This window comes from Numenius arquata, chromosome 10, assembly GCF_964106895.1.
Source record: "Numenius arquata chromosome 10, bNumArq3.hap1.1, whole genome shotgun sequence".
Taxonomy (NCBI): domain Eukaryota; kingdom Metazoa; phylum Chordata; class Aves; order Charadriiformes; family Scolopacidae; genus Numenius; species Numenius arquata.
In genome coordinates, this window is record NC_133585.1 from 16,686,887 (window position 1) to 17,805,523 (window position 1,118,637).

The window sequence follows — 1,118,637 nt, forward strand, 5'->3', positions numbered from 1 at the left end:
CTTTTCTGGTATAGAACTGCTTCACCAGAGAAAATTGAAGGGGTTATATGATGGCATGGATTGAATCTGTGTTGTAAAAAGATTGGGCATTTTTATGTCCCCAAATGCGTTCTAAAACTGTAGGTTTCAAACTGTATGTTGTGTTATATATTTGTATTGAGGTCAGGGGTAAGAAATTAAGCATCTGTTTGTTCTTTTTAAAGAGAAATCTCAATGAATACTGCAATAATTGAGCTCTTCTTCATATTTGGTAGCATCTCACCCTCCCTACATTTCTGGAAAATGAAGCATATGTGAAATTTGAAAATGCAGAAGGCTCAACAGCATTTTCATATTTTACCTATAATGCCTGTACATCTAATATATGTGTGGAGTATTATATGCTAACAGAAGCCTAATTCATCAGTGCAACAGATTGCACACAAATATCTGGGCACTGCACATATCACATGGATTTTGTTGAGCTGTATCAGCCTTACTTGTGCACTGTGGACCACAAAGATGCATTTAGTGATTTGCCTTCCCTGGATCCCTGTGACAGGTGCTGTGCCACTGTTTTATTTGCTTCTCAGAATATTGCTTGACTAGGTCAGCTGTAAAGAAAAGGCAAAATCCTTGAGCTGGGCAGCCAGGCAGTTTACCGTAATTAGAAGCTCTTACCCCATAGGTATTGAATAATTCTTTAGAGTAAGACAGCTCGAGTGCTGCAGATGTTGAGCCTGTGAGGCTCATGCAGTGTCTCGTGCAGATTTAGCCCAATGGGTTTCTGTGAGAGAATTGCTCATAAATTAGTACATGAGAACTACTGATACTCAAAACTTACACATTTGATTTCAGTAGCGCTCCTCAGTACAAACTGAAGTAATTTGGTGAATTGAGGCTGCAGTGCAGAAAGGCACACTATGTGGTCAGTGGAGCAAGACTCACATCAGCATGGTGGTACCTTTTTGTCCATATGCTTGAACTGTGATTGTAGGAAAATCAAAGCCCTATTTCTGACTTTCAGGTGTACTTACAAAATAGCAAACTTTAGGTACTGACATTCCTGGTCCCCAACTCCCCCTGTTTTGTGTTTTAATTTAAATAAAGCTATCAATATTTTTTCCCTTTACTGTGCATGATCTGATTGAGGATATAGTCTGCATTATGATAAAGTAGACTATCTTTGTGAAGCCTTCAGCTGGCCATATAGTATATATCCTGTCTCTAGGTTTCCCCACAGCTTTTGAGAAAACTTGAATTCATTCCACTTCATTTTAAGTATCACCCAACTTGCCTTCTTAGATATCATGTGTTTGAAAGCTTGCTCATGGGTAGGCTTTGAAAAGTGCTATAGCTGTGTCCCAGTTTGAGGTAAAACAGAACCAACTTTCTGTTCAGTTAATTTTACTTCTTAGCTAGGCCGCTTCTAACTCTCTGAAATTAACAGCATATTGTGCAGAAAACTGTTCATTCTCAGAGTGAGAAGACCAATGTTTGTACTTCATGCCAAGGAACGGTATGCAGAGAGGCTCTTGTTATACTTATTGCTATAACAACCAAGGTCAGCTAATTTTGTTATTTGCCCCATTGGAGGGTCAGAAACAGAAAAGCATAGAGGGGTCCCACCTGTGGAGAAACAGGACAGGTGACCCAAACCTGACCAAGAGGGGTAATTCCATCCCATCTGCTCCATGCTCACTATAAAAGCTGAGGGATCCAACGGTCAGCCTCTTTCTTCAATGGCCAACATCCGAAGAGGACCCTGTCTGTTCATCTGCCTTTGAGACCAATCTGTGCATGCCTGAATCCAGATATGGAATCCAGTTCCCGTTTTTCGCTGAGTCCAGTCTGGGCCTTCCCCAGTGCCTACTGGTGATGTCATCTTGGGAGCTTGATACGGTTTTTTATATCTATTGTATCTATTTCATTATTTCCTTTTAATTTTAATATTAATATTTCATTAAAGTAGTTTAGTTCCTTCTAAGCTCGTAAACCTCTTTATCTCTCCCCCTTCTTCTCCTGGGAGGGGGAAGTAGTGGGAGAGCATCTGTCACCCATAATAGACCAATTCAGCCCAAACCACAACAAGCTAATGTAACACAGATAGACTTATGGCTCACATCATGGGGGTGTGGTCATGGTAGTATGAGAATTTCCCAGCACTTAAAAGAATTCTTTGGGGTAAAGGGTTGGAAGATCTTGTCTTGTGAATGTTCTTTAGTGACTTGCTCTGACAATCTGACTCATGATGATCTTTACATTGACTGTCTGCCCTTGGCATATTATCAGCTACCATAGTCCTCACAGTTTACATTTTCTCTTTAAACTTTTAACGTATTTAAAATGCCAAATAACGGTTCATTCAGGAGCATGTATGTTTTGGGATTGTCACATGTAACGTGAAGGACTACAACCTCTCCGATAACCGATACTTACATGGGAAATGTAAGCATATTATCTTAGTAACGGGTCAAGTCTGCTGTAAAGGATACAGAAATCCTCCCAGATAATGCTTGGAGTTCTTTACAGATGTCAAGGATTTATGTCTACTGTTTAGATTTACAGTAAGGCTGGCTAATAAGATACTGTATCTGAGTTAGCTGTGGGTTGCTGATTAGTTTGGTATTTATATAAAGATGTTTGAAAAGGACCATAGTGCTACAGACAGTATCTAAAAAACATATTTGGAAAAATCAGGTTACTCAACAAAGGCTTTTGACTGTAAACTGTGCTGAGCCTTTTGTGATTCTTTCAGGTTTCCTGAGGCAACTCTTTGGCTCCATTTCCTTGCAGTATTTTCCTGAAGTACGGCACTACTCTATTTCACTTTTACAGTTAATTGAAGTGGTTGGAGATCAGCCAGTTTGACCAGGGAGCTACAACCAGGCCATTTTATAATCCTGAGGTACTTAGCACTGAAGATTCTCTGCAGAGATTATACTATTGAATTGGAATTGCTCTCTATATATCCAAAGTATATTAAACGTTTGTGCTTGAAGGGGCAACTGGTAGGGCAGGAGGTATTTTTTTCTACACTGAATTAACATTGTTCTAATTGCTTACATTGGCAATCGGGGAAAGGATCATGCAGCCTAAGGGAATTGAGAGTGAAGCAAAGGAAGTAAAAATTTAGCAGGAGCGTTGCTTTCAAGAGTTCTAGCCCTTCAGCTAGCCTTACCTTTGAATTAGGGAAGGAAGGGGTGTCCTTCATGGATGTAGGCTGAAGGGAGAAAGGGAAGCCCAGGTACCAACATACCATAGCTGTAGTCAGCTGTATAGTTTTACACTACTATAGAATATTTGAACAAAAGGCTCACAATTACACCTTAGCATTAAATTTGTAAGGAATTTTAGTCCCTAATCGTTGGCCTTTTAGAAAACAAAGCTACTAATTACAACCATTGTTTTTGACTTGGTTTTGTTTTTAGAGAATACTGAAAAAATAAAAGCCTTTGGTTTTTTTCTGTTTTTCTTTTTAAAAAGCCTTTCTGGGTACAGTGTGGTTTAAATCTCCTGAGGCAAATAAAATCATATAATTCTTTTGAGTTTCAAGATGTTCTAAAAGTTAGTTTCATAGTTGTTCTATGACACGTTTTCTCTGGCTCATTTATACCAGCCTCGTAACTTTTTATTGTAATTTTTGTTAGATCAATGTTTAAAAATAGTAATGACTTAGAAATGGCTTTAAAGATAAATCACAGTATCTCTTCTAAATAGGGTTATTCACAGAAATTATGCTATAATCAGACCACTTACTGGTTTTTCTTAAGTTTGAGATGAATAGCAATACACAATTGCAACAACAAAAAAAGACCTTTCTTTTAGTATAAAATAATTTTCTATATAAATGTAATTTTCCAAGTCCTACAACTGCTACCATGATAAAAAAGCCCCACCCAAATTAGCAATTTTCTGCATAAATAGTTGTTATGGTTTTCTCTGAAACTTTGTGTTCTCCCAACAGAGAACTATAAAATGGCACAGTAACGTGAACTGGGTTACCTTCTCGTTAGTGGCAATAAATGGTATTCTAGAAAACCTAGTAAAGTTGATTATCATGGGAATGTAGACAATAAAAATCCCAGTAAAATTTTCTTTTTGTTTAAGGTGTGCTTTTCAGGGGGCAGGGAAAATGGCTAGAGAAGGGGAGTTTATGAACATACAGCAGAGTCTACAAACTGTTGTCATCTGGGGAAAGAAGATAGATGTCAGTTTTCCAGTCCATCAGGCTATTCTTGCTGTCTTAAAGATGTTTCTGCCTATGTAATTCCAAATGGGCATTTCTGGAATAAAACCAGTACCCTCTGGAAGCCAAAAAGAACACCAAAATGGGATTTTTTGAGGTTGCAGCATTCTAGGGTCACTTCTTTTGTTCTCTGGGGTCTCAGCTTGGGCCTCACAGAATCAGGATAATGACTTATCCTAGTTAACTTGAATATCCTGAGTAAGAGAGATCTCCTATTCAACATATACTGCATCAAAATATGGTAGTTATTTGCTTTTGGAAAACCAGTACTCTGTTCAAGAAAAAATTAATCTGCATCTGATCTGTATGAAACTAATGCCTGGAAGCTGAACAAACCCTTTCTTCTGGGTACGTCCAGTCCCTGTTCTGCAATGAGTCAAGACTTCAGCTAATTTTCTTGATCTCCTTTGGGAGACCACTCTCAGATGTATGAGCCCCTTCCTGTTCTCCATATGTGAGTGGTAAGATTGGTAGCTGGCTGTTACTATACCTCAGTTACTTGAGGAGATAACCCACTTTTGAACCATTCAACCAGAAAAATACGGATGAGGTGCATATCAAAGATTCTTAGGATACAGAAAGTGAAGGGAAATGGGGAGAGAAGCAGAAAGCAGTTGCTTGACCAAAGCAGAGGAAAGATTTGCACTATTTGGGTCCTGGTTTGTTGCATAGGCATGGCACATGTCCCATTGGAGGCAAGGTAAACTCCAAATAATAAAAATGTATGTTTTAGAGTATGACCTGTATTTGTTGTATCTATATTTTGTATCTATGTTTCCTGGCTCAGATTTATTTAAATTTAAAATATTTCTTAGGGTTCTTTTTGCTTACATAATGTAAGTAGTGTAGATCAGCATGTCGCACGTGAATTCCTTGTTCAATGGACTTTGCCAACCATATCAGACTCCTGACTGATACGATGGCACGGCTACCGAGGATGGCTGAGTGTGATGACTTTTTGCTTTTGAGTAGGGTCAAGCTCAACATAGTGTTTGAAGTCCTCCATTAAACTTGAGTTCAATTTTATTGTGTGATTTGTTGAAGATGAGTAGATTTTTATTTATTTTTTGCAGGGCTTTGCAGAAGCGTGAAAGTGAGTAGGAGTATTAACTGTATTGTATGCTCCAGCAGTTCTCAGAAATTGCAGCCCAGGATTGATAGCTTTTGGTTTTCAAGGTACCTGTCTTAGCTGGGGAGTTTCTGAAGCTTCCCTAGCCTCATCACCTATGTTAGGAGGACCAAAGTTAGTCTTGTGATGGTGTGTTTGAATTCTGCAGACCTACCCTTTTTTCCCCCCTCACCCTCTTTATGTGTAAGCATTTGATTTTGCAGTCTCTAGTTTGAACCTGATAGACTTCTTTTTTCTTTAATAAGACTGGAAAATTAACAAAGTTCTTTAGAATTATTAATCTACTGGAAAGGTTTTTTAGTGATCTTCTTACTAGAGGTAGTTCAAGCGGTATTCAATGAAGCATAAGGCAACAGTCTCCTGATGTAAATAATGAACTCCATATACCACTTTTGTCAAGCTATTCAGAAAAGAAGGATTCATCTGTGCTTCTCTGGGTAGGCAATGAGAGTCTTCTCTGCTGAAACATTTTTTGTAGGTTAAATCACTATCAAAATATCAAAATCTGATTTTTCTTGGAAGTTTTATGGTTTTTTTTTACAATTCTTATGTTTGTACATAATAAATAGCCTCTAGCATATTTATACTTATTAATGGAAATCCTAAACGTAGTTGTTCAACAGAAGTATAGGTAGTTTTCCCATGTTAAATTCATAGTTAACTCCGAAGGAAGACAACAACACTTAGAATAATAGCACTGCTCTAGTGGGGCGTGCTGAACCTCACAAAGAGAAGGTATGGAAGGAGCAAGTACTGTGTATAAAACATTAACTTCTTATGCTTGACACTTTGTAATTATATGGTCCAGAGAGAGCAAGAAGAGTAGAGGAGTGGAGAGAGTAACAAAGACAAAATAACATAATGAGGTATGTAAGTCTGTGTATAATTTTATTTGCCAGCGAGCGGCACATTGCATGTGTGGAAGGCTTGCGACACTTGCACAGTATTCAGGAGTGACAGCAAAACTGTGTTCTGAGCAGAACAGATCTTAGAGTTGTGAAGTTGAAAAACTGTTTCTAGGTTGTACTACAGAAGAGCAGGAAACTTCCTTTGTGAGGTTTCAGCTGGGACAGCACAAAAGTCTGCATGTATTCACCGTGGTGATATACTCTGTACTTCTAGACAGCGTAATCAACATCGTTATCCATAAGTAGTTTATCTGGACTGTGAATTTTCCATGCTGGCGGTGCAGGATTCGGGTAGCTCCCTGCAGTGCTTAGTTATGTGTGGTGGGTCCTGGTGACTCAGATACACCACCATAGAGACACAGCAATCCTGCTCTCAGCTTGTCTCAGGTTTGAAAGTAATTTACCTTTACATGGATTGTAGCCTGCTCTAGTAAGCCTGACAGAATTAAACAGACGTTCAGCAGAGCTAGCCCGTGTCATTACTATACTCCAGGAACTGGAAACATAAAGAACTATACCATGTTAATTTAACATGTTTACCATATTAGTTGAAGTCCAGATGGGTTTGTTAGGTCTAACTTGGCATTGGCTCCAAATGAAATTAGGCATTTTTGCAGAGCTGTCCACGCCGTAGCACTAGGTCACCTTGTCCTCTGGGTTTTGGAGATGTTCTGTTGTGTGGCTGTGGGGAGATGTGCAAAGTTTGATGGCGAGCCTGAACTAAAGCAGCCCAAAATAGTACAGGGTTTCCAAATATTTGTGCACGAATCGTATAAGACCTTACTGCCAAGAGCACTGCCTACCCAGACATACGGGCGCGTTGTGGTCTGCAAAATGCCCCGTCGTTCTTGTACCTCCTGAGTTCTGCTCTTCAGGCTCTGCCTGAACATAGCACCAAAATAATGGAGCATTGATGGTATATGGGAATCTGGCATCTGTGTACAAGCAGTGCCTCTTTCCCCTAAAGAGTCAGGAGTAACTAGGAGTGAGTAGGGCATAAAACACTGAGTGAAACACTACTTCAGAGTCCTCTCTGGAGCAGACATATGGTCTGAGAACACACTGTATCTCATCCAGCAAGCTTTTGGTATGCAATGCTGCACACCTCCATTGGGCTCCTGACACCTCTCTACATTTGTGTATTGGATGTGTTCCCACACTGTAGTCAGCCATCACAGATGGTTATACCCACTTGTTGTCTCCAAATACATCATGACATTTAATCCCCAAGGTGCTGCCAATTGTCAAATGCATAATCAATTCTGTAATTTACTTTCACCTGTTGAAATTAATCTCCATATGTAGATAGGTCTACCCATTTTAATGACATGCTAACAAACGTGTTCAAACACGGGTCAGGATTAAGCTACGGCTGGGTGTATATTTGACTGATTCCTATGATGACTTTTGAAGAGATGTCTGTTTCATTAAAGGTTGCCCACCTCACCCAAATTAATTTTTGTGGGAAAAGAGAGTATCCAAATAGTCTTCAAGATAAGCTCATGGTTATAGATCCATTATGCTGATTTGTTGTGAAGTTTTGTGTGTGGCATTTTTTGGTGTGGTGTTTTTGTTTTGGGGATTGTTTTGGTTTGGTTGGGGTTGATTTTTTAGGGAATTCAGTACCTGGTGTGTTAAAGTAGAGAAGGAATCGGTGCTTAGGATGAGATGTGCATCTGGAGAGATACAGAGAAATGTGGCAGGGGGCAGGGAGGGACAGGGTAGAATTGCAGCACAAGATTGACCCTGCTTTGCAGCTGTCATTACTGCCTCTCTGCTCCCAGCATACCAGAATTAACTGTCACAGGTAAAAAGTAATCTCTGCCCTCTCAGACCCTCAGTTGAGAATATTTTACTTCTTTTTTTTAAGATTGAGTCCAGCTGCATTAGCCAGCAGAAATTCAACTTTTTCCATAGTTCAAAGTAAGAATTTTATACTATGTCTGTATCTGCTGTAGCTTGATTTCAGGTGATGGAACTTGTTTAAGAATATTTTTTTCATATCATTAATTTTACGGATTTATCTAGATCTTTACCTGCAAGCAAAATAAGCAAGAAGGTCTAAATACCACAAAACAAGGGATATTAAAATCTGCCTGTGGGATTTAGGAGCACAAATCTCATTGAGGGATGGTTCCAAATTATGTGATATTTTTGAAGAATTTCTAGAATACGCATACAATGATACGCCACATACATATGGATTCTCCTGAAAACAGAGTCGCTCATTCTAACCAGGCACTAACACTGTCACCAGGCAGGTTCAAAAAGTTTTTCCAAGTTGAAAAATTCAGGGTAATTGCGGTTGTCTATACTCCATGAATGTGTAAATCTAAATTTGGAGATTTCATAATTTTGATACCATAAAAGGAAACAGGTTAGTATTTGAAAAGCAGTGAATTTAAAACAAACAAAACCAAAACCCAACAACAAACAACAGAATAAGCTGTTAACTTAATAGAAACAAAAAAATAGTAACAAAAAAAAATCTTCGGACAGATTTCAATTATTTCTTCCAATTTCTTTGCTTTTTATGTTGTTCTTTCTCTCCTAACCTTCATGGCAGGCTTTTAGCTGATCTGTAAGATAGAAGAAAAATTCCAACTTCTTCAAATTGTTTGAGATGACAAAATTTTTTTTTAACCGGTCTCTCATTCTCTTTGTTCAATAGTGCAGATTCATTTGAATATTTGATGTTATATCCTGGGATTAGACTTCTGATTTTAGACGGTTTTAACATTTGGTACACAATTTCAAAATCTTGTTTTGAACTTTTCCCTGTCTGCAACCCCTGTTCAGGGCTGCAAATTGTGGTCTTGCTGGTGCATTATGAGAGGGATCAGACCACTTGGTCCTCTGGAGCTGACTTTAGCAGGTCTCTGTGGAGGGGCAGTTGTGTTTATTTCAAATGAACGGGTGTGTTCAAAGAATTAAGGAACAGTTGAAAAATCGGTATGATCCTTTCACTAAATAGCACTAAGGATTACATATGGTATCAGACTTTGAATACTGGTGAGTTGTCCGTGAAGGCACACTGGAAATTTCCTGCTAGAGGCTGGTTTTTTTATGGCTTAGGATGCCCCTGAGAAAAAGACTGGCAACTAAAATACAATTATTTTGAAACTTCTTGTTTGTCTGGGGATTTCACTAACAGTTAATGGAGACTTTGGTAAAGATAAAAAATTAATTTGGTACCTCTTTGTCTGTACAGCAGCCTTCCTTGTTCGGAAGGGAGGCACTTCAGTTCACCAATGTATTTTCAGTTAGTTGGAAACTTTTCTGCTTTTGACAGAACAACCAGAAGGAGAGGAAGGTTTGGCTGGTGTTCGTACTGTCAGGCTGCAGTGTGTCTATGCCAGGCTTGCTGTGTCAGCCAGAACAAATGTTATTTTGTAAATCGCTTTCCTAGGAGTTGGGGTGTTCAGGTCTGTCTCCTTTACCAGCCGTTCTCTGAGTGGACAAAGCTGAATGGGCTATCCCATTGCCTTGTTTTTCACAGAATCTTTGGGGCTGGAAGGGACCTTTCGAGATCTAGTCAAACCACCCTGCTCAAGCAGGGTCAAATAGAGCATGTTACTCAGGGCCATGTCTGTTCAGGTTTTGATTATCTCTAAGGTCAGGGACCCCACCACCATCTCTGGGCAGCCTGTTCTAGTGTTCAATCAACCTTGCAATAAAACAGCTTTTTCATATATTTTAAGTGAAAATTTAAACAGAAACTGCCTCTTTTCCTGTCCTGTGAGAAGAATGTATCTCCATCATCTTTCTTCCCCCTGAGGTGGTGATAAGATCCCCCTGTAGCCTTCTCTTCTCAGGACTGAACAATCCCAGCTCTCTTAGCCTGTTTTCATATGATCAGTGCTCAAAATCCTTAATCATTTTCATAGCCCTTTGCTGGACTGTCTCCACTATGCCTGTGTTTCTACAAAGCTGCTTTCCAGCCATTCAGACTCTGGTCTGTACTGGTGCTTGTGGTTATTCCTCCTCAGGTACAGGGAACTTTGTTGAAGTTCACAATGTTCCTGTTAGCCCATTTCTCCATCCTGGCAGGGTCTCTCTGAATGGCAGCACAACCCTCTGGTGCATCAGCTGTTTCTCCTCCTTCTGTGTCATCTATAGGCTTGCTGAGGGCACACTGTCCCATCATCCAGGGCATTAATGAAGATGTTAAATTGTATTGGTCCCAGTATCAGCCCCTGAGGTACTCTGCTAGTAACTTATCTCCAGCTGGACTTCCTGCTACTGATCAGAACGCTTTAAGCTTGACACTTCAACCAGTCCACCACGCTCAACTCACCTAGTCTGTACTTCTATCAGTGTCAATGAGGATGTTGTGGGAGAAAGTGCTGAAAGCCTTACCAGCATCAAAATAAGCAATATTTGCTGCTTTCCCCTCATCCACTGGGCGACTCTTCTCATCACGGAAGGCCATCAAGTTCAATTTTCCCTTTTGTAAATCCATGAGAATGACTGCCAATTGCTTTCTTGTCCTTCTTGTTTGGAAATGGCTTCCAGGATTATTTGCTGCACCGCCTTCCCTGGGAGTGAGGTGAGGCTGGCCAGTCGGTAGTTCCCAGATCTTCCTTCTTGCCCTTCTTGAGGAAAGGAGTGACATTTATTTTCTTCCAGTAGTCTCCCAGTGACCATGACCTTTCTCAAAGGTAATGGAGAGTAGCCTTGCACTGCTGTCAGCTAGCTCCCTCAGCACTACTGAATAAGAAAAATAGAGGAAACAGTGGTCAAGAGAATGGACTGGGTTTTCGGACAGCAGGATAGCAAATAAATGTTCTATGAGTGAATTTAGTGGATTTTAAACACAATAAGTAGCATTTTCTGCATTAAGGTGTTCAGGGAAATACCTGGTGTCTAACTGGCTGGGTAAGAGTTCTCCCTATCTTTTTAACTGTATGTAGGAAAAAGTTACATTAATTTTGTGTTACAAATCAAGGGCTGAACATATGCAAACTCATTGAGACAGATTATTCTCAAGGTTAATTGAGATATATCAGTTTGCACTGGCTTTGTCTCTCACAATTTTCTGCCTGATTACCAGTACAAAACGGTCAAATACATGCACCTTTATTCAGTGCAGTTTCTCTAAGGTTAGAGAACCCAATAAAGATGGATTTAGGAGGCTTGGTTCAAGGCTGAGATAATTAATAAAACTATAGAACAAATTATTTATAGGTTCTTGGAAAACCTAACTGGGGAGGGACCTATTCAGTATGGCTCCCTGCAGTCCTGGTGCCTCAATTGTCCTTGGTATGCAGGCACTTCTGATGTGGCCTTCTCCATTTGCACAAACTCAGATTTTTCTTTTGGAAGGAATCTACAATTTAGGGGTGGGAAGGCTGTTTGTGATCTGAACCGTAGATTGCTCCCATCATGGTTTGGTCTTAGGAAAAGAAAAGATTACTTTTTCTGAGACTCATTCTGGAACTTCTAGACCTTAAAATGTTAGCTAGAGAAGATTACTCTGCATAAGGGAGCTTCGTCGTCTTTTATATTTACTTGCTGCTATTTAAGTTACCTAAGGAATAAGGGCTTGAACTTGATGAACCAAGCATCTCTTTCTCAACAAATGTGTTTATCTCCTCTTGAAATCAATGGGAATTTCATGTTCACAGCGTCTTCAAACTCAAATTCTAATGTCCATTGTTGCATATTTGGTGCAGACAGGAACACTGGAGATCATTAAAGATCAGTAATTAAGGGCCTTCTCAAAGAAGAGCACAGGTGAAGATGGGGTTTTTAAGAGTAATTATCATGAAATTGGAAAACAGAGTTTCGGCTGGCAGAGTGCTTATTAGCTGCATTGTTTGCATTTGTACAGTTGACTGTGAAGGTTTCTGTGTCTGTCTGTACTGTGATGGGGTTAACAGAATGGAAGTTTCAGGATAATGAGTCGCAGGTAATGACCAGTGTAGTTTTAGTACCAAATTATAATTTATTTGAATATGCAAAATGCTTATAGTTGGTGTGTGTTTCTACCAAGTTGTACTACAAATATTTACAAATAATTATTATTATTAGGATTTTTATATATGACTGTGGACCAAACTTGGCATTTTAGATGTGGAAATGTGAGTGAATTATGGATTGTTGTTTGTTCAACCAGTTCTAACTGAAGCAGAATGACGGAAAAACACACGGTAGCCTGGCACAGGACAGACTCCACTAGCAAATGAATGCTGAATTGAGCAATTAGGCAGGAAATCAAAATGAGGATTCACTCTAAGGCAACACATGGCACATGATACAGAGCAGGTCTAGAAACAACTGCAGAAACTGGCAGAGCATTGTCAGCACCTGGTAGTGTTGTCTATAGCCAGCACTGGGGATTCTAGAATGGCACAGACATTTATCTTGTCTCTCTTGAAACATTTTGAGAGCACCAGCTTGCTCAGAAGTTTAAAAAAAAAAAAAAAGGGAAAAAACTTTGTACCGACTAGAAGGAAGAGAGAGGGGTTTGTTTCTTTTAAGTTCAGTGTATTAAAAGGCATTCCCTTTTGTTTCTGTAAGTCTCTGTTAAGGGAAATAGTTACTGTGTGGTGAATGAAATATCTGAAAATGAAATATTTTAATTTGAAATACTTTTAATAAGTACTGTGTGTTGCTACAGGCCAGGACAGTAGAACTTACCACTGCAATCATGAGCCCAAATGAGTTTATGGATTCAGCAATAATCAAACCTGATATTTGTGACTGCATAAATCTTGTATTTGTTCATGTTGTAAGGAAATGGAACAAATGGATGTATACAACAAATTTCCAACCATTTTTCTGCCTGACCCTGAATTTGGCTTTCTGTACGGACCCTAGTTACTGGTACTTCTATTCTGGGCTCTCTGCACTCTCTCATCCAGATGATCCTTGTTTCAACGTCATGGTAGAAATTCAGTGGCACGAAGAGCCTTGCGCCTTGTCTTCCACACAGAGATTAATTTCCACAGAGTGGTACTGTGTAATGCCATGGCTTAAATAGTTCCTGCTTGCACTCTGTCATTAGTACTCGTCTGCCAAAAGCAGCAACGTTCATCCAGAAAACATACTGAAACTAGGGGGCGAGGGGTGTGTGTGGGGTGTCATTCTCCTGACAGTATAAAGAATAATTTAAATCCTCCTTAAAGAGGTTTTTTTGCATTTTTTTGCAAATATTTTCTATATCAGAATATCCACATAGTAGCTTCAGTCAGATTTTTACTATCTTGAAAATGACTCAGATTACTTTTCCACGTCAAACAACTGAATTTCAATGTTTATAGCACACATTTGGGATATGAACACCAACGTGAGCTGTAGGGATGAGACTGAAGTGGTGTGGTGTTCCAGTGAGAGCTGAGCACATGTTCCCAGCCTAACACAGACTGGCTCTGCTCTCAGGGTGCTCCTGTTCCAGTTGTAGCCCAGACAGTTCCTGGGCTGGAAGGAGGGCAAAGACTGGAAAGTGGATGTGCGTGGAGCACTTCACGTCTTAATGTAAAGAGCAGAATCTCGGCCTCTAGTTGCAGTGTTCCTGGGTATTTCTAGTGATACACGTATCCTGAGAGAGGGTGTTAAAGCTGCCATTTTAGTGAAAAATGTAACTTCTTGCATAATATAATTAAGTGTCACAGAAAAAGAAAACTTCTGGAAAATCCATAGGTCTCCTTTATATCCTTTCATATCATCTGCTTTCATGTGGTTCTCCTGTCTGGTATTTCATTGCTGGGAAAAGCAAACCCCTTCACTTCAGCAGAACCAAATCACAGGCTCATATACATTAACTGTAGTGAGCTCAGTATAGGCTGTGAGTGTCAAGCTTTTTCTCACATTCAGATGTAATTTGCATAATCAAAATGAAAATTCAAAAATATTTTCATTAGAATAGTCTGGCAAGATTATATAGAATAAATCATGGTGAGCTGGGGCAAATTCTCATTTGATAATCAAGCTCAGCTGTGCTGCCTGGTGAACTGCAGTGTGCCTACTAACTCTTGTTCTCGCCCAGTTCTGCTGCAATAGGAAGTGATAGCTAATCCATGTCACTGGAATGTGGTGGGGACCTGCGCCTCGGTGAGAAAGATTGATTCTTTTCACCTGCATGTTAAACAAAGTACTAGAGAGGATTATAAACCACTGAGATCGTCCAACAGATAAGTGAAAACAAATACAGGTCGGAACATCATTCAGTGATTGCTGCTGGCTAATGCTGTCCCAGTCTCCCTATTGTTGGATGTAGCCTTTTCACAGAATGTAAATCAATAAATGTATGAAGTCAGAGGCTGCATCTCAAAATGTGTTGAAAGCATGTGCTTTGATAATAGGGCACTTCAAGGGTAGGTTAATTAGCATTAACTTCATTTGCTCACATGTATTAGGGAACTTTTTATGAAAAGAATGAAGTCCTAATTATTCAGATCAGCAAGAGTAATTAGGAAACATTACCTGCATTAATGGAATGTGGAACAGATCTTAACTACTGCAAGATTGATTCAGGTGTCTAAATGGGAAGAGTTGCCCATAGACTTTTCAGATTGGCCAGAGTCCCTAGTTTTTAAGGGAACAGGTAAGAATCAGAGGTCTCGTCAGCCCAAAATGTTATTAAATGTCTTAAAGCATGCTCTACAGTTCAGCTTTCAACATTGTCTTCAGAAGGGAACAAACCCTTCACAAAAATATGCTGATACATTTACTTAATGCAACCTGTAAGAAGGGTTCCATGCCTCACTGTTTCCTAAATGTAACTGAGAAGACAGTTCTGTGGCCCTCCCATCAGCCTTCTGGTAGGGCTTCGCCTTTGGGTTCATTGCTTACCTCCAAGGATGCTCTGCCTTGTCATGTCAGTGCTATTGCAAGAGAATAAAGTGCTATGTGTCTCCTACTTGCTTACGCACATGCTGCTTAGCTCAGTGTAGCTTTGGAAGCGTTTATGATACAGGATCAGCTTTAATATGTTTTTTTTTATTGATGACAAACCAAATTCCCTTAGGATACAGTTTGCATATGACAATAATAATGACACCCTCCTAAGTAAAGGCAGAGCAACTGAAAACAGATGGAACTGCATTATTGATAGGAACTAAGGATATTCAGAGTAAAGAAACAAAGGATAGAGTACAGAGTACATCTACTTGATTATTTGCTAAGGCAGGAGCTATAGACACTTTCTTAACTAGCACAGCCTAAACCAGTGCAATCAAAACAAAAAGTTACAGGAAGAGATTTTTCAGATAAAAATAACTTCAGCATACTTTCTGCGTGAATGTTCGTTTATGTTGTCCTCTTGGGTGGATTTGGTTTCGTTAAGAGGATCAAGACCCAAGCCAAACATTTTGTTTCCCTACAAGTGGTAGCTTTAAGTTGAAAGCTGAAAACGTGATATCTTGGTATATTCAATTTCTTAATTTCTTCATTTTTAACTCTTTTAACGCTACCACAGGTGGTAATGAAAAGTTAGTAGAGTGAAATTTTATTGACTTGTCTTTTTTTTTTTTATTGGTGCTAGACTTTATTATGTTCTAGGCCCAATTATTCTGCTAATATTAAAAATATTCACTTGATTGTTCTAGACCACCTCACTGACATGGGTTTTCTTTGCCAAAGGAATTTAAAGAACATTTAGGGAAAAATCACCTTTAAATGCCTGTTCGTCTCAGGTAAGGAATAATAAGGGTTCTCTGGCTTTCACCAGATGGTAGGCTCTTCTTAGGTGTCAGTACAAATTTATTTCAGCAAAAGAGGAGAAATGCCTGCAAGCTATTTGTGCAGAATCCTAAATTTGGTAGATAGAAAGCAATTGACTTGAATGACATCTCTTCAGTGGGTAATAGTTGGTTACCTGCAATCACACTACAGCGTGGTTTCAAAGCTACAGCTGGCTAAGCCTGGTTTAGATGTTCCAGTAAAATTGTCCTATCCTTCAGCCTTGTCTTATTTTTGAACATGATATATATATATAGTTTATGAAAAGCTTGATTTAGATTAGAATAAAAAGGAAGGCATTGCCCAATTCATCTAAAAACAATTGTTTCAAGGGCTGATGAAAGTCCACCAAGGTTAACAAGGGTCTTTCCTTTGAGATTAGTGGAATTAGGTCAGTTTCTTATTTCAGTACATCTGGTCTGCAGGCACCAAAACCAGTTGCAGACTCAAACAATTTATTTGCACGCTCCTCATTTGTAGTTAGAGGATAAAAAATTAATTGGAAATAGAATGGATGGAAATCTTTATATTTTCAGTAGTTACAGTCCCTGCTAACCAACCAACCTGAAAGTTGTACTACCTGGGTAGCTTTGAGGTAGATAAAGAAATTAATTAAAATTAAGCTGGAGATCAAAATCTCACAAACCATTCAATCTGCAAACACCGATAAGATGTATTTTGTTCCTGCTCTTCAAACAATAGGTGTAAGTCTTTCAGGGATTTTGTGTTTGCCAACCAGAACAAGCAGTAAAATTTTTCCTTCCCTGACAAATCAGCTCAGTGCCAGCAAAGCTGATGCATCTAAGTTCCCTCACTTTCAGTGAATGGACAAATCAAAGGCAGTTCAATGACACATGGATAATATCTGACTGAAGGGAGATAGTAGTTTTCTAAATTTGTCTGTCTTGGTACATATGTCTCTGCACAAGAACATTGTGCAAAAGTAGCACTGCTCCATCATGCAGCAATGCTTCTGGCAAGTGTTCTTTTGCCTGCTTGACCTCCTCAAGCTCAGTGTAAGTATCAGTATCCTATTTATCATTGACTATACAATATAATTCTGCTCCTTCAGAAAATCCCTAGTAGCAGAATTTTTAAAAGTGCTTCTCACTTTGAAGAAAACAACATAGGAGGGGAATCAAGGTCAGTGTTCACATCCCAGGTGGCCTTGAGGGGTCACAGAAAAAGAGTTTGTCCTTCTGCTTGAAACCTTTTCAAAGAATCATTCCACCTTTCTAGAGGATACAAAAGAAACTGCAAGAGTCCAACTCCAAACTACATCTTAGCTTCGTACAATAAAGTGTGAGGCCATTTGTAACTGTTAAGACTGTTTCTGAATAGATGATAATAAAGGACAATTCAGTGATAAAAGGCAGAGTCTGACCAAAGAGATTTTGATACTTGGCAAGGAGGGGGCACAGGAACAAAGGCAAGCACAGAAGGATAAGGTGTACTGAGAAAGAATTAGTGAAGTTAACTTCAAAATGTTTGTCTTTCTTTTGACTGATTTTTAATTTGTCTTGGTATAAATTAAATCCCGTCCTATTGAGAAGATCATAATCTTTCTCCTATGTTTGTATGAGAAAAGAGTTAAGATTGCAGACTGTGTGAAATACCCCTGTGTTAGCAATAGGGGTGATACAGATGGATACAGAAAAAAGTGCCATTGAGGGAGGGGACTAGAGTAAAGATAGTGGTGACTTCGAGCAAGGTATTGTTTTGGATCACCTGGGGATTTTAAGAGGCACTCAGTTTAGAGCAGTCAGACTGACATTGATGACAGTAACTGGTACTACTCATGACCTGTAAAGCTCAAGAAAAATCAAGAAACAGATGGTAGACATGTTAGTGGAAAAGACTTAAAATTTAGTTTTCCATAACTTGAAGATTCATTTCCCATATACTTGGAGAAAAAGAGCACAAGTTATTTTTTAATGCTGCTTCCATCTTAAACGCTTTGTTTTCTTTTCTCTATTTCTTCAGTTTTGTCCCTGTTTGCATCCAGAGTGATTTGCTACTACTACAGTTCAGGTTACTTTTGCCAGAACCTGAAAGGGCTATGCACAAAGGTGGTGTTTCTTGGAAAATGTACCTAAAACTAGGGAGGAAAGATGTGTTCTGTAATTTTGATGAGACAACCTTGAAGCCAAGGTGACAACAACTGAGCGATCCGTGCTGCTTCTGCAGAGACAGCTGCAGCTTTAGATGGTGAAAACTAGCAGAAGAAATGGAGAAATCAGTGCTGCTACTATGGCTGCTTTCTCTTGCAGTAGTTTTCTGCAGTCTGCCTCAACTATGGGTCCACCATTAGTCCTCAGACCCACTCTGCAAGCTCTGAGGATCAGCAAAGAGCTTAGTCTCAGTAGTGAGCAACAAATAAGACATAAACTTTCATTTGTTGTTGTAACTAGGAAACAAAACCACAAGGTTTATCTGCAGCTCTAGTAGGGTGTGCTGGCTTCCAGTGCCTCCTATTGAGCTGTGCTACTTTTCCCAAGAAGGAAATGTTTATCTGCTCTTGCTGAGTTTTGACAATTTTACTTCAGAAATTAAGGATTCCAAGAAACAAAACGGGAAAGGCATATAGCTTGTTACTGAAACCTGGCCAGACAATGCTGTTTTCCCGTAGTGTGTTGGGTCAGTATTATCAGTGAGAACATAGCCACCTCTGGGTTTTTTCTTCTGTTGTTTAACAGTAGAAGTCCAGAGAAGAGAAGGAAGTGGGCTGTTTCCTTCTGTGGCACAATCACATTAACAACAGAAGCAGAAGCAACTATGAAGTTGTTGTTAGAGTTTGGATAAAATCTCTCTCTTTTTTTTTTTTTTTTTTCTCCTTTGAATAATGAAGTTAACTAGAAATGGATCCAAGCTTGAAAATATACAGTCAAATTCCTGTTCTTATAAAGCCCTTTACTCTTAAGCCTTTACTCTTCCAAGGTGTGAGGAGCAGCTGTGTAGAAGCCTGCCTGTTTCCGGTGCCATCACAAAGATGTAATAGGGATGCAGTGATTTCCTTTCAGAGTGCCTCTGTAATAAAACCTTCATCATCTAACAGCCTCGATGCCTTCTGAGGGTTTCAGATTCACGAAGATATGCATTATAAAAATATTACCTTATTAAACTAGAACATCCCCAGAATATCAACTTATCAAAGCCATAGGATCCTTTTCTCAGACTTTGCCCACAATCAAACCTCCACAAGACAATTATCAGTCTTCTCTAAGAGCAACACTATCTGGTTTGATAGTACTTCTGAACAGGTACTTGTGTGTAATCACTATTTACTGCTTGGGCTAAGAATCAAAACCAAGCCTCCCTCAAAAGACAAGACAATATATCGATGCTAAAAGTCCTCACTATTTCAGAATACTATTTTAGAATGTGTGATTAAAGCAGTTCTTGCCTACTGCACGTTAGCCAAAGAATAGTAAAACAAATCAACAGATTTTAAGGGTGAATGAACATTAGGAAAAAGGCTAGACAATGATGAAATTTGATGTGGGATGAAAAGGACTGGGTCAAAGAACCCACAAGCTGTTTGCCTATCAATAAAGACCAAGATTTCTATTTAATTATTTTTCATTTAGCATTTTGCTTGTTATTAAATGATAGGATATTCACTGTAGTGCAAAAAAAAGCAATTTGTTTGGCAGTTACTTTACATTTTAACAGCTGCTTTTCTTTACTTTGCAGAAACATTTTCGTGTTAGGTCTAAGTGTACAGATGTGTATTTATAGAAGAGCTTTGGTAAATTTCATTTGCTATTGCAGGACTTACTTCTCATAAACTGAATTTCTAAGGAATTTGAAAGTGAATACTCTTCATTTGTTTTGACTGTGACTAGAAAGTAGTTTTCTTCCCTTAGTTTTGCAGGTTGAAAGAGGTTACCTGCAGTAGATTTATGAACGTTGCTGCAGGCAAAAATTAGCTTCGCAGTTTTTGCTAACAACTCCATCCTTTTTCTTCTGAACTCCACTTTCATCTAGCAGAACTGTAAATTGTGTCCCAATAGAGTAGGTAAACTGAAGGTCAAAGAGAAATGTAATGTGCTGAATCACATGGCTTCACTTTCATGAAGGTAGGAAGAACTCTGTAGGAGCAGATCATAAACAAGCTGAAAATTGTGTGGGTCAAAACCCTGTAGAAAAAGTAAATAACTTTTTCCCGGCACCATTTTAATAGTGGTGTGTGTGCTTTTTTGATTTTGGTTTTGGGGTTTTTTTGAAAAGTAAAAAGCAAAAGTAATATACTTAGTCAACCTTGTGCTTTGCTGCATTCAAATAACTACTTATGAAAATTACGAGTAGAGTCACCTAGTGTAGATTTTATCCATGGTGCATAATGCTTGTGAAAAAACACTGGATGTTTTCTTTGCCTTCATAGGTGCTGCTCTGAGGTCAGGTGGAAGAGCATTACAATTTCTGTTGTGCTGCACAAAGCTAGCTGTTGTTAAACTCTACATTGAGGTCTAGTGCAGGAGAAAATCAGTGAGGCTTGGACTTGGAATTAGAGAATCATTGAGGTTGGAAAAGACCTTTAAGATCACATAGTCCAACCATTAACCTAGCACTGCAAGTCCACCACTAAACCATGCCCATAAGTGCTACATCTACATGTCTTTTAAATACCTCCAGGGATGATGACTCAACCGCTTCCTTGGGCAGCCTGTTCCAATGGTTGACAACCCTTTTGGTGAAGAAATTCTGCCTAATGTCCAATCTAAACCTCCTCTGGTTCAACTGGAGGCTGTTTCCTCTTTTATCACTTGTTACTTGGGAGAAGAGACCAACCCCCACCTCGTTACAGCTTCCTTTCAGGAGACATTCAGTAAACTGCACCTTGAATGGCATTACATTTTGGCTTCTGCGGTCCACAGATATCAGGCAAAGGTTGTGATTGCAGTGCAACATGCCCTGGTGCTGGCAAGCAGTAAATAGATTTAACTTTTTAGCTCATCACAAGTATACCTGCAAAGAGTTTGAATACTTGTACTTCAGATGGAGAGTTTGTATTTCAAAGCAAATGTGGAATGATTAAAGACGTAGGATCAGATTTATGTCTCCACCTTTGCCATTTCCTCTGTCAGTGACCAGCAACAAGAACACTCGGTATCTCTCTCATTTGTCACAGACTATCTTTAGTTTTGTATTCAGAGCAATTTTTGAAGTTTATTCTTTCCAAGTCTGTTCTCTCCCATCTGACATGAAAAAAAACTTATCTTTTCTGCTTTAAAAAATTCCTGTTTATAGGACTCATCTTCTGTCATTTCTTATCCAGTGTAGATATGATCCCAACTGCTTATACTGCTCATTATGACATCTTCTGTCCCCTCCCGCTTACCAGTTTTTTGAAATATCTTTGTATTTCTTCAAGTGTGGCCAATGCAAGTGTGACCAGGTAGAGTTCCAAAAAACGTCACTAAAGCTTCCCTCTGTTTTCCCTACAGCTCACGACAATGTTCCTCTACCATAGTGCTTATGTAAAGCTTGAGGGATGTTGTTTGGCTGGTGTAATGAGTTCAGTAGTTTTCAATATGATCCGTAATTTACTCCCTCATCTGTAATTGATAAAATGATAAAATCATTCTTTATCCCCTTTTCAGTAAAGAGCAAAGGTGATTACTTCTTTTTTCTATTTTTATAGCAGTCAGAGTCTGTCACCTCTTTGTGTAGATGCTGAATGACTTGGGGAACCGGTGGCAGTGATAAATCTGTGATGTTCTTTGCAGGTGTTCTATGCTCTTTAGGTTTGACAACGAGAGACTTTAATTCTGTCTCTAGTGCTGATATTTGTGTGTTTCTGTGTCGTCAGAGACTCGCCGTGCATGTGCTGGTCCTACTCTATTTTTACAGCAACAACAGAGGTGCAGGACTAGGACCTTAATATGCTGTGAAAACCCCTCCACCGAATAATAGCTCTTAACATGACATCATTACTGATGGGGGTTACTTCTCTTTGCAATATATGGCTGCGTGCTGTTCTGGGACGTGCAGAACTCTGCCTTGTGCTAGACGTGTGAATGCCTCCCGACAGCTGGGAGGCAGAGGCTGTGCCAAGGCAAGTTGTGCATCGTCAGTGTTTTATGAAGGCACGCTGGGGCACGGTCACCTGCCCGGTGAGACTGGGGCTCTGCCTCCAGCGGTTCTGGATGAATCACTGGTTAACACTAGTGTTTCATCACTGTGTGATTACAGTAATTGTAGGATTTGGGGTAGTTTTCTACCCCAGGCTGGAACATTGTCAATCTCAACCCTGTCAATTTCACATATTTTGGCAAGAAAAGCAAAAGCCATGTTGATTTTCGCTCACCCTGAATCAAACCTTAACCTGGGCGTGAAAAGCTTGGTTGGTCGATGGAAGCCTTCTCTATGTTCCCTTACTGAAGGGAGGGGATCTATTTTGATGTGTTGAATGAGACTGCAAATATTAGCGCTGCTTTTTGACTAAATCTTTTATTTCAGTGCCTCAGTATGTTGGATTTGTTTGCAAATTGAATTTTTAGTTATTATGTCTTTATCTCAGTTGGGCTACTTCATTTGCTGCTTACTCTGAGTGATTTGGAGCTCTTTTGTCAGTGGCAGTCTTTCAGTTGGTATTAGTGGATTTTGAGAAAGGGTGCATTATGTGCAACCTACATTCTGGTGTTGGCTGCCTATGAAACAGCTGATTTACTTAAATAAAACTTTATTGGTTTTAACCCTAATTCCATTGTCTCTGTTATTTAAATCCAGTGTCTTGAACCTTTTTTTTGACTAGTATCTGAACTAAAATACCCAACTCCATCAAAAGCGTCTGTCAAAAAAAAAGCATTTCTCTCTGTAAAAATGCTATTGAAAATGCCTTCTATTTATTTTTAATCTAAGTACTTTGAAAAGACTACTTAAAATATACAACGTATATAAAGTTTATTATTTTAAATTAGAAATTTTCTCCATTTTTTTAAGACAAAACACATTGCACATTTTCTGTCGTTCTGTAATACCTGATAATATTGGTAGAAGAACTTGCTATTTCTTGCAACTTGTTTTGGTTTGCATTTTAAGTAACACTGGGGTATACTGTATTGAAATGCTCAAACTATGTTTCTGTAATATCTCTTCCTTATTTCTGCTGAAATCATTTTATTGAAAGCTTAAGAAGATAATGTAATAGACATTGCATAGTAACATGAATATAATTAGATAGGAAATACAATTTATTCCTGTTAAAATTTATGATTATTAATGGAGTTTTTATTGAAATAAGAGGATGATCATTATTTTGTTTTCCTGCAGATGTTTTATTTAATAGCCTAGAATTCTGAAGACAAAGTACAACCTTATGCATTGTGTAAGTTTCAACCAAGAAAGTTTGCTTTTGTGCATTAAATGAAATATAGCTCAAATTACTGTATGAGTAATCAAACTAAAATAGAATAAAAGGTAAACTATGAATATTCAGAGAAAAAAAAATTCTTAACCACTTCTGTTTCAGTAGTCCCTCTATACTTTTAAAGCGGAGTCATTAAATGTCCACTCATACTGTTTCAAAACAATAAGTTGAAATCTCTCCTGGGCCTACATTTTAGCAGTCGGGTCCATACACTGATTGCTGTCCCTGGGTGCTGCTTCTCCTGAAGACATTAGAGGAAGTTTAGAGATCAGAGGGGACCTTTAGTTCGAGCTGCACATAATGATTCTCAATTAGGTCAGGTAATGGTGGGTATCAGCTTTCTGCAGCAAATGGAGCTTGAAATGTTTTGGGGGTAGAAGATGGGTTGAATTTCTCCATAAGATGCTTTTGCTGACGTTCAGGAAGGACTAGAGAAACATTATTTTATGCTCGTTTATATAATCAGCCCTATAAAGAATATTTTTTTTGGAAAAAAAAAAAAAAACAACAAAACAAACAACAAAAAACCCCATCCCCCCAAAAAACCCACTTTATTTTGCATTGCAAAAATATAAATACAACTATGCAACATGATCACCTCTTTTAATACTTTGGTTCAGTTGTATTGAGATTGTATGTCATGTGCAGCTGCGTTAATGTAGTATAAAATATTTGACTGCGTATTTTACTAAGCGTTTTGCCGCTGTCTCATAATTTTGTGTTTTCTTAAGGATTAATCATTTCTGTGCTATTTATGCACAGCTTAAGGATTATCATAAGTATTCCAAAACTAATTCTATTTTCTACTCACATGATAAATGGATTAAGAATTTTAGTTTTGAAAAATAGTTGTTAGAGTCCAATTATCATTTGGTTGTTAATGTTTTCAAATAATAGGATGCTTTTGTGGTAAAGGAACATGCATTCCATCTGCAGGAGCTGCATCATTTTTCAGACTACTTAAGTGGAGGTTTAGAAGTTTTCCCATGAAAAGATTAATTTCTCATAATAGATTACATTGATGTAGTGCATTTCATCTGAAAGCCTCATTGCTTTTATAAACATCATTATTATTCTGTATCTCTATTACAGTAGCATCTAGAATCCGCTGCTGAGATCAGTTCCCTTCGGTGCTAAGCACTGTGCAAAATTCTGAGTGAAACAAATTCTCCCCAAAGATGCTAATGCCTGAGCACGCATTCTGCGTACGTGCTCTATGCCAAGGCATTACACCGAACATGAAACTCCCTTCTCCCAGCTGGTGGGGCTTGTTGGGCTGAAGAGCTGCAGAGTCCTGTGGGAGAGGCATTCCTCCAGGGAGCCAGAACAGAAGGAAAAAGTGTAAGGGCAATACGTTTGGGAAGTACGGATTTAGAACTTTCTCCACATAATTCCAAGTGAACCATTACAGGCAGACATACTAAACTATTATCCTAAAAATTGAGGTGGTTAGAGATTGAATATTTGTGTTAATTATATTCCCATAAAAAACTATCTGAAATTAATTTATACTTCATGGTACCTCAATATTACATCTATACATACAGTACAACTAAGTATAAGTTCACTTATCCGTTATCATCACCTTTATCCTAGGATAAATCCTTAATATTCTTTCAGTATAACAAAGGAGTATTCTAGTAAGCTGGTAAGCGAAGTAAGTCAGTTTACTAGTGTGGTAAAAGCATTTTCATCAATTTAATAAGAACTAGGAAGCATGCCTCCTCAGGGTTCATGCATTTTCATGATTGCAATGCCTGCCTCCCTGTTGTCATATAGCAGAAGCAAGCCCTGGACTATGTGTGTGTTGGCTGCTTCAATGAGCACTGAAAATTCAAGTTCGCTTTAGTTTGCTCAGGAACCTGATGGTGATTTTTAATGTGAATGTGAGGGGCTCTGTTCTCTACTTTGAAAGCCACTACATGTTGTCACTGGGGCATGCTGAAAGCTTTTTTGAGGCCATTAATCTGTGATGGCAGAGATCAGAGGCTTTTTTTTTTTTTTTTTTTTTAAATGAAAGCATTGTTCACATAATTGTGGAAGTAGTGAGAATGTGATTTTGTCTCTCTGAACAGGCAGAATGGGCATAAGCAGCTCTCAGTAGACCTGAAATAACTGTAAGCTCTCTTTATGTATCTTCATGAGCTACAGCTCTTTGGTCCTGGTGAGCTGGAAAGCTGCAGTCTGCCTGTAGGCTTGTGGTTGCAGGAAAATTTGCATTTTTTAGTATACTGATGCAATTTTCTCTTTGTAACTTCCAGGAGAGCACTATAAACATCTCTTCTTTCCTCTTTAAGTCACTTTGAAAATAACCAAGAGGCTATTTTATTTCAGAATGGAAGCTTTCACATAGCAAGTTCTAATAGTATAATTAGATCAGTATAGATAAGCTGCAGGTTATGCCAGGATCTCTTCTCTGCTATGTGTGGCTGCAAAGGTGCTTGTGATCTCCGCCGAGCTCTGTGCCAGTGCTGCTCCATCCACAGCACAGCTCACTCTCAGGGCCTTGGCCACAAGCTTTCCAAAAGATTTGGAGAAAGATTTTGTACTTTGACTCCCACAGCAGAAAAGGGTTTGGCTCCCACTGATCAGGGGGGAAGTGGTGTCGTATACTCACAGCCTTTGGGTCCACAGCTCTGTGAAGCAGATCCAAAGGCCCAGTGATCTGAGAAAACTGCATATATGTATATATAAGTATGATTTTTTTAATTATATTTTTTCCCTCTGAAATGGGGCAGACTGGCCTATCAATACTTTTTACAGCACTCAAAATGCTAGGTGCTGGTAGGGAGCAGCTAGAACATTTTAGGGTTGAAAACAATGTTTGATCGTCTCATTTCTGAAGCACATTCACTGTTTAGATATTCAAATACTTGAAGACAATGACAGGCAGAGAGAGAGCCATCTGTGGTGTTTTCCTTAAGGTATTCACAGAGCTTTAAACTATTGACTGGAATATTAACGTGATACATTCATGATATGTTGGTTCTCTGCTATACACTGACCAAGTGTCATGACTACTTCCTGCAAGTACCAAATGTTACCAGATTGGAGAGACACCTACTCTGTCCTAAGGAGCTTTATGTTACTTTCTTATACATAGGGCAAAATTAAAGGACAGCTAAGCCAGACTAACACCTCACTCCTATCAAAAAGTGACATCCCACTTCCTATTCCACCCAACGCACACACATCCCTTGGTGGTGCTGGCTGCCCATTCCTCCCTCTGTCCTTTGTGCTGGCTCCAGCCTTACTTGATTCCGTCTCTGAGCCACTTCCACCTGGCAAGAGAAAAAGAAGCAAGTGAATAGTTTTCTGTGAACGTAACAAGCTTCATTGGCTTGGTGCAGGTGAAGTACTAAGAAGCAGGAGGAGATTGTGTTCGTGGAGGCAGGGGCATCTCCCCGTTGCTGACAGCTGGCCTCTAGATCACTGCAAGCTGTAATAGGTGGCTTGGGTGGCCAAACCCGGCGGGTTTTGTGTTGTCCACAGTACAAAGCAGATGAAGGGCTGAAACATGCTTGTGCTGGTACTGCAGAAAACATGCAAAGCACAATGCCTGCAGTGTTGGTGCACCTGTTCTTCTCTTAAAATGGCTTTTGTTTCTCCTTAAAACTTGTCAGTATACAGTTTTTACTCTGCTGAAAAGAGAATACAACAGTGAAAAGGAGAAAACAGGACAACATGTAATTTTAACACCACAAACTGACTTTCAGAATTTCCTGCATGTGCAGATGATTTGGCTGTTAGCAGGGATAAGTGAAAAGATACCTTTTTTCCTTCATTTTTCTGTCAGATGTTTGGATACTAAGTATCTTATTTGATGATAACCCTTAAGATCTTTTATAAGCAATTATGTCCTTGTTTTCTTATTTGCCTTGGATGCCTATATGATCATTATGGCTGGTTAGTCAGAGGGCAGATCTTGAGAAAAGAGGTTTACAAGGAAAATTCCTTTTATGTTTCAGGTTTTTCCCTTGGGGACTAAGCTTTTCCTGGCTTTGTACCTTTATAGTGTGAACCCCGTTACATGGTTCCTGATGTTTTTCAAGTATCGCATTCTGTTTCTTAATTTCCAGCCTTTAGGAAAAAAAGCTTGCTTGATTTATGTAGTTTTGCTTCTCTATGTTGCTGAGGACGTGTGTCTCAGACAATTACAGAACTTGTTAAAATAAAGAATCTCAGTTGTGTTAATCAAAGAGTAGGAGCAGCTTATGTTTGTTGAAAGATTTCCATGATTGTAGCTTAACAATCTTTGTGAAAAAACCTAAAGTTAAAAAGGTTTAAGATGATTGTGAGACTATAGGTTATGGATATGAAATTTCTCTGATTGTTGTTTCTGCTGAGACTCATAGTAAAACAGTATTTTTTGTGATAATTTTTTTTATTTTCAACATAGTATTAACCAAGAAATGTTAACACTTATGGGGAAGCAACCCTTGACACCATGAGAAGTACTTAGAGAAATGAAAGGCTTCATATTTGAGGCCTTTACTTACTCAAGCTTTATTTGATAGCAGTGATTTGGCAACTTGCATCCCCCCTAGTGTGAAGTCCCAAACCTGTAGATAGAAAATTTAACAGCTTTGAGGTATCATTAATGATACATAGGTCTGAGATTGGCCCATGCAGTCTAGAATAGACTACTGTCAAGAAATGTGACGTTCTTGATCTTGACACATCCTGTGGCAAGTGGTTAAAGTTTGGCAAAGACAGGACCTGTGACTCAGTTCCTCGTGTACTAAATGGGGCTCCGATGCTTCCTTCTGCCTGCTCTTTGTGTGCTTTAAGTAAGCTGTCAGAGGCAGAGGGTGCCTTGCGTCTTGTTAGATGCTTATCAAACCTAAAGCACGATGAGACCTTTAATCAGGTAGTTCATGTGGACGTTCCTGTAACAATAATACTGTAATAAATAATAATAAAATCCTGTCTCATCTCCTGAAATCCACTTCTCATATGTGCCTCTAGAAAACGAGAGCCTTAAAAATCATTCACCTAGAGAAATGAGAACACAATGCTAATCACATCAAAACAATCTGAAATCCAGTGTTGCTTTCATTATCCTAAAGTCAGCAATATGCTATCCTCATTGTTCCTTTGTATAATGGAATTTATTGAGGCTATTCATCCTTCACACACACTGCAGAAGTGCACTTTGTAAAGCTGAGAAAGCTGTAGAGTTAATAGTGTAATAATTCAGCAAGAAAAACTGATTTGCAAGTGACCCATGTATCAGGCTGTCAATGGTGCTTAAAGGTAGTTCATAAATTCTTTACAAAGAAAGGTGTGAGCTTTGGGGACCACCCTTTTTTATAAATAAAATGGCCTTGTAAGAGTCGGTCACAGGAGCTTAATGCAGAGTGTTATTCTTGCATGTAATTTACATGCCACCAGAGGAGAGGAGGGAAGGAAAACAACATTTTGTGATCAAGAGCTAACACAAAACCACTACATCTCTAAGGACCAAGCAGTTTTACTTGAACCTAGGCTGTGTTGGAGATGCTGCAATATACCTTCTACCCACTACCGGTCAGTTCCCAGGGGATCTTGAGCAATCAGTTTTTCAGGGTCATTGTTCTTTAGGTCACACTCAGGCATATAACTGCCACCTGGATGTGACATGAGGCCATAATTTTTCTCTTTCTGTTTGTGAGGACCTTGTCAGGTCAGTAGTGCTAAAATAAAGCTGTCTCTCTGCCTGCTAATACCATGTTCAAATAAAAAGTGATCTGGAAACTAGAATTTGCCTGAATGGAAATTATCTGTAAATGCTTATGTTTGCTGTGCAGTCTCTAGACACTTACTATAAAGCAGGTTATGCTCTAGCAGTCAGATTGCTGGATAAGAAATAGAAGAGGATTTTATTTTTATCAGCCAGTCGTTGAACGATCAATATGATTGCTTTGCTGCCTTATCTTTCTTTCTTGGGAAGGGTCTGGCAGCAACTGTTCCTTGCGTTTCCCTGATTGTGGGGGCTTTGCCTGTGAGTGTTGTGTGTTGACTGAGGAGGTCTGAAATGACTGTGCTCTGCTGTCGTGGGGTGGCTCTGCAGGGCCCTGGCCAGTGACCAAGTTACACAGAAATGGACCTGGCTAAAAACCCAAGATCCTCGTTACTCTGCAAGGATGAACAGCATTAATTTTGCACCAGCTGTATATGCGCAACCAGGTGTGGCATATTAAAAGCAGTACTTACTGTTTCTGTAGAAATTAAAGGCAAGGGTAGGTTCAAGTATTTAAGGACTTTGACAAAAACATGTTTCTATGGGTTTATATCCCTCGTATGTATAGAATGGATACAGCAGCTCAATAATTGCTGAAGTTACTGATTACTACAACAGCCCATTAGTCTGGAATGTCCCATCAAGTCAATCAGTACCTCACGTGATTTCAGACAAAACCACCGTGTGGTAGGTTTATACACACTTCAGCAGATTTGGGATGTGTGGATGGAAGCTTTTTTATTCATTTGAAAGCTGATTTCTATATAGTGAAAACATAAATCAGAGGTATGCACTCAAGCAATCTATTCAGATTGATGAACTGAATTTCTGCATGGGACACTGAATTTTTACAATACATTTCATAATGCTTCCTATTAGGCTTGTTATAGAAACAGGAGCTAATGATCAAGGTATATATGTACGAATTAGAGCTTGAAGGCATCCTCAATAAATTTATTGAAGGGTCTAGTGGAAGAAATTATAACTTGTGACACAGTCAAATCACATCAGATGTCAGCAGCAGTCATACAGGAGTCCAAGAAATTGATTTTCTTTAAAAGGATTTTTATAATTACCCTTTAGAAAATGAGTGTAATGACAGGGTACAGAGAATATATGTCTGTTTAAAACAAACAGAAGGCAATAGGAGAAGGGCTTTGTTTTATAACCTGTTTTTATCATCTCCTTATCCTCCACAGTACTGGGAAGTTAAGATTAAAAAAATAATTTCACAAGATGGTCTCTAGCTGAAAGTGTGGTATTAGCCACCCAAACTTCCTTATGGGCACTTTCAAGGATAACAATTAAATGTTTTGCTTTGTTGAAAAGATGACATAAGGTTCTATGACAAACAGCTAAGCTGCTACACTCAGTAGTGTAACTGAAAGTGGCTGTACATGACTGATGTATTTGAGAAGAAACTGAAATTTGTATTAACCCCATTAGAAATGCTAAAATTCTGTTTTACCTTTGTTCCTCACTGGCCATACTACTGTTCCCGGGAAGAAAAGCCTGTGTTCTCACTACTGACCTTCCAAGCTTACTGAAAGAATGATTATGGAGTCAGTGAATATTAAAGTTTATTGTATTAATAGAAAGTCAAAATCATAGGTCTTACTCAAGCAAATTTATTTGAAAGCATGGAATATCTTTTGTCTTCATAAAAAGCTGAGTAAAAATGGAATATAGATCGATTACAGAAGTTACAGAGCAAGGTAGTCATTGGTGAATTTACATTTGTACTCTGAGGTATGGATGCTGTAAGTGTTACTCTTTAGCTGTGCTCATTCAGTTCAGACCTTCAGTAAATCTAGGAACAATTTATTAAGGTAGCTAGTTGGTGGGGGGAAGTTACCATTTTTGACATTTAGAGAAGTCAAATTACAGCACATCAAGTTGTTGCTCAGCATAGTATGGGGAAATTATGCCTGTAAGGGAAAAAAGAATGGGACTTCCTACATTTCGTAAAGGGCATTTTCTACAGGGTCTAGTGCTGTCATGTGGGTGATCATGTATTTCCTAACTGGATACAATCTCCCCTTTTGTGGCAGAGTTATTCTGCTGTACATATATAGAAGAACACACCAGATAACTTCAGTTCTTCAGTTTTCATATTTGGTGATCTCTAGGTCTTCACCCGTTTGTTATTTTCTGGAAGAGTTGTGTAATGCTGAAGGCAATCATTACAATGAGATTGAATTTATTGATTTAACATCATGTTTAGATCCGTGGCTTCCAAACTTTCTGGTTGCACACTTCTATTAGTTAAAAAAAAGTTTGAGCACACACCCTCAATAAATTTATATTTATTTATCTTTAGTACTACTGTACTAATGCATTATATATATTATAAAACATATGCAAAAATAGAAGTTGAAAAAAGATGAAATAATGCTGAAATAAACACTATTAAAAATATTTATTTTATTTATTGATGGTACCAAAAAAAGCTCCTCCCACACCTCAGTGGATCACCTTGCCCATCCCTTGGGGTGTGCGTACCCTATTTTGGAGACAGCTGGTTTAGACCCTTTACAGGAAATCATATTCCCAACTCCCACTGTCTTCCTACCGTTTCCTTAAAAAGCCCCCACATCTTCCTAACTTCTGAATAAACCCCTTGTCTTTCATATTTCATCTAATATCAAAGGAAGGATGTATGCCAAGGCAATATTTAAGAATCTCTTCGTATTAGATGTGCAGGGGCTTTTTCCACGTTCAACTATGAGACTAAAATGCATAGTTGGGCACTTCAAAATATGTATTTGCCATTTAATTTGTGGGAGAGTTTCCTAAAGAAATCTTGTCCAGTTTTAAAGTGTTCATTTTGAATATTATGAAAATCTATTCAAAGCTGTTTAAAAAGGCTTAGTAATTTTCACGTTAAGTGAAACAACTTATTCCAGGCCAATTTATTTATTTTATATGGAAATATTTTCTCAGTCCTTGTGGTTTGCTGAGAAAATTGCAAAGAAATATTTTTCCAGTCAAGATGAAACGCTGTTTGGGTTGTGGAGCAGTTTAACAATTGAGTAGGAAAAACTAATCGTTAATGCAGCCCCACAGAACTAGAATGCTTTTCAGTAGCGACCTTCAAGAAAACCTTTGGTTTTTTCCTTTGGCAAGACAAAACAGCAAGCGAGCGTGGGTTGCCTGACGGGGGGAGGCTGGAAGCCCTGGGCTAAGCCCAGCCCTGCCTGCCTCACTGCTCTGGACTGTGGGCAACAGCACCAAGAGCCAGGAGGTTGTAAGAACAGCGTAGCTCTATTTTCCCCTTTTTTTTTTCAAGAGGAATTTCTCATGTTCTAAGACATGCTCATATAGGAAATATTTTTTACATTTGCACTGATATTTTTTGTGGATTTCTGTGCTGCTTGTGAGACTAAAACCAGCAAAACAAAAAGCCCTAAATCCTGTAGCTTTGATGAAACAGCTTCTGTCCTGCTGTTCCTCCAGGCAGAGGACCACCTCTAATATTTGTGGGTGGGAAAAGGGGCTTATCCCTGCTTTTGCATGGTGGAGAATGTCTTTACCATATTGTTTTGCAAGCACTTTAAAAAAAAAATTATATGCATATGTGTGTGCCTGTGTATGTGCCTATGTGCACATTTGTATTTGTGTGTGAGCCCTGTTCGGCCTTGTGATCTCTTTGGAGTGTTACTCTTGTGCTGGAGTTGAGCTATGTGAGGCTTGCCGGATTTGTTAATGCTTGTCTGAGGATCTCAAGGTTGCTTTCTTCGTTGTTTGGTGGTGTCTGGCTCTTAGGGAGAGGTCAGTGCTCCTTTGGGGGGAACCCCTGGGCAAACAGAGGCAAACAGTCTGTGCTGGGGAGGGAGGCCATCCCAGGAGGCAGACTGGGACTGCTGTGTGCTGGAGAGGGGCAGAGGCAGGGAGAGACTTTTGCCTTCCCTGACATACTGACCTGATGCCAGATCTCAAATGTGACATTGGACTCATCAGACCTGCATGTTACTTTCCTTGTGAAAATGTGGGGGTTTAGATCTTTGATACTAAAAAAAGCTTTAGCAGAGGATTTCTCTTGCTACGTCAATCCTGTGTGCCTGCCATGCTGCACAAGTAGGACTTAGACCACCTGCTCGACAGGGACCTGCTGAGTACCTGGGAGTAAAGGAAGGTGAGAGAGTGCTCTCAGGTCTAAAATGGGACTTAGTGTTGGAGTAAGATAGAAGTTACAGTAGATTGTGAATTGTAGCCTGCTGAGCTAAGGAGTTGTAACCACAGAGAGTCGTACTGAACAAACATAGTAGTATTGTAACCACCAGTAAAAATCGACACCATGGAAGATGCCAAAGGAGGACAGGTACGTATCTTCAAGTTACTACAAGGGTGCAAGACGCAACCCTGAAACTACATCCACTTACACTACTGAAGGCCATAGAGTCTGTCAAGGGAGTTTTCTTGGCAAAAGCAGTATCAAGAATAAAGGCTTTTGTGAATTTGGGGTGGGATTTTTTTGTTTTGTTGTTGTTTAGGGTTTGTGCTTTGCCTTTTTTTTTTTTTTTTTTTTGAGAGAGAGAAAGTGGCACGCTGTAGCACCCATGAATAGACTTAATCGTAGAAACCTCCTTTCTTCATCAAGAAACATTTCCAACAAAAATACATCTAAGAGGCCAAAAAAAGAGCATGTCTACAAAACGAAATTATGTATAATAAACCTGCTTGCTGTTTGGTTGAATGAAACAAAACAGAGTCAGTTTGTGAACTTTGAGATGATTCGTAGTGCTGCCTCAGAGTAAAATCCCCCAAATTAAATTGCGTTTGGCATGCTGGTTGTACTCTTATTTCTTTAAAAATAGAGTTGATTTAAAAAGATTCAATGGAAAAACAATTACTTAAGTGGGATTCTCTCTCTCAGGCTGGCTGAATAATGAGTATTTTGCCTCTTTGGAAAACCTAAAAGCTGGGGTTTGGGGGGAAGGGGTGTCGAAAGTGAGAAGAAAGGGGGGAGTGATTGAGATGAAGCCAACATAGCACAAGATTTGTATTGCTGGACTAGGAGAAAAGAGGAATGTTAATTTGGTGTCAATTTTTTAATAATTTTGCTTTTTCAAATTCTGTTTCTGTTTTCTCTCAACAAACAAGTTAGCGCTTCTGAAAGAAATATTTGGGTTTTGAATAATCAAAATCTTTTCACTATTTCATGGTTTTTTCCTCCTCCTTTTTAGGGGGACTGAAAAATCCACCTGAATTAGCAAGCAAATGTAGGATTTGGAAACTAATTTAAAAAACAAAACAAAACCAAAAAACCTAATTTCATTCAGTCTTTGTGCCCACACCAGCCTCATTGTACTATTCAAAATGCTGGGAGCTCCATGTGGAGGCTCAAAAAGGACCCCATAATCTTTCTGAGGAGGCTTTCCTATGTGTTGGTGCTTTTGCAGGCAATCACAGACCGTTTCCTAAGAGACACTGCGTGTTCCCCAGGCAGGGTGATGTGGGTGCCGAAGCACGGAGGCATGGGGCAGAGCTCTCCTGAGCCTGGACAGGACGGTGGGGAGTAGCCGTACCCTCATCGTATTGCACCTGGCTTTTTGCAGTTTTCATAACTGGCCGTATCAGAGATGGCCCAGAGCTGCCGTTACTCGCATAGCTCCTTAACTGCCTGAGGGTATGAAGTTTTATGTTGTGTGTTTTCAAATTGCAATACAGAAAATCATCCACAGTGTTAGCTACAAACCAATCAGCTGCTGTAATCACAGTTACATTGAAAGGCATCCTTGATGGTATGAAACATATTGAAATATATAAAAGAAAACAGGAATAAGGGAAGTCATATAATACTGTGAAACTTTTGCATAAAAGTTGGTCACAGTAGTGAAATGAAAAATGTTGTTTGCAGCTGTTATTTAATCACTAGCTCAAACCATTTAAAGACGAACATCGTTGCTTGCATCAGGGTCAGCTTTATTATCTAACTGCCTCTAGAGCTGCTAAGGATTTTTCCATTGACTCCATTGGGAGCTGTTGTAAAACCCTGTAATGATGATTCTATGCGAGAAGGAAATGTACAAATTCTTTATAATGTTGCAGTATAAGGAAATGTGTATCACAAACCAGCTACTCACATAAGCTGTGCAATGTATATAGGATGGTATTTTATTTTTTTTTTAAAGTTTGCAAAAGGGTACTGATGATATAGGATTAAGTCCTTATGTGCCACTAAGGCAATTATCGTGAAACGGAAATGTTTATACAGACCTTCATAGGGGCATTGCTACAGCTCCTCGTAGGTATGATATAAACTAACTTAAAAGGTTACAGCTTCTAATAAAAACTAAGCATCAATATCCTGAACTACTAGAAGTTTTCCTTGTACTAGTTTCAAGGATTTATTCCATTTCTCTGTCTAGTGAGGACACCATTCATTGAAACGCAGGGCAAATGCTAAGCTGACCAGAAAATACGGGTGTCCTCCAAGAAAAGAGTTACTTTTTCAATAACAAATTGACTCGAAAATTTATTATAAAGCCAAAAGAAATTACTTAGTTATGAACTTGAGTTAAAGCACATTGCAACGTAGTTTGGCTTTAAATAGGTGGCAATATGTATCCATTACTCTATTCAATATGCTAATGGAAAACGAGGTTAGAATAATAAAGCATCTAATGAACGAAAAACCTTGAGAAACAGTATCTGATCTATGTTTAGCTTTCTTAATTACAGGATAGCAGCAGTGAAATGCAGGCTGTCATCAGATAACATTTCATTTAGCAGAAAGCTGAGAACTGGAAAACCTGTAGCTCTAGAAATTTATGCGAGCGTTGCAGAAGTAAAAAGGCCGTACGAAACAGAACACTGCATATGAGGCCTGAGGTCGCAGGAGTTGTATTATCCACCTGTAACAGTAGTCTGTTGCTGCAAAACTCAATAATCAAGGCCCCATAGATGCCCGTGAAGGTCTACAATGTTGAGTCACTAGATGAATGTGCAGTAATGAAGAATAATGATACTACCATTTTCCAAAGAGAGATCAGATGTAGCATGTGGTGTTCCAACAAGAAAATCACAGGAATGACCGCAGTGGATTGAGACAGGCGATCTCCACGATGTGATGCTGTCAGAATTAGCTCATGTATCATGTGTGTTGTCTCTTGCAGTCAACACGTGGGTGGCTCAGAGCAAATGTCTATCCACAACGAAAAAAGACTTTAGGAAAATCCAAGGAAAGTCCATCCAAGTGTCAGGGTAAATGAGGAAGTTAGAAATACGGCAATAACCTTAAAAAAAATTAAAGTACTAGAAAACAGAGAAAAAGAAAGGATGATAAACTAACCTAATTTAGGTTCTGCTTTGAGAGCAGGTTGAACTAGATGATGTGCAGTGGTCTCTTCCTACCTAGAGTTTTCTTCACCTCTATAAAATGCAAGTACAATGTAGCAGGCCAAAAGCCCAAACAAATAAACAGCAACAACAAAAAAATAAACAAGACCCCCAAACACTTGAAAATTGTGTTAAAAAAGCTGTGTTTTTTTTAAACAACACAACAGGAATATGAAGCCTAATGTAAAGGCATGGGAGAAAAACTTCTTTTACACATCATCTCTACGGAGAAGATTATGGAAATACCCCTGCTGGAAGTGTATTTAAAGGGATCATGTGAGTTGGTAGTCCTCAAAGAGAAATTCTGGTCAATGAGATTGCCACACAAATGCTAGAGTATGTGATAAGAAATTACCAGGAGCAGATGTTATCACCCAGAATTTCTGAAGGATTTCTCCAGTGAAACTGCTGCCTTTGTACCTGACAATGAGGAGGGTTGCGTGTTCAATCACATTTTTAAAAGGATTCCAGAGGAAAGCCAGAGCACTAATGGGATGAGTCTAATGCCTGTTGTGGGGGGAAAAAAGGTAGAAACGGTAATAAGAGATAGAATGAACAGACACACAGATGAATACGGTATTTTGGGAAGAAGTCAGCACAGTTCTGAAGGAAAGTCAACCCTCACAAATCCATTGCAGTTCTCTGAAGGAGTAGCTAAGCAGGTGGATAAGATAAAGCCTGCTGATACATAATCAATTTGGACTTTCAAAAATGCATTTGACAAGGTCCCTTGCCAGTATTTTTAAAGAAACTTAGCCACTGTGTATTTGCTGAAGGAATGAACAACCAGTCAGGGATCAAAATAAATGGTCAGGAGATAAACAGTGTGATGACAAAGTCTACTCATGAGATCAAGTTATTCAAGATAACAATGAGGAGGACATGAATGCAAACATAAGATACCGAGTGACTGGGTGATAAAATATTGAATGAAATTCAATGTAACTAAAATGCAAAATAATACACAGGAGAGAATAATACCTTGGTAGTGCTTGTTTCTGATTTGAACATAAGCACTAATAAATAAGTTTATAATTGATAGTTCAGAGAAAAGGCCAGAATTGTGCTCAGTAATGATTGCAATAAATAGGAATATTAAAGATTATTATGGTGGGAATACAAAACAGAAGAAAAAATGCCATTGTGTCACCACACTTACCCATGATACACATACATTGACTAACATGCACAGTTTTGGTGAAATTACATCAGACTGGAAGTGGTACAGATGGAGGTAGCAAGTGTGATCAAAGATGGAGTATATTCCGTATGGAAAATGACTAAATTTATTCTTCAGCCTAGAGAGGAGTTTTATGTTCTGTAGCTAAGAGGTGGATTGAGACATGGTAGAGAAAACGTGACCCTCAGGTGATTCCTGAACCTATTCAAGATGGTGTACCCACAAAACCAGGCTGAGGGAAAAAGGGGTAGTAGGAAACTTGCACACCCAATTCAGTATTACCTCTGAGTCAGCACTTTGTAAAGTGACGTTATAGGCTGAGGGGATGTGGAGAAGCTCAGAAGTGGGAAGAAGGGAGTAGTAGTGATTGGATGAATGAAAAATTGTCTCCACACTTTCATTGCCAACTTTTTTTGTTGTTTGAAACGATCAGCCGGAGGAGTATGTCACATCTGTATGCCTGGAGCACTTGCAAAGCACGCTCATCTTTAGAAATAAACAAAAAAGGAAATCAGTCCTCTTTGGGTCCTTGGGATCAGTCCTTTGTCTCCTGGTGCTACCCCAGGTGAGCACTGCAGGGTGCTAGGTAGTAGTGTGCATTTAAGAAAGTGTCAGCCTGGGGCAACTGTGAACGTTCTTTTCAAAAGAAACAGAGTTTTAGGAATTATAATTATTTAGAAGGCTCTGAAGATGTGTTAAATTTGATTTGCACAAGCAAAGCCTCATCTGTTTCCCCAAGAGCATCCCTGATTACATACGTTGTAATGCATTACATACATTGTTTTGAAATCCCCATAGTAGGGAAAGGCAGGTTTCCTTTTTGGAGCACGAGCATCACTGTGTCTCTGATTCTGCTGCTTTTTAACTTAGTGGAAAGAAAGGTTCAACCCAGTAACAGCAGAGCTATGTAAGATGGTTTTGTGCTGTACTTTCCTGTGCCTTTCCTTTTCCTTTGCCAATTGCTGCAAATGGAGTTTAGAGAGAAAATGTATTAATTTTCTTTTCTGAGCATGAAGCTTTCTTTTTCTTGCATAATAGTGGTGCAAGCCTGACTTCCCCTGTCATTTAAAACAGGGAATGACCTTTTTGTTCTTTGAGGTGCACGGGTACCTCTTGTATTGTTTGATTTCTCCTTGAAGCAGAATAGTGAAGAACATGGCTGCGGCTGAGACGTACTGAACCTGCGGAACCTGCGAGTTCGTGATTCCACCATGGGAAGGAATCAAAGGTGTCATCTGTTTATGTCACTCTTTTTACATCCTTGAACCAAAGCACAGTCTCAGTGCGTAGAAATGGTAGCTGTGCAGTGTATATAGACACAGAGCTTTCACAGCTGAATTCTGGTGCTGTAAGGGAAAGGATTTCTTAGACTATCTGTAAGGTTTTGTCAAATTTGGGCTTGTGTCTCTAGTGCCCACATAGGTTAGTGCTGCTTAGCTCATTTTTTCTGTCTCAATGCTTTGGTCCAACCACTTCTCTTGGTGTTTTTATTGTGTCAGTATGAGTTATATTTTTTACCTCATTAAAATGATAACATACTCTCGCATACAAAACGATGATTCCTAAGTGGGATAAAACTTTCGTGCCGGCCTCCCCCTACATCTTCCATTTTGAAGATGCACCTTTGTCCCCTCTGCCCTGCTACTCCTCGCTTTCAGGAGGAGCTGCTCTTTATGTGTCCTTGATGGTGGCCATAAAACAATATGACTGTGACGAGGCTGCTTAAGCTCTGGGGGTGTTGTCTGCAGTTCTGGGTATCAGTACAGTGTTGCATTGTACTTCCCTGTTGGTCTATCTGTTGTCTCATACCTTATACCAGTTCTAGATATCAGATTTTAAAGGGAGAGGTCTAGAGATCACAAAGACCAGATTTTAAAGGTTTTTTTAGTCTTTGTTTGTGTAGCATCTGGTGATGATGAGAAGGGTATTGTAATGGTCATAGTACGGCCCAAATCCTGTGGACTTCACTGGGAACGTTGCCTGGGGATTTACCTGTTTAACTGATAGTGCTTTCCTAGCTGTTTTTAATTGTGCTTAGTTAAATGTAACTTCTTAACTGAAGTAATGAGCTAAATGCTTAATGAGATTGAAATGGGTAATAAACTGTCCCCAAAAAGAAACTTGAAAAGGGTTGAGAAAAAACAACCCTCAAGCCAGCATGAAAGACTGCATTGGGCAGTCTGACATAGAGCAAGCTCATCTGATCTGCCCTGAACATGAACATGGGGATGCATCAAAACCATGTAATAGCAAACAGTGAAACCACATGCAACTGAAACACCCTTACACTAGAAGTTTTCTGGATCAGGAACTGTTGTCTCCTGCCATGTAGTATCATTGTATGAAGCAGACATCTGCCACTGGGCAAACTGTAGCTGTGGGGGTTTTGGCTACTGAGATACTATGAAAATGCCATCTGGGAAGCATGAAATTAGATGTCTTTGCCAAGTTATTATTAGAGTAACTCTGTTAAAACAGTATCAGTATCAGTTTTTTGCCTTTTTGGTACTATTTACGTTGAGCTGGCCTTATTATCCCCATAAATCTTGTTATACTTAGAAGAGTACAGAAAATGCCAGGAGGATTAGGTATGACCTGTGCTATTTACCAAGGTGTTTATCTTCAAAATCTGGTACAGTGGAACGATTCAGGATTTATTCTGACAGACTCATGCCCACGTCAGTCTGGACGTACTAACATTTGGAGAAGGGAATGGACAGTAGGAAGCAGAGTATCTGTCATTCTGTGCATAGATGTGATCCTGTTTGCTCTTCTGCGGCATCAGATGGTTTCCTGAGATTTCTGTAGCAGAAATATTTCCAGGGAGGCTGGAAGTTTTGTTGTACTACTGTCTTGAGAATTCAGAGTCATTTCAATGTGCACAGTTGACAACGGTCAATAATCAGCAAATGCTGGTCATTATACTAGTTACTATGTATAAACCACCTGATGGACCGTTGAATGGGATAAAATTATTGTTTCTAGCTAAATCTTAATAATTTTGGAGCAGAGAAAGTAAATGTATGTGTGAAGACTGTGAAGACTGTTTGTAGTAACCAGTGCATGGTTGAGTCTCATTTGAGACACCAGTTGCTGCGTCACTGCAGGCTGTAACCCAGTGAAACAATCCAGCCTGGAGAGAGGGGAATAGCTTTTCCTCTTCACTGTCCAGAAGGTAACCACGTGTAAAATGGCAGTATCTTTTTAAATGTTGGTGGTTAGAAGGTTTTAAAATCTCTGGTGTGGATTTTTCCTAACCTCTTTTGGAATGACTTTCTTGTGAACTATATTAACTATCCGAAGAAGCTCATGACTCGCCTAATAATGAAATTCTGTATTAAGCCATAACTCTTCTGGATGTGCATGGAACATTGGGAGCTTCTCTGCCTGGGTAGGACTTAGGAATTTTCTGAGAGACCACTGAATATGCTGTGGATTCCTCAGTACCAAGCAGCAGTCCCTGGTAGCAGAGGGAACTACCCAATTTTCTCTAGAAGGCCTATAAATTATTTACAACTGCAGGTTTCTTTTTAAACAGTGCATCAACCAAAGTCATTCTTTAGCCTTGGGTGTCTCTGCTTTTGGTGGAATTTACTGGTTGCATTTAAACAGCTGTTTTGGTCACCGTCCCACCCCCCTGAGTTTTTCAGTTGCCCGCTACTGGGTCATTTAGAACAGGGAGGTAGAAGGATTTGTTTTCAAAATTGTTTAAATTGTTTAGTGCCAGGAATAACTAAAAATGTCAAAGCAAAGACAAACCCATTATTAAAATTGTTCATATAAAGGCAACTAGATTTAATTATCTTTCAATTGTTAACTGACTAATCCAGAGAAAGACAAACCTCAAATTTCATTGAATTTTAAAACAAATTAAAAATTCATTTTATATTCAGAAATACAAAGTTACAATAATTCTCTGTAACGATTTATGAAAGTAGTTCATGGTAACATTCTGGCTTTCACCAATGCAAGTTCTGCATGTGTAGGAGGGCTCACCATCAAAATTTTGCAATTGAAATTGATTTTGAAGTAAAGAGAATGTTTAGTAGTTTATCCCATATAAAGGGAAATTAACTAAGCAAGTGATGAAATATGTTAATATTTAAAGAAGATCACACTGGTGAGCTAAGGTTTATAAAATTATAACATGGATAGATTAAATACATTGAAATGACGTATCATGGAAGTTTTTTCACAAGCAATGAAAATTAAGAGCAGCACTTTAAATTCTAAAATGTCAAAGAGTGGCTGTGTTGAACAGAGGTAGATTAATAATCAAGATCATTGGCAACATCTAGTAATCATATTTAGGAAAATATTATTGTATAACAATGCGAATTCAGTGAAAATAATTTTGCTTCCTAACATCACGACTCAACTTTATCTAGAGATTCTAGTCAAAATAATCAGAATAAAAACTGGTAACATTTAGATACTATACTTGAAATTAGTTAACTGCTATTAAGGAGAAAACAAATCCCTCAAAGCCTTCTCTTCATAATACTTATAAAAGCATATGAGACATATGCTTGTCTATAAGCATATGAGACTGTTCCAAGACTAACTGCTAGTTACAGATCAGTACATGTACATCTGCCTTGCTGAGCGTTGTTGCAGTAACCGTATGAATAAAAAAGTTGAGGGTACAGTGAGCACATGATAGTTTTCAAAATACCACTGTGTAATCTCGATAGAACTTTAAGAAGAGAAATTTTTGAGAAGGATTAAAACACTTTGACAGAGTAATGTGTATGATTTTCAGATTGAAAGTACTGGAAAGAAACAACCACACAGTGTCATTAGGATACAGTGAAGTGTTTATACAATTTATTGAGTTAGTCTCTCTTTCCATCTGTATTTCCATTTCTGGTTAAACTGAAGGTTGCCTGAGCTGAACCAGGTGAACTAATTTTAACAACTCTCCTAATTTTATAAAAACATGTAACATACCGAAATTTTCCTTAGAATGTCTTAAGAAACTGAACTCTTACACAGATTGTGCTGTTTACTACTTGACTGTTCTTTTGGGATTGTCTGGTTTTATGGTAGGTAGAAAAAGAAAGAGAGAAATTGAAATTTTACGATTGTCTCTCACAGATCTATTGCAAAAAGAATCTGAGGGTGTAGGGTGAGAGAAGGAAGGTTGAGAAGAGTAGCTTTGGGCTCCTGTCCGTAAACTCAGCAAGTTTCCTGTCTTAGAACAACCTTAGAATCCTGCCCATAAAGGATTTGCAGTGGAGATGGTTGACCTTTTGGTACTTGAGGATGACTTCAAAGTTAACTGTATTTATCACTGTCGATGTAGATGACAAAAAAGGTTGTCAAAGGTAAGTCACATACAGCAATCCAGTGTAAGCCTGGGAAGGAAAAATACACAAAAAAATAAAGTATTCACAGCACAGTATTAGACTAATTCAAATTTTTATCAGTTTACTATGCTAAATTATTACTCCAGAGTAAAAATTAAGGATGGTACTTGAAAGCATGTGTCATTCACTCATAGATGGAATATTTCTGTGTGTAAAAATATACGGCACATTCAAAACTGGTGAGGCAAAGCATTCTGAAGTATATAGGAAACATACTGAATGGGTTGGAACAAATTAAGGCAAGGAATTGCCATCCATTTTAATGCTTGTCCATGATTAGGGAACATTTTAATGAGTCTTAAAGTGTCTTCCCACTTTTCTGAAGTGTATACATAGTACACTATGCTGATGCAGTAGGTATTTGTAGCTTCATTTGCCATGCTCAGGAAGGCAGTTATGATCTCAGTGTTAGTTTATGTGAAGACTAAATGCAACATGAAGTATTTCACTGTTCAACCTTAGGTGTCTTGCTGGATGCCTGAATCAGCTGTCTGTCTGCAAAGCTAACCTGAGTTGAGAGGAGTGAAACATCAAAGTACTCCTCACAGTGCCCTGGAGATGTTGGTTGCTTCAGAGAAGAGCATGGTCCCATTAAAGGGCAGCTCAGGAAAGCATGAGCGGATTTCTAGGTACTGCAGATGTAATTAAACTTTGCTATCTTGTGGATGATGGGCTAGAGCCAGACTGTGATTGCCACGGATGGCACTGAATCAACAGTTAATCTGCCTGGTAAGAATTCCATCCAGTTGTTGATATTAAGAAGAATCTTAAAAAATCTTAAGCCCACTTTGCATAGGTAGCTCCTACATTAATGAACTCTAATATTATTATTAGGAATTGACACCTCAGTGATATTTAAAATAGTTTAGATTTAGCAGTTTGTCTGTTTCTGATGATTAAATGCTGTTGGCACAGAGACATGAATTTATGAGATAAGATCTTAATGTTCTCAATGTTCTAGCAAACCCATAACTTGAAGACCAAATTCTGAATTATATTTTAAACAAGTGGGAAGATTTTTCTGTGGAATCTTTCAACACTAAGTACTCATTTTTCTCCATTTTGCTAGGTGCTTATGGGGGTTTGAATTATATAATCTTTTACAGCAGGTGGTTATGGACACTCCTTTCTTACTTTTGATGATATCTTGCTATCCGAGAGGCACAAATGCTGGTTTATGTTTTCTAAATTATCTTAGAGTGGGAGCTGTCCTGATGGTCTGACATTAAGAATTTCTTTTTGTCTAGAAAAGGCTCTGAATTAGAGTATTTCGCTGACAGATGAAATGTCACTTGTAAGAAGTAAGTAGGCATGTCTGAATCAATGAGGAAAGACAAATGTGTTCATTAGCTGCTAATATTTTGATGAAACCTGAAATCTAGATGTACCACAGATCTGAGCAAGTAGGGAATTTCTTAGTCTTAAACAGTTCAATGGATCCTTAGGCCCAGGCGTTCCTTTTAGTACGTTATTTTTACAGCGAACTGCACCAAGGAGATGTTCCAGTCCCAGATGTAATCAATATCTTTACAGACCTTTTTATTGGACAATCCAGTCTTTGACTGCTCTTGATGACTTTAATAATTGCGTGATTCAGTTGTCTCTGCCCATTTTCTGCCTGTCAGGTAGAACTGCACTCAACTTCGGAGAGGTTTCACTTTTTCCCTGTTGTAATTCTTGTTCTTTATTGAAATTGGTTCAGTAATACAGATATATAAGGTGTCAAAATAGAAACTTTACATAGCAGAAAGGGATTTCTGCTTATATTATAAAATAATTGGAACTTTATAGGGCAAGCTTTTTTTTGGAAAGTAATAAAAATGATTCATATAGTTGATAAAAATCTGTCACTCAGGGTGCAGGAAAAATTACACTAAATTTGGATTATAATATTTAGAGCACATTCCATTTCAGATCATACCTAAATTATAAAAAAGTGTTTGTGATATGATTAGAAATTTTAAAATATCTACTTTAAATTTTCTTTATTCAAATATTCCTGTCTAAGTAAAAGACTTTAAAATATGGTAAGGCTCAAAAGTGAGCTTTTTATAAAGAAGCCATATTTCAAAACAAATCTTACTGTCTTGGAACTAAATAGTTCCAGTTATTCCAATCTCTCTTCATTTACCCTTTTCTAGACAGCCTGTAGCTCCCCATGGCCTTCAGTTTATTGATTTTTTTTTTTTTTTTTTTTTTTTTTTTGGCTGCAGTATTCCAGCAAAGGAATTCCCAGTGAAAAAGAACAAACACTTTGTATAATAGCGTAGGCTGCCCCCCTCTCAGTACTCTGCAGCAGGTGAGTTTTATTTCTGAAAGAAGTATAGCCTTGCTCATTTACCACTAGCTTCCAAGCCTGTTGAACACTTACACCCTGAGATGATCTACTGGCAATTTTAATTTTAACTAATTCGATACTTGCTGTTTTATAAAGTAAAATCAGAGATGCTAATGCTGCACATTTCTAACATTAAGCTCAATATCTGGTGCATCTGGGGATGGTGCTTGAAAGGCTGTCAAAAATTGACATTAAATTTTTCAGGTCAAACTCTTAGGTTGTTGTTTAAATTTGCAGCACCTGATTCAGTAGTAAATTAAGTAGATTTTTTTTTTTTTTAACTCAAAGTTAATTCTATTCTTAAATGCTTTGCTGATATAAAGCAAATGAATCCCTGATGTTATATCACTGGCAGTGTTGTTAACTCTAGTTCAAAAAGATTATCAAATCAGTAAAAACTACAATTCAGATATATTAATGATACTTCAAAATTCTAATTAAAAAATCTTTCCTGTATTTTAAGGACTTGCTAAAGTAGTGCTGAGGCATTGTTAAACATTTCCATCCTTTTATTCAGTCTCTGATTAGGCAGGCCTGAGTGTAATACATAACGAACGAGTGACTGATAGTCAGTAGTTGTTGACTGACCTTCATTAGGCAGAAGAAAGATTCAAATAAGGACCGCAACCTATCCGCATGAACACAAAGCTCTTGCTGCAAGAGACTCCTTTTTTATCATTGGTGCTAAGAGCCAGAATCCCTGAAGCCATAGTCACCCTTCGGCAAGAAACTGCATTACTAACCCTGTAGGAAGCCCTTCAGATGATGATAAAGGAGTAAATTATGGTAGTGGACTCAGAAGACTCCAATTATGGGCAAATATTTTATATATTCAAATCGCTTGCAACTAAGCATAGACTGTTCAGACCAACAGCTTTATTTCTGGCTGGATTTTGGAAATGGAGTAGGAATTTTGAATTATTGGTTGTCTACAATTTGCATAAAATTTTCATGTTGTCCTCATTTTCTCCATTTTATAATTGCTTAATTTTAATTTTGATACTCTCTTCAAACATAAGTGAGCATGGTTTTTAGTAGACAGTTTAAGTTGACTAATTAATTTTTTGTGGGTAGTTATATCACAGATCATAAATCTACAGTTGCTTTTCAGCATTTTTCTGATTTTATCCAAACTATTATTTAAATTTAGAAAAAAAAAAAAGATCAAAAATAAACATTTGCTATTTTTGTGTCTGACCTGATTTTAGTAAAATTGTTTGTTTACTCTTTTGTAACATTTTTTCCCCTGCTCATAAGTGCTAGAAAATAGGTTTAGATATTAGAAAAGATTTTGCAAGTTGATATCAATTTTTCATAATTTACTGGAAAATTATTGAAGTACTTCAGTTATTTTTAGATCATTTTGATTGCCATATACTTAAATTTTCAATGACACTTGTTAGATGTGACTGTCAATTTACTCTCTCCTTTCCCACAAGCAGTACCAAAGATGTTAAAAGCTCTTTTTACTTGTCAGATGAAAAGGCAAGTGTCTGTTCTTTTCAGCACCAAGAAAAACCCCACGTTTGAGGGGTTTTTTCCCCACCACAAGGTGTTAGGGTTTTTCCCCCGAGTCTTATGTAACTGATAAATCCAAAGAGACTTGGACCAAACTTTTAAATACCATTTTGCTGCACAGGAAATGTCAGCGTGGAGAGAGACAGATTCAGAACGTACAGTCATGTGAAAGCTGTGTGACATATGAGTCTGTTGGCACTTTGTACCATTAAAAAAGAGTGGAAAAGAGACTGTCAGGAGTAGGTTTCTTCTCGTACATACAATAAAAGGTTTGAGGAAGGAGAGTGAAGCAGGAGATGGAGTAGAGAGAGAATACTATTAAAGTAGAGGATGATTAGGTAAAAGAAGAATATTACGGTGGACTAAGAGAAGAAAAAAGTATTTACTTTTTCTGTGCTGAAGGTACATTGTGTGACTCAATAGACTCTTTACAATAGATGTGAATTTAAGTCACAAAGTGGTAACTGGTAGACAAAGGACATTTGTACAGGGGCAGGGGGGAAGTTATTTTACTCGTTCCAGTTTAAAAAGATAACATCTTCCAGTTCCATATAGCTCTCATTTAATTAGTGTTTTATTACAGCATAGAGAGGAGTATTGGTGGTGTTCTTTTGACGTGTACAGGGAAATTATTTGCTACTGTATCTAGTGATGTGGTCAACATTAAGCTTCTTGTTGATTTTAAGTTTCTTTGGGTTTTCTTTCCTAAAGCAAATTTTGCCTATTTGAGACTTCTCCAGAGAACAGGCCAGCTCTGCTTGCTCAAAATGTAGCTTGAAGTTTTCTCTCCTCTGTATGTGAAGGCGGCCGAATATGTTTTTGTTCTCATAACCTGTGAGTCAGCTAAGGAAATACTGGTACCATTTCAGTTTGCAAAAGGTTGCAGGCAAGATAGGATCACAGCATAGTTCAGGTTGGAAGAGACCTCAGAATTCTCTAGTCCAGCCTCCTTCTTAAAGCAGTTGGCCCTGGTGTCAGACCAGGTTGCTAAAGGCTTTATTCAGTTACGTCTTGGAAACCTCCAAGGATGGAGATGGCACAATGTTTCTGGGCAATCTGGTGCACTGCTGGGCTTTCCTCATGGTGCGAGGAGAAAAGGCCTGTTCCTCCAGCCTATACAGTTCTTCTTGGTGGCAGCCTTGCCCTCAAGCATATTGACCATTGCCCTCATATTGCATATTGGTGTTATCTGCAAATTTGAGAAGTGTGCAGTCTGCCACCTCTTGCATGGCATTGGTAAAGATGTTAAAGAGAACAGGTGTTGGGATTGATCCTTGCAGTGCTTCACTTGTCTCAGGCACCCGAATAGAGTACAGCCTATTTACCATCACCCTCTGAGCCCGATCATCCAGACGTTTTTTTCAAGCCATCCTTCCAGACTGTAATGACTTAAAAAGAATAATGTGGAAGATGGTGTTGAAAGCCTTGTCAAAGTAAATGATATCTATTGCTCTTTCCTCATCCACAAATGTGGTCATTCTATCATAGAAGACAATCAGGTTGGTTAGGCATGATTTATCCTCAATAAATCTATGCTAACTGTTCCAAATCACCTTGTTCTCCTTTATGTGCCCAAAAATGTGTTCAAAGAAGACTCACTCCACAATTTTTGGGGTGACTTAAGAGAGGTTGTTTGGCCTATAGTTCTCCACATCAACCTTTTGACATGTTTTTTTAAGGTACTTGCTCCAGTTGTTGGGCACCTTTCCTGGTTTCCATTAATTTCAAAAGATGACACAGAATGGCCTTTCAAGGACACGCTCAGTTTTCTCAACACCCTCAGAAGCAGCTTGTTGGATCCCAATGACTTGTAAGGATCTATCTCAAAGTAATTTCTTCGTCATTCCTCATACATTGCTGATAGCTCATCTTCTCTTTGAACCATTTGACTAAGTATAAAAGCCTTTTAGGAGGAAACACTTCATCTGTGTCTGCTGTCCCTAAGTCACCCACTTCATTCACCAGCAGGCCCACATTTGCCTCGTTCAGCCTTTTTCTGCTACTGGAGCAGTAGGACACACGTAGCTTTTTTTTTTTTTTTAGGTGACCAATAAGTAGCTTTGTATCAAAATATATTTTGGGCTTTTCCCTTCCTCTGTAGCCTGAATAGGGTTCTTTTAGAGCATCCTGAGAAATTTCTTATTGCCTGGGTATTCCCTTTGCTCTTCACGTTGTGAATATCAACTCAGAAAAGCCCAGATGTTGTGCAGCCTGGTTTCTGGCCTGCTTCCCAAGGGGCTGCCACTCAGTTTCTGATAAACAATGAGTTTGAACATCTTCAGTGTATGTACTGGATGGAGGTGATGCGCTGGTGTCTCCAGTAGATACTAGATAGAAATAGATCTATACAGAATTAACCCATTTAGTTGGTTGAATCTGGATTTATTAACTGTATCAGACCAACTTTTAACTGTAAAGGCCGACAGTTTCCTGACTTAAGAAAAGTAGTTATATTTATTTTATATACATTAAAATTTGTCATCAATACAAAGAACAGAAAACCTGGGAGTTTTACAAGTATGAAAAATGATGTGACTTCTAATTGTTTGAAAATAATGAGTTATAATTGTGTTGAATAACAATGAACTGTTGCCAAATTAGTTTTTACAAACGATGGGGCCAGTTCAGCATCTATCTGTGTCTAATAAAGTCCTGTCGAATGTTAAGAGTGTGACTGAATGCTGTATGCGTCCAGGCAGTGCTTGTCTTGCCAAACTGAAAGGCATTCCTTTTACAAAACGCGGGAGAACAGAGTATTTGGCCCTGCAGCAGAAGCACTGCTGTATCCCCAAGGCATTTTCCTGTAACAATACATGTTTTTACTAAAGCAAAAATTGTACAAATGAGACAGATGAAGAACAGCTCTGTAGTCTAGGGATAGTGAGGATGCCCTTGTGAGAGACAGAATGTTCTGCTGTGATTGCCATTGCCTTGAGATCCCCTTGCACAGGGGGTACACCAGCACACCCAGCCTGTGCCCCGAGGCAGGGCAAGTGGGAGTCTGAAGGCTTGTGGGTAGTGAAGGGCACTAAGCTCTGTAACCCAGGTCTTGGGTGCGCACCTTGAAATACCAACCACATAATTGCCGCCAGACAAAGTTAGCCCTCTAATTCCAGTCTCTTTTTATTAAAGATGTTGATACGACTCAGGAGGAGTCAATTAGTTTTTGTTTTTCTTGGTAAAACAGATAACAAACCCCTTTATTGTAAACTTTTTACTTTGGGCAAGAAACTAAAGCGTCTATTATTTGTATGGATGTATTATTTGCATAGTTAGTTTGATGTTAGGTTTTGAATTTTTCTTTGTTTCCTGGAACTGATTTATTTAGTTTAATAACATCAACAGTTTATTGATGTAGTTTTGGAGGGGCTTAATAGATTTATGCCAAGCATTGTCAAAGCAGAAGAAAAATTACATTCTTTATGCCAATTACAGTGTTAATAAGGTTAGGTCCATGTTTTAAAATGAATTCTGTATGTAATGAAAATAGTTGTTCAGTTTCTTTTTCACCTGCTTTTCACTTTTTTTTTTTTATAATTCAGTGCGATTATTTTCCTAACATGCTGTAGGAAGTAACAACTACCTGTATGAAAAAATAGTATTTACGGCTGTAATTTCATGGCATTTTTTATTAAAAGAGGGTGAGAAGGGAGAAGTATAGCCTTTTGTATTTAAGGAGGACTAAACCTGCGCACAATGGGTTTGGGAAAATTTCTTAGTTGTTGCGTTTTAAAACCTAGACTTAACTCTAGGAGAAGTGATGGCAGTAATATATTCTCAGTATTGGAAGACTGATTTCCCTCGGTTGTAAATGCATCCCCAAACTGATGTAGTAAAGCACCTTCTTCTGTCACACAAGGACATTGTATTTGAGCCAAGCAAGGGGCAAGAAGAAATTTTTGATGCATAAAATTTTGAAATGAATTATGAGCTATGTGACTGCAAAAGTTGAGTTAAATTATTAAGCAGTTATTCAAAGATAAGCCAGTTACACAAGCAGACGCTTACTGTATACGTGAACCCATCTTTCTAAAGTCAATCTCATGCATAATGAATGTTTTTGAGGGAATAATCATAAAGTGAAATGAGTATCTCTAGGTATCTAAACATAATATGAACGTTGTGAAGTAACATTGCTTTGTGTGGGGAGAGATTTTGCTATTTGGAATTCTTTGTTCTGTAGTTCTGATTCTCATTTGAAATTGGCTTTCCTAAGAGTAAAAAATCTGTCTCTGCTGTTTTTAGAGTATACTTTACCTAGTGTAAAGTTTTGCTTTGGATAATTGGAAATTTAAGAGAGAGAGTGTGTGTATGTGTAAGGAAGTAATGCATACTGGTAGAAAATAAGTATCCTATCTCATGTGCCCATCTAATTTTTCTTAACCATATGTAATTTCAAGTGAAACAGTGCAGTATTAAGTGAATCCAACTGATGAGAAACAGAAATTATGTCTATGTAACATCGAATGCAGGATAGATGAGTAAATAGAAGAAATAATATATGTTCTGTTAAATTCTAAGCATCCCAACAGTGTAAAAAATAGATTCTGCTCTGCAGTATCATTCCATTATAGCTTATTTTTTCTGCCTCTGGTAACATTAAGCATAGAGATACCAATAATTGCTGTGAGTTTGTGCATCTGAGCAAATCAGCCATGGATTATAGAGGTTGCCCTTGGAGGAGGAGGAGAAATCCACGAGGACGCGATTATGAGAAGTTCTTGTAACTAAGATATACACCACCATATTGGTGAGAAGGAATGCTGAATCTTTTGTCTGAACCTGAGACATCAGTCAGACAAAACTGTGGTTATTCTTTTTTTTTTTTTTCCTTAAGATGATCACATATCTTATAATACAGCAATTTCCACACTGAAAGAGTTTTACATGAAGGTTCATGACCACTCTGCTTCCTAGAATGATATGGAGCATCCTGGTTCTGTTTTGTGATCTTTCCGTGATGAGGGAGATATTTTGTCAATATCTTAGATTCACAGAGCACATGCAATTGCCAAAACAATATGATAAAATCAGTGTGAGAGCCATTAGGTACTTCTCAGGGATACCAGTCATCAGCTTGGTTTTCCTCTGTTTTTAATTTAATTTTCCAGAATTGAAATTTTTGTCATGCAATTTCATGCCAAGTAGGGGCATTTTAATAGGGCTGCTGTTATACTTACCTGCCTGTGTATCCTCTGGGTATCAATAAGTACTTTATTAGCCCTGGATGTATATACTGCAGCATATGAGACTTTAGAAAGGGAGTGGGAAAAAAAACAAACAGTAAAGCTTAACACAAAACACAGTCCTGTGAAAAAAGCTGAAGAAAGATTAAGGTGCATTCACAGAATCACAGAATGGCAGGGGTTGGAAGGGACCTCTGGAGATCATCTAGTCCAACCTTCTGCCGAAGCAGGTCCTCCTAGAGCAGGTTGCACAAGAACGTGTCCAGGCAGGTTTTGAATGTCTCCAGAGATGGAGACTCCACCACCTCTCTGGGCAGCCTGTCCCAGGGCCCTGCCACCCTCAAAGTGAAGCTCCTCCTTATGTTTAGATGGAACTTCTTATGTTCAAGTTTGTGCCCGTTACCTCTTGTCCTGTCACTGGGCACCACTGAAAAAAGACTGGCCCCATCCCCTTGACACCCACCCTTTAAGTATTTATAGGCGTTGATCAGATCCCCCCTCAGTCTTCTCTTCTCCAGACTAAAAAGACCCAAGTCCCTCAGCCTTTCCTCTTAAGAGAGATGTTCTAGGCCCCTAATCATCAAATCTTTCCTCCAGACTGAAAGGAGTATGTATTCCTTCCTTTCCCTTTGAAATCAGTCACCCCTGATTCCCAGTCAGTGAAGTATGTGAGTGTATGTGTATTTCTTAAGCATGCTTAAGTTAATCAAAACCACTTGGGGATGTTTAGAGCAGCATACCTGCTTTATTGCCTTTGAGACTGACGCACGCGTTTTAAAAAGTCTCATGCTTTTACATTTGGTTTAAATATACATGTGGATTTGCAAATCCTTTGGTTTTCACAGATATTCTTGTGAATAAAATACAAAAATGATAACATGAAAGTTAGTAAATACTCAACAAGAAATAAGTACCTGAATTTTTGCTTTTTTAGTTATACTGCTGTTTGATAGCATTTTAGTTGTACTTCTACAGCCTGGTTTATTACTATGGTAACCGATATCTGCAATAAAAAATGTACATGGATTATTGTTATTCATAATAAAAGAATTATTAAGAAAACCTACTTGGCTTACATATTATGGATGAATTTGGGTAGATTAGTTTAAGATGAATCCTTAGCACTATCGTTGTACATCTGTTTTATCTATATAGACCATGGATATAATGTCTTTTGCATGTTTTTAGACTTATTTTTTGATGCTTGCTGAGAAAGGTACTACGCTGAGAGACTTTCCCCACATTTCATAAAAATGGAGTTCCTTGGTAATCTTTCCCCTGAATTCTCCATCTTCATGTATCATTTTTCTTTATTTTAAAGAATAGCTATGTCAGATTTCCTCTCTCCTGCACCTTTGTGTAAAGCTTTTTTTTTTTTCTTTTTTTTTTTCTGGTGCTTGATGTGATCGATAGCATACATGGAATTTATGGGATTCTGAAAAAAATATTCTCCAGTAGGTAAAGGGAAGTTTCAGCAACATTTACCTGGTGAGTTTTGGAGTGAGGATTATCACGAATATAAACTTTCAGCTTGGTAACACTCGTCCTTTCTTTGAAAAGATGGGAGTTCAGTTAGGGATTTCAGAGAGCTGCCACAACAGGGTATGACAGTCACTGGTGGTGACAAGCTGTTCCCCTGCTGGCTTGCTCCCCTCAGAAGGGTTCTGCCATGCATACGGAAAACAACTCATGCAGGCCTGATGTGTGCAAGTCCCCATAACATTTCAGTTCGGTGGAAAATAAATCCGAATTGCCAGGACTAGTTAGCCTGCCCAAAGAGGCATGTACCTGAAGACTATGTGCACATTTTTTTTGTGGATTTATTTACCCATGTGCTTTATGGCACCTCAAGTCATCTGAGAGCACTCTCAAAGACGAGAACAGATGGGATCCAGCAAAGCAAAGGGTTACATTGTGTATTACAAAAAGAAGGTAAACCAAGTTCTATTTAGCACGATATTTCTCTTCAGTTAACTCCTCTGTTTTTCAGTGCACTTGGGAACCTGATGATTGTAGTCTTGCCTTTTTCTTCCAGTCTCTCTTCCCACCAGGCTCCTCTGAGTCATATCACATTCCTTAACTCATAATCTTTCTTCTTCCTTAAGTGTTCTTACTTCAAATCGCAATGTTTTCAAGAGTATTTATATCATTTTATGAGTCATATGTTATAAAAATATATTTGTACTTATCTGTTGAAACAGTTGTTCACAGTTTCCCCACTTCATAGTTCTGATAGATAAGAAATTATTAATACAGACAGCAGACTTGATATTAATAGTGATTTTGCAAACAACCCTCTTCTGAATCTAGCATCTGCTATTGCAAATGCTCATGTTGTCCTACAGGTTGCTCTCTAAAATGGATGGGTTGAGATCTGAAACCTGTCTCCTTTGTGTGGTCTCTGTTCCTCATGCCAAATGGCTAGACTTTCAGCAGGTATGTTAAAAGAAGTGTAGTTCAGTTGAAATCAATGGAATTGCAGGCCTCATTAGTTGTAGTTTAAACACATGGGCAGAGCAAGTGCATGCCTGTCTGGTTCAGAAAACATTCAAGCCATTACTGCAAAAGATCTCTAGGTATGTAATATATTTGTATTACCAACGTGTGGGTTTCATCCAGTCAGGAGGAAAGTAATAGAGTTTTGGAAGCCTTATTTAATACTGTATCAGTGTAAACGCAAACTTTTGTTTATCATGTTCAAAATTCTTATAGCAACTCTTGCTTCTTTTTGATGGCCCCAAATAGCTTCAGTCCTGAGACTAAGATCCTTTTTGCAGCACACTCTGCAAGCCTATCGGAAAGACAGGCTTGGCCCCAAAGAGCTTCCAAAGTTAGGAGCTGTCCTATAGCTCACTTCATGCTAACTGTTGTTATTTGTGGCACAGTTTATTTGTGGATTTTATATGTTTCTAATCATGGAAATCTTTGCCTTTTTGCTTTCCCCAAACGTTTCTTGCCACTTTTGTTCCTCCAGGTTGTGTGTGAAAAACTGGCATTGGCAGAGTTTGTGATCCAGGGCTCTAATTAGAGCCATAAACATCAGCTGTCGTGTGCCATGTAGCTTTCTGAGCCCTTTGCACAGATTGTGCTGAGAAGGAAGATACTTGGCAAATTTGTCACTGGCACCTAATCTGCTGGCCTCATTTGTAAATGGCAACTATCTGTAATGCATTTTTCTTTTTTTTACTATCTATTTTTATATACGTAAAACAAGTAAACAAGAAGGAAATTAAGTAAAGAGTAGCATTCATGGAAAACACGAATGGTAACCTTGGAGACGGAAAACCAAAGGTGCAGAGCCATTAATTTATTTTCAAGCCAAAGTGCTACAACAGTCTATTCATACTTTCTGTATAATGCAGACTTCATTTCAGGAACAACAGAAACAGTAAGCATACATCTTACCCATATAGTTTTAAATATGCCTGTAGGAGAGGCTACATGTGATTGTGAAAGATTGGCTGGGTTTCTGTGCTCATTGCACCCATCAGGTCATGACTCAGGCTACTGGTTTTTATTTCCCTTTATATGAGGATTTAACTTGAGGCTGCAGACTGGTACCCCATAGTCAAAGGCATGTTTTCAGTTTTGAATACAGAAGAGGCTGTGTTGCTGTAGGGAAGAGAGATACAGGCTATCTTGATGCTTTCTAAAAAGAAAAAACACCTTCAGATCATTTTTGCATGGTATTACAGATCTATATTTCTGATAGTACTCAGAAGAGAACAATTACGCTTTTTTAATGCTTATTTCATAATTAAACGATAATTGCTTGTAGTTGCTTCTTACAGTGCCTGGGATATTTAGAGCTGGAAGTAGTATTTCTGATATTTCCATGATAAGAAAGGAAGTTTGGACTCTGTACTCCTCTACTAACTATAGCCAGTTGTGAGTTAATGGCAGTAGTATCATAACTAATCTGTAATAAGAGGAATTAAAATTCTTGAAATCTGCAGCAGAACAAATACTGCACAGCTCTACAATTTCAATGAAAGTGTGTGTCTAAGTCTCTAATGTGTTAGTTATGATATGGAAGCATGTCCTTGCTACTTCAGTCCCAGATTTTTTCTTACTACATTCAATATATTTACATTTGCACCTACAGTTTCAGCTTTTGATATGGCACAGATCTTTGTATGTACAATGCATGGACATTGCCAGGAGCAAAGAGAGAGATTTGATAGCTAGATTGGCAGATAATAAATTGTTTCTCATCGTTGTCTGCATGTCTGTTGTCAGAGCTATTGGAAGTATCTAGCAAGTGTAAAGAACTGCCCAAACTGGCAGTCATGATTTAGTCTCACCAGGGCAAAACTATCACTGAAACTGATGGGAGTTTTACCTGATTATCAAGTCTGAGATTCAGTTCATAACTGATAACATCACTCCACAAGGCTGCAGATGTCTCATACATCGTATGTCTACGCCTGTAACCTGATCTGCTTACACCTGAGCAACTTTATGAGTTCCTGTGAATTTATTTGATTTGAGATAAGAACCTGAGCCTAAATTTCTATAAATCTTTCACATGTTCAGAGCAAAGTACATACTTCTTAATTTCTTAGTGCTATGTAATGATCACTGTTTTGTTAGAAACACAGTATTAAAGCTGGACCTCAAGGTATTTGTGCTCTGAAGATGAACTCTCTTCTCGTGGTAATCTTAATGGCAAGACTAACTTTTCTAGTGCTGCCAGAACTAATTACACATCTTTCTGACTTGGCTTTGAGGGTAAAGAAAACACAGGGTCTTGCAGAGAGAAGAGGATCTTTCTTCATTTTTTTTTCTCATGCCGATATTCCATTTAATCATTCCTTCTGTCAGGAAATCTAACTTCCTTGCTGACTTGAATCAGATGTCCTCTTTGTTTGCTTAGGGCTTTCAATATATTATTAACAAAAATTACAAATGAAAAAAAAAGGTTTCTTCAACTCCAACTCAAATATGAAAAGAACACAAATAAAAACCCCAACAAATCAACCGTGTTCCTGATTTTCTCCTTCTGTGATTATGTTATGGAAAACTTGCTAAGTTTGGGTCATCCCTTTTCCATCACATTTCACAATTCCTTGTAGCATTTTTCCTTTGTTGTTCAGCTCCATCTTAACGTAAACTAAAAATAATTTAGTTCCTTTTGATTCATTTAATTCTAGTGCCATCTGGGATTGTAGCAGTTCTGCTGCTTCTCCATCCTTGTAGACAGCAGCATATATTGCTTTTCAGATTTTCAGGCTATGATCTGATTTGCAAACACTTCAATGATTTTCTCCTTACGTATGTTTGAGGATTACAAGGAAGACTGGAGTCAGTTTTTGAAGGGACTTTTTTACCATATAGAGAAACACAACCTGGTGGTTTAATTTTAATTGATGGCCAAATGGGTTGGAAAGTAAACTACCCAAAAGCCTAATGGAGGCAATGTTTCCCTTCCTAAATCCTAACACAGAAATGAAATGGAATTCACTATAAAGAACTAGGCTTGTTTACAGTAGAAAAATCTGCTGTAAAAACAAAGAAGCTTGCTTTTCCCCTGCTTTGTGGTGGGTGTTCTCAGACAGAGATTCTGGAAATATACTCAAGTTGAGGGAGAAAATTACCCAAATGCTGATGAGGGCTCTGACACTCCATCTTCTCTTCTGCATCTGTTTACACAGGTCTTTGTTTGCATTTACCTCCAAGGGCTTTTCTGTGTCATTCCTCTACACTGCACCCCCCTCTGTCAGCCTGGCACTTGAGAATAAGTCATGAAATGAAATGTTTCATCTGTGCACATTTCTTTCTTCATTTGCTAGTCTTGAGTTTTAAAACTGGAAAGTGTAAAAAAGTGTTAATGTTCCAAAAATATGCTTTAGTACATGTTTATAACTTTTTCCTTATCTGTGAAAGATCATTATACCACTATCGCATAAGTGTGAGTTGACATCTCTCTAGAGCAGCAGGTGACCCCAGAGATGAAGTATGGGATGGAGGCTTAGAGGCTTGGGGTCTAGTTGTTCTTGCTTGAAGAGTGAGGTGACCAAGTCTTGGCCCGCAGACCTGATTTTCTAGGAATGCTTGTACAGCAGCTACCTCAATAACAATATCTATCTTTTTAAAATGCACTGAGACCTGCAGTTAAATAATACATCAGACTGCCATCTCAGAATTCAGATGTTTTAAGGTAATTCGGATTGGTTTTGCTTTTGTTTGGGGTGGTTGTTTTTATTTTTTATTTTATCTGCATTTTCTGCATCCTCATTCACCATGATCTTGTGTTAAGCATATGGTAAAAATACTACACGCACTGGGGTAAATATTTTTCCAAAGCTGGGGGTGACCCTGGAATGAAGGTCTTCAGTCTGTAAGAATTCCATTCTTACGAAGGAATGGTTGTAAGGTTGTCTTGAGGCATTGATTCATAGAGGCAGTCAGTTTATCCCAGAAATGAACGCTGAGTTGCAATTCATCTAGAAATTAAAGAGTAAATAATGATCTCAAAAGAGATGACACAGGAGGAGGATAAATAGTATAATATCTATGGGAACTTTGTACCGGCATATAACTTTTGGGAGAAGACACAGGAAAATGCTGTAGAAAGATTTAGACACACAACTGAGGCCAGGATCTGAATATGATGGAATCCAGGATAGGAAGAGAGAGAATGGAATACAGTTCAGCTGTGTTTAGTCATAGTTATTCAGACTGATACAAAAGGGACATCATGGCTTGTTGGCAAAACATGGATACTGCAATGATTTGGCCTTTCTGTTACTCTGTACACAGAAAAACAAGTAAATACTCTCTTTCCTACCGTGGACTGAGAGTGTCTCATAGGCTAGTCTGCAGGAGATGTTTGTGAGGTACGCAAGGGAAGAACAGAAGAATTACGGGTGTAATTTATATTGTATGGTATTGTTAGCATTTTAGTATGTTTTCTCTGTGGTTATTAAAATTTTTGGGTTTTGAGGGAGCTTGGCAAAAGAAAAATAACCATCCAAGGAGAAAGTCAAGACTCATTTCTAGTTGGGATAGAAGTAACATAACTAGCCAACCTTTTTCAGCTTTTATGATGAAAACATACACTCAAGCGGCAGTAAAATGCTTTTAACTGTAAACCTGTAAATGTTGAAAATGGTAATTAAGGAAACTTTTATGCATGCTTTAAAAACACACACTAGAGACAGTAATTGTTACCACGGACATGGATTATGATCAGCCTTTATTCTTCTATATTGAAGAAAAAACAGAGCGATACCTATGTTTTAAAGCACTTATGAGCAGAAATCTTTCTCCCCGGAGCCTCACATCTTCTTGAGTGAAGTCAATAGCAATTCTCTATTTAATTATGGAAGTACAATATCAAAATATAATACTTTTAAATCATAACGTAAAAAGATAGTTAGAAATAATAAAATACTGTATATAACCACTCATCAGCATATATACCTCCAAGTAATGACAATTAGAAAACCCTATTGATAAACATGCAGAATAAACTATGAAATCTGTTCACAGTGTTACAAACGCAGAGTTGTAGCACCAAGATTTACTTCCACTGTATGTCAGTAGCCTATGTCTATGTTTTACTAGTGGATTACTAAGAAGCAACAAAAAAAAGGGTAAGAGTTGCAGAAGGTGTAAAAGTAAGTCTTAGAAGAATGAGCTATGTTGCAGCGTGAGAAGGATGTGTTATATGTAAATATTAATCACATAAAAACATAAAAAAATTCAGAGGTAGAACAAAAGATATTCTATATGAATTGCAAAATGCACAAGTTTTATAGTTTATTGTTTTCAGAGATAATGGAATCATTTAAAACATACAGATATAAGCAATAATCATCAAATAACTATTGAGAGACAAAAGTTTTTTCCCTGAACAAAGCTTCACACATAAAAATATGAGATAATAAAATAACAGACACAGATCATAAAGGATATAAAACTCTGAACCCATGATGAAGCTGAAAAGGGGTGTAACATTTTAATTTGCAGCATTCTGGAAATGTATTTTTCTCAGTGAAAAATACAAGGGGAAGAGCAGAATGTCAGAAGGGGACCATGAGATGGTGTAGAGGTGACCAGGTATAGGTCATTATTGCATGCAGTTGAATGCTAAATGGAATATATTGAAAGGGAATCCTTGCACAATAATAGCAGAGCTATTATAAGTATAAATGGTTTTCCTCAGCAACACGCAGATTGTAATAGGGACTGAGAAGCTGGTTTATAAAACAGTATGTGGTCTGCTAATTTCACTTCATCATGCTGTTCCTGAAGAGCATGAATCCTGAGGCGCTATCTGGATAGCACAGGAAGCAGCTTCCAACTGAGCCTTTTTTCCTGGAATTTTATCCCTGAAAATGAGAAGGGCCAATGTGTACGTATATTCCCAGCTATTTTCATGTGTAGATTTCATGTGTAGATTTTTAAAAAATGGAAAGGTAAAGGGAAGTTTGAGAAATCGAAATTTAGGGAAATCAAGGCAAAGTCTAAAGCCTCATCTTGATAAGAACTGTAAAATGTTCAGGTGTTTAGTTCAAAAACCAAAAGCAGGTTCAGGAATGTTTGTTTAAACAAAACTCTATAAAAAGAAATATTATAGTGCTGGTCAAGATCTATCCTACTATTCATAGTGGGCTTTTCTAGATAAAATTAGAATAACAACAGAGCGTCTAATGAGTAAAAATGAGTAATCCAGATATTTATAAGGAAACACCACCTATTCCCCCCCCAAAAAATTTGTTGTCCTTATTTCCCCAGATAAGCTACACCCAAAAAGAAAAGTATATCATATCCCTGGCTGCCTTCAGCAAATTGCCTTGAAATATGCTTTACTGGTTTAGCAATACTGGGACTTTATCTCTTTTTCATTAACTATTTTTTCTCTCAAATTCTTTTGACACGTTTGTTATGATATGCAGTATGTCACTGCCATGTTAGAAGAGTCACGAAAATCTCTTGGTGGTGGAATTTGTAAGGAATTTTAAATCCCTACAGCTTCTCTGATCAAATAAGGTCACACCAGCAGTTACAGTGCTGATCAAATGCACTTTTTACATCCTCATCCACATCTCAAGTATTGTATTGGAGGCTGTTTCAAAAGAACAGGAGGATGGAAGTTCTTTTGGAAACTTTTGGACTGCATGTCTACAGGGCAAAAAAAATCCTTTTAAAGCAACATCAGAAATAAAAAAGCTAGTCTTCACTATGACTTTTCTATTTTATTATTTTCTTTAGTGAAAACTTTCAACTGATGCTTTCACTGACCTCTTTTAACGTCTTATTTCTGCCTAAGCTGATGTATAAGAAAAAAAATGTAATTGTTGGACAACTATAATTCTTAAGTCAGCATGTTCTGTTCAGTTTCATTAAATGAGAAGAACCTTAAATATGCTCTCCCTTCCGCGCCCTTTTTGATTATAGTATTAGGATGGGCCTGAAATCCAGCCAGCTTTCCTCTCTTTTGAGGTACAAATCAAAATGAAAACCCACTGTGGAATCTTGTCTTGTAGGCAACACTCACGTATTTGATATCAGAAAGTGGATGATGATAGTATTGTTATATTACTGTTTAGGCTACTGATCAAGCTGCTGCTGTAGATGCCATACGGGTTTGAACAAAAAGACTATAAAAGTTCTATGCAAATTACAAAACAGTAGTTTGAAACAGAAGGTGCAATGTGTCCAACAGACTAGGCAAAATTCAAGCCAAACTGCTGCCAGGTAATCACTGTGATTTATAAATATGTATTCTACAGATAGAGGGACCAACTATCTGTGTTGGGCAGTATGACAAGAGCTGCAAGAGGTTGGAAGACTCATAGACAGCTGAAACAATTTTAGATCAACTAAGCAGCATTGTTTTCCTTCTTCACAAGTGCTATGCCTGATACAATACCTTTATTTTTGTGTTTAAGAGTTGGAGTTGCAGCTTGTGGGGACCCTAGGAAAATTCCCCAGTGAACCATCACATGTCTTGTTTACGTTGAGGAATGGCAAAGCTTCTGTAGGAGCCTTGAATCCAGAAACGTTTGACCATTGCTATCAGCATTTCGACACCCTTCACTTTTTCCAGGGTAGAAGATAGTGGTACTTGCTCTCTTCAGTGGAGCCATAAAGAATAAAGGGAAGAGCATTTGTGGGACTTCTTGAATTGATGAACATATTGCCAGTGAGTAGCTTGTCTCTAAACCAGTGGGAAATATCCAGTACAAACAGATGGCCAATCTTCATTCAGCTCTATGCCATATAGCATACAACAGTTATTTCTCTTTTATTTTTACAGCATTCTCATTTCAATCAGATTAGTGATGGGAGATATTCACAGCAGTCTGTGACTGCCCAGGCACTGAGCGACCATCTTCTGCCAGAAGTACCTGGCCTGTTGCTGGGGATGCAGAGAGTAATTCTTTCCCCCTTTGCTGGCTGCACGAGACAGAAGAAGCATCTCCTGCCAATGTTAATGTGGATTCAGCTTGTTAGGGTACTTCTGAGGAATGAAGGATGGAGAATAGACTATTAGGATATAGCTATTTTCATTTTTATTCCTGAGGACCATCCTCAAGGACAGGATTTGCCTTGCAAGAAGATACACATTTCATTGGGTACTTTGCACTGATGTGTAGGGCTTAAACACAGATATGCATTTATGAGAAAGTGTTGAATGCAGCAGTTCATTGTGAATGCAGCCCTGTGCGTTCTGCTAAGATTTTTTTTTTTTTTTTCCTTACTGTAGAGCACTGAATACATTTGATCTTTACTTCTTCCCTTCCCATCTTTCCCTCCCTGGGACCAGCACTGTGACATAATTCGATTCAGGTTTTAGAAGTTCATTCTACTGTATCATACAGTGTTTACTTTATGTAGTAGAGTGGATGAAGTCTGAGTATGTGCAGTTGGAAACCCATACCAGCTGATTCACCTTGGAGACCACAGAGTTCTCTTGGGAAAAGTGGAGGCAAATTCAAGTTTCTGCTAAACTGTTCTCTCAGATGCAGTCTTAGTGCCCTTGCCATGACACCCTACCAGCTAGTTCTACTAGGTATCTCTTTTTCAAAACAATTTTCAGATGTTTCCATTCCAAGAAAAAAAAAAAAAAACAAAACCTCTTGAAAACATGTTTACCAAGATTACCAAATGAAGGAAGATGATTTCAGCTGGATGTAGTCCTTTATTTGTTGTAAACAAATCAGATGTTGGCTATATGAACATATTGTTTCATTTCTGTTATTTACAGCCTAGGCTGACAGTTAACCTTTTAAAAACTTCCAATTAAAACCCAGATGCAGAAGTCTTTGCTTTCACCAGAGTCTGAAAATGTTCAATTTTTATTTTTTTTTCATAATGTATTGTATACCTCCCAGTGGACCTTAAATTACCTGGTCATCAAAAAGGCATTTACGTGCCTGTTAAAGTAAGTGCACTCAGCAGTGCCCACAGAAAGCTATGCATAAGGATGTAGTTTACATATGCAGCTTGCAATCTAATAAAAAATCAGTCACTTCATGTTCCTAGGTTTGTGATATTTATCATCACAAGCAAGTAGCAGATAGCGGCTGGGGTGAGGAAATGAGAGGGTAGCAGAGGATATCATTATAACCAATAGAAGACATATCTCCTAAGTGAAAGCAGATTCTTGCAAAATCCCAGGTAAAAGCTGTTGACAGTTTCCTTTATGTCTCTAAGTGGCACTGACCTAAAACAGCCCCATAAATTAAGCTGCTCAAGAACAGTACATAACAGAACGGACATTCTGCCAGCTCCTTGCTAGTGCCCAACAGGATGCCATCATTTTCTGTGAAGGCAACTGGGTGAGCTAATTGTGTGGCTAAGGAAGCGTCAGCAGGTTGCAAGAAATCATTAGTCACCTCTGCAATATACCTGGTAAATTATTAGGACATTCAAGCAAAGCTGTCTCACAGTACTGTGGTGTAGTCTACAGCCAGGTTCAAGGCTCTGTATGTAATCAACACATGAATGTCTACAATCAGAAAGCAACCATCTCTTCCAGTACCAATTGAATGCAGAAGAGCTGCGAGAGTGGCTGGAAGCAAGCTGTGCTTCCATTATTTTACTAGACATCCACACCGTAACACACTGAGGTGGTGTGGCGTGTAGTACATGATACAGTTCTTTGAAATCACCCACTATGTGGTATATGAGGTCTAAACAGGTTCTAAGTTTTCACATCAACTGTAGAACAGCAAATGATACCAGGTCAAGCATAACGATACAATGGCAAGGTTGGATGAGGCACTATCGGGGAGAAATTCTATGGTACAAAGCTAACTCTTCAGGAAAAAAAAGGTTATCAAATTTGAACCACAGCGTGAATTAATATTGAATCAGTATTTTAACTTATGCAATGCATTCCATATTTTTCACCTGATGTTAGGAGCTCTAAAGCTGGTTCATTTATAGATTTGAGTCATTGCTTGGGTAAGGTAGATTGAAAAAGTGCTGCTATGTCAAGTGGAAAGTCTTCTGAATTAGTCTTGACTATTGTATGCTAGATAAACCTTTATCATTACTCTTTTCAGCTCCATAAACAATCGGATGAATCCCTATTGAGAATAGAAATAACACTTTGGTCACCTTTGCTCACACTAAATAGTGCTTGACTCCATGTGGATTTCCCTGGAAATCTGAACCTGCCCAAAGGACAAGGCAGTGATTTCTGGCAGACTCAATCCAGAGCGAAGAAATCCCCTGCGATTAGCTATGGACAAGGCGGTAAAGGGATGTCTGCACTGTTCTGATACTGATGTTCAGGCTGTGTCCCTGAAGGGCAGCCTCAGTGTATCTCACTGGCATGTTTCATGCTTAAAAAAAAAAGAAAGTGGTTTTGCATCTGTAAACAATGCTTTTTTCTTTGTTGTGAGTTATCAAGATATGACTGAAGCCTGACATCAGAGTTTTAATCTTGTCCTGCAATTGCTTGAAGAAAGAAAAGTGGTTGTGAAATGAGTCATGAGAAGGGACCAGAGTGGATGATGTTAGTTCTGGTTACCTCCTCCCGCCCTGTGCATGGTGTGTTAGGAAAGGAGAATTCATCAGAGATGACACGCTGAGACCAGCAGCACTCACCAACAGTCAGAAAAAGCATGTTGCTTTTTCTGTAGATTCATGCTCTCAGAGACTCTTGTACAACAAGTAATATGTTGTATTAGGTGTTTATGTTGTCAGACAAGCATCCAAGAAGAGCTGTCCATTTTCAGAGCAATTTTAAAGTCTCGTTACATCCTGTGGGATCTGTCTAGTCCATCAGTCAGGCTGTGGGCAAGGGTAGAGTGTTATGGAAAAACAAGCTTATCAGTTGCTGTCTGTCTCAGTCCATCTGGCAAAGCATCAAATGCATCAGAGCACTTGGTCCAGGCAGAGTAGCTGGGGCAATGCACTGATGAAATTTAGAAAATCTGGGTAGTTAGCGTCTACTTGGCTCATTTCACTGCCTGATGAAAACAAATTTTCACCTGTGACCAGACTTTGCGCATGTCCTATTTGTGAGACCTCTTACTATTTTCTGTGCTGGGTGGTCTAACTTCCAGTGTGCCTCTGCACAACCTCCTGTGGCAGCTACTACTTGTCACAACCCAGTAATAGCTCTCAATAACTCCAGGAGCTGTCAGTCCTCTCTAGAAATCCAGTGTCATATATACTGCTCTTAACAGCACTTTTGCCAAAGTTGGAAGGTATCACATCAAACAAGCCTTGAAACTTGGTGGAGGCAGGAATTGGGATTTTCAAAGCTAAGAGGTTGCTAAGAGGACACAGGATAGTACTCAAGGCCATAGGCTGACTGCTTCATGAGCGTGACATGCTGTGGGGAATTGTTTTTAGAGAGTAGTCAGCTGGTGGAGAGCACAGGGCTGAACCCTACCTGTAATCCAGGTCCTGTGTATATAGGAACGTACGCTTTTATTTTGGTACCTTCAGAAGATGTAACTTGTAGAGCCCGCTTGGCTCCCAGTCTTCCTGAAATACCCTGTGCTGTGCAGCCAGCACAGCTCTGAAACAGCCTGCCGGCTGCTTTTGCTGCCTCTGCCTGCTGCATCTAGAGCACAACATCAGTTTGCAATTACGCTCTCTTCTGCTTCTCCCATGTCCTTCATTACAAAGCACAAGCCCCAGCTATAGTAGCATCTGTGTGGGTCTCCAGTATACAAAACCAGAATTAACATTTTCTCTACAGAGCAAGGAGGTTCTTTATAGAAGAATCAGCTTGATTAGCTCACTGGTTTTCATGCGCTTGTTTGTTTGCATGGTATGAAGGCTTTTTCTATGAATGGGAGGAATGTTTAGCATCTGATTTTACTGAACTGAAAAGATTTCCCGTCTGTATAATTAGCCTTATTTATATGATTAGAGTTTACATACTAATTACTTGGGTTTTTTTTTTTCAGTTTGCCTTCCCTGTACGTAGAATATTCATCAGACAGCTCATATCAGAAAGTCAGAGATTGAACACGATTGTTGTTTTTCATGTCTCTACAAGGACTGCATTTGCCACTGAAGCACTGAGTTGTTGAATGTTATCTAAACATTAGTTAACGTCAGCATGTTTTCCTGAGTGACATGATGATGAATTCTGGAGAAAAAAAATTCTTAGTGAAATTTCATCAAATAAATCGTCTAGTGCAAAGAAATCCCATAATGAGCTCAAGACTTAACAACTGCCAGATAAACCACTTAGCACTAGACACTCTTCTTGAGGTATCAAAATAGTATACAATGAATGTTGCAAAAACTTCTTTCTCAAGCATTTAGTTAGTGTATCTTTTCTAAACCTAATTAATTGTGTGCAAATGGCACTGAATTTTATAATAGTAGCATGTATTCATGCTCAACATAGTTGTTGTCTCTCTCTCTAGCATGATAAAGACTGTGGTGCATCCCATACACCTTAGAACTTAATCATTCAATTATCCAGTAAAAATAAAATTGTGTGAACATGCTGGTGGGAGAGAGCAATCAGACTGAGCCACAGAAAAAAGACAATCCAAACCCAAGTATCATCTAGATAATTTACCAGGCTCAAAAGGTGAAGTATTTAATAATGAACAGTGTCGTCTGTATAGGTATTTTAAAGATTGTATAGATTATCTAAGAATAGCAATAGAATTAGGATTAGCAGAGTAGAGTAATTTCTTCTTAATCCATAAGCAGTCCTGTCAAGCAGAAATAATCACAAGGTTATCACAGTGGAATCTATTAAGCCGGTGGTTGTGTTGCCGTCTGCTTTCACAGAAACTAGCGCTCTAAGGATTCAACCGTGTGCTAGCCTTCACCTCTTAGAATGCTTTGTTAGGTACCCTGCAAGACCTGCATTGGAGAGGACTAAATAATTCTGGGAAAAGCAGAGAAGCTGAAAAGGGTGCTGAAAGTGCAGTGCAGCAGTGTGGTATCTGTGTGTCTGATCCTCTGCTTGTCTGCGTGTGGACACGCTCATTTTCTGAACATGCCCTGCCGGGGCAGCAGAAGGGAATACATCATCTACTTGCTATCAAGAAATGGCACATTCCTTTCAAGTTTAGCTCAGCTGCATCCTGACCCAACAGGGCTGTTCCTCAGATGGGTCATGTATTGAACAGTGTTAGGAGGCTGAATTCAGTGTAGTTGGTTCCTGGCTTGTTAGAGAAGTGATTGTTTATTGTTATTTGTTTCTTCTGTCTGTAAAATGGAAATTACAGAGGAGTGTTAAGAACTTTGGGTGAAATTCTGCTCAGTGATGTTATTTGTGATGTTGTAACATAGCAGTGATGGCAGGGCTAATGGTCAAGTAATTTAAAGACTTAGAGAATTTTCCTGAGGAGTGATAGAAATAGTTTAGATGCAATAACTAAAAATCAGTTATTGATACAGCTGTATAGTAATGGTAGTAAATTCTGTTGTTACAGAATGTATATATCACGTTGTTTCTGTGTTGTAGTTTGATTTGCATAGCTATTACTTCCCTCCCTTATTGTTCAAATAAAAGCATACCTACTTTTGTGCACATGCCCCTCTTTTTGTTTAAGATGATGTAACAGAGTTGATCTATTAATTTCCTGATTTGTTTTCTACTTAGGTAAATGGCTCTAGATTTGGGTTTTCCACTAATTTTTGTAGCCTCATGTGACAGAAAGTATTTCCTGATAGTCAGTGTTTTCATTTTGGAAAAGCCCAAGTTGCAGTGCTGTCCCAGCTGTCATTATTTCTTGCTAATGCTTTAGAGAAATTCCTAAGCTTTAGTAAACTCATCCAATAGAATATGGTTGGCAACAGAGCAATATTTGACAAAAATTCTGATATTTCAGACAACCTCATCAAAACTGTCAGAACTGTCATTAAATCCTAGCTCCCTCTGCAGTGTGTCTCTATTTCTTTTAAGGCCTTTGAGATCAGCCTTTCTCTTTCGCTAGACTGAAACTTTTCTTTTACAGCAGACAGCTCCCAGGTGGCATATCTAGCTCCAGTGATGTATTTTTCTTTGCTAACGCCGGTAGCGTTAACAGCATTGGATTGAATTAAGCTTTACGAAGAGTGTAGCAGTTAGGGAGGATCTTCAAATACCTTTCTCCAAAGTAATTCTTCCTCATAAGAGAATGATTTGAAAAATTTAAAAATAAATTTAAAAAAAAAAAAAAAAAAGCAGCCTAATGCTTTCGAACTCACACAAAGAACTTCGTTGCTGTCACTGAATTAACCATCCGCACAGGGGTATGAAATAAGAAGGCATCAGTTTTTCCTTCAAACTCTTTGAAAGCATGGGTGCCTTGAGTAGATGCTCCACATTTGGACAAGTGTACGAAATGTCCTGTGTTTTAAAGTCCTACAATCGGGGCTTAGATTCAAGTGACATTATGAATAGCTTAATTGTAATTACTCTCTCCAGTCAGACTCGATTGTCACATACAATGTTTTAAATCAAACGAAACACAGTATTTCATTGAGAAGTGGTTGTACCATTATCACACTGGGTGTAAGTAGTGCATTGGATAGTATATTGCAAGAAAAGACTTGTTTCCCTGTGATAAAACAGTCTTGGAGGGGATTACAGCAGCCAGGCTTCTGAACAGCTGATATGCAGCTAGAGATGTGTTATTTTAGGTACCTATTGCAAGAATATATTGAAGAAAATGTATTGTGGGGCTGAAGCATAAGCTAATAGAGCAGAAGGAGCTGTTTCCACAGGTGTAGTAACTAGCCGAGTGGTAGTGTTGTCATCCTGTGCTGCTCTAGCTACAGGAGGGCTTTGACACGTTTTGCCCCATCAGAGAATTTACTGTCTCTATAAGTTGCACGTGAATTAAATCTATGGCCAGCTGCGATTTATGCAGAATTTTACCAGACTGTAGAAATCCCACAACAGGGCAGACTCTACTCCAAACTCCAGTTTACAAATGGGATATCAAAGGATAATCAAGGATTATTTGAAACCAAACCAGTTCTGAAATCAGTGATGACTTGAGCACAAATGATGCTGATTTAAAGCTTTTACAAAGGCAGTGATGTAAGTACAGCTTCTGTACAGCATCTCTATATGGCACACACCCAGTTGCCTTAGAGCTGAAATGAGATTCTTATGCTCTTGCCCTGTGCTTCAGGTACCCGGTTGCCGCAGTCAGTTAAGTCAGTGAAATCCTAGTAGGACCTTTCGGTCATGTCCTTTCCAGGGCAGTGTCTGCTGTCTGTACGGTTTCTCATTGCCATTTGCCGAAAATAGAGAATTCTTTGTTTCTTCCTGGGTAGGCATATACTGAAGTGCTTCATCTCCCCCTGCCCATCACACGCGTCGCGTGACTGTTACAAGTGCACTGCTCAGGGTGCCGGTATCGCTTCTTAAAAGAAAGCCACTCTCTCCTCCCATCACCCCAGGGTTCTGGATGCCTTGGATCTGCCGGTTTATGACCAACATACTGCTAGCTTTCCAGTAGTGAAGAGTATTGATTTACATACCCAGTAAATATCTTGTAGGCATTTTTCCTTTTTTAATTATTGTTCAATAAACACAGTTGGACGCAAATAAATTGACATCCTAGTTAAGGGTTCCGAACAGCTCTACTTGCATCTCCTGGGGCCTTTCTGGAACCTCTAGGATTTCTATAAGAATGTTTCCCCTAAAAAAATTACATTATAATCTAATTATTTCATTATAATTATTCTCATAATTAACCATGCTGTGTTTAAAACTTAAATAAGATAGAACATACGGCTGTATTAATCTGAGGAGCGTATCTTATATTTCTTAAAATTACTTCTGATTTTTATTTTATTTTATTAGTCTTGTTGATATGATTAGTAAACATCTCAGCCACTGCCAAATTAAGATAATATTTACTTCATTTTTATTGCACATCAGTAAATACAAAGTTGACAGATGAATAGCAAGAAGGAGCAAACGTGATTTTATGCTATTTTAAATGTGAATGTGTTGCATCTAATTTGCTAATGTGAAACAAATATTCATAGGCCTGAAGTGTTTAGTGGAAAAAATGCATACTGTAAATTCAGTTTCTTTCTTTAGTTTTTAGACTAGATAATTCCTTCTTTGTTTCCCCTTTTTTTTTACCAATGCAGAAGTTTTTGATTTCTTCTTTTTTCTTTTTTTTTTTAATGTCATTCCATACAGATATAGAACTGTTTTGCACTGGCAGAACTGCATGAAAATCTCTTTGGAATACATGTAATTTAATATACTATTCATCAGTATTTTTTGTGTAGTCTTAGAAAGCAAATTCCTCGATAACAGTTTATGAGCACTTCTGTTTGTCTTTCTACAGCTTTGTGTTTGATGAGTGGGATGGGCCATCCAATGGAGTTACACGAGCAAAATTTCAGACAAGCAAACTCCATGAGGTACGTGAAAAATTGACTAAACCACATCTGCTTTAAATTCTCAGAAAGCATATTTTCTTAAAATTAATAACATTTTGAGTATCAAAGAACATGACAAAAATAAATGATCTGAATACTTAGGATACTTCTACAAATAGTAGCAGAGAGATCCCACTGTACTGGTTCTCAGAATGTATGAAAATGGCTTTTTTTGTATTTTGTTCTCACATAGATAGAGTGTTTCAAGGAAAAGCCAGAGGGGAATATGTATCTTTTTGATGTGGGAATGAATGTTCTTTTTGAAAGGGAAGTGAATTCAGTTAATTTCAATATTCCATATTCAGTATTTCAAATCTTTTAATGTTTTTATATAAGCTTGAGGTTTCTGGGATTTTATCCTATTATTTTCATAATAAAAGATCTGTTACTTTAACTGAGGAACCCACCCTATTGTTTCAGATGATTTCTCATGAAATTTTAATGGAAAAAAGCAGCACTCTGTCCCAATTCTTCGTGTTCTTCTCCATTGCGGCTACTGTGCATAGTAGGAACAGTTAAATAACTACTTGAGCTGGGGTAAATACTGATCTGCAGGAAACGGTGGAAGCAGTTACTGGTTTTACAGCAGTAGTACTAGGAAGCACCCTTCTACTTTTAGGGCCCACTACATTTGACCCGATGGCAACCTAAACATTTTTCAGAAGAGGCAGCTTAAGATTTTTCAGCAACAGGGGTTAAATTGAATTTTGTCGGTTCAGGGGTGGTGATGGTGGGAAAATATAACCTTGTTCATTCCCAGTGCTGTTAGCTATGAAGTTCAGTTTTATAGCACCAACCATTCCTCTGCTATCTGCCCCAGCCCGATTGAGCACATGGGTGGCGAAGGCCATCAGATTGGGCAGTGTCCACGTTGTCTCCTGCACCTTCTCAGCTTTTGCACTGAGCACTGCCAGGGGACTGAAGAAAAGTAAGTCTGTGTTGGTCCTGCAGTTGTCAGGGTATCTAAATTCTGGAGATACACAAAGCACAGTATTGATAAAGAAAGGTTAATTGGAGTGGAGAAGGGCTGTGCAGAGGGACTAAGAAGAATCAAAAAGGGTTGGTTTTTCCCATTTAAAGTAACTTCGCTAAAATCTGGTGTGCATATTACCTGTGGAAGAACTGAATGGTTATTCAAGCCTAAATACAGAGCATCTCTTTGTGGACGGAGTGCCTCTCTCTTGATTTTAATAAAAATGCATAGGATAAAATTAAGATCAGGGTTAAACTGAAATATAAACCGACTCTAAACTTAAAAGGTTCCTCAAAACCAACCTTTTAAACAGAAAATATCTGACCAAGCTCCATGGCACAAAAATGTATTTCCGGAGGGTTTTTTTTGGTGACTAGTCATCAGTTATTTAAATCTTTACCTTTCCTTGGAAAAATTATTTGATAAATGCCAGCTGCGTATGCATAGATTCTGCCTTTGGAGATGAAAGGGAGCTATCTGTACGGATGAATCTGTTCCTTCCCAAGAGCATGCCCTGTGCCCGGGGCATTGGACAGCTGAGTACAGAGGTCAGTCTGGCTGGGACCCCGAGGCTAATAAAAGCAAACCATGTCACCTCTGTCTCCATTTCCCTGCTAATCTGTTTTGCCTATTAAATCTCATCTGTCACCTTCATCACCTCCTTCTGCTCTAAAAATTTACTTCTCTCTTCTGCTTTTTAACCACTTTTTTTTATCCATTTGAAGACTTTCTTATTTTATACCAGCTGTTTCTTTAAGGTATTTTGGCTAAGGACTTGTCAAATGCCTTTGAGTATATAAATATAGCTTGAATTTCTGTTGTCAGTATACATACTGATGCCTTTAGAAAATATTTTGATAGATCATGAGGTATGACTTCCTTCACAAAATGTGTTTCTCCCATTGCCAATGAATATATTTGTCTATAAGGCCATTCATTCCATTCTTTAAAACAGTTTCCACCAATTTGCCTGGCTTTACTGGTCTGAGATTACCCAGATCTCCTTTGGTATCAAAGCAAATTTAAGCCAGAGGTTGAATAGCACTGTTGGTAGTTAAATCTTGAGTTCCTTTATGCTTTTGGCACTTAACGCGATTCTGGTGGTTTATTACTGCTCGTTAGCTCATTAGAAAGCCTTTTCCAGCATCTTTTGGCATGAATTTTGATTTGAGATGGGCTCTCTCATAGACCACTGTAGAGAGAGATTCCAACATAGGAGTCTTTCCAATCTCCTCCACCAAAATCACATGCAAGAAATGCATTTATTTTTTTCTGCTATGGCTTTGTCTTCTCTAAGCACTTCTTTTATATCTTCATCATTTTTTGACCCTACAGGTTCTCAGCAGGATTCTTTCTCCTGTGGTTTTTATGCCTTTTTAAAGTTATTCCTCAAACGCTTTTTTTTGGTGTGTCATATATATATTATAACTGCCAGAGTTTATGATCCTGTCTGGTTTCTTCATCTGGACAGGAAGCCTCTTTCTCTGCTGTTCAGCAGCATCAGGCTCTTTTGGTTTCTCTTTTAAGTTTTTAGTAGGCACAATTTATTTGTGAACAAAGTTGTCTTTGAATACTCTTCCTGCTGCCTTTAAGAATTTTACTTGTCATTTAAAAAACAGAAAAGGAAAGAAAAGAAAAATGAAAAAGACCTTGTCTAGGGCAGCACTTCCAACTAAGCCAAGAGTTGCTTCCTCCTCTCCCAGTTTCCGGACTACCCAAGAAAAAACGATTCCTGGCAATGTGTCCTAGTGCATTTACCACTCTCCACTGGGTATAAGTGGAGTTTTCCTGTTGCCATTGTCGTTGCATAGCTGATAATATAATGCTAATAGTACATTTCTCCTCTTTGCCTAGAATATCAGTTCCGTGGGATCACATCTTATTAACTTCGCTATAGAGGGTTTGGCTGATTAGTTGTTTTAAACTACTCTTTAACATATGATGCTACTTGGCACGGCTTTCTCCATTTTTTATATGTGTTCTCACTTTCATATTACAGTGAGATGGTTCTGATTTTTTTTTTCTTTCTACTGGGAGTCCTGTATGCTTATTATGCGCAGATTTGATACTGTCAGTTAAAAGGGTGTAGGCAAGCTAGTCGTGTAGGCAGTCTAGTTCCCCATCTTATTGCTTACATGGCTGCAGAAAAACCATGTATAAGTTGTTTTTATTTTGTTTCTCTGAAGATCTGTTTCTCTAATGTAGAACTGTTGCTATTCTTTGCTGTTTCTTATTTGATTATTTCTAGCTTCCATCCTATCCTTTACATAAATTCTTCCCCCAGTGAACTTTTCTGCACCCGTCAGCTTTCTTCCACTTTTCAGTTTCAGCAACTTCACACAAACCTGGCTGTGTTCTTGGGAGGTGAATTACCTAACACTGTACCCTGCAACTTATTACTAAGGTTCACGATGCAAGCGTGTATTTACCTCTTGTGAGGAGGATTTCTCATGAACACCATTTCCAACGTGGGTTCAGGACCCTCCTTGTACACAGCAGGGGCTGCTGGCCTGTATGTTCACCGCTAGGAAAGGTCTTCATGGTGTTGACATACACCCAGCCCCCCTGAGGAGCTGCTGATTGCTGCATCTGTTAGTGCTGCATATTCTTTGCACCCTTGGATGTCTTAGCTTCCTAGCTAGATGGGCTGCCTTTCTCAATTCATCCCGTCAGTGCTAGATGTTTGGCTGCCCCTTGTTTCCTTATGGTAGTTCAGATTGACCACGACAGCAAACATTTTTTCCATTTCAAGATGTTGTTTTGCTGGCTGAAAACACGTATCTCCTAGATTCAGTTTCCATAAAGCATTGCTAATTCTTGCGGCGGAATCTGGGCTGAAGAATCCCAGGCAGACCTCTCCACAAATACTGGTGTGTTTGGTGTATTCTTGGCATTGATAGTGTCTCTGGTAATCTGCCTTTTAGCTAGCAGGGCACCTCAGCAAGTGGCTCTCCTGTGTTTACTCTTAAGTGTGTTGTGGTGCTAAACCGCTTATTTCTGAAACCCTTCTGATTGTGAAAGCCATGCGGTCCTGGCTATAGCTACCCGATGTGAGGGAACAGCGGCTGGATGTGTTAGTGGTTGGTGCTTGTATTTGAGTACATTTGTATAGAGGGTCACTCTGCTGAAAGCAAACTGAGCATCGATTGCACCATAATAGAAGGTTTGCAGCAAGCAGACAGAAAGTATCAACTTTATATTTTCGGAAGAAGTTCCTTTGGTCTTGATGAGAAATAATAAAATCCTGCAGAACATAATTCATTAATGTATAGTTCAGCCTGGGATCACTGGTCAGGTTTACCACCTGTGTGCCCTCGTTTGTCTAAGTGGATTGTAGCTCATAGAAATATGTTGGGATGTAGCTTACAGGGGCACCTATCTTAATAAGCAAGTTTGAACATCTGCCTCCCTTAATCTGTCACTCTCCCATTATAAAAACATTCCTGACACCCCATCAACCAAAAATATCCTGAGAACAGCCTGGTGGTTAGTTCAGTAGGAGCTTGTGAGTGGAAACAGCCTGGTTTGCACAAAATACCATGAGGTGCTAATGCCTCCACTCTTGTTGGTGGCTGGAACAATTACAGGCATGTTCCACCTTCTCGTGTTTCACGCTTTAATTTGGCATTAATTAGCTCTTACAAACGTGGCCTCTGTGTTTTTAGAGTAATCTTTTTCTCATTTCTACCAATCTGTCAGACACTACATTGGGGTTTTGTGTTTGCTTTTTTTTGGTTGGTTGGTTGGTTGGTTTTTTTGTTAAGCATTGAGCAGCTAGCTAGGGCACATACAGTTGGAAATGCATTTCTGAAAAAATATCTACTAGATGAATGTCTGGAAGTAATACCTTTATTCGTCTCAGATATTTCAAGTCTTACATTTTGGTTGGATATACAAATTGGTCTGGTTTCCTTTTTCTATCCTTTTGAATTTAACTTAGGCTTTCACAGATGTTACCATTTACAAACTAAACTGTGAATGTAGAATTCTTGTCTTATGAGAAATAATGAAAAGTATTGACCATTTTGTACAAAAACGGCTGCAGAGGGACCCTGTAACATGTCCTATGAGTCTGTCTTGGGTTTTAGCTTTGTTTTTGATTGCAGTAATTGCACAGTTGCAAACTGCAATACTTGATCGGTTTTAAACTGTTGTCAAAAATAGCTGCACTTTTCAACATTGCAAATACAGCTTTAAAATTTCAGTGGTTGGATTTTGTTGTCTGTAAACTGATAGTCACGAATCTTCAAACCTTTTAGAGTCAGTTTTCACATATTATTTTTGCAAGCTAACAATGTTGTTTGTTTCAAATAGGCAGATATTTGAGAGAATAAAAAATAAGAATAAAAAAATCCCCCACAAAACAAAAAAAAACCCAAAACGAGTTTGTTTTCTCCCTATTTGATTTTTTTTGTTGTTACTGTTCACAACCTTACAAGCCAGTGATCCCTATTCCGTTACAGGTTAAGGACAGCAGAAACCATAACAGAAAAAATCCTAAATTCTCAGGTCTTGAGATTTGTCTAGTGCTGCTTAATTTACTGTGGCCTAGGTAGCCAGGAGTTCTTACTATATTCAGCAGCACCATATTGGGGAAAATCATCATGTTGTTGCAATGAAAGAAGAACAGATAACGCTTTTGCGTTGCATGGGCTAAGGTAGGCTATTTCTGCTCCATATGTTGGAGAGTATCAGAGAGCTACCCAAGGCAAAAGGAACCCTCAGCTACTCAAACTCCTTAGTTACAGTGGGCAGCTCAGCATGTGTTAATTAGCTAGGATTGTAATTTAACGGACGTTGCTGATTATCAGTGATGAATGCTGGCTAAAATGTATTAGAAAGCTTAAATTGAGCCTTCTGTCCTTTCACAATGAAATATATGTAATCCACCTGTTTAATGAGACCAATTCCCTCAAAATAAGTAAAATGCGGCAATATAAATAAATCCAGCAAACAGCTTAAACAAATAAAGTCCAACTAGATGAGTAGATGGGCAGTGTTCATGCTTTATTTACTTTAATAGATTTGCGAAGCTAAGTCCTGTGCAGCTGTTTGAAAATTTATGGAATTCATTTCTAAAACAAACCACTTGGATGACAGACACAGCTATGATTTCTGTTGTGTCTGTGCCAGGAAAGCCTTTGTTTTTTGTACTGCAAACACTCTTTAATAACAGATCTTGTGTTTAGCCTTTTGGCTTCTGAAAACAAATTACTCCCTCTTTGATATCCAGTTAATTGCGGCGCAACTTTGTGATTTAGCTGTAAGTTCATATTTGTGACTTGATACCCGTTCCTTTTGTAACTATACAGCTAGGACTGGCAATGGTGTTGTGCAGCTGAACCATATATTGTTAATCCAACATAACGCTCACCAACTGCACCTCTGCTGAGTTATCCAATGCGCCTGTATGATAATAATGTTGATTTTGATTGCTTCTTGTACACAGATGTCCTTTTAAAATGTGCTTGAACTCCTGATAGATTTCCAAATATTTCCAATTGACAGCCTCCTTACAAATACCCATTTCAGGGAATGTGAGCCAACATTTCCATAATCATGTTTGGTCATTCATATAACCATCACATTTGAATATAATGAGGAAAACTGATCTCGCTAAAGCACAACCATTAATTGGAAGCAAATGCCAAAAGGTTGTTTTCATAATGAATGCATCGATATTTAAGTAGTTTCCCAGCATTTTAATATCAAAAATGTATTGGGATCTGCCAACTTACTTGGCAATTTTGGCTGATGCCAGGGAAGCTGCACGTATTACGTGGCTTTAAGTAGTGCTGTTACTCAGCACACTTCTTGGGATTCTGTGCATTTCAGAAGCAATTACTTGCTGCCTTTCACAACCTCGGCAACAAGTGTCAGAGTGACTGCAACTTTTGTCAAGAGAAAGTGCTGTCCTGTAATTCTAAGGAACACCTGAGGACACCCCTCATGGTAACAGAATAAGGACCTGCAACATCTTACTGGGCCCTGGCTCTGGACCCATTTACAGCCCAGCTCAAGAAAACCTGCCTGCCCTGTAGGATTGCTGTGTAGAGCAGGATGTGTATTCAGGGTGTTTTCAGCATTTACACAATTAAAAGCCAAATGTGGACTTTATTGCATGGGGTTTTCACTGATTTGTTTGCAATCCCCTAGATACACATTGTGCCGTGCACAGCAGTGCCTAAAACACAAAATAAAGCAAAACAGGGCTGTAAAATGCACTTCCATCTGCACATTATAGTTCTAAAGTGGTTAAAAATAAAACACTAGCTAGTTACAAAGCAGAGCTACTGAGAATCCATTCAAGATTCTGTAAGTAATACAGTTCATATCTCATGGCAAGTGATGTGCAGTTCAATCAATCAGTGTTTCATTTTCCATTTTGCTGTTGGCATGACAAAGCAGGGAAGTGTTGCCAGAGTTAATACTTCAACCCTCTTATCTGCGTTAAGAAACTGGTTCATATTGGCCATGGGAGTGTTTTAGATAGTATTTCCAGCTTATGTTATTGTCCAGTCTTGATTCCTTGGCCGACTGCCATATCTTATATATTTTGCTTCTGCAGGTTTTTTGCTTTTTCCCAAGGCTGTGCACAGTTTGCCTTCCTTGCTTTTTAAGTGGAAAATACTTTGTTTTTCCAGAGAGCTTGAGGATATTTCTTTCTCACATTTTCTGTATTATTGTATAATTTTACTTCCTTGTGAAAGGAGGTATTGCTTGGAGATTTCCGAGAAGCTATGGCTACTATTTAAATTCTGTGTTGTCTTTCCCGTTGTGGGAGGTTTTAAAGGATATGTGTTGGGAGGGAGGGAAAAGAATGAGGGAAAACTGATCTTATTTGGGGGAGGGTTTCTCCGTGATCATTCAAGGAAATAAATTATTCTCAGTTCAAGCATCCCACCAGTTCTCAGTTGACACTTGTAGGTAAATATATGTCATACTAAGGAAGATTAATCATGCGCTTTGAAAAGAGTTTGCAACGCCTAACATTATTAAGGCGCACTACAGATTATTTTTCAATAAAAATAGCTGTATTTTCTCTTAAGGTGACCAAATAAGTAGTTTTTTCCCCTATTTCTATTTACCCTGTGTAGGTGTATCACGATACTATAGTTTTATAGTTGATGAAAATTAGGTATAGTGTTACTTCTTTCTTTAAAATATGTCTACAGTGAGTGTTTTCAACCTCTAGCTTATAGATAAGTCTCGTGTGATTATCTAAGAGAAAATCTGGTGGCTAAACACACAAATAGTTAGAAAATGCCTTAAAGTATAGAATTGTATTTGGATTTCCACAAAGTTCAAATGAGATTTCTCACTGAAAGCTTTTAGAAGAACTAAAAAGTCAAGGGATAAAAAGAAAACATGGCTTGTAGATTAATAAAAAATCATAAAACCAGAAAAAGGAATAAATAGTTAATTTTCACTGAGGAGGGAGTCTCCTAGCATGTCCCAGAGAAATCTCATCACCTATTCATTAAATAGTCTCAGGGAAGAGTAACAGTAGAGAGGAAGCATTTGCTGAATATGACATTATTTGCGATGGTGCAAATTAAAGGGGCTGTGAAGAGGTGTACTGGGATCTCAAAATAACAAGCGATTAAGGGATCCAATGATAAATGAAGACCAATGTTGATAAATGCAAAGCACTGTACACCTAAGAAAATAGTTCTAATCTGTACATGTAACGTGAAGGACGCTGTACTAGTGGTTATTACTTCTGAGCTATTTTGGGTAGTTCTGTGACCATATCAGTCTGGTGCTCAGTGTCAACATCTTGACTGTTAGATACAGTTCTGCCACCTCTCCCCTCTCAGATAGATGAGGAGTCCAGCAAGGCTTATTGCATATTTGAAGCTGTTCCATACAAGAAATGACAAACTAGACAAGAATTCTTCATCTTACAGGAGAGAGAACTGAAGTGGTATGAAATAGGGAATGTATAAAATAATAAGTAGAAAACAGACAGTGATTAGGGAAGGATTTGTAAATGTTTCTCCCGGTGGCAAGAGTATTTGGAAGTGGATTTAAAACCAAAAAGAAATAGTCTCTTTTCCCCAGTCCCATAATTAAACTATGTGACTCACTGCTCAAAAAGGTTGTGGATACCAAAAATTTAGCTGGATTAAATATAGTATTATAAAGGCAGGTTCATGAAAGAAAATCCTGGAAAAGGCTGTAAAACATGAAGACACAACATCTGGCTCGGGTAGTTTGAAGGGTTTGGTATAGGAAAGATGACATAGGCTTGCTGTGATTTTTATATTCTTCCCCTAATTGTCATTGTCAGAGATAATATGCTATGCTGCATGGTCCTGTGGTCTCACCAAGGACAGAAGAGCCATGTCATCAGTAAAACGTCAATACATTATAGCAGTGGTTGAAAAAAACCCAAACTCTACTGCTGTATACAGTTTAAAATAGAAATTGTATGCATACTGTAGCCAGTCGCATAAGAGGAGTATCTGGCTGAGTAGCTGACAAGAGAAGCAGTGTTGTTCTGAATCACCGACTCTTTTACGGCCATATTTATTTATTTATTTATTTAATTTTAAGGTGCAAGATAATTGCATTCCCTTTCTCTGAAGACTAGTGGCCCATGAACCTGGTTACAGTTCAAAATCCTGGGGACCTGGATTTTGAAGGACTTTTGTATAGCATAACCATATTCATTTCTGTCTTGCATCTAGTGAGTATTCTGACTATGGGAAGCTGGATGGCCTGTACTTGGTTTGTATTTAGTGTCCTTGTGTTGTGCCTGTACTGCACAATACGACTAAACAGCTGATGACCTCAGTTAAGATCCTCCACCTCTGTTTGGAACTGTGGTGCTCTAGCAGAGATATTTCTGTCTGTAACGGGAATGGAAAGACTGTCCGTCTCCATAGAGCACATTTTAGTTCTGTGGAAATACTGCAATGAGCTTGCTGCCGTTGCTTACACTCTTTTCTTTCACAAACACTCTAGCAGATTGGAACGCCCTGACTATTAGGACAGAGATACTGATTTCACTGGAAGGCAGTGAGGTATGCAAAAGCGATGAGTTTCCATAGCCCCTGTTAGTGAGCAGATGGGCTGCTGCTTCTCATACTAATTGGACTACTTCAGTCAACTGTGGCTTTGTTCGTAAGTATTAATCCATCAACTTTGAGGCTAGAACTCGCAAAGAGATGGCTTACCATGACCAGGTGGTCTAGGCAAGTGCAGTTATTGAGGTGTTGAGTGGATTTTTTGTTTGTACGTATCTTCCTGTTTGGACATCCAGTAGCCTCAAAGACTCCAGCTGGAGTCCAAAGCTCCAGTTCATCCTAATCCTCTTGCAGGTGTTCTAGACAGATAGAGATGTCATGGAAGCGCTTTTGAAGCACTCCTCCCTGTGTAACTACCATAATTTCTACCATCTCCATGTCCGGATACAGTAGCTGGGCTTCTGCCAGCACAGTCAGCCAGAGAAGCCTTGGGAAAGCCAGGAGAGAGCATAGTCTGTAACGGAGAGGGAACAAACACCCAAGTTTTGAGTGAATGTTGCTTGAAAGTCTGCTTTCATGCTCCTCCCACCCAATAAGGAAACAAATATTCCAACTTTGTAGCAAAATTTCTAAAAGACAAATGATTAAGCTGTTTTCCAGGTATTGCTGCGTATCAAACCATCACTATTAGACACTGATCTGTCTTGGAAGGATGATGAGGAATTCTGTTACACTGTATATGAAATGATCTTAACTCTAATAGAAGAAGAGGTTTGCTGACAGGCAAGGGGGTGCTCTTCTACCTCTGCTTTGAACCACATCATCTGTAAAGCCTTCTATATGTAACACAGTGCTTGTGGTTTGGGTTTGGTTTTTTTTTTTTTCCCCATACCATCAGTATATTAAACTTCAGAAATAACCTGAAGTAGTTTGGGAAATTATTTTTAGCACAAAAAATACCATCCAGTCTGTTGAAACTATTTTTTCCAGGATCAAGTATTTATTCAAGAGGAGGGACAGAGCTTCTGACATGCAGGAGACAAAGCTTCTGACATGGAATTTAAGGGCTCTATGAGAGCTGGATGCAGGTGACCTTTTCCTGCACTCCTTAAGAACAGAGGAGCTAGCTGGTGGGAGATCATCCTCCAAGGGAGCAGAGGATTGAAATATATGATCAGAATAAGGCAGAAGAATGTCCTTAGTCCTCGTGTCCCACATCCCAGCAACTGCCCAGGGTACTGCACCATTGGGTATTGTATATTTATTCTTTGTTGTTGTGGCTTTTGCACAAATTCTGAAATCTTAATGGAAAACAAAGATGATGCAATTGTGTGCTAGTGAAGACACAGGAAAGTGGGAGAGTCTCCTGTTCATACATAACTACTAATAGAATGTAGGACTACACTAGCAGTCGGTGACTGATACCTACTCTGGGCTAACAAGTTAATTCTCTATTAGGGTATCGCACAACTGCAAAATGGAGGACTGGTGATACTGGGACTTGAGCTGGTGCCACCTTCACCATGCAAACTACTCAGCTGTTCATAGTTATGAGACTCCGCTGCATTTATATATATACATCTTCATCTTGTCTTCTGGAGTGAGACTTTTTAAAAACATATTTACTCTTTATAGGACATGAAAAAAGCTCGAGCAATTGTTCTGCCTCACATATTGACTTGCAGTTATACTGAATTCCGACGGAGAAATCAAATCATCAACCTGTGTTTAAAATTCTGGTTCTACCTTGTATTGAGTATGGCTATTACAATATCCTTTCTTCCCTCTCTCACACACGGCAGGAGCTTTTTACAGTCCATTTCACTACAGCATCCTGGATGACTCCTGACCTCCTGACCTTATTTAAACTATGTTGTTCAGTAATATTCTACTCATTTTGCTGTTAGATGAAATGAGTAGCAAGCTGCATGCACAGTCCATACTAATTGGACTAATGGAAGAATTAGGATTGTGCTATATCCGTGCACAGTCACAGCAACTTTAGCTGATAAATGTACAATGACAGGACCATTTTAGGAACCTTTACTTTATACATTCCCGAAAGATATTGCAGCCATAAGAATCTGATGAGGAATCTTAATAGAACTGCCCATGATGTGAATAACTTTGGACAGCATCCTACCTATCAGACCCCTGGTAATGTGCCACCAAAGGAAGTTGTGTAAATGCAACACTACCAGCATTGCTGGAACAATTGCAATAGATCATCTGACAAGAAATCCATTTTTCTTGTTCGTCAATATGAGGAAAAACTTCTTTACTTTGAGGGTAACAGAGCACTGGAAGAGGCTGCGCGGAGAGGTTGTGAAGTCTCCGTCTCTGGAGATATTCAAACCCCAACTGGATGTGTTCCTGTCCAGCCTGCTCTGAGTGAAGCTGCTTTGGCAGTGGGGTTGGACTAGATGATCTCTGAAGGTCCCTCCCAACCTCTACCATTCTGTGATCAGTCATTAAGGTCATTGATGTAAATGTGAGGTCACTTCTCATTACAAATGAATGAAGTACAGAATATTGAATAAAATGCTTAGCAGGCATAGTTTGCAGGGATATAATGAACTTTACTTGTCCTGAAAGAAATTCTTTTTTTCGGTTATGGGAAGAAGGTCTGGATACTCCAGGGGACTGTGTGATTTTGGTCCAAATATACAGGTAGTGATGAACATGAACATGGATGTTGCCTTGTGGTTACAGCAGGATCTGATTTTTCTGTGTTCCAACACTCCAAATATGTTTAGGAAGCTTTTTTATAGATATTTTTCTCCAGACTCAGGGAAAAGTAAACATGCTACCCCTTTTTGCTTTTTTCCTTTTCCCCTCTTTTCCATTTTATAATCTTCACGGAATCACAGAATTGTCAGAGTTGGAAGGGACCTCTAGAGATCATCTAGTCCAACTCCCCTGCTGAAGCAGGATTGCCCAGAGCACATCACTCAGGACGGCATCCAGGCGGGTCTTGAAAATCTCCAGAGAAGGGGACTCCACGACCTCCCTGGGCAGCCTGTTCCAGGGCTCTGTCGCCCTCATCGGAAAGAAGTTTCTCCTCATATTTGAATAGAACTTCCTATGTTCCAGCTTGTGCCCATTGCCCCTCGTCCTATCACTGGAAACCACTGAAAAGAGTCCGGCTCCATCATCCTTCAACCCACCCTTTAGGTACTTGTAAACATAGATAAGGTCTCCCCTCAGCCTTCTCTTCTCCAGGCTAAAGAGCTCCAGCTCTTTGAGCCTTTCCTCATAAGGGATATGCTTCAATCCTTTAATCATCTTAGTTGCCCTACATTGGACTCTCTCCACTGCTATTTGAATTGTTTTTCTGCCCAGACAGAAAAATTAGAGCTTTTGTCTAGACAGTAGATCTTTACTCTTTCTGAAGACAGTCATTTAAAGCAGAGTGTTAGAACAACATTTATCAATGTTACTTGCATTACACACCCAGTCTAGGCACAATCAAAACTTCATTGCTCCTCACCTTTCACTTAGGACCAGAGTAAAATATGGTCCCTATCCATGAGTGCTTACAGTCTGATTTAAAATGTTGTTCACGGTAATGTAAAATGCATCTTTGTCTATGCAGCCTTAGGCTGCTGCCACCATGCATAGACTTGTCTTCAAAGACTCCTGATTTAAATTCTCCCCAGTGTATGTGAGCTGGGAAGTGCTGGCTGGAGGCATGGAAAACCTCACCAATACAGTGAATGCCATGACTCTGAGCACCCTCTCATGGTTAACTTATGCCAATACTTAAAACAGAACCATTGCAAGATACTCTTTAGGGACTGGTTTGTAAAACAAGCCTACCTTTTTGGAACATCCACTGTATATGGATATCTCAAGGAAGCTAAGTGAGATGGATGGATATAGCCAGATGGGTCTCTCAGTTGAATTTTATAGTGTTGAATTTTTCTGTTTACTTGAAAACAAACAAACTACTCTTAATTATTGTTTTCTTAATGAGGGTAATGCAAGCAAAGTGGTTTAGATGTACAGTGTATCAAAGCAGCTGTCAAGAAAGCTCTGATGTGTAATAGGATGAGAAGGCAGGATGGCAAACAAAGCTGTTAGTCTTTCGATAGCATGAGATTGTTGTGGAGATAAGGGGAAAGAACTTGGGAAATAGTGAATTTCAGTATCACTGTAAAGAACAGGTGTATTTTCAGAGGAACAAGTGTGAAGGAGCTAGGAGAGCTGAACATCTGAGGAATATTCTTCAAGAAAAGACAGAGATACTATCAGAGGGAAAGAGCTGCGGAGTTTAGTTAATGGGGAAAAGCCAGCTCTATTGGCATGTAATGAGAAACTTGCTTGTGAGCTACATTGTGTGTTGATTTACATCCTGTGCAACTTACTGAAGTCACAAGGATTTCATGGGATGTAAATCAGACGAAATACTATCTCCTAATGTTACTGAAACAAATTAGTTGGATTAGAGCTTTGAAGACTTTTATTGTACTTGATGAGAACAGCAATAGGAGAAAGGTGTCAGCCTCAAGTGGGGACAGAGATGATTTGAAGGTGCGAAGGGATGTTGAGTTACTAGGACAGAAATACTACAGTACAAAAAGCTCAGTGCTGAGAGCCCTTTCCAGTGGCCAGATGAAGGCAAATGAGGCATTCTTGAAGTCAGGAGTCATTATAGTATGTCCCAGTTTGAGGTAAAATAGGCCAATTTTCTGTTCAGTAATCTTGCATCTTAGCTAGGCCACTTTTAACTCTCTGAAATTAACAGCATATTGTGCAGAAAACTGTTCGTTCTCAGAGTGAGAAGACCAATGTTTGTACTTCATGCCAAGGAACAGTATGCAGAGAGGCTCTTGCTTATACTTATTGCTATAACAACCAAGGTCAGCTAATTTCGTTATTTGCCTGTCAGAAGATCAGAAAGAGAAAAGCGTAGAGGGGTCTCCACCTGCAGGGAGGAGCGGACAGGACAGGTGACCCAAACCTGACCAACTGGGATATTCCATCCCATCTGCCCCATGCTCAGTATAAAAGCTGAGGGATCAAAGAATCGGCCTCTTTCTTCAATGGCCGATGTCTGAAGAGGACCCTGTCTGTTCATCTGCCTTTGATCCCGATCTGGGTGTTCCTGACGCCAGAGCTGGAATCCAATTCCCATCCGTTGCTGAGTCCAGTCTGGGACTTCCCCAGTGCCTGCTGGTGACATCATCCTGGGAGTTTGATATGGTTTGGTATAGCTATTGTATCTATTTCATTATTTCCTTTTTAATTTTAATATTAATATTTATGTATTATTTCTGTATTAAAGTAGTTTAGTTCCTTCTAAGCTCGTAAACCTCTTTCTCTCTCACCCTTTTTCTCCTGGAGCGAGAAAGTTGGGGAAGAGCATCTGTCACCGCCACAGGCCAATTCGGCCTAACCCATGACACAGCAGTAGCCAGAGACATAAGAGGAGATTGTAATTTGCTGCGGGTTATTTGGAGTAATAAAGTGTCTACTGCTAAACTAGAAAATACTAGCTTTTTTTTATAGGTGTGTGCTGAAGGCAAGTCAGAAGGGTTAACACGTTTAGGGCAAACCATCACCTGCTGTAGATCGAATTGAGATCAGCAGAATGTCACTGCTTCTAAGGAAGTTGCGCAGATTTATGCCAGTGCAGGTTTGGGACTCCGCCTTTTCTCTGTATATTTTTCTCAAATAGTACATAGTTAGACAATAGACTTAAAAGGATAGTCAGGAAAACATTCCAGAATACTAATGCCCTTGTGAGAATTATTTGTGTTTTGCCTCTCAGAGAAATTTTGAAGGAAAATGAAGCAAATTTAAAAAGTAAAGTAATTACTATATTAATAAAAAACAAACCACCACCTCAAAACCTGTAGCTGGATGCCTACTAAAGATCCAAAGGAGTTGTGGAGCTGGATCTGAAGCACTGAAAACTATTATGTAAACATAAGTGTAAAAATGCCAGTGTAGGGTGACAGTTTAGTCAATAGCAGGTGAAAAATCAAAGTGAAAGTGCTGTGAACATCACAGTGAGGCAAAATAATATACATTTATCTAGCACTTAACATTTCCAAATTGTATGACCATTAAATAATGCAGAAAGTTGCATTGATCTTAGATGCATAGAAAGAAATAAAGGACATGCCATATTTCTAGAGAGTCTATAGCTATGAGCAAGCTGTTATAAGATTGGAGGGCTGCTTTAGAGAAGCACTGTGACTAAGGAATTTAAAATAAGTAAGAGGCAATGAGTCCTTTCTATCTAGATTTAACAAAAATAACATCTACATAGAAGTTAGATTAAGCAGCCCTTGGAAAACAAAGTAATTGATATTTGAGACTAAAATTGAGTTAACTGAAGTGTTTAAGAGAATTAGTTGGAATACAATAGTTTATGCCTTTCTGAAGGAAAAAAATTAAAATGGTTATTAAAAATTGTTTTATTAAATTGTGTTATTAAATATTGTTTTAAAGACATTTAAGGAAATACACTGGTAAAGAGTGACCATCATTCTAAGATACCCAGTGTGTGTTTGAATGACAGCCCCAGCCCCCTCCTGCTCCATGGGAGGGTGGGAGAGCTGTGTGCCCGGAGCAGCCCTGCCGGCAGGCACCCAACAAGCAGGCATGGGCTGAAAATTAGGCTTATCCTCAGCAGTCATGGAAAAGCAACTCAGAGCCATGGGTCAAAAAGGTCACCTTCTGCAGACCATATTATGTCTCATGTACTCACGTACTGCCTTGATTGTGAGGGGAAAAAAAAAAAATTAACAAAATGGTGATGATCTGTCCAAGTGATTAGAGATGTGACTGATGTCCCTGGGGCTAATCTTTTATATAAAGTTAAGTGTATGTCTAGAGGGTTTCCTGGATACAGCCAGAAAGTTCATTCTCTCTCAAACTTGAGAAATAAATAAGGATAAAATCATAGTAATTGACAGCTCTTAGGTCTGACTGACTTTGTGACATTGCCAGTTGACTTCATTACAGGAGCAAGGGACTAAGGCACGCCCCAAGTTCTCAGAATAGGAACTGTGTTCAGAGTGCTGGGGTTTGTGGTGAAATTGTGTGCTTGTAGCCTTAGACAAATTTATTTTTGAGTTGCCATATGTGAGGGCTTTTCATAATTGCCATCTGTGGAATGAAAGGCAGTTCAGGCAAAAATGTGCACAGTTGCAAATATTAGAAAATATGGTTATTATAAAAAGTCATAATAACTTGATGCAAATATTCCATCTACAATGGAAGGGCCAGATTCTAATATCACGCATGATGCACAGTAACAGATTTTTCTTAGGTATGCCGGGATACCCACGCTGCGTCTGAGATTAGAATCTGTCCCAAAAATGGATTATTGGGATATGAAAGAGCCAATGATGAGGAAAATCAAATTTTACTGAGCTTTTTTTCCTCACCCTTTCTATGTGAGATTTGGCTTTCAGCATAGTTCTTGATCTTTGTAATTTATTAGGAAAATTGATAATAAAAATAATGACAAAATGTAAAAAGAAATTTTCCTCCTTAAAAAATTAGCATCATCAAATTAGGACAAAAAAACCTGATCTCTCTACGACCAGTTGCTCTGAGCAACTAGTAAATTTTGACTACGTGAAGCATTATCTGAAGCAAACGACAGTGGCTCCATTACCAGAGGGATTCCCCTGAGGCGGTGGTATCGGGCATTGGTAGCAGTAGAGTTCTGATGTTGTGGAGGTTGCGTGCGGGTGAATTTACTCTGCAAATTTTGTAATCGACATCAGTATCTTAATTTATTTAAATCCCAAACTTTATTCTCTTTTGTTTCCCCCCATATCCAGATACTGTCTTTTGTTCTTGGCTCTTTGGGGAAGGAGGTAAATGAGATTTGGATAGGAGCCATAATTATTCTGGGAAAATCACCCTGTGGCATTGATTTATATGCAAAATCTTGCCCTGCAGCAGCTTGGCAGTTACACAAGGCTAGGAAGGCAAAGGCTACAGAGCTGCTCTCCTTCTTAAATGGTATATTTATGGCCTTTGTCTCTTGTCTTTAATTCACAGTGACCCAGGTTTAGCAAGAGAAGTTGTTATGGCTATCCCAATCTCATCTCCAGAGTAACCAAGCACCAGCCAGGTAAGAAACTCCCCATGGACAGGGGAGATTTGATTTTCTAACATTACAGGAAGATGGAGGGGTGCATTGAACCCAGCTCCTCTGTGCCGCCCTGGGGCAGAGCTGAAGCAGCCCTGGTGACACTCCACAGTTAGAAAGCCCCTTGTGACTGTAGACTTCAGTATTGAATAGCAGGATTTCCATGATTTTAGCTTATAAGAAGTTTCTTGAAATGCTATTTAGAGTGCAAAGTGATGGCTGATGTTTTGAAGTGTAGAGTGTTCCTACTGACTTCCATGGCAATTGGCTCTGAAAATGAGACCCCTTGTCTAAATGACCAGGTACGAAGGAAAGGACCAAACCCTTTTGAAGAATGAGACTGTTTTGTTGGATAATTATTATAAACCCATTTTGTTGTATCTAAACTGAACAGTTTTTCGTTCAACAAACAGGATTATTATTCTTATATTGCAAAAAAGGGCTAATGCAGACAAATTAACAGAAGATTCAGTGTTTTTAGCAAAGGTTAAAACCACAACAGTGGTCACTGCAAATGTTTTTTTAATCTACAGCTCATCAGTTGTTTCTGAGAGCAATAGCCTTGCATTAGTGATGCTTCTGAGACGAACAGGGGGAAGCTATAAATCTTCATAACTCACAAGTGAAGCAACAAAATTTCAATGGCAAAATGTTTCTGTCTTCTGGAAAAGTGTGAAAAATATGCCACTGTGTAGGGACAGAGAACTTTTGCAGGAGCTATTAAGACTGACTGTGAATATTCAATAAACACCTGAAAATCCACATAGTTTTAAGATGTTATCTTTAATCAAGATTTTACTTTTCAAATATTGTTTTATCTAACCATCTATCTTCAAATATTATGAAAATAGAAGGATTTCATTCATCATTTATAAGCTATATAAATGCTAGCCCGATGCAGTTGAATCAAGTACTTATTTAGGCGTGCACATTAAGGTATTCTTTTTCACAAAAAGAAATCATGCGAGTATAAAAATTACATATTTGCTCATCCTTATATAACAGTATAAATTCCAAAATATCTATTTCTTTTAAAACCGTAGTAGTTTCTATCAGAAATATCATGGAATGTATCTGCAGTTGTAGATTTTTAAGCTGCAGTGTCAACAAACAAATCAAGTTATACAGGATACTCCATCAAATGAAACTCGAATGCATCACCGAAAAGAATGTTTCATGTCTCTCTGCCTCCTTTCCAGTTGCTTTCTAGTTTCACACAGGGGCACTCAGACCCTAAAAACATCTTACGCATGCAGATAATTGATATGCTGCCCTCGTCGGTCTGTTCTGATACTTTGTTTTCATTCTTTTGCAGTTTCAAGTCAGCTGAAAGGTTATTGGTGTCAAGCCTCTAGTTCAAAGTCTTTTATTATCTAGGCAGTTTTAGTAAGGGTTTGAAACTGTATGATATTGTTGCTGATGCAGCAAAGGATTAGGATGAAAGATGTTGTTTGTATGATATTATGAACAATAATTGGACTTTGGTGGACCTGAAGATCCGTGTATCTTCTTTGGTTTTTTGTGACTTCTCTGACCCTTATGTCCTTATGCCCTTATGTCGGGAAAGCTGCCCGGCAGAAAAGGACCTGGGGGTGTTGGTGTTCAGCCGGCTGAACATGAGCCAGCAGTGTGCCCAGGTGGCCAAGACGGCCAACAGCATCCTGGCCTGTCTCAGGAACAGCGTGGTGAGTAGGACCTGAGAGGTGATCGTCCCCCTGTACTCAGCACTGGTGTGGCCCTGCCTCGAGTGCTGTGTCTAGTTTTGGGCCCCTTACCACAAAAAAGACATTGAGGGGCTGGAGTGGGTCCAAAGAAGGGCAACGGAGCTGGAGAGGGGTTTGGAGAATAAGTCTTATGAGGAGCAGCTGAGGGAGCTGGGGGTGTTCAGTCTAGGGAAGAGGAGGCTGAGGGGAGGCCTCGCTCTCTAAAACTACCTGAAAGGAGGTTGTAGAGAGGCAAGGGTAGGTCTCTTCTCCCAAGGAACAGGCGATGGGACAAGAGGAAATGGCCTCAAGTTGTGCCAGGGGAGGTTCAGATTGGATATTAGGAAAAATTTCTTCACTGAAAGGGTTATCAAGCATTGGAATGGGCTGCCCAGGGAAGTGGTTGAGGCACCATCCCTGGAGATATTCAAAAGACAAGTTGACATGGTGCTTGGGAATATGGTTTAGTGTTGGTGGTTTTTTTGTTTTGTTGGGTTTTTTTGGTTGTTTTTTTTTAAGGTTGGACTAGATGATCTTAAAGGTCCCTTCCAACCTAGGCGATTCTGTGATTCTGTCCTCTGCAGTCACACAAATCTCCATGTGTACAGGATAAATGTTGGTGGGGTGTTGGTGGATGAGAAGCTCAACATGAGCCGGCAGTGCGCACTGGCAGCCCAGAAAGCCAACCGCATCCTAGGCTGCATCAAGAGAAATGTGGCCAGCAGGTCTCAGGAGGTGATTCTACCCCTCTACTCTGCTCTCGTGAGACCCCACTTGGAATACTGTGTCCAGCTTTGGAGTCCTCAGCACAGGAAGGACATGGACCTGTTGGAACGGGTCCAGCGGAGGGCCGCGAAGATGATCAGAGGGCTGGAGCACCTCCCCTATGAAGACAGGCTGAGAGAGCTGGGGTTGTTCAGCCTGGAGAAGAGAAGGCTCTGGGGAGACCTCATAGCAGCCTTCCAATATCTGAAGGGAGCCTACAGGAGAGCCAGAGAGGGACTCTTTTTCAGGGAGTGTAGCGATAGGATGAGGGGTAATGGTTTTAAATTGGAAGAGGGGAGATTTAGATTAGATATTGGGAAGAAATTCTTTACTGTGAGGGTGGTGAGGCACTGGAACAGGCTTCCCAGGGAAGCTGTGGCTGCCCCATCCCTGGAGGGGTTCAAGACCAGGCTGGATGGGGCTTTGAGCAACCTGGTCTGGTGGGAGGTGTCCCTGCCCATGGCAGGGGGTTTGGAACTCGATGATCTTTAAGGTCCCTTCCAACTCTAACCATTCTATGATTCTGTGATTCTATGATAAATAAATTTCTTCATTGTCATAAAATAAAGTAAAAACAGGGGATTTGGAAAGTAACGTGTCATTAATTATGATGCCCTGCTTCATCAGGACAACATCATGCAGTCACTTTTATGGAACTTATTCTACAGAACTGTAAATGAAAGTGCATTTCTTGTTCCACCATCTCACTTGAAAACGTGCCCCAGGAATATAATGGTGGAATAGCTAAAAACATTTTTTCTTATATAGCCTTAACGTATGCATGATCAGTTCACACACATTTGTCCTTGGAATTATTTGTTCTCCGGTCTTGAGACAGTAGTGCTTCTCCCTCCCTCATGCTTATCGTAGTGTATTTATGGGCAGCAATATTTTCCTCTCTTAACTTTCTAAGTCTTGTAAAACTGGTAATGCACAGCAGCTAGACTCCTCTGCTGTCACTGGCTTTCTCTTCCCCAGCTATTCTGTCTTCCACTGCACATTAATGCTTACATTTATTTACCTTGAATGTGAGGACCAGAACTCTGCATATTCTCGCAGAATGTAGTTGGCAATCTCAATTTTGGCCCTAGTTTTCTTTTCCCCCCTCCTCCTCCACCCCACACCCTTTTTTTTTTAACCATTGAGTTAGTTTAAGATTGACATGGCTTTGTTTATATTCTATTAATGTGTCATTTTGCTATGTAAATTTTAGTCTAAAATTAGGGCAAACATTTTAAGAAAAACTGATCTTCAGTATTTAGTCTATATTCTTATAGAAAACTGAGTATTCAACATAAATTGAACATAGAACACTTTGATTTTCAGGTTTTCATTAAATCAAATAGTATCACTAATAAATATAATTTCACATCAGTATTAATTTGTCTTACATAGAGGATGTGCAAGCGTTTTCTAAAAATAAAGGCAATACCTGAAAGAAAAAGACATAGCCACTTAAGTTTTGATGAAAGACAACTATGTGGGGGTTTTCCTATTTTCTAATCTTTTCTTCTTTTCTACTTTGTTTTGTGTGTGTTTCACTGGTGTTGATGTGCACATAGCATAGCCTAGCTTTGCATAGAGCATGGTAGTTAGTAGCTGCAATTGCTGTGGAAACCAGTAGAAGATGGTTGAGGTCTTCATGCTAGACTGAAGCGGAGAGAAAACTGAGTCTTAAAGATCTACCCATTGCGGTTGAGAGCTTCACTACACAAGTGGTCTATTGTCCACTTCTGATCAGAAGGTGACTACCTGATGCAGTACTAGCCACCACGTGTGGAAAATTGACTTGAATAAGAGGCAAATTAAGTCTTTCCATTTTCTTTTATTTCTCTAAAAGATGTGTTAAATCATGCAAATGTTATTCTTCTGTCTGAGCTGCTACTTTAAAATGTCACAAGTGCCTGTGGAAGAGATTGTACTTCAGAGCTGCAGAAACTGTTCTGGGACCCTGTTCCAATGCGTACCAATTTCTGCTTTCGTATTGGAGCCACTTCAGAGAAATTTAAATGAAACTAAATCATGAACTTCCTCCTAGGTGAAAACAAAATAAATTTTGTTTTAATGCTGGTCTTGTGCCAAATGCTGCATACCAACTTCGTAACGTAAATCCGGGGGAAATTGGGAGGAAAAAGGTTGATGTTAGATGGTACTTTTCTTAAGTTTATGGGGATATAAAACATTTATATGGGAAAATATTTTCTCTGGGTTTTTGTGTCTGACAGTGAAGCGTGCTCTCATGCGTTTTCTCTCCTGACATCTGCTTGTTGCAATGTTAGGTGTATGTGTAATTTAGTCAGTGGGCTACAACTGGAGTTCTGTCTCTTTCTCACTCATTGCAAAACAGGCAATGGCTTTAGCTGAGTCAGAATTTCATCTTTATTTTCACCTCACTAACCTCACATTTCTACCTGAGTAACTAACGCTCCTTACCCTTATCACTGTGCCTTCAGCTGGGACTTTCGGTGCCTAGAGAGCTTCAAACAGAGTTTCCTATGGCAATATGAAAAAATGTGATGGTTACTGAAGAAACCTAAAGGTGAAGCCTTCCAGCCACTACTAAAGATAGAAAGTGCATTTCCGTGTAGGTAATGTTGCTACATGATTCTCCTGTCAATTTGCAAATGCTTTGCCTTCAGCCTTTCTCTAATTTCCCATGCCATTCAACCCTGGTTTGCTGTGAGAAATGTCTGATACTTCATTTTGCCTGTGCAAGGCTAGAACCACGCTTCCTCGTAGGGCTGACTCGAGCTGAAATCAGCCAAGCTCTGTCTGATAGTAGACTCCTTGAAGCAGCAATTAAATAATCCTCCTGATGATGGCTTTGCCACTGTGAAAGTTTTTGAAGCCAGGGTGGCAAATTCTGTAGTTGATGAGGGAATGAGGACTGGAGCGAAGCAGCAAGCTGTCTCTTTCCTGCAGCAGTCGCTACTTCCCTCCCCCAGTCCAATTGCCAGCAGTAGGATCTTTTCCAGGGCTAAGTTCTTGTTCTGCTCCTTCTGCCCCCTCTCTGTGGCCCTGGTTTGCGTCTTCAGAGTGGCAGAGCCAGGTTTTCTCTGCCCCAGCGGGAAGTGTCCGAGCTGGCTCTGCCTCCTCTCTCTGTACCTGGGCCCCTTCTGCCCCAGCTCAGACAGTCTCAGCCCCTCAGGCCGTGTGTGTGGTGCTGGAGTCAGGAGTCTCCTGATGTGAGGATACATTCCCCATCAGGTCTTGTAGCTTGATGCTGAAGCATGTTCATGGCAGATGGAATCTGTAGGGAGTTTAAATAACAAATTTCTACAAACAAAAAACTTGCAGCTTGATTACAAGCACCAAAAAAAGATTTGCATAACCTGAGTGTCTGGCCTGCTATGTTTTAAGCTTTTCTTCTGGATTACAGGTATTTGAGTGTCACATAATTGCAACAGTTAGATTATTTTTTTAACAAGAAATATTTTGTCTTAATTTTGTACTTCAAACTGAAACTCTTTTTTAAACCTTCCATTAAAGTCAGGTGTGGGATGTACTTGTGGTAATAAACAGCTATATACAAGAGTTTCTAACAGGAAGCATTAGACCAACCTTATTTTGTATAGGAAAAGAAATCCGCTTTTTTCACTTTAAAACTAAAAATAAAAAAATCACAAAATGAATGCTGAGGACCCTAAGTCATTAGTCAGGGGAAAATCCTATTGAAATCAGACTCTTATGGATTGGCCAAACAGCAAAGTGTGTACTCATATCTGTAGAGAAATTATTTCAGGCTAACACAAATTTATTGAAAACATCTGCTCCTCTAATTAGCGTACTTGTAACTTAGCATCTGCACTTGTTCAAAATGCCAGAGTGTTTCATGACGACAGGAGGCATTGTGATGTAGAAAAGTTCAACCAGGAATAAAAAGCAGCTATCACTATTTATTTTTTTAAATAAAATATTAAATAGAAATCTAATTTTTTATGTTTTATTGTAGCAATAAAAAATAGTAGTACTAGTAGATCATGTCATGAACAACCGCTGCCAAACACGAGGTACAAGTCTATGACAAAATTTTCATCTCATTTTCAAACTCTTTCCTACTTGTAAATATCCAAAAAGTATCCCTTAACCCCTCCAATTCTTTTATGAGATATTTTGAAAAGGTTTTGCTTTGTCCTGAAAATGTTTTACCCTGCCTTTAGGATACAAATTCCAGGGCTCAGTCTGTCGATCAGCAGAATCTGTTTACCATTAAATAATACCATGGTAATGCAGGGTGAACTAACGTTTGTGGCAGCCACAACACGAGCATAGCTGACTCAATCCCTCCTACCTTTTCATAGTAGTCTTTGTAATTGTCTTAATTGTCTTAGACCCTAGACTCTGGCTTTTCAGTGTTTCAGCTACTGGCTGTTCTTAAACATTAACAAATATTGGATACCTTCAACTGAAGTTGAAAGCAACAGCAACTTTAAAAACATAGATGTGACATTCTACCATTTAGGGGGGTGCACACCGCTTTATCACTTAGGACAATGAGGAATGAAACAATGGCTACAAACAGAAGAAGAATGTGGCTCTGCTGAACCCAAACCTCTGCCAGCACGCTCACACAAACCCCACCATGGACAAAATGGCCTGAGCCAGGGAGTTGTTGAGATCTGCATTATCTCCACTGATGACTCATTTTACATCTATAGGCAAGTCATTTAACAGTCTCTATTAAATTATCTTTTATTGTAAATCCCTGCCTTTCATTGGATATGTGTCAGCTGAGGAATTTACCCAAATTCTTTCTCTGGAATATGTCAAGCTGGTGAATGGACTCAGCATTACCCTCTAATATTAAAGGTTTGTAACACATTTTGGGCCTTAAAAAAAGTTAGCAGGCCGATAAAAAAATTATTCCTTGACTCCCATGCTGCTGCTTTTAAGAATAACACCGATTTCATTTTGAGTAGGGATTGTCAATCTGACCCTAAATGAGTGCAAATGAAAAAAATTTTTTTACCAGCAAGCACAAAGATATGTTCTGCTGCTGCTTAACAGAAAGACAAGGTTGTGCTATGTTTATGGCTGTTTGCTTTCCCAGCTCTGTCAGTCAGGGATATCATTTCAAAAACTTTCTACATGCTAGATGTTCAGTTGTCTGGTTTTTTTTCTTTCTCTCTAGGCTTGCATAGATTTTAGACTATCCATTCCTTAACATAGAGGGCAACACCTCTGCCCCCTCCTTCCTTGCCTGTCCCTTCTGAACACCTTGTAGCCCTCAATAGCCACACTCCAGTTGTAGGATTCGTCCCACCAGGTTTCACTAATGGCCACTGTATCATAGCTTTCCAGCAGCACGGTAGCTTCCAACTCCACCTGTTTCTTGCCCAATTAGAACTCATAGCCACTGATTCGAACTGGAATTAACGGATAAGGATATGTGAGGAATAGTGTCCTCATATGGGATTCAAATACAGTATTTCAGGTATAGTTTCTGTCAGCAATAGGTCCGGCATTAGCCTCCTCAGATTTTGCATAGAAGTAGAGCAGATGTTCTCTGGAGAATTAACAGTAAAGCATTTGACATGCAGCTGCATGGAAGCTTTAAGGGAATTAACTAAGCAAACTCACCTCTGCTGTAGCTACTTCTGCTGTTGGAGGATATGAAAGTTCAGGGATCATACAGTAGAACTACACAATGGGAAATGAGGGCTTTTGAAAGCAGGGAAGTTTGTCCTTCAGGGAGGATAAGATTAGTAACAGGAGGAGCTCACAGAAAGAAATTCCTGGGTGGTTTGATATGGTTTAGGGGAGATAGCCTGTTTCTTCAGCAGCTCCCAGACCCTTGAACAAAGTTTTAAGGCAATGAAGTCACTGATTCCAGCCTAAAAGAACTGATAGCAGAAGGGCAATATTCAAGCGATACCTCGAATAGGTGCAACTCATAGCAAGATGCAATACCTGGATTTGACTATAATTCTGAGAGGAGGACATTGTGATTCCTAACCTGATGGTAGACAGTTCACTGACAAATTCAGGTGGGAAATAATAACATGCTGTGAGGGAAAAAATAAAGTAAATGAGGCTGTATGCTGCATAAGTCATGGCTAAAGTGCTTCGACTGTAGGGAGAGAAAATGAAAGTGGTAGTTAATCCATTACTAAAATGTATCATTCGTATTTTCATACATTGCTTCCTTTTTCTCAGTATCTCCAAAAATGATAATATTGGCAAGTTTAAAAGATGTCGAAATATTCACATGGTATCTGTATATTCCTAACACTTAAAATATTTACCTGACTGATATACTAGTGACTTCAGCCAAGACAAGGATCAAAGTTTAATGAATGCAGCATTTTTGTGATGTTTGCGACAGTTTAGCTAAAGTTGCCTTGGGAATCAATAATGATACCTCCCCTTTGAGTACCAAAAAGCCAAAGAATTTGCACTGAACATGCTTGTGATGCTCAAAGCAAGACCACAGCCTCACAGGGTTGGAGGATTAGTTGAATGGCAAGAAACATTTATTTCTACTACTATGGCAAAGATTGTGTTAACTGTCCTGTGAGCTACTGCTTGGCCTTGGTGAGGGCTTGTTAAGCAGCAGGCAGGGCTTGGCAGCGCTCCTGCAATTCAGCAAGCAGTGCACCAGGTGGGAGACTGTAACCAGCACAGGGTAACTATCAGCTGAGATAAGCAATCAAGCCCAAAATGCCTCATTTTCAGCAGTGAACTAATCCTAATGATGTCTGTTACAGAAGTGCTGTCTTGTTTTTTTTTTTTTTTCTCTTATTTTGCAGGGGGAAACCCTAGCTTTGTAATCATTCCTAGTGAGGGTTCCAATATGCAGTAAATGCAGCAGTGGGGTGAGCCTAATTCGTTCCGGTTCACATCTGCAGCCCTTCTAGATTGAGAGGGTAACTTTCTTCTCATTTTGAGACCTCTGATTATAACCTTACAACTCCCCTTACTGCTGTCTAAAGGTTTGGGTCAGTGCTTTGCTCGCCGTGTAACGGTATAATCTTTACAAGCTGTGGGGGAGGTTTTCTTCAGTTGCATAGGGGTTTTTTGATGAAAAAGAAAACTGTTTGTACGTTTTATGGAGGCATGCTGCTGCCAGTGCCTTGATGAATATTTGCAAGTACCAGAGAATTGATAGGTTAAATATCGCAGTGCTAAGAGCTTCCCACTGTTACAGTTTAAACTGTTACTTATTAATTAAAGACCCAAAGCTAAAAGTTCTACAACCTAATACTGCTAAAATTGGTGTGCTTGAGTCTGAACTGAAGCTCTGCTGCTTCAGTAACTAAATGAGGATATTTCTTAGACTAAAAATACTGTGTAGAACATCAGGAAGTCAAGTCATATCAGCTTAATATTATATTAATGTTCTTACATATACATCATTATCTCCTACCATAAGCTGTGCAGCTGTTCATGAAATCTGCACCCAGTCTATAGTTTTTGACATATCTTGAACAGATATTTTATCAAAACCCCACCATGTCTAACCTTGTAGTCATCAATTTAGAATTCCTTACATGTGTCTGTGAATAAATTTATACCTTCCTATATATATGTATTCCGGCAGTGTCATGTATATGTTCTAACAATTATCCACACCTAATGCTCCTTCATGATCTTTATGCATGTAAGGAGCAAGAAAAATGCACTTGGGACTTGCACATGTCATGATCGAGTTTAATCTTTCATGATTGAAAGAAGCTGAGCATGTAAGATAGAAAATAGTGCAATAATTGCTTCTTATTCTGGAAAATACTGTTCAGGTTGTATGTGCCGGATATACCTTTCTTTAGTGCTCTACAGAGGACTATCTTCAGCCACATCATTGGAGGTTCTGCCATCACAGGAAGATGACCCCAGTCCTAGAATTAGTAGCAATCCTTGTTTTCCCGTATGCCTCCAGTTTTTCCAACTTATATGTACACCGTTTTTTTAAGTTAAAATGTTGTCCTTTTGGTAGATTATTGAAAGTAGTTCCCTGTTAACGGAATTACTTTTGGCTGAGAACTAAAGAGAAAATGACTGACAAAGATCTGCTAAATTTTCTAAAAAACCCTGCACACATGACTTTAAGCTGCCCCATTGGTTCCATACTGAAAACAGTGTCTTTGAAATCTTAAATGAAGATTAGATATATTCAGGTATGACGTGAATATGAGATAACCCTTTTTTCCTAGGGTGCCAAATCCATCAGGTTTTGAAAATTATACTGTTCTTTGCCTGAAGACTGATCACTCTGAGAAGTATTCTTAGAGGCTATTTGGAATTCTTGCTCACTGAGTGTGAATCATGGCATTTTCTACCAGTAGTCTCATGTTTTCATCTCTCCAAGAGCTCTAGGGAAAAAGAAATGCAACAGTCATTTGGAAAAATTGTTGCTTCCTCCCTCTTTGTGAATTAACTTCACTTAGTTAGAAATGAGTTAATTAGTATCTGAAGCTCCTCATTATTCAAAAGGTTTGTTTCTGTTTGCTTTTGGCTTCATTTTTAACAGAAGAATAGCAGAATCAAAAATTCATTTTTAGGGATTATGCTTCCTTGTTCTCCCTGACGTGTCATGATGGTGAAAGGGTTGAAACAGGTTTTCTTCTTTCTTCTGTTCTTTGAATGGGATCAGCAGCAATATAACTGATAACGAAATGGCATTGACTCTGGCTCTGGAATTAGAAGGACCATTCTTATGGGAAGAAACGGTCATTTATTCAGGGGATGAGCCAGTACCAACTGCAGTAATTTATTTTTCTACATAGACAAATGAACTGTGAAGTAAAGGTTCATTAAGCAAAGAATATCAAGTATGCAGAAAACTGTAAAAGTTACGAAATACAGTGTAGATGAACAGGAACTGAAAGGACCTTAGAAAATTGATGGCATCATAGAACTGATAGCTTTTCAAAAACAAATATTTGTCAGAGCTTTAAAAATATTTTGATTGCATTTCTTAAGTCCCCAAATATTTCTCAGTGTAACCTCTTACCTATTATAATTGCTCAGATACACTGAAGTTGTTGCAAGGTTGGCGAGTTTTAAGTGTAGTATCAGCCTGGTTCCCAGAGCAAGGGAGACACCTTTATATCACTGAGACTTGGGCATTTCGATGGAATCTGCGAAGAAGGGTGAAAGCTCATGGGAATAAGGATGGTGGAATTTGGCTCTAAATTAATGCCTGTTGTAGCCTTGAGGGTTTGTTTATGTTGCCAGCCCAAGCTATTGCTCCTAAGGGCCTGTTTTGTATATTGATTTTACAAAGATTTATTTTAAACAAATCTCCTCTGATAGCGATTGTAAATCACTGCTTTAACTTTTAATTATTGTCTAGGCAGCTGGTTTTCTGAATTATGTTCAATGTTACAGGTATTTTCTTTTCTTCTGAATTCCAAAAGCCACTTTTAAACACAGGGTGTCTCTGGTGTCTCTGGTTCACTTGATCTGAGAAATATGAAATCTGAGAGGATACGATATAATTTCACTGATGTTTTAGTGAGAGGGTCTCAGAGACAAGCTAAAATGAGAGAATGAAATGTAGTAGTAACACTGTAGTGCTGCTACTCTATAATATTAATTTGGTTTAATTAGTATGAATTTTGAGTACATAAATTTGCATAATAGAAAAGTGAAAAGGTTGAGTTATACATGATTTTTCCTTAATAAATACTTTAAATTCTCCTCTAGTTATTACAAACTGACCTTGTAGTTAAGGTTTAAAAGTCAGCTAAAGGCTTTTTTAGAGGGTGGGGCGGGTTTTGTGTCTAACACAGGCATTAATGAAAACACTGATAAATTGTTAAAGGTGCATTTTTACTGATTAGTTTTTTCTTTCTCTTCGCTTTTGGAAAATTAAGCTAGGCTCAGTTAATAGGAACTGTTAAAGTACAGAATCCAACAGAGGATAAACATTCCTTCCTGGGATAAAAATGAGGATTAGGATTTATAGCTTTTAGTATACTAGAATAGTTTCTTGAAACAGTCTGTATTTGGAGAGTTATGTGAGATAACATTACAAGCGTTCTGGAATCACACTCTGTGACAGTCCAGTGAACACAGATGGTCATTGCAGGCAAAACCACAGGCTGAATGGATTGAATCCATTTGTATATTTGTATATTTGTATATTTGATATTCAAAAGCTCTATGCACACTGTTGCATGCAAATTTTGTTATGGGCAAATAGGGAACAAACCTTATATACATAGCAAAGAAGGGTGTTGCATGAGCTGCCTGCAGCCCCTGGGTCCTGTGATATAATATGATATAATATTTGAATCAAATAGTGCAGACTAGTTGCAAAGCTCCGTTATAATTGGTCCTGGGGATTCTCTTTCCTGGAGATTATCTACTTCATACATACAACATGCATGCATGTATCTCCATTGCTACCCTAGGTTCTTGGCAGGTCTGTTTTTCTGTATATCAAGTTAACGGTGTGAGATTCCTTTTATAACAGTTATTTCAGTCCTTTTATCTGTAATTTTCATTCCCAATAATTTATTGAACCAGTGTTTGTATTCAAAACTTTGGATACAATAGAAGCCAACTATTGAGCAGCTCATGTTACCTCCAGTTGAATTCCATGTTTACGCAAAATAACTCAACAGGAACTTAGAGTGGTTGTCAGTAATCAAAGTTGTCTGCAACACAATGAGATAATGTTTAAATAAAATGGAATCTTTCCTTAATTCAAGATAGCAAATCAATTCTTAATGTTTGTTTCTTCTAACCTAGTATGTAAGATTCTGGAGGACAATTTTTAACTGGTAACTTTCTTACACCATGGGGAAAAAGTTACAGAAGAAACATCAAATCTGAGAAAATATTTATAAATTTTCATATATAAAAGGATTTGTCATATATAAAATGCCTTATGTTTTTATAAAATGAATGTTTAAAATGAAGTGTCTACTTGGAAAAGCAATAATTTAAGAAACAAAGTGGAGTATAAGAAACCTCTTAATATTGGGGTAGGGCTTAGAAAACACTTGTGTGCCTGTCACACAGCAGACACTATTACAGAGCTGTGCTGTCAGGATTCTCTGAACTGCAGAAGGAGACACTCATAGTAATTTTAAATCCAGCTTTAAAAAAGCTTACTTCAATAAGATATTGAATTATGTCAAAACTGATGGAACTTTAAAGGTGATATATTGGAATGGTATTATATGGTCTAACCTCAAATCTGTGCCTGTAATTTTTATTTCTTGCATCTATGTGGAGGGGAGAGAATTGTCACGTGAATGGATCCACTTTGCCCCCGCCTGGGTACGTGGTTTTATTTTAAAGGTGTTCCAAGATTTTTCAGTAGCTGTAGTCAAAGTCCCCCATGACTTACACGGAACTTCCAAAATTAATGCCATGGAAGCTTTTACATGTTTTGGCCCTTTTAGTCAGTATATTCTAGTGAGTATTGAAGAGAGATTCATTCGACCAAGATTCATTTGATATGATCAGAGATATATTTTTCCAGATGAAAATGAAATCTGTAATTCTGCATGGCTCAAAAATTAATCATATTATCTCTACTTCTGTAATTATGTCTAGCATAAAAATACTCCTTATGATTAGTAGTAGACAATTATAGTAGTGGTTTTACTAGAAGATAAAAGAACACAACAGGTACAGCAACATTTAGAATATTTATGAGTTGTGTATAAATAAGAACATTTATCCCTCTTTCCAGTAGTATTTTCTGTTAAGAAGCAAATCAAATACTGGAATTCCCCTTTCCAAGCCGCAGTTAACTTTGTGTTTCTTTTGATTGGGTCTCTCTAACTATACAATTTATACAGTGACAGGAAGGCCACTAGGATAGTTGGCTGTTTTCTCATCAATTGGTGATCCTGTTCTTCCTTTTCCTGAAAAGACGCTTTTAAATCCCTACATACTTTTATTCCTCAAATCTGTGTTTCTGGCCTGCTGAATGGGAATCATAGCTAATAGCTCCCTTCAGCAAACCGTGCCTCCCTCTTTGCCTTTGGAACAAATAGTCAATTTAAGTTTGTATTAAATGTGAGTTTTGAATTGGATTGTACAGTACTCTCCTGATGTAAAAGCTATGACTTTATAGCAGTCTTTATAAAGCATACCTCCATAACTCATCACGTGTTCTCATTTCTCTACATTCTAGGTATATGTATTCTATAAATCACTTTACCTTTTATAGTCTCTATACATCTCAAAATAAATTGAAACCTAAAATTGCAGTACAAAAGTAATTTATTCCTGAAAAATCCGATTGGTAGTTATTATGTTAGCCACTTGGCACTTGCCTTTTCTTTCCAGAACTCACTGTTTACACCGCCATCCTCATTTGTCTGTTTTTCCAACTTAAAATTTATGCATCATTATTAAAGAGAACAGTCTTCTAGCAGATGCTTTCAATAGCATCATCTATGCTCAGAATCTGGAGGAAAACTTAAAGGAGTATTGTAGATAGTGTACCTTCTGCTACTTGCAGTATCTTAAGTTCTACATATTAAGAAATTGTTCAGATTTTCTTCATACAATCAAGGTCACCGTAGATACTTTACCTTCCACGTATCCTGGTTGGAGAGATTCTGTTGTGTGTTTTTCCTATTTAGTATCAGATGGAAAGATACTTCATGTTGCTATTTCCACCACTTCCAGGCTGGGTAAGGAGCTTGCCTCCAGTAATTGGGATTTTTCTGTTTAGAAGCCCACTGAAGGAAGGAGCCACACTGCAGCTGTAACCGTGCTCTGTGCTCTGCCTTACTCAGTTACACCCTTCTGGGTGGCAGCTGGCCCTTTTTCTGTGGTCTGCCTCATGCTCCCCTCTATCCAACTGAGAACAACAGTCTGCTGCAAGTGGTTAGTTGTGATCTGACAACCTTGATCAAACAGCTGGATCCTCTCACGAGTCCCAGTCATTTTCACATGGTTACATTTTATGATTATCTCATTCTTAGCATTATGCCAATTTACCACAAGCAGCTTGTTTCCAAGAGTAGCAGATTTTTGCCAAAGGCCGCCTTTTGAGAATCAGGGTTGATGTTACACATACCATGATCAAAACCATGGAAACCGTGCATATCTTGAAAAACCTGAGCATTTTGTGTTCTGTAAGAGTTCGTTCCAGTTTCAGATCGTTCAAACTGATTTGCATACCAGCTGTATTTCTCATGGTCTATTTGGGAGCATTTTGCTGCCCCACAAGATGCAAGCTCTTATTTGTGTTTAGGAGATCAGCGTGTCAGTGAACGTCAGGGGTCCCCCCTGCCCAGGGTGCACTTCATGCAGGACTGTTGGGCCCTCGGACTTCATACTCCACACTCTCAAGATTGATGAGGAGGGTGTTGAGTGACATTGACTGTCCCTCGCTGCTGGTTCGTTAGCTCACTGTTGACTGGGATTTCACCTCTTTGTAATAGCTTTTCGGCTGGGTTAGTTATCTGGAAAGCCCGTAGTGTATCCTAGCCCAGTGCTTTTCAGAAATCAGGCTCATTCTCAGGCGCCAGTTGCAGAAGTCATAAGAAAACCTTTTTGCCAACTTTGGAGTTGTCTGTGGTTAGCCTCAGGCACAGGATTTATTACACTGTCTCTCTGTCTCTTCAGAAAGCAGAATAGAAATTTTCTCTTTCTGCATTTGGAATCTTCCCAAGAAAAACAAAATTTTGGCTCGCGCAAGATATTTCTGAAGTCGTTGTAATACCTCTTGGGATATTATCATCAGAATCAACTTCCTCACTCACTGGTGATCTTTACAGATATCATTGCCTAGCATCTGCATGCATCAGTCAATTCAGATCACTGCTTTCTATAAAAGGCCCTGCTGATGTGCCATCAACTTCCAGACTTAACTTTCTTCAGCATCTGATCAAAGGCACTCTTCCACACCTTTGTTGTTACCCTGTCTAAGCTAGGTTCTAGTTTTCTGGGCTTACATCACTTCCTTTTGGTCCAACCATCCAGCTTTGCCATATTTATTCCTTACTCCACAAGATTCCCCCCTTTTTCTGAAAGTATCAAGATGTGTTTTTCTTTTAGTACAGCACCTTAGATGGTCCTTCTCGGTGATCTCCCCTTTTTAATCTGAATGTGTTTCTCAGTTTTGAGACTCCCAGGAATTTTCTGGTGCTACAGGAGTCTTCTTCACCTACTTCATAGCTGCTGGTCCATCTCCAAGTGACTGGCTGAAAATGTCCTCTTTCCCTTGGCTTTCTGCTTTGCATTAATCAGCAGAATGTCTTCTGCTGTCTGTGCTTCCTAGCTGCCCTCTTGCTCCCTGGTACCTAGTACAACTGAAACAACCCATTTTCAAAGCTCATGTAATCTCCAATTTCAGGAAATCATGCCTACCTTTCTCATCATATTTCTTTTTTACTTCAGGCTATTCCAGGACAGCGGTTCTGGCTGGACTTCTCAGCAGCTCAAGCAGAGCTGCTCAAATGAAGCCTGGATACTGCATGTGACAGGTTTGTGTAAGACGAACTATGTGCTTTGTGAAGGCTCTTGGCACTGAAGTGCTGCAATTGTAGCTAGTCTCACAGGACAACATCTATTGTGTTTTTGTGGATACGATAGAGAATTTGAGGTGTTTCTAGGTCTTTTGATTTGTTCTGAAACTTAATACTGTGTATTTGGAGAATATAGGATCCTGCCAATGGTACCATTCATGTGCACATAGATTTCCAGTGCTGTACCTCAATTTGTCTTACTTGGTTTCATTTTTTTTAGCAACCCTTGGACATTCACCAGCCGCTCACCTTTAACTGGAGATGAAGCAAATCTTTTTTCAGTAATTTTCCCTTAGAGCAATGAATGCTAGTCACTAATAAGTGAGGAGAACTGAAACAGATGCCAGAAAATTAAAATCAATTGATTTTATGCATAACAGTAACAAGGCATTTTATCTCGGTGACAAACAGTGCTATCTTAAGTAAGCATTCATTTGACCTAGTGGCTTTGATATCAGTTGCTATTAATATCCACGTAGCACTCATTAACAAGCCTGCAGCTTTGGGGGATTTAGTTGAATAGTAAGTAAAACTAGATGTGAAAATCAGCTGACCTATAAGCAACAATTTTTTTAAGGAAAAAAAAGAGAGGAAAATATATTGAATATGGTCCAACATAATACAGGAGACAAATAACCGTAGGCGTTTAATGAATACTATCTTATAAATAGAAAATAGTTGTGAATGAGAAAGAGTTTCTAAAATTATAATTTGTCTCAGATGAGATGCTTAGAATAAATTTATGGAAGTCATGTTATGTGGCCATAGGAACAAATATAACAATAAACAAACAACCAGTATAAATGCATAATTAATGCTGTGTGCCAAAATGAACTGTACCAAAGCAGCTTTCATATTCTCAGAAAATTGAAGGAAGCTCTCCAAAAGGAACTAATTTGCAATACAGAGCCAATGAAATAACATTTGCAAATGTTTCTACTGTGTTGGAAGGCTGAAAGGATACTTACCGATTTTCCTGGATTACAAAGTAGGAATTGAAGTTATTTTAATGCTTTCCTCCGTTTCACCAGCTGCGTACCAACCTGACATAAACGCATAAGGTATCTTTTAGCTCTTCCCTCTAAAAGTTACTGCAAACTCATTTGATAGGTCCATATATCAGATTCACAGCTGTATCAGAAGCTTAAGTCAGTATTTATTTACATAAGAAGACAGGTCTTTCTTCTTGCAAAGTCTCTAGTTTAGCCTATAATTTTTTTTTTAAAACTACACTGAACTTCAATAACTTAATCAACACCAGTTTATGTCAGGTAAACCTACAGTTCAACGGGTTTCTTCATTTTCATTCTTTAGCTTACTGTGATGGTACTAGTTGGACAAGGAAAGTTTTAATTATTGATGCTGTGATCAAATCTGATAGTGCCAGGAAAAGCTAAATCTTTATTTCTGTCCTTGGTGGCATTCTATATGCAAGTAACTCAGCTATCAGTTGAGGAATCTGCATTAGAGGTCATTGGAGATCTCCACAAGTAAACAGAAGCATTGATTTTTTGTTTTGCTAGGTTGGCTGTGGGTTGGTTTTTTTTTTTGAGGAAATAGCATATAGAGGTCAAGATCTAACTATCGATTCATAGTTTAATCCTTTTAATGTAGTAACAGTCTATGGAGAACTTGAAATTAAAGAGAGCTGTTCACACTTTATTTAATGAATGGTAAAACAACATTGCATAAAAAGAACTGTGATTAACATGACAGCTATTGATGGAGTGGTCCCTTCAAAGTGAGTGGCTGTTGTGGTTTCAGCTGGGATGGAGTTAACTTTTTTTTGCTAGCAGCTTGTGTAATGTTATGTTTTGGGTTTGGGATGGGAGTAGTGTGATAGTGCACTGGTCGTTTTGATTGGTGCTAAGTAATCAAGGCCTTTTCTGCTCCTCATACCATCCCACCAGAGAGTAGGCTGGAAGGGCACAAGAAGTTGGGAGCTGACCCCAACTGACCAAGGGCTATTCCATATCATGTGGTGTCATGCTCAGTAATAAAAAGCTGGGGGAAGGAGAAAGAAGGGAGGGATGTTTGGAGTGATGGCATTTGTCTTGCCAAGTAACCATTATGTATGATGGAGCCCTGCTTTCCTGGAGGTGGCTGAACACCTGCCTGCCCATGGGAAGCAGTGAATGAATTCCTGTTTTGCTTTGCTTTCATGTGCAGCTTTTGCTCTACCTATTAAACTGTCTTTATCTCAACCCACAAGCTTTCTGACTTCCGGTTTTCTGATTCTCTTCCCCATCCTAACTGGGGGAAGTGAGTGAGCAACTGCACGGTCCAAGTTGCTGAGTGGGGTTAAACCATGACAGTGCCAGACTCCCTTTGGTCTGACCAGGGCAGGATTTTTCTGTTTCAAACAGAAAAAAGATTAAATGTTTTTACAACCAGGTTTGATCCAGCTCCATAAAAAGTCGATGTGTTTGAAATTCTTTTAATCTGATTCCTGTTCTGTAGCCAGTATTACACTGAAATGGCCATTCTAGTGCTGGCTCATATGAGTGGTCATTGACATCTAGTGGACCAAGATTTCTCCTCTGAGGTTTTTCACCAGATAGTAGCTCTCTGAATAACCTCTTTGTTATGATATGAAATATTAAACATCAGAGAGGCAGAATTATTGACAGCACTGTAATATTGAAGACATCTGTCTGATTCGTAAATATATTATATTTGTTTTCACAAAAGCCAGGGAATGTCAGATCATACAAGAATCAATTTTGATTGGAGAAGTTCCGCACAGTTTTAACTCCAGGGCATCATTATTTACATCACTCTGTGACATAAACATGATCTCTGATCACATCTTCGCTTTGAAAAAGTTGGTTCTTTGCAGAGTTCATCTCCAGAGACATACAAACTGAACCCTGCAAGAATTTGCTCGAATTATCAATTCCTCTTTATGTTTAGATTATAATAATGCTCAGAGTATTTCTGTGTTCTCTGCTTAAGTTTCTGTGGCGTTCATGTGTGCACATCAGTTATAGTGGAGGTCTGCCAGTTTCAGACTGTTGAAAAACATCTGTTTCTCCTTTCATACCTTGTTCTGACAGCCTTTCTGGCCTTAATTCCTTTGAAAGAAACAGCAGAAGCATAAGAAAAATTACTGACTGTTTAACTCTTTAATGAGTGTGGTGGGTTTCCTTGAAGAAACAAACGTGTAATAAATCCTTCTTGGTCCTCATCTTTTGTAAGAGCAGCACTATTTTCCTCTTTAATGACTATCATCTCATTGTGTTGCATCTCATCATGCAACTGTCTCAAAACAACAAAGTATTTCTACGGTCTTGCTGACTTGAGGGTAGTTTAAATACTCGTGTGATATTTTATAGACAGGGCTATGTACTTGGAAAGTGATTAATTCTAGGCAAACTTAGGTATGTTTTCATTTTACAGGACATAGAATACTATCGTAGAGCTTATATAGAATAGATAACCAAAGATGATAAAGTGGAGAGTGTAGACATTTTAAAAACAAACAAACAAAAAAAAAAGAATTGAAAAATTACTGGATAATTACAGGTCAGAATATTTGCAGAATATACTTTTTTGACAATGCCGACATTGGAATTGGTCACTTTTTCCAATTTTTCTGTTAACAGTGGGGAAAAGGAAGACAGGAAAGAGGCAAGGGCAATTCCTATATTCTAGTGTAAAGATTTGTGCTCTTAACAGTGCTTTCATGCCAAGCTAACACTTCAACCATGAGGAAAAACATACAGAAACTACTTTTTAACAGAGAAACAGAGGCCTTCAACCTGGGGTTTGTTATCATGTTATCATAGAATTGTTTAGGTTGGAAAAGACCTTTAAAAACCTCAAGTCCAACTGTTAACCTAGCACTTCCACGTCCACCATTAAACCATGTCCCAAAGCACCACATCTGCACGTTTTTTACATGCCTCCAGGAATGGTGATTCAACCAATTCCCTGAGCGGCCTGTTCCAATGTTTGACAACCCTTTCAGTGCAGATATTTTTCCTAATATCTGTCCTAGACCTCCCCTGGCACAACTTGAGGCCATTTCGTCTTGTCCTGTCACTTATTGCTTAGGAGAAGAGACCAATACCCGCCTCACTACAACCTCCTTTCAGGTAGTTGTAGAAAACGATAAGGATAAGTGGCTTTGTGAGCTCATCTGCCAGCTCCCTCGATACCCTTGGGTGGATCCCATCCAGCCCCATAGACTCGTGTGTGTCTAAGTGGTATGGCAGTTCACTAACCGCTTCCCCTTGGATTATGGGGGATTCATTCTGCTCCCTGTCCCTGTTTTCCAGCTTACTGTTAAAGACTGAAGCAAAGAAAGCATTAAGTGTCCTAGCCTTTTCTTCATCCTTTGTCACTATGTTTCCCCCTGCATCCAGTAAAGGATGGAGATTCTCCTTATTCCTCCCTTTGTTGCTAATGTATTTATAGAAACATTTTTAATTGTCTTTTACGGCAGTAGCCAGATTAAGTTCTAGTTTGGCTTTGGCCTTCTCCCTGCATAACCTCATGACCTCCTTGTAGTCCTCCTGAGCTGCTGCCCTTTCTTCCAGGGGTCATAAACACTCTTATTTTCCTGAGTTCCAGCCAAAGCTTTGGTTCAGCCAGGCTGGTCTTCTTCCCTGCTGGCTCATCTTTTAGCACATGGGGATGGCCTGCTCCTGCACCTTTAAGATTTCTTTCTTGAAGAGTGCCTAACATTCCTGGAGACCTTTGGCCTTCAGGACTGCTTCCCAAGGGACTCTCTCAACCCGTCTCCTAAACAGGCCTACGTCTGCCCTCTGGAAATCCAAGGTAGCACTTCTGCTGACCCCACTCCTTACTTCTCCAAGAATCAAAACCTCATCATTTTGTGATTGTTTCAGAGAAATCTTTCTCAAAGCTCTTTCTAGTCAGGATGGAAGAAATTTAAAATAACCATAAAGTGAATCTGTCATCCTTCAATCTACTTTAGGAGTCACTTTGAGAAAGAAAAGTGCTCCAGCGTTACCTTACATTTTAGCAGATATTCTGAGAAAATCCATCTAATAACAGGAGCTGGAAGAAAGCTTGTGCAGCTAATTTGTAGCCAGTGTAAATACCCCCAGGTGAAACAATGCTCTGGTTTAGGAGTAACACTGGTTGAAAATCTCTTCTTAGTAATAATTCACTAGGTGTGTAGCCACATTTCTTTTCAAGGGCTTATTTCTTACATCTGGAAGTAGCTTCTTGTCCTCAGCAGTTTGTTGTTTAATGAGCTATAAATACTTCTCTGAATTGCTTTCCTTGTGATAAAATTATTTTAAGTTGCATGATTTTTCATGATGTTTTACGTTACGTTTGTGTGTCTGTTAGAGCACTGGGCGTGAATCATTGTCATGTGATAAGAAAGGCTGATGTTATCACCACTCCTGACTACATTACTGCAGAATCTGCACATTGAGCAGAAGAGTAATTTCAGGAAGATAGACAGCAACGTTTCATGGTTAAGGCAGTAGAAAGCTCCCCCAGAGAAATGGGCTCTCCCTGTGTACCATATCAGCCTATGACACAGCATTTACAAGTAATCTGAGCCATAATTTTCCAGTTTTCTTGACTGCATGCTGTTGACTTCTCAGGTGGCCATCTCTAAAGTCAGGGTTATACTTTTGGGAAAAACCAAGCAGAGAATGCATCAGATGGACAGTAACCTCAGATACTGGGGCCAGTACTGTAAAATATATTCATTAATGACCTGGATGATGAAAGAGAATGCTCCCTTGGCAATGTGCAGACAGTACAGAACTGGGAGGACTGGGTGTGCTGTCATTCTGGGGCACCACAACAAGGTGGAGAAATGCGTGGGAGAAATGTGGAACGTAAGGTTCCACAAAAGGAAATAGATTTACCAGCAAGTGAAGTCTTACAAAGTTGAGGAAACAAATCAATAAAGGACAGTGTGAAAAATGCTGCCATAGTTGGCAAGCTGCTACCATTTCTTTCATAAGAGAAATTCACCGCAACACTTGTGATTCCTTGACACCAGTCTGAAAGTTGCACTGCAGTATGTATCCTTGCTTTAGATTTCCCAGGTTTTAGATCACACCTTAGCATCCAATAGCTATAGGATACCTTTCAGGTACATGTATAAATAATGGTCTTCATTTGATTTCTTTTTACATTTCATTAGTTGTTATTTTGTCAAGATGGACTGGGAAGTTTTTCTTTTCAGATTTCCAATACCAATGGCAATAATCACTTGTGAAATACCTGAGAAGGGATTGTAGTGATAACAGGAGGCCGTTGCAGTTCCCCTCACTCACAAAACTCTTGAACTCTATAGTAGTGACCTCCAGAAGAGGCAGACCACAGATGAGTTGCAAGAACTTCTTCCACTGAGTAGTTTTAAAGTACTGATCAAAAAGAACTCCTTGGATATGAGCTCTTTCTAGACTGTTTTCATCTAGAAGTAAAATACTGGTGAGTCAGCAAGAAAATAATCTTCTACATAATCTAAAATCTTTACAATATTTTTCAGATCTGCTTCTGGGCAAATAGTCCCACTGTACTGGAGGAAAATTAATAGAAAATGGCCTATTAGTGTCTTTATTTATAGTTCAAGACTCAACAACTCAGTGATTTATATTCTCAATTTAATCACACCAACTGATGTAAGAAATAACTGGAAATGCAGGTATGACCTTGCTCAAGCAGACTATATAAAATTCAATGTAGCAAAGCTTGTATATTGAAAATTGTGCAGTAATAAAATGGTTTTTGCATTGTGCAGCTTGCCAACTATGTCAATACAAGATAATGGTTTAGGCAAATTACACGACTGAAGAATTAGAAAAGTAACTGGAAAAAGGAAACATAATATTGGGTTTGTGGCAAGAACTCATTTTGTATGGTAAAAATAATTCATAATTTGATCTTTAAAGCAGAACACAAAAAGAGTAATGAAGCATTTGAAATACAAGGTCTATTATGGAATAAAGGAAGTGTGAAGACAGAAATAGTCTGACAGCAGACTAGAGAAGGGCAAAGAAACTTTTTGGGCATAGCTAAATATTGTATTCTTAAGAAAATAATTTGGTTGAGCTGAGTTGAAATGAGTTGATGAAGTTCGTGGGAGGAAGAAGAAGAAATAGTTTAGGAATCCGAAGTTCAGGTTTAGAAATTTCATTTAATTGACTGTATTTTTGTCTTCACTTAAATCTTTATTAATATATTCAGGCAAGAGAGGAAAGTTACTGAACTAATGGAAGGAGAGAAATTCAGCTTCAAAAATACAGTTCCTTTTTAAAGAATTTCCCAAGCTTCATGTGCTTATGCTGTAAAGAAAAACAAAGAAATGTGAGCAACTTTGTGCAGTAACACAGGTCAGGGATGCGGGCCCAGAGAATACCCACCCTGGAACAAACTTCATGTCTCATGTGGAACATGTGCATGGTCTTCTGTAGAGAAATGAGGCTTTGTTCTGCCTGTGCCCTCTACCAACTCTGACCTGGAAGTCATGCAAGTAAGTGCCTTAAATACAGCCTTATGATAACCAAGATTCAGAGCAGGCTTACGTCCAACTGGCTTGGAGCACAGGCAGGTTGTTCTTGTTTGCAAAGTACAGCATGGACATACCCCTGCACCGCAGAGATGTTAGGTGTTTCCGTTGCAGTTTCCTTCATGTCTCTTTTTCTATCCATGCTTAGCCTCCAAAATTATTAAGCAGAATAGCTTGGAGTGATGTTGTAGCTCATTCTAGTGATTGTGAAGAGTGATGAAGGAGGAAGGGAGCAGTTTCTGATATACTACTCTAGTGAATTATGTTCTCTGTTGGTGAAAGTGTAGCTGCTTTTCAGACCCAGTTTGTTGGTCCAAGATGTCTGTATGAGGCTTTTGTCTCTTTAATGTTTGTTGAAAGGACTTCTGGTGGGACATTAAGCATTCTCCATTAAGTAGAACCAAGTAAAACCTGGTTATTCCCTGGAACATGTGAGTTGTACAGTCATACCCAAATGACTAACTGAAAAGAAATTCTCTGAGTAATGAAATGTTTCCAGTCATGTTGGGTACTCCATTAGAAAATGACCTCAGGAATCAAAGAAAGGCTGATTGCAATGGTTCGTGTGAATTCTTAACTAGCACAGTGATTTTTTTTTTTTTTTTTTGTCAATCTCCTCATTTACACCTCTGTGTTGGGAAGAAGAGGACCTAAGCAGTCAGTGCAAACATCTTTCATACAAGTTAGATGTAATTTTTTCAAAGAATAATTCCTCTTCTGGTGCAGCTTCTCATAAAAATATAAATTCATTAATTTGTTAAAATACCCTAATGGCCTGACACAAGTGCAGAGGGTGTGATTATTCCCGAGTTATTAAGGGAAGGATCATTTAGATGCAGAAGTTCACATTGCATCACTGCAAGAATGTATAAAGTGGTTTTTGAAATAGGTTTTTGGTCTATTAGGCTCCTCACTAATCTTTTGGGGGAACTCATTAACATGCTTGAATGATAAAAGGCATAAGGATAGCTTTCATCAAGTGAAATTGTTAGTAGTGCATATCATGCATGGAATGCATTATAAGTTGTGTTTATTATGTGAGGAACCTTGTAATAGCATCTGATGCATTGCATAAATCATTGCATTCTTGTGACATGATAAACGCAGAGAAATTTAATTCTGGGACAGTTCTTAAACACAGGAAATCAACGGATTGTGTAAAAATCCTCCTCCCTTTTGGCCTTCTGCTGATAAAGTATGAATGATGTACTCCCTCCCCTTTTCCTATACCACAGCTCTTTAAGTACAGGGCATGAGTGAAGAGTAGCAATGCTGAAATGCTTTGGCCCGTGTCCTTTAAGTCAGGTAGAAATAGTTAATCACATGTCAGAAGCAAGCTTTGGGCTATGATTAATCCCACATGTTGAGAAGGATCTTTCAAGAAATTGTTTAAGAGAGGTCATGAGTCTTTTGAAAAGAAAATGAGACAGCTTGCCAGAGAAGAATATTTTAAACATCCTGTTTGTTGAATAGATACCTGGTGAGAGAACTCGGCTGAATATGTTTGAAAGAATTATTCTTCAGCAAATGAAACCCTTTCAGATGGCTGTTATCTCAGTTTGAAATCCAATAATGTATCTTGGAAAGATGAAGAACACTTGGCAGTGTTAAAAGTGGCAGGGAATACAGGACATCACAAATTTCTGTTCAAGCATATTTTTCTGTATTTACCTTATTTCACTTGTGTTTTTATAATGAGCTGACAATTTTATCGAATTTTTTGCTTGTCAGTATTTATTTGGAATTAAGTTGCTAAGGAGAAACCTCTAATAGCAGAATTCTCAAATTACTTTTTATTTTTTTTTAATGCATGCTAGGTATGTCTACAAACCCAGGCTTACAGCCTTTATTTACAGTTCTTACCAATCTAATGAGTAGTCCATATGTGAGCTCAGCCATGAAATGTCTGTAGAAGAAATGTAGGAACAGATGTACACAAGCTGCAGCAAAATATTTTGAAAGATTTAATGAAATCCGAGAGTTAGATAAAGCAGTGCAATGTGCTGGACTCATCTGCTTGGGCAGAAGTACTCGTGTTTGTTCAAGGACGTGCAATTGCTTAAACCTCTTTCACCTCAAAGATAAAACTGCTAATAAGTTTTATTAGCAGCATCCTCTGCAACTGGATGTTCAACCCATAATTCTTATCTGATCTTGTATGTTCATTGATATAGAGAAATTATGTTATATTGTGGATTTATGTTGCCAAGATTTAGAAAGCAAGAGGCAACATATAAATGGAAATGCTCTGCTGCTGAAGTAAGTAGGGAAGGCATGCTTTCTAGGTTAGATTCTAAAGGGAATTTTTGCCTTAAATATAAATTTATTTATATATTTATATATTTTTGCCTTACATATTTATAGAAATATAAAAGTTTCTTTTTTTCATATGAAGAATGATTTTGGTGGCTATCAATAACACTGTTCTGAAGAATGATCAAATGAAAGCAGGGAGTTAGGTTGTATCTATCATCTATGCAGGGATGATCTTACGAATAGGGACGAAGGTCCTCATTCCTAGTGAAAAAGCCATAAAGCATGTAGGATAGTCCAGGAGAAAAGAAGTTAGGGCAACATGGGCAAAGCTCACAGAGTAGTTTATTTAAATTATTTGTTATTTTAATTTGTTTACATTCCACAAATAGAAAAGAAGCAAGCTGCAGGGAAGTGCAAAATGACCTCCATCTTCAGTGCAGCACAGATGTAATTTAGGGTCTCCTTTACCAACTATTTCAAAAATGGCAGACTACATATGTAATTTATGTCAAAACAAAGCCAAGTAGCCTTGGTTCAGCATCGCACTTTGTAGGTGGAAAAGGACAAGTATTGAAATACCGTATCTGAGAATATGAAACCCTTAAGAGTCTATTTACAGTACCTTATTTTGACAACTCTTACCACTTTTACCCTTGTTTACTGTACATTTGCTGTATCAGTTTACATCTCATTGCTGATTTTCCCTGTATCTTGTTGCTCTAAAAGCTCCCTACCTTTCTATCTCTCAGTAGTTTCACACAGAAGAAGGAAACATGCTAAATTGAGGGACAATTACAGATAACATATTTCAGTTCAGAAATATGAGAATATTGCCCTAATTTCAGGCTCTGTATTCTCTTTTATACTATTAATGTTAACTCTCAGAAATATTTTAATAGCCAAGGGGACCAAGTCTTTTGATCTCAAATTCATAAAGCTCCATTTATTCCAAGAATGGCAAATAGAACAAGGAAGAATGTAAATGGTCATATGACTGTTAGAGAAGGTGAAAATCAAGTTCAAATCCATCAATAAAATAGAGCAGATTGATATGAACATTAAAAGAAATTATAGATATATTACTAACAACAGCTGCACTATTAAAATTAATTTGCAAAACTGTAAAGATTGGTCCCTGCTTCATATTGATCATTGGATGCATTTCATTGCAATGTACAAAACCAGGAGGATTTATACTCACCAGTGTAATAAGGTAAAGCCTTAACATATGAGTGCAGTGAATAAATGCTTTAATTAAAGTGAATAAGAAGCAAGTCTTTCTTTGGTATGTTGCATATTTTATCTTGTCAGGGTTTTAGATGAACTTAAGACACATAGATATTTGTTCAAAGAGAGACGCTCCTTGCCCAAAGAGCATATTTGACTGGGTAGAGGAGAAAAATAATGCTTTTTTTGTGTAATGTCACTGGCGAGAAATATGTCCTAGTTCTGACAGAAGTGGTACATTTGAGAACCCTATAGCATTAGATGCTTTTCTTTAATTTAAAATTTACACTAGGAGCCAGAAGAAAGAAAATATTTTGAAACAACGAACCCAAATGCTCAAGACAAAGCAAAATCTGTGCTACTGAAAATAAAGAAATTGTTTTATTTTTATTAGTCTTGAATTCAATTTAATTTGTATACATTTACACTATTTTGTTTGGCTGGGAAGTGTTACCTCAGAAGAAACTGAGAGCTGGGAGCAAAGCAAGAGCAAGCAGTGGCTGGAAGCAATGACCCCAGTATAGAAAATGCTACATCCTAGAGTAGAACAATGGGGAGGCTACTGGATGGCATTGTCTTTTCTTAGGGCAAGACTCTCATTCCCAGGCAAGAAACAAAGATTCAGAGGTAATACTTTAGAAGTCTGAGTTAAAAAAGGCCACAAGATGTGGAGGTAATTGCTGGCTGTAGCTGAAGAGTTTTTGACAGAGGAGCCTATAGCAAGTTAGTTTGGCTGTCCTGAAGGCTGATCTAAGCAGCTTGAATGGAGCTGGAAGTGGCGAGGAAAGGTTACAATTTAAGTGAGGTGGTTTTGTTTGCAATCATTTTTCTGTGTGCTCTGTATCTTTTAAAGGAATAAATAATGCTATGCTGTTTGCTGGGCTGCAGTGAATCCTGCATTCTGACAGGATTCTGGGGAAAAGCTCTGGTAAAATCAAGTCCCTCAGTGTTCGCCACTGAAATATTAGGGATGCAGAGTCCCTGTTGAAGGGCAGTGACAGTGAATACTTCCAGGTAGAGAGAAGAAAAATCTGTTTCCAAAAGGTTGTATTTAAGAGAAAAAATGTATAGAGCACTGGTAGCGGAACATCAACAAATTAAGCTGTAGGCCTTATGTTCCGTATCGTAACCAGTGCCATCAATGGCATTGTTGCCTGGCTGGGAGATGTGTAGTCAAACCCAGGAAGTTTATAGGTTACTAATGGTTAAGAAAATGCAGAAAACTACAGAATATCTCCTTTAAATTATAAAAGAGCACTTATGTTTTCTGTGGAGTATATGATGATGAAATGTGACTAATGACAGTGTGTTCTGTGAAGGGCCTCTTTCATGTTTTCAGAGCTCTGTGGGATGACAGCCATTTTGTTTTTGGAGTTTCTGAGGTATTAATAAGACAGAAATATTTAGTGCTACATCCCAATGATCTTGCCTTTGTTTTGTTTCCTTTATGCTAAAAGAAATCAGTGTAGACTAAAGATGGTTTCCTATTGCTTATGGCAATCACAGCTTGAAGAGAAACTTCTTAATAATCCTGTTGTTAATATTTCTGTTCACAGTACTGACTGGGGAAAAGAATGTATACATAAAACCAACTATAACCTTGAAAGTGCTGCAAAGATTTTTGTGGGTTTTTTCTTTTGTTTTGGGGTTGTTTTTTATTATTATTCTTGAATGCTTAAGCCAGTATTAGCTGGCTAAGACTTTTTCTGACAAACATGTCATGGAGAACAATCATGTGTCTGCCTGTTTTTCTCTCAGTCTGCGTTTCAGGTGTTAGTCTGGTTGGCTGGAGTAAGGTTCCTTTATCCTGATATTAGCTTTTCTTAACCTGTCAGATTAGGAAGATCAAGCCTTGTTAGAGCCAGACACTTCCACTTGACATGGATGCGTTTCAGCTCAGCTCTGAGAGACGTTTGAAAAAATCCAGGTTCAATTTGAAAAAGCAGCTTCTTCAAACTTTTGTGTAGAGCTCCATCCAACGAGCAGTGTACTGTACATTTCTTACCTTCAAAATCTGTTGGGAACACTATCATTTTGATTTTATATCTGTCCTGACATAGGTATCTCCCAGTTTTGCTAGGGGAAATATGTTTATTTCATGGTTAGTACTGAAGTTTCCTCATGTGTTACCTGCCCGAGGCTGACACGGTAGTATTCTTGAGCAGAGGCCTACATGCTAAGGCCTGTAGGGCTGCTCTCTGGAGTTTCTTGACTTAGGGCCTGAAAATTGATTCACCCTGTGGTATTAGCTGCTTCTCTTGGCATGTCAGCTTTGTCTTAAAAAGCAGAAAAGATGACACCCAGGAGCAGTAGCAGTAATAAAAGCGCTGCCTGTGACTGTTATCAAGGGGCAACAGACAGAGGGTCAAGACAGGGTCCTGTAACTTTCTTACTGTAAGGAACTATTAAAAGAAGCTACTAATAAAGCTTTAGTTAACTTTGCAAACTGAACAATCTAGTCCCAACCTTAAGTGATTCCAGGTAAATCCCTCTTAAAGTCTGTTGGAGCTGTTGAAGATCTTGTTAAGTATCAAATATTTGCTGAAACAGCAAACAAAAAATGCCTGTGAGGTTTGGGCAGTCACACAGGAGCAGGACCCGCGCAGTTCGGGCTGGGCTTTTTGTCAGTATTTGTGCATGTATTCACAGTGAACAGAAGTCAGCCGTTCTCTGGCAGACTGGAGCTGGCAAATGCCTGGCCCATGGCAGCATTCATCTCTTTAAGACCTAACTTAGGTTCCAATGGGACAATTTTCCATATGCTGTTCTTACTATTTTAACAAAGCTGGTCCAGTGGCCTAAGTACTTTCTTAGCTTGTCTCTGAGCACACTGTTACCATCCTGTTAACATGTGTCAGGCAAGCAGCTTTAATTTTTTATGTTTATGTATTCTGACCATTCAAAAAAATATCAATTTTAATTGTTCCCTTTAGTTGTTATTTAGTTGTCATCATTCCCCTTCCTCCTGAAGGAATTAAACTTAAGCCTAACTGCTTCAGATTTGATGTGTCTAAGAGCAATACAGCCAGTTATTATAGCTTGCTTGACACAAGTAACTTTTTGCAGCACAGTATGCTGGCCATTTTAGGGCTTTTTCATTGCTAGTAGGACTGTTCTAGGTCTTACTGGGCAACAAACAGCTCGGAGGAATAAGAAAAATCCCCATTTGGGTTAAGCAGTGACTGACTGCTTCATCAAACACAAGATCACACGTGTTTTTTAACTGTGAATACAATCACTGAAATGTATCATCCATTTTTAATCTCTTAGTCTTCTCCTGCAGTGAATTGTCCTGGTTAATTTTATGTTGGATTAAAATTCCCCATTAATCAGTTTGTAATGTATTTAAATGTTGCGTTGTGATTTCATTAACTGTATCTTCTTCTTTGTATTATGAGAGAGCACTGGATCTGCCCTGCTTATACATTTCATTGTTTTGGGTTCTTCTGGCATATCCTAAATTAGTTACTCGCTAATGTGAACCGTGTCAGTCTTTTTAATTTTTGTTCGCACAGAACTCCCTGTTTCCCTAACAATGCTCAATGTATTCCTCTTAGACTCCTGCTGTTTCTGCTCTCACAGCTTTGAAAAAATACTTCTGGTTTTATAACATCATTATAATTATCTCTGTATTCTGTTCTAGTCTCTAGCATTTGTCTGCATTCTGAATTGCTTTGCACATGCATCATTCTGTAAGATTCTGTTATATTAATACAGCACTGCAAGTAAACTAATTTGCTTCAGTTTTGCAGGGCAGTGGGTGTAGATCCGAATGCTGTCACAACACTGGAGATTGGCTTCTATATTTAGTCTCTGGTTTAATCTCAAGTTTCCATAGTCACTTCATATATTATTTCATTGACTGGAATGGAAGCTGAACTGAGCCTTTCAATGGAATTATTAGTCACAATAAAGTAGTTCATACAAGCAACCTTGTTGAATTTGTATTGTCTTGACTTATCATGAAAAATCTAGTTTCAGTCATTTAGATGGATGTTTAAAAGTATTTGGAGGTATTCACAAAGTTCTGTAAACCAGTTCTTTACACTGATAGAGACTTCTGAAAATAATGCAATAGTAATTGGTTTAAAAATATCATGGTTTTCAAACTATTAAGTAAATAGCTATAAAAGGATCAGTAGAAATTGCAGTAAAATACTCTATTTCTTTTTTTGTCTCTGGAGTATGTGGTAGTTCAGGTCAAAATAGTATTATTATTTCAAAATTCACAGACTGTAAAAACCATTGACCATATGACGTTATTTGATAAATTCAGTCTAAATAATAATAATTCTCAATATATTAGAATTATGATCATTTTATGCCAATCTAATAACAGACATGAAACAAGCACAGTGAAAATTGGTTTTAAAAAACAAGTTAAAAGATGAAAATCTTTCCCACTGTGATGAGAAGAATTGGGAAATGCAGTATTTTGTTACAATATGTAAATAAATATGCAATATGTTAAATATGTACATAATAGTAATTATTTTGCTGCTGGATACTGTTTTTTTTGATTGTTGGCTAAATTAACAATTTTTTGTCGTAAGTCAGTTAATGAACACTTAGAATCAGTTTTTCTCTGCTTAAAGGCTGAGTGACATGGTCATGTGCAAAAGAGATGGTGCCGTGGAGATCGAGGGCATATAATACTGGCATAGCTTTTGCTTGAGCTCTTGACTGCTGAGAAACTCATTGCACTTCAGCCCGGTTGCCCATTATTTTGTACGGAACTGTGGTACCTCACAGAATCACTTGTGAGCCCCAACTGATTGATTTTGAGGAGGACATCCTCACAGAGGAAGAAGCGTTGCGAAGCATCTCTGTGTCACAGCCCACACTACACCGTTGCAGTTGCGCTTGCGTGTCTGCAGTCAGACACTATTCTGCAAATTTTCATCTTTCTTTCACAGTATTTATGGCAGCTACCAGTAGTGTTGGGAAATGGAATGTCCTCTTTATAAACCCCTGGCACACACTGATGAGGATAATGGATTTCTGTACCAGATGCCCACTCAACTTTGGGATCCTGGTTTCATTTGACCCCAGTGGTTTTGTCTGCAGTGGGAAACACTATTAGAAGTTATACTCCACTGTCATTAGAGAAATTGGGCTTTACTTGGAGTTTACTGTTTTCAAAACTCTTTGGCTTTTTTCCCCTTCACGTTACCCGTTTCTGTCTTTCCCTGGCAGCACATATGTAGTGTTTTTCAGGCAACAATTTTTCTTCATTTTCTTCATTAGTGCTAACTCTTGTTTTTCTCTTACAGCTTTTCTGCACTTCACCAGCTGAATCTCTTCGACAAGAGAAAGAATATGTTCCTGTGCCCCCCTGTAACGTGGCCCGGGGCAACAGAAAGGTTCACACATCCCATATGGAGCTTTATGACTTCAGGTGAGAAAGAAGTAATTGAAGCAGATGAATTTTAAAAGAGAACTGTTTATATGCAAATGTATTAGTGGAAGTCTGTGATTCAAATGTCTGTGGGCTAAATTATGGAAAAAGTTTCTCAGTTAAAAATTCATCATAAAGAACATCAAATTAACTTTAAAATACAGTATAAAATAAGAACTGGTAAAATAAATCTCAAACTACTGTAAATCAGTTTGAAATATAACACTACATATTTTTTCCTTACTATTATTGTTTTTAATTTTAATTATTTATTGACTGACAAAATTTTTTTTGGCTTCAGGACAGTTGTTTTTAGTATCCCCCTCTTTAGCTTTTGCACCAGCTCTTCTAAGGTGTTTTTTTAAAATATCCTAAAACTCATAGGGTATTGCCATGTTTAATTACTAGAAGTTTTTGCTGGATTGGCAATGGATGCAGTGTTTTGACTGCTCTGCAGAGAGGTTACTTTTCCAATTCCCTCTTCTGATCAGACGATTCAAACTGCGCGTTATTGATAAGCTGAGGTTAATATATTGCTGTAACAATGTATGAGGCACACTATTGAATAAAGCAAACTTGAACTTATTTTACACAGTGGATGTAATAATAATGAAATATATCTATCTGTTTTTCAAAAAAGAAACTATTCTAAAATAATACAGCCCAGCCAATGTGCTTGTGCACTCATTTTAAAGACTTGCTTCTAAAGGAAAAGTTACTTGGCTAATGAGTTCCAGTAATGATTCCTGGTTTGTTTCACGTTTTTTTGGTTTGGTTTTGGTTTTATTTTTTTAACCATGGAGCTTCATGTCTTGAATATTACAGTGGTGTTTTCCACAGTGTTTTTGAAAATTAGGTTAAATCTTCAGCTGATTATGTTGCAAAGCTTTTTTTTAGATTTATTTTTATCACTGCTGGAGAACAAGCACAAAAAAATTTTAGACAACTTGATATCTTTGTTTTTTCTTTATATACTGTAATACTTGGAAATAGCATTGCACATGGGAAGAGATTAGAATAACAACAAGCACACAGTGTAAAAAATGTTCATGGGTAGCTCTTCTCTTAAGATTTTGGTGAATCAGCTCGTAGTATACAAATTATGTCATTTCCAAAGTAGTTCTGTTCTGAGCAGTCCATGTTGCCCTTCCCCAGAGGTCTTGTCATTGGTTTCAAAAGATGGGAATCTATATCTGCTCCAGTCTCTCTCTCTCTCTGTATGTGTGCATATATATCTGTATGTGTTTACCTGCTTTAGTTAAACCTGTACCATTTTGTCCTCACTATGCTCAAATCTCCTTCCCAGCTTTGCCCAAAGTCATGTCTGTGTAGACTAGCCGTAGAGTTTTCCTCCTCATGTGCCAGTCAGAAGACTCCCCAGTACTGAGGAGCTCCCAGCTGATTAGTGGTTAGCAGATACTTTGCAAAATGCACTGATTTCTTCAGCTTTTGTCTGTAAGCCTTTCTTTGTGGGGACACCATGAAACCATATGCTTTTTGAAGCAAAGACTGCACAAGGGAAGTTCTTGACTAGCTTTCAAGAAGACACTGTGATAACATTGCAATGATAAAAACCTGCAATTTAAGAAAAGAAGCCTAAAATATTTATATTGTATTTGTTGGTATCACAGCAGATTGGTTTTGGTCCATTCTGATTGAGTTCAAATAGAACCTGGAAGACTGGTAGACTGAAAATGCTTACAAGAAAGCTGGGAATTGATAGAAAGAGACAGTAATAACTTTAAAGGATGACACTAATGAATTCTTATTTCAAAGGTAGAACATTTTTGAATACTCTCCTCAATTATAAAGCAGAAAGTATTCAAACTTTTCTGGTTACTTTTCAGTAAAAGTCCAATTGGAACAATGAGGTCACTTGTTTAGTATTTACTGCTGACATTCTACTTTTCCAGGAACTAGGCCCCCAAAGTACAGCTCACTGAAATCAGTGAAAATATATCTATTAGCTTTGAGGTCTCTGAGACAGTTTTAACATGACTTGTCGCATACGCTCTGTCAGTTATTCAAGAGTTACCAACTTCTGCAAGATTTTGTGGTGTGACATCTGCCTCTACTATTCTAGATTCACCCTGTCAGTACAGTAGTGGATGGTGACAACTGTCACAATATTTCTGGATCCTTTTTAGAAAATGATTGATGTAATTTCTTAGAGGAGATAATATACCCCCTTAAGCAGCCACCAGTGTTTCAAAACTTACTAAAGCATTTTCTCTACACTTATCAGAAAAGCAAAAAAAATATAAGGGTGAGTTTAACAGTTGAATCTAACAGAGAATGAGATGTGCACAATCCTAACAGGTGAAGCTCAGTTCTCTGTAGACTTAAAGGTCACTGTCCATATCTGTTCTCATTGTTAAACCAGCTTTTGCTGTTCTAAAGCCCAAATCAACCTGAGCGGTATCCAGTAAACTGAATGCAATTGCTTAGTTGATTTCTCGTGTATACAGTTTGGTTAGCAGGTTCATCTGTTATCTGCTGACTGGTGCTAGTTCCCAGCAAACCAGGAGAGCAGTTGAGACTGACTTACATTAAGTGCATGCCCCTTCTGCGGCACCTAGAGGAATAAACTGTGTGTAAGGAAGTTATTTTAAAAATTGCTCCTGAAGTTACATCATTGCATAAGTCACTGATGGAATCTTAAGATCCAGAGTTGGTATGTCACTGCTGAACTCCTGATAAGAAGGTTGGTAGAAGTGTGACAAGAACTTCACATTTTATCCTGATGGTCATGTGTGCTGAGTAACGGGACTGCAATGCCTTGTTCTGTGTGTTTCAGTTCAATTTAATCCTTTAGCCTGACCACAATTCAGGAGCTTATTTGCTGTGAAGTATCTCATGCTTAAAGCATGTGGTAATACAGGAAAGCCAACTTCAGAAAAGTGTTTTGTAGAGGAGCTGGGCATTTAAAAAATGCCAAAATTCAGTTTCATGGCAGTTTAGGATAAAAACTTTGAAATTCTTCTGTGAAATAGAGTGAGACTTCAGCACAGTCTTTGCTGCAGAAAATGAAACTAAAGATACAAAAAAAGAAGAATGAGAGTGCTGGGAAGAAATCCCGGCAAGGTGGATTGTAGCTGGGAGATGCTGCTTTCCAAAGAATTAGATTTTTAACCCTGTTAAGGTGTGGAGCCCCAGTCCTGAAGGACTCAGTCCTAGGGCTGATAACATCAGTGCTATTCCCGGTGGGATGAGGGGGAAAGGGGTAGGCTGGTAAGAACTTACAAATTCTTCCCTCATGGCACTGGGGTGTGGTGGTGGAGGCGGCTTGTGACCTGTTAGAAGACTCTAGAGGCTAAGAAATTTGGTTTTCTGTTTTGAACATTAGCTACCAGGTCATAGGGTGACTCTTTTAACAATTTGGTAAAGAGAAATCTCTTAAAGAAGTAGCATTTTCTTGATTTGGAAACAGTTTTTTTTATTGTATTTATTCCTTACCCTTACACTTGGGACTCTTTCATAGTTTCATTAAGAAGAATCCATTTTCCCTTGAGAAATAAAACCCAGAGAGGAATACTCTTTTTTGTCTCCCTGAGCAAATCTCTGTTTATGACTAATGTCTCAATTGCTATAAAAAATTTTAAAGATCACCATCTCCAGTCATTTAACATACTTTCTTACTGAACATCTTGTTTTAAGAAAATCACCTTCCTGAAAAACAAAACTCTTATGTGCATAATTCCATCATTAAAAATAATGAGCGAAGCCCCATAAATCGAGGACCTTTCTGAAAATGTAAAAATAATGAATGCTGGGTTCTTTCTTTACACTTTTTTTTTTTTCTGGTCCTGTAACACAAGGCTACAAATTAATTTCTTAACAAGATTTGATAGGTAATTTTAGCAAGATCATTGAGAGCAAATGTGAAAATGTAGTTAGATATTCTGAACAAGGTTTTCAGTTACAAAATTACAGAGAGAAGAGAAAAATATTCAAGCTGGAAATCAATATACCTGGTTTTGCACCTTATTATATATCCTTAGTTCACCTACTACAAAAATTCTTTTTATTGATATCGTTATTCAAAGAAAGATAGGAGTTTAGAACAAAATTTGGCACAAATGTATCTCTTTGCTATAAAGCTTCTCCACTGTCACTGGCATTGCAATGCAATTTCTCCTCTTGGTGGTGGACAGAACAGTGGTTCACACAGTATACGGAAACTTGTGCATCGTTAATGAAACGGTGCCTGAAAGGTAGTGGTCAAACACAGGCACAGTTAATTGATGCATGAACAGCTGCACAGAGCACATAACACTTTCTGTAATCTGTTTGTATCTAAGTTAGTTACTTTTCCCTCCTTCATATAACTCTGACTTTCCTGCAATTTATCTTTGTCATTATAATTTAGATAGTTTATCTCTTGCTATTATGTCTTCCTTAATGAGCATTCTTTCTTTGTCAGCTCCTTTCATTGATACCATCTAGAGCTTTGCTCTACCCCATATGTGCATGTTACACCTGAGCCAATTTCTCTTATTTCCAATCTTCTCTACATTTCACAGAAAAGTGAAAATGAATGAGTTTTTCACTCTTTAAATAAATATCCTGAGATCTTGCTATGCAATATCTGCCTCTTACGGAAGCTCCATTGCTTGCAAATCACTTGGTATGTATGTGCAGCATATATGTGCAGGCTCAGTACAGGGATAACTGCGAACCCCTGTTTGGAGGCAGTAGCTTTCACTCAAAAGGAGATGACCAGCCACGCTTATGGCTCTTGACATTTTATAGAATACTCTGATTACTCTTATGTAACCTCTGCTTCTGCTGTAGGTGTTTATTTTGTAGGATTTTGCTTACGGTCAATTTACAGGCACAGATTTGGTTTGGGATTTCTTACAAATATTTAACTTTTAGCAAAACAAGAGCTCTCTGCTTAGATATCTGACTCCAGCATAAACAGTAGTGCAAGATGAGGTCCAAATACTTCAGAGATTTATTGGTGGTATTATGAACCACAAAAATAAAAATAATGAGTTAAGCCCCATAAATCAAGGACCTTTCTGAAAATGTAAAAATAATGAATGTTGGGTTCCTTATTTATACGTCTTTTTTTCTGGTCTTGTAACACAAGGTTACAAATTAATTTCTTAACAAGATTTGATAGATAGTTTTAGCAAGATCATCTTGGTTGGAAAACATGCATGAAATTCAACCAGGCCAGCCAGGTGACCAGAAGAGCAAGAAATACAGGATTTTCCACAGGAATGTTTGCTAGATCTATAATACACCTAGGAAATACGGACAAAATATATGCTTAGTCTCGAGCCATTTTTGTACATCCACTTCACAGTTTGGTTTGGATAGTGTTTTTTAAGCATCTTATTTCTTCCCTCTTTCTGTTTCTGTATTTTGAAAAATTACGTTCTCACTCTTACCAGAACAGAGTTTCCAACAACTAGATCTCTAAGCAGCAGCACACATATATCATTAAGCTTGTAGCATTGAACAGTGAGATTTTACTATTGCTACCTTAATACATGCATATAGGTATGATCTTTTGAAAGGTCAAGGCTAACAAGCATATTTACATGTTTGTGGATGCTAAAATTTTACATAGATTAAAACCAGCGTATGGATGGCTAAGTTAATGGAAGAAAAACTCACTGAGAGCAGTTTAAAAAAAAAAATATATTAAAAATTACCTTGTCTCTGAAAGCCTCTTACTGAAATCCATAGGAGAAGTCAAAGATTGGTAGGTTTACCAGTGCCAGAGCATCCATCCCGTTGATAGCTCACATCCCCACTGTACTGGCCCAGCAAGCCCCCTAGGCTGGCTTCTGCAAGTAAGAGAGATTGCGTGCAAGTTCTGCCAGTCTCCTGCACCCTGCATGTACTGATCTTTTCTGCCTTGGTTTACTGAATGCTCAGTTACCAGTTCTGTGGTTTAAGCCGGTAACAGGCAGTTAGTCTGCCTACATTGCTTTTGATTTTCACATTGAACTAGGTATTTGCTATGAAGATATTTGGAGGAGAGAGTTCTTTAGTATGAGCCATTAAAAACCTGTCAACTTCAAAAACATATTGTAATTGCTACCATGAAAATAAATACTAAATTGCTTGTAAATCGAAATTTCATGCAACACTATGATCCAAACCCCATCATCAATGAATATCAGAAATTAAATGTAATGCAAATGGTAAACAACTATGTATCTAAATATCAAAATGAAAATGCACAGCTATTATAAATTGCAATGCATGAAGAATGACTCTGAAGATTATTACAGTAGCTCTGTTTCATATTTTGAAATAATAACCTCTTGGGTAGTCCATTACTGCTGCTCATAAAAGAAAGATAAGTCACAAAACTGTTATCAACCCCCTACTCACATTGAAATAAAAAAAACATTCAAAATACATTTCAGAATTAGTACAGTATATCTCTGGTCAAATTCTGTCAGCAAAGTAGCACATGAATTTCTAGGCAGTTTGTGTTCATCATCATCCTGCATAAGCAGGATACAAGTAGCAATCTTAGTGTCCCTGGCTTCCCTGGACTAGTGGTTATGGATGCATTTTCTGGACATGGGACATAGTTCCACCAGCTGTCAGTGTCCTTCTAGATTTCTTCCGTTAAGTATTAAATTGTACACTTAGTGTTTGAGATTGTGAAAAGACATGGGCTGCTTTCCATCCCAAAAGAATAAGTTTGAGAGGAGGGCAAAGGCAACAGGATTGGATGAATAGGGTTTAATGAACAGGATGTTATTATAAATACCACAAACAGATACCTCATGGAAGAAAGAAGGAAAGGAAGGTGAAAGGGAAGGAGCAGAAAACCGAAGTGATCAGGAAAACTGCAAATCCTCAGCCATTGAAATCTAAACAAAACTGGAATAGAATGGTATAAGGTCAGGATTTTTGAATGAATAGAACTGGATGTATGGAAAGTTTTCATAGTAAAATACATTATTTCATTTAAAACAAATAAAATTATTTTAAGTAAAAAGAAAAAAAAAGGGGGGGTTGGGGACATTAAGACCATTTACCTACCAAAAATTTTGGAACTTTTAGAAGGAAAACTGAGCTGGTGCTTTAAAATTATAGTGCCCATAATTTTAGTGTAATAACTCTTTTTGTAACAAAACTGGCTGGTTTGTTCTGTTTCCTGGCAAGGAATTTAGAAGTAATGTTCTATTAGTGTACTAGAATATGGTGGAATACAATGGGCATCAAAACAAAAATAGTGTTACATTAAGACCATATTTAAATGTACTATTTCACTAATACACTCTGTTATTAATATAGCAATATATTAATATAGATATTGAAAAGGGAAATAAAAGGTTGATTATTGAATACAGTCCAGTATTTCATATGATGTTCAAGTCATATGTCTGCTGCTAAGTTATGAAGTTTTGATTCATCATCGTCCTATTTCTGGATGAGAATTGGGGCTTACTGTAGGAAATAATTCATGATTCAGCATTTAGAAAGATACCTCTATTCTTGTTTATTACTTATGTATGCTTTTTCAGGGACAAAAGAAATGAACTGGGAAGCCTGAGCTTAAAAACAACAACAAAAAAAGAAAAAGTGTAAGGATTGATTGATGGGATAGGAGAAGAAAGCTGAGCTATAGTTTGATCATTGAGAGATGGCTGGTGCTGGGTTATGAACATGATTCTGTGTTCTAAACACCTTAAGAAAGTGAATGAGACTTTTCCTCAAACCTAATCACTTTCCCCTCTGCTTCTTTCCTCATCTACATCCTTCCACAAATACAGTATATATTGGCCATTAATAAAAGTTTCCCTTAGTACACCTTAACACTGTGCTGCTGCATTCTCTTGCAAACAAGTTCAAAGCATTCACCTTTCCCCTGGTACTGCTGAAACAGGAACCCAGCTGTTAACCCCTGCATTGTAAAGCAGAGAGTGACCTCGAGGAGCTAAAACCTTTCAGCTTTCCCATTACTCCCTTTTGCAATTGCACACTTGAAAGCTCAGGTCTAAATCTGAATGTGTGGCCTGGATTAAAGTAGTTGCTGAAAGACTTGTTTGATGCAAATCTCTTATGTTCAGGTTTCTTGCTATTAAGAAAAGGCCAACAGAGTCTACAGCTGTGCTGAACTAGAAGGATAGTCAGGCAGCTTCCAGGGATTCTGAGTTGGATGCACTGCAAAAGAAATATCAAGGACTTAAGCTGAGTCAGTGAAATTGCCAACCTTGGACATTGCCAGCACTGAAACCACTGTCCTTGAAGTTGACTAGTTTGCTAATGTAAAATTCAGGCAGTGCTTACCAAACAAACTGTTCGATCTGTAGATGTTTGCAGCCACAAAAGCCTGAGAAAAATTAAAGCATTATGAGTGGGCATGTTTGCATCCCTGTATGGCTATGTCTGTAACGTATGCTTTATTCTGATGGCTCTCAAGTAGAAAAGCAATAAAAATATTAAGCAGCTGCCCTTTCTGATAGCTGCTACCTTGGGGCTCATTCCAATGCTCATTAAAAGTCAATGACAAATATCCCATTACCTTTAATCATGCAGGATCAGGGCCTTGTGTGACATGGTCAATCCTGCTTAGCATTTTTTCAATGAATATTCACTTGAATCAGACCATGATTATGCTTTTGACTGCACTAACTCATTTTGGTATTAGCTCTTTGTAAATATTCTGGCTCAGGCATGTTGGTAACCAGGGTTGTCTGTGGAAACAGAAGAAGTTGAGTAAACGTTAGAACAAAGTCTTGAAAATAGGCTTTTAATTTGTAAGTATGACTGTTCATACGAACAGTGTGCTGCAGAGATACTACCTAGCAAATCAAAACTCAGAAGTGGGTCATGCAATTCATGGGTTCAGTGGTAACCAGAAAAGTCTGAAGTTTAAACCCCAAATACTTCCAAATAATGAACTGCTCGCATGCGGGCCAGAGAAGGGGAATGATCTACCAATATTGTTTAGAACAAAATTAATTCAGTTAGACTATTTGCTTATTTGTACTTACTCTTGCCCTTTACAACAAACAGAAAAAAATATCTAACTTTCTAAAAGATAACATCTTTACTTTCTAACTGCAAACCTGTATTTTTGGGGTACAGCCTTTGTCCATGCAGGTGGCAGGATCATGCTTTGTCTTAGTAGAGCCTACTACTTTTTACTGATTTTGATGTTACCTTTCTTAAAACAGCTAAATTTTTTCAGACCAAAATGCCTCTACAAGAATTCTACATATGTCACACACATTACGTTATTTCAGGAGGGAATAGGAAAGAAAAGAAAATCCTCAGCAGAATTGCTGCAGAAAACAATTTTTGTTCTTGGCTTTGTTGTTTTATCTCTTCTGCTTCATTGTGGCAGTAGAACTGAATGCAAATGAGAAAAACAGACCAATCCCAGACAGCAATTTTGTGGGATTTAATTTAGGAATTGAATCTTGAATCAGCTTGAATTTTTTCTAGGCAATTTGCAAGTCAGATTATTTGAAAAATCCAGACAGTCTAAACTTTTTTCTTGAGTACAGGGGCATTTCAGCTTTATCTCTCTTTATTTTTTGCAGAAGCTGGTGATAAAAGGCCTCTTGTTTTGGGACTGCTTGTGCGGACATGATATTATCTCTCTTTCTGTCTCCTCTGTGCCGCTGTCTCTCTAGGTTCTAGCTAAGCACTGTAGAGGTCCAGGGATGTCTCCTGTCTCCTCTGCTCTTTTGATAACATGGGTTTTCTTGTGTTTTCCTTCTGTACCTTGGTAGAATCTGCCATACAAATATGCTAGATGCACAGATGAAGGGCATCTCTTGAAATCCGTGCCAATATGTGTACCTTTTGTAATTAACTTAAGAAAATAATGCTTTCATTTAGGAGAGCATTTTTGCACTCTGCATTGCTAACATTTTACAGTTTAAGCAAAACCAACAAAACATTTTGTGGGGAATTATTTTATACTGTTACCAGTGTTTGATCATTTCTTCAAGGTGATTCTCTACATGAGTGTGCATATGCAGCTGTTTCATCTGAAAGGCCCATTAAAATCTTTGCTCATTTTTCAGCTCTGGGACTGGATGAATTTTTATGTAGGTCTGCTGAGCTGGGGAAGCTGGGAGGAAGTTGTTTGCATTTTAAGTAACTTTCACTGGTAAAGCTGATATAGCACTCAGCTCTGAAAGTATAAAAAGGAGATTATCTTCATTTCATCTTAAGTCATCTCCATCATGCAAGGTGATAGCCACTTTTCTTTGTAGCTATTTCCATGTCCTGGAAACTAGTTCCTGGGGTGTGAAAAGCCAGGCTTTCTCATCTGCTGTTTGACAGTAGGCCTGTTCCCAATTCCCATAGCCCTGCTCTTAATTCCCCATGCACTCATTTATTTCTCTGTTCTGATGTTAGACCATAACTTTTCCCTCCAGCAATAATACGGGAACTTCTGCTTGATCCACAACCACTAATTTTGCAGTTTTGCAATTTTCTTAGAGCACCCTCCAGCCAATAATCCATGCAAACATAATGTGTATATTAGATTGGTTTTCATAGAAGAAAAAACTATTCTGCTCTCCATTAAGAGTGAGATTAGGATTATTATATGCTTACATGCTAGAAAAAGGTGTGAAGTTTTTCAGCAGGGCTGAACAAGCACTGAAACAATCTGCCTCGAGTTGGGTGGGCTCCGTGGAAGCCTGTAAGAACAGGAGAGACAAACCCTCTCAGGAGCCAAAAAGGCCAACAGCATCCTGGCCTGTATCAAGAACAGTGTAGTGAGTAGGACCCGAGAGGTGATCGTCCCCCTGTACTCGGCACTGGTGAGACCCCACCTCGAGTACTGCATCCAGCTTTGGGCCCCCTACCACAGGAAAGACATTGAGGTGCTGGAGCAGGTCCAGAGAAGGGCAACGAAGCTGGTGAGGGGTCTGGAGCACAAGTCTTACGAGGAGAGGCTGAGGGAGCTGGGGTTGTTCAGTCTGGGGAAGAGGAGACTGAGGGGAGACCTTATCGCTCTCTACAACTACCTGAAAGGAGGCTGTAGAGAGGCGGGGTCGGTCTCTTCTCCCAAGTTACAGATGATAGGACAAGAGGCAATGGCCTCAAGTTACGCCAGGGGAAGTTCAGGTTAGATATTAGGAAATATTTCTTTACTGAAAGGGTTGTCAGGCATTGGAATGGGCTGCCCAGGGAGGTGGTTGAGGCACCATCCCTGGAGGTATTCAAGAGAGGAGTTGACATGGTGCTTGGGAATATGGATTAGTGTTAGGTGGCGTGGTGGTGTGTGTGGTTTGTTTGTGGGTGTTGTGTGTTTTTTGTTTTTTTGTGGGGTTTTTTTTTTTTTTTCATCGGTTGGACTAGGTGATCCTAAAAGGTCCCTTCCAACCTAGGTGATTCTGTGATTCTGTGATTCTGTAAGTGACCTCTGAAACTCTAGACTCTGTTTATTTGATGATGACTGTATTTTCATTCATCAACTTTTGGGTTTGTTTATAGGTAAAAGCAACACACACTGAGGTAACACAAGCCTGAACTTCAGAGCTTCCCTTATGAACCAGAACTAAGAGAGGGTATAAACTTCCTTCCCTCTTACCCTCTCAGGGTAACCCTTCTTTTCTCCCTTCACACCTATCACCTCTATAAGCTATGCTCAGAACAGGACACCCTCTTTCCTAGCTTCTTACACATTTCGTTCTTCATGGGGTCCCTACATATGTGAGCTTGTCCAGTTCTGCCCTAAGAGTAAACAGTTTCCTGCTGCACCTGCCCTGCTCCTTCCAGCCTGCTTTGCAGCTCTCAGCTGCTGAGGCTTTTAATCTACTTCAGAAGAGGTAGTGGGTTTTTTCTGGACATGTGGTTTGTGCACTCCCCTCAGCTGTCTTACGTATAAATCCCATCTGAAAGGTTGCTTATTCCACTCAAAATACCTGCAAAAAACCAACCTAATGTCTTAGTATAAAGACATAGATTGGCAAGTATCCTGAAAGCACAGATACGTTATTTAAACAATGTCTTCTTCAGTCACCAAATGTTGAAATATGTCCTATGCTTTTTTTATTCTTTCTGAACATATTTTAGGGTTAAGCTCTCTGTGATCATCACTTAGACTTTCTTTGCACCTCCCAGACACAGTGTATTAGAATGTTATTAGTATAGTGGTGGTTCACACAAAGTCCAGATATTCTCAGGCTAAAAATAGTGTCTTAGCTACTGTAGCGGTCCCTTTCTGAGCAAAATAAAACTTTGGTTTGCTTGTCTAAATTACACTGTGTGCTTATGGTATAGGCCTAATTGAAAGGAATCTGCACCTATGAAAGAGTCTTATGAAAAACAGTCTTGTCTCTCTTAGGTTCTTCGTGACGTAGTACCCTCATGTTTTAAGGCAATTTAGTGGTGGTACCTTAAATTTTAGTGTTTAAACTAATCCATTGAGGAAAGCCAGAGCCAAATTGTTAATATAATAAATACTGAAAGCAGATTATTTTACTCTTTCAATCTCTTCCTACAGTGCTACACAAAGACTCCTCCTTTGGTTATTAAAGAATTTAGGACATGGATGAATGTCAGCAGGAGTCCATGGAAATAATTCCATTGACTTCAATTGGATTAGTGTCAGCTTCTTATGAAATAATTGTAGGAAATCACTTTGTAGGAACTGCTGCTGAAATGTGTAACTCGTAGAAATATCAGACTGAAAGGAATAAATGTCAAGGCCAGTTCCTTCCTGTCAGAGGCAGAAAAGTTAGATACCTTCCACAAGCTAATCAAGAAATACATCTTTTACAATACATTCATAAAATATTTCACAGATGTAAAGTTAATAAATAATAAAATAATAATAAAAAATAAAGTTAATAAATTATGTTAATTTGGAGCTTAGCTGTACTGAATCAGGACTTGGTAAATTTCTTTGGATCATGCAGTTCTGCTGTCACACAGAAAACCTGTCCATTATTGCACTTGAGGTAGGATTTTATATAATAATTTGCAGAAACTTTATAGCATTATGTGAAACAGGATTTAATGATTTTTTCCACATGCATGAGCAAATATACTCTGTTGAATCTCTCAGAAAATGGTATCCCTTGTATTAATAGTCCATATCTAAGCATCTGTCAAATTACTTAATGGTTAGGTATTCTTTAAAGTTTCCCTTCTTTTCAAAGAAAAAGTGATTGATTCAGATTTAAGTAATACTGTTCCTGAAAAAAAAAAGAAGTTGTTATGTCAGGTATTTGAGAGCTGGTATAATGACTGAATTAAATCTGATTCCATTTTTTGCTTTTCAGTGTTCCATATTTATACGAATTACTTTTATCACCAGAGAATTAAATTACCAATTGTTTGTCTCAACTGACACATCAGCAAATGCTTCTGTCATATAATTCAATATATACTAGATTGATTTCTTTTGTTTTTTGATCTCTGATAGAAATATATATAATATTCCACCACTAAAAGTGCTTCTGCATCATCCTTGTTTCCTCCTTACCCCCACTGAACTTAAAAATAGGCACTGGGCAATCCTCAGCTGAGTATTTTCAACAGAAGAATATAGAGGTAACCATTTCCCAGGGACATTGCTTAACATTTCCATATAATCGAGCTTGAAAAACATTTAAAATATCTCCTGTAATTTTGAAACACTATTGGGAGAAGCAGAAAACTCATCTAGAACTTGTTACGGAAGATGAAAGGAAGACTCGTCTGTAGCTTTCTTAGCAGTATATTAACTATACAATTAGGTGAAAACAGGTATTCATTTTCCTTTCCACTTGTTTCTTGGCAGAAAGGAATCTTCTGAAGTTGATGGTAGCATTATGTGAAAGAATGCATGTCAGAATTCAAACCATTTTAGTTGAATGCACATTTTGAAATACATTTGCATTTTTAATGTATTTTCAAATATTCTTTATGCAGCTTCATTGCTATTTTGAAAGTCATAATGAAGACAATGATCATTCTTCCTTCACAGGAATGACAATGAACAGCTATCAGAAACATTTTGGTATTTGTTTGAGGCAAAGCTGGCCACAGAGAAAAAAATGTGTGTTTTTCAGCCAACTCTTTCTATTTTCTCAATGTAAAAAGGAACTACTATATTGTTAACATAATTTCAGGTAGTGAGGTGGCTTGAGGGAGAGGAAGTCATGAAAAGTCCTGGGGAACAAGTCATCACATTTTTTTTCTCTCTGTCATTCTTCAGTGTCTGCTTCCCTCTGGGCAGGTTCTTTGTCTCCATGTAGAATCTGGTGGAACAAGGCCTTCAAGGAGAGGACTTTCCCCCAGTTTCACAATGCCCTCATCCTACAGTATCTTCACCGGCTCAGAGCAAATAGTGTCTGTATGCTGAAGCATCATCTCAGTTAGAATCTTTCTCTCTTTTAGTCTGCTGAATCAATATAGAATTTTTCAAGAGTTTCTTGTAAAGCCCCTGCTTGGAAATATCCACACTTTTCAGAAGGGTTTGTTTTCTCAGATGTCTCAAAGCACCACCGTGTACACAGGACTTGCTGAACTTTTGCAATGGCCCCCAGTATCAGCTGCCCATGTGGCAAGACTTTACTGATTGCGTAGCTGTTAATGAACCTTGCACTACATTCCCCTATTCGGACTTTAAGCAGAAAATTTCAAGCACAAGTAGAAGCCTGGGGTAGTACAATTTTGTTACAAGGTAAGCAGCAAGCTGCATCCATGTGTGCAATTCCATGCTGGTTTAAAACAATAAAAAAAGGTGAATAAGGTTTTTGTTTTGTTTTGAGGGTTATGGCTAAACTTCATTAGGAGGTCAGGTTTCTTCAGGCCAAATTCTATACTAAAAGCTAGGTTTAATCAATAATACAGCTCTGCACAGGTCTGATTGATTGATTTAGCCTTTCATGTACTCATGAGATGGATAAAAGAAATAAGAAATGTTCCTTGGAATAAGCAGTGGATGGTCCTTTAACATAAATGGCTGTTCTCTCTCCTTGGGGCTAAGCTCCAGGATGCTTACTTATATCACAGTTTATTATTCTACTGCACACTATATTGTCTCATAAGACAGGCTCTCACTTCCCCACATCATCCTAGTAGTCATTCACTTCATCTGTTCCAACCTCAATAACTCTGTATTGAATGGGAGAAATCTGAATGACAGCTTCTATTTTTAAGGGAGATTCCTCTGGGCTGTGGACAATGGCCTGATCTTTACAAACAAAATCTCACCAACAAAGTTTTGCAGTGTTTCTATGCAGCAAAACTCTTGAAACCCAGGCAGGTAAGTGTCAGCCCAGCCCTGGATACTGCTTCCTGTACCAGGTAGAGGTCTTCTAGTACTAATTTGAGTTTTTCTACATGAAACTGAATTTGACTATGCGTATGCACCCAATTTATGCTGAAATATATAAGTAAACACAGTACAGGGAAAATACACTTTTGTAGAGCTTTTGAGGTATGTATAAATTGGTAAGGGTACCCTGAAGATGATACACAGATTATATAATGGCAAACTACCAGTCTCCATAACTTTGTATAAAAAGAAATGTTATTAATGGTTATACAATACTTTATTTATAGTGTATTATACAATGCTGTTTGAATTCTTGTGACAAAGACTTTTGTAAGTCCCATCTGCGCTAAGATGCAACTTCAGTTTGGTTCTTTTAATATTTGCTGGGATTTCAGTTGTATTCTCCTCTGCCAATAGGTAATTAAACACTTTCATAATACTCATCTATAAATAAAATGATGTAGCTCACTGGATAAAAGTTCCAGTTCTACAAAAAGGTGTAATATTTTTATTCAGAATGTTCCCTTTCCTCTTTTTTTTTTCTCCCCATAATATTGGTGACTGTATTTTTATCTCTGTCAGCCTTAAACTTTCTGAATTTTATTTGATATATTGAGAATACTGCAAGATTTAAAAAAAAAAAAAAATCAATGAAAACCCACGGAAGTGTGGCTTGCATGCAGAATTTAAGATTGGCAAATACATTTTTATTCTACCGTTCTGGGTATTTCTGTTCTTATTACTTTTCTGTTCTTTTGAATGACCTCTTTTTTTTAGTTTAATGTCATGATATATTAGGTATGTTCAGCAATGCATGAAGTATTTGAGAGGTTTCAGAATATACTTTGGATTTTAATTAACTGGTTAGTTTTTCTGCCCATGTCAGTATATTTCTGTGTTCTTGGAGGTAGGTAACCATCTCTGGTGACTAATTCACTAAGAAGATTTTGGTTTTAGCTTTAAAATATAGTTATTAGAAAATGCAAAATTCATTGCAAATAGAAATAGGTGTTGGTGAAGTTAATTTTATTTTAGCTAGTCTACATTAACAATGTCAACTATATGAATCAACATATCTGCTTAATTTAGTTTTATTTCAAATAAGAAAGTAATGTTTAAACAAAAAAATCTTTCAGAAGTGCAGATTAATGAGAGAGTATTCTCAGAAACAACCCAAACCAGAAATAAGTTAACCATGAAAATGGTGTATTTCACAAAGCCAAACTGGGACTAATTTGTCTCCTGTTCTGGATTTCCGTCTTGAATGTATAGAGTTCTGCATCCTGGGAAGAGGAGATACAGTTTCTACATTTTGTTCATCTTAACTAGAGAAATACCTGATCTTTTTTTCCTAAAATGTCATAATTGTGCCCATGGTTGGCCTTGTTTGCACAGCAGGTAAAGTTCTCTGATTTGCCAACACTTCTCTGACAATAGGGAAAATCCAGTGCAATTCCCAGATGCCAAGAGACAGTCATTTATTTGCACTGCCTACACCAAAACATATCGCAACTGGTTGGCATGGAGCCTTGGGCAGGCACAGGTTCCTCCTAAAGAGGTTATTAATATCCTTGAAGTAAAATACTTATTTAAATATGTCTTCAGGGGCGTGAGAAAATCAGAGTTTGTCTCAGAAAGGTAAGTTTCTTTTTTAAACATTTGCTGAGTTATCACTGCATACCAAGTATCTCTTGTAAATTGACAAAGCTGCATTTGTATATGTGTAAGAGATACTCCGCTACAGCAGAACCCTGATTTGTATTCATAAGGTCCAAAGGTCTGATCAAGGACGAAAGTTACTTAGTGTTTTAAGGCCAGGGATACTTTCTGTCATTTTATACCTGGCCATACATAGAACCTGCAGATAGTTTTTTCATATGCCAAAGTTATTCTTCAATAATTTCCTCCTCTATGATACTTTTTCACAATCTCAAATGTCAGCTACAGATCATCAGATTCATTTCGAAATTTAATGTCTAACTGTTCCTTCTCTTTCTATTTGTAGTCTGCTATCTCCAGCACAGAGCCCACAGATACAAGGTATTGCACAAGCCTTATTTTTTAATCTATTTGTGTTTATGTTCATAGTGCCCAATAACATTCAAAATCCTACATGAGCTTAAAAATACACTTTACACAATCACGAAATATATTACGTTGTTTCTGGGACATTGTTGAACCTTTACTTTATAGAATTGAATACCATAGCCCCCAAAAAAAGAATAGAGAGAGGTTGATTATTTCAAATTAAGAAATAGCAGGACTGTGTACCATGTATGCATATATATATACACACACATGCACACATTTCCTTTTGTTGGACTGTATTCAGAACCCTTTCAGTTTCTTCTAACTTTCTGCAAATTTACTTGGGGGCTGCAATTTTCTTTGTTGGCTGCTAGATATTTATTTTTCTAAAATATTGCAACCAATATCGCATATTTTTCCTAAGTTAGCTGAAGGAAAAAGAACTCTTTCGAAAAAAGAAATGAAAGCTAAAAATAGGTTCAAGATAATTTACTAAGCTTTAACATTTTCATGTTTTCAAGAAGACATACAAAATTTAAGAAGGTTTTGGTTTGCCATATTCATGAAAATATCTGTCACAATTGGCCAAATTACATTTACCAAAAACAGAGCTTTGCGTGGATGTCAGGGCAGATTGAAGCTCTGAGGACTCTGCCTTTGCTGATCATGCTTCATCCCTGTGGCACTTGCAGTGCTGGCCAGTTTATGTGCGCCTAACCCACTGAGCAGCACAGCAAGCGCCGTCTTCTCGTAACTCCTGGGTCTGACTAGATGGCACATATGCCATCCCCATGGAGTAAATCAAACTTTTCTTGTAATTGCTGTCCCCAGCTGCTCTCAAGTATGTCTTTTATGCTTTCAGCAACACCCATGCTGGTAATCAAGCTGAGTGGGTTTGAAGATAGCATGTCTAATTTGAATATAGAGTGGCCTGGAGCCAGACCAAGGACAAAGAAGGAATATTTTGGAGTAACGTTGGCAAGCAAGTTTGGCAACTTTGAGCTGAGATTACAGGAGTGGCAGGTAAGGAAGCAACTTTAACTTGGTAAGCAATGTGTAAGGGCTAGAGATGAAAATAAAGAGATTAATGCAGACATGAGCTCCAGAGAAAGACTGTGATAAGGAATTACAAGAAAACCAAATTGGGAGGAGGAGCCCGAGTAGAAGGTTGACATTTTTACAGGAGCCAAGAATGGGGAGTGGGGACAAGCAGCCTTCTCCTCTGGTCTTAGCAACTTCTGCAGCTCACCAGTATGGCAGCTGCCTTCGCTTGTCTCTGGGAAGAGGGCAAAGAATAGCCAGCCAGTCTTAATGCTGCTCAATACTGTGGCTTTGAAGTGGGGTTTTTTCCCTTTATCTTTTTTTAAAATATTTTTAAACTCTTGGAGTGCTTGGGTTTACTGTTTTTAATATCACATTCTGAAGAATAAAGTCATAATCAGTCCCCAAAAGAGGTGAATCTGTTGAGTGGAAAACAATGCTAGATATTTAATGTAATAACTTTGATATGTTTGGGTAGTAGAAAAAGATAGCCAGTCAATGCGTAATAATTATTTTCCTGTTTGAGTTAGCACAGCCTTGTACTCTCACAGTTGCAGTTAATGTCAGTATTGAGGTGGAATTGTGAGAAGGCTGTGCCAGCCAATTAAAATGGTAATACGACTTCAGGATCTGTTTGTGATCATATTGATTTCTTTAATGGAAAGCTTCTCTGTAACCTTTTCAAAGCACATACTGTACTTTTTACACTTTTATAGATTAATCTTGTAAAGCATTATTTTAAATTGTCACATGGTAGGCTTGTAGAATTTTATAAATTGCCTAAAAGATGATAAAAAATACTGTGATTTCGTGATAAAGAGCATTAGAGCACTGCCAGCAGATCACAAAAAGTGCCTCAGAGTCTACTGGGAATCCCCTATGGCAGAATGAAAATTGCAGTAGAGCAATTAGGAAAAGGAAGATGTCTTTTATTAAGACACAGGGATTTGTTTTGGTGGGAAACTTGTTTTAAAAATGTAATATAGCTATCGAAGAAAATTTAGAATGTGAACAATTTATACTTCATAAAGCATAAAAGGGTGAGTAACAAGATCTTTCTGAGATTTGGAAGAAAGCAAGCACTACAGATGAGTCTGTTAAATCATCACACATCAGGCATAGACTTCATTCCTGAGGAATTCAGATGTAAGACATGAACCTAAAGCAAAATTCCAAACTGGAGTCCAACTCCTCTCATGCTTTACAAAACTGAACCTTCAGATAGAAACCAATGAGTAAGGTGTAATGGGATTTGAATTTTCTGGAGGGAGAAGAGTACTTGGGGATGGGATTGTGTGAATGGATTTTAATTGTGATGAAAAAAGGCTATTTACATCCCATAAGGGCGGGAAATTAATATGCTGCCAAGTTCACTGAATTGTAAGAATTCCTTGGCACTTAAAAATAGTGGGAAAATGTTAAATTGTACTGGAGAATTGTTGATGATGATTTAGAAATTATGTTTGATTCAGCCCATTTCAACAGATAGTTTCAAACATTTTTGTGTTAGCCTTCATATTCCATGCCAAAATACTTGTGTAGGGTTAGCGTTATGCCAAACCTTGTCAGCTTATTAAAATGAGGAGCAAACAAAAATGAGCATAGGTCTCACCATTCATTGTTTAGGGCAAGCACTGGATCATATAAAATTCCTCAGCTGATTCAGTATGTTTAGACTGCAGATCTTTGTAATCCTTTTGCAATTTACTCAAAATCTGTATTGCTGTTGTTCGGAACTCTGTTTGTATATATGTGCTGTAGTACATAATTTACAAGTGAGGTCAGCAGTTTTGTTGTGGTATGTGCCAGCCACTGAGACCCTTGTCAATGGCTCTGAGAGAGGCAAAAGGAAGCCTAGGAATGGTGCTAATCTCTATAAGAGGGCTAAACATAGATGTAATGCTTTTATTGACTACTTGGGTATTTGAGCCAGCTCTGCCCCTTTTGCAGAAAATAAGAGTAATGTGCACTATTTCCTTAATTCTTTCTTAACAGATGATGGGCTTTGCCTTATGCTACCAGGATGGTATTTTGGTCTCTTGGCGTTTAGACTACCCACACTGCTATGCGTGCTCTTTAACTGTGTGACTCTCAATCAGATACTGGATGTTCCTCAAGACCAAACCAAGGTCACATCTTCTTTTCAGAGCTCCCTTAGCAGCTGTTTCTTGAAGCGGTTTTTGCTAGTACCTAAACACTGAGTCTCTCCTTCCCATCCCAGTGTCATGATCAGTCACCCCATCCTGGATGGCATACAGATAATATAAACCCAAAGCTATGGGTTTTTATGGGTTTTACATTAAGCATTCACTAGGATGTTCCCTAATTTGATTAAATTTAAGCTCTCTTAACCATCACAGCCTGTTCAGTCTTGTCTTTTTATTTTTTCTTTGCATTGCCTTGTGTCTCTGATTTTCTTCTTACCATCACATTTCTTTATGCGAAATACATTGATACTGTATCAATTAGGGCTAGTTCCTCACCTTATTGATTTTTCTTACGCTTTGAGTGTTTCTTTCATGCTGGAAGTGTTGTGTCTGCATGCAGGGAAATAAATGGATACCTCACGGGCCAGTATCTACGGTGAGATTTTTTCACCTTAGTGTTTCTGTTGTAGATGCATGTGGCTCACTCAGTGGATGGCGATACGAGCTGTAAGGTAACTGGTTGTTATTTGGAAACGTACTCTGTGCATTGCTATACCATGAGTTGTAGTGGCTATGGGAGACTGATGGTAACAGAAGTGGCTCTTCCCTCTGCAGCGTAGTTTTCTGTCATGTCTGAGTTGCACAGACACCGGGCATGTTTTCATACACATTTCCTTTGCAGCAAGGGTGACAAAAACCTGACCAGAAGGCCTAAACTTTGTCTTGTTCCCCCTGGTGATTGTGTTTAGGAGAGACCTCATCAGAGGTGACCATTTCCTATACTCTCCTCTTCCCATACCAGGCAGAGGCAGATGAAGAAGCTGTGTAGATGCCAGAATGCTTTACCCACTCTCTCTCCTAAAAGTTACTACACCTATTCGGAACAGCATGGCATTGTGGAAGCACATTTTCTGTGTGCAGTGAATGCCTGAAGGTGCAGTCTTTGAGATCTGTAAATCTCAGCTGGCATTGTCAGGCAGCCTGTGGTGGCCCACAGAGGCCACTACACTTCTGGTCTAGCTCCTAACAGATAGAGATGGGAGTACGCTGGCCTGTGGTCTTGCTCTAAGATCCTATGGGCCTGCACCAGTGCTCTGTGGAAGGTCAGTTTAATTTGCTTTTTGGCGTTGTAGTCCATCATGTGAAATAATGAGCATGCTGCTCTGCATCTGCAAAAGTGGTCTTACAGCTTTGTCAACATATGTTTTACTTGCTGGTTCAGGAAGATGTGTGCGGGTGTACAGAACTGGGGATTATTGGGATAGTGTTGGAGAGCTGTTCAGCATGGCAGACACAGAGGCTTATTCCCACCACCACTGCATAAACTAATTACTCTGTGGGTTTTGTCGCAGAAGGGACTGCATGGATGATGATTGTCGCAGAAGGGACTGCATTGGTGATGATAAGACCAGAGCCTGGGAGCACAGTAAAACTGAATTAAGCTGATATGGTAGACACACCCAAATTTTGAAAAAATTCAGAAATATTGGTTCAGTCCAACGTAAATAAATCCCTTTTAATTGAATATACTGCTGGGCTACATATCTTGCATTTTATTTAGCTTTAAGTCTGAATCTTTGCTGAGTTCAGGATTTCGTGGTTTGATCAGTTTCCCAAGATAAATTGTCTGATTTGTATACAGCTGTGCTAAAATGCTAAGATGCCCTCACATCTACCACCTTCTGCTTCTACTGCTTTCCACCTACTTCTTGATTCCGACTGATTAAACACTTCGGTAACATGCAGCGGCAACAGACAGTACTTCCACACCCTTCCTTTGCATCCACATGGAAAGCCTGGGGAAAGCTAATGAGCTGCATGTCATTCTCTAGCAGCTCTCCACCTGTTTGTATGCCCTCTTTATAGTTCTTTCCACATCATTGGCCATTAATTATGGGCAGTTTACAGCAGGAATGAAGTACTCCAGAGTATCCTGAGTGGACAACTGGTGCCTTTCCTGTGGGAGATGTGCTGTGGGGTCTTTGACTCGGTGACTCATCATTTCCAGAGGCACGCACCAATGCTCACCTCATCAGATCTATTTGAGGCTATCTGAAAGAATCTTTAGGTTCACACTGCTGTTTTCTTGTATATGCAACTCCTCACTGAAATTTTATGGTAACTTTGTGTAATAACCGATGCATAAGTTGGCCAGTCACCAGTCTGGTGAGACACTCTGTCAGTCAAGTAGAACTCCATTAAACTATCAGCTTCTGTTTTGAGTATTTCTATATGAAAACAGATTTTCTCTCCAATATTCACAGGTTTGACAGAGAGCAAAATATTTCCATTTCCCCCAGCAAACAGCTTGTCCTCATGTAATGACAGTTTTCCATCTGCAAGAACTGCCTTTTTGATACCACAAACCACCTGAGGTGAAAATGTAACTGACTTGCTTTTCTGTAAACCTGCCAAAAGTAAAATTATTTTGCCTGTAGCAAGAACTGTTTTCGTGCTAGTGTATTCTCCAACTTTCCTAAAAGTTACATACTTCTGATTTTATCAGAACAGAAGAATAGCTATAGTGTCTCTCTTGGCAAATTTAACCTATTCTATTGTGAATCAAGACAGCAGTCTTATTTGTGAGTTCGGGTTTCATATTCACTGAAGAAAGCTGTGGTGTGTCAAATTATCCCCTGTCAGTACCTAAATTTGAGCTTCTAAATCACAGGTATGTGCCTGACTGAATAGCAGACCCATTTCTGGAAATAAAGGGAACTGCAAATATGCATTTTCAGCTCCCTTTGAAGTCAAGATTTATAGATTTAGATTTATACGTATAGATTTAAGTGCCTAACTTTATGCATTCATTTTGAAAATATTTGACCTAAAGAATCATATATTAATTACAAATGTTCCAGTTAGAGAGAGAGATGTCCAGAAGAGGGAGAGGTGACATGGGAGAAAAAAAATACAAATTAATAAATATTTTGGCTGACATCCTCTTCTGACATACTCTGAGGCCAATCTCAAGTATAATTACTTATTTTAAAATAATAGTTTCATAATGTAGTTAAAATTGTCTTCTAACAGTGACTTATTTTTTCCACTCATTGTGATTTCCCTTATATTGGAAGATATTTAATAAAAAGCATCACTTGCCCTGACCTTGCCAGCATCCCAAAGCATTTGACAAGTTGTATCATGTCTTTAATCTAGTGCAGCAAAATTCTAAATCCTAAAGAAGCATCTGTGCTAACTTTGGGGACTCTCAGACTAGAGTTCAAGTCACAGAAACCTGCAAGCTCCTTCCTACTGTGTGACCTAAACTGCTAGAGAGTTTTCCTTCCCAACAACTTGCAGTTTTTGGAATGCGTTGATGTTAGGCATAGTTTCTCCCTTACTGTGCATCCTATTTATGCAAAAATCCTTCTGCCATGATTCCTTTATGCCAATAACTTTGCCTTTTTCTCCTATTACCCATGACAGCATCTTAAATGCTGCTTCTTAGTTACATTATTCCCCAGGAAGGTTATTTCCCCCTTGGAAGGCAAAGAGAAATGGCTTTATCCTTTCTGCTGCTGTAATCCTATCTGTGCACTTTCTTAAGCACCCTGAATCCAATTGTGTTTAGGATGGGGAAGGCAAGAAGTGCATTCTGTAGTCCTGCCTTTTTGGGTAGTCCCCAGCCTCCTTCATGATCACAGAGGCATTGGTATGAGGAATGGACTTCAAAGAATATTTTATCTAGTTCTGTACTGCTGGAAGGATGGAGATTTCTTTAATGAAGTTTTATGCAGTGTGAAATATGAAGTGAGAAAAAGATGAATACAAGATACCCAAGTATTCATCACAGTTGCTTCCTAGGAGAAAAATGTTTGTCCTAGTGAAATTGATATCAATAGCAGTGTCTGTGTTGATTTTTGCAGAGCTGAGAAAAATTTCAACATTAAATAATAAGCCTTGGCTGCGTATTTTGCTGGTTCTATTTGTATTTCATCAAGTAATGGAGTAACAGCTACAGCAGATTAGAAAAGCCAATCTGTATTCTGACCAGCTATAGACTCAGTAATTTGAAAGCTCTTTAAGTCAACATTATTTTAAAATATTTTTAATCACAACAACATGAAAAATAGCACGGATTATTACTGCACTAGCAAATTAATGTAAGAATGTATAAAAGTGGGAGACAGTTAAAAAAATGCTGCTTGAAGAGACTCTCTAAAAATATGCAATGAAGCTTAACACTTTGACAGTCTAAAAATTGACAGTTGAATCATCTTAAAATAATACAGTAAGAGCTGTCCAAATATAGTCCATCAACAACTGTTTGATACCAAGAGCCCTAGAAAAAGCATTGCAATAACCCAAGTTATAACAGGCATTCAGAATTTCAAGATAAATCAGTGCTGTAGTGTTTACATGATAAACATGTAGACCAACGTTAAATCTTGTCTTGACTTCTACTGAACCAACTAAAATGTTCCCAAAATTAAAATATTAAGAAGAAAATATTGTTTCACAAGAAATTAATTTAAAGAGATATATTCTACATATTGATGTGTATTATATACATAAATCATCTTGAAAGTATTTTGAATGCCACATTGGTTATAAGCAAAGAGACATTACATTTTCTGTGTGACAGAATTATTAGGCTGCAGCTGCAGATTGGGGCTGTGAATTTTTTTATTCTGACAGTAAATCATTTCAATAGACATGGAATACAAAATGTTTCAAGCCAAACCTTTAAGGAACTGTATAGGCAGTGTCATCATACCCTTAAATATTCTAGAAAAAAACAAGAAAATTAAAAAATGAAAAGGTTCATTGTGAAAGGAAGGATAATCTCAGTCTAGAATTTCTGCTGGACATAAAATCACTAAGGTACTAGTATCAAATTATAAAGTTCACAAGTTTTCTTCATTGGAGCTTTAGGTCTAAATGACAGAACAACAATAATGCTGCATTTGCTTTGTAATCCAGCAATATATAGGAGAAGTTAGATGAAATAAACTTCGTATGAGGATCCTTAATAATGTAGTTGTTTTAAACCAAACGAATTGATGCAGTTCACATCTCGGTACACAGAACTTGTCACTTGTAGCAGTTGTTTCTCTGCTTGCTCAGTGTTACCTTGCAAAGGCTATGCTTGTTTCAGAATCAGAATTCAGAGGCAGATCTATGTGAGTCAGTGTCTCTGTGTGTGTGTGTATTTTCATAATAGCCCATGGAGGCAACACAATAAACCTCTGCTGTTTAAAATACAATTTTAGTTTGCGGTAAGGGCAATAGCAAAGTGGCACCTGTTTACCATCACAAAGTCTTGCTCTGTCAAGTTGTAGTACTTGGCACCAACAGAAATTTACTGCATTTATCAGAGTTCCATTCCAGTCAAGTCTTAACAATGAAAATTCTTCACAAATTGTGATAACAAACAGTTCAAGTACATGTAGCCAATCTATTGAGTAGCTTTCCAGCAATACTCAGCTAGTTTGCAAGTGCCTTGTAGAGATCCCCCTTAAAGTGTCAGCACTGTAGTTGTATAGTGAAAGTCCAGTTGTTCAGTCTGTTTTTACTTCAGGCAAAATGACAAACTCATCCCTTGTCTCCCTCCCTCTGGAAGCAGAAAATATATGGTTTAAGTATTCATAAATGCATACCCTTCTGGGGGACAATCTCCAGCCTCTAGGGAGAGCTCTGGACAAAGTTACTGTTTGGAACCATTGATCATGTTCATGTTCACAGACTCACGGCATCTTTTGAAACTCTAAATCCTGTTGCTTTCTCCTTTACTATTCTCTATCCATATACGCTGTTGCAAATCCTTAATTTCTTCCACAGATTACATCAATACAGACTTTGTAACAGAGAGGTTTACTTGCACATGATAGCTGAAAATTACACAGCATTTTTGCTTTCTTATTACTATTCTGCAATTTGCAGGGTAAAGTATCAAGGATCAGAATCGCTGTTCTTTTGTCATTAAGAAATTTCATGTTTCAATCTGTTTTTAACTACAAGTGGCAGTTTAGATGTAATGAGAACTATGTGCTAATACATCTAAACCTAGACTCTACTGCAGGCAGCCTGTGCTCTGATCTCTAGGCTCCACAGATGCAATGTAGGTTGTATCATGCCTTGCAAAAAACAGTTTGATCTTCATAATCTTTTGTTCAGCAGGGCTATCCTGTCAGTGTCAATGACTTGAGAATTGAAGTCTGTTATGGGTACGTAATTTTCTTACAGTCATTTTCAATAAATCAATGCCATGTTAGCTCTAGGGGATCTTTTTTTGATTATTAGCACTTGATCATTTGTTTCATGTGACCTCACTTTTATGGCATATATCACAAACCCAAAGAAATTTTTAGTATTTAGCTTCAGGATTTTTCAGTCCAAAATTGGTATTAATTTTTCTGGCTTATTCTCTCTCTTTCCGCACCCCCCTTCTCCCCTCCTCTAGCCCTCCCTCGGTAATATCTTAAAAGCCTTTTTTATGGTAGCTAAGTAAAAACCAAACTGGAACTGAATGCTTACTCCCAAACTGTCAAAAAACCCCTAGAAAATTGCTGTTAGAAATACCTTCTTCATGTTTTGCAGATCTCATCCTGCATTATAGTTCTGACAGTCACGGTTTACACTTTCATTTGCAGCTGGATTTTAGCATTCATATAAACCATTCCTGTCATTACCAACCATAGCACTAGAAGGTTACATATCCTTGAAGGGATCCTTTCACAGATGGCTTAGTTTTGTGCTTAGTTTTCCTAGTACCTCAAGACCAGGTTTCTTTGATTCAGTTCTTTATTTTCTCAGAACTTTTTATTCAAATATATTTCCTGTATATCCTTACATTGCAAAGTTTTTGGACTTTGCATTTGTAAAGCTTTCCTGGATCTATTCTCCTGAGAATCAGTTAATTTTTCCCCTGTAAATAACAATCACATTAATCTCTTGTGTCGTGGGGATCCATATTTATTTTTTTCAACCTTTTCTCAGTGTCCACATCTTATATTCTATCTCCTCAAAAGCTTGTATTTTCTGGTGACAGATACTCTCTCTGCCAAGACAACCTGACCCGTGGTTCTGGTGCTGAGTCCCTTCTGGTACCTTCCCTTTGCAGCTTCTTCTTTCCCATTTTTCTTAGCTTACTGTGTCTTGCCATAATGACTCTTCTGGCTGTCTCTGGGTGACTTCGGAGGTAATTGCTTTCATCCCTTCTTTGTGCCTCATCTTCTCTCCCCTTTCCCTTCACCTCATACTCCACAATAATGAACTTATTCCTCAGTTCATTTCTCCTGCATTAGCTTGTCTCTTTTTCTGTTGTGTCCTTGTGTGCACATGTACATTCTGGCACGGATCGTGTGCTTTTTCTCAACTTTTTCATGTTTTGTATTTGCGGGTGATGAATCCAGAACTTAAATGAATTCGGGATAAATCCAGGGTCAGTATGTCTTGCAGTGGTCAATATGTCTTGCAGTTTATGGTCTGCAGTTCAATGTTGAAGAGATCATGAGAAGAAAAAAGCATGGTGAAGTCAAAGATGAAGCCTGTTGCTTTCACATCCTTTTGATAGAACCAAACTTGCTCGCTGGGCTCAATAAGGGCAAACTTTTACTGACTTCCACTAGTCAGGACATCATTTAGTTTGAGAGAAGTCAGGAGAATCTGCCTTTCACCCAGAAGGAAAAGCTGTGATACCTCATTCATGCCACTATTAGCTGTTCACGCTAGTTTGCATTTCTTGTGCGAACTATTGCATTTAGCTAACAGCTAGCTTCTAGGCATGACATGCTGCCTTACTGACCAATAATAAGATAGGGATGGTTGTATTGCTAATCACTGAAGGAAATTATTGCAATCAAAGTAATGGATTAGCGTTCACAAGCGAATCTATCTGGCTGGAAGAGTGCTGGGTTTTGCTTGCTTCTTTGTTTTCTGTGATAGAATTAATGTGGACAAATGTTCATTTCAGCAATATTAATAAATTCATTATCATATAATCGGTTTAACAAATTGCGTTTTTAAAAGTTTAGTCTTGACATGCTGCACATAGAAGATAATTAGCTACCTAGGGGTACAGCAATCACTCCTTAGTGGTAATTGATTGAAAAAGTGGTGGGAGTTTTCAGACACAGTTTCAAAATGTTTAAGTGGTTATTATTGTGAAAGCCTATCAGTGGCCTAAGAGGTATATTAAAGGTTATCAGATGGCTTTTACTGTCTCATTCTCATGTCGATTACAATTGGGGTTTTTTTTCAGATACTAGAGAAGTATTTCAGTCTTGCTGTTTTTCTTGTAATTAGCAGATTGGTGTGGGAAGATGTCATCGGGATATAGTGCTGTTTCCTGATGTGCAGGAGGTAGTGTTTCTGAGTGTAATCAGCAGCTTTTTAAAATGGATTTTGTAGTCATGAGGTGACAAGCTATCAAAGTAAAGCACTTCAGTAATTTAATGTAGTTTTCTTCATGTAGCTTTCACATACTACAGAAGGATTATCCATTAACTGCATAGTCATTACAAGGGTTTAAAACAAAACAAAACTCTGTACATACTTAACAAAGTACGTGTTCTTTTTACTTAGCATTAAAGAGTAGGTAAAGATTTTTCTACGTGCAAGTCAGCTTAATATCTTAATAAGTAAATTAATTTTATCTCAGTGAGTACACATCATTTCTGTATTGGACAAACTGCAAATACATGGGGCCATCTTCTCAACTGGTAAAAAAAGTATAATATGCAGGGAATTCCCATTCATGAATTGGTATATCCTAGCTGACTATGTCCATTCTCCCAGAAATCTCAATATTCAGATAAAAAAGACTTTAATTGATATCAGTGCATGTGCATAACAGGAGGCTGTCAAAAATGGAGCAATCATCTGCAAAAAGGCTGCCTAAATGTTTCAGGGCCAGGTTGAAAAATAATAATAGGGAATGTGAGTTCTCAGGGACCTAATAAATATGAAATGTATTATTTCATCCTAATAAAACTGAAGCTCCAGAAGAGGCAATTGGAGAAACCTAATTATTCAATTATGATCTAATAAGGAAGAGCCTTCAAAGAAGGAATGCCACCAGTGAGTGGGATGTCATAACTGTAAGCCTTCAGACATTCTACAAAAGGAGCCAAGCTCTCTCTTAGTTGTGAGGCCTCTTCACCTTGATCCGTATGCACTCAACCCTTGTATAGTAGTTTATCTATCACTGTAATATTCAGACACTTCCCAAGAAATTTCCATTGTATTCACGGGTAAATGAATTTATTCAATATCCAGAACTGAACTGGAAACATAGAGCATACTGGAGCACTCAGTTCTTAAAAAAAAAAAAGAAAAGAGGATAAAAAGATAAAAAGCAGAAAGGGATGAGGGCAGACATACACAGTCTGGGACCTGTACCATCATTCCACAATTTCAGAACTTCCCATCCCACATGCACAAACTGGAAGATGTCTGGAGAATTCAAAACCATATGATGAGCTGCTGAGAAGGACAAAGAAGATGTTTTATGACTCTCCTACTACAAGAAATTGAACAAGAGGTGAATGAATAAAAGCCCCAAGATAGAAAACTGTACCACTACAGCAGGAACAGCAGCTGTCTCAGGCAAGAGAAAAAATGACGTGTAAGGAGCAATGGTGATGGCAATGTGAGCTGGAGATGTCCCCAATTCAAAAACTAATGAGAACCAGGGAGTGTCATCTTGAAGTCGAGCCAAAGCACTGTACCAAAGGAATTCAGTGGAAACAGAAATAGCAGCTGTCATCAGGCAGCAAAGAGAGCTTGATTTGTAGGCTAATGAGAAGTTCAGGGAGCATGTTAATTTGACTCAAAAACTTTAAAAATGCTGACTGAATCGGAACAGGCCCTGTAGTTCTAAAGGTCATGAAGGTGTATTATGGGGACAGGAATCTTGACTTCTGGATTCTGGACAGAATCCAGATAGCTTGCATGGAGTTTAAGCTTAAACTCATGAGTGAAGCATCCACATATAATGGGATGTCCCTTTAAGGGCCAGTCCACTGCATGTGCCAACTGCTGGATTGAAGACAAAGAAGCTGTTTAGGTGCTAGAGAACCTCATCTAGGCTTCAATCCCATGAAAGGTTGGATGATCTTTCCAGGTCCCCTCCAGCCTGGGCTGTTCTATGATTCTAAGGTGTACAGCTAGAGGTCCATATAGGTGGGAAGAGGACGAAGATGGGATATTGTCCCACAACAGGCAGTGTGCCGCAGTAAGAGCTGCCTGCAAATGGGAGCACCTACCAGAGGAGCCAAACCCAAGGGATCACTGGGGACTGTGGCAAGAGGGGATATGGCTCCAAGGCCTTGCCAGGAGAGAAATACGGGAAGCTCTAGGAGAGCTGCCAGACAAGAAGCAGTGGAGGACTAAGAAAAAATGACCTCATGAGCCACAGAGTCAAAATCCCTCATTCCCTTACTAACCTGCAAGAACAATGTTTTAAGAAAGAGACTGGTTGGTGCTACCCTGAAAGTGAAGATGCTGCTAAAAAACCATTTTCTGAGATGGGTTCGGTAACCAAGTTAGCAGACGGGACCTTGAAGGCAGCTGCCAGCTGTTCCCTATGTGTGCCAGTATTCATATTCATTTCCATACGATCCATTTTCTCCTCCATTTAACTCCTCTATACCTTTAATGAACAGTAATACATTAATGGACCTGGTTTTTTAGGGTAGGTAACAAACCCCCAAAACATAAATTGAGTCATGCTTATATCAGTTTAAAAGCAGAAGAATTGAGGTTCTTTGTATGTCCTACATCTTACAGGAATTTCTCCTGAATTTTGGCAGTTTACAAAAACAATCAACCCTTTCAGGATTTTAGCGTGCCTCCATGTATGTGCCCTGCAAAGGAATTGAGGCAATACAGAAAATAGCTGTGCTGCAATTCCCACTGGGTCTCCAGTGTGCTTTCACCCTACTCTTACCGCAGGATTGAAAGGGGCCGCAGGAATATTCAGATTATGATCCCTAATGCTATGAGTTCATTTGCATTTTCTTTGTTAAGTGAAAATGTTTTTCTGTAATTATAGGAGGGATATATTTATGACCACAACAGTTCACATTTCATGGTGAACATATTTGGGGCGATGGCAAGTTCTACTAAATACAGATTTCCTGTAAAAAGGATCAGCCGTGTCTCTAGACTGTTAAAAGAGAAAAAAACATTTTACAGGAACAGATGGTGTTGCTGCTTATTTTTTTCTTGTTGTTCAGTGGAAAGTTCAGAAACTATTTCTTTTTTGAAGAACTGTACTTTTTCGTGGGAGTGCTAGGTAAGCTAGTGCTCTGTGCTTGGTTTTTAATACATGACATGGCATTGAAAATCTGGAGCTATTAGGTAAAACATCAAGTCCTTCGGGAGTCTCTTATCTCTTCTTTTGACTCTTTTTCTTCAAAAAGAATAAGAAACAACTACTTAAGATTGTTTTGCTAAATATTTAACTGTTTCTCTCAAATATACTTAGTATGATTTAATATGAATTTCAACATCCTGGTGTATTTTTAGTATGTGTTGAATTATTGCTTGCTACTTCCATTTTCTGGAAGGTATGATGTCACATTGTGGATTAAATCAGTAATAGGTGCTGTTTATAGGAACTGCAAGAAATCTACAGTACTGAAAATCCATATTATCAGGAGAAATAGTAGTGTCTTCTAGCAGAAAAGAAATTGTGCTTTTAAGATTTAAATATGAAACAAATTAAATGAATCTCTATGCAAAAAAACGGGTGCATGTTTCCATGCAGGAGTCAACTTCAGAGGAAGAGAAGGGGTAACGAGACCTCCATTGGGCTGAAGTCCGCAGTGGGCACAGATACATTCCTGAATTAGCAGATCTGTAGAAATATTTGAATACTGTCGCTGAGTTCCAGGGATGATATTAAGCTATGTTCCTGTGCTATTTAACCTGTTAAATTAACCTATTAACCTGGTTAGACTCAGCATACAGTTTGAATTGCAGTGTGCTCCAGTTCAGGAATGTTTTTTATGCGTGTTTTAAATCAGTCCTTGTTTTTAAATCAGTCCTTGTTTACGAGGTTTAAATCCTGTTCATTTCAGTGAGAATAAGGTGTATGTTTTGGTAGTCTTAAAGCCTACAGTTGTAATTATTGGAAATGGTTATTAAAGGAGGTTGCATTCCTTATGTTAACATTATGATAAAATATAGTCAAGAATTATTAGGAGAAATTATTACACTTTGGTACTACAAGTGAAAGACATGGTAATGAGGAGGTATATTAGCTGAAATTAGAGAAAAATTATATGTGGAAACTGCAAAGTATTTTCATTTTGAAATAGAATTATTCATAGCAAAGTGTGTTTCTCTTACATTTGTAGCTACCTGCATTTTTTTGGGGTATATTTTTTTAAATGGCTTTATAGAGACAGGTAAAGCAACTAATTTTTTTCTTCCAAGATTAGCTAGATAGTTTAGAATTATGCCTTACTGTGAAGCAGTTTCATTTCAACAGAACAATTTGAAAACTGAGATAGAAATCAACTTTTCCTACTAAAAAAACTAAGAAGCAAAAGTTAGTTTTTTAAAATTATTATTAATAACATAAAATATGAGTAAAATGAAATAGATAATATGTGATAATTTGCATAATGCAGTATTCTGTAGTAATTTAGTTTTCTGGAAAACATCTGGATCTAAGAAGTTTGCCATGGGAGAGGGGCAGAGGGGCTATTGTGCCCTTCATTAACTGTGCCGTAAGGTGCATTTAAACACACAAGGAGTGCTATTACTTCTTATGTCTAGATACTAAATCCGGTTGAAAATATGTATGTTTAACAAATGCATGCGTTGGAAAAGTTTTCTCCTATATATGTGCATCCCGCTTTAGGTTCTACTTCTTTCTTTATTGCTTTTAGTAAGTGCATGAAAAGATTTCCAGGTGCATTATAATTAATTTATACATTTTTGGTTTGATTTCATGGCTCCAATGTTTCCATACATAGTATGATAGAAAAGCTGTGCTCTTCTGCCCTAATGACATGTATTCCATGACAGCGAAGCAGTCCTCAGAATGGATGCTGTTACACTGCTATTTCTGTGGAAGAGGCGCTTTATTGGAAACTGGGTATAACGTGGTATTCTTAAATGAAATTTCAGCTAAATGGTGCTTTGATCCCTCTGTGTAAATATCATGTACATACATGCAGTAGAGGTCCAGAATAGAACTAGTGCTTTATTTTTTCTCAACAGTCTTCAGCTTTATATACTAATGGAGTATTTAAATGATGTCCTATAACTATACATACAAAAAAGAGGGGAAACTGTCTTTGTATTTTTAATGGACAAAGAAAGAAACTCAATAGCAGGAATGTTTTTCACAGACCATCCATCTTTTGCACACATCCTGGTAAACATGAAAAGTGACACTCCATATTTGAAAATAAAAATCCTTTCTCACATTACTTCCTATGCATTTTAACAGTTTTTCTGACCATCACCACTGAAGGAACATTCAGCAGCCTTTCATGGCACGTAGTAAGCTAGAACTAGGATTTCACGGAAATCTGTGCATATGCTGGATTTGGGTCCCTCTGTATTTACATATTATGGTGAAGGGTTTCCTCCCATTTTCCCCAGTTAAAGTACAATTCTGAATCAAAGCTTTTCTGCTATAAACAAGGTAAACCAGTCTTTTATAGACTAAAAATTTCAAAGTGGAAAAAAAAGTTAATTAACATTTTTGGACACTTGACCAGTTGTCTTGAAATTTTACAGGAAATCTGTCCTTATTCTTCAAAGAGAAACTAGGGCTTTACAAATACAAATCCAGTTTAAAGGTAATGCAGGGAGAAAAATTGGAAATTAAAATGTCAGATGCATTTAGCAATCTCTCTGTAAGAAGTCCATTCTCTGATTAAATTCTGAGCAAAGCTTTGTGTGTTCAACATGCTTTTAGGCCAGATTTATGACACTATGAAAAAAACGACCTGCTCAAGAGCCAAACCTGGGATAGTTTTGTTAGCTGTATTTTAATTAGCATTTCTTTCTTGAAAGCCCTAAGACACTCTAAAGTGCTTAAATATTCTCAAGCCACTTTGTATCTGTAAAACTGAGGCACTGAAGAGAAAAACTAGAAACCTTTAATGGTCTTTAAAATGCTATCTAAATCACCAAGCTCTTAACTGAGCGTGAAATATATTTAAGACACATGAAGTCTGATGCTGATACTTTAATAACAAAAGTGAGTGGCAATAACTTTGAAGAGAGCTCTGGAGCACTGAGCAATCTGCAGTCACTTTGCTGGTGCATAGGGTTGACTGACCTGCAGTGAAGTCAGGAAGTTCTCATTTTCTCTTGATTGCTCAGTATTTACAACCTGGTTTTGGTTTTCCCAGTGAACTTTAATGGTTGGTCAAGGGATAAGAAATGTGGATTGTGGTGTTAAACTGGCTACATCTGAAGAAAGGCCTCTTTCATGAATGCCAGGTAACATCTCATTCTGCAGCCACTCAATCCTATTCACTACATTGGGGTGAGCAGTTGATATTGCAGCATTGGGAGTTTTTTAACATTGTTAACAGAATGTCATAAAAAAAATCCTAACAAGACTTAAAGTAAAATCAGTAAGATTTTTTTTCCATTTGATTTGTGACAGGAAAAATTACTAGATTACATTCAATTTTTTTTAACATCCATACCATTGAGTTATGGTTTTACTTTTGCTTAGGTTTTCTTGTATATGTACTACAGTTAAATTTTTAGATTTCTAGCTGTGAGAAGAAAGAACAAAACAGGCTTTCTAATGGGTTTTTTTTCCCACCTGTTCTGTAAAAAATTTTCTTTGAATGTATATATCTTTGCTATTTCCACACTGCTGTACTTGTAAATAAGTTATGATAACCAAAATAGTATTTCAATTGCTAATAAGATTAGAAATACCTTTGCTATCAGATATAAATTATTCATTGCTTTTCATGTCATCTGCTCTTGAGCAGAGAAACTTGTGTCTTTTTAATTCTTATAATAGCTAACAAAACTCCCCACATGTGAATTCTTTTTCTTTGAAATGTTTTCACCCACTGTTTAATCTTTTTCTGATTTTTGAACTCCATTTATTTTAGGGGCTGGGGTGTTGGGTTTTGGAGGTTTTTTCTGTTGGGTTTTTTGTTGTCTTTTTTAAAGTAGCTGAACTCAGTATATGGTATTATATGTGATACTCTATAGCATCTGATTTGCTACAATAAATCTGCGTAGTAGACTACCTTTCCCCTATAAGCTTTTGCTGCCCAATGTAACAAGACCCTGAGGCATCGAGAGCTCACAGACATGATGGCAATAAAGCATAATAATACTAACTTACAAGAGAAAAGTGACAGTGGATCAAATTAAAATTTACATATAATAATAACAATAACAATACCTATTCCTCTAAAATACTACTCAAAGCTTTTCTAAACACGCGTTTACTGCATTTACTAAGCATGTAACAATAGAAACCCAGTAATCCACTGAAAACCAGTGATGGAGCTGACAAAGGCAAATGGCAAAGGCCATTTGCCCCAGCCCATAGTGAAATGGGAAGAAGCATGTAATTAGTACTGTACAAAGCATGTAATGTAACATAGTATTAAAAAAGTCACAAAGATAGGGGATCTATTTCCAGCATCAGATGTTTGCCACAGTTCCTTGCCTTTTTTTTTTTTTTTTTTACTGCTCCTCTCTTCCACAAGATACTTTTCCCTTTTTTCTCCTTTTTCAAAGAGCTGATTCTCGGCATTTTCTTGATGACGTACTTTCTGATTTTCTTAGTGGGAATTTTTCTCAGACTTGAGTTGGTTTTAGTTCTATTTTTTTCCCTTGTGTTTCAAATACTTCTGCATGCTGTAAAGTACCCGGGTACCAGTTTCTCAGTACTCTCTGGTTTACGGTCATCAGACAACTGGTGACTGTTTTGGCATACCATTGGGATATTGCAGTTCTTTAAGAATGGACACCACCTGTTCTGCAAATTAATAGCCACCTATTTAAGTGCAACTGTTGGACAAGTATTTGTTGGAATGGTTTAGATTTTGCCTTTTCATTGCTTAAAAAAAAAAAAAAAAAGAAAAAAAAGGAAAAGCTATTGACTGTACAGACCAGGACTAATCGTAAACATCTTAGTAGTCTTGGTAAACTAATATCTGATTTCAGAGTCCTTGATTTGGGTGATGCTAAAACCAAAATGAAACAGAGACTTCCTGGCTTGATCCAAATCTCTTAGAGTAGAGCCTAAATACACTGTACAGCATTCTCCTGTGAATCAGGGTAGAAAAATCTTTTGTGGATTATAATCTAATTCTAAGATGTTAAACACTACTAGTAGGCTGAATTATGTTTGCTTCTCTATGTTGAAATTTATGATTTATTTCAGCTTCAACTTTGTGGAATAACAGAATTTCTCACTGGCATAAATCTTGTGTATAAATATATTTATATTTATAAAAATTGTGTATAAATCTTTACAACCCAAAAGTTGTAATGGATACAGCTAGTGTTCTTTATTTATATTCATTTTTGCAAACAACAGGACGGTATCAGACAGCATGTGCTAAACTGGTACAGAGGAGGGGATTAAGTGATTACTTGGCTTTGGAAAATTGGACATGTATGGTTTAAAGGATCACTAGTATTTAGAGGAATGTGTTTTGACTGCAGAATACTTTGCTTCTAACTCTTCCTGCTGACCCTCCCATAAAATTCAAATATAGGACTAATAAAGCGTATTGTAATAAAAGCACTTCATACTTTCCCCTTTCTGTACAGCGGACATGGTTCACATTGACTGGACAATTGATTGCATTGAATAAAAGCTGACCTGTAAAGCCCACGCAAATAATTCAAAACTGTTATTCAGGCTGTTTAGCAGTTCCATTTTCCATTTCAGTAATATTTCCTATATGCAGCTGCTAATTAATATTCTGAGAATCAAAAGACATAAGCTGCTAGGATGAAGACACCACAGAGAGTCCTCTAAATTACTTTATTTGAATCTTCACAGGAACGAGTGTAGAACATTTTGGTGTGAAATACATATCCTGTTCAAGTAAACATTGGTTAAATCAACCTCCTGTTGTACTATTTGATCACTGCTATTAGAACTGATAGCTATAAAAACCATGCTATTGTAATACATAAGATAGAGATTTTAAAGGCAGCCTTAGTCTTAACAGTTCCTACAGGTTTAAAGTTTTGTGTTGTAACTTCAATAACTTTTTAAACATGTTTAATGGGTTTCTTACGTTTTTTAAGAACAAACTGAAAAAATAACACCATGCCAGAGTCAAACTTTCACACCCTCAGGGTCCCAGCACTGCACCCAGTGGGAACCTATGGCCCTCCCTGACAGGCCTGTGCTGTCTGCATTGCTGAGATGTTGCTGTTAGGGATTACTCTATACCTGCAGCAATTCCAGGACGACTGAGGACACTTCACTCTTAAGTTTCACAGCTAATTGCTGGCACAGAGGGTGGAAGTTGGGTTAAATTACAAACTGTGAGGGGAATTTTTCCAATTAATAAGGAATGCTCTGCCTGTGTCCTTCGAGCTTTAGATTCCTTCTGCACCATCTTTCCATCCTGCCTCACAATGAATCCTTTTTGGCAAACTCCTCATACTAGTCCCTTTTTCCTCATGAGAAGAATGCTAGCCAGCCCTGCTAAGGATTTTTAATGAAACTTCTACTCTTCCTGCCTTTTAAATTGTAGCCTTCAGATAGTCTTCTGAGCTTTTTGTCCAGTCTGTATATTTCCTCTTTGTTCTGTCCTAGTAGAGATATGTTGACACTGTCCTATTCAAGGAGATGGAAAAAAGATGGCTGTGACAGAAAGGACAAGCTTCTTTCAAGTCTTTGTTAAACAAGGTAAGAATAAGAAGGCATTTCACATAAAGTCAGCATTTTTTTAATCTTTGGGTTGTAGGGGTGGAGACAACCATTATTTTCCTTGGCTATGCTATAAATGCCTAAGTAATTTTGCCTGAGTTTTTAAAGTCTGTCTGGGACAGATTTATGACTTAGGAAGGCTTTATGCAAAATCTTTACGTTTTTGAGAAATGTTGAATAGTTATAAATGGACTCTAAAGAATTTTAGCATTAGAGGATGCTGTTATGTGCCCTTGCTTACAATGCTTTTGTAAAAGCTGGAATTCAGTTTGATTGGATACTCGTATTTGCATATTTGTCACCTTTGATATGTCATTTAACATGTTTAGTATTTGTTATGCTAAAATTTGCACTAATTATACAATAGCATTAATGTAAAACTTGTTTCTGTGATGTTACGGAATTTCTTGTGGTGTGCAGTTCTGTCGACAGTCCTTGCCCAGATTAAATGTACCACACTACTGCAGTCCTCAGGTATAGCTTCATTTCCAGTGTGTGAGACGGTCATGGTCTGTCACACGCTGGGAGGTATATATGATGTGTGGAGGTATATATGATGTGTCGAGGCACATAATGGGAAGGAGCTACAGCACTATGCCACAGCTGGGACACGTGCTGCCATGTGCAGTGCATTAGGAAGCAAATGCGCTAGTGGTGACATGTTATCCTGGCTCCCATCTGGCCACATCCAGATGTAACTAGTTAGTCAATCACTGTGGTTATGTCATGAGAAAAACAGATGTCAGATAAAAAACCAGATCATTTGTGGTTAAAATAATAACAAAATAAGTCTTCCTAGCAAAAAACCCTGACCTATGAGCATTTACAGAAAACTAAGCTTTATAGGTATAATTACTAGTATTTTATTTACTCGAAGGGACATAATTACATTATAGCACAATTATTTTAAAAGAATGTCTTACGAGCGTTTTTAGATACGCTTTCAATTCTTCCATACAGAGTTTAATTTGCTAATAACATTTTTGGCTTTAGTCTCATGTTATTTCACTTAAATACATATATCCTTATACAGTGCAAAACCATTTTTTCCTCAATACTTAGGCAGAATTTTCAAATTTGAAGCTGTACATTATCATGTTAAAATCTGCAATGTAAAAAAAAAGTGTTTAGCATTGATAATTACAGGACAAAAAGTCATGACAGAGAAGTGTACCAGAGGTCTGGGATAAATAACCTGTGACATAATTTCATATAATTTAATCTATTTTCGTTGTTCATGATTAACAGGATAAGAAGCAATGAGTTTGAATTTAGGAAAAAAACACTTTAAGTTATTTATTAGAAAGTATTTGTAGCAGAAAGCATGAAAATAGGTTGCCTGGAAAAGCTGTACAATCTCTAGTATCGGAGATATTTAAGAACACATTAGACACAGATGTGTCAGAATGACAAATAAATTTAGGCAGCTGGCAGGGGATAAAATAAATAACCCGTGGTTTTTGTGACTGTAAACCATGAAGGCACTGAAGAAGTAAAATGAAATTACATGTCATATTTTTAGTTTCACATACAGAAATACAGGCAAAGATTTACATAACAGGTAATTGGGAATTCCTGTGCAGTTCCAAGGAGATTTTTACCAAGCTGATTCCTCAATAATACTACAAGTTTGCAGATTAATTTGAAGGGGCTCAGTAATGAACAAGAATCAAGATAAATGGAAAAAACATTAATAAAATGTGGGCTTTTTCTTTCCAAAATCAAAACCTGCTTTTTACTCATTTAACTCTGCTAAACTCCATTGAAAATCTCAGTTCCCGGCACTGTTTCTTAACTGGCTTATGTAACCTGTCTGACCACAGGAAAAGAAAAAACAGTATTACAGAATGGGCTTTCCTTTCTACTGTTCTCCACTTAAAGGGTAATTAATTTGATATGAAGGAGTTAGGGTGCCATGCCGGTTAGATACCGTCTTTGTGGCACCTATCCTATAAGCATCTATCATCTGCTGAAATCACAGTCCTTGACCGCAGAAGTTTGAAAACTGGGGAAAGATAGAAAGGAGCTGAGAACGATTATAGAATAACTTTTTACAACTGAGAATTGTGAAAGTGCCTTAGGGGACATAGGCGTCTGTTTCCTGTTCACATACTGTCTATAGATGCGAGTGCCTAACATCTTTTGGCAGATACACCCCAGAGGTTTAGACTGCTCAGTAGTGAAGTGGAAAAGGAACCTGTCTTCATACAGTTGGTGTAAGTTTAAATATTCCAAAAGCAAGTTCAACTGTAATTTTCTGTGCTGTACAGGGTCACAGTGCAGTTCAGATTCACGGGCTGCCCTCAATCAAACCTCCTCCTCACCACCTTCTCTCTGACAGTGCCTCATAATGCCCTTAAAATGTAAAGCTCCATCCCAACAGTTCTGAGAGATTTAAGTTTATTAAAGGCACATGTTCATAACTCTATATAGGCCTTAGGGACAGAAATGAAAGGGCTGTTAAATGAATGTGAATGTGACTTACTAGGCTCATGACAGCAATCCATTTTCTTACCTCACTGTCTCCCTGGGAAATGTTTGTGGGTTCATCCCCAAAAAGTGTGCTTTTACTAACTCTAAGAATGTTATTTCAGTTTTGAAGTGCTGCTGGTGTTGACCTAAGAAAAGCAGAACATCTAATGCATATTATTTGAAACAGAAGTATTACTGTTTATTGATGCTTGTGCCTCAAGCCAGTTAAAGTGGGGCTTCTGGTACTGGTTTCTTTTAAACAAGCTGATACCAACTGGAAATGATCTCGTAGTAGTATTTCCCCTCTCAGAACTGGAACATTTTCCATACCAAGTAATGGGGTAAAAAAATCTACTCTGTAACTGAAATATATGCTGCTTGGAGACTGCTCATTACATTTCCACTGGCTGCAGCAACCTCAGGGTTGCTATTCTGATGTTCTGCTGAGATTATCATCAGCATTTCAGCTCTTCGAAGATAAATCCTTAGACAATACAGCCACATCCACAGCTTTTTGTTCTTAAATTTGGCAAAGGCCTTTATGACACTAATGAAAGTGCTGTTTATTTATGAAAATGTCTGTCAGGACCGTTATGCTCCTGAGAACTTCAGGGACCTTCTTTACCTGGAAAGGAGCTTTCCTTTCCTGCTCTGTACCCACCTTTCACATAATGTCCCTGAAGGACCTCTGGAGGCAATGCCACCTACTCAAGAGTGTGGTTCTGTGGCAGTTTTGGCCTGTAGATTGATGTTAACATTAAGACACCTTTTCTTTGTGCATTGATGTCGTGGTTTAGCCTCAAAGAACCAGACAGCTGCTCTCTCACCCCCACAGTCATGGGGGGAGAATCAGAAGAAAAAGGCAAAGCTCGTGTGTTGAGACAAAGGCAGTTTAACAGAACAGCAAAGGGAACAGGAAAGCAACACCACCACCACTGACAGAGGAATGTACAAACACAATTATGGTACCATCGCTCACTAACTGGACCCGGGACACACCAGCCTGCTCCCCAGACTGGGCATGGTTTGCATGGGATGGAATACCTGTGTCCCTGCTAGAGCCTGGGGAAAATTAACCCTATCCCCTCCAGAACCAGGACAATTAGTCAAAATTCTTGTCTATCGCAAAGGCAGCAGGAATGACGTGACTATTAAGCAAGGCTAAATGAGCCTGCAATATGCAGTGGCTTTCATTACATGATCACGTAGCTGGCAGTCAGAATTCAGATGTGGAACATTTTGATGGAAAGAAATGTGGTGTTATCCAGAGGACTGTTTTTTCCACTGCCTGTATTTTTATTACAGATGAATGAAAGGCACTTTTTACTTCAATACAAATTAAATTAGTTGTTATCATATTGATTTCAACTGGGCTAGTAGCAACAAGCAATTATAATAAGTGGCAATTTAAAAGATGTTCTACTGGTCATTTTAATTCATAAATGGCCAGGTTAAGAATTTCTTACACAGGAAAAGCTCCTGTTAAGCTTCAGAGGAAACTGTTGCTGAGCACCAGCACTTCATTGTGTAGCCAGAAGTGATGAAGCTTGGCAAACACTGTGTTTTGGAGAAATGACAAATCTAAATGGAGATGTTTTGGGTAGGAGGTCTGCTATATGGCACATCAATGCAATGTCTATTGATATTTTATAAACATCAGCATTGAGCTGACAGGAGAAATTGCAGAAAGTGATTTGAGGAGGTATAATAGTAATGGGAAGAAGTTCACTGAAATATAGTAGACTCTTGAGGAGGGGAAGTTACTTGCATTGGGACTGGGACACAGCAATAGGGTTTTCAACCTGGTGGCTAGCACACTTACTTCATGGTCATAGTGAACATTTGAATTCCTTTAAGCAAAGTCCAAAGCAGAAAAGAAAAAAAAAACACCCATGGGATAAAGGTTCCTATAGAGTTCATACCAGAACTTTTATACATCCTGTCTTCCCCCTGTATTCCAGAGCCCTGACACCTTACTGTTTCTTGCAAGACCCGAATCTCACACTTTCTATTGCCAGCTTACTGAATTGTCAATCAAGGTGATATTTCTGTTGTCAGTCTGGATAAAACAGCAAGAGTTGACTGAGAAAATACTAATAAGGTATGGTTTCTGGCTGTAAAGGAAAAAGCGTGAACTGCCAGCTTAGTGGCAAGGTAGGCACCATGCAGAGTTAGTTGGTATAAATTTTAAAAATGGAACATTTAGTATTTTAAAGAAGGAAAACACTGGAAAAGGGTGAGGAGAGAGTTCTACAACAGTGTCTCAACAGATGTAAATATGTATATAGTTTTGTTGAAGTTAAAAGACATGTTGATTTATTCCAGCTAGGGATCTAACCCTGTCTCTGGAGCTGTTACCTATGTTAGTGTCTGTTTCATTTCAAGGGTGTAAAAATCTGGTTTAGATCTCTAGGACAGATTAAGAACTATAAAGCAATAGTAAAGGATGAGTAAGAAATGACTAATAAGATAATCCATGCATATGAAGGGTTTTCTAAATTATATTTGTGCAAGTTACACTTGTGTAAATGCTTCAGCATGTTGCAGGTTCTGGGTCTCCCTCCTCACGTTGTTAACCAGGAGAACAGCAAAGAAACCCCGCAGCCAGAGCTAGGCTAAAAACCCTGTCTTTCTCCTTCCTGTTCTCTGCACTGGGGTGATTTTCCTGGGGCTGGTACTGAAGGATAATCAAGTTACTTTGCACAGCAACAAAACAGACTCCCTGTATTTGGGGATTTTGCAGAACTGCTTGTTTGCAAGGTTTTCTTTTCAGTGTGTTGAAAATTTAAATCACAATAAGGTTGCATAAGTTACAAATTGTAATGCACCTGTTTAGGTGTATCTTGTGATTGATCTCATGTAATTCGAGATGATGATGCACTGAGCACTTTTAAAATATTCATTCTCACATCCTTTAGAAAGTATCCCAAGAATTCAGGAAGCTATCCTTCCTCAGTTCTGCTGGGAAATAGCACATTGGCAAATGGTTTTTGGCACTTAAGCACATTATTAATGTATGGCTTGGTTGTTTACTTGGTGTTACAAAAATATTTTTCGTTCTAGAGAGGATACTTGGAAATGTTCTTTTCCATCTCCCTGTAAACCACCCAAACACCTAAACTTTGTGAACAGCAGAGGTTGTTCACAAGAGGAGAAAGAGAACGGTACTTGGCATGTGTAAAAGCATTCCGAAGTGATCTTCAACAGTTGGTTATTTTATAAATTTTTAATAATACCCAACAGTTTATTTTGATATAAAATTTCCAGACAGGTGGATTTATTTTTTTAATTACCTCACAATGGTCCTGTAATAGAAACAATAAGCAAGAAATTGCAATTGAAATAAGGTTTACTTGTCTTTTGGATTGATTTTTTCTTACAGGTATAAAATTGTATTATTCCATTGATGTGATTGAATTTGTTCTAAAGAGCACTGTAAATGAGCGTTCAGAAGCCAAAAATTGAATATACATAAAATCACTTAGTCTGAGTCTTCCAAAGTAACTTTCATTAGTGCTTGCATTAATTTCTGCTCTTAAGGAATTTTTCCATGTTTTTGTACCTGTAGTTAGAAAGGAAATTTTGAGATCTGTGGAGTAGATAGTAGTTTTTCCTGAAATGATAAAGCCTCTGAAAAACACATTTGCCTGCTTTAGTACAAGAGTTTTGCATAGGAAGATATGGCAGATAGGAGATTAGTCTTAATTAATCAATACATAGAATAATAAAGGTACCAGTAACAGTCTCGACTGACAAGGAGAAGACACGAAACATTCTCCCTGTTAGTTAGTTAGTTGTTTAGACAGAACATTTCCGTAAGAAATGAAAGGAAAAGGAAAATGGAACTGCATCCTAAAATCAAACTGGGGTACTGCAGTGTCTAAATTTTAGGCTCCTCGTCCTTGGAATATATAACACAGGATCAATACCACACATTTTGATTCCCTGTGACACAGGGTACAATCTGGAATGACTCGGGAGTTGACGGAAAGCTGCGTCAGGTGAGCGGGCTCAACAGGGAGCTGCTTGGGCCTGGCCAGAATGGAGGAGGCTGAGGCTGAGGCGCGGGTTTAGCCCTCCCCTGTTAAACGCCCTAGTTCAGCCCACAAAGATAGATGTGGCTGTGCATCTTTGAGCACAAAGATGTGCAAACAAAATGCCCTTCCCCACACTTTTTAAAGAGTAGAACAATGCAAATGCTGAAGAATTAGTGATTATTGAACCCTGTTGTATATAGTTGTGTAAGTAGTTAGCAAGGCTGAAAACAGATTTGCATTTCCTTTCTGTGTGGGACGGTACATCAAGGTACCTGCTGGGGGAACCCTGAACCATTGAGATAGAAACTGTCTCTACATACTTCGCTGGAGCCAAAGAAAGTATCTATTTATTTAAGTAAATAAACTATCTATTTATTTAAGTAGAGAAAGTATCTATATTTTTATATATATATACTGTATTTAAGTTGTGTTTGGCTAGGGTAAAAGCTTGAGACAGTGCAGGATTCCTCTCGGCTACTTCGATAACAGGGGTCACTTCCTTGCTATTGGCACTGCTAATGAATGCATAAACCCTCTGACCTCTATTAGTCATCCATAAAATCAACGGTGGACTGCTCAGCTCTCATGATGATGAAACTTTTAAGCATGGATGGGCGCAGAACTGTCTGGGGTGCTTTTAATGCACGTGCAAAGCCTTTAAAAGAAGACAGCGACATTTGAACTTAGGCATCCTGAAGTCACGAGGGTGCTCATTTGGATTTGAAGGGGGAGGAGGAGGGAGAGGCAGTTAATGATTTCCCCTTTTAATCAGAAGAACCTTTGTAGCCCTTAAATCCTTTCTGAATCCTTGTAGGGATCTGGCCCACTCTGTTTTAGTTTTATTATATGCTTGATGGCCATGAAATATTGGAAGGAAATTGCATGTGATAATGTCATAAAAGAGTCTATAAATAGTATTACAGTCTTCATTATGATTCCAGTTGTACTGTAATTACCTGTGCTCCATGTTGAGCAGAGCATGAGTGAGATGAATGAGCTGCTGGGAGAGGAGTTCATGTACAGGGATGGTGCAATCAGTGGCTGCCTAGCTACCACGGACTGTGAAACAAGTGTCTGGGGCATCCGTACATCATCACCGCAGGTATTTACAGGTGCATTTCCAGAGGCAGTCACACAACTAAAGCCCCATCGTGTAAAAATGCAGGAGTGGTATTCCTCACCCTGCATTAATATTCCTAATGGCAAACAGGATGAGAGAACTGCCAGCGCTTCGCAGGGGAAACTGCGTCCAGTTGCAAGTCAGCAGATACTTGGCCATTGGTTTGAGCGAGGCCAGAATTTCATTCCTTATCTAGGTTGCGAGGTAATTTAGGTCTTACGTTCTTTGACTCCACTATCCCGTTCGTTCAGGGATTTAGGGATTTTCTTTTTTCCAGCTGGAAGAATGAAATTTCAATCACCTTTCTCAGTCACCTCTGTTCTACGGAGGGTTGTGCTCAAACTATCAGCGACTGAAAATTCCACGTTCTGTTTGTGATGGTATCATCCAACATTTGGCCAAAAACTTTCTTAGTTTACCGTCTGAGTGTAATTAGATGCTCCACACAGTAAGAGAGATCCCGGGATCCCCCTTCTGAGGGGCAGAGAAAGCCCGTGTGGGGAGCTGTATCGCTGGACTGGCCACGTGTTCTGTACGTTACGTATAGCTACACGATAGCCTATAGCTCCAGCAGCAGCCTGGTCCTTTGGGAAGTACATAGAGGGTGAGAAGCACTGAAGAGATCATAAGCTACTTAAATCCCAAATTCTTTGGGAGTTTTTCAGGCTAAAATTTCAAATGGGAAAGGGATAGATTGGGAAAAAAAAGCTACAGCAGCTACAGGCAGCATTTGAATAGCTGGTCGGTTTTATACCAACGCTTAGAGACTGTAAACAACTACAGGTGTATGTATATGTGAACTCTTTTTAGATAGTACCCTCGGTCTTGCAAACTCCATGTATTTTGAATCTGGAAGGTCAGTTAACATATTTAACCCACACAATGGTTTACCTGCGCATTCATTTTATCTCCCTTTGGGTTACATTTTAGCAGCCGATGCGTAGGATGTGCTGTGCTGGATGCGGGTAGCAACGCAGCCAACAGCTGGAAGGGGTTGTACCGCTCCCGTTGCGCGTTGTTAGTCACTCCTGAACAAAGAGAGCCGCTGTTTCTCCGCTGCCTCCTTACCAGCGAGGCCACCGGGGCTGGGGGGGGGGTGACGGGACCGGACACACTCTACTCGGGGCTGCGACCCCCAGGCTATCACGTGACCCGCCTGGCCGCGCCCTCCTGGCGCGAGAGCGGCTCGCGCCCGCTTCCCCGCCCTCGAGGCCAACGGCCGTTACTTGTTCTGAAACGGGCGTTAACGGCTCCCCGGCGCGCGCCGCTGCACGCGCCTCCTCACGGCGAACGGGCGGGCCCCGAGCTGCCCCGCAACAGCCGAGAAACACCAAGGCAGCCCCGCAACTCCCGGTGAGCTTCTTGTATTTTAAAAGTGTGGAGAGACCTTTACTTTCTTATCTTTATTTTCTGGCCGAGTAGAAAGTGGGTCTGTATGCTCCTGGGAGATAGTGGTAAAAGGAGGAAATAAGTCTCATTTAAAGGATATGTATTGTTCTGTTTTCCTTTTTGTTCTAACCTTTCAGAAAAGACAAAACACCATTGGTATTGCAGATGGGGCAACGTCCCTTATTGTTCTTCTGTTTATCACAGTTGTTACTATTTGCACATGAAGGCTAATATTACCTGGTGTAGCTCAGTACGTGAAGGTGTTCTGAAAGTGTTTCAGAAGGATAAGGCGATGTCTGAGGCGGCGTAGTTGTTGAAGGGAGCAATCCTGCTCCTTAGCAGCTCTACTTCATGTGAGGGAAAAATACCTCTAGATGTTTTTGGAGGCAATGGAAATAAATGGGAAGGGATTTAATCAATACACAGAAAAATATCTAACTTCATATTTTCACAAGGACATTATTGATGACCAGGGAAAAAGCATGTAAAACTGTAATAACATTTTCAATGATTGCTACCCCTCTTTCTTGCATAAAATTGTTTCGCATCCTTTGGTATTGCACAGTAGTGCTACAGGTACGTGATTCCCCAAATAATAGAACTCTCTGTCAAATTCCTTACAATTTAGACTTAAAAGAGAAGATACTGGGTATTGTAATTCTAAATTAAGAAAAATTGTGCTTTACATGGATTGTGTCACATGGTACTCCTGAACAGAAGTTGGGAGTTAGTGGTTTAATCGGAATGATACCTTTCCTTTTTTGTGTACTGTTTAAGCACTTCATGTATTTCTCTTGTTTTTCCCTGCCTTAAAAGTTGGCTGCGTTACCAGCTAACAATAATATTGAAAAACCTCTGGAAGGCTTCCCTGTTGCAGGATATGTAAGTTGTTGTGATAAACCAAATAGGATTGGATTGCTTATACGAGCTGTTACGTTATACAATCATTGTATTAGGGTATTTTGAATCGTAAATATGAGGAGAAAGTCTGTTTTAGGGAAACTTACTAATTTTTCAGTTGTTATGCAGAAATGTTTTTGTGTGGTTTTGAGACATTTTTGAATTGGAGAATATAAAGTTTGCATAATCAGGTTTCATTTGTATGCCTGATAGAGTCGATGCGGTTGTCTGTTAGTTTTCACGCCAGGTACATGATTCTTCTGCTAACGACCTAGGGTATAAAAACTCTTCCTTTCATTGCTGTGCTCTCACCAGTCACGTTTAGGTAATGCTTTTTCACTGTTAGCCAGTATCAGAAACTAAGGTAACATGTAAGGAAAAGACTTTTCCAATGTTTTTCAAACTGCAAGGAGTTTTCAAAACTGCATTTCTCTCAAGGAATAGATAATGAGCCTAGGATAATTAGAGTGATGAATAATGATTTGCTCTAGTTTAGGTTATGTGTCTTTAACGTTGTGTGATTTTACAGTGATAAGAATATATTCTCAAACAGAAAAACACTTCAAGACTGGGAGATAAAACAGCTTATTGCATCAATAGCTCTGGTACTAACAGTGTTACACCGCTTTAGCAGTCCTGTTCAAGGTTTACTTAATGGAATTGCTGTTGGAATACTTAAGAAGTAATAGTGATTAGTCTAGTTGTATTCTCTGCTATACTTCCTGGTTGGTTGTTTTTAGTGCAGTATTGGAGTAATCATCCTTTCATGCCACCTTTTCCTGTGTAGGGGTTCATCACTGTCTCAATACTTGGAGTCGTTCTTAAAATCTATGTAAACGCCTTCAACCTTTGAAACAGGAGGTAGGACCTGAGGAAAAATAAATAAATTCCTTAGTTAGAATTTCTGATTAACTACAGTATGCCTATGCCATTGAAATCTGTCGTTGTTTTCAGGGAAGTAGTATGCTACTAATTAGCATACCTCAACTTTGCTTAAACTTATTGTCTGCTTAGTACTCAGTAAGCATAGTGGTTTCCGGTGATAGGATGAGGGGCAACGGGCACAAGCTGGAACATAGGAAGTTCCATTCAAATATGAGGAGAAACTTCTTTCCAGTGAGGGCGACAGAGCCCTGGAACAGGCTGCCCAGGGAGGCTGTGGAATCCCCTTCTCTGGAGATTTTCAAGACCTGCCTGGATGCCGTCCTGAGTGATGTGCTCTGGGCAATCCTGCTTCAGCAGGGGAGTTGGACTAGATGATCTCTAGAGGTCCCTTCCAACTCTGACAATTCCGTGATAGTGATAGTCCCTACCTTGTGTTTTGTTATGTTATACATCACTGCTATATCTGCGGAATCTAGAACTTTATTAAAGATGATTTATACTATCTGTAATAACAATGGAACCTATTTGACAAGTGCTGTGCAAATAATATATCGGTCTGGTTTCATAATATACTCTGAAATTTTGATTTCTATTTAGTAACTTATTTTATCTTAATAGATTAATGTAAGTGCCATTCCTATGTTTGTTTTTTTTTAAACTATTTCTTTTCCAGAAAACTTATTTTAGAAGAAAGAAAATACTTAAATTTATTAATGAGAAAAGCTTTAATTATTTCTGCTTCCTTTTCTTTTTTTCTTTTTCTCTGTCCTAAAGCATTTCAGTTTGCATTTTTATCCCATCTGAAATAGAAGTCAGCTGAATTATTTCTGTGGCTGAATTAAAAAAAAAAAAAGTTATTGATGCTTGGAATGATTTCATGAAGTGGGGTAATTTTGTGTCACACCTGGAGAAAAAAATTAAAATTAAGTAATAGCTACAAGTTCATTGACTATGCATAATAACTGCCCTTTCAATGGTAGTGATTTTGCGTAGTCTAGCTTCTTCATGAGTTCATAGACACTGAAGTAAATATGAAATTAGTGTGAAGTTATCTGAAGTTATTCAGGAGATAGCTGTTTTGAGTACTTTAAGAATAAAGGCAGAGGAATTAAGTTACGTATATTAGAACATATTTAAGCACCTCTGATACCTTTTCCTGTAGATTGCAATCCACTACTGGAAAGCATTCTATGAAGAATTCAGTATTTTACAAACCATCTTGGAGGAACTGTATCAAATGTATTCGAAACGTATTGTCTCATTGAATACTTTTTTCTAGCATCTGCCTCCTGTTGGTTCAAGGTGCTGTGAGTCTTTAGGCTGCTGTTATTAATTCACTGATGTTATTCTGATAGTGGAAATAAATTGTAGCAGCACAAGCATTCCTGGGATTATTTTTTTTATTTGTTTTTTTAAGAGCATTCCATACGGAATGTCATTTATGAAAGATGTGCTTCCACTGCCTCTGGGTACTCCAAAAGTATTACGTTTTTGATATCACAGTTCAAAAAATTCTGCGTAAAGTAAGCCAGGAGGAATGCTTTAATAACCATGTTTTTTGCTTTGGTTTTATAGAATATTAGTCTGCTATCTTCAGCTTCTCTTGGATGTTTCTTAAAGCATTTCATTCGCTACAATTAGTGTGACAACACCACCCAAAATAATAATTTAATGATTATGTTTGTCTTACTAGAATTCTTAGTGCTCCAAAGGATAGGTCTGTCCAGAAATTTTGTAATAGTGGCTTTGTAGAGTGTTCGGATATTTTCGGTATCGGATCATTTGCATTAATTATTGAAAATTCTTTGGCTTCAGTTCTATTGATTATATATATCGCTATGTGCAAAACGGTGATCATGGTTTGCTCAATTTTCTGAAAGAGAAGAAAATTTAAATAAATTCTCTAATGAATGTAACACGGTTTAGAAGCATTAAATTTTCAGAAGTTCATAGGTACTACCACTTTTTTCTTTTTGTTTGTTTGTTTTTGAAGGCCATTCTTTGTAGGACGACTTTTTATTGTTTCAAAAAAGGAATCTATTGCCTATTGCATTTTCCTTCTTGCTTTTTGGAGGATCTGTTTATTGATGATCTGCAGTTTTGCAAATATATCCAGCTTTAATACTTGCAAATAAGATTCTTATGACATCCACTGTCACTTCCAACAAAACTGAGTAGGAATGTGTATGTGGCTTTGTGGTTTAGGCAGACTGGTTGTATGTACTATGGCCTCAAGACTGTTTTGAATTGTGCTCTACAGCCTATTTGGCAGAGTAGAAGCAAACTCTTCTTTTGTGCCTACTGCATAATGAATTACCCCATCACATAAATCAGAGGCAGACGTGACTCAAGATGTCTTATACTTCATCTGTCTGCTCCGTAAGTGTCACACTTAGTTTAAAATGTCAGTGTTGCACAGTGTAGTGTAAGTTACCGCACATCATATCTTCTGCCGGGAGCCCTTAGACTGCCCCAGCAGTTCTGGTAGCATGGATATATTCTGCAAGTGCTAAGTCCTGTGATCATTTCTAAATCAGCATTACTGGAAATGGCAAAGGAACTGAAGACTTTGTGACTGTTTAACTCTCTCCTTCCAGAGGGCTCTTGAAAACAGGAGTGTCTCGAGTTGTGAGGGTCCTTGATAGTCTTTAAAGTGCCACTAACTCTTCCTGTAATTCTTGAACATGAAAAAAATCCCTATTGCCTTAGGAGCTTTAGAAGAGGCTGGCACAGACACAGGCTGGCTGAAAGCAGGTGTGTTATCTGGATTAGAGTTGTTCAAATCTTGTAAACATCATTAACCTATTCTCAGTGATCAGTCTTGGCTGGAGACACCAAGTTCTGACACTTTTAGAAAACCTAAAGCTGGCTATGCTGTCTCAATATCTTTTTCAAAAGGAATCATCTGTAATAAGTACAGGCATATATTAGAATAATTTTAAGATGTTTATCATAATTATGAATAGGAAGATCTCAAAAAATATTGCCAACCATGATTTGCATCCTTACAAATTCAGCAGCCTCAATGAAGCTTCTGTGTCAAGCACTAGAAGAATGCAAGTTCATATTTTGAATTTTAAGGAAATAGAATGCAACTTCCAAGATGTCCTAATAAAGATCTGCCTTAAACTGTAATTTTAGCATTCCTAAATTGTTTTCTTAAAATAAATTCTCCCAATAATGCTGTAGTTAAATGGTACAAATTTGCTGAAATACCTGCACAATTGCCTGCTATGGGTATTCAGCTGTTTTAATTTTTGCGTGGGACAGCTTTGGCGCTGTTTTGGTGCACATACTTACTAAATGAGAACCAGAGAAGAGATGCTTTATACAATTGGCGTTTTTTTTATCTTTGTGAGAAGGCTGTTTCAGGTGGATCAGAGAAACTACATATGCACCTCTTGTTGCAGGCAAGGTTCTGGACACCTAGATGGTCCTAAAGTAGTGGTTTGTATAAGAGTGATGCATACAAGAATTGAAAAGAGAAAATGCAGTCCAATTCCATCCTGCCATAGGGGTGAAGCCAAAATCTAATCTCATTTTGCACTAACAATAAATTGCAAAATATCTTAGCAGAATTTGGCTAGGTAGTTTACAGACCTTCCATGCATTTTGCACAGGATCCAGCAGTAATTCTTGCAGGATGAATGTAATGAAGTGCATGCTTTCCACTCAGTAGCAGCTGAAGAGGCTTAATGTGGAACCTCATTATCTCCTCCAGCTGCGACCAAGCAACCAGTTAGAAACAGCTGCTTTGAGAGACAGTGTGGACAGCAGGTGGAGTAGCTGTGTGATACAGGTGAGAGAAACTTCAAAAAGAGGAAATACCTAGAGGAAAAATAGCCATGCAGCAATGGGTAGGAACACCATGGGCAAATGGCAAAGGAAGAAAAAAATGGTCCTTGGTTATTGAACAAGAATAGACAGGAAAGTCCGGAATTAAAGGTTCATTTCTTCTCTCTTATGGAAGGGTGAGAGCTGCAGAGCTGAGGGTCCAAGGATTACCGTGTCTAAGGTTGCAGAGAGACACTGTGAGTGCGTATGACCCCCTGGTCTTTGGATTATGATTTTAAACACCACTTTTTTTTCTCCCTCTGCTTTCAGGCTCATCCCCTCTGGATGGGAAGACAGGTGATGGAGTGACATCTGCACCAGGTCTAGCATTTCTCATACCAAGGATTCTGTTGTGCTTGATGCTTCATGCTTTCTCAGTGGTGTAAATACCAAGAAGAACTTTATACAGGTCAGTGATTTTGAGAAGGTGGGTCAGCCAGTGAAACTTCGACAAACTTTTCTCTGTGGACAGTTGTATGGGGATTTTACTGAACTAAATAGGCAATTAGTCTGACTCGGATCTCAGCATCTTGGGAGAGATGAGGAGAACCTACAACTTGTGATTTTGCAGACTTACTTTACTTACCCCAGCAAACAGGAAGCATTCAATGCGTACTTCCTACAGTCTCCGTTTTCTTATAACGTTTACTCTTTTGGAAAGCTTTGTTAAGCCATGGTCTTTACACTGTTAAAGGTTCCTCTTTCTTGGAAATTTCTTGGACCTGGTATTTATTCAAAGCAAGATCTTGCTAATTTCCAAGGCTGCAGGTGCAGTATCATAGGGAGCAAGATTGACAGCAAAGCTATGCAGACTATAACATCATTTCGTTGTGACACTTTTGTTAAAGACTGGGGCAAAAAAGAAGGCATTTCCCCTTAATTTTTCCACCCAAACCTGCTGGTGGCTGGGAATGGAATTTGTACTGAGTATGCTTTCTGAAAGGATAGATGTCCTGGATTCATCCTCCACTTTAGAAGAAGCGGTAGCGGTTCCTGTGACTTCAGTAAAGAATATGAGGGGTGGTGGTATCTAACTCACAGGAAAGATGTATAAGGAACTACTATGCTAAAAGATTGTGTTTATGTTTATAGTCTGCTCAGCATTTTGCCACTTTGCTTTATGGCTATATTAAGTGTCTTAGTTTAATGTCATACACACTATTTTTATAATATATGTTTGGATTTTCATGTGTTACCTCATAGGTATGCATAATCATCTAATCATTTCTATGTAAATGATAAGATGAATGGCTTTAACAGTTTGAAAGAAAATGAAAAATATATAAAGGAGTTCGTCTTCTACAGTAGATCACGGAGAGGCATAATACAAAATTAAGAAGTTTTCTTATTTCTGGGTATGATGCTTTTATAGAGCCCATTCTACAATAACTAGATTTTCATGTTCATTCGGAGCACTGTAGTATGCTGGTACCTTACCTGCACTCACATTTTTTCCTCTCTATATCAGCAAGACTGATGGGAGGCATTTTTCAGGAAAATACTTGGGACAAAAGGATCCTAAAGAGCTGACAGGTTTATATATATTACCTTTGCCATCATAGACATGTTCTGTACAGCTCTGAAGTACAACTAGCTGAATGTGAGCAGACTGTTCAGCCTCTGGAGAACGCCATTGCCTTCAGGAGTAATCAGCTTGGGCACAGCAATATGACCCTAAAGTGAACTTCTGAGCACAGGCTTGGAAATACCACCATCTTTATCTTTGATTCTAAGTGACAATTATGAGAATGTTTTAATTTGCTATGGCTTTTCTCAATCTAAACAACCACACCAGCAAAGTTTCCCTTTATTTAACGCACTACTCTTCCACGGTATTTATCAATTCTTTTTTACCCTTCATGTCTTACTAAACCTAAACTGAAAGATCAGAGGGAAAAAAAAAATGGGTAGGAGGGATCAAGTAAGTTGTATGTCACTGAAAGGAATGCTAAAGCTCCCATTGGCTTGAATGGGTGCATCTCCTTTTTTGCTTTACTTTGAATCAGGAATGTGCTTTTGAAGGAAATTTGATCATCACCACTTACTGTGCTTTGTTTTACATCATGAAGTGATTGTAGAGACTCAAACTGAGTTCCTTTTGAATTAGACTGAACTTAAGGACACATTGCAGAAGTACATCTCGTCCGCTTCAACCTCAAGTGAACATTCAGACCATGGAATGAGAGGGGGGCTAATCTGAAATAAAAATGCTATCAAACGGATATAATGTGGATATGAAGTTCTGTGCACCACTGTTTCATTTTGTAAATCCTTTGCTGCTAGGCCACGTTATTTGGAAATATAGACATGACTGGTGAATCCAGGATTGGTCTGTGTATTCTTTGTTTTGAAAGGCACTGTGCTCTTTAGTGCTTTAATAGCTTCCTTAAAAAATGTTGACTGTTGTGATGGCTTACAGAAATGGGGAGCAATTCAGTCAAGATGTAATATGAAATTGAAATTATGAGAAGGAAAGAAATATCTGAAAATAATTTGAGGCTGTGATTAATCTTCTGAGTTTAGAAATACTGTGTATTATAATTTAGAGGGCTCTTGTATGGAAATCTTATTACCAAGTACTGTCAATGTGCTTGACTGGTTTAAAAAAATGTCTTAGAGAAGACGACATTTTCAGGATGCATGTCTGCAGAACCAACTTATCACCATAAATTAAATTCTCTGCTTAGAGTTAAATAGCTAGGCTGTATTTTCATTCTTTCTAGTACTGTAATCATATCTTGTGAAGCTTCATTATTTAGTTTTTGAGGCGTTTTCTAAATGAAAATTTGAAAGGAAAAATTGGGCAGCTCTTGTAATGGAATAGGAATAGTTACATGGTATGCGAGTTTGTGCATTATATTAACTTTGTGCAGTCTTACAGCACATGACTTTTTAATTGAGACCACTTTAAAAATATATTATTAGTGATCTGAATTAATTACAGGTAATGTAAAAATCAAAGGCATAAAAAGACTTGTCACATAGCATGTGTTTGCTCATTAGATATGACAGTAACTCTGCAGGGGAAATTAATATTGATATGTATATTGAAACAGAAATACACTGGACAGGCGGAGAGACTGAGCAGCTAGCATTAATGGGAAAATAGAACAGAAATTAATATTGACTAAAATTTCTCATATGTTAAGCATGTTCTGTGGCTCAGTAGGTTCCTCCCAGTACCATTTGATTTCCCTGAGACAAATTGTGATTCCAGTAATACTGCTTTGCTTCAGGCAAGGAAGATTCCACAACCGAGTCATTTTTCCTAGCTACCATTATCCTACAAAATTTGTGTGAAAATTTGAAGCCTGTGCTACAACCTACACAGACTTTGTGGTGTATACAAAAGCAGGAGCAGTCAGTATACATATTAAGCATTACCCAAATTTCTCCATTCAATTTTCTGGCTCTGTTTGAGGCAAACAGATCTGTGTCACTGTTGCTATTTCTGTGCTATTTGTTCTCTCTGGTAGCAAGCCAGCAGTTGTTGTTTATTGGGAGTAGGGCAGTGGGCTGTTGTGCCAAGTGTATACTTTTTTGTTGTTTACTTATGTCAGTAAATTTAGAGCTGTACCAAGATAAATATTTAAGTTGCATTTCAGAAGTATTTGCAAATGTTATGACAAGCAGAAGTTTGTCTTTTATCACTGTAGTTGGGTAAAGCCTCTGTTTTGGGGTTTTTGTTGAATGTAAAAAAAAAAAAAATGTTCAATAGTTAGTAGTTAAAGAGTTAAAAACCTGAAGCGTATTGTAAATCAGTGATGTGATGCTAATCTTGTCTGGTTACTGCCTATAGGAAGTGCCTCATCTCCATTGGGATTCTCCAGTAGGACAGTTGATGGGACACAATGTGCTGATATGGTTTTCTATCGTTCTCCTCAGTTTCTTTCCTTTATTTCTACTTCTGTCTTTCTGAAACTTGGATCAGATATAAGGAACTCCCACTACAGAAGTTCCCATAGTAACACCACTGAGGAATTGTGAACAAACTGCCTGCCATCAGCAGACTCCTAGTTTGGATGCAGCTGTGCTGACAAGCGCCTTTGCTGGCGTGGCTTATGGTAACTGGGAATTTATGACCTTGTGCTAGCTATACCACAGAAAAGCTCTTATATATGTGGTATTTCCAGCAGAAGGGCCTGTTGCTTTAGCTATGCTACAGTCACTGTTAAGGATTAAAACTTGATCAGTGTGTGAAGTCTTTAGGATTTTAAGTGCCTTGAAGTAAGGAAGATCTTTTTTTTCTTTGTGTTTATATAGCATCCCTTAGTACCATGGGGGATCTGGCTTCTGTGGTTTGCAGTGATATTCCTAACACATGCTGGTTACATGCAAAAAATACTATTTTAGTGCTGAATAGAAAGCTAACCTTCTGACTTTTCTCCCATGTCAGATAATAGCCCATGACCCAAAAAAGTCAGGGCAATCAATCAGAGTCAATACCAGTTTCTGAATATGAGGGTCTAAATAAAAAATTGAAAATATCTTTATTCTCTCAGTGTAGCCCAATATTATTTGCCAACATATGTGTCTTCATGTTTGCCTGTCAGGTTTGTTCTGAAGGATTGTAAAGAAACTTAATGCTTCCTCTAATGTTTATTTTTACATTCTTCTTGTTTGTGATACGTTTTCTTTATTAAAACCGGAAGCTGTATTGTTTGCCAGTCACTAGCAAGCAGAGCCTTATTTATGTTAAGCACAGATAAGTTCATTTGAAAGTTGAAATGAAATCCAATTTATGTTAATCTGCTGTTTGAGCTCTTGAATGTTATGACCAGGATGTTTTTTTCTGCTGTTCAAGACAAGAAAGTGGAAATTAAGTAATCAGCTGAAAATTTTTACAGTGCATATGAGATACTGTAGCAGCGTAACCAACTGTGTCACCTGTGTCCTCTTTCTAGCAAATTTGAAGGGGCATGCCTAGTCTTAATAGCAAAACCTTGTGTCATAGCTACAGTCCAATTCAACAAGTTCCGTATTTATTGTAATTTATGCTGCTGGAATAATAATGGAGCATATCCTTTGTGATCAAAGGGGTGTAGATTGCTGAACTGGCTCAAAATTAGTTTCACAGAAATAACAGGAGTGCTTAGCGTGTGAAAATTTCTATCATTCTTGTGGGGTGAAGTACTGACTCGTTGCAATAGCCAGCTTACTAATAGTAAATTTGAGACCACTCTAATAACAGCGGTTACTTTTGTGGCTTATGGGTAGTCATGTAATGTTACTCAAATTCATGAATGATACGAAATTGCCCCATAAGTTGAGAAAGGTTGGCAGGGTCAAATGAACACTGTTTGAGGACAGTTTGAGGTGCATTTTGTACACTTGGAGAGGGAGAAAATTATTCAGTGTTTCTTCCTGTTCACGTCTCTTTACAAACAGCTCTAATGATCCGACTTAGGTATCTGTCAATATCCTACTGAACTGGAAGAGTTGAAAGTTTGCAAAACAGACTGATATCCTTTTAACAGAATGGAGGGGAATTAAGGTAAATTTTGTTGTTGCTTATCCCAGAGTAGTTTTCTGTTTTGAGGATTGTCATTGCTGGCTCACATCCTCAATGTTTGCAGAAGACAAAACAGGTAGTTTTGTCATTCTCAAAAGAAGCCTGGGAACCCTAGGTCACTGTGGTCATTCTGCTGGCAACCACAGGGGAAGCTATTGCTCAGCTGTAGAGAGCTGGCTCAGGTCTGAATAGAGGGGAAAGGTGTAGAGGCTTTCAGATTTCATAAATTTTTGTATTCTGTCATTCAGCATCTCAATGTGTAGTAGATCTGTAGAAATTTCTCATTGATGATTACTAAAAAGTTTGAAAGCAATTAGAATCAAAGATTTTCATGGCAAAAATGGAGCTCAAATAAGGAAAAAATGTGTTTATGTGTGTACATAGAAGCATATGTACGTGCTCTCAAAACATGCTATGTGTGTAGTCTCTGACAGCTTTGGTATAGCTGCAAAGGCTATTTATTTGTTCTACTGATTGCCAGTATAGAGAGGCTTATGTAGCACTGTCAAAAGTTATTTCAAGTCAAGTAGTATGCACTCTACTTAGATGCTGGTAGTGTTTACTATCTCCAGATAAGCCTGGAATTAACAGAATTGTAGAAAATGGGCTTTTTTTGAGACAAATTGAATTCAAAAGCAAATACTGATACACAGGTACTGATCTGGAAGTCAAGAAAAATACTATTTTATTAGTGGTGAAAACTGGCTGCAATTTCCACCTTTGCTAATGAATGAAATCATAAACATGACTTTCTCCTTCCATGTAGGAGGATGAGGTATAAATCCTAAACCACAACAAAATCATTTTGTATAGTGCTTCTAAAATGAACACAGGAGTCTGCAACATTTTATGGAGGTAGTAAAAATTAAGGAGGCATTATACGTGATGCATATCAATCCATCAGCATCTAGCTGTGATATGATTGTATGCATTTGACAACAATCCTTCCTACTGGGTTACACAGATCAAGAAAATACAATGATTTGGAGTGCCACAGCAGAGGATGTGTTTGTGCTGTATGAACATTGTACCAGTTATCCAGTTTATGCTGAGAATTCAATTGTAAAAATGTGGACTTCCAGAAAACAGCGCATCTACAAATCTTTCTAACAAGGAGGAGAAATTGCATTTACTTGCTGTGCTGAAATTTTCAAATGTTAAAAGTTGGTAAATGCAAATTGAGCTATTTGATTCCAATGAATGCTTATTATTTAATAGGATTTTCTTTATAGGCATGCTGAATATTTTATCACTAGAGAGTGGAAACATATACTGCATTTTGCAGTTAAGTATCATAGACACCGAATTTTAGAATTAGCAAGTAAATCCAGAAGTAAATATGGTCATACTATTTTCGTTGTGTGGTACCTTACCAAACCATTTTTTCTTAACCCTGAAAAATGGTTTATGATTTGATATTGTGGCCGTGGTAACCAGTGCTATTCATGTCAAAGGAAACTACAGCAAATAGAGGGGAAAACATACCAACATGCTGCAGTGCAGTTGCTACCTAATGTGTATTCATAGAGGTATATAGCACTAATGTAGGCAAATAAAAACTGTAAAATTGCTAATGAACAGTAGGTGGACAATAACTTAATGATAAAATTGAGCAAGAAAGAATCATCTGTTCAGGAAAGCAATATGTTCTTCAAAATAGTACAGCAGTCAGATCGGGGTGGGGAAGACATCAGAACAATAACAGACAAGGTCAGGTAGGAATCTTGATGGGAACTGTAATAACGGGGTTATGAAATTTCCTATCTCCATAGAATTTTAGGTTAAGTTCTAAGGACTTCATTCAATTATTTAAGTGCAAAAAATACCTTTTAGCCAAATATCAAAGTCTTTGGATAATTTTACTTCCACTTCTGAGAGTGGAGGAGCTTATGCTTAGATACCAGTCCTTTGTCCTTGCACCCTGAGGCTCTAGCTCTGCATCGTTGATCACTCTGGACCTCAAATGGATAAAAGCATGGTTGGATCCGTCTGGCTGAGTTTTTTCCACTTTCCAGAATTTTATTCATTTCAGTAAAATACAAAATGAAGTAGAGCTAATTACAACAAACAGATATTTTCCTCTAATTTGAAACATCCATTTTAAAAATAGGAAGGTGAGTAGCGAACTGGCTAGCTACAGGGTAAATCCTTCTAGGCACAAGGAAGTGATACTATCATAGGTACGAGACTGGCAGAGGTAAAACTTCAACTGGGAAGTTTTTTGTTGCAGAAGTAAGTAGTCTTGACTGTGTGGAAAGTGTGAAAGTCTGCACAGTAGCAGAATGCTGAAGGAAGGACTATTTTGAGTGTGCTGCCTTCCCTCTGAATTTCCTGCTTCCTGCCTGGAGCCTATTGAATCAAAATGTAGGTCAAAGCAGCCTAAGGTAGCTTTTAGTTCCCATATGACCCAAAGGGGCATTCAGACTGTACTGTAGTATATGGATCCATGATTGCTTTCTGCTTTGTTTCAGTTGAGCACAGCTCTCAAGAAATAAAACACCTGCAACTTGATAACTTCTGATGGCTTTGTGCCTGGGGATTTACCTCAGCTCTCAGTTACTCAGATTGAGAAATGTGTACTGGCTGTATATGTTTATATAACATGCTTTGTAAAAGAAAATCTCTGAAGAGGAATTATCAAAGTATAAGTAGACTGCTACTGTTTTGGAAACAATTTTCTACGTTCTGCTCTATACCAGCGGAGGGCCATCATGAAGTATAAAGCAGAGTGTTTTGTCTCCAAGATGTATATCAAAGCAGAAGCTGCCCATTTGAAAATGTTCTAAAAGTACCCCTTTGAGCTGGATTTTTTAAAACACTTGCCCTCAGCTCAATGCTAATGCTATTTTAAGTTCTCGAGAACAGGACCAGGCCAACAGTTAACTCTTCTGAAGGGTTATTGACCTTCACATCCCTAGTTCCTAGCATTGTGCTACAAAGATAAGTCTTAAAAGGAGGGTTAGGCGGCTGTTAGTTCTGATATATCCTGAGTTCTTTTTAGAACTTTAATAATATTTAACTATAACTCTGCTGTTGTTCACAAACCATTTAAGCTGTGCTGTACCTGTTTATGCCATTTCTGAACTCATATAGGGAATTACAACCTTTCTTCAGTTAGCAAGGTGGCTGGTAGCTAGTCTTTGTAGTCTGTTTCATGGAATTTTATATTTAATAGGGTTTAAACGGATTTTTTTACTAACTGGGGGAATAAAAGCCACCCAAACTTTCAGAAACTTTTATTCTCATTTGAATCTCCTGTAACCACTGTATAAACTTTTTTTCTTTTCCTTCTGTCACATAACTTGAAAGAGGAAATGAAGTACTGTGGTAGCAATAAAAGTGAACAACTGAATACCTTTTCTCCCTTGAAGGCTAACTGGCTCTTGTCTAATCTCTCATGTTTTACATGGTCCTGTAATAGGATCCCTTGTAGGGACATAGGATCTAGCTCTTACTGGGTTTTTTTGACCAACTTCATATATTGTGCCTCTTTTTGTTCCAGCTGCTTTAACTGGTTGGCTACTAGAATGCAAAGTAGTGCTAAGCAAGAAAATCCTTTTGTCACTGTGATCGCTCACTCCACTGCTGAACCTACTTTAGTACCCTATCTATAGGATGACACTTTTTTTAATGTCCTCTCTGGTTTTCTGTGCTAGTACTCACTCACTCACTCTCCGTCATAAACACTCTCACCCTCTCTCTCTTTTTGATTTCACAGTGCTGTGTAAAATCATAAATGCAGCGAGAAGAGTTTCCGTACCTGATTAAGATTCTCTTCCTTTGCACATTCATTTTCTAAGACTCACTGGTTTTCTTTCTCCTTTGGCCCAAGTACCATTTTTAAAACAGTTAACGCTTCCCAGTGAGTTTTACGGAAATTTTTTTGTATAAGGACTGTTTCTTTTCTGTCAGTTTAAATAAATTAGACTTTTAGATTTACAATGTTGCTATTTAGTTTTAATATGTAAGATAGTGTACTTTGGGAAGGAGAAAACTGCAGCTTTTAATTACTTAGTATTTGTTTAATTTCCTAGTAGTCGCTGCAGCAAATTCTGATGGATCATAGCATGTTTACTTTCATTTTTTACCTTATTTCCTTTGTTTGAGTTAGAAATGTATTATTTTGCTTTTTGCACTGTCATTCTGGAGTTCTTAACCATGTGGTGGTCTTGGCAGAATTTTTGAATGAGAGCATTGTCTTTTAAGGAAAATAGACTTGTATTGTGTTCTGAAACATTATCATCACTTCTTAGGAAATATGTGAAATTATGACACGAGATTAAGTTCTTTGGCAGGGCCCTGTTGCACAACTCTTACAAATGTGAACAAATGTGATAAAGTGAATAAATGTGAAATGGGTGCCTGCTATGATCAGAGTATATGCAAACTCGGTGCAAAGGGTGGAGCCTGGGAGCCAGTTTAAAAAAACTCACAGTCACTGAGTGTGTTTAAATTAATTCAAGGCAAAGGCAGAGATAATTTATGCCAAGTTCATATTTGTGAACTATGAGACAGGGAGGTCTGAAAATGGGATCTGTCAATATGCTTTCTAAAAACTCTGTGGAATCAGACCAAAAGTTGTAACTTTTGGTTAGAGGCTGTAATTTTTAAAGAAGGTGTCAAAAGGGAACTGGAGAACCTACCATGGCAGTAGCTGACATTATCAGAGGAACCAGCAATTGTTAGAAATATAAATATGTTAATAAGATTAAGAAAATAAATCAGTATTATGTCTGGCGAATTGACATCCCTTCAAGAAAATTATTTACTACTTTTCCAGTGGTAGGTAGTGACTGTAAACTACAGTGGTATTCTGAGAAGCTGCGCTTCCCAGAATATATTTCCAATATAACCTAGAGAAGGGTAAGTAACATTTAGTCCAAACCATAGGAAGGAACGCAAAGTTGTCCTGAGGATGAGATACTGCCCAGAAAGGTCTTAGGCAATCCGCCATCTTGTAGTATGTGAATCTTGGGCTATATTGGGATAAAGCAAGAAAGTCATAGACCATTAAAATGTGATTTGTTTGGTAATGACTGCTTGGAGAAAGTGAATTATATTTGGAAAGTAGGAAAGACATTATTGTACCTAACTTCTATTTTATGTTATGAAGGTATTTTGAAAATTTACAGTGCTTGGTGTCTGATACTTGTTTGGTTTGGTTTGGAGCTTATTTGGGGATTTGGCTAGGCAGAATCCCAATTTTAAGAAGTTAACTTGTACATCAGCATGGAACTGTTACCATTTTAATATGGGGGTTTTGAGATATTGTAGCAATAGGGAACAGATCTAAAAGTCCCTTCTAATACTGTTAGAAAAACAGATATTAATTCAGATTTCTGGCTAACACAAGAACACTTCAGAAGCCATTACAGATTAGTTAGGAGGAAATGGCTGTGTCTGATTACTTAGGATCAAAAAGGAATTGTGTTAATTTGAAAACACTATTAATGATAATTAAATTGCATTCCAGTTTCTGAAATTAAAGATAATCTGAGTTGGAGAAATTGAAGTGATTATAGAAGCAACCTTAGATGGTCTAAATAATTATAGCTTTCAAAAGCATGAAGTGGAAAGGGGAAAGCTACTTTCTTGTTGGCAAAATGATACTTGCAAATTGAGACTTAAAAATAGCAAACAGGAACAGCTACCTTCTTTGTTATTACCTATCCCTAATAATTCCTATTAGAATCAGGTTGTTTTCAAATGAATATTACACCCTTGGATCTTAATAGCGGCCCCTTTAAAGTTAGCTGAGAGATGCAAGCGTGGCTCAGAAATTACTACACTATTATTTGCTCTTAGTATCTGATCATTTACTGAGAACAGTCTCCTTCAAATCTACGTTTTGTATGCCCTTTTTTAATCTTTTCTTATTTCTGAGGGGACATCTTATTTTCAAAAACGTACAGTTCCATTTCATGTTCTAATCTAGAAAATGTAATCAAGGTACTTTTATGAAATAAAAGATGGTTGTGGTGGCAGGTATGATAAATGAAACAGCAGTTGTTGAAGTAATAAAGCTAGTTAGTCATTTGGAGTCATTAATGCTGTATGTTCCTTAGCCCCTCACATGCAGCTCTAAGGGTAAAGCTATAATACATAGCAAGTGTCATTAAATATTTGAGATATAGAAGACAGTAGCTGTTGTAGTGATAATCCAAATTTCACAACTCGGGGCTTCTGCCATAGACACTAAGGCTGATTTCATAGGAGTGTATGATGATAGGACTGCTAATGTAGCTGTTTCAGTTTGAGATGATTATTACGAAGGTGATTAAAATTACTTGTATTTAAAATGTGATGTATTAAAAATAACTAGTAAATTTGATTATTACAATAATGATTAAAAAAGACTTATGTTGCACTCCATGTGGAGTGAATTTCAGGACATTGAGGTTTACTGGAAGAAAAAAATAAAATGCTCAGTTGAAGGTTTATTTTCTGTGAAGAATGAAATTATTTGGTAGAAACAATGCTTTGGAAATCAAATTTCTGTTCCTTGAGGAAATAGGGCTAAAGCTGGTTTAAACTTTAATTTGCTCTTCCTTGATAGTGAGCTAAAGGGTGTCCAGCACAGCGTATGTGCCAGTTACACCAGCTGCAGTAACTGAAAGGCTCATGCCTTGAGGACAGCTTTGCAGGTTCGTACTTTATACTCAGTATGAAACTTGCAGTATACAATTTGGAGTGGAGTCTGAGCTTGATGTGAATTAAGTGAAACCAAATAAAAGGTTTAAGAACAAAAAACTTAAGCTATAGAATTATTTTTTCTAAGTAGTTTGCAGTAGGTCTTAATTATATAATTTATTATTTATAAGTTACTCTTTCAATCCCTTTTACTTAAAGAGCTGTTTCTTTCATCTTGTTGGAGTGGACTCTGAAATTCATGCACAAAAATACAACTGTGTCTAATCCTCTACTGATTTCTTGGAATTGATGTGATTCTTTGTTCTTGCATTCTTATTTTTATGTTTTGCAAAGAAATAGACTTAAGACAACCTACTGCATTGAGAGAATGAACAATTATGCTACATTTAGGAATTCACAAGTTTCATGTCAGTAAGTGGCAGTTCATTCTCAAAATGCAGTTTCACGTTAACGTTCAAAGAGGGAGAAAGCGTGGTGTTTTTTTTTAATTCCTGCTTTCCCAAAGTCACTTGTTTCTTTTATATTTCTAATCCAGTTGTGATAGTAGATGGCTAGTAATGCAGATGCTTTATTGTCATGCGAAATAGCATATAAGCAATCAGGTCAAAGTGCATGCGGTGTAGAAGTTGTGAACAGAGTATTTACAGGATGCAGCGATGCAGTATGAAAATCTGGAAACATCATACAGGATTAAATTGCTTGTCTTTATTTAAGAATTGCAGATTACTAATTCATGGAATCACGGAATTGTCAGAGTTGGAAGGGACCTCTAGAGATCATCTAGTCCAACTCCCCTGCTAAAGCAGGATTGCCCAGAGCACATGATTCTAAAGCGTGGGTGATAAGAGTAAGTAAGTAATTCCCCTTATTGTGAATAACTCAGTCTCCTTGAACGGCTTATGAGAAGAAACCTCCACGTACTATTTTGAGTGGCTGGATAAAATAAACATTTGATATATGAATTAGCATATTGTTTCCCAGAATTAGAAAATGTCCTATTGTGTAATTTACTTTCCTCTGAATTTCTTAGTGTTTCTGCAGCTTTCCTGTCTACAGTGACAAACCAGATATAATCAGATCAGCTTGTTAAATGCCCTGGGCCTTGAGCCCTGCCCTTTGAAGAAGACTCTCAGTTCCGAATGTTTGTAGCTTCTGGTGTAAAATCCTGCAGTTTTCTGTCACAGTCACAGGAGTGCCATTTGTCCAGTAGCTTTGGTCATTGAATTAAACAATTTTTATAAAATTGTTTATAATTTATATGATGCACGCAAGCAAACAGTAATTAGGTATTTGACCACTTCGTGATGCCCGTAGTTTTGAATCCACCTGAACTACTTAGCCATCTGCAATAAGATCTTCTCTGGCCCTCATCCCACTTACGAGTTTAACAATGTTTGTTATCACGGCCAGTCTGTTTCAATTTGGTCAGAGTATATGAAGATGGTCAAGCTGAGAAAATCACAGATCTTTTAAAAGCAGCAGGCTAAGATGTGTAGGATTTGATATGTGTAACACAGTCCTTCTGAGCCAGTATAGTACACTTGATTTGCATGTACCCAGCCAATTCACAATCTGAGCACATCAAGGATCCTGTATCACTTGTGCTTTCCATCCAGTATATCCAGGCACTTATTGCAGTCACTGCCTTAGTCTTCATCCTGAGTTTTGATTGTTCCATTAAAAAGAAATACTACAAAATGTGAAATTTGGATCCCAGTCAAGTTTTTGATAGCATGGTACAGCTGGAGCTTCTTGTATTTAGAGTTTTTCCTACTGCAAATGTAGGGATTATGCATGTTTCTGACTTTGATTTGGATTCTGAACTCCCCCCAAACCACAAGTCCTTATGTGTCTGTTCTAAAATTCAAAAAATTGCTTTAATTAAAGTGGTCTTTGCTTACAAGGGTGGGATAGTTACTGGGAGGGTTGGGGGGGGGGGGGGGGGGAAGTAAATCACTAGGTACTAGAAACACTCGTGTTCTGTGAAGGTTATGAAACCGTTGCTAATTAAGCTAATAAAATCTTGTAGTCTCTTCCCTCCCTCTGTCCTTCTAGTCTGTGACTGTTCTTCATAATGTGTACTCTGTAAATATCCAAAACATTTATTGATCACCACTGGCAAACTATTCTAATTAACAGTGAAATTCATTAAATAAGTACGTGGGAAACAACTCCATCTGGCTATAGAAAATGAAAGGAGTATATGTTAGTTTGTGGATTTGTGATTGTAGTGTAAAACTCAGATGAACAGAAAGTGTTTTTAGAAGCATTTGAATCTTACTAGCAAAGTGTGATATTTTTACATATTAAGGTTATGAAAATTTATCTTCAGGAAAATGAGTCTTAAAAGTACTTATTTAGTTGGTAGGGAAGGTTAATGTAGAATTACACTGTTCTATAGTCAACAAAGAGCAAATCCAGTAGCTAGTAGATACAGGCCTAGAAAAGTGAAGGGACAGGAAAATGGATTAGGAATTAAAAACCTTACAAATATTCTGATCCTTGCAGAATCACATAATATACAGTGAAGAAATATATACAAAGAACAGGGGAGGCTGATAAGCATAGAGAAGAGGCAAAAGTCTAGGAAGAGGAATGTTCTTAGGGTGGAGGCAGAGGATGGCTGTTGATGAAGAGGAACAAAAACTAGAGCAAATACAATGGTAGAAGAAATTTTGCTTCGAAGTCCTAAAAATACTTCTTTTGATAATGTTATATTTCTAGTAAAAGTATATTACCCTTCAACCGTTAAAACTCTGTTTTTAGGAGGGGTGCTCTATTTCACAGTGTAGACATAACCAGAAATAGGAACTTTGAAGGCAACAGTGTGTCCGTACTTAGCAGAACCTCTGCTAGGTACACAATTAGAATTTTCAAACAGGTATGTAGAACATAACACATCTTGTAGTGCAAATTATTAATTGGAATTATCTCTTGCTTTAATCTGTTTAGGTTTAATTCAAGGGTTCAGTCATACTGGGGAGTGAAAGAAATCTTATATTCTCTGGTTGTGTCATGGACCATTTCATGTTTTACTGCAACTTTAGGAGTTCCAAGAAACAGAAAATTTGTCTAGACAAAATAGAAATACAACAGTTACTAACAGGCACAAAAAGGTTTAAATCCAATGCAGCCAGTAGTTGCCACACAGCTTTTATCTGGTGTAAGGTTGTATAAATTCTCATTTTTCTCTAAGTTGAATTTGGTTAGAAAATGGCGTGCCACAATGTCAATAAAGCAGACTGTCAGTACTTAGTTACTTTAATATTGCAGTTTTAACATACCTCATTTTTGCTCCAGTACAATCTAAATTTAGCAGTGTAAGATTTAGCAGAAGGGAGAAAATTCTGTTAATCTGATAAAATGTTAATGATCTGACAAGGCCTCTAATCAAGTGCAGCATGTTACAAAAATCCTACATAAAGAATGCTAACAAGAGATTAAAACAGGCACTAGTAAAATATTTGTGAGATTTCTTTGGCAAGTTATTTTCTCTTTCTAGAGTCTTCTGATATTTTTGTTTAATGTAAGGGACTTCAGCTACTGGAAAGAGGGTGGTAAAGAAATATAACTGAAATGGAGAGTGCTTCTCCTTAACAACAACAAAGAGGTAACTGAAAAGGAATTTCAGAGTTCTTGAGGAGTGAGCCATGTGCTACATCAGGTTGAGTATATATTTTTTTTGTTCGGATAGATTTTAGATTTCAAAGCTCCATTGACATTAGTTATTGGGTTCAAGCATGGCCTGGCTGAGGCTAATACACTGGAATGCGTTAATGATAATTTTCTTCTTCAAATGATCGAGGAGCCAACAAGGAGAGGAGCCGTGCTGGACCTTGTCCTTACCAGCAAGGAGGGACTGGTGGGGGATGTCAAGTTCAAGGGTAGCCTCGGCTGCAGTGGCGGCAAAATGGTAGAATTCAAGATTCATAGGAAAGCGAGGAGGGTGTGCAGCAAGCTCGCTACCCTGAACTTCAGAAGAGCAGACTTTGGTCTCCTGAGAGATCTGATTGGCAGGGTAGTGTGGGAGAAAGAACTGGAGGGGAAAGGGGCCCAAGAAAGCTGGTTGGCATTCAAGGATTGCCTCCTCCAAGCTCAGGAGAGGTGCATCCAGAAGAAGTCAGGCAAAATAGCCAGCAGGCCTGTGTGGATGAACAAGGAGATGCTGGACAAGCTCAAGACCAAAAGGGAGGCCTATAGAGGGTGGAAGCAGGGACGGGTAGAATGGGCAGAATATAAAGAAACTGTCTGAGTGGCCAGGAACCAGATCAGGCAGAACTAAATCTAGCCAGGGACATAAAAAACAATAAGAAAAACTTCTACAGATATGTCAGGGACAAAGGCAAGACTGGGGAAGTTGTGGGCCCTCTCTGGAAGGAAACGGGAGACCTGGCCTCCCAGGGTATGGATAAGGCTGAGCTACTGAACAGCTTTTTTGCCTCAGTCTTCACTGGCAAGGGCTCTAACCACACTGCCCAAGTCACGGAAGGCAAAAACAAGGGCTCTGCGAATTAAGAACTGCCCACAGTAGAAGAAGATCAAGGAACCTGAACTTCAAGAAGAAGTGTTAAGGAACCTGAAGGTGCATAAGTCCATGGGACCTGATGAAACCCATCCATGGGTCCTGAGGGAGCTGGCGGACAAAGTTGCTAAGCCGCTTTCCATCATATTTGAGAAATTGTGGCAATCTTGGCCGTCTTGGGCTTAGTGACCATGAAATGGTCAAGTTTTCAATTATTAGAGAGGTAAGAAAGGGGGGCTAGCAAAACCTCAACCTTGGACTTCCGGCGGGCGGACTTCAGCCTTTTCAGATCACTGGTTGGAAAAGTCCCATGGGGGGAATCCCTGAAGGGCAAAGGTGTTCAGGAAGGCTGGGTGTTTTTCAAGGAGGAAGTCTTAAAAGCCCAGGCGCGGGCCATCCCTACGCGCTGTAAAGCGAGCCGTCGGGGGAAAAGGCCGGCCTGGCTGAGCAAAGAGATAGGGTCACAGCTTAGAGAAAAAAGGAGAATTTATGACCTTTGGAAAAAGGGGCAGGCCACGCAGGAAGATTACAAAGGTATAGCAAAGTTATGTAGGGAAAAGATTAGGAAGGCCAAAGCCCAACTAGAACTCAACCTGGCTTTGGATGTTAAAAACAATAAAAAGAATTTCTATAAATATATCAATAGCAAGAAGAGATCTCGGGAGAACCTCCATCCTCTACTGGATAAGGGAGGTAACATAGTAACCAAAGATGAGGAGAAGGCTGAAGTCCTAAATGCCTTCTTTGCCTCTGTCTTTAGTAGTAGGATAGGGGGTTCCCTAAATATCCAGACCCCTGAACTAGCAGGCAGGGGCGGGGAGCAGAGTGAAGCCCCTGCAATTCAAAGGGAGGTGGTGAGGGACCTGCTCCAACACCTAGATGCAAACAAGTCTATGGGACCAGATGAGATCCACCCGAGGGTACTGAGGGAACTGGCAGAAGTGCTTGCGGAGCCACTCTCCATCATTTACCAGCAGTCCTGGCAAACTGGGGAGGTCCCGGCCGACTGGCGTCTGGCAAATGTGATGCCCATCCACAAGAAGGGCCGGAAGGATGATCCAGAGAACTACAGGCCTGTCAGTCTGACCTCGGTGCCTGGGAAGATCATGGAGCAGATCATCCTGGGTGCCATCATGCAACGCATGAGGGACACCCATGCGATCTGGCCCAGACAGCACGGGTTCACGAGGGGCAGGTCCTGCTTGACAAACCTGATCTCCTTCTATGACAAAGTGACCCGCTTGCTGGATGAAGGAAAGGCAGTGGACGTTGTTTATCTGGACTGCAGCAAAGCCTTTGATACAGTCTCCCACAGTATCCTCCTGGAGAAACTGGCTGCCCATGGCTTGGATGGGAATACCCTCTGCTGGGTTAAAAACTGGCTGGAGGGCCGGACCCAGAGAGTGGTGGTGAATGGAGTTAAATCCAGCTGGCGTCCAGTCACGAGTGGTGTCCCGCAGGGCTCGGTACTGGGGCCAATTCTCTTCAACATCTTTATCAATGATCTGGACGAGGGGATCGAGTGCACCCTCAGTAAGTTCGCAGACGACACCAAGCTGGGTGGCAGTGTTGATCTGCTGGAGGGTAGAGAGGCTCTGCAGAGAGATCTCGACAGGCTGGATCGATGGGCCGAGACCAACGGGATGAGGTTTAACAAGGCCAAGTGCCAGGTCCTGCACTTCGGTCACAACAACCCCAGGCAGCGCTATAGGCTGGGGGCAGAGTGGCTGGAGAGCTGCCTGGCAGAAAAGGACCTGGGGGTGTTGGTCGACTGTCGGCTGAACATGAGCCGGCAGTGTGCCCAGGTGGCTAAGAAGGCCAACAGCATCCTGGCCTGTATCAAGAACAGTGTGGGAAGTAGGGACCGAGAGGTGATCGTCCCCCTGTACTCGGCACTGGTGAGACCCCACCTCGAGTACTGTGTCCAGTTTTGGGCCCCCTACCACAAGAGGGACATTGAGGTGCTGGAGCAGGTCCAGAGAAGGGCAACGAAGCTGGTGAGGGGTCTGGAGCACAAGTCTTACGAGGAGAGGCTGAGGGAGCTGGGGTTGTTCAGTCTGGGGAAGAGGAGACTGAGGGGAGACCTTATTGTTCTGTACAAGTACCTGAAAGGAGGCTGTAGAGAGACGGGGGTCGGTCTCTTCTCCCAAGTCACAGATGATAGGACAAGGGGTAATGGCTTCAAGTTGCGCCAGGGGAAGTTCAGGTTGGATATTAGGAAACATTTCTTTACTGAAAGGGTTATCAGGCATTGGAATGGGCTGCCCAGGGAGGTGGTGGAGTCACCATCCCTGGAGGTATTTAAGAAACGTGTAGACATGGTTCTTCAGGGCATGCTCTAGTGTCCAAGATTACTGGTTTGTGGTGGGGTGCTGTGTGGGTGGGTGATGGTTTTTGGTTTGGTTGTTGTTGTTGTGTGTTCAGGTGGTGGGTGGTGGTTTTGTTTGTGGTGTTTTTTTTTTTTTTGTTTTTTTTACTGTTGGTTGGACTCGATGATTTCTGAGGTCCCTTCCAACCACTACGATTCTGATTCTGATTCTGATTCTGGCAAAGTTCCTGCTGACTGGAAAAGGGGGAACATAACCCCAATATTCAAAAAAGGAAAAAAGGAAGAGCCAGGGAACTATAGGGCAGTCAGCCTTACCTCTGTGCCTGGCAAGATCATGGAGCAGATCCTCCTGGAATCTCTGCTAAGGCACATGGAAAATAAAGAGGTGATTGGAGACAGCCAGCATGGCTTCACCAAGGGCAAATCGTGCCTGACAAATTTGGTGGCCTTTACGATACTGCCACAGACTTGGTGGACAAGGGCAGAGCAAAAGACATCATCTATCTGGACTTACGCAAAGCGTTTGACACTGTCCTGCACAACATCCTGGTCTCAAAATTGGAAAGACATGGGTTCGATGGATGGACCACTCGGTGGGTCAGGAACTGGCTGAATGGCCGCACTCAAAAGGTTGTGGTCAATGGTTCAATGTCCAATTGGTGGCCAGTGACGAGTGGTGTTCCTCAGGGGTCGGTACTGGGACCAGTGCTATTTAACAGCTTTGTCGGAGACATGGACAGTGGGATAGAGTGCACCCTCAGCAAGTTTGCTGATGACACCAAGCTTGGTGGTGCAGTCGACACGCTGGAGGGAAGGGATGCCATCCAGAGGGACCTAGACAGGCTTGAGAGATGGACTCGTGCAAATTGCATGAAGTTCAGCCAGGCCAAGTGCAGGGTTGTGGGACGTGGCAATCCCAGGCACAAATACAGGTTGGGCGGAGAATGGATTTAGAGCAGCCCTGAGGAGAAGGACTTGGGAGTGTTGGTGGATGAGAAGCTCAACATGAGCTGGCAGGGTGCACTGGCAGCCCAGAAAGCCAACCGCATCCTGGGCTGCATCAAGAGAAATGTGGCCAGCAGGTCTTAGGAGGTGATTCTACGCCTCTACTCTGCGCTCGTGAGACCCCACCTGGAGTACTGTGTCCAGCTTTGGAGACCTCAGCACAGGAAGGACATGGACCTGTTGGAACGGGTCCAGCGGAGGGCCGCGAAGATGATCAGAGGGCTGGAGCACCTCCCCTATGAAGACAGGCTGAGAGAGCTGGGGTTGTTCAGCCTGGAGAAGAGAAGGCTCTGGGGAGACCTCATAGCAGCCTTCCAATATCTGAAGTGAGCCTACAGGAGAGCCGGAGAGGGACTCTTTGTCAGGAGATGTAGCGACAGGACAAGGGGTAATGGTTTTAAATTGGAAGAGGCGAGATTTAGATTAGATATTAGGAGGAAATTCTTTACTGTGAGGGTGGTGAGACACTGGAACAGGTTGCCCAGGGAAGCTGTGGCTGCCCCATCCCTGGAAGTGTTTAAGGCCAGGCTGGATGGGGCTTTGAGCAACCTGCTCTAGTGGGAGGTGTTCCCTGCCCATGGCAGGGGGTTTGGAACTCGATGATCTTTAAGGTCCCTTCCAACTCTAACCATTCTATGATTCTATGATACTGCTTTTAATTTTGTCCTTGGATTAGGTCAGTATCCAGAGGGGTTCCTCATTCTGAAGCAAAGTTTCCATAGAATCAGTTTAATAATTGTTGGGACAGCTCTGTTAATGGACATTAGCATTAGTTTCCTCTGTTCTTTACATGCTTACAAGTTTTGTCCTATTTAGTATTTCTTTCTTCTTTGAGTTCTTAGTTCCAGTATTAGTCTTTTTTTTTTTTTCCCCTAGTGTTGACTCAGTCCTTTGTTTCAGCTTACGATGTTCTTCCAGTGTTTCTTCACTCTGTTACTCATAATCATAACTCATTTTCTGTGAATCCATAAATGGCTCCAAGGGACAGCTATTTCTAATAGAGGACATTTCAGAAGTTCAGATTAATGATTCATGAGAGTGCAGGTGAATGGCAAATTGCCAGGTTACTGCTCCAGCATTTCACTGCTCTGGTGGAATGAAGATTTCAAACACGTGGGCCCAATACTTCCACCAAGATGACTTCATAAGGCCATTTTATTACTTTATCCATTCCTATTTCTGAAAGTGGCAAAAGCAATATTAGTTTTTCAAATTATTTCTGATTTTTTTTTAACTTGGTAATTACTGCTTAATGATTATTAGTTAATTTAGAAGTTGTTTTCAAGAGAGGTCTCGTTGCACAGTATCACTAGTAAATGCTCTAAACATAACGAAATACAAATACTGCTGGATACAAGACGTTATTGGACAAAAGACAACTGTCATGGATTTCAAACAAATGTCTGCTAGCTGAGATTTATAGCTTGGGTGTGTACAGACTCTATGCAGTTTGTTCTGAAAACCATTAGAGGTGTGGTAAATCAGTCTATCTTAGCATTTGCTGATGGTGAGAAAAAACTGAAGAGAGAGGCCTGTCTTTCGGTAACTCAGTGTTAGAGATTCTTATTGAATCTCACCACAGAACAACAGTTCCCATTGCCTCTCCTTTAGAACTTGATATCTTTACTCACGTTGGGAGAAAAAACACAGAGGAATAAACAAAAAGTATCTTTTTGATAAAACCAGCACGCTACATACAGCATGTGCTTAAGCAATATTCAGAAGCAGATATTTAGCATTCAATGATGTTAGATAGATGAGCGTTTAATTTAAAAATAACCATTTTCCTTTTTTATTTATCTGCATGTGTCAAAGCATCTCTGCCTTTTAACAACCGAAGGACAGATTCTCATTAGCAGAAACTTGAGCTAGTAACATGAATATACAAAGGCAGACAACGCTATCCCTTATCGTAATGTATCACAATTTTTAAGGGTAATCTGTCATCTAAAGTTGTAACCAAGTGCACTTAGAAATCCTAGTAAGGCACCTGGCTATATATTTAGGCATCTAAATTCAGTTGGTAGCAATAGCAAACAGTTATTCTATGTCGATTATCTGGCGACAGAGAGGATGGGACCCAGTACAGTAAGTTATACACAAGTGCAGTTATCAAAACCATATTTTCTCCACATAAGGTTCTTCAATGAATAATAGGGCAATGAAATTACAATATCGTGCCTCAAGAAGACACATAAAGTTTGAGCAAAACTGCTCAAAATAAGGTAATTTTTATAATGTTGAATTTGGACTGAAGTACACCAAGAGAAAGTAGTACCACCTGAACTCTGTTGTGAGTTACCAATCAAAAGCTTTTGCAAATACTGCACCTATTATAGATATTGACTGTTCTATAACACAGTCTGTTTACATCAAGAAAACCAAGTTTTAAACGTTGTTGAGAGAATCCAGATAAAATTAATACAAATGGTCTTTTATTCTCTGTAGAGAGAACTATAGGTGAGAGGTTGGCAAAAGTTTTGCCATGTGGGTTGGTAGAAAACCCATGTGGGTTTCTGCTGAGTCTTTCCAAATTGCATGTGATTTAATTCTTGTCTATTTTCCACAAAACTGCCCCTCTTGAATTATGGTATGGATCAGCAGTGACCTGACAACACTGAAAAAAATCTTCTGTGATACCCACGTGCATGTACCTTGAACATTTCTGTACTTACGTCATAATTCAGTTGTGATTTTTATACTAAAGTTTTGTACAGGAACCGTACTTGTAAGATGAATTCTTTCACACCTTCATTCATGAGAGAGAATCTGGCAATTAGATGGTCAGATAAATTTCTAATGTTGAATGGAAAGTTACATAGCTTGTGTTTTGAGACATTTCAGACAATATTACCATGCATATTTATAAGGCTGCAAGCAGTTTTCAGTGGGGAATTTCCTTATCTGGGAACTGCTACCCATTTACCAATATAGTAGGTCCTGAATTTTAAGATTGCATTTAAATGCAGTAAGTGTGAATAAGAACATAAGAACAGAATGGATGAAGGCTTTCTTTTTTTTTTTTTTTTTTGAGATGATACATTTTCATCAGAGTCAAATCACTTAAATAAGAAAGTATACTCCTGACTTTACATAGCTGATTATTAATAAGTGAAGCTACTCAAATTCGTGGACTCTACGTGTAAGAATAGAGTTACCTGAAACAGAAGTATTAGCATTGGTGGTCTGGAAGGAAAAAAAGAACATTAGCTGGCATGCTGTATTTCAAGAGGGCCTTCATTTCATGTGCAAATTCTTTTTTTTTTTTTTTCCTACTTTGTATTTCACATGTTTTTTTCATTTGCATCTGAAGGTGGACTTCCAAGATGAAAGAGAACAACAGCAAAAATTTTAGTCACTTCATTTGTTAGAGAAGTTTTGTTTTCTGGAAAACCTTCTCTCTCTTTCACAATAAGGTGTTTTTTCCCCTTCACTATTTGCTGATTCCTGGTAACTTCTGAGGACTCGCAGCTGCTCTCAGTGTATCATATCTGTAATTCTCAGAAAATTTTCTGGTTGCATTATGTTTGGTTATTTTGCTGGATTAGGACCGAATAATGTAATATATTGCTGTATTGATACCTTTTTTTATTTAAGCTATTTTCGTCAGTTTTTCCTTGTCTTTATTGACAACTTTATTCAACTATTTGCTAGTTGAAAACTTCTCTTTTTCTGTTGAGTGTTGATCCCCAGGTAAGAAACTACCACAAGGCCACCCAGACACAATTGCAATGGCACATTCGCTTGTGCGCCCACAATTTCTTCACAGCTATCTTGGTCACTTGGCCTGCTTAGCTGATTTGGCTGCTCCTGGTGCTGTCCCTGAGCTCTTGCACTGCCCTTCAGCATACATGCTCACGCGTGTGCCCTTGATATAGACAGTACTTTGAAAAACTTCCTCTTCGCATAAAATATTAGAGAAATTGAGAGATAAAAATGTTTATTTTTTTCTTGATTGATAAAATGTCAATTGCTGTGCCTGTTCCATTGGAAGTTGTTGACAGATTTAATTGTCTAACTAAATTCCTAGAACACGGATAAATTTTAAGTCTTTCCCTCCATGTGTGCAATACCGTGGTGTATTTTGTTTTACTTGATCCCTTTTGTTAAAACACTGTGAAATGAAACTCTTCTGCTCTTCAAAAATTTCTTCTTTCAGAAATGTACATGAGCAGATGTCATCATTTAAACTTCCCATCAGTCTGCCCTTTTGAAACTGTTACTTATCTGCCTTTCTTTATTTGGCACTGACACACATCTAACCAGTGTCTGTTTTAGAAGCAGTCACTAGATAATACTGTTGGGAAGTCAAAATTCTCAAAACTCTTAGTCAACATTAGTTGATTCATACTTTTTGACTTAATTTAACAAGTTGTCTGTGAAGAGATAATAGACATTTACTTACTGAATGAAGTTTCAAAGTCTTTGAAAGTAGAAACAAGTCTGACTACCATGGCAGTCAGATCTCAAGCTCATTTTTTAAGCAAAATAAGTTTGCGTTCAGACCACACTCATTAAACTGTGCAAACAACACATTTTTTTGATTTTTGAAACAAATGTAGGATTTCACTGATATGCACAGTGCTGTTTAAGCCCACTCAATCAATGCCACTTCCACAAAGAGCAAATGTTTTTTTCAGCAGTCATACTCTACGAGGTTTTCTTGGCCACCTCAGGTTACTAGTTTTGAAAACTCTTGACTAAATAATTCCAGGATGCATCTTTCCTACTTATTTATTGTTGCTCAACTATGATTTTATTTTATTATTTCAATGTATTTTAATTTCTTACCTTTATTTTAATATGGGATTATTATAACATTTTGGTTTTGAAGGCCACTGAGGAGACAGAACGTGTTGGCACTGTAACATGTTTAAGAAGCCAGCATAGAGAGCTTCATTTTTTTATAAAGTTAGACAAAGTAGTTTAGAATGGTGATGGAGTATCTTGCGTTCATGCATTCAGCTTTTTAACTTGACTTACCCATGCGCACAATTTGATTAAGGGATGTTCTAGCTGAGAATTCTATGTGTAGATCTTCTGTTCTTCGACGTCTCGTAGCGTGCTGTGGCCGATGTTTTGAAGAGGCTGGAGATAAAGTTCTGAATCTTAAATTTCAAGTGAACTAGAGTTTGGGTGTTTTGTAAAGTATGAGAAATTGTGGCTTTAGAAAGTGTGTTAACTGGTTCATATACACGTATCTAAAACAATCTCTTGACTAAAGTGAGAACTTCTCCCATAAAGACCTAGTTTCCCTATTTTCAACATCACATAAAAGGAAAATGTGTCACATGTTCCTGAAAGAGCGATTCATCATTTTGAGGGTTCAAAATTTTACTTGTCTGGAGGTTGAGAGAGAAGAGAGGACAGCACCGAGTTATGCTTTGGTAAGCTGTTTTTGTAATGACTTGATTCAGTTTCTCATTCTGAAACAGCTCACTGTCATCAGTTTCAAAGTCATTTAATAGCTATACTAGATCTAAATCAAAAGTGATGTTCATATTTTTACTTGGTAGTTGTACAAGTCTTGAGTCAGCACTGGTTGTGGATGAATGCACACATTGTATATAGTGTCTTGAACTCACCTAAGAAACAGTTAACTGTGTTCATTTATGACAAAGAATGGCAGCTTTTTTTTCCTCTGCCTGATAGAGGCCAGTGAGGTATCAGTATTTAAGTGTTAGAGTCTTGATTTTAAAACTGAGTATAGCATTTAGTAATCAGTAAAAGCATTCAGTAAAGCATTTAAACATACGCCTCTGTGAAAATGTATGATATTACGTGTGCTGCCTGTATTATTCAGTGAAAACAGTATTATCAGTAACTTGGGGGAAAAAAGAGTAAGATTCTTAAAAGAGAAAAGCAGTGGTCTGAAAGGTGAGGAAGTAAAGAAAGAAGAAAGAAAAGAGGAGCAGTTAGGGTAGCAGGCAAGTCCCTCATGGAATTTACACTTTGGGAGGAAGTGAGGACAGCAAAAATAATTAAATAAGAGGTGGTGCAGGTGGTGCAGAGGGAATGAAAAAGAGGTAGTAAGTAAAAGTTTGATCATCAGTAAAACCTGAAAGGATGAAGTCAGAGCCAAATGCCTCACTAAGCTAAGTGGAAACAGTTTTGTTCTATATAATGTGAAAGGAGTGATGGGCCTGTGCAAGCTGAGTGCCCCTTCTCTGCTGTAGTTTATATTAAGACATTTCTTGCACTGGTTGTCTCAGAAGCTGATAAAGCAGGCAGAATACAGAAACCAGGCCATTAGCAAGAGAAGCAGTGGCTTTCTGTGTCTGGAGGCAAGTGAACTTCCTACTCAGGACCTTAGGAGTGAGGAATTTCTCTTTTTCTGCTTCTCCTTTTCCCCTATTTCCCTCACCCCTCTATAGTTTTTTTGTGCTTGTTTGTGTTTTCACCTTGTGTGGAGCACAATGCTTTGTGAGGAATTGGGAGTTATTAGCAGTCTAGCCTCATGTCAAGTTGCAACCTGAATTTGGTTTATTAGCTGATCCTGGACCCCTCTCTTTCCTGTCTAATTTTGCTAGGTTCATGCATTAAGTCTGTTCTTAAACTTAAATTTGCTGTTTGTTTTTATTCTCCTTTCTTTTCCCCTCTTACAGAGGAAGGTTTACCTTTCAGTCTGGTTTCTGACACTATGTAGAGTCTATCAAAGATCAGTGCTGGGGTGATCTTATGTTAAGAACATATAAAGATGAAAAAAGAGCAAATTGTTTAGATTTGCACACAGTGAAAACAGAGGGTGAAACAGGACCCCTCTCCCAAGGGAATAATGACAGGACCAGAGGAAATGGTGTAAAGTTGCAGCAGGGGAGGTTTAGATTACATAATAGGAAGAATTACTTTCCTGAGAGAGTGGTCAGGCACTGGAACAGCCTGCCCAGGGAGGTGGTGGGGTCGCCATCCCTGGAGGTATTTAAGAAACGTGTAGACATGGCGCTTCAGGGCGTGCTCTAGTGCCTGAGATTGTTGGTTTGTGTCTGTTTGTGGGTGGGTGTGGTGGGTGGTTGTTTTTTTTGTTTGTTTGGTTGGTTGGTTTGGTTTTTTGTGGTTGGACTCGATCACAAAGGTCCCTTCCAACCATGAAGATTCTGTGATTCTGTGACCCAGAGGCAGGGCAAGTAACTTTTATGGCTTTGGTGTTTGAAATGGGAAGTAATGAGTCTGATGGAAAGTAATTACCTTTTGTTACTGTTTTGCAAGTATTCACAACTGCACCACTCTTCTTCCAGGCGGGATTGTGATGGATAATCTAATCCTAAATTAAAGCATGCAGGATTGAGTTAAATTAGAGCACATGACGTGTTTCACAGATCAGGAGGATGGTTAATAAAGTGCTGAGAAGACTACCACAGACTTTTATTACATTGTCCATTGAGAAATGAAGGGATGGTCTAGAAAGGAGGAATAAAGTTGATAGATCCTAGACCTATTTTATTAGAAAAACAAGTGATGTGTAAGAGAAAGAAAGAACATTTGTACTTCTATGAAGGTACAAATATATTTCAATTCCATTTAAAGTAGTCACAATGGGGACAGAATGGGAGAGAAGGTGTACTTAAGATGTCTGATAATTTTAATACATGCATTACTGGTTATTGTGCTGAGCAGAGCTTAGTGACACATGAGATTGTTGAAATAATTCTTCTCTCTCCTGTAAGATTATTGGTTCAATGATTGGCCTTGAGCAGCTGTTAAAACTTTGTTTTATCTTCAGTTCACTTTAAAAGTACTATAATCCTAGACAGATCTTGCAGATCTCACTGGAATTCCCTGTGAGAGAGGTGTAGAGGAAAGCAACAGTAAGAACAAAGAGTTGTCACTTGGAATTTCAATCTTTTAAATGTGTGCTGCCTTCTTTATTTTCTTAATAATGTGAAACCACTTCTTTATCTTAGATCAATATTATGGGGAGTATTTATTAATACTGATAGGATTTAAGCCATTCCATAGATATTTTTATGAGGCAAAAGTAGAATACTTGAGCGTTTTGCAGTTACTTGAATGATATATTATAGTCACAGTTCACGTTATGTTCTACTTCAGTGGGTTTTTTTCTTGATTCATGTTTATATTAATTTTTTTAATATACAGTACTTTTCATCTTCATCACTTATGTTTTGAGAGTGTACTTATACTGATCTTTTCACTTGTGTGCTCTTCAGTATCATTTTTAGATTAGGTAATGTGACATAAATCACTTCAAAATGCGAACAGATTAGAAAATATTGATTAATAACTTGGAAGGTAAAGAACAAGGAAAAAACATTTTGTTTCTATAACACGGTACTTTGTTTTGAGTAATATTTTCCTGTACCTTCTTGTTCACATTTTGGAAAAAAAATGCTCAACCAAAGTCAAATAAGGTGTCTTATCTTTTGGTGTGGTTGCAGTTCCATGACTACTTAAAATAAATACACAGTAGGGTTGCTGCTGAATGGGACTGTTCAGCCTTTTCGCTGCCTCTCTTCTGCTGATACTTTTGTAGTTGTAGTTGTACAATCAGATAATGGGGCTGATTTGGCTTCAAGTCACCAGGCACCACAGATCCAACCAGACGAGTGCAACTAGAGTACAGTTAGAGTCAGAAGCTGACAGTAGGACTGCCTTATTTGGCAGCAGCCCAAATTTATGTTGGTTTAACAAGATCATAAATTAACCATCTGAGTTATTTAATCCTTCAAATAGTATTTCATATGCTTTACTTCAGGTATATTTACAATCCTATTAAAAATGATAACCTTGTTTACATCTTGAGTTTACACCCATGTAGGTGTTTACAGCATGGAAGCTTTATTTTGATACATTTGGGAATTTTAGTAAAGCTTATTGTTTTTCAGTTCCATTTAAAACTAAATTAATATCAAGCTTTGAAAGGTAACACAGGTCATTCAGAAGATAAGATCTTGCTTTGATCTTGTTTGGTTGCTGATGTATAGGAAGTTGGGTGCTCCAAATCCAGTTTTCCACAACTGTGTGAAAGTGCTCTTTGGACAAAGCCAGACCAGTAAAATGTACATTCTTTAATTTTCTCTTATTATGGAGTCCCATGTAAGCTGTTAAAGTTTTCCCAGAAAATGCTTGTGCTGTTGGTGCAGTAGAAATCATAAGATCCAGACATGACCATCTTTATAACTAATAAGTATGAAGAAAGCAAAAGTCTGATAGTTTTTCGTTTTACTTTCAACTACTTTGTCTTAGCAAGAACAAGACAAATGACAACATACGGTCTGAAGCTGTAGAAGCAGCCATTTCTCTTAAACAAATCCACCCTCAGACGTGACACCTTCTGTTCTAAGATTGCCCAGCTGACATACAGATTTATAGGCTTCACACATCTGTCAAGCGCACAACAATATGTGGAATATCTTATTTTATTAATTTTGCTCCTGTACTTGCCTCCCTCCCTTTATATTATTTTGAATTTAGTAAGTCTTTGATGTAAGCTGATTTTTCTTTCTCATAAGTCTTCAAAAACTATTGCAGAATTTATGCAAACCTGGCTGGATACTCTTCACGGAGAGTAGCTCTCAATGATACGCTGCTGAATTGGAATCAGTCAGGTTTTCCAGGGGGACTGTCCAGAGGTTTATACGACTCTGTATCTTCATTAGTGGTTCAAATAATGGAGTAGAAAGTATACTTATTATATTTGACAGTAGTATGCGGTTGGGAGGAACAGGACAGTTTGCAGGGAAGTTTTGTAACTGAAAAAAAGTCATGACAAATTGAAGAAATGGTCTAAAAATTAAAGCCACAGTTCCATCAGAAGTGCACATTGCAGTTGGAATTTATCAAGCACATAAACAAAGGATCTGGTAGTTGAAGTTCCCAAGCTGTAGAGCAGACAAAAATACTGTGCTGTTCTGCTGCATTGCGTACACGGTGTTAGCGTTTGTAAGACACAAGATACATACAATATTCCTTCTAACTTGGCTTAGAGTTGTATTCCCAGTTTGAGGAAAAAAATAATAGTATCGGAATGGTTGCAATCCAGTGGGAGAGAGGGTCCAGAGGAGAGCATATGAATAGTTCTCTCTGTCTGCATTGTCTATAATTCTTCAAGGGTAGTTAATGGAGTTTCTTTAGCCTAAAGAAGAAAGACATAAGAAGGTGGAGGAAAGCACAGGAGAACTTAAATATCTTCAGGTATTTAAAAGACTGTTTCTAGCTGAAAAGGCACCAGTTGTTCCACATCTCTGTAGCGCTTATGTCAAGAAGCGTGAACTTAAATCTCAGGAGTAAAGATTCGGGACAGACACAGATCAAAACTCTTATCTTGAGAGAATACAGAAGTCCCTCTAATGGATTCACTTGGAGAGACAGTACAGTATCCATAATAGGAGAATTTTAAACAGTGAAGACAGTGTTGGGCAATAATGACCAGGAACTGCTAAACCTGCCTTGAGTTTAGATGGCCTAACTAATAGGGTTTCTTTCTGCTGTAAGACCCTTATCATTTTAGTTTCAAAATAGTTACTGTTTTTCCAAACATTAACTTTGCAAGTTATCTAAAATACTCCTCCTGTTTTCATGAGTATCTCTTAGAACCGCTAGATTAGAACCTTTCAAACTGTGAACCTAGGAACAGGCAAATGGTCCTGCTGTATGAGAAGACTAATTGCTCTTGTTACTGTAGTAATAAAACCAATAAAACAATATTCTGTTACAGTCACTATTCTGTGCTTATTTTTGTTATACACACCACTCCTACTTCTGTAAGATCCCAGCTATGTTTGGGTAGGCATCTTAAAAGCATAAATGCCTGTCTGTATACATATACAACCTTTCCTGTTTATGAGGCCCCATTTGAGTAAAAAGCATGAACATCGCCTGTCAAATACACTTTTTGCATAGATTTCCACACAACATGATCCAAGAATCTCCTTTTGAACAACATGCAATGTAAAGGAATCAAAAAGCCACAGCAACAATGATGTGTTACAGGAAAAGGGAAGAAAGGATCAAGGATACTGTCAATGTGCTAGATCCTGTTCTTCTAATAGGGAATATGTGTTTTTTAACTGTCAGGGCGTCAAATTGAATAAAGTGTTTTATGCAAATACAAATTGTAACAAAAGATGCTAAAAAAGCCTGCAAAATTGAGAGGCTGTCAATTTGTTATGGAACACTTGGATATCAAATTTATGGATGAAAATTCAGCATATGAAATACAATTGTATGCTGTTAATAAATGCAGAGCTGCATAATCCTATCTCATTAGCTGTGAGAACAGACTTTATAGGGATGTCAGTTCAGGAAACTGCACTGCAGCAGAGTAGATTAGTCCATTACTGTGCAGACAGGCTGCCTTCTCACAGCAAAAGCCCTCATGAACCTCCGTGCGTTATCCACCTGAAAATAAGTTGATTTCTCACAGAATTACAAAGCCTGATAGTCTAGAAGGAAGACACATACTCATTCCCAGAGAAAGTGTGGCAAATAGAGTATTTCCAGCAAAAGAGATAAATGACCGTCTGAGGATCACACTGTGCAAAATCCCAAGGGAATACTTTTCAGGAAGCCATTTTAAGTTCTGTTAAAACAACAACAAAAGCCCACACTACCTAGTCTCTTCTCCCAAATATAAAATGTTTGAAACGGCAAAGACATTCCCCAAGTTAAACTGTGTAGAAAAATTTTGGCTGTTTATTCATTTTCATAAGATGTCTTTATAGATAATGAATTTGAAGATTGTATTTATGTAATGACAAGCATTTAGATCCTAGTTCTTGATAACACGGATATACAGGATTATGTCAGTTTTTATTGAAGATGATGTTTGCACAAATTCTTAGTTTTAAATTCTTAGGTTGATTTCAGTGGAGTTAGTTAAGTGTGTGTTTGCTTGCGTTCCTCTGTGGGAAGCGTCTTACCAAATTGGAAATATAGATACTACGCTACTGATAAAGGGCAAAGATGCACCTAATAAGAAGCATAGAAAGCCAGGTGTTTACAAAGCAAGTTCTGATGGGCAGAAAGAACAAAATTGTTACTTTCAAATACTGTTCTGAAATAACTTTCAAAATGGATAAAGAGAGAAGTTGGTTTATCAAGATGTATTATGGAGGCAAACAGTTCATTGCAAACCATTTGCTATGGTGGTTTAAGCCTTTTATTTTGTTTGCAAACTGCTTTGCAACAGACTTCGAATTTTACAGTTTTGTTCTCCTCCGTTATTCAGCGAATGCTTAATGAGGACAAACTTCATCTTGTGGGTTGTTTACTAATTATGTTTTCCATATGTTTATACGTTCAGCTTTTCTGTTTAGGGATTTCATCACTTTCATTGCATGCTTGAGGATTGTTTTTTCTGGAAATGATTATATGTGGCATAGTGCTGGGAAAAAACATAGAAGCTGGGGGAAAAAAGGAAAATCTTCTTTCTCTGGGATGGAATCTTTGACACCTTGCATGCTAAGCATTCCATAGAAATTTGTTTCCCATATATTTTGAAAAATATGTCTGTCTGCAGCTTTTCATTCTAAAAAGTGTTGTTATTAAAACCAGCCTGACGGTGGTGGTAGCAGCTTTCATCTGTACGTGGGGCTTTTGCTTTATCAGATATAAGCATTCTTTCTCAAGAAACGATAGCCAACTACTGTGTCCACACACCAGGCACTCTGGCTTATGTTTTGGGACTGGAGCAGACTTAGAGTCTTCAGACTCTAAGTTCTCAGATAAGATCATATATGTACCTCATAAGTTCAGTTTTCTTTTGTTGCTTTTTTGCGTACTTGGATTTGCAATCTTTCTACTTCCCTACTGACTTAATGTTCGCTGAGATGCTCTCAGCTTTTTGCCAGCCTTGTTCCAATATTCACATAGCTAGCCATGGAGCTGGCCTGCCAGTGTTCAAGTATCGGTTTTTTTCAAAGCCCTCTGTGTAATACTGTTTGTTAATATGTTAAATCACCTACTCGCAAACTGGGAAATCTCATCTTCAGTCACTATCTCAATTTTGGAAAAGTAATTGAAGAGGGGTGGATGATTAGACTGAGTCAGCGTTTCAAGTAGGCGACATGTTGGTGAATATGATTTCTTGCTGTAGCTTGGTTTTGGTTTTGAATATGCCTAAGGTATCTTCTGGAGGCGGAGAAAAGATTAAATTATGGCTATCATTGAGGTGAAATAGGAGTTTGAGATTAAGAGTTTTGGAAGTGTTACAGTTTCCGCACTGATGAAATCCATGGTTTCTTTATGAAACTGGTCCTATAGAATGTGCCTAAGCAGTGTGAATGTTTAAGGTGTAATGCTTATTGATTTCAAAACACAACATGACATATGTCATCTGACTCCCACTCCGTGTTTGTATTTGTAGGACACGAGCCTATCAGTCTGTCACAAGAGATGAGTTGTTCTTTCCCAAGTTAAGTCATGCACAAAGATCCATTCACTTCCATACGAATAGAAATCAGCCTTTGTGGAAAAGGATGTTAAAGAAGGTCTGTCTCAAACAGCCTCACTGAAATTTTAAACAAACATCTTTTAAATATGGAGTATCCTTCTAAATCAGTATTGCCTGATCTTCTTTTGTAGTACAAAGAATATTGAAACATAGAGAAATAGTTTCATTTAATATTATAAAAGAAATAATTATGGGAAAATACTGGGGTTTTTTCTAGAATGGAAAAGGTATGATTATTTGAACCCATCAGGTTTCATGTACTTAAGCTTTTGCTGTTTCAAAACTCTGATAAGGTGCTTTGAAACTTTAAGCTACATAAGTTCCATACGTGAGAGAAGCTGTCTGTAAGATCCTCCCTAGGGAAGTGGGACAATTGTGCTGAGCAATACTTGAGCCCCATCTAAAGATGCATTTAAATAGCTGTTAGTGATGCTAGTCGGAGGGCTTTGTGTCAGCCCAGAATCTTTCTGCACACGTGGAACTAAAGTTTGTCATAGCTTTCTGCACAGAAAATCTAAGGTCTGAGAGAGCTGACACAAAAAAATAGACAAAGTCAGAAAAGAGGCTGTTTTGAACTATTATCAGTGCATGTCTATTCAGGTAAAGCAGGTAATACTGCTTCTGTAGCTATAACAGATACATGAAAAGAAAGGTTGGCTGTCACCCTGGTTTTAATCTAAGCCTAGGAAAACGCCTCTTGTTTAGTTAAAAAACTACCGTCTGCTCAAAGTGCCATCTAGATGTCTGCCCAAATTTGATCCACGTAAATCAACAGGCTGCAGCGGAACTTCTGTAAGGCCCATAATAGCTCAAGAAGCCAAAGACTGACTACATATGTTTTATTGGCGTCCATTAGTGAAATGTCTGACAGAAATGGCAGCCCTCTGGAGAGAAGTAGAAAAGTCATTGATTGCATTGTGTCCCTTTGTTCCTCCTCCTTGTGACAGCCACTTATGCTAAGCTTACAGAAACCTGAGAAAATTTTAAGAAAGCATTTTAGTTAGAAATGTTGTGTAAGATCAGTTTATTGACTCACAGAATATTTGAAAATTGGGGGGTTTAGTCCCGGTTTTTAGCACATGGTATTTTTAACACACCAAGTGTTTTTCCAGGATGGTAAAACTTGACTTTCAGCTGTTCTTCCTTGCCTTGGCCATGTATAACCCACATAATTATTTTTTATGAGTGGCCTTATTTCTTTCTATTTTCTGTTCTAAATGAAAACTCAGAACTATTGCTCTTTAATCATGGATTTCTATAAGCAAGAGGTTAAAACTCTTACTGCTTATTTGCAGGGCCCACGTTCTTTGAAGTTAGTAGATTGAAGACTGACTGACTTCTGTGACAATGCAAATGCAACAGAAATTGTGCAGCAAATTAATGTAAAAATGAAAGCAGAATTTTTTTTATTGACCTAAATTATGGAAAGGAACATACAAACAGAATGTAATCTTTACATAACTTGTTTCATTACTACGTTCAGTTCAGTTTGTGCTTCCTTGAAGTCTTAATACGCTTCAGCGTTTTTGGCTGCCACTAATGGCTTTCATATAGACACTATCTACTGAGATCTGAGAATCTGGTGAAAGAATAGTTTTGAGATTCAGCAGCCCAACTCAGAGAGCACTTGGGCTTGTTGGAAGATGCTGCTAAAGGTTAAATACTAGAACTATCATCTGTCTCAGTTTAGATGACAGGAAAGGAAGCTCTCCATTTGGATCTCAGTTGCTGTACAGTACTTTACTCGTGTTCTGGAACGTGATATAACAATTATTTGCAAGTAATCTATCTATCAGCATGTTTCAAACATTTCACTTAATTGGAAGAGTTAAATCTCTCCAAATTTTGTGTGGATTTCAGATTTCATGTGTGTTTATAAATATACATACATGTAAACACAACGTAAATACTTGGATATTCATGTTGAACTTAATACTTCTGCAGCATATTCTGTGGTTAGAGAATCATAGAACAAGTGAGCTTCTTATGAGTATGCAGCTATATAGTTCCAAAGAATTAAGGAAGAGTCTAGTTTCAGTGTCAATGGCAAGCATTCACAAATATATTAGCTGCTGTTTATCACTACTTCACCTTTATATATTTAGTTCTGTAAAAATCTCTACACTATGCTAATGTGGCTCTTATGATGTCAGGATTATGGGGGACATGGTTGTATCATCATTCAGTGACTGGCCTAAGTAGAGGAATTTGTATTGATTCAGCAAGATACCTGAAATAAGTTGTCTTCACATTTTGTGTAACTTAGCCCCTCTAAGTGCAGCAAATTGCATTGTCCTCAAGCATTGGGTGAAATGAATCAATTTTGTTCAGCTTGTAAGTGCTTTAGGATAGCACCTACTAGGTGTCATATGCTAGTGGGCAGTTTGGCTATTGACTCTGTAAAAATACTGGATCTCTTGGCACTGAGGAAGTGACAGTCATCCTCCTCATTGCCTATGTTATGTTTGCTGTGATTAATTGGGAATTTAAAAAACTCTAGAGAAACAGAACCAATAAGTACAAATTTGCTTCTGAAAAACACACTTGACAGTAATCCATTTCTTGTTCAGGGACATTGTGGAAGGAACTAAGCCCAGTGGTACAAGCAATCATTTGCTTAGTAAAACATTAATGCAAGTCATAAGAGGAAATGACCTCAAGTTACACCAGGGGAGATTTAGATTGGGTACTAGGAAAAATTTCTTCACTGAAAGGGTTATCAAACATTGGAACAGGCTGCCCATGGAAGTGGTGGAGTTGCCATCCCTGGAGGTATTTAAAAGATAGGTACATGTGGTGCTTAGCGACACGGCTTAGTGGTGGTTTTGTCAGTGTTAGGTTGGTGGTTGGACTTGATGATCTGAAGGGTCCCTTCCAACCTAGACAGTTCTATGATTCTCATTCTATAAGATTAGCTTGTTAATCATAATCATAACCTTTTTAAGATTAAAGGGCAAAGAAAATGTTGTGCTCTCTATAATACTATGCTGGACATTATTTTCCCTATCACTTAAACTGTCATGACAGGTGATGATGTGCTGGTTGTAAGCAGTTCCAACTAAGTTTATATTTAGGGAAAATATGGCCAGGAAGTAAAGCTTAAAGTTTACAGCTCATAAAAACCGAAAACAAGGGTTGTCTAGCATTTATTCATCATTTATCAGACATTAGATCAAGACCTACCAAATCAAAAAATACTGTAACAAAAGGAGAGATTGAGACAACCAGCCTTAAAATTGCATCAAATAAAAGCAAACCAAGCAGACAGGACGTCTAAAACCACAGAGAATCAACAAAAAGCTGTAACAAGAGTGTCAGATGGTAAGACTACCTGACTATACAAAGGTAAGCTTACGCTGAGTAACAGCAGTTTGCTCACTTCATGGGTCACATTATGCTACAGCCAAATGAACTCATAAACAGAAAAAGGGAGGAAATGTGCAGTGAGAACTACTTCTCAGCATTTTTCCAAATATAGTCCTTCTCAGAATTCAACTTCCATCACTGTTGAGGGATGGCCATGCCGAAAAAGCCAGTTTCAGTGGTTTCGGTTTAGATCAGCAAACAGAAAAGAAGCAAGTTCTGTGCAATACAATGTAGAGTAACAGATTTTGTCTTTACTGGAAACTTTATTGTGGCTGAGATGAAACAGGTTGATACTGTTAAGAAAAACAGGCCAAGTATGTAAAGCCATGCTGCAGTATAGCTTTTCAATTGGAATCATTTGATGTAGGCAAGTAAGAGAAACATGTCAGTGAATTATTTTATACCTACTATTCACAATGTAATCTAAAAATGTCAGCAGAATGGAAGCCGAGGAACTGACTTAGCCCAGAGGTTTCATTAAGACGGAATGACAAAATGCCAGACTGAATGACAAAAGATGATAATGACATTTGTCTTCCAAGACATTGTGTAAGAACGAAAAGATTCTTTTTCAGGAATGATTTGCAGGAAGAACTCTCTATTAGAATTTATATAAAATATATGGTGCCATGATAAACCATTCTTTGCAACAAACCTGGTGCTCATCAGAAGATGCTTTCAGTGTGATCACTCTGAGAGAAACTATTTACCATAATGTCTATGTTACTTGTGCTGATCTTCCTAATAGGTTTCTTGGCTGTCTTGTGATTAAGCCATAGATCAGGTTCAAATCTCAAGTCAAGAACAGGTTTCTGGGAGGGATGGTGGTTGGTTGTTGGTTTTTTTTGAAAACTGAAGACTGAAGTACAACAGGTAATGAAAATTAATTATGTCTATCATTTAGCTACCTAAAATTTAGTAATTTTACCTCATTTTTTCTGCACACGTAAACGTCGAGGGGCGGCAAAGGTAGAATTTCTAGGAGGAATAATGCAAATACTCATATCGTGTTCTCAAAAACAAATAACGTAACAGGATTAGGATATGGTTATAAATCAGCTTTGTTCTTGGGCAGTAAAAGATGGGTAGCTTCATGAAACAAACGGGTTCTTTAAAGCCAGTGTCCCATTTTGGCTTTGGCAATGCCATCTTGCTGAAAAATCTGTAGCACTGGCAACTTGTATCAGACAATGTTGTCTTTCATTTGCTGTGGTAGAAAGATAATTAGGTGAATCCATCCAGAAGGAAATGTTGGAATTTACAGAGGTTTTTGGAGGAAGTTCTGCCAGATTTACAGGAGCTGTAGTATTGGATTGGTTCATTTTCTTTTTTACTGTTCTGGACAAACTGAAGAAAGTGAGCTGAGCACTGAACTAGATTGTCTTTTGAGGATTTAGACTTGTTTATAGTCAGGTCACTGATGGGCTTACGAGTTAGACAAGAACTGGAGATAGTGCAAGAAATTCAGAAGAAGAATTAGACATGTTCCTCGACATGTGGTTTTATCCTAGAAGTTTTTCTATCTAACTTGCCAAAAAAGCATTCCAAGATGCAATATCCAAGAACTCTTCAAGTAGTGATGTTTAGTTGGCTTTCTGAGATAGTTGTGATCACAGACTCCTAGCTGCTCTTCTAAGTTCAGAAAATCTTTCGTTACTATGTAGGACATATTCAAATGATGTTTCAATTTCTAATGCTTTTTTACCTTGAAGAACCTTTCCACAGCTGATACACTTTATGGAGCCCCACAAGCCTGTTATGATTAAATAAGTAGAATTGTTCATAAGAACTGATGTAGATTCAGTAAATAATTTTTCCCATCAGAGAGAAATGCCAGAGAACTTCAAAAAAACAAACAAAAGATAGTAGAGTGAGCAAAGTGAACAAAGAAAGGGAATTGGGGCTTAGCAGGTGTGAAATCAAACAATATCATAACTAATTGCAGACTAAATTGTACAATAGAGACAGAATACATATTAACTTTATGGTTGCAGATCTGATGGCAAGGTAGTGTGGAGATGTCTCCAGAGTCTGTAACTGAAGTCAGCCAGGTATTCATTGTCCAGATAATTATCAGTATGTCCTCTGTATTCCTTCAGTGGCAAACAGGAACAAAACCAGAGACTTCTGCTTTGTTTGTAGTTTTGTCATTACAAGATAACTCAATTTCCTACAGTAATTGCCCAGCCCTATTCCGGTACCCTTCCAGTATTCTTCCAGCACTGAAATGTGGTTTCCTCACATGTTAATGGCATTGAAGTGTTTCTGTGCAGAAGAGCCAAAGCACATGGAAATTAGGCAAACTCTTCGCTCACTCAGAAAAGCAAGCTCAGCATGCACATGCCCTTCCATAAAGAGTTATGCTTGCTCTGTGCTGAAGATGACAAGGGAGAGACAGCCTCAAGTGTTCCTTAAATACTGTATTAGATCTTAATAATTTAATAATGTCAGAGGATTCATAGCCAAATGTCTTGAAAGCAGAAATTGAATCCCTGGTGTGAGGCTTTCTCTGCCTTCTATTCTCTCCTCTAGAGGGCTTTATAGATGTGTTTCGTTTTCAGTTTTTTTATTTTCATTATTTGGTTTTTAGGAAAGACGTAGACTTAGCATTTTATCACAATTGTTTTTTCATCAAGCAGGGTTTGGTCTTATCTGTGAATACTTAGAGCCATTGTGCAGGGTGTTTAATTAGTCCTAATTAACAACTCTAAACATACAGAGATGTTTAGATCTCATAAACTTATATAAAATATTAATATTATATATTAGTTCCCACTAATGTGATATTATACACTAATAAAATATTAATCTAATATTACAAAAATAAATGGTTTAGATCTGATCAACATTTCTAAACATCCGGAGTGATAATGGGAGGCTAGAATCTGTGTGAAGGGAAAACAAAGTCTATTTGCATTGACCCTACCAACAGTGGTTTTCAGTCTGTACGTTCTCCACTTTCATGTAGCGATTTCTACTAAAAGCTTGTCATAATTCTTCAGTAAAGAACAAGTTTTAAATAATTTTTAACTTTCCCTTACATGTTGGTGGGTTCCCTAAGTTGTCTGTTATAGTAAGTTGGTTCCTTTACAAAATAGTATATGCATTTCCCTATTAAAAATAAGCTCTCTTACAGTTCCTCCTCAGAACCCTGTATTTTTACAATAACTTACTTAGTGGAAATTAATTAGCTTGTTAAAATAGAATTGTATGAGATCTCACTGAAATGTAGTCTGTAAACTCTAAATCAAACCGGGACATGTATTTAGTTTCTACCTCATTTAATCAGACTCTTTGAAATTGCATTAGGCATTACAAAAACCAGTGCTCCTGGATGTTTTAGATCTCTAGAGAAAGGTAGGTCATGTGTCAGATCTGGTCAGGAATTCTGGTTTAACTGGCTTTATCAGAAATTCTGATTCATTAAACCTTAAGCATTGTATAAGAATACAGATGTTACAGACGAAAGGTTTCTCAGCTATTAAGGAGAGAGATGGACTCAGACAATGTGGTTTTGATGCTCAGCTGTCTGCAGACCTTTGTTCAAATTCTTGCTCTAGTTAATATTCAGCTTACACAGTGGAACAGTTCTAACAGGAAAGATTGGGATAAGCCTATCTCAAACTAGTTCATAGGCTGATCATGTGGTGGCATTGTGGGAGAGCGAAATTCAAATCCCTGTTCTGCCAATAGATTATATGGCTATGGAATTGCTATGTGTTACTTCTTAGCTTACTCTCCCCTGCCTTCTCGAGAGCCAAGTTTAAGGATTATGTTAATATTGAATATATTCAATATATGCATATTGAATGACGTAATTTGCACAATGAATAACCAGAAGAGAAAGAAAGACCTCATCAAGAGAAAGCACCAGAAAAGTGTAAGTTGAAAGGCAGAGGATGGCATCTTCCTGTGCTCTCTTATGTACTGTCTCTCTAATACTTTGCTTCAGGCCAGGTGTCCTGACTGCTCTAAGAAATTTCTGCTCCACTTGCTTTGCAGTGCCACTCCTTATTGTGCTGGAAAAATCTGGTTTTGGGATCCGTACAGGTTACATGTGTCAGAGAATTTAAATATATATAGGTAATTGTATCATATTTAATATGTATTTGTTTTAGGCTAATCAGTCCTTGGCAGAAAGGATTGGCAGAAATAAACATAAGGAGCTGAGAACACTTTATGCTGGCAGTGAATGGCCCTTGATATACAGTACAAGTAAGGCAATCTTATAATGCAAATAGATGCTCTTTTAGGCACAGTAACTTCATGGCCTCACCAAATTTTGCTGTGCATGATCAAGGACCTGTTTATCATTGTCTTCTTAATTATGCAGTGCGTTATACATATGATAGCCACTCCTGCTCTCAGCCAGATGGCAGTCCTCATCAATATTCAAAACTGATAAAGCTGTTTTTTAAGGAGCTGCAAACAATTGAATGCTGAGGTAACTTCTGCATCTTAACTTTCTCATTCAACATAATGACTACTTTATTCAGCATTTGGATCCTTGAATTACATAGGAACAGAGAGAGAAGGAAAAGGCTGTCAAACAAATGAGGAAGTGAGTATGTGTGTCAGGAGTATGGTTTCATAGCATTTTAAGCCTGGGTCATAAGCTCTTCCTTAGTAACACTGTTAAATCCTTACCCTTGGCTATAGAGATCCCTAACCTGTATTTTGACACTCTTTTGTGTCTTTAGATTAGAGATGAGTCCCTCCTGCAGTTTTAGTGGCAAGTGCATTGTTGCTGAGAGGTGATGCCCCTAACCAACCGTTTGTTGTTGCTAGAGGCAGGCTCTCTGGTCTGGTGAAGGGAGGTGACAGTAACTGGGAGCAGTCAGCTACAGCTTATTTCCCAAAGAAAAAGGAGGATCTCCCCAGCTCAGATGAGGAATTCTGATCTTTGAGCTGAGAGCAGTGAATACAGTGACAATGGGTCAAAGAGCTCAGCAGACCAAAGTGTAGGGTTAAAACCATATGGTAGGTATATAGCCTTTAATAGGTATAGGCAAAGATAGTTCAGATATGTGTTATCCATAGAGGGAAGACTGTTGAAAGATAAATACCATTTCTCTAAATCTGAAGCGATTTCATGGCACCTAGCAGAGAATTTGGTGATCACTGAAAGCTTTTATGTAGTCATAAATGAGTGAAAAAACTGGCTTAAAGTATGGGGGAGAATTTCCCACTGTTGGAATAAATTTTTTCAACTTTTTGTATTATTTTTTTTTTTAAAGTTAGAGCACCCATTAGTACTGTTTTCTTCCAATTAACTTGCTATCGTGGAGACATTTGGTTATTCAAAGTTTGCTAAAAACAAGAGTACAAAATATTTACCCTGAGTTTGACTCTTACTGCTTTTGAATTACAGGTAATACTTGACATTATCAGAGCATGAAACAAAATCGTATGAGTATGCTTGCCTTTCATTTTGTGGTGGTGTTACATTATTTAAAGTTTATTAGGCAAGTGTTGTTTTAATTTACATATTAATTGTTAATAATTACTAAAATACTACCCAGGTATTACAAACAGTGCTGTCATTCTGTTGGATTGTCTGATTTAGAAAACCAGGACAGATCATAAGTGTTGGAGTGCACAGTGTGTGCCTTTGGCAGAGTTCTTTCTTTTTTCCCCAGTTGTATTTGTTATTTTCTTCTTCCACAAACACCCTTTTCTTTGCCCCAGGCATATGCTTCAAGCAGTTTATCTCAATGTAGTCATACATCTAGCAAAACAGAGATCCCTGGAAAGCAAAAAAGTATCCTTTTCTGGACAAGACTCACAATTATCACTCTCCCTTTCCTCATTCCCTAGGAAGTTCCTCACTGAAATCTCCCCCGACTTCTCTCCCACTCCAATCTGTGCTGTGAAGGTACAAACTAGAACAGAGCTCATTTGTTGACATCCCTGTTGCATTATCATTTATTGAACATAGAAGCTGCTGTAATAGATCACACTACCTGATGCTGACAGAGATCAGTAATGGATGACTGGAAAGAATATACTCACTTCCATTAGGATAAACTGGTCAGACACAAATTAAGTGAAAGTTAAGTCAGACACTCTGTAAAAGCTATCTATCTTGTCTGCTTTGAAATTTCATTGTACTTTAAACACTTTTTAATTTAAGTGCCCTACCCCAATCATGAAAGATATGCTTTCAGGGATACATTTCTGATATGCTTGTTAATAGCTGGTCAAATGATCCAGTTGGTCCTAATTAACATTCTTCATTTTTCTTTCTTGTCTGAAAATAAAAAAAAAGGGGGAAAAAAGGAAAATTACGAGCATTCAAATAACTGTGTGAGTGGCTAAAGATTTTCCTTTTCAGCTCTGACCAAGCCACTACTTCCTAGTGTTCTTAACTATAGTGGTAGACTTTAACTGCAAAATAGCCAAAAAGCAGTGGCTAGAACTGAAAGCATTGAGTTGGAGCTTTTGTATTTAGGTTTGTAAATTAAATTACAAGAATTTCAGATGTGATGATTCACACATAAGTACCATTTGTATTAATAGGAATCTCCAGATTCTAGCAACTGTAGCATGTTGCTAACTTTTTGAGTTTCTATTTTATTGGCTTCTGTGAGAAACTACTTACATAAAATAAAAATTTTATCTGTCACAATTCATTGAGGAGAAAGATAAGCTAGATTGGAACACAGTAGATGAATGTTCAGGCACACCTGTAGGATTCCAGAAGAGATGTTAAATTTTGCTGTGCTTGAGTTGCCCAAAGGCATTCCTCTGATGTAGTGAGAGCTTGTACAAATGTGCAACCAGTGTCTTGGTCCCTAAAAGGCGGCTTCTTGTTATCTATGTGGATAACTTAAACAGATTCTTAAACTTAAACATAAAACTTAAACATAGATTCTTAAACAGTGAGAGATCTTTTCTCATGCTAAGGAATTATATAAACAGGATGAAAGGAGGAGGATGCTAGGAGGGATTACAAAGTACAGTGGATAGCACCTTTGTGTCACATTTGACAGCCCTCAAAAGCTATGTATTCTTCTGCATCTTTGTGAAACTTCACAAACTTGCATAATTTGTCTTTTCCTTCTTTTTCAAAATAATTGGATAATTATTAATAGTCATGCTTTGGTTTTCCACCTTGTACTGGTTCCATTTATAAAGTGATTTACTCTTTGAAACTATTAGTTTTGTCTAGAATGTGAAGTATAAAATAATAGGGTAAATCAGTTTGTCCAGAGGCAGCCTTTGTTAAATGACAAAGAAGCTCAGTCTAACTGTTAATTTAATCTCACAATTTTGCATGAAGGGTTTTGTATACATCATTACAGAACTCAAATGTGTGAATAAATCGTTACTAATTGATAACTTGAAGGTTGTTTTTTTCTGATTACAATTTAGGTTAATTAAAAACTCAAGTCGGTTATTACCTGCAGCAGATGACAGAATTTTTCAGCATATGTATAACCATAACTGTATCTTTTAATGAGATGCAGCTGAGAAAGAGGAGATTCTGGCTAAGTAGCATTGAAGTCTGTCCAATAGTGATAGGTTTAGAACATTTCAGAACAGTCTCCCAGAAGAAGGCAGAAGAAGGGAGAGCAATGCAACAGATTTTCCTGATGTTAATGGATGTTTGGGAACCATTTGCAAGAGAAAAATAATTAATATCTTTAGAAGAGACTATGATGACGAGTAGCATTTCCTAATATGAACTAATGTGTCATAGTTAGTCAAAGGTCCTCTTTGACTAACTTTTCTGGTTTGCTGGGTTACTCAGTTTGCTTCTTTTCAGACTTAGTTTAATTTTTACTAACTTAGCCTTTTCAAATCAGTGTCGACTCATTTACCCTTTTTCCTCTGGCCTGGCAACTTCAGAAGCTAGTCACTCCTTGTAAGATTATGTTCTGCAGATCGTTTGCCTGAGAATGACATATGAATTAGGTTTTCTCTTACCATCAAGATGCTCCTGTAGAAGCCTAACTTTTCTCTACAGTTTAGCTAAAACATCTTCCAAGTTTTTCATAAGAATGAGGCATCTGCCAAAGTCTCACATTTTTGTATCAACTGGCAGACGGTTGATCAGTTACTGATGGAGTATTAAGAGTCAACCAAAAGGATTAAACCCAATCTGGGTAGCCAAGCATGCTATCTCCAACGGTATTAACCATGAAGAGGTATTGAGAAACAGCTTTGCTAAAATGTATTTATAGTTGGATTAGAACCAAACATTGTTATGTAACAATCTAAAGGTGAAAAGACTGTTTTCTTCTGATCTAGATAGATGAGATGTTATAAGAACAGTTAGTATGACAAGGTTATTAATTCTTAGTGTGGTAGAAATGCTGTAAAAACACCCAGCATTACATATAATCTAATTTGAATATGACCAATTTTGGGAATTTCACTCTATGAGCACTGGTTTGCTGAGTTTGTCCCCAAACTCTACCATTCAAAATGTGTGGCAAACATTACATTTTTGGACCGTATGTGAACATCAACACTTGGGCTCCACATGTCTGATGTTAAACTGGTTTGTGAAGGGGTACAAAACTTCTCTGTTACTAAAGGCATCAAGATTTTTAAATTACATTTAAAAGAGAATTCTGTGTCGTAGTCAGATTCACAGCTTTGGACACAGCTAACTGCTAGGCAAATGAAAAGAACTTCAGAAAAGAAAACAAAAGCTTCTGGAAGTGGCAGATGGAAAGTTGTGCTTTTAAAGTTTTCCTAACATTGAAAAATTGCTGCTCAGTTTAGGAAGAATTGATTTGTGAAAAAAATGCTAATTATGATTCATTGTCATGACATGGTGCAAATTGTGTGAAGTATATACTTAGCAAGGAAGTAAATTAATAAATTTTCATACTTTGGTCCGTATTTTTGGTGTGATTGGTTGGGGAGGCTGCTTAACATTCTTTAATGCCAGGAATAAATACTCTCAGGCAATTTGCAGCAGGAATAAAGAGAAGCCTCTTTACTTTTGATCCATATGTATATTAATTCACCAGAGAACAGAATGTGGCTCTAAGACCATATTGCTATACTCTACTACTTATTACAGTGAATTGAGGTATCTTCAGTCCAACTGCTTTATATTGCCCAGGTTGCAGTTTTATAGATTCTTGTCCTGAAACCAACAGCTAGCTGTCAAATACACAGTTTATATGCTTCACTTTGTTAAAAGAGGAAAATACAGTTCATTAAGGAGATAATAAAAATTTCTGAAGCTTAAATTCAATTCTTAAAATAAATAGTTTCCTTTTACTATTGTTTCTCTTGTATGTAGTAATTTTTTAGCATGCCATAGGGTAGCATAGTAACACTAATAAGCTAGTTCTTTTTTTCCTGAGTTCTGATAATTCTTTCCTACATGAAGATACAACTTTTCTTTCCTCAAGAAGCCTACTGACTGGTGTCAATATCTTTGTGGTATCTCTTGCTTTTTAAAACCTTTTTTAAAAAATTGCCTGCCTGAAGACAATGTTTGGAGAGAGTTTGAAAAAGAAACTTCTTCCCTTAAGTAAGCACCTTTTCCAAAATGTTGCCTAAACCTCCAGAAGTAAAAGTTCTGAAGTTTCATTAAAGGCAAAACCTGCTGCATTTTCTCCCATCTTTAACAGATGGCCCTTTTGCTCACTAATCTCTCTTCATCCTTTTGACTGCATTCTGAAATGTGCAGGAATGAAGGGGTGAGCCTGGATATTCAGTGACTTGTATTTGGCAGGTATGACTTGTTGCTTCACTGCCTTTCGTAATTTCAGCATGTAAAGGCAGGAGTACCAGATAGCAAAATTCATAAAGAACTGACAAAAGAGGTTTCAGAATTGTTGGCAGTCATCTTTTGGGGACTTATTAAGAATATCAGGAGGTAAAGAAGAATGGAAGAGGGCACATGTCCAACAGCCCAATTTGATGCTCTGTTGCATACATGCAGAACTGCAGTCACAACTGTGTACAGATCTTAAAAAAAAAAAAAAAAAAAAAAGGTGATAAATAAGACTCTCATTTTTCAAGGTGGGGAAATAAAAGAGAGCCCTCATAAATTAGCAATAAATTGAGTATGAAAAAATATATTTGAGAGTGCTATGTAGCATGTACATCCCTCAGTGTTTGGGTATACACTGTGTGTGATAGAACTCATTTGAAGTCTACTTTTGTGCACCTCTACTTACCTGATTTTTTCATGTAACATTCAGTGAAAATAGAAAATCTCACAGATAGAGATTTAACAAGTGACATGACTTTCATGAGCAACGTGTGCATTGGTTAAAACATTTGGCAAGAAGATTGTCATGAAAAAATAAAGCAAATGAAGGAAAGAACGATGTGTGCACCAGTCTCATTTGCTGACAAAAATTAATCTTGGAGGGCTTGCTAGCATTTGTGAACTTGGACATAAAAGGCTGTAGGAAGTAGAGCAGTTAACAGAGAGGCAGATGTTAACAGAGTAAAATGTAATCAAGATGAACGCAAAGAGGTTTTCACTTGGTGTAAAAACCAACAATGAAAAACATAACGTGGGAATGCTGACTAAGAAACTGCGTTAGAGAAGCAGGATCTTGGGAGTGCTAAACTGACATAAGCATGCAGTATGGTGGTGCTACAAAAATGCAGATATGGGCATATAGCAGGTGACTTTTATTTTCATTCTTTGGGTGAGAATGAATGATGGTTTCCTTAGAGAACATTCACTCTGTGAAGCGGTATTACCAGAATTGTTATGGAAACTTGTGCTAGGTCACTGTGTCAAACCAACCCTAGCCTGTTCCTTTAAATAGCCTTAGTAGCGCTCACTCCTCTTCAGAACTGACTTTTTCAAAAGGATTGTATACGTAATCACCACTCTGAATTTTTAGCCAAAATACTGGCCTCATTATGATACTTCCCTGAGCTTGGTATTGGAGAAATTGTCCCTTACAGCTTTTGTTTCTGTCTGTCCTGCTTGCAGAGCATTAAATTCACACTACTGAACTTCTGCAACCTAACAATGAAAATTGCTACTGTGTTGTTTGTTTTGTATAACCTGTTTATCATTTCCAACCTCCTCCTCTTAAGAGCATCCAAGAACAAGTATTTCCATTTTTGCCCTGGGTTGCTACCATCTTCATCTCACCTTTTGCACATAGTCTAAGCTTCTAAGTACTAAACATGCTACAAGAAATAGAGTGAGAACTTTTTTTTAAGACAAAGATTTTATGTTTTTCTTAGGTTAATCATCAACTTTTCAATTACCACTAAGTGAAAATAAGGCCAGTTATGGAGAGCTGTCTAAATTGGAATCCAAAGGGCAAAGAAGTTGAGACATTGGATGTCTCTGCTTCCGTTGCAGTGATTTTTACTTCCAACAACTTTATTCTGACTCATGTTTTCTAAATTGTTTCTTGCAGAGATCTTTCAGTGAGTTCGTTGCTTAATTTCCTTTTTAGCATTCTGTTGATTTATTTCCTCTATTGCGATATGAATCTTACTTTCTATGGCTTTTGACAGATGCTCCTGTTTTTAACTTGCTGCAAGCTATGGGTGTTAGTTTCACGTTGTACTTTTGCTCCATATTCTGGATTGCTCTTTCATATGACGCCTTTTTGGTCTAATACTGCAAAGACATACATAACTTTAGCTTTAGTGTTATTAACTAGACATATAAAACTCTTCACACACACAAACAATTGCTCTATTTGAAGGAGTGGCTGTTCTTCCTGTAAAGTTGTCTGAATGACAGCATGCCTTCTCATACTTCCAGACTGTACACCATGTATTTCATTGAACACTCTTCTTACAACTCTTAATATAGGTGACGTCTTTTATGATAGACCTATGTTGTTATAGTTCAAAAAAACCAACATTATTCTTTTACCATCAGTGCCTTTCTAATTATTTTTTTAAATGACAGCTGTATGCAGTGCCATATACAGTTTTACTTTAATGTTGTCTAGGCCACAGTAAGGTAAGACTTGTTCAGTTACCTGAAAAAGCATTTGGAAGTTCTCAGTTCTTCTGAAGTAATGAAAAATAGGTAGGATTATTTTTTCTCTTTGGATCGTTTAGAACTATGTACGCTCCTGGGATAACAGCTGATGTTAGATAGAACTGCTGAGAAAAAAAGGACAGATAAATCAGAAGTAACTGCGCTTACTGATAATACCTGTAGTGATGGAAATTAAGAAAGCTTTTTCAGAATGCTGGACTCATATACAAGAGAATCAGAGTCTCTCAGTCACAAGAGATAGTGAAAACAAGATGGCAGCACTCCTGCCAGATCACATTTCAGATCGGATATATTTTCCAGGGATTGTGCAAGTTTCCCACTGCAGTGCATCTAGGTCTTGATGCTTGAGTTGAGCAAAGGAAAATGGATGAGAGGTGTTGGTAGGTTTGCCAAAGGGATGGGACAAGGTTTCTACCCGTGTAACAATTTAATTTCTTTTCTTCTATAACAAAGTTATAAGGAACTTATCTCACTGATCTTTCCAAATCGTGTAGATGAGGTGTGCTATGAGAACAATTAATTTTGTTGTATTGTCATGCTTGCCATGTGGAAATGTAGCTGTAAAGAGGTTGTGACAGACAAGGGGACTCTTTCTTTATGGCCTTGGCCATGTGAGATACAGGTAGAGCTGCCTCTTCCATTAAACTATAATCCAGATACATGGAATCACCAAGAAGTAACAAAAGATCAAGAAAGATATGATTTGGAAGCAAAAAAAAATAATAATCAATTACATTTAAAATAGGGGGATTACCTTAGTTTATAACAACAGGGATATTTTAGTCTTTTCATTTAATGATGACTCAACAGGGAAAAGTCTGTAATCACACAGCTAACACAAGACAAAATGATAAAGACACGTAGGCATGAAATACATTGCATACAGTCGTGAACTTGCCACTGACTTTAAGGGAAGTCAAATCCACACTTCTTTAGTGAAACCATATGAATAGATGGTACAGTTATGGTAGCAGAATATTAAAAAGGGCCTTTGTTTTGGCACTGATGTGGTCTGTGACATTGGAGAACCTCATATACTTTTTTTTAACCTTCATTTCAGGTTTAGGTTGTAAAGTGCTTGGGGCAGGGCTGTCTCCTACTGTGTGTACCTACAGGATATTTAAAATGAACCTTTGATCACATATAAGGCCACAAGGTACCAACTCACATTGTTAAAGAATGCAGGTACACTGGATAGAAATCAATGGTATTGGTGGCCTCCTATAGTGAATTATGATTGCCTGTTGCTCTCAGCAGTTGATGAGCAGAATACCTCACTTCCAAGGACTTTTTACAAAAAATCCTAAATTAACTGGATTTAATTATTTTTACGTTTCCTATTCAGTTCATTATTCTTTAAACATATATTTCTACGCTTGCATATCTTACCAAAAATCAATTTGTCTAGAAAAAGCAATGTAAGAAGATCATACTGGCAATTAACAGTTACAGCATAAATTCCACCTAGAATATGCTTTTACTGGATTGTACTTAAAAATAATTTATGCAATAACTAATGCAAAAATGTATGTATACTTTGCAGCCCTATGTCTTCTTTTGTTAGTTTATTATTTTTTTAATCTATTCCTTTTCTGCCGATGCAGAAGGCTGCAAAAATCTTGGAGAGAAGATGTACATAAGAGGTAATCATTCTGTTCAGGGCTATATTCTTAAAAATTGCTATACCATTTTATATAAAAAGAATAGATGTCTTCTTGAAACTGAATCCTGAAGAAGGAGGCTTCAGTGTTTGTTTAAGCATTGTCAAAAAGGGCTAATGGGAGGATTACAATTATAGTTGATGGTGTAATAAATAATCGCATAATAAGTAATCGCTCAAAAAAAATAAGGCCTCGACCAAATTTAAAGAAGGTTGATTGGTGTAGTGTTTTTGAGGATGAGCTAGTAGAAAGAATGTAAGATTTATGTCACAAATCAGAACTATAAAAAATATCAAGGTTTCAACCATAATTTAAAAATTAAAACATGGCAAGACATAATCAGGAATTACATGTGGAACATTACTTTGCAAGTTGCTATTGTCCTAGCATGGTCCAGCTCTTAGCAACAAGTACTCAGTTGTAGTAGGAGGTAACTTAAAAATTGAATTTGTGTACTAGCCCTTTGATGACTTGGATTATTCTAACTGAAAGTGCGTTTCTGAGTATTGTTTTGTGGTGTTGATTTGCATTTTTTAAAGTTTAAAATTTGCAAGTTACCCTTAAAATACAAAGTTTGTGTGGGGAGATAGTATCTTTTATTAGAACCACAAATATAGCTGAGAAAAATGAGGCATGCTTTTAGGAACACAAGGCCTTCTTTGAATCTGAAGAACCAGGTTTTTTATATGGAAGACATTGTTATCCTAGTTCGCATTTTTGGTAAGTATACGAGAACAGTTCTTTGAGTGCAGGAATTGTCTTGCTTATTAATGAGAACATGCAAATTAAAAATGCTTGCCCAAAGAGTTCACAACTGTCTCATGTTTTCTTAAGATTAAATTGACACCATCTAGCAAGATTGACACTAGCAAGAGCTTTACAGCTTATTGCACTTTCCTCCTGCTGCAACCAGAAGCCTCTGCTTGTTTGAGCCCTCATTTTGAGCTATTCCTTTTCTCTTTCAGCCCTGTGTAACTCTATTCTCCATTCTTTACCATTTATGCTGATCTGCTTTGTAATCTGCCTTCTTGCTCAGAAGAACTCTCTTCTGAAGTCCGTCCTTTGATCCATATAAAGTGTAAGATCTTGCCAAATAGCTGCCTAACTCTATTCTACCTTTTCCATTCTAGATTTTTTAGTGTGTTTTCTCTCACCAAGACTTAATTTTTTTTTCTTTTATCTCTGGGTTTGTTTTTATTCTCTCTGCTCTAAACAAACTGCCCTAAAGGCAATTTTTCCTTCCTGCTCTGCATGATGCATTTCCTGGCTTTGATACCCTACCCTCCTTTTTACTTTTGCTTTTTTACAGGTATTGCACTGTTATCTTTCCAGCCATATATTTTCTGCTATGCCACAGGTTTAATATATTTGAAATTGTGTGTTGTGGTATTTCTGAAAATAACATGGTTCCAAACCTATCTGGAAAGCTTCCTTCTCAGCTGTCTCCTCTTCCTCCTTAGTTGTTGTGTGTTTTCTCTGTTTCTGAGCTTAGTTGTGCCATTAGGGAGGGGACACCACAAAAAACAAAGTCCTTTTTCTTCTCCTGCCTCACTATGGTCTTTCCTGTGGCATAATAGCTTATCGTTAATCCTGTGAAAGTTACAGTCCAAGTTTCAGGTAGTTGAATAGGATTTCCTTACAGTTAGCAAGGGAAATGTACATTTCTGTTGGATAATTCAGTTTATCTTCAAATGCGTACAAATAGTTCAAGAAGAGATGAATCTCTCTCTGCAGATGTCTATGATTTTTGACTAAAGAGAAGGACCCTAGAACACTCTACTTGCTATCAACTAAGTAGATAAAGTAGTTACTAGAAATGAATTGTCCTCATTATCTGCACCCTGTGTATATGCACTTCCACTAGAAGCTGTAAGAGAAGGTGGAATCAAGGGCATCAGTATTTGGATATGGGTAAATTTCTTTCCTATGTCCCTTCATAGAGGTCTCATGGATGACTCTTAACTGCAAACATATGGTTTGTTCTCTAAAACAATAAACTATTCTTACTTGCTCTACTAGAATCCGTGTTTCTTTGCCTGTTTAAAATTTGAGCAAAGTTTCTCAAAGAAAGAGATGTAAGACTTGCAAAATACAGAGCTCAGTTATCTCAAAAGAAGACTTGTGAACCAAACACCACTTTAAGCAGGAATCCATCTTCATGTGAACAGCAAATGTTTCTTAATTGATCTATTCTTTCTCAAGGAATGAGGAAAGCAAAATGAAGGGAGGTATAGGACATAATGCTAGTACATGAAGGACACTTCTTATTGAAGAAGAATGCCTTTTCAGGTTAAATGCACAGAAGTATCCTTTTCTGGGCATTTATAACATGGGTGACCAGCAAAATACTGTAACTTTTGTAAGGTAAAGCCTGCTGTTATTACCAATACTATGCAGTTTTTGTTTTTTATAAAAAGTATTGCCATAACTCAATGAATCATTTATTTATAGTTTGACAATAACAGGAAAAGGGCAATCTCACTTCTGCTAAGAAAAACACAAAAAATTAACAAACCGCAGTGTAACAGCTCTTGGTTGCCACAAAGTTCTTAGGTTCTGGAAGAATTGTGACTTTTCTCACCATGAGCTTGCAGAGATAATGTCAGGAAGGAGTGCTGAATGAATGTTTGTCTTCTGAAATGGAGAAGGGGGATGGGAATTAAATGACTAAGTTTCTTTGCTGCTTAATGCATTCTGGTGTTTGCTGGTAAAATATCATTATAGTCTTCTTACAAGAAGCTGCTTTCACATCAAGTGCCGAGATGATGCAGTAGTTGTTTATGGCTGCAAGACACACCACTTGACAGAATAATGCGGTTGGAGATTGTTGGGTGAGAATGCAGCACTGTGACACTCTGCTACTGAATTCTCCTTTGAAGAGTCCTTTCCTGTATCTAAGTGCACCATTGCAGGGACCCAAAACTAGGCCTGGGCAAGGCATCAACTATGTTTTAATGGGAATATGGTCAAAACCTGCAAATGTGGTGAAATGGAATTTTTGTTGGGAAATTACTCATTTTCAGGTTTTCCTTTCAGTCTCTATTTCTGTGAATACTCACCAACAGCAGGTTTTATTTGTTTAGGACTAAACTCTGTGGTGCTTGAGGTGTATATCTTGAGTTTAACCATCAGTGAACTGGTTGGGAGAAGGAGGAGGATTTGAAGTTACATTTTTACCTGTGCGCTGAATGAGATGATGTTTTTTGTGGAAGAGAATTAGTACATGTATTATATCCTTGTTTCCTATTAATCACCATCCGCTCTCCACATAGAATATGTGTATGTTTACACACAAAGCATTTTAAATTCGTTATCAGTTACTGTTGCAACTATCTGGCCAGAGGTGTGTCTTTTAGCAGTTGGATTGCTAAAGACGTGATCAGATTCAAAACAAGACAGGACTGCACATGTGGAAACATACTGTGTGTTAATAGAAAATAATAGGTGTTAAGACCATTGTAAGCAGACCAGAAGCTTTACCAGCAGAGATCAGTCTTTCTCTCAATCATCTGGGAAGGAGCAAAGTAAAATTTAGCCCATGACACAATTAGCGCGGAAACAAACCCTACAACTCGAATAGAGTTATAAAGCAGGTATGTTTATTGCGGCGCCGGGTGCAAGGGGGATTTCTCCTCCCAACTTGCACACTGGCTCGTAAAACAAGCATCTCTTTATGATAAAAAGCATACATATTCATTAAGGTGGGCTGGGTTATTATAATTAATTCTAAGAAAAGGCGTTACTATTCTAATTATTTCTAGGAACTCATTATCATAAGTCTCCTCCCCTTGCCACATACGTACTGTCGCCTGGTGGTCGTGGGCCGGGGTCTTCTGGAGGAAGGCTCATAGTCTTCTTCACCGTGTACTTTTACCTTTGGCTTAGAATGCTGGGCTGGCTGGACCCCAAACGGCGAAACTGGTCCCGACCAGATGGACACTTTACCCAGACAATTGGGTTCCTCCTTAGCATGCAGGCTGTTCCTGCTATCTTATACACAAGGCCAGCTCCTTACCTTGGAATGCTGAGCTCCTGGGCTCCGAGCTCTGTTCTTTGTCAAGCTGTACTAAATCTACACTAACGACCTTTAACCATTCATTCTCCGAATCACCCAAATAATAAAACAAAATCTTCCAGATTTCCAGGAAAAGCACCCGATATGGATAATTTATTATTTTGACTTCATTTTCTTGACATAGCCAGAGCCTCAGTAGCTCATACTACTCTGCAGAATTGCAACAGTTGAACAGACATATCCAAATAATGAAGTTTTAAATTTAGATATATACTTAATAGTAACTAGAAGACATAATACCACGTTCTCTTTTAGTGTTAAAATTTTCTAATGGTTTTACTAGCAGCTAAATTCCTGAGCAACCTGTAGACTGGTATATGTTCACTGGAAATTTTACAAGTCAGTGCAGTAAATTAAGAAATGCTTGTAAATGTAGGTCTATTTATAGACAAGTTTCATACATGACAAGACTAAATATACTGAAAAATTGTGTATAATTATTCCATTTAGGATACTAAATAAAGTAGAATTTGCACTTAGCAATTTGCTGGTACCTCTTAATAGATTTTTAAAAAACAGACTATATAAAATAATGTATCATCTAGGTTTATCAATGCATACTGTTAAGTAAACTCATTATTCCTGTCCCTCAAATGTAGGCCTTTATTTATATAATATTTACATATTTAATTATTTACATAATAAGCTGTATACTTTCTTTCAGGAGATTGAGCCCCTGAAAATTTGACTTTTTAGGAGTGGGTTACAAATTTCTTGCCAAAGCAATGCAGTTTGAGACAAATCATAGAAGCAGACTGTTACTCAGGGTGTGTTGGGGTTTTTTTTCTTTTATATCACCAAAACAGGTTTTGATGTATTTCTATCACAGGGATTGTCAGGTTTAAGCAAAATATTCTATTGAACTATGCTGAAAAATAAGTTTCTCTTAATATTTCTTAATGACATAAAGCACCTTTTATCTTGGAGATCATGTATTATAATCTTCATGCTTTGATGAGTGTGATACCAGATAAGGTTGTATTTAAGTTGCCAAGATACTGAGTAATCAGCATAGAGTTTATTCTATCGAAAGCAATTAGCTGTCGTCTACAGAGATGCAGTACCTTGTCATTAACATTGATGTGATAACACATGCACGTGCTGGGAGTGTTTAAATCAGAGAATAGAAGCAGTCTCTTGTTTTCATTAACAGTAATTAATGCTTGCTTTTTTTTGTTGTATAACTTAGTCATGGAACTGTTAGTAAAAGATGCTGTTAAAAACTTCCATAATTTTAAATAATTAGAGGAAGGTGCAGTCATTGGAACTATATGCTAGCTATGATATTGGAACTACAACAAATAACTACAGTAAAACAACTGCACTGTTCTTACTGCTGGTGGTGTGCAGTGCTGTGACTGAAACAGGAGTGTGAGACAGCTGAGCAGTGCAGATGCTGTGAGGGCATCAAAGGCACCAAAAAAGGCTGAACTGAACAGAGGATGCAGGGAAGCCCCTTTCTGCCTCTAGTGCTGGTTTAGCACTAGACAAATACAGCTGTCAGTCTGACTTACTGCAGCAATAAAGCTTTAGAAAGAATTGCATAGCTGAGCAACTCACCCGCAAATTGAAGTTGGAATTTGCATCCTGCTTATCTAGGAGACATTTTCAATCTTATTAATATGTGTTTTGCTTGAACTTAGTAGATGGTGGCCAGTCCTTTTAAAGTCATATGAAAGGAAAGGGAGAGCTGTAACCAAATGCTTTCCTGTGGCAAAGGACAGACATAATTTCCATTCATCCTCTGAATATACTTACATGTGCTAAAATGTAAGCTCTCTGAGTATCCTGGTAATTTCTATGGAACTACTGGCACGGATTATAATTGAGAGCTTATGTATGTCCTCAGCATTCAGCTTGATATGCAACTAGGATAGTAATTCCAGCTATCTTGGAGACTGAGACTGTAAGGCTTTTGAAGTTTTACTAATTATTTATGTTAAATATAAGAAAAGAGATTATGAAAAGCCTATGTATCAAGGTGTTTCTGAGTGATGCATTCATGCTGGAACTTGTTTTTGCAAACTCTTGTGATCTGCTCCAAAACCATTACTGGATTTAGGCTTTTGTTAAAACAAACAAACAAAACCCTGCCATACAGATGTGTTGGCAACATCACTAGAGACAGACTGCAATGGGTAGCTGAATATTTTTGACTGACCCAAATCGTCTAATAAGCAGTCTTAACATAGGGTTCCTTTCTTACTTGCTTTCTAGTTATGTTCGTATCTGACTTCTGCTCACTTCAGTTGGTTATTGGGCCTTGTGTGTGTTCTGAAACTGCATGCTGGCAAGTCTAAGTGTATATGTAGGATCATAGGATACTTCAGTTGGAAAGGACCTCAAGAGGGCTCCAGTCTAACCTCCTGCTCAAAGCAGGGTCAGCTGTGAGGTCAGACCAGGTTGCTCAGGGCAATATCCAGTCATGTCTTGGAAACCTCCCAGAAGGGAGACTGCACAACCTCTCTGGGCAACCTGGTCCACTGCTGGGCTGTCCTCCTGGGGATAAATGTTTTCCTTGTAGCCAGGCTGACCCGCTCTTGTTCTGGCTATTGACTCTCACCCTCCCACTATGTGCCACTGTTCAGTTCCTGGCTCCATTTTCTTGCTGACCTTTTGTTGGAGGAGCTGCTAGTAGGTGCCCTTTAAGCCACCTCTTCTCCAGGCAGAATAAGCCCACTCCCTTCAGCATCTCCGCACAGAGCAAGCACTCCATGACTTGATGGCCCTCTGCTGAACTTACTTCAGTTGATGAAGCCTTTCCTGTATCAAGGGGCCCCAAACTGGACACATTGTCCAGATGTGGTCTAATGTGAGCCAAGCCCAGGGGAATAATCACTTCCCTCAGTCTGCAGGCTCTGCCATGGTTCATATCGCCCAGATAGTCTTGGCCACCTTTGCTGCCAGGGCTCACTGCATGCTCATTCACAGCTTCTCATCTGCCAAGATCCCAGGTTCTTTTCAGCAGAGCTGCTTCCCAGCCAGGCAGCCCTCAGCCTGTGTTGTTTGTTGCAAGGGGTCTCCCTTCCCAGCTGCCAGAATTTACATGTCTTTTTTTTTTTTTTTGAATTTCATAAGATTCCTTACTGTTCTTTGTCCAGTCACTGAATACTTCTTGCAGAGACTTGATATCTTCAGGAAGGAAGAACTCCCTTTAACCTTCTTAACCACCATCTAGAGTTGGAAATATTTTTCCCTTAGGTAAATATGAGTGGCAAACATAAAAGTCTCTTCATTAGAGATGATGACATTCAGTGCTTCTGTTTTGAAATTTAGACTAGTTTATCAAAGTAGAGGTCTTACAAGGTTCATGTTGCAAGAAAACTAGTTTTTCCGCTTTCTGACTTGTGGCGTCTGAAGAATAGAATATTCCTTTCTTCCTACAGATATTTTTCAAGTTAGGTAGGAAGTGTGACTGGGATGTATCATACCAATAAGAAAGCAATTTCACTAGGAATGAAGAGCCTGATGAGGAACTGAATAGCCTTCATCTGCCACCTGAACTGTCGTCTTTTGTATGATTTATTTTTTTTTTTGCTGCAGCTGGAATCTGTCAGGTTCTATGTGGGTTGTCACCACTTGTCCAATGGACACTGAGCTCAAAGTCATCCAGAAGTTACGCCCAAAGTGTATGTCAAGGACATGAGTGAAAGAACAGTATGTTGTGTTCATAAGCAAAACTTACCTGTTAGCTGTGCACATTACCTTCAGGTTGATATTTCAATGATTTCTGAGGACTTTAAGTGCCTACAATAATAGCCTTTATTTGGCATGCATACAAAAACTTCACATTCATTAACTCAGTGCAGCTATGCTAATCAGTCCTTGAAAAGGTAGCCTTCTGTTTCTCTAAACCATTTTCCTATCCAGTGACGAGACTTACTTTTTGTTGATATGATCTTTCCTTGCTTATTTAAAACCACTGCTAGTAGGAGAATTAATTTTAGCATTGCATCTAGCAGTAGCAACCTTCTTTTCCCCTTAATAAAATTATAATGTTAAGGTAACCAAATGGTTTGGTTACAGTGGCTGGCCTGTCTCAGGAAGAAAATTCTGGTGCGGTTTTGGGGTTTGAAGGCAACCCGACATAGAGCTTTTTGCTTCTCAGATCAACGTCTGTAGGTGTAGTGAACAGGTGCAGTTTACTTGAAACATTAAACTGATAAAACCAGGCACAAGCTTAACAAATGCATATTTTCCCAAGAATTCTTCAGATACCTCTGGTGTATCACTTGTTTGTGAAATTCCATTAATTCACTCATACTGCAGAATTTAATAAAAGATCACAGGCTTTTCAGTCATTATTCCAGCTGAGTAATATTTACTCTAAACTGTATAATAGAATTGTTGAAGACTTTAAATTACTACTGTAAAGCAGAGTATTTCACTGTAACTATTGGAATAAGTGCTAGTCAGCATGAATAGCAGTTATATATCTGTGCTGTAATTATTCCACTGAAAATACTTTGTATAAGTATTTAGGTAATTTGAAAAAGTATGTCTTTTTTTATTTATTTGGGTAAATATCTACTTTTTCTCCAAACCAGAGATTTCTCTTTAATAAAAAACGCACAAGCCAGTAACATATACTTGTTTTGAAAACAGTGTTTTTTAAATCGTGTTTCCATTTGAAAAGAGCTAATTTTATTCAAAGTAATGAACTGTTCTTTATACTGTAATTACATTGATGGGGGATAGGGGCTATAACATGAATTTTCTTGACAGAAAGCTAAATTGATGCGGAAAGGAAGTTTTGCTGCATTCAGAAGTATTATTATTTCCTTGGAAAGTAATGAACATCAGAAGAGTATAAGCATAGCCAATGAGAAACTATATGGCTTGAAATTAATTTTTAATTGAGGCCAAATGACACTTAAACATCTTTTTCTTTCATGTAATAGCACTGGAATAGGGAAATAGTAGTAGAGGGTTGTTAGGAACACAAAGGGGCTCTTCCATAAAAAGATACCTTCACTTGCAAAATTAAAGTTCAGAAGCTTTTAAATCTGAATGCTGAGTTATAGAAATAAAATAACATTACAGTCTAACTGGACATCTATTATCATGTGAAACGTTCTTTGAAACTGCTGTTTTGCCGTCACTGACAGGCATTTATTTACTAGAATTTGTCTTGGAGAAAAGTAGTTGTATTTTGACAATAGGTAAGATGCTTTCAAAATCAAAGGTTGTCAGGAAGTTTATCTCATGTTTTGAAATATTAAATGCCATTGATCCATTCCTGAAATAATGGACAAAATCGGTGACAGGTAGGTGATCAGTTATATTGAGGGTTGTTTTTAATTATACATTGGCTAGGTAATAGAAAATGTATATGAGAGAGCAGAGGTGAGAGACCAACTTGTCAAAAGATTGATATCCACTACAGTATTTCAAATATGAAAACATGGCAGGAGAATGTCAGGTATATGTCCATTTTGTGCTTACGGAGTTCACATTTGGAAAATCATGAGTCCTGTTTTAAATACCCTTTCAGTGGCAGAAAAAAGGGGAGGGAACAACAAGGGGAAAAATAAGGAAGAAAACCCATGCATATCTAGACATTTCCTTTTCTAGTCTTTATAATTAAATACTAAACCATCTAGATACTCATAGCCGATCAGCAGACTTAAACCAAAAGCAAATATGCTAGATTCAGAAGGACTGATTTTTTTAAATGTAATAAATTCATTTTCATGTCTTACAAAACACTGAGCATATTAATAGAACTCCCTAGGGAAAGTGTTAGAGAAAGTTTTAAATATGTTTAGGCCTTAAAGCCATGTTTTTACACATTTCACTGGCATAATCTAGAAACACCAAGACTTAGAATGTGTTTTTAATCTGTATTAGGTTATATTGTTATATGCTAAAGAAGCAGCACAGTCTGTCATTTAGGATTGACATTGTTGCTTATGGAAATAATGAGTTTTATTCATTCTGTACATGGTACCAGTTAATTGGGTGAAATTACACATAAAGAGAGAAAACTAGCTGTTACTAAGGAAAATCTATGTTTGTCCTAACATGACGTCTATGCCAAAAATTTCCATTTAATATTTTTTTGAACAAAAAATTGTGATCTTTATTCTCACCAATAAGCCAGGTCCTGAGCAAGACTTCTCTGTTGACATTTACAAATTTGGCTCCCCGTGCTTTTGAGTCACTGTTTTATTTAAGTTCAACTTGAGTTATCTCAGTGAAGGCGGCAGTCTTAGAATTTAAATTTCCTTTTCTAAGTTTATGCAGGATGGTATATTATTATGTGGCCCATTTGCATACTGTTTGTCCTATTTGTTGCAGATATTGTAATTTTTATCATAGATCAAAGAAGAGAAAAGAAGGAGGATGACCTCAGAGGCTGATTTGAGAGGTTGCCTTACTCAACTGGCTTTTGATTTTGTCCATTCAATAGAGCATCTGCATTCTGCAAATTAAGTCACTTGGACTAGACAACAGGAGGGATTACTAATGGCGTGTACTTTGGTTTTGTTCACCAAACTTGAGATCTGATTTTCAGAAGTTCCATCCAAATGAGGTTACTTACCTTTCAGTGCTAAGATGATTTTCTGTCTTTTAATTCTTCTGTAAGTTAGGGATAATAATTCAGTATCGTCTTTAGGGGTACATTACAGATTAATCCATTACTTTTTTGCTGAGTGCTGAAATAATACAAGGATGAGAGACATGGAAAAGTTTATCCAGCATTAATCATTCTGTCTATAAACTAATGGTTGAATAGCATGCAATAAATATTCTGACATGTTAACACGTCTTATAAAGAATAATAAGGATTAAACAAAATAATACCTGCTGGGTGCTTAATTGACCAGCGTTCACTCTTAGCAATAACTGAGGCTGGAGTTCTTTGGGAAAAACAGTTGTGATCATGTAAGATAATTACAACTTATGCACAAGGGAATGGATTATGTTTTGGATTATATTATTAGAGGTACCAAATGCCAGAACTAAAATTATTTTTGCACCCGTAGCATCTGCTCCTATGAGAAAGCAGATTAGACTAAATAGACCTTTGATCCTGTACAATGACGCTCTTATGAGATACTTTTAATCAGCAGATGTGGAATTCTTCCTCCCAGGTGAAAAAAAAAATAGTTTTTGTATGGAGCATCTGCCAGTTGTTTTAAGTATCCAGGCCCATAGCATCCAGATGAAAAGAAAGTCTCAGGAAATTTGACTTCTAGGATTGTAACGATAGATCTTAGACCCATCCTTCAAGACATCTTCTCAAGATCAGAGTCATCCAGAAATTGATCTCTGGCTCAGATGGCAACAAAAAGTACCAAGTCTTTTAATGCACAGAAAGATTTACATCAGGCTCACAATCAGACCTCCTCTTATCTTAGGGTCAAGGTAACTTACAAGTTGTCTGGCATCTGTCTGCAATTTTACAGTGTTGCAGATGATTTCATAGTACTCTTCAAAGTTGATTCCATTGCCCTCAGGCCAGAATACAGTTGGATTGAGAATTTTTTCATCCCAGCAAGAACTCATAGGACTCAGCTACCATTGCTCTTGGACTTATTTTCTCCTATCAGGAGAATACACAGGCCCTTCTTATCCCAGCTCTGTGGGATGATTAGTTGCACTGTAAACAAAGGATTTGCATCCAGGCATTATTTTCTATTCCATTTTAATGTGACTATGTCCTTAGAGTATACAATTTAAGTTTTAATTAGTTATTAACAGTAGCCATTGCAGTTAGATAATTCCACAAGAAAAGGGAAAATAAATTACTTGCAACTAATCTATGTTCCATTTCAGCACCCTGAAAATGAGGGGTTGCCAGGAGAGCAGGAGGGAGGAGGAGGGAGAAGCACTGGTTGAATACACACTATTTTTTCTCCAAATGTCAATAACAGCTTATTCAAATTTATTGTCTAGATTTCCAGGGCATTAAAAAATTTTGCACCTGCAGGCAGTACTGTGGTTGGTGGTGAAAGATTTGCCATAAGAGGTTTGTGTATATACAGCTAGACATGGAAAATTATAATAGGAGAAGATGGAAACTACAGACTGCAATTATGTACTAGAAAAACACTCAGTCCAGAAGCTTGTTGAAATCTCTCCTTTTTTTCCCCAGGAATAACATTGTGGTGAAAGTCATTTTGTAGCATCGTTGTGTGATGCTGCTGTCTTACAAAACATGGTTTTATTTTTAGTACCTTCTGTGAGATTGAGAAGTGAACTGTGTGATCCTTACTGTAAAAAGTTACAGATTTTTAAAAATTCCTTTCCATAAACATTCTATGAGAAATAACCTCCTGAAGCCAACTGGTTTTGTATGTACTGACAAAGGAGTTTTAGTCAGTACTTTCATAAAACTTGCAATGGAAACTGCCTTTTCACAGCCTTTGTAAATAAAGGCTGGGGGGGGAAGGCCCCTTTAAGATTGCCAGAGGAGAAGGGAATTGGCCTAAACAGTTGAACTTTGGTAAAGAAGGAAGTCCACAAGGCATCACTCATAGGATGCTAGGATCTGTTAGGGAAATAGTTTTCCAGGTTTCCTGTCAAAAATATTTTGTTTTCTTTATATTTACTTACAATCAGCCTACAAAACCAACTGCCTTTCTAAAACACTCACTGTGTTCCTACATGCTATGTGAGTCCAGAGCTAAGTACAGAAGCAGTGGGCCATGCAAGTCAACAGAGCTTCAGACCTGCTTGAAAGCAGGTGAGCTGCACTGATTAAAACGGGATGCAGAGTCTGTCAGGGCAGTAGAATATTTTATTCAGAGTTTGGTACTCTGAGGTCTTGCTTTCATTTTAACAGTAAAAAGATACTACCCCAAAATTGTACCTTTGAGAGCACTGTCATCTTAATCATGAAGAAAGACCTAGTAGGAAGAAAAGAGAAATACAAGTTATTTGATTGCTCTCTTCTACAGGGAGCTGGGGAGGCACACACACATGTTCTGACAAGAATGTGGATTTGTGAACAGATACCCCTTCATGTTGTTTTGAATTTTTTTGTTGTTGCTGTTAATGGGGGTTGTGTTTTGTTTGATTGTTTTCTTTGTATGGATTGAGATCAACTAGGAAACAGATCGATAAAGAGGAAAGCTAGAGCTTCTTTTTTGTTAGAATTGAGTTTACTACCTAGTAAGTATTATCAGCCAGCTAGTGAGGAGGTGCAGAGTGCTGGAACTAAGAGAACTTGCAAACCAGAACTTAATTTTCAGAGTGAAAATGCTATTACTGGGTCTGTGTGAATATGAAAAAGATCTTTCATGTGAATGGTAATGATTAAAATATAAAGTACAGCAAAGAAACTGGTAGTATGATTTCTTTTACTGCAACTTGGTAGTGTACTTTGTAATTACTTTTTAAGTTTTAATGTCAGTGATATTTGAGTGTTTTAGATTATTATTAATAATTAGTCTTAAGTGCTTCCAATGAATGGCTCAATTTCTAATCTAATCTGAATTTACAAAGTATTTAATAATGCTGTGCTGAAAAGTAGTGATGAGAAGAAAAAGAGCATATGCTTCTGATTTTCTAATAAAACTTCTCTGCACAGAAAAACGATTTTTTGGTAGGTTTCAGTTCTTAATTAAATGGTAAAATAGAGTTGAGGCATTTTACGGCACTACATATACACAGTTGTCTCGCATTATTGTTTTTACTTAAATTAGCCTTCTTTCACCACCCGCTTACTAGTTCCCATTAGTATTTTTGAAGGGAGATTTAATCTGCAATATCTTGATTAAAATACAAGAAAGAAGAATGTGCATTTTTTGGTTTATTGTTTTTGGTTATTTTTAAGATGTTTTAATAAAAGATCTAGCCGCAGCAAATAGGAAACATTGGATACAGGAACACAGGTGAAATTGAAACTGTCTGAAAATGCAATTGATGAGTATATTTGTCCTGATCATTCAGAATTATTTGCTGGAGTGTCTTAAAGTATTCATTTCTAATGGCTTAGAGTGGTGTTAACATTTTAGAGATACATTATGTGACTTGTAAGCATTAAGTCTGGACTGCACGGATGTTCGATGCCTCAGTTCTCCATCATTAAGGTTATTAGCTCCTTCCTTTTGCCCTTCTGTTTTCTTTCTGGTATATAGCTTAAATTTGGGAGTCTGGGACTCTCTCCACTGTGTATGCTTGGTCAGCAGGACAAAATCCTTGAATACTACTGTTATACTGATCATAATAACAAATAATAGCTGTTACTTCATCAACTATTAGGTTTTCTGTTCAGTCTTAAGACAATGATCCTCTTCAATGCATTTTTAATAAAACCCTATAGACATTTTTTCATTACTATTCTGCTCATTCTGAAAATGTTTCCTATACCTACTACATTGGGGTTTTATTTGAGTTAGAGCTTACATTAGCTGACAAGACTTAGTAATTTCTTATGTAAATCAACCTTCCATTACTTACCTAGGTTTATTTTCTCCTGAATTATTCTAACCCTTTCCCCTCCCCCAAAATAGAAAGAGTAGTGTGTTTGTGCACTGGCAAATGTATGACACTTTCTCAGGGGAATATTTAATGGTGCTAATTTTCAGAATCATAGAAATGAAAGATGCTTAGAGCTCCCATCATAAAGAATATACAAAGATGGGTTTGTCATCAGCATACATGCAGTCCTTAGACTGTCAATTATGAAAGTTCAGGTGTAGACAGTAATTTCTGACCTAACTTACTACTCATTCCTGATTTCTAGCAGGCAGATAATCAGTGAAATATTTAAAGCTACAGAAAGAATACCTGCATAAAAAATAAAATGAATACTAGTAGTATGAAGTGAAAATGATTTGTTTATGCTCTTTCACCAGTAAAATATGTTCTGATTTTTTCAGCTGCATTGCTGCAGTGATTTGAAAGCCAGATCACGTTTACCAGGGGCATTATTGCAAAACGGGAATTAAAGCTCAGCCTACTCAATCTACCTGTATCATAAAGCAGTCAGAAAAATGCTGATGACAGTTGAACTATTGATAGTTTATCAAGTGTTATGGACTAATGGAATGTAGATCACCAGTACTTGTGTTAATAATGACTTTATAGTACTGTTTTTAACCAAAGACATTGATTAAAGAATATCTGTTAAAGAATACATCTGATAGTTCTCTAGAAAGTATTTCTTCTTTCCTTTTTTAAAATCTTTTAATTGAGCTGTAGAAAAGAACTCTGAAATCTAGATGACAAGCTTAGGAATCTATCTGAATGTGGTACACATTTATTACACAGAATTTATCTACGGTTTGTTTTCAGTCTTGTTTAAATTTCAGAGGTAAACATTGAAGCTTTACGTCATATTTTGAAAAGTATCCAGTGGTGGCAGTTTTCTAACTTTTTTTTTCCATTGCCACCTTTAAAACTGTGCTAGCAAGCAAACGGGAGTCATTGGATGGCTTTCACAATTAGCCAAGGTGACACTGTTATCCTGGTGAAACAGACCCTCTATGTTCCAGGGCAAATTGCTATGCTTTTTGCACTATGTGGTGCTCAAAGGTGCTCTCTAGCTTTAGGGAAGCCAGTACATTAAAAACCATGTCTTTATTAAAATAAAGAACCATCTGCAGAAGCCAAATGATGGTCTGTGAAGCAAAGGTAACTTTTGTCATATTTTTCAGAAGTGGCTCAAGTGGGAGATCTGTATTATAAATGTATCCTAAAGAGGTATGGCCACTTGATGTTGTGAAAAAAAATTTCTGTCATAGCTGTCCTGGTAATTCCCCTCATGCAAGTATGGCTAAATATACTAGTTTCATCAACCAACCTTCAGGATAGGTTTCTAGAGAGGAACCTATGGAATCACTTCCCTGTGGACAAAGAATTGGCCTGGTCTGAGCCCACAGCTCACCCTGCTTTGAGTAGGATGTTGGAGCAGAGCGCTCCTGAGGTCCCTTCCAACCTGAGTTATTCTGCATGATGCAGGAGTTATTTTGGGCAAAAAAGCTCAACGCCTCCCCACATATGGACATATCCATGCATTTCCATTGGAGCTGTTTTGACATAGCTCTAGTCGACAGATAGAAAGTTCCTGCCCGTCTCCTGCCCCATCACACTGGATGTATGCAAGGATGTCTGAGTGTTTTGTCTATTGGTTCTTGAAATGCTGAGCAGTTGGAGGAAGGAGCACTGACAGCAAAGACTGAAATCCAGCTCTTCCCTCTCCAAGGGGATTCTGAAGACTGACAAGGTTTGAATAATATAGGGTATGTGGCATAAATTGCTTAAAAGATTTTGTTGAGGACATGGTTAGGAATTCAGGTCTTCATCACTTCCCCATGCTGAACTGTGAAATTAGTCATGTTTATTCCTTTGTTCTCTTTCTGGCTTTACTATATCTCGATGAGTCCATGTGAAAGGACCAAGTTTCATTGCTGAGTTTGCCATCCACCTGAGAATTGTCTATAACATGAATTTTCTCAGATAACAGATGGAATAGAACCTGTGTTGATTCCGCACCATATAGCTTAACTTCTTAGAAGATGGTGATGCTACTACTTCGGCGACTGTGTTATGAGGATTGTTCTGGTCATGCCTAAAAGATCATGTAATAGTAGTCAGAGTTCTGCCAAGTTTTTTTAACCTGATAGAATAGAGGACAGAAATGATCAGAAATGCCACATTGGGCAGGTTGGAGCCTATCTGAAAAACAAATTTAGTTATTAAAAACTGCAGTATCTAGAATTTTCAGAAACCATCAGAACCGGCCAGACATGAGAACACGTGTCTTGGTTGATATCTGAAGTGAGCAGTATGTAGTGCTGAATCATTGAAGTCCTTTCTCTGTCTGTCACCTTATGTCTGACAGCTCTGAATAGAGCATCGTTTAAATACTTATAAGTATGGGCTTATTAATAGTTCATAAGAACCAGTTCTTGTCATTTTACTGACACAAGGGAATATGTTAGTACTTTCAGACCTCACAGCTTTGGTTTCTGTTATGGCTAGTACCCCTCCTTTTTTGGTGGGGGGGTGGACAGGCATGGATGACTAGGGAGGAAATGGTTTGTCATTTTGGTAAACAAACTTTTAGTAACACATAATTAAAATAATCTTAACTGCAAACATTTTGCACCATGTCATTTGTTTTCTTTCTTCACTGAAAAGCAGATTTTCCATACCAAATTTGACTTTATTTTAATTTTCCTGTGACCACCTTAGAGTTAACTTTATTGTGAATTTTTTAGTAGTATGTGGGGTTTTTCCTATTCATAATCTTATATTAGTGGGTGCAGCTTCCAAGCATGTTAACCATATGCTTCAAGAAAATATCTTCCTTTGGTACTTCAGAGGAAGTAATACTGCTAATGACAATATTAGTACTGTCTAGTTAGTGCATATGCAGTCAAGCACACAGTTTTTATCTTTTGGAAAGTCTGAATTTAATGTTGGAAAATATGAATTTAATATAAGGATAAGAATATAGTTCATCAAATCATAGCATGTTTGTCATGGGCAAAGCTGGCTTGACTCGGGGAATTTTTTACTTAATTTATTGGCTATTAACACAAACTTAACTACTGATTCATATATTGAGAAAAAATGGAAATACAAGCAATTTAACCCTTAGAGAAGTACCATTCCTCCTTCTTCCCTGGGCTCAGCTTCAGCCAAAGACCTTTTCACCCCCGTTCTCACCCTTGTTTCTAACATGTGTTTTACATCATCCCTCCAAATTGGAGGGGCTGCTGTTAGGCGCTATTAGGCCAAAGCCACCTCTTCTCCAGGCAGAACAAGCCCACTTTTCTTAATGTCCCCTCACAGGGTAAGAGCTCCAGCCCCTGACAATCTTGATGGCCCTCTGCTGAACTTCCTTCAGCTTATCAGATGCTTGTAGTTGTGGAGTGTAGTGAAGAATAATGTTGAAGCACATAGCAGATCTGTTGAGTTCAACTTTGCTGTATATTTAAGAATATAAAATTGTTTTCTTTATCATATTAGCAAATACCTCAGGTTTCTCATTAGTAAATATTATCAGAATCAGAATCAGAATCGTAGTGGTTGGAAGGGACCTCAGAAATCATCGAGTCCAACCAACAGTAAAAAAAAAAAAAAAAAAACAAAAAAAAAACAAAACACCACAAACAAAACCACCACCCACCACCTGAACACACAACAACAACAACCAAACCAAAAACCATCACCCACCCACACAGCACCCCACCACAAACCAGTAATCTTGGACACTAGAGCATGCCCTGAAGAACCATGTCTACACGTTTCTTAAATACCTCCAGGGATGGTGACTCCACCACCTCCCTGGGCAGCCCATTCCAATGCCTGATAACCCTTTCAGTAAAGAAATGTTTCCTAATATCCAACCTGAACTTCCCCTGGCGCAACTTGAAGCCATTACCCCTTGTCCTATCATCTGTGACTTGGGAGAAGAGACCGACCCCCGTCTCTCTACAGCCTCCTTTCAGGTACTTGTACAGAACAATAAGGTCTCCCCTCAGTCTCCTCTTCCCCAGACTGAACAACCCCAGCTCCCTCAGCCTCTCCTCGTAAGACTTGTGCTCCAGACCCCTCACCAGCTTCGTTGCCCTTCTCTGGACCTGCTCCAGCACCTCAATGTCCCTCTTGTGGTAGGGGGCCCAAAACTGGACACAGTACTCGAGGTGGGGTCTCACCAGTGCCGAGTACAGGGGGACGATCACCTCTCGGTCCCTACTTCCCACACTGTTCTTGATACAGGCCAGGATGCTGTTGGCCTTCTTAGCCACCTGGGCACACTGCCGGCTCATGTTCAGCCGACAGTCGACCAACACCCCCAGGTCCTTTTCTGCCAGGCAGCTCTCCAGCCACTCTGCCCCCAGCCTATAGCGCTGCCTGGGGTTGTTGTGACCGAAGTGCAGGACCTGGCACTTGGCCTTGTTAAACCTCATCCCGTTGGTCTCGGCCCATCGATCCAGCCTGTCGAGATCTCTCTGCAGAGCCTCTCTACCCTCCAGCAGATCAACACTGCCACCCAGCTTGGTGTCGTCTCAAGCTTGCCACCCAGCTTGGTGCATCTTCTCTCAGATGTGACCTGATGTTTATTGCTTCTCATAGTTAATCTTTTAAGGTTAGCCAGAGAGTGTTGCTGAAAGTCTGGCACAAAAAGCATTTCACTGTTCTAATTTCCGGTTCTGTAAGGATAGGAGTACAGTGGAAGCAAAAAGACAAGAGAGAAAGATGTTTTAAGTGAAATTAACAGTTACTGTACTGAAATAGCCGAGTGTTATGAAAATCACCCTGTCTTCTTCCCTCTAGTAATACATGCATCTTTTCTCTGTAACTTCATAAGCTGTGGAATAGCTTTTCTTTTTTCAGTATTTTAAATCCTTGAAGAAAGGTAATAAAAGAGGTCAATCTGTAGCTAAAATTTATATAAATAACAGGCTGTTAATTTGAAGCTACATTAAATGGCAGTATCAATTAAGGGAAGAGATCCCCTCTCCTCACAACATGTGCATTTTGGATGTTTACTTCATTCTACAATTACATTTAGATTCATATTCATCATCTCCTGTATAAGTCACAGGTCTGAGAACTGAACCCACATGACAGAAAATGTCTTAATATTTCTCTTTTTTCTGTGCTGTTCACAGCTAGAGGAAGGAAATGAAAAATCAAGTAGAAAACCCAGGCATCCACAGGTAACCAAAAGTCCTGATCCTTCAAAGATAGAGGTTTTTTACTGACTTAAAAGGATGCCTTGTGAGACTGATGTTCAGCATGAGACAGAAGTCTCACAATTGTGTTGCTGATATTCCCTAGATTTCCTTGTACTAATGTATGAAAAGTAAGCCTAAACTAGCTTACTTATGTGATACTTTGTCATTAGTTTAACTTGAAAGAAGTGAGAAGTCAGTCTGCAAAAGTTATTAAGTGCATACACCTATCACCAAGACCTTCAAACACCACATTTGGGTGATGCATAATCTAGGAAGTCACTAACTTTCTCTCTGTGAGCTCTCTGGATGGTTTGGCAACTGGTCACTTTCAGAAACAGAGATGCCTAAGCCTATGTAGCCAGTTCAGTTGGTACCTGCTGGGATATTTAAACCAGGTTTTCGTCCTTGACTTTCTCAGACCCAACAGTAACAATTTTCATGGAACAGTTGGTGGTAAAATGATTTACTACTTCTTTATACCTATCCCACTCTACGCGGTATCATAAAAAGTTGAGACAGGCATCTGGGAGAATAGAGGTTGCTTGCTACTTGTAGGAAAGGGTGAAAGATAGAAGATGGAGTAGTCATCTAGGTTGCTAAAAGTGAGTCCAGATAGAATGTTGTAAGGGGATTGGAGTCTAGTGCTTGAGAGATATTTTGCCATTTTGTTTATGTTTTTAATTGCTTTTGCATGTATGTGCGATATCCATATGAAGCCACAGACCCTGGAACCAAACAAGGATGACTGCCAAATAGCACTCATTCAGCATGTCTGCATATGAAACCTGCAAAGGTCTTGTTTGTTGTCTTATCTGTAGAGTAAGAGTTGTAAGGACCGGTTGTGGAAAGGGCTTTAGAAACGAGGAAGTGAATGAATTTTCTCTAGCTGTCCTAGATAATCTTTCTCGTGTTAAAGAAAGCTATTAGAAATCCTCAGTGAAATTTCACAAAACCAGAGCAATACATGGATTGAGAAGAATCTGAGGATTTCTGTCCTTTAAAGGAATGCCTTCCAGACCTTACGAAGTTATTGCAAGCAGGGGAATGCTCCCTGTTTGAATTCTAAGTTGCACAGCTCAAGCTGTTTGCCTATAATAACCCAATAATGTTCCCTCATCTTTTATTCCCACCTCAAGCATTGTATATTTGTTTATACTACCAGTAAAGTGACTGCACAAGTTGGGTTTTTTTTTTAAGTTTAGGTTTTTTCATTCTGTATTTTTATGCTTTAAAAGCTTTTTGCCTTTAGTGTGATTGATGGACATGAATCAGTGAACTGTAGATAACAGGGTTGTATATGACTTCTGAGTTAACAGAACATGCTTGTAGTTTATTGATGTAATTCACATAAGGTACTGAAGATCAATTTCTTATGGATTTATTTATGTTGGCTAAGTATTTATCCAGCAGTTAATTCCAACAAGTTCAATTCTACCTTCATACCTGCTTACTGATAGGTACTTGCTTAAGATACTTAGCAGTAAACCTCTGCTAAGCAGTAGCATTGTTAAGCAATAGCTGAAGTTGGTATGTTAAAGGTAACATTAAAAAATGTGTGGAAAAAAGAAGATATGAAAAACCAACCTAGAAGTGATGGAAGTGTATTTAATGGAAGTTAACTGACATGATATTTGTAAATTGATTAAGGTATAATGTCCCACGGATCAGGCACATCTAGAAGTTACATGCATCAACGCAAAGGATTTGAGCATTGTTTTTCTACTATGAAGGCATGAGGCTAGGAAGGCTTTAAAGAGCAACAAAAAAGTCCCTAACGACCTACTTGGATGAGCTGCAAAGTTAAAATATCCAGCTTAGAGCCACTATTGGTGCAAAATTGGGTTTTGTTAACAGTTATCTGTGTGCAACTACTGTCATGCATATCATCTGATGAATGGCATCTTTTCTGTCATGCTTGTATTCATTCTTACTAAAATTATGGTCATCATACAGAACCAGACAGAATTAAGTGCTTTCTCTACAGATACTTTTTCCTGGGAGAGGCCTTTCTGTTCAGAAGATGCTGAGATGTGCTATTGCTTCTTGTTCTGGTGGGGGAAAATTTGTTTGAAAAAGTTTTCCTTCGCTATAGATGTCTAAATGGGAGAGAATTCTTGAAAACCTCACCACGTGAGTAATATGTCACAAAAATAGCAGCACCTGGAATCAGTGGATCTTTCAGCTTTTTGTTCATGGCTGGTATTTAACTGTGATAAGACAAAAAGTGCTAACTTGTTACTGTTTCTTCTATCCAAAATGCTGTTGGTGAAAGAGGAAACATTTCCCATGCTTGGGTTTTGGTTGGTTTGGAGGAAGGCAGATTGTGCTACTCTGGATAATTTCTGGAGTTAAAAAAAAAAAAAATAATCGAGAGTATCCAAATATCCCAGAAAATGACCTTTGAAGTGGCAAGGCACAAGTGCTTTCCAAATGTCTTTGTTTGTGAAGATGTTTCTTAGAAGGAGGAAATGCCTCAAGAATTTTCATTTCCTTTCATTACTATTAATGCAAATAGTCTCTTTCTCCTTTCTTTCTCTTCGTCTTGGGTTGTAAAGTCTTATTAAACAGTGAACTATATTTTCTAAAGATTCTGCTAGTGCCATGGGTGCCAAGAGACTTTCTAGGCCATTATGTCAAACAATTGTGATCAATATATTAATACTTTCTGAGTTCTTCCAATTATGTGTAACTGAGGTGAATTTATTCCAAATGCAGTCTTGATTCATATAATTCATCCTTACTCAAGGGATTTATTCCAAGGATGAGGATGCAGGTAAAGAAAGGTTGACTTGTTTTTGTGTATCTTTTATTTCTACAAAGAAAGCATATTTCAGAATATCCAGAGGAGAAAAGTAGTATAAACATTCTTTAGAAAATAATTTAACTAAAGATGTTTGCTATTCAATTATAGCTGTTTAAAAATAAGTAGCCAATCAAAAAAGCTCACTATGTAAAAGGGGGAAAAAGTTTAAAAATAGCAACACATCCCTTTTAGGCAATGAATTGTGCAAATATATCAGGATGGTATTTCTTTTCTCTTCTTAAATTTCTTATATTAAGCATTTATTAAGTGTAATTAAAATTTAATCAAGCTTTCCTGTAGAATTTTCGCTTTTATAATTGCATTATAAGGATGCCAGTGTTTATTAACTACATTTTAAAGAGGAAAAGGAGTAGAAACCTTGCTTTAATTAATATAAAATGTAGGACCCTTGCTGTGTAATTGCCAGTAAGGGTAAGTAAGTCTAGCTCATGAGTAGCTGTGTGTGTAAGAAGAATCCATAGTTTATTTACTTCCTGAATAAGGGTGCCCTTATCTTCTACATCATTAAATAACATTCTTTATCAGGTGAAGAACTTACCTCTCAGCATTGGTTTGACGGACTTCTTTCCACTGAGCATAGGCAAATGTGTTGAAGAACATTGTAAATGTTGAAGAATATACAAAGCAGAAAGTTAGATGGCAAGTGCACTTCTCATTTTAAAAGCGTAAGAGCTCAAAAGGAGAGAAGGGACTGTAATGGGACACCAAAGAATTTGCTTTCATATTAACAAGTTCCAATCTCTTCAGAAGTTCTCTGTAAGGTTCTGATTTTCTCTTTATCTATAATCTTACACTTAAGTGACTGACTACATCACTTTTTCAGATGCATGGCTCCAAATGTGGTGTCTTTTGTCATCTAGTGGGACTTTGGTTTTCATGTTTACTAATGCAAAAAAAAGTGGTGCTAGCAGACAACAGAGATTTCCTCTAAGTTTGCTCATTGTAAGAAGCTGCCCATGGGAGGATAAGACAAAAAGAGCTTTCCCCTATTTCACTTCCTTCAAAAACATGGCAAAATTTCAGGCTTTGAAATTGTGAATGATTTCCTAGTATCTACTGCTGTTCTGTAAAATGCAAATTCACCTGATGAGGATGAAGATGTCTCTTGCTCTGTTCTCACTCAATCAGGCCAACTAAGTTAACAAGTAAAATTGTTTGTGACAAGATGCACTGTTCAAAGTAATGTAATAACAGCATGATAGACTCTGTGCTGGGGAAATCTGAGAGAGAGAGGAAGTCTGTGAGAGAGAGTGCACATTACTTCTGGGTCAGTGAAGCCCTGCTCTTCAATCCCCTTATGATTTATAATGTCTCTATTGTACTTCCTTTAATATTCGTAAAAGTTAACTGTACTTGTGCAAATTTGCATATATTCTATGTATAGAATTTAGCAACAAACCACAGTAATTTTTTTCAGAGTTTTTGGAAAAGTCAGCATGTAAATTACATGCTTATGTCTCTTTTTAGTGTCTCTCATTTGCTTGGCGCTTGAGAAATTAATGGTGGGAAGAATGAACCCTGTGTACAGGAAATGCACTTTTTGGAATTAGGTGCTTCACTGTGTCAGTTGACACCTGGTAATGTGGAGAATGACTGGATTATACAATTACCAGCTGTTGCTAAGGCTGAAAGCTCACAGAAACAAAAGGGGGACAATCCATATAAAATTGCTCAGATGATGCATGAGTTGTCAGCGGTGTCTTGCTACATATTACAACATCAAGTCTTCTACTCTAAAAACCAGGCTAAATAGTTATTAAGGAAGATTCTCTATTTGATATTTGTATGTAACTGTTGGTATCCATTGCCAGTGCTCAGAGCTATATATTACTTAAAAAGAATTGCTTTAGAGACCAAGTAGTTAAGAGATTTTAATTCATGTACTGTGACTGCTCACAGTTGTCTCACTAATTTGTTTGTATATACTTGTTCAGACTTACAGTCCATGGCAGTAAAACTGTCTTTTAGTACTGTGAGTTTATGCGGTACTCATAGAGCTTCTGTTTGTTCTGTTAATAAGTATAGTAAATGTTTATTAATAAATAAAATGACAACACTATTTTACTTGTAGATTTTAGAGAATCCTTATGGAATGTATGTGGTTTTTTGGTTTTTTGCAGGTAAGAAAAATGAGGCAGAAAGAGGCCACTTGGACCTGTTCATCATCACAGGTCCCTAGCAGAGCCAGAGATACTATTGAGTCCTTTTCATCATCAAGCGCGTAGGCCAGCTAGATCAGTAAGTATTACTGTCAGATGCCACAGACATAGTATATTGACATAGCTTGCTCTGTCCCAAAAGAGTAATTATGCTTATAGAGCAGGACTTCAGTTTGTCAAAACAATCCATTACAATTTTGCCATGATCTGGTGACCCATCTAAGAGTATTTTAGTTAGATTTATGCTTACATATTCTGGGTTGAAGAAAGGTGAAAAAACTGGGGAACGTCGAATAAATTAAAATGGCTGGTTTTGACCATAGTCTAATGATACGAAGCAGAAAGACTGAGTATTAAAGTAAATTATTCAAATATCTGCCAAAGGCTTTAAACAATGTCTACCTCTCTCAAGGTTTGTTATGACAAATAATATGACGTTTGTGTACTATGAATCCTTGGAAAAGAAGCTCTGGCTCATAAAATCTGTGAAGCTGGCTGACCCAATTTTGGTTTAGCAAGAATAATTTATCTTACTCTGGCTACTGCCAGAGTAGACCAAATGTACATAAAAATAGCACATATATTACAGCAGCCTTGTATGGTGATGTTACTTATTAACTTGTCAGTATAATCTAAGGAAACAGATGAAGCTGACTTACTGTGTATATTATTTCTTTGTATCTGCCCACAATTCCTAAAAGTAAATAAATCTCCAATTGTGGAAATGCCCTGCTGGCTGTATAGTATGTATGACCTTTATATAATTGGTAAACAGACAAACAGATTATCTTATATTCATTTTTGTGGTTATATTAACATGAAATTCCCTATATTCCATATGCATATTTTTTTTTCTCTCCCATAGTAACTTTCCAGGTAGGAAACTTCTCTTCTGCTTCTAATTAATCAAATATTCTTGGGTTTTGAGACTTTCAAATTTTATTTATTATCAGAAATAACTTTATTTTACCTTTTTTTTTTTTTTTTAATTCGAACAGTATTGGTAAGCTGGTGGCCTCCCACCTTTTCAGTACAGTCTGTGTTCGCTACATGACCATCAGCAGACATAAAATCTGCATTGACATTGATAAAATAATGTCAATAGACACAATACAGGATTAATTAGATGTTTGGCTTGTAGAAAATAAGTTTGTATACTCTTCCACTGCCTGCATTATCACTCTTAATGAGGACTACATGGAGATGCTAGTAAACACTTCCAACTTGTATGTAACTTACTTACACTTACTTAAGTAAGTTACTTACACTGCCACACCTTTTTATGTATACGAGTTATCATCTAGGCATATAAAATTAAATAAATGATGTTCACAAACTTTGGAAACTTGACCCACGTGACTTTGGGAAGAGGCATTTACAGAATCCTCAAATACACAGTCTTGTGACAAGAGCCTACTCTTTCAGTACCAAGCATAGTTAAACTCTTAGAATATCGAGCCAGAAAAGAGGCAAATCCTCCTACATTTGCAATGTTTGAGTCAAGCTTGTATTCCTTTATTAAAGATACACTATGGCGGCTTTAGAAACTTAGAGGTGTGATACAGAAATTGTTATGCAAGGTTCTGTGACCTGTGTTAAGCAGGAGATCAGAGTAGACTGTCACAGTAGTTCCTCACAGCCTCAGATTGAATGAATCTTTTTCTGTTTGACCTGGGATATTGGAAATGGTAACAGGTGATAGTGGAGTGAGTTTAAATAAAACTGTTGCCAACAAGCTGCTAAAAAAATCCAACTTCTTTTTTTCTTTTTTCCCCAGCCAGAACCTCCGTCTTTTGTGAGCACTTAAATTCTTGGTCACCCAAGAAGAGAGCTGATGCTCTCTAGAAGTGGTGTGTGAGGAGAAGGGAATTTTTTTTGTTCGTATCCCTCAAAATCAGAATCTTATAATTTAGTGGTCGTAGTAAAATAAAGGATGAAAAAATCCAGGGAGCTCTCTGACAGTACTTCTACCAGTGAGGCTCTCATGACAGTAAAACACAGGAGAGCTAGAACTGAAGGAAAAGAAAAGACTTTTTGAAAACAAATCAGCGATATTCTGGGGGGAAAAAGGAACCCAAGTTTACAATATCCTAGGAGAGTCGATATAAACAAAATCGGGGAAAGGGAGTAGAAGATGGTAAGTGAATCCTTGTTCTGACACCTAATAGACCTAGAGAAACATGCCTAGCTGTTCTAGTAAAGCAGAGAGAATTCATTCATCCAGTTTTTAGCTGTCCAAGTTCCTTTAGGGTAATATGAATAAAAGTGATAGCCCAATTTTGATAGAATGGGAAAGACTGAAGGGTAACACATTTAGGATGCTAATATAGATAAAGACCAATGTTTATTTAGTATTAATTTCATTTTACTGCAGGTTTGCACAGGCAGTGCAGTAGTTTATCCAGTATATTCCCTACACAGCACTCATGTTTCAACTTTAACTCTTCCTGGGGGAATGGAGCTTATTGATGGCAAGCTTCCGGTGATGTAAACAAATCACACAGAAACAGCATTTGTCACACATCCAGGAAATACGGCACCTGGTATTACAACATAATTTAAAAGAAGATAATCATAACTGAAAACTGCCCACCAGAATTTACTCCAAAGGCTTAATGGAGGGTAAATGTTTTGTATCACAGAGATACATTTTGCTGTTAGTTTATATGTGCAGCAATTCAGCAATGGGTGAGAGTGAATTTGTTGGAGTGGAAAAGGGAAAGAGTGATTTGAGTTTTTAAAAAATATTTTATGTAACTTAAAATGTTTTGTTAGAGCAAACTAAATTCAAGTAGATTTACAACCTGAAAATAATCTCACAGCAGGAATCTGATTTCAGTAATACAATTTTTATTGTGCTCGTTGGGCCAAATTAAACACATGTGCTTAAATATATATTTTTAAAAGCATTGAACAGTCCTACCAGCATAAGTGGTTCTACAAGGAGTCTGCAAAGATGCATCAAAAGCTGATTCTTTCTGTACACTTGCAGTGGCACCAATCCTGTGAGCATTGGCATGGGGTGCCTTAGCCAGACATTGGGTCTGTCCCTCAGTGCCAGCTCTGCTGCCCAAAGGTGGCCCCTAAGCACTGGCATTCCAGGATTTCTACAAGACGATGCTGTAGATATTTCTCATCGGCAAGGGAAACTTAACTCTCTTACAGGGAGTCTTTCCATCTCTGGCATTCTAGCTTCCAGCCAGTTCAACCTCTTCTGCAGTTGGGCCTTTTTGTCCTCCATGCCAGATCATTGCTTTGGTCACAACTTGCCACTGCTAAGCAGTTATAATTTGAATTTCCCTTTCAAATACTTCAGCAGTGATGTTAATCCTGTATCTATATAAAGGCTCTTTAAATAACTTAAGTGAAAAAGAAAAAAATTAGTAAAGCTAGTATGTTGAACGCGGAGATAACCATCTAGCTCAGGATTTGGGGCTTATGGATGCTTGCCCTTTCTATGCTTTCTATAATTGGTAATGTTTGCACTTTTTATTAATACTAATTTCATTTTTATTGTGATCTTTAAGTTACATCTGGACACATGCATCCTTGGTGTCTTGGGGAGGAAGGAAATTTGTTCAATTTTACTTCTAGCGCCTTTCATCAGGCTGCTTTTGTTTGAGTCTGCCCTTGCTGTGTATTTTATGCTTATACCAAGACACTTGTGAATCTCTATATTTCTAGGGAAGACCTTGTTTGCCTTTGCAGCTGTGGATTGTGACCTAGTTGTGTATCAGAATCTTAAGTCTGTCTGCTGGAAGCCTGTTTGCAGAAGTTAGGTGTTACGGAGTTGTCATTCTGAAAAGCTAACGGTGTTACATATGGGATCTCCAAAGTCAGAGTGACCTCACTGATTATTCCTGAAAATTAGGTCAGTTTCCTAGAAATCGGAACAGGCAACAGGGGTCAATGAAAGTAAGGAGGGATAGGGATTATGAGTTGCATGTTTGACAACTGAAACATCTGTCTTCCTTGTTACCCGTCTCTTCAGATCTTGGAAAGTATTTGGGTATTTTTTCCTTTTTTTTTTTTTTTCTGCTTATTTCCAACATAATGGATTTCCTTGAAATAAGTCATGTCTTCTCTTCTTCTGCGTGATTAACTGTGGCAGATTCAGTCATGGACCCTGGATCTGCTTTCAAATCAATACAGAGCTGACTAACACCTGGAATATGAGGAGAAGATGGCAGCACTAGTGAGACCTGTGCTGTGTCACCCTGTGTAACTCTGTGATACCAGTAGTGGCAAAGAGGATGGTTTTGAGCTGCCAAGTCACTTGAAGCTTTTAAGAGCTAAATATTTAACTACTAATAGCAATACAAGACTGCAGGTTTCCATTCAGTAGTGTAAGATACACAAATGCATCGTGGCCAAAAGCCAGTATGGAAGTTCCTTTGTCAGGAGGTTTACAGCTTGAAGATTGAAGCTTTCCAAGTGTCTTCTACTAACCCTGGTGGGCAGCTAAACCCCACCCATGACATCATATAGTATGGAATATTCCTTTTGGTCAACTGTCCTGGCTGTGTCCCCTCCCAGCTTCTTGTGCCCCCCAGCCTACTTGCTGGCAGGGTGTTATGAGAAGTAGACAAAGCCTTGATGCTGTGTAGGCACTATTCAGTGATAACTAAAACGTGGTTCTTTCACCAACGTTGTTTTTTTATCACAGATCCAAAACATAGCACCATGCAAGCTGCTATGAAGAAAATTAATCCTATCTCAGCCAAAACCAGTACACCAGGAAAGAAGGGACAGGAGCTAGTCTATTCAAAGGAAACATGCAGCAGGAAATTTTACTCACCAAATCCAGGAGTTTCTCTTTGGATCTGCTTGTTGAAAATAGCAGTACAATACAGTCTCTGTGTGCAGCTCCCAAATCAGCGCAGAAGACAAATCTATCTGAAATTACTTGTAGTTTCAAGCCATCCTCATCTTTTCCTGCATCTTCTTTCCCCTCATAAATCCCTGACTCCTCTTTGTTAAAAGGCCATTCCTTCAGACTGTATTGTTTTAGTACTGATACACCACATGCTGTCTTGGCTGTAGGAGGGTGTCAGAAAATTCTTCCTGTAATTATCAGAAAGACTAGCAACCTTAGAGGATGTCCTCTGAAGTATTTTCATTTTTAAATGAACATTATGTGTTACCAGCCCCTGCCTGCTTGCGTGTTCTGGTAGAACAGGGCATCTTGTGGCTCCCTCTGTAGAAGTTATTGTCCCTGAGATTACAAGGTTTTTTTCTTCAGCAGTCCTAACTTCTTTATTAGTGTCAGCTTTTGTCACAGAAATAAGCTAAGCAGCTTAGACCTATTCTCATCTACCAACTAAAATCTTTACTGTCTTCTGCCACTTCCCACTTCATCACTAAGGTTTGTCTTGGCCACCAATTATTTTTTATTTAAACTATTAGGGACCCCTTCAAGCCTCAGTCCAGCAGGAATAAGAAAGGCCCCCAGCATCAGACAACTTAACATACAGACTTCGTGGTTACTCTTCAAAGTAGGTATGGCTGTGAAATCACAGCAAGATCCACAGCTCCTGCTTTGAGAGGATACTTTTACCTTCAACTTTCAGGCCTTATTTCAGGTGGAGCACTGCCCCCCTTGAGAGGAAGGATCCATTTTGTTCCCAAGTGCTTGAAGCACTGCACTCTGCAGAGCATCCTGTGCCTGTACTGGGACCATTAGGAATATTCCAAGACACTCCTAGGGAAGAATTCTCCACACAGCATTGCTTTCTTGCAAGCTCTTCTGTTTCTCTGTCCTAGCCCCTTCTTAGCATGTGCTCCAGAAATTTTCCAAAAGTAAATAATGGTCTGCTGTCATCAGTCCTTACCATTGAATACCTCAGCAGTGAGAGAGCACTGCCAGAGAGCTGAAAGCTGTTAATCCTACACACAGATCCACCACCCATAATTCCAGTCAAATGTCTTTTCAAGGGTAGACTGACAGATTTAAATCCTAATGGCAGTCTATAAATTCTACAAGACAGGCTTTTAATATCCTAGTCTATGGCTATACTTTGTAATTCTTGAGAATACTTCAATCTATTCCTCCTTCCCTATCCCCTTTCTAAGACACCATCACAGGATCTTGAAATCCTATCATCGTTTTACCCAGGCGCTATAAAATTGATCCCCTATATACTTTGATGCAAATGAGTCTTTCAGAAACTTCTCCCAGTTAAAAGAGTGAAGGCTAGAATTTTTTTAAATTTTTTGATCAAAAACTTCTCATTTGGAATGGTGCCTCTGTGCGTAGTAATTTTGTTGAAGAAGTAATTTTCATTTCTCAGGCTGCAGGACATAAACATCTATATCTGCATCAGATCATTGCATCAGTTCTCAGTGGGTAAGAACCAGTATCAATCAGTTCAAAGCCCTGCTTTTCATTTTTCCATTTATTAGGATTTTGCTTCCTGTTGACAGACACCTTGGATATCAGGTTGCATAGGACCTTCTTTATGAGGACAATTGCTTTATAACAAAGCATTGTTTCTGCCTTAGTGATGAACTCAGTATAATGTTAGGTGAAGTAAGGTCATTGGATCTCTGCATAAATACGCTAAAATTATGCTGTACTCTTACCTTAGCATCTGTAACTTATAGGAGTATTCACCTCTGTGTCATTTCCAGGCCTTCTTGAAACTCATCAAGTAATTTTACCACTAAGCACAAATTAAAACTTCGAGATTTGCTGGGAAGTAGCATTCAACACACATACTACGTGCTAGAGGAGATGCTTAGTAACATCCTCAGTTGATCTGCTAACAGAATATTCATACTCATATTTCAGGAACGTATCCTGCATTATGCCTTCAATGGTGGAGAATTCCAGACGTTGTCTAGAAGGGATTTATTTTCTTTTTCAGTCCACACTGAAGTCTCAGAAGTATTGCTTGTAGGATAGAACACATTGTGTGTAGGCTAGAATACCTAGTGCAGGGCCCAGCTGCATCTTCTTGAAGACCTCCTGATAGGTTTTGGAGGGGCTGCTCTTAGGTACCTCTGCAGCCACCTTTTCTCCAGGCAGAACAAGCCTGCTTCCCTCAGCCTTTTCTCACAGGGCAAGTGCTCCAGCCCCTGACCATATTGGTGGGGATCCACTGAACTCACCCAGCTGATCTAGTCTTTCATTTACTGTGGAGCCCACAACTGGAAATAGTATCTAGATGTGGTCTACTGGGTACCAAATAAAGGGATAATTACAGTCTCCTGGCTCTGCTGTGATTCATACAGTCCAGGCAACTTATGTCCTTTTTTGCTGGCAGGGTATGCTGCTGACTCATGCCCAGCTTGCTGTCTGTCAGGATGCTCGGGTCCCTTTCAGGCAGAGCTACTCCCTAGCCAAGTCGCCCCTGGCTTGTATTGTTGCTGGACATTCTTCGTTCCCAGCTGCAGGACTTTGCGTATGTCCTTCCTGAATTGCATAAGGTTCCTCTTAGCCTATTGCATGGTTTACTACAAATGTATGAGCCTCCTATAATTTCTATTAAAAAGAATTACCTTTATTTTAGTGAGTTCTAAAGAACACAGACACACCTCTGGAGTATTCCATTATAAAATCTCAATACTGTTATTCTGTTGTCCCACCTCGCTACCCTTAAATATATAGTCGTAAAATAAAATAAAAGGAAGCAAAATTAAAATTATTCTAAAAATAAGCGAGAGAGGAAAATAATGAAATAAGAGAGTACAGCATTTCCATTTTATGAAATTAGAAATTTTTTTCCTTCATTTAAATTCGTCTCCTTCCCAAACATTTTCTTTCCTACAGCGTTGCCAGTTTACTGTTCAATTGCTACTTTTAGCATTTACTCTTGTTCTACCACGTCTAATTCTGCTAAACACTGTGCATATTAATAACATTTAAAATGTAAAATGACTAAGAGAAAGTGTAGGATCACATTCGTCCTGATGAATTTCATTACAAAAATGAAAAAAAAAGGTGAGAAATAGGCTTTCTCTTCCCCTCAATCATAACCCTAACCCAAGCAAAAGCTGAGCTTTAAGGGTCTCATCCCCACCTCCCTATCAGTAGACATGCAAAAGCTCTCACAACCAAATTCTTTTTCAAGTCTGCACTTTCTTTTGGCAGATACTTTCCAGACCCATTCCAAATGGAGCTCTGGGTTTTCTCTTAATTCCAAACCTAACCCTAACACTGATTCTCATGAACCCTGAGAGTAGGCTCATCTTTTGACCCTTTGCTGTGTAAGAGGAAACTTGGGCAAGAAACTATAGCTGAAAATCTTTCTGTGAGTTTAGTCATTCATCACCATTTAGCAGTGCTCTGCCTCTTTGCTTGCTATTGCAATATCAGTACTGAATCTAAACCAATCTGTATACTCATTTGACTCAATGCAAGGTACTTCTGCACCAATGCCCCAACAAGTTTCTTGAGATGCAAAAAGTTACTCAGTTTGCCACTACACTGAAAAGTTACCTTAGAAGTGGTATTCCCATGTTTGTTACCACTCAGTGCCTACAGACCAAATGAGCTATGATTAGAAGTATGGTTTTGGTTCTGTTTTTCCAGTCACGCCAGCACTGGAAACTGGTAAGTCTGGGATCTGCATATCAGACTGTGTTCTTCTAAACACCTGCAAAAACTGCCGTTAAGATATTTTGCTGTGGATGCTTCAAAATTAAATATTTCTCACTCAAGATTGTATTTCCAGAAGTTGCATAAGATGGAAACTTGACATAGGCTGCCATGTTCACATCAGCCCTTGCAGAAAAAGCAGTGATTTCCTCCTTCTGTCAAAACACAGAGATATTAGTTAGAATTACCTGTGTGAAAAGTTGTAGGGAACAAAGTCTTGGGCAAATAATTCAATTTATTTCTGCGAATATTTATTTGGATTTTTAAACTAATTAATGTTGAGTGCTTTGAAATAATTCTGCATTTACTAGTTATGTCTGGGGAATCAATTTCTCTCATGCGAGTTCTCATAAGTAGCCTGAGCAGGATCCAACTGTGAGCTACAAAATACGTATATCAGAATTCCCACGGCTCTTGTTATCTAAACTATTCAGTAAGGAACAGAATACCATTTAATTTCACAAGTGATTGCAAATAATCTGTTTGTCAAGATAATTTTTTGAATTTCTTAAGGAAAATTATCTTGCTTAATAAATCTATTCAATAATGTTCCACTGTGTGTGAATTTCATAACATTTATGAAATTGTTCCCTTCAAATTCTAACATTTCCAGTAAGAGTTGTGAATATGCCAAGAAAATCTTGCTGCTAAGGCCATGGACTAGAGCTTTGACCTCAGTCTTCTCTGTATAAAATTGGTCTTACCACTACAAGCTTTATTGTAGGCTTCAGGTCAGGGCCAATCTTTTATTCTGTGTTTGTGAAGTACATCGCACAATACCTCTGTCTTCTACATAATTCTTGTTGTAACATAAGAAAAACCAAACACATATTAAACAACAACATACTAAAAAGTGAATAAACTATTTTTTCAGAACTGGTAAAAGCAATGTAGTTTATAGTAGACGCTTTTCCAAAGCATCTTCACATTTAAGAATGACAAATCCTATTAGAAAGTCAATGGGAATTTAGATGACCAAGCCTCTCAAAGATTTTAAAAAATCCTTTAATATGTACTTAGAGGTGCTATAGAATTTTAATGAAACAATAATTTTATAATTATTGTGTATTTGAGCAGTCATGCTGAACCACTATGTTCATTAGCAAGGACTTCGCTTAGCAAAGAAAACTTCTGATCTGTTCCACTGTAACATTCTTTATCTTCTATTAAAAAGAGAAAACTGTTTGGTATATTACATACAGAAGTTCAGCAAGAAATGAGTTATTTATGAGATGCCATGAGGAATGCAATTTTTTTGTACACTGTTATGTAAAATAAGATTAATAATTTTAAGGAAATGACCTACAATTAAGCATAAATACAAAAAGCATGCCTTAGGTCAATTTTTGAAGAAAACAGCCTCAACAAAAAGATTATACTTTTGTTCAGGAAGTTGCTACTTAAAGTAAAACACTGTGCTTCTAAAATGAAAAATTAAATTAATGCTTTCTACATGTTCACTGTAGCAGTAAATTACAAAATTCATTATAACTTATAGTTAAGAAAACAATTTGCTTTTGAAGTATGGTAGAAAAGAGGCAGTGATAATGAAAATAATGAGTTCATTCAACTGTTTATGCATAACAGGGATAACATTTTAATGCATGTCCATCAGTACAGAGCAAGACTTTTATGTGATAAATCCCAGGGTTTTAAGGCCAGTTATTATAGGTCTTCTCTGCGTGTCACAGGAATTCTAATCTTTTATGAACTTTTTACTCTTATACTGTCTCATCTCAATGTACCAGCTCTGGTTGCATACAACTCGGTACAGGCATCTCATAAAGCAATGTTTTGTGATAAAGAAAAATTTCCCGTAACTTCTTTTTGGTATTTCATGCCTATATGGAGTTTAGGAACTGTAGCTCGAACAGTGCTGAAGCAAGGAATGGGCTGATAGAAACGTTGTAGAATTCAGCATGGGCAGATGCAGAGACCTAATTAACTGAAGCAACATCAGCAGAGGGCCATTGAGATGGTCAGGGGATGGAGCGCTTGCCCTGTGAGGGGTTGCTAAGGGAAGTGAGCTTGTTCTGCCTGGAGAAGAGATGGCTTCAGGGATGCCTAACAGCAGCCCCTCCGATACAAGATTGTCAAGAAGGTGGTGCCAGGGTCTGCACATCGTGGATGCTTATCGTGGGAGGGTGAGGGACAACAGGAGTAACCTGGATCAAGAGAGGATCAGCTTGGCTACAAGGAAAACATTTATCCCCAGGAGGACAGCCCAGTAGTTCAGGGTCAGGTTGCCCAGTCCCCCTTCTGGGAGGTTTTCAAGACATGACTGGATATTGCCTTGAGCGACCCACAGCTGACCCTGTTTTGAGCAAGAGATTGGACTGGAGCCCTCTTGAGGTCCATTTCAACCTGAGGCATCCTGTCATCCTAAATCATCAGTAGTTTCTGGATTCAAGAGACTTTTTATGGATTGGCTGAAGCTGTGTGATTGCTTTTCAAACTTCCAGTGCAGCAGAATCTCTGTAAATCACTATGATGCCATGGATACTAGTATCAAAACACAAATATATTTTTTAGGATATTTAGCTGAGAGTTCTTCCTCTTTCCTTCTACTCCCTTCTAAGTGTCTCCTTTACATTTTTTTACACAAACCTGTTTATTCTGTAATTTTACTCTGTGGAATTTAATACCTCTTTTACTTTGCATCAGAATTTTGAGATACATTTTTCATATGCAGAAGCTAGGATATGTAAAAAAAAACAACAACAAAAACTAACCCTCCAAATGTATTCCATTCTTTTTCTGACTGGGTAAAAGCACAGCAGTAGGAGTTAGCTGGCTGGTAAGAAGAGCACCTGGGAATCATTAAGGGTTTTTTTTTAGATTAGAGTTTTCACTTAGAGAAGTCTATAATTATCTCTTCAAAATCAAATCAAAATTCAAATGGAAATAAACAGTTAAAACCATACTCTTAAAAACTGATCTTTAGAACTTCTAATTTTGCTACAGGTGTATCTATAAATAGGAAAAAAAATCATTTAAAAGGACTGATGCTTAAATGTAAGTAGAGTTGTGGAGGCAGTATGGTAAATAGGGTTGTTGTCTGTGTGTAAGACAACCTTCAGTTGTGTACTGTATAAGCTGCCTCATACAGCCTTACTCTTTTTTGCTATAACAGTTTTGTTTCTTTGTCGTGCTATTTTGTGTGTTTATTTATATATGTGCTAGTACTTTTCTGGTTATTATAGACTTGCTATTTAGGTTTCAGGTTTGGTAGTTGAATATGCGTGCAGCTCTTGCTATTTGGGATTACAGATACAGTGTTAGAGTAATGCTAAGTATGCATTTTTGCTTGAACTTACTTCTTTTCCAAAAATTATATACTTATTCATCAAACTTCTACATTTGAGGGTGTCGCAGCTAGATTTCTTATTAAGTATTGTCACATATTCTACTATTTTTTAACTTATTTTCTGGTGATAATTACTGCTCTCATTTTTTAAATCAAGACTGTCCTGGAAAATTTTAGTAGCCGCTTGCTGATCATGTTTTTCAACCCAAACATAGCAATTCCAACTTGGTTCCATGAAATTGGTTGGTTGTCCTGCGGCGAATCACTGTGTGTGACTGTATATACTCACCATCTCTTTGATGTCGCTATTAATTGGGTCCTGCATATGCTTTCTCTAGCTCTCCTGGTTTGATTTGACTTTTCCAAGGTGCCCTTTGTCTATTTGTTTTAATATTTTCCTTGTTATCAGTATTACACCTACAATTTGTGGACTTTTCAAGAGTGCTGCCAAGATCCCCAAAAGCTCATTTTTACTAGAAGTATGAGTAGAGAGCGTTGGTTGTTGTCTTCATATCACCCCAGGTGCTTATAGCTATAGCATGTGGTGCTTGTGTCAAGGTCATACATTTATTGCTTGTTTGAGGTTAGTGGACTTGAATACTGCAAGTTTTCTAATATACCCTTGAGAATATGCTTTCCATTACCAAATAGTAATCTCCTTTCTTCAACTTGTAGTCCATGTTGAGCAGAGGACTACAGAGGTAAATAATAGCATAGCATCCATTGTCTAGGAAATATAGTCTAAATTGACGTGACAAAAAGTGTCTTGACCAAGAATATACCTATGGCAGAGCAAGGCTTGAGTCTGCTTCATCATCTTGGTGACAGCATTATCTGTTTTTCTCTCAACAGTGTGTGAGATTGTAATCTTAGATTCTTTATATCAACTGAAATTTTATTTCATGAATCCCGTCTCTGCTACCAACCAATCCTATAATGTAAGCTAGAGGAGAGAATAAAGCACATTTAGGATAGAGATAGATGGGTAGAGTTCTGTGTCAAGTGCTTTCTTATATGTCTAAGCAAACACATAGGATAGTCACATCTCTTCACCAAATAAAAACATAATTCTATTAAAATGTTAAACCCCAGGTACTCCTAATATGACCCTAAACCAGCTTGGAATCATGTTTTATGAGATGCTTGCCCATGAGAAAGGTAAGAATTACTGTTTCTTTGTCAGTGCTTCTATTTCACTGCTAGCTGCTAACTGTTTTTTGAAATTCTTTCAGAACATATGCTTGTATCTGCCAAACAAAGACTGCTGTACAACACTTAGGATTATTTCCTCACATTGACTTGGAGGATTATAACTTCTCGTTGCAAAGAAGCAATTCCATTTTTGCTTGTAATTTTTTAGAAATGCTGTCAGCAATCGCATTTTCTGTAGCTCTGAGACACTGTTAACATTATCTAATACTGTTAACAAACAAAAAAAGACAGTACTCCTCTCTATTTTTAAGTGGTGACTGAAATACTGTTAAGAACTGTATTTGTAAATTTTTCAAGAAACACACATTAAGCTTAGTAGCATTGCAGAAAAATGGCAAGTCAGAACACCCTTTCCTCTGGAGACTGAGTGTTCTGAGCCTACACTATAAAACAGGCATCATCTGATGCTCTTTCTATAAGGGAAAAAAAAAAGACATGAAATCAAGTCACTTGAAGCTTGTCTGGTCAAACAGAAGCAACCTTCATTCCTATTGAGTAACCATGAGCGAAAAGCAAAAGTCTTGCAGAAGACTTATAAGCATCTGCTCAACACAGCTAAAGAGTTTCCTGAGACAAATGAAGTGAGAACAGACACAGAAGTCAAAAATAATTTACAAAATTATCTTAGTATTGACTAAAATACTGAGCAGCTTGTCACTGGAAAAGATACTTGAGGAAGGTTTACATTAACCTGCAGGTCAGGAAGAATACAGAATGGTTATAACAGATAGATAAAGTATGATTTTAACTTTTTTTAAAGTAATCTGGATATTAGTCAGTTATTTTATTTTTAAATGATTATTTTTAATATGATATTTAATAGTTCTGTTTGGGCAGGAAGAAAAAAAGCAGCATGAAAGGGAAGTAGAAAACACGTTTACAGTGTTACCTTTATAGGAATGGTGGAGATGCCACACTTCCAGTATGCTCTCTCCCTTTCTGTGTAACGCAAACTTAGGTAGAGCTGTAAGACTAGTAAAAACACAGCTAAAGTTTGTATGGTTCCCCAAAGCAGAAACTTTAAAAGTCTTTCAGGACTCCCCTAAGGTGGAGAGTGGAATATCCTACGCCTTTGAGTACCTTTCCAGTGAACTGCTGGCTATCAGGCCAACTGAGCCACGGGGCAGCTCCCTCACGAGCAGTCCTGGTAGACTGGTGCTACTAAACCAGGTGTTCTGTCACGCCGGTGTGTCGGTATTTGTTAAGCATTTCATTTGGAGTTTCAAGTGGAATAATTTAGGTACTTGTGATAAGATACATGTCCCTACCAAAGCTGAATTGGATGCTGGTAAGAGATACAGGGACGTTCTCCCACACAGATTATGTACTGAACACTCACACATTCCCATCTGTCACTCAGTATTCCAGTTCCCATTTCTTCTTCAGCAGTCTCTGAGGATTTAGTATGTATGGGTGTGTGGCTGGCAGATGGAGATATTAAAGTAGAGGATACAGAGAGGGATATGCATGTCATGAGAGAAACAAATGTATTTAAGAGCTATCCTTTGGTCACAGAGGAGTTTGAGGGCTGCAGGAATAAACCAAGTTCAAGGCTCTAGATGAGTATTCATACTGTTTTGCTGAAGATTGTATAATCCTCTCATCTGTGGTGGTTAAAGACAATAAGAGGCAAGGGGGAAAGATGTGACTGCTGTTTGCAGATGGTACTCAAACTATAACTGGTATGGTCTCAGTGCTAACATCCTGATAGAAAGCAAGTTTAAGGTAGCATTGGCTACATCTAAGAATTTGGAAACAGTATAGAGAACCCTATGGCCACGGAGGCAGCCAGGCACGAATCCCATTTCTCCTCTAGGTAACCTTGTGGGTCAATTCTCACTTTTTGTGTGAGTCTGGGTTGTATCAGCTACTGTTCAGTCTCAGGAGTGGAGGGGTAAAACCATCCTTACAAGCTTTCTATTGTAAATAGCATTTTGGCTTAGGCATGTGTTAAGTGTCACTGGAGGTAAATTACCCTGAAGTAGCCACAGGTGCTACCAGACAACTCGTAGAAAGTTTGGTCTAAAGCCATTCCAGAGCACATTGGTTACTTAAATACCTATACCTGCATTTTTTTGGTCAGACTGACACCAAAAAACACACTGTGAGGAAACTATTACTAGAAAATGCACAGATAAGACACATGTAAAATTTGAGTTTGCCTCCAGTGTTAATTACAAATAAAGAACTATGCTTTGATTAGGAGGATTTAGTAAATCATTAATGCTATATGTTGAAGGTTATATTGGTAATTAATTTGATAAATAGAGCATATTTCTTGCCACTTGTTTGCAATGTGTTATCGTTAAGTTTAATAATCTTTGATTCCAAACCAACTGCAAATCATTTTCTGACCTTATAAAACAGTAACTACCTAATTTTTCTGATCTTACTCTCTCTTTAATAATGGAAGGATGCATTTTTGTCACCTGGCTAGTGGCTCTAAGTAACCTTTTCTTCTTTTCTTGAATCAGACTTAAAGGATGACAAAAATAAACAAGACAAGTTTTGACTTCTTGTTAAGTTTTCCATATCATGTGAATTTATTGCAGCAATACATTAACCTTTCCTTCATCCAGAATGCAGTAACTCAGCATATCCAACTTTTTGCAGCCATGGCAATTTATCCAAACTTTGTTAGATCTGAACATTCAGCAGTTAAAGATAGATAATGGAACATATCTGAATATTGCAGGAATCTTTTACTCTTTCCTTATGTGCATTCTGTCCAAGCTATTAATATTATCTAAATGTAGAAAGACATTTATCCAAAAGGTTTTTTTCTTTTGATTCTAGTAGATAATTCCTAGATCTCTCATGCATCAAAGTAAAATAGTCAATTATTGTTAAAAAAAAAAAGGAGGATAAAGAGTTAGCAAGGATTATTAAAAAAAACCTTCAACATCAAATATTTAATAAGAATTTTTAGTTACTGGGAATTGTCATTCTTTTCTGGTGTTGGTCAGTGATTTTCACGATTATGCATATTTTACTTCCAAAAAATGTGTTTTGAATTTCAAGTCTCTTTTCTTTTAGTACGGATTGTGATCCTGCCCTAATGCCTTAATTTTTCCAGTGAAGCAAGCAGATTTCATGTAGTAACTTCACCCTCATAAAGGGCAATTTTAGTAAAGGTGATGCTAGGGAATGTACAAATTTGAATTTTGTTGTTTGAGACAAATAGGGATTTGATTAGATTGTGCTGGCATTCAAGATCACTGTGGTTCGTACATGCTGCAGAGAAGTTGGAGCTGTGTCAAGCTGCCATTGCATGACAGTTATTTAGCCCTTAGGAGAGGCAGGAGGTGTGAGCACAGGCACAGCGTATCACTAACACGTTAATGCTGTTCTGTGCACATGTAACAGTAGCACTAGCCTGACCTCTCTGCACCACCATGTGCACTGCAGATGTACACTCAGTTTTGATTTGCTTTTTCAAAGTGAATTCCTAGTGGCGTTGGGTTACAAAGAGACTTCAAGAAATTATGACTGAGACAGAAACATCTAAATCTAGAATAACAGCTTGAAGAGCTAGAACATTCTTGTCCTTTTCATTTCAGAGAGGTGCTAGCTCAGTGCCAGTGACAAATTCAGTACAATATAGTATCATTCCTTACAAAAGAAAATAACGTATGAAAGAATCACATGCTTTGGTGATGTTTGATTCTGGAACAATAGAGTCCTCACAATAGCCTTACCACTGACCCAGCTCAGACAAATCCTGACTGTGAGGTAAGGTTAGACAGAAGAGAGCTAATATATTCAGCACTCCCACTCAGTCTAGTATTGATGATGCTCCTGTATCAAGATGTATCACAGAAATATTTCACTAAAATGCTCTGTACAAGCATGCAGGAGGTCTAACAAAACTGGAACCAGAGAGACTGAGCCGCTATTATACAATAAATTTGCCCAGATAATACTAATAATTGTAGTAGCTTAAATGCCCAATCTACATAGTTAAAGTTTGGCAGAAAAGGTAATGGGTGTAGCAGTTTGAGAGAAGTACTAACAATACAAGCAGGTTGGATTTCAAAGGTTAGAAATGTGTGGACAGGACAAGAATTACCAAGAGCCTTTAGCCTTTGGTGATTAAGAGCTTTCTCGAGGAATCCTTTCAGCCCCTCCAAATGACTTCCTCACCAAAGGGGCGGAGGATGTGTCTTATGAAGTAGCTCAATCAGAAGTTAACAGTTTTGATGCAGGAATATTGAGTGAAATTCTGTACATGACTTGTGAAAAAAGTCAGGCTAACTATCTAGCCATCTGTCTTTGACATTGAAGTGTCTTATGTGAAACTATTCATAGCTGTTAAGGTTTGGTCACAGACCGGATCATACCTAGTGGAATTTCAGTAAGCTAAGTAGAGTGTGGTTATAAAGGGTGTTGTAGAAGCCATAGCAGTACAGTATGGCTTGGGACTTGAGAATTGAGCTTGATCACTGTAATACAGCATCTTAATCATAAATACTGTGCTGTCTTTATTGAGTTATTAGAAACAAGAATAAAAAGCCAAGCTGTTTTAATGGATACATGTCATATAAACTGCTATGAAATTGAGATGGTTATTACTCATTTGCCATAGAGTAAATCATGTTGTGATGCTTAGTGAACTACTATACCTACAATTCTGCAGTCTTGTCGTCTTGTCATTTGGACTAAATGATCTGAAAGGTCCCTTCCAACCTAGGCAATTGTAAGCGAGAACTATGCAGTATGATAGCATAGCCTGTAAAAAACAAAAGCTCATCCTAAGAACACATCACTTGGAGTTCTTCAGGTCCTAGCTGATGGTTTTTTTTTTTTTAATTTTTTATCTGGGAAAAGTTGTTGGATTTAAATTTCTTAGCAAGTTGCTGACTATTTTCAATATTCATCCATAACTCAACAATGTGAGAGTTTGTAGTACATGATAATGTGTTCCGTCAAAGAATTATCAAAAAACAAACTGAACAGACAGTTAAAGGCTTCTTCAGAGAATTCTGTGAGCCCTGTCCTCTACCTGTATAAACAGTCTGGCTCCACTGAAGTTGCTCCAGTTTACCTCTGTACCTGACTGCCTCTTGAATCTTAATTGGCTGCAGGGGAAGAGAAGTTACTTTTCCAGACCTGATGCTGGCTCACCCACAGCAAACAAAAGTTCCTCCACTTCATCTGCAGACACAAATAGTGCCTTCTCAGTTATTTCTTATCAAGTTACTGAATGTTAGAAATGAATATTGAAACAAAACAAAAACAAGCCAACATTGTTATTTATTGCAGTACTGACTTTTTGAAGGCAAATGGCTATATAGCAGTATTTGTGATATCAGTTATTCTTCTGCTTATTGCAAAACCTGCAACACCTGAGATTGGTAGCAGCCAATCCTGAGATAGCTGTGAAAGGACACTCAGCCTCCCTCCCCCAAAGCCTAATGTGGCCTCATCACCTCTTCCACCTGTGCCTGAGTAGGAAGCAGGAACCAGCTGTGTAACATGCACCGCTCAGCCAGCAGCAGACGAGAGGCTGTCCTGGAGAACTTTTAGAGAAATTGTGATAGAAACAAAGAACAAACAAAGCGTGCTTGGCACAGAGACCAGGAAGAGGACCAGGGAACTCACAGAAGTAGGCTCTGCCTTTGAAAGGCCAGTATCTACAGGAACAGGATGGAGAGGCATGAGCACAGTGCTTCAAACTGCTGCTTGGACTGCCTGTAGCTGAAGTCACTCGCAGGAAGGAAAAGGAAGGAGCAACCCCTGTTGCAAATGCAGGTATTCTGGACGGGGACCTGGAAGAGCAGGTGTAAGCCTATGGAAAAGAAGGTAAGAGAACCAGAAATAAAACAATATAAACAGAGGGGCAGAAGAACGTGGAGTAGCCCAAAGTTTTTTTGAATTTCTATGAGGGTGTGTTTGAAAGTTCCAGTGAGATAATGTGGGAAGTGCACCTTTACAGGTGTAGGATTATTCCTGATCAAAGATAAACAAGTTAGAGCAGTAGAAACAGCTTTGTCATCATAATTGTTTACAGTATGGATTTTTGCTGATACTGCTATGGCAGGCATATATGCCTCATTACACACCTGACCTAACGGGGCTAGCAAAAACTTAAAATATTGTTTTAGCTTTAGTATTTGTTGCCACTTGGCAACAACCCTGCCATCTCATTGTGAGTCGGAACATGCAGATCTCTCATTTCTGCTGCACTGAGCAGAAGTACCCTACAACAGGGAGTTTGAGACATTGTGTGTCTACACAAGACACGTGAACTAAGTGAATCTGGCCATAGTTACCTGCATGTGGTTTCTTCTGTCCCCTCCAGGTGGGGCTATTAATCTTACCTCTTGATAGAGTCTGCCCTATAAGTGCTTCTAATGTTAGTGCAGCACCAGTCACTTCTGTACAGCTCTGTCTGCAGAAAATACTGCCCTTAAACTGTCTTGCATTTGCTCCCTGAAAGCCACATTGGTGGGGAAAGATTGGAACTTTTTTGAATACCACTTTGATCACTAGAACTATGCCACTATCAGGGGTTTCTGCTGGCACAAAACCCCTTTGTTACAGACATTTGCCACTGCACCAAAATGCAAGTCTGTGGAAGAGCAGGGGGGCTGGAGCCAGAAAGTTGTGTGACGTACAGCAGTACTAAATATCACCTCATGTTCTAGTGTGTGCTTATGCCTATGTGTCCAACACATATGACCTGCTTTTCTTCTCACACATGCAAGGCCTAGGCTTGCAGATGGACATCTGAGAGACTCAGAAGAAAGGGTAAAACTATGAAAACAGATTAATGGATTAGTAATTAGATTTTGCAAGGTATGTGGATTTGAAATAGTTAAGTCACAAAGTTGTATTCAGGTGATACAATCAAAAGTGTGTCATTACTTTCAAGTAACTATTTCTGTCATAAAAACTACTGTTCTGTGTGTGTATATATACAGACACTGTGTCTTGTCAAACTTCAAGTTTTCTAGTATTTTCTTTGTATTTTCAATATTTTAGGTATAGGTAGTTTGAAATTTTTATGTTTCTAGAACTGCCACTTAATGTAGAGCTCAAAGGCTAAGCGGAGCTATATTAGACTGTATTATGGACACAATACACTTCAAAGTAATTTTCATACAGGTTAGCTCAATAAAAATGACTCTTACACTTCAAAAAGAAATGCATGTTCCACAATAACTCCTTATTTCTGTCAGGATTTAGTTATATCAGCCAGATAAGGTAAAGCAAGCACTTTCGGAGAAAGGAATTTATCATAGTTTATATGGCTTTGTTGCATATGACAGCTACTAAAGTTTCCCTGGCTCATAATTAATAATGCTGGCACTGAGAAAGAGGGAGAGAGAAGCGATCAGGAGAGGCAGCGTTTTACTGTATTGAAACCAAGTAAGATTAGTAAGGAGAAAGGCTACTTGAGGAGGCATCATTGAAAAAATGCAGCACAGACACGTTTTCATATTTTCCTCAATAAAAATAAAACTAGAAAATGAGAGCTGAGAATTGACCCATTAGAGCTAAGAAAAAGACTTGTCCCAGCAATAACTGGGGGGGTGAAGCGGGAGGTTAAAGTCTTAACGGCTTAGAATCGGTAAGTTTATTTTATACAATTTTTTTTTGTAGCCTCAATTGCTATTATGGGATTAAATCAAGATTTTTTGCCACAAATAAAGTGCTTTGTAATTTTATTTATGATATGCTCAGCCTCTGTCACCATCTGTAAAAGATACATGAAAGGTTTTACTGGTTTGTCTAAATTTAAGAGACAGCGGTACAGTCATTTTGTGACTTGGTAATAATGTGTGTGTGGGTCTTGTAGAGGAAAAGATTATTGGCTTACAAATTTTTTTTTAAAGAAACATTTGTTTCTTGCCTTCACAGATAGTTCTAGAAAGTTGGATGGAAAACACTATGTTGAGAAAGCTTAGTTCTATTTTAAGCTAGAATTTCTAAAATACTGTTTACTAGTACAGGTATGCTAGATTTTCAGATATATTTTATTCTTCAAGATAACATAAAAGTTGTCTACAGCTACTTCAGTAGTTAGGGTGAAACAGAGCAATCATCTGAAATATTAACAGTACACCATTTGTCACGGTGTGCCATATCACAGTTCTTTCTTACTTTCTTTTGTACTTGGCAGGACTACTAGAAAGTTTCATTTACTGTTTTTCCCCAGTAGATCACCAACATACATTAAAGAGTATTTAGTCCTTATACGCATATACTGGGGAAGGGTTGCATTTCTCTTCAAACTGCTTACTGTAGAGGAAGAAGATGCCTGCATATTTTATTGCTAAAGTGCTTAATAACAAAGAAGCCACTGGAGTTACAAATGGGAGGCAATGAATAGTCTCCCCTTGACAAGTATAAGGCTAGCTGTTAATCATAGAATGGTTTAGGTTGGAAGGAACCTTTAAAGGTCATCTGGTCCAGCCTCCCCTGCAATGAGCCAGGACATCTTCAACTAGATCAGGTTGCTCAGAGCCCCATCCAATCTGACCTTGAATATTTCCAGGGATGGGGCGTCTGCCACCTCTCTGGGCAACCTGTGCCAGTGTTTCAGGTATCAGTACAGGCTGGGTGATAAAGGGATTGAGAGCAGCCCAGCTTAGAAGGACTTGGGGGTACTGGTGGATGAAAAGCTGGACATGAGCTGGCAACATGTGCTCACGGCCCAGAAAGCCAACCGCATCCTGGGTTGCATAAAAAGAAGTGTGGCCAGCAGGGCGAGAGAGGTGATTCTGCTGTGGATAGGGAATTTTTTTCTGAATAAGTTATGATTTGAAACCATTTGTATGATATATATGAGTAAGAGGAAATAGCTTATATATGTATTTGCGAGGCTGCTAGTGAGCATGTAAAACTTATTTTCAGACCAATCTCTTCTGATCTGATCGATTCTTTATTGGGGAATTAATTATACAGGAGAACATTTCAAATGGAAATAGAATGTCAAGCTTTATTAAGGCATTTTGAAATGTTTTTTGTCAGTCTCTATTTTCAGTTAAGGGATGTGTTACTCTGTAAAACTGGTGAATTCACTATCATTGAAGCTTAACAGGTATTGTAAACTTGGGTAGGAACAGTATCTTCTACTGATGTGCATTGTTAAAGAACTGCTCATTACACAGACACATCTCTGACATTCAAAGCTTTTTCCACACCATCAGCACAGTCTCTGGGACACTCCATATTACTGATAGCTACTGACATAGATGAGAGCTTTGCCTGAAGCAGTCTAAAAAGCAGTTTTCTGTTCTGTATTTGAGGGACTGGCTAGTATGCTCTTGCCTTACTTGTGTTTTATAAAATTGCGCCAGAAGTTCAATGCCATTAGTTATTTTGCATGGAGGTGGCTCGAAGTTTTGACTCTAAATGATAAAAGAAACGCTGAAGGATTTGCATCCTGTATTTGGTCTGAATCCCTCTTTAAATCAAAGCTCCCAAATACACTAAGGAGTGGAAATAGGCAACTAGATCAAACAAATCATTAACAACTGTCTTATAATTAGAAAAATGGATTAATTATATGATAAGCAGCTCAGGTTTATGCATATCTCATCTGTCAGAAAGCAATCTGAAAAATAAAATCACCAGAATAACAGGTCAAACAAAGTTAGTTATAAATGTCTCAAATAATGAAGGGTTCTAATGAGGGAAGGGTCACTCCAAAGGGCTGTGAAAGCACTTTACTGTGCTAGTGTTGTAGCATGTGACCAGCGGTGGTCTGTGCTGGCACTGGGGGCTGTGGGGTAATCTAAATCATTGACACAGTGATGGCTCATTTCCTTGAAGTACTACGAAGGGAATGGCATATTCCTTTCTTTGGCTTCCTGAGTTACATAGTCAACGGACATATACTAAGATAACTCAATGGTGATTTTGATACGGTGTTTCTGATGTCAAAACTTTATTTTCAGTTTGCGGCTTGTACTGTCAGAGAAGTTTTGGTCACTTCTGTAGCTCAGCTTATGTAAGATTTAGTATAAAAGCAAGTCCTTTAGGGGCCCCAGAGCTTGAAATACCTGCCCAAGAAGGAGGAGGGAACTCGCTGTGATGTTTTTTTAAACAGATGTGTTCTGGTCTGGCCTATTTTCTACCCATGATTTGTTGGCATCTTGCGGCCTCACCCACTCAAGTGACCTGCTAAAATACATACTGAATTTCTGTCAAACAGTGTGAACTTGGAATATTTTGTCAGCAGTTACAGAATTTACAGCATCTTTACACAGTTAAGTGGAAATTAGAATCTGGTTGTGCAGTTTTGTTTAGGTGTTGCTTTCATTGCTTTATTTCCTTCCCTCTCCCCTTTTTTTAAGAAAGCAAAATAATTTATGGGACTAGCAAGTTATTCACAGGTGTTGCGATACCCAACAGATCTGAGTTTTCTATGTTTCAAGAGTCACCTTGTTTTGGTTGGTGTCTTATTAAAAACTAGCTTTAGAAGCCAGAAGGCGTTGGTAGAATGCTCGCTTTCCTGTTACATATTTATTTTAGAGGGTAAGCATTCATGTCAGGGGCTTTGTCTTAACGTGCATTTCCTGCTTTTACAGTGGCGGCTGTATAAATATTCAAGAATTTAGCTTGTTCTGTATACAGGATATTGGAGTGCTTTATGTAAAGGTTAATGAAGTCCTTCTCCCAACACATCTGAGATTTGACATTAGCCCTATTTTAAAGTTCTGAACCAGAGGACATGGAGGTTAAACAGCTCACACAAAGTTGCACATTAATTCTGTGTCAGATCTAGGAGGTTTTGGCTCCCAAGATAACTACAAAGCTTTACTTTCAGTGCTGAGCAGCTTGTACGTGAATGTAGTTAATGCTTACCTAAAATGGTTTTGATTGAAAATAATAGATTTTCCAGATAAATATTCCAAGCGAGCCTATAGGGATAAGGTTTCTTAGGCTCCAGAAAAAAAAAAAAAAAAAAAAAAAGATTTTTTTGTGTACCTATTTTTATTTTAAAATTAATGCTATGAAGGAGAAAACATAGGTGCTTTCCATCCGCTCTAGTTTACTATCCCTGAACATTGTAGATACAAGATGCTGAAGGGCTTGAAGTCCTATAAAGTCTAGTTGTTTGTTGGCCTAACAATCCTGAGAAGCTAGGGCTTAGATTCTGCTTTTGTTTGAAGAAGCAAATTTAACTTTGGGAAAAAACTGTGACAGGTGGATTATTTACATAAGCTCCCATGCCTCGTAGAGACACCTTTGCACATCTGGTTGAATGAGAGCAAGGTTTATGGGAATGTCTGGATATCTAGCCATAGGAAGAGAAAGGATCACTTCTCATTAATGACTGCAGTCAGTAAATAAGTAGATGGGCGCAGGTCGTTTTCTTCACTGAGGAGAAAATATTCTCCTACTTTTGGTTCCTGTGGAAAGCAGGAGGAACATATGGATTCATCCGATGCGTACCTTACATTCAGGCTCAAAGAGCCACAGGATCCAGAGTACAAGAATAATATCTGTCTGCTATCCCTAGATGTTTCACTGAATTTCACTGAATTTTTTAGAGTTGGAAGGGACCATAAAGATCATCTAGTCCAACTCCCCTGCCAAAGCAGGATTGCCCAGAGCACGTCAGAGCATGTTACTCAGGACTGCATCCAGGCGGGTCTTGAAAATCTCCAGAGAAGGGGACTCCACAGCCTCCCTGGGCAGCCTGTTCCAGGGCTCTGGCACCCTCACCAGAAAGAAGTTTCTTCTCATATTTGAGTGGAACCTCCTATGTTCCAGCTTGTGCCTGTTGCCCCTCGTCCTCTCACTGGCAACCACTGAAAAGAGTCTGGTTCCCTCCTCCTTCAACCCACCCTTCAGATACTTCTAAGCATTGATAAGGTCTCCCCTCAGCCTTCTCTTCTCCAGGCTAAAGAGTCCCAGCTCTCTCAGCCTTTCTGTTCAAAATCATAAACCCCTGGGGAAAAGATTTTTGTAGTAACTAAAAAATCATCTGAGTAAGAGAAGTCCAGCCTTTGGGAATTAAGCTTTGATCATGTTGTTATTGTTGTTTACACTGTCAAAAAATGCCTGTGTGTGTAGAGATGGATTTGCATGGGATTCATTCTGACTTTGCAAAATACAATCGGCTGAAAAAACTTAAGAGGGGAGGGGAAAAAAAAGAGTGCGTTGACTCATTCCAGGCCCACTGTTCCAGAATGTGGGATTCTGGTACCTGGAGGGCTTGTACCAATGCAAACCTATAAGAATTCTAGGCAGCAACACTGTCAGTGGTAGCTGGGCAAGTGTTCTAGGGATTTACATTTTGGATTTAAGCACCTAAATAATAGTTAAGCCATATTTGTATGCCCAAATCCTTTACCAGATGGACAATATATGTGATATGACTAAGGCTAGCTTGACATTGAGGAGTCAAGGAAAATACTGAAGAACTTGACTCAATCCAAATACAGCCATAGAATAGATGATTTTGTGGAGATGTTTTAAACAACTGCTGAAAGTAAATTGAAAGTCCAGGTCATCAGAAATACTGAACTGCCCCAGGCAGAAGCGAGCACATTTATTTGGTTAACACTTGGATTTTTGCTGATGTCTGATAAGTCAATAAGAGGAGATGCAACTTCTGCTTGTGTTACGGGAAGACGTGTTTGCTGGTTTTCTTTGCTGTTTTCTTAACAGCTGCAGCTCTTTCAGAGTTGGGTGAAGCATTCCAGCCCTAATGGACTTGCAGCTTGGTGCTGACATCTCTCATGAGAAAGTCTTTGAGTCTCATGGTCCCCTTCCTCTATGGTGAGATGAAGGTGGCTTCTTTGGTGGCTGATGACTCTGCTAGATGATCTAAAGATTCAAGTCATAACAATTCACCTCTTTACCTGTTCATTTTCTAGTATTACGGGTTCATTTCTCAAACTATCACTCAAATTTAAGTCAAAAAACTCTTCAGCTCACTGTATCCCTAAACTTCATGCTGAGTTTCAAAAAAATCAGTTCACATTGTATGTTTGGTGGTGCTTTCTGTTTCCATCTCTATAGGATAAAGCCATTTTGGGAGAGGCTTAACCTCTTTGTTTCCATGGCAAAAAAGGCCATTAAGGTAACTAGACTCCGAGGCTGGTGCACTGAATAGGAGGACTATATTAAGCCTTTCCTGCAAAGGTTGAGGTGCAACCATGATGTGAATATTCTTCAGGAGAATGAAGACAATCTTAGAGCATCTCTGATTAATGTCTTTGTTCTCAAGACTTGTCTGAAACTTTGAACACAACTTTGCTAAGTAGTATGCTGTGTGGAAACTACCAGGCCTCATACAGCTCTCTGAAAGATGACTTTTCAGTTACTGTTCTAGAAAGTCTTCGTGTTTGTAATCTACACAGATTAGGTTTATACTGGTACCAATCACCCAGATGTGCATGTGAACAATCACTGTGAAAAGAGATAGGTTACTTTGACTTACCCTGGCATTTTTTGAGAATTCCTATCCCTACATGTATTTTTTCAGTCCTGGTGTCTTTTGTTTTGCCTTGGAATTCTACCAGGATATAATTCGGGGTCTGGGATTGAGCTCCACTCATCTGAGAGTGCACTTACGATATAAGATACGCGCACTGTTCAAACACTGCTGGGACTAGAATGTCTCTAGCTTGTTCTGCTTGTTCCCACCTATGGCATGAATGTGTTGACAAACTACGCATCCCAAACTATCTCTTGATATTTTTGATTGCTCTTAGTTGGCATTTTTATTTTAATTCTAGCAACTGCCACTTAGAAGACATATCATGTCTACTGTATTCTTGGGGGATTGTTATATGGAAATACATATTTATGAAGATAAGATTCTCATTAGAATAAATTTTCTTTGATATGTAAAATTTCTGAATGTTCAGAAGCAGGGATGTTTCAGTAAGAGGGGTGAAGGCAAATTTATTTTAGAGCAATAGGTAAAAAATACAAACAGTTCATAGGGTTGCTATCACACATTTTTCCCTCATTCATTCAAAAAATGTAATAAAATCCTTCTCTCTTTACTCAGTTTTGTTGCTTTTTCATTTATAAAACTTTTTTTTTTTATTCTTCTGGTGTTTGCTCTTTTGTTTCACACCTGCCTTGTCACATTGCTCATTTTAATTTTAGGGGATGAAGAAGCTCTTTTTATTGTCTGCTTTCTTATCAGATTAGTTTCTTAGATTGTTGCTGCAGGATAGTTAAGGAATGTGGCGTTCATCTGAAATAATTGGCAGATTGCATCAATTCCTGGTTGAGGGAGAAAGTTGCACATGCATATTGCACATAAATTGCTTGTAGTGTAAAATCTCTTTGCCTGTTTACTTCTTTTTTTTTAGGTATTTTCTGTGTTATTACTTTGGTACAGCTGTACTGGCTAGAATGTAATCAGGACCCACTAGAGCTTCACTCCCCGTCCATGATTTGCTCATGTTGTTGAATGTCTTGCATTCAACAGATGATAAAAGCATTCTTAAAAAGTGTTGCAGTTTCATAACCTTCTCTGTGCTAACTTCTTCACTTGTCTACTTGTCTCTGGTCCCAAATCAAGAATATGTTTAAAATGACTAGTATGAGAGGAGACCCACAGAATTTAATGAGGCTATTAGCAAACTTGAATCTAGGAAATTTCTTAAATACGTTCCTGAATGCAGAACTAACAAAATGGCTGTTTTAATAGATTGTTAAGAATCAATAAACTTTTTTTTTTTCTTCTGACCTCGAGACCTATGATTGTGATAGCATGTGTTATTAGTGCCTTATAGCTTAGATTGAGACTCTTCCTATATGTGCTCTTTTCATATGGTTCCATTCAAACATGATATTGAAGGTATGCGAAAAAATGTTTTCATGATATAGATACTATAATTCATAAGAAACTGTAATGCCAAGAGAGGTCACTAACTTTGCCATATTTTATGGGTAAATTCCTGGCATACTTTCTGCTGTGTTACACTGGTATATAAAAAAGGGCAACTAATTTTGCTTCATTGGAGCTGTTCCAGATACTGATGGAAATGAGGTTAGAACTTACTTCCCCAGTTATAAATAAATTGAATAGCCATGCTAAGTGCAAAGAATGGCTAAAACACAGCCAAGTTAGTACTCTAATAGAAGGTTGTCCGTAAACGTTAACAAGAATTCTTTCAATATGTCCATGGTACAATTGGGACTGTGCTTGCTCCAAATACCTGACACAGTTCTGATACAGGTAAACGTAATGAAGGAAAAGCAACCTTGGAAGTAACAATTGTAATGGAGGAAATGTGAACTGCTTTGGACCCACTCATGATCACTATAAAACACTATTGATTTAATTGAATTAAATGTTATTTAGGACTTCAGCGGGTAGGACTTCCTTCTAAGTTGCGGAAACGGAGAAGTCATAAATGCATGTATATATTCTATGTATAAATTTTAAATATATATGGATGAATATATAATTTATACATGCATTAATGAATATAAATATGTAAGACAGCAAAGTTAAAGAGGCTTGCGTGTTTAACCATGTCAGAGTACAAGTCTTTCTAGAAGAAACCAACCAAGAAAATTGCAATGCACAGGTTTTCTTTCGAACCCACAGAACAGAGTAGCTTTTTATTTGATTATATAAAAATATTCATGTGGAAAGTGCTTGTTTTGCTACATTGATATGTTCAGCTTTACGTGTGAGACAGAATGGCTGTCCAGTACTGTCACTGGAAAGAATGAAACTTTATATTATTTAACTGAACTTTAAATGTTCAACCAGTTGTTTCCATGTTTATTTCCTTTTTCTAGTCTTCTTGTTTGCTTGATTTGCAGTTCAGTCCAGCAGCCTCTTTTATCCGTGTTCTTCTTGGTCTTCCTCTCCTCTTCCTTTTTTCACTATATTCTTCAATTGTTATCTTCTTTGGTCTGTTGCTTTTTTCCCTCCTGATCACTGACTTCTGTAATTTCCCTGTTAGTCATATTGACAGGGTCTTTTGTCATACCACTCTTTTTTAACATCCAGTTATAAGATTGTTGCTGAAAGTGTAGTTACAGCAGCTCTGAAATCTAGGGTGATTGTATTTGATCTGAGATTACTACCTCCTCCCACCCCCAAGTCTGTCTCTCTGCTATTTCAAGCAGCATTCAAAATGCAATCTCTGAAGCACCGCTTTTTCTCAACCTCCAACTCTCATAGGTATATGGTGCTTTATAGCAAGCTATTGTCTTCAAAAAGCATGGTTTTCTGTTTTTCATGCTGACCCCTATTTTTTTCCACATCATTGATGTATTTGTCTTTTTTGGTTCTCTAGTACTTAATAATTTCCTTCAAGTATTACTTTCATGGGAATTACTTGAGCCTAGATATAAAAGCTCTTCAACACACAGAAGTTCTTTCTTGTTCATTAGAACCATAGAATGATCTCGTCTTTAAGATATTAACTGAGAATCTACATTCCTAGTATATATACCAAGTTGACACATTCTGTGGATTCTCGGACCAGATGGAAATCAGTGTTATACAGTCTGCATACCCAAAGTCACAGACTTCCCTTCAGATTCTTTAATGCTTTCCTCTGTGCTGTCGCTGCTAGAATGCTGGATAGGATGATAAACTCACCTTTTCATGTACACCTTTATTATTTGAGACCCACTCATATTATTTTCACTTCTACAACTAATTTATGATTGTGGTAAGTTTTACACAATAGCTCATCTAAATGTGATAGAAAACCCATTTCAAGCATCATCAGCTATAACTGATCATTTCCCACAGAGTAAAGTGCTTTAGTGAAGTTAACAAACAAGAGAGATGATTACTAAAATATTTGAACATGACCGATTATGCTCTTGAGGTTTGTCCCTTGTACATCTACCAAGAGTATGTCATACCAATTCACATTGATATTCTGAGTTGTTTTTTTAATCTTTGAATCTTTTCCAGACTAATGACCTTGCTTCCATGCAATATCAGTGAGATTGATTTGCCGTTGTATGTTTCTTCTAGTACTCTTTCTTAGGTTCTGGAATGTACATTGATCTTTTCCAAGAATCTGGCTGACCTCCAGTTTCGCATAGTTTCACGAGTATAGAAAGCAACTTTTCTACTGCCACTGTTCAAGAACCTTTGCTGGGGCATCATTCTGTTCTTTAAACTTTTCCATTCTTCTAGCAGCATGTGCTGCTTTAGGCTGTAATGGTGATGGTTCTCTTTTACCTGCTCAGTCGGTATCATTCATCTGTTTCTTACCCTTACATAGTTTCTAACAATATTCTTTCTGCAGTTCCTTGCTTTTCTTCTACCCAGAATGTCACCTTTGGCTGAGTACCTGTGATAGGAGCTTTTGAGCTGTGGTGACAGTGCTACATTTGAGTCTACTGTTATGCTGTCTTCTGATTTTTTTGGTACACCTTTTGATCTCCTCATTGCTTTTTTTTTTTAATTGTTATTGGATTTTTATGAATTATTCTCCACTTTTTTTTTTTTTCTCCCCCTATACTAAAGAACCCTTAGTAGCTTGTCTAGGAACCCTTTTGCTTCGTAATATTTAATTCTCATTTAGCATTCTCACATTAGCAATTTTTTTTCTCCTAAAATGTTACTTTATGTTTGGATCTTGCTCTTCTTTCAGTTTCAACAGAGCTTAAAACCAGGTTTTTACATACACAATGTTGAAGCTCAAGAAATCAAGGTCTTCTCTTCCTTTTATTTTCTAACTCTCAAGTACAGCTAATGAATCACAAACTTTACCAGAATAAGTTCTCCTTTCATGCTGTAGTGGTCTCCATCTGACTCACTATGTGCAGGTGCCCTTCTGATTTCCTGACTATAGGTTTGGCAATGTCAGGGCATGCACATTTTGCTTGGACAGACTTTTGATACAAAATTCCACTAGCTGTTAGTCCTTCCTTTACTTTTCTTTTATTCTTGCCTTGGTTTTTTTTCCTTTTTCCCAACTTTGGCATTCATCACAATAAAAATATAAGTACCTCTCCCTTGCAAAATATAACTGTTTAACTCTTGCAGTAGCCATATAGGTTATGATTCCCTGCAGTGGTATAAAATACCACAAGTGTTCTTTACTGCTGTTTAAATTATTTTGACCTAACTCATGGCCACAATTCCCAGCATATCTGCTGTCTGTAATTGTAATTCTTTTACAATTAATGCAATTACTGCAGTGCAAGACGTTTAGAAATTCCACCCATTCGTTTTCTTAAATTGTTCAGTTTTTATTTCTGCACTCAGTAGTCACAACAGCTGGATTTGGCCAAGTTGCATCATAAAAGTGCTTTTTCGAAGTCTGACCCTTCTGTCACGTGCTGATTTCATACTGATTTCAATGAGAGAAGGAGAAGATTGAGGGGAATCTTGGTGATTTCTGCTCTGATTTGAGCCTATCAGGTAAAGTAGTTCAGTCTGCCCCAACAGGAAATTAATTTCCTTCACATTGATAAGCTTTTTTGAAAAAGAATAACCGCTTCTGCTTCTGTTGTGAAATCAGAAAATATTTCTCCTATTCATTGGTCTTTTTTTATACCCACCTAAACAGGATTCCTCTCCATTAAAAGGATGTACCCAGCACTGTTGTGCTTCAGAACAGGGATGTTTTTTCAGCTTTTATAAGTAAGCTGTGTTGTAAATACTTAAAATGTGCAGTTTTATGCATGACATCATAAGTCAAGCTATTGGGCTAACAGTCTCAGCAAAACTTACTGCACGTGTTCAGCATGGTACTTCTTTCAATATCTTCTAGCTCTTATTTTCTCAATTTAAAGGCAGGATACTCTACATGTGGGTTACACAAATTGAAGTTTTAAACAGTAGCTTTTTAATAGCAGCAATGACAATAAAATTATGCCCTGAATATATGAAATTGGAAAATGCATCTAAACATCTCAGATGTCTAAAAACCAACTGAGTAAAATCTCAAACATTCTCAGAAGAAATATTTTGGTTTGGGGCTGTGTCTAGGAAAGATTAAGTTCAAAAGAAAATATTTTCAGACCATCTTGATGCAGAAGAGATGACGGAAAAGCCATATTGATAATTGTTTTATATTGATATTGTTTTAAAGCCATATTGATAGCTTTGCTGGAATTAATATATGTAGACATATAGGTGTATATAGACAATGACTTTTCTAGACATCATTCTGTAGTCTTAATGTCACAGGTAGTCCTATTTTTTCTCAAAATATTATTCAATGAGTATAATTAGTTTCTCTTGAAACATTTATCCTCTGAATATAAGGGATGAAAGGTCCGGTCTTATTTTCATAGGTTTTATATTTCTGAACTATCACTCTTCTACATTAGAATTTATCTAGCCTTCTAAGCAATAGACTAGTGTGTGAAGCAGAGAACCAACATATAACTTGGCTTTCTCCAGGCACATAGGGGACACAAATGAGGATAACCAAAAGAACACAGAAGAGCAGAACATCCCCTATCACTGGGGTTAGCATCAGGGATTATAGCAGGTCAAATGAAAAGTGAAATTGCATGTCCTCAATGCCATCTCAATGCCTCAACTGCCATCTGGCTGACTTTGGAGCCAGATGTCACATTTCTTTTTAGGCTGAGAATGCAACAACTGTTTTAAGATTTACTTGGGGGGAAATGCAGCCTGTATGGTGGAGGCAGATGTGAAGTAGACATAAAGATTTTGGAAAGTAATTAGAAAAGATTGGATAGTCTGGTTTATACTCTTCAGAGATTTGTTCCACCTGGTTTACTGTTATTACAAATGTTGGGAATATCCTTGAAATGTGAAATAAGACAAAAATGTTTATGCCTTTTTACTGTATGTGCAAAGTGTTTGGATAAAAGCTTTTGAATGCTATAATTATTTTAATGCAGCAGTCTTTCTATAGAATTGAATAAGCAATAGTTAATAAACCACTTGTTCCAACAGCATGCTTTAATTTTAAAGAGCGTTTACAACACAAATGATCACTGAACCATTGATATCAGTATAATACTTAATGTGACCAGGATCTAAAGACCAAAATTGGTATTACTCAAAGTCACCAATAAATATTTTTCCTGGTGGGGAAGCAAGCCTCCATGAAAATGTGTGATTCGTTGCCCATCAGAACATATTCCGCCTACATCAGAAAATACCACCACACTGATTTGAAGTGTGGTTTATATTTAATTTTTCCCCTGTTTACTTGTAGGACCAGAGACTGGTGTTGATGATGATATATAAAAGGATAACAGACTTTGAAAAATAATGCTATATAGCGTGATACCTTCTTCTCTCCCAAGTATATATAGCATGCTGTATCTGCTCTCTTACACTGAAAGCTTTATGATGAAAAGGCTGGTAGTAGTAGCTATCTGAAAGAAGGAAGACTTTCTTCAAAAGAAGGGCTACACACTGAGACCTGCAGACGAGATCATTGGCTCCAGATAGAACTTAACTTGGAGAGTTTTGAAATTTGAACCTGAATTTTCAGGTTTTCTGATTTCTCCTGATTTTCTAAGTTAAGTTGAGTCTGTATTCAATTAGAAGGATGAAGAAATGCTAGTTAAATATTTATGCATTGAATATTTAAATATCACTAACTGATGCTTTTTATCTACCCCATGGTTCTGCTTCTCTTACAGGAATCAAATTGGTACAGCATTCATGCCAGCTTTTAAAGTCCAGATTAAATTAATTTCAGCAGTAGAGGGACCATAATGGCAATTCTGCAGTAGCATTGCAGTCAAGAGGGAAAGGCATGTATTCTCCTTCAGTCAGCCTAGGGCTAAACCTGGAGGTATCCCACCATCACTGTGGTTGTTTTCATAAATTCTCTTTCAAGTTCTTGTTTGTACGTACATCATGCTTTGAGAACATCTATGCGAGAACTGTTGAGTGCAGAATTTTTTGCTTCACCTGGATGCAAGGCAGTGCTTTCCAAGCCTCCTCTCATGTGCAGCATTTGGTCATTAGATGTGCAGAAAACACATGCTTTCATTTCAGTTGCTGGCTGAGCTAGAGGTTCTTTTTTTAACTCATGGCAGTTGAGTATAATTGCTGAATTTTGCTTTCAGTTTCTGTTGGTTTTAAGTCATCTTTCAGTACCTTCAACAGCCTGTATTAGTGGGCTTTATTAGTTTACGGGGCCTAGGCCTTGGTTTCTTTTAGCATGTGTGCTCTGATGTATGATGGTAACATCTCCCGCTAATTCCAAGATCTGTGTTTTGAGATTATCTGATGGGCATACATCCTGCCTGTGCTCTCTAGAGGGAAGCATTGTAGTGATGTGATTTATCTCTTTAGCCTTCAAACCTAGGGCATCTCAGCACCATGACAAAATTTGGGGACAAATTGTGGCACTAAAAAAAAAAAAAAATCTAATTCTTATTTTTGTTTGCTGCTGTTTACAAACACATGTATTTTCACGAATGGGCTGCTAATTTTTTTTTATTGGATTTGGTACCCTACAGTTTCCAAGAAAAATTGGATTTTGCACACTTACCCCAGCACTTCTTATACTTGTTCTGTTGTTAAAAATACACTGCTCCTAACCCTCCTTTCAGCTGCCTCTGAGCCTTCCCTTCTCCCTTTCAAGGAATGCTCTTGTGAGAGTCTCCTGTAGGAGGCCCAGTGCTAAAACATTAAGAGTGCTTTTAAAGGTTTCTTCATTCTAGCAAGAACAGAGGATGGACAGCAATTCTGACTGAAAATCATTTGAGTCATTTTTATGTGAAAACTGAAGTTTGGGGTAGTGGCTTTTGTCCGCAATCCTTTTTTTCATAAGAGAGATTGGTTTGTCTCCCTCAACCTGTAGGATGTTTACAACTGCACCTTGATACCTTTGTATCAGATAAATCATTATTTCTAGATAAATCAGGATCATTACTAATTCAAGGTCCTACCTTTTGATCTGTTCATTACTTCAACTACCTCCAGTTCTTATATGCCTAAGATGACAGGGCTTAAAGACTTTTCCTTATGTACATGACTAGCTCCTGTAAGATAAGAATTCCTATAATTCCTAACTCCATATTCCCACAACACCATGTTAAGGTTGTTGCACAGCCAGTTATGTTGACTGGTAGAACTGATGTAATTGTTGAGAGAATAAGTGACATTCTTGAGTTACAGCTGGTAACTGGTGTGGTGCCTTTTTAAGAAGGGGAAAATTTCTTGTGAAGTATGGATTTTTGTTCAGTTTTGGGTGCTAAACCACAGGTATGAAAAATCTGTTTGTTTGGTTTTAGTGATTGCTTCATTTGTTTCATTATGTAGCTTTAGAAAGCTAATTGGTTTGCCCTGTGTCTTCTGAAACTTACTATCCTAGCGAGTCATTTACCTTTGGCTACATACAAACCCTAGAGCCCTGGTTTTACTACTCCATACTGACCAGTGTAGCCTAAACTGTCAAATATTAGCCTCCTGCAAAGGCTGCCTTGAACTCAGGACTCAGTTACACAACAGCAGCTCAGACTAAGACATCAGAAGGAATGCAAAGGCTAGTCAGAAACAGCAGTGACAGCATAAATTTAACTACTTACAGATATCGCGTATCTTCAAAGAACAGCATTTACTCATTGGCATAAGCCCAGCCCAGATGCAGTCCTGATCCCACAGCCAGTTTGCCTGAGGGGTGGGAAAGAGGTTTGCTGCAGAAAGTGGAGAGCTAGACTGATCCTTTGCTGGAGCCCAATCTCAGCCAGATGCCTTACTGCTAGAGTCCCGATCTTTGAAGTAGTTATGTCATCTCTTGTATTGATTTGTGGAAGGTAACTCAGTGGTTCCTCTGTCTCTCCAGCCTTCCCATCTAATCTGCTCTCTTCCATGGAACTCCAGAAAAGAACATCTTTGGTGTGGCTTCTGTTCACTCACTCTAGTCTCCCTTGCACTGAATCTTACACTGTTGCTTCCCTAGGGACTCAGGAGTTGCAATACGCACTTTTTCAGAAACATTAACATGTTCTTACATACTATCCTAAAATCTATGTTAACTTACTTATGGACATTTTTGGCTGTATCCCTCTAACGTATCATACCTAGAAAATGAAAAACTGACTGCAAGATGATTATGTGGAATTAGGCACTGCATATTTATTTAGAAAATAATATGTAAACCAATCCTTGCAGTGAAGATGTGCTTAATGAAAAATAAAAGCAATGTACTAGCTTTCTATTTGGCAACTTTGGATAGATAACAGGCATTGTTACGCACACCCATTGAATTGTTTGCTTATTTTAATTTTATGTGTGATGAAGAGACCCAAGTAAAATTATTTGGAGCACTTGACATGCAGAAGCCAGCAGATGTACGAAACCAGCTTGTTGGAAGGTTAACATATGGTCTGAATGTCCTTTGGCATGTATTGTAGAAAGTTCAAATCCAGATCACATCGTCAAACTGATGAAACATAGATTTCAATTAAATCCATTTTATTTGCATTTTATAAAATGTGTTCTATAAAATACAAATATGTATTTTATAAATACATGATGTTGCTTTGATAGAGCAGTCAGTGAAATATGGATAGCTTCAGGAGGCCTTTCTGTATAGAACTTTTAGAAAGAAGGGGGTCTGTGGTTATAACTGCATTATTTTTACGTTCAAATATTTTTCAACCGACTAAATGCCCCAAAAATCTAGCCTCCTTGATCTACTTGACCAGTCACTTACATTTCACTCCTTGCTGTCCTGTATCCATCCACAATTTTGCTTATGTCTTCCACATGTGGCTGTGGACTACACTTCATTTTTCAGTTTTAGCATCTATTGTGTATTAAGAACATGGAAACACATGTTTTTATTTTTCTTCCTGTAAAATTTTTCATACCGTGTTTGTCTTTTGGAACTTACCGGTCTTAACTTAACAAAAGTCACCCGTCTGTTGGGAGAACGTTGGGCTAGGACAGAAGACCTCAATGACTAAGCTTCAGAATCCAGTTCTGTTTTGTGAGCCTTGAAGTGCTGTCTTGGAAGCCACAAAAAATTAGAGAGTTAGAATGTTATACTTCAGGTAATAAACACAGTAAGAGATAACAGATGAAACAGAGTTGTTTCATGGTCTGTATGTGCTTTTGGGTATTAATTCCAGTATTTGGGTGGGTTTTTTTCCTCCTCGCTGGTGTGCCTGATGAATTTTTATAAAGACAGACAAAGCCACAGGATCATACTTCTGGCTTGGCTGAGCCTCAGTGATCAGTTTGCAGTTCTATAAAGTTAATGCTGAAGTCCTCACTTCCTCTCTGGGTACGTGGGAAGGTAGATAATTATTCAAATATTAGTCAATTGTTGGTGGTTTTGTTTACATAAAACCTACAGATCAACAAGACACACTGCAAACAGTATTTTAGTGCTACAGAAAAGAAACTAGTGGTGTTTTTTCTATTCACACAGCTGCCAACTTCATATCACTAGTGAGTACTGCTTTAATTATTTGGTATTTTCTTCTTCACTTGATGTGACTTAAAGCAAAATAGCTCAAATTACATAAATACACGGTTAGGGGATATCTAAAAGGCTCATTATGTACCATGCATATGCATTTTGCTACAACTGAATGCAGTCATGCCTTCAAAGCAGTAAGTCAATCCTTTCATAATCTCATTGATGACTCTTTAATCCAAAAAGTCTTGAATACATAGTCTGCAGATGAGCAATACACTATGAAACAAAATTACTTTTTTCCAACAATAATGGCCCACAATTAAAGCATTTATGGCCTAGGTGGATTTATCTTAGTTGGTGGATTTTCTTACTGCTATGAATTTTTCTACCAGAGTATAAAGCACTGGAAACATAATTGCAAACTGTAGCAGCATTATTACGACATAGACCACTGCTACAAGATTGCTCTTATGAATGTCTCAAGTATAATGTAACATGATTGATATCAATGTTAAATATTTGGTCTTTGAAATACTGTGACACGAGGCCTAATTCTTATAGTTTAGAATGAACAGAGCTTTTTTTCATTTATTTTTTTTTTCATTTTGATAGCTTTTTCAACAAGTAGTTGAACAAGCACATGAACTATCTACCCTCCTATGTGTCTCTGCCAAAGATAGAAGTGTAAGAAAACTGAGACACTAATCTACTTTGTCTGAAGACAGCTCAGAAGTACAGCAGCTAATCCGTACACTAAGAAATATTTCCTAGAGAAGACTGGATTGTACCAAGTTCCATGGTTCCAGAGTAACATTTTACCAGATTTCCCTGAAGCCCTTGGCATCGAGAGCAAGTAAAACTTTGACAGCAGAAAAATTCCCTCGTTGCCTTCTGGAGTAGTGAAAATCTTAAGGGAAACTGGTAAACTTGATAATCTCTCAAAACACAGCTGCCTTAGGTGGAAGTAGTTGTGATAGTAAGAAATTTTCTGCATGAGTATTTGACCTGTGTCCCTGCTTGTGGAAAAAACTTTGATCAGAAAGCTCTGTGCCAGGAGAATATGTTTTGTAGCCGTACTTTGTGCTCCCAGGAAAGAAGCCTGTGAGGGGTCGGTGGTGCAGGAAGAAGTTTTGTACTGTTTCCATTTCATAGCTATTTTATTTAACTCCCTTTAAAGTATAAGCAGTAAGAGAGCGTCAGCCTTTTTCTAGTCCTCAGCTTTAGTGTATGGATCCATAGCCATAGGCACATGAGCACTAGTACTTGAATACAGGGAAAATAAGAAAAAGTTCCCACGTAGTATGCATCATAAAAGTTCTCATTAAGGTATGTCCTACCACTAGAAGTCACAAAGGTTATAACATTTTTGCTTTTTAGGGACTCCTTTTAATATCTTTTTTGCTTCTTCTGGGGGAGGAAGAATGTGGGGCCAGGGAGAAAAGACTTAGTTACATGAGAGGAGCTGCTTTTGACATTGTGACTTAGACTTTGGTTTCTGTTTTAAGATATTTAATAAGCTCCTAAACTGGGTTATGACCAAAACAAATGAAATTCTTTAGCTGAGTTTATAACCAACCAAGTAGGTTAGCTTATTGTCAACTTTAGTGTTTACAAAGATTGATTAATTGTAGTATTAATCTTTTATCTTGTGTATTTAAGTGAACCAACATTGAGGCTAATCTATTGATGCATTAATTTGACCTTTATTTGATTTTGATTTAAATGTTAAATTGTAGTATTCTTCATTACAGTGTGTTAGTATTACTCAAGTTACTCTGTGTGATTATATTTTCATTTGTTCATTTTTTTTTGTTTCAAAAAAAAAAAAAGCCAAACCCACTAACTGCTGCTTTCATTTCTAAAGCTCATTGGGTCTAGGTCCTTTGAAAACCTGGTTAGAAACATACCTGCCTCCTGGTGATTAGCCTTTGGCTCTTACACAGGACAACTCAACATTTTATAAACTAGGAGGAGAGAGCTGTAGAAGAAAAAGTGTTACTAACTTTCTCCATGCAGGAAAAAGTCTCAGGAGTAATGAGTTTTGAGAAACTTAAGACTTTTCTCTGAAGAGACCATTTATGCAGAATAAAACCCCCTTCCTTTTGTTTATTTTGAACCTGTTATTTGGCAAGGTTATAATAAAATATTTTTATAACTATTGTATCATTTATAATATATGCTATAATTGAAAATGCAAGTAGAGATTTTCAAATAATGATGCCTAAAATTAGGTTTCTAAATTCATCTTTGAAACCACTTACATGTCACCTTATCATTTCTTTCAGTAGTGCATGCATTTATTTTGAAAAGTGGTAGGTCAAGTGTTCATTTCCGTTTCTAAAATATATGTAATTGAGTTTTATTCAGTGGAAAATTTGTTTTCACCTTCTTTCTTACCAAAAAGAAATACTATTTTTGAAGTTGGGTATGCCCATTTCCTATGCATTAATTTTGATAGGAAAAAAAACAAGTGAAGCATTTAATTTAAATGATGCTTCATCTGTTAATGGTATTTCTGCCAATTTTCAATAGCTAATGCTAGTGTTAATGTAACTTGATTTCTGAGCAATTAAGCAACACAGTTCATACTGGCAAAATGATTAATGGGGATCTTTTGTTGGGAAGCCAAAATAATGGCTGACACTGTGTGTGTGTATGTGTGTAAAAAATTCAAATTAAATACTGTAGTTTTATTACATTCTCAGGCTGGACTCTAAATAGCTCAGGCAAGTGATAATGAGATACAGTGCCTTTCACCTTTTGGGTAAAAGATGTCATCAGGTAAAAGACAGTCAGTGCTAAAAGCAATAGTGATTGTGATCACTAGGGAGAGAGCCCCAGAACCTTCTGGGTGTGAAAGGTGAATGAACAGTTCCCTCATCCAGCAGCAATGGTTACAGGCGGAGCAGCAACACGCTCGAGAGGAGGAACGCGCATGCTTTTGTTACTATTGTTTGGGATCAAGCAGACTCCAATGCTTTTTAAGGAACATTGAATTTACCATGAAGTTGAATTGTAAAGTTACTGTTTCCTTGAAACCCTATAGCTCCAAATCTGCAGCCTTTTTTGTGTTAAATAACATTGACATGTAATTAGTCTCCTTTGAAGGCAGTAGTCCATCTGATCTAAATGTGGTTAGAAAAACAAGTCAAGTATGCTCAGAAACTATTTGTCAAAGCCTTGTTTTATCTATGGTGAATGACTGTCAGTGTCCTAAGTATCTGTCCTAACTATAAAGGAAATAGAGTTTGACCAGCTATTGGCCCTGGAATTTATTAAATTATGTTGGATTTGAAGCTTGTAAAGTATGTAGTGGGGGTAGCATTTGAAAACGTTAACTCCCAGGCTTGTCCCACGGATAAGGAGCAAGAGAGAATCAAAACAGTCTGGGAGAGTTTGGGAGTAACAGGAGTACTGCCTGAGAAAAAGAAATAGAGGAAACAAATAACTTATTGCTAATTGGGGGGTTGGGGTGGTTAGAAATGGAAAGTAAAGCAAGGCAAAAGAATAGGAGGGGGAAATGGCAAAACAGAGAAGCGTGTAAAGCAAAGGTGGCTGTGGGTGAGATCTATATTATCAGCTGAAAGATGAGCATAGTAGAAAAATCATTCCTCAAAAATGACATCTGCCACTATCCCTTGCTGCAAATGTTCTTCAGGGTGCTGCTTTTCTGCTGAAATCCTCTGCTCAGTTGCATTGTTGCTCATACAGCTTTGTGTCCCGAGACAGCAGGAAAGGGCATCGCTTCTGGGAGCTGCAGAAAGAGAAAGCTTCCATCAAGGGAGATAAAGGAAGGAACAGTATGCAAAGATGCATCTCAGTACCTGCCGTTTACAGATATTCAGTCTTGGTTCCAACGTAATAACTTGGATTTAAATAGACAATGGATTTTATTAGATGGAGTTGGGGGTGGGGGAGGAGAAAGAAGTAGTCAGGCACTAGAGGGAGATGGAGTTCAATTACAGAGGTATTTTTCATATATATGAAAATGATATAGGTATATCAAGAGCCTACAAGCTGAAAATTTAAATCAACAATCTGATCAGGTAAACACTTGAGTAATTGTTCCTTCTTTTTCCACATACTAGTATTTTATTTTACCTTTTCAATTCCGTATAAATGAAATATAAATGTGTTTTGGAATTCAATGATCTTTAAGGTCCCTTCCAACTCTAACCATTCTGTGAATAAGAAGAAACGGAATTCTTTTCCTGAATTGTCTCCCTAATGTTCCTACTTAATTCTTTAATCAGTGGCCCAGAAGTCTGTCTGTCCGTCTTCTTTCTTTCTTTCTTAAGTGAATGCCTAATCTTTTTCCTCCAGTTCCTTTCCACTGTCTTCTCATTGTGGCTTCATGACTTAATGTACTTCTGCATGTCTTCCTTGGCCGCTGCCCAGCTATTCCCTCCAGAGCTCCCTTATATCATTATGTGCAGTTTAGCTCTTGAGTTTGTTTTAGATCTTGAGTGAGTTTGATTTTTTTTTTTTTTTTTTTTTTTTTTTGGTGCCAGTGTGTGTTTGTTTTATTTCCTCATGTTTCCCTTTTATTACCAAGTCTCAACAGTATGCTAATCAAGTTAATCAATGTATGTCCAGAATTAATATAAGTTTCAATGCACAGTTTGTGTGTAGAAATGACCAAACATCCACTAGATTTGCTCAGATATAATCTTGACCTGTTTCAAGGTAGTGCTAGCTAGCACTCACACTTAGGAACAATACAGGTCCTTCCTCATCCCTCTTTGAATGGTAAGAGGAAAGATTGCTATTTGAGCTGTATTTACTTCTCTCGAGTGTGGCAGACTTCTTCGGGATTCAGTAAATCCAGTGGAGCAATAACTAACCAGTGAAGTTATTAAACAATAGTTACTTAGGTTATTATAAATGAATGAAACACATGCAGCGTTTCTGTGTGCGTAAGTTGTTCTGGGGCAGAATTCTGTTTGTATGTCTTCCACTGCCATTTTCCTCCCCACTGTGCTTCACAGATGCTTCAGTCAATGTCCTGTGAAACAGAAACCCATGCTGGATTCCGTGTTCAACTGTTGTAAGTCTTGTGAGGACTCTTACCACATAGGTTGCTCTTGGGGTTTTGTGAGTTGTGTTTTTCACCTCATACCTTTGATTTCCATTTTATTTCCAGTTAAAGTATTTGAGGTGCAGTGAGTGTTTAGTGGGTGGTGATTCCAGAATCTGTTGAACTTCATTGAACTTCTAAAATGCACAGCAGCGCACATGTAATACAGGCTTATGTGCATTATTTCTAGCTTTCTGGAAATATATTTCTACATTTCTGCTTTGCTCTGTGGAACCAATTATTTAATATACCATGAAATGTTGCAAGAAAACCTGATGCAAGCATTCTGCAACTTCATTGCTAATGTATTCATTCTGAGATATATTAATCTGTTCTTCTACAAGCACTACAAGCTTTCAGAGGTAATTTGGTTTTTAGATTTCTTTAAGTTTAAACATTTAAAAAGGAAGTTTTCCCAGTTGAGCTCATCTGAATATACAATAAGAGGCTCTGATTTGTGTACTGCTTTGCTGCCTTAAAAGAAATTTAATTTACACCTATGGTTAGGAAATTTTATTCTTTACTGCTGATAGTATTAAAAATCCAGCAAAATCTTAGGTATCTGCTTTTATGTATTGTAAAGAACCTAGAAATCTTTCTCATTTTGATGTCATTGATTAGGTGGCCATTCCAATTTATAATTACATAGGGTCATGGTACAATATCAACAGTGCTGTGAGTACTGGTGAAGAAGTTGCTCTATTAAGACTTGCTTTATTAAATAGTATATATAAGGATCTGTATTCATGGAAGTATATGACCAGAAGCAAATTACTTCAATTTCCATTTTTTAACAATAACTCAGTGAAATAGGTGAGGGTGAAATTTGGCATTTGATCTGTTGAATTTTTTTCAATTAAATTTAAAAGATAAATTATCAGGATGATCTCAAAAATCTGGTTTTATTTGGGCTATTTCTGAAGAGATGCTGATGAGTTAGGAGTCAACTCAGCAAGCCATTTTTAACACTCTTCCACAGGGAACATGCAGGGTTAGATTAGGGTTATGTTTTCCACTGGGTGCCAGAATGCTTGAGAACGATGTCTTTTTTTTTTCACCCAAAAAATCTGAAGTTATCTTTTTATACTGATCACCTTCAATTTTGGCAAACTCCACTTGTCCTGCTCTTTTCTATGTTCAGTCTTCAATTCAATAAATAGTATAAAAAAGTTTTGAGTAAGGCATGCTTGTTAGCTGAAGGATAGTTATAGAATAGTAATACCTTTCTCCTTTGAAAATCTCCAAGTGTAGTTCATTTATAAGCATTGCAAAAATCAGTATTTTATAATCCGTGCAATTTATGCTTTCATTGTCTGAGCTTCCCATCTCTTATGCTTATCTGTTGAAGCTGTTCCACTTTGCAGAGTAAAATGTATATATTCACTGGCTCACAGAGGAAAAGAATTTGAATAAGAGCACAGCCCGGAGATCTAAAGAATCAAAGCAATGCCCCTGTTACAGTGTTCAGTTTTGTTTGTTTCTTTTAACACAATATGGAACAGCTTTGAGAAAACAGAGTAGTGTGGCCATCAGTCCAAATCAAGCAGAAGAGAGCCGAGTCCTATAGTTGGAGCAGTGTTTGAATTGATTGAACTGCTTAGCTCACTGTGTGACATTGTCTTTTTCCTTTGCCCACCAAAACAAGTCTTGAAGCAGAAGGAAAACAACAAACAAGCCTCATTTCTACAATAACAACAACAAAAAAAATAAATAGGAGTTTTGAGTCTTGTTAAGGCTGAAGTATCTTGTACTTTAATGCAGTCATGTCATGGGTGACAACATGTTCCTCAGAGGACTTAGTCAGCTAGGGAACCCCTACTGGTGGAAAATGGGGCTTTTGGGAAATTTATATGTCTGTACAGTGGAAGCAACAGCAATGTGCAGGTTCAGAATATCTGAAGTACGAGATCGTTAGGTGTGTCAAACCTTTTATGTGTCCAGCTCTAAACTATTTAGTACTTTTGGTAATATGACTAATAAATAGCATGGGCTTTAGCAGAAATTGTTCTATTGCTTTGGTAACAGGAGGGCTGCTCTCACCATTTATGTAGGTTATACTAGGTTACAAAGAGCTTCAGTTTTTTGTGTAGACAAGGAATGTGATATGCACTTCCAAAGGATGACTTGTAGCCCCTGAGATGGGTGATTTTAGTCTGATGCTGTAAAGGCTCCTAGTATTACAGTGTTGCCCATGGGCAATTCTTCGCTGGAAATAGGGAACTAGATAAATTCTGGAAAAGATCAGCCTGGTGTGATTCATACCCATCTCTTACAATTCACATTGAGATAAAGAGACATTATTCTTTTTTGTAAGACCAACATGAACAGAACTGGTAGTCTTGATTTCTGTACTGGTTTACATTAGATTTCTCATTAAATACTATGCTTAAAAAGTTTGGAGTTAATTGTCTTGCACTCTTCAGTCTGAAATAGTTTAAGAAAAAATTTTCTGTTTCATATTATTTCAAAACATGCGTGTAAAGTTGCAAATAGTCTGTTTTCTTTAATCATAGCTTCAACATACAAATTGCCTTTCTTATAGTCAGTCTTAAAGTTTTGGAGAAGGGTTCTCAGCTGCAACTACTGTATCAGTGCAGGACAGAATAAAAAAAGTATATAAATACTTGTGCAAAAAAGTAACACTAGTCTTTTTGCAGTCATAAATCTGACTTCTGTACTTTCTCCATTTTCTCTCATACGCACAACCAAAAGTCAGCTTGTTAGGATCTAATGGCATATGAGAGTTTTCCCTTACAAGACTCCCTTTCACTGTTTTCTCTCCATAGAGCAGAGTGGTATTTGATGACCTTCTGAACCAGCAATTCTGTTTTCTGAAGCAGAAAATTAAGTTTTCTCTTCTTGACTGTGAAGAAGCCAATGTGTGTCTCATATTCACGCTAGACTATCTTGACATACAAGCAGCAGAAAATGTGAAAATAGCGTGTCCGAGCAGGTAGGACAGTAGAACATGGTTTTCCAGCAGAATCTGTATCAAAAATGTCTTACAGGTTCTGATTCTTATTCATACTAAGATACCTTTAAATTACTCCAGGAGTGCAAGGAGCTTTCCCACGGATGAAGGTGTAATTTATACTCTTTGCACTGCCAAGAGACCATAGTGTAAATAAGAGTCGGGTTCCATATCTATTCTCCCAAAACAATTGGTAGCCAGATTTCAGCAAGGCATCTGAATTTTCATGTAAGAGCAAAGAAATGTCGAAGATACTTCAGGTAAGAAAATTAAATCGCATGCTGGTGCCTGGATATTATAGGCACAGATGCTTTAGGAAAAGCTGAAAAGGGAGGCAGTGATAAAATTTGTCCCAAAATGTCAGGTTGTGTATGATCACTGAAGTTGGTGAACAGATGTCTTCACTTGCATGGAGTTCAGATGTTTGCCAGGGCAGCAGCTTACAAAGGCATCCTGGCAGAAACACCTAGCCCTTGGCACTGGGATTCCTGCTCAGAGGAAATGCTTCATCTTCAGAATCCTAACAGTTGGGTTTTTACAGGTTATGCTGCTCTGGGTGATCAGCCTAACATATTTTCTTAGTGCTATTGTTAGTGCTTTTCTAGATCATGAATCTGGATGGGCAGATTCATAGAACAGAATCATAGAGTTGTTTAGGTTGGAAAAGACTTCTAAAATCGTTGAGTCGAACTGTTAACCTAGCACTGTCAGGTCCACCAACAAACCATGTCCCTCAGCACATCTACAGGTCTTTTAAAACCTCCAGGGATGGTGATTCAACCACTTCTCTGGGCAGCCTGATCCAATGCTTGACAACCCTTTTGGTGAAGAAATTTTTCCTAATATCCCTTCTAAACCTCCACTGGTGCAACTTGAGGCCATTTCCTCTTGTCCTGTTGCTTGTTACTTGGGAGAACGATCCCCACCTCGCTACAACCTCCCTCCAGGTAGTTGTAGAGAGTGATAAGGTCTCCCCTCAGCCTCCTCTTCTCCAGGCTGAACAACCTAACTTAAGGATCATTTATTAAAATAGGGTAAAATACTGGATCAACCTACAGTGATGTTTGTGTGGAATAGTCTTTTCCTGGTGTCTTTCCTATAGCTGTACTGTAAACCTGCCAAATAATGTAATTTACTTCTCCTGCTGAACATTATTCAGCTCCCCCTGTAGTTTACGTTGGAATAAGAGGCAGAGAATAGTGTATTGGGCCCTGGAGTATGGGCTTGCCAAGTGCAGGTAGTACACGCACCGTGTTCCCAGTTTGCTTCTCCGTAGGTGGCACAGCCTTTCTTGTGTCTTACTTCGTTGAAGTAAATAAAAGAAATTATGCTTAGATTAGGCTGAATTTTGAAATAATAAATATGTTTGTACTTGCAAAACATAGGAAAGTGAAAATATTATCTTTTTCTCATCCTGACCAGAAATGGAAGGAAAGCTAATGAAATAAGTGGAAACGGCACAGAAGAGCACTGCAGTCATATTAGAGATGGATTGAATCTTGTTATTCTTGCTCTGTTGTTGGCAGATGGCTTAATGTATTAAAAAGGACAAGAGAGCATTACAGACAGCATGGCATCATAGCTGTACAAATGGAGACAGTTCAGGCAGTAGCTCATTGCAGTTTGGGGAGTGACTGAGAGAAGAAAATGACTCAGTCACACTTAATTAGAAAAGTAGCCGTACAATACAGAGACAAAGCCCGGTGACAAGTATTGTCCCTGCAGATCAAGCATTAGATACCTTGCATAGTCTATACAGTACATTTCAGCTCCTTAGCTTACTGACTGTATAGGTGATAGGACTTTTTACTAATTTGACAGCCATAAAGGTCTTTAAGCAAGCAAAGATCAGTCAAAGGGCAGAAGACCCTGAAACTGGACATTTCCTTTCACTTCCTTCTTAGATAAATGTAGGTCTGACCACTGCTCTCACCTCTAGAATTTCTGTTTCAGTGCTTAAATGAAAGATGATTTCTTTATTTCTGTGCATAACTGAACAGCAGAGCACCCTCCCGAGTCCCTTCAGCAAATTTTTGCTCATTTTCAGTGCAAGCAGCATTTTTGGAATCTTGTAACTGCTAGGAAAAACAAGGGACTTCTTTTTTTCTTCCCTAACTTCCACAAAATAATTTCTCCTTCTTGGCAGTAAGCTTTGATAATATTCAGCATGATTTCCTCCTCTTTAGAGTTCAAGTAAATTAATAGGTTTGAGATGTCAGAGACATTCTTTCAAGTATCTAAGGTGCAGTGATTATATTAATGAATTTTCAGTGTGTTGTGATCAGTTTTTAGTTCACACTCAGCATGAAGTGGCTTTGGGCCAGCTAGCAATTCCCTTGTGCTGGGAATCATTGTTCCATCCGTAGCACTAGTGAGGTGAGCACGGCATGGTCCCCTACTGCACTGTTTGCCCAGCCATACCCTATTGCAGGCAGGTTCCCAGATGCAGCCAAAGGCAGCATTGGGGCAAGATGGACAGGCAGAGCCAAGCTCTGTTGCGATCACCAGCAGCTCCCTTCCCAGCAACGTGTCCATTGAACACAGGGAGACAAGTCTCTTCCAAGTTTGGGAGCTAGGCTGGCTACATGGCTAATCTCCCTAGGCCTGCTCTATGGTCAGTGGAAGGAGGTGAGCGTGCTGCCACAGGGTAATTCAAAGCATGCTGCTGTTGCAGGTGCTCTGAATTGCCCACAGGAGTTTAAATCACAAGTGGAGATTTAATTAAGTTTGTGCAGTTAGCTAACTTAGGTGCCTAAAGTTGGAACAGTGTGAATGCTTTCAAAGTTTCGATGTGCTCTTCAAGACTCGCCAAATCTTGAGGTATGATTTGCAGATGTAATCTTGGTGACTGCTGGATTCCATAAGCTGTTGCTTTCTTTGGCCTACACAGGTGACAGGGCAGCATCTTACGCTCAGCACTCTGCCTAAAATGGAAGTCTTCTAGGCTACACATTATCCTCCTTCAGCAGTGTGTCCTGTATCCTACAGCAAAGGGGCTACATCGGCATGAAACTTAGAGTTTTATCCAAAAGGTTTAATTGAATAATTAATTTTATATGATTTGAAAACTTTCTTAATCCGAGAACTTAGACCACAAATACAGTTTATCCAAACTTCTCAGAAGTTCTCCTTTGTTCTTCAGAAGCTGATCAGTGTTAATTGTCCCTTCCCCCTCTGCCCTTTACCCAGTTTCTTCCTGTGCAAGCGTTCTACCTGCTGCTCCAGTTCACGATCTCCTAGGAGGTTCCAGACAGGGTCTCAACTATTTCATTATATAAATAAATATGAAGTAAAAAATATATTTGTTGATGTTGTTCTGTACAGCTGCCACCAAGATATGAAGTCAAACGGTTGCATTAGAATTAACACTGAAGTCCTTGTTTATTTACTTACTTACTTTTTCTATGATTTTTCACCAAGTTTGATGAATGAGAATGTGAAGGATCCAGAAGGAGGAGCCAGGCTTTAAGTAGAAGACTTATTCTAGAGCATATTTCCAGTCTCACTCATTGTTTGGTCTCTTCAAGACCAAAGATATCGACTTCCTTAACAAGTCCTGCCGAGTAGTTGGAGAAGCTCACAGTCAACAATGTCTTTCATGGGGCACAATAGCATTGAAAGCATTGGCAAAATGATTTTTTTCAAGGCAATTCTGAATTTTTCTGGTTTTCTGATTGTAATGCAGTATATCTACTTCATTCACAAAAATAGCAAATATTACACTACTGACACGTAAACAAGATCTTAGATGTCTCTAGCATCTAAGATAACTGGTTTTATCTTTGCTGGCTTTAGTTAGGAGCCTTGACATACTGTCTTGTGTATTTTACCTTTCTTCTCCCTGTAGAGAATCCAACTGTTCCATTATAAATTATTTTACACATTTTTTAATTACTATAGATAAATCATGTCCTACTCCTGCACTTCATTCTGCAGCAAAACTCCACGTGCTTTAACTAGGAACTGAGCTTGAATGAAGCAAATCACCAGTGACCCAAAGACATTTAAGTTTGCAAGTTCCTAGGGAAGTTTCTTACATGCATCTATCTCTCTGTGACTTGCCAAGTCTTTTTTCTTTTTTTTTTTAAATTGATTTCTGTATGATACTAAGAAACCTGCTTTTTCTAATCTTAGTTCGCTTATTTTCTATGTTGCAGTACCTTTTCAATTCTATCTTTGGTTTTCCTGCATATTTTGTTAGCTAACTATAGTGGTGAAGGTATGGAATCTTTAACAAATAGGGCATTTCCTCAGTGTGTTTGGCAAGCAAATTCAAATCTCTTTCTAAATACAAATGACTTTGAATTCTTGTCATCTCCCTCTGCTGCTTCTCCCTGCTCAAATTGCAGCGTGTTCTTCTTTGTTGCTCAGAATTTACTCCTCGCTTTTAAGAGCATTTCACTTGTTCTTCAGTCATCAGCGAATCATCAGAGTGTGCAGGCCTTCTGCATCACGTTAAGCTTGTCGATCACTGTTCGCATCTTACTTTCTGTCATCTTACGAGGGACTTTCGTCTAAAGGTTTGGGTTTTTTATATATTGCTGCTCTTAAGCTGAAACAAGTTCTATGTGGCTTTTTTCTCTTCTGTTGTTTGTATGCGTGTGAAGCACTGTGTATTGAATAAAGTTCACTTAATTATGGAAAAATTAACTTGGTGATAATATAATTTCATAGCACTTAGTTACAGTAGTCAACAGTTAGGGCATCGCAGCAGTGGTGGGGTGAATACGAACTTTCATGGAGAACTATGGACAACAAAACTGTTTCCTATATGCAGGCAGAAAAAATTAAATTGTCTTTTTAAGGTGCTGACATAAGCTGTAAGAACATCCAGTAAAAACTTGTTCTAGTGTCATAATCAATACCTATTCTGCTTTACCCTTTACATTTGATCTGACTTGCTTTAGAGAAGTTAATTACATACATTTTATAGTTGCATCACTTGTGTTACTTTATAATAATTCTCAGAAGGGCTAACTGGCTTTCTGGAGGTCATATGGAAGAAATTGAGACAGGAGTCTCAGATTATATATTGTATTCTGGAAAAAAACATATGGAGCTTCAGTGCAAAACCTTGCTAAAGAATAAACCCTATATGAATGTGTGCGTATTAGAAATTATCCATAAAATCTACCATAGGTCCAGTTATTCTTTGTACTGTGTTATTAACTTGAAAATATGTGGACGTGGACAGAACACACGCACGCAAAGACACTTTCATTCAAATATCTCCGTCCTTCAATAGTATTAAACAGAAAGGGTGAATAAAAGATGCAGTTTTGCTACTGTACTGTATGTACAACATCAATTTCTTTTGGAGATGCCAGATGCCTTCTGAATATGGTACTTAGTGATCCTGCTAAAGATAGTGAAAAAAGTGAGAGAGACGTGAAGACAAAATGCATCTTTAGAAGAAAAATCAATGTTTTAAATTAATTTCAATTTCTCTTTTTACGAGTTTCATTACATCCCACTATATTATAAAAATCCACTCTCAATATGGGAAATAATTGAAAGAAGAAAGTTCAACTGGTTTTAATAATTCATTTATCTGAGTCTTCAAATATTTTGGTTTTCTTCAATAAAATATAACAATTATGGAAGATGATATTATCAGTCCAGATAAAGTCTTGTGCGCAAAAGTTTTATCCAAATAATTAATTCTTTTCTGCACTTTGTATAAATTCATACTGAAAAATTCACCACCAAACCACAGCAATTTAAATGTTTGCAGGACTTTATACAGTTACAATATTGTTAGAGTCTAGCTGTTCCTAATCAGTTCCTCTGCTTGAATAATGCATGTTACACTACAGCAAGTCATTGCTACTCAGGAAGCAAGACATGGCCAGCTGCTCAGGTGGCCTAGCAAAATATGAAGTAAAATTGTCTTGATTTTGAAATAGAGTTCATAAATTCTGGCTTTGGTTTTTTGCCATGCATTTCATATGAATCCTTGTTATGGTCTATATTTTACTTTTCTGCAATAAAATGCCCACAGTTGTCCCATTCACATTCAATTATTCTATTCCTGGGAGGTGATCCAAAGTTATTTTGGAGTGCATGCTGCTGGGAAAGCTGGGGACGCAGCCCTATCGGGGGGCTGCCCTGTGCTGGCCCATTCAGTGCCTTCTTGCTCCTGGAAATTAGACCAGCCTGGAGTCAACTGTGCTCCAGGTGTGGGAGGCTGGAGGGAAGCTCCTCTGCAGGAGTTCTGCATCTCTGACACACATTCAGTCATCTCTCTTCCTTCCTCTGCTCAGTTCGAGCATTTTGAAAGCTCCTTTCAAAAAAACCGCTGCTCAGTTATGTAGGGATGAGGTCAGGAAGGCCAAGGCGCGGCTGGACATGAACTTGGCAAGGGATGCTAAGGATAACAAGAAGGGCTTCTACACGTATGTCAACCAGAAAAGGAAGGTTAAAGAAAGCGTACACCCCTGTGATAAGCAAGAATGGCAAACTGGTAACAAGAGACGAGGAGAAGGCTGAGGTTCTCAACAACTTTTTTGCCTCAGTCTTCACTGCCAGCCACTCTCCTCGCACCTCCCGAGTTGAAGGACTGCGAGACAGGGACCTGGGGGACAAAGTCTTTCCCACTATATGTGAAGATAAGAGGCCACCTGAGGAACCTGAACGTACACAAATCCATAGGACCTGATGAAATGCATCCCGGAGTCCTGAGGAAATTGGCTGATGTAGTTTCCAAGCCACTCTCTGTGCTATTTGAAAAGTCATGGCAGTCAGGTGAAGTCCCCAGTGACTGGAAAAAGGGAAACGTCGCACTCATTTTTAAATAGGGTAGAAAGGAGGACCCCAAGAACTACCGACCTCAGCCTCACCTCTGTGCCTGGGAAGATCATGGAACAGATCCTTCTATAAGCTATGCTAAAGCACATGGAGGACAGGGATGTGACTTGGGACAGCCAGCATGGCTTTACCAGGACAAGTCCTGCCTGACCAGCCTAGTGGCTTTCTTCAATGGAGTGACTACATCAGTGGACAAGGGAAGGGCAATGGATATCATCTCTCTGGACTTCTACAAGGCCTTTGACACGGTCCCCCACAACATTCCTCTCTCAGAGTTGGAGAGATATGGATTTGATGGGTGGCCTGTTCCGTGGATGAGGAACTGGCTGGATGGTTGCATCCCAAGGGTAGTAGTCAACGGCTTGATGTCCAGATGGAGAGGGGTGACAAGTGGTGTCCCTCAGGGATCCGTACTGGGACCAGTGCTGTTTAATATCTTCATCAATGATACAGACAGTGGGATTGAGTGCACCCTCAGCAAGTTTGCAGATGACACCAAGCTGAGTGGTGCAGTTGACACACCAGAGGAACAGGATGTCATCCAGAGGGACCTGGACAAGCTAGAGAACTGGGCCTTTCTGGCCTGTGCAAGCCTCACGAAGTTCAACAAGGCCAAATGCAAGGTCCTGCACTTGGGTTATGGCAATTGTTGTTATCAATACAGGCTGGGGGATGAAGGGATTGAGAGCAGCCCTGCTGAGAAGGACTTGCGGGTACGGGTGGATGAAAAGCTGGACATGAGCCAACAATGTGCACTCACAGCCCAGAAGGCCAGTTGCATCCTGGGTTGCATCAAAAGAAGGATGGCCAGCAGATCAAGAGAGGTGGTGATTCTCCCCCTCTGCTCTGCTCTCGTGAGACCCCACCTGCACTACTGTGTCCAGCTCCGGGGCCCTCAGCACAAGAAGGATATGGACCTGTTGGAGCGAGTCCAGAGGAGGGTCATGAAGGTGTTCAGAGGGCTGGAGCACCTATGCTACGAAGACAGGCTGAGAGAGTTGGGGTTGTTCAGCCTGGAGAAGAGAAGGCTCCAGGGAGACCTTCCAGTACCTGAAGGGGGCCTACAAGAAAGCTGGGGAAGGACTGTTTACAAGGGCATGTAGCGATAGGACGAGGGGCAATGGTTTTAAACTAGAGCAGGGTGGGTTTAGATTAGACATTAGGAAGAAGTTCTTTACAATGAGGGTGGTGAGACACTGGCACAGGTTGCCCACAGAGGTGGTGGAGATGCCATCCCTGGAGACATTCAAGGTCAGGCTTGATGAGGCTCTGAGAAATCTGATCTAGTTAAAGTGTCCCAGCTTCCTGCAGGGGGGTTGGACTAGATGACCTTTAGAGGTCCCTTCCAACCCAACACATTCTATGATTTGATTCAGATGAGATGATCTCCCTAAACATGTGTTAGAGAAACACAATAAGATTATAACGTATCTGAGTCTGCTGGAGGACCGGCTTTCCTCTCCTGAAATAAACTGGGTCTGCTCACAGCAGGTTGCTTGGCACAAGAGATCTTGAGAAGATTGCCTACAACCTATCACCATTTTGATGGAGAGCAATAGGCAGTGGCCAGATGTTTCTTGGAATTGCCCTGCAGTGTTGCATACCCATTACATTCCTTACCTACCTGGCTAAAAGAGAAATAAAATGGCTCCCTCTGAGATGCAGAAAGGGAAGAGGCGGATTTCAGCAATCACAGAATATTGAAACCAGCATCCCTAAAACTCAAGAGACAGCTACAGCAGTAAGCAGTGACAAAGGTGGCTGAGGTCTTTTTGATACTTCCTGTTGTCCCCTTTTTTAATGCTGCTCTCAGGAGATACCTCATTTATTTGAGACTGTGTTGGGCTGGCTTATGTAACAAGGGATTGCAATGCAGTGGCTTCTGAAGTCCAATGAAGAATTCAATTTTTTAAAAAAAATTTGTGTAAAATTCTTAGGTTTTTTCATGACATGGTTTGCCACCTGTTCCCAGAGTACTCAAGTTTAAGGATGGAAGTTTTAAAAAAATAAGGTAACCTTTTTCTAAACAAGGAAATACTATTGCTCTTTACAAATCACATTGTTTTGCAAAATCAGAGGGAGAAGCCTTTGGCTACTGTAGTTAGTTTGTTGACTTTGCAAGTGTAGCCCGCTCTGTTTGCAGTCTAAGGTTTTGACGTGTTTTGTAAGCTCTTCTCTGTGTGCTGCATTAATTCTTTAGTATTTTGCTACTAGTTCCTCTTTTATTCTCGCTTTAGATATCAGAATCTTTGGGCATTACAGTGGGCAATTAACACAGCTTGCTAAAACAGCTTGCCGCTTCAGTAAAAAAAGAGAGTTGGAGTCTTATTGCCAGGGAGGAGGTGTTGTGAATGATCACAAGTAGCCCAAGGCTGTGGTAGAAGGTGGTCAATGGCTCTTTATGGAGATCTATGTGTAAGGGAAAAAAGATGTGAAAAAATATGGGGAATTTATCTGCTTATGCCAGGTTAGAAAAGCGGGTGAGCATGAGCAGGGCAGGATCGTATGGATTTGACAGGAGGGAGAAAGACCTTTCACTCCAGAGGCAGCGATAGGGTTCAGGTAAATGTTGGACTTTTGGAAAGAATAGCAGTATTTAAACCACTGCAAAGTGATCTGACTCCTGTCCCAGCTCATCTGCTTCTGGCAGGTTGGCCCATTTGTTACCCAGTACTTATGGATGTGTCAAAGTGTCCTATTAGGAAGAGTCCTATAGGAAGAAATTCTTCACAGTAAGAGCGATCAGACACTGGAACAGGCTGCCCAGGGAGGTGGTTGAGTCACCATCCTTGGATGAGTTTAAGAGTCATTTAGATGTGGTGTTGGGGGATATGGTGTAGGGAAGAACTTTGTAGAGTAGGGTAGATGGTTGGATTCGATGAACCCAAGGGTCTTTTCCAACCTGGGTGATTCTATGATTACTGCCTTTTTCCTCAGTGAACCAGCAGTGTGTCCCCTGAATCCTTTGGAGAGCAATCCAAGGAAAACGTAAAGTGAACTTACTTAGGAAGGCGTTTACTTAGGAATGAACTTACTTAGGAATGGTGTAACCATACTTCCAAAGTCCTTACAGTGTACTGATAATTGGTAGCTGCAAAGTCCTGAGTACAAGGTGGGTGTATGTAGGAACTCCATACAAAGAAACTCCAGATGCCTTTCTGGAGAAAAACAGCACCTTTTTCTGCCCCGTTGGGAAATGCTGACTTCACAATGGAATTATAAACCAGAAGTTTTCCATATTTTCTAAATGTCACTCTCTCCTTCTCTCCTTTTCTAACCTCAGCACGGAAACGAGTAATGCTTTCTCTCATGCAAAAATATTCTCAGCAGTACCCAGCAGCAGCGCAGAGAAAACCAGGGATTGCTACTGGCACCAACGTGGCTGCTGGGGGATGGGTTTAATTCAAAATAACTGTTCCTGATGAGATCTCTCAGCTGGATACACTTGCTGAAATGTTAGTACAGTAGTGCATGCTACATTCCTTCCAGAGCCCTGAGAACAAGAGGTTCTTCTGGGAGGAAAATAAGGAAGAAGAGTTAGAGGATAGGATGCGGGGGGAAGTGAGACGTCTTAGTCATTTTTGTTAACACCTATTTGATTTGAAAGTATATTGGCTTCTGTAATATTTGCAGCAAAGCAAAGTTGATTTCAGTGAAAATAGAGCTTTTTGTTAGCCAAAATGTTGTCATTTCACTTTTTTTATAGTTTACCAAGTTGGAATATCCTATACAAACTCTTCAGAGGTTTGTAGACATATTTATTCTATGTTCTATTTTTAATTGCTAAGGTTTTAGGTTCCCGTTTAATTTCTGACTGACTAGATGCAGTTGCTCTACTTTTGCCATAAGATGCAGCTGTTTCGGTTTTGGGGTTTTTGTCAGATTATTTCAAAAGTAGAAAATTAAAGCTGAATATGGAAGTGCTTTACCTTACTAAGGTTAAACATTCCGGTACTTCCGATAGTACTGGCTATGAATTCTAACCACTTCAGTTTATCAATAGCTAAATATTATGTAATTATATATTTATATATAAATAGAAATACATCAATATATTTAATAATAGGTAAAATAATTACATGTATTGTATGTTAATATTTTATTAACGTATTCTAGTAATCATTACTAATATGTTGTGTATTTTACTAGATATAAAATACATAGTAAGTAAATTACATAATTCTACAAATAGATAAATAATAGAGTTATTTTTCTGTCAGGCCAGGGCAAAGATCAGTTAAAGATTAAGGCAACCAGATTAGGGGCAAATGGTTTGCAGTGTGTGCATGTGGTCTTCCTCTGTTTGTGTTTACTTCACGTCCGTATGAAGTTTGTGGCATGTGTATAGTCCCATGTCTAAAGTAGAAGAGCTTCCCTGTAAGGTGAAATGTGCCTATTGGAGCTGTTCGCCAGGAGTGAAATCTCACTCGTAAGCTTCGGCTGTATTTTCACATTTACACTTCCTGTAATAATCCATATAACTTTTGAGTAATAAATGTTTCTTTTAGTAATGGTACCTTGCTGATTCCTCAGGTTGTTAAGTAAATGTGCCATACAATCCTAAAACCAGGCCTGCTGGATAGATCATTTAAGCACAGGCTTCGTTATATTGTTTGCAATACTGGCAAATCCATGGGAGTTCTTTTCAGTGGGAATTACTGCTTATACTCAGTGTGATAAAATGTGACGAGGTATTTTTTATCAGTATGTGTTACCATTAGTCTGACCAAATACTAGTTTCAGCCAAGGTTTCCTTTCACACACTCAGTATTTTACCCGACATTTGCATGTTGCAGGGAACACTACCTCTGAAATTAGTAATTGCATTTTTCATTACAACAAACTACATGAATCTGTCAAAAAATATCAAACCAGCCAAGAAGTGAAAAGTCTACCATATGCTGTTGAATAACTTGGCATGGTGCCTGGTTTAAATAAGTCTGTATCCATTGTCTAGGTATCGTATTGTATTTTCCTTTCAAGTTTTTGTTAAGTCTGTTTATATAAAAGTCAAATACCAGTGACAGTAAGATTTAATTAGTTTTCAAAAGAAATACTAAATTGTAGTCTTTAAGTTACTCGTAGCTTTTTCCAGTCCTCCTGCATTGGAAATAAACTTTGGAACCTTCAAATATTTGGTGGCAAATTCTGTTCTGAAGTGTGGGTCTCATAGCTAGATGTAGTTGGATAGCCATTCTTCTTCAGATGATAGCTTATTTAAGGAAAAGTATCAGGGCTCAGCGTTTCTGGATGAGGAATTAAGATTGGCCAGAATAGGGGCTTTTTAAAACTTTGCTTGCAAATTGTTCCATTTAATATATGACTGAAGATGCTTTTGTTAACAAAAAAAAGACGTACTGTTTTACCTGATGTGTAGCCAACCAAAATTAATTCAGAGAAATCCCTTCCTAGAACAACACACATGTCTTAATGCGTAAGTCACTGGTGAGGGATGCATTCCTTGGTAATACATAACTTAAGCAAAAACACAGGAAGAGCTGCTCACCTTCTCTCCTTTGACACCTTGAAAAAATCAGAGTATGTGAATTTAATTTAGCACATTTGGATCCTCAGAGTTCACTTAGTAGTGAAAAAGATAAATGTGTGGCTGCTTTGATCTGAAATACAATGTTTCTGAAAAACGATACTGTAAGGGCTCTTATACTTAGGAACAGTTTTCTTTGTATTCCTTCTTTTGCCGCGTTTTCTGGTCTGTTTTATTTTATTATTAATATTTTAGGAGGTTTGTGCATGTATTTTTGCTTACACTGGACTCGTATTATTGGCTGTCAGCTTTGGTCCTCAGCTGTTGGTGATGCAGAAAATTAACGGAGTCTTCAGCCCAGGCATTATGGTAATAGAGCGCTTGAGGATGTGCCATCACCACCCACATGACTCAATAACTCATACTACCAATAAGCTCTTTGCCCTTTGGATTGCTGTATTAATAACCTTCATATTTTGTATTTTGGTATTTTAAAGTTGTCCCCAACATGCCTAAATAAAGACAAGTTGTTTGAAATGCAGCAAGAGGAAAGGGCAAGGAAGACATATTTTCTTTTGGGGAGCATATCTCTTTACTGGCGCCGTGCCTTCTACCTGTTCAAAAGCAAACTTCAAGGTGACTGATCGGTCTTAGCCAGCCTGAATGAGGGATAACATTTTTAGAGAGCTGCTACAGAGGAAGGACTACAGTTAACTACTGTCAAGGGAGTATCTTAGCACTGAACTCAAAATAGCTGTGCTGATTTAGCCTGGCTGCTGAGCTAGCCGCACACCATTTCTCCTTGTTCTTTTGTTGTAGTGTTTTGAGAAGTGAAACAGGATCTTGGGAAATGAGGGTGGAGGTTTTGAAAACCTGTCTTTTTGTTTAAAGAAAGATAATGTCCAGGACAGAAGACAGGAAGCTAATGCTGAGGGAGAGCATAGATATCAAAATGATATGAAAATAGGATAGCTGGAAATTAAAACATGGATCAGAAGGCAATAGGACAGCTGGGTTACTTGGTCACTGCATACAAACAGTGCTAGGAAGTCATGAGGAATGGATTCAGTGGTTCCTCTCCTCCTTTCTTGGCTAACCTTGCAGACAAGGAAGCCAAGCAGCTCTGGGAAGCCATTGAGGACCCACTCCCAATTAAATTCCTGAACATCATATGAGCTGTGGCTCCTCTGAAGGACACTGAGTCTGGACAGTGTTGTTACGGTGTATCAGATGATGGACAGTATAAAAGGTGCTAGTCCCAGCAAGCCCATTCCCACACCTGACAGCAAAGGGCAAAATTCAGAAAGCTGTGAAAGGAGCCACATCCCAAACATGCAGGACCTCAGCTGCTGGTGCTTAAATCAACAGCCTGCGATGACAGCTTGAATCTTAATGTGTACCATCTACGTACAATGTTACATCTATAGCGCTATTCCCTTTCCTCTAGTAGAGGAACATTTTTGTGCACAAAATATTTACACAGGTAGCAGCAGCCAACCATTCTTTGCTGCCTATCCAGGCTCCGAGAGACATCACTGAGGCTTTGTGGTTTGCTGGGTGAAGTCCCTAGTACCTCCAATAAAAATAACACGGAACAATTAATCAGTGCAACTTACTGTTAGGAAGGCTCCTAGGATGTGCATCAGTCACTGTAAAATAACAGCTGAGTGAGTAATGCAAAATTTACACTTAGATCACCTGCAATTAGGAGCACGTTTAGGACAGAGAAAACGGAGGATTAGATTGGGTTCATGAAGGAGTGGAAGTTATAAAAGAGACTCTTGATGTTTTTTCCTTGATCCTTGTAAAGCCTAGATTCCAGGGAAATCCTGCTTTCCTGGAGAAATCATTCCTTTGAATTATAGTCTTTCTTCACCAGTGAAGCAGAAAAAACACAAAAAAGTTACTTTTCTCCCTTTCTCCCATTCCCTCAGCTGTGCTGACTAGTTGGGCAAACAGAGCATGGTGCTCTGTTCTGTTTTTTGAAAGTAGAGGAGCAATTTTCTGTCAAGTTTCCATCTAATAAGGGAGCTCTGGGAGCTAAGCAGAGAAAATACCTACCTGAAGGCTTGCTGGAGCAGTTAGCACCGGCTCCCTTAACATCCTGCCTCCATGAAAGAGCAGGGCCAAAAAGGCAGTCTCCCCCACAGCTAATGAGCTGCATGACTGTTTTCAGCTGCTGTTAAATCATTTTTTGTCTTCTGTAAAAATAATTGAAAACTACAGCAGAAAAGTCAATGGCTTTAAAATGGCCAGGCTGATAGAAGACTGAGTCCAGAGGAAACGTCATCCTGTATGACAGGTCATCTCTGTAGTCTCCAGCCTGTTTAAACACAGTCATTTTCATCATCAGGAAGTAGAAAATTATTATTTCCCATCCTGTAAAAAGCTCCTTAAAAATAAAATTGCTATATCCATCTCTTTCACTGCAAGCTTTCATCTTAACTATTTCTTGTATGCTGGAATCAAAAATTAGCCCTCCGCTTTCAATTCCTTTGACCATGGCAGCAAGGCTCTCCTGTGGACAGTAGACAACAGGGGCTTTGAAGCATTTTCCTGGTTTGTTTTTATGTAACTTGTAAGCCATTTCTCCCTTGGATATATTTTGTTTCTCTTTATACCAAGAAAATTTCCACAGAGGTGCAGTTTATTAATTGAAAGGTGATATTTTTCATTGCAGTAATACCACTTTCAGTGTACAACACGAAATCCGTAAGATTTTTTCATCAACAGTGCTAGTGCATTTTCTTCACATTAAGAAGTAGTTCTGAAAAAAACCAAGCCCACTAACCATCTTAGGAGATAAGAGTAAGCCAGGTCTAATGATCTCCCAGGGAAAACAAAAATGAAGTGTATAGTGTCATCTGCTTGATCTTTTTTTTTTTTTAATTGCTCTAGTAATATGCTTTTAAATTGCAGTCTATTGGACAATTTCAGATGATGGCTTTTATTACATAAACTTTTTCTTCCCAGCACCCCAGTGGTTTTAGTGAGTTATTACAAGAGGAAGCAGGTTATTAACAGTTGTGTATAATCAGAACTATCTCAGTGTTACTGGCAAAATTCACTGGGATGCAGAGAAGCCTTTGTAGAGTAAGAATGGAGGCTGAGGAAAGTCACTTGGGCCTCAAGCGACAACCAAGAGCTGCTGGCAAGGAGTGGGAAGATGAGGGAGGTGAATGGGGTTTTTCAAGGCTTTTGGGATTCAGGGGGTTGCAAGGCTGTGAGGCAGAGAACAGGCACCATTCCCTTGCTGAATCCAAAGTGCTGGTCTCAGGTACAAGATGAAAATGTCCAGCACCTTTTTATCAAACCCTTCTATCTCTGGACTTTCAACAACTTCCATGTCCTCTGCCAGAAGTGCCACCTCTGTCTACCACCCTCGCTTCTCCGTTAATTTCAGGGCCCAAGATTTCTTTCCTGCACACACCCATATACCAGTCCCTCTGTCTCTTCCTATGCAGGGCATTTGGTTTGGTTTTAAATCCAACCTGAGGGAATAGGGTTTTACTTATCTCCTTATTTCCTGAGCCAAATATACAGGCAAGCCTACAAAGTTTAGCCAAGAGCAGTACACAAGGGCTAAGTAGTACCTGGAAGCAAAAATAGCAGGCATGAATTTTACTGTCTACTACCAGTAAAGACTTACTCCAAGTATTTTCTTCAAAAATAAAACTTCTAAAAGCTCATTAAAGAGCTTGCTATATAAACACATTTTTTCTTCAATGCTTCAGTTGTGGATCCACAGAAAATAAATACCACAAAATGCATTTCCAAAAGAATTGAAGACCTTTTAAAACCATCTGGAACATCGGACCTGTGTGATGACAGGCTGCTTAGTCATTGTCAGTAGAGATGCAGCTATAGAGCTTCCCAAGTGATACCAGGTTAAGTTGGGGGAAAAAGGACATTGGTGTAAATGCAGAGAGGGTTACCACATCTGTTCCCCACCTTCCCCTCTCCCACTCCATTCCAAAAAAAAAAAGCCAATTAGTTATGTCAGAACAGTTTTTACCGTGCACAAGAGCAGGGCTCCAGGCGTGGGCAGAGGCAGAGGGACATGTGGTTTTACATTTTTCTGAGGGCCCAAGAGATGAGAGGACTTTTGTTCCTTACCAGGAATAGCTCACTAAGTCGAGGTAATAATGAAGTAATTAGGACAATCTGTAAACTATGCTCAGCACAATCTGCAGTGACAGAAATGGCCGTTTACAAATTAGAATCACTAAATACTAAAGGAAACAACATTAGCAGTGAGAGCAGAGTGACATAGCCAAGTTTATTAAAAAAATGTAAAAAGAACAGGTTTGGGATTCGTGGAAATGGCTTGAATTTGTCCTTTTGTAATAATGTGCTTCAAAAATGAAAAATACAATCTATCTCATCTTTTAGTGCTCCACTGAATTTTTTAAATAAAATTGCCTTCAATTGTCCGTCATACTTGCCCTGTAATGTGGTAGTGCGGAGAGAAGGCAAGCTAATGAAATAATCTGAGCTGCTGAGGTGAGGAAGCCTTGCAACGCTGCAGCTAAGAGCACAGATTTCAAGGGACATCATGCAAACTCAGAGGCAAAGAACAACGGAGTGAAAAATTACACTGTGAAAACTGGGGCTAGGAAGGAATGAGTAGGTTGCAGGATGGACTGTGTAGTTGCTTTTGAATAAAACTTACTGAGCAGCACATCCTCCTTCAGGGTTACTAATAGTGGCACAGAAGTGGTGGTTCCCGGCTTCGCACCCCTGCTGAGGGAGGTAATGAGCAAATACATGGGGCTTTCTACATCTCCAGGACTTGTTTCTTACCCTTCCGCCTCCTTAGCAGGAATAAACTTTACCTTGTTATGTTTTCACTTGTGTTTGAACTTCAGCCAAGAAAAAGTCATCTAGATATAATTAACTCATTATTCTTTTGGCTCTTCTCAAAAACCAGCAGTGGCTTTTGATTTTCTTGTTCATTTAAAGGTTGGTTTTTACCTAATAAATTCCTATGTAGTAAGAACAGTATCGGAAATTGAGACCAAACTGGCTACTGAGTATGGCCAGGATAAGAGAGTAGGGACTAGCATTGCTGGAAGGACCACTAAATTAAGCAATAAGCTGTGCTTTAGTGATACTAATGCTAGAAAAACTCGTGACTTAAACCAGACTAATAAAGTACACTTAGTGTGCCAGAAGGCTGACACTCCTATAAGCAAACCTGGCAGGCTTTTGAACTGGGTGTTCATTAATGTTGGAGACCAATAAGGAGACACACGAAAAAAAAAACGACACTGGAAGACATCATCTCAGTGGTGGTCATGCTTTTTATTAATGATGTGATAACAAGACATTGGTTACAAACATTTGATGTCAAAGTGACCTATATCAAAGGTGTAACCTGGAGCCATTAGAATTTATTGAAAGAGTAATACTGCCCCCAAAACAAGGTTAGGTCAACTCACCTGTTGGCTTCTGGACCTGAACCTTGCTGGGGGAGCAGATGGTCTAAGGGGGTGGACCAGAACCTGAAACACTACATGGAGATTTTGGCTTTAAGGTGTGACAGTAACGTACACTCTCCTGCTCTCTGTATCGCAGAGACTCTGTCTCTCAGTCTGTCTGCAGCCGCACTGGAAGCCGGTTATATGGCCAGCTCTGCATTACCCCTGCCCGCTCCACTCAACTGGTGGCTGCTTCCCACCCTGTAGCCCAAAGAGGACAATACTAAGATCTTGACGCAAACATGCTGGAGGGAATTTGAGTTGAAAAGAAGTAACTTTTCTTCCAAACTTCTCCTTTTGTTTAATTTAACAGATAGTAAAGTTATGGATGGTGGAATAGTGATCTGTAAAATTTTTAATTCATGATCACTGTAGGTTTCATGGGGTTTTTTAACAAACAGCTTAGAAACAAAGTGGCCTCCCAAGAGGGAAAACAGAGTTTATGGTATTTTTGCTGGCCACATTGTGCTAGGCAGGTGTGCTACTGTGCAAAACATGGCAATTAAAAAACATGGAGCAGCAGCCTGTAGTCTGGAGCCGCCTCATAATGGCAGTCAATGATGCATCAAATTTCTGGCATTTGAGAGCGCCCTTTCAGCTTAGGAAATACAAAAAGCATAGGAAAGGATCTACTTAATTGCCAAGCAAAGACATCTTGAGTAAGAAGTGGAGTCTGGGAAAACTTAGTGACATGGCAGTGAAGGCAAGTTAGATAAAATCAGTCCAAGTGGATGTCAGATTCAAACAGATTTAGAAAAATTTTCTTTCACTAACTGTCTTATAAAAGCCTAGCAGTGACTGCACACTAATAGCACTTATCTTCATTACATACTTTGAGATACAGTTCAGCCCTTTAACAAGTCTCTTACCAGCACAGTCCTGCATTGAGGACTCTAATGTCGTAAGAAAAGTAATTTAAATCACCAGTTACCTTGCAAAAATCTCATCATTCCTAAGATTCAAGATAAGTGTTTGTGTTTTTCACACACTGATCACAGAATAATGAGGTATTTCATATTTGTTCATTTGTGCAGTGATTAGAAAAGTATTTTATTGTTAATATCTGATTTATCTGAACTTGTAAATGTAACAGCAGATTTATTACAGCAGATTTATTAGGGCTCACAGAATAGAGTAGAAAGCACAACACAGACTAGCATTAATGTTTCAAAAGGCCTTTTAAAGAGCTATTATTACTGCTGGGTTGCAGTCAATGCTTTTTTATTTTTTATTACAGTGTTACATCCATGTTGTTATAATACTTGTTGTGTTTCATCAAACATTTTCAAACTTTTATTTCCAAGGCTGGGCCTTGGATGAGGGGAGATTTTTAGATCTTACGATCTAGACACGCAGCTGAGGTCCCAGACTCTCAGCTGGCATCAAGCAGTCCAGCTGATTTGATCAAGGTGTAATGATGGTGATAAAGGCTCTGGCCCAATAGCGCAGTGTTTAAAAAGCTGTATGTCATAAAATACATGCAGTTTAGTATTGGCCACATTCGTCCCTGGAGAAGGAACGCCTAAGCCTAGTGCCTGCAGTATGACTTTGGGCAGGCTGGCACACTGCATCCTCCCTTCCAACTACAGCACAGGCCCATGATGTAGCACCCAGAGTGCTCTGTTGAAAACATGCCAGTATGAAGACATGACACTTTGTCACTGCAGGAGAGTGGATTATTTTTTTTTTCAACTGTGGGCTGCTAGTTAATCCAACAGCATTTTTCAAATAATTTAAGCAAGTGTTATCTTACAGAGAAAAGCAAAACAAATATAATTATTAAATAAGTGGGGGGAAAAAATGACAAATCATCAGAAATTCAAGATAGGAACAAAGAAGTGACAGAGTATTAGACTATTTCTCTGCCTCTAAATTCACTCATGACTTGAACAGGATGGATTCTCTTCTTTGCAGACCCTTTTCTGACAGCTGCATAGATTTCTTCTGGCTTCTCTCTTTTAATTAGGGGCTTCTTCTCTGGAGCCTTCATTCTCCACATCACAACAGGATGTCGTGGGCCAGTAGGACTCTGAATCTTGATAATCTTTGTGGATGCAATATAGGACATCTTCACTGTCTGCACCACAGCATTCATTAAATTTTTGGCAGCCTGAATTAGTGAAGTGACACTATCCAACTGTAATAATAAACACAAACATTAGCCTAGGTAGCCAGTCTGCTTTTAATCACAGTATGCTGAGGAATAAGTAACAGTTAAAAAGACCAACATACCAAACCCTAATTTGTTTTCGCTTGGTGTGTTTGATCATTATATTCATGTTTCACTGCTCAGACTTAAAGTTATATACAGAAATTTGTGCTGGGGGACTATAAAAGCTTATGTAAATGATATCTGTTGTTTTCTTTTTTTAACCGTGACTTTGTGATGTTTGTCTGCATGGGCTCATTGCAATTACTAATGATGGGTAATGAAACAACCTCAAAGAAGAGCTATGAAAATGTGATCCGTTACTTCCCTTGTATCAGCACTAGGCAAAGTCTCCAGCTGCTCCTGTCACATTCCAGGCTCCCACACACGTGCCTGAGCAATGTCGGGATACTGTGAAGTGGCTGGCTTTGTCAGAGCTGCTGAACCTAGTCTGAGCAGCCAAGATTTTGAAGGGTAAGTAAGAGCAGGATGGCACACAGAAATTGCGACAACTGTGCCAACCTAAGAGGCAGAATGCGTAACACACTAATCCCTATCACCTACTAGCATCTTCAGCAGCATACTACATAAGCATACAAGCGTTAAAGCAAAGGCATTTTCTGTCAATACTCACAGAAATAGGAAATAGTGCATTTAATTTGAACTGAAAATCTGCTAACTGGAACAAAACCAACAGCTTTAACAATGAGTTGGCTCTGCCATGCTGCTCTGTAGTGTAATAAAAGCAAACTCACGGACTGCACTGCTCCCTTCATACGTTTGAGGCCTGCAGGCTGCACAGTGTCTGTGGGCTGAAAGCAGAGAGTGCTGGGGACACGTCACTACCTTGGCCACCTCCTGAGCCCCAAGCACGTCTGCAGCCTAGCCAGAGGCTGGCTCACGTACTGGTGTCACACAGTTGCATCATGCAAACGGTAAATACGGTCCTATGATGTGTATTTAGAGGCATTTTATTCGGTGTTCACGGAGTCACACACACAGACACACATCCTTCCCTACACACACACTCATCCCCACTCCACTCCCAGTGAATCTTAATCTCAAACTCTAGGCACAAATCTGGTCCAGAGAGAGATTTCAAGCAGGCTGTATGCAGAACAAAGTACTATGCTGGGGAGAGCCTGTCTCGGGGGCCGTGGCTTGATAAAACCAAGAACAAACACAAGTATCTGAAGAAAGGCCAACACTGGCAAAAGAACTGATGCCTGCAGTTAGCCATCAGTAGTACTTCAACCCTTGAAAATTAAAAAAAAGCCTTTTTCTCATTTCACAGAATCACAGGATCTTCTTGCTTGGAAGGGACCTTTGAGATCATTGAGTCCAACCACAAAAAAAAAAAAAAGAAAAACCAAAAAAACCCAAACAAAACCCAAACACCAAGAACAAAACCCACACAAAACACCCACCCACAACCACACACCACAGCCACCCACAAACAGACACGAACCAACAATCTCAGGCACACAGAATCTTCTTGGTTGGAAGAACTACAACACTTCTAGTGTTCTCAAAACACAGACTGGTAAAGCTCAGCCTTACCATTTCGGGACTCATAGGGACCAGAAACACACAGGAGGGGAGGAACTGGGTGTGGGGGTAGGTGTGTATGGGGGTGTCCTTCCACACCTTGTGATCTTAAAATCCAAGAGCAAGGAATTGCTCTGTGTATGTTTGCTGCAGCTATGTGTAATGTTAGGCAGTGTGTGCCACCATGGGCACTTCGGAAGGCATCGCCAAACATCCAGTGCACTCAAAACAGGAAAAAATTATACCACTTTAGGCGAAATGCTTACAATTTTGTTTTTCGTTATATGGAAAACTTTTTTTTTATATGGTCCACTAACATCTGAATGATGCCGTATTTCATCTTAAGCACAATGCTTTTTGTACCATTAAATTTCTTTTGGATTTGCTTGAAATAAGGTTGATGTCCCCCTTCGACTTAAGGTACCTTTGCTGTTGTCATAGTGCACCAGACTCGTTATCTTCAAGGAAGACACCACACTCCTATTTAATTACGAGGCTGACAATTACAATTTGGAAAGGAATCTGCAGTCTGAATAAGAAAGCCCTTTTTAACCTATTCATGTATTTAATCTTGTTTAGTATTTAATACTTAGTATTTATTTAGAAATATTTGTTATTATAAATATTATTTAAATAAATAAATTCTACCTGAGCTGCCTGCCATTTTATGACACCCTCTCCAAAACAGGGAAGAGGAGCATTAGAAGTCAAATTTACATCATTGTGCCAGGATGAGAATAGTATTGGTTTTAGGACCATATATAAACTTCAGATGCAAGATGGTCTACTTTATAGAGAATATGTGTGTAGGCGAGTGCAAATGTGCCTGTATGCACATATCTAACGCACAATCTAATAGTGTGCACACACTCTTACGTACTCAAAGCACATTGGTCAGGAATATTTGTTACTTGCCTACATTCCAACGCTGAGGAAGCTCACTATGGTTTGGGTGTAAAAATAGTAGGATTACTCTATGTAACTGGAGAGCCTACATTTCAGCTTCCGTAACGTCCTCTTTGTTGAAACGCTGGTCTTCTGTGAAAGCAATGAAGTCGCTTCTCTAAAAGGGCCATTGGTTTTAGTGGGAGAACGATGATCAGCTTTGTCATCCAGCCTTCCCACAGGCTTTCGCAATGTGCAGCCTTCCAAACTGAGTTGATTGGAAAGGGTCAAGTTCTTCTCCCATTTGCCACAGCAAATTAATTGATCAGGTGAGAGGAGTGTGTTGTTTTAGTCTATATTCATGTTGACTGTGTGACACTTCATACACACACACACACACAGTAATAAAAAAATGCAGCCAAGGGGCTGCACTTAGTTGCATTTTTGGAAACGCTTCTGAACTGGCAGAAAACCCCTCTGGTTAATAGCATGCTTATTGCTTCTCTCTGGAAGTGCACATAAAACCTTGCTAATTTTTCGCCCCAAAAGTTAAGAGGACTGGTTGAACACACACATGTGTGTGCTGGCAAACTGAAATTCTCACTACACGCCTAGTTCCGGGCTGTCAGTAAGGTGTTCTGCTCAGAGACCTTGTCATTACACTCCTGATACATCTTCAGTCCCCAGCATATCCCTTTTCCTAGGCAGGCTGACTAGTGGGGTAGCATTCTCTCAATGGCAGATGAACTGACGTCCTGGCTGAATTTCAAACTGTCAATCACTCACTGTCACAATATAGATTGTTTAGTTAGAAGGAATGAGAAAGAGAGACAAAATTTCATATGAACTTTTTTCTTTCATTCTAACCAGAGGATTAATTATACACAGATGGACACGGATGCACACACACAATTCTAGTTATCTGTTGTTTTCTACAACAGCTGACAATGCCATGAGCCTGACAGCTTCTTAAGAGCTGTGAATAACCTTCCCCCCCCCCCAATGGTAAATATCAGTGGAATTGTACACACTTTTCTAGTACTGCCTGTGTAGTAACACCACTGTGAAGTTGCTGTGTGCCAGAAAGGGGCAAAAGAAGATGGTTTTGTTTCTATGGCAGAAGGTGTATGGGCTTAAGGGGCAGGTATTTTCTTAAAGTTTCACGGTGACTTCAGTTGTCTGTGATCCTTCCACTTTTTTTAAAGCTGCCTGCAGTTAGAGCCACACTAGAGAACGGCAGGCTGGGCTGGGGTATCTACTGACTGATGCTCTTTTTGTGTGGAAGGGCAGTAATTATTATTAGGAAGGGAAAAAGCTTCTCAAAGTAATTGGCGGCAGCGTTGTCCAATCAGGATAGAAGGTTGTCCCAAAACTTCATCCAGTTTTTATTGTGACTCTAGTTTATACTGTGAAATACGGCTTAATGACATGGAATCTTTTCAGGAGACTGTTACAACCTACTTGCCTTTCCTCTCCATTGGAAACAAACAGTTATCTTGTTCTGGCATCTGTAGCTCCTTTCACAAAACGCCTGTGGCTGTGGAACAATCCACATCTCCTTCACCACACCGTTGTGATCACGAAAACTGTATATTTCTTAAACTATAATCATATATATCTACTAGAAAAAATAATAAATGAGCTCCATGGTTGTACTTACAAACCAGTACGGGGCACGTGAACCACATATTTTGGCACGAGTTCTGGGGAGTGGACACCTACCAAGTCCAGCATTTTAAACACTAAAAATCTGAAGAATGATGTACAGTTGTACCAAACTGGAGTGGCTGAATTCCACTGCCCCCTTGCCATGCCAGAGGAACTGAACCTCTGCCGCATTACTTGAGCTCTACAGAAGATGCCCCGAGATATAGACAGGCTTGCAGAAACAGATACCTAAAAGAAAAATGTGAGAGCGAGCTGCTGTGTGCCACCCTGCTGAAAAGCAGACAACCTATCTACCACTATGGCTGTTTAAATTAGGGTTTTGCTGCAGTTACCATAGTGGCGGGGGGAGGTAGGTGGTGTGTGTCAGGACAACCAGCAATCACCATTAATTTTACTTTGCTCCTGGCATCTCTGCATAGGCAATGAAATATAGGGAGACTTACTTAATGCTGCCCTTCAGGCTATCCATGTTACTTGCAGCTCCTTAGTGCCCCCTCAGTTTTCTGTATGCTTGTCTTCTATACAGAAAATGTGGATATTGCAGGGGGGAGGGGGGTGGGGGGTGGGTATTTCTTAACTGAATTCAGAATTTTGGAGAAGCTTTTAAACATTTTCTTGGACAGGTACCACAGATGGTAAAAATCAGGCCATACGTTTTATCATTTTTTTCCGTCTCTAGAGACAAAAGCTGTCTCTAAAGCTGGTTTTATACTCCAGTGCCAGTAACATCACAGAGTTTGGTGTAAATCTATTGTTCTTCTATAAATCTAACACACTCAAGGACTGTCTTCACTTGAATGCTTTTATCTCAGTTATTCAGCAGGCTCTTTCAAGGTCTCATAACATGTCTAGGAAAACTGATGAAATGAAACTTGGCATAAATGAAAGATTGATAAAATATTCATTGAGCATTTAAGTTCATTTTATTTAGAGAGATGTAGCTGCAAACTCCTCAATGTGTAGCAAGTGGTACATAAAGATTCACTGGCAAAACAAACAAACCAACCAACCCCAAACTAAAAGCTATTCTATTTTTAGGTGACTCCACTTTTGCTCTTTTGGCATTTTTCATGGAGACCCAGCGTTCCAGCCTCCACATTTCACAGGTCTGACTGTGTCCATCAAGACAGTAATTCATTAAAGGAAAAGCATCCCTTACCATATCTTTTGTCATTTAAATACATCATGTGTCCTGTGAGTGTTAGTACTTAAACTACTGCGAAAGGAATACAGAAGGATTCTATAACCACTGTAACTTCATATTGTGGTGAAACACAGAAGATACAGACCTGAAGACAGTAATTCAAAAAAAACCCACACTATCACCCAACCCCCGCCACCAACAAAATCCCAAATGGATTTCAGCTCATGCTGAAATCGACTCTCTCTTGTCCCCAGCACTTTCATTCTCTTCTGTAATGAGTCCTGTAAGCAAGCTCTCCATTGAATAACAAAGCTGAAAAAAACGGAGTTCAGAAAAAAACGAATAGCAAAACTTTGGTTTAGTTCGTTTACATGCATTATATTTTTCACAATTTTTTAAAATAATTTCATGTCTTGGCAGTAGTAGCCATCTGTCACTATAAGAAGTTTAACAATATAATAACTGATATGGTCAGTTATTTTTATTTAATATTCAGAATGATTAGGAGAATCATTACTCTATTTCAGTCAATGTATTTTCTGTTCAGTATACTAAGAAATGCTTGCCTTGTCATATGTCAGTAGGAGTTGTTTCTGTAGCAGTTAAACATTAATGCAGAACGTCCTCATTCTCAAAGCATGTAAATAAGTCAGTCTCCTGCTCACACTCTTTGTGCAGATTTCTAGATGCTGTCTCTGTGACATAAAGAAGTGGCAGACAACTGCCTTCTGCAATAAAGCCTTAACAGACTATGCAAAACATTATTTGATATGTAACCTGTAATCTGCTAGAACCACAGCTGTGATCGGTCTGCTGTGACATTTACTGTTTTTTGCAGGGAACTGATGTTTAACTGTTTGAACACAGATTTATTAATTGGCTGTTTACAATCTCCCAAGTCATATTTACAGTTCAACCAGACTTTCATTTTTCGTACAGGTGAAAACTAATAATTGAATATCAATTACACAGTTGTTTAATCAACGCCTGAAGTCTGAACTTGAAATTCTTTCGGAAACAAGTTCAGTTATTAAAAATTTATCTTAATTGAACCGCTAGGTTTAAATACATTCCTAGAAGCAAATTTTCTGTTACACTATACTGAGAAACTGAGACAGAACTTCTATTTCTTTGACAACTACTTCTTAAAAATAACATAAATTCTACATTACTATGAAGAGCAGTGAGCTTCTGAGTAGTGCTGCATTTAAGGTAAGGAGTACTTATTACATTGGGCTTTTCATTTTCTTCCCACTTTCTACTTTGTGTAACGATTTCTGTTGTGAATTATTTTATGGTTCTTTCACTAAGGTTGCTATATAAAATATATCGGCAGATGGGTGTTCAGGAAAGCACTTCATTAACTACCATGTTTCTTCATTTAACTGCCAAATGATACATAAAACCTACCATGGATTCAATCCCAGTACAGGTTATATATAAAACACGTTAAAGGGAGACTTGCCATTGCGATTCTTTTTTCCCATTACTGGAAACTGTTCCCTCTCCCTTTTGCTTACCTCAACCTTGCCATGCTCCCTTTGGGATGTCGGAGAGGTTTCATCTCGATTTGTGGAACTGGTATTGGGAAATTTGCCTTGGGCGGTGTTTATTTTCAATGAACTGAGTTTTCCTAAAAACGTGACTATTCCGTTGGTTATCTATGTCCGTCTGTCTGTCTAGTAATTACATTACACACCTCAAGGGTATTTGGGGTTTGTTCTGTGTTTTACCCATTTTTCAGGTGGGGAAATTGAATCTAATGAACTAAATAACTAACCATTACCAGAAATTGCTTCAGGCTTTGTCAGATTCAAAGAACTGAAACTGAGTCCTATAATTAGACCAGGCCCTGTGTCCAACTTAAATGATAAACAACTTACGTAAGTACTGTAAAACTGCTTCCCTGAAACACCATAACGGAACATATGCTTAGACAGGCGGTTAGCTCAGTCCCTCACAACCAAGGTTTTAAAAAAAAAAGAAACTATTTTTAAAAAACAGGTCCTTGAGAAAAAGAGAATAATGGTGTAATATATATCCTTTCCTTGCTGTTTCCATCAGTTGCTTTAGTTTGTGAAGAAATGGAGTGCTTGTTGCAATAATCTAAGTAACATGCACTGATGCCAAGAACTATAGAATACATCCTGATTTTGCTAATTAGCAAAGTAATTATTATTAGGAAAAGTTAACTGACTTGCAGTGCACGTTACCACTCATACTTCTTGCTGCTTTAAATGAGTTTTTCTTGGTAGATGCAGTTTAGAACGCAATAGCAACTGAGCTGTCTGTAAGTAATTAACAGTAAAAAACATATCCTTTGCTTTGCTTCCAAAGGCCAGGAGTTTTCAATACACACACCCATCGGCACACACCAGGCAAAAGCAGTGAAAGATGAAGTGTTATTACATAAAAAACAAACAGTGAAACATTTCTGTCAACTCTTAGTAAAAAAAATTTCAATTAATGTACCAACTCTTCGGGGTTCAGGTCAACCTTTAGAAATTAGTGTTTTATTATTTTCAGAATCAAATACTGATATAAGAATTAATTTTATGCACAGTGTAAGGGCCACCATTAGTTCAAACAAACTGAACTATAAGTTGCTGATGACATGGAGAAGTACCAGCAAGGAGAAACAAACCGGCTGAAGAGGGAGCAGTAGCCGTGCCCCTGGCACACACAGGCAGCAGCTTTGTCAGAACAGCAGGTATGGACTTAAAGCAAGGCAAAAGAGACATTTTTTCACTGAAGGTCACACAGCAGTAAAAGCAGGACAGCGGTACTGAAGTCAGGGGAACAAACTCTACCTATAATAAATCAAGTGGACTGTTACAGCAGCCAATATTTCAATATGATTGCCAGCCTGCTGCTTAGCCCTCTCTTCCCATTCTTCAGCCCTACAGGCACTGCAGCCGGGATGCCGTTCTGCCCATCTTGACTTCTCATTTAGGAGGCAAAAGCAAACCCAAACAGAAACCCTGAAAGGAACAGAAATGCACTGCTCCCCATCCCCTCCCCTGCTGAAGGAGCAGCTCTTTTAAAGTGTTGAGCAAAACACCAGCTCTTGCTGTGTGGCTCCTCTCTGGCAGTAACTGAAAACCTCCAACTGTACCGAAGACGCTGAGCAGTTTGCCCACTGCCACAGTCCTCGCACGTTGGCTGAGACATCATTTTCCTAGTGTACGGTTATCCAAGGATTGGGATTGTCAGCCAAAGGCCTAGTGGCAGCTACAGAGACCCTACCTTGTATTTTTCGACATGCTAACTTATAGCTTTGACTCCATGTGTTTTTACCTGCGGTACAGCCTTCAAAGCTGGAACATGTTCATAGCAATATCATGCAGGCAACTTCTGATTTAACTGGCATGGGAACTCAGTGGTAACTTGGTAAATGAAATAGACATTTAAATCCAGCCTTGAAGCGTGAAGTTAGAAGTATTAAAGCACCTACATTTGGCACAAAAGTGGACTTGTCAGTGTTTTAAGTAAGTCTTGTTCTTGAGATACCAACAGGAAGAGTCAAAGATAAATGAGACATCTGCAGGAAAACCAGAGTGAAATAGCCTTCAGCGCGCAGGTAAGGCTGGCTAACCTGAGAGATGGTTTCTATGCCATTTATCAAATTCTGTGATAGTGTAACTCTGAGAACTCTCTCTTCCAGATTTCTGTTTCCTTTTTAAGGCCAAAAAGCTTTTTCTCCCTTGTGAAATACAACGTAAGATGAAATACAAGATGATAATGACTATAAATAGCACAAAGCAGAATTGGCTGGCAGAAGTCAGAGCGTGCAATTTTCACATATATGTTAATTTTCTGCCCAGTGATATAATTCTCTTTATTTAAGCCACTGTTGGGAAAAGCAAGCTGTCAATGTGCAAGCCTATCATTGTGTAGTACTTGTAAATTAATTATCAGATTATCTACATAAATGAATGCAATTACTGTTAATGTACATACTGGAAATGTTTCCCTATTATTTTGTGCCTGAAAAGGCGTAATAGAAGGAATTGTCTTGTTTCCTGTTTAATCACACCTAGTGAAGACTTACTGAATCCTCACCATTTTGACTTGTGCAGCTTACAAACTGGCAATGCTAACTGCGTTATTTAAAAATTTAAGCATTTTATGGGAGCATGAAAGACTAAATAATAATCAAGGAATTTTTAATGAACGAAAAAACGCAGCTTGCAGTGAATGAAGCATTAGAAGCTAATAATTCACACATCTCTTCCTCTGTTTTGCTGTACTTCACCCTTTTATAACCAACATATCTGGGGCTCTGAGCATTACGGTGCCACTGACTAGAATGAAGGTACTGGAGCTGAGGGAGGGGCTGTGAGAAATTCAGGTATTGACGTAAGTGTAGTAAGAGACTACAAGATTATATAGCCCAAAGTCAAAAAGCCACTAATTGAGGGAGCAGTTAAGAGGACTATCAGCTGGATACTCCCCGAAGCCTTCCAGCTGCCCCAGGCAAATTGGCCTATTTAACCTGCACTAATGATATGGCAAGGGTATTAATTTTAAGTAAGAAACATTCCAGGGGAGGTTGTCAGAGGAGTGTTACAGGGAAGACAAGGACAAGGGCACAGAGGACACAGATGAAAAACAACTGAAGAAGATAATGTGATATAGACAGTGAATGACTATGAGCTGTGTTTGTGGATTACAACATACTTTTTCATATGCATAATGCTCTTTGTTGTCATGGGAATAAGTCCTGAATTGAACTATGCTGGCAGTCACCAGTACCTCCATAGGTACAGTGCTTCTATAGATGAGAATCTTACCTGTTAACAGAGATACAGGTGCCTTTGCAGGCCTTGCTGACCACTGTTATATAGCAGTATATAAGGTTAATCTGTAATGCCATTTCATGTCTACTTTACTTTCTCCTGTATAGCTTCATCCAGAAAACGATAATGGTAAGACAGATGTTGTGACTTAGCTCCATTTCAAGAAGACCGTTCTTTCTTTTACAGATCTACAAATAATAGAATAAGACTACATGTTCTGCTCTTCATCCCTCTATTCTTCCTCTGACTTGGTCTTTAGGCTTCAATAGAGGATTTTTTTTTTAATGAACTGCTACTCTTCTTGTGCGAAAAAGTCTTTCAAATTCCTTTGGGCCAATTTAAAACTCAAGGGCAGCCATGGCTGCAGTGACCGTGAGATGGTGAAGTTCAAGATCCTTAGAGGAGCGAGGAGGGCACACAGTAAGCTGGCTACCCTGGACTTCATGAGAGCAGACTTTGGCATCTTGAGGGATCTGCTTGGCAGAGTACCGTGGGATAAAAGCCCTGGAGGGAAGAGGGGCCCAGGAAAGCTGGTTAATATTCAAGGATCACCTCCTCCAAGCTTAGGAGTGATGCATCCCGACAAAGAGCAAAATTGCCAGGAGGCCTGCATGGATGAAGAAAGAGCTTCTGGAGAAACTCAAAACTCAAAAAAGAAGGCTATAGAGGACGGAAGCAAGAACAGGTAGCCTGGGAGGAATACAGAGAAACTGTCCAGGCAGCCAGGGACTAGGTTAGGAAGGCTAAAACCCAGGTAAGAGTTAAATCTGGCCAGGGATGTCAAGGGCAACGAGAAAAGCTTCTACAGGTAGTCAGTGATAAAAGGAAGACTAGGGAAAATGTGTGCCCTCTCCAGAAGGAAATGGGAGACCTGGTTACCCAGGATACGGAAAAGGCAGAAGTACTAAATGACTTTTTTGCCGCAGTCTTCACCAGCAAGGGCTGTAGCCACCTGCCCAAGTGGCAGAAGGCAAAGGCAAGGACTGTAGAAGATCAGGTTTGAGACCATCTGAGGAACCTGAAGGTGCACAACTCCATGGGACCTGATGAGATGCACCTGCGGGTACTGAGGGAACTGGGGATGAAGTTGCTAAGCCACTAGCCATCGTTATTTGTGAAGTCGTGGCAGTCCGGTCAAGTTCCTGCTAACTGGAAAGGGAGAAACATAACTCCCATTTTCAAAAAGGGAAAAAAGGAAGACCCGGGGAACTACAGGCCAGTCAGTCTCACCTCTGTGCCCAGCAAGACGGTGGACTAGATCCTCCTGGAGCTAAGGCACGTGGAAAATGGTGACTGGCGACAGCCAACACGGCTTCACTAAATCATGAATCATCATGTCTTGACAATTTAGTGACCTTCTATGATGGGGTTACAGCATTAGTGGAAAAGGGAAGGGCAACTGATGTCATCTACCTGGACTTGTGCAAGGCCATTTGACACTGTTCTGCACAACATCCTTGTCTCTAAATTGAAGAGATGTGGATATGATGGATGGATCACTTGGTGGATAAGGAATTGGCTGGATGGTCACACTCAAAAAGTTGCGGTCAATGCCTGATATACAAGTGGAGACCAGGGACGACTGGTGTACCTCAGGGGTCGGTACTGGGACCAGTGCTGTTCACCATCTTTGCCAGCAACACAGATGTTGGGATTGAGGGCACCCTAAGCAATTGTGGCAACAACACCAAGCTGGGTGGTGCAGTTGAAACACTGGAGGGAAGGAATGCCATCCAGAGGGACCCCTATAGACTTGAGAGGTGGGCCCGTGCAAATCTCATGAAGTTCAACAAGGCCAAGTGCAAGGTACCGCACCTGGGTCAGGGCAATTCCAAGCCCAAATACGGGTTGGGCTGAGAACAGCCCTGAGGAGGAGGACTTGGGAGTGTTGGCGGATGAGAAGCTCAACAGGAGCCAGCAATGCACGCTCACAGTCCAGAAAGCCAACCACATGGTGGGCTGCATCAAAAGAAGCGTGGCCAGCAGGTCAAGGGAGGTGATTCTCCCCCTCTACTCCATGCTCGTGAGACCCCCCACCTGGAGTACTGCATCCAGCTCTGGGGGGCCCAACATAAGACGGACATGGATCTGTTGGAGTGAGTCCAGAGGAGGGCCATGAAGATGCTCAGAGGGATGGAGCACCTATGCTACGAGGACAGGCTGAGAGAGTTGGGGTTGTTCAGCCTGGAGAAGATAAAGCTCTGGGAAGACCTTATGGCAGTTTTCCAGTATCTAAAGGGGGCTACAGGAAATATGGGGAGGGACTATTTATCAGGGAGTGGAGCGATAGGGCAAGGGGTAATGGTTTTAAACTGAAAGAGGGGAGATTTAGATTAGGTATTAGGAAGAAATTCTTTACTGTGAGGGTGGTGAGACACTGGAACAGGTTGCCCAGAGGAGCTGTGGCTGCCCCATCCCTGGAGGTTTTCAAGGCCAGGCTGGATGGGGCTTTGAGCAACCTGCTCTAGTGGGGGGTGGGTTGGAACTAGAAGGTCTTTGAGTTCCTTTCCAAATCAAACCATTCTATGATTCTGTGATAAACCTGATTAATTTACAATCCAAGTGATCACAAGTATTTGCTTCAGAAAGTATACATTCAATTCAAAATTACTTATCTGTAGCTTTTGGAGATTTAAATATGGTCTCTGAATTTCCATTTGAATAGCCATTAAAAATATCCTATAAATACAGTGTTTCAATTCTCACTCAGCAATAGAGGGTTCATTTCTGATTAGTTTATAAACCATGTAAAATGTACTAGTAGTTTTACTGATAAATATATTCCAGACTATGTGAATTTGAAGTTATCATAAAGAAGAAAGTACTTAAATGGCAAGAATGTGGGTGGGAAGCTTTTGCTACCCAGTTTATATACCACTTAGCAGATTTTATGTGTTGAAATCATAATCCCATATGCTACAGGTAATAACACTAATAATCAAAGAATATGTGAAGGTGAAGGCATTATATGAATACCTGTGATCAGATCTGCACTGAGGAAAAGTGCATAAAATTTCCACAAAATCAGGGTCTTTTCCATGGCTAATGATCCTTAGCTGTAATGGAGCTAATGACTGTTAAATCAATGCAAAATCAAGAAATCTACTCAAGAATCAGGTCACCTTGCTATTAATTTTCCTTATTTCTGTAGGGATGTAGAATGTCCGTTGGTTCTCTTCTGAACTGTACATCGCTAGAGATTTCTTCTTCTGCATACTCCATATATGTAAGCAAGTGAACCACTATCTTAAAATGGGTTACTCCAGAATAACAGTGAAGAATAGTATGTTTTGACAATTTAAAAGAAGAAAAAAATGCAAGTGATTGCTAGTTCTTTTAAGCCACCAGTCTTATGCTTCACTGTCTTCGATTCACTGTGTTAAGTGAGTGTAAAAAAAAAAACAGTGGGGAATAAAAAAAGATTTAGGACTACTCTGGAACATCTCAGCACAGGAAAGCAAACTCAAATTTAAGATTTATTATTAACAGAGTAATTAATACGATTCTTCTACTTACAGCAGACATTATAAGCTCTCCGCCCAGGTTCTGGATTTCTGCTTTAACTTGACTGCAGATTTTGAGCTGATGGGAGTACAGCTTGATCTGTTCTAGGTAAGCCAATAAATCCTGTTTGCACGATTGATCTGGACACTGAAGATTAAGAACAGAACAATTAATAAAGCATTTCAGCAACTTGTGTCAGACATCAGGTTAATAGTTCACTGAGGAGTATTCCAACTGTACGCGAGAGTAGCCTTGCTTTTCACTGCAGCTCTACCAGGTTGTGTAGTTTATTCCTCTTGTGAAGCTTTTTAACAAAGTCATTGGAGAAGCTCAGAATAATCCTAACCTTCCCCATGTTCACTTTTTATTTAGCACTGCTGGGCTTGCCTTATCTAAACAGTATTTCTAAACAAATTCTTTCATGTATAGAATACTTTCCCTTTAATTCCTAAGAGGTTATGATTTCTTTTTAAGAAGACGCCTACATTAAAAGTAATACTTATGTGGGCAAACGTAAACATAAATGCAGAGCAATATTAGCATTTATATGAAATTATGCTTTATCTTATAATACAATCTATATTTCTATATATTTCATCAAGAGTCTACTCAACCTGATCCGCAGATCTTCTGTGTCAGTCGGAACAGCAAAATACGACTGTCCTACAGAAAACTTGTGGATTTCGACATTTTTAACAACACGGTATTTTTTATAAAAATAGCATCTTTCTACCCTCACTTCTGTGAACTCCCAAATACTTGGGAGTACTTGGGAGGGGAAATACTGCTCTGTGAGTACCAGGCTGGACACCTAGGGCCTGGCACGCATTTGTTCTAAAGCTGCTTTTCATTGCTCTAGCAGAATAAAGGGATCTTAAGGTGAATCAATACAGGCTGGGGGATGAAGGGATTGAGAGCAGCCCTGCTGAGAAGGACTTGCGGGTACGGGTGGATGAATGGCGAGTCCCTATTGTACGACCACAGCTCTAAAAAGTGAGCACGATAAATAAGAAATAGATCCCCACAGTTTTTCAGATATGTGTTTTCAGCCTGTGTGCTGTACTTACATTATCAATATGGTCACTTTCTTTCGATAGGAAATTGTGATCAGCTTTTTTTTATATTAAAAAAAGGAAATACACATTCCCACCAACTGCACTGGCAACAACCATCTCTGGTTTTGTAGCCTTATTAAACCTTTGGTCTTATGGAATTGTGGTCAATGCAGCAGTGATTTAAATCCAAAACCTGCTGCAAGTCAGAAAAAGCACCGGATCTACCTGATCCATTAAATACTTTACCTAAACTACTGGCTTTGCTGAAGGAACTTGGTACTTGTTTAAAATGGGGGTGTGATGATTCTACTCTTCAAGACTATGCAGTAGAATAGAAAGGTTTGGTTAAGCAAACAAGTTCATGGTTTAGACTTAGGAAAAGACAACAAGGAATAACGAAGAAATTGCACAATTTTAAATTAAGTAATTTGAATTAAATGTCATTCCTTACCTTGTGTTCTGCTAGATCCATTACTGAAATGTTTTCTGTGCTTTGGCGTAGTTTAGAAGAAAAATAGAAGAGTTTCTTGATGTACTCTCCTTCTTATCTTTGATGTTTTCAAAGTGTTAGTGTATTAGGGAAAACTTTATTAAAATATGTCTTTGTTTCTTCCTTACTCAACACTGCTTTAGGAACGGCACAAATGAGTATTTAAATACTGGTATCTCAGTGACTGTTTAGAAAACTGGAATACTCACTGTTCTTTTAATTTTAATTAATAAAAACGTGTCCTTTCAGTTAAATGCAACTGTAATCCCTTTAAGCGTCAGAACTGATTTTATCAAGACAGGGTGTATTTCCTGGAATTAGATGTTTGCTCCTCAGTTTTTTCTTTTCCTCTTGTTAAATACACGTGGAAAAACTCAAGAGATGGGCAGGTAAGGTGCCGATACAGTATCGCACCCACTTCAAATAGTGCCAATGTCAGTTACAGAAGTTCGGAGAAAAGAATATTTTAACCTTATTATATAGTTCTCTTTGATGTAATAGTATTAGCAGGCCAGTCACATTTACTATCTTCCTTATATACCGTTAGAGAAGAAATGTGTAACATTTTAGGAATGCTAAAGATGATATGCATCAAAGACCAGGAAATTGCCACTCAAGAACAAGACCATGAAGTTAGAATAGTTCTATGAAAACACTGGTTCAGTGCTCAGTAGCATTCAAGAAAAGCAAATGCCAGGCATTATTAGTAAAAGACTTCTGAAATGTAATTACGCAGCTGTACAACTCTGTGGTATACCCACAGCTTTACTACCCTGTGTAGGTATGGTGCATCTGTCCCCGCTCTCGCCCATTACAAGGCACAGAGGAAGAGGAAAAGGACAATGAAGATTTTCCTGAAGACAGGTATTCTTTCCTCCAGTACAAAACCAAGAGGCCATTAAAAGTAACTAGCATGAGTTCAAAACAAAGGAGATGTTTCTTAACACTGTGTTGTTAGTTGCAGAAATCTTTGTTGGAGAATGGTTATGGTAAAAGCTTACACAGGTTAAAAGAATTACCGGACAAATTAATGAAAAAAAATAATCAAGGACTATTTAATGTATCAAATGTAGCAAAAATACATTTGGTTAAGTAAATTCTTGAATGGCTGCTGGGGGCTGGGAGACCATATTGTGGAAGTACCATGAAACACATGCCATTGTCTCACCGAGTTCTGTATATATTCACTATTAGCTGTTGTCAATCACAGGATATTGGCCTAAATGAACCTATTATCTGACCAAGTGTGCTCATTTTTATGTACTTTACCTGTAAAACTTTACAAGATTATATGATCAAGACAGGGACCAACACCAATACAAAGAGGTGGCATTTACAGGGGTAAAGATAACATTCTGTTACTACTCTAAGCAGGATAAAGTACTAAAGAAAATAAAACCTCATGCCTTGTAGCATATCCAAACCAACCACAAAACAGATGTTAGAAAGAAACGTACTCTGTAGAGAGGATATTCCATAAGGCATCCTCTACATATCACTCAGAAGCATCTGGTACAAGCAACACTTGCTTACTAGTGAACCCAAACACTAGGCTGCAACAGAAGGACAATTAATAAATTCTGAGTTAAATCGTCCCACAGGCAATTCATAGTTACCAGTTTAATGCGTCACATTCTTTAGCTAGGGATCCTGGCAAATTATGAGAGGTTCTGTCCCATACATATTGAAGGTAGCGGAGTGTTAACAAGATCTTTCCGTAAGAACAGGATCAAAACTGACTTGACTCCAAAAGATGCTTTACCTAATAGGAGTAATATCCACAGAAACCTCAAAGTGATTTGCTAAATTATGCGGTGATTAGAAAACACAGTGAAACCAACATTCACAATCCAAGTGAAAAAGCCAGTGGACAGCAGCGGCACAAAAGACCAAGACAATTCTACAGGAAATTCTGTAAGCAATATTGTTCTTGCTTTACTGTGATTTCATTCCTTTGCTAACAAAGTCAGCAGCATTTTAGAATCTGAATCTGTCTTCATGGTGAGTAATACTGGGTATAATCACACACAGAGCGGAGGCCCGTTCAATGCTACATCACTTGGGGTTCCCACCATTGAAGGGGATGTTCGATTACACTATTCTTGCCTTACAGCTGTGACAAACAGCATTTTAAATGACACCTCACAGAGTCTGAGTGCCTTTTCTTACTTGGATCATAACAGACCATCACCTCCTGGTGCAAAATGATTGGAATACTGAGGAGGCTTTTAATAAAGATCTTCACCTACAGCACGTTCCGTTAAAACCAGGATGTACTAACTGCCTTAATTATCTTAAGGTTTTCAGATCACAAATTTGACAATGACTTTGGGACAATCTTATTTTAAACTGAATTTATTATCAATTTACTTGTGATTAATTTGCCTAGGTTTATGTTGATGCTGTACTGTGATTATTTTTACAGTTGTTGTTAACTCTGAGTCACCTTAAAGTGCTGTGAGTATGGACTGAAATATAACAGAATTCTGCTAATTGTACCACACAGGTGTCCCTTTCCTTCAACCACAGGGATTTATAAAAATCTGAAATGAAGAACAATGCATTGGAGAGGTGCTGTTGTGGCTGATGAGCTATAAAATACTGCAAATACAGTTTCAGGGTGCAGGAGTTGCTTTTTTCCCCTCCACACAGAAAAACTGTGTGAACAATGTAATTGTACGGCTCTCAATTCTGAATCTCTGAAATTACACAGAGTGTGAATGAAAAGAATTAATCTGAAAATGTTTCATGAACAAGAGGAAGTGAAGGTGATAAGACGACGATTCATCATTATGCAGTGATTGCTTATATTGGGTTCTTGCTCAGGTCTGAAGCTAGATGGAGGAAACAGAGCGATGTTTTTGTTTTGCTTCCTTGCATGTAGCTTTGAATACTGAAAATGCTATCATACATTGCTGTCGTCCTGTTAACTGCAAAGGCAGAGTAATAGTTGAGTCGTGAGACTACTGTGAACAGTGAAGTGATGTGGCTTAATTAAATGACAGTATCAGGAATGGTAACCAATACTTACAGGGTAGCCAAAGCCCAACAGCAAGTGGTGAAAAGTATCAAGAAAAGTATGTGCAGAAAGAATGCAATGACAGTTACCTGAAAATTGCACAATGTAGAACTCTCTATTTTCACTTTTGAAGCAAATCAAACAAATCCTTTTTTACATGGAATAAAAATTCCACATAATTCAGATGTTACTGAAAGGCAACAGGTGAAATATTCCACTAAGATGCATTTATGCTGCTGAGAAAGGCACTCATACAACCCGATCAGAATTCATGCTCCAGTCTGGGCACCAAATTCTTGAAGGGTTCCTTCAGTTTGGATCAGAGAACAGCAGTTAGGCAGCCCAAAGGAATGTAAAGTTTATTTTACAACCCCAAGAGAAGGCAGCATAAGAAACTGGGCAAAGTAACAGCTGAGAAAAGGAATTACTCATCTCTACAAATACCTTGCATTTAAAAAAGAAAACCACCCCACAGTGAGAAAAGAGCTCTGAAAGTTACAGAATGATTTGGCGTGGGGAGAAACAGTTATAGAAGTTAAAAGATTTCCAGCCATCTAAGGAATGAGTGGATCATATTAAGCACCTTTGTAATAGGAGGAGTAAGGATGAGATTCTCTTTTTTACTGTTTGACACGTGTCTAGCAATGACAGCAGTTTGTTCACCACAGAGGTACTGGGAGGGCTGCTTTGGTTCATTTGGTTTTGGTTTGTTTTTTTCTTTTTAAAAATTGTATATGCTTATTTCCTTCTAGTGCTTGTAACATGAAATAACATCTAAAATACCCCTATAACTGACTAGTGTATTTCAGACGCAAGATGCCACAGGGAATAAATACCAGGGGTCAGGCACCTCAAGGCTAGGACAAATGGAAATAATTTGAGTGAATCCAGTAAAAAGGTTACAACAACTTGAATGATGTCACATTTCCCAGCAGCTAAGAGGGTACACACAAATTATTAGCACTAATGATTCATGACTACTTTTTCCTCGCACTAATTTGCTCATGTTTCTAGTCTGGAGTCACTGTAATAATATAGGAAAAAAAAAATCAGGAAAGAAGTATTTCAGTTAGACTGAATTTCCTATTCTAAAAAGAGCAAGAGACTATGACCCTGCCTCATCTTTGGCTTTGATATCACATCATTTTTCTGAAATAGATCAGTGACAAGTTACAGTTTTGAGTTTTAATTTGTAGTTGATAAAATCTTGAAAGGAGCCATTCGCCAATGCTCTTGAAAAGAGAGATGTGCTGGAAGAATACCTGTCAAGATCAGAAATGTGGACGTTTTACCTAGTTTTCCCACAAATCAGATCGTAACTGTATAGATCAAGCATAGAAATTCTTTGTCTTGTTATTGGGAATTCAGAGAGACACGACAGAAAACACTAACAGACTGTTGCTGCTTCATAGACATTAGAAAAGCAAGCATTGTGTATGAAAATCAAAAGTGAGGGGAAGAGAGACAGCGTGCGGGTGTGGGAGACAGTGACTATACCACGCTACCCTGTGCTGAAAAGGCAGTCGCAAAGACTGGGAACGTAAATGTTTTAGATTTGATACTTGCACACTCACATTTCACTATACTGTTCTATTGGCAGTGTCTGGCCCTAAAACAACCAACCTTACTTGGTGAAGAGGGCTGCATGTGACGAGTTGCTCGGTGTATTCATTTACTAAGCTACTATGCAGTTGTCTTCACTGGGAAAACAGGCCTGCTCATCCATCTACGTAGATCCTGGTTTGGGTTTTTGGTGGGTTTTTTTGAACTATCTGATGCTTTAGAAGTCCAGTGGAAATAAAGTAGACCTTAGAGCTCTAACCTTTTGCGTACATGTTTCTTTTAAATGCTAAAAAAAAAAAAATATCACCTCAAGATTGCAGGTATGCAGAGGCCAAAGACTATCCCGAAGGCATGGAAAACCATTACACATCAGTGCTCCAAAGAAACAGCCAGTGTTGGGGTGAGAGATAGATAGGAAAGATAACCTAGGTACAGCAGAAGCACAGATTCTGTAACATAGCTAGAGCTTAGGGTGGAAATCAATTAATTTCAAAGACAGAGAAGAAAAATCAGTAACCTTACTAAGCACAGTGGTGGGGCCTCACACCTGGCTGAAACAGTAATGCCACGATCCTGTGCTCCCCCATCTAAACTGACTCACCTGACACAGCTCCAGGTGTTTCTGGCTGATTTCCCCAAAGTCAAGAATGGACTAGACTATACATCTCAAATGTTGCCTTGACAGCTTAAAGGAGATCACAAATATACATATATACACATAAACACCTGTGACCTAAGTACATATATATTTATGTGTGTTTTTAAGTGTATATAAACAGACACATTGATATGCATGAAGAAGAGAATCCACACATCCAATTAAGACAGGATCCATATATCCATCACCTCAGAAATTGAGAAGGGAAATCAGACAGGTAGATCTAAAAATGTCACAAGCATTTGTGTAAGCGACCTTCTCAGGTGTTGGAGGTTCTGTGGACGGATTAACCTGTGACACAGTTTAATGCGTTGCTGCATAAATAACCTACCTGATTGGCAATCAGCCGTGCCAGGACATCCATCCTTGATCCCGACTCTGAAATCATTTTTGCTGCATTAATTACATCAGATGTGTTCTTCAGTGGTCCTCTACCCCTTCAAACAAAACAAAGAACCCTGTTACATTATTCAAAAACTGAGAATAAATCACATCCATGCAAATTAGGCACAGAACTCAATTGAATAAAACAACTAGTCCATACAGAAGCAACATTAATTAAATCCCCGCCCCCCCCCAACTGTTTTGTTTTCATGTCCCACAAATTTGTATTGTTTGGCATCAGCTGGTGCAGAAGTACCAGAAAGATGTCACACAGTTTTTTCATACTAGAAGCACAACCCATGCTAAATCCCACAGACACGGATTTTTAGACAATACTTGTGCCGTTTGCTTTTCCCTTGATTATATGAAGTTTAAGTTCCTTTCCCGTCCAGGAATTTTCCAGTTAATATGTTCAAAGACAGTTCAGCACAGTGATGTATTCTGAGACTCGTTATGGATATATGGTCAGGAAAAACTAGGGTTTGGTGGGGTTTAATTTAATTGGTGTACACAAGCATGAATGGAAATACATGAACAGCGCTGCAATTAAAACTAACAAATGCCACTCAAAATACAGATATGACGTATCTCAAAGTACTTTCCAAATTTCACAGATTATTCAGAGAACAATTTTCAGTTTAGGAAAATTGTAAAGTTCTTGTGAACTGTATGTCTAGAAGCCAACCTCGTTTCGTTCAGTACAAACTCCCTCCCCAGCCACCCCCCCCCCCCCCCCAAAAAAAAACACCCTTCCTTGATTACACAAGAATGTTTCTAGAATCTAAGTAGTAAAATGTGACTACTTAAGGTAGGTAATATTGACACCCATTATCTTCATATTCTCTTCTGCTTCAGCTTCTTCAATGCTGAAATACTTCAGCTAAACTAAAATCAACACTTAATTAGATTTCACACATATACAGAGTGAGCAACCCTGCTAAATTCAACTTTACATTTAATGTCTTTGGCAAGAATACTTCAGTTTTTTACATAAACATTTAATTCCTGAAGGCCTCAGATCAATTCACAAGTTCTGCAATGGACAGAGTAAGTAGAAAACATGAGAAAAAGTAACTGTACTTCTTTGTTCAAAAGAGAAGAGTCTCTTCCTTGAAGACAATATGGTTTCATACACAAAGGCAGCAAGTCATTCCAGTAAAAAACTTATCTAGCCTAAAAATATTTTCCTATCTAGTTATACAAACATTTCATTCAGTAAAAAATACAGTGATGACAACACATGGCAGATGATGTTTAATCTTTTCAACGAACTATTTGTTCTTGGGGAAAAAGCATACTTTTTACTAATGAGAGTTCCTTATTCTCAACTTTTGAAGCCCACATTTGCAACAGCCTAGAATTGGGTATTTTACATGTTGTTTTTCTACATAATCTTCATGTTACAGAAAAACCTATTTAATAAATTCATCAGAGTTTACAGAAGAATAATAGTGTATGTGAGGAATGAATTTGCAAATGCAATTCCATGCGTCCAGGATTAGTACTTCAAGCTTCCCCATACCCTCCATTTGCCTTTCCTGACATTTTCCCTTCTATCCCTTTCTTGCAATTTTCTTGTACCTGTGAAAATCTCTCAGAGGATCTGGCTAACGAGAATGAAGCAATTGTACCCAAGAAAGATATTTCAAACAAATGAAGTGTTTCTACCACAAACAGGGCCACCATGAGAGCCTTTGGAGGAACACTCAGCTATAAGGACTGACAAGACTTCTGCTCCACGTGCCACCTAACAGCACCAGTGGTTCAAGTTCTTCTCTACTACATTCTCTAAGAAATGTGGGGCAGGATGCTTATGAGCTATAAACCCCAGCTAAATCTTGAAATTAATGCTTAGAAATAGTACTTAAAAATGCCTCAGGCTTATATTAAAAAGTGTTGAGGAACCAGTGTGTTAAATTAGATATACAAAGAGGGCTCCTTTTCTACACAACCACTGAGAACTCTCTCTGCTCCTTTTTTTACCTTCACGTAAAATCCAGACCCTTTTAAATAAAGTACAGGTTTAACTGCCTTGGGGTATGCCATAATGAGCCATTAGTCCAAATTTATGATGTTTGGCAACTCTATTCCACTGAATACTTTTAAAAGAATACTTGTGAGAGTACATGAGATCTGCTGAATCACCAGCCAAATGGAAGAAACAGATAGAAAAAAAATAGGGATTAAATTTCTACAGGGACAACTGCAAACTCCAAATTCCGACATAAATAATCAACTGCATGGGAAGAGAGAGATCTAGCCTATGCAGGTTTTTAAAAAGATACAGAGGTTATTAACCGTGAGGTACTGCTGTTACGAAAACAGCGTATGCCAAACCATGGTACACAAACAGGTGTATTTCCTATTTAAACCCTTCTTTGCTACAGAAATTTCGAAGTTAGGAGTGGGTTCAAGGAGGAAGCATAAGCAAGAGAGGCTGTAAGACACACTTGGTAACAGTCTTCAAATGGGCTTCATGGCTGTGGCGCACAGGGGAGGTAGGATTGAGCTTATATTCTAGAAAAGAAGTTTCAGGTGAGGTGCTGAGATCATGAGGACTGGAACAGAGCAGCCAGGAGACTGTGGCATCTCCACCAATGGACAAGATCAGAGATACATCTGTTATGAATGATGGGATGATTTAAGTCCCCTTCTGAGGCCTCTTCCAGTCTGACGATTTTATTATTTTAAATTTAACAAGGAAGTTTCATGTTGTTTGGTGAGTGACTACCAGTTTCAATGCGCGTTGCCTTCTAATGTCATCGGTGCAGCTGTGCATCTTGTGAATTCCCAGTTTCCCTGATTTAGCACCAGATCAGCAGATTCAGAATGCCACTAGCTCAGATTAATTCCCTGAATCCAGATGTTAAGAGACACAGAAAGTCTATTAAATCACCTAAGTTGTTTTCCACGGCCAGTAGATGGCTTCCTACCAGTTTTATATTTACTTGCATTTCTTCTGGTAAGTTTCAAGTACGAAAAAACACTTTGCTTGGGAGGCTGTTTCCCTGAGCTCTCCATCTCACTGGCTGGAATTTTTTTCAGGTATTTCACTTAGTTCTCTCTCCAAATCATTGTACCAACATCCCCTTCATTTTACAAACTTAGTCCATGATTCTCTTCCAGCAGGTGCTGAAGCATCCCTGCCTAATCTGTGAGACTGCTGTGGTACTGGGCAAGCTTTTACGAATAACGGAATTACTATAGATAATATAGATCTGCATGCAGAAGCTTAAGAAGATTATCTTAGCTCATGCACCCACTTAAAGAGGCTTAAAGACAGATAAAAAAATCCTTCCCATCAGGTACTATCTGGTCAAAGGCATCACAAAATTCCTCCCTTGTGAAGTTCTGCATCATTTTCCCCTCTTCTATGAGAGAAATTCTAATTATTTTTGCTATGGTGTCCATATATTTTTTGTGAGTGTGTGTCAATCTTATTTTACTATTTTTTTCCCCTGCTTCCAGTCTCTGTAATATTCAAAGCCAAACTATATCTCACACACTCAGTTACAGCATTTACTGAAATTCTTTCCCAATGACTTCACTGGGTTCACAGCTTACAGAAGACTCTGAATGCCTGATTTTAATTCACTGCATGGGAGATCTAATATATCTATTATTTTCCTCACACTTCACTATTTCCAAGCATAAAGCCTTACTAACTAAGTAAGTTGATAAAGCATTCAAGGCTATGAAAATAAATATGAGACAGAAAGTATTATATTTGTGAGCAATTATATGCCACCTGCTCTGTCCAATGAGGAAACTAGGAATAGATCATAAATTATGTGAGAAAGACATCCAGCTAAGTCTAAGCAGAAGGAACGTAGTTAGATTGTGTACAATGAAATCAATTTAGAATATCTCAACAAGTTGTCAGAGCAAAAAAAGCTTTGCAGAAATGTTTCTTGGCAGGTGCAACCAGAAGAAGAAAAAAGCTGGACCATACTAATTGGTACAACACCACAGGGTTTGGAAAATTGTGAAATTGTGCAAGCATTTCAAAGCGTGAACTTAAGCTTCGCGAGTACTGTCATCTCCAAACCACAACCTGAGTGGTCTTTGTCACGTGAAATTCTTGAGCTTCAGACACTGACCACTATCAGTCATAATTTCTAGCTCAGCAAATCCTGACAGCTCCCACTCTACTGCTAGGCTCGCGGGGACGCTGCAGAAGGCACTAACTCCAAACCAGTACAGACCCAGCAATACGTCTCTCTCTTTGGTCCCTGCTGTTCCAGTCAAAACTCAGCAATGGATCCCGCCTGGCAATCCTGGCCAACCCCAGACCACTTCCCATCTGAGCAGCTCCAACTTGTATCATCAGGTAGGGTTCAGGCTTGTCCTAGATGAGACCTAGCCTTGGCCAGGGCTCCTGGTTGACAGGAATCAACTGGAACATTTCTTGATTTTGTAAAGAAGGTGAGAGCACTCATCCAGGTGACTATCATGTTACAAGTCTGCTCTTGAGGAAAGTGCATTCACTATATTGCTATCAGTTTATTTAGTTATGTAAGATACATACATTATCCTATCCACAGAGACAGAAAGATATTCCTAAACAAATTTATTACAGTTTATATACACGATGGTATTTAGTTAATTCAGTTGTCACTACATTCCATGGTTCCACTTGTGCCCCCTGCAGCTCTTCCCCAACCAAATACACAGTATGTTTCTAATTTCTTCTGCCTTCCCACTGCTGCTGTAAAAAATGTTTCTAGTACTGGCATAGTAGAAAATCTGGATTCCCATCACACATTCTGGTCTCTACCCCATGAGCTGTTTCTTGAGTTTGTTTTTTCTTTTCCTTTTTTTAACCTTGTGATTGTGTGAAGTCCTGGGAGCAGGGATAAGGAAGCAGGATTCACACCTCACTCATTACAAATGCTCTATTAACTTACTGAGTGAATCAGTTCTGCAATCAATTCCTGCAGTAGCTCTGCTGCAGAAAAACAAAGTGGGTATGCACCCAGGATTTACAGGTGTAAGACTCATGGCTAATGTGGATTTAACCCTCCAGGTTGAAAGGAATTGAAACTCCCAGTTCCTGGGTAAATTTCTAATCTATTCCATCTATCACTACAATATACTACTCTCCTAGCAAAATTTTTAAACAAATCTTTTATCGCAATTTTGCCTTTCCTTTTTTTTTTTTTTTTTTGCAAGGAATGACTGGAATTAATAGATCCCAATTGAAAAGGGGAGCCTGAACTGCACAGGAGGAGGGATGTATCCTCGTGTTTACATTGATGTAGATTGTTTTGCCTGCCTTTCCCAGCTCAATCAAGGCTTTATCAAAAAATCCTTTTATTGCACCTGGCTGCATGTCTCTATCAGTTATACCCAGACAAACACGAGGCAGCAGTGTTCCTCTGGAAATTCAGTTCAGGAGAACATAACTGTAGATTGTACAGGCAGATCCCAGAGCTGACCTCTGTCATTTCTTTACAACTGTGGACCCGGGAGCAAGAAAGACTCTAGTTTCACTCACTTTCTATCCCAGTCTGAGCTTACAGGTTTGGAAATTAGGAGAAAAAAACCTCTTCATCCTAGCAAAACTGCTAGGGTAACTCACTAAAGGCCAAACCCACACTCAACATTTACAGATGCAATGGCTGAAGCAGTTCCACTCATTAACAAAACAACTGTAATATAAATAAAAGTGTAGCCAGATGAGAAAAAGACAGTGTGAAGAAACACTAAAGGTATGAGGTAAATGACCATAAACTCTCTGTATTAAATAGCATTTTGTAGCTATAAATACCTTTTATGAGTAAAGGAATTAAAGGCTTACAAAAAATACCTGGATTATATGGACCCAGGAACGGGTCAATGATGTTCCAGGCAATGTGAACGCAACACATATATTAGTAACTATTTTATAATTCTGGAAATGAAAATGAGTTTAATACAGAAGTTTCTCTTCTGTTTTCTTTTTTGCCTTCCTGCACTGACGATATATCAGGTCTGCGTCTCCCTCAAAGAGGAGTAAGCAAGAGAAGGTCCAAAAGCTTAGGTTTTTTTACAGCAGGAGTGGGGTGATCTATATGAAACAAATACACTTTGTAAATGAGTATTACATGGGCTGATGTGCCTAAGTCAGGTTTTTACTGGATTGGTACCTTTGAGTGTGCAGAAGTCAGCCACACACCATGTAGAGTTCTGAGTGCTGCCCTTCAAACTCTCTTGGCAGAAATTCTGGCAGAGCAATAGACCCCATTTTGTCTATCAATTCCAAATGGTGTCTTCTGAGAGCCAATAAAGCCTATCAATTCATAATCAAACAAACAAGCTGGAAGCATGCACAATATAACAAAGACATGAGTAAGAGCCAACATGATTTTTCAAGGATAAATATTGTCTGAATATTGTCAGACCACTGTAATATAAGCTTTTATGGCTTCTGAAAAGATTAGAAGCTGTAAATACCATGTATCTTCAGACAGGCTTCTTAAACTATCTCCTGTTGTATTTGCATAAATCACCTGAAGAATATGTGGCCTAGACAAAATAACTGCAAGGGAGATGTGAAACTGTTGGGAAGGACATACTCCAAGACAGACTGGTTATCAAAGGGCTGCTGTCACAATGGAGGGAAAAATAGAAGGAACCTGGTTTTGATGGGATCTGCTTTGGTTTCTGCACTGCTCAGTTGTTTATTTGTGACTTGAGTGAAGGAAAAAAAGTGAATACTTAATAAACTGATATGGAAGGGGAAGGAAATAGTCTCTGGGGCCAGACTTGGAATTTAAAATTATCTTGAGAAAAATACAGAAGAAAAAATAGATGCAATTAAAAAAGAGTACATGCACTCAGGTGGATCACTAATCCATCAGGAACGAATACCAGCATGCTGCAGAAGAAAAGGCAATGGGAAAATGGTAAACACAGAGGAGCAGTAACACTTCTGCTCCTTTTTACAAGAATGAAACCTCTGTAGAATTCCTGGAAAGACGTAAGACTTAGTTTTGAAAACAGAAGACCGAGTGCCAACAGAATGGATCAGGTTTGGGTTTGCTTCCAAAGCTTCAGCTTATTATAGCAGAATAAGCAGTAAGGCTCTGTGAAAAATCTTGACGAGGGAACTCCTCTTCATCTGCAGCCACTGCAAGTTATGTGGCACTTACACACTCATGATTATATCGTCTATCAAGAATGACATCTTATCTAACATCACGCACGTCTTATCTCGAAGACGTCTACTGTCAAAGCGGCCACCTTCTGTTCCAGGTAACAGTAGGAAACAACAAAGAATTTCTGGATGAACCTGCAATAATTAGCTCAATGGATTCTACAGTGCTAGCTTTGGAGAAACCAAAGAAACGGGAAAAATACTAAGAACAGAAACAGTTCAAACCTCCAGAATTTTCCTTTGAGTTAAAATGGCAGGAGGCCAACTAGACTGCTCTCTCTTCTTCCAGACCTTTACAGAATGATAATTCAACTCTGGCTAAAGAAATATTGAAAATGAAGGCCAGTGTAATAATCCACAGAGTAGTTAAATCCTTTACACCAGTGTGGTAGTTAAATGGGAACTGGAAAGTACTGTTACTTGCAGCTATTTTTTTTACATCAATACAAGTCTGTATCAGTCCTACGATTTCCTTCTTTTTGTGCTCTGGGGGAGATTCTACTGTCTGCATCCTTCACTGATCTCATGTTGGTAATTTTCTTATCTACGTCATCCTTCTCTCCCCAAATCCCTTGTGCTTTCACCAGCTTTACAAAATTAATAAAGCTATTATTTAGAAGGCTTTGCTCTAAGAGGAACCCAGTTGCTTATTTCCTTTTGTTGCTCTTACTTCCCGCATTTTGCCACCCAAGACCAAAACAGAGCAATCAAAAATTTTCTCAGCATGTAGTAGACAATACAGAAGCAGATTTTTCAAAGGTCTTTAGTGTCGACCAAATTCAATTCTGATAGCAATATCCAAAATCTTCCGAATTTCACTGAAATTATGATTACTTGTGTGGTCTCTGAAAAAATTCTGAGTCTTCTGGTAATTTCACAAAACATCATGAAGACTCTATGGTATATCTGTAGTTCTTCAGTGCCACGTCTATGCAACAGTGATTCTCATTCGTGGGCCACCACCGCCCCTCAGGCACTGCAAGGAAGAGCAGCACGGCCCTGCCTCCCCCTTCACCCTCAGCTGCTTTCAAGCAGCGTGGTCCCTGGCCCTCAGTCTGCAAAAGCCCTTAGGTCCATACTGTCTGTTCCTGGCCTCTTCGTGGTGCTCCCAAAGCAGACCATTTCTGACCCTGTAAAATACAATGTGACTGCGTAACAACAAACAAAATGCCCTTCATTTGTGTTACTGGACAAACTATTTTGATAATATTAACACACAGAAGAGACCTTTTCTTAATGATCCACTGTGTTTTCTTCCTCTGTTTTGATTAATGAAGTAGGAATACAGCTATTTAAACATGAAAAGGACAAACGACTCTTGTTTCTAAGCTCACGTGTCCTATTTCGTCAGCTGTATAAACTTGGTTAGAAAAATCCAGGCACTAAAAACTTGGCTGCAGGGTCAAAGGTGAACATGACAGCATTGCAAAATAACTGTCACTAGAAGTGTTATTTCTCGTCTCCGATTTTAAAAAGCATATGGCTTAACACTGAGGAATTCTTGCTCCAAAATGTAGTCCTATATAGCAGAGTGCTGCTCCATCATCCTAATCATGACACTTTTGAAACTGAGAAATCCTGAAATAGTTGGTAGGGAAAAAATGCTGATATTATTTGAATAGTTACTGAACATTATGTTACCTGTCAAAGATGCTTCATAATTTGGAACTACATCTTAAAATAGTATGGAAGAAGAAAAGAACGCGAGGCAGAAGTCAAGTGAGAACAGAAAAGGTGGTATGTCAGGAGAGGAGCTGTACATGTAGCCTGGGAGGTGGAAGAACAGCTGAAACCCTGACGACAAGTTCTTAAATCAAACGTCTGACAAAACTAGTCATAGCAACAACATGATGTGGAAAGCAAAGCATCAAAAGGAGATGTTTGTACATGTCTGACTCTGATGCATATGTATATGCATTGAATATTTCTATGTGCAACAACCAAACACAGAACTGCCTGTATGTTTACAGAGATTAAAACCTAAGAATTCTGAGATCTTCCCGTACTTATGCTTGTGCTCACAGAGAGACACCCCTTCCCTTCAACTATAAATCCAAAAGTCCAAATCTTCTCAAAGACGCTTGGACTTCTCTTGCCAACTCTGATGAAATGCATTAATGAAAACGTCCAACGTATACCCAGCTGAGACCAGCTGCAGGAGATGTATATATTAAAAACAAAAAACCAAAACACCATATAATTAAATATATATATAATAATAACAATGTAAAATTGTCCTTGTGATCTGAAGATAGAAGCAATTCATAGTGCTTCACAAAGCTAGCTGCTGTTACTAAATTATTTTATCAGTGGATTTTATACTGGACTCAAAAAAAAGAAAAAAGAAAAAAAGAATGCTAAAACCCTGTAGTGATAAAAATAGTGGAAAGGCAGGAAGCTGCCTTCCTGCAGCAGGTCTCAACTGGGTGTAAACTGGACACTTTGATGATGTGTTTCTTCAAAGACTACAAGAGAAGTCCAAACATCCAAGGGTGTCTGTCTGTGTGCACACATGTAAGTATGGAAAAAGCTCACAATTCTTAGATTTTCAGCTCTGTAAGCACATGTAAACATAAAAACAACTTTGTGTTTGGTAGCAGTTTATTAAAAATAGAGATGAAATTGTAACAAAAGCAGTGGTTTGTACAATATAGCACAATTGAATATATTTGACGATGCCATTACTGAGCAGATGCCACCTTTGAAGCTCAATGATTTGTGTTTTGTTTAGTTATAGAGGAAACAATTTACAGATGTAGAAACTGATTCCCCCAGCTGGCTGTTTTATAGCCACTTTTTCCTGTGCCACCAGAAATCTCTCCCCATTCTCCCTCTGATCTGTTTTTCACATCATACACAGACATTATTGGTACAATGTAAAAGAATACCACATCATCACAAGCGAGTGAGTTTTGGTATCTAAACCAGGCATCAATTATTTGTTTCGCACCTCTTTTTCCTCTCATTATCTCTCTGATATTTTTCCATCTCTTCCTGCTTCCAAATCCAGCTTTTCAAAGGACACTTTGATTTTTTAGTTGCTAAGAAGGTCAGCAGATCTTACCAGTCATGGGCTTTAATTTGGATGTCTGTCATTTTAATCGCTATGTTACTTATCTACAGTTACTGTTTTGTTGATCACAGGAAAAGTCTCTGCTGTTTGCCTCATCAGTTTCCCCTCTCAGATTTCCCGTCACGGACACAAATTATTCAAAGACCTTAACATCTCTAAGTTATGAAACCATCCAATAGCTCTTCAGACTGTATGTTTCAGTACTTTTTAAAATCCAAGCCTTTCCCTAAGCAACTATTGGTTACGAACAAATAACATTAAAATTGTGTGCATACATGTTCATAAATACACAGCTTCCTTGTGGTTTCAGCTGGATTATGCAACGAAGTGGAAAATGCAAAAGGAGATGTCAAATCTTGCCCTTTACAAACAGGCCAGATATACTGGCCATGATACTTCTGCAGGCGCTGTAGGTACTTAGTCTCCTGTGAGAGCTGAAAGAGCAAACGTGGAATATGTTTCAAATATAACAGCACTGCAGCTCTGTATCTGCACTTTCTCAAAGCACAGAGGTGAACTATGGCCGAGTCAGAAAGTTGCAGCATTCCCTCTAAGGACTCCCACTGCAAAGTGTCCTATCTGCTTCCCGCTGTTGTGGACCATGTATTGAATTTTCAACAGGAGTTATAACATGGTCTAGAAAAAGCAAGTCTTAACAGCCTAGAAGCAGAAAAAAGCCATTGGAGAGCTACTAATGAAACAAAATATGAATGTAAGCAGCACAGTGCAAACACAATAGCAATGCCACTTAAATAAGTCAATATTGTCTTATAAAATCCCTTGCTGTGCGCTGTAACCTTTAGAAAATGAAAGAAACATTCCCTTTGTTCTTCAAAGTGTATCTTTTCAGTTCTCCAATGAAAGAAAGCAATTGTTCTGAAAATCATTTGTTGCATCTGTTTTCTATTAACCTTTTTTCTTTACAAGAATCCAGCCACACATACACCCAGACTATTTCCTTACTGTTTCAGAACATGCCTTGTAACAGCAAGGCCTGTTACAGCAATTAAACCTCCAAAAGGTAAAGGTTAAAACTCAGAAGGCAAATTTGAATGTGGTGCTTTATGACCGCTATGCTATCATTTTTAAGGGTATTTATTTCTTGTTTAATTGTGTCATTAAAAAAATTTAACTTCATGGCAGACCTTACCTTTTGAAATTTTACAGCAGTGCACAGACACTCATGAACAGTGTTAAAACTGAGTTACCAAGAACTTGGCACAGGGTAATGCTCTTGTGGTAAATCATCTCTCTCTAAAACAGGGCTGCTATCTTTCTCTGGACTCTCTATTGTGAGTCCAGCACCTTCAGCTGGATTGTGAGAGTTGTCACATGTTTTTCTAACTTTGGAAGTCTCTTCCATGTTTTTAGAACAAAGCAGGGAAGCAGTGCATGGTAGGATCTAACCCCACATGTTTTAACAGTAAAACGAATAGCATATATGAACAAGCAGAAAGTACCTCCCCCCTCTGGCCTCAAGTAGGTACGAACATTTCTAGATATAGAAAATAAACTAATACAGAATCAATCAATGCAATTTAAAAACACGAACTACTTGAAGAAAATCATTAGGAACTCTGGCAGATGCATAACTAAACACTTAAATTCAAAAGGGCCAAGCTCAGGGTTGAAGGTGCCAACTATCCTCTGGACATGGAGTTATAGAGAAGCTTTTAATTAGATCATCAGAAACCCAGAGTTAAATATATGGTATACTTTACTTCTTCCTGGGGGAAAGAATGAATCTTTCAGAATGCCTTTACTACATGCCACACCATCTTGCTCATCACCAGTCATGCCATTTTCAGAGTTTACATGTGCTATCCTACTTCTGGTGTTAACATGTGCTATTAATAATCATATTTTTCAACACTTCTGCCCACAAGCTATCATTAATAGCTTTTAAAGCTACTTGAAAGAACAAGACCTCTCAGTGGTACAATTATAATTTTAACTACCCGGTATGTCACAACAAAGGAATCAGGCCTCTGAACCCACCCCTCCACCTCACCCCCCCCAAAAAATACAAATTAATACCAAGGTTTGAGTCAAAACCTCACCTGGGCTATCAGTAACCTGCTAACATTTTTGCTCAAGAAGATGTATTTGACTCACGGTGTATAAAAATACTGCAAAAATTGTCTTTCAGAGTGCTCATCTAGTGTTTTTTAAAGAAAAAACTCACAATGTTCAAAGATTTTGCAAATATGATAAATGGATTTAAAGTTGAATGAAGTTTAGGACATAGAACGTGGGAATGAAAGAAATTTTGAGTCAGGGAATCGGTTTTCTGGTAAACTACCATGCCTTATAACTGTATTCATCAAGTTTTCACATTTTATCTTCAGAAAACAATGGCAATTTTTGCCTGAATGTGACATCTGACATTTAGAAAAGTGAATCATGAAGTTGTATACTCTACATGCCATACATTATAAATTCCATTGGAATTAAAGACGGTATTGATCCTAAAGAGGTATCAAAATCAGAATTTTCAGAACCAAAATGCTGCAACAAACCTGTAATGATAGGCTGTAGGTTGGTGATGGAAGACAGTAAAATTCACCCTTCAAAATCAGTTCATTCAATTAGCAAAGTCATAGTTTCGAATTTATCAGAAAACTGTCCTCACAGATTTTTTAAAAAAAAGTACTTGCAGTGTTGCAAAACGAAACAAATGGCATGATATATAATGTAATTAAAACATTTTGTAGTAAAAAATAAGAACGTGCACTCATCAAAAATTTACATGTTATATAGGCACCTAACACATCTGCTACGCCATTGTGACAGATGTTTATTAATATGGATATCTAATCATATTGCTCGATTGCTACTGGCTCAGTAATCCGTCTTCTAAATACCACACAAGTTTCTGATTATATGTTGAAACAATTATCAAAATATTCTGAAAGAATTACTTCTTTACCGCTTTGGCCTCTGAAAAACACCGTTAACTTGCAGCTTTATTTCAACAAAAATGTAGAATTTTATCATAGCAATACTTGCAACATGTTGTGTTTATAATATGTGTTGTATGAAAGACTTAAAGACATTTCCTTTAATATAACTAGTATGAAAACCAGCTAAATTAATAGAAATGTGTTTTGATAAGAGAGATCTCTTGAAAGACTATGTAAGGTTGGTGACCATGGAACAGGTGACTCAGCTGGACGCTACTCCCTTCAGTTATCTTCAGAAATGTATAGATCATAAATACTACTTCCTCATGCATTAGTTCACTCTAAAATTTTTATGCCTTGGACCTGCAACCTGTTTTTTCTTCTGTTTGGTTCTTATGTCCGGAGGAAAGTAGTTAACTTCCCCACATCAAAACAGAATACCGATTTTCAAATTTCATTTTCTTGTTCAACTTCAAAATCTCTGAGTAGAAAATCTCTCATCTTCCTGCCACAGTACAACAGATCATTCACTAATTTGAAGTGCGGGCATCTACAGAGTTAGTTAGACAATTAAACAATTCACTTAATTATCAAAATGTTTGGTTACAGCTGAATATCCGTGTTTTAAGATTCCTCAAACTGTGGAAATAGTAATGGTTTATTAAAGCAAAGATCCTTTTCTAATATCCCAGCCATTAACTACTGGTGCCCACTACACATTTGTGGACATATTTACTTTGGACGTATTTCCTTTACTGTGGACATATTCTCTTACCAACTCTTAACTTCTATGCCCTTATGAAGGTACAGATAAAGCTTACTTTACTACAAGTAAGTTCACAGAAGATGAAAAAGCTGGACTTGTCGGGCTTGAATTTTTGAATTCCCTTGATTTTTCTGATACTACTTTAGCCCCATTTATTTTCTACTAGACACCGGTCTAGCTCACTCACAAGTTGCTGTTTCCCGTGGCACTGCTAAAGAATCAGACTAAAAGGCAATAGAAGCTCTCAAAAGTGTTACCTTGGACATCAGATATGGTCAGAATCCTTCAGATGCAACTCCTCAGAGCTAAAACACTACCTACCATTGCATTTCAAGGGCTGGGCATTTTGGGTTTGTGTGTGTTTTGGTTTTTTTGGGTAAAACCAGCAAATATGTTTTTTACTTTTACTTCCTCCATATTACAATTGCCAAATAGGTACGACCAGAAGCAGATATTTCAGTCCTAGGTAGTTTTCATAACTGCACTCCTTACTTCACTCTTACTGAAAAAGTACCTGGCTTTAAAATGCTATGCAAAGAAGAAACAAATTTCAGAATTTTAGAATAAAAATATATAGTTTGCATAATGGAAAATAATAGTTTTAAGAGACAGATTGTATTGTATTTTCTTTGTACTTTATCAATTTGATACTTGCCTTGTTCATGCTTTGAAAAAAAAGTAAGTAGACAAATTCTCATTTATACTGTTGACAACTCACAGAATTATGAACAGCTCTACAGCAGGCAAAGGAAAAGGGTCATGATCTTCCCATCCTCCCAATTCTCCCGTATTTTTCATGGTGGGCTCTCCTCATTGATCTTAACTACTTATGTAAACACAGTGTAACATAGAGTGCGTGAATGAAATCTTTGTATTGTCAGCCTCAAGCATTCAAATATCATGAGTCAGGCTCAAAAATATCACAGAACTGGAATAAATACCATGAGACTTGAAATAATAAATCTGAGGTTCTTTGTATTTACTTTCTGTTTTCCAAACCTTCAGGTCATATTTTCAGGATTAGCTCAACAGCCATGAAACTTCCTTAAAAAACGCTGAAGGTTAAGTTTCACCTACAATAACATATCTCAAGTGCCAAGATATAAAGTAATATACACAGAAGGATTTCTTATAATGTTGTGAGTTGTCAACACTGACTATATGAGTCTAAGAAAAGAGCAGTTAAAACATGGAAGGTTTTAATTCCTGCTCTGCTCATCAACCACCAGTAAGAAAGCTCTCACGCAGCTACGTGGTGGTGAGAGATAAGTGGTTGTACGAGAGGAGAATGTGCTCACTGGCTAGAATCCATCACTGAAGCAAGAAAAAAAAAAGTGCAAAGATATAGGAAAAATTTTTATTATTAACGAGTGCTGTTTGCTAGCATGTGTACCCTCTGGCAGTTAAGTCTGCTTACAGTGTTGTACAAAGCTGCTTAGCTCACTTTTTTTTTCCCCTCTCCATCTTAAGAATAAGGAGTTTGCTACTGACTGGAAAGAGAGCATTCCTCATTCCTGCTGCAGAATGCTGGGGGTGAGGATGGGATTTCCTTCCCTGCACTGATGCAAGAACTCACCTGCTGAAATGCTTGGCTGCAGAGACTGCAAACTAGAGCCAGAATCCGAGTCCTGCATAGATCATTCCTTACTGTTTTGAACTGCCTGGCGCAGCCTCAGCTAGAAAGGCCATTCCTGGATGTATTAATTATGTACTTCTAAGGTTTTCTTAACAACCGAGGAGGCTAGAAAGTTTTCTTAACGGACACACAGTTTCTGTAGAAAATTATATTCAACACAATTAACAGAATTCAACAGGGAAAGTTACATGCCATCAGCAAGTGTCACTGTAACTTTGCTATGTCAAGATGAAAGCATTGGAAAAGATGTTTGGCATGGGCTCTCTGGTGAACGGGACTTTTAAATTATAACACAGTAGTTGAAATTTCCTAGGACTGAACAGGCGAAGTATTTGAGAGTATCTGAGTTGAATACAACATTCCCAAGAAGTAACATGATAGGCCTGAATAAAAATGCCACTTTGTCTATTTTTTCATCTGAATTAAACCATTCTTTATTCTAAGGCGTAAAACTATAGCTGCAGCTTGTTTCCTCAGCTTCTCTTCTCTCAAATTTGAAGAGATCTTCTGGAATAAATTAGTGCCTTGGCAGGCAATGCGGTACAGACAGCTGCTTGTGCACTGAAATCCTGACAAAATCCTGAGGGTTTCTGCTCTGAGGCTTGTGCTGTGTCCCAGGCCATGAGAAGTCCTCTTTCTATATTAATAACCCCTGCTTTACTGATGAGAAAAGCTGCTTTTATCACAGTTAAGCAACCCATTAAACAGCCATGTTTACTTATGTATTTATCTTTACATTTATAATGCTCCTCTCCCTGCACGAGCGGAATTATAGGGCTGTAGAGCTTTTTAGCGTGGCTTGTCTTAGGATTCGTTAAAGACACCTCTTTCAAATTTTGTTCAAGTGCTAGTAACATTCACTCAGTCAAACACTGTGCAGCCTGACTCTAAAAAGGACATACAAGATGTAGGCTCCACACGGCATCAAAGATGTAAAGAAGAATGGCACTGTTGACTGGGAACCTTAGCAGGGACTTCCCTCTACACTATTTCCATAAGAATTCTTCCTTCCACCCACCTTCTGTTTGCTTTGCCTACTGTCAGAAGCCAAGAAGAGACTTTATCTGAGTGGATCTCACTCATGAATGTGGGAGAACAAGGAGGTGATGTGCATTCCCAATCCCAACAACTGACTGTTCTTTGAACACCAGCAAGGTGTCACATGAGGTGCACTGAGAGAGCTTCATGACTATGGTGAGGCCTCAGGGCCTGCCATACTGTAGACAAGATCTGCTCTTGGAAAGAGTTTGGTGGACTACTCTGAAAGTGTCCTTTGAGGAAAAAATGCAAACACATCCCACAGTCTGTTAAAAAAGGTGTAAGAAAAGAAAGATAAGACTCTCCAAGTAACTCACTCTCTTATTAATCTAGATTGAACTGCAAGTCCCAAAAGCAAAATTATGGCTTGTGTGAAGGAAAGCTGCAAAAAAACCCACGTGTGAAAAACAGAACATTCTTGACACAGATAAACTGGAATGATTAATCTGGATACGACCTACACATTTATAGCTGTCGCTGAATATTTAGAAAACCAAACAACACATTTTAGGCATAAGAGGAAGATTAGAGGAAATACTCAATAAATACTTGCAATTCCCCTTCCAACAGCAGTAACTTCTTTGGCAGCAACTTTTTCCTGCCGTATCCTGACACCCACACCATTACCCACACCATGACAGCAAAACCCTTGGTGTAACATTGCACCAAGCTCTGACAATTGCTAGCAACAAATACCCGACATCTGGTACCTGCAGCTCATGCCTTCTGTATAAGCACTGAGAACTCTTTTCAGGAAATCCCTTTTAGAATATTCATGTTAGGTGGGAGTGTTGACCTGCCTGAGGGTAGAAAGGCTTTGCAGAAGGATCTGGACAGGCTGGATCGATGGGCCAAGGCCTGTGGGATGAGGTTCAACAAGGCCAAGTGCCGGGCCCTGCACTTGAGTCACACCAACCCCCTGCAGCGCTACAGGCTTGGGGCAGAGTGGCTGGAGCTGCCCGGCAGAGAAGGACCTGAGGGTGCCGGTCGACTGTTGGCTAAACATGAGCCAGCAGTGTGCCCAGGTGGCCAAGAAGGCCAACAGCATCCTGGCCTGTATCAGGAACGGTGTGGCCAGCAGGACTAGGGAAGTGATTGTCCCCCTGTACTCCGCACTGGTGAGGCCCCACCTCAAGGGCTGTGTCCAGTTTTGGGCCCCTCACTAGAAGACAGACATCAAGGCGCTGGAGTGTGTCCAGAGAAGGGCAATGGAGCTGCTGAGGGGTCTGGAGAACAAGTTTTCTGAGGAGAGGCTGAGGGAACTGGAGGTGTTCAGCCTGGAGAAAAGGAGGCTGAGGGGAGACCTTATTGTTTTCTACAGCTACCTGAGAGGAGGCTGTAGAGAGGTGGGGGTTGGTCTCTTCTCCCAAGTCACAGGTGATAGGACAAGAGGAAATGGCCTCAAGTTGTGCCAGGGGAGGTTCAGATTGGATATTAGGAAAAAATTTTTACACTGAAAGGGTTATTAAGCATTGGAACAGGCTGTCCAGGGAAGTTTTTGAGTCACCATCCCTGGAGGTATTTAAAACACGTGTGGACATAGTGTTTAGCAATATGGTTTAGCGATGGTTTTTATCAGAGTTAGGTTGATGGTTGGACTAGATGATCTGAAAGGTCCCTTCCAACCCACACAATTCTATGATTCTATCTGCTACCTTTCCCTGGGCCACTTGAAAAGCAATATAGACAGAGACCAGACAGCATTAACGAAGACATTCAAGAGAGAGAAATGGAATCATGTATATTCCAGTACAGAATACCTGAAGTGCTATATTAACTGGGAACTATGATCTGTTTATAATTATTTAGCCAAAAAAATGTTATTTAAGAGCAGGGTATTACAAGATGCCTCGCAATTACCACAGGCCCATACATACAGAAGAGGCTTCTCATCCATTACTAACTGATGCTCTGCATAGATGATTCAGCCAACAAGAAAAAGAGGATGTTTAAACCAATGAATGGAACTCTGAAAATAAACCACTGCCTAATGCTAAATATAAGTCGAAGTTGTTAGTGTAAATGGTCATGTATTTTCTTCATTTTAGTCCTATCTTACACAGTTTACATTCATCTCTAGGGAAAGAGAGACAGGCCCACCGGAGGACAGCAAGAGAACTAGCAATCAAGTCATCAATGTGCAAGTAGGAAGCTGACCTGAATGGTGAAAAACAGAAACCACACTCCTCTGCCTCCTTCTCTCCCACAGCACTGATCAGCAGCACACTATCTCGACAATACCATGCATTCCTGGGGGAGGCACATGGGACAAAGTGTATTCACAAGCCCCCTACCCTCTTTTACAGCTCTGGTTGTATTTTATTTATTTTGCTTCTCAGTATGTTGATGATACTTGAACCTTAATGACGTCAGCTACTTCTTTTAGGGGAATAATAAAGATGCATATGTAGGGATGATCTCAATGGTCTGTGAAACAAGTATGACTACAGCAAACATCTTTAAACAATAGTTTTTCAGTAAGTTTACCATGAAATGAAGATACTGTGCTGAACTCTGTGACTCCTTCTACTAATGCCCACTCACTCAAGGTATTTGGAACAGTGTCACACCTCCCCTCTGCCATCACAGAGCACCCAGAACTAGTGGAATTATTTGATCCACTACTTGCTGACAGTAAGGACAGCTCTCAGATGACCTTAACACTTCAGGATTGAGACAGGTATAGGAAAATATCACGAAAGAAAATCTTACGTTTGCAATCTGTGATACAGATCCCCTTACATTTCCACCTCTTGCCATCTTCTACCAGCTCAGATAATAGCCACGATGCAATCTTTCAATAAAGAAATCATGGTATTACTGCTCTTGGGCGTATGCTGCATTAAAACTACTTTTATGTGATGTGGATACTCCCAAATATCTGTATCACACTTACTCACATTAAGGTTACACACTCATTGTCCATCATTCGATCTTTTTTCCAGCAAACTAGAGGTATGTCTACACAGAACACCGGCCGTGACAAAGGAAATGCCACCTTTATACTAAGAAAGCTGAAATCTGCTCTCTGCTGGTGTCAGGGAAGCAAGAGTTTAGGCAAGAGGCTTGGTATGGGCATACTTCTTTCTTTATATCTCAAAGGTGTCAAGAATACAGTAGGATGGAGAGGCAAAACTATTAGGAAACCTTTAGGAATAGCAGTACTACATCAGGTCTGAGGAATATTATGAGAAGCTGATTGCCACCACCAGTGCCATTTTACGGAGAAACACAAGAGTTTTAATTCCCAAAGATACCAAAACAGCAGCTGCCAAAGGCACTGAATATGTGTGTTTAAAAATGCTGTATAGTGTTGAAGAAAAAAGTGTGAAAACCATTGGTGTGAACCCTGAAAGGTCCTGGTTTAATTAAAAAACGTTGGAAGAGACTTCAGTCATATTTTTAGCAGAAAACACAGCATTTCAGCACTGTTTCTGTTGTTCACCATGCTCCCAAGGTGAGCATTTGTGAACAGTTTTTCTCAGAAGTATGCATATTCAAAAAAGAAAACTAAAGGATATAAATAAAATGAATCATAGAAAATACAGTAAGGCTGTAGCCCTGCAGCTTCTGGGAACAATTATATTTTATTACATGGCAATTCCATCCTAGCTTGACTCTTGGCCATAAAGAAACCAAAGGTTCAACTGAAATTATTTCCTGTGAATTGATCACTCAGGAGTCAGACATTTGGCTGGGTGAACAGGGGGAGGAGAAAGAATACAGGTGAATTGATCTTATGAAGATGAAGGCCTTATCTCTCTAAGTAACCATGGCTTCATCTGCACAGAGGAAGGTGACTATAGCAAGTGCTACAGTGCTCTCAAATAACTAGTCTCTAACTCAGTTTATGGAAGAGGATAAAATAATAAAATAAGTCTTTAGGAAAGACTGAAGTCACATAATGAGAAGAAAATTATAACCATACTTCCTCTCCTGACCCTATAATGTACTTCTGATATACAAAATGACCAAAGCCAGGCACACAATTTGGACAGCCTCTAGCTGATTTGGATATGGCTGGGTACCCCCATAAAACCTGTGTTTTAGGGTGTACTTTGCCTTCACCTCATCTACATGTTAAAGGATATGGGGTATATCCAGAACACAAAGGGCCAAAGCCTACTTTCTCTCCAATGCTTATGACTCGCAGTACATGTGAATGTAAAAGAAGATAATTTGCTTAAAGTAATTGATTCTTATAAAGCTATTACAAAATCTATTTGCTTTAGAAAATATGACTTGTGGCCTCAAAATATTGTCATATTTTACATTCTGATACAGAAGCCTTTAAATATGAAGTTGATAGCATTGCTTCTAAGGGTAAAGAAGATGGCAGATAAATCCCTGCCTACAAGCCTTCCTCGTTCCCCTTTCTCCAGACGGCCCACTTGCCTCCTCACTAAGATGAGAGCAGCAGCCCAAAAAACGACACCATTTTACTAGATTCATTTCATCCTGGTAATCGTGGGCAAACCTCTGAAGAGTATCTGCAAATTGTGGTGACCAGCACTGCAAAGCCTACACAGCATCAAAAGCACTCCCTTTCACTTTATAAAACATCCCACTGATCTGTTTCCTTTCTATTTCACTATCTGCAATTACTATTTGCTTGCTTTCTTTTAACAGTTACTACTCATTTTTATGTGCCCACATTGGGTACTATCTCTACTACCAAGCTCACAAACTCTGCCTTGACAATTAAACTCCATCCTATTTCACAAACACCAGCCAGGTCAACAGTGCAATAACTGCCATAAATCTGTTTTCTTCATCCTTGGACAATAAATAGTCAAGAGAAATGTGGGTGTATAGAATACTGTGAATGTGACTGGTCTCGTAAGCAAAACTTTTTAGTTGAATCTGGATTGAATTCACAGGAAAAAAAAAGTAACTATTATGTTACGTGAAATTTCTGGTCATAATTAATTCACTGATGCACCTACATTTCCAATGAAGGGGCTGATAATTGCAAAAGTTTCCAGTCTCTATTTCTTGGAAACACTCCAAAGGTTTGAGCTTCTAGCTTCTGCTAGTTAATTCAGGAGGAACCTGAACATATGGTGTTATAGCAAAAAATATATAGCATGTACAAAATACAGCAAATAAATTCCATAAAAATAGGCCTACATTTTAAAGGGGAAAAAAAAAAGCTGGGAGAGGTGCTTTGCCTTTTTAATGACTACTTCTTTATTTCTGTAGGAGACATTGCTGGGCATTCTTACCCAACAACAGCTTGAGCAAAATAAACAGAAAAACAAGTCTCGCATCAAGCTGGTAAAGTTCAAAAGGCAGGCTCAATGATGTGCCAATTGGAGAATGCCACAAAAACTGTCACTTCCCTCAACATTACCATAAGAACAGCAAATTTTAATATGCCACTGATCATGACCTCACATCCAGTTTGGACACTCTCTTCTAGGCTTCCTCTTCTGGGTGGGCCTGAGCCATCAGAACGGACTTAGAAAAGGAACAGAGGAGAAAAGGCTCTCCTCTGCTCCAAATGCCATGGGCCTGAGTGTGCTAGCAGGCCTAAATGGTCCTGACCGGTCTCACCTGAGGCCTCCTTCCACAGCCTCTGCCCACTGGCCCAAGAGCTCCATTTAAGCTCTGGCGTGAACCCACCAAACCCTGACCTGAATCACAGGTATACTTTTCTCCAGCCCTGTTTCTGGCCCTACTCTCTGGATGGACTTTGGACCTACCTTACCAGTAGCTTGTCTCCTGGACGGACACCTATGCACATGCTGGAGTTTGGCTTTGGCCCCTTCTCCTTTTGCTCCTGGATGGACCATACAGCTGCTTTACTGCTCACCTTGTCTGTGACTGCTGATGGATCCTGTTACCAGCACCCTATGCTCCCTGCCACACTCAGATGCTATTGGATGGAGCTGTGCTCAGTGCAAGCTCTGTCTGCCCTTGAATCCTGGCTTGCCTCCCTTAGGGAGCAGCTGGCCCTTGCTCCTCCCTGACACTGGCACGTATCCTCACAACCACAGGACCTCACTCCTGCTGCCTCAAGGACAAGGAGAAAGATGACCATGGATGGCAACTGGGCAGCCCCAGTTAGAGTGGTGGTGCCAGCTGACCCTGTAGAAGTCTGCAACTGAGCAGGTACGTATTACCTCTGGGGTGAGAGCTTCCCCTTACTAGGGACCCGTCACCACCTCTACCAAACCCTGTTGAGTGGTAAACATCTACAGAGCACAACCTCAAGTGCTGTGATGTGGCACTGCATTTGGCTTTATGCTGGGCTTAATGATGCTCAGACAAGTAGTTTTCCCTCAGTCTGTCATGCCCAAAGGAGACTGCCTTGCCACAGGCTTCCCAGCTGCCTGGGTAAACTGGCCTGGAAGTTGTTTACTACTTGAACTCCTCTTGCTTTATTTATACTCATGTCCCTGCTGGCAGGAGATAATGCTTGGGAGTCCTGAACTCACTTTGTCCTCTGAGTATAAAAGTCCCTAAAGACGAAAGGCAAAAGATGGCTCATTCTGGCACAAGAGATACAATCATATTTTAATGACAAGTTGTATTTGCTGTAATGCATGTTGTGACTTTGGAGTTCATTTGCTTCTAGTCCTGGATGGATTTATACTGATGGGTAGAAAGATCAGTTTATCTGCCTCTTGCTGTATTTGACTGTGCCCCCACTTTATTAAGTTGTCTTTGGCTATGTACACAGGGCACAGACATTAGTTTTTTATTAACCTCCTTGCCCTACCAACAAACATCTTTCTCCCTTCACTTTTTTGCCTCAACTTTTAAGTTAAGCATTGAAGTACTGGTACCAAGAAGTATGAGGTACCCTGAAATAGCTGTTATACTATTTGTAAGATTGCTAAAAATGCAAGAAGTTCATTGAAGTCTTGCAGAGAAGTAGAGGAAAAACAGTGAAGTAGCAACAACTATTACTTATCTGATTTCTCGAGAACCTATTGTTTTCAAGGAAATACTAGTTACGCTTAGAGATACTGAGAGAGAGGTCTAAAAATATTTGTGTGTTCCTGTAAGTATATTGTTTTTTCCTATGTATACAATTTGTTTACCCATATATGAGGTATAACTAACATGTCAGCACAAAGGATTTATACAGAAACAGTAGAATAAAGAGGCTCACTGTTTCAGATGAACACATTTTCTTGGTCTTAAATTTATAAAATTCTATTAGGATGTGGAGCGTGTAATTGCTCTAATCAGAGGAATTAATCTTCACTACAAGGCACTCTACAGCATGAAATAGATGATTCAGAAATGGCTTTGTACAGTCCAGCAGTAAGTCAACTAAAACCATCACAAAAGAAAACCATCACCGGAATTTTTAAGCTTAGGAGTTTTACATAGACTTTTGATCAGATGACTAGTAGAATTCTTCTTGTGGGGGAATGTATCTGAATTTCTGCCTGTACATATGACATTTAAGTTACATTATATTCCAGAGAGCAACTCTTTGTTTACAATGAATTAAAACATTCTTTTAAAAGAACTTCATCTCTACATGAAAAAGGCTCCATTTCTGAGCCCTGCTACTTGTATTAATACCTGGTTTTCTTGCAGGAAAAATAAGAATTAAAAATGGTTTGCAAGCAATGGCAATATAAAAGTTAAAATTAGGAAGGTTAAATGTCAAGCTAAAATATTTTTTGCCACTTTTCTATCAAAAGCCTAAGTGTAACCATTAAGCTTGATAACAAGCATTATGTTCACTTTCAGTTTTGATCCAAAGAAATGAAAGTTGCTCAGTTTCTTTTTCAGTATATACTAGCACTTTTAGTATATACTAGCATTTACTTGCGTATCTCAAATTATAGTCTAAGCATCTATGAAAAAAAAAGATTAATGCATTTCCTAAGATTTGCAAGAGAAAAATCAAAATCCATCTTCCAATAATGTAGTTCCCTACCATACTCTGAAAAAGACTAAGATTTCTGCTCTCTCTTCCCAATAGTTTTTAATTTTACTTTCAAGTAAGTTATTAGAAGCAAAATATTGGCCTGCTGTTAAACATGAGAGGTGAATTAGTCACCAACGATGCTGAAAAGGCAGAAGTTCTCAACACTTTCTTCACTTCTGTCTTTACCAGCACTGTTGGGCCCCCAGGCCTTGAGAACAACAATCCAGGTTGATGCAAACACTGACCCACCATCAGTGAAGGAAGAGTTGGTACGTGAACTCTTACAGGAGCTTGACCCCTACAGACTGATGGGCCCTGATGTTATCCACCCCAGGGGGTTAAGAGAGATGGCTGATGTTGTTGTAAGGCCACTCTCCATATCTTTGAGAAATTGTGGAGAACCAGGGATGTCCCACAAGACTGGAAGAAGGCTAATGTCACCCCCATCCACAAGAAGGGCTTAAGGGAAGATCCAGGAAATAAATTATAGGCCCATCAGTCTTAATTCAGTCCCTGGGAAAGTTATGGAATGAATCCTCCAGGGGGCTATCACAAGTCAAATGAAGCATGTGATCAGAGAAGCCAGCACAAATTCCACAGTGGCAAATTGTGCTTGACAAACCTGATTACCTGCTAGGACAAAGTAACCTGCTCAGTTGACGCGAGGCCCGCAGTGAACATTGTCTACCTGGATTTCTCCAAAACTTTCACCACGGTTCCCCACAGCCTCCTCCCAGAGAAACTGCTGTGTTACAGTCTAGACAGGTGGTCCATGTGGGGGGTAGGGAACTGGCTGGCAGGTCGCACCCAGAGGGCGGTGGTAAATAGCTCCTTTTCAAATTGGTAACTTGTCACAATGGGGTCCCCCAGGGATCTATACTGGCTCCAGAGCTGTTTGAGCTGCTCTTCAACTCAAATAGGCATATTATGCTATGTTCAGCTGAGAGCCACAGATGCAAGTCTAAGACTATGAACAGCCCTTGTTAATCTTGATTAATCTAATGCTAATAATTTAAAGAATTTTGGTGAAGAAGGTGACGTTAATTGTAAAGCCTGACTTTATGGCACAGTATGTTTTTTTTCAAAGATCTCAATATAAATCATGCACTCTTAAAAAGAATAAAAGGATTGCAGAGTTCAACATTCACGTCTTTAAGTCACTCTCGCAGGAAGGTGAGTTTGGAAAGTGCTAGCACCTGTTCCCCAGAACAGGCCTAAGCCAGACCCCAGCTTTGTTAGCTGGTTCAGCTCTATGCAAATCTGTATAATTTATGCACCTGAAAAATTTGTCCAAGAGGCTTAGATTCTTCTTCATATCTTGCATGAAATGATTTATTTTATGAAACATGAAGTGTCTTGCAAGAGTGGTTGTGTTCTAAGGCTTCATTTACCTATCAGCAACTACTTTATTAGTGACTAGATGGAAAAAAACCCCAAACACCAGCACCTCCCTTTGGTACAATTAATATAACGAAATTTACTGAACATTTATTCAGTGCCTGGCAGAAAAAGCTCCTGAACATAGAATCGTCCAGGTTGGAAGAGACCCTTGGGATCATCGAGTCCAACCATCTACCCTACAATACAAAGTTCTCCCCTATATCATATACCCCAACACCACATCTAAACAACTCTTAAACACATCCAGGGATGGTGACTCAACCACCTCCCTGGGCAGCCTGTCCCAATGCATAAGATTGTTTCCCTTATACAAGTATAATAGAATATATACTGGCAGCAGTGAGAAGTACCAGCTTTGAAAGTTATCTGCTATAGGACACTTCAGTCTTTACATATAGCATCATGATACATTTTTGATGAAAGTGACTGCAAGTAATGTGATATAAAATATGCATGAGTCTGAATGTGCACTGCCAGACATATGCTCTGTACAGTATGGTTTATGCTTGACAGCATGGTACAGTACAAGTAGAAAGAACAACAGATGAGACAGAGCTACAGCTTAAAATCAAGATTTTTTTTTTTACTTTTTCCCTTTCACTAAGAGCAGAAATGAAACACTAAAAATGTGCAAAACCCCCAACCAACCAAATGAATAAGAGAGGACAAAGGAAAAAAATAATTAAGGACAAGCATAGTTTAAAACTTCACACCTCCCTCCCAACGTTTCAGTACTACTAGCTAGTGTGTTAAAGCTAACGGCATTAGCTTAGCCACTCTATTTTGTAAAGACACTGTCACCTGGCATTAAAAGCTCAGTACTTCCTGCCATGCTAATATGACAAAGACCTCCAACATTTACAAATATTTAAGACCCTTTTTTTGCATAAATACCTTGTGAAGTCAGTCATCTCCATCATAATCACACACATCCTCTTGGCCAAAACAATGATGTCATTGCTGGTATCGTCCCATATTTCAATCTCTGCATCAAGCTTACTCTTGACTTTTTTGAAGTCAGCCACTTGCTCAGCTATCTTTTCCTTTTCAGCCTCTGGCAGTTGAGTCATCTTGGCCTGAAAAATAAAATAACTTGATTTGCAAAATGTCTGAGTGTTTTTCTTTTCTTTTTTTTTTTTTTTTTTGAGAAAATCACTGCATATTATTAAACATGTAGTTTAAACATGCTGTTCCAGCCTGAGCACTTCTGAGTTTCAAAATCTGTATGCTGTCATTGGATTGGGCCAAATAAATTACCTCAGTGTAATGGGGACAGTGGTGTCCATGAAACTATTAATATTAACGTAGTGAGAAAAAGACAACTAAATTCTTCCAAGAGTCTTTATGAAATATGACTGAAAAGATATTCCTTTTTCTTAGGCATGAAGGAGACTAAGTGTTTTTAAGTATGCAAGTTGCAAAATGCAATATTCTTTGAAGTAGGAAAGAATAAAGGAAACAGCTTAATTGTTCTAAAACTTTAAGGTATGCTCGCCCTCTCTTTTGACAAGGTTCTACAATATCACTTTAAGAACGGGGAAAGACTTAATGAACATGTCAGAGATCCGTATGTGAATAAGGGTACCAAAAAGGTATCTTGAATGACAATCGGAAAACATCTGATACTCAAATCAATCCACAGCCAAACTGGATTTGTGGACACAGCCCTATACAGAATCACAGAATCTTAGTGGTTGGAAGGGACCTTTGAGATCATCGAGTCCAACCACATTTAAAAAAAAAAAAACCAAACAAAAAAAACCACAACACACAAAAACAAACAAACAAGCAAACAAAACAAAAAAAAAGCAAAAAAAAAAAAAGGCAAAAAAAAAAAAAGCAAAAAAAAAAAAAAAAGCACCCACCAACCCAACCCACCACCACCATACTTGGCTGTGGCTTCAGATTAGACTCCTTGCAAACATTCCACTGGCTAAAGCTGTTTCAAATTAAGTTTTAGTATAGCTATAAAAGTGGTGTGTTTTGTGCAAGTTCAGATTATGGAATCAGAACATTCAATCTATATGGAATGCATATATCCTTCCCACATCTAAGCATTAATGAAGTATTTCATATATAAAGAGTGAAACAACTTCTGAAAACGCAGCATGGTGAGAGAACTATTTTATTTAATACTCTTCTTCATAACAAGATTATCAGTCTGCTCCAGACAAAGGTCATTTATCCTTCCTGTGTCACAAACAGGCCACGTAGCAGACAGGGGCTAAGACATTATGTGGCCATATCGCAGTCCTGGCCCTTCATAATACCTTCTACCACAGGAAGTGAGGGGACCTTTTGGTCTGTTGCTCTTGATGGCTCTACTGCCACAGTGGTTTTTATCTATCACCTCCTCTGTGAAGTGGCCCACCTCTTGCACCGCAGGCCATCAGGAACTCACAGTTACATACAGCAACTATTAACACACTGTAATTATGCTGCAATTAAACAATAAATATTTTGTGACTTTTTCTTGTTTATAAAACATCTACCATCCATAAAACAGAAATTTAAGGCAGTGGCTGAATTACTTATAATTGGTATAACAGGTAAGCAGTTTAATATGTAATGCGTATGTTTTTCAAGCCATGCCATTTCAGAGATTTTATTTATGCTTGAATCACTCTGTCATGAGGTTAATTCTCCCATTTATATGAATTAGTGGAAATTACAGGTCTACCACAGTAGAACTATGTTATAATTGCAGTCACAGCATTGGAAATTGTACCTATTTTAAGGAATACTTTCCCTGTTTTGTAAGAATAACCCCACCTAAAACAGACCAGAGAAGACCAAGACACACATTCCTCACGGTTGTAGGATAAGCTTGCTGGGAAAGGTATGAAAAAAGACAAAAATACAAGTTGGGCTACAGAGTCAAGAGAATTGAAGTACCCCTTTTCATCATCTAATACATATTTGCTGATTAGTGGACACTTAAGGTATTTCCTAGCCCCCTCGCTTCAATGCTGTTTTGAGTTCAAGAACACAGGCCTAGATCTGGAAACCACAAGAAAGATGACACTTTAATGAGGGAACTATGACATACAGTACCCTGCTATGTGCCAACCATAATGAGTTTCAGGTGGAACGAGATGTTATCCACTGGAACAAAGGGGCAAAGGAAACTACAATTCTGACCTTCGTTTTTCTTTCATTTCCCTCATACTGCTTCAAAATCACATACAGCAACAAAATAAAAGTTGTATAGGCAGCCTTTTAAGTGCAGATATGATTCTGTATCAAAATAGACAACACAATGGTAAATGTGAAATAAAGATCTAAATTGAATGACTGCTGCTACATGAGTGCAGGTTTATTTTGTCCACCAGGAGAAAATTATTTTTTCATTACTTCTAAGCCTTTTTATTGCAGTAGATAACAGAGTTAAAACTAAGCGAGAGAAGTTGGGATTTTGATACTTTTCTTCCTTCTATTAAAAAAAAAAAACAGCATATATTTTGCTTTAATTTCTTTGAATTAACTGTTCAGAAGGCTGTCTACCCCGGTAGCTGGGAGTCTCCGACACTGGGGTTATTTTCATTGTCCCATTTGCAACTTGACTTACCCTGTAGAGATTGACGTTTCTTTTCATTTCATGCCCTTCCAAGTTTCAGTCTATTTTCTGTCACAGATACTGAAATTTTAAGGGCAGAACAAATTGTCCACATAATGATAAAAACAGAGGATACATAGGGAGTAACCACTTTGTGAAAATTTTGACTCTTCTGTTCTCTGGTGTATTACTCACCAATGAGATCCAACCCAAAGAACTGGCCTCTTGCCTGCCTTTGTCCCTAGCTACACTCTAAGGAATTGACTTTAGAATAAACTTACAATTATTTTCTCAAAGTCTTAGATCAACACACATTTTTTCTTTACTAATCACCTAAAACAAATGACTGGACAGTTCCACGCCACAAAAATTCTTCCCACTTAGATGGAGAAAGGAAGGAAAGAAAAGCCACAAAAAGCACAATACATTCAAGCAATTGTGTTATCAAAAACTCCTTTTGTCTCAGACAGAGGTGAGCCACATATCCTTTTAAAAGGAAAGAACCTCCCTTTGAAAATTATTTAACACGCCCTGCCTTGTAGGTTACAGTGTGTCATGTAACTATAGAGAAAAAAAAGAGGAAAATTCTGTTTTTCTAAAATTTTGTAGGTTACAAAGAAAAAAAAACACACCCCATCCTCCTGATGGAGGACATGAAAAACTTTTCAGAGTTTTTGCAAACAAGAATACAAAATAACATGCTTTTTACATACTGTAGTTCAAGATAGTTGCATAGATTCAAGAAGACCTGACTCACATCACTGCTTTGCCACAGTTGGGAGCTAACCTCTTCAGTCCCCCACAGACTCAGCAGCAACAAGAAGCCATCTCACCCCTGTTCTGTTCCCCTGCTGCAGAGTGGTGCAAGTGAACATTTGGTGGAAGTGAACAAGATCTCTCCAAATCACTCCAGGGACAGGAATCTATTTCAATCAACCTGTTTCAAAATAGTTCTAACAGTGACATTTAATTGTTCTTACTTGAACAAATTTGTAGGTCACCATCATAAAATATGTGCGCATCAGCTGAGTCTATTTTATCATGAAGGTGAGCATAAGATAGACACTTACAAAGGCTATTATACAGATGTGTTTTGAATACTTTTCTTGAATATGGCACAGACTTAAGAGTGGTTCTGTTAAAATGAATAAATTGTGCCCACTGCCTCTTACAAGACATCTTACTTTTTCTACTGAGTGAATAATCGTTCAAGTTTGGATAAAAAGGCAAAAGAGAGAATGGTGGATATTCAGCAATTCATGGCAAAGGGAATACACAGGATGTTCCCTGGAGATGAACTCAGTGGTTGTGTGATACTGACAGCTGGGAGAAGCTGAATTTCTTTTGTCAAGTTCACCCTCTGCTGTCACCAGTTGTCTTCTTCCAATTTTAAGAATCCTGCCGAAGTCCAGCGCTCTCCGAACAAGTTCAGAGTGTGGCTGATTTGTGCTGCCACGTCAGTTCGCGTATATTTTAAAATACAATATAATTGGATAAAGAGGTAAAGCTATCAGGAGATAATATCAAAAGAACAAGCTGTTTAATGCCATTTTTGCATCAGCCTTTGCTAAAAAGGTTGACTTAGATGAGGCAATTGTTCCCTCTGTCCCAGGGTAAGAGGCCTACAGATGAAGAAGCAACCCATCATGAATCTGAGCTTCACTAGGGTTTTGTCACTGGTTCTCATCGTCCTATTCATAAATAACTTAGGGAAATATGATCTAGAGGTAATTGCCATTGGGCAGGTATGATACAGGTTAGAAAACTGCTCACAGGATACTTATCAAGAACCAGTGCCAAACTGGATGTATCTATCAGGCAAAATTCTTAAGGGACCTGCCCTGACTCTGGCATTATTCAGCATTTTCACCAATGGCATGGATGACAGAACCAAGAGTACACATCACACATCTGCAGTGTAAGAGGCCTGGTTTGACATGTCAAGAGTTCTGGTTTTCAAGTCAGAGTAATCCTGAGAAACTTAAGAACTGATCTGAAAAAATAATGGGATGTATTTCAGCTGAGATGTGCAAGCTTTTACACCTAAGAAAAATCACCAGTATGCACATGGAACTGAGACACAACCAGTTACCAGTGGTTCTGTGGGTGGGGATTTGTAGTTGATAAAAATGTTGTACTCTTGGCAAAATGACAAACTTCAAACAAAACTCATTCTAAAGTATGCATATAGAGGAAAACACTGTAAACATTACACTAGCACTCGCTGTTGAGACTGAAGCTGGCATCATGCATTTAACAATATGAATAGCCTAGATACAAAATTCAACAAGTCATTAACCAGCTGAAGAGCATCCAGAGGAGAGAAAAACAGAGCAAAAAGGCATACAGAAACCACTACCTTAAAGGATAAATAAAGGGTATTCGAGTTATTTAATCCAGAGCTCAGAAAACAGATAGGACGGGGTTGTTCAGTCTGGGGAAGAGGAGACTGAGGGGAGACCTTATTGCTCTCTACAAGTACCTGAAAGGAGGCTGTAGAGAGGCGGGGGTCGGTCTCTTCTCCCAAGTTACAGATGATAGGACAAGAGGCAATGGCCTCAAGTTGCGCCAGGGGAAGTTCAGGTTAGATATTAGGAAATATTTCTTTACTGAAAGGGTTGTCAGGCATTGGAATGGGCTGCCCAGGGAGGTGGTTGAGGCACCATCCCTGGAGGTATTCAAGAGAGGAGTTGACATAGTGCTTGGGAATATGGATTAGTGTTGGGTGGTGTGGTGGTGTGTGTGTGGGTTGCGTGTGTGGTGGTTTTTGTTTTTGTTTTTTTGTGTTGTGTTTGTTTGTTGTTTTTTTTTTTTTTTTTTTTTTCATTGGTTGGACTAGATGATCTTAAAAGGTCCCTTCCAACCTCTGTGATTCTGTGATTCTGTGACATGGGATAAGGATCTACAAGTACAAAAAAAATATTATATATAGAAAAAAGAAATCTCAGTTCCTCTGTGTCCACAGTGGTTAAGGCTAGTACTAATGAACATGCTTAATTGCAACATCTGAAGTATAAAGCACAAACTTTCCCATAAACAATCAATTCCAGTAACGAATAGAGACAACAGTGCAATTGTTCTTATATATGTACAAATCAGGAAATAGCATACTTATTCCGCCTTGGGACAAATGGCTGGATTAGCTTACTTTTTGGGTTTCTTTCCAGTCCTACTTTGTAACAGTGTAGTGTATTATACAGCTACAACCTTGAGTCCTCTATAATTCCATCTCTTCCCCTTACTGAAACTGGGCTAACTTAAGAATTATCAAGGAAATTAAATACTTTTTATAGATCATGATGTTTGACAGGAATCTTTTGCCATATATTAAGTGTCAAAATTATTATTAGTAGAACCTATTCAAAATTACAGGAGTTATTTGCATGCTTGAATTCTTATCATCAGGATTTCAAGCTTCTGTGCGGCTTTGATAAAAAATAAATTTAAAAAATATTTTAGATGTGGCTTTTTATTTATAAAATAACACATGCTTCCTGTTAATGTATGCAAGCATTTATATTAGCATAGGAACTTAGATGTAAAGTACTTGTTACCTGAGTAAGAACACCTGATTCATTTGAAGGCAAATTGACTTCCCTTCTAAGTACTGTTTTATGCTAGTATCAATAGCTGTTCTTGGTGTTTGCTTTTACATCTATTCTCTCTTCTTAGACAGTTTGTTAAGACTTTTATACAGTCATCTTTTCAAAACCAAATGTATTTTTAGACATATATTAATGACTGCTGTATTTAAGATGTAGTACAAATAAAACAATAAAATAATTCAGCCTGGATTTTCTCACTCCCAATATAATACAGAGTCAATTCTCCATAAGCCCTGAATTGCTGTGCAAACATAGTATGCAACAAATCTCTATAAAAGAAGCTCTTGTTCTCAGACATTTTTGTCTATGTATTCACAAAACAGCCTGCAGAACTCTGAGAAAAAATGTGGGTGGGTGGTTGCCTGAAAGCATTTCTGCTTTTGTCATCTGCAAGTGGATTATGTACAAGCTAACAAATTTCACCTCTTCTTCAATATGAACACGTAACCTGTAGCAATAACTTCAAAATTAAGCTATGCTGTTCTCTTCATTAATTTAGTAACTTTAAACACTAAAAATAAATTTTCTCCTATCATCAGAATTTACATCGCCTAAGTCTGATAATTAACTGGGCAAATACTTACTTGACCTTCTCTTCAATGCAAAATCATATGATAATAAGCCACTAACTACCTCAGTGGAATTACACTGAACATGATGGCATAAATTTCCTCAAGCAAAATTACTGTGTGATAAGCTTCCAGAGTAACTACACAGATTAGACAAAACAACCAAATGAAGATCTAACTTTCAGCTGAGAAAAACTGCGTTAGTCCTTGGATCCACAAGCAGTAGCTGCTTTTGTAGTAGCTGAAGACTTGGTCCTAAGGATCTTCTTCAGGGATACAAAACTGCCCTACATCCAGTTTAATTACTGAGAGATCTCACAGCACACTACCCAAGTTACCCTGCATCCTGTAAGCACTATCACATTCATCCTAAAGATATGGAATTATGCGAGGGAAAGATCAATGAAGTAACATTTCCAAGATTACCTATATAATTGCCTATAAACACAAGGTCAAATTTCGGTCCTGCCGGCCCACCACTAACCTATACTCTCTCTACAGAGAAAGACAGATTCTAAAGAAGTTACAATTAATAATATATGAACCTTTCCTGCATAAGGAAAATGAGATTTACTAGTTAAGATGTAGCCTTTGTTACAAGTGGCATGTGCACATCACATCTCATTTTACATGCTGTGATATGTTTTTTATGTTGTGGTAAAAAGACAAAGCAAAAAGGTGCTTTCACAGGAACTAATTCCCTGGTGGAGCAGTGAGAGGTGTGATCTAAGAGAAAGTACAACACTTGACAAAGAAAGAGGAATCAAGACTGTTGTTGTTACTTCTGGAATACAGTCATTCTTGGTGTTACCACTGCACGTAAAAGGCTGACAGTAGCACAGGAAATCTGCTGCAGAGGACAAATCCCCATCTAAAGCTTAAAATCTATCTTACCTATACAGATTTTTCATATTGCTGAATAGGTTCTAGGTGTAAATATTCGAATTGCAGTCCAAACAATGAGGTCTTAAATCATTGTTCACGTTTGCTGCAGCAGCAAATAGATCTGTTCAAACATTTGTTTAAAAAAACAAGTGTACACGAAGATTTCATTTCTGTCAACATGTTGATTTAGGTTAAGGGAGTATGTATCTTATTTAGTCAGAGATACAATTTTCTTTTAAGTTTTTTGGTAATGTGCCATTTATGACCCTGATACCACAATCTGAAAGCTATGAAAACTGCTTCCAAGTAAAGATACACAATCAGGCTTTAAGCAATGACTTCTACCTAGATCCCCCCAAAAGGAACATTTACAATAACTGTATTATTTTGGGGAGAAATGAAAGAAAAAATGGAAATGTACCTCCTGTACTGTCAAAATACTGTTATTTCAGAGGTATTAACTGTAGTTTATCTATAAATAACTGTCCCTTCCACCTCTCCACCAAATTCAATGACAGTACACATTATATATTGTACAAGGAAAAGCGTATTCCAGAGATACCTCTCCACAGCAATAACCTACGCCTCTGATTCTTGACAGCCAGCTCCCTACCTACAACAATCCTCAGCATTTACTTCTGGCTTTCTGTATACATCTAGAGGTATGTGTTATTTATGGTTTTCTTTTGAAAGAACATTCCTTTAAAGAAGTATTCTGGTTTATCTGGGAAGTGGAAGACCACGTGTGAAAATGTGATCATTTTCCCACTGAGAGAAAAACTTCAAGTGCATTCATTCTTGGGTATTTATGAAAATATTTAAGCACACCATCTGTACCTGTTCCAAAAAAATTCACAGCATCTCATTTGCTTTGAAGGAAAACCTTGTCTTTCTTAACTACAATAGAAATTTTAGCCTGTAATGTGGGGAAAACGTGTTAACATTTACAGAGAGCAGTTTTAATTGAGAAGGGCAGCTAGTATATTTTAATCGCCAATTATTTTTATTGAGTAGTAAGATTGTGTGGGGTGATCTTTCACATAGTTACATTTCTCACAATGTTTTAGGAATCAACTGACAGTTAACATGTCATTGACATGTATGTATGCAACACAAGTGGAATAGTGTTCATTTTGGTTAGTAGTTTTTCATTAGTACTTAAGGTCTTAATACAGAAAATATTTGTGTTTGATAAAAAAATGTTGCTGAAAAATAAATAGGAATTAAAATGCCATTTTCTTGACGTAATTCTTTTTATATTGAAAAGTTTTGGGTTTTCCCAACTGATTCTATCACTTATTATTTCCATTATGGGAATACTACTAGAAATAATCAAGTGTGAGAGATGTGTTATTGCTTTAGGTATTGAGCAAACAAGTAATGAAGTTGACAGTTCTGGGCCCATGGATCTTTCCACTTCAGAAAGCTGTGAATAGAGTACAGTTGTGCTGAAACATTATTTAAAATGGAAACATAAAGAAGATTAATGTTTGCTAAATACATGATCTTTGTACTAAGAAAAATTTTACTAAATCAAAAATGTTTTCAGGCTCTTAAAGATGTCTGAATGCAAACAATAAAATAATAACCAGCAATGTAGTGAAGTCCTCAGGTTCAATGGCCATACAACAGGAAAACCATATTCAGAACATCCAGAAATACAGAAATCATCAAATCTGTATTAAGTTTTTCATACAACCAGCATGAATTCACTAGTTAAGCAATAAACTATAAAATAGGTTCACACATGAACACAGCGGGAAAAGTCTGTAACTCATGCACTGTAGTGGCTAAGATTCCAGATATCCCTTTCTTTTCTGTGCACATGAACCTTCCCGTATGTAGAGGTTATTTTTGGTTAATACGCATTGCAGGCTTCGGTAAGACCCAGATGTAAACATTTCCTTGTTATCCTAGCTGCTATTAGACCAAGCAACATTTATGAAACTGTAACCTGTTAGAATTTCATTCACTAAGTTTAAGAATTTTCCTATTTAATTTACATCGGTCACTAGAACAGGCTCCCCAGGGAAGCGGTCAGGGCACCAAGCCTGTCAGAGTTCAAGGAGCATCTGGATGACACTCTTAGCCCATGGTTTAGGCAGTCCTGTGAGGAGCAGGCAGTTGGACTTGATGATCCTTATGGGTCCCTTCCGACTTGAGATATTCTATGATTCTGTATGTTCACCAAGTATTTACAACTTAATTACACTGTGTTTTTCTCTTTCAAGTCATACACATTGTTTCATGCCCTCTGCATGTTTTCAGAAATCTACTAAGAGCTGAACAAGACTTTAATGATTCACTGCATTATTTTAAGTGACTTCATAGGAACATCGTAGCATTTTCCCCTCATCAAATTGCTTTTTAAATAAACTGGTGTAACACATACCCTGTCAGTTTTCCCTTCAGTCTGAATACTTGTACGGCTACGTGCATCATGGTCTTCTTCAAGGTCAGATACATCTTCTAGCTCCTCGGGTGTCTGGGAAAAAATGTAGTAATGGGTTATTCTTTTTTATGGGTAGTAACTTTGGTATTAATTTCAAACATATATTATAATTTGGCCCAAGATAATGTCTGACAAACAAAAACTAGCCATGTTCTAGCAGTGCATTGGTTATTAAACTCTAACCAAAATCAAATTGTGTCAGAAGGCTCTGAACTAGTTCAGAATAGCCATGCTTTAATTAAACCACCGACTTTTAAAGTTGGCACTCAGGGAAGTTATTTTCTATTTAAATATTGTACTATTGCTGCCAACAAAGGTGTCTTACAAGAAACCTTTACATGACAAGAATGGATGTCTACGTTTTTAGAACCAAAAAATTCTTCTACTTTTTTACAAGTTTTTCTACTATTTGTCTTCACTGTCCAGAAATACTTGTATACCCACTCTCCCACCTCCACATTATGCACAGCAGAACTAGCAGACCCTTGAAAGGGTCTATTATTTTGTCAGTGAGAATAAGAGGCTTCAGAATCCTGCTGCTTTTTGGTGCTACACTGACATCAAAGAGTGCTCCAAGTCAGCTATGCACTCTGGGAGAAAAAAAACACCTTTTCTCCCATTTTGAATTTGTCACTTCTCAATTCTATCAAGCAGCACAAGTTCCTGCACTACAGGAAAAATTAAGTGACCCTAATTTGCTATTTGTATATATTTCACATGCCACTGTCTGTTCCTTCTAATCACCTCAACTGCCATTTAAGCACCACCAGTTTTTTACATGAAAATACACATTTTGCACATTTATATTATGATAATTCGTTATCCTTTTCTACTGTTGTGATGTTTCCTCAGGGCTGGCTGTTTTTTGCCTGTAGGTGGATAGGAAGAAGTAGTTCTCATGAATAGCAACTAATTATATCAAGCCATCTTCTCAACAAGGGAAAGTTAATCCCAACAGCATTAGGTAAATACATTTACACTTTATTCAGCATATAAGCCTTTCACACCCCTTAAACTATTATCCTTCAAACAGTTACTATATACCTTGGGAAAAAAATATAAATTCTATTTGTAGCCTCCTCTTGTAACATACTCTCCAAATTCTCTTCTCTCTTCCTCTCAATTCTTTTTTTTTTTTTTTTTTTACTTTTTTTTCCCCCCATAAACTCCAAAACAGGAGTGATTTAGGCCAGTCTATGACTTTCACTGTACATACTCTATGTACTATAATGTACCCACAGCTAAAAGAATCTGTTTTGGTAACACAGGTTTTGTGTACTATTTTTTTCAACCATACACGACAATTCCATCAAAGAACTTTGTTTAACTTATGACGAGTAATTTTCTGTATGATCTAGGCCTTCACATTTATTTCCTCCTTCCAACTTAACAACATATTATAAAAAAATACAACAGTCTTCATGCAGGAGTTCTGAATTTTATCATACACAACTTTGTAAAAAAAGCATAATGAAGTTAGTGACAGAAAGGACACTAAATAAAATATTAAAAGCAAGTTCAGTCATATTAACAAAACACTGCACAATGAGGCACACAAAACTTCTAGGATTATGAACTATTTAAAAAATAATATTGGTTCTGCCAATGTAATAGAGCACTCAATTTTCCTTTATGTAGTAGATTCACATTGTAAAGAACCAAATATATATATACACACACATATGGTCAAGACTCAATACATAACTGGTGACAGATCTACTATTGAATGGTCTACTACTAATTGACATCTCAAGTTCCAATTAGAGGGAAATCCTGACATTCTTGGTATCCCAAAAGTCTGATGTGCCAAGATAAACATGACAAGAGAAGTACTATCGGATAACCCTACCAAAAACAGGCAGAAAAAAACCTGGTCATTACTTTTACCCTCTTTTCAATCATATCAAATGTAGTTTTTTTAAACCAGAATTGCTATCTGTTCTCACCTGGTTATTTTTACTATCAAGTTACATACAAAAAAGATTTGTTGAGAGGAATGCTCGGTTGAGAGGAATGTTCTTCTCTGTTGACAGGAATGTAGGGTTCCATTATTTTATTTCTGGGTCCATGGTAATGGCACTACATTAAACTGAATAAATTCACCTGCATAGACATATTGCTGGGAAAGCACCTCTGTGGCCTGAGGGTAGTAGATAAACTATTAGACTTCAACGTCAGCCTTGAAACAAGGTTTAAATAGCACTCCATTACTTCAAGAACACACAAGCAAATTTCACTCACTGAACAACACACCAATAATTTGTATGAGATAACATCATAAGAAATGAAGAACTCCTCAAAGTTGGTGCAGAAGCTGGCAGAAATACAATGCTGGTGGTGAAAAAATACACATAGATTTCCCCAAGAAAATTGACGGGCATCAATTCTGGGGGGAAAGATGAGCATAATGCTACACTGGTAAAGCAGAGAAAAGGAGTATTTTATTTTCAGGCAAAGACTAATAGTGTGATGAAGTTTCCCAGCTTTAGCCTTGGAATTAGACATAGTAAGAATTCAACAGTATCCAAAAGCTGTTACCATGCAGAAGTTCTTTGAAAACATGCAGTGTGGGAGGAAAAATCAGATTTTGTTGTGGGTGGATATCCATGAAATTAAAAAAAACTACCACAAATTCACTTTAATTGAAACTCTGAGACACTCTTATTAGAGGACCAATAACAAAAAGGGTATTAAAACAGAGTAACTTTAGCTTCTCAGGATCACACTGACCAGGACCCTCAGGCAGGTAATAGCCCTGAATCAGTGAGAGGTTTATAGAAAAGTTACTTTCTTTTTAAAGTTGCACATACTTAGTCACTACATATAGAAATATATTGTGTAACATTAGTTACAATTTTTCCCCCAATGATCATGAAGTTGGATTCATGGTAGCAGGGCACCGTTCCTTCCTTTGTGAAAGCATACTTGGGAATGTTTGACAATCCCCCATTTTCCATCGTATTCTTCTATAAAACATGGAATTCAAGAGGCTGTGACAGGGCAAAATGGTTAATAATTTTGACACAGTCACATTATTTGTAAGTGAATTTTAGGTCATGTCATTAAGAGCTATATACTATTACCAACCCACCACAAACTGCGTATATTTAAAAAAGATTATTTTAGGAGGCAATGAGAGAATTTCGTAGAATTGTATTGATTAGTAAAGTCAAACTAAATAAATATTATCAGCCTAGATGTAGAAACCTTAGAGAGCAAAGAGTACAGGAAAACGACACTAGTGTAAGACAACTCTAAATATAGTCTCAGGTAAGCTTTTCATAGGTGAAAATACCAATCTATTAATCTGGTATTTCAAAACTTCAAGTTGTAGAACAAAAAGTTGTTGTTGCTCTTTCCAGCTGCACTCTCATAGGGATTTACTCTCCGATTCTTTTCTCGATGCAGAACATTGGGTCAGTCTAAGTGCAAACATGCTGGCTGCCTCCAACCAGCCCCCTGTCCTCCATCATCTAGTTGAAGATGTCCTTGCTCACTGCAGGGGGGTTGGACTAAATGACCTTTAAAGGTCATTGACCTTCCAACCCACACCATTCTGTGATGCTATCTAGAAAATAAAAATCACTCTGATAACAAACCTTTTTGACTTGCTTTTCTACAAGGACTTTAAAGAGAATAATTAATAAAACCAAGGCCTGGCCTTAGTCTTTAGATCTCTGCCATTCTGCCACACTGGGTTCAAGTGTGCTTGTTGGCTTATTTGCTTTTTAATCCAAGCTTTGTAGAACAATGTGTTTTACTAGATTTTGCAGCATTTTCTCCAACATAGTTTTTTACGCAGGCGCTCCTCAAAACTGATTATCCAAACATCTTTATCTAGATTATTAATTTTTAAAGGTCAAATACACACACAAAACCATCGATCCTGCCAATAAAGGGTCTCAGTTGTTAAAAATAATGCAACACCAAGTCTAAAATCTCAAGGCATAGAATGTAAATGGACGAAGAGCCATCATGATGTGAAAGGAAGGAAGCCATCACCTCTTATCTAACATTCAATTAAACACTGACCTTTAAACTGTCATTATATGCTCTTAGGTTTTATCTTATCTTGGTTTCAACAGTTGATCTTTTTCCCAAATGAATACTAAAATACAGTGCAGACTAACATCTCAGCAGGAGCCAAGTTGATGAGTGATGTCTTTATTATACCACTGCAAATACAGGAGTTATTTGTGGTATGTAAATACCACAGCAGCAACAGAAATGCTTGTATGCACTCTAGGAGGATCAGAATTTGCCTATTATGCTCTTCACTGAGAACAGAATGGGTTTAGAGATCATCTATTCTACTCTGGACATTTGACTAATCCCCGTATTTTGAAAATTTCATCATGTTAAGCAGCATGTCATTCAGTGTAACAAACTGTGGTAAATGTATCACAAATGGGCTCTCTGCAAATATTTAGCCAGTGTCTAAAAATTTTGCATATTAGTCACAACACCACCGTTATCCCATATTTAATTCTACCAGATGACAGGCTGCCAGAGTTTTGATGCACTAGAGGGAGAGTAAGAAATTGCAAGCATCACTTATTTTTCCTGACTAATTTAGTAACATCCTCATATAATTGCTGCTATCTATTCACTAAAAGTACTTTTCAGTTTTTTGCTAAAAGCAACTATTTTGAGTGTTATTTTGAAAACAACCAAACCCCACATTATAAAGAGCAAATTAAAATCCTATGTTCTTAATCTGTCAATACTGTGACATCTCAATGCTATGCCAAATACCATCCCCCCCATTTACCATTAAAAATAATCGTATGTCTAATCTTGAAATCTATTATTGACCCTTACCTTAAAATGACACCTTTTACATATCACACTATTCGGGATATTATGAATATAAGGCTAACAAATGATTAATAAAACCAGAAGTTAGAACTCTGCCTTTGATAGGTGCCTTGTCACCAGCTGCTAGTAAGGAATTTGTCATTAAGTAATAGTAAAACCATCATCCTGCCATAGCCTGTACGCATTACAGATTGTTCATTTTCAAATGTAGGTGACAAACACTTCTTGTTACCAACAGAGAAAATTGTGTGAAAGATCTTTTATATATTTAAGCTCTCATTTCAGGTAAGATTAGTGGTGAGAACATAAACTACGGTGAAGACCAAACAATTTAATTAATGATGAGGATAAACAATGACCTTTAACACTGAAAGATGAAAGTATTTTCAATTTAAAAAGATAACGTTATATGGCAAAGAGTTGAGGTTTTAAAAATAATAAATGTTGTGAACTCACAGTATGGGGCAAAAGTTACCTCATTACTACTGGATGCTAGAAGGTTTTATTTGCTCGTTTAACAGTAAGCGAATTTTTAGCATCCTGCTCCAAGAGATTAAGACAAAAAAAGCTACGATTAATCACCATTACAAACAGCTAGACAGATCAATAGCCTAACTCCACGTGACAATTCCTGTGTTTTCAGTTCTCACTGTGCATACATCAGGATAACAGTCTTCTCAATAAACAGCCCAGGAGACAGGAAGGATTTGCGCAGAGGAGTACAATCATGAAAAGTGAAATTTTTGAGAAATGCCTTCTGAAAAATCCTTTTAAAGTAAAAACTATGAAGTTGTCACTGCTGAGTAAATGGGCACTGAGAGTTTTAGCACCTATTTTCTATCAGAAGTTACACCTCTTTTGCAGGCAATCTGTATTTCAGCCCTGTTTTCATTCCTTCCTTTCTTGAAGTTTGGTTGCACCCATTGAAGCGCTGATGGTACTTTCTAGGTATGCCACTCTTGTATAACGCCTAGGACAATTCGAAGAGAGTTCTACTGAAAATACTGACCTAGTTATGCTGTTGTAAAAGTACTGAACACATAGTTAAAACTAAAAAGTTGAGGGAAACTTGAAAGTTGCCTGAAAATCACAATTAGTAATGGCATTGTAACCATAAAGATTAAAAGATACAAGGAAGATAGATGAGGTAGCAGTTTTTACAAAATGAAACAGCGTGATCGCAAAAGAAACTAAGATTTCAAGACTTCAAATTCTTCATCAGGTACCTGAGGACTCACTTGGAAACCTGAAAGCTTGTTTATTTTTTTCCAGTTATTTCATTTCAAGGAAGCATGTTTTTCGTGTGGCATTTTTAAAAAGAATTTTAAATCCCAAATAACAACAACAGAAAATATGATCAAACATAGCTATTACGATCATACTCCTCTGTTGTAACCAAAGCTAATCTTCACTCCACGAAAACCATGACAACTGACGCACAGGTCCATGCAAAGTGTATCCTTTGCTTGTGTTTATTAAGTAGGAAACTTCACCACAATTTAGAAGCTTCCATTTTGAACTCAGAAAATTAGTAATTAACAAGAACAGAATAGTAGTTTTAATACAAGTGATTTGTTGTCCTGCTGACCTAAAATGTATTTCCTGTTTCCTCTGCTGGGTTAACATACATTTGCTCCATCTAGCGGGAAGCTAATTGAGATATTTCATTTACAATGGAAGAACTTCTTACGTTGTTTGAAAACAGGCAGTGAGAAGCCAGCTGAGCCATTGTTCTCACTTTTGCCAGTATATATGGCCTACCAATTTTGCAGCTGTGTTTGAAATACTTTATTTCTAAACATTACTCCAATACTTGAAAATAAAAAGAGCATAGAACTTGTTTTCTCTGTCACATCTGTATGTATTAAAGTAGTCTGAAACGTCATCACCACAGTACTGGCTAACTCCACCCTGAGAGGCTTCCAAGACACAGCTGGTTAACACCCTGTGCATGGGACTGAGGAGTCCCATGGAAGGCAGGAAAAACCCCAAAGCAGAAGGGATGATTACAATGAAGATCCACTTAGCTAGATCCAGTCACAGGCTCCAGGTACTTTCAACAAAAGCCTTTGTTTCCTTCCTCATCTTTCATGCTTGTTTGCTTTTTTTCAGGGTTTGGATTTCTTTTTTTTTTTAACGTTCAGTTTGTATTTTAATCTTACTTAACAGAGAACTTCCCACAATGCTTCTTCCTTGTGATAGGGAGTAGTGAGGCATGGTAAGATAAATCCACTTCTGTGAAGAAGAGATTTGACATTATGCTTTGAAAACATGTGATACAGCCTGCCTGCCTTCCTACAGAAACTCACTTTCTTCCCTAGAAGACTCCATTTCTTGTGGAGAAGGACAGTGTACCCCAAAGCCTCATTCCCAAAGCCAAAACGCAACAACCGTTTCAAGGCAGACTGTCCTATGAAATGCAAACAAGAAAACTGAAACTGCTTTTGGAAAACATCAATATGTTAAACGTTAAAAACGTGCAGTGAATACCTCAAAGTGCGACTGTTTTAAAAATACATTTCAGAACTCAGAAAGGACAACAAATGTAACAAAACAGACAATTCAGAATTCCCTAAGAAATGTACGTTTATCAAATGAGTAAAGCCGGAGCAACGGCAGCCCCTGCATCAAAGATTTAGCATGCCAAATCCATATGTTTCTGTTAAATTAATTATGCTAAATGATCATACTTAAAAAAATGCATTCCCTTGGATAGATGAATATATCCCTTAGCAAAAGGTTTCTAATGATAAGTACATTTCTCAAACTGGCATAGATGAAATTATTATCTATAACCTGAAGATTTGCTCAAGTCTCTTGAGTCTCAACTGACCCTACTATCTGACCTGCAAGTAAAATACATCGTCTTAAACAAAGGTATAGAGAATAAGCCTGTCAATCAAAAAACTTGTGCATAATTGTAAAAATACAGAATCTAATGCACAGCCAACTCCTGAAGGCACAGGTACCACTACCATCCTTCCCACACATTACCACCTATGACTTATTGTTTAAACATAAACTTCTCAGGTTTAGCAGATGTTCTTCCCAGACACTCGGACAGTGAAAATAAAACCACCCCTGCCACGAATCCCATTGCCATCACTTTCATTCCTGCTTTTAATTATCAAGAGGTTTCTGACGCCCAGAACATGCATCCACCCACATTTAGTCATTCAATAACCAATGACTGTTCAACTGAGTGACCACTGTCAGTTGACGTGGAACTAAATAACCTATTAAGCACATGATTGTGCAAACCAGGCTTCATGTCACAAATCAGTAATTGATTCTGCTTTAAAAGGCTGATAGCCTTTATTACTAAGTAGGCTCCCCAAGTGATGTGGAATTAAACACACACATCTCCCAGCCACCCCTCAAAGAACACTATTTCAGGTCTTGTTTCTTAACAATTATTTATTACATGATTTTGTTATAATTTTTATAGGTGCACTAAAGAGAATCGTACACAACAGCTTTTTGTACACTGTTATTACTAATGCATTTAACAGTCCATGGAAAATTCTTGGGTTTATATGTGAAATGATTTCTTTAATTTGGGAAGGTTTCATGACAAAGTTATGTGAAACAAGGCAGCAAGTAATCTTCCCCTCTGACACACCAAATGAGAAATTTATTCAAATCCTCATTTTCCTTTTGCATATTTTTTCACAATGTGCATCTTTGACAGCCTCTGCTGGCTAGTGAAATGGAAGGGGAGATAATCAACATAACTCTGTCACAGATAAAAATTACGCAAAGACAGACGCAAGATCTTTAATATCTATGAAAATTTAACATAATCTTACTTATGAAATTTGGTTTTCCTAATGTCAAAGCTGAATCTTCCCCCATCTAGCCAGAGTTCTCTTTGTATCCATTATGAACACGTAACATAGATTTTCTCCTTTCTCGTGCAACAACATTTTATATAATTGAAAATGGTTATCATGCCTTTCCCTTCTCTCTCCCCTTCTGTTGCTCTATTTGCCAGGCTAATTACGACTAACCCCTTCAGCATTTTTCTCATAGGTCACATTTTCTAATGCTTTGATTATTCTAACTGCAATAGATCAGAGCGCATTTGCTTAAAGAACTAGAGAATTCTGGAGGTGCTCACTGCTCATCTTGGGACCATAAAACCCTACTTCTCCTATTTTTAACTAAGGTACATAAAAGGCAGAATAAGTGCAGCCAATTGTAACTCAATGAAATCTTGTTTGGTTGCATGGGGTGAAATTGGTCTTTCAGAGATCTCCCGTATTATCTGACTTGAACAGTAAGTGAAGAGTATTTTAAATGAAACAGTACACAGTATTAGCAGAGCTTGTGCTTCTATGAAATGGCAAAAGAGCGGTCTCTTCATCAGTGCTCATCTTTATACAGAGACAATACATAATGTGCTTCAATGACACTTGCTGCTAAAAGAAAGGAAAACTGGAAAGGAAACAAGCTGAGTAATAGCAAACATGGATTTATCAAGAAGAAATCATAGCAAAACAATTAAACTTACTTCTTTGATGGGATAATGCCCCTTTGTGGACAGAGACGTGGAAGCTTTCATATGCTTTCACATGATCTCCTTTTAAGTAAGCTAGAGAACTAGGTTCTAGATGAACCTCTAATTGTGTTTGTATAAATTGGTTAAAAAAAAAATATACTCCAAAACAGTTACCAAAATTTGTCTGTCAAAGTGACAGGATTTATCAAGTAGAATTCAACAGGCATCTGCACTAAGCCCATGATTTTAATGAAAACTTAATGGAATAGAGTGGGCTTACTAAATCTGTAGGCAATACCAAATTCTTGACAGGGACTGTGATTCTAAAGCCAGTGTTAAAATGTAACATAATCTTGACAAACTGACTGAGAAAGAAAGGAAGATACCACAGTAGGAACAAATGCGAAGTACTGAATTGAGGCAGGAAAAATCAACTGTGTAAGTAAGAGATGGGAACTGAGTGGCTAAGTTGGAGCTCTAAAGAAAAGCATTACGAATTATAGTGAATCACAGTCCAAACAGGAAGGAGCAACATCATGCTCTTGAAAATAAAGGCAATTGGATTGTTCTAAGTACCTACAGGAGCACAGTCAGCAAGCCATGTGAAATAAGCCTTAACTCAGGGTTGAGGCTCCACTGGAAGTATTTTATCTAGTATTGGGCCCTGCACTTTCAAAAGGAGGTAAACCAGCTGAAGAAAAGGATCACAACAAGCATGAGCACGATATGAAAAGAAACACTTTTTAAGTACACAAGAAACATGAAGAAGATAGCCTGTTCTCTATGCCTTTGATGGACCAGAAAAGAAATGCTTTAAGCTGCCATAAGGAGACATGTGGGCTGAATTTTAGGAAGAACTTTCTAAAGGTAAGGAAGGAGTGGAATAGACTGTTTGAAGACACCGGAGATTTTCCAGCTGTAGATGTTTCTACAAACAGGTCAGACAAATGAATACTGGGAACTATTTGAAGTTAATCCATGTCTGAACAGGAAACAGTACTGATAAGAGTACCACTGTGCTTGCACCACTGAACTGTAACTGGACATTAAGGAAATAGAACCAAATATTACAAAAGACTCAAGTTTGTAAAATCACTTTTGATAACAGTGATAACATAAATGATACTCTAATTCATTTATATAAATTTGCCTTAATCTGTATGTTGATCAGACACACAGTAAACTATTCAGAACCATTTCAATCACCAAAATTCTAAAATTTTCTCTTACCCTAAATACAAACCATGATCTACTTATTGATTTGGTTTAAACTTTTGTTTTCTTTTATAGAAATACTAACATATTAGTACGCACATATATGAAGGCAGTATGTATATTTATTAATGCAGTGCAAGAATATTTACTATTGTTAATTACTGAGATGCTATGAGAAAACACTTTTGCTTGCTAAACACAGATTAGGATCATACAATGACATATTGTTCAGATACAGTGCGTTCAGTTTGCAGAGAACTTCAACAGTGCTATTAACTAACCTTTAAGTGCTTGTTTCTAAAACGTTCAGAGTTTTTTAGTGTAGTATTTGAATATAAATAGAGGCAACATAAGAAACAGAGAAGGGAATTAAATCAGTTGCAAACATCCGGATGAGTCTGAGAGACTTTAAAATTTAAGATTTAAAAGAGGAGAGGGAAGAAGCTGACTTTTGCAAAATAAGAAATTCAATTCCAAACTGGGGCGGGGGGGGGGGGGGGGGGGGAAGGGTAAAAGATGACTTCAGAAAGTTAAAAGATAGGAAGTAACTAGTCATGAATGCTCAATGAACTGTGTCATACTGGTGCCATGATTTTAACATAGCTGATACATTTCTATAAACAGAAGATGTAGCAAATAATATCTACATTATTAGTTCACAGTGGTGCACTGTTCAGTGGTGTGTTGCACCAGAAGTTAAAATTACATTAAATAACCTTGAGATTTCAATTCGCTTTCATGGTGGTTTTGGTAAAACACTTTTTTTTTTTTCAATTAATTAGTTGGTAATTATTCTATGTAATGGTACAGTAAAAAAAATAGAACCTAATAGCTTCCTTGGAAAAGTATGTATTTTGCTCAGATTTCCTGAAGCATATCTAACAGAACAGAATAGAAGACAGTATTTCAGTTTCACTGAATTTCACTGAATTTTTAGAGTTGGAAGGGACCATAAGAGATCATCTAGTCCAACTCCCCTGCCGAAGCAGGATTGCCCAGAGCACGTTAGAGCATGTTACTCAGGACTGTGTCCAGGCAGGTCTTGAAAATCTCCAAAGAAGGGGACTCCACAACCTCCCTGGACAGCCTGTTCCAGGGCTCTGTCACCCTCACCATGAAGAAAAGGGAAGGGACATACAATGACCATCTAGTATAACTGCCTGACCAACAGTTAAAGCATGTTATTAAGGACACTGTCCAAATGCCTCTTAAACGCTGACAGGCTTGGGGCATCAACCACCTCTCTAGGAAGCCTGTTCCAGTGTTTGACCACCCTCTTGTGGTGGTCAAACGCTTTTTAATGTCCAGTCTGAACCTCCCCTTTGAACCATTAACAACATGTCCTACCACTGGATCCCAGGGAGAAGAGATCAGGACATCCTTCTCCACGTCCCCTCCTAAGGAAGCTGCAGAGAGCAGTGAGATCGCCCCTCAGTCTTCTTTTCTCCAAACTAGACAAGCCCAAAGTTCTCAGCCGCTCCTCACAGGACATTCCTTCCTGCCTTTTCACCAGCCTTCTTGGCCTCTTCTGGATGTGTTCAAGGACCTTCGCATCCTTCTTAAATTGCGGGGCCCAGAACTGCACACAGTGCTTAAGGTGAGGCTGCACCAACGCTGAAAACCGTGGAATGATCACCTCTTTTGACCAGCTGGTTATGCCGTGTTTAATGTACCCCAGGATGTGGTTTGTCCTCTTGGCTGCCAGGAAACGCTGCTGACCCATACTGAGTCTGCTGTCGACCAGCACCTTCAGACCTGTTTCTGCAGGGCTGCTCTCCAGCCACTCATCTCCCAATTTATACTTGTGCCCATCATTACTCTGTCCTAGGTCAGAATCTGGCATTTGGACTTGCTAAATTTAATCTCATTAATTACTGCCCAATGCTCCAATCTATCTAGATCCCTCTGCAAGACATCATGTCCCTCGACAGAGTCAACAGCACCCCTCAGCTTGGCATCATCAGTAACTTGCTAATGGTGCATTCAACTCCTGCATCCAGACTGTTGATAAATATATTGAACAGAACTGGCCCTAGAATTGAGCCCTGAGGAACACTGCTGGTGACTGGGCTGCCAGCTGGATGTAGCCCCATTCACTACAACCCTTTGAGCTCTGCCCTTCAGCCAGTTCTTCACACGGCACACTGTGAATCCACTCATCCCACAGCTGGACAACTTGTCCAGAAGGATGTTGTGAGGGACAGTATCAAAAGCCTTACTAAAATCCAGAAAAACTACATCCACTGCCTTCCCTTGATTCACTAGGTGGGTGACCTTATCATAGAACAGGACTTTCCCTTTGTGAACCCACGCTGACTGTGTCTGATGACTGCATTATTCTTTAAATGCCTTTTAATAGTATGCAGTATAATCTTCTCCATAATTTTTCCAGGAACTGAGGTTGGACTAACAGGTCTGTAGTTCCCTGGGTCTTCCCTCAGGCCCTTTTTGTAGACAGAAATAATATTGGCCAGCTTCCGGTCAGCAGGGACCTCCCCAGACTCCCAGGACCTTTAGTAGGTGATTGAGAGGGGACCTGTCATAACATGCGCTAGCTCCTTCAGTACTCTGGGACGAATCCCTTCAGGCCCCATGGACTTGTTAACATCCAGTTGATGCAGCTAGGCCCTTACAATTTAAGTACTGACAAATGGAAAGTCACTGTCCTCAAACTCATGGTCCTCCACTCAGGGGACCAGGCAGCCCAGGGTCTATCAGTATTATTAAACGTTTAACATGCTTTTAAACTGATCTTGCTTTGACCCTTCATAACTTCATGATAAGCACAGGAGGTGTAGACTCATAAAAAGGTAATAGACAATTTTACCCTACTGAGAAAGGTGAATCCCACCAGGCTCCAGCAGGCCTGGTGTCACACAGATCATCGTATGATCAACACTGTCAATCAGGGAAATAAATTGAGAAAACCCACAGCACCATCAATGCTCCAGGAATCACATTCCAACAAAACGGTGATTTCTTTTCTATTAACCATTTGGGCCTTGTTGCTTTTGGTTGGGTTTGTGGTTTTTTTGGTTGTTTTCTAGAAAAAGCAATCATGGTTCAGTTTTTGAAAGACAAGGCTAAACATTCCTTTTTCATAATAAAGTCCCAGGTGACAGAATTTTCTTTAATCTTTGAAGCCTTTAGCAAGGTCACCTGGCCCAGGAGAGAATGGAAACTACCAATCATGAGGATCACAGTATTTTCACTAAAATGCCAACTGCTTTAAATTGCATTCCCAGCCAGCACTATGGCTGTTGTGGAATCTACCCTGGTTTGTCCACCACTTCCCTTATCTCATATAGGAAAGCATGGCAGAGTGGTGAATCTAACTCTGGAGATGAGACTGAGGTGGACTAAAGTCATGGTGCCATTTGTTTTAGTTTTGTCTAGCTCAAATGACTTCCCTGGTGTGTAGAAAGTACACCCAGACTGAGGCAGACTTCAGGGCATGTGAACATGGGTCTCTGGGCCTTAAACTTTGTATTTAAGCATCCATCTTCTAATTTACATCCATATGCCAAGGTAGCTTTTAGTAGGTATGTCCCTGCTTCTAACAAGACTTTTTAAATTGGATTACTGTACTGTACAATTTCTATACATAATTTTATCTTTAAATTTCATAATTGATTATTTATTTTAGCCAAGATAAAAATCAGAATTCATGCACTAGTTACCCATTTCCAAAGAGACTGGAACCCTGTGAGAATTCCAGTTTTCATGCTTTATGAAAGACCATTCCTATACTACCTAAGTATCAGGCATGAGAAGTAAATCTGCATATAAATATAGAGACAAACTGTAATGTAATAGGAGAGAAAATGGAAAAGGAATGGAAAAAAAAAAAAAAGGAGGGGAAGGAAAAGACGTGAAGAGGATACAAACAAACAATACTATGTGAGGCAGGACAATGCATAGCTATGCCTGAGATGCAGCACCACGATTCTTCAAAGAGTATTATCCTATGTCTTCATGGCAAGCTATTCATGCTGGTTGCTGAACGGTCCCCAATATTAATTTCAATTCTTCTTTTACTTTCTCTTTGTGAATGATGGTATTTTTTGGCAATTAATAATGCTCTCGACATTATTTTTTTTGCCTAGGCAGTAGATAAATCTCTGAACTCATCAACATGCCCAAGAATAAACAGAAATGGAGCAAAGATGTATCCCAGCCTAAAACACAATTACACCAGGTAAAACCTGCCTGCCAAATCTCTGAGCTATCTGGCAATCCTACAGACTGTGTAAGAGTGAATCATTCCACCTCTGAATATCCTGGCTGCAGGTAATATTTGCTATTGAGTTTTCTGGAATGGAAAATAACAGGAGAAAACGAAGTTTTTATTGATGAACTAAACACAGCCTAAAATTTCATCTGGATTTAACCCTACCAGCCATGAAACATGATAATTTTAGAGGGAGAAAACAGTCCTATGAATTATAAAGCTAGTATGTTCAAAAAATATACAGTACAATTTCAAATACAAAAAAAGTCCAAGTACCCAAACAAAACTGACAATACAGCAGCAACAGTATCAGACTGGATGATCTTTTCATTCAGGAAAAAATAACTCCCTTCATGCAGATCCTTCCTGCAGTTAAAAGGCAACTAGGGTGAGTCATCTGCTTCCTGATCTGTGAGTTTCCTACAAATGGCAAGAGCAAATCAAGCAGTCAAGCCTGAGATGGTGGAAGCTGTAAGATGCAAGGCTTAAGGCTATATTAATGAAACAGAATAGCAAAGGGGAAAGGAAAGCCTAAGTTTAGGCAGACACAATTTTAGGTTTCATCTCTGCTGGGGCTTCATTTCAGAAAGGAGCGATTAGTCCACCAACCCCAACACTGGCAAATGAAGCCACAATTTGCGTTGCTCTGCTTCAAATCTGGGTAAGTTCTACATCTGGCTTTGCTTACCAAGGTGACAAGCTTCTTTTATTTGTTAGCCACCGACCAGTCAGACTGAGCTTAGTATTTATGCAAGTCCAGGGCACCGCTGAGATCTCACAACACTTCAAGCATGTAACTGTGTGCTACAAGTGGTTCACCTTTCCTTGCTGTGGTTAGCTCTTCCCCACTGAAATAGCGAAAGATTCTTCAGCTCTGTTCTTTATTTGTTGAATGTTAATTAAGCCTCATACTTGGGGCTTTTTTATATATCTAGAATCCAGCTTTCACAAACCCATGAAAATTTTGTGGTGTATTTGACAGAACACCCCTGTGGGGTCAGCAAAACTCAGACATAGCAAGGCATGCTGTGTTCAGGTGGGATGCCAGACTGGTTTCTCACTAAGGCAAAAGGGACCAAGATTCCCACAATTCTGACAGCACATCAGCAACAAATACAAAGAACGTAAAGTTGTCTGACATCTGCTTATCTGACATCCTCAATGAGTAAATTATGCACTGGTTATGAAGTAGGTAAAAGGGAGGCAGTGGTATAATTCATACAATAAATATAGGCGGAAAAACAATGGATGTGTTATCCAGGGGGCTCCAACACCAATTACTGGGGTCAAGCATGTAGCCCTCACTGCAAGACTACACACAGCCAGAGAATTTCAGTGTCCCTGAAATAATGATGATATTCCCCTACCTGTGCCGGCCACGATCCCAATGGAGGAAACCTGATGGCACTGTAGTAAGGGGAAGAGCCATTGATGCAATGGGGACCACACAGCTGCTCTGGGTCCATGGGGGCTAATGAAGGCAGCCATCTGTCGACAAAGCCATTTGCAGGGACACATATTGTACCTGTGTGCATCCCCAAGCTGCCACCACCTCACTCTAGATAGCTACTGGCAGCTCTTTATTCTCAGTACTTCACACGGATATGCTTTGAAGTAGCATAACATTAAAATTGTTACTATTTTTGTAGGTGAATTTAACACCGTAACAAATTTTGGGATATTTCTAAGGCTAATCATATTGGCACATATGATCATTACTCATGCACGATTTCATTCTGGACCACGTCAGGAAAAAAGGCAGGCTTCTCTTTCCAGAAAGAATTCTGTCAAGCTTAATAAATAATTGGGCGTTTTGTATTTTCTATAATCATTTTATGCAGACTACTACATGGAGACCAGGATAACAGAGCACTTGGAGTAACAAACTAATTTTATGTTAATGTCACTGCTCTAATTTCCTAATAACTACAGTACTTGATATAGTGAACAGCAAGAGGGCTTCAAAAGCTAATAACTACGTTACATGGAAGCAATGGTGCTCTAAAACTGCAATTTCAACACAATCCATGTGCTAGATGATGCACAATACTCCCTTGCTGCACCACACTTCACTTCAGTATCAACATACACTGACTTTGTTGGTACTGAATATAACGAAGGGTCTCTTTTCTCTCTTTTAAGAACAGGCTGTAAGTCCCAGAGGTTCTCAGGTAATTAGACAGTATCTGGTTTGTCAAACTCTACAGAATCTTTTCAAGTAAGCAGTACTTAAAAATACCATCTTCCATTTATCAAGCTCAATAGGCTCAGTGGAGGATTTTTTTTAAATTCTCCAAAGAATTGTCTTTCAAGATTTCTGGGTTTTCTGAGTCAGTTTCCCCATTATTACTATGCCTTCTTATTTGGTATGCCCACCTGCCTTCATCAACTCTGCATTCCGTCTCTATGAGCACACTTCCAAGAAAATAATCCTGTGTGATTCAAGTTCATAAGTAACGTTTAAAAAAAAAAACAAACAAACAAAAAAAAAAACACACCACAAAACTAAACCCAGGAAGGTATCAGCAAAACCTGAACTCAAGTGTACCTACAGAATACTAAGGAATTATAAAACTGTAAAACAAAAGGCCTATTCATGGATAAATAAGTAAAATTCCTCCCAAACCTTTTCCACTGTCATGCTGCTGCATCGGCAAGGACATCCATGACAACAGGACCAGATCTTACACTGTTACACTGATGTCAAAGCACAGAATGACACAGATCACAGCACTGCTACTACATTCTTGTGCTAGCAAAACTGAGATCAAAATCTATCACACAGATAATTGTTATTACATTTTTGAACTCCAACTACACGTTGAATACATTTGTAATGTACCTCACTGCTTTTCTGCATCATGCTAAAAAGAGTCCATCCTACCACTTAAATGATTCCACAGTGAAAATAATGGCAACTGAGAAATTTAAACTAGGCCATGGACTGTACAGATTATTATGATCAGTAAAAGCGATCTGTGGCCAGATTTACACTGAGCAATGAAGATCTCTGAGCCAGAACTGGCACTAGCATTGACAGGACTGATTTCAGAACCAGAACCATAGCCTGAACTATTAACAGTATTCAGAGACTGCAGTCTCCATTTTCAGGCTTGCATTTCTCATACTCCACTGAACCATGTGTCAGGATGCATATTTTAATAGAGTATCTGTGATTTGTAACACTTTTACTGTGCTTCTCAGTTTTAGTTCCAGAAATTCAGTCCTTCCCTTTTAACAGAATAATATTCATTCAATTTCTCTGGGAATATAATTTATATTAGACAGTAAGCACCAAATGGCAAGGAAGGAATACACATCACTTTTCCTTGCTATAAGAAAAAAACCCTCAGCAAAGATTTTAGTGTTCCAGAAAAAATACTGCCTTATGCTTAAGTTTTCAATAAACTACTAAACTAGAGCTACCAAATCATTCTGGAAAGTTCTGTTTTCCTGAAAAAGAGGGATAATTTCGTGAAAAATTAGAATCATAAACATATGTGACGTTGCAATGTAATTTAATCCCTAAACTGGGAAGAATTGAAATTTAAAGTAGTATGTAAGTCAAAACTGTTCATGTCATCCATTTCTGTACACAGCATTTTGGCTTCTCTGTCTGAACCAGTAACCCCATCACTAAGAGACTTTGATGGTAAGCGATGTAGCAATTTGCTGCCGAGAAGTTCTTAATTCACAGCCTTGCATGATGCCTAAGGCTGTATAGCTTGGGCAGAAGACAATGCAGAGTTGCCAAGATGGATAATTGCATATTTATACTGTAACGGATACAGAATGCAGCTAACACTTTCACCACTGGTCCCTGTATCAGCGTTTCTGAAATCATTCACTATTTTTGTCTATATATACCCATAAAGCCTTTTTTCTTTCTTTCTTTTTAAAAAACCAACACATCTTTTCCATTAGCTGACACTTTACAAACTGGAAACCTAAGGCAGATTTAAGAAAATTACATTTTTAACTGGAGAAAGAATAAAAAAACAGTAATGTGCTGAATGTAAACAAGCAGGCATAAACACAGCAAACAATGGTAAGAGTATTACAGTCTAGTAGTTGCATGCAATGTAGCAAGCAGCTGGCTTTTAAAAAACAGGATTTAGCGCACACTATTGCTTTGTTTGCCCCATCAATTCTCCGTTACTATCTTAACACTAATATATAAAAGAAAAAAAGCAGACAGTAAAAACAGACTTAGCTTTAGAGGGCCCTGGATAACACTGAACACAAACTGACCTGGTACTAAATGGAGATTAGCATTTTTAAAAAGTCAGCATGTTAAACTGAAACAAATGTAGACCATGTCTGAAAACTGTTGCAGTACGGAGCATTTGATAAGACACCTGCAAGGTAGAGTCCTAATAATAATGACTGAGTTTATGATGCTAATACAGATGTAAATACAAACAAGTAAATACTTGTACAATATGTGATAACTTTCCAGGTATACTGTGGGGTAAAGAACATAGACAGTTTTGGAAAATATGTATGTAGATAAGAATTAAGAGAGAAAACATAACCTATGTGGGATAGTGTTCTGTGTTAAGTTTTCCCCGTAATGATACCTCAAGGTTGGTGATCCTGACTGAAGATGTTAAAAAGCCAAGCAATACAGCAAGGACAAATATCTGCCAGAAGCTTTCACTTGCAAGCATGCATATTCGATCATGGCGCTAAACAGTTTTAACTCACCTCTTACTTGGTTTCTGCAGCACAAACCACAAACATAACATTCCCAAATAACACCATTTATGTGACTCAGGATAAAAACCTGAAAAAGGAACAGGTGTCCAACTCTACTTAACAGGCGACGGGCACTTCTTCTTGGCTCTTTTTTAAAGGATGTCAGATATTATATCCTTTTTCAGTCATACTACATCTAGATATATGAATCTTTGGATGACAGGACTGATAGAGTAAGCAATGAAAGCACCACTTGAAGAATGTAGGGCATGGAAACATCTGCTTGCTAACAACCAGTATAGTGCATATTTTTTCCTAAGTAACAAGGAAAGAAAATCCTCTCCTGGTTAAAAAAAAAATTACAACATAACATGTACTAACTATATTTATACCAGAGGTCTAGTGCATAAGTAAGCACAAGTGAAAACAAGAAAGCTCCTGCTTTCTGCCAGGGAAGTTGACAAGGAGCTGAGGGAAGGAAAGCTCATCTCCGACCTACTTAGGTCAGAAATAGCAAGAAAGAGATGAGAGGTGCAGGTCCAACTGGCTTGCTAACTACCCTGCAGAAATCTTGATGTGCAATTGGTGTAGGATAGAAAAATGAAGAAAAAGCTATTTAACAAACTTCCCAATATAGATATTTGTAATGAGTTAACATCACCCATAAATTTCAGACCAACAACAATGAATTGTTGTTTGTCTTTCCTCCCCATGAGTTCTCAGGGCTCTCTTGGAAAAACAAACCATTATAAGACTACAGTAAATGTCTTCTCTCTCAAGTGCTTCCCTATTTTGCTTTGTTTTCTCTAGCTTTTAAATAGAAGTTCAATTCATGTGTGCTATTGCCTGCATCTGACAGGATCTAACTCATTCCTACTACAGAAGTAAAAACAGGTAGAATACCCTGCATCTGCAGGATAATTCTGTCACTAATAAAAGCAAAGGTAGAACTTAAATTAGACACTTATTAACTGACTGAAAGAGAAATAGGATGATAGGAAGGTTTTCACCACTTGTTATCTTCCTTTCCGAGAAGTCCATGTTCTGAAAATTCCTGTAACTCTGCTGGATACAAGAGATCGAAGTCTGCTGTAATGTCTCTTACTGAGAGAAATCAAGTGTATTGAAGAGCTCACAAGCTCTGTTATGGATGAACTCTTACATTTCTTTAAAACTGAATGAAAAACTATCCAGAATTTGCACCCAACAAAAGGAGAAAAAGGGCACCCATCCCAAGGGTATTCTGAGGTAACCAAAACATCTTTACAAGGGTGATGCTGCAGACACCTGATTGTGTAGCTAAACTGAGTTTGATTTTGCAAGGGAAATTAAAACCCACAGTAAAAGACTATTACCTAAAGAAACAGGAAGACAAGGAATGGAAAGGGTAGAGATCATGTACAACACGGTGCAGAAAATTGCTGCTCAACAGTAATAAAGGCACAATCTGCAAAATAAACACTCAAAAAGCCTAACACCATAAACTCTGAGGGAACCTACAGTCTCTATGCTAGAGTTCTGAAAGAAACAGCGCATGGAATGCACATTCAGCAGAAAGGATTTTTAAGAAGTGCATCAAAATAATGCATTGTATCAGGTAAGAACTACAATCTCAATATACATTTTTCACCTCATAAAATTAGGGAACACAGGTTCCTCATACACTGCTTCCATGAGTGTAAGGGTAGTAAAAGAATTCTGAATAGAGTTTATGAATATTTTGCCCTCTTCTTTCTGGAAAACTCATAGCAGTTCCTCCAATACAACATCCTCCAATAAAAACTAAGAATTCCATGAAACTTTGACTTGGTGAATTCTGTTCCACTCTTCTTGGTGTGTTTTTGTTAAGATGACTTTATTACTGCTTCAGCTATTGGTAGCTATTATTCATTTTGTCATTACTACTTTCCACTGTGTTTGATATCCTAATGGGATATCATTAGCTGTTACTTCAATCCAGTTATGTTATATTCTTCAACGAACTACACTTTCATATAGAAGCTCCTTTTTTTTAAAAAAAAAAAAAGTTCTAGCATCAGTCTTTACATTATGCAACATTTGTGTTCTCAAAAACTGTCACCCTGTTTCCTTTGACTTTTCGATACACTTCACATGACAGAATTCTTGTCTTTAATTCTACTATCTACCCTAACCTATTTCCATAATGGCAATATTCTGATTAAAACACTATCCAGATAATGCCCAAATATTCCTATGCAAAATCAAGCTCCCAAAGCCTCTTCAATTTAACAAAAATCAGATGCCTGAGGAGTCAAAAAAGGACTGAGGAATGTGGACGCTAATAAGCACATGCAGCTATACACCCTGGATCAAATACCTGATGATTTCAAATCAACAGCTTAAAAAAAAAGCATCCTGCAGTTCCAAAAGCACTTCTATTAGAGCTCATCCGTGCAGCACACCTTCCACTATTTAGTTGCTCTCAAGTGTTATTCAGATTATACCTGCAGGACTGGAATGAATGTTTTATGTATCTATGGTTAAGCTCAGATGTTGAAAAGCATATCTGATAATTTGCATTAACAATAGTATTTGGCAGCATTTTACAGTTAGGAACTCTATTTTTCAAAACATTCTCTCTGTGTAATTACATGCTTGAAATGCTTCCTGAGGAACTCATCTAGAGACTTTCTGCATTTACTTTGATGGTGAAAAATTGTCCCCTGTGAATCGGTGTCCTTGTTCATTTACCCTTCTCAATTATATTCTGATCAACAATTTCTTTCCCTGCTTCCGTCTTGCAATCCCCTGTAATCAGCAACGCATTGTTCATTCTTTGGCACAGTATCGGTAAGCCCCTATAGCTGGCCATAGAACACATCTGAATAATCATCAGATTTACTAAAGATTCTTACAGGGAGACTGAAATGAAACTGGCATTGTCTGGAATGTATCTAATTAGGAATGCAAATACATCCTTACTCAAAAAATGAATACCAGGTTTCCTCAGCACTCTCTCTGTGCTGGCAGTCAGTATCTCTAAGGGATGGTAGAATAGCTGACTACCATTTCACCAAACCTCAAAAAAACCCTCTCATGACAGTGTCTGAAAAATGGTATTCATTAAGAAGAAAGCTGCACATGTCCTTTTTAATGATTTTTTTGTTTTTTTTTTTTTTTTTTAAATCTCCTGAGCTTTTGCCAGGACTGTGCAGTTGCTGGGCTGTTGAATACATTCAATACAGTTGAATACACTTCCAGCCAAATTGTTTTTTAAGGCAAACACGTACATTGTTTAGGATAACGGGAGGTTCAGTACAGGTAGAGGTAGGCTCTTATCCCATTGCGCATAACTTCTTCAATTCAGAGGAGGAGGAGAAGGAGTATCTGCTCTTTGCTACCCACAGCTTCAGGTACAGCAGAAATCTTCATATTAATACTGTCCATTTAGGTGTTGTGCAATGACATACAGTTTTACAGATGCACTATGCGCTAGTACACATCCACTGTGCATTTACTCGTGTTACGCATACATACAGCCTCTTCAGCTGAAAGTATCTTCCCCTCATGCTTCAGAAAGAAGTACAGGGGATATAATACCCTTTCCTTTTTTGAGTGACTGTCCACATACATACACACATCACAGCAGACTGTAAGAATATACACTCAAAGAGTTTCCTGCAGAGCAGTGTCCATGTCTTCACAGAGACTGACTGAAGCTTTGTTACACTCCTCAAAGCCTTTCCCAAAAATTAAAAACTCCATAAAGGAATAGTCAGTCACAACCATCTGGAGTTCAAGCCCTGGATGACTGAGCAACAGATAGAAACAACTTTGTCATCTTAAAAAAACAAGAGTCCCTGAGTCACTAAGGGAAGGTGGGATGAGCAATGCGGGCATTAAATGAAGCTTAACTGATCTAGAAAAAAAAAAGAGATGTCCTAACCAAAACCCTTAGCCTGTGTTCGCTGAAACACGAACTCACCAGAAGACCTAACAGAGGATCAGCCTCAGGCTGGTCTGTTCAGCCAGATAAATCCAAGCCACATAAACTCCTCCTGCTATGGGCAACATGTTGGTATGTTTCGGAATCTCTCTCCAGGATATAAACAATTTCATAATTGACAACTGCCATAAGGATGAAACATTTTAAAGATTTTGCACATTTGAATTCCTACTGAAATGTTTTAACTTATACACTGCAATAGGTTATGATTCACTATTATTTTCCATATTAGAATCAGAATGGTCTGGGTTGGAAGGGACCTTTAAAGGTCGTCTAGTCCAACCCCCCTGCAATGAGAAGAGACATCTTTCACTAGATCACACTGCTCAGAGAACCATCCAACACGACATTGAAGGTTTTCAGGATGGGGCATCTACCACCTCTCCAGGCAACCTCTGCCAGTGTTACAACACCCTCATCATAAACAATTTTTTCCTTATATCTAGGCTGAATCTACCCTCTCTTTTAGCTTAAAACCATTACCCCTTGTCCTATTGCTACAGGCCCTGCTAAAAAGTTTGTCCCCATCCTTCCTGTAGGCCCACTTTAAACACTGAAAGGCTGCTACAGGGTCACCCCAAGGCCTTCTCTTCTTGATGATGAACAACCCCAACTCTCTCAACCTATCCTCATAGCAGAGGTGCTCCAGCCCTCTGATCATCTTGGTGGTCCTCTTCTGGACCTGTTCCAATAGGTCCATGTCTTTCTTGTGCTGAGGGCCCCAGAGCTGGATGCAGGATTCCAGGTGGGGTCTCATGAGAGCAGAGTAGAGGGGCAGAATCACCTCCCTCAACCTGCTGGGCATGCTAGCCTGCAAAACGTTCTTATATTTAAAAGAAAAGAGGAATCTCTTTCTCACTTTCTTCTCAACTGAAAAGATAATGCAGATTGCTGAACATACAGACATTGCAGCTCAGTTGTGACATCATTTGAAATGGGATTTGTGGACTGAAGATACCTGGTGGGAATTCCGCATCTGACAAAATTCTGTTTCAAATTTTAAAAATAAGCTGTTCTGAAGCATTTTCTTGAACTTCAGGAAGAACACTAGGATAAGTACATTGACTGTGTTGGTGCGAGATTGACAGAAATCAGGCTGTTAGACCTTCTGATGTGAAGCTCACAAAACTTCAACAAGATATTATCACGATCACCTGGATATAGACTCCATTCCTACATTCCACTAAATAAGGTTAAGGCTGAAGAGCTACAAGCAGATTTAGGTTTGTAGCCACAAGTTCATAATTAATGAAGTGAATGAAGATCTTCATCATCCAAACAGAAATAAATATTTTTTAAGAACAAAACACATTTTTATGCAACATTCTGATCTGGTACTCAATAGAATCCTAGCCTTCTTGTGTTATAATCCTGTGTGTTTCTTTCTAATCCAAATTTCCCAAATCAGTTCAATCTGGATATGAGCTAAGGGGTATTATAAACATACACAGTTATAAATTCTTCTGAAAATGCCCTGATGCCTTGAACTATCATAGAAATTAATATTAAATGACCAAATAAAAAACTTACCCGAATCATCATGACTGAGCATCTGATGTTATGAATTGTATCATACACCTTCTTAGAAATGTCCACAAACTGGTTATCATCAAAGAGATGCACTGTGTTCTTGCTTAAGCTCTCCAATGCAATATTTACTTGACTAATAAACTCTGGAATCACTATTTAAAAAAGAAAACACAAACAAAATTCAGTGAGCATAAAAAGGGTAAAACAATTCTTCTTTCTGGCAAATTGCCTCACATTGATTAAACCTTAATTTTAAAAAAAGCATTATAGTAATAACATGATTAGTTTTAAGCAGGAACACATTTCTAATTTTTATCACAGTGATAAAAATGCACTTGGTGGGCATGTAAGTTGTGGATAGTTATACAGTACAACAAAGAAGAAGAAAGTTTTAAAAGAGAGGTCAGGGAAGCAGTTGCCAGTAATTTCAATAGTAATTTTACCCAAAGAATCAGAATGAATAACCTGGCTCAAAGTTGGAACTACTATTAAACAGACTCCTACTATTTCAGAATCTGCTTTTAGTCTGAACGGAGACAAAACTACCAAAAGGTTGATGCTTATTCTCCAAATTAAAAAGCCCCACAATTGTAACCTGTACTCACCAAGGCAGTTTAACTTGTTTGATTTGACTCAAATTGTAAATTTTTAATTATGAGTTTGATACTAACCTGTGCTGTACCTAGAATGTCTTGGGAATTTTCTTGTGGTGATCCATGGCCTTGTTTTGCATGGTGACCTGGTACCACTACATACCTTGATACTTCACATCAATTTGACGCAAAGGAAACCCAACACAGAATATAGAGTGAAGAGAGAATGCAGCCGGAAAATCCACCATGCACAGAAGGACCTCAAACAACTACAGATCAAACTAATTTGCAACAACTCATTTCCTATCACTTGGAGACTGAAGACACAGAAGAAATGGAAAGTAAAGGGATAGAACTCAACTTCTATAATATGAGTAACATACACCTTGTGGAAAAGAAGCTTTTTTCAGGCAATGCATTGGTTTCAAATACAAGTCCAATACGCTTTCCATCCCTTCCTCCACAATTAAGCACTGTGTAATTCATAAATACATACCACATGAAAGCAACGCTACCAATACCTGAAGTATAAATCATTTCAGGCAAATTTTGATGTATGTAAGAAATCTTTATGTAGACAAAGCTTCAGCTGAAGTCAACAGGACTTCTGAATTAGAAAAGCCAGAAACATGTATTTGAAATACTAGGAAAGATGCCACAATAATGCTCTAACCGCTAACTTTACATGGGGAAACCCGTATAACCCTCGGACACATTTAAATTCACCCTTAAATGAAAGTAACTTCACTGTCTTCGAGCTCAGGTGTTTCTCTCTAGAGTGCAGAACAGTTACTTCGTATGTCAGTCCTCAGAAATAACAAACTTCAGTTAATTCATTAGTAGTGGGAAAGTTCATTTTCTTCTCCAAAATGGGTCTCCACTAGTGTGAGACAAGTAGATGCCATTTAATTGAAAATTAGTATATTTAAAATCCTTTCTTCCCTCTTCACATTACCACTTGAATTACCGTGCCTTCTGAAAAGGTCAGTGGGAAGAACAGGTTTCTTAAATGGTACGGAAAACAGACAAGGTACATTTTTCATTAGCAACCAAACAGTATAATTATAGAGAGAGAGCACCTATCTATTTAGTGCTTATTGAAATTGTTGGGGTTTTTTGAAGAAACACAAATACACAGTTTCAGAACATGAATTTCTGTTAAGCAAAGATCTTGGCCTCGAGACTACCAAAAGAATTGCTACTGTGGCAACTGGTAATTTTGAAGTAAACAGTCACCTCATGCATTTACATGAAATTAAGCCTTCAGCTCTTCACATCCATTGTAAAAATGTTGTAAAGAAGAATATAAAAAGTTTCCAGGAATTCCAAATTTTCACTGAATAGTCAAAACCATTAGGTGTTTTCCAGAGCCTCCTACACCCTCACTTCTGAGATCACTGTACTTCATATATTTTCACTTGCATTATTGTAAAGCACAGGCTCCCTGCTTACCAGCAGCACTTTCAGTGGCTGCGAACTGCCTGCAGGCCTCTTCTTCTACAGGACAGGATATTTCTTCTCAGTTACCTATTCAGGCTGCATCGTGCACTCCAACCCTACTCCATATGCTTATTAATGGCTTTTTAACAGCTCCTCCTGAGGCCAAACTCATTATCACAATGTATTTGTTTGTCAGAATGAATACATCACTCATGAAAAAGGATTTTACGCAAATAGGTACTCTATAGCTCATATGCTACTGGTGGAGTCAGTGCTAAACCACAGGCTGCACTTGATTACAGAAATATGATCTCAGTGCCTTCCCTTTGGTAACATTTTTAAGATGGTTGCTTTTCATCAATATAATTTTTACACATAAACAATGAAAACACAAGACTAAACTGTAATTCTAAAATGTGTAAATAACAACCTGCTAATGAAGTATAAAAATGCACTTGAGCTACTATAAGGCTATCAAACAGTTCTTCTTATTTGGTCATTTAGCCTGTATCTGATTGGATAATTCCCTCAAATCCAAGACTCCTTTCTTGACTGCATGCAATTTATTTAATTTTTGAGTTCCAAACCAAACGACTACTTAAAAAGAGGGTTTGGTGGATATACGAGTTGTTATCCATGGATCAGTGGCAGCAAAAATACTTTACTTCATATACCCCCAAATGGTTCAGGCATTGCTCTGCAACAGTGCATTAAGTGGACTGGAATTATGTTAATAATGTGCATCTTTGCTGTACTCTGCTTTCTTCTTCTGGGCAGCCTAAATATAGAGAAATGGATGCAGGCTGGACAAGATTATTTTTTCAATCTTTCAAAAGCAAAGAAAAATTAAACAAGTTGCGAGTAAAACAAAAAATTTCAAGTGTTATACAATTAAGAACTACTATGTTTTTTTATTTTAATATTAAAAAATTTGTGAAAAAAACTTAGAATTTTTATTTGACTTTTTGTCTTTGAATTTCTTTGTTTTGAATTTCTTTGACTTCCATACACAACATAGTGTATGTAAGTCAAAGAACAGTTGTGAAAAAAAATAAAACCAGAAAAATATGAAAAAGCTTTTGGGACAAAACTGTTGATAAAAAACAGTAAAAAAAAAAAAACTAGAAAAATATGAAAAAGCTTTTGGGACAAAACTGTTGATAAAAAACAGTAAAAAGAACAATATTAAAAACTCTTCAAAAATACAATCCCAAATTTCTATTTTAAATTGTTGTACCATTTATTTTGTTATTTATTGTTTAAATTCTCTTCAAATGAACAATTTATATTTCTACCCAAAATGTCCTCTGAACTAAAACCGTTTTTTCCCAAGAGCATTAAATTTTACTCAAATGCTGGACCACATTAGAATATTTTTTCATAGCCCATACAATAAATCCACTGATCACTGACACTGATCCCATTTTTAAAATATGCCTTCTATATTACATTTTCTAAACACCACACCTAATGACATGAAATACATTGGTTTTATACTGAATCAGTTATCATAGAACCAATCACCTAGTATCCTCCTAACGTTTAACCATGTTCTTGGCTCATCAACTCCTTTCACAGCATAGGTATTTTTATCATTATGAGGTAAACTCAAGGCATTTTGAGCAATGGAAGAAAGACAGAACCTCAAAAAAACCTGTTGTGTCTCTTCATAAAACACCCTGAAAAACTGAACTCAGTTGTTCACTATTCTATCTTACAAAAAACCTACTGAACTTTGAGAATCTGATCTAAAATCTATCCATACCTTAGGGGGCTCTTGCTTTGACCTCAGTAGGCCTGCGATGGATACCGGCCTTCGATCAGATCCCTTATACTGCAATACGTTAACTCACACTCTTTCCTAAATACAGGAACTCTGTTGTCCACCAAATCTGAAATTCCCCTCCTTTTCTAAGAGCAAAAGTTTAACATTTCCATTTCAGAAAAATATACCATTGATCCTTTTTGTTTCTGTAGGTAAGAATTATCAGCAGCTGTTAATTAGGAAAAAGAAATCTATCCTCGTAACAGAGAGCTAATGGATATTTTTTTAACACTCTCCTGACTTCCCTATTTAAAGGGAGAAGCTTATGCAATCCTTATGAAGAAAAGACTTGCCATGTACACTTAAGTCCTGACAGCAAGTAAATGCTACAGGCAAGCAGCAAGGGTGTAGGCATACCTTCCATCCCTCAGGTAGGTTAACATTCCAGAAAAGCAATGATAGTAAAGCTAAAAAAAAAACCAAGGCAAGAGTGAAAGAGAATTAGAGACAAAAGTAAAATAAAAAAGAAGAAGAAAAAAAAAAAGTAGTAAAGCAGCAAAGCAAGAGTTACTCTTACGTCAGGAAAAAATACATGATTTTTTCTTGTCATATGAGGTAATTCACTATTTCTTCTCTGCATGTCTTTTCATTTTCTTCTATGCTTTTCAGCATAGCTTAATTTTCATTGTGTTTATCTGATTTTGTTTAGCACCCTACATTAGACTGAAGTAATCTAGAATTTATTCATGGGAATGAAAGATTTGCTTTAAGGATGTCCTTCAGCTTTCAGCACGAAGCTCAGATGAGTCCTCCTGTGGCAGCATAAGCAGAGAGTTCTGGCAAGTGGTGTGTATCTCAAGTATTTTATTATCCCCCATAATCTGATCATCTAGCATGAAAGTCAGTGTGATGGGCATAGACAGTTTGCTTTCCAAGGATTTAAATAGTTTTTCAGTTGCAGGAATTCAGCTAAAGTGAAGCACAAGCAAAGTATGGTTGAAAAGATTAAAAACACTGCTACCACTTAAATGCAGGGTCATACTAGAGTAAATAGGAAATCTAGTTAGTAACTGCACAGTCTTTATTCCATACTTCTTTATTTCATTTCACTCTTTAAGACCAAAGAATAGGTTGCACTTCTTGTGATTTAAAAATAAGCATTTGCAAACTTATTCTGGATTCCTATCTAAGAATCTCAGGTAGTAAGAACATTCTATATTCCGGTAACACAATTTTACTGTTAAGCAGTATGTCTAGTCTTAATGCCATCTCAATCCAAAATGGTATACCGAGAACTAATAAAATAGATCAAATAAAAACATCTAAGCTAAGGCTACTGCACTCGCCAAGGCATACCGTCTGAAATACAAGGGCCAAAATACTTTTGGCAGAAGCTTGAGTTACACTACCCAAGGCATGCTATTTAGAATGGAATAAACTGTTTAATGACTGATGGAGACACCTTTATTAGATGTGTTAAAAAATGCATTTAAATAATAATGAAACTACTGCAAAGAAGATTATTCTGCATTCACTCGAAAAGGTTGAACTGAATAATATAAACCAGTTTTTTGAAACGCCATTCATTTATGGCTCTGTTACAAATCCATGTAATACAATGCTAATAGGAAGACCAAGCTGTTTCTAAATTTGATTTCACCATGGTACAGACATTCAACTTCAAGCCTGTATTTTTGTGATATGATGTTAAATTGGTGACAATTATAACACTATAATAGATGACTTACCGAGATATACATAAACATACATACCCATTCATATTTAGTCACCTTTTTTTGGTAGCAAGCTTATAGGTTATATGCAGGGAAAGGTGTTAACATTTTTGGAAATTCTTACACATGAAACACTTTGCTCATGTTCCTCTGCCAATCCTACGGTCAGTATCTGAGAGAAAAGATCTCCAAATCCCCCATTTTGCCCAACCCCCCAGAGTATTTAGAGCATAAAGAACTATAAATGACGTTTGTGGGATTTAGTATATCATGATAAAGTTACTGCATACTGAAAGTGTAATACAACATGAAGTAGCCAAGGCAGAGGCCTGTGGTATGTAGGAAGTTGCATAATAAAAGTAAGATATAATTAGTACTTGCTTCTCTTTACCCCATATATATGCATACTAGAACAGTGAAACCAGAAACTATGTATATGCGTTTTGCAACACTGTATTCACTGCAAGGTTGTAAGACTACTGGCATAAGCATCAAGCATTAAGTAACACAGCTAAGCACATATAAAAATATTTATATATATTTAGAAAGTTATATATTTATATATAAATGTATAGAATATTTATAATGTATGTGTATATTTACATATATATTTATATGTAAGCTATGCTGAATATGAGACAGCATTTTTATGGTATTATATCTTTACAGCTAATAAGGGTAAGATATTTAAGAGTTAACCGTCCTGAAATTATTGGCAGTGTGTATTACTAATGAATGGTGATCCAGTAAATTGTTGCTTTTACGTTTTTAAAAAGGCCCTGATTTATTCCTCTTTTAAACACACTCATTACAGGGATTCGACTTCCTACCTGGAAAACATATAGTTAATTTGCACCACTACAATTTAGATATATACAAAGTCACTGTTACTTTGTAAGACCGCAGACTGGACAGGTACAGGTATGGGTACGGGTAATTGCCTGTGAATTTGGAATCTGTGAGCCCCCGGACTTCCCCCACTCAAGCTCTCTCTCCACAGTCCTTGCACAGCCTGGCAAATCCACCTTACACTGCAGCTGGGAATTAAGGCAGTGCCTGCAATTAAACCTCACAGTTCAAGACATCAGTGCTGACTTAAAGAAACCTTTTCCCCCTTGCTGCACAAATGCCCAGAAAAACCACAGAGAGAGGTGGTTTTGGTTTTGAGAGGGTAGATGGATTTCCCTGTATAAGGTATTAGAGGCAGGTCACAGCATCCAAAGGAGTAGAAACTTCGAGATCATATAAATAACCTCCCTTTTTTAAAGCTCTCTACCTACTGCATTTTGCTCCAATGCTCAAGGACAGACTGACCATGAGATCTCTGATGAGAAAGACACTTCCCCCTAGGTCATACTGGCAAAGAATTTCCAAAACGGTTTTTTGCATTTCTTAGCAGACAGTGTGGACCACGGGGGTCTGTCTTATCTCATCAGTTCCCTGCTATTGCAGGGCCTTTATGTGCTGTGGAAAGAGCCACTCCTTCTGAACTCAAGTCACAGTACAGAACAGCATGACCTTCTTTAGTCTAACTGAAGTCAATGGGCCTAATTTAGAGGCATCTGTACTGACCAGAATGTCTTGTGATACACATAAGCTAAAACTAGTAAATACCCTAAATCTGTATCTAAAAAAAAAAAAAAAAAGAAAAAAAAAGAAAAAAAAAGTCATGATTACTTTTCATAAATGAGTATCACGGGGCATACAGAGTCTTCAGTTTACCGTCAGTCCAATTGCGAACCACCACCAATCCTCCACAGATATGTCCTCACTTCAAAACCAGGGATAATACAACAGCATCACAACAAAGTTCAATGAACTGGAGCATTCGGTTTTTTGCTGCCAAGCTGGTTCTGAGGTGGTTCAGTATTCTAGTCCAACTTGCTACCAGGCCAGATAGTTGACATGCTAGTACTGGTACAAGGCAGGTGGTAGGAAAAGGCAGATGGGGCAGGCAGGCACCACTGCTGTCAATAAAAACTGCGTTTAGAGCTGTTTAAACTGACTGTGAATTGCAGCCTCCATTTCTATGACTAGAACTTGTTACCGCAGATTTCTAATGAAGTTTTTTCTTCACTGGCTTTGTCATACCCAAGGCCAAAGCTCTTCCAGCAAGAGCAGAGAGAGACTAACACAACAGGCAATTTCTAAAGGTTGTTGAACAAATACTTCCAAATTGAGATTGTTCAAATGTTCTACACAGGACATGCTGTACAAACCATTAACAGGAAATTAAGGTCTTCCTATGGGGGAGTCCCTTCATTATATATAAGAGACTACCAGAACAAAGAACTGCTTTTCAGTAATTTAGGTGGGGAAGAGAAATCCTGACAGCTGAATAATAACAACGTTAAAAAATATATCCCTGCAAAATTTGGTTGTTTGCAGTGAATAAACATTATGCTGTATACTCCTTAAGATAGAGAATGGTGTTAATCAGCAAAAAACCTAAACCAGTCAGACTTCTACAAGTGCTAATTTTACGTTTGGCACAGTAATTCCTATTAAATTTGCAGTAATAAGAATACGCTTAACAAAGTATATAAAGGGATATTTTGGGGTAAGTTAGACTATTTTTGTCTTTAGAAAGACTGAGCTTTGAAAAGGTCATTTAGAAGATATTTAAAGTCATTTAAGAGCATTCAAAAAAAATTACCTCTTTTGAACTAAAATAGAAACCTTATTAAGGCTGATCTGGAGAGAAGTACTGAAAAGATGACAAAATTCACTTCATGCAATAAATTCACCATTGTATTAGTCTACCTTTTTGGGAAAAAGACACTCTGGAACATGGAATACATTTTTACTCTGCATGTAATACAATCCCCAGTTTTGGCTAAGGTTTTATACATTAACATTGCCATGACTAAAGTTTGGGTTTTCCTCGCACTCGCTTATGAATGCTGAGACTACCTGCAGACTGACATTCTGCTTATTCCACGTGTTTACCCTGGTCTACGTCCTGAGCTTGTAACTCTTAGTGCACCTCCAACCGTCTTCAGAAGATCCCCAAAATGTTCAGGCTTCCCAATATAAAAGGAATTCCACAAAACAGGCTGTTCCTGGGTTAGGTGACTTGTTTGTAAACATATCTATTGTAACATACCAGACACATTCCATATAAGCATCGTGTCTGCAAACACAATGATTTAAAAAAAAAAAAATACTGCAAAATTATTTTCCCACCTTTTGTCTGATAAATTATAAATTTTGAGTCCTAGAAGACCAATAGTTTATTTTCTTGAGGATGACCTTAACATTTCCTCTACCATTTTAAACTCCCTCTCTGTAACTTTCCATTCAACTGCATAAGCGCTGTATGTACACACATACACACTCTGGTATCTTTGAAGACAAGACACACACAAAAATGAGACTTGAGAGATATTACAGTCTCTTTGTCTTATTGCTTGGAACTAGAAAAAAAGAAAAATGAAACCTGTTCTAATCAGCGGGAAGAGAATTAGCAGCCCACAAGAACAGAGGATAATCTAGATGGATGTTAAGAACTCTAACTAACCTGTTTTTAGAACTTGATTCTGGTATCAACTATATCAGTGCGATAGCAGGCTACTCTCACTGATTTTTTGCTAATTTTATGTCTTTTATGTCAGGATAGACAAAGCACTCTGGTTTTTAATACCTAGTATCTGATTTCATTTCCAATTAAAAACTCTTATAGTGGGTGGGATGTGGCAAGTTACTGTTTTCATTTGGAGGATAAGGAAGATGGTTCATTTAATTTAAGCATGTAGAAGTACTGGGGAAAGCTAACTAGAACAGTAAGATCAATGGACAGAGATTAAGTATCTGTCAGAAAGTGTCTCTAAGTATCTCTGAGCCCTGCTTAGTGAAAAGTCATGGAAAACCAACTGTATTTTTAAGAGCAAAGTTATATTCTCATTCTATAACCTTACCCAAAACACAGCTTGTGCCGCATGAACATACTGACTGCGGATGCAATAAAATGCAGATGCATTTTATTAAAATTAATTAGTAATTGCTTTTTACAAACACAGCTTCAAAAAATACAGAGAGGGCAAGGAAGGAAAACCAATTAAGATGGGTCTTCAGGTAATGCAAATCTCAGAAATTATGTCTTTGAGACAGTGCTACATTCACTGAAGTGAATGGCTATATGGCAATTCATTCTGGGAAAGGGACTTTGTAAAAGATATAGAATTGCTGTTAAGATCGTTTCTGAGTATCAGATATATGGATTACACTTGTGTTTATAGAGGAAAGAAGTGTTCAACTGTAGATACAAGCATGTTCACCTGTGAAGTCCTTCTGTATGGTCTTATTAAAACTGTACAGATCACTTTGTGCTAGAAGACTCTGCCTTTTCCCTAAACTACAGTGCAAATAGATAAATGTAACTACTTCTCTTGGAAAATAAGATCCCTGACACTGTCTCTAAAAAATGAACTGAAAATGTACAAAAAACCAAGAGAAGCACATACTGGCATTTTACATTGTCTGCTTGCCCCCCTCTCAAAGGGCAGGTGGGGGGAAAGTAGGTGCACAGAAAGCCACACTGAAGACACACTGGTAACGTTGGGACAGATCTAACGCACTACAATGTCCGAATGCCTCAGCCTGTGAAAAGTGGGTGTCTCTAATCCACTGCAGTGCTCTGAGGATGCTAATGTAAGGGGAATGGCTGATACAGGAAACTAGACAGGAAAAAAAAGTCACAGTGCAAGGGCCAAAGGCTTGCCATGGATTAAAAACTGAAAGTGATAGGAAAGAAATTTAAAGTGAAAGGTGTCCCCCCTGAGCAGCAGGCAGTTAAGCATATGGTGCTTCAACAGATCAGCAGGGGTCAAGACTGTAATTCACAGACACTTTCACTTTCCTTCAAGAGTTATCTAGGCATGATAAGTAGCTGTTACCCTTCATTCCCTTAATGCCTTCAGCACAGGCCAACGGACAAAAATACACCCCTCTGCTCACAGATACAATAAGAGTCACGGAGTTTAAAATTAATACTGTAGCTAACATGGGACGCTTTTAAGGGAAAAAGCTAGCAAACGCACAAAGTTAGACTCCTTTCTGTCACACTAATTGAATCTCTTCAAGACTGTGAAAGTCTCCAGACATACTTAAGCCACTTGGGGGAAAAACCACGAAGCATACTCCAGTTCAGTTTAATTAAGTTTAGATAACACATAGTAACAAATATTGCTGCCTCTCAAATGGGAAAATGGGAAGGGGAACAGATCCTGACACTGGACAACAAGACCGGTATATGGCTAGCTGTTTTCTATGTGTTGTCTTTACTTTCAACACTCTCCCAAGGTCATAGAATGGCTTGAATTGGAAAGGACCTTAAAGATCATTGAGTTCCAACCCCCTTGTCATGGGCAGGGACACCTCCCACTAGACCACGTTGCTCAAAGCCCCATCCAGCCTGGCCTTGAACACCTCCAGGGATGGGACAGTGTCTCACCACCCTCACAGGAAAGAATTTCTTCCTAATATCTAATCTCAATCTGCCCTCTTTCAGTTTAAAACCATTACCCCTCGTACTATCGCTCCACTCCCTGATAAAGAGTCCCTCCCCATCTCTCCTGTAGGTACTGAAAGGCTGCTATAAGGTCTCCCTGGAGCCTTCTCTTCACCAGGCTGAACAAGCCCAACTCTCTCAGCCTGTCTTCACAGCAGATGTGCTCCAGCCCTCTGACCATCTTCAGGGCTTTCTATGGACCAGTTCCAAGAGGTCCATGTCCTTCCTTTGCTGAGGACTACAGAGTTGGACACAGCACTCCAAGTGGGGTCTCACCAGAGCAGAGCAGAGGCATAGAACCACTTCCCTCAACCTGCTGGCCACACTTCTTTTGATGCAGCCCAGGATGTGGTTGGCTTTCTGGACTGTCAAGAGCGCGTTGCCGGCTCATGTTGAGCTTCTCATCCACCAACACCCACAAGGCCTTCTCCTCAGGGCTGCTCTCAATCCATTCTCCACCCAACCTGTATTTGTGCTTGGGACTGCCATGACCCAGGTGTAAGACCTTGCAACTTGGCCTGGCTGAACTTCATATCCCTTCCCTCCAGGGTGTCGACCACACCACACAGCTTGGTGTCACTGGCAAACTTGTTGAGGGTGCACTCAATCTCACTGTCCATGTCTCTTGCAAAGATGTTAAACAGTGCCAGTCACGGTATTGGCCCCTGAGGAACTCCACTTGTCACCATTCGGACATGGAGCCGTTGACTGCAACTCTTCGTACGGCCATCCAGCTAGCTCCTTATCCACCGAGTGCTCCATCCGTTAAATCCATGTCTTTCCAAATTAGAGACAAAGAGGTCATGCAGGACAGTGACAAATGCTTTGGACACATCCAGGCAGTTGACCTCAGTTGCTCAGTTTCTCCAAATAATTTTTTGAACTGGAAAATGTTTAAATTCTATTCCAAACAAGCAAGCAATATTGATACAGTGTTATTTCATTTTCTCCATCCTACTGGTATGTAACTATAGACACTTTTCAGACCTTACTTTTACAGCAGAGCAAGGGACACCTCAATTTAGAAAAAAACTCAGCTAACACAGAAATAAGAATATATGAAATAGGAAGAAATTATCTAATCCTGCCTCACTACTCCAAGAGGGACCCTCTCAGCGTAAAATGAGTAAGATATTACTTAGATGTTTTTAATACCCATAGACAGGCATACATCAGACAGTAAAACACTAGAACTAAATATACAGTATTTGACTAGTGGTTGACACCATTACCTGTCACATCTTATTTCAGTTTGACTTGCAATGTCAAACTGACCATGCAATCCCTCAGTACTATATGTTTTCTACAAAGAAAAAGGCAAAAAATCAATTTATTTTAAGGAGAACAAGTCTAGGCCACGAATTTGCAAAGGAACACTTTCTACCCTAACATATGCCCTGTTTGTATGATCCTTCTTAATATTTCTTATTATCTACCCACTTTTCAGTTTCTACAAACAGTTTGGAATTTTTTGTTCTTATTTTACATATAAAGTACAAAAGTGAAACATGCTCTGGTTTATCCTTCACATGCCACACTACACTATGCAATTCATGAAAGACAAAATACAGGGATGTAAAAGCAAGACCTTTTACCAAAAAAAAAAAAACCCTTATTTTTTATTTCTATTTTTGTTTTTGACAATTCATTTTGACACACAGCACAAAATGTCTCTTTTACGACGGCAAAAATAGTAAAATGTCAGAGTTTCATAAATAATGTTTCAGAGTACAGACTGTGTGAGACCGAACATGGCAAGAATGAATTTGTCTGCACAGAAGCATTAAGCAGTAGGTGTATACTGTCTTGAGGACCAAACCCAATGGACCCTTGAGCCAAATATATACCTGTAACAGAAGACCAAACTACACCCAACACACTCAGTTACTGAAAAAAGGGCCAGACCAGGTAGAACATGTGAGCAATAACGACAGTCTGTCTGCCCATCTCTTGCCAGAAAGATAAAATTTAGAATGGTACATGGGCAGGTGTGTGTGAACAGGAATGAAAACCTGCTCAACACTGCTAGAAACCGTGAAACAAGACTCCAACATTTTTTGCCTGTGGCAGTGAAAATACAGCCCTATAAACTCAGCTGCATCTTTGACATATGAATGATTTATTTCCCAGCTGCAGCTTAGATTATTTCATACCTGTAAGGTAAACTTAAAGAATCAAAACAAATCTGAATGTTATCATTGTTACAGTCAGCCACAAGGCATAGCTAGTTAAACTGGTATTAAATGAAGCAATCATCCTGTAGGGACAGAAAGAATTGGCTTCGAAGTGGTGAGAAAGGGTTTCCCATGAAAACAGGGTAATGCTCTCAAGCAAAGGTGTACTGAACGTGCAGATATAGAGAAAGAACTGCAGCAACAACATTCTTCAAATATCTCCATTTACCACCCAAAATAGAGACAACAAATGGTGAACCAGAAATGAAAACTAATGGCTATGACTGCAGTGTTCTGAAAGAAAGCCTTTACAGGGGTCACAAGAGATGCGTCTCCTCTTTGCACGTTGCCCGCGTGCAAACAACCTGCAGTGTATTACACGACTATACTTAAGTCTTTGGGCTAGAACATGCTCCAGCAGTACTTTAGAACATGCTTCTAAGGATGTGGGGTCTAACAGTTGTCAGTCATATCTTGAGAAATGGCTTTTTCACTGTATCATCAAAAAGCATTGCACATGTACACTGCACATGCAAACACTCTGTTCATACAGCTGAGGAACTCTGGTCTCATTAAAAGCTCCAAATCACATGCAAAGTCCAATTTGCAAAGCTTGTATTTTGTTTTTTAAAAATTTTCCAGATCTGAAACATCTTGAGGAAATAGTTCTATTCAGATACCTCCAGAGATCTGTGCACACATTACAGATCTGCTACTCATGATGTACTTATTCCTGCTGCACTAATATTGACCTAGAATTCATTCATTCCATTAAGCTGAAGATTTAGTGAAGCATCAGGAAAAGGGAATGCCTAAACCAGAGTTAACTCCAATCATCATATGAAGTAGAGAAGTAGGAGAAAATAACCCCCCTGAACCCAGCAGTTACTAACATAAGACTTCTATATTGTCCCCAGTGAGTCCTTCTGCCTTCCCCCATCACTGAAGACTGGAGTTCAAGTGGTTATTACAGGCTTGGTACCAGAAAGTTTTCATGTACTGTGGTGACGTTCTCCCAGGAGGCACCGGTGTAGTTTCAGAAACTGAGAAAGTGCAACTGGGCCAAATTTTCCCAATATTATATCATGCTGACAATAAGTTGGTCTTCAAAACATTAGCAGTAGGCAACAATCAAAACACTTCCTTTTAAAATGCAGCCATCTATTTTGGTAGATTATTAGAAATATTGTCTTTTTAGAAAACTTATTCCCAGTGGGTGCAGTATCAACTTACAAAACCTGAAAGTAACTGAATTAGCCAGAAGGGATAGTGCTGCACAAGATACCCAACTTTCTTTGGCCCAAAGGCAAAAAAAAATTGCATATCCTACTGGAAAACATCAGAAATGAACACTTTTTTTTAGGCAGAATCAGATACTTTTTGACATAGTATCTTAGCAAAGGACCAAAACATAAAAGCCAAAATTGCCTTTGGCAAAATGTATTTGGGAAAATGGTCACACTAATTTTTAGTACTACAATAGTAACTTGGAATTAAATAATTTAATCAAGAAGAATTATATTTCATGGAAGATTGCTGACATTTAAAAAGCAAGCACAAGAAAAATACATCTTGGTACCCAAAATCCCCACGTTCTTAATTACAGTGAAATACCAATAAACACTTCCAGCTGCAGAAAAGATATTTTCCTGAACAATTCCAGAAAAATACTGACTCTAATGTTAATAGCGAGCCTCAAAACAATTCAGAAAACACTGCCTCATGACAAAGACAAACTTTGTGCATCCACCTTGTGTCTTTGCTATAACACCGCATGTACGGTGCACTGGTACCCTACCTAATCTTTACTGTTCAATACGTTAATGAACAATGGTAAAACTCACTAAATAAGAACTGGGACAAAAAGGGTTTGAGACATAATCAGCGGAGTTAGTGGCAATCACTCCAGCAGTTTCAGTGGATTTGAAATTAGGTCCTAAATGCTGAAGCCCATGGTATAAGCAACCATACAAACTTTCATTACTACAAAACAGTATTATTGAAATTGTTTTAAATGAAAAGTGATAAAGGAATGTTGGTATATTTAAGAAATAGGTTCAATTATAGCAGGTAATCATTTGAAACCAATAAGCCTGCTAGTTGCAAAGTGAAATACCATTGGGTAGCTTGTTTGTGCCTAAGGTGACAAAACCTCAAGGTTCTCTCTAGACTTTAACCTAAATTTTATTACGACATATGGCCCTTTTGTTGTGCTATTCACAGGCCTTTTTGAACAATTTTGTAATTACCTTTTCAATTCAAAAATTGAAATTTCTTCTAGAATACCTTAAGTCACCACATTGTGACTATGACTCACAGCCAGCCTTCACAATGCTGTCTTCTGGACAACCATTTTTACTCCAGGAAGGTAAGAAATGACTGTTCAAGCACCAAACGCTCTCCTAGTAACATTCTTCCCACATCTGTGCCTACTACAGAGCTTTGAGGCTCTGTACATTCACCACACAGGAAGACAAAGATGAGCTAGATGTATATGGTTCTGCGGTGGTGTGCTCTTCCCTTCTCCCCCTGCACTGGCTCCTGCTCAAGCCATAACCAACAGTGTGAGTTCGATGGGTCATACCTGGGACTTTGGGGGATGGCTGGCAACACAGCCACTGTCTGGAATGGTGACCTAGATATTTTGTTGCCATGCAAATATGACTATAGGTCAATTATCTCACTTTATAAATAGTGGAGAGCCCAAGAGCCCTTTGAGCTCTCCTTTGAGACTCCTTGCCGCAACAGATTCTCGGTAAGTGGTTAATAGCTAAGATTTTAAAGTTTAGCACGCTAAGTGATATAAAGGATTGATTGTGCACATCTAATCCTTTAGACATAGACCACTGACCGAGTCTGGGACTAGGACTGGATCCAGCCGCACCTAGACTCCTCTCTGAGAAGAAGTTTAGAAAGCAGGGGGGTCCTTTCTGAACCTCGTGACTCAAGGGGAGGGTCTCCCTGACGTTCTGTCTGACCCTGTCCTCCCTGCAGTTAACAATCAAGTGTACCTTGCCATCGAATGTCAGATTCACCACCAACTTTGTTAAATCACTGTTTTATATTAATAAATATTGCACCACTACTCTCTTATGAGTGAAGTTACTCAATCACTCCGCCCACTTCAAGTTCCCAGCTTGAGATCGAGCCCGGAGTAGCTGCTACCACACCGACACAACCTGTAGGAGCGTCCCCAATTTGGACAGCTTTGGGATTCTCCTATTACATTTCTGAATACTCTGGAAGTATACATCATTCTCAAACTTACAGACACTTAGAACACTGCATTTTAATATGTAAGATATCCTGTTAAGATCAACTGATTGTAAGAACATGAGTAAACCTTACCCGAAGTCTTTTATCTTGGTGGTCCTATTTGTAGTGGAGAAAAATTTTCAGATTAAAGAGCAAAATAACTGCCATTACAAGATCTTTATGCAAATCAAACTGTTTCCATATACCAACACATTAAGAACATTTATCACATAACTAAGCATCTAGCTGTGTTGTAAATACAATTTGTAAACCCAAATTATCAATCCAATCTCCACCTCCCAGATCTCTGTGTTTTTATTACAGCTGAGCTTTTAAAAGCTTCCTGCCAGAAGTGTGAAAGCATGAGCTCACCAACCTGAAAAAGGCAGCTGAGGAAGACGACTTTATAACAAAGGAATCCAGGGCAGAAATGGCAAGAATTCTGGCTATAATAGAAGATGGAAATTATCATATCCATCTCCTGCTGAAAGCAGCAGAGTAGCCCCCTGGACACCTAGCTTCCCTGAAGGTGAAGCCATATCAGAAGAGTTCTCAGTCTTGGGACACACAACCATTTTGCCCATACTCCTAAATAAAATAATGGCAATTTGAAGAAAACGCAGAACACCTTTCTCTTGTAGAGAATAATGCTGCTGTGCATGAGCACAATCTTGCACAAAAAAAGGCTTAGGTCTGGATGAAGATATTAAGGAACCCATTTCTACTTGCTCCTGCTTGCTATGTGTTTGAGAAGGCTCGGGTTCCCCAAATCTGCCTTAAACTACTCGGCAATATGAAATGAATAAAACCACCCAAGAGAGAGCTGTTTCAGCCCACTGAAACAATTGTTAGGAGGCAAAAAGTTAATTTCCTCTAAGCAGATGGCTGCAAAAGCATAATAAGCATCAAAGTATGTATCAAAGGAGGGGCATCTCCAGGCACTCTGCAATACAGAGAGTGCTCCAGGGAAAAACAAACCAACCCCACCCAAGAACTCAAGAAGTTCACCATCTTCTCAAAGTAGTACGAGTTGTGCCAACTTTGACCAATCGGGCTTTGACCAGAAACTCTCTGGGCAACCTTTTGAAAGCAGTCACATACATTTGGATAGAACCTGCATATCTTTTCCACAGAATCATAGAATTGTCTAGGCTGGAAGGGACCTTTAAGATCATTTAGTCCAACCATCAACCTAACCCTGATAAAAAACCATCACAAAACCATGTCACTAAGCACTATGTCAACCCATCTTATGTTATCAAAACTAATTTAACTGCATATACCACAAGGATCACAACTATTTAAGAATATTTTTGTATACCTAATTAAAACCTAAAACCAAATGGAGAAGTGATTCTGAAAATTCTTCCAAGTGGAATTTGAAGATAACTGGAACCTCAAAAGATCAAGCATAGACACAAAAGAGTGAGCATGTTATCAGATACACAATGGCCCCCAGATCAGACAGAATTGACATGAAAAATGAAACTATTCGCACAACCTAACAAAATTGCTTGTATCTTTCTTACTTTTATACTAAAAGATGAAGCAACAGAGAACACGATACTCTCATGTACCAGTTCTATATTGAAAACAGCATGATGAGCTACCATACAAAATAAAGGGAAAAAAAGGTAGAATATTGAACTAATTCCAGTCATACTATTCAACTTGCTCCTTCCCTTAATTCTTAACCCAGAGGTAAAAAAGCATTCAAAGCAACAAACTGAATGAGCTGTCTGCACTCAGTATAATAATTGCATCCTGCAGTACATGTTTTGCCCCATAACAGAAACCTTGCCTTAAAAAACCAGCTACCAGTAACATTAAAAAGAACATTCATCTGTATTTACCTGAAACGTCTTAATCAATTAGTGACTAGTTAAATTAGCAACATCTACAGCTATTAGTGCTAATGCTAGTATTATCAGCAGGACGAAATTCTTTAGGTAAAGAAAGTTCTGTACAAGAATCCAGAGAAACAGTGAGAATGATTAATTATAATGGGTACTGGCTGTTCTGCACATACAGTCAGGGTGAACTCCAACTGCAACAGACTGCTGACAGACAAGAAAGCGATTGTCAATTAGATTTCCTGCTACTTTCAATTCCATGTAGAGAGTATGGAAAGGCTAAAAAAGTTCCAGAAGATCTTTTTGTTCTTTACTTGTGGTTTAAAGTTTACAAAGGCTGACTACAAGAATACTTCCTCTTCACACGCAGTGCAGAAAAGAATAACTTTTCTCCAAGACTCAGAATAGCAGGCTTTAATAAAGACTCAAGAACATCAGTTATCAACTCACGAACGATGGTTTGAAATGGAATAAAACTATATGAATAAAAATAACATTGCTTCTAACACTATTAAAATCTCTGAAGGTGTTCTTAGGTACAGGTACTTATTTGCCTTATTTGTCTCACAGAACAGTATCTGTGAAGTGAAGGACAAGTGAAGGAACTGAATAAATACAAGATGACTATGTTGTTATTTAGAACAAATCTGGAGCACTGCTCAAAATCTTCCTATTAACTCAGTGCAGGAGAGAAATCAACGCAGTTTTAAAAGAGCACACTACAGAGCAAACAAACACTTTGAAAATATACAGTACCAATAGGCTTTAAATGTTTATCTGCCTATCTGGAAATGTATCAGATGAAAATCATGTAGACTGATTGCATCCATTTGCAATGTTGCTATGCTTCACCTCCATTTAATCCATGATACTTCATATAAGAAACCTGCATTAGCTTCTGGAGAAATTAATAGATTCAGAATGAGGTTTCTGCAACCCTTTTACACTAAAAATCCTTCTCAAATACTAAAACTACGTATTTTTAACAGCAAGCAAGCCACTAAGGAAGAGAAGGCACTCTTCTCTGGGAATTTGAGATTGCTACTGCAGAGTATGAATGCACACATTAAAACATTTAATTACCCAGAAAAGATGACTCTTACAGGAATGCAGCTGGTGTCTAACATGAGGAAAAAAAAATCATAAACACATTGTTTGAAAAGGACTTCTGCATATCATTTGGTTCAGTCTCCTCCTTAAAAATAAGACCAACATTACATCAGGTCAGTCATAGTTTTGTCTAGCTAAGACTTGAAAACCTCCAAGGATGGAAATTTCATTGCATCTCTGTTCTAGTGTTGCACTACACTTTTAATAAATCCCCATCCCTGCCATGTCCTACCTGAAGTTCTCATGCTGCAACTTGAGGCTATTTCTCCTTGTTGCGCTGCCTCTGCTAAGAAGAGTCTGGTACCACTGCCTCTGTAACCATCTCTCAAGAAGCTGTAGCCTTCTATTCGACTGCCCCTGGCCACCACCTCCTCAGGTTAAACAAACCCTCAACCACTCCCTCTCCTCACAGGTCACCTGCTCTAGGCCACTGGCCATCCTGAGAGCTCTCTGTTGTCCAGAAATCTTTTCCCCAGCATTTCTGAATTTAGCAAGGCCTACTTTGGAAAGCCTACAGTGAGTACCTTCCTGTTTTCAAAAGACACGTTCTCAGATTCTTCCCACTTCCTTTTTAGCGTTCTTGTTATAATAAATACATCATCGTTCTTTAATGTTTGGCATACTACCACTGAATACTATTTATTTTACCATGAATACTTCCTCAGAGATCTGCTCCACAGCATTTCCTGAAATCTAGCCTCCCATTCCTAAAAAAACAAGCATATAAAAAAAAAAAAAAAAAAAAAAAGGGCTCCAGGAAATCTAAGAATAAAAATACGTTTATTACTTGTAGCCATCTTCTAGAATAGATCACTAAACACTTCTGACTTGAAACCTAGCAATAAGAAATTATTTTAAGCCTCCCTCAACACCAAGAATAAAGTTACTGGGAGAACACTAACAGTGTGATAACAAGAAATGCTAACTTGCCATTTCAGTTCAGGAAATAAGTTATGAAATTGCTTCCGATTAAAAAAACCCAAACAAACACAACAAAATCCAAGCCGTTGAAACATCTATGGCTTCTCCCAAATGTTTTTGTTGATTAGGAGGGGCATTACTGCCTAACCTGGTTGTCATGGTCCGAGTAACCCATGGGAGAAGCATGCCTGCTGCTTTATATTGCTTTGTAAGGGTGAACCTTTCTGTAAGGAATTTTTTGTACAATGCCCAAGGCACTCACCTTCTAATCTGCTGACGCTGTCTACCTTTTAATTCCTGACAGAAATCATAAAGGAGCATGAGTGACAGAGAGCTGTATATTCCTGCATGAAACTCCATGACCAAGGCTCTAAAACTGATGGATGTCTCTAAAACTTTCTTTGCAATCTACTGAATTATTACAAAACTACTCCAGCTGCAGCTCTTTAATAGCACTGGGTAAACTGAGGAGCTTATCTGGTGTTCTCATCAACTGCAAGTCAAAATAAAGCCCACAGCAACAAAACTGCCTTCGGAGATGACCTTGTGCAGTGCTGACAGTGATGGGATTCTGGTAGAAAACAGAATCTGTGGTCCCCAGAAAGTAAGAAGCCCTATTTACAGAAGTACTTTAATTGCTATATAATGCATTCAATGCCGCTTCTCCAAATACTGCCATGAGTGGCAGTGCTGAGAGACTTACTGAGATCTGAGGTGAACAAAATCACACCAAGCATATAATTTATGATTTCAGCAGGATGCAATTTTACTGTGTTAACAGATTTACAATCCATACATAAATACATATGCATACACAAATCCTACTGAATTATGCGTATGCTCTCCCCATCAAGACCTGTTGCATCATTTCCAAATCAAACAGTTCATCATTCCTAAGGAAGGAACCAGGAAGGTTTGGAACCAGGGCATGTTTGGCAGAAAGGAATCTCGGTGAGAGAGTATGAAAATCTTAAACAGAGCAGAATTTGGAATAGTTAGCTGTATATAGTAGGAAATATTACTGCAGGGAGGGGAGGGAGACCATATAATTTTATGATTATGATATAGCATGTTATGACAACTATGAATTTTATTATAAAACATTAAAGAGTATTCCATGCAAAAATGAAAACTGTGCAAGATGCTTTTTGTAAATTTAGGTTAGAAAACAACAACAAATAATAGCTATGAAGAACTGAGTGATCTAAAACTGAAGAACAAGAAGTTATCGCAGTATTTCAGATCTGAGGAAATCCTTAATGAGACTAGATTCCATGATCTTGCTGGGCACAGAGGTGAGACTGACTGGCCTGTAGTTCCCTGGGTCTTTCCTTTTTCCCATTTTGAAAACAGGGGTTGTTTCCCCTTTTCCAGTCAGTGGGAACTTCCCCAGAGTGCCACGACTTTTCAAATATAATGGAAAGCAGCTTCGCAACTTCATCCGCCAGCTCCCTCAGGACCCGTGGATGGATTTCATCAGGTCCCATGGACTTACATACCTTTAGGTTCCTTAGATGGTCTCAAACCTGACCTTCTCCTACAGTGGGCAGCTCTTCATTCTCATAGCCCCTGGTTTTGCCTTCTTCAGCTTGGGCGGTGTGGTTAGAGCCCTTGCCAGTGAAGACTGAGGTGAAAAAGTCATTCAGTAACTCAGCCTTTTCCACATCCTGGGTGACCAGGTCTCCCGTTTCCTTCCGGAGAGGGCCCACATCTTCCCTAGTCTTGCCTTTATCTTTGACAAGATTTTCTTGTTTTTCTTGTTGTCCTTGATATCCCTGGTGAGATTTAATTCTATCTGGGCTTTAGCTTGCCTAATCTGGTTCCTGGCCAGTTGGACACTTTCTCTATATTCCTCCCAGTCTACCCATCCTTACTTCTACCCTCTATAGGCCTCCTTTTGCTTTTGAGCTTGTCCAGGAGCTCCTTGTTCATCCATACAGGCCTCCTGGATTTTTTGCCTTACAACTTCTTTCTTGGGATGCACCGTTTCTGAGCTTGGAGAAGGTGATCCTTGAATACTGTCTTCCTTGTGCCCCTCTCCCCTCCAGTACTTTCTCCCATGTTACCCTGCCAAGCAGATCCCTCAACAGGCCAAAGTCTGCTCTCCTCAAGTCCAGGGTAGTGAGCTTGCTCTGTACCCTCCTCACTGCCCTAAGGATTTTGAATTCTACCATTTCATGACCACTGCAGGCAAAGCTGGCCTTGAGCATGACATTCCCCACCAGCCCCTGCTTGTTGGTAAGGACAATGTCCAGCATGGCTCCTCTCCTCGTTGGCTCCTCTACCATTTGAAGAAGAAAGTTGTCATCGACACATTCCAAGAACTTCCTGGATTTCTCATGCCCCGCTGACTTCCCTAAGAGGGTCAGCCTGGCATATTGGACCCTCTGTTCCCCTCAGAAGGGAGTCACCTACAAACTACAAGTCGCCTCTTCTTCCTCATGGAGATGTTTTTTAAATGAGAAATAGTCCTTGTCAGTCCAGGCAACTCTTCTGGTGTAGTCGAACCATCTTCCATATCGTCCATGGGCTGGCCGTGACAGTCACAAGAATGAAGGGCTATTGCTTAAGTTATAGTCCAATCATCATCATGCAATTATACACAAAAAATATTTTAGCCCACATCATGCAAACACCCTCAGCATTTTCTCAGTTAATGCTTTTTTCCCTCTTGGCTCTTACAATAATTCTCTGTTGAATTGTTTCTTAAAAGCTGTTCCTTGTCTGAGTTGTACACCAATTTCACAGGTTCACCAATTCCATAAGCTTGCATATTCGAGCCTCATTCCAGTTTTTCTATCAAATGTTTTGGGGATTTTTTTTTTCATGTTTTACAGTAAAGAGACTCAGTCCTCTTTAGCAGTCTATGAGCTTCACAAACAAGGCTTAAAAACTCTAAATACTAAACAGACTCAAATAGCAAATATTATCTTTAAATCCAATACTGAGGGTGATGAATGTGCAGTGGAAAATAGTTTTTCATTAAAAAATAAAAGTATTTTTAATGAAAACTTTTGATTTTCCGTGTACCACAGAATGAGCAAGATTCATCCATCTCATTTTAGCTACCCCCAAATAAATCACCTACAAAAAAGTTGGTCATATTGGTATCTTTCATACTACAAGAATAGGTAAGGAGCTTCAACAGCCGATTCATCCAATATGATCTGAAGATGTATCTTAGGAAAAATCAATGAAGTCTCTGGAGGCACTTCTCTCTCCCCACCTTGTCTTAGATGGCATGCCAAATTTGAGAGTATAAAATAAGTACCAAATGTGACAGTGGACAGGAGAAAACAGACTGCAAAGCTTTCTTATGTTTCCTTGTTGCCAGGTGTCTTCTGGGTGAGAGAGAACGTAACAGTCCTGAACTGAAGAAAACAGACAATCCCTACTGCAAAAGGCTCAGACGGTGGACAAAGGAAACTGACAGTCATTTTGTATAAGCTGTTGCAACAAGCCTGCAAACTGTATTTGGAAAAGGCAAGTGAAGCACCTAGAAAAATACGAAGTCATTAGCTTGTGCACATAACCATGCAAGACATGGAGGTAAATGGAAAAGGTAAATAAAAAGGAGAAGATGGAAGGAAGTTCATATCGGGTAACACTAACATCCTTTATTGCTAAAATAAATTACTTTTTCCCAGAGAAAAGCAATGCAGCAGATTTAGTCTACCCTGCAAAAACATTTAATGAAGTACCATACAAGAAAGCTCTGTTTCAGGTGGAGTACATCAGTATTAGTATGGAGGCTATACAATGATCACACTGAAAGGGCTATAAAGTGAGAGGAGACTCTGGAAGGTGGCCAAAATAACAATCTTGGGACCAATAAATAAATAAATAAATTCATTAGTGACACTGGCAAACAGTGTGATGTTAAAACATGCCACCAATACAAAAGACAGCTGGGTCAGGAAGAACAGAATGACTTCTAGGACAAAATCATAGGAAAGGACTTCAAAAAAAGGTAACAAACTTGTGAAAGTTTTAAAGAAAACCACTGAACACAAACTCAATCTTCTCCAGAACAGGTCTAAAAGTTCAGTACTGTTCAACGTATTCATCAACGACCTGGACGAAGGGACAGAGTTTGCTGATGACACAAAGCTGGGAGGAACGGCTGACTTACCAGAAGGCTGTGCCACCATACAGCGAGACCTGGACAGACTGGAGAGTTGGGCGGAGAGGAACCTGATGCAACTCAACAAGGTCAAGCGTAGGGTGCTGCACCTGGGGAGGAATAACCCCCTGCACCAGTACAGGCTGGGGGCTGACCTGCTGGAAAGCATCTCTGCAGAGAGAGACCTGGGAGTCCTGGTGGACAACACGTTGACCGTGAGGCAGTAATGTGCCCTTGTGGCCAAGAAGGCCAATGGCATCCTGGGGTGCATCAAGAAGAGTGTGGCCAGCAGGTCAAGGGAGGTTATCCTGCCCCTCTACTCTGCCCTGGTGAGGCCCATCCTGTCTCAGAGATTAAACTCTGCCTTAACCCATACTTCAAGGGGAGTGAGAACAGTATTGTGTGTCATATCAGTATCTCTCAGAACAATGCCTGCAGCTGACCTTTGAGAACAGTGAAATTTGTTTTTCATTCCAAATACAACTTCATTATTACTCCTAAACTTACAAGCTTTATCCCTATGTAACTTACAAGGTATTTCATAATTGTGGTTTTAAGAAGCTGTGGAAAATGGTTTGCTGTAATTCCATCAGCACTACTGGAATAAAAAAACATGGATTCAAAACTCCAGTGATTCAGAGAAAGGTACCTACACTAGTTCCTTAAGATAGTTAAAATACTCCTAATTTTTTTCCCCACCCTTTTCTAAGTATTTAGATCTAAGGATCTTGTAAAAAACAAGGAAGATTTATATATCTGTATACATACTTACATATGTATATAGTATATCATTGTAATTTGACATGAAAGCAAAACTGCAGACAAGTTTACAATAAATACAGGCTTTTTACTATATCAACAGATATATGCCACAATATAAATTGTTCACTTAAATAAAACTGAAGCAGATTCTGTCAAGTAGTAAAATAATAGAGTAGACTTTGATATTTAAAAATACAGTACAAGGTTACTCTTCCAGTTCTGAACCGCAAAGACCTTAGGTTTTTATATAGCATTTCTAAAGGTTTCATTTTGCTTTCACGCAACAGCACACAAACCAAAATGCAAGGATCTACATATTTCAATCTAATCAGCAGTGTCAGACATTAGGAAAGCCAGAGAGGTATCAGTACTAACATTTTCATAGTCTTAACTATGTCAGAATGCAGGCTGAATCTCTATCCTTTGTACTTGTAAAATCAAGATAGGAAACGTTGATTTAAACAATTGCCTGCACCGAGCATACAGACCATCAGACTGAACACGTTTCTCCAGTGGCCCAGAAAGGGTTCATACAGACCCTGGGGTAAGCATTTCCAGGACATGATCCTCAATGCTGACTTCCAATCATCTAGAGTAAGGAGCTTGCTGGAATGCTTTCCAGCTCTCTCCTACCCACACAACTACATGCCCTTCCACTGAAGCCTGAGAACAACAGAGGACAGAGTATGTCCCTACCTCATTGTGATACAGAACAACGACACAGTCAGCGCGCTCACTCAGATCAGCAGCTAGGAAGCATTCCTGCACCCCAAAATCAGTTGTAGCCTCATGAGCTTACCCAGTGTCACATAAGAATCCTGTACAGACAGTGGCAGTCTCCAAATGAACTATCCTCACTATCCGACCATATACTCTCTGCCTGCAGTCTTCTACTTACTTTCCAAATTGATCCTATGGACATCAGCCTCCTCTAGTATGTGACCCTGGCATATCTCTAAAGCACGTTCATCTGGTGACCTGAATTAAGCAGCTGTTTTGTAACAAAACTGTGTATGACCACATAATCACAATGTCATAATGCATACACACACAGAGTGCAAATCAAGGCCGCAAAGATGTTAGTTCTGGTATTACCTAAATTCTTAGAGCTCAACTCCACAACATAAATGGTGCTCTTACGGAGCCTAGTTAGTCTGCTTGAGGTTTTCTTCTTCTTGGAGGAAAGTGAAGGGGCGAAATGGAGGAACTGCATAACATAAGCCTGAGAAAGCAGACACTCCATTGTATGGTGCTGCAGAGATCCATTCAGCTTTTATCTAAAGAGGACTACACAACTTGAGCTAAGAAATTAAGCCCCGTTTTTAATGCTCATTGTACAGCAATATTACAATATTATTGTTAAATAGCCCACTTTACCATCTCAAATATGTCTGATGTATTCCAGCTGAAGAGACAAATTTAGTGATCTTATGCTCTTTTCTTGAATATACTGTAATGCAGAGAATTTAACCTCTTTTTTTCTTATAAAGTACCTCAACATACGTGCTACAATTTAACGTCAGTCTTTGTTTTAACAAACAGTAAATGTATCTGTTCCTCTTTATGCACACAGTTTCTTTTGTCCCGTTACCTCCAATTTGCATCCTTCACATTTTTGGCTCCCCTTCTTTCATTTGTGTTTTTACTTCTCTGCAATTTCTGCTTACGCTATTGTTCTATAATTCTACTTTCACTAACTCTATACTCTGCCTGCAGTAATTTCTCTTCAGTAACACATTACCTTTTCACTGGGCATAACAGATGCACTTCACTGCCCTAGGTTACTCATGCAGGCTAACTTAGGAGCTAATAGCAGCATAAATACACAATTCTCTCCTAGTGAAGTGTCAGCTTGCAATCAACTGGCTCCTGAAAGACCTAGCAGTGATGGTATATCTTGGGTTACACCTGAGGGCTGCAGCCTACCTGCATTTTCCCTGTAAGCTTAAACAGAACAAACAAAACAAAACCATCAAGGAACTCAAAAACCTTGCATGATTTGATGTCTGTTCATTGCACATCATATAAATACAAGTAATGAGAAGTACACGTTTCTTTTTTCCACTCCTATTGAATAACCTAAAGATAGTGGATTCTTAGGTTTGAAGTACTGCAAAGACATTAGAGCAGATGACACCATGCTTGATGTCCCTTGACACAGGCAAACATTCTAACCAAAACCAGTTTTATGTCCTCCTGTCTTTTATAGATACACAGAGTTAAGTACATTATGTATTACTGTCAAAGCAAGGCAACAGAACAGAAATCAGTGTCAACTCCTAATGTGTTTAAAGACTACCAGCTTCAAGAAAGAAGGGCTCAGCTTTTACATAGGAATCAAAACCATGCTTTCCTATAATTGCTGTTTCCCTTGGCATTTATCATAGTACTTTCAGAAGTTACGAAAAAAGGATGATATTTTGAAAAGTTCTCAGATTTTTTTAGTCAAAAAATTGGAAAATAAGGTAAAAACAGGCAAGTATATTTCAAACTCTTCTCACTATTCTGTCCCTTTTGCCACTTCATTGCCATGTCAGTTCACTCTCGTTTCACATGAAGACGGTTCTGTCCTGGACCTATTTGAACCGATTAAGAGCGAGCTCAAACAAAATCCCTGTCTTTTCTTGCAGTAAAATAAAGTAAATGTCAGTAATACGTAAGATACTAGAAGTTTGTTTAGATTGACAGTGCTGGGATTTAAACTTCTGAGTTCATGAAGCTAAACCCTATATTCCAGAGATATACAGACCTGCCAGAAAATTTCTTAATGACAATTTTTTAACTTCCCAAATATCAGACTTGCAACTGATGGAAACATGGAAGTTCTGTGAGCTCCACAGATAATTTTCTTTATTAAGTATACACTATGAAAGGCAAAAGATTCATTCATGTAAACAGAAACCATGTATAGAATTAGTGCAGTTACCCCCCTGCTGCCAGTACAGACATACTCCAATATAGGATACTGTCTTTTTGAATATAATGAAAAAGGTCATGGACGCTACTAATCATTGTAGGAATTTCCAAAACTGAAGATGACTGGAGATTTCTAACCCCTGCTCAACAGCCCTTAAAAGGGACAAACACACACAAATCACGAATCTGCTTCTCCTTGTCCGAGTTTGCCTTTCATCTGCTTAGAACAGATCTGATGAGGCCAGGAAAACAAAGTGGAAAACTGCTGCTTTATCAGTTATACGTTTCCAAACATTGTTTCTTGCATTTATTTAAGAATTCTGGTAAAACTCTTCCATAATTTAAAAAACCTTACAAAAATTATGTAAATCAAATAAAATTTTGAAAATTACTTTTGAACTGCATGATATCATTACAATTGGAATAGTACGCTGAAAGGAGATTAGAGACCCTATAATGAATTATTAGTGTACAATTAGTGCATCAGACCAGAGAATCAAAGGATTCACTTTAAATGTGGCATATAAAGGGAAATTTACACCGCTAAAGAAACTGAGAAGGTAGCTTAGAAATCAGACTTACCATTCTTGGTCAAATATTGAACACTGGTCATCACTCCTTCAGTGTAAGCCCCTGGTTCATAATTGTCCATCTCACCCGACACAATATGAGCTACTCTTGAAGCACGCCCTCGGATTGCACCTGCTGCACGATCTAGATCGTCCGCATTTTGCTCTCTCAGTGCAATGATACACTTGTTTACATCCTCAAGAATATGGCTTTCTGCAAATAAAACAACATTTCATTTAAGATGGCACCTCTTACACAATCACACGCATTGACATGGAGTTCACTGCATTTTTTCCTTCGAAATGCACTGGGCAACACAGGCTTGGATAAAAACCTTACAATGTGAAATTTACACTGAATCCTTAAAACAATTTATTGATTCCTAGAATTTAAAGGTACAGTAATACTCTCCTGTAAGCAAGAGAAATGATAAAATATTGAGTCAGAAACTGCTATAAAAATATGAAAACCACAAAACCTTACATACTCAGTGAATATTTGCAGAATGAAGAAAAATTTTAAGGGATTAAAGCTGTTACTGTTTGTTGAAATCTTCTTAAGCCACTGTGACAAAAGGTTCCATAATGAGATGAATCTCTGCCAACAACCAATTGCCCCAACAACTGAACTAACTTCTCGTACATCAATATGTTAAGATGCTCATACTAAATCAAATTTTTAAGTGAACAGGAAAAGCAATATTTTTGCCTAGTACTAAAATTATGCCATTACTTATTAAACTACTGCAATATGCATCATTATTACAAAATGTACAATGATTACATATTTTCCATACAATTTAAATGTCTTATATATCATAAGATATATATGTCATTATGTCATTATATATCATATATCATATCACATATATTTACTGTATTACTATATATATTATTGGTGATGTTCAAATAAATATGTGCAAATATATATCTACATATACAGTATCATTTATCAGTATATTATCACAATTACTAGCACTGGCTTTCCTGCTACAGCTACATTATTTCACTGTGCCTTCTTGCCACAGAGGACTTCTCCACTTCAGCTGTCTCTGTCATCTCCTAATGGCAGCATTTCTCTTTTGTATTATCATGCTTTCATTCCTAAAGTATTCTTTTCCTCTTTAGAATTCCTCATCACCTGACAAATTCAAAGCCACATTGCGCAATTTTCTTCACCTTTTCTACAGTATGGCAACTGGTTTATTGCTAACTCTAGTTAAAATCATTTGCCACAACATATCCAAAGCCTATCCATTGTTACTTTACTAATTAAAACACATGCACATTATAGCCACCTTCTGCCTGTCCAAATATACAAACATTCAAAATTTTACACTTCTGGCATAAAACAGAACACAAAGTTTCAGAATAGACAGGGAGATGCTGTTACTGTATGTGAAACACATGACAACACAGAACCTCTGAAAGTCAAAAAGTCTCCTAGACACCGGTTCTTAGATGAGAGATTAAATGGGTTAAAGATGATCTTCCCAGTAAAAAGCTTCCAGAAAAAAAATAAACATGCACAAAATCACCCCATTACTAAATGGCTAAAGGATGCAATAAAAAAGGACTATTCTTCCATAGCGCTATTCAAAGAACAAACACAACGCAACAGCATATATCACAGTAATTGCTATCTTCTGACTATAGACAGAAGGGCTTCCACATTCACGAGGCTTCTGCAATATTTGATGAAGTTAAGACAAAGAAACACCTGGGAGCTGAAGAAGCATATGTTGTATGGTTATCCAAAGAGGTAGCCAATGGTATCTTTGCTAAGGATAGGAGCTGAAAAAAGCTGACTCTTCCTCGTAGATCAAACATGTTTACATCTGGCAGTCCCCTCCAATGCAGGTAGAACTGCAAAGTTGTTTTTGCTGTTTCGTCTTTGAAAGACCTTTTTTTCTTTTCTTTTTTTTTTAAGTGGCAGTAGTTCCCCTTTGCAGAGACAAATTGAGCTGCTTGACACACTTCTACACTAAAAGGCACCAAACACTCAGTACAGAAGAGACACTTGACTTATCTCAAACCTTTCTTTGTTATTTCACTCAGCTTTATGTGATGTAATGACCTCACTGGGGGGAGTTTGATGTCTATTTGTGTAGAACAGCCAGGAAAGAGAGATGATTATAACATACATAAATACAACATAAGCATGGCATATTTGTGTTTCCAAGTCACCCATGCAAAACGTGAACAGTTAAAAAAGAACAAAGGTTTGGCCAGAGGAAAGCACAAGAAAATGGTTGCTTAAAGACTGATGGAAGCAACTATTGGGTTGACACAGTCAAAAATGAAAATGTAGGCAAACGCAGCAGAGTGCCAAGTAAAGAATCATACAATTCCTCTTCTAAAATAAATTGTTACACTTGTGTCTTTCTGAACATTAATTTTCTCAATATTTTTCAAATGGCAATAGTAAAGCTGTATTTGCGTTTAACAAACTATTTTTGATAATGAAATACATAGTAATGGAAAAAAGAACACCAGCAGGAAAGATAGAGAGGAAAGAAAAAATACTGGTACTACAGTAATTAAAACTGGTCATAAACCCAAAGGGTAACAGAACTGAGTTAGAATTCAGGATCAAGCTAGAAGACAGTATCAGTAATGTATGCTAATATTCCTACCTATATCCCCAATACTGAAGGGCGTATTCCATTTTTTCAGGCAAATTAATATAAATATAAAATTTAACTTATGGTATAAAGGGTAATACCATAAACTATAATGAAAAAGAGAGTATTTTTATGGCTTTAAAGCTTAAACACTTCTTAAAAGCTTCCATATAAGTTTCATTATCAAATTTCCTTTCCTACACAGACCTAATATCTGCTTTGTCTTTCAGAGAATGTAATGGAAAAACATTAGAAATGCAAGATGTGAAGGCAACAGATTAACTCTATCTTCAGAAGTACCGTTGTGAAACTTCTCTTGCATTAAGCCATGAAATAATGCAGAGATTACGTTTCTTGTTAACACACATGAATGCCATTCAGTATGTCAGTATTAAATTATATTTTATGTTATACAATAAATTGGACAATCATGGTAATTTGGACAGACAAAACACACTGTGAGGTAATCCTGAATTACTAACTGTTGTCTGGGATGAGTATCTTAGGATTCTACCTATGCAAAAATTATGAATTCTGGTTCAGTTTATGAAACTGCTACATCACAGAATGTCTCTTGTGAATATGGAATGTCCGTATCCTTTCAGGTACAGGTCACCAATCTCCATGGTCAGCAGAAAAATAAAGTTTAATAGTGGTGACTTTGTTAGCACTGTTTGTTCACTCTGTGCATGTTCGGTAACTACACCCGCGGACTACCATCTACATAGAAGCAGACGGGCAATGAGAGGATGGGCAACTATTTCAGTTCCACCTATGTCAAACCAACACATGAAACTGTGACAGAAAGGGGCAAATGACAATTCGCACAAAGAGGTTCCAGGGACTACGCTGTGCTATACAGGTTACTACTGCCTCTTTATATTTTTAGGCATCTCTCCCTGTGTGCTTTCCACAGTGGGAGGCTTCCAAACAACCCAGTATGTGAATGTGCACAAGGCTGAAAAAGGCTGAAGGAAAGAAAGAGAGGGCTGACATGCACAGAATGCAGGAGAAAGAACTAACAAAATCCCACTTCTGCTGCCATAGTTACGTCTAAAATGAAGTGGTATCACCATGAGAGATATATTACAGAAGTGGAGGGAGCAACCTCCACTTTAAGGACCTTCGTGGGAAGGATACACTGCAATTAAAAGTAACTGTTCAAAGACAACAACTAAAGGGCTTAGTCCTGCGTAATAGAAAGGTAGGGCTCTTCTGATATCTACCAAGTGACATTTCCATAATGAAAAAACATAGTTAACTGGTTATCTTGTGTGTTACGAATCTCAAGTATATTTCAAAAAAAATAAAAAAATTGCATGTGGCCTAATGGAAATACCGTATGAATGGAACACATAATGTAAAGCTCCCTGTTTCCAAACCTTTCTAAGAGATGTCAAAACCAACACCTTTATGGAGAAAGATAAAGCAAACTTGAGGCCAGAACTGATCCAAACTGGCAAGAATACTTTTAAGTCATTTTAGAATCTAACTATCAAAGCTTGTAATACTATCAGAGAATGCAAATTAGAATGTGATACATCCTTCCAGATACTGTGTTTCAAAGAATACAAAGATGTAGGCAGATTTTATTAACTGTATAATGTCCATCCACCTTGTACTAGAAAAGATGTGCAACTTCTTGCCACATCCATACATGGTCATGTGTAAGGGGTCAGTTGAGAAGTTGGCAATTGCCATACATAGGTCAAAAACTCATAAGCTCTCGTCAGCGTGACAGAATGCATGGACAATATGTGCACTCAATGGGCATAAATGACCTTGACCCCACACACTGGTACTATACAGCAGTAGCCTTTCTAAATATCCGTAGTCAACACGCACTTTCTCACAATGTTCTGAAGCTCTTCCCAGATGAGGTACTTCACGATCAATAAAATATTGCTTAACTTAATTGTCTGAAGGCACAAACAAGCTTCTACATTTGCCTTAGCACATCTAGTGGAAAAGGAAAGAAACCAGCACTGATCACAGTCCAGCTGAGATTGTTTTAACCTTAATCTTTCTCACAGATGCTTCCTCCTCTTACACAAATGCATTAGATCAACTTACAATTTTCATCCAAGTACCCTATTTTCCAAAGCAGAAAAGGAAGATTAGGATGATGTACCATCTCTTTGTTATGACTCAGAGTGTCTAGTATAGGAGTTAATTGCAACAGTGGATTGATAGATGTTTAAAGAAAACGTCAGACTGCCACGGTCATCACAGCAATTTTCAAGAGTGGTGCACTGTACCTTCTGATTTTCCTTTGGGATCTTGGTGTTAGTTGTACTGGCCAAAAATCATATCTCAGCTGAGCTAACCAGTGGATAATAAAGCTGTCTTTGACAAAGCCATGACTCAGACTGTCTCTGGGACAAAAATCAATAGCTCTTCCTTTGCATGTCATCTGAAGAAAAAGACAAGTGATGGCCTTCCACTCCACTTGGCACTGATAAGGCCTCAGCTGAAGCACTTTTTATTAAAGTTTCTCCACTCAGTTCAAGAAAATCGTGGACCAAATGGAGACATTAGAGAAAAAAGAAAAAGAATTATTAGAAATTTAGGAAATAAAATACATGAAGAAGCATTAGAAAACTCAGTTAGTTTGGTCTCCTGAAGACAAGATGGAAAATAAAACATACTTTCCTGCAAGCCCTAAGCCATAAAATTAGATGTGGGAATGTATGCAGTGATAGTTTAGCCTGACCAAAAAGACTTCTATCTTTTACCATCTGTTGGGATGATAAAATGGGAAGTAAAGAAACTTTGTACAAAAAGTAAAGTTTCTTTCAGACCACTCCTGCTCCCTGGGCATAGTATCTTCTAGTGCTACCCAGAAAAGCATCCCAAGTTTTCCAATAACGGCACTACCTAGTATGGCAAAAGACGTGCTCCCACAGGCTCATAATACTTTAGTGAACCCCAAAAAGATATTTGAAAGCAAATAATTATTAATAATATCCATACCTACATTTAGTAACTTCTGGTGCCAAAGTTAAGAGAACAAGACCACTAAGTGGAAGGTGCAAGTCCAGGTATACAATTCCCTGTTATCACTCCTGTATTCACACAAAATAAGAAGTTGCCTTTAATTCCCACCTTTTCCTATATACTGAAGCTCAGAGAATACTCAAGGCTAAATCTCCATGAGCAATCCTATGAAACAGATTTTCTCAGCACTTGGGGCTCTTTTAATATCATATCTACATTCTACAAGCAAGACAGTGTCTTAGTCACTATTCAAAAAAGAAATCACTGGTAATTACTTAATGTTCAAAGCCCCTGGCAACTTTAATAGAAGAGTTTTTAAATTAATAAAGAATTACTCAGAACGAGCGTAAATATCCTTTCTTCTCTGATTGTAGTAACTAAATGTATTTTATCTGCCAAAACTAGTAAACTAGATGATAATTTCTAATACTATTTCTTGCTAATCTAGCTGACAACACTGTCATTCTGTATCAGACCAAGAGTGGTATGAAGAGGCAGGGTTCACAATAGTCTGATATTTACTCAAACACAGGCATGGTGCTTCCAAAATGCTCAGTTTTGGACACATACAGCTATAATTTAAAATTCACATAAAAGTCTATTGCTATGTCCATCTTAAAAAAGACAAAGGAAGAGGATCCAGAAAGCTATGGGCTGAGGCTTCACCTCAGTTTCTGGAAAAGTTACGGAACAAGAACTGATGGAAGGCATTTCCAGGCACATGAAGGACAGAAAGAAGACTAGGAACAAACACCATTGGTTTACCACGGGCAAATCAAGGATGGCCAAACTGATCACGTTCAGTGATGAAGGACTGGCCCTCTGGATAAAGGGAGTACATTGGTTATTGCTTACTCCAGGAACATTTCTGGCACAGTCTCACCCAGCCTCCTTATAGAAAAACTAGAGACAGCATCTGGGTGGGTGAACACTAGGCGGATGAAACAGCGTTCAGACCATCAGGCTCACAGAGGAGTGGTCAGTGGTTCAAAGCCAAACTGGAGGCTAGTTATGACAGCTGCTCTTCAAGAAGGGTCAATACTAAGGCTGATACTGTTTAACTTCTTTATTAACACCTTGGGCAATGACAGAGAATGCACCCTCAGGAAGTCTGGAGACAACATCGACTTGTCAGACTGGCTGGCTGGTACTCTACAGAACAGGGCTTTGTTCAGAGCAATCCTGACAAGTTGGAGAAATGTGCCAAAAAGCGACTGGTCAGACGTGAAGCAAGAGATACTCAGGACTTGATGTAAAGGAAAAAAAAAATCTTCACTATAAGCATGGTGAAACACTTAAACAAATAGCACATAATGATCAGAAATTAACTGATGTAGAGAAATGAGTGCAAATGCTTTTGTTTTCAGGTGCTAGATAAAATAAAGTATTATTACTTTTAAATAACACCGAGAAAGTCAGCCACAACTGCAATCTCTTCCTGAAAGGGGAACTGTAATACCAAGAGACATCAAATTTGGAACACTGCACACACAAAAAGCCTTCTGAGTTAACACGTACGCCTCGTGCTCATGGGTACTAGGCTGCAAGGATCTATTTTCCTGCAAGAACATGCCTAGGAAGTGTGCAAGAAAATTCCAGGAAAGAGTGAGCTAACTTGGAGAAAGGCAAAAATCAAAGACTGTCCAGTATTATGGGACATAGGCACAAAAATATGGTGGTTATCTCAAACAGTGAGCTGGAGGCTGCACGACAAAAGCAACAAGAGAACAGAAGAACAGGGATGGAACATGAAGATGAATGTGGGCAGAGCAAAGGGGGGATGGCACAAAGGCATCCCCCTAAGCTGGGTACTGAAAGTTCTTCGGGATCTATCACTCTGTGCAAGTCCCTATAGATGACTTTTTAAGGAATAGAGAAGCAACACCTCAAATTGTATAATAGATTTCTCGTTTATGTTTTTAGAAACTTCAACCTGTAGTCTGAAACATTAACTTCAGTTCTGTTCACAGAAAATACTAACTGGAATGTGTATTTCTCTTGGATTTTACCTTAGGGTGAACAAAGTATTGATAGAGTTGGCAGCCTCTTCTTGAGGTTCATTTTCATTCACATACGCACGAATGATTCCAAGATGTTAGCATTTAAACTCAAGAAAGCTAAAAAGAAAAACCAAACAAAAAAGCACCCAAAAAACCCCCCACTCCATCACCACCAAAAAAGAATCTCGGAAAATAATAATATTTCTTAAAGTGAGTGTCTATTAATTACAGAGTTGGCAGCCCAAACCGATCAGTTTAATTGGCTAATGAAGGTTGCAGATTACAGAAAATCTCTCTCTCTGCATGAGCGAGAACCTTATAGCAATATTAATCCTTTCCAGAGTTTTCTTTCTTTCCCTCATTCATTTTAACATGATTACAATAAGATTTGGTTGGTTTGCTAACCGCTTGTGCTTCAATCCTTGCCCTCAATTTCTTGGGCACAAAATTCAGCCTACAAAAACGTTCCTGGATTGCCAGCTTCCTCATTCAGCATCCAGATGTATTCCAGGATCCTGGGGAAATGAAAGAAGCACAGTCTTAAATTCTCAGCATGTTTAAGTCTCTTCTTTCACAGAGCTTTACATGAGCCAGGCTCTGAGATCTCTGAAAAAGAGGGAGTACGCTGTAAAAGCATAAAGGCCATCTTCATGTCTAGATAAGGAACTGGAGAAGGGAAAGGCAGAGAAAAAGTAGACTAGAAGCACAGGCACTTGGATGCGCAAGAACTAAAGCCAGAAAAAGCAGAAACGTAAGCACACCCAGCTGGGTAGGAGTCACTTCTCTATCTACATACTTCAATTCTCTCTTAGGCTACAAGACCAAGGAAACACTTTCCCCCAGAAACGTGGGGGTGATGTGCACTCATACAATTGCCCCCAGCCTCTTCTTTTGGCCTTGTCATCCTCAACACACCCTTCTTACATCAACTGAGACAAATTATATGTTTTAGGGACAATCCACCTCATCTTTTATGCACACATTTAAACGTGTTCAATTGACTTAAGCCTTAAAGGTGCCCATTTCTCTCCTCTGGCTATAAAAAGCTGAGAATGCTTAGCTCAGTTTTGATTCTAAAAATCACAGGAGATGGTTCATACTGCCATTATCCATGACACTGTACAGAGCAACAAAGAATTTTTTATGTGTTAATACTCTGTAATATGATGCTAACTTTGTAGGACAAGATGGGAAAAATAATGAATTGGAGATGGCAGCAGAGCATGAAAAAGGAGACAATGAGGGAGAATAAAAAGTATAGCATTCTTGTTCAATCCTTGAAACTCACCATAACCACAAATCATGTCTGCAGTATACACCTCCCTTCCCAACTGCTACTAACTTCCAGAATGTACACAGTAAATCTTACTCAGACTAGCCATGTCTCTCGGCTGGCTGCAGTCTCGCAAACGCCAGCCCTTGTTCTAGTTGGGGACTTCAACTTACCAGACATCTGCTGGAAATATAACACAGCAGAGAGCAGGCAGGCTAGGAGGTTCCTCGAGTGTATGGAGGATAACTTCCTAACACAAATGGTAGGTGAGCCTACCAGGGGAGGTGCCTTGCTAGACCTACTGTTCACAAACAAAGAAGGGCTAGTGGGGGACGTGGAGGTCGGAGACCGCCTTGGGCTTAGTGACCATGAAATGGTTAAGTTTTCCATTCATAGTGAGGTAAGGAAGGGGGTTAACAAAACCTCCATCTTGGACTTCCGGTGGGCAGACTTTAGCCTGTTCAGAACCCTGGTTGGGAGAGTCCCGTGGGAGGTAGTCCTGAGAGACAAAGGAGCCCAGGAAGGCTGGACGTTCTTCAAGAGCGAAATCCTAAAGGCCCAGGAGCAGGCTGTCCCCATGAGGCCCAAAATTAAAGGGCGGGGAAAATGGCCGGCCTGGATGAACAAAGACCTCTTGATGGGACTTAAGGAAAAAAGGAAGGTTTACCACCTTTGGAAGAGGGGACAGGCAACTCAGGAGGAGTACAGAGATTGTGTTAGGTTATACAGAGAAAAAATCAGGAAGGCAAAAGCCCAGCTGGAACTCAACCTGGCCATTAATATAAGAGACAACAAAAAAAGTTTCTATAAATACATCAACAAAAAGAGAGTGATAGAGAATGTCCATCCCTTACTGGATGCGAGGGGAAACCTTGCAACCAAGGACGAGGAGAAGGCTGAGATACTTAATGCCTTCTTTACCTCTGTCTTTAATAGTCAGACCAGCTACCCCCAGGGTGTTCAGCTTCTTGGGCTGGAAGATAAGAATGGAGAACAGAACAACTCCCCTGTAATCCAGGAGGAAGTAGTTAATGATTTGCTTATGCACCTGGACACCCATAAGTCTATGGGGCCGGATGGCATTCACCCAAAAGTTCTCAGGGAGCTGGCAGGAGAGCTCACCAAGCCTCTCTCCATTATTTATCAACAATCCTGGTCAACAGGAGAAGTGCCAGATGACTGGAGGGTGGCCAATGTGACGTCCATCTACAAGAAGGGCCGGGAGGAGGATCCCGGAAACTACAGGCCTGTCAGCCTGACCTCGGTACCGGGAAAGATCATGGAGAGGATCATCCTGAGTGAGCTCTCACGGCAAGTGCAGGGCAGCCAAGGGATCAGGGCCAGTCAGCATGGGTTTATGAAAGGGAGGTCCTGCCTGACCAACTTGATCTCTTTCTATGACCATGTGACCCGCTTTCTCGATGAGGGGAAGGCTGTGGATGTTGTCTACCTGGACTTTGGTAAGGCCTTTGACACCGTCCCTCACGGCATTCTCCTGGAGAAACTGGAGAGTCATGGCATAGACAAGTGTACCCTCCGCTGAATAAAAAACTGGCTGGATGGCCGTGCCCAGCGAGTTGTGATTAATGGAGCAAAATCTGGTTGGCGGCCGGTCATCAGTGGTGTCCCTCAGGGCTCAGTTTTGGGGCCAGTCTTGTTCAATATCTTCATTGATGATCTAGACAAGGGGATTGAATGCACCCTCAGTAAGTTTGTGGATGACACCAAGCTAGGTGGGAGTGTTGATCTGCTTGAGGGTCGGAAGGCTTTACAGAGGGATCTGGACAGGTTGGATCAATGCGCCAAGGCCAATGGGATGAGGTTTAATAAGGCCAAGTGCCGGGTCCTGCATTTTGGTCACAACAACCCCAAGCAACGCTACAGGCTTGGGGCTGAGTGGCTGGAAAGCTGCCCGGCAGAAAAGGACCTGGGAGTGTTAGTGGACAGCCGGCTTAACATGAGCCAGCAGTGTGCCCAGGCAGCCAAGAAGGCCAACGGCATCCTGGCCTGTATCAGGAATAGCGTGGCCAGCAGGAGCAGGGCAGTGATGGTGCCTCTGTACTCGGCACTGGTGAGGCCTCACCTCGAGTACTGTGTTCAGTTTTGGGCCCCTCACTACAGGAAAGACATTGAAGTGCTGGAGCGTGTCCAGAGGAGAGCTACCAAGCTGGTGAGGGGTCTGGAAAACAAGTCCTATGAGGAGAGGCTGAGGGAACTGGGCATGTTTAGTTTGGAAAAGAGGAGGCTGAGGGGGGACCTCATTGCCCTCTACAACTACCTGAAAGGAAACTGTAGAGAGGCGGGGGTTGGCCTCTTCTCCCAAGGGAATAATGACAGGACCAGAGGAAATGGTATGAAGCTGCGGTAAGGGAGGTTTAGATTAGATATTAGGAAGAATTACTTTCCTGAGAGAGTGGTCAACCACTGGAACAGCCTGCCCAGGGAGGTGGTGGAGTCACCATCCCTGGAGGTATTTAAGAAACGTGTAGACGTGGCTCTTCAGGGCATGCTCTAGTGCCCGGGATTGTTGGTTTGTGGTGGGGTGTTGTGTGTGAGATTATGGGTGTGGGGTTTAGTTGGTGGGTGCTTTTTTTTTTTTTTTTCTGGTGTGGGGTTTGTTTTGTTTTTGTTTGTTTGTTTTTTGTTTTGTTTTATTTTTCTGTGGGTTTGTGTGTGGGGGTTTTTTTGGGGTTTTTTTTTTTAATGTGGTTGGACTCGATGATCTCAAAGGTCCCTTCCAACCACTAAGATTCTGTGATTCTGTCTCAGATATGAACCTAGGTAAGTATAATTATTCTCTGCTGAAAGAGCATTCTCTTCACCAAAGTAGCTATAATCAGCATACAGTAAAAGTTTTCAAACAGTCTAATTTACCTTCCTAAAAAACAAATTCAACAACTTCAGCTTCTTGAAGTACAATGGAATAAAGCCCTTCACTTTAACTTGACTATGGTAACTCCTGATAACAGTGACTAGAAGGCCATTTGGCTGAGACTAGGCAGCCCTGGACTAATTAGTAGATCTTTTTTTGTCTCAGCTACTACAGACAGACAGATACTTCAATATTACATTGTTTATATTAGGATTCTCATGAAAGACGTACATCTCTTACATCTGATCACAAATATGGGCACTGACAAATGCCCCCCCTTCTCTTCCATAGCAAGCAGTACTTCAATGGACGTGCATTATACACCAAGATTTGGTGCTCCAAAAGGTGTCTTCACAATCAAAATACGTTTACACCTAATACAGTCAGTGCTTCCAGACAAATCCAAGATGGCATGAGTAATGCAGCATACATCCCTCAACTCCTATACCACTTTTTAGAAATTTAATTTTTAGTGAACACAGCACACTGGGAAGAACACTGTCAGGTAGCCCTAACTCTACATTGATGGGTTAATTGACTCTGCCTGGTGAATGAGAGGTAACAGTCAAAATGAAACAGGTGAGGGTCCAAAAGGGGGGAGGATAATGAGGTTCACCAGCATAATGAACAGCTGCTCGGAGAGGTTGTGAAATCTCTGTTCTTAAGGCTGAACTCAGCATTGGCTCAGCTGCTAGCAGCAGGATGGACTAGACTTTGAGGTCCCTTCCAACCAGAATGATTTTATGACTCTGTGAAATAGAGGGGAAAAAACAGTAAGAACTGCCAGCCAAAAAGAGCATGGGCTAAGGCTGACATATCCAGGCTCCACAAATTACTGAAACACACTTGCTCTGCATCAGCAAGTTGTTTCACAGATTTGGTCATAAAATTCTTCAGAACATTTGCCACCAACTGTCAAGCCTTAACTTAGACTTTTCTTCTCAGTTTGTTATCTTAGATGTTATAATTACTTTTCACACTTCTCTTTAGCTACTGGATAATGGAGAATTATTTGCCTTACAAAATCATGTCATATTTTCCTTAGTAGATGGCAGTCAGTTCATAAAATGCATAGGAAAACTATTTTCTTTATACTCAGTCTGGGCCTGTTTCCTTCACATTTACACAGCAATGCATAATCAAAGCATTTCTTATACTCCTCAGAACATTTCCTCTCAAAAAATACAGGACACAGTTTCCCTCTCTGTCACCTTTATAAACCTCAGGTAAAAATTCTGGGAGGCTTCTTTCTTTCCAGCAGATGAACTGGAAAAGGGGAGAGTGGCAACTTTTGTTTGAGATTTTTTTTTTAGAATTTGTTTCTTCATTCCCATCAGCTTTTCAGCAGTCTAATAGAACAATCTGGGGGCGAATTCTTAACTACAAGAGAGGATTCACCTTCAGCATATTAGCAGAGGACTGTGTCATACACAAAACGTTCCACAAGCCATTGGTCTTTTGTACCCCACTTGCCCCTTTTGAAGGCAGAGTTTCTTACACAGCTGATGAATTAAAAAAGATACAGGCCGGGGAGGGGGGGGCGCAGGGGGAAGTTGTATTCTCAGTGCTATGAAAGTAGAGATTCAATTTTCCATATCATTTGCTCTGCCAAAAGAGAAGAGCTGAAGTCTGCAGTTTTATTGCCTTAGGTGAAATATGACTTGGCCCTAAACAGGGCATAAATAAATCTGTTTTCTGCCCTTCTATGACTGGGAAGTGAAAAATTTATTGTTGCTTTCTAAATTCTGCATTCAAAATCCAAATCTAGCTAAAATATTATCTAACTTCATGAAAATATCCCTTAAAAACTCAGAAAGGCCTTGATAAGTCATAAATCCTCAAGTCTAAAATGGCAAAAGCAATGTTTTCTGAATAATGGATTATCTAAAGGAATTAGTTTATGCCAGGAATTACACCGAGTTTTTCACTGACCTCCAGTCTTATCCCATTGCAAATGATCATCTTTTGAACAGTGAAATAACTAGCCAGTTTACAGGGAAACAGTTCGTAAGATCCATCTTAAAAATCGATGCATAGCTGATATCCTAGTTAATTTCTGGGCAGATGCTATAGGATGAAGAGCTGGCAATCTTCCTTGTTTGGACCAAACAGCATAAAAGGAATTTGCAATTACTAGGAACTACTCAAAGTCTGTCTTCTGATCAGCTGGAGGATTTGGTCAATTTATCACCTTCAGAAAGATTTAATTTCCTCTGGAGGGTGGAGGGGAAATAACAAATATGAAAATTCATCATCTATTTCCTTCTGCTAGATTAGTGGTGTGTAATTGGAGACCTTTTGCATTATCTGTTTTACAATGTGTGCAACAAAGCAGATGATATTATGTTAAATGGTAGCTATTTCATTTATGGCTATAAAATATTGTCAAAAGATAATAGCCATCTGCCACTCTTAGATAATTGTTCAGGTGAAAACACTGACTTTATGATAATATTCTCTTGTACCAGCTTTATATCTGCTATACTGAACGTCTGATGAACGCCTAGTAATTCTGTTTGACATAATAGCCAACCCAAAAATAGGGCAAATGTTAACAGATGGAAAACATTTAATTGACAAGAGATAATTTCGGGTCAGAAACTCCAAAATCTCCCTACAAAAATGCTAAATTCTAAACTATGACAGATTTCTCAGTTTTCCTGGTGGAAGCATTTTACCCATCTTCGAATTGTGCTGTTTACTGCTGAAAATAGGTATCTCTCAAAAAAATCAAAGTTGCAGAAAGAAAGTTGCCTTTTCATTAGATTGGTTTTTCCACTGAAACATACGCTGGTATCATTTTAAGGATCAACACCCCAGCAACACAGTTCGTGTAGCACACCTTGCCTCTGCTTATGCAGGAAGCCACAGAAAACTCCCACAGCTGTACAGGCTATTTGCTGAGGCTACACAGTACAGCTGAAGTACACAAAATGACTGGAAGAGTATGATACTGGCAAGTGTAGTTTGCAATTGGGAAACAAAAGCTAATTGAAAAAGAACGAGTAAAAGGTTAATATTTAGGATTTTAAGAACTTAAACAGAGGAGATTTTCTTTTTCAACAGTCTCCCACTGCTAAAAGGGTGAAAATTCAAACAAGTATCCGAGATGTAAGTGTTTAACATTTGATTTGACATTCCAAAAAAAAAAAAAAAAAAAAAAAAAAATCAATGCAATTTTAAAGGAACAAGGACAAGTTTCATAGCCTATCAAGCTTATTATTCTTTTAGTATTAAACCTCCCTGGTCATACCGGCTAAGGAGACTATCTCCAGCAGATTCAGCAGTATTACCTTAACAACCACGCCTGGAAGGCCATCCCTGCATATTTAAGCATGTCTGTGTGAAAAACAGAGTTGTGACATCTGTTCTTGTCTTGCTTTCCTTTAGTTTTTAGTTGCAGTTTTTCTTCCCATCATTTTCATTAGGCAAAACATTAAATTCACCTCCCATTACTATGCTTACTTCAAAGTCTACTTTATAGAACAGAAATCAATTTGGCTCACTGAGAAAGCCATAATACCCAACCCAACCCATTAATGGGTAAAAAACCAAAAATTAAGAGGATTTTTCATATTTCCTATGACTGTATTAAATGAAAACCACTTCTGCAACATTTCCTGCATCTTACCAATTCCACGCACACACCCCCTTTATCAGCATATCACTGAAGATCACTTACAGAACTGGTTGCACAGTATATAACAGAAAAATATCTAAGGTGTGTGTTTACTAATTGATAATCACATAAATTATACTGACCAAAATCTGCAACGCAGACCAACTTCTATTTCTCTTGTATATAAATACACACACAATGCCATGTGTAACATAAGTAAAATGTACCCTCAAGCAGAAAAAATTAAGTGTACACGTGTATATGCGTGCATATATACACATATGTATATAGAAGTTTTATACTGGAATTAAGACTACTCAAGAGTACACCTTCTGCACTTACAGTATGATTACAGTTAGAAATAATGCCAAAAAAACAGTAAACCAAATATATCTGTTGCTGCCTATATTTTGGTTCCCTAGGGAATGTAGTACTTTAGCAAACTGGAGGAGCATTGTCTTTACGTTCGCCTTATTGCAGCCAGATTCCAAAATAACTCAATTACTGGTTTTATAACCTGCATACAAATGGTGTACAACTTTTGTTGTTGTTGTCCGGGAGGAGGCATTGTTTTGTTTTGGAGGGGGTAAGGTTTGGGGTTTTCTCTGGTTTTAAGGTTTTTTTTACACTACCACACACCACATTTCTGGGATCAAATTTAAAGCATCCACTAAACTTACTGGCAATAGAAGTTTAGACACATAAAATCAGACTTTGCATGACCCATGAATTCCATTACACACTCCTTGATTTTGCGCTCTCCCCTCTCCCCCTGATACTCTAAGGATTCCCAGTTTTGTGGGGAACAGGCACATACTGTATCCAGCTGCTGGAGGTTCTAAAGGGTATGCTGCCTTCTGATCATCAAGAGAAACTCATTAGCATTCTATTGCTTGTAATCAAGTTCACAAGAGGGAATCTTGAGGGAACACATCACATTCAACAATCAGCTTTTGCTCATCTTGTGCATGTATGTCTGTCTGTTTCATTTTTAAAGAAAAAATGGATTTGACATGTTGTGCACTAGCCTAGCTGGCTAACTTCCAGTAGTAAAAGTACACACCAGAAGTTTCAGAATTACAACACAACTGTGCACTGGAACCTGCTCTTCCAGATAAAGGTTTTGTATCATATCCTAGAAACACAAAGTCTAGCATTCTGCATCATCACTTTAAACTCCTAGTGCCACCGATCACAAATCTTCCTTTATCACTTGGTTGTGTTTCTTTAGATACCATTTTTTATAACACTTGTGTATGTTTTCAGTAGGCCCCATTACAAAAAGCAAGCAAATCAATTCCTGCAAAGCTGCACAAAACCATTAAAAGCTACTGCCACAGCTGCAGCAGGAAAGCTATTAGCAACCAAGCTGTCAGGAAATAAACACACAAAAAATTAATCCCAATCTGCATCAAACCCACGCATCTTAGACCATGCTCCAAAGGCTGCCAGATCTGAACTCAGCTAGATCAAATACAAAGTGAATTCCAAATGCATCAGCCTTCAAAACCCTGGAAGAAGAGGCCAGCAGTTTGCAAAGCTTGTGATGAGAAATATTGCAGATGACCTAGTCTCAGCACCGGCTTACTGAAATCCAGTAAAAAGTGACCTGGAATTTAGTACGAAATTTTAATTTGGGCATGGAAACTTTAAATAATTCAAATGACTAAGTCCTCTGCTGAACTGCACTACCTCGCTCCTTAGTCCTGCCTACTTACTGAATGACTTCACACATTCTCCAATTTGCTCTTATCCTCTACAGCTATGCAAAAAAATCAAGGCTAACCATAACCTTAGTAATAGCTACGGAAAATCTTCAGTTAGAAAATGCTAACTTTAAGTCGCAGGTTTTCATAGGACAACACTTGCCAAACTGGTTTCCCAAAATCAGCATGTGATACGCGGTCCAATTTAGTGTCTAGGATATGGCACATCTAAACAACTGGTCCTAATGCATCAATTATCTAAAAAGTATTACACCATTATAATGTTTGCCTTTCAGTCTAAGCAATCAGTGTTACAAGAGTAAATTGCATTTAGAACAGCGTATAATGAACTGTCTGCTACTTTGGGGGCCAGGATACGGATACCAAATGGAAGTAGGAAGCAACACTAGATTTTCAGTTAAAACAAAATGGATACAATGAGCACCAACAAATTTCCAGGAACAAGACATTCATCTAAAGGAAACTCACTGTTTATGACATGTAACATATCAAGTTCCTTAATAACAGACTAAGAGAAATTGATTACTATGGTGATAACTTTTAAGGAGTTTTGTGGGAATCGGAGGAAACAAAAACTAATACATATTTCTCTGTTGAGCAAACTGGTAGAAACTTTTATATAAAATAGAACACAGAGAGATCCAAATATGATGTAATTAAGATACGTCAAAATACCTCTGTAGAGTAGAAAGCTGCACATCACAATCAGGAGACTTTTAAAGGCACAGGCAAACAGTGGGATAAGCGATCCATCTGGTAACTACAGACCTGATTTTCAGAAGGCTTTCAAAATGGTCTTGCAACTACTATTCCTGGACAACTCTTGAGACACCATGGGATAAGATGACAGATTTTCCAAGGTGTTATCTGTTTTGTAATAAGTAAGTAACAAGGGAAAGAAATAAAAAGTTTTCACAATTACACGGGCCAGCGGTTCCACAGGGACTGGTGATAAATTGTGTGATTCAATACTTTGAGGACTAACATAAGAAGAGAACATTGAAGTAACAATCACTGTCCTGGTTTCAGCTGGGATAGAGTTAATTTTCTTCCTAGTAGCTGCTGTGTTTTGGATTTAGTATAAGAATAACTGATAACATATTGCTTTAGTTGTTGCTAAATAAGGCTTATATAAAGTCAAGGACTATTTCAGCTTCCCATAGAAGCAGAGAGGGAGCGTAGACAGGACAAGCTGGTCAAAGGAATATTCCACACCATAGATATCATGCTCAGTATATAAATGGGGGTCCGCCGGGGGCAGGAATCTGCATCGCTGCTTGGTACAAGCTGGGCAACCGACCATTGGGTGGGTGAGCAATTATACTGCATCACTTCATTTTGTATATTTTTTTACCATTATTATTATTTTCCATTACTGTTCAATTAAACTGTCTTCATCTCAACCCACGAGTTTTTTCTCCTTTTTCTCCCTATCCCGCTGCAGGGGGATACAGGAGGGTGTGAACAGCTGCATGGTCCTACCTGCCAGCTGGGGTTAAACCACAAGTCATTTAGGATAGTCCAAGTTGACAACGAAGAACTGAAGATGGGTATCACAGTATCGAGTGATCAGTCAATAAAACAGACCACGTGCAACATCAATAAACTCAAATTGATGTGTATAGTGAAAAAACAGTCCTAAGTCTATATAAAATACTGAGCTATAAATTAGTTATTACCTCTAAGCATAAAAGCTTTTGAACTCAAGAAAATTCTAGAAGCACACTAGCTCAATGCTGATTAAAAGGCAAAGAATGTTAGGATTTCACAGGGAAGACCAGACAGTAAAGGAGAAAGAGGTTTACTATGCCAGCATAATCCATATGCCTACATTTTAGACGCTGCAAACAGTTCTTGTTCTTCCTTCCGTCTAAAAAAAACCATTTCAGTAAGCAGCAGAACCAAAATAAAAAAACCTCTACCTCTTCACAAAACTAAGCTCTAAATGTTGAAATAACAGTTATGTAATGTTATGGAAGACAAACAGGATAAAAGAAAGCACAGAAGACAGTGAAGGACATGCCCAGCAAGGACGGTATCATATGATGGCTTTGACAGAGCTTTCTGGTGGGTCATTAAGCTGATGACTGATGAAAGCTATACCAGCATAAGTAAACTTTCATGCTCAGCGACACATAGAGCAAGCCTTTAGTCTTGATCAAAATGGGAAAAATTCAAAGCCAATTTTTTACACTCCAGGTGACAGTCATGAAGAGGGAGCTTGATTGTTTTAGGCTAGTGAATTCATATTTATCCTGAAGCATCTTATAATCAGGCCAAACAAACTAGAGATAAATGGTATTGAAATCTACTGTGTAATTTACCTTCCTGTTTGCATATCATTTCACCATAAATAAGTGCATACACATCTCTACTTAGATTCTTATGTTTATTCTCTTTCAAAAAGCACGGCATGGTATTTTGCTATTGCATGTGCCAAAAAAACAGCATGAAAACATTAAATTTAATCTTAAGTCTCTGAATAGCATCTTGGGTTTTTCCCTATCTCCATAGCTATGCTAAGAGTGAATCTGTAATTGGCAATTTTTGCAATGCATTCATCTGTAAACATGCTACATAGACTGGAAAAATAGTGATAAACTGAAACAGAACTTTGAACCACTGATGGAAAACTAATTAAATCAAGAGAGATAGCAACCCAGAAATCTGAATGATTCCCTTACTCCTTGTCCAAGTATTTACAGCGTATTTTGCAGTTTACTTACTGACTTCAACTGTCTAGATTACCATTTTAATGATTGTAACTGTCCAAAGTGATGTGAAACATGAACCAGATCAAAATCTAAACTTTAATACTACAGATACTTACAGATTGAGGCCTGGCCTTACGATTCATTGTATTTGAGGTCTAGTTATCAAGTGGGTTATTTTTTATCATAACAGAAGATGGATATAGCAACATTACAAAATTAAAAGGGTAATCTCAGCTTTCCAAAAAAGCACCACAGAGTACCTTAGATCTCTTAATCCCAGAGTCTCAACTGAATGAGAGCTTTTCAGTATCCATAAAGAAGAAATGAATGGTATTAGTAAATGAGCACTATAATGTTTATCTTTGTAAATAGTAAAATGAGTGTTCTCCCAGTGTTCTCCCACCCATAAATAACATGTTTGGTTGTTAAGGGCTTTTTGTGGGTTGTTTTTTTTTGTTTGTTTTTGTTTTTTTTTGGGGGGGGAGGGGGGGATCGCATGGGGTTTTTTTTCAAACTGAAAGCATTTCATAAGAAACTTCAGACTCTCTCTTGCATTCTAGAATGTGAAAAATGTTATAGTGTGATTGCAGTTTACACAGCAGTTCAAGAAGAACCAGAACAAGGGCTTACCCTTCCTCCCAAAAAAAAACCCCAAACCTATCCTCTATGATCCAAACCACATACACAAAGGAACACACAGGAGGCACTGGAAAACAAATCCCACGGCTTACCCATGAAATGGTCACCCAGAAAGAGGTCCTTCTACACAGGCTTAAAGGCCTCCCACACTCCCCAGCAGCAGAAACCATCAGGGACAAGGAATTCAGTGGAATTTCCATGGCAACAGAATCAACAGGCCCAAGATTCTGTGACTTGCGCTTACGTGTGCACTGATGAAAATGAAGCAGGATGTCTCTGTGCAGGTAAGTGGTATATAAATATCGCTAGAAGTTGCATAAGATTTTTAAATAAAACCTGCATGTGGAGTTTAAGGGAAGTACGCACATGACCCAGCAGTGCCTTGGCCTCTGAAGACTTCGGTGAAGGAAAGGAGTTTTAGGACACCGCTAAACCTAGCTGCAATGGTAGAGACCACTGATGGTTACAGGCCACCTCCACAGATGGACTTCACTCTACTGTGGCACACAGCAGAGTATTTCAAGCTAAAGACAAACATACTCACTTACTATATTTGATGTGGCATAAACGCATTTCATGCTTTTTATGATCTGATTTTTAAAAAGAAAAAGGTGAACAGTCTTATTTTTATTTGCTTTAGGGGTTAATAAAAAAGCAACCATAGTCAATAGAAACAAATCTCACCAAAGCCGAGTCCTGTCTTCATGTAATACCTGTCTGCTCAATTACAAGTCATAGGTGAAGTCCAACTACCATAAATTTAGAGTAATTAAAATTAGAAATGAGAGTGCTTTAACCACAGTAATTCAATCACATACACACAAATGCACAAACATGCAATCACTCCTATAATTGCAGTGATGCATGACTTGAAGTGAACAGCCTTAATGGTATTATTCATGGTTTTGATGAGTTCATCGTACTTTGTTATAGTACTACAATAGCAGAGTTACCGCAAATATCTGAAGTAGCAAAGTTTGAGATGTTTCAACAGTCCTCACTCTCCCTAGAACAAAAACACCCAACTATTTGCTAGCCAATATAGGTAGAAAATAAGTAACCTCTTCAGTGATGCTCCTTAAAATCTACTGGGTGGTCTCTAGCTGTTCTGTCATGGAAGATGATTTCACTTATTGGACGTGCTCCTGGAAAACAATTGTGAAAAAAAAAAGCTCAAGAGGAAGACACAACCCCAAAGGCAAAACCCTCAAAACAATGAAATAACATACTAATCTGATTAGACCAAATTACATCCAACACTTTATATATGGCCTTAAGTAAAACTGTGTCCCTTGGCATAGAACAAGTGACTGGAAAAGCACAAAAAGTTCTGCCGGGAGAAGTACCTGAACTGCAACAACCTCAGACTAGCACCTTCCTTAATGCAGGATTAGTGTAGGTGTTCAGACAGATGAAAGCTAACATACATTCCTAAATCACTGAATAAAAACACAACAGAATAAAATGCACCTGAAAAAATCCAGAGATGTCATGCACTGTTTCTGTTTGCAAGTGGTTCCATTAAATTAGGAAACAAAGCATTAAAGTTTTAGAGCCTTACCTGAAATGTACTCAAATGTTGCAGAAGTTGGGGTTTTTTGGGGGGGTGGGAGAGGGGTGGGGGTGTTAGGTCTTGTGGGTTTTGTTTTGGTTTCTTTTGGGTTTTTTGGTTGTTGTTTTTTTTAAATGAGAATGGAAGTGTAGAGAGGAAGGAGATTCTAGAAGTTCTAGAAGATAAACTTCAAACGGAAAAATTAGAAGATTCTGGGGTGAGGAGGAAGGAAATGGGAAATTTTCAGTGGAAAGGCACACTAATATGGAACTGAAGAGATTATGGAATAAAATGAGAAGAAATCACATCTAAAATGTCTTCTAAACTTTGAAATGCTATAACATTAGACATAACCTTTCAAAAAATTTAACTGCATTTCAGTAGTTGGCATTAAATAATTTTGCCAGCGCATCTAAAACTTCCAGTGGAATATGAGTGAAAAAGATAAGGGTAAATAGGATTTTATAGAGTTGGATTAATATGTTTGAAAAGGCATGTAGACAACATATGGATCCTCTTCCACTAAACTTTAAAGACAGTTTCAGCACTTCTGAATGCTCTATCATTTGCCTCTTAACTATGCATTTACAATGACCTTAATTTTAAATGGCACCTCTAGCAAAGAGCTCTCGCCATGTCTAGGCTCATACCTGTAGCAATTTTTTAACATGCAGAAATCCAATATGATCATCAGAACAGAGGGAAGACTGATTTCCGAAGTTTTTTGGTGAGGTTAGTATCACAATTCAACTTGACCACTGTCATCAGTATATTACATAGCTAGTTGTACAAGTTTCAGTGTGCAAAGGGTAAAAATACTAGATCTGAAACGTATGATTCATTCTCTAGCAATGGCGCAAAGAGCACAAAAATACAGTCTGTTTCCAGATGCTGATTTAGTACAGTGAAGGACAGATGATGCCATGAGAATTAGAACCTGTATTCTGGCAGGAAGGCATGATACACAAAGATGTGCAAAATTTATCGTATCTAATCTCCATTCTCCTTTCCAGTTGTCTCCTGTCCAGAATTTGTCACCCAATTCAAACCAATGGGGCAGCAAGCAGTTCTACCAGCCAAACCTTCTAGCAATTAACCTGGGGAAAATAACATCAATAACTACATAAAAGAAAATCAACATGCCTCAGTCACTCCAGACAGAAGAAGAAAACACAAAACAATTAAGAAACTTGCTAATGAATACACATTAGAAATGAATACTGTGAACAGATAAGTTGTTTTCCCTTACATTAACTAACTTGTTTATCGTACAATGCTTCTCTACTGCATGACCAACTTATTTATGGAACACCATTATTAAACAGAATCACATAATAACGTATATATCAAAAAATGAAGAAATCATTCAGTGTGATTCCGGCACAACATGACCCTAACACAAAGAACAATTCATGTTTTAACACCTCCTTCCCTCTCACCCCTCCATCAGCAGAAGAGTGCCTGAAGCTGGAACAATGACTGCAATTTTAGTTTGGATGCCAATTTCATTGCTGATCTGTGACAATCAGTGTGAGTCATCACACAGATCCTAAAAGAACCATGACCTCTGCTTAGCAGACAGAATGCACAGAGCAGGACAGGGTGAGTTATGCTAATTACCTCTGCTGCTCAGCATCCTTCTCTCTCAAAATGTCATCAATTAATGCAAATTAAATCGTAACCTATTTTCACCTTGAAGTTTGCTGCTTCTGTTTCCAAAAAGAAAAAGGAGTTTTATACTACAAAACAAAGCTTTCTCTTCCCTTCAAATGTAACAAAAAGATGTTACCACATCATGTTACCACCTGCACATCTTGGCCTGTTTCCATCCTCAGACTGCAATGGCTAATATAAATTACTGTTTCAGAAGATTTGAGGTCCCAGAAAAAAAAGAAAAAAGCAGCACTGGGTAGACTATGACATAATCCTGGATAAATTAGTATGATGAGATTTAAAGGAAAATCAGCATAAAGAAAGTTATTTCTGAAGAATTAATACCTTTATACAGAATGGGACGCTGGATAGTAAAGAATGACGGTTCAACAGCAGAGAATCTACTACAGGGCAGAGATAAGGAAGAATGTGTGATATTCAGAGAATATTACAAAACTGGAAATGTAGTTGCACGTAACTGCATGTGAAAAGTCAAGAGGTACTAAAAGGATAGCATGATTTTTAAAAAAACACATCTGATTCAAAGTCATTTTGGAGAAGTGTATGAAAGATCTGCTTTTATTGTATGGGACTGGATAGCGCTAGGGATCTGCTACAGACTTGAAAAAACAAACTTCAGAGGTTATTAGAAATCTAGCTACCAACAAGAAATATATCAGGCTGGATGATCAATGGGAGAATCCATAAAATTTTATGTTATTCTAATACTTTTTCTGTATTTGAGGAGAAAAAGACTGAATCATCCAGCCGAACAAGTGACCCTCTCCCAAGTATCTATAAATGGACATACCTTTGTCCACTGAGTATGGAATTAAAAGAAAGGGAGATTAAACTAATCTTAGGAAATGCATTCAGCTGTAGATTGAAAAATAAATGCTCATCAGATTTTGCCCCCCAAAAAGAAAATACCACTTATTTGAGAATTGCTTTTGTTAAGAATAGAGGTTATGATTCATAACAAAGGCTATACTTTTATTCAGAGGGAACTATATGGAAAGACTATGACTCCATAAATAAAGTTTTCTTAAGGGTAAGCTTTGGTAAGATTAACAGAACTGTTTAGTGAAATCAACAGTACTCATGAGTGTAGGAGAGTAAGGGGGCAAAGAACTGTAGGAAACTTAAAAAACTTCTACAACCTCATACAACAGAAAGCCTACGAGGAACACACACAATGCACGCAGGCAGCGTTGAGACACCAACGTCCATCTCACACAGTTCTTCCAAAGAATGTAAAAAAAAAAAAAAAAAAAATCCCAAAAATAGCACTTAAAAACCAAAACAGCTTAGGGAAGAAAATTACCAAAGAGAAATTGAGCTGCTACAAAATTCACTCAGCAATGAGTCTAACAACCTAGGATGCTTCTGCCAGGGACCTCTTACAAAAAATTTTCAACTACTCTGTCCGAGTACTACACAGAAATAATAAAGAATAATAATTCCTTCCCCCCCAGTGCTGCAGCAGTACCAGACTGAAACCCAAGAGGAAGAAAAATCACATGGGCATTTCAGAGAATTATATGCATTTCAGCAAAAGCAGTAAGAAGGCATCTTACTTTTTCTGAAGCAAATTCTGAAACACCAATATATCGTCAAAATACTTTGAAATATATTGTTATGTAAATAACAAAGTTGGTGCTTTCTATCCACTTCAATATTTATTTAAGGTACTGAAATACTTGAAAACAAGAAGAGCTTTACAATAATGCTAATTGCAGGGTTTTTTTGAATCAAAGTGGTTTGCTCCTATAACTTTCAGTTGCTCAGTTTAGTAAATAATTTTAAGCAAACAATTACAAATGAAACGCTTATGTAAAGCTTCTACTATCAGAAAGGGTATGCTTTCTGATTTATATGCATTATGATTTTCACCACAACTACAGTATTACCACAGGGCATCCACTCCGGAAGTCCTAACTCCAGTCAGTACCATCAGCTTAGAAAAGCCATGCAGTGATTCAGAAAGCCCAGATTATTATATAGTTCTATGTAAATGTGTGTTTATACATACAGGAACATAGATATGGATGTACACATACGTACACATACATACAGTTTTTCTGATTCATTTTAGTAGCGGTTTAGATTCTAAAGAGGCAGAGCTCCCCTTTTTACTTCTCAAAGAACGTGTACACAACTGACAAAATAAACACGAAAAATCTTTTTTAAAGACCTAAGCAATTTAATAACTGCTTTCAGTCTTTTATAAGCGGCATACTATTGATATTTTTCCAGATCTATGAAATTAAATGTAAATGAAATAAATCTCTTTTCAAGGTACAGATACCATACCCTAAGTATTATTTTTAAACTTTGTCATCTTTTATATAATCCTAAAAACTTCTCTAACAATACATTTACAAGAATTTACTACAGTTGCTCTGCCTCAGATTAACTGCATTCTTCTTTCAGTGATGCAACCGAGAGAAGGGAATGATCAAGTAGACTTTTTTTAGATATTATTGCAGTAGGTGAATAACTGCTTACGTGTTGCATTCCTTAAGTTTTGCTGTATACTAATCTTTAAGACCAAAGGAAAAACAAGATTTGGATCATGTACAACTAAGACATTTGAAATGAAATTTCTGTAGGAAATGTGAAGTTTGTCCTGCTCTGCGCAAGATGCTTTTGTAGATAATCTCCAGAGTTCTCTTCCAATGTCTTTTTTTTCTTTGATTCTATTCTCCTATTTTGCCATTTCTCACATGCTATACTACATGTTAATGAAGTTCACCTGACACCCTGAATCCTAATCAACTATTGAAGATCCCTTCCAAGTCTAGAAACTGCAGTAGCAGCAGGGGCTTCAGATCTGAAGCTATAATGTCAGGAAAGAAGTGAAGCTGCATATTTGCTCCGTGTTAACAGTAAATTACTTCCTTAGAACTGGACCTCTGGAAAAATGGCATAAAGTAAGTTTCTTTTTTATTGTCTATTTTTGTTAACATTAAACTGAGGAAGCTTCACTGAAATCAAATAAAAGCTACAAGATTATGGCAGCAAAATACATGACCTCTTGTTTTTGTTGGGGCCACAAGATCATTTGGACACACAAAAACTGCTTTCTCCAAGAGTTTTATGGTAACAATCTATCTTTTGCTGCTTTCCATGAATTAGAAGTAGTTTCTGATTGCACAGGTTTACATTAAAAGGCAACTTCTGTTCTGATGCTGTGGTATCTCACTGTATCTCTTGATGCTAGGAAAGACAATGCGTTCTTCAATTCCAAGGGAAAGATTAAGATTAAAACACATTTCTAGCCTCCACAATTTCAGCTTTAGAGAATTCCTTGCACACTTCACACTTGGAGCATGCTCTTCACAATTCCATTTAGAAGGACAGCTGTTTCCCTACACCTCCTCCATAAGTCTGTACACCACACTGGCACAAGAGTGTAATAGGAAGGTGAACTATGACTCTTCTCTCTTGCTGGCAGCAACTGATTCGTGCCAATTCTTCAGACCCAGAAAGCGCCTAATTTCTGCTTACGGTTTTTGCACTGCAATATCCACATTCCAATCACAAGAAAAAAACACTACTGAATTATGGTGATTCCAGTCCAACAGCTTCCAGTTACCACAGTAAAGGTGCTATTTTTGAAGCTGTACAAGTAAGTTTTAGAGCAATAAATATCCAAGCCAAGGTCCCTTTTAGACAAGAGTCCACCCTCATGTTTAGTGAGCAAAGAATCATTTAGGAAAATGAACTTAGTTCTGACTTCACTTATAATGGTTTCAAACTACTAACATCTGCAGAACTATTCATGTACTACATTGCTGCATAGACCAAATAATCCTAATAAATGGAATTAAGCCCAAAGGAAAACGGGCAAGCTCAGTGCCCCCTGGCCATAAGCAAACACAGAAGTTAAACCACATTTAATGAAGATGAGACAAGTTATTCCTTCCTCTCCATGTTACACTAACTTAAGACAAGTCAAAAACTTGGTTCCACAGTAATTGGAGCATGGAATATTGTGAGAATCTCCTGTTTTATGTATATGCACACTGATACACACTTCCTGTTCTAGGAGACCTCACAGCTGCAGAGAAGATTCTGAAACTTAAGAGCTAAACGAACCTGTGATGATTGATAAACATACCCACTGTAACGCAGCCATTCTACTTCACGCACCTACAGTTTGTTCAAGTTACTTCTACTGAGCTGTACATTGTGCAGAGTAGGGACACCTACTGTGTGGGGACATCTAAACAGAGGCAACAGCTTTACAAAACCTTACACAAACTAATCTTCCATTGGTTTCCTTTTGAAATGTTATGAAAAGTTTTCAAAGCATATAAAAGAATAATCAGATTGTGAAAATTATCATACCTGATACAGCAAGAAAATCATCAATACTTGTTATATCATCCACGGCTTCAGTAAGAACATGGATGTGATTCTCCCATGTACTCCTATACATCTCCATGTTGTTTTTCACTACTTGGCTTTTTGGTCTGGCAGCCAGAGCTAAAGCAGCATTAATAACCTGTAATGAAAAAAAAAAACAAACAAATCCGACATCTAAACAATTATGTATTCAGAAATAAAATGGTATGTTTTACTTAGAATTGCAGAGTAGCGCTTCTGTTCTCTAAGCAAAAGCGTTGCATAGCTTTTGTTTCCGTTCTCACCATGAATACCAGGCAGATGTAGCTTAGGCTAACTTCCATTTTAACTTCATAAATTAAGACACTAATGGAATAGGATAGCAAAAATCCCAATGTTTTATGTTTAGTTGGAGAATTCACACTACTCCAGTTTGCAAGATACCAGAAAGTTTTTACGTACACACTTATCTGTACGGCATGCAACGTTAAGTTTTGAGTTTAAACTCTTCAACAACTGTTATCACAGAGCTTATTATGGAGTATCTTCACTAAAAAAGATATTATCAGCCTCTGGCATGTGAAAGCGGAAAGCTTTGCCAGGACAACAGATATCTCTGTTGGGATCAGTGGCATGGGACGTAACATGTACGACATCTATATAAAAGCAGCAGACATATTTCTAAATCAGTTAGGCCTAAACATAGTAACTATGTTCACATGAAGAACATAGATTCCACCTCTCCCAGAAAAGATGGAGGTGCTGGTTCCTTAAGTGATTACTTCCACAGATACTTCTTCAATCAGTTAATTTGCTAGAGGTTTTTTTTCCCTAATACAGCTTTTTGTTGATGCTATAGCTAAACTTTATATAAACTAAACTAATACATATCCTGGGTAGAAGCTGAACATTAACCTTCACTAACCTTACACTGACCTTTTTGTTTGTTTGTTTGTTTTTTCCTTCCCAATATTGTTTATCTGAAAAAAAACATGAGAGAAATGCTTTGCTGTACTTCCGGATAATCAATTTTTTAAAGTGTGATACTCTATCCATTTTGGGGCACCATGCTTCCAGACAGTACAAACAAAGAGAAAGAGAAGTACAAAGAAGTACAAACAAAGAGAAAAAGAAGTACAAAGAGAAGAGAAAGTACAAACAAAGAGAAACAAAGAAACAAAGAGTTTCTCTCCCACTGAAGACAGAGCAGCATCAATATCATCGTAGATGTAAAAACACGTAACAGTGAGAAAACACTGAAAAAACTGAATTCAGTCTAGATAAGGAGAGAAACCGAAGAGAAAGAGAGGAGCTGCATAGCTACTCCATGTGCATCATGAAAAGCAAAGAATAATCTTTACATTGCAGGAAAGGGAAAAGTCAAAAAAGAACACAACAAAAAAAACCCAAGCCAATCAAATAAACACTAACTCAACTTTTCACACGCAAAAAGCTCTCCGTTTACCTTAAATTCTCTAACATACAAAAATAGTAACTTGCTTTAGATTAAAATATTAAGCACACTAATTAATGAACTGAGGAAGACTACATTATTAACATGTCACATTGCATAAAATAGCACCACCATGCAATATCACACCAACATACCAGAATAGTTTACTACATATATTCACAAAACAGGAATGGAATTACTGTACAGTTGTTACTTAATTTTAAATAACGACATAATAAATATATTTAAGCACTGTTTAATGGTTGTCTGAATGTAACCCATCAGGAGCCACAGTTTCAGAATTATTACTGAATTAGCTGCAAAACATCTGCAAGGTTATGCAGACAATCACAAAATACACTGAATAAAGCTGAAGTTGTCATTTCCCCTATTTTCAAAATTACTGCTACTCAAATTAATTCATTAGACTTTCAGCTTTTTGACAATTAATTATATACAGCACAGCACCATGCAGCTACCTTAAAGAACATGCTATCAAACTACCCATATTTAGAAAAGAATTTAAAGGTTTTTAGTAAAGAATCAAGTTAATTCTGATTAAATGCAAAAAGCGCATGCTATAGGAAAGAAGTGCTCAACAGTTGAGCAATTACAGTCTGAGTCCTGAGTCTGATCAGTATTTTTTTAAAGCTGCACAGCCTATTGTTTAAAATATCTGATGATAATAGTCATCACCACTTGATCTGTACCTCTGATAATATGGAACAGTCCTTTAAATAAATAAATAAATAAATAAATAAATAAGAGAACGAAAAGGATGTCAAAAATCCATCACTGCCGGCTGTGGTTTCAGTAGTTTGCCCATGAAACAATTTTTAAAAAGTCCAGCTCACAAGTCTAAAGGCTTGTTTAAAAGGAGTTTGATTTCATGCAGTCCTTAAAGCCAGTGACTTTTAAAATAGTAGATGTTACAAACAGGTGACAGAACACTGCTCTAGCCAGGCCCAATAATGACTTAGAATTGACTCCTCCTCTTCTTTTTCTGATTATAATTTGGTTTGTGCTAAGCACAGTTTCCCCCACAGTTTTCAGGTATCCTTTCAACATAGATCCTCCGCTATGTGTTACACAATTTATTTTATTCATGCTCCAGATCTACAAAAATCTGCAACAAACGCATTTATCAGCTGTACCACCTGGCAGGAGACCTGTCTTGATGGTGTACGATCCTATCCCTAAACGCAGGCCCACCATTAATGCTTCTTATGTGAAAAACACAATCCCAATTCCCCACTCTCATTTATTGTTTCTTTTAAATGCAATTTCCAGGAAACATATACGGTTAAAATGTTGAATGTGCAGAAGGTGTCTTACATTTTAGTTTGTAAATAACGTTCTCTCCTGCAATAAAAGGCAGGAAAGAATCATAGGAATTTCCAGGGAGATTAGAAGAGAAGCTCTCCCAAATGAATGTTAACTGCAGCTTGGAGCAGTCCTAAAATCACATATCATTTCTAACATTTGAAAAATAGCAATAGCGCAGCAACGCTGACACAGATTAAAAGGTTGATCATTTATACCTCATCAGAATGTAGACATTAAAAATGAGTCACCAGGGACTTTGAAGCCCTATTCAAAGACACCAACAAAGGTGTCTATCCCCTAGGCATAAGCAAACTACCATAATAAAACCTCTGCCTACATTCCCACATGCACTATTCATTTGCAGCATCACTTCTTTGGAAATGAAGGGTCTCTTCCTGCAGACATTTATTTATGCTTTCATAGGCAATTGCTTCCGGCTTCTCATATATAAGTCAACAGACTACTCAAACTGCTGAAAGCTTAAATTTCCATTTACATACATCGCTTCTACTGAAGGTTCCGCAAGCACAGGGTTTTTTTGTTGATTTTTTTTTTTTAAAGCAAGGAATTTATGAGCTTATTAGGGCTCACTTCTATAAAGGTAAGCATTCAGTTTTTTCCTCCGTTATAGTAATACCTTTGGCACTAAACATACATGTTGAATAAATACTTCAAAGCAGGCAGTAACATACTGCGCTAAAGCCAGTCTCAACTGACTTCCAGTTGCACCAGTAATACAAACTATTTCCTTTATTTGTTAAAACAAATGCTTGAAAATGTTATAAATTAAATATATAAATCCTTGAGCACTTTTTGGGAAGCATCCTTCAAGCAGCCACCATATAATTCTACACAATTCATGACACTTTTTTTACTATGCAAAACAAACCAAAAAAAATTTCACTGCCAATCCCTGTACATGCCATGAATTTTACAATTAAGATTTTGAGCTTCTCTCAAGTGGAGATCCAGCCCAAATTTTGATTCTAGGATGTGGACTGCATAGATCTGCAGCCAGCATGAAGAAATACTACTCAGCTAAGACAGAAGGAGCAGATCTGTTCTCTCTTGCTCCGATCTCAGAACTGCTTCATGAGCCATAGTGTGAGATGGGCAAACTTGCAAACAGCTTTCAGAAAGAGTGTAACTGGGGTGCCTTCTCTCACACCACCCATGAGAAGTACGCACACAAGTCCTCATGAAGCCAGGCTTTGCAGTACACAGACTTCTGCACAATTTGCAAGTGTTAGGCCCCCTCCTCCATCCACCTAAACAGTTTACAGCATGAGCTAGCAATAAAGCATTGAGAGCGTTGGCTGTATAACTCTATCAGTGCCACTGCCCAAAGGGTACAGGACATGAGCTACAAAGCTGGAAGAAAGTCTGGTCAAGTGCCAGCACCTGATTAAATACCCTCCGAGCTTGTTAAACAAAAACAGGATCCGTACATCTGATCACATTTGGATATTCCACAGCTGCATATGAGAAATAAACTCTGGTTTCTTTATTTCAACATCAATACCAAAGATACACTGTATAGGGAAAGTTCTTGTAATACATAAAAGCCCATTTCTGTTTGTCTCTACAGCAGCTCTCCCAACACTCTCTTAAACATAAGAAGTTTGCAAGGGTTCAGACTTTGCTGTTTTCATTCCTACTATGCTTGATCGAATTTCACAGGATCAGTTTTCTGAGCTAGGGGCTCAAAATTTCACCTCAATAATTCTTAGGTCACATTGGCCCTACTTCCACTCACCCCACTAACTGAACAGTTTAGGTTTTAAGATGGGTCCATCACAACTGAAATACTACACAAGTAACTTATAACTTTTCTGTTCAAGCCTCCAATAAGATTATCTGAAAGTCAAACCCTATTTCTGGTTTATTTATTATATTAAAGACCTATTTTATTAAAGACATTCTATTAAAGACTTTATTATATTAAAGACTTTTTCTTCCTGTATTTTCTTCTTTGCTTTTGTGTACTTACTAGGGCTCTGCCAAAGATAAGACTACGTAAAAGCTGTTTCAGTAACAGAAGAACCATCAAATTTTTATCTTGGAAATGCAGTAAAGAGGAAAACTGTTTGGGAAGATCACCAAAACTGGTACAGAATGTAGTCAACTTTATTAAATGGGTGAATTTAGAAATCTAGACTACTCCAGGTATCTCTGGAAATAAAGTCCGAAAACCTTCACTACGTGCAAAAACTACAGCACAGGCAGGCATCCTCATCCAGTGGTACAGAGACTGTGCTCACACACAGACTGACAGGTTCTACGGCTATGCAAGATCCACAAATCAGCTAGGCTGACCACCTAAATAACACAAATCATAGAATTTGCCTAAGGCTTCCCTCAGGAAGTTTACACCTAGAGGTCAAATCAATTACATTCCACAGAAAGGAGTCAAATATTTCAGGTGACAATGTTCCTTATGGTTCTCAAGGTAAATTGTTCTAATGCTCAATATCCTATTAAGGAAAGACTTAATTCCACTTTGAATAATTGTGGCTCCAGAAGTGTGACGACACCTATATTTCATAAAACAACTCAGACTGATACTGATGAAATTAAAATCCTACGACAGTTAAGTTGCAGAGCAGGGTACAGACCACAGGTCTCTGTTTTGCCTTCAAGATGACAGATCTAAGGGTTAAGCAGGACTGTTAAAGCTTGCTTAAGCACAGGTATACTATTAGCTTTGTTCTGTCTGGAACTGCCCCGGTAGCTGAGATTCATTAAATTAGGAGCAGCAATGATGACAGGCTCCTTTGTATAGATGTGTAAGTAGTTCCAAACCTGCAGTCATGAACGTCTTTGTTGGACACTTCCAGTATGACTGAAAAAGGAGGCATTAACCATTCTGGTGTTTGTGTTGTAGAGGCCTATGCACCCCAGATCCAACAGGCACAAAAAAAGCAAGCACAAGGCAATAGTCACTTTAGTCACTTTTGCTCATCCAAACAATGCAATACAATGCTGTTCACTAAGGTCAGTCTCATGTTCTTTTGTTGAATCATATTATCTCGTTTTGTTTAAATGTGATTTTATAAAAATCAAACTTGACAAGAAGCTTTATCTGTTTTTTTATTAAATTATATGATGTATGTGTTCAAAATCCTTTAAAATACTTGAACATCACTAATATTAGTGATGTTCAAAACAAAATATAACCAGAAATTACAAAAAACTGTGAAGCCACAAGTGGTACTCACATACAAAAAAACACCCCAAAAATCCACAACATGTATGATTTACACTGGGGTATTCTCAGTATGGTCTAAAAAACTTGAACAGAAACATTATCACACAAGTGAAATGGAATTTTTAAACCCTCTTTTCCTGTGGAAAAAAAGAAAAACCAAGGAGGAAAAAACCACATTCTTCACACCAGGGCTCTTACATTCTTACCAAGAAGAGGCCTAGCTGCAGGAGTTTTAGTCAATTTCTCAGGCTTTATGGAGCTTAGCTTTTCTACCTCACTCCAATTATCACTTATGGGATAAATTTATCATAATCTGAATTGACCTCAAGAAACAATGAGAACAAAACTAATCTGAAGTCATCAACATTCCCTGATCTAAAACAGGGTTATAATTCGTTGCTGCCCAATTAAATATAGCCTTACTCTATCTTATTACAGCATATTTAGGCTGCTCTAATTCCATCATTGCCTATCATTACTTTTTCCTCAAATCTTGTCCTTGTTATTTTGCTATTCTTCCTGCTCTACTGTTATTAAAAACTCTAAGTTGTTATTTTGTTATTCTTCCTGCTCTACTGCTTGGGCATATCGCCAGGAGCCAAATTAACAGTTTTCAAATATCTCCTTGCACTTCTGAGCACAAGTTAGCTGAGGACAGCATTATTACTTGTACTGCAGTAACATACATATGTCCTCATCAAGTACAGGATAAACCATACTCTACAGACTCCATGAAACGAAAGCCAGTCTCAAGAAGTTAACAGAGTAATAACAGAAGATCACGCAAATTCAAGGAAACTTGAGGATAAAGAGAAATGATGACAATAATAAGAGAATCCTACATATCTTCTACTAACTAGCTTCTGAACAGCTGATGACTACAGCAAAATAAAGGTAAGCTAAAATGAGATTTGAGGCATAAACAGTAGATATACCTTTCAGGGAGCTACTCCTGTGCATAATGGGTTAAAATCGGGAAAAAAAATAACCCAAAAAAACCCAAACCCAACAGCAATAACAACAAAAAACCCACCAGCAACAAAACCAAAAAACCAACCTGGCTGGCGTTTATGGGTAGCCTTAGACTATGGGATAGTTACTCCTTTCTTTGAAAAACAAAAAATTGCAGGCCTGTCACACAAGGCAAAGCGAGGGAAGCAATGTTCAGTGAGATGGTGCCGTAAGGTAAGGATCCAGCCTGAGGTCAGGCAAAAGGAGACAACACAAGAATAAGAAGTGCATAGCAGGGTTAGAGTAACATTAAAAGATACTTGGATCAGCATTTTAATTAAATAAAACAAGGAAAAAAGCAAGGGCGAAAGTCTGATATGGCAGTGACTACAGCAGAATAAAACCATTTTATTTGTCTGGTAGATTAGTAATACCTTTTAAGTCTACATGTAATTACAGTCCAAGCGTAACTGTGTATGATTTCAGCTGAAGGGGGGTAGTGTATTTAAGCCTCTTCTCATTTATAACTGAATTCTCAGGCATCCATTTTGTTTATCTCACTTTTTGTCAACATCGGTAACCAACCCTTCAATCACCTACAGATTTCTATGCCACTGATATTCTTATAATCCTGCCTCTATAGAAGGTTGCTACAGAGGTGGACGTGTCACAGTTCATCTGATGTACTAACAAACAAAAGCTGTTAGTCATTATCTACCGCTCTAAGCATTATTCAACCAGAATTAATGCACTGTGTTTTCTGTATGCAGTTATCTTCTACAATTACATGCAACAGCATCTCAAAAGCAGCTACCACATAAAAAGCAAGAAATGCAGAAACTGAGATTACAGTCTTCTACTCAGAACTTAATTCACGCTTTTCAAAACAAGATCCCCGTAAAAAGAAGTAGTCTCCGTAAAAAGAGGCTTCTGACACTGAATTTATGTTTCTGGTTGTTTCACATTCTGTCCCTCATTTTCTTTTCTTCACTGGCCAAGCTATGCCACCTTTACCCACTAGCAGTAAACAAAGCCATGGTGTTCACAGTGACTATTATTTAAAACAGATTAGTACGAAAAGCACAAACTCTAATCAAAGCATGGGCAAGTTTGCTTTTTAGACTTTACTGTTGAGGGACTGACTACTTCATCCTTCAGAATTATGACATCCTTCATCTGCTGTGCATGGCTGGGGTGTTCATCTCTAAGAGAAAGGCAGGATACCCACACAGAAAAATAAGATCTATCTATACAATAGTATGTACATGGAAAACGGCTTGCACTCAAACCTAATTCGAGCTGAATTAGGAGCTGGAGCTCTTACCCTGCAAGGAGGGGGAGAAAACTAAGCTTGTTCAGCCCGGGAGAAAGGTGGCTTCAGAAGGACCTAAGAGGAATTCCTCAACCCTTACGAGAAGATTAGAAGGATGACAGAGACAGTCTCTTCTCAGCCGTGCATTGTGGGAGTACATTCTGACAGCGGTCAGAAACTGAGGGAAGCTCTGACAAGACAGAGCACAGATGCACACAAGAGCACTTTTCACACAACAAGGTCAGTCAAGCAGTGGAAGAAGTTACCCAAAGAGTTTGTGCAGTCTGACCTCAGAGATTTTCAAGACCTGACCAAAGTTAAGAGAAAGCCAGTTCGAAATTCAGCACTGACCTTGCTTTGAGCAGAAGGTTGGGATACAGACATCCTATAGTCCCTTTCAGCCTGAATTATTCTATAATTATGTAATGCACAATAATTATATGATATGTACTTAGTTACTAATATTGAGTCCTTCTGGGGCAAGAGAGACTCACTTCTCAGGGATACTCTATGACAGACAATGATCAATAGATAATGCAGCCACGTCACGAAATCGTATTTCCTGACACAAGTATTACTACTAAAGAAACCACAGAAACATGTTGGCAGACTGCTAATTTTGTTCTTCCAACAAAAAATTGTGCAGAACTTTATTTCTATCAAGCTATGCACTGCACTTCTCTCAAACCATCCAGTGGGGGAGCTTAAACACACAGACATCCCCAAGCTCTGTAAAAAGGCATCCATTTTTACTATTAACCAAAAAAACAAACTGGCAAGCAAAAAAACCCCACTATAATGACAAAAAGGCTCAGGGATATATGACACTTGCTTTGGCATGTGCCACAAAAAGTCATTAAAATAAAAAAAGATATGAAAAACCCCTAACAAATTAAAATCTTTGAAAGCTGAGTATCTTGTATATAAAATATTTAATCACAAAATACATTTCAGTCAATATATTTTAAAAAAATTGAGATAATTTTGATAATGCAGCTCTAGACAATAGACAAATTCTACCCAAGGAGTAAGTACCTTCCAAGAGTAAATGAATTGCTTGGTTTTTTGTTGTTTTTTTTTTTAATAAAATCAACTTTAATTCTTCACTGAATTTGAAAGGTGAAATCTACCCCCACTGAAAATAGCTAAAAGGAGATGCAAAGTTAAGGAAGATCTTTTAATCATCGTATCAGAAGTGACACATCAGTGACAAAACACAATTGTATTTCCACAAGACAATTTCCCTCCTCTTCTGAAAACAGAAAAAGTTCCATCCACAGCACACTGCACTCTCTTACAAAATCCTGAAAAACTTCCCTCTCAGCAGCATTATCAAGTACTGATAGTTATGAGGATGTCCCTGTACAGGTGTTATGATGGGATAAACACATGATCATAAGTTTTCACACTGTATTCTGAAAAAATTAAGACACCTGTTGCTTCAGAGACTAAAAAATCCCAGCAAGAAATAATGATGCAGTAATAAGAACACAGCAATCCCTAAAATACTAAATGCAATGGTTTAAAATATTTAGGAAAAATTATCATCCAACATAAAATTTCAAAGTCCTATTTGTAATATCTCTCTGTTTTGGCACAACTAGCATTTAAATGACTGTATGATTCTGTTTCTTCCTCCTTTCCAATCATTTGAAGCAGGAAGAAGGGACTGCACTGGAGCCACTTGGTTTCATAGTGACACAGATTATGTTTGGTAGTAAACTTTAGGAGTTAAAAACAGATTCACTTATTTTGAGATTATTAGGTAATTTCAATTAAGCTTTGAGAAAAGGTCACTAAAGAAAGTTGGTATATATTAGCCAACTGCTCAAATCTAGCATAAGCCTTCTTGATACCAACCATTAAAGGCAGATTTAAATTTTGCATTGTTATTACAAGCTATTGTCAAAGAACCTTAATAGTAAATTACAAGCATACAGGTAAAACAACCCCTTATGAACAAACAGAATTGCGGGGCAGGAGGTAAGCCAGCAATGCTATGAACATTGTTGATCCGATACTCCAAGCTAGCTATTAAACACTATCCTGCATAGCTTTATCTCCTGATGTTTGGGCAGTGATATCAGTGATACACAGGAATATGTTTTTATTACACTGGGATAAAGGTTTTGTACTCTACTAAAACAATTTGTGTAACTTCACTCAAAGGCATACCTCCCAACATAGTCTAGCACTGCTGAGAGACATGGTGCGCTCTTGAAGAAGAAACCAAAACCAAACACAAACAAAAAACCCCAACCAAACCAAAACCCACACACCAGACAGTCCTCTACAGCCCTCTTACCCCCATACACAACTCTGACCTGGTTTCATATAGGGACTACATGGATGTTTATATTGGAAATCTTCTACAGGAAAGGCATACAACTTTAACACTTCAGAGACTGAGCAGAGACCCTAATTGATTATTCTGAGACAATAAAGATTTTTAAAAAGAGACATTCCCATTGTTTTAGTTTAAAATGTTACGAAAGTGCAAAAGAACTGAAAATGCAGTAAAGTATTTGGCGTTCTCATTTGCATGGAGAGTTTCTTCCGTTTTTGGAGACAGAGGACAAAACAGACTTAAAGACTGATTTTTAAATGCACCTGACAGCACCTCCCTTCCAGTACTAATTCACTTGACCTGACAAGTGAAGCAGACAGCAAATCACAAAACACATTGGGAGTTTTTTTTGCTGTTCACATTATAGGTGCTGGATCTGCATGAAATTAGTAATTTCAGTTTTTAAGTACCTTCACTTTCTCTATTTTGCAGTACTGAAACTGAAGTAACCAAAAAACCAAACACTTCTGTTTCTGCCTTATTGAATACAGCATCTGTAAATGACCAGGGAATGTTTTGGATATGATACGCAAAGGTATGAGGGGTGGATTGCACAAATACCATAGTTAATTTCAAGAATCAAAAGTGCATTTTTCCACACAGCCGGAACACACTGGTCCTCAAACTGTATTTTTTATATTAGATATACACCACAGTATTCAGTATCTGTCTATGAAGCAAATCATAACACTGATCAGTAACTTTAAACAATTTTAGCTACATTTTAGCTTCTCGTTTCAACAACAGCAATGTGCTCCCTTGTCAACCTATGCTATTTATACCTCTATTTCCATTACTGCATACTATAGCTATTTATATTTCCTTCTCTCCATTGCTATCCACCTCTCTCTTCCAAAAACCATGCAGAACTACCTCTCTTAACAATGGTATTATTTTGCTGTCTTGTACTACTCTATGCTTACCTACTGTATGATCACCCTCCCCCCCCAGACTCACGAGGCTTTTTTTATCACAAGTCTCTAATAATGATGGTTTATTGCCTACCTTTCCTTCCCTGGCATTCTGCTGCTGAACTGTCACCAACAAAATGTGGCATCTCAGGAAAACTTGTAAATTCAGAAAAAAGGATGAACGTGAAGAGATAAAAAAGAAATACCCTTCCAGGATGAATACTTTCAAGTTTTAAAGGCACAGGGGAGAATAAATTGTTTATAAAACATTCACAGCACTTTTGTGAAGTATGAATCTACAACAAATGCCCTCCAGCAACTTTAAGAAACTTGATCATTCTCATGTCTTACGTCCACTAACTGCAGGTGGGGCAAGCAGAAGAGAGAATAAAACAGAACAGCTCCTGTATTGCTACAGAAGTTGAGGCTACTCAACTTTTTATTACGGTATTTTTATTTCGTATTACAAACTGAGAATTTGTTGAGGATTCTGTTCTAACACAACAGATAATGGAAGATGAAATTTGAGACTGAAAACCTCAAGGCATTTTGTAGTTAATTATTCTCTCTCCAAGTACGATCATAAAACAGCCAAGCAGCCACATCCAACGTGAGACTTTCAGGGAAGAATCACAGTATATTTTTTTTCCCTCTTTCAAACTGTTTATTGTAGAAGTTCAAGCCAAAGCAAACATCTAACTAAGTCTATCTGTATAAGAGCATAAAGCATTAGGCCCTACAATACATTTTGGTGGCCCATAGCTTTAGGATTCCATAGTATTCCAACCAACTAGAAACACCACACACTTTATCATCTTTTTAAAATAACAAACCTTAATTTCCACAAACAGAAAAAGGTAACATCGTACAACTACTAGTGTCAGTAAATGATGCTAGAGGACACAAGAAAGGTTTTCTTCTTTTTATCATTTTCAGTCCTTGTCAGAGAGCCAGACTGGAAACAGGAGCACAGCTGGTTTTGCACATGTTCCTTTTCTGCAGATTGCCCGCCATATTAAGACTGGATCATCCATCCAAATATGATCATGTATTATGATACTTGAGAACTAGAGTAACAACTTTTTCCACGTCTCCTGGTAGCTAGTAACAACAGCTACCTGCTAATACCAAAAACAAACATTAACTTCCAACACCAAAACCGTGCCACTGTCTGCTCAAGCTGGCATTAGTCTGCCGTGGCCTACTCCTCCTTTAGACTACTTTTCCCTCACTCCTTCCCTTGAGCCAGCAAGCAGTGCTCCTACATCCATACGGCAAACTACATCAGGCAACTGACTTGAATGAAAACTAACCTTCTTACTTGCTTCCCAGGTTAATTCTCAGCTGCACCAGTTTCCTAATCCAGATCACCAAGTAGCTGTATGATTGCTATTGTTAGTCACAAGGGAAGGAGGCAGAAATAACAGCTTGGGAGTAGGGAGGGAGATCAAGTCTCTACCAGCACTGATAATGTATACCAAATCAAACTGGCTGTGGAACAAAGGTGTAAGAAAAAGAATTAAACACAGGAATGTTCAAGCGGACTACCATAGCTATCAAGGTTAATGACAATTTCTTCATTAACTACAGCATTGCGTATGGACTTTGCTAACATGGTGAAAACCTACATCAAAAATGTACTACTTCACCAAAATACCTTTCCTTTAGTTTTAGAAATGTTATTATTAAGGCATGATATGTACTTTTAATTACTCTCTCAACTGAAAGGCTGGAGATGGTACTTAAGAAGATGTCTGATATTGTTAGAGATACTAACATACGTTTTCTTTTTTATAGCAGATGGTAAAGAACTCACTGATTTACCATGTTCTCCCCCATTACTTCTGCCCTTGCACAAGACTACTGTATTTGAAGAAAATGGTATTAAGACAGATAAAAGGAGATGCCACACTGACAGTTCAGCCAAGAAGATGAAACAATTGTAGTTATTAAAGTGATATTGGTGAAGAGTTTTTATGAGGCTAATAAAAAACTTCAGTGTCCCCCACCATTTAACGTACCAGAGCAAGTAAAAAAATGGATGATTGATTTTCTCTCATGAAAAAGTAAATATACAGGAAACGTGAACTGCTAGCTTCAAAAAGCCACAGCATCATAAAATATATAATTAAACTCCAATACTGAAAAGCGTAACACATCAAAAGATGCTGCCCACTTATTAGATATCGTCTGATTTCTGTGAGCAAGAATTTTCAGGTTTGTTCAATACAGTACCTACTTTCTAAAAAATAACACAGAATCAAATAATATTCATCTGTATAAACCCGAAAGGGCTACACAATTTACATGTAAATCAAAACAGCTCAAAGGAAAGCCGTCATCCTGGGAGCTTGATGCAGTTTTGTATACACTGTATGTCATTATTTCCTTTTTATTATTAATATTTCATTAAAGTAGTTCAATTTCTTCTAAACTCATAAATCTCTTTAACTCTTCCTCCTCTCCTTGGAGCAAGAGGTGGTGGAGAGCATCTATTGTCCCTCGCTGGCCTATCCTGCCTAAACCGGGACACCCCTCTTCATTTATGAGGGAAAAAAACACTTATAAAATGCTTCAATTTGAGGAAAAAAAATTAAAAGACGTTCACACTTAAAGCGGCAAGAAAAGATGGCACTGAGAATTACACCTGTATCTTCCAGAAATGTGCCAAGTAATACGCTCTTTTCATTAGTATAATTTTTTTTTTCAGAAGTATTGTAGGAGGGGAAAGAACAGCAAATATAAAAATAAAAACCAATTGCAACAATGAACCCAAGATACCATACACTAGGTATGCTAGAGATCAGCGCTCAGGTAACACAGGTCAATACATACCACATGTTTTTACATGTTTAAAAACACACAGTTTTTAATACTGTTAACATCTCAACAAAACTGACATATCCTGAATCATCCAATTAGTAGAAACACAAAACACAGCCACCAATTAGGAACTGGATCACACTTCATGCTTCCGCATACACATTTAAGGTTGGCGAAAATCAAGGATTTAGGGGCCTAAAAAGAGGCTGATGAAGATCCTGGCTGGAGAAACAGCACTGGAAGTGAGGAAGTATCCTGGAAGTCAGGAAAATACATGGAAACAAATACTGGGAGACATCCAGACAGTAGCACCCAAGACAGGTGACTGCAAGCAGATGTACAGAACAAAACCATCATAACTTGTTGCTAGTCCAGGAAGGTTGTACAGAAATCTCCCCACTGGGAAGGAAAGTTGAGACCTAGTGAACATAACACTGTGTGGAAAACAAATGAGTGAGCAAGTGGTATCGTCAAGCAGAGTGAAAACTGATCTCGCTAGTTCTTAAACAAACCCCAGTATCCCCATCTACCACAGATTGTAATGATGCTCGCTCGTGACAAAGTTTCTGGCCTACCACCAGGCACTCACTTTTCATCATATATACTCAGTAAGTGATGTGTGATGGGGACTACTTTTTAGCCAACAGCTTCAATCGTTTGAACGCAAAGGCAAGACTCGGGCAGACAGCATTCTCAGAGCCAGCATCACTATCTAAACGTGTACACTTCACATGAGAAGTGCCTGCAAATTTAACTGGCTCAGCGTGCATTTTATATCCATTGAATCAATGTCTTCCACATAAGACATTCTGCATCAACAATAACTAGCTATAATATATATATCATCCCTGGATGAAGGGATAGAGTGTACCCTCAGCAAGCTTGCTCATGACACAAAACTGGGAGGGGTGGCTGACACACCAGAAAGCTGTGCCGCCATACAGCGAGACCTGGACAGGCTGGAGACTTAGGTGGAGAGAAACCTAATGAAATTCAACAAGTGTAGAGTGCTGCACCTGCAGAGGAATAACCCCCCTGCACCAGTACAGGCTGGGGGCTGACCTGCTGGAGAGCAGCTCTGAGGAGAAAGACCTGGGAGTCCTGGTGCACAACAGGATGCCCATGAGCCAGCAATGTGCCCTTGTGGCCAAAAAGGCCAATGGCATCCTGGGGTACATCAGGAAGAGTGTGACCTCTTATGAGGAAAGGCTGAGGGACTTGGGTCTCTTTAGTCCAGAAAAGAGAAGACTGGGGGGGGGGGAATCTGATCAAAGCTTATAAATACTTAAAGGGTGGGTGTCAAGAGGATGGGACCAGTCTTTTTTCAGTGGTGCCCAGTGACAGGACAAGAGGTAACGAGCACAAACTTGAACACAGAAAGTTCCACCTAAACATGAGGATGAACTTCTTCACTTTGAGGGTGGCAGAGCCCTGGAACAGGCTGCCCAGAGAGGTGGTGGAGTCTCTGTCTGGAGACATTCAAAACCCACCTGGACACATTCCTGTGCAACCTGCTCTGGGTGGACCTGCTCTGGCACGGGGGTTGGACTACATGATCTCCAGAGGGACCTCTATCATTCTGTAACAAAGAAGGACATTTATGTCTTTGCAAACTTCCTCCAGCAGCCTAGGAGCTAGTTCTAAGATATGCTGTAGTATTTACTTTAGGTTCTCATATATACTCCTAGTTAGGGGCAAGTTAAGAAGAGAAACAAGGTGACAGTTTCACATACATTTAAAATAGCTCAAGATGCACTCTCTTTTTTCTTTTTTAAGGCTATCTTCCCTCGTCTCCATTTTTATTTTTTAAACACAAAGGGCAACTCATCCTCTAATGGATTTCCTGTTACGTAGATTTACTGCTCACCTAATAGCTTTATAACTAGATGGTTTCTCCCTATCTCTCAATACTTAAGAGAAAACCAAAACTCACTAAAAATACTAAGATCTGAGGTTCTGATTGTACCAGTGCATACCTTGTCTTTAAGTATCTGATAAAAATATTGCATGGAATTGAATGATTTTTTCAAAGTTTATTTATCACCAAATAAAGATTAAACCATGAACATTCATCTATTTTTCCTGCACTTTGCTTCCTTGCATGATGTACCAGAACAGACATCACCCACTACAGAACTAATCACCCTGCGCCATTCCAGCAACTAGCAGTAAGCTCTAGCAAAGTCTGAGTCAGCATGATCTCATCTTCAAAGGAAGTGAGGCTAAAATTCCCTTTTTCGGGTATTGTTCTGCCAAAACAAGCCCAAACCTTCTGCTCCTTAAAACTCTCCAAGGCATCTTTATGCTAATAAAAATCTCTAGCCAGAGCCCTTTGACATGCTGAAGCTCTTCTCAGCTGCTGCCTTAGGACTAGCCCCTTCTGATCTCCGCTTTGAAACAACTGTTCCAGCTCTAGGTTCAAGGTCACTCTTCCCCGCAAAAATAGAGCTCAGGATCTTTTTACATTAACTCTCTTGGCATTCCCTGGCTCCCGTTTCCTCAGGGAGGAAAATGTCATTATCTCTCATTATGTGCATCACAGCACCTCCACTATGTGCGTTTCTGACAAGTTTCAGAGAGAACAAGCACACCTTCACCTACCTCGGGTCCTGTTCAATGTTGCTTCTCTGCTCTCCCCCAACACTACATCCTTAACCTAGTTTAAGTCACATATCTACAGCCTTCAACTCCATCCAAGATCTGATCAATGGATTCCTTCTCACCTCCTCCTTCCTTCAGAGCCTGTTGCAGAAGGGACCCTTATTCCTCAAGCTTATCCCTCAGCAGAGCTCCCCAACACAACAAAAGTGGAGGCCTACCTTAAGAGACATAAGGAAGGAGGACCCAGTACTAACAGAGAAGGCAGTTAAATAACAGGCTAGATCCTCCTTAGACACAAACACACAGGTCTGTTGGCCTAGTATGCTAGACATACTTGTTGAAACACCTGAAAGCTGATTATCCCAATACAATGTGAACGTTCTATCAAGAATTTCAAAAGAGAAGCCAGACCCTTGTCTGCTAATCTCTGGTAATATGCTACATTTAGGGTATTTTTCAATCTCTACATTGACAGGTTTACCCTCTACCAGGTACCTTTGCCTGTTCCAGAGTATTAACTATTAGAGGAACCAGAAAGTTCTTCAAACGTGTCACTGAACTGAAGCATAAGGGAAACAAACCGAAGATCTGTATTAGAAAAACAGCCCTACAGATTTACATACTTGTTGTTCAACAACAGAAGTTTGTTTGCTTTTCTGTGTTCTTTTCCTTTTCTGACTTTTCAACAAGGTCAAGATTTTGTTGGCGCACCAGGAATGTAACATGGACTTCCACACAGAACAAGTGACATTGTAGATTTTACCCACCTGTTAACACTCAAAGAAATTCTCCCAACCAAAAGCTACTAACATGAACAGAAATAATTCTTTCTTCATTAAAACATAAGCTAGAGGCTCTCTATTTCTTCATTCTGTTTGTTATTATTGATTTAACATTAAGTCTTATTAAAATTAATTTCTCATGAAGTATTCATGCAATTTCAGGAACAACAGGCATTATGTGTTTCGTATCAGTTCTAAAATACATGCATAGCTTATTTCATTTATTAAACAGTCAAAATACTTGCTAATAATCTCACTTGAGAAAAAAAATACAGTCAGAGTTCAGAATCAACCCTCGACATTTTACCTACAGTATAGTATAATTAATACAACATAAGCATGTCTATCAAGTCTAACAATTAAAAGGTTTTCCCCCAGGGTTTGCCAACTCTGCATCTGCTCTTTTCCCCAGTGCTAAATAGGAGGTTCTGCTGTTCAAATCTGCAGAAATCCCAGGATTCCAAGGTGTCTTCTGGGGGTGTTGGTTTTGTTGCTAGTTTTTTGGTTGGTGTGTTTGGGGTGTGGGGTTTGGGGTTTTTTTTTTTTTATCTTGTTTTACTTCAACCATTTCAGATTTCAACCCAAACCACTGGTTCTCTTCTAGAAAGAGATTTTTCAGAACACGTAAAATCCCATTTTTTAATCTAATATTTTGAGAACACTGGGAAGTTCTACATGCAAATTTCCCCATTTCAAACTCTAATTGATATACCCTGCAGGGATCTTAACAGATAATTATTTTCCCTGTGGAGGATTTTTAAATGATACAGCATGATCTATCTACTGAAAAATGCAGGAGCCTTATTCTGGTTTTTCTTACTTAGGTGAAATGCCAATTGCTTTTGCAGGGAATGGTCCTTATCTAAGAAAGCAGCAAATCCTGCACAATAAATACATCATTAATAGTAATATCATCTTATCATGTGCATAGCACATTCTCTGTTTAGACAAATCTATAATCATCAACTAAATTCATCGCTTTTACCTCCAGGTTAAAAAAAAAGGAAAAAAAAAACAAAGAAGAAACTTCCATTTTACTATAGGAAATTAAAACCCTAGCAACTTAAATGGCTGTGGAGAAAATCAATATTTTAGTCAAAATTAGATTTTAGGAGTTTCTGGTATCAGATGCAATACTGGAAGTGTAGATTTTCAATTAAAAAGCTACATCTGGTTGCTCAATAATGTATTATAAAGGTGCACTTGTGCCCCTGGAGAAACAAGCTGGAAGAAACTATTCATGAATTCTTCTTACAAGCCAGCAATCTTCTTAAAAACTGGTAACACATTAAATCGAGTAGGATGTTAAGCACAGAACTGTAAAAGTTACAAAAACACTTTGAAACCGAATGATTGAAGAAAAAACACTGATCTATGGTATTTTCAGAATATCACACTTCCTTGATAGAAGTTTGGTTTTCCCCAAGTCTTGCATTTACTCAACAGGCATAAAATGGACTTCTCAAGCTTGTAATTGAACATACTATTAATATTTACTCTTCATCTTCTATTTCAATTACATCCAGCATTCAAACACACAGAATGGTAGGAATATTTAGGCCACTGTCTAAACTGCAGTGTCTTCAAAGAACTAACAATCCTGAAATTATACAGCCTCAAGGCTGAAACACTAAGAACAGATTCACACAGATCAGTAAAATCTTTGCTCTGAACAGATGTAATTGCAGAAGGTCTTACATCTCTATAATTCTAAATGTGACACATAGAGCGCAAATACACTTTTAGTAAGATAGTAAGTACCAAATAATTACCTGTAACTGTGCTGGTCTTCACTTACTTGCTTAAGACAAAAGCTCAAGCTTTTGAAGTGATAATCAGAAGAATTCACACTTTAACACTCACATACAAACCCCAAATCAAGTGGTAATAATATTTCAATAGGTCAACATATGTATTGCTTTCTAAGAGTAAAAACACTCCCAATTTGCGTATCCTGTTACACTGTTCATTCAATCAAGTTTAATTTCAGAAACAGAGCAGCATGTTTCTTCAATTGCAATTTTTACAGCTTTTTAAAACTCTCAATCAATACAGACTATTAACAATTCCTATGTTAACCACTAAGAGAACAATAAATTAACTGAGTATTTGGCTTTGATTTATCATTTGGTCTCCGATTACTACAGTAAGCTGACTAAATGGAATGTAAATTCAGACTGAAGGAGCAGGACTGAACATCTATGTTGTGTGACAAAAAAACAGTATATGCTCAGTGCGCTGTAATGGGAATTGATTGAAAAAGTCATACCTGTGGACACAAAGTCTCTATGTGATTAGCTGCCATTTGGACAATTTTCATTCCATCTTCGTTTGTTGACAACGAACAAGCGAGATTTGCAACCTTAAACAAACAAACAAACAGGTTTGTAAGCAAGTATTCACCCCTAGACTCTCAAACTTGCCAAAACATTTCTGCCAGAAAGCTGCCTTTATTTGGGAAAATTAATTTGTCAAAGAACATATTTGAACAAGGAAACGGCGGGGGGGGGGGGAGGAGGAGATGCAGAAAGGGGTGACAGTAAGAAATCTAATGACCTCTCCCAAATTTAGCTTCACCACATAATAGCTGCAGAATGGTGTTGAGGTAACATCAGGAAATCCCAAAAATCCTAGAGCTTCAGCTAGAATGCTTGGGATCATGCCTGTTAATTTTTCAGAGCCCCTCAAACCACATCCAGCTTTTTAATTTTATTTTTAAACTTACTTTTAAGACCTTAAAGATTAGATAACATTTGCCTTGAATTGTGGTAATGAAACACAGAATGATTTATGCCCTCAGCTATCCACAGATCACTGTATTAATTACTGGTAAAATTTTCTACTGAAATAGTGGTATCAGTGCAACTTACTCTGAAAATGTGCAAGGAAACTTGAAACCTGTGAAAGAAAAAGTCTATCTTCTGTTTTATTTTACTATACACTGTAGAGATAGAGCTTCCTTTATAGGAAAAAAGCTCTTCCATGATGCTCCACAGTTCAACAACTTTGAAGAGATCAAGGGAAAAGAGCATTCACTTCAGTTCACTGAAACTCAACATCATCAGGCTGTAACAGACAGGCTTGACAAAGGCAAAAGAGGGGTTGGGATACTGTACTGGGATCCAGTAGACCTTTTCATCCTACTGAAGTCATACAAGGTCCTTAAGTAAACTACTACACACTTGTTGGTCTTCACAGGCTTCACTGAAGTAGCTGTATTACATATATATCACTCCAATGTTCATGTAGATCGAGAACTGCCTGAGAAATAAGATCTCTCTCTGTAATGCTGCAAATACCAACATAAATATAGATATGCATAGTTAATTTGTAATTATTCAAAACTCATGCAACAAGTTCTACCATCCAGCTGCTCCAAAATAAAAGCAAGTCTTCATTTATCAACATTTTAGGATGCTGCCTCTAACACTAGTTCAATGATGATTTATTCTTAAAGGCTTTTATTATTCTTACTTAATCGATGTAAATAATAACAAGGAATTAATTAGTGTATAGCCAAATTAATTATTTTCCTACCCCAAATTCAGAAGACGCTAAGAAAGACACCTTCTGAAGAGGATGAGGGCTAGAATGCACGTACACCTCTGCCTGCACAGAAATACTTCACAAACCTACCCCCAGTATTCCAATACAACTCACTGCTTCCCCACCCATTTGATGTGTTATCTTGTCCACCTGAAAAATAAGGTGTTTCAGTATAAAATCTCCAAATATCTCTTTCCTTCTGCATGAACATTTCATTTTTCCTTCCACATGAAACCCTCTATCTCCTGCACCTAAATAATGAAAAGGCAAATACAAGATAAATAATAAACTGTTGTTAGAATACTCAAGATTTCAGGTCCTTTTCCTCTATACAACATAGGTAAAATCCAAACATATACATGAATATATTCTCATTTCTTTTCTTATTACTTGCTATTGAAATATTCTACAAAACAATATCCATTACCCTTGTTTTAATGATTTTTCTGTTAGACTAAATAACACATGGTTTTGTCATACAAATACCCAAGCCCACTCGGGCGACCTTTGTTCCCCCTAGCCACAAAATCTTACACTCCTCCTTGTGTTGCCAGAATCAACACCTTCACCTCTTTGCCTCTGACTGGTTAACCAAGATGGAAATTGATCCCAGGAGATGTAGTGTATTTCCTTCAAGATGCATGCACCCTCTATTATTTAAATCAGCGTGAGCTAAGACGGCTCAATATGCTAACAAAATGAAAGATCACAGCTCTCGCTTAGCACTTAATAAATATTAGTGGAGCAAGAGAGGAAACAGACTTCTTTCCAACATTGTAATCGCTTCAGTTACAATGTCAGAAAGTAACTGTCTTCGATTTCAATGCAAACGTTTACAATTCCTTGAAGAAGTAGGATAGTAGACAAATAAAACATTAAATGATTTTTTTTTTTGAATGAGAAACAAAAACATAGTTCTTGTATCAGTTCTTAAAAGAGTTCAGAACAGAAGCAGTGCCCTGCAAAAATTAGGTACTTACCCTTTTACAAAAACAGCTACGCTTTAAGCACATTGTTCTGATGCAACACCTGGGTTGGTTTAACATGCTACAGACTTACATTTTTGTACAAAAAAGGTCAATGATACTAAGCTTAAATTAATTAACTTGACAATACACAAAAAACAGATTTCACTTCTGGAAAGTTGCACAGAACAACCACTCAGAAATGTAATAAATACTGTGTCACAAATACTTACCAAAAAAATCACGACACAAGAGGTGGAGGTGGGGGAAACCCTCCAACAAATCCCCAAATAATCAAAGAAAATGAAAGATCAGTGCAACAAAACATACCTTCAGAATTTAATCTAGCTCAGGATTAGCCCTTCACAGAACTGTTGCCTCTGCAGAAAGTATGGCAATTCATTTTACATCTCATATTAATACCAACCACCTGCTTCAGCAATACAGAAAGTATACAGCAGTACAAGTTTCTGAAATAGGCATTTTTTGCACTAAAAAGCAGTTTATCTATATTCCAGTTCATTCCCAACTATCATTAACTACTGGTACAGAATTATAGACGTGTGTAGTACTTGAGCACTTACAATCGAAGTTAGGATTAGAATAACAGTACAGTCAACAATAACACATTGAGGGTTAGCTACTGCTGAATAAAGTTTAACAGGCAGAACGTTAATGCACTTTACCTAGAAGCAACAAAAGAAACTCTTCTAACTCTTCTGTTACTCTTCAGCAACAAAGAAACACTTTTTCACGAACTCAGTGCTAAATGGCTTGCAACACTCATGGCACATTTACACACAGGGAAAAAAAAAAAATCAATCTTATTTTCAGAAAAACTTTGGGATTTATGCTTTACAATTAAATTGGACAAGTTACTTCCCCCCCTCCCCCGGCTTTCCAACAGTTGAAATGTGGACAAACGCTATTTCCTGGAATTAAAATTGAGTAACTCAGAGGAATCCTCACTGAGAAAACTAATTTAATGATTACCAGAAAACAACGTACAGCCTTTCATACGGCCTTATTCAAGACAGGAAACAATCACAGAGCACAGATGCATAAATTCCCATCTACCATAAACAAAAAATGTTCCACAGAACACAATGTACCTTAATGTTTCCAGTGTTATTATTAAGAACTTTAGTCTGTTCTTGTCCTGCTTCCAACAAATAGGACTTGAAGAAATAACATGCAGAGAAAGGTAACTTTACCACTCCCATCACCGAACAACTTTAAGGATAAAGATAATGCATAGCAATTAATTACTGATGGAAACACTAAACTGGGCTGTGCATTGCTCACTTCCACTGGTGCGCACCTGCTTGCACAAGAACTCCCAAAAGCTCATTATTGCTTAAATGCAGTCCTTTGCTCAAAAAAAAGCCAAACATTCCGCCTCGAGGAACTGAAACTCAAAATTTGGCAACCTAGGAAAAAAAAATACTTCTTAATATAGTTTTCTATCACTGCCTCACAGGTTGGTATTTTAAGATGTTACGCTAGAGAAACTCAGGTCTTAAAACAACGACCATCAAGCTCGCTGCTTGGAAAACACCTCTTAGCATCGACGACTTTATAAGGAAGCAAAACCACAGACATTACTACTTTTTAGCGGCCTTACCCACCTGCTCTGCACACTCCAGGCAGCGCCGGGCCCGTCCACGAAGTTTTCCCCTCATCACTCGGAAAAGCCCAGAACGGCGCGATTCTCCTTCCAGAAGACTAAAACGTGCGTTTGGCGATCTTCCCTAAATCCTCGATAAATGCGCAAACCCAACGCCCCCTCTCCCGCCGGGCAGGACCCACCGGCCGCACCTCACGTCGCCAGGCCGGCGCTGGAACCTTCCAGAACCGCCGGGGCGGGGCCCCGCGCGCTCCCCGCCCTGTGAGGCGCTGCCGCCGCCAGGAGACCGCGTCCGAGACCAGCAGCGCCGAGACGGCAGCGTGTGTGAGGGCCGGGCCACAGGGCCTCGGCAGCCCGCCCGTCCCCCGCCGGGAAGAGAGGGTCCACGGTTCGGAGCACGGCAACGCCCGGCCCTGGCAGAAAACCCCGTGCCTGGAAAGCTTAAAAGAGCCTTTACATGGAAAGGGCAGCTTCGTGAAGGGACATTTTTATAAAAAAAAAAAATTTCCTGCTGCCAGTGGTTTTGTTTTCTTCCCACTCGGTATTAACTAACCACACAGGACAGGCAGGAGGTCAGGGTACGTGCTAACTCTAATCAAAAAAATTTTTTCCATACTGAAGCGAATGGAAATTTTAAATTGAAATTTAAGGCTGTAAACACGCTTAGGAAGCTTTTTATGAAATGCCCAAGCCAGTTGTATTTGCAGTGGCTACAGAGCAATCCATTATTCACTCAGAATGAAGTACCTACATGTATGTGTACTAGATAACGAAGTTGTCTGTAAAGCAAAATAAATGTTATACTCCTCCGGCAGTAAAAATCTAATTGCGCCACAGGCACATAGTATTCGCTCTTACGCGTTGCGTTATGTCGTTAATGCATTACGGTACATTCTGACCCATTCACCATAGGCTACGTTTCAAATACCTTGTAAAAAAAATCCTCTCATTCATTTTTTACACTGCCTTTATCCTTGAAATGAATATCTAAGTAATTTTTCGCAGGTTTATTATTTTTTCTTCTCTTTGTGAATGGAGCTGCATTCCTGCAGCTGCTGTGAAAGCCATCTGTAGATGGGGAATTCCAACTGCAGGGAGCTGGAGGTCACCTCCTCGCCACTGTAGTTTATATGGAATAAATGTTGTACTAATGTAAAATGCTTCTGTGTCAGCAGAAGTCTTTATTTCATGTTAACTGAGTTTAAAGGTTCATAAAAATTTTTATAAGAAATCCTTGACTCCTTTTTGCAATGTGATCTCTGGTCTAGGAAAGGTAAAATCAACCACAAAGGAAAACACGTAAAACTGTTTATAAGCCTTACAACCAAAACTTAGATATATAAAATCATCCAGATTTCCAAACTGCAGATTGCAGTACCTTCTGAGGCATTGTGTGGGCTCACCTGTAAGCAAGTGGGTAGAATTCAAAGTGCAGAATTGTGATCCTACTACATTCACTGACAAAACTGCTACATGGACTGTATCTTGTTTATAGTACACTGGCCTTGAAAAAGGGCAAATGAATTCACTATTAATCACTGTAAAGCAATGCACAGAAACAATCTTAATGCACAGCAGACATCCATCCAACAACAGAGTAAGAGATGCAGGAGTCAATAACACGTTTCAAAGTGTGCAAGGAAGTCTAGAATTATAACCTACAAATGATTCCTAATAAACAGCTGACAGGGTACATGTTAATTAAGCTAAAACTCAGAATGGTGATCTGAACTTCGCATCACAAAGGTACGTGGGATATGGCTACTCCTGTCCATCTGTCTGCCCTTTTACTGGATGGCTGGGTAAAAGAGAACTGATAGTGGTGTGACTGAGGACAGTTCATTAAAAGAAAACATGCCTAGATTCTTCAGTCCTACCGAGTCTAGCGAGGAAGTTCCTTGTGTCTGGCAAGACCAGCCTGTGTTTTTTAGAAGAAGAAAGTTTTAGAAATTTGTTATGAACTCCGTATTTTGAATACTAGGCTAACAGTTATTAAAAAGTAGTTTAATATAATGATGTTAAGATGTGAGCAATGTGATCTCCTTGGAAGTAACTATGTTGACATTGCATATTGCTTGATTTTGTTTTTCAGTTTCTTTTAACGAGCTTCTGCAGAGGATGAATTACACCGAAGGGAAATACCTAACAGTATGTGCCTTTTGTCTCAGCCAAGTTGTCAAAAAAACCACGCAACTTTCTTGTTAAACAAAGATCCCTTGTCTTCCTTGTGATCAGAAATTCTAGTCCGTGACTTCCCATAGTATGTTCTCTTGGTACTTTCCTTGTTTGTTATTTTTTAAGGAGAGTTCAGCCACTATTTTATTTATGGTGTTTAGTCTGTATTAGGAAAGGACTTGTCCCACATTTTGTTTTCTTGCCTCAAATACAAGGTATTAGATACCTTCTATAAGCATTGTGTACAAAATGCATTTCAGAACAAGAACATTTCTCAGTTATTTCAATATATTCAAGAATTCACATTATTAAGTACAGTCCTGTAAAAAAGAATCAACCTGGCAGTGGGGGAAAATTAGTGGTTCAAAAGCCACTTGGCAGTGGTAAAATACCCAGAAAGATTCCTAGAGAAGCGGTTCAGTAAACATGTTGCCTGATCCTCTAGAAAATACTCTTAAGTCATAGAATGCTTACTCACTCTCATAGAATGCACAGTCACTCATCATAGAAGGCCACCAGATTAGGGCATGATTTGCCCTTTGTGAAGCTGTGTTGGCTGTCTCTAATCACTTCCCTGTCATCCATATGCCTCTTGAGTTCTCCTAGCCTGGGGAATAACAACTTACAAGAAAACCTCATGTTTTAGGCTAGAAATCTGCTTTCCAAAAGAGCTGAAATTAATGCAAACCTATTCTCTATGCGTACATGCATGCATATATATACACACATACGTATGTTATACATACAGATATGTTTGTCTGTCCCCAAGAATTTGAGATCCCATTGGCCAATTTGACCCAGTAGGGACCAGATCGTTTGACAGAAGGATAACAGCCACTCAGAGATGCGCTTCTGAGGATTTGCATAGAGGGTCCCATAGAACAAAGAATATTCAGCACCTCCACTGAGAGGAATAAACCTCTTTCTTCACCAAATATCACAGCATCCATGTTCCAAGGGAAAACAAAACAAAACAAAAAACAATGACAACAAAAAAACCCTAACAAGTACACACACATAGAGATATTTGGCATTTAAGAAGCACAAGCTTTAGAAAACCGATGTTACCATTTTGATGATGTGTGCGGTTTTTAGCACCTTCAGGATTATTGTTTTATAGGTGACTAGCTCATTACAGATCAGTACTATCAAACCTATGCTGGGAGTGTATGATGGAATCACAATTATCACAATTTCTAATATTCTGAGGAATTTCTAAGTCTGTGCGGTAATCCAAGAAAAAAGTCACTGCCACTGCGCTAGCGTCAGCTGCCTGACACTAGTGTCAACAGCAAAAGTGTTAACCGGGTGTATTAGGATAAGGAGTCCTTGTTGAACCAAAACAATTCACCTTTTGGAGCTCACAAAACTTAGAGTGCACCCTGCCTCACCGTACTAGGTGGCTGACATTTCTAGCTGCTGAAATATGCCCCTCAGACGTAGGAAGTCTGATAAATCTTTGGGTTGTTTATCATTTGTTCCCTTGCTTCACACTTATGCAATAAAGGCTGTGATTAAGAGGATTAATGAAAATGTCACCATTTATCACCTCAAGCTCAATCAGTAATAGGAAAGTTGGGCCTTATTTGATTAATTACATAAAGGTGCAAAAATTCTCACATTATGAATTCAGGACTTGATGCAAGAAACTCAAACTCCGTGAGGCCCAAAACAGCAAGCTTCAAAGACTTAAAAGTTTACATATGCTTAGAAGTACATGCTTGACTTTAAGCTCATTTTATTACGTTAAGTTCATTTTATTATGTTAATTTTCTTAATTCACTATTTTGACCACATTAGCTCTCCATTAAGCATCCGTCTACCAGCTCCAATACACTACCACCAAGTTACCTGTCTTTAAAGGTCTCCTTCCATCTGCCTGCCACCTCTCCATTACTGTTGCCAGGCTGCTTCTATTAGAATTTAAAGCATTTGTGCATTTTTCCTGTGCTGCCTTTCATTTTAGAAATAATTCCGCACACCCCCAACAAATGCCATTACCATCTTTAGGCTTCCAACGACCAACCAAACAGAGCAACACCTGACAAAAGAGGGTTTGTGGGCTGTAGCCAGTAAGGCTGTCTATGCTGCTTATTGACAGCTGTCCCATCATCTTGACAAGCAGGGCAGTTTGCTGGAGGACTCTTGGATCGTTCAGCACAGAAATGAATTCTAGCTGAAATGGGAAAGCAGGGGTTTAGACCTAACTCTTGGGCTTACTGGCATTAAATTTGTCTTTCAGACATTAAAAGTTTGATTTTAAAATAGTTGCAGAAAAAAATGATCTGTAAGTAAAATGAGGAAGTGTATTTTTTGGTTTTGTAGTTCAACTGGTGTAGCATGCTACAAGACCTATCTAATCACAGATTTGCTAAAATTGGCAAAGTCAGCAGTTGGATTGCTAAAATGGATCCACTAAGATCTTTGGATTTAGATCTTTGAACTGCAGCAATGAGGAACCTACAAGCAAGGAGCCTACAAGCAAGGAACCTCCGCTGCCCAGATCTCATGGATGTGCCGTTAACTAAACTCTGCCTGAAAAGGCAGGCTGCACATGGGTCTCTCTTGAAAGTGAAACAGTCAGACAAAACCGGGGGAGTGCTGAATGGGAATTCTGAATCACACAAACAACACATTTTGTTAACTAGCTAAATAGGAGAAAAAAAATAAAAAATGTGCATGATAAGAGAGTAGAATTAATTTGTCAAGGATAGACTGATTCTATAAATTAGTATGGTAATGTAACGAAAATCTACTTCCCTCTCATAAATATTGATCGTGCTTAAAAATGCTCATCTTATTTACAGCAAACGTTGTCCTAGTCTGCTGACAGATATATCTCTATATGCTGCTTCATGTTTCATACTTAGATATATGCTCTTTCAAGCAGAAAACCACATTTAAGTTCTGTGTCCACAGATCACATTGTACAACAGAATCCTGCATCCTAGTGACAGCTGCCATGTAAGTTTATGTACATGACTAATGGAAAATAAACTGTAACGCAAAAACCAGGGATGATGATACATTCTTCAACTTGGGGTCTTCAATTGCCATTTTGACACAGATGTGATTATATGATGGTACCACTGACAGTATATTATGGGTTAAAGAAGAATAGCAACAAGAAAAGTGCCAGCAACAAAATAACAAGCCCTAGGCTTGGACCTTAGGTTTGGGGATGAAATTCCTTCCCATTGAACTGTCTGAAACTAAAAACTTCTACATAACTGGATTCATGTTTCTCATCTTTTGATTATGCTCCTAAGAAGAATAATAATATATTCTCTCTTCTGGTGTTCTGAAAGTTAATAACGATGCTCCAGTAATCTGTTAGTTTGATCTCTACACATGCAGTTGTTGTGGAGTTTTGCCTCTCTCAGAAGTTTCGTTTTTAAATAGCTCAGTAAAATCAATGCTAAAGAAATAGATACAAACCATTAAAATGTTATTTTTATTTAGCGTTCACCAGTCTGGGATGAAAACCCACAAAAATGGGTGCAGTGCTGAGAATACTCAATTCCCCATTTTCTTTGAAGGTGACAAAAAGAAACCAGAATCTTCCAGTTGACAGTACTTTGTATATGCAGTACCTTAATTAAAGCAAAATTCATTAACGGATTGCTAAATTCCATTTTAAATTAAGTTGCTACCTACCAGGAAACTATGTAAATGTTACTTTGGGTGGCAAATCTAGGGCGTTTGTTGGCTTTCAGAGCTCAGGTAGTTTTTTTTCCTATGATCCTTAGCTGTGAGTAAAAGAAAAGAAATGTGAAGGAATGTAGTCCTTATGTACTGGCTGTTCAGAGGTTAAAATAACAGATGTCACAGGCTGCTTGAAGGTTGGTTGTTCTAGACTAGACTCAGGAAAGCACAAGAGTGAGATGATTTTTTGAGGGTTTTTTTGCCTGCATCTTTCAGAGCTGTGGTGAGTTGCTCTCAGAACCCAATTTACTGGGTCAGTATATTTAAAATTTGACATAGAAAGATGTAGCAAATTACATACAAAATCAGACAAAGTGGCAAATAAGAGCTATCATCTTTTATATACATGTCAATAAAACAGGTTGAAGTAGTGAGAATTTTCCCGTTGCACTTGAAGAGAAATATTTACTGTTTTTACAGAAAATGAAAAGCAACTTATCACGATTAATTTGCAGATTCTGTGATGAAACTGACTTTTGGCGGAGCTGTTTTCCACAAGAGGCAGATGTAGAAAGCTTTAGTTCAAGACCCAGTGGTCCTGTGTTTTGCTTGAGAGAAAGGAAGAGTTTTCTTGCAGCATACTTATTAAATTATTGTCAAGATAGATTCATTTTGATTACCAAATGCTTGCTGCTATTTCCACTGTGCTGGGTTTTGCAAATATTTTGATTAACATCTTTAACCCTGAAAAATTTCATTTGTGCCATATGTAAGTTCTTCCATATTGTTTGCCAAAATTGCATTGTAATTGTAATAGTAGTGAATGAAAAAGAATTTTTCTATCTATGTATATCTCAAACCTCAATTTCTCTATAGAAATTGCAACAATTAATTGCTTTCTGAATACAAGGGATTAATGCAGATAAACCCTTACGTGGACATTCTTAACTTAATTTAATGGTGACTGATTTTGAGTTAGCTAAATTCACTTATCTTTTATTCCAGGCTCCGTCATTGATCCCCATGATAGATTCATTCTCCCTTTCTGTCTCCTACAGTTTATCTGTCTCATCTACTTCCCAAAATCTCAGGACCCAGATATTTCACGGAGTCTCCAGAGTGCTATTGAAACACAAATTAAATACATGCTATGTTAAACGAACTTAATTTCTGTGAAGAATGAGCAATTCCATGAGTTTGGCTCACATTAGTTCAAACATTTTCTGGGTCCAGCTCTTAGGTAAATAGAAAAGGCTCTAAACAAACAAACTAAAGAAATACTTAAATTTAAAATAATAAAGGTGCCAATCCCAGACTGCAGTCATGCCACACACAATAACTTGATTGCGTTGAAGTGGCAAAAAGCTATGAACTTCCAGTGAAGGTGGTTTAAATGAATCTCCCTTATCCTTGTTGTGCTCTACTATCCAGAGACAGCCCCCCCAGGTAAGGGGCCAGGAGCCCTACACTGAGCAAGGAGTGCCTGTACCCAAATTATAAGGTGTGAAGCAAAGTTTTCCCAACACATTCGGGACATCAGTCTCAAGATTTTAAAAGCCAGTTTTAGAAGTAGCTGAAATAACAAAAGCCAGCGAGTTATTTTATTCAAGATCTTAATAATTCTTTTTTTCATAAAGTAAATTACCTTCAACATTATGTCAGTATTTCTATAGTTTTTTTCTATGCATATTGTATCTCATTCAACTAGAAAGTGACAAAACAATTTATTTCTCTCTATATATTTTTATAACCCAAGATTTTTTCCCTTTTATGTATTTTAACTTCATTTTAAAATAATGATTTCTTAAGGAGAATTCACCTTCAGTAGTTGTGCTGGATTTTCTGCACTGGAAATCTTTAAAACTGGCAAGCTTGTTTTTTTAACAACACAATGTCCTGCATGCCTTTGCTGTTCTATATTAACACATTGCAACACTGATGCACTTAAATATATGTACTGTCTGTTGTTTGTAACAGATTCAACCTTAGAAATCCTAATTCCTAGAAGCCAGCATTGTGATATTGGAATACAGTCAAAACTGAAAAACAAAAGGGCAGGAATTAGTCAATAGGTTAAACCCTCAAGTTTATGTATCAGTCGTTGATCTGAGGTCAGTGTTATTAGATCAAACTACAGAGAATATGATATATTCGTGTATGGAGAGAAGAAATGAAGAACAGAAAGTTCACTTCATCATCGCCTCCACTTCTGTTAGACCTCTCAGCCTCTGCTTGGTACAGCTGACCTTTAAACACTGCAGTAGGAGATTTGCATCTGTGCCAAAAGAACAGATAATCAGAGGATTCTTCCCTGCTCCCATCAAATTCCTTTTTTAATCTCAAGTTCACCCAGCCTATCACTCCTCCTCTCAGAAAGCATTACATCTCTTTGATAGATCAGCTCAGGAGAACAGCCTGTCAGCTTTCCCAAACAAGAAATTTCTAGTTACAGAGGACCTGCTTTCTTCCTTGGGTAGATGTGACATTTCAGTCTTCCTTTTTACCTATCTTTTCTTCATTTTTATGTAATATCCTTTCCAACCTAGACAATTCTATGATTCTAATATCGGAATTTGTTTCGGTATTTGGTAGAAGTGAGCCACAGGCCAGACATTATATTTACTAAAACCAGGCATGTCTTACAAGGGACTATAAAGTACAACCAAGTCCCCTAAGGCTTTTCATTATTATTTTGTCATCATTTTCATAATTTTAAATATTTATATTCAGAGCTAATTTTGAGATTTCTTAGAAGACTCTTTGAAAAAGTTTCCATATAATCAAATATTAGTTTTGCAATTTAATTGTAACATTTTAAATGAAAAGGCATTTCAAAGCAAAGCCTAAATGTGCGAAATCTCAAAGCAGTTAATCTTCATTTTTTGAAATATTTTCATCAAAATTGTTGCATTATAATAAGGAATTCCAATTAATAACAGGGATTTTCTAACAGAAGCATATCATTTGAGAATTTATTTTCACCAAGGCTCATAAACAAAGACATAGAGTACAGACAGATTCTTAACCCAAATCTGTCTGCTTTTTTCATTCTGCAATATATCCTAGTTTTTCAATGTCACAAAATCAATATTCAGACTTATGAATATTTGTTGGAGTGTATGAGCAATATAAGGCACTATAGCCTAGAATAACCTCCATCTGAAGAATGTTTAATGTGACCTTTGGTACTCATGAAAATACTTCAGCTGCTGAGTGTCCGTTTCATATATGGGAAGTGTTCTATATAATAGCCAAAGTGGGCATTTTAATGTTTGGTTTGGGGAGTTTTTTACTGTGTAACTAGGACTATTTCGCTTCCTCCAAATATGTGAAGATACTGTTCACATTTACAACTAAGAGATTCTGTTCTGTGCAATTATTGTGCAGCTATTAATAATGCAAAGATGTTAACCAAGGTATCTGAAATCTTTTGCCACTGTTTGAGCTTTTTAAATACTAGCACTGTTCACAAAGCACCAACTAATATTCCTGATAAGTGTGGCTAACATCCCAAGTGCATGCATTTTTTAACAGAAGCTAGAACCTCTAAGGCCAGAGTGCAGAGTAGTTAATAAATTCAGGAGAGAGAAAACATAAGAAAACAAGGAAGAAGGTATTACCTGCAGTTACTACTCCCTTTGTAAATGTCATCGCCCCAGATCTGGTGTGGTGTTCAGTCTTTCCATTCCACTGATGTTCTGTACTTCACTGAACTTATATACATACTTCTGAACTGTATTACATTGTTATGTCTTAAATAAATTTTTAAAGGAAAGACTGTAACTTCCAAATGCTAATTCAGAAGAGAGATATTTGTAAGAGAGATTAATCCTCAAGCTGATTTACAAAGGTCACTGGCCTATAAGGACACTGTTTGTTTCTTAAATTACAATATGAGCAGCGAGTCAGTGTAGCAAGCAATTTAGCATAGCTCAATTAACATTTCATATTCAGAGTAAAAAAAAATAGTAGGTTCTTTCTCAAGACCTATTGTTTCTATTTGAGAAGTTTTCATTTTCAGATTAAAATAGAAACCACAGAAAATCTCTCTTGATATTTCAAGCAGTACTTCTAATTTCCATATCAAATTAATTGTTGGAGAAAGCTTTATGAGAAGAGGAACTTCTGTTTTTATAATGTCCAGCTCAGTCTATTGTATTTATATACAAAACTATATCATAACCTACTATTTAAACATTCTTGATCTTTAAAAAAGAAATGCAAAAAAAAGCACTGAAAACTAGGATACACCTGAGGAAAACCCACTATGTGGAGCATAAGAAAATGAAACATAATATATGTCTCAGAGTAGACCAACACTCATCTCTCAAGGCATAATTCATCTCACCTCACTTCAGCTATCTAGAAGTTAGACATCCAGACTAAACAAGTCATTTAGTCAAAGGAGAGATAGGCACTTAATATAAGCAAGATAAATCTTCTTTGGGAAATCTTTATCTTGGGTTAAGAGTGAATGGGGTAAATAAGGATTTAAATTGAAAAAAGGCCAACAGAATGACATCTCAGAATACCTACCTGACTTTTTCAACTTTGAAAAAAGACAAAAGCAGCAAAATGACAAGTGAAGTGTACTGGCAGGTACAGGGGGCTGGAGGGCAGTATTGTTAGTACATGTTTTAATTTCAGCAGACAAGTAAATGCTTAAACTGGAAATAACACAATTATCAATGGTTTGTTTTACTTAAAAATGGACTTACATCCTGATCCTGTAACATCAAAATCACTGCATTATCTATCACTGCTGAACTTGTTGGCTTCAATGCTAAAATCAATTTTTATGTGACTGGAGATATGACTACACAAATACACAGGTCTTTCTGGACCCGATTCAGAAATTTATTTTGCAATTTTTTGCAATCAAGTGAAATATCATGGAAGGCAAATTAAACACTGATGGTTTTATCAATATGGCAACAACAGTATCATTTACAACTGACAGAGTCATGGAATAACAGTGTATATTAACATTTACAAAGGACATATTAGAATAGGTAATAAAACTATGCTGATTCAAATTATGGCTCACTGATTATTTTGAGAATGCAATATCATCTCTTTATTACAATATGTTGTCCTTTCTCCATTTTTAAATTGAAATTATCGAATTCATCATTGGTGAAACATTAACATCATCACCCCAGCTCAACAGTGTTGCTCTGAAGCCTCGTAGGTGTGTGAAACATGCTCAGCTGGAACAGTGTGTTTGACAGGACAGAGCCAAGACACTGCTTTTATAGAGACCTACTGATGTTGAACTCATAACTGGATTCAGGAAAAGCTGTATTTTTAAAAAATACTGTTTCCTTAGTTTGGAGAGAATGAAACTTCAGCAGAGAGTACATACAGCTGATTTCACAGCACATATCTTTGAGTGCAAAAATTTATGTGATGAAAAGGAAATAAGTCATACAGCTTTCTTATGCCAAGATAACTTTTAGAAGAGCAATGTTAAAATCAAGCAGAACTGGACAGACCTGTTTCCATACATGGAGGCAATGGAAGAATGCCCTCCCTGAGGTTGCCAAGAAAGAGATAACTATTAATTGTACTGTGTGTGCAGTACTGAAGTCCAGACATGTAGATCCTACGACTCCTCCGAGAATTGGTGTGGCTGAGTATCCAGTAATTCTCAGCTGATGCAAATAGATTAGCATGACTTTTTTCAACCTCAGGAACAAATCAGCAGGAAACTGGGAGAAAGTCATGAACCAGAAATTTCCTAGTGGTCACAGTGACTGCATTGACTATTTATTATTTTTTTATGCATCTTTTACAAAGTTATTCCTAGTATTAAATAAAAGAACAAATGAAGATTTGCAAAAGGACCTCATGGTACTAGATGACTGGATGGTAACACAAGATGAAATTCAACGTAGAGAGATGCAAAGTGAGTCATTTTGGAAAAAAAAATAAAATACAGTGTTACTTATATATGATGGACCTCAGCAGACTAGTACTAACCGGGAATAAGATTTTGGGATTATCATATAAACTTTCTGTGGGTGTTGCAGTTTAGTGTTCAGCGGTCGTCTGAGAAGAAACACTGTTAGGAATTAAATAAATGTGGAAACAGAGAACACCATGAAATATCTTGAATAGCATGCACAGTTCTGACCTACCCACCTCATGAGCTGGAAGGTGCTGGTAAGGGTACAGGCAAGGTAGCAAGGTGATCTTTTTATGGCTTCCAAACAAGGAAAATTTAAAAAGACCAGAAATACTCAACTTGGAAAACAGACGATTGAAGGAGACATGACAGAGGTGCTCCTATCCTAGGGAAATGAAAACAGGGACTGGTGCCCATTTTCTTTTCTGATACAAGAATTCAGGGACAGCAAATGAAATGATCATGTAGGGGTTTCACACGTACTTCTCTACACAACACATAGTCAAGCTGTGAAATTCTCTACCATGGCATGTTATGGATGTCAAAGGTTTCTAATAGGCTCAGATCCACACCTAGGGTCTTTTACATTCAGAAAAAAAAAAAAGGACAGTGACAAAAACGAGGGATTGCTAGCATCTGAGCTGGTTTTCAGGTCTCACAGCTCGCAAGCAGCTTCACTTCCATCAAGGCTATTTGCAGCTGACACAATACACTCTGATAAATACGGTATTTTGTATTTAACAATATGGGCAGTCTTGCTTACATCACTGGCCTTTGCTGTATCCTTTGCTTCCCACAATCCATCCAACTCCTTAGATGTCACAACTACATGAAGATGGTAAAAGTTATGTTACAATTGTCTGACGTCTCATCTGTCTCACCTACCAGCCTTCTCTAGTACAGTTACCGTCATATGCCATTTTTTGCAACAATTTTTTCCTAGTTGTTTAGCTTTTAAAATATTTTACCTTCAACTATTGTCTCTGTTAGTATTCCATAGCCAGGTATACGCCACCCATGATCTTGCACTTCAATACTTGACTTAAGTTATTCCCAGTTGCCAAGATCAAGCCCAATTCTGCAATAACATACATGAATAGCTTTCCAGATTTATATTTCATAACCTGAAAGTTGCAAGGGGATTTGCTTGTTGGCTTTTATATCAGTGAAGAAAATAAAGAACAAAGGAATGAATGGGAAGAATCTCCTCCAAACCTGCAAATCATAACTGTCATTTAAGAACCTTCTGTTAAAATATAAAAGTGCTTGACAACTTTCTCATAAGCTCTGGGAATGCTGTACAGGGTGGGCTCTTGAATTAACCTGTCATCCAACTCAAAATCTTACAGATGGCAAACAACACCATGTTATGAAACATGTCCCTGGCAAAAGGCTGGGCGGCTGTCCCAAAGGAGACAGGTGATGTTTACACATCGGAAGTTTCACCAAGAAAAAGTAAATTCTTTGATAAATAAATAGACTAGTAATGTGTATGCTGAAAAAGAACATTCAACTTTCCTCCCCCCTCCCCTTTCTAGGTAGTAACTGTGCTGGAATTGCAAAACTTTGCTATAGTCTTTCTTATATCTTATATCACTAAGTATAGCTGTCTTCTGAGCAGTCTTATGTTCACAGGCAGCTGCTACACCTCTTTGTAGATTTTCCAGGCAGTGTATCTGTGCAGCCATTAGCCCCTTTAATCACAAACCTACCCTGATGGCCAGCTATTCCTTGCATTTGGGAAACAAATTCAAACTCATGAAAGGAAATTAAATGGGATTTTTAGGTTCACATCTTCTCAATTGAATAATGACTTGGGTATTTCAGCTGACCTGGACTCAACTCCAAATTCAGTTATCTGATCTTCAGAGCTCACCTGTCCTTTCTAAAAATCAAGCCACTTCAGGCTGGTTTAGCTTCAGTATTAGAAATCAAAAAAATTCGTAAAAATTTTGGTTTGTGTTTTAGCTTTCATTTGATTTTGCATTATGGTCAAAATGAGACACTTGTAAATCCAATAATAATAACTGGATTTATTCTGTAACTACACAACCATGAAACATAAATGCAATACTCTACTTTTACTTTAGCTGTTTACCTATCTGGCTTTCATTTTCTGTAGATCACCCAAGATTAATGAATTCATTCTGAGCCAAATAGTTTTCCTAAGTAAATTTTCAGCCGCAGAGTGAATTCATTGATTTTTCCCATTGTTACATTACTGCACACAAAAGCACTAAAAGCTTAAAAAACCCACAAAAATTGGCAACACATTCCTTACAGGCACTTGAGATAATATTCCTGCAAAATCCATGACTTCAGTATTCCAGCAGTTTCAAGCTCCAGTTTGAATGAGTTTAAGTCAGTGAATATTTAGTCACATTTGCAGGACTGATTACCCAACAAACGAATATCTTCCCCCAATTCTACTTACAAGTGTCTAAGCAACAAAGAAATATCATTTGTAAGTCATAAAGTATCCTTTAGAAATGAATGCTGAGTATACAATGTATGCAAGGGAATTTATTCAGCGTATACACCAACATGCTTTCAGTCTCCGATAGGGTTCATGGCTCTAAACTGTGTGTCAGAGCACCATTTCCTCTTGAGCATATCATTACACAGGCGAGAAACTTTCAAAGTGAGAAAGCTGGCAAACAACTAAGACTAATATGGTGTCTTACGTACTTTGAGTGGTAGTATTCTGAACACTCTGAGCTAATTCTCCTTAGAATCACACATTTGATCAAGTTCCCCCTCAATATCTTTGTGAAAGGTTTACACTAATTTCTCAAATTAGAATTTCCCACCACTTAATTTTTATGGAATGCAATACTATATAAACCACAAAACCCACTATCTTACTGCATACCATTATATAAAAAAATGTAGTATGTTTACTATTATCCTAGGCCACTTCCGTATTTTTCCTGAAACGCCAGGCTTAATTGTTTTATGATATCTGCCAGCAAAGGAAATATGCAATGACAAGTCACTTATACCATATATTCAAAAAAAGTGCAACTCCCCCAAACATACCTCCACAAGCCTGCTGGTGTGTTCTCGAAAGATAGCAGCATATTCCTTTATTTCTTTATCTCTTCCATTTTTAGCAGCTTCAATGAGAACTAAAAGTGGAACAGTGGTATCTAAGAAGGAGTCTGAGATGTGATCTATAATGGCTTTACGGAGCTGCAAAAGAAAGCATTACATTAGTACCTGCTAATCGGACTATTTATTGAAGTCTACTGTAATTCTTGTCCATTAGTATTTTATAACATAAATATGTGCACGCCACGTTCCTGCATTATTTGCAGGATTATGTGTCTGAAACCTACTGCAGCTGCAATTTATCTATTACACAGAAAACTCTAATTTTAGGGACCATTTTAATATACCACTATCTAAATATGCATGTTTATATGTGTGAGTGCAGATATATAAAACACTTAAAACCTACTAGTTCTGTTGAAATTAAGGCAGCCAAACAAATACTCATGTTCTTTGATGAATAGAATAGACTACTTAAGTGATTCCACGCATGAAAAATTACTGTTAGACCAAACCTAATGTCAGCTGGTTTCCTCCCTTGAAGTCCAGACACCATGGTAAAGTTTATTTCACTTTATAAAGAAAACATTAATTTAATTATGTTTGTAGTCACAAAATTGTCTACATGATGTTATCATAATTGCAAAATTACCCACATATTTTCTGCCTTGTTCGAAACCCCAATGATACAGTTTGATTAGCAAAATGGTAGCCTTCATGGTAGTTATATCAATGAGATTACTGATTATGCCACCTGATAATAGATTAATAAGGCAAGAAGAATGATAAGTGCGTCTCTATTTAAATTAATTGTTCTTGAACATCTTGCTTAAATTATTAAAGTGTAACATTCTGCCACAAATTACCTTTCTTAAATTAGGTTATGTGTAAGCTTATCATTGGGACATCACTTCACTTAAGAAGTTATTTTCCATGTTATAAATCTACACATGGCAATTGTTCATTTTAATCATAGAACACTACAAGAAATACACCAATCATGACAATATATGGAATGCAACTAAATTATCAAGTTCACTGAATTTCCTACTGCAAAAAAAAAGTATTTTTACAATTTTATAAAAGATATTGATTGGAAGAAAAAAGAATACAAAAGGCTTTTAAGCTCTTACACGCTTACAGGTTTGTTGCCAAAGGATGTGTTTTCACTTAGCATTTTGCTCCAATGTATCTACATGAAAGCTCAGTAGAAGTAAAGATTTCTACAGCTAGAAAACTGCAAAAAACCAAAAATTTTTTGATGCTGTCCTTGTAGATAGGGCAGTGAACATGCACAGCAGAAATAATACCAGAGAAATATGTTGATTATTAAGATTTGGATATGAATTCCACCACTAGCTTTTGGATAGCCTCACCATCTGAAGCCAGCTCTCACTGACTCACCAGGCACATGGGACAGACAAATCTTCCAAGTCCTGCCAAGCTAGCTGTTAAAATTTCTGTGTTGGAAAAGCCCAACGCAAGAAAACAGACCCACTCACCTGTTTAAAATTAAGTATGTGAATGTGACCTTGAGGAATCACAGTTTAAACATCAAGATTTCAATTCACAATAATCAGCAACAAAAAGCTGTGGAACCATATCCATGGCCGATGATTCATTATCTCCAAAAGAAATATTTTTGGTTCTGTGTAGACCAGATTGTAGGACTTTTGCAGCCTTAATATATTATTTGAGGAGCAGTGACTGCAATGACCTTAGTCACATTCGTGGTGAGCTTGAGGCTTCCAATTTTCAAACTAGCAGCCTAATTTTCTCTCTCATCGCATAATTCTTTGCTATAGCTTTTTACTGGTTTGCTTGGTTTAATTAACCTTTCACATATAAATTATCATTATTATTTTGTTCTAAGAAATCCTCTATCTTGCAATTAAACAGTGAAATGCATCTTCTTCTAAAAAAAAAAGATAATGCTGTGTCTTTGCTGAATACAAACAAGTTTGAAATTATGGTCCTGTTTCAGCTATGTGAAGGAATACATGAAGCTGAGATTTGCAAAAGATGGCTTGTGTAGCATTAAAGAACAAAGAAATACAATGTAGAACAAAGAAAGGGAAAAGACAGAAGGAAAAAAAGTAATATCTGAAGCAATATCTATTTCTCTTCATCTGAATCATAACAATCATTTTTTCTGCAACTCAGTAAGTCTGTTTGTGACTCTGGCCACCTCTAGAGCAAAAAGCTAAAAACTAAGTAGCTGTATAGGGAGGTGTATAAACAAAGAACAGCACCAGTAGTACTAGCAGGAAATACTAGGGAAGTTATTGTGCTACCATGGAATTTTTTCTCATATTTTTAAGTGAAAGAGACACCATCAGAAGAGGGAAAGCAGAGGGAGGATGATGTCTGACAAATTGTTTTATTTTTAAGGTCCAAGGTCTTATTTTTACCCTTTGAGCCAGCTGTTACAGAAGTGGAAGCACGGAGAGTTTTTGTTTTGATATCAAAGTGCATTAAAAAATAAAGTAGAAACATGTTGTTTATAAAACATGGGGCATAAGGTTGTCAAAAACAAACAGTGGAGGGTAGAGAAGACAATCCCAGCAGCTGTTTGCAACACTATTAAACATCAGTATCCTGATGAGTACAGAAAACTGTGTTTGCCTCTCTTCGCCTCTTGCCGCACAAGACTACACTGGCAAAAGTCCTGGAAGAACTAAAGATTAGCTATTACTGAAGGATCTCTCTTTCCTGTTTCGAAGGGATGCCAGGAAGGCAATCTTTGTTTTCAGAAAAAGCTATCCATGATGAAGAAACAATATAGAAATGCAAGAATATTATCAGGAATAACAATTACAAAAAACCCCAACCAACCAAAACTATTGAACAGCCGTAGGAGAAATATCTGTGCAGTCCATTCACGGTACACTGGGAAACAACTGGGAGGTAAGAACCGTGTATGGTAATTTCTCAGAATTAGAAATTGGAATGAATAGACAGTTCCTTCCTAAATATTCATACAGCTCTACTAGGCAGGGAAGCTGAGATCTAGGTAAAACTGCACACATGGAAATGACATGCACATCTCTGGCATAATACAAGTAAAAATCAAAACAAAACAGAAGAGTTTAAAATTCCCACAAGTACTGGCCAAGTTCCTGAAGTGAATACAAATAATTTCATTTGAAAAGCCAGAGATTTTTACAACTTCCAGAATACACTGTTTTTGAGATACCTACTTTTGCCTTCAAGTCTTGCCATATACAAGCCTTCGTTCACTTTATTTACTGTGGTCTACAAAGATGTTCCATAGGGGCCCATGGCATAACCCCCAATGAGGTGGTGACTGGGCCAGCAGTTATTCATAGATCGGTCCAGGCCGGAAGGGACCTCCAAAGGTCATCTAGTCCGACCTCCCCGCAGTCAGCAGGGACACCCCCAACTAGACCAGGTTGCCCAGGACCTCGTCGAGCTTCACCTTGAATATCTCAAGGGAAGGGGCCTCAACCACCTCCCTGGGCAACCTGTTCCAGTGTTCCACCACCCTCATGGTAAAGAATTTTTTCCTAATATCCAATCTAAATCTCCCCTTCTCCAACTTAAAACCATTGCCCCTCGTCCTGTCACTGCAGGCCTTTGTAAACAGACCCTCCCCAGCCTTCCTGTAGGCCCCCCTCAGGTACTGGAAGGCTGCTATGAGGTCTCCCCGGAGCCTCCTTTTCTCCAAGCTGAACAACCCCAGCTCCCTCAGTCTGTCCTCATAGGAGAGGTGCTCCAGCCCCCTGATCATTTTGGTGGCCCTCCTCTGGACCCGCTCCATCAGGTCCATGTCCTTTCTATATTGAGGGCTCCAGACCTGCACACAGTACTCCAGGTGAGGTCTCACCAGAGCAAAGTGGCAGAATCACCTCTCTGGATCTGCTGGCAACACTTCTTTTGATGCAGCCCAGGTATATGATGGTTTTGTTTATTGTGCACTACACTGAAGAGATTTCAAAAATACAACTTCATAAGGTTTCATCTTCAACCCCAATTTTGCAGAGGCAATCCCAGCAACTGACTGAAAGTGGAGTACATTGTGCACACCATAACCCCAAATCCACTGCGAGTGCCTCATGTAACTCCAGCTATGGTACACAGTATGATTAAAAAAAAATTAAGTTTTATAAAAGCTGTAAGAATAGAACAAATAACAATTTTTATGCTTTTAGTAAAAGTGTTGACAGAATAATGAATGTTCGTAAGTGAAAGCTAATAAGACTCTACTGCAATATCTACAGACACAGAACTCACAATTTTATGTTTCCCAGATCAGGAATTAGACATGCGGTAAGTGCTCTTCCTAAAACAATTCTTATGCAATTTACATGTATGAACACAGAATTGGAGGAAGAAGATGAAATATTTCTCATAAATGCCTTCCAGTGGAAAATGTCAAGAAGCCATAGAGCTACTCTGCTTAGAGAAAACTACTGGTTCTAGATTGACTATAAATTGGCCATGAATACATTCAGACTGGACACTTTATAAAGGTTTATGAACATACAGAAATTGAATTAGTTAACAAATTTTAAACACTGTAACAGAGTCATAGAAACATAGAATCATAGAATGGTTAGAGTTGGAAGGGACCTTAAAGATCATCTAGTTCCAACCTCCCTGCCATGGGCATGGACACCTCCCACCAGACCAGATTGCTCAAAGCCCCATCCAGCCTGGCCTTGAACCCCTCCAGGGATGGGGCATCCACAGCTTCTCTGGGCAACCTGTTCCAGTGTCTCACCACCCTCACAGTAAAGAATTTCTTCCTAATATCTAAATCTAAATCTCCCCTCTTCCAATTTAAAACCATTGCCCCTTGTCCTGTCACTACATTTCCTGACAAAGAGTCCTCTCGGGCTCTCCTGTAGGCTCCCTTCAGATATTGGAAGGCTCTGATAAGCTAGAGTTTAATTAATTCATGGAAGAGACTGTAGGACAGAATGGGAGAATTTCTAGACACACTGAGCTTGTGATGCAAGTCACCAGGTGACTGAGCTGAACATATTTTTGATGTAACGTGAGGAGAAATTGGATAGCTCATTAGTTGAAAACTCTGTACTTATATTCATCTCGTCTTTCAAGGATTCCCCTGGCTGATTATGGGAGACAGGCAGGAATTTATTCATCATTTTGAAGCATAGGCCGGCTTGTAGGACTGTACATAAAGTTGGGCAGGGTATTCTTACACCAGAGAGCTGATAAATAACCACACCTAGAGGTGAGACGAAAGCAGCATGTGCTCATGTGCTATGTAGCCATAAATTTTCATAGACTTTGATGGGGCAGCCTGGCTGAAAACTACTGGCTTTCTAGTTCTTTCTAATCTGGCACGTTATGTACTTCCAACATAAGTTGCAATTTTTATCAAAGATGTTCCATGCAGAGAGAGGATGTAAACACAGCTGCTGATGTCTACTGCTGACCTTCTGCAGTACTCTGATGTTGCGGATTTTGGTCCATGTCTCACATTAGTTTTAGGATACTGGGATGCAAAACAGGTGGGTGGACTGTGGATCACATTCTGTTGTATGAATTCTCACAAGTGTAAAGAACTAGTCATAATGGCCCAGTGATCCCTTCAAGGTATCTTTTCCAATAATCAATAATAATTCAAGCTTATCATAAATAAAATGAATTTTTATGTCCAAAGTACATTACTGATCTATTTCTATAGCAAATACATATTTAGACAAGTACACATGCAGAGTTTTGTCTACGTACATACATATACTCAGCCAGTTGCATTTGGTAGGGTTTTTTCCCAGTTTTGAAAATTTGTATATATATAGTCTGTGGAATAGTGTAACTATCGTCACTGTTTTTTTAATATAGATCTTTATTTTCAAAATGCAGTGCTACAAAATCTGAAAATAACTATTTAGGAAAACGAAAAACTTTCAAGTCTCCTTTTCTACCTTTTCAGTTCCCCAGGTTGCTTACCTGTCTGCGGAGGTCTCTTGTCTTCTTGCACATACTCTCTATCGCAACATTCAAGGCGTTACTTCTCTCTTTCTTGTCAGTCTGTAATAAATATAAAAAACACAATAATCGTTATGTGTGATCTCTTAGCAAGCACGTTCTTTGTGTTCTCAGTTCATCAGAACATTTGGTAAATCATGCATGCTTCAGGATTTTTTTAAATTTGAATACGTTTCAGGAGCCACTACCACAATATTCACAGAATGCCAATTTGGGATTTTAAGCATAATCCACGGAATCAAAACATATGCTTTACTAGCACTATACAGGAACGAAATTAAACACTTTTTATCTTCTGAATTGTTGTAATACTTTTTTATAGTCCAGGATTACTTATGAAACAATATAATTATTATTATTGATGCCAATCCATTATCACCACATTAATATGAAAAATTGTATTATCTCTCAACAAGAAATTTGGAAATTCAGATGCCCACAATGCAGTTCAGTAGTGCTTTAGTCTGCAGCATTCATTATTTTACTCCTGTAAAACAGAATAGGTGAGCTTCAAAATGTCCAAGATGTCGCAATGCAAACATTGTCAATGAGAATGGGCAACCTCTTTATTTAACAGCACATTCATTCTCAGCATCAACAGAAGACTGAGCTCTTGAGATATTTGAGAGCTATTGAGAGAATCAGTTGTGTACTTTCCAAACAATCTTTTTATTTCTATTTATAAGCAAAGTGCTTCTATCATTATTAGCTATCTGAAAAGTGTAGTTAATACTTTTATTGTACTGCCCAGCATTTTTTCTACACAATATTACCATAGCAGTTCTGTGTCTACTAGCTGTTTTGAATAATCTCATTTTCATGTTAGTACAGAAACTATGTGAAAACTCATTATGTCTGATGGACGTTGTTCCTCTAAAGCTATCATTCATTAGTCACTACCTTGGACTGCCCCGGTTCAAAGGAAAGAAGCCACAAATACTGAAAGTGTCTTTACACAAAGTCTTAACTAAGTACACATTACATTGCCAGGGAAAGGACCAGATTCTCATAAGCGTTAAAGAAACAGCTATGTATACTGAACATAGTATTTGGGCTTCAGTTACAGTACATTAGGAAGTCTATATTATAAACATGACTGTCTTGTTTTGTAAATCACACTAAAAGAAATACAAGTGAAAACAGAAGTAGTAATATCATGGTAGGCACCTAAGTGTATATCCTTGCTTGATACAATATATTATACTTCAGTCAGAGTTACTTCCTTGCTAAAAAATAATCATTAATCTGTAAACACAGCAATATGCTTAAGCAAAGACTAGAGATGATTGGGAAAAAAATTTTACATTAAAAGTGAATGTGTAATATAATAAATGCCTTGAAATTATTAGCACATTCTCTATCAACTGAAAGGAACAAGTAATTAAAAAAAAAGATCTTATATATTCCGGGTGGCTTAGAAATTTTCCTACTACTTTCTGTTTCTAAATTGCTTACAGTCTTCACAGGGAACGGATGATCAAACACAGGTCTTGGAGAGAGATCTGAACTTCACCTCGAAACCTTCAAGGAATCTCTAAAGGTAGATACTTTCACAGTAATGTGACCATTTCTCATACCAATGCTGCATTAGGAACTGAAGTAAATAATGACTCTTGTACTATGTTTTGCAAGCTATTGTCAGCCTTGACAACAAAATTGATCCCTTCTAAACTGCCAGGTAAACAGGACCAGTAAAAGCATTGTGGATACAACTCAGCTTATGCCTATGCATTTTCCGACGACAAAGATGCAGTTCCACATTGGCACATCCTTTAAAAGCTTTATATTTAGAGCCTATTTTTCTAAGAAGACAGAATCAATGTAAAATATTGGGATTTTTTTTGAAGTTCTCTAGTAAGCTGTAACTTCAAAGGTGGCAACTAATGATACAACTGGCTCTAAGCAAACCTTAATCTTCGAGGCAGCTAATATGAAATAACCTCACTCAGCAAGTGGCATAAAAATATTGAACAGTGAACAAGGAAAAAAATACTTTAGTTGCAAATTCTTAACGTAATTCTCAATAGTCAATGTCTAGAAAGCAAACCTAACTATAATTGAAGTTATTCTTCACCTTGTGTTTTCCTCAAGAACTAAACACACTCTAAAATGCAGCTTCAGACTGCAGAATGCGGACAGGTCCTGAATGTGGGTAACCTCATAACTGCAGACTCTCATCCTTCCTTAAAGACTCAAAAAAACACTTTATGGTTTGCATAAATCCTTCTTATAAAGATTTAAATATACCAAAATTGTGTATACAGTCTGTTAAAGTCGGGAAGACACTTGACTACAAAGTCTACTGTGGGAGTAGTCTTAAACATCAGTGGCCTCGCACTGCACTGTCCATCTTCTGTAAGGTATTCTCCATTGGTCCCAAGTACCGCTGAATGCCGAATTACTCCTTTAAGTTAAGATTATATTCCTCTGCAGGCTTCCATCTCAAATATGTACATGACAATAGCAGTTCAAGATCTACACTAGATGATTACAGTTTTTAGTAGCTGAAAAATACCAGATATAATATTTTAAAAGTGTATATTAAAACAATGGCACAGAGAAATCAAACATGATCTGAACATCTCTACACTATATTCCACTCTCCAGTAATGTAGCTAACATGTCTGTATTTGTGATGCTCTGCATCTACCCGTCAATTAACACTCTTCTCATGACTGCTGTACTTAAAACCAAACAAGTCTATCCTGAAATAGTTCATTCTTGTACAGGGTGAGTGAATTAAGAAAAGGGCCAGGAAAATTGTGCACATTATTCTAGGCTCTGGATTTCATAAATCACGCAGTTGAACTCACTCCTTTCAGTTTTCCTGCACTCAGCTACAATTTTATTCTGTAAAATATATGTAATAATGACTATACGGCTCCCTTGTGAAGATACTACAAGCAATATCCAGCTCCCATTTCAATGCATTTTTAACACATGAAACATTTTACAAGCACTAAGTCACGTTGTTATTAATAGTCCACTAAGTGAAAACAAGTATTTTTAATTAACACTGCATAGCCTGAAGATAAATGCTGAGTATTGCCAATAATACAGGCCTATCTATTTTACACACAAGGAAACAACATCAGTTGAATGACTAAAAAAACACATGTGCAGAAAATCTTTCCTGTTGAATTTTCTGTTAAAAGAGCACATATCTAAGGGGAGATTCTCAGTTGAAACAAATCACTGTATCTCCACTGTTTTTAATGGAGTTCATTTATATCAGCAGGGGATCATGACCTTCATGGGCATTACAGATCCTTCGACACTCCAAGGTATACAGATGCAAACTAATACGTTTGCGCTAACTACACAACCTTGAAGGACTCAAGAACACATCTTCAGTGGAGTCTTTGGTGGGCACATGCCAACAGTTAACAGTACTAACAGAGACAGCAGTAATTCTACAACCTTCATACTTCTTTGACTTGAAGAGATAGCTTAAACAAAGGAATAGTCATTCTGATGAGGTTTTTAATTTCACTTTATTTATATTTCTGAAGTGCTACAAATGCACTATGTCTCTCATTTGAAAACTGATCGGTAGATTATAAAGAAGATTTGGGGAGAACTACTTAAGTCATCATCTACTCTCTTCAAGTACTGAGGCTAATAGATATGGGCTAAATTTATTTTAAAATATATAAAAAAGCATATATAGAAGGATACAATCTGCCATAGGTATTAAAACAGTAAATACTATTAGTATTCATTATGTGAATCAAAGAAGACCCCCCTTTAGCCATAATCAAGAATTCAGTTCCAACACAGAATTGAAGTACTCTCATTAGCAAGACTAAAGTAAACAAGATCTGGCCAAGTGAAATGGTGCCAATTTATTTGGGCATGTACTGGTGATAAGGTATTCACAAGGATTTACTTAAATCTTGCAAGGCTGCACAGCTTTAAGTCCCCTAGTCATCAGAGAAAGTAATCACTGTGCATCACCTCTGAAGGTCCTGAGCCTCGACTTGCTATAGAGGGTGGCGAGAGAGACCTAGTTTGGTAGGCTGAAGTTTTGTCTTCTGAATAGTCCCCTAAAACGCTAATTTTATATTAAAAAACCCCACAACATTTTAAAAGTAAATTATAATAGGCCTTCATGAAGCACCCTGGATATTTTGGACATATCCACCTGAAATAGGTATCAATACTTCAAATATCAAGTCCTTATTTTTCACAGTAGCCATACATGTTCAAAAACACATATGTAGACTCTCATTTTTCAATGTTGTGGAATAAAAGGGAGCAATATTAATTTATCAAATCTGTGGTGAGATCAGATGTTTTCGGAATTCTGTATTCCAGAACAGCTGGAGTCTTAGCTATAAACTCAAAAGCTATTTTACCTCAGTCCTAAAGGATTCCTTCAAGCATTTGTATGGCAACAACACAAGTCAGGAGATTCTATCCATGCCTTTATGCAGGGCCCCAAGATACAACAGCTGAATTAGGATCTAGACTGCAAATAGCAGAAGTGGTCAGGATCTATCTGGGTCCCTACACAGGAAAAGTGGTGTTGGAGTAGTGAATGCAAAACCTGGAGCTTGAGCCTCACTGAATTTGTAAGAACTGCTCTCCTCAGTCCTGCCCTTCTGCGAAGAAATAAATGTATGCAGGTACCGGGCAGTATAAGGTTATAAACAGACTACATCAATATAAGTCTATTTATATCATACACATCTCTGTGTGTGCCATCGACTACAAAAACTACAAAGCAGTAAGTAATTTATCCTGATAGGTATCCTGACTTTCTTTCCTTACACACCACTATAGAGAGTTATTTGTAAACATACAAAACAGACTTGAGGTTCAGGGCATTCCTGATGTTTGAGGATATTCAGATGCAAGTTCATCTTGCATTCCTGGGCTTCCATATTGGTTTAGAATAACAGAAGTTAAAAGAAAGCAATGATACTTCACTGGAATGTTTAAAATTACATACATGATAAAAAAAAAACTTTATAACCTTAATACATATTGTACTCAAGGCTCTCCTAAAAATAAATTTCCATACTTAAGGGCCTATGGCCAGAAACTGAGCACGTTTTGTTTCCTGGGATGTGTCTGTTCCCAAACACTCACTGTACAATCTTGGGAGGACTGAATATTAAAAAAATCCAACCCACTAGCATGATTTTCATTGCTTATCTCCAGCAGCTGTACCAAGACTCTGTGATAAACAGCTTTTGATTTAGTTCAAAGTATCCTAGGACAATTTTATTTTTAAAAAAACTAGCACATTTATTGAAATCAGTTCTCTATGGAAATATTCAAAAAAATGTCAAGCTAAAAGGTAAGCACCAATCAATACTATGATAAGTTAATAAATGTCAGAGCTGTAATTAAATGACTGATCATTTCAGGCTATGCGTTAACTGACAATAACATTGTACCTTAACAATAAAAACCCAAAGCCCTACCCGACCTAAATAAGATACTAAACCAAAGTCACAGTCCCTATAGAGAGAGTAGGCATTTTATGTCTGTTGCTACAATTTAGCATTTAACATTCACCATCTAACATTTTTTGGTGTATGGTGCTTATAAATGTTTCCTCTCTTGATTTATAAAGTCATTTTGAATTCTAGCCAAAACCAAAACGGTGATGAAAAAAAATGTTGTGTTTAGTATAAAAAGCAGTTTCATAATTTTTTCAGTGTCCTGAAACAATGTTGCCATTACTTGTGGAAATTCCATACATGGATTTGTAGTGCGAAGACAAAAATAAGATTTTTTTTTCATACCCAGCTTACAGAATCTCTGATCTTTCAAATCCTGTTGTGCAGTTCAGCAAAGAAAAGACAACTGCAAGCATCTGTCTCAAAAAAAACCCCAAAACCATAAGCCTTTACAAGGGAAGATCCAGTTCAGTCTTGGTGCAGTCTTCATTTATATTAAAACACAATAACTAATAGAGGAAGGCCAAGAGGTATGTCAACTTGATTACTTCTCATCAAACACCTCTTTGTACCCAAATGCGTCTGGCTTCCCAGTTCAATCTAATAGCAAGAAGAGACCTCTAAAGGAAGTTTTCTTTCTTACTGCCTTCTTGTCTCGTTTTAGACTGACAAATCCTTCAGTCCCATTGCTGTTCAGTCCCAATCCTACAGTTCCCAGCACAGTAGGAACAAAAACTCTTGAAATCCATAGAAAAAATCAAAGAAATTTAAACGCTGTTAAGAACCTCTTTGTACGTCCTTGTACCAATTTGTATATCACTAGGCCCTAGGAATATTTGCCCCTTACAGGCAGAATTAATGGAAACATTTTACCCTTCAAAATTTTCAACTTGCTCCTGAAAGTATAACTTCCAAATGAAAAACGGGATCCCTTGTTAAAGGGCATAGGTCATAAAACTATGATTCTCTCCAAAGCTACAGATCTCAATGTTTGTGTCAGATTTGAACACAAAAGGAAGCCAGTTGTTTAAAATTCTGGTTTTCAAGTATATCTCATGCTTTTAAACAAACTTTTTAGAAGACCTCTTTGTTTGCCATCTAGGAAGTGGATAGAAATAAATTTTTGGGTGCAAATAACCCCATTGAAACAATGGGACTATTTACATGCCTGAACAATTATATGTACATTTTTCTGGGTTTTTCCCCCAAAATCTTTAAGGATTCACAGCAGTGCCACCTTATTAACTGCTGCCTGAGAAATCACTTAAATGAACATCAGGAATCCTCTGACAAGACAGTAAAGGCAAAACTTGACATTTCTGACATTTTAAAGAACAAAAATTCCTTTGAAAAGGAAAAAGCTCCCAGGCCTTTTCATACAGCATTTCAAAGCATATTTTTACTGTACATCAAAAGCCTGCAAAAGGAAATTCATTTACAAGTATATTTTTTACCTTTCTGTGTTAATATAGGAAACTCAAAGAATGAATAACCCATGAGTATTTTCAGTTGAAAATCAGTATATTTACTTGGTAACACAGATTCCCCACTCTAATAAACCAAGCCTCGTGCAGTTTTTTTAAAGACACCTGACTTAAGAAAACCTACTTCTGTGAAAAACAAGTAAGTGTATTTTAAAAGGGGGTGGGGGGGAAGCAAAGGGAACCAACAAGGGCATGGAAAATTATATGCAACTGAGCAAATAAGGAATCTTTCATGTGGAACTGTTTCTCATTATAGATATTATTTTCTCCTCAACAGCTCCAATATGAGATTGTCATTTTTTTTCCTCTTCAAGCCATCATGGACAGCTCCCTATGGATCTAATGCTGTGAGATGTGAAGTACCTCCTAAGAAACGAATTACTTCAACTTCTATCGATATCAGTTGGAGTACCGAGGGCTCTCCTCACTGTGTGAATTACCCTTTCTCAATCAATATGCAGGAAAAGTCTTGAATTTAAAGTCTCTCAGTATAACTCTCTTTTAGCATTCGGTTATGTCTAGTCCCTAACATTGCAAAACAAATTTAGCTCTAAATGAGCATGCATAAAACAACCTAAAAAATCATCAGAAAAATATATTTAGAATGTGTAACCCTTTAATTAAAAAAAAAAAAAAAAGCAGACATTTTCAGATCCTAATTAATCCGAAATTCTCAGAAAGAATTATTTTGCCAGAACATGCATAATATCACACATTCTAATCTACTCTCCAAAACATCAGTGTCAGGCAACTGAAGCCGGGGAGGGTAGCCAGGGTGTCTCAAAGAACAGAGTTAGATCCCTGGTTTCTGGTAAGAGAATAAGGAACTTAAATTCTCTTGAAAGTGACTGTGAGCAAGCCAAAGGAGAGAAGGAGGAACCTATTCAATTTCAATTTTGATTGTTTCTTTCTAATATACAAGGCAAATATCTCATTACATCAGGTTTTCTCTTACTTTTTCACATTGGCAGTATAAAATCAGCATGATTCTAAGGTGGCTCTAAAGCCCCTCCATGTTTTTCTACTACTTATTTGGGGAAAAGAGTTGCAGGAAGTGAATGTGTCATAACTGGTCTGTTGCAAAGCAAATACAATGATCACTTACTATTTCTAATGCAAATTCAAAAGGCATGGGTAATTCATATTTCAAATATGACAGTCTTTACTTTTGATAGTGAAATCATAAAGGCCAATAGTACTTTATTGTGGTTTATATTTCATCTTTAAAACTATGGAGGAATCAGCAAGGAGTAAAAAGGAAGTTAAATTTCTTTTAGTCAGATGTTACTATCATCCACTGATGATGCAGTGAATGGCAGAAGAAAGGCAACCATAACTAGAAATAAAGCAATATCCAAACTATCGAACTGACAAGAAGAAGCATATTTAAGGTTAATCTGCTTTTTACTAAGAAGCAATTTTCTAAGTTCCTAGTACAGAAGTTTTTAATTGAATATCCCTCTACTATTCACCAAAGTGTTCCAGCAGTTTTACAGCACGAAAACAGGAAATTAGTTGGAGAAAAGCTCATCCTACAGCAGCAGCGTAAGACTTTCCTATGATGAACTATCATATAAATTGCTTGGAGATTATATGCTGTTAGGAAAGGGAGGAAGATGGAAGGGGAAGAAAATTCAAAATAAAATATAGTAGAGTTGCTGAAATAATCCTTCTCATCCAGATTGTTTAAAGGTCGTGCTGTACTCAAACAGGAGTCATAAACAGGGAAACATCCAGCACTAAGCTACTCAAATTTTTCCATGCCTAGGGACAGGCTGAGTTAGTACACATTCCAAAGTGGCGTTTCTGTAGCAAAGCAAAGGCACATCCTGCACTTTTCAAGACAACAAAACCAATCTTACCACTTTTAGAAGTGGTATTTTAATGCGCTATGTACTACGTAGATTCCAATAGACTTAACAGGAGTGTGACAGCATTCAAATCAATCAGTGTTATATATATACACACACACACATATTTATGTTTTTTTAAATATATATATCATGATTACAAATACATTTCTGAGAAAAAAGATCTCTTTGAGGTCCTCATAGCCACCCCATACCATCCAATAACATCACACTTTCTCCTTACATTCTCATCATATCAAAGAGTAACATGAAGAGATAAGGAAGGTAGAACAGTAAAACAAAGAAGGAAATTTCTTTTTTTCCTTTATGACGTTTTCTGTGTTGACATATTTATTATTCTGAGATAATCTCTATGATCCTATTAATGATGACTTATAGAACAGACATGCTGTGACATATCTTTTAATGGAAAACCAGCATGCTCTTGTATGTCCACGGATGGGTAATGAAGATTGATTTCCCCAGTTCTCTGGATCTGAGATTTCAGTTATGGACATGTCCATAAACAAGGGAAATTCCACTTGTAATTATTCCAAAAAACATTTAATTTCACTCAGACATAATTCATACTCTATAACATTCCTGTGGAATGATTTGAAGGAAACTGAGACAAACATGGGTGGAACCATGAAAGATCTTGGTCTACAGAGAGAAACCTTATGAAAATTCCTACTTGTCAAAGACTTCTGCTCTAAATCAGGGAAAGTTTGGTAATTTCAGCTAAGATGGATGTTACGGATTTGGTTTTGTTCATAACCATGTTTTTAAATAAAAGTTAAAGGCTGAAACCCCAAACAGACAAAAATTGTAATTCCATGTAATTATGTATTAAATCTATTAGCTAATCCCTTTCTAATCCACAGCAATTAATTTAATTTAACACAATACTGTGATGTAATATATGAATCTAGGAGGTTAAGAGTCACTTAAGAATGTGCAGTAAATGAAAATCCAGCTTTTAGGGAGAGGACTAAGGCAAGTGGTTTAAACGTTTAGCTCTCAAATTTCTAAATACTTCAGCTAAACACTCATCAGCATCCTGTACGTAGAATGAATCCAGATTGTATGAATTCCTTTATAGGTCTTGTCTATACAGAGGACTACAAGATAATCAACATAAGATGTTTTGGGGATTGTCAGAGCAAATAATAGTCAATGCAATCACTTCATCAGGTGAATTCAGTACTATCAGTCATTTCTGAATAAAACATACCATTATTTATAGCAACACAATGAAATGACTCCAAGGTGTTATTCCCAGAAGCTCGTGACTAAATGTTTTCGATACTCAAATGTTATTTTAAAAAATCACTATTGTTAACTAGAGAAAATTTATTCTACTTCAGGTAGTTTCTGCTGTTAGCACTTAAGGGGGCAAGAACATGAAAGAGATTGATAAAAGAGCACTTGAATGATTCTTTTACACTGACAACTGCCAGGAAAGAGGCCATTGCATAGCCATTTATTTAGCAGATTGATCTGGACAGTGAGAAACCAGAGCATTACTGTGGCTGTTGGATTATACTCTCAGTACAAGTTTGAAGATCCTGGGTTTCTGTGCTACAAGAGAGAAAAAAAAGCAATTTGTTAAATGTAGCAGCTAACAAAGGGAGCAAGGGAGGCTGTATGTGATGGCATGCAGGGAAGACAACTGAAAATTACAGTCTCCTACAGGGCAGGGATTTGCAGAATCCTGCATGAGATCACGAAAGTCCGCTATTCAGGGCATCTTCCTCTGGAGTTCTATGCAGAAATTCTCTGCACTTTTTTCCTTATTTATTTTTACACAGAAAAAAATCCAAATATACCAGTGGAAAAATTCAAACTCAGCACGCAACATTTTTGACATTCTAATGAAGCGATCGTACTTTATGTTGGAAGTTCTTTTTCTGCAGGACTTATAGTTTAAATGTTGTACTGAATTTTTGTCTAAATTAAGATTTTCAGATTTCATGTTTCATTTTTCTAACCATTTACATCCCAAACTAGCCAAAGAATTAACATACTGTAAATTAACCTAAATTTACATACAATGAAAGAGTATAGCAAAAAAAATAAAGGAAATAAAAGTATCTAACTAGAACAGAATCAGTAGAAAAGTAACTAGGAATTATATTGGGTAAAGCTAAGAGCAGAAGAAAGATTCATTAAAGGTTTAAAAGAGATGTGCGTAAGTTAAAATCCTGTGCTGATCCATCATTAATTGTAGAGTAAGCTTTTAACTGACAGTGAACAGTGAAGATTGTGTAAAGGGTAGTGAAAAGTCCTTGATACTAGCAGAAAGCTCAAGGAGAATTATTAATACATAGGTAGAAGAAAAGATACAGGAAGCATGGTGACTTGTTGGCTATAGAAGGTAAGTGTCATGCAGACTGATGAAGTCTGGAGGTCAAGAGGAACATATCCTGCAGAAGGTATGGCCTATTGATTTTAACAGTAGTGTTCATGCTTTTAGGTAGCCACACATAATGAAGCAACGGGTAACATAAATGCCCTGGAAAAGAGGTATTAATGGTTGGCAATCTGGTGGCAGCATTTTGTAACGAAACCAGTTATCTCAGTTGAAGTAGAACCTGACAAGGTGTCTGAACACCCCATGACATGAGCTAGTTCCATGGACTATCACTGCTGAACGTACATATTGTATCAGAAGCATAAAAACCCCTAACAGATTCAGATTTGGTTTTTAGTGGAGGATAACATAATATAAAATTATGCTATTTATGTATTATCAGGACATCCATAAAAACTAAAAACCCAGGGTCTAGCAAAGGCTGTGTTGAAGGAAGGCAAGCATTCTGCTTCTTTAAGACTCCACACACATTTGGTATGCTCTTACTGGCATAATACCAGAGATATGGTGGTAAACTGACACCATACAGTAGAAAAAAAGCTGAGAAAAGGAGCTTTTAAAGAAATAAAAATTAGAAAAATGAAGTGATTTTTTTCACCAATGCAGTAATATCACAATGTTCCAAAAACAATTTTTCCTTTACGATTTATACTTATTCCTTTACTTTCAATTAAATAAATGAAATACATGGCTAAAATCTAATGAGTAACCTCCTGCTTCTATCAATGTGTGTTACTAAATTATATCTGAAGTTTAAAGAATGTTAAAATTACACAAAACCAGACAATTAAAAGCAAAAGGTTAAGTAGGATCATTGTAAATATTGTTCAAGTAGTTGTAATGTATATGTAAATTCAAATGCATTTATATTAAAGAAATATTTGGGTTGTGTTACAGTCACACTGTCTGTTTGCGTACTCTAAAAGTGGGCAGATTCATGCACTGGTATGAAAGATTTGAATTTTTTCCTTGTAATATCTACAGAGTGTTTGCTCTCAGACATTAACTCTCAACCACATGACAGGCGCATAAAGAAGAGTAAGAAAAGACAAGTGGAAGTCAAATGTCCACACAGACCGCAAACTTCAAGGAACAGGCTACTGGTAAGGAAGCCTTGTTTATTCCTTGCAAGTCCTTGTATATAGTCTAACAATGAGTGCAGTCTGCTACCTTTTTTATTTGTTACCCGGCAGACAGTTTTGAAGCTTCTCATGCAATTACCAATGGTAGCGTCACCCTGCCAAAAGCCGCATCATCTCCTGATTCTTCAAAGATGCTGTAGCATTTAATAAAAGTGATGATGGAGGTCCAGGTGGCAACAGAGCAGCCATCTAGAATTACAATCTCAGCCCAGCCACAGAAGTTTTTGAAGACTCTTACAACATGCTCTGACCATGAAGGATGGCTCCTTTCAGCAGTTTAGTAGCAGGCCCAGATACAGCTTTCTACCCACTTAGATAGTCCTCTCGGAAACAGTTGGATACAAAGATCTCCCAGTAGCAAGCATCCGTAAATTGAAACACTTCAGAAAGGGACTGTTCATTGACTCTGTGGTGTATGAAACATCATTCATGTGGACAAAACATAGTATTCAAGCACACATTTAAAGATTGTGCTAGTATGTGTCCTGCTGATAGGACATGATAGGTGTGAAGAAGAATCTTAATTCCGCCATGTCCCTGCTGCTTCAAGTTTTGTTGCTATTAACTATATTTCTATGCATTTGATGATACACATAGACATATTATTTAAACACATCACAATACTCACACTTACATATGCAAATATAAATACAGATAACAATCTGTCAGACTGTATCTGCTTTACTTTACAAACACTCTTTGGACTGAAAGAACTGCCAGTACTGCATGCTAATCTGATGGAAATCTGAAAACAGCAAGTGCACGAAACCGAGTGACTAACCTGGCAATTTACCATATTTGAGAGCCACCTGTTCAAGCATTGCAAATCAAAGAAAACCAAATTTTCTATTCATTTGAAACATTAATACTCACAGTTACCATGAAAAATACCGTTGAATGCCACGAAAGATAGCTTAGCATATAGTAAGACTATGAATGAGATTCTGAGAATGAAGATAATGTTGATACTTACTAGATACATTTATCTTACTTCCAGGCTTTCATGAATAAAGTACTTGCTATTGTGCTATGAACAGTATAGCAGAAAGTAAACTTTCTTCTGTAATCCCTCCCACTCCACTCTTGTTGCACCAAAAGATATCTCTACATCCCTATTCCAAAATCACAAGGAAAATTATATGCCTATTTGTGGGCAGAAAAAATTGGAATTAGTTCAATATCAACTGTTTATGAAAGTATAACACATATCAAAAAACTCAGTGCTGAAAGTATAACTTCAGTGTGGCAACACTTTACCTGTTTGTAGATATCTCCTTTATCGAACTACTTAAATTTATCATGATGAAGGTACACATTTAGATGTCTGTCTTTCAGGGATCTTAAAGGGTGCGTATGTTCATTTTTAACTAGAGTATGTGTTCCAATGTAGACAAAATACCTCTACAATCACGTGACAGTATTATATATTAAAACCACCTAAAATAATAATTGAACAAAACCACATTAATGGGATCCAAGAAAATGTAAGAGCAATTGTACATGAAAGGCTTTATGTCAGATTGTTCTGATAGCATAAGAGAAAATGGATGCTGGAGTAAACCATATTACATAAAGAGCAAATCTGATGTGACAGTGTGTCTGAGAAGAATGTTAATAAGAACAAAATCATAAAAAAGAGAATGCAAAAGCTAAGCAGAAAAGGCAAAGTAAATATTCCAGGCAGGGTTTGTGCTGTAATTACAAAAGAGAAATTAAATTATAAATTATGGAAGAGTTGTTGTTTCCTACTCACAAGGCATGTGTGAGAAGGGTACTTGGAACTGAAATGAGTTTGCAGAACTGGGGCTTGGTTTTACTTGTTTAAGAGTATAAAACTCAGGCTCATGACTTTTTTTTAAAGATTACTGATACACCACTTCTATGCTCATCCATAACAACAGCAAATGAAATATACAGGACGTTTTTGCTACACTCAGGAAACCTCAGATGGGAACTAACACATAACTGCTACTACAGACATCCTTGACATAACTTAAACTCAAGGGTACTGAGATGGAAAAAAAACCCACAAATGAAACACTCAAACGTGGAAGTGACAAAGTTGAAGGCTCTTCTTGTGACAGACTTCAATCTTGGTCCTTCATTAAGCTGTGCTGAGTGCAGGAACTTGGGTGAGAAGAGCCAAAAGGCTTTCAGATCATCTTTCTACCAATTCAGGTTCAGAAAGACATGGATCCTCACACACCATCTACTGAAACTATGGCAGTTAAAAAAAGCCACAGAGAACCATGCCACTGCCTGAAGTCAGAAGATGGCAATAAATGACATGCCATGATCCCTGCACACTACTTCTCCTTGCCTAAGGACACTAAACCTATTATTACCAGAGCAGGTGCCAACTAAAAGATTCTCCTGCTTTGGGGGAATGCCATTAACCTTCTCAGGGCAACTGCTTGCATCCACCGAGCAATCAAGAGAGGGGGATAGAAGTCAGAGCTAAAGGGCACAGAAGTCTGATGTCTGATTTACAATACCCTGAGGAGACAATCCAAAACCACTCTAAGAGAAAGGAAAAACTAACTTTGTGTTGTAAATTACATAGTCAAACAGGATCACTTCACATACTCCATACTGACCAAGTCCAAACCCAAAAGCTGGAAGATGTCCAACATAACAGTGAATCATCATTATTTATCAGTTGTAATCCTGTCACACTTCAAAGTGTCTAAAACACAGCATTATCTTTCTTAAATTAGTGACATTTGAAGAAAAAACAGGTAGATAAAGCCTATAGAGACTGGTACAAAAGCAAGCTTTCACAACATGTCAGATAAATTCACAAGCAGCACAACAGCAGTGTGCTCTGAAAAGTCCCTAACAATATATGGACAATGTGTACTTGGAGCCTCTGGATATTTTCATCCATGTTTCAAAAAGTTTGGAGAGGGAAAGAGGTTGTAGTACTTGCAAAAACATTACGAAGTGAAGGTTTTGTTGGGAGCACATAGGTACATACGTACTTTACAAAAGCTCCAAGAAACCACGCTTGTAGCCTTGTTAGCTTTGTGCCTGTTTTTGCAGTAAGCAGCCAGCACTACTCAAGTGATAGCAGAAACGATGTGCATAGGGTAGATCAAACAGGCCACATGAAATACACTGAATAATATCTGCTGATTTCTCATACAGTATAGAGGTAAAGATCCCATAACATGCAAAATATCTTTAACCACTTATCACTCTGTATATTAGTTATGCCATCTACCGAAAATATTGCATTTTTAATTTAACATTATTAACTGTTCTAACATTCTAGTTTGTTAGCAACCACGTGAATTGTGCAACACACAAGTAAGTGCTATGCTTTTAACAAATTTAATTCACTAAAAATTTATGGCATCTAATATAATTTTGAAAGATAAATACACTTAAATTTTACCTGTAACCTGAGTCTAAATAAAGCCAAGACAACAAAACTGAAAGGTTCAATGCATTAGTTGAAAGAGCTGCTAAATAAATCACAGGCAACTTCGTTTATAAAGCTAAAAAAGAAAATAAGAACAAGCTGCTAAAAAGCACAAACAATGCTTTGCTTTCATTGTCATATATAATTGAAATGCCAAAGAGTACTATACTCAGAGGCCATAAATGATATATGGAAGAAACAAAAATCAAGGAACTGGAATCCAGCATCAATCCTACAGAATGTTCAACATAGGGCAGAGAATGACAGGAATTGCCAGTTCTTGCTAACTTTACATTTCTACGGTTCTATGCAATGCTGCCATCCCTGAATTTATAAAGTACTCCCTAGAATTAAAAAACACATCATCACTTAGAAGCTAGTTCCTCATCCACTTCAAGCATGATATGATGAGACATTGCCATAAAATGAAGGCATCGACCGACTCTGGAGACTGAGACAGAGAATGAACAGCTTCCCACTTGGGGAATGAGTTTAGTGATGGGAAATCAAAAGTTGAGCATGAACAAGCCAGGCAACAGAATGGCATCTCGGGAAGGCCAACACAAGCAGGTCTGGAAACAGTACCTGTAATTTTCAACAGGTCTGCTGTTGACTTATTAGGCAGCAATGTGGAATTGCTAAGGAGAGCTTTATTGAGTTTTTTCCAATCTTTTGAAAGCGAAAGAGGAACTGGAGGTCAAGAAACAGAATCTTTGGTCCAAATATGCCTCTACTCTTACAGAAGCATGTCAGTTAGTGTTCCCTGGTTCTCACTGACTACAACAAACCTTTCACAAAATATTAGTCACACTCCTTGCTGCATAATGATAGGCAATGTTAAAACAGTTAAATTGTTATAAGACAAGACTGATTCAATTTTTAATCCATATTTATATGAGACAAAAAGTCTGATTCAACACATGTATTAATAAGCCAGCAAATGCCATAAATTTTATATGTGCACAACATGGACTTATTTAGAGCACAGACAACACTGATACTTCTCTTGGAATTTATATTTAAACGAATATAAAAATTTGCTAAAATGAAAAATGCTTTGAGGATAATTCCCTTCATTAGCACATGTACTGCAAAGTGACAGAAGCCAGCACAGAAGACTCAGGCTGAAACTCTAAAAGCTGGTGGTTCATACAGAGGATGCTATGCACCATCTGTGACCTCATGAAGAATTTAACCTCTGCAAGTTTTTGGACCATTCACCACGGTTCTAACAACATACTCCAAAAATCTCTTCAGATTTTGGACACATACCAGAACAAAATTGAAGCCTTTCTTATTCAATTTTGCAGAAACTCATTCACCTAAGGCTCAATGATGACAACTTGATTCAATTGCAAATCCAGATCAGCAAGTTTCGTAAAATACCTTTCCTGTCTGCAGACTGAAAAACGCTATACTAAAAAAAAGTCTTTTTTAACCTTTGAAATATCTAAGCCCCATTTGTAGTTCAACATTATTAAAACTGTAAACATATTCATATTCTGCTACAAGAGTCTGTTTAGATTCTACCCTTCTTTACACCTTAAATAAAATTTGGGTAGGTCAAAAGCTTTTGAAAACTACAGCTTGTCATTAAGTAATTACTCAGACTCTCTACTATATATCTCATATGACACGGCCCTAGAAGTACAGCGATGTTAGCTAATAATTTCTTGCCAGAACCACACAGAGATTAAGGTAACTTTCTCAATAAAAGAATGCCGCAGAACAGCTACCCCTAGTGATCAGAGAAATGGGAGATGAAGTGCAAAGTCTATCTTTGTTTAGTCATTTCTCATTTTTCTCAACAAGCTTGCAGCCAGACACAGAACAAACACTGAACAAAGACAATATTTTAATGTGCAGACACATATTTGGCATAATTACTGCAAGTAGTTTTATCAGAAACGGAATAGAATCAGCTGAATCAGCTTTCTGAATAGATTTGTGTCACATTGTTACACCCAGGTCAGAACTCCAGCTTCAAACACTAATGTACCTCCATCTAAAGAGTTAAAGCCCAATTTAAATTTCTCTGATCTGACCCCCTGAAACACAGAATAGCAAACATCCTTCTCTGGGTCTCTACGCAATATGAATGCACTTGAATAGGCTAACGTAAGATCAGTCTTTTTTAAGTGCCCTCATCACCAATCTGTTATGTGAAGAGTCACACGTGGGATGGTACCCATGGCAGAGGGAGAGCAAAAGGTAAGCATGTAGACTGGACACCCCGGGGCAGCAATCCTCAGCAGGGTAACGGGAATACCCCAGGCCAAATGGTGCACGGGAGAGGACATCGATGTGTTTATACTGTGCCTAGCAGAGTCTCAGTTCACAACAAGAAAATCCAGATGCTACCACAGGAGAAATATAAATGGAATAAAACTTAACATGAATATTCTTTAGTGCAAGAATGTTATTCATCAGGAAATTAGGAGAGACCATAGCAAATAGCAATCTTCCTGATTTTTCTTCCGTGAGTGAATACACAGTGTGTAATCAAACTGGCTAAACATTGTCCATGAGAATGCACTCCTGATGGATAATTTAGCAAAAGGAATACAAACTATTTGGAGATGTTATTACCTGGAGCTTTCTGAGCACCGTATGGACTCTTTACTTAAGTTACATAACTGTATTATACAAGTGGGAGTTCTGCCTGTGTTCATAAATATTATACAGTTACTTCAAAATATGCATAATACACTCTTTATAGACTCAAAAGATGGATACAGGACTCAGAAAGCAATTTTTACAAGGAAGCAAAGAAAAAAATTAGCATAAAGAATATTCACGTGGCAGGAAATTTAAAGCACACAAGCTGCAACAGCAAGAAGAGATAAGAGTGAGGAAGAAATCAAAACCGCAGTGAAGGGAAGCAAAACGGAGACATATTAGAAACCTTTTCCATAAAGCAGAATGCAAAATCACTACAGTCCTTCCTCGGAACAGTGCAACTTGCTATAAGCTTCACTGGCCTCTATACACGTATCAAATCCTTTTCTGAATTGTATTTGCTTCAGGACAGTCCTGCTTGAGCATCTTCCTTACAGCTTCTCTCTATGCATTGACTTCAGTCCTCTTTTTTCCCATAATAACCAAAGATGCTATAACAAGCCTCCTCTGTACCGAGCTTTTCTCAGACTGATAGTCTCTGGTTATTGCTACTTGTCTACCTTTGCATTCATCATTCATGGATTTACAGAACTTTCATGTGGTAGATCTGTGTAGGATCTTTGAAGATACTATTTAAATCATGTCTTGCCCTGCACATAACTTGTAGCATTAGCTTTCTATGTAACCAAGAGAGAAGCTGAGTAAAAGGAAAGAGAGAGAGGATATGTATATGTGCAAGCATTTTATTCTATATAACTCTCACTTCTTTAAAAAAAAATTATTTTTACCTTATAGGCCTTCTCTATGGCCCACAATGAAATAAGCCACAACAAAAAGAGCAGGTTACACTACAGATGCATACTTTTTCCAGGTGCTCGTTTCAGAATGAAAACACTCCTCTGAAAAGAGCGGAAGTTAATAACACACCATAATGGCTTTAAAATAAATAGTCTAATCCAGAATTAGCAAAAAATACTTCTTAATTAACATTTCTGTTATATGATACCATCAACTCTCAGTTTATCTGAAATAAGGAAGAATGATGTTTGAGAGCTCAAATAGAGGAAAAAAAGTCAATTACATAGAATATATTTAAATTTTAAGAGAAGCCAAAGATAAGGAGGGAAGGGGGAAATAGCCATTGTGTGACTTTAGAGCATGTGTCTTCCACTGACCCAAGTGTCACATCCAGATCTCCTCAGAGGAAAGCCAGAAGGCTGATAACTGCTCTGAAAGTGCTAAAAGCAGCATGGAGCCGGCTCCAACGGGGCCATGGTATCTTTGACACCGCAAGGCTCAGTGCATGGAACTAGTCAGAGGCCTCCACACCTGACACTTACTTGATCTGCAGCCTGGATAACCTGCCTGGGAGTTATCTTGTGGTGTTAAGCATGGGCTATGATTCTGTGATTCTATGACTAAGAAATCACTGAAAAATTTACAAAACGCCTGTCCCTTTTAAACTAACTGTTTTAGTAAATTATTTTCTATTAGATTAAAACACTATTACCATTCTGAAAGGGAAAAGAGATAAATAAAGTGTATTTGCCTGTTACAAAACAAGGATGCATTTTTTCCTCTTTATCGCTGGACAGAAAATAAGAAATAAATTTCAGGCATGGTCTGTGATACCTGTTCACCAGTGAGCACCTTAACATGCTGCGCATATCTTAACACAAAAAAGGCAATATATGCATGGATCCGGAATCACACAAATTCACTTTGGGTGGGAAACAGCTGAGATCAAGGGATATTACTTCTACTGCCAGGGAAATGCATCTGCCAGGAAATAAAAGCAAGGTCAAGCCACATATACAATCTCAAAAAACAACCCAATTCAAATGTAACACTGGAGGTAATTTGGAAGCTGGCACAGGTAAACACAGAATAGTTAAACTGAAAGACAAAAGCAAACTGCCAAAGAGTGGACAGTATTAGCCACTCTAATTAGTGTGTTATTACAGGGCACACCACTGAGGTATGCACACATCTTGGCCTCTGAAAGGGCCACCTCATGTAGAAGTGGAATTATCATCCTGCTTGGATCTGCAGGACCACAGCCCTTTCTTTCCAAAGATTCAGTGCTACTGTGGCAAGAAAATTTGACTGATGAGTATGATCAAGCCTGATAGACAAAGCATAGTTGCAGCTTATGTCACAAAGAGGCAATACTGTATTATTAAGACAGGATCAGTTGTCATATTAATCATGCTATTATCCTGTTTTTCTAACATTCTCTATATATACTATAAACTCTGAAAATTCTTCTCATTTGTTTAGACATAATCAGATACAATGAGGCCCCTGCTGGAAACAAGTAAGTGCAATGAAAGTAATAATAATTAACAGTAATGGAGTACTGATATAAAACTGTTCTCATCAACTTTTATTGCACACTAGTTAACACGGAGATTTTCATGAAATATTCCTCTTTAGTCTATTGTAAACTGTGAGTTATAATACTGATCTGGAAACAATGAAGACTAGGCAAAAAACAGTATATCTATAGCTTGCAATATCTTCACAAAGCATTTCTCAATTGATATACCAAATATGTTATAATAATAGCCTGAATAAGACTGTACCCTAAGTACTAGGTTTACTTTGAAATATTTATGCTTCAATATCACAGATAGGTATTTCTTCACAACTATATCTTAAAATGGTTTCACAGGTTACATTACGAGTGTTTTTATGTTAACTGGTAGGAAAGAACATTTATATATTCAAGCTGTATTTAGCAGGCTCTTTTAGGTTCTTGAAAATTTGACTGGGTAATATTGGACTGTAGCAGACAGGCTGCCAAAACCAGTGGGCCAGGCTGTTGAACCCAGGAAGAAAATATGACAATCATAAAAATAGCCTACACAATAATAATAGCTTCCTATGACAGCAGATGAGGGTGTGATACAACTATAAATGCATTAATAGATCTGGTCTCAAAATTTTGGTAGTACAGGAGTCTCCGAGGACAAGAGCAAATCGGGATTTGATTTGAAACCACACCACATGAAAAAATTCAAACTGTCTAGTCAGATAAAACATTAGGTAGCAGATTTAGCTTACCTGTTCAGTGCCTTACATCCGTGTTTACTAGCAAACAAGGTTCTCACTAAAACTCTTCAGATAAACATCTCTTCTGCCTTGATGCTGTTTATCATATGGCACTAGAAGTTTACGTGAAAGATGCTGTAGAAACAGAGACAGCAGCAGTAGTCTAGTAGAGAGGTACTTTTTTGCGTGGTTACACACCACAGCCAGTAGTTTGGCAATTGCCTTTAGTAGAAGGAAGAACACAGGGCTGCGAAGCTTTATTGCTATTGATTCTGTCAGTTTTCCTGTGATTTCCTTTACCAGTGCTTCGTGAGGAAGAACTCTGATGTCCACTGTAAAGGCAGGAGTAAGAATCCTACCAACCACTATCATAATGAACGTGGATGAATTTGAATTCACTGAGCACTCTGGAAAATATTTCAGTCATTTCTGGCTCATTTTACAGACTCTCTTAAGACTTGCTGGACCTGATCTATTTGAAAGAGAGTTCTCTTCATGCAATTCCTGCAAGCTTTTCCGTATGCTCTTAGTTTAAAGTCACTGTCATTTATTTTGTTTGCATTCACATTATTGTTCAGCTGTTTGAGCTTTCTGCGGCTGTTTCAAAGTCTTCTCTGATAGGTACTATGTACTTTCCCTGGGCCTCTTATATGGTATATTCACTCTCCACATAATTTTTAGAGTTCACTTGTAAGCAATCTTTTTAGTTTCTTTCTCTTATTTACTTTAATTCCTCTGTTCCAAATCAAGCACTAGCATATCAGATGTTTTTACTTCTGCTACTTCTGCGAAGATATTAAATGTACAAGCATTACAAAGTAGTTCTTAAAAAGGAACATTTTCAACTAAGTTCAGTGTGCCATTCAGAAATAACTGAGGAGTGTCTTCTTATATTACACCTTAAAAAATAACTGGGAGAAGGGCAAGCAACAAAGTAGCTGAACAGTCAAAGAGATGCAGACTGCAATTCGGGAAAATACATCAGCCAGTTCTTGTACTCCATGAAGAGAAAACAGGTATAAGGGAGGGAGGAATTTGCGATATATCCTCAGGACTCAGTTATGCCCCAGTCTTCCGCATAAGCATAATTTGCTGCATCAGACATGTAACTGGGAGACTCTATATTCACATTGGAAACCTCTTTGTAAGTGAACATGGGTTCACTTACGGCTTCTCAAGAGAAGGTGGAATAGTATAGAAACCTGCTTGGATGGCAACGTCTCTGCATTCCTTTTTTAGCCTAAACTAAAAGGAGGAAGTTATAACAAGAACAACAACAAATGTCATTTCAGACAACAGATAATATTGTATCTATATCTTGCACTGAAATGCTGTCCACTTTTGGTACTGTATTTTTGCAGTGGTTGTTGCTGTGCATGCTGAAGTTGAAATTGGCTGTGTTCTCTTCCCTTCACTGCCTTTTTTTTTTTTTTAAATAAGTGTTCCTAGGACTCAGTCATATTGCAGTGCTTCTACATGAAAGACCTGCCAAATTTGTATGGTGTGTTAAAGAAATGTATGTTAAAGGAAGCCAATGAAAGTTGCTGGCAAAGCAGTAATTCAATTTCTGCTCATACTCATTTATCATTTGGCTTGTTTGTTAAAACTGTCAGTCAGTGTATGATTTAAAAGTTTTCTAACAGCGGCACTGTTGCTGATCTCTGATCATTAAACACTTGGTTAACAAAAAACTAATTACATACACACAGAGGACTCCAATTTTGACACGGGCAGCACGATCATCTAAGGGCAAAACCTGTGTTTGTTGTGATCGCTACATTTTACACACTAAATTTAACTGTGGCTCTTGTTGTTCCTGCCTAGTGTATTTCTTCTCACGTCATGCATTCCTTTAAGAGGTACTACTCCCACTTCTGCCTTTGCTTCATTATTTTATATACCGTGATTTAACTTTAATTTTGTAATAAGATTTAAAACAGGTAGATAATTATGCCAAAAGAATGATGCTATATCGTAGTGCTTTTTATCCTAACTAAAACTTCAGAATACAATGACATCTAACCTTGAAGGACTTGAGAAATTTTTTTTAAAAATGTCTTCTGGGTATCTAACTAAAACATAAATCTACCCAGACAATATGAAACAAGAACTTGGCTAGACCAGAACTATTTTTCACTATAGCTCTAATTATGAACTTTATTCAGTAGAGGTTTTATCATATGAATAATTCCATCTTTTTCACTGAAGCACGATAAAAATAGGCCTTTAAAATGAGCATATGCTTTAAGAGCCTGAAACAAAGTCAATAGGATCCATTTCCATGGACTTCAATGGACAGATAGTAGAAAAGAACTAAAAAAGCCCAACGAAAGCAGGCGAGGCTGCCCACGTTAAGCACGTATATATAAGGCACTTCTGAATCAGAATGAATGCTGTTATGATTCTTTACTCCAATGCTTTCTATTTTCAGTTTACCTCTTTATACATCCATGTAGGTGAGCACATGGTTTCCTTAATATGTATTTAATGTTAACAAAAAATCATTAGTTTGCTGGAAAAAAACCACTCTATATCACCTAAAATCCACAGGAAGGGAATTCCTAAGTGAATTTCTATGTGAATTCCTTGCTTTTTCTAAAGCAATTGCTAATCCCATTTTAAAGATCTCAATGCTTTTTCAAGTGTATTTCTGTTATAGACAATATTGTATCATTAGTTTAAAAGAAAGATATTTTAAAAGGCAAAAATCCAAAAACCTGGGTACGTTGATATTCAGAGGCAATTCTATGAACTGCCTGATTTTGACTAGGCCATTCTTTACAATGAGAAAACAATTTACAGATGTAAGTGGCATGTTATTACTCAAAGAGAAACCCCTTTTTGAGATACAAATCCACAACACAAGCTTGTTCAGAGATAACAAAATATACAGATACCAACTGCTACATAACTGCCCCAGCTGTAATAGGCATGAAAAACGAAAATTTAAGGCAGCTTAGTCTAATATAAAGGCAGATCATCATTAGGTATGACGTTTACAATCAAGAGTAAGCTCAGTTGTACAACAAGCCATCTCAGTAATACAGGAGGGAGATGCACACACAATTTTAACATTGTTGCTAAAAACTACTCTACTTAAAGCCTACGTAAACACAGAAAAGATTAAAATCTTATTATCTGCCTTGCTCCTACTTGTCTCATAACCTCCAAAGCAAATAATCAACTTGAGCGTAATCACAGTAACTAGATGCTCAGCAGCATGAGATCAACAGTAGCTTTTCTCTAACTATATCTTCCAATGCTTTTAAGCATAGAAATGAGACACTTTTAAGCACTCATCATCTGACAGACCTAATAAGCAGTGTCCTAGACTTCTCAGTGAACCCGGAATAGAAAGCTACCAGCCCACAGTTTACAAAATGCATGCAGAGACACTCCTGAGAGACACCTTCAGCTCAGCCACTGATACACTGCTTTGTTGCTTTATTTTACTCTTACTGCAAAAGAATCAAGTGTACAGTCAAAAGGTCTTCTGTGACTTGAGGGACACACGTTGACTCATCAGTATTTAAACTTTGTTATTATGTCAATACAAACAGTGTAATGTAATGTATCATTCATGTTGTAATAAGTACCACTGCAGAACTGTAAAATATAATAGCAATAACTAACTCTTACACTGAGCTTTTCTCAAGGTGTTTTGTACAGAAAGCAAGTACTCTTCCCTTATTTTCCCATAGGAAAATTGAGGCATAGAACAGTGAAGTTACTTGGCCATTGCCACCTTCAGGTCGATAGCAAAGCCAGGGATAGAAAATTAAACTAAAAAAAAAAAGCAATCTTTAACTCAAAGAGGTGACACGTGAAGGCACAACTGAGTACACATATGGGGTCACCAACAGTGCAGCCAATGGGATAATCTTTGTTTCCTACCACAAGACTCACAATGCAGGTCAGGATTTCACCATTCAAACTCAGCATCCACTACACCAGTTGTTACTGTAACTTGTTGCTGTGAAGAAAATGAAATACAATATCAAATAAAAGCCTGCCATTATCCAGGTAACAAACTGGAGAGGCATACATGGGAAACTGAACAGACAGCCTCAATTTACCAAAAGCTGAATCATTCCGCCTTACTGAACACCCAAATAAATGGTATCTCTGAATCACCCTGGTTTTGTGCTTACACAGTTAGGTCTTAATCTTATAATAATTTTCCCCCCTTCATAAAAGCAGAAGAGTCCAACTTCTACTTTTGCTAGTCTGACTTGCTGAGTAATGAGAAGTACCTTCCATCAGCTCGAGACAAGGTTAACAAGAAGGGAATCCCAACCTCCTTGGGGTTTTTTTCATTAAAAATCCATCTAGGGCAATAATGAGTACAAGCCTTTCATATTTCCTGGGAACAATAAAAATTTTCAAAGAAAAAATAAAACAGAGTTGTAGAGATCTCTTTTTACAGCTTATGGATATCAGGCAGCTGGAGGGTAAGAGCAGGATAACTGTCCTAGGAATGAACTCACTGTCGGAGAACAAAATAACTTGCAGGTCATGCAAACTAGAAAAATGAAAATTTATTTATTCTGCTTAACCTGCATCTTACTCCGTGTAGTGTTAGAAGAATGAACTGTTTCATTACTCATTCTAACAAGGACCCACAAATCAGATATATTTTCCTGAACTCACCCTATAAATTCCAGAAACGTATTCTGCAAATGTTATGGAGTTGGGGCCATAGAATCTGAACTGGCTGGAGCACCACTGCACATTACAAACTAAGAAACAAATTAAAGATTACATCAAAAGCTTAAATGTATCACTTCCAAGGGGAATGAGTCCCTGCAACTTGTTTCAATGTCTTTGGAACAGTGTACATCACATGAGCTTGTGAGCAGTGCCATCCCTGTCCATCTTAGTTGTCATTAAACAGCAGAAGTGAAAATCGCTTTCTGTTAATGTTTTGTTCCATGGATTTGGGGATGGATAAATAAAGTTCTCTAACGTGACAGGTCAGAGTCTTTTGAATGAATGATTCTTTGTTTAGCTATGAAACTACAGTCAAAAGGTGGTCAGAGCACAGCAACCTCTCTCTCATGATTTCTTCTTCTCTCACATGAGGCAATAATTCTTAGAATGAAATTAATTCATTGTACACATCTACACAATCCCTAGCTTTGGGGTTAAGATAATAAACAAGGATGCCAGTAAATAAAAGTAAGTTTTATTCTGACTTAGTTGATCTACCCTTTTTCCAGCAGAGAAAACACAGCTGCATGTTTTGACGTTTTAAGTTTTCCTCCTATTTTTTAAGACATACAACTTGACCCCAGAAGCTCTGTTCCTTACCACTTACACTCTCAGGTGCTGCCGTTCCAGTGCTCTACAGAGCAGTAGTGAATCTCCATTGTGAAACTGTGTATGTCCTGAGACCTCTCTCTCCACAAAGAGAAAGGATGCACACGCTTCTCAGAGCGCAGCAAAGGACAAACTGTCTCGCTGCCCTTGCAACCTCTCCCTACACAGTGGCAATGGCATGGAGAGGTTTATTAGCCATTATAGGCCAATTCCCCATGAGCCTGTATCCAGAAGGCTGCCCTAGCACCACCCTGCAACCTGCAGGGGACAAGGAGAACCACTGCACGTAGCACTCACAGATAACAGATGTATGGTTTGAGGGGAGTGTGTGAAGGTCTCCCATTAGTCCGTTGGGAAAAAGAGAACATCATGAAGCTTTAAAGCTCTTCAGCTCTTAAAGGAATTAGGAATCAACGGTACCCCTGAAATAGACCATCAGTAAAAAAGCTGTCTGAGGACAGAAGGAGAATAGGGAAGTACTTCGTGGCTTAGAGAATCTGGTAAGAAGTCTTAATGGAGGATACATTAAGAATAAAATCAAATCAAGTCCAAAAGATGGCAGGATGGAAGAGCCCGAAACGTCCAGCCTGGGACTGAGGTGGCAGCCACTCTTGCATATCTATTAGCTACCACAACAGCTAGTCCATCTGGGTATTGAAAGATTTATGAATCAAGCATTTGAATAGTCCAAACTACAATCATTGCTGTATGCGGACCAATGTCGTGCCTTCACAGTGTAGGCATTTTTTGGTCAGTAATAACTTGAGGATTCAAGCTACATCTACAACAAGAGCAGTAAAAAAAAAAATAAAAAATCTATTAACTGTATTGTCAAGTCAATACGCTTCCTAATTGAAAACATCTCATCAGGTGGGATATTCAGTATAATGACAGATCACTTGGCAGAAAAAAAAGCGCAATTCCATGATGCCAAGACAAAAACCGGGGTTTGCAACTACAGTGTATTGTGGCTTCCTAAAAGTCAGAAGTCATATGGGGCCATGTGGATGCAGAAATGGAGCTGAAAGACTGTTCTCTCTTCATTTTCCAGTGAAGAAGCTGAATATTGAGGCTGTATAACCTGCAGTCACATCAAGACTGTGGAAGAAACATGCACAGCTGCTTTACAGGCCTGACAACAGGGATGCCTTCCCTCCTACGTGACTCTCTGGCTTCGCTATTCCACAGAGTAGCTTTGCCACACAGGGGTACAATCATGGACATAATAAGCCAACTTTTAATGCATTTGGTCATGATAAATACTCTAGACTAAAAGGCTGTTAGTATTATCCAGTTTGCGAAGTGTATTTTGCAGCTGTGGAATGTTTATGACCAGGCAAGCCTTCGTTAATAACTCATAATCCTATATTGTTGCATCTCATATAATGTGAAAGGCATAGTCTTGATGCTATTCATACTTTGCTTCTGTACTCTTTTTATGAGACATGCACATGAAATACTGTTTATTGCTTTTACAGGAACACAATTATTTGCTAAGTACAGAGAAATATCTCTGGAAAGATTTTGACTGGCTTCAGCATGGAAAAAAAAAAAAGATTCTCAGACACCTAGAATCAATTACTTCAGAAGCAATAGCTATACATATAAAATATAAAACCAAGCACCTTCAAGCTGTTCAGATAGCCAGGAAACACAGGGCCTAATTTAGTACTGATATACACCTAATGGGAATTTACTGATGTGCGTGTCAAGTAGATTTGCTTGAAGTAAGCAATTATTAAAAAAGAGAAGTATTTGTATGGTTTATTTGAGATGTCACATGGGATAGGTTTCTATAAAAAATCCTTTTTAGGGCCTTTTTTATTGTTCCTACAAAATGGACTTAACATTACAATTGCATTACATTTCACTATGATACAGCACCTTTATTAGAGCCAAATTCCCTTTAATTTTCTCAGCCTTTAGGCCACAAATCTTATAGTGCTACATGGTCCTTATTTATTTCTTTTATTTGTTCTGTTTCTAACCTGGTATTCATTTTCCTCCACAGAGTATTTTGATTAGGTTCATAGTCATTCCAATTTGGATGAAGGAAAAAAAAAACGTTTTCACAATTTTGCACTTGACCACCACAAAAATTTATTTGTTTGCTTTTTACTTTAAAATTATTTGTGTAGTGTTTGGGATCTACACCCAATGGGCCTAGCTGACTGGTATAGTCATAGATCTTAGAAATATCAATTCCCTTTGAATGCCTTAAAAGCTGCAGAGAATGTAAAATAAAAGTGGAATAAATACTGGCTGGACACCTAGCATCTCATGCAGAACTGCAAATTCATCTTTCTAAAGCAACTTATCTTGTTTAGGACTGTCTCAAACAACTCACCTACTTTCCAGCTAGTTTATGAGATCTCAGAATTTACTATTTGCATTATGTTGACAATATAGCATTTGTCAGTTGGTGGAGTGGAGGAAGGAAGTACATGTACAGGAATATCTTCTTCTGATCTTGAAGGTTAGTTATCTTCTGAATTCTATTCCAACTTCTTGCATTTTGATTAATCTCATTGATCTTTAGCATAAGATCTATCTGTTATAAATTAACAGATTAAATTAAAAGTACTGATATATTTTCTAGTTATTGTTAATCAATATTTGAAAGACTCTAGCGTATCAAATGTTTGCGACTTTAAATTTCAAGTCATCTGTTTTTAATATTGGGGTCTATTGATTCATCAATGCTTGGCAACGCAACAATGAGAAAAGTCACACTTTGCAATACAGAAATGATGTTTCTTACTCAGTTCAAATCATCTGACTTTTGGTATCTACAGTATTGACATCTACACCCGAATGAGTTGCTTTGAACTCTTACTGCCAGCAGAGACAGAATCAACATAGACAATGGAATTAAACTCAGCCTATATTTGGCATTTGTATTTGGTCAGACCGTAGGCTCCACTGACTGTAGTGGCTCAACCGCCCAGCACCATGATGGGAACCTAGACAGCTAGCATAGGTGTAGATCACTACACTGGAGATACTGAAAATTAAGCAGCATGAGTTCCACTCTCAGTGTCCAAAAAGCAGAGGTCTCTTTTTTTGCAGATGGGTTTGAACTGTAAATTAAAGGCTTCAGTGTTTTCTGTATTTCCTTTTTTGCTAAGAAATACAAAAGGCATGTCTCCTGAGTCAAGAAAACGTTTTACAGCTTCCCTACGCACTAAATTAAAACACCTGAAATTGTTTAGCTATCAGCAAACCTCGATGGAAATGTACAGAACATACAAAAATTATTTCCAAAATTTGATGAACAGTAGACGACATAATGCTGCATCCACTGAAGGCAGCAAGAACACTACCACTTGTTTAAATGGAGGCAGAAATGAATATCAAACTTTTTCACAATAAAGTTTTGAATTATTTGGAAACTAAAACATAGCCGGTTCCAGCACTGCGGTGCTGGTGTGTTCCAGTGTGGAGCACTGCAGCCACACACAGGTGAGCCCCTCAGCTACAGCGGTGGATGAAACAGAGTTAATACAGGGCAAAAACACCAGAAAGGAGAGGAATATGGGAAAACAGTGTGAGGAACAGCCCAGCAGGCACCTGGAGAGGAGGGGGTAAGATGTGGTGATGCTCCAGGAAGCAGGGCAGAGACTTTGGACTTTTTTAACATTAGTTTCCAAGGCAGATTTCTGCACAAAAACCTTTTTCAGATTTACAGATAAAACCTTCCCTTGTGGCTGTATACTCATTGACAGATACATCATATTATGAAACTTAGAGATAATTTAATATAATTAAACTAGAGGTACAATCTGTAACACTAGCCAAGAAAGAATATGGCAACTGAAAGCAAATATTAACCCAGTGAAAGCAGCAAATAATGTTTACCTGATAAAAAGCCAGAGATGAGCGAACAGGACAGTGTTTGATGCTTTGTGTAGCTCTTAAATTCTGCCCACAAAGCTAATTCTAATTTTATTTTCTACCGTAAATCCATTCACTTTAAATCTCCCTTACTGCCTGTTAGTTTAGAGAAACAAGCATTTTTTTAGCCAAAGGCTAAAAAGGCTAAAAGGCTGTGTTATGCACTAGACCAAGTCTAAACTAGAAATTTTAGCAATATACAAGTATCAATTAGATGTGTGAATTTTAATAATATTTCACTGTTATACTTGCAAAAAAATGGGGGAAGTTAGAACCATAGAATTGTCTGGGTTGGAAGGGACCTTTAAGATCATCTAGTCCAACCATCAACCTAACTCTGATAAAAAACCATCACTAAACCATGTCTCTAAGTACTATGTCAACCCATCTTTTAAATACCTGCAGGGATGGTGACTCAACCACTTCCCTGGGCAGCCCATTCCAATGTTTAATAACCCTTTCAATGTAAAAATTTTTCCTAATATCCAATCTGAACCTCCCCTGGTGCAACTTCAGGCCATTTTCTCTTGTCCCATCACCTGTGACTTGGGAGAAGAGACCAAACCCCACCTCTCTACAGCCTCCTCTCAGGTAGTTGTAGAGAGCGAGGTCTCCCCTCAGCCTCCTTTTCTCCAAGTTGAACACCCCCAGCTCCCTCAGCCTCTCCTCACAAGACTTATTCTCCAGACCCCTCACCAGCTCCGTTGCCCTTCTCTGGACACACTCCAGCGCCTCGATGTCTTTTTTTGTGGTAAGGGGCCCAAAACTGGACACAGCACTCGAGGTGGGGCCTCAACAGTGCCCAGTACAGGGGGACAATCACCTCCCGAGTCCTACTCACCATGCTGTTCCTGAGACAGGCCAGGATGCTGTTGGCCTTCTTGGGCACACTGCTGGCTCGTGTTCAGCCGACAGTCGACCAGCATCCCCAGGTCCTTTTCTGCCGGGCAGCTCCAGCCACTCTGCCCCAAGCCTGGAGCGCTGCAGGGGGTTGGTGTGACTCAAGTGCAGGGCCCGGCACTCGGCCCTGTTGAACCTCATCCCACAGGCCTCAGCCCATCCATCCAGCCTGTCCAGACCCCTCTGAAAAGCCTTTCTACCCTCAGGCAGGTCAATACTCCCACCCAACTTGGTGTTATCTGCCAACTGACTGAGGGTGCACTTGATCCTCTCGTCCAGATCAATCACTGATAAAGATGTTAAAGAGAACCGGCCCCAATACTGAGGCCTGGGGGACACCACTCATGACCAGCCACCAACCGGATTTAACTCCATTCACCACCACTCTCTGGGCCCAGCCCTCCAAACAGTTTTTAACCCAGTGGAGAGTCCTCCCATCCAAGCCACGGGCAGCCATTTTCTCCAGGAGGATACTGTGGGAGACTGTACAAAAGGCCTTACTAAACTCCAGGTAAACAACATCCACAGCCTTTCCCTCATCCACCAAGCGGGTCACTTTGTCAGACATAGAAGGAGATCAGGTTGGTCAAGCAGGACCTGCCTCTCATGAACCCATGCTGGCTGGGCCTGATCATCTGGGCATCCTTCATGTGCTGCATAATGGCACTCAGGATGATCTGTTCCATGGCCTTCCCAGGCACCGAGGTCAGACTGACAGGCCTGTAGTTCCCCGGATCATCCTGCTGGCCCTTCTTGTGGATGGGCATCACATTTGCCAGACGCCAGTCAGCTGGGACCTCCCCAGTTTGCCAGGACTGCTGGTAAATGATGGAAACTGGCTCAGTGAGTACTTCTGCCAGCTCCCTCAGTACCCTCAGGTGGATCCCATCTGGCTCCATAGACTTGTTTATATCCAGGTGTTGGAAGAGGTCCCTCACCACCTCCCTTTGGATTATGGGGGCTTCATTCCGCTCCTTGCCCCTATCTGCTAGCTCAGGGGTCTGGGTACTCAGGGAACAACCAACTCTGCTACTAAAGACTGAGGCAAAGAAGACATTAAATACCTCAGCCTTTTCCTCATCCTTTGTCACTGCATTACTGTATTACCTCCCACATCCAATAGAGGATGGAGATTCTCCCAAGTCCCCCTCTTGTTACTAATATATTTATAGAAGTCCTTTTATTGTTCTTAACATTGAAGGACAGGTTAAGTTCTAGTTGGGCTCTGGCCTTTCTAATCTTTTCCCTACATAATCTTACACCACCTTTGTAATCTTCCAGAGTGGCCTGCCCCTTTTTCCAAAGGCCATAAACTCTCCTTTTTTCCTGAGTTGTGACCGTATCTATTTGTTCAGCCAGGCCAGTCTTTTCCCCCAGTGGCTTGCTTTACAGCAAACAGGGACAGCCTGCTCCTGCACTTTTAAGATTTCCTCTTTGAAAAACATCCAGCCTTCCCGGACTCCTTTGCCCTTTGGGGCTGCCTCCCAAGGGACTCTGTCAAGCAGACTCTTAAAAAGACCAAAGTCTGCCCTCTGGAAGTCCATGGTGGCAGTCCTGCTGGCTCCCCTCCTTGCTTCCCTGAGAATTGAGAACTCTATCATTTCATGGTTGCTGTGCCCAAGACGGCCTCCAACTGTCACATCCCCTACATGTCCTTCTCTATTTACAAGCAGCAGATCCAGCAGGGCTCCTTCTCTAGTCGGCTCCCTCACCAGCTGTGTCAGGAAGTTATCCCTGACACACTCCAGGAACTTCCTAGACTGTTCCCTCTCAGCTGTATTGTGTTCCCAGCTGATATCTGGTAGGTTGAAGTCTCCCACCAGAACAAGGGCAAGCGATCTTGAGACCTCTCCCAGCTGCTTATAGAATATTTCATCTATCTCTACATTCTGGTTGGGCAGTCTATAACAGACTCCCACCATGATATCAGCCTTGTTGGCCCTCCCCCTGATTCTTACCCATAAGCACTCAATCCTACTGTTACCCTCAACTAGCTCTTGACGTTGTAACCCTCCCTAACATACAGGGCCACCCTTCCTCCTCTCCTTCCTTGCCTGTTCCTTCTGAAGAGTTTGTAGCCATCTAATACAGCACTCCAGTCATGTGAGTCATCCCACCACATTTCTGCGATGGTGACTACTTCACAGCTTTCCTGCCACACAATGGCTTCCAGCTCCTCCTGTTTGTTGACCATGCTGCGTGCAATAGTGTAAAAGCACTTCAGCTGGGCTACCAATCCCACCACCCTTTTGGTGTAGGAAGGCCTAACTTCTACCTGACCATTCCCAGGCACAGCCATAGTTTCTAACCCACCGATGACCCTTGTGTCTCTGCTGATCGTTTCCCCCTTTTCCCCCTTCAAACTTAGTTTAAAGACTGTTTGATGAGCCCTGCCAACTCCTGCGCAAAGACCCTCTTCCCCTTTTGAGACAGGTGTACCCCATCTATCTGCAGTAGGCCTGGAGTTTGGTATAACTTAATGCAAAGAACTGATTTAATGCTCATTCTCTTTTTGTTGTTATAGCTAAATTCTATACAATATATCTTATAGAATTCCCTACAGACGTTACCCTGATTAGTGCAGCTTAATGTAGAGCAGCTGGCCTAGATGGTTAGATATAACCGACCCAAAGGATGAAAGAGAGAAACTGCCTTGCTTTGTATGCAAATACATTGGTATTTTCGTTTTCTTGGTTTTCATTGCTCCCTTTGTTATTTTCTTCCAGCAGAATACGCTAAAGAGCTTGGAATTTAATTACAGTTAAAAATGTGGAATGAAAATACATGATAAAACCATAGCAAATTATTTGCCCTACTCTTCAGAGTCAGCCTGCTACTGTATTCTAATTTTTAAAGATGCAATTCCTCGTTTAAAATTTTTCTTTACCTGTCCTAAGTTTGGCTTTTTGGCTGTTCCAGGTATGAAGTCTTTGAGACAGAAGGAGGTCCTGGCTGTCCTAGTGATGGACTAACCTTCTTGCAGAGATCACCTCCAATTGCGTCTCCAACAATAGCTGCGAGAATACAGGTGGGCAAAAGCCATTTTCTCTGAGCTGAACTGAGGATGCCTGAAGAGAGAGAGCTCAGTGCTCAGGGAGAGGCAACAAACTGCACTACCCAATCACCGGCACATATATTTCTGTTTGTATCAACACGATACAACAAATAGTACATTTCCCTTAAGACCTGAGCTAGCTCATTCTGAACCAGCATAAATAATGTGGTTTTCTACACAATTAAGTTAATTTTGCTTATTATTCAGAGCAAGAGCCTGATGTACTCCACAAGTCACTCATGTACAGCCCCTCAACTGAACAATATGAAGGAGGGTGTACATATTTATGCAGAGAGACTATAAAAACGGAGAGAAGTATAACATGATAGCATGCGCAGCCTTTGTTTGCAATACATTTTACATTGATGGATTTCAAATAAACTAGCTATCGCTTCACCACTCACAGGAATAAAACAAAATGGCACATTACAGAGAAATGCTATCTCAAAACAACAGCTGTATGCATACTTTGGCTATGAATGTAACTGGAACACAGTCCCAGCAGCATTGCCTATTCTGTCATCCCCCACCGGGAATCAATGTCTGATTACATTTAGCATGGCCTCTCTTTTGCTACCTTCATTTCATCTGCTATGAAATCCCTAATTCCCCCTTCACAGTCTTTGTGTATCTTTTAAGAGCCAGAGCCCACAACTGGAGGTCTTTTATGTACGATCTTCCCCTCCAGAAGTGAACCTGCATCCCTTCATCACAGAGACTGTAAAAAATCTGACTGCATCTAGTTTGGGGTCATTCCACTGCCTTAAGATTGTCACATCTGAATAAACACAATCAAAGTTTACTGTCCTGCCTTCACCCCTCATCCGGGAGACATCCAATAACCATGAGAGTAGCCCCAGCCCCTGCATATCCTCTGTGAATAAGCCAACAGGGCTCTCCAAATTTGGTGAGCCTGATCCTCTTGGGTGACTTCAGGGAGAACACAGCAGAAGTTTTCTGTCACCCAAAATCCTTCTTGAAGGCATCTGATGAACTCTGCCCCTTTGAAGTCATTCTAGATGCGTCATTGTCAATTTTGCATGTTGCAAAGGGTCTCAGATACACCTCTATAGGGCAATTAGAGGTGAGAATTAAGGAGGATATCAGGTTTTACAAGTCCTGCACCCATGAAAGCCACTAAAATTAGGCAACACTGCAAAGAGTACCCTGAGTACACTCTTGTCCCCTCTCTCTCCCTCTCACCCTTTTGCTCCCTCTTCCCCCATCCCTCTTCCTGCCCCAAAGCAAAAAGTTGTGCCCTGCACCAAAGAATTTACTCATTGGTAGAAGGAACAGGCCAAGCCTCATAATAGTACTTTCATGTTGCTGAGGTGAAGGGGGAAGGATGGGAGGGTATCTGTTGCTTACTCTATTTAAGAGAAAATTCATAGTATGTGAAAGAGGCACACTCCTCCAGGTTAAGCATGCTCTCAAATCAGTATTTTTACCTTTGAGATTACAACATAGCTGACTGGCCTACTAAGAACATATTGACATTGCTACTGTTAATGTACAAGGGTTTCTTGTTTACCGAGACAAACCAATTCATCATAACAATAGCAATGCTGAATACCTTGGAGACTAAATGGATTTTGTGAGGTTTCTAGAATGTTCTCAAGACTCATCTATTAATCCTCCATTAATACCCATTAGTATATTGAGAATTACACTGACGTTTCTCACAAATTACTTTCAGGGTTTTTTTTCTAATTGTAGCATATATTCAACACATTACAGAGGAAGGGGTGAATAAGCCCACAAGAGACAACGTAACGCGACGTGACATTCAAAACCTATTGAGAGTAAAACCAACTCATATTTACGACACACCATCTTGGCTCTTCTTAGAAGGACATATAAGACTACATAAGCTTTTGAAAAATGAGTGGAACATCCAGGTAGTGTGATTCCCAGTGGATTTGTACTATATGCCTAATAGCTTGTCCCATTCTGTCAGCTCCCCCTCCCACACACCCTGTTCCTTTGACAGCCCCCGTGGCAGCACGCAGCATGGGAAGCCTGGTGTAAGGTACCTGCTGATTCACCCGTCCAACTATGCTGACTGGCCAACAGGCTGATGACTCCCCTCCTATGGCTAACGTGTAGTTACAACTGATTTATGCCACACAGAAGCTTTAATTTGTACCTCTCTTCTCCAACCAACAATTGAGTTTTTTAAAGATCTTTATAATAGTGACTTCGTGTCCTGGTGTCAGCTGGGAAAGAGTTATTTTTCTTTCTACTGATTGCCGTGAAAGGATGTCAATAATACTTCTTGGTTTTAGTTGTTGCTAAGTAATGTTTACACTATGCAAGGACTTTTTTCAGTTTCCCATAGAAGCATAGACAGAACAATGGAATTGCCAATGAAATTTTCCATTCCATAGACATCATGCTCAGTATATAAATGGGGGTTAGCCAGGGAGGGGGGAACCTGCAATCACTGCTCAGGACAGTGCCAGTTCACCCTGTGGTGAGAGTGACCCATGTCATTATTATTATTGTTATTATAGTTGTTATTTTTCCTTTTCTGTTATTCTTTCTATTAAGCTGTCTTTATCTCAACCCAGGAGAGGTTTTTGCCTTCCCTTTCACCCCTTCCCCCCACCCCCCACCTTCTAGTTGCCAGCTAAGGTTAAACCACGACACTTCAACACTCAGACAGATTTGGCTGAAATCAACCAAAAGTTCCAAAATTATCAAGCGGGGCCACAGTAGGTAATATAATAACTTAAATCTCATTTTCCTAAGAAACTAAGCTAAATAGTGATTATTTTATAAAGGCCCCAAGACAGGAAAACATGTTAAATAAGTTTCTGATTTTAAGTATGGGGAAGTCCAACCAAATAAGCAGTAGCATAGTAGAGGGTTTTCAAGTGCAGTAAAACTTTATACACACCAACAAATAAAAGAGCCCTCATACCGGTCTCACTGTCTCCCACCAGCAAGTAAAACCAGCACTGGAAACCAATGGGACAGGCTTAATTTAAGCAGAGACTAATGAGCTCATGTCAGTTCCTGCTCTGATGATGTAAATAAGACTTTTCTCCTTGTTTTTGGAAGGCTTTCCTTGATTTGTTGTGGGGTTTTTTTGTATATATAAAGAATCTTCTTTATAAACAAAGCAATGTGCACAGTGTTGTTTTAGCAACAAAATTTAAGATGGGGAAAAATTGTTTTTAAGAGAGATTTCTTACTGATGATATAACCAGTAAAATATGGCTTTACATTGCTCAATAATAGTAGGTAGAGTTGTGTTAATGACATCGCCTGCAAAAGTATACTATAAAATGTAAATAGTAGCATATAAAAAATACTTCTGCAGTAACCAATTATTTATAATACATATGAATAGATAAAGACTTTTAATGCACCATTAAAATGTATTTTTACTATCTTTCGCTCCCTTTTTCCTCTCAATTTTAAGCAACAATAGAAAATCTAATGCCATGCAAAGAAGTTTACCATTTCTGCATAGGACATATACTGCACGTATAATGGGAGTGCAGGAATATACTGGCACGAGGAAGCCTTTAACAAGGAGAAGGAACACTTTTAAAGAATAAATATGAAAGGAAAGATTCAAATTAATAGATGGAAAATCTATAGTATGTTGTTGTTACTAAGTTTCTTTCATCCCATTCAGCTACTCCGAACTATACTGAAATACCATTAAAAAAGACGAAATATTTGTATTACTCCCTGTTTCCCAGATTTCCAATTTACTGACTTTAAGAGTACAGTACAGGTCCAATTCACTTGGACCATTCACTTAGTTGACAATGGTAAGGTGGGCAAAAGCAATCTTTGCCATAGTTCAGCAGAACGATCTACCTAATACAGAAGCAACCCATAAAAATGACTCCATGTATGATGTTTGTGCTCATGTGCAGAGCTTTTTCAGATGGTATCCAAAATGTTAGTCCCAGTGTTTAATTTAGTGTTACGTTAAAGTCAACCACATCCAAAGAAAGGAATACATAGAAGTGTTTGGGCTTTCGTACAAATACAAGAACATGTGTAAGATATCAGACCACAGGTCCCCACTGCTCAGTATGCTCTCTCTGATAGTGATCAGCCAGGAAGCGTTAGGAAAAGTATGGAGAACAGGAAAAATACACACTGATACTTTCTAAATTATGTGCTCCCACCTATTGGCAGTATGCAGCATAACCTCTTGTGCTTGGGACTTCTTGAGCCAGAGGCGATATCCATCTCTTAGTACAACACACAGCTGCAGTGAATAAAAATGTGTTTCACTGCTAGCTACGCATAATTCATTACTCTTTAGTCACTGAATCTAGAAGTAGAAACAATACTCTCTGACCTAGGTGACCAACTGCACACCATGAACAATAAATTGCAAATAATTCAAACAAACAGTTTATGCCCATGGGCTAACATTTGTTCGCAAAATATTTCAACATTTGTGAATAATATATAAGTGAAGAGGAATGCTTGTTCATGAACAATTTACAGACAAAACAAATGCTACTTTAGCAAGACAATTCTTTTCTGACAGAGTTTGGCCAACTCCCATGCTCAGAGAACTGCTAATTTTTTATGGCGTCCCTTTCTCTTCACCCTTCCTCGTCCCATCAGGGAGAATGCCAGTGACTGATGGATGGGGACTGTTACTACTCATCATTCTGACTCCTTAACTTCCCCCAGCATGAGGCAAACAGAAATCAGCCAGGACCACAGCTCTACAGCTGATATTTTCTATGTACTATAGCTAATTCAAAGATGCTTCTCTTCTCCTCTTTCCCTTCCCTTCAGTTCAAGATGCCACCTAACACGAGAAGCAAAAAAACAATGACATGTATATATCCTGGAATTTCTATTCATGTCTCAGTGCTACTATCTGAGAGAAAAGCAGACTACTAGAAACTATCCGCTGAAAAACATGCCACGTACTGCTGACACTGATGTTCACTACGTACTAAACAGTTGAAGCACCTTCTCAATGTTAGTCCCAAATTCCATGTATATTTGTTAATTTCTTTCAATTTTACCTTCTTCAAACTAGTTTTCAAAACAGCTAAAGGGTTTAAACAAAGAATTTCTACTGAGTGGAGGCACAACTGAATTCATCCTTGAATGCCGTATCCCCTTCTGTACTGCAGACTGGAAATTTTGGGCTGGATCCAGACACCCATGTGAATTTCTCCATAACTTCAATGCACAAAATTAGATGTCATCTAGTGACAGCCCTCTACATTCCCTATATAATCCACAGGGAGATACAGCTAGTTCCCAAAGGGCAATTCAGAAACACGATACACAAAAAGAACAGCTACCAAGAGGTAGCTACTAGAAAGTAACAAACATAGAGTTGCATCCAATTTTCCTCCTCACTCCGGAGATCAGATACATGTCTCAGGATATCACACAACTCAGCCTGACATAGTTTCAGCCGATACCTCTTGCTTCCAGGCCTGACTACCAGACTATAGTATAGGCTTGGTAGGGCAGTGTGTCATCCCTCACACTGAAGGAGGGTGACAATGCAGGTGTCACGGGGCAAGAGCGCACTACTGATAGACTTCAGGGTGGGCCACCTGGTCCCTGCTCACAGGACTGTTTCATCAGTCTTAAGGTGAAAAGCCAAAAAATTAATTAAGATGGAACCAGAACTCAGATGTCTCCTTCCTACGTGAGTGCCCACAGATTCACACTCCGACAGTCACTCCTCTGTGTGGTGCACCTACCTCACTCACCCAACACTGCTTGGAGATTCATTCTCCATGCAGAGGGGAACTGTATGCTGTGGAGATTGGATTCACAATGGCTTTATACTTCCAGCATTTATCTAGATCTCTGATTTAGCTACAGGCTTCAGTAAAGTCAACAGTCATCCCTCTTTTAAACACAACGTACAGTTGCTCCAAAAGAGAACTTTCCATTACTAAGCACTGGTGTGGCTTTGAGCCCTTCCTGGAACACTCCTGCTCTGTGAGGGTCCAATGTAGCAGGGGAAAAAAATCTCTTGGCTTCATTCCAGATTTTGCACTCAATTTCCAAACAACTAGATTTTATTTTCACTATATCACTCAGAATATTTTTTTGTCTTTTGTCTTCCAGATGTTAACAGGAGAAGCATGAACTCTGTCCCCAAGATAAGTTCTCTTTGTCAGTATCCACATCACTGCAGCACTCATTTGGGATCTCAGTTCTATTTTGCACCGATCATGAAAACCAAACGCCCTGCTTATTCCATTAATACTGACAGATTATTTAATTTTTTTCCATTTTCTTCTCTGCTTGTACAACTCCAAAATAAAATCAATGCGTGTCTACTTCTAGAAAGGGGCTACCAAGTCAAAGTAAGACTGGACTTAAAATACTGCAATACTCGTTTCTGTTGGTTTTATTCATTTGTTTGAGGTATCATGTCCATTGTTAGATGATTAAAATACAAGAGGAGGAGATATTCATCCCATACTATTAAAGTTAACCAAATAAATTCCATAATGATAACAAGCCTTAGCTATTGATTTGTCATCACATTCTGTAAGTTGTGTTTCTGTATCACCTGCACTGCTTTGAAAATTTCATATTGAAATATTGAAGATTCCTACAAAAGTCTCCTCCTCTATTAGGAAAGACTAAACAATAACATATTGTACTAACAAAACCACACATTTTAAAAAAACAGTCCATAGTAAATGAAGCCAGAGAAACAGAATATTTCCAATAGGTCTGCCAGTTACAAACAAATTTATACATATATTCTTATTCTACCAAATCTTGTTCACCAAAACAAAACTAGTAGGTTATTCTCTTTGTTTCATGGTTCATAAAATGTGTATGCCATTATAATAGTATTCACTGTACACAACTACCATTTTCAATCTTTGCCACCTGAATTCATATAAAATGTCAGCAGAAAGCACAAGTGTTTCTAGATACCACTTAGATTGAAGTATGTCTTAATCCAGCAACAAATACACTCTCACACATCAGAATTCCTCACTGTTTTGAACAGCAATGAAGACAAAATATACCACTGCTGATGATTTTGTCATCACACTAACCATATTGTGCCTGCCCTACAGCCTTCACTTCTCAATCCTCCTCCCTCAGAGTTCGGATCCTTCATGTTTGTGCTTTCACCCCTCTGTGGTTCCCGGCTCACAAATCCATAAGCCCAGATGCTGTCTTTTCACTCCAAAACACCGCACTCTCAATTTTGAGACAGCATCACATACCTACTGGGGGCATCTAGAGGCATAAACGCTTTTCCTTTTGTTGTTACCTCTTGTAACTGGTATTCCAAGGATCTGACTTCACTTGAAAATGTGTTCATTTCTATAAAATTAATTTTAGTCATCACGTGCATAGTCTCACACTTCTGTCTGATTATGAAAAAAATTAAAATCAAATAATTGCTAAGTATAAGTATTTTTGAAATGTAGAAGCCTAAGCCTCCTTATAAAGAACATTTTATACTTTTACAGCCTATTGCTGAAGTTCAGCATCTCAGCTCAAACTACTACTAACATTCCCGCAACTTGTATTTCAAGTTTTGATGCTGGGATGACAATTCTGCAGAGTTGCAACATTTGTATGTTTATTTGCCCATCAAACCTAATGCTAAACACCGAAGCTAATATTTTCATACTTTACACACTGCAATTACAAGTTTATTTCTATAAAATATAGTTCAGTTGCTAGAGATGTCTCATAAACCCTGTTTTTTTTCCTATAATTTCATTTCTAGCCCCTATGGTGAGAATCAGGCATTCAAAATGATTACCTTTTAAAAACTGTTAAGCAAAGTTTCCAGACAACACAATGATAGAGCTGGCTACAGTTAAAACACCTACAAAAATGACTAAGGCATGGAGACTTTAAATCTGGCGTCCTAAACCTCATTAAACTCTTCTACAGTGCACAGAACTGCAACTATTCCTACTAAAAATTGAATTTGGCCCTGAGTGTGGGATAAGCATTTAAGAGCTGCTGTGGGATGGCTAACCGAAGGATCACAATTAATGCCCTCTGGCCCACAGAGGATTTAAGGAAAGCAGCTCACTGAAGTGACACAGATTTCTCAGATCATCTGAGCTTATATGGAAGATGGAAAATACAAAGTTCTATTTCTCTGGCTTTCAGAGGACATCATATGGATTAGTTATTTAATCAATGGTAATTTGACAAATCAGTAAACCAAAATGCATTTCTATCAAAGCAGAAAAAACATAAGTATTTTAATTCAATTTACAGCCTATCTAAAGATAAAGGCATATACCCAGTATTAATTTGAAGTCTGCTCAACACAAACCATATAGTTCTTCCTGCACTGATATTTACCAGCTGTAGGAGGAGTTGGGATTATAAAGCAGAGGAAGCATGAAGCTCAGTATACCTTCTTCCCCTAATTAGCTTTTTAAATACTCTGAAAATGCAGTACATCTTCAGGGAAAGAGTATTTGTCCAGCCCCATAGCCACACTGTGGATTAAAAATTGTACCTTATCACTGATTTCTGTAAGTCACCTCAGCAGCAGCCACAAGCACGCCAGAGGTGATGGTTTCCAGTTATATATTCAGGTCAACAAACCTTAAAAATTTTGCTAGCACTGGTGGCATTTAAAGCTATAATTTATATCCTCAGTAGGTTAATATGATTCATATTTGTATCATCTTCCTTGAAAGAAAAATAAACGTCTCAGTAAAGAGCCTTTTCTAAAGCACCCTCACTTCAGCATCAAACCATTTGGCTGTTATTAAGTAAGTCACATTTATGCAGATGAGGAATTTACCAATAAAACCTGTGAACACAGCTATCTTATTCCTCATCTCTGATTTTCAGAATCTAAACAAAACAATAAAACTGCTGATTTCTTTTATTGTTATCAGCTTGTCATATTTTGCAATAATGTTAAGATGCTTGCAATCTCAGGAACTGTATGCATTCAAACATTATACATTCTCAAATTCAAAGTCATTTAAAAGTGTTAATGCAATAAGTATAAAAAATTAAGACTATTCTCTGTGTGCACTAGTTTTTATTAATTCCATGTTTATTAGGCATTAGTTAAATCCACTTTGCCCACTGATTTTAAAGTAAATACTTTTCTATACTCCTGAAGAACAAATTTCCTTTTGCTGCAATAGCAAAACTCTGTGAGGAACATATTTCTAACAGAACTTTTCTAATTATTTCAATTCAAATAGCTTCCACTGTGGAAGACAACTTGGCTGCCGTCTGAGAGTTGCATCACCAGAAGTGTCCAAAGAAATCACTTCAATACACACTTAGAAAGGAACAAATGCTGTTTCTACAAGGTGCCATTCCCACTGCAACCAGACTGGCAGGCAAGCCTCTATGTTCCTGTAATTCCATTCTTCCTCAGGGAACAATTTTTGCCATAAAAGTTTTATTCCCATTGAATAATGTTAAATTCCCTTAAAGAGAGAGACCTTTTCTGGCTGTGGGATAAATAGAATTTTAAAGATTCAGGACTGAAGTTTAACTCACTCCATGCTGTGTCCAATACCGTCAGCCTGATTATGTTACACTCCATCCAGACAATGTATCTTGCCAGTCTCTGTTTATTCCCTTCCTCCTCCCTCTTTGTTATGTCTAATTGCTATATGCAAAGAGATTCACCACACCTTTCCATTTCCCAAGCTGTATTTTCAAATGAGCCTAATTAGTGGGGAAGAAAACAAATGTGATGTTGGGTAGGACAACTACAGGAGACCTTCTAGAGATGTGCATCCCATACCCAATACAAGAAATAGGTTAACACCCTCACATACTATCAGTAAGTAAAACAGTGAGCATGGAGAGAGAAATGTGCATTTCATTCCATAAATACAGTTATAACTCTGAAAAGAGAAGCAGTAACAACACCACTACTAAATATTTAGTGAATCCAAAGAAATCTCTTAAAAATCTTTCAACACAGAATGTGGACAACAATAGTTTGTGTTAAAGATGTAAATACTCTAAGACTGAAATCCAAAGTACAGTCAGGTTTTCCTCTTCCTCTGTCTACTTGTCTATCTGTCTACTGTCTAATATGCTTTTCCTATCTGTGCTAAGGGTCCACCCTTCAGATAAAGCTGGCAGATTACCCTGATTTATCAGTGTATAAAACACTGTGAAACTGGGGCACTATCATTCTAACAGCAGTGAAGCTACTGTAAATACTTTTTGTCTGTTGTGGTAACTTCACAGCGTCAATTAAATAATGGCAGCAATTACTCTCAACTTTCCAATGAAGTCAATACGGGTCAATGATGTCAAACCATCAAGCTGTACAGACAGTTGGTCTATGAACAGTTCTGAAAAGAACGATCCTATCTCCCACTCTTCTGAAAATACTTGTCATGTCTTTCTCTCAGTGTGATTATAAACTCCTAGGGCTGGGATTAACCCTTTCTGTATACTGTCCGCTCTCACTGCTCTAGCTGGTAACTTATGCATTAGAGGTCTACACAGAATTTGTATTTTAATTTAAAATTATGTTAGCAAGTGTTGAAGATTGATAAATCTAGAACCATTTCATCCCTGAACATTCCCCATTCGGTGGTCCTAAATGCAGAGCCAGCTACTCTTGCCTAAATCAGCATTTCATTCCCTGTTTCATGATCCTGAACCATGACGAGCAGCCAAGCCTAATGCTTAATACCTAGCTGAACAGAGTATTAAGCCAGAGACTTCAAGATCAAGCTTTATACTTGACCTTTTGAGTTTTGTTCCAATCAGTACCTCAGAAATTGACTTTTCTCTTATTCAGTATACCCAAATGGTCTCATTAAACTGAAAGATTACGTGACCTCCTAACAAGGAAAGGCCATCAGAACCTATTCTGTAGTCTGTGTTATATAAAAGCCCTAATAAGCAACCAGTGAGTATCTGAGAATATCAAACACATCCACCTCAGTTATGGAATGACAATCATACCAGCAGTGGTGTTCAGAAGAAATTATGAACAGAATATTAAATTATCAAATTTTTGGACTTGTTTGAATGACTGGGATCAGAATACACAGGTGGATTTGGATGGCATGGAAGTACAACTTCAGCCATTCCCAGTTCACTGTAGCAAATATGTCAGAAAGTTTCCTAATCCAAATGCATTCAAGGACTTTGACACACCACGAAGTTACTCCCTGTCAGGTGACAACTTCCTCCAACTGTACTTTTAACCTAGAATAAATGAGGTAACCACATTACCGTGACTATTAGTCCTAATAAGTTTGTAAACGCTTTACTCCTGCAGAGGTGGTGAGTGTCCAAAGGATAAAAGGTATAAAGGTGACATCAAGGATAGCCAAAAGGGAGAATGAGCTTTATTATAGAATCATTTCGGTTGGAAAGGATCTTTAAGTTCATCAACTCCAACTATTAACCCAGCACTGCCAAATCCACCAGTAAACCGTGTCCCTCAGCACCACATCTACACGTCTTTTAAACACCTGCAGGGATGGTGCCTCAACCACTTCCCTGGGCAGCCCATTCCAAAGCTTAATTACCCTTTCAGTGTAAAAAATTTTCCTAATATCTAATCTGAACCTCCCCTGGTGCAACTTCAGGCCATTTTCTCTTGTCCCATCACCTGTGACTTGGGAGAAGAGACCGACTCCAGCATCTCCACACCCTCCTTTCAGGTAGTTGTAGAGAGCGAGAAGGTCTCCCCTCAGCCTCCTTTTCTCCAGGCTGAACACCCCCAGCTCCCTCAGCCTCTCCTCACAAGACTTCTTCTCCAGACCCCTCACCAGCTCCGTTGCCCTTCTCTGGACACACTCCAGCACCTCAATGTCTTTTTTTGTGGTAAGGGGCCCAAAACTGGACACAGCACTCGAGGTGGGGCCTCAACAGTGCCCAGTACAGGGGGACAATCACCTCCCGAGTCCTACTCACCATGCTGTTCCTGAGACAGGCCAGGATGCTGTTGGCCTTCTTGGCCACCTGGGCACACTGCTGGCTCGTGTTCAGCCGACAATCAACCAGCACCCCCAGGTCCTTTTCTGCCGGGCAGCTCCAGCCACTCTGCCCCAAGCCTGGAGCGCTGCAGGGGGTTGGTGTGACTCAAGTGCAGGACCCGGCACTAATAGTTTCATACTATCTGGACTCTGGCAATGGTCTAATAAATGGAAAGCCCTCATATTAAAATAGCTGAGATCCTGTGGGCATATATAAAACAAAAAGAAAATTAGGGAGTCCCTTGAGTCTTTAATGAAGTGTGCAAGCAGCCTTGTGTTAGTGTCGCTACCTGAAAACAGGGTGTTAAAGAGACTGTATTTTCTGTGATCTGTTCCTCATCCCAAACCCACTTTTTTTCTACAAACTCTTCCTTTCCTGTTCTAATATCCAAGAAGTTTCCAACTCTATTCAATACCACAGCCTTCTCCACAGCTCTCAAGCCCCCCTGCCTGATGCCTACTCCAGAGTTCTCACAATTCTAATCCTTGGAAGAATCTCCCCCTCCTACACCAAATCCTGCCTGACAGAGTACCTTCTATCTCTTCTACCCTAAACTTCCTCTGTTTCTCATTTACAAGAACTGGGCTTTTTCATTAAAGTTGATTACAATTAAAGCAATCATGACCTCTTTGTGCTAAAGGAGAGGATTATATATTTATGTTTGTGTTTTTACTCTCAGAGGTCCTGCTCTTCCTTGCTTCCCACTACTTCCTCTAGATCCAGCAGTCTCCTCTCTCTTTCCTTTCTCCTATCCTCCTGCTACACCATGCTGCCACCTCAAACCTTCCTGCCCTTACAGTATCTGGATTTATGTTCTACCATAATCCCACAATGACTATAATCCAGCACTCCATTTAACTCCTTCCATTCCTCTTTCAGTACAGCTGTTTGAGTCCACCATATGCCTGTTCTTCACTTCAGTTAAGCAAATGAAGGTTTGTTTGGGTGCAGGCATGGGAAAGAAGGGGAATTAAAGAGCAACTTTTAAAAACTCTACCCAAAACAGCAATTATCGAAAAAAAGTCTTTCCTGATGAGAGTATAGGGACAAGAAAATGCTGCGGAACAGAGCGGAGGAGAGGAACATCGCATGGTAATTTTCCCCAGTATTTATCCAAGCTCAATAGCAAATACATACATTTGTCTGTTCTCTATGAAAAGAAAAAGTCACTTTGCAAGATTTTTTAAACTTGTATTTCCTTAAATAAAATTAATCCTAGAAAATCTGAGTTAGGATTAGTCTATTGGAAAAATACACGGACTTTTTCAAGCAGCCCTCAGAATACCAACCATGGAAAAATAATAAACAGAAATTTTAAAAGTGCAGTTTTACAAATGCTTTATCTCAATGAATCACCAGTAAAAGGAGGAAAAAAAACAACAAAACAAAATTTATTGCATGGCAACACTGAAGTGGTGGGAGTATTATCTGGCAGAGAAGAAATAAGGGAAAGAATATTAACCATTTTGTGCCTTAAATCAAAGCTGGTTTGGGTTTTTGTGTTGCTTTTTTTCATTCAAAACATGTTTTTCTGATTATAAAGCTCTGGAATATCCTAGATATGAAAACAGGCATATAATAATGCATACTATTTCTCAGTTTAACCTGCTATTGCCTTTTTAAATCAAGTTATGGCAATTACACAAAATTTTTTTGGCCGTAGACACTCATTTAATCTGAAGAGGACATAATATTAGCATAGAGAAGACAAACACTTCTTTGGGGTGGACCAGTGGAAATACTCAAATTTTTTCCCAAACAACAAATACCACTCACCCTGTCTTCACTGTCAGTACTGTTCAGATCAACCCCAAAATGGAAGGCTCCAATCTTTCCTTAACACCTTCTACTTCCACATAGCTCCAGTACATAATGAAAAGTCCGTAAATGATGAAATGCCTCCTCAGTAACAGCAGTGATCTTCTTGCCCCAACTCTACTACAATTCTGCTCAGCACCTCTCTTAACACAAAAATCCATAACTTTAATCCTCAGCACAACCTTACATTTGGCATATCCAGTCTGGGCCCAGGCATGACAGCCTGACAAAATCCCAACCTCAATTAGAACTCTAAAAAATATTTTATTGAAAATAACTGCGAGGAGTCCTTATGCTTCCACAGAATCGGTCAAATAACGGGCGCAGAAGCCTTTATCTGGATAAAAGACAAGCATATGTTAAAGTGGTTGATGCTTTGTGGAGGCTTGTATATGTACAGTAGGGAAAAGCAGGGTGAAACATCACAGAAACTGAGCCACAAAATAATTTAAACATAATAATTATCTAATCTTATCAGATCCTGGAACTTCAATGCCCAGAAAAAAATAGCAGAATATGTTTTTTGGGTTGCGGCCCAGCAGAAAGAGACTTGAAACAGTACTGACGAGGCTTCACTCAACTGTTATTTGATTCTTGCTGCGTACAGGAGAACTGGAGTTAACAGAGAAGATAATCTTTGCCTCCAACATTTCCCCTTCCTCCTAAGCAAAGCTTATTGGCAGAACTGCAAGATTTGTCTACCTCTCACATCAAAAGGGATACAAAGACAGACATAAGCCCAAACACACCTAGAGCTGTGACTCTACGCTGAGGAAACAGATTCTTTACTTCCCAGTCCCTATACTTTCAAGAATAAGTCTTGTAAATTTTTATTAAGTATAAAGGGAACAGGTGATTTGACAAATGAACACTTAATATCTCCCCCCCATTTATCTTTCCAAATTTCTTGCCCAAGAGAAACAATAAATTACAGTAATTACAATAAATGACAATAAATGGTAGACACACCTAAAGAATTTCTAGGAGTCAATCCTAAAGACATTAATCTAAATTGCCAAAGCAAACAGCCCACCCACAGAATTTGAACAGACTGCAATGTTATCTATGCAAACTAGTTTTCATCTTGCCCTCTATTTATCGACCTTTTTTAGATCAGTTTTATGTATCTAAAAGCTCATAGTTCTACATATAAATGCACAATATCAGTAAACTAGTAGATTTAACTTCTTAAAAAACTTGCATTAAAATGCTGATTAACTTAATCTGAAATGACTTGTGGGAAAACATCAGTCTGTATTTGTCACTGATGAAATGTGTTTTAAGTTTTGACTCTCTTTACAATAAACCGAAACCAAATCAGGCTAGTGGGTGAAAATGAACACCGTTTCAAATTAAAAGAAATTCAACAACTAACAGTAACATTTTAGGCCCATTATTAATAAAATTCCTATTTGTCTACATTCATATATAATTAATTTATATGAAACATTTCTAAATGCTCAGCATAAAGTACTTCAAATAAGCCGAAGCAACTTTTTACTCATTTTGAAAACCATCACCTCATTAAATAAACTCCCTCATTAAAGAAAGCTTGGTTGCTGACACAATTTGTGACTTAAAAAAAAAAACAAGCCAAGAATCTTGAAAACTGATAAAGGGTACAGGTAACTATCCCTGCCAATTTCTAATATATACAACATGAAAGCTTATGTCAATTTAATAAAACAGCAGCTCCTAGAAAAAAAAATACTTAATTCCTATATGAACACACAATACTATCTAAGCAGTCCAAAAGCATGTGAAGAGGGTCACGGCAGGTGCTCCTCCAGGTGAAAAGATCAAAATAAAAAAGCCAGATAGGGAAGACGACATACATAAATGTAAGGAATGGAATTCTTCCTCAGAGAGAAATATTTCTTGGTGACAATCCACCCGTTTCACATGTATTCCTGTTGATTTACTTCTTTGACAGTAACAAATGTTAGTGTGGAGAGTCTCTGGCTCATTTGCACAAGTCCATGCTGATGGGTAAGAGAGCTCCTCAGCCCCAGAGACAGGAGACAATGCAGAGACACTGTAACAGACCTCTGGGGCACCAAGACACCCGATGCCAGAAAAAAAAATAAAAATCTCAGTTTCAAAATTCAGCAACTCCCTTTTTTCTTCAGCCACTAAAGAAAGCACTGAAGAACTGCTACATGACTGACTGTTGTCTTCAAACATGGAAAGTCTGAAGTACAAGGAGGAAAAAATCCAAACCTTTACAGGGGTACAAATGTAAGGACTGGAAACACAGGGTTGCAGTTACTTATTGTGTTGCCCTTAATTATAATAAGGATTTCAAGACTTCAGATTTCAGGATTTTGAGAAAGAGAATTACATATGAAGAGAAAGTCTAATCATTTTAAATTAGTAAAATGTATTGCCTGTCCAGAGAGAGGGGAAAGAAGAGAAAATCTATATTATAGGTTTAGAGAAGCTGTTCCCAGTTTAAAGGCAGTAAGGTAGGCTGGCGTACAACAGTGACCATCTGGAGAGCAAAATAAGATACTGTCTTACGGAAAGAAAATCGAAAACATACATTCACCTCTTGAGATGGAAACCTGCATGGTCAGCAGCCAACTAGCAAATCAGGTGGGTTGGTTTGTTTTTAACGGATTAAATTAAATTAGCAATGTTCCTCATGGTTAGAAAGTTTGATTCAATTTCATTTGCATTTCCTGAACAAAAAATCTGGAATTCACAATAATATTTTTTTTTGTCTTTTGTTTTGGTTAATCTGACCTGTTAAACTCAACAGGTTAAAATTAGACATTAAAAATAGAAATTTCATTAACAACCTCTTCTGAATCTCATTAAGTATCCTATTGAACTGGCAAGAATAATTATATACCATAGACTGAGATAAAGCCATTAAATATGGCAGTAAATACAATGCTTTGCTTTTTTTTTTATGTAATAATCCCTATTTGGCTCAGCTGAAACAAGAGGTCTGAGTCACAGGAAATGCATTACAAAGTGCACCGAATTTTTATGAATGCTATATTATCTTTAAAAACTCTTTAGTTAATTTTTTGAACCATGATGCGTGTTTTTACAATAAATTCGGTTCCTTTCCAGCTGTGTGCATAGATGCTCTGCACTTCTGAACAGCTCAGGAATAGCAGTGAAATTAACTTGAAAGTCGCACAAAACTGTTTCTCTCTGCAGTGTTTGAGCCAATTGAAGAAATGCCGTGAGCGCAGACTGACTGACTGTCTTCAGAAGCATTCACTATTGTTTCAGCTCTGATTGAATGGGAATGACAAGTATCTTGATAAAAGAATTATTGCATTTCCCTTGTAATCTCTTTCCAGAGCAATATCATTTTGCAACAGTTTTCAGAAAAATCAAAACACATCCTTTGTCTGCTATAACAAAATTCCTATACAGAAATATCAAATGGAGGCTTATGTATTTCTTTGTGCATTAGAAAGTGATTGAACTTAGATTTATATATTGATTAAAGGGAGTAGCGGGGAGAAAGAAACTACCTCAAATCACAGAAGAACGTCGCTGCCACCAGGCTGTGATGAACTTGAAGGCTGCTGCCTTACAAACTGGTACCAGTACACTCGGATACACATACAGGCTCACAGAAACTACTTACTTCAGTGTAATGTGGATGAATATGCATGACTTAAACTGACCTTTAATTGTAGATTGAAAAAGGAGCTGAGAACGGTGAAACATGACGTCCTATGTTCTCATACTACTTGGCAGAAATGAACCTTGGAAACAAGACTTTTAACCAGTACCTGAGGGACTTTTCACAAGGTGGTGAGAATCTGATTATCTCAGCCTCTTTCCCCCTGGAACACTAATCCTGAATAAGTGGACACAAAAGCTCCCCTTTAGAATGTCAAATAAGTTATCTGCTTCAGTTCAAAGTTAATTAAGATGCAAATTGAAGACACAATGTTACAGCATAGTTCCCTAACCCTAAATGAAGATGTTTCCACAGTATAAGGGACAACTACTTAGAAGAACATTTTTCATGCCAGTATGTTTAGACTTAATGGTATATATCTCTTCTGGTAACCAGAGTCAAGCAAATTTTAACTCTGTGGTGTTTACATGGCTCTTGACTCACGAAAGCAGTCTCTGTTTAACAGACAGATTCATACTGTGTTTTCTTCACATGAAATAATTCCCTTCATGAGGGAAGTAAAGACAATGGGAGGCCAGTACAGCTGACTGATGAATGCCAAAGCCTATTCCATTAGAGGTGATGACAAAAACTCGGGAGAGGCAGCAGCACTTTATAGTGAGTTCCAATTTATTCATTTTGTTTCAAACCCAGCAACAACTCCTATAGATTGTCTTAGACTCCAAGACAACAGAATATTTCCATTTTGGATTTTATCAGTCGCACCCCCAAGCATGTCTAACATACTTACAAGTTCTGCAAGACTTATTAATGCTAAAATTAAAAATGCATAAATTGAATCTTAGTATAAAATATGATAGATGAATCACCTTGAATATCAGGAGTAAAACTATCCAATCAGTGTCTCTACATAAAATATTTACCTCTGACCCTTGTTCTAATCATGTGCAGTACAAATTAGAGACAAATAAAGACAGTCATTAATTCCACAGGGAACAGAAATCAGCAAAACATACTCCCAGTAATTGTTATGTTAAATCATGAAACTCATCATTAAGTTCCTAATCATGACCTTTGACAGCCATATCAAAAACATGTGCTGAAGCATACTGTTATTCTGGCATACACGTTCCTATCTGATCACTGATAGGCCTAGTCACTAGCACTCCTGGAAAGTGCCTAAATAGTATCTCACTCCATATAATGATGAGTAAAACTCTCCATAATTTTTAAATTCTTTTTTGTTTGAGAACGTGAGAAAATCCCTGGTGATTTCATAAATGGTTCCCTATGTGGTTTTTACCTTTCTTGAATGGCAACAATGGAAAGAATGGGAACTGAAACAAAGCAGATTCCTTTGCTGCTGCTGCTGCCTGCTTTTGCATTAAACTGTGGCGAGTAAAATAAGCCACTGCTGACACACACGACGCTTCCAGCCAGGCTCTGGCAAGGACGTAGCATACGGTACCAAGACAATTGTGCAGAAAGCAAAAGACAAATACTAGCAAAGAGTGGCAGAGGCTGCAAACGTGTAAAGCACTGGAAGCATTTATTCCTTTTGAAATATATTCTAGGCACAGTGTGACATACAGGATTTCATACATTTTTGCTGCAAGTGGCCTAAAGTGAAAAATACCAGTAAGTGGCAATGTAAGCAGACTACAAATGTACTAGATAAACAATTTAAAATAAAAGGACATAAAATAGCCATCAAGTACTTCCAGTAGCTGTGAAAAAGAACAGCAACAGAAGACAGGTCAGTGGCATCTCTATTACACTATATGCTGAACATTTAAAAGGCTAATTTTGCCAGACCTGAAAAGATCAGCAACTCCCTCCCTTAATCATTTGGATGCAACTTGTTGTATTAGTTCATGATATGATATGGATTAAATATTCAAAAAGAGAGAGAGAGAGAGAGAGAGCAAAATATACTAATGGAGAATCCCCTCCCACTGTGAAATTCTGCAAAAGAACCACATTCATTAAGTGATAATTAATACTGCCATCATTTAAGACATTTGACTGTAAAAGACTATGCAACAAAGAGTAGGAATTCTCTTTCTCAATGTCCCTGATATAATTTACAACAACCTTTTTAAAGTAGAAAATCCAAGTTGGAAGTTTATGAGTACTATGCTAATTCCCACTATGTCAGTAATGGATAATAACAGAAGTAGACTTCCACAGTTCTCACTAAAGGCACAATAACCCTCACAAGTGGATTTGGACTTTGTGCACAGACACGAATTACCACAGTGGCAACTGTTACTGAAAACCTCTAAATCTGGCTCTGGATAAAACTCTGTTTTATCAAAATTAGGGACCTTTGCAAAATCAAGTCTTGCAGTTCAACTGTTACAGAGCCTGGCGTATCGACTCCTGTGTTCCTCTCCTGTTTCTGTGTGTATGAAAGGGCGGAATGTTAAACTCTAGTCTTTACGTGAACATATGAATTATCAACTTCTTTAAAACGTTAATCTTTTGATCAGCAAGTATCTGATACAGAATTCCAAATACCATGGTATTTATGTAAGGAGCAAATATATTCAAGGACATTTTTAGTTTTCTTTTTGGAGATTCTCTCATACAGTGGTGTTCTGATACAACTCCAAGACTTTTATCTATTTACAGATATCTCTATTCTAACAGCATATTTCTACTTGACTTTAAATCACACAGAGAAGAACACTGAAATTGCTATGTCAGATAAGAGCACAGGATCTCTTCCAGCTTTCTGTCTCAGAGTGGCAAGTACTAGGTATTTTAAAGGAAACTGCAAAGATCTTCACAGGAGACAGCTCTTATTCAGTAACATGGCCATATAGCACTTTTTTTTCTTTTTTTCTTTACTTTCTGGTTTTTACATTGAAACATGACTTTTATGTCTTTCAGTTTTTATTAACCTCTGTGAATTCTTTATACGTGCAAACGGCACCAAGGAACATCACCTGAGAACGAATCCCACAGAGATTGTATTGTGGGGTTCAATTATCATAGTATAAACTAAACTATACATTTGAAATTATGTATATTAATGAAAAAAAATCAAAGGTATATTTACCTTCCCCTGAAAAGTCCTTCTTTTCTACTTTTCCTATGAATTTCAAGCTAAAAGCATTTTGACATCACTCTATTTATGACTGTTCTGTTTATCAGATTTTTATACAGTTATCTTAAGATTAAGGTCCTTTTCAGTCTGACATTGATAGAATAAAGTACATTGCTTTCCTAGGAGCTTACAGTCTTACAAAGGAACACGGGAAATTGCTCAATACACAGCAGTAGAAATCCCCAAGGGAAGTATTTTTGTTGTGTTAATTATATTGGTATGCATCTATTCATGCTCTGGATTTCAATCTGGTCAATTTGTCCAAATGACAAATAAATGATGACATAAACGTATGCTGTAACATCAAATCATCAAGCCACACGATTTCCCTATTACATAGACAGAAGATTTTTCTGTCATGTATCTATGACTTTGTAAGAACAAGTGGATGGAGATGCGCCTGTTTCCTGTGTGTCTGGAGGCAAAATGTTTGGTTTTGAAACTGAGTTCACATTTGTAAGTCCTTACTATTTTCTCCCAGTTCCTGCTACCATTTAGGGACACAGAAATGAAGGTGCTGACTCACTCAGGTTCAGCTCTCCTGTGCCTCCACTCTGTGGGCTGACCAGAGTCTCTACTTGCTTTCTAACCTTCTCTGTATGCAACTAAGCTGTAAGAGAGAAAGGTGTTTATGAGCTTCTTACCTGCTTAAGAGGTAAGCAGGTAACTATCTGTATCTTAGGAGATACAGAATAGGGGATAGAAGGATTTACAAAATGCAAAAACACTAACATGCCTCTCCCACTATTGCTGCAAGAAAGGGAAGAAAGGATGAAAACTCCAATTCTTCTCAGTCAGCTTCCTCTCTTCCTCCCTGTGCCTCTTCAACATTTTTGGTCAATCAGAAATTGACATTTTGCAGATACTTCTTGTTTTACACTGTCACACAGTGGGCAAACGCCATGTATAATACTTGAGTCCCTTTGAGTTGGTTTTGTCATTTGTTTCCTGTCCTGTTCACTGTATAAAAGACACTTAGTTTTAATAAACAGGAGAGTATACTGTCACAGAAACTAAAATAAATCTGCAGTAACCAAGATTTTTGTTTTGAAATGAATTATATGGGAGTCTGTTGCACTTTTGTAAATGACTTAAATAAGCTGGGATTTGGTTGTATGCTCTTTTTTTTTTATTTAATCACACTTAATTTAAGATAATTTTCTTGGGTACACATGGCCTGAAAAGATGAGCTAATAAGTCATTTTAATCACATATGGTTTCTTCAGAGCTCTGTTTGCCTGACACATCAATGGGAAAAGAATAAAAAGGATGGCAAACAGAGAATGGAATACTCAAAACATACCTGTAATAATTCACCTTTTCTATATTTTTTTTTAAACCAGAATGTTCTAGTCCATCATTGCTGGGCACAGACAGTGACTTCTGTGACTAAGTATAAGCAGATTACAGGCTGGTTAACTAACCAAGACTGTCAGTATAATTAAGTTTCTGAGCTTCCTCAGGAACACCAGCTACCAAAGCTGGAATATCTAAAAACTGCTGTAGCTTACTCAATTGAAAAATACTTGATTGAATTATAAAAAGCTACAAAAATCTGAAACTTTTGATGAAAAAGAGAACAAACATTTTTTTTTGCAGGAAAATGCCAGAAAACAGAATTAGGCTGAAGCCAGGGAAGGAAGTGACTAAACATGCAACTGTAACCATTTGGAATAAATCATTTTTATGCTAGTCACAGTGTGAATGAACATAATTATATGCTTCCTAACTTTGTTCATGTTTTTCTCTTTCAGTTGCAAATCTCCTCAACTGCCATGTTTAGTTTACTCTTCAGTAATATAGTAACACATCACTCTGACTGTCTTTGGATTTGAAATCACAATCTCAGAATGCTAAACTTTAGTCCAAGCATAAGTCCCAATAAAGGTAAGCTAGAATGCTTTTTTCTCTGTAGAGTTTTTCATGCATGAGCAAGTGAAATGAGAAATTGCAAATTATTTTAGAATATCTCAACAGGTCAAATGAGATCAAGCTATTCTGCAGTCTTTAACTGCTTACACCTCTATACCTGTTTACACTGAGAAGCACTAAGAAATGCAAAAATAATTGTCTTATCTATTAATCTAGGTCTGATCCTAAGAAATGCTATGTATACATATCTTTCATCTCAACTAGCTGAAAAATGTTAGCCACCCGTCACAATTTTTGTATGGAAAATTACAGGTAATATTCAGCAGATCTTTAAATAGCTTTCAAGATGGTACTGTTGTAACATCAAAAGAGGTCGTACAGTGAACAGAAGTTGACAAGCTTATTAAGCAAAGATTCGAGATAATTTTGCATTCAAAAAAGAAGCCTGTTTTCCTATATTTGACAGCTATGTTATCCTCACATGGAATTTTTCTATTTGGTCATTTTAGCTCAGAAGAATGCATCAAAATAAATGATACCTGTAGCTAGAAATAAAAATGACAACAGATAGGGAATAACTTGTGTTGGAAGTCCAAAAAGGAATAGATGGCTTAACTGATGGAAAAGACATATGTTTGGAAAAAACTTCCTTCAGACAAAAAGTGAAGTCATCTATTATGCTGATCAACTTATAGGGTAAATAAATGTCATCTCTCATAAGTGGAGATCCTGAGAGCCAAAGAAAATTAGGGTAAAGGCTGAAGTTTGGGAAGCAACTTATAAGATTTTTTTAAATGCCTTTGATATGATGTGGACATCATGGTTTACCATAATGAAAGTTCTCGCCAGCTGCCTCCCTCCAGCAGTCAAGGAGCCACAGCAGCCAACAGACATTCTCACGCTGACCTGACGGAATAACTAACTCCACGGCTTTAGCGTATAGTGACCTACCAAGGCAGTTTCATTTGGAGAGCCAAGGAACAACTAGTTAAAAGCGTAATAGGGAACATGTCTGAAATTCTTAAGAACATGTGTGAACATGCATTGTATATATATGCTCTATGCTGAGCAACTGACAAGTATTCATTCCTCAGATAAGTATACATAGGGTAGAAGTTAAGGAGAAGCTATAGGCAAAGTCATGAAGGCAGAAGGAATAGCTGAGGGCAAAAGGGTGTCCCTCAGGTTTTTAACTACACATCAACATTGAAGACTAAAAAAGTTTAGGGTTTGGTGGAAAATAAAGCACTGTCAAAGTGGCCATATTACTTACACTACTACCACCTCATTAGTCCTTAGACGAATTTTACTGTTCCCGTTCTTACCAATAGCACAGGACATGCTCAGAGCTCCCTCTTTTCTCTCTGGCCAGAACTAGACACCATGAGGATTACTTTTTTTCCTCCAACAAAGTGTCTTTCTGTCAGAAAATATTTACTTGTATAAATGTTCTATTGAAATGTAACCATTTAAAGGAAAACTTCATCAGAGGGTGCCTCCAGTTTTCCAATTCATTCTCAAAAAAAATTATTGATATGCATGCATATGCTTCACCAACCCACAGTTAAATTGCTCATCACACCAGCTCTACGTAGACTATTAAATAGAGTCAGACATTCCAAAATTCTGAATGGCCCCACGGTTTTCTCCTCTGTCTTTTTGAGACACCAAAGACCTACACTCCTCCCTTTTGCTGCTCATCAACCATGACCATCGTTGGCAAGTCATGTACTCCCCAGCCAACGAGAGCCTGGAGCAGGCTATGATATCAAGCAGAGCCTCAAGGGGCACATAGGTACACGTTCTGAAACCAGCTGCCCCCCATCCCTTCTGATTCTTCACATGGCAGCACAGAGCTGCTCCAGTCACGTCACATTGCTGGAACCAGGCTGCAACTCTACTTGAATTCAGTTAAGCAATGCCTCCAGCCTGATGTTCCAGCCATTATAGAGTTCACCATGAACAAAACTTTCTAGAAAATCTCCATGTTAATCTGGCTCCCCAGGAAGTAAGTTCATTACCTTTGCCACCTATCATAGCTTGCCACTCATGCATGTACAGAATTGTTATTGCAAGGTAGAAGCCAGATACCCCTAGGAGAACAAATCATGCCTCATAGGCAAGCATACTTCATGCTGACACCTACGAGTTTCTGAATACTTTAGGCTACATAAACCCCAGATGTGCTGCCTGGACAGTAAGACAGTAGGCACTCTTCCAGCAATGGCATACTGGCCCATAAAAGAGTGGGAAGCATTTGCAACAAGCCTGGGTTTATTGCAATCTAATCTCCCTGGCATCTTCACAGAGACTACAGGCAGAATCACAGAGGCCACTAACACCGCCTTTCATTTTGCACCTATACATCTCTAGGGCACATATTGTGTATATCACTCATGATCTGCAGGTTGAATCTAGCACTATGTGGAAGACGTAATTAATTTCTTTTCATTCAGTGATGATTATTTGCCTTCTACTGCTTCTACGCATATTCTTCTTTCACCAAGATGCTGGAGGACAAGCCTGAATGAATCAACGCTAGATCCACTGAAACAGAAGCGGCACCTATCAGTTTCAGAGAGTAAGTAAAATGATAGCTTTGGATTTCATCATTTCATGTAGTTGTGTCTCCAGAGGATGAGACTGAAGAACAGGCTGCTTGCCTTCAAACAGCTTCACAATCATAAGACAAAAAGTCAATTGGGGACCAGTTGAGCGTCCAATGCCTCATTAAGGATACAGGAATTATGATAAGATCCAGAAAATCTAGCCACTGGATGCCACAAACAGATGTTGTAGGCTTGTTGCAGCATTATCTACCCTGGGACAGCTTAGAGGCCCCTGTGACCTATCCACAATGCACAGATTTAAACAAAACTGTACAGCTGGAAAAGCTTCATTTTTCAACGGTGTGTAGCTGTGCATGAGGAAAGCGATAGCCTGTGCTGCCCTGTGAACCACGGCACTGAGGAGATCCTCCGGGTATACACGAACTGACAGATGTGTCCCTGCTGTCCTCTACAAGCAATCGGATGTTACAGAGGTTACTGGCTCCTAGAAAAGGGGCATGGCTCCTATTTGGCTTCAGATGTTCCTTCAGCTTATCACAGAATTTGTAACATGGGATCCTTTCACCCTCACAGAGGCCAGGGGAGGCTTTACAAAGCTAATTGCTCCCAGCAGGAGAGCAAGGGGATATTTTCATTTATCCACTTCCCCCATCTACCGCTTATCACCATGGTCCTTTAGGTCAGTACTGAAAAACTGCTGGGGTAAGATCCTCCCTACTCTCAGTCCTCTTTCCCTGTTTCTTCAGAGCATTTTCTGCTGCCTCGATTTCCCTTGCCTGCATGTTCCTTGTACCTGGCTTTCCCACACTTCCCTTTCCTTATGTCCGCCTTTGGCAAACCTTGCATCCTGAGTTTCCCTCTGTCTTCCCACACTCTGATATTTACACCGGGAGTTATACTCCCCCAGCTCTAATCTGATCCTCATGGAACAGCAGGTTCATTTAATCACTGGCTCAAAAATTGCAAACACATTTTATTAGACTTATCTACTCTTGATGACACAGTGATAGCACACTACAGTGCCATTTGGAACAAGCTACTATTGCTAACCCAGCTGACTCCCAGTTTCTTTATAGTGAAATAAAGTCAAGGGAAAGGCATTCATTGTCACTTCATAAACCCAAACAGAACACAAAGCAGCACGTGTTAACCACGGCTCTCCGAAGGGACGTGCGGTTACACACACAAAGGCACTCCCAGACCCAGGAGCTCTACCTATGAACATAAAATTGCTGAAGTCTAAATTCTGAAGTTTGTGCATTAAGAACATAATGCAACTGTGGCTGGAAAGGATCATACTGCTTTTCTGAATGGATTTCTTATTAGAGTAACAGAAATGGAAACATTTTTAAACCATTACTTTTATTTTTGTAACAACATCATTAAACAAGAGCTTCATTTTAAAGAGTAAGCATGATTTGTCACAAGAAAGGCTGACAAGAAGCAAGTGACAGACCGGGGGAAGGCTTTTGACTGCTAATTTACATGGAATCCCATTAGCATCTGGTAACTGCTGGTTCCTTATGCTTTGGGAAGTATACATCTCTTCCCTGCACCCCTCATCCCCCTTCTACTGGAGCCTGAAAATTCTGTCTTCCCTCCTTCTCAAATGTACTTAGCAAACAGATGTACCTGGTCATTAGAGGTACCTTCTCATAACCCTGAAAAATGCAAGATTTGCTGTTTCCCTTTCCCTCTGCAAAATGTTTCAATTCTAAACCAGTTCTGTGGAGGACCAGGTTTTCACAGTGAATGTCATAGTTTGATTCACCCTTTACTATTCTGGCTGCAGTTCATGTTAAGCTTTCCATAGAGAAGGCACAGCTAGGTACAGAGACCACAGCCAGAATGAATGGGAAAAGAAAATATACTAGAATTTAACTACATAACCAAAACCAAAGCAAATTACTGCAAAATCAGATAGTAGTGAAATCTATGTAGAACCATTTCCAGGCAGAAAACCTATTGAAGCTTAGTGAAAAGAAGAAAATCTGGGCCATCCTTACCTTGGGATAGTGCATCATTTCCAAACAACCTTGAATTTAATTTGTGTGTCGTGCTGATGAAGAAAACAATGTGTTCATCACAGGCTCTGCCCAACACATCGCTTTTCATCTGTATGAACGTTAAGACATATTCAGCAACACGTTTGTCAATGTATTTTCTGACGTATGTCATTTTCCCCCTCGGAAAAAGCTCAGAAAAACAAATCGGAGGCATACAATCCAAAACTAATAAGCTGCCCAGGTTGTGTGACATCTCAATTTATGTCTAAGGCTGAAATCCCAAAACACAGACTGTGTGCGAGAGTACACGAATAAATGCAGTATTTCTCTTAAGAGTATCTGTCTTTGCAGAAGTGCATAAAATGCAGTCTTCATAGGCAGAAGAGAAGGAAGAACACTCTTTCTGAGCACTAATATTCAGTCAGCGTGAAGTCATTGAGACTTCCGTTACTTCCAGTGTTTCCCTCCTGTTCCTGACTGGGAGCTGCTGTTCCAGGACAGGAGGCAGGGCTGCCCAGCAATGGCGCAGGGGTGGACTACAGCAACCACCCCGCAGAACGAAGACACACAAACTCACATGGACCACAAGCTTAATTCACACCAAGCCTTCAACAAACTCCTGGATTTTAGGCACTCAGAATTTGTGGTATTAGTTCTCATGAAAACTAGTTTATCCATAGAAGCTGTTAACCAGTTTTGGCCTTGAGTTCTTTTTTCCTGGTTACATGAGTTAAATGGTAACGCAATGGGGTTGCACAGATATGTAAGGTGTAGTTGATATGAGGCAAAGGTTAAATCACTTACAAAAGGTATTTTCTTATCTAAAATGCAGCGTTAACTTAATTTTCTATTTTTCACAGTTTATAATATGGCCAAACTGGTCTGAAATTTTGTATGAACCGTTTCATACTGGAAGCAGCTTTATTTCCACAATTTGAAAAGAACCCATTCAGCTGTATGAAGATACAGAAATGTAATTTTAAAAAACTGTTTATCAGACACTGGCACTTTTCCTGCTTGTGTAATTCAAAAAGGATCTCAGTAAAGAAAATTGAATTTGGCAATCCATTAACATAGATTTGATGCTCTCTCTTCATCTCTTGATGTCTCACCCCTTTCAGAAAAATGAAAATAACTCATGGTAAAAGAGTGGCTGTTCCCTCTTATTTGTCCAGTATACTGGCAATTATTAAAACCCTGGAAAAGCTACCGAAACTCTGCTGACTCATGGTGGCAGAGAAGTTACTTGTTAACTCCACAATGAAGATGGAGCAGAGAGAGACAACAAAAGAGGAAAGGCCAGAAAACAGGCAAAGTTTGGGGAGAAGGCTCAGACTGAGCTGGTATATTAAGTAGCACCAACTTTGCAGGAGGAAGAATTCGTATGTTCTCTGAAGCTTTATATGCTGTGTTTGAACCAGGTGAAGATTTACACCTAATTTCATGCCATCTAAGATTAGGAACCTAACAGCCATTTCAATAAAGAGTTTACCTGTCACAGGCATCCTCTACCGTCAACAGAAGAAGAGCGCAGTTCCAAGAGGCAAACTGGCTTACCGAAGGTCTGAATTGTCTTCTGAAGCTGCCAATCCTGCTTCATCAAGTACAGCGAGCCCCCAAGGCAGTGATGGAAAACCTATAACAGGCACACCAGGACTGGCACACACACTCCTGTCAGCACAACAGCTTCCCAGACTATCACACTTCCCAGTGCACTCTGCAGTTTGTCGCTGGCTCCTCAACCCTACAGATCAGATTTAAGAGCCAGAAACAAGCTGTAGTAGAGAATGAGAGATGGTGACGGTGACAGAGATTAATGGAGGAATTAACCCTTTCCCTCATCCCAAATCTGACCCAAAGGGAGAATTTTCACAGGATGTGCCTTGATGCAGGTACATATTTCTGACTCACAACATGAAAGATGTTCCTAGTCGTTAGCCAGGGGCAACTGTGCTCCTAATTTAGGCACTATAGATAGGTGCGCTAATACTAGTGGGATTACTCTAAGCCTGAAGTCATTCACAGAATAAGTACTAGGCAATGTTGGCATTTTAATGCGTGGAAAATTTCAGGTTTCACCTCATTTTAAGTTCTTCTATGCTCACAGCAGTGAATAATAAGGGAAAAGTCAAAGCACATTATTCCAAGGGGTAAGGATTCTGCCTCAGAAAGGAAAAGCAGTTCTCAAAGCTGTCTGGTTGCATTTCAGGGACTGTAATCTGTACTCCTCTTTTAACGAGCAGCACGCTTCTCTTCAGGCTCTATCACGACAAAGAACCATGATTTTACACTTCTCCACCATCATCTCTGATCACATACTTCTTGGTGAAGGAAGACTGCCAGCATGGCGCATTTGCTGTAATGCCATCTTACCTTTGCTCTGCCCAGATAAGAGGACATGTCCTTTCTCTACAGCACGCAGGAAAGAAGGAAAGAGTACAGAAAAAGGCATTTTATGCAATATAAAAAGACTGTCCAGAGTCACACATCTAAAAAAACTCTGCATATTGTACCTTCACGTAAAATCCTACCCATGTCATAAGTTACAGTAAAAACAATTCCCCTGATAAAGGTAATACACCAAGCTGCTCAGTCCCTGTATTGTAAGGGTTATGGAAGCTCGTGTTTGAAGTGTTAGTGTTGTGGAACGAAGTGACAGCAAGTTGGGAAATAAATGAGCACAATACTCTCTTCTAACCTCCTGGCATGGTGCCTTTTAACAGAGAAGAAAAAAGCAAAACGGCAAAATGTCAGCTCCGAAACATTTTTCATGTTATAAAATATAGTGTCCCCACTGAAACACTCGATAAGAGACACACCGAGGGGGCTGATACTTCACTAAAAAACAGTGAGTTATTGCAAAAAGGTCATGTGAACACATGTAGAATGCAGTAAGAAAAAAAAAACCCTGGGGACCGAAAATTTGTATCTATGTCCTACAAATGTCAAGTTAGCCCTTCAGACAAAAGTCTCAGCAGCTCACGCTGAGCTATTAAGTTCAAGGATGCAAAACAGCTTTCAGGAACAGCAAAAGAGACTAAGAGGATTTGGATATTTCAGCACACCTCACTAGTTTACATCGAAGCTGACCATTCTGCTCCTATTAGTCACTCAGAACAATCACTCTTTTCCCAGCAGAGCTTACTCATTTGCAAGATAAAAGGAAGACATTTCTGCACATGCCCATAATACTCTTCACCACTGGGGGCAGCTTTACATAAGACTGCATTCGCCGAAACCAAAGCAACAGTCGGACGGAGCTTTCAGAATGACAGTATGCAGAAGTGAGCAGAGCTTGTTCGTTGTACGGGCTTATTCTACCTTCTATGCTACAAAGCAGCTTCCTAGCCGGATCGGGTACTGAGTAAGGGAACTGCTGTGCTATGGAATACAGATGTGTGAATTCAGATAGCTAAATGGTGCTTGGAGGAATCTAACATGCTTTCCTATAAAGAGAAATTTTAAAAGCCAGGTTCCTAGCTATAAAGATGCAAAAACGTAATATCCATGAAGATCCTATTACCTAGGAAGAATTTGACATTTTGCTGCGAATGCTGTGTTGGGATTGATTTATTCTTGGAGTGTTCTGCATGGCTGGCAAAGAATAATGTTCCAAAATCGGTCCATCTCCCAAGGGGTCCAATTTTTCTTCCTGGGTGTCAGCGAGCCCTGACTCACTACAGTGCAGCTGACAGGGGCTGCCATGCTTGTGGCACACTAAGCAAAAAACAAAAGACCTAAGGACGACCTTTGAACAGCACAAAGGATGGGTATGTTTTTCATGTTATTTTTTTAATGTATAGTTCATAGCCACTGCATAGCCTGTGCTTTAGTTACTCCATAGACTTACCTTGATGTGATTTGCTATTACAGTTAAACTGCTTAGGGATTACACCTTTTACCCAACTGTTTTCCAGTATTTATATAAAGGCATTCTTTAAAAATATCTGAGTAAAGAAAACAATGTGAAAAGTAGTTGAGTCGAGCTAGGGATTTGTAAATGATTGTTGAGATAAAAGATTTAAGCATGATTGAAAGAAATGACTGATGTGTGGGGGGATAACTTTTCTAAGTTGTTTTTATTTCCAGGTTTCAATGTAATTAGGCTACTGAGCGGATCAGCTGTAGCTCTGGTAATAGCCCCTACTGTATTACTGACAATGCTTTCTTCTGCTGAACGAGGATGCCCTAAGGGCTGTAGGTGTGAAGGCAAAATGGTATATTGTGAATCTCAGAAATTGCAGGAGATTCCCTCAAGTATATCTGCTGGTTGTTTAGGTTTGTCCCTTCGATATAACAGCCTCCAAAAACTAAAATACAATCAATTTAAAGGTCTTAATCAACTCACCTGGCTCTATTTAGACCATAACCACATCAGCAATATTGACGAAAATGCTTTCAATGGAATACGCAGACTAAAAGAGTTGATCTTGAGTTCCAACAGAATCTCCTATTTTCTTAATAATACCTTCAGACCTGTGACAAATCTCCGGAACTTGGATCTGTCATACAATCAGCTGCAGTCTCTGGGATCTGAACAGTTCAGGGGCTTAAGGAAGCTGCTGAGTTTACATTTGCGGTCCAATTCCCTAAGAACCATCCCTGTTCGAATATTTCAAGATTGTAGGAACCTTGAACTGTTGGACCTGGGTTATAATCGCATCCGAAGTTTAGCAAGGAATGTCTTTGCAGGCATGATCAGACTGAAAGAGCTTCATCTGGAGCACAACCAATTTTCTAAGCTCAACCTGGCACTTTTTCCAAGGCTAGTCAGCCTTCAAAACCTTTATTTACAGTGGAATAAAATCAGTGTGATAGGACAAACTATGTCCTGGACCTGGAGCTCATTACAAAGACTTGATTTATCTGGCAATGAAATAGAAGCTTTCAGTGGACCTAGTGTTTTTCAGTGTGTGCCCAATTTACAGCGCCTCAACCTGGATTCAAACAAGCTCACATTTATTGGTCAAGAAATTTTGGATTCTTGGATATCCCTCAATGACATCAGCCTTGCTGGGAATATATGGGAATGCAGCAGAAACATTTGCTCTCTGGTAAACTGGCTTAAAAGTTTTAAAGGGCTGAGGGAAAATACAATTATTTGTGCCAGCCCCAAAGAGCTGCAAGGGGTGAATGTGATTGATGCAGTGAAAAACTACAGCATCTGTGGCAAAAGTACCACGGAAAGGTTTGAATTAGCACGAGCTCTCCCAAAGCCAACGTTTAAACCAAAACTCATCAGGCCTAAACACGACAGCAAACCCCCTCTGCCCCCAACTATCGGAGCCACTGAATCGAGCTCTGAACCTGAGCACGACGCAGAACACATCTCCTTCCATAAAATCATAGCAGGCAGCGTGGCCCTTTTCTTGTCTGTGCTTGTGATCCTGCTGGTAATCTATGTGTCATGGAAGCGTTACCCAGCCAGTATGAAGCAGCTGCAGCAGCGCTCTCTCATGCGAAGGCACAGGAAAAAGAAACGACAGTCACTGAAGCAAATGACTCCAAGCACACAGGAATTTTATGTAGATTACAAACCTACCAACACTGAAACCAGTGAGATGCTGCTGAATGGAACAGGACCCTGCACGTATAACAAATCAGGCTCCAGGGAATGTGAGGTATGAACCATTGTGATAAAAGAGCTTTTAAAAGCTGGGAAATAGTGGTGCTTTATTGAACTCTAGGGACTATAAAGGGAACGTTTTTCTCACTTTTCTGGCACAGCTCTTCATGTCACTTTTTTGTACATTCATAATACTGGTCATTTTACTCTCATACATAATCAACTCATTGAAATTTAAATACCGCAATCAATGTGAAGCCTGAGCTCTGGTTTAATACAATACCTATTGTACAAACCCTCTACTGATTTCATTAAAGTCTCTCTTGTTTTTAAATAGAAAACTTCTTTCATAAGTAAGCCACTGCACCTGCAGTGACTGTACCTCTGTTTAGGGAGAAAAATGACAACAATGAAAAAAAAAAAACAAACCCAAAAAATCAAAATCAGCTCTTCCCTCCCCCCCCAGCTTAACCCCAGCCCTTGCTCTGAAACTCACTTTTTAAACCAAGAACAAACTAAAGACGCAGGTACTGTAGCATCATATGAATTCTGAGTTGTCTGAGGAGAGAGATGGTGCAGAAACAGCTCTGAAAGAACGCCTCATCTCTGCCCGACACAAGATATAATAAAAAGCCAGTGGACAGTTAAAGCACTGTCTTAGGATGCAAGATATCACACCAAAAGCAAAGCAGAGGGAAACGTAGGCTTAATAAAAATTTAAGAATAAAAATATACAATGAGATTTACTGTACTGCATTATAATACAGTGTTTCTAGAGCTGATAACTATTAATTGAAACCTGTTTATGTGACTTCATACAAAAGGTGCCAGTGTTTATCCCTTACATCCAGTTGCCTTTCAGAAAGTAGTCAAAAGGCATTCATTAAATGAGGAGCAGAAATTCCTTATTGATGCAATTAGAGGAACTCAAATGTGCAGCAGCAAAAGCAAGACCACTTCCTGCACACATTTGTTTCAGTGCTCATTAGAAATTCTCTTTTCAAGACTGTCAAAGACATTAATGTAGCTGAGGAAACCATTAAATCTGTCATTTTCTTCTATTTCTTTTTATTTGCTGAGCTGAGCTTGTTAGGGTTTTGTGATGTGTTTTGCACACTGCCCATCTAATAACTAAATAAAGCTTCATTACTTACAAAGCCAAACAGTGTACATTTTAGGCATACTACAACTGCGAAGAGCTTTCAGAGAAAATTGGTTACTCAGTGATCTGGGAAGAGTGCATCCAAAAATCCTTAAAGAAATCAGTGACAAATTATTTTTCTCTCTTAGCAAAATCCTAATGATGTTACAAGAATTCACAGATATTCATTTTTAATGTGTACTCATTCATCAGTGGTTCTGGCAAAATAGAGATTTGTAACCCAGCTGCTCCCTGCCCTCCCTCTCCCAAAGTCATGTATTTTTGTTGGTTGCAGAAGAATATGACATCCCCTATATTTCCAAATAAATCATTCCTCCTATTTTGATTAACAGGAAGGGAGGGTATGGGGTGGTGATGGTTCATTATTGAGACAATACAGCAGTGCCTATATAGAAGCAAGTCAGTAATTTAATTATCTCTATTTTATAACTTGATTTGGCTTAGTAAACTGCACGTCTTCAATCACTTGGGAGGGAATGTTTCTACAAAGCAGTTTCACTGCAGCAGATTAGAAGAAGCAAAACCTTAGCAGAATGTTCTCCTGAATTTTTACTGGAAAAAACCTAATCACAGCCAATCATCTTGAAATATGCTAGATACAATGAAAACAAAGCTAGAAAGCATCTCTTAAAAAGAACTAATACACTTGAAGGGGTTTTGTTTTGCTTTGGTTTTTTTCATATAATGAAACCATTCTCATTTTCAAGGACTGTAGTGAGAAAATATGCGAGAGTAGAAGCCTGAGACTATACTGAATCCTGCAACACTGAGACCCTGTTTTACTGGGTACAAAGAAGATCCCACACAATTAATAATGCAAGTGCTTGAGACGCTTTAGCAGCACTGAGCAGACTGTGATTTTTAACCTGAGTTGCACCTTGAAAGTTGCTATTAAAAAGTCAATACACATTGAATTATCTTAGCTATTACGGGACTCGCAGGTCTTGGTTAGCTCTGTACTGAAGGATTACAGTTTGCTGTAAACTTTGTGTTAAGAACCATCTCTGTACTTCTACAGGCTGTAATGTCTGCAGTGGTGACTAATGTTAGGCACAGCCAAAACAAGAAAGATTTGGCGCAAAACATAGATATGCTCACACATACACACACGTGTGTATACGTATGTATAGATATATATATTAAAGTAAATTTTGCTATTTAATTTTGGGAGTGCTAACTACAATCAGAAAATAATGTCATACTATTAATTTAGAATTTTTGCTATTTGAAAATATTCAGTCTATCTTCTAAAACTTCTTAACAGACTGTGATTGTGAATGAGTTGTGTATAACTGAGTTTGACTTTATATGCTTCCTTTTATGCTTCTTTAATGTCCTGCTCTAACCATAACAATACTCAGAAAGAACCAATCCATAACCTTCTACAGAAGGCAATACCAGTAAAATTATCACTAACTCCCTTTGAAAAATATTTAATTATGGGTACGAAAAAGAAAATAAGACCAGTATGTCATTAATCATAGACAGATAACAAAAATAATAACGAAAATCCAGCATGTTTACATTCAAGCACAGACATGCTCAGATCAATTAATTAATTTATTGCCTGAAAAACTACAGATTCACTTTTCATGAATTTCCAAACATATACCAAACACAGATGAATGTCTAATTGCTGCTATAGTAATTGATTATGAAACCACTGTCTGATTACACAAAATAAGATGCCCAGTATAACTCTTTGAACCTCCTTGCCCAGCCTGAGGCCTGCGAGCTGAGTTGTTAAATCCCACTCTAGTGGCTATGGCTTAGAAAACGTTTCAAACCAGCTGTAGAGAACATTAAAAAACACTACAAAACCCAAGGCTTTCATCTGGGCAAAGACTACATGAATTCAGCTAAACTTAGTCTCACCACTGTCAAATTAAACACTATAGAAGTGACTTGTTTTGGGTGGCTTGGCCACCGGAGTCACAAATTCTAATCATCTCATAGGAAAAGACATGGTCTTAGCTGAGCAACTTTCACAGTGCCTGTGAAAGGCTGCCCCTTTCCTGAACACAAACTGCTAAAGCCTCAAAGTTTCCAGAGAAGAAATTTCTCCTTTGCTTCTCTCCAGTTTGGGCAGCAGGTACCTAGAATTCTGATCTGAATCCATCTTGGGTTTTGGATATTTTGGTGCTAGTCTCTCACAAGACTGTTAAAACCTTGCTGGGGTGATGTTGAGGAATCCTCAGAGGATGCACAACAGCTATGATGGCCCTTACAAACCCCTAAGCCTCCATACAAGTATTTTAGGCACCAGCTTGAGGAAGGAGACATGATTGGGTGCCTCTTATGATCTGGCTATCCCTTAGCGTATGTGATGCTGCCTACATATTTCCATGTGTAGGTAAGCAACAATGCATTTTGCAGGTGTCTGAGGTTTGTTTTGTTGTGTTGTGGTTTTTTTTTCAATCAACTTCTATTCCTTTTCCTGAGTCATATATGGTGTTCTGGGGCTATCACTTGAAGACCAGGGCTTTTCAAGCCACAAAGTGCAGTACTCTTCCATGCACATTTTCATTTTCTTTAGTTTTGCAGTCTACACTTATTTAAACAATGTTGGGACAAATGTTAAGTGGGATCACCAAACAAGACTGTTTCATTTTATTGTAGCACTCCAAAAATCTTAAAAGATGTCAGGACTTCCTCTGCTGGCCACTGTATAAACACCTTCCAACAACCTCTTACATTAAATGTTTACAAGGGACGTTAAGAAGACAGACAAAAGATGGCAAATAAACATGACAGATTTGAGGTAAATTGGCTCAAGATCACACACCAGTTGAGTACTGGGGATATCATCCACTGTCTTCACACCAAGACATCCTCCTAGCCAGGGACTACTTGGCCTCTCAACTAAATGACCTAGCTCCTGGAATATTCAAGTGGTATTTCAGAATAATAAACCTCACAGAATGCACATCTTTCAAAAAAAAAAAAAAAATAACTAATGTACTAAGCAAATTCGAGGAGACTGGTAATGTTCATTCACTGTGTTGAGATTACCTCCGGCAATTGCAGAGTAAGAGAATAATAATGAGAACAAGTGGCTTGAGTATAATGAATGCAAGCTTCTCTACTGGCTGGTAGGTTTTCATTACTCACTATCTGCACTTATACAGTCATCACAGCTAAAGGTTTGGCAATGCTCATTCTTTTATTATTATGAAATAGTGAACCTTGATATAAAATTCAATTGCAAAAATGAACATAAATGTACAATATTCCTGCAAACACAATTAGAAATTTTCAGTTTGCTGCAAGCTAATGGTCTTTGCTGTCAGCCACTCAACTCTAGATAAATATTCTCTCAGATGCATTTCTGTGGAACAATAGTGACATCCAGCGGGTAGTTAGCTTAATCACAGGTATCTATTGTCTATATCAACTCACATACAGATGTTTTTGCCATTCTACTCTGTATTCTTCTGTAGCAAAGGCCAGTATCATCAAATCCTTTCACCGTACTAAGTATTCAACTGTATTTCAACTTCATCTCTGTGTATAGGAGACATAAACTGAATGTAGTGAATGAGTGGAGAAAATAAGAGTGGATGAATGCTAGCAAGAAAGGGTCTATCCACCGTGTAAGTCACTACTGTGAGTGAAAGGCAAGGAGCATATAATAAGTAAACAAGGACAGGAGCTGTAACAAATTTGTGGCCACTGATTTAGAACTTATTACCTACAAAACACCACTAAGTGATTTTTTAAGAGACTATAAAAATAAACTCAGACTAAAAGAAACTCATTAAACTTCCTAATAGCAAAAGATTTTTAAAAAAAACTAAATAAAAATTTTGAGGTTATTTTTACAATGATGAGAGAAAGATAGTATTGGATATCAAAAGGCAGGGCACTCACCACCTGGGAACAAGTTACAGTAACAGCTTCATCTTGAAAACACACAATGTACAAAAGAGACAAGAAGCAAATGATGAAAGATCAAATTCACAAGCAATAATAAAGTCAAACAATGGGAAACCCACCAGTGACATATGAATATGTATCATATTTGCTTGGGCAGAGGTTGCTGGCAGCAATTTTAAACTACAGTGAATGACACAAGCCAATGAAATCAGGATTGTAGCTCTGTGATAACAGACAGATTTCATTTCCCTTAATAAGATGCACAAAAACTCATTTCACTGCACATTGAATGAAATACAGTCATATTTCAAACTTTTTATGTACTTAGGTATGTTTGGAGGTCACCTATCAGTTCATGACATATAGCCTAGCTAGGCTTTCTAGAATGGGTATTATTACAGTGCTACAGTATAGGAATTTGATGTGATCCTCAGGGTTATGGTCAAACTATTTCTTGGCATAACGGTGAGTGGAACACAGTAGGGCGCAAAAGAAGTAAAAAGTGATTGTGTTCAACAGCTATGAACAGATCGCCAAGGAGGCCATAAAGAATAAAAAGGAGTTTATTAAGACACTCTGGGATGGCCAGCTGTGAGTTGATGGCCAACATTTTACCTACAGAGAAACTGCAAATCTCATTTAGAATGAGCACAAACATCATAAAAGCAATAATGAAAAAAGATTTGCAAGTAGTAGGCAGTACCTTTTATTTGACCAACTGATCATAGAAATCACACCTCCCTGCAATTCTTTTCTTGCTCATATTGTTAGACTATCATGAGCACAGCATTAGCATTCCAATGTAAGAATGAGCATTGTTTACTGACAAGGGACAAAAGGCCAGTTAATCCCTATTTATTAACTTCCTTCTACACAGCTTAATGAAACTTACTGAAGTTCTTACAGGAAATATTTTACATTAATGTGAAAAATCACACATTTAAGACTCTTCATTACTGAAATCAACCAAACTCTTTAAGAAAACAAAATATTTCATTCTTTACTTACAGCTTCTTACTGTTTCTCATAAACTCTTTCACTTGCCAAGACACTGAATGACTGGAGATGTAATCTTGAAAAGGAGTTTTCCAAAGATCCCTCAATTGTGTCTTCTTAACCCCTAAGCCCATTCACTTACTATGTTCCTGTGTGACTAATACGTTGACTACGTGTCACAGCTTACACTCTTGACTGAATGTTAAATTTCTGTTACTTCAACATTAGCAGTAGCATTGAGATCATGTAAGACTTGATAATTACAGTTCAACTTTGCAAATTCTCAAAGTGTTCTGTGGCAGCACAGCCAGACTCTATTAACACATCATAAGGACATATGAAAATGAAACATCCTAATTACTCATCTACTTACACTCCAAACAAGGACATAAATGCATGACAAGGTTTATTGCTTCACTACCCATTGAGAAAATCATCTGCCCAGTTCTGTGTGCAAATCCTTTCCCTCTTCAAACTAACAAAACATTTAACTAGCCAGGTCTCTCAGGAACCTAATCGCTTAATGCTTTAAGAAAAAAAAACCTAAACACCTTGATATTGGCATCAGCCTGCAGAAGTTGTCGTCATAAAGTCAGCCTTTATTAGTTATTCTCACTTGAAATCCAGTGGTACCTCCTATACTTGTCATGTATTTACCTACACTATATCCCATAGTGTGATGTACTAACTATATGAAAACTGCACTTTCATGGGCACTTCTGCTTATGTGCATAATTATACCGACAGACAGAAAATGCAAAAGACTCAGGGAAAGGACTGCATATGGCTTACAGTGCTAGTAAAAAGTTAGGGAGGATCACTTAGCTTTTCCAGAAATTAAACAACTGGTTTTAAAAGAGAGAAAATCACATTCTAAAGCAGAACTGGAATGTTAAATAAATGTTTGTACATTTCTTCAAAGTATTTTAAGCATCTATTTTTTAAAAATTGCTACTGCCTGGTTCTGAGCGTCTTTAAATATAAAATAAAAAACTTCTCTAACTTTTATTTCACATCTAACAATGAGAGGGAGAAAATATCTTCTTAAAACGTAAGACATCTCTTTATAAAGCTGTGAGACTGAGCTGATATGGAATTAATCAAAATACATTTCATCTTACTATTTTGTTATTTCTTGATGATTATTTTCAGCATTTGTAGGAATGTTATGGTACTGCTAAGTGGTAACATGTACATTATTCTAGCTGAGTACATTCTCCTGGCATTTATTTTTATTCAGGACAAATCATGGGCTGTATTTTTGGGCCTGACATCTGCCCTCTATGGTCAGTCACAACTTACTGAATGCTTGAATACCAGCTCTAGTGTCTATAATAATTGGTGCTCATAGTTCTGATTTTAAATCAGGCACTTTTATTTTCCACTTCCTTAAAGGCCTCAAAACTCACAAATCAACTTCAAAATAATGAAATGAGATTACTATCCCCTTCCTGGATCAGCTGTAACTCAGGCGAGAAAACGTGCACAAAATGTCCAAAGGTACAAAACAAGAGCTACAATGGAGCTGGGCATCCTAATTGCCTTTCTAATTCTTCCCTTCATTGCCCGCAAGATTAAAAGTAGCTGTAGATGAAGGAAACATGAAGACTGAACATGTGTTTTGCTAGAGTGTAGATAATAAGCAATAATAATACATTAGTCATACAATCTCTGAGCCACTGAAACTACAACCGTCATAAACAGATTCCTTATTCTAAAATGCAGACTCTATGATGTATAGTCTAGCACAGCATGCACACTGGCTCTTGTTTGCTTTTCTTTTTTTATACCCGTGATGCAGAAGCATCCATTTGGCTTGTGGTAAGTTACGCAAAAGCTGCAGATGAAAAAAGGATAAAAAAAGGTAATACAGTTTACAAAATGCAAACTGGAGTCAAACAGAAAGACACTTTAGACTTCATCTTAATTAGTGTTTTGTTACTATTTTTTCAGTTTCCTATAGATTATCCTGTTTATTTCAAAACAGATTATAGGAAAGATTTTCATAGCTGCAAATGGGAATTTAAACACCCAGGTTCCACTCACTTCTTGGAATAGTTGAGCACTTAACCTTTGTGATGGAACATTATCTCCTCTCTCCCTCTCCCCAGAATTTGAAATTTGAACAAGACTGTTTGTAGGGTGTTCAAAGTGCTCTGACCATCTCATGAAGCTAGTCTAAAAAATTACCTTCCCAAAGACTTTGGCAAGTTTTCTTGCAAGTGAAAGGAAGCAGTTGTACCTCAGTGATGGGCAGATGGTGGCAGATGTATCTTACTAACATTGGGTGGGATGCATAGTGAAAATGGGTATATACTGGGAAATTGCCTTCTGACCTACTACAAATGGGACTGCCACTAAATTCCTGGCACACAGTTAAAATTATCGCACCTCAGAAAAACAATTACCTATGGTTCAGTTTAAAAAACAGCTACAGATTGTGGGGTCTGGTTTTTAGCCTAATGAGTTTATTCCCCACATTCCTCACTGATAGCAATCATAGGAATCTTATACAAAAATATTTAGCCAAAGTTTGAGAAAGGGATCATCTTTTCCTCTTCAAAAAATAATATGAAATAATTATTCTAGCACACCAGAGTTTTGTGCAGTGCACTATTACTTGTAATATAAACACTTTCATATCACAGTATTAGCCTTCCAGCCATCTGTAATGCGAGTCATATCCTCAGAACAGTGCAGGCTTCATTCTACATTGCTTCATACCAGCCAGCTTCTCCTGTATCACGCTGTACTATCCAGAACACATACACATTGCATATAATAGCAACTGCCCATTCAAAAATGAATTTCATGTGATGTTACACCTGTGACTCACTGTGTAATATATTTACTATCCACCTTACAACAAAGAATCACAACAGACAGGGATAGAAACCCTTCAGTGGGAACTTTTCCTAAGGCTAATTGTACCCATCACGAACAGTCTCTGTACTTTTGGGACTAAATGTTTAGTTTTCCCTACTTTCATTTATCCCTAACTGTTTCCAGGCTACACTACTGATATAAATGTGGGCCTACAGCAAAAACTAGCAGCATTATTATATGAGCTCAGAAGCTTCAATTACCAGCCAGTAAGCTGTCCTTCATTAAAGAACAGATTTACTTCAAACATACATGATGCTGGACATCATCCCCAGTAATGTTGGCAACACAAAAATAATTTTTCACTTTTTTTAGTAAGTCACAATCACAGAGAATATGGAGTAAAAATTTCTAACATTCTAAATCAAAATCTTGTATATTGAATCTTTATACCTTTGATGTTTTGCAAAAGTAGCTTCCTATTTTTAAAATATGTATGTCAAAAATAAACAGTTTCCCACAGGGGAAGCAATAAATTTTGTGAGGCAGTCTGCACGTAATTGCCAGTAACCAAGTCCTTTTCATGGAGAGCTTGAACTTAATCCAGTGTTTATTTTACAGCTTAAGGAAGCCTACAGTACACAGCTATGGTGTCTCAACATTCTCTTATTAATTTTTGCATGTGACCTTTCTTAGGAGAAACCTTGAAATAATTTAAAGTGAGAAGTTATTGCCTATCAGGCTGAGCAGAAGGCAGTAACATTATAGAGGAAAAAGTGACTGTGAGTGGTAAGTGGTAAGCAGTTGCCCTTAATTTACATGTACTAAAGTCCAGCAGTATTCATGGAGGTGTTTTCATGAAAGCTTAATAAAGCACAGTAACTTAAACAATTACGCACAATCCCTTGCTATCCAAAGGATACAGGCTTGTCTGTAGTCGTAGCATATAATGGTAAGTTCTGACATGTAAGAAATATCTTTTAACAGTATAAAATAATTTGAAATGTTAACATAGTAGATTGCATTCTCAAATCTGAAAGCATGCTATATTCGTACTGTAACAGCATCCTAAATGAAAAATGCCTATATATCAGTAATAAACATAGAATTGTCTAGGTTGGAAGGGACCTTTAAGATCATTGAGTCCAACCATCAACCTAACACTGCCACAACCACCACTAACCATGTTCATAAGCACCACGTCTACCTATAATAATAAAATGCATTTTTCCAAAGCCACAGAACTACTGCTACGTATGCTTTGGCTTCGTGTACAAACTGACATGGCAAATTCTCAATTTAAAGCCAATTTCTTCTAAAGCCTCATCACACTAATTACATCCATCAAGTGTGTAAAATACATTTTGTCAGCTAAGAACAGAGGACTTCAATTAAATGTAAATCCTTATTCAGCACTCTAAGCTGGTAATGGCTCAAACTCATTAATGAGATGATGAAAAGAAAATGCTCCTACATACAGACTCTGTAGTGAGAATTTATTACAAGCACTCATTATTTCCACCTAGTTCATGTGCTTAAGAAAGTGTCCCATATTTATGTCAACACTCAAATGTCAACAGAAAAAGATAAGAAAATAATCTTGCTTGTTTGTGAATGTGCATGTAGGGCTTGACAGGCATTTCCAAGAGAGATGAGCTTCTTGCTTAACCTAGAGGGCTCCCAGAATAGCCAGTGTGACCCACTAACCAGCTGTAATCTGCTGTTCATGCGAACTTCAAGACACCTTCTGCACAGAACTTGCCATAGCTATTTGACAATTTTTTTGCACAGTCCTAGCAGCTCATTTGCAAAGGTATTCCATACTCCCAAACCTTTCCTCAGCCATCCAGCAGCATGGCTATCCAAAACTCGTAACAAAGTTCACCTGGCAGGTACCAAAATTCTGCTTCAAAATCAAAAGAGAAGAGTCTATCCTATAAGCTGTACAGATGATAAGGCCTTAAGTAAGGGAGAGGAAACTGTCAAAATGCTATTTTAGGCTAACTGTCCAGCATTTTAATTTTTCAAATAAGCTATACGAACACTAATGGCAGACTGCACAGCATGCCTGGGCTTATAAATGTTTATGATGATTTTGGATAGATCCTCTATTTGAATTAATTCAGAAGAGCAATAGGAAGAGGTTTACGGAGCGACAGGTGAACTACTACAGCAGGGCAGGGGGAGACATGAGAGTCCAAGGAACATATCCCTGTTCTCCAAAACTTGCCAATTTCATTTCAGTTTAGCAACATCAGGATTCATGAATTTTCATCCTTGTTGTAGATTGTATGACTTTCTGTATGTGCTTATAATCTTAAGGAAAGCTATTGGGTGGATTTTCCAATTGCACGACTCCCCTAGATCAGCCTTACTTCTCATAGAAACGAAAAGTATCATTATTTTGATTTTTTTTTTTTTTTTTTTTCAGATTTCTCTCTCTCACTCCACTCCTTTTCTTTCCTCCAGTCTGGGCTCCTCTTCTCTTTTGATTGTCTATTCCCCAGAAATAAAAACAGAATCCAAGGGCTACATATAAGTGTACCAGATGACCTTGAATTTCTACCAAGTCTACCGAGTTCTGCCCCTGCAAAGCCTTGTTTACAAACAACCTCAGCTCCAACAGCAAGCAAGCTTTCAGCAACAAAGAAACGTTAGAGACATTTTCACAATAGTTTTAAATTACTTCCCCCAGTAGAGAAGACTCATTGATTAAAAAAAAAGTAAAATGAGATACAGTGAAGTGATTCATGCTCAAATACGAAGCAAAAAAATAAAATAAAGCAGTTTTGAATACTGTACCTTCTGCAGGAATCCTACCCTACCAATTTTAAGTGAAAATTAACATAATGATCAAAAATTGTTATGCATGAGAAAACAAAAGTTATCCCAAAATATAGGCCTTATCTTAACAGCATGTTGATTAGTTACAAAGAACTGATTTTTTTGTATCAATGTTTTATTGAGGCACTATATGGATATGACAGACAGGACATGTCCCTACACTGCAAAAAGGAAGCAGATTTGCCTAAGGTAAATTCTACAGTAGCTTAATTATTAATTAATCTCTCCCAAATGCATTTTTTAATGTACTTAAAAAGGCTTTTGCAAATAGAATTCCTCTGTTTATCAACAGGATAATTTTCAAGGAGGATAGCCATGCTGCAGTATATAGACAACATTTCTTCAGCTGATCTGGTTAATTAAAATGCATGGTTATAACAGGCTCTCTTAGAACTGCAGCTGAATAACCCATGATCCCTTTGTTTCTCAGTACCACAGAACACTTTGCGTTTATTTAATAGGGCTGTTTCAGGATTTAATCTAAGATTTCCAATCTGCACTCTGGAACAAGGAGTTTTTCCCTTTTTAAAAGGTTTCAAATAAATCACTAATTTTCACAGAGATCCCTTCTGAATACCTGTAGTCCATGCCCCTTACTTGAGCCTTCATTCAATGTAAGACTTGTTTTACAGAAATTAATACTTCCTCTTTCACTTCTCTTCATCTCCAACACAAAGAAAGAACAAACAACACTATCGCATGTTATTTCCAGCATAAACCTTTAAGTCCAATTTTGTTGAATGAATTCAGGAGAACGTATTTACAGCTTTGAAGGGGGAGAGTAACTGGGAGAACCACAAATGCTGATAGAAAACCTGTGCCAGGCAGAGGATGCAGCAGGATTGAAAGTGGAAATCCACCTGCTACGTAGCGTTTGCTAGCACACTGCAGTGATGCTGCATGCTAATGTAAGGAAGAGAAAGAAGAAGGGGATTTGCAAAGGAGTATTAACTTTGAAGATGTATAGGCATGAAACTGTTTAGAAAACAGCCTGGAGTAAAAGAAGGCCTCAAAGTCAACCACTTAAAACTAGGGGACACTTGAACACACAGCCCCCTCCTATTTCTGTTTATACATTGTAAAATATCACTGTGATAATTACAAGGCTCTTTTAGTCGATAATGGTAAAGCATGTAGTTACCTGAAAATGAACCCTCCAGTTCGATTTCAGTTCTGACTCTATGACTGTATCCAATAACACTCAGTTCCTTCACATGTTGGACCAGTGGGGTAGGACAGTACTCCAAAATAATCCTCTAATTCAGACGTCTACCTCAAGACCTCTAGTCGAATACCTTGACTGTGTTGGCCTATGTATCTTTTCCAAGGAGTACTGGAAAACTTCAGCATCCTTCAAAGAAAGATTATGTATCACTAGGTCTCATCTGCTTTACATTCAGTTATCCAATGAGCCTATGAAAAATGACTGAAAAGAAGCTGTTCTCTAAGCCGTATTTTCCTTTCTACGGGCGAATTCAAGTAGACCTCCATGGCGCAGCCTGCAAAAGGGCCCCTTATTACCAAAACCGTACTGAACGGGTGTTGAGGGTGGTCCAATTACCTTTGCAAATTCCTTTACACTCTTTTTATGCCACTGAAGCAACACAGATCACTGAAAAATCACTGCACATCCCTCTTCTGCTGGTTTCATTCTATTTAAGGATTTATTTAATGGGCAAAACAGTGCACTTGCCAGGGTCTTCAACAGTAGCATTAGCTTTCTCAGGCCAACTGTCAGCTCAGGTGTGTTAATTTTTAGGGAGTGCTGTTTCGCTTGACAGTAGTAATACTGACTATAAGAAGAACAATATATAACAGCAATAGCCTCATGCTTTCCTATTCTATTAACGTTTTAGAAATCAAAGCCTGCAGAGTCTGCGGGAGAGAAGCCAATGACCATTAACCTTCACTTTATTTTAAGCTTTTATAATTTCAGGAGTGTAATTTCAGGCTTTCAGGCTTCAGGCTGCAGAGTTGAGACTGAAGTAAAACACAGCAAAGCAGCAAACATGTGGTACAAGTTAAAAATGCTCTTTTCCTAACACCCCTGGTCATCTCCCCCAGCCCTAATGCAAAATTAATTTCAAGGCAGTTAACATATTTTTCCCTACTTGGAGTAAATGTGACAGATTTTTGATTTCAAATAGATGAGGAAGAATTTTTTTCAATTTTTCAGTGAGAATCCTGTAAAATTCCCACTAACTTTGCACAACAGATGCTATCTGCTTTTGTAACAAAGAAATACTTCCTACTTTGATAGCGGCCAGGTCAGTTAGCCCCCACATCTCCCCAAGAAGTCACGTTGAGTAGGCAACACCTGATTATTTTTCAAACCCTGAATTTCTTGCCAGTGGGCTGGATGATTCAGGGCTGGAGGGACGGCTAGGCACAGCACACTCATCTCTTCATTTCTGCCATCCGTATGAATCCAGCAGAAAACTCTACTCCTATTAAAGAGCAGGAAATTATTCTTGTACGCTCATTCTCTCCTTTTGTTTGACTCAGATTGGTCTACTGGAACTCAAGACAAGTTAAGAGTTTTCCAAAGGATAAGTGTCCCACAAAACTCAAAGGAAGACAGAGCTTATTAATGCATTGGCACAAGGACTTTGTGGGTATGGTTCCCATAAAGCCACAAGGGTGTTTCATAAAGTTTAACCTTCATAACTAATTCATACATCAAAGCATTCCAAAAGGTTAGCTGGATTTTACGGAAGACTGTCATATGCTGCAGTTTGTAAATCAGCGGTATGAAAGTAGGACAGTGGTATCATGCTGACAAGAGGCCTTAGCATTTAACAATTTCCTCGCTAAATAAGCATGACTTGTGATGGCTGCAACAAATCCACTTCTCTCAGTATCAGCTTTTCAGCACAGCCATTGAGAGGGGGAAGGAGATAGGGAAAAGAAGCCTAACATGCCACATTCCCTTCTCAATACAACGTATAGCAGTTGAAGCGTGGCCTTTCCACAGCATCCACACACTTCTGTAAGGCACAAGGACCAGGCTGGAGAAGCTGAAACATTATGCTACTATTGTTGAGGGACAGATCCAGAAACCACGAATGGCCTACGCTTTACATAGATCTTCACAGACATGCGTTACTAATTGCATGCATTATGCTAACGCGACATGCAATGTTATTCGTGTTGAAATTACGGTCCCTTATTAAATGTGCAGAACCATTTGGCCTAAGATTTAGAAAATTCATGATGACTGTCCAAGGTGTGAGGGAAGCCAACACACTACAGAGAAAGGATGATTTCATTATAAACAGCCCTTTTTGCTTTCTATTTTTGAAAGGCTTGATTGATTGAATAATATTCGTTAGCTCCTATTACACACAAAAGCTGTAGAAGAGGGCAAGCAGGCCAATCTGTTCAGTGGAAAGGAAGATGGAACCATTGATTCTTCATGTCTCCTAGAAATCAGGTTCAGGGGGTTCAGGCCATCTTGACATGTAGGAGAAAAACAGCTGATAATGCCCTTTATGTCATGTCCCAAATCTTCCTCAGGAAGAAGAATCTAGAGCCACCACACACTGTAAATAGGGTTGGTTTTTTGTTTCTGAGTTTTAGAGGCTGATGGCTTTCAGTAATAGATTCTGTAAATCTTTTATATCACGGTCTTTGCTGTGTTTAATACTCCAGGTGGGAAGGTCTGGCAGCAGACAAAGGTGATGTTCTGACACACTGCAGAGCCTGCTGCAGAGGAGTCAGGCTACTGCCCACCAGCCCCCAATTCCTCCCAAACCAAAGGAAACCACAAAACACCGCATTATTTTCACTTTTCTTAGTTAGTCCCCTAGCGAACCAAAATATCTGTTGTGATGCTTATCTGCTTACCTTCACATTTGTTTATGTTTTGGGAAGGCAGTAGATAAGGACATAAAGACAAAGATTTCCTCTAAATTATACCCTCAACAAGAACAAAGTAACACAGAACCACACCTCTTTTGTTTTGTTTCTTTGCTTGGTGTATGCAGAAATAAAACTCATCAATCTGGCAAGTAATTATTCTTCTTACATGGAGATTTAATATCGAATATAAAATCCTCACTTAATTTTCCAGGAATTTCTAACTGAAAATAAACAGCTCATCAAGTCAGGAATCTATTAATTAATAAATTACAGATTATAACATTCCTCCCCAACTGCTTCTTAATAGAATTAATTAGTTGTAATTAGAAATGAATGTCACTCCTTAAAGTAATCTTAACAACAAAAATATTGAAGCACCTTTCATTAGAGTCTTGAAACGCTTTACAAGACATTATTAATGCCATTTATAGAGAGAAGACACCTGATCTGGTTTCCTCACAGACCATGGCAGCACTGGGAGCAGATGCTCAGCCTCCCACCGCCAGTGCCCAGCTCTGCCCGATGGATGTACGTGGCTGCCTGTTCCACACGACTCAGCACAACTACGTTTAATTGAGCCAGAGTGAACTTCTGTTTCTGTTTATACCTTAAAACTGGTATTCAAGTAAATGTTGTACGTTATCAGCACTTGGGAAAAGGGCTACTCCTCAGTGCGTTTTAAGAACTTTTTCAAACAGTGATGTCTTTGTGAGATGGCTGGGGAGAGCACACACATAGTGATGGGTGCCTCTCAACCACCAGAGCAACTGCATAGGTTTTTCCAAAAAGGCAGGCATGTGCTAAACGGATGTGCCAAACAGTTTTAAATGCGCAAGGGAGCCTGGCTCTCCTCACCTTTGTAGCCCTTAGCTGCAGTTCAGGAATCCCTAATGGGAACTGCCTTCACCTCAACATACATGGTAAAAATTACGTCTTCATCTTAGCTACTGTCTGGCCCCTACTTCAGCAGCAGCACTGATCACGTTGTTGTTTAGCAGATTAACGTAATCTCATTTTATACAGTGAACATTATATATTACTCCTTCTGTATCCTCACTCCATCTTTTAAAGTTTCTTCATTAATATTATTGTTTTCTCTTTCTCACAAAGAAAGTGGAAATTGGGTAGGAGACATGAGTCAGGTGAAGTGAGGGAAGGATTATGCAGCAGCAAGGGAGCAACCCCAGACACTACCATCTGAATTTAGAAAGGTACGGAACTTTTTAAATTAAGATATAACCTTAATCCCATAATAGCACACTTTCAGAAGTGTTGCTTGAAGATCTATAGCCTGTCAAACCATAAAATAAAATTACTGGGAGCTTATAATCACCACAGAAATCATGTAGGCCTGTTGTGGTTTGGCAGGCTTTCCTCCTACATTGACAAATGTAAAACAGATGATGGTGGCCTACAGAACTTTAGGGAAACATAATGCTTGACAGCAGAACAACGCTGCACTGGAAAGTATTGTATATTTTCCAAAAAAAAAATAAACAAAATAAAACTCTCACAATATCCATTCCAGCAGTTATGACCACCATAACTGCTCCCAGAGTTTGAGTTTTTTAGTTTTAAAAGACTCATCCCACTTTGTGAACTACGGCTATTCTTTCTGAAGTGGCTCATCATCAGATGTGAACACACGATTGCTTACAGATTCAGTAAAATTAGTACTGAATGTCTATTCAGATGAATACTTTCTATAAATTGAGAAAATTACTAAAATCAGATTTTGTATTTAGCACCTAATAATCTAGTATTAATAATTTTTTTTATTAACAACAGCTGAAATAATAACTTTGTATTTATAGTGCCAGACAAAATTCAGTTTCATTGCTAACCCCTATATATTGATTTCTACTATTTGTGCTATCCAACCTGACTTAGCAAGAGCATGCTGGTGTTGTGGCCATAATTTCCAAAAGATCCAAGTTTACAATTCAAAAGAAACCCGTTTTGATCCTAGTGTTTATATTACTACCAACAAGTAGCATTGAAACACGCCTGTCTATGATAAACTAATGAAATCCATCAACAAAGACAAGCAGTGATCTATCCTGGGAATGACCACATGTCAGTATTATGCTTCACCACTAATACTACATACAGAAATTAAAGATGTGTCATCCAAAAACCAGATAACTTGAAAGAAGTAGGGGTTTTTTGGTGTTTTTTTTTTTTTTTAATATAAGAAGTATTATAATAAAGTGACACATGCTGAGCATACAAAGACAGCCTTGCCGTGCAGAAAGACCAGGGAATTACCAAAAAGGAACCGGACTACACCAAGGAACATGCTACCCTACCCTCTGCATGAAGAAACCACATCATCTACAGCAAAGGTAGCTCAGGAGAGTTCTCCTACATTCCTAAATGGGCACCAGCTACATACTGCCAAATGCTGCTTTTCTCCATCTCTCCCTGCAAAACAGGATGGCAGGAGAGGAGGGGGTATAAGCGGTGCTTAATGAGTTGAAAATTCTGTTCCAACTTCCCTTGACCACATTAGCATTACAAAGGAGTTGGAATACTAATGAGATTATGGCTCTAGAGAAACTCAGAATCAAACTGAAACAAATATCAACATGAAAATTGCTTTCTTTAATCCCATTGTGACTCTGTTTAAAAAGCTCACATCATGATGATACATGATACAATAATCTACCTTAAATTCAGGGATGCATTTGCAGAAGCACAGACAATTGCAATAATTCATAAATTGAAGGAATATATATACACAGGGCATTTAACTATTTGTGCTTTCTCCTGAGCCAAAGATATCACAATCACACTAGGAAATGTCATACTAGATCTGCATGGCAAGCTTTCTAACTGTGAGTAACTGATGTCTAACAACAAGCAGAAGTACATATTTTTTAAAAAATAATAAGAGACATGCTACAGTAGTTAGAGAAAAAGATGCTACTGCCTTAGCCCTTAACATATTATCCCTTCAGGCATGTGGATCACGTATCATACTTGTAATTGTTCTCATTATACATTTAGAAATGAACTCTTTTTATACAGAAATTCTACTGAAACAACATCACTGAGTTCTGGCAGCAAGTTCTACAGATGAATTATGGACTGTGAATAAAAAGATTTTAATAGGCCATTTTAAAATCAATTCCCTATCCCTTGATTCAAGTGCTTCTAAACATTTTCCTCAGCAAGCTCCAAACCATTTCTCTTTCAACTAAACTTCCTTGATATTACAGAATTAGAATTGAACATAGACTCAAGACAAAAGGTGAAATATTTTTACAGAGGCATTTATTAATTTTCAGTGTATTTTCTAGTCTATCACATCTAAGCCCATTTATGTCGCTGCTGTGCTTTTGAACACAGTGGCTAGAAGGACACCACGTACTCACTTAAATACTAAGAGCAGATGTTTATAATTAAAATTATTTCTACCATTGCCAACAGGCATTACCAATTTCTCAGTTAATTTTGCTTGGTACGGTACTGCTCACTCATCAAGTTTTGCTGAGTTCTGGAAGGTCCTGGTTGCATCTCCTAGATTTGACATACCTAAACAAATGTGCATTATCTGCACATTTTGCCATTTTCCCTTTCACAGAGACTTCAAATTGTACTGCATGAATCTAACCTGAATACCTGAGGGGACCCTGCTGTTAACCTTTTGCCATGTGGAAAACTGATACTTCATTCCTTCTCTTTGCTTTCTGTCTCCAGCCAGTCCCTACCTGAGAAAAATAGTTCCCCTTTCACCTGGGGACTATTTAGTTTCCTATATAGCCTCTTCTGAGGAACCCTACCAAAGGCTTTCTGAGAGTCCAAATAAATTCTGTCAATGTGCTCTTCCTCACCCCATCAGACAGTACTGATTAGCTATTGTGGTAAAGCTGTTCTAGGAAAAAAAAAAATATTTTCTGGGTTGGTGCTACTTTTAAACACCTAAGACTGTAGTAGCTAGCCCCCATTTACCACCTCTACCTGACCTGACATTTAGGAGACTGATAAAAAGCAGCTATGTGTAATAATTCAAGTATCTACTGTACTATCTTCCCGGAAACACGTAAGAAGGGCTTTCCAGATGTGGTTCTGAATTTTTCTCTTTGGTGAGTTCAGGTCAACCTGATAAGGATATCCTTAATTTATCTGTTTTCTTATTTAGTTATGATTAGTGCTAGCTTCCAACAGGACATGCTTATATTAGGCTAAATATACTACAAAGCACTAAGGCTTAACAGAGTGTAAGGACACAGCTGTTACCTTCATTCATATGCATTGGGTTAAATCTAGAGAAGTTTATTACAAAGCTATCATTCTGTAGGGAGAATTCAGTTCTTTCACCTCCCCTTTGCAAATCAGTGAGATGAATGTGAAAATCAAGACTTATTACACTAAAAACTACCATTCAGTACAGAATGTAGAATTAAATTTGATTAGAATCTTACTGACATACAACGCAAAGGCATGTAAATGACAAAAATTAAAAACTATTTATTTTACAGTTGGCAAATAGAAGTCTATAGAATAGAATACTAGACACAAATAGCATACATAGCAAGTTTACAAGCATAGCCAATATTCAGATAAAGGCATATTTACTTCAAGTAATATCTGTTATTCTAACAATCCATGCATGAATGCCTCTATAGTAGAGTAAAACGAGAAGAAAAATAACATTATATATATTATTTGTTTATAAAACAGACATATGAGATCAGTCACATTTTTGGCTATCGTATTAAAACGCCATCTTACAAAAAGTAATACTTTCTCTTTTGAGCTATTTTCCACTAAAGAGATGCCACAACGAGAGACACCATAGATTAACACATTCTAAGAAAACATATTTTTATGCATCTTGCATCTATAAAACCAGGAGCCGCTGCTTATTAACAAAAATAATGAAATACCATTACATGATATCTCCAGATAGCTTCATGGCACTGTTACCCAAACAGAACTACTTCTTTTGAATGCTAATCCACATAAAAAGATACAAGCCTGTGCGTTTATAGCTAGGCTACCAAAACCAAACACAAGCACCTTAACTTCTAATCCAGAGGTATATTACTGGCATAAACTATGTGGGAGAGGAAAGGACAGGCAACCACACCTAACTTCACTGGAGCAAACTCAGTTCCTAGATTATGAATGAAGTCTCTTATCATCCATCCATCTAAATTAGACACAGTAAAATCTTAGCGGTATGAATAGTCCTGCTTAATTCCATCAAATTGAATCAGGTGACTGATGGTCTTAAAATAAATTTTGGATTACTACTTTAATAGGTTTTTTTTTTTTTAAGATTCAGGTCTCCACAAGCAGTTTCTCTTTAGATGGCTAAAATAGGGTTTTAAAAGTTTAGCTCTGGCTTGAACATGGTTCATACAAATTTTCCCTTCACAGTTCTATATAGCATTTATTCTTAATGTACTTCAAATAATTGTAGACGTGTATTTAGAAAAAGCATACCTTTTCAAAATATGAAGCCATTATAACACACCTGTTGAGACAGAAGCTTCAGAAAACTAGCTGTCTTGTGCAAAAGTAGAAATACTGCAGTTTCCATAATCAATAAAATGCAGACCTTGATTTACAAAAAAACAGAGAAATATCTATCTTGAAGGTGCCAAAAGAGCAGGGTTTACTTTCTCTTTGTTAATCAATTTAAGCACACAAAATTTAAGTAAAAAACCATTTGCAACTAGGTTACAGAAATGTCCATGTAATGCAGAATATTGTTTGTTCATCTGCCTGCTATTACCAGATCAAGATCAGATGTATTTGTGCTAATGTTGTGCTAAGTGTTCAAGGCCAGGTTGGATGGGGCTTTGAGCAACCTGGTCTAGTGGGAGGTGTCCCCCACGGCAGAAGAGTTGGAACTAGATAATCTTTAAGGTACCTTCCAACCCAAACTATTCTATGTTGTCCGTACAGCCCCCTAAAAGGGTAAATATTCTCTCACTTTCTGTAATCCATTAGCTGTTCTCTGCTTGCATGTAAAATGTAACGTACTTGTAAAACAGCACCTGGTGGGGAAAGAAAGGAGGGAACACTATTGCCATGTGAGTCCAAAATTTGCTGTGACACAAACATTCTCTTTTCTCACTAAAATCACTGCAGCTCCCACTTGTCCTTGTATCACCTGCCTTGTATTTCTAAAGTGGAACTGCAATAGTATCAAAAAATTATCTAATGCTATCAACAAGCAGCATGCCTCACAATGTCCCATGGCCTTCTGTGGACTTCAGGGCAAGTCTTCAGCCCTCAGCATCTGCAACTATGCTCAAAATCAATCACAACAAACTTATTAACCAAGGCTGACTCAGAAATTGATTTAGGCAACTGACTGAAATTCCATTAATTTGAGTCACCCGCCCCCATAAACATAAATCCATAATCAAGCACGGACACTCATCAGTTTGGCAGCAAAATTCATTGAGTATTGACACTTTGTAAAAGAAGCAGAGGATCCCCCAGAGAAAGATATGTGTGACTTCATGTCTCCTTTCCCCCTTCTGTCCACAGGCACAAGCGCAGATAGAAAAGACATCGGCCAAAGTCAAATGTGAAACACTGAGAGCATTTCCCAAAAGAGGTAGAATAAAACCAAACCAAATGTACATGAGTTTCTACACAAATGCTGAGAAGGTTAAAAAGGAGATGGGTAAACTAGAATATCTACTTGTAAGAGTATGTTTTGAAGCATGTCAAACACTTGGAGGAAAGAGATCAAGTATTGGTACATTAGTACCTGGGCATAAAGGATAACGAAAAGATGTGATAACTCATGTCAATAGAGAAATCATGTTATGAAATCACATTACAAATAGCTTAGAATCAAATCAGAGCTTGGTGAAATGAACCTCTACAAAGTTGAAAGTCCATGTCCAAATACAGGAAAAATATATTATTAAGGACAGTCTTATCTCTGTCATTTGGCAACAGCAACCCTGTCATGCCCAGAGAAATTAGAATAATTTCTAGCACAGGAAAACCAGAAATAATGGTAGGGTTTAGTTATTTCAGACATGCTGTGGTGCCAAACCTAATCTGTAGGTTGTACATGGAGTGGCTACACAGGGAACTCACTAAAAGAAAACCAACTTGTGACACAGTCATTCGCAACGTTGAGGATCTCATCGAGAATATAACCACCAAGGAGACAGTCTGTAAGAGGAACCCTGATATATTTAGTTTCAACATCCCTACAGTAGACAAAAGCCCAAAAAATCCACTTGATTTTAAAAAGGTGAGCTAAATAAAAATGAAAGCTTATTAAAAGAAAACGAAATATCAAAAGGTAAGTACTGTCAAGCAGCATGAAGGTTATGTTAACATAGCATAGCAGAAGGTGAGAGCAAGCATATACCACCCACCTCAAAAACACTGCTGAAAGACTAACAGCAAAAAAGCCATTGTGTTTAAACAGCTGGTTAAGAGAAGGTAGAAAAAACTGTCGAAAAAGATCATGGCATATGCATATCAGTATAACAGAAAGGAATATAAATCATGGCAGGTTAGTTTAGTTTAAAAACCACAGTGTGAGAGACCACAAAAGAGTTTAAGGGGTAAACTGCAGCAATACAGTAAGCTCCAACACATCATCTTTATCCTTTCATCAAGAGCAGGAGGGCTGTCAATGTCTGTGGGATCATCAAGGTGGACTATCCACAGAAGACACAGTGATTGCAAAAAAAACTACATGAGTCTTTTTGCACATTTAGTGCAGAAAAATCTCTGGGAGGTTTCCATAAATGAATCCTTCCCAAAGGACGATGCAGCTGAAAATCTGACCAAAAAAAGAAACGACATTTCATTGCAGAATAAATTGAAAAAGTAAACTGTAAGAACTCATCAGCACCATCCAGAATTCACTGTCAAATTCAAAAGAAACAAAGGACAAGATAAGTAAACTAATCACTGTGGCACGATGCTTTGAAGCTGCACCTGTATCGGAAGGCAGCATGTGTGACACAGGATCTTATTAAGAAGCCTTGAACACAAGGAACCACGGACCAGTACACACAACATCTATCTAACGTGAAATAGTAGGAGCAATAATAAAGAACCAAAGTCATAGGCAAGTGGACAATTACAGAGTCTTGACACAGGGTTAAGGAAACTTTTGTAAACCAAAGTCACACAAAGCTATTGAAACTTTATGCAGGACTCCAATAGCAGCTGGGAGAGCTTTACATCTAGCTCTTAATTAAAAATCTAGAAACCTCTTAAAATTATGTCCATCATGGAGAGACTGAGTTGTAAAATGTAAAATCAAAATCCTCACAAACAGAATAAAATCCAGCTTTCTAGACTTTCAATCCCGTATCTCTCAACTGGGATTTTCAAAGGTTAACAGAATGGGGCACCGATGGGTACCTCTTTAAATAATTTTAACATTTTTTGATGTGGTTCTGTGACAAAGTTAGCTCCAATCATTCCACTAACAACTTCCTCCAACTCACTCCTGTTATTTCAAGGTAAAATTAATTCCTGGAGTGATGTTATTTTGCTGCTTGAACACCATAATTATCCAAATCCCAAGTTTCTAGTTTAAAATAGACACATTGTTTTTCTTTCAATGTTACTGTTCCCCTACCTACAAAATCCTCCTTTCGTCACATTCCAGTAGGTATCTGATAGCCAACAACATGGCAGACACCTAACACAAACACACTTTTAAGGTTTTTAGTGAGAAAGACAGCCAGTTTCCAGGCAGTGAAGATCTCTGAACTCGCCCTTTTCCTAAGCAAAGGGAAGGCTGTGTGTAAGTGGATGCCCCCAAGGAAGACTGAAGTAAGAGCTCACCGAAGGAGGAAGGAGAGGGTTCAGGGGGACACCCTGTTACAAAGTCCCCTCCAGGAAGCTCTATTTGTTCCTCTCCCCGCAAAGCCAGGCTGCCTCTGCCTGAGAAGGCAGCTCTTCCTCTTTTCCCCTTCAAACTCCCCTGTCGACCCACACGTTGGGCCCAAGGTCCGTGACCTCAAAGCAAACTTCTGGTTTTGTACAGCACATCCCCATGCTTATAAAGTAGAAGTGAAAAAAAGAATAAGGTTATTCTTAAGTTAAGGGTGGAGGGGGGAGGGAAAGTAGGATAATGAAGAGGAGAATCGCAGCATTTTTGGAGACAGAAAAGGGATTAAAAGGGAAAAAAAAAAAAAACCAACAAAAACCCCAGATGACTATAGCTCTGCAGTTTAATACAGCAGTGTTAAATATTGCACTAAAATGCAGGCGTGGTGGCTGGTTTCTGCTTTTACCTTGTAGCAGTCTCTTATTTGGAAGGGCGCTGCGTTAATCAAGAGCAGGCACAAAAGCCTTAGAGATTTACTAAAGCACTGCAGTTTTATAAATCTAAACAAAAGTTGTGCATAGTGTGTCACGCTTACACTTCAAAGGAAAAAAAAATACAAATGGATCTTTAAATCTGTTCAAGAAAACAAGAGTGAAGAAAACAAGGGATATGCTCATTCTTTCCAAAACCAGCCCTTCACAGCCACCATCTTTACTTTAATCACCGTTTCCCTGAACAGAGCCTTAGTGAGAATGAAACAAACTGATTTCGGCTAGTTTTAAAGCGACACTCTAAATATCTGAAGGTTGTACAGCATGCTCAGATTTGGAGAAATTGTACATGTCCGTGGGTACCAGCAACCCGAGGTCTCTCTGGAAGGGTTGCAACATTTTATAAACTGATCAATATTTTTCTTCCCAAAAAATATGAAAGACTAGCTTCTGATGTTGAATTAGATCACTATTGTGGGTTCATCACACAGACAAAGCAAATCTGAGAAGCAGAGGGGAACATCTCTAACATCGCTTAAGTGACTTCAGAGCATTTAGGCACAGACTGAGCCTGTGCACTTGCCCGCATCTCTCCCTGCTCTTACTCAGCGCAGCCCATTTTGCCTGGCAAGCTGGCTTAACCGTGCTGCCCACGGGCTCCACAGTCGATGTGATGGAGACCTTCAAGCTTCTTCCTAGTCATGCCTGCCCAGTCTGCAGCTTTAAACACAGTGCTGAGAGAAATAATCTCTCCCTGTTGTGAGGCTGTTCAGGAAACTGAAGGAACTGAAGGGCATTCATTTCCTGCCCAGGAATGTTAGGCAGCTCATAATTAAACCTTCTGCTGCAAAGCTTTTAAATATTTTTCTATTAACTTCTACAAGATAGTTTTTGAGCAGCTCTACTTATATAGTACCTTTGTGACTTCTAGAAGAAATGTTAATTTAATATGTTATGCTAGTACTTCTCTTACAACAGTAAGAGAAAGGGAAAAGCTTTATAATACGGAAGAGATTTGGATTTAGCAATTAAACCTTCATTTGTATTTCATTTAACAATATGAGAATTCTGCCAACATCTTCAGAAGACATTTAATATATCTGCATTAATGCATAGCCCATAACCTATCAGTGCTTTCATTTAGTAAGTGCTCTAATGCAGCTGTAGTTGCCAGATCAGCTGGTGGCATGGGAAAAAAAATTCCCTTGGTTTGACTAGATTCTCCAGTCAGCTTCAACGGAATAAAACAGAAGTAGCTCCAAACTGCAACTTCCGAAAAGCTCCAATATGTTACACTTCATGTTAATCAGAAGCATACGGTCTTTCAAATAACATACCACCTTCAGTGACTCAACATTACTGTTCAGAGAAGCAAGGCTAGTATATCAAGCAATTCTCATGTCAAAACAAGAGTCTTTCAAAATACAGGGATGACTCTTTCTAATTTATCTATTTTTCGCGCTTTAAAAATTATTTGCCATTTAAAAATACAAAAAGGAAGGATGCAGTGTTCCCTTTAAAGCAGAAAGGCAGCATGACAGTTCCTATCAGCCAACTACACAAAGGGGCCCCACCTTCAGTGTCTCTGAACCAAGCAAGCAAAACATTTAAGTAAAAAAAAATCTGAGAGAGAATTTTCTGAGAGAAATATCTGAGAGAGACATTCTCCTGAGGTTTATATCGCATCATTATACTAACACAATTTCAAGGAGGTGCATAATTTAAAGATCAGCTCAGATTATGTGTGCCCTGTCAATGGTGCAATAGGAATTCATCCCGCTTGCAGTGATTCTTGAACGAATCTGCTGGATGGAAGCTCTGCACATGGATGCAATCTGCATTTCATTGTAATAACTTAAGACTGCCCGAATTGTGCAGATTTTCCAGAACAGTCCTTTAAAATGGATTCCTTATTACCAAATCTAACAACCCTTCTTCTGTCTACTTCTCATCATTTGAGTGATTATGCTTTCTTGGCCTGAGTCACAAACTTGTGCTTCGAAAATGTTTTGTATCTATCTGTATGCAAGCCAAAAAAGGCTACCTACTTGAGCACTCAGGAAACTCGAGTTCTCCCACATGACTCATCCATCCAATACTAATAAAACAACATCCCTCTTTTTTTTTTTATTTTCAGAGTCAAACATCAAAAAAGAAAAATCACATTACTGATCAAGAACAGTGAAAAAAAGAATATAAATGAAAATTTTATTAATTTGGCATTAGAATCCACACCCCAACATTCCAAAAGCAAAACTAAAGTCTAGAGCAAATTATTTGCTGTGAAGGGTCTTCCCAGGTCTAGAATTAGCCTGGGCTAATGTCTCCTTTAAATGTTGTAAGTTGTTATAAAGAAGAAAAAACAAAGCCTGAGGGCCAGATTGTGATTCCTTATTGGCTAATATTAATCAATGGTGTTTTCATAAACTTGTAGGAGGAACTTGTCCCCACAAGAGCTAATGACATCACTATCTAGGTCTGAAAACACAGAAGACAGAATATAATAGAAAAAAAAAATATTTATGACAAGCAAAGCTCCCAGAAATTCAAGCTTCTCCCTCCTGCCCAGAGAACACAGGATAACAAAGTGTTTCATGCAAGAGAACCAACACTCAGGAGCCAGCAGGCTTCTGCGCTGAAACAACAGAAACTCCCAAAAGATTTGCAATGATTTGGTGGTTTAAAATGGTTCCCTTAGGTAACCACTGTGTAGTCTATCACTTACCAGTGAGTACTGCTAATGATTCCCTCTGCCAGTGGGAATTTGTATTTAGATCCGACAAAACACTGGTGAGGCTGTGAGCACTTTCTGTTCTAGGGAAGGATGAAGACAGACCATTTCATTATTATCCCTGTGCCTGGGACACTGTTCTAAACATTTCTTCAAAAATCAACTCTTAAGTCCTGAGCTCTGCCTGAGAGAGATTAACTACAGAGAGACAGACTGTTGGGTGGCTTTGCTTGGTGTTTTTTTTTTTATTATTACAACTGCTATTTTCAAATTAGGTAAAGCTGGGATTTAAAGTTTATCACCCCTGTCCCAAATCAGTGTCTGAACTACCCAGTTCCCACTCCCTTTTTTAAATAATGTGTTTGATTCAATTCATCCGGCTGATGAAATGTTTCCATTTCAGCATGACAAAAAACCCCACATTTCTCTGTGATTTGGTTTTAGTTTGCTTGTTTGTTCTTAACCGCCTTGGCTTCCAAAAGCAATTGCAGATGCAAAGCTACTCTCTAAGCTCCCTGACGACAGTAATACTCCTCCTACCTGCAAACTATAGTAGCAGTGAGATGAAGGAATAAATCCTAAGGAGCGACAGGGTAGCTGACAGGAGTCAGGAAGTGAGGAAAAAGGTGCCAATAAGCAGCACCAGGAGGCTCGGGGCGTCGCAGGGAAGTTCCAAGGTGCTGCAGGCAGGCGAGGAGAGGGAAAGGACTGAGCCTTCAGCACGCTTTCAGTGCACAAGCAAGACGCTGCTGCTGACACAAGACAATCAAAATCTATGTATCGTCTGCAAGGCCTTCAGGAAAATTAGCAGACTAGATAATACGAGAGAAACCTTTATCAAGGAGGAGAATTTGCTGATCGTTTCCACCCCAGGCTGCAGCTTCACAGCTGCTTTAAACTGACCTAATTACAGGCTGTTGCAAAAGAGGATGGGAAAGACAGGATTTTTTCTCCTTCTCTTGCGCAGGGAGTCGGCACTCTGGGCAGAATTTGGGGTTTCACACAGGGCACTGATTCAACTGAAAACTAATTTTTCTGCTGTTTTTAAATTCTTATCAAGTTACTTCTAGGCTGGATCAGTTCCCTCCTTTGGCTCAGCCCAAGCACCTCAAGGGCACACTTACATTAAACAGGGCACGAAAGCACAACTGAAGGCCCCAGCTACACCTAGAAAGACAGAAAACACTCGTGATCCTGGGCAACCCTCCTGCCTTCACAGCATCTCCCTGTGGTTCTTAAGAAGTTCCATCCACCACTACTTTACAAACATTTCCATCCTGCTCAGATCACTAAGGCTTTTTCTGCACAGCAGCAGGCTACAAGAGAGAAAGCCTGTGTGTGCCCACCAGACTGCAAACAAGCAGCTACAACGTATGGAATGTGTAGTGGAGACAGATTTTAGACTTCTAGTAACATGACACAGTTTAGCAAGGCGTCAGGGAAGAACATTTGGCTATGAGTTTTCCATAAATAGTCAATTTGCAAAAAAGCTGTTCAGCTTCTAGAAATCTGTCGCTTTTCTATTTTCAGTTCTTTATCTCATTATTTTACATAAAAGTTCGGAACAGACTTCATAGTTCTGAGATTTAAAGTTGATGTCTTTGTGGGTTTTGGCTACAAGACCACATGCTTCACAGATACAAATGGACAGAAATTCACTCGCGTGATAACTAAAAGAGGGATCAAATGGCAGCAGCTCCAGTTCTGCAAATCAAGCAGTAATCATTCAAAAGTGAAATAAGAATCTCTTTATAAGCAGAACTGCCATTTATATTTGTCTGTAAATAAGCAATTTACTTCTTTTCAGAAGCTGCTCAGATAAACCATCTTTGAAGCTCTTCTTTGATGTTCCTCAATGACACTAAACAGATGCAAGAATTGCCTTTTGGCAATTCTCTAGGCCCTTGTCCTTGTTTAGCTGCTTAAAAGTCATGCCTCTTGGCTCATCTTTAGCTCCATACCCGATAAAATTTTCTTCTAGGGTTTTTTTTTTTAGGTTTTATTCCACCACCACCCCAGTCTCTCTCATTCTAAACTGAAAAAGCACAGAACTACCAAGACGATAATTCAAGGGTCCTGTCTGGCTTCAGACACAATTCAGCTGAAGGACCTTTTAGGAAGTGCATCACAGTTCACTTCACCTGGAATAAGAGGAGAGGAGTAGGGTGAAAAGGAAACAGAGAGATTCTATCAAGGGCTCTTGGAACTGAGACTGCAGAAGTAATCACAAGTCAATGACAAATCCAGAAACAAAGTCACTACTGCCAAAAACTAGCATGAAATGTTCTTTATGGAAGCTACCACTTAGCATATGGGTCTAACCGTAAAATTCTTCCAGTACTGTGCATCAGAAATATTAATGAAATCTGAGAGGAACTGGACTACTGAAACAGAGAAAGTAAGACCCATGTAAGTCAGGAGTGAGTATATACCAACTGAGAAATACCATCTTTGATAGGTCTATCCTTGAAACTCTTGTATCCACCTTTACTTTCACATTAGCAGTTTTTAGAAAACTCTTGGTTGAACCTAATCATGAAATTTATTGTGTTCAGTGCCAATCCATACATAGGCTAAAATTACTGTGATGCGCAGATGAATACTGAGAGCTCATCCTTGCAAAGAAAGGTTTAGGAACTCACTTAAGACCAATTTTGCACAGTTTATCTATTAATTTTCTAAGCCATAAGTCTATGAAAAATATTACCTTACTGGTATTTCCCAAGAACACTGAAATAACTGAAAATATTTTAGCATTTTCTTGGATCATTGTTGCCATGAATATGCCAGACCATTCAGGTTCACTCAAACCTAGTTTACGCTCCACAGTACTCTCACAGTGTATTTGATAGCAAGAGAAAGCACTTCATGCTGTAGGCATGGAACACTTTATATATAGAAACCTTTATAAAAGATGATTTTTCACTTTATGAGTTCCAGTAGAATTTGGTGCAGCATGGTGAATGATAAAAGTAATTACAGCATGTCTTAATCCCATCAAAACCAGCTTCTTGGGCTTCACGGAGAACAAATGAGAAAGTTCTGACAAATCATTTAATGACATGTTTTCTGAGAGTTGACAGAATACAGTCCCTAACATAGCTGCTTTACTGGGAAGTGAAATCAGATTACTCTTATGAGAACAGAAGAGAAAGTAATATTTTCCCACATTTCTTAACCATCAAGAATTATTCTTCCCCTTTACATTTCATAGTAAAATAAAGGTCAAGTTAGTGACTCAAAGAAAACTAATGCTGTAAATATTGACCTCCATAGGTCTGAAATGATGGCTGGTACCACTGAATCCTTGAAACATGGTTGGAAGAAGTAAGTGGAAAAGTTTTGTAAACTATTGTAGAATTTTCTAGTGCTGTGTGCACCTTGTGAAGTCTTAAATATCTGCCAGACAGTACAGACAGAAGTGATTTACAACAAACAAGGTCTGTTCAAAACTAGCTAGCACTGAAGAGCTGACTGATCTTCATTTAGCATGATTACATAACCATGAATTAAAATAAGAACTCTCTGCCTTTTCAATGTGAAACTCAATTTGTCACAGAGTGTCTCTCATGCTTGATGACAAATAACAAGATCATTTCTTTCTGTTTTTTTTTTTTTTCTTATGCAATGCAACCATAGCTAGCAGATACTCACTGCAACATTTCATCACCCAGGTTAACATGCAGTGTGGAATATCCTAGTAGTATGTTTATAGAAAATACAACTTTTTAAATGTCACTGAGTTGAAAGAGATAACTGGAATAGGATGAGTGAAAAATTCGTTTGTCCCTTTCTCCCTGAGGCAAAAGCACTTTTTTCTTCAATGGAAAATGAAGAGGAGAGTGGGGAAACAGCTTTTTGAGGAACAGCTTTGCACATAAACAGGTGTAGAGGCCTAATTTACAAAAATAATGCAAAACAGTTAATTCCATTGACCTTTGCCAAAAAAAGCAGCTTAGGTAGGATCCTTACAAAGCTTCAGCTTCACAGAAACCCAGAGGTTCTGAAAAGGCTGGATGAGAAACCCTGGGCTGCTTATGAAACAATATATTCCCCAGTGGAGCCTTTAGCAGACTAAATGTACCCCTGGGGAGGCTGTAATTGATTATGCTGCTGCCAGTGGCTGAATAAACAAAGGAGCAGACATGGTCACAGTTTCATTTATCATGCTTTAAGACTCTGTGTTGTCATATTTGCTCAATTAGTAAGTAAATGAGTTCACAGTGTAACCTTTCCCATTTAAAGATGAAAGAAAAGCAGTAGTATCCATTTGTATTGCAAGTCAGGGACACGCTCATTCTCCTGCCCAAAGTTCATACACACATAATTCTTATACCACCCACAAGAGAAAGTCAAGCAAAATGAACCTCATAAACATGTTTGAAAAGTGTTTTAAATTTATGATGCAAGCAAGCCTTTTGTTCATACAAAAAGAAGTATGACAGTTTAATTTTAAAATATTGCTAATTTACGTGATACAAACCAGCATAGCAGTGAGAGGTATTTATTGATAACACACCAATTGTCAAACAGAAAATATTGTCAAACAGAAAAAAACCCCAAGCCCATAATATACTAACAATAAATGTAACTGACTTCAGTGGGAACCTTGGATAAAAACAGAGGATCAGATCCAAATATAGTTCAAGCTGCAAGTCTAGAGAAATTATCCTTCTGCTATTTAACAGAGAAAACTGGCCTCACTCTGAAATAACTTTCATGAAAGTTAATGAAAGGCTTGCTAAGTGTTTTATCATGGGAATTGGATGGTGCCTTAGCTTTGTTTCGGTGTCAGAGACCATTAGTCCTCTCTCTGTGATTTCTAGTGGGCCAGGGAAGAGCTGTGGGGAAAGAGAGAGATACTAATTCTGATTAGCCAAAGAAAATAACTATCTGAAAAGCTGATTCCCATAACAAATATTTCTGAAATTCTACAATTCCTACTAATCATTCACCCAGAAGAATTCTAAAACATCTGAAATAGAGATCAGAGCAAGAGTTAGTGGCATCAAAACTACCTAATCCATGGTGCAAAAGTACTGTGGATAAGGGTCACTAAAATTTTTATGCATAAGGCACTATACCTTTCATTACTCAATTACATTTCAGGAGAACTGCGGATGAATGGGAGCATCTTTTTTAAAATTCCAATTAGCCTAGCACACGTAAATTTAGGAGAAAAAAGATTTTTCAAGAAAAGCTGAAAACACAGCTTTCCACAGCACTGATAGGAAATCTGGATGAGATAGTACTGAAGAAGAATGAATTGGAGGGAGGAAAGAACGGATATCAGAGTTACCTGCAAATAGGGTAAGCACTTAATGTTGGCTCCAGGTTATTTTATATAAAGCATAGGAAGTCTAGCAGAATTATTTCACTCCAATTGACCTCAGCAATTGATACACTGCACCCAGTTGCAGATACTGCATTTTAAGGAAAATAAAGAAAAAGGAAAAATGATCTAGAGGAAAGAAAATTAGAAGAAATATTGCTAAAATTACCTACTGTGTGTGGAACTGGTTCAGTTTGGAAAAGATTGAGGGAAATGAGAGAACAATCCCCTCACTTGATAAAAATTTGTAGCAAAAAGAGTAATAACCAACATTATCAATAACAAATGGGAGAAAAAAAACTAGAAAAAATTCAGTAATTTGTAATAACGATTTAGGCTGGGTAACAGAAAGCAGTCCATCAAACTCCATTTACAGTTTTCTCTTCACCCTTCTCCCACAGCAATAGTATTTACTGCCTCCATCCTACCCAGGAAAGAAAGTCTGATTTGTAGAATAACCACTGTGTAAAAGCACACTGTTAGGCACTGAAGCAAACACAATTTGTAGCTAACAGCAACTTTCCTTTGATTTCATCCATGTTTCTGAGTAGCCAGATGTTGGCAAATACATAAGCTTCTCACAAGCCACAAATAAAACCCACAATTTATCTGAGGTTCTATGTAACTTCAATACTTCCTGTATCAGGCTATCAAGAATATGAAATGGTCTGAGGTTAAAGCAATGGAATGGATTGCAAATTTGTCAGTGTAAGTAGAAAACCAGGCTTTGAAAAAAACCACAGATTTTCACATGACAAAACATAAACAGCTAGATGCGTAAACGATAGGGAGAAAGATGGGTGACTATCAATAGGCTAGCAAAAGAGGTGAACAATGAGGTTCCAGAACCAAAAATTGACAAGATGCCCTAAAAGTTTCTCTCCCCTGGATCAAAGACTAAAATCAGCATGTATTACAGTAAAGAGAGACTCTACACTGAATATAGAAACTGTGCCAATAAACTACAAATCACACATTCAGCACAATGAGCAATAAAGAAGATGCCTCAGAAATACAGGAAAAGCAGAAGTAGCCAGGTATGATGTCATCAAGCTCATTTAAAAATCTACTTAAAGCTAATTATAACAGGGCAAGCTCATTCCACCTTTCAGGATAAATCAAGTCTATGTGCTAACTTTGAGATGAAGAAACATGATGAAGGGATAACGTAGATTCTTACTTCCTCGGTATAAACTCAGTTTTTCAAGGCACATCCTTCTCTAGAGAAATGGCAATATTCAGTAGCATATTTCAAGGCAGCTTAATTAGGAGGCTGCTAATATGGTACAGAATTTGGCAGCAATATGAGTGAACGCAGTAGCGTTTTAAGCATGCAAAGTTGTTCAGAGATGACTATGATCTTTTATCATGTGTAAATACATATGGCTGGAAGGTACTTTGCTTCTGGCAGATACAAAAGGATAATATTTAGGACAAATGAGGTGTATGGCACTTAGTTGTGGAGTCCAGTTTGACAGCCCATACGTTACACACAGTTCTCAGAGAAAAAAAAAAAAAAAAAACACAAGCAAAAAAAGGAAAAAAAAAAAAGCCAAACATAAAAAACTGGTTAATGCATCAGGGAGTTCTGAGGGTGAAAGGACTAAAACTTATAATAGTCCTACTTTTTTTTTCCATGCCTCCCCCCAAATCCCTAAAGCAAATGGAATCAGACTTGCCTCCCATCTCCCAAAAAAAAGATTTTAAACCTGACCATTACATTGAAAAATAACATTAAGACTTGGCATTTAACCAAACCTTTCTGATGTTCACACCTTCCTTTCACCTGCTGCCAGTCAGTGAAATTAATTCAACAAGCAGATTGCGTAAAGGCAACAGGCTATATCAGTTTAGTTTTCCTCCCTTGTGCTGTATACTATTCTCTTAGCAGCTTATTTGAAATGCCACCTAGGGGTCTTGGTGAACTCATGAAGCTTGCCAACACTTTGGAGTTGAAAAACTGTAGAATATGAATGTAAAATATGATTATAAATACTGAAACTGTGAAAGAAAATACAGATGGATTTTTCAAAACAAGGGATTTTAACAAGGATATTTCATTAAATGAAATGTGAATAGAGAGTATTTGTCTGAATTAAATGGATGGCTCAGCAGCGCACTGACAGGACAGCCTATCTCATACAGGGGAGCATGATGGTTCTTAGGTCTTACATAGCGTTCCATGCTGCTGTTCTTCCACAGCCCAAAAGTCTTAGAAATCTTCTGAGAAGAATAGTTTTTCTTGTCATGCGTGTATGTAAATTCTGCAACATCTAGTAGCTGTCCTCTGCCTGCACAATTAGGCTACATGGGCTAGTAATTTTAAAATTTTTTTCTATATCAAGAGAAAACTCCAGGTCTCCACTCCCTTACATCATATACTGCAGCCAGAACTGCTAAAACTGTCTTGTTTTATAATGTTTGAATAGTTTCTCTTTTTGACCCTTCCCTAAAATTCTCACTTCACAAGCCAAAGGCCACAGGCCTTGCTATAACCGAACTCTGCTTTATGTAATACAGAAGAAAATACATTTCAGTAGAAAACTGGCCTTCATCAGTCCTATAGGTCTCTCTCCTGTGCGTAAACCAGAAGAAAAGGGTAGGCTTGGCTAATCCCAGCTCAACTGCTACTGAAGCTCCATCAAATGCTACAGGAGAAACTGTCACTCCAAAGTACACCTCCTACGGAGCAGTACTGTGACTGTGCAGGCTTCCCACCAAGAACAAAAGCCAATACGGCAGCTAGGCTTGTCTAACGCTATGCCTGATAAAACATTTCACAAAAAAGCAGCAGCAGCAAACCTAAATACAAGTCAGTGATGCTCTTGAATCAAAATCCTAAACCAGATCAGCATCCCAAACTTTGGAAAGTCCCAGTACTGGAGAGCAGACAGCCCTCCTAAGAAATGTCTAGAAGCTTTATGACTCCTCTCTACTTGGGAGCCTGCTAGGACGTAAGCTGAGAGAAACTAACTTATCCCCATTTGAAGGTGAAGCCATCCTCGTCATGACTGATTTTGTTAGCACAACTGGACAAAATAAGTATGTGCCAGTATGCCAATAGAGACTAACAAATTATTCATTTACACAACATAGCAAGTACAAAGATTTTCTGCAAGAGACAAAGCATCTCCAGCTTTTCTCTCCACATTTGTTTTCAAATATGTGGTCTTGTGGTCTTTTCCCAACAGGTGAGATAGAGAGAGATGAGTCACTACATAATCTGCTCTGGAGCACTGAGACAATATTAGCCAATTTCTGAGCAGATCTGAACTAAAAAATGATGGTACAGATTTTAAATTCCAAAATTTAGTACTGATAAATACAGGCAGTATCAGTCAGAGGTATTTCATGTGCATGAAATAGATGCAGAAACCAACCACAAGGCCAGCGACATTAAAAGACACAATGTCCTGAGAACGTCTCCTCTATGTTTGACATGTCCTAGCACCTTCAACCACTGAAAGCCCAAAAGAAAGCTTCTCTAAAACCCCAAAGGCGTTCTTTCTTTCCCTAATGAAATTTTAAAACACATGCAAACTACCTCATTATTGTGACAGGCATATTTATCCAGAGACTTAGTAAGATCACTTAAAGCTCCACATTCAAACGAAACCCAGTTCTGAAATACTTTGGTAAGAGTTATGTCCTCTCACCCAACCACGGGGAAATGGATTCAAACCAAACTGCCTTCTCTCACACAGCAGATGGTAACAGCATTAATAGTTGTCACTTTTGTCTAAACGTCCGTTGGCACAGACTACACATCTAGTCACTAACTTCCGAGACACCCTACTCTTAAGGACCAGGTTTGCTTTCCTTTTCTAACTATACCACATAAAACTCAATTTAGGAAATGTACTGAATTTCCCCACTATATTATAGGTAACCACCATCCCCTTGGTGTTTCTCATAGAACTCATTGCTTTCGACTTGAAAAGTAAAGACATGCCTTAAAATTGTATTGTCTTATAATTACACGGTACCCTTCTCTGTAACTTTGAGAAATTTATTGCATTTTTAGCTGCAAGTTACTTAGGGAAGGTCTTATTCTGCTGCCATTACTATTGCCAAGTAGTTCAATCAAATTTAATGGCATCATTTGTTTAATAAGATACTACCCAAACATGAGAAAGAATGGATGAAGCCAGCTCACAGTAAGGTATCTGCCTCGTTTCAGCTAGAATTATGCTTCTGCTAACCACATACACATTACATGGTAATTTTCTCCCATCTTTCCCCTGTGCTAGCTTTTCAAGTGGTTCTTAATTAACTCTGTTTTATTTATGAAAGCATATTTTGGTAGACTTTCCCCAAGAGCTTCAGTAAACAGCTATATGAAGCTTGTCTTTACTTATCACGTCTCCTGTAATGCTTTCAAAAAGGAGGAGAGAAGGGGAGAAAGCTTAGAGCAGCAGAGCTGTGTTTGGGTTGTGAAGGTTTCTGCTACTTTTAGCCTATCTCTTAAGCCCAATTTCCTTAGGAAATCATAATGTTTTTCCATGCTTGTATATGTGCAAGTGCCAATTTGTCTCCTTTCTTCTTCGTTTTTAGCCAACTAGCCCATTTTGGCCTAAGTTAGTAGAGGGCAAAGCTCTTAAACATATAAAGCTCTAACAAATTCTGCGAATGCTGGGAATAGAATATAAGAGACTGTATGAATATTCCAATTAAAGGCAAGATGCAGTGGACTATTCAGCTCATTAGATGCAATAGAATTGAAAAGAAGCAACTTCTCCCTCCAAGGCAGTAAAAGCTTCCATCAACACTGAACATCTGGTAATGCTGCTCTCCCCACATACTTCTGTAGTAGTTGCTAAGTTTGCAAAAAGAATGACTGCTAATTGTCTTGAAAGGATGCCCATCACTCTAAAGAAAGGCAGGAAAGCATTGCTGGTACTGAAAAAATGAGCGCTCTCAGCTGGGTAAGAGAGCTAAAGCATTCTGCACCTCATTTTGGCGTCCAGTTTGCTGGACTGTACCAAGCACATTTAAAAAGCACAGGGAATGTCAATAGATATATTCACCCTGCAAATCATTTGTTAGTGAAATGCACTTCTAACGCTAAATGACAATCACTTTCTGAAGCAAAAAATTACTGCGACTATACTGAGGGCACTACAAAGGAATGCCAGTCTACAAAACTCATTTTAAAAAATATGCACCTTACCAAAGCTATTGGAATTAATTCACCATAGATTAATCTCTCTTCATTTTAGGGATCTAGGTCTCTGAAATAAAGTGTGAAACCTGGGACTCAAACCCCACCTGTAAAGCTGGCTTAGGAAAGGAGCTGATAGTTGACCAGTTCTGGCTTTCACAACCACTGAATTCATACAAATCAAATACGCTCAGTTTGCTAATTTTTACACTTGAAGTGTAATCTTTTCATCAGGTGTATAGAAATCATACCCTTCAACTGTATGTGCATTTGACTTGGCAAGTGAATGGACTCAAATGTATAAAAATTCCAGACAGCAATCAAACCAAGTAGGAAAGTGCAGCTCTTTCCGAAGAACATTTAACTGCTGTTATCTACATACCAGAAATCATCATCTTTTATTTTTTATAAATTCCTGAACAGTTCCTTCAATATTACGTACATTTCTGTACCATAATGATCGTCATATAGAACACACAGTAAAAAATGTAGCTTTTCAGATCAGCACATATTAAAAAAGTGTCCTTTGATTAGATGTGGCACTTCTATTCAACTGTGCCAACATTCAACTTAAGAGAATGGCGTAAATAAGCTTTCTCTTATTTTTTGACCTTCTATGAATTTTCTTATATTAATAAAACATGTTTCTGATAGACAGAAGGTTTTTGTCAGCAAATATCAGTGTTTTCCACTTTTGTCTCCCTAGCAGACTCCCCATTGCTTCAAAGAAATCTTCTGTATCTGCAGCCTTCACTTGTATTTTTGTTCCAGGCTATAGAAAAGTTAAAAGCAACGGCAGACAAAGACAGAAATAAAATAAATATAGATATTTAAAAAATTCTGTGGGTCCTACCTCCAAGATTTCCATTTAAGTTCACTGAAGTTAGAGAAAAGAAACCGAGAACCTTGAATTGAGTAGGATTTCAAACAAGCGGTTACATTGCTTCTCTCTTGTGGCTGAAGAGGTTTTGAAGAGTTCTTCGTATCTCCCAGTGAGCTAACCACCTGATTTAAATCTCTCTCATGCTCACATTAAACACCATATGGGAACATTTTTCAAAAGTTTTCAAATTCTTAGCTTATGAAATTCTAAAAAAATCTTCAAGAGTAATTATTTACTTATTCTAATTGTCAGTGTACCCTCTGAGTATAGTGCCCAATACTGGTACAGTTCTTTACACTAGGAAACAGTGGGTTAAATACAGAAGCATCTGAGGAAAAGAAGGGATATATAGTCTAGGCAGAGGATTGAAAATTACTCCCATGACTCCTTCCAAAGTCTTGGGAAAGTTATCTAACTTCTTTCACTCCATTTCCCCCTTTATAAAATGGGAATATTAATACTGAACAACTTTGAAGGATATGATGAACATTAAGTCATACTTGTAAACTGTCTTGAAGGCAAAAAACACTATATGAAGGCTAAGTATCATCCCCATCATCAGAAATTCATGGTGTAGCCTTTCCTTCTCCATATATATGAAGGCAGGAAATTATCTTAAGAAGGAGATTGATGGCACCTGGAAATTGCAGGCAGCCACCCTCTAAATTACTGTGCATGAGTCACTTTAAAGTATTATAGTTCTTTACTCAGTGGAACTGTATTGACTTTAGCATATAATGTCAGAAACGTATTACTAAGATGTTTGTAAGAGGGGAATTGTTACTGAAAACTCTCTGTAACTGGTACCTGAAGCAGCTAGGGTGAACTTCCCAGTGATGGAAGAGATATTTGCTGTATTTCAGTATCCCTGTCCCAAAACACATATTTCAGATCATGTCAGAAAGAATCTGTGCTGATGTATAATACCACCACCACCACCAGAGCTGGATCCAGACCTAAATTCAGCCCTGTTCCATTAAGCTGCATACATCTCTCCATTACTTTCCCCCCCACCCCACACCCATCATTACCAGTGCCTGCCCTTGTTAAAAAAAAAAAAAAAAAAAGCCAAGAAATACAACTTATGTTCAAGGTACCCCACCACATTAGATAAGGAACGGCACCGACAAAAGAGATTTTAATCAAAAGCAAATTTAGAATAAGAACTATTTGTGGCTCTTTCAAATAATTCCACAGCCACATCCTCAGCAAGTTGAAATTAGATAGTTTCCTCCACTCGGTATTAGTGGAGCTCTGCTGCTTAACAGGGATGAAGACAGGTTATTTAAATTCTAAGGAATAACTACAGCACCACTTGAGGTATTTGAAGATGAATCTCCACTGAAATTTCATTCTTTATAGCTTAATCTTCTGATGCTCTGCATCCATTAGTCTTTGCAGGAAGCAACTTCACTCTGTTAATTCCACGACAGCCATAGTATAAGGACATGAGCTGTTTGGGTTTGATCTTGTGTACATGAAATAATATTGAGTGACATTCTATGTGGCAGTGACAGCATACGCACTGAAGAAAGTTCAGAAAACTAAATCAGAGTACTCGGGCTATTTTGACATCCATCCTGTCTGCCCAAGCTCTCAATCACTATTTTGGAATCCAACGTGAGACAGTCATGGGTTCACCCAAAGATCAAGGACCTTTAGTTAAAAATACTTATCATTCACAACCTCAAAATATGGTCTTACATATCTCAGAAACAGAATAATAATCAAATGTACAATTTTTTTTTCCTATTTTACCTGCATAAAGCTGCAAAGTGCCTCATATCTTAGTTTTAGCCTTGAATCCTGGCACTTTGACTTCAAGGATTAAATTTAAACTGCTAGAACATATCTTCTTCTGAAGGCACAGAGCAAGTTCAACAGTATTTATGTATTGAAAAGCTATTTCATCACTTTTCATCTTCTTGTTTCTAGACTTAGCAAGCCCAGCTCTTTCCATCTTTCCTCATAGGTATTATTTTCTAAGCCTCTTATCATTCCTATTTCTCCAGCCTGCCTACATCCTAAGAGTGATGCCCAAACCCAACACAATAGAATTCCTTTTCATAACTAAGTAGTATCCAAACTGCACTTATCCTAAGCATGAGTATTGCAAATGTTATTTGTTATCTTTATAAAAACGTAACTGATTCTCCCATGTCTTGAGATTTTGCTGTGTGCATATTTTCCCAGCACACAATGGTGAGAAAAGTGACTTATATGTAACTGAAAAAAAAAAAAAGAAAAAAAAGATTCAAGTCTTGCTGTCTTGGCTGTGAGGGAAAGACTGAAAATAACTCGACAGTAAAGATTCCTCCAAAATTGAGATGAAAAATAAAAATAACTTCTAAATGCATTCATTCCTCATCTCCTTTTTCCAAACCTTAAATTGTGACTTTGGTCAGTCCAGTTGATTACTTTTGAACACTTTCCACTTTTCAAAAGTTTCCAGTGCTTCATATAAGAAACAAAGCAAAAGGCATTCCTGAAAATCCTTTTTCTCTGCTACATTTAGCATAACAAGACATCTACTGACCTGGTGTTCTCTCAGCACTAGAATAATGGAAATCATAAGTAACTCAGTCCATACTATGAATTTTGTAATTTGATTCTTAACATCACTTTGCATTTCCTGTTGCCAGAGGAAAATTAATACTGTCACTCATAGCTCATTAAAAAGTGTTCTAGACCAATTTTTCAGCCTTACACATCATGACTGATGTTGGGAGGAATACTCTGGAAAAACTGAAGCTGAAAATCTCATTTAGATTAAGTTCTTTCACATAACCTCTAAGAATGAAAAAGGGCTTAAGGTCAGAGAAAGCAATTTCCACATGTATTTTCATTGTGCATGAAAGACATGTGAAGTTCTGTCTTCAGTAGATACAATTCTTCAATTTAACATTGATTTTGACTTGATCATTTTAGGGGTGACATGAGAAAAGTTATGTAAGAAAGTAGAGGACACATAGAATCATGCCAGTAGAAGTTAAAGGCTCAAAACACTTCTGAAGAGCATGAGAAAACCTCTCTATTCTTCTTATTTAACACTGTATATGAAGAGGTGCAAATTTATTCCTAGCAAGCTTTTTTCTTCTCTTATGCTTGTTTCCATGGGTGATTTAAAAAAAAAAAAAAAAAGGAAGATATTTTAAGACAACATACAACTCAGAATAAAAAGACTGCAAAAAAGGGGAAGAACCACTTAATTCTCAAGCGATCACAGACAAGCATAATTTTAATTTTTATCAGAAAAAAAAAAGAAGTAGCAAAGCATTGTTGAAGAACTGTAAAGTACCCATTCACCTTTTATTTTCACCAGTGTGTCCAACACAAGCCCTCAAAACCCTTCATAAGGACTCTTCAGTTGTCAGACACTTCTTCCCATGCAGCCAACGCTTGTGTTGCTACACAAGAGACTATTTTATTTTCCGTATGAAGACTAACGTTACTGATACTGAACTTCTGAATGATCTGACATGTCAGTGTGTTCTCTGTGTTGCAAAATAAACAGCATAACTGCAATACTCAAGGCATTAACCTAGGCCATTGATAGTGTGATTCAAAGCATCACTCTTCCCCGCCACGCTAGAAATACCTGTACTACCACTTGCAGTATTTTTTTCTTATCTAACTTTTCGTTATTCTGATGCCAGCTGCCTCTTTATGTGACTGGAGCAGGACAACCACCACAGCATGTCCTGCATTTCTGTAGCGCTGCTTCCATAAGAATGTTCCCATTTTGTTCATGGCCCTTCCTGTTGCGCTGTATACATCAGCTCTCGGGTCTGATCCTTCAGTGCATGATTTCTCAAGCCATAGTGCATCAGCCCAAAATTTGCAGTTACTACTTATCTCCAAAGCATTTTTATAAAGATGTGGATAGGCATGAATAGGTGATGACTAAACAACACTAGTAAATCGAAAAGCACTGTCCAAAGGTCAGCGTTAAAAATCTATAATTGAGAGATGAGGGAACTGAGTTTCAGAAAGGAAAGTCCCAAAGATGACCAGGCCACTGGCAGAGGCAGGTGACAGAAGCCAGGTTTCCTGCACCTCATACCCTCTGCACTAGACTGACACAACTCAGAAATCCCACCACAGTTTACTGACCCTTTGTGAACCCAGGCAATGGTGTTAAAAAGGAAACATGCCAGTTCACATAAACAAATTGATTAAATGTTCAGGATAGTGTAACTAATATAATCTGAACTTCCTCTTTCTTTGATTAGCCAAGAGTTTATAGCTAAAGCTTCAGGATTATATAGGCATAGCATACTATATTGTATCAACCATTAAATGCAAAACCAGTTGACTTGCATAATTTCACCTTTAAAGTGAGAGTTTGAAAGACTCAGTGCTAGGAGCATATTTCTAGTAGAAGCACAGCTTTGGTGCATAGCAAACGTGGATATAAAATGTACTCTTTATGAAACTGAAGCATTGATACTAATGAAAAAGGCCAGGCAGGTCTTGCTGATACATTTCCACAGAGCTCCGTGAATACTCACGAGTCCTAACCTCTGACGTTGTGGCATGCCTTTTGCCAGACTGCCACTCTGGTGGATCTTAAATGTTTCACTCTTCATGAATAAAAAAATAAAAAAAAAAAAAAATAGTATTCATGATGTTTCTTAAGACTGCTGTTAATCTAGAACAGTTAAGATGGAAAAAAATTACAGGAAATATAATTTCAGAATGTGTAGTGTTGCCAGACTTTTGTTAGCTGCCTTTATGTTCATTAAATAATAGGGCCAGCAGGAGGATGGGCAAGTCCCCTACAGAGGAGCATTAACTCTGATTAAATCCTCCCCATCCATATAGGCAAGAAAGTATGACCTGGCAACACTGCTCTTTCTCCCTTGCAAGCAGCCCCTGAACATGAGGATTTTTCATTAGCTGAAGCTTCCTTCACACTCGCAGACTCACCAAAGGGAAGAATCCACTGGTCTTGCCTCTCAATCCGTGCCTCTGTTTGCAGTAAAAGCCAACCACTGCCTTGCTTATAAACACAGTTTTAAAGGTGTTAGACTTACGAATTCAGCAAGAGACAGATAAAAAGGTGTCGTTGTCTATATCAACCAGATAATTCTATAATCCAGCTCCCTAGTAAACAATTAATCATCAGTGTCAAGCAGCAAACTACAATTATCAGTGAACATAAAATAAAATACAGCTTCTGTAATGCCTTGTGTTTCTTCCAAATCCAGTTACCAGCATTTAGCCTTATTCTTTTCTCAACCGCTGCAAAACAAGCACAGTGTAACTTCACTGAATACAGTGGAAGTATTCAAGACTAATACCAACACAATAGAGCTGAAAATGTGAGGCAGAAATGCTGGATGTTCAGAAGGATAAAAGTCTTTGCTGCCTAAAGACACTCCTAGGTAAAAGACACTACTTTCTAGCCTGTATGCAGAATTAGTAACATTTTCCAAGTAGTCTATTTTATCAATTGTGCCACAATTTCTAGCACTGCTCTATTTCAGGTCTTTAGGAAGCTGTCTCAATTAGGGCAGTAGTCCATTAGTACTTTATGTTACCACTGGTCTGTCTTCTTCGTGGTCTGATAACAGCATTTAAAGACAGTGAAAGCCTTGGTGACTACTCCTATTTCAGATTACTGAGTGGATTTTACTAGTCACTTCTCTGCTGTCTTACTCAATACAGGCATCTCTCACAGTAGCAATCACTAGTTTTCACTGACTTTAAAATAATTCTGAGATTGAGTAGATACCTTACAGTATTTTCTTACAATAAAAAGCTGTAATTGGATGTCACAGTCTCCCAAATAAATTATAGTGCCAATACAAGAAATTAAATCTTAAGGATATAGCTAATAATGGGCCAAATCTTTGGATGCTGTAAATGTCATCAGTGGAATTTTTACATTGGCAGAATACTTGGCTCTACAGATTTAATAATGTATCAGCAGACACATTTCAGCATTTCTGTGGTGGCACAAACTGGAACTCAACAGGTTTCTGCCTAATGGAAGTAGCTGACAGCCAAGAAACTCATCTGGAGTATTTGAAAATTAACTTTACTAATTCCCACCGTGCACTCTTAGTATGCTGCCTTTCCAGCTGTTAGAAGTCATGCTGTTGTAGGAGACAGAAACCAGGGAAACAAGGGACTGGCTAAAGCCAGCAACAATAGGATGCATTAGGACATGACTGTGTGTTAAAAGCTCAGCCTTATGTTAGACTTCTCTATAATGTTTTAATTGTTAAGTATTTTTATACAGGAAGGATAGTTTTGATATGTCAAAATGTCATACAACTTGCTCATGTTCCCACTAAAGTTCACTTAAAGTGAATTCCTAGTACAATAAATTATAATATTTCTAATTTTCTTTCAGATTCCTGCTATCCAAATAAATAGAGACAATGTACTTCAGATGTTAATAAATGTAACCAGATTTACGGCTTCTTCCAATCATTTTTATAATGAATGTAATAAAATAAACTCAAATTTCCAATATGGAAGTTTCTTACCCACTGTGTAAGAAATAGGAAGAGCAGAGCACAAAAAGAAGGTGGTATAGTTCATGCCCACTTGTTGCAAATCTGACTGAGGACTGCAATGAGATACCAGACTGAGCCAACTTCAGGAATAAAAAATTGCATCATTTCTTGATGCTATGTTAATAGTTGGATAAAACAGCTGAGTGGTCAGATGTTTAGACTGTTACATCAGATATATCACGAAGATGGGACAAGCAAGGGAGGATCATAAATGTAGACGCTAATATCTAAACACATAAATGCTCATCTGGACCAAACCTGAAAGTTATGGATGCTGACTCATTGTAAAATCACCATCTGAATTCTAGTTTATAATATCAACGTCTGAAATTAATGGGAAAAACCACAAACCAGCGTGCTAATTCCATATTTTAGTTCTATTTCTCCAATAAATGCAGCCTCCTGTATTCTACACACATGCAAATATAAATACAAAGTTCCCTTGTAAGAGTTCTTGAAAGGTTTCTGTGTTTAAAAAGGATTACTTTCTCAGAAAGGTGACATAGCAGCAGCACTTCGAACACAAAGCCCACCAGAACTCTTTTGGTTAAGATTCTGTGCATTCACGTTCATCAAATGCCCACTCGTTTCCTCGTCTCAGGAGACACCCGCTGAAAATGATTCTTTACTGCTACTCTCTCTTGCTCTGCAGAGACCACCTCCAGATTAGTGAAAGAAACTCATGCCCATTAAGTTGTTAGACTCTGATGAAATTGGCACAATGGTGCCCACTGGGGTGATTTTAAAAGAGCGAGAGGGAGACTGCATGAAGGCTTCCAGCTGGAAGTATATTTTTAGGTGCTATTTACGATTCACTGCAAGCAAGAGTAGCTCTTAAAACTGCAAAGCAGCTCTGGAGGCTACGGGAGCCCCTAACAGCTGTGACATTTGCTGGGGATGGGGAACCGTTTTGAACTAATGCAGTCACGCTTCTTTTTTGGGAGAAAAAAAAAAAAGGTATCAAAGAAATAATGACACAAAACATTTTCAAAACAGGTGCCTGACGTTAGATTGCTTAGCCATGGCCAATGGTGGCATAAGAATGCCACCCATGGGATTTAAAGCAGGTTCTTATGCACTTGGATTTTACAAGCTTTCTAAGATATACAGTTTCATGAATTGAAACGGCCTTTTGCCACCGTTCTTCTCCCAGATTATCCTCTGACATTTACCTTTGTCAGGATGCCTAGATACACATTCAAATGTGACCATGATCTTGTCCTTCCCTTAATTGACTGACAATCCAACTATTTCTAATTACTTAAAGAGATTATAAACTCAGAGAAGGAAAGTCACCATTTTCACACTGAATATAGTTACAGCACTTAGACCTGCTTAAACCATACAACATCAACGACAAGAGAAATAAGTAAATCAGTCATTAGCAATGAATTTGTTGCGTTTTTCAAGAAAAGAGGCAGATACTGATTCCTGAATTCTGTCACTCCAGAGCAGTTTATTTTCAGTCAAATTTACTACATGAGGTACTAGTTAAGGGTAAAAGATTTAACAAACTACCAATTGCAAAAGGAGTATTCATAACTAAACCGTATCAGCTCGTCTAAAGATGCAATGCTGGCTCCTGAATCAAAGAAATAATATATCAATTTTGTGTAAAAAGTACATTCACTGCCTGTCAGATGATTAACTTTTCAAGGGACTGTATTGCACCCTTTGCCCCGAACACATAACACATGCATCTATAATTTCTTCTAAAATGTTACCCGAGTCTATCAAACTCACCATGTTATCAGCTCTCTCAGACTCCAATGACGCCTTTGGTGTGCCATGTTCCAGAATTAACATCATACTTTCTGACCCTCATTCCTGTGAGAGTCTTTTACTCGCCAATTCTACATTTCAGCTCTGAAGCTTCATCCCCTCAAAGATACACTACTTCTCTGTGTCACAGCTCCCATTTGGACTTCAGTAAAACAAAAAACTGGAAAAACTACTAGTTTTGATGAAGAGATGAAGATTAGCAATTCTGCGGTGAATAAGGAGCTAGTTAAAAGAGAAGCAAAAATTCTGGTTTTGAAGAGAAAGTAAAGGGCTGGTGGGAGATTATAAATGGCTTATCGCAGTATTTTCATTAATGATCTTAACACAAAAAAGTAAAATTATGCTAATGAAACTTGCTGATACACAAATTTATGCAGTATTATCACTAGAGGGGAACTGGAGTATTACATTCAAAGAGGGAGATGTCAGAGAAGAATGCAGTAGAAGGAAAAAGATTAAAATTGATGGGAAATAGCACAAAGTCATGCATTAAGAGACCAAATTTTTTTTTTCTGTAAACAATGGGCTTATTCACTGGAAATAACAGCAGGAAAAAAGATATGAATGTATTAATTCCAACCTTAATATGAAGGAGTAATGCAATATGGCTTTGAAAAAGGTAAATCTGATCCTAAACATGTCAACTGAATAATTTTCAGTAAAGAAAGGGAGGTGTTAAGATTATTATAAAAACTGCAAGTAAGAGTTTCTCTTGGATAATACATAGTTCTGTTCAGCTATATTTGAGAAAGAGATTCAAAGTGAATCTCTGATGGAGAGAAGAACCTTTATGACAATCACTAGGATGGACGAAAGGAAAATAACAGCTTGGATTTTCAGTATACAATAATTAAGAATGAAAGAGAAATTTAGGTATATACCAGTAAATAAAGCCCAGAGAAAAAGAAGGTTAATTTAAACTGAAAAGCTGCAAAATGTGTTTATATTGACCCTACAACATTGTAATCAGAAATTAAAGAATTTCTAACATCAGGAAGATGAGGTCCTACAACAAAATTAGGAAAAGAATACGAAGGGAAGAAACCTGGCTTTCAATAATGAGCTTAAGCAGCAAAAAAGGAACCTCCAGATTTATGTGCTATTTATCCCAAAACACCATGTTGTACAGAACCCTTCCTGAGACTTGTGTCTTGTTGCTCTGTATTAACACAGTCTTGATGGGATTGCACAGGGGCCGGGGGGGGTTATGACAAGAATGCAGACTGTCCTCTGTTAGCAACTTGTCCATGTCCGAGTGTACAGGGAAGGAAGAAGTATCAGGCAGCGAATGAGGAGGGTATCTCAGAAATACCTAATTCATTCCAACACACTGCTATTTTTAAGTAACCTCTAATTATTGTTGTAGGTTCCTGAGTTGGTAGGAAGTAGTTCTAGAGCCCTTTGTATGGGAAACAAAAGCTGGATTCAGCAAAGTGACATTCCACAAGCCTTTGTCCTTAGGTAAGATACCTTTTACCCCAGGTTGCATTTTATAGTATCTGGCAATTGGATTAATCGCATCGGATTTTAGACTAAGCTACTCCCCTAGGTTTGCTTGACTAACTCATCCTCATACAAAACAGCATCTCTGGTTATATACTCTGACTTACGGGAAACCTCAAACCTCTGACAGATGCTGCACCAAATTTAGTTTTGATAAATACAAGAAATGCTTGCTGAGCTATTTTTAAGGCATCTGTCCTAAGATTTTGGAAGCAGAGCTCCTTGGCCATCGAAAGATTTAATCATGCAACTACTGACAGGTAGATACACAGACATTTTTCTTGCCCCTAAACGATCCCCTTCTAACATGAAAAAAAGATTACTAATAAAAGTAGCAGAGCTAACTAGGCAGCCTAGCGATCTCATTATAGTCCTCCAGTGAGACACTACCTTTTGACACACATTTGTTATACATTCCCTTTTGGACGCAGAATGCTTAAGGTCATGGTTATGGTTTCTACAGTGAATCTTCAATTATGAGAGAAGAGTCAGAGTAGATTTTTATGGCACTAGTCTATTCATTTACCAAACTCCTTAATAAAGGTGAAACGTGCCCCAGTTGCTTTCTTGACTGTGTTGTTTCAGAAATTACATTAGTATAAAATGTATTTTTATTCTCAGGGATTTCAGGAAATGAATGACAAGGTTTAATCATTAAAATATTCCTGAGGCAATGCAGATGCCAAATACCACACTGTATAATGCCATAACACTTCTCCAGAGAACTTTAGGATTACATAGAAGCCTAAAGCAGAGGAACTGATGACTTCTCCAAGTCATGACTTTCTTAAACTCTCTTGTTTACAGAAGGTCTTGTAGTTTTTAGACAGATCATAGTAAATACTTAAGGCACTTAATGTACTCCCATTTGAAAAGAACAATGACAATCCAGGAGGCTTGGGAATCATGATGCTTATCCATTACCAGCAATATAGCTATTTTGTATTATTTGTAGTTCCTACCACCTGTTGTCTGTGCTGACCCTATACCTATTGAGAGGTTGCCATCCCTATCTCCATTTAACTGTAGCTGTGGACTGCCGGACTGGTTGAGGAAAATAATTTTAATACATCTGACAAAATTCAGAGTTTAAATGGTGGGGAATTTCCACCTTACCCGTTTGAACATAAACATCTCTTAGTGCGTTTAAACAAGCACTTCAGGACCTTACCATATTTTGGCTGGCATTGCGTAGTGGTCTCAAAGCAAACCAACTGCACTCCTTTTGCATGAAACTAAATCAGAGGATGTGCTCCGGGAATGTTTCAACTGCTTGTGAGTGCTCCTTCCACAAGATCAGACACGGTCTGAAAGAAAATACACACAGTGCAGACTCTGGATCCTCCTCACCAACCGGTTCACTCTACACATCTGCCCCTATTGCAGTCACTAATCTAGATGTAGCCAGTGGTTTCTCTAGAAGCTCCTCTAACAAAAGCAATACTGGTCTGAAACTTTCCCCATTAGCCCTGACAGTTCTTGGAACAGTGGAAGCTGAGTGAAATCAGTAATTAGCCATATCTTTTTTTCTTTTCCAAATGAAAGATAAAAGTAATAATAATTTAATCTGGTACCGTATCACAAAGTTTCTATAAAGCAGAGGAGAATCCTAAAACAAGATTAAAAAGTAGAAAGAGAATGAGGTTGCCTCCTCCCAGAGGTACCCATCCTGATATGCAGAAGCCACTCCCCCCACAAAACAGGTCTAAACTTTCAAGCTATCCTGTGCGTGCTGTGCCATTTTGTACAAGCAACATCTATATTTTCAGTTCTTTTCCCTGTTTCACTGCAGCTGTGATGAGTACAAAATATGAGAAGCTACAAAATCAGGCCACATTAATATTTCAAGTAAAATTTGACATTTCAACCAACTACATTAAATGATTGAGCCTTAACATCAGCAAAGGTACATAAATATCACCTAATCACAACTTCCAAAATGTTAATTTGGCAAATTAAGGAACGCTTTCTGTTTCATGTCACATCATTTTCAGACTTTTTTTATAACAAAATCAAATATGCATCAACATGCATGGTTAGGTAATGCAGATGCATAGAAAATCTAATAGTATTTTTAAAAAAAATTACATGAAGAATTATTTTACTGGTAATTTTCTTTGCAAAACATTGCCTCTGCACTAAAAGTAAACTTTTCATACGTTCTTGATAAAAATCCATCTGCAACGTTTTTCATCAAAATAGTTTCAGGCTGGTATTAATGGAAGACATTGGTGGTTCTGTTACAACATCACACTGTTGCAAAAGGTAATGAAAATCCAGAGGGACTGCTGTACTGTGGCAGAATGATGCCACTGCCACTCTGAGGAGATGACTTCAGAGTAGTCACTGGCCGTGAGGGTCTTTGGAGATGGCATCATCACGACAATACCACATTGCAGTTCTAGTAAAGCCATAATACTCTGAAAATTTAATTTGATTGTTTGGCACCTAAATAAATTACTCACAGAGGACCAGCTGGAAACTAATTAGGCATTGACTCAGCAGCACTTACTCACCAGTGCCATAAAATGATAAATAGCAAATTCCAAAGGAGATGAGGTATGAGAAGAAGGGAAAGGTAACAAGCAAATTATTTTGTATGCAACTGCTGTGAGAGACCTCCCTAACAAACAAATTCTGCATCCATCATAATTACAAATAGGCACAACCCCAAAATGTGTTTATTTTACTGACATTTGAATTCTGAGCTCATTTGTTGATCCCAAGCAGTGTTTCAATGCAACACAAATAATGTCTCCCAGAACTTTGAGGAATTAGGTATTAAGATCTGGATGCAACTTTGCAATTCAAGTCTATTTCTACTAGTCTTAAATAAATCTTCAATCAAACATGCTGAAACCACAATTTCCAAGTACCTGTCTACAGGGTGCAGGGGAAGTAAGAAAGAAAAATAATAAGAAATTATTTTTTCCAGACTCTGTTATTGCTTTATGTTTGCGTTAGACTTTACAGGCTTGATTTTTGCCTCCTTCAAAACAGAGAAATGCAAAAGACACAATGCTCTGTGCTTATATGTGCACATACTCATAACATAAATTTACAGGAATGGCTTTATAGCTCTACTTTTATGAAAAATGTGTGACTAAAATCATGGTTTTATTAGATGAGAGAGAAAAAAAACATTTTTAGGCATAAAAAAAGATGACCTGGGAATCATAAGGACTATTCTTACAACATAAGGAACAATTATACTATGTGTATACATATATTATCGTGGCAGGTATGTTTGTCTCTAACCATTCTTCACTTAAAACTGCTTCTGCCTCATAGGTCTCTTTATCTGCAAATACAGATGAGAGGTCAGGTTCGAGAGCAGTGCATTTGGCCCGTAACACTTCAGAGGCTAAAATGGGAAAAGTGAGGTTCCTTTGGTTGGTATGATAATTTAAATCAGAGCAGAAGATTGGGCAAAGCCTTTTTCTGAGCAGCCAGCACACCAAAACCCAAGCAGGGGAAAGAAACCCCAACTCTCCCTTGTGCAGCACAGATGCCACATAGCCCTGGCTGCCTCCCAGGAGGAGGACAAGCAATCTCCATACAGACACCCTGCGGAATGCAAAGCTTCTGGCAAAAAAGAGAGAACAATTTCCAAACTGTGTGACTGAATTCAATTCTCTCAATTTTGCCCCAGTAAAAACTGCAGTAACGTTAAGATTTGCTGGGCCTGTCACTCCTGTATTTAGATGTCCCCACTTTTAACATCAAACTCCAAACGACACAACTCATTTTATTGGTTTCTAGTCCACTGATCAGATTTTAGCTCAAAATCTGCAGGTATAAAAAGTAGTCACAGGTTTATTGAATGTATACTGTAATGTATGGGACACACATACCAGCCTTTATAATAAAAGCAAATATTTTCTGGAGTGTGTTTGAGCTAATGACCTGAAAAGCCCCACTCCCCACCTTCATTTAACCTTCATCTTAATGCTGAAAAAACCCCAAATAAAATTGTAAAAATACCATGCAGAAGATAAAAATATGGAAGGTCCCTATGACTCCTAAATGAAATCTGTGGCTATAGCTTTGACCAACTCTTCTTTTTTCTTTTTGTTTTTCTTTATAACAGTTATTTCAATCCTACCTCAGTATCCGAAAAAAAAAGTGATTTTTCAAATATGTACTGCACATTCTCCAAGTAATACACATTAAACCAATGGAAAAAAAAGTTGCACAATTTAAAAAAAAAAAAAAAACAAAAAAAACCCTCAACTTTTTGTTATGCCTAAATGATACCGATTTCAGAATAAGTAAAATATTTTAAAAGGACAACAATAAGTCCCTTAACTTGAGGCTATTCTTCTTAGGTTAACTTTTCTCTGAACAAAAGTAGTCTTAAAGAAAAATGTCACTGCAAAAGTGGAATGCAATCATTAGATAAACTATTGAATTCCAAATTCCACCCACGTGTGAATGGGTACACAGGGGTTTCACAGTATTATAAGAGTACATTTCTGCATCAGGATTATTAAGGAGCAGAGCAGCCTGATTTTTCCTTCCAAACAGTCTACTCACCACAAAAGGCAACAATGATTTCCTAAAACTATTTGACAAAAGTGGGTCAAATGTACCAAATTGTTTTGGCCAACACGCTAAAAAAATAGGGGAATATCAAGGATACTAATATAACTCCAAACTTTTTTCCTTTATTTGGGTTTTTCAACTCTTCCCATAGCTACCTCAAATTTTTGAGAAAAGGTTGTGGTGAAATTTCAGTAAATACAGTAAAGAATGTACTGACAGGTAGAAATTATTTTTTTTAACACATTTAAAACTTTTTCATACATCATACAGATCTTCTTCTAAATAACATCAATGAAAAGCTGAATTCCTACAATGGGCAAAAAAATGCCAAGACCCATACTAAATAAGTATCAGCAGCCTTAAAGTTGATTATATTATCACCTGTGTTTATTTCTTTGCAAAATTCCATTGCAAAATTCTGTTTAGTGTAGTTTTTACTCCATGATGTAATGACCAGTCTGATTTCTTTCTGGATGCTTCAGACCAAGTAAGAGCAAACAGTAACTATTCAAAATCACAAATTTATCTTTTTTAGTAAATACACGAGGCTTCAATCTTCTTGTCCTGAATGACTTAAGGTATATCTTATTTCTGTTTTAATTCAAATATGAAACATCTGCTTATGAAGACATTGGTGAGCCTTCTATTCACATTTAATTTACTGTATTGCTGTAACTCTATCATAAGCACAGCCATGCATGAGATTAAATGCAGTTTATGAAAGAAGAACGTCACTTGTTTAATTTCTTTCAAGTAATTCACCCCTAGTGCATTTAACAACATAATTAAGTTAACACCAGTGTTGTTCTCTACTGCGTTGTGTCAAGAAGAGCTGCACTTAAACCTGCATCAAGGTCACCTTCCCCCATAACTCTCATAATCCCAAATCACCACGCAATAAAAAAACCTGCTGTCACTGACTGAACAGATTTATATTATTTTTAACAGCCTAATAGAATTAAAGAGTTGTGCCACCTCAAATAGAGGCCAGATTTTAAGTTACTAGGCACGTAAGAATATTAGACACACTCTTAAAATGAGCCACGCCAGTGCCCACATTCCATAAACGTCAGCTTCCTCAGTGGCTCTTGCAGGCCTTTAGAATTCTACAACAACTTGCTGGGAAAGGAGGAGAAATTGCTCATAATACTAAAGCTACCTCACCTAAACGTATTTTCTTTGGCCTATTTTAAATACTGACACAGGGTATTTACAAGGCACTGAAATGATATGAATACTGTCACAGTAGAAAGGGAAATGACGATATGTATAAAATATGGCAGGTTCTAATACTGCAGTGAGCTTCACACTGGTAGATTAGCAGGCCTGCAAAGAGAACTCTTTCAGTCAGTTGAGCTCCAGAATAGTCGTGTGTCTAGCAGATCAAAAGTCATTAAATGGGACGTTTTATGATTTCTTTGTTTATATTTCCACTATAGAAGGAATATATGGAAATATATCTATCCATGGAAAACTTTTGTACTTATTTCTCCTAAATTGGCTTTTATTAGACTTTAAAAGACTGGAAAATCATCAGTATCAGAGAACATTATTTGCTCTGTGAAAGGTCACAGTCCCACAGATTTCCTCTGTCCTCATCAATCTTCGTCCAACCCTGTACCACCTTGGGGCCTAAAGCATACTTTCGAGTCCTGCTTCCTCAAATTAAGGTTTCCAGAAACTAGACAAGAATGCTAAGATTGGCATACCAGGGCATTTGTCTCTACCCACATTTCTCAGGGTAGCTAATTAAAAAGCATCTATTCCTGCCAACTGACATGCATACCTCCCAAAGAACCCATATTCTGGGTACTCTAGGATGCTTAGATCTTAACCCACAACACTCTGTATTGCCATGGCCTCTTCCTGCTGCACAGCACTGCCAGCAGGATCAGCCAGAGGTCCTTCGAGTAATAACCCCCCCATTTCACAGAAACAACATAATAAATCACAACACAAAATAAGTACACTTTTACGGATCATACTGCATTTTACTATTTTATTCTCCAACTTTGTCACGAAGGTAAAGGCAAGGCATTGAAGGGGTAAGTAATATTTTTACTGACTTAGCATTTCTGTAGCTTGTGTTTCAGGACACCACCCCTCATGAACCGCTACCTTGAACAGATCACAAAGAACATCATCTTTTCGCTACAGAAGTTCATTTTTTTCACTATATGATTAGTATAGAAAGGCTGGAAGAGAAATCCTTTGATCCAGGAGGATAATACTTTAGAGAAGACCAAATGATATTTTTCTAAATTCTATCACTGGGCAAGAAAGACTGACTTAATCAGCCCGGATTTCTGGAACTATTCCAATTCAACTTTTCTTTTGATCAAGCTATATGTATTAAGATGCAATAACTCCAGGCAGGCCAAATTTATGCACAAGCTTCTTTGAACTTCAAACAAGCTTGCTGGACCCTTTAAATTCAATTTTATCTGTAACTCAATTACGGAGAAGTTGTTCTGTCTCCTCCCCCAAGAAAATATATTTCCATTTGCATCATCTCATAATTTCATATAACCTCCTGCGGAATCCTATTTCCCTTGTCAAATGCGATCAGCTTCCCTAGGAAAGTTATAGACTGGAGTTAGAAAAGTGTTTATTCGCAAAGCTTTCTGTAGTCTGTGCCCCATAAAGATGATTTCAACATTTAAAATAATTCCATTATTGTCATACATGAAAAACCGGAAATGTACCTCATAAGTTTTGTAGTACAATCAGTTTAGTTCTCACTGAGATCTCATAGGAAAATCACCTGCTTTAGAAATAAAATAGCTTATTATAACTTGTTATATGTAGAGATGTGTGGGTAGCCAATCTTGGGGAGAAAACTACTTGCGACAAAACCCAGACTGCTACCATTTAGCTATGTCTAAAAGCAGATGTAGCACCTGCAGTGAATACCCGAGTGCAACACAAGCAAGAATTGCCAAGCAAACTCTGTAGATACAGATGCTGCACGGATATCGTAGCACACAGAACTCAAGCACAGTGGGAAACTGCTGTTCCAATGTGATATAATGTCAAACAAAGTATTACTGAGTTGCCTTCTGACATATTTGTAGCTCTAATTTAAAAAAAAAAAAAAAAAAAAAGTTAGTTTCTACTGTAGGCCAATATGGCAAAAATCTCCTTTTACTGTAGCACGTTTTTCTGCTGTCAAGAAGTCACCCAGTGTACCCTCAGCCTCGGGAGACAACCGACTTTTCCTAGATCAGTCTGACATATCTAGAAGATGTCCCCATGACAGAGAATCCACACCTTCCCTCTGTAAACTGCTCCTATATTTTGCTATCATTAGTAGGAAAACAAATGAAACCTGTTGCTTCTTGTCCTATCAATCTCAGTCCAGGAGAGCAAGCCCCTTGCCCCGAAGCAGCTTTTAAGCCCCCCACGTGGTATCCGCCAGGATTGCTATCAGATTACTATCAGTGCAGTTAGTAATGTTGCTGATAGAGAAATAGATATGGAAACTTCACACATCATTGTGTTTGGAGGAGCAACTGAAGCTAACTGTGCTGCATACAGGCTCTACCTACACACTGAGTCTTTTGCACACCACATTTTGCTATTTAGCCACACCGGTGAGGCCAAAACTGTGAATCTGCTTTATTTAATTATCTGAATTACAAAACATTGATAAATCTTTTCCAATAAATCTTCACTATCTTTGCCAATAACTTAGCACTCTAAAAGCCTGGGCAAAACCGTTGTAGAAAGATGAAGACAAATCTTGAGTCCAATTAACAACTCCCAAACTTCAAGCTGCAATTTTGCAATTGTATGGACCCGTGCAGAATAGACAGCGATTACAGATACCTCCCACTGCTCTACATGCAATTACAGACACCCTCCTAGCAACTGAATGATTTTCTTTACAAATAGATCTGACAGTGAGAACTTTTTAATCCCTTTTGAATTTTTCCTTATGCAAGTAGCCTATGCCAACTGTACACTGCTTCGACGCTCACTTTGCTACAGTACCGCCGCGTGTTCAGCTCATTGCCATGTGCAGCATGAAAACAGGGCCAGGCCAGAACGCGTTGCCAGAGTTAAGGTTTCTGAAAGAAGCATTAGCTAAAAGACGCGCAGCTTCCAAATAAAAACTCAGTAGCGCAGATTATATACGTTTGATTTTGCAAATTATCCCAGGGTTCTTTTGACAACTGGGGTGAATCTATTAAGCCAGAATCAGCAGTTAACCCCCTGTTTTCCTTTTACGTCTACTGTACTATTAGCATAAAGCCAGTTGAATCAGTCCTGATTTATGATGCTTTAAGTGGGAGAATAATTAAATCCATTATCCCACTCTCCCAGAAATAAACTATGATATATACCATTCTCAGTGGCTTGATAGGTGGAAAAAGATTCCATCTAGCCCAAACCTTTTTTAATACAAACATGAAAGCCCCTGTGCTGTCCATCCCACAGGGCTGTCGCTCCCAATTACTGCTACCACTTTCACCAAGGTCTCTTTCTTCAGGATAAGGGAAGAGATAAGCTCCATTAGAACTTCTACAGAGAACAGACAGAAATGACAGCCATCTATTTTGAGCAAAATATTACCTCAGCAAAACCAATTCAAGACAAAATAGAAATAATCTTTTCTCCTAGGAGTGCCTCTCTCAAGAGGAAGTATTCTCTTGGATCTCCAATGAGCCACCAACAATCAACACCAAGAAATATTCCTCAGACCTACAGGCCACTCACAAGAGTGCTGGGAGTTAAGATGCAGAATTTGCAATGTTTTAAGCCTGCTGTAGGAGCTACCCTCCAATCACTCAGGCTCTGAATCCATTCCCAGGCTACAGCCTAGCCAGAATTTCCTTGTGACAGAGCTATGCCATATGCTGTAAGCTACATGCTTATGACAGAGGATTCAGTCCTCAGTTTTCAGGCACATCTTTTCTCATAATTTCAATTAAGCTGCAATTTTCCTATTTCACAGTTTAACTCTTAAAGAGGAATAACACAGGTGTGATTAACACGTACACTAACACAGACAGACTGCACAGGGCTTCTCAGTCAGTCGCAGAAATCTTGGGAAGTGGGGTTGTCATCTATGTCCAGAATAGTATAATCATTCCTTTACTTGCTCCCCAGGTTTCTTAAGCTTTCCTGGATCAGACCACTCCTTAATCAGGTGACTTTACTACCAATGAAACCTCTCCATGAAAACTCAGTCACTATTTGTGATACCTGCATTTGGAGACAACAACCCGCACAACTGCAGAACTTAATTCCAGTCAGTCAGTTATATCTCCATTTGGAGTGCTAGCACAACAGAGAGGCGAAAAGAAAACAGAGCTGAATAAAAGCTGAACAGATGGGACTTTGGCAAGAACGTCTCTGATCCCACACAAAATGCAGATCTCTCCAAATTCTCTTTTAACCTACTTGTTGGCTCTATTTCTCTACCTAACAAGGACTATCCTCATTCAAAAGTGTTTTTCTTTGATGTATACCTTCTAATTTTGGAAACAATCAGCAGCTTTTACTTATCTAGGAACTTTTCAAGGCTAAAAAGGGGTTTGTTTTCCTTGGTGGTAGGGGGGTGGAAATGCCTATTCCAACTACAACAACAAAAAGTCTTCGATATAGAAGCTTACTGAGAAAATTTTACAACAAACCAGCCTTTGGAAACACAATAATGGGAATGTTTGTGTTCAGATTCAAAGCATCTTTGAAAGCTTACATTTTAGAATAAGGCTGGAAGGACTTGGGGAGGTCACCTTGTCCGTCACTTGCCCCGGCAGGAAAGGCCACGGCGCTGTCATCCTTGACAGAAGTCTGGCTAATCCATTTCTAACTTGCTTCCTGTGAAGTGCATTTCACTATTTCCTCTGGCAACCTATTACAGTACTTAATTGTTCCTAACATGAGACACTTAATCCAATTTAATCCTATTAAAGACCTACTTCTTGTTTTACCCACCACTATGATGGAGAACAGATCTTCTCTTCTTTACAGCAGCATTTTATATATCTGAAGGGTTTTATCAAATCTTGCTTCATCTTCTCTTAACTAAAGACTCCAAATCATTCCCCTAAGTCATCATTTCTAGATTCCGATTTCTCCTAATGCTCTCCTTCAGACAGTCTCTGATTATTTTGTCTTTCTTTAACCACACTGCTCAATTCTGGACAATATTTCTCTCCAACCAGTGCCTCATCAGTACTGGAGAGAGTAAAACAATTACTAGACATGCCTTGGCAGTGAACTCCTCATATGCCATGCCTTTTTCATTACAGCATAACAACACTACCTCCCATGTGCCACATGTGCCACGCACAGACACTTTCTTGCTGAATTGCCACTTACACAGTTGTTTCTCACCCTTTGGGGACACAGCTGATTAGTCCCATGTGAGGGCAGAACTGGGCACCCCGTCTTTTTAAACCACCTCTCCCATTTGCCAGTCAATCTAAATTCTAGTTCTGTCCCCCAACATACCTGTAGTGTCCTCCTACAAATTTAATACTCAACTCCATTGAGAAGCTGCCTTATGACCAACATACCTAGGAGAGACTTCTGCAGGACTTAATTTGCTACATACTCCAAGCTGCGAGTGAAACGGTAGAGTCACTTGTTAGAATGCTCCTCCTATTCCCTCACTTGTATTTCAGCACATGAAAAAGTTCACCTTCCAGTTCACATTCCCTAACATGCCCCCTTTCACTTTCAAGTTTTTCCCCACAGCATCATCATCAAATTAACACCCACTAACAGATCTACTTAAAGTACCCATTTCATCAGTTTTTTCTATTTAATAACATCCATGCTGTGTGTAAATAACTAGAAAGACAGCCTGTGTTAAAAATACATTAAAAATCTACTTTCCAAACACACTATTAAAACACACACAAAATAGACATTCAGATTTCTTCCACAGGGCTTGTAGTTCATATGGCTACCAGGTAGCAAACTCATTGTGACACTGGACCGTGAGTGCCACCAGGAATCTGAAACACAGGATATTTTGGTGTTACAGCACATCCCCTAAGCAGAGTTCTACTGCCTCTGCTCAATACATCCCAGACCTGCTGAGCCAAATGTGCTATGCAGATCAATTGCACGCATTCAATAACCGGAGGTATGCCAGCTCTACTCTTCATGGGTGCAGCTCAGGAGCACTGTGACCTCTTAGGAAATGTTCATGCATACAGCTCTCAAATAATCTCTCTCCAATTTTAATATACATAAATTTGAGAATTCACAAAAGAACATGCAGAAATCAAATAGAAGAGAGAAGCAACTGCAAGTATAATAAAAGTATAATTCACTTACAGTGCATTTGTCTATAGCTACCGTGAAAATTGCTTTAACCAGTCATAGCTGTAGGCTGAGAATGAAATACTTTCTTTTTAAAGCTTAGCAGAAGAAATAGGCATTAATGAAACACTTTGATTTTAAAAGTAAAGATAAGAAAATTGGAAATTAAAGTTTCTAAAGCAACTGGAACTCTGTCATATTTTACGTGTGTATTGAAGTGAAAAATGAAAATAATGCATGCACAAATGGAGAGAATTGTAAGAACTGCCATGAAATAGTGTATCAGCACACATATTTCTTCAAGGGCAGGATTCATCAGATTTCTGTTTCACCTTCCTCCTGGAAATGCAGCATACCCCAAGAGAGCTGAGAGCTGGATCCAGGAACACAAAGGATTTCCTTGAAAAACTGAAGTATAAGGACGTATCATCAGGACAGGTTTGAAATCAGGATTAGTAATGTTATACTAGCCAAACAGACCATGGCTGTACACAGAGGAGAAAGCCTTCACCGTTGGACCAGTTCTGATATTAATTAATGCCCTATTCATCTTAAAGTGCTGATCTTGATGAAAAGTGGCATCAATTATGACAGGAGCAGATGTTCTTTGTAACACTTTCACAGACCTAACGGACATTATCATAAGCAATTAAACACTTTCAAGCCAAGCTATTAACACCAAACTACAGTGTTACTCAACATACTCATTTTGAAAAAGTAGAACTTGCAAGTAGTAGACAAATGCAACTAAGCAAGTTGGACACACGGGGGAGATTAGCATGGGATCTTAGAAATAAAACCAGTTTACAATCTGATTACAGGTTTCAAAAATTCACTTATAATAAGCAGATGCTCAGTGCCATGTATAAAACTGAGGTTTTGTACGTAATAACCCACGTCCATGTATTAAGCTCTGATGTCACAATTAAGTAGAAGATTTCTGAAAGGACACCAAATGATATCGGATACTTTTTCAATACTCTGAAAACTTGATTTAATAAATTCTCTTATCCTGATTTTGAATAAATGAGTGATTTCAACCTGTACATACAAGAGGCTAGACTGTGATACAAAACCTGGATTTGTGGGATTATTCAAGGACTAATAATGTATTTGTCAATGAGAGTGAACGTATCTGTCTCTCACTGTTAATTCAGTAGTCACTTGAAAATACTTGATCTAAACATCCATAATTCTTTAAAGGATAGAAACAGATTAGATACAATACCAAGAAGATAGATCAATCTTCAATTCTTATCATTTATTTGAACACAGAGACATACTACTATATCAGATGCAAGTAGATGCAACAAAAACATGAAATATGAAAGTGGAAAAAACACTGACAATTAAAAGAGAAAAGGAATATTTAATGGTTTAAAGATCCCCACGCTATACTTTAAGCAAGATATAGTTTGGCAATAAGCACCCAGTAACAATAGTAATAAATATGTATATAGTTCTCTTGCTGCTTAACCAAAACTAGTCTAAACAGCCTTTTCAATCTGAAGTACAGAACTTTAACTTCTTGCATATTCTACAGACACCACAACAATTGTTTAAATTTCAGGGAGAAAAAAAAAAAAAAAAAAAGCAAAGCTTGAGTAGGAAGGTTTTATGCTGAAAGAAAAAGATAAATGGCATTTCTATTATTTCAGTGCAGATTTATGTGTAAACAAGCTGCCAGCCCCTTAGTTCAGACTACAAAGCCTGAACTATACTGGAGGCCCCAATTCCCCCTTTGGTGGCAATCAACATTAGATTTGTTCTGAACAAAGCATTTTTGGATCCTTTTTCAGACATCTGGTAAAAAACTCTTTGCATACACATTAACTGGTACATGAGAAAAGTACTTCACCCAAAAAAACAGAGGGATAATATTTTATAATGTAACAGTATCAGACCTCTTTTATATTTGGCATGTCTACATAAATAGTATGGTAATAGCAGTACTGCATCTTTTCTAAGTAGGTCACCACAAATACTTGGAATTATATTACATTTGACAGATCTGAAAATTAGGATTGCAGCTGGTAACAATCTCATTTTGCCAATTATGCATCTTGGTACAGCCATTCACCTTATATTTATAGCAAATACTTCTGCAAATAAGTAAAAGAGCCAAAACTACAGATTTCAACATAGAATACAGACCAGTTGATTTAAAGACCCTGTAATGCCCTATAGTTCTGACATTTATATGATTAACAATCACAGTATATAGTATTATAATATGGGCAATGGAGCAGTCTGCCTGCTTAGGTGATGGAAGAGTCCATTTGTTTGACTGGAAAGTAATGCTGACTCTTATCATCCAGGAGATTAATAATGCCTTATATGTTAAAAACCTCCTAAAAATTAGATACCAGGTTGGCCGGTTCATTTTGACAACTGCTTGCCAAGAGTAAGTAACCTAGATATTTTGAATATGTGCTCAAATTATTAAGGAAAAAAATGGACAATATATGCTCACTTGACCTCTTGCCCACACGGGTAACGATTTCCCTTCCTTGCCAGCCACAGCCTCCAAATAAGAATGAGGAGGGCCAGCCTTTGAGGTAGTCAGGACATTAGGTAAGGAGGAGAACATAAAAAGCCTCTCTCGTTCTGCCCAGCTGTCGGTGGCTATTCACTTGCTGTTGCAGTAACATGCAATCCAAACATTCACTCCATGCCCTGGCTTCGGAGTCCCTGAGGGACAGCATTTTGCAATGTAAAGGTGGAACCATACATTTGGGTTAGGGTTTTTCTCCCTAAAAGAGATTGCTATCTTCAAAAAAAAATGTAGAAATAAAAAGAAATACTTTCTCTTGAGACATGGAAAGCAGGTCCCATCCAGTTTTATGGCACCTTAATATCACAATACTTAGGAGAAATGTTTGGGTGATTTGGATGAGACAGGGTTAACATTGGAGACATTCTTTATTTTATTGTTGCACATTCTGTCTGAAATATTGGTGCAATGCTGAGCAAGGGAAAAGATGGCTGGCAGAAGCAGTATGAGTCTTTTAATTATAAGAAGCTACATCCTGGCTGGAGCTTTATGTTAAACAATTTGCTGGTTAAGCAACCACCTGTTCCATTAAGATAGAGTTGGCCCCGATTGAAGAAAAACGTTTAGAGAGGCAGCTCAGAAGTATTAATAATCCTCCAACACTGAAAAAAAAATGAAAATAAAAAAGGGACATACAGTTCTACCCATCAAAGTGGAAGATTCCACAAAATTCAGTAAAAAACACATTTGTTGCATATATTTTAGATCTTAGAACAATCCACCGAACAGGCATATTCCTAATTACAAAATAAAATGGGGAAAGATAAAAAGCTCTGCCAACCCTCATGTTACCACATCCACATAACGGAGCTCCTACAAGCAAGGGAGGTGCTGTGCCACACACGTACAAAGGGATGCCCAGCGAGAGAGGCACTAACAAGCACAGCTCCATAGGAAGTATTGCTGTGTTACCTCAGGTAAAGGAGAAAAGGAAATGAAAAAGCAGCTACCTGAATAGCTACCATGATGCTGCACAGAACTCCATACATTATAATCACAGTGCAACAGGGAGATTAAAAAGGACCCCTGACCAAGGAGAACAACACCGGTGAGATATAGCTATAAATTATACTATGCTTTAAAAAATAAAAAAATAAACCCACAACACTCCTCAGGAAAACTGTTGCATTGACAGAGAGCTTTTCTCCACAAGAGTGTTTTAAACAAGGAAATTAACAAAGATACATAGCTTGACAATGGCAAAGACTCCCATAACTCAGAAAACCTAGCATTAAAGCTCTCAAATACTACTGCACTTGTTTTTCCCAATCGGACAGCCAGACAAGCTTAGCTTTCTAAAACCTTTTTCTTATGACGTGTATTTGTGTTGTTTTTCAGTGGAGATCCTGTCCCAGCAATATCATCATGCTTCTCGTATTTTGGTTAAATTGCAATTTCCTTACCTTCCTTTATTTATCTGAACAAGCTGCAAGAGTTAACGATTTCCTTGCACTAGCCATGAGATTTCTGTACAGCTCACGCTGGCTTTATTTCCAGGCTGTGAGCATCAGATCAATGTCATTCAGACCTTGGGGGCAGCAGAGCCGTATCTGTAAAGGAAGTACAATAAATGCAGCAAGAATAACAAGCTGGTTTCTCACACGCAGTGAAAATGCTGTAGTCTAGAGACTATGTGTTTGCTGCAGGGAAGCAAAGAGGTTGTATAAAGCAGTAACACATGTTGCTCAAACATCTCCAGGGGCAGAAAGGAATAGAAAGGACAGGTAGATTAAGGATAGAGACTAGAACGCTTTAAGGATATTACTTTTTTTGTGTGTGTCTCCTCATTTTCTTTTAGTCAAACAACGTGTGTGAAAGCACCACATGTTAATCAAATAAAAACAGAACATAAAGAATCCCAGAAACTGAAAATCCCATTAGGCTGTAAGTACTGTTCTTATGGATAAAAGCGGACCATGTCATGAAGAACAAATGAACGTATCAACAATATAATGCAAATCAGCAGCCCAGCAATACAATAACTTCACTGAATGGCAAATAACAACTTTTGTCATTTTTTGCTTGTTAAAGCTTTTATTTCTAAACAAAACAAAGATAATGTGTGTCATTTATTCAAAACGCATAACTACTTTTCGGAAAATGAATTCATAAGAGCATTTTAAAGCCCTACTGTGACTTTTACATTTACTCCATAAACTGAATGATAGCATGTACTGAAAAAGCTGGATATCTAGGATGCTGAGTGGTGTATCTTACAGATACAATGTGAGTTTAAAACTAATTGTTCCTCCTTTCCTTTTGCACTCCTTCCAAGTTGCCACCTTATCTCTGGAGTAGGTTGCAACAGAAGTTTTCCGTCCCTTCACTCAGTAACATCCAGACAATGGCAGCACTGGATACTGCATTCTTTATCATTTTGGTTTCTTACTTTCAAACCACGAGCTATTATTTCTATATTTGCCAATTTTAAGCTATCACCATTACAAGATTCAAAAGACATTGCATATAAATCTGCACTGTAGAACACAGAGCAATGGAGAAAGGAAGTAATCCAGCCCTGACTGAGCTGCCTATAAGCAAAAGGCAATGCTGCTGGCAGTGTTACTAAGACACACAGACCCAACGTGACTATATTGTTTCTGGGATTTGAGTTAGCAGCTCTGTACCACAGCATGTAATGTAGAAACTCCCTTAAGAGCATTTTCATTAGAGTGTAGGCTAAGAGATCTACTTCCTTCAGTAGAGTACCTTTGCTCAGTATTTTCAGATATCCAGAAGTCTATCAGTGCATTTCACTGTGCTGCCAAGGACACCATCTTCAGATATGACATGTCTTTGATACCTTAGGAATGGGGAAAATACTGATAGAGAAAATGCAAGGTACTATTTTAACTGGCAGGAAAACTACCAAGGATTATCTTGTGTTGACGTAAAGGATGAGCGTCTTTTGGGCAATCACTGCAGCATAAATCTACACACCAGTTTGCTTTAGAGTAATTTCCTTCTCAAGCCAGCCTTCACTTACTACAGATTCATACATGTGAAATTAGTGCATTTGCTATCAACAATCAATAATTTGGCTGTATTTTTAAAAAATCATGATGACTCGAATAATTGTTTAATCACCTTTCTCTCCCAGCAGTGCCAAACAAAGAGTTTCCACCCAGTCCTGAAACAGTCCTAGAAAAAGTAATTTTTTCTGTGCAGCACTTTGTCTTCTCCAGATCCATTTCCTACTGATGCCAGATCCAGAGTGCAGATAAAGTAAGACTGTGGCTGCCCAGAGAGCTTTGTGGAAGGCAAGTGAGAACCTACCTGTGTGGCTGGGAAACAAAGCCACTGTGGAGGGACAAAGTCTTCCAGTAGACTTCTAGGTGACAAAAGCCAGCTGCCTGATTAAGGAGCAGGTGCCACAGACTTAGCACATAAAGGAATGAACTATCTCAACAGCATCGAGATCTACATTAGCTTCCCTGTAATCAAATCCTTTCCTTGAGCAGTACTACTACTTTTGAATGCTTCTGTGATTTATAAAACGTGTCATTAACGTTCATGAGGTTAGAGAAATTTTGTCTGGACAAACGTAAAATCCATTGCTAGAAAACAAATATGCGATCTATTCCAGTTAACTTCACTAGATTCAAGGTAAAAAGTCTTTCATAAGCAATTTTCTAATTTAGATTGGAGAGATTGGCAGATTTCTCTACTAGCCATCTGCGGCTTTGGTTAGCTCAGCTGAATAGTTCTCTGTTCATCTATTTTTAATGTGCAAAGCACATTACCAAAAGGAACAAAATGATAAATAGCAACCTATTCTTTAAAAAGGCAGAAAACATTCCTGTCATATGAAGTTATATGAAATATTTCTCTTTTATTCTAAAATCACCCTAAACAAATTCTGTCCAAATATTTTAAAATTTGTTTTGTGCATTTAATTAGATGTTACCTGTGTCATCTGATTGTGAAATTTGGTCAGATTTTCAGCCCATCTGGTGTGCATATTAAAGCATGCAAATCCAGATTTTGAAAAAGTTGTACCAGAAATTAATTCTGTTTCAGTCATTCTCATGCAAATTCTTGTAATGAAAGTTTTACACAAAGGTCTTCAGAGAAGATAGATTTAGAGAGGGTGTTTATAAGAGGTAAAGTTTGCCAAGACAATTCTCTGTGGAATTTCTCAAAAGATATAGGCTCATCAAGCACCTATACTGGCCCTTCCTCAGGTCTATACAGATTCTTTGGGTGAAATGTAGCGCTGTCAGCACATTTAACCAGTGTTGTAAGCCAACAGCTATCTTCCACTCCTGCAGAGTTCAGCACTGCTTAATCCAGATTCTAGATCCAAATACCACTTAGCACAGCTGATGCATTCCCTGGTGGTCAAATAAGGACGGTTCTGAGTCCACAAATAACCCTGAACTGCAGCACCTCAGGGACTTCCAGGTCAACAAACTAAGGAAGATGACTTGGTGTTGCCCTCCCTGGTTCAGGTGCATTAGCATCCACTGAAGTGCCATTTAAGCTCATACATCCTTCTGTCAATAAGGCCTTAAATCTGCTACATTAATTTTAAAATCAGACCCATAAATATTACTTTGTACATGCAGTACTTTCACAGGGAACAGTCCAAATGCATGCCAGCATCCTCTAATTCAAAAGCAGTATTTCAGAAGTGATCTTGTATTGCCTAGGATTGTAGAACCATAAGAGCACTCCACGGTGACTAACCAAGTGGAAGAAAATCCTATTCTTCCTTACCTGACAAAATGCTACTTGAGCTGTGAATCGAAGTCAAGCAGATGTCAGTAAGCTGTTACCTTTCTTCTATTGTCAGCAATCCCATGCAAGAGAACAACACTCCAAAGAAGTGACACATTATAATTGACCTTTTTGTTTCTTTACGGCTAATAAATATTAAACAGAAAGTTAAGATTACATAAAACCACGTAACTCATAACACCTTTTGCCTTAAAAATCCCAATACTATATAGAATATGTGGCAACAGAGCCCTTCATATGGAACAAGTCAAAGTCCACACCTGTTTTTTATCACTATACTGTAAAAGACAGCTCAGAAATGGCTAAGGAAATGGAAAGGAAGAAAAAGGAGAGCCATGCCACACAGTGGTGCATAACATATACCTGACAATGGTTCACTCAAGCAGCCAGATGATAAAGAAGAACTGACACAGTGATTATCTGTATTCTTTCATGACAACTTAATTAAGTCCTCTAATGAGTTACAGCCACTAGCATTGCATTACTACTATTAGTAACTCAATCTGTTGTTGCTGGATTGCCTTTTGTGTCTGAATCTGATGTCTCATCTGAGATGTGAGAGTACTTTGCAAACACCATCATGCTAATGGCATGATCTGGCCTCAGCAAAGGAACCAATCCTTGGAATTATTCTCAAGGTACTCAGAATTGGTCAAAAACACATGGACGGAGTTTTCCATCAGAAAATTCCAACAAATGAAATGCATTTAAAAAAAAATAAATAGGAAAATCTATCCACAATATTTCATGAAAAATTCTGGAACATTTGGACTGGACCAAAATGTTCTTGTTATGATTTTAATACATTTAATACATAATAAAATAGATTGCCATTTTTAAAGTCTAATTAATTTTTCAAAAATCAATTTTGATAATTCGTATTGTTGCAACTTTAATTATTAATACAGCATGCAACAAAATCAGTTAAAACAAAATATTCTAATTCAAAATGAAAATGCATCAGCGTTGTGAAAAAATTCAAAAGTGTTAAATTATTTTTTGTTTTAATTCACGGTGTATCCAAAATGTCTCAGTTTTTTGAATTTCCATTCAAGAGGAAGTTCATATTCTATCATCAGGAGCTGCCTAGAGCTAGTGCAGGTAGAGCATGCAGGCTGTTTTATTATTTTTAACATACTCATTAATATGGATGGCTCACACATCTTCGTATTTCTCAAATACAGAGGGCAATTTCCTTTATTACCAGCCCAGTCTTCCCCCTGCTATGGCTACCACGTGCAGGCAGTACACACTGACACTAGGCCAAGCAGACTGATGAACATCTAGTACACCTGTATTCAATCCTTCCTTGCAGACAGCTGGGCTGGTTCACTATGCCTAGCTCTTGAGCCCTCTAAGTTTGTCTTGTTTTCCACAGTTTTCTCACTTGTTCTAGCAGCAAATGAGCTATCTGAACAGAAACTCACCTTCTCTTATAAATTCTGTGGAAGTTTCAATATAAAATTACATAAATGGAATGTATTTATTACATTTTCTGTAATATTTTCACTTGTTTCAAAAATATTCAGGTTCCATTCTTTTTCTCCAGGCCAGACCTGTTAGAAGCACTGGCAGTGCTGCTCATCACCTATTTTGTGTGTTCCTTTAAACTCATGCTGGGGTCTGGCTACATATGTGGATTTTTTAAATACTGTTTAACATCTCAGGTTGCATATTCTGAAGAAACCCATCCCCTGCCTACTCACAATACCAAAATAATACAAGCTGCTTCTTTTATCACAGCAACATGACTCCATTTTGACCTAACGCATACATGCTAACTAAAATAGCTATGCACTAAGTACATATTGATGTCTCTTTCCACAGTTAATATAAGAAAGAAAATATATTCGCATGACTGCCTACTAGAAAAGATCAAAGTGACTGGATTTAACTGGCTGGCTCTAAATAAATATCCTGAACAGTTTTCGTTTCCCTCACTATCGAGGACTTCTTTAACGGGGAAATGCACTTTAGGTGTACAAATCTGAAAGGAATACCACTGGTATCAACAGGAGGATGGGGTTTTAAGGTCCACTTGTCAAAAAAGCCATAAAGGGGAATAATAACCCAGATACAGACTGAGAAAGGGTCTTTTTTCTATCAGTCCTATTCAAGTCCCTGTACCACGAGGGCTATAAAGGAGTCAGCTGTACAGAGATAACAGAGCATCCTCCTAATGGCTTTTGGTAACTACCACACTGGGCGAAGCAGATGAGTCACCTGCATATCTAAAACTCCAAATTGCAGTCCCAATTCTACAAATCATGCAAAACAGCAATGAAGGTCATCTTTAATTAACCAAAAAGGTCTCAGACAACTTTTCCAGGAGATTTTTTTATTATTTTTTTTTAAACTACTCTACTTGGCTTTGGTCCCTTGCCTGCACACCTCTAACTCTGTCACAGCGTATTGTCAATGTTCCCTTGATTACTATAATCCTCCTGAAAACCTGCCACAGCAACTAACGAGTGCAGCATTTAAGAGTGAAAAGGATGAACAGCCTGGCTATCAATAAAGTGCCACTTTATGCTTTGAATGTTTGGCCCAGATTTTAAAAGAATTAATATTAAATTGGCCAAATAATGCTTTCCAGCCCTGCAAAATTTGTAGTCCTAGATTAAAGAATTGTTTAATTATGGACAGATACACAAAAAGCCAGTCTGAGTGCCATGCAAATATCTTAGGAGCAGTGCAATTGATGCACATGATACAAATATTCTAACAAGTGCAGATATTAATAGTTCTTAGCAATAGAAATAACCTTGCATATACCATTTGGGAATGTAACAGGTTTTTAGATAGAATTATACAATGATAAAATATAACATGAAAGCCACTTAAACACACTTGCAGAGGGAAAGAAGTTTAAAAAGGAAAACTATTTCATTATCACAAATATTAAACAATATAGGTAGAGGATGTCTTGGTTAAGGAAAAGAAATGCTATATCATTACTACTGTCACATCAGAAAACGACAATTTTATTTGTCAGGTAAACACAGTGAACTTATTAAGAACCTTCCCTGAGAAATGAAAGAACCATATATTCCATGCTCCCCATCCAGGAGATACACAAATTATATTAACCTCTGCTCTTTCTTCTCAAGCTGCATTTGGTATTGGCCTTCTGTTATAATATCATTCCATTTTTAACAAAGATCTTTCTTTAATTTACTTATATAATTACACAAAGCTTATTCAGTAATGTAATCGGAAATACTTCACTCAGATGAGTTTTATGAAATTATGCTATTTTGTAGGAATAAACAAAACTGCTCATGGCATGGCAAATTCAAACAACCGAGTCTATTAAAACAGCATTATATTTGAAGTTAAATGTAAATTTATCTCTTTTTTTAGGTATATTAATCTCTATTAATTTAATAAGTTTCAAGTTATAAATTTGACTTTTGGCTTAAATATTCTGTGTTTTGGGTTGTTTCTCCCCATATCCTTAAGGAACTCTCTTTGGGTGAACACGTCAATTCTCCTACCACTAACAAAGAAAGAGGACTTCATTCCAGGACAGCCTCTGCCAAAACTACACTAGCATTTTGGCATCATTTAAAAGGTTTTTTTAAAATACACAAAAATGCCCTTGTTCAAATAATTACAAAAAGAGCAATATGCTAGTTATTTAACTGAAGTGTAATGGTAACTGTATGGAGAAATTATATTTGCCAATTTTAGTTATTCTTTGAATAGACAGATGATGATCCAATTCTCTGCAGTCCTCACACGCACTCTTTGAGCAACACCAACCCACCTCACGGAACAAGGACTCCTACTCCTTAACTGTTGTTTTTGACAGTGTACACCCAAGTTAACCCCCCTCAGCCTGTCTGCCTCCACCCCTCAGTCTGTGATGTCCTGGCATTGCCTGAGTTTCAGCACAACACTGCATATACCACTGACAGCCCTACCTCTAGCCAAGCCTGAAGCTCCCAGCTCTTGCTTCTTCAGCAAAGCAAAGTGTACTTCAGACTAACAACAATAGAAACAAAAATTAGCCTTTTATAGCTTGGTGGTAAGAGGAAACAAGAAAGGAAGGATGGGAGAATACCTGGAATTCTTTGCAGCATGTACTAAGTTTTTCAATGAGAACAGATGCATTATACAGTGCAAAACAGATTAAAAAAATAAAACACTTCCTACAACAAACCAACCGTTTACGCTTCAATAAAAGACTGAATCCCAAGGGAATCTATGTCTTCCAACTAATTCAAAGACCTACATGTAAAACTCAGCATGAACCAGCAGTGTGCCCAGCTGGCCAAGAAGGCCAACAGCATCCTGGCCTGTCTCAGGAACAGTGTGGCCAGCAGGACTAGGGAAGTGATCTTCCCCTGTACTCAGCACTGGTGAGGCCCCACCTCAAGGGCTGTGTCCAGTTTTGGGCCCCTCACCACAAAAAAGACATTGAGGTGCTGGAGCGGGTCCAGAGAAGGGCAATGAAGCTGGTGAGGGGTCTGGAGAACAAGTCTTCTGAGGAGAGGCTGAGGGAGCTGGGGGTGTTCAACCAGGAGAAAAGGAGGCTGAGGGGAGACCTTATTTCTCTCTACAACTACCTGAGAGGAGGCTGTAGAGAGGTGGGGGTTGGTCTCTTCTCCTAAGTAACAAGGGATAGGACAAGAGCAAATGGCCTCAAGTTGTGCCAGGGGAGGTTCAGATTGGATATTAGGAAAAATTTCTACATTGTTGTCAAGCATTGGACCAGGCTGCCCAGGGAAATGGTTGAGTCACCAGCCCTGGAGGTATTTAAAAAATGTGTAGATGTGGTGCTGAGGGACATGGTTTAGTGGTGGAATTGGCAGTGCTAGGCTAATGGTTGGAGTCAATCTTAATGGTCTTTTCCAACCTAAATGATTCTATGTGGAGCAGATTTGGATTTCAGTCAGGTACTTGAAGGGACTTTGGAACCATAAAAATCAGCAAATGGATTAAAGCAGTCTCAGTATACATTTTCCATCTGACAGGTATGTCTGGATTAGTCATTGAAATAATATTACTCATATCCTAGGCTGATGCAAGCTATGAATGTAAGTCAGATTTTTAAATTTTATTTATTAATTTGTTTGAAAACACTGCACAAGAGGACACTACATCATGGAACCTCTTGTTTAAAATGTAAAAAGAGGAATTTATATTGCAAGAACGTGAGAATGAAATCTAAAACACACACTTAACATTCTCATTCCTTATAAGTAGTTTCCTACATTTAAAAAGACATTTTCATGATACGCCTTTTAAATGAATGCACACATGCTATATATATCCAGGTATGCTTTAGCCAACCTCAAGTACTGATCAGCATTGCCTCACAAAATAATGCAACAGTACAAGACATATCAGAGAAGGGTAAGGTGAGGTTGGGGCCGTGGGAGTGAGTGTTATGGGGGGGGGGATTAATCTTTCTTACACACTTCCTAAGGCTCCTGAAACTTGAGATTTCATTACATAGGAATACCCCTGATATCATAACACATCACTGACCATCGAATGCCTCAATATTACTGAAAGTTGTCTGAGAGAGCTGTAATAGCAATCACACTCGTCAGAACAATCCAACAGCAGACCTCCTGCACCAGCTGAAGAACATCCTGACTGATACAAGCTAAACTAATAAAATTAAGTATGGCTGCAGCTGCATGAAGGGTTTTGCCAGCACATCTGTGTTGCTGAGAGCGCGTGAGGACTTTTCAGTTACAAGAACACCGTGGACAGGATTCTGTCATCTCTAGATGTGACTGGAAAACCTCTTCTCCAGAAACATCAAAAGAGGATTGAAAGTATCAGGTTTTGGTGTTATTTTTTGTGTTTTTTAAATTGGTACCCCAGTTTAATCTCAAGGTATCAAGCTATTCAAACAAAATCAAGTTTATCTCCAACTTAGTTTTCTACACACAACATTTTGAGAGAGAAAAATCAAACTAGCAGAGTAAATAAAGCCTCCTCCTTGCTCTCAGAGATAGCCCAAGTTCTTTTCCCTTCAGATCTGTAAACCTGTTGGCCCTGGCATCCGTTGGCCCACATAACGCCAATTTATACAAACACTAGATTAACTACGTGGATGTCTCATCCGCTCATTCTAGCAGGCTAGTCACAACTGCATGCCACAGCTGGCAGAATCAGACTTTAGACACTATGAAACCCACGATCACAGTCCATTCAGCAGGAGAACTGTTTGAATATCAAGGGCTAAAAGCTAATGCTCAATATTTAGAACTGCAAGGGGCGGTTTCACTGTGAGTTTGTCTCAGCACCACCAGGCTTTTCTGTCTCCTCTCCTGGAGTCAAGAAAGCACATTTTGACATATGGTACTTAAGGAAATAGAGCACTAGGGCACCTTACTGAAAAGTAGCCAAAGAGATACGGTAGGATACAGAGAAAAGCAAAGGTGAATGGGATAATAGACGAATGGTAGCCAACCACAACATAACTGGAAGACGGAGAGGTTACACAAATGATTAATATGGTTAATAATAAGAAGGGTGCTTTCTCTTAAAGACAGAAATAGAGAGAAAACAGTAAAACAAGAGAAGTAAAAAAGATGAGGTTAACAGTTGGGAGATAACAAAGAGAGAAAGGGCATAGTAGAGAAAGAAGGACATCTATATTGTCAGTATTATCAAGTTTCCTGATATTTCCTAAGGTCCCTGTTATTGGAGATTTAAGAACTTCAGCTTTCACTGAAGTTAGAACCTAGTCTTCATACTTAGATACAAAAGCTATATAATATTCCCCAACTGCTCACACACCAAAAAGTAAACAAGAAGCTAAAGATTCTAGCAACAAAAATACCCTCCCTTTCTTAAGGAAGGCTAAAGACTTCTTCCAAGCCTGACTCGTGGTTCTGAATACTCGGAGAGGTAATATTTCAACAGCTGGTTTATTCAGCATTATTTATTTTGCTGCTGTTTTATTTCTCTGTAAACAAGCCTGATGAAAAGTAATGAGATTGCCTGTTATAGCACTTAGGGGATATTAAAATTGGCTGTTACATTAAAATAATTAGAGAAGGATAAAGAAAATAAGATCATATTAATCACACTCTACACAAGTCTATTCAATATATGTGAATCTAACCTTTGCAGAATAGACTCCTCAAAAAAACCTACTTATAGCGCTGTGATGGGCCAAAAAGTTCAGCTGTCAACCAAAACAAACACACTTAATGAAAATCTGTAAAAATAACTGCAGTCTGTGTCGTAACTGATTAGATATTGGATACTGCCACTCTTCAGAGACTTTTTCTCATTAAGAGGAATACCACAGAATACCATACACAGACCTTACTCCTCACAGAGCTCTCCTGAACAAAGTCTTCCCTTAAGTTTCTGCAAGACAACATCCGGCATGAGCCAGCCCTCGGGTATTTAACTAAACAAGGCACTCCAATGTTTAACTAAGCTTGGCTTGGACAAGTTTTTCTAAACTTAGCTGTAATATGTTGTTTCTTCAAATCTATGATACGATAGGGTTTTTTTTAAGGGGACAGACATCCTCTAAGTATGAAACAAATCCATAATATAAATCAAACTAATCTTATTGGTTCCTTTCATTTAACTCCCTTTCCTTCTTCACACAGCAATAAAGTCTAGTTTCCTTTTTAGTATTCTAAAACTTGCAGAGGAGAAGGGAAGGAGCTGCAGTGACCTCTTTTAGGGCTTGTCCACAAGACTTACAAGTGTATGCATAGAATATATACACATCTACCTACATATGTGTAGCTTACAAAGATCATCTCTTTGAGACGTCTCTACAAATACATTATTTACTTTCCAAAAGTGTCTTTTCTCATGTTCGTTTTGTTTATGCAAATTCTTCATATTTTAAGATTATCTATTGATTGCTAAATAATGAATTATAACTAAGATATAGTATGATGGTCAGGTTCTCCAAGTTGCAACAAACTTTACTAAGACAAAGAGCTAGATTTTTCTATATGTAGCAAATGCTTGCTATCTAATACTTTGAACTGAATCCATCATTTTCCAGCATCTAAAGTGAAAGTTTTATCTGTGTTGATTTACTTTTAGTCCCACAAAGTTCAGAGCTGTCATTTTAAACGATACTTTAACAATTATGCCTTCAGAGCCTATCAATAAACAACGATTTTTGTATATAAATGAAAAACAAATGAGAAACCTAAAAAGGTTAGTGCTCAAGAGATCGAGATCTAATTGTAATAACACTTTTAGAAATACTTTAGGGCAATATTCACTTAATTATTAAATATTATGAAGCATATTTCAAACTGCATCAACTGAAAGGATAAATTTTTACTCATAAACATACACTTTCAGAAGTACTGGCCTTAAAGATAATTTTTACTTTTTAACACAGCCCTCCTCTCCCAGGGAATATGCTGCATCATAAATTACTTAAAATTCATGTTAAACATTGAACAGATAAGAATACTATTACTGATGGACTATAATTCTAATCATGCACTTACTAAAGCTTCTTCTTTTTTGGTATCAATATAAACACAGGGCATTCACTCACTAGAACAAGTAAAGTCTAGAAGCAGCAGCTACTTCAATAGGAGCTTTGAAATAACGTTTCTTATATTGCCATGGAGACAACCGGTCCTCGCGTTCACTGTGACTGAACGGATGGTTTGAAAAGCTTAAAGCACAGATGTGACGCAGACCTCTCATCTGTCCTTTGCTTCCTCACTCTTGTCTTTCTCTGGTAAGAGTGTCCAGTTATGACACATGTTTAGTCCTACATGGCAGCGAAGATTGGGCACAAAACAGATGTATAGTAATCCATGTTTGGTTTCAGTTGCAGTATTTCTCACACCGTGGGACCCCAATTGAGGTAACTAGAGATGAACACGTTGGAATGGAAAAATTACCATACCCAAGCAGAGCACATGAAACATATCACTACTGTAGTTTCTTGCCCAGATTTACTGCAGAGAAGGAAAATCACAGCAGAAGAAAAGCGTTTTTGAGCAACAGAAATTTTCATGTTGAAATCACATACATCTGGACAGATGTGCCATTTGAATAGGAAACATAATTATCCCTCACCAAGAGAGCATTAACTTACTGTTTGTGTGAAAAAAAATTTCATGGAAGCTATTGTTACTGTGTACACTTTTGGCAGGTTTTTAATTACAGCCTGAACTGAGTAGAAACTAATTCTGAGAGAAGCAGAAAGCTGGAAAACATCCTTCCCTTTGCATTCCTTCACTCGCACAACTCCTCCCTGCCATTCACAAGTAAAGCTGGGTGAGTTAATACCAATGCCTTGTGACATTTCATGACAAAGTTCTCATCAGCTGATCTAACAACATATTGCCCTTTCCCAGGCCTTTAGAATTTGGACTTCGAAAGGTTGAAATATGCAGGCACAAGCTTTAAAGAACAACCACCTAAGAATTTAGAAGTTTCAAGGAAAACTAAGATCTTTCCACAAATTGGCTATAAGGGGTCTATCTATTCCTTTAACAGAAGCTTGAGTTTAATTATCTCCCTTGTTTCACGGCACAGCACTTAAGTAAATACATGCTTGAAGAAGCAGACAATGAAAGAAGTGGGATGAGACCATAATCAGACAGGTACTTTCTTCTCATAACTATACCTACCAGACAGCTCTAGGGCTTTCACAGAAAGCCATTGGACATGCTACTTAAGAGCAAAAATATAGGACTTGTTACATGCAAGATCTGCCAAAAAATGGAAGGGAAAAGTAGGGGACAAGGTAGGAAACATGCAGATAAAAAATAGGGAAAAATAGGACAGAGGAAAATAAAGAGAACAGCATAATGAAGTTTGGAGGAGGCAAGTTGGGAAGTTGAGAAGGGGCTGAGAAAACAGACGTAGCAAAAACAACGCACAACCTGACAAGCGATTTACAAATAAGTAAGCTGGTGGGAAAGACTGGTATTTAGAGAATAATTAAAGATATCCTGGAAATATTGGCTAGTAAGTATGAATAAAACAACTTCAGTGATGCTTTGCTGAAAGCAGTATTCAGTAGTGAGTTTTACAGGAAACAGGAGAGAAACTAGGAATTCAAAGGGTTCCCAAATGAAGACAGAAACTGCCTTCACTTGTAATTCAAAGTCTGAAATCAGGTTGTTAAGATTAATAGAAGAACCAATTTAGATAAGAGTTCTTAAATACATTAATTATAATTTATTCTAATGTATTCTCTATCTAATAAACCCAAGGTGGTTTATTCCTTCAAGTTTTTTTTCTGTTTTACATGCATTCAAAATACTTGGATTCAAAAATAGTACTATTCAAAATTTAACTTCCAATAAATTTAAATAATATGGCAAATACATCACAAAGACAAAATAATGGATGGTAATGTATCAGGTTTGTTTTGACGCTCATTTGAAATAACAGGATTCTTCACAGTGGTCATGAATAAAGCATTTAATTTTGATTCATGCCAATAAAACATTTATAGTTCCCTGGTCTATATTACAAGGACTTGTTCAATTCTTTTTTACTGAAGCCAATAGCAAAATTCCACTGACTTGTACATGAAATAGATTTAATTCTCATATGTTAACCATATGCTGATATGTTATATTCCCGTGTCGAAGTTGTAATAACATTCCTATATTCTGTACATTTACAGAACAATATATCACAGCTCTATCACTTCTATTACTTCCATCCTTCAGTTCATTTTACTCTCTTAACTTCAGCACACAACCTGGTTCACTTATTTTCATCACTCCTGTTCATGGTCTTCTGTTTTTCAGCTCTTTATCTCTGCCATCTCCATGGATAATATTCCTTTGTCCTACCATATTTTCCTGTGGCTACATTCTTAAGCCACTCCATATCTGTGGCTATGCTCTTATGCCTTTAGTTTCAAAGCTTTCACTTCCAGGATTCTGAGGCTGAGTCTTGAAATCCCCCCAAAAGGTTTCAACACCTCATGTCCATTAAATTTAACAAAATTCCAAAATCCTTAGGCTGAAAATATTGCCTCTAATTCTAAATACAATAAGTTCAGGAAAAAATGCAATTCTGTTTCTTATGAAAGCCAAGCCAAGGTCAAACAATCAGATAATAACACAGCCACAACACCAGAAGCTTAATAAACGCTGTATGCCTTTGCTAGATCCTTTCCCATCCTTGCTGACTGCCAAGATATTCATCTGTAGCTAGAAGCATTCCCCTCCCCAACCAGTTCACATCTGTTTAGTACAGAATATACTTCTGCAGTCTGGATAAAATAACCTATTTCCTGCAGATCTCTGTAATTGCTAGAGAGAAGCCAGAACCAAATTCTCAGTCTCTTTTTTTTTAAAAAAAAAAAACAACCAACCAACTTCCTTTTTATCTGTAGTAACTTTTCAACTGCCAGTGAGGATCGAAATAGAAATGCGAAAACGTCAACATCCCAAATATTGGATTAAATTCTTGTCAGGGCTGAACAGAATTATTTTTTTAAAAAAATCTGATTTGCTATATAGTTTTGTAAATGCAACCTTTTAACTATATTTTCTATGTAAAATAAGTCTGGAGTTTTAGACTTCCTTACTGAAAAGATATGGGGTTGCTGGACACACACAGACACCCCTGTACAGAAATTTAATGCTATGCAATGAAATTCAGGTTGCAGGACAGATATTTCCTTGAATAGTAATTGCAATTTTAAGGCTTCTGAACTGTAAATCTGAGATAAGCTGAGGCTTTTTGGATGCTCATATGAACCTGAACTCCAAACAATATGAAGTTCACACATCGCTAGTAATTAAACAATGCCGTGTTTTTAACTCCAGAATTGCTGTCAAAGAGATAAGAGCTATCATTACAAATGCTCTGGTATGACTTACTGGAATTTTAAAAATAGTTCAAAGAACGGGAGGTTTACAGAGATAGAGCTTTTACTGAGACGCATACCACTATCAGAAGGAAAACAGAAAGGAAAAATGCAAAGGAGGAAATACAAACAGGGTTGTTCCTTGTTTAATTACGATGCCATCCATGAGGATTGACTTATCTGTTCCAGGACTATTACCTGAGAAGCCCAAAGTGATCCTGCACAACCAGACAGCAATAGAGCCGTAGCTGGTAGAAGCTTCACCTGATGGTTACAAATAAGCTGCAGTATGAACTGTAGTGACCAAGAAGTCTCCTTCCCCAAATACTTACACTGAAAAGAAACATGGCAGGTGGTCAGATCCTGACCATTCTAGGAAATAGAGGCAGAAGGAGATACGCTTAAGAAGAGAAAAAAAGATGCAACAAGAGAAAAGGAGTAGATCAGAAGAAACTATTGGGGAGATTTTATAACAGGTCTGAATATAACTAATTGTCTAAAAGGAGCAGAGTTTACATTCTACAGAAATGACCTACAAGTGAACCAGTGCAGATTCTTCTGAAGAGTGCCATCATTCCTGGTTCATATTTGCCCAGAGTAAGGTAGAATTGCCAACACAATTTCATACATCCCTTCAGAAAACAGCAACGGAAAACCACATTAGCTAATTTTTTTCAGAATAGAACACACCAGACTAAGGAAAATGTCATTGATCCAAAAGCTGTTCTTTTTCTCTAATCTCAGCTAGGCCTCAGAACTCCTCACGTGTGGCTTCCCACTCGGGCCTGTACGTGTATGCATGAAAGAATGCACGTATGCAGTTGTCTATATTTCAAGGCAATTGCACGTATGGTTTGCTTAGCCCACCTGACACTGATGACCAACTTCCCATAGAGTTGCTTTAGTGCAAGGCCGTCATGTCAGCATTAGAAAGAAAGTGGATCAAGCCCGTAATCATAATCAGCTTGTTTCTGACTACAGGTCTGAGGCAAAGCGCTCCTTCCCTCCCTTCTGCTTTCTACTCTGGCGTTGCTGAAAACAGAATATGATCAAATGTCAGCAATTTAGATACATTACATGAAAAAAAAATGAAAAAAGGGTACTGAGAATACGACCAGTTATTAAGATCTTAACACACACACACACATACACTTTGTCCAGTTCAATATACATACAACAAATCTTTTTAAAAAATGTATGCAAGCCTCAGCTCTTACTCTGAACACACAGAGACAGTTTTTTTTTACTAAGCATGTCAACCCATATCTTCTATTTTGATAGATGTGGCACTAAATGTCTCTTCATTGACTACTCCAACCAAAACGTGGGCAACAGCACATTTGAAGCCAGATTGTACAACAATTTGTCTGGTTATCTGGTTTCCATGGAAGTGGGGATAGGCATTAATGAGTCAAGGTCATTCACCACCTTTTGCTCCTGTATTTTTTACAATACAATGTAAAATGCAAAGCAAATATGACTAATTTAGCTGAGTGGACAGAGAAAAAGTAAGTACCAGCAGATCTACATGACTCCCTGCACAGCCAGAGCCTTTAGACCACTTTTCCTTTCTGTACACTCTTTGGGGCTCTCATGCCTTCTAGCCTCACCGTTTACTACGGTGGTTCATTCAGCAAGAAATTCTGTCTATCCCTCAGGCACGTATGCCTGGTCAACAGAACACGAATGGAGATAGAAGTGGCTTTCCTTATATCCCACCTCCAGAATTTATGGCAGTCTTTAGGTTAGGTACAGAGGATCAGGGATGTTTTTACCCTACAGTGCCATGGGAAATGAAGGCACCATCAACACAGGCGGGAGGGGATCAGTCCTGTTCACAGCAGGGCTTGAGAATTGTGCTTCTTGAGAAGATCACTTAAGCGCCAAGGTTAGCACTGTAGCCTTTCTTCTATCATAAGACCAAAACTGCAGGAGACAGTATATGTTCATTGCATGGCAACTTCCAAAAGTAAATCATGCCCACAGTGACATCATCCAATATTGTGCCACACTCATAAAATTAGGTTAGGAAATACATTTTGAGCTGTGGAAGGAAATGTTCAATAGTTTAAGAAAATATACTGATAGCATTTATGAAGGGGGAAAAATCTGGAGCATTTCTTCGTATTGCCTGTATTTAATGTGCCAGAGTTCCTTCTCGGGTAAAGTCTTTTCATTATTTTAAGAAAGCCTGAGGTGTTCATCCAGTGTTCATCATGAGGAAAATAAACAAAACACGCCCAAGGTGGCTACATGAAATGCAGAGAGGTCATGAATGTTTGTGAATGAAGAGATATAGATCACCAGACACCTATGATACAGTATGGTGTCTTTAACATTAAATCTTTCAAATACAAGAGTCAGGACAGAAAAAGATACATTGCACTGATTTTCTGATCCCATCCTATGAAGATACAGTTTTGTCACAATTTTAACTGATATTCTTCTGATTCAGACAGTATGATCACATGATATGCTACATACGCCCAGCTTCTACGCTGAATGTTATTTAGCTCTTCATGAGCTATTGATATGTAGGTAGAAGAGCCATTTGTTTCCTTATATTTTTCAGTCTGCCTCCATGTTTTGCACAGCTTATGAGCAGTGTTTACGATGGGACTTCCAACGTGCTGTCATGAGCGTGTAGAGGTACAGGTGGGACATCCAAATGCATCAAACAGTTGTGCGAATGAGAAACAGTTTTGGTTTGTGTTATTTCATATTTCAAATCAAAATGCTTTTAAATATTACCTGTCTTCACATTTAGTTTTATTACATTTCAGTCTGTCTTCAAAATAACAGCAAGAGGACAATAAAAGTCACAAATATAAGTTGTTCTCTTTAATTTACAATGGACTGGAAATCTGATTTTTAAATACTTTAAAGCATGACTCACACAGCTATTATAATATAGTCACCCTTTTCATCCTTTGTCTTAATAGATATAAAAGTAAATCTAATAGTACAAATGCATACAATTCAAAATCTGTATTAATTGCACCTCTGATTCTACAGTGTACTGTAAATAATTCTATGCTGAAGTGTGTTCAAAATCCCCAAGAAAACAGTAAAAAAATTTAATAACTTTTCTGCCTAAAGAATTCAAATTAAACCTGCAAAAGGGAAGCTTCCAGAGCTACCATAACATAACAATAGATCTTCAACGGTCCAATATTTACTGAAAGCTGCTAGATTCAAATCGATATTTATGCTATAAATAATAGGAAACATGTCATCTGTATTTCCCAGCAGACCAAAGGAATCACACCCACTGATCTATTCAAGCAAGATCACTTTTAAACTTGAAAAGCCATTTTAATTTCATTTGAAATATTCCATATATCTCCAAATTGAGTCACTCCTCTTTTGCCTCCCTGTCACATTGGTTTTAGCAGATGCTAATTACATTCTAAAGATAATCTGAGTTCAATCACATCCTAATCCTCACAACGCATTCAAGCACACACCTAGTCCTGGGCCACAAGATCAAACGTGGTAGTGGTTGGGCATAAAACACCCTAGTAAAGACCAGGGTTTGGGTGGAGTGGAGGGGGCAGGGGGAAAGAGAAAAGGAAGATATTTTTTTTACGTGCAGCACTATGTTTGGCGTTAGCCAATGTTTTCAGACAGTCCATTTCTTCAACATCAAATTCAGGGAAGTACAATTTGATTATGTCTTTTGGTAACTGGCTGTTTTTCATCTTTGTTTTTCCCCTAGATACCATTGTCTATGAATGTGTCAACATTTCTTGCCTATGATCAGCCCACGATAAGTTACTGTGGAGTACACCATGAACTCCTTGCTCACAAGCCCTATGACTCGAACAACCAGGAAGAAACAGTGGAAACACACCTAGAAACTGATCTGGATCTGAGCACAATAACAACAACAGCACGAATCAAGGAACACAGTCAGCAGCTGGCTTAACTGGTGTTTTTTGTTGTTGTCTTTTTCTTTTCCTGTAGCAGAGGCTGCAACCAAATTCTATGTAACATTATGGACAGAAATGACAAGACATACTATGGATTCTAGGATCCCCTGTTCAAATTAAAAACAAATCACAAAGATTAATTGTTTCAAGTCTACAATTTGTAATTAGTTAAGTTGTGCAGTATTTTTTTGACTTCAGAGTATGACCCTCGAAGTGAATCTTTTTCAGAACTCATCCTACCTACCTGTATAAACTGTACAGATGTAATGTATTTTTCATATTGTAAAGTTTCAATTACCAAGAACAGCTGGTATGTACAGTACCATAATTTAATTACATCTTACTTTACAAGTTTCAGTTTCTAAAGTTTCAAATTAACAAAAGTTATTTCTTGTGTTATTAAGTTACTCTGTTTTGTAGGGATCATTTTGTTACTGCTTTTGTGCCCAGAAAACTTTAATCGAAAATTCTGTCCTTTGCAGAATATGCACCGTTTTTACAGTGTTTAATGTGTAGAATTTTATCTACTGGTTCCAGAAGTAATGCATTAACCAAAAGGAGGGTTTAACTATTCAGACTTCTAAGAAATTCTTGAAATACATAGCCAAGTTTTCTTATAAATGAAAATAATAATAAAAAAGTAACAATTCTCCTCAAACTTACCTGTTGCCTTGAAATACAGCCTGATTTCTAAATCAGAAAAACGTAATGATAAACAGATGTATTTCAACAAGAAAGTTTATGTATGCAACTGATGATGTTTTGTAAAGTCTCACTGTTCTGCAAGACAATATGGACAAGAGACTTAAATAGGCAGCTGCCTTTACAAAATCCGCTGTGAAAGCATAGCCTGCCAGATCAGGCATTTGTATTTCTACTTAAAACAAATGGGTCCAAACCCTACTCCTGTCAAAGATCACTGCTGAGCAAAGTGGCAACAGAAGCAAGCCCTTAGAGTTATACTACTCCTAGAATGTAAAAAGTTACTCAAAACTGAGAAACATCTACTTTGCTGAAAAATAGAGAAATTCGAACCAAATGGTAAAGGTTAATAGCCCTCTAACGTTATGATGCATCAAGCTAAGAAAAAAAAATGCAAAACCTTTAAATACAAAAAGATGTAGTACGAAGTCTTTAACAATTACTACATTGCATATTTGTCTACCATTTAATATCTGGATTGAAGCATTCTTATACCCCATTCTTCGGTTTTAAATCTTCAAGACTTCTCAATACTGTATGAGAATAACTTTTATAATATTACCCTCATGTTGTAATCACAAAAGATTACAGGAATTAGAAACACATTATATCATGCTGACTCGGTGAAATATAAAAGGGAACATGAGCCTTTCAAAATATAGGAGAAAAAAGTTTCATATGGTGAAGCAACTTTTTTATAATAAAGAGAAATTATATAACCACAATTCTATTTTTCTGAATGTTTATCCCATCATATTTTCGTGTAGCTTCAAAGCAGAAGACTGAAATTTAAAATTACAGTTCAACTGTTTGTACAAAATATAAAGCAAATATAATGAAAAATAGCTTCAAAATATTGTTAACAAATGAATCTGCATTCACTATCTTTTAAGTGGAAACAAAGTGTCAAAACAGAATACATTGTACTGGTTATTTATTTAGCATCTTAGATTTTGTAACATATTTTGCATAAATTATTTGCTATTCAAAACATTACTTGTCTTTTTAAGACTCATCTTAAACCTCCACACTTCAGTTTCTTATTTCTTTACAACACGGTTTCTTGAAATTGTCAACTACAGTGCTGGAATTATACTATGCACAGTTTGAAAGTAGATTTTGCTAATCGTAAAATGGAGCCCAAAATGCAGGTGTCATTCTGGAGTCAAGCAACTGTTGCACTGCAGGAGGAAGTCACCTGCTTCATTTCAAAGTTGGTTTTAACATTTACGCATTCTGGTTATAATAGAAGGCCTGAGCTGTTAGGATCAATTACCATTCTCCCGAAAGAGTATTTCAGTTACCCTTACTCTGTCCTTCCTCTTCTATACCCTGACCCACTGCCCCCACATTTTTAGAGCACGTGAATGTGATCCTGGCGCTGATGCAGTTACTCAAAAACGGACAAATGTTCAAAGGCTCCATGTACTTCTAATTTATAGAGAATCGTATTTTCAATGTTAGACACTCTAATGAATTTAGGCTAAGGAACATGATAAAATATTTTCTTATGCCAAGAGACACAAAATCTTTTTGACAGATCTGGTTAAACAAGCACAACTAGGTATATATTCGTCTACACACAAACATTTTCCCTTTTGTTTCCTTTCCTGAATAATGAAGCATACATTAATGAATCTAGAGTGTCTTGCATCTCTCCTGAAAGACTTGTAGTTTCAGACCAACGTATCAATAGACAAATGGTAGAAAAGCAGGGTCACAGAAGTAGCAGCAATTGCACACCTCACAGGGCTGCTATACTATCACCACCAACTTCCTGGGCTTTTGTAGTGCCGGGCTCTGTAACCCCAATGGGCCACTCCGGTGCTCTGAAAGACACACACAACATCCCAGGGCCCAAAGCAGCAGGGGAATACATGCCCACCCCACATCTAGAGTGTTAAAATATATGTTTCCACACATAGAACTTTTTTTAATGGTCTACAACCCAAAATCTGCTATTCTCAACAAGATGGATGCCTTCCAGAAAACTAGATGGCAGGTAGGTACCTTCCCTGAAAAGTCCATATGATGAAAAAACCCTAGGTTAAGCAAACCCAAACAAGGACTCAGTCCTAAGGTCCTACGTTAGCATACACCTGCTTTCCAACAGATTATTGCCAGCTACATGTTGACTCAGAGTGCACAGAAACAGTAAATGCTCTAGTTATGTGGACAAAACCAAAAAGTATCACTAATACAGCCCCAGTCTTCTAAGCTACAAGTTAGCAAGATGGGTTCAATTATTTATTTACTGAGAGTCACTTTCATATATCATTTCCACTTGCAATGAGATCCACAAACCACAAATAGAGGTAGTCAACAGCATCAATCTCAGTCTTGCAGTTAAGTGACACCACCGTACCCTGGTAGATCATTTTATCAAGAAAAAGCTGGGTGAATTCATTATGCTTGCAAAATACAAACTGATAAGAGTATAACCTCTACCAATAAAAAAAAAAAAAAAAAAAAAAATCACCAGACAAATTTAAAAATAAATCTTGCTACAAGGAACAATTCACACCTCACACCATCCATCAGTGGCTCATGCTTGTACAGCAATTTACAGGGCTGAAACACCCGTTAGGAAATTGAGCACAAGTAGCTGAATTGAGCTATCTAAAGAAGAAGGCACATAAGAAGATTAATCATTAATCTGACAAATGACTGCATGTGTCTCAAGACAGTATATAAAATAAATAACAAACACCAAAATAACATCTATACCGAATGACTTTCAATTAAAAAATGACCAAAATTTGCAGTATAAGGCATTGTACAAACTTTTTGGTAAGGAATCTGAGAGCTACCAATAAAAAAAAAAAAAAAAATTTTTTTCAGAGATACATTGCAAATATCAGGCTTCTTTCGGCAACATACAACAAACAGAAAACGTACCAGCCTCAGATGTTGTGTACTAGGTCGCTTTACTGACACACACTCAGTATCTCCCCTTCTCTCTGAAGACATTTTCTTTCTTTTACTGTTATTTCCAATCCTCAGATTGGATAAAAGAACAGAAATTGTGCAAGAACCGTAACATGAATGGTAAAACAAAACAAAACAAAACTGTAAGGGCAATACCACTGACTAGAAAAATAAAGCCAGGATTCCAGTATCAATGGAACTGTAATAAATTCTGGAAATTGCTTTATTAGCAGTGTAGGTACTCAAAGATAGTTAATGTAAACAATTTACATGATCACATATAGTGTCAAATACAAGCAGCTGTATTTAGTTCCCATCTGGTCTACTAGAAATAGTTGAACGGGTGAGAAAGAACAGTTCAAGTCACATTCCTTCTCTAGCTTGATCCTCCTCTCTTGAGTGAAAGATCTTTTTGATCCAGATTTTTGCATGGGTCTCAGAGGCCAAGGCTTCTGGAATGCAAATCTTACCACTAAAGCCATAAGTATTTGTACTTGGTAAACCCCCAGTATCAATACAGGCTGGAGGATAAAGGGACTGAAAGCAGCCCTGAGGAGAAGGGACTTGCAGGTACTGGCAGATGAAAAGCTGGACATGAGCTGGCAACATGTGCTCACAGCCCAGAAAGCCAACCGCATCCTGGGCTGCATCAAAAGAAATGTGGCCAGCAGGGCAAGGGACATGATTCTGCCCCTCTACTCTGCTCTGGTGAGACTCCACCAGGAGTCCTGCATCCAGCTCTGGGGCCCTCAGCAGAGGAAAGACATAGACCTGTTGGAATGGGTCCAGAGGAGGGCCACAAAGATGATCAGAGTGCTGGAGCACCTCTCCTATGAAGACAGGCTGAGAGAGTTGGGTTGTTCAGCCTGGAAAAGAGAAGGCTCCAGGAGACCTTACTGTGGCCTTTCAGCATTTAAAGGGGGCCTACAGGAAACACGGGGACAGATTTTTTTAGTAGGGCCTGTTGTGATAGGACAGGGGGTAATGGCTTTAAAGTAAAAGAGGGTAGATTTAGACTAGATATAAAGAAGACATCTTTTATGGTGAGGGTGGTAAAACACTGGCACAGGCTGCCCAGAGAGGTGGTAGATGCCCCATCCCTGGAAACATTCAAGGTCAGGCTGGACGGGGCTCTGAGCAACTTGATCTAGTTGAAAATCTCCCTGCTTATGGCAGGGGAATTGGACTAGATGGCCTTTAAAGGTCCCTTCCAACCCAACCTATTCTATGATTCTACATCTAGGCTCGATAACGTGTCTTGAACAGCAGCTGGAAGACAGAACCCGAAGAACTGAAGAATGGGGCAAGCACAGAACAGTATGTCCCTAGATGCCCCTATAGACTCCAACAATTTGTAGGTGAGGGACTTACTGAGCCAAATGTGGTGTCTTAATAGTCCCTCTTTGAATGTGTACACGGCTTCTTCGAAGCCCTACAAATACGTAATATTCACAAGTACCGCAGAAAGTAAATTTACTCTGACAAGAAAAGCTGCCTCTTTTCTTTGTTCTAGGAGAAATGAATGATAGTGTAACAGTAACACTTTTCACGTCCATTTTTGATGCAGAAATATAATTATCACGTAATTAATAATGACAGACTGAAAACTTCCAGGTAGCTTGAATAACATCCATCCAGTCATCTAAAGTATAGATATTATCTGAAACCCTGTAGATTTAATTATCAGATTTCCCTCTGAGGGGTTCTTAAAATCAAGATGCAGCTCACCAGAAAGCAGAATATTTTTTCAGCTTTCTCAAGTCCACTTCAATGGTAAACAAAAAATTAGCCTTTTTCTCACAGTGTTGCAAAACACCTTTCAACATAGAAAGACACACATGAACCTCATATGTGGTATGATCGATATTTAAAAGCAGATTTTAATTAAATTCCTCAAAAAATACCATTTAAGTGAATTAATAGTTCCATTATAAAGTAACAAGGCCAAATTCCATTTTCCTGCTCTACCTAATTATAGAATCTTATAAATTTTAATTATAAACTTTCAGAATAAATCAACGTGAACATCAGAGTTCATGATTAATGTTATTTTAATGAACACCTAAGGAATTAACATTTTGCCACTAGAACCTTGCCAAGAATTTTTATGTAAGTTGAAGTGCAGCGTGTACAACTGTGAAAATCCCACATGGCATGGAGCTTATATTCTAATTCATCAACATTGATTTTGTATGTAAATAACTCATTCTTTAAACTGTCTCTTTAGATGGTTAACTACAAAGGAGCACCTGCTGTGTAATAGCAAATGAGTCTGCAACATGGAATTCATCATACCCAGTCCTGTTACATTAAAGCTCTAATACACTCATAATAGTGGACACTTCAACATGTCACCACTACAGACACGACACATGTAACAATAATAATATACAAATGAGCATTAATTAATGTTGCATTAGTATGGAATTTCTTTGGATTAAATTTAATGTTTGATGATTGCCTTAGTAGTTGCCTTAGGTCAACTGACATAAATAGGATGGATGTTATTGTAATAAATACTAAAGGAATTTAAAATGTTCAGTTATATAAGAATACGGGTTTTTTCAGCTTTCATAGAGAATACCTTCCACTTTGTATTCTGTAAAAAATAAGACTTCTAAAGGTGGATGCAATTCAGCAACAATTCTATCTACAATCTAATCATAAAGTGATTGCACCAATGAAACGTATTTCAAAGTCAAATAATTTAAACATTGTATATACTAATTCTGTGCTTCTTAAAGAACAAAGACTCATCAACTAGGGATGAGAATACTCATTAAAAGAAAACGATGTGTCCCTCCAGCACTGTGCACTTCAATAATTTCAGTAGTTTTATACAAGACTGTGTCATAAATAAGGCATGGAAAGTGATTAACTGAACCACTCGTACTGAATACATGGTGTTGTCATTTATTCTTTCAAAAGAAATAATGAAACTGATTTATTTTTCTAGTAATGATGATGCGCCTCCCTTTTACGTCTTGCTGTTGGTAACTTCAATTTTAAAGAACCTGTAAACTCACACAATTAGTCTAGACTTCACTATCCAAAAGCTTTATTCTCATTTTCAGGGAAGGAAAAAATGCAGCCATCAATGGTATATCTGAATATGCAAATAAGATTCATGAAGAAGTTGGGTTTTTTTCTTGTCTTCTGCTTTAGCATTATGTAGATGGTTCATACTTTCTGCAACTTTCCTCCTTCTCCAAGTTCTAACTATCATAATTGAGAATGGCAGAAATAAAAAAAAAAAAAAAAACTATTCAGGCTGAGTTACTAGAAGGAAAAAAAAAAATGTTAAATGGTTTTCAGGTATCCGTCTCCAGAGCTGAACAGGTTTGCTGCCTACTGAGCACACGCTAAAGCTTGTCTGACTCAAGTGCCTTTTGCTTCACCATTAGATCTTCTGAATACAAACTCATAAATATGCTAATGCTATAACACACTAATAATAATCAACCTTTTTTTTTGCTCTACCACTACACAATGCGGTGTTGGTTTTTGGTCTTTTTCTCTCTTTGCACCCTAAATACATATGATTAATAGATGTCAGTATAAACTGTCCTAATTCCACTTTCATCAAGTGATTACAACACAAACTTTAAAAGTGGAACTGGAAGGGATGAACATGACGTCCTCCCCATCTCAAAGCAAAAGCAACTTTACTGTGCTAAATGCTTCCCTAACTTCTTCAAAAACCTTCTGTCTCTGGAAAACACAGTACCTATATCAATCTGTATTCATGCTTACCTATTATTGCTATTAGAATATTTTTCCTTATGCCTAACCTAGTCGCTACTTGTAACTGTTGTTGGTCTACACCTATATCTGCCATGGCCACCTTGAAAAACGCCACACAGGTTACTACTGACTGGAAGTTGCATGATCTTTTAAGAGAAGAAAGTAAGATATTTCTGAAATTTGAACCTTCAGAAAGACAGATGCACTGTTTGTGAAGCTGACCGCTACCTTAAAAAAAACAAAATTCTTTTTTTAATTATATACTTAAATATGAATAGAGCTAGTGAACTTGATCAGGAATAAACATTATTGATTAAATTTCTATTTCCACTTTTAAGACATTATAATTTGTAAGATTTGTAAAACAGGACTCATAATCCCGTCTACTGTCTGACAAATATAGCCATTTCTATGCTACCTTTTTCCTGAAGCTTTCTTCCATTTCTTAATTTCTTTGAATAATGCCTTGAATCTACAAAGAATCTTACTGAAGATACGTGGATCCCAAACAGGCATAAAGATCTGCCTCTGTTCTGCAGGATCAATCTCATGGTTTAAATTTAAAATGACAACTCAATGTAAATTGCTGTCAGTCTCTTCTCCCATATTCACAAGCTTTAGCACTTGTTCATTCTTTTCTTCCCTACCTGCATGCATTTTGCCTCAGGATTTTTGAAGTTCCACCTTTTCCTTAGCAAAGAAATTAAGAAACCCACTGAAATTAACAACTGGTTTCAGATCACTTATACTGCTAAATTATATTCTAAGATTCCTTCATGTAATATGCAAGTATCTTGCTGAAAACCAAAATTATTTTTGGAAAAAGAACAAATTAATTTGTGCTTCCAGAAATAAGCATTAATGGCCTATTGTAAGACTTTGTGTTTAAGATTTTCTTTTACAAAATTCAGAGGAGGGGGGCAAATATCTGCAGGGGCATTGCTAACACCACAAAAACATAACAGTTACTGAAATAAAACACTCAGATCGCTAGCTAAAATGTGAAGTGATTTAAATGCAGAGATAATTCAGTGTTACTCCTGAGAGAGGGTGTAAGGAAAGGGGATATAAACATCACAGATGCAACTAAGTTATGCTGCAAGAACAAAAAAATATATTCTCAAAAATTAAATGAAGCTTGAATAGAAGATATTTAAGGCTAGTTTTTAAAAGGAGGTGCAGGCTAATAGGGCAGTAAATAAAATAGGAGATGAGAAGGATTAAATTTAAGTCCGGACTCAATGCACACAGGCAAACAACCCAATAATGAAAAAGGCTTCTGCCTTCCTCCCATAAGAAAAACATTTTATTTCCATTTTCTCTAGTACTAAATATCTTCTGCATATCTGAATAATCTGTAAGCATCCAAATCTAAATCATTATGAGGGATAAAAAAGCTGGTATTATATACATGAACTAAAAGGAGTAACTGACACAGAGAAAACGAAAACAAGACCCAAATATACCAACATATAAATCTCAATTCTCTAACTACTATGGGAGGCAAATAAATAACTCTACATTAGAACCTCAATCAAGTGCCCTTATGTTAAAAATAGCTTGTTGCTAATGACCTATTTCACCTAAGAGGACTTCAGGGAAACCAAGGGAAGTGGAAAAGTAAATCATAGACAGAATTATTAATAAATAAATAAAAACATACATAAAACCACCAAAATATTGCTCATTGGAAAATTAATTCAATTACATGGGGCAATGAGGACATACAATGCTGCATATCAAAAGCAGCGGTCTGCTATGCTTTAGTGGTATATTTTTCCATTAACACCACAGTTTTCAAGACTCTCAGTTATAAAGGTAACCTGGGAAAACAATTAAAAAACTAAGCAAGCATTATGAAAGGAAAACCTTTAGCATATATATTGTAGCATCAACAGGTCAACTAAGCCGAAATAGAGTCATAGAATCATCTAGGTTGGAAGGGACCTTCGAGATCATCTAGTCCAACCATCAACCTAACTCTGACAAAAAAACCATCACTAAACCATGTCCCCCAGCACCATGTCAACCCGTCTTTTGAACACCTCCAGGGATGGTGCCTCAACCACTTCCCTGGGCAGCCCATTCCAATGCTCAATAACCCCTTCAGTGTAAAAATTCTTCCTAATATCCAATCTGAACCTCCCCTGGCGCAACTTGAGGCCATTTCCTTTAGTCCTGTCGCCTGTGACTTGGGAGAAGAGACTGACCCCCGCATGTCTGACTGAAGAGGTAAATAAGCAAACCAGCAATTAAGAATGAGGGTGAAATGTGCTATCAGTAACAACTCTTGAGATCCTCACAGTTATTTCTTGCGCAAGGCAAGTATCTCCATTAAAGTTGTCCAAAAATGAATCAGCATTTCACTGAAAAATATCTTCTCCTATGCCACAAACTTTAGGAAATACATCCAGCAAGCGAAGAAAATGAATTCTATCTATGCAGGAAAAGGGGAAGATGTGTATAACGGAGAAAGAATGGTGAGAAAACAGTTAAGAGAAGCAGACGTAAAAAGAAGACCAAAATGATTCAACTATGAAGGACTCGACAAAACTGTGTAACTGGTCATTATGGTAACAGATTAAGATAAGCAAGTAAACAGGAAGTAATGAAAATGGGAAGGCACAAATTAAGCTGCTCATTCATATTGATTGGTCCCGAATCAAATTTAATTTTCTGGGAAAGGGGAGTGAACACAGTGACATCCAGACTCAACAAGCTGTCTACCTCATCTGCCGTGGCAGTGAAAATAGTTGAGTAAGATACATCAGAAGGATAGGATAGTAACACACTATATATAAAGACAATAGTATCTGAATTGATGTTATCTTTTCAGCTTCAATACTTCACTCTCTTTGGACAGCTCAAGGCAGATCCATTTTTTCTTCTGACAAAAAGGGCTTTTAATTTGTGGCAATAACCCTCAAAAGAATTAATTTTAAAAAATGCATTTTTCACCTTTAGTAAAAGCACACCAAAAACTGTAAAATATTCTGCTCCCAAAATTCTTATAACAATAAGAGCTTTGCAATCAGATATACTTGATTTAAGGACAATGAAGCAGGTTTTGTGGGCTGCAGTACCTTATAAATCTTTTCTGATTTCTTTTGGGGTAGAGGGAAAAGGGGAATTGTTGAACAAAAAGATGATAGATTACTTTTGCCTGTGGGTAATAAGGCTTCCTATGAGGAGAAATGGCATACTCTGAATAATTACACACAGTTTGAGGCAAAGAGAGATGTACAGAGTCTAGTCCTGGGTCAGAAATTTCATCTGCCACAAAATACTGATAAAAAATGCGTGAAGAACACAGGCTGAATTCACACTATTTTTCATCATTTTTTGTTTACTAATTTGCTTAGCTTAAACAGGAGATCAAACCACAATTTCTTCCATCTGCTTTGCAGAAATTCTTCCATCTTGCAACACGAATGTCAATAGAAAAAGAAACAGGTAAACTGCATAGAGAGAATGTCAAAGGATCAAAACCACAGCACAATTGCAATAAAAGAGATATATAACCAGGACTGCATTTTAACAAAAATATCGAGCATATTTTTCAAAGAATGTTTATGAGACACTACAATAAACATGGGTGTCTGGCAATAAAGACAACAACAAAAAGGACAGCATGAAATATTCAACACAGACCAAAATTTTTTTAAAAATTAATAAGACTCCTTTTCTCCCCCTGATTTCCCCTTATTTTTACCAGATGCTACACAGCTGCCCTTTTATATCCACACAGCTGAGCTTAACTCCTTGAAATAAGATGATATTCTGGCTCCATTAAAATTCAGCGATGTTCCACCATTGGCTTTAGAGGATTTGACCTTTTAAAGGAGTGGGATTTTTGCTCTTCTACAGATGATAGTCAGGAGACAGTAATGGAGATAAGAATGAGTGTTTTATGTAGCACAGTTTGACATAGGCAATCACCACAATGCACTAGCTAATCTCATAATTAAATACTCACCTGCAGCCTTCTGAGGTATTTCCTACACTTGAAAGAATATTTGATGAGAGGGTAACTCCTTCCCTCTCACACAGAAAAAACCAACTCACCCATATAGTGATTTAAGAACTTAAATTTTATATGTCACTGAGAAGCAGCTATTAGAAGCCTCCCAGAAACTGTTCCCCTCTTGACCAGAACCTTCTCCACCTTCTCCTTAAGAGAATCAAAAAAGACACTGAATCAAAGCTATGCTTTACTGCAACACAACTCTGAAAGAGTGAAAAAGCTGTTCTGCTGGATAAAAAACTAAAAATCAAAGCATTAGTCAGCCAATCCCTCCCTTACTCATCACGTACCCTTCCTTTCCTACGAGCTTGTTCTCAGGCTAAGAATTCTCAGTGGTGTTTTTTTGAGATGCAATAACTTTTAAAAAGTCCCTTAGGATCCACAGAATGTTACCTTCTTTCTCTGAAGTCTCCTCTGAGAGATAGTAGTCTTAGCTTAGGAAAATCCAGAAATTTCTCTCAGCTGAGCACACTCAGATGTTCTCAAAAGGAAGTGCACTTTCCCTTCCTTCCAGAAAGCTCCACCTGAACAAGGGCTACAGGGGCCAACAGGGAAAATAAGAGGCTCCCTGCCTCTGAGCCAAATGCAACACACAGTAACATTCAGTAAAGAGTAAACAACTGAATAACAAAAATTATACTATCAATCACATCATCGCAGAACATCAAAAGTCACAGCTTTTATCACAGTTCATAGATCAAAAGCATCGCAATAACTTAAATTTTTCTTCTTTGTAGTTTAAGGAACTTCAGGCTATTTTCTAGGTTGCCTTATGTATTACTTCAGCACGAGCTAACAAGATACTGAGTGAGAATTCATTAGCAGCTGGTCAAGTGTAAACAGTCCATCAATCATTTTTATTTCCTTACTGTCAGCAATTCTAATTTCAACTCTGGAAAAAAAATTGTGTTTTAAACTGTGAAATATATCACATATAATAGTGACATTTGCTAGTATGCTTTTAGATTCTCAAGCTTATCATGAAAAAGTCAGTTCAACACATAATGAAGTCATTCTTCCTTTACAAACACCAAACCCAATTATAGACACAAAAAAAAAAAAAAAGGAAGAAAAAAAAAAAAGCTGCTTCAACTAGAGCAGATGAACAAACTACAGTCTCTTCCAGAATAAACCCATCAGTTTGTACCTAAAGCTCCAGTAAAAATTCTGGAAAAATTGCACAGCTCTCTCATTTCATATTTACATGGTGATTTCTGTCCAACAAAAAGCAAACACATATTCTGGGTTTTTCCTATATTCCAGTCAGTGGAATAGAAGTTACCAACCAGTTACTATAAAACAACCTTTCAGCTGACGACAGGAGTCTCATCTTCAACATACCCAACACGGTGCTCTGCTCCAGTTTTCATGGCTCTGCTTTTGCAGACACACTTTCATGCACAGCTTTTCTACAAGAAACCTACCTGACATTTGGCAGAAGTTCGTGAGGAGGGTAGGCACGGCAATTAGTCACACAAAATTGTATCATCACCCTCGCAAATTTTCTGCTTATTTGGCATACTAGATTTCAGAAAAAGGCACAGTGCAACCGGGTCCTGGGATGGAACAGGACCAGCTTTTTCTTTCAGGTGATTGCAGGAGAAGCACGCTCAACCTCTAAAGCTGTGTTTACTATAGCTTTCTGTTTATTAGACCAGAAAGACTGTAACATTGAAAACAGTAAGTGAGAAAGAGAGCTCAGATGGCCAAATGACTCAAAGCATATGAAAATGGTTACCTCCCCCTCATCTGTACCCTGACACAGTGGGTAGCTTGCTCCTTCCTTGCTTCCTAGTCCAACACCTTGCAGCGGCTTCCCGGCTTGCAGCAATCTTAGAGAGCCTCCTCTAGAACCTTGGGAAAATCTCCTCCCAAATTTCAGGTGAGGCTTGGCTGGAGGTCCACTCCCTACGGACGCGCAGGCCAGACGCAGCCTCTGGCCTCCCAGGTGTGCCCCGGCCCACTCCACATTCCAGGTGGTTTCCTCACTCATGCACATCCCGAAGGCAGGAGCTGCCTCCAGGACCTTGCAGAGCTCCCTCAAATCCAACAGGTAGCTCAATGCACTGTCTTGGTATCCTGTTTTCAAAACAGCACGGTATGAGGTGCACACAGAATACAGTGAGAGCATAAACATTTAACAACACAACCACCCGCCACACACAGCCTGTCACGCTGGCTGTTTCTCTGCATAACCTGTTAGCAAAGTTTCATCTGTCTGACAAAACGTTAGGTAAATCTATCCTTGAAACAGAGTCAAAAGAAAGAGAAGTGCTACTCCCTCTTATATAAAAGCACTAAGAAGAGCGATGTTGACATTTCTTAGATTATTAAATAATTATTAAAATAATAAATATTAGAAGTAACAGTAATTACAAAGAGCAATGATAAATACTAAATATTATTTATTAGATTTTATATTAATACTGGAAAATTGTTGTGGATTTCTGCCATACAATCAAATTCCAGAAAGATTTGGTTTGTTGGTTGGTTGTGAGGTTTTTTTACTGTGCATATCAACTTTCCAGAAAAAAATGTTCCTATGAAAGAACAGCTCACATATTACATTACACAAATGCAATTTGGTTGCTAAAGTTTTAATCTTGTACCGCACAATTTCAATCTTCTATTTCTTGTACATGAGTTCTAGCTCATGAACAGATTATAGGACATAAAATTGTTAGGTAGATTCTAAAATACTAAGTTTAGATAAATCTTTTTAATGTTGTTATAAATTCGTCAGGGTAAAAAATATCTTGCTGATATGATAAGCTGAATCTCTGTTAAATGCACTTCTTTCATGCAAACAGCTCATGAGGAAATTGACTCCAAGTCTGAATAAACTATTAATAGCTTCTTTTGTATATTCAGCATTCCCCAGCTACTGAAGGCAAAATTGTGAAGGGACAGATTATTAACTGTAGATAACCCAGCAAGTCTAAAAGCACCACCAAATTTCTGTCCAGTTTTGATCACTGCATATGAAAATCATTCACCGTTACAATTCTAATCTGGGAAAAAACCAATTTGTAGTAAGAAAATGCACAATGAAGACTGGGAATATTACTTAAATAAAAATGTAAGCCAATAATCAGCGGGACTAGAAGGGACCTCGTCGTCATTTTTTCCATCCTGACCATGCTGGAACAGGACAAATGTTCCTAGAGCTGCCCAAACAGATGTTTGATTAATTAGTCTTTAACTGTGTCCACAAATGAATCTCTATGGCCTCCCAAGGAAACCTGTTCCAGTGTTTACTCATCTATATGGTTGATGGTTTTTTAAACTAACATCGCACAAAATTTTGCCTTTTACCAATTACATTTGTCTTTCTTTTACAGACATGGAGAATAACAACATACACCTTATGAAAACCCCTTTCATATCCAAAAACATTATCATGTTCCTCTTCTGCTCTGTATTTTACTTTCTACATTACACAAACTCAGTTAAGTCAGCTTCTTCTTATATGTTCTGAAATCCCTGCTTCATTTCGTTCCTCTTATCAGTCCACGCTATTCTTAAACTGTGATGCACATACTGAGCTGAGCCCTACTGATGGTTCATTTCATCTGTAATTCTCTGCAGATCCCAATGCCTTATGAACAGTACCACTGCTAAGCCAGAAATCCTGCATTTTTATTTATACAACTGCCTTCTTCCCAAGGGTAATCATTTGCATTTGTCATTTCAACTTGCAGATTTCAGACCATTTCTCCAAATTAAAAAATAATAAATATTTATATATAAGGGGGGAGTGGTGGTGGTGTGTGCTTTTACTGTCCTATAAAATACTTTGAACTCTCACCAGGGTAACATCATTCAAACTCTCAGTAAGTCCACTCTTCATTCCCTCAGCCCACCTTATTAATGAAAACATGTAATGTAGGTGTACCCACGCCCATCCTTGCAGAATCATATTTTATTAAACTATCCCAAGTTAACCTGCAGCACAATTCACTAGGAATGGTATTTTTCAGTGAACTGTATTTTCCCTTAGAATTAAGTTAACTGTGCTTCTCAGGGATGCTTATGAAAATGTCCTCCTCTCAGTGTGAAACGCCCTGTGCAAAGTTACATCATGTTTACTAGTTCCCTTTGAACCATTAGCCAGCTATTCTGTTGAAGAAGTAGATGTATTTGACAAAATGTGTTTTGAAAATTCATGCTCTTTGTTTATCACCACCTTCTTATCCTGAAGATTTTTAGGAAAAGAACATTTAAGGATGTCCTGCAGCTTCTTCCTGGTTATCCAAGTTACAGGGACTGATCTATAAATTCCCTAGTTTTAAGATAAGTTTTGCTTTTCTATTACTTGCAAATACTCATTCCTTACTGTTTTGTTTGGGTTTTTTTACAATAAAGGTCAATGGTTCAGACACTCCTTTCTTAAATATTCTTTAACCTCTTTCTGGCATGTATTTCACTTTGTCTTATTAACTGCATTAAGTACTTATTCCCAGCTAACTATTTACATGAAGCCTGAAGCAGGTAGAAAAATCATAGTGTTTTTGAGTTACTGTACCCCATTTAGAAAGGCCTTTACTCTCCTTCTTAGTTGCTCTTAATAATAATGGACTAGTATAAACTTCTCTTCTTGCTTTATGCAACTTTCACTGGTTTTAACACATTTTGTGCCATGGCTTTTTTAGCTGTGACCACATTCAATGCTTGTCTTTTTATTTACACTGCATCGCTATTCTATTTCCCAGTCATTAAAAAGCTCCTGATGCAGGCAAGTTGGTCTCATTCTATGCTTTCCACTTTTCCAGAAGTTTGCTCTTATGCTTTAAATAGCTTCTACTCTCTACCTCCTTTTGAATCCCTTGTCTTTATTTAAATCTTTTTTTAATGAATGATTTTGCTGTTTCACTTGTAATCCTTAGAATCATGTTTCTTATTTTCTCATAGTATTTTTGACTAAATTATTTCCAGTGCTCAGATTTTCACCCTCTTCTTCACTACTAAAACTCACTAGTTACTTCTTTCTTTTAACAGAGCAAAAAAGTCTTTGATGCTATACAAAAACTTGTTGGAGTGTGCCTTCTGTATTATTTTATTATTTTTTATTATTGTTACTATATAATATATAATATATTTTATTATTATTTATATTATTATAGAATGTTTGTTATTTGGACACAGGAGCAAACAGGTATTCTAACCTAGAAACCACATACAAAAATCTTCACCTAGCCAACAGCCAGGCCTTACAGAACTGAGGGGAAGGTACAACTTCCATAGACAGATGGTGGCAATGGTCTCCCAGTACTCCCACAGGAGCACTATGTTAAAAGGTTGTCCTGAGCATGGAGCTAGACTCAGCAATCCTATGACACTATTTTCGATCTCCTTCTCATTTACTTCCTCCTGTCACCAAAGATTCATTCTAACCGCCAGCCAGAGGGAACACCAAGGACAGGATCATATTCACACTGATTCCAGATTTACAGGCTGGCCTATAGATCTATAGCATAGATACACACAGACTCTCTGCTACAATAATACACTAGAGAATAAAAAAATTAAAACTTCCACTCTGAATTAGTGGTCAAAACAAAAATCTAAAAACATTCCTCAAGGTTATTTTTTCAACCTCCCTGTTTTAATTAAGTTGTAATAACTATTTGCATTTGTAGTAGTATTCCACTGGAGCTGTATCTAAATAAATGCCAGGCAAATAATTTGAATATTTGACCTTTGCTAAACAACACTTTCCCTCCAGACATGGAAAAGCCAAACTCTTTGCCTGTGCCTATGAATATACAGAAGCCTGAATTACAAACATCACACAATTCACCTCTGTCCTCACCAGTGTTAAGAGTAGGATGTGCCTCCCCATGTGGCAAATGATACTCCTTCCTAACAAAACTTACCTTTTCTTTTCAAATGTATGTTCAAGGGAATGTCATCTGTCTCCTTCTTTAAACTCATCCTTAGAAACTGCCACCATGTACCTCATACACAACTCACATGCTATTCAGTTACAGTGTATTTCTGGAAAGCCCAGTTTCCCCAGCCTGGCTAATTACATATTTATTTTTTGTCTCAACCAAGAGCCAATTATAATCTACAGATACATGCAGAACATATAGACTAGCATAAAACACATTTCATACTGAAACAAATCAGTGAAGTACAAAAACAGGTGAAAGGAGGCAGGAGGCCTCCGCTGTTTCTGAGGGGAAGAGCTGATAATCTACAAAGAGATGATTATGAAGTGAAACATGCTCATGTTTCTTCATTAAAATAAGCATTCTTTTTCTATGTAAGCAAAAAACCAAAAAAAAAAAAATCAGGTAGGAAAACCTCCTCTAAGCTTTCTAAAGAGGAATTGGCTGAAAGAACAAACGGGTGTTAGGAAGTTAGTTCTCTAATAAGAACCTCGCTACGGGTGCAACCTGAGGCTTAAGACTTGCATTGAGAATGAATCCGTAATGCACACCTTGGCAGGAAAGGACGATGAGTCAGATGGATAAAGGAGAAAGTCTTTCTGATTTCCCAGGGAGGACTGAGTTAACAGCTCACAGCCCACAAAAGGGACAGATCTGCTCAGCCAGCCCACTTCTGCCCTCTCAGTTACTCATTCCTGTTTCCCTGGGGATGTACACAGAGCTTGTGTGCCCTTCTCAGAGTTTGACTCAGCTCAGTAAAACTGAAAGAAAATTAATCCAACAAGAAAAAGCAAATAGTCAGTTTGGCAAGCAGATCTGGCAGACAGACAGGTGTAACCCAAGTATCAGAGCTATCCCAAGGAAAGGGACAGACCTGAGAGGCTGACAGCACAAACATGTGAAGGACACAATGGGACTAGCTATTCCAGCTGAATTGAGCACTTAGATCAAAGCAAGGGGAAAAGGGAAACTGATGAGATAGAGGGAAAAACTGCTTCACAGTGAGAATGATAGAACACTGGAACAGATACCCAGGGAGTAGGCGGAATTGGTATCCTTCAAAACCTGACCTGACTGACCACGGCCCTGAGCAACCTGATCTGTGTAGTGGGTCCTTCTTTGAGCAGGGTGTACTAGATGTCCCTGATAACCTAAAATATTATATAATTGTATCTTAACTAACAGTTTCAATCATTACATTAACATTGATGAAAGCTACAGAGACAAAATTAAGTAGAGGGCTTACTACTTGCTTATAATTCTATCAAACATTTAAAATGGCACTGACAATGCTACAGACTAACCGGAAAACAAACATAGCAAGAATTGAAGCACAACGTTAGAAATCAGGAATACAGGTGACTGGAAAATCTCCAAAGGAATCTTTCTTCCACTGAATCTTGCCAGTTTACCAAAAGCAGAATATTCCATGGAAATAGAGCAAGCACAACAGATCTGACAAAACACAGGCACGTGTCCTGCCAGCTCTGCAAGGTGGCCTTGGAACCAAAATCTGAAAGTTTCATATCTGCTGGTCCCAGTCTGTTCTGGGAAGAACTGGGAGGTACCAGTTCCCGAGTAGTCTTGCTCTACAAAAATTCTGTTCTTACAGCTCGGAGAGGCAGGCGTTCTGAGGATCCCAGTAACTAAGGAGGCAAACAGCCTAAGAACCTGGCAGCCTTACCTGGGGTGCATTCAGATTTTGCATGCTCGCTCATAGGCAATACCACTCTGGTTTCCCATTGGGATCTAGAATATCTCATCTCAACAATCTGGTCAGTTGGTCCACAGCTGTTCAGAAGTGGACAGGTATAAAATTGATAATAATCTTGGCAATGTCAGTCAGCACCACCTAAGACATACCAGGATATTTCATCTTGCTTTAATGTGTGCACAGTTGAACCCAGGAGGTGGCTGGCAGAATCCAGAAGATTATTAGGCCTCTTTTTTTCAAATTAGAAACAAAAACTTTTCCAGTAACTTGAAAGGCAAGAAATAAAAACTCTGTTTCCTAGCCAGCTGTAGCAAGGATCAAAAATGTCATTATGAACTTGTCTCCTTAAAAAATGGCTACAGGCTGTCACATAGCATTTCATCATTCCTTTACCTGGTCATTGTTCGGTTTTGTTTAGTTCACACTTTCTACTGGAACTTTACAAAGTTTTCATCTATTTCTCTTCCTTATTATTCCAAACAGTAGACTAGAAACATCATTACCAAACTGAAAGAGTTCCTGCTTGTGTGCATATGCTCTCTCACGTATACGTTGTCCCTTTGTGCATATGCACAGTTAGTAAAGATGCCTAAATAACAAAGATGCCTAAAAAACAATTCTTGCTGTATTAGAAAAACAAAGAGAAGACATTTACCTTGGGGTCCACTTTTGTCTTTCATTAACTGCTTCCAGGGTGTATGCAATTATTTACATTTCTTATTTTCTCCTATTTACATGGAATTCAAATTTATTATTATTCTTCATTTCTCCTGCAAAGACCTAAATATATTCAATAAGAGAATGGAGGGAGTGATTCCTTTACCAGTTATCTCCTTTTACAGACTGATAATTCCTCCTATACAATATTAAGGTTTTGAAAAAATTAGAAACATCGCTACTTGACAGAAAAGATAATCCTAGATTATTCCCGAGTACAGTCCATAGTTAAGTAGCTGCCTTATCCTTTCTTTCCATCTTCATATAAATTCTCTTTAAGTTTTGCTACTGATAATGAAACAATGATTAAAAATAATTAGAATAACCTAAGATACCAAGGATTTTCCAGCAAATAGAGTAATTAGAATAATTTACTTTATCTAATGTATTCTACTAAGCTTTGCAGCTGTCCAATTTAAGACATTTATTTTCTTCACGTACTCAAACAGAAAGAAAATGTGCCAATTGGCAACAAAGGCCTACGAAACAACCACAAGAAGCAGTTCTTGAGAAAAGCTGATCTTGACAGGACTTTTTTTTTTTTAATTAATACTATGGTGGGGGTTGGTTTGATTGTTTATTTTTCCAGCCTTCTGATCACACACATTGGTCACAAAAGCAATGATACAAAAGAATATTCTTCCTTTTTATTTTTAGTTAATTAAGAAAAAGAAGAGTAGCACATCAGACAGAGAAACAACTACTGGACATTAATCCACTGAAATGAAAGTTAAAGTAAGAAGGAAGTGCCAATAAAGCTGTTTATGACCACAAAGATCTGGTTTTGTTCTTTATGCCATGTTTTGACTTTCTTTTCAGAAAGAAAATGGAAATGTGGAATTTGGATTTAGATGCTCAGGTTCCCAAATCTCTTTTAAATCACTGTTTTAAGATCTGGCTGAACAGTAAAAACAAAGCATTAGAATTTTTTATGCAATAGATTTATGATATCGTACTGCTTTCATCAAAAGTGATCATAAGCTATTTCACATAAAACTCCATTGTTCATTCCTCATAAAAAGATCAATAGAAGTTAGGCAAGAAATTAAGCTGAAAAGCCAGTTGAGACCTATGCAGATATCTCCATTTCTATCAAAGAGAAGTCAGCTCTGGTTCTATAAATTAAGAACTGCAGCATCCTATAGGTTTCTGGCACACAAATATCTTAAATCTGAGTAACTAGAAGAAAAAGCATTGTTTTTTTTAGCCATGCAGCAGACATAACACTCTGGCTGATGAAATTCATAGGGAGAGCCTTTAATCAACCACTTCCCAAATGATTTCTACAAGGAACTCAAGGTATCATTCTAACCTTTGTTTTATATAGCAGATTAACTAGCACAGAATTTAACTTAATAACGACTCTCCCTTTCACCACCTCAAGATTGCCAGAGATTATTCAAATTAAAGAAACTTCCTTTTTACTACTTTACTTTATGGAATTTCCTGTCTATCCTCATTACCAGAATATCTTTCTACCTTCCACTAATCAATAATGGGATTTACTTTGTATTAAAAGAGGCTGACAGGAACATCCAGGAAGTTGCACAGACTTTGGAATTTATTCAAATGTTTAGAATCATGGACTCCACATACTGAAGTCAGCAGGGGCATCTGGAGTTCATTCAGACCAACCCACTATTCAAAGCACAGTCAACTACAGCCATGTTCATTTGGGTTTTGGATGGGAACTCCACAAACTCTCTAGGAAAGCTGCTCCAGTGTCCAACCACCCTCGCAGTAAAAAAAAATTCTTCTTAAATGCAATTTCCTGTATTTCAGTTTGTGCCCATTGCCTCTTGTCCTGTCATTAGGAACCCCTCAGGTGTGTCTAGCTTTGTGTTCTTTACTCCCTCCCATCAGGTATTTCTACACGCTAATAAGATCCCCCTGGAGCCTTCTTTTCTCCTGGCTGAACACTCCCAGCTCTCTCAGCCTCCACTTGTATGGTTAGTGCTCCAAATCCTTAACCAGCTTCACAGCCCTCCACTGGACTTATCCCATAGAGACCTGTCTCCTTTGTACTGTAGAGCTCAGCACTAGACACAGCACTCCAGATGTGTCTCACCAGAGCTCAGTAAAGGTGAAGGATCACCCCCTTGACCTGCTGGCTGTGCTCTTCCTAACAGAGCCCAGGAGGCTGTTGGCCTTTGCTGCAAGAGCACTTTGCTGGCTCGTGGAGAACTTAGCGTAGGGCTTGGCCTTTCCCTTTCCTGAACTTCATGAGGTTCCTTGTCAGCCCTTTTCTTCCACCTATTAAGCTCCAGCCAAAGGGCAGCACAACCAGCTGCTACATCAGCCATTCTTCCCGGTTCTGTATTATCTGTAAACTTGCCGACAGTGCACTCTCCCATCATCCAGGGCATTAACAGGTTAAAAAGTACTGGACCCAGTATCGACCCCAGGGGTATACCACTAGCTACTGATCTTCAGTTGGACTCTGTGCTGCTGATCCCAACCCTTTGAGCACAGCACTTTAGTCAGTTTTCAGCCCACCTCACTGTCAACTTCTCTAGTCTATACGTCATCAGTTCGTGCTATAGGAGACAGTGTCAGAAGTCTGACCAAAGTCAAGTTAAACAATATCCAGCATGCTCTCACACTGGACACATGTTTAAAGATTGCACAGAGATATCTGGGGTAGTGTAGGTTACATAGTTAGCAATTAAGGGTTTTTTACAAGAAGAATTTTAAGGCATTTTGTATTTATTTAGAAAAAATAATTCTTTTGTTAAAATCCTGGATTTGGTCTTCATTTGTCTGCAACATCAATATTCTATTAAGAGTTCCCTGAACTGTCAATGACTGATCATTTCAGTACGAATTGTTACATAAACAAGACGTAAATACCTTTAATTCAAAACCAAATACAATTTAGTAATGTATTTGGACAACAAAAAACGGCTGTCCTATACGGAGGATAAAAACCAAGATAAAAGCATTCCGAAACACCAGATTGCAGTAGTGTTCCTAGCAATGGCATACTAACATTTAGAAAAATGATGAGTCTTTAACATCCTCCAGAAAATAGGAAACTGGTCAAGAAAAACCTCAAGTAACAACAACCATTTTCCATAAGGTATATTAAAAGAAAAAAATCTTGTAAATTAAACAGCTAGGTAGATGTTGAGTTAACAAATACCTTAATATTTATTTGTAATGCTTGTTTATTACCATAGTCAAGAATTTATTTCATCTTGGAGAGAGAAAATGCTACTTTATCGAAGGTTGCCTGAAAAAAAATTAGTCTTCAGCAACCCAACATATTTCCAGTCCTGTCAGGTATACCAAATACAAATTACTGATTATTGTACTGAATCATCCTCTACAGAGCCATGAGTTGCTCACCACGCTACATTACTTCAATGCAAGCCTTAAGTTAAGAGCCGATTAATCCTAAAATAGCTTGGCACAGAACCATTAAATGAAAAACAGGGCTTAAGAATAGAAAATCTTTCATTATCTTTCTCTAGCTCACGTGCATAGATCCCAATTTATTGCAAATTCTGTAAGACCATCTATAACCAGGTAAATTTAACTGCAGCTTATTTTTCAACTGTAAATCTATTTGGAGAATTCATTAGACTACTTTTGTCTTCTAAGCACACTAAAAATCTCTTCCTGAACAGTTTATATCTGATTTCCCCATAAAACTGTGTTTGACAGGAGTTAACATTTAGAAAAATAATTTTCAATTACACATACTGCATATAAAATGTGAAAAAACCCACTATAGGAGTGTTCAAAGTAAACTGAATTAAGTACTCAGCCAATGTCAACAACAGAATTATGAAAACTACATGTTTTCCTGCATAAATGCCAGCATAATATGCCATATGAGCATACCAATTTTACTGGAATAAATCTCTTTATTGTTATTTTTTCAGAAAAAAAAGTCATTAAAAAACCCCTGAATAAGAAAAATCTGAGTGACGCTTTCCACCCACACAGCACACATTGAAATTTTTACAGTTTACATTTTGCTATACCTGACTTCCAAACTTCAGTGGAACAACAAGTTTTTTTATAAAGCATATGGATATGAAGAGGACAGAAAGTAAGAGCATTTGAATCTATACTTTTTACAAAAAGACAGGGTACAAGCTCTGTTTGTTCGTGTTACTATATAGAAATACAGAAAAAAGGATTTCAGGAAGTCAGTTCAACCACTTGCATGAGTAGCCAACAGATACTCTGTTCTTGAAGAATTTAACAAGGAATTCTTCGAACTCCCTGGTTATTCTAGTCTGCCAAGTCTGGGCTCAGTTCTTCAACCAGAGAGCAATTACACAGAACTTTTCAACATACAAGATATTCAAGATATTAGTGAAAGAAAGTGAAAGTCACTAAGAAGGACAAGTCAAACAGTCCCCTATTCTTAACTCCCATGGCGTCACTGGCAACAATTTGGAACATCCAATGCTAAAGCATATTACTGAACAAATAACATATTTAACAGAACTCTAAACAGATGCTGTAATCTTCAGCTGTGTCATATATGATTGTTTGAGATCATTTTCATTATATGGAGAAAGTTAGAAACACATCAAGCTAAACAGATAAAGGTACAAAGCTGTATGTGAAAATGCATTTCTTCAGTCATAGCTCTTGGATTCTTTAATTAATGAGCTGAATTATCAATTTTACAGATTCACAATATCATGTAGTCACACAGACAATTTCACTGAAAGCTACAATTAAATCACATTTTGGAGCCCTATAAAAAGATGTACATGCCTTAGCAGAACTGGTAATGTCCTTCCAGCAGTTTCACCAGCATCAACACCACCACCAAACAAGGACAAACAATGTGAAAATAGTAAAATATGCGTATTTAGACATGTATCAATATATGATCCATGGACTGGTTGTAATGCTATTCATATCTGGCAAGAAGATCTCTTAGGACAAAGTTTTAACTCACATCACCATAGCAGTTTTCTATAGAAGAGCAAACACTAGCTGACAGGTACTGAGATGAGAAGGTTTGAGTTTTTAAGTCATGAAAAATGTATTCATGAAGGAAATTATACATTCCAAATACATTTTCAGCATTCTATTAAAAAATATTCGTATTAGACTGCTGACTATACCCCCACTCCAAAACATAAATGCAAATTAGCCCCAAATTAATGGAACTTTTAAAGTGTCAAAGACTGTTTTCTGAAATAGCTTGTTCTCTGAAGCCCGTCTGACAGGAACAGGTTAGGTGAACCCATATGTGAATGAAGAACATAAGTTTTACCATAAAGAGCTGTAGCAGACATTAAAAGTGTCTGGAGCTTTTTTCACAAGTTTGGTTATTTGATTCACATGATGTGAATTTTCCCTGGTAAGAGATACCATTTTGTGCCCTAATTTCTTATTTATGGAGTATCAGTCTTTTCATACACATATTACTAACCATCAGCATCCACTTTTCTGCAGTTATAGCACATGGGCAATTAAGGTAAAATAGCCCCCAAGAGATGCAAATACCTAACAAAGATGACCAGGTAATTCCTTAAGTTAAAAATATGAAACATTCCCTTTTTAAGTTGAAAAAAAATTTTTCTTCAATCTGAAATAACTCTTTTGGAGGAATTCTTGCAGTTTCCAGAAGTACCAAAAATGTTCCCCCTAAGCACTGAAATGAAAAATCCACTGCTCAGAGCAAGATTAAGTAGCTTAAATGCGAGATACACTGCACCACTGTGATGATAAACCAAAGCGTCTTGTCTTCCCTCTATCCAGGGAAGCGTTAAAAGTTTTCATCAGGAAACCATAAAGTACTAGCAACATGAACTTTGAGGTATCTATATATCCTTCCACTCTTTTAGAGTAAGAATTGCAATAAAATACTACACAAAACATTATCAATCACAGGCAGTCTCTACATAGAGACAGTGGGTCAGACTTTAAGCCGTTGCTGAAGAGTACTCGATACAGGGGTAAAGCAAGGCATTAGCACTCCACAGCACTCGAATTTATGAGTTGAGACAAAGGGTGCAGCCCAGAACCATGCTATCAATCAAGACTCCTGGTTTTCCATCCATTTCCTGGTTTTGAATTTGCAGTGCTCAGGTTCCAGTAAGTGAACAACAATTACAATTTGAAATCTTGACAGGCACAACTGCAGAAGTCCCAACTATCCACTTTATCATCTTTCCTGCAGTTGGACCTTCCCCATGGCTATAGAGGGCTCTGTATAGTCCGGCTCACTCCCTGTCTCAGGTGTTCCCCTACTTTCAAGGATCCTAGTTCCTAGTCTCATCCTCATAGCATTTCAGTTTATGTGCTCAGATCCAAATATGCCTCAAATCCAAGTGAGTCTCATAGACAGAAGTTGTGGACACAAACCTGTGGTGAAGCAACAGGCTTTAAAGAACCTTCAGGGAACCCAAGGAGCTAAAGGTCCAGCAGCTGCATTCCCAGCAAGATTCAAGTATGCCATACGTGCAATACAGGTGCTTCATTATTTGCCACCAACTACTTCATTTCTCTTGCAGCATCACTCCTGGAGTGGTCCAACGCTCTCAGCCACAAAGCAGATGGGATTTATAGTCAGCCTCAGCTTGACCTGCCTGTAAGCTACATGGATGGTCAGGGCTTGATTATCAATACCCTAGATATGTAACATAAGTATGTACAATGTGGTCAGCTTCAGTGTACTTCCTGATCTGCCCTCAAGGTAAAATGTATCATTAGTCTCCTTCCATTTTCTCAAATGTCTCATTAAGAGACTGAAACCACTGCTGGAGTGGGAAGGGATGGCTTGGCTCTGCTCCATGCCACGCTCAGTATCGCAGTGCCATACATATGGTATAGCTGTGGTACAGCAAGCAGCAGTAGCAGCTGCCATCACCTGTGGCACAAGAAGGACAAGGATGTCCAGAACTGCAGGCTAAATTACTGCTAGTTTGCACAGTCCCACATTTCTGTGAGTTGGGTGAGAAATATTCTGTGAAATATTTTTAATAAGAGAAATTGTTTTGTGGCACTGACACATTTTTCAAATCTGTATGAAGTTGGTAATATATTTAAAAACAACAAAAATGTATTGGTTTTATAAAGATATTTTCAAATCTCAATGTTTCAGATTTTCCTTTGAAAATACTTTTAAAAGGTTGAAGTCTCGAAAACATGCAAAAACTTTGAAAATTACAATGAAAACGCAAACTATTTTACTGACATTATTTGACCCAAACCCCATGTAATTTTAACATAAAAACCCAGTTAAGAAACAGAAGTTATTGAAACGAACAAGAAAGAATGAAACCACAGCCTATGAGAAAAGATACGAAGCATACTGGCCCAGAATGCATAACAAGGTTTGTGTATATATAAATATATATACACACACACATCCAACAAATACCCAGAATAGGCTGAGAAACTAACAAGGCTCAAATATCATGAAATAACCTTACAAAAGTAAGGGAACTTTAGAGGAAGCACCTGTCATACAAAGGTCAGTATATCTGACCTTTTTTTACCAACCTTTTTTCAGCCTTGTCTGAACAATCTAACCAGTGATCTCGAATCAAACCCACAGGTGGGTGCAGAATAATTATTCAGACATACCCTCCCTATTTAATGAAGGCAGAGAAAGCAGTGCCTGCAATCATCCTAACTGCTCCATTGCTGCTCACAACAGCCACTTTAACCCACACTCAATCATAACTCTATTATCTGTTTTTATCACCCAGATAAGTGCATATCCCTATTGTACTGGGAGCAAAAGCAGAGGGAGAACTCAAGAATCATGGAGTTAGCATTACTGCACTCCAATGTATTCAATAACTTTTCATTTTGAAATATGAGCAGAGACAAGACAAGAGCTTGTCATTAGGAAAATGCAAGTGCTTATTACCAGAACAAAATTATTGTTCCTATGGAGACATTGTTCTTCACACACCATAGTATGATTCTGCTATTGATAACCTATCCAAATTCTGAGTAGTAATTCCTGTTATTTGATGTCCTGAAATGCAAATATATCCCTTAACAATATATGTTTATGATTAAAATTCAGAGAGGATAACAATAGTACACAAATAATTCCAAAATACCAGAAGAAAAATTGCTGCCTTTCAGAAGAATTATATTTGCAATTTACTCTACTCTAAAGTCTGAATTACTTTGTGAACAGAAAAACTTAAAGGTTCTGGGTCTTCATTAATGTACAGAACATTTTGCTTATCCTTCCATTGCATTACCTCACTGTGATACGGCCTCTGTGAAAAACAACCACTTACATAAAAGGCAGTATCTGCTGAAAAGATGCTTCTCCCAGGTGGTGGTAAAAACTCTAAGTTTTATTATGACACCAATAGGCCCCTATTTCACTTGTCCTGAAGGCTTAATAGAGACTTTGAATAATTGGAAAAAAAAAACCCAACAACAAAAAAACCCACCACCAAACCAAAACCCAACAAATTGAAGAACCACAAAAGCTATGTTCCTTATACTGTTTCAAACAGGGCTAAATCGTAAGTTCCCATACATTTGTTTAGGCAGTGAGGGCTGGTTTCAAAAAACCAGACGATGCAGAACTTAGGCACTCAAGACCTCGGCAATGATCCTGTTAAAGCTAAACACTTACCCGCGGGTAGCCCACATCCACCATCAGCACAAGACCCAGGGGTTTTAGAGATACACTGGATGTCACCAGTGTCAGTGCAGCTCATACAGCTTCCTCACAAACCAGCTGATAGAGAAGGATTTGCGAAGGTGGCACTTACTGTGTGTGGTGTCTCTGAAGCAATGCAGCTCCCACTAGCAACACTCAGATAGAAAGAAGCCTTAAGAAAAGTAATCAAACCAATACACCATCAAGAAGTGACAGACACATATCCAGAAAAAAAAATCTTCCAAGCAGCTTATTACTACAACTCATAAGAGTGATTGAAAAGAACTGAAATGACAGTGGTAAGCTATGTTTTGTGAACCATATACCATCAGGATGAAGACAGGAGCAAAAGCATGCCTTTTGTGGATAGTGGACAGGGAGAACTTTCCAGTCTCATATATGAGCTATGGTACAGAGCCTCTGTCCTCACTCTGGGCACAGGGCACAAATGCACCATAAGAACATACACATAGACTCACGTGAAGTATTACACAGACAGTGCGATTACTTGTGGAGTAAAACAGCGTTCCCAAGGAGAGGAAGGGAATGACAACCTAGTCCTTAAATTGTACTATGTTAACAAATGGCTGGCATCATTTTTATAGCTCATTCAATTCACAGTCCTAGCTTATTGAAAATATTAATAGAAGGGCCCAGAAGACAGTGATAAATCAGCACTGTCTCCTGCATCTACCATCTATTTTTCAGTGAGCTAGAGCTGTGAAATAAAGTAACTGACACCTGATAATCTTATTGAAAAACTTATTTAATCCAGTCTCAGTAAAAGCTATAAACTATCCTTGGTGAGAGTTTTCCCATTGAGATCAATATTAATTGTATAAGCAGATCAAGAACACTAAAAGAAACTAAAAACTTTAAATTCACTCCTGTCATTTAACCCTAGTGTAATACTTCATACCTTTAAATCTTCTCTGTTTTTCCCTTTCTGCTTCCCTCCTCGTCTTTGCTACCTTGTGCAGACACTGGGCTCTGCAGCAAATTATATGACATTTTCCCTTTTTGCCATATTTAAACAGCTGGTTCCTGACTTTCTCAAGTCAGTGGAGTGGATTGTTGTGCTGAGGTAGAGCTAATTTTCTTCAGAGTAGCTAGTATGGGGCTATGTTTTGGACTTGTCCTGCAAACAGTGTTGATGATACAGGAATGGTTTAGTTATTGCTCAGCTGTGCAGGTCAAGGCCTTTTCTGCTTCTCACACCACCCCACCAGCAAGTAGGCTGGGGGTGGCCAAGAAGCTGGGAGGGGGGATAGCATGGACAGCGGACCCCAACTGACCAAATGGATATTCCTTATCATGTGGTGTCATGCTCAGCATATAAAGCTGGGGGAAAAAGAAGGAAGGGGGAACGTTTGAAGTCATGGCATTTGTCTTCCCAAGTAACTGTTACGTGTGATGGAGCCCTGCTTTCCTGGAGATGGCTGAACACCTGCCTGCCCATGGGAAGCAGTGAATGAATGAATTGTTTTCCTTTGCTTTCGTGTGCGGCTTTTGCTCTATTATTAAACTGTCTTTATCTCAACCCACGAGTTTTGCTTTTACTCTTCTGATTCTCTCCCACATCCCACTGGGGGAGAGTGATCTTTTGGAGTAATGTGGGTTGCTATACACCACATCTGCATCCTCCCATGCTCTCTGGCTACTACATGTTGATGCCTTCCCATGTTAAACTTTCAGCCATTTAACAGCAAACCTGATCCACCCTAGAACAGATACCACAACAGGCATCTGCTACAAGAAGGTATCAAAGACGAACATTCCAAGCTAACCGAGCTAAAGAAATCTCACACAGCTAACCCATGCATGAAGCACCACCAGAGAGGTTCAAGAATTATGTTGCATTCAACAGAAACTGCAGCTAAATTTTGAGTAAACATCTGGTATAGGGAGTGAAAGAGCAACTTGAACTCACAGAAAATGAAATAAATCAGCTTTAAGTCCCACCTGCCCTTCATCCCCTGGGTAAATAAAAGGAAAATATCAACAAATACAATATCTTAAATGAAAAAAGATCTGATATGCATAGATTATCTTAGTCCCTACACTTCATTTTCCTAACGACAATAGGATAAAACAAAGAAAACATTTTCAGTAGAACAGATTTGGACTGGGTTAACTAGTATGACTTACAGAACAGAAAGGAATTTCAGCTTCCAAAAAAAGAAACAAATAGCTGTATCATACAATTATCCTCTCAATGTGCCTGATGAATCATCTTGAAGTATCTTTAGATAAGAACAGTATGCCTACAGAAAATGTTTCCAGAGGAAAAGCATGATATTAACAGTGTGTACCCATATTCATAGTATCTGAGTCTACACTGTTTTATCATTTAACTGCCAGACATAAAAGTGGCAAATCCATTCTTTAAATCTAGTAGTTATTTTTGAAACAAAATCAAACTATATCTCTTTTCAAAAATTCACAGATTAATTGGCCTATAAGCATGCCAGACAAACAGATTTTTGGATTTACCAGAGTCCTAGCTTTCTAATTTAGAAATTAAGTAATTTCTACACTTGTAATGCGGTGCTCTTAAACAGATCAAATGTAGTGGTGTGAACACTCTAAAATTACACTAACAGATTACTTACATTTTAACGAATTATTATTTAAATTCTTGCATTCTACAGGAACTGAGATTACATTTTAAAACTCTTGTCCTTGAATTTTAAGAGGAAACTAGAGAATGAAATCACAAAGAAGCTCTTGTGAGCATATGAAGGATTATATCTGTTCTGTACTAGTGACAGTTCACAATAAGCACAAAAATAACTTAAACACGAGTACATTGTATGTGTAATACAGCATTTTCCACATACTGTATGATAGAATAAAGTTCTTACTATTTCTGGAGATCCTTATTTAGCTTTTGCTTGGATTTATTGAGGAAAATGTTCCTTTCAACCTCTTAAAGAGCATGCTGAGAAATATAGGTTAAACTCCAATTTACACTAATTATAGGTTAAATTCTAATATGCACTAAAATAGGCTTTGAGACAGACATTAAAAAAAGGAAAAAAGTTTGGTTACCTACATTGTTTATGTACTCAGAAAGCAGGTCTTGGAGAGCTTGGCGGATAGCATTGCATTCAGCAATGATACGTTCTCGATGAAAATCGCGTGTGCAGGAAGAATCAGCTAGCAAAGCCGCTCCACTGATAATAGCTTCCAGACGTTTCTCTAGTGATGGCCTTATTTTCTCTTCATTCACTACAAGAGGATCCAGGATAATTAAATTCTGGAAAACATTAGGTGTACAGGTAAGAAAAGTCAGCCCAATGAAGTTGCTGCTTTATTTTTCACTTGCATGAATTACAGTGACATTATGCTTCCTAGACACAACTATCCCTTTCCCCTTGCAGTATCCAAAATACTTTTGACCATGGTAGATTCTGTTTTCCCTGCTGGGGCTATGCATACAGGTCATTTGCAGACAAAGCCAAGTTCTCTCTGCCATCCAGATCTCACTAGTTCTAAACCAATATCCATGTTACCAAATCCTGCTGGCCTGGAGCCAGCGCTAGGATGGCAACAGAGCTTGTCTCTAACAACTGCCTTGTCTCTGAGTCCTTCCTCTGTTTCTTACTTTCGCTGCATAAGTCAAGATTCCCATCCTCTCCTATACCTGTATCCGGCATTTCTTCTTCTATAAGGCATTTCACTTCTGGAGACAGAAACACTACTTGTCTACCGTTATAAACATGCATGCACTCTTATCACTGCAGTATCTATTTGGTCTATCAATCTTGACAACATCCTACTCAACAATGAAAAGCTATCAACCCCATTTTATAAGCATAGCACTGAGGCCCAGACCGCCAGGTTCACTGCCATACAGACAGTATGCCTTAAAACAGGCAACTGCATGCCATCTTCCCAAGTTCTCAGCCAGCATTGTTTCTCCCCTTTGAGTTTTGTCACTGCAGCTGTAAAAAAAGTGTTTCTTATTTCAAACTCTTTCCTGTCTCTGTCTATGCTTATTGAGGGTTATCTGTCTGCCTTATCCTCCCATACAGTGGGCCTGTTTTGTATATTTACCTTGTAAATTCTTAAAAAGATGATGTGTATCTTATACTAAGCTTGCAATGTCTTATGTACAATTATGACACTGTGTATGAGTTTACTACTACATAATATTCTGTGTTTTACCTAAGTATCTCAGAGCAGAGACTCAGCTTTGTTTGAAAGAGGAGTTCAACACCTCCAAAACTTAGACTGTTAGAGATCAGGAGGTCCTCTGGATTGAACACCAAAGCAGCAGTGCTGAGTGCTAGCTCACAGCTGAGAACATTAAATCTGATTACATGAGCAGTCTAGTTCTGCTGATTTTTAGCCTAATACAATCCCACGTTGTCACAGAAAGTCACTGCTGCTACCTTTAACAGACTGAAGATGGGCAAAGATCAAAATAGCAGCTTTTGTTCTACAACTGTTTTTTCAAAGGACATAGATATAAATGTCCTCTTGCTTCTCACTCACTAAGGCAATCAAAAGGAGACAACTGTTTTGGCATGATAAAATTAATTAAATTATAAAAAATTTAAATAAAAATAAAAAAATTAAATACAAATAAAATTAAAATTTATGTGTCAACCAAACATTCTAAAGAGAAAGAAAAGGACGGGTGATATTTTCACAAAATGTGAAAGTAAGTATATTCGAGCTTCAGCATTTAAAGAAATTCAAACTAGTAAATTTTAGTCTAACTGAACATCTGAAACAGTGTCGTTATGGTGTAGATCACCAAGTCTGTATTCCACATAAATCCATTCACCTGTTACATCCATATGTAGTTCCAAGCTTTCAGAAGAAATATTAAACAGTAAAATTATGGTGTCTACCCCTAAGTGGAATTTAGGCCAGGTAAATCAGAACTTATCTGTGTTTATCCAGTATGTGCTAGACTACTTTTAAGCTAGAGAATTTTAATTATTTTTTTCAATTTAGATTTAATATCACAATTTCAGGTACTGTCTAGCTTAGGCAATTCTAAGAGTACTGAAAGTGTTCTATTAGAATATCATAAGATAAAACTTATAAAGATAAAACAGCAAGGAAAGGGGACTTCAGTCACCTTGAAATTTTCTTGCTGGTTATTATTAACATTCTCTTCCACGTTAGGTATGATTTAGGGAAAGAAAGACTTTTTTATGTGTTCAATCCTCCCATCTTTTCTGAACTATACAAGAATTTTGAGGGAGCTGGAAGATTCTCCAGCAAAACTAGAAAAAAATCAGACTTCATAATCTGAATATTTCCGAAGGAAACCACTGCAGGTTCTTTCTGCATTACTGTGTCATTCAAATGGAAGCTTGTATTTCCCAAATTGCAAGATCAGTGTAGGTTTCACCTCCACTACTGTTTCATTGCCCTGAAGTCTTTAAATTTTAAAAGAATTTAAAAGCATTGTAATTATTTAAGTACTCTCAGCACTTCAGCCCCATACTTACTACCTATTTACATACATAAAATCAGTGGACAATGAACCTTCTTAAATAACCTCTGTAATACCTTCTGGGGCCTAAAGTTCTAGGCTTATGCGATGCTTTGTACCAGAAACTGGGACTGCATGAACTCTAGTCCTCAAATTTCCACAAACAATGACTAGAAAGAAAAGGTACTAGTGGATTTCTGCCTGTCTCCACATTTTTCTGTGTTGAATTTTGGGATTTTCATACCACTGCAAACTATCACAAAAATCAAGCCAGTGCTACTGCTAGTGCAATTTTCTGTTGTCTATTCTGAGAGACTATAAAAAGTCTAAAATTAAGTTTATGGACTTGTTTCAGTAAGTGACAGGACAGACCATTAAAATGGTTTATGGGTCTATGTCAGATATTTATGTGCATCCAGCAGATACAACTTTAGATTAAGTTAAAGTATTAACTACAAATTTTCAAGCTCCTGAATTTTCCCAAACCAGTGTTCACCTAACCAGATACATAAAATATATGAACGGGAGTTTATGTACAAGCAGGAGGGAAAGAGCTTAAAGATTTTGAAGATGAAAACCACAGCTATTTGTATATCCATAAAAGCAACATACTAACCCTATTTGTATATCTTAATTATTTCCTAATTGAAAGATGTAAAAAATGTGTTGATCATGGAAACAAAAATCTCACGTGTAACTTTGGAACCAAAGTCAAACTGGGATGGAACCATAATTTTCCCACTATCAAAGACAGAGCAAAGGAAATGGGCATTCGACTGCTTTCATACCCTTTTGCAGAAGTAGAGTAGCAGGAGCCAGTTAAGAACTACTCAGTAGTTACAAAAAAAAAAAAAAAAAAAAAAAAAAGAAAAAAAGAAAAAGAAAATAGAAGAAAAGAAAAGGTGAAATTTTGCCAGGGCCTGGGGGATCCCACCATGAAGGCTAAAATCCAAAGAAAAGAAAGAGGGCTTGGACAGAATGAAGATGGCTTGCTCTTCTACTCTGAAATATCTCCATATACCCTAACCTGTTGCTGGCAGCAGATGGAGCCAGACTGGCTCTCCCACACAACAGCACAGGAAGTCATTTTGCTTTTGCAGGCAACTTCTTAATTGCCTATGCCTAGAGCCAGGCTGGATAGGCGCAGTAATCCAGCTCTTAATGTCACCATCAGAAGCTTTCCTACTGTAATTACAACATTAAGACTCCTGTGTCCTTTTCTATAATAGCTATTTCCACAGAAGGAAGGAAATGTACCTGAAGACGCTTCTCTGGAAGGGTGAAGGCAGTAAGATACCACTTGTTCACAAGGATAACTTAGAGACACATTAGGAGTATTAGTATAGGGCACCCATTTTTTCCTCATTTCCTCTCTTTGCTGAGCTTCCTTACAATAGTGAGATTATGGCTGAAGGCAAAGGAAAACTGCACCCCATTTACCTGGAGGCAGGCTAAACTACTATACGTCTCAAACACAATATGCATTTCAGGAAATTAGGGAAATGCAGTAATGGAAATTGTAAAGAAGTAGTAAGAACTGCCATTAAGGACTCTGAAACGCAGGGGAAATTAACGCCTTTCAGCTGTCACCTCTTTAAGTAATAATGCATAACTTTAAAAGCAAAATCAAAATAATTCTCAGCAGTAGGAACTGTGTTTTCCTGCATAACAAGTGTTTAATGACTGCATTACCTAGGTCTTTGTTACTTTAGCTATATCCAAAGACACAGCATTTTAAAAATGAAAAAGCTTTGACTTTAATAATTAGCATATTAGTACAAATTTGGAAAACTACATAAAACTAGTCATTGATGTTTAATATTTACCTTTAAATATATATATATATAACTTACACCCAATAGATAATTTCAAACTAATTTTAGACGCAAAAGACTCGGCCACAATGATCTTCTAAGAATGACAAGGGAAGTATCCAGAGGTCAGGACATTCCTTTCTGATGTGGAAGACAGGTTTGTTTGTGTTAGATATTTGAAATTCCCTCATTCACATTACAGCTCTGAATAGCAAAGTGTTCTGCGGTTCCCCACCTCTGCTGGAATTCTGCCACTTGGTCACTATTCACTGGAGCAGCAACTTCACTGTTGCGCTCCTATATCTCAAGTAAGCACCCTCAAAACTAGGCTACAGCATCCATCATAATGTAAAATGCACCTGACAAGTAGAATATTTAGGTGTTACTACAGAAAGAAACAGCTTCATTGATGGCAGAAGACTAAACAGACCTGAAGGCTACAGCCAATTAGCAATTAGCTAGTAAAATGACTGCCTTTAAATCTCAGACAAAACAAGAGTAGAAATGTCTTCCTTTAGGAGACAGTTTGTAGAAAGTTCATGCAAAGATGGACAAATTGTGCTGGCAAAAAAGCTACTACAGTGCAGCTCTAAATAAATAAAAAAAGTAGTCCAGGCAATAATAACCAGTAAAATATGATTTAAGATTCTGCCCACAGATTACATTTTTCAAACAATTTCATCAAATATTTATTAGTGCATCTATGCAGAAAAGACAATCCAATCTCCAACCAATCAGAAGACGCCAGATCTGCAACAGTTTTGTGGCTTTGCTTTAACAGGGCTAAACAATGGCGAGCTCCCCGAGTGCTTAAACGTAAGTAAGCATTCAAACAGAATTATTAGATCCCTATTTTCTCCCTCATTGGTCTTCTGATCCATGAGAAAGTGGGATCATGGGTATCCAGAAATGTGATTATATTTCCTGACATTTTGGACTGATTTACAGTATTTTGACATCTCCTATGTAATTGCTCTGCTAGATAGCCCTGGTCATTAAAGGACCACATATCAGATGACTCCGCTGACAAAGAGTCAGGCAGGCAAGACTTGTATCATTTTGTGATGAATCTCTTTACACTCAGAAGATGCAAGACCAGTGAAAGGCATTAGATAACCCCCACACCTACACGCTCTTTTAACACCGATCTTAATAGAAAACCAAATTTGTAACGTTATGAATGACATGGTAGTTATATGGAGCCTTTAAGAGGAATTCTTGAGAATCTACTGATTTAAGAGTTAGCTGCTCTAATTTTACTGCTGGTTTTCTCACCTATAAATCTGTAATAACTTTCACACTGCCAGCACTGGTAAAGGAAGAATGACATTGCAAAACATCTAGATACTAGATTGTTGGGTAAGCTCCATGATACATTTCCACACTATAAACATTTAATGAGATTTGTTCCCAACAGACTATTTACTATATCAATCTATTTCACGGCACTGTATTTGCAACAAGAAGATAGAGCAAAGGTTATTTCAGGTCCTTCACCAATAGAACTTTCTGAAAAGAAAGAGAGAAAAGTGCAACCATCTAATTCATAAAATCATTTTAAGAAGTTAAATGCTCTATAAGTTTTGCTATATCTAACTCACACAGATTCAACTCCCATTTGTGTTACACAGGTAAAAATATATTTAAAACTCCATAAACAAATAGCTTTTTACAACAGTCAGACTTCAATGCTCTTATGTTTCTGAATAAAAACAAATTCAATCCAAAAGATAATTTTTTCCCTTTTGTGATTATCATAATTCTTAAATGTTAAACCAATAATAAATTTAATTACTTAAAAAAAAAAAAATCATTAAAATGGTAATGCTCACATACAGTCTGAGATCAGAAGACGCAATCCGTTTGCCAAATTTTGTTTAAAAAAATTATAACAGGTAAACGATGGCTCTTATTTAAAGTCATTTGTCATTTAGAGTTTCATTGTAACAAATCATGTACTACTCTTAAATGTTTCTTTTTTTCTTCCATTTATTAATAAAACAGATTAGAAACTGTAATTTTAAAACCCAGTGTGAGAAGCAAGGAAGGATGACATGTAACATGTAATTGTAGCCTGTCCCTTTGGGGGAAAAAAACCTGTCAGATTCAGCTTTGAGCGTGACTGAGAGGTCCATTTTGATCAATAAACTGCCACTACAGGATTTTCATCATATATGGATTTCAATGTATTTCTCTAACCTTTCCTTGAAAACGTCAGACAATATCTATTACCATCAGTCATAACATCAATTCTCCTGGAAATGTATCAATATTGGAGTTCCAAGGCTAAGATCTGCTAAGTCCAAGAATTTACAACCAAAAAGATTCATATTGCAAATGTGTTTGGAAACTTTCATTCCTTTTGTCAATCTGGGCCTACACAAGTTACACCAGATGAGGAGCATGGTCTGTAATCTCATCTACAGAAGGTCTTTTACTATTTTTGGCAGGACAATGGAAAATAACACTGGTAAGAGCCAGAGCAGCCATGAGAAAAGGGAAAGCTCCATACAAAAGCTTCGGATGGGGTCAGCAGTAGAGAAAGAACTCACTTTCTCCAAGCATTTGGTTAAATAATGGAAGTAGAAATGCACAATTTGTGAAAGCATACTGTTTGTGTCACTATTTAATGATAAGCATAAAATATAATTAGGTTTCTAAATTCTTCAATTACATAAATTACATAATGAACTCAATGACAAATTTTGGAGTAAAGGACTTCAACTGGTGATGTTCTAGTTCAAACGCAGTCGAGGTAGCAGTGGTCACCATCATCTGATAATTACTGTTATTTATAAACTAAACTCATGGGTTCTGCCCACTTACTCAAAGATGTGCCTGTCACCACCATTAGTGACACACTTGGAACTAATTCTTGTCTGCTGCTCCAACGAAGTCAAATATTGAACATACATGAAAACTTAATTCCAAACTCTTTTGAAGGAAGTGATCCATCCCAATGAAATGATTTAGAGTGATACTGTTTAGACTAGGACTAAACAGAGCACTAATTTCTAACGCTTTTAGGTCTGTCACTTATGATACCAACAGTTAATTAAAAAAAAATACAATAAAAAAAAAAGAAATAAAACACTTTTCAAAAAACGTTGCAGTCTCACAAGTTTATGGGTTTACGTACCTCAAGCTCATCAAGTGCACTTCCAAGAGTAGCTGTGTGAGGTGTAGGTTGTCCCACTTTATTTCCAACTCCTTGGGAAGCATTAGAAATTACATTGAGAGCATTCTGTATTTCATTGCAAATTGAATCCTTGCTGGCTGTAAGGGATGCAACATCTGAATGTTCCAAACAAGCTGAACATATTGAATGTAGGAGAGAGGAATTTTCCTTCAGGGATGCACGTGCTGCAGCAATTTCATCTCGCTGATTGCTAGATTTCAAATCCTGTCAGCAAAAGAACATGCTATTTATTTCCAAAAGCACTTCAAAACTGACAAGTAATGTATAAACATTTTTTTCTCTCTTTCTACTCTGTTTAAGGAAACACCAAGTTAAATTCATCAAAGATTGTGAAAATGGACTACAGCAGTACTTACAATTGAATCATCTTTATCTCAGAAGAAATGAACAAAGTCTGTGTAAAACAACCCCATTTTTTATTGTATCTTATAACCAGCACCATGAACTGTCCACATTTTGCCTGTTTTTAAGCACATGAGAGAACGGGCCTGGAAATTGGCTGTCTTTTCTCCCAGACATGTCTGTCTTCATGAACAACAGAGAAAGACAGAGGTGCAGACAGGGTTAAGTATGGAATTCTGTAATTGTTGCATCTAAACAAATTTTCTGCTTTTTTTTTTCCCTGCCCCACCAGCATATGTCCCAAGCACACTGCAGAAAGGAACAGCAGGTCAGGGATGAGAATCCTGTACTCATGGAAGTGTGGAAGGTGTGGAAATGAAAAAGGTGTTTGAGAGAAGCCATCTCTGTGAAGTGTCACTGCCTGTTTTTCCTCTTTCCCTGCTACGTATACACTTAAAGCACTCACGGATCTTACCATACTCATCTTGTTCCTCCCTTCTTCACCCAGATCTCCTTGAAACCCTACTGTCTCCTGCCAGCCTGGACAACAAGTAACACACAGTTCAACAGAGCTGCCAAGTCAGACTTAACTGTTGCTAGGAATCAAGCTTGGAAGCTGTTATTTGGACAGCTGAAAGTTATGGATTTTGGGACAACCATACAGTCAACATCAGGATTGTAAGGAGCCTCCTGTCTCATCCTATTTTACTCTAGATATTCTCCCCACTCTTCTTCTGCATCTTGTTCCTTTGGGGGGAAAAAACAAAAAGAAAAACAAAACAAAACAAAAAAAGAACACAAAAAAAACAACTAGTAGATATTTGCAAAATGGCTTGGGTGAAGGAGACAGTTAAATTCGGGGGGGGGATAAAAAAAGGAAGGGAAAATAGCACATCAGAACAATAAAAGCCTGTGGCACCAGCTTCAAATGATGCGAAGAGGCACAATGAAGTATGAACAACAAAATGCATACAAAACTGCTTGCAGCCTGCTCTAAAGCAAGCTGAAGTCTTTCTAATTATTTTCCTTTGCATTGCATCAGGCTCTATACGCATTATTTACAAAAGCATCACAGTATCTACTCACTTCCTAAAGTTTGTAAGTTTCTAGCTGAAGAAAAGAGCATTCAATATTAAATGAACCAGTCCTATGTTTTTAAAATCTCATTTACTGCTAGATATGCATTGGACATAGGACTGCATCTTATTTCCTCAGGCTAACTTGGAAATCTCAGGGCTACAGTAAAAAACAAACAAAACAAAACAAAACAATCCACCACAAATGAGAGAGAGAGGGAGGAAGGGAGAGAGAGAGAAGCAGAGCCTTAAACAGAAGCAAACAATGGTTTAACCAGCTGATCATCTGAATTAGAAAACTGAGTTATTTTCTTAATGTTAACATATTTTCATATTTTCAATAAACCAATACATCAATGAGTCACGACTATGCAGGAATTACTTCATTGCCCAATGAAGTCATTGGGCAACTGTGTGCTCAAATCCAAATACTAGTGCACCTCCAACCTTGGTAAAGCACATACAATTTCTCTAGTGCACTCTCAGCAAAAAGTGTCATTTATTTTTAAACACGGACTCTCGTTCTAACTGGTGAAACTAACCTTTCCTACAATTAGATTACAATGCAAGAGAACGCTCCTTTTTCTCCTGTGCTGCAGTGAATCTACAGACCTAGAGATACAATGGTAAGTCACTACAACACTTCCGTCTAGCTGCCTTCTGTTCTTAAAACATTTCTTACTTTGCTGCATCACATGCAAACAATCAAACTCAAAAGTCCTTCCAAATGCAAATGTTTGACTTTCTCCCTCTAAAACAGCTGTATAACCAGGAACGAGGGGTTCATAAGAAATCCAAAACTGGCAAGCCAGTAGCACAAAGCCAGTAACAGCCAGTCAGTAACACGGCATCCAGAAACATGTCCAGAAACAGTCTAAAAAATTCAATATATTAATGTTTCTAAAAGACAGAATATTTTGTTCACAGCACAATACTGTGTACAGTTTCAGAATCACAGTCTTGGTAAACTCACCTATAAAGAGCCTCACTTTTATTGAATAGCACTTTTTTAAAAAACATAATGTTTAGACCAATGAAATTCAACTTTGTTTTTCAGTTGTGAGCCTTGGAGAGCCCCAAAAGAAGCTGTAGGCTCACTGTTCTTTTCCACCTTGATGAAGAATTAATTCCTCAAGATTTTTGATGTGAACAGGAAGAGAGAGCTGATAATCTTAGTCTGATCTTCTGCATAAATGGGCCAAAAAACCGTATAATTGAGTGACTTCTCCATCAAATCTTGGCATATGTGGATTATCAGAATAATGTAACTAGTCCTCTGAGGAAGGAACTTAGTCTCTACAAACACATTCTTAACCCATAGTCTGTAAAATTTTTTCCTCTGGAGTGAAAAATACAGAAACCATCTGATTTCTTTTTTACTTTTCAAGGAGAACATCCCACTAGGAAACACAAGAAAGCAACACTGAGAAAGTATAGTTTCTTTTAAGTTATCCTTTGACAGAACATATCACTTGAGAACTACAAGCAGAGTGTTAACATTCTCCTCTGAACTATCAAACCATCACAGTTCTTAACAAGTTGATGGGCACTGTGCTAGATTTGAATGACTTGCTCACTTTTCAGACAAGTTTCCAAACTAAGACCATAGACTTCTAAAGGTCTGAACCATACAGGGAAAAGTATGGACATAAAGGATTGAAGTATCTCTAAAACACAGAGCCAGAACAAGAGGAACAGAACACATACTACGACCATATTTTGTGTTACTCGGAGTTGTTGCAAGTATGGATGGATCATCTTCCACCCACAGACGCAGAAGACAAATACGACTACAGAGAAGAAATTTTCCAAACCATTTCTTACTACTACTCTCTTCATACCATAATATATGAGCATCTGTAGTTCATCCAGCTACATTACCGAGCTTTAGCCTGTTTTATTTCATAGCTTACCATTTTCCTCTTATTCCAACTTCTTTTTAGACTACTGGACTATTTCCAGTGGTCTGGGATTTGTTCTTCCATACTAACTCAGCAGCTGAGCTCTGGATATGTCATATGAGACCAGTTGAGATCAAAGATAATCCGGTCTCCAAGCATTGCCAATCTAAGAGTGATACTTCCCCAGGCTGCTGTCTCAGCCCCCCTGGGACATACCATTCTGTCTTTGTCGAACCTGTTTGTCCCTGATAAGAATGCAAAATGAATGGATAGCCACAGATTCCCAGCTTTGGATTGTTCCAGCCAAACATGGTGAATGGACGAGAAGATTTTAAATAGAAAACTTGAAAACTACTGTCACAGTTAAGCTTCGGTTGCACTATCTCAATAAGGAGAAAAAAAAAAAAAAATAATCTGCTCTTTATCATGCTTAATACAATTAAGGTTTGACAGCACAATACACCAGGAAGCCAGCTCTTGTTCACTGAGTGTTTGCATCAGCACAGCTCACGGGATCCAGGCACCACTGTGGGTATAAATCACACTGCCATATTTTGCACTGGCTGCAGTCAAAATACAGCTCTCAAAGACAGCTTCAAATAAAGTGTGCTGCAGTCCCCCAGCTGACTCTCTGCAGAGGCAGATGCCATTGAACTGAATTATATATCTAAGAAAAACACAGACATACAACCCCCCACAATTTCATACTATTATAGGGTTACTTTTTACCACAGCTTATACTTGGGCTTTAGTGTTCAGCTTTCAGTCAAATGTGACTGCCAAATTGTGTGTATTTCACTGAATTTTTTTAGAGTTGGAAGGGACCGTATAGATCATCTAGTCCAGCTAGATCTGTTTAGTCCAACAATTTGGTGACTCAAAAACAATAACAAAGCTCAAACTCTTCCGAGTGCATTCATTCACTGCTTATCTGAGTATGGCTCCAGTTTACATATTCCAGAAATACTGTGTATTCTTATTCAGTGGAAGAAAATATCTCACAGACAAGAAAGTGATAAAAGATTTGGGGTTGATACTGACTGCCATATTGCTCTTCAGTTGTGGCAGCTCGTCCAAGATAACACTTTCACGCAGGTTTTAAAGACTTATAGGTGTCAGGGTCCTGAGAGCGCTGCTAGGCCCCAGAGGCCCTGCCCAGCCTCAGGTGGGGCCTCCATCCACCCTCACCCTTGGGCCCCGGAGCCCCAGCTCAGCTCACTCTGGGACTTTCAGTCCCTGTCTGAGCTCTGTCATGGGACTGATGGTCTCCAGCTCAGCCACAGCTGTCCCCCCCTGCCTGGCCATGGTCCCCTCAATCCAAACCTCAGCCCACAGACTGACCTCCTGAGCTCCATCCTGCCCTGTCACAACAGTGCTTCTGAGACATCACAGGGCTGTCTCTCTACCAGGCCTGACCCTCCACCCGATCCATGGACTGACTTCCCAGCTTGTCCTCTGACCCGCCTTGTCACCACAAACTTTCCTGTTGGTCTGGGCTCTTGATAGAACCATCACCTGGCAGGGCTGGCTCACCTGGATGCAGGGCAGTGGTTCAGGGCCCCAGGTGGTGAGGCTGCTGCCGCCTCAGAGAGCAGCCAGTCCTCACCGCACCCCCCACAACACCTTCTTCTGAACAGAGAAGCACTTACCATCAGGAGGGATCCCCTGTGATGAATTCTATCATAAAGCTGACCCTGCCTACTCTACAAAACACTAAGTTTACAGAAGCTGAACAGCATGACCTAATGGCCCCTTTCCTCCACATCAGACTCAACTACACCTCTGAACCTGATGGCCTAACGCAAGAGACTGTAATGGCACAAGAGACAGACACAAACACAGACGGGGAAAAACACCTGACTGAGGAAAACGGCTTCCTTAGCACAAACAAAACACTGCTGGAGCTGCACCACACTGACCACGAAAGGTCACCTCACATGCATTCCCAGCAAGTGAAACACCACCGAGAAGGTATGCCAGTGAATTCAGGACAGTGCTGAATCAAACAAATTTGTTTTAAAACATCTTTGTGCATTTCTCATTGACAGAATCAAAATTCGGCCACTACCTTCCGCAGTCACTGACAGATTTAAGTACTCTACAAAGCAAATTATTAGAGCTTCCAGTGTCATAGGGATGGAAAAACTCTTCCGAAAAATATCCCACCTGCTCCTTCACAGAAAACACGTATTTCCAAAGCCAGTTTGTCCACATTTTTGCTTTTTTAAAAAATACACAGGTTTCCAGGTATGACTCCAGTCCAAACTGGAGATGAATTAAATTAGCACTGTTACACTCCAGAAATGTAAAACTATTTCCTTTCTCATTTCTCTTCTCTGATAGACAATGCTGAACGCTGATAATCCCCAAACAACGGTGTTTGCTGGCATAACAGAAGTAAGCCATTTTAGAAGACGTATCTTATAGATTGACCAGGTCTGGAGACAAAACCAGGAATCTGCCTTTGCAAAGCAGCAACACAATATGTGTTTGACTGTCAGAATTCCAACCTACGTTTCTACTAAAAAAAGTCTTAACTGGCCTCCAAATGTATTTTTCCTGACTTCAGAAATCATCAGCAGTTCTATCCATCTCGTCCTAAACTATACTATACAGTGTGTATACAGAGTACATATGCACCATATACACACACACACACACAAAATACCTATACTTCATACGGCTATAAACTATGGGCAGACTTTGTTTGCATCAGTCTTATGCAGGAATACACAAAATATGAAGTGTTCCAGTGCAAACACACGTCAATGTTATCATAGGACTAAGCCTTTAAGTAATAGCCTCTGCCTTCACAGACTCTGCACTGTCTTTCTATAACTTTCAGTCAACTTAGAGACAACAGGAATCAGAAATACAGTACCGAGGTTCCCACTAGAAACGAAGTTTTGCAACTTTCTCTCTGCACCTATACCTATTTACTATTACTCATACGCAAACTGACATATAATACCGCAGAAAAGCAAAGCTATCTTATAAAAAGTATCAAAATCTGCCCATGACTAGTTAATATCCCAGCTTTTAAATTTTACTAATGTTTTTCAGGAATTTGCTGTTCACATAGGGAAGATCCAGTTTCTTTTGATGACTTTGTTGCATCAGATTGCAACTACTGCTCAATATGCTGTGTCTCATATGCTTCAGCAACTTTAGCCCTATTACAGATGACAGAGCAACACCTTGCTGTCACTTCTCTATCCATTATTTCAGAATTTGGTCCCTACACTTCTAATACCCTGCTCTGTTAACTATCAGTCTCCTAGATGAAGTAGCTGATTTTGAAAGGTAGCAAAGCAATTTTTCCCTGTAAGGATTTTTCTTTGAGCCCAGCAATCGCTTTTCTGCAAACATATATCACTTAATTATTAGCTAACAAATGTTTTCTCCTAGTACGGTTACGGTCACATTTGTCATAAATGAGCATGCCTGGAACTAGAGCAGGAAACATTCATCAGCAAGAAGGCTCCCACATTAAACACCAGATCTGAGGTTAAGAACTTCTAGAAGATCTTGTCACATCTCAAAGAGCAGGAGATGGCTAATGAAGTGAAGGAGAGGAAAGCAAGGAAAAAGAGAGTAAGGAAATACAGCAGAAATATAGATTAATTTGAAGAGAGGAAAACAGGAAATGGGGGAGATACAGCACAAAACAGTGAGAGTGAAAAAGTGTAAGGAAGATTAAGATGATGAAATAGTGGATGGGAAGGAGTCAATGATGTACCAACCTTACTTGATTCCAAGCACCTGAAAATAGGATAGTCACTGCAGAAACACCCAGAAGTAGGACGGCAGCAGCCTACAGTCCTCTTACACAATTTAATGTGTAAAGCAGCAATCAGTTTTTGTTCGTTAACATTTCTATCTAAGGAATACTTTGTCTTTATGCTGCCGTCAAATACAGTTTAAAATTTTCAGAAGCCCAGTGTTTTCATGGCATCATTTTCTTTTACTATCTAAACTTGCTTTGCTTTCAGTGCTTAGTTCTTAATGTGACTTGGAGATCTCTTTCCAGAAAGCTAAAGGGCTGGTAGGTGTAATTATTTGTTTTAGGAGCGGGTTGTATCAGTTAGTGTTAGCTTGACCTATGTTGTTTAAAACTCCATCTTATGCTTTCAGCTAAATAAACTGCTCGTTAACGTCCATCCTTGAGAGAAGAGAGCTCAGAGGTTGACACGTATTTCGGGCGGTCAAGAAAATTTATACTTTAATGTAAAGTTTAATACTAAAGCAACCTATCACAGTTTTCAATAGACTAGAGAAGGGATTTGTGCATACATGTCTAAATAAAGTAATACAAAGCAAACAATGCAGAACATGGAGCTTGCAGATGTAGGAAGTTCAGAAGATACGCCAAAGCAGGACCTTACTTCTTTCGTAGGAGTAAAGACACCTGAAAACTGGCATTTGAGAGAAATGACAGTTTAAAACTATTCTGTAATCACTCATACAAAAAAAACCAGAGTAAAACATATTGAGCAAGACTCAATACAAAATCTTTCATATGGTAGTTGTTTCAAAGATATGGAAAATATGAACTACTAACATTCATGTATAGTACAATGCTCAGAATACAGCTGTTAAAGCTTTCGGGAAATATTTTGGCCTGGGATTTTTTTAATGGAAGATGACTCATTGAAAAATGTGGCAGAATGACATTTATCCACAGTTATTTATTTCTGCAATTCTATTAAATTGTCGTAATACCATATGTTGTTATTTTTTGCTTGCTTCTTTTCTGAGATTTTAAAACTAAAGGGGATTTGAGGAATATCGATTAGATTGAAAACTTGTTTCATTCTCTGCCTTAGTGGTATTAAGCTACTTATAAACATCTACAGTAAAACTATTAATAGTGAAAAGTCATGTTGTACATGGTCCACTAACATTTTCACCGATACGCAGTTTAACAGATACCAGATATTTCACATTTAGGCTATTCTGGTTTAGTCACCTGCTTATACATATAATCGTGTCTAAATGTATTCCACCTGTCAGAACAGGATCTCTTTCTCCAAGAAATCAGCTCAGGTTCCCCTAGGTAAAAGTTTTTCCTGGTCTTGAACACAGCACAGTTCAATTTTCCTAGATTTAATATCTCAATATGAAAGATGTGAAATCATCAACAATGAACAGGTACACGACTCATATCAGACAGCCTGTTCCAACTGCTATTTTTGCACAGATTATATGCTCAACAAATATTCATGACCCTCGCTCCTATTCTTCTGTCAAACTCCAGTTACAGTTTAACTATTTTTGAACATTCATTATAAATACTTTCCAAATATTTAAAATAAGCTAGTTTCCTATTTTTCTAATTAAAAAACCCTCAAAACTAAAACAAGCTGAATCAAGTAAATGAATGACATATCCTCACACACTCTCTTAAGATGCACACAATTCAAACACTGCAGGGAATATTAAGTTTCTGTAACATGAAGACACGTACTATTGACATGCGTAAAGAGTGGCACTCAAGCAAATGGAACTGAAGTGGTAATCCATCAAAACAAGCTTATTAGCATTACCAATTTCAGAAATGTTAACAGCAGGCTTTGTTTTCGCTGTTCAGCTTGAACTGCAAAATGAGCTTCTTTTGAGTATTTATCATGGACAATACTGTTTCCGCTTTTTCTCGCGTATCAGTTTAAGATTTTTAATGTTGTTTTCTGCACACCTTGCAAACACTTACAGGACAGCAACTCAGAGCAAGAAAGAAAAAGCTGTAAGCCCTTGAGCTCTGAACTGAATGTTAATGCATTTGTATATGATAGATTTAATACAGAACTGAGAATAAATGACTTCCAGCAGCTGCACTCTGGACCTATAAATCGCTGCGAGTACTACAAAATCCATACAAAGGAAGAACAGCTGTATAATTTACAGCATCAGTATTTGTCAAGAAATGCTGCAAATACAGAACTTTATTTCTTCATTTTAACATTCCTATAAAAATTAGAAAGTACCTATACATGGATTCTATTTAGATTAGAACTTTTATTCATCTCCCCTGACGGCACTTCAATGCAGAACGCAATTTAATTTTTACCAGTGTAAAATGAAATACAAAAAGCATAAACACTAAAAGTTTTATAAAATAAATGTAAGAAATGTGCATACAGCTAATGATTAGCATGTTACGTTTTGCATGGGATATACTTTGAGAAAATCAGAATAGTGCTCTGATCAGATGTTTTATACTATAAAACAGATGATTTATGCTATACAAGAAGCAAATGTCAGGGGTAAAGGTTTGAACAGTTGGATTTTTCTCAAGATGCATCCCTTCCAACGGTACTGACAGCCACAACATCACACTCCTGTTCCTCCTTATGCTTCAGAGAATTTCACATCGTCTTCACAGAATTGTGTCACCAGCCCAAGAGTATGACCCAATATACTGTAAAAATACGCAGTATAACACAGTAGCTATAAAAATGGTATACCCTGCAAACAGTATCTGAAAACTACAGAATTTCATTCATTTTACAGAAGAAATCCAAAGTTTTGAGTCCCAAAGTTACACGTCCATTCAACAGTTATACATGATTGTTTATTTGTGAACACCAAGCAATGGATTTTTAAGAGATGCACGAGATCTGAATTTTCACTAACAAGGAAGGCATGCCCTATCAGCCCGAGATTTTCATTCAGAAAATGAGAAAAGCTTCTGAATATTTTTTTTTATGCAACAGCCATTTGCACAGTTGTATTTATGAACACAAGTAATTTCAAAATTCATGGAACCAAAATGATTTTGTTTTGTTGAAGGCATTACAAATAGTTCCTTCAAGAACGATATCGGTATTAAACTGCATCACCTAGTACATCTATTATCTCAAGAGACTACTGTCTATTAACAGTAGTTTAAACCTCCACTTTAATTTATACGCCAACTTCCAGTTTTTATAGTTGAACTGAATCAGTAGGAGATAATGTCTTCCTGATCTCATAGCAGGTGACAAAAAACCTCACGGTGCATTTCTTATATAGTAATACGGTTGGTAAATGCAGTTTTCTTGATCTCTAAATATAAAAGAAACAAGGTACTCAAGTCCCATGAAAAAACCCATCTGAGGTAAGCTGATCTGAAATAAGACGTTTTATTATGATATTTGTTGTGGAAAGTCAACACAGTTCCAATACATAATTTCCACTTTTCTGAACTGAATGCTGTACAAGAAGTTTAGTCATATGAAAGCCCTTCAAACTGGACAGAATTCAGCTTTACCCCTGTTTCAGACACATAATACTACAAAACAAAATAGCAAGCCTGTTTGGAAATATTACCTCATATGGCACTAGCTGTTATGATGCAGTGTGTTCAACACAATTCTCAACCTTAATACAAGAGGTACCACAGGCAACATGCTCTAAGACTGCCGTGTTCAGTAGAAACAACATCAAAAACATAATAATCCTCATTAATACAAGAAATAAACAGTGAAAAGGGGTCACCGTTTAATGGTCACGAGGGAAAATTTGATGAGAAATCTACGGACACAGGGAACACTGAAATTTTTACCTTCACCAAACAGTCCTTTAATATATTAGTTAGAGTTGCACTGTATCTCCTAAAGAATAAAATACGAATCCACAGCTGATCACAGTCATCATCAGAAACAAACAAATCTGCTTCACCTTCTCCCTCCTTCACGACAGATCAAAATAGCCTATACTGCTCTTTCCCTGGAAGAGAAAGGAAATGGTGAAGAACTTCCAGCTTCACGTAGCAGTGGCAGCACTTTTGTCAAAATGTCCTCCACCCATCCATATGCTGACTTCCCTAGCTTTTTGACTCATCTAAGAGATAGAAACCTATAGCTACCTTTCCTTACATCCATATTTTTTCCTTATAAATTCAATCTTTTCATTAGAAGTGGAAAATTTCTGTAAATGCCTAAAAATTGCTATCAGAAATAATTGGGTATGGTTTTCCTTCTTTTTTTTTTCCCTTTTCTTTTTCAACGATAGTGTCAACAGTATGGAATAACACTGATGAATTATAACATCCAGAGATTCATCTCATTAAGCTGCTTGAGTGCTTGAGAACTTTTTGAATTCAAGGGGTTTAAGTACAGTTGTTCTCTGTAGTATCAAATGCTTGCTTTGGAGCAACTTATTATTTTTCTTATAAACCCCTCAGTATAATAAGCCTTAACAGAATACAGTCATTTCCATGACTAGTGGTTTTGCACAATGATAACGTCAGTTTTTCCATTGAGGAAAGGTCACTGACAAAGAAAACATCCTCATCAGTAGCATTTCTCGCTAGAAACTCCAATGCTCTAAGGATGTCAGCAATGTAGGGAGTCTAAGACAGCCTTCTTGGTTGAGAGGTATTTACGTTACTCGGACTTAAGTGTTCTATATAAGCCATTCTTTCCCCTGTTGAATCAAAAGACACCTCATTAGTATTACTTAAACCCCGGAACCTTATAAATTGTAAATTAAATGATATGATCTTCAGTACAAAAGGGCTGTTGTTGAGAAGATGGAGGCAAACTCTTCCCAGAGATCCACAGCTAAAAGATGAGAGGAAAGCAAATTGCCATCAAGAAATACAGGGTGGAAAAAAGTTCACCACAAGTGTGTGATGCACTGCAACAGGGACCTACGGAGGCCATGAGATTTTCACCCTTAAAGATATTCAGAATTCGACCAGACAGGACCTGAGAAACCTGATCTAACTTAGAACTTAGCCCTGCTTTGAGCAAAACATTGGACTAGAACTCTGGAGGTCCCTTTCAGCTAAAGTATGATACTAAATTTCATTATTTAAGGGCTGAAAGTGAATGTTCTGTAGCTTTAAGGAAAGTCAGGAATTTTCCTTTTTGGGGAGTTATATAATAATGAAGTCGTGCTTGAATGGTCCTCATCAGGGTAAAGGGTAAGTGATTAATTGTTCAAAAACGTATACGTAAATCACTAACCTCAAAGTACCCCAATGCCCCGGTTCAATGCAGAATGCTCCCACTATTCAGGATCCTGAAAACTTGTCATGATGCAAAGCTAACTAGCCCTTATTCCACAAATCTGACACACTGGGAAGAGGAAATATTTTAGCAGATTTCTCTCCCCCCCATGCAGAAGGTCAAATTCCAGTTAAGTTTGGAGAAGCTTAGTGAAGAAAAAATAGACCACAAAATGCAGGTGAGGTAAAAGCGTAGAAACAATTGGCTTACTTTCCATTAGCTTGTGTAGTATTTTCCATTATAGAAAAGCCTGCTTTTGGCTGTTCATAATTTTGATGAATGAGTAGGTTGGGGTAAAACTGATCACACCAGGTATCTGGAGGGGTTTATTTGTTTTTTCTTATTTGATGCTTTGTTTGTTTACAGAAAAGATGCATTCAGACACCTTCACCTTAAAGGCTAAGGAAAACATTCTCCCCATGTTAATACAGTCTGAGCAGTATTTTCTTGAGAAAATACATTATTTCCATTTTTTGAAGAACTGACTTAAAATTTGCTTGCCTTAATATTGTTGCAGTTGCAACAATAAAGATCAAGTGCAAAATATAGCATAATGGTTAGGGCACTTTCAGAGAGAAGAAAACTCAAGACTCCATCATCCTGGGAGACGGCTCTGACAAAGAAGCCACGTTGTGTAAGTGTGCCAGGGTAGGCAAGGTAAAGGAGGAGAAAGACAGTATCTCCATCTCTTCCTTATTTGTTTTGTCACACTGAAAATACTTTTTAATTTTAAGCCTATGTCACAAGCTCAATGTGAAAAAGCCATTTTAACTAAATTGATTCTAAAATCTATTCTTTAAGCAATTGAGCTATTTCTCTGCACTAATTACAAGACATCATATTGAAGTAATCACATACTATTCTTCCAGTTAGCCTCTCAGTACATAGTTTGGCTACTTCTCACAAAATGAAAGCAAAACTGTACAGAATTAAAGCAATTATCTGTAATTGCCACGTTAGCCTTTGGAGGCCTGATGGTTTGCGGTTTGGAGGCTCTTTTGTTTTTTTCTATCTGTATCCCACCAAAGCCTATTTATCATCAGAAGGCATGCTTCTTATATATTACCTGATGCTTGCCACGTACGTTTCTCCTCCCAATGCCGACCAGCACTTTGGTCTCCTCTATCAGCTTCCTGCAGAGACAGCCCCTTTGCTGCTCACAGCCTCAGCCATGAGCAAGGCTGTGCACAGAAGCCTACCTTCTCCCAGCCTCTAAAGAGAAAAGGCTCCACAATAATACGGCTACATGTCACACAGCAGAAGTTTGTCAATTATGACCAGTCAATATATAACTAAGTGGTTTCCTCCAGTCCCCACATATTCTCCCCATGCTCTTCAGAAGGAGAGAGGCTGTGATTGGGGTATAGGCTGTAACATACACTAAGGGAAAAAACAAAGGAAAGATGGGTAGGTAAGTGGATAAGGAGGAAGAAAAGTAAGTTAAAAGTCAGGAATGCCAACTTAAGGAAAGATGTAGCAGCAAAGTTAAAGGCAACAAGCAGAAGGAATCGCAGATATAGCAGACTAGTACACACGACCACCAGGCCCCAGCATTATGGGTCTTGTGAGGCCTAAGATCTGAGGGCCTGTGGTGTGACAAGTAAACTCAGTAGCCCCTCCTGATAAAGGGGGAAAGATGGATTCCGACATCCCGAGTGTCACAGAACATGGAGAGAAACCTCAGTTTCTCTGTCCCCTGGTTTCCTCTGCAACAGACTACTTTTTTTCTCACCAACTGTCAAGGAATGAAATAACAGATGGCAGACGGAAACAGAGGCTCAGCAATCATAACTGAAGTTACTACCATAGAGATAACCTTGTATCTTAGATTTCATTTCATAAGGCCTCATTAAGTAAAACGAGGCCGGGTATGTCAGTTTAGGTAGTACTATACTTCATATGACCAAATCGTTTCTCAAACAGAAATCATCTTGACACACACAGCATTTAAAAACTTGGTTTTTCCCACATTTAATGCAGAGACTTAGTTTCACGTGCTCAGCAAGCTGAACGCTTAAGCATTAGGACCTTGTGCCACTGTATACTTACCAGCAGTCACTCCTCTGAGACAAATACAATGTTACTAATAAGCCTAAAATTTTCCATTGTTAATTACAATTTGACTAAACTCAGTTTTGATTCCAAATCCCCTCAAATCAAGGGAAAACTGCTATCTAAGTCTTTGCAAAACAATGTGAACAAAATACCATAACGTAAACAACAACAGTTTTTTATATTTCTGGATTATCTGGGTTTTTTTAAAGTTTAGGTACTTCTTTCATTGACTAGCTAAGTATTGCCCAATAAATTTAAATTTAATTACTCCCATCTCATTACAGTATTAGTCTTTTGTTTGCAGCACAGTCACAAATTCTAAAATTTAAAAGTATGCAGAGTGCTTATTTTTTATAATTCTGGATGAGCGGTGTAACTTCCTGGCTTGCTGAGACTAGAACGCAGTAAATTATATTCTCTCTGTGCCCACCCCATGCCTCTGTACAATTGACATAATCTCTTATAATTTCAAGACTGTGAATTACATTTATACAAAAACTGTAGTAGAGTTCTTTTGTCTTGGAAAGTTTATTTAATATGAAAATAACCTTTCTGATATGTTTCCTTTCTTCTAGGTTATTCTTGTGATATACTAATGCAGCATTGAAACTTTTTCAAAAGACAATACCTCACTGCTAAAATGACAAACCACACTCAATGACTCTCTAATCAATTTAACATCTTAGATTATTATTAGAACATCGCTTCTGGAAAGTGAACAGAATTTTTAAAAAGTATAATCCTTCAGAGACCTCATCTTCAAAGCTAAGAAGCATAACTGCCTTCTGAAAGGGAACAAATCTTTTGTATATTATTACAATTGTCAATTTTTACACAATATCGGAAAAGTTATTCTTGCTCAGGAAAAAAGCTCCAATATTTCTAATATGCACCTCTTTCAGCCCAAACGCGAGTTGCAGTTGTGTATTTCTATGTTTCAGAAGTGAGTTGCATAGGTTCCTCCCTCAGTAGTTTTTAAATTTGTGAACCATATTCTTATTCTGCAATATGAGCTCTTTAAGAGAAAGGTAAAGGATGTCCATCCCCTGCTGGCACAACTTGCTGTCGGATGCAGCTGGGATCAGAGCCTCAGCAAACAAGCACGGCATAAACCTAACACGAGGGATGCTTTGCTCCTGGCACAAGGTAACAGAAACAGGTCATGCTATAAATAGATAAGAGAAACTATATAGAAAGGAGAAAACAAACATGTGAGCAGAGGGATACCTCATTTTAGCCACATGTTCTGCTTTTTGCTCTTTTAAGCACAAACAGGCGAGGGAGAGAAAGGAATGGAAAAGGAAGAGGCAGGAAGTGTTTATAATTATATGGGACTGTAGCAATCTTAGGAAAACGTGTTAAATGTACGTGACATTCTCAAGAGCAGTAAAAAAGAAATCTCACTCTTTTTAAAGATTATGGAAATGGAACGAATAGCACCTGGCACAGTAGTCATCTAGCAGAGAAGAAAAGAATAGCGGTCCCAAACAGGAACAAAAGCCATCTGGACTACTACAAGCCCACAGACTGCTCGGAGGCTGTGGACAGGCCAGCTGTACTGTGCACTCACTCTGCAGCTTGTGCTATGGAGCGAAGAAGAAGGTTCTGCACACGCAGTCCCACAGCACCTTGGCAACCATATTCTTCCACAGCTAAATAATCCTTCACTTGTTATTCTTGTTAATCCGGTATCAGTAAGAACTACACCTATCTCACTTTAAGAAGCCATATATTTCCTGGGTTTGGGGGTTCTTTGAGTGATAGGGTGGTTTTTTGGTGGAGTTTTTCTTTTGTTTGGGTTTTTTTATTATTATTTTGGTTTTTTTGGTGGTGGTGGGTTTTTTTGTTTGTCTTGTTGGTTCTTTTTAGGAACTATCCACTGAAACCAAAGAAATCTGTTTAAAAACTGTCCAAGTCTCCAACACAATTTCAATGTTCTTCATCCCACATTTTCTCTACAGAACTGTGACCAAACTGGAATCTGTATTAGGAAACCGTAGCATGGAAAACATTCTTCTGCTAAAGTGCTATTCATACACTAGCAACAACAACAAAAAACTCACCCAAAAAAAGATATTTAAGCAAATGCATACACCTGCATTCCATATACTTATTCAACTTACAACACCCACACAGCAGCTGTGGAATGTCTGTTATTACCTATTTTTCCTGCTTTTTAGACACTCTTCTTCTAACTTCGACAAAAATAATTTGTCCTTGTTAAGCAGTCACAGATTGCCAACTTCCAGATTTAAAATCAGTCTCATCAATCACTTCAGCACAGAAAAATGTCCCAAATGCAAAATATTTGAAATTCTTTTGAGCACTGCATTAAAGAGCTAGCCCTGAAAACTCAGGTTTCTGAATGGCAATGAAATACGTTCAAATCTGCTGCTGATTCAGCCTGTTAATGCCACAGTAAGAATAGGAAGCTGTCGAAAATCCAACCACATAATAACAATTCCCACTGGAAAATTTCAATAATTACTGTCTCCTCAGATAATAAAGAAAAATAATTTAATATCTCTATAAGAACATTATTTTTTCTATCGTAACAAAATCCCTTCTATAGCATCTGTATGTTGCATTCAATAGGTGCTGTATTGCAAGGAAACTTTCTGATATTTCTGGACCGGTGCCACGTAAGTTGTCAGGCAGCTTGGTACATTTGGCAACTCTCCTTAGGAGGGACTGCTTAGGGACTTGTGCCTCGTCATCTGCAAGGAGGTTTGTGTGTCGATTAGTGAGAATCCTTCAAAAGAGAATGAGAGACGTGTAGCTGGCTGCCGATAAGTACATAAACTACGTATTGAGAATTTCAATGATGATAATCATGACAGTTTACAGTAATTAGACAGTAACTAGCAAAACTAAAATACACGTTTTGTCTGACCTGGCTAAACTTGCAGTTTCAGTAAATTGCAAAAATACTGGCATAAATGGGTATATATGCCAGTGTGAGAAAACTACATAGCCAACTAACAATATATTTTAAGATAAGGGGAGTAAAAGCTCAATAACTGTGCAACTAAAGCATCAAGGCACCTTTTTCCCACTGGTTGCTGAGTGGCCAGTACTGCTGCAGGAATACGGTGCATCACAGACTGCCTGAATAAAAGGGTACACCCCCCCTCTCCCCTCCCGAGTGGAAATTCAGGGTCAAACTGGTTGTGCCAGAGAGGTTAGGATCTGTGGCTTCCTGTGAACTTGGAGGAAATGCAACTCTCCTTACTCCCCTCTGGAAATAATGGGATAATTATCATCGCTTCCAAATGAGGCTGCTTTATGCCTCCAACAGAGATGTTTTCCTCCTCCTTCCCCTGAGAGCTTGTACCTGAGAAGAACCACAGTGTGCAAAACCTTGTTAACGTTACTACTCAGCACTTCAGCGAAACACGCAGGGACTAATAAGTAGCTTTTGGAAAGCTTTGCAAAGGTGCAGTTCAAAGCAGTCTTATATTCTGTCTAAAGTGCTCCTTTCTGTCATCCCCCACGATGAAAAATCATATGCGGAATGGAAACTCACTGGGCTCCAGCTTGCTCTGCGTGGGACATGGATTAAGTTAATACAGAGAGCATTCTGTATGCTCTCTCGGAGCAGTCACCGAGAGATGTGACCTCCAACAACTAAACACATTACATCTTTGATTAGAAAAGAGATTAGAAAAGAGGCTGATAGAAGAGATTAGAAGAGAAGTCTAGAGTGAACATAGGAATATAGGAACAGTGAACACAGGAAATTCTTTCTAAACACGAGGAGGAACTTCTTTACTTTGATGATGGCAGAGCCCTGGATGAGGCTGCCCAGAGAGGGGGTGGCGTCTCTGTCTCTGGAGACATTCAAAACCCACCTGGACATGTTCTCATGCAACCTGCTCTGGGTGGACCTGCTCTGGCAAGGGCATTAGACCAGATAATCCCCCCAAGGTCCCTTCCAACCCCATATCATTCTGTGATTCTGTGACGGAACCATAAAAACCCTCCTGTGCACCTGGAAACCCAGACAGAAACAATTAGTACCTAAGTCCATGTTCCCCTGAGCTTTCATTTCCCAATGAAAATAGGTCATTTTTTTCCTGTGATAAAACAGAAAGAGGAAGAGAGGAGAGAGGAGAGGAGAGAGGGGAGGGGAGAGGGGAGGGGAGAGGGGAGGGGAGAGGGGAGGGGAGAGGGGAGGGGAGAGGGGAGGGGAGAGGGGAGGGGAGAAAAGAGAAACCTTCAGAGGATAAATCAGTAAACCAAGTTTCAGCTACTTTTGATGTGCAAAGAAAAATCCCTTCAAAAATGTAGCAATTTTCTTTCTTGAAGAGAACAAAACCAACAAAATGAATGTTTCTAATATCTTGCTCTTTAAAAACGCTCCTTATCAATACACAGACCAATGTACTGGCCTATTGGTCCCTGTCAAGCTCAGACGGCTCCCACACACGGGGCAGCAATCCAGGAGAAACTGAAGAGGATGACTAAGCTTTTAATCATTGAGCTGGAAACAGTACCAGCTACAGCATGACCTTCAAGTGAGGAATAATTTATTTTCATAGAATTGACCCAAACTTTATTGTTAGGTTAAGTAATAATTTATTCTGCAGTTTCTCTCCAGGGAGAGGTCCAGAATTTTCCAACAGCCTGCCTGCCTGTCTATCTATCCATCCATCCATCCATTAACACCAGGAAAAACCATTCCAAAGTCATTAAAACCCATTCTTTTTCTGCAAGGAATGTTTTAAAGAAATAACTTCTTTAAGATAACAAAGGGACCTGATTCATGAGAGACTTAGCGCCTACTCTACTGAAGTCATCCTCTTAGTCAGGTTCTGATTCAGCAAAGGACGACATAAATCTAACTGAAAACACGAGCGATGTCACCAACCTCCATGGGACTAGAGACATACTTTCTGCTTAACTGAAAATAATTATGACGTGGGCATTGGCAGACTAATAAATGGACAGAGATGATTGCCAGTAAAACAGAGAACAGCTGTTATATGTCATCTATAATCAACATAAAAAAATTCAGATTTGAACCTCTGGTCTTCAAATGAAGGCCCCATACACTGGTATTAAATCCTTGGACCAAACAGTTCATCAATTAACCATATGCCAAAAATCAAAGACTCTAATTAAGTCTTCCTAGTGAGTAATTAATCCTAAAAGAAAAAAAAAAAAAAAAAAAAAAAATCAATCTATTGCTTAGATGGAATACATTTCTCGGAATTTGCTGGATTCTTTTATTTCAGAAAAGATGAAAGATTTAGTTTTTCAAAGGAATCTAAGGCTTCAAATTGATAGTTTGTACAAACCACAAAGCAAGATGGGCCATCAGGAAAAACTACAGGTAATGAGTTTATCATCTTTTTGTTGTTCAGTCAAGAAAAACAGACATTTTCACTCCAAAATCAATAGAAGGCATTCAGCGTTTCATGAATAGACAATTCATGACAGTAATTATGAGAAAGCCAAGAGCCATATGCTCACAATATGGTGTAGCTAACATAGCCAAGAGATCAAGGCACCCTGTCTTGTATGTCAAAATTCAGAAATATTCAACGTAAAATTCCCATCTTTCCACTTTCCACATTACTGTACAGGATCTCCAGTTTTTACACATATAGATACCTTTTTTGTTAGGATCATGGTTTTATATACTAGCACAAACAGATTAACTCCTGTAGGACTCAATACTCCACTGTTAAATATCGCAAACCTTTTTGAAACCTCTTCGCTTGCAGTTCCTTGGTGAAACTTTCAGTTGAGGGAAGAGCGATTAGAATAATAGTTGTATAGAACTACTTGTCTATTTATACATCATCTACAATTCTCTCACTCCTGTGGATTTGCTTTGAAGAATATGATACTTTTGCATTTGCAGTTTACTATCACACAAAAGATCACACCAAATAGATAAGCTACAGCAACTAAATTACATTATGCTACTGCTTCATTAGGAAGCCTTATGCGCAGTCATGTTGCAATGCACTATGCACAGTATTTAAATCATTAAAGGAAAAAAAAAAAAGCTTCCCATACTCAGAAGTACTCCAGTGGTTAACAAGTTTATAAAACAGATCCTAGTAACTCATTTTAACTCAGAAAATTTCTGAACAGTTCCGTTTTCTCAGACTAATTATCAAAAGTTTGCTCAGTACAGTCAGCAAATATATTTCATTTGTGGTAGCAGTTTCAGTGCCAAGCCAAAACACGTATGAATGAATAAACAAGTAAGCCCACAGAGGAAGTGCGCCATTAGAAATAAGGCTTATACTAAGCTCAGATAAAGAAGTTACTACATCCAGGAGAAACCAACACTTGGTTATACAAAGACATACAACTCTTCCATACTGCTAGCCACAGGTTTAGTCTCTGCAGCCCCAAAGATTACAAGCTTTTCTTCTCGTACTAAGGACCACTGATTCTTCTACAACCTAGTTCTACGCTAGTAATTGGCACATGCGAGCAAAAAGCCCATAGGTTACAGCCTGTTGCTGCTTTCTGCATCCAGGTTACACCATCATACGCAGGCAGGATGCCATTTGACTCATGCACTTTACTCTGTCATGATACAGTTTGGGGTACTTTTTCTCCTTTAGCAAAACAAAAAGGATGGACTTTGAATAAAGACGACTGTGACAAACACACACTGACCTATGACAAACAGTCACAATGTGGGAAACGGAGAGAAAGAGACCAAATGGGTTAATTCTCAAATATTTCTTTACCTTGTTAGAAGGATGAAAGCAGCCTATCCAAAATAGAACTAGGTCAGATTACTACAATCAAATTTAAAAGAATAACACAAACACATAAAGGACAAAAATCAATACTGGCAAGACATAAAATGAGCTTAAATTAGTCAGGGACACCAAACAGCAAGAAAAGATTCTGGAATCGTTGAACTAGAAGGAGAACGATGAAGTGCGTGCTGGAGTACTAGAGGGAAATCTCCAGAGGCAGATTATACTGTGAAAGACAAAATGTTCACTGCTTTTTTTTTTTTCCTTCAGACTTGACTTGAAAGAGCAGTTGCAATCATTAATTAAAATCAGAAAAAAAATAGTAAGATTTCAGATTAATATTGGAAAAGAACACATTAAAGAATACTTAAGATAACCTGGCAGCATTGAAATTGCCTAAACCTCTTTGGTTTCATCCCATCATACCACGATCAAGCCTGACACTCATAAGTGATTAAACTGAGACCCTGTTGGAGTATTGATGAGGTAATCATAGAACTAGGAAAACCAAAATATCCTTGAAAGCAGGGGTTCTTTAAGAAGAAGAGAAAAGGAAGAGCAAGGGAATAGAAATTTAACTGTAAATCTGAGAAAAAAAAAAAAGAAAATATTATTTGTAAGGACAAAAAGAACAGTGAGCAGTAAATTAAGCTAATTTGGGTTGGCCCCCAACAATCTCCTTTCTGTAAGAGGGCCGTGCGTGTGACAAAGAAGTAGACAACAACATATGCCATTTCTCTAACATGGTTTTTAACCTCATCACAAACAAGGTTCTTCAAAGCAGGTTCAGAAAACATGCTCTAAATGAATTTAGCATAAGGACTGTACAAAAACATCGGCAGTGGAAGAGTCTTGGAATAGGTAACAATGGAACACTACCAAATGGAAATAAGTATCAAATAAGGCTCTTCAGAATTTTTTTCTGCATTTAGAAGAAAGTAAATATTCTCAACCAAGATTATGAAAAAGAGAGAAAGCTGAAAGAGAACACAAAGATGTCAAAGGGCAAGATTAATTAATGAATAGTCTTGATAACATGCAAAACCAGACATCTTTAACACCATCATTGCCTTTAACAATGAAAAATCCAGAGCTGAAGTGCTGTGAGTAGTTGTGGGCATTATAATCCCTTCTCCCATCTCTTCAAAACAAGAGGGAAGAGAGCACTAAGCATGTACTAGAGTCCTAAAAAATACCACTTTAATTTTGAGTAATAACTGAGGAGACTGAGGCTGCAAAGAGAAAAGTTACAGAAATTAAGGATCTTCTTCAAATATATAAAAAGGAAGTGAATCATCTGTTCTCCATGGTCACTGTGGACAGCAGGTAAGAAGAAAAAAATAACATGTTTAAATTACAGCAAGGAAAACAAATAAAAGGGGAACCATTTTAACAGTAAAGATAGTGAAATACTGGGATATATGGTAGAGAGAAGCTGTAGCACAGATAGGGATAGATACTTTAAAGGAAAAAAATCTGTTGGAATTGCTCACGTATGTAATTCTAGTTTGGGATGCACGGATACTGGATGACTTCCTGCACTCCTTTCAGACCTCCTTTTCTGATTCTATGAATACACATTTTCAAACAGATAACAATATTACAGCTCTCCACTAGACTAAGCAAAGAGAGATTTCACATCCAATACAGAAGGAAATGTGTCTGACTAACAGAAGAGAGTTACAAAGGCATAAGGAGGCTTTCATTATGGGTCAGTAAACTGGATCTCAGTTTCTCTGGTCATGACTGAAATAACCGTCTTGTACAGACTTATGTAAAAACATCAGTCACATTGTCAAAACAGGCCAGAAGAACACAGGGTCCATGTTTCTGCTCTACTGGCCTTGTGGTTAAACAGACCCATGCATGTGAATTTCGCTCTATGCAGCAGCTTGCACAGCCACTAAATTAAATGCTACAAAACACACAGCAATTATAAAATGAGTAAGTTGCATGTGAAGTACAGAAATCTGAAAAGAAGACATTAAAAAACTACTTTACAAGCGTATGTTCTTCTCATTCACTATGTCTGAGAAAGTTCCTAAATTACACAATAACCCAACACGGAACGTAATTTTTGTGTTTTGGTCCCAGGTTTTAAGTACCTTCAGTTCAGTAGTGTTGGCATCTCAAATTTATTTATCAACTAGGTTTGAAAGGATTCCAGAGAGCATCAGACTGCACCTGAAAGTGTTACTTAAAAGCCTGAACATTAATCCTGTGCAGCGAGCATGGTGCAGAGATCCCCACGCTAGCACTGAGCCAGGCTCCACATCTCCCCAGCAGAGACACAAAGAGCTAACAGCCTCAATCCAGAAGAAACTTCAGGATGTTCGTACAGTGTTGTGCCATGCCAACGCCACAGCATCATTTTACTGTCCCAGAATAATCCCTCCAGATACAGAGGATTAATATTTGGGGCTGCCTTACAATGATCAGCGTGGCACGGTGAAAGGAAATCCGAATTCTTTAATCTGTGCAAAGTTGTGCTGATCCAGCTGGACAACTTTGGGATTCTTGGCCATTTCTGTACAGTTGTACACAGACATGACAGTTTGAATCAGCACCCACTCAGGTGTGTGTGCCCACCATATTCCTTTGCTCAGTTGTAGTTAAATCTCTATTTCCTTGCTGCATGTGAAATCCATTCCATACATTTTGTGTCTCTGCTATATGAACCTCAGAAGTGTTACCAAACACTACATACAGCAGTGTTTGCTGAGAGAGATCTTTCTTTTTTTTTCATAGAACCGGTGAAAATAATTCATGAATCATAGTAACATTTACTTAATTATTAATCGAAATAATTTAGTGATGTATCGTTCAACCTTTCACATTATCTTTTAGAAAGTTATTGCTCATATTCTGGAATAGGTATTACTACAACAGTCCTGAAGCTTAGCTCCAAACACACCATTGGACCTAAAAACTCTCACAGATTCTTGAACCCATCTCAAACTCTTAACTGAAAAATCTCTTGGAAAACACTGCTTACAACAGTTCCATGAATCAGCCGCATACCCTGGCACACCACAGCTTTGCAGACCACTAATCTAGAGAATCTTTATACATCACAAGAGTGCTGTAATTAGTGCTATACACACTGAAAAGTAGCAGAGAGAGCTGATTAAACATAAGCAGGGAACTTATTTAATAAATGTTAAAGGTCTCACAGAATTCAACAGGCAGCCCATCAAGTGGTGGTTTTTTCCCCCCGCTGATTAAAATGATGTGCCTCTGCCATCACCACCTTCCCCTCCTCTTCAATTTCCTCCTCTAAGAGCCCTCTGTTCACTTGCTTTATTGGTCTTGTGAGTGAGTCAGGCAAATTATAGACATCACATTAATCTGTTCTAAGGGCAATGCAGGTTTCAAACTCTTGTTATTCTCTCCCTGCAAGCATGTGACAAATAATGTTTACAAACATCTGCTATTATTGGTTCAGACCACCCTGGGTCTTTTTTAACTACACCAAACCAGTAATCATCCTGAAATATCTCCTCTCACAGCATGTTTAGATCATACTCACGACAGTTTTGCATTTAGCTATTGTGGGAACTCTTGCAATTACTCTCTTAAAAACAATGTCACACAACAGGTTGTAGGGTCAGGAACTGCTCTACTGAAACTGATGAGGCTTCAAAAATCAGCTAGTTGGTAAGTGGCAGTGATTACCAGGACCTGCCTTGAAAAAGCGCGTCATCTCAGGTCTGTTCTTTCAGGCCAGCCATATGCTCTGATGGGGTCACCCAGAAAGATGTTCAGCAGGACGTACTCATGGCTACGGAACAGAAAGAGCTTCCTCTAACTCCCTTCCCCCAAAAGCAATGCACTACATCAGCTCTTCCTATTCACAGTCCAGCACACACAGACAACTGAGAACAATGCAAAAAACTTAACTTAGTCCACACCAGCTCTATTTAAAAAAAAAAAAAAAAAGTGTGTCCCTAGTCATAATTCATGACACTTTATAATACTCAAAAATAACATTTTTCAAGTATCTTCCTGCTCTCCAAACTTCATATCCACCATAGAGCTGTATTGAGCCACCTATCCCACATTTTACATCACTGCAACATTTTGAAAGAAGACAAAGGGTAGGAAAGTTAAATGAATTAACATATATTTCTTCATTATGTGTTTGAATAAATCAGCATAGAATCATAGAATCATAGAATGGCTAGAGTTGGAAAGGACCTTAAAGATCATCTAGTTCCAACCCCCCTGCCATGGGCATGAGAATACAAAAATGATTGCTCCTTCAAAAGTACACATGGATGGATAGAGAGCTAAGACTCATAGTATTTAATGCATTTTGTTTTCAATTCCATGTTTATAGTGAACAGGGCACCTTTCATTTTCATTTCATGGAAACTCTGGGTAATTTGTAAATTAACAAAAATTTTGACAATTTTTTTGCACTAAGATCTGACTAGTTGTTATACTCTTTTTCTCCCTTGATTTTGTGACTCCTACGCTACATGTGAAAAACCTGCCTTTTTCATTTGAACATAGACATTCCTGAGCTGAACTAATTTTCAAATAGTTTTCACAGTTTGGGAGTCAACTCTCCAACCTCCAATTTTCATGACGTAGCCTCTATCTATTCATTTGAAGACCATCTTCTCAGTTTATTATATCCAGTGCAGCACAATAGATTATACTATGTGCTCTTATATGAAACATGATCAGTGGCCGACAATGGTGAGACACTGGTCATGATTCACTGCAAGTGTTCATTTGCCTCACTTCAGCACTCAGAAAATATGGTGAGACAGTTGTGTAGATGGAAACATCAAATCCAGCCCTGATGAACACACATCTTCAATACCTCAGCCCTGCCTTTCACACAAAAACTACAGTTCACACAATTCCCCTGAAGTTATCCTTACTCCGACAGGTAAGTCGCAGCCTACAAGAAGTAGGAAAGAACTCTTCTGAAAAGGCAAAGTCTGGCTGCAACGTTAAAAACATTTTCACCTACAGTTTTTTATTCACCGTCTTTAGTGACATCAAGATTGAGAACTGAAAATCCTAACATTAAAGCTTCAATGAAGTTACTTTTACAACTCTGGAAATTCTGATACAACTCACAAACTTAGACAGAACAAGCTCCTTGACTCATCTCTACACGTTTCATGAACACGAATCACTGCTCAGCAGTCTTAGTCATTTTGCAGTCAATGAATTTCCTAAACACCTCAGCACAGAGCTGAAGAACAGCTTTAAAGAAACACCTTTAAAACACATGGGGTGGCATCCGGGCTCCACCAGACCTTTAGCACTGTCTTTAAGGGGAGTGAGGAGAGTGGGAGAAAAAAAAATATATTCTAAGTGTCTTAATATATTCTAAGTGTCTGGTTGGTCTCAAAGATATATTGCACAAGAAAAGAAAAGGGCCAAAACTACTTTGTTCTACGTGACCATAAAAACAAATTCTAACATTTGAGAAGTCTGTCCATTTAAACGTAAAGCAGTATCTGCAGTGTTATTCAGCAGGCATTTCAATTAGAATATCACTCCTACAAATACCATAAAATCAAAACAATCTCTAAAATAAGAGAATGATTCCAATAGATCAGTTAGCCCATACACAACTTCAGACCAACCCTTAACAATTATGACACCACACATTTTTAAATCCCACAGAAGACCTCACTTTGGTACACTTGAGCTATCATTGGCTCAAGCTAAAAATAGTATGTAAGAGCAGCAGAACAGATTAAATGTTACATTCCTTCACAAGTGATAAAAAGGATCAAGAATTAGGAAAATATCTGGAAAAATTCTGACATTTCTTTGGAAATTTTTCAGTTAATAATGGAAAATATAACTACTGATTAGTTTACTGAATGTCAGATTGTTTGGAAACTGGGTGAATATGATCAAAATTTACATTCAGTAAGGTAACCAAAAATACCTATTTAATCAGTGCACATTCTTTAACAAGCTGTAAAGATAAGCAATTTTTGAACATTTAAAAACTATTAATATGTATTTTTGACATAAAGACAACCAAGTATTTATGAAATCCAATGAGTGATAGGTAGTATACATTGTATAAGGGCATTCTGCTAAAGTACTATATCAGAAACACACTCTGTCAACTTATAATATGTACGTACATTAATAAATAGTTGAAAAGTTTAACAAGGAATACAGATTCAAAGTCTGCAATTTACAAACACATTAATTCATCCATGTAAAAATTCTCCATGGAATCCATTCTCCCCCAGACCTGAAAGCCTCTCCTTATCACACCCAGCAGTTTCTTCATGGTGCAGAGCAACTACTCTATTTCTCTTGTAGCCCTATTCTCTCCTCCTCTACGTCAAGGGACCGTTCAGCAACTCAAGGGGGCAGGGGGTGGGGTGAGGATGTAGCTCTCTTTTTGGGTAGTGGATGGGGAGATTCACTCGTAAGGACAAAGAACAACCCCTCTAGTCCCAATTATGACAGCGAGGAGACTATCAGGGGTTCCTTAGCAACCACACATTAATGATGACTGAGCTTTATTTCCCTACAGTTGCCAAGGGTATCCATTAGTATTTCCTAGCTACTGCACCAAGGATTAAAAAATGGGTTGGGGCTACAGGGGAGACAAATCATCTTCTGTTTAGAGTTCTACAGGAAGAAGGAAAGTTTTTCATATCTCCTCTTGTTCTGCTGGAGGGAGCAAGTCACCCCCCCGCCTGCAAACGGCACACCAACACAAAGGGACTGCAAAGCAGCCGGAGGCAGCGAGTTCAGCCCTCTCTGGCCACCTAATGCTCCCTAAAGCCACTGTGCCACCCAAAAGACAAAACAAACAGGGAGGATGCCTGTATGAACAACTGTGTAAACAGCCAGGGCCCTTCTCCAATTGGAAGAAATAATTAGATATTTAAGATTCAGACACCAAAATGTTTTTACATAAACTCTAGGAAAAGCACGGTTATGTCATTTTTTTCTGAATAATCTATGCATACAACAAGGACAAAAAAGATTTTTATCAACGTGGATCATTTTTTATTGTCATACCAATTTAACAAGAAAACTGGCAGTGCACTACATTAAAAAGAGCTCAGTTATTTCACAAAGCCAAGGAAAAACCAAGAGGTTATTCACAAGAATTTAAATCTTTGTTCCCATTAGATCCATAAAATCATCTATGATATTGAAAATACTTTTGAGACTGCAGAAGTATGTGACCCAAAAAGAGATCTATAAATACACTTAAACATTACAAATGTTAAGTTACATAATAAAGTTAGAACAACAATTTTAAGCCTGTTCTTTTCTTACAACGCAGTTCAAAGATGGTAACAGTCAGAATATCGCTGCTCATCATACTTATTTGCAGTTTGTCATTGAAAACAACCTGGTATAATGTCGTCTCACCAGCTTTTTGTTCCAAAATCCTGTAACCTTACATCCCTAATGGTTGCTGTGATCAATCATGTGAAAATTATTCCAGCAAATGTTGAAATTGGAAAAAAACCTAAGATTAATTGAGGTTGTACTAGAAGGAATATGTAAAGCACATCCCACTGCTCAGTTTTAAATAGGTCATGAGCTAGAAGGGAACCGAACACCTCTCATGTACCAAGGAGTTGTGTAATGTTAAAAATCTTACATTTTCTCTGACACTCTAGGATGAACAGAAATCTACTGAATTCTGTATTACTGTAGTAATAGTGAAGCAGTTTCATTTTGATAAAATTTATTCATTAAAAACCTAAAGACTGTGGAAGCCAAAATAATTTCTCCTAACAAAACGGAAGATAGCCATATTTCACAGTACACAGGAACAGTTAAACTTCTCTTCCCACAGAACCAGACACCATGCCATTCAACTCTTAAGATTTTTTCAGATTGGATTTCATCTGCAGCCATGAAAGATTTATACCCACTGCACATCATGTATTTACTGAATGGCTCTCATTTCTTTTTTGAGAATGTTTTGGAAAGCATGGGTTATGTTCCAACTCTTCTTTTCACAAGCTTCTGAAATGCTGTCCTTGAGGATTTAGGCCAGTACTAACAGGAATGCTGGCAACTTCCTGTTAAACCCAGTTTGGTCCAAAGCCCAACAGACAGACCCTTCTCTGACAGCAACAGATTCTATGTTAGTCTGGTGGTGATATCGCTGTCCCTAGTTTTATATTTTTCAAGCACTTAATGTTGCAGTCGTTCAACAGTAAATAGGTTTTTCAGAGAAGATCGAAGGTCCTAATATTTAGAAATCTCCAAAATCTTTTCTCTTTCTAGAAGATTATAATGTAACTCTATAATCTGGCATCATACTGAGCTCTGTCTTCACTGATCACTGAATTCTTGCCAGGATAAGCTGCATGCCATTCCCTTCATTTTTCATTATCACATGACTACCATAAGCTTTAAAAGCAGTTCTTACAAGGAGTAAATGTGGATATAATTTTTCATCACAGATGCCTGCTGTCTTCCACGCTTCTTCTATACTCTGCAATTCCAAATAGGCTTAGCTATTTTAATGGATTCTAGGCACTACTGCAGTTCCTGAGTAAACTCCTGTGAAGTCTGAAACATTTTCATTATCAAGAATGTTTCCAATTTCTTTTTCAAAGTTGTTGTCAAGTATTTCCTGAGAAGCCAGAATGTCTCACAAACAAACAAAACGGTGTTAACACTAAACAGAATTTGCATTCCTATACCCAGAATCTTATATCTTAGTGTTAACACTAAGCAGAATTCATGTTCCTATGCCTAGGATCTTATTTCTGTCTGAGCCCAGCTGTTTTAAATGCAGACACATCTTTCTACGTGCAAATGGAGTGTCTGTGCCCCTTGAACTGTACGTGACTTAAAAGCGGTTTAAATGCCCCTTCCCATGTTGCTGATCACACAAGTAATCACCAGCTCGGGGAGCAGGAATGCAAGGGAGGATATCAGACAATCAAAAGCCCTGGCTCTTCAAGGAAGCAGGTCACCATCACTGAATCACCCCAGCGTTCAGCTGCACCCCGAGTGATCGCAGAAACCCCTGCTTGTGAAGTTAAAGTCAGCTCTCCCTCCCTTAGGCTTTCTAAGGTTTTACAGTGCATATCTCCTGGCTATTGAACATAGAAGGATTAGGGTACACAGTCAGAAGGCCAGGAACGTTGACCCCCTGTGGTACACTGCATTTCTTGATATTACTGTTAACAAAATCGTTATAGTATTGAACTTACCAGTTCTTTTGTCTATAAAAAATGCAAGATGAAGATGAACACATACACAAAAGATTATACTTCCCATCAGCAATCAATTCTTTGTACCAAGGATTATTAAGACATGAACCTCTTGGAGCAGGTCCAGAGGAGGGCCACAAAAATGATCAGAGGGCTGGAACAACTCTCCTATGAAGACAGGCTGAGAGAGTTGGAGTTGCTCAGCCTGGAGAAGAGGAGGCTCTGGGGAGATCTTATTGCAGCCTTCCAAGTACTTAAAGGGGGCTTTTAAGAAAGATGGGGACAGACTGTTTTTGCAGGGCCTGTTGTGACAGGACAAGGAGTAATGGATTTAAACTGAAAGAGGGTAGATTTAGACTAGATACAAGTAATAAATTTGTTACAATGAGGGTGGTGAAACACTGGTACAGGCTGCCCAGAGGTAGTAGATGCCCGAACGCTGGAAACATTCAAGGTCAGGTTGGACAGGGCACTGAGCAACCTCATCTAGTTGGAGATGTCCCTGCCCATGGCAGGGGAGGTGGACTAGATGCCCTTTAAATGTCCCTTCCAACCCAAACCACTCTATGATTCTAAGGTTCTATGATAATTAGCTGAGGACCTATCTTCAATGAATAAAACAATGAATAGAATTTATAGAGATTTAGAAATATATTTACATCAAATATTACTAAAAAGTAATTTTGTTCTGATTCTTGGTCTAAACTACTTCCCTAAATAAAATATTTTGCATGCAAAAATAAAGTGAAAGTATTACTACCTAAACTCCCCTATCTATTTTATCTAGAGAAAACCCAGCCAAAGCTTTCTGCCCTCATGCCTTCAAACGAGACCACTGACACAAGAAGAGAATTAAGGCTCCAATGACAGCACGTACATCCCACTGAGAACACAGTGGAGCTGGAGCAAAACCTTATGCCAATTCTTAAAACAGTAAGAGATTAGGCAAACACCTAATGCAGTTACTGGGTTGGCTGAAATATCTCTGCCTTAAAAAACACAGACCCAGAAAGCAAAAATTGCTGCAGGGAAGCGTGAAGATCTGGATGTCTCAAGGTCATGCACAAGCACTGGCTCTAAAATTTGTTCCAGTATTACCAGCTCATCACAGCCTTGGAGGGCTGCTAACCAGAACCACAGTGAATTTCATATGTACCCATTTCTGGCTACCGTTTGTGGAAACTATCCATGGAGAAGCAGAATAGTTTAATGTGTATGATAAGAGACAATGACCATTTAGGCAAGGAATCATAAATGAATTATAATTACAGAAGTTACCGAACACATTCAGTTTTACCTAAGTAAAACTGAAAAAGTAAACAAAATATTTATGCATATGTTTCAAACACACCTACAGAGAACATCTCTGGATTATTTCTTGCATTTCATGTGCTGTTCCAGAAGCTTTGCTTTACAATACCTGAAAGAGTCCTTATGTTTCATTTTGTTGATGAAATGTACTAGGTGAGTACTTATAGAACAAGAGTTGTGTTATTTTCGCTTGATTGCTTATTCTTTAATTGGGAGTGATTAAGTTGAACCTGCAGCAGTTTGCCTGCTCCATCATGTCTGTGGTTACCTATTTTCAGACACAAAGTGACTCTAGATAGATAGTATGCATTATTCTGCAAAAGACTATTCAAAAATTCCTTTTAATTTGTATGTGAGCACTCATTTTGTTGCCACACCACTCCCGTGAGAAAAGCACAATGTCTGAAAGGTTTGAAACAGCACAAACCAGAAGCAACAGTGACAAGAAAAAGCTTGTGTTTGATCCTTCTGTGTTCTGATCTCCTTCTGTGGCTGCGTTAAAACTTGGGCAGACGGACACAACTACTCAGTGATGTCTACACCTCCCTGATTGTAGTCAAAAAGTGATTTTGGTATGAAAAGCATTAACATGTATTTGAGTAGCAGGCAAAAATTAAGTAACAGTCATCAGCATAGTATTGGAGTAGTATGGACTATTAAAAAGAATTGCTACAATATCAGCAGTCTCAGATGACCAGAAATACTCAGGTAACTGAAGAAGTAGGTACTGGGGGGAGGTGAGGTGCGGAAATTATATCTCAATTTACTGCTTCTCCACATTGCTAGTCCCAACTTGGCAAACCTACACGGCAACACACTTGTAGAGTACTATCTTCTCAGTGCCACACTGTGCTAAAGGTAAAATTTGAATCATGTTCTTCCACCTAAGCCTTGGTCAATGCTTTGATTTTCTTCTATAGCAGGAAATGACCCTTTATATCCAAAATATAAATTTGGTTCATGAATACCACCGTCATTAAAACACACTGCATTTTCTCGCAGCTTAACATTGCTAATAAAGTTTCTGCTGATTTCACTAACAAGCCAGAAACTAAAGAACCATGTAAAATCAAAGCTACCCTGCAGGCTGGTTTAAATTTACATCCACACTGGAACCTTCAGGTTTCTTGCCATAATTTTTTAATAATTGCAACTAGACCAGACATGTGACGTGTACATGTCAGTATATAGCACTACTGCTCAGCATACAAAAGGGCTGCAGAACAAGGAAAAAAAATCATCTTATTGCAAACTTGCGCAGCAAAGTGTTACAATTACCACCACGGTATAGACAAATGCGTACTACAGAGTTACCTCCATGAAGATGTCACTCATCTATGCTTTTTTAAATCCATTAAAAACCACTTTTTTAAGAAAAAAAATAATCCCATCTTCCCCATAACCATCTTGCCATAACAAAACTAGTTTGGAATTTTTAGCACTTGCTGCCTGAACGTACAAATACAGAGTATTTTTTGTAGTAATTTATGGACTCCACTGCTGCCAATGTCCTCAATAAGCATTATTTTTTTCAAGTGTGATCAGCCAGAGAAGCATTGAGGTCTTAAGTCAGTGAGATATATTTTTGATAAGCATTAGGCATGTAACACCAACCATTCAGTGAGAAAAAAGGTGTGGCTAGCAATTTGGAAAACCAGGCTACTGCATTTGAAAACACTGATCTGTCTGCACGGCTCAAGGACCATAACTGAAAATGCATAATCCCACATCAAGACCTAGGCAATCTGGATTGTTCAGCAAGTTTATTAAGTGCAGTATGAAGATACTTATAGAGAGAAACTAGAAAGCAAGCAAAGAGGAACATTTTCTAGATAGGGGTAGAGAGAGGAAAAAAGTTTCCAGAAGAGAACCAAGAAAAACCAACCCACTTTTCAGAATATCAACAGTTTCTTCTCCCCAAGATACTTACTACGAAACTTCTAAAGTCCCATCTTCAAACATACCACCTGGAATTCATTTCATTCGTGGAAAGCCAGCTCCGGCTGCCTTTAGACGGGTAGTTAATGATTTCAGAGAAAAAAATATTTAGGGCATGCTTGGGTTTTGCCAGCATAACCCAAGAGCCACATTCTACTCATGGAAATTTCAGTCTCATAAATATGTTTCTATATTTCAAATGCTCTCCTTTTACCACTATTTCTTCCTCATTACTTCATCACCATTTGCCACCCTTTCAGATCTGTGGAAAGGAAAAAAAAAAAGTGAGAGGGAAAAAAAAAATTATGTTCCCTCTGCACTTTATGCCTTCTATTCCTTAGATTTGGACAGACATTTTGCAAATATTGGTCTACAACAGCAAAGTTTTGAAGGACGTGATTATGGAATCAGTTGGAATACTTGCCTATTTGTGGTTAAAAAGGTACTCAGATGCATGGCTGATCCAGGACCCCAGTAGTTTCAAAGAACAGACAAACATTAACAACAGCCTCGACATTTTCCAGGTTGTATAGATAAATAATGACTTCTTTTTTTGGCCTTGGAGGAATATATTTAAAAGAGAAACTGTATTTGCCTGCCTGTAGAAGCTGCTGTGATTAAAACGTTACTATTACGCGAGTCAGTCAGGAGGGAAAACTGGAACAGACAATTCTTTAGACGTTATCATAAAATTATGTCCAAATGTGGATGTTATGGTTCCTTAAAAATTCAGGGATTGTTTAGAATTGTATCTGTAACTGTAGAAAGAATGACACAGAATCTCAAGTTATATATTGTCTGCCATTTTAAAAAGACATTTCAATCTTAAAAGCACCAAAAGCACGTATCATCACTCCACACTGAGCATATGACACACTAAGCATAAAGCTAACTTTTAAGAATCTTCCAGAGTAGATTAAATTTCTGTGTCTTCCTCATAACTTTATGAGTAAAGGGACTAGACAGCGTTTTCTCCTGCATTCAAAAATAAGTTCACCTCTGAGAAAAGGTCATCCATGAAAAATTTCAGCCTTAAGGATGAATATTTAGAGAGCTCTGAGCACATAAAACAGAACGCCAAAAGAAAAATACTATTGCAACTCACACCACAGACTGGTGTTTCAAACCAGCAAATTTGGAAGGAGAAATATATTCTACTGCTACTGCAAATTTTATTTCCCCACCAAAAACAGTGACGAAAGGAATTTATTTTGCTTGAAAAGCCACTCATTTTGGAAAATGAATTATCTTTGTTTAAATAGTTTTATCAAAGACATATTAACTCCCTTCTTCTAGATAAACTGTATGTAATAAAGAAAAATTTCTCTGAAGTTATGGGAGAGCACATTTTTAACTGTATTTATAACACCAATAAGAATAAGGAATTCATGCACAAATATAAGGCACAAACTGTAATAGTGGGCAAGGGCAACAACCTGACCCGATTCATTTATAGAACTAATATTAATAGCCTGTAGGTAGATGTTTTTCCCCCACAGAGAAATCTAATGAGTTACACCTCTGTCTGTTTTGCAGTTTCTTTTAATAACACACACCAGAGCCCAAGAAGTCTCTCTCTCAGCCATTCTATTCCAAAGATTATAGCCTGAAAGTTCACTCTGTATGGGAAATGATACTGGAAAACCTAGATGGACTATAATTTTATTTATTTATCTATTTACTTAAAACCTATTTATACCATTTCAGGTTTACTATCTCCCATTCCAATGATACAATTAAATGAAACAAAATCTTCCAAACCTAGACAAATTAAAGTTGTAGTTTCTCAAATAAACAGTAAGTATACACAGATAGCTATGCACATTTTCCTGTATGTTCATTATATATAAAATATATTTTCAATTTCACTACTGGTGGTAAAGAAACCACAAGTACATTATACACATTAAAAACAGAAACACAGTTGAAAAGTCTTTTTGCTCAGGCATTTTCAGGGATGAGCTGCAGAAGGGTAAGCAGGTCAGAAAGAGGTCAAATATTTTCCAATCCAATGTGCATTTTAAATAATCCATTTGCTGTATTATTTGCACTGAGAAGTGCTAACCCCCTTTGTTCTCATGAAAATTTATACATAATTAAATGCACTGCATGCAGTTTACTAAACATGGATCTTTACTGTATATTATACCTTCAAGAATTGTTTCAGACACTTACCTGACTCCCTATCTATCCCACATTTCCACCATGTTTGACATGACTTCATGATTTCACTGGCTTTCGGGCAACCTGACCACAGAAGCTTCTAAAATACAGTTCCACTAGCATTTAGATTTAAAGATTCAGTCAGGACTACAACGGAGAGCAAAATAAAACAATACATTGTAAATGCCTATTGGAAAGACTATAAATAACTGCAAGTTAATAAATAACTGTGCGAAGCAGCATTATATTTTATCTACCAACAGTAAAGAAAAAAGCAGGAATGACGAAAAGAAAATTACTTCAGAAGTGTCTGGGGCTCAAATTAATTTTGAATACACCCTCATAAGCTGTCTGCAAAGTGTTTCACATTCATACATGTTTCGATTAGGAACAGGAAAACCACTCCAAATACATGAAGGCCAAATTTATCAGCAGTCAAGGCTCATATTGCTTTCATATGAACTATTAACATTTGTTGCATAGCAGAAGACAGGATATGAGTGTGTAAGCCAGCAATGCCACTACATTACACCTGCTCCTCCAAAGGAGATCCTCACAAGCAGCGTTTTGGACCACAGACCCTGCTTCTCTGCTTAAGTTACAAAAATTTATATACTTGGTCCTGAAACTGGAAGTCCCTGTCTCAGTCCCTGATACTGGCAAACACAGAGAGTACCACAAATACACATTGGATCAGCTTCATGTTTTTCTGAAACAGGCAGGCAGCCACTCCCACTAAAAGAATCAGAACCATTAACCATCAAAATAAATAAATAAATAAAATAAATAATCTGCTGTGTTTGTTGAAGACGGGTGATTATATTTGCTACTGAAAGATAACAGGAGTTTTGCACCTTTTCCAACAGGTGAGCATACAAAAAGACAGGACAGTGGCAGCCCTTTGGTAAAGCTGTTACTTAACACTGTGCAAAACAGCAACCTGGAGCAAGGAGACACCTTCAAAAAGAGGGGGAAAAGAAAAAGAAAAGGAAAAAAAACAACCAAACAAAACCCAGAGCTGTCACCGAGGTTCAGGTCATTGCTTCCTGTCCCACTCCACCCCATCAGTACCACCCCTCAGCAAAGCGTCCTGTCGCCTCACCTCTGTTCTTTTCAGGTGCCACTCAGTCCACGCTGCGGCCACATCTGCTGTATGGCATTGTCTGTCCTACTGTACCCTGAACCCTAGAAGTCACATGCAGAGCCCAGCACGGTCTGCAGCCTTCTGAGAAGAACCAGCTGCCTCCTGCCTCTTCTCCAGGAGAGCTTCCCCTCTGCTTTATCGCAAAAGCATTTTTAACAGACTTGAACACATACAGAAGTACTACTGGCTGCCTCGTACTGGTTCAAGTCAGCAAAACCCGAGATCCTTGGTAGATTCTTTAGACTGCAAAAATTCAGCTAAAAATTGGAGCAAAATGGGCAAGAAGACACCTGACAGTAGTCCATGCAATTCATTCACAACAGATCTTGAAAAACACCTCTTGAATTCAGAGCATTCCACAATTCTTGACCTTCTAGGCATAGCAATGGGAGGAAAGGTGGGTTATTATCTTTTTACATAAGCCACTGATATATTTTAAATGCAGGAAAAATACAATTCCATCTTGTTAACAGCAGTCCTTCAGACTTATAAGATTCTGTGACATTTGTGAAATGTTACATAATGGAGCTTTGGAGATTATATTTTGATAGAAAAGCAAATGAACTTTCAACGTGGGAAATTTTTTTGGTCCACTGCCTTTCAACCAAACATTTCCAGATACTGTAAAAAAAAAAAAAAAAAAAAAAGGAATTAGCTATTTTTAAGATCCCAATAGAAATATTTGAACATGCTCCTTCAGTGTATTAAGAGATCAACAAAAGCGAAATTGCTTCACGATCAATCTTACCTTGAGTACCATACTAAGTTTACAGACACATTTTCCTGCACAGACGAGTAGTGCAATACAATACTCCGCATTGAAGCCTCTACACATCTTTTTTGTTTCCATGTGTCCTGCATATTACTAAGATCACAGTTCTGTACACGTCATCATAGCAGAAACACAGAAGCAAAAGCAGTTTAGTCTATCAAAGATTTTTAGGTCAACTACAGGGCCATCCCAACATGGGAGGCTCTAGGGGTTTGGCTTCACCAATACACGTAAACAAAGACAGCTCCTGATCACTTAGAAGTCAATTAACCCCATTTCTAATATCCTGCATGCATGGTGTTAATGGAAGTCCATGAAGAGACATCTGGATGAATTAAAGTGCTTTGATGGAAATTCACAGAAGGAAAGAATATGGATGCTTGTGTCCAAAACAGCAGACAACGCAGAGATGGTTAACAAACTACTCAACAAATAAAATGTATAAAGCCAGATCTGATTATCCTAACAGTTATAATGAGTGCACATACACATGAAATTCAATTTCCTTTCCAGCCTTGCAATGCAGCTATTTAGAAATTATGTTTATGAAGTGGTTTTGTATTTTATATATTGCACTGTATCTTGTATATTATATAGGTCAAATAGAGGTCTAAAACAACAAGAATAACCGTAAATATGTTTTCACAGTGATCTCAATTATTCTTAACTTATTTATACCTCTACAGGTTGTACTCTGGTTTATTACTTGCGTCCCTCTACTTCATACACAAGACAAGACATAAAGCCTCATAATACAAACTAACTTTCAGAAAGACTGCAGAATTGCAGTTTATGCTGAATCAAGTCAAGAAGTCACCATAAATGTGACAGAGAATGAAACTGTGAACTGCATGGTACTGAAAACCTTGAGATTCACCTGACCAATGTCACTACTATTGCAGTAAGAAAATAACCAAAATAAAATTATTACTCTTCTCTCTTGCCAGACAAACTATACTGTTTAAGTATGGTTCCTGCCATTGACTGCCTAAAGAACCAGAACCATACTGAGCTACTGAATGTTCAAAAGGAATCCAAAGCTTCTCTGCAGGCAATTTTTTTGTTTGGTTTGCTTGTTTGGGTTTTGTTTTGTTTCGTTTTTTTTAACAAGACCGGGGAGATTAGGTTTTGTATGAACCACCTCTTTCATTCATACATAAAATACTCTCAAGACTGACCATGGATGAGAGATGAACACTAAGCATCAACACTGTTTAAGGAAGCACTCAATAGGTGCACAAGGAAATTACAGACCCGTAAGTCTAAGATGAGTGTGAGAAAAAGGATCTGCTGGAGTTCTTTGAAGATATAACTGCTGAGACAGATAAGGGAGATACTGGTTGTCAGAGCTTACAAATGTGTTTTAGTGTCTACACACAGTAGAGTAACCTTTCAAACCTGTATAGAAATCTGTCTATTATTGAAGTTTAAAACTTGAATTTAAAAGCAAGGAAGGTTAGTTAACGAAGCTTCAGTTTGTTATCTGTCAAGAGAGGGCAAAAGGCACCTCTGCATTACATTGAGAGTTCTAATCTGTTCAAAAAACATAATAAAAAGACCCAATTCCAGCACTGCTGAGGGCAGTAGCATAATGGGATACAGTGTTATGGTTAAACATGTTTAAAAGGAAGGAACAGGGAAGGTGCAGCTGCTGTTGCTAATGTGCACCGAATGTAGAGTCTTGAGGCCCTAACATTCTTTTACTAGAAGAAAACCACAGTGTAGAGCTGAACACAGCCTTGCTACAGCCACCGTGCCCTGGCTGGCGGGGAACACACGTATTTTTTAAAAACACCTTTCCCTGATTACTCTTCTTGCAAGCCATTTTGTCAGAGACAGTCTGATTTCACAGAGCTGGAGTTGCTGCCAATCACCAGAATTACGCCTTCCAGGATCGCTTTGAACCCAACGAACGCTGCCCCAAAAAGCTTTCCAGAGCCCTTTGCAGGGGAGGGGAAACAAAAGACAAAGAGCCCACAGCTCTCTGCAAGTTATTCTACTCAGCACATTAATGGGATTAGTTGCAGGTACCAAATCAAAGCCAATCTGATTTTGGGGATACAAGTTTGTAGGGTTTTTTTACTTCTTCACTCACCATTAATTGGATTTATAATTATATATAATTCATGTAGATTAAAACTCAACTGTCACACTGGTGCATTTTTATTACTGTAGTAACACCTAAAGGGCCAAGTTCCAACCAAATGCCTGTTTTAAGACTGGAGATTACTTTGGTGAATTTTCTACTTTTGTGGTAAGGATATTCAATACAGAAGTCGGAGACAAATATACAGCTGCACTGTTCCATTGTTACTATGATTTAGCTCCTTTCCAATGTAACTTTACAGCTCAGAACAAAGAGGCTACCACCCTGTGATCAACGCCCACAAATGAGCTAAAGAACAACAGCAGGTTCTTGTCACAGTTTCTGAGCTTTTTTTACCAAAACACAGGCACTACACAGTGCTAACTAGTGCTACAATAAATTACTTTAATTTTAGCAATAAAAAATGTTAACACCACCACTGAATTTCAATCGCTTATAATCTTATATCCCTTCACTTGTTAGAAGCAAGTCTAGGAAAGCTAATGACTGTCATAACCTCTATTTACTCAGTCTAAACCTACAATCAACCCAGGCTTTGGTTTGTTTGAATAAATACAGAATAGCATCATATATCTTTGTTTCCTAATAATTACACAGTTTAAAGATTATTAGTTAACGAAGACAGAATTTTCTCAGCCATCACTCTTTGCTTGGATGCGTACTGACCTTACTCATTTCCTACTTAACCCCTCACTAATCTTTCAGAAGTTCTTTAAGACAACATAATCAAGATATTTTGCCACGTCTTTAGAGGTAGGGCCACTGGAAAGACTGTAGCTCTGGACCTATGATAGGTAGGTATAGGTATACAGGAATATATAAGAGGCAGAGTATTTTGTTTATTTTTTTCACTTGCTGGACATTAACAGAGGAGAAAAATATTTTTAGTGTGGCACATACAAGCCAGACACACAAGGATATCTTATGTGTCACGATTACTTGTTGCCAGAAGTACTATGGAGGATGGAATGTCATTTCGCAATGCATTTTGCGGAACTCTATCCTATCTTACACCGCTTTTAATGCTAGGAAGGACTTAACAAGGTGTGTTTTTTTGAACAGTTGACTGTGGTTTTGTTCAGTGATTGAGCTGTGCGGAACTGACCTTCTAAACTTGCTGTAGTTGATTAACATTACCTTGACAACAAATGTCAAAATACAGCAATTCCATCTAGCCAAAACTCCTTGCCATGCCACTTTTTTCCCCCTTTTTAAAAAAGTTTCTCAGAAATGAAATGTTGACAAAATTAAAATAATTTTGTGTAAGCTAATTTTGACCGAAATGCATTTTCAAAAACAAAATTATTTTCCAATTTTCTCCAGGTAAACACAAGTTGTAAACTTTTAGAGCTGACTGGTTCCTGGAAGCAATTCTGCAATATATACATTCTTGCTTATGTTTACGCTACCACTCCATGCATGTGAATTTACTTACACGTTTAAACAGCTTTATTGGATTCTGGCCATGAAGACTGATGCTTTAAGTCTCTGTACACAGAAGTCTCATTCAACTCAACGGGATTTTTATCTGCTAAAAAATGGCAGAACCAAAGCCATATGGCTTTTTGGCTTGGATTACAGTATTATATGAATATTGACTTTTTATTCTCCTAAGGGTGAATTAACATAGTCATGGAATATGCAGTACCCTAAGGAAATATTTGTGCCCACAACCTAGAGCTGACTCTTTAAAAATCACAAAGCCTGTTTTTTCACAAATATTTCTGAAGTAAAGCACTGGACTTCAGTCAGTGACTCTTAAAACGTTTACAATGCAAATATATAATGCACTTTTACTGGTTTGTTTTCTTTTCTTTACCTCCGCACCAACAAATATAGACATATACATGAAAAGAATTTCATCTTTTAAAGTAGCCAGTTTAGCGTTTGGCTGTTCCATTATGCTAAGGTGGCTAATACAGGACTCCAATAAAATTACTCATGTGAGTAGTGCTTTAACGAACAGACCATTAACATCCTGCAAACTTCCACAGATATAGAGGAAAATAAATTACTGTCCACGTTTATAAATGCTTGGCCTTATTTCTGTCATAAATGCATGCATATCATTTATATTCCCACAAATATTGAACTTTATAAAAAAACCCCACAGTTTACTTCAACACCAGTCTTTCTCAATGCACTGTAACTCAGTGGTAATTAATGACTTCCCTCTTATAAAGATGTTAATGCGGTTCTTTCAGTTTTTATTACTGAATTTTTCAGAATGAAGATGAATGTTGATTTATGTAAGTCTCCCGCTGCTCTGTACACCTGCAGACTGCCTTATGCAGCCCTCCTATTGTCCAGTGCATCTGTTCGTATTTTACCTTCAAAATGCACTGCTTCTTCACATTTTGATTTCCCCTACAACTCCTTAATAAAATCTTTGTACAGTCAAATGGTGGGAAATTGTAAGCCTAGCAAAGTGACTTTCCATTTTTTTTTAATTGCAGATTTTGTAGTACCTCAAAAACTGCTCCATTTCGTCTCCTTGAAACACTGTTTTTCATTTATTAATACTGTGTTTAAGGCAATTAGGGGCCACTGAAACAACTTATTTCCCAGATGGAGAGTACGTAACCTGAAAATACCGAATGCTTGTCATATAAGATTTATTCTGCCACTGTCTTTTAATTCCTTCCTGAATTTCTTACAATAGCACCATCCATACAACTATATTCCCAAGAATGTATAAGCCAATAAAAATATGAATACAAGTTATTTATGTGCTAAATATTTGCACTAAATTCTGTTGCATTTAACCGGTATTGCAAAAAAAATACAAATCGTAAAAAGTCACTTGAACAAAGATTATCCTATTGAAATTATTCCTGAAGAAAAAATATGTTTTTCCCAGATAGAAATGCTTCTGTAACTGCAAGCTATCTTCAATCATGGGATAAGGCTAACAATGGGTTTAATGGTTTGTTATGAAAATAAAGTATTTTCTAACTATTCACAATGGAGAAATATTAAGGAAAAAGCGCTATAGCCAAAAAGCTAAAAAAATGTGTGTAACAAATCAAATATAATATGAAAAATTCAAGGAATAGTTTATATTTGTCTAGCATCTATGCGATGTAATTAAATCCAATAATGAAGACGCACAGTATTTGACAATAAATTAACATCATACAATGCTTTTGTAGGCTGGGTGGTGGCAGGGAGGGAGGGGCGTGCTGGTTTTCAACACAGACACCCAATATATCATACAAGATTTCAAAGACCAGGCTCTCCAGGAAATTTAAAATGCCTCACTGTTCCCTAATGCACATCCAGACCTTACGCATGCCAATAACATTGCTAACAGCAGACTAAGGCTACTAAAATTTAACAGCAAGGAAAGTTTCCGCAATCAACGCATACGATGGCAAAATGGTAGTCCTCCCAGCTTGGTCTAGCAGGCTTCCTTAGTCATTCTGCAAAGTGAGCCTGCAGGTCATGGTACAACCTGTCAGTATTTACACATACAAACTACCATTCAAATCAAACAATAAGGCTTCACTTACACCTATAGCCCCCACCTCATCATTAAGACTATTCATATCAAGATAATCAGACATGTGAGAAGTAATACAAAAATGACAGTTTCCTAATGATGAGGATTGTCAAAGCTAGCTAATTGCTTCCATAAGCTCTCTAATTGAAAGTATGAAGCAGTTTTTTTGCATTTGCTCACAGAAGCAAGCCCATGCTAGACTGAAATCCTTAGATCTCAATCCCACCCTGACCCATGAATGTTTGAGTCCCAATTTAAAATAAGAAAAGAGTAAGGTAGGGAGGTAAGAAAGAAACTGGATTATTTTTTTTAAATAAGATTTGTATTTCTGTTTAAAAAAATAGCATCTTTGGACAAGAGAAAACATTTACTTTAGATTTTTGTCACAAGGCAAAAGAAAAGAAAAGAAAAAAGCAGTCATATAAACAATGGGATTCTTTAACAGTCAAGAATGTATTTTACTAGAACAATTCCTGGATCTTTTGTTCAAAAGCACTGTCTATTAGCCTAATAAAAGCATCAGCTCTCCTACAACCTGGACAGGTTTTTCTCTTCAGACTGCTCCAGCTGCAACACTGGCTTTAAACCTTCATGCTAGGACATAACTTTGTGCTGCAAAGTTTTGTACTTTAGGTACAAAGAACAAGAGTGCGTATGGTAGAAGTTTTCCTGGGCACACAAACTGGTATTTTGCAAGAATCCTTTATAGAAATCAAATAGACAGGAAAAGCTGACAAGTTTCAGAAGCTAACATTTAAAAAAAAAAAAATTCTAATCATTATCTCATATTCTGATTTACATGCCAGAACCTTTCAAGAATACACCTTGTATTCAGGGCTTCATCTGTTAAGTAATTCCAATGAGAGAAATGTAAACATACGATCTGTGAAAGAGTGTTCCGTTTAGTAAGACATTATTTACTCTAAAATCATTTGTTTTGGCTGGAAAATCTAAATTATAATCACAGTCAAAGATTACTGGGCTAAAGTAAAGTAATTCCATAAGTAAAATATTTGAAAGACTGTTTTAAGACATATAAAAGAGAAATGAAAGAGAATTAAAGAGAAAGAAAAAGTCTTCACTTGGTCCAGTTACATGGTTGTGGTTTGTTTTGTTGGTGGGTTTTTTTTTAATAGTTTGGGCTGGAGGAGACCTTTCTACATGATCAGAATTAATCAATACTACAGAAATAAACATAATAAATAATGTAACTGACAGGCAGTGTCAGACATGAAACAGAAAAGATGCACTTTTCACTCTCTCTGTGTTTAAATTTAGAATTTATAATAGTTCATACACACATGATCTGTCTCTGTTATATATATTCACGGAAAGTTATAATTATAAAAATGTACTCAACAATATCATTTTAATAAGCCACTGTCTGGCTCATGGAGTAAAAAGCTCATGGGAAACAGGTATGATGACTACTAGAGCTGTCTCAAAGTCCTGTTCATAAAGTATTTATACCTAAAATTTCTGATTTGTTCCTCTTTAAAAATGGCATTTAAAAAGATAGCAATAGTAAATGATTCTCTGTAGCGGAGAGATATTGCCATTCATTCTCCTTACACTAGTGCAGCAGCCACATTTGTCTCTTCCTGTCATGACAGGATTACACTGAATGGACGTGACATGAAAATACAATTTTGTATTTTCTATTATGAAAATAACTTCTCCTCTGTGCCACACAGAAATTCTCATCAATGTCATAATGAATTGCAATTTACAAGTAAAACCTGTCAATTCACAGACTTCTCCAAGACTCTCCCCATATCTATGGAAAGATTTAACAGTGGAGGTGGCAGAAATTCTCTTATGAAAACGCCCTTATTTTTGCAAGTTATTAGTATGCTATGAATAGGTATACAACCACATAGCTATCAGTTCTACAGTTCTTCCAAGTAAACAATTACACAGATAATTTTTGCAGCAAAGGAGTACAGGTATCAAACTAAGACACCTGCTAAAAATTTTACTAGCAACAATTCTTCTGGATGAAGGGGCTGAGGCACTGTTTGAATGCCCATCAGAACCCATAGAAAGTGTAAACTCTCCCGAGGCTGCCCCTCTGCTGAGGTGCAGGCACAATGCTTCCAAACACCTAACATGAAAATAAGAACAGCAGTGAGGATAAAGTATTAAAATAAAGTTTCAGAAAGGGGCAAGACAATAGATGGCCCCTCAGTAGTACTCAGAACTCCTCAAAGGTGCCTGAAGAATTAGATGTTGTCAGAGAAATAAACTCTTTCCAGAGAAATGAGGGAATCAACACAAAGAAACAAGTCCATAATCCGGTAGACTGCCTTTCCCCCTTCTTGTGCCACTCCGATTACAGATTATTTGTTAGGATACCACAATGCGTTATGGAAGCAACAAACATAGAGGAGTTCCCCACTGTGAAACAGTACCATGCATTCCTTGCTAGCAGTTCCCAGTCCCATTGCAACAAAGAGCAAGCATTAGTGATTTATTTATTCAGAATTCTTCTTAGGAGTTACAAAACATAAGCCAGGAGATGGTATTTCTTTCCAGCCAAGCAAGTATTTGCTTCCTTTGGTTTTGAGACAACTCTCCTATACTCAAAAAAAGCTAAGGATAAACATATTGGAAAATAATTCATCCTCTTAGACAACTGCAAAACAATTCTTAAATAAGATTGAAGTCTCTTCCACTCAAGACAACCATATGTAGGACCGACCACTGATTCTGCCCACCTACTGAATTTTATGTCATTTGGTTTGCCACTGCTGCAAGTTACAAAAGGAAGCAGTGTACAAGGTTGTAGGCAAAAGTTTCTTCATGTGTAAAGGAATACAGGAACCAGCTTTATGATACTGCCTTTAACAACACCTGAACCATGAACAGATATACCATTCTATTTATAGAATAGAACTTACAAAGTCTAAGCACTTATATTCTATTTAAATGCATTTTCCACAGAAAGAGGATTTGCTGTATAATTTACACACACAATATAGTATAAGGCCAAGACCCTTCAATCTCATACTTCACTGACACTAGTCACGCCAATGAAGATATGAGCTTGCAGGTACAGTCCCGAAGTGACTCTCTGGCAAGATTCTTAAGGAACTGAGGAATCGAAAGTATCCTGGGCTGTATTACCAGAATCACAGCTGGGGGTCAAGGAAGGTGAGTATTCCCCTTTACCTGGGGCTTGTTAGACCGTATCTAGAAAATTCTGTCTAGTTCTGGGCCCTGTGATACAGGAAAAACATTGGTAAGCAGCAGTGATGTAAATTGCCAGAGGGCTGGAGCACATTCCTGTAAGGAGCGGCTGAGAAAACAGGGGTTGCTCAGCCTCAGAAAGATACAGCTTTGGGTGCCCGTAACAGCAGCCCCTCCGGTACCTACAAGGAGGTCATCAAATAAGACGGCAAGATCTTTTTCCCCAGAAGGACACCCCAATAGTGTGTTTGCCCAGAGAGGTTGTGCAATCTCCATCCTCAAAGATTTCCGAGATGCAAGTGGATAAAGCCCTGAGCAACCTCCTCTGACCCCCAAGCTGACCCTGCTTTGAGCAGCAGGTTGTAATATGACTCTCATGAGGTCTTCCAATCTGAATTATTCTGTGATTCTATAATTATAAGGAGAAACTAGAGGGGCTGGTAGTCATAAATAAATCATTGGGACATTTTTGTGACACATAAAATAATATTGCAGCAAAATTATTATACAAGAGTATAAAGTCTTTATACAAAAGTTCACAAACCATTCTTACAGTACGTATGAACATAGTAAAATTTATATGCATGGTAAAATGTCTAATTTAAAACTTTTATAAGATTTAACTAGTTACATTTTATTAGCATTACTTTCTTCTAAAAAAGAGGATTAAATATTACAATTAAGCACATCTTGCTAAAAGGCAAGTATGCATTTTAATATTTAAGTAATGGACATGCTTCAGCTTTTAACTTTGATTTTTCTTACTAAATAAATCTTGTCTGTGCTAGAAAATTTTACAGAACAATTCCCACCAGTGCTAGTACCGCCTCTACTGAACTCACATTAATACCAAATTCATACACCACTCAGATGTGCACGAATACTGACAGCCCTCATCCCACACTGCAGAGTTTGCCCGGGGCAAAGATCCATAAACTGTGAGGCCATGAGAATAAGAGTAATATAGAGTAGCAGGAACAGATGTATGAACAATAGCCCTGCAGGTCACTAGTACAATTGCATCCATGGCAGAGCCGCTTACCAGCAACCCACAGGCTGCTAAGATATGTGGGTGGTCTTTCTCCTCTGCTCTGCTTCCTCCATGGGTACTGGTTTGCAGAGGGAAGAGTACCAGCGCTCAGTGGACAGGTGACGGCTCCCTGCATAAATACTTGAAGGTGTCATCTCTAATAACATTCTAAAAAGTCTCATTCCTAGTAACAGTCCTGTCAAGGCTCCTGTATGATGGGTTAAGATTTATGTCTACTTACAGACAAGTATTTTAAGAGCTATCTTACTGAGACTACTAAAAGCAGCAAAGAATGCCTTGAAATTATTCTGAATTTTCTTAAAATATTTCTCTCCTGCATCTTCTTTTGAGAACTCCAATAGTGCTCAAATCTATTTTACATTATTTCTGTTCATATTTTATTTTCAGAATTGCCTTCTTTCCTCCCTCCCCTGATGACTGTTTTAATTTCACAACTATGTCAGAAGCATCTGTCACTTCTCTCCTAAACTATTAAAGACACTTGGAAAAGGAGTATGTTGCCTTTCTGGCCTATCCTTACTGCTGACAATAGTGGTGCAAGAAGATTAGGCAAGATTCATGCAGTGTGCCGGCAGAGATACACACGCTTCTTTAAATTAATCTTCATTTGTTCTAACCTTTTCAAGATTCTTAAGAGCTTCTCAGCTAGCTCTTTGAAATTCTAATGAATCATTTTCCAGGGCAACATAAAAACCTTCCCATTTCATTTCCAATAAGTCAAGAAAGTGGCCAAGGCCAGGATCAAGAACTCTTCAGCACGCTTTCAATTATCTTTCTCACTAACTCCTTTCCCTGACCTCCGAGGTTCAATTCTATACATACCACGGTAATGTATCTATCTACCCTTCATGTGATAAAATACAGTCCACTTCTCTAACAGACACTTCCCATTGAGTTCAGAGGGAATAGGCTCAAGGATATCAGGACACTTGGCTATCATTTTACTTGTGTTTAAAAATGATAACCCAGTTGCAAAATGGGGAAGAGAAGAAAATAAAGAGATAATATTACTCCTTATGTTGTCTCTGTACCTATACTATCCTCTCTATCAATCAATTTAACAATGAAACATAATCAGCATCTCCAAAGCTTTGGTCTGCAATCAAATTTTCGTTCCACGGACTTTAGCTCCTCCATTGAGGTTCAGATCCTTGACATACAAAGTACTGCTCTTAGAACGCTGGCTATTAGTATTAATGAAAAAAAGCTTTGCCAGGAATCTTATCCAGAGACATGGTGAGCAGCTCATTTCTGCTGCAAATAACATCTGGTATTTGTCTACGAACTAATAATCAGTAAAGAAGTTAAATGTAATGCCGCACACTCTGTTCAGATCATGAAACAATTTATTGGCCTCTACTAACCTAGCAGAAGAGGAGAAATACCACAGTATGCTCAAGCAAACACTAACAACATTAGTTTACTCATCCAAACGTATGAAGAAATGTGTAATACTTCTATCTAGTGTCTGTCCTTGCTAGAAGCATAGTATAATATCTGTATGAGTCAGTAAAGAGAATCAATAACTAACCAAACCAGCAAGCTATTACTCAAAATATATATCAAAGTTATTGACATCATCAGCTCTAAGGACTTTTGCCTCATACTTTCCCTTTGCCTTCACCACTTCCTGCACTGGTTTGGGAGTACATGAACAGTTCAGAGAACACAACTAGTATTTCTGAGTACAACTAGGTACTGGGCTGGAGCACAACTAGGTTTCTGCATACAAGAAATTCAGCAGCCGGCTTGCTTAGTTTCAGAACAGACTGGAGAATATCGGTGATATCCACAAACAAACATAGCTACGACATTCATTTCTACCTGTAACAATTGTAAAAGTTAATTTAAGCCATATCATACAGCTGTAGTATCACTAAAGTACCTGTACAGAGAATATACTGTGGACAGAGTCTGACAGTGAAATGGCTGTTGTATAAATAGAATTACTTCCTCTTTCTCAGCACTATATTTTCACCGTTAGCATTTCCTCAATACAGAAGCACACAAAGATCTAGAAGACAGTAACAAGGCTCTGCCTTCTCCTATCTTTTTTTAAGGTTTTTCAGTCCCTGATTAGAAATCATATACCAAAACTGAATCGTGACTATGCCTCAAACACCTGATTTCTCCACACTTTTAGCCCCTGTTTAACCAGCACTTGCAATATCTGCTATATTCTCAAACCTTTCCTGAATGGACTGTATCCTAAACTCACTCTTCCAAGCTAGATTTAGTATTGATTGTACTACAGTACAATTTGAAGTACTTTCCTGATAATATGTCTGAATTGGAACTTCTTATATATTTAGTCTATACTCACTGCACATTACTAGCCCATGTCAAGATGATGTAAGACCAACCAGTGCTCTGCTAATCAGACCTTTTGAGTCCATAACAGCAATTCTTCCAGGTCCTGTCCTCCATCTGTGGGCCATGTTCCAAGTGTAAATTAAATATATCTCTTTAGCACAGTAACTCTGCACTTCAGACACACCATCTGCAGGAACTGCTTAGAGACATCTTTCCCAGGTCCCAGAAATGAAAAACGGAATTATGACGAGGAGATCTCAGCCTCCAGTTTTCCTTTCCCTAAAGGATACTTAACTGCACTCTGTGGTCTGTTAATTTCTTTTACACTTTAATAAGTCCAGTGTTGAATTTCTTGAGTGCAAATAACATAACTTGATAAGTTTATACAATAAAATGTGCTGCTTTTTTTTTTGACAACCCTTTGTGATCTAGCTAAAACAACTAAACAACAGCTAAAACAAACAACTACATAAAATTTTCCTGTAGAACAGTTTGTACTTCTCTCCTAAAAATCAAAGAGGATGCTCATCTTTCTCCCAGTAATAACCAAGTTACAGCTAAAATTAGTATCATTGTTGCATATGTAAAGCTTGACTGAAGTAAGACTTTATTACATATTACCTCTTGCTCTTACAATGTAAAGTTAGATCCATGGTTAAACCGATGCAGAAAAAAATAATCTTTCTTACTCAAGGAAATAAACCTAGATTTAAATTGGACGTAGGAAAGCATTCAGTGTTCCATTACCAGCAGAATTTATTATCATTAGCTAGAAAAGCACTGTTACAAGTATCAAAATCTTACCTACAAAGAAAGTTTTGCTCTATAATGACCATCTACAAAGCTACAATTTCCCTAAATGACACGAACGCAGAGTTCAAGGTAGATCAACTGAGTAATGAGATCTATAATGAAAAAGAACCAGCTGTACCACACAAACCATGTAGGTCTTAATACAGACTCATCATGTTTTCACAAAAGTTAGGTAACAAATAAAGGAAAATATTAGAGCCTTATGAGTCCCGTCAAGCGAGGGGAAGGGCTAACTGTGCTCTCCCAAGTCCTTGATGAGAGAAAGAGTCAGTGATGACAGGCCTATGTATCACAGACAATCAGACACATTACAGCTGGGCTGGGACAAGGATCTAGAGCTCCAGAGAGTCAGGAAGGATGAATTCAGTTCAGGAGGATCAAAACTAGGTTGGGGCAGTGAGCTCTGTCATGACCCAGATTTTTCCCTCCTTTCTCCATGCACAAAATCACTGTAACCTGTCAGTGCACACAGAGACATGCTCCAATTCTTACCTATGAAAGCTCATAGGAGCTATGAAGCTCACCTCTTACACATTCTTAACTGGTTACAGAACTTGAGTTTCATAGGAGACACCTCTACCTCCTGACCTGTGGCCAGGCAGTTAGGGCTAGCCTCATGAGAAAAAAAAAAAAAAAAAAAAAAACATAAAATCAAATCATCTACATTTTGCATTAACATTCTCAGATTCAAGGAGTGCAATAAATCCAAATTTTCCTATTTTCCTGTATGAATACTCTATCTACTAAAGAACTGAAGTAGTATGGGCACGGTAACTGCAACACAAGCTCAGCCTTAGAAAAATACAGCAAGAAGACACAACTGCTCCTGGCAAAGTCTGCTTTCGCTGTTGTGTGCTAAGGGTTCCTGGAGCAAGCAGTTCAGGAACAGTGTTCCTGCAGGATTTGTCCATCGTTCCCAAGCACTATGTTCTCAAACCATTTTCCATTCACAGCTCAGTCATTTTGCAAAGCTTTGAATTTCATCCAACCTGACTTTCATGAAGTACCAAGGTAGAAAAACATTTCATAAGAGAATTTATTTTTCTGTGAGAAACTAGTATATGTCTGTCAGGTTTGGATCAATACAATATAACATTCCCTTCAGATACTCTTTTACCAACTACTATTACCGTCATTTTCATCATGGCATAACATCATTCATTAGACAGTCTTTCCTAATCAGGGCTCTTCATTCCAAACTGTTATTCCACTTCTAACTTGCATTATTTCTGCATCTGAACAATTTTCTCATATTAAAAAAAAAAAAAAAACACCACAAACCTATAAACACAAAAATAGTGGCTCAGACTATATGTTTTATGCTGTCTCTGTCCCTGTAAAGGTGTGTCAGTTGTGTTCAGACTGAATTTCACTGAAGTGGTTCACCCAGCTAAGACAAGTGAGAGCAAATTCTTAATATGAAGATCCCATGCCAGACTGGCCTCCTACACTGACAGGATTTTCCTAGTCTGACATAAATGCGTCATGGTCTGACAAAAGGAACTTCAAATATCCACAGAATTTTACTGGCAAGACCCTATACGCCTATTTTTAACTCTTGGATGGAGGCATTTAGTGATGTCCTCCAGTAGGTCTGGTACTAAGAGGCTTGTTCAAGGTCACACAAGAAAGCTGGGAGAAAGAAAATTTGAAAATGTTTACAAAATATCTACCTACATGTCTCCCTCTACTCCTTCTTGTTTGTCACTTTTCAGTAAGGAAAAGCTTATTCTAACACAACTCCCTACTGCTCCAGGCTGGTTTAGTTAAAAAAAGAAAGTAAGGTCAAATCAAAACAGCACATATATTGCCTTTGATGGTGTGCAACAAATGAAGCATCCTCTGTAATTCCTGCTTCTTCTGTAGAATATTTAGATATGTTACTTCTGAAAAATTAGGGAATGTATTTTCTCCTTCAATTATGGCTAAGAATCATGCATCGCTTTACTAGGTGATGATTTCAACCAATAAAAACGTACTGAGCTGTAGATCCATAAGACAGGGACAAAGAACTTGGCAAAGTCTTTGAAAATAACATCCCTTAAGTATTTCAGATTTCAAGCCAAATTTTTATTATTTCCAGAGATATAAAGTCAGCACTTAGACCTAGTCCAAATATAAATATTGCTTCTCATGCACAAATATGAAAGTGTTATATTTTATAATATTTTTGATAAAAAACTTTGTCAAAGTTCCTCAGAGTGTAACACTTTACAGATCATAATGTTGCATAAGCTTTTACACAAGGCTTATATAATATAGGCATCTTGACAGGTATGTGAATGAGGACATTAAAACCCAGCAGTCCCATGTCCCAGCAAGACCTGCTAGCAAGCTGGTGCAAACAGGAGTTCTGCAAAACTGAACCAGCAGGGGAGAGGAAGATCTCTACAGCAAACCATACCGAGAACATAACAGAAGGGAAATTTTTCCGTATAAAGTATCCAAAGTGCAGGACTTACAACACAGGCTTTCAAGTACCCAGTGGGGAAGGGAATATAGCAGCATAGAAAATGTTCAGCATTCATGCATTCCTGTTTGATAAGGAAGGTGGAGCAAGTGCTGAGAGAGAAACTCTTTTAGATTTGATTTTAACCAACGTGGAGAAACTGACGTTCTGAAAGCCACTTCAGTTTAATGTTGGCATTCATTAACCTGAAAAATAAATAGGAATGTGTTCCATTAAGGCAGCTGGGTTGGATGAACATCAACCTATGACAATAGAGCTCACCAATTGATGACCAAATTATTAAACCCCCAGTTTTCCCCTCTGAGAGAGCGTGGAGATCAGCATGACAACAGAAGACAGAGAGAGCAAACTTCACTGGTCCTTTTTCAGAGAAAGAAACCAAGGAATTAGACCAGTCAATTACACTAAAATTCTAGATAATGACGTCCACTACTTAGTTATCTGGAAATAAACACAGGAATGAGTAATAGGCACCATGGGTTTGTCCAGAGCAAGTCTTGCCAAATAAGTCTAATTTCCTTCTCCCTCTGTTCTTCTAGTCATAGGATTAGTAGCAAATGTCTCATAATATGACTAGATTTTTGACAGTCTCATGTGATGTTCTCATAAAGAAATGGGGAAAAAAATAGATGAAATTACTCCGGAATCAATGGAGATTTTTTAAAAGCAGTTACCAGTGATTCACTGCCAACAGAAGAATGCATTAAATTATTTGCTGCAAGGGTCTATTTTGGGTGTCTCACATAACTCACCATAACTTGGATAAGAAAACAGAATGGGATTTCGGGGCGGGGGATAGGACAAGGAACCATTAGTGCACTGGGGGGCAGGATTTGAACTCAAAGTAATGTTTATAAATAGGTGTGATGTTCTCAGAGAGGATACAGTTCAGTAAGAATGAGTACAAGTCACCATATGTAGGCAGGAACAGTCAGCCGCACAGTGCGTGATCAGAAACAACCAATTAGGCTACACTTCACAGGAAATTGTTCAAGGATCACAAAGATGACTGTGCTTATGAGAAAAGTCAAATCACACATGTGTAAACAGACACCAGAAGAAATCCTTCCATTCTACTTATCAACAGCATCCTTTAATGAAAGGGTAGAACAATTTGAGCCCCATAACGTAACAAAGGTGTCAAAAGCACGATCTAGGAGGAAAGACCAAATGATTTGTGGCTAGTTTTTTAAAGCAGAGAAGCCTGAGGGAAGGCATGATAATACACACAAGACTGCAGCAAAGCAAAAAGGAATAATGTGGTTCTTATATCCATAGTAGAAAGTATAAGATGCAAAGATCTTAAAAGTATTAAGGAGGATTCAGATCAGACATTAGGAAAAGGATCTTTCAGTGAAACAAACACAAGAGGGATGTTGTGGAATCTCTCACTGGAGGTTTTAACAAAATTTTAGATAAAGACAACTGTCAGAGTAGGTCACAGTCTGACGTTAATGATATAGTTTATAGAATCACAAAATGTTTGGGGTTGGAAGAGACCTTTAAAAATCACCTGGTCCAACCCTCCTGCAATGAGCAAGGACACCTTCTACTAGATCAGGTTGCTCAGAGCCCCGTCCAACCTGGCCTTGAGAATGTTTCCAGAGATGGGCATCTACCACCTCTCTGGGCAACCTATGCCAGTGTCTCACCATCCTCATCATAAAAAAATTCTTCCTTGTATCTAGTCTAAATCTACCCTTTTTTACTTTAAAACCATTACCCCTTGTCCTGTCACAACAGGTCCTGCTAAAAAGTCTGTCCCCTGTAGGCCCCCTTTAAGTACTGGAAGGCTGCAATAAGATCTCCTCAGAGCCTTCTCTTCTCCAGGCCCCAACTCTCTCAGCCTGTCCTCACAGGAGAGGTGCTCCAGCCTCTCCTTCATAGAGGCTTCATAGCCCTCCTCTGGACTCACTCCAACAGGTCCATGTCTTTCCTCTGCAGAGGCTCCACAGCTGAAAGCAGGATTCCAGGTAGGCTCTCACCACAGCAGAGTAGCAGGGCAGAATCACCTCCCTCAACCTGCTGGCCACACTTCTTTTGATGCCACACATCTTTTGATGCAGCTCAGGATACGGTTGGCTTTATGGGCTGCGAGCACACATTGCCAGCTCATGTCCAGCTTCTCATCCACCAGTACCCCCAAATTCCTTCTCCTCAGGGCTGCTCTCAATCCCTTCATTCCCCAGCCTGTATTGATACTGGGGTTGCCCTGACTCAGGTGCACTTGACCTTGTTGAATCTCATGAAGTTCACAAGGGCCCACTTCTTGAGCTTGTCCAGGTCCCTCTGCATGGCATCCCATCCCTCAGGCATGTCAACTCCACCACTCAGCTTGCTGCCATCTGCAAACTTTCTGAGCATGTACTCAATCCCACTGTCTATGCCATTGATGATGATATTGAACAGTACTGGTCCCAACACAGACCTCTGAGGGACACCACTTGTCACCAGTCTCCATCTGGATGTTGAGCTGTTGACCACTACCTTCTGGAAGCAGCCATCCAACCAATTCCTCATCCACTGAACAGTCCACCCATCAAATCCGTATCTCTCCAATTTAGAGAGGAGGATGTTGTGGGGGACCACGTCAAAGGCCTTGCAGAAGTCCAGACAGATGACATTTGTAGCTCTTCCCATGTCTACTCATACAGTGACTCCATCATAAAAGGCCACTAGGTTGGTCAGGCAGGAGTTGCCCTTGGTGAAGCCGTGCTGGCTGTCTCAAATCATCTCTCTGTCCTCCATGTGCCTTAGCATAGCTTCTAGGAGGATCTGTTCCATGACCTTCCCAGGCACAGAGGTGAGGCTGAGGTCGGTAGTTCCCAGGGTCTTCCTTTCCACCCTTTTTAAAAATGAGTGCAATGTTTACCTTCTTCCAGTCACTGGGGGCTTCACCTGACTGCCATGACTTTTCAAATACTATGGAGAGGGGCCTGGCAACTACATCAGCCAATTCCCTCAGGTCGCTGGGATGCACCTCACCTGGTCCCATAGACTTTTGTATGTTCAGGTTCCTCAGGCAGTCATGAACCCGGTCTTCTCTTACAGTGGGAGGGAGTTTGCTCCCCCAGCCCCTACCCTGCAGTCCATCCACTTGAGAGGTGTGGGGAGAGAGGTTGCCAGTGACAACTGAGGCAAAAAAAAAATTTCTCTCATTACATAGTGGAAAACCAGAATAACGTTCTCTTGATGTACCTTTCAGTTTAAGTTTAAAAAATAAGAACAAAACAAACAAAAAACCTACACAAATAGATTTGAATATATTTTTTTCTTCAGATTTTTCCATACTTGTAGTAATTCCCAAAGCAGTTTGACACACAGACTAGAACAACACGAAGGCTTTATCACAACATACTCATACCAGCAAAATTCTACCCAGAAGTAGTATCATTTATATCACCAAATAAACTCTCCTTGTTAGTATAAACTGTACCTCAATGGAGAACTTTGCTAGTGTGGTTATGTTTAGAAAATTATGTTGGGTTTTTTTTGTGGGTTTTTTTTTTTTTTTTTAAGATGTTCTTAATATGATAGGGAAAGAAAAATTTGAGTGGTCTGTCCCCAGTGATCTGGAGATTCTCCAGTCAAATTCAGACACCACCATACTTTTCTTCCATGAAATTAAGAGCATTTTATGAAGCAAACTATGTATGATCAGCCTTTTCATTGTTCTGCATATTGCAATCTTTTATTGCAGGAAAACTAAGCCAAGTTCTCAAAATTCTGAATTTCACAGAGCAACTGAAACGTGACTCAACTTTTTTGTGCTAAAGATGTTACCAATAAAGCTTCGACTCTGTATATATCACAGCTTTATAGAGCCGTTATCCCACTATGATTCCATCTAATGTGTGAGCTTATTTCTTGTCAGAGAGATTAGCTATGCTGGGGGAAGATCTTCCTGGAATGAAATTTATGACTTCCTTGCAAACAAGAAGATGCTTCCATGTGAGAGTCTATATAGCAGAAACAGGGAAAATTTATTGGAACAGCAACTGTTTGAGCATCAACTCTGCTACTTCAGCCTTTGAAAGATGATTTAAAAAAAAAAAAAAAAAAAAGATTACTGACTTTTATGAGAAAGCACATGCTTGTTACCCTGGCACATAAAAAAGCAAGAAAGTTATTTTTACTTACCGTCTAGACAGAATAGAAAGCTTTAAAGGAAAAAAAAAAAAACCTAGATAATCCTTTATCAAGAATAAACAGAATATTGACAAAACAGTCTTGCAAAAATCTTTTCTTTCTAATTTTTTTTTATTTTTCTTTAAAAAATCCCTGTAGTTTAATCTCTGAGCACTGGCTCTCCTGCTGGAATCTAAGCTCTTGTAGACACCCTACTGAGTTAATTGATAGGGTAATGAGGACCATCAGTCAATAAACTTACTGCTTCCTTAAACTTCACAGGGTTTGCACATAATTCTGCAACATATAAAAACTTAACAGAGCTGGGTTGTCCTCAGAAAGGATAACTGCAGTCTTCTCCACATTCATAAAAACCCCATATACACATTTCATATGACTGCCAAATACAAAAATAAATTAATATGCACAAATCACAGAGTAGGAAAATCAAATATATCACATGTAAACATGCAAATTACTTCTGAAAATAATCAGTCATTCAGTTCCAGGACACAGGCATACTTCAGTCTCAACAAACTTTGAGGTAAATATTGAAAAATAAAAATCAAAAATGGTTTAACATCTGGCAACCAAATTTAGTATCAAGAAACAGCACCACTACATCTTTCAAGTTTCTCATAGTTCTCATAAAAATGAAGACACTATCACTTTCTTACAAGTAAGTAGATGACTCTAGTAAAAGATTAATCTTTCACTTATGAAACACCCACCCTCTTACGACACTTCATATTCATTAAATAGTTACTTTGTCCACAAAAAAACCAAACCACAAATGCACTCATCTTATTAGCAAAGCATTCCAGGACAAGCACTGCCCAACTCTTCTGGCAGAACAGCACTACCACATGCCAGCACAGGAAAAACAAACACTAGTGGAATGGATGGTGCAAATGCCTGTCAGATACTCGTTATGGGGTGAAGCTGAAATTGTTAAACCATAGAAGAAATAACAAACTGGAGAGAGAGCTGGAACCATTTCCAGAGCACAAACATCTCTGGTTTGCTATACTAATAGTATACTATCACCTCTTTTTACCCCTGTACATTTAGTAGGGTTACAAACCAAAGGCTATATAAATGTCATTAAATACTTCCAGAGAGCATTGTTGTGAACAACCAACTATATCCTAAATGCTACAAAACATTCAGATCTCAGTACTCTATTGTAGCATTTATTTGAAGAAGTAGTTTCAAGTTTGTATATTACAAGCTCTGTCTGTAACTCATGCTGTAAACGCACTGGCCTAAACTGAGTTAGCTGGGGGGAATTTCACAGTGACAGTAAAATCTTCATCCAAAATATATTATGTTATCTGCAATACACTTCTAGATATTTTTTTCTCTTTAGCTGGTCTAGTCTTCTAACTTAAGTCTGCTGCTTTCCTCTCTCTTTTGTCTAATTGTAATGCAGATTGTTGCCCTGCTCAGGATGTTAATTACTGTATGCTTCATGATGTGGAAAAACAAATGAAAAAACTCCCTCGTTTTATTTTGCATTCACCTCTTCTTGAAACAACACTCATTCCTCAGCACCAATTTATGAGATTAATATATATTTTTACTCCCTTGTTAATTTACAGAAGTCCATATATAGTCTTGCAAAGTATTTGGAGCATTTCCAGAGAGGAAGATGACAACTAAGAGATATAAAATACACTTCATCTGCATCAAAGCAAAACAGTATTCTAACATTAATGTACCAACACAGTCACGAATGACACCTGAATGCAAAATAAAGGTAAAATGCAGTTCCTCACAAACAAGTGCACTTAGCTACATCTAAAGCATTGAACAAATGTACTGCCTACTTTAAGAAGCATCACTTTTGGTATATCTAGTATTCTGCAACCTGCCTTAAGACAACATCTCTGTGTGAACTCCAAAGGACGAGATCTTTGCCATCTGGAGGAATGAGGCAGATTTGAGTTTAAGCAACAGTGTATGTCATGAATATTTTTCCAGGAGTACTACTGTAAACAGAATGTTCTTATGAATCTAAGAAGCTGCCAGGTCCCACTACTTTCTTTAGACTAGTCAGTATCAGTAAGAAAAGCCTAACATTTGATATAAATCTAACTTGCTTAACGTAAGTTTTAGTAAATGCTTCGTTATGTCCCATTTCTGACTTTCTGCATATTCTGAATAGTCTACTCATTTTTTCCCCTCCTCATATTACATCTTTAGCTGTACTGAATTCAGCTGAATGCCACAGTTTAAGACATAAAGTATCCATGTCTTAATAGCTTGAATTCACCCAGTCTGATGCCCTTGAAATGCAATTCCACAAGAAAAAGCCTGTCTTAATTTAAGGACGGAACATTTTTCTCCTACCAGACTACTCCAACATGAAATACCCGGCCAACTCTATAACTAATAAATGCATTATATATATAAAAGAACTGTGATTTCAGTTCATTAGTGGAAAAAGTGTTGGCTTATTTAGGGGTTATTAGATCACCAGGGAGTTTATATGTTCATGTAGTAATTCTCAGATTACAGCAGATTTTTCAGTTGTACGTTCCACAATGTAATGTATTTCTATTTTATCTTCAGAGACATCTAGGCTTGTGATTGTTTTTCTCATTCAGCAGTGAGAACATTCATTTTAGCACAACCACATTCATACAAGAAATAAGATGGAACCTTGATGTATTTCATTTTCTTACAGCCTTCACTGCAGTGATTTACTGAGAGGAGAGAGTAACATGTAATAGCTGGTTCTCACAGTGGCAGCAGGAAGACTCATGCTCGTTGGTATCTTTTCCCCTTACCTGGACATGTATGTTATGGGTAGTTCAACGCAATAAAATTCAGATTTGCTTTGACACTTTACTGGCAAGGATAAGCAGCTTGCCCAGCAACAGACTGGTAAATACGAAAAAAAAAAAGGGCAGGAGGAGATATCACCAGCAGTCTGTATGTGCTTGATCTCTAAGTCGCATTCATCAAAGTTATATTCACAGATAGAATGTGGAAATTATTTCTTATGTGGTGAAAATAAAAGGAAAATTCATGATAACTAACTTCACATAGGATATATAAACCTTATAGAAAATGACTTCACAAAGAACGCTAGTTATCCTTGTGCTCCATTTTCATTCTAAGTATATACAGTGTGTGCCAGTAACAGGAAATCACTTTAAAGCTACGAACTGGCCTGACGGATTTTAAAGATTTTTAAGTTGTCTTTCGTAATTGCTGAAGTTTGTTGTTTCAGCGCTTTGTTGCTGCTGCTGATGTCCTGCTCTTAGGCAGTTTTCGATTAACTCTTTTCATGTATTTACCTTCACCCCCCTTGACTGTTAGAAGCCAAAAAACAGCTCTTTGGATTATACTCCCACCGTTGCTACATGGAATATAAGACATGAAAAAGAAACAAGGCTGAAAACTAGAAATATTACATCTTTTTGTGACAACTAATTAGAATTTAACAGGAAATTATCAACTAGCTACCTAGCACATGAAATCACTGTTGTTTAATATGAGCAAATTTTGTGTTCTGTAGCCTACAAACACTTAGTTTTCTCCTGCCAGACTTCTGCATTTCTCTCTACAACTGTTCCACACAAAAAAAGAGGTCCATTTCAGGTGAAAAACATTAGTCCTAAATGCTCTCAGCAGTGCAGATAAATAATTTTGGTAAGCCTATTTTGTCCTCCTCATTTGAGGGCCAAGATCACGTCTTCAGCACAGTCAGTCCTAAGGAAACGAAGCTGGCAGGGAGCCATAGCATTTCAGGCAGTTGTAGATGGATGAAGACACCAGAAGCAACCAGTCAATTACTGAGGTCCTGTGAGCAAAAGTTTCCCCAAAGCATATTCAATCCAGTCTCAAAACAGAGCTCTCACTTGCCCCTTTCAGATTTCACAGGGCTATATTGGATGCGTTGTCCAAGGCCTATGAACAGTACAAGGAGACCAGGGGCAGGCAGACACGTTCTGTGTCACGAGAAACATGAAGGACCCCGCTTCCACCTGCCTTCAAAAAGTTATGGAGCGTATCTGCTACCCCACCCCTTCCCCTCATACCCAGCTACATAAAATACTAGAGTGCATAGTACACCTTCAGTATCCCTGAACTTTCCCACATTAAATAGATCCACGCAGATCTGCACAGCAGCCCAGCATCAGGATGCAGAGAACTGCATCATGTCAGCCCTTTTGGGAGAGCTGTGCGAGAACAGAGACAGAAGGAAGGCGAAAGGCCAAGACACAACTGCATGCTGCAGAGTTCCACTGGGTCTTGGGGAATAAAATAAAAGCAGAGTCTGGTACATGGAAATAACCCAGCCTCACAGGGAATGCAAGAGGAGCTCTGCTCTTACGCCTGATGCAACCTGAAGCACAGGCAGAGAAGATGCGAATACTACAACCCTTCATTCAGCCAGATGCTTACAGTGACCTATGCCTAACCTCGGCTCTGAAAACATAGTTAACTAATACTTGAGATACCGGGGGCTACAACTGCACGTTTAAGGATAGAATCAAATCAAATCTATTCAAAACAAGGTAAACTACTGGTGCTTTGCTTGGAAACAGCGTATAATGCACCCTGAGCAAGCCACACTGGCACGCATCCTTCTGCTCTTCATGTCCATCTATGCTCTCTGCAATTAAGTTAAGCACCTTGTCAGCAGAGTTCTGCATGTGTAGTGGTCATCACATTCTTTTTTACATATTTTTTGTTTTAATATTCTCCTTCTTCCTTATACACCAATCACTTAGGAACATAAAGATGTAAGAGAGAACTGGGAGGGGGATATGAATGGGGTGGGAAAAAAAAGGTGCCTCAAGAAAAAATAATTATCTTTTTTAACGGGCAACAGAAGGAAGTACCCCAAGATCAAGACAGCTAAGACTTTTCTCCCTTAAAAAAAAATAGCACTGTGTGAAAAACCATTCTCCAAGGCCAGGGCAAGCCCAGGAAAACCCAGACAATTAGCCAATCTGCAGCCTCTTGACATTCACAATCCGGAGCACTATCATGAAGTTCTTTAAGAGTTAGATTATTTTAAGCACTGGATGCTTTTGGCCTTGTGCAACGCATACGGTATGTCAGGATCTTTACTCCAAGGTTCTTATCTAAACTTATGATAAAAGAGGATATAGTTTCCAAAGAGAAGGCAGAAAAGCTTCTGACCGCAGGGACCTTGCCTACTGGCAGAGTTCAACATTCAAAATTGTCTGGCATAAATACAGTAGGACTAGGTCTATGGAGAAGAGCTTAGTGCTTTATCTGCTGGAAGTGGTTCCTGATGAGTTCATGATTCATTTCCAGTATCCAGAATCTTACAAATACATGCAACATCATTGTTCTAAGAAAATTAAAGTAGCAGATACAATAGAGAAGACAAACAAAAGCAGAAAAGAAAAATACTATTTGAATGATACAGACAAGTGTTGTGATAAAGGTACCACATCTGTCAAAACACTCATCTTTCCTGCAAGTTTGGCATGTAGTTTCTCTGTTAATCACATATACTTCAACTATACTTAACACCTTTATTTTTTTTAGTACTTCCTCTTTTTCTTTTAAAATAAGACTTAGCAGAACTAGAAAGAACAGGTTTTATTTCTATACACAGATTTGGATTTGGTAGTGTTACGTTAACAGCTGGACTCAATGATCTTAAGGGTCTTTTCCAACCTAAATCATTCTATGATTCCTTCAAATACTCCTCAGCTACTCTCTCTCCATTCTAAGATACATAATGATAACTTCCTGAGATGCAGTTTGAACCACAGGAAATCTAATTTATACTTAACCTGACTGATGGCTTTTTGAACATAGAAGGCTTTGACCTTCCTTGCCTGGTTCTGAGACAAGTTATACAGCTCACAACTACAAGTTCTATTGCTCCAATGAGAACAGCCAACAGAATATATTTTGCTCTCCAGGTAGAATGCCAGTTTAGCAAAAAGGGAAAAATACTAAAAGATACTGAACACCATATAATTTACTCTTTTACAGAAGTGGAAAGGGGCATTTAAGAAAACAGGAAGGAGAAGAAAATACTCCCAACCTGTCTAGGCACAGCAGAAGCAGGTCTTAAGATCTGCATAGCCCACAACCGGGGGCCTTCCATGGTTCTGGGGCAAAAGGCCGACAGGCACAGCCTTATTTTCCAAGAGAATGTCCCCCCACTGAGCACTGGGCTTGAAAGCTTACAGGTTCTCTGGTGACATTCACACTTCATCTTTAGACTTTTCTAATGCAAATGGCTCTTATTGACAACCAAAGAAAATACACACAAACTTCCACATCCACAGACACACTTTGGGTTGCCCCATAATAGCACTTAAAAGAAAGAAGAGAGAATTCCTCTGATCCTCTGTCATCCTTCCTCCCTCTCCATATTACTGCTGCTTCTTTTCCTTCCCTAATGTTCTCCATCCGAACAGCAGTTTTGCAAAACAGGAAAGGATACCTATCAAAATGTCTCCAACATGGAAACACATTAATTTTCATGTAGTTTCACATGTGTATGAAACAAGTACAATCTGATCCTGTTAAAGATCAGATCAAATTTCTTTGCTAGAATAATTAGAAGGAGAAACAGTCACGAACAAGGATTGTAATCAAGCTTGAGGCTGTACTTTTGTCTTCTCTTTGTTTGTACTTTCAATTCTTTGTTTCTCTCTCTTCCCACCTTTCTTGGGTTTGTTATTCTACTATTCTTTGGACTCTTCTAAAAGGTAGAATGCTTCGTGTCTCTCCTGAACACCAAACTATTCAAGAAGGAAATAAATTACAACTACAGATACTCAAAAAAAAAAAACAAAACAAACAAAACACACACTCGCACACCACCTTGGTACTCTCTGCATAGAAAATATCTGTGGAATAAGTCTACCCATGCCACCAAAGAAAGACAATTTTTAAAGTTTTTCCATTATCTCAAAGTGAGTTATACAGTAATAGTAATAGTGCTGTGTCTTCTTAATGTTCATTCTGAGTACAATTCACATGAATTGTGTGCTGGTAGTGAACAAAGCCAGGCCTCGAAGTAAGAGGCAAGCAATTTAGTTTTAAAACATTTAATTTACTGAAATTGCTCTTGTCCAATTAGAATAGATTCTGACCTTAGCTATATTGGCATAAGTTTATAACACTATAAACTTCCTGAAACTACTTCAGACTTAAACCAGTATAAATAAAGTCAGCTCAGAATATAGAAACTAAGTATTAAAGTCAACAAAATAAAATGGAAGGCAGACAACCTAAGACGGTAATTCTCAAAACAGTCTCCACAGACCACCTGGGTTATATAGATCTACTGAAACTGATTGTAACAGAGACATTGGACAAAACAAAGTATTAATTGGAAGCAGACAGGACAGTATAAAAGAAGTCCCCTGCAAAGTAGAGCATTTATCATCCTTGTTTATTTCCTCAGAACAGAAGTTAACTAAAAAGTAATCCTCTATTCAGAGGAGCTTCCATTAATCAGAAAATATGTCATATAAACTTGAAGTATGCCCAGTTTCTCAAACCCAGTGGTTTCTGAAACCTCTCCTCTATTGTTATTTCCAATTACTCTCAAAAACTTTGTATACCTCAAAGCCATTTGGCTAACATGGGGATTATCTTATTGGGCACCATAAACTCATCCAGGGTTTTTTCTTAAAATATATGACTTGCTCTCTGTTACAGAGAGAATTGACGAATAAGAAGCTGATCATGTACAGATGACAAAATTTGCATTGATTACAGTTCAGCGGTGGATCAGGAAGTGGATAAGCCAAGTCACACAGAAATGCAGCTTCTGTGTCTCATTCTGTATGTATCCTGGACATAAATGGCTCAGAGGAGCCCTGCAAATCAGCCCAGAGGCAAACCACTGTCAATCATCTGACGTACTGTGAGCCCAGAGAAGCAAGCTGCCTCTCACTGCAACAAGATCAGCACAGTTTTCTATCTATAAGGAAATGGTGCTTCAATTACCCCTGTGTTTTGAACTAAGCAGGAGCCTGCAGCCACTACGCTGTATCGCATCCTTTTTCTCCAGAAAAGGTGGTGTCTCTTCAGCTACAGAAACCACCTGAGAATCCCATGCAATATCCCAGAATGCAGACCCACGCTGACTGCCCAGGAAATTCCAGATGAACTTAGACTGCTGTGACTATTATCAGAAGAAAGCAAACCCAGAAAACTTTCAGAAAACAGTGGAGTGGTCTGCAACTCTTTGTAGTCTTATAAAATATTAGAGCATGCCAAAACAGTTAAAATATGTTTATTTCCAAAGTCCACAGGAAGAGGTACCTGTTTGATATTAGCATCTGGAAGTATGAAAGTATGCCTTTTACAACTTTAAGGTCAAAAAATGGAATTTCTCTTGGTGGCTGGCTAAATTCTATTATGATCTAAAGTGATATCTATTCTATGTGAAGTGATTACTTCAGTGCTGTTAGGATTTTACAACTAATAGGCCAGTGTATCATGAACCTTGTCTTTAGTTGGTTTCAATTCAATTTTTTAAAAAAGTCATCTGTTTAAAGTAATTAACGTATTTTGGATCACTAGACATTATGTTAATATAGCAACACATGGATTTCTCCTGTATTTGCTCATCAGAAGTGCTAGTGACCACTTGTAATTCTGAATCATCCCAGAGATTTCACAATTTTTCCCATTTTGCAGTGGACCAGAAAGTAAAGCACTTTGAAAAACCTTTGTCAAGAGAAGAGACACATTACCCAGAATCACAAATATCAAACTCACTAGACCATGTTGGTTTAAGCCCCACAAATCAAATAGAACAGGAAGTTTTATCTGAATTTGGAGCAAATACTATTTTTGGATAGAAGTCAGTCAGTCTGTCCTTCTCATGCTCTTAAAAAAAAAAATAGACCTAAACATAACTTTTTAACGAAAAAAGAAATCCAACCAATTCCAGCAGTTATATGTACCAGAAATGTCACAGCTAGTGACAGCCATTTCAGACAGTCTAGGCTCTGTAGTACAGAATTATTCCTTTGTGCATTTAAATACACAGATCCATTATTCCACCTTCACTCTTGGCTAAATCATATAATCTACTTTAGGGCACTGTGTCTGTCCCACCCACAGTTATTCCTCCATATCAGATGCTCTTTATTTCTGTCTTCCTTGCAAGCGTGCAGAACTCAAGTTATTTAGGCCAGAAAAGTTATCACTGAAATAAGGGCAAGTAGTCACTTTATCAAACCACTCTCTAATCCTAGGTTCCCCAACATATGCACCAAAGTCTAGTTATTGTCACTGTGCCTTCAGCAGCTCAGAGAACACCTTTTTCTTTAAAAATCCTAATCATTACGATAGATAGCCTGATCTTACAGTCTCTGCTCAAGAAAATCCGATACCGCTGTAAGTTAGCAAGGAAAGGCTGAAGGAATAAGGCTCACGGACCTAATCAAATTAATTCTAAATCACTTTGCTTCTCTTTTGAGCACTGAATCTTTCCCCTTTGAATCTTGGAATCATCCTAAATTTGTACTGTACTTTCCTGATATAAACCAAAGAGAAATAGGTCCAAATACTGGCTCATATGGGAGTGGTTCTCCAGTAGTCTCTCATCTGACTATTTTCCCATCTACTCTCCTACACAAGGTCCTGCTTTAATCATCAGGTTGCCTAATCCACAATATGCTTACTGATGTTGCAGGCAGTTACAACAGCCACACCCTGGCCCATTGGTGGGTACACATTAAGCTGCAGTAAAAAGGTTTGGCAAGGACACCCCTGCTGTAGAGCAGATTGTATCTGAAAGAAATGACTTTCTGCTTTCCCACATCTTTGATTAGGGCTAAACAATTAAAACATACACAGCTATGGATCATACCTGAAGAACAATCGAAAGCTACTATTACTTCCAAAGAGAGCATGCTATCTGGAAATGACATTTTTCACTATTTGTACTTAACTGCCCAGTGAAGTATTGCTGAAGAGTAGGAGCAGCAGAGTGAAATTCAAGGTGCCCACCTTAACCTATCACCTGGAACCTTGGCTGCTTTGTCACTGAAAATCTGCCTCTCCTTTTTTCACAATACTTCCTTCCTTCCACCGTACTTCTTACTTCCTCGGTTACAAGTAGAGCGCTAGATCTGAGCTCTCTTAAAGCTGCACTCTACAAGGTCCTGGTTGGGGAGTAGCCAATGCTTTTGGTCAACATATGCAAGTAAATGGAAACAGCAAGGAGAGACTGGTGTCTCCCTAACCATACCATTGAGGGATTGTGGGACAGGAATTCATTAGGATGCCATGGGTAAATAGCAGCTGATTAACTCAGGTCAGGGTAATGAATAACTTTTTTTTAAAAAAAGTGGCCCGGGGAGCTCAGCACACAGCACAGCTTCATCTAGCATCAACATGAAACACAGCTACACTATGTAACTTTGCTTTATCTGTGATGTCAACTGTTAAAATACACTTGACAAATACTTGCACTTTTTTTTAATAAACTTTCCTGAGAAATAAAAAACTGTTAACCCCAGGTGATTTATTCCTTTCAAGGCTCACCTCACACCTGCTATATAAAAACACAGGTTAGCTCCTTGACAGACAACTGCTGCCTAACAGCAGCAACGTACCTAATACTGTAATTGCCATATTATCAGTTATTGTTGCATCAGTAAGTACCATTCTCTTTAGACTCTGATCCCATTTACATTCCACAAATTCTGGGTTTGTCCCACATTAGAATAAACATATCATCTGAAGAACCAGGTTTTTTTCATTTGGGGGGTGGAGGGTGGAAATCCCTTTCTCGTCTACTGAAAGAATCGGGTTCTAATCTGAGCCACCAGACGCCACTGAAAGAAAATACCCAAGATTCATATAGGACACATATATGGCACCATATCAAATGTTCAGGTACAAAATCAGTGGTGTTTGCAAGTTGCCCATGGCACAAACTCAAAGTTCTTTGTCAGCCTGTCTTCATAGGAGAGGTGCTCCAGCCCTCTGATCATATCCCATTTCAACAGGTCCATGTCCTTCCTGTGCTGAGGACTCCAAAGCTGGACACAGTACTCCAGGTGGGGTCTCACGAGAGTGGAGTAGAGATACAGTTGTTCTTATGTCAAAGGTAGATAATAAGATAGAACACTAGAAATACAATCTATAATCTCATTTTATAGATTATATTGTGTGACTAAATATTAAAGAAGAAAAGGAAAGAAAGCATTTTCAGAAAAGCCTATGGGAATCAAATGCCTACATGTCCTTAAAATTACTCTAAAGTGAATTGCTAGGCTTGTTTGAAAATTCATAAACAAGAACTCAACACATCCAACCCTGCAGAGGATTAGACAGTGGCAGAGCGGTAAATACAAAAGTAAACAAACTCACTCATTTATTAATCCAGGGCGGCAATTCAAAAGACACAATTCTGCCTTTACCCTCAAATACACAACCAAATGTAGTCATTCTTAAGTCTAGAAAAAAAACCAGTATGAATTCTCATTCAAATTTATTTAATAGCACAAGCCTTAAAACTTTCCATAATAATTTCTGCCCTTTGATTTGCATCTCAGTTACTGCATATCTTTCAGGAAGGCATGGATTATGGATATAAAGGCTACAAGTGGTACAGTGCATGAAACACTGCTTAACTAAGCCATTTCAGTTGTTAATTGTCAAAAACATTCATTTGCTTTCTGGTTTGAACTTTTCTGACTTCCACCCATTGGATCTTGTCATACTTCTGCGTACTAGAATAAAAATGTAGGTAAGTGCCTTTATTTGCGATATTTCCAAGCCATAACCTTTTGCAAATAAGCTACAATGACTTTGCTTCTTAGTTTTCCATCATAATGCCTGTTTTCTTGACAACAAATAATTCACCTCTACCCTGAACTCCTCCAATTTTCAGCATCTTTTTAAAGTGTTTGTCACACAGTAAACCTGCCAGTTGACAGGTGATAATCTCTTTTGAAAAGCTGGCTCCAGTTTCTGGAGTAGAGCACTTTGGTGAACAAATCTCATGGAACAAATCTCATGCTCAACACAATGCCATCTTAAAAAGCAAAGTGAACAATCAAAGGCAGAGAATAAAAGTGCACTTACCCAATTTCAACAAAGAGAAATACCATCTGACTGTATAAACAAGTCTTCATTCCAAAATTAAGAATTTTAAAATGTAAATTTGACCTGTATGATCATGAAGACAACTGCAGTACTGATAATAACGGACTGCTCTGAAGTAAACCGGTTAAGGGTTCTGCTCTATCTCCTGGAAACATCATTTCCCATAAGCAAAGTAAATTATTATGCCCCCCACAGACGTCTTCGATACAAGTCTTAACTCCTTCAGTTTCTAACATAACTTCCTAAAACATTTCTAAATACAACAATCATCAGGAAGCAATCCTGAAAAGATTTTAAAACGGAATAACCAAAATGGTTTCACTTAGATTCAGTCCTTTAACACGCAATTACCCTAATGGCACACAATCAAAATCAAATAAGTAAACCTTCAATTAACATACCTTTACAATAGGATACTACTTTTGCATCTGTTCACATAAGAAGTAAGTTCTGTTGTCAACTGTTAGATTACCACATTGCTGGAGACTTCTAGGCAAAAATTAAGCATCTTTGAATTCCAGCCAGCACTGCTGCAGGCATGCTAAAGGCACTAGTAACACTAAGAACAGCAGCAGCAGCTGCGATCATTTTTCAGTTTGACAGGTGCTAAATACCACTGAATTTTATTATAATTCCATTTTTGCTGTAGCTATTGCCCACAATGACCTTACAGTAAGAACATTGTAAGGAATGGCCTTAAACCAGTGCTGTTCAGCTGAACAATGTGTGGACAACTCTTCTTCCATAGGAAGAAGGTCCCATATAAGAAAAAAGGAAGCATGCACCTGCTACAGTATTCCAAGAAGAGTGTTGGGATCTTTCACTGAGGCCCCTCTTATCCCAGAGGGCTTTACCATTTTGTCCTATCTCGTTTCCCCTGTAAATATTCATATTGCAGATGTGTTAATATTTAGATTGATATAAAACAATGCTCAGTGTAAAGCTTACTTAACTCTTACTGGAAACATTCGAGTAAGTCACAGAACAAGAGAATAGTTTTACTACTCATTGTGGCATGGAACTAATCTTTTTTAGCCAAATATCAGAGATGACAGTTAGTATCAAGGAAATAAAAAGCTTGTTTTAATACAAAGGAACTGCCAACTATCTCCCAGCTGATAGAAAGAAAAACTACATTTCCTGGAGAGTGGCATCTCCTGGAGGGCTTCAAAATAGCAGACTGGCTATAAACCGATATTCTCAACTCAAACTAATTTCTCTAGAAGATGCAACCCAAGCCTAGAAGCATGCAGAAAGATTAGGTCACTACAAGGTAGACGGATGAAAGGACGTCCATCTGGATGGGCGAGAGAGAGAGTACTAAGAGAGCAACTGATTAACAAAATAGTAAGATCACCGAAAAGCAAGTCATTTTAAGTCAGTTGAGCACACTGAAGCATCTCTGTGCTGGGTTTCACAAATGCCAGAATGGAAAGAATGAAAGGCACGGGAACATGAAGTCCATTCCAGGGCTGTGGGTGGGTCTGCAGTAGTCGGCACTTAGCTTAGCCAACCAAGTAACCACAACCTGAGTCTGAGCAGATCCTGTGCATTTCTTCACCTGCTTCATTTATCAACATTTGCAAGGGGTCGGCTTACATTCCAATGTTGAGTATAGATGTTTTGTTTGTATTTTATCTTCATCTGGCCTGAGTTAAACATACTTTCAACTAACTTGGCTAATAAGTCACCTCTCTTGGAAAAGTACGGCAAGTGTGTAGAGATGAAGATGTGCGTTCCACTAATCAACAGTAAGAAGGAAAGTTCTGACATGGATCAGACTTGAATCTGGTGGGAGTTCATCACAGACAGCAACTGCACAGTGACAGTAACTAGACCTGGCATATGGATGCAATTAAATTCTTCATATTGTGTTTGGGACGCAGAAGAACGTTGAAGAGCATTGTTTAGGCTTCTTGACCACAATACTAGATGTCATCCACACAGTTCAGCTTTACAACATTAAAGTCTCCAATTCCGAGAACTTCCCATTTTCCTCCTCTGTAATCACTAAAGAATTTAGCCACCCTCACCAGTTCCATGCCAGCTCATACATACACTCAGCCTATTTGCAAAATTAGAATCTGAAAACTCTGAGAAGTTTGACCAACATATGCTAACAACTTGGGGGGTTTTGTATAAAGAAAGCCAGAACTGAACTATTGACCTCACTGCCCATTTTAAAGAGACGTTTCTGTTGGCAATCTGCTGGGTATCTGAAAACTCAAGACCTCCTACCAAAAATTGCCAGTTAAAAATGGCTTAATATAAACCATCATCCCAAACATACTTGCCTTGTATATTTCTACCACTCATAGAAGTTTGGTCTATATTTATAAATCAGAGTCAATGTGGGTCATTTTAAACATCCTTTAAAAAGCAGTTTCAATTTCCCATCTGTCCTGTAAACTCCACCACTGAAGAATTACATTGCTATATTGCACTTTATGTCTCATGTCTGAAAAATAAGGACAGAAGCAGATAACCGTATTTCATTCAAAAGCAATATTCATTACTTTGACTACATAAAACACTCTACCATGAATGGATTCATATTCATATTGTATGCAATTGTTTGTCTCCAAACAGATGGTAGTGACTCAACATTTTGCCAGTGTGGCTATGAATATACCCTTAATCTAATAAAAGAACGCACAAGTCATTATCAATTAAATGTGCACACTCCACAAACTCAGATACAAAGACACAAAGATACGCAGAACAACTTCAGTCCCAATCCAGGTCTGTGATTTATGCACAGTAATCAAACCAAATCTTAATCTTTTCACAGAGAGACCACTTTCATTTCAAAGCAGGACACAATTCAAAGCATCTCCTATAATAAATAGATGTGGCAGCTTTTCAAATCGCTCACCGCAGATTCTCCAATCAAGTTGTATTGAGATGAAAATCTCAGTATCAAAACCAGGTAAAATACTACTCAAGAAAACCATAAAACTACTGATCAAATATACAGTGCAAATTAACCAAGACACAGAGAACATCTCTAGTCTCCCTCATTTGTTTTTGCTTTGGGTTTTTTTTAATAATTTCAGCCTTTTCCTAGTTTATTTTCTGAACAGCATTGTATAACATTTTAGAAAGATTCAAAGAACAGGAGACAGAACAGCCTTACATTCTGTGATTAAAAGCAGTAAGTGATTTTACACCTAAGACACCGTTAGTACCTCCAAATGTAAAAGTTTCTGCTCACACAGTTAAATATACAGCAGAAACAGCATGGGGAGATATATACATGTCTGATATTAAACAAGGACATTGAGATTCTCCAAATGGTTTGATAGTGCAAAGTATTGCGATAGGAAGGGCAGTCAGGATCAGAAAACAGGAGAAAAGATGCCCTGGCCAAGGTGAAATTAAGTATGTTACTGAAGCATACTCAGAGGCTGCTCAAGAACCAGACATATATCACTTGAAATAAAAAGGAATTTTGCAAAGTAAAGAGTGAGAATTCTGACTAGAGAAAGCTACTCTCAATAAAAGTGTGATGATAGGCTGAGAAGTAATTATAGAATTTACACTTCCCTGGCTCAGAAACACTCTCCGAGCCTTTACAGATGTGACATTTATTATGTTTGACATAATTATGAGATCAGATAACATAAACCCACATTACTTGCCAGTTAAAACATTGTCTTTTGGTTGCTGGCAGCCCCATGTCAGAGGGCACAAAGAAGTATTCTATAGTGCTACAGAATAACAGCTCCCACCACACTGAAACTCACCCAAGCCAATTGCTCCCTGACCTCCCTATCTCAATAATCAAATATTCATGTGTTGAGATACCATCTGTCCCCGAGCCCTTTCCTAATTTTTAACTATCTAATCAATTACCTGATATAAACAACTGTAAGTGATCTGCCCCCAAGCAAATGAACTGTTTGACAACACTGACACCAAGCGACAGAATTCAGAAAAATATAAACCAAAACAACCCACACACAGCAATGTTAGGGCATTTCATCAGTATTATCGGAAAGGGGCAAAATGTTACTTTACCAAGAACACAAAACAGAAGTGAAGACCTATTATGAAAGATGACATTTTCACAGAAGTCATGCATAAGCATGTCCAACATTAAATACGTGTTAACAATTCGATTTAACCTTGATCTTGCAAGCACGAGTCAAAGACTGCACACATTTCAATGTTTTATGCAATCTAGCCTCGTAAATTCATTTCTAAAGGAGAAAAAATGAGTGGTTTGTATGTACAGTCAATACTTGATCCCATTAACTTATGTGGATTTAGTTCATTTTTCAAGTCAAAAAATCCAAACAATACTTTTATGCCCTTTAATTAAAAAAACATTATGTGTTAATGCAAAGTTTAATAGTCTGCTAAGTCTCACTTACTTGCTTTACCTATCTCTCTGTTGAGAAATCAAAAACCACGCAGTCCAACATCTGATGCATTAAATAGAACTGTCACTCCTCCTAGTGGCTTACATAATGACATTACAGAAAGCTTAAAACCCTACTGATAGAACAATAACTCTATCAAACTCATCAGTTTTATCACCTACCCTGTTTATGCCCAGTATTCTGTGTCTTCCCGCCAAGCTTTCATGTTCTTACCTGCTGACGTTTGTATGCTAAGTAATCAAGATTTTCCAGATCTTTTCGAAATTTCTGGTAGGTTTTCTGTAGGTCAGATTTACTGGATACATTTCTCAAAGATTCAAACGTTCTTTGAAACTGTGATGGTAAAAAAAACAAACAAACAAACAAAAACCACTAAATACCATCATTCACACAGTTACTGTATTTTTTTGCCATACTAGGATTTTATTCTACTAAAAACTAATGTTATGGACCTGTGTCCCCTCCTGAGTATACCATCTTCTAGACATTCTTACAATTTTGTTTTGAAATCGATCCCTGAATTCAAAGCATAGTACGTATGCCCTGTTTAAATTCAATCCTCTAACTTCACAGGTCAGACTTGCATAAGACAAAACACTAGAAATCAACACAACCTCGAAAGGTTATTTCTTTTTCTATGCCATGTTACCGGATTGAATATATTTTTTAATTTTTTTCAACTAATAAAAGCATATGCAACTTTATACAGGCCAGGAACTCCTCATTATATCAAGCCTAACAGTAGATCTTATATAAAACAAGATACTCTTTATCAAGATAATTAAGAGTAATTTGCAAGACTGGATACTCACCTTGGGCAACGTGCTCACATCCTCTACAAAAGCTGTGGTAATTTTAACTATGCTTCGTTACAGATCTTACTTTTAAATTTAAAACTTCTTTCATGTGTACACTATTATTAAAAACTGGTATTTTTCAAAGAGATCAACAATACCAACCCAGCTGTAGGGAACTGTAAGAGAAAGGCTAAGATTTGTACAAAAGGAGAATGGGAGCTACAGTTTCCTCACTACCCTGAGGTGGTGAGGAATCATGAACCATGTCCTCTGACTTTCCCTGTTTTGCCACCTGTAAATATTACTTTTCACCTCACAAGCATGTGACAGCTGTAAAGCTGTAAGTGGTTTAGAAATATCTTGTTACCACAGTGATTACCAAGTCTATAAACATTTACTTATGCTGATATAATCAGGAAGAACTACATCTTCTAAACCCACCCAAAATCTTGACTTATCTTACTACAGTTACAGGTCCTGTAGATGAAGTACCTGCTGTAAACTTGCACGTGGTACTAATGTCCAGGCAATAAGGCAAAAGACCAAATGAAACGGACCACTTTCCAGTCAGTTCTGGAAAACCAAGCCCTTCAGTAGTAACTACAGCGCACATTTCTCTACAACTTTGCTAAAACTACTCGTTGAATTGAAAAAATGAACCATAGAAGAAGAAAAAATACTTCACTCATCTTCAGTCCCTCTTTATAAAGCTGGTAACAGAATTGACAGCTAGTGCTGACTGTGGATGTACACTGCTCCACAGTGTGATGACTCCTGTGAGCATCTGACTGAAATCAAGCCCAAGTTGTATACACTGTTCAACAGCCACTAGCTAATTCCTCTTTGGGGATAATAAGCAGCTGCAGTGGATTTCAGCTGACGAGTCACAACAGACGGATACATCCTGGAATCTTCAGGCAAGTTCTCATTTGCCCCGCTGCAGCCTTTAATTTCAGTCTCATTGCTCTCATAACCAAGAAGTAAATTAAATCAGTGTTTACATCTGTTTGTAATATACTTTACTATACCTCATTCAGCACCACTACAGGTTAACTGGAGACTCTCTAGTTGCATTCGAAATGATTGCTACCAAAAAATAAAAGAAAGCCTTCTCACCCAAAGTATACTTCACTGAATTCTGCAACAATATGGGTGACAGAACATAAATGTTAAGACAAAACCACAAGGCTCTCTATTCTTTTCTATTTGACTTAAGTAGCTTTCACCTTTTGTAGGATCTGTTGCTTTCAGACTTCATGTCTGCTTCAGAGTTGCTCTTAAAGCCTTGAATTTGCAATGCTTGCTTTCACCAATTCCCACTCCAGGATTTCCCCATTAGGTGGAAGCAATTTAATCACAACATCTGCAAGCAAGACCTGAGTACAGTCGAAGCTGACCAACAGCTATCCATAATGCTCCCTCTTTATAAGTGCATAAGAAAGTCCTCATAACATATCTGTAAAAGTTCATGCTACACCCTAGCTCCATTTCTCCAGAAATTACCCCAAAGCTGCTGCACCCTGCTATGGCCTCGAGTAATACAGGGAAAAGGTCTCTAATGATTTCCAAACTCACTAAGTGGACATAAGGTACAGTCTTGTCTTTTTTTTTCCAATTTGTTTGGGTGTGCTTTTTTTTAATCATCAACATGTTAGACTACAGTAAGTAGTCCAGTTGTAGAATCACCATTCTTCTCCTCCTCTTAAGGATGCATTTAATCCCATAGCTTCAATTCTTCCTTTGGCAGGAACTCTACTAGCAAGCTCATGTGCTTCCTTATGTCCTGAAGCAACCCAACCATTAATAATGCATTTGGCTCTCTGGAAAGAGATATAAGAACCAGCGTGTGAGGATAAATAAGTACAAACCAAATGTGTAACTGTAAGGGTAATATCCTTCAATAAAATAGGTGAGTAACGGCCAGGATATCCACTTAGAAGAAGCCTGTCTTCAGATACAGAGGAAAAACACTTTTTTAAAGATTTAACTCAAAAGTTAATTAAAAAACAAACAAGCAATTTTAAGAAAATATACATATGCTCTTTTTATTACCATCAACAGGAAATCAGAAAGTCTGCCTTGGATATACAAAGGTCATCAGAACATGTTTTAAACTTTAAACCACATCTGGATCTTTCTTTATCATTCTGCTATCAGTGTGAACCACCATTTTGGGGTGAATGGCAAGAAAACCTTTCTTGCTGACGCTTTTACTGTCTAGAGCTGAAAAGAAATACTAGTACTTTAGAACTTTTTTTTTTCCCTCTCTCACTGATAACCAAATATAAATAATCATAAGAGATCCACAGAAGCTCTTTTTTCCATGTCACTTTTTCGAAGTATTTTGAACAGTTTCTGGAAGTAGCATTCTTTCATTACTTTTGCTCTCCATAATGCTACTGAGTAACTGCCTGGACTGATTTTTCCCCTGAGGAAAGCTGGACCACAAGGAGAGAAGAAATACCAGGATTTCAACAATTCTGAAGAGCTGCTTCTGTTTGTCAAGTTACTCTAGATAACTTCATAGCACAGATACTGCATAGACAACTTCATAATTTTTCAAGACAAGAACATTACATTACATTCATAAACATTACAACATTCCTTTCAACTAAAAAACCCAAAATCAACAACTGTAAAAAAGTAGATCCCAGCATCCTGCCACTAATATACACCAGGTGAACAACACACCAGATGCTATGTCCTGAACATTCACTGTGAAGACGTTGCTGAATGAAGGTTGTGTGCCTATCCAATTGGAAACCAACACACAATGGATGTCTTAAACTTAGCGAAGCAACTCTCATAGTGCCATTTTAGGTATCTTGAATCAACAAATACCATGAAAACTCTGAAAGCTACTAAGATCCAGAATGCAGATGGACCAGAAGAGTGTTATTAATATGGCCTCTTCATAAATATGATGCCCGCGATTAGTATGGTAAAGTCCTGCAGCCTCCTCTCAGGCAGTGATCATGGTTCTATCTCATTAGTAAGCATAACTGTAAGCATAAGGACAAAATTTCCTATAGTCTCACAGCTTATTCATTGTAACGTCAAAAAAGAGATATGAGCTCTGACTCAACTTTCTCCCGCAGTAAAACTGTTTATAAGGGCTGAGAATCCTCTGGTGTCTTTGTAAGCTCCTGATGTAGCTTTTTTGGTTTTTTCTCCACTATCCATCTACCTATTTTCAGGAACCTTGGAACTTCTGGTCTTCTGTCACATGTAATGGAAATAAAGCAATGAGTTCAAAGACAAGAGGCTGAGGCATAAATAGAGTGGTTGCATAATGTTTCAACAGGAAATCATACTAAAATTTTGATACAAATGAAGTTAAACTTTACTGTGTTTGATCTTCATTGAAATTGATTTATCCAATTAAATAAAGACTTAAAAGTCTCTTCATGTTGTAGCTTAGTTCTGCATCTTTCTGTAAAAGGTTAAGTTCATTGTTCACTGTTGCTACCACGTTTAGCTGTTGCAAGCAAACTGATTCATAATACGACTATCTGTGGAATAAGTAACAATATCAAAGGCAGTTGCTGTCTGATTTTTAAAGTCTAGGTTAATTATTACATTGCAATAACATTAACTTTGCAGCTGCACATCATAGCTTCCTTTATGGAATCCCAAGGAAATAGTTTCTGCACTAGACAAGTTGGAGCTTGTTTGGTCTGAGGTTTTGGTTCAAGTCAGTATCTAACTTGGATCTGAAGCATCCTAGTCTAGGACTTGGTAATAGACCACATTTCTAAAGAGCACAAGAATACCTCAGGTGGACAAAATTCTCTCCCAGTTTAATGGGATTCCCTTGACAAGCCTGAGAACCTCAGTATCGCCATGAAAACTAACGGCCTGTCAGCTAAACAGGAGGCCAGGCCACAAAAATATGAGATCATAAATATGCAGTGTAAAGTACTTCATTGCTTAAAATTCAGAGATGCAGGAGGAGACGTCATTAAATATGGAGAACAAAGTCTTATTCCTGGTAGTAATCTTTCAATCTCCATATAAACAAAAAGAGGTATGGGAGGCGGCAGGTACTGCTTCTTCAGTTTGTGAATGATGCTACTTGACAAACCACATCAACACAAACATCATTTACCTGGGAGTCTAGCTAAGTCCTAAGGACATAATCAAACGTCCTTTTGCACATCCTTTACTTGATCTTCTTTGCATATTTCGTTCAGATTTAGGGCCAACGCTGCAAAAAGCCAGTCTGTTACTTAAGAATAAGGAGAAATGGCTCTTTTCTGGTTTGTCTAGAGCTGCAGAAGTGAAAGAGTACTTGTCTTTCAGAATATCAACATTATCATCTTCCACTGTACAGGGCAGCAAAATAGCACTGAACTATTCAATCCATTTGTGAAATATTTCTCTTCATATGGATTAGTAGAAGGTGAATTTAGGATGAGAAGCAAATTTTATTTCCTTTCTGACATAAGGAACCCATTCATTAAAGAAATAGCTTCCTATTTTAATTACATACTTCTTTAAAAGACTAAATTATACCAAATGTACTATTTCAAATCACCAGGAGATATGGTTGGGAAAAAAAAAAACCACAAAACCACATTCAAACCTCTCTTAAATTCCAATTACTAAACACGCATACTTATGGGAAAACAGTTGCTCTCCCAGTATTTTGTTGTAACGGAATAGGCAACATGCCTCTTTGGAGAGGTTTATGGAGAGTAAGTAACACAGCTTTTTCCATTCAGAAAATATCAGATGATTTTGCTCTCATTTTAAGAAGGTCTGAAGGCATGCATTTTTATGATAAAGCAGATACTGTTTTGCATGCATTTCCTCATTTTTGCCTCCTAGAGCAGGAGCAAGTTATAAAATAAATTTCTCTAGACCAGAATGATCTGCCCATGCTTGAGACACAAATAATTGTTGATCAGACAAGCCACTCCGCGTTACACTGACTTCATTACTATACTACCAATAAATAATCTGTCAGAAGAAACTGATTTTCCAAGGTTATTTTACCAACATAGAATTTGCCTTCCAAGATTAGTGTTCATAGAAGCAAATTTAAGAGCATCGCTTCCATATTATTCTCTTATAAGCACTGCACTTCACTGTTAAGTGTTACTGTAGAAACAAAACACAGTAATAACTACTCGGAAGGAAGCAATTTAGCAACATTCTTTTTTTCCTGACGGGTTCAAAGAGAGTCTACTGCAATGGAGTCCTAGTCACTGACTGGAGCATGCAGGTATTTACAGTGTCTAAATAATTTAAAATAGGTGCCTGCTTGTCTAATACCCCACCTTCCAACTTTCCCAAAATAATTTTCAAGCTTCATCACCAGACATAATACAAACTCAACTGTACTTCTGGCAACATCATGCATTCTGTTTTAAGCTATGCTACAAACCACCTTTGTATCCTAAGTCTCCCTTTATGCTTATAGCTTACTTCATTTGGAAATTATCTCACAAATTTACAATTATTTGTTTTTATGAAAAAATAGTATACAAATATCTCCCATACTATGTACGTTAAACCAAACCAGAAAAATTCCATCTTACTTAAAGAAAGCTTATCCATTCATATTAAGTCCTACTTCTTTCACTCCTCCTCCCCTTATATCTGGGTTATGCAAACAGATTGTATGAAGCTTAGGGCCAAGTGAGTCCAGATAAATTTGCTTTCATCCCTATTTTCTCCTGGTTTGTGTAACTGACAGGTTGCTGCTTATATTCGCTCTCATCACCTCAGGGATACAAACAGATACCACTGTTGTCTAAAGCAACTTTTCCCAGCTTTAGGAATCTTTTCCTTAACTTCATTTCTTAATTCATAATTCAAAAGTGTTTGTATCCTCCTTTCCCAGGTCTGTCTAGCCACCCTTACATGTACAGTTTTTAAGAGATGCCAAAACTCACTCCCTCTCAGACAGGAGTTTTAAGAAGGCATCCTATTTCCTCCTGTTGCTTTCTCTCTCTTTCTTCCTTTTTTTTTTTTTCTTCTCTAGAATGCGGCAGATGGGCATGATTTTCCTTTGCTATTGTGACCTGTGACTCTATTAAAAAGGCAGCTGCTGAGCAGTAGGGAAGAAGACAGCATACTTACCTGCCTTGCCATCACTAAGGATGAGGGTCTACTCCTACTGTACTCTAAATCATGATGACACTCTGGAAGAAATGGAAATGATCCTCTCTTAAACCTACCAAGCATGCTTTGCTCATGGAGAGCCTTCTGGGATACTAGGTAGGACAGGACACAGTAAAAGACAGCAGTCAGGGTGCCTGCAGCAGAAGCAAAACTAGGAAATTCTTGAGAAGTAGGAATTTCTGAGGGAACTGACCTGCACCTAAGTCTTAGACGTGACATTAAAGAGAAGTTTTCAATGCACACAAAGATTACACTGAAGAATCTATTGTAGACATGAATCTGCTGAGAGGTATTGAACTAGAAATAAGACCAAAGGGAAGGTTCTACTCTGCAAAGAAGCAAGGACTGGATTTGTTTTCAAACCGTTTCACTTAAGTGTGTTTTTAACCCAGCAGTTGTGGTTTTCTCTTGGAAATACGGCCACTATATTCCATTTGGTTCTCTTGTGCTTTGGTAAAACAGGTCTAGAAGCCTTCAGGCTTGCTCACTTCAAAGAAATTCTTGAACAGTAGTACCTGAAGCTGCCCAATTAGGGTCCCTTCAAAGCCATGTTTCTGACAGGCAAGGAAAGCATAATGCTCTTTTTTTTTTTTTGAGTGATTCCCATGCTAAGACCCAAACCAGGTATTATATAAACAGAACTGCAGCGACTGGGGAGTCCGTTCCCTAGCAACGGTTTGTTAGAAGAGAGTCATTAAGACTCCTGGCCCTGTACCCCCAGGGTAGCCTACATTCTCTTTTGCCCTTTTTCCATTTTTTAATGTTTTACTGCATGATACCACAGTACCACCACACTCGGATGGTAGTGCAGGGAGCAAGTCAAATTCTAGTTTAAGCAGAGTTATGCAAGTAGAACCAAATACCCAAATCTGAAGCACAGATAAGCCTGACATGACTTACCTCTCTTCCTGTATGTAACCATACTGTTTTCCTCCTGCTCATTTTAACGCTGATGAATATGCTGCAGGGAAGGGAGGAACAGACAGCACTATGCCCACAGGGCCCAAAGTTCACAAGTTGCTTCTTATCTGTAGCCATTCTCATTTTTTTTCCTGGCAAGAGTTTTAAATAACTCTAAGCAAGCGTTTTATAAAGATCACGCTGTCTGAGGCGTTCATGAAAAATATGGAGACTTAAACAGTAAATCTACAACCATGACAAGAAGGGAAAAAAGGCAGATAAAACATGTTGGCTCAGCATGATCTGAAATAGATTAGAAAAAGACAGACTGCCAACGCGCTTTGAATGAAATTCTCAGAACTTGTTACCTTCTTGCTGTTCTCTTCTGATCAATAAATTCAAGCAATTCTATTAGTCTGTTAATTCACTTAAATAATATCGAGCATTACTAACCAGAATGAATGAGGCTGGTAATACAGCTCTGAATCAAAGAGTGCAATACTTTTTCTTGACTGCATTTTCACAACTCAGTTCTATGATTAGAGCCTTCAAACTCTAACGTAAGTATGGAAACTCAGATACGGAGAGCTAGTTATTTAAACTCTTCCCTGTTTAAAAAAACTTCAGTTGTTTAAAGAAGCAAAACTTATCAGTGTGATATACTCATTTTCTCAGTCAACTCTAAAATGAGCTTGCTGTTTGCACCACACCATCATACTCTTATAAGGCTGTAAATTCCACAGATGACTAGAAGCATACTATGACAGAACATGAGCCGTCACTGAGAAGTTGTACTGGCTTCTAAAATGCATTATTTGATACACACTTTGCTGGGTGAAGATCCTATAAAATCCATAAACCAAACAAAATTATCTCTGCTTTATTAGTGAAATTTCAGGAAAGCTAATCTCATGTTCACAAAGGTATGGTTTTGGACATATGGAGTGAAATTCCTGCCAGGTTTATCAAATTCTTCTAAATAGACAGACCTGTTAGTTCTAGTTTAAAAGTTTTGTTTTGATACTTCTTGTGACAGAAATATTCACTATTTTCAGCATTATACTCTGTTTTATATAAAGATTTTATTACATAAAAGTCAAAAACAGTCTAAGTAAAACGTACAGAAAACAATACTCATAGACTATATAAACTGGAAGGAGGTAGCCGAGGTTCATCTTTTCTCCTAGACATACTTAGAATCACAGACCATAGAATCATAGAATGGTTAGAGCTGGAAGGCACCTTAAAGATCATGAAGTTCCAACTCCCCTGCCATAAGCAGGGACACCTCCACTAGAGCAAGTTGCTCAAAGCCCCATCCAGCCTGGCCTTGAAAACCTCCAGGGATGGGGCAGCCACAACTTCTCTGGGCAACCTGTTCCAGTGTCTCACCACCCTCACATTAAATTTCCTCCTAATATCTAATCTAAATCTCCCCTCTTTCAGTTTAAATGTGTGATGTGACAGATGTGACAGGTAACACTAGACAAAGCTTTACCTGACAGCTACTCATATTGTCATTGTTTCCTTTCTATTTTTTTTTTCTATTTTTATTCACAGATTAGAGAGGAAATTAAAGTTTAATGATCCAGACTGCATTCTGTCAGTAGAATTGAGTACTGTTTCAAATGTTTTGAATGTCAGTGTTGGCATTAACCAGCTTTAGTAAGTGAGCAAGACTAAAAACTTTCAGTACTCTTTGATAAATGGATTTGAAAAATATTAGGTACATAAAAAGATAATTCCCCATGAAATACTTGCATATTGAATAAGATCTGACTAATACTCTAAGAGTTCTTTGATGACGCTGGATCACTTTCTTTCATTTTATACATACAAACGAAAAAACGTTCCTTGGTTAGAATCTTCATGTCATTTATTCTACCGTTACTTCTTTTTTTAAATTTTTTAAAGTTCATTTTGGCTCAGTCCTTTAAATTTCTTCATCTTATTATTTCCATAATTGAGCTCAACAATTGTGATATAAAAGGCAATGAAATTTCTCATCTCTTAAATGATTAATAATAGCTGTAACATCCATGTCTTTGTGAAGAAGAGGATAACATGGTAGAAGTATTAAAATTTTAGAACAAGCTCAAAGAAAAACTGCTAATGACTTTTAAAGAGAGTTGATTTTAAAATCATATGAGCATACAAACATTGAGAATATTGAAGCTGACACAGCAAAGTCAAGGTCTACCTTCTATGCTGCAGCCACTGTGAGAATACAATGGTTTTTTGTTGGAGCAAGTTCACATTGAAGAAAAACTGAATTCCTAAGAGAGTTTTAAAATATAATAATTAAAGTTAAGGACTTTGAAAAGAGCAGAGTTGAGACTCACTAAAATATTTAATTGCATTTAAATCTGGCTCAGTTAGACATGACCAAAACTTGTAATAAATTGAAGGATAATCAGTAGCATATGTTGAAATTACTCTACCTTCTAAGTCGATTTCCTAATTAGATGTCAACATAAAAAGACACCATTACAGCTAATACCGCCATTGGTAAGTTCAACAGCCAGGGCAGAAACTAAATAAATATGGAAGATGTACCACCTTCCTCTAAGGACTAGGGCAAATCTTTTTACATAGACATTTTGGAGAGAGAGTGTTATGCCACACTAATTTATTCTAAGAGTTAACTGAAAAATTCAATTCTCACTTCTATTAAGAGAAGTAAATTAAAGTATGGAAGAAGAAAATTTAATTGCACTCTTTGCAGTTTTTCCCAAATGATACTTTGCATTCTTTTGATTTTCAGTTATTGTTAGTTTTAATTTTCAAAAGGAAATCATGACGTGAATTATATGATTGCTCAAAAATACTGAAACCCTAGGAAAGAAAACTACCCAATTTTAGTTCTCTCGTAAAAAAATACTGAAAACATTTTAGAAGGGTACTCTAGGATTATGAAAATACTTATGTAAAAATGTAATAGGCTACCAATGAAAGACATCATAATTTAAGAAAATTTTCCACAAACAGTACAAAAGACATAGGCCAATCCTCCTACAGCTGACAAGCATCATACAAATATAACAACATAGAAGCTTCTGCAAGTCAGTGTTCATTTAGCCTGTATTGCTTCTCCAACAACTGTCAATATTGGATGTTTCAAACACAACATTGAAACTCACACAACGATATTTTATGAAATACTGTTCCTACTCTGATTGGGAGCTAAATTTTCATTTCCCCGTCCTCCCGAAACTGAACTTGCTTCAAAATGGTCCCCTTTAAGTCTGTGGGTCCTCTTGTGACATGAGGCATTATTAGAGGTGGCACTGATTATTCACCTGTGCCCTGAAAAACCAAGAAGTCAATAAAGCTTTGAATTTTTATCACTGTCACACATTACTGGAGATGTTAGGGGGAAAAAGAAAAAAAAAAGGAACAAAGCCAGAACAACCCCCTGCTCCTCCCAGCAAAGACGCACACCCACACACCAGACTGAATGGAGTAAGCAGCCAGAGAAGAAACAGTAAACACATTTTTGTGGTCAGACACATGATGCTGGTAAGATTCACTATGGCTGACATTAAAGGAACTCGAGTTTATGTAGACAGGAAAGTATTTTGATGTTGAACAACAGAAGCATGGAGATTTTGTCTAATTCAGCAACCACTGGTTAGTTTTATATGGGAATAGAAGAATGATCCCTTCTGTATAGAGCCAAGTGGAAAAAAAGATGACACAAAACATAATAGTATTATGACACTTCCGAAAGACATTATTCCCTTGAGTCAAAAAATTAAGTGGCTTTTAGAGACTATTTTCTACGGCATAATTTTTAAAGCTTTGCCAACATTAGGATTTTCTAGTCTTCCGTCTGCAGTGTACAAACATATGGCTGGAGCTGGGGAGTTGCTGGAGGCCTCTCTCACACATCTCTCTCTCCTTTTAGCTGATCTCTCACTAACTGTCTTGAATACAGAGATAGATCCTTACCTACTCAGTTCTTTCCCTCTGAAAACATCCACATAAAATTAAGATTTTCTACAAACAAATTATTCCCTAGTATTGCCACAAACATCAAGGTGGTTTCATGCATAAAAAGCTGCAAGTACAATTCAAGTAAGAAAATAGGAAATAAGAAATAAAAAGAAGTTAAAATATAATTTTATGGATAACCATCTGCTTGCCCAGGTCAAATATGTTGGATTTGAAGACTTTTTTTTTTTTCCTTTTTGGTTCATTCTACAAATCTCATCTAGAATCTACACTTTTACCAATGGCCAAGGTGTTATGTGCATGAGATCTGCAATTCCCAAGCACAAAAAGAATTTTCAAAGCAGAAAGAACCATCAGCAGACATTTTTATGGTAAAAGGGAGTCTGAGTTAAGTTAAATTCTACTCACCACAGTTAAATGTTCCAGTAAGTATGCCACATCAACCATGTCCGCTAGAATTAGAAGCCTTGTGACAGCTGTAAGCAGAGATCGTGCTGCTTGTACAACAGCCTGCCTCTTAGGCAGATAGCAGGGATCACTGGTAAATGCCTCTGCTGATACCTTTAAGGCTTGACCTGCAAAATGAAGACATAAATTGTCTTAGGCTACATCACAACACCCAGGGTAAAAAAAATAGTTAAAACTCAATCAGTTATTTGGCAAGTCACAAGTATTGCCAATAAATCTGGCGTCTCTTTGTTGCCCAAATGCCTTGAAATGAAGGTCAATTATTACAGATCATGTGGAACATTCCACGTCTTGAATGATGTTCCCTTTCTGTTCTTCTGAATCACTTAATTCTAAAATAATTCCCTTAACAATCACACCATTACTCTTAACTGTACACAATGAGGCCAGGGGCGCTATGTTAAACTTTTCTAGTCACTGCTTTTTATATTACTAGGTACTTTGCTGTCCTTGCTATTAAATAATTTCTGTTCAGAGAAGAGAATCAAATATTGCTCTTCTCATGATAAATATAAGTTAATGGAAAGAAAATCTCGTACACTCGAACATCTGACTTGGACATAAAATATGTGAAATCTATGCAATGGAGCTAGTAACTGTGCCAGCAAGCAACAATGTACTGCTCTCCAATGTGAAATTTTGCAAATGTAATTTAACAAGAACAACAATGACAAACGCCCAAGTTTACTTTCAGCAGTCTGTCACCTAGACTTACCCTGAGGAAAAGAAAATGCCATTACACTCATTTCTAAAAGCATTTCAAAGTCTATTATCACCTGAGGAGCTTTGCTAGTGATGGCACAACCTTGAGAGAACTCACTCTACACAGAGCAGCACTGGAAAATTCTTGTCACACAAACACAAACTGCTAATACAAATGTTTGACCCTCTATATCAGCTTGGAAACCAAAGACGGATCAAAAGTCACAAAAATGAATACTTTCAGCTATGCTAAAATGAGGTAATATCATTAGTAAAATGTAGCTATTAAAAGACTACATATTCATGGAGCCAGCCCTTTGTTGACAACTGCCTTAAGTATGTCCTGGATTTCAGATGCAACAGTAATGAAAAATATGGCATTTTAAAAATTTGACCTTGCTCCAGAGTTAAATCCTTTGTTTATTATGCAATATTATTTCTACCTATATCTAAATTACCTAAGTCTTTGTATAAGAATAGGGTACATTTCTCCAAGCAGTCATTTTATCATGGAGGTTTTTTCTACATAGAGAGAGAGAGAGAACATGTAGTTTTGGTTTCACTTTGTTCTGCAAATTCTGACCAAAAGTAAGGAGAGAATACTGCCTGCTGAAATAAAATTCACTGTATACTAGTATACTAGCACTGTAGAGCTGCACTCAAAGGCAAGAAGTCTGGACATGCCTCAGGCAGGAACACTGTTGGCAGGTCTACTTCAGAGTATCTGGTAGTAAACTCAAAAGCTGAAAGTCATACAAGGAGTTTTGCTACCTGAACCAAGTATGTGGTTTTTTATAAGCTCTGGAGTCCTCAAATCAAAAACTAGGCAACAAGGCTTGTACAAAATACATGCGATCAGTAATTAATGCATATTGATAGAAATACATAAAAACATAAAGGATGTCCTGTAGGTACATAGCTACAGACTTTAATGTGCTCCTGCAATCAGAATTGAATGAGAACTATTCAAGTGCACCAGAGTTTGCCAGACTGGTTCTGTATGTGACTTCATGTTGTGGTTTAACCCCAAATGGCAATGAGGACAACATAGATGTTCACTCCCCCCTACACACAATTCCCCCTCACCCCCCAAGTAAGGTAGGAAGAAGAGAAGAGGGAGGAAAAAAAAAAAAAAAAAACCCAACACAAACACTTACGAGTTGAGATAAAGATAGTTTAATAGAAGAGTATTGGAAGAGAAGATAAATTATAAAAATAATAATAGTAAAAGAATATACAAAATAAAGTGATGCAATACAATTGCTCTCACCACCCAATGATCGATTGCCCAGCCCATCACAAGCAGTGATCACAGATTCTCACTCCCCAGCCTACCCTCATTTATATACATTTATATACTTTGGCCAGCTTGTCCAGTCTACGCTCCCTCTCCACTTCTATGGGAAGTTGAAAAAGTCCTTGACTAAACATAAGCCTTACTTAGCAACAACTAAAACAATATGTGTTATCAACATTATTCTCGTACTAAACCCGAAACACAGCAGCTACTAGAAAGAAAATTAACTCTATCCCAGCTGAAACCAGGACACTTCATTTCTCAAGATTCAGAGAAAAAACAGGTTTTACTGTTCTTACTAGAAACTGCATTTGAGAAGAATATTGAGCAAATGCTATATATATAGAAATAAACCTGCCAACTACTACAGAGTCCCCATTCCAGCACCTGAGATAGCATTGGACTGATTCTCAGAACACTGAATACTTTCAACATGCTCCGTTTTCCAGGAACACCTGTCCCTAAATCCGTCTGGTTTTCTCTTGGATTTGTTAAAGTCTTTGTGCAAATCATGTATCTTAAGTACATGCTTAGCAAACACCATAAATAAAAATAACACTAATTTGAGCTCTAGTTCTACCACCTACTAAATCACAAAACAGCGAAAGTAAAAAATACCAATTTCGTGTGCTCAGAACAGCAAATTAGACCTTTCCTCTAGTAGCTGGTGAGATAACGCACCATAGCTGAGCGCACCACAACAAACAGAACTATAGGAAATAAAAATAAAATATTAATCAGAACAAACAATTTTTAAGGGTTTTTATTTCCCCATCGGCAATGGACAGAAACACCTCTCCAGATGAGTACTGTTTTCAGTACAAGGAGTTTCAAAGCACTGATTTAAGCCCAGTAATCTGAAGTAGGGGGAAGTAAACAGAGACAGTAAATCATGCTTACATGTATACATATCTTTAGATGTATTTTTGAAGGTGACTACTACAACTGTTAATAAATTAATAGCAATTTGGGAAATTTAGTAGGAATTTAAGATCCTAACTCTGGAAATTCATTGTGCCTTAATAAGGGCATGGGAAATACAGTGCATACTCACTATCATAAAACAAAAATCCTTGCGCTTTCATTTCTCTTATAACTTCAAATAGAAAGAAAACTTTCCAGATTTATGAGAACAAGCAATGTCAGTGAGTAACAAAAACTGTCTTCGTTTTATTTTCATAGGATTTAATTACCATCTGTCTGTCCTGCCAATTATTGGTCTGGAATATCTTAAATTTGACATATTATCTTTCAGGCTGTAAAAGTGCAAGTTAACATCAGATGGGTTTTATGTATTTGCAATGTGTACACCGTAGTATGAATTCAGACTGTTATAGCTGAAAGCTATATTCTGGAAAGCATTTGCACAAAATCAGGAACCTGGTACACGCAATGTCTTAATAAGACAAGAAAGCACGAAACAATGAATTTTTTTTCTGCAATTAAGATGTATGAGTGTAGAGCTGTCCACCTTGGTCCCACAGGATTCATTTTCACAAATACTGACTAAAGCATCACGGAGATGCTGTTTCCCAAGATAATAAAATTAACATCATCACTGCTTGACTGGCCACCTGGTAACTTTGGAACTTTCTAACCAACTCCAATAATTTTTTTACATAGAGGAAGATATTCAAAGCTAGCTAACTACTTTTCCATGAAAATAGGAAGTCAGGAAAGGGAACAAGTTAAAGCCCTCACTGATGGCAAACTGGGGCTGGCAGTAAAAGCTCATCTGCTACTAAGCTTCAAAAAAATCTACAGAAGGGCTGAGATGCAAATTTGAAGGAAGACAGGCTGTTCCACTATTTATGGACTGACTTCTTTGGTCTTCTGGACATAGAGAACATCTGAAGTGTTTATAAGGAGAGAAAGAAAACAGCATGCAGTATTCTACTACCTGTTATTTCTTAGCATTTACTTACAAGGTAAACAAACAGACCAGAATCACTACTGGTTTTGCAGTGTCTTGTGCCATCCAAGCAAAGGCAAAACAGCTATTGACTTATTTTAACTCAGCTGTAAACCAGATTTGCAAATAGGTTTATATCCCAAGATAAATGTGGTCTGTTAACCTCACACACTTCCCAGGATAAAAAGATAAGTAGGTGACCTTTGGGGAGCAGAAAACTTCTTAGGCACAGAATCTACAGCAGTTCAGAAGAGCTTCTGGTGAAAACTGGTTAAGCCTGGAGAAACTGAGAAGAGAATTAATGAGTGCAAGGCAATAAGAAGAGAAAATAGAACTGGCTACTTTAAGAGGAAAATCTGGAGGGGGGAGGAGAGTGAGAGAATCAACCAACCAGAAGAAGACTATGTGGAATCCTCAGTCCTGTGGTTCAGCTCTCTGTGACCCAAGGCCTAGTTTGGTGTAGTACAACTGTATGACCTTAGCTGAGAAAATTTTTGTAATGCGCAAGAAAGTATGTTAGCTAACATCATACAAGATAAGTGAAAACAGACAGAAGTGGAGTTGTCAAGACAGTAGTAATTAGCAGTCAAAGAATCCAAGAGGAAAAAATGCTGACATGAAAGGTCATAAACCTTAGGCAAAAGGCCCAGGAACTTGCAAGATAACAACTCTGCAAAACTGAGCCACAGTTCCAAAGGAGAAACGGAGACCAACGTTTTCCCACGTTACTAACAACAGGCCAGCATTACCAGGGGCAATAAATACGTTAACACTTTGCTCAGTCACTCATTAGTCTTAGTGTATTTACTGTATCTGTTACCCAATGACCAACTACTTTTTATTTTTAAGTTCTGTGTATCCTGCTAGTAGAGTCTCTATGCACAGTAAAAGTGTTCCAAACAAAGCTGACCAGGAAAGCAGATTCTGGAACTGGTTGGTTAGAAAAGAGTGAAAGTACTGAGTTGTAAGAAGCCCAGACAGGAGTGAACGGTGAGCCTATGAGTTAGGAACTGAATGAATCAGGAGAGAAATGTGATACAGCTTAGCTGAAGATAGGAGACAGCGCTATTACAGGAATACTTGATAAGAGTTGGAAAGAAAAAAGATAAACCTCTGACAGCACAGTGGCTCCTCGGAAACCTCTAATGTAATGTTTCCCCCTAACCATAAGCACAAGGCTGAACTGCATGTTCACAGGCCCCCACATGGGATTATTTGCCCAGGTCTCTGCTATTGTGCCTTACAGAAGAGCATGGCCATATGGATTTGGGTGTCATTCAAGCACCTTGGACACTTCAAAACCTCAAATAGTCCTAAAATGTGAAAATAGCACCATTTCAGCACTGATATCTTCTGGGTACTTGAGCCACAAAGACGATTAAGGGACTAGAGCACCTCCCATATGAGGAAAGGTCAAGAGAGCAGGTTAGAGAAGAGAAAGCTCATAGGAATCTTATCAGCATACATAAATACCTGAAGGGAGGGTGCAAAGAAGGTGGAGCCAGACTGTTCTCACTGGTGCCCAGTGACAGGGCAAGAGGCAATAGGCACAAACTGACACACAGAAGGTTCCGTATAAACATCAGAAAACATTTTTCCACTGTGACAGTGACTTAGCAGTGGCACAGGCCAACCAGGAAGCCTGTGGAATCTCCATCTTTGGAGATATTAAAAAACTTACTGGACATGCTCCTGGGCAGACTGCTTGCCCTACCTTAACCAGGGTATTGGATCAGACACCTCCAGAGGTCCCTTCAAACCTCAACCATTCCGTGATTCTGTGAGTGAGTGTGTGAGCAAAGACAAGACAGAAGGGTCTGAATATGCCCAACCCCTTAGAAATGAGTTGGACATTAAGATGAGATGGCCAGATGAACAAATAAAATCATGACCCTAAAACTCAGAGCCATGAGATGCAGCATAGGCAGGTAGGAGCTATGAGCACAAGCAGCAGAAAATGACAGCTGCAACAACAACATGATGTTATAACTTTCTTACAATGCAGTAGATGGCATGACAGTTTGATGCAATTTCATCCATTTTATTGTAATTCCCATCGAGTGGATATTCTTCCATAATTACATTTATCACAAAAAATGAAACATGAAAGACAGTGCCCTTTTAGTGGTACAAATAGGGAAGGAGAAAGATGGGAGTATTCACACTATTTCAACTATTTTAGATATTCAAATGAGAAGCAATTCAAAGAACCAAGGTCTGGATATATCTTAACTACATAATTATTGGAAGGCTGATACTTCTAAGACTCTATTCAGCACACACAGATAGATGACTCCCAAAGTAAACGGTGTTACTACCATTAGCTGATCAGTTACTGACTGCTACGGTCAAATGACCGCTACTTATGTGTGTGCTTACAAAAAAATCTATGTCTGAGCATAGAGAAAAGCAAAAAAACAGTTCAGGAACAGGTAATTTTTAAAAAAGTTAAGAGGACCCATGCACTTTATCCAGCACCAAAAATATCCAAAAACTTACATAAAGATCCCTTTAAAAACAAGTCAACCGTAAGATTCTTGGCAAATTTGCTGTTAGCAAATAGCTGACAAAAGGTACACACTTGTGCTGGGCTGCTAGCCGATGGCAGATAATATGTCCATATAGATATTTGCAGTAATATCACTAACTGCAGTCAGCGAGCACCCCTCAGAGACAGTGTTCAACATCACACTCAGGCAACAGGTAAATGTTCTTTATTGGTTTAGGCGAGACTAACAGAATGATGCTTTCTTCATTTATTTCTTTGAGTAGATTTTCTTTCTCCTACTAAATCCTATCTAAGCACCACATTTCTCTCCCTTCTATTTGTTTTTACATCTGGCTTTCTCTTCTCGTTTTTTATTTTTAACTGCAGCAGTGCAAATTCCACATGGAATGCAGTTAATTTTATGCCACTCTTGTGTCCTCCCACACGGAGGTACTGTTGCCAAGAAAGGCCTGTCACCCACTTCTGTGAACTGCGCCCTTAGAAGCTCATGGACTTACAGTTCCAGAGAAACAAAGTTCTCAAAGGGAGCCCATTGACTAAGGGAGGGAGGGAGGGAGGGAGGTATCAGGCCTAGTAAAAAGAGAGGATTTCAATCTTTCTGCTCTCAAACTTGAAAGAAATAAAAAAATAAACGGTTTATACTAATAATACAAAACTTAAAAACTCTCATTTACACTAATATTTTGCAACCTCAGGTTCCACAGGCATGAACTAACACATAAGCAGAATCAGTACCAGAGAAGGTTGGGACTCAATGTCACATCAGATCACAAAACAACCTACCCTTCATAAAAACAAGAGCTTAAACAATACTAGGCATTAGTATAATCACCTGTTCTGCTCCCAGAAATACCACCTCCATCTGCTACAGCAAATAAAGGATTCTGCTTCAGCCATCCAGAAGTGACACTATCAGTGTCAGGGCAAAGCACAATGATACCTCCTGCATGTTCCTAATATTCAACACCACAATAACTCAGATTCTCACAATAGCTTTCTGTAGATGTTACAGGACATTTTTCTCCTGCCACACAGTCTCTTACCCCACTCAGATACCACTGTATTCTGTTGCATTGTAATTATTTCACTGCTGCATATCAGGAAGTTCCACTTCCACATCTCATACAGTTCTTTCTAATGTGTAATCAGAGCCACCACACACCCCCTTCATGCCTTACACCCATCTCTTCATTCTCCCTTTCCCACTCAGGGACACTTGATCCAGTGATGGTGAAATAAGAAACTTTTCTACAAGGGATCTGTTCTTGGTTTGATGAAACGGGTGTACAGCACAGATTATTTTCAGCCACTTGAGTATCTAAATTCTGTCTCCCAGAATAAAAGTCCTTTAGATGCAGAGCATACACATATACCTCTTAACGTAAGATGAGAAAGCTACGCTTGTTTTTAAGATTTGGGGGAGAGGAGGGAGGGAACAAGTAAGAATATAGTATAATATAAGAGACTACTATCCCCTTCCGTTAGTAAATATCCTTACAGTACATTCTCCATTTCTTGCCAGCGAATGATAGTTCCTTCCATGCCAGCAGTCTTGCCTCTCCTGTTTAATGCCAAAAGACATTAAATATGGACATTTGAAATGTCAAATTATTTCCTTTTAAAGAGTAACTGCAGGCTCAAAACGTAACTACAGCAAGTAACTTGCTTTCAGTTCACTGTTATGTGTGATGAAAGGCTTATCTAGGAACACACTTGGACATGATAACAGCCAAATGCATGAAACATTATCATTGCAATAGATAGAAACAATGCAGACAACAACTGTTTTGTTTCTGACCATATATAGTCAGTAAGCAATGGCAATAAATACCAAACATTTTAGCTACATACAGCTGTTTGAAAACTATAAGCAATCACACCTTGATGTAAAAAAAAAAAAAAAAATCATTATCCAAAGTATAACGCTTGACATTTAATGCAAATTCCCAAGAGAATGTTTCCCCACACAAACTACATTATTGTTTTGTCTTAAAACTGATTAAATATCAGAATAAGGACATTAATTATAGTCTGATGCTTAGTGTCAGAAGCATTCACAGCTGAATAATGTCTCTTATTCCTTTGTAAAGTGGTCAGTTATCTTACTGTTGATTCACAGCACATTATGAGCCACAAAGCAGTTTTTTTTAAATGCTGTATACATGAAATCTGGCAGTGAGAATTTTTCAATACACTTACATTTGGGTTTATTACACTATTTTAGAATAAAAAGTACCCTTTAACAAAGCTTCACCAAACCAGATCAACAAGAAAACATGACAGTTCTTCAGTTACCAAGCTAGTGGATTTCTGGGTGATGCATGTAGTGCACCACACACAGGCCTGCCTGACGACTCATTTAGTAGACTTCCAGAAGAACGTGAACCAAGATGTAGATAGAGATAGGCCTTAAAAAGTACTTTCTTGAGAGTAAACTCAAAGCAAAAACATTCCCTTTATTTCCCCAAAACATTATTATGAACAGGATTATCAACAGCAGCTTGAAAGAAGTCTATCAAAAAGGAGTCCCTACTAATGAGCTCCAGAAGTAACAAAGCAGCATTTTTACGCTGATGATTGACATTCAAAAGAAATAAGCATTTAATTCTCATGTTATAGTCTTCAACTCAACAAGCTCAGTGAGTGACACAAGCTAAAATGTGAGAAGAGGTAAGAGAGTATTTATCCTTTCCAGATATTGGTGTGCAACTCTGGGACTGACAGTTTGGTTCACATCTGAGTGAAATTATCTAGAGCATTCCTTCAAAATTCCACTGCACAGTAAATACAAACTGTGGCCATATGCAAAAAATCATAATTTATTTAAGAGTACAATAATAAAATACCTGCCAGTCGCCACGGAAAAATATGCCCACAGAAAATTAAATACTGTATGCTATGGCATGCATGGCAGATGACTGCATGGAAGCACAGTTTACGACCGACATCCTCTCAAAGAGCTTCAAGTAAATAACGTGAGGCATTTAACAGCAGCAGAATGTGACCTGAATAACAGGAAATAAAGTAATATATGATGTGGCAAACCACAAATTAAGAATAATACACAGTTGCAAAGGACTAAAAATATCTGCAAAATGAACATACTGCTATTTATTCTACAATTGTTCACCAACTTCTTAAAACTAACCTATGTGGTCTGGCAAATCCTTGGAGGAAGATCAGCTATGAATACTCAATTTGTCATTGCATAATGATAGGTGATAACATGGACTTAACTTTCTTTTAAAATTTATGAGGTGTATATAATCTACTTTATGTATTATTTATTTTTGTAGTTATCTCTGGTCTTGGCTGAGAATCAATAAATAAATTGAAAATGTGAAATATTTTTATATTATCTATGTATAAAAATCAATATAAAACTATATATTTTATTCTTGTCTTGTGTTATCTGCCTGGAATGGATGCACTAACATTTTAAGAGTACTCCAAAATGAATTATTTTTTTAAAAGCCTCAGCTGATCAGTGTGACAGATAACAATGATATTTGCTGGTCATAACGCTTTTAATCACAAATGACCTTAAGGTACCTCAGACACCATATGCGTATATCAAACTCTAAAATGCAGCCATCTCTGGATCCAGAGGAAGCCAATAGCTAGTAAGCACTACCCTGAACAACAGCAGAGACTCAGAAACTGGCCCAGCTGCACATGAAGGAAGACAAAATAAAAGATTAAAAAAAAAAAATCTTCATTAAGTTGCAACCTTAGTAAGAGCAGGGTGACATAAAGACACGATTTAAATGGTTAACACACAGTCCTTCAGGCACAAGTTGTCACATGGCATAAGAACACAGACCACACTGCTCAGTAGTGAAAACGCAACTGAAGCCTACTTTGCCCTTTGATAAAGCCAAGGCTGGTTGCTAGCTCATTCAACAACATGGCCTGACAATAACTTTATGGTACAGACCATTGTTCTTTGCTTGTCTGCTCCTACTTGTTTGGGAAGGCTTTCATTAGGCTCTCTTAATCTGATTCCAGGCAACCCTCAGGAACCACTTGTTTACAAAATTCACAGAGCACTAATAAAAGGACATAATTCTCAAATGACCAGACACTAAAAGCATTACTCTTCTGTCCCCTTTTTCCTCTAAAATCTTCTCCTGAATCAGTTTTCAAGGTTGATTTCTGCAGGAAGACATCTGGGATGTCTGTCATCCAGCTTATTGCCTTATTTGAGCCTGACCTTCATATTCACTCAAAAGGCCCTGATTATTCATGGAGAGAGTAAAAACCAACAAAGCAACAAAGAGGTTGAAAGAAAGTGGCTCAGAGAGAGTTCTGAGCAGATCACAAAACCTAGTCCCGTTCTGGGAGCCTGGTTGGAAATAAAGAGATAAGTCATGAGAAAATGGAATATAGCAAAACTCAAAGATGCGCTGCTCTATCATGAGGGGATGACTCTTACAGTAGGTTAAAGAATCCACCTTCCTTCTACTGAAGTCTCAAAACGGGACTGCTACAACTTCCAAAATTAAGTCCTTACTACTGTACAAAGAGTGAAGATTTCTGTTTTCAAATTTTTAACTAAAAGGCCTTAATTCTTTTCAAGAACAGCATTAAAGCATGCATTAACTTAAATTCATGCTTACCAGCCGCTAAAATTAACAAGGGGCATCCTGTCTTCATTGGAGAAAAAAAAAATAAAAACCCAAAAACCGCCACAACAAAACTTCCACTGATGTAAGTGTTTTTCCGTAATGGGGCCCTGCTTACACACTTTACCTCCTTAAAAGTGGTATCTGAGAACATACAATTAGACAACAAAGTTCAGACATGCGCATCGAAACACATTTCTCATGGATATCCTAGCTTCATGTTGACATCAGTGTTACATGGTTAAACTAATTCCTTTGGGTGCCTAAATTATTTGTCATATACTTACTCTCTTTCTGGACATCAGCAAGTGCTGCATGAAGTTCCTCTTTAAACACAATCGCTTCCTTGGCAATTTTTTCCCCTTTGTCCAACAGATTCCAAGTGGCTTCTTCCACAGAAGCTAGTAAGACACGAGCTCTTTTGGAACGGCCCTTTTTCTTACTAGAAGGATTCTGTGGACAGTTCACTAGTGTTGTAACCTACATTTAAAACAAGAGACAATAGTAGTGTAAGTTCTATAATAAGTGAATTTACATTGTTTCCAAATAAAATAAAAAAAAGTCAAATTAATATAGTTGAGAATAAGCAATGAGATTCCCCCTGCTACAGAGACAGACAGTCAAGCTCAGCATACGTACTGAGAATGGGCAAAACTATTCCATCAAATTTGACAGATAGTTTTACTTAATATGCCTCATCTTCCTATTCTTCTGTCTGTATGATGAAAGCAAAGTCAACAGAAATCTCACTGTTGTATTAACTCTGCTGCAAACTCCTAACGCTACTTATTTTAAAATTTCCTCATGAAAAAAATAAACCAAAAGAAAAAAAATTACTGACGCTACCTAAGGAAGCTTCAGCCAAGGCAGGAATTATAATCAGCGCTGAATCATAGAATCATAGAATCATAGAATGGCTAGAGTTGGAAATCTTCCCATGCTTCCAGCTTAAATCTCCCAAGTTATCTCAGAAGCAAATATCCAAAATGAGTACAGATACATTTCAAAACGCTATCTCTTCTTACAAAGGAGGACTGCAGTGGGCAGAAGTCAGCACCTCAGAATTCTCAGGGTGGCTCTCAACGTAAAAAATGTACATCATTTTACTCAGAATGTATGTTTACTGCAGTTTTGTCCAAATTATGCTTTTGACGACTGCACTTCAATATCCATAAAGAACTTATTTTTATATAGCATCCCACTCCACATTCCTCTTCATCTGACCACAGCCTCCACATTCCAACAGAATGTTTCTAACAGACTATTCTCTAAGGCATTGCTTGAGCTGTCACACCAAGGAAAGATTTCTAAAAGATTCTGAAAGAAAAGGTTTATATAGATATTTTAAAACATACTTTATTTTCATTAAGTTCGTTGATGTTTTTTAATCTTCCTTCTACCCTGTTCTCTGTCCCAGAACATGGATAGTATAATATTAAGTACAGATCTAGATGTGTTCAATGAACACATTTTATAGAATTGTTCATTTTGTTAAATGGCATTCCAATCACCAACAATATTGTATAAGCAAAGCAAAATATGTGTATGAATTTCTAAGTCCAGCAGGCAAACTTAGCTAGTGGCTGCAGTACAGCTTGGGGTTTGAGCTGGTCTATGGAAAAGGGCTCCTTTCACGAGTGCCCAATGAGAAGCGCGCTGGCTGGGCCCTAGCTCACCTTTAGACCTTGTGCATGAATTCACACGCTTTAGTGCTTTCCATAAATCAGTATTTTTAAAAGTAACTGACAAACATCCTCTGGGAAGCATTTCTATAAACACATCCTTGAAAGACAAAAGCCCTGACCTCTACATCCTTTGCGTGGAGTTTAGTGGGGAAAAGGACCAGCCATTTGACATCGACTGCTTTGGTATGTCACCCGGAGACAGCAACATAAATAACTCTGACTCAGATAGTTAAACAGGTCTTGGGTATTTCTCTGACTGTGGCTCAAAGAAAGTAAATGAAATTATTTATTGCACAAAAATGAGCCAGCTGGTAGAGAATGCACTGGGAATAAGAATCTTAATATCTTTTATTTTTACAAGCCCTATAACATTATTTCTAGAGCATTTAATGCAGTTTCAATGATCATATTTTTTAAGAGTGAGTTAGATTACAGGCTGATACTTCCAACAGGAAAGACATAAAATACTATAAAAAATTAGAAGCTGTCCAAAAAACCTATCAAGTAAAAGACGTTTTTAAAATGTCTTTACTATTTAATTACCATTCCCAGAAAATAATATATTCTATTTCTCAGATTTTTACTGTAGTCTCCTTTTTATGTAAAATATTATTTTATGTACTGTTCATTCATATGTTTTGGAGAAGGAGGAAAGGAAACAAAACAAATTGAAAAATATGAAAAAACAATCACTTCTGCAAGTGAAAACTCTTGACTGTAAGACACTTCCTGACAGCGATGCTGAAGATGAAGGATCAGAGGCAGCTTCCAATCTCAAATTCAAGTTAAAATTTGATAGGTAGTTCTTGGCTCATGGAGATTAAGGAATATAGAAAAATTACTCTGAATTCTCTAACAGAGAATCCCAATGTTGAATGCAAAAATTTTATGCAGATCCTACACAGAAATAATTGAACTACACAGTAGCTAATACAGAGTGCCCTTTTGATCCATTGTCAACACAGCTTGTACTGCAGTGGCAGAATACACAGTCAAAATGGGATCGTTATAAGAAAAAAGAAAAACATAGCTCCGTTAATCCTTCTCGTGCCGAACTGCGTTTCCCAGTTATTAACACCTTCTTACTGCCGTGTGCTGCAGGTCTCCCAGCATCCAATGGAAATCATTGTCAAGAGGTTATTTTGTATCTCTGAGAAAAGCAACAGAGTTGTGCTAGAGGCACAAGGTTGTTTTTTTTAAATGAGATTTTCAAGCCCATATGCCATCACAGCTGCAAAGCTGAATCATGTTGTTGTTGCCTGTTATTGCCATTATTTGTGAGGCTGAAGGGAAGGGATTTTTTGTCATGGTTATCCCAAATACTGAATTTCTAAGGAACTGTGCAGCAGTTCTTCCAATGCTATATTCAGTTCCTACCAGCCTTTACAGACAATCTTTTAATATTGCAGTAGTTAAGGAAGCAGTGTCTGGGTACTTTGAGTATCAAAATATTTGGTTCACCTTTGATATTAATATCAAAGTATCTTAAAGCATCAATAATAAAACATTCTTTTTTGTTTAAAATTTAGTTCAGTGCAATCCCTAGACATTTGGAAAAAAAAGTGATCTAATGACAACAGAACCCCCTGCTTACTGTTTCAAATGCCAGTCAGATGTCTGAGGATAACCAAGTATTGCCCATACAAATAAACACTGATTAATCACTTTCAGCATGCACCAAGTAAACTCACTATACGTAGAACTAACACCAACAGTGTATGTTTCCTTTGTGAGCAAACTTTTGTCAGTGTGGATGACAGGTGAGAATAAGTGCCTTTCAACTTCCCTGTTTTTCCATCAGTGATGCAAGAGACTCTAGAACGCATGGATGTTTTTATGTATTCTGTAAAATTTACCTCGCTCTTGTAGACATAAACTGTAATCGTTACATAGTATAGCAAAGAGATTAAACAGACTTCAGTCTCTGAGGATGAGATAAAGCAGGAGGATATTTTCCATTAGATTAATTGTTATATTTTGCGAGTAAATCTAGCACAGGCATGACAAAAATTAGACATCATTTATGTGAATGAAAATGCTTTATGATTTACTGATTGCTTTACACTAATTGCTCCATGACAGAGCACATCTCTGATAAAAGCCCAGAATTAAAGAAAGATTGTTTGTTTGAGCATGCACCCAATTTACATCAAGGCAGCTGTCAGCTGAATTATGTCAATTTTGACAACTATCATTTTGAGTGTGCCAGATGCATTGATAGGAACTTTACCTAAAAGCCTTCCTTTCAAAACTAATGTCATCAAAGCATCTGGAATAAAATAAAAAAAATAAAATAAAATAAAATAAAAAAAATAAAATAAAATAAAATAAAATAAAATAAAATAAAATAAAATAAAATAAAATAAAATAAAATAAAATAAAATAAAATAAAATAAAATAAAATAAAATAAAATGCCACAGACAGAGAGAACCCATTCTGGTGAGGGGATAATTGGACTGGATTAAAGTAACTTTTTTGCAATACTTAGCTAGCAGTACATCCCCATGATAGTACAATTCATACGGCTGGACACAGTTATGCCACTTCCAATATAAGAGCTGCTATCTCTGCACACCCCTGCAGAGCACTATTTGAACATACCACCCTGAGTCAGGCCACTGTTTGGGATGCAAAGAGGGATATGCAGTGAGACTGCTGCCCCTACAACCCCTCAAACATTGTAATTTAGGGGTATTGTTTTACACCAAGGATGGAGAAGTTGCCAAGTCACAGAGGGTTTTATACAAAACTGTATATTTTATACTGTTTTCATAGTTTCAAAGTGATCAACGTTGCAAATTGCATATTGCAGGAAAGAGAGACAATCTAGAAAAGTCTTTTGCAAAGTTACTTCCACATCGGCTGGTTTTGCCTGAATTTTCTCCCATACTGATGCTGTTAACCTAGTGATTGCTCTAACACTTAGCATAACTGACTAGGACAAACTTCAGAAAAGCTCAAACACTTCCACTGCCTCTTTTATACCAGAACATTACAAGACTATTAAATAAATAAATTAGAACATAAATCTCAAAGTTAAACTGTGTTCAAAGCAGCAGCTGCCAACTGAATCGGGCCAGAGCATAATACTATTCATTTTTATCTGTGACTGGTCTGATTCTCTTTCTAATCATAGATCAGTTTTCTTTTATTGCCTTTCCAGCATCTCAATCATCCTTCATTGAGTATTAGTTTTAATCCCTGCTTTTGCATTTTCAAAACTTTATCTGTCTCCTTCCCACTCAAAATGCAAGTTTCCCTTCAACAGTTCTGTTATGAAACAAACAAAGCATTAAGGTTGAGAGAGGGAACAGAGCCAAAATCATAATCTCTTTGAACCAAAGCATTTCCATTTTTAACAGACTCAAGCTTTTTAAAGATGATTGAGAAGAGCTTTAAAAAAAAAAAAAAAAAAGGAAAAATTAGATGGCTCCTTTGTTTTGTTCTGGAACTGTATTTCTTTGTTTTGTCACATTTCTTTGATCCTGCAAACCTCAGGCCAAAATTTACATTTCTTCATCTCCTCTAAAAATACCCAGTGTAGCAGCTTGCTTGAGACAGTCTGTCCTACTGGTATACAAGAGAAGGTTTTAAAATGCAGTCTATCAAGACATCTATTCCTACTACTCTGAAACTAATTTTATAATCCATCCACATACGATGCTCCAGCTTGACGACTTCCCACAAACCACTGAACTGTTAACTGAGGTTTTATACAGCGTCAATCACACCCAGGCAAAAATAAATGAAGGCAGACAAAATGAGTGAGAGGCAGTTCAGTTAATAACAGCTAGAAATGAAGTAATGATAAAAAGAAAAGGTTACTTTCTGAAAATAAGAATCTTCCAGAAGACACAAACAAGTAACAGAGGAAAAAAATGATCAAGTCAAAAGTAAGAGAAGAAATGTCAAAGATGATAATGAAAAATGAATAAAGAAAAAAAAAGCATGAGTTAGGGAGAGGCAAAAGTTCCATATGGGGAAAATAAAACTTTATTTTTTAATGAGAAACTTGTTTCAATGAATTAACTGATTTTTAAAAGCAACTTTTCTAGAACTGTTTTAAAGCATAATCAGCACCTCTTCACTTTTCCAAGCTTTTAGAGCACATACAGCACTTCTGGAATATAGAAAGGACCTTTCTGACATGAACGTCCAAATAAACATGAGAATCATCACACCAAACATACTCATCATTTTATTGTCCTCATCCTTCATGTCTGTACTCTTTCCCTCCAATCACTATGTGCTGCCTCTTTAATTATAATCTTACTGTTCCCCTGTATCTGGTCACCACCCCTTGGCAAGCCCAGGGAAACAGCAGGCAAAGGACTGGCTCCCAGGACAGAGAAGAAAAGATGTCATCAGAGCCGTGTGGGTGAGAAGAAGTGCATTCCTGGAATAACAAAATTTGCCATGTACCTAAGTGGCTGAGTGCAGTCAAATGAAGCCCACAAGTTGTACAAGAAAAAAATATTTTTTTTTTTTAATATCTATCCAAGTACAATACTAAGTGTTTCACTCAATTAAAACAATTTTATTAATTTCTTTTTTAAAAAATAGAGAAGTCGCAAATTGAAAAACTGGAAATAATAGAAAATTTGGTAGGTACGTCCTTACCTTTTTTAAATAAACTGTACATCCCAAATTCTTACATATATATAAATAGAGTAACAGCTAGAGTACAGTATTCAATATGCCTTTGCTCTATTTACAAACAGTCACCCTCTCAGTATCAGTTTTGTTTGTTGATTGTTACCATAACCTATTTAACAAAAAGTTATTGTCTTGTAAGAGGCACTACTCAAAGACCTTGGAAACCTCTTAATCAACCAACCACTGAAACTACTTTATAGCCATTATACCTGACTATCCTCACAACCTGAAAAACAACAAATTATTCTACGTACATTAGCAACTGAAAGAAAATTCTGAATGAAGTCACACCTTTCTGTACGTACACAAACTGCAGCCAGAGCAGTGACTGCCATGTAAACATACCATCCGGCACCAGGAAAAGAATACTAAATAAGCGGTGTGCAGCTGTGACAAGTAGCTTGATCTACAACATCTTGGCAAAGCTGAAGGACAGTGATAAGCTGGGATCCTTATGCTGTGCGTAATTGTAATAATGCAGGTGCCCCAGCATCTTTGTTCTAAGTACAATGAAGAGAAAATTCAAAATAGCCAGAGTTTCAAAACAGAAGATGTCCTCTCTGTTCTTTACTCTGTAACATTGCCACAGAGGTCTTTTAGCACTTTCTTAGTTACGCACATTAATTGCAAAATGAGGTCAGGTCTTCTGCAAGTAGGTCCTTTCCGTTGTATTAAAAAAACATTTCTAATCCATATCAAATATAGAGATGAATCTTTAACACACTAAGCACTGCATATTTAACCTGTGAATACTTGAAAAAGAACTAGAATAAACAGCAAAATTGCTCCTCCTAAAAAAAAAAAAAAACCAAAACAAAAAAAAAACCAACCAAGTAACAGTTTTAACAGCAAACCTGAAAGCATTTTTGTAAATCCCTCGGTCCAAGTTTTCTTTAGTTGGAAGCAAAAGCACTAATACAGGTTTATGCAATATATAACAATTGCACTGTTGTGAAGTTCTCTCTTCTAAAATGCAACAGAATGCAATTCTTTTCAAAATTTCAAACTTTCACCTACATATTTCAAGGCTTGTCTTTTCCACTCTATCCACTAATTACAATATGAAACTTTTCATGTGTTGGAAATTCATTTGCAGTGTGTTGTACATTTAAACCTCCACTAGATAATACTGTACAATAGACTACCTAGAACAGGCAACATTTGCTATGATATACTGTGTAGCATTTGCAAAAACGGAAGCGACTAAATAAATGACCAAATCTGGAAGAAGACAGATCCCCTGGGACAGTTTCCGAGTCAAACTACAAGTACAGAAGAGCTGAGGGTATGCCTTTTATAATAGCATCATTAGCCAGGGTTCTTCAGGCTTACTCCTTTCCAATTTTTTTTCTGCAATATTGAAATACCTGAATTATCAATGGTTCCAGTAATTTCTCCACTGTAAACGTCTGGATCTGCAGATCCCGAGGATCAATTTTCAGTGTAATGCTTGGCACTTTTGATGACATTTCACCTACATACAAAAGGGAAAAAAAAAAAAAAAGAGCAATAAGCAATTATTAGCCACAACTGTAAGTCTCATTTCTCTCTGTCAGAGCCCAGAGACTGCCTACTATAGTACCACCTTGGTTCTGTATTTTATGATGAATATGAATTTTTCTGATTCCTTATTTCTAAATTGTGAAAAAAATATGCAGATACTTGCATAAACTGCAAAATAATAGATTTAAAGCACATATAACTCCTTGTCTTTTCTTCTAGATTTCTAAATTGACTATATACTGAAAAATTACAGAAGGATAATTGCATTAGAAGACCTTTGAATATAAATTCTCCAGTAGTCAATAAAAAGGAGCTTTAAAGCAAAAATTATATATTACTGAAGTTATCACAAGACAAAAATGTTAATGCTACGTGCACAATACCTGTATCTTATTCCATCTGCCAAATTACAGTGGCCATAATGAACACTTTACGAACAAAAATATATACAGCAGCTCTTAAAAGTCCTGGTAATTAATAGCAGGAGAAAGTGAAATACGTAGTTATTTTAAACCCTGTAATAACAAATATTTTCTAAGTGTCAAGACAGGTTAAGTCAAGAAAGCCTATTACGGAAGTCAATAAGATGGAATTAAACCTAAGTAAGGTCTTTAAAGTGAATAAATCATTCATTAGGAGCTTGATCCAAAGTCCACTGATGTTAATTTAAGGGTTTTCACCGAGTTCACTGGCCCGTGGTTCAGAACTTTAGCTGCAGTGAAATGTGTGTGTGCCAACAAAGAATTATAACCGTGCTTTAGTGGGAATGCAACTGATTATTGCCCCAAAATAAGAGACATTTTAAATTTTCCAGTAGCTTAACTTCCCATAAAACATAGCTCAGCAAAGCCTTTTTAGCCAATAAAGACTTCAAACACACAAATAATGGATATCTGTCCTTTTTAAGCAGGGCTTACTATAACCATTGCTGCTGTATAATAAAGTAATAAGGTACCGCAATTGTGCCAACTAAAGAGATATATTGTCACCTTCCAGTGAACCTAGCATTGATTTAATGCAACACAGTAGGTTTAGGGTTTCTATAGCAAGTTGTGTAGAAACGGATACAAATTGTTCATCACAGAATAATTATCCAAATTTCACTTGTAAGCAAAGATAATGTGAATGATAATTAAAGAATTAAGGTTAAAGGTAATTTAGGGTTTTGCCATTCTTAGTAAAGGTTATACAAGTGCCAAGTTTATTCTTTTATTACAAGCTATACAAGTCACAGCCTTAAGTTCCTGCAGATTCAGCTGCAGACAGTCAGGTGATAGCATATGTAAAGAACTAATTTTTCAGTTTTAATTCCAAGTCAAAAGATAAACAGAATAAAAACTTGAGATCAGACTGACCAGAATTACACTTTTCCTTCCATGGAAATTCATAATAGAAAGAGAACTCTAGAAATGTCAATGCAAATTATTTGGCCATATTTTACACATTTAGCTTTTAGATACTTGTAACAAACCCCAAGAAAATAGAACTTGAGATTCTCAAAATTGCCAGTGTCAGTGGTTCTCTTTCTGTCCAATGAATCAGTAGGTAGGATACTCCCAGTTTTGAAATACCCCCGTTCAACTTAACCTCTGTTGGAAGGGAACTGAGCCCCCTCATCATTCACTGCTTCAGAAACAAGTGGTGGCTCCTAGTCAGGAAAAGGTCTGCAGCTCTTTTGCTAGCTCAAATTGTTACGCATTCTCCCTCATGTGATGAAGTTGAAGCTGTGCAAGCCCACAGTCCACACCTCCTTTTCACAAAGCTTCACTGCAGCTGTTACAATGTGCTTTGAGATGGATGACTCAGTATCTTCTGCTGGTTCTGTTCTACTTAATGTAAAATACTTACTCAGAACAAAACAGAGCACTAGAGGCTGGTGGCTAGGACATGCTCCCGGAAGGCAAAATATTTTGTTTCCAAACTTTGCTTAACCAATGTTTTCAGAATTTCAGTCCAAGGAGAACCACATGAGACAGAAAACATGAAAAGTCAACAAACTCAAAATATCAACAAGCACATTCAACATAATAAATGTCCTACTGAATCAGATCAACAGTCCATCTAGCCCAGCATGTTTGTTATGGTCAGGCTACTTAGAGAGGGCATGCAAGCCCAGCCATTTCCTGTGGCTCATTCTTCCAATACTTCTCCAGCATCCAGAACTGTTTATGATAGATGTTAGAGGACAGTATCCCTACCTAGCACCCATTTAAGGACATCCTGCTCATGAATTTGTCAAATTTTTTTAAATGTTTTGATTAAAAAAACAAAACAAAAATTAAAACCACATAGATTTGTCAGGATGGTAATATTTAGTAGCTCAATAAATCAAGAGGAAAAGTACTGGCATGAAAAGGTATAAAACCCTACAGGATGAAAAAAAGAAGAACTGGAAGAGAACAACTCTGAATCCTCAAGGATCAGCCTGTTACAGAGAAGCAACAGAAGCCAACCCTTCCTCATCTGACTCATTGGGAACAGAGCGAATATTAAGGCTTAGTTTGGTGGTTTATCAGTCCTAGCTCTCTACTGTGTCTATCAATCCACAAAGAATTGTTTTGCATTCCTCAGCTTTACACGTACCACTTTCAGAGCCTCCTTAGGCACAAAAAAGTTGCCCACACAAAAGTGATCTGCAACTAGAATGCTCATCTGTTTCTCCCCCACCTCCCTCCACCCTCCCCACTTTTGTTTCTTTGGTGTTTTGGGGGGGTTGTTTTGTTTTAGTTGGGAGTGCAATGGCACCATGCACGCTGACTGGTAAAAATACAACACGATATGGGCAAACACTGAGACCAACCCAACACCAGAACTTGTTTACAAAAAAGCTTACATCATTTAAGTCATCTGTATTCAGGAATATTTCTTAAATGCTTACATCTGAGTAAGTAGAACTAACGATGTTCTCCTTATCCCTCTGTACTAAGGAAGTAACCAGAGTGTGAAAACAGATTAAACGTCTGATAAACTGTCAATGAGGGCAAGTCTCTATTAAGTAGTCATGCCCATTTCTTACTTCCATAGGAGTATTCAGTTGTTTGCACCTTATAAGGAGAGCTTCATACAGGCAAGAAATAATGGGCAACTACCTTGGCTGGGGTACTGACTTAAAATAATTCTAATTTAATCCCTTTGTCCTTCTTTTCTGCTAAAACTGGTTTTGTTGTTTCAAAGCTCAGCTTTTGTTCCTTTCAGTTTTAATTCCAATGAGACTTCTGTAATCTTAGAAAGTCATTGTTAGTTTTCAAAGCTGCACTGAGAGTAAACTAGAGGTTACACACGTTACCCTTATGTCTGTAATATCCAATGACCCCTCCATTCATTTTGGCAGTTCTTTTGACTTCATAACTTCGCAATTAACTATACCATATATCCCCAAACAGTACAATAGTTTATATCAACATTATCACACATCTTAGTATCTCAGTAACATTCAGTTTTGAAAAAGGATATCTCAAACGTGAAGCATTAAAAAATACTTTAGGTTGTGGGGGCTTTTTGTTGGGTTTTTGGGGTGGGGATGGTTGGTTGGTTGGTTGTTTTTTGTTGTGTTGGCTTGTGGTTGTTGGGGTTTTTTTATCAAAGTGAATTCTTCAGGACAAAAGCTTTATACAGTTTCTACCTGACTGCATATTTTAGACAGCATTTAGTCGTTACAGAACCATAAAATTGGAAAAAAAAAAAAAAGACAGACAAACATTGTAATCAGTTCTTGATAATACGCTGTGTATCTTGCAACAAAGAAAGAAATAAGGCAGGCTCTTTAGCAGAGGAATCACTAAGAGACAAATTCACAATCACCCAGAGGGCTTCATGCAACCTTAGGTCATGGCTAAAGTGCAACTCCTGGTTTCTTTATATTGTGCACATAACATCCCTGGTGAACTGAGCTCTGCAACAAGAGCTTATTCTTACAGCTCAGGCCAAAGACACGCCCACTCTATACTCGCACAAGGAGGTTCTTTTTTTTTTTTTTTTTTACAATTAATTTAATCTGTAGTGATTCTTACCATTAATACCCATTGGTTGTCTATGGAAACTGAAAACTAAAGCAAAACTAATTTCTCACCCATGTAACTCTTTGGAAATACACTAAATATATAATTACATAAGTAAAGTCTGTAAACCTCAAGAGTGAGATGTCTAGTACAAAATGCAATCTCAAAGGGCCAGCAGCTATTAACGGCATCATTTTATTGAACAATGCATATTCAGAAAGGTTCTGTGTCTGGAAAGTAGATTAAAATTCAAGTTTTTTTTGTAGCTACTTCTACGTAGTTATTTCCAGCAACATTTGCTATACTAGCAAGGGAGCTAGCAGTAACTTGGAACAAGATTCACACCGACATTCAGACCTCCACACAATCTCTTGAATTAAAGACAACAAACATTAACAGAAGATCCTTTTTAACCTGTTAATGTGAGATTTCCCACAATACTAATAACTTGCTCTGAAAGCCACAAACATCATTCACATCCCTGCTTTTCAGTTAGCTTCAATTGCAATTCATTCCTGCAATTCATTGCTATTTAATGGCTTCTTAAACTGTGTCTCCCATAATAAAAATAGTAGTGCATGCATCTTTGTTTGACTCTCTGGTGTTGGCAAATAGTGTGTCATTTCTGTGCCTACCTGTCAGCACATTGGTGCAGTCTGTGAACATACAGCAGAGAAGCACCCACGTTACTGAAAAGCTGTTTCTGCTGTGTTTACCCCTGAATCAAACGGCTTTCAAATTCAACAAGACACTCTCCTCCAGCTTCACTGGGATTGCATCAAACCGCATCATTTCACACTCTTGAAAAGACAGACATTTTTAGCATCTGCAATTCACTCGCTCCTTAAATCTTTCACCAACACTTCAATGAATCTACCTTTTATTCCCATCTTAAAAAAAAATAAAAATCTTTATGATATTGCTCGTTCACAAGCCTTATCTTTGTCATTTGCACAAGCCTCCCAACATATGAATACTTCTTGAAAATCATCACAACAGTTGCAAATACATGGTATCAATTGTGCTGTGAATTTTTTTCTTGTCAAGACATAAATCAGTTGCAAGGGGACAGGTAAGAACTGGATGGAGACAGCACTTCATGCTTCTACTGAGATTTGAGGAAATCACTAGATGACTGTCAGGTTAATTTTTCTACATATACACTCATGCTTTAACTTTGTGGCGGCTTCCCCTCAATTCCTTGTATCAAGGGAAATAAAACCTTTGCTGCTTGCAGCAAGCACTGATCCCCATTCTCTCAGCACAACTTCCTACGCTACAGGCCATCTACTATGATCAGATCTTTTCTAAAATTTGGCAGATAAAAACATAGTTATAAATATAGTCACTTTCTCTTACTAGAGATCACTGTGCTCCAGAATCCTACCACTGAGCAGTCTCAAATTTGGGAAGCGTTACAAATCCAATCACATTTTTGCAGATCAGAAAAATGTGAATCCATGTGCTGTGACTTTCCGCTTTCTGGGTTTTTGTGTTGGGGTTTTTTTTGTTTAGGTTTGGGGTTTTTTTTAACCTAAGCATATTGTCTAACATAAGCATTTCTATTCTTTGCTTGAGCCCTGGCTCAAACAGCTTTTGAAATCAACAGTAGCTTTTTAGTCTTGGGTCAGGACCATAACTTTTCAATTGAAAGTCAATTCCAAAAATGATTCTGAAAATTTCAATTATATTCTAAGGTATAAATAACGTACTTAAGGGCTTCCTTGCTGATTCTAGTCTTTTTAAGGGGAAGAAAAAAAAAAAAAAGTAAAGCAGCCAAAATATGAATTCAAGCTTGCAAGCCAATGCAGTGAAGACTGCAAAATCTTAAAATATTTTTAACTTACCTGGATTTCCTTACTGTTATTTACCGTATTAGCTAATCAATATTTAAATAGGATTTTTTTTTTTTTTTTTTTTTTTACATCAAGGCAAGATTAATGGCTTTGAGCAACCAAATATAGTGGAAGGTGTCCCTACCCATGGCAGGGGGGTTGGAACTATATGATCCTTAAGGTCCCTTCCAACTCTAACGATCCTATGATTCTTATAGGTGATACAAAAATAGGCAGCCAGTAAAGATCATTCTGGGGTTTTCTCTGATATTTCCACTTAGAAAGTGAACTTCTGTCCTTACAGATCATCTTCATTAAGACAACAAATTTTGGTGCCTGCCTCAGGAAAAAGTAAGAATCATAGTCCATCTTCTATTTTTCTAAAATGCATATGTCTACTCCAGTATAATATGTCCTCTAATTACAGCAGGGATCTTGACTGCAAGATATTTTGGTAAAAGGCTGCTTTAACCTCGCACTTGGTTAAATTAACCTTTACAGCAGGCAATTTCAGCACTGTAGACCAGCAGCTCTTACAACACTTAGGATGTTAAGCATGTGTCACAAGATACAGTTCTGCCTCAGAATAGCCAGAAAAGCAACCACCTGCACGCTCCTACCAAGTGCTACAAACTTTAAGATAATGAGAATTTTGTTTTTTCAGCAGACATGTCCAAACTGAAACTGCTGAGTCTTTTCATGTAAGAAAAAAAGACACAGGAAAAACAGTCAAAGTTTGCATTTATCTGCAATACGATGTGAACATAGTACCTGCAGCTTTTAAACAATCTATAAGTACACTGTATACAGACACAGATAAACTAATTAGTGTCAGAAAGCAGAGCCAAAGATAATCTGCATAAATTAGGAAACATTATCTTTAGAATCCATTTCCTGCTAGATCATTAGAAAGCCAACAGCACATCACTCACCTATCCTAGAATATAAATGGTCCATATTCAGCACTAAAGCAACTGCCTATGTAATTTCCTTGTGTTAGGAACTTCAGTGCAACTGCTATGGCTCACTATTTGGCTTCTGAGGCATCTGCAAGGGACTGCCTGACAAGCTCTCCAGTGTATTTCAGGATGACTGACAGGACACAGTGGCCGCTGGAGGGGTGGCAGGGGGATGGGCATCCTTAAAGCTATATACTAGAGCACATGTATGTCAAAAAAAATTAAAGTTAAAAAGCTTCTGAACAATTAGATGACATGAACCATGTCATTACTGATACTTCTGGTGCTTATTTTCATAATTTTCATCACAGCTATTGTCTTCCCATACGTTCTGATTGTATGCCAACTTCTGCCTCGGGCAATGACTCAGTCTCAGACTTTTGAGCTGGACAGCAAAGGGATTCATAAGGCTCTCACACAGTAACTTGGCACCAAATTTGTTTTCTTCGAGTATTTTTTTTTTCTTTTGTATGTTGCTCTACACTGACATACGATATATTATCCTATCAATTTCATAAAATGCACAGGCCTAATGGCTTCTAAAAAAATAGGGAAGGCAAGAAAAAATATTAAAGCAAAGTAGTCTGGATTAGTATTTTTAAAAAAGATACACATGGACAGGACACCTGAGGACTTCCAAGATGTGAAATGTTGCTGAGAATATGTAATATGATAAGTTTTCTTATTTGTTCTTAATTTTAATATTTATTATACAGCTTCATCAATCAGTGCCAACACCACTCTGGGAATAAAATTTGTTAGACTTTTTGCTACAGAGTCAGTATAGTAAGTGCAAATCAGGTTTTATAGAGGCCACAAAAACAGTCACTGCGCTTTATTTAAATCCTCTGGCTGATACAAGAAATAAGATATTCAGAATGCTAAAATGTACTAGTTCTGTTTGCAATACAACAGCACGGGCTTTTTTTGCTTGAAGACCAGCTGTACTTTGTGGGCCAGACCATGCCCTGAAATGGAGCAATACCTCTGACACCTGGGAAGGATCTGGCCCATTTAGCACCAGGCAAAAATCTATAATGCACCTGCCCAATTATTTAAACTTCCATACAAAACTGTCAGGTTACACTCTAACCACCTCAGATTTTATCACTTATCATCACTAGTAACAGGGAACATGTATGTCAGTGCAAAGACACCACAAAGGAAAGAGGAGCTGGAGAATTGAATAAGGTAGCAAGATTCAGATCTGTTAATAACACTTATTCACTGAAGGCTACTTTATTCAAACAGGCTTTGCATTTCAGTGTAGATTTGCGGTGAAGTAACTGGAAGATAATTTTTAACACTGAGAGCAAAAGAGAAAACAAACAGGTTTTCTTACATTCCCTTTCACTTCCGTCTGTGTCTAGTTCCTCCCTAGAGCAATTTTTTAATCCATCAGCCAACTTAACCACATCTGAAAAGCACTTGAAATTCTCAAGGACACAAGATTTCCACCAGGTTTTTCAACATAGTTCTCGTTATAAATAGATTCCTGTATCATCCCTTATAATGAATGTAACAAGGAAAAGAACACAGCATAAGCCTAGTTCTTATTGGACACCAGAAAACCTGCATGCAAAGGAACAGATTATGACTGACCTAATGGTGTGAAAAGCTATAATTCAGGTTTATCAGAAAAAAGTTTGAGATGGGGAAAGCACTACACCTCAGCGAACTTGTCTCATGCAGACTTTCTGATGTCTAGTGAGATAGCAAATGAAGATTTTTCCCAGGGTTATAACATTCAGAACATTTCTACAATGCATTCCATCAAAGAACTTTTTCAAGCAGAGGTCATCTTCCAATGTCACATAAGGAAATAGAATCACAGAGGAAAAATTGTTTACTCAAGATCACACAGAATGCCAGTGGCAGAATCAGGCATGGAGTGCTGGGACACAACCACCTAGTCACTAAAGCACCTTACTGACACTTTCTTTAACTGAGGCCAATGAACAGGCTAAGAAGAATATAAATCTAAACAATATAAACTAATTTTTCATACTCACGTCAAAGTTACCCAGATACTAGTATTTCTTATTCTTAGTAAAGTCAGCTAATACATTCTTCTCCCTTAAAGATACTATCAAAATTACTGCCTTGGTTCAATGCATGCACTTCTGGCCATTTGAGACACACTGACAAATTCTAGGAGATGTTCCAGCAGAGGTGTGAATCCTACAGCCTGACCAGCTACAGAACTTTTGGCTTTGCAGTAGCATGCCAGACTCTGCTTTTCAACAGCTATTCAAAAATGCATATTTTGGTCCTGAGCCTACAGCAACAGCAAGGAAAATCTTCTTCACTTAAGTGTAACTGTAGAAACCTTTGAACCTGACAATGCTCTCACTATATTAGCAGTAAACTAAATAATTCCACTGATATCAATTAAATTCTAATGGACATGCACCATTATGGGTTACAGCAGAATCAAAAACAATCCTCCTTGGTTTAGAAATGCTTTACCAATCTTCATAACAGGATTGTTTTTGCAGGTACTGGAGTTTTTGGTCTCAAAACTGCAGTTGTAATATTTAAGATACTGAAAAAGCATGTACTTCAAAAAAAGACCAAAAAAAGGTGGTGTAACATCAGTTGGCAGCATTTCATTCAAAAGGAAAAGGTTTTCATTAATACTCTTTGGACCCATTTCAAATTCTTAAAGAAAAAACCAAATCCTTCCACATGAGTCTCTGTGCTATTTTCACTGCATGCACTTTGAGCACGGAACCAGGACCCCTCACTATTTAAGTGGCACAAAGTTCCTACATGGATGGCTATCCTGTGCTGGTAATGATAGGTTAAGAAGGTCTGGCTCCAAGCCCTCCCTTGTGTTATCACTTCTAAAGTGTTCCTATCTCTATTCAGAACCAGAGACTCTGTTTAAATAAAGTTCAAGTTGACCTTCCACTAAAAATAGGATATTGTTCAACTCATTTAAAGAAAAAAAAAAAAAACAACAAAAAATTCCATGATGTGCTACTAAAAGGCTTTTAAATTTCATTTTTGTTAAATGCAATCGCCTCATTTCCCGTTTTTGTTATTTGCTGAGGGTTTATCTATTGCAACATTATATTATACTGTTTTGCTTAACAAACATCTCTCTTACTCAGTTGCAATGAGGCTGAAATATGTGGTTTTGCCTTCTCTTCATAGAGCTGCTACTCTTGCCAACTGATTTTCTTGTTTCATAGCCATGCATTACCCCAGGATGCTTCACTATCACATACCATTTTATGTAACTATTTTCAAATTGATAAAAAGGTTTGCACTATTTGTTTTGTCCAATGACCCAAACAGTATAATTCTTCCCTGTTGTCTACAGACATGCACAAAACAACTGGAAAATTAAGGGTAGCATGTGATTGATACTTCTTAAATATATACAAAATTTGACATATGCATGAAAATATAAGAGAAATGGTTCTCAGAAACTGCATCATTTTGGATGTTGGCAAGCAGCTAGTTAGCTAGCACCCACAAAAGCATGATCTAAAAAACAGGGGACAGAAAAACAACTTTTGAGCAAACCATAATCCCACCATGCCATGCCTGTATACATGGACAGATCTCTGACATGCAAATTAATTCTTCCAATGGGGTTCCTGGTGCTGCACAGCGTCCTATTTCCTCTATCAGCTCAGACAATCAGTTTCAAATCAAAACATGGTTCAGAAGAAAAACCCTACTTAGTTGATACCTATTTCTAGTGAAACAGCTTCAGAAATAAAGACTGAAAACATTCCTGTTTTCATTTTGACCTCCGCTCTTATTCCAATACAAAAGGATTTGGCTAAAGAGCAACCATAAAATAAATTTTAAAAAACAAAACAAAAACAAAACCCAAAAACCACACACCAAAAAAACCCAAAAACCAAACTAAATACCCACACCCAAAACAACCGAACTTTGTCCTATTCCTAATGAGTTGGTCAATGTGGGGAAACTAGTCCACCTTGGAACAGAACAGCAACAATTTACTATGCATTTTTCTAAATGCCTGTCACCAGGGCTAATTCTTTGCTGTTGGATGTCTTTTGGGCTTCACTAGCTCTGAACATAGCTCTTGTCTTTAATAAGAGGAATCCAAATGGATTTTACATAATAGAAAATTGTCTTAGTGCACATAAAGGTTTTGAAATATGGCGAGTGTTATATTGAATATAACAGCCCTCCATTACCCTTCACTTATGAACAGGTGCCTTTTATATTTTAAAATAAAATATAATTGTATAAAATTGCCTTTTACAGGAATTCAGAATTTTCAACACTACGGTGTTAAATATATGTTTACATAAACCTTCCTTGCATTAGATGCAAAAGTACCAGAAGGCAAATTAAACTTTTAAAAGTAACAGTATCCATGCAACATTTTATCCTTCCTTTTCCAATATTCCCATATGTTTTTTCATATTTGGAAAGTATGCAAACACATTGCACACTTTGGTTACTGGCTTCAAATAACAAGATCATGATGATTAAAAATAGAACATTTAAAAAATCATGTTTAAAAGTTCTTTTTCTAGAAAGTTGGTTAAGAAAACCAGCTTTTTAACTCAAACGTTTGAAGTGATTGTTTGATTAAGTAACTATAGTTCCAGTCACAGCTTCATATTCTTTCACTAAGTGGAAAATTACCTTCATTCTTCTTCAATCTTACCTTTCGTATCAAGAATCTAACAAGAGATCCTAGAAACAGCTCTGTGAAGAACTTCTTTGATGCAGCTTGACTCCAGAGGCACTGACATGAGACAGCAAATGGTTGCCTGTCATTCCTTGTCTATGAGAAACAAAATAGGAGGGGAAAAGAGTCAAAACGGGGAGGGCAGTACCCATTTGGGACCTCCTCCTAAACTGTTCCTGACTTCACTGACAACTTGCTACTGAAAATACCACTTAAAGAAGCCCTAAGCTCATTCCTGGTCTTGCAAACATAGTTTGGCATTGAGCTTTTAGACCCTAAATCAGACACCATCAAAGTCAATGGCAAAGCCCACTCAAATCAATGAAGTTTAGGCTGAACATGAGAAGGAAAGGGGAAGAAGGAAAGCAAAGGCCGCTACTGAAAAACGCAGGTCAAATATAGTTGTAATGTATATACCATAAGAGTTCATACAAATAATGCTTACATGACAATCTTCTTCATTTACCTTCATAAAATACTCAAAACATGTTTCCAGATATACCACATTTGTAAGATTTTCCACGAAGGTAGCCATTTAAGAAATAGACGAGCAAAGTTTTGCTAATTCGTTAGTACCCTGAAGTATAGTACAAAATAGTACTCACGTAAAAAAACACAGGAAACTCTGAAAAGGCCTAAGTTGCTCAATACTTGTACCTATTCTGTTAGAGACTCTCTATTCTGCTGCTTAAGATCTTAATGGTCTTAAACCATTCAGTCTGAAAATTTGTATGATGTCCATGTATGAGGTTGAATTTTCTTTTTGGAAAATTTCAACCACAGCAGTTTGGCTATTTTTAGTTGATTTAGAGGTAAAAAGGGCAGTGGCAGCCTGAAGGTTGAGGTAATGTGACACCAGCTAAGAGCATTGGAGAGGCTCAACTAGGAGAAAAAAAAAAAGAGAGAGACCTGAGGAAGGAGTACATATTGTAACTACTCACAGGTGAGGAAAAAAAACAAGACTTGGAGAGACATAAGAGACACTGCTGAAATGGCTGGAGGGAATTAAAAAAAAACCCAAAAAATAAATTCACATTTGGGCCTTATGCGACAGCCAACCGATTTCAGCAGTGTCTTATGCACTTAAACCTGCATAGAAGGAAAAGATCTGAAAGTTGGACAAAGGTGTATACAGAGCATCTTACAGAAGATTTTGTTCCCCTGCAAAAGCATCAAATATTATTCATAGAAACTAAGTAGACTATTCTAGATGATATAATAATTTATTATGGGGAAACGTACCTGGTATTGTCATGTTAAACTTAAAATTTTATTCATAATTCATGCTTCCCACAATTTTTTTAAAGTTCAACCTTGAAGGATAATCCTTTCTTTGCTCATCTTCAACTCATGAATTTAGAAGGCATAAACAACAATAGCTAGAGAAGAAAGCTGCTGGACTAAGAAAGATTTAAGTTTCAGTATAGTGCTCAGAAAATATGTGATGCAATCCAACTCTAAATCTTACTAAATGCAGTTAGTATTTCTCATCTCTCTTATTTACTTCAATAATGTTATTTGAAAAGAACGAACAGAAATGCAAAACTTAACTGCATAAATTCAACATAGACAAGTGGAGTTACATAGCTGACCCTATTACACTTTTTTTAATCATTAGGTCCTGGTAACTACATCAGTGCTTAGTTTATGAAGCAAATTACTACAGTGGTAAACAGAGATCCTCTGTATTTTAATAGGTACACTAGGAAGGTGTGTGGAAAATGCTAGTTTTATTTAAAGTTCTTTGTCCTTGTCATTTACGTTATCAAATGAGGAATAGGATTCAGCTGGTTAAGCTAAGCAGCTACTGCCATTTTAGATACTGTAGGGTATCCATCATATAAGCTTCTGGGGTACCGCAGGTCTCCTATGGACTTCAACCACATATGCCAGGGCTGGATCCGGGGATGAGGCCTTAAGTGTCTAAAATGGCTCTAAACACATACACTTAGGCACCTGCATCATTCCCAAACTGTCTTTATCTTAAGAAATCCTCCTATTCATTTGTTGCTATAAAGCTTTTCCACTCGAACATGGGTTTGATAGCTCACCTGTGAAACACTTCAAGTGGTAGGCACATGTAATTACAAGAAAGCACTGCAAATTTTGAAGTTATGCAGCACCCACTGCAAATACCACTGCAGCACCAATTCTTAAGTAGCATTAAAGTATTCCACACCCAATATCTAAAAATGTTAATGGTATAGATTAGTGTATACTATACTTTTCCACCTTGCCTGTCCCAGATTTCCTTAACAGCCTTTGTGTAACCTTCTCCAAGCCTCTTTAACATTTGCTCTCTATTAACTAGCCATAACTCCTTATCTCATAAATTTACACCTTGCTAAATTTAATCCTCTGACTTCTGTACCTAGCCTATCTTTCACTACCTTCACTGAGCAGTTTTAATCTGGTTTTGTGCAATGTTTTGCTGATCAATCAAACCTGGTGGCATCCACACAGAAAAATGAGTTCTCACCACAGAAATACCAGTCATTTCGCTATGAAAACCACATTAAAGTAATCTTGAAAAACTTGCTGGAGATTTTCTTTCATTCCCTTGTTCTATATCTTTTTTTTTTTAAAAAAGTGTATTTTTAGATAGATGAAGTTACTCTTTTGTTCAAAGATTTCTGTCCTTTCTGTTACATTTATTAAATTTAAAAGTTAGATTATCACTTGTTCAGGTACTCACAGAATTCAGTAGCTTCTTACAGGTCAGCAGTTTGGCAAGTCCTCTGACAAATCACGAGAGCTGTAGATGCTGGAGTCATTTCATCCTCTCATACCACGGGAGTTTATTCTTCGGTTTTTTAAAATAAAATGAACCAAGCAAGCAGTATGTCCACTAAGCAGTATCAAAAGGTTTAACCCAATATAGGGAAAAAAAGCCAACAGCAAAAGAAAACAAAACCTCTTTCCGTCCATTTCTCTCTCCAACTCACCGTGCTTGTTCAGAGGGATTACCTCAGAAGCTCTGGTGACTTCAAGGCTGCAGTAAGAATTGGTTAAGTTTTGAAAAAGAGTCTAGCTATCCCAAGCAAACAAAAATAAGCATCTTATTACAAAAGGCCCTGAAAGCACTTTCAAATTTTGCTGAGGCAGTTGCTGATAAAGGTTGAGAGAAATATTTGTACTAATATACCAGAATCCGTAGCAGAGGTGAGTGCATGCATTTCCCTGGCAAGATGGACAAAAGCGTAAGCCACTACACTAAAGGACATCTGTCAAAACCCCTCTATTTTTAATAAAATATATATTTTTTCCTACTTATATGCTCATACCATTCATGCCACAGAAGTCACTTTAAAATCCCAACACAGCTCTGAGCAAAAAAGCAACCAGGTCCATGATACACCAGAGTATCTAGAAATGCCTCTCTGGGCCACATTCTCTTTTCGGTAACAGGGGACACTAATATACCTCTTTCTTTTTTCCCCTGAGTCTTCCCAAATTCAACGTGGAGGAAGGCTGAGTGTCCCAATAGCCTGTTGAAGACACACACTCCTGTTAAAACCCGCATTCTAACATGTCCGCCCCTTCTCCTCCACAGGTGCCCTCGCCCTACGACTTGAGGCGGGCACGAAAGCCACACGCCCCAGGGGCGGGTGTGAGGAGCAGGGGAGCCCACCCGATCCGTTGCCACACTCTGCTTCTCACCCCGCTCCGGCTGCCAGCCGACGGGGAGCGGGAGAGGATGAGCGGGGCCGCAGCCCCCTGACAGGAAAGCCGGGAAAATGGCGCCCGACGGCTCCGCGGGCGCCCCCGGCAGGCAGGCAGGCGGCGAGCTGAGGAGGCGCTTCTCCTTCCTCCTCCGCACAGGTAATCTATGAGGGAATCTCACTCTTTTAATTCGCCCGCTGCCCACCAAACTGCTCTTCAGTGAGCAAAGTGTCTTCTTTTTCATCGTGCAATGAACAGCTCTCGTTCTGCTGTCTGCTGGCCTACCAAGAGTGAGCCATTGCGGGAAGATGCTCCTGAGAAGGCCTGACGCCACAAGGCCGCTTCAGCTCCCCGGGAGCAGAAAATGACTTTTCCACAAAGAGATGCTGCTGTTGGCAAATGTTCCGGCCAGATCCACTTCCCAGCGGTGGTTGTGAGAATTCAACGTACACATGTACACTACGCGTATTTGTTGTTTGGAGGGGTTTTTTTTTAAGTTAAATAATTTTTTAGTTTAATTAATAAAAAATAATTTAAAAAATTAAAATTAAGTTAAATAATTTTATGTATAAAACTTTATGTTTTAAGTTAAATAATTATGTGTTCATGTATCACTTTCTAACATAAGCTATCTTTTCAGGTGGAGGTTTTTCTGTCTGTTTTATGAACTATTGTGATTTTTTCCCTTTGGTTCACAAGGCAAGGGTCTGCTTTTGTATGCTCTGCTATAGGGCTCTGGGTAGAATTTCACCGCTTTGAATGAGAGCTAGACCTAGTCAGACCCAGCACTTCTGGCAAAGCACATTGGAACTTTAATAAATCAAATTTCCAATCAAACAAGGTATCCATAAAAACAAATCAAATTTCTACTCACACGAGGTATTCATATGTGCATTGGGTGGGCACAATCTGTAGCGCATCCCAATCTTGGTCCATGATCATCCAGGTAAGGACCCTGGCTGATTAACTTCAGGGTTTCATGCATCTCACATGCCTTCTGAGAAAATGAAATCCAGATAAGTCAAAAAAGTGGTAACTGGTGAGTGGCTGAATGTAGCCCCAACATGGCACTGTGGCATGGAAAGAGTGTGTGACCAGACCTGGGACCTTAGACTTACCCCTGTGTCCACCAGTATAGGTGTCATCATACTTGCTTAAATAATTTAGACTACACTAGGCCAAAGGAAATTTTAAAGTCAAAATCTTTAACAAAATTTCACACTGCTACAATAACTTCTGATGTTAGCTGTCACTTGCATAATTTCAGAAATAAAATTAATTTTTTTTTCTGTTAGAGACAGCACATTCCAGTATTCTGGCTGTCCATTTGCCTTCAACTACTATCTGTAAGTAATTTCAGTAATTTCTTTCTATTTTCAGTTGCTTTACTAATTTATTTACTTTTAATGGAAGTACTGAGCAGAGTTAATATATTTCACATTTGTACACTATTATTTACTTGTCAGAACTGTAATTGAATTCATAAGCTATAATTTTATACAAACAATACATAATATTATTTAAACAGAAAACTCTATAAAAACAGCCTGCTTACAAGGCATTGCTTCCCACTACTACTGAGAAGCCATGCAGTATGAATTTAGCAGTTTGGAAGCTTAAATTGCAAAATTAATCATAGCACCATGAGCATGAGCAATGAAACAGCAGTGCCTGCAGTTCCTGAACCCATGTTTAGGTCTTCTCAGGATCCACACAAAGAGAAGAAACAAATCTCAAGACTTCCATTGCTTGAGGTTTATTTCTTCAAACTATCTTTTCATTCCCATTTCCACTGGGAATATTTTTCTTAAGTAGGAAACGTAGGCCATAACGGTGAGAAAAAAAAACAAAGATCAACAAAGATTATTCATGAAGATGACAAGGTTCTCAGACAATTCAACAAGAGCATCTTACCGCTGTGTTTCTTCACATGCAGCCCAACAGTGACAGACTACGTCAACAATGCAGATGTATAAAATCAAACTTGTAACCATGAGTGCTAATATTGTATACCACAGATTTCTGCACAAGCCAAATGCTAACTGTAGATGTCTTAATTTGTAGGTCTTTTAATACCGTATAACAATGTGTATGTAGGAAGTTAGTTTGAAACAAAGACAACATTGAGCTGAAAGACCCATGGTAAACTGACTTTAAAGAATAATCAAAGTTGCATCTGTTCTATCTGTTACTGAGTTTTAGCTTTCCTACATTCAAGATCTTATAATTAAAAATATACAAAGTATTTGATTTTGCATGTATAAAGAATTGCAAAGGTTTATTGCTGCAATCTATCACTGAGGCTTAATAGGAATTAAAGTTAGAGTGGTCATTTACCCAGGATAATTGTGGGAGAATGGCTAGCTGAGAAGGGTCACGTAGACATGATCCAGCTGGCCGAGCAAAAGCTTGAGAAACATCGGATTCAGCCCCCGTAACTACTGGGCTGGTAAAGACACCTTGTCCTTGACTATAATTGTTGTATGATAACAGGGAGGTTGCAGCTGCTCAGGCATGGGAAAAGAGGATGAAAGTAACTGTAAAGAAGGAACCAAGGGTGGAGTTGATCTTTCTAAGAACTAACCAATCATGAGCTTAACTTTTGTAATATGTATGAGCTAATTATGTTAGAACATAAAAGGCCACTGTGTGAATCAATAAACGAAGCTTGCTGATCACTCATATTGAGTGGCCCTGTCTTCCCTCCGTCGCGACAGATAATTGCAACCTGTCAATACTACAAATAGATTTTCTGTTTAGGCACAAACGTGTGTTTCAGGGTTAAGCCAACTACTGATCAACAAGGAGATTTTCTGATGAGGGGATTTTTTTCATAATTGCCCACTACCATCTCATTTAAGCTTTCTTCTAAAGCATCTGGTAATATGGAGGTACTAACAAAAATCAGGATATTGCACTAGATGCACCTACTGGTTTTACCCAATATCGTAATTCTTCTGTTTGCATAAAGACAAGGAGAAAAATAGCCTGTGAAACAAAACAAAAATCACAGGTGTTAATTACAATTATTAAATAGACTCTGTATATGTTATTTGTGGGTTGGGGGGAAAAATATGGTGAAATGGAAAAATATGGTGAATATGGTGAAATGAAAAATGAAATAAAAATGTCTTGTATTTTAAGATTTTAATCATACAAAAGAGAACTCTTTGAAGTCAATCAGGGTCTCCATACCTACACAGGGATCTGTGCTCGGAACAGGAACAAAAGTCAAGCAGTACAGAATGGGAGCCAGAAGCATATTTTATTTTCATACAGGTGGTAAATATGTTACACTATATTTACAGTGTGGCAGATGCACTGTGAAAGCCAGGTCTAATACCATGAGGGTATTTTTGGCACACAGAGTGGCATTTTCATATGATATTTAGCATACTCAGATTTTGAAAGCATATCCGCTTACCTGCAACATTAGAGGTATTTGCCTATCCACTTACCTTGCTTCTGTTTTCATAAAGATGTACTGTGTGTATAAAACAGTTGCAAGCAGAAACATGGAATATGCTTTTTGCAGAAAACCCAATAAATCTGGTAAAATTCCATTAAGGAAAAAGGCCCCAAATCCAGGAGTGAACTGCACACATGTCTAGATTTACTAGGATTATTTACTTAAAAATAAGAATGCAATTAAACATTTGGTTGCACTGACACCTACAATGATGTTCAGTGATATAATTTGACAATCTTGTAACACTGAACCTATAATTTCATTAAAATTTAAGTACAACTACTAGCACTTTTCTAAAAGGATCCATTACTGAATACATGAGAAGATTAAAGGGAAAAGCAGGCTCTACACAGTCTGTTAACCTCAAGAGTCAAATTTTCAAGAGTTAGATGAAAGCTTCAACATAAAATTGCAAGCCTCTCTTTGGGTATGCATGGATGTTCAGACACCTAAATTAATATTTAGCTGCATAAGTAGGCTTAGCAAACAGTACACGTTTATTCATATACTTGTGTTGACAGATGTCATACTTCCTTCTTTTAAAACGTTGCTTTAACTAAGTTGATTAAGCATCTGTGAGCAGAGCCAGACAGATGCACAAGAAGCTGCAGCTATGTTTGCATACGATGAACATGTCAGTCTAAAGCATCAGCACTTTTTCAACACTATGCTGCCAACAGCCTTAAGTCCTTGACCAGAAAGGACCAGCACTAGAAGAACAGCTTGCTTTACAAAATCAGGATTTTTTTGCAATTTTTCTAGATAACATCCATAAAAATACCTTGTGATACCAATTAATTTCATGGAAGCTGCCCAGCAGCTATTACGTTGCAACACGTTTTGTCATCATTGACAAATTTAAAATTACTAGAAGTTCATATGTCATAACCATCTGAGCCATCTGGGTCCTCCAGTTCTTGTCATCCTCTAGTTGCAGTTCAGTCCCAGAATAAATTCTATATTCACAAAAATTACAGCTATCCATAACAGAAAAAGAAAATAGCAAAATAACGTATATTTAATGAGAACATTTCTCTGTTTCAGGACATAGAAGGTTTTTTTAGGGTTGTGTCTCTGAGACTATATGGGTACTCTCTATTCATATCTGAGGGAGACCAGAAGGGAAGCCAGAGCAGAGCTCTGACTTTAAGTAACAAAGGCACTAAAAGTTTCTAAAAATGCTGCTATCCCCCAAACAGTAATTAATGCCTTAATCTCAATAAAGGAAAGGATTTTTATCTTTTCCATTATCCAGATAAACATCTGCAATATTCATTAAATAGCCTTTCAGTTTAAGATAGGATGATTCCATTCTACATTTCTAATGTCACTGCAGGATTACTAGATCAGATTGTGTCAATTCTTAAGCACTTTGGTTGATTGAAAGTTCTCTTGCATTTTCTCATGCCAGAAATAGCATTTCAGTCATTAGCAATAGATCCTCGTGCTGTAAATGTGGGGTCAAGCAAATAAAGCGAAACAGGTAAAATACTTTACAAGCTAGCAATCCCTTAATATGGAATTTTAGTATACTTGTCAGAATGTTTTCAACCAAGCAGAAGGAAAGTGAAGCACCATCATACTAGCCCCAACAAAGAGATGGGAGCCACAAAAGAAGGAAACACAATGCTAAATCAGGGGAAGGGGCTGATCATGTTTGATAACAAACAGTGAAGAGGAGCACAGTACAGGGTTCTGAAGTAGGAAAGGAAGTAGGAAACTAAGTAAGTTTAGTAAGCATACTAAGATGAAACGCAAACTCCTTGAAACTTGACAACTGTACTGACTACTTAATTAGGGAGAATTCTCAAAAAACATGCAAAAAATAATTCTAAATTAGTATGTTTCACAGGCAAGGTAATTTGGTGTAGTGGTTAGAATTATAAGTGATGAATAATAGCTTTTCATCTTATTTAGCATTCATATCTGATAGCCTCCATGTGTCTTAATGGAATTAGCAACAAAAACTTGGAGAAAAGCTAAATAAATCACGTTCCCCAAACAATCCTGATTGTAAGGATACTGTATAAAGAAGCATACCAGAAATAATATGTGTTTAACATCAGTCTTACATCATGAATGTATCTATTATGCATAAGATAGATAGAAACAGCAAGTGGTCCCTAAAGGGCTTTTCAGTGAGAAAGCTGAAAGCTGCAGAGGCTCTCCAGCACTTACCAACAGACCTTATTATTACATTTTAGGAATTTGTTTCAGTTTTACTTCAAGCTTGTATCTCAAGGTTTTAATTACTATTTTAGATACAGTTGAGTTTCCCTATCTCATTTTCTAGGACTTAACACTGCAATGCTATTTTAGTTGAGGCTTTCTTTAGAGTATTTTTAGTGATTTGTGTTGTAGTAAGATCTCCTTCTGTCTTGAGAACACAATAGCTTCATAGCGAAGTGTTAGAATTCAAGTAGCACCCTGCAAATGATACCGTTCTTGTCTTTCTGATCGCTGCCTATCTTCAAAGATTATTATATGAAAGTGCTTAAACCTGCTCCTTCTGCATGTGGTACCTGCAACACATCCCGTCTGCTCTTTTACTTGCAGCTTGCACAAAGAACACTGGAGGTCACTCTAGCATTGCTCAAGTAACAGTTTACCCTATCGAGAGACAGATTTTTTCAAGATTAAATTGAATGTAGTTAGTTAAATATAACACTTTGTGTGTCATTTACACAAGGCAGCCAGCCCCTATGACTTACTATGTTTTACTGAAATCGCACATCTAACTCAAGTCCTAGATTCATGTGGACACAAAATAAAGGCAACTGTCATTTAAAGAAAAAAATAAGTTTCTTCTTAGTCCTGCTATAAAATAAAGGCTCCTAAATTCAAAATATAAAAGTTAGCCATTACAAATTGTAAGACAAAAGGAACACCGAGCCTATTTCCAGGTTTCAATGTCTCAGGATACCGCGTGTATTCTTTTGATGTCTCTTTACAAGTCTGTGTTCATTGCAACCTGGCAAAAGCCTCTGGGCCTGGAATGGTTAGGCTAAAAGGTTTCACCTTCCAAGGAAGGCCTGACGGAGAACAACCACAAGTAAGCGTTCCCTCAAGCTCCAGATCTAAACCATCAGACCTCAGTGATCTTAGAAACGTCATTCCTATTTAGCCATCCAAGGATTTCCAGGTGGACAATTTCTAAGTGGTCTGTGTGTCACCATACAAAGCTGTGCTCAAGTATATAGTGCTCCAAAGGACATGGTCTTCCCATTTGTGAGCCCAGACTGGTAATCTTGTTTTCTGCATCAAATAAATTTGGTTTAAAGAAGCAGCTTGGATTTGTTAATAGGTAGCAGGGACATTTCCATTGAATCCAAAGGCTGAGTATAGTCTGAGCTCTGTATTCAGTCAGTGTCTAGAGCTACCCCTCTCTTTCTTCCAAGTAAATAAGTTCTCTTGTTACTGAGACCGCACTGTAATTTATTTTTGCTGTGTCTTGTTTGGGTTTTCTGCATTTTGCATGGCTTCAGAATATAATTGTCTTTCCAGCAGATTTTTAGTAGATTTAAAACACATGTCTCGACAAGGAGATCAAATACAAACTCAAAACAATGGTTCCATAATTTATATTCGATGCCAATTAACTTCATTCTGAGACACGAGAATCATGCTATTACAGTTTGGGGCAACTATTAGAACAGAGGTCAAATAGCATGGTGATATAGGTCAAATATTCTGGTGATGTGGATATTTGCATAGTACAGATATTAATGATACCATTCACATTAATTTTGCTTGCTATCAAACCCATATAAAATAGTAACAAACATACCAATTCCTCATTTTCTCTTGAGCATTTATGCAGCTCAAAACTTCTCTGTTAGATAAGTAACAATTTCCATATTTTCTTAGCTTACAAAAGAGTTATCCTAATTAAAAGCTATCAAAAATTATTAGCTACAGAATTGTATTTGACATTTCAGTCAAGAAAAGGGGTATTTAAAAGAGATTCTCCTTCAATAAAGTACAGGAAAAAGTTGTCTAGAGTTCTCAGAAACCACTGTGTTAAGTACTGCCTTAGTACTAAGTACTACTTCTGTAAAATTAAATGCAAGAATTGTTTCTGCAGTCTAAAAATGAGACCATTTTGATTTAGACTTTAAGAATGGTTTACTGTATGAATCTCAGTAATAGAATGGACTTTGTTTTTCTTTTTGACATTTCTTGAATAACAGAACGAGGCATCTGGAAACGCAGGGAAGGCATATTTTATGTTTCATATAGATAAGGGGAGTTTTTCCCACTTACAAACTGTCCTTAATAAGTGGGCAAAATTCAAAATGTAGAGCATTTAGAAGTCTTCTGGGTAAAATAACTTTGTGCAAGTAGCATAAAAGACTCAGGTGGTAACATGCCATTTATTGCACGGATCTCTAGGTCATTAAAGAACCTTAACTGGCAAAAGTCCTTCATTCACAACCAGAATATGTCTAAGTTACTGCCCTTTACTCATCCTGGCAATGTCATCTATTCAGGAGGTGAAGACTTTGTGTAATCATCCAGGATTTTTCAATATACAGCAGTTCACTCAAAGCTTCAAACTGCCTGCTGGATGACTGGAAATCTGAGTCCTATCCATCACGCGTGTGCTGCAAGGCAAATACATGTAAGGAGCATATGAAGACCAATATATAGCACTGTGGAAAAGTAACGGAAGATCTGTGAAGAGGATTGTAAACACGGTCAAGTGACTCACAGGTGGGATGTTGGAAAACACAAATCACACCAATCATCCCCTAGTCTTATGTGCCCAACAAGTAGAACATTTGCACTTAGATAACATAGGCCTACGATGGACTTAGAGGTACCTTATCGAACATGCTTGAGATTCCTGCCCTGCTGTCGGAGGAGATTAAAGCACAGTGGAAAACTACGCCTGCTTGAATCCCTGAAATACAGGCGAGAACAGCAGGTTGGGGGATACTCTCTCTCTCTCCCCCCCAAGGACTTTCTCGCTCCCTAGTGCCTGCGCTCCCCCCTTGCTTGCCTCTTCCCAAGTGCCGCTTCAGAGATTCCCCGGTTCACAAGATATTGAGGTTAAATTTGCTCTTTGCCTTTCATCCATGGTTTTGTGGTTGTTCTTGTGTCCTGCCTGTGTCGGCTCACACAAGCATGTATGAATAAATGTCCATCCAAGGGAGGAAAAAAAACCAAACAACCCACCAATCAAAACCCAACATCTGTGGTTCATTCCCTTCAGGAACAGTTATACCCTGACTTGAAAAGGAATTACCAAATCTGAACTTTGATGTGTTGGTATAATTTGGTTTCCTTTGGCTTTGAATAGTAAAAATGTTCTTGCATTTCATAAGATCTTCCTAAAACAAATTATTTGTATAGATTTCAAGCAGTCTGTTTTCCGTAAAGAAAATAAATCTGTAGCAGATCCATTAGAGTAGAAGTAAACAGCTTTGCTTCTTGTCCCCAAACCAATTTAAAAACAAACCAACCCACACACAAATACTCTCTACTAAAAGTTCCAACAAGTCTCTTTTGGCATTTACAGCTGAGAAATACTTGTTTCTCCATCAGCAAACACGATCTCTGACTTTCTCCACTTCTATTTCTGTTCTTTAAGGAATTTCCAGTGGTTATAGTGTGTCGTACTGAAGGCACTACTTCTCCTCACCCTGCTCTTCACATAATAATAAAAATTTGGCATAATCACGTTTTTCATCTTCATGTGTACGAAGCCGGGTACGCTATGGGATAGAGACAGCATTTTATCAGGCAAAATGCAGCTTTGAGAGCCTCACCCAAACACACAGAACTACACGGACATCAGCAAAACAGGCCAAACCGCTGTGGGTATAAGCACATCAAAGAACCCACAATTTCAACAGGGATTATGATGACGCTAAACTACTGAGCTGGATAGGGGGATATAAAACGGTCCTTATTATCCTACTTTGCATGTTAACGTTTTTAAAGTGTTCCTCATTACCTAAACAACAGCACACAGCACAAGCATAAACTCTAAAGGAAGTCTGATAGTGTGGTTTGGTGGTTTGGTTTTTTTTTTTTTCACAGCCACAATAACACAAAAAGACACACAGGAGAGAAGGAATATACAGCTAATAACAAAAGTAGCATTGGACTCCATGCAGTTGTGTGCAAGAAAAAAAGAAAAAAATGAAAAAAACCCACCACTAACATGTAGTATCAATTTTTCTGTATTAATCCAGTCTTTTACTGTCTAATTTAGGATAATTAACAGTCTGTTACCACAACAGGCCTGCATGCAGCTAATGGACTGTCCCTGTCCATACAAGCGTTCCAGAAACAGTTCTTACCATTATACCCTCCAAGAAGGAGGAAAATTAGTATTTTTATCAGCAGCAGACGTATAAAGTCAAGTTAGATCTAATTTCCATTATACTACTGCTGACACAATTAACTATGTGCTAGGGGAAAAAAAGTATCTGCAGTGAACGAATCCACATCTAATAGTCACGTGATAAAGAACTTCTGTAACAGTTGAAAGACCAGAATTAATAAAAAAAAGGGGGGGAAAATGAGGTAACCCCGCCGTTAACAATGCAATGCCTAATAGTTACTGTATTCTGTAGTAGTTACTGGCTGCTTCTTCACCAGGGAATGGAAGCGCGTCCGCAAACGCTCCCCGCCGCCTTTCATTGACAGCTTTTAACGTTTCAGGTGGAATAACCCAGCAGCACACAGACTGGCAGTTATTTTTCCTGAGCGGGAGAGCCGCACGGGAAACCTATTCACATTAGTGCCCGCGCTGTACCGGCCATCTTCCCAGCGCCCGGAGGGGAGGCGTACGGCGGCGGAAAGTCGCCCCGTGGAAGGTGGCGGTTATTTCAGCGGCCTCAGGCTCCTCCGCACCGCCCCGAGGCAGTGAGAAAACCGGGGCTCTTCTAACTGGAGAGGGAAAAACAAAGGGTTATAAAGAAGGCGATAGCGGCAGCTAACACGCCTGCCTTCCCCCGACAGCGCCCTCCGCCGGGCCCCGAGCGCGGCGGCCATTTTGACGGCGCCCTGCCCCTCCCCTCCCCGTGCCGGCCGCCGTGCGGAAAGGCGACAGCGGCCATTGGCCCATGAGAGAGCTGGGGGCGGGAAGTTCCGCCAGCGGAAGGCTGGCTAAGGACTCCAGCCTGGGGAGAACGCTACCAGCAGCAGCGATGGCCGAGTGGTTAAGGCGTTGGACTTGAAATCCAATGGGGTCTCCCCGCGCAGGTTCGAACCCTGCTCGCTGCGGCCCGGTAGGGGTTACTTTTTTTCCTGTCCTGCGTGATTGGTTATAACGTGCAGGTTATACTCCTCCCGTCTTTTCTCACTCTTAAGATGCCTCTGCAGCAACAAGAGAGATTATGTAGTATTTTTCCTATTGCAACTCGGTAGGCCCTCTGCTGCTTCTGTCAAGACACAGAGGTAGTACCAAAGCAGCAATGGGTCCCAGGGCAAGCTGCCATCGAAGTGCACCTAAAACACTTGTGATAAGCAGCGCTTGGTGGAGGTGGAAGAGCACACTAGGATCCTGGTTTTTTCCACACCTCACCTCGTAGGTCCTCTATGGGCAGGACAGGCACTGCCCAAGGGCAAGTAATGAAACATGTTAACACACAGACGGTGTCCTGATTCGCCCCAAGGGCCATTGTCCTGCCCCCAGGTCCTACAGCTGATACAAAATAAATAACAGCAGCAGCAAGCTATTCTATATCAAATGTATTTGCTCCATCGAGCTTTCTCTGTCACGAAAGAAGCTGGTCTGATTGCTCCTAGACCTCCAGTGAGGGGCTCCTAGATCACCTTTTCCTGTCCTTTATAGCTTTCTGCACGTGCACCCCCCCATACACAAAGTGGCAATGAGGGGGGGAAACCTCACAGAAGTTATTATGCAACTAATAATCAGAAAAAACATAAGAACAAGGCACTTTCCTCTGCATACGCATGCACACACACACACTGTACAGCTTAAACTGACCCTTCACCACTCAGCCATGTCCATCTCCTCCCATGTGTGACCCCAGCATCAGTGAAGAGATGAAAAATTTGCAGGAATGGAAATAAGAAAAAGGCCGTTTTCACAGAGGCCAAAATAGGCTAGAACAGGAACTACCACTTTTCACTCCTCTGTATCTTAAAGAGACGACATAAACCCGATATAAACACACATGCAAACCCATTCTTTCTAGTTAGTGCAACTTAATTTAATCAGAAAATGGAGGCAGGGAAAGAAGAGGAAACATTGAAATGTCCCTGCTCAGAGCAAAATAAAAGAAAGAGGGGACAAACAACAATTGTTTAAGCTGGCAGCAAAATGAACATTTCAAAGTGCTCCCTAACAAAGGCTTCCAGGGATTTCAGGTTTGGGTGGTTGTTTCTGTTCAGGCGTGTGCAAGTGTTAGAGATTATGCTTTAGAGGGAAACTGGTACATAACTGACAGTGGTCCTGTCTAATACACAACCATAACATCAGGCATTTGCCTTAAGTTCTCACATGTGAAGGTACCTGCCAAGGAATACCGGCATCAGATATCTTAACTCAGACACTGCAGAAGAGACAGTTTTCAAACTCAAGAGTAGCGACTTCAGCATCCTTTGCTAAGGTGCAGTAGATGTGCTATTTTCACCTTCGCATATTTGTATTCTAACAGCAGCTTAAAATTGAGTGCTTAGAGCAGTGCAACATGTTAGTCACTCTCCAAAATACCAACATTTTTAGTAAGTGTGCACATTTCAGGTAACAAAAAAAAAATAGATAACTTTTCTACATACAAGGCTTGATTTTGTTCAATCAGTCAGGAATTCAAACTCTTTTTTTCTTTTGTAGCTTGACAATCTCACCCACCCCTATAATCTGGAACAGATGAGAAAAAGTCTATTTTGTGTAATGCAGTTTTGGGTAGCATTCCAAACTAATAAAAAGCCAGTCAAAATACTAAAGACAGTGGGCAAGCTTTGCGCTAAGTCCTTCTTTTCCACTGCATCACTGAAGAAGTTGCCAGTTTTTTTACTGATCGCTTCAAGTGTCTTATTTCCAAAGTACACGTTTCATTGCTTTAACAGATCTGAAGACAAAGCACTGACTCAATAAATATTTATTAGGATGTTTGCAACTTCAAGATGTCCTTTTTACTGGGACCTTGCTGGGGAAGGAAATGTCAAACGAGCAACACCAAAAGATGTGGTTATTTTAAGTCTTATACTGAAAATTAAGAGGCCAGTCTGTCAGAAAAGCAACAAAAGTCTCTGCTGTCTAGGGAATTAATTGCATTCAGTGAACCTTTTCTCCTTGAAAATGGTTTTCCCTAAAATCTGTAGTTGAAAAACAAAAGAGCAGCAGCAAACACCCAAGTTATTTCCCACCCTCACCCTTCAGCAAGATTTATGAAAATGTTCCCATCAAGGCACTAAAGGGAAAGAAGCATATGGTTTTAATTGCAGTTGTTTTTTTGTAATTACAAAAGAAAGTAAGGCACACCAACCAGCCTACTACACTTATAGATACACTAGCAGCACTAGCGTTCCAGGCTCAGTGCTCTCCTCTTGACTCCTATCACTTCTCATCTCTGTTTCATAGCAAAGAGTTAAAGTGCTACCATTCTGATCTGCTTCCCTTTTTAATCCTCAGCTGTAAGTGAGGCAGAGCAAGCCAGTAATAAATCTGGTGCTGGAGTCCAGACCCCAAAAGGTACATACGGGCTCACCATGGTACTCCTCCATATCTCTGCCAGCTGGTGCAATCTTCCTTCTCGAACCTGGCTCAGGCCCACTGCACAGTACCTTCAGAGATCAAGGTACCTCCAGCCAGGTAAGAGGAGAGATGCTTAAGATGTCCAAGCTCCTTTTCATCATCAGCTATCCACGCTGAAGCAAGCAGCCTAGTCCTTTGGCAGTGGCAGGCCAAGAATGGACATCAGAACCCTGGAGAAGACTCAGATCCTTCAAAAGTGAGGACCGCAAGTAGCAGAAAGCACCAAGGGCACCCAGCCCAAACAGCAGGAAGAGTCTCCTACTCCTCTGGGCCTTTCTGCTCATTCTCCTGCCCCCCATCCCATCAATACCGCTCATACAAAGTTGTTTATGAGAAAGAGGAGGAGCTGACAATCCTCTACCCAGCATAAATTTGGGGGGCCCATAGAAACTAACTTCTAGTAAAAGACCAACTCTGACAATCCTGACAAAATAAATCTGGTTTCTGTAAGGACTGATGCCCAAGAGTGAAACTACACCTCCTGAGGGGAGTTGTCAGCCTTTGGTGCCAAGAGTCCTTTGATATTTTCAGAGAAGCATTTTTGACAAAGCAGCAAGGAAACCATTTTGTCTAAAGCACCGAGGACCACATCACACATCAAGACTGGAAACCTTGTCAACACAGGCAGCAAATTTCATTTTCTAAAAGTAGCCTTTCTTTCTCCTTCACTGCCCCACCAAAAGAACAGAACAAGAGCAAACCACTATGAAGATGGAACGGAAAGGAAATAAAATTTGTTTTCTCCAGCATCTATCACCTATGACAGGTTATGATATCCATCAGAGACCTAAAACTTGTATCAGTTCCAGTCTATATTGTGCACCACTGTAATGACTCAAGACACAAGCCTTTTGAAGCTGGGACAAACGGAGCACACAAAAAGTCTCATCTTCGTTAACACGGGAGGGAGAAGTGAAGGTGAAAGAACAAACACACGCAGTGCCTGCCATTGTAGGGGGAGGCTTGGCAACTCTTAGAACAGCAGGATAAGCACGTACCCTGGGCTGCAATAAAAGTACTCAGCATAAACTAACTGATGAATATCACCCCCTGTGACAGAGGCTGACAACTTACTGAGCTGCTTTATCTTTTGCTGTGTAATTTCATCAGCTTTACAGCAGCTTCATCGCTTACCTTCCCAGCGGCCCGGTCTCTCATTTCAGGATATGAAAGAGCAAGATAGCAATATTCATACTCAGGAAATTAAAGCTACCCAGTATCTGTTTTAATCATCAGGATACTTGCTTCTATTATAGAACATAAAACCGGCCCATTTCTTCTTCCCCCCACTCAAAGAGGAAAACAAACATTCAGAAAACGACCTTACCTATCATTCAGTATTACTCAGCCTGAGATTTTAAGTCATATACTATCTGTACTCATCAGCAAAACTTGGGAAATGTTGGCAAAACAACTTGGCAAATAACTGGCAAAATAAAAAGTTTGTGAAGAACTAGAACATTCTCAATCTTACATATTCAGCATTTACACAAGAAGAGCTATGACAGCAGTAACTAAAGTTACATCAATTTTATATAATTCAAGATCCACCCCCCCGCCCCCCAAGCTGTTAAATTTCATTGTAAACAGCAGGCTAAATAGTTGCTTAATTTCTGATATTACAAAACTGGTTGATACAGTTTCAGAGACCTAGAGACACAAAATTAAACAGTGTGCCCTAGTCTCTGTATTTTATAATCATCATCATCCACCTGTACCCCCATCTACTGTCTCGTAACTTCCAGCTGGAACTTCATCAACCATCGCAAGTCCCATAATGGCCAAGTTTAATCAATGCTTTTGAGTAGACTCCAGAGGATCTAGGCTCACTTCACAGGTCCATATATTTTCATACCAAGCTAAGTTAAGTCATTTTGAGCTACAGCTAACAAAGCACGCAAGCATAATAACACTCAATTGCTGTACAGCAGAAGTACACACCAAGTCAGACCCCTGAGACACCCAGAAGGTTCGGGACCCTTTGTCACCTACCTAAACAACTCACAGGAAGAAGAAAATAAGACCTTACCATACCTTGCAGGTAGCTGCCCTCTCCCCCAACTTGAGATTGATAGACCCTAATCTATAGCATCTGAGGTTGTTGCTGGTGTTCCCCACCCCTACAACTTTCCTTTTGCAGCTGTTTCCACTTTGCAAAGAAAATTAAGTTCTCTGTTGGCCACTAAAAAACCACACATGCCTGACTCCATCACCTCTTAATCACATCTCCACAGAGCTTGAGGGACCCACCTTACAAGCCCTGCTCCAATTAATATTTAAGCATGTTATATGCTTACCAGTGCAGAGGCCAAAGCACCATGTTAGTGTGGATAATGTCATGTGAGCCATTTGTTGGATCTTTTCACACTACTAGTAAAAAATCTAAAAATACTATATATTTTATAAAAAATTTAAAAAAGAAAACTGTTTATGTTTGGGGAGTGGGCCCTGAATGATCTAACACAGTGATTTGTCAGGTGCCTATTTCTTTCCTTTCTAACATGAGGGAGAACTGCACTGCCCACTTATTCCAGTTAACTGTTCTTACTGGCCAGAGCAGGTCCCACCAATGCTGTCCCAAAAGCAAAACAGGCTGCACCGATCCCTCTTGCTTTCCAGTACCTCTGGGTTCGCTCTGCTAGAAATAGGTTAATTCAACTCTATTCAAGAAATACAGAAAACTGGACCGTTTCAAGTTAAATATATGCTTATATGCAAGGTCCTGTGCCTGGGTCACGGCAATCCCAGGCACAAATACAGGTTGGGTGGAGAATGGATTGAGAGCAGCCCTGAGGAGAAGGACTTGGGGGTGTTGGTGGATGAGAAGCTCGACATGAGCTGGCAATGTGCACTCACAGCCCAGAAAGCCAACCGCACCCTGGGCTGCATCAAAAGTGTGGTCAAGGGAGGTGATTCTACACCTCTGTTCCACGCTGGTGAGACTTCACCTGGAATACATCCAGCTGTGGAGTCCTCAACACAGGAAGGACATGGACCTGTTGGAATGGGTCCAGAGGAGGCCACAAAGATGCCCAGAGGGCTGGAGCACCTCTGTTATGAGGTTGAGAGAGTTGGGGTTGTTCAGCCTGGAGAAGAGAAGGCTCCAAGGAGACCTTATAGCCCCTTCCAGTACCTAAAGGGGGCTACAGGAGAGATAGGAAGGGATTCTTTACCAGGGAGTGGAGCAATAGGATGAGGGGTAATGGTTTTAAACTGAACGAGGGGAGATTTAGATTAGATATTAGGAAGAAATTCTTTCCTGTGAGGGTGGTGAGACACTGGAACAGGTTGCCCAGGGAAGTTGTGGATGCCCCATCCCTGGAGGTGTTCAAGGCCAGGTTGGATGGGGCTTTGAGCAACGTGGTCTAGTGGGAGGTGTCCCTGCCCAGGGCAGGGGGGATGGAACTTCATGATCTTTAAGGTCCCTTCCGACCCGAACCATTCTATGATATACATAAATAGGAAAAAAATCTTCATGGGTGTACTAGAGCACCAGTTAATAACCTGTCCACTTGACTAGGGCAAACACAAATTAGAGTACTGATCTCTAGCAGGTATGTCACAAAATGCAAGTTTTGCCATCAGCTTTCACCAGACTAAGAGCATTCCAAATGTCTGCAATTATTCATCCAGAACAAATATGTAAAGGTGCTTTGCCAAAATAAACTGTGTAATAATTGGCTGATAATGACATCAGCTTTAATGACATGAAAAATGAGTTTGCCGTTCAAAGGTCTATTGTATACTCACTTCTCAATGGAAAGCAGCTGGTTAGGTGCTAACTCGCCCACCCAACTACCCCCTTTTACCTTTATGAGCAAACGAAAAGGGGAGAGGAGAGTCTGATCTGCCACCTGGTTCAAAGTACTCCAGCTGGTTGCACTTCCATTTTTTTGTTAAAGAGAGAAAAATCGTACCCTATTACTTTGTATCCTTCACTTGAACTAGAGTTTCTGCCGTTCCTGCTGTTTGACATCCTTTACCGTCCCTCCCTATAAAATGGATTGAAAGTCTTCCTTGAGCAAGTACCTTTATATAAAGGAAAACAGTACATGGATCAGAAGAAAATTTGTAATTACATTTAGCAGATATTACAGAGAATTATTCATTTCATGTGTATAATGTTCTCATCTACAAAATATGCAAAGGAAAAGCATGCAGAATAATAGTTAAAAAAAAGTATTTTGGATAAGCAGGATGATGTGCTGTCAAAATAGCTATTGCCAGTGGTGGCATCAAATCTAGGATCCGTGTAGCTGTATCAGCAGAACATCAGTACTTGGAGCTTTTATAAACTGGTACAAACACAACCAGCGTTAACACTGGTATCAGCCCCTGTAAAGGAAACTGGCACCAGAATAAATACACTAATGAGGTTATTAAGATACACATATGATCCGGGGTCCACTGGCAGGCACTTGTGTTACAGTTTGTACCAAACAGGCACCAAAGAGGAGAAGCACAGTAGGTCAGTCAGCTCATCACACCTCTGCACAGTACAGCCAAACGTGTCACTCCAGGGACAGACAGATACATTGGGAGTTTCCAGATCAGACTTTCCATGGAGATGCCCGGGATTCATACCCGGACTCCCTTAAGCTTTTACCCGCTGAAGAGACAAGCAACAAGAAATTCAAAAGGGATCTCTGTGGTGGGTGGAGTGTTTCGGTTTAAAAAATGAAAGCAACCTTTCTGCATGCATGCAGTTTTATTTGTTGCTGATGGAATTACTCGTGTGCACAAAACCACAATGTCGCATTGTTCAGGTTTACAAAGAAAAAAACAAATACAAAATAAATAAACACAATGTAGAATTTGCAAATTTGCCCAAAGTACCAAAAACCTTTCACGTGAGACTTTGTACACACTAATGATGACTGGCCTGATCCTTCATTACTCACCATACAGAACTCTGATAAGACCCTGTCTGCCAGGCCAGAGCAGGGAGGGAAATTACTCCTAAGCCAAAGGACAATGCTGGGGGACATACAAGGGGTATCAGTTGTCCACCAATAAATCTTAAAATGAAGAAAACTGCTAACTGGAGAAGTGAAGTTGTGGAACTGCCTTCCAAAATAAAGAGATGGTACAAAAAGTGTACTTGTTAAGATAGAAAGCAAGTGAATTTTAAGAGTGCTTGATCTATCACAGTGACCTTCTTGGATCATAAGAAGGTTCTTATTTCATCTATATCATAAGATCACAATTCTCCAACAAGTTAAATTTGTAATAGTATTGTGCATGCGTGCATTAGAAATGACTACAGTAAGTACAATGCAATGCAGAAGTGAACCAGAGCACATCATTTAGAAATAAGCACAGTTCTGGTTAAAGTTCATTGTCATATAGCTTTTGGAAGATCACCACTGAACAGGATGATATGCCAGAGTCTAGCATTGACTTTTGGTTCTAGCGAGTGTATAGTCTTCATAACATCACAGTACTAAGAAAAATATTATTCACAATATTTAAGAATACAAGAAACAATACATAAGATACTAGATAACTTCACAAAATCCCTTTATGTTAATACTGAAAAGGCCTTTGCTTATTAAAGTTTGCTTATTAAACAGAGACCTCCATCTGCAATGCTCGTAGCATGTGTGTTAACAAATCGGTATTAAGACATTTATTCAAATGACTTTCACATCACAATGAATACAAAATACAAATAACTTATAACTGCTGACAAAAAAAATACTGAATTGTTGAACAGATGATCTCACACTCTTGCCTATTTTGCATTTCAGATCTCGTAGTTTCTGAATTTCCTCAGAAGATCTGATGGAGCGTCGCCCGACCAGCGGAAACGCAAGTGCCAGTAATTTGCCTCTGAAAATCCTGAGAAAAAAAGAGAAAGGCAAGTACATTCTTATAAACATGTATAAAACTAAGTTGTCTGAATTCATACTTGATACTCTTCCCCCAAAAAAGTGAGTAAAAAAATTGGTCACTTCCAGTGCTCTGGACAAGTGGGGACAATCTCTGTATTCTTGGCACCATTCGAACAAGAACTCAAGCAAACACCAAACTTCAAAGATATATATCCACTGCAAAGAGTCCAAAGGAGAACAGAAGAATGATGGCAGTCCAGAAAATAGGACTTACAAAGAAAAACTGAGAAAATTGCATTTGCTTCATCTACAGAAGAGATAGGCGGTGACATGGTAAATCTCCAACTACATGAAAGGCAGGAGTGTGGAGGGAGGGTACAGATGGCCCTGTCCTCACACAAGGGAGTTCAGGAGTTTTTCAGACCCTGTACAATGGGCTGTTAATACTAAGAAATGTGATCTTCCTATATCAGGAAGCTGAAATCTATTACCAGACTTAGTGTTAAAATCTCTTATTCAGGCTGAAAAAGCTACATGGAGTTGTAGTCCATAATTCTTACAGACCAGCAGAGAAGAACTGAAAATATCCCAGTTTAAAAATGGAATCCAATATAATAAATTTTCCTGAACCAAAACAAAAGCATTATCAACTTCCTAACACTAAGTACAAACACTGAAGTGCATACAGGCCCTGTCAAATAAATATATTCTAATATGAACATTTATTAATATAAATATATGACCACTGGATAAAGTAAGTAGGCATTTGATTGTTTGATATTTTTCACATTCAAATCTATGGAAATGAAATTTAAACTTCAAAAAATTATGAGAAAGAAGATGCCTGCAAAGAAAGCTCACCATTACAAAGAAACAAGAGAATGTTTTCATTGAAATTTTACTGCTTTACAAAGCATACAGTGATTATTTAATTACCAAAAGATAGCAAATATATAATGTTATAGAGCATAATTTTTAAATATAAAATTTTCAGTTACACCTCACCTACATTTGTTTGTAGAATCTTCTCATCTATTTTCTGCATTCCACAATATTTAGGATTAAATTAGGTTTTGCTACCCTCACAGTTCAACTTAAATTTCCTGTTTGATCAAGCTGACTTTGTTTAATAATAGTTCTGTGATAACATAAGCCTAAGAATATGAAACACCTGAAGGATCAAGCAGAACAGAAGGTGGCTGTTGTGGTAAGTAAACTTTGATTCAGGCGTACTAACCTAAACAACAGACAGGAGATACTAACGGGCCAGATGACAGCTTTTGAAATACACACTTACTCTGGAGCATGCACTATTTTAAAAAAAAACCTGTTCAAATACAAAAGAAGCCTTCAAGTCTCAATTTTTAGTCCTCCTTAACTCATCAGATGCAAACCGTGCATCAGTACTGAATGCTGGATTAAAAAAAAAAGAAGACTATAATACGTTTTATCTACCATTTTTTAAAGCTATTTAAAAAAAAAAATCACTGAAAATAATTGCCTTTTTTTTTTTTTTCATTTTGATGTAGCAGCAAAACTGAACTTTCCATTTTGGTTTAAGATTATTTTTTTTTTCCTTCTCCAGTTTTTGATTTTACTAGCAAACAGGCAAGAAAACATGGGGTAGGAAGGAAGAAAGGTCTGAAAGCTTCAAAATTAAATAAATAATGAACAACACAAAACCCAAAACAAAACCCCAACCCAAAACCACATTAAAAAAGCTACCAGTTAAACATACTATTCTGGAGAAGAATTTCTCATGGCTAAAAGCCTCCATTTCAGGCCAATCCCTGGATATCGCAATTTTCTGTAACTGCTGGTTTCACTTACTTGGGGAGTCTGGATTCTTTGAAGACTCTGGTTTCACATCAGGAATTGCAACATCTTCTTGCTCCCTGTTCTCATCTGACAATCCATCTGCATTGTTTTCAGTACGTTGGGTCCAAATCTCGTTAGTTATGTTGTTGCTGTTATTCAAGTCAGGAGCTTCCAGCATTTGGTCCTTCTTGCTTTGGACAGCCCAGTGCATTGACTAAAGAAATGCAAAAACTAACAAATAAACAACTAATTCCTATGATTTAAAAGATTTTGAATTAAGTTCTCCTTTCTTATGTTGTTGTAATAAATGGTTAAACAAAGCACATAGAAAGGAGCTTGCAGGTCAATAGGATAGGGGAAAGCATAGTTTTATATTGCAAATACAGTTTGAGAGGACAGTTGATGTCAGGTGGGGATGAAGAACAAAATGTACAAATGTATCAAATAATTATAAGGGTCTTTTGTCCAGTTTCTTCTGTCATGACTTCTGACGCTTTTCTAAGAGGGCTTGAGTGACTTAGAAACTGTCCATTTTCAAAGCTCTCTTTGACTTCAAGGTGCCCCTTGAAAGCAATACCATCTGCAAAGCTTACTATTCCACTACATCTGTGGAATGACTTCCATTTGGAACTGAGCTAAGCTTCATGGGATACTTCCAACAAATGTTTAAGCTCAGGCATAACACTTTAGCTGAAGAGGCCCGCAAACTTCTTTCATAAGCAGAATTGAGGTGGGCAGAATTGGCAATGGAAACATTTATTCACTGCCTTAAAATCTGCTCATGTAGACTTGTAATTATCATTCACCCTAATAAGGCACACACAAAAAAAATGAAAATCAAACATTATGGAATTAGGATCTACTAGGAACATGCTATCAAAGTATCTCACTAGCAAAATTAGGAAGGAAAACAATCCTTGGAACCCTTCCTCTGTCACAAATCACCCCACTAGCCTAAAAGGGCTCTTCCAAAGTCCTGCATGAAGCCCAGGTTCCAAGGAACCTACCTTCTAGATTTTGTAATGAGCTCTTTATTTAATCAGAGAGCATAAAAACCTATCTAATAAGCCACACACCAAAAGGAGAATGTATTATACAAAAGTCCTAGCTTTGAAAATAAGTAAAAGGTTCCTACAAAAGCAAAGTGCACTGAAGCATCTGAAAACAGCCCTTAAGTTACTATAGTGCTCCAATTTTTCCTCAATTTCCTTAAGTTCCTTAGCGCAGGAATCACGCTGCACTCTTCCCACCCCCAAAACCCACCACTGCAGCAGAAGTGGTGTAGCTCATCCCCTCAGTCACTGGACCCTTTCCTCTGGACCAGCCCTGCCCCTCTCTCCTCCTGAAGGCCCAACCTTGGACACCACCAACCGTTTTCACAGACTTGCTCAGAGCCTCCCACTGCTGGAACGGAATGGTAATTTTACTCCGTCGCCAGTAATCATAATGCGCTCGACTCTCTTCATTAGAAAGAATCTCCTTAGCTTGCTGTAGCTTCTGGAAATTCTCCACTAGAATACAAAGCAAAAAGGTACTGAAGCCAGTATTTGTTTTCAAAGAAATTAATTCAGAGGCGAAAGGGGAGCTGCCGACAGTGGCTTATAGCAAACAGAGCAGAGGGGACCGAAGGAGAGCTGAGTGACAAAGGTGCGTGGTTGCTCTGCTGACAGCTTTGCACAGTTTTAGCTGGCTTTAGGATCATAGCACCTTCGGCAGGCAACTGACATCCTTTTCAAATGAGGGCTAGAAAGCTCATTTGTCTTCTGGCTTCAAAACCGCCTAAATTTAAGTTCAGAGAAACTTACAGAGTTCAGCAGCAAAAGGCACGAGTCACCCCCTGCAGGCAACATTAAAAAGGGAAACTGAACTAGAGGAACAAAGCTTAGGAGGGATGCACTTACATCCACAGCAGCAAGGAAGTCAGAGCAAAGCACAACACCCAAGAAAACATGAAGGGGGGGGGGGGGTACGACAAGCAAAAATTGACAAGGAAGAAGAGGAATCTAAATATAGTTTAAATTAACTAACTTGTGCATTTTATTAGGTATGTTTTCAGCGTATGCAAAAATGTTATCTTGAATACCAGCCTGCATGAATGACAGCTCTTATTTTTCCCTACAGGGTAATCTTTCATTAAATGGTTTCTAAGGATGCAGCTGCACGTCACTATTTGTAGAGGGTTATAAAGATTTAGATTTTATCTGTGAGTCACCTATGTTAGTGATCTATTATTATTATTCTTCTTCATTTATTCCGGTTTACAAATTAGAGAGATTTCTTTTGAAATACACTGAGCTCAAACACTAATCAAAATTGATAACCAGATATCAAACAACAGACAAGAGGCTGAGGCGGCAGTTCTATTAGGTTTCCTTTTTCTAGCATCACTAGTTTTCAACAAATAAAGTCTACTTTATTTACTCTTTATTGAGCTTTAAACTGATGAAATAAATAAACGAAACTTTCACCAGTACTGTAAAAAGGCATTTAAAGTAAATACAGCACATTCAGGTAAATGGAGCATAAAATATTTCTTCTTGACAAAACTGCTCCAACGTTTGGCACTTGGCCTCCTTTTTTGCGTTATTTAGTTTCAATTAATTGGGGGGGGTGGGGGGAGTGGTGAGTGATGGTGCAGACAGACAGGACCATGCACTAGAATAGTCTCTTGTTTCCCTGCTGCAATAGCCAGAATTTTCTGCAGAGCAAGCTGGTTCCATTGTCTTCATTGGTACTCGTGCTATCATTTAGAATAAATTAAATATTGGTAATCAGGTTATTGTTAATAGGTGGTAGATTGTCTCTCAAACACCAAATCTGAAGGGATTCCTTGTCAGGGAATCTCAAAGTGAAGAATCACACCTATTTCACCGTTTAGCCCCCGCCTTGTCAGCTCTCTGATATCAGGCTCGGAAGGCACACCAGTAAGGAAAGCCAAGCCCTGCTGAGCTCTGCTCGAGGCAGCAGAGTGGGAGTCTGTAACATGGGCGATACTCCCAGCTCTGCTCTCCCAGGGGAGGCCGTGGGTCAAGTCAAACTTACACAAGTAGGCAGGCTATTGTGTTCAGTTTATGTTTATGTTGTTCAGTTTATAAAAGAAGAATTCAAAGGAAAAGTTTTGTGTGCATTAATCAAAATGAGAAGCATATTTAAATCTTCTACAACAATTTTTTGATGGGGACCCTAATTATGATCAGAACAACCTCTATTATAAGAATATAAACTATTCAGACATCAGTGAACACTGGTTAGAGCTAACTGGTGGTTATGAATGGGTAAGGCTGTCTCCAAATAACTCAGGTGCTGCTCAGCCGTCACAGGTATGATGAACTGCACGCTTTCATAAATGCAAATGTTAGCTGCTTGTCTGCAAACAGATGGCTACTCATGTGGTGCTGGCTTCTCTTTATTTCCAGCCATTAAATTACATTAAAAGAAACTAAAGTACATTTAATGTGTTCCTGATGGGCTTGTTCATGAAAACAAATTAACTAGGTGACGCAAGTATGACACTTGAACGCCACCGAGCATGGAAGCAGGCCAGCTTCACAGGTCTAGAAAGGGATACACTCCACAAATAACTTCTGGATTAAAGGATGTTTACCACACAAAGAAAAAAAAAATGAAAGTCCTAAGGGGGAAAAAAAAAAATTTAAAAAATTAAACGAGTGTCTTCCTGCTCTACCACCTCGGAGTGTGCAAGTGTTAGAAAAGAATATTAAGCTTGCTATTTAAAGACAATATGCACAAAATACACAGGACAATTAAAATATATTGGGGGAAAAGAATATTTAATAAAGTCTTAAGTCTGAATTTAATAGCTTAGTAGCTTAGTCATGTTAATATAAGACAAAAATAGATTGCTTTTTAACAGGAAAGAATATATACCTGCTTTGGGGTTTCCAGGATGTTTGTCAGGATGACATTCAAGGGCTTTAATCTTAAATTCTGCAAGAATTTGTTCCACCTAAACAGAATGTTGAGATTTAAAGTGAGTAAATACACACACATAGAAAAGATTTTCAAATTGTCTTTTTGAAGAGCATTGGAAGGAACAACAAAGAATGCTGAAAGATTTTTTCCTATTCATTTTTACAAGCTTTAGTACAAGCAAAATGGAGGTAACAACAACCATCTGTCAGTGGCACTGCTCATTTCATTTCATTCTCCATGCACTCATCCTAATTCTTATTTTTGTGAAGCTCAGTCACCCAATATGGCAAGTTGGCTTTGAGAAAAATGTGCAAAGATCATGTGTGCAAAACCCTTTCTTCACATTCACCATGTAGGCAAAACGCATCACTTCAGTCACTCCTCGCTTTGTTTAATCAACTCTAACTTTTAACGAAATCTCATTGCAGGAACCAAAGAGCTTCTGTATTGCTGAAGATAAATTTGTGGGAATGGGTGGCTTCCTCCATATCATCTTCATAGGAAATTTAGCCCGTACCACATGACTTTTCTATCTGGGATACCACAAAGCTGCACCACATTCTTCCCATCAAGTTAATTTTCTGTGCCAAAAGGTTGACTTGGAATAGAATAAATTTATAATCAATATTAGAATATTGGCATGTATTAGTTAATTATAAGTTCCCACACAGTTTATGGTACCATAAAGTATTACAATCATTGGAAAAACAAAGACTTAGCAACTGTTAACAAAATACAGGAAACCACTGGAGTGGGCAATAGATTTTCAAATTTTCAGATTTTTCAAAGTATCTTCCTTCTTCTTACAATTCAGAAGCCAAAGCTTCTTTGTATCTTTCCAGTACAGCTTAAGCTTTCGCAACAATTTGCCCTAAAATATCAATTAGCTACTATTCTTTCCCATGCTAGAAAGGCTGTTCATATAAATTCTCATCTTTCAAACCCTGATATCCATATACAGTTTAAATTAGTTATTTCAACACTAAGGCTCATAACCTTTTTTTCTTTAGAATAAAATTACAGTTCACTCAACTAGCTAGCCAAACTTTGTCATCATATGCTGGGAAAAAAGTGGTCTAGAGCGGTATTTTAAGAATTCTACACTTTTTGATCTTCTCGGTATCTTCTTCCAGAGGGACAGATATAAAGTGGTAAATTTCCAGGCAGAAAGACACTTAAAAATATGTACATTGTACAAAGAACTTGTTGAAACTGGTTACTATATATAGCTCAATACCATCTTTAAAACTTAGTTATATAAAGGGAAACATTAAAGTTAAAATATGTACAGTAGCAGAGGCGTAGCGTGGAAGTTGTCACTTTAAAAAAAAAATCAGTTCATAGGAAGTGTTTACAAAATATATAAAATTTATTTAAAATATTCAGTGAGATGCTTTACCAAGAAAGGTATGCAGTACCCAGTATATATGAATGACACTGTTCTTGGAAGAAGGATGAAGATTAAATCTCCCCTCTTCCTCTCAAGTCTGAAGATGAACTAGGTGTCCACGCGCTCATTTCTACAAGCCAAGAATGAACGCAGATGTTTACTTGAATATAGGGAAAAGTCTGTAGAAATTGAGGCTATTTGTGCTTAAATTTAACCAGGTCAGATCAAGACCTGAATATTCAGCACCTTAGATGAAAGTAGTGCAGCTGGGAATGTGCTGTATGTGCCTAAAGAAGCCTGTGCTGCTGGCAAAAACTTAACTGCATATACAAAGAAATGGGAGTGCAAAACACCTGTAACGCTTCAAATTTCTGTTAAATGTCAGAAGTAGTTGTGTGCACCATCCTGAGGGAAGGCAATCGTAGTGCTCAGTCAATTTCTGATCCCGGTTCCTACTCCCATGTCAGAAACAGTCTAGTAACATCTGCTGCTTCTCTCAACAAATAATACTTGACAGATTATTTTCCAGTACCCATTAGCATTTATTCCGTCTTTTTCATTTCATTTTGAAGCAATTTGAAAAGTCGTTATCATACATACTTGAACTATTTATTAATTGCTAAGCCCTTATAAGAATTAGCGTGAGGTAAAAAATGAGAAATGGCATCTGCAAAACAAGCCTACACAGAAACTTTTAACACCGCCCTCTGCTGGGATGACTTTTTAGGAGTTATCCCGGGAAAAGCTTTCAATTGCCTTCTGTAGCAGATGGAAGACACGGACTAGTATGCGTTCAGTGACAGGAAAGACAGAGGTATTTTCCCAGCATTTGACTACTAGGACAGCTGGAGAGCATCTGATTAAATTTACTGAGCAAAATTTTTATCCAGCTCTGAATACACCTTTTACCCAGAATGAATACAGCCTTCATTACAGCAGAGTAATCAAAACTTCTTTTTCAAAATCAAAACACAATTCCAGTTAATACAGCAACTGGATTAAAAAATATTAGCATACCACTAACTCAGACTATCCAAAAAATGTTACAAGGACGCCTTTAGGAAGAAGGACACTTGTTTTAGCTACAAATAATTCAACAATTGGTTAGCTAGATCTCATTCTAAAGTATGAGATCTCCTCCCAAAACAAATTAGTAAAACTAGTATTTGAATGTCATTAAAATTAGCATTTAAAACTCATTAATAAGGTGAATAAAAAAGAGGTATTATTTTTGGTTTTCCTCCCAACCAATGAATACAGGTTTTAACAAATTTAAAAAATATGTATAAAACCTGAGAAACTCAATAGCATCATCAGTGACCTACAGCTACGAACATTCATTGTATTAGTTGCATATAAATAGCTTTTTTTCATCTTTTAAAATTGAAAATATATTCCAAAATATTATTTGGGCATTCTCAAATTGATGCAGTTGGCTCATGATTGATAACCACATCACATGTTGAACTGAACTAATGAATAAACCATTATTTCAGTTGTATCTATAATACAATCCTGTTTTATAAGGCATTTTTAATATAAGCCACATTCTAGGATCTTAACATCAGTACAGAGATCAGAAAATTGAGCTTTGCAAAGGGAGGTACTAAAAGATGAAAGAGGCAAGAAAAAAGGTTCACAGCGCGTTTCAAATAGTCCTGCCTGTAGAGATAAACAACTTCAAATCCCCCCTGTAGACAGACAAGCACATTCAAAATGTTATTAACCTGGAGGGGAGGGGGGGAAAGGCTCTTACCGTAGAGAGTTCATCGCATCCTAGCAAGTTGTAGTAATCTTCCAAGTCATCCGGTCTGCAGTTCAGAATCGCATCCATCCCGACTAGTCCAGCAGGCTTCTTCAAGCCGAGGCACGGAGGGTGTAAAATAGAGTATCAATTCAAAGCGCACACAGGGGTTTCGGAGTAGCCCAGGGAAACAGGCAGTTTCCACTCGGGTCTGCAGCTCTCCTCCGTGCTTTTTAATACTGGCAGCTGACACACATGAATTTTCTTGAATTCTCTGCCTGCCATTGGTTCCCGCAGGATGCCAATCCGGTTGCACAAACCTGCTCATGGCAATGCTCCCTGGGATTTGTAGTTGCCAAAGTCACGTCAACACTGAACTCCGTGTGTCATCCAGACTGAAAAGAGTTCTGGATACTAACGAAAATAGAGCTGTATTTCAGATTTAGATCACGCCATCATGTGTATAGCCACTTAAAATCAGACACACGCTTAAAAGCTTTCCTGCAACTGAGCCTACATGTACTAAAATATATTTTCTGCTTCATTTTTAATTGCAACTTTTGCCACAGTCTTTGACAAGGGGATTATATTGGTAATTATAGAAAAGAGTAAGGACTACTTCCAGAATAACTATTACAGGGCTGCAAACTTTTGAGAATGAAGGACCCTCCTTGTCAAAGCCTCTCAGAGTCCTGTCAGCCACTTCAACAGGAAGGAGTGAATCTTTATTCTTTGAAGGCCACCTGGGATATATACATACTAGTCTTCAAAAACGAACAGAATGGTAGGGGTTGGAAGGGACCTTTGGAGATCATCTGGTCCAACCCCCCAGCCAAAGCAGGTTCAGCCAGAGCAGGTTGGACAGGAACACATCCAGGCGGGTTTTGAGTATCTCCAGAGAAGGAGACTCCACGACCTCTCTGGGCAGCCTCTTCCAGTGCTCTGGCACCCTCAAAGTAAAGTTTTGCCTCATGTTGAGATGGAATTTCCTGTGTTCCACCTTGTGTCTGTAGCCCTTTGTCCTGTCACCTGGCACCACTAAGAAGAGTTTGATCCCATCCTCTTGACGCTCACCCTTTAGATATTTATAAGCGTTGATAAGATCCCTTCTCAGTCTTCAGGCCAAACAGACCTCAGCCTTTCGAGAGTACCGAGTACCTCAGTTGTACAACTGACAAAATTAAGACTCTGAAATACATGAAATACTGTCTACTATCACATTAAATAGAGACTCTCATGCTAAATTACTTTCAATTGAGTCTTGAAGGTCTGTATTGTGTGCAAAACATATTCCTTTTAAAACTCATTTTACGTTGAAGTGAAACACCTTTAATTTTGAACCGTGATTAATGATCAAGGCCTTAGTCCAACAAAGGCTACAGACATGTTTAACTGCAGTCTCTCCTATGATCTATTGATTTAAAACGATTACTTGCCAGGTGTAATACTAACCACTTGCTGAAGTCTTTTCTCTGGAGCCTAAGGAGCTCTATTTTTACCTTCCCCATCCCTGCAAGAGCTTTGTAATCCAAGATGTTTAATGTCATTAAATATTGCTGATTCTTTAAACTAGCACTTACAAACAGATGCCTTGAATAGTTACACAATTTTAGATGCAGTGACCTAGTGCAGGAGAGTCTACGCAGAACAGATACACGGGGTGTGACTGAGGCCAGAGCAGGTGTGTGTTAATCAGTGGACAACCTAGTGGCCATTCAGAACTGTTTATAAAATAATTCCTGCATTTACAAGTGCTTTATCTTTTTTTTTATCTATGGTTATTAATCTTTTGAAATTATCTACGTATAATGTTTGCCTCCCACTGTCTTCTCTTCAAGGTTGTATCGCCTGAAATTTCCTTTTTTTTACTGTATGTTCAGATAGCCTATTAAGATTATAAAAGATATAAAGTATATGAAAAGAAGCAGCAATAGTATTAAACAGCGAATCACAAGCCCCAGTGAAAACATTTAGATCTATTAGAAAACACTACTACCATATTTCTCTGAATAAATAAAACAATAGATACACTTTTTCAACAAAGTGGAAGAATTGGAAATTACAAATCTCTCCCCCATTCATAACTTGATAATAAGCCAGAAAAGTACAGGAAAGAAAAGTAAGCCTTTTAGCAAGAGATCATGTAAATATTTAAATAGATTGTACTTTGGGGGAGGATAAAAAACAAACAGCTGTCCCTCTTCCCAACAGCACTCCTGACATACCGTTCTTGTCCAAGTATTTCTTGCATATTTGCGTAAGGTGAAAGGGAAGGCTCTTTAACCCTTTTCCCCTCCAGTTTTCAGTGGCTATTTCTGTGCTGCAAGCCAAGCCACAGGCTCAAGAGCTGGATTCAGACAAAACGCTAAGACTTGCAAGCTGCTTGTTCACGGGGAATTTGCTTGCTGAAGCCTTGGTCCCCTCTACGCTCTTGTCTGTTCAGACCAAATAAACAAGGGCTCTGACCTGAACTGCAGCAGTGACCATGCTTGTTTTCCCCCCCTCCCAGAGATTTCCAGTGCTTGGGGCACAAAAAGTCCCACAGCACAGTCTGAAGGTTCGTGTGCGGAGGACACAAAGTACTGATACTGAATAATAGCTCAGTCTTTTACTGCTCTGGCTGACTGCAGTGGGACAACCCACAGAGCAAGGTGTCATCCAAAAAAGGAGGGCAAGAGAACCTGCATGTAATGCACAGAAAAAAATATAAAGATTGCCTTCAGGACATAAACTGTATTTGAAAGAGAGTCACAGTGCAGGAGATGGCACAGCTTATGTGCCTACACATGTTTTGGTTAGCGTTGCCCAGAACATACAAACAGTACTGGAAGTGAGGAAATCTCGTATTTGTTCTCTGTACCCAACCACGAACAAAACGTTTCTATTCATTCCTGACACATGGTCAACAATTTCCCTTATTTAAAGCCAAGAGTGAAACTAAATTCTGGTTCAGTACAACAGGAGGGTTGACCATCAACTTGTAAAAGTCATAAATGGCCATTTAAATAAAACAGCAAGGCCTGGAAATCTGTATTTGAGTTTATCCCCATAAAATACATCAAATCATCCAGTACCAGTTCTTCTCAACTGGCTTTAGATGTTTTGCTTCCTGAGGGCCGAGTACACATTTTCAAGAAGCTGAGGGCACAATGTAACTCAAATGAATTTTGCATTTCATGCTCCATCCTTGTCCCCACACGTGCTCAGAGCTGCAGAAACAGAAGAGAACCGAAGCACTACCGAACGGACTTCCCCCTTCAGGGGCAACTACTGCAACATCATTAACATGTACAAATGCTTGCAATATCAGAGTCAGCTTCAGGATCCTTGAATCTTGTCCTCACCAGTAACTTCACAGAAGGCTTTAGATCATACACCTGTATCACTTAAACATTTTCTTCCTTAGAGCAGTCTTCACATAAATTAGCACCAAAACGAGAACATTAAAGTCACACCTCTCCTTTACATGCTGACAAAAGAACGTGCTTTTTAAGAAATGTGAGTCTTGTCTCTGTTTCAATAAGGAAAAAGAATGCTTGCGTACAAATTTGCACAGGATAATGAAAAAGCTGTTCTGGTTGTTTCGTGGCTTCTTTTTGAGACATAGGTAAAGTGTGTAAAATAAGCGTGTGAGAAATGGCGTGTATATCTTTTGAGGGGTTGTTGATACCTGAAAAAAACAGAAAAAAAAATCCTCCCAATACATATACCACCTATAAAGTCAGTATCTATAAAATAATCCCTTTTGAAGCAAAAACATCCACATATTTACAATTTTAACCCAAAGGTATTTCAAAAAGCTGTCGTTATCGAGGCCCGCAAGGGAGAAATTCTACCTGTCATTAGAGCTCTTGCTGGAGGAGGGAATGAGTAGGGGGCGTGGGGAGTGTGTGAGATAAGCTCCACAGGAACGGGCTTCCCCCTTCCCGCCGGGAAGGACACCACACCGCCATGCTGTAAAAGGCCCATATCGCTCCCCTTAGCGTCGGCCGCCCGACTCCCTGTCCCCTGAGGAGGAGCCGCCATCTTGCGAGCGCCGCCCCTCAGCCCGCTTGCCTCCCTCCCCTCCCACGTGACCCGGTTTGTTGTTGTTGCGGCCTCCGCGGGGCGCGGGCGCCCGCGTGGGCGGTGGCGCGGTCACGTGCTGCCTTTTAAATCGCTCCCGTGGGTGAGGGTGGGGGGAGGGGGCGGCTGCGCGCTGCTGCGCCGGGCGCGAGCGGAGGGGGGCAGCGGTTGCTACTCTCCAAGATGGCGGACGAGGAGGCTCCGCTCCTACGGCCCCGCCGCGGCGGCCCCGCCGAGAGCGACGAGCCCGCTCTGAAGCGCCAGCGTCTGGACTCGGAAGACGGCGACGGCGGCGAGTGGGACGCGGCGTCCGCACAACGCCCGGCCCGGACCGTCGCCGCTGTGGCGGCGGAGCTGCCGGGCGCGGAGGAGGCGGCGGCCGCGATCGCCGATGGCGGTCGCGGCCGGGCGGAGGAGGAGGAAGAGGAGGAGGAGGACGACGACGACGACGAGGCGGCGGCGGTGGTGGTGTGGAGCGGCGCGGACAATAGGGCCGGGCTGCGGGGCCTGCCCCGGGCGGAGCCGCCTCAGCCGCCGCCGCGGCAGCAGCGGGGCCGGGGGGAGGGGGCGGAGGCGGCGCCCGGCGAAGAGGCGGCGGAGGCGGCCGTTGGCTGCAGGCGGGCGCAGTGTTCAAACGGGGCGGCCGAGGCGCCGGCCCCGCACCCCGGTGAGGATCCTATCCCTCTCTCCCCTACTCCCTCCTTTCCCTATCTCCCCGGGGGACAGGCCGCCTGCCGGCCCGGCCCCCTCCTCCCTGCGCCGGCGCTCGGGGCTCCCTCCCCGCGGCAGCCGCCCGGGCTCTCCCGCCAGGCCGGGCTCGATGCTGGCCTGTGCCGGGCCCCGGGAGGGCGGGCGGGGGCGGCCACCCCTCAGCCGCCGTGCTCCTTCCGTCCCCCGAACCCTAACGCCGAACGCAAAGTCGGGCGAGCTGCGTCCCTGTCCGTGAACGGGACGGGTTCTTATGCCAACCGGTCCCTGTCAGAGCCTGCTGTCTCTTGTGCTGGGCTTCACAGAAGGAGATCGACTGGGCTCTCGCTTCTGAAAACGCTTATTTTGCTGTGTTGCTGGCAACAAATTATTAAAAATGAAGAAATCAAAAGCCCCGTTTCCCTTTCACAATCTCTGCCGTGGTAATTATTTCATTTCTGTTTCTTGGAAACGCACACAGAAAGCACAGGAGCGCCAATCTTGACCAATTTTTAAAATAACTTCACATTATGGTCTTGGTTAAGATTTCATTTACTGCGGCAAAAGCTAAACTATAATCTTCTAAGAAGTGTCTTGTTTGAAGCATACTCTTTGGGCAGCATCAGTAGAAAAGTACCTTGCACTGCATTATTGAAGCAGATAGGTTTTGAGGGGGTTTGGTTTTTTGTTTTGTTCTTTAAGGCAGTGCTTTGGAAAGGCTTCTTGAAAGGGGTAAGATGCTGCATTCTGCCAGTAAAGTCTTTACATTTTATCCTGGAATGCAGTTGAAGACATTTTACCTTTAAACGAGTAAAACTCAACGGAAAATTTCTGCCTGTGCAAAAGCAACCCAAAGGCAACAGAGCTGTACGATAAGCTCAGACAGCCTTGGTATTTAAAAACTTCATCCGAACACCACAAGAGTAAAGCTAATGGTCTCTTATATGAAGCCTTTTTGCTCAAGTTACTCGGATCCTCAGGCATGTTTTGCTGTGGATTGCTTAGTTCTGGCAAGCCTTCCCTTTATTCCTCTGAGGAACCAAATGAATACACAGAGTGCTACATTTTAAACTGCTACTTGAGCCTGTTTGTATCTGTCACAGTGTTTCTGAAATACATGACAATGTGACCTGTATATGATGAGTCTTTAACAAGGTAGACTTTGATTCTTCACCCAGTCGACTAAAGGTAGTTTTCATAAAACTTGCACTTACTGATGTGTACTAATCAACTTTTTTGTTCTTCATAATGTTTTTTGCATAGTATGTTCATTGACTGCATGCATCACGATGTGAAATGCTGTAAATATGTAGATTAATAATAAGAAATAGTAATGTCAAAAGAGCACCTGTGGTCTCAGAAGAAGACAGCAAGTACAAAAAGCAAATTTCTGTCCTCTACCTTTTTCCGTTCTAATCAGAATAAAGTATTTCTGCAAACAAGGGGAAGAACAGGACAACACAATCTCTGAATAAAAAATGATGGTGTTTTGTGGTGTTCTTTATTTAAGAATGAAGCAAAGTAACTTAGCTAAAATATTGTAGGGGTTTATTCAAACAGATTGAAAACTGTTATAGTGATTCTTTGCTTTAGAGAGCATGAGTGAAACTTGTTCTCCTTTGTACATAATCTTATATTTTCAACAAATTCAGCTACAGTTGTTCTTGCTATTTCTAATAAAAAAGCCAGTAACAGAAGTTTAGTAGTCTATATTCTGATAAGCTGCTCAGGTTAAAATTTGAATTTCCCCATCAATATTAGCTGAAGTACTGCATGCTGTAAGACAAGTATCTCCTCCTTCTTTGGACTCCTTCATCTGGATCCATGATGAAGTTAGATTGAGTTACTCTGGCTGAAGGCCATGAGCTGGGCTGGGGTAGCAGTGTGGTACTCTGAGCCAAACCCAGCTGCAGGGTGAAGTGCGTGAGAGAAAGTTTGTGAAGGTGGTTCAAGCCAGTACATTTTCTGTCAGAATTCAAATCTCATACAAGCCTGTATGTGCAGGCTATTGCAGCTCAGCTGCAAGACAACAGCCTAACCACGGTCTGTAACTTGGTTGTATCCAAGTGTGTATTTGCGGGTTTCTTTTAAAATTTTGTGCTTTGAAAAACCTACTCAAAGAATAGTCTATAAATGGTGACACATTCTCATTTAATCCAGTTTCTCACTGAGCTGAATAGAGTGAGAATTGTAAGAGAAAGGAAATTTCAATTGTACTTTTAAAACATTTGGATTATTTTTAAGGTACAAAAAAACTTTATGTCTAACGCTTTATAGAACAAAACTTTGACTAAGATTTGACTAAGGTCAACATCCAGCCCGCTAAAGCTCAGTATTAAGATAACAAATGTACTGAAGGCTCGAAAGCATATCTATAAACTTTAAAAAGGTAGACATTTTCTGTGTCTAATTGATGAAACTGCCTATTTGTAATTAATTGCAATTAACTTTAAAAGCATAAAAATTTAGGTTTTATTATATATTTAAATATGTATCTGTGCCATTTGGCTCAAGTATAACCCATCACTGTTGTGCTGTCTTGCAGATAACTTCCTTTTTAGTGATGAAATCATAGCCAATGGGTTTCACTCCTGTGATAGTGATGAAGATGACAGAGCCTCACACGCAAGTTCTAGTGACTGGACCCCAAGACCACGTATAGGTAGAAGCCTATATATTGTTCTTAGATGCTGTTTGCCTTTGAACAGTTACTTTCTTCCCAGTCTTCAAATGATTTCATCTGTGGCAAAGAAAAAGGCAGTTGCTGCTTTTGACCGGCTTAGAGTTGTTGACTGTATTCTGTATGTTATTTAAGGAGTTTAAAAATTCACCTCTTTAAACTTGCTGTATTTTGATTAAAATTGTCGATGTCTTTTTTTTTTTTTTGTGTAGATACCCTGCCATGATCCATATTAAAAGCATACACACAGACTCACTAAACAGATTTATGGCATATTTCTAGCCTATTTACTTAGTAGCATTAATACTTTAAGGAACAAGAAGATGCATCTTGTATGATTTTAGCCAATCTATAGGGCTCATTGTCCCAAGCGTTACATCAGTTTGGGAATTATTAGTTTGCATATATATTGCATATTAGCAGTAGAAAGTAGAAAGGTCTTGCCTCACACAGAGGCAAGGTAACTGGTATGGTCCTTGGTGACTTGTGTGGGACAGGGACTTCCAGGGCACAGTGGCATTGGGACTTGAGGTCTTTGGTCTTACGCAGGCACGATAATACCGCGGTGTTCATTTTGCTGGTATTGATAAAAACAGCAGCAAGAAAACACATTATGACGACACAATATTCCACTTAAAATCTGTCCATCTGTTGTCTTTGCTGATCTCTTGTTACAGGATCACTGTTGGTACCTTTTGGGTGAATATGTATAACAGTTGTTTTCTTTATATGTATTGTAAATAGCCTTAGTGATAGCTACTTGGGTCATCTTAGTCAGTTTAACTTCTTAAGATTTACCTATTTTTCTTCTACGGCTCTAATCTCAAATGTTTCTGGAAAGATTGATTTGATGGCTCTAGGAGGTCATGTCTGAAATCATTAGTGTTAGATGACTAAAAGAACAACAGAAATCCACGGGTTGGTGGGCCCTATTTATGTCTTTAGAGTGAAGTTTTATAATATGACTAGAAAGGGTATGTGTGTTTGTTGTCTCTTCAGCTTATTACTGTAAACACCTTACAAAATACATGCTGGAAAATACAAATGAAGCCATAATATGGAGATCCATTGTGAAAATCTTGTGCACCTCTAAGAGCCGTCAAGTTTGCTGTGAACTGAGATTTCTACCTTGACTTACTTGCTATGAAATCCTTCATGGGTTAACATAAAATAATAATAAATAAGTAAAGCCACTAGCTATACTATCACTTCAGAATTTAAACCAAAACATATAGGGGTTTTCATGAGTGAAGTACTAAGTTGCATTAATAAAATTGTAGTAGCAAGCCTTAATAAATGGGAGGATGATCATAATCTGAAATGCTTTACTCAATTTTAAATATTTATATTTCTTAATTTTCTTAGGTCCGTACACTTTTGTTCAGCAGCATCTCATGCTAGGTACAGACCCACGGACAATTCTGAAAGATCTGCTGCCAGAAACAATCCCTCCACCTGAACTGGATGATATGACACTGTGGCAAATTGTTATAAACATTCTTTCAGAACCACCAAAAAGAAAAAAACGAAAAGATATTAATACTATTGATGATGCTGTGAAACTTTTACAAGAATGCAGAAAAATAATGGTCTTGACTGGAGCTGGGGTACGTATTCCTGCAATGACAGTAAGAGAATCTATAGACAGTTGGTTAAACGCTTATCCCGTGCTTTACAGCGTGCAGATGATGTGACCCTCGCAAGGTTCGTAATCCAGTAGTTGTGCTAGATGGGAAGAGGAGGCACAGCTGCCCACTAGAACGATGCACACTGCAAGACTGGAGCTTAAGTTGGAAATGAGAAGATCTCTCTTATAAGAAAATATTTGTAAACATTTAAACTCTTAAACAGTTGCTTCCATGCAAAATAGTTATGGAGTAAGATCACATCTCCCTGTTCCAAAACATTTTCCATCCTGGTCATTTTTTCATTTGAAACAAAGGTAATGATTTTTTAAACAAAATCTCAATGGCTCTCTTAACATTCCTGATGGAGCTAGAGGGACTAGAAGAATAGGACACAAAAAGGAAAAAAAAAAGGGTCAGAGGGAGGATTATAAAGGAGCGTTTAATTAGATTTCAGTAGACTGAGTTTTCCTTTTAAGATGTGCCACTCTGTGATGGTTATAAGATTGATTAATCACTGTTTTACTAAAGATAATTTTTAACCGTTGTACATTTACGGCTTTATACCCATGTACCAGATCAATATATGAAAGTCGATCATTTTCTGTTGTTCATACACAGAGGGTGTGACACCATTCAGAAAAGATGAGCAATTCAAATTAGCTTGTCAGAAAAGCACTGCTACTTCTGTTCCCCAGTCTTGCTCTTTCTATAATTGCTATCACACACCTATTTCTCCTCTTCCCATACCATTTTGGGGTAGTCTGAGACAATAAACGTTAGTCTTTATTGACTACTACAATGCTTTGATAAATAATGTTTGTTTATCAAAAGGCATTTATTCATCAAAAGTAAGAATCTATTCTGTTACTGCGTTAACATGTAAAAAAGAAATAAAAATCAACCACCTTGTCCAAGCCTAAGTTGGAAGATCAATGAATGCTCACTAATCAAATTTAATGCAACACTATTTTAAATTTTTGTTTACTTCTGACAAAACTTCCAGTAGTAAAAGTAAGTTCCGGTGTCCTGTAACTGCCTGTGTGAATTGTACTAAAGGGTTTTTTTCCCAGTTGTCAGACTTTGTTTCTGTGCTGTTTTTTCTGCTTGTTATTTGGGATTTGTCATATTGGTCCAAAAAAAAAGATAAAAGGAAAAAAAAAATAAATACCGAGAACCCAGACTGGTTTTGTTCTTAATGTTTCTGAGCACTGTGAGCATACAGAAATGTGGTTTCCCAAATAGTCTGTATCATAACAAGTCTTAATAGTTTTGCTTATTTCAGATTGCAAAAATATATTTCAGGTGTCTGTGTCTTGTGGAATACCTGACTTTAGATCAAGAGATGGCATCTATGCACGCCTTGCTGTAGACTTCCCAGACCTTCCAGATCCTCAAGCAATGTTTGATATAGAATACTTCAGAAAGGATCCCAGGCCATTTTTTAAGTTTGCAAAGGTATGGTTTTCCAACAGTTCTTATCTTGGTCAGTAAAGAGAGATAACAATATTAAAATGCGTAAATCGGATATAAAACTATTCTGTTAACAAAATGGTATCTTTGTCTTTTCTTATAAACAAGACAGAAAAATATGTTAATATATTGAATTTACTTCAATGAGAGACCTCATTCAGTGGCATAACAGCGCTCTCCTTGGGCAGGTCTTTGCAATGTATCAGTTTTGTATCCTCAGTGTCACCTCAGTCATTGTGTGCAGCCACATATTAGCCTTATTAGGAACATTTAGCAACATTCTCTCTCTTTTTTTTAAGCTTATTTTTACTGTTCCTGTTACAAATTCATTATATATACAATCATTCTAGACAGTGTCTCTAGTTTCAGGGAGGATAAATAAAAACTTGTTATTTAAGCAAACCTCAGCAGTCTTAGCTGCTCTTACTTTCTCTGACAAATGAAAGAATATGAGAAACTTTCGACCAGCACGTGAGTGATGTGGAAACTACATTTGAATTTGATATACTGTGGCATGCTGTTCAGTGTCATACAATACATTCACATTTTATCATTGTACATACAGTTGAGTAAAGCAGTTTCATGCACTAATAAGTTTGTTCTCGTGTCAGGTTTTGATATAGCTGTGACAAGGACATGTGCATCTTAGAGAATGAAAGCCTTTTTGCAGGGACTGTGTTCGCTTAAAAGCGAGAACGCAGCAGTTTTGGGAAGGATGTTAGTGATTCTAAAAGTTTAATTTAAAAAGCAGGGAGTACATCTCCAAGACAAGAAGGAATTGTAGAAGCTGTAGACATATGTAGAAACAAAAAAATATTTGATTTAGTTTGGAATTTCCTTGGGAGAAAAAAAATCAAACCCAAAATATTATAAGAATTACTACAGGACCTGTAATGACTTGTGCAGATCAATCACTACTAATTATGCTCACTCTTTCTTCCCTTTGCTCACAATTTATGCTACTGCTGTACTATGTTTTAAAGATTGGAAAGGGAAAAATCAATGCATTCTTCAGCTGCTTAGCTTTCTCCCAAAGCCTCCTATCCAGATACCAACATATTTGATGCTTATTAGTATATTCAGCTCCTTGGGTTTTTAATATTTAATAATTAAAAAAAAAACCCAAACAAAAAACCCACAACAGACAAAAAACTGAACCCACTTGAAGCCTGTCTATATGCACGTTTTACCAGAATAGACCAAATCCAAATTTGGCTGATACTTTTTTACTAAAGTAATTTCTCCTACTTCTCCTTTTCCGTCCATCAGCTCAGTCAGGATATTCATGTATTATTCCATGAAATCTTTACGTTCCTTTAATTCTAGGGGCAAAGAACAGCCAAATAAATTTGCAGAGCTCAGTAGCAGAACACGTCTTGCTTCTTCAGACTAAGATATAAAAGCTGTTAGGACCACATGAGTATCTGATTATAATCATGTAATAGGCTATTCGTAATCTAGGTAAGAGCATTAAGAGCAGTCATTGATCATTGCTGCATTTTAACTCCAAAGACCCGTGTAGCTTCAGAATTACGAGTAACTTGACATATTTTGGGGGAATGCTTTCAAAAAGTCTTTTTTGTTTGTTAATAGTTAGGCTATATGGTAGCTGAATGCAGAGCTGTCACAAAGATTAATTTAACAGTTCACTGTTGCACTAGAACTTTTGGTTCAGTTTTAAGTATCTGCTGGTAAAGGCAGGCAGCAGCCTCCTCCTTGCCAACTCTCATTTGGCCAGCGACTCTTGTGCTTTTTCTGTACAAAGGCCTCACTTTCACAGGTGAGACTCCAGCTCAGTTGCTCTTCAGTGGTGAGAGTGACTGGAGAGCAGAGAGTCTGGAATTCAAGTTCCTCCCCCCCCAGATAAGTTCTCCTGAGAAACAGAGTGGTGGTGCTGCTGCTGGTGTCCTCCTTGTTGCACAGAAACCAGAGGTACCACCTGGGCTAGTCAGCTCGAGACGGAGGTTCCTAGTATGAAGCTTTCAGCTGGGTGCCTACATTTAATTTTTCCTTTTGGCAGGCTCCTTGTTCACTGTAAGCAAACATCAAACCATTCTACAAAAATGCCTAGGTTTTTTTCCATATGCTCTTTAAATATACCTACCTCCTCTCCCTCGATCTAATGGAAAGGCTAGGTGTCTCTCAGGCACAGTGGAATTGCTCTACTGAGCCACATGGTTTTAATTTAATAACTGTTGTAACCAGCTGAATTGTCACAGCTGGTCAGAGTACCACCTGTCTTTCCCCTGTATCCAATATCATTCTGCTTTCTGGGCTCCCAGAAATCTAGGAATGGCTGCTGATAATGCCGATGAGTAAAAACTGCTTTTCCCAAGCCAAAAGACCAGAATCCAAATTCCTTGTGAAATTTTTGCCTGACTGCAGTTAAACCATATATGTTTCTAATAACAAATATTGAGGTTACTTGACACTTAGAAAGGAAAAAAACTTTCCTATTTCATAGTTCTCAAAACCAAAAAATACCTAAACCTTTACTTTTATGCTCTGTGAAGAACAAAATACCAACTTTCACATGCAGCAAATCGTCCTGACGTGATCAGAAACTGAGCTGTTAAGAGCTGGATCTGAGGGAAATGGCAAAATGCAAAGGGGGTGACAACATTAACTGCTGACATAATCATTATTGACAATATGCAGCCCTGTGTGAATTGCTGGAGTTGGAATAAAGTCTTACACTTTCTAATGTACTTCTGAATTCCCTAGGAAATCTATCCAGGACAGTTCCAGCCGTCTCTCTGTCACAAGTTCATAGCTATGATGGATAAAGAAGGAAAATTACTTCGCAACTACACTCAGAACATAGACACATTGGAACAGGTTGCAGGAATCCAAAGGATAATACAGTGTCATGGTTAGTGGTTTTAGTTCCACTTTTCTTATGTGTAGGAATAATTTTTACTGGTGCATGTGACAAGGTTAATTGCTATTGGAATTGGTTTTTGGAATGTTTTTTTCTTGAGTTGGTATCTCTTGGCAACAAATACTCTGCTTTTAAAATGTTGAAATTTTTTTTTAGGTAGCTTAAGTACTTAAATCAGAAGTGTTTTAAGTGGAAATTTCTTTCAGAAATTATGCCTGATAAATGGTGGGGTTTGTCTCTCAGTGAAGATCCACACCCTGTTCGCACAAGCTTAAACCTTAACTTTTCAAATGCATTTGGTGCTTTTGTATATTCCTGCATGAGAACACAGTGTGGAAATCAGTCTTTTCATACGTCGCTCTCACTATTAATGGAGTTAGCTGTTACCCGATTCCTTATTTTGAATATATTCCATTGAAATCTTAAAACACCCTGACACTTCAGTGACTTTACCTCATGTATAAAATATTGCGGATTAATCACCTGTTCAGTTGAACTGAACATCATTTTGTTACACCTTCAGTGTCGTAACCATTCTGTAATTAAGATACCAAATTAAGGGGAATCTCTTAATTGCTCGATGTGCTTTCCATTTCCAAGGACTTACAGATGTCAAGCTAAAAGGCCAAGGATCCATTTTTAAGAAAAGGATGCAGAAAATGAGTTCTTAAAGTGCACGCTTGGATCATTTGGTAGACTTCCAGCAACTAAAATGTTTAAAAGCAGTGTTAGCATGTTTGTAAGACCTGTCAGTCTAATTCCACCTTTTCCAGGGGCCATACTCACTTGGTCTCCTTATCTACAAAGCTTAGCTCAGTGCCAGATTCATCAATTTTCTTTATTCAGAGCAGATGTGGTGTTCTGTCATGACCAGACAGCACACAGTAGAATCCTTCCTGTCGAATAACCCAAATCGGGTGCCAGTTTCCATTTGTGCTTGGTGTGTTACGCATTTTCTTTTGGTTGTCATTGTGTATTATCATGAACTTCTTACATGGCTTTGTTTTCATCCGTCACTGCCACATTCAAGCTTCCTGTTTTTTCAGTTGCACACTACAGTGATCTGATTTCAGACCATCTTCAGTGTATGTCCTGTATAAGTTGATTGTAAATTAAAAGGATTCTTTGAAAACATGCTATAGACTTTGAGATTTTGAGGCCTCTGGAAATTAGCAGAGCTTGTTTTGAGCACAGCAAGCTTTATCTGACATACAGTTACGCTGCTCTTTAACAAATGCTAGCTGACTAATGGTAGTGGCTAAAGAGAAACTAAAACTATTATTTAGGGGTTCATAATGCTATATTTATTCTATCTTTATCGCCTAGCTGTAGCAATGACAAGTTAATCATGAGTGTGCCAAACGACAAGGAACCCTGTAATGATTTGTGGAGTTCATATATGAACCTTTGAACCTATTTCCCACTGCAGTAAAGTTGCTACTATGAAAACTGCTGTATCTTGGATGCATTTTCTGAATTTAAAATGGCTTTTGCAGTAAACCAGCATGTCTGGAGCTGGATCGTATTCCTTGCCGTTGCTGTAGCTGCACGATCAGAGGCAGTGGCCTGCTGGCTACCCGACTCGTGCGTGGGGCATAGAACTTATTGATCAAATCCTTTTGACGGTGAAAAATAACTCACAAAATAGAGTTGCATGCAGGTTGCAACAGACACCTCAGGTAGGGTTAGGTCTGCTAGCCTGACAGACATGTCCCTAACACACTGTATAAAGGCCCAAATTATTACTATAAACAAATTATAGTGAGCAAATAATAACTGTCATACTTCCTGTAGTCTTTGGAATCCCTAAAGTTCTGGGAGTTGCAATGCTGAGCAAGCGTTTCACAACCTATGCACTTGCCACGCCAGCAGTGATTAGCGGATCCGAACTACCGGTTGTGCATAAATTGTCTACTCAGAGTTTTTCTGTGCTCTCACTCTTTGTCTTACCCAGATACAATATCTCCAAAGCACATTTTGTTGTTATACTTAGCCCCGGAATACCTTCCTTTAGCAGTGTAAGTGTTGATTGGCTGCTGTGTGTATGTTACGAGCAGAAAATATCTTTGGTTTGTGTGGCTTAAAATAATACTCCAGATAAAGTTTTGGTACCAGAGGTTTTTAGCTGTTCCTAGCTTCTGCAAAGCTTTCAACAACTTAACCATTACCTTTCTAAAAGTTTGCTTTTGAAGACAGACCTTTGTACCCCCCTGTACATTACTCAGTCACAGAACTTTCTTACTGCCCATGTATCACCATTAGAAATTAGAGCGCTCCATACTTTTGCTGTGTGAGTGACACATTCCAGTGCAGGGTCAAAGAGATCCCCAAATATTTTTATTTTTTTTTAAGCCTTGTTTCATGGTTAAGAGAAAATCTGTCATTTTTTCACTTTATCCTTCAGCATTCTGTCAACTTCTAGCATTATTATTTCCACAGATAAAAGGCCTTGTAGGCCTTTCTCTCCTGGACATGGGCACACCAAGAGGCCACTCTAGTTTGCCACAGTGACTTCACACAGTATTTCCTTGTGTGCGGGATAAGCTTTCCCTTTAGACCAGTAGAGACACGAGTGCCCTACCAGATACTTGGGCATCACCTTCAGCTGCTTCAGAAACATGCCAGTTAGTTAGAGCTATCAAGTGGCTGGATGGAGCAACAAACTTAACGTGGTCTTGCCAAATAATAAACACTGGCCAAGCTGGGTACCGCTTCAGAGCAGTATTTCAGTTTGAACAATACAGCTGCAACTTCTCACTTCTGCTGAAAAGAACACTACTGCTATTTAGTTGCCTGTAGCGAAGTTTTTACTAACCCATTTTCTTAGTTATTTTGCCCTACTGTTTCTTGAGTTTACATGGGTTTGTGTCCCGGTGCTGCTGTTTGCAGAGGCGCTGGCGCTACTGTTAGTTGTGTAAAGAGGAACAGGGAAGGTTCTGTTCTCTTCTTGTATATGCTTGCACAGGTTGCGGGAACAAGGACACAATACAATTTTTGTAGATACGCATGTGGCATATTTACTCCTAAAACAAGATTTCTCCTGACTAACATCTAGAAGAACTACTTTTAGTACTGCAAGTATCTTCTCTTCATTTTAAATTACTTTTTAATGACTGTTTTTTGTAGCACTGCAACATAATAGCCTTTGTGTCAAAACAACTTGGGCAAAAAGACCCAAGTTTGAATGACTGAAAATCCTTATTTCTACCATATGGGTTTTTCTCCTCAGGTTCCTTTGCAACAGCTTCCTGCCTGATCTGTAAATACAAAGTTGATTGTGAAGTTGTTCGAGGAGATATTTTCAATCAGGTAAAGATTTACTTTAACTCACTGCCTAGTTCTAATAAGTAACTCTCAAAAAAATCCCAAAATACCACTCTTGGATTGCTTAAAAGATCTGCTTTTAAAAGGCTACATATCTTTGCATGTATTTCATAAAAGTGCCTATCTATTTTAGCATTTTCTCTAGTATTTAAAAGTATACTCAAATACTGTACTGCAAAAAGTAGGTAATGGGAAAAAGCAGAACAAAAGCATAAGAGTCCATCTGCAATGGCACCTCCGAGAAAAGTAGAGGTTAAAAAGGTAAGTAGAAAGTTGGATTTATACCTGTTTTATGTTAATCTGAACTCACGGTCACACTGAGAAAGCATCCTTAGCTATTTATAACACCAGTTGCTCTTTGAACGCTTACCTGCATTAAAGATATGTTTGAACTGTAGATGAAGCATGGAGACATTGCTAACTACAGAGCAGCCTCTGAGCAGGGAAGGAAGAGGGGACCAGGTGAGATGTCTGATGTGCGCTTTCTAGGAGTTGTGAACTGTTCTGTATTCCCAACTCCCCACATCTGTGTGTGAAGTGCCCCAGGGCCAAGGCAGGAGTTAGTTCTGCTCTGTCAGAGTAGATGAACCTTTGGCTTGGTGAGACCCTCTGTGCTCTTCTTCCCCTTATTTTGAAGGATCAGAGATGATGATTCTCTGATCAAAAAGATCATTTTTACTAATGGAAGGGGACTCTTTTTCTGAAGGCTCATGTTTTGATAAATGCTTAGAGTCCACAGTTGCAATTTTAGATAAGAAACATCGAAGGGATGTAAATCTTTCAGGTATTACATTTGAAATGGAACTCAATGAAAACCTTTCAGAAGAGATCTTTGAGTTAAAGCTTTAAGAAACGTGAATCTCATAAGCCTGAAGCTTTGCAACACTGAAATATTGAATGTGAAATTGGGTTTACTTTCCTATTTTTGAGAACTTTTTATCTTACAGATGTTTGCTGCTCCTTTACCTTCAAAGCCAGCTGGTTGGAGTCCAGGTTTTCTTCCTTCTAAACAACCATTCCTACGCATTCTGTAATTTTGTGTTTTGATTGTTAGTGGTCAGGACTCCTCCTAACAACACTTTAATCGTTGTGTGTTTATGTGCTGAACCAAACTCCTGCCCCAATGGCCAGTCCCTGCTGGTGGTCAGTAATGGAAGCATGAGGAAGTGGAAAGAAGACAACTGTAGCAATGATGCTGAATAATAGAACAAAGAGGGCTCTTACTCCGGAGATGAGGCTGAAGGAGCTTTTTACACTCAATCTCTCAGCCCTAAACTTACAGTACTGTTGCCAGGTATATCTTTCCAAGGCAGGCTCTAGCTGTAATACTGGGTTATTTTCATAATGCAAAATAAATATGGTTATTGCCCAATATCATTTCACACAACAAGAAATAGCACTATTGAAAGAAAACATTTCGTTCCTCTTTTACGCCTGAAAAAAAAAAGTTCTATTTGCCATCATTATCTTTATTCTGTAGCCTGCATTTCCCAAACCAGTGCTATGCAGTTTGTCTGTTGCCTCTCTAGAATATAGAATCTGGTTCCTTAGAAACATTTTCTGTACTTACGAAACAAAACACTGTCCATTTCAACAGCTTTGTTCTCTAACATGTTCCCCTTCACAAAAATGATTTTAGCACCTGAGTCCCAATAGATAGTCCAGTTTCTAGTCTCTGCTGTCCTCCACTGTTTGAAAGTTCAGTTGTACATGGGCCCCAGGTCCTTAGTTTGCCCTAAAAATACTACCTTTCTTTTGTCTGGTCCATCCCCTAGTGGTTGTTAGCGCTTCACAAGGAAGCGAGTCTAGCTAGCATCTTTCTGCCAGGATTTCCTTTCAAGATATTATAGACTGAGAATTATCTGAGATTATCTGTTTAGAAAACTACCAATTTCTTGTTGCTACTCTTCATTCTTTTGCCACTTCCAAGATAACGTGCTAGTTCCCTGTAGCGTGATTCTTTCTCTTGGTTGCTGTGCACAAGCATCCTTCTGGGTGAGAAGCAGCGTCAGTTATAAATCACACCAATAGAACTTGTGAGTAAACCAATTATCAGTCACTTCAAAAAACAGCACTTTTACGTGCTTTTGACTGTTTTAGGTAGCTTCAAGAAATAGCGAAAGGGCCTCAGATTTAGGAAGAAAAGGCCCAGGAAATGGAAAACATGCATCAATTCTTGGATATTCTTAAACCAACTTAATCTTTACTAATCTTGTTTTTGATACACAGATACCATCAATAGTCAATAAGAAATTCCATTTCTCTTTCATTAGACATCAGCAGATGTGGTGGGGTTTTGGGGGAGTGCTGCTTCTGGAGGGAAGGAGGACCCTAGGCAATTGAGTGGCCAATTATCTAGCTTTAACTTCTTGGTATCAATTTCAGCTCTTGGAATAGATCTTCCCCCTTACTGACGACCTTTCTGAGGATTAGCAGAGAAGCTGGTGAGTAGTGTAGTGTTGAAACACATTTATGGACCCATTACAGTGACTCAGATGATGTGGCTAGGGACATCAGTTGCTCTACAGAGATCCACTAAGTCACAAGTCATTGGACTTCCTATAAGAAATGATGGAAACAGAGTTAATATTACTTGGTCTCTTTAAATCAAAAGTTAGAGGTCTTCATTTCATCTTCCTCCTAATACAGAGCAAATTATTTTCCCTCCTTAAGCTTCCAACTGAAAGTGCAAGGGCATCCCTAACATCAACAGAAGAGACAACAGGGTAAAAACCTTCAGAAAAGTTTAAACTCTTTGTGTGTTATGAGCTCTCTCTAAGATGTAAAGATCCGAGGAAAAACTTCAAGATTCATTTTACTCATTCTGTTCTTTTTTGGGGAGTTCTTTAGTTGGTTTCCCTTCAGCGTGGGGTTACTACACACTCTTAAGTTACTGCTCACTCCAAACCTAGTGAAGGTTTCCTCCATACCAACTCCTAGCTCTTGTGCCATATTGCTTCTTGCACATCCCTCCCACAAGGTTTGCTTCAAAGGATTGGATTCTTTGTTCAAAGACTTAAATTTTTTGGGCAAAGTCCTTTCACACTAGATGAAACTTGTGATGTTTTCTCATATAGAAAGCATTGTCTTTCGTCCTACTGCAGGCATCCATAAACTAGTTCTTTGATTTAAACTTTCTAAGTTCTGTATTATTTTTTCTGCATATACTCTGTGTACAGGAGAGAGTTATTATGCGTTTAACTGTCAGTTTTCATGTATTTTCATATTACAATAGGTGGAAATATACATCTCTTTACACAGCACTAATTTACTTCTGATGACCGCTATTGGATTGCAGCTACATTTAGCTCCTTAGATTTATTCTGGGGTATTGTATTTTAACACTACAGCTGAGAAGACTTAAACTATTTAAAAAACAAATCACTCGGTAGTAACTGAAGTATTGTCTGTACATAAAGCGCTCACCTTGCTTTTCTCTCTGAAAAAGTCTTGAGATAGAAAGAGTTGAAAGAGGTCCCAAAGATCAGAAAATCCTCTGGTTTTGGGAGGAAGGGGAGCCTACTTCTTCACAAACATAACTCTCATCCACTTTATTTAGCGCACAGGGATTCTGCTCTGTTTTTGGAGGAATTGGACGAGTTTAAAATGGAGACCAGCCAAAAGTTCTTTCCTATGCACTTGTCCTGTATGCTTTTTGCTAGCCACCTGCAACTCTGCCATGTTGCTTTATGTATATATAACACACGTACCCTTTTGGAGAGGAGGAGAAAGTAGAGAGGTAAAGCTGTGCAATACACTCTCTGATTAGGAAGGGGTTTATATGATATCCTATAATGGAAACTGACAGTGAAATCGTAAGTTTTTGCTCCGATTAAACCAAGAAAAATATATTCCTGTCAAATAGTAGGAGGTAATTACCTATTGGTGCCGAGTAGGACTTCTGGACTTTGGCCTAGCTGTCAGATAAGAACTGTGGTGTAGATCTGCATGGTGTCTCCCTTTTGACTTAAGAGGATTTTCTCTTTATTCCTGCTCTAGTTTTATTTCTGTGTGCAGTTGCTGCAGGCTAGCGTATTGTCTGTATATCCAGAGAAAAATGAAATGAGGAAATATCACTGAAACTTCCTTGTCTTTTGCCAAAATAAGTCATTGTGAATTGCTAAAATCTGAGGTTTTCAAGGGCACAGCCTTGAATTGTAGTAATAGAAGCTGTTCTAATGCAGGTTGTACCTAGATGTCCCAGATGTCCACCGGACGAACCGCTCGCTATCATGAAGCCAGACATAGTGTTCTTCGGAGAGAACTTACCAGAGCAGTTCCATCGTGCCATGAAGTATGACAAAAATGAAGTTGATCTCCTTATTGTCATTGGGTCTTCACTGAAAGTGAGACCAGTAGCATTGATTCCAAGTAAGTGACTATCTCTGATAATATTTTCTTCCAAAAATTTGGATCAGAAATGACATTCTCAGTTAAGAGCTCTAAGAAATGCTTTTGGCTTGATTCAGTGAAGAAAATAAGATTAATTATCTGCTTTTCTAAGACAAAAACTGTGTAAAGCTGAAGTGCAAAATAGAGAAAGTAACAAATTCTAAGTGCTTTTTCTACACTCCAGGCAGATCTCAAGGTAATGAAATGATAATCTGAAAAAGTACTCTCCTAAAACTTGAACGACTTTGTTCTGAGATTCAATTCATTTCTCTCCCTGCTTGCAGTATGCTTTCAGAGTTACTTGAAAGATTTAGAAAAGAATCATCTTTAAAAAGATAAAAAAATCAGATCAAGTACCTCAGGTGTCTCAGTTGTAGCTCATTATAAAATCAGTACTGAATACTGAATGGTACACAGTGTGCATTACGTAGTGTGTCACCGCCTGGACCCTTAGCTTTTAAAAGCGATATGGAAAAACATCTCTGCCAATGTACATTAGAGAAAAAGGACCTTCAGGAAGGCTGGGAAAATACCATGAGGGGTGATGTATTTGCCTACTGAGTGCCAGACTTACTGGAACTAAAGAAATGCTCTTCACCTGTAAGCCTGAGAAGGACACGTGCTTAGTTAACATCTGCTGTTAACTGGGAACAGTGCTGTGCCCACAGCCTTTGTAATAACGTCCTCTTCCCTACGGAAGAGGCAGAGCCTAGTGTTTAGGCTGATGGGAAATGCAGAAGGACTGGAAAGTTAGGATCCCCTACTCAAACCATTGCTCTTTCTGGTTCCTAGAACTGGATTTCATGAGCTGGTTATCTGAAGAATCAATTCTAAGTTACCACACCGGTGGGGTTTGGAAGCCCAAATGTCAGAAATGCGCTGAGCAACCCTGTACAGTGTAGATTGCACCTGGAAATATGTTGACCTAATTAATGGGATGTCATTTACCAGCCGTATATTCTTCATGTGCACTTAAGTACATAAAATGAATGCGCATAATCAACACAGTTCTTGTAAGAGATAACAGTACTAATTTTAATAATCTTTTTAACACTTGACCAAACATTGCTGTAGTCAGTATTTCTGTGCATGTGTTTCTCACTGATGGAGTAGAGGAGCACTTTTTACTGGAATAAACAGGGGGAAAAGTCCAGATAGGCTACTGTGGGCATAGCTGCTTAAACTGCTGTTGTTAAATTTGAGATTTGCTTGTCTTCTTCCTGGTCTTGTTGCAAGCAAAAGTATGATGAGAAGTCTGAGGAATTAAACTTTAAGTAGATCTCTGCTGAAAGTAAAACTGAAGTGACTACCTTTAAATTTTCTTTTTTTATCTACAGGCTCCATCCCCCATGAAGTGCCTCAGATCTTAATTAATAGGGAACCTTTGCCTCATCTACACTTTGACGTGGAACTTCTTGGAGACTGTGATGTTATTATTAATGAATTATGTCAAAGGCTAGGTAGTGAATATACAAAACTTTGCTACAACTCAGTAAAACTTTCAGAAATAACAGAAAAGCCTCCACGAACGCACAAGGAGCTGGAAATGCACTCGTCTGAGCTACCGCCTACTCCTTTAAACATTTCAGAAGACTCTAGTTCACCAGAAAGAATGACTCCACCAGATACTTCGGTGTTGTCTTCAGAACAGCCGCCTGAATGTAAGGTAGAAATCTGTGATCCTGCCTCAGAAACTAAAGGGACCTGCACTGAGGAAAAACTTCAGGACACACAAACATCGTCAGAAAACCCTGAAAATGCTACTAGTGAACTAATGAACTCTGAAACAATGAAGGAAAATGGATCTAACAATGGAGAAAATAAAGAAAAACATGAAATATTGAAGAAGTGCTGGGTAAACAGATCTGCAAAGGAACAGATTAGCAAAAGGCTGGATGGTAAGTGTTAACTCATTTCAATATTTTGGGTTTTTTTGGCCAGATGTTTATTCTAGACTTACTTTAAAACAATAAATAAGTTGCCTTGAGGGAATCAGTGGGGTTTGGGGGTTATTTTTGTTCAGACTGAGTGTCTGAACTTATCATTGTATCGCTTATTTCTTTTGGGGAAGCTGATAGGAAAGCTGTTTGCAATTCATAATAGGTTTTATACGTAGCGATTACATACTCCCTAAAAAGACCAAAGTTTAGAAGGTTGAAGGTGAATATCAAAAAATAAATCCGTTTCCAACATTTTCAAATGCGTTTTCAGAAAAATCTAGTTTGATCCTCAGGTGTGAGGAAGCCGGTCACAGTAGGTGATAATTTGGTGTGGCAGCCACCTTGTAGAACTGAAAGGTGACATCAAGACAAGAGCTGAAAAGCAAATCTCCCACCTGGGGCCAGGCACATTTTGAAGGAAACTTTAGCCTTTCCAAGGAAGCCTCCCAGCAGGGAGTCTCTTAACTGATGTAACGAGTTACCACACTAGAAAATCAGTGTGGATGAAGAACCAGGGATTAAATTGCAACATTCTAAAGCAAAGGCTGGTTTTTTTAAATTTTGTCAGATACTCTGTGCAGTGGGTGCCAGTTCTGTTACAAGTAACATCAATCCAGCTGTGAATATCTGTACCCATGAAAAAAGCTGCTGAAGGTTACAGTTCAAATGCTCTTTTGTGTTAAAGGGAGGGGGGAGAAGGAACGCTGAGCTCCCCAGTGAAATACTTGTTCTGTGCTTTTCCTAATGATACATTGAAATAAAGGGGTTTCTAACAATCTGATTTGTCACTTAAAGTTTCACTGATGAAAATACACATCTGCAGGTACGTTCTAACCAGAAGTTTGCAAGATCTTTTATGAATAATTTACCTCAGCCTCTTATTGACTCGTGAAATTCTGTTTCAGGTACTCAGTATCTATTTTTACCACCAAATCGCTATATTTTCCATGGTGCTGAGGTGTACTCAGATTCTGAAGACGATATCATATCTTCTAGCTCTTGCGGGAGCAGTAGTGAAAGTGGTTCGTGTCATAGTCAGAGCTTAGATGTGGAGGATGAGAGTGAGATCGAAGAGTTTTACAATGGCATAGAGGATGAGGATGCTCCAGAACGGGAAGAGGAACCTGGATTCGGGGACGAAGGAGTTGAACAAGAAGAATCGGCAGCTGATGAATCAGCGTATACAAATGAAGCCGCAGGGACCGATCATCCAAGCAACAAGTTGTAAAGTGATCACTGACTGGTTACAGGAACCTCCCACCAGCATTAGGAGCTTTGGCATGTCAGAATGAATGTTTACGTCTGAATTTAGAGCAGCAAAACCATAAGGATGTAGTGTTTATAAACAACTAAAACAGATTTTCATGCTTAGTTTTTTACCTTTTTCAATAAAATTCTATTACTGCGCACTCAACACTAACTCATCTTTTTTTTTTTTAAGGTACTAGGAATATCTAAGAAATTGTCACTATGTTCACTTTTAAGTTCATCTGTCTGATCAGGCATCCATGTATATAATACATATTTTTGCCTAATGAATTTCAGCTTATATTATTTTTAAACAGTTTTGAAAAAGCCATTGGAATGTTAAACTAATATAAAGGGAACAGCTAATTTAGACCAAAGAATGGTATTTTCACACCTCTTGCTTTGTAACAGTTTGGTTTATTTAAAATCTTCTTATGCTTCTGCTAAACCTTTCATTCTCGCCTAGTCTGTCATTAAACACTGGCATTTTCTAAGACCTTCTGTGGCAGCTAATTTTTTGCTTTAACAGTTACTTTGTATGTTTGAGACATACTTAAATGTGAGTAGGTAGTTAAATGGAAACAAGACAGTGAGCACTTGAGAAATCCTATGTTTTTTTAGAGGGATGAAGAAGTGCTGTGAAAATGCTTAGGTTACTGAGTTTAATACTTCCTGTGGGCATGAAGCGACGTTGGCATTGGCTCCTTAGCAATTATAACACTGGCATTTTAGACCAAACGGATCCCCCCTGGTAGCAGTTTTCCGTGTTGTACAGCAGCTTGCATTACAAATGGCATTTGATAAATTGCCACGGCTCCACTGTGGAAGCTTGGCCCAGTTCAGAGTAGTGTTTCCACCAGCGCGTGAGAAGGCGCAGAAGAAGTAACCTCTTCCTTTCTACTTCCTGATGCAACAAAACCAGGAGAAACTAACACGGATACCGAGAGCGTCTGTTCCACCGCTGAGTGGATAAAGCACGGATCGAGACCCTAACCTGGAATGACCCTGTTCTGAGGTCATGGCTGAGGTTGGGAAAATAACTTCCCCCCTGGGAGCTCCACCTTGCACACTGAAAGCCAAGCAGCTACTCCAAGTATTACGTTGTACAGTCCAGCGCGGGGCTGCCTTAAAACTGGATGTTGCGCATTTCCAAGTGCGGATTGTTTCCAAGCCTTTAGAACTATTTTGTAAAATTGCACAGTGCAGTAGTAAGTGAAACAGCATTTTTCTATAAACCACTTTTTCAACATCGGCCCAAACGAACTCTACGGTGTAGATTATTCATATACTTTGCTTTACTATTTATTACGTTTTGGAAGATGTATAGTGGCTGTTCTTTGAACATAAGATACATCAGTGAATAAATATTTAAGAACAGCCTCCTGTATTCATCAGAAAATGTTGGCATGTTGTCTCATTGTCCAAATTCAATACAGTTCTTATTTGGCTACACTAAAGAATGCAATATGTTTAGTTTTCACTTGCATGTCACAATGTATTAGTTTGTGCTATAGGAGATATTTTAAATTGAAATACTTTGTTTTAAATTATTTTTACAGTGAGGATTGTTTTCTGCTCTTTTATATTGTATATAGTGTCTTTTATGTAATCTACTGGCATATGTTTTGTAGAAGACTGTTTAAAATGACTGGCTATCTTCCTGCAACTTTTGAAATACAAAACCAGTGTTTTATACTCGTACACTCTGTTCTAAAGTCTATTAAAATTGTCATTTAATTTCTGGTTTCTGTTAATTTCTAGTTAGATCTTAAAAACTTAACAAAAGCTGCCCTATAAAGGCAAGGTACGCCCTAGCTAATGGAAGGCTTTAGGTACTAAATTACTTTTTTCCATCTGCCCCCTTGGAAAAAAACCACAAGCCTGAATGAACGTAGCCTGCCCTGTCCTTGGTAAAACAACCTCCTGAACCACAATGCAACGTGATCCTTCAGAAAACTGCCCTTCTCCTTCCCAACCCTGTGTTAACTTTAGATGGATTTGCTGAGCAGGAGTGTTTCTTTCTGCTGGTGTTCCCGTTCCTCGCGGCTCTGCCGCTCCCCCCACCACCCGGCCCAAAGCTCCTCGGCACTTGCACCTTCCACCCCAGCCCTGAGCAGCCACGTCCAGGAGAAGCTTCCTCTAAGGGACCCGCAGCGCACAGGAGTTCAGGGCACGTTTGGGCATCGCGCACACAAACACTTCGTGTGGTGTCTTCAGGCCCGCAGTGCCGGCAGGTGAAGCCTCTGCTTCCCCTGGGGTGGTCTCCCCACCCGGAACAGCCACAGCTGAAGCGTCCTTCGTTTGCCCCGTGGCTTCCTGGGGCTGCAGCTGTGCAACACAACACACACATCCTGCAAAGACCCACTCCTGTTGGCCCTCAAGGGCCAGGGCCCAGTTTAACTGGTTTTCCACTATGGAACACCTGACTATTTTGAGGATTCCACCGTACTTCTGAACCACCATCCCTCAAATATATGTTAAATTTATATTAGGCAAAAAACCACCCAAAACTTGTTTACAAGAATCACACACTTTGAGACATGAAATAAAGTATTAAAAATACTAAAGATTTTTTTTACACAGTTAATGTTTCCTTATCAATTGTTTATTACTCCCAAAGGAATCGAAAGCATTTTTCCTCTAGAATCAAACAGCTGCACCTTTTTCTACACCTGGAGGAAGAAGTTCTGCTTTTTGGTCTTTCTTGTATCTTTGCTAATATCGTCTGAACAGAAGAGGAACCCAAGCTACACTGTGTCACCTTATTCCTCCATTTCACACCCCAGCCTTTCCCTGTCGCAAAGACATCATCTTTAAATATTGTGTAAAACAATCATAAGGCAAATGATGGGGATAAGGAAACATTTGCTGTCGCAGCTCTTTGTTATCCCCAAGTATTCACCACCTTATCTGAAATTTGCCTGGAAGCACAGAAGAGCGTGTTTGGTTCCAGCTGTAATTTGTAGGATCTCAAAAAGGGACATTACTTATTTCTCTCATAATTTGCATTAGTACCTTATGAAAGCATCTTAACCCGCTTAGTCTTTATGTTAAACAGATACACTGAAAAAAGCCAAGTACAAGCATTTACTTAAAAAGATAGTGCCATTTCCCCAACCCCCTTTCAGCCTGTTTTGATGCATTAGACACAATAATGACCTTGCAAAAGTATTTTAAGTGACATAAAAGAAGCCCATATTTTAAAATATTGTAAATTTTTTTTTTCTTAATGGCTATATATTCTCTACTGGTCTATCTTGAATCCAGTACATTTTTAATCAGTGGGTTTGATTATGAAAAATACACAAGGTTTTTAAATGCATGACAGCGAATTGTGGAACAACTTCCAACTGGGAGGGGCTTTAAGAGTGCAAAATTTGAACAAAACCAGCATTGGGAATCAATCTGAAAAACTGAAAAAAGTTTGAGAAAAAAGGAAGACACAGTTCAGCACCTCAAGTTCAATATCTATGCTTAAATACCAAACCAGAACGGTTAAATCTAAAGGCAGTTGCAATGATCTGCGGAATATACTTCTCTACAGAGTGACTAGAGAATATAAACACAGTTTAAAATGCAGAATTTCAGGCTAAACCAACTGGCCTTGTCTATGTGACAATGGGCTCCAAACTAGCTATAACTCATATAGACAAGTCACGGAGTCATAACCGTACCCTCAGTACAGTCCCGCTTTGCTCAGCGGTTTGGAGAAGACACACAGGCTGCTAGGACTTAGCAGCTCTTTCCCCTTCATGCACCATTATTAATATTATTACTTTTCCTACTATTTACTCTCCCGACACAAGGCCCAAGGACCATCCAGCAGGGCTGGTGAGGTAAAGCACCACACACGAGCTGCGGAACTCGCTGCCGAAGGACGCTGTGGGAGCCCAGAGTGGTCTCACAAAGGAATGAGATGAATTCAGGTGGAACAGGACTAATGAAGCTCCTTGAGGAGGATGCCAAGGAAAAGAGTATCATCCTCTCCTGCAAGCACCTGGACTAACTTCAGGTGGAGACAGTTTGCACCTCAGGTTGACCCAGTACAGCAGTTCTCAAGCTGTGTACAGAAACGGGGTGCTTCCAAGAGCTGTGCTACAATGATTTATACTGGACCCTTTAACCAACAGCCCAAGCAAACACTTGTAAGGCACTCCCTCAGCGTACACACACCTGCCTTGGAGACGGTGGGAGCAGATACGTGACCACAGGTCTTCAAAAGACCACGTTTCTTAAGAGACACAACCCCGAGAGCTCTGTGACTGTGGGACTGTTGCTTTCGACTCCCACAGACCAAGCGACGCTCTGCCATCCCCGCAAACCCCACTTCCAAGCACAAGCCCCAGCTGAAGGAGACCCCCCCTTCCAACAGCACACGGGTGCCCTGCACGGACCCCCGGATAACCGGGTGGCGCTTGCTGGAGCCCAACACCCGCACACGGTGACAGGGCCCGCACCGCACCCGCGGCCACACTTACCGCCTCCGCAGCAGCCTCAGGAACCGGCGGGAAGGGACAGGAGAACGAGCGGGCGCCGCAGGGCCGGGGCTGGGCGCACCCCCCCCCCCGAAGGGAGCCCGGCTGTAACCGCGCTCGGCTGGGGGGAGCTCGGGGAGCGGCTCACACAGGGGTCTGTTTGAAGCCGGGACTTTCCCACCGGCAGAGGAGGGATTACGGGAATCCCTAACGCCCCCCAGGGAGGGCGCTGGGCTGGGTTGGCTGGGCTGGCAGGGCGGCAGCCGGTGTGCGGGCAGCGAAGAGCCCCCTCCTCTCCCCTGCCCCCCGTCTCTTCAGCCCCCCCCTCAGCTAAAGACACCGGCGACCTCCCCCCCCCTCCCCTCAGTCACCCGCCAGCGGGGTGAGACCCTCTGCAGGCAGCTCCCGCGGCCCTCAGGCCCTGCTGCCGGCAGGGGCACCCACACGGCCTCTAGGCAGAATTAAGGCACAAATAATTAAATCGGCTTCACCTCTAAAATTATTCAAAGACACGGCAAATACGATCCCTATAGGAAGTTGGTTTCTAGCTGCAGGGTGCCAGCTCCGCTCCTCCTAATGGAAAAACTAGTATATTCGCTCAAAAAAGGGAAGGAAACAAGTTTTGCGCTCCACTCGAACTGAAGTCTTCACATAACGCTAACCTTTTGTGTCCTCACCCAAATTCCTCCCGTACTCAGGCGTGTGGGGGGACACAGGGAGTACCCGCGGCGCGGGATGGACGTGCTCTGGGCACAAGCCTGGAGCCTTAGGGAGAGAGAGATCCCCACTGGCACCATACCCACCAACTACGCTGAAAATAACAGCTCTGCAGTTCATAGGGGGAAAGGCCTGGAAAACAAATCATATGAAGAGCGGTTGAAGGAGCTGGGACTGTTTAGTATGAGGAAGAGGAGGCTGAGGGGAGACCTCATCACTCTCTGCAACTACTTGAAAGGACACTGTAGAGAGGTTGGTGCTGGTCTCTTCTCACAGGTAATCAATGACAGAACGAGAGGGAATGGCTTCAAGCTCCAGCAGGGTAGGTTTAGACTGAACATTAGGAAAGAATTTTTCACAGAAAGAGTGGTCGGGCATTGGAACAGGCTGCCCGGGGAGGGGGTTGAGTCACCATCCCTGGATGTGTTTAAGAGCCATTTAGATGTGGTGTTGGGGGATATGGGATAGGGGAAAACTTTGTAGAGTAGGGTAGATGGTTGGACTCGATGATCCCAAGAGTCTCTTCCAACCTATACGATTCTATGATTCTATGAACAAGATTCATAAACCTCATTTTCCTTCCTAATAATCTGAGGCTGAGGCACATGCCTTTGGCTAGGGAAAAAAAACATAATAATAATGCTGAGTGCTGCCCCCGCCCCCGCTAGCTCTTTGATCCCACTCCTGGCATCAGCAACACCTTATTTTGCTGTTTTGTAAATGATCCATACAGTGTGTTCAAACCCAAGGGAGATGTAGGAACTCAGACCGTTCAGTCAGATAAGAGGCCAGTAGGTCTGCGTATGTGATACTTTTACACGGTTCTAGTACACCTACGGCATTGTCACAGTTGATTTTAGGTGCTTTTTTCCCCCCCGCCTAATTGTCTTGTGGTCAGAAGCTAAAAGCCATCTTTCTCACTCAGCAGCATTGGTGCAGAAACAGGGAGGCAGAGTTTTGCAGTTAGAAGGTTTTGGCATACTCCACCGGCGGAAAGGAACCGGGTGTAACAGGTAGCACGGAGCCAAATAACAGGGGTAGGCACCAACAGGCTCCTCTCCTCCAGAAAAAAATTGAGGACTTGGTCAAATGGTCAGGGAACTCAAGCATATAGAAACCGTGGCTGGTGGTGTTATTCCATTAAGTGTGTACATCCTCCCGGAAAGCAGTCAAGGGGGGGGCGGTTCTTGGGGCTCTAAGGTATAGTATTAACACTAATAGATTTTTGGAGGTCTAGGTAAGGTTACTGCTCCAAAGCTGACAACACAAACCTGAACAGCACCTTGAAAGACAAAAAAATAAGAGCTTGATGATTAGTTCCCCCAAGCCCCACACTGACCTACCAATTAAGAAATACCCACGTGGCAAGCAATGAGCAATGGGAAGTGCAGCTTATTGGGAGACACTTTTTTTTTCTTCTTCATGTTTTTTTTTCCCCTCTCAACAAGGGGGTGGAGAGCTGTACTCAGCACACACAAGCACATAGTCCCAGCTGCACAATGGAGAAAGTCAAACACAACCATTTTTACGGTGCCCACTATATACCAGTCTATCATGCTGAAAATTATTATTCAAAGAAAGCTTTAATCCTGTATTTCTCTTAACTCACAGAATCACAGAATATTTTTGGTTGGATGGGACCTTTGAGATCATCGAGTCCAACCAACAACAAAAAAAAAAAAAACAAAAAAAAAAAAAACAAACACCAAAACCAAAAAAAAAACCACCCAAAAAATCCCAGAACACCAAACACCAAAACCAAAACAAAACAAATGCCCACACCCACACCCCACCCCAGCCACAAACAGACACAACCCAACAATCTCAGGCACTAGAGCATGCCCTGAAGTGCCATGTCTACACGTTTCTTAAATACCTCCAGGGATGGCGACTCCACCACCTCCCTGGGCAGGCTGTTCCAGTGCCTGACTGCTCTCTCAGGAAAGTCATTCTTCCTGATATCTAATCTAAACCTCCCCTGCCCCAACTTCAGACATTTCCTCTGGTCCTGTCATTATTCCCTTGGGAGAAGAGGCCAACACCCTCCTCTCTACACCCTCCTTTCAGGGAGTTGTTGAGGGCCATGAGGTCTCCCCTCAGACTCCTCCAAACTAAACGTGCCCAGTTCCCTCAGCCTCTCCTCGTATGACTTGTTCTCCAGACCCCTCACCAGCTTGGTGGCTCTCCTCTGGACACGCTCCAGCAGCTCAATGTCCTTCCTGCAGTGAGGGGCCCAGAACTGAACACAGCCCTCGAGGTGAGGCCTCACCAGTGCCCAGTACAGAGGCACCATCACTGCCCTACTCCTGCTGGCCACGCTATTCCTGATACAGGCCAGGATGCCGTTTGCTTTCTTGGCCACCTGGGCACACTGCTGGCAACTCTTAACTGCAGAACCCCACGTGCCTTTATTTAAAGAGCTCTCTTTTATAGTGGTTTATATTTGATTACATTAAACTTCATTTATTTCTGCTAAATCAAGCTTATTGCAGAGAGCAGTGCAATGAATTAAAATCTTTTTTAAAGTAGCATATAAGCCTTCTTGCAGGGAGTACCGTGGCTTCATGTTCTACATCAGTAACAACATTATTAGTACTAACTCCCATAAAGTGCCAAAAGGAGAGAAGTCATTATGCTAAAGCAGGGCTCGCTGCTTTCATGGTTCTACAGTGGCTCAGGGCCACTAACATTCTCCAGAGATAATGCTGAGTCTTTACCAAAATTCCAACTGTACAAAGCTCCCACTGCAGACCAAACTACTACCCCCAGTTGCTTGCGTTATCCTTTTAAAAAGTGGCATGCAAGCTTTCCTCATTTGAGATTTGACAAGGAGGAAGGCCTTAGGCTTTCTTCATTAACACTCCAGCTATTTTAGCTAAGCATAGAATGGATTCTTCCCCCCCCCCCCCCTTCTCACTTGATGCACACATCAAATATCGTATGCAAAATGGTACTTGATCCAAAAAAGAGAAAGCACTTCCTGCTGCCCACCTTCTTCCAGCCAGAAGAAACACTGAAGTGTGCAACTTCTGTAGAGATCCTTCACGGGGTTGTTATGACTTAACAGAACTAATGGCAACGCAAGCATTGCAGAGAGTATCAGCAGAAAGTATTTAACTTGTTTAACAGAAGTAATATAATGACTATTAATTGATCTAGTACTGAATAAAAGTTTTCTACCTTGTTATGTAGACCACGTCCCTTCCGCAGCAGAGCACCTGCCTCACTGCACAGACCGAGCTATCGTGGGCTGTAGGACCCAACGCCGCTTCTTGTGGAGGTGGATAAAACTGAGGCCAAAATTGCAAAAAGAAGTCTCAGGTGAATGCTGTCCCGAGCAAAGGGACTCTGGGCCTGCTCTGCCAGTGGGTTCTTAAATGTGTCTTGCTGATGCTGGAGAAACTTCCACAGCAACATGAACTAATTGCCACAGCAGTTTCAGCCAATTTTAACTGAGGACATCTAAGTTCTCCAGCGCATCCTAAACTGAGCATAAAAAAACTGCCAAGTGTTCAGTAACTACGACCTGGATTGTCTCAGACCCCCTCATTTACAGAATAAGGCTATTAGTCATCTTCCAGATTAAAATTGATATTGATGAAAAATCCTATTGATAGCAAAAATCAGGAACTCCCCTAGGGAAATTAAATACATATATACAGTGCTGGGATTTGATGATATGCACTAAATAAGACTTGGACCTGCACAACTGATCATAAGCTCCCCTATTTGTTCAGTGAACACCAACTGTGCTCCCCGAATGAAGCAAGAATCCCATAGGAAAAAAACAACAACAACCCAGCGCTCGATCATGTAATGATACACAAGGGAAAACGTAAGACAACAGCTTGACAGTAGCCACTTCCTAATTTTTGAATATTTGCCTTTGCAATCTTGGTGTTTCATAATGTAAAACCAGTGTTTTAATATTACCTGGTAAAATGAAGGCATAATATTGGGTTGGTTTCTTTCCTCCTTTTCTTTCTTCCATGCAAAGTAGGATCAAGTTGCTTTAGCATTTGTTGGTTTCCTTTTTTTTTTTTTTTCGCAAGAGGGAAAACTTCCCAGTCAGGTAACAAATGTTGGAAAAGATGGAACATGAGCTGCATACAAAAAATGTACTAGAATTTCCATGAGAAAGCTGTAAAAAACAGTGTTAAGGAAAAAAGAATGATTTTAAGTGTACTGTTTTGTGTACTGCCAGCACAGAAACACCACGTTCTACAACTTATTACAATAAATTAATTTCCCTGCTTTTCAAGTGAGATCTTGGTACCCGAACTGTACCCTCGATTTAATGCATGCAAAAGTTGCCCTCCAGTTGAAGAAATATGCATAATGCAAGCATCCATACACACCAACCAACAAAGGTTTTCATTCAAGTGTTTTATTATAGCTTGAATTTTTTCACTGCATTTAAAAATCTAAAAAAAATAAATATTTGTTTCACAGCTGCAAGTCACATATGCATTAACACCACAAAATCTGGAATTTAACCAGAGAAGGAAAGTCAAATCTGAAAGTGTCCAGCTAAGCACAATCGTCTCAGGGCAATTATATACTAAAAATAAAATCTTAAGAAAAGGGAAGAGGAGTGTTAAAGAGTTATTTCAAATGCATTTATCTGGAAAAAAGTGAAAATTCTATTAGAAACCATAAACTACGCTTTCAGCATTTAAAAATAAATGTTTTACCTCTTGACAGCAACAACTGTCTGGTGCATCTTTTTCTTTTAAGCTGTACTCCTGACATATGGCTGCAGAGGTTTCAAATGATAAATTAACCTCTTTTATAATTGCGTCCACTTAATTACAGAATCAGTCCTTAAAAATAAAACCGTGTATCAAGTCAGCTTGTCCATCCACATATTAAAAATGCCATTGTATGCAGTTTTGTATCAGCACTAAGTGACTGCTTCATGGATTGTACATTGTGAAGATGAATGTCTCTTTAACAATCACTTTCATTATTAAGGTTCTTAAAACAAACCAGAAAAATATATCTTCAGAAATCAGAGTAGTCACTTTGTTAAAAGCCATAAAATAAGCTCATATTCAATTACAAGCAATAGAAACCATACTGCTATTGGAACATAATGATTTTATCACAAAAATGTATTATTTACAAAATGAAAAGTTACCCAGTGAATTTATCAGGGAAAAAGTTAAATGTTCTTACTAAGTGATTTGAAAAACTTAAGCAAGTCTCTCATGCACTCACACGCCAAATTGTTTGCAGAAGGTGAAATGTTAACTCATGTCAGTGAAACTTGACTCCCATTCACAATACTCTCATTTTTATTGTAAGATGGCAAAATCCACATGGTTCTATACAAGGATGTATGTATTAAGACAGTTCCTCATTTTTGTAAGTGTTTTTTGGCTCCCATGAATAACCGTACCACCAAACATTTTTGCAAATAATCAGCTATATTATCAACTCCATCATTTCATCCACTGAATTTACCACCACAAGAAAGACACAAAAAGTTAGTTTAATGATCGCATGTTACACAGAACTCTCATTTCTGAAGTTATACTAAACTGAAACCTTCGTAGTGATCTATAGCCTGGATCAACTTAGATTTTAGGGTTTCTTTATCTGTGTATTTTGGAAGATCAAGAAGATTAAAGCAAGTGTGAGCTACTGGAAGATAACATTCTCCGCCTCCTGTTGGCTGGATGACTAGTTTAAGACACTTCATTCCAAGAATTGGAATACGATCACTGCCTGTCAGAAACACTGCCAAGAAAAAAAAACAAACAAGGTCTTGAAAGCAGTTTAAGACTAACATTGTATGTGATACATGCAGTTCTAATCGTTATTTGCTTTTTTTAATTATTCCAGATAAGTCATTATTCCCTGTTTTTTTTAAACTTAACCCGATCTCCAGCTTACATATATTAACTCTGAACTACAACACAACATGTATGTATGTATGTGTGTATATATATATATATATGAAAACATTTCGTTTTAGCATAGGAAACCAAGCAGTCATCAAAAAACAAAACCAAAAAAGTAGGAAGCTTTTCACACGTAAGAATTTGTTATTTAAAACCCATTGCCTGTATCTTTACCAAGCATTGGCAAGCATCTTGTAAACACACAGAATAAGTTTGTTCAATAAGAAATTGGAATCAGAAACTAATCTATAACCTATTCTCAACAGAAGCTCATTCACAGGAAGCTTCCATCACTTCCCTCTTCTCTCCCCCCTCCCCGTGTATTTCTACTCGTATCAGTACCTTGAGGTATTTATACTGTTATAACTCCAAAATTCCATCTATGTGCAACGACAAAACTGGAGGATGTGAACCTTATGGCGAAACACAGAAAAAAATTCCCACTTGTCTGAAAAATGACACTAGGGATTTAAGTTGTTGGGTTTTCTTTCTTTTCTTTTGTTGGTGTTTTTTTTTTTGTCATTCATTCATTTGTTTTGTTGTTGGGGGTTTTTTTGTTTGTTTGTTTTTTGTTTTGGTTTTTTGTTTGTTTTGTTTTGTTTTGTCTTTTTTTAATGCTGCTCTGGTTTACTGTGATCTTCTAACTGCCCACCACCCAGAATTACTCAGAACAACCCCAGCAAAATCAGAGACAAGCCCATAATCAATTCCTTCTACTATGATTTTTTTCTTCCAAATACAGTTAATCCCTATTTCAGACAAATACTCACATCTGCCTCTTACAGCAAGAGCCTGAAATCACAGTGAGCAACTTCTGCAAAGTAGTTTCCAATACTTACACAAAAACTGTTTTTTCTTTTCCAAAGACAACTCATGAAAAACCTCCCAGAATATCTTAATTGTAGGATGGTCTGCCCAGTACTCTCCTTTGTATTCTGTATTCTAAAATGAGCATGAAATTAGGTTACTGTTTGCACATACAACTAGTAGGATAATGAGACATTACAGCAGAATGGATGCGGTTTGTGTAAAGGGATACTGCAAGGGACTTCTTACTGTTTTCCTTGGTCAATTTTTTTTCAGCTGTTTGGTCTGACTTGAACTATACGGGCAAATGCCTGTACTCCAAAGCATTTTCAGTCCCAATAAATTAGTGACAAAGTCCTACGGTGAGTTTTGGCAATCAAGAATATTGACTTTTATTAACTGTGTGCATTTTGCTCACTTCCCCCTTTCTAATATAATCCATCACATACAGCTGCCTTTTGGTTTTGTGGATTTTAATTCCTCTAAGTTTGATTTTCTTCAGAAATTAGATGGGAAATAAGGAGCAGGAAGGTAAATAATATTTTAGTTCTTAATTCACTGACATTTTTTAAAGTTCCTCACTCATGCAGTCAGTTGAATCAAGGCTGGAAGTCACATCCATTAAAACAGAGCTCAAAAGGACACTGCAAGATTTTGCTTTCGCACCTTGAAATTAAAACCGTATGAAACAAATAGCTAACTGTGGTTCTTACCTTCTCCAGTTCTTTCCAATCATAATTAGTGTTCCCAATCACCATTGCCTGCAACTCGCTGGGCTGGAAGAGCTGAAGAACTTTACCCCCACATACTTTGTGGAAGCCTGTATGGAATGCACTGAATAAGGAGGCCACAGATTTATTGAAGATGTAATCCACGTATGCATCTACAAAATCTTGCCTGAACAAAGAATAATAAAAGAATTATGTTAAGAAGAGAGGGAAGAAAAAAAAAAGTACGTCACCCTTCTATCAATAAAACAGTAGCCATTTCTGGAGAGAACACATTGCAAGTTAAGCAAAAAGGATCCTAATATAATAAATGCTCTGCTTCATGTTACAACCACAGTGAAGATAACCTCAATGAAAATGGAACATAAACTTATTTCCCTTCCACGCCCCACAAGACAGAGTCCCTAATGTGCAACAGAAAACCAGTAACATTTAGTGTTATTTATTTCAGGTACTATAAACATTTCTCTTATTTGTATGCATCGCAGTGAATTGGACTGAATGGCAATAAGCTTTAAGTTACATGCAGTGTCCTGAAATCGACTAGCCAATTTTGGTGTTGTATTTTTTAATTAAAAAGATTCCCGTACCTGCACTGAAAACGCAAATCAACTTCAAGCAGACATTGGAGTCCTATACAGTAGAAAGATCAGTGCAAAGGAGCTAGGATAATGAAAAACTGACGGCCTGTTATCTGTGCTTCCTATACGAAGAGAGCTCTCGTATCTTGTTGGAAGCACCTTCTTCCACAGCACTTAGGGGGAAAACTAAATTTCCTTGATATGATATAGCATGTATGATATTTTTCTTTAATTTCCATTTAAATCAATCCTAGTTAACACTGTTCATTACTACACTGGCAGAGTGGCTTTGGTTATAGATTACAGTTATCCCACCAACATACTTTGGGGAAAGCCACAGTATTTGAATAACATCACCAATTATTTAAAGAATCATCTAAACACATTTTGACAATACATTTATTAAATTTGTTGAACAAAAAATACTGAGATGAGCGAAGCGGTGAATCGCATTCCTCTTCTTCCAGACCTCAATGAGATACCTATTCTATGCACGCTACGTAATTAGCGGGGAGGCAGGTAACTTGTGTAATACTAACAGTGGAAGGAAAGCCTGCTCCAGAGAAAATTCATAGTAGTAAACTAATTAGCATTATTATACCCTATGTTAATTAATTAGCATTATTTATGCATGTATATTATGTATACTAATAAGCATTGTAATACTCTATGTTAATTAATTAGTAAGTTAATATAAAGCATCATGGAATATTTGGAGCTTGAGAAACAGGAATTCTTCATTGCTGTGAGACAACTGGTGACAATAGTGCAGCGTACATTCCATGGGCACCCCGAAACTTTTCTCATAATTCGACTCCAATTTTAAAGTCACCTTGTGACAAAACACCAAATGACACCAGAGAACTTTAAAGCTATCATGTTTAAGATAGAGTATCACAAATCCTCAGCTATGAGCCAAGGACTGGAAGAAAAAAGAAAAACAAAAAGTGAGACAGCTACAGGTGGTGATTGCAGCTGTTAACAGTAGGGTAGGTCAGGAGGGTTAAGAATCACTCCATTGTGGGAGGTACTGTCCGTGCACATGGGTTTATGATACCCTCAGAATTTTCCTTCATCACCTTTTCTTCTACAGCAGACATAGCCAGTTACAGAAATGTTGTCCAAAACATACGCCCTCAAGGAACATGCCCAGAGGTACATTTTCTCCCTCATTCCTACCGTGCACTGCCCAGGTGCATTCTGTTCTCACACAGCATGCTCTTTCCCTTCAATTCTCCCTTCTCTGGGAGGAGTAAAAGCACAGAGAATTCACCAAGACTCCAAGAACGGACAGGGATACATGAGAGGATGGAAAGAGAGAGTTAGGGAAAATGGTAGTATTCTGCAAAAAGGGACAAAAGCACCACCAAATATATTCTGGAGCGGATATATATATATATTCAGGAGCAGAAAGAAAAGGAACAGAGAGTGGGAGAGGCTGCTTTTATAAATAGAAGTAACAGAATCCCTGACCAAGGAAAGAAACCCCACCCCTCACACACTCTTCAGCCAATAACACTAGATTAATTTAAGTTCAAAAATGAAAATTTTTGATTTTTAAGTTCAAAATGAAAAAAAAGTATTGCACACTCCTAGTAAAATTAGATAGCCTCTCCACAGCTGGCAAATCCTTAAATACAGCAGCTACTTTAACAATACACATGAGAACAGCTTGGAAAACCAACCAAAGTAGTTTTGCCTCCAACATCAGTGTAACAGCTTGGCAAATCATACTTACAGCAGCCCAGTTACATTCCCAAGGCAGACAGCAACAGCGAACTACCCTGTAACCCATAAAACTCACCTATTCTGTTTGATTACAGGAATGTCAGCACCATTAGGAACAAGCTCTTTAATTTCTGTTGTACCAAAATTTTCCACAGTGATCTATTTAAAACAAACAAAAATAGTATAAATCTTATTTATTGAGCAGAGTACTTCTTCCCACCACTTCGCTAACAGCAACAAGAACAGCAGAAACAGATGCTAAAATTCACAGGAATCAGCAGTGGATGCTGCTGCTCAAACACCTCAACAGAAGCGGTTATAACAGATGGTATGAGCTTGGTAAGAAATACTTCAAGCACCACATGAAACTTACAGTAAAATTAAGACAAAATGCTTCTTCTATGTCATCCTCTGGATAGTCCAGTAACTGTTGCATTCCCCTGCAAAATAAATTACGAAGTATTTGTACCAGTGGAAAGAGAGATGAACTTGATTTTCCTGAAGTAGTCTCTACGCTTTGATCATTCAGGTTTGGAAAAAACCCAAAAATCTTTCTCTGTTACTTCATTTATTAGCTCATTGACTTGCACCTTGTGAAGTGTTGGGATAGCTCAAGTAACTGTTTTGCTATTACTTGTAGTGTTATTTCCTTTTGATTATCTCCAGGTGTGAAAAGAGAAGATTCATACCCTAGTCTTCAGCTGAGGGATTCCCAAACCAGGGGTGATGAGTACTTAATAACCACTGATGGGCTCTTCCGTTAACTTGTGTGATTTCTCCTTGAATCTCTGAAAGCTTTGAGCACTCCCAACACTGAGGCAATCAAACATCCACTTCCCCTCATTTGAACCTCCTACCTGCCAGTGCTATTCCAATCCCTACAAGGGCAGATATTTAGCATGTATTTGTTCGTGAAATAAGCAAAAACATTTCCTTGAGGAACTAAACAAGCTGTTCAGAACTAAAATTATGTCCACACTTAGGCTTATAAAATTAACAGCTAAAACTCAAAGGTTTTGAATTTTATATAATATTTTCCCCCGAAATTCTTGTAGGAAAATAAAAAAGAAGACACAAATACAAACAAGCATTTAGAAGCAGGTGTTTAAGAATAGCACGCATCCTTTCTCAAATGACGATGGATACTTTGAGCTGTTTATCCTGTAAGTGTGAAAATAACACATTTTCTTTATGTTCTTAAAGGAAAATGTTGAATTAAAAATTAATTTTTAGTATGATTCCTCTTTCTGTCTTGCTTACCTGCCAACATCTGGCATCAACTCTTTCAAGTCATCCAGGGATGGCTTCTTATTCAATAGCTTTTTGTACAACGCCAAAGGGAAATGAAGGTCTACAATAGTAAAATTATATATTGCTAGTCCACAGACAACACCAATCAAATGAAACAAGTCACTGTCTTCAAAGGTCTGAGAACAGAAAACAGAAAAGATGGTTTAAAATGAAGAAGTTAATTTAATCATGCAGAGTTCAGAAAAAAGTATACGGTGCTGAATAATCTGCAAGTTTCATTCATATTTTCCTTCAATATGTATCCAGTAAGTACCAAGGATAAACTGGATAAAGTTTTAACCAGCTGAGAGAGACTGAAATCCACGGAAACAGAACTCTTTCTACTTTAAAAAAAGAAGCTGATACAACATATTTTGTGCTACAAGTGACACATGCTGCTTAAAGTACTGCAATAAGATTGTGTTTCTGTCAGTGACTTACTACTGCACTATTCACTACTTAAATATATGTCAATTTTTTAAAAAATTATTTTTTAGAGGAGGAGGGAGGAGCTCATTATTGACTCATTTGGAGTTAATAGCCATGGCTTAAAAGACAACTGTGGAAATGTGAACATTCAGGTATTTGTGATATAGCCTCCCTTGTCAGTGTTTTTCTCTGAAAGAGGACTAAAATGTCAACAATCAAAACTTCCAAGAAAGCATGACCAGACAACCACCTACAAAACAGACCCATAAATGGGACTGAACACAGAAAAACCTGCTCAATATGCCACTTCAAGATTTTTTTTTTTTCTCTGCTGCCTTGATTTACTCAATCTGCTCTTGGAATCAGTTTACTGTGGCTGGCACCTCTTCCTACTAAACTTCTCTGGCTTGGGGACAACTGCTAAGAAGTGAGGAACGGGGAAAAACAGAAAGGGAAAGTTTTGATCTAACTATGACAAAAATAAACATTTTTTGAGAACACTTATTTCAGCTTCTCCTCTTGAAATAAAGCTACCACAAACTACTATGTTCATACATTGTTAATATAAATATTGAAAGGTTAAAAGAAAATTGATTACTATAGATTACACCCTACCTTATCAGAGAACCAGATCAGCCTGGACTCTTCGTAATACCTGAACATTCCATATTTGGGATCTAGCAACTCCCTCATGATGAGTAAAAAAAATTCTTTGCGCACACCTCCAGCATCAACAGCTTCTTCCCCTACAAAGATAACCTGAAAGACACAATTCAGTGCTAACTGAATTAGAAACGATTGTGAAACAAGATTTCTCCAAAAGTATTCTCAATTACTTGCATGTCAGTGAAAGACCAACCAACATTGAGCAATAGGTACTGACAATACCTTGAGTGGCTTCTTGTAGTCTACATTCTTTGTTTTCCTTAGGACTTCCACAGCATCTCCTACGATGTTGTCTCTTCGTACCATTAATATCAGGCATGGGTTGACAGATTCAAATACCGGCAGAAAGAGAGAAGACAAATTCTGCCTGTGAGCCTGATCAACAGCCATCTGGGAAAAAAACCAAAGTGAAAGTGTCAGTAGGCGACATAAGATTCCTGTCAACATTAAATGTCCATCAGTCTTGTCTTAAAAAGTGCAGAAGACACGAATGGGAATAGCTATTATGAGAGCTACTGAATTTGTCCGAATTTGCTTCGTGTTCTTTTTATCTCAGGAAATATTTTGCCTTTACCCATTAGCCTCATCAATGCTAATATTCAGGGAAGTCTTAGAATACAGTTTTCAACATTCTAGTCAAAATACTTTGAATAACAAAAGGAAGAAAAAAAATACTGCACTTCACCTAATGAAAAGTAAGCTGTTTAATATAAATCTGGCATGAAAACTTCCATTGAAAACTAATTCACAGAATGAAAAGCAATTTGTTCATTTATTTCATTTGTATTATAATTTTTTTATTACAACTATTCAAAAAAACAAAATACTGTTGCACATGTTATGAATATGGCAAAGAACTCTTGAAAGTTTTTGTGTTTTAACACTACTTAATATTTTTAATAGAAATGTTCGATGTGATCATTTCCCTGAATTCATCAAATGTTGGTATTGACTGTGTATGTACATTTTTAAAGGCATAAGAAACTACGTATTTTTCTACACGAGCCCATTACTTGAGCATGACTTATCTCTTCTGTTTAATTTCAGACTCAGAACAATAACTTTTATTACGCTAAACATTATAAACATAGGGGGGGTGCCTGATGCTTTTATTGCTGTTACTTTTGCAGTAGCCTCCTTTCATTCTTCCATTCCTTTTTTTAAGAATATGATTTATTATACCTTTACAGCAACTGGACAGGTATGGATTATATTTATTTAAAAAAAAACTCCCAACATTGAACAAAAGTATAGCTCACACCATCACAGTGGTTTCAACTCTACCTAGAGAATCATGAAAACGTGTCAGATCCTCTCAGTTACTTTAGGGTTGTCTAGTGTATCTATCTCTAGACAAGAGATATGGGTCAAGATACAGAATTATTTGTACCAATCATCCAATTTCTAGGAAAGTCTTTAGGCTAAAACAGAAGGGAACAAATTAGGAGTAACAGATAATTGCATTTAACAGGAAAAGAGCCAAGACCTACCATAAACTGCAAGATCAGGAAAACTACTCCCACTGTCCCAAGTAGATGCCAGATTTTCAAGCTAAGCTGCTTTTCTACTGCCTTGCAGACACCAATCAGACTTCAGGGTTTAGCAGCATTTTGAAAGTGGTATGACAGGTGATGAGAAATTATATGTACACTAGATATTTATGTGGTGGCAACATGCTGCCTCTCATACTACCAATCTTCATAACAGCACTAGCTCCTAAGTCCTAGCAAGATAAGAAATTAAAAGTAACTGGCTGCTGCCTCTAACAAGACAGACTTCCAGCTCCAGGCTCTACACACCCATCATTGGACACCTGCTCACATGGGAGGTGGGGTTGGTTTTGGGTTGGGGATGGTGGTCTGTTTTGGGGTCTTTTTGTGGTGTATGAGGGGTTTGGGGGGTTTTTTGGTTGGTTGGTTTTTCACACACCTGTACTACAGTGTGTTAACACCTCAAAAAAGGCATCTTGTTAATGAAAGGAAAATAAGTTCCTCAGAAATTTATGCAATTATTAAATAATCTAATTTCAATGAGATCCCAAACCCACAGAACCGCTAGCTTCTATCATGTACATACTCCGAGATCAAAACTATATGCCACTGGAGAAGAGATTACAAAAAACAAATAAAAAACACCACAAAAAGACCAACACTAACAGCAACCCCCTAGACACCCAACTTAAAAAAAAAATTGAATTTCATAACATTAAAAACTGAGACTTTTACCTGCATCTGTATGACCGCATCTGTTTGTAGGAGAGTTGTCTTTGCCTGGGCATCAAATACAAATGGGTATGTGCAAATTGTAACAGGAATATCTGTTAACTAGAACAAAAAAAGCCACGTCATCTCTCTGCTTATTTAAAAACCACAATCATGGTTAAAGAAGCCATTGCAATAGTACTCATTTAATACATCTATTTTACTGGAAAGACAAAAAAATCTTTACTCATTGTCAATGCAGGACAAAGCACTTTAGGAAAATTAAGTAGATTTTCAATTGCTTAGTACTTCAGCCAAAAAAACCAAAAAAACTCAAACCCATATCAAAAAAACAAAAACAAAACACACACAAACAACACTCTCACTTAGTACACTTTAATTTCAGAACTTTTATTATGGCCAGTAGATAGCATCAAAGTAGTCCTTGTTTTCAAATGCTGCTCTGAATTTGCATACAAAGAATTATGTATTTTTGCCCCACAAAAACCTTTTCAAATTACAGCCATGCTAACTTAAAGCTTTACTCCCAATACAACACATCAGACAATCCTTGACATTCATATTTCTGATTTCCTTACATTCTGCAAAAGAAATCAGATTGCAACCAATCTTACCTCAGTTAATCCATGGTTGACATCCTATGACAGCATTTGCACAAAGGTAGCAATAATTAAGATGAAAAAGCAGCATTAGTGTCTGCATTAATTATTCACCTCTGATGTAGAATTAAAATTTATCTACAGCTTCCCCCCCAAGAGAATGTTTACCGAGAAATAAATATCAACCACAAACATTCTAATTAACCTACCAAGTACAACCATGACTTTCAAGTCTTTTAAAAAAGGACCATTAAATATTGTTATCTTAGATGCAAAAAATTAAACATTTTAGATGTTTACTTCCATACACTAATAAGTGACATTTACTTTTACCTATATATTTTCATTCTCAAGTGACTGTAAACACATCAAATTAAATGCAAAACATTTTTAATGAGTAAAAATTTAAACATATAAAAGACCCCTATCACTTTATCATAAAGTCTCACAAATCATTTGGGTCTACGATAAGATGTGACATGAGAAAAGCAACCGACTCTTGAAATTTGAGAGAGACCAATACATATGGCTGGGGCCGTGTGGAGACTTCCACAACGAGCTATATCAACTGTGCTAAGAAACTAAGTTATCCCTCTGGTGCCACGTTACCCCCCTTATCCAGCACTGAAAGCTACGTTTGTTTCCACCCAGCAGGCAGAAAACGGAAAAGGAATAAAAGGTAATGACAAACTAATAACTTTTAAATTTGACTATGTACATATGAGAAGTCAAATATGTAGACATCCATGGGTCACAGAAAGCGATGGCCAGAACACTTTGCTTTCTATCTTTATCCCTAATTCCTATAGGAAACATCAGATTTGAGTACTCCGTTCATCACAGATCTATGCAATTTTGTACTCCTACTGTATCTACTATTATTTATTCCTAATTCAAACAGGTTTTCTCAACTTCTTTAAGCTGTATCTTAAAAACACCTCTTCAAATCAATAGTTCATCATTTAGTACCTTCAGTTTTTCCCCACTCATTTTTCTGTTGTTGGATGAAAAAGCTTTGATTCTTTCAAGTTTCTCTCTGAGAATACTCTGAATACTTCTGAAATTCTCTTTTCTACATTTTTCCCTCCACGTTTTAATTAAAGAAGCAAGCAAACAGTTTTGCCTCAAGTTATGACAACAAAAGTTACACTAGCAAAGGAATTTTTGATTCATTATTACAGGCTCAATAGGCAAGTAGGGCTTCTTATCAGAAGCAAGAACACAGGAAACTAGTGAACACGAAGGCAGGACAAGGCCACCAAAACCATTTACGAAGGAGATCTAAGGCCATGGAATTTCTCTCAGTCCTGTAATAAATCAAAATATCTTTTTCTGCTGAACTTGAAACTGCACAAATACATGACAAAATGATGATGATTAAAGGGAAATTCAGTATCTAGTATTTTCTCAGTAATGTCAAGCTACTGCTCAATCTTGTGATTTAATTAACAAGTGGAGCTTAAGACTTTCATTACAAAGCAATTTTCCAGCTCTCATTTTCCCATATTCAGCATTTTCTTCTCCGATCGTGACATGCAATTTGGGTGGGTTTTTTTACATCCATTTAAAGCATGCAAAGGTCATAATCTCTTAAATTCCATCACTTCTGTACCCTTCACTGGCATACTCTTCCCTGTTCCAAATATATAGGTCCCTAATTCCAAGGCCCTGCAATGCTCATCCCTAGCTTCTACATCTCATTTAGTACAGCACCCCTCGTAGCTACCAACACCAGCCTGGTTATTTTTTTCAGACAAGCTTGGCTGAAACAAATGTCTGTCGTGACTGCCAATACTGACTCATCATTTCTTTACGCTCCCCAGTCTCCCTGTTGTTGTTGTTTTACACTGCAGTTTGAATTCTTTGATAGACAGTGTCACTTGCTTTGTATTCACAAAGTACAGCAAAACTATATATCCCATGTTCAGGACCCTCCAGGTACTGCTGCAAAAAAGTTAAATTTAGGCACCTAGAGAAAGCATATTAATTTACTCACTATTTTTTCAAAGCATAAGTCAAAGAACGGTGTGGCAAAATCCTATCCAACTCACTAATTCTCTGCACAGTCATTAATTTACTCCCACTTACCACTCTTCTGTTTACAGATCCAGGAATTAATTATCTCAGCTCTTGTTGCTATACTCAAAGTAGAAAACTATGTTAGTTATCTGTCCCCTGTAACCCCCTATTAGGCTTCTAGACTTAGTTTTCCAAGACAGTTTCAGCTTTCTCATTGACTGAACCTGTCTTATATAGCAATTCAGGTTATTCTGCATGTTTTCCTGTCATGAGCTATCACTTTTCTAGCTTTTTTTGACATGGCAACTCTCAAGTGACAGCATTTTAAATCACTTTTTAATCGATGGATCAAAATGTTGAACAGTGTCAGTCCTAAGAATGATACCCTACAAGAAACACACCTATTTAACAATTCTTCCTTAGCTAGTGCCTGATGTAAGATGAGTCTGTTCAGCATCACTGATCTGTGAAAGTATTTTTATGAAAAGAAAGTGCCCATATTTAGAGAATCTACAGGCTTCTAAAGGGAAAAAAAACCTAAAACCAAAACATGGGGCAGGGGGCAACCCACAAAACACCAAACAAAACCCAACCAACTTACCATTCCAAATACCTGCTGCTGGACCCAGTTGACATAGTCATTTCTGATATCTATCAGATCTTGTATCTCATGAATGTAAAATCTGTCATACTGTATAACTTGTCCTCTTTCATTTACCTAAAGAAGCACAATTCATTTTTTTTATTAGCACTTTGTATAACAATTTTCAAAAGGCCTTTTCCATGTTTTTCAAGCATTTGATTTATCAGCCACAGATACCCAGCTACTAAAAAAAAAAAATCTAGATAAACAGCAGTGCCTACAAGAATGCAAAATACAATGTTAAAGACATAGATACGGGGATTACTCAGAATACCTCAAAGATGCAAAGAAAAGTAAGATTAGCTGAGCATACAGCATCGCACAATACAGTGCTGCCACTTCGCAACATCATACGATCTCACAGGACCAGTGATGAATATACATATTAATGCATACAATGGATCAAACACTTGTTCCTGTATTTGCACAAGAACTACGATTCAAGAACTCTGTTTTTAATTACAATATGAATATTATCTCTATTACCCTTCACCAGACATTAAGTAACATTAAGCTTAGAAAGAGAGACATGGAAAAAAAACTTTTTATATAAAGGCTTCTCTCTACAAAATAATTTTAATCCAGAAGCATCCACACTTTTCTAACACACACTTCTTTTCCCAAGGACTGTCAAGCACCATTAACTGCCAGAACAGCAAGATCCCTATTTCTGTCTTTATAACCAAATAATCTAAGTCCACTTTTCTCAAACATCTCCTTTCCTCTCCCCTCTGCCCCCAAAACCACCAGAGACTAAATTAGTGAAATACCTCAGATATGTCTGTCCATTTTATCCCCTTTAGTCCATACCAGCTAAATATTAAGACTATACCAAGCTAAAGAGCCGGGCAGCAGGGTAGGTACAAATGTAACTATTTCTACAATGTAGCTACATAGCAGTCAAAGTTGAGTTTCACAAAAAATTGGAATTTAGGAGAGCACATTACAATTCTACAATTACTCACAAGGCTTTAAGATTTTAAGATCAACTTCAGCTGTTAAGATTTAGAGCTACCGCAAGCCTGAGCGGTGACAGAAATTCTAAAGGCAGCAAAATAATAATTTATTATATACCAACAGCTTTCCAGATGGGAATCTGTAATGGACATCTAGCACTTCTAACACAAGACCGTTACTAGACAGTCTTGCTCTCAGCCTTAATTTGATGGTCTCATAAAGAATAAAGACAAGCCGAGCAAACCATAGCATAGGAATTTCAACTTCCAAAGCAGAAATCTTTTCCATTCTTTCTGACAGCTTGGGGAGGAAGGCTGTGACGTACAGCACAAAAAGGCGCAGTTTAGACACCTGTGCCCATTTTGCTAGATTGTACAAGTACAGTGCTTGAGCAGCACCTTAAGGAATGCCTAAAATGCTCTTTTAGCCTATAAACACAAAATGCCATAGGACCAGAATAAACTACAGAGGGAAAAAAATAGGGGGTGGGAGGGGAAACCTCAGGAGCAATTAGATAATGCACTGTGATGTGCACAGTATGGTTCCTCCAAATGATTTAGGCTACCTTTGTTCAAAGTTCATAAATTCAATAGTTTTCATGAATTAAGTTAAAATACTAACAAATGGAATAAACAAACCAGAAAATACATGTTTGTCTTGGTAAAACCGCGCAGATCTTCCGTGTTCAAAACACAGCTTGCTCTTATCTTCCATTTGTGATCTTACTTGCTATCATTTCAAGCTTAAGAGGCAATTCTTTCCAACATACCCTCACAGATGCCATTGCCTGGGTCAGTGTGCGTTCCCAAGAAAATGGGTAATTCCATCATGTCAGACTGGAACTCAGAATCTCAATGGTTCGTTGGTCCAGATGGAACAACTACAGATATCTCTGTAGATTCAAGTCTGAGTATTTAAAACACTTTAATAACTTAACTTCTTTTAACAACTCTACAGTACACAGATGCTGACAAAAACAAACAGATAAGTAATTGGTTAAAATTGATGTAAACATACTCTATGCAGTATTTCCAGAACTCTGAAAGCCGTGTGTAGAAAATTGGTAAGTATTCTTCTTTCAGAAGCTGGAACGCCAATCTTGCACAACTTCAAGAGGTGGACTACGACATCCTTGTAGAGTTCCACTATCTTGAGGAACAACGGAGGTTCAAGTACAGACCACCAATTTTCTGTCAACAAATAGTGAACACACCAACTTAGTACTTGCCACTACAACATTATGTTATGCTATCCTTTTAACTAAAAAATACATTTTGCAAGAAAGCATACTTGTCAGTTAAACTTTTTTTTTTTAACACAGCAGGAGCAGCGCAGACTTTTAAACAACACTATTCTTTGCATAAATAATGAAACCTCTATTCAAATGCTCTATTGTTACTCACCAACTCTTTAAATAAAGGCTGTTCACCCAGAGTACACAGCAGTATCACAAAGTAGCTTTTGACATAAAACCAGATAGCTCAAATCCTGAAACTCTGACTTAAGCAAACAGTCCTGATAGCAATGGAAAGCGAAGCAACACACACACAAAAAACCCCCACAGTTCAAAGAAACAATGAGTTTGCTTTCCTTTACAGCAGACAAGCTCTTTACTCTCACCAAAAACTACTGAAAAACACAAGAGATGGGTTACAAGGCAAAAAATAATGAAGGAAGAGGGAAGCACCCTATCAAAAAGATACAAATTAAAAAGGAAATAACCTGAAACTTCAACTCTTTAAGCTGAATTTCAGGTGAAAGGAGTCACAATAAGAAGGTGTAAGGAGGCAGAGTTAAAAAAAAAAAAAAAAGAGCTATTCTCAGACCACAACTTGGGATCAGAGAGAAAACATGAACCTCTCAGAAGAGACGAAACAGGTGCTGTAGTCAAAACAATTTAACATCTGCTCTGCAACATTTCTGTAAATTGCTTAGAGCTTGTTAGCTGTCTGACCACAAAATTTTCACTTTAAAGTGCAAAGACACATATCAAATACACTGAACTACACAGTTTAATGCCTCCCAAATGAAAGCAGTCCAAAAATTATAATACCAGATGAATTCATATGGATGGCCAGCTAACTCACCCAGAAGAAACAGAATAGGTGCTTTCCTACACATCAAGCAATGTTAACCCTTAACCTTCCTAGTGGGGAATTCCATAGAACTGGAAATACCCAGCAGGTGCTGCTGAGACCATTTCTTCACTAATGGAATTTCTACACATTTTAATCTGGAGAGTCTTAGTTTTAGCAGTACAGAATTCAATTTCTTACCAAGAACTTTCAGAGGAGCTCTTTCTAGGTTCAGAATAGCTGTTCCAAAAGGAATAGCTAACGTTGTGAAATTGTTTGCATCACTCATCAGTGGGCATTCTGGTAGAGTGAGATACAGCCTCAAAGCTTCAACGTCTGGTAAGGAGCTGGTCAATTTGGGAATAAGGTTCTTTTCCAAACTAGCTGCCACCTACAGCACATCATAAAATTCAGTTTATTCTAATGTAATTGTGAATTCAAACAAATGCCCATCTAGATAAAATTAACCTAGAAAACAACCATCAAGAGTTTAAATTAGACTGTTACACATTTAGAAAAAAACAGTATATTAACTATTAAAATACAGAGACATACAATATGCTGATGTGTTACCTAATTGGTACAACACAACACAGTTTTACATATTTGCAGTTGATACATTATTGAGTAAAGAAAGTTATTTAAAGGGTCAGAGCAAGCATAACAATAGTTTTTCTAAATACGTGTAACACAGCAAGATAAATCCAAACATCAGGAGAACATGCAGCACAAACCTGTTGTGATATATGAGCGTGGTCAGGCTGTATAAGTTTGTGAAATAGTAGTCTAGCAGCATTCATATCAACCCCTGAGAATCTAGCGCTGGTTTTGTAGTGATCATCATTGCTGCAGCAAGAAAAAAAACACAGAAAAAGACTGAATTCTGTATTCTCAGCAACTCAAAAATATCTTCCACCTTGAATTTTTAGCCCTGCTTACTAAGGAATTAAAATGTGAGAGATCACAGTATCAGACTTCCATTTCTTATATGACCTTTGAAGCAACTGAAAAAAAAAAAAATCTCTAACTGCAAGACAATCAGGTAAAAACACTAGGATCTAAAACAGCCCGTGCAATATATTCCCCTTGAACTATATATAACCCGTGGCTGAGAAGTAACAAGTTTTTCTGGCTTACATGGTAGCAGCCAGGAGGCACACACTATCCAAGACTGGCAGAAGACACACTGCATTTGGGCCAGCTGACAAACCATATGGCAGTAGAAGAGCTACAAATTTAAAATGCAGGCATCAAAGTAACAGTAAGATAAGGAACTACTGGGAAGGTGTTAGAGTTGAAACAAGAGACACTAGGAAGGTAATCACCATTAATTCTGTTCAAAGGAATAATTGTTTAAAAGCCTGACCACTTACCTCAAAGCCAAAAAGCTCCCATTCAGGCACCCAGCTGAGGAGAACGTTCCATCAATTTCACTGAAGTTGTTCATATGAAATAAGATAGATTTGTTTTATTTTTACAAATTAGCATTTGCAATTTAAAAGCACTGTATTTAATCCCTAATAAATTACACTGTACAAAGGATGGTACTCTGACTTCAATACGACTAAACAACACTAAATAAAACCTCTAAGTCAAGACTCAATGCTTACAACAGCACAAACAGAAGCAAGTCTTGGAATTTGTTTTTAATTTCTTTGCATCCTTCTTTAATAAAGTAGAAGCAATAATCTTGGAGTTGTTCTCATATTCCTTTACATTCCTTACTGTTATTTTTAAGAGTGCATCTAGATCCTTAAATTTAATCTCGTATAGTCATCTAAACTGTGACAGAGATGACACAGACTACAGGATCTAAACTACTTGACAAGAGTGACAGTAAAAGCACAGCAAAAGCTCTGCATGTAATAAAATCAGCACTTAAAAATAGCTTTGCCATGTACATACAAAACCCTATTAATGCCCAGTTCATAAATAAAATTATAAAAGACAACTTCTTTCCTCAACATCACTTACTTAGCTATCTCTACGGGAAGCCTTCCGGATGGGAATGTCAGCAATCTTTGAATAAATGTTTCATTCACAGTCCAGATCTGCTTCAAAAAGTCAGGATACCTAAAATCATCTGGTGGCACCATGTTCTAAATTTTAAAGAAAGCATAAGGAATCAGGCACACGAAATTGATTTCCAGAAAAATCAGTCCTGTGGCTGAGCTCCTTACCTATTCTTTGATTGACAATTTGCCTACACAGGCTACTACTGTGAAATAAACCCAAAGATACACTTACCAGATTCTAGCAGTTCTGCGTTCACTATGAAAACAGAGCATACACTAAAAACATCTAGATTAGTGTGTTGATTCACACCGCAGATTATTTCATGGTAAACTCCCTAAACATACAAGTACTTTTCTGGAAGGTGAACACTAAACAAGCTTTGCACGAGAGGAGCAAGCATCTCTTCTCCCTCGTCACTATGAGCCCGTTAGCTCACTGCCAGGCTGTGAGCATACACAAAAAAAGCCATTCCGTTTTTTGGACAGCATCACTTCCATCAGACTCCTCTGACAATGAATCACGTTTTTACTGCATCATCAGATGAGCTGCATTTTGATGTGCTGCTCATACTGAATGAATTCCAGTAAGATTTCTAATAGTAAAGAGGAACAGAAGCAAGACCACTGTTTTGAGTAGGAGCACTGGTTAAAAACAAGATGGCAAATAGCACCAAAAATAAGGTTGAACTAGTTAAAAGGAAACTCGCATCTCCTGAGGGTGCAGTCTGACAATATAGCTGACTCAGCATAACGATGACTAGCTGTTGCCAAAAATCAGTACTTCTGGTCCCATCCTACAGGATCAGGATGAGAACCCCTCCTGCTGTTCCCCTTGTGCCCAGAAGTGTCATTTAAACCCACTATGAAACAACTAAGGGAACTGAGCTGCCCAAAAACTAACTTGAGAAAACAAACAGATTTTTGGCTGAGACCCCTTTAACTGCCAAGGACACACAAGTCCCAGGAGTCCAGTACTCGCATAACTTTGAAAGAATTCAATACAAATTACTACACTAAGGAGTACTAAAAGGGATACTTTTGCAGCATCAAAGTTGATCTGTTGTTTATACCTTCTGTACAGAGTAAGCCACAATAAATGCATTCACACAGATCCAGTTCACCTCAATTATTCAGTCAGAATCTACTCCAGCAATTAGGAAATTGCACAAGAGAAAGTTTTTAAGAAAGGAGTTTTAATAGAGAAATTTTGAGCCTATATTATCCATACTTTTTCCCGTCTACAACTGCTAAACAAGCTTCTCTCAAATACAGCAATAGTTACGACAACTCAATCAGAATTAACTAAAAAAAAAAAAAAAAATCCCTAGAAAAATTGTTGATTATGTAGAACAAGAACAGGCTGTGGGAGCAAAGGGTTGCTGCAAGCCTGACCTGTACTCAGTTTTTCGTAATAACAAACATGTTTCCCACTAAAATCTGTTTTCCTTCATGTCCAAATTAGTTTTCACCCCACATACACAACTGTTGATGCTTCATTAATCCCCATGTTCTAATATCTGCTGGGCTATATTGGAAATAGCCCCTATACAAATGCAACCATACATCTTCAGCTTGTCTTTTTGTCCAAACTCATCCCCTAATAGCATTTCCTTTCCATCATACTCCCACATTGCCATTTTTACTGTAAAGTCTTTCTAGACTTTTTTTCCTGTACTAGAATTTAAACAGATCAATTCTTGTCCTTTTAAAACTTAAGAGTTTTATGCTAGTCTTAAAACTTATCACAAACTATGTCACCACCTATCATTTTTAGCAAAAAGCTCCATTTGTTTCCTCATCATTGTGGTATGCTAAAATGGCTACAGAGCAGAAGACAGCAAAGCTGCAGTCAGGAGATACTGCGGAAGGCTGGGCAGGGGTAAACAGCTCAAATTTTCAATCACCTTTTCCTTTATGAAAGGAAAAAAACTGCATTCATCCATCTCAAAAAAAGGCTTATGCCAAAAAGCCTCAAGAGCTTACTGACAGCTAACACTCAGTAACCAGATCCAAGTCCTCCAGCTGCTAAATTGACTTAGTGTCTTGTGCTTCCACACTGCTCTAATGAACTTTACAATGTAATGAAGCACCTTCAATATGAAAATCTTTTAAAATGCATCAGAAAAACTAAAATTTAACTTAGATAGACTTTGGAACCAAAGTATATTTAATCTGTTACCTGTGGATAAAAGTAGTGTGCAAAACTTTGGTCCCCACCAGAGAAAATTCTCTTTACACAATAACACTCCTCACTGTCTGCAATAGGAATAAAAAACAGACAACTGTGAAAATGTGAATCTGAGAAATGATTAAGACACTGCAATCAACACTCAATTAGAAAGAGGTTCCTTCATTACATAACCTCGCTGAAGCAGATCTTTGCAACACAATAGTTAAGACTACCTTTAGCTGAGGCAAACGCTAACAGCTCCGAGTTTTAGATCTACTGCCAACAAAGGACCTAACCCAACAGCACAAGTAAGCATGTATTTCCTACTGAAGAAATGGACTTCAAGGAGTAGGGCACAGTGCAAACAAACTGTTTGGAAGAAAGTGATTGTAGCCCATATTTAATTTAAATCTCAAGATTTGTAAGACACTATAAATGAACAGGAAGCCAGGAATTAAATATGCCAGATGTTGCTTACCTGTGGTTTTCGGGCATTGAGTACTATAAGGAAGCCAGTTTCCTTTTACTGTGAAGGGACTTTTCCTGTTACTGGTTGTTCCTGTACCTAATTGCCCATTACCTCCAAGTCCAAAAGAATAAATTCTTCCAGATGAAGGAACAAACGCAGTAGTGTGCTGCCTAGGGCAAATAAAATTCAGTATCAAAAACCTAAGCATTATAACATGCTTTGTGCAGGCCAGCCTAAGAATTGTGTTAAACAGGATGCGAAAGGTCCTGTAGTATCAAACACTCCACTTCCCGATTGGCAAAGCACTGCCACTGGCAATACTCCATACTCCAACAGGCAGCATTTCATTTTCACGGCAAAGTTCACGGAATGGGGCTGTCAGGTTCTGCCTTGAACCCCTGCATAGCCACAGTCTGGCGTTTAGAGCATCTCTCTAGTCACTCAGAAGTTTGAAGTTTTCCAGCAGATTGGCTGCATCTCCTTTCCCCTCCCATCCTTCTCACTCTAGATGCCCTCTCTCCTATCACGAGCCTGGAAAGAACCAGTATTGAATTCATCTAAACTATTCAAAGGGAACAGGTCAACTCAACGTCAACCAAATTGCTAGAAAGATAGGTTTACATTTACATATTCTTTATGACAAATGAAGTGTGACCATCTCTTAAAAAATTATATTGCTTTTCTCATTTCGTCGTCTTAGAATGCAGTTCTTTGGGCAACAGCATTTCCTTGTGTGTTAGAAACTTTTCCAATTTCTTGGGTGCTATTATAACATATACAATAAAACCCCACTAGAAACTGGAGTACCGTACGGTATTACAGGTATTTCACAAAACAAGCTATGTTTCCAAATTTTACACTTATCCTCAGTGATGCTCATGTACATCCCCAAACACACTTGTTCTTTAATAGGAAATTATGAAGTGACAGCAATAAAAACCACCTTCATACTGATTATTGACACTTTCCGTTTAGAAAGTCAGAGAAATGGTGTAATTTCCTTCAGTTCTTCTATCGAATGTTTTTAAAATCCCAGTAAGGTCTCTAAATATCTTTTGTTAGATATCTTGTCTTCCCTAACCACAAAGGGTGAGAAAAAAACCCCCACCTTATATTGCAATATATATGAAGTTTTGTATGAAATAAGTTATTTACAAGATTCATAGTGCTAGCACAGAATAGATCTTACCTGCCACAAGTGATTTGTGTGACAACACTTCCCATGAGTTCAAAAACTTTCCTTGGGTTTATCTCATGGCTCGTAGAGTTATGACCCAACTGACCATAGCCTCCAGCTCCAAATGTAAAAACCCCACCTTCCTAAACAAATAAATTATTTGCATTAAAATGACAATACGTATCTCAGAACAAGAAACTTAATAGAAGTAGCGGTTTAATAAATCTCCTTGTCTGATGGAATTGGAACTGTGGGGAGAGGAGAGAAAAATATACAGGCACCAGAGAGCCCTGAGAGACAGAAGGGTCACAAGTTAATTGCAGTTGTGAAAATGTGGCACAGCTATCAACTATTACCTTACTTGTGTTAAATCACGTTCTTCTCATTTCCATATTATTATACAATAGTCTAGCCACTAACTTGTCTCATTAATAGATACTAACATTTGCTTTTCCTCTTTTCCAGCTTTTTTGAGGAACTTCAACAGTATATAAACTGACACTATTAAAAAAAAAAGTATACTTTGGCTTTTAAATTCTGAATATAAATTTTAAAGCAATTACCGAATAGGAAGCTGCCCTCCTTAGGCAGATGATGCAGAGTATGACTGAAACGGTAAGCTTCATTACTTGAAAGCTTAAGACGACAGAAAATTTCAATATTGTCGTAAGGCAAGTAATTTTTTAAAAGTGTTTTTGATTAATTTCATCAAGAAATTAACCAAAAGTTTTAATGAAAGAATGTTAAATCAGAAACACTTTCAGAAGTTACACAACTTACAACAACTTTGAAACTTTCCATTTTCAAAGACTTTGAAATTGTAAAGCTGTTTCTTTCAATTCTACTCTGCATCAGACTGGACCTTTGCTGGAAACCGTCATTAAAATGGCAGCGTCCACTGAGAAAAACCAACAGCCTCATCCACTGAACCAGGATAACAAACAGTGATGGGTTTTTCTGAATTTCAGAAGGACTTGAAGAACGCTCGCATGTCTCCACAGTACTGTCTACACCTGCAGGACCTATCACGCGAGGGAAAATGGAGCTATACGGATGGGTGACATCAATTTGTCAAAACATTTGCATTAAATTCAGTATCTTAAATCGAGTCCATCAGCTTTAAAGCAAGTTTGAAATTAACTTCTATATGTTAAAAAGGGAAAAACATTTAGAATGCAAGTTACAGATCGCTGTTTTCTTTATATTCTCTATTTCTCTAACCTCGCACAATACACCAGGATTACAAAGTTGCCATATCTTTTTCAGTCAAAGCAAGAGAATATTTTAGGACAAAAAGCAATTGTTTGTGAGCAGTCCTTTTCCTTTCTCTGGAAAAAAATAATCCTGCATAATCAACAGAAGTACGACCACATTTAGGCAGATCATATTCTTCAAGAAAACCTTCAAGTTGTTACAGTGCAAAAATTCAAACTAACACATTAAAAAAAACCTCCCACATTTTCCAACAGGAGACAAACATAGATATTTTTTGTCTTCAGAAATAAAACATTAGAAATAGGTACTTAAAAAATTCTAATGCCTTCTACGATAATATTCTGAATTCAACAGATGCAGACAGGAAATGTCAAAATGCCAATACATACTGATTTATACCTAAATACTGAAGTCTAATCCAACTACCAAAACACAGAAAGAAAAGCAGAGTCATCAATCATTTAAAGTAAGACACATATGTATTGTTTTACCCACCACAAAATAAAGGTACTTATCATCACTTGATGCTTGAAATACACTATTCATCACTAAAATGAGTGTAGGAAAGAGCACTAGCCTTACACATTCTATGCTGCTCCTAAGAGTTTCCAAATAAGTTTAAAAGTTTAAAAATAAGACTCCAAGTAACGCATTTAGCCAATAGTTATGCATAAGGCAATTTGATGTATTTCAGCTCTCTGTTTTAATCAGTTCTATCTCCCTGCATGAACATGCCTCACTGACACAGAATATACGATTTTTTCCAAATCAGCCCTGAAATAACTGACCAAGTTTTCATAGAACCTCACACTACAATATGTACTAGTGGATTACACAAACATCCCATTTCTTCTACTGGTTTGCCAATAGTATGTAAATAGCTGCTGCGCAACAGCCGTTGGAGGAGAGGAGTGAGAACATGTGAGAGAAACAACTCTGCAGACACCAAGGTCAGTGAAGGAGGAGAAAGAGCAGGAGGAGGAGGAGGTGCTCCAGGCGCTGGAGCAGAGACTCCCCAGCAGCCCGTGGTGAAGACCACGGTGAGGCAGGCTGTGCCCTGCAGCCCACGGAGAGACCACAGCAGAGCAGGTATCCACCTGAAGCCCATGGAGGACCCCATACAAGAGCAGGTGGATGCCCAAAGGAGGTTGTGACCCTGCACAAAGACAGAACTGGATCAGGCTCCTGGCAGGACCTGTGACTCAGTGGAGAACCTGCACTGAAGCAGGTTTGCTGGCAGGACTTGTAACCCCCATAAGGGACCCCACAGTGGAGCAGTCTGTTCCTGCAGGACTACATCCCATGAAAGGGCACACGCTGGAGCAATTCGTGAAGAACTCCAGCCCATGGAAAGGACTTACATTGGAGAAGTTCATGGAGAACTGTCTCCCATGGGAAGGACCCTGCACTGGAGCAGGGGAAGAGTGTGAGGAGTCCTCCCCCTGAGGAGGAAGGAGCGACAGAGACTATGTGTGATGAACTGACCACAACCCCCATTCCCCATCCCCCTGTGCCGCTCGAGGGAAGTGGATAGAGAAATCGGGAGTGAAGTTGAGCCTAGAAAGAAAGGAGAGGTGGGGAGAAGGTGTTTTTAAGATTTGGTTTTTTTTCTCATTACCCTACTCTGATTTGATTGGTAGTAAGTTACACTAATTTCCCCAAGTTGAGCCTGTTTTGCCCGCGATGGTAAGTGATCTCCCTGTTCATATCTCAACTCATGAGTCTTTCATTATATTGTCTCTCCCCTGTCCAGCTGAGGAAGGGAGTGACAGAGCTGCTTTGGTGGCACCTGGTATCCAGCCAGGGTAACTCACCACAATAGCAAACAGCAATTTACTAAGAAAACTTTAAACAATCACACACACAAATCCCCCCCAGCATTTAATTTAAATTAACTCGGTCTGATCAGTGATAACAGCAGTGCTAGAGGCATTACAGTCTCTAATCTCTTTAGGATACACTAATGTAAAATTTCAGTATCTGCATAATTTTAATGATGCAACATGCACCATCAAACCCACTGTATTTTGTATGCTCAATTTCACCAAATCTGACAAAAATTTAAAACTACTGAAAGATTTATTATATTTGGTAAGTTTTTTCAAATATTTAACCATTCTTCCAGTGTTTCCTCAACTTCATCTAATAAACTTTGAAGAAATTTTATGCAGAATTTTGTTTATTACTTCCTATTCAGGTAGCATCTTCTCCTGAAAACATTAAAAAGTTTAAGCATAAACATATCTGTAAATATTGTACCTTTGTAAGGGCAGCAGTATGATCTTCTCCACAACATATATGAACAACCTTCTGAGTTCTCAGTGACTTTAGCAGCGTAGGAACATATCTGTCTGAAAGGTTTAATACAGTGGTAGATGGCTTATTTTGAAAATAATTAAAAAAAAAACAAACAGAAAGCATATAGTTTTGCTCATTTATTCTAATCCAGTTCCAGCCAAACAAGCACTTCAAATTTGTTAGCATAAAGATATATAAACCCAGTCACAATGATTGCATTAAGATGGAAGTGTTCTTAGAGAAAAAGAGAGAGACTACTATACCGAAATACTTTGTAGCAAATATTCTCATTTTCACTAGCACAGGATATGTCAATACAGAAATCATGAAATATGGAACAGTACGTTAGACCTGCCATTGGCCATGAGAAAAGAAAGCAAATGACAGTTCTTTTGAGCTGTTTATGTGCTTTATGTTTTCAAAGTGTTCCGATAAGTTGGGTATCAGTTGGTCACAGTTCAGTGTTACTAAAGGTATAACAGAATGGAACACTGAGTAATTAGGAAGCACAACTAACTTCCCTCCATCACCAGAACAAATCAGCTTTGTCATCCAGTTGCACAAAGGCAAGTTTTCTAAAACGTTAATGCTAATGTCTTAAAATTTGTCAGGTATGCTAAAAGGCCTGGAAAAAGCCCTGTCAAGACATAAAAAAAAAGGATTTTACTGAGAATTGATGCTATATGACCCCAGTTTTTTATACATATTTCAAGGAATACATAGAAGTAACTGAAGTCTCCCACGGAAATTTGATTTTTGAGAAGTACATGCAATTTTCTTATTACACAAGTTTGACCAGATTTAAGGCATTAATTCAGATACGCATTTTAACCACAACACATTTTTCTTATTTTAAATGGTCACGAAAACAATGAACAAGTGAGAAAAGTTGAATTCATGCAACTAGCTATAAATTATTCTATACTAAACTATGTATTACAGGGACCTGATAGCACATACTCCTATCTGGGAGCCCTGAATGTGGATAGCGTGCACGTAATGTAATATAACTAATAAAGAAACAACTTTTTGTCTAACCTAACCACTTGCTTAAAATCATTAATGAGTATCAACACCCCAGTAGAGGGAATTTTGGAAACGGTTAGCTGAAAATTGTGAATGATTATCGGAAGTGGCCTGAGAAAGGCAGATACCCACATGGTACCAAGACAATGAAGATGCCTCAAATGCGTCTACTAAGGACAACCAAATAGTTTTGACAGATCACTGGCTTTGTCAAGCAATTTCCTCTATGTAAAATTCAGTTAAACTATAACTACTGCACAGTATCTTAATTCAATCCCATTCAGAAAGTTTAAGTCACAGAGAAATCTAGAACAGGGAAAGAAGACAAGTCAAGCAGGCTAGAATTTCAACATAACACCGTCAGAATTTTCTCTACAAAACAGCTGAGGAAACTCCCTTTTGCAATCTCACGTGACATCAGCACTCTCCAACAATATTCAACAAAGGTTTGTTCTGTCTGTTCCTCTCCTAGTAATTCTGCTGTCTTCAGACTCACAAACCAAGACCTTCAGCATGAATTTTTACTGAAGTAATGTTTACTTACCATTGTCATCATTAAGACCCAGCTGCCCAAATTTGTTGCGTCCCCATCCAAAAATGGCTCCAGAAAGAGTTAGTACAAAACTATGAGCTCCTCCTGCTGCAATCTGTGCAAAAGGGATTCCCAGCAGAGATTTAATCACATGTGGAGAGTTTTGTTTTTTGTACTCGTAACCTAAGCCCAGCTGGCCATATTTATTTTGTCCCCAGGAGAACACTTCACTTCCTGTTTAAAGGAAAAAAAAAAAAACAACAAGAAATACAATCAATATATTTTCATTATATAAAGTTTATTTACTGTAAGAAAAGCTAGAAGTTAGACAGTTACTCTTCAAATATTTTTGAGTTTGAAAAAGCATACAAATTAATGACTTTTGAAGCTAAGCATTCTCGTGGGATTTGCAGACATTCAACTCCAATATTTAATCACGATACTGAAAGTATTTAAATCACATTCAAAACTCTCAAAACTGCTCTCAACATTCCTGTTTCAACAGTGTTAGATAAGTTGAGTTTGGTTATTACTAAGCAAGATGCTGTTCCATCAGGAGTTCCACTACTGCATATATTTTGATACAGAGATCTTGTTGAAGTTGCATACTGGACATGCAAAAAATTTCCAATTCCCGATCACAAGCCTCATTTAAACTTTTATACGGTAACATACTTACTTTTCACATACAATTTAAGTGACATATTTTATATTTTAAAATATTGTATTAATTATATGATGAATGAAGCACAAACTTTATATTGCCTTATAAAGAAAAAAATCCATATTTTTGAAGAATCACAAATCAGAGAGCTATTTATGCTGAGATTGCCTCCAAAAGAAGATGTTCTACTGAACAACCACCGTTTTGCCAAAGCGTTTACTATCCTAAAGATCAACACATAATCACAAAGATATTTTGCTTTTGCTGGTGTGATATGTTTCAAACAATGTTTCCTATGTCTCTCCTTCCTCCATCTTTCCAACAACAATTTTATCAACATGGAAAACAATGAAACCCACTCTCTGGGGTACAAGTCTCTAGATTTTATTTATTTATTTAAACAACAACCACCGAAAACCCAAACCAAAACCAACCAGATAAAAAAAAAAAAAAAAAAAAGCACAAACCAAAACCCCAAACCACCTCTTTTAAACAGAACAATCTTCCTAACACCAGAGAAATCCCACACCAATCATTTATAACCACATGAACAATATCCCACATATAGATAAATAATAAAAATACTACAAAGTCTCCTCTCAAAATGCCCAATTCAAGTAAGTTCATCCATTTTCCTCCCTGTGTGGGTCTATTTTTAAGGCCATAACCTTGCTATATTGCAAGTATTTCTGCAGGTTCTCTTACAAACAGAAAAAAACCCCACAAACTAAAACAACAAGATGCCCTACAATGCATGCGAAGAACAGAAACATGGAGCTGTGAATCCATGAACTGGCAACAGGATAGTGATACTGTACTTGAAGCTTGTAACTATTTAAAATACTAAGTGAATTTTAAATTACAAACTCCTACTACATTCTTGCACCTTTGACCAACAGAATGCTGAACAGCACCGTTCTGATACTCCTCACATTTTACTGCTGGACTTAACCCAGGCAAAGGGTTATTTGTAATCTCTATCCTGAGAACAAAGGAATCTCTCTAAATTATAATGGTAAAGATGCTTGGGAATACATAATGGCACAGAAAACACTCAGTATGAGCCCATGAAGTGCCACATACAGAATTAAGGCACATATAGTCAGTATAAATTATTAAATTTAAGGGAAAAAAAAAAAATCAACACCTTCCTCCCCACAGTTTATTTAGTTCATATTTTAACCACAAATTGTTAAGAAGCTCTGTCAAACTTTACACTCTTTCTGGAATTTTTGTTTTGAGTTTCTAAGTTTCCATTAACCCCGTCCAGCAGCCACTTGTTCCAAATGGAAGTTTTGGCCACAACTCTCCTTTGTCACAATGAAACAAACAAGCAGCAAATTTAAATTCATATTAATTTCTGGATAGCTATACTAACTAGCCCCAGCAAAATTTTGAAGACATATGTTTAAACCTTTCAAAAGGTGGGTTATGTATATGTATGGTATATATGTGACATTACATTTTAGCTATAGAAGCACCAAAAGAACAGAGGCTTTGCAATAGAAAAGCAGACAAGGAAGTCCTTGCCTGCTAGCCTCGGTAATTTGAAGTTATAGGATAAAACAATCTAGTGACAAAGAGACATGTTAGCAGGATGAAGGAGAAAGGGGACCAAAAAAAGGAGAGAAAACAAAAAGAATTTAAAAAGGAAGTTACATGAAAACAAGATGATAAAAAGCAAAAAAGCAGAAAAACACAGTATTTGTTTGTACATTTATTTCTTAAATTCAAGCTTCCATCATCAAATTACACTTCCCATATCAACCTGAAATCACATCTGTGCTAAGCGGTAGCATGTTAAAAAAAACAAAACAAAACACCACAACAAACATTTTCTTTTTAAAAAAGACAAAATAAATGTTGAAACATTTAGAATTACCTGGTAAGAAATTGCCCAAAACTTCAGGAGAACTTGGCTTACCTTTTGAGAGTGCTAGCGAGTGATAATAACCACAAGCAACTTGAACAATTTGGATCTCTGACAAGCTTTTAATATTCCTATTGGGGTAAGAAAACAGAGAAAGGATTAAGCTACTAGGTCATGGTATGAAATAAATATAAAGTCATGCCAAACGGTTAATATACAAAAAGTGAATCCTTTACACTGAAGTTTATATGAAACTAATTTAAATATCCTAACTTTAATTAGAAGCTATTTAGTAAAGTCTTAAGTCAAAGCTGCTTTTTTCCCCCTAACACTTTCAAGGATGGTTTCTGTTTTATTTTCAAATTTTAAGTCAGTAAAAGACCATAACAAAGTATTAGGGAGGTTCATGTGCAAGGAAGGAGATGTCACACAGCCGAATGCAGGAAATAAATACCGGATGCAAGAAGAAAATTATTCTTACTTCCTAGTTTCCAAAAGAAAATAGGTTTTACAATCTTCTTCATATCACTACTAGATAAAGTAGAATTCATATCACTATAGATACTTCATATCACTACTAGATAAAGCCTGAATTACTTTCTGTTAAAATCTAAACACTCAATTTTTCATCTCTACCAACATTAACTTCACTCAAAATTTCAGTTTGCAGAGCTATTAAGTATTGCACAATGTTATTAAAAAGTTGCAAATACATATGATTTTGCATTAAATCTAGTACGCTTTCAATTTTTGATGAGAAAAAAACCAAGAGTTTCTAAAAGGCCTGTGGGGTTTTAAATTTGATACAGAAATTAAAAAAAAAACCTTTTTAATAGTTATTTCTATCTTTCATATTTATACGTATGTCACAGCCATGATAAACTTATAAATTACTAATGTTCCAAGAAATTGTTACTTCCATGTGTCTTTTTCCTGTGTAAAAAAAAACAAAATTAGAAAACCTCCAGCCTGCAAACATATAAACTTACTGCTACAGACAGTTCCACTGATTTCAGTGAACCTATTCATCCCGGTAGAAATGTGGACTTCAGCTAGCTGCAATGCTTAACAGCATTCTGAAAACAAGCAAGTGAATCTGGCGAGCATTCATTTTTGTAACTAGAATGTGTATTATTTGATCACAGCTAAAAAGCTTCGGGGTGAAAACTGAAGTATGAAGATCAGATCGCAAATGTATCCCCTTCAAATGTACTCCCACAACTGGGTTTGAAAGTTCAACGTTCTACTTCTCTTTAACTTCTCTTAAATGGCAGTTATCAATCCCCCATTTACATTCTTAAAATACCCATCCTACTTTTCCAACATAACTCTCATTCTTAGCAGATGACTTTAAAAAAAAAGAAAAAAAAAAAGAAGGAAAACCACCCCAACAACCCAGACCAAGCAAACCCATGACACACTTCTCACATAAGCTGACTTTTTGAGAAAGGAAACTGTCTACAGTATGAAATCGCCATAGCTAAAGTACACTTTCTAATGCGCGTTTTTAATTATAATAGCAGAATAGGTTAACCAATGTGATTTAAGCACTCCCCCCCCCCCCCCAAAAAAAAAATAACTTATTATTACTAATTATTTTTAACCTGGGCACTCTGATGCATTCCTCTGTTCCTGGCAAGCCAAGCTGTCCATCAGTAGCCAGACCCCAAGCATACACCTGACCTTTGTCATTTAATGCAAGAGTGTGGGCTTCTCCACATGACACAGCTACAATATTTTGGGCATCCAGTGCACCAACATGCTCTAAAAAAAAAATAAAAGAAAAGTTAGTTGTTTAAAAAAAAAAAAAAAGCTACTAACAAGCTAGAGTTGTTAAAGACAATTATACTTAGTACAAGGATATCCATTGAAATGGCACGGAAGCACGCCCAGAAGTCTGCCAAAACATCCTTTATTTAAAATTATAAGCATGCTATTCTAGGAGAAGTTAAGTTTGACGCCCCAAAGTAACTAAACAACAACTGTATCTGGAGCAATATACAGAAGTGCACAAAAACTGGTTCCTTCTAATTTTGCCGTATGAAAATGAGCGCAGAAACCCAATTAACATTAAGGTCAAATAGATTACTGTCAAATGACTACACGTGTAGACATTATGTAAGAGGAAAACATTCCACCACAGCAAATTAAAGTCACCTATTCATTATTAACAAAAAAGCCTGCAAAACAAGGCAGAGCAAATTAAAGACTAAAGCTACTGATTTTGCAATGAGCTACACAATGTCCTCTTTATAATGCAAAATACTGTAGAAACAGATCCTAAAGACTAATTTTTCTAGATATACAGTGCACGCCTCTGAAAAGCAAGCACTAAAATATCTGTAATTTTTTTTTGCCAGTAGCCTGCATCAATACCTTTAAATAAAATTGCAAAAACTGAAAGTTTATTTTCATGCTTATGACTTGTGATCAGAAGTCTAACATTTTCATTTCAGCAACAGTAAAGTGGAGAAATATCATCAGGGCTTGTCATTAAGGCTGGAATTTTCAAGAATCCCCTTAACTAAGAGAACCTGCTTGGACATTTTATGCCCAGTTTTCAAACACGTAAATTCTATTCCTGCCTAAGAATGGCACACCCCTGAAAAAGCCTGTGTATCATCAATGTCACATGCACTGTAAACACAGTCTAGCATAGCCTAAGTCAACTTCAAAACAGTAACTACCAGTATCTGCAACATGACAGGCACTCAGTTTCCAAAATAAAGTAACACAGGCAGCAGATGTAAGTTCATTTTTTTTTAAACAGCCGGTCTGATTAAAGAGGTTATCACCCCAATTCAGGCCCATCACGGCCTCCACAGCTCTGCCAGGGGAAGAGGTCATGTAAGCGCTCTCCAGCTCAGGCAACAGCGCGCAGATTAGCTCAGACTATCTTCACCAGCTGCTAAACTAGCCAGGCTGACTTCCCCTAATATGGATTAAGGAACATTCACACAATCCCTATGGCAGGCAGAGCTCTGTGGGGAGGAAAGAGGGAAGGCAAAGCTAAATAGCGCCACTGGTGACACGGAGGTGGCAAAGACTTGCAGTCAGTGACAAAATTATCTTCTGGTAGCAGAAATATGTTCAAAAGACAGCGTACACCCATTTGTAAAGGTACCGAGCCTCTTTAGACTGTGCAAGTAAAGTAAAACCAACTTCACATTAGAACATTCAACAGTATTGTCCAGAACCTCCAGATGAAAGAAGAACTCAGGAGGAGGACGTTACAATCCTCATGGCTGCTGTGTCTGAGCATGTGAAAAAAAAAAAAAAAATTATAGTAGGTGTCTGTCCATTACATATGAAAGCTCATACAAGGCTGTTTTAAAAAACCAAAAATTAAAAGTCAGATATTTTTGTTGTAACTTTTAGATTTAAAAGAAAATTCAGCATCATTTTGAAAGCGGGTTACAAGTATTCAGAGTAAGTTTGACCAGCTGAGTTTCTATTCATGTTCATGAAGCAGGTGTTTGCACAGGATTAAAGTTTATCAGTTTTCATATCCATTTACTGTTTCCCAATAGAAGTCCAAATTAGTTCTAAAAAGTTACATATCAACTACACAAAAAAATCTTTACTTGGCACCAAATCTGAAACTCTGAATAAAGGAGAACTACTAAAATACTGCATAATGCCGTATTGCCATTTGGAATATTTCTATCAATTATCATGCCAAGTAACTTGTAAAATTGCTATAGCAGTGATTAGAATAAACTCTTACTAAGCCTTTTCAGTTTGCTTACGTTATGCTATAAGTAGTGTCAGAAGCACTGTTCCATCTCTCAGTGGCACGCAGATATGACTCACATGCACAGCTCTGAAGGGAGCCCATGTGCACACTCCTCTGCAGTCCCTGCAAGATGTTTACCCACTTCTGCTACAGAACTGCTCTCACAAGAACCAGAAACACACATATAACATAAATAGGAAGAAAAAAGCCCACAGAAATTATACGTTGCATCCTTTAGGCTTTTCCAAATCCTCTTCCTGGAGCACTGCATATGCTGAAGAATCTTTTATCTAAAGTTTTATTTTTAGTTCTCAAAAAAAAAATTAAGAACATTGCTTTAATCAGACCTGCAACACATCACACGTTAGGTGATCAAAAACACACAGCATGTTTCTCAACTAAGGTATGCCAAATACTCATTTCTACCATATTCCAGCAGCCAAACCCACACGCATAGTACAATGCTAATCCACGTATTGAAGCAGATCACCTCCCCTCGAGATTAAAACCAGCCACCGAGTCTCTCACAACTTTAGGTAAACCGATTCCATGCTGGAAATGAAAAATAATGGCACTGTCCAGCTGCACGGCAGGCAAAAATACAGAGGGACAGCCATATTTCACAGTTGGTTATTTCCAACTGGCACAAGATGCGATCCAAGTGAAGGAATGCTTTTCAAGTTAAAAATACGTCCATTCTTGGAGGAATTACCGTGCATGCAATTCAGCGTGTGCACAGGCACTGGCAACCTTGGGTTTGATGTAGCATAATGAAACAAAAAATACACGCACAACCACACGTATGGTCTTCAATTCATTACATCTAAACTTACCGGGTCTTTTCCTGGCTTTTTCATGCCCTAGTTGTCCTAGATCATTGCATCCACATGTATAAACTGTCCCATCGTCCAGGACAAAAACAGTATGTCTCAGTCCACATCCAACATCTCTGACCCTTTTATTTAAGAAAAAGTCACTTTTTCTGGGTTCTAAAACAATCTCTTCATCAATTCCACCCAATCCAAGCTGTCCAAAAGATGCATTTCCCCAGCACAACATGTTTATGCTTCTCTTGATCACAGAAGTCTTCCAACTTCACTTTTCTAGAATATCCCTTCTGCGTAGCTGTTCAAAAAAAGGAAAATGTACAGCTTTTCAGTATTGTCCCTAATGTTGATGTTATTAACGTTTATGTTATATAGCATGTAATCCACAAGTTCACTTTCTATATACCAATATATTGAAACATTGAACAATTTTTAAGAGCGTGATTTACTTTCTTGGACAGTATTGACATTAACTCTGCAGTAAAATGCTTTCCTACCCATGTCAGATACAACTTTTAAGATGTGTAGGTCCTCAGTTTTATAAAACTTTGTTTCAAAAATTTAAAATATCATTCTTTGTAAAACTTCTCTAAACCCTGATCCAGAACTATACAAATAGCAGTCACAACCAATTCTAGCCAGTGGAAATGACCTCAAACGTCTTTTAAGGAGACAGTACAGGCTAGTTTCTTTACAGAAGCAGCTGCATGACTCCAGATAGCACTGTATGTGACCCCCAAAACAACACTTGACTGTTAGCTTGGGAAAAATTGGTCAGCTCTGATCAACCCAGTTATGCAACGCAAAGAATAATATGATGTGTCAATCATTACATTTAAACAACTATGAGTCAACTGAACTTACAATTTAAAAGATAAATAGCTGAAACTCAAGTCCCCAATCTTGCACTGCAATCAACACAGGCTACAGCGTCATAGTTACTCTGCATTAACAGGAGGCCACGTATACGAACGCCCCCACACAAACCCCCACCCCTAATGCCTAAATTGCAGTTACCACTATTTGTGCTGACAGACTCTGTACCATTTTGGAAAGGAAACAAAGCTACACTTTGCTTTCATTTTCAGTGTTGCAGATGATGAAGAATTTATGACAATGTTTTCACTGTTACTTACACTACACTTCCATGACTGCAAGTTTCCTCGTATTTTCAGAGCTATTTAAAAATCAATGCAATACAGTGCAAAGTGGCTGTAAATTTTCATCTGTGACCATTATTTGGAAGATAGCACGAATAATGGAATGTGGAATACAATGCACTACAAATGCATTCAGTCTTACATTATACCGGTTCGTAACACGGACAAACCGCCTAACTACAAAACTGCTCAGAGAAGCAAGCCATCAGTTAGCACCCAAGTGTTACGCAAACCAAAGAAGGGCAGAATTCTTGCCAGCACAACAGGATGAACTACTTTTTCTCTGCAAAAGTCAAAATGCAGTAAACAAGATGCTTATTTTTATGATCTCATTTAAAACAAAACAAAGCCACCAAAAAACCCCCACCCCAAAACATCCAAACAGCTGGAAATATATTGCATTCTGTTTACCTATCTCAGGAGATGACGCATGATCAAATATTTCACTAGCTATCACCAGCTATACCCTACCACATTCAGGAGGGGACATCAGAACGAAGGCGTCTTGGGTTAAGACATAGCTATGCAACAGCAAATTTCACAGATCCGTAGCAGTGACTGCAACGAGAGCTTTGACCTGCAACACAAGAAGTTAAGAGAAGATGTATGATTAGAGTGCTTCAAGACTTCCGTAGTCAAGATTCACCTCCATCAGGGCAAAAAGAAGAGAAGCTCTCCGTTCTGTTGAAACAGATACGTAGTTCCACAGACGGTGGGTGGGTTGTTTTGTTTTTTAAGAGTCAGTAGCCAAAGAAGTTTTGTACTTTGATCTGAAATCACGGCGGTATCTTAGCCCTGTAGGTAGTCACGAAAGCCAACTCAACCTTGTCACTGCTGGGTACTACCACGCGTGACGTCAAAAGCAGCCCAATGCCGACAGCGGGCACAGACGGCGAGGGAAACCACCCCACTCGCTTCCCGACGGCGGGGAGCGAGTAACGGTGCTGCAGGAAGGGTCTGGACGTTTCCCGCAGGCCGGGCGGGCTCTGTAACCTCACCCCGCTCCCCCGGCGGCACCGCGGGCTCAGCCCCACGCTCCAGCCCGACACCGCCCGTCTTCGCCCACACGCTGCCAGACGCCGAACGGTTCCCCTCCCCGGGGCGCAGCTCCCCCGGCCGCCGCCCGGAGCGGGGCCTCCGCCCGGTCGGAAGCGGGGGTGGGGATGGGGGGGAGGGGGTGTGTGGCGGCGCCGAGCTCCCCTCAGCGCGCCAGCCAGCTGGCTCGTAACGGTCCTAACCACCGCCCCGCTCCCACAAGCCACCGTCCCACCGACCGAACGCGACCCCGGCCGCCCCGCGGGGCCGAAGGGCGGCAGCGCCCGGTTCCGCAGGGCTCCAGAGGCGCGGCCGCGGGGAACTCACCGGTGAGGCGCTGCGCTCCGCTCCGCTGGGCCGCGCCCCGGCCCGGCCCGCCCGCCCGCCGCAGGCACCCACCGGCCACCGCGAGGGCGTGAGCGGCCCCGAGGCGGAGCAATGACAGGGCCCGGCCGCCGCTCCCGCGCAAGCGCCGGCTACAGGCGGGCGGGGCCGCGGCGCGACCGCTCCCACCGCCCGCCTCGGCCTCGTGGTCAGCGGCGGTGACGCGGCGGCGGCGCGGCGTGACGTTACCCCGCGGCCCGGCAGCGGGAGGCCGTGACGTTAAACGACGGGCGGGGTACGGTGGGGGGGGGGCGGTCTCCGAGCGCGGCGCGGAGTGGAGGTCGGTAGCGGGAGTCCCCGCCGTTGGGCTGCGGAGGGGCTGAGCGAGGAGCTGGAGAGGAAGAAGAACTTGAGGAGAACGATGGTGCCGGCGACGTGACGAGTGCTGGGGCGACGCCTTCGTCTTCCCGCGGGAGGGTGCGGCGGGTGCTGAGGCGGCAGCTGACGGGGGAACAAAATACAGCCCCTGTGAAACACACCGTCGTTGTGTGGCATCACTGCCGTTAAATCAAGAGTTAATGAGTACGGTAACGATGAGTAATGACGGCTCCCGCTGGCGCGTCGCTCGTCCCTCGCGGAGCGGTGTTGCTGTTCCGTATCCCTCGTCCGCGGAGACGACGGGCAGAAGCCTCTTCTTCATCTCTGAGGGCACGAAAAGAATGTGCTCAGCGAGCGGCAAGGAACCGGATCCACTGGGGAGAACAAATTGTTCTTCATAGTCCAATTACCCGTCATTAACTCCTGACGCCGCAGCCTTATTCCCCGCGGGTGATGGGGCGGCGATGGGAGCACCGGCCCAGGAGCGGGATGGGGCCTTGCTGCATCCCTCCGGCAGCAATTAACAGGGTTTTCTCAAGTCGGCATTCCAGGCACAAGCTTTTCCTGGCGTCAGAACATACACTAAACACCCATCTGAGCCAGCAATGTGCCCTTGTGGCCAAGAAGGCCAATGGGATCCTGGGCTGTGTAGGCAAGAGTGTGGCCAGCAGGTCGAGGGAGGTCATTCTCCCCCTCTACTCTGCCCTGGTGAGGCCACAACTGGAATACTGCGTCCAGTTCTGGGCTCCCCAGTTCAAGAGAGACAGGGAACTACTGGAGAGAGTCCAACGTAGGGCAACTAAGATGATTAAGGGATTGGAGCGTCTCCCTTATGAGGAAAGGCTGAGAGAGCTGGGGCTCTTTAGCCTGGAGAAGAGAAGGCTGAGGGGAGACCTTATCAATGCTTATAAGTACCTAAAGGGCGGTTTGAGGGAGGATGGAGCCGGACTCTTCAGTGGTTCCCACTGACAGGACGAGGAGCAATGGGCACAAGCTGGAACATAGGAAGTTCCACTCAAATATGAAGAAAAACTTCTTTCTGGTGAGGGTGCCAGAGCCCTGGAACAGGCTGCCCAGGGAGGTCATGGAGTCCCCTTCTTTGGAGATTTTCAAGACCCGCCTGGATGCAGTCCTGAGGGATGTGCTCTGGGCAATCCTGCTTTGGCAGAGGAGTTGGACTAGATGATCTCTAGAAGGTCCCTTCCAACTCTGACAATTCTGTGATTCCGTGATTCTGTCATCTCTAGTGGAGCAACTAAAGATAAGTTTACACACTAGACATTTTTTAACTTGTTTGTTTTCCTAGGATTTTACTTAGTACAGGGAGGAAAATCCATTGCAATTTATTGAAGTGGAGTGGTTTGGGAATCCAGATGCAGTTTCCTTATTTAGCAGCCTCTCTATAGTAGTCCTGCGATCCACCTTTATTGTAGGTCGGGAAGTAAGAAAGGCCAGGACCAGGCGTTCTTCACAGCAAGTGATGTTGCAAGCTATGGGTAAGGAAGATGCTGTGTTTGGTGTCATTTTGCCCTGTCCTGGAAACCATTTGTTAAAAAAAACCACCAACAACAAATGGGGAAGGATGTCTCGGTCCAATCATTAAACGCTCCTAAAAAGGTGAGATTCTACGGGACTTCTCAGGATTTGTGGTTGTGAATTTACCGGTCAATATCCAAGCCAGAAATATTGAATTCATACATAGAAAAAACGAGACAGCTGCGTGGCTGATGAAGGCTAAAGGATGCGCCACTTCTCCGGGTAGATTTGCTTAGTTTCTTATTTAACGGAGAGATGCAAGTGATTTGCCTTTTCTATCCCGCATGTGGGAATGGGAGGTTAGCAGTAGCTGTTACAGCGAATGGAGGAAAACGTTTCATTCGTTATCTTCTAAACTTCCTTTTCTCTTTATCTGAGACCACCAGAGTAGAAACTGCGAATAATTACACTGTGAAGTAGATTTTAAATCTTGTGATTCGTTGTGCAATGTGTCCTCTGACCAGCATGTGGGGATATGTCCATGTACTTGAAGAGAACATTATATGCCCGATACAATTTTTACATAGAAAAGTATTTTCGTATAAATGGCCTAATGCATTAAATAAGAAATACATAAAACACAAAACAATAAACCATGTTGCACAAATCTCAACTTCCTTGTGTAACAGACATAGCTGGTTTTTTTAAAGAATTATTTTAGACCTAAAACCAGATTACTATCAGTTAAATAATCCAAATGTGTCTTCAAATAAAGTATAAGCCATATTTTTATTCCACTTACTACCTATCTTAGCAAATTGTTCTTTTCTGGGCCAGAGAAGCCATATCCTGCCTGTCTCAATGCCTTGAGGAAGCCCCTTCCTTCGTGAGGCTGAAGATACAGAGAGAGCGGGGGGTAGGGAGTACCTGCCCTGATGCCACATCTCTCCCGGCCACTCTGTGCAACCAATTCTGCATCCACTGGCATCAGATCTGCCAAAATGTGGTTCTGTAGTTGCAGTGGTCAAGAGGACCGTGGGTGAGCGTGCTTGCACCTCAAAATTCCCAATATCCATTCTACTGCTTGCAAAAAACTCCCCTAGTTTGCAATGATGCAAAATCCAGTGAAAACAAGAAATGTTAATCTGGTTGACTTCAGGGAAGGGACTTTTTCCTTCTAAGTTCCTTGGCACAGAGGGTTTCCTCTTACAATTGCAGGGTCTTCTTATTGATGGTCGTAACAAGCAGGAAACTATTTTCAGTTGCCCTTCCATTATTAAAATAGCAATGCTTGGCTACTGCCTGGGGATCGCTGTCAGCACAGTTGTGTTTTTTAAATTATACCCTTGTTAATCACCCATTCAAATAATACCAAAATGAAAAAAAATCATATATACTGCTTACTAACACATACTTTATTAGTGGAAGACATCTTTCGGTTAATATTGACGTTTTTGAAGGCTACTGAGTTAGGGAATAAAACTTTGTGTATAGCTACTAACAGAGATGGACTCTGCTCTCTGCTTCCTTTTGCTCCCAGCATCAGTCAGTATATATTTTATAAACATTAATTCCTCGCTTCAATCTCTTTTGTTTTATACTCCGATGTGTCGCAGACTACAGAAAAGAGAAATGGGTGTCCAGAACAGCTGATAACATGAAATTAGAGATGTCAGCATTTTGCTGTGAGAAATTACTGACCTTTGTGTGAAGCTTTTGTGTAGAATATTCTTGATTAAGACAAAGGAACGGCTTTAGAGTGCAAATAGCCTTACAAACAAGGTACGGTCAGACCCTTTTATGCCCTTTCAGTTTTACATTTTATCCTTGTATTCTTCACAGTAGCAATGTTTGGATGTTAGTGGATTAATGGAAGCAGACAGACAGCCGTAATTCACACATAGACACAGAGTCCCATGGTTTATGTGCTCTGCTGCGTTCCAGCTGAGCATGTTTTAGTTTGCTCTCTGCCCACCCTGCTCACCAGAATGATTCTGGTTAGCTCAAATGGAAACGTGCTTACCAGTAAGAGCAATTATTTATTAACTGATGGTGATAATATGAACAAAAACGAACAGTTTTTGACCGATTTGTGAAGGTAAATCACTATATAAATACTAAATCAACAATATTGCAAGTTCTGTGTCTAACTCTGGGCACCTAATTAAGGGAGCAGTTTAAAGATAAGCTAAGGAGTCATACCTTCAAATAAGATAAGCAAAACAAAAACCTGCAACGCTCCATTTCCCTCATCCTCTCAGGCCACAAAATACAGCTGAAATAGCCAAAACAATGCTATCCATAGGATGACAGATGTAAAGAAAATGGAAAAGCAGCAAAGAACAAGGATGAACGCTGGACAGGGAGACTACAATGAAGGAAACAAGCTGACCTTTGCATTAGGTATGAAGCTCTTGTGCTCACAAACTCCTGTGTGTATCCAGTAGCCCCACAAGGCCACACAAATTGCAGCTGGCACTCAGAGTGACTACCCACGTCCCAGCAGTACGGCAGAAGCCACACAAGTGCCCAGGCACCTTCAGGTTGGGGCTGAAGACGCTGAGCACTTTTGAGCATCCCACACAGAGGGCCGGGAGTGCAGCCCCTTCCTGCATGTGGCACGTTCTTTCCCTATCGCAGTGGTTTTGCACAATTACATGAATTTTTCTGTTACAAATAGATCAGCGGGACAGGTGCTAACTGAACACCAGGAAATTCCCATGTAACCTTTTGGGGGTTTTTGGCTTAAGTGTTGGATGCTGAAACACCCGTTCCCATGTCATTAAGCTGGGCTTTTGGTCAGGCCAAAATACTGATGTTTGATTTTTAAGGTGCAGCCCTACAGGAATAGAAAACCAATAATTGAGCCAGTTCTGCCCCGTGGAGACCAATTTGAGAACACGCTGAACCTCAGCTTATAAAATAGCAGCTCCAAGTGGTGCCACATGCTGCTGATTCTGACATGACACTGTGTCTTTGCATGGCAGGATGATGAAGCACCCTAAAATTAGCCTTCTTACTATTTTGTAAAGAGCAGGCAGAAAGGTAGCAGCCTGCACTGGGGAGAACAAAGAGGCACAGGAGAGGACCAGAACTGGGGCTCACGCACAGGCTGGTCACAACACTTCATGGTGAGCGCTCTTGGCTTCTTTGCAAATTTCCATGTTGGATTGTTTAGTGTCATTTCTTATCCCAAGCACGGGGTGACCGGACTGTGAAAGAAGATAGGTGCTCGTGTAAACAGAGGTGGGGTGGAGAGATCTGTTCTCTCAGGGGGCTTGGGAGGCAGCAGAGGGGAAAACTAACTGTGAAAATGACAGGGATGGTCTCTTTTCTTAGAGCTGTGGTGGGAGCTAGCATTTAATTCACAGAACTAAGTTTGTTATTAATTGAATAGAACTGGGAATGGAAGAAAAAATAGTGCTGGTGTGGAAACCAGAAATAGCATCATAAAGCTCCCTCTCTGTTGAGCTAGACTGAGTTTTTTCTGATACTCGGCTCACTCTCCACCCCATTTCTTGGGGGATAAAGTCCTTGGCTTCACAAGCAGTAAGATTTGAGAAAAAAAAAACCTCCCAGGCAGTAGGAAGATAGGCATAGATGTGTTTAGGTGAAGAAATAGTGAAATAATGAAGGAAAAGGTCCTAGACCACAAAAACACTTGGAGATGAGAAAAAAGAGACTGTAAGGAAACATTTGAATATCAGAGGGCACAACAGGCATGACATGAAATGTTATGAAATGGATGTTAGGGCTGGTTGCTAGAAGAGAAGATGACACAGCATGCATCTCTGGGAAGCAGAGGACTCCTCCATCAGGTAGGTGTAACAGCCTGTGGCCCTGTGCCTAAGCAATTGTCAGGGTATGCTGTTTTCTCTATTCCTAAGGTAGGACCATGTGAAGAATAGCTGGGAAGAAAATAATAACTCTGAGGTATAAACTGTGACCAATATGTTCAAACTACATCCAGCTGTTTCTGCTATTAGCTATAGCTCAAAAATATAGGACTATTTTGCAACAAAGATATTTCTATTTAGTAAAGACGATTGGACAGTGCTCTGCGGCTTTTGTGATTTAATTCAGGATAAAACTCATGATTTCCCATGTATTACTGAAACCCAGAAGGGCATGATAGTGTGAGATCTATTTTGGTGCAGTTAGCAACTGATAGATACTTGGTACAGCATGGACTGAAATGTGGCGTCAAAGCCGCAATGAATCTGTGCCACTTGTATCAACTGCGGTACAGGACATCTCCGTTCCAAAAGTGGATTAGATAGTCACAGTGGATGAAGACTCTTGGAGAGATGGAAAATTAGATTTCTCTTGCAGAGGTTGTTAAGTGGCTCCACAGAAATGATATGTGAGCAGTCAGAGCTTGGAGTCCTTGGAGGACTGTAACTCTGAATTTCCTATGATGTAAGTCTCAGCCTTAGCGTTAGGCGAAAAGATTTCCAAAAGGATTTTATTTGATTTTGGAGACAGAAGGAAAGTAAGCTGTATGAGATGAGCAATCAACTCCTCCCCGCTGCGTGAACAATGGGATCACTGCTGCTACCTACACACAATTTGTACGTAGAGAAACCTATTGACTGCTTATGCTCCCGGAGATCTCCTATGCCAATACTTACTATGCTCTCATTTAGGAAAGAAAAATTGCCACAAACTTGTAATCTTTTGTTTCTGTTTACTGACACTGGAGTTGTGCAAAATACAGATAATCTTGTTGATTTTTTAATATGAGTAATTTAGAGATTCTTATTTCTCTCCAGAAAATCTTGGGACGGTGTTTTTGGGATAGCGTTTCTTGTTTATTTGGTCTACCAGCATACAAAAAAAAGTTACAATTTAAAACTTCAGGCTTGTAAAGTGGAGGCCAAAGTTACCTTATATCATTTGGTAGCAGAAAGAGTAGAGCAGCCACCTGTGCCAAACCTCCCTTGCATTTAGCTGGCTTTTTTTTCTTGGATAGGGAGAGAGGTAGCAGTGATTCATCACCCACGTCTGACTGATGAAGGCTTTCTTGTTGTTAATGTCAAGCAAGCCACCAGGACACCACTAAATATGGTCACTAATCTCAATCAGAAATGATCATTTCAGGGGTACTGGATAGTCCCCACTTAACACACATATATTTACTTCGTAAAAGAAGAATACAGGGCTATTTCCAGCTTCTGGGCAGGGTTCTAGAGCAACAAAATGACTCTTAAACGTTCCTAGACATAAATTTGAGAGTAGTCCTAGGGCTTGGGTCCCTGGAGATTCAAGAGAGATTGTTCCTGAGACTGTCTTGGGAAAAGACACAGCATTTCCACAGTATCCAACTGAGACATAGCAGCTTCTGTTCACCCCATGGCTCAGCGGAGACATCCAAAACCAGAGAAATTACGAGCAGGAAAGTCATCTTGAAACTCCAATTTCATCAGAAAACATTTCCACAACTTCTTTTAGCCAGTAGACTCGTAAAAAAATATTGTGCCCAACGTGATAAAACTTTTGCAAATACAAACAATTTTATACAAACAATATTGTATGCTTATAAGCTCATAGCAAACTCAGCCAGGCAAACTGGCTCTTTAACAGACAGTATAAATATTACAAATTAAACGCCTTTAATTTTTTCTTTTTTTTTTTTTAATAAAATAAATGAAAATAATGCTTATTTGGTCTTATGGCCAAGTGGTTGCTTTGTAATAAACAGCATTAGGATTAAAAATCGCTTTTCTTGAGTGGCAAATGACGTGTGATCTTTATAATTTTTCCTGACCTCTTGTTCAAGTTTGAGCCTCTAAATAGCTCATCCCCATTATAAACCTGTTTGTGGTATCTTCTGAGTTTATAATAACCATAAGCATTAAAATAGTCTGTTCAAAACTATAATAAGCCCTACTGGCTTCCCTGCAGAATTATATTAAACATGAATCTAGAAGTGGTTTGTTTATAATCATTACAAATAGTCACAATTTCCAACGAGTTATATCAGCAATGATCACTTAAGAATCTAGTATTTGACATTTTCAAGTCAAATTCATGAAAATTATTATCTTTTGGCTAAGATGTAGTTTAGAATAGTGAATACCAATACATACAATTTTAAAGTCCTCACTTTAAAAGTCCTACACCATTAGTTTTATAGCTAATTTTGACTGGATACAGAACACACTATTTATTTCCCCAAATAACAATAAAACACATACTGTTATATTCATTTTTCTGATGTTTTCTAACAAAACCACAGCAAGTTGAATGAAATACCATTTGACAACTAGAATGAAAAAGTTTTTAAAAAAATATAATTTAAATTTATGTATTTTGAAGTGAGATTTAAAAGCTCAAGAATTACCAAATAAATTTATGTTTATAGCTATATTTCAGGAACCTTGTAATTTTTTTCAATATTGGAGAAATTAAAGATTCAAATACCATGTTTGCCTCTGTCATATTTTCTTTGGACATATAGTGATCAACATAAAAAGAATAAAATTAGAAACTAATAATATATTTGTTGTCACATATTTTATGATGTAAACATTTGCCTACATCAAATCCTGCATTTCAGGATCTCGACCAGAGAGATCTTCACATCTCTGCAAAAGAACCAGAGGTTTTGTCTTGCTCTACATAAATAGAGAGCAAGTATTTCAGGATTAGGAAGCATACAGTATGTCAAGAGTTTCTTTTGTAATTTTTTCAAAACGGAGAAAGGAAACAATACTGCTTGGAGCACTGTTATCCCTCCTTAATGGTTTCAATAATACAATCAAAGGGAGCCCATGGGAGCTCATAAAAAGCAGCTGTATCTGCAAGGTGGAAAATTTTAATAGAGGCCTTATTCTTGGGAATCAAATTATTCATCAGTTCTTGGATTTTAAACTTTATTAGCTTGACTAAAGCTGGGAAAACTCTGGAAGTTCTTCCCATGGAGTTCCTTCTCTTGGTCCTCCCTGGCCAACAAGTCAAAGCCATCACTTTCCCTGCTCGCCTTTCCTCTAGGTCAAACCCTCAGATGGGTAAATTGTTTCTCAATGGAAGTCAATTAAACTACTGCCAATTTAAACTAGCTGAGTCTGACGGGTGTATATCACAGCTCAAAAACCGACAACTGAGTATGTGAAATATGAAAAAATACATGTTTTTACTCCTTTCATGCAGTGCAGTCAGCAAACTGAAATGCATTTCACATGAACTCCATCCATCACAGCATGACACTAGCAGTTCTGGCTCCTTCCTGCTCCAGCCCCCGCTTGAACTTCTCTATTCACCCAAACACCTTAAATCCTATTCAACAGCTCAATACACAACAAAACAAATCCTCTCTTTACAGGAGGAACAGCTTTTATACACCATACCCATGTTTTATAAACGTTATGGTTGAGACTTTCTAAAGTATGTCTCTTCAAAATATGTATTTTGATTTTTTAAAAATGTAAAGATTTAGATGACTGCCTCTAGTCACCCAAATGTCAAAATCTTGGCCAATATGAAGTTACATAAACACCCCAAATGAGAATATACAACTAGATCTACACAGGTAATCCTTAGCTTTTCAAGAAATATGCAAGAAAATTGAAAGTATAGCTTTTTAACTATTTAATGAAAAATTAGGCTTGGTCTTCATATCCTGTCTTTGAATTTTCAAACTAGTAATTATTTCTTTATAAAATAGATGTTTTCTTGATTTACTATGTTGTCCTGATTTAACATTAAGCATATACTTTAAGAGCATTATGTCTAAAATTTAGTTCAAATATAGAGTTTCTACAGCCGCACACCATCAATTAAACATGCCGAAAAGGTTTCATTGTGCTTTAAAAGGCCTTTACTAATTAGATTAAATGAAAAATACTTACCATAATATTTGCATTTTCTTTCTAAGTGTCACAGTTTGGAGTCTTCCAATATTCTTCCTTTTCTAAAGCAAAAAGAAGTGAGACATTTAAAAAAGCATTTCCAAGGGCACCCTAGGCAGAAAGAAAATTCCTTTTTATAACTTGTGTGATAGCACATGGCGTTACTGTATGTCATTGATGTACTGCTTGGTCTAAACTTGGCTTGTAATATGCGTGGTTCTTCAGATCAGAATATATTTTAAATCCTGTGATATATCTTTTGACTCCTTCCATTGAGTAAATTGATATTTTGACTGTTTGGAAATTAGATGGTTCTGGAGACTGACAACTACAAAAAGCAGCCCTGAGGAAAGGGACTTGGGGGTGCTGATGGGCGAGAAGCTGGACATGAGCAGGCAGTGTGCTCTCGCAGCCCAGAAGGCCAATCACATCCTGGGCTGCATCAAAAGAAGTGTTGCCAGCAGATCCAGAGAGGTGATTCTGCCACTTTACTCTGCTCTGGTGAGACCTCACCTGGAGTACTGTGTGCAGGTCTGGAGCCCTCAATAGAGAAAGGACATGGACCTGATGGAGCGGGTCCAGAGGAGGGCCACCAAAATGATCAGGGGGCTGGAGCACCTCTGCTACGAGGACAGACTGAGGGAGCTGGGGTTGTTCAGCTTGGAGAAAAGGAGGCTCCGGGGAGACCTCATAGCAGCCTTCCAGTACCTGAGGGGAGCCTACAGGAAGGCTGGGGAGGGTCTGTTTACAAAGGCCTTCAGTGACAGGACGAGGGGCAATGGCTTTAAGTTGGGGAGATTTAGATTGGATATTAGGAAAAAGTTCTTTACCATGAGGGTGGTGGAACACTGGAACAGGTTGCCCAGGGAGGTGGTTGAGGCCCCTTCCCTTGAGATATTCAAGGTGAAGCTCGACGAGGCCCTGGGCAACCTGCTCTAGTTGGGGGTGTCCCTGCTGACTGCGGGGAGGTTGGACTAGATGACCTTTGGAGGTCCCTTCCGGCCTGGACCAATCTATGAATCTATGAATCTATGAAACTACATAAGCAGAACCACTGGCTTAAATGTGGCCTGGGAAAGAAGTCATAAACATTTTTGAATATTTATTTGAAATTAATGAATGGTCTTTCCTATTAGAAAAGGTATATCCTCCTCTCTTTCTACTTCTTTCTCTCTCTCTGTCTTATATACTTCTGAGAAGGCCAGGTGGCATAGCTAGCGATTTGCATGACTGGTCGGAATGGCCAGTACCTCCTGCTATTGTTGCCCTGAGGTAATTTTCTGGGTCAGGATCCTTCAGGAGGTGAGCTTACATTGGCTGAGTATCACTTGTTCTTTAGCTAGACAGAGTGATTCTGATACTGCTGCTGTTTTATAAGCTGGTACTACCAAATTACTTCAATTCTCATTTCTGTCCCTTCTGCAAGTTTGCTGGTGTTTTGACAAAAAAGACCCTTATTTTAAAGTTAATTCTGTCACTAAAGTTGTATCCTAAAAAAGGTTTTTTTTAAGCTTCGTCAGTATCTATAGATACAATTTTTGCAGTGCATCTTCATATAATTTTTTACAAATTATCTTATAATGCAAGTCAATTTAAAATTACAATGAAAAAAGCAACATTTAAAGTGGGAAGGTGACTCAGTGGCCTGAGGGAAGGCGTTCCAGACAGATGAGGCAGCATAAGGGAAAGAGTGCCAGAATCACCGGGAGGCGCTGGTAAACTAATCTCAAGGGTGTATAATACGGTGACACACTAAAGTGCTGGTAAAACAGTAACTATTTATCAAATCAGTCACCTAATGAGACTCAGAGTTTGGGAATGATATCCTAGTTGTGTTTTCATTACAAAACAGCTCTTTTAATACAAAGGAGGAAAATTTTAAAAGCTGTAGAACTTCTGCAGAAGTTGGTTTTTTCCCTTGTCTGTACAATCCGAGAGCTGGGCAGAGTCAGTGCTTTCTGATCACCATGCACAAGGGGTCAAATAATAGCCACCAGCACTTACTCTCCTAGCTACTGCCAGAAAACACGATTCCCCTAACCCCACAGGCCATTACTGCATTTTATTTCTTGGCATGAAGACACATGCTTTTCTGCTGCCACCATGAGTCGAGATGATAGGCTTCATGTAAGTATGGATATAATCTCTCTTCCCCAGCTCTGGCCCTTCAAACTGACCAATTCTTGGTTCAGAGTTTGCTTCTGTCCTATTTTAGCAAACTGTCATCAAACTATGCTCTCCCGCTACCTAACCTATGCATGTCTTCAGCTGGTCCTCTAGTCACTTCACTGAACAATCGTGTTGCTGTCCTCCAAACTGTTTATCCCCGGCCTACCTACCTGAGGTGATCCCATGAGGACAAGTTGAGAGGTGAGCTGACTGCCATGGACACTACAGAGAAACCACTGAAACTCTCAGCTGAGTGTGCTTGGAAAGCAAGAGTTCTCAAGGAATTATTTTTCAAATTTAGACTATCCATGAATGCCCTTTCCTTATTCCCTTCTAGCAATAATCATTTAAGACATTTAAATATGAGGAAAAACTTCTTTCCGGTGAGGGTGCCAGAGCCCTGGAACAGGCTGCCCAGGGAGGTCGTGGAGTCCCCTTCTCTGGAGATTTTCAAGACTCACCTGGATGCTGTCCTGAGTGATGTGCTCTGGGCAATCCTGCTTTGGCAGGGGAGTTGGATTAGATGATCTCTAGAGGTCCCTTCCAACTCTGACAATTCTGTGATTCCTTGACATTCTAATTAGGGTTGTAGCTCATGAAATATAATTTTGACAACTAAGTTATTGAATGTTTTGCCCTATTGAACATCTGACTAGAGCTGATTTTCTCTACAGTTCTAGTTGTCTATAACAAGTGCCTCTGATGCTCAAAACACCACCCATTCATTCTGGGTTTTGTTACTCTAAAATCCTAAAGGTCCTGATGGATACTGCCATTAAACTGAGCTGCCTCAGGCTCTTGCCAGCTGCCTGGCCCTTTCTGTTTAATTTGCTGTCGGCCTCAGGGCCTCTAACAAAAAACAAAGAAATACACTGGAAAGCCACTATACTTATTTAGGAAAAGGATACTGAAAATACCTATATTTTATATAAATGGTATATATGTTCTTAGTTCAGACCTAAGGCAAAAACCTCCAAGTATATTTTCCTCATTACCTTGCAACTCACATTAATCATGTTTCCACAAGTAATAGCCACACCTATTTCATTCTTTTACGTTAAAAGCAGTTACAGATGGACTCTTGCTGAAGTCTCTCAGGTCTTTAAGGATTTTGGAATTTCTTTGTAAGTAGCCTGGATGAAATTCTGCTCTCTCTTTTAGATGTGCAGTGACTTTTAAGTGATAAGAATAAGGACTGCACTGTAAATCTCTGTTTGACAAATTTGTAACTGGAAATAGAGACTGTGTGGTTACAAAATACACTGCACTAGACTGCCCCTTAATCCACTTTTAAAAATACAATCCACATTGTCTTGTTGTGTTAATCTCAACCCCAAGTCAAAAGCATTCAAGTATATGACCCTGTCTCTGGACAACAATAAGCGGTTGACAAAGGCAGAGAGTGTAGATGTCAGGTCTGCTTACTGTCAACCATAGAAATAGCTACCATGAGGAAAAAAAATTAAACTTTTATTATAATTCAAATAAAAGGAGAAGATGTTCAAAGCTTCAAAACATGAAGTATATAATATGTCTTTCACTTTAGTAATATTCCTGTATTTCCTTTTCCTTTGGATTTAGGTAACAAGATACCTCCACTCTGTACCAATCCCCCTGACAATCTGCTCAGTTGGTATTCATCATGGCTATAAATGTCCTTTTTAGATGTTTTGGAGATGTATGTTCTGAAGAAAGGTAAAGAAGCCAAATGAAATGGATAGATCTGTAGCTGCTAGTGTCTAATCCTGTTTTATCTGAACAACAAATTAGACAAGCCATCAAAAAGGGGAGAGCAAAACCCAGAGAAGAACAGCAAAAGTACAGCCAGAGTGTTTGGCTTAGTGCCCTCTCTTACATATAATCTGAGGAAAACAAGTCCTTCCTTGTATCAGCCACAGCAGGATCTGGCAAACCGGTACTAGCATCGGGCTGAGTTGGTGCCAACTGGTGCTCTCTTACTTGGAGACCTGAAACGACATAGCAAAATTAGTCTTGTCTGCTAAGCCAGGTTCTTATTAAAAACAAGAGAAGGAAAGACATGAAAGACAAGAAATAAAGTGAGGAAATAGAAGAAGACAGGGAAGGAGAGAGTCACAGTAGGAATGCAAATTTCACATAACACAAAGTGTCCCAAATTAGGTGAAGGCAGTAGAACTGGCATTATCAGATCCCCTTTTATGATCTGTTTTGGACTAGTCATGCTTTGCAATCAGGACGGTGAAATCCTATAGTGTCAGAATGGATCCTGCAGTCTCTGGTGATGCTGGGAGTAGCCACCCTGACTGTAAATCTCACACCTTTCAACCAAGCTGGTTTTTTGGCATCAATGTCAAATCAAGCTTCCTCCTGCTTCACTTGCCCAAAGAAAGTCACGAATGGAACGGCACATCCCCTTGGTAATCTAGGGGATTAGCACAACCCCCTCAGCAATTAAACCCAGTTTCTGAGTTATTGATAAACCAGATTTCATGTTTCTGTTGATAACCAGACATAGTCTCCACCACGTCATTGGTTTTTATAGATAGGAATCCTCATCGGTATTATCTCAATTTTTTTCTCTATTTGATTTTTTAATGATCTTTTAAAAAAATCTTGTATAACAGGCTGCATCAAACTTTTGCTCTTTGGGCAACTGTCAGTCTCTATATATTAACATTTGCTGTTTGCTCTACAAATCATTGAAGTCTGGTAGTGCTGACCTGAGAAAGAAGGCTGATGCGAGCCAGACCCTGCACCCAGAGATGGTGGTGACTTCAAGGAGATCCTACTCAGCCACATGAGCACTTCCAGCTAGAGCTCATGAACTTTATATTTGAACCATAAAGGGAAACTATCCACTTTACAATGTGAACGCTAGCAAATTAAAGAACCCAGCTGCTTGTAGAATGTTGTTTAGCTATCCCAACTTAAAAAAGGAATTTCCCTTACAAAAGGAAGAATGTAGGAGAACCTAAGAGATATTAACTATACAGGGAACAGTAAAATGGTAGTGAACAGACACTTTTTGCTAACTCTTTTCTATTACAGGCATTGTAGCAAGTTGACCAAGGTCTTTGAAAGGCTAATATTATAGAAGGTATTATTGTACAATGGCTAATACTGCACAAGAAAGAAAAAAGATCATAATTTAAAATAAGGACATGGTATCCTCCATGTTTCTTAGGCAGGGAATATACCTTAAAGAATCTGACACTTCTACAGTTGAATAAAAGTTTTTTTACAAAAAGAAAAAGGGATTTTAGAAACCGGATGAGGACAGTACAAAAGATTATGGCTCTGTGTGGATGACTGAAAGACTGCTTTCATTACTGTGGTTAAAACTAACTTTTTGGAAAAGTCTGACCGCTCTCCTACTGATGTTAATGACAGAACAATCACTGATTTCATTAGCATCAGGCCCCATAAATTACTAGTACATTTCATCTAAGTCATTAACGAGACTGAAAAATTCTGCAGTAACACCCAGTTCTCACACGAGTGCTGGCCTGTTAAATGATAAAGGCTGTTTAAGGCTGGGTGAAAAAGAAATAGGCATTGAAGGAATGTTTCAACATTATTATTCGTGTCTTCTAGAGAGAAGAGCTACCATTTCTTTCATCCTTCTGATATGTCTCCACTTCTAAAATTAGACTCTGAGTTAGAATCACACAATACCTGGCAGGCTTATGCTAAGAGATGCACTGCATAATGATATGAATAGAAAATATCCAACTCATATTATCTTACACAAGGTTTGGAAATCACTATTGAGCTAGCTTTACCAGAAACATCCAGAAAATTGCTATTAACGCTTTTCTTACCAAAAGAATAATGGCCTTAAGATAATTCATTAAAGTTTATAATCTAAAAGAGAAATAGGGCTTGGCACTGCTGTTCAAATTACTGGATCTTTAAATGTAATACTTCGTGCAGCAACGAGTCACTGGTGCTTCAAGGAAAGACATCGTTGCTATTTCCAAAGCTGCACAGGTAGAGAGCAATTCACCGCCCTTGGAATAGGCGAGTATAACAAAAGACAAAGCGGGTACTTTATCAGTCAACGTTCACATTCCACCAGCAAAATGGTTACAGGTCTGCTTAGCCTCTCTTCTGAAGTTACTCCTTCAACCCATTAGAGCAAACTTCTCTAACTTGCTATTTCATACTCCACATTAGAAAGAAATGAGTTCAGCCTTGGGATGAGCAAGACCAGTAGTTGGTGGGATGCAAACCAAAAGTGGGTAGTAACCCTGTGCTCCACGGGGCTCCGGAGAGGTCTGCAAAATCACCACCTCACTAGAACTTGACTGCAAAGAACCTTAAGGAAGCTTTCAAAGAAATGGAACATTTAGTATTTTGGTTCCAGAATTTCCAATGGAAATTGTAAAAAATCACAATCTAAAACCCCATCAGAAATCTAGGACCAATTACAAAGACAATATTAATATTTTTGACAGTAATTTGGAACTGGATTATGATCACAGGCAAAAACCTGGTCTTGTAGAAAATCTTGCTTAGATATGGTCGGATTTTTTCCTTCTTTTCCAGTTTTCCCCATCTTTCCACATTTTCTGTTTGTGAGATAGCTGTATAAAGGCCATCTTCCTGCTCTGTATAACTGAAGGTCACATGTGGTAGTCACAAAACCACAATGATTATTGCTGTTCCAAATCACCGCTCAGAAAAAAATCCAATAAAACTGGTATGCAAAAAGTGAGGTTTGTGTCTTTTCTCAAAACGTTATCTTGCATATCAAAATTCAAGACACAAGTGTAATTATTAGTATGATATCACTATTTCTTTTGAAAATCTTTTCTTTTGTAGACTGGGCTTTCATAAATCCATGTGAAACCTGTAATTATATCTTATAGGCAGTAAATGTTTGATTTTTCAAAGCATGAACTGTGTTTCTCTAAATCAAGAGCAAATTTCGGTTGCGTTGTACAGCAGCTTCATCAGTTTAACGGCAAGAATCACATACACTTTTGTGAACCATTTGTGACAGCATGGTAAGAAGTTATTACAACGTATCTGATACCACCTTTTCTTACTATCAGTTGGAGCCCTTTGGATGTGAACCCCTTTGTCATCCTCAGAGAGACATTGGGACATGAGTTTGCTGACAATCCAAACACTGATTTGTCATTTCAACCATTTGTGTGTCTGTTCCTGGTCTCCACACAAAGCTCCTGGAGGATCTTCATTTGTACTTTCCCAACTGTAATTCTCAGAATATGCAAACCTTCTCCACAATAACATATAGTCTAGTGGTACTTAGGTGTCCTTTTAGAGCAAGGAAATTGCCCACTGTTGCATGAATGACAGTCTACTTGCTTTTTGCAATGTAGAAGCAGTGCTGGACCATCATCTTCTTTTTTTGTTTGTTATTTTTTTGCTGAACAGAATATATCAACTCTCTCTGGATCTGCCTCAGCACTCTTGCCTGTCCCTTGCAGAGGCAGACATGGCAACAGCAATCTGTATTTGCCCGTCAGCCAACACCGTTAGTACAGAATCACAACCTGCATATCATTGCCCATATCTTTAATCATACTGCAAACTCCTTTTATAGGCTTGAAAAGTAAGCCAAGAGATTGATGAGCTGTAAACCAGAAAATTCTTTCTCCTGCAGACATTGGTGGTAGTTTCTGACACCCCAGGATACACACCCTGAGCACTGTTATGTTCTTCTGGAAGAATGACAGAACAAAGGCAAGAGGACATTAGAACGAGCTTTCATCACCAGAGACACTGCCGTGCTGAGGAAGTATCGCAAGCTACTCTTGTAGGCAAAGATACCTGAACACATCCAGACCCTTTCAGGTGATAGCTGCTTGTCTGAAACCTAGGACAGGCTGGGAGAACCAGCAGCAGTTCTGGGGGAGGGAACACTCTTCCCATGCTGTCAGGGGTTGCTGACAGTGACTGACCAGCTCCTGAAGGAAGGATAATTGTGGCACGCTCTGTGACTTGTGCCTCTTAGGTCTCTTCGTGACTTCAACATCTTTTTCTAATTCTGCATGTTTCTTGACTGGTGTGTCCACAGTACACAATTAAATCATTGATAAATGTACATTTTCCCTAAAAATTCAGATCAAGATATAATGGCTAAATGAGTTAGGAAGCATCACCTGAGCTAAAGTACCATTTAATGTACTTGCCCTTAAAGAATAACAGCAGAAACTCTCACTACTTTGATCTCCCCGCAGGCACAGAGACAGCCGCTGTGTGGAAACGGCGGGAGCTGATCTGAAAGGGGCTTGGTCTAGGCCAGTCGAGCTTGATTAAAATCAGATCCATTTCACAAAACAGCTATTAAAACATGTTGCCAGCAAGTTTTTTCTTTGTGGAACTGATGCTTTCTTTTCTGTGAGTTGCGCTGCTGACGTTCAGCTTGGTGAAGGTTTTTTTTTCTTCCTTGGACTGCCTGAGGCTCAGTCTGGCTCCGTGCGTACGGCCGCTCAGCTGGCTCCCTCTCTTCTGGTCCTGCCTCTGTCCTCTCTCTGCTTCCAGCCTAACTAAACATCAGCAGCACTCAGGTTTATCCTTTTGTTCTAAGGTGGTATTCCTGCTCAGAATACAATTTTGAGGCTTGTCCAGCTGTTTTTCATCACTAGCTTCTGTGATAAGTATCTAACTAATCAGGATGCCCTGTAATATATGTCCCAAAGCTTACTGCCAACTTGCAGCTGTCAGCACTATTTCCAGCACTAACCTCTAAAGCCAAAATAAACCTTAGTACAGGCGTAATCGGGAGCTTGAGGTAGCTTGAATTGGAGAATTTCTTATTCTAAACTAATTAAGCAAATACATGCTAGGTACACGATCCTGACCTATATGTACTATGGTCTTAATTGTAACCTTGAAGTCACTGGAACTATGGCAAGCCTATGTCCCAGGGAAGTGCTCGTCTGCCTCAGTTACTCTGGGATAGTAAGATAAGCCCTGCTTCTTCTCTCAGCTGATTCAAAAAAAAAAAAAAGATGGTAGATCAATGTTATAAAGGATAATGACTTCTTCAGATCTTTCGGTGACTTTTCTTTTTTATCTTCTAAGGCTGTAAAACTCTCAAAGGTGGCTTCTTCCAGCCCCAGCCATATTCACAGACTTACTGTCAGGCTGGACAATATGGATGCCTTCAGATGACTCCCAAAAGACAGACGACTCCTGTAATGTCTGGCAGTCTACACAGATGTCCAATAATTGTTCTCTACCGAATAATGTGTAAGCTATCTTATTTCTCAATTAATGGTTCAGCATATGCCATTAACAGGATTGTATTAATTTCATCCTAATATCTAGAAACTCAAGAATTTTCCATTTATGATAAATCCTGAAGGTTTACCATTACAGTCCGATAATCCTACTGTGGAACAACAGCCAACCAGCCATGTACAAAGTTCCATTTTAAGACTCACTCCTTCTGCTTGTAAAAGTACTTTGGGCTTTGACAGACAAGATCTGGAGAGAATTAGTGCCTGTGTAATTTATTCTAGGACACTACGCCTTATCCTAGAGAGGCAGATGTTCCCTTCTGCTGGCCAGCAAAGACAAAAGCACAGAAAGCTGGAGGTCATGATACTTTGAAGTGTTTTTTTAGTGCTCAGCAGTCAAAAGCCTCGATTCACTGTCTTCTAAAAAAGTAAACAGAGGAACAACAGTATTTTCATGGGCTTTATGCTGTTATTTGCAAACTAATGAATCTCAAATTCTCTGATGTTGCTCGATCAAGATGACAGCTCTGCAAGACCTGGCTCATCTACTGCGTACACTCTAACTTCTTGTGGTTCCTGCAAGTTTTGTCCTTGTACCACTCCCTGGTACAATGGTCTGTCTTTGCCACAGTAAAGGCTCATAACTTTTATGGTTTCTTAATGCTGTACCTTCTAGATAACCCTTAGCTCATTTGTTGCACAGCTTAGTCAATGCTTTTGCAATTCCAGCACCTTATATAAAAATCTCTCTTAAAGTGGAAAATTTTTGCAGATTTTTTTTTATCAGATTGAATAGTCACTTAGATTGCTTAATTTTGCATATCATGCACAAACAGCAGTTCACAGCTCAGCGAGACTCCATGCACGTTATAATAACTGCATCTCAGCAGAAGTCCGCACAGATTTACAGTTATTTTGTCAGACACATCAGAGTTTATTTTCAGGCTTCAGACTCAGTAGCCTACAGATCTACAGATACTGTAATGCCCAAGCCACGGTAGCGTGTGGTGTAGTATCAACATGCAGTTCCTGTCAGCACTGTGCAGCTCACATCTAGTGTTACTATAAGAACACACTCAATCTCTGTTCCAGGTATAAAGTTACATTAGACATCACCCAACCCATAAAAATGCCTAATCTATCCCCAGAAGAAGGGCTGACTTCACTGGACAACTTTCACATCTCTCTGAAGAAACCGCACCGCAAACTAATGGTCACAAGCTATTCCAACAATATTTTACAAAAAGAGAGAGAAACAAAAGAAAACTTCCTCCAAAGCATCAGGAAATTTTTCATAAACAAATTGCCTTTACCTCTGAGTTTTCATACTGTTACGCCTCATAAAACGTCTCTCTGAAGAACTACATCCCACAGGAGAACCTCTTTTCTAGCAAAGGCACTCACTTGATAACATTTTGAGAGAATTGGGAGAAACTCAAAAAGCCAGCTAATTACAGCATTAGCTGTGCAAAGAGCTATACATCAATTCCCCATAATAAATGCACAACATTTTAGTAAACTTTTAAAATTGGAATTGTGATAAGCATTTTTAATAAAATAATATATCATCAGTCAAGCAGCATTTTTGGTAAGCTGAACTGTTTAGAATTACGGATTATTTTCTGTTGCTGGTTTATAGGATGAGTAGGAAAGAAAATCTAGTCTCTACATTTTCCAAGTGATCTGGTAGGTTTTAGTCGCTCAAGGTTTTTACCAGTAGCTCAGCTTTATGAAATAAAATTCTATATAGTAGCAGGGCTTCTCTGTGTACCGCTTAAAATATTTTGAAATTATTCCACCTATGTTTATATCTCAGTTGTTTTATTTACAGCGAAGTTTCACTTGCCTCTTTTAATTACTTTTCCCCCAACAGTTTATTTTTGTGCATTCAATCACGAGTTTAGATGTTCTAGCTTTTTGAGGATTTGTAGTTACAGACCATCCTTAAAGGGTTTCTGCATTGTTGCACTGTGTTTATTAGATCAAACACTTCAAAGAAGTCCAGAATATTTTACTATTAAATCACACGCGTTGGCTGAGTTTACCTTTGGAGTTGCAAAACTTTGACATTGCTACCGGCTGATGGGTTTCCCAGTGACTGTAATCTCCGAGTTGCGATCAAAACATAAAGACGACCGCAATAACTAGTAATTTTAAAAGGCTGAAGTCTAAGCCGGCTGAGAGGAGTCACACAATGCCACTACAGCGCCTCTTGGATGAATCAGCAAAACCTGCATAAGCATCTATAGGGGACGTTTCATGAGTGAGGAGAAGGCACCGGGTGCCCATAGGTGCTGTGGGAGCGGTGGATTCCCTGTCCAATGAGGTGGAATGCTCCGCGGGCACATGGTTTACGCTGCTCAAAATAACTTGGGACCTGCAAACTGACAAATGCTATTGCTCCGGTGGTGACAGGTTGTCCAGCTTCTTACAGCCATCCTCGTAATAACGAAGGTTAAGTTCCTCCACTGTATGGACTCCTAGCTGTTTCTGTTCCCGAGGACTCGAAGAATTCCCTCGCTTCCTTAACTTTAAGCTCACACTTCTGGATAACTGTCATCGCTACTAACTGCCAGCGCTGGGCAGCAACATCTGGAGGAATTAACAAAGGTAATCCCTCAATTTTAGATCGGTCTGCATTTTGATTTTGCAGCACAGGCGCAGAAGGGTTTGATGAGCATGAATATTTGAATGCTAATTATTGCTGGTAAGACATATACAGGCAACAAATAATTTTTAAACTGACTGACTGAAATTGTGCTGAGGCATGTGTATTGCAGTGAAAGAGAAACAATGTTCTGCAGCGTTATAAAGGGCTTGAATAGCATTGGTGGGGTTCTCAAAATCCCTCGGAGCCAGTCTGGCTCCTCTGAAGAGTCAACAGAAGATTGTAACGACCTGAAAAGTTCCTTGCCGGGACTGTATTCTTCTCCCCATTTATTTCCCCTCCATGTTCTGAAATATTTACGTTCTGGTATTCAGCCTTATACCAAGATGCCATAATTTGGATTTCCTTCTTAAGCAAAATCAAACCTAATTTAACGTGACCCCATAGTTAAATACTTTCTATTTATTTATTTATTTATTTTGTCGTGTAAAATGACCCCACTGGCTATATTTAGTGCCGGGAGATCTGCTCTCTGGATTAATGTACACAACAGCTGCAGAAACAGTCCTGCTAGAAGGGCATAGCTCTCACCCTTGAGCTCTCACTATCTCCCTTGCTCTCTTTCTCTCTCTCAGAAAAGTATTTGACTGTCAGTAGCAAATGTTTGGCCCAATATATTGCAACATTAAGCAGTAATCAGAAGCCCGTCTTAAGTTTTACAAAATAATGTCAACAATTGACAAGAGAACAGAGTAGCTCTTGAGTTTACGTCAATAGAACATAATACAAATCATGCTAAAGACACTGATTACTTTATCAGTAGTTTTGGTTTGGTTTGAGGTTCACACTTGAGAAGATGCTCTAGGGTTTTAGAGTGGAAACAAAATCAGTAAATGTTGATGGAACAACTTCATAAACTTCAAATCTGCTCTTCTCCCTCTTCTACACTTCTTGAAGGTTCTTAAAGTCAGGATATTTCTTTTTTGTCTTTCTTTTTTTTCTTTCAGAATCAGCTAACGAAATTAAACAACAATAGGAAATGTGTTAGTTTCTGTAGCTGAGCAGAATAATATTTACGTATCAGAAATTATTTATAGTCAAGTCAGAAGTTAGTTAGGTTTTGTATCTGACAGACTACAAAAGACAAAGGAGAACTGTGTGCGCTGGGACGGTTTGCTATTCCTGTGCATTCTTTAGAGATCTTACAGCAGGTCTTGCTGTGGTACTGAAGGAATGTTTCTTATCAACAGCTGCTAAGAATTAGCAGTCTAGGTATATTTGCACATAAAGGCAACATTAAGGTGGTTTGTTAAAAATTTACAAAACACCATAACAGCAATTGGACAATGCAATGTAAATTGTAAACTAAATGATGGGAGGGAAGGAGGAGAGCAGAAATCAATTTACTTTTCTGTTTAAAACTTAACTGGTTTAGTACTTGTTTTCATAAACTGTAAAATTCTAAAGGGATAGGGAAATTAATTCTGCCTAATATAAATCTTATTTAAGCACCGTAATTTGAGAAGGCTTTTATGTTACAATGTTATTAGGGAAGACTGATGAAAAAGCATAAAAAAGACAGAACAGCGGAAAAAAAGAAACAAATACAGTGAGAATGTGAAAAAAGAAAGGCACTATTGAAAAACCTTGGGGGGAAAAATGCAAGCCAGATTTCTTTTGTGTCTAATTTAAGGCTTGAGTTCCCTTTTTTTCTAGGAACCAGTATCTGTATGAAAACTGAATCTCATTTTAAAACAAAATAGCCCATAGATTTAAAATTACCAGACAAAAAGATGTGCAAGTGCCATGAAATTTGCATACCCTTGCTTTTCAGGGCTTTTCTTTGCCCAGTTTGTGCTTGTTTAGTCTGGCTACACAAGCAGTCGGTTGTCCAGTCTTCAGATACACGAGTATGATTCCCGTAACGATGGTGCCACTTACACGCGCGGGTAGAATTGAGACTTTTGCTCAGCATTTTAAGTTGTGCAAATTCTCATTACGGTACCTTATGTGGTGCTATAATTTGTCAGTCTAGGCTAAGCCCACGCAATATACAAATTACTTTTTAACACTGAGAGCTAAGCTGTAGCTTCAGTCCCAAACTAAAACTTTACAGTATTCCTCAGCTGCATGCATTTGTGGCTTCCTGCACTGCTCACGCACCCTGCCGGTGGGAATAACAGAAATGTCCTAGTTTAAATCATTTGGGTCACAGTCCACGAAACTGCATTTGCAGTTTTAGCCATGAAAGGCTTGCAAAGTGTTGTGTCTGTGTTCGGACCAGGATAAATGAATATTGTTGCCTGTTAATTATATTTTCCTTAAGGACTTCTATATATAGATTCAGCACCAAATTGTGGATCTCTGCTGTATCTTTTTGGGTCTTTCATATAAACTCTTTCTTGTATGGGCAACCCTTGAAGGAAACTGGACTATACACATGATTGAATCAATAAAAACTTGTCCTACATTATGAGCACTTGAAGTACTACACTCAGAGCTTGTCCTGACATCTGAGGACTGGCCTTCACATGCCAACAAGAGAGGAGGACGGAGCATCCCAGGCAGGCCTCAAAGACAGCCCTCATCTGCTTTCCTTTTTGACCTTCTAATTTAAAAATCAGATTAAATTTATTTCAGTTTCAATTTGACTTTATATGGGGTTTCTTCAAGACATTTTTTACCTTGCAGTTCAAGGAGAGTCACTGAGGAGGCAAAGAGGACTTGAGACATGGGTAAGAAAGGGTCTCCGTTCTCATTTGGAGAAAAACTAAGGGACAATATTAATTATGAAAAACGAAAGACTCTTTGTGATCAGAGTAAAAAGAAAAAGGTGTTTTCATTGTATGATAGTATGAAGGAAATGTTGAAAAAGCTAAAGAGCTTTGAATGTGCTTTTTCCTTGAAGAAGAGTTGAGTAACTTACGCAGCTTCAGGGTGCCCACTTCTGTAACGCGGAGGTAACAGGCCAGGGCATGGCTGCAAGTGCGCATAGGCCTCTTGCAATGTCTTCTGCAGAATGACCTGGAGAGAGGATTTATCCCATCCCGTTTGTTTCTGAGATTATGAATTCCCACTTGTTTTTTCTTTTGGTCGCTGTGTGATTATACTGTCAGCAGGAAAGGGAAGAGACAGTAGGGACAAAGTACAATGGTACACCTTTCGCATTTCTAGCACCGGGAGGACAAATACCAGTTTGCTTACATAATAGGTGCTCTTAAGGCTCACTAAAGTTTCCTAAGGCAAAATAGGTGCTTTCAAGGCTTTAACATTTGTATACTTTGAAGCACATTCAAATGCCTGTGGGTGAAACTGCGAACACCTCCACTCAAGAGAAAAAGAGCTGTGTTAGAGGGAGACCAACATCACCATGAAAGGCAGTCTACAGAAATCTACAGAAATCTAGACTCTCAAATATTCCCAGCTTCAAATCACTTGCTTGTGGTTTGAGATTATTTACCTAATATTTACATGTTAAATTATGTCTCTGTAAATTCAATTATTTATTACTTCAGCATAATATTTTTAACTAAATATAGATCAAATTAACTGTATATAGATAACTCAATCCTATATTCCCTCTCCAATGAAAATCCAGACGGCAACTTCAGTTTAAAAGGAATTTAGAAGTAGTTTTACCAGTTCAGGCCCTGATCCACTGTAACAACTGTTCAAAAGATGAGGCATTGTTCAACTCCCAAGCCATTAAAAATTTATTCAAAATAAATAAATTTCCCCAAAATTCTAAATATTGGCTCTTCTATATTTACCTTTTTCTTTTTTCTTCTCTCTTTCCTTGTCCTTCCCTTTCTTCCCTTTCTTTCTCTTTTTTCATTTCCTTTTAGAAGGGAACTTTCTTGTATAGGTAACACTTCTCAAGGTTCAAGATTCAAGTTTGTAGAGTAAAACTTTGGATTTTACCTGAAAACCGCTTAAAAAAAATGTATCTGTGTGGCATTCACAAACAGAGGGGCTGCAAGGAGGGAGCTAGTAATTCTGTTCACAGCTACAAGTAAATCCTGGCCAGTTTAAGTGAAGTTGCTTCATTGCAGGTCTGTCCTGCAATGTATCTAAGGGCAGAAGCTGGACTACTAGAGGTTTTATTTACAGAAGAGGGCCTGATTCTACTTATTTTTCTGAACAGAAGCAGTAGTAGCCATACATCAGTTATAACAGCAATTAAAAAAATTTCTTGAACAGCAGACATTTACATTAAAGCAAAGAGCAGCAGTATGTGAAGATACTTAAACACCACCACCACCAGTCTTTTCACTATTTACAAAAGTATGCAACTGTGAGCAAGAAAGAGCTACCAGCCTCTTTTAAGACTTACAGTCAACTGAGAGTTTTAAGGTCTGGAATTTATAAAACACATTAGAGACAGAAGAAAATGCAACATATACTTAGAACATTAAAAAGACTGTATTGAAAAACGTACATAAAAAAGTAGGATGTTTCCTAAATATGGAGATAACCTTTAGCCTACTTGTTCTTAGAGGGATTTTGTTTCCATCAGAAGTCGTTACACTCCTGGGCTTGGAGCCTCTCTATTTTCCATTATTTAATTACATTACTTGGAAATGGGAGTTTAGTTATCTGACTTTCTTGATTCGTTACAAGGAATGGAATTCAAAGCTACTAATGTGTCTAAAACAGAAAAGTAAACCACTTTCTTGTACATAGCTCTCTAAATACAATTATTAAAAACATTTTACACTTACACCCCCAAACCACGCAAGACCTTAATCCTCTGCTCCAGCCTAACCTTTCCTATGTCTGGAGTCCCAAAGTCTGTCTTGCAGCAGTTCCAGCTTGTCAACAGGCAGCAACGGAAACGGTGACAATGGCAACTGCTGAGTGGGAATTCCTGCAAGCGCGTAAGAATGTGATTGTGATCATTAAATGTCTGCAAGACAGATCACTTGTGTCATCTCTTAGCTTGTTTTTCATAGCTGTAATCACACAGTTGAAACGCCCGTATAACTGTTAGTGTTCAACTGTGCAACTGTTCAATTGCAAATGCAATTTATGTGCAATTAAATTAATTAGGAAAGGATATAAACTCTAATATCTGCTAAACTTTCCAGTCTCCAAACAGAGGCGCTGGGCAAATAGGTCCAGGGCCTTGCTGTGTAAAGGCCACAAAGGGGCCACTTTGCAGAGTAAGAAGCAGCAGTTTGTTAGCTGTTCTGATCCCAGGGTTTCATATGAAAGCAGCCTCAATTAAACTAATGGTAGCTCGAAAATGGTACGGAGAAGGAGTGCTTAAAAAAAAGTATCTTCAGGGCATCAAGCGTTCAAAGCTGTCTCTCACCAAATAAAACAGAGGACCTGCACTCAGATATATCTGGGATTCCCTTCAGCTTTGCTGAGATTTCTGTACTGCTGTTTTCTTAGGAAAAGCTCAAATTCTTTCAGTGACAACTCAGCAATGAATCAAACCAGCCTCAAACCAGAGGAAATGAAAGGGTTCGGTGTCACACCGCGCAAGCTTCCTGCAGTGCAATTTTACTCCCTTCCACGTAAGGATTTTCAGGTCAAGCCATTGCCAAAACAAGCTGTGGAAACTAATTCTACCTCTGTGAATACTTTATCCTAAAGATCACTTGTCTAATAAATCAACATTGCCATAAATATAGGCTCTTGAAAACTCAGAAAGCTTGTGCAATTAGTCGGCTAGTGGAAACTGAACTAGGAGACTGAAAAAGTTCATGCAGTCAGTTTTGTTCATGACATCCTCTGATGCCTCTCAAGATATTAGGTGCCCGAGTTCACTGCTGTTAGTGTCCCAGGAAAGCAACAAATGTTGCCTTCGGTGCACTTGTTTGGTGCTGTAGGTAATAAACCAGTCAAGAGCACAGACCTGCTGACTGCTGGAGTCAGTCATCCCATTTTCAATCCTAAGTAACACCAGTTTAGAGCTATTATTTGTAACTACCATTGCAATTCCTCCCCTTGATACTGGTTCATTATGAGATGGATTTTTCCAGTCTGCAAAATTATTGGTGCTTTCATTGACACCACAGATTGCTGTCTACTGTGTTTTTACTCGAGTTTGTCCTTCTTACTGCTTATTCAACAGAGTTATCTGCAGAGTCATCTGCACTTATCTGCTCGAGAGAGGTATCTGCAATTGCTGTATCCATGTTGCTAGCCCCGTGGTATGGCAGCGCTGTGCCGTGCGTTGCCACTCAGTGCCAGTGTTTTGTGTTGCTGCGCACTGGGGGACCACGGGATGGTTTCCGTGCAGCCACAAAGACAGTTGTGTTCCAAAGTCCCAGTCAGGAAAAATTAAAGGGAAGGCTCAAGGCATATCAAGACCAATTCCACATCTGAGTCTAAACAATCTAAGCAAGACTGAATTCAAGATCAGTTCTTAATTTTGGACCTTAAATTCCAATTTTGGCTATAGAAAGGCTAAATTATTATCTATTATCATTAATCAAACCTGTAATAGCATAGCTGTTCCTCTCGTGACATCCTTTTGCTCAGTAGAAGATGGTTTAATAGATATTTTAGAAAATACATTGAATTCAGCCTTATTGCTATCTAGCCCAGAGACCCCGGCAGGCTGTATTATTTGAACAAAAGCTGTTGCCCCCAGCTGTGAAATCTTGAATGGCTCAGCCAAACCAGTGCTTCCCTCACTCATCAGCCCTCTGTAGTCCCTGGAGAGTATAACTCATTGTAGAAAAAAGAAAAGAAACTGGACATCTCTGAAGGCATAAACAAGGCATCATTAATAATTATAACCGGACTGTCTGGTAGCCTCACAGCAACATTTGTTGAAACTGAACATTCCCCATTTAATTAGAAATATGACATAATTTAAAGTATCTTAAAACTTCAGTAGCCAAGCACTGCCTCAAGTGTTACTTTTGACTAGTACCCAACTTCTTCCTTACTAAAAATAGAATAAAATATTATCTTCTACAGAAGCTGAAATTAGAGAAGAGTTAGATACAATATTCTGACCCTGGGTGAGCTCTAAAGAAAAGCGATGGCTTTCTAACAATTAAGAATTTGGCACCAGATTCATTCTCATCAATATCTTGCTTCCCAACACCAGCAGCACTCTGCTCCCTTCTACCTCTTCTGCTCTGACAGGCAGATGTTCCAGCTCCTTTGCTGGGGAACTGTTTGCTTTCTCCCATTCACATCCCCTCAACTGCCCTCAGAGAGGCAGAGACAGGGTTTAAACAGCAATTTGTTCATTTGCTTTCCCTATGTTCACTCAGGACTGCGACAGACAAGTGGGTTTTGTTCTTCCATGTATGGCTGTGCTGTCTAGCATGGCCATCCGAATGGAGAGTGCCTTATACAACTGCATTCCAGCTAGCCAAAATGAACCATCAGCCCAAGGAAGTTTTGATCCGACTACTTTAATTTCTTCTATCCTTTTACATTTTCACCAGATATGGGCACCCCTGGTTTTGTTATGCTGCTGTAATTTGCATGTAATTTTCCTCCTTTTGCTATCAGGCAGTGGCTTCTTCACTGTACTTTTTTGCAAACTAGAATTATAAAGCTATTTTGCCAATCTAAACACATCTTCTTTGCGAGTATCTCCTCATATTGCTGTAATAGTCCTTAAGGAAATTAACCAGAATCATTTCTCACGATAGTAGGAATTATTTCTGTCATATTTCAATGCTTTGTATAAAAGTATAAATAGAAGATGAACAAGACCAAGAATAAAGTCTCACATAACTGTACTGAACAGTTACTTTACTATTGTTACCTGCAGAAAAGCTGCACTGCGATTAACAACCTCTGTTGAAGGAGACATAGCACTTAAATCAGAAAATCAAGCAATAGCTGTACAACAGAGGAAAATGAAACCGTGAATAGTCAATCAGATGATTTTCACACACCCTCTCCACAAAAGTATTGCAGGAGTTCTTTAACTTCGTTTGACTCCAGCAGATTTTGATCACACAAGTATTATTTCCCTACTTGCATTTCCTCCTTAGAGTGTCCAATGCTCTCTAAAGACCTGCAGCATCTTTTTTCAGCTCTGATGACCTTTACAGGCATTGAGATAAAATGAAGATGTGCCATTCTGAAATATTTCAGAAAGAGCGGCCAAGAATGTACCAAGCTAAATTTTGCAACCATGTAAAATACATCCTTCTCCAAGCGTGTCAAACACAGCCTTCTGCTGGAGCATCTAAAGCTACACAAAGATACATAGAGCTGGATGTTGTCATTTAGCCACCGCCACAGGCAGAGAGGTCAGCGGGGAGCTGCATCCCTCCAGAGGTGTTGTGAGAGACTGTACCTTCTATGACATCCCACTGAAAGCACACAGTGCTCTAGACTTTTTGCAGGCTACGCCAGCTGCACGGCGCAGGGAAAAGAGCTGGCAGTGGCTCTGCTTCTTACTTTCTGCTTTTAAGTAGATACAAGGTGGAGGTCTAAAGCAAACTTGCCCTGTGTTACAGGTATGTTCGAGGTCTGCAGCTCCTTCGGGTGCGAGGTTTGTCTTCCAGGCGGCAAACTCCTTACGTGAGGATGTATTTAAACTCTTCAGAGTTGAAACTGTAGCTTTGGTTGTGACCTTTCCAGCACGTAGTATGCTCTCAGCACATAAACAAGATAATATAACCCCTTGAACATGTTCAGCTTCAGTAAGGTTGCACAGCTGTTTAAGAAGTAAAAGCTGAGCAAGCAAAAGCAGTATCTATAGGGTGGGAACTTTAAGCCTGACGGAGACCTCTTTGTTCTCCTAAGAGGTTAAATTACATACTCTGTCCAGTCACGAAACAGCTTACAACATTATCTCATGTGGGCTTCCCAAATCAACGTCCTCTTCTGTGCCACAGCTTCACTGAAACACTGTGCCAGATAATTTAACGCCAAGTGGTCAATTAGTATTGCAGATCCTGGCTCGGTTGCAGGGACTAGATTGGGTGCTTAGAAGCATATCATATATATGGTATTTTATTTGTCATTTCTCGTACAGGCACAAACTTATCAATATTTTGGGTTGGGTGGCTTTGTTTTACTGATTGTGCTTGTTTCATCTTACAAAAATAAAAATCAATAAATCTAAAATGGCAAATATTTAAGTAAGAAAAAGAATTTCAATATAAAAAATTGTGCCTCGGGCAGAGGGATTTAAGTCCCAAAATGCACATCAGAATATGATAGCTTTAAGTTCATTCATTGAAGAAGAATATTAACAGTTTTAATTGAAGCTTTCCTTTTTGTAAATAAGGAAGAAGGGCTGTCACTCACATTCCAGGAAGAAATACCGCAGCAGTAGGAGGTATTACCACCTCATTTGCTTTTTACCTGCCCTTTTCCAGGGACAACCATCCAGCTAGCAGAGCGGAAAGGCTTTCACAGCAAAGATACCCTTTTTTCTTTTCTTCTCTCTCTGGCAACTTAAGCTGTCACATAAGGCTACCAATGGAAATGGCTGAGGCGAGGGCATGCATGTTCCCTTCTCTTGCTGTCGCAACAGGAACAGAACCTTCCGCAGTGTGACAAATCAGACACCTTGGGGCAGGAACAATTTAAACCACCACAGCAAGACTTACCAGGCCATAAGTGAAGTGGGAGAGAGACACTGTGCACTGCATATTCTGGGAGACAGATCCAGTAAATAGTTATTGTTTCAGTAGCTGTGAGGTATCAGCTCTCTGAAAGGTTGTGAAGAGTATTTGTCTTATTTGTCTTCATATTTAAGCCACTGTAAGACTCCTGTGTTAATAGGATGTCTGAATCCCTCTGCATTCATAATGGCTCTTGTGTAAATAAAAGGGAGAATATTATGCAGAAGTATTTACTTAAGTATCAAAAGGGATACTTTAGCTTTGCTTATCAGACATGCAGGTTAAGTACGGGGCTTTCTGATACTGTCTTCTCATCTGTGGTACAATTTTTCAGAATCAGGATGACCTGAGATAGTGATTTTTAAAGGCCTGTAGTACAAATGATGTTTGTATCAAATAATGACATCATTCTCTACTTACTTTAAATAGCTTATTAGAAATAATGCTTAATTTAAGAAGTTATAGATAATTTAATACCATTATTGCTTCCTATAATGCAATACCTTTAAGAATTTTAAATGAAAATATTATAGAATATTTGTGTTCTTATCTCCCCTTCTCCTTCCTTGTCTCATCCCTCAAACGCTTTTGAGAGTTCACTTACTTACACTTTGGTGTCTTTCAAGCTAAATTTACTTAATTTAAAAGTAGTTATTCTCTCATTATTTCAGTCCTTGAAACACCCAGCATTTACTCTATCTGATGAGGTTGCTTCTTAGCTAAGAAGCACACATCAGCAACGATAAAGATTTGACATTAAAACTCAGTTAATAGCTCTGTAGTTGAAGTTTTGCCTGGAACAAAGTATAAATTCCCACACTTGCAGTTGCTTTAGCTATGTAAGGCTACCAACGGTAGAAAGTGATGAAAGATGAACTTTGCTGGGTAAGGGCAACAGTGTCTGGCAGTATGTACAGAGGCAGGCCTTTAAAACAAGGCCTTTCAGCCCACAGATGCATTTTGAAAATGCTGTGTTCTGCTTTTCAGAAGCCTGTAATTATGCACAATCAAAAAATTTGCTATTGCTAAGGTGTGGTCCTATTTGTCCTTTTTGTTGGCAGCATGCAAGACGACAGTTTAGAATCCTCAACTTCAATATCTCAGCTTCTGAGAGAAAGTTATTTAGCTGAAACTAAGCATCAAGGGAGGAGTGAAAGAAGCAGATCAGAACCAGCTTCTCATAATTTCCATTACGGCAACGCTTCTGGTGATTCAGATGAGGTGGCTGCCCAAGATGACCTTCCAGATCTCTCTGCCTTTTTGAGCCAAGAAGAGCTAGATGAAAGTGTAAACCTGGCAAGACAAGCTATTGATCAGAATCCACTGGAAACTAAACAGGATGAGCTTCAGGCACATTCACAGCATCCCCCAGATCATCTGAAAAACACAGGAAAACACAAACAAATGGCCCAGTCTACAGCTGTGAAAACATCAGACAATGGCCCACACTCAAACTTTTGTCAGGACCATGTCAGAAATACAAAAGGCTCCAAAGGGACCTCTCAAGATCTAAAGAAACAACACCTCCCTTCTGAATCAGAATCAAAAAAGGAATTTCTAAACAAGGCGGCAGATTTTATCGAGGAGCTCTCCTCACTTTTCAAAGCTCACAACTCTGAAAGAATAAGACCCCGAACATGCAAAAACTACAGGAGCAAAATTGATTCTAAGAATAAGCCTGCTCAAAAAGGCAGTTCTAGCCTATCTAGCACATCAGAAAACCGAGAAAGGCTTTCCATTCCAGTACCTCAAGACTTTGAAAACAAAGCAGAGAAAACGTTTGAACAAACAGATGATCAACAGGCAGCAAACTTGGAATCTATCAGTCAATTAACAAGTGCAGAGCTAAAAACAGAGTCAGAATCTGCATCTGTATATTCTGATGAGCCTATTGGACAGCCACCACGCTTTACCCAAAAACTGAAGAGCAGGGAAGTTCCTGAAGGAACCAAAGTGCAATTGGACTGCATTGTGGTAGGAATCCCAGCACCTGAAGTCAGGTAAACGTATTCTGCGCTTGTCATTTTGTATTTCCATTTCCGTAACAGTAGATGTATACCTTACTCTTTCCAGATATGCATATGTTTCAGTAATCTGTAGCAGAAGTCTCTTGATTTTGGTTATTAAAATAGATTAAGAAAAAAAAAATTGCTTTCTTTAACTCATAGAAAAGGTTGCTTATATTTTAAGACAACGTATTTTGGGACACATAACTTTCTTTGAATTTTAACTGTTTTTAAATACTCCCATAATTAAAAGAAAGTGCTAACTTCCTAGTGAGAAATCTAGTGATAGAGATAGATAGATAGAGATAGATATCACTAGAGATATCTAGTGATAACCTAGTTATCTTGGTGGAAATCAAGATTGATTGTGTAAACCAGCTAAAACCACCAATGGCCCTGATACCTCATGCTGATGTCTGAAGGCATTTGAGATGAGAGAATATAAGATCCTGTAAACCAAAAATATCCACACGTGAAAAGAGAGGAAAGGAGTTCATTTAAGTTATTATACAAATAACCAAGAGCAGCTGAGTTCTAATTCAGATTCTGACAATGATTCTGCTGTGACCTTCGAAAAAACACTTCTGTTTTATCACGTATAAGACACCCGTATTAATTGACACCCATGTTGTGTGACTAGCCTACTGATGCTGATGCTTCAGTTTTTTCCTATATCTGTGAGTATTTTGAAAGTTAAATAAGTAACATTTGCAAGGATCACTGGAGATGAAAGGAAATGTGAAAAAGCTACACTTTATTCCTCAATGACATCAGTAGAATGAGAAATAGATTATTGTAACTTTTAAATTTATCTTGAAAATGCTTAGATCTCATCAGCATTTCTAAATCTAACTTTGTTCACATAGAGCTCATTAGTCAAATTTACCTCACACTTACAGTGGCGGAATTACATTTCCTTTGCTGAGACTGCACCAATCCAATAGAAAGGAAATCTCTATCCATCTTTTAAAGACATATTATACATATTTGCATCCTAATATCTGCAGTATCATAAATAAACACCCTTAGTCTAGGCAGTTGCCTATCCTTTTATAGGCATTTTACACATCTTTGTTGCTTTTCTTAACATTGAAAAGAACTGTTTGCATCTTCAGCATCTAATTAAAGGGCTCTGTGCTTCACAGATGGTGCACTTTTTCCACTGGTCAGCTCACTGTATCCCTTACGTACCTCGACAATGCTGAGTACAGCGCTACTACCACTGCTACTCTAGTCAACACCTTTTATCGTCTTTCTCACTGATCTAATAGGCACAATCATCAAGTGAAAACTATCTCAACATCCAAAGATGGAAGCTCCAAAGATTTTTGTGGTAAAGAATCTTGGTCTTCCACTCCCTGGGATTTCTGGCACACCAGCTAACTTTTCAGAAGGAAGAAGCTTTTAAAATGCATTATTAAGTACATAGGAACAAGGAACTACAAATGAATCCTCTCGTAATGGACAGCCTTGTCATGAAGACAAGAAGTTACCCAGTTCATAGGATCCCTAAAGTGTGATGCCAGGCTATTTTGCCCCACGAGTGCCTTCAGTAGTAATATGTAGGTTCTCAGTCCCTAACAAGACCTTGACCCGTGGTGCCAAGCAGGGTCTCTTGTGCATGACAGGAATGTGAACTTCCAAAGGACTAAATGATTTGTTTATAGAAGAGGAATCTGTTCTAAAGCCAGGCGAAAAACCTTGTTTGGGAAGAATATGCTTTCTACTATGCTTCATGCCTAAACTCACCGCTTTAATTAACAATTTTGAAGCATTCCCTTAGTGGAGCTTATACCACTATAAATGTTGTATTGTGTTCAGCCCTTAAACCCAGAGAGGAGTCCGATTAAAAGAGAAAACAGTGGCAGAAATTTGGGGCTTTTTTGACAGAAAACAGACAGGAAATATCATCATCCCCTAGATATTAGCAGCACTCTCTGAAGATTTCTCTTGCTTATAAAGATGTTGAGATTTATTTCTCCAGGCACTTGCCTTGATAAATCTTTTTGATATTGAAAATGTCAGTAGGATCCCTGAACATGTGAGATACTTGTTTTTCACTCATCATTCATAGTTTATAATACAAAGAAAACAACTGAAATAACATTCTGTTATGTATATAAACCTGTAGAAAAACTCAGTCTGGCTTTCTTTGTATTCAGAAAAGGTGAACACTGAATTGCACTCTGGTGCACAATGTTAATTTTATGTATTTCTTCAGAAGGCTACAATACCATCCTTACAGGCACATCATGCCCATGCTGTTGACACATACATAAAACTGACAAGGTGTTCATGCCATCTAAGTTTAGGCGTTTAACAACTATCTGAATTAGAAGCTGACACTACAAAGTCAGTGAAGCCTCGCAAGGGCAGATCGGAGAACCCAGGAACAATGACTCATCCCACAAAGTATCCAGCATGGCCAGGATGCCTGCGCACCCAATTCAGGGACTGCTTGATTGGAATTGGATGATGGGTATCTTTGTAACTTGGGTCTATTTTTACCCCAACAAAACCGAAGGTTTTCCATTAAAATTTCTATTTCAGCATTTGATTTTGTTTACTGTAAATAATGAAATGAGCTACTTATGTGAATGGCAGTCAATACAGGAGCTGTTACGTTTTTAGAGAATAAGCATCCATCAGACTTTTCCAATGATAATGCACTGCACCAAACAGAAATGCACACTTGGTTTCCTGACTCAAGCTTGTAGCCAGATCAGAATCTTAGAGGAGCTAACACGGAAGTCCAGAACCCACATGCTGATGTTCCAAGGCCAAGGGAAGTAGGGATAGGGAGAAAGAAGTCCCTTAGGGAAAATCAGTCCCAAGCAGTCCAGTTCAAGAAAAAGTTCAGGCTCAGCTTTCAGTTTCATAATTTAAACTAACAAATAAAAGATAAATTACAAAGGAGTAAGTCTGGACTCTCTCTCCCCATGTGTTTTGTGTGTGTGTATGAACGTGCTGTATTAAGGAGACAGCTGGGACTGTTACCTGCTTGAACAGTTTCCTGATCATAATTTTTTGTTAACAAAACTTTTGTCCTGCTCATCCAAGATTCTTTTAACTCCAGCAATGTGTAGGAGAAACACTAAGAAAGGGTGTAAAAAAATTCACTTGCCTGAGTGATAAATATTCATGTGCTTCCAGTGATAGTGGCCTTTTTAGTCACTGCTATAGCATGAAGAAACCAGAAAATATAACGTAATGTGGAGCATGTGTTTCATTAAGCATGGGGACCATGAGAATGCAGGCTTTTTCACTAAAAATAATGTTTGTCTTTGATCTGCTGTGCAAAGCTTCCAAAATAGTGAAGGAAGCATCTTGTTGGCCATAGTTGTGGAACTGTGTCCAGAACTGGGCTCAGAACTGGCAACCTTCTTGCTTTGAGGGTAACAGTATTCCAAGGGTTATGGTGAGTTAGTTCAGTATCTGCGGAGCTGGGTAAGGAGAGAAGAATTCTAATAGATAAGCAAGAGAGAGAGATACAAAAATCAGTAGTCCCAGGAAAGGACTAACTGGCAAGGTGGCAATTGATGAAATAAAGCTCAATGCTAACTGGCTTTAAGGCATGATTTCTTCCTTCAACTGACCTGAATGACAAAGCTTAGTCAACAGGCAACCTTTGGACACAGATGTGCTAATGCATGCTTGCCTGTGTCCTTTGACTTCCTAACCACAGAAAGGAATCCCAAGATACTTATAATACTTATAATATACACCCTTACAATGTAGAAGTGGTACTGTGGGAACCCAGAGCATTGTGAAACAAGAACAAGATTCAACAAGCTCTGTAATGTAGTTTCTCAGTCAACACTAGGAGCAATTATACGGTTAAAGTGATGTAATGGGGATTATAAGACAGAAATTAGAGACAGGAGATTTAGAAAGAAGCTGATCACAGGAATGGAAAGGACTGGAAAATGTGATGGACAGATACCACTTTTGAAAGCAAGACAGTACAAAAGAAAATCAATGAGTAAGAAGTGATGTAAATGACATTCATGATGGATCAGGGTCAAAATATCATTGGCAATTATAAAGCAGTAAAATATACAGGCTTGGCAGGTAACTACCTGGGCTCTCTGAGGGACAGAAAATCAGATGGTGGACAAAAGAAGAAACTGGGAACTGATCTGAAATATCAGTATATGGAAAGCTAAATCCTGCCTGGCTGAATATTGATAGACCTGTCCAACTACTTTTTTAAGATAACTCAACCTTAATCTAACAAGCCCGCATGTTAGAGGAAGCTTGTTAAGCCTACCTATCTAAAAGAAGTTTCAGTGAAACGTTACCCATTTTTCAGTATCATGAGCTGAACGCAGTGTCATAGAAGAGACGAACAAAGACTGATACTATAGTATGTGGGCCTTCAGCTAGCTCAGATATTAGCTCGCAATTAAAGAGCACCACCACAATTATTGATTACTCTGACTATACTGCAGCTTAGAATAAGCATTTAAGAGAAGTGTGTAGCATATTTCCAAAGTGCTAGAGGTTTCGATGACCTCTTTCTCATGCTTCCTTCCACGGTTCTGTTTCAGTATGAGTAACGATAGGTGTGACATTCACTCCTCTCCCTGAGGAGAGCACTCCTTATTCCCTCAAGTTCAGAGGTGCCCACATTTTTCCAAACTGTTTGGCACATCACTCCTAGGTTAATTTTACTTATGAATCACATCGCATGGTTTGGCATACACAGCTATCCTGGAAGTGTCATGAGGATTTGATGTTCTAAAAACAGGCTGTATGTCATAAGGTTTCCATGAAAACATTTTTTAACATAGGCATACAAAGCTTAAAAAGTGCATTTTAGTGCTACTTTGTTTAAGGAGACTAGATCTGCAACTAATCACAGATTTTTGGAGACTGAAATCACATAAGATTGATTAAGATTTTTTTTTTTTTCCTGGCTGCCAAATGAAAACATTTATTTGTTTTAGTGCTCAAAGCCTAGAGAGCCAAACTTCTCTTACATGCAACTCCAGTCAAGTCAATGGATTAAGACCTAGCATGAATTTGGCACGGCGGATGACACCGCTTGTGCTTAATGTGAACCTGCCTTGTATGATTACAATTCATGGCAGGAATGAAATGTCAGTGACAGAGAGTATTGCTACTTCAGTCATGCCACGTATCTCAATGTCAGAACTCCCCTTGGAACTGACATTTCATTACTACCACGTACAACGTTTTGACGGTAAGAATAAGATAAAATGTTAATAAGCAAGGAGTAGATATGGCCATACCAAAGATACACATAGAGCTTAATTTCACCAGAGAGAATTGTTTTTCATTTACAAACATTGCAAAGAGATAACATACATGTAGCATGCTCTTTTTCTTGGTTTAATATCAAAATACTTTAACATTATGATGAAAATAGTAACTAAAGAACACACTGCACAGGAGAACTAAACACAGGTTTGAAACAGAAGTATATTCCTAAAGTTTTAAATCACTTAAGTTGCAAATTTTGGACTGGTCAAAGGAAAAAAATAACTGCAACGAAAAGAATTAACCCAATCCTGCTTCATTGTCTGTTTGAGTCTACTAAAGGGATAAACTACTCACATACTACAAAAATAACTAGAAGAAATAGCTTGCACAGTGTATTTAATTTTGCTTATAGGAAATTAGAATTGTGGCTCACAAAGGCACGCAATACAGACTTATCTCTACAAAAACACAACAGCTTAATCAGAAAAAAGTTGATCAGTGGGAACACAAAGAGTTCTTATATCTTACTGGTGATTATATCGCAGCAGTTTGTGTGACGTGTTTTGTGTGATGTGTCACATAAAGCAGCGAGGAGCCACATTTGACTGGACACAAAAATAAAATATCACTAGACAGAAAAGATGCTGCTGAAAATGAGATTAAACTCTAGAATTGGGTATTCTCTTCAATAGTTTTTCATATCTGCTAAAGCTAAATGCTAAAACAAGACTACATTATAAGGAAGAAGCATGAGGTAGGTATATAAAAAGACATGAGTAAGTGCCGTGACTCAGCTCCCAAAGTACACAGTTGCCTACATGAATTACACACCTAAAAGGCGACTTGTACATTCATATACCCAATTTGTGCTTGTAGTCATATAACTGTGCATGATCCTTAGCTCTTCTCTCCTGAAAACATGACATTGTCAATTATCACTGTATTATACATAGAATAAAAAGAAAACCAAACCCTTTGGGTTGACAGCAATCCTATATATTTTCCTGGTCTGGAACTTCAAAACGGCACTAATCGATTTCAAAGGACCTTTTCAATCACCCCTGTAATGCACATTACCATACTTCTCCCTTGGGAACACAAAACGTTTCCTCTATGTTCTCGTGGTAGAGTTGTTCCTTTACCCCAGGCACTAGATGTTTGTGTTCTGGATACCAAGGATATCTGGATACCCCGTTACTGGCTATGGTGTCTGTATCTATATGTTTATAAGGACATCACTGAAAAGAAAAGCAAATATCATATGCACTTCTGGAGAACCAGTCAAAAAACCCCACCGTATCTAATTATTAGTGGGGAAAAGACCAGATTTGGGCAAGTCATTATGGGCAAAGTCTAAAATAGATGTAGCTTTTCTTTCTGTTTCAAGAGGTTTGTATTAGAGGACCTGAAGGACCCTGACTGGACTATGATGGAATACAAACACTACAGCTCAATCAGAAGCTAGATCATTATTTTTAAAGGAAATGTATTTTGAATGGAAGTGTAAACCAATTCTTTCAAAATAAAGATGACACAAATAAAAAGCAAGATTTGCAAACTAAATGTAGTAAAGAACCACACAATCTAATCTACTAGAAAAGAATAGCAACGGTACTGTGAAAGTGAAATCCTTTAAAAGAGAGGTAGTTTGTAAATAATCATTTTAAGACCAATGATTTTCCCTTTTTAAAATTATTTTTTTAAGTGCTGCTTCACACCTTCTAAAAAAGATAATGGTAGATAAAACATAAAGATAAAGATAAAGATAAAAAGCTAAAAAAGATTAAGAGAATGGTTAGATACTCCGGAGAATTAGAAGAATATACATACATATATATACGTATAGATTTGTTCTGTTCTCACACTCTTCCATAAGTGTCTGCTTTTGGCCACTGTCAAGACAGTTTGCTGGGTTAGGTGGACTTGCAGTCTGAGCCGGAACACCCCATAAGCTCTTATTTATCTTCTTATATGTGCTAGCTCACCTGGCATCCTAGGATATGTGCTGAGGTTATTACTCCCTTTTGTATGATGACAGCTGTCTCTTAAATTTCCAAAGGTGCTGCATGTTGTATTGGTGTGGTTAACATCCAGAACACAGGGGTATTGTGAAGCCCCTAAAACAAGTTCCACTGAGGTTTGAGAAGTAGCATGAATGGCTGCTGAAAGCTATCCTGAAGTACAGTGTTGTCCTAGGCAGATTGTCCACTGACAGAAAGTACTCCAAAACGTCTTATTTTGCCTACCAGATTGGTAGAAAACCTAGCAAATGAACTGTTGTACTTCAGAGGGACAAACAAATATTCCCTTAATGTTGTGGCTCACACTGAGTTCAAGCAAACACCTGTGGCAATTTAAGATGCAGCTGTAGCCTCCTGACTGCCCAGACCCTTCTTTTATGGCTAGTAACATGTACCAAAAATGATATATAGGAGAATTTGTATGGCTCACTTATCCTAGATCCATGTATGTAGTGTCCTAGTGCAAACCCATTTTCATTAGACCAGAATTGGGGCAGCTAGGCCTGGGAACACAGTTGAACCCGCCATCCTTGCTTCAGAGCAAGAAACCTCCAGCAAAGAATTCAGTATCAGGATTTTAACATCTTAAAGCACTGCTGCCAGGTCTGCAAGAGCTTGTCTATCAGAGCCCTCTGGCTCAAATGGAAGAGAAATTAGTAACTTTGGTTGAAGTTCTCTGCATAAAGCAGTGCCAGTTTCTCATTTGTAAAACTGTGCAAGAAGGATGTAGATGTAGTTTAGTGAAGCAAAGCTGTACTTCGGCTGTGAAATGTCAGGGAAGAGAGCTGGGAAATTTTACACTCTACTGGCATCCTCTTTTAACATGATGATATTTACTACATGACTGTCCATTGCAATCACAAATGTTAAATTCATAGAAGTCATTCTGTTAGACAATTCTTGTTACAATGGAGGCTTGTCCGACAGGATAGGCAAGCAGATGTAGACACGAACCAAGACTTTTACTCTCTGGCTACAAAGGTTTGCCTTTCTAAAAAGGGAAATTGTGTTAAGCAGTATGATTCATTCTACAGTGCAGGAGCTTCCCTCCGTAGCAGGCAGACCTGTATGCTTTCCAAGCTGTGCAGTCGAGTCAGTTGACTGTAGAGCTACAGATTACACTAATGCGCGACTCGAAGTGGGCTGGGGAATACCCTGTCTACTTTAAGAAAGCCATGTTGGACGGCTAGTTGGATGGTGCACAAATAGTGCATGGTTTACTTCTTAGCTATGTCATCAGCATTTAAGTTCCAGATCTGTAGTCCTTCATACCTCACAGTCCCTTTGAGGCTCCTTTTTCAATTCTACATTATACTTCTATTAAATTCTGGCTTTCCATGGGTCCAGACCGTCCATATGTAATGTGGATATTAATGTGATATTAATAAGATATTAATTTCTTCATGCTCAATTTGTAGCACAAATTGTTGTAAAAAGCTGTGCTTCCAAGGGGTGAATAAAATTGAATGGTTAAACAAATTTATTTATTAATGTTTTTCTAAATTGTCTGGGAAGGACATGTATCAACATACCTTATAGTATGAACCAGGAAATATGAATTATTACAATTTATTACTTAAAAACCTATCCTTATCCTTTCCACAACTAATCTTACTTGCTGTAATATATGAGTAAATACATTTGCCATTGCTTTGATAGCATTTGTATGCACTCAAAAGCTAGCAGGCACTTTTACCAAATTACCATATAAAGATGGATGAAACACTTATTCATTTAAAAAAATTGACTGAATAAAAAAATGTTATCAGTATGACATCCCCCACCCATACATGCAGAAGATGCATTAATCAACCATACGTAGTTAAGAAAGCAGCAGTAAACAGAAAATACAACAAACATTTTTGTAGAGTTTTATATCTGTCTATATTTATGAGAAAAGTTATGGTGAATATGAATGCACCTCGGTTTGCCTTTTCAAATTTAGATAGTTATCTAAAAATACACAAACTTCTGAGTATTGCCCCAATCATTTCACTCTGGATCCCTATACATAGTACTACACCTTCTCCATAAAACCTAAACTGTCTTATTAAATTTAAATCTGGTTCTGCAAATGCACCTGGTTTTTCTCTTTCTGTTCTGTCTTTTCCATATTAACAAGCAATAGCAACCAGGCCTGCTCTCCCCTCCCACTAGATCTTAGGTTGAGTTGATGGTTACCGCCATTAACTCATTGTGTCACAGAATCACAGAATGATATGGGGTTGAAAGGGACCTCTGGAGATCATCTAGTCCAACCCCCCTGCCAAAGCAGGTCCACCCAGAGCAGGTTGCACAGGAACGCGTCCAGGTGGGTTTTGAATGTCTCCAGAGATGGAGACTCCACCACCTCTCCAGGCAGCCTGTTCCAGGGCTCTGCCACCCTCAAAGTAAAGAAGGTCCTCCTCATGTTTAGATGGAACTTTCTGTGTTCAAGTTTGTGCCCATTGCCCCTTGTCCTGTCACTGGGCACCACTGACAGAAGACTGGCCCCTTCCTCTTGACACCCACCCTTGGAGTATTTATAGGCGTTGATCAGATCCCCCCTCAGCCTTCTCTTCTCCAGACTAAATAAAGACCCAAATCCCTCAACCTTCCCTCATGAGAGAGATGCTCCAGGCCCCTCATCATCTTTGTAGCCCTCTGCTGTCCCCTCTCCAGCAGTTCCCTGTCCTTCTTGAACTGGGGAGTCCAAGTATGGAACTGTCTTTTTAGGTGCTGATTTTACTTTAACTTGGGTTCCTGCAATTTCTACTGAAACAACCTTTCTGAACACTTAGGGACTTCCCTTATATTCTTGGATGCGTAGTGGGGTTTAAAAGAGAAACACAGCAATACAATGGAGGAAAGGATTCAAGATCCAGCTGTCTTGCTGGCCACGTCTCTGTAAGGAAGTTCCTCCATGTTGTAATAGATCACTTCTCGTTCCTTATGATACACTTTTGCCATCTTTTATAAAAAGCAGATTGTCTTAAATATGTGGCAAAACAAAGAGTAACATTAGAGTAAATTTCAGTCACTTTCTGAATCAACACGAACTTTGGAATGAGGGAAATTTGTTTACTTAGGATGTAGGGGTTTTTTGCTACAGTTTAAGCTATAACACAGATCTGAATGTACCTCAAGAGAAATTCAGAGCTGGATTGACAGCGTTCCAGATTCAGAGCTCTTCTACTCTACTGTTAAAATCTGTATATCAAGACAAAGCTGTGCCAGGGTCACTTACATAAACTAGTTTGTTAGTATGTTTCAATACTGCAAAGAAAGGAGCTCTATTATTTGCTGTAATTGAATATTATGAAAATCATAAATATTTTATTCCTATGTTGATTCAACACTTGCCTGCAGTCCTCTGCAATCTTCAGGCTAATACCCACCTGTTTTATCATCAGAAAGGCTTCGAACATCGTCATTCTAGTGTCAAGTTTGCATTGATAAACAATATTTTTGCCTTGCAGGTGGTACTGTGAAGGGAAGGAGCTTGAAAACTCACCAGACATTCAAATTATCCAGGCACGTGATCAGCACTCATTGGTTATTCTGGAAGCTTTTGAGGAGGATACAGGACGTTACTCGTGCTTTGCTTCAAACATCTATGGAACAGACTCCACTTCTGCAGAGATTTACATAGAAGGTAATGTTAGAATTGTTGTGGAGATTGGTTGTTGAAATTGGTCATAAGGGATTAAGATGCAATTATGTATTTTGTATGTTAACTGCGATATAAATTTGTCACCAAAAATACATAGCAGGGAGTCAACACTTTTTGTCATTATAAACATATTTATTGTTTCTCTGTAAAATACTCTTTAGATAAGTGACTACTCTTTACATATAATTTTATTGTGCTGCTTCCCAGAGTTTTTATATATCTCCCTGCAAGACTGAAGTCTAGAAATAGATTCTGTTGACACCTTATATTTTTTGTTAGTGGTACTCTACAGAAATATAAGAACCTAAACTTCTTGTCTAATTCTTATTAATCCCTTTTCCTACAGTCATTATTACAAAGTGAATATAGGATAGTTTCATCCTAACCCATTCTTGGGACTTTATAACCAAAATAAAAATGCCAGAAAATTGGTATTTTACTTGCACAATAGATGCTGTAAATAAAACAGAATATAGATGTGCAGACTTAGATCTTTCTTTCTCACTATACTTTTTAATATATTCTACTTGGCTTAAGAGAGGTGTATTTATTATATTTCTTTGTAACACTTTTTTGGGTATGGTTTTAGATTGCATCCATCATTGTGCTAGCAGGATTACAAATTTAGAATAAACATACAGAATCTTTTTTTACCCTTTTGTCTTTTTTCCATTTATTGGGCAGAGAAATATACTCCGAGTACCATCACTGACAACAGTGGGACCATTCATAAATTACAGCACCTACCTTCCTTAATACAAGGTTAATTTTGCTCTACTGTTCCTCTTTCATGTCTCTAATCTGACAGTGAAAGGACGAGTCCTTTTTTAGTATCTGCAGTGCCCCTGACATTAATGGGAGATGTCTGTGCTTGGCAGGGATTTACTAGTTCTCAAGACTGGGGCCAAGGCCTGCTTTTACCGAACTCAGTGGATGTTGGATGGAAGCCATGGCTGATGCAGGTGCTCACTGGCAGGAACTGCAGAGAAAATGCAAATTCCAAACACAGTGAAGGCTGAATCAGAAGTGTAAAATGTCTCAGTAACACAGCTGTTAGTAAACTGAGCTAGTATCTTCTCCAAACTGTGCTCCAAGGCACTAGTTTAAGAATAAAAGCTGTGATTCCAAGTCTTTCTCTTTTTCTCCCCCTTTAAAAAAAAAAAAAAATGGTAGTATCAGGTGTCTGAGAAAAAAAGTTCTTACTTGATTCACAACAGCAATTACAGACTAAATCATACTAGTGGCATTTTAAAGAGAACCCAAGGAAGACCCAGGTATACATTAACTCTTGGATGTTGTTTTCTTCATTTCAGTTGCACCTTATCCCAACCCTGCCTTATCTCAATAGCAGTTCTGCATCTTACGCAGTGCACACACTGGTTCACTTCCACTGCAATGGGATCTTTTGTTTTAGCATAGCTTTATAATATATATTCTTAGAATGCTCTAGAGGAAATTTGAATCAGGACTTGTCTCATTCAGAGATAAACTTCTCCAAAAACCCTTCTGCTAAGTGATTTTTTTTTCTTTTCCATAGGAGTCTCTTCTTCTGACTCTGAAGGTGAAATCATCAAAAACGAAATGGATCAGTAAGTTTAAAATCAATTATATCTTCCATGTTTCTTACAGTTAAAATAGCCTCAGAAGTGTAGAGATTGCAGTTTCCATTCATATTTTGCAACTTCTAACATATTGGGCTTTTTGGGATTTGTTTGGGATATTTGGGTTGGGTTTTGTTTGTGTGTGTGTTAGTTTGCTTTACAAATAGCGTGGATCGAATACACATTTGCTTGTGTGCCTTCAACTTTAGCTGAAGAATTTAAACTTTAATATTAAATATAGCCCCAAGAAGAAATATGTTACCTTAAATATTAAACTACCAAAATTAATTTACTAAAACAGATGCCTTTTGAATAGACCCAACTTAAATACTTATTTAAGCATCTGACTTGGAAAAACCGTGTAGTAAAACTTCTCATGTGAAACTATGGTATGTCATGAAGTTTTTGGCATAAGATGGCTATACATGGATTATTTAGATTTAAGATAAGGAAATGAATACATATGAACTAGAGTAAACTGAAATGATGGGTATAAAAGACTACTTAATTATAAAAAGAAATAAAAGGTGTCAGGTGTAATCTAAAACCTGGGAAATAATTTTATTTTTCCTAAATCAAATCCATTCCCTGTGCATTTAGAACCTGTTCCAATGCTGTTAAAATCCATAGTCTTTCAGAATCAAAGTCTTTCTATTAACTAGAAAGGGAGTCATACTGGTTGAAAACTAAAATAATCGATCTTTTATTTTGAACTCCTTTGTATGCATTAATTCAACCTCAAAAGCAACCAGTGCTATATAAAGAGGAAATTCTAATCAGGTAGACTTATGCACCCCTGTTTTCTCCCATTATTTATTAAGGAGGGTTGTACTCATTACAAATGTCATTTTCTTTTAAAATGCAAATAAAAAACACTGCTGTGTCTTTGACTGAAGACCTTAGGCTGACAGCAAATCCTGTTTTAGGTGATTTTTACTTCAAAGTCATAAAATACTCCAGATTGGATTGATTTATGGACTTTGATAAATGTAAGGGTTTAATATAAAATGTAAGATCAAAATCTCAAAGGTTTTGGGACGAATTGCTAAGTTTTTCATAGTTCTAGCTCAGACTTTTCAAATGTCTCAGGCATAATGTTCTTTCTTATTCATCTCATTAGTTGTTAATGTAGTGTCGACCACGACCCTGCCCACTTGATGGTATCTCTAAGTTGCTTACCTCATTAAATTGTGAAGTAATGTATTGCAGTCTGTATTTCTTGGGAAAAAAAGAATGCTGCTCTGACATTGTAGTGGGATGTCCTCCAATGACAGAATTATGAAAGATCACTTTTGGATATAGTCAGAGTGTCTTTATTTTTGCTTAGCTTCCAGCTGTGTTCACATGAACCCGAACACCTGTAATTAAGGGGAATTAATGTGAGAACAGGTGCAAAAAAAAGTTCACCATTTCAAAAGAGAAACTTGCGATCATGGCAACTGCCTGTTTACTCTGAGTAAGGCTTCCTCTGGTTTGAAAGCTAGCTTTCCTGAGGGGACCTGTGGTACATTCCAGAGCAGCCACTCCATACCTCAAACTGAATAAAAATACAATCTCTTCACTGCATGCATTATTTTACTTGGCAATAAAAATAAACAGGGACAACTCTTTTAATTCCATATAAAAAAACCTAGAAGTTAAGAGGTCCCAACCTGTACACTACCGAAATTGCATGATAAGATAGTCAGAAAGCATACCTCTCTTTTTTTATTTTTCAGCAGTAAATTATTGAATCTGTATCTAAGCAGACCATGGTATTTTCATCATCTCATAGGCCCGAATCTTCATACAAGCTCAGGGAGCAATGCAAGAGAAACTAGCACTGTCCTCTCAGAAACTGGCATTGCCCTCTCATGCTGCCCAGAGCTGGTAACGGCAGCTTTCAAGCTACAGTTGGGTTAATCCAGGCCATTTCTTACATTTGGTGTCGCTGAACTAAGTATGAGAAATTAGAGTGGCAAGGTATGCAGCCTGATTCTTATAAAATGCAGTTTACCTAGGAGTACACATCAGTTTCAATCAATTGGAATTCAATCCCAGAATTGAGGCTGCAGTTGACGTGTAACTGGGAGAGACATAACTAAGGGACACACACGTAGCTCCAGCTTCCAATTAGAGAACTTGTTTCTGGTTAATATTTCACAGCAAACCAAAGCCAGCTGACACCTCCTTGAATGCAGCATCTCCTGCTGCTAGAGCTGGAACGAAGCATCAAGAAACCTCCAAGGCACCATCTGCCATGGTTCAGCCTGTGTCTGTACCTGTCCAGCCTGTGTCAACACCAGTTAATCAGGTAGGGGAGACAACACAGTGAATTTCAAGGACCAAAAGCAAGCTCTTGAAAAGGTGTTTTTTTCTTCTGTTCATGACTCAGAACCCTCACATTTTCTAGTTTTTGCTTTGTTGTTGAACTTCATCTTTGGACCTCCCAGCCATACGACAGAAGAGATGTCCTGCCTACTAGCTAACCTTTAGCACCTGGCAAAGGGAAGGGAATCTTTCATGCCCGGATCTCAGGCATCTCTGCGGCAGTGAGCAGAAGGAGCAGCTGCTGCTGGCTCAGCCAGCGGCGGGAATCCGTGTGCGCTCCCGCAGGCCCGGGACCGCATGCCGTGAAGGGCACTTGGATGTGTAAGGCAACTCACTGGCTCTGCACGTTGCAGCCTGACTCATTCACTTTCAATAGCGGCAGCCTAGGACTTTTTTCTCTCCCTCTCTACAGAACTCACTCAAAATCATTTTCTTCCAATGAAACTTATTTTGAGCTAAGTCACTTCACTGCTGTGTTTACTTTATAGGTAGACATGCTTATTTACCACAAAACACCTTAATATCTGTATCAAAGAGTTTCTAATTAATGTTAGCATGCAAACTCTTTGTTGCAAACTATCAGAATATTCATAACTGTGAACTCTTTCCTAATAGGGAAGAAGAGCCATATTAACTGAAACAATAAAACTGAAAAGTTAATGAGAAACTCGCTTTACATTGCCTTTTCAATGTTTACAGCCTAGCATTAGGTGATAACCCATAAACAGATACTGAGCAGGTGAAGTAATGCACCTTTTGACTACAAAGAGAATAGAACTAAGCCTTAGCAACGTTTTGATATTTTGACAGAGGTTGCCTAAGTCAAGAGTGATAGTTATCTCAAAAATTACTTTTAATCTTGTTGGCTTATAAGACACCATCTATAAAATTTGTCTGTGTTTCCTGAGATACTGAATCACTAATTCTGCTGTCCTGGGGCAGCTTCTATTTCACTAATATTAAAAAAAAAAAAAATCTATTAATCAAGTTATATGAAGCTTTTTTCCAGGAGGAGAGTAATTTCATTCTGATTTCACTGAGTACTGTCAACAGGGTGATATTCCACCTTTGTAATTTTTTTTTGGTTTTGGCAAAAGAGAAGAATTACAGTAGCAATCACACACAACTTAACTTTTCCTTATTAACATCCATAAATATTTTGTAAGAATTTTTAAAGGGACACTACCACCAAGCAGCCTTGTGTGGTGACACATTAATGAATGACATTATAATACACCGCAGTGAAGTTTCCCTTGCCATGGTTAACTCAATAAGGCCTTATTTAACCAAAATTCTTTCCTGTGAGGGTGGTGAAGCACTGGAACAGGTTTCCCAGAGAAGCTGTGGATGCCCCATCCCTGGAGGGGTTCAAGGCCAGGCTGGATGGGGCTTTGAGCAACCTGCTCTGGTGGGAGGTGTCCCTGCCCAGGGCAGGGGGGTTGGAACTAAATGGTCTTTAAGGTCCTTTCTGACCTAAACCATTTTATGATTCTGTAAAGGCAATCACAACATTTTTGTTACTTGGGCAGTAACCCATCCAGGAATATCGCTAGCAGTTGTCTACAACAGAGCAACTTTTATTCACTGCATTAAATATCTTGCTTTGGGCTTCACCCAACAAAATCTCTTTTTTGTCATTCTGAAAGCATGTTTCTCCTGTGTATGGAAAAATATCCTCTGTACACCTAAACATCATCATGTGATGTTTTGCACCCTACAGGCTCAAAGCCCCACTAACTATTTGCAAGGACTGGATGGAAGACCTATAATTGCTGCTCCTGTATTTACAAAGGTAATTTGTTCTATGACATATCTGAAAGTTAAAGAGGTCAATTTATTGTATGGAGAGATAATTAAAATTTTCTAGCTATTGAAGAAAAAAAAAAAAAAGGAATTAAGCATTTCTTAAGCCATTCAAGGACTTAAGTGGCTTTATGAAATCCTACTGAAATCAGTATTACTTCCAGACCAAAAAAACATTTACTGACTGTCTATTCGTTTTCTCTATTAGATGTTACAGGATATTTCAGCTTCTGAGGGGCAGCTTGTTGTCTTTGAATGTCGGGTGAAAGGAGCTCCTTCCCCAAAGGTTGAATGGTATAGAGAAGGAACACTGATAGAAGATTCTCCAGATTTTAGGATATTACAGAAAAGTATGTTTCTTGTGTGGAAATATTGTGTCTAATAAAATATAGGCAAGCAACAAAATTGCTAACATAACAACACTTTGAATTTGTTATTACAATGGTAAGAACTGTATAAGCCATATTTATGGCAATAGATCTGGGTTCCAGAAGCCAAAACTGGATGAATCGAACAGCATACTCACAGGTAGTATTCATCTGAGATGCCCCAAACTGTTGGATTGTTTTGCCTTCTGCTTTGATCCCTTTGCCACTTTAATGTCCTTTTCTAATTCAGCCTTACTTCTGTTACTTGGTTTTGGTTTTGCACCATTTAGGCAGAGTTACATTGCCCATAAATCCCTCATCTTTTAGTTAAGTGCTATTATATTGTGCTTATGGGCAGTGGACTGCTTATTTATCCACAAAAGTAACTTGAAGCACACATTAGCATGCTTACACATACGTGTGTGTGCACGTTACATGACAGGTCGCAAACATATACTTGTACCTTAATTTTCAAATGCAGCTGAAAGATCTGCAGTTTCCTCCTAAGTCAATGGAATGCTAAAATTGCTAAAACTCAATAGAAATTCCTTAAATACCGCACTTAATCAAACCTAAATGAAACAATGTTTTATCATAACTTGATTTCATTCGGAAATTCTCTTCAAGGCACAATACAGTAGTACTAGATTGCAAAAGGTTGCAAAGAAAATACTTCTTGCAGAATTTATTTCCTATTCATAAGTTCTCAAGTGTTCATGAGTGTTCATATTGTTCAGTGGATTTGACATACCACTGAGTAGAAGGCCTGGCTGTCTTCAACACCCCTTAAACAGAAAATTGGATGAAAAGAAGTATTCCATCATATTGAGAAGAGCAAGCTTCAGGTTTAGTGCTTAAGAAAAAAAAAATATTGGCAAAAGTAAGTATATTCAATCTACTAATTCTGCTCTTCTTCCCTTTAGAACCACGATCTATGGCTGAACCAGGTGAGGATCATCAACAGGCTTATACTTCTTTGATTATACAAATGTGGTGTTTTAACATCATAAAATATTAATTATTTAAACTCCATCATTTAATTAACAATTTCTCTTTTAATTGCTACTAGTGAGATGCATTTTACTGTAGGCTGTTCCATAAACATATAATTTGAATTAATTCTATCACTTTTGAAGAAAATAATGTTTCCATTCTGCTTTGACTCAGTTCTGACTTAGGACCTCAATGTTACCACCTTATGAGCTAAAGATAAGCAAAACCAATGTATGAGGGTCCCCCGTATATCTGAGGATCAGAAGTACACCAGATGATGTAGGACTGAGCTATTTTTATCTAGTTTACCAGGGAACATTGCATCAGATGTTTAGCCATGTCAGCCATTCCCTTTGCTCCCTACCAGCGTAATATGAGAGTATCACATCAGGTGTTCCACCCCTGATATCAGCAAATCTTATAAAAGTGGCTGGATTTGCTAATTTCAAGGGTCAGAGCAGAATGTAGGCTACTCTGCATGATTTGAGCAAAGAAGCTTTACAGATTTTGATTACTTCTCCATGAGACAATCACTCTCCCCATTACACTTTTCACTATTACAAATATAAAGCTACCCCTCTTAAGACAGAAAATTACCAAAGGAGTATTAATTCTTATGGAATATAAACTTCTGTAACTCTTCTCCTTGCCCTATTCTAAGTTTTTTACCCCAAAAAGTGTCTTGAAAGAGACTCCCTCTCTGCAATGTCTGTCGCTGAGAGTGAGGAATGAATAAATGGAGCTTCTACCAGAACCCACCGATGCTGTTCCTTTACTGTCCAGTGGCATCACTGCTGAGTAATGTGAAGCAGTTTTTAGAGGGTAATCAGTTGGGTGCAGTTGTCACTGCCTTATCACCTGCTGCTCATTCAGAAGGAATCTGGTTTTCCATGCACGCAGTGGTTGGCAAATCTAAGTATTATAAACTAGATACTATAATGCCTTAAACTAGTTCTATAATCCTAGTACTATAATAAACTATTATTCTCCTATAGTTGTTAGCAAATAGGCTCTTTGTTGCTACTAGATTTTCCTCGGTGATGACAAGAAACAATCAAGTTTAAATGTGGTATGGACTTCTACCGAAATACTCACAGAATGTTAATCCTCTAGGGCTTTAGGAAAGTTTCTTGCAAAACGGTAGCAAAATAGTCCCTGCCTAGTTGAAGAAATGCTACCACCTTTAGATGGTACTCTCCCTCCCGGCCAAAGGAAAGATTTAAAATCCCATCACCGTAGGTATTCAATAGCTGGTAATGCTGCACAGACATGTCAGATACTCATCAGACAGGGACGTCAGAACCCCAGATTGACCTTTCAAGATGGAATTTAATTTTTGCTAGTACAATTTTGCTAGCACATTTTTGGTGCCCATTAGTCTTCTTCACAAAGAAGTGAAAAGGCAACTTTCTATAAGCACAATTAGCACAACCCCCTCTATCTGCAAATCTGCACCAGTACTTTTGGAAAATGTCAGCCGATATGTATATGTTTTGTATTTCTTCACCTTACAGAGTGACTCCATTTGAGTTGTTCCCACTTAGTTATATGTAATCTTTCAACCTGCAAAGAGATAAAAATGCCTCTATTTTAGTGAGTTGTGAGTAAAGAGCACATTATATTTCTCTAAATTAAATTTTAAGTTCTTCAGAGAGAAAGTCTGTACTTCATGTGATTAGGAAAACATTTTCTACTGTTTTCCAAACGCTGCTGACACCTGTTCTTCACTTTGGTCGGGCGTGCTGGAGCACAGAGGGTGCCAGTTGCTGCAGACAATGCTGATAACAGCTGCTGCGCACAAAGGCTGCCAAAACTGATAATACTGATGAAACTAAAATCAAACCGAGCAAGGTGGAAAACCTTAAGGAAATGTCCCTGAGGGTAGTCAAGGCTTTGTGTGTTTGTTCAATGCGTGTTTACTTCAAGCAATAATACTTCTCTGATGCTTTGCAGAGGAAATTTGTACTCTGGTTATTGCTGAAGTGTTTTCAGAAGATTCTGGCACTTTCACCTGTACTGCAAGCAATAAATATGGCACAGTATCTAGTATAGCTCACCTAACTGTCAAAGGTAAGAGTCGGTTTTAGTCCTGTGCTTGCTAGGAAATAGAAGCAGAGCAGGCTGCTGCACTGTGCACTCCAGGCTGCTTATCGAACATACAGATTGCTATGTTTTTTCAACACGTCCTTCCCCAATTAGAAATGTGAAGGAACAAAGAGCATTAGGGAATGAATCTCACAGCCCTTCCAAAAACACAACTCTTGCTGACCTCAAGATTTGGGCAATAGCCATTTTTAGAATCTCTATGGATTGTCTAGTTTGCTATTCCAATAACTCTTTGTTGCAGAGCCCAAAGGAGGAAACCTCAAAAGAGACTCTTTCATACTGTCTACATGACTTATGCTGCCAAGACACCAAGCAGTTAAGTGAGCAAAGTACAGTCCATAAAAGCATAGTGCACTGTCGACTCCAATTCAGCTCAACTTCTGGCAGTGTTCTTCATAACTAAAAAGTTAGAGAATTCTCTTGAAAGAAAGTTTGTATTTCAAAGATGCTGGTGGAACTCACAAGGGACCTTCCTGGACCTTTGTGGCTGAAGACCACTGCTGGGTCTTCCAGAGTAGAACTGTGTCTCTTTTCCCCTCACTTTTACAATATGCCTTTGTTAAGGGAATTTGTTGTTAAACAAATGAGGTCAAACAACTCAATCCAACGGCTGGGAGGACATCAAAGTGAGTTTTTCCAACTGTAATTTTTGTGATTTCATTTCACTATAATTTATGGTATTTACATATCACCAAAAGTCTGATATTTGCTATTTCAGCATCTGAAGACAGCAGTAATGCTGCTACCCTTCACACAATGAGCTCAATCAACTTAATTGCTGCTGAACATGAACCTCCGCCACACACTCCTTCCCTTCATGTAGTAAATCAACCCCCCAAACCTAAACTTGAAGGTGTTCTTGTGAACCACAATGAACCCAGATCGAGTTCCAAGGCAGGTCTCCGTGTGCACTTCAAGCTGCCTGAAGATGATAAAAGAAGTGAATCATCATCAGAGGATGGACCTGGCGCTACAAACCAAATCAGACCCAACTATTTCCAAGAGAGGATAAATGGACAACCAATGAAAATACCAGAGCCAACATCACCATCCAAGGAACCCCCCCCAGTACTGGCTAAACCAAAGCTGTAAGTGAAAGGGATTCTAAGTTTCAGGAGCATCACCTGGTATTATTTAGTATTCATAGACCAGGACAATATTGCACAAGAGCAAAAAACTCAAATGCAGAACAAAAAAAAGACAGTCAGTATCACATGGTGCTGGCCTAATTAACCATACTCTTAGAAAACATATTCTACAGAGCTTGATTTTTTATTCTGTATGTCCTTCTTGGGAAAAGCATTCTCCAAATTTAAAAGGAAAATGCTTTCCCTTTGAAATTTTATTGAATTCCACAATGTTTTCTGCTGTTGTTCACAAAAGGTGAACAACGCTGCTTTTATGCAGGCAAAATAAAATCAGGTTCTTCATACCTCACTCAATTCGGAGTAGCAGTTTTGCCAAAATCATACATATTCAGTCTTATACATAATATGGGCTAGCCACCAGCTAGCAACTGTAGTCCCAGAGACCATACCTCATGACTTTTCATAGAATCATAGAATGGTTAGAGTTGGAAGGGACCTTAAAGATCATCGAGTTCCACCCCCCCTGCCATGGGCAGGGACACCTCCACTAGAGCAGGTTGCTCAAAGCCCCATCCAGCCTGGCCTTGAACATTTCCAGGGATGTCTCACAAACCTAATCTTCCCCTGAAACAGATAAAATACTTGGAAATGTTTCATAATGTGAAACCACTTGAACTAGAAACCACCTGCATGATTAGTGCATTGTGAACTCAAGGGGAAATTTTGAGAAGCAGTGTAGTTTTCTTAGAGGACAATTTGCGGAGTTCACACTGCAGTTTATTAAGAAACATCTTTTCAGCATTTTTAAAACCTCTCAAATCTAGTTTAACAAAAAGCATGCAGAGTCCTTCATAACATTTCTTAAAGAGGCAGAAGCTTTAACTAAAGGCTCAGGAAGTACTTTATAAAGTAGTTCATTGGTATGCTTAAGCAGGGATGTAATTTCATAGCATAAACATTACACATAAGAAGACAGAATTTACATACCATGTAGCAGAGGAAGAACTTGGAGCAGTATTTTTTTAATTTGTTAAGCCTGTATTCACAGCCCTATTTACTTTCAGAGCTATAGTGTGCTTAAGGAGGGAGTAGAAGCAGTATTTAAGCTGCCCAATGCTTGCATAAAGCAGAATTTCTCTCAAAAGCCCCCCAATGTAACAAAGCAGTGCATTATTATACAGATGTATATATGAAGGACACAAAATCAGGACTGCAAAACTTCTAGCTCTCTAAGGTTCTACGTTTTGAAAGCTTGAGATTGCTATCTTTATCTACCTTTAATGTAATTTTTGTTTAGTACATTATAGAAACAATAATTCTTTTAAATAAAAAGAAGTTCTCTTGACTTCACCTATTTGGTTTGTCAGTACCAGCTGTGGTTGGTCTCTACGTCCACATTTTTCACTTTTTAACAATAGTTATTTAACACTTGACAATTTATTACATGATCATTTTCCGTACCCTCTGTGTCCTTCCTGTTCTGGAAGGGGAAAAGTTAGCCTGTTTTCCATATGCTGTATTTCCATAGACATAATAACTAAATAAACCACTTGACAAAGCAAAATGATTTTCCTTAATTGCAAAGTAAAAAAGCCCTGAAGATATATACAGTAGATAACATCTAGGAAACAACAATTGCATGAAATGCAAGTCATCTCTGAATGATGCACTCTTGCCTGTCACCGAATGTCAACACCACCTAAACTACACTGGTAGTATCTCTTTCGATCGATTATTACAACGCTTTATTAGCCAAAATGCTGGTTTCAGGAACCACTCAAACAGGAGCTAAATAACTGCAATCTGGCTTACAAACACTCATTTAACATCCGATAAACCAAATCCTACTCTTAGTTACACAAGCAGAGAGGTACTAAGGTGACATAGAGCAGAATTTTACAATGCTATCCCCTAGGTATTTTCAAGTAAGATTTATATTTATATTTCAGTCAAATAATTTTCAGAAAAAAAGCACTTGTGCCTCTGGCAAAGAAGGAGAGAGGAAAAGTTTATTTTAGTAGCAGACTATGCTCTTCTCATAATGTTAGAGAACAGGTCATGTAGGAGTTTCCCCTATCTCTTACTGTATCACAGGACAGAGAACATTTCTGTTGCAATTTGCATATGGAAATGTAGTCAGCCAGCACATTGAGGGCTCATGACCAATTATGCTCATCTTTGTTTTATATGCAGGGATCAAACCCAGTTGAAACAGCTCCAGAACCAAGTCTTGCTTGAACAACAGCAGCTATATCAGACATCTACAAGAGAGCTGTCATTCAACACAGCTTTATTGAATTCTGCTACTTCACTCCATCAACAGTCCACCTCAACTACGTACAAACAAAGCAAAGCCTCTGCTTCACAAGCATTCGGCTATACCCGACCTAAGCAGTTCCTACCATCACAAAGCACCCCACCTACCAGCTCCTCTTCTAGCTCCTCAGTTACAACATTCAGCAACATCCCTCAAGCAACTCAAAGAACAAATAACAAGGAAAATTTCACAGGAAATCCTCCATCTGCCCAATCAAGGTTTTCAGGAGGGTTTACAAGCAAAAGTGAACAGTCTCTACCAAGCCCTAAAGAATCTACGGTGCCTCCATTAACACTTTCTACATCTAGTGTAAAACAGTTTCAGCCGCAGAGTGTGACTCCTGCTCCTATCTCCCCAACGGGCCGAATTCAGAATCCTGCAGCTTTCCTTAGTTCTGTTCTTCCTTCACTTCCTACTGTGCCATCAACCAATGCTATGGGACTGCCCAGAAGTACACCAACGACGTAAGTAGCATAAACCATATGTGCAGAAGCAGGGACAAGAAATACTCATAAGGGAAAATAAGATCTATTTCGGTTCAGTGGGCAGTTTACTGAAATGCAAGTCATTCATAAAATAGAAAAGCAAGTTATTAATATAGTCTAGTCATTTCATCTAACCTTTACACTCAGCTAAGAAAGGATGGGATAATAGTTTCTACAATAAGATGCATCAAGGGTAAGATAAGTTCAATATAGAGAAATGTGAGTTTATAAATAGATACATACAATAATTTGGGGGCTCAGAGCTTCATAGGACTGTACTAGTGGGAGAAAAGAGATTTCACAAGCTTGCAAGATAAGTCACTCTAAGACCATTTGCCTATATGAGCTATAAAAACATTCTTACCTATTGTAAGCAACAAGTAAAGTTTTAAGTGGTATCTCATAATGTATGTTATTTCTTAGCCCAGGTAAATCTAAGAAATAACTTATGTAAAGGTATTTGTCTGGTTGCAACACTTTCTGTATTTAAAGTTCCCCAGAAAACCTCTAATGGTTTGCACATCAATATTTTAATTGCCATCCAGCACGATTTCTGTGACAAAACAGCTACCACCATACAAGCAAATAAGGATAATGATGTACAGGAAAGGTTGTGGCCTTAAGAGTTCCTTCTTTATTAGTAGAGTTGAAATTAATATCTCTTTTGTGGACTATGTAAACCCTGTGTTAGCCCATGGCTAGCACCAGTGGATTGATACAACTTTTTATCCATAGAACTCCAAACGAAGGAATATTTGCCCCTTTTACCAACAGTACACTCCAAGGTAGGGATAGCCATCAGTAAGTCACAATCTCCTACTTATTTTGCATTCTATAATTACAACAGAAAAAAGTGTCCCTGTATACATACATACATTTCGCCACTCTCTGTGCCAAGAAATCCTGCCTTCAAACCATCACCGCACTCTTACTTACAGACTTCCGAGTTGTCCAGCACAGCCGCATCATCAGCATCACTCTGTGGCACACACCTGGAGGCCTTCATGGCCCTGGCATCACGGGCAGGCATTCATAATAAAGTTACAAGGTTCACAGTGAAGGGTTTAACCGTACCCAACTCAAGCCTTCAGCCTGCTTTCACGACATTGCAACAACAAGCGAAAATCAACTGCAACTCCTCATCTCCTCCCCTTCCCAACTGGCGCACAAGTGCTCAAGCTCTATTCTCTTTGCATTAATGACACTTCACCCTTGCAAAGTGCTTTACTTTTTCTGACTGCTGGTTACAAAAGCAGCAAGAGATCACCGTGTCTGCAGAACAACAAAAGGAAGGTTTCTTGCAGAGCAATTGTCAGTTATGCCTTTTACCTAGACCCCCTGTTATTAAGATCCCAACTCCTGGAAAACTACTAGAACGTTGCACGCTCTCTAGTAGTTTGCTGCTCTCACAGTTTCCTGACAGTCTAATTTAAGAACTTGACTATTTTCAAACACTAAAATAAAATAGTAATACTATTTTTCAATACTAAAATACAACAGACTACATCTATAAAAATAAAAAGAACCGCTGATATTAGGTGTCATAAAAGGGTGAGAGATATGAAAGAGGTAAAAGCCCATGGAAAGAGTAAATGATCAATGAAGATGTGAGGTAAAGATCAATGAGAAATCGTATTAACTTTTAAATTCTTGCCTGATACAGTAAAACATACAAATTGTATACCTATGGTAACACCTATACAAATTTATTTAGCATTGTGACATCATTATTCCAGGATCAATATAAATATAAATTTAAATTTAATTATATATAAATATATAATATTATAAAAATTATATATAAATATATAATAAATATAAATATAAATTTAGATGCTTATTATAGCATTATAATGTTTATTCTCTTCAAGATGCATGTCCTTAATTCCTAGTGGAATGGGATGCACCATTAAAATAGTACCAAAAAACCCCAAATCCCGTATTGTGCTTTGGCTTCTACATTTATGTAGAATGTAGAAATAATAGGTTCCTCCAGGCAACTGAAGTGTAACATATCATATCACACAGGTGACAAAAAAAAATATACTGGTTGCTGCATGTTAGTATCAGAATTTTCTTTTACTAGCCCGACCCAGGGATTAACAAAGAAAAATCTGAAGCCTCTGCCGTTAGCAACGGATGATTCTATTCGGGAAAATAAAGCTGCACTTGTAAAGGACCTGGGAAGAAAAGCGTATTTCAAAGAGGATGTTAATCAAGAAAGTAGTCAGCAGGTAAGAAAATTGAATGTTATTAAAATAAATTTCACTCATGAACAAGACACGTATTATGACTTGTGGGACAAAAGATGTTTGTGTGGTTGAGCTGCTACAACACTTTGCAGAGTGAGCTTTTCTGGTAAGTACTGGTTTGGAATAGCAAACTGGAGCTTTAAATAGGAAGTATGAGGGGATGCAGCTGTAGAGGGTTTACTTTGTGACCGAGTAGCATTTTTAATTTCTGATCATCTCTATTAGAGACTGGGAGGAATGTAAAACTTTCCTCTTTTCATAGAAGCTTCTGTACACTGGATTTCATCTTTTCACTTTACAACTTGCTCAACTCATGGCACACACGCACATTCATACACTGTATGTATTTTTAACACAAATTAAGCAGTAATCAAACTGTTTAAGAAAAGGTTTCTGTTTTTATTTTGGTTGAACTAAAATGCGGTATTCAATTTTTAGCATTAAACCTATTTTCCTGACTTATATGAATTGAGAGGGACTTGTTAGGAACTTAACAAAGTTTTTGGAAGCTGTTACTGGCATACATCAAACTATAGGCCTAGCATTATGAGAGTTTAGCAAAATGATAAGCCTTTTACAAAGGTCAAGGAACTAAATATCCATTCATTCTTAACCGGAATCAATAAATTCTCTGGATCTGGGCAGTGCCTATGAAATTAAAGAAGAAATAAAAAAATGAAATAATATTTTGAGGTTGAAACCACTGTAAATCAGGTCCAACCACCCTCGAATGACAGTAGGACGCACTAAGGACTGCTAGATAGCCGTGCTGTCTGTAGGCGACGATGCTACCTACTCTCACCTTGGCCACGGAGCCCTCCATAGCTGCCCTTCCAGCTCAGGCTTGACGCAGCAAATAATGGTTTACCCTCATCTGTCATCAACAAGGGAACTTTTCACAACGTCTGTTAGCCCTTCTGACAGAGAACATGCAAAGATAAGCAAAAAGTCATGGAGTCTCTGGAGCACATTACCCTCTGTGGACAACTGCAGTGCAATCCCTGTTTTTTTAATATTGCTGTTGACCTTCTTTCTGACAGATCACGCTGCCAAAGCACTTTGAGTAAAACAACTGGCAAGCGGTATGTTTTGCAGATGAATCACAAGTGTTACAATTTGTACTTGCTATGGTAGTAAGACAAATTATTTAGAGAGCTACTGTGAAATACCAATCGGTCTTTTGAGTTAACTGCATGATAACCCCTTTAGAAGCAATGATCACCGCTAGTGTCAAAGTTATCTGCTGACAGCAAAAGTTATTTATACACTTATTTGCTATTCTGTATGACACCAAACCAAAATCTTTATTCCAAATCCCCCAAACACTGAAAAACTTCAAAGCTGGCACTTCTCTAATTGTTATGGTAATTAGAATGCCAATGGTAATGAAGTAGAAAATAATTTTAGGATTGCTCGATAGAAGTTCCCTCATTTTCCACTCAGTTCCCACCTTTGATCACTTCTGATTTTATGCTTCCACCTCCCAGAAAACCACTGCTCAGCCTGACTCCAGCAAATTCAAGTCTGAGTTTTCTCTGCAGTGAAAGCAGTGATTATTTAAAGAGATGAGAGGATACAGAGTATTTTCCGAAACTCCTATTGCTTTGCCAATTATAGAACAATCAGCATCGTGAGAATAGTATGTTGGAGTGCTGGATTCACACCCATAGATTTTGTCCTGTTTTTTCCTCTCAGAGTTAACACAGAATTAAAAAGAAGACATTTTCATCCTATATATAGCATAACTGCATTAAATTGATTATTATAATGGTAGGGAAAGGCTTTTATTCACTTTCTCTTAAATACGAATACAACTCTCCCCTGTGTGAGAGATCACTGCATAATGAATAGAGTACAGCATCCCATAAGAATCTCAAAGTGTTGGCTTCCTTGTACTTTCTACACGCTATTTTAAAAATTCCTTCTATAAAATGTGTCCTATAGCATATTTTTATTTAGAGAATTTTATTATAACCCCATTTCATTTCAATAGCAGCATTTGGTCTCATTTACAATATCTGCAGAGCATGTAAGGATCATCCAGAATGAAAGCTGCAGGTGACAAGTCTGTGCCTTAAAGTACTGGTCTTGTCTTATATTACTATATACAGTGCAGTAACGAACGTGAGTGATTTACATCCTGATGCTCTATTTATCTGTCATTGACTTCCATATGAAAAGTGTTTAGCTTACAAGGCAAGATTTTCCTAAGTGTCAGCATTATGCACTCAGCATGATATCTAATAATCCAGATGTACTCCTCCTGGTTCATCCAGTACATCATTCATCTCCAACAATAAGGAAATCCAGAATCAGAACATAGTTGGTAATTTTGCTGATGTTGCATGAGACAGAACAGATTAGCCTCTGGTATTCTATAGCTCTGATAATCATGCAGTGCTGACAGAAATACAAATACGATTTCGCTAGAATTCTAGCTGCAACTTTGATCAAGTACATGCAGTAACAAGCTGTCATTTTTACCAGAAAAGAACACCATACCTGTCATTTCTGTAGATGGGGGCATGCTATATTGCCAGGTGAAATTTCATCACAATTAGGAGCATTGAAAAAAAATGTGGTTCAGTTATACCGAATGTCTTCAGTCAGATTTGCTCAGTTCTTTCAAACAGAAGATACACTAACCGAGGATTAGCTTTACACAACTGCAGGAAGAGGTTAGGACAAATCCCAGGACCTAGCCCAGTTTCTTCCTTGGCCTGAAGACAGTCGAATTCATAACTCTTAAATCCCATAAGGACAGCCTAACTCCTTGCCTGTGGGTATGTGTACCGTTGGTGCTGTCCCAGGTTGCCCAAATAATTAAGCATTCTTTATCAGCAGGATAAAAAACTGGAAATTCCACCTTCTCGAACAGCTCCCATAACAGGAGACCTGAGCCTTTCTCTCGTTTTCTCCAGCTCAATGAACAAAACTTAAGACTTTCAGGCAGTGTGGAACAGCCCCTCCTTTAGCAGGACACTTCAGAGAGCATTTCAGCTTAATGGTTAGGGTTGTTTGAGGAAGCTGCTAGTTTGTGTTGGAGAAAAGAAACGAACAAACTGAGAGAGACAGAGATTGAAAAAAAAACAACACTGTCCTGCCTAGTTCCTAGGACAAACACCCAGATTCTTGTCCTTGCTGTAGTGGATGTTTCAGTATTTCTGCAAAGTGAAAGAGGACAAGAAGGACAAAGAACTTCCCTGTCCACTCATCTCCATGCCCGTAATGTTTTATTCTTGGACACTTCCTCTTGGAGACCGAGGTTGAAATCCTGTGAGACAAAGCATCCAAGTCTTGTACCCTCAGTGATTTTCTGGGCTACTGCACCACCTGATAAAAGGAGAGCACAGCCGGTGTTATCTCCACTTCCCAAAATCTGTCAGTGTAGTCCATTGGGCCTTTTTGGTCTTCCTTACAAGTAAAATATCTTGGCGATGTTCAGTTAGAATATGTCATGCAGAAACAAAAGGATGCATGGGGAGAAAAGGGCAGACAGAGAATTTGAGGGGAATTTGGCAAATGGAAAAAAATAGAAATGTGTAATGCAAACCGATTCTTTTATCCTGGTATTTGAAAATACTTACAGGCTTCACCAACGAGACTATAAATAGAGGAAATGCAGCTTTACAGGCAAGACTTAGAAATTAATGACATTATCTCCTCAAAACTTTGCTATACAAATAATACAAAAAAGAAATACGAGGTAATTAAACCTCAAAATCCTGTACAGTAATAAAATTAAAGGAATTAAGTGTGCAATAATAAAGGAAAGTTAAGTAGCTAGGCCTGATTTATATCTTTTGGTTGTAAGAACTACAAGCTGTGCTCACATATCTGTGTCATTTACTATGAAGAATATCACGTGGCAATGCTGGTTGCTTCTGTCTTATGTAAGACCCAGACAGCAGCGTGGTCACTGCCTTATTTTTAGGACAAAGAGTAAACCTACAGCTGTTTAGAAACTTATGCACAGCCCTCACATGAATATTCTTCACTTTTGCTAGGGAATACTTTATAAGAAATTTCAGAGCAGAGGAGATGCAAGGTTTGTCCAAAAGCTTTTAGATCATTAAAAACCATGGCCTGCAAAGTCTCATACAGAACCCAGCTCACCACACAGGCCACATCACCACCACCACCACCTCAACCCTGATCAAACAGAACCATCTCCTCACAGTTCCAATACTGAACAGTCAGCCTCAGAAAGGTCCCAAGAATCACCAAGGACTCTGTTCCCCAGAGCACGAGAATTACACTTAATTCAATCGCTCCAAAAATCTTGCTCAAAAAAAAACTTCACATCATCTCTCAAAGCCCAGCAAATGTAGGCAATTTTGGACTAAGGATGGGAATTAAACCACAAGGAGTCCTCACAGAGGCTTGCTTGCTCTGCACTAGAAATGAGAAGAGATTTAAGAACCTGACAAAGACAGATCATCAGATCTTGATATTAATAGGTATAAACTCCCAATAATCATGGGAATGAATAGTTAAACAACCACTTGTAGCTGTCTTTGCAAGACCTAGGTCTAATCAACAAAGTACGGACAGGTTTTCCTGGCAAGGATCCCGGCTTGCAGAACTCATCACCTGGGAAAGGGAACCTGAGCTCCTCATGCTTTCACACACACACCTAAGCCACTCACTCCAAGTCTGTGGGAGCTGAGCATGCAAACCTCATTCACTTTCTCTTCTGTCTTCCTCTTGCTCAATCACCTTGAACTGAACTCTATGTAGGATATCGTCTAGCTGTGTACCGCAGATGACTTGCTAGACTCTTCAAGGCTTTGTGTGTCCATTTGGATAGCATGATCTTCATGCCCTGTGCTATATAAGATGGCCCAATGTAATTCATCTGCAAAAATAAGTCACTTCAGTGATACCTCTTCATGGGCCAGATAAGTGAAGAAAAGCATGCACGGTGGATCTGTTGTTTTTTGATTCCCACCACTGAGAGGGGAGGGAGGTGGGGGGGAAGGGAAGGAGAATCCAAACTAAACAGAAGATTCGAGTCAGCGTAGGCTGGAGGAGACTTTGAAGCTGAGGAGTGTTACAGCTTGGAAGTAGACACCGAGATGCAATATATGCCAGTTTCTTATATAAACCGTTAACTGGATTTAGAATAACTCTGCCAAAAAGTCAGTCTAGTAAAAGTTACAAAACTGGTATTAAATTGGGAAATTTGTCTGGAGTTGGCAATGAGTGGCAAAGAGAATTATGTTTTTATGCACTATATGAGAATCAACATTCAAATAAAGTTCCTCTGGCCTTTCTATATGTGGTAATTCCCATGGGTTACTATGCTAACATCAGATTGTTTTGATGCTACAAGATTCTAGTAACTGTTAGCATGTATTTTCACTAAGATCTGAACCCTACTAAAGTCAATAGCAAGATGGGTTTTAACTTCAACAGATACAGGATTTTAGAATTCATATTTACACACAGAGGTGCTTAGAAACTTACGGGAATTACTACAGTCTGTGCAATTCCCCTTTTTGCCAAAAAGGTTCACAGGTAGCAGAATGGTCCAGGAGCCAAAGTACTTGACTCGAAATCCAGGAGACCATGATCCGACTCTCTGCTCTGTTGCAGACTTTCTGTGTTACCTCAACAGGACACTTAGCTTCTTTTAGTCTCAATTTCTCATATGTAAAACACAAGTTAACAGGCCTGCCCTGAAGGGTGCCTTGCTGTCAGGTGCTCAAACTATGATGGTGATGGGGCCAAATAGATCAATCACAAAGACAAAATGATGTGAAGCTGTACTTCAACAGGACTTGCATCGAAAGAAGGTTTTGTTCGCCATGCTGGTAAAATTACAGCCATCCAGCAGCACCCCACAACAGTATTGCCAAGTATTACTACTAGCGACTCCCCAGAAGAGAAGTTGCATTTCACTGCTCCATCTGCCCCAAATTTCCGCTAGAACTTATCTGACTTTTTTTTTTTTTTCCCCTTTAGAGTTAACTTTCTTGTAGCTCACTCCTGCAGAACAGCTCACTGTGGGATCTGAACCGGTTCGGCTACATTCATACACACTTAATGTGCTACACAGCTCTGTGGCAATAACGCTGCGCAGATCACTTACAAGGTGCTACTAATGACTAGAGAAACATGATACAGAACTGCTTAAGACATAGAACTCACCAGCGTTTTGCACTGGCCAGTTTTAAGTCTTTTACCCTTCTGGCTATATCCTAATAGGATTAATGCAACCACCGCTCCCTACTCCCCTTTTGCTAATGCATGGAAGCAAAATATCCAGGTTTCAAAAGTTGCAGTTTACTCAGCCTATAGAGACATTGATAACTATATACAATTATAATATATATGTGCTATGTATATTCTAATTTGTACAGAACATTTACACCTCCAGATAGGAGCTTTAATTTTACAGTTTTCTAGCTGGGAGACAGCACAATTTTAAATATCTGGCTACTATATTAAACAAGTTTGTAAAAATGTCATGTTTCAGGAACATTGCCAAAAAGCAGCTGGAACCCTGCATTTTTGACCCAAAATAAGAACTTAAACCTTTGTACTCTTTCCCTTAGTCTTCTCAGTACGCTGAACTGCAGCCTAGTTTTAACATTGTACGCAGTGATCACATTGACTTGTTCTTTGTGTGACGCTTTACGAAATACTTGTCTGACCCACAACCACAAACACTTTGCTCTACTCCACTTATGTAATCACAATCAGAAATAGTTCTATGGCTTATGTGATAAAACCAGTTCTTCAGAAAGCTGTATTAACAACTCTTTTGTGCTTTTGCTAATCCTAGAAGAAAAGCTGCCAAACAAGCAAAAAACCTCCATGATTATATTCTCTATACAACTGTGTCTTTCCACTTATGTCAGAGATTCCTGTTCTTTGGAAGAAGCTTGGTATAACATATAACACCTTCAGTCTGTATATGTTGGTTTTAAAATTTTCACAGCAATGTCTTGTTGGTTTGTGTGTAAATTTATATAAGCATATATATGCACATATTGAGAAAGACAGACTGAAATATAAGCACAACACACAGGCAACACTTAGGGACTGTGGGAACCCTAACTTCAATATGTTCTAATTTAAAATGTATTTTTGAATATAACTCCTTAAAATGACCAAACACATGCAGTTGGCCTGCACAGTTCCTAGCCAGAGACTGTTGGGTTTGCACAGAAACACAATGACTCTTGTGGCTTCCACGGGCAGAGAAGCAGCTGGCAGTAATGGTAGCCCAGTGTTGATAGTGCAGCAATACGCGTTGGTTCTGACAAACTGCTACCTTTATTTTATGTGCACATACATCCAGAGTCACACACACTCAAGAAATGTGAGAGAAAACCTGTCTGTGATTAACTTCAAAGTGGTCCCATGAAATGCATTCCTTCCTCTATTATATTTTCTTCTGCAAGCAGATATATGAAAAGGAAGAACTGCCCTTATTTCTTACTGAAGTAAAGTTTGTAAGAAGTTAATAACTTCAGCACACAGTCAGGAAAAATAAAAATTGTACACTGTGTTCACAGAAAACTTTTTCAGATCTAAAAGAGAGGGAAGAAACTTTAAGTTAATTACAATTTGAAAAGAATTGCTCCAAGTTGAATTTATGTTAGTTGGTTAAGACACATTTGTATCTTTGGAATAGAGGAAAGGGAAGATGTCAATTGTCTCTGAAACCATAGATTGGTTTCATCTGTAGGCATCATGGCTACACCAACCCTAGCCTATTAATGTCTTATTATATACCATGACTTCTTTTGGACAGCAATGAATCTGAAAAAAAAAAATCAGCATGAAAAACTGCTGACTAAACCCAACTACCTATTAACAATACTGGCCTCTCCCATTAGCTTGCAGTATTTCATTGCCTTTTAACTCCAGTCTGCAGCATTTTGTTCTGGAGTCAACACTGTATTCACTAATGTGATGCCTTGAAAAAGTGTAATGGTAATGCCTTCCTAGTCCCACTACTTCCTGCTGCTAGAGAACACCATATGATGAAAAACTTACTTCAGGGACCAAGCAACGATTCCCCAAATCTTCAACTATACACTTGAGGATGTATTAAAAGCGCAATACTGCCTTTTTAATTTGAAACATTAGTCTTGTCATTAGCAATTTTCATTTCCAAAGCCTGCTTTTTGCATAGTCACCAGAGAATAGAACTCAAGAAAAGTTTGATCTAGAGATTAGTTACATCATTCTGAAAAAAGTAATCACATTCACGCTTTGTAGGTCTAATGAAACATGCATATAGGTCAATAAAGTTGTAGACTGTATACAACTAAGATAGTCCAGTGGCAGGTTTATGTACCGCCATAGAAGAGCGATGTTACCTGTTGGTAAGGTTCTCAGTAAATAACTGGTTTGCTGACTTCCAGATTATGCAGATTGAACGGGCTTATATGTGAGAGCAGCTGCAGGCCCCCTACTTCTTCTTCCTTTGTTCTTTATTGTCTTGCACTTAAAAACTAAAAGGTGTTGGTTCTTGCAGAAGCCCTTTTTCAATTTTTAGTCTCTAGTCTACTTCTTTCAGATTGCTATCTGACTCTGCGAAGTCTTAACACTTTTCCTCCCCACTCATTCTCATCTGAGTTCAGAGTTGCCCTCTCTGCGTAAAAATTCTTCTCGGATTTAGTGTGTCTAGCTTCCGAAATAACCGATTTGTTATCTTCTCTTCGCCTACTCTGTCCATCAGCCTTGTTGCCTTCTAAACATATATAACACTTAAAAAATTACTTATCTTATTACTTACTTAGAGGGAATAACAGAGCTCAAATATGATTAAGGAGAAACATACTCAAAACAGTGAATTTAGCTTTATAATCACACTGTCATATAACCAATATCCGAAAGTAATTACATACTTTTGGAGAGATTCATTACACAATAAACACTAACACGTCTAAACAGGAAGAAAAGGTACTCTCTGTACCATACTTGCTATGTTGCCCTGACCTTTATTCTTCATGTGACAAATCATTAGATAATGGAAAGAGAAGGAGGGAAAGAGATTACTTCTACCTTAATTAATCCTATATTAGCCTCCACATTTCCAAAGGTCACACAGCATGTGAAATCCCTGAAAACAATTTCATTCTTAGAAGAATTTCATATAGTATCTTCTAGTCCTACTGGAAAATTCAGATACTCAAGGTAATCCTTTCTCAGTAGGTCAATTTTTTTTTGCCACAGATTTTGCTCTCTGTTGCCAAGAACTGCCTAAACAACATGAAGGCAACTAGTGAAAGCACTCAAAGAAGTGGAAGGAAAACAAAACTTCATATATGTTCTTCAGTACATTGCTTACAACAAAGTGTTTAGGTTTGAATTCCTTTACTTATGGGAGACTCTAGAAACAAAATATGACCGGAGTACATTTTGGTGACATGGCTGCTTCCTAGAACATAGTAGTCACTCCTTGATTTTTACTTGATTCTTCCTTCCGAAAAACAGTAGGGCTTTTTCTTCATATCAAGGGTAAAAGACTGGTTGTTTAACTTGCCCTTGGAACACTATAACCAGCTCTCGCCATCTAAATGGAAAAATGAGAGCTTCACTTGGTCGCAAATCAGAGAATGTCCAGTTTTACACTGGCTTAACTGAGATTAGAATTTGATCTATTCAAGTGATTTGTTGAGACATGCTGTGTGAAAGAAAAAAAGCTCAACAAGATGAAACTTTATCAGGCTGTTTGCTGATCACCAGCTGTTGGCCAGCCCACAGAGCAAAGCAAGCCACCTAAGAAAGTGGATACCATCTAGTGGCTGGCTCCCACCCTTTGGCACATGTCTCGCCCACTGCTTCAGACCCGCAAGCTCAAAAACTCCTACTTGGCCAAGCTGTACTCGCAGTGGTACATTTGAAGAGAGTACCAAAGAGCAGACTGGCCCTGTCAGGGTGGAGAGGGAGTGTTGCAGGTAAGGAAGGTGTCCCAAAGAGGGGATCCAGCAACTTAAGCTCCCTACAAACACTTTTGTTACCTCGTAATTATCAGCACTGCTCCGAAGCTGTGTGGAACATCCCTGCAGCACCAGAGAAGCAGGGAGGAGCGGAAGGAAGACTCAGTTTCCAGCAAAGAGAGTTCAGTCATGAAAGTTCTTCCTTCCCTACTCTGCGCTGTCTGCCTTTTCCTACCATAGCTAATCTTTACTGGATCTGACCTTACAGCAACCCCCTCAAAAAAAAGATTTTAGATGAAAAGACCAATATACAACATCGACCATTACAGTACCAAAATCAGATATTACCAGGGCATTTATTCCATCACAGCAATTTCCAGCTTTTTAACTCAGGCTTCATGGCTGCCATGTTTTCCCCCTCTCAAGTTTCAGACCCCTGTCTCCTCAAAACTCCCTTGTAACCTCTCAGTCTTTGGCCACTTCTGTCTCCTTTGTCTCCTGAAGAAATCAGAAGACTTTGTCAGCTAAAATTTTGTGCTGCCTCTCCACCTTTGCTCCTTACTATTTGGGAACTACTGGTCAAGAGCACGATCAGCAGTACGATGGAATATGTAAATGATCAGGGATGTAAGTCCCAGCAATTTGGGATCTTTGCCGGTTCTTTAATTAACTTTCTGTAAGATTTCAGACAAGATGCATTTTCTGAACCTTGTTTTTTCAGCAAAATGGAATATATCTAAGGATAGGCTACATGCTTATTTATGATTTACTAGTTTCCAATATTCAATTTTAGAAATGAGAATTTAACTTTTGGAATTGCTCAAGTACTTCCCTTCCAAGCCACAGATCGTTTCCCTCCTGTAACAAAGCAATAAACCCATTGTAATGGCACTGTCTGACAGACTAAAGTGAGATTCTGAAGATCCATGCTTGCTACAGAAGTAGAATAAAACACACGCCTGCTCTCAGAAACGTCAGTGCCCTTCCACAGAAGCAGGAACGCAAGCCCTGGACTTTCAGGCGTAGTGCTCCACCATGCCCAGGACAAACATCAGTTTGCTGTCAAAACCAGAACCTGACTGTTGGTCTGACGCTTCACACATCACAGCAAGAGATATTTGGTCAAATGCCTCTTGGTCTAGATAAGAGACATCCTCATGCCAAACAGCTAGGTAACAAGAGATTTCTCATTGACTTCAGGGGATTAGGAGGAGACTCATAATCACATAAAACTATCAGGAAATGGTCATTTATGTAGGAATATACTGGTTTTCTTGCATCATCTGTTTAATCTTCTAAGGATTCAAATGTGATATGTTTTGCTTTCTCAGTTACACCAGCTAGAAATATAGTCAAGTTTTAACCTGAAGGTAAACAACTCTGAAAATACTTCACTTTCTTCATAGCTTTCTCTTTTAGTAGGTATAGTTTTCGTTATTTAATTCTGAATTGAAATCTATAGCAGTATTCATTTCCATAATTAGCAGGTAACATATTTAAACACAAAATCCTCAAAAAATTGGTATATTTTAATGATCTTTTTTGATCATGTTGTGCAAAAGTACAGTTTTTTCATAGGGACTTAGAGGAATTACATATTTGATTTTTTAGCTGCCTTTGAAAAGACTCAGTTTCATTAGTCACATTCTGCAAACTTAAGATGCAGTGAGAGAATTTGCGTCTGCAGACCAAATTCAGACTGTTTCAATACGTCCTAGTTTACGTAGGCTTTTATATTTTCACTCGTTTTGGAATTAGTCTAAAAGTGCAAATGACTGCAAGTACCACAGAGCACGACTCATCTTGCTCAGAACCGTGCCTCTCGCTCTCTGCAGGAATACAGGATTTCAAGCTTTGAGCAGAGGCTGATGAACGAAATAGAATTTCGCCTTGAACGTACCCCGGTGGATGAATCAGACGATGAAGTCCAACATGAGGAAATCCCTTCAGGCAAATACATAGCACCCATCTTCGATAAGAGACTCAAGCATTTTCGGGTAATGGAAGGATCTCCTATTACATTCACTTGCAAAATTGTTGGAATACCTGTTCCCAAGGTAGGTCATTCTCACTGTTAGCGGTAAAGGAATAAAAATCAACTACCTGCAGTTTTTATACATCTCTCTGGAAAGTCTCACTCCTAAGAACATGGCTCTGTGGAGAGAGCTCTAAAACAAATTATTTCCCTCCCACTTTCTAAAATAACAATATCTAAAATAACTTAATCAAAAAAGAAATAAAATAATTTTTAAAATAACAATATCTGCTCCTATGCATGTATCCTTGATGTACTGTGTGGCCTGCCTCACAACCACCTGACCCCAGGAGAAAAAGAACTTCATAATCCCCCAAAAAATTAACTTCTCAGAAAGATAAGAACTGATCTGAGATAACCAGTAATGTGTTATAGCCAAGGAAAGAGAACCCAACAGGCCCAGCTATGCCAAGGAGATATGCAGCTTTCTGAGTTCAGCCTGGAATCATTCTACTTCACGTTGTAACTGATCTGCACATTTTATAATGTTCTAAAATTTTTACTAGCAATTAGTCAACTTATGTCATGTTCTTATCTACGTTTTTTCTAATCACTATTCCACTACAGAGCAAGTGTTAAGTCACTGGGGGGGGGGGGGGTTCTGACCACTACAGGTATACTGGTTCAAGGACGGCAAGCAGATTTCAAAGAAAAACAAGCATTTCAAAATGAACAGAGAAGAAGATGGAACATGTTCTTTACATATTGAAACTTCTACTAATGATGATGATGGCAACTATACGATTATGGCTGCAAACCCACAAGTAAGGTGTTTTATTTTCCTCTACAAAAATGCTTGTTTCATCTTTTTCTAATATACGTTTATAGTAACACGGATTGGGCCACCAAGCCTGACATCGAGTGGTGACTGTATCAAAAAATCAGATGCTTCAGAGGGTAGGAGAGGAAACCATATAATGAAGAATGATGAAACTACTCCCCTATTCTTACACATCCCAGTCACAATCATTAAGGACATTTTTTCACATTAGTAATTCCTGTCCTATCTTCTGACCCCGCTTCTGTTGCTGACAGATACCTTTTGAGATATGGTGACAAGACAGACATGATATTGCAGGCAGAAAGAATAGATCAAGAGTAAACAAAATGTTACGTCAAATTTGGAAGTGTTACCAAACACAATTATTCTTTATCTAGGATGCAAAGATGTGGATCTGCAAATAGTCTGGTTCCATAATACTACTCTCCTTCACCCTGTGCACTAGCTTAGATGTTTATTTAGCAGCACGCTCAAGTCAGGCAACTTTTTTCCAGTTTAAATTTTTCCCTTTTTCTGAATTATACTTCAGCCCAACTACTATTCAGTTTCCACGTGGCTGCACAAACAACAACACTAGTACAAAGGGTCTGGAAGAGAGTACCTGTGGAGACACAGAGACAGATACTGCTTAAGCTGGTTTACCCAGCACCACTGCGAAATGCATTGCCACAGCCCTTACGAGTCTGAGAAACACTCTGCTCCAGACACACAAAGAAACCCCTGTCTCTGCACACTAATAGCATTTGCTTTGAAAAAGCAATATTTACACCATAGTTCAGTTACTGTATTTAAAAAAAAAACAACAACCAACTGATGCATTGTAAATATTAACTGTTTATACTTCAAAATGAAATGAGCTATTAACCAACTATTAATTCTGTTTCCATTGTGATTTGCAGGGGAGAATCAGTTGTTCAGGCCACCTGATGGTTCAGAGTATCCCTGTTCGGGGCCGAATATCAACAATTCAGCCTCACAGGTAAAAGGAAAGACAAGTCCTTCAGACCCTCTTAGTGCTTCTTACTGAAGGCATTCAAAATAACTAGCTGCTGGACTTCAATGCACTCTGTACTTTGGTTCTCAATCACAGAATGGAAATAACAGCAGCAATTCCCTCCCAACAGGTCACTTCTAGTATGTAATATTTTTAAGGTCATCTTCAAATACAGAGAAGTTTAAGAGTAAAGTATATTTCATTTACCTGTTGCAGTGGAGTTAAAGGCAAGGGATGGATTAGCAAGACGAAATCCAGCCAAAAAAGCAAAAAGTAGATAAGGACAGCTCGGGAATCCAACAATACTACACAATATAGTTAATTTGATAATCTTTCTAAATGGAAAATATGCAAGCATTAAATTACAATCAGTCCATTCCTTTCTGCCCTTTTATTTAACTTTTTTTAAGCATTAGGAAAAAAAAGTTTGGCTCACAAACACATATATGCAATTTTTGTGCTGCAGGACACGACCCCGGGTGCCAGAAGGAGACAAAGAGGCAGTTCAAGAACGCTTTTTCAGGCCATACTTTCTACAGGCTCCAGGTGACATGGTAGCACACGAAGGGCGACTTTGTAGGTTGGATTGTAAGGTATTAACTATTTCCTCTGTTCATTCTCACTTCCCATACCTCTCTGCACATGTATTGCTAGGTGTTTTCATGTTCTTTATTACATGCATAAACACTTTCTGTTGAAGTTTTAATGCTTCATTTTTTAAAATTATTTCTTATTGCCATTGTCTCTGAGCTGATTCAGGGGATTTCTTTTCAACACATGCTATATGGAATGAAGAACACAGAAAACACAACCCCAGAAATAGAAGGCTCACTCACAAGGTTGTTCAAATTACTAGACATGTTCACCGTGTCCTTTACCAGTCTGAACTCCAGAAGTTCATCTGGGAATGACAGGTCCTTCTGCTCCATTATCAGATTCTTGAACATAATCCAGAAGAGCACAAAACCACGAGAAAGAGAGGATTCAGCATGTATACTGTTCAAACAAATGTTTCCATTGTACTGGACTGAATTACTGCAGATTAATACTCCCTGAAAAGAGGGAATGGAGCCCAGTGTATTTTATGCTTCCCCAGCAAGCACAGATACAGAAACGTCCCCATTTACAGATTCAAATCCCCACATGAGAGAGTTGTCAGAGATTAGAGTACACACAGTGAACATCCTGTTATTGAACAGCTTTAAGAAACTTGTCTGCTCAAACATATTTTGGTGGTCCCTCTGTGTCGCACTAGCACAGCAAAGGTGGTAGCACTGACACTGAACTCTTCTATGCTCCAGAATGTCTCCTACCCTGAAGAGGGTAGAAGCTCTGAAGCAGAAGTTAATGCCCTGAAGATGAACAAGATTCATTTACTACTTAATTTACAATGTAAAGTTTACTAGGGAGCATGCCAAAGAATTTGGTTATTCTTAGCTCTGCTATCCTGGCAGAGCTTGTGAAGCCTTAAAGCATGTCTGGTATTGCACAGACCTGGAAGACAGCACTCCTCGTTCAGGCAAGTTCCACTTCCCTCTTTCTCTGGTTTATAGAATATTGTTTGTAAAGCAATATTTTAGACATGAGTAAGTACTTCTATCTATTGGAAAGATCTTTAAGAGTATAATAAAGTCTAATAATCTTTCTATAAAATATTTAATCTGTAGTGTTCTAAAGTGTGTAAGTTTAACAGCTACAAAGAACTATATCATTCTTCATCAGATTTTACGAAATACTAAGTCATTTGTATTGAACTCTTTTTCATCCCTATTAAACTCTGTAGTGGTTTGGATCTAGGGTTTTGATTTATACTCAGCACTAAAGAAAAAAAAAAAGAAAATGAGCAGATTACTAGGAGACTTCTGTGAATCTGATACATGACCAAGTTTCTTCCTTTCTGACCAAGAAAAATGTAGGCATTTCATGTATTTGTTTTGCTTAGGATTTTGTTGCTTGTTTGTTTTCTATCCTTCTGCCTTTTGGAACTAATCAGCAGAAAAAACAGAAGCTGAGAAATAAAAAAAAAGTTTAAAAATCTTTTTGTTCTAGATTCTGACATAATTCAGATGGTATCTGAAAAAAAGGCTTACCTACGAATGTACTAAAAACTCTTTGTCAGGTTGACGTTTGTCTCTAGCTGTTTCACTGTCTGTTAGGTGAGCGGGTTACCAACTCCAGACCTGACGTGGCTTCTGAACGGCAAACCTGTGCTACCAGATGGCACCCACAAGATGCTGGTCAGAGAGACTGGAGTTCACTCTCTGCTTATTGATCCTCTCTCACAAAACGATGCTGGAACTTACACTTGCCTTGCCACTAATAAAACAGGACAAAATTCATTTAGTCTGGAGCTCACGGTTGTAGGTAAGAATAATTAAGAATAATTGAATAACAATGCTGTAGTTATTTATTCACACTTCGTCAAAAGAAGTGCCTTAGTTTCCCTACAGACAAGCATAAACAAATAGTTAATCCACTGATGGCAGGAGAGTTCAACAGCGAGAAAACTCATCTGTTGGAGGGAAATGGACCTGGTGCTCAGTTGATAGGTGCACTCCTGTTATTAAAAAGAGGGCAGTAAGAATTCTCTCTCATCATCACTTCACCTCTCTTGTCTTGGCAAAATGACATTCTTAATTTTCTCCACAGAAAATACTTAGTGTTTGAATTCGTAATATACGTTGTGGTCTCCTAGATCTCAGTCCCAATTTTATTGGCTTAATTTCTTTTTTAAATATAAAAAACACGAATCTGAGTACTGTTCTTTAGTAAAACCTTACCGGATGTGAGCTACTGAAATCCATAGAACTGGCATTTATTTCCTGCAACGGTAGTACATTTAGGCCCATTAAATACGCATACATTCTTTTATTAATATCAGTTCTGCCTATTATTTTCTTTATGTTCCCTTACAGAGGCTATGTCATGGCATTTCACTTTCCTTCCAACACTTCCTTCCCATTAAAAATTCAGAACCTGTTTTGATATCACAAGAATAATTTTTGGTCTTGTTCTTCCATATTGTTCAAAGCATAACAAAGAATAAAATTTCTGTTGTTCAAGAATTCTTTTTCTTTTTCCAGCAAAGGAAGTAAAAAAAGCCCCCATGTTTTTGGAGAAGCTTCAGAACTGTGGTGTTCCTGAAGGGTACCCTGTCAGACTAGAGTGCAGAGTTGTGGGAATGCCACCCCCTATATTTTTCTGGAAGAAGGATAATGAGACCATCCCATCAAACAGAGAGAGGATGAGGTACTGTACCATCATACCCATGCTTGGAGTATCTTGTGGCTAGACCAATTGTTTCCATGAAAAACTCTGTGATAAGTACAGGTGGTGTTCTTCTTAAAACAACTTCTTTCACCCACATGAAGTTTTTAAAAGCTGTCTTCACTGTGAGGTGAACAATAGCTATTTTCTTGGTTCAGAATAAAGGCATGGAGCATAATATGCCACTGCCTCAGGGAGCAGTGATAGACCTTTCAGGTCATAGGCGTGATACAGCATATGCATCTTCTTATCAAAGATACTATGATACGGTATTTTTAATGCATTTTAGCACCTTATTCTCTTTCTAAATTATATTAGTTCTAACTATGGATGAATTCAAACTCAAAACAGTTAGAACATGGTTTTGAATGCCCCAGAGCACAGAATCACAGAATGATATGGGGTTGAAAGGGACCTCTGGAGATCATCTAGTCCAACGCCTCTGCCAAAGCAGGTCCACCCAGAGCAGGTTGCACAGGAACGTGTCCAGGTGGGTTTGGAATGTCTCCAGAGATGGAGACTCCGCCACCTCTCCAGGCAGCCTGTTCCAGGGCTCTGCCACCCTCAAAGTAAAGAAGGTCCTCCTCATGTTTAGATGGAACTTTCTGTGTTCAAGTTCGTGCCCATTGCCCCTTGTCCTGTCACTGGGCACCACTGAAAGAAGACTGGCCCCTTCCTCTTGACACCCACCCTTGGAGTATTTATAGGCGTTGATCAGATCCCCCCTCAGCCTTCTCTTCTCCCGACTAAACAGACCCAAGTCCCTCAGCCTTTCCTCGTGAGAGAGATGTTCTAGGCCCCTCATCATCTTTGTAGCCCTCTGCTGTCCCCTCTCCAGCAGTTCCCTGTCCTTCTTGAACCGGGAAGCCCAGAACTGGACCCAGTGCTCCAGACGGGGCCTCCCCAGGGCAGAGCAGAGGGACAGGATAACCTCCCTCGACCTGCTGGCCACACTCTTCTTGAAGCACCCCAGGATGCCATTGGCCTTCTCAGCCACAAGGGCACATTGCTGGCACAAGATAATACAGAGTTCAGCATATCAGATACAGAGGATGCTAACAAAGACTGGTCACGAACATAGGCAAAGACTTGGATCTGTGCTCACAAAATGCAACAGTGTTTGGGTTCAGCTCTTGCATTCAAATGCATCACTATTTTTTCAGCTTTGCAAAAGAAGAGCTGATAAAATAATGTGCCTGGCTGTAATTAATGAGAAATTAATTGCTTTCATTGATTTTTTAAAGATTTCTACTTCAGCATAAATCTGATTTTTAATATTTTACTTCACTTGGCTCCAACTAATGATTTGATGCACTCATTGGAGCTGAGATCAACTTCAAGCAGCACTACATTGTCACATGCATACACTGCAGGCTACCTATAAAGAAAACCGGCTCCAGAGCAGCATTTGTTATGAATGCACACTTCTCATGACGGAAAGCTTACTTGAAACAATCTTTCTGTGGTCTCCCTTCCCCCACCCAGAGACTGCTGTCCCTCTCCAAAAAGCCCACCTAACTCTGATCTTCTGTGCCTCTAGTCTTTATTCCTCTGCCTCTGTGCAGCTTACTCAAGGATTTATTTCAATACTGTTACTTTCACAGGAATGATGGTTCTACACATGCAAACACTGTAGTTAATGGAGAATGAACAACTGTCCTAAAATGCCTCATTTCCAGTTGTTTCACAGAAGCTTAGAAAACAAGCTTTTGCTTCAGCTCAGCAGAGGAATGATGAAGGGAAACCTCCCACACCTCACAATGCCAGGAGCTAACATCAGGCTTGTATCACCTCTGCTATTTCAGCCAGTCATAACCAGACTGCCTGCCCCCGAGGCTTCCAGTGGTTCTGCACAGACCCATGTGAGCGATGGGCAGTGTCATCCTTCTTTGTCTCTACCTTGCCTCACTAATTTCTTCCTGCCTGAAGCCAAGAGACCTTTTTTGTATCACGATATGGACATGCATGAGCTTATATACTACTGCGCCCCCAGCATAAGGTAAATTCTGTAGTGCAGGGAGCAAAGGGTGAATGTTCCCTTTTTCATTGGAGCTGTTGGAAGCACAAAATGTCCTATTGACCTGAAACTCTGTGGTTTAATGTTTCATTCCAGTTCATAAGGAAACAAAATCTCAAATTTCAGAACCTCCTGCAACTCCAAGTATTCTGATGTTCTCATCTCCCACCTCTTCCTTGATAATGAGGGCAACACTTGGGTTGATAAAAAGGACAACTACAGCCAAGAGAGCAGAGAAGCCTCCGTTCTCTGATATACCATTGAATAGATTTTCCTGGAAGCTGCAGGCAGAAAGCCTTGGATCACTGAAGAGCAAGGGAAGGGGAGGGAATAACGAAGCAGGTTTCTTTTAGACTGCTGGCCAAACGAACCTTCCAGATTTTCTCACTCAGGCATTTTCTCGTGGGAAAGGTGTCATAAGAAAGTTTCTGACTGGCTCTGGTTACTGGTGTGAAAAATATCACAACTTTGTACAAACGTTCTTGGTATTTGGTTTGCTACGTTATTCTTCCAGCTTCTAAACTAGGAAAAAATACAGTCTGACTGTGGAATAGTTCTGCATGGGTTTAGTTCAATGGAATTCAATCAACAATTCCAATAGTAACACAGAGAGAGCAACAATCGAGCTCACTCTGCCACACCATGGCTTTGCACAGCTGAGAGAAGCAAGAACAGATTTCAGCTACTCTGATCATTGGCTGAGGCCATACTGAAAGCAATTCTATTGACTATAAATGTCTCACGCTGCTACCTCATTGAGAATGAAAGTTACAACTTATATATTTCATATTTAATGTACATATTGTTAAAATCGTAAAGTTGATATGCTCTTGAAGAATACTAATTTCAAACCACTTGTTTTCCCAGCATGCACCAAGACACAACAGGGTACGTCTGCCTCCTCATTCAACCTGCTAAGAAAGCAGATGCTGGCTGGTATACCTTATCTGCAAAAAATGAAGCTGGTATTGTCTCTTGTACAGCTAGACTCGACATATATGGTAAGTATTGCCTAGTAAATAAAACAAATCAGAATTTATTTATTTTTTACTGATCCTAGCACTCACCTAGTTCTTAATCCATGAGGACAGGCTGAGGGAGTTGGGGTTGTTCAGCCTGGAGAAGAGAAGGCTCCAGGGAGACCTTATAGCAGCCTTTCAGTACTTAAAGGGGCCTACAGGAGAGATGGGGACAGACTTTTCAGTAGGGCCTGTTGCAATAGGACAAGCGGTAACGGTTTTAAACTAAAAGAGGGTAGATTTACACTAGATACAAGGAATAAATTTGTTACAATGAGGGCAGTAAAACACTGGCACAGACTGTCCAGAGGTGGTAGATGCCCCATCCCTGGAAACATTCAAGGCCAGCTTGTACAGGGCTCTGAGAAAACTGATCCTGTTGAAGATGTCCCTGCTCACTGCAGAGGGGTTGGACTAGATGGCCTTTAAAGGTCCCTCCCCACCCAAACTATTCTCCGATTCTATGATTCTCTACTCCCGTTTTCCATCTTCCAAGTTCCCTAGACACATAAGCATATAATAAACATGTATTCAAGTTGAACCTTAACTCTGTTCCCTCTGATACACACATCTGTGCTACAGCCCTAACCTGAGATGGAACAATAAATTGCACACAAGAAAGTAGATCCCTTCTTCCATGGAGCATGTATGGTGCAGCAATGCCTAATTAACGGACGCTAGTTTACATCTAATATGTTTGTCTAAGACTCGGAAGGCCCCAGCCCAGTTCAAGAAGAGAGTACTTTGATCAGTTAACATAATAAAACAGAAAACACATTCCACTAACTATTGGTTTATAGCCATCCCCTCAAAGGAAAAAAAGAAAAACCCACGTTTTCAACCTTGCATTTCTCATTTTTCAAAAAAACCCACTTAATTATGAGGGATAACCACAAGTCACCAATGCATCTCTGTCAGTTTTCTGCCACCTTGTGGTCATACAGACAATGGTCATGTAACGTCCAAGACAGGGCTGATGACAGTGATGCAAAAAAGTCACATAAAACGAAAAACAATCCCTTAGGTATCTAAATGTTGCAAGACATAAATTACATTTCCGTATGAAGGATTCAAGGTACAAACAGGAAAAAGATGGAAAGTAAGAAATGCTTCCTGGTTCCAACCATATTTTCTAAAGACTCTGCAAGTCCAGTACACCAAAAGGAGTGACGGAAATAATTTTTCTTTGTGCTATTTTGAATGGATGGGCCTGGGGGATTGAAAGTGTGGTCTGATGTTTGCAATCCCACGTGCAAAGAAAAAGTACAGTAAATAATGAGTGTATTGTTCAAATAGAAACAAATTGGGGCCTGCAAGATAAAAGGAGGCTCTTTTTTCAAATATTTCCAGATAGACAGGGTCAAAAATCAGCATGGAAAGATAATGAACGTTTTATATCAATGCTTAACACATAGACTGTAGGTCTCCCACACTAAGCTGCTCTCAGAGTATTGTAGCCTGAACTTCTACTCTTTCATTTTAATTGCTGAGATATGTTTGTCCAGTGTGGGTGCAGACCTGGAGGTTTTCTATGGATAAATTCCAGCAAAGATAATATCAATTTCCCCTTTCCGAAGTGTTTTAAGAATGATAACTGTTAAATATTATATAGTAGCTAAATATTTTTATGAAATTGTAATGGTATTTGTTCATATGGGAATATGTTGAACGTTACTTTTAAATTACTGACTATGTGTCTTTGGATTACACTTCTTTCAATATCTTTTAAAAAATCTAGGAAACGTGTTCCTAGTTGTAAGTAGTAGAGGGAAATAAAAATTGTAATCACTTCTTCAAAAAAATTCCCTATATTATTACTTCCAAATTAAATACCACCAAAAAAAAAAAAAGGAAAAGCAGGAAGAAAAGTCCCCCAGAGGATGGAGCAGTACAAAATCAGAGCCATGTCCAGTTTCTTCATCTCTGGGTATGGTATGTTTTTAGTTCTGATTGCAAGTGCTTTGGAAAAAGATCCAAAGATTAAATGATTAAGTTTGGGAATTAATGAAATCCATGTAAACGTTGCCATTGAATTGAACAGGTATGGAATCCCATCTGTAGACTTCAATAAAAATACTCAACATATAAACTATGTAAATGCTAATATTTGAAGGAACAGACCCTAAAATAGGGCACAACAATGCTGTGCTCTCTTCAAGGATGTTGGAAGCAACTTTTCAGTTGCGTGCATTGATTTCTGTTATTTAATTGGTAACTTAATTAGAGGTTTATACAGCCTATTCTGTTTCTGTTGTTTCAGCTCAGTGGCACCGTCAAATTCCGCAACCAATAAAGCTTCGACCCGGTGGCAGCCGGTACTCAAACCTTACCAGTCAAGTACTTGACATTTTTTCCACCTTCCCAACTACTGAAAGTCCTATGCTGTTTTCATCCCCAAGCCAAAAGGTGGTGGAGAGTGAAGAACTTTGAAAAACAAACAAGTGTTCCAGTTACACCTGCAGAGATACTAGAACTGTGGAAAAACAAAACAAAACAAAACAAAACAAAAAAAACCCCAAAAAACCCAAGAGGTACAAGTCAAGATGCTCAAGGTTTACAAGCAACTTGTTTGTAATTAAGTGTACTGCTGCTGCAAATGTTGCAAGTAACATATCATACAAGACTTTTGCATATTATTTTACTGCAGAATAATTGTGGTATGGAGTGTTGTGCAATAAATGCAGTACTGTGTAGTTTGCTAGGAATTACATAGTAAACGTAGTTTTCAGCACTTAAAAGCCGATACCACTTTTACTGCTTGAATTAAAGCTACTGTACTGTAGCAAGCCACGTTAAGGATTGATGATGTTTAGCTGGAATACTGCCAGTGAAAACATTGACATTACAATAACAGCAATCCTGAATGAGCGTAAACAACAAGACTTTGAATGTAATTATAAAAAACATGCCAGATAATCACAAAGCACAAGTTAAAGAGAAAAGATGTAACTCATTTTTATATATTATTATGCCAGATAACCTTAGAATTTTTGAACTCAAGACTAGATAAATATAGTGTTTCACGTAGGTACAGCTGTATACCCTATATATTTATATATGTGTGTGTGTGTACTCCATGAACTGTGTACTTGTGGTGTAAGGATTCATAAAGTAAGGTACAGGGCACGTGCATAGGATGCTAACACAGGAAACCCAAATTCCTGTTGTCTGAAGCACGTTCTCCAGAGCCATAGCTGAAACTATTTTCCAGATGTGCTTCATACTTTGTTCTTTACAATGATAGAAATTCTCTGCCTTTAAACACAGATGATATCAAGCTTGTAACTTCACAGTTTTAAAATACCAGTCTCTTTTTCCTAATTTTTAACATGACTAAAAGAAAAGTGCATCTACCATCTAGCTCATTTTTTAACTACCTGAAAAGGAACTATGATCTGGTGGAACTTAAATTTTCACCATCATTTAGAAAGTAATCACAAATGTGGTGTCTACTATAAAGACAGAGAAAATTCTGTTAATATACAAAAGGTATGAAGTTAAGCAACAGTTATGTGCAACAAATCTACTGTAACTAATAGTAATAAATAAGGCAATTTAATGAAAGTGCAACAGAAGGTGTTAAGTGACAACAGTTAATGATGGATTTAAATATATTCAGCATCTACACAGTTGTATTAATACCTCCCAGCACTAAGAATCTGTGAATATCTAAGATGATTGCCTGCATCTTTAAATTACTGCTATCCCTCTTCTTTGGACATTGTTTTCAAGCGGTTCTTACTGCTTTCAACATGGCTGGTGAATGCAACAAAGTACTAATCAAAATCACGGAGACGAAAAGAAAAAGTAACAGATACTTTCATTTTAGACCTTATTTGGGTTTTTTTTCAAATTTAAAAGTGTAACTTAAAAAAATTATACATGCAAAGAAAACAATGAGGAGTTATCTTAAGAGTAAGAGAATACTGGATATTGCCAGAGACTGAGAAAGCGATAGCCTTTCATTGGGTTTCTGACAAATACTGCTTATGTTGTCTCTAACTGTTGGTTCTCTAAGGGTTTAGAGGAAATTATTTTCTTGGATTGTTCCACTTCCCACCTTAGTGAAGGCCATAAAACAAACCCATCTTTATAACTTCAATGTTTTTATTAGAAATCTCAGGCAATTCTCCCCAGACTGAACAGATCAGGAAGCTAAAATACGTTCTTATCCTGAGAGACAAAACAAGGTGCGGGTATTTCAGCTGGAAAGCAGAACTACCAGTTGTTGCCCATGTTGTACCTCCTCCCTGGCAAACAAAATAAAACTAATAGATATTAAAAGTGATGCATTGATTCAAGTTACTTCAGTTATGGGGTGCCCAACTTAAGGCACATTTTGGGTCTGATTTTCCAGGACAGAGAACCTACTGCTCCTCTTATCTTCACTTGGTTTTAGGATGACTTAGGAATTCCAAAACTAAACCTAGACCAAGTCAGAGTTGGGCAACCCAAGATTTAAAGTATCCCATATTAGTAACCAGTCTTGGGAAAATAATCCAAGGAAGGTTATTGGAATTTGCTTATTTAATCCAGTCCTGTTGGGAAGTGGGAAGAGAGGAAATTAAGACACAAAAGATTAAATTATTCTCCCATCTATAGCCCTGGTCTTCCCATTATTTTATGCCAGAACTGAAAAACAGTTTTTGATCCAAAGTATTGCAAGTTGTGTATCGGTCACCAGCCTTTATACCTAGCACAGACTTAGTCAAGTGATTGTCTGTGGCCCCTTGCCTGGCTTTGAGTAAGGGGTTGGACCAGATGATCTCCTCAGGTTCCTTCAGATCTAAATCACTCTATACTTCCAGAATTATTTTACCTTCCACTGCCTGTCTGAATACCGTATGTGGAATATGTTACCTATTGACTGAGTAGAAACTAAGAATTCAAGCAAGCACAAACTTTTCCTTTTTGCCTGGGATATACCCTATTAGGCAATTCTAGCTACAAGAGTGATCACTTCAATCAGAGCTCTTTATGTAGTTTAGAAGAAAGGAATAGTAGTATGTACTATTAGCAAATATCTGGTTACCAGTGCTGGAATCATACTTGTTAATATTACTGAAAGGAGTAGTGGTTCTCACATCTTACAACTCACATTACAACACACCCCAAAACTCTGTACAAATTAAAAGACAAAGTCGACCGAGAAAAATACGTAAACCACATCTCTTCAACCTTTTCTCAGTGATTTCAGTGGAACGTCTCCCAACTCACATCATTATAACCTGAGCTGACGAGCTGAGGGTTACGTGGTACAACAGTTTTTAAAATGTACATTCAGTTCTTTGGAAGTGGGAAGACAAGCAGCTATTGCTGAAAGACTTTTCCCAAAAATCTGCGTAACAAGGATTGATACTTAGTCATTCAAGAAGAGGTCCCAGAAGCCTCACTGAGAGGTAGGCTACAGAGAGTGGGTCACCAAAATCTGTCAGCTGAACATTCTCTCCTTGACAGTATTTACTAGCAAAGGATCAAAACTTTATCCATCACATCTCCCTCCATAATGCAGAAGTCTGGAATTTCAACTACTTTCAGTGCATCTAATACAAACAAAATCAGAATCTGATCCCAAATGGTATGTAGTCATTAAATTTTGCTTGTTAACTGCTACAGGACGTTTTTTCTCTGCATATACAGAGCCCATAAAATGAGTAATCAAAGGATGCTTATGTGAATGGATGCAAATGCTGTTAATTAGTAGCACTGATGTGCTCATCACAAAGGAGATTTGCTAGGAAAAAACACACAGATTACGTTTGTGTTGTTAACTGATGGAAAAGCCAAGGGAAAAAGGCTTGTGTAAGCAGCAGAGACAACACCAAGTTGTCACAAAACTGAGACGCTGTTTGAGTTCATGTCCTGTGAAGGATGGCACTATCTAATCATACTGTGTCAAGATGCACTAGAGACTATGCAACTGTGCTCCCCTCCTGAACAGCTTGGCTGTTCATTGTTTTTGTTTAATTGAATAACTGATTTGACTTCACACTAACAGGGTATTTCATTCTCTTATTCAGGGCACGCTACTGCAACAACAAAACTCAATGTTAGAACTTCCGCTGAAGTCAGTGTTAGCTATTATCTTCCAAATGTCCATTAAATCACCACAATGTGGAGCATAACATTGCATCAGTGAGATACAGAAACAGTCAGTTGTGTAACCTCTCAATGTTTTCTGATTCAGACTCATATAGGTTTATTTAGTTTCCTGTTCCCTTCTAGTCCTGGCTCTGTATACAATCAAACAGAGGCACAGTATACTTCAAAGAGCAGAAATGCCAACTTTTGTATTGAAATTCTAGAAAGCAGAAGCATTATCTTTGCTTTGAGATTTTGGACCAGCGTGGTGCAAAGCCAGTCATCATCACATAGCAGTTTGCATTGATACTGTCGGATTTGCCTTAAAACAGCTGGATTGGGTTCCTTTTCTTCCATATGGAAGGCGGAGCATACCTTCTGAATGAGAAGATGAGAGCGCACACTTCAAACATGACAATCCAAGTCTGTGGTCTTTATCTTAAATGTAAACAATTGACAATTCCAACTGTTTACGGTAATTATAGGTACTTCAAAGCTACAAATCTGGAATAAGAATTCCTTTAAGAACTGTGTTCTTAATGCTACTAGGTTTAAAAGTGTTAGTTTCTGGGAAATGTCTTCTGTATACAAAATGATTAACAAGACCTAATGAAATATTTTAACTGCTAGATATTGGAGAAATGATTCCTTGTTAATTGCCTTACTATTTCTAATACAAAGACATTCACTTTGAGCCTTAAAATTCTATTTTATAATTTTTTCGTGATTAAAGTTGATATTTTATATTTTTTGATCCAAAGTCATTCTCACTGGGAAGGAAAATGTTAATGTCAGTTTTAAAGTACATTTTAAGTGCATATGAACGGAAAAAACAAAAACCTGCCTGTTCAGTAATGTATTTCCCTTCATCTCACCTAAACTTAAATAAATGCTTCAGAGTTGCATACAAGAGTGTGTTCTTCACATGTTCAAATAGTTGTGAAAGTGTGCAACAAGACCACAGGTTTCCTTGGAACTTTGCTGTGACAACTGACCAATGGAATCAGACCTTACATTATTTAGAAGAAAATCATAAAATACTGTCAAGTTATACACTAACCATGCCTCTAGCAGGTACTTGTGACATACAGTTGTTGCTTTTTTAAACAGTTCTTAATATCAATTTGCTTTGGTTTTAAATTATGCTTTCTTTTTTTGATAACCTCATTCCCTTCATCAAAGTTTGAAAGAACAAGTTTTCTCAGGGGTACCAGAGGAGAAGCCAAAGAGTCTTTAGGGAAATTCGCATGTTTTAAAGGTCAATAGATTTCCCAAATTCTCAGCACCTTGGAGAATTAGTCTCCAAAGCCTATGCTTGAGCATACACTTCTGTCTACAGACTGTCACAGCTGAACTCCATCATGCCTCAAAGATTCATGCAGAACGTGTCTACTACACTAGTTGCCAAGCCCACACGCTCCCCCTGAAATACCTGCTTGCTGGGTCTAGACCAACACTCCTAGAAATTTCTCTGCACGGTGGGGCACTGGAGACCTGTTACAGAGGACTTTTTTTTTTTTTTTTCAACTCTTGGCTGTGTATCCAGCTCTTGAACCAGTGAAAATTGCATGAGAGCGCATCAAACACATAAACAATACTGAATTTCATTCCTCCCTATACAGGTCTTCAACTTGAATGATTCAGCATATTCTTGGTATAAGGGTACATTAGTACCACCCAACATGTGAAGGAAGCTGGGTCGTACAGCTCGGATACACAAGAGAGCAGAGAACAAAAAAGGATGCACCTCATTACATTTGCTGGTGCTGATTTTCCTTTCCCATGTAACCATATTTCTCCATTCCTACCTGGCTCAATTTCTACTCACCTCTGTGCATGCTAGGTCAGGGACAATGTTCTTAAGATCATTTTATCTCAGCTACAGCTCCATGAGCTAAAGCAGCTCCTACACACTTAATGATTTCCTCTGAGCAACGCAAGCTGCCTTTATACTTCAAGTATTGCATAATACAAAGAAATCTTGGGCCATTTGAGTTCCCTGTTTATATCAGCAGGAAATTCCGTTCAGAAACTGACCATCCTTTAGGATCATACAATTAGTTAGTAGCAGGCAACACAGTTTTGTAAAGAAACAGAAAACTACTGAAGACATTCCCAAAACCCACAATTATGCAACCCAGGCTGCAGGAAGCTATTCAAAAATGAACTTCTAATTCCTTGGAGTTACATATGCAGATATTTTAAGCAAATTCTCTATAAGATACATTTTGGGTGCTAATTTCTCTACAAACGAAAACTAAATTACAAATTAGGAAAAAAAAGTATATAATATTAAAATGTACTCTTTGGCAGAAAAGATATTCAAATATTATACATGTGGTTGCTTTGGGTTTTTTAAAACCATGTTTTCTTGAAATGTAACTAAAGTTAAAAACATAAAGCATTTTTAAAAAAGTGCCTAAGTGAAATCAACGTTTGTTACAAGATATCTGCGTGGAGGAAACACCGGACTGCTTCTTCAATGAATAAACAGATCTTTATTCCCAGTGCATTTGGGTTTTCCCTGGATATTTTGTAGAGGTAGAACAGCTGAACATATTTAGAGCAAAAAGAAGCTATTCTGTAAATTCTTGTTGAATTTTAAAAATGTAGATAAATTTCACTCCTAAATTACAGAAAACTGCATTCACATTGCTTAGTCTAAATAGCTTAAGCGTAAGGGTACCCATCTTAAGGCAAATGCTTATTTTGGAAAATCAAAATTTGACTGGAAATCCTATTTTTTAAAATTTGTACCCAGTGAATCACATCACAGTAGGGACTTCCACAAAGATTTCACCAGGGAAGTTGTACTTAACAAGGCACAGGAAACTTAGCTAAATACTAAAAAATCAAATGATGCTTCCCCATGTGAAGAAGTTGTCGTGTCATTGACTCTACAAGACTACCACTAAGGTTAGTAACATTTTTACTTTCAAGAATTTGTACTGCAGCACCATTTAGGAATTCCAGTCAAGAACCGAGCTTTGCCCTGGATGTGTCTATAGAATAATATGGACTCTGTCCTAAATATCTTATAAATGGTGAGATGGGAAATAGTAGCCTAAAAAATTGGAATGAATTGAAGTTGTAACACATCCTAATACGCATCCACTGATGACCTCAATACTTCGGAAGAAACCACTGGCGTTTTTTTACTAACATACACTTTGGGGACGTGTTACTCTAGTTCCGCCTTCAGCCACTGAAAACTCACTGCAGTTAAAAATGTCACTCCAGTTCTGAGATCAAAAAAAATTCTGGTTACCTTGTCAAAACAGGGTGACATGATTCAAAGAATCATAGAAGCAGAGTACCTATAGCTACTTCAAACAGAAAACCCTGTAGTCTGAACCTTTTAGAAGAATGAAGGTTAACTTCCTACAAATAGTTCATTAGAATTTCACACTGAGTTTCATTAGTGAAACGTGTATGTGTATACCATGCAACAAATACTTAATGAAGCCGGAATTTCCCAGCCCCCAATGTTTTCACAATAATGTGGTTCAAGAATTACAATGTACTTACTGACACTACAAATAAAAGTATTTCAGGAACAAAAATTTATGAGCAGACAAAACTCGGTCACTAGGAACATATCAAGCTCTGAGCATCTAGGCTTTTGCTTCATTCAGAGCCCCACTGGAGGAAATAATTATTTAAGGGGAGTGGGCTTCAAATGCCCATACCAGTAATGTCCAGTACAAAAGAAGGGTCACAGCCATTATCTGAAAAGCGTCAAACAGCCAGTGGGGAACAAATATTTGGGAGCAATAAACAAGCCCAAGTTAAACGATCGAGTTTACATTTCACAAAGTGTCACTAAAGTAAAGGAAAGCTGTGAAAAGAAACCAATGACTTCCTGAATAGCTGTTGAGTTTGAGAAGTCCAAACCAGCATGGATAATACATACGCTTCGGACTGCCTTCAGAAAGAATTTTTCATGATTAAACTTCCCTCTCACTCCAATTCACTCCCCAAAAAGCTTTGACAGATCTTCAATAGTCAGGCAGCTGTCTATACACTACAAAGAACTTACTCTGCTGCCTTCTGTGCTATAGGAAATTGGAAATCCCAACTTCCAGCTCAACACTGCACCCTCCCAAGAAACAAAAATACTACAGCATTATACAAAATCACGTTTGCACTAGTAATATGACTAATTATTATCAACAGATAAAGAGATCAATAAAATATTCACATCCCACTAGCACAACCAAATCTAAGAGAATGGGGATTATCTTATTATATGGTTCTGCAGCAGAGATTGATGCAATGACCTAATTTACAAAGTGTTCACAAGCTATCTACTGCACTAAAGTGCTTTTTAGGACTTCAGTTTCAATTCTTAATAATTTTTGGTAACAAGACCACAGATATTTTATGGTTTGTGTTGGTTTATTCCTCTTTATGTGAGCTTACTATCATTTAATCATTCACTGCATACTAATCCTTTATTTTTATAATTATATCTATCATCATATGCAGTATGAGGTAAATTACAACACTGCATGGAAGAAAGAAAAATCAGAAGATAAATGGATGTTAAGCACTTTTACATAAATCATCTATAAACTGCAATGTCATACCCCATGAAATCAAATAATAGGCCTGTAGTGCAGAAACACATCAGTACTGTTCTTTCACACCACTCTGGTATTTATACTTTTGTACTGTATTACTCTTCCCACCTAAGGTTTAGAAGGCTGTCTTTCACTAAGCCAAGTTTTCTACGTCATAAAATTGCACAGTTTATTTGCATCACATTCCCATTTCAGGATGGAAAACTCACTACCGTGCTAGCAGTGCAGGTGAGACAATGCCTGCCTAAAGTTTACAGCCAGTAAATTAGTGTAAGATGGCACATCATTTGACTGTGTAGGGATTGTATTGATTGTTAATTCATACATAGACTTGTCCCTTGATGAGTAATATTCAAACAGTATTAACTTGGCTATATGATGGACAACAATTAATTCTATTCTCTCTACATAAACTTCTGCAAAGAAATCAGTGAGTAACATGACTTCATATTCCTAGAAGGTTGAATCCACTTTCTGTTTGCTGATAAAGTTCTAATGTAATTCACAAGAAGCAAAAGCCCACATTTTAATAATTAACACTATTCATCACCTTTAGAGAGGTTAAAATATACATTAAAAAACCTGAATTCGTGAATGCCAGCGTTCTAAGGAGAGAGTTGCTCAGAATATACACAGCCCTTCAACGTGTGTTTAACCTAGCCTGAAAGTCTGTCCCAGCAGCTTTTGCTCCAGGAATAGTCCAAGTCCCACCTCAGGAAATATACTAGTCTGCACAACGGTGACCAAGGGCAAAACGTCAATAAGGGTTCTGAGAGAAGACTGGCAGTAAGGTCAGGTCCTTGCATGTAACTGTTCTTGCAGCAGAGTCCCTCTCCCCCAAAAGAGGACTTAGTTCCTACTGATGCTTGTGTTTTTCACCGAAAGCTGTTTAATTGTTGAAAATAGCTCCTATCAAACCTATTCATTTGTCAATTGAAAGAATTCTAAAATATAAGATATGGCAGCAGCCAGCAGGGAACCCGCCAGCCTTCCCTGCTGGAAACCCACCAACAGCTGTTCTGAGACAGCAGCTCCTTTTCCCCTTCTTCCTCGCGGCTAACACCAGCAAGGGTTTGTTTCTGGGAACTCCTCACAGCAGCACCAGCAGAAGCCCCTTTCAGCTTCATGGTTTTCTGCCATCACAACAGACATCGGCAGTCAAACTTTTGCAGACTCTACATCCTGCTATAAACTCATCTGCTTGTCCAGCTGCCCTGCTCCTACTCATTTTTTGACCTTCCCAACCTCCTCTCCTCTTCTGCCTTTTCTACCCAGACCCCTCTATCCTCCACAGGTAAAAGAAGCAAACAAACAAAAGGCAACTCAGGGCATCACCAGGGCTGAAATGAACTCAACTGCTTTGCAAGAACACTCTATATACCTTTTACCAACCTCTTATCTTTAAAGGCTGTTTTTCAGAGAGTACATAAAACACACTTCTCGCTCTAACTGGGAAATGAGGACCATTTGCTCGTTGATTCTTCTGCACATTAAATGCCAGGACTGTGATGGAAGTAGTGTAACATTTGGGGTGGGAAAGCCACTAGTAAGTAATTCCTAGAGTAGAAATTTCAGGTAGTTGGTGAGGACATGTCATAGAAAACACTTTATTTATGATTTACAAAATCTGTTATTGTTTCCAGATAACAGAAAATTAAAAAATAACATCCAAACATTTAAAGTCTACAAACCCCTAGAAGTTTAGATTATTTTCATGTGAGCATTCTCATTGATGGTATATAATCACATGTGCTTTTACAGCCATTGAAAATAAAAACATTCCCTCCATGAGTTGAAACTAGCTCTTTTTCGAGCATACCAGAGACACCATAAACTGGATTAAAGCAAACCTACACAACCTTGGAACCCATACGTCAAACTTACAAAGTTTAAGAAAGTTAGTTCTCTGAGGACTAGAACTCCAATACATTATAAAACTTTTTCCATGGGAGCCATTTATGTGATAACAAACCAAAGAATAACTTTAAAGCTGACATAAAAATAAAAGCATGGAATGAAGCTAATTTCTGCTGTTATGCTATTCAATTATACCATGGGTCAATTTAGCCCGTGATCTGTTGAAAATACTGTCATGATTCATCACAGTAAAAAAACCCACCTAAAATGTACCTAATAATATAATCAAATTAACTAGATGAACTAGAGAGCAATTGTCAGAAAGATTTCAAATTAAAAGTATGCTTTCCACCAGCATTAAATAAATTCAATTTTCTTAAATGCATATTCATTTAAAGTTCTCAAAGAAAATTTATTTTGTCTAATTATTGTAAGATGCAAACAAGAAGGATCTTATAATGCCAATATTACCTTATTCAAGCAGATTAACTCTTGCTAATTATTAAATTACACATCTGGCCTGCTGCATATTCTTAGTTCGCGAAACGTTCTAATTAGCTATCTGAAAGTGTTCAGGGTGATAGCTGAATATTCGCTGTGCGTAAGGATCACTGTCCGCTGCCATTTTTTGTCCCATGTAATGGTGGTAGCTCTCCGGATGAAAGTGTTCACAGTGAAGACTAATCCATTCTCTTTCAGTACTGTATCTTTCTGCTTCGGCAAGTATTCTAGTGAGAGCCATGATGTAACTCAAAGCCATCTGGAGGGTCTCGTACTTGGACAACTTCTTATCTTGACCCCACTGTGGAACGACCTTTCTCAAGCGATCAAAGGCTGTGTTCAGTCCTTGCATCCGTCTTCTCTCCCTGGCATTGGCAGCCAGTCTTCTCTTTGCAGCATTCTCCATCCTTTCCGAACTGCACTTCACAACGCAGCCTGGTCCGCTCCTGCACTGCACGTCTGATTCTACCCCTGAATCCAAATGACTGGATTTACAGGTTTTCATATTTGATGCAGCTTCAGTTTCACACACACAAAGATCTCTTTTTAAAAAATTAGATATCTAAAAAGTGGTATGGAAAGCACTCATGTGAGTAGCCTGCGTGCCTCTTCAATCTGTTTCCAGGTATCAGAGATGGGTTAGTTTTCTTAGCATCTAAAAAAAAATAAAATAATAAAATAAAAGGTCTTCTGGTTCTTCCGGAAATGTCTGAAAATTGCTTCTTATTGTTTAGAGAAAGAATAATGAGTTTTTAATGTCTTATGCTTTCATTCTTTTAATTTCTTTAAACTCAAAGAGATAGAAAACTCCATTCTCAAAATGTATGTTACTGAAGAAAATGATCCATTTAATCCAAAAAGGACCTTAATGGATTAAAAACACGTCAATTCCAAACAAACATTTCAAATGAAAGAAGTTCTGATTCAGTTTAGGAGAGTATTTTGAAATGAAGAACTGTTGTGATCTGAAGACGTAACTTCGGAACAGAAATCTCTCCTTTCTTGACTCCTGCCGGCAAGCAATGATTGTGTCTTACAGACAAGATGAGGCTTTATAGAAACTGCAAAAGCTAAACAGGTGGTAGCAGGTGGGCGGGCGGCACTCTGCTTCCATCCCACTACCTTCCCACCCTGGGAACTACAGGGGGAAAAAAAAAAAAAAAAAAACAACAAAACCAGTAAAATCCGAACATTACAGCCTTCATCTGTTGAGAAGTCTTCCAAAGCCATTCTGTCCAGCCCTAACAACTTGCCATCTGGAGTAGTGTCTGGCTGGCCCCACAAGACTCTGGGCAGTTAAGCAAAAGATCCTTTCAATGGATAATCTGTTGCAACTCAGAAAAAAAAAAAAATCTCTGTGCATTGTAGTATTTGTACATTAAAACACGTGAAAATCTGGTTAGATGGTATTAAAGGAAGAAGAAATAACTGTTCTAATGAGACAGAGGAGAATTAGCTTAATAGTATATGGCTGAGAATACTACTGTTTTACACCATACAGTACCAAAACAAGGAGACTCAAATTATTAGAAACCCTTCAAGACTCACAGCTTTAATATTGTATAAAGTACACAACATTGCAGAGAGGGTAGTATCTTGAGAAAAACGGTGATTATGTAGTCGCATGTCAGCAAATCCAATGTTACGAAAATATTTTTTTAACTGTTTAAATATATTTTAAATTAACTATGGATTTATCTAATATTGATTGTAAAAATATTTGGATAGGTCATGATATAGACATAAACAAAAACATGTAAGTATATGAACAGTCTGAAAACTTCCCTTTTTGATACAACATATTGAAGTATATATTTTTTAATGTGTTTTTTTTAAAAAGTGTCTTTTTATTAATATCTCTAAATAGGTAAAAGAATAAAAGAGGATGTGAAAAAAAATCTGTGTGCTGGCAGTAAGGGATCATTTCTGCTACTGATTGTAAGGATAGAGAACCCACCTTACATACACCCACACCCCATAACCAAAACATCTCTGGTTTACTGTACTTGTATTATTAAAACCATTATCCAAATAAATTTACAAGAAAATATCGTATGATCCTTTTATGATATATACAAAAGGTAAAAAAGAACCCTCCCACACAATGATTTATTATCTGTATTGATTTCAAACTTAATTAAATTGTTACCAGCATTCATAAATTAGTAACTTTTTTCATTACAGACTGAATACTGTATATTTATTTAGAACTATAGCTCAATTGTTTTCATTATGACTCCAAAACTTGGTGTAGTTGTAAACAGCTGATTAATCCCTAGCAGAAGCAATGACAATGAAATGAGGTTGAATAATCCAAAAACAATAGGATGCAATTGAACACTAATGGACTCCAGCATGACAGATGTTGGACGTAGGCTGTTACGCCCAGTTGCTCTGCTCTTAATATTCTGAATCCTAATGGTCTTGAACAGAGATGATAGTTGGGGTAGGGAGTCTCCATTATTCCATTATCAAAATGTATGCCACTTCTTCAATTTTTAAAGACGTACAACCGCATCACGTTTCATTATAAATGTTCAACATTCCTATCTGTGTGCATTGACCTATTCTCCCAAACATAAAGAACTACTACCGCACATTAAAATGCTACTTTCTGAATGACAATTTCTGATCATTTGTGTCTGTGAGAGAGTTGACAACAGCACCTTTCACAAAAACCGTATAACCATATGTCTTTCACAGAAGGATCAGCAATTAGAACTTGTGGGATATTTCTTTTTCTGAAGACGCTTCACGGGAAGTATTGCATGTGCAGCAGAAAAAAAAATACACCTCAGATCTTCATGCTATTGCTAGAGCATTTTTTAGTGCTACAGCCTTCTATGCCCAAATAATTTTGTTAGTTAAATCCTTTCTCTTTTAAAATGAATTTCAAGGGATTTTTAATGTTAACAGAACAGAAAAAATTAATGTGTTTTGTAAGTTAATAAATATTGTGCATTCTCATGAGATAGCTACTACTCAATTCAGATAATTAATCACTCTTAGTGGTAAGACTTGTCAACTTCATACCAGAAATATGAAAAGCATCCCTCTAAAATATCATATGGTATATCGTATTTTTTCATTTGCCAGCAGTTTTCCTATTTTTAACTTTTTATGTCCTGCCATTATGAATTATAAGGAAGATTTCAAATATAGTGAAAAACACAGTTCTTAAAATCTTTGTATTTTACTCCACTAATGCACAGTAACACAGTACATGACAGTGCTGTTAAATTTCCCCTTCCTAATTGATTCACCACCATTATCATGCTTTGACTAATACATTGATATAACCTCAAGAGAGAAGCTGTGATTTCTCTCTTACTGAACAAATTGTAACCTTACCTTAAATGATTTACTATCAAATTACAGGACAAGAGCCCAAATCCATCTGGATTAATAACAAACTTCTAACAGGATATTATATCTTATAGACAAGGCTAAAAATTGTTCCCTGGCAGATCAAAATGCCTGCTTTTCATCACTTACAATTTTTTTAAGTTTCTGCTTTATGAAAGAGAAATAAGAAGAGCAAGCATCAATTAATTCAGTTCATTTACATAGTCCACCAGCCATATGAAAATATGTTACCTCAAGCTAGAAAATAAACTGCTTTATTGCTCAGTCAATAATAGAAAGGGAATCAATGAATTTTTCCCAGGTTGCCTTCACCTGGTTTGATTATCTCTATATTTCAGTTTGTCTCAGTTATTGCTTATGTAATTCTACCCCCTCCTCCATTTATTTTTAATCATTTCCCACAGATTCTATTCTTTGAAACAATTTTTCAAATTATTCTCAAGATTTTTCTGATAGAAGTTTTCAAAAAGCTATTAATATATTCTGATGTGATATACTGTGATGGCACTATAAACTTTGCTAGATCCCAACTTATATTAGTCTCATCTTTATCGCACATCAGTCATTTCTCAAGAATTTCCCTTTTACTCTTATTTTATTGTCATAACATAACAGAAGAAAATTAGAATCACTAGAAAGAAGTTCTGTGTCTACTCAATTACTCAGTTTTCAATCTTTGAATCTCTCACTACACAGGTGCACATTTAGTGCTACTCCATAACACCAGCAGCATTATTATTGATTCATATTTTCATTCTAAACTAATATCTTTAATCAAAAGAGAATGTTTTGCTCAGAGAAAAGCAAGAGAGACAAGTAAGAATGCTATTTCAGTCATAAACCAAATTGTTTTATCATCTTTAAGGCACCACTGATATTAGGAAAATAAGGGATAGTTTCAGTCCATTAAAGAAATTAACTAGTTTCAGGATTTATGACCAAATACAGAAATACATCAAAAATTGTCTGCTAGATATCTAAGTTAATAACTCAGATGTGACTATCACAGCACCCACTAAGAAGAGCTAGGTATCTTCCACCTGTACTACTATGGAAAACACAAACTAATTATTTTTGTTGTGGAATGACTGTGGCCAAATACTAATTTCTATAGGAAGAGAAAGTAACATTTCTGATTAAGGTGTAATTCCTCAATAACTTTCTCTTCTCTAGTTGTACTAAAAATAACATATACAAGCAAAAAACTTACCTCTTCCTTCTAGCCAGAACTCACTATTTCATCTCAGGTAGACCCTTTCTCATCAAGACTTCTTACCACTGTAGCTTATACTGAGCCAGGCTGAAAGACTGGCATGCCTTATGCTGCTTAATTAAGAGCAGGTGGGTAACTACCAAAATATGACTATCCTTAAGGGCCCAATTTCTAGTAATATTTGACTCAGCTCATGAGGCTAGAAATCCATGGTGTGCAGAATAAGGTATTTTGCTTCATTGGTTATTTACATTGCTTTCCCTACCACAGCTATAGGACAATGAGAAAAAAAGAGCAATTCACAAGTGAATGCTGTATCCTGAACTGAAAGGAAATGTAGAGAGTAACTCATACTGGGAAGCTGAATAGCAACCTGCAGCAGTAAGATGAGTTTACAATCATTTCACCTGCAGCTTTCGAACCTCATACTGGACGCCCTTTTCCACAGAGTGCTTAGAAAATATCATTTTCCTCTTAAGTCTCTCTGGGGTGAGCTTTTCTTCCTAATATTTCAATAAGTCAGTCTCCCAACCACGCTTAAGGCTCTGCTTGCCATACTACGCTCTGGCTATCTCTTTTTCTCAATTTACCCATTTCTCCTTGCCAATTATCCCTTTCTCTTCCATGTTATCTTTCTCAAGTAGCTTTCCCTGAGGTAAGGCTCAAAAAGCACAGCTTTCCCCAGTGATCCTGAACAGAACACCCTTTAAATATAAATTTGTTTTAAAACATGCTTCTACAACAGGAGGGCTAAAACCTTAAAAAAAACCAAAAAAAAAAAAAGAGAAAAAATTCATTTTATCATGGTACTAGAGGAACACGTATTGAATTTTTAACTGTCTAAAATGTTTCTCACCAATATTATGTACTGAATATGATTACTATATATATATCTATATGCAGAAGACAGCTCACGAAAAGAAAGAAGTTTCCACTTAGACTGATATTGCAACGCATTGCACCACTAAAGCAGCAAAAGAAAAAGCTTTGACACGTCATTACAAAACTAGAAAATTATCCGAGTACTTGACATCATACAGGTTCTCGTGTGCTTAAAAATATAGTTACCTACCAAGGTCAATTCCACCCGTGCATGCTTAGCGATCTGCAAAAGCTGGCCTGCGGTTTTTCACAAAGGGACCTACACGAAGGCAACACACAGCGGGGGCCACACAGTTACCTGGCTGAATGTCCACCATTCAGCTGGCATTGTGCAAAGGAGCTTGGCTAAGGGAGTAGTACAGCTGGGTGAGTTCTGCTCTACAGCTGAACTAACTAGCCTGGGCAAAACACTGATCCTCTGTACAGCTTTCAACCATGAATTACCTTGTTCAGCACTAGCTTCAGTAGCACTGGGCAGTACAAATATGCCTATGGCAACCACTTCAAATAAATTAAAATTACTTGTTAGGTGTTACATAGGCATTCTGGCACAGGCAAGAACAGAATCCATCTATTTAAAATGTAATTCAGTTTCTTTAGCCATCTCTTATTTTCCTATATACCCAATTTCAACGAGGCAAGATTTTTGCAGAAGACCTTCCTTTCCTGTATAGTTTGAGACTTATTAAAAGCACTATCTATGCTATGCACTGAGAAACAGATGAGGAAAGGGATCTAGTTTACCCTCCTGACTCTAGACAGGAATTATTGGTTTTATTTATCTCTTGGCCCTAACTTCCCTCTGTTGTTGTCCCTACACTCTCACTAACTTTCTCAGGTGTCTCTCATCCAATTATCATCCTGCCCATTCCTCACTCCTTTGCACCACAATCACCTCTGTAAATATGAGGGGATCTTTGAGATTACAGGGAATTACGCTCCCATGTCTCACCTCCTGTGCCCACTGCCCTCCAAATAAAATGATATGGTCCTTTTAACCTCAAACCAGAGATGTTTGTTCCAAATGGATTCTGCAGAGATGGTAACAGCCAAAGCCCAACAATTTATGAACTGGCATATGAGAACTAGGATCCATGCGCTTACTTTTAAAAGTTTATAAATGTAACTAAATTTAATGAGAACCTTGACACTGAAGCAACACCAGTGCTACAAACAAAACAAAACCAAACCCAAAAAATCCTAACCTTGTTACAAAGAATGGATGAACTAAAACTGCTTAATAGGAAACTCAGCTCAGTGCTCTTCCTTACTCAAAAGATATGGTCGGACAATCTCAAGCAACTAAGGTAACGCAGTTTAAGTTATCATCTCAGCTTAGCAGAGGGTGTGATTTCTTATTACATCTTACCTACTGAAACTTCAGGCTTCTGCTGAAACAGGTGGGTTTACTCTTTTTCTGTCCCTAGGTGCTTGCTTCCTTCCAAACACTGGGAAGGTAGGCAATAATGCAGCCATAGGGTGAGTCACTTCCCCAAGCTGGCTTTATGAAAAAACATTTTTTTTTAAGTTGTAGTAAGTAACTCTTAAGTTACCTGTTTTCTATGTCATACAAAGCATAAGAAACACATTAATGTTACTGCAAACAACCCCATAATTTCAGGTATCCTACACTCAAAAAAACTTTTTTTTTTTTTTTTTTAATAAGACAAAAATAGCAAGATCATTCGCAAGTTAGCCTTTAAAATTGATTTTTTTCTTTGGAATTCAGAGCAAAACCCACAAAAATTGCTAAACATAGAAACTGAACAGGCAAATATGTTGAGAGACAGTTTGGTATTTCATCCTGGAATTAAATTACTTCCCTAGAAGAATCTATACCTTTTTTTTTCAGTGCAAGTACTGTGCTACATTTACCAAAATTCCTCCTAAGAATATGTCAAATCCTATACCTAAAATGGCAAATACTATAATTTCCGATTCAATTATGCCCATATCCAACCTACTTGCTAATCAGTAACTATTTTTACCTGGGCTTTGTTGAGAGTGGTGGTTTGCAGCTTTCACAAGACCATGGCCAACACGCTACCTATATGTTGCAGATTTTGTAGCAGTTGTGGGGTTATGGGGTGTTAGGGCTCTCCCCAGAAAGCTGTTGAAGATCATTAATTATCAATTTGTGAAAAGACAACTCCTCCTTATTTTCTCATGAACCTTTTTCTCTTAGTATGCGGGGACTGTCTTGCTGATACACAGGAAAAAACTAAAGGTGTCCGTACAGTAGTGTAGACTCTTTGTATTGGCAATGAAGTTACTTTATCACAGCCTCAGGAAGAGGCAGCTGTTACACCAGCAGAGTTTTCTGTTTACCATTGAGAGGAGAAGGAGGAATAGAGAAAGGGAGATATAAAAGGTGCTTCATAGTATCAAAGGAAAGGAATGGAAGAACATGCTCCCACTGATTTTCCCAGATAGAACAGTGGAAAAAATCTTATTTAAAAACAAACAAACAAGCTGCTTGCACATGCAGATTTTGGTCAAGCAAGTAGCCTGACATACTTCAAAAGCAGAAAAAAAAATTGCAGCATTTTACCCATTGTATTAAAACCTTTCTGTATAATTTATAACTGTCAAAAAATTGTACTCTCTGTGTAGAAGTACCATTTCTCTCCCCAGACACCAACAGCTAGTCCACTTCACTTCTAGTGGGTTCTTTTTCCTCATATGGCAACTTTCCATGGTTCAGGACCAATAACGGACTCTATGAACATTCAGCTTTTTATTCCTTCCACCAAAGTGCTGGAACATTCATTTTCTTTATTTTTTCCCACAGTGAAAAGTCACTGTCTCTAGTCTACTCTTATCTTTACCAAGAGGCATGAAGACTCACAGACTGAAGCTGACATCTTCCCAGCACCTATAGCCACAGAACACTAAGGAGACATGGAAGTGGGCGCTGCAAGATAGTTAATCTATTATGAAACACTATTACATGTGTATAATTTCTATGCTATAAAGACTTTGCAATCTGAAACCTGCAACCTGCTTCACTCAAAGTACAAAAACAATTGATGTGCCGGAAAATACAAGGTAGTTTAAGTATGAAAATGAGTGTTGAAATTGATGTAAATAGAAATAATTCCTGACAAGTAGACAAAAACTAAAAATCAAAGAGAATGGTCCCTGTTTTGAGAAGCAGAAAAGTGCACAAGAAAGAGGGACAAAATATGGTTTTTAATGCCATGAGCCTGTAATATGTTTAATACTAAGCTCCAAGCAATCCCACTGAACTCAACGGCAGCCTGCTTGCAATATTTAAGATAAACACCAGCACTTGGAATTTCAGGGAAAAGAGAAAATGCAAAGAAAGAGAACGGGGAAAAACAAGAGCCACAAGATGAGGTATAAGCAGAGATACAGGCAAGAACAGAAAGTGAGAATAAAAGGAAGATGAAAAATAAGGGAAGGTTTCAAGTGGGCTGAGCTGCAACAGTTTACAGTGGGGCTCTATAGCCTATAATATTAGGAACTGTCTTTTTTTTCTCTTCTCAAACCCTTTAACTCTTTGCTGTAACATGAAGAGGAGAACGTAGTGCACTTTGGAAATGAATTATAGTTATACATCTGGTTCCTAACCAACTAGGAAGAAAACTTTCAAAACTCCTCATCTCCCAAAACATAATTAATATTACAATTAGTGTTGCTTGCCTGAAACAAGACTGTGTATAGATTGTGCCATATAATTTATTGACTGACATAAAAATATATGAAGCAACAGTGGAGAGGGTGATGCCAAAGGATGCTGTACGCTTTTTATAAAATAATTTTTCAGTTCAGGAGGAGTTATTTTCTTGTGCAAACAGGCATAAAATTACTACCCACTGCCCTGCTCCTCATTGATTTCTACTTGGCACAGTTTGCCAGATGCTGTTTGGTCTAAGTGTTGCCTTGACCTCCACTGGTGACGCTGGCCCCTTTTTGCTTTGTTGCGCAGTATTTTCCCAGCAGGGAGGTCCCACCCCTCTAATAGTTCAGTTGCAACTTTTGCTAAAGGCTTATAGGTTACCCATATGTTGTACTGGAGGGGCCAGCCTGACTGGAATTAACTCAGAAGTGGCGTCCAGCATTGTGGCTGGAGCTGGCCCAGAGGAGATTATAAATGCCCCAAAACTAATTAAATATTTTGTCTCCTGCTGGTAAACAAAAGCGAATGAGGGCAAAAATATGAAATGCCTGATTTAACTAGGATCTGTAAGTAGCTTGACAACGGCAACCCTGAAGTCAGTGATGCATGATTTAAAAGCCCCTAATGGGTCAAAGCTGTTACACAAATGAGACTTTTGTCGATTATCCTTCACTTTATATCCTTGCAACACTGTTACATAAATGTACTTACTATCCGAGTATTTCACAACAGCATTTCTGGGGTAAGGGCCGTGCAGTCCAGATATTTATTTGGAAACATTCTTAACTTTAACTTTTGCACTGCAAAAAATAGAGAAAATAAATATGACCACCCAAAGAAATATGTACGAACAAGAAGTGACAGTATTTTCAGTAACATTTCCAAGGATCTGAACTGTCAAATGGTGCTTCATAAAAATGAGATATCTCTTATTCAATAACATATTTAGTAACATTTTTTTTAAAATTGTGAGCTAAGAGTCTTTTTCAAGGCACTTCTATTTAAAGAAATATATACAGAATACATATAGAAGAACATATATAAAGAAATCAGTTAAATTATTTAAATACAGAGTAATACATATTTAAAGAAATCAGCTAAATTATTTAAATAATGGATCAAATGTTTTGATATATAGCATTCAGATTTAATGTATTCAGTTTTGTAAATTAAAAATCCTCTCTCGTGGCATTTTAAATATTGTATATCCATAAGGGTACACTATATTTTAAAATACACTACTGAGAACTTCTTTCCTTTTGGTAATACATAATAGTTATCACATAAATATTCTATGAATATGTTTTAGAACATTAAGTGAAGAAATGTCCTACAAAAATCCTGTTAGTAAACAAAATGAGAATTCTAACTAGATGTTCTATATACTAATTTTACATACATGCTTAACTTCACATATTTATGTAATCCTACTGCAGTTAATGGCACTCTAAGTTTTGGTCATCCAGGACCTCAATTCATAATGCTGTTAGTGTGAACTAGAAAGTGCTTAATAAAAGCATAGCATTTGCCTTTTCTGGGAGGCATGTGTTAAAAATTTGTGTTTTCCATAGCACACTTTTACTTACTTTTAAAAAACCTTTAACAATAAGGTTATCTTTACTTGCTGAAATTTGAAACTTACTGAAAAATGGCAAGGATCGAATATATGTGCAAAGAAAACCTTAAAACAAATTGATAGATACATATACAAAAGTATATATAGATCTCACTTTTATAGTACTTTACCATTAGATTTTAAATTTATAGTTAAACTGTTATGCAAATTAAGTAATCCAGACTCAGTTTAAGTAAAAGTTTACACCATTAACTGTAGGGGCTGATGTTGTAATTAATGCTTTCCAAATGAACTAGGAACTTTTGCAGCTATATTGGTTTGCATCCTGCCATAGACAGATGAGCGCACATGCACACAGGCATATAACACATCTGCTCTTTTGTCCAAACGGACAGCGGGACGCCACAGAGGTTTTTTCATCAAAAGACATGCAATTCTAAAAGATTAAGATGTTCTAGTTAGGCACATGGTAACATTTGATGTTTCAGATTTCCAAATCTCTCGAGTGTCACATTTCCAAACTCTAATGAATTAGATGTGACGGGTATGTTCTAAAAGCTACTAGTAAAGCTGGTTGGGAATAAAGAAACACTTAATGTAGTGATTGCAAATATATAACGCTGGGTTTAGAATGCACAAAGGACAATATTTCCCATAGAATAAAAATTGCTAAATCATGACTAGAAAAGCAAAAAGCTCACTTCATCCAATGTATATAGAAAAAGAACTGAATATTTGGTATCAAAAAGCTTATTGGTTTTTCTGCCATGAAGATAGTTGCTCCTTTTCATTCCTTATTATTTTAGATATTTCATTAATTTCTAATGACAGCATTCTATCAGATTTTAGTGAGATTTCTCTTGAATTATCCAAACTTGAGGGTGGGTAAGTTTTCTCAGATTTAATACAACAGTGGAAATTTCAAATGAAAAGCTTTTTACAGCAATATACTCAGCCACTTCTGTTAAACAGGTTTCCTTTTAGATATACAAAATAGATAACACAATCTTGCTCATGTAATTGCATTCATTGTGGTTTATGTCATCAACTACCCACGGATGTTAATTCCTAATGCAAAAAATGCAGTAAGGCTATTATATTTCTATTGTAGGTGGTCTTTTTCATACACGATTGAGGAGCAAAAAGGTATGTATTACTTTGGATTTCCTTACAGCTTAAAAAAAAAAGAGTCTGAGCATCGTAATAACTATGTTCTGTAATTCAGACTGCCTGAAAAATATGCATTGAATAAAAGTGCCATCAGTTTAAAGAATAGTGATGCTTTTAGAGTCAAACAGCAGGAAAACTTCCAGCCCCAAGTTCTACAGCATCAAAAAGTCATGAATGCAAGCTTTACAGCAAGGGCTATTAAATCCAACAGACAAACCCACCAAAAAGATCCAATAGATGTAGAACGAAGTTCGAAAACCATGGACTGCAAACACAGAATATATTTTCAACAAAAAATTTCCAGATATTTTACCAAGGAATATGATAGATTCTTCATAAGCTTCTGTTCTTATATTAAATTTGTATGTCTTTCTACTATACCTAAATCACAAAGCGCTGGCTTCAGCGCACAGGTTGCTTTGCAGACTATTACTGTCTGCGATATGCGCCGAGACCATCAGATTAGATGATGGCCTTATACGTATACATCTACGAAACGCAGAGAAGACTCCCCAAAGCTAATAACCCAAGATAGTGATCTAAGAAAAGACTGAAACTACAAAGAATTCTGCCAAACTGCGTGCAGATTAATTTCCCTTACTCTCTAAATCTTTCTCTTTAGGGAAGGCACGTATCTTCTTTAAGGTGAGTGGAAGTCATTTAACGTATCTCAGGCATTCAGAGAACAAAGAAGCTGTAAAATTCAAAGTGTCCAACTAAGAGGAAACAAACCCAAATATTTTACTGGTATTACTGAAGCCCAAAACGGATCACCATATCACTCCACCTTCCTCTGAATTTTGAGGAGTATGGGTGACAAAATAGGAATATGTAAGCCTGGATAGGGAACACAAGCTTGTATCTATTTTTTTTCAGAAGGGTTGTTTTCCAGAAAGGGTGTCAATGTATTCTTTCACAAAGAAAAAGGATGCACTGATAAGACTGGTCCCAATACATTGTACAAGGCCTTTGCATAGGTACACATTGGAAGAAGCACGTAAGAAAATTTGTCCTAGTTAGGAAAAGACCAGCATAATCAATCTTGGGTCTCAATAAAAGAAGTAAGAGCCCTGAAAACAGTTGAGGAGGGAAAACGAACATACAGAACTCATGATCTCTCTACTTTTTCTTGGCTGGCAAGGAAAGCTACCTGAAGTGATGAACTCCCTTTGTATCATTTTAAGGATCAAGGTTCCACCTTCTTTTTGTCCATCACAGAATCCTAGGGCATAGCACAACTTAATTCACACTCCCAGTCAGCAGGGTAACCTAGCAAAGATTACATCTCCTGAAGTACCATTCCCTTTGGAGCTCTTCCTGGAACTGCCTGACTGTACCAGCTTTTAGTCAGCGCTACTGCTTGATGAGACAATTGACTTCTTTGTCTTTGTTCCTTGTTAAGAACTTCAAAAAGGAAACTAAAGTACCAATTAATTGGTATTCTGAGTGGGACTAATTCAAAGGTGTCTTCTGCTACCTTGGGATATGGTCTGTTCTACTTTGGAGAGAATCAATCAGTCAGAGATTGATGAAGGGGTGGTGAGGTCAGGTTTGCAAATACAGAACCATCTGCAGAGTCTCCTGGGTTGGTACCTGCAGCATAGTAATTTACAGGAGCAGGTGTTTCCTTTTAATCTACATTTTTTTCTGCTGAAATTGTAACTTTATTGAGAAAGTGCCTGCAGTTTGTTATTAAGAGGCTACTTTGTTTATTGTTGCTATTAACTATTAACTGCTGAAAGGTTGCTGAAAGTTGTAGTAACCATACTCCTTAAAAACACGGGTAAGAACAGACTGTGAGGTTAAATATGTCAGTCAATCAGACACATCTTCAGAAAGCTGCTACGCATAAACATATAAAGTCCAAAAGGCTGATTTTAAAACAGAACTATTTTGTTCAGAAAAGAGCCATTTTCTCTGAATATAGGTGAGTGAAATTATCATAGTCATTAAGATTATAATGTATTTCTGTTTACAGCCATAAATATTTATGGCGAAAGGAGGCTTTCTGAAACACGAATAAATCAAGAACTCCAGCTGGAATTTCCCACCTGAATTGATCTCGGTGGGATGGGTGCTCTGCTAAGTCCCCTTTGGTTTGGATCCAAAGCACAGCAAAAGGTCAGCAGAGAATACATGTGGATTCAAATTCCGGTTCCTGGCTTGGTTGCTCCTCATACTCAGCTCCAGCTCTACCATAATCTACATAATCTCTTCTCCAGCCTAACTCCCAGATCACACAAAGAAACTGTCTTCGCATCATTCACTTCAACTAGTGGCAAACTGAATACGTGCCCTTAAGTGTTTTAACTCTAAGCACCTATTACAGAGTCTCTCCACAGGCATCACACCTCCTTCTCCGTTTCTTGCTCCTCACAAACCTACTTCAATCTCCTTCAAACTCCTTCCTCTTCACAATTCTAGAAATTTTCTTGAGAATTTTTCTTGGGTTTGCCTAATGTATTTTATCTACCCTGCAATTTTTAACAGGACAAAAATTACATATGGGAAAGGGGTTTCTTGGTTTGGGTGCAACACCAAAAAGTCACAGAACACTGGAAAGCAGATAAAACTTAGGCTTATATGATTCATGATATTAAAAACCAGGGAAAATGCTCCTTTGCCAAACATTGAGTCAAAAACACGAGTCAAAGCGAATCTCTCACTAACGAAACCAACAGTTAGAAATGTTTATTTTTTTCATATTGTGCTTTAGGCATTAAGGCTAAACTAAAGGCCTTAGTCTAAAACTGACCTGTAGTAAAAAAATATTCATACTTTTTAACTCCCTGGTAATATATTGGGTTTTGTTACTCCATTTTCCCATTCTTCTGAAAATTTTCAATTATGGTTTGTAGTAAATTTTAGGAAAGAAAAGAAGGACAGTGACTCAGCAATTGAGAAAAATCCCTTGTTCTGTCTTTTTGTTTCAATCTGGTAATTACTTTAAAGACAGATCCACTCCTCCAGAAAAATTAAAATAAAAAAATTTAGAAGTCAGAATCAAACTGCTTAGTTGGCAGATTTTTCAGTTTTTAATTGAACTTATTTAATTTTTACCTGATCAGGCATCACCCTTAATTTTAATTTAGTTTCCTTTTTTTACTTCTGGGAAGGTTCCCTCTGGTCCTGGCGTGTTTCCCTGTCACTCTCATGAATACTGAGACACAGAAATCTTTCCTTTCCCAGAAAAAACTGCCTCATCTGTTGCTAATTTCCCTTCCTATCCACTAAGGAACACACGGCTCAGTTCTAGAACCTCTTGCTGTGTACACATTCATGAAATCGATTATTTCCACCTTTTGCAAAATTTTCCAATTTTGATAACAACTTTTCGATATATGTTTTCTGTCTGTTCTTATCTAGATAACACTCCTGCAAATCCTCTGCACCAGGAACACTAAACAAAGAGACACTGCATTTTTCCAACCTTCCACTTAAGGTTGGAAAATTCACTTAATTTATCTTCACTTCTTTTATATTTTGATTCAACATTTTGATTTAATCAAAACAATGCAAATTAACTATTTTCTTGAAGAAACATTAACATCCAAACTTTCATGTTAGTAATTGTAATATTATATGGGCAGTTCCAGAAAACAAAGTTTTATTTAATTTATGAGGAAGGCCTAGCAACTTCCACTAAGAAAGAGTCCATGGAAAGTCCATAATGATGAAGTCTGCATGAAGTTCTATAGCACTCAAAGACTGTATTTACTGTTACAAGGATCTAAGAATTGTGCTGCATAAGTTGAAGATCAAATGGCACTAACTTTTATTTAAATTATAGTAGGCTTTTCACAGAAATCAACCTTTAAGTACTGTTTCCTTCCTGCCTTTTCTGTGCTGACTTTGGCTCTTGGAAATCAACTTAATTAAACAACGCTGTGTTCCTCTTTTGCTTGATATGAAACTCATGCAATTTGGAGTCTGAGTTCTCATTTCAGGTGTAATCAGACATTTTGCTTGGTGCTAAGGTGACAGCATTCAGGGTCTTGCTCAAAGTTAAGAAAGTTAAGTTAGATTAACTATACACAGCTAATCAAACCAACAAGTAAATCCTTCACGTGAAAACATGAAGCAAGGCCACACAAATTCTAAATAATTTTATTTTATTTAATTTGTCACAACAATTAGTTTCTTTTGCTGTTGCCTAAAAATGTGCAATGTATTAAAATAAGCGTTAGTGAATAATTAGGATCACCAGGTCAACTACACAGTATTTCAGGAGAATAAAGTTGCTACTGAGAAAATGAGTGTTCTTTTTCTTGCCACTCTCAGCAGCCTTGCTTGTTTTGCATATGGTTGCATGTTTAATTAGCAATCCTTCTGTAAGTGTCTGCAATTAGCACAATGATGATTAATAAAATAACTCCTTTAAAGCTCCATTTAGGCAGCAGAACTGCACAATCAGGTATAATTAATTCATCATTAATAAATCATGGCTGATTAACTAATCTGTTGATTACAAACACATTACTGCAGAGTCTCCCACCTGAGCTCTGGTGATTTTTCTATCCTGAACAGAAATAGAGACTAAGTAGTAGTAAACTCTAAAAAAATGCATTAGGCAGCAAAGATATTGGTTTGGTCAGGAAATTCAGATAGCAAGGATATTTAAAATTTACTGGGTTTTGTTCATTATTAGTCCCCTTGAGAAAAAAAAAATAATTGTACTGTCAATTTGTTAAATGGGAACGAGTGAACAATAATTGCTTCTTTAGTTCATTTATATTCTTAAGGAAGTTGGTGGGTTTTTTTTTCCAAAGCATCTCAGATTATGGGCTGGGCTAGATTCACTCTTTGCATAAGCCTGTAGGAAGCAGCAAAAGCAGCAAAACAAGATTGCAATATTGCTCCCCAAGAAGATCCAGGTCATCAGATCTTTTTTTTGCTTTGGGAGAAGGCAAGGCCAAGGGAGCTGCTAAATACGTCATTGGAACATTGCTGTTAAGCCGTCTCCATAGCCACATCTTGCATCTGATGATGAGTCCGTGTTTATAAACCACATTTCAGGTCAACAATCTTCAGCAGGATTGAATACAGACCAAGAACATGCATCTCCTTTTGGAGATTCCTTGTTCTTGTCACTTGGGTCTTGAGCTTTGTAGTGCATTTAAATCATACTTTTGATACGTTCTTTGTAGCAGCAGGAGCTAGAAACTTCTATTTCACACACACTGTTACTTGCCTCCAGCTACCCAGGCTTAAGTAACATGTTAGTTAAGAGTTATGATAAAATTCAAAGTAACTAGAAATAGGAGAACTTGGCACAACTAAATTCCTCATCATTTATAAAAGGCCAACATCCAGCTGTGCCCACAGTAAGAAAATGCCTCCGAGTTCAAAATATTTCATCCTGAAACATTGCAAAGAAAAAGAAATAGAGCAAAGCTTAGGACAAAAGCAAGTTGAAAGGGAAAACTGAGTTTTAGCTAGAGTAAACGAAACAGTTCAATATCCCTAATAACTCCAGAGAAAGACAAGAACACTTAAGTGACAAAAGCTGAAGCAGAACACTTCATGAAGAAAATTACAGGAGAAACTTTTAATTCAGGAGCAGATCTCCAGTCTTTGGAAAGTAAGTACTAGTGCTGTAACCAAGAAAGTTTTCTTTCAGATTTTAACCAGTTTTATGTGCATCACTGTGTCAATCTCTTAAATCTTTCTGCTAAAGCTTTAATTAAAAATGTTGACTAAGCAGCAGTACCATAGCCACCGCAATACCATTCATCTTTAAAAATACTGTTAATGAAATAGAACTATAAAGCACATTTCTAAACCATTTATATTTTTTTTTCATATTCTTACAGAAGGAAATTAATGAATATATGAACATCACTTCAATATATGGCAGAGAAAAGATTACTTTTTTTTTTAAAGGACTGGAGTCAGATTTCATGGAGAATGACTGAATATGGGAGAAGTTTGACTCTTATCAATCGGAAAAGTTTACAATTCAATCGAGGAAGAAGGAATGGCTTTTAACACAGAATTTGGAAATACAGAAAAGAATAATTTAAAAGCAGAAAAACAAGATAGCTGTCCTTGGACGTTTTCTGAGGTCAGTGTACATATGAAATGACGAGAAGAAAGTGAAGAAAACAATACCAAGGATCTTGAAGATTAGAGTGAGCATTTTCAAGCAATTTTTTAGACGGGAAAATAAGTAATCAGAGACTTCTGAGGACAGCAGTGATTCATTGCCTAGAGCTAAGATATAACCAGCAGAATATGAATAATGGGAAGGTGTGGGAGATGAAATTGTTAGTGTCAATTTCTTCAGAAAGTCAGGTTTCCTTTTAATACAATCGCAATTTGCCCCGCAATGTCAACTCTTCCATCATTACGCAGTGAAATCTTCAACTCTCCTCCACGGCGGGAACATTGAAAAGCTAAATGGAAACAAGAATCCACAGTTAAAAAACTAGAATCTATCACAAATTATTTAAAAATCCATGAAAACTCAGGGAAATGATGACTGTCTCCAGAAAGCAAGCAGCAGAAGGGCAAGCTCTGTACCAGGGACACCCTGGATGAACATTAGCTGAGGGTTTATCTCAGACTACAACTTGTCTGTTGAGTCTAACAAAGATGCCAGTTAATACAAGTAGTGAAGGACAGTTTGCTGCGATGTAGCCAACCAAGTTTCCTTTGAATATCTAAAGAAGTCTTGAATTCTCCCATTCATGGGACAGAGAGTTTCTGTAAGTAAGAAGGCAGAACACCTGACTATTATCTGCATGAGCATGAAGAACCTCTTTATCAGTATTGAACATAAGAAGTAGATACTAGGTTCAAAGAATGTGTTTAGCTAAAGGGTAAATAAAACTCAAGCAGCCAGTGAAAAAAGTCTGCAAAGGAACATAAATGCTGCTTCAGCTGTCACAAAATTCTTACATAGACAGGAATAGACACTGATCTATGTAATCCTGAATATATAATTTAATACAGCTGGATAAAGTTTAAGGAGAAATAACCTCCCACTTGTAAATAATTACAAAACTGAACATTTGCCTAAATTGTTCAGTCATATACAGGTGGGACGATAATGCTCACTTGGCATGCTGAGTCTGTAGGCTTGTTTCAGTCGTCTGATTTCAATTGCAGGACTACTTGATCAGAAAATGATCTGGTTCGGGTGGCATTTACAAAGGTTTGAGTTTCACACAACGGTGTTTCTGTAAAAGGCTGTAAATGGATGACGAGGCATTAACGTTCACAATCTCCTTATTCAATGAATTTCCAACAACTGCAAAAGTTGTTTAAAGCCAAAGGGCATGTTTTTCCTCATGACCCCTCAACTCGTAAATTGGGTAGAGATTGTATTCAGGTCACAACAAAGCGTAGGATCTCTAACAGATGGCATATATACTGTACGCTTTAAAACCATTTCTCAGCCACAGCTGACAAGAAACCTCTTCCTTATAACAGGATATTAGATTCTCAGACAAAGCAAACACTCCAAAAGAGTGGAAACAGAAGCTATAGAAAGATTGATTTTGATAATTTATGTTCTTTTCCATTTATAGAACTACAAGATATTGTTTTTAAGTCATCAGAACAGTATCTATGTATGGAGTACTGCCTTCAATTGGAGTATTTTGGACACTTAAAGATCCAGAACATGCTAAAGTTGATCAATTGCTATTGCCAAGTGGCAATAGTATACACAATACTAATACACAGCTAAACTCTCCCGCTCTCTCATGATAGCAAACTTGAATAAAAGAGACCAATTATTTCAAACATTCAGAGGTTGGTTGGGGGTTTTGTTTTTTTTTTTTTTTTTCTTTAAATGTGGAACCAAGCGCTGTGTTTCATGGCAGGATTACTGAGACTGTTTTGATACTGGTCCATTTTATTTTATTTTTAGGGAAACATTCCAAGTAGAAAAACAAACCACAAAAACACAAAAGAAAATTTTACCCAAGTTTATATGAAAAAAACACGATCTTTTCTTTCTCTTGCACAGAAGCATTGCTATTTCATGCTATGTCTGAAAGCAGACAGACCTGCATGGAACATTTGGCAGAAATTTTACACTTGTGTATAAATCTGATGTGGTCAATTTTTATGTAGAGATTACCTGGGAACGATGAAAGCTGCAATTACAACTCCGCAAAACTCTTCACTTCATGAGAATTCAAATTAGCAAAAACTTAAATACAGGTAGATTAATTCTACCTGAGTAAAGCAACTTCTTCACATAAAAAGAAAAAAAAAAAAAAAGGCCAAAGAGACTGAAAAGTTAGAAGATGGGACAGACTTTGTATTGAAAGAAATCCTGGCAAAATTTTTGAAAGTATGATCTTACAGTTATTAAAGTAAGGCTTGGTTTTTGGTTGGTGTCCCCCCCCCCCCTCCAAAAAAAACCCCACCAAACACACCACCTCAAATATTATAAAACTTGTTCTGTACTGGGAAGGAATCAGAAAAAAGAAGTAACAAGAACCAAAATTTCCCCACAAATACATAAAGTTGTCTGAAGTAAACAGGTTCAGAAAGATTCCTCTAGCTTCACCTGAGATTACCTTCTCTTCACAATAATTTGGGAAGGCCTCTATAATCTGTTTGGTTTTATTGAATTCCTTATGCACGCTTATAAATGTTATCTTAGAAATGTGAAAACTGTGTGAAGGGCTGGATACAGAGACAGTTGCTAAATATTGCCTTCATTAGCAATTATGAAAGTCTATACATCTGATGTGAGAGATTACAATGTTTTAAATATTGCAAAAGACCCTTCAAATAAAAAAAAGGCAAGGACTGATACTGAACTCTGATTTAACATTCAGGTTAAATTCAATGATATGTACATAGTTTCAAGAAACACCATAAAGTATTTCACCTTGTAAAAAGACTGGAAAATTCTTTGTAGTTCATGGGGGTGGTTATTGACAATTTGGTCTAATAAAAGTAGGAAGAGAACCCAAACACAGGAAATTATGTCTGATACTTCAGTAGAGATGCAGCTGACCTCCTCCTGGAGGTCACAAAACCCAGAGAGATCTGACAATGGATTTAATGTTCCTCATTCTTATATTATTTCATATCTGATCTATTTTGGAACTATCGGATCTTTCATTTTACGGAAGAAAATCTTCCTTTATTCTTGTAATAACAGGTATCGGATATTACAGAAGCTACCAAAAAGGTTTCTAAAAAGTCAAAATATGCTCTTATTTATTAATCTTTGGTGATATGCAATCTTCTTGATTGCCAGCCATCATTTCCAAATGATCTCATTAGTAACAGGATTTGCCCCAGTACTACCTGATACCCCTCATGCATGTAAGGAAAAGTTATTTCTCATAAACACACATAGAGACCACATGTTGATCAGATGTCAAATGAACTTGTTCTCTTTAAATCTGTTTTGTATGATTTCTACCACTAAAGAAGTTTGATGAAATATATACGCATGAAATAATTTTTTTTTTTAAAAAATAATCTATCTTGTGGGCAAATAGAACTTTTTTTCTGTGCCAAACACATTAGAGAAGCTAATTACAGTATCAATTGCCTTTGCTGCTTGAGATGTTTGTTTAAAAGAGGAAATGGCACAGTACATACAAAATACAAAATGAAAATGCAAAACAGGTAGAAAGTATCATCTAAAAATACAGACAGAATTCCTGTCTGTTTGATTACTTAAAGAAGCAGCGTCTATAGATAGCATGGAAGGGTTTTAAATTCCACATTAACATCAGAAAATTCAAAATCTTCTGAGAAACAGTTAGTCCATAAGGATGCATTACCAAAGACAATTTCTCCTCTTCAGAAAATACGTTGGGATTTTTCCCCCCAACGTTATGGAAACTATCACAGGTCTGTGTGATACAAATGCAAATATGAGATCTTCAGAACAGAACGTCAAACCTTTTGTTCAATTAACGATGGAGAAGGTCTCTGTCATTGTGGATTAGTATTAACGGTTTCTCTTGTTTTTTTCCACCAAGTTCTTCAGTTTCTTGCTTAACAACAAATATGTGATTTAATAAGCATATCCCAGTGATTAAAAATTACCAATAAATCTGTTCTCTGACTTCAGAGGTCCAGTCATCTCAAATTCCTTTAAGCTTAATCATTTAAAAGTAAGACTGCAAATACAATAAAACAAATAAAGTTTGCCAGTGCCCACATATCTTGTCCCCATTCTTATATATTTAACGTCAATCACATTCTTTCTGTTCTTGTAATGTAAGTGACTATTGTTTCTTATATCCTTCCTTGCTACCATGTACAAGATCATCCTCCTGAGGAAAACTGATCTTCATACCTAAATACACAGATGCAACAGAAGCCAGAAAAAAACCCTGTACCATAAAGCACATTCTGTAAGTAGAATCTGAACATTAAAAACATATCATCTCTTCTTATCTAGCTATAAAAACACTAGTTATTCTAGACCCTAAGTTTCCTAAAGAAGATACTGAAGGGATTAATCTGGAGTAATTCTGAAAATTCCAAAATCAGGCAGAAACCTCGTGACTTTTTTTGATCTCATCTTAATATACAAGAAGGGAAAGAAAAACACTGTTCAAATTCAACTGAAAATTACACATTGTGAGTGAAAACACCAATTACTTTTTTCCCCGATACCCAAAGTGCAAGCCATAAAGACCAAGTAGTAAAGTAAAATTCAAGCACAAAAACAACACACAAAACCCACAGCATCTGAAGTTCACCAAGCTTCAGTTATGATGAAAGGTCATGAGAACTAAATACCAAAAGCTGAGATCAAAAACTAACTGCAGAGAGTTACAATCCAGAAACTGAGACTTCAAACTCCCTGCAGGCATGATGCGTCGTATTGGTGGGAAGGAAAGAAAGCAATTTTTTAAAGATTACCTCACACACAAAATATTACATAATATTCCATTAATACTGAGGAAATGTATAGGGAGTTATTGCTACAGTTTGGATTGTAACAATAATAATACATCTTTTTCAGTGAGTAGCTTTTACATAAATGGGCATCTTTGCAAGAAAACAATTTCTCTTACCGAGCATCTCTTTCTTCCCCAGCTGCTCTGACCAGTAGCTGCTTAAAACAGCATGGGCAGATCCTTAAAAGAAATTGGAAACAGTACAGAATTAAATTATAATCACTACTTTCTCGAGCAAGCACATTCAAAATGTAAATGCCATAAACAAATCAAGCGCCCCGTGTGTCTTGGGCAAAAATACCTAAGAGTTTGCACAGCAGACAGAACTTAATACTTTAACATTTCTTTTATCTTTGACAAAACAGTATTAATTCCTCATCCTCTGGCTTCAATGGCAGTGTTGCCTAGGTGAGGGCTTCATGATTAGCCACAACCGGTAGGAATAAGAAATAGTACCGACTAAAATACTTGAGCCAAAGTATTAATTGTTCACCAGAAGTGAAGTTTCCTAATAACAGAATCTCAAAATATTAAATTCAAAATATTATTCACCTAAACATGATGTTATTCAATGAAATATGAATGGCCATCCATCAAAAAGCTGAACAGGCTTCTGGATATTTTTTTAAGAATAGGAACAGGTGGATAGAAGTCACTGTAAAACTAAGGCATTTCCTCTCCTAACAGTTTTCACACCAAAACCTCAGGTTTTTTTCAGTGTTGAACGCTGGTAAGTATCAGGATGTAACTCAAGGAGATCTTTAAGGTCTCACTACAGCTTCTGAAAGCTAAAAGACCAATTAATTTCTTGTTTCCTGACTGGCAGATGGCTTAAAATCTTAGGATGATTTCTCAGATTCATAGCTAGAGATGCTGCTTCAGTCTACATTAGCAGCTAGGGGCAAAGACACTCTGCTGGAAACCCTACAGCAAAGTAACTATAATTATCAGGGCTCAAGGACACCAGGACATGTAGCATTATTAACAAATCGTTACAAAAGAAATATAATACAAAGCCATAATGCTGTTGAAAGTACACTTCAGCAATACAATAAAAAGATTTATTTCTACAAAAGAAAGAACACAAAGATGGAAGACAAGCAGCAGTGAGATATAGCAAGCCTAGAAAAGTCTCAGATATTCAGGAAGCTTCTAGCTTTTCCTACATATCTACTAGTCTCCCCAGAAATGCTAAGGAATGAGCTCTGGGATTAGATATGTTAATCAGACTGTCTCTGGCTTTATCAGGAAATCATGACTGCAAGCTTAAAAAATAACCAAAATAAATGGCTTATATTGCTTTGTAAACCTTTCTTTCAACAAAGAAAGTTTTCTCTTTATTTAGCAAAACATTTAATGAGCATTTTTGACCAAATTCTCAGCTGACTAATAATTAACCTGTAATTAACTGGTACCTAAGCAAGTAACACGATTCTGCAGCAATCATCACATCTACTGAGAGCAACATCAAGGGAACAGGCAGAGAACCAGCCTTCCTCCCCCTAAATATTACAACTACTTGAGTTCACATTATTCACAGGCCTGAGAATATCCACAGTAAGTGTCATGAATGTACAGCAAATCTCAGATGAAGCACAAAAAAAAAAAAGGATAAAAAAAAAAGTGGATATGAACTTCTACTGCAATACTCATTCAATACCAAACTGGTCTGTCACTTTTCTTCAATTGGAACACTTCAGGGAAAAGATCTAAAGACGGCACAGGAATATGTGGCCTGGGGGCAGCAAGAAGATTTTTTCTGAATGAGTTGGCATCAGTCATGAAAGATTTCAGTTTAATGAGCACACTCCTGTTGTCGATATAAAACAATAATTTATAATTAAGACTCCAAATTTCTAAGTAAGACTCCAGATTAATGAAGTTTAATAAGAAACTTTGAATTGAACTGAAACAAGAGTAAGAGTCGCTTATCACACACATACCTGTAACAGGGTCTTCCAGAACTCCATACCAAGGTGCAAAATATCTGGAGTAAAAATCATGGCCTTTCTGTTTTCCACTGGAATTTCCCTTAAGAGTGAGTATGAGTCCTTTCACTTTTCCTGTCTTTTCAGCTGACAAAAAGCGTTGTGCGCTCACTTGCAGTCCTTCCAACACAGACCTTGAATGTAATTAAAGATCTTTAATAGTCCATATTCTTCATTTTTACATTAATTTAAGTACTGAAAAGAAACAGAAAACTACAAAATCATCTTCTCTACGATCCCAAAACAGCCATGGTAAAATGGTAAGAGTGGACAAGATTCCTAGCATTGTCTTCCAATGTCATTTCACAGAAGACTACTCTGAATTCAGTATGCTCTGAGTGAGTAGAGAAAAAAGTTTAAGTCATGCATTTCCTATTTATTTCTGAAAACAGAGCATCCTGGATTATTAGCTACAAAAATGCACACTTCTGTTTCATCATTTCAATCATTGAAAGAAATACTTCATCACTACAGAATGCAAACAGTAAGCACTCCATCTCCTTTCAGAGCAAGCAAACAAGTAACAGCTTTCAGGTCTTCATGGAATTCATGACTCTACAACAGTCTGAAGCCTGTGAAGCTGCAGATTCCTCCCTACAAAATAAAGTCTGAAAGAGTAAAAATAATAAGTACTCAACTGAGAATATTTCTATCTCCCCACTAGCCCAATCTTTAAATGTTAGAGCAAGAAAAGTAATAGTAATTTGGCCTGATTAAAGAATTTGTGTTTCAGCAATATATATCCAAATCACACTTGACTTAACAATGAAATTCAGCTCTCTGAGATTAACAAATGCTTTGAAATCATTTGAATTGGAATTTCCTTTATAAAGCTACTTATAATGCTGTTAAGTATGTGTAAGAATATTACAGTCAAATGGGAACACGAATCCATGGCATCCTGTCAATGTGCTCTGTCTCACTAAGTGGACCTCTACAGCTACGCGACTATTACTTCTTCATTTGAGAAGCAAGACTCCTAATTTCCTGTTAGGTTACTAGATCTTTTTTTTTTTTTTTAACTCAGATGTACAGGGAAAATATAACATTATTAAAACTGTTTCCTACACCTCCTTTTCTTGGAGACAGATTTCAGACTGATCTTATGTAGCTTTGCAGGTTCAATAAGCTCACATGAGAAGATTAAACAACTATTTAGCACAGGAGTTTCAATGCAAGTTTTTAAACTCCACCTGTTTTAAAACTAGATAAAAGAGCCTAGTGAGTAAGGAATGGAGGCTAAACAAGTAGACTCAATTTCCGCACACTTGATTTAAAAAAAAAAAAGTATAAGACACCTGTCATAAGCATCACTGAGGCGGACTAAGAGTTTCTTTGTGTCAGGAGAGTAACGCAGATCTTGAACAATCATGTCACCAACAGCTGCCTGATGGAAAAGACAAAGGAAAACATCATCATTTGAATATGAAGTATTATTTCCTTAACATTTTCATGGAACAAATTCCCTGCTAGAACAGGGCTTATGCAAGGTCTTTCACACAGCCCTCAAGTACATGCAATCAAGAAAAGTAAATGCACTAAGTGTGTGAACGGACATGGGTAGGTGCTAAGAGCTCTGCATTATGTCAACTTGGAAAGAAATTCAGGGACCTAGAAGAAGGCAAGGACACTAGATTGCCCTCACATGAATACAATAGGCTGGAAATGGACTGAAATAAACACTGACGCTCCAAGTCAATGGTAGTGGGAGATAAAAGTTCAACTCCAGCATTTTGGAGTATTCCATTTCCTTAACTGCATGACTCAGACCTTTAAAGTTTAGTGTTTCAAGTTCAGGAGTACATCAAGCAAAGCCACATTGCCACTTTTCAGCCTTTTTAATATATTAGTATAGCTTATATATGTTATATATATACACACACATATATATAGCTTATATATATACACATATATATAGCTTATACATAAGTATAAACATGCTTCTGAGACCATGTATAGATTCTTTTTTACCTTTATTAACTCTTCTACTTCCTGAAGTACCTGAAGAAAAAAACAACAAAACCACACTGTAAAAAATAGAACACCATATATATGTACCTATCCAACTATAGATAGACAGATATATACACATACAAACATAAAGATGTACTTTCCTTGAAAGATTTTAATGAATAAAATTTTGACTGACCTGCGGGTAGGTTATGTAAAGTGGTAAGTCAAGGACAATATGATCTTCCACTTGTCTGGCTTTTAATTCCCCACTCAATGTCACAAATGTGAGAACTGAATTTGTGTTTTCTAGAGAAAGAACATTACCAAACATAAGAATTTGAATCTAAATTACTATAACTCTTAAGAGTCGCTCAGTATATTCAGACAAAATTCCCAACTAACTCAATAAATAATCTGCTGAGGCTAATAAACACAGCAATCGCCAGTGAATCTTTCCTGCACATTCTTGGAATGAATGGGAATTTCCTTTTAACAGAAAGGGCAATATTCCCCTATTCATCAAATTCTGCTGTACCTCTCCCAGATGACATCTGCATATCTAGCATTTTTCTTAAACAAGAGTAACAGTAGGGCATTGGAATCCAAGTGTAGGCATCAGGCTACAACCTTACAATTACAGAGCAGTTGTAAAAGACAATTCCTAAGGTACCTCCGTAAGCGTTCTCTAAATGTTCTCAATATTTAATTGCCTTTGTTGTAGAAAATAGAGATCTTCTAGAAGTAAATTTTCTAAAAAGTTATAGAAATAAATAGCTTGTAAACATACTTTGTACATGAAACAACACAGCAGATGCTGCAAGTGTAGCATGACCACAGAGAGGAACTTCATTGGCTGGGGTGAACCATCTGAGTCCAAAGCAGGAACCTTAAAAATAAAGTTTATTAACGTTATTAAGTGGAAGAAATCTATTTCTTCAATTTATCTCAAAACTTTATGCAGAGCGATGACATTTCAAGTTAATCAAAATGCATGTTATAATCAGTGTTAGTCTTAAACACACTTTTAGAAACCTATTTTGTACTGATTTTTGGAATAGCTATTACTTTTGAGTCAGGTCAACAAGAGTCTACCACTAAGGGAAGAAAGCTACTTTGTTAAAAGAGCAAAGGAGCTGCAGAGTAGAAATGCCTGCTGGCCTGGGAACTAGGCCTGGGAACCAGAAGCAACCTTGAGAAAGGCAGCTGGCAGCTTTGAAGCGCTGCTGCATAGCTAGAAACCAGAGACATGCCAAGATATCATCAGTGAGAACAAAACCAACAAACTGTAACAGCAACTTATCGGTAAAAAAAAGTCTGGAAAAAGGTGAAAACAATCTGAGAAAGTAAAAACTGAGAACTGCCACTGGCTGTTCTAACTGAAAGAACTGGAACAGTCTGAAAAAAATAAAAATTCGCCTGAGAGAATAGAAAACATCATCATCTATGAGCTGTTCCAGGTGAAAAAATAGAAATTAACAACACCTACTGGCTTCTGGAAGTGGTGCTGTCCGACATTCTCTTGCGTCTCTACGACATTAAAATTATTTAATTTTTACTCAAAATGGAGCTTGTCTCTCCAAGAGCTACATATATTACTCCCTTCCTAAACAGGTCTGCACAAACCTTCTCAACCTGCACACACAGGATCATGGGCCCTTGCCGGGAACACATGGCTGACTCCAAGGTCCATGACACAGATCACCTTTGAAGTGAGACTGTTATTTTACTGGGCCCCCTCTGGGCCCACTTCTGGGCTTGGTCTGGTTTTTCCTCCCACTTCTGGGTCCTCCTTCTGGGATCTGTTCGTCCTCCCCCCTGGAATCTATTTAATGTGCTTCATACCATATATGTACATATAAGTAATCTATCATAAGTATATCTGCTGTTACGTTATCGATAACTTTGATTATTGACTAGCGATATGCTTGTAGTAACCTGTAATATCATATATATACTTCTTGCTGCTATGATCGATTCCTGCTATACTATTGATCACAGATAATAATTTGTAATAGCTTGAGAAATATGTATATATTCACTTCATTAATCATAGGTATGCTTGCTAGTGGGGATTTTTGTGATATTTGTGGTAATCTGTAATAAAGTAGAACATAATTTTAGAAGATAAAGCCTCTGTGTCCTTGTGTATTATAGAATCCTATGAAGTCAGAGTCATGATCTCTATACACCCGCAGGCTGGGTTACCCTTTAGGGGTTAAAGATAGCTTTGCTGGCATAATGGAACCTGTATCAGAGCTAGGTCAGTTACTAACTATTTTGCTCAAACCACCAGTCAAGCCTGGTAAAAGCCCTTAATGTACGCTACCCCTTCATTTCACTAGAAATCATATTTCTACATGTTGTTTAAAAGAACTGGAACCCAAGTGCACTATATATGGTTTCCTGTAGCTTTTGCAGAGTTCTTGCACCATAGTATTTAAGATAACGTTTATGAAAATATATTTTTTAATTACCATACAAACATAACTAGAAGGTGCAAAAGCAAGAAACAAATTTTAAAAAAACCCACCAGACTTGTCATTACCCCTGTGAAAAATTAGTGCACAAAAGTCAGAGTCCCCAATCTAATGAAAACAAATAGAATTCCAACAAAACCTAGTGGATGAAACTAATGGACAGAGAAGTGCTCCAAGACAGGGCAGACACAGAACCCAGCTGTGAGCCTGTCCTGTGGTGTTAATGCACTCCCCCAAGTGGAAATTGTGGCTGAAAGCAGGAGGAAACAAGTCATGACTGACCAGAGACAGAGAAGCCCTGTGACCCAGAACACCTGCCTGGATGCTTGAGTCATACAGCTGTACTCAGACTGAGAAGACATTTTGTATTCTTGTAAATCAATGTATCCCTAAAAAATTTTAATTTTTAAAAATTACATTAAAGTGAAATACACTGATCACAAACTCAGACTCCTGCAGAAACAAACTCTTTGTCCGGGAGCCCTTACTACATCAATTAATGTTCCAGAAGCAAATGATAGTCTCATAAATGACATTCTGATGTTCCTGGTCTCCTCTTGCTCCCAGCACCCCTTAATACACACATTCTCAGGTGTAGCTCAGTGACTAAATTCCTTCAAAAAACCTGTGCACCTCTTCTGCAGCTGTGTGGATCTGATGTCACAAACTCTAGTCTCATTAATATCAAAAGCACTTTAATAAGAAAGAAGCTGCAGTTTTATATACTGTTGGATATGGATGACTTGAAAAATAAATAAATGCGTTAACCATATTGGCAAGGTCAACATGAAAAATGAAAAGTATTATCACTTCTTGATTCAAGCAATTAGTGTAACCCTAAGACAAATTCCAGTTTATTAACAATAGGAGTAAGCGGTGATTGTTACTGCTTTAAGAAAATCCTCTTAATTAGACTGTACAAAATCCCACTCCCTGAACAAACAATCAAATGATAAAGTTTCTTTGCATACTGTTCTAGGGCCTCTTTCAGACAGCCGATAACCCCAAAGCTGTTCATCTCTCTCTTCCACCATGTTGTATCAAAGCAAGGGCATGCCAACGGGGCACCTTCACCTGGAATCTAACTCCAGGCTACTGGGGTTCCAACCCTGCAGCTCATGCCACACACTGCCACACACGAGTGCAAAGTGAGCAGATTCAGCTGAAAACTAATCCACAAGTGATTTTGACCAGACTCTGTACTTGCCTGATATTTTCTATTTTGTCTAGTGTCTCTCCATTTCCTCTCACATTGTATACATGTACCTTACCAAAGAACACCAGTGAAGTCCCTTCATTCAAACCAATCAAATAAGCAGCCTAATGTCTTTATTTTGGGTAACTTCAGATTTCCCAGTTTTGTTGGAAACATGTATTTTCCAGTATTTGATCCACAGATAGTTTATGAGATTTCATGACAAACTCAAATAATAGCTTACAGTTATCCCAGTGATGATTTCCTGAACAGCCAAACCAGATTCTACTCACTTTGCAGTCTTGTGCATATAGAATAAGATCATTCCGTCCTCTATTCTTCTGCTTGTATAATAAGAAATTATCCCAGGAGATTAGTAGTAACGGAAGTATTAATTGAAGGATCTTTGCACAGCATTTTTAGATTTTCTCATACAACTTGCTTATTTAGTAAAAGGCACTAAAACAAATGGTCTAATTTATCAATAATAATGAATCAATAATAATGAATAATAATTTATCAATAAATGAATTTGATATGCAGCACAAATACTTTAAAGAATCCATGTGCAAAAGGCTTATTATTATTATCTTAAGTAAGATACATCGTCACTCCAAGGTTTTGCTTTGGCTGTCTTAGCACCATTCCTTATAAATGCACCCACAATGTCTTCCTATTCCCTTGCAAGAGATTTTGGTGGGTAAACAGAAACGCTCACTTTTGGTAAAGTCATCTCTTGGGTGCAGTTTTCTGATGAAAGCAGTTTCTGAAAGGTTCATTTCTGTCGCAATTTTTTGGTGCAAATCTTCATCCAAGTCCTAATGATGAAACAACAAACCCAATTAAAAGCAGGCCAAAAACCACAGAATCAAACTTTCTGTCAAATAAATACAGTCACTTCATTTTCTAGTATAATAAAACATAAGATTCTTTTTTAGTTCAAAATACTTTGTAAGAGTTAAAAAAAACTTTAAGAATAAAACAGAATGACTAGTTTAATCATTGTGATACTTGGGCATTTCTAATATTTGTCCTACTAGTTTAGAAATTCTTGGAATACGTGGAAAATAAAATCACCAAAAATCCTAAACTCCACCTTTCCATGAACACAAACTTTTTTTTGAAGCCATAATTAAAGTCACCCTGAGATGTCATTATTAATATGATCTTTAGATCACCAACTACAACTCTCTAGTTATAACTCTGAAAAATGCATGCCAGCCAGAGGTATGTAGTAACGGCTAGGGGCTAGGACGACATTCTGCTCTAACTGCCTGCAGATTTAAGCCAGTGAACATTGACCCCAGGATACACAAGTTGTAGCTATTGTATAAAATTCTACTTCACCCTTGTTCCATTGCTCTCTCCCCACAATTATGCCGACTGCCCAGGTTTTGAGAATCTGGTCTTTAAAATATTGACATGCAAAGAGAGCAAAGTACTGAGTGGACCTGGTCAGATTCAACCTCTGATAGATAAAAATTTGCCCTGCTAGCTTTACTTATTTCCCTTAATAACTATAATCCTTTTCAGCCAATGATCCCATACTACAGATATGAAACAATTGCTGATGTGTATTGCAGACCCGTGCTTGCAGAGTGAATTCTATACAATGAAAGAACATTCTAACATTTTACAGTGACAAGTGCCTCTCCTTTATTCCAGGGAAATTGTTCTGTCAATTACTCTAAAGATACTAAAGCAGAATAAAGACCATTATTAAAAATAATAAAACTTTATTGAAATACTGCCATCCTGTGGCACTTCTGAAATACTGAAAGAGCTTGTTTTGCCATTCTTGCACTACTACTCTCAATGGTTTTTGTAAAGCACCTGCTGAGACTCTGAAGGGAACAGAGAACAGAAATACTGCTGCTAGCTGCACCATACTTTCCTGGACCTTAGAATAAAATTATGTATTAGAATCTGCTTTACCTGAATCTCAGCTTTAACTTTGACACTAGAGCCTCTAGCCTCAGGTACTGCAGAAAAAAACCCCACTTTAAAATCTCAACACTCCAAAGGCAACATGCAAATAAGTTGCCCTCACAATACACTAATGCAATAAAGTAAAATTAATGTAAAAATGCAATTAGAAGCTCGTAGTTTTAAAGTAAGTTCATTCTGAGAGGTGGCATTTAGATTTTAGGGGCCCAAAAATACGTCTCAAGGGAGATGTTCTCAATCATAACTTCAACTGATCCGGCAAGCAGGCTATATTGTATGAGACCTGGATAGGCTTAGGAATATTTAGAAAGGATTCATGTTGTCAGTACAAGCTATCATTGACTGCTCTACATATATTTTCATACTTACAATTTTCATCAAGTGTTACTATACAAATAATGTAAGACCTATACATTTCTAATCCACTTTAATAATTAGTTTTTGGTAGAAATTGTCTACAGGGTACCAATTAGTACCAACTGTTCAGAACAGCTTGATGAGGAGGGTGACTACTGTCAATTGCACTAAAAGTACCACACAACCTTGAAGCAGTGAAAACTGTCTGTTTAAGCTGACAGACTAACAGTGAAAGACTCAGATCCAAGTCTATACTCCATTTCCCTTCCATAGAAAGAAAAAAAATAAAAATGAGGGGGAAACACAAAAACCCCACATCAAAACCAAACCCACACTTCCAACACCTCATTAAAAAACTATCGAGTAGTGATTCTATGCTATTGCATTTCCTTTCAGAGAGTTCACTCTGAATCCATTGGCTTAAGAAATTAAGCCATTTCTTCTTAACCCAAAATAAAACCAGTATATTCATTAAAACAAACAAACAAACAAAAAACCTCCACAAAAATACAAAGAGTGTCTTGTATGAAATTATCCTGATGGAAAACGAGTACGCCTGTGCTAATTTCTCTGTATTCTGGAGCAACTACAAACAACGCTTGCAAGCAGAACCCCCGAGTAAAGGAAGCAAAGTCTAATGCAGTCCTGAGTGCCCAGGTTAAGTACAGAATGGTAAATACCATTGCAGTCCCTCATAAAATGGTTTTTTTTTAACTTACATTTTCAAGCAGACAAACTGCCGCAGGATTTCCAGAAAATGGCCGGTTTGTAAAGGCATCAACCGTAAAAATGGGAATTTGCATTGTCGTTTGCGCCTATTTAAGTCTTGAACTGTTTTCTGCAAGGAACTTTCTAACCTTCTTTATCCCCAAATGACAGCAGCACCCCAGGTTAATGTTTCCCTACCGGCAGGAGGAGCCAGCGGCCTCCCCAGCCCGTCACTTCCGAGGACGGACAAGGACTCAAGGCCCCTTCCACACCCCCGCGCTCAGCCTCTTTTAAATTACTTTAACACGAATTTTAACCTCGCTCTTGCATCGCTTGGTACCAGCTCTAGAACGCCCCGGAGGCCCTTCCACCACAGCGCCCGGCCCAGCCTGTCCCAATGCAGGAGCTGTGCGAGGTCGTCCCCCCCATCCCCGGCCGGCCGGCCATGGGTTTACCACAGCAGCCGAGCCGCGGAGAGACGGGCAGCCATTGCGTGCGCCCACAGCGGACAACCTCTCCCATCCATCCATCCATCCATCCGTCCATCCTCCCTCCCTCCCTCCCTCCCTCCCTCCCAAGCCGCGGCAGCCAGACAGCGACACAGACTGAGGGAACGACCGGTCTGCATGAGGCGATGCCCGGGCAGCCATTAACTGAGCAGCCGTTAACGGCTATGCTCCAAGTCCGCTTGGCGCCAAGATAAGGGAAGCCCAGTGCGCATGCGCCCGGCTCCCCTCCGCCGGAGTCGTGACAGGAATTGGCGGGAACCCGCCGTCCGCCGCGCCGCGCATACGCCCGCGCCGCCGCTCCCCAGAGGCGCGCATGCGCGGGTGCCGCCCAGACGGGGCTGAGGAGGGCGGCGTGGCTATCGCGATAGTTAGGCGGCCGGGACGCCATCCTGCTCATCTGCGTTGCGTAGGTTGCGAGCCTGCCGGCCGGTTGGGAGTGAGGAGGAGCTTCCTTCTTTCTGTCCTTCCTTCCCGGCAGAAGCTCCCGCCGGGGCACGTCGAGGGGTGTGCGAGGGTCTCCCGGTGAGTGGGAGAGAGCGGGGTGCCCGCGGGCGGGATGGCGGTAGCAGTGGGAGCTCGGGCCTTGAGGCGGGTGGGCCTCCCCGCCCCTTGGCGCGGCGTTTGGGTCGCTGCCCGCCTGAGGCGGCCGCGGGCAACCACGATCCTGGGGGAGAGCGCGGGGAGGGGGGGGGGGGGGGGGGGGCGGTGCGGTGGCGGCGCGGCGGAGCCTCGTTCCCGACCGCGGCCGCCATTTTGAGTGGTGGAGGCGAGGGCGGTGGCGGCCCCGGGAGAGCGGCCGGCGGCGGCGAGGGATTCCCGGGAAGGCGCTGAGGTTCGGCGGGTGAAGGCTGGGCGGCTCTTCTGAGGCCGAGAGGTGGCAGCGGGGCGCGGCGGGGAGCCGGGCGGGAGCTGGGGTGGCGGCCCCGGGGAGGCGCGGTAAATGGCGCCGGGGAGCGGGCGGCGGGTCAGGGCCGCGGGTCGGAGGGAGGGCGGCGATGGCGGTTCCCTCGCTTTTGCGGCTGGGCGGACGGGTGGCCCATTGTGGTACACGTACGGATACCCCACCGCGCCCCGCCATCATTAGCTCCCCCTTTTCCCCGCCGGGGTCTCGATGCGCTGGGCCCGCCTTCGGCCCGGGCGGCACCGGCCCCGTTGCCCCTCAAGGTGATCCTGGCGGCCCTGGGCAGTGGTAATTCGAGGTAATGTATCGCCGGAGTTTCCGGAAAGAACAAAAAAAAACCCAAACAAAACCCCCGCGAAAAGCAACTGGGAGCGTGGTCCGTGGCGCTTTGTTTGCAGACAAAGGAAGGCCTTGTGTTTCCACGCGGGAACCGTTGCGTGGTTCCTACCCCTTCAACTGTCACGCTTAACACAAAAAAAAAAAAAAGAAAAAAAAAAAAAAAGAACAAAAACCCCCGTCTAGGGCGGATGTTGAATGTACTCGGAGTAAATAACGAGCTTTATGTGCTGTGCCTCCCCCCGTGCAGCCCCCCCTGCACGCTCTGTTCCCTAACAAAGTTTAGGGTTGTTCTAGATACGTGTGCGGCTAGATATAATAAAATACAATTTAAAATATGTAACAGATACAGAAATAAAGCTACTTATCCGTAACACTAGTTTTCTGAAGAAAAACTACCAGATTTCTTTTAAGGGGAGGGGCTTAAGCATGTACGGAATTTCAAAATTTTTCTTTTTTTTTTTTTTAGGGTTTGATTTGAATAAAAGATGGACTGGAGTGGAAAACACAATGGGCCAAATGATACAACTAATGATGGAACAGTGGTACGACTTCGAGGCTTGCCATTTGGCTGCAGCAAAGAAGAGATTGTTCAGTTTTTCCAAGGTACCTCTAGTATAGTCGAAGTATAGTGACTTGAGTTTTTTTTGTATCTTTTACAGAATGTTTTGCACATTTTAATTTGTAATAGCCGTTAATGGGGTGGATGGGAGGGATTTTGTTAAAATAGCTTATCTTAAGTATGAATTATGCCCTGTAAATGAAGTATGAATAACCGTAGATGTAGTAAAACTCAGTATGTATCTAATTTTGTGGAAGTGGTAAACATGTTACGCGTATTGGGATAACTTGAATGTTAGCATTTGGATCAGTTAAATTGCTTAATTGGTAGCTATATTCATGTAACTTAGGTGGTTGTATTTTTGCATACTTTAAAAGGAAAAGAAGTATGGCTAAATCCATAAATGTTTAATGAAAGAATGTTGGCTTGTATTGTTGGGTGATGGGGGAAACGAGGTGGGTTTTTTTTTTCGTTGTTGTTGTTTAGATATGCTTTAAGTATTTGCTACAGATGGGAATGTTTCAGCCTTTAACACTGTTCCCCTTGATGGGGTTATTTGTCCTTGGGTTAAAGGGTTGGAAATCGTGCCAAATGGGATAACATTGACGCTGGACTACCAGGGGAGAAGCACAGGGGAGGCCTTCGTGCAGTTTGCTTCAAAGGAGATAGCAGAAAATGCTCTGGGGAAACACAAGGAAAGAATAGGGCACAGGTGGGGATGGAGAGTTTGGGATGGTGTTAAATCTTTATTTTTGGGGGTTGTGGGTCAGTAATGCTTTTGGGGGGGTTGGGGACCATTACATGGAACTGGCTGTTTTAAAGAATTTTTGTAACTGATCCTAAGTTAACTTGGGAAATACAGTAGATTTGGGGGGTGGGGGAGACAGTATTGCTCTGGGTAGTTTGCTAAATTCGGAAAACTGTTTCAATCGTTCTTGCGTAGGGTAATTTGTGATAAATGCTACTATAGCTGGACATTGTTTTTCAACAGTATGTTTCATACTGGAAAGACATGTTTTATGCTTAATTCATACAACTAGACTTTTCACATAGTAATTTTTGCCACTGTAAAGTGTTTTGTTGTGTTTTTTTAATACACTTAAGATTCTTATGGTTTTGAGGAGAAAGTTAAGTTGTATGGTATCTCTAGTCACTTCTATTGGATTGTACGCTTAGTTATAGAAAACGTAGTATGGCCTTTTATAGTATTCAGACAGCTTATGCACGTATTCTTACTGGTTCCTTGAAAATCCTCTTTTATTAGATATATTGAAATCTTCAAAAGTAGTAAGAGCGAAATCAGAGGATTCTGTGACATGCCAAGAAGAATGATGGGACAACAACGACCTGGACCATATGATAGACCATTAGGAGGAAGAGGGGGTTATTATGGAGCTGGGCGTGGAAGTATGTATGACAGAATGCGTCGAGGAGGTGGTGGATATGACGGTGGTATGTTTATCTAATGAACGGAGGTTCTGTTGTCAGTTTCATGTTTCTGACGTCTTTGTCAAGAAATAAAGAAATGGCAGTAGCTGCAGTACCCCTTAGGTTTGACACACTTCTCTCAAAACATTTTGACTTGTAATGGGTCAAAAAAATGTGACTTAGTATTTAAGATTAATGGAATTAAATAAGGAAACTGTATTTCAGCAGAATTTGATCTCTCACTTGCATGTTTTACTCCTTTTACTGTATAAAGGGAGTATTATGTTTGCGCTGTGTTCAGAAGTCCAGGTTTAACAGTCTGTAGAGGCTGTTTGCAAACTTCTGGGTGCCCAAAGACTGAAAAATTAACTCTTTTGCATTGCTCCATGAATTTGGGGTAACAATGTAATCGTTCCTTTCTTTTTTCCCATTGCACAGGATATGGTGGCTTTGATGATTATGGTGGCTATAATAACTATGGCTACGGAAACGATGGCTATGATGACAGAATGAGAGATGGGAGAGGTAAAAAAACTTTTCATATTATTTGAGTTGTAAGACATAGTATTTCCAAGGCAGAAATCATTGCTTGCTTGGTTAGATTATTTTGTAAAGAAAGCAAGTTGTTTAAAAAGGGGGGGGAACTGGGGAATCTCAGGAAAATGTAAATCTATTGCTTACGACATCTTCTGGTTAAGTGTCCTGGTTGATAAACAGGAAGCGTAAACATCTTCTATTCAGTGGTATAAAGTGAATGATTTCGGGAAACAAGGGAGTGACTTTCTGGCTTTTCACGGTGATCTTACAGGTGTGTGGGTTTGTTTGTTCTGGGATTTTTAACAGGCATGGGAGGACATGGCTACGGTGGAGACGCTGGCTCAGGTTTCCATGGTGGCGGTCATTTTGTTCACATGAGAGGACTGCCTTTTCGAGCAACAGAAAATGATATTGCAAACGTAAGTACAATGGGGAAAAGGGCTTTCTAATGCCGAGAGTTTCTGTGTTCTTGTCTTTCCTATTCCAAGCTTGGTTAAAGTTCTCAAACAAGTGATTGATCTCTCTGATAGATCTGTTAAGCAAAGTCACAGCCCTTTACATGAGTTTTACAAAGCTTAGTAGTAGACGAGTTCATTTATAAAGGTAATATATGAGGTAGGATTACTGTAGAAGTCAGCCAAACTATTTAACATTAATCTCTGTACTCTTTGCTCTTTCATTTCCATAAAAGGTGTATTGGGGGGAGAAAGCAGTTGCTGCAATCATTATCCTAATTTTAAGGAGCTTAACTGAAAACTTAAAATTCTGTAAAAGAGGAATAGCAGATACAAAACTCTGATTGTAGTTTATGTATTGGTTTGTTGAACTGAGACTTACTTAAGAGGGACAGGGTGGGAAGAGTGTCGGGGGCTGCGTTCGGCTGGAGGGGCAGTGTCCCATTGCTGGCAAGAGATCAGGGTGGCAGATAAAAGCGCATCTGCCAGATTTTGGAAATACATTCTTGTGTCAGTATAGGTGTGGTGTTTGTAGGGGAAGAAGTTTTCCTGGGATATAAAGTCTAGTTTAAACACAGCCTCTCCTCAGGAGGGCTCCCTATTTAGTAGTTGCACCTGTATATTATATGTGCAGAACTCCATTCTTAAGGCTGTGTTCTGTTTTGGTTTTTGGTTTAAATTGAGGTGTATAGTCTAAAGACTCTCCAAAAACAAGGGAAAGATCACTGTGTCTCGTGGAAGAGCAGTCTGATTGACAGCTTTTTTTGCATTCCATAAACGTCCTTGCTTTGAGAAATGTGTTTGGCTCCGCTTCTTCAGAAACAAAGCAAGATTTTTTCCAGGATGGCATCATATTGGAACGTGCTGCTCAAAGCAACGTGTGTGGGCAGGAATTTTTGTTTATATCTTTGCCTTTAAAGAAAGCTCCTCAAGTTCTAGCTGGAGCTCTTCCAGTTGTATAATAATAATAGATTCTAAGTGTAGATTGACTTAACGTTGAAGGTCCACTATCACTAAGTAATACTTTGGAAATTAGTAATTAAATTAATGTGATAGGATGAGATTAAATTAATGCAATGCTCCACTAGCCACTGGGATGGGGAAGTTACCTGGCTTGAATCCTGCATTCATGTGATTTATTTCTTTGTTTTTATTCTTAGTTTTTCTCGCCACTGAATCCTATAAGAGTTCACATTGATATTGGAGCAGATGGAAGAGCCACAGGAGAGGCAGATGTGGAATTCGTAACACATGAGGATGCAGTAGCTGCCATGTCTAAGGATAAAAATCACATGCGTGAGTGTCATGTTCACTTACAGCTTTCACGGGCCAGGCTTTAGCAGGGCGTAGAAGGGTTTAAACTGCATTTAACTTCAGTGGCTTTGCAGTAAATACACAAACGATAAGACTTTTGCCATTTATCACATTTAAACTCACCTTTAACTGCTACTTGTAAGTTGGGGTTGTGTTTTTTTGTTTTATACCCCTGTGCTTCCGGTTTCTGAAACAAAGCACTTAAGAAAGGCTTGTTTTTGTTTCCTACAGAGCATCGATATATTGAACTATTTCTGAATTCAACTGCTGGAGGTGGCTCTGGAATGGGAGGCTATGGCAGAGATGGAATGGGTACGCATCGATTCCAGACTGAGCTGACATTTTGCCAAATCTTCTGCTAAGTTCCGGGCTTCTAACGATGCTCTTCCTGCGTTTCAGATCAGGGTTACGGCTCCGTTGGGAGAATGGGAATGGGTAGCAATTACAGCGGCGGATACGGAACTCCTGATGGCTTGGGCGGATATAGTAAGTAACGGTTCTGTTTTACACGTGTTCTGTGAAAATGCCGCTGGCTCTGTCTTGCGGGGGGGGCGCCGGGGCAGGGCGGGGGGCTCTGCTGCGGAGCCGTGGTGCCGGGAGGACGGGAAGGAGGGGGGGCGGTTTCATTGAAACCTTAAATCAGTTGGGGGTTTGTGCATTTTGCTACTGCGGCAAATGCTCGTCTAGAAAACTAGTGTTGAAGTGTTGTTGTTTTTATTTTAGTGTAAGTTGAGTCATCTTCAACCAACTGTTCTGTATTACCCATCACGTTTTTTCTTTTTTTAAGGTATGTATGCGTGACCTTGTGTCAATTGTTTGCAGGTCGTGGCAGTGGAAATAGTGGAGGATACTATGGGCAAGGCAGTATGGGTGGAGGCGGCTGGCGTGGAATGTATTGAAGGATAGCCTTGCTTCTGCAAAACATCCTGGAAGAAACAGTCTCTGGTCTCCTAGACTTTCTTACAAAAATTTAATTTCTTTTGTATTTTAAGAACTTTATAATGACTGAAGGAATGTGTTTTCACAATATTATTTGGTAAGCAACAGATTGTGATGGGGAAATCTGTTTTCTGTAGGTTTTATTTGTTGCATACTCTGACTTTAAATAAATTTTTATATTCAAACCACTGATGTTGATACTTTTTATACTAGTTACTCCTAAGGATGTATTACATATTCAAGACTACAGTCGGTTTAAGATGTTGTACTATGGTTCAATAAAGGTGGTTGTACTGTAACTCCTATGAACACTGATTCAGTTCTATGTAATTTTGGTGTAGTGAATGAGTTTGAAAAATTCACTTGTTTAAGGGGAAAAAGGTAGACGACTAGCTTAGTTTGTTTAGTAACGATCTTTCCTAAACCCTTTTGATAAGCTGTATGTAGTAATTTCTCAGCGCGGTGTAAAGCTCCGGAGGCTAAAAGTCATTTTTCCGGCTTCCTTCCTTGTGCTGCCAGACCCTGCCCTCATCTTCAGCTGCACAGCTGCCTGAAGGAGCAGTGCCCGAGGCTCCTGCCTCGCAAAACCGAGCACCAACACTGATTGCCACGCTTTGCTGTAGAGCTGTAGGTACCGCGTTTCACACCTGGAACTTGCCAAGCAGACGAAACCACTAGGCACAGCTTTTAGCTAACATGGAATAGGTCAAATAGGAGTTAATTCGAAACTATCTATCTACTTAATGTTTTGGTTTGGTTTTTTTTTTTTTTTTCACAAATGCTGCTTTCGGGAAGAGAGGGGGGGGATTTGGAGGCAACTCTTTTTTTTCTTTTGTGAAATTATTGTATTTAAACATGGTTCAGCTTCCTTTTTTTTTGGCTGCACACGGCTGCTGTGTCTGTATTTGTTCCAAACTTGACAAGCCATTAAATGGATGAGCTCCTTCGAAGCAAAGTATCTCTAAAATTAAACTACGAGCCCAACACTTGTGAAACACCACACAACCCAACCAGGCTGATAAAACTTTTTCGCGCATTTGTGACATGTAAGATATGTAAGAAACTATTGTTTGAAGACACTTAACATACCTGATGTGTAATGAAAAAAAAAAAAAAGGTATTTATTCTTCTGAGCCAGTGTGATCTCCCAAATTAACTGCTTTGTCCTCAATGCCTCCCTTAAAATTGTCAAATGTGATCTTGGGTATTGAAAAGTCTGTCACCTGTTTTGCTAGTACTGTGTTATATCTGTAATAAATGTCTTCTTGTGGGAGAGAGGAGAATGGAGTTTATTTCACCAGAGAGCGTGTCCTTGTGTCACAGCGACTGGAAATAAAAGCCGAGAGGGTAACTGGCAGAGGTGTTCGGGTGAGGAAGGGGAGGGCAGAGGAGATCCTACCACCAGTGATCATAAACGGGTGCTCTGAAGAACCAGTGGGTTCTTGGTCTGCTGCTGGAAAAGCTCACATCTTTCATAAAGCTGAGGTGGCTGAGGTCAGGACAAGAGTTAACCCGGTTGCAGGAGAAGGTATCTTACAGTGAGGTAGGGGAAATCCACACTTAGGGGACCACGGTACAGATGACACCTGTAAATACCGTCACCTCCGTCCCCTTCCCTCCCCCCGGGTATCCCTTGTGTATCCCTTGTGTTCCCGTTTCACGAGGAGGGAACGCCACCGCCTGTTCAAGACTCACCTTTTGGGAGTCCCGCTTCCAGCTGCTGTGTGTGTGTAACCAGGGGGTGGTGGGAAACACCCCGAGTTTGGTTCCTGCCAAAGGGAATTCCGCAGCAGCACGGAGTGGCGGCAGCTCCCTTCAGGCTGCCCTGTCCCTTCCGCCTCCCCCTGCAGCGCTGAACCCTTCCACCCACAGCGTGGTCCAAAAAGCTGCTCAAAGCAGGCCAGGAACGTGGTTTGACGCTAAAAGGGAAATCAAACCACAGGGAACATAAGAGTATTCACCGTTTGGTTCAAGGCAGTTTCACTTGGAGTCGGTGAAAGCAATCTGAGTAATTACCTGCTACTTCAGTGACTTTGTCCCAACACAAGCAAGGCAGCACAGAGGAGAGGAGACAGCAATTAAGTAATAGACATTTAATTTATTGTGTGCGATGGAAATTATTCTCTTAAAAGATTGCCTATTTTAAAATTAATTTTATTTGCCGCATACTTTTTGAAAAGCTACTTGTTAAAGCAGAACAGATCGGCACCATCTCTCTCCTGCCCCACACCCTGCTGCCTCCATGCCCGCCCCACATAAAGCCCCCTGGAAAACACTCCCGGAACGCTGCCTTCCGGGAGGCAGGTGAACAGCACGTGGCTTTGTCACCTCATCAGCAGGGTCGGCCCCAGCTCCCTAACAGTATGCAAGGACTTTCTAAGCAACTTGAACAAGTCATAATAAAATATTTTAAAATAAATCCCGGTTACAAATTTAAATAAAGTGACATTATTCCCACAGTTAAGTTGCAGATCAATTAAATTTATTATTTTTTTTTTCCAAAAGCTATTTACAGATTTACAAGTATTTGTTTTGTATTTTACAAAAAGTTACATCGGGTAATTTTAAAAACATTTTTCTTTACAAAAGCTACATAAGCAACTACATCGAGGTGTTAAAAAAAAAAAACCAAACCAGCTGTATTAGCTTTCAGGGTATTGACTGAACATCTAGCCTCGAAAGACAAAGCTAAGCTAAACGAAGTGCAAGACCAATTAAAAGACCTGTTTCAAAGCCTCCCTTCTCTTCCGAGCACCCGGCTGAAGGAACCAGCGGGCAGAGCGTGGGGATTGCAGGGCCGGAGCCCGTCGCGTGAGCAGCTGAAGGGAAGAGGGTGGACGGGTTCCAGTGCAGCGAGGTGGAAGCGAGGACAAGTTATTAACAATGGATGTATTTGCGTTTGCCTACGGGAAGAATAAGGATTTACATTCCAGCAGAAGTTCTCACAGAATATCAGTGCCAAGAGTGGTCAGACCTAGATGTACTCAAAAGTGCTCTGGGAAAAATAAAATATGAAGTTTAGGAAAAAACTCTGAAAGTTTGAGAAAAATGATGACAAAATAAGGAAGAACCTCCCTGTCCAACACAGAAAGGACGTGGTCCCCAGTATTTAATCCTAGTCTTTCTCGGTGGCAGATTCACCCCGTGATTCCCTACAGTGACTACACGTACAAGCTCGGAAGCACGACTTCCGCGAAAACAACGCAAAGACACTTGTTCAGGGTTACAGACAATGTGAGGCATAATTTTTGGGACAGACGTCTCTCTTTTAATGGAAACACGGATACGTCAGATTAATAGTCAACGTCAAAAAAATCATTCAGCAAAATGCACCTTGCTCCGTGCAACGCCTAGAGGTGCCGCTTGGTACCTGTCTCCCCTTACACCCGTGGCCACAGAGCTGTCGGTGCAATACCCCTGGATATAGCAAATCTTGCTAATTGAGGGGAAGTGAGCAAATACGGTATTTGGCAACAACTTAACTGGACCACCGCATTAACTGCATTACTTTTTTAAAATACAATTTAAAACTAGCTACCACACAGTTTTGCTTCACAACGGCGTATCACAGGCACGTTCTGCAGCAGAATTAGGTTGGGCTTGTGGCAGAGCAGCCTGTAAAAGCAGGTAAGTGTATCATCTTTCAAGATCATCATAATGACTAAGATACCCGTCAAATACATGTTAACGCTGAGTCTCCTCTTACACTGCCCTGCTTCCTCCAAAAGAGCTTCAGAGGCAGCTTTTAGATTAATATTGTCATCTGCGTCTTTAACACCTGCATTTTCTGGTGTCGGGTCCCATTGTCTCCGTTTCAAGAGGAAGGAAGCAGACAAGTAACTCCTCCAGCACACCTTGAAAATGCAACTCTAGACTGCTTACCTGAAATTCTGGAAATAGTGCTGTACATTCTTTTAGTTGGCTTTTTTTTTTTTTTTTTTTTTTAATCGGATTAGCTAAATAACAAAAGGTAATAAATATCTTGTAAAATAATCTTATGGCACGTTAGAAGAGCACCTCTGTATAAGTATGGCGTGGCAGGAGTCACAGACCCGAACAGGCTTAGGTGAAGAAGGCAGAGGCAGTTCGTTGTCAGAACAGGCATTACAGAAGATCTCACCACAGTTTCTACAATGATGCTAAAGAAAAGGAGGAAAAATGAAAAGAAAAATAAAATTTACAATGGAAATAAACTTGGTAATTGGATACCACCGAACAATAGACACAGAGCGGTCTGAAATGTGATTCCTTCCACTTCATTGATCTGAGCGTGGAATCAGTTTTCAAAAGATAATTCATCTAAATCCCAACCTATGACGCAATCCTAGACAGACCATGGTCTGTGACTGCACCACAGATAGATAGATAGAGGGTCTGCCTAGGACCGTGTATTTTTATTTATATATTTTTATATACATATATATACGCTTTGCAGATTTTGTTCAATCCCTGGATTAAGAATACACTGCTAGATAAAAATATAAGCAATGATATTCAAGAGAGTAATGATTCTGTGTCAGGCAGCTCATCGAGATCTAACATAAAAAGGTAAAATAAAAATTCCTGCACACATTAATAAAGCATTGAAATTAACATCACGTTTTACTTTAAAATGATAATGAACTCATAATTTGTCTATTGTACAAAGAATGCCGTAAAAAGACTTCCATGTGTCAAATTTTAACAGTGCCAGAGCTGACAAGCACTGGAGATGATGATTTCACATAGTAGGTTGAATAATTTTAGGTATGTTCCTTTGTGGCACTTCACCAAAAGGCAGTGTTTCTTTCGCAGTGACGGCCCAGCTGCATTGTACACACCAAAGCACTAGAAAGATATCTCAGAAATAACTACACACTCAACTGAGCACTGACATTTCACGCCACACCTCTAAGATAATTACTGTTTTTCTCATAACACATGTAAACAAGTTGAAAGAAATTTCATTAGTTTTACCTTCCTTTTGGAAAGAGAAAATTCCTTTTCACATAACTTGCAATGTGTAGCCTCTTTGTCCTTCAACCAAACCTGGCCCTGGAGAAAAAAAAAATATCATAACTATATGTATCTGATGAAGTTAAACCTTGATTCCCAGGGGACAAGACAAATCAGTACATTTACTGATTGAATTGTTTAATGCCCCGAGACCAGCATCATGTCACGAAGACACTCTAAAGCAGTACAAATCCCCTCCACAACACTGCAAAACCGTATGAGACAAGACAGAGCAGGAATAGGTGAAAAGAGAACGCGCTCGAGGTAGTAAAGCTGGTCAATGGCTGAGCTGGGAAAAGCAGAAAGGTATCCGCGTCTCAGAGCTGAAGCCTGTTTCCCTGCCCATCGCACAGGAAGTCCCCAAGATGCACGGAAGCGAAAAAAAAACCACAAAACAGGACAGTGTCAAGAACTGTTCATTTCCTTCTGTCTAAACCAGGAATATGCTCAACAAAACCACTTTACACGCCTTTTCTTGGACTGAAATAATACACGAGGTGACATACCACATGATTGAACATGTGCAGACACAATCTCTGCTCTTAAGTGCCAAGTGCTCCCTGCATAACACTGAAATTCCAAACCTCTCAACATTACAAATCATATTTCATCAGCTTTGGCGCTACAAGTTTACTTAATTCCTAGGACAATCAAATATTTACTGATCACTGAGAAGTAGCACATAATCTACCATCAGTTGGCTGCATATTCTGTCCCCGATAAACTCTACAAAACACAGAAGGGTGTACCAATGCAAGGAAAGTAGCAAAATCCAGAGCTGTAGATCAAACAAGAAAAATCAAAAGCAACTGAGCATCTTTTTCCCCTGTGGCTACAGGGAGTCGGCGGTTCTCTCCCACTGGAGGAAGCCATACAATGAGTCTCTTCTGAATAGCTGCTGTTGGACAGAAGTCTTCTCATTCCTGCTTACAAAGTATTTCAAAGGGAATATTAAAAAAAAAAAAAAAAAAGCTTCTCTTTCCTCCAAATACTACTAACCTGCAATGCTTTGTTCGCTTCTTTTATATCTTCTATTTTCAGCTTTGATCTAAAAAATAAGATAATGCTATTTCAAACTTCTATATTGTCAGTCACGGTCTAGCAACTTTAAAAGTTGTAGTTAAGTTAGTATTTTACATTACAGCAGCATCCAGGAGATGCTATCAATATCACACCCTGCTGTACTAAGCACTAGACAAAAACAAGTCCTCTCCAAAGAGCTCAGAATCCTTTCAACGGCTCTAAATTTGCTTGAGGTTTTGTGGACAAGAGAAATTTGTACCAGCATAACTCTGTGCAAATACCTAAAGCTTAGCACACAGTGTTGGTACAAAACCAGAATTTAAACTTCTGGCCTTGAACAAGACCACACCATGTCATTACGGAGAAACCAGCCTCCCCACAGCCACCCAGTGCCAACCCTCAAAATGGATTGAGTCACAGTGTATATACACTAAGTTACTCTATAGGGCATAGAAGTCCATATTAGTCATGGCAAAATGACTTAGAAGACAGAGATCGTTAATTAAACTTTAACAACATATAACAATAATGCTAAGAGCTGTGCTCAGAGCTTATTTGCTCACTATAGTCTGACGGGCCTTACAGACTTAGTAACAGTGGGCTAGGATTGTCCTACGGAGGATCTTCACCTCTTCAAAGAAATGACTCCATGAGCAGGCATCCTCACAGAAAGATAAGTGTCCTGCGGGAGCCAGAGCTGTTCTCTTCTACCCGGGTTCTTCTTTGGGAATACCACAACATGCAAACTCGCCAACCGGTTTCAACGCAAAACAACCCCTAATGCCCCTGGAACCTTTTAAATCAGGGGTTTCTGTTAAGAGCACTATAACTACCCGTGAGTTCACAGCTAGCCCACCAACGGAAAATAAAACTAATCAGACCTGACCTAACTAGACATATTTCTTTTGGCTAACTAGCTAGATAATATCATCAAATACAGTCTAATGCTCGTGTCCACCATCCTATTATTTTTCTTAATTCAGGTTTATATGACAAAAATAATCATCATGAATAACAAAATTACTCGCTCAGCTTGGATGCCAGTTCTTGGAGAGCAGCTTCTTGGTCTTGACATATCCTTTTCAGTTGCTTGTTCTTTTCCTGAAGTTTAAGGAACTCCTTAAAACAAAAAAAAAGAAAAAGAAAAACAAACAGTAAACGCCAATTATTCTCAAAATTGTATTTGCCTACTGGCTAGAAAACTCCCACTACCCAAAGCGCATCCTACTGAGAAAGCCAAGTGAATAAATGATCCATTACACTCTCTATTAGGATTCTCAAATCCAACTCGAACAGCAACAACGCGGGATTAAACACTCTTAGACCCCAAGAGATGAAGCATTTTTGCTTCTGCGCTCCTCTCCAGGAAGAAAATAAAAGCGATTGATTGCAGAGATCAAGACTGCTGTACAGCCACGCAGACCAAATCAGACAGAAGCTGAAGCACTTTCTGGCCTGTGATAAGAAGACGGAGCCTTCAATACAACTGAGAAAGGAAAATGAGGATTTCATTTTTCCTTATTCAAAGCACTGAGTTCTGATCTGATTACTAAATGGGGAGTAAAAACCCCATTTTTTAATTAATCTATTTGTGAGAGTACATTAATCTCGTCTGTCTTATCTACTCACAGAAATTCTTAAAAATACCATGCCTAAATCCATAATTAACTTTGCAGCCAATTTCTAAATTACTACTCAAGTTTTACTGCAGAATTTACTTTTTTGAGGGTAATTATTTCTTGGGTCTCTATTCTCAAATGAGATACAGTTTCCTTTTCCTTTTGAAGATCATCCTCCAGGGTTTGCCGCCACTCTTTTTCTATCTTCAAATCTGTTTCCAGCTGAAGCCTAGAATATGCAAAACAAAAAAAACCCCAACAATCACTGTGCAAAAATGTATCATTTTTTAAAAATAAAAATGAGTTCATTTCTGGGTGCAATATACTATTATAATAAACAAATTATCAACTCACACATTTTCTAAAACAGAAATAATGCATCGATATCATAATATTTTAGACGTCAGTGTAATAAATAAAACAAAACACTGTCACTTAGAGAACAGTTTTAAAGAGAAACGTATTTAAAGGACCAAAAATACAGCATCATTTTGAAGAGCTGACCATTTTAATAAACGAGGACGAGAAGATTAACCACAACATTCTAAAGTATTTTTAAAACGTGGATACGGGGAATCCTCCTTAACCTTACACAGCTTGTTTCTAAAATAAAACAAACCGATCACACTGCCACTGGTGACGCAGACAATGCTTGCATGTATCTCTGGTGCTCATAAGTGTTATTTAATATTACACCCTTAAATGTGAATCTTCTATTTTAGACTAAGGTTTATGTCATTTTGAATTGAAAATAATGGAGAAAGGACTTTAAGTTACTATTTTTATTGAGCTTCCTAGATAACTGAGGTTCAACTTAAAGAAGGATGTAAATTCAATTAGTTCAACTGGAGTCCAGTTAAAGGAATTAGGGCCACTCTGATGGAAGATCCACTCTAGCTGGAATTTCACTATCAGTTTCATGGAGGAGTTGGTGTTTAGAACGTTACGGTGAAACGAAAGGATGGAAGCACACTGCCTTCTTCACACTGCCTCACGCTTCAACCTTCTAGATCTGCCAAATTGTGCCAACACAGTAAAAAAAGAAACAAACAACCTGAGAGCAGTCATGCAAGGATTTTTGATGGAAAACCTGCATCCACATTAATTTTCCTGTTTTGAAACCCAAACCATTTTTAAAGGAAAGACTTACATTTTGGGACACTACCTCAGCATCTGGCTGGAAAAGATCAGAAGTGAACATGACCTTGAGGTTTCAGAATTGCAGAATTCTAAGGCTGGGGTCTGAACTGTTCTTTTGCCAAAATCTGCAAAGATGGCTGTGGTAGTAAAGTGAACATTTGTCATGACAGTTAAACAAGCTTATTAACATTCAGAGTTGTAACAGAGGGTGGGCAGCAGGGTGGGCTAATAATTGGATTTGAAATCACGAATTTGTAAGTCCCACTCCTTGTTGTGCCGCAGATTTGCACTGCCTTAAGTAATTTACTTGTTATTTTTCCAAACAGGGGAAGTACCTGCCTTTACAGGGAGCTTTTTACATTACATATTTATTTACATCAGTACTGAAGCATTTAATAGGAGAAAGGGCAGAGAGTTGTCTTTTATATTACTTTTTAGTATTTATTATTCCAGTGGATTTTTATTTTTTATTTCCTGCACAGTGGTAAGTTAAACCACTTCTACCTTATCCATTACTCTTATGATTAATTATTCTTATGCCATTTGTGTTTAAGTTTATACTACTACATTCTTGTGGGTTTTGTTAGAAGTGTGTGTATTACTACTACTACTACACTATGTATTTTCCCCCACTTAGGACAATTTCTTCATGAATTAAGCTGGCACTTTTAGACAAAAAATAGTGCTGTTCTTCCCCTCCTTTCAAGCTGCACACCATTTTAGAAGCACCCAAAGGTAGCCTGACCTTCTTGGAATGGCATATTTCCTTCCACCTTGCCAGTACCTAACATGAAGGTCTTTAGTATTTACATTCTGTTCAAAACCATTCATCAACAACCACATTCTGTTCAAAACCATTCATCAACAACCAGCCTGTATCAAGACACAGGACATACCAAAATGTAGAATGTTTACTGCTGCATATTTTTCCAAACAGGAATGATGTACTTACAGCTGTTTCTCCTTCTGGGAGAATTCTTTCTGCAGACTTTCAGATCTATTCACATATTCCTGCTTAAGTTTCTCATCCTCGGCCTCAGCCTCCATTTGAGCCTTCTCTGCTTGCTGCAATCTGGTGTAATTCAAATCAACTTTGGGTAAAACTGAAGCTAGAACTAGGGTGTAGAGGGTGAAGAAGACAAATAAAAGAAAAATGGGGAAATAGAAACATTTCTAAATAAAAACAAAGTTTGGGGGAAACTCACAAACTCAAACGAGAAATCCATACAATGCCTAGAGAACTAGCTCCTTTTTCATACAGTAAGAGAGTAATCACTGTAAGTAATCACTGTTTTATTTTATGCTCAAGAATAACAGATGCCAAAGCATGATGATACATATTTTAGAATTAAAGCATATACCTTAATGCTTTTTTTTTTTTTTCCTTTAGCATATGTTCATGTGTTATTTTGGGAAGCTTTTCTTTTTTGTTTGTTTTTTAAATAAATCCTGTAAAAGTACTCGGCTTGTACTAATTACCCATTAAGACAGGGCAGAACATGTGTTGTGCAAAAGCAGCTGAAAACAATTCAGGCATAAGGCTGAATACAGAGCACCGCAATCAGACAGCAAAAAACGTAACTAGCCTAATACAACAAGACACACCCTGACAGGTCCCACTACATTTACAGAACTACCTCAACTACACCGTATTATGAAATTAATTTAAATAATCTGTATTAAAAATAATGCATTCTTACACTGGTTAAAATAGCTCCATACTATAGACAAAATAAATTAAAGCCATTAATCAAGAAGTGAGGGATTGGGTTTTTTTTTTTTATTTAATCCTTCATTTCTGAACTCCAGGGGTTTCTTTCTGCTTCAGCTAGTGCTCCCCTTGGAATCCGTTAATTCACCGTGGTTCCTCTCTGCTTGGTCACCTCTTCAGGCCAAAAAAAGATGGATGGAATGTAACAAAAGTAAAGGTACTAAAATGGAACTTGTGCTGTATCGTGGCTACAACTGTCTCGATGAAAAGGCAGGAGGGTAAAAGAGCCTGTAAAATACCACTGAACGTCCCCACCTGCTGCATTGTGTTTAACAAAACTGTTTCAAAGGCTCTCGGGTAAGAGGTGGGAGAATTTTGTGACACACTCTGTGCTTGATTTCTCACTTCCCAGCAGCTAGCTGGATGCAGAGTAACTCACAACTCCCAATGTCAGCTAAAAAGAATTTAAGTCAGCATTATGTCTACATTTGTGCTTCTACTGATGAAGTTGCACCAGCAGGAGTTTCCAAAAGCTGCCAGTAAACAAGTGGAAAAAAGACTGAAATTAAACTACCTTATAAAGCGTGTACTATCTCATTCAACTATGCCAGTTGTTTTAAGAATGTTCCCAGTCACCTTTGCAACAGTAGTGCCCAGAGGGCCAAAACACGTACGGAAAGGAGAATATTGGGGAAGTCGGGTCAACTCACCAGGCAAAAGCAGCTGAACGAAGCTACACAAGACAGTAACACCAAAAGCAAGTTAAAACCCTCCCTAAATCACAAATTAAACTGCAGTATAGCTTCCACAACCTAGGTAGAAAGGGATCTTGCTACACAAGAAAGATGCTAGCCCACCCAGGCTACAGCACCATCCTCTAGACTGGCCCCAAGGCTAACCGCACCGCTGCAATTCAGACCAATGCTGAGCTGGACCGAGTTCGCAGCAAGATCTGCGCTTCAGATGACACTGAGGCAGGTACTTGTTTGCACAGATGACCGTCAGATGATTAACGCTCCCATTTCTGCTATGGTCTACCTGTTGTTTTATTCAGTGTTTCTCGTTTGGGTTTTATTTGAGGATGGGAGATAGTTATTTTTCTTTTTTCAGTAGCCAACCCATGTTAAAGGCTCCTTCTGATTCCAAACCAAGGAGTAAGGTTATATATAATCCTGGAGTAAAAACCCTTTCTCTATTATTGTGTCCTGCCCTGACTTTTGCAAACGCACCCCCTTCTGCTGAAAGGCCCTAAGATTCTTCTCCCAGCCAACTTCTCCTCCACGCTTCAGAGCAAACAGCGCATCAGGGGCAGTCAGCAGCTAAAAACTCTCTTATTTCTGCAGTGCAGGCAAGCAGCAACACAAAGCAGAAATATGAGTTGTAAAGACTGCCTAATGATGGGTGGAGGGAGGGAAAAGGGGAAAAAAAGGGGTTGGGCAAAACCACAGGTTATGATTACAGTGTAAACAAAGCCACAGACAGGCCAGATCCTTAGCTGACCAACAAGTTAGACAAGTTCAGGATCTGGGCCCTGAACGTAAACTCTATTTATTACTACAACTACCACTGCAGCCATCACGGTGCTGCTGTTCGAGGCAGGAATCACAGCTGCCAAATTTGCTCCAGCGCAGAGCCCTCCCTTGTCTGGAGCCCCATTCCGGTCCAGGCACCAAACACATTTTAACTCCGCATCACATCAGCAAAATGGAATTGTGCTTTAGCTGCTTTATCCCCAAACCCTGTAATTCTTCCACTGTACATACTGAATGTATCTGTTGACACCACCCTTTTTTTTTAAATATATTGTTCTGATATAGCATTCAACCCCTTTTCACCCAAACTCCTGTCACACTGTTTAAGAAAACAGTGCTAGTTACAACCAAAAAACCCAACGGAGAGCATGCTTTTGGGATAAATTCAGCCTAAAAGTGAAAGAAATAAGCAGGGGAGAAGGGAAATACTAGTCAGAAGGGCTACTTTTAAAATCTGTTAGTACCATAAAGAATAGGAAAAATCACTAGATGAGAAACAAAAGTCATAAAAACGTACAGCCAAAGTAAAGACAGCTAACCTCTTAAAATAAACTTTGACAATTAAGAAGTGATTAAATAACATTAGAAAACTAGCTTACATTTGCTTAATAATAGTGCAATAATTTACTTTTTTTTCTTTTTTTTTTTCCTTTTTTTTTTTTTTTTTTTTTTTAAGTGGGGTAAAGTGAGATCGGAGATGATGTTCTCTCAGAAAAGAAAAGAGAACCCAGCTACGATCAGTTACAGTGCAGGATTTCTAATACCACTTTATATTTAAAATTGTAATCTTTAAATTCTTAAGGTGAGTTTTATCAGTAATTATTGAAACACAACAGATCTGGAGGAGCTTTCAGAATGATATATCTTTGACAAGCTTATACTGGTGCTGAGCTTCGTTGCTGGCACATTTGACGAATGACATTGCAATAGTCCTAGTTTGAGTTAACAGATCTTTGTCACTTCATGAATGCAGTGGACAAAAATCAAAGACAGATGAAGGCAACAAAATAGTAAAAACAAAAATTGGGATAAAGGATAAAAAGAAAAAGAAAAAAGAGGGAAAAAGGATGTCAATAAAAGAATATTCATGTCACTATTTTTTTAATACATAACCATGTTTTTCATAATCAGATTTAAATGGAAAAAAAAAGACATGTCAAACACCAACATGACAGGGCTTATGGATATGTTATATTTTACAATTAAAAAGATCAATGTTGCATATAGGCCACTAAATTAAAACATGAGTCACATTTTAATATTATGCAATACATGCAGTATAACCATAATGTAAATTCACGTACTGGAATTTTAGTCTTTCATTTTCAACCTTTCAGTGTAAAAACTCATTATGTCATTGAAAATCATGGTACTTCCAAAGCAACGGACAGCAATTTAAGAGCTTCAGCAAATACAGCAGTGATCCATGAAGGCATTAAATGTTTATATTAAGCACAAGCTTAAGTATAAGCAAGATTAATGCTTTGGTTTCTATTGCATTTCATTCAGGTGGGGAAAAAAAAGAAGAGGTAATAATGAATCAGAATTTTGAAACAGCTGAAAGAACAACTTTTGGTATCAGCACAAAACCCTAGAACCAGAAGAAAGATGGTGGAGGAAGAAAAATGAAAGATTTAGTTTGTATTTAAAATAAGTGTAAATCAAACAGTAAAGCAGTAGTTAAAAGTTTCAGAAAGGTTCTTTTAAATTTTCTAGTTGAAAGTTATATTTCAGTGGCAACTGTGTAGGAATGCAGCAAAATGTAAGGGGATGGAGAAATGAATGAAGGAAAACAAAGATGGGCCTGTACCTTTGTTCTAGTTGTTTCATAGTTGCATTAATTTGATTGGTCTTATCCTCTAATCGACCAATTATTTCATTTTTTTCTTTCATAGCATCTTCAGAAACCTGTGTTACAAAAAACATTAAACTGAAGTAGGTATACATTACACTGTTACCTCATGGGGTTTTTTCTTCGATATCTGAAGGGAAAAATGTTAAAATGGCTTCAGGTTTTGATTTTTTTAAAACATCCCCATCTAAAAAATGTAGTTGACAGTACTTACAATCTTATGCCTAGGAAATTTGTAGTTTTGTACTTTGCAAGTGTAGATGCTATTTACTAAGTACATGTTTTTAATTTTGATTTCCTTTCTTAGTTTGCAAGTCAACTTAAATTCACTGATATCTTTTTAAGTAGCCTTCAGAACCTTACCAATAAAGAATTAAGATGCTTAGTCCTGGAAATCCTAAGGTATCAGTATCAAACTACCATATGCGCCTAACAATCTTTTAAGAATTTTACTAACACGTTTCACAATTTTGATTGCTTGGCAGAGCTGTTGCAACCACAGCTTGAAGATCTAAATAGAAGGTAGAGCATTATCTTTGCTATACAATGAACACTATCAACTGGTCCCTCAACAGTAGAGACTGGGCACAACTAAACTGTTTCACTGTGCTCAGGAAGTGGGTCTGAATGTCATGAAGTGAAATCAGTGTTACCCACAGTCCTCAAAAGTACAGCTTTAAAAGAAAAACAAAACCCTACAGACCCTAACATACTGAAAAACATTCTCTTATTTTTCTTTCCAGCTCTATTTATATTTTTCTTCCTCTGGTTCATTTTCCTCACAGTTGCAGGTGGAAAAGTAGCATCCTTTGTCCATCATCTCAGTTATCTCTCTGCAGCATCCTAGTATTTTCCCCCTCATTCTGCCACAGATTTGACTCGTTTCTTGTGCTATTTTGATAATTTATTCCACAAAACAAACTGATATTCTGCATAAATAATTCACTGCTAAACTTCCCTGGTGTTTGGTCATTTGTTAACTGCATGTTGGGTCTCTGAGATCCATATTCTTCCAAGAAAACATTGCATTGTTACAGATTTTCTTAATTTGTTAACAGATTTAAAAAAAAAAAAAAACAAAAAACCGAAACTGTAATTAGCTTTTTCCATTTAACATAAACTTGTTTTCCAAATGCCTTTCCTTACTTTGAACATTCATATCTCCTCTTTAACCCCTCACTATGTGCCTACATTCTCTGTTTTTTTTATACAACACAGGCCAAAAATTGTCATTATCACTAGATGCACTATTACTCTCTATTCCACACAGCACATTATTAGGCCATGATCTTATTTTCATGCTCTTTTCTTCTGTAAGCCCAGTAAGTGACTGCCTTAAGAACTGCTTTGTGTGACATCATGCTTGCATCAGTAATGTTCCAGAACAACAAGCTGACCTAAGAAGCATAAAGAAACCAAAACTTCAGGAAACAGCAGTATTTAACTAAACAAAATGGTAACACATCTCTCTCACTCCAATCAAAGTCATTTCATCAGTTTAACAGCAGATTGTTCCTTTACCTGCAGCTTTTGGTACATTTCCATGTTAATTGCTTTAACTTCATCGAGCTGCTGTCGAAGGCCTATGAGGGTATCCTGCTTCTCATGAATGTCCTTCTCCAGCAACTTCATTGCAAGTTCTATCTCATGTTTCATACTAACTTGAACCACCAGCTCATTCTCCATATCCTAGAAAACACGAAAACAATACAACACAGACTCTTTAAATAATTATGCAACATTTTATCTGTTTCGAAAAAGACAAAGCTAACTCTAACGGAGCTGCAGCACCACCTATTTCACCCCTTCAGAAATTCCGCCCCTCTTAAACTTTGCAAATTATCCACTACATAAACATTACACTCTCATGTACTCAGCGACTGATGGGTTTTTTTTTCTTTTTTAAACTTTGGGAGAAGACAACTCACATTATAAGAAATTACCCTGACAGCGCCGCATAAAGAGTTGCCTAAGTATTAACTACAAAAACAGAACTAAAGGATTTATCTTTCACAAGAAGGATTTAGCATACATACAGAGCATACAGTATTGCTAACAACATACCTAAATACTTCTCAAAGAAAACGTATTTTCTTTGCTATGATTTAGCAGCATTGTTACAGAAATACTGATGTGTTGATTGCTCTGTTAAAAAAAAACTTTTTTTTATTACAGGCAGTCGGAGAAAAATCGATTAAAGTCGAAGGGCAGCACCTAAGCTCAGCAAAAGCAAACCTAGAACTATTTATATACTGATTCTTCTCAAGAACAATCTTTTCTAGAATTGCTGTGTAATTCCCGAAAAGAATACTTACTTGTCGAAGTTGTGATTCTTCTCGAAGCTGTCTACGTGCTTCATTGTACATTTCATCTAAACCCTGCCTGGAGTGTTTGTAGGTCTGAAGCTCTGCTTCAACATCCACTTTAGTTGCCTACAAAGACACAGAGAATCTGTCTTTCTTCATCACAAGTTTAGCGGTAAATAGCGTACATTTAACGCTCATGGGGGAAAAAAAAAAGTTTAAAAATACATTCTCTAAGCACAGTACAAACAGGGAAAGAGCTGTTTTTGCTATATGGCCATCAGTTTTACAATGAGAATTAAGTAAATCCAGCAAAATAAACATCTGTACTGCAGCACAATCCTCCTTTTACACTGAAAGGGTTATTAAGCCTTGGAATGGGCTGCCCAGGGAAGTGGTTGAGGCACCATCCCTGGAGGTATTCAAAAGACGGGCAGACATGGTGCTGAGGGACATGGTTTAGTGATGGGTTTTGTCAGTGTTGGGTTGATGGTTGGACTAGATGATCTGAAAGGTCCCTTCCAACTGAGGCAATTCTATGATTCTATGATTCTATTACACAACTGTTTCAGTACCGAGCAATCCAAATACCCGCTTAACCTGTGCTTTTATCAATTAACCTGTAAAACACATACAGGAAGTTACATAAGGAGCTACACATCACAGCCCAAAGAAAGTTCAGCAATTGTATACACAATTACTCCAAATTTCCTATCACATCAGAATAGACAGTTTGCCAACTAAACCAGGCACTGCTTTGACAAGATTTTTGGATAATATTGCTTTAAATGCTCTTAGATGCAGCTTACAGTTTAAAGAAAAAAGGAAGAAGGGAAGGAAAATAGAAAGAATACAAGGAAAAATGCTATAAAATTTGCATATGGTTATAAAACAACTTAGTATCCTATAATGTCGATATATTTATGCCATTATAAAGCTTCCCAGAAATAATAGGTCCCTTCCCTAATAAAAGTTGTTTTAGATTTGGCTCAGCCACTGCTTACTTCAAGTTGTAACGTAAGCACATTCAAATGACAATGATCCACATGACACTACTATGTTAAATAGAGTAACATACCTCTAGATGATGCTGTGTTTTCATTAAAATAAGGGTATTTTCACTCCTTAATTGATGGTTTTCTTCCTGAAGTTTAATTATATTGTTTTTGGCTATTGCTAACTGGAAAAAAAAAAGAAAAGAAAGAGGGGAAAAAAAAAAAACCAACGAAGAAAAGCAGTGTGACTACTTTTGTGAGTGGAAACAAAGGAAAAACTTTCTGATGAATGCAAAACCATGACATTCTCTGCTCTATTCTTGCAGTCTACCAAACAGAGGTTTAATTCTTTTTAAAGAAAACAGAAAGCTCCTGGGTTTAGTAGTAAGTCACTTTTCGTTACACAACAGTATGTCTATTCAAGATACTTCATTATTTCAGGTCTGGTAAAGAATACGCTTTCTTTTCATTGCTTCATTATGACTTGAAGACCCTCAAATTCCCTTTCTGCATCCTAAATTTTTTCTTTTCATTTGCAGTCAAATATATCCAGTTTCATTCTTTTTTGGACATTCTTACTATATCATATGGATCAATTTACATAAGAAAACCTCTCTCACATGAAAGGGAAACATATTTACAAAAGAAAAACATTAAGGTATGTACTGTAGGGCCCAGCTATAATGTCAGAATTATAAGCCAGCTGACCAAAACAGGTGGACGGCTGGGCTGACGGCTTGTAAAGGAACTGGCATACTCTGAGAATTAACACTTTAAAGAAATGTTTTTCCTCTACCTGGATACATTAAATACCCAGAGTTAGCTAGCTATCCCTTCACCAGCTGAATTTAGACATCTCAATTTTCCACGTCATTAACTATTTCTCAAGCACCTTGGATTAAAAAAAACCCTGTGCTTTCTTTTGTAAAGCTAAATATATTGGAATCTAGTCAAGCATCAAAGATAACTGAAAATATAGGATATAAACACAAAAACAGAGCTAGACAAGTCTAAAAACTGTATATAAACAAGAACTGTAAATAAACAAGAAACAATCCTTTGGCTAAAGCTGAGAATAACAAAAGCTGCTTGCTGAACTACTTTCTCTCTCTTCGTAGCAACGGGTGTCACCCATTATGGACTAGTCATCTGCACAAAATCAGACTGACAGCTGGCATTAAGAAAGGCTTCTCTTCTGGTTTTGTCCAAAGTGGGAAATTGCAACGTTCCACAGAATTAATTTACTGATGTTACATGCTACCTAGGCAAGCTGACTTTAAATCCCTGCAGCTACTGCACCTTTTCTTCAAGCCAAAATAGAAGTATCTGAACATATTATACAGACCTTATGTAGACTAAAAGAATTTAAGTATATTTATAAAACTAGCATTTGAGAGTGAATAGTATCTATTTTACATTACTAAAAAAATAATACCTCTTCAATCAGTTTAGTGTTCGACTTCTCTAGTGAATCAACTCTTGCATGTAGACTGCTAACTGTGCTACTGAAAGAGAAAAAGCAAAAAAATTATTCAAAATTACATCAAAACTCACGCAACCAAGCTCAAAAGCTTCAATGTGAGGTACAACGATTAATGGTTAAGTGCTAAAAGGTCTGCTCTCATAATTTGAGGTTTTCCTAAATATAAGAAAATTAGTCTCCTTCATTGAACGTTTACGTACTCTTTCCAACTCCCAATGTCATCCCTGTCATTTAAACTCCTGGATAGGAGCGACTTTACATTTCTGCCTTTCCTTTATCCTCACAACTATAACGTATCCAAACGTTTAATAAGTTCACTTGAAAGAGAGTTTGCAATCTTCTTGGTTCCACCTCCCATATAAGGAAAACTGTTCTCCCGGTTCTCTTCCTCCAAAATCCATTTCTTTTATAAGATTATTTGCTTCTCTGCATTTTTTTTAGATTTAACCTCAGGTTACATACTTCTTGATGCTTCTTGACTTCATTTGTAATCTCACCAGAATTTAATTCCCTTTTGTTACTCTGTGGTTTTTTTTTATCTCATCAAACTACATTGAGGCCTTCACCACTACCTGATAGCCCATTTCTGCTCTAAGCCCATTTTTTTAGGCTGCATTTTACACACAGAAAAACCCTATTCCGTAACACCGTTTACTTTTCCACATATTTCTACTGTGGTGTATTTGATGCACTCAGTTATTGTTTCCTGCTGAAGGTTTCTGCTCAGTGACCGACATAATTTCAAATCAGAGTATCCTTACCTCCACAGTAGCCATATAGTCACTAATTATCAAGATTATTAGCATTAAAAATGAAAAAATGTGATTACATTTCAAAAAGGGATCAAGAAGATCAGCTACACTACAAATTCTACAAACATAGTTCTTTGTGGGTTTGTGGGGTCTTTTTCCTTTTTTAGCTCCTTGCACTGTTTAATTCTGTGCAATACTCCTCAGAGAATTACAAGGGAATTACTCTATTTGTCCACTAACACACACAGTGATGGACTAGGGTTGCTCCAACCAGCAAAGGGGGAAAGGCTGCTTTCCTGAAAACTGTTTTACAGGAATCACAACCTACACTGGGTGAGAAGTTTCCAGCAAGCAATGAACCTATTCAGTTTTGACGCTAGGCATTTAAGCTACAATCCAAAATATTACGAAAGGCAAAGGAACAAAAACATGCAGATTCATCCAGAACACTCAATAACACTTTTTGAAAACTGTTAAACAGAATGCAGTAAAATCCAGATCCAGCTTTTCATCCCTGTGAAGTTATGAATCATGAGGATCTTGATCAGTTTTGACTTGATGTTTTTAATTACTTTGAAGAATAAAGTTTTTGACTTGAAAACAAAAGCATGAAAACTGAGACTTCCTGACTCTCTCCAGAAGAGCGTATCCTTTCCAACTTCACTACATCCTCAGTCTAAGCACGAAGAATTTGCACCCCTTTCTCTGGAGTTCTCTCTCACAAAGCTGTGGTACAAAAGGAATTGGAGATGTTTTACCTGTAAGCACAGACTGATACGCATACTTCAAAGTAATACTTACTTCAGCTGTCTGTTTAGTTCTTCAACATAATTCTTTTGGTCCAAAATTGCAGCAATCTGTACATTTCTAAAGCAAGCACAGAACAAAATCAGCTTTAACAAAATTATATAATCATGTATGTACTGAAAATACACATATCTATCTACCACACGCAAAAGTCCACCTTAATTGTGCTTTTTGAAAAGAAAGGAAGCAACTTCATCCCACAATCACGAAGTCAGTAACTTGCATGTTGTGACACAAGGGAGAGACAAAAAACCCCAATGCTTTCACTCCAAACAATTTCTCTACATGAAACATCAGAATATATACAATCTCAAAAGAAAAGGGATGTTTATTTACTTTGCTGTAACTCTGGTTCTTTGAAATACTGACTAAATCTCAAGCTGAGGACATAAAGGTTACCGGGTTCTTTTTCACCTCCACCTTGCAATCCTGCAATAGGGTCCATCAGGGAAAGGAAGGAGGCGATGTTGCTGAGGCTTGCTTCAGAGTGCAAATATTCATCCAACTAACTAGGAACGCTGAACAACATAGCGCACAATTTTTCTCAACACTGCGAGATCAGAAAACTTCAGGGAACCTGACTTATTTCTACAAAGAACAGGGCACCAGACAAGAAATCATTTGTTAATATGCAAAATCTGAGGTATTTGGTGAGGACATACCTTTCCTTACCACCGATGTCATCGTCACTCTTTAAATACATAGAGAAATCGATCACCCCAACCTAGGGGAAAGCAAACGTACACAGTTTCGTATCAGATGAGTAACCGCTGTTGATATTCACGGTCTTGTATCTACGTAATTAGTAAAACCTCAGTTACATCAGCTTTTTTAAGAGTGGTCAAGTTTCAGCCAGAAGCTCAAAAAACTGAACCGTAACATTTTAAATAAGTTTCTCCCTTCTTTTTTTTTTTATTTTTGAAGTTTAGTTTCCCATATTTTTTAAGAATTATGGTACCTTTGACCAAAATTAACCATGAGCCAGGTACCAAATCCCAAAGAAAAGACAACTTCTTACCTCTGACTGAAGCTTACAAGACATTACAGGAAGACTTTCACTTGGGGAATTATCAGACACTACTCAACCCCATCACTGATTGAGCAGACTTGTGATGTGTCTGCAGCGTTTCACGTGATGTTCTATCACAACACATCTCCCAAACCAATGTGGTCCCCATGTTTAGCTTTTCAATATTCCTTGCCAAATAATGCTACCTCTCCATACTTGCTGACCCCCAGGTAAGCCAACTCAACTGCATGCAGTTTAAAAAACCATCTGAATCTGAATCTAATTAATTTTCTATTCAATTGTAATTTAATCATATATACTATAAATAGCATTACCATGAGTTCTGTTTACCTCTAACAAAAGTTTTTAATCGTGTTTGCTTTACCAAAACCCTTCCTTTTTGGTCTCTAGCAGCCTCTTCACAAAAGTATTTCAATTTCTCTGATCTGCTGCTTCCTTCTTGAGCTCCCTTCAGCTTTTGAATACAGGTAACTTGCTAAGTCTAACATGTCCTCAGTTTGTACAATGCTGTCCCGTCAGCTTCATATAATGGTCTTCTACTTGTTCTTTCCGTATCTTTTTCTAAAAAGTCTCTCCAAAAGCTTTTTTAAAAAAAAACATATTTTGCTTATTAAAGCAAAATACTATCTCTATAAAAAAGTAAAATGTTATCTCTATGAAAATTACCTTGTTTTAATTAAATGTGTGCATACACACATTTCACCACTGAATAGCATTCCTCTAACATACCAAAACTACACTCCATGATGCGACTTCCATCATTCTTCAGCAGTTTCTCTCTCCACTCAATACAACTTGCTTCTCCTGGCTTATCTGAGAAGGTGCCTTATTTACGCTACTCTTCACAAACAGAATTACGCTAAAATCTCGTCTGGACAGCCACTACTACCTTCTCAAATCAAGTTTTATGTCCCCTCACAGCAAAGCCACCAAGTGACCTAGATAACAAACGTGTGGCTAGCAATAGACTTTTGTGATTTATAATAGATATGTATCATTTCAATACTAAGAAAAGCGTGGTGATAAGTTTTCTGTAATTACAGGCCTTTAAATATTATGTCTTCTGGTACACAAGGTTGGTGCCTAAAACATTAGATAGTAACTAGAATAAACGATCGAAGACAAGTTAGCCCTACGATTCACATTCTTTGCCATAGAAGTTGCTTTTTCATCAAATATATGCTGAAATACAGTAAATAATCACTTTAATATGATTTTTTTCCACAAAGAGGCTGGACAACACCAATCAGGACTGAACACATCCTATGTTTATTTATAAATGCTTGTGCATCTGCCTTTAAAAAGACTCCATCAAGATTTTCTCGGAAAAGATCAGAGTTCGAAGTCAAAGCACTTTGCAAAGGAGGAAGAATTCTAAGTCTTGTTTTGCAGACTGAAAGCAGTCACCCTTTTATAAGGTCTTGTATTACACTATGCAAAGCAAGTTTGTCTTTCAGGTCCTTGAAACATTCCTATTATGTTCCAGAAGAGCAATAAATGAACCAAACGGGATAAAGAGATCATGGAAATATGCTTTTCCTGCAAAGGAAAAGGACGAGTTGAACAACTGAGGTGGAACGAACTCTGCATTGCTAATACTGCATCCATCTGATGACAAAGCAGAAAACTCTACCCTTGCACTCTGACAATTAGCACCGTCTAAAGGTCTGATCCAACTGATACGGAGCTTAATGCAACAGTCCCCGCTGATCCAGGAACTGGATCGGGCACTAAGCAGCCTGTAGTAAGATTTCTAACAAGTTATAACTCCATAGCAACAAAATTCACTGTACATAAAAATCTTACGGATTGCATGTACATTACTTTACATGTATTGACTTACTTGTGAATCTAGGTCTTCTCCCTTCACACACAGGTTAGCATCTATCACATTTAACCCAACTAATAGCCCAACAATAACTGCTCCTTCTTCCTCCATCATTAGTGCATGATACTCATAAAATTCACTGTTAAAGAAAAAAATTGCACCTTATTGGTATATTCAGTATATTTACATACAATAAACTAATAATAAGTGACATCTAAATCTGAATTGTTTCTCTTATTTTAGCCTTACTCCAACATCTTTAAAGATGAACTGGGTCTGCCCATACTTTCACCTCATAAATATTTAAAAATTGAAAGAGCATGGTTTGTCTCAGAGGCTATTACAAAGATACTACCCTTGGCTCCAGAAATCTAAGCCACAAACTGTTGGAGGGCTGGGAAATCTGAGGGGCAAGACTTATTTTGCCTCTTTTTAAAAAAAAAAAAAAAAAAAACCAAACAAGAAAAGGCTCTTCACTCGCTATTAGCCACTGTTGGATAGAATACTGAAACAGATGGATATTTGGCCATGTTGAGTGAGAAGACAATTCTTATGTTGTTCAGAAACACCAGAGAATGCAAAAGAAGAATGGCAAAAAATTTACCTTGTGTGAAAAAAGGTCTGAACTTTAATGAACACACATGCTTGAAATTAAATCAGCCAAATAAGATGGGTAAGAGAAGAGAAATGGAAAGGGCTGAAATTCTGAAAAGGTTTATAAACAACAAAAACACTCCACTAAACAGAATACCAACATTTACTTGCTCCTCCTTGCATTTTTTAAATGAAGTTTTAGACTCTATGAAGCAAACTGTGCTTTCAAGGGCAAAGTCCATAGCTGTTGAACGCCAGTGTCATCCTGACATACTGGCATTATCCAAGCGTGCAAGAAAAGTCTTAAAAAAAAATATGTCTAGGTTATAGAACTGAAATTAAGATGGCAAGTTTTTTTTTCCCCTTTGTGCTACCCCATCAGAAAGGAGAAGCTACACCAGAAGAGAGCCATGCCAGTTTTAGAACTGTGAAAGGAAAGGAAGGTTCAAGGCAATCATCCTCCGTGCAGTTGTAGCTCTGTAGGAAACCACGCACACGGCAGAGGTGAGTCTGTCTCCTCTGCAGAGGTTTCTAGTCCATATTCTGCATGGCGCAGGAATGCAGTAGGAGCCCTTCCCCATCACCCTCACCTATGAAAGATCAGTCAGGCACATTGCAGAAGGCCCTCCCTACATGATGGGGAGGAAACACCTCTTCACCTGTCAGCTGGCCCTCAAGCCTGATGAGGCAGCGGTGTTTGGTGCCTCTACCCTAAAGACTGGAAAAAATCAGCCCAGAGGCCAGAAGCTACACCTTGCTGCACCAAGGATACATTAAAAAGTAGCAAATAGAAAATAGTGGTTTTTTTCAGGAGACTAAACCTCTAAAAATAAATTATAATCAAGATCTACTTAATTGTTTACCTGAGAAGATCTCGCTGAATGATTAAACAGCGAAGATAGTCGGCCATTTTCTTCTGCATTAGTGCTAACCGTAACCAAGCCCGGGCACGGCCCAGTGGTGTTCTGAAAAAAAAGAGCATGAAGACGAACAGTCCCAAATGAGGTTGGACTAGATGACCTCTAAAGGTCCCTTCCAATGCAAACTATTCTATGATTCTATGAAATCAACAATATATCAATTAATTCACTGTCTTTAAACATCAATCTATTGGTACAGTGACTGGTGGTTTTGAAAGGATAGTTTAAACTATTAGTTGAGCAGTGCACCCTGGGAAATATAAATTCTACGCTTTGACTCCAAGTTTGAGATAATACCAGAAAAATTTTCATCAACTCAGCTGGGCTTGGGAACAGACCCTGGAAAGAACTGGAACAGAGAAAGCACAAGAGCCTCATAGTTTTGCTCAGAGAGTGAAAACATGCGACTTTCTACACACCCTTGTATTTCAATGTGCTTTGTTGTGACACGGTACACAGCTAGCAGCACGGAAAGAATTTTTAAAGAGTGGTGCTGTTTTCCTCTATGTACCTTCTTAACCTAACAGTGCCTGAAAAGATCATCTTCAAAGTCCTGTTTCTAGCTGAAGTAAAACGCTGCTGACAATTCAGTCTCCCTTCTGCAACTTGCTTATCAAGTGTTCAGAGGAATTGGGAGAAAAGTAACAAAAATGTCCATTACAACTCCCCAGGCCAGCTTGCCTTCCCAATCCTGCTCTCTGGATCTACACAACACGCACTGAATTCTAACTTTAACTCATACTTGTTTACAAATTCACTGGTATCTTAGAAAGACAATTAAAAAAAAAAAAGATGAAAACATATGTAACTGGAAAACAATATCCATCAAATTAAACCCGGACCTTTAGATCCTCCTCTTCTAGTACTTGCACGCTTACAAGTGGTAAGCACATAAATGCAAAAAAAAAAAAACCCAAACCAAAAACCCACACAGGACAGGAAGAGTGTAATGTACTTGGCAAAGGGTATTATTTCATCTGGCCTAAGACAAGAGTAAATAATAATTTATATACCTATGTGCTTTAGATAAGGTCTAAAGCTATAAATTATAACCCTTATGTTGCCATATGCCAATCGCAACGTACCCAAACCCTTTTGAAATTTAATGTACGGCCAATTATAAAGCTAAATACAAAAGCAGGGTGCAGAGGAATGGGAGGAGATTGCAGTTCACAGCATAAATTTGCATTTGAGAAGGATACTACACACATGAATCTGAGAAGCTGCCTAATACTTTCCTCTTCAGTATGTTATCTTTCGTTTTTATAGAGCCTTTGCTTGACTCGACTGACGTGTTTGCTGCAGTTCTGGACCGCAGACTGTTTGATACACAACCTATTCCATTTTTGTCCACCATTCAGAAAACTTTTCTCCCAGGAACATCACAAAAGAACATAATATGACTTTTTGAGCTGTTTTGTGCAGGACATGAAAAGCTAGCGAGATTTACCTGTGCTCTCCCACAATATCATATACTAGCTGTTCAAAGGTTTGATTAATGCCAAATAAAATCATGAGACGTCTGCAAATTCTCAATCAGGTCCTTTATTTTCCTGCTGTATTTTACCAATAGTACTTACTTAAGGCCAGGCAAATCTCTGACACTTGCTGCTATTTCCTCAGCTTCTGGATATAATTTCTCCACAAGTTCCAGAGGACCCCAGATGGTTTTATTGTAACTTAGAAAGGATTTTCTTACTAGGAAAAAAAAAAAAAAAGAATATTAAGTAACTGAATTAATTTAAATGACGGGAGTAGCTTCCTTCAAAATAGCTGACATGATGAAAAGGTTAACTGCTGAGCCTAGACTACCAGATAACAGTGACACTGGTCAGTTCACTAGTACCCAAAGTCATAGAATCATAGAATGGCTAGAGTTGAATTACTTCGCTGTGAACATAAAGTTGCAGAGCTAGAACAAAATAATATTAAAAACGATGAGTAGCTAAAAATGTAAGCTACATACACACATGCTGCTGTGGTAATCCCTGGGCCACTTACAACAAATGGTATATAAAGAAAATGTTGGTAAATGTGGAAATACATGTTGTGAAATATTAATAATGACGCTATTAATTATAAAAGATGACAACTGACGTATTTTCTTCACTTCTTAAAACAACGTACCACACTTTGATTTTATGTCATTCAAGAAAGAAAGGAAGAGAAATGGCATGGTTGGGATGAGAAATCTGCAGCTAGAGCAATTACCACACCTTTAAGGCCATGCTTCAGACAGTGCTCCATGACAACAAAGAACTGCTGCAAAGGTGGGTAGTCAGAATCCAGAGTTCGGCCAAAGCTCAATGCCGATTCAATGAGTCCTTTGATACTCAGTTTAGCCATGTTCAATAAATTCGCTCTTTCTACGGCTGTAGGATCCTTTACAGCTAAGACAATAAAGAAAGAAAAAAAAAAGTTATGGTTCAAGTTTTGGAAGAGACGCAAAATAATAAAATAAAAGTTGTAGGGTCCTTTACGGCTAAGCCAATAAAGAAAAAAAAAGTTATGATCCAAGTTCTAAAAGAGATACAAAATAATAAAATCCTTCATGGCCACCTCGTTCAAAGAAAAATTTATATTAATCTAGATAAACTCAAAGGAATAATTTAGTAAATGCTATAAACCACCACGTTATAGAAAAGCATCCACTCTAACAAACACCCTTACATATCTTGCGTTAGTTTAATAGCTGGACGAAAAAATGAGGGGGGAAATGCCAGTCGTCAGGTAGCGTGTTGTCTCAGCACATCTCGGAAACAGTCAGTAACTGCAGGTTAACACGGGCATCATCACAGGCAGCGCTCAAAAGCTCAGCAACGATGGCCCTTACCATGATATTTTCTCCATGGGAAAGTTTAAGAACTAAAGGTTTTAACTTAAAAATGGTTTTGGTAAGTTTTACAAAATACACGCTACAAAAGCACATTTGGGGATTAAATCTAGCCAGTAAAAAACCCATAGCTTTTAAAAATCATCTTAATCTGATAGAATGGACATGGTTCCTCTTCTCAGAGCTCCTGCTACTGAAAGCAGAGCATTCGGGAGGTTCTTAGCTTATTTTCACTCTTAATGAAGCAGTTCAAACATTCAGGCCACCCTCAGCTTTGCCAAACTGAAACAGAGAGAAACCAACCCTCTGTTTATTCACCATGATCAAAGTAACTTGGAAAGAAGCAAAAAAAAGTAGGATGATTTACCGTTTCCTGCAATTAAATCTAACACATGAAGTAAAAAACCAAACAAATGAAGAACACAGATCAGCTTTTTTAATACCCCGAGACACAGATGTCAAAATATCCGTACAGATTTGTAGATGGAAAAAAATGTGAGCCCCTTCCTCTCTCTGCAAATTTGAGTACTGGTGTATGACCTTGCCTCTTTGCACATGCGAAAGCACTAAGACCTGTATATATTAAAACCCAAAACAAAAACAAAAAAACCCAAACCCTCAATCATTCTAACAGATGGACATTTTCTCAGTTCCTCAAACGGCGATGAAATGACTTGTCTCATTTCTCACATACCGCAGCTTTAGGTATTAGAAACTCAGAAGATTACTTCCTAATTTTGCCTGTCAAATATCAAATTACCCTGTTACCATACAATATAACCTAGCTCAGTTCTCTAGGAAATTAAAAAAAAAAAAAAATACGACTCATGCTGTACCTGAGATAGCCTTAACAACTACAGTCTCTCAATTTACCAGTACTTCAACAGAAAACACTTCAAAAGATGTCAGGGGCCACAGCAGACAATTAGCAACAGTGCACCGGTAAAAATTTTACCCGGTTAGCAGTCTGAGCTCGCTGGTTTGCCACCGGGGATTGGACCAGACCCTACCGAGAGCAGACCTCGTCTGGAAGAGATGGAGGCTGGCGGCAAGAGGGGCGCTTCTGTTGGTAAAGCTCACCTCGGACCTCCCGCTTTCTTTACGAGGTTCGCTGTTGTATTACAGTACTAAATACAAATGTTATTGTAGAAAAAGCCTCGCTCAATTCAGACTTCAGGGTGACAGCTCTCCCTCCCCAGGTGTTCCAAGTCTATTTCCCCAAAGGCATCTTACAAATTCCTTTTTCGGGTGACCTCATTTTGACTTTTGGAGCTGATCCTTCCCACAGCCAGCCAGAATTCCACCTCCACAGTCCTTTTCATCGCCAGCCCTCTTGCCTGGTCTTTCCGAGGCAGAAGCACATTTTAGGTCTGTTTTAATGTATGGTCTACCTCCATATAGCCATTTTTCTTCCCCTGCTTCTTAAAAAAAGAAAAAAGAAAGATTGAGAAATTCAAGCGGCTCGTTTTGTGGTAACTGCAGCTGAGGGGCTGCACGGGGTGGACTGTACATGGAAAAGGAGCTCTGAAGGGCTCTGCTCACCCCGCAGGGACTATTTGCAGATGTCCCCGATGTCACCAGCCTCACCAGAGCCATGACTAGCAAGAGATAATATTCCTCTCCCAGCCAAACCCTTACTGCAAACACTATTTGTGGAAAAAAACAAACAAACAAACAGAAAAAAAAACCAAACACAAAATAAGAAACAAAGCCCCACAAACCCAAGCCTGTAGCCGCCGCGGCTTTAGGCTGCACAAGGTCTCCCTGTGTCACCCCAGCACAAAACAAGTCTTCTCCTCCACCGAAGCGTGATTCACCACCAGAACCCACCTCCCGGGAGCGCTCCCCCGCCACAACGCCCCCTTTCCGTGACCGTGACCCCGGCCCCCAGCCCCGGGGAGGGAGGGAAGGGGAGCCGCCAGCCTGACAGACCCGCGGGGCCGGAGGCCGCCCCCCGCCGCAGCGGACATTTTGCCGGGCTGCTCGCAGCCGTTACCCCCGGCGAGGGAGGGGCCGAGGGGCAGCGGCCGCCGCCGCGGGCTCCCTTATCCCCCCTCCGCCGGCCTCGGCGTCCCCCCCGCCCAGCCCGGCCCCGCTCCCCGGGAGCCGCGGCCGCCGCTCACCCATGGCTGGAGAGGAGGAGCCGCCGCTTGGACCGCTCCCTGCGGGCCCCGCGGCTCCTCCCGCCCCGACGCCGCCGGCACCGGCCCCTCCGCCCGCGCACCACAGCGCCACCCGGCGGCCGGAGGAGCGCGCCGGGAGCCGGCGGCCGCCGCCCTTCCAGGGGGGCAGGAAAGCGTATTTAACCACGGGACAGCCCCAGGAGGCAGGCTCTGCTCCTACTGCTCTGGCACAGAACTGCCTTACTTCATTTTTTTTTCTTTAATAATCCGAACAGCATATAACGCACGAAGGCAGGGCTTGGCCTCTACTGGCTGTTTTCCAGCTGCACCAATGACTATTTCTGCATTAGAAAGCTGTTTTAAAGGTAAGAAACAGGAAAAAGTTATTATTTTTACTTTTATAAGGTATTCTCATACTATTATAATGCAAAAGCATTTTAGAGACTCACATCGCAGTTGTGCTTGAGATTACCTGGTCTAAACACTGTTCAAGCTGTAGGTCTCTGCTCAATCCAATTTTTAGCATGGAACAAAAAAAAAAATAGGCATTTTGGAAGGAAAGGGGATTGTTCTTGGGCTTGGTTCTCATGCAAATTTGTGGAGGGATGGCACTACCTCCAATTTATTTATTCATTCATTTTCTTGGATGTGGTGTAAGAAAATAAATAAGCTACATTATTAATTATCTTGTACACATACATCCTATGTAAGAAATAAAAGCTTTTCTATACTTTTCTGAAATCACTACTGGAGTGTTTTTTGGTTTTTTTTTTTTTAAAGTTGATAAGGTGTGCCTTTTCACCTGAAAAAGAGGATATCCTGACAACTATTCAAAGCATACTTAATACTTTGCTTTGTGTAATACAAAGACTTTGAACAGTACAAAAATAAACAGCTATAACAAAAGCAACATTAAATTTTTATTATTTCAAACATTACAAAAGCTAAGGAGCAGGTTTAAAAGAGCAGTGAAAATGCCCACATTTAACATCTAGAAGTTTATCTGCAACCATATGCACACAGCTACTTGACATTGATCCAAGAGAAAACAAGTATTAATGATCTTGAAGAATTAAAAAGTTTGATGCTTCCCACCAGCAACTTGGAAAGAAACTTCTCAGTAATAGTCTAGAGTATGAGGTAGCGTAAAGAAACTAGCCCATCTGTCAAGTAAAGGGTATTTTGTATTGTATGTATGCTATCTTTACAAAAGCATAGAACCAAAACATGTAAACATCTTTGTTCTCAAGCTGCATCACTAGTTTTGTTTCTTGGGAGTGTTTTTTTTGTTTGGTTGGTTTTTTTAAGACAAGACTACAGGTCAGACAAACTGAAACTAGAGCTTTACTATGATCTTTAGCTGGGCAGCATTTCATTTCAACAGATTTATCAGCTAAATACATAAGCTCATGACAGGGAGTCAAGTGAATCAACATCGCATTTCTCCCAGATGTATGCAAAGTTAGAAAAGTCATCAAGAGATCTTCATATGAAAAATTAATTACAATATGTATATAAATATAAAAGACTTCAGTATTTTAAAAAAAACAGAAGCATGCTTTAAAGAAGAACGTGAAACTCTCAAGAAGAGAAAGAAGTTTCTCCTGTATTTTTTTTTTACCCAAACAGCACAACACAGCATCCTACTTAGGAATTCTAGTAAATGGAATTACTGTGTGTAAACTGCATTTTAAAGTCTTTAAAACCAAACGGAGGCCAGAAAACTGACTCAATACAGCACTAGTTTACTCTCCTCTCCTCCTCCTCAAGTGTTTCCCCAGTCACTTATACAGGTAACTGTTTATCAAGATAAAATTGAATATAGCAGTAGATATCCAGTATCTGAAGGAACAGAGTACTTCATACTTCTGGTTTGGTACAAGTGTACCGGTACTAACGCAACCAGCTTAACAATCACTTTAACATAGGCGTGTGTATTATTTTAAAGCTTTCCTTTTGTTAAAATAATAATCAAATGTGATTTCTGGATTGGCTTCATTCAGATTCAGATTAAGCAGTGCACACATCAGCACTCACACCCCACTAACCACTTATTTACATTAAGCAGCACCAGAAGCAAGTATACAAATGCCTGTAAACTCTCCATCTTCTTCATCATAAAATGTTACACTTGTGGATGCTTTCATGAGCCCCTGCTGGAAGATTGAAGATGTAGGAAGTTAAGGAAGCATTTTGATAACATAGCGCTTACACAAAAGCACAAAACCTGTTTGAATATCTAATGGTGTGTGCAAAGAAAGCAGCTAACGAGGTTTTTCCTATTTAAACAGGAGATGGAAACAGCCATAGCTAGAGCAAACTCAGTATGATGCCAGAGAGAAAGAAAAGAAAATTAACAAGTCATCTGAAAGTTACGCCACCTTCTATTCTAGCAACATTATTCATGAACCCTTCTCTCACCAGATGTGTTTAAATGCACGGTACTTCTGAGGAAAACATTCACACTGACACTAAGATGCCAAGAAACTAGGAAGATAAAAAATGCAAAAGCATTCAACATTAAAAATTCAGGCCTCAAAATTGAATTATGTCAAAGTTGACTTGCAAGTAAGCATGGACTTTACTTTTGAAGACAGTGAAGGTTTGAAATTCATGTATTAACTTGTTCTCAAGTATATTTTGGCATATTTAATTAGCACATTTTGTATTGTGTTGCCAGTGTTAAAAGTACAACTTAATTAATCAAACATCTTCCCGTCCTTATCTCAGTAGATCAATCTTACCTTTCCCTGTTCACAAAACAGCATGGAGAAAAAAAAAAGGATATCATTGCCTGAGACTGCAAGTGGCAGAGCAGCTTCTCTAAAGGCGGATAGCGGCACAGGGACGGAACGCAACCCACCATGATCAGTTTGTGCTTGGCTCTTGTGATAGCAACATTAAGGCGTCGCCAGTCCTTCAGGAGGGCACCAAGCTGTTAAACAGACATAATTTGCTTTTATTTTTCCTACTTACATTTCAGAATTTAATGTAGATGAAAACCTCAAAGTGCATCTGACTATTGACTGAAACAAAGTTAATATGACCAACTTACATTTTCATCATTACTGTTCCTAACAAAAGATACAATTATGATACTTTTGTCTCTTCCTTGGTATTTGTCTACTGTGTTGACTTCCACTCTGCTCTCCTTCAATTTTGCCATCAAATCTGTGATTGTTTTTAACTGATGCCTGTATGGTGATATAACACCAATGTCTGAAGGCTTACAGCCAGCCTGAATGAAGAAGAAAGAAAAAGAAAAAGTTGTCACTGCCGTTAGCTTGGAACACTCATTACAGTGTCAGAATACCCTCAAGAATTCTCTTTCTTTTTTAAACAGTGCTGCAAGATACTGTTTTTATACTGACTCGTCAATGAAACTCTAGGTATAACTGGTATTAACTAAAGAAAATAGAAAATATTAGTTACTGCAAGATCCCAAGCTCTGTCTTAACCTAGCACAAAGACAGACATCCTTGAAATCCACATTTTTCTTTCTTCGTCAAACTGTGAGGTGAACACTGAGAACTCTTAGTCTGTACTGCTCCTGAAGCTGACTGGATGAAATAAGGAAGAAAGGCAAACCCTCTCCCCTCCCTCCTAAGAAAGTCCTCATCACTTAAAAGAATTTTGCATCCAGTTTTTTTTTTTTGCATTGCAAATCCAAGCAGGCAAGGAACTGGGAACCGAATCCAGACCTCAAGCTCCTCACTATACTGACACGTAGCCAGTCTTCAATTTACCCTTCAGATTATCCCTCAAAGAATAACCCAATACATATAGTTGCTATTACTATAGCAAAGGCCAAATGATTATAAAGCTGTGCCTTTGAACAATGTAATGAAGTAAAAGATACCTTAATAAATAAGGATGTGAGGAAGAGTACTAGTTTAGCTTCTGTCACATTGCTTACACCACCTTTTTCTGCATGTTCTGGTGCCGGGACCTTTAAAAATATAAATGGAAAATAATAACTCTTGCTGTCTACAATGACATACCATATTCAGATCCCTAACTCATCACGTGTTTTTATAGTAACAGTTGTAATAAAATAAGGCTAAACGCTACATTTTACACAGTATAAGAGCCTATACTGTAAAGTAACTTCAGAATACTGCATTTGCAAAACAAGTTGAACCAATCTGCTGAAACAGTTTTCTAGTACTAACAAGTCACCTTAAAGAAGCTGCCAAAGCTTGATCATCTGACTTTACACTTCACACTATATCATATTAAAAAAATATATAAATGGACATTTTCGAGCCTGACAAGGTAAGAGAGCAAACTGGATTTTACATAGGACTTTTGTTTTAAGTCAGTTTTCCCCATTTCCACGGCAGAAAGGATTTCTTCTAAGTGTGATCTCGGTTCAATGCCTAGCACACTAACGCACTGCAAACGAACAAAAAAAAAAAAATAATCTGAGATTGACAAACCCATATGCAGAAAATCTTCTCCTCCATATAAAGATTCCATTGCTTTTTCCAAAACAGCAGTTTCTCCGTAGCTTGTCTCTCAACAGCTACACAGCTTAATGCTTACTGTTACCTAACTTGTTTTTACACTGCCATCATGCACTCAGTCCAACTGGTGTTATGACCTGTCATATCAAAGCTGAATTAAGCTATACCATTAGAGCTGTGCTGGTTTGGTTGGGCGTTTGTTGGGTTTTTTTAATTTAATTATCTGAAAACATCACACCTAAGAAGCCTTCAAACTTGCATGTGCTCAAGTCTTCTTCAACCAGAAAAGCACTATGTTAATGAACAGTTGGTTTCCATCCACACCAGCATCAGTGTAACCAAAGCCTATACAAAAACTATTTTAGGTGAAAAAAAAAGTTCTAAAAGCTAGGTCATGCTGGTGATGAGGACACAGGCTTACATTTATATATATTTTGTTAGCATCGTACACCAAAACATACCCTACAACAACTTTGGTCTAGAGTTACTCAAAAGACCAGCATTAAAGGGTGTAATTTTTCAATGTTCAGACCCAAGGTGTCCAAGGCAGCGCAGTCTGACATAGGGTTTGGCAAAAAGTAACAAATAGATTTCCGATTACTGTCACAAACACGTCACATTATTAAACAGAAAAAATATAGGGGTTTTTTTGTTGGGTTTTTTTTTGCGTTTTTTGTTTTTGTTTTGTTTTTTTTTAAGCAAGCATAGTAAGTGCAAGCTTCCTGGTGTTGTCATACAACATTGTTTCTCTCCCTCGTCCCCTTTCATATCCCTCTTAGTATGTTTCTTCAGAAGCTTTTCTTGGTTAAATTATGAACAGGATATGGGGAAAAATACTATGAAGTCAAATAAAATAAAATAAACAGTAGCTTTGTTTGGTGGGTTTTGTTGTTGTTTTTTCCCCAGTTTCTTTGCGTAGTTCTTATTATTCTAGAGTTGGGTTTTTTGGGCAAAAATTTGAGTCTCTGTGAAAGGATGCATCTAAACCAACTTACTCCTCCCTCACACTTCAGTGTCTAGAATGCCTGCGAAATTCAAAGGAGAATTATGGCTATCCCTGCCACGGCACACAGCTTAGACACCGCTGACCCTCAGCCACCAAAAATGAGGTCATTCCATGGTTGCAAGGGCATCAATGTGGCTACACGCTTTGAACTACTTTCTGCACATGAGAACAAAGGTCATAGTACATTCAATATTACCTGAATTAAAGTTTTCAGCTGCTCTTAGATGCAATATTGATCAGCTATACCAGCATTTCTGCATGCTGCATACTTTACATTTAACTAGAAAGCCATTTTTATGTATTTTCCTCTACCTAAGCTGTATGAAGGTTTACATACTGACTCTATTGAGAGCTTACATCAAAATACAATTTTGAAAGGAGAACATAAACTTTACCTTCTCTGTGTTCAGAAAACACACAGGTGTGTCTGGATCAAGTACTTCTTTCAACCATGCTTTTGAAGCATCTGCAAGCTCCAGTTTCAATTTTTTTAGGTAGGGCAAGTTAACAGTGGCATTTGACACCTTCTCTGAGCCACATTCCAGTTTGCCTTCATACACTAACATGTTACTCAGTGACATAATTTTACTAAAGATTTAAAAACAAGAAGAGATGTCAAGTCTTGCAGTTTCAATCCCACGTTAAGAGCCCAAACGTAATAATTAAAAGTTTAAAATACCTATTCATTCTGTATTGCACAGTTAATTGGACAACAGCATTTTGATTTTGTTCCAGCCTTTTAAATAAGCTTTCACTCATGCCAAGATCTCTGTTACAAAACAAACAAAACAAACAAAAAAAACCAAAAATGTGTCAGGCAAAATATTACAAGAGCCTTCCCAGAATTCTTGTTACTAATAATTATCCGGCAGCATTTTATCATACCTTGCTTCTGCATTCAGTACAAGTGGAGGCAGCTGCTGATGATCCCCTACCAACACAAACCTTTTTGAGCAGAATAGTGGGCCCAGACAGATGAGCTGGCTTATTTGGGAAGCTTCATCAACTATACAGAAATCAAACTGCTTCTGAACAAAGATGGGGTGATTTACTCCCATGCAAGATGTTGCTACCACCGGCTGAAAATTGAGACACACTTTAAGGATAAGGTACATCTTATATCCTTTAGCACTACATTTTTCAGGTTACAAAAAAATATTTCCCATTAAACTACAATAAAAAGTAAAATAAAATTAATCAAATTAATCCTTGAAATCAGACCAGCACACCTTGCATATATATTGGCCTCATTCTTAAATTCATTGCAGATGACAAGCAAAACTAGCTTTAGAGCAGACTAGTAAATAACTCTTTCCATGTGTTCAGGGTGATATCAGGGTCTATGCATATACAATTCACCGAGTGTGCTGAAATGAGTACTGTAGGAAATTACATGGTTTGGTTTTATTTAATTCCAAAGAGGAGACAAAACAGCACAGTTCTTCCCACCACTGGGTTTCCACTGCAATCCAAAGTGACCAAAATACAAAGCATTAAGTCACTTCCCATATGCCTTCAATCATTCCCCTGCAATGCCTATCTACAAAAAAGTAAATGGCAGCTTTTGCAAAGCTGGCACTTACTCCAACTACCATGAAGCTTCATTTTTTTCAATGAATTTAATTTAAAGCTGCCACTGACTCAGTTTACGGTTCGCATTAACATTCACACAGGTAACGCTATTCTTTCAATCAAGCATTAGTGCTTGGCCAGATGAGCTCCACAGCACACCACTTCCTATCCCCCATCCCTAGATTGTACAAATGGTCCAGCTGGCACAAGTGGGAAGGAAAGAGGGACAAACAGCTGCAATATGTGTATACACAGAGGAGGTTGCAGCAGTTAACCACCACCTCCACACACAAGATCTCAGATAATAGGACTGGAGTCTTTGGGAATTATTACTTTCAATGATAAGTTATTTTGTGTAGACTTAATGCTTTTCAACTTTCAGGCTGCTAATGGTGGTCATTATTTTCTATAAAGAAATTGAAGCAGAGAACAAGTATCTTTTTCATCTCAGATTTCTTACAGCAGTAACATTCTTGGGATGGGTTTCTTCTCTGCAGCATCCAAACAACCTGTAATTATCCTTAATCATTTGCAGGGCTAGCAAAAACACTTTTCTCACCTGACTGTTATAGACCTCTTCCAAATCTGTTACAGATTTAATTGATCTGGACTTGCAAATTTCTTCTTCTGTAAATTTACGTATGTCCGGATGAACCTTCTGAGCTCGCCCCAGCCGCAAGAAACCAACTTTGAATTTGGCTAGCTTTAGCAGGATATTATCTACAGCAGTGTGTGTAAAACTAGTCAGAAGAACACTGAAGCCACAGGCAGAAAGAATTCTCACCTAATGAACGGCAAAGGAAAGAAAAGAAAGTGTTATTAGTTCATATACAAGAATCAGCAATCCCACATCTGTAAAAACACAAGAAGTTTTGGAGGGAACCAATAACAACTTCATTTATATTGGTCTTTCTGGCCAGATCTGCTAGTTAGCTATTGTCAAAGCAATATGGGCAACAGACCTGGTGGTTCTCAAACAGCAGGCTGACTACGCATGCTGCAAACAGCCAGAGCTAAGAACATGCAAGCACACTTGCAAACTGCACTGAAAAGAAGTAACTGCACTCTAAAGATCCCCACTGTAAGAACAAGTCACATGGCCCATTTCCACAAACACTGTTCTCCATGATAATTTAGCCAGAGATCAGTAGAATGAGCTGATCTGATAACAGCAGCAGCTGCTTGCTCTCCAGCCTTCTCTTTCCCCACGAGCTGATAACAACTGCAAGCGAGATGACACTGCTATTTCAAGAAAAACTCAGCCCACAGCCTGAATCCAGTATGCTCCTACAGTCAATTCCTAGGGAAAGAGATCCACCAACTAGAGGAGATAGCCAGCAGGCTGCACATAGCTTCAGCACTGTGGTTTTCTACAATTTAACATGGACAAGTTACTGATTTCCCCAAGGAGTCCTGGTTTTGAGCTGTAACTTAGGATTTGAAGACTTTCTGACATTTGGGCCAAAAAATGTTAATGTTAAATTGTCGCAGAAGTGACTAAATATCACACTTCAACCTCCTCCCTCCCACATTTATTCCTACACAAGCAAAAGAGAATCCTACTCTACAAAAGACATTTTTAGTTCTACCAAATTTAAGTCCTTAAGTAAAAAGAAATGTGTTTTCTTCTTTGAGATTACACAGATACCAGTAGACTAAGTCATGATAATTAGTTTTGGACAGTATGCTTTATACACAGTTTGTTTAATGCTATTCTCTAAATCTCACCAAAAATACTTAAACCTCAGGGTACATGATCTTACTAGAGCACATATTGTAGTAGTCTTTCCTGTTCCAGGCATACCCACAATAAGCGTGTAGTCTTTTGAAAGCAGCACTTGTTTCATTGCCTGTTTCTGAGGCTTATTTAGACCTTTAGGAAGAAAAATCAAAATGAGATGTCTACACTTCACAATCATGGTTATAATTGCTAAAGCTAATAAAACAAAATTATAGTTTCCTCCTCCACTAATGCCCTTAAATAATTGAGCAGAGTAAGCCCACAGGTTCTAATGAAGTAATGCTATTAAACATAATGCACAGGACACCTAATACAGGTTATGCACTAGTCTTAGAAATAAATCACTGAAGATGCTTTTATTCTGAGACCTTTTGTGACTTTTTTTTCCTAGTATCCTAAATGACCACCTCCATATGATATCATGTTATGGGCATTTTATCGTATCCACTTTCACATTCAGGAGTACAACTCACAGCAAAGGGAAATGAATTGCACATACAGCAGCACCTAGTTCAGAAGAAACGTTACAACAGAGCTTTTTGTTGTTTGATGCAAATAAGCAGCATGGTACAGCTATTTGGACTGGGCAAAGTTCAAGCAAAAAAGTAAGTCTTCAGACTGATTTTTTATGAGAAGTTCTATTTGCTCTAAGAGAATTCGGTTAAATTTCTGTTTTCACAACAGAACAGACAACTCTGTCAGAGGACAATGAAATATTTTCAAATATGAGACACTGCAATGTACTTAAGTAAATTTGTTTTTTAAAAAAGAAAAAAGCATGCCACGAAGCATCACAGACTGCAGAGCAGCCAACAAGTCAGCAAGAATGATTATACAAATGCTCACACCAAAACCCAACTCCTTTGACTCCTTCAAAGTCCACTTCCTCTATCTCAAGAGCCTTCCCTCTTCCTTCCTTTTGTAAAGGTTAGAAAGGTAACCATATGGCACTGTCTTGAAACTGCAAGCTACAGCAACTAACAAAAGTTTTTAAAAGTTGTAAACAAATATCTGGTCAGGTCTTCCAACTAGTTTAAGACTAATTTAATCACAGGAAGACATGCAAGGTAAAAACTTTTTTTTTAATTTTTAAGCAGAAAGCTATCACTGAACCCCAAAGTAGGAAAAACCCCAACTAGCGTGACAAATGCTTTGGCTATAGAGATGTATTATTAAACAGAGGATTTTGGAGAAAGCCACTTTGTACCCTTTAAAATATTTGCAACAGTTTCCTTTGCTTCTGGTGGAAGGACAGAGCTCAAATGCTGAATAAAACGTGGTTTGTGGAAGTCAATTATCAAGTTGCGGAGCCTTTCACTGTGGATAAATAAAAAAAAACAAGAGAAGAGTTAGCAGGTGAGAAACTTTATCTGAAAATATTGGAAGCATGAAACTAATTTGATTTTTCATACCTGACTGGGGAATCTTTCATCAATTTAGAAAGATTTTCAAAAGGGACTCCTATACCATGATCTCCTTCTTCGTGATCCAACCTAAATATGGTGTTCTTGGGGAGCTTTGACAAATTCCTGAAGGATGACAGTAACATGGACAAAATTCTGTTTACAAACAGTATGTTGATTACTAAAGACTTATTACTAAGTGTTAAGTGATATCTTCCAAAGGTCCCAGAGTGAGGCAATAGCTGGAGGAAACACACTACTAACTGATTTAAATAAATCATGATCAGAGCCAAATTTAAAGACAACATAATCTGAATAATGAAAGTTACTATTAACACAGTAATCACTATATCCATATCGCCTCATGTTGAGACATAAGTATATGGGATTTGCAAGCATGCTTTTAGTCAAACAACCCAGTTAAATAGACAGGCATATACACTGACCAGGTATTGACATTTCCAATCAAGATAAGAGAATTTCTGAAGGGTACTTCCCCAAGCCCAGCAAGAAGTCAGAACACATCAGACCTTTTTGGACACCTAGAAGTACCCTTCCTGAAGCCAGTATCATAGTGTCTTCAAACAGATATTTTTCCTTTTGTTCTATTACCTGCCCAGCAAACAGGAGACTTTTGTCACACTGACTTCTCTAACATAGCCAGTAGCCAAACCAAGTAAACCATTTTCCTCTCCACTCACAACTACTCGGTCACCAACCAATAGATTTGTTCCAGGTATGGCACCATTTTTACGTTGGAAAAAATGTAGATACTGTCCCTCGGAAATTTCCTGCACTTCATCAACTCTGATCATGTTTCCAACACAATCTCCAGCCTTCTCTCTGAGGATATTAGAAAAACAAATATATTTTAATATTAAGATTCTCTCAGAGAAATACTTTAAAAAAAAACCCACAAGTAAAAAAAAAAAATCAAAACCATAAAAAAAACATACCACCCACAACCAACCACCAAAACCAAAATACAAAAAACAAACCAAGCCCTCCCCCACTGCCCCTTACCAAAAATCCCCCAAAACAACAACAACAAAAAAACCCAATCCAAACACACACTACAAGAAACAGCAAGATTTACAAAGTGACAAATAGTCACTTTACAATAGCCACTTTGACCAAAAAACGATTGAAGAATACGTAGAACCCTTGTACTCGTTCCAAGAACAGACTAAAATTTAGACTAAAGTTATCTATAATTTCCTGTTATAAAACCAATACTGAAACGTACTGATCTACTTCACTAGGATGTTCCATTTTTGCTTATGGAATCGCTTGCTTCACTTTAAAATAATTCAGCTACATTTCACTTTTACAGATGCCTTGAAATGGGCCTACAAACCACCACCTCTTTTTTTCCCCACAGCTGCTGGACAAGGTGACGTATAATATTGCTGTTTCAGCCAACAAGAGCCCTTAGTCTGCTTTTATCCACGTTCACAGCAACCTCTAAGGGTATGGTCCAAAATGCATCACTGTCAAGTAAACCCTCAGGAAACCAGTGCAATGAGCTGGGCTCACAGTCTGCACCCGGCCGCTGCCCCCAGAGACACAAAGTAAACAGTTACACCACTTCTGCTTCTGAAGACACAGGCTGCAGTTTGCTGCTTACATGTGACTTAACAAAAACTCAAATATCATATTGCAAATACAAACGCAGTAAGTCTATTAGGCTAATGTCTCCACTAGGTCACACCTCACAAAAAACCTACCTATGAAAGTAGCATGTGTCTCTACAAGCACTAGGAAACATCTAGTTTTCCTTGGAGTGAAACACAGGTTGACAATGCCTCATTTCCAGTTACCGAGGGGACCATCATTTGTACCTGGTTAGAAATCACATCTTACCTTTCCAAAGAAGGTATCATCCATATATTTTTATATCCCTTTTTACCCTCTCCACTTTGCAGCTCCAAGGTTAACATTAGATACCACAGGCTGAAATATTCTAAGTGGGAGTGCTTCAGGTGCTGGGTCTCTCTTTCAATAATGGGTACCATAGCAGGAGGAAACGACACACTGGCCATTTTTTGTTCTACAGCTCTAGGAGTAGAACAAAACACAGGAAAGAGTCAACTTGTATCTTTTTTTCTTGCAAGTCTATATGTATATAAAGCCAATCTAAATATATACTGTAACCTACCAGATGATCAATTTATTTCAGTGATGATAGATTAGTCTGTACCGTTTTTGTTCATATGAACAATCTCATATTAGTAACTTTACATCTTCTCTATGATTTTGAATTGTTAAGGACAAGAAGTTAGTCAAAGACAGTACTGTACATATTTATAGTTGATCTTTTATTCCCTTTTTTGTAACATATGAATACTATATGGAGATATAGCTAAGTGAAGGGGATTTAATAGTTAATATACAAGCAGACTTCAACTCCATTTATCTCAAAACTAATTATCAATAGATATACCTAATCACATTTACAAAACGCCAACTAAAGAGTTAGTCCAGAAGTGAATAGCTACCTAGTTAGTAATAATCCTGTTGCTGTAACAACTGAATATTAGAAGTAATATTTCACAAAAACATATCACGTACGCCCACAAAGCTAGTTCCCTCAACATACACTTTTACCCCTACAGTTTCAAAAACAGTCAGGCACTATATTTACACAAGATCACCCCTAAAGCTCTCCTGTTCTAACATATCTCATTTCATCTCTTTCTTATATAATTTTGGTTCTGTTTTATTGTGCAGCGTAAAGACAAGACTAAAACTTTTAACAATTTTAAAAACAATTCAATAACTTCATGTGAAAATTTACCAAATATTTACTCGTGACTTCTTTAGCAGGAGATGCACTAACACTTTCACATAATAGTATCAATGTATCATTTCTTGTGTGATACCTTACAGGGAAACAATCTTCTAGAGCCAAAGTGAAAGAGTTGTTGTCCAGCCATAATTCAGCCTTAAAAGGCTGCCCATTCAAAGAGTTGCAAGAATATACCTTTTTAAAATCATAATTACTATTAATGTTGATATAACAGAAATCTGTTATTGTCAGCAAGTATTTTGTTGAGACTTCTCATATTTTGCCTTGTAGAACTCGTACCTGAGCAAACACATTAAGTCTCTACAAGATCAGGGGTTTGCACTATTGAAGTTGCAAGTCTTCTATTCTACAGAACATTCTTTTGGGGTGCAAGAGCCCTCAATAGAGAAATAAGAAGCCGTCAACCACAAAAATGAAACCACAGTATCAAAAACTAAAATTATTCAAGCTTATTTAAAAAACATGAGTCAAACTTTTTTTTTTACCTGCTGTATAGAAAGCAATTGTGTATTTGGGAGCAATATTTACAGGCTTGACTGTCATCAATTACAGGAGGCAAAGCAGCAAGCTGCGACTGCTCTCTTCCCACAGCAGATTTAGATGTACTGTGCATTAAGTAGAAGGCCACATGGTTTCTTAACTTCATTAGTTCTGTCAAGAAAAGAACAAACTGAGCTGATGTTTTGGGTTTTGTTTGTAATAATGTCTAACTCAAAGTAACTAGCCATCAACTTTAGTCAGCTAAGAAGCGAGCATTCATATAGCAAAGTCCTAGTGTGGTATTAATAAAACAGTTTGTTAGCATAAGCTTATTGGAATTAGTAACATTATAACAAGCAATACATCTCTAAGTACAGATACGTTCATGAGAGTAAACCTCATAACTATTACTAAAGTGTTTCATTTTAATTAAGATAAATATGGTTTCTGGAGAAGGGGGAACAACTTTACCTCTTCGGTCCATGCGTGCTCCAGAAACGGGGTACATAGTACCAGTTTTAAGATAAAGAAGAAATCCAGCTTCAGGATCTACTCTCCGTTCCAAATTCAACAATGTATACAGAATAACCTGCAAACATTATATGTAAGCTTATTACAATGTATTAAGAACAAAATATATAAGCTGTATTTAGTTTTTCCATAATTTATATGGTTAAGTAGCCATTGCTATCACAAGTAATCTAGAAGCCATAAGGAGTAAGCACCTAGCCAAGGATTTCAATTAAAAGGCATCTTCCTTAACAAAAGCTTCTAAAAAGGCTACTACCCTCCAGATCGGGCCAGCTATCTGGAAAGACACACAATGTAATTCCTGAAGCAGTTTACCTCAACCTAATACCTGAATGTAGCAAGAAGAGACTAAAGAACAGATATTTCAGGATAAAAACTATAAATGAGTTTAAAAGTGGTAAATGTATACACCTCTCACTCCTCAGTTCACTTTCATTTTATATAAGCAGCTTTGGGCGTACCAGGATCTGCCATCCATAAATCTAGATTATACCATGTACAAAGTGTTTCACACTGATAAGACAGAACAGGTCATCTAACAAAAGCATACATGGCACAAGATCGTGAAACGAGACATTTAGGGTTTTGTACCTGACTTCTGTGCTCTATGGAGTTAGATTCCTTGCCAGACTTGAGCTCTAATGGCATTATCCTAGACTGTACTCCAGACTGGCGATGGATTTTCACCCTGGCTGTAACATCAATCTTTCCCTTCAACCCAAACCTGGGAGACCAGATATTCTCTTCAATGTCTAAGATATCTACAATCTCTATCTTAGAAGAGATATCTTCTTTTTTTTCACCACTTGACCTAGGAAGAAAATTAAATCAGAAGTTAACAATTTCCCTTAATTCTTAATATTTAAATATTAAAACTTGTTGCAACTAAATATTTAATATTTTTGCATTATAGGCGCTCTTCAGGCACTACCTTTATCAATAAAGTACATCGAGTCTCACTCAAACTATCTTCCTATTAACAGAGGAAGCTTCATATCAGAAAGTTCCTTTAAATTGCACATTGGCATGTAGTTTTGCTATTCACCTAAATTTTAAGGTTAATAAGAGAATCCTGAACTGTTTTTAATAGGTTTTGGTCTTTTCTGAATAACCACACTCTAAACCACTTTGTTTCTTCAAAAAGTTTAGTGATATACACTGGAAAGCAGCACACAGATTTCAGCTGGAGCTGCCATTTCACTGAAACTTTAACACCCCATGGCTATGATGATTAACATCAAGAAGTCACAGACAAAAATTGCTCAGCAGTTGTGTAAAATCACCATTTCACTGATAAACTTGTTATCTTAATGAAGAATTACATTTGATTAATAAATAGTTTCATTCTGACTTGCAGTCTTGAACATATTTATAGTAACTTCTAGCTTAGTCAGTAGATCAACTATACTTGCTTTTCTAATTACTAAAATTTCTACTTCATACCACACGGTTTAGAGGAATTTTAAGACCAATAAGATTTTTATGTCAGTTCACCCTCAGCCTTGTCTTCCCCAGTACTCACAATGGCAGCTAAACACCCAGCTCTCAACATGAGCTATTTTGGCAGTGAGGCCCTGAATCAGCTCCATATCACTGAGCAGATTTGCATTAAAAGTGAACCAAACAAGATATACAACTTAGGACATCTTTAACTTTCAATTCTGGCTTCTTACAGTTTTAGTTGCATTTTATTTTGGTTAGCTGGCTTGTGCATGAAGTCTTCCGCCCATTTAAAAAATGATGGCAAATATTCTTCCACTTCCTGCATTATTTCTGTTTGTTTCAGATTTAACTGATACCTAAAAAATAAAGCCACGTATGTTAAGGAGACAGAAGTATTAGATTTGCTACTGGTAGCAAAAAGATTTTGAATCAAGTAGCAATAACGGGGATAACTGTCAAGTTTTAATAAACATCTATAAATTGTAGATAATGATGGATTCATTAAGGTTGACCTCAACCGATTAACTCAAAAAACTATAACTGAACATCCATAACAAGAGATAGAATACACTATATTTGTTTCTCATGTAACTTCTGAAATGACAGGAGTAGCACAGTGAAAGCATCAGCACAGCAGACGTGATGAAACAAAACTAACAATTAGATTGCAAGAAAGGCGTACCAGACTCATGCGTTTCAAAACGGCTATTCCTATACTTTATACAAAACTGAAAATAATTAAAGAAAATAAAAAAGACCATTTGCTTTTTGTCTGAATACACTGATCTGCTACTTTTTCTTCACATACATTTTGACAGGCTTCAGACCATTTTAATTGTAAATTAATCACGATCCTCTGCAGTTGCTACAGTTACAAATAGACAAGAAAGCAGAAGTCTCATTAAGCAGAACCTAATCATGTGGCATTAAATAATTCAGTGCCAGCATTCACTGGAAATAATGTCATTATTCTACAGCAACAGAGAAACGCAAGTGGGCTTTGCACAGAAAGGTTCATAGAAGTGCAAATGACCGCAGCCAGCAAGCTTATGTAACTTAATTTTCGATCCTAACAAACAGTAGCCTATATATGCAAAGAAGAATTGCAAATCAACAATTTCAAAGAGAGAGGCCCAGAGTGACACAAAAGCTTTGAATTGTAATTGCTAAGGTTACTTAAACATCTACATTCATAACAGAACTAGAGTAATACATCTTGTTACAATTTCAACTTCCAACTCATCTGGGGTTTATAGATACTGACGTTGCCCAACATACAATTTATAATAGTCTCAATACACTTTTTTTTTTTTTACATGATGAATTAGATTTTAATCAAGTCTGCAATAAAATCTGAAAACCGACAGCCATTCATCTTATCATTTTCTGATGGAAATACAAAGACTATTTATTTGGCTAGCACTTCTATCAGCTTTGCAGAGTCAATAAGTTAAAGGTCCTCTAACAACTGAGCCATTAAATAACCTGATAACGAATATGAAAATATCAGACATCTCAATGCTTGGTCAGTCACAAGTTTCTAGTTTATCTCCTGAGGATCAAAATTAATTACGCTCATCACATTTAACAGCTTTGGGAGATGCCTCAAAATCTAATGTTACAGGCACAAAAACTCCAACCTGCTTGGCCTCAAAGGAAAAAAAAAAAAAAAAAAAAACAAACAAAAAAACCCCACACAACCCAGACATATAGTTACTCCAGAAGCATAGCTCAGATCAATAGAAGTATCTCAGCAGGGAAGGCAAATTAAATTATGAAAAAGAGAATTGTCTTACTAAAGGATACCCAGGTTTCATTACACAAGGTCATTTGGCAAAATATTCTCCTGATACTAGCGCTACACTTTCTTTAAATAGAACTTTATCAGCTAGTTGCAGCATTCCTACCCTGTCTTCCAAACACAAACGACACTTTCAATACTACTTACATTTCTTTGAGATACTTTTGTCCATACACAATTTTATTGGCTAGTTCTTCTACTTTTTCTTGTGCCAAGTTATTGGTTACTGATTGCTGGAAAATTTCATGAAGAATTGTACCAACGAGTGTTTGGCGTGAACCAGACTCTGAGCCCTGCAACAGATGTTGTATAACACACATATATCCATGAAGATTTATGCCCACTTCATGCCAACTTTTCTGTCAAATTTCTGGTTTTTATTTGCTTCCCATGATGGACTGCATTTATTTCATTGCAAGATCATTAGAGCTTTCACCTCACTAATCAATAGCTATTCAAACCTGACTGGGAAAACGGCCAAATTGAAACGGGTGTCTCCTATTGCTTTCTCTCTTTTTTTTTCCCCAACACTGACATTAGGATACAATCCCTGTGTGATTGACAGGTGAGAAACAAAGGCACAGATTAAAATGAATTTTGAGCAAGTTTTGCCTGTGGGCAGCGTTTATAGTATTTCCCAAAGCAAATGTTTACCTTTACAATTTTACAGATATTATTTTTGCACGAAGCAGTTTTCTGTGTGTTACCAACTCACAAACTATTTCAATTATCACCAAAATAACTCAGGAACCTATCTAACCAACGCTGGGACTGGGCTCTGTAGACTCCTAAGAATTGAAAGTGGTATGAAGTTACGACCCCTGCATGAGCAACTAACCAACTGGAAATCTAATCGCTGTGGTTTAAGTACTTACTGGCATTTTTTTTACAGACTTGGCATTTGTGGGTTACACTCACAACTGGTGGGTGGTGTTATCCCAGAGCCAAGATGCTCTGTGTTGTCCCTTCCAAACAATTAGTTTATTCCCATTACTCCTCTTGAAGGAGTATTGAAGGGAATTGAAGGGCTGACACTATTTCACAGTCTTAATCTCCTGTATTTAATTCTCCCGTTTCAGTCATCGGCTCCCGGCCTGTTTACCATTCCATTATGATTCCCTTGACCATTTGGATTTATATTCCTACCACATCTGGAAGCCTTCTTCAGCTGAAATGGGCAGCTGTTGCTTCTCTGCCATCCACATATCAGCAAGGACACTACCACAAGAAACTTTTCCTCTTCCCAAGTTCCAGGAGCTGGATTCAGATTCCAGAGTTAGCCCACACCAATTACTAACTGAATTGGCTTATTTTTTTTGGAGGCTTTTCACTTGGCCAAGTGTGGTTATGTTTTCATATGGTTGACAAGAGGCACATCTCTCATAAAGGATTCATATCCACACAAAATGTGGCAAGAGATTATCAAAAAAGTTGCCAGAATTTTAAGTGGGAAGACCACTTCTTTGTCCCATTAACTATATTAAGAATACAGGATTATTTCAGCTGCAATTCTCAAAAAACACAGAAGTTCAACCAGAGACAGTTTCCATTCTAAATTATTCTATGTTGTAAACATCATGAATAGCTAATAATGACATTTTGCAATATAGCATCACAGCTAGTTTTAATATTGAGCTAAACCACCAGTCTCAATGGAACAGTAACCCATTAATATGCTTGATGGTCTAGAATTAACACTCACCCTAAACCTTTCACTCAGCACTGCTCTTCTCATACATCGAATACTATTTGATATCGTAGTGCCAGAAAGCAGCAAATCTGGGTAAAGAACCAGGTATCCAGACTGTTCATTTATCACCCAGGTACCGGAGCTACACTCCCCTTCTAAATGAATGATGTCTCCTGGAACAACCGGAACAGACTCCCTGTAACATTAATACATGTGAACAGCCATTTGAAAGCTACAGACACAATGTATTAGAAATTACACCTTAATATCTCAGATTCACCATACTTTGAAACAGAAGGTTATTGTGATTCTTTTTTAAGAAGCTGACCTAAATAAATTCTGAAAGTGAATAAAGGCATTTTTACTGACAAAACTTCAATAAATTTGAGTATTGGATCATGCATCAGAACAGCCTGAATGTAGGGAAATCCTCTTGACGTTAAGTCATTACAGATCCATGTACTGAGCTGTATACTTTACATTGGCATACTACTTTCTCATTACATGAGAACTACTTTTTTACTTAACAATTCTCCTTTTTTTGGAAGCTTAGCAAAATCTAAAGATATCTTTATTGATTTAGAATTTCAGGGTTCGAGATCTTTTATATTTTTTCCTTCAAGAAATAGAGTCTTAAACTTTTCTCCCATCTTTCAGGCTTGCATGAAACATGAAAAGCAGTGCCAAATAGCACGCGCACACCCATGTGTTTCAAAAGACTAAACTCTAAGCTAGGCTTTTCTTCTGTAACACAACATGCAGTGTATAAACACGCAAACTAGAATCCTAACCTTACTGGAAAAAAACTTTTGCAGTAGAGCTCAAGCAGACTGCATAAAACCTCATGTTTTACCAACATAGCTTTGTACATTTGTAGGTACAATGTAGGGTAGATCACTTAGAAGAACACTTCTAATTGTTGCAAGACAATACTTAAACAAAATAGCCAGCTTAGAGGTTATTGCCCTGCTGTTTGCTAGTACAAAGACAAATCAAAACTCTAAGGTAGCAACATCCACTCAATACAAGTTACATGACATCAGTTCTCTCAAGGTGACTGTCCATTACACTAATATACTGATAATATTGCATTAGATAAAGGTTGTTTCAGGATTTCACACCACTTAAAGACAGTAAAACTCATCTCAAAGGCAACACAATGAAAATTGACTTAATAATCCAGTATTTCATCCTCTTTTCAGACATCTACATTTCTGTATGTATTACCAGCCATTCCTAAGAATGCACAGTTCCGTATCACCCAGTGACTGAGATGCTGTAATTGTCAAGTGTTTCTCAGGGTCACTTCCATTTCTCTGTATTACTCTGACTTCCAACACACGGTATCTGTTGTTCAACCCGTTCCTAAGGATTGCATCGGGGGAGTCAGTCACTTTCTTCTGAAAACTGAAGCAACAATTAATTAATGCGAAGACATAACACCGAGCACCGTGCCTGCTAGAGCTGCGGGGCGCAGGCAAGCACCGAGCTCACACCCGGGGCCCGCACCCCCGCCCCGGAGCCCACCCTGCCCAGCGCAAACGCCGCTAAGCGCCGACGGGTTCCTCTCACCGGTTACTCCGGGCATCCCCGAGCGCTTCCTACCTCTCCCCCATCCCCACGAAGGCCTGTGCCACCCCATCCCCACTCCGGCGGCCCTCAGGGCTCTCAGGCCTTACCCCCTGCCCGGAGCCGGAGAGGCCCGAGCCAGCCCGCGCCTCCCGCTTTATTAAATTTCAAACTCCCCGCGCTCGCGGCCGCTTCCACCCACTCGTTCTTCTTCCCCCCGCCTACGGCCACCAACCTCTCCGCCATGAGCAGGTCCTTTGCCGTCCCGCCTCAGCTCCACGGCCCAGCACCGGCGAGCTCAGAGGAGGTCAGTCAGGGTCCCCTCAACCCCGCGCTTCATGAAGACCCCACCGGGGCGCAGGCGCGGTACAGCCTCACTCCCCGCCCACTTCAGGGAAAACCCCGCCCCATCTCCCCTCCCAGCTCGCCCATTGGCCGGGAGCGAGGGAGCGTAGCCAATGGGAGGTGCCGGGAAGGCGGTTCTTCGGCGGAGCGGGGAGCGGCGCGCGCTTCCCGCGCGCGGGCAGTGCGGCTGGAGGCGCGAGGCGGCCGTGAGGGAGCGATGGCAGAACCCCGGGGCGGGCACGGCCGTGCCGGAGAGGGGACGTTCTCAGCCCTGCCTGTCGTTGATTCCCACAGCGCCGAGTGCTGTTACAACCGCCTATGAGGTAAATTAGATGTGCCTTTCGCCTCCCCACTGCTCATGGGCGAACCTCAGCCCAAGAGTCAAACTACTTCTTCTAGTAAGAACCTATTACATTTGCTGCTGTTCACTGACAGAGGCTTTCTGAGGTGATAGAGACGTTTCAGATACACAGTTTTCCTTTCTTTGCTCTTTTTTTTTGGCTGCAAAACCACTACTTCAGCAAAGCATTCTGGGTCCTAGCCCATCACTTTTGGCAAAGATGGAAGGACACAGCTATTAAATCTATTCTTAAAACATCAGTATGACTCTGCTATAGTTTAAATGTCAGGAAAATTATGTATTTAAGAGTCTGGTCTTGTATCTCTTTAATGTAGACAAACATTGGGAAACACTATGAGGCTCCAGACCTGCAAAGACCACAGTTTTGGCCAGTGGTTAGACATCCCAACAGGATCAAAGCTTGAATTTTAACAGCTGAGAACATACTTAAATTAGCCCCTTCACTTTGGGATAGTCCTGAAATGCATGCAGTAAACTACATTAATGTTGCTTTCCATTCCAGAACCTCTAACATAAGCTTGTAATTTAATAGTTACATGTTGATACCATTAAATGCACAGATACATACTTTGGTATGGTATTAAAAGAGATTACATAAGTACTTTGTATACTTGATAACCGAGGGTTCTGTAGTCTCTTTCATTTGCCTATACGTCTCCCATACACTAAGAAATATCTTAAAATAATATGATTATAAAAGTACAAAATATACTTTAAATATTTTTTTGAAGTTAGCTAAAATCCAAGCAGTCTGGGGAATCTCTATAGAGAGTCTGTGAAATCTAGAAAAACACCAAACCATACTTTAGTACCAAAAGCTGTAGTAAAAGTGTTTAGACTATGGCTTTAAATTCTTTCTGGCATCAGTGGTTGAAAAAACAAATGTTCTTGCAATTTTAAGGTACATCAGCATTCTCCAAGTTTGAACTGTGTAAATTCAGGAATTTATTGTCAAAAATTTGTTTTCACAATATAATGAAATGTGTTCTTTCCAATCCTGTGACAAACAGGGAGTCAGCTATCTATAAACAGTTAATATGCTGTATATGCCCTCATTTTTTGAGACCACAGATTTAATCAAGGAAATCTATGAGGGGAACCTACAGCTGTGTCTCCCTCTACTGACTCAGTAATATATATGTGCCTGCTGCCACTCCAGGTGGCAAGTTTATTTCTAAAGCTAAATCTGAAATTAAATCTATACTGCATCAGATCTAGCAAGTGGGCAGCCGTGCATGAGCTGGTTCAGTAAGGTGACGCCAATAAAATCCATTCGTTTCTTTTGGTGGGTTAACCTTTCATCAGATCAGTGAAAGCAGCATGGTTTCTAGTCCCATCTACCCTGGATGAGGCAAAATGTCAAACAGCAGGAGAGTGAGAGTAAAGGAAACCTAACTTAGACCAGCCTGAAGCATCCTGGGATCCACTCAGAGGATGCTCGGGGAGCAATCTGTCACTCGCATCACTGCAGCAGAGATCTCAGAGCTGAACAGACTCACTTGCACTAATTGCACAGAAAAAAAAAATACAGTTAATGATCAAACACAGAGATCTTTTCTTTTATACCTGTTTGAATTGAATAGATATAGTTGGTTTGAGTTGCAAACATAAAAGATGACTTATTACAAGTGCCTTGCATGCTCCTTTTTCAGGGAAGGAGGGGAGGAATTTGAAGAGTGCCAACAGAATTTGTCAAGTATTAATAGAATTTGTCCACCTTGAGTTCATTTAAATGAGCAACAAAAAAAAAAAACCACCTGGAAAATATAGTAAGGAAGTGATGGTGCCTCTGTACTGGGCACTGGTGAGGCCTCACCTCGAGGGCTGTGTTCAGTTCTGGGCCCCTCACCCCAGGAAGGACATTGAGCTGCTGGAGCGTGTCCAGAGGAGAGCCACCAAGCTGGTGAGGGGTCTGGAGAACAAGTCATACGAGGAGAGGCTGAGGGAACTGGGCATGTTTAGTTTGGAGAAGAGGAGGCTGAGGGGGGAACCTCATGGCCCTCAACAACTCCCTGAAAGGAGGGTGTAGAGAGGAGGGTGTTGGCCTCTTCTCCTAAGGGAATAATGACAGGACCAGAGGAAATGGTCTGAAGTTGGGGCAGGGGAGGTTTAGGTTAGATATTAGGAAGAATGACTTTACTGAGAGGGTGGTCAGGCACTGGAACAGCCTGCCCAGGGAGGTGGTGGAGTCGCCATCCCTGGAGGTATTTAAGAAACGTGTAGACATGGCACTTCAGGGCATGCTCTAGTGCCTGAGATTGTTGGGTTGTGTCTGTTTGGGGGGGGGGGGGGGTGGTGTGGGGTGGTTTTGGTTTTTTTTTGTGGTTGGACTCGATCTCAAAGGTCCCTTCCAATCATGAAGATTCTGTGATTCTATAATGAAATAAATACAGAGACATTGGAACTAATCAGTGTAATCAGTAAATGCCTTAGTTACAGCAGGCAAAATTTTAGTTTTGAGACTGTAGAGATGAAGTATGCAGTTTATTTTAAACACACCATGTCTAATCACTGGAAACAAACCCCGAGACTGAGATTTTCAAGACGCATCACAGAATCAGTAAGTCTGTATGAGACTGTCTCACCTGAAGGAGTCCTAAAATGGGGAGGCTTTCTTTTCTACTTTTATGTCAAAGAGTATTGGAAATAAGTGGGTTTAATGCAGTTTAAAAATATTATCCAAGGCTACATAACCATCACAAAACTGATTTCTTCACCAGATAGAACAATTAGTTATGAGATTATGATGCTATGAATTTTTAGGAAATAAAGACAAAAACAGGTATTTGTGCCCCTTCCACTTGCTGAAAAAATAAACAGAAAAAAATAATTAGAAGGTATGTGATTAAGGCATAGAAATGAACTTGGTTGGAGCCTAATCTTGTACTTTTTACAGGCTAAAATTAGATGTTGCTTGCTCAATATACTGAAAATACTGAAGAGACAGACAAGAAAACACAAGGGGATAAATCCCTCAGTAGCTCAAAATGAAAATAAACACAGTTTTCATAGAGGTGTCACTGGAGAAAGAAAGGATTTAGAATTAAATCCTATGTTTCCATTGTGGTAGTCAGATATTCCAAATAAATTCCGTGTTCCAACTGAGTAAGAAACACCTGAATAAGCTTTCCAGAAAGAGTTAGAAATAGGTACTAAAAAAAATTAGAAACTCCAGTCTCCTCCCATCTAGGCCCTGGACAAAAGTATTTTTCTTTCACAGACCTTGCTCAAAAGTATTAAAATACTTCCAAATCTAAAATCATTTATACACCTTTAAATTTTATTTTGTAAATCTTATCCTGAAAATACAGCACAGTTTCATCCAGCAGGTCTATTTTTCACATTCAACATCCTACTCAATTATTTAGGGGACACTTTTTACTGCTCTTTTCCTCTCCAGAGTGAATATGCTGGATTCTGCTTTATTCTGCATAAGAACTGCTTAACTTTTCATGATGCAGCTCAAACCCTATTTGAGTTCCTCAAATGTATCATTTTTAGTAAAATAAAGATATAAAACTCTAAATTTAAACATCTTTACCAGTATTAACATGGCAAAGAACTGGCACCCAAGAAGATGCTTTTTTTGCTCACACAGTAAAACAATACAGGAAAGAAAAATGGCACATTTCTTTCTTTTTTGATATAGTGGATTTAGCTCTATTGCAAGGACTTTAAAAGATAACAATTTGCTGTGATATTGGTTAGTTTTCCTTTAAGTGAAACTAAAGATCAGATGAAAAGCCTTTTTTGTTGTCCCTTAATTAAGAATGACAATGTTATGCAGATTTACCCACATGGGAAACATACAGATGATTCCGGAAACATACATTCTTTCTGGCTGCAACACATACAAATCACACAAAGACATTACTTCAAAATTTTTAATAAAATAAATTCAGATACATCTCATTCTCTGTCCATAGCTACACTGTTCAATATCAAAGAAATGCATACTTTTAAGAAACTGGGGGGGGGGGGGGGAAAATCGAGCCACAAAAGTTGGTATTAAATATATAACTCAAAATCCGGCTTGTAAAATCTGTCAAAATTAAGCAAATCGATCTTACCATCCACCACTTCACATAACCATTTCCAATTCTTAAAAGACACTGCTAAAATATTTACAATAAATAAATAACTTACATCACTTAAAGTAAATGCTTTACAGTTTCCTGAATCAAGTGAGTAAAATCAAGAGTACCAATGCAAATCATGTATAAACAAGTCTGGAAAATAATTCCCTCTAACAAAAGGAATTGTAGGAGGAAAACATGTCATAGTCTATTGCATACCATACTTTAGAAACAGTACATATACACATCTACAGACTCCAATACAGTTCTTCATTTTCTTTTCCTGCGCAAGAGGCTCAATATGGTCCATATGCTTAAATAAGTAAACGCAGCAGCATGCAGTCTTGTTTGTCACCATATTTTAAGGTAGGGACAAACCTGTTTACATGAGCTAGTTCTGGAAAGTACATAAAATACCTGGCCTTCAATAAAGCGAATCGAGAACATTTAGCTCCACAGAAAAGGTACAGAAATACCATGTAAGATTAGGCCTATGCTAACTGCCTTAAGATCCTCTCTAGCCGCTTGTCACTGTAAAAGTTCCCCCTGGTTTTATTTGTGTACATACAGCATTTTTTTTTAATGTAGAACATATACCAAGAAACTGGTTTCCAAATTACGATTTTTCTAATAATGTTGAATACATTTTGTCATTATTTATTGAAATGCTTGAAGAGACTTTCATATGTCTGCATCTGAAAACATATGCATCGCCCTTGCATACAGAAAACTTGTACAAAAAAAGAATGAAAAGATGCTTAAGCTGTGGTCTGCCGAGTTTAGCTTCTACAGAGCTGGCAAGTATGAAAATCATTGCATTTTGTTCAAATCACTTTATTCAATTTAATTTTTAAATAAGAACAGAGGTCTAACTACTAGCTTAAAAAGCAATATAATCATGTGTGTAACTCCTGGAATGATGATAAAGCTAAATAACTAACAGCTTGAAACCCGTGTAAAATGTGGGTGTAATTTTAAAACTGTGTAGTTCTTAACATTGATCTAATGAAGCCTAGGAGATCAAGTCCAAATAAAAATGTTTATAGCTAACTAATGTTTATTTTGATCTGTCTCCTGGTTTGACTCCAGGAAATAAACCACATTTTGGCACATACAAATGTCAGACAACAGCAGTTCCACAGTAACAGATAGCTTTTTTAAACTTCAAGTAATTTACTCACCAATGTAATTTGAGGACTGATAGTGTAGTTTTACAGGAAAGTCTTTAAAACAAAAATTAATTGAGGTGCAAGAACTGTTTCATAAGTTCGTATGTGGTAAAAGCCACAGCCTGGGAAGGAATACAACGAATATAATTTAGAGATAAACCACGGTATAGTCCTCTTCGTATTCCATGTTGTTGATACACGTATTTCAGTGTCTGCACCATTGTACTGGAAAAATAAGAGCTTAAATCATTATTCAGTACACGTATTCAATAGTCAACAATCACTTTCTTTAAGATACAAGACACTTGTTTTACTTAGTTCTTAAAGACATCTATGGAGAAAAACCCCTGGGACTCCAAATAGCAAAGCATTACAGTCTTTTGAAGACCCAGAAGACAGTCTGAGCTTCTGCAAGAAATTTGGGCACAAGGGCTGGGAACTAGAAAGAAGACAGTGCAATCCCGTCTAAAGAAGTTTCAGTCTAAAAGACCCATTAAGCCATTTTACACCGTAATGGCTATCCATGTTCTGTTGTCCATCTGGCAGGAAGGAGTTGAGAAGCATCATTTACTCTTACAAATGTAGTACAGAGCAACAGAAGCATAATTTGCCCAATGGAGCACACACTTGTTGCACTAAAGACCAGTATTTAGGCTTGTGTCCCATTCTCTCTTTGAGCACTTGATCATACTACCCGTCCTTCTAAAGCTCTGCATATATAATTTATGTTTAGCTCTTTGTTCTTTATCTTGCATATGTGTAGCTTGCTCCACCATGACAAAGCTAATATTTTCTCTCAAAAGAGAAATACTAGAATTTGTTAAGTATATAATATTTGACCTTATTAAAAGCAGAATTTGAAGTGTATATGCAAGGAGAATGATTTTTCTCATATTCTTGTATTGAAAATGAGCAAATGGAGGTTGAATGCGAAGCAGTGTAAAAATCTGTAAGGTGCTCAGTATTTCCAAGCAATTAAAGACATTGAGAACATCTTCCATATGCCTCAAAGCTTCAAGATTTCCTATTTATTTTATCCTCTCATCCTCTGAAGACAAATATGTCTACTGTCCTTTAAGGCACAGCTCTCTCCAAACACCGTCACAACAATATTGTTAAATTGGGAAGCCTACTGTCTGTAACAGTAGTTCTCAAAAACACAGGAAGTAAAACCCCTACAACAATTAACACATTTTTATTTTTAAAGTATCTGGAGCAGAAAATAGCCAAGCAAAAACAGCGTTAATGCTGCTAAGGGAAACAGTACAGCGACTTTCACAGCAGGCAACATCTAAGTTGTTTATGAAATGTCACAAAGACAGACTACTGTCAGTAAGATCCAGCTCGGCAAGGGAGGTTCACACTGAATCATTCTGGATTCAGACATAGACAGCTCCACAAGATTGAAAGTAACCAAGACAAATCTGTCCTAGAATTGTATTTGGTTGACGTAATTTGAAATTCAGGAAGTTTTTCAAGATGAGACCTGATTTAATACTCTGATTTTAAGGATATTCTACTGGACTGAAGCACATGACTGAAAAACCTGGAGGAACCCCAACTATGTGTGGGGTGTGGGACATTACTGTAAATGCAAGAAAAGTCAAATAAAATAGTATTATGCAAAATCATCTTATGGAACAGATTCTGCACCATTAAAAAACACTTTGAAACACTCGCTTTAATAGAAGCATGAAGTCTCTCAGGGATCTGGCTGATAATAAAGACGGACATCAGAAGTTGAGTTAAAATGAAAAAAAAAAAATGTTACTAATACAAACACAGTATTACTAACAGAAGTGCCATTGTGATTTCAGTTATTTTTTTAACCCCAGAGTGGTAATGGCAGCTTTTGTCTGTGTGGAAACTTACTCATTAAAAGAATGAAGAAATCAACAATATAGTAGTTTGTTTTTTGGTTTGTTTTTAAACTGTAGAACTAAGAATTTAACTTTGCTCAGACATCTAAGAATTGATTCGGTTACTGTAGATAAAAAGAAAATACTTACAGGCACTTTTCAGAATCTGGGAGAACCGCTCCTAACTGCATTCGCCTACGAGTTACATCAAGGGGATATCTACAGAGGAGATATTTGAACAGCAGTTCAACCAGATGCGTGATGACTATATGAAATTGTTTAAAAAAAAAGAATACAAAGAAGTCCACGTGCAACCTCCAAGCTCCCTTTTCAGTGAGTCAGGAATCCGGCTCAGATTCTCAACACAGCTGAAAGTTCTCCAAAAAGGGAGACCTCCCCTACACAACCAAAACCAGCAAATCAGATCTCTTAATATATTCCATTTGGCACGAGTAAGGAAGACACATGAAGATCAGGTGAGAGCATATAACAGTCTGTAAAACGCTGGAGGGAGAAGACACCTGAATCAAAAATAAAATTAACAGTTTAAGGATTAATAGAAAATGACATTCGTAATGCAGTGATTTAGTGAAAAATTCATGCCATATAAGTCCAATAAATAATTTATTTTATGGACAAAATAAAATATGACAAGGACAGCATGAGAATGAAGAAAGCAGGCAAAGTAATAAAAAAAATGAATGCCAGATACAATATCTAGGACTTCAGGTTTGGGGGCTTTTGAGGTTTTTGTTGTTGGGTTGTTTTTTTTAACTTTAATGGCTTCACAGGTTACATTTGAAAATAAATCAGAATAATAAAATTCTGCAAATTATGTTCACGGTCAAAATTTCATAGCTTACCAAACAAGATTCCAACTGAGTATAGGAGATTTGTCTGAATTTGTTTAATTGACTCAATGCATATATCTTTAAAGACTCTGAAGATTAAGTGGATATTTAGTAAACAAAACAATAGGAAATAACTGAATTCCAGTGTCTGATTAACCTGATTTAAAAAGCTTACTAATAACTAGGCTTACATAAAATCATATGCTCAGCTAAAAGTTTCTTTAGAGTGAAGAGCTATATAGAAAGAAAAAAAAAAAAAAAAAGGAAACAATACCCAAACTTACGATATCGTCTGAGCTATTGCTCCAGCTATGCCACCACACAGCAGATTTACATGTGTTTTCAAAACTAAGACATCGGGATTATCTAATGAAGGCCGTCCAAGCAAGTTAGGTGCTTGAGCAAGTCCAATGCTCTTTAAGGTACCAAAGGTAAAAAATGAAAAACCTAAAAGGAAATTTAATTTTTATGCACTTTCATACAAAAAACCAAACTATTTGTCGATGCATCATCATCATAAACAAAAAGCTGCAATTACAGAATGAAAATATTTTCCAATTCTCTGAGAAGTTTTTTTTTAAGAAGAAAGAAACAGACAATATTTTGAACTTCTACAGTAACTTCTGTCCAAATAAATTCATATTTATAATTAACATTAAAAGAATGCTTTAAATAAGCTAGACTGTGTGTTTTAAATTACTGGATTGCTGTTAAGAGTAACTCCTAAGGTCTTTTTAACTGAAGGCTGCCTCTCATCTAGTACATACCAGTGTAGTTAGCTGGGGCAGTTCTGACCTTCCTCCATCCCACGTCACCCACTGCTTTAGCTTGTGTAAGTATTTACATTAAAGTCACCAGGAGATGGAGCCAATGCAGAGGCTCTAAGTCTCCATCTACAGAGCGCTCTGCTCTCACGGATCTACCAGTTTGAGAGAAATATCCTATATGCTTTCTTGTGGGAAAACTGGGAAGCAGAAGAGATTTTACCTCTCTCCCCCTCAAGTCCAAGTTTCAGAAAAGCTAGACTTTGCATATTGAAGATGCTTTAACACATGTTGATAAAGTCTAGATTAAGACTGAAGAGCTGCAAATGCTTCTACTGTCTCTCTATTCACTTAAAGACAGACTCCTTGATTTTAACAGAAGCTAATTAATTAGGTGTGCAAATATATTATGTAAATTTAGCAACACACATAATTGCTGACAGACTGCCACGTTCTGTTTGTAACTTACCCGCGTATGGTGCCATTCCTACAACAGTTGGCATCAGCCCTCTGTAGAACCCACTAAAACCACCTTCCTTCAAAGGAAAAATAAAAGTACATTTGTGGCAAGAAATACAACGAATGTCTTCACAAGTTATACGACTGTTTATACAGGTTCACAGGACAGCAATCTGACTAGCATCATCTAGCACCAAGGAGCTAATGTCAAGTTCCATTTCTTGTGCCTGAAGAATTGAGAAGACAACTGCCTGGCTCCAGAGGAGACAGAGGAGTGAAAATGAAGGAGAAAAATCTACATCCAACATCATACTAGGAGACATTTCTGCATTATACATATCCCTCCTCCCCAAATTTTTTTGTATCATTACTACTTGTTCTTGAAAAGCAACTTCTCTCTGCTGTTTTGGACCTCCCACTTACATGAGCCTTAGCTACATCTTAGCAGCCTAAATAGAAGGAAGCATCCAGATCATTTTATACACTAAAAAATTCAATGTGCACGCAATGAAGTCATGCTATTTTCCACCAAGCCACTATTTTCAATGCAGTGCAACATTCTTTAAAGAGCTTATTTTGCTTTGACAGGACTGAAGATTAAAAGAAAAAAATACCTTTGTGTAAATCATCTTGAATGCATGGATAATTCCCATGTACTTGTGTTCCCCTTTTACTTGGAACGCCAGACGAACTCTAACCATATCAAGAGGGTAAGTACAAATCACTGCTGTAATACCTTTATTAAAAACAAAAACAAAACAAGCAAACAAAACTCACCTACACCTTATCTGATTCTAGGATTATCTTGAAAATTAGAATTTCCTTTTGTGGCAGGGAATATAATAGCATATACAAAATATTTTCTTAAAGAAACACTTAAAGTCACTTATAATCAGCAAACAGGAACACTAACTTCAGCAGCACGTGAAGGATTTAGGTTTATACTTGGTGTTCACTGAAGCTGCACACCTAGGCCTTGATTTCCAAAGATTTATGGGCCTAACCGTTTTCGCATGAACAATCTTATTTAAGTCAATGGCTCGTAAGCATCAGGCTAGTCAAGTGCATCAGCTTTACTGGATTGCAACCATGAAACTTAATCCTACCACATCTTAAAAATAAAATAAAAATAAAAATCAAGCTACCAAATTTACATGTTTCATTTCAAAAAGATTGTGTCAGAATATGATGTGATTACTGGATATAGATATGTATATCTATCTACTGCATCTTAAAATACTAAACATATTCTAATGACATTTAAAATAAAACCAGGATTGTACTGATGAAGAGTACTTAACTGCGTTGCATTACTGTATTTTAATATTCATGTTACACCAGCACTTAAAACTCTGACAAAAAAAAAAAAAAAAAAAAAAAATCTATTTCTAGACTTAAGATGCCAAAAAAAAAAAAAGAAATTAAATCTTAGGATTCATCCAGTTATGAACTGCTTCAAAACTGATTGCACACTGATCAACAATTTTGGAAACAGAACTCCAGTACAGAGAACAACCCCTCTAACATTTACCTTAATAACAAATTCTTTCCTAACGCTAGTTTTTGAGGTAAATCACTCAATTGCTGACATATGATTTGGAGGGAATAGTTAAAACTGTTTATTAAAACCAGGTCATTTTCTGGTGGTATACCACTGTCAATGAAAAACAAAAAACCCAACAAAACCACAACAAAACCAAAACACTGGGAGAAGGAAAAAAGAAAGCAAAAAGCTTCATGATCGATATTGTTTTCTAGCACCTGCTCTAATTTAGCTAAACACCGCCCTCAAAAATTGGTCCCACAGAAGATAAGCATGCTTTTTATGCCAGCAGGAAATTGCCACTTCCTCTTAAGTTTTAATAGTCTCTTAATGATATCTCTTTTTGTAGGTGTATCATTTCCCCTCTTTTCCACAAGGTCAAAAGAAAACCACAAGAGGGAGGGAAAAAGAAAAAAAACAAAAACAACAGCAGCAAACAAACCAACCACAAAACCCAAACACAAGACAACTCCAGCAAAGAAACTCTTCATAACCTTTTTTGTCTGGTGAGAACAAAAAAGCAACTTTAGTAAGCTGAAGGATCTGACAGAAGATACCAGGATTAGATGGGGAGGAGAAAAAAAAAAAAAAAAAAAAAAACCACCGTAAGTGAGCTATCCAAAAAGCTGACACTGGTCCAACTGAGAGTAAAGGAGTAAAGCTTGTGGCCTTCTAGACTATTCTACAAGTAATTTATTTTAGAAGACAAAAACATCTCTTTCAGAGATTTTGGACAAATCCTCTGAATAAAAAGCAGAACATCTGCAGTTGATTTCTGATGCTGTCTTCTCACCCATAGGGTTCAAAAGCTGGAAGCTGCAAAACACCAAAGCAACTTTAGGACTGTTTCCCCTGACCTACATCATTAAATGCTGCTTTTTCCCAATGGATTGCCTAAGATGTCCAGAAATATTGTAAAATAGGTGAATTCAAGCAGTTAAAAAAAAAATAGAAAAGGGGGAAAAAAGCTTTTACGGAGCTTAAGAGTTCACAGGAAAGTCATCCTACTTCAGAAAACAGACAACTTTATCCCCCATCTCTCTCCAATCATCCACTGATGCGTATCCAGGAATATTCTCTGAACAAACACTAGCAAACAGACCAATCAAGAGTTTGGTAAATGCAGTAATTAGTGAACACAATCCAAAAATAGTGTAATTGAAAAAAAAAAAATCAGATTAAAAGAAAACATATGCAGTACGAATTTAAATAAAATCTTTTCTTTTTTTGTTACTCTTTCTTAAAATCCTTGAGCCATGAATTCTGAAAAAAAAAAACAAACAACAGGGATTTCTAAGATCAGCCACAAAGTATGCTTTCATCAAGCAACTGGGAGAAGCATGTTACTGCTTACTGTTCATATAAGCAAAATGTACATACAAGGGATCAAGATTTCCTTTGGGGCTCCGGAGAGACACTACCCTGTCTAGGAGGAATGGCGGCCAGCTTTGGGACACAAAGTCGTTTTGGTGAAGCCTGCAAAATTACTAATCTCATCTCTACTCCCTAAATATTACGAGTTATCAGCAGTCAGACCACCGCATCTTAAGGCTGATTCCCCGTCTTGAGGAAGCAAAGTCTATCCCAAATAATGAAAGTTGAGACAAAAATATCTCCCGTGGTTGTTTAACAGGACAGAATTGGGAGTATCTCAACAGTTAAGAGACAGATACTGCAGTTCGCAGTGTCTCATCTGAAATGACCGTAATAGGGCAATGGAGCTCCTCCCTCCTTTAAGGAACCACTTCAGAACCTGCAGACTTTTTTCATTGCAAATGCTGACTCAGAAGCCAAGGAAGTCAGGGAAAATCCATATTGTCCTCAAGCACCTTTGACCACTCTTGGGGACAAGATACTGGGTTACACAGACCTTTACTGAGACTTAGCATCAATGAAGCACAACAGTTATTAGACTGTCCTTGATTTGCTTCCCCGGCTTTGGGAGTTAACAATGAGATTAGCTGTATAGGGATTTATCTCTATCTCACATTTTCCCTACTATTCCTCCATTCTTGGTAATTTCCTTTCTTTGAAAATAAAAAAAAACCCCACATTTGGAGCAAGAAGAAAAAGCAAGTGAAACACAATTACAAAGATCAGGTACTGCAAACATATCTGATACGAAAGCTTTTATGATTTCTGTATCATTCTCTTTGTACTTTATCAATAACTATGTAGATGAACTTAAGTACTACCAGGTGATTCAGAGTTACACAGTTCAAAAAGTGATAAGCACATGTTACTGCCTTGAACTGCAGAAGATATGCTCCTTAACTAGCACAAAGATTAATTTATCAAGGAGGCATATTCTGAACAAAACAAAGCTTCAGGAACCATACATACAGAGAAATAGCTGATGACAAAAGATATTTACCAGGTTAAAGAACTGCCTAATTTACAAATCCTAACATTTCTAGACCTACAATATATAGTTTCTTTCTGAATTACACCTGAAGAAGTAACAGCAGAGTCTTTTAAAATGTTGACTCAAATAGGAAACTGTTAATTACATACTATTTAAAATTGAGACAGTCGGTATCCTCCTGCAGAGTATCCTCACTAGCATACAAAAACATGCTTTCTGCATTAGTTTAATGGAACTTGAGTTTATTGTAGATAACATTTAGTCTTTTTTGGCTTTTTTTATTTCTAAGTTAATCAAGTGCAGGGGTGGAAATAGACATTTCTGTGGTTTAATTCAGATTTTTTAATTAGAAAACTAAAACCAAATTATATTTGCAAAATCATCCTGTGATACAGGTGCTATTTGGTCATTTTGTTTCCTAAACCCCACTAACCTCTATGATTTCTCCATCTTCTCCCCAGCTCTGTCTTTCCCTAAAAGAAGTTATACACCATTTATCTGTTAATGAGGTGTCACAGCTGAAATTTGAATCACACAAGACTCAGGAAATTCAGAGTTAAAGTTTCCACAGTAACTTTAACTTGGCCTCCTTAAATATATGCATTACAATAGGTTTTTCTTTTCTCTCACTCTACTACCCCCATCCTCATCGCCTTGTTTTTCCCTGTGGATATGCTTTTGATCCTGTTTATCAGTTACAGAAGATACTCAAATGTTTCCCACCGCTTTGAAGCCGATTCAGGTTTGCTGACTGCTAGTAGTGCTGGAAACACTGACATAGCAAGATTTAAGTATCAGTAGCCTACGCAGAACTGAAAGCAGACAGCTGTGTGGCTAGATGGCGTAGAGGGGACAAAAAGGAAAGGGAAACAAGGGGTACCCATTTTCAACTGCATAATATTGGGTTCCAGGAAACTGAAGACCCCTCTCCACCAACATTGGGGTGCATGCAGCACACTGTCTCCTTTAGGCATTTAAAGTTGGAAAAAACAAAATAATATCCCTTATTACAGCCAGCAAGAAACAGAGGCACAAGAGTTAAAGCAAGAAATATTACCAATTTCTTTTAAAAATATTTTCTTATTTTGTTTGCAAATCTAGAGAACTTCTGTTTCAGATTTCAAAGTCTATGCTCTTCTTAATGCCTCCTTGCTCCCCTGTATCTTCTTAGCATACTCAATATAAACCCTCCCTTCTTATTTATCTAATGAATATCCCAAAAAGCAGTTAATGCCACCTAGTAAACAAAGAGTAAGACATTCACTTGTGATACTATTACTATACCCGACTGCTATATTCATTTTACTGCATCAGCTACCTCATCTACTCAGTTTTGGGGTTCTCAATACCAAACTACTGAGTATATGGTACTTAAGTGCACCACACAAAGCATTTCTTTTGACCATGGTTTCCAGATGGTACTGTATATTAATTTTATTTCTGTTATTCTAACCACACAAAACAGATTTAACTAGTAAGGTGCTTAAAACGATGCCAGATGCTATTAATTTATCTTCGCAAAGAATTCCAGCATGTCCAACACTGACAGAGTTAAGCTGATTATTCAATGTTATCACAGTGCTTCACAAGTCAGGTTCCAGGTCTCTGACAAGGCTCCTGAAAAAGCTAATAATAAGCTTTTGGAAAAAAAAAAAAAAAAATTTAAGCATTCTTTAGTACAGTTAGATGGGGGAAATAAATTTAAAAAGGGGGAAAAAAAAAAAATGTATGTATGTTTTACACTTCTTTCAGATAGAAAGCCAGCCAAGTTCTGGAACATATCTTGCCAGATGGGTTCTGATAGTTTTTAGGATCTTTGAATTGTTTCATCCAATTCTTTTTCCTTTTACTCTGATGGCATGCAAAGCTGAAATATTTTCATGAGGTCTTCCCAGTTTAACTAAAGGTAGTATTAACAAACTCCAGTATTTTTATTCCAAAATAAGCTAAATATTAATACTGATGTCACAACTATTTAAAGACTCTCACCAGACAGCATTAAGCCCGTTTTACAAAGTAAAAGCACATGAAGAACCACCTCGATTAAAAATCAGTCCCCTATAACTTACCTTTCCCTGTTTTTTCTTAGCTACTGTTGGCTGATTGACTAGCAAGAGGAAAACAGAAATGTATAATCGTACTATATACTGGCAGTTTACAGATGGGGTTTTCTACTGCTATTGCGCTAATTGGTAAGTGATTTTTTTGGTTAACGTTCACACATGCGCTAAAGAATATCCTGACAATCCTGCACTGGCTGTAGAAAGGTATAGACAGTTCTGGGAAATCCAAAGAATCCACACATTTAAGGAGCTGCATTGCTCTCTATTTCTATGGGCTTATATTCAAGCTAGTAGCAGTGGCAGACATTCTGATGAACCAGTTCTACTAAAACCTGCATCTTTATACTTCATCTTGATGACAATGGATTTTTCTTTTTTTTTTTTTAAGAGCTATAGTAATAAACACTACGAAAACTGTGCTTTACAACACAGCACAGAATTCAATGCTTGAACAAATACATTTTAAAGAATACTCTTAGACAAACAGTTTTCAATTAGGCAACTATTTGTTACATTAACCATTTACTAGTATTTTTGCTTAATAACAATTTGCACCAGTTTGACCCGAAAACCCACCAAATCATCCTTTAAACAAATATTAACTTTTCAGCAAAAGGGATCTCTGAAATCCAAGTACAAAACTATACCTGCCATGGATCCAGCCATTAATCGATGCACATGCCCAGAAATCCCAAGCTGCTTCTTTATTACCTACAAAATACAGGACATTTACAATAGTCATATACCAGAAAGAACAGGGCAGTACATCCCACAGTTTATTAGCACATTCATGCAAACTCTGTAGCTGTTTCCAAAAAGTTTACGACACTACAAATTCAAACCAGAGCACTTAATTGCTGTTAAAAGAATTTTCTGAGCATTACTGCTGTTACCTATTTCTTATTAAAATCATGGAAGTGCTAAAATTCTACTAACAAGGCAGAATGATTCATTGAAAGTATTTGTACTGTTTACTTCAGGAACTAGATTAATTGTTTATTTAGTTATCTTTAATGTGTGTCAAACAAGGCAAACTGAACACTATCCTTGTTGCATGACAGAGAGCAAAGGACATTGAGCAAAGTTGAAGAGTGACACATTTGATAAGAGTAAATTTTTCTTCCCTGCCCAGCACGTGAAATGTACTCCTATAAAGATATTTTTAAGAGTTTGTTTAACTGCATTTAAAAAAAAAATAAAAAAAGAAAAAAAAAAAAGGAGAAGAGAGAAACTGGACAAGCATTTGAAAGCAAGAACTTAAATTGCATTACGTCTGGAAGGAAGTTACAAATCAGTTTCCAGGCTTTTACAAAATAATTGAGACTATTTAAGCGGCAGTTTCTGCTATAAAGAAGATCACTTCATATCTTCCTTCTTTAAGAATTGAGGGTTTTTTTTTCCCCTTTATACATTTATAACATCTTGAATGTTTGTTGTCAATTACTAGATAAGAGAAACTGCTAAGATTCTAAATCGTTTCTTGAAATTGGCAGATTCCCAAATCATTTCCTTATAAAGTATGACATGCAGTCTTATGCAATGCAACATAAAGCAAGCACAGATCAACAGCATTTATGATTACACCACAAAAAAAGAACGTATGAAACTCATTACAGTTACTTCTTTGTATTAGCTTTCTGAAATTTGCTCTTTAGGGAGCAAATCACAATTTCAATTTCACTGTAAAGACCATGCAATTTACTTCACTGGGTACTAAATCTGACCTTTCAAACATGGAGTTCCTCATGGGTAACAGTAAAATAGTATTTTTCACCACATTTAAGCAATGTTTAAAAACACGTTCATGCTAACACCTGACCTCCAAAAGATGTTGCAGGTATTTGTTATGTATTATTACGAAAGAGTAAATGTGTGAGAGCAAAAAGGAATCCACAAATCCTGCGGGACCCTGAAATGAGCACTTTCTCTTCCAGGTCATTTTCATCTAGAACCTGACATAGTCATTTGTCAGGTCAAATATAACTGTCATATCCACACAGACTTTCAAGTTTAAGTTATTCCATCCATCAAGTACTAAGAATCCCAACACAATGTAATAAAGAAGTTCCATTTTACATTTTGTTCCTACACTATTCACCAAGGGCTATCTTATAGCAATACAAATAGCAGGAGACTTTAGATTACCTTTTTCTTTCACACACACACACAAAAAGTATTATTCTCAACAATGTAAAGGTACAAAAATAGTTTCACTGTTGCCCTGACATTTCGTATGGGTAGATTAGGATAAAATAAAGTAACCTTAGAAAAGACATGCAGCTAATTAATAAGACACTAAAGTTTCAGTGTTAGTTTCTATCACTTAAAAGAATCTGTATTCATCGTAGGCAGGAAAAAAAAAAAGAAAACAAAATAAATTCAACTACCTTTTTATATTGGTCAAATGCCATAAACTGAATTGCGCCATATGGAAAGATTCTAATCATCATTGCCCCGTTTCCTTTATACAGCCCAAGGTAACCTTCCTTTTTGGGGACAGCACACAATGTAGAAAAAACTCCTGCCAGCAATACAAAAGAGGTATTGAACAATTACACTGGAGGGGGGAGAGAAAAAAAAAAAAAAAAAATCAAGCAAAATATTACTGACAATAAGAAAGTACGCATAGAACTAACACCAGATCGTGTTGCTCATGTAACTATGGAAAGCAGAAAAACCACTTTCAATGCTCAAACATTACCAGAAGGTTTAAGGTTAAATTTTACCAGCTTTCTCACCTTCCAGACTGGGCAGACCTCTTTCTGAATTCATGCACTCAGGCCCCATGACTTGCCTGGACTGCAGGCAATCCTGTCCCAGGTGACACTGCCCACCCCCAGAGGCTAATACCAGCAAGAGAAGGAAGGAAAGTGGCTGACTTGCAATTCAGTCAATTCAAAATAAATAAATAAATACTTAAAAATCTAAAATCATGAGAAAACAATCTATTATTGTTACGTGCTAACTCACAGACTAAATGCCATTACTGAGGACATGAAGTAAACAAGTTTTATCATTACTTACAACTCAAACATCTCACACTTCCTGTCCCAGAGTTGTTGCAACAAGAAGCAATTCTACTCCCTTTTAATAGGTGGGAAATAATGCAAGATCACGCAAAGTTTGGGCAAAACCTACAGTTTTATTATAAACATATTATTAGTTACGTGCAATTGCTATCAAATTGACTTTTTCTTTTTAAAAGGAATAAACTGTAACAGTTATACAGTTTTCATTCACATGCAACAACTTAATATAAAAGCTGAACATGAAAAAGGTTTACACATATTACTTTCAGGCAGAAAAAAAAAAGAGTAGTTGACAAACTTTTGATTGAAGCTTAAATGAAATAAGTATTAATTAGTTTCTGGGGTTCTAAGAATATGATACTAAATCTATTTTTAAGCTGTCAAGCTTATTACATGCCTCTGAAAACACTCATGCCATGATCAGAATTTCTCTCTACCCTGCAATGATGAGTTACAGTTCTGATTTCTTAAAACACATGCTCCGAGACCCATGTGGCACAAACTCCACCCAGCAAGGGCAGTAAAAACATGTAGTGAGGGCTTTGATGAACTGATCCCTCTTGTCCTACATGTAACAAGGACACGCGTTCAAGTCAGACACATTTCAAATAATCAGCACCATATCTAACACCCTAAATAGGGGAGAATGTAAGATTTTACTTGCCAATTATGTCACAGTACAAAGCAATCAGAAAATAAGGATTTAAAATATCGGTCAAACCAATTATTTCAGCCTTTGATTCTTAGGCTGCACATTTGAGTGCAGACGTATGTGACTGTTACCAAAACGCCACATTATTTGCGTTTCCCTTTTTGGCACGGCAAATTGAATATACATCCATTGAATTTTGTTTCAAGCTTTATTTTCCCAGCCTTTAAAGAAAAAACTATCTTAGGCTAGCTAAAAAACCCAAAGTTTCATTACACGTAAAATTAACCAAGTCAAAATTACGTTTTTTTTCTTAACAACTGTGACACGCTTGGATTTCGGAACCTAAGTTATGACATAGGTCAAGAGCACGTGAGACGAAATAGCTCAGATACTATGCACAAGAGGGCAGTGTTACGGCCCCACGGAGAAGGGTTGTGAACAGGCTGACAACCCAGAGTTTATTCTCTCCCCGTGATGCAACACAGTCGCCCAACACCCATCACCTGCGCCTTACGCCAAGCACAAACCCACTTCCATCTCCAACTCCTACCAGCCACGCTGCTGTCTGCCAGCACAAGCCGGGGATTCGGCGGTCAATCCCGTGGAATCGCCAGCCCCCGTGAGGGCTACCAAGCTCTGAAAAGGCACCCGTTCCCACAGCCCCAGGGAGCTGGCGACGGCTGGCGCAGACCGCAGCGCTTGTTGCCAGACGTGACGGCTCTTACGTGAGCCATCCCAGCTTTGAACCCACGATTACCAATCTCCTGCTGGCTTCGGGAAGGGGAAGATCAAGCCCAGCTCCTACGTGCCGGACTGAGGATTATTCCGACGCCTCAATCTCTCGCACATCACCCAACACCCCAACTTGCGGGCACAGGGCTTTATTTTCCTCTTTAAAACACTTAACAATAACACTGCACAGAGACCGGCCAGCCTCCTGATTAGCGCCTTCTCCTATCAGCCACACGGCTGAATAAATCAACATGCCCAAACCACACACGTTACACTTAAAACCCCCAAAATTCGACGCGCAGCAGCCATCTTACCGAGATGTTTGTAATGGTGGTTGTGAGCCTGCAGCAAGATCTTCACTCGATCCAGTGGTGCAGTAGTTGTTTTGGCACAACATCCTGCAACACCTTTCCAAGAGGGGAAGGAAAAAAGAGAAGTGACGGGATACAAAAGTTCTTCGTGGAGAAACAAGGGATTTTTCTCATGGATTTTTAAATGGAACAGGGGAAGAGGAACTGGAAAAAGCCCCGATGACAGTATGTTACAAAACTCTTTAGAGCCTTATGAAAGGTATAAGCTACTTTTCCCCATGACAGAAGCCTTGAAGCCTCCGGAGGAAGTTTATCTCGGGAGTTTTCCCCCCCGGCTCCCTCTTTCCCGCCGAGCACTTCACTCCAGATCCAGCTGCAAACCAACCAACCCCCCGCCTGCCGCCGGGCCAACCAGACCGCTGGGACGACGCCCCAGGGGGAGAATAAATCGGGATTATTTTTTTTTATCTCTCTAAAAGGTTATGACCGGGGGGTTGTCTATGCCTCCTCCCCCTCCCCCTTCCATAATCTCCGCCACAGCTCGGGCAGGGGCGCTGAGAAGGCTCAACCGCCGTGCGAGTCACCGGCAACGGCACGTCGGGGCGGGGGAAAAGGAAAAGAAAGCCCAACCACGACACGGTTCTGCCGAGGGTACCGACGCGGAAGGGATCTCCGCCTCCCCCCGGCAGAGCCCGGCCTCCCCGCCGCCGGGCAGGGGCCCGCCGGGGGCACCCACCTCCGGCGATGAAGGAGCGCAGCCAGTAGAAATCGCGGCGCGCAGACCCCGGGGGCAACGCGGTGCCGGGCCCCGCCGCCGCCGGGGAAGCCATGGGGCCGGGTCGGGCTGGGAGCGGGCGGCGGCTCCGGCTACCTCAGGCGGCGGCGGGGAGGAGCTCGGGGCGGCCCGCACCGATGCGAGCCACCGCCGGGGCCGGCGGGCCGCACCGCGGCGCCTGCCGATGGCGTCAGAGGCGGCGCGGCCCCGCCCCGCCCCTCCTCCCCAGGCCTACGGAGGCGGAGGGTCGCCACGGCGAGGCCCGAGGTGGCCAGGCAGGAGGGCAGGGCTCACCGCGCTCCCTGCGCCGCAGCCGGTCCCTCGGTTGGCGGGGTGTCGCCTGCTGCTTGAAAAAAAAAACGATCGTCCGTGCCCTTTTCCAAAATTTCCTTGGTTTTTTTTTTTAGAGCTGTAGGCGCACGCAGCCAAAACCTAAGTAGCTGTAATGAGGCTATACGGTAGCATACGTCGTTTTTCTTTTTAAGCATTTAAATAACCACACTTAAACTTCGTGCAAGACCATCAGTGTTTCTTTCGGCCACAATACTTCATAGGTAGCGAAAAATACTCAGTATTCGCATTCAAGTTTCAAGATGCATCAGAAAGGGAAGCGGATATTGGGGGGAAAAAAAAAAAAAAAGGTGTTTTTTAATCAGAAAGGTCAAACCCAGTATTATCCCTACAGCTGTACACCTTTTCTGCAATTATTTCAGGTTTTTTGCAATGTCTCTGTTGAATACAGTGTACAGGGCTTTCCAGGAGGCGTTTAGTTAAACTTTTATTCTCAGCTCTTGGGGAAAAAAAAAAAAAAAAAGACACTGCCTGGATGCTGGTGAATGGTGTAAGGAAGGCGAGCAGACATGACAACAGACACCAGTGAGAAAGTTAATGCTGTCAGCTTTTCTCTCACTTTTCCAACTTACTCATCTATTTCTCATACGCTTTTTGCACCCCATACGTCTTGACCCGAGTTTCAGTTATTTCATATACCAAAATCCCTTTTTTTTTTCCTAAAGTCAGCCTTTCAACACAAAGAAAACAGGCAAACAGATCTCAATGCTCACACGAGTAAAATGAACGCATTTCCAAACAACTTCGCTGGAACATTTTTTTTCTTCCTGCTTGTGTCAAACTGCCTTCAATAGAAATTACTCATTTTTTCCCTTAATAGGTTACATTCCTTAAAATTAAGTTCGCTTCAGCATTGGGAAAACTTTATTCTGCTCTGTTTGATCGTTATGTCATTTATATATTTAGGGAATGGCTGTTACAACACACATTTTTTTCCAACAATAAAAAAATACATAAGGAAACGTGGACAGATTTCTTACGGAAAATATGGAATACATCCTTTATAGCAGAAAACTCTAAAGCCTTTTTACATTTTTTTAATACACCTGGGAAATTCAGATTTTTTTGTTGAAGTCACTCTGATGTTTAATTCTCTAATGGAAAAGTGACTGTTCCGTGAGTTACTGAAGCAAGCCTTGCAGTCACTGTTGTGGTTTTGCCCAGCCAATTTTGTATTCTTTTGGGATTCTGCTCAGGAAAAGCCTCCCCACCACCACAGCAGTCATACTGCTTTAACAGCTCCAACTGTAGAAACTTAATTTATTTACTGATTTCACACAGAAAGTGTTGCAACTACGCTAACAACTGAAAGTCATCTAGTTTATAGAGTTTCACCAGAGACTGGAAAAATCAGATAACTGCATAAGTGGGCTGTTACTTCCTTTAGATACAGGCAAGAGATTTCAGGAAGGTACTTTGCCTGCCCTTGTAATTTAGGGAAATGTGCACCATGAGGGCATACTCTTTCGGACAGCAACATGAAACTTGCATTGCAAGTTAAACAGAACATCTCATAACTTTTTAACAAAAATACCTTAGTATTACTTGCTGATATAAAATGGTCTGAAGTTCTGTTTTCTTTAGTAGTTTTTGTAGTAGTTCAGTATTTATACCTTCTAATCTTAACATTCCCACTGCTGTTACTTCATCTTTTTACCTTGAAGTGTTTATGCCCTTTGCAGGATTTCTCTGGTGACCTCTCTCTTAGGACCCATTCTTCAAAGTCATCAGCATTTTTAATGTCACTCAGATTACACTCATGCCTGACACTGTGTCATTCTTCCCCTGGCAGACTGACAGTACAACAGGGGAAGGCATTAAAGACAAGACATTCAAGAGCAGAGCTGCTAACTTGAAGAAAAAAAATCAAGCAGGTAGGTAGTTTCATCAATAGCTGTAATTTATTTCTGAATTGTTTGTTGTTGAGGATGATTGCTTTTGTAAAGATGCTTCAAATGTTTATCAATTTAAATAAATTCTCAATGGTAAACTTAGGTAAGCTATTCTCATGGCAATTGTTGCTGAAAAGATTATTTTCAGTGTTCTTAAAATACTGATGTACATGCAAGGTCTGTTTTGAGGCAGTTGTACAATTTATCCTCAAGTGTCATGCCTCTAGGCTATAGGAATCAGAAAGATTTTTTTCCACTTTATGCTCACTTCTGCTCTTTACCAACTAGCAAGCTGCAGTAAGATCTACCAAGCTGTCTGTTTGCCCCAAAATCACTGGAAAAACAGAACTTTTCCCCCATTAGACTCAGGAATTTGAGGATTTTTTTTTTTTTCCTCCTTGTGCAACTGGCATTTTGGCTTGCAGTTTAGAAATACCTGAACAAATCTCAATTCCTTTCCAGTGTGGCATCTTGATCTTTATCTCTGCCAGCAAGCAGACAGGACAGTGTTGCTTCCTGAGGTGAGATGAGCCAGGAGCCAAGGGTGACCACAGCACAGGTAGCATCCTTACTGGCAGGACAGGCAGAGCTGGGTGCTGGGAACAGGCTCCATCAGCAGTCACAGCAAGGCCACAAAGCAGGTTCAGGGTCCATCCAAAGAGGAACCAGAGGAGATAAGGCCCAGAAAAAGCCTGGAGACAAGCCTGAGATTCATCTAGCAGCCAAGGTATGAGACAAGAAACATGGCTAGAGCCAGGACTCAATATAAGCACATCTATAATGTAGCTTAGGCAAAGAATTATCACCTGGCCAGGCCTAAGCTTAAATGGAGTTCCTGGGCCCATGGACCAGGTGTGTAGGTGGAGGCCCCAGGTGAGGCTGGTCAGGGCCATTAACACCTGTTGGCACCCTCCAGACCCTGACAGTCCCTACCCTTAGCACATCAGTGCCATCTTTCAGGAACAGAAATACCTGGCTATCCAAAGTCATTGAGTCTGCAAATGCAGTGGTGCCAAACTTCTCTAGCTAAGCAAGCCTCTTCCTTTTTTTCAGGTGCAGGTTGTGGACTTCATGCCCTCTGGTGTCACATGGCTTACTGCAATTTTGCAGTAGGCTTGAAGCATCCAAAAATGCTGGGTCAGTGCATGCAAAATTAGCCATGTCTTCCCAGCTGTAGTGCTTACAGTCATTCTGCGCTCATGCTTTACATTGCTCATGCACAATCATGCAGTGAAGTAAGGGGCAACATTTCCAATAAAAATAGAAACCGGGGCAAACTGCTGTCCACCACGGGTCAGGAACATCTGATAGGAAGTATTTAGAATAAATGCCATGGGCCTGTATGATGGGCACCAGGAGATGAAATCATAGTCCTTTCTGGCCTTACTTCATGTAAAACAGTATTAATGCTTAAACTATCTGTGTGCAGCATGCTTACAAATGTTAACTTATTTTCAGTGCCAATCAGGCAGGTAGATACTATCTACAGAACCAGGGCCAAGAAAGACTACATGAGGAAGTCATTGTCAAAACCACAATTAGAATTCAAGAGTTCCTGCATTAAACTCATGTTGTTCAAGACTTTTCTCTTTCAGATACTGCCAACTAACAGTGCTGTGGGTGATTTATCTGATCATCTGCATTTTACACATACAAAGGCATTAGCAGTGGTTGGCTTGTGTTCAGCTGGGTTCACAGGCAGAGCACCACATCAGCACCGCATCTAGCTTCCGAGGTCATGTCTGGTCTGGGAGCAGGCTGGGCACTTGGTCACACTGGAGTCCAAGCTAATAAATGTGAGGGAGGCTTTGCAAGGTAGATGCTTTAATCTGTGCTGTGTGATCATACAAGGAGCCAGCTCAATGTCTCAGCAACACATTTCCACTACAACGGAGGCAGGGCTAGCCAAGATAGGCCTGGTTAGATCCCATCTTTCCCTTACAAAACAACGTAGGTGTCTTTGCAGTGTAATTCCTGGAGCTTTTGGTTTGTGGAGGGCTTAACATAGGCTCAGCATCAGTGACACGTCTAACCTTCCCTAGCCTGGACTGATGCTGTTGCAGAGGTCTGATCGGGGTGACTCTGCAGGACTGATTTAGGGACAACATACCTGAGTAGTTCTGTTTCCAGGGTCAGGGCCCTGAGGGCACTAATAGGCCTTAATGAATCTGACCAGCTGTACCTGGGGCCTCCACCCACATCCTCTGCCCATGGATGCTCTATTTAAGCTCAGCCCTAGCTAAGCTATGGGCTCTCTTTGGTTGCTGTGTATCCTGTCCAGTATCTGCTTGGATTGGGGCTAACTTTGCTTACCCCTGGGTTGCCAGACCTATTTCTGACCTGCAGATTGACTTCTTAGTTCAACCCCATACGTGCCTCACCTCCTGAAAGCTAATTTATTATCTGGACTTCTGGCTGAATGTGAATACTGTCCCTAGGTCTGTCTTGTTTGCCTTGTGTGTGTACAGTGGGGCTGGGCACGGGGTAGCAAGGTCCTTGTCCTCCTGGTTGTGTGTGGGGCTCTCTGTCTCTCAGGGAGCAACTACCCCTCACAGCTCCCTGATTCACTAGAGACTCAAATTTTGCCAGAGCTGCCTGCAATGCAGAACTCCTTACAGGTTTATGCACTGTATTCCTTGGTGCTATGTTGTCCAGTTTTACTAATTCTGCAGGTATGCGCTGATTTGCATGTTATTCTGGATAGAAACACAGGGATGGTAGTGCTGTGTCAGACCGAAAGTCCACCAGCTCTAAACTTTACCCCTGACAATAGCCAGTAGCATGGATGCAGGGAAGAAGGCTTGAGTAGCATACAGGGCGATTTCCTCACCATGCTCTTCTCAGCCTCAACTAACATATAGCTAAAATAGTACTTTTTGTGTTAAGTAGCTTTTGATTAAACTTTCTTCCATTCATTTTGCTTTTTTAAAAAAAACAACTTAAACCTGTGAAGTTTTTAGCCTCTTCAGTGTTCTGTGGTTTGACAACACGTTGCATGAGTAAGTGTTCTGATGCGTCCATTTGATAAATTGATTTGATATCCTCCACTTCTGAGAAACACTGAATAATCACTCTCTGATAATGCTTTCCATGCTGCTCTTGTCTTTATCGTATATTGCTTGGCATTTCACCCAAATTGCCTTCTCCCTGGGATAAAAATCTTCATGTATTTAGCTGTTCCTTGTGCTTTTGGCCACCCTTGCTACGTTTCTCTGTGCCTTCTTAAGTTCCACTTCACACCTTCTAAGCAGAGCAGAACTGCGTGTAACATTCAAGATGTGAGTAGACGATACATCTGGACTAAATAATGATGGTGTAGTGATGTTTCCTGTTCTGTTCTCCCCTTCTTTTGTAATGACTCCTAACGTTGTACTTGAGCACACAGAAGTTTCACGGAAGTATCTGTCACAGTACCAGGATCTCTGTTTTGAATGGTAGTAGCTAACTCGGAAGCCGTGATTTCCATGTTTCCCCCCATGTGCCTCAGTCTTGCATTTTGGTGAAAGGGTTTCATCCATCGTGTTGTCCAGCCAGTCACTGCTGTGGGATCTTCTCCAAACATTTATATTCAGCTTGTCTTGGTAGACTGAGTATCTTAGTGTTGCCAGGAAAGATTATCACCTGGTGCTACTCGCTGCTTAAGATATTTATTAGTGTTGAAAAAGACCATAAGCATCTATGGTTGTGGCCGTGAAAATGAGCAATTGTTAATTCTTGGGTTTTTTTCCTGGCCTTTAGCATGTTTTTTAGTGGGGCTGTGGTTGTACATGTTAGTGTATGGGTGCTCCTATTAACCTACTTATTCTAACCAAGCCTTAGCCCTCCTTACTTGTTGCTTTCCTCCGAGTTACTCATTTCTCGCTCTGCATTTTGTTCAAGCCCACAGCTCCCAACTTATTACCATCTTCTCAAGAAACATATTCGGCTCATGTGGGGCTTTATCATTAAGTTCCAGTTCCTTCTACTCACTTTTGCTGTGTACAGTGCTTGGAGAGCAATAGTTCTTTTACTTCTCAAACTGTCTATTATTTTGTCTTATAAAAGTAGCTTGCGTTACCTCTTCTTTTAGCAGGGCAGGTCTCTGGAATGGCAGAAGCCTTGATATCCAGCCCTCTAGAAAAGCAGTCTTTTCAGCAAACTGTCAGATTGAGGAGATGGTATGGTTACACCCAGCAAAGAACTCATGTGGATTGCTAAAATTAGCTGCCACCGAGAGCCGGTCAGGCAGATGTCGAAAATTCAGGTGTATGTGTTGTTGGCTTCACCTTGTTGCATCTGAAACGCCTGTGAGCTTGCCTAAGATTCCCAAACTGTATTCCTTTTCCACTGCAAGGAAAAAAGGGAGAGGAGAAAAGAGGATGGAGGTACAAATCGGTGAGGGGGTGCCTACCCTGTGGTGCTGAACTGCAGCAGGAACGGTAAGCTGTGCAGCTCTGTGCCGCTGCGCCTCCTTTCCCACATGTCAATTAAAATAGTTAGCAAAACACTGGCATTTAAAGCATCTTTATAGGAGTGGATGTGGACAGTCCTGCTGGCTTGTGGGCACTAGAAAAGCCTCTCTGCAGGCTCGCATCTGAATGGGTTGGTTCTTACTTGAAGTGCTTTGTATAAAGCACAGCTTTATGTTTAAATATATATAAAATACAACAACTA

At 38.4% G+C, this 1,118,637-nt stretch overlaps 12 protein-coding genes and 1 non-coding gene across 27 annotated transcripts; 5 read left to right on the plus strand and 8 right to left on the minus strand.

Moving 5' to 3' along the window:
* Positions 1-313,224: 313,224 nt before the first annotated feature.
* CTNNA3 (catenin alpha 3) lies at positions 313,225-805,327 on the minus strand. 2 transcript variants are annotated; one of them, XM_074154868.1, is made up of 18 exons: positions 805,204-805,327; positions 793,613-793,719; positions 786,191-786,383; positions 774,799-774,965; positions 762,824-762,943; positions 688,892-689,155; positions 681,539-681,742; positions 499,479-499,559; positions 493,524-493,676; positions 474,888-474,980; positions 454,908-455,064; positions 426,898-427,098; positions 398,162-398,313; positions 373,142-373,234; positions 363,029-363,210; positions 336,233-336,338; positions 329,129-329,263; positions 313,225-315,556 (listed from the first exon to the last, which is right to left on the minus strand). In XM_074154868.1, the coding sequence occupies exons 2-18, from the start codon at positions 793,712-793,714 to the stop codon at positions 315,269-315,271; spliced, it is 2,691 nt and encodes an 896-aa protein (XP_074010969.1). In that variant the 5' UTR covers positions 793,715-793,719; positions 805,204-805,327; the 3' UTR covers positions 313,225-315,268. The 2 variants fall into 2 exon arrangements, with proteins under 2 accessions (XP_074010969.1, XP_074010968.1); XM_074154867.1 differs by lacking the exon at positions 805,204-805,327 and adding an exon at positions 800,514-800,538.
* On the plus strand, positions 565,015-650,145 carry LRRTM3 (leucine rich repeat transmembrane neuronal 3). Its single transcript, XM_074154870.1, has 2 exons — positions 565,015-566,595; positions 649,936-650,145. The coding sequence occupies exons 1-2, from the start codon at positions 565,015-565,017 to the stop codon at positions 650,143-650,145; spliced, it is 1,791 nt and encodes a 596-aa protein (XP_074010971.1).
* A 14,186-nt stretch (positions 805,328-819,513) lies between the features above and the next one.
* Positions 819,514-819,595, plus strand: TRNAS-UGA (transfer RNA serine (anticodon UGA)). Its single transcript has one exon. It is a non-coding gene; the product is annotated as a tRNA-Ser (tRNA).
* A 6,552-nt stretch (positions 819,596-826,147) lies between these two features.
* DNAJC12 (DnaJ heat shock protein family (Hsp40) member C12) lies at positions 826,148-837,055 on the minus strand. The gene is made up of 5 exons (XM_074155082.1): positions 836,827-837,055; positions 833,636-833,714; positions 831,119-831,258; positions 829,760-829,961; positions 826,148-827,936 (listed from the first exon to the last, which is right to left on the minus strand). The coding sequence occupies exons 1-5, from the start codon at positions 836,902-836,904 to the stop codon at positions 827,842-827,844; spliced, it is 594 nt and encodes a 197-aa protein (XP_074011183.1). The 5' UTR covers positions 836,905-837,055; the 3' UTR covers positions 826,148-827,841.
* Positions 837,056-841,062: 4,007 nt separating this feature from the next.
* Positions 841,063-862,864, plus strand: SIRT1 (sirtuin 1). Its single transcript, XM_074154688.1, has 9 exons — positions 841,063-841,546; positions 844,112-844,228; positions 845,612-845,853; positions 847,177-847,329; positions 850,069-850,216; positions 853,455-853,534; positions 857,734-857,920; positions 859,279-859,839; positions 860,787-862,864. The coding sequence occupies exons 1-9, from the start codon at positions 841,063-841,065 to the stop codon at positions 861,107-861,109; spliced, it is 2,295 nt and encodes a 764-aa protein (XP_074010789.1). The 3' UTR covers positions 861,110-862,864.
* Positions 862,865-870,688: 7,824 nt separating this feature from the next.
* HERC4 (HECT and RLD domain containing E3 ubiquitin protein ligase 4) lies at positions 870,689-905,268 on the minus strand. 3 transcript variants are annotated; one of them, XM_074155198.1, is made up of 24 exons: positions 904,977-905,268; positions 902,012-902,171; positions 900,462-900,538; positions 897,886-898,107; positions 896,277-896,368; positions 892,815-892,945; positions 891,635-891,795; positions 891,166-891,242; positions 888,946-889,070; positions 888,345-888,404; positions 887,706-887,817; positions 887,173-887,362; positions 885,914-886,086; positions 883,898-884,014; positions 881,293-881,316; positions 880,682-880,780; positions 878,679-878,846; positions 878,406-878,549; positions 877,332-877,498; positions 876,445-876,511; positions 876,148-876,230; positions 873,748-873,931; positions 873,067-873,169; positions 870,689-872,063 (listed from the first exon to the last, which is right to left on the minus strand). In XM_074155198.1, the coding sequence occupies exons 1-24, from the start codon at positions 905,200-905,202 to the stop codon at positions 871,855-871,857; spliced, it is 3,171 nt and encodes a 1,056-aa protein (XP_074011299.1). In that variant the 5' UTR covers positions 905,203-905,268; the 3' UTR covers positions 870,689-871,854. The 3 variants fall into 3 exon arrangements, with proteins under 3 accessions (XP_074011299.1, XP_074011300.1, XP_074011301.1); XM_074155199.1 differs by lacking the exon at positions 881,293-881,316 and having other exon boundaries at positions 904,977-905,202; XM_074155200.1 differs by lacking the exons at positions 876,445-876,511; positions 877,332-877,498 and having other exon boundaries at positions 870,703-872,063; positions 904,977-905,202.
* Positions 905,269-928,536: 23,268 nt separating this feature from the next.
* MYPN (myopalladin) lies at positions 928,537-993,953 on the plus strand. The gene is made up of 20 exons (XM_074154901.1): positions 928,537-929,165; positions 939,785-940,723; positions 951,435-951,610; positions 953,166-953,217; positions 955,375-955,522; positions 957,260-957,331; positions 957,551-957,692; positions 958,634-958,657; positions 960,657-960,773; positions 961,528-961,897; positions 964,091-964,678; positions 966,786-966,933; positions 978,689-978,910; positions 979,503-979,652; positions 980,569-980,648; positions 981,130-981,256; positions 982,820-983,027; positions 983,747-983,912; positions 986,815-986,948; positions 989,227-993,953. Exons 2-20 carry the CDS (start codon positions 939,786-939,788, stop codon positions 989,394-989,396), a joined length of 4,032 nt encoding a protein of 1,343 aa, XP_074011002.1. The 5' UTR covers positions 928,537-929,165; position 939,785; the 3' UTR covers positions 989,397-993,953.
* A 6,084-nt stretch (positions 993,954-1,000,037) lies between these two features.
* ATOH7 (atonal bHLH transcription factor 7) lies at positions 1,000,038-1,000,394 on the minus strand. The gene has a single exon (XM_074154965.1). The coding sequence runs from the start codon at positions 1,000,392-1,000,394 to the stop codon at positions 1,000,038-1,000,040; it is 357 nt and encodes a 118-aa protein (XP_074011066.1).
* Positions 1,000,395-1,015,926: 15,532 nt separating this feature from the next.
* On the minus strand, positions 1,015,927-1,033,899 carry PBLD (phenazine biosynthesis like protein domain containing). The gene is made up of 9 exons (XM_074154829.1): positions 1,033,367-1,033,899; positions 1,031,062-1,031,161; positions 1,027,459-1,027,557; positions 1,026,868-1,026,977; positions 1,026,690-1,026,719; positions 1,026,017-1,026,105; positions 1,024,674-1,024,852; positions 1,022,848-1,022,910; positions 1,015,927-1,018,233 (listed from the first exon to the last, which is right to left on the minus strand). The coding sequence occupies exons 1-9, from the start codon at positions 1,033,448-1,033,450 to the stop codon at positions 1,018,121-1,018,123; spliced, it is 867 nt and encodes a 288-aa protein (XP_074010930.1). The 5' UTR covers positions 1,033,451-1,033,899; the 3' UTR covers positions 1,015,927-1,018,120.
* A 205-nt stretch (positions 1,033,900-1,034,104) lies between these two features.
* HNRNPH3 (heterogeneous nuclear ribonucleoprotein H3) lies at positions 1,034,105-1,041,615 on the plus strand. Of its 12 annotated transcripts, none has more exons than XM_074154884.1 (10): positions 1,034,105-1,034,386; positions 1,035,571-1,035,707; positions 1,036,237-1,036,375; positions 1,036,928-1,037,115; positions 1,037,530-1,037,616; positions 1,037,935-1,038,047; positions 1,039,244-1,039,379; positions 1,039,629-1,039,709; positions 1,039,797-1,039,883; positions 1,040,185-1,041,604. In XM_074154884.1, the coding sequence occupies exons 2-10, from the start codon at positions 1,035,590-1,035,592 to the stop codon at positions 1,040,196-1,040,198; spliced, it is 963 nt and encodes a 320-aa protein (XP_074010985.1). In that variant the 5' UTR covers positions 1,034,105-1,034,386; positions 1,035,571-1,035,589; the 3' UTR covers positions 1,040,199-1,041,604. The 12 variants fall into 12 exon arrangements, with proteins under 12 accessions (XP_074010985.1, XP_074010989.1, XP_074010983.1 ...); XM_074154882.1 differs by having other exon boundaries at positions 1,034,219-1,034,386; positions 1,036,928-1,037,070; positions 1,040,220-1,041,610; XM_074154878.1 differs by having other exon boundaries at positions 1,034,223-1,034,386; positions 1,040,220-1,041,610.
* A 2,666-nt stretch (positions 1,041,616-1,044,281) lies between these two features.
* RUFY2 (RUN and FYVE domain containing 2) lies at positions 1,044,282-1,067,308 on the minus strand. Its single transcript, XM_074155346.1, has 17 exons — positions 1,067,137-1,067,308; positions 1,066,501-1,066,618; positions 1,064,864-1,064,965; positions 1,063,422-1,063,545; positions 1,061,211-1,061,272; positions 1,060,543-1,060,608; positions 1,058,942-1,059,011; positions 1,057,590-1,057,691; positions 1,056,524-1,056,640; positions 1,055,730-1,055,897; positions 1,054,167-1,054,264; positions 1,050,066-1,050,185; positions 1,048,073-1,048,202; positions 1,047,379-1,047,473; positions 1,046,331-1,046,379; positions 1,045,293-1,045,370; positions 1,044,282-1,044,475 (listed from the first exon to the last, which is right to left on the minus strand). Exons 1-17 carry the CDS (start codon positions 1,067,264-1,067,266, stop codon positions 1,044,332-1,044,334), a joined length of 1,773 nt encoding a protein of 590 aa, XP_074011447.1. The 5' UTR covers positions 1,067,267-1,067,308; the 3' UTR covers positions 1,044,282-1,044,331.
* A 3,467-nt stretch (positions 1,067,309-1,070,775) lies between these two features.
* On the minus strand, positions 1,070,776-1,090,827 carry DNA2 (DNA replication helicase/nuclease 2). The gene is made up of 21 exons (XM_074154894.1): positions 1,090,623-1,090,827; positions 1,090,046-1,090,225; positions 1,088,831-1,089,014; positions 1,087,276-1,087,421; positions 1,085,558-1,085,683; positions 1,084,476-1,084,695; positions 1,083,825-1,083,942; positions 1,083,359-1,083,524; positions 1,081,928-1,082,122; positions 1,080,677-1,080,907; positions 1,080,074-1,080,190; positions 1,079,869-1,079,978; positions 1,078,684-1,078,793; positions 1,077,480-1,077,704; positions 1,076,234-1,076,427; positions 1,076,028-1,076,117; positions 1,075,744-1,075,936; positions 1,073,736-1,073,825; positions 1,072,932-1,073,114; positions 1,072,665-1,072,811; positions 1,070,776-1,072,048 (listed from the first exon to the last, which is right to left on the minus strand). The coding sequence occupies exons 1-21, from the start codon at positions 1,090,631-1,090,633 to the stop codon at positions 1,071,992-1,071,994; spliced, it is 3,093 nt and encodes a 1,030-aa protein (XP_074010995.1). The 5' UTR covers positions 1,090,634-1,090,827; the 3' UTR covers positions 1,070,776-1,071,991.
* Positions 1,090,828-1,094,965: 4,138 nt separating this feature from the next.
* SLC25A16 (solute carrier family 25 member 16) lies at positions 1,094,966-1,111,917 on the minus strand. Its single transcript, XM_074154844.1, has 9 exons — positions 1,111,703-1,111,917; positions 1,110,970-1,111,062; positions 1,108,630-1,108,763; positions 1,106,890-1,106,953; positions 1,100,886-1,101,007; positions 1,100,282-1,100,348; positions 1,099,333-1,099,495; positions 1,098,348-1,098,416; positions 1,094,966-1,096,563 (listed from the first exon to the last, which is right to left on the minus strand). The coding sequence occupies exons 1-9, from the start codon at positions 1,111,794-1,111,796 to the stop codon at positions 1,096,407-1,096,409; spliced, it is 963 nt and encodes a 320-aa protein (XP_074010945.1). The 5' UTR covers positions 1,111,797-1,111,917; the 3' UTR covers positions 1,094,966-1,096,406.
* Between the last annotated feature and the right edge of the window lie 6,720 nt (positions 1,111,918-1,118,637).

Excerpts from the sequence above, each read along its gene's own strand:
- LRRTM3 (XM_074154870.1), top strand. The coding sequence starts at position 565,015 with ATGACTGATGTGTGGGGGGATAACTTTTCTAAGTTGTTTTTATTTCCA. Across the intron at positions 566,596-649,935 it reads CAGGCTCCAGGGAATGTGAG|ATACCATTGTCTATGAATGT; the intron begins GTATGAACCATT and ends TTTTTCCCCTAG.
- CTNNA3 (XM_074154867.1), bottom strand. The coding sequence starts at position 800,538 with ATGGACCATTTATATTCTAGGATAG. Across the intron at positions 786,384-793,612 it reads TGGAACCATTGATAATTCAG|GTTACAACACTAGTGAACTG; the intron begins GTATTTCAATAT and ends TTTTAAATGTAG. Across the intron at positions 315,557-329,128 it reads GAGAGCTTATAATGTCTGCT|TTGGATAGTGTCACTTCACT; the intron begins GTAAGTAGAAGA and ends TTATTATTACAG.
- DNAJC12 (XM_074155082.1), bottom strand. The coding sequence starts at position 836,904 with ATGGATGCGATTCTGAACTGCAGACCGGATGACTTGGAAGATTACTAC. Across the intron at positions 833,715-836,826 it reads GATGCGATGAACTCTCTACG|GTGGAACAAATTCTTGCAGA; the intron begins GTAAGAGCCTTT and ends CATTCTGTTTAG. Across the intron at positions 827,937-829,759 it reads AAAGAATCCAGACTCCCCAA|GATTTTCAGAGGCAAATTAC; the intron begins GTAAGTGAAACC and ends TTTTTTTCTCAG.
- SIRT1 (XM_074154688.1), top strand. The coding sequence starts at position 841,063 with ATGGCGGACGAGGAGGCTCCGCTCCTACGGCCCCGCCGCGGCGGCCCC. Across the intron at positions 850,217-853,454 it reads AAGGATAATACAGTGTCATG|GTTCCTTTGCAACAGCTTCC; the intron begins GTTAGTGGTTTT and ends TTTTCTCCTCAG. Across the intron at positions 859,840-860,786 it reads GATTAGCAAAAGGCTGGATG|GTACTCAGTATCTATTTTTA; the intron begins GTAAGTGTTAAC and ends ATTCTGTTTCAG.
- HERC4 (XM_074155198.1), bottom strand. The coding sequence starts at position 905,202 with ATGTTGTGCTGGGGAAATGCATCTTTTGGACAGCTTGGATTGGGTGGA. Across the intron at positions 888,405-888,945 it reads CTTCCCGTAGAGATAGCTAA|TGAAATTGATGGAACGTTCT; the intron begins GTAAGTGATGTT and ends GAACAACTTCAG. Across the intron at positions 873,932-876,147 it reads CCTGTAATCAAACAGAATAG|GCAAGATTTTGTAGATGCAT; the intron begins GTGAGTTTTATG and ends TTCTTTGTTCAG.
- MYPN (XM_074154901.1), top strand. The coding sequence starts at position 939,786 with ATGCAAGACGACAGTTTAGAATCCTCAACTTCAATATCTCAGCTTCTG. Across the intron at positions 953,218-955,374 it reads ATCAAAAACGAAATGGATCA|CAAACCAAAGCCAGCTGACA; the intron begins GTAAGTTTAAAA and ends AATATTTCACAG. Across the intron at positions 978,911-979,502 it reads TTGGAATACCTGTTCCCAAG|GTATACTGGTTCAAGGACGG; the intron begins GTAGGTCATTCT and ends TGACCACTACAG.
- ATOH7 (XM_074154965.1), bottom strand. The coding sequence starts at position 1,000,394 with ATGGAGAATGCTGCAAAGAGAAGACTGGCTGCCAATGCCAGGGAGAGA.
- PBLD (XM_074154829.1), bottom strand. The coding sequence starts at position 1,033,450 with ATGCAAATTCCCATTTTTACGGTTGATGCCTTTACAAACCGGCCATTT. Across the intron at positions 1,031,162-1,033,366 it reads CAGTTTGTCTGCTTGAAAAT|GACTTGGATGAAGATTTGCA; the intron begins GTAAGTTAAAAA and ends TTTCATCATTAG. Across the intron at positions 1,026,978-1,027,458 it reads TGTGTTGTTTCATGTACAAA|AAAACACAAATTCAGTTCTC; the intron begins GTATGTTTACAA and ends TTCTTTCTCTAG.
- HNRNPH3 (XM_074154878.1), top strand. The coding sequence starts at position 1,035,590 with ATGGACTGGAGTGGAAAACACAATGGGCCAAATGATACAACTAATGAT. Across the intron at positions 1,035,708-1,036,236 it reads GATTGTTCAGTTTTTCCAAG|GGTTGGAAATCGTGCCAAAT; the intron begins GTACCTCTAGTA and ends CTTGGGTTAAAG. Across the intron at positions 1,037,617-1,037,934 it reads CAGAATGAGAGATGGGAGAG|GCATGGGAGGACATGGCTAC; the intron begins GTAAAAAAACTT and ends GATTTTTAACAG.
- RUFY2 (XM_074155346.1), bottom strand. The coding sequence starts at position 1,067,266 with ATGGCTAAACTGAGTATCAAAGGACTCATTGAATCGGCATTGAGCTTT. Across the intron at positions 1,050,186-1,054,166 it reads ATGAAACAACTAGAACAAAG|ATTGCAGCAAGCAGAGAAGG; the intron begins GTACAGGCCCAT and ends GAATTACACCAG. Across the intron at positions 1,047,474-1,048,072 it reads AAATAATTACCCTCAAAAAA|GAGTTCCTTAAACTTCAGGA; the intron begins GTAAATTCTGCA and ends TTTTGTTTTAAG.
- DNA2 (XM_074154894.1), bottom strand. Across the intron at positions 1,085,684-1,087,275 it reads CAAAAGTATCTCAAAGAAAT|GTATCAGTTAAATCTGAAAC; the intron begins GTAAGTAGTATT and ends TTTATTTTTTAG. Across the intron at positions 1,077,705-1,078,683 it reads CTACTACAATATGTGCTCTA|GTGAGAATTCTTTCTGCCTG; the intron begins GTAAGATCATGT and ends GCCGTTCATTAG.
- SLC25A16 (XM_074154844.1), bottom strand. The coding sequence starts at position 1,111,796 with ATGGCTTCCCCGGCGGCGGCGGGGCCCGGCACCGCGTTGCCCCCGGGG. Across the intron at positions 1,106,954-1,108,629 it reads CATTTGACCAATATAAAAAG|GTAATAAAGAAGCAGCTTGG; the intron begins GTAGTTGAATTT and ends TGTATTTTGTAG. Across the intron at positions 1,098,417-1,099,332 it reads GCAATAGCTCAGACGATATC|ATATCCCCTTGATGTAACTC; the intron begins GTAAGTTTGGGT and ends TCTCCTCTGTAG.